The 1,153,433-nt window shown below is 46.6% G+C and overlaps 1 protein-coding gene across 3 annotated transcripts; it reads right to left on the bottom strand.

Annotated features, from left to right (window-relative positions):
* Window positions 1-139,176: 139,176 nt before the first annotated feature.
* On the bottom strand, window positions 139,177-619,338 carry SLC25A36 (solute carrier family 25 member 36). Of its 3 annotated transcripts, XM_069617777.1 has the most exons (9): window positions 502,173-502,229; window positions 414,144-414,221; window positions 373,097-373,197; window positions 279,413-279,515; window positions 239,675-239,783; window positions 226,794-226,904; window positions 226,075-226,141; window positions 183,179-183,468; window positions 139,177-150,021 (listed from the first exon to the last, which is right to left on the bottom strand). In XM_069617777.1, exons 3-9 carry the CDS (start codon window positions 373,168-373,170, stop codon window positions 149,828-149,830), a joined length of 948 nt encoding a protein of 315 aa, XP_069473878.1. In that variant the 5' UTR covers window positions 373,171-373,197; window positions 414,144-414,221; window positions 502,173-502,229; the 3' UTR covers window positions 139,177-149,827. The 3 variants fall into 3 exon arrangements, with proteins under 3 accessions (XP_069473878.1, XP_069473879.1, XP_069473880.1); XM_069617778.1 differs by lacking the exons at window positions 226,794-226,904; window positions 239,675-239,783; window positions 279,413-279,515 and adding exons at window positions 618,996-619,083; window positions 619,173-619,338 and having other exon boundaries at window positions 502,173-502,346; XM_069617779.1 differs by lacking the exon at window positions 226,794-226,904.
* Between the last annotated feature and the right edge of the window lie 534,095 nt (window positions 619,339-1,153,433).

A 1,153,433-nucleotide genomic window follows, 5' to 3' on the forward strand; every position in this document is an offset into this window, starting at 1 on the left:
TCCCCTCGCAGGCAAAAAAAGCTCGGCAGGGCTTCTCTCCTGATGGTCTCTCTCTCCCGATTGTCGACTCCACCTTTTATGCACCTGCAACCATTTTACAGGTTGCAGATGTGAGTCCTCAAGTCCAATTGCCTGACCATAGTTCTGGGCTTTTTCTGGTCATGCCTGACCCTCACAACACTCTTAAGTCTGACATGTTAGTGTGTACCACTCCTAGTTGCCTCTTCCTTGTCCCAGTATGAGTGATTTGAGAAACCAGAATGTGTTTCACCCGCAAATCCCCGGGGATCTGTCATTGAGGTGGCCAGGACACAGCCATCACTTTTGGATCCAGTTCTTGGAGGTGGACCAGTGCGGGAGGATCACCTGGGTGAGGGGTCCTTGGGGAGTGGGTCACCGGATGGCGAGACCCAGTATCCCCCTCTTCCCTCTAACACCTTTACCCCATTCTACCCAATGGGATATTTAGAAACTCAATCCCCCTGCCCCCCTACTTTCCAGCACCAACACGTTTACACAGATGGCCCGCTCTGGGAGAAAGCAGACTCACATCAGAGCTGTGTACCTGACATGTCCAAATACTATGGTCAGTTGAGGTCAGGCAATTCTCGACAATCACTCCCACTCAACTTCCATTACACCCCACACGGATAAAAGGCGGAGCACAAGAACACACTCTGAGCGAGGCAAAACACATGAAGGTACATCAATTGCGAGTTGGCAGCTGAACGAGTGGAGAAAGATGGCCAGGCACGAGTGGTTCATGAGAGGGGCAACACCCTCCACATTTTTGGCAGGAAGCTGTTACTTTCAAGAAACCTTCAAGGCAGAAAACGTAAGGTCAGGAAACAAGGCTGAAAAATCCTGCATTGTGTGTTGGAGATACCGAGGGTCCTCCCGTGTAACTGACCAAGGCAGGGAGGAGCAGCAGACAAAGTGGTATCATCCTTGGCTCCAAGAACGAAGAAACGAAAGAGACCAACACAGCCGTTGAGTTGGTGAGACCAATGCTGGGCCGGTCTGTGTTGAAGTCAAGGTTGCAAATGGCAACATTGTAAGATGAGCGCTTGAACAAAAATTGTTAACTGCATGTGATGAAAGAAGCGAGTGAAGCTAAATTGCTGGTGAATATTTGAACATTAGAGGGAAAGATACAATACCATTGACAGAATGGTCCGACACTGTGAATGTGCTCAGTCAAAGGTTTCTGTACGGTACCCTGACAAGAAATCAAAGTAGAATATTGATGTGAAATGTAAATTGTGTAAAGTGAATCAAAGTGATCCTGGGAATGTTAAAGAAAAACCCCTCACACATTCAAATGTCTTTGATTCTGGTATCAGAAGGGATCTGAGCCTGGATGTGGGGAATCCATGGTCCAAGCCCGAACAAAGGAGACCAAATTGTGAAGATGGTAGAAAAGGGGTCTGAGCCCAGACGACAGAGACCCGTGGACCGAGGCGAGAGACCAGACTTGAAAGGAACTTTTGTGTTTCGTTTGTTACATCAAGCCTTCTGCAATAAGAGACTGTCATTGCGTGAGACATTTTGGCGGTAGGCTCCGATGCCTACGTGTTGAGCTGTTACCTTGTGGCCAAGAAGCCATAGTGTGTGTGGAGCCCGCACGTGCTGCCTTACCCTGTGCTGAAAACATGGGGAAGGGAAGCCAACTGCTGAACTATCCTGAAATATCAATTCTTAAACACTTTTCTTTTGCATACATTGTTATGCCACACTATTTTGCATTTAGAAGGATTGGCAATAGGTTTATTAGTATAGGCCCTTTTATTTTGACAGACTAGACTAGGACTGAGTTAATTTCATTTGATGGTCGTAGCCTACTCCCATTGGTAGACTAAGTTTTAGATAGGCGTTCTACCAACCCATTGAAGTTCAATAAACACCCTTGAACTGTGATCACTTGTGTCTGTCTTCACTGTTTGGTGCCATGCCTTCCTTACAGGGGAAATGAAGGGAAGTGATTGGCAACAGCCTATAAAGGCAGGGGGGCGGGTAATGTTGCTTATCACAAGGAAAAGGGGGATACAATGGCTTGCCTGCAAACATCCTCTTCTTCACCCTCTTCCTGGTGTCCCTATGTTGATGGCATTTTCTAGGATTATCCTGGAAGGAGGAAAAGGGTCAAAATAAATCATAAAGGTTGCTGGGAGTGAGGTTTCATCATGTAATGGAAATGGGGGATACTGTGTCTTACCCAAGGACATCCCCCCACCATTCCCCAAGTCTCCCCTACTCAGGTGATCCTCCCTCTCATATCCACCCCCAGGGTTGGAATCCAAGAGCGATGGCACTTCCCTGGCCACCCAAGCAGAGGATGATGGGGAGAAGGAAGTGAGGACGCCCTCAGGTTCCTCACACAACCTGGTCAATAGACACATTCCAGTTAACGGCCCTAGACATGGTTATAGTTATGTCTCTCAGGTGCATAGATTATTATTTGCATCTCGCACATGTACCTTTTTTATCATGGTAACAAGTCATTTTATAATCATAATAATTGTATTTTTTCTGTTATTACGCGCTTAATACCAGCAATTGGTTTCTAAGTGCAGAATCGTGATTCAAACCTGTGTTGCACTGCGTCGTCTTGCTTCCAAGATAAACACGTTGCCCCTGAGCTATCTCCCTCACCAGTAAGAGGCAGAAATATGGAAAAACAAACTCTTGAGCAATGCCTGTCTCACTTTATACTGAAGCAATCTTCATAGTTTCAGTTTACTTTAGGGGAATATTATTCGGATTAATATTTCTTCAAACAGAGAACATAAGATATGGTCCTGTTGTACGACAGGAGACAAAGTGCAAGCAAATGTATAATGTATGAATATAACAAGGGAATAGATGAGCTCAGTGCAAAATGGTTACACACCAATCTAAAGAGCAGAGTGTGCCAGATCAGAGTATTCTTATATGTATGTACATTACTGACCAGAGACCTGTAGATAACTGGAAAAAAAATATTTCCACAACTAAAGGGGATAGGCAATGACAATTTTGATTAAACTGACTATTTGACTTAATAAAACTCTTTCACTTAAGACTCACCTTGGAAGACAAAAGAAAAAAGATAAAGCCACAGATACGGGAGTTTTATATTAAATGGTTATGTAGAGGGATCAAAGAGTGTGGGATTAGGGGCCTAGAAGACATAAATGTAAGGTTGATACGCACATTGGAAAGAATGGAAAAAAAGAGAATGGCACAAACCAAAAGAGGGAGGACTATTTAGCAGGTTCAGAAAACAAAATCCTACCCACATCGTGCAGAAACAGAAGAGGGTGGGGAAGATGAACACAGGGATGAGAAATATATGATTGATATGTTCACTGTGCCAGCACAAGCGCAAGTGATACTGCAAGCTCCTCAAGCACAGTCCCATGGCTCTCTGTGAATGCAACTCCAAAGTGCAGCAAGAGTTGTTAGTCTGGAAAAAATCAAAACCGCTAACCATCGTCTTGCTCCCACTGGACAAGCATGATCCGGTCTCAGACAATCTTTGACAATACCCTAGGGGGTTATGGATCACTATACCCCCCTGCTGCATTTGTATCTCAGGCCCTATGTGCACTGTGCTACTCCTATCTTACTACTGTGGTCACAATTAACATAAGACGCAACACAAAGATAACACATGAATCGATTCAGTTATAACAATGAAATACATTTATTTATGATCACACAGAATGCAAAGCATAATCATGCAGGCAATCCTATTGCTATGTCTAATTTGCACCTTTTATACTTCTGGTGCAATGCTACCATGCAATACCTATAAGCCTTTCAAGTCTCTAATACAAGGCTGTAATGTCTAATGCAGTCTAGATGCAAGAGTCAGCATCCATCTCCTTCATACAGGACCAAATCCACACCAAATCCACACCAATCCTTCCCACTCTCACTCTAAACAATCCCTGTCTGGTTTCCCCTTCTCCCCTTATGTGAGTGTCTGTTCTAATCAATCACTCAGTCTAGGCAAAACTATACTTCCCATTTGCATGTGTTTCCAGCTCTGTCTTTGCCAGGTCTCTCCTTTATGCACGACTCTGCCAAGCTCTCTCTCTGACAGATCGATCTCATCAAGGCCTTATCAGTCTGCAGCACCAAGACACCTCTTTCTCATCGCATCTAGCACCATCTCCAGCCAACAACCTCAGCAACTCCTCAGCAACTAACTCCAACCAATTCCTTCAGCAACTCTCTCGAACTCCCTCTTCAGCAACCAACAACTCTAACGGGCTCTCCTCTCCCCCTTGGTTATAGTCTCCAACAACGCACATATTTCTATGGTTACATACATTCTCTACTAAGAATGTTTATTCCCTTCGTGTCAGCATTAACAATGCCTGCCAGTCTGCTTGTGTGTACTGTCTCGTGCGTGTGCTGTGTCTAAGAGTGTCAAAGTGACATTGCAGTCTTATATCTCTCCCATGGCCATCTGAGTCTGCAGTGAAAAGCACCATCTAATTCCATCTATTTCCATTCACTGCACTGTTGGCTCTCTCTGCATTACGAAATGCTCTTTTAGGGCCCGTTTTCAAAGCAACTCCTTGTGAGAAAAAGGCTTCCCTCTCCTCTCTTTACCCACTCCATGTCGCGCTCCCTCCATGGCCCCAACCCTCATGTTGTCTCAGCGAAGCTCAGAGCCCAAGCTGATTAGCCTCCCTTCTCGGACAAGGGTTCATGTTATCTCTGTCTGCCAAGCAAAAGTTTACAAATTCCTTCTTTCAATTTTCCATAACATTCTTCGTGCTGAGCCCAGTGTGAAGAACGTCTGTGTCTCTCCATCAGAAAATGGCTCATAGGCCTTGTGTTAAATGCTTCCTAGCGTTTACACTATTCTCTCACAATGCAAGCACTATCTACATAATGCAAAACTCATTCTAAGTGCATACTCAACATACATACATATATGACAGTCTTCTTCATGTGTCTCTACAAAGTATAACATAACATGTGTACTAAATGGCTCTTCATGTCATTTCAAATATGTACTGCATGTGTCATGTCCAGGCCTATTTCATTCGTTCTGCTCTCCTGCAAACAATATGTTTCTCTCTCAGCCTAAGCACTATTTCTAATGCAAACAAATACATAGCAAATCATGATGCAAATATACCGTGTCTCAAAAGCACTATACGGCACTCTAAAATATGGTGCAAGTGTCATTCTATTGCAAATGACAAAGTGTCTAGCATGTTTTTCTCCTAATGGCAAGCACTATAAGTCATAACATGTCAATCTATAAGCAAATTGCAAATGCATACAAAGGTGGCAGTCTAATAATGTGGATAGTGTCTACTTCAATAATGTACTACTCAGAACTGGCCTAAAGGGGATAATACTAAACAATGGTTCTCTACCAATGGGTCTTATGATTCTTCTAAGGATAACAATCCAGGCTCCTCATTTTATTCCACAATTCTCTCCTCTTATCGTTAGATAATCATAACATAACAAAACATAGCATAGCAATCGTGGCAGTCTAATACCAAGCAAATTGCGAAAGGGAAAAAGCATATATCATTCATAATGCAGAAAAAACCCTCTTTCAAAAATGAAATGCAAGCATTTCACTCTATCAGTGGCAAGCTAACATATCAAATGCAAAACTACAAATGTGTCAGAAATCAGAATAGCATAGCCAAATGTCAAAAGTCAAAAGTCAAGCCAAAAGTCACAGGTCAAGAAGTGTCTACAAACCAAAAGTGTGAAAGTGTCTCTACAAGCAGAAAACGAGAATGCAATGCATAGAATCAATGCATGAGTACTGTGGATGCAGGTGTTTCCAATTCAATGTGTCAAGCACAAAATATGACAATCCCTTTCATAGGTGTATACATTCAAAGTATTCAGTTACTATATTCCAGTCCAAGGTATTTCCAAGTCACTCATGAGGTATGTGTGTCCTCACAACCGTGCACAGTTCCATGTCAGAACAAATCAATTCTAATGCAAAAGGTTTAGCCAAGGAATGTCAACAAAGATGCAGTGTCAACGAAACAAGTTTTCACATATCGGATAAAGTGTTCACTAAGAGCATATCAGTGTTTTCAGCAAAAGTTTTCAAAGTTCAGGTAGCAAGTTCTCCACAGCAACAAAGTGTGAAGCAGCAAAGTGTTCAAGCCAATAGTGTTCATATAGCAGAAACGTGTACAAGCCAATTCAGGCTGGCCTGCTTGATAAATGGCAGAAAGCTAAATGAGATTTTCGCACAGAGCTCCAAAAAGACAGGAGCAAGCAAGTACCATATGTGCCCCACTTGTCCCCATGGGGTGATCACACATGCCCTTTCACTTTTCAAATGTAGCACCAGGGAAAACACGTGTCAGGACTTTCAATTGATGCAAATTGATGCATATGTTCCCTTTTCTCTAGGCCTTAAGCACAGGTGCACTCATTCAGAGTGTTTGCAAGATGGTTACTCTCCAGTGCAATTCCATGCACATTGCAATTTCATGCACATTGGCCCTTCTCCATAGGCCCATCTCCAGCTTCAAATTCTCTTCTCTCTCGCCAGGTCATGCTGTTGCCATGCCATGCCAGCCAGTCCCATGTTCTTCAAATGAGGGACAGCCAGCGTTGAATGCAAGTGCAAATTTCAAAGATCAATGCTCAATCTCTTTCACTCAAGAAGGAAAGCTTCACTGCTTTCAAACGTGGATCAGGCAAGAAATGCTTTCAGAGCATGTATTCCTGCTCATTCCTTCATGTTTCTCTTTCTCTTCTCAGGCACAAACTTGTCTGTGGCAAAAGTTAAGGCATTCCAAATGGATTCTCTTCTCGCTGCAGATTACAAAAGCTGCTCACAAAGCAATTTGAATTTCTCTCTGCTCTGCTGAACAATTTCTTTCACTGCTCTTTCTCTCATCACTTGGCACAGGATGCTGCAAGGTGTATTCTCTGTGCACAGTCGGTCACAATCTTCACTCTCCATGGCAATAGGTGTCATGCCACAAAGTCTCTTTAGTCTGGGTAGCAAGCAGATTTTCTGGGTAAATTCTCAGAGCACAGCCATTGGACAAGGCCACACCCTAAGGCCTCAAATTGGTCGGTCGGCATTCCCCAAAAGTGCTGCTGCAAAGCGTCAAGAGGTCAGATGCCAATGTCTCATCATTGCTGCAAACAAACAGCCATGATGCAAAGTCACATTACAAGGTGGAAAAAAAAAACAGTCTCTTTCTGGTGCTGCAAAGTCACAATAAGGTCTGGTCATTCTGGTCTGGTCATTTCATGCAGCGATACCATCTCGTCTGGTCATCAATGCCATCTCGGTCTGTGCAATCTCGTTCTGTGCAATCTCAGTTTGTGCAATCTCATTCTGGTCAAGGTATATCCAGATTTTATGCAAAGAAAACAAAAGTGCAAGTATCAGTCTAAATCAGTTTCGGGTGTTTTCAAAGCCAAAAAATAAAACAACATTTCTCATTGTGCATTGAAGTGCACATATATTCCTCTACCCTTTCTATCTCCCTCTGTGTTCTATCAATGTGTCAGTGCCTCTAACTACTGTGCCTGTCTCTCCATGCCTGTCTCTCCATGCATCATAATGCATGCCTGCTTAATGCATGACTCCTGCCTCCATCGCAATCTTTTTCAAAACAAAACAACCAGTTTCACATACTCCAAATGCTGCACATTCAAAAATGTCACAATTGCATTCTCTGTGTCACTTCCATGTCTCCTAGCCACAACACTCTCCCCATTTTTCATCAGTAAGTATTCACAACGTTGAATTACTACATGCTGAAAAATCAAATCAGTTTCATTCAAACAGCCTCTCTCATATACAATATGATTCAAACTACATTCCTTTAATCCTGGGAGAGATGCACTGCTATCTCCTGCTTCAAATACACAGTCAGCCAGTCCAGCGCGATCTCCAATGTCAACAAACTTTCTTCCCATGCACACATTTAAACTACAAAAATTCCAGGCATGCAAGGTTTCAAAACATCTAAATTTAGCACGATTCCCTTTATCAACATTCTCCTGCAATGCTGTCAAAATATCTATGTCATTGGACAATATTTTTTTTTCACTCGAAAACGTAGGAATCAAAATACTGATGTTACCACTGCTGCAAAAACTGTCATTATAAATACCAACTCTATTCAAATCAAAGATCTTCACATAACTACCTTCATGCACATAACTCTTTTCATACAAAAAGTGCCTTCAATGCACAATGCCTCAAATCATAGGCAAACTCTCTATGCATTCCTCTAGCCAATTCTCTATGCACCCTGCACATGTCTGTCAAATCTGTACTATCTCTAGGTAACTCTTTCTCCCCATGAACAACATGCATTACTCTAGGAACTATATTCTCGCCCGTCAATGCTGATGAAATTGACTTCAATGGGTCTGATTTCAATGGGACATTTTCCCAGTTACTAATCATATCTCTGAGACGATATATTACTGAAAGCAAATCAACAATATATGGGCTCCTCTCTGTCATAGCTATGTCACTTTTCACTTTCAATACAGTTGATCCCTGTGATACATCCCAGGCGTCAAGCATATTTTTAAGCAGATTTCTTATTGCCTTCAGGTCACTAAGAAATGAACTCATTCTGCAGTTTCAAGTACCACAAGCGTCTTCAAGAAAAAAACTGTTTCTCTCACTCTGTGAATCAATGTACATTTATTCATAAAACATTGCCAGTCATAAAATACTGCTCTCGGTCAATGTCAACTAATGTCAACTAATGTCAACCAATTCTGGCAATTCAGTCAGACAATTACGTTCCCCTTCCTACGACAAACAAAATTGCAGACAGCATGCTCTAAACATCCCCAAGACAGACAAAACATGAAACAAAAAAAAACTCTTCCCACGACGAACTAACAGAAAAAAACCACAAAACACAGTTGCACAAGATGTTCAAACTTCGACTGCTGCAAAACCGATAAGTGTACCAACAGACCAGCTGCAATCTATCTTATCAGTCAGCATTTAGTGAAGATCCGGGTGTCCCCTCCATTTGTTAGTCTGGAAAAAAATCAAAACCCCTAACCATCGTCTTGCCCCCCCAGGCAAGCATGCTCCGGTCTCAGACAATCTTTGACAATCCCCTAGGGGGTTATGGATCATTATACCCCCTGCTGCATTTGTATCTCAGGCCCTATGTGCACTGTGTTACTCCTATCTTACTACTGTGGGCACAATTAACGTAAGACACAACACAAAGATAACACATGAATCGATTCAGTTATAACAATGAAATACATTTATTTATGATCACACAGAATGCAAAGCATAATAATGCAGGCAATCCTAATGCTATGTCTAATTTGCACCTTTTATACTTCTGGTGCAAAGCTACCATGCAATAACTATAAGCCTTTCACGTCTCTAATACAAGCCTGTAATGTCTAATGCAGTCTAAATGCAAGAGTCAGCATCCATCTCCTTCATACAGGACCAAATCCACACCAATCCTTCCCATTCTCACTCTAAACAATCCCTGTCTGGTTTCCCCCTTCTCCCCTTATGTGAGTGCCTGTTCTAATCAATCAGTCAGTCTAGGCCAAAACCATACTTCCCATTTGCATGTGTTTCCAGCTCTGTCTTTGCCAGGTCTCTCCTCTATGCACGACTCTGCCAAGCTCTCTCTCTGCCAGATCGATCTCATCAAGGCCTTATCAGTCTGCTGCACCAAGACACCTCTTTCTCATTGCATCTAGCACCATCTCCAGCCAACAGCCAACAACCTCAGCAACTCCTCAGCAACGAACTCCAGCCAATTCCTTCAGCAACTCACTCGAACTCCCTCTTCAGCAACCAACAACTCTAACGGGCTCTCCTCTCCCCCTTGGTTATAGTCTCCAATGACGCACATATTTCTATGGTTACATACATTCTCTACTAAGAATGTCTATTCCCTTCGTGTCAGCATTAACAATGCCTGTCAGTCTGCTTGAGTGTACTGTCGTGTGCGTGTGCTGTGTCAAAGAGTGTCAGTGACATTGTAGTCTCGTATCTCTCCCATGGCCATCTGAGTCTGCAGTGAAAAACACCATCTAATTCTATTCACTGCACTGTTGGCTCTCTCTGCATTACGAAATGCTCTTTTTGAGCCCGTTTTCAAAGCAACTCCTTGTGCGAAAAAGGCTTTGCTCTCCTCTCTCTACCCACTCTATGTCGCACTCCCTCCATGGCCCCAACCCTCGTGTTGTCTCCGCGAAGCTCAGAGCCCATGCTGATTAGCCTCTCTTCTCGGACAAGGGTTCATGTTATCTCTGTCTGCCAAGCAAATGTTTACAAATTCCTTCTTTCAATGTTCCATAACATTCTTCATACTGAGCCCAGTGCGAACAACTTCTGTGTGTCTCCATCAGCAAATGGCTCATAGGGCTCGTGTTAAATGCTTCCTAGCGTTTACACTATTCTCTCACAATGCAAGCACTACCTAAATAAAGCAAAACTCATTCTAAGTGCATACTCAACATACATACATACATGACAGTCTTCTTCATGTGTCTCTACAAAGCATAACATGTGTACTAAATGGCTCTTCATGTCATTTCCAATATGCACTGTGTGTCATTTGTTCTGCTCACCTGCAAACAATATGTTTCTCTCTCAGCCTAAGCGCTATTTCTAATGCAAACATAAATACATAGCAAATCATGATGCAAATATACTGTGTCTCAAAAGCACTATATGACACTCCAAAATATGGTGCAAGTGTCATTCTATTGCAAATGACCAAGTGTATATCAAGTTTCTCTCCTAATGGCAAGCACTGTAAGTCATAACATGTCAATCTATAACCAAATTGCAAATGCATACAAAGGTGGCAGTCTAATAATGTGGATAGTGTCTACTTCAATAATGTACTACTCAGAACTGGCCTAAAGGGGATAATACTAAACAATGGTTCTCTACCAATGGGTTTTATGATTCTTCTAATAACAATCCAGGCTCCTCATTTTACTCCACAGAGTGACACACAACTCATACCCAGGTGCACGCAAACGTGTCCACTGTAAGCCCTTATCATACCCACGCAAGTGTGATTTACAGCAAAGGAACTGAGCAATTACAAGATCCACTGAGACAGTTACTAGGAGTGGTTACTCACAGTGCTTGTATCCTGGCAGTGATACATGCTCCATGGACATCGGAGAATTTGACATAATTGTGTAAGTAATTTCCCAACGTGAGAGATGAACCAGAAAGTTTTACCGAAACATTCTGCACTGTGATTTAGTGTTATTATCCCACATGAAGTGGTTTAAATCATCTCATGAGAGTGATTATGCCTGCAGAGGTATGCCAGAGTTTGACTGATGAGTGGCTGGCCTAATGAAGATATGCTTGTAGGATGCAGAGTTGGGTCGGGCTAGGGATACATTGATACAGATGATTGTGTGACGAATCCTTATATGTCATCACTTCTCCCCAAGGGGGAGACCCTTTCCATGAGGCCTGGGTGGTAAGGCAGCTACTCAATAGTCCCTCCCCATCTGGAGACAAGGACGACCATCTAAGGGAAATGCAGCATGACACCCCTCACCCAACCTCCTCACATCCCTTACACCCCACCTCCATGTTACACACCTTCATGTATGTCTGCAAGAGTAAGACCTTAATCCCTACTCGGAAGAGTAGGGCTGACTGGACCAACACCGCCAACAGAGACACAGACGAGGAGGAGCAGCGGAGGCATGCCAAGCCCTCCAAGGAATTGGAAAGTGCAGTCTAGATTCGATCATCCATTACAGACAAAAAGTAAAGAAGGACTCTAATGGGAGTCAAACCCTCCCCAGAAATACCGAAAGCAAGGAGGCCATCCTGCTTGGGAAGGAGACAGAGCTGCTGGCATTGATGCGAGAGGGCGAATACAGGCATCCCCATCTGGTCGCCTGTGCATGGGGAAGACCGGAAAGCAAGAAGGATGGGGGTCAGAGGGAGAGAAGTCACTGAACCACGTGGTCACTGAGAGATGCACTGCCTGCCCAAGAAGTAACACTGCAGAGTCACTGCGAGCTCCGCAAAAGCAGGAGAACGACGAAGAAAGCCGTCAGCGATATCAGAAGAGCCCGAGAGCAGTGGAGAAGATCCAGCAGTAACCCAGAAGGTAGAGGGCAGTCTGGGTCTTAGAGGGGAGCAAGATAAGCCCTGTAACCAGGGACTGGGACCCAGAAATAATAATGCAGAGAACCTGGAATCATTTTAATACCTGGTAGGATAGTGAACAAGATACAATGAATAAAGGGAATAGGACGAAATGTCCGAAAGAAAATTATCGACCCTACCAAAAGACCTAAAAAACACACCACGAAAAGGTCTAACTACCAAATGTTCGAACTTTTCGTGGTATGTGTTTGGGTGTTTTGGTGGGGTCGGTGTGAATTTTTTTTATTTTTATAAAAGGCTGCGGGAGGTCCCCTGCAACACCCCACTCACTACAAGTAAGCGTGGGTTGCGAGGGACATCCTGGCAACTATCCCGACAGCACAAAAATAAAAAATAAAAATATATATTGAAAAATGGGGGCTGCAGGGGTGTCCCCCACAACACCCCACTCACTATACTACACAGTGTAGTGAGCGAGGGTTGCGGGGGACACCCCTGCATGTTCGCATGGGAAATGTCCGAATATTTTGTATTTGTGCATTTCCCATGCAAACATTTCCGTCGCGGCAAAATCGGCAACGGAAAAATCACGTAGATCCGAATAAAGTCAGCTTTTGAACTTGTAACATGAGGAGGAGAACATCCTCATCACTCAACTTCTTTGTCGCAGTACCTGGCAGGCTAGTGAACCCGGTCTGCCCAGAATGAGCCACCAAAGAAACATGGGTCTGGGATCCACAACAACTGGCTTGTTAAGCCTAAGATGTCCAGGGGAAGGGAGGCATTCCCTCTGGTATTGTGAAGTGTAAAAGAAAGGCTGAGAAAGGCCAGGGGAAGGGAGACATTCACCCTGGTATTGTGAACTGTGAAAGTAAAAGCCAAGAGAGTGTGAGAGCAAAACCAAGGAAGGCAGGGAACACAGACACAGACACCTGGAGAAAGGAGGCATTCTCCAGGAACCCAACAGTGAAGAAACAACTAAGTGCAAGAAGGAATGTTGATGTTTGAACTGGAACTTTATCTTTTGAGTTTGAATTGAGAACTTTACTGCTTTTTGGCATTATAACCTGGAACTTATGCTTTGGAAAAGGGACTGTGACCAGGGAAAAGGGAGTCATTCCTCCAGGTAAAGATCCTATCTAACAACTGGAACTGTGATTTGCAGTCCAGAAGAAGTTAGTTATAAGTGTGAGGGACAGAAGTAGGTTTTTGAGACAAGATGGTTGACCTTTGACAAATCGATTAATATTTTTAGTTGAGGTAGGGAATCCCCTCTTAGAGTTATGATATGATATGATATTTTATTTGTATCGCGCTCGTACACAAGTATTTCAGAGCGAGAGTTAGGGAAAGTTATGTTTTCTCTTGATTTTCATTACTAATAAATGTTTATGCCAGCAACCATGCAACCTGTGTGTCAGTCTCCTCCTTCTGCACCGTTACAATTGCCATAGTTTACACACAGAAGACAGACTGGAGTAAGATTAGCAATTGAAAACAAAAGAAATATGAGAGCCTAACAGATTTAGACTGCTTGAAGACTGTTTATACAACATTTTGGTATAGGTAAGCCTGCAGAGCTGGTGCAGGAATATGTAGAAGGGGATTTGTGGAGGGCGGCAGCCTTGGGGTGGCAAACAAAGCCCCTCTATGAACTTGGTTCTGTGGAAAATCATAGTATTTATTGCGCAGCAGGAAACTACATACGAGCTGCTTCAATTCAGCAAAGGTCAATCGGGCAGTGTTTGTTAATGTGAGTGGCAGTGGGCCAATAGCTACAAGATTAACAACACAAGCCAGAGGAAGGGGTTAAGGTGGTGATGCTCTGAATCCACAGCACAGCATAACGCAAATGATTTTGATACAAGTAACACAGAATGTCGCTACTGTAAATGGTGGGGTATTTTAAAGTTTGATTGGGCAAACCAGCGTCAACTCGAAGCAAATGGATGAGCAGTTACTCCCTAGAACCCTCCTTTTCCAAAATCGAATGCTAATTAATTTCATGTACAGAACAAACTGCAAAGTAATGGTTAGAAATGGCAAGGGGAACTGACACCATCAGAAGAACTTTGATACCCATTGATCAGGAAGGATTCTGTGCAGTGTCAGGTGTCTTGACCCACGTTTGAACTATTATGCTACAACATTTGGTGCTGTGGGCTTAGAAAATCCAAGATGGCTGAAAAGCCCACATTTGCGCCAGAATCCAGGAAAACCGCAGAGTTTTGCGCACACCAAAATGGTCGCCTGACCTGCCACCCACCAGTGGAGGCCTGTCTTTCAGGAGCTGACAAGGAACCTGAGTTAGCTGGAAACTGCAAAGCCTTGCTGGTTAATGACAATTCTTAACACCTACTGTTCACAGGCCTGGCTGCATTCTGCTGCCCCCACCAAAAGGAGATCACAACTCTCTGTTTGACTCAGGGGAGGGGACTGCAGGAAAACAGAACAATGAACTTTCCTTGGCTTAGGCAAATGCTAAATCAGGGGTTGTAAATGGCTTCCTCTTGGAAGTCAGTTGGATGTCATCCAATTTGGACAGTTTACAAACAATATTATTAATCACATGGCATAGGAAGGTGGGGGTCTGTGCAGTGTAGTGACAGTAACAAGGCGATTTGCAGTTTGGAAACAGTATGTTTGTAAACTGTCCAAATTGGATGACATCCAACTGATGCGCCGATATCCCTTCACAATTGTCACTTCACCCCACCACCCATCACAGCCTTGATAAAGACTACGGTTGAAAAACGTTTTGGCTCCCCTCTCACCTGTACCTAGTATGCTTTGCTAGGCCTCTGGTTTGTGTGTAAGAACATAAAACCCCTCACTGATGACAAGTCAGGGGTTCTACTCCATTATTTCAATATCCAAGAACTTAGTGAATCATGGCTACAACCAACGGTTAACAACCGCCCACCAGTGCCATTACTTAACAAGGTTTGTCAAACCACCCAGAATTACTGTTACCACCAATGTGTCTGGTGGAATTACTGTCACATTAGAAGTGTATGGGTGTATGCACCAACCATGTTTGGTGGAAATACTGTTACTGCCAAAGAATCTGGCGGAATTATCAAGCTAATTACCAATGTAATTAATATATATATATATATATATATATATATATATATATATATATATATATATATATATATATGTAATATATATATTTATAGGGCAGTACAATTTTACATTTTGGCAAATTTCCATTTAGCATGTTTCAATAATGCCAGGGTGCCAAGGAGAGGAGAGAAGGGTGGGAAAGGTGGGAAAGCGAGGAGAAGGGTTAGAATGCGGAGGAGTTGAAAAAGCAGAGTTATGTAAAGGGTAAGGGCTGGTGATTACCAGGACAATGGTAGATGATCCAGTGTAGGATTGTAGCACCTGGTGAGTACTTCACAATACTTCTGGGCGGTGGGCTAGTTAGCAAATCTGGGTGTAGAATAATAGTGGGTTGGTCAGTTATAGTGAGGGGCTCTTGGGAACAGTTAGCGGGATGTTAGAGGGCAGGTGCTTGATGATTGTTGATGGCGTGGCGGAGGCTTGCCTGGTTGCCAAGTGGTGGGAAGTATGTGGCTGTGAAATTGCCAGGTGTGCTGGGGGCTGTTGGTTGATAGTGGTGGCTCGAAATGACAACTAAGTTGTGGATGAGGGGAGCAGGTTCATAATGGTGTGTTAGCCAGGTGGCAGCAAGGTCATGAGAACACTGCAAAGGGTTGTGCATGCAGCCCTGTGATAGCCGCAAGGCGTGTGGGGGCACAGGTATTACTATCATGCTGGCCGTGGTCGGTGGCAGAGTGGGCGGCATATGAGGAGACAATGGGGGCCTGATTCGGGTGAGCAGAGTCCCGGGCAGAGGTGGGCTGCCGGACAAAAAAAGGGAGTGCATGACGCATGACCCAGATGGGTATGAGGGGCAGCATCCATGGTGGCTAGTAAGGAAGGTGTCATGTGCTGGACTGTTGCAGGGGGGACCCGGTACGGATCCCGGTTACTTGGTACACGAACAGGGCATGCTTGGAGGTGCTGCTATATTAGGAGGGAATTGCCAGTGAGAGGGTGCATGTCTTACCTGAATAGGGGCGAAGAGCGCACCGTGGTTCGGGATTCCGACACGGCTGAGAGGGGCAGTCATGATTAAGTAAGCCATGAGTTCTCATAGGTTGTACATAGCGGCGTGCTGATTGGTCGTGGTGCCGAGGGAGGATTGTCTCGATTGGCGGTTGCAATGGTGAGTGTTGACAACCTTGTAATCACATGGGTTGACCTGAGGCATGGTGATTTGTCGTGTTGTCAGGGGGGGAGGGGAGAGGCACCCCGATTGGCGGTTGCCATGGCGAGCCTGGTAAACAGATTCATGTGTGTTGGATTTTCTGTGTGGTGGGAAGCCAAAAAAAGTGATAGGGACCAGCATCGGATGCTGTGTATTCAAAGTGGACGGGCTGTGCCCAATCGAGCAGTCCGGTGATAAAGTAGGTGACATGGAGTCACAGAGGCCCCAGTGAGTGTTGTTAAGGGGTTGGTGGGGAGTGCAGGCCAAGTAGCTGGCGCAAGGTGTGCTGCTAGTGCACGCTAAACTGTATTGCGTTGTTGGAGCTTGGCGAACCACAAGTGTTCCCTGGATCGGTTAGCTTCAGGGGGAGGGATATTGCCCAGTGGTGGTCGATGCTAATGCGCCAGGGATAAAGCAGCTGTGCTCATGTACTGCCTCATGTGAAGGCAGGTGAGTTGGCAGGGTGGCCTGTGTCAATTTGGTCAAGTATAAATGTTGGGGTGCCTGGTGCCAGGCAGGGTGGTAGTTCATGGAAAGTACCGAGCATGGAGGGTTAATGTGGAATGTGTGTGGCGTGGGGCCTACAGGCAGGGTTGCGAGGAGTAGCACAAGTGTGCCTGCTAGGTACCAGAAAAGGCAAGAGGGCGTGTCTGCGCATATTCACAGAGAGGGCCCGTAGGGAGTTTTTTTGTTTTGTTGCAAGGGCAAGTAGAGCCGAAACAGGCACTTGGAAGAGATGCACAATAGGATGGCAAAAATAGAGGTTATCATAGAAACACATTAAAGTCATGATTGCTGTTGAGGCCACGTGTCACATATCTGTATTTACAAATCAGTTTTTCTTCCCGTTGTCTTAGGTGTAGCTCCCCATCTGCGAGAGGCAAGCGAGCGGGGACCAAGAAACGCAATGGAAGAACAAGAAAGTGCTATCAGTCTGACAAGATCACAAACCCAACTGCAACAGAGAGAAGGGAGACCCCAGAACTATGATGAACCTGTCAAGCCAGATACTAACTACTAGCAACATCGACATATTAAACAGAGGACTGTCCTTTGCTCCGACCTCTGCAATCAATCTCATCGAAGCACACATTGATCTTTACAAATACACCAGGAAACTCAAATGAAAGAAATATTTTGTGAAGCATGTCAACTGGCACCCCACGAGAAATCCCAGTGTAACAATCAGTGAAATGGACATGGAACATCTAGAACTCACACACTTACTGGCGAACCTGGAAGAAGAACTGGGCATATCTTGCCAAAATATACAGCAAACCTTGCAAGATTTGAATATTGAGGGGAGCAACCTCAAGATCCCTGAAATGAAGACTAAATCCAAGTTCACTGCTAACCTGCAAGACTACAATGCTATTGTTATCTTCACCCAGGCAGTGACACGTGACCGACACGCATTGGAAGACAGTATGAAATAAAGACCGTATACGAAAGCAGACAAAATCACACACCAAGAATGGAGGGCACTGAAGGCTCTCCAAGATAACAATGAGATCATAATTAAAGAAGCCGACAAAGGCGGAAATATCGTAATAATGGACAGAAGAGACTATGTAACCATGGCCATAGCGCACTTGGCAACTCCAGGGTGTTATAAAACACTCCCAAGCAACCCAACCAAGGATATAGCACTCGCCACCAATGAACTACTGAAGAAATGGCATTGTCATGGACTACTGACCGATGAGGAACACAAGTACCTTCAACCAAAACAGGCCCGGATGCCAACAAGCTATTTCTTGTCCAGAGTCCACAAGGAATTTAACAAGATCCCAGAAGGACGTCCCATATTGAGCATGATTGGATGGATAACCGAGACATCCAGCAAATACATTAACAACGTAGTCGCTCCAGAGGTCCCCAAGATCCCAACATTCTCACGGGACACTATGCACACGTTACTACCACACTATAACCTAGTGAAACTGGATGTCAAGGCCCTCTACGTGGCCATTGAGCACACCTTAGCTCTCAAAGCCATAGACTTTGCCTTTGCTAAATCATCAGCTTCTTTCTGTTCACACTTGGAACTAACTAAGGAACTCCTGGAGTTCTCACTTGCTAACAGTGTTCTTGTTCAACCAACAATACTACAGAAAGACGAAAGGAATAGCCATGGGTGCAACCTATGCCCCTCCCATGGCAAATCTATTCATGGATCAATTCGAACAGATACATGATTTCTGCAACCAAGACTTCAGGAACTATATGCATAAATGGCTTTGCTATATTGACAATATCCTGATGATCTGGTCTGGATCCATGGACCGACTGGTGCTTTTCGAAGAATACCTGAATGACATTAACTTTGGTTTACAATTGACTGGCACATCAAGCAATACTTCCATAAACTTCCTTGACATTACAATCGGCCCCAATGGAACCAAATTGACCATCACAACTTATAGGAAGCTGACAGAAGTCAACTCTGTGCTCCACGCCACCAGCTGCCAAAGGAAATCGGTGATCTTTAACAGTCCCAAAGGGAAATTCATCCGAGCAAAATACAATTGCAGAACACAAGCAAATTTCAAAGAGGAATGCTCTGTCCTTGAGCAAAGATTTACTTTGAGAGGCTATCCACAGAAAGCTATCGAGTCAGCCATCGACATGGCATGCAAGAGAAAACGCCCAACACTATTGACGCCAAGAACAAAAACTAAAAGGGACACAGAGGAAAATGACAAAATCCGATAAATCACCAAGTACAGCAGAGACAGCTACCAAATACAGAGAATCCTGAACAAACATTGGCATATCCTTGATAGATGAAGACATCAGGAGATGGTTACCTACAAAACCATCAGTGACATTCACCAAGGCCAAAACCCTAAGGACAATCCTGAGCCCATCCTACATGGCTTCCATCCCGAGATCCTGAGAGAATTGGTTATCAAGTTCAAAGCCGGTAGGCTTTTACAAATGTGGTTCATGCAATATGTGCAGGCATGCAAGGAATACCAAATCACTGAAATCACTGACATTTAATGGCACTGACAAACATGGAATTAACCAATACATTAATTGTAAAACTAAGTTTGTAATATATGCTATAATCTGTGTCTGTGACCACAAGTACATTGGCAGCACCAAAAGAGAGGTACGGACCAGGATTCGTGAACACCTGGGGCTACTGCACTCACAAGAGTTGAAGTATCCCCTAGCAACCCACTGGCAGAAGCAACATCAGCACAACAACAAAGAACAAAAGCTTTGTGGGACTAGAAACTGTACAAGCCAATGCCAGGGGCGGGGATAGGGAACTACACCTAAGACAACGGGAAGCGAAACTAATTTGTAAATACAGATGTGTCACACTTGGCCTCAACAGTGATCATGAATTTAATGTGTTTCTAGAACCTCTATTTTTGGCACCCTATTGTGCATCTCTTCCAAATGCCTGTTTCGGCCCTACTTGCCCTTCCAAAAAGAAAAAACTCCCTATGTGTAACGCTCACCTGATTCCCACGGAGGCGCAGGTCTGGCTTCGAGTGCTGGTGCTTCTTCAATGGTGAAGCGCAGGACTCTGAAGATGGACAGGAAGGGCCCTCTACTCTGGCTTCTCCGGCTCGCAGGAATATTCCCCTGTGCGTGAAAAGGGAGTATTACCTACTGACTGAGTTATGCTCAAGCCTCCCACTCTCTTCCAACCCTCCACGATACCCTTCCACGATTCCCCGTGAAGTCTCACCTTAGGGTCAGGAAGGATGAGCTCTCCATCCTGCTTCTGATGCAGGGGCGCGTTGAAACCCAGTTACTTCACTGGATTGAGGATTGATGGGAGTTCAGGTAAGCTTGACTATTCAGGTAAGGCTCTGTAAACGTTCTGTTGCAAGTTCAAAAGTCCAAGCTTAATAATAATGTTCATTGTCTTTTTGCAGCAAGCGCTAATGCTTATGTCTTTTTTCCCCTTAGGGGCTGGGGTTCGGAATGCCGGAGATATGGCGCCGACCCGAAGTGAAACGTGCAGTTCCAGTTCCAGTAAATGGCAGGTTAGTTCTGGATGAGCACTCGGGAACTGTCTTTGCATACGCTCATTCAATGTCTTTGTCTTTTTTCCCCATAGGGGCCGGGGTCCGGAAAATGCCTGGAAGCGGCAAGACCCGAAATGAAATGGGAATGACCCAACAGGTAAGTCTTATTCCCTTCCTTCTCTCACATTTTATTCTTGTCTTTTTCTCTAGGCTCCGGGAAGTGGCTGTGTATCCGGATGATCGCTGCTGAAGATGGAGGCACCCAGGAAAGGTGAGTGAAATGCAGCGCTGCAGCGATCGTAACGAAATGCTTTTAAAAATGAAGTCTTCCTTTTCAGGATCGTCGGTGTGATGTCTCCGTGGTGCAGATTAGCTGGTAAGGTCTCTTGTCTCCCTTTGCAGGTGACCCAGGATGCTGACAGACGTGGCTGAAGTCCAGATGCAGGAGCAGACACGGTGAGCGTCCAGCTGCGAGGAGCAGAACAACGCGAAGCGTGAGTTGCTGATCGGGTGTGGTTTAAATAGCTTTGGAAGAAGTTCCAAGTGTGTATCCTTCCTCCGATCAGGTATGTATCCTTCCCCGACCACACCCGGGTGGAAAGTAGTCCCACAGGTAAAGTAGTTCCATTCAGGCCTCAAGAGGGCCTGGATGTGGCAGCATGGTCTGCATCAGGTAAGTGCACAGTAAAACACTTGAACACATGTCTAGCTTGCCTGCCTCTAAGGTTGCTGGGTCGGACCTGGCTCCTTGGAGGTAGGCATCATGACACTATGGGCCTTCTCTGTGAATATATCCAGGCACGGCCTCTTGCCTTTTCTGGTACCTACCAGGGACAGTTGTGCTACTCCTCGCAACCCTGCATGTAGGCTCCACCCCCCACACATTCTACATCAACCCTCCGTGCTCGGCACTTTCTATGAACTACCACCCTGCCTGGCACCAGGAACCCCAACATTTGTACTGGACCAAATTGACACAGGCCACCCCTGCCAACTCACCTGCCTTCACATGATGCAGTACATGAGCACAGGTGCTTTATCCCTGGCGCATTAGCATTGACCACCTCCTGGCAATATCCCTCCACCTGAATCTAACCGATCCAGGGAACACTTGTGGTTCACCAAGCTCCAACAACACGATACAGTTTGGCATGAACAGTAGCGATTAGTCTAAATGGATTGTTTTTAGGTATGACTGCCTACTGCAGTCAACAGACATTGGGCTATGCAGCAATGCTACAACTATTATAGGAAATGACCCATTTAATACTCCTGGACCCTCCTTGGTAGGGACAGAGGGGATTGAGAAAAAGTGTTTACCGAAATAAAAACAGCAATAACAATCCTGTGTTCCCTTGGGCTGCCCAGACATTTATTTTACATTGTCATATCAAACCACAGCATTTGCTCCATTAGCAGCATGTTTACTGCCCTGCATCCAATCTGCAGCTGTGCTTGTAGTAAACAGTTCTGACAATAGTGTTAGACTCTTGCCTTATAATAGTTTTACTGCATGCAGCCACTGTTTTGTGGCCCAACCCAAAATTTGTCCCAATCAAAAATTACAAAATGTGAATTGATATGGTTGAATTTGGCCAATATTAGCCTGACACACAGCCCATTGTTATATCAGCCTCATTATTTCCCATCCCCCCCAGGGGGGAGAAGAACATGATTGTGTTCTAAAAACCAGTACTTACAAGGCTACGGAAAGGTTTACAGGAAATCCCATTATGTATGAAATCCGCTTTATGTAGATGGTACTTGTGTGATGAAAGGGTAGAGCTGAAGTCAGCATTTGCGGTAATGGTATGTGGACAGTTACCATAGGTCTTCTCAGCACAGGTGCTAGAATTATCACAATAATGTTTGTATTTACCATATCAAAGGACAAGCGGGTAAATACTTTTACAGATTCCAGGTGGGAATTCCAGAATGCAGGCAGCAGAGGCAGCAGCATAATCCTCTAGCTCCTGGCCCTCTCCCTTTTCATGATAATATTGGATTATGAACTCAAAAAAGAAAATTGAAACTGCGGAAAGTCCTATCCCCAAGATATTAAAACCTGCTTCAGAGATGGGCGAAACGCCAAGTACTCAGGATATATATTTGCTGTTACTGAAGATGGCTCAAGATCTTGGAAAAGTTGCACAAGATGTGGGGGATGTTAAGTCTACTATGGAGGATATTTCCCTGAAGGTTTCCCAACTGGACTGCCGGGTTTCTGCCTTAGAAAATGGATCAGCTTCAATATCTGGAGAAATAGCTTGTAGCTTCAGAGCTTATAACAGTTTGAAAGAAGAAGTACAGAAAGGGAGAGATAAGCATTTGGAGTTGGATTTGAAGTTCAGAGGCAAGAATCTGAGACTGGTTGGAGTTGAGGAGGATAATACTGAGGATTTACTGCAGCTGGTGTTGGACATCTTAAAACTTCCTTTAACTGTGATCGGATTTCTCATGGTTACATTGACAATGTTTATAGAGTTGGCAGAAAAGGCAACCCCAAAGCAAGACAAATTCTCATCTCCTTTATTTGTACAAGGATTAAAGAAGAGATCCTCAGGAAGGCAAGGAAGAAGGGTAATGTCTTCTACAGAGGGAAGCAGGTTTTCGTTTACCCTGGTTACCCCAAGGAATCTCTAATTATCAGGAAGTCGTTTATAGAGGCTAAGGACCTGGCTAAACTTGTTGGGGTGAAGGCTTTCCGGAACAGAAATAATGTTCTGACTCTTGCACAGGAGGCGATAAGAATACTTTGGATCGAAAAGAAGCTGTGAGCTGGCTGGAGCCTCTACTTAACAGGGATATTTGAAGGTACTTTTAACATACTCCCCACAATCTGATATGGTTTGACATATTAAAATGGCGCTGCAGACTTGCCACAGTTTAACGATCAATCTACTTTGAAAATACACTTGTTCTGCTCGTGTATTTTTCTCTCCCATGGCTGTGTAAAGAGAACTGTATGAGGAAAGGACCTGCCCTTATGTGGGGAAGTCACATGGTGCTACGTGATGGTGCATTGTGCGTCATGCGCTGAAACGTTTATTTTTTGGATTACGGGCGGCGCCATGGGTTTCAGCTCCATATTCTGTGGGTGGACGGACGATTGAAGAAGTGCTGCATGAGGAGGAGCCTGGCTGCGCTCGCCGGAGGAGGACGTCTCCAGGGACAATGCCATTTAAGGTCAGTGGGGTATCCCGAATGATTTGCGCGGTCACGAATGGACTTATTTGCTGGTCCGTGGCGAGGCTATGTAGCGTTGATCGATTTGGCCTTGCAGTCTCTGAACATAATCGGACAAGGCGGGAGAATGAACGGTCTCTGTCGGCTCTTGAACAGACTGTCTGGTTCTGCTCCTGGTCTGTTCCTCTCAGGACGCCTAACCTGCACTCAAGCCTTTCTGACCTCAGAGAACACATGCTTGATTACTTATGTTTAGATGCAATAGATGACTTCATGCTCTTTCTTGGCCGTTCATTCCCTCTGGGTATTGAGGCATTAAAACAGGCCGCTCTGTGATACGTTATTATTAGTTGGTCTGTTGCGCCAATGTGTTCTTGAATGCTTGATCAGTATGGTGTGTTGCTATTTCATAGATTGAAATCTAGAATGCATTTTCTGGTTTAGGCTTGAAAATGTCCATTACCTTTTTGTTTTGGTTTTGTGAAAGGGAAGGAGGGGTTTGGTGGGGGTAGCACTAAATCCGATGACATGAATTTTTATTGTCGGGCACTGTTAAGAATTTTGAGGGGTGGGCTGCGGCGGGCATGTGCGGGCACCTCATTAAACTGGAAAGTAGATGTGGACACAATGTTGGGCAATAGTTGGCCCCGAATATTGCATTATCAGGAATAAGAGTGTTCTGATGGCCAGTTACGTATTCTGTGTTTTGACCAGATTGTGGGAGCTGCTCTGCATTCTGCATTTAAGTTCGGATGGGTTGAGAGGTCAGATTTGCTGTTATTCTGGTAATTCTAGATTCATGCAGATCTTGAAGTGGAGTATTTGGGGCAGGTTTGTGGTCTTTCTACAGCATGTGGCAACTTGAAGTGATGTGCTCATCTGCCAGGTACATTGAGGTCTATAGTATGATTAATCATGGGAGGTGATGAGGGTGGAGGGGGTTGACATGACTTGATAATGGATTTTTACCCAAAATTGAGTAATTATTGTGGAGTGCTGTCTACTGGGGGTGATTGTACCAATGTACCCCGAGACATATACTATAATATTGTATGGGTGGGAGTTTAAGGTGATACATGTATTACCATGGAATGGAAGGGGAATCCAGTGAATGATTCTGAGTATTTGTGCTGAGTGAGGTGTATTTGATAATGTATGGGGATCTGTGGCAAAAGTGTATTTCTATTTTTGATGTGGTGGTCGATCTGTTTGACTAGAATGGAATTGTGGTCATAAGAGGGGAGTATGTTAATGATGGTTTTTTTTCCGGATACTATTGTTTGACGTTTATGGTTTCAAAATGTGGGTTCAATATGATTGGGGGGGGCGGGACATTAGGACTCTAAAATGTATTTTTTGCATTGTTACGTTGGTTTGTGGTTTGCTAACTGCATCTGTTTCAGCAGGGGGGGGTTGGGTGTCCTTAGTGTGGGTGTATATATTTTACCGAGTTCTTTTAACTTGCTAGTAGAGACTTTGGATGTGTGGTGGGATTGAATTGTAGTGGAGAACATGAAGATCTGCGGTTTGTGACATGGAATGTAAATGGATTGAATAATGTGAAAAAGAGGATGAAAGTATTGCATTTTTTGGATGAGTTGAGAGGAGATATACGTTTCTGCGGGAGACACATTTGGCGAAAGATGAGATTGAAACATTGAAGAAAGGCTGGGTGGGGAGGGTTTATGGTGCTTCGTTCAGTACGAGATCCAGAGGGGTTGTGATCTTGATTAGAAAGAACACTCCTATTAAGATCCTGAAAGAGGAATCTGACAAAGAGGGACGGATAGTTGCTCTGCTGATAGATATACAGGGCCAATCGGCATCTTTGTGTAATATCTATGCGCCGTCGGTAGATGAGGAGTCCTTCTTTAGAAAAGTGGCACAGACGTTACAGGACATGGGGTCAAGGGATATTGTCTTGGGAGGTGATTTTAATATTGTATTGAACTCGAATATGGACAGGAGTGGGATAACGGCTAAGGGGGGGTCGACAGGCAACACTTGGCTTTGGATGATTTACTTTTGGAACACGATCTGAAGGATTGTTGGAGGCTGGAGCATCCGTCCACTAGAAAGTATAGTTTTTCTTTCAGGAGCACACTTTATTATATTTATTCTAGACTGGAAATGTTTTTAACAGCTGGTAAGATGACAGAATCCTATAAAACGAGCGAAATTGGCAGTAAACAAGCATAGTTTTTGGAGAATGAATGTCTCATTACTTCAAAAAGATGACGTAGTGGATACATTGCAAAAAGAAATTGACTGTTTTGTGACGTGTAATCATACGGGAGATATGCGTCCTAGTATAGTCTGGGAAGCTCTAAAGTGTACGATGAGGGGGCATTTGATAGGTCTCTCTAGTGGACTGAGGAAGTAGAGCAATGACAGGGAGGCAGCACTAGGGAAGAAGTTGAGTGAATTATCCAGAAGAGTTATGGCTGACCCAGTGGGTGTTGAAGTGGTGACAGAACTAAAAAGGATGAAGAGAGAGTTGAAATCGCTGATAGATGAGCATACAGAACGTAATAACATTTATCTTAAATGTGCTTACTATGAGAAGGGTGAAAAATGTGATAGATGGTTGGCTTATAGGTTGAGGAAGAGAGAAGCTGAGAGATCCATACCATCGTTTCGAGATCGGAATGACAAAATGACATATCACCCGGGTGAGATAAACAAGGTTTTTCACTAATTTTATGTGAATCTATACAAAAATGAACCGGAGGTGACTAGCAGGGGTGAAGAGTTACTGGAAAAAGTGGATCTTTCTAAGATTGCTGAACATGATTCAAAGTTGTTTTAAGAGGATATTACAGTTGAGGAAATTAAGAAGGCTATTGGTAAACTGAATGTGGGGAAAGCCCCTGGTCCTGATGGGTTTCCTGTTGAATTTTACAGGTTACTGCCACACTCTGCACTCCAACTTTTGAGAGACATGTATATGGAGTCGATGATTAATGGTGTGCTACCGGAATCTACTAGGCATGCTATGATTTCTGTCTTTCGGAAAAAAGGGAAGGATGATACTCTACCTACGAGTCATAGGCCTATAAGTCTTATAAATGCCGATAACAAAATTCTGGCGAAGATATTGGTGATTAGACTGGAAAATATGTTTCCGTCGCTGATTCATATAAACCAATCAAGCTTTGTGAAGGGTCGGAAGACCTCCAGTAACATTAGGAACATTTTGAATACTACCTCCATAGCGAAAGATCAACAAGGAGACTGGCTATTTTGTCCTTAGATGCTGAGAAAGCTTTTGACACAGTGAATTGGAATTTCCTCTTCTCGGTTTTGATCAGGATGGGTTTTGGTGAGAAATTTGTTTCATGGATTAGGCTGCTGTACACTGATCCGACTGCTGAGCTTAACACTATTGGTATGCAATCTGGGAAATTCAAGTTGTAGAGAGGAATTAGGCAAGGGTGCCCTTTGTCGCCGCTACTATTTGTGATTGCATTAGAACCGTTGGCGGAGACTATCAGAGCGGCTGATGAAGTGGTGGGGCTATCGAGCTGGGGATTCCAGCAAAAAGATTTGGTTGTTTGCAGATGACATGCTCCTAGCCCTTGGTGATCTTAAAAGGTCTGTACCGGCACTTATGGAGATAATGGCAGACTTCCGATTGTGTTCTGGATACAAGATCAATTGGACTAAATCGGAGATCATGCCACTATCACATTTTGTGGACAGGAAATTTGTAGTGGACTTAGGATTTCAGTGGTGTCCAGATAAATTGCTGTACTTGGGGATTTGTTTGAATCCTGAGATTAGAGACATGATACCGGAAAATATGAGAGTTGTGTGCAGTGGGTTGAGGATTGATCTGGACAGATGGAGTTTTTGAACCTCTCATTATGGGGCAAGGTGAATGCCTTGAAAATGATCTCTGCTCCGAGAATTAATTATGTTTTGAGTATGCTTCCCTTAATGATGCCATCAACTTTTTGGAAGGACTTGGACAGAATGCTTCAGAAATTCTTGTGGGATAAGAAGCCCCCTAAGTTGAAGTTGTGGAAATTGCAGTTGCCACTAAATAGGGGCGGTTTAGGGGTTCCTAATTTCAGAGCCTATCATTTGGCTTTTATGTCAGATTTCTTGGTTCCTTTCGTGGAAGACATGCATGATGTGTGGGTGGAGGCCGAGACCAGCTTCAATGGGCCTTTGACACCACGAGCTATATTGACTTCTATTTCGAAACAGAGTTGTGGCAAACATCCGTTGATTGAGAATTTGAGGAATTCATGGAAGAATGTATGCTTATATTTGTGTGTGGACGCATTTAAGGAGCCTGGTGCCTCGATATGGCTGAACCCCGCTATCAAGATAAATGGTAATGTAGTTTTTTGAGCGGATTGGTTTTTGGGAGGAATACGTTGGGTGGCTGATCTGTTGAAAAATGACATTTGGATGGCTGCGAGGGAATTACAACAGCATTATAAAAGAGAACTTTAAAACCTCTGATTACCTAAAACTTAAACGGGCGATTGGGGATGTGGAATTTGAGCAGAGGATTGTTTTGAATCTATTAACTAGAAAGGCAATAGGGGGAGAAGGAGGCTTGGCCAGTCGAGTATATAAAGTGATTGTGTCACATTATAATGGTAATGACTTATTAAGAGTGGAGTAAAAGAATTGGATTGGATATCTCAGTAGAGTTGGGGCAACAAATGTGTGTGAATGTTACAATGTGCTCCTTGGGACTTACGGAGAGGTCAAGATGGATAAAGATTCTTAATCAGATTTACTGGACGCCAGAGAAAATGTGGAGGAGAGGGATGTTGGGGAGTTCGGATTGTTCGAGATGCATGCATGTGTCAGGCACGTTGGAGCATATGACTGTAGCTTGGTGAGATTGTTCTGGGGTGAGATTGGTCGGGTGTGTGATGAGGTGATTGAGGGGTTACCTGTTCTAGACTTCAAAGTGGTGATATTGGAGAGCGATGAGCCTTTGGATGATCTTACTTAAAATCAGAAGAAGTGGTTATTCAGAGGGGCAATGATTGGTAAGAAAATTGTTTTGCAGAATTGGACAACTACATTGACTTTAAATATTGAGACATGGTTGACTGGAATGCACGAATTGGCAGAAATGGAGAGGATGCTTTACAGGAGAGAAGGGAAAATGGGTTTGTTTGAGAAAATCTGGGGTAGATTTCTTCAGTTGTATTAGACTTGCTGTAGTATGTGTGTAAGTGGGGGTGGGAGTTGGCGAAACGTGAGATGTAACAGATTCAGAGGGGGGTGATTTGTATCTCGCACTGTACATAGTTGTTTTGCAAAATGCATTGATTATTTTAAGTATTTTACTGTTTCAAGGAGAGTATTGTAAAGTTTGTAACATGATATTCTGTAAATAAAAGTTTCAACAAAAAAAAATACTTTTACCGATTCCAGCTATATGTTTTGGAATAGTAGATGATTATGGAAGTATGCAGAAAGAAAGGAGGCTGACCACAGCAGGGACACCAATAAAGAATGCCCACTATACAAGTGTCCTATTAAAATCAATAATTTTACCGAAAGATACCGCAATCATAAAATATGAAGCAGACCAAACTCCAATAGACGATGTCAGTCCAGAGAATGCGCTCAAAAATACGACCACAAGAAAGACTGCCCTTTCCCTTGAAACCGTGGCAGAAAAAAGTATGCCACAAAGGCAAGTGCGGTCTGAAAATTGACCATGTGATACACTTTAACAGTTAGCAGAAACAAAGGGGCACACTTCAAAAACAGAAAGGAAAGTGTGGAGCAGAGCAGGATGCAGGATGTTGCCTTCACAGTGATACGCTTTGACAATCACGTGAAGGACATTTAGTAGTTCCTAAAGCACTCCAACATTATTTGGCATGAATGCTCCATGATGTGCACACATGGTGAAATCAGGAATTATAACGCAGAAAAAGATGAATAGTATGGCTGGACTTTCAAAAAGCAGAACAATCAGTCTGCCAGTGCTCGAAAATGTAGGAAAGTCAGCAAACCTTTTTGCAGGGTGCACAACAGCTACACGGGCACGGTTTACTTTTTATTTAATTAGCATTTTGTTAAAATACAAACCTTTAGCCAATTTATAAATCTTTAGTTATATGATAACCAATAATAAGAAAAAAATTAAAACCATATACATAGAACTTACAAAAGACAGAAAACTATTATATACAAATAGTAAAGGTTAAGCAGTCAACAAATTAGACATGTTAAAAACTTGCTGTTTGTTGCATTGCCATGTTCCATATATAAAACGCAGCTCCTGTTACAGCAATGGATTCACCGCTGAATAAAATAATGCAGAATGGATTGCCAGCAATTGCCCTGATATTGTGAACAAATTCCTTATAGCAAACAATAAAAGGACGGAAGGGCCCAACATTGGGTCAACAGATGACGTGAAGGATCAATATGGGCATTACATAAATGACCAACTCTATAGCAACGAGTTAGTTTAGTCCATCTACCCATGCGTTCCAAAGTCAGGAGAATATTGAGCCTTAAATACAGCATAAAACGCTGCATGTTAGAAGGGAGTCATGTCGTCAAGTAAGTACACAACTGACCTTGATGAAGACTGCATAGAATAAATCTGATACATAGATTTTTTTACTTAAGGCTTCAATATTAGCCACCATATCTGCATTCATATTTTTACTTTTTAAGAAACAGGAAGAGTTAGGGTGTTGCAGGAGCTCAAGGATAACAATGTCAAGGCTGGCTAAATGTGCAAACACAAAGATTTCAAGTTGCTCGAGAAATGTGTTAGAACTAGCCCCATCATATGGCCAAGCCAAATAACTAGAAACATTCTCTGCCTTGATAGGCATACTACAAATCTCAAGGAACAGTTTACATCACTGATGTAGCCATATTGAGCAGATAGGTTGAACCCCAAGTTCACAATGGATGGCCTATGCCGGCACAGAAGAGGGAACCCCTAATATGGAGCGAAGTATCTGGGTCTTTAAACTGTCCATCCATTTGACCATAGATTTCGGGAGTATGGGAGTACTATACAGAATCATAGGAACAATGCTTTTGTGGTAGATTTGCACCATTCCCTCCATATTATTACCTCCCTTGTGGCGTATAAACCTCTGATCGAAAGCCATTTCTTCTTTTTTTTGAGAATAATATGTTATTCAAACTTTTGCAGCAATGGAATACTATAAAGAGGAACTCCTAAATAGACATATCTGTACTCCACTGTTTATGCAACATCAGTTTGACTTCATTAGCATGCCAAAAGTGGCAGGCCTGAAGTTCATGTTAGTCATTGTCACCATGTCCTTAACGTGAGTTGACGCTTATCCGACCGATAAGGCAGATTCTATAGCTGTGATGATGGTGTCGATATGTGATTTTATCCATAGGTTCAGGGTGCAAGTTAGCATTATCAGCTATAGAGGCACGCGCTTCGTGGAGAAATTGATATAGGAGCTGCGCTAAGACTTACATTTACAGCAGTCGCTCCATTGTCCCCACCAGCCCCAATCAGTGGAGTTGGTGAAAGGAATGTAGTATCCTTAAAAATAAGATTTCAATAACTATTTTCGAGACTGGTTTGAAGTGGTCAGACTCACTTCTGCTAGCTCTAACAAGCATGTGAGGCAGAGCCAGCAGGGTTCACAGGTTTGAGTTCACACGAGATGCTCACTGGCAGGCTGAAGCATCTGCCAGAGGCTGCACCAGTACCCTTGAGATGGGGCACCATGCAATTGATGGATAACACAATATTCAATTAATGCGAAGTGTTAGTAAAGGTTGTCAAACTGCTTATCAGTAGGTGCAACATACACCCCCTAAGGGGCCAGATACACCATATCACTTGTGGCCAAGGTATTGGGTGTCTTCATAAAGAAACAGCGAGGAAAGACATGTTTAGATGCAATGTACTTTGGACCACATGAAATCTTGCTGACCATGCACACGTGATATGATGCTAGAATATCCTCTCCTGGGCCCATGTTAGTCAACGTGAATCTGCGATGCCACAGATAAACCTGTCAGCCACTGTTCCCGAAGCGTCTGTTAAGTGGTTTGCTTATTTGTATTCCTTTACTGTGCCATGACTCAGGTGAGAGAATATTTATCATCATCAATGGAACTTTACTGCGGCATTGAACCATAAAAGCATCAAAATACAAAAAGACATCTGGTGTGATAGAAATAAAAACAAATCATTAAATGAACATTATATTTAACCACATAAAATATGCAACTTCTCTTGCCACTATAAAATCCACTACATCCACAGCTAATACAAGTCTTGGATTTAGAGCCTTACATTTCCATAGTAATTAATAACCTATGAATAAGATATTAACTACACTTGGTACAGTAAGAATACATATCCTTGTTGCTCAAGATGTATTAATTGGATTCAGCAATCTGACTCAAAACCTTGCCCCTTCTAAACTATGCCCTAAAAAGTTTTTTTGCAGTAAAATATAAAATGTGAACATCATCACATGGCACAACCTGTACCTGTACCTGTGACTAAGTTCCCCTACAAGTAACAGCGCCACAATGCCCCAGTGCTGCCTGCGCGCTATATAAATGTAATAAATAAATATAAATAAATAAATAAATCACGTCTTTTGCAGTATTCCAGTGCCTCTAGCTCCCTCCAGAAACTCTTTAATTTAAAAATTGGCAATAGATACATTCATCTAAGGCCATTGTATCTAGGGCAAAATAGCATGAACGGGAGAACGGGCTCATTCTGCGCACCACAACAGCATGAAACAGAGAATGGACTCATTCTGTGCACCACAACAGCATGACATGGAGAACGGATTCATTCTGTGCACCACAACAGCATGCCATGGGGAACAGACTCATTCTGTGCACCCCAACACAGTCATGGCAATTTAAATTACTAAATGTCTTTATAAAAGAGGCTACCCGCAGACTTCCGGGTCTCAAGTCAAATATTAGTGAGCAAGCAAGGCTAGGTGAAATAGTGTCTAAGTAGCCTTAGTAGCCAAATGTATCCTTAATCTGCATATAGTGCTGGCCACAAGAAATATTTTCACAGGCGACCACCAAAGCCTGTTCATAATAAATATTGCTGGTAGCTTTGATCTCTTCCTTACTCCCACAGTTCATAATGAATGGCCACTCCCAGTGTTGGTCAAGGCCCAGATTTGCACACCAGTATTTGATGTGCTTCAGCCACGTTGTTGTGCGGCTACCTTCCAGTGCTACGAAATTTACCAATAGCTCTTTAAACATATGTAACCCGGGAATCCGGGTCCAAATGTGAAACCAAAGAAACAAAGGTTTGATGGCTGCTGAATGCTCGATGGGGCATACATCACATGCCAAATGCAATATGGCATTGGGGCACTGTATGGTTGTAGCATTATTGATTTTCAAAATGTATTCTCTGTTACTCCTAGGTTTGATAACTTATGACCCCAAATGTCTGCGCCATATGTTGCTGTTTGTTTGGCTTTAAACTTGTATAGTTTCAGGGTGGCAGTCAATGATCCCTTCCCATGCATAAATTGCAATCTCCTAATACTCCCACTATACTTAGTCAGAGACGTAGCGGCTTTTGAGACTTGGTCATGCCGCCTACCATTTTCATTAAAACACAAGCCCAAATAGCTATACGTGGTTACCTGTCCAGCACAACCCCTTCAATTTCTATAAGCACTTTCACATGCCTAGCTGAGTCCTCCTAAAGTCAAGAGATTTTGTGTTACAGTTGTTGATTTCCAGACCAAGATTTTTACAGCTCTTAACAAATACTGGCACGGTGTGCCTTATGTCCATTGGGGAGGTTGACAATAAGACTGCATCACCCACAAGGAAAAGAGCTGGAAAACTGAGATTACCAATCCTTTGAGGGCCCATAAGCAATAGCCAGCAACACCTCTATCAGGCTTTTTATATAGATACAAAAGAGGAAGGAGGGTTACCACACAGCCCTGCCCGATCCATGTTGGACCTCAAACTTCTCAGTGTTTTCTCCACTCATCCCCCATCTAACTGTTACACTGTTGTTGGAATGCAAGGACTCAATAATTGTCAGTAAACCTGGTGTGATGTAGGATTGTAGAACCTGCCATAGGTTGTTACGAGGTACAGAGTCAAATGATGTCCTTATGTCAGCAAAGACCACATACAACCTGCAATGATTTAAGCTTGTAGATTTCTTTACAAGAAGATCGAGTCATAGGTAATCCTCGACAGTGCCAAACCCCCATTGGAAGCCCGCCCAATTTTCCTGCCCCATCCAACAGTGAGATGGGTCAGTAATTTCCTGGGATATCCTTACACCCATTTTTAAAGATGGGCACAATTACTGCCTCCCTCCAGGTGATAGGGACAGAGCCTGTCACAATCACATCATTGAATACCCTCGACAGCACTGGACCCCAAATTTCATGTTAATTTTTAAAGAAGTCAACAGGTACACAAACAGTGCCAGGCGCTTTTCCACAAACAAGGCTGCAATGGCTTTTGCTACCTCGTCCATGCTAACTATGACAACTGAGACCAGCAGAGGCATGCTCTCTTCACATGTGCCCAAGTATTGCACATCACCAGGAGGGTCCATCGTTTTATACACATTAGTAAAATGCCCCCACCAGACTCTGGAGCTTTGCTGCAATGCAAAACATTATGCTCATCAGGGGACATGCCTGTTACCAGCCTCCAAAAGGTTCCCATGTCGTTTGTCTTGCTCGCCTTAAGCAAGGCTTCCCAACTTGCCAGGTGGAATGACCCCTTTTTTGACGCAATCATAGATTTATGTTTTACTCTTAAGGCCCACAAATTCGACACGTCAACAATTGGTCTCTTCTTCAGACATTCCAAGATCTCCTTTTTGCATGAACGACATTCCTCATTGTACCAATCATGCGCCACATAGGCAGATTTCTTCACTTTAGCACCTGGTGTAGTAGATGCGGAATGGAGCACTGCAACCAATTTATCATAACTGTGCCATTATGATACATTGGTTGCAGTGCTCCATCCTGCTTTACCCCAGTCAAGTCACAAATAATATCAATAATACTTGCATATGTGTCTGGTAGACATTCCTTTATGATCACCTGCATCCACTTGACCGCCCTTCTCGATTGCCCAGTAATGCTTATTGGATTTGATTTCAAACCTGGGGCAACCCCAGCCTGATTTATATAGACTTTAGTGCCTGAAAAATCAGCAACGCGGCATGTGGAGAGTAGGATTTGGCCGTGTTATATGGAGGTAGGTCATTGCGGGACCGCTTCATGGGAATGTGGGATAACTTATTATTTAGGGTATATTTCTGGTACAAGACTGCATCTAAGGACAGATACCCGTCCTGTGTAGAAATTATCCACAAACGGGTACCAACACTCAAGGTACATGCACAGTAATACCCAATTCAGAGTTGGCAAAGAAAAAGGTCATTCAGAAAGATATAGTTAAAACTGCAGATGTGCCAAAAAGGTTCAGGAACTAAGAGGGTGCCTACACCAACAAAGAAATCTAATCTAACTGTTTACTGCTCGAAATATGTGTATTTTCTGGGCACTGGACCTCCACATAGCAGTCAATCAGTGGATGGCAGACGGTAAGAGGACGGTGACCAAGGAACCAATGTGGGCAAGTGAATGTTTTAGGGCTGAGCTGCATTATTGCATGTCCTTTTTAGAAAGGTAGAAATTATCATGGAACCAGGCATTTGTGTGTATTTTAGTGAGGGAGAGATGCCAGAAGGACTGTGTTCTATTTAACATTCTTTTTAAAAACCTGTGAAATGCCAGTATAAAAATACTTTATGGGCGAGGGCGAAGTCCACTGCCAGTACAGACTGCCATTTAAAAGGAAAGATATGTGTACTGGAATCTAATGAGCATTACTAAACCAAAAATCCTCACAGAAGTGATCATATTGCAACTGCAAATGCCTTGGTACAAAATGTGCATAATGAGACTGATCCAGAGAAATGGACAGTGGTAAACACCATCCTCAGTGTGGTGCAATTTGTTTGGCCAATCCTGAACTTCCACGAAACATCTAACTTTTGAAATGGTTCAACAGGAGCAGCAATCAGATTAGCACAGTAGACGGACATGCTGTTGTAAGGAAGAACGCAAAGTCAAAGAAGCCTGGAGGGAGGAATATGCGATGGATCAATTCAATGGCTTCGGCCTGGAATATCCTTAAATCGTTCATAACAAGTGAGGAGAATTACAGCTAATAAACGGTACTAGTGGAGGATCATATTTGACCAGTGTAGATGCAAGCCTAATAGATCTACAACTTCTAGAAGACTTCGGAAGTAAAACACAATGTGCTGAGTCCAATTTCTAAAATCAGAAATGCATGCCAGAAGATAGAGTGTGATCTGCGATAATGCCAGCCACCAGCCCTTGGTGAGTTCTCCCCAGCAATTAACTCCTATTTGAGCTGGTTCATTCTACTCTTCGGTCTCAGTCTTCTCTTGGTCAGAGTCTTCCATCTCCCTCTCTCCTTGCTTTGTCTGTTTCTTGGGGTAAGTTAATCCTTCCACTTGTTTGAGAGAGTCTGAGTTTCTTCATTGGCCCAACTTCCTTCTTGAGCATGGGTTTCCACCTGCGCCATGGTCAGGGATTAATCTTACACCCTGCTGAGAGCTTCAGTTTTTGGTTAAAGGAGCTACACAGCTTCTTTTTTATCAAGAGCATTTGCCCCGTCTGTATTTAGGGCTTGGCTATATAGATCAAGGCTTCAACTACTTCCTCTACTACACCTCTGCCTCCTTGCTAGCCAGGGATTCATATCAGTGCATCTCCTCTTTCTCAGCCTTTCAAAGGACCAGAATCAGGCACTGATTGGTTTCGTAGACGAGCTTACTGCAAAAATAGCATCCCACAAAGACAGCTCAGGTTGAGCCAGAAGAAGCTTCCTTGAGCTCACCTTGGAATTGGGTTCAGAGGCCAGCTTTTTGTTCTTGGTTTTTGTGTCTTAGCTGGATTGAAAAACTATGGGGTGCCTCAGCGGACTAGGTGGTTTCCTATGACTGGCTCACTTTTACTCTTGGGCCGCTTCTTCCTCAGATTTGATGTCCATGTCTTTCTTGATTTCTTTAATGATTTCTTCCATGAAATCCACTCTTTCCTGTTTCCTTCTCCTCCATCTACTCCCTGTGGTGCAACACTCACTCTTTCAAAGCCCTTTTCACCATGTGCTGTCATCTATGGGAAGCGTGAACTTCCTGCTGGGTCCCTGAATTTTTTAAGGCTCTGCTTACGGTTCTCTTAATGATTAGTCAGAGTATGTTTTCCCATCTTGTAAGCTCAGTCTTTATCTTCACTACATCCTGCTTGACAGGGTGGGTCATTTTCTTTTGCATGAATAGCAGTTGCTTTGATAGGGCATCCACCCTTGACTTAAAAAACAAATATCCAGACAAATAAACAATGTTTTGCGCTCACATTCGAGTCCATTGGTATGGTTCTACCATTCCAGATCTCAAGGGCTACCACAATAACTCACCCGAGTAAGGTGAAGCAGTGAATCAGAGGGTGGCAGTCCATCTGTTACATAGAAAAGTTATTCTGCATCCCACTTCTGACAGCAATGCTCTCCTCAGTATACCTTTCTACACAATCCAAGTCTCCTCCTTTCATGTCTCCATAAGAATTCCCACCTCTTTTTTGTTGACCCGTTTCCACAAAATTATTCTCCAACAGAACATATTAATTCTTCTCCAAGATGGTATTACTGCCTTCCTCTAACTATATCTCCCTGTCACCAATCCAAAGTATTCCTTCTCTTTCCCCAGCCATCATTTCCCTTTCTCTCTCCAAGGTAACCTCTCTCTTGTCCAACACAATGTCTGGCTTCTTCATTTCACATCTGATATCAGTCTCTCTCTTCTTCAAGGTGGTATCCCTCTTTTCTTCCGCTCCAGGACAATAGCTCTCCAAGACAGTAGTTTCACCTCACTTTCCCTGTACAACAGAATATCTCTGCTTCACACAATCCAAATCTTTCCACAGTAATTACTCCCTCGGTCTTCAACCAGACAGACTGCCATCAGAAAATTCTGATCTTTTACTAATAAAGACTCTCGTTCCTAGAAAATAATCTCCCTCCTTCCTACTCTTCTCCCTTCTTACTACACACCAGAACTCTTGCATCACACTCTCTCCTCTTAAGTTTTCAGGATCATGGCATCCCAGGGTTTACTGCTCTCCTGCTGCCAGCACTCTTGGAGAATCACCCTAACTAACTTAGCTGGCTGGTTTTTAAAGCCTAGTCTTTCATCCTCTTGGGTGATTGTGAGAAACCTGACAGTATCTCACTTGCTAGTCCCCGGGGATCTGTCAGCCAGGTGGCCAGGACGCTATTAGATCCAGTTCCTGGGTGTGGACCAGTGCGGGAGGATCACCTGGATGGGGGGTCCTCGGGGAGTGGAAGTGGGAAGCCGACGGGTGAGACGCGGTACCCCCTTCGTTATAACACCTTTTTCCATCCCACCCCGTAGGATATTCAGAAGTTCTACCCCCTTTCCAACCCAAACACTTTCCTACACCAGAACCGTCTACCTGACTTGTCTCAACACAAGGGTCAGGCACTTGACAATAACTACACACACCTGATGGCCCTTTCCCTTCCCCACACGAATAAATGGCAGAGCACGAGAGCACACTTTGAGCAAGGCCAAACACATGAAGAAGCAGCCATTCCAGACCAGGAGTTCAAATGGAGGAGAAAGTCAGAGAGACCTGGAAGGATGACGAGGAGGGAATTGCCCTTGCCTTTTTCAACTCAGACGCACAAAGCCTCCGAAAGTGAAATCATACAACCAGGAAGTCCAGATGGCGGGTGGTGTGACGGTGTCAACAGCACACAGGGCTCTCCCATGCTGATAGCCCAAGCAGGGAGAAGCGCTTGCCGTCATGGTGCCATCCTTGACTCCAGAGACAAGAAACTCCAAGAGTTCAGCACAGCCAGTGAGCCGGAGAAGACAGATAAGAAAACCGAACTGTGCTGGGCCCAAGTTTGCAAGTGGCAACCTTGTTGAACAAAGAACTTGTTTAATTGAACTTTAAAGAAACCCTAGTAAAAGGTTCAGAGGTAGAGTGGTCAGGTATCACCGGGGCGCTCATTCGAAGGATTCTAACGCTCACCTGGTTTCCACGGGAGCGTTGGGGCACGGTTGGAGCCCTCCCTTGGTCTTGTTCCTTGGAATCACTTTCCCCTTCAGAGAGTGGTTGGACTTGCAGCTCAGGAGATGGGTGTTGCCCCTGTGTGAAGAGGAGAGGCAATGAGAACGGAGTGGGGACTCTGTGACTTCCCGCAGCCCTTTCGTGCCAGAATATGGTGGGCAAGCACTTTCCCATAGACACTCACCTGTAGTTTTGTGATGTTGCACTATCCGTCCTGCCTTTCCTAGCAGGGGCGCCTAGAACGGACCAAGTTACTTTACTGGCTCATGGGAAAGTTGATCCAGACCAGCTGCGACCAATCCACGTATGAGTTAAGTCTTTAGTATGATTGTAGTTTGATCGGAATGACTGTATTCTGTCTAGTGGTAAGTCTTGCAATGTCTCATTCCATTTCCATAGGGAGTCTGGATTGAGGAGAGTCCGGAACACCTTAGAGGTTGATGGAGTTTCCACAGTGATAGGTAAGTTAGTCTTTATAAGGAAACTTTAGTCTCTTGTATATATGCGGCCGGGTGAATGCATATAAGATCTAACCTGTTTGTTCTTTTCCATCATAGGTGCAGGCCGACGATGAAGCATGGTGTCTGGGTCCTCGATGAAGGTTCGCGGTTGCAGGAGGGCGTCTCTGGCTCTGACCGTGGTGGAATGTTGGTTCGACTCAGGCCGTAATGGAATGGAGGTACGATGAAGAGTCCGGCACAGGCCACAACAAGTTGCAGGTAAGAGGCGAGCTCAACGATACAGCAACTGGAGCACTCAGCGATGTAGAGGCTGGCAACAGGTAAAATGTGCGCTCAGCGATGTAGCGGCTGTCGACAGGTAAGAGGCGCACTCAGCGATGTAGAGGCTGGTAGCAGGTAAGATGCGCGCTCAGCGATATAGAGGCTTGTAGCAGATGGGAAACGCGTCCAGAGATGGAGCAGCTGACAGTAGGTAAGACGCGTCCGTAGCGACGGAGCAGCTGGAGAGAAGATGCTCGCAGAGATGAGGTGGAAGACTGCAGGTAAGAAGCGTTCCCAGGAAATCTCGAAGATGAGGCTGTAATCCAGTGAGGCACAGGTAGGTACAGCAGAGAGCGTTATGCTGCTTGGAAGCAGAATAACGCGAAGCAAGGGCACGTGGATGGGCTGGCCTTATATAGGCTGGTTCAGGCCCCTCCCATTAGCTCTGCCTACAAACTCCACCTTGCCCTTCTTTGGCCTTGTAGCACGTGTCTTCCAGTTCTGTTCCTTGGGCCACGCCCTGGGCCTAGAGTGTGCAGAGCACACTTTAACATGAGCCTAGCACCAGAGGCACCAGGACTGGGTCCAATGGGACCCTGGAGATGAGGAAGGACTGGCCCCATGACTAGTGGCCATGATAGCACTCCCCCGCAAGGCCCCTCTCATGGGCGATCTCCTCCCTGGCCCAAGCTTGGTGGGGTTATTGCGATGAAATCGCCCGATTAGTCGAGGCGCATGGATAAACTCCACAGGTTCCCAGGTGCGATCTTGGGGCCCATAACCCTTCCAGTCGATCAAGTAGTACAGCTTTGATCGCACTACCTTGGAGTCCAAAATGTCCTTAACCTCATATTCAGGTTCTCCGTCAATGATTTCGGGTTCCGGTGGTTGTGTAATTCTTGTCTCGGGCTTCACAGGTTTTAAAAGAGAAACATGAAATATGGGATGGATTCGCAAGTTGTCTGGTAGCTGTAGCTTTACCGCGGCGGGGTTGATGATGGGCTTGATGGGATAGGGCCCAAGATATCTGGGGTGGAAGACCCGAGGTCCTTTTAGTGGGATGTTTCTGGCCGCTAACCACACTTTATCTCCGATTTGGTAGCGTGGAGCTTCCCTTCTATTCCGGTCAGCAAACTTCTTTTGTTGTTCTTTGGCTTCAGTTAAGTTACTGGTTGCTTCCTTGAGGGATTGAGTAATAGTTTTATGTAGAGAGGTAATTGCTGGCATTTCCAGTTCATCAAGTGGGTCAAAGAAAGATGTCCGCGGGTGCCGACCATTCATGATGAAGAATGGGGGTTGTTCCATGCTAGTGTGGATAGAGTTATTGTAAGCAAACTCTGTTAGCCACAAAACATCTTTCCAGGATCCCTCGGTCTGTTGCAGCATGCACCTCAGGTACTACTCCAGTGTCTGGTTAGTCCTTTCAGTTTGACCATCGGTCCGGGGGGGGTGACTGGTAGAAAGGCGGAGATCAATCTGCGCTATTTAGCAGCAATTCCTCCAGAAGGCTGAGACAAATTGTGTTCCACGATCAGAGATCAATGCAGAGGGGAAGCCATACAATTTGACTATTTGCTCCAGGAACACGGTGGCCAGGATTCTAGCCATAGGGAGTCCTTTTAGCGGAATAAAGTGTGCCATTTTAGAAAATAAGTCCACCACTACTAAGATGGAGTTGAAGCCATCGCAAGGAGGTTAGTCTGTAATGAAGTCCATGGACAAAGTATGCCAAGGCACCAGTGGTACACTTAGGGGACGTAATAATCCTGCAGGGTTGGTCTTTTGAGATTTTTGTTGTGTGCACACCCAGCAAGTTACAATGAATTGGACCACATCCTTTCTCCAGGTGGGCCACCAATAGTTCTTCCTGATCTTGGCCTGTGTCTTGGAAATCCCGGGGTGTCCTTCCACTGAGTCGTGGTAGTTAGCGATGATCTTGTTTTGGATCTCTTTGTCCTCAATGTATAGCCTTCCCTGAAAATAGGGTAAGTTGTCCATGACAGAATACTGATCTCCCTTACTAAACCATTCTTGTTGGGCGGTTTGATCCATTTGCGATTGGAGGTCGGTCTTTAATTCTTCCCAACAGGCGGTTACTGCAATCTGGTTCTGAATTGGTTCCACTGGAATAATGGGTACTGGTTTTGATGGGATAAATGCGTCCTGGTTATCGCCCATTCGCGACAGGGCGTCAGCTTTTCCATTCCGTACTCCTAGCCGGTACGTGATTACGAAATCATACTCCGCGAAGAAGAGAGCCCAACGGAGCTGACAAGATGATTGGGCCTTGGTTGTCTGTAAATACTGCAAGTTGCGATGGTCCATCGTGACAGTGTGCCTAGCCCCCAGGAGATAATGCCACCAGTTTTTAAAGGCTCCTTTGATTGCCAATAATTCTTTGTCAGTTATAGCATAATTCTTCTCAGGTACTGTAAGCTTGCGGGACCAGAGTGCTATAGGATGCAACTGTCCGGTGTCAGGGTCTCTTTGTGATAACACCGCCCCCATGGCCACATTGGAGGCGTCGGTCTGAACCACATAAGGCAGATCGGGTTGAGGGTGTCAGAGGATAGGGGCTGAAGTGAAGGCCGATTTCAATTCTTGAAATGCTTTTTCAGCATCGGTGGTCCAAGAGAACTTTTTATTCTTTTTTAGCAAAGAGGTGATAGGATGGACGATTTGCGAGAATCCTGGAATGAACCGCCAATAGTAATTGGCAAACCCGAGTACACTCTGCACTCCTTTGATTGATGTCGGAAATGGCCAGTGAAGGATTGCTTCCACTTTACGAGTGTCCATATGTACTCCCCGAGGAGTAAGCATGAAGCCCAAGAACTCGACTTCTGCAACGTGGAAAAATGTTTTTTTCCAATTTGGCGAATAATTGGTTCTTCCGGAGCTTTTCCAATAACGCTCTCATATGGCCCACATGCTCTTCCTTGGATGCTGAATAAATGAGGATATCATCGATATAAACAAGGACACAGACGTCTAGCAGTTTGTGGAGTATGTTGTTCATAAAGAACTGGAATGCGGCTGGTGCATTGCATAGCCCGAAGGGCATAACCTGATACACTAAGAGCCCATATTTGGTTCGGAATGCTGTCTTCCATTTGTTGCCTTTTTCCACTCTGACCAGGTGGTAAGCCCCCCGCAGATCCAGCTCCGTATAGATTTGAGCATTCTTCACCTGGTCGAGTAGTTCAGGAATGAGTGGCATAGGATACTTATTTTTTACGGTAATCTGGTTTAACGCCCTATAATCTATGCAGGTCCTGAGGACCCCTTCTTTCTTCGGTACGAAGAAGAGAGCTGAGGAGGCCGGAGACTTTCGATGGATGGATGAATCCATTAGCTAGATACTGATCAAATTAGGTACTTAGGTGCTGATTTTCCTGCTCCGTCACAGCGTAGATTCTGCTGCAGGGGACTTGTGCTCCCGGGACCAGATCGATTTGGTAATCGTATGTTCTGTGTGGTGGTAGGGTATTGGCTTGTCCCTTTTGGAACACATCCGCAAAGTCTTGATATTCGGAGGACAATGAGCCCGACACTCCCAAGATGGGTTTCCCCTGGTGTTGTAATCTCCTCACATCCTTAAGATAGCAATTCTTGGTGCATTCACGAGGAAAGGTCAGTCTTCTGGTGCACCAATCGATCCTTGGGTTATGGGATTCCAGCCATGGCATTCCTAGAATCATTTGGAACTGGGTGGCCCCTATGAGGTCAAACGAAATGCTTTCCCGGTGACCATCTTGGCACGTCAGCAGTACCTTGTCGGTCTGTTGAGTTACAGGCCCAGAAGACAGCTGAGAGCCATCCACGCCTGTGACATTTTCCGAGTGTGGTTTTTGCTGAAGTGGAAGGCCTATCCGTGCAGTCAATCTCTGATCGATATAATTACCCATCGCACCACTATCAATGTAGGCGTCTAGAGCATGCACTTTCAATGGTTGTTGGGGGTGGGTGATTAATACTGAAATAACCAGGTGAGAGGTAGTAATAACTCTCTTGGCTCCGCTCGACAAGTGGACCTCTACACTTGTCGGGCGTCTGAGTTTTCCGGCTCCTGTTCCTTGTCTTGACTGTCATTGTCTGTATCACCTACCACCTTCTTGGGGGGTTTTGTAGGGCAATCCCGTAGGAAATGTCCGGCTATTCCACAATATAAACAAAGCTGCGGTTCTCTTCTTTTTTCTCTTTTGGCCTTGGAAATGGGAGCTCATAGTCCCCCTATTTGCATAGGTTCAGGGGTTTCATGGCCCTTGGTCTGAGTGTCCAGAGGTCTCACATACACTGATCTTCCTTCAGCTCTTGTGTGGTCCATTTTTCGGTCTTGTAACCGGTGGTCTAACTGCACAGTTAGGTTAATATAGTCTGCACAGCATTCAGGTGGGTTAACTACTTGAGCTAGTACATCCTTTAACTCACTACGAAGCCCCCGGTAAAACAGTGTGGTCCTTTTCTCCTCTGGCCAGTTGGTCTGTGCTACGAGGCGGTTGAAGGTGGCAATGTAAGTCAATAAGTCATGGTTTCCTTGTCTCAGAGACAGTAGTTTTTTGTCCAATGCTTGCCCTTGAGTGTGTCTGGCGAACAGTTTTTCTAGTTCCCGTTGGAATTCTGAAAAGTTCCGAAATATTGGATCATCCTGAGCCACTAACAGTGCAGACCAATCAGCTGCCCAGCCTCCTAAATAAGAAAGCACAAATGCCACCCTAGCACTGTCATTGGGGAAGGCTCCAGGTCGACACAAAAAGTGGAGGCAGCACTGATTCATGAACACCGCATATTTGTTTGGGTCGCCAAAAAAGCGTTCAGGTGGAGCAAGTGGAACCGCCCCTGGGAGTACCACCTGTACTGGTGGTGAGGGCTGAGGCGCCGGTATTGGTGTAATTCCAGGCAACGGGACTTGTCCTGCATGTGCCTGAAGCATTTGTCTTGCCAAGTCATCTGTTCGTTCTCGGGCTACAATAAGGTCTCTGCTCAGGGAATTAGTCCCCTGTCTGGAGGCATGCACCTCGGCCCGTAGCTCTCCCAAGAGCTAGGCTAACTAGTCAGTTTTGGAAGTTTCCATAACGCCCAGGCGGAAGTTTGGACTGGCTTTGTGTTCTGTAACGCTCACCTGGTTTCTGCTGGAGTGTTGGGGCACGGTAGGAGCCCTCCCCTGGTCTGGCTCCTCGGAATCACCTTCTCCTTCAGAGAGTGGTTGGACCTGTGGCTCAGGAGATGGGTGTTGCCCCTGTGTGAAGGAGAGGCAATGAGAACGGAGTGGGAACCCCGTGACTTCCCCCAGCCCTTTCGTGCCAGAATATGGTGGGCAAGCACTTTCCCCATAGACGCTCACCTGTAGTTTTGTGATCTTGCGCTATTCGTCCTGCCTTTTCTAGCAGGGGAGTGTAGAACGGACCAAGTTACTTCACTGGCCCATGGGAAGGTTGAAGAGGAGGGTGGAAGGTGCACACACTAAATTTCTAGAAATACTGATTCATATGGCAGTTTGTCAATAGTTAAGGATTTTTGGGGTGCAGGGGAGGAAATGTAGGCCTGGCACAGGGATTACTAAAGGTACAAAAAGGAGAGAAAAGAGGATCCAAAATTGGAACCCTCCCGTCCCTTGCACACCTTAAGTTTGCGCCAATATGACGCCTTTTGATTGACTTTTGTCACAATAAATTAGGTATATATTCCAGTGAATTTCAAAAGATAATACAATTTTTTTAAAAAGAGTGTAGTAATGACATCCAATGTAAAAGAAGATTCTTTATTCCAAACGCGTGAAACAGGAAGGATTCAATTCATTTGATTGTGGCTGACGCGTTTCGAGAAGTTCATTCTCTTCATCAAGAGCCCAGAATAATGAATTAAACACTGAAAATAAAGAAATATGTACAATCAGCTATTTGTGAACTCTCCAAATCACTGCTACATGTATTTAGCGTTCTGCGTTAAACATATGACGTGTTACCAGGTACCAGTAAATTAAACCAGACAACAGTAAAGGCTTCGTCATACATTGTTTAGGGAAGCAAGGGTAGAATGCAAAGAATGGGTCAACATGACCAGTACCTGTAAATAGAATCCAGAGCCACAAGCTATCGGGACAAAATAATGGCCAATTTGCTAATGGTAGATTGGAAATGCATTGTAAGTTACTTAGGAATAGGGCAACGTCCGAATAGATGTGGATGAATGGCTTACCAATTTTCTCTTTACACCTGTAATTCAGTGCATATGGAAACCGCTCGATATGGGCGGGAAAGAAATTATAAGTTGAGTTCCAACACAGTTCACCCAGCAGAGAACAGCAGAGGATTGTGCACTAAAAGAAAAATAGTACGTGTAACTATAGGTGTAAAATGCAAAAGGCAACAGTATCGGTAGATCAAACAATGAAAGGGCAACTACTCACCACTGAGGGGTGCCCAATGTGTTCTGGATAGGACCAGTTATTACAGCAGTGCGGTACTTGTGTAGCACGCAGTCTAAGGGTTCTCAAATAGTCCACACGGGGCTCGCTGGGTCTATAAAGAAAAACAGCGGCCCCTTTAGTGTCAAAGTGACATCTATATATGTGAGACTGAAGAGGCACAGCGAAAAGCGCCTCGTGTAGCTTAAAACTTACTTGAATTTGTGATAATTGTAGCATCGGCTGATGGAACGTGAGCTTCGGAATCGATGGAGCTCGTTTAAGCCCATCCAGTGGGGAGGATGTCCCCAGAGACTGTTGCTATGCGCGGGACGCTAGTGCAGCTCCACAAGCCCCTCGCTGCGGCGTAGGTCCGTGAAGCGAGGTGGGCATGCGTAGTAATAAACAAAGGACTATAGGAATAAATTCAAATGAGGGTATTGGGCACACGCTCGAGAGCGGCGGCCATTTTAGAAGGTGAAGAAATGAATAGATTCAAATAGAGTGTGCGAGCTGCTTGCAAAAGTTTGCATACAGAAAAGACTGTAATTAAGCAAAAAAGTAATTGGCCATCTAAGTTACGATATGGTGGCTCTGGATTTACATTGTGTGAAAAACAGACAATAGTTCTTAAGGTGGCACAAAAGTTCACTAATAGTAGCAGTTTTAAATTGGAGAAAGGTCAAAAAATGGCCCAAGAGGATATGGTCATATAATGATATATGAGAAAACATCTTTCTAAGGGTGACAATTATGTTATAAAAACACAATATACAGACGTCTGTTGAGTACAGGCAGAGCTAGCGTATAGAGAGAGAGATTAGGGCAACAAGTCAGATAAAACATTTTAAAGAAAATTCATCATTAAGCCCCTTCGGTAGTAGTGTGTTCAGTGTATGTATCCAATATTTTTCTCTACGTGAGAGCATCGATGCATAATCACCTCCCCTATAGGGTTTTTTGACAACTTCAAGGATTTGAAATTTTAATTGTTCGATTGTGTGATTATTCTCCATGAAATGTCTGGAGAGGGGGGATTTGATGTTTTTGCATCTAATATTGGATTTGTGCTCCGTCAGGCGTTCTTTGACCGGTCTTGTGGTTTGACCCACATACAGTTTGCCACGAGAGCATTTGATCGCATAAATAACCCCGGATGACATGCAGGTGGCATAGTGATGTAGTTTAATGTTCTTCCCAGTGTATGGGTGAACAATTTTGTCACCTTTTATGACGTTGTTACAGTGAGTACAACAGAGACGCGGGAAAGTGCCAATTTTTCTAGTTTGTAGGACCATCTGTTTGTCTTTAGGTGGTATTTCTGCTCTAACCAGAGTGTCCCTCAGATTCGTACCCTGTCTGAAGGCCATCATAGGTGCTTTAGGGAAGAGTTCTTTCAGTGTCTGGTCGTTGTTGAGAATGCTCCAGTGTTTCCTAATGGATTTACTTATCTGGAAGCTCTGTCTTGAGTACTTGCTGATGTGAAGTAATGGTGTATCCTTTGATTTGTTTTTGGGTACCAGTAGTTGTTCTTTGTCGATGAGTACAGATCTTTCTTTGGCTTCTTCTAGGATGGTGTTAGGATAGCCTCTGGCTGAAAATGTTTCCAATAGGGTGTTGCTCTCTGTGTCCAGACCTGCTGGGTCCGAAATGATCCGTTTTAATCTCAAGACTTGGCTGTATGGTAGACTCTTAAGCATGGATTTGGGATGATGACTTGTAAAGTGTAATAAGTTATTCGCATCAGTGGGTTTATGGTAGACCGTGGTCCAAATCCGATGTTCTTTTATTTCCATGTCTACATCCAAAAAGTGTAGACGAGGTTCACAGATTTCCATGGTGAATTTTATGGTGTTGTGAATGGAGTTCATGTAGGTGAGGAAAGCGTCCAGTTCTTCACGTGTACCACACCAGATGCCAAATATGTCTATATAACGTTTCCACATTAGTATCTTGTAGGACCATTCTGGGTGGTCCAGTACATGCTGATGTTCAAACCTGTACATAAATGTGTTTGCGTAGACTGGGGCCATGGATGAGCCCATGGAGGTACCAGTAGTCTGAAGGTAGTATTTCCCTTTAAATCTGAAATAACTGTTAAAGAGTATGGTTTCAAGGAATTTCAGAACCAGATTGTTATTGGACATGCTGTTGTTGCCATTAGAGATGAGCCATTGAACTGCTTCGAGGCCTTCGGTGTGGGAGATGGAGGTATATAAACTACATACATCCATACTGAAGATAATGCGCTCTGTGCTTAGAGCTGTAATGTCGTTGATACAATTCAGGAAGTCTGTTGTGTCTCTAAGGTAGGTAGGGGTCTCCTGTACCAATTTCTGAAGGGATTTGTCCACATAGATAGCTAGAGGTTCAAAAATGCTGTCAGTGCCAGCTACTATCGGTCGCAGTGGAGGGTTGGTAGGGTTCTTATGAATTTTAGGAAGGCCGTAGAATACGGGAGTGATTGGATGTACATTAAGTAAAAATTCACTTGTCTTAACATCGATCATGTCTTGATCTAATGCTTCTTCAATGATCTTTTTGATGAGAATCTTAATTGTGTTGATAGGGTCACCATCCAGCTTGGAGTAGGTGTTATTATCTAGCAGTGTGAGGCATTTAGTCGTGTAATCTTTGGTGTCCATTATGACAATTGCACCACCTTTATCAGCGGGTTTGATAGTAAGTTCTTCGTCCTTGGCCAGTGTTTCAATATGTTCCAGTTGACACTGTTTCGCATTGCTGGGTGTATTCATTTGGTAGTTAATTCTTTCAAGATCCTTCAACCCGTTTTTTCAAATAGATTAAGCATAGAATTTTGTGTGGACGGGTCAAAGTAACTCTTAGGACGGAATTCAAGGGTGTTGTTATCCGGTGGCGGTGTATCCTCATCCATGTCAGAGTTAAAAAACAATTTGAGCCTCAATTTACGCAATAACCTATGAAAGCATACTTTATCTTCAAAGAGTGTAGTGTTGCTAGTAGGCACAAATGATAGTCCTCGGTTAAGCATGTCCAATTGTCCACTGGTGAGGTTTTTACAGGACAGATTCACAACTAGATTTTCGGTCATTTGTTTTTTCTTTTGTTTTGACCCTTTGCCTCTCCTCGTTTTTCTTTTTGTTTGCCTCTTGGTCCTAAAAAAGCACCACTCAATGCTCCAGGGCTAGGGGGTGTCACTGGGGTTGTTGGATTAGTGGTTGGTCGTTCTGTAGGATCTGTGTCGGGAATAGCCGTTTCTTTACTAGAAGAGCGTCCTCCTTCTTCAAGTTGAATTGGGTCCCCAATGCTGCTGGTACTGCTGTCCCTGCCAGAGTTTGCTTTATTCTGGAAACGAGATTTCCGTTGTTGATCACGGTGGTGGTAGAATTCTTGCCATGTATAGACAATGTTGTTAAGATAGTCGAAGGTATCTCTTTTAAATTTCCTCAGTTTCCTTTGTTCAATGTCCTGTTTGTAGCCTGTAAGTTTTGAATTGATATCAACAAGTAGGGTAGAAAGTTCTTCAGCTGATTTGAATTCACTTAGCTGAGTTTTCAAGGTGGTGATTTCTGTGTCAATGGATGTGAGGGATTTAGACAGTTCTTTAATGGTCTATAGTATGAGGTCCAGCGAACATTTATTTAGGATTTGATCCCATTTTTCTACGAAGGATTTACTTTCGCTGCATAGGGTGGGGCGTAGATACACTCTTAGTCCTCGGGGTATTTTCTGCGATTTATAATACTCGACCAGTGTTGTTGCATGCAGTTTTTGAGCAATTTCTCGTTGAATTAATTTTTCCAACTGGAAGACTAGTCTCTCTGGGTTAGCTCTGCATTGTAATGATTTTTCTGTATCTTTAATGAGAGATAGGATACGTTTAGCTTCGGATGCAACAAAAGCTAATGTGGTGGCGCGTTTGTCAGTGATGTCATTAATTAGTGAAAAAGACATATTAGTCAAATAATTAGAGGGATGGGTGCTACCTTCGTTTGGTGCCACACTAAAGTATAGTGGAGAAAATAACGAAGAGGAGGGTGGAAGGTGCACACACTAAATGTCTAGAAATACTGATTCATATGCAGTTTGTCAATAGTTAAGGATTTTTGGGGTGCAGGGGAGGAAATGTAGCCCTGGCACAGGGTTACTAAAGGTACAAAAAGGAGAGAAAAGAGGATCCAAAATTGGAACCCTCCCGTCCCTTGCACACCTTAAGTTTGCGCCAATATGACGCCTTGAGATTGACTTTTGTCACAATAAATTAGATATATATTCCAGTGAATTTCAAAAGATAATAGAATTTTTTTTAAAAGAGTGTAGTAATGACATCCAATGTAAAAGAAGATTCTTTATTCCAAACGCGTGAAACAGGAAGGATTCAATTCATTTGATTGGGGCTGACGCGTTTCGAGAAGTTCATTCTCTTCATCAAGAGCCCAGATTAATGAATTAAACACTGAAAATAAAGAAATATGTACAATCAGCTATTTGTGAACTCTCCACATCACTGCTACATGTATTTAGCGTTCTGCGTTAAACATGTAACGTGTTACCAGGAACCAGTAAATTAAAGCAGACAACAGTAAAGGCTTTGTCATACATTGTTTAGGGAAGCAAGGGTAGAATACAAAGAATGGGTCAACATGACCAGCACCTGTAAATAGAATCCAGAGCCACAAGCTATCGGGACAAAAGAATGGCCAATTTGCTAATGGTAGATTGGAAATGCATTGTAAGTTACTTAGGAATAGGGCAACTTCCGAATAGATGTGGATGAATGGCTTACCAATTTTCTCTTTACACCTGTAATTCAGTGCATATGGAAACCGCTCGATATGGGCGGGAAAGAAATTATAAGTTGAGTTCCAACACAGTTCACCCAGCAGAGAACAGCGGAGGATTGTGCACTAAAAGAAAAATAGTATGTGTAACTATAGGTGTAAAATGCAAAAGGCAACAGTATCGGTAGATCAAACAATGAAAGGGCAACTACTCACCACTAAGGGGTGCCCAATGTGTTCTGGATAGGACCAGTTATTACATCAGTGCGGTACTTGTGTAGCACGCAGTCTAAGGGTTCTCAAATAGTCCACATGGGGCTCGCTGGGTCTATAAAGAAAAACAGCGGCCCCTTTAGTGTCAAAGTGACATCTATATATGTGAGACTGAAGAGGCACAGCGAAAAGCTGCTGTTCTCTTCTTTTTTCTCTTTTGGCCTTGGAAATGGGAGCTCATAGTCCCCCTATTTGCATAGGTTCAGGGGTTTCATGGCCCTTGGTCTGAGTGTCCAGAGGTCTCACATACACTGATCTTCCTTCAGCTCTTGTGTGGTCCATTTTTCGGTCTTGTAACCGGTGGTCTAACTGCACAGTTAGGTTAATATAGTCTGCACAGCATTCAGGTGGGTTAACTACTTGAGCTAGTACATCCTTTAACTCACTACGAAGCCCCCGGTAAAACAGTGTGGTCCTTTTCTCCTCTGGCCAGTTGGTCTGTGCTCCGAGGCGGTTGAAGGTGGCAATGTAATTCAATAAGTCATGGTTTCCTTGTCTCAGAGACAGTAGTTTGTTGTCCAATGCTTGCCCTTGAGTGTGTCTGGCGAACAGTTTTTCTAGTTCCCGTTGGAATTCTGAAAAGTTCCGAAGTATTGGATCATCCTGAGCCACTAACAGTACAGACCAATCAGCTGCCCAGCCTCCTAAATAAGAAAGCACAAAGGCCACCCTAGCACTGTCATTAGGGAAGGCTCCAGGTCGACACAAAAAGTGGAGGCAGCACTGATTCATGAACACTGCATATTTGTTTGGGTCGCCAAAAAAGCGTTCAGGTGGAGCAAGTGGAACCGCCCCTGGGAGTACCACCTGTACTGGTGGTGAGGGCTGAGGCGCCGGTATTGGTGTAATTCCAGGCAACAGGACTTGTCCTGCATGTGCCTGAAGCATTTGTCTTGCCAAGTCATCTGTTACTTCTCGGGCTACAATAAGGTCTCTGCTCAGGGAATTAGTCTCCTGTCTGGAGGCATGCACCTCGGCCCGTAGCTCTCCCAAGAGCTGGGCTAACTAGTCGGTTTTGGAAGTTTCCATAACGCCCAGGCGGAAGTTTGGACTGGCTTTGTGTTCTGTAACGCTCACCTGGTTTCTGGTGGAGTGTTGGGGCACGGTAGGAGCCTTCCCCTGGTCTGGCTCCTCGGAATCACCTTCTCCTTCAGAGTGTGGTTGGACCTGTAGCTCAGGAGGTGGGTGTTGCCCCTGTGTGAAGAGGAGAGGCAATGAGAATGGAGTGGGGACCCCGTGACTTCCCCCAGCCCTTTCGTGCCAGAATATGGTGGGCAAGCACTTTCCCATAGACGCTCACCTGTAGTTTTGTGATGTTGCGCTATCCGTCCTGCCTTTTCTAGCCGGGGCGCGTTGAACGGACCAAGTTACTTCACTGGCCCATGGGAAGGTTGATCCAGACCAGCTCAGACCAATCCACGTATGAGGTAAGTCTTTAGTATGATTATAGTTTGATCGGAATGACTGTATTCCGTCTATTGGCAATTCTTGCAATGTCTCATTCCATTTCCATAGGTACGGGAAAGGAGTCTGGATTGAGTTGAGTCCAGAACACCTTACAGGTTGATGGAGTTTCCACAGTGACAGGAAAGTTGGTCTTTATAAGGGAACTTTAGTCTCTTGTATATATGCGGCCGTGTGAATGCATATAAATTCTAACCTGTTTGTTTTTTTCCCTCGTAGGTGCAGGCCGACGATGAAGAATGGTGTCCGGGTCCTCGATGAAGGTTCGCGGTTGCAGGAGGGCATCTCTGTCTCCAACCATGGTGGAATGTTGGTTGGTCGGAAGAAGACTCGACTCAGGCCGTAACGGAACGGAGGTAAGAAGAAGAGTCTGGCACAGGCCACGAGTTGCAGGTAGGAGGCGCGCTCAACGATGCAGCAGCTGAAGCGCTCAGCGATGTAGAGATGGAGCAGCTGACAGCAGATAAGACGTGTCGGCAGCGATGGAGTAACTGGAGAGAAGACGCTCGCATAGATGAGGCGGAAGACTGCAGGTAAGAAGCGTTCCCAGGAAATCTCGAAGATGAGGCTGTAATCCAGTGAGGCACAGGTAGGTACAGCGGAAAGCGTTACGCTGCTTGGAAGCAGAATAACGCGAAGCGAGGGAACGTGGATGGGCTGGCCTTATATAGGCTGGTTCAGGCCCCTCCCATTAGCTTCGCCTACAAACTACACCTTGCCCTTCTCTGGGCCTATAGCACGTGCCTTCCAGTTCTGTTCCTTGGGCCACGCCCAGCCCAGTTGTACACGTCCTAGGCCTAGAGTGTGCAGAGCACACTTTAACATGAGCCTGGCACCTGAGGCACCAGGACTCGGTCCAATGGGACCCTGGAGATGAGGAAAGACTGGCCCCATGACTAGTGGCCATGACAGACTCTGACTGAAGCCCTTTTGGGGTTGTGTTGTCTTGTTGAAAGTATAAAAACCAAGAGGCCTTTGGAGAGGCTAGTGTGAAGTGTTAAAGTGGTCCTACAAGGGTCAAGCAAAACCCCTCGTACACGTGACAGTCTTTGACACACTGGAGAAAAGTGATTGAACTGTGAAACTGGTAAATGTGAACCCGACAGAGGGATGCCTGCGAGTTGAGGATAAACAGTGATATACCGTGAACATTGTGATGACAAGGCTGAACACGGCTGAGGGATGTCCACAATGGATAGTTGTTGAAAAGGACAGTGAGACTGTTGAATGATACGTTTCTTGTCTGAAAAGCCGGAGTGAACCCGATTGAGGGAGGCTAACATTGCAAGAAGGATCAGAGCCCGGCTGAGGGGATCCAAGGGCTGAAGAGCAGTCTCCCAACGTGAAAAGATTACCAAAGGAACTTTTGTCTGTTTATTGTTTATGGCACAGCAGGACTTGTAGGGCAAGAGACTTTTGCATGAAAGAGACTTGGCCCCGGAAGGTCCTGGCATCGTTGAAAGGAACTGTAACCTTGTGCTGGCAAGGCCCAGGAGTGTGCTGTGCTCAAAGGTCCTGCCTTGTCCCGTACTAAAAACGTGGGGAAGGGAGACCCCAGCCATGCCATCCTGACCTATCATTTGATGAACACTTCTTTCTTTTCTTGAGAACAGTGTCCCACACTATTTTGTTACATAGTTGTAAGGATTGGCAATAGTATATTTCAGTAAATGCCCTTTTTATTTGGCAAGACGCCACTAGCACTGCCTTATTATTATTTGATGGTCGTCCTGTGATCACTTGTGTCCGTCTTTCCTGTTGCCACCATGAGTTCCTTATATGATGCTTAGAGATGGCATGGACTGTCCTGTGATTGGGGTGATTGGGGTCAGAATGGCTGCAAAGGATCTGACCAAAGCTTACATCAAGGCCTGGTGCCATTTTGAATTCCAGAGCTGACCTGGACATTGCTGTGGTCTACTTCCCTCTCCCTGGAATATACATTTCCATTGCCTGCTCCAGCCCAGTTACCTCTGCTTTCACAGCGTCTAAAAACAGTGTCACAGTCCTAAAACCCTCTGGAGAGTAAGGGATTGCCAGAATGCTTGTGCCACAGAGACAAAGCAAGATCCTTATCCTGGTGACTAGCAGGGCAAGAACAATGATTTTTGGTTATTGTGCTGAATGTGCATAATTTTCTTTACCTTTATTCTTTCTCTTAAATGCGACTTTATAAACATGGCAGAGTCATGAGTACTGCGAAATTGCTTGCATGTTTCCCTCTATGCTTCCTTAGATCTCTTCGGTAGCGGCACCAAATAAACAATGTATCCTCGCATTAACCCATAAACTCCAATTCCTGTAACTTTGTTTCCTTAATGAGGTCAATTGTGTTATTATTGGTGGTTTCAGTCTGGCTGGAGGAGCTTAAGTCTCCCTTCACACTATGAATATTTCTGCCTTTGGTTTCCACAGACCCTGGAGGGTCCATGGAGGGATCTGGGGAGCCGTGGAGGGCCTGAGGAACCTTCCTTTGAGTGCCTCTTGCACCCCAGAAGGGGATTTCATCACAACCCTTTACCGCCTGTTGAGAAAAGTTGTAGATTAAGACCGACACACAATTGAATAACTTCTACAGTAATTTGGGTCTCACTTGCCATCAGAGTCTCTATTCAGACATCTACAGATGTGTCCTTATTTGAACTTGTATGGTAGGAACAAAACGGATATTCTGCATGAAATCTGAGCACAATTAAGCAAACACATAGCATTAGTAAGCAATATTGTGTGGGAAAACATGTATAAAGTGGAAGTGAAACAGAAAACCTGTTATCACCAAAATGCAAATCTTCATGTCACCCTGCATATATTCATGGTCTTCACAGACAGTGATAACTACTCCCTCAAGTGGGACCACAAAATGAAAGTATGATCTGTGCTGTCAAAATTATTTAATATGTGTGAAAATTACCTGGCGGTAACATAAAAAATGCGTGTGGGTTAAACTCTATATCTATCGCCAGGTCAATATGGATATTTGTTTTCTGTCAAAAGTGCTTCCGTGATTTCTGTGTGTTTCCGTCTCTGTGTGTGTTTGTTTCTTCCTATATGCCATTTTGTTATCCATTTTCGCGGTCATTTGGGTTTCGGCAACTTAAATGTTGCGAAATGGTGGGCTGTAGTATCCTCAGCAGTGGGGGGGGAAGCAGGTGTATTTTGAAGTGAATTACAAGTAAGTAAGTCCCCCTGCAGAGAAGAAGCGGGTGGGAGCGCCCGAGACAAGAAAAGGGATCTGCGCAGAGCGGGAAGGGGAAAGAGCCAGCCAGGGTGTTAGACATCCCAGCAGGGGGGTTGTCATGAGGTTTTTTTCTTTCATGGCCTACCCAGGCCTGTGAGTAGCTGCACTTTCCAGCAAAGAAACCTTCCCCCAACCTACCACCGTGCTGATTTACAGAGGCTGACAGTCTTCTGCCAGTGTTGTGCTCCGGGATCAGCCTCCTCTGGGGAGGCGGTGGTACCGTCCCTCTGAGGGAAGCGGGGGTCGAGTGATTCACTCCCTTGTGTGGCTTCCCTTGTTCAGGGTATCATGGGTCCGGTGCAGCTCATGTACAAAATGGAGGTAGGAGGGATGAGATTTGTGGGTGGATAAGGGGGCTGGTATCCGTTATTTGATTTTAAAACGGGTTGCACAGCCGGTTATATTTTATCTCTCTACCAGTGTGGGCCAGAGAGAGAAAAAGATCAAGAGAGAGCAAAGGAGACGGAGTTGAGGAACAAGCAGGGGTTTACAAATTTTTGTGGGGTCCCATACATGTTGGGCAGGTCTTCAGAGCCTGCATGACTGTTGATTTATTTTCAACGGACAGGTCGAGTTGTGGGGTTATATACGGTGACCTTGCAACTAGAGAGAGAAATAAAAAAGGGTGGGTTGAGTATTACCAGGCCACTGGCATTCTAGCATTAAAGGGATAGTCTAGTAAAAAATGTTATTTCAAAAATAGATAGGCCACATTAAAAAAAAAAAAAAAAATCGCATCCCCGTTTTAAAACTTCCTATGTAAAATTTTGAGCTATTCAAGCTCAAAATTCGAAAAAGCAAGCACAGGGGGGCCGCCATTTTGTGAAATGGAGGCACTCCTGTGCTGGCTTTTGCGGCACTAATGAAGGAAAAGCCAGCCAGCTGTAGTAAACAAAGTCTACCGCTGGGTGGCTTTCCCTTCATTAGTGCCGGGACTCGGAGGACGCGGACCGGAGACCAGAGCAGGAAAGCTGCAGCTGAATCTCGGTAAGTGCTATTTTTTTTACAAAAAATAAGCACTAGCTGCAGTTTTTTTTCTAAGGCTGGAGGAGCCCGGAAAACTTAGAAATAAAACCGCAGCTTTAAAAACGTTGTATTTATACAACGTTATTTTGGTGGAAAACGCTGCGGTTTTTCGTTCCAAGTTTCTCAGGCTCCTCCGGCTCGAGGTCTCCGGTGCTCCCAGGGGAGCACCGGAGACCCAAAGTGAAAGCCACAGCAGGCAGAAACACACGCGGTTATGTTTACATGCCGCGTAGTGTTTCTACCTGCAGCTGATTTCCCATTTGGGGCTCTCGGGCTCCCCGTGGGGAGCCCGAGAGCCCCAAATGGGAAATGCTACGTTGTCTGCCTGAATCTTCTTTTCCATTTGGGGAGCCCGAGAGCCCCAAATGGAAAAGCAGATTCAGGCAGACAACGCGGTTGTTTTCCGCCATGCCGCGTTGTGTCTGCCTGAATCTGCTTTTCCATTTGGGGCTCTCGGGCTCCCCGTGGGGAGCCCGAGAGCCCCAAATGGAAAAGCAGATTCAGGCAGACGCAACACGGTTGTGTTGGAAAACGCTGCAGTTTTAAAACCGCAGCGTTTTCCAACACAATAACGTTGTATTTATGTTTGCGGTCGCTTCAAAAGCGACCGCAAACATAAATACAACGTTTTTAAAGCTGCGGTTTTATTTCTAAGTTTTCCGGGCTCCTCCAGCCCGGAAAACTTAGAAAAAAAAACGCAGCTAGTGCTTATTTTTTGTAAAAAAAATAGCACTTACCGAGATTCAGCTCCAGCTTTCCTGCTCTGGTCTCCGGTCCGCGTCCTCCGAGTTCCGGCACTAATGAAGGGAAAGCCACCCAGCGGTAGACTTTGTTTACTACAGCTGGCTGGCTTTTCCTTCATTAGTGCCGCAAAAGCAAAAGCCAGCACAGGAGGGCCTCCATTTCACAAAATGGCGTCCCCCCTGTGCTTGCTTTTTCGAATTTTGAGCTTGAATAGCTCAAAATTTTACATAGGAAGTTTTAAAACGGAGGATGCGATTTTTTTTTTTTTTAATGTGGCCTATCTATTTTTGAAATACATTTTTTTACTAGACTATCCCTTTAAGGTGGGTAGTGAGAGTTCATATCATTCACATAAGTGCCTATTCTGGCCCTTCAGCTGGAACTGTGCTCTGGGTCTGGCAGTCTAGGTGGATTTGAAATTATGAGTGGAATTTGTCTTTTGTAATTATAGGTCCAGGGAGGGCTGTATTGGGTTTGTTGCGTTGAAGTATGTGGAACCTTATGTCTATGTGGTAGACTGCAGCTACCCTAAATTGGGGACGTTTCATTTGTCTCACCAGAAACTTCATATTTATTTAATATTTATGTAGAAATATTTGTCTGTGCAACATACAGGTGTCACTGTACTAGTTATCTATAGGTTAATGATAAGGCAATGCATTTAAAGAGTGGGGTTCAGGTTGGCTCATGGCCTGGCCCACGCAGGATAAAAAATAAGGATCCCATGTACGAACGCACTAATTCAATATATTTAATATTCATTATTCATTGTAGTTTCAGGCAACCAACTATTGGTCTGGAAATATGGTTATAAACTAAGCGCGTCACTGACGTTCATAAAGCACGAGCACAGGGACTGCTATTCCTCAGTTTACATAGTAGGACCACTGAATTGATGCTATGTATTTATTAATTCATGTCTGGGGGATACAAATGGCAACTCGTCCATTGTTCAAACGTTGACGCCAATTATTGATCAATATCTAGGATAGAAATGCCACCTACCCCTTATTGATGAATTGATGCTAATCATTAATTCATGTCTAGGGTATAAATGCTTTCCATCTATGGTCGAAGAATTGATTGTATTTATTTATTTATGATGCCCAATATACAAAAGCCACTTTGCAGTGTTTGCAAACTCAGCCTTTGTTTCAAGCAAACTTTTCCTGCCATAGTAAGACGCTCCTGATGGTGACTGTTCAACACAACCACAGGACCCAGGTTATGCTTATGGTCACACAGTGTGCTCCCCCAACTCTTGTATTCTCACTCAAGTGTGGTATATTTTTCTCCTGATCCCTACAAGAGTGTTGTGCAAATTCCGTTTAGGATTTTCATCACACAGAGGCCACAACTTACATTCAGGTGAGAGACAAAAACTATTAGTCCTGATGTCCAACGATGAGACCAAGTTGCTGCACAGTTGCATAACTCATTGGATGTATACACTGAATTATCAAGAACCCCAATTTCATAAACAATAGAAATATCAGATGAATTGAATGAAGGCATGGAGGGAGAAATAAGAAGAGGCGCAACACATCTCCAAACAAGAAGAATATCAGGAAGAGCAGTAGGACTTCAGATGGAAGCAATACAACAAACATCAGAGGGCTCCATGTGTGTTCAATGTCAACATTTTAGTGGTAATTTTGGTTGACCAGATATTGGGTGTTCCACTGTGTTTTTTTCTTTTAATGGACGATTCCCAGCCCTGGCCGCAACCCCATATTATAGTCAAACTACCACCATTAGGATCAGCTTGACAAAAATTATGACTATCAAACGGGTTTTAACAAAATTATTATTTAGCATACCAGAGAACTTAACAGATGAGAAGAAAAAGCAGAGTATATTCTGGAATGAATCACAGTCAGTATCATCGACCATTGTATAAAAAATAAAACACACCAGGAAATTATCCACCAAAGTTATCAGCGTTTGGGAGCCAGCCAGAACAAGAAGCATCAAGAGTCAGAAAAGCTGTTGAAGACCGAGGAATCTTAATGAGTGGGTCAACTAGGCACGTGCCCATGTCCACAATATGGGAATTTAGGGCATTCCTTGTGGAGAATGTTTGCATTAGGAAATAAAATTGAACTTGCTGTCAATAGGTAGGCCAAGCAATGTACCAACGAATGCTGTTTTAATCTGTCTTCAGATGGTCACAGTATTGATTGGTAGGTATTTTAGGTTATGTTAGAAATCTTTACACTTTGCCAAATCCTCACTTTAATCGTGCAAATCGGCATATTGTTCACCCTCATGGGGGAAGCATTTTAAGTGGACGTGGGGAAGCTTGAAGGAAGACATATAATGTTTGTGATAGCTTGTGGGGATGTTTGGGTCCGCGAAAATTGATCGGGTCTGCAGAAATTGACAGGGTACATACTGCAATCAAAGAAGGAGCAAATGGTTACACGAGGGATGTTTCAGAGGGAAAAATTAGGTATTTTCAAAAGTAGTGCATGGCTATTTCATAGTCTTGGAGTGTGCTCAGTTGGACCCTTTGAAACAGGTCAGCTTTTATTGATTGTGAGTATGGTTAAATTCTCCCACAACACAAACTCTAGAATCTAGAATTCTGGGACTGTCAAATAATGCGGGCAAGTCAAGAACGGACTGCGTGAGAGTCAAATGTGGATGGACACACAAAGGGACAGACCAGATAATTTAGGTTCCCTTTGCGTATAATGTCCTAGTATTTTGGGGTGGCCCGGCTTTTCACAATGCCTTGGTAGCTCATTTAGCGTGGGTTTGTTGACACAATGCTCCATTCCAAGCAGAGCAAATGCCCTTCAACTTAATCCCTTTTCTCTAATTCTTAAAACAAGAAAGCTAAAAAGGTACGCTTCACCGACGATGGACTTTGACCAGTGGCACCCTTAGAAGCAATGGGCTAGACCAGGCTGTCTGGAAGTTCTTGGGGCCTCCAAGGAGCATTATAGGGTTATTTAAAGTTATGTGGCAAGATGGATTCCTATTGGCCTGAGGCGAAGCCCTCCTCAGAGTTAATCTGCATAATCCTGCCTTGAAAAACCTTGCCCTGCACAAGGGGGCTTGTTCCAACAGGGGTGTGGTCTGATTATCATCTTATATTTGCAAAAATGATATGGGCGATATGGCCCTTTGCATTCCCTAAAGGCTGCTTGCGTGTGTTATTTTTTGTGTGTGGTTTACTACATGCCACCTTCTGGCTCCTTCAAAGCACTTGGCTTTGTACAAAGCAACATAGCAAAGTGAGATGACATAAGGTATTTTGACATAATACTACATAACCAGCTATCATAGCATACATAGCATTATGTCCAAAATAAATTAAGGGTCAGGGAAGAGGAATAAGCGAAGGAAAACGAAAAGGAGGGAAATTTCCTTATAAACGAAAAATGCTATTTAGCTTCAATATCGAATTTGGGGATGGAGATGGTTTAGGGGTATCCCAGCAATGGAGGATGTAGGGATGTGTGGAGAGGAACATTCCCATAAAGGCAAACAGGAATGTGTTAATTAGAAATCACAATGCAATGGCAACATTTAAAGCAAAAATGTATATGGCAGCAAAACGCATATCCCACAGAGCAACCTAGTGAACCATGTTCCGGGGCTTAATGACTTTTTATAGTGTAACATAGCGAAGCATACCAAACCTAAGAAAGGATATCATTTCACAGCTGGACAGAAGATAGAGCAGGTACCATGTGACAAAAACAGAGTAGGGTAGTACCCCAGAGAAGAAATAATGTAACCCAACATAACAGAACCCGCATGCAGCCACTTCCACCCCATATAGTGTCTGACGAAATGTGTGATGTAAGGTTGAATCTGCTAAATCCTCTTCGGGCTTCCTGGATTTAAGTAGTTTCTTTAATGCAAGCTTTTCAGAGTTAATATCAGCACACGGCCACGGGCAGGACATTGTGATGAGGACGAGAGGAAATTGACGTTGTGGGTTTGCTAGCCCTTTTGTGCATGCTTTGTGATCGGGAAATTGAGCTTCTACGAGTTACCATTTGCTAATCGCATTTCTTGGAAATGCTCCCGCGATGGGTTCTGGAACTGTGGCGGAATCTCACTTGAAACACACAGGGAGGTTTATTGTTGCGCAGCTGGCATGAAGGCCTCAGAAACATTATGACTTCATTGTTTACGCGTCCACAAATTAGACAATGCCGTGTAGCATATTTTATAACATGCACATTCCGGACTTGGGTGCTGGTGTCTTGAGCTTTCTTGCCATCAGTCATGAGAACTGGGTAAATCAAACGGACACGAGAGCACCTTACTTCTATACCGTGTTATGACTGTGAGAAAGACTCCATAGTTAGCTTTTTCATTTTACCACTGACTAGCACAGAAGTATTATTTGAGCAATAGTACTCATGGTGGCAGGCTGGATCCGCTGGTAACGGCTTAGGGTCCAAGTGATCGGCCTGAGTGAAGTGAAGTTGGGGGTGAGTATTTGGGGCAGGAGGAGGGCCACAGTGGACGGATCAAGCAGGTGGAGGTGGTGGGAAAGGACACTTGGCATACAGGAAGAGTTGCATCTAGGGGTTGGGGGTTCTCAGGATGGACTTTGGGCTTATCCTGTGAGATTCAGCCCATGTTCTGACATCCTGATTGACGGACGCCTTCTGTGTGTGCGCTAAAATGTGTTATAATTCCTAGGAAGACATATCATATTTTTGCATATTGATTGGACAGGACACTTTATATTTATTTTTATAGTGTATAACATTCTTTATTGCCAATTGTGTCAAACAATTTGAAAGAAAGGTACTGAATGGAAAGAAAAGCATTGCAGAATTCATTGTCAGATTGAAACTTGGCTGTCCACAACAGCCAGCCAGCCAGCAAGCGCAGAGCCTCAGCAGTGCGCCACACGGTATCACGATGTGGTACTTAGAATTTGTAATATATTTCTAAGGACTTCTTTGCATCATGCAGGCAGGTAGAGGTCCCTACACTGCAAACTCAAGCACACCTACCCATGCTCATCAGACAAAATGGCTATCCTTTCAAAAATTAGCTTGTCTCCATATCTGTATTCTAAATGCAAGAGTCACAGAAACATTTGCAATTCAGATCCTGTGTGACCAACTGACTGTGCATACATGGCACGCTTGTGGATACGCCAGATAAACCACGTCATTATGCATTGGATAGTTTGCCTGTTTGTGGTTATGAATGATGTCTCCAGAATTCTCCTCAACGGACTGCAGTATATGTCGTGCTTCCTCTTTACAAAACAGGGCTCGGAGGAGCCTGAATGGTGCATGGTATTACCATGGAATCCGACTCCTTAGCTGAGATTTAAGAAAGAGCGACTCTGGGCTAAGAGACAAAAAGATAATGACTGGGCAGCCCTTCAGATCTGTCAATAGGGTCATGACAGCAACATTTAACAGCAGATACACCTATTTGTCTAAAGGTTAACTCCTCAAAGAGCCATCTGGCAGAACTCTTCTGAGGGCCCACAGCCAGATCCACTAAGGCTGAGTGTCCATCAAGATTGCACTTAATGAAGAGTGGTGCATTAAATTCCATTTATTAATTATACATGCCAGGCATCATTAGTACTTGTATTTCCACTTTCTACCTCCACTCTCGACAGGATAGCCTGAGGCCATTACCGGACCTCTAGCATACCTTACTGTGACACCGCCAATTATTTAAGATATGATACATTTGATATCCCTCACTGTAAGAACATTAGGAGTAGCCTCTGGCCCTCCCCTCCGTTTCTTTAGACATACACGGAGTGTGTTCCATTCTCCATACAAGCATCTGCATTTGTTTCTCTAAGTAAATTGCATATATACGCACGAGCACCTTCTTTACACAAACATGCGCTTCCCAAGCGTCCGTTTCCTTGGAGACATCCCCGCCCGAGGGCTCGCTCCCGGGGGTGGGGCGCGAGGCGTACGTGCTCCTGCTGGACCATGACGCCTCGCCCCGTCTCCATGGTAACATAAAAAGAAGGCGAACCTGCCGTGAGCGCGTAATGCAGCGGCTCATTTGGCTTACACCTCCTGCGAGCACTAGCTGCTCGGTAAGTACTATCCGTGTCTATTTGACTACAGGTTTTCCTTTTAAACATCAGCAAAAGGGTGACAAGTCTTTATTTATATTATAGATGTATCTGTGTACAGAAGTACATTTTCGAGAAACTGGCATGACTCAGATAGGACATGCTTACTCAGCTTTTGCGGATACACATAGTATACATTACACTATCAATTAACTAATTGACACTTCTATTTTGTTTTATTTCATCTACCTATGTAAACGAATGTGGCTCGCTCACGGAATGGTATTTGTTTTTGTATTGATTTCACTAAAATGTATTGGTTTAATGTGTTAAATGCGTTGAACATCTACTAGATATGAATGAAATATCAGTCATGTGACATCAATTTTTGCCTAAGAAGCGCCCTCATGAAGGTTCTATCCGAAATGCATTGGCACTAGAGTATTACGGGCAAACTGAGATGCAAATCCAGTGTGCGATTTGTAAAGACAAATTATATTAACGGACATTTCAGGAATGTGCATTAAACATTTCCTGTAATAAATCATCCTGTTTTGAATTTATCACTGACTTATGGCCAAGACTTTTTATGCAAAATTCACAGCAGATAAATTAGCAGCAACCAAATGGGGCCAACTGTGAAGCGCCTTTCCTAACAAAGTAGAGTTACTTTGTTTTCTGGATAGCATTAAATTCCATTGACATTATGATGGTCGGATTGAGCAAACCCTTACTGGCATCAAACCAGTACCAAAACACCTCTCCTTTTGACTTATTATGGCCTCTTTACTATCCCTGAACTTGGTGCGTTAATGCTGGTATAAACTGAACTACCTGCAAGTTGCATCTAAGTCCTGTACGCCTCCTTAAGGAGACTTCGGCAACTGCAATGCCCAGATTTTCTAAACTGACAAATGGGTCACGCAGGATGGGAAATGTCCAACCCCTTTAAATTGACCTTCATTCATACTCTCTTCAGAAAGTTTCACCCGTACAATGTTCTTGCCAACTTGCACCCTATTGCCAATGTTCTCTTTTGGAAGTCTTATCCCAGTTGACAACACACTTTGAAGAGAGTGGCTTTGTCTTTTAAGCCTGTGTTAGAGCTTGCCTAGGCCTGCTCATGTCAGTCCCACCAGCGGACTCCGGCACCAGTGACTAGGGCATGATGCTGGCCCCGCTGCTGGACGTGGCAGGGATTGGGGCAACTGCTCGAGTGGCTAAACCTGTACCAACAGAACAGGAACAGGGCATTCATTACCTGTGTTCCCTCTTCCTCTTGGGTCTCCACAGTGGTTGGTAGTGTTCTGTTCAATATATATTCAGGAAACCAGCAGATAACATCTAGAAGCAAAGTCTGAAGTGTCCTCATTATGCCAATGGCATGTAGATCTAGGAATCTTTTTAAGGAAGTACTTCAATGACTTGTCTTGTAATCCCAGACAGGCTGTTTGAGGAACACAGCGACCTTGCTGGAAGCAAATTGGCCTAAAATTACAAGTATTGCCAGTAGGTCTCGTATGACTACTGAATTTGGGGCACAGGATTATTTCTCGTCAAGGGCATTCACCCTATCCCAGTAAACATTTTAGAGAACACAATGGTTCTTTTGGTTCAAAACCTTGAAGCCTTAATGTGTGTCCAGGTGTTCTCCAACAACTGCCTTTAAATACCTAAAAGGTTACATGCATTTTTTATTTGCACAATCCGATCTGCCCTGGTATTCATCTTTTGTCAGACAATGCAATGAAAGGCCTCTGTACACACACACCATTTCAAGGTTCATCATCAAAAATTCAAAGTACTTGTATCATTACTGGGTATTGCCATCAATACCAGAGGTACTGGAGCCGTTAGCTTAAAATGCCCAGTATGGAATAAGTTGCTTACCTGTAACTTCTGTTCTCCAGCATTGGTATCTTTGAAAGATTCACATGCTGTGAATATTCCCCATAGTTAGGCGGGAAATCCTCTAACTGAGCAGTTTAAACTAAAACTGAATTTCAGCGACTTTTGTGCTTTAATATAGTCACCTTTGTGTCATAGTGCCCACAGCCAATTGGAAAGGATCCCTTAGCTCCACCCTTGGTGGCCGTCTTCAGATTTTGGCATAGCACACATGAGTGGTAGTATGAGTCAAAAAGAGGCAAGCGGGCTAGGTGGGAGGGTCGCATTTGAATCCATGAAGGAATCAAAATCCTGTAATCTGCTACTTATTCCTTCTCCAGCATTGGATCTTTCATAGATTCACATGCTGTGAATAGATTACAAAGCAGTACCATATAACCATAACGGGCAGAGGCAAGATCCTTGTAATATACACGTACTACTGGAGACCTACTAACCTCACGCAAACAGGTTACGAAGAACAGATTGGCCAACACTGGACTCTGCTGCAGAATCAATGTCGAAACAGTTGAATTTGGTAAATGTGTGCACCGACATCCACCTGGCTGCCCTTCAAACATCCAGCAGGGGGGGTCCCAGAAAGAAAAGCAGTCATAGCTACCACTGCTCTAGTCTGCCAGGGAGAGTCCTGCCAGCTTGTTGGTGGCAGAAAGAGATGCACGCTGATATCCACCTGGAAACGGAAGGCTTGGTAAATACTTTCCCTGCTCCAGAGGGACCAAATGACACGAAGAGTTGAGAGGTTTGACGGAAAGACTTTGTAAGACTTTGTGAGGGTGACGTAATACAGGAGAGCTCTCATGACGTGTAGAGAGTGTAATGAAAACACAGCTGGAGAGGTTGGAGAAACAAAGAAAACTACAAGCACCACAGGCTCATTGAGGTGGAAAGCGGAAGCTACCTTAGTGCGAGGGGTCAGAAATGAGAGCTGGACACAAAATTACGGTATTCTCAAATTCAGACATTCTATTAAACAAAAGCAGGTTGGGAAAACGCCTCTTTAGCCCTTTTCTAAAGAGGAACTTCTCTACCTAGAAAACTAAAGATCTGCCTGTGTCAGGTTTATTTGTTTATTTGAACATTTATAACGCGCACAAAACCCAGAGGTATTTAGGTTATTAACTTAAAAGCCGTTCTTGTGTCCAAAACACCCTAAACTGACTCACACTAGAACCAAACCAACAAAGGGTGCAAGGAAATGTCTTTGTAACTGTAAGAAATCTCACATAAAGGCATATCAGAAACGGAAGATGTTATGTGTGAGTTGTGAAAGTTTGAGTCATAGATGGGGGCTTGACTAGCGTGATATAGGAGTCAGGGTTTCTGAGTTACTATAAGGAGGAACTGTTAGGTGGCAACAAGCCATTAAGAACTCTGTATTATAGGGTCTTCATCAAGGAAATGGGGGGAATACTGTGTCTCATCTGATGGAGTCACCACCTCCCCCAGGTTGTCTCCTCCCATGTGATCCTCCCTCATACATCCGCCCCCAGGGTCAGGATCAGGTAGCAGCTGTCGTCCCCTTGCCACATGGGAGGAGGTCAATGCCAGGGAAACCGTGAGGACTCCACTGGATTCATCACATTAGGCACAAATGGAGGGTTAGTTTGCATGACGACCTTGGATTTGTGAAATAAGAAGGGTGCATTGGCGGAAAAAGCTGGCATCTCACCAACTCGATGGGTGGATGTCCTGGCCACCAGAAAAGTGGATTTTCGGGGAAGATACATGAGAGAGGCTTCGTGCATTGGCTCAGTTGGGACAGTTTCAGGAGTCTGGACAGTCCTACATTGAGTTCTCAGGCTTGGTCTGTTCACCCGACAGGTGGAAAGGAACAAAATAGGTATTTTAGGAATTCCTTCACTAGTATGTGTGACCAAAGGGCAGGAGAGCCAGGAGCACGATTGTATCTGGGGATGGCAGCCAAGTGCACTTTGATCGAGGAGTCCGGTAAACCTGCTTGTGCCCAAGACAGTACGTATCGGAGTATGTCCTGTGGCTGGATGTTTGGGGTTGTTACTTGCAAGCTCTGCACCAGATTTGGAACCTCTTCCATTTTATTCTGTAACAGGCTAGTGTAGAGGGAGCACAGGCATAAGCTAGGATCTCCCTGCAGTCTGGAGGAAGAGGGATGGAACCAAATTACCTCCAATACAGTTGACAGATCCTCTATGTCCTCAGATGATGAGGAACCAAAGGTAACACACTCACCAAGGCCCAAGGGGAGGCCATTGCCAAGTATTGCCCTTACCACCTACCAAGGTCCGCCGACACCTACAAGATCTCTATGTGGACATTCTTAATACATTAACCACTCTGGTGTCCACCCTACAACAAAGGTTGCCAGCACCACCAATACCAGCACCACTGCCGCCTCCGGAACCCAGATGCCTGCTACCAGGCCCTCATCTTGCTAGGGTGCACCAGCCACTGCTACAACCTTTGCAGTTAGCAGATACTGACACTGATCATGAGACTCATGACGATCAAACGTCCGTCCCCACCACCGACACAGAGGAGTGTGACGATTTCATCCCAGTAGATGGTGAACCAGAGGAAATCCCGGCCAGGTACTCACCTCATGATGAAATCTGGTCTTTCTACACCCTAATGGGCAGAGCAGCAAAAATGTTTGGTCTCTCACCTGAGGAACAGGAAAGAGTCTACAATACCAATAGAGGGAACAACATATAAAATCTATATTGTCTATACCACTGCTAGAAAATATTTGTGGAAGGCCTCATAACCATGACCCATGCTTCCCCGGTGCCTGCAAAGCAAAAAAAGACAGTTTCCCAAGAATTAGACACTCCCAGACTCTGTGCCAGTCTGCCCGAGCACGCTACCCACTCCTGATTTGGTGGTGTCTGCAGTGGCTTGCAAGCGGTCCGCCAATTCATCTATATCATGCTCCATCCCTCCAGGCAAGGAAGGTAACCGCTTAGATGCATTCGGTAAGAAGGTCATCCCCACTGCACCATCATACACCAGAGCTGCACACAGCCTGTCTTCAACCATCCATTGTTTTCAGCCCCTGGCTCCTCAATCAACTTCCCGAAGTCACGCCTCATCACGGCTGCCACCACCATCAAGACAGCAAACACCATGGCCATACTCTACAGATATGACCACGAGTTGTGGTTCAAATTACAACCTCTTCTGGAGTTCTTCCCTGAAGATAAACGACAGGAGGTGCTCGCAATCTTCCACGAAGGCGAGGTGACTTTGGACCATGCCATTTCAGTTTTAGCAGACATCGCCAATACTGGATTTCTCCAGCTCGGAAATGGGGCTGGCTGAAAGCGACACATTTACACGCAGGGCTACAATCCAAGGTGGTGGACATGCCATACAATGGCATAGATCTCTGGCAAAAAGATGGATGAGACCCTGCAGTCTATAAAAATGAACACAACACTGCCTGCTCTCTGGGCATGCTACAACAGAAGCGCCAGTCCTTTCAGACCGGAAAATCCCACTTCAGGAGGACATCACAGGACTACCATCTCACCTACCAGTCATCATCATACTTGACCCAGTCGTACACGTCCACAGACCATTAGAGAGGACACGCAGGAATGAGGCATGGCTTGGGGAAGTTGATTGAGAAACCGAGGGACTGCAAAGAGTGGATGGTTGAAGACGGGCTGTATGCAGCTACGGTGTATGATGGCATCATGGTGATGACCTTCTTCTCGAAGGCATCTACGCATTTACCTTCCTTGTCTGGCGGGATGAAGCATGATGAAGATGAATTGGTGCACCGTTTGCAAGCTGCTACAGACTCCACCAAATCAGGAGTGGGTTGCACGCGCAGGCAGACCGGCCCTATTTCTTGGGCACCTACCGTTTTTTGTAGCACCGTGGAAGGATGGGTCATGGTTACGAGCCCTTCCTCCCAAATATTGTCCACGAGCGGTAAGGTATTTTAATTAACTTATTCATATCTTTTACCTGATTTTAATCTCTCATTTTAGCACCCAATTATGTATTTTTTTGATGATATCTGTTATTTGTTGTCTATGTCTTGTAGCACCCTCATGCCCTAGGGTCCATGGCTGCGCTATACAAATGTAATAAAGTAAAGTAAAAGTATAGACAATATAGATTTTTTTTATATGTTGTTCCCTTCCGGCGAGAGACCAAACCTTTTTGCTGCTCTGTCATTTAGGGTCATGGAAAGGCCTGATTCCATCAGGGGGTGAGTACCTGGCCAGGATTTTCTCTGGAGGTATGGGATCCAATTCAGTTACTACAGCAGTATACTGCAGCATTGCAGATCTACCTATTGCCAAGGGTTGAGACAGACATGGAACAGCTGCCAGCACAGAGGGTTGCACAACATGTGGACTACGGGAAAAGCTCACTGCCTAGATAGTAGGCAAGGGTGCAGACAGTGGAGTTTTTACAGCCGTCGACAGTTGCAGTTTCATCAATGGGGTGATGGTCATCGATGACATCTTACTCATCGACAAGGTCATCTTGTCGGCAGCTGATGAGGGCTTTGTGGTCGCTGAGGTATTCGTGGACGTCAACAGCTCAAGGAACTTCAGCGCTGTGGGCATCATCGACAAAGGTGTGGATGGCAATTACCTAGATGGAGTAACTATAGCTTTGTCCTTGGATGACTACAATGAAGGTACATTGGTATTGGATGAAGGTACATTGGTATTGGATGTTGACGGTCTTGATTTGTAAAAAGATTTTGATGGTGCCCTTGGCCTGTCTTAAGATCGGTCTTTATGCGCCTTCTTACTGCTCCTTGTGGCTGACTCGTAATGCAATCTTCACCTCTTACTAAAGTTAGTTCGCTGGGCAGGACTACCCTGCCTGAGAGGGGCATGACTCCATACAGAGGCAGAGTAAGAGGACCCCCCCTCCCCCGGCACCATTGAGGGTTTTATCAGGAAAAGATTGACGGATGTTACAATCCTTGACAACATGGTGCAGGTGAAGGCAGAACAGGAATTCATTGTGAGGGCCTACATTAAGACGTTTGTGAGTCTGCATTGTCAACAGGCCTTGAAGAGGCTCTTCCTCTTAGTTTCAGCCATTGGGGTAGGCCCAATTCGGCAAGGCACACATGACAATGGCATTCTGTAGGCAGCAGGCTCAGGAGTGATCAATTACATTCCTGCAGACGAGGATGCTTTTTTAATTTAGGGGAACAAGGGGAGTAAATAATAATGGCAAAAAACAGTAAATATACAATGGTGGTTCTACTAGGCCTTGTGACATTTGGACGTGCAGTGAAGAGAAGTGCAGGACATAGGGAAGGGGGGGATTAAGGTATGTGCAAGTGCTGAGGAGAGCCCAGGAGAGAGGTGCTAGGTTAGAGGAAACCCAAGGGTGGGATGCACAGTCGTCCAGTAAGGGGCCTACAAGGGCAGTGCTGGGGATGCAGGGGGCTGGGGGGATGTCGACTGGGTAGGGGCCTGAAACTGTGAAATTTATGAGGGTCCAGGCCGCCTGTCTCAGCAGCAGAGTGGTGATTAGCAGGGAAGGTAAAGAGCGAAAGAGGTTGAGAAAAGAACAAGTTACTTACCAAACTGGTAATGTTCTTTCGATGGGATGTTCCTCTGACGTATTCCACATCTATGATAGTTGTGTCCCACAGCTGTGCACTTCGTAAACTTTTCAGCAGAGGGCGTCCTGCGTCGATGGCGTCGAGCCGATGTCCCTCGAGGGCCTCCGTCGAGGGTCAACGTCACCGGATGTTATATATAGGACGCACGGCGCCCGTTGCCTCAGTTTAGTTTTTTCCCCCCGAACGTGTGACACCAGTCTCCTGCCAGTATAACTGCCTACAGCTGTGCGGATAAGGAAGCTGTAATCACAAGGGAAATTCTCCAGAGGGGCAGGCTGGGAGGGCGATGTGGAATATGTCGGAGGAACATCCCATCGAAAGAACGTTATCAGTTTGGTAAGTAACTTGTTCTTCGAAGGGATTGTGTCCTCCGATGTATTCCACATCTATGACAGACTCCCAAAGCAGTACCACACTATGGAGGAGGGAAATAATTTAGAATGTGAAATTTAGAGTACCCAATCAAATGGCTGAATAGAGGACTGCCTTACCAAAGGCCAGATCCTGCCCATGGATGGAGTCCAGGGAATAGTGTTTAACAAAAGTATGGACAGAGGCCCATGTGGCTGCTTCACACATATTGTGAATAGGAACACCCCTTTGTAGAGCAGTGGAGGCAGCCACACCCCTGGTAGAGTAAGCCTGTAAGCCTACCGGAGGGTCCTTCCCCGCCAAACGGTAGCATTCAGTGATAGTCAAAACAATCCATCTGGACAAGGTCTGTTTGGAAACAGCCTGACCCAAGCGGTGTCCAGCATAACCTACAAAGAGCTGATTGTCCACTCTGACCCGGGACATCCGTGAAAGATAAAAGCTCAAAGCTCTCCTAGGATCTAACCTATGGAGCCTCTCCTCTTCCTTACCAGGATGCGCAGGAGGATAAAAAGCCAGAAGAACTACCTTCTGGCTCAAATGAAATTCAGACACAACCTTCCGAAGAAAAGAAGGTCGCACCCGCAGGACAACCCTGTCCTTATGGAAAACAGTAAAGGGTGTTTTAAAAGACAGCAGTCTCAGCCGGACAAGAGTGTAAGGGCTCAAACGGAGCTCCCATCAGGAACTTTAAAACCAAATTCAAATCCCAACCCGGCACCTGGAAAGGGGACAGTGGAAACACATTAGACAGTCCTTTCAGAAACTGTGAAATCAAAGGAATCTTAAAGTAAGAACACTCTTCAGACGAGCGCTTAAATATAGACAGCACCACCAGGTAACCCTTAATGGTACCCACTTGAAGGCCCTTGTGGGCTAAAGAAAGCAGAAAAGACAATAACATAGGAATGGAACATTGGAAAGAATCCACATTCTGACCCCTGCACCAGTCGCAAAACTTCCGCTCACGGCAACGGTACAGGGATTTCGTTGCGGGCCGCCTGGCCGAAAGCAACACCTCCATCATGTCATCCGGGAGGTCCCAATCATTGTATCTCAACTAGGGGTGTCACGGTATTAGTTTTATGACGGTACAATAACCTTCTTGCCAAATGACGGTATATCATGGTTATCGCGGTATAGCAGGTGGAGTTAACTAATCTTAACAAATATTTTCTAAAAGGTCATAAATTGTCAGATTTATCATCACAAACAAAACCAGGCACCCAGGGCCAGAATTGGGCTTTTCAACATACTTTCCACTGAAATGCCACCCCTTGCTTCCACCAAACACAAACACACGTGTGGAGAGGAGAGGCGGAGGGGAGCCCTGCTGCGACTGGCAAAGCAAACTGAATAGCTTTTCTTAAGTGGTCATTTTGGCTTTTAGCCCCCCCACTGGCTACTGGTGAAGATGAACATGTTGCTATCTTGATAACCTGCATGCCACAGATCAATGGAGTCTGATGGTAGTATATGCTTGTGCGCATACGCACACACGCACACACACACGCACTCACTCTCTCTTTACATTACAGCCTTCAGTTTAGTTGCGGGCCAAAAGGTGTTCAATAATCACGGACATGTTACACTTTGGCATGGCAGCAGAGAATACCCAAAGAGATGAGTACATTTTGCACTGTGACTTATTATATGTAAATTCAATGATGGAACCAGGGAAATCCCCCATTGTCATATGTTTAGAAAACATTATCCATTATAAATATATAAACCCCAAACCGCCAACCCAAAGTAAACATTTTTCTTTCTTGGCACTGTATTTATTCTTCCTATTGCTAACATATTGATTTTGTGTCAGGCACGTGTGGTTTATGGAATGGCATTAAAAACTGCTCCAACTGAAACTACTTGGCAGACGGCACATCCAACAGTGCAAGACCAAGACTGCGCAGCACTTGCTTACTGCAGCCTTTCCAAATCAAATTGAAAATCACATTTAACGGTATGAACGGTATACCGGTATAAACAATGTGACGGTTATTATTGTTCAATTAAGTGGTGCACGGTATCTTTAATGGTATACCGTAATACCGTTACATCCCTAATCTCAACCTTTCAGATACCAAGCATGAAGGTTGAGCGACCTGACCTCTGGATGGAGAACCTGACCCCGTCCTGTGAGAGCAGATAGTCTCGCTAGGGAAGATGGCATGGAGGGCAGATGGACATGCCGAGAAGGTCCGGGTACCATGCTCTCCTGGCCCAATACGGAGCAATGAGGATCATTCGGGAACCGAACCTCCGTAACCTCTGCAACACTTGCGGAATGACAGGGACTGGAGGAAACGCTTACAGGAGTGGGAAGGACCACTCCACTATGAATGCGCCCCTTAAGGCTCCTCTTGGGGGAAATTCCTGCGAGCAAAAACTTCGCACTTCCGGTTGACACTGGTGGCGAAGAGATCCACTTGTGGGGTTCCCCAAAGGGTGAAGATCTCCAAAAGGACTTCCTGAGCCAGCTCCCACTCGTGAGAGACTGCGCTCTGCCTGCTCAGAGTGTCCGCTGCCGCATTTTCATTTCATGAACTGATGAAATCGAGATTTCCTGTTGTATGGCCCAGAACCAGAGCTGCATCACCTCCCTGCACATCGGGAGTGACCCTCCCCCCCGTTTGTTGAGGTAATGCATGGCCACTGTGTTGTCTGTCATAACCAGGAAAGTCTTCCTCCGCACAGACGGCAGAAAAACCTTCAGGGCCAGCCTAATGGCTCTCAGCTCTAACAGATTGATGTGGAATCTGGACTCCGACGGAGACCAACGGCCGCTGGCTGTCAACTCTTTGGCATGAGCACCCCATCCTGTGAGGGAGGCATCCGTCACGATCGCCACCTCCGGCCATGGTTGCCAAAACGGTGCCCCCTTCATCAGATTGCCTTTGTCGGCCCACCATAGAAGATCCTGGGCTCCTGAGATCGGAATCTGAATGGGATCCGACATCTTGCCGGAGAACTGCGACCACTGCATCTTGAGAGCCCACTGCAGGGATCTCATTTGCAGTCTGGCCTCTGTCCAGGTAGGGGTAGATGTGAATCCCCCTCTCCTGAGGTACGCTGCCACCACCACAATCAGCTTTGTGAAGACCCTCGGGGCGGAGGTCAATCCGAACGGGAGGACCGAAACTGAAAGTGCGAGTCGCCAGACGCAAACCTCAGGTACTTCCTGAGCTTGGGATGAATCGGCACATGAATGTAAGCATCCTTGAGGTCCAGAGACACGAAGCAATCCTGAAGTTGAAGGGCCTGGAGGATTTGAAAGAGTGACCATCTTGAACTTGTCCTTCCTGAGAAGCTTGTTCAACCAACGCAAGTCCATGATGGGTCTCAATCCCTGGTCTTTCTTTGGGATCAAAAAATAAGGGGAATACCATCCCTTGTTCCTCTCTGCTACAGGCACCAGTTCTATGGCGCCTTTCTCCAGCAGGGATAGGATTTCCTGGGCAAGGAGCAGATCTGGACGCTTCAAAGAGAGCTTACCCGGTGGATTGTCGTGATGCCGCTGAAGGAAGGGAAGGCAGTAGCCGTGGGCAATGATATCCAGAACCGACACATCTGAAGTAATGGCACGCCATTCTCCAAGATGCTGCGCAAGTCTGCCCCAACCAGCGAACCATGGGACATGGCCTTATGACTAAGCTTGCGTGGCTGCGGCAGTGCCTGAGGGCAAAGAGGCAACTGCCCGAGCGGCTTTGGCACCCCGAGTTCCCCGTCTACCACGGAAACTCTTACGTTGGCCACTTTGACTGGCAGCTCCTCTTGATCTACCAAAAGAGGAGTACAAAATAAAAGGAACCTCCCCTCCATTGCTGTCCCCTAGGACAAAAAGGCGGAGGTTGCCTTACTGCAGCGCTCAAAGACTTTGCTGCCGCTTTGGAGGTCTGCAACCTCAGCCTTGCTGCCAAATAAATGAACGCCATCAAAAGGCATGTTTAGAAGACGGGATTGCACATCAGGAGCAAACCCCGACTTCCGCAACCACGCAAACCTGCGTAGTACAGTGCTCGCAGCCATGGACCGGCTGACACAGTCTGCCGTGTCCAACCCCGACTGAAGGGATTTACACACAGCATCCTTGCCGTCACGCACGATGGCTAGGAAGCCACCCCTTTCCTCCCCCTCGGAAATATGCTCAGCCACATAGGAACAACATGTCCACAGAGTGAGTGTAAATCTTGCCAAGGCACATGTGGAGTTGACAGCTTTCAGTGCCATGCTCCCTGATGAAAAGACCTTCCGAGCCCATCCATCAAAGCTCTTGTCATCCGTATCCGGAGGGATGGTAGGGTACGCATGCTGCCTTGAGGTGGCCGTAGCGGCCTGAACCACCAAACTCTCAGAAGTGGGGTGAGTAGACAAATAGCTGGGGTCGCTAACAGATGGGCGTTACTTTTTCGCCAAATTCTTATTGACCGCCGGAAGCGTTTCTGGGGCCTGCCAAGCCGATGACACCCTTTTTTGCAATCTTAGATGGAAAGGCAATAACGGGTCTGAGGGGGGGCCTTGGATCAAGATGTCAGTAAGGTCATCCTGAATAAAATCCTCAGGAGGACTGAACCACCCCAGGTATTCGCAAACCCTAGACATGGGCCGCCTGTAGGAAGAGTCTGCATGAGCCCCCGCCTCAGGCCTACCAAACTCAACCACCGGGGAAGCATCCAGGCCACTGGCGTCATATAGGGACTGCCGCAACTCTTCCAATGGACTGTCACCCACCAATCCCGGAGCCTAATCCTGAGAAACAGGATCTCCAATGTCTGATCTTTCGTCCTCTTCAAAAATGTCAGACAAAGGCTTGGAAAACCCAGCCGAAGCGACAGAAGAGGGCCTGGAGCCCAATACCAGCCTTGCAGACGTAGAGGAAGCCCCAGGAAACTCCTCAGATTCATCACGCCCAAAAAATGCAGAGGGCGCTGTGAAAGGGATTTCAATCAGGCACTCACCCAGGGCTCGCCTAGCATGTAGCGCGCGATGAAACCCTTATTTAATTTTGTCTATAAGTTCAATATTCTGAATGATTTACCCCTCAAATCACACCTGTCTCAAAATAACCCCCAGGTCACACTGAACCAGGAATCAGGCTAGTTTGTAAAGGTAAAGATTTATTTATTTAATATTGAAATCACACATAAGTTTTTATATATATATATATATATAAAAAATAGGACAGCAATCACCTACCGGTGAGAATACAATTCAGAATATAAGTCAAGCAATTAAATTCACTTACAATGATGCAGCATAGAAAACACAGGAAAAAGAACAGTTTTGTTGTGTGCACAGATAGCGTTTAGGTTAATATTTCCCCCTGCAAAGTACTGAAGTACGAATGAGCAATCCTACACCAATGTGAGTAATCAGCAGGTATTCAGGAATGAAATGCAATATCTAGAGTTTATAGGCAATCTTCCCTCCTCAAACAAGAGAGAAAACCGTTTTTGGAAATGGACTCTTAAAAATGACAGGTGAGGAATGGCTTTGTGAAATACTGCTAAATGGTCAAAAATGCTTAAATGGAGAAAAATTCTAAAGAAAGAAACTTTAAACAAGTCCTAACACACATGAGCTATAATATAAACAACAATACACACTTCAGATCAGGATGGGATGGAAGAAGCACTTTGAAATGGGCAAAAGACACGTAACTTTGGCTAAAATTGCAAATTTGCAGCAAACTTTTACTATGCGATATTGGAGAAAAACGGGTCGATGCAGTTTTTATTTGTGGATGTAGCTAAGGGTGTTAGGTAACAGGGAGAGTTGTAATTTCGTTTCTATCTTTAAAATCAAAGAGGTTATGGAGGTTTTAGTGAGACGCGTGTTTGGGAATTACTTGAATTAATCCAAATCGCTAAGGAGTTATGTTTTGTAACACAGGTGAGAAAATCAGCGCAAGAAGGATTCTAACAATACCAGGGTTCTGAATTTAAAGATGGGATGAGTTCAGATTGGGATGATACAATGCAGATATACTATGGGTCACGGTTCTTCCTGTTAATACTTACAATCCTTTGTAATTAAATTGGACCGTCAGCTCTGGTCATTGGATTGGATCAAGTCTACCGGCAGCAGGGCACCTCTGGAGGGATAAGGATCAGCGGCGCGGTTCTGGTCAATTTTGGACTGGGCCTCAGACTGGATTTTGGGGGGCCCTTCTGGTCACTGGACACAGCAGATTACAGGATGCAAGTTTCAGCGGGCAAGCCTTAATAGTAGCAAGTCAAGCTGAATCAGAATTATTCTTTTAAGTTTTGGAGGTTTTGAAATTCAATGCAATAGTTCAGCAAGACTGGAGTCTAGATTCTGCAAAGAAATCTGGGTCTTCAAAGAATTCTGGAGTCAGCTACAAGATGAAGAGTTCTGGAATAAGGTGCTGCGCGGACATCTTCACGGGTTCTGGAAGTAGTGTGTGCTATGTGTAGTGAAACTCCTATATTTATACTGTCAAATACCATCCCCCAGTTTATGGTGTGGGCAGAATTTCAAAAACACCCCCTCATGCCTGTGAGTGGCTTCAGGCATGCGCTTTGTCCTGGTTGGCGGTTTGACCAGAGCGGTCATCTTTATGGCAGGATTTAGGAACTCACACATTGATTTTTACCAAATCATAACTTTTGCACACATGTACATTTTAAATATTATGTAGCCTAATAAAATTGGACACATTTTATATTCGATTGTCTACATTCACATTCACTCCCCATCTTTGTGCGAGCTGTCTTGGTCATTCTACTGATTCTTATAAATTTTAACTATAACGGTTTGAATTAATCATTTCTAATTCGGTACATCTCTGGGCGCTGATTAGTGGATCATGTACATACAATTTTAGTTTTGCAACATTGTTCGTTCCGCTACAATGCAACATTTTTTATAACTGATTCCTTACATGGTACGAGTCATCAATGTCTTCAAATCTCACAAGCCTGAAATTAGTTTAATGTCTAGCAATTTTCAGATTTGTTACTCTTTAGGTTGCTCAGTTAAAGAGTTCTAAACTTTAATCAAACACAAGGATTTCACATCAAAGTTCTCCTTTGTAACCTCCCCTTCTCAGGTAGCAGCTGTCCAGTCTTTTGATCAGGGGGGTGTTTCCCTTCCTGGAGGGGGAAGTTCCTGCCCCTCCCAGCAGAGGTCAATGCTCAGCCTGTCCTTTGTTCTTCGTTCAGCCCCAGACGAATGTCTAATGCAGCCCCATTGTGTTGCTTGTTGTCATTATGCGGGAACCATTAGGCTTCCTGGTTTCAAGGAAGTGTCAAGCTGAGATGTCAACTTTCCCAGGCCAGGCTGTCAGATCAGAATTAAATAGTGGATTAGCTCCAGACTGTGTTCCTTTAAATTAAAGTCTTTTCAGTTTACATATAAAATATAAGCACAGTTTATGAGAGATTTGGACATTTTAAAAGAATTAGCCCTTCACAAACATGCTTTAAATAGTGGATTTTGCAATTTTAATCTGGAAACAGAAACACTTTTAACTGGGTTTGACAGCTCATTTCCTTAAGCAGCTGCCAGGCAGGGAGGCCTGGATCCTCTGACTGCCTGGAGAATCCAGGATTTCAGCACACTTTCCTTTCCATAATTCTCAGGAAAAATGACTGAATTTTTAAGGGTATTTTCGGATTTTGCCCTTCTGTGGCCTTGTTTCAGGTGACAGCAGTGATTCCTGTTTTTACACCAACTTTGCCTCTGTGTGGCAGGGTGTGCAGCTCTTTAGTGGTTTATGAACCATGCGCAATTTTGCAGATTTAGTGCATATGGGGGTTATCGCCTCCATTTTTGGCAGTTTTCTTTCCCCCATTGGCAAAGGGGTACAGTGTGGCGCATTCGAGTGGATAAAAATATTCCACAGCCGAGAGCCTCGAAGCCGAGGGCATCGAGAACATAGACGTCGAGACCGCCGGGGGCTTCGACACTGGAATCTGCCCCGCTGGAATCGACGTCAAGACCTTTGGCTCTGACGCCGCTACAGGCGTGGGTTGATAAAACAGAACACAATCGTCTGAGTCCGACCGGCACCGGTATCGGCACCTCCACAGGCTGCAACGGTCTCGCTGGGGACGAGGACCGAGACCTGGACGCACGGCTCTTGCGACTGCTCTTGCCCAGACGGGACCTCGAGGGCCGAATCGCGGCATGAGCCTGAGCCCAAAGGCGTGCAAGCCACAGATCACGAGCATTCTCTGCTGGCTTCGTGAGAAGGTGCGACACGAACCGTGCCTTGCGACTGGAAAATCACCATCATTTGCTCTTTAAATGCTGCCCACTCCTTCGGCGTTAAGGACTTTGTGGGACATGCAACCATACACACGACACCATCCTCCGAAGAGGACGGGGAAGGCAATCGGTGTCAGCGCTTTTGCAAGTGCCGCGAAGACGAGGAATGGCAGGAACCACTCCAGGACCGAGAACCTCAAGCTTCCTCCCGACACGGTGAGTCGCCCCCCGAGTCGTCGGTGGAAACCTAGCGATCTGGTTTTACGGGACTTTTTCAAAGGCTTACCTGCACAGAGCTTCCCCTTCCTTTCACGCAAGGCCTCGGCTGTAAGAGACTGGCATTTGGATCAGTCGTAGGTGTTTTGAGACTCACCCAGGCACCATAAGCAAATACAGTGTGGCTCTGTCAATGACATCTTGGACTTGCAGTCCTGGCAAGTCTTGAACCCGGACCTTGGAGTCGGAGGAGTCGAAGAAATATACATCAGAAGAGATTCAAAGAATCCACGAGGCACGCCGAGTTTTACGAAGCTAATACGTTCGCTGTCGGAAAAAACGGAACTGAGGCAACAGGCGCCGTGCGTCGTATATATAACATCTGGTGACGTAGACCATCAACTGAGGCTCGACGCCATCGACGCAGGACGCTCTCTGCTGAAAAGTTTCCGAATTGCACAGCTGTGGGACACAACTGTCATAGATGTGGAATACGTCGGAGGACACAATCCCTTCGTAGCAAAGTTTTGATAAGTTTCCGGAACTTAAGGAGGCTCGACTCAAGTCGGAGAGGGGCATGGTGGCTGTTCCAAAGAGAGGCACAAGCCAAAGAGACACCTGCCCCCCCCCCCACTCTCTGCTTGGAGAAACATTTGACAAGCAGGGAGTTGGAGTTAGAGGAGCGGAGGGCTCTAGCAGGGAAGTATTTAGGGAGAGAAAGTTGGAGATAGTGTGGTCACAGTCCCCAGAAAACCTTGTGGATGATGCAGAGGGTCTTTAAATTTGATCCTGACGACCACCTGGAGCCAGTGGAGAGCTCTTACGGCTGGAGAGAGAGAGCGAGTCCCTGGGCTTGACGCAGAGGAGAAGTCTTGCAGCTTTATTCTGGATTAGCTGAGGGGGGCGTAGGGAGAAAAGGGGGGGATTGAGGAAGAGGTGGTTGCAGTAGTCCAACCTAGAGAGTACCAGAGCTCTGGAAACATTGAGCTTCCGGGGAAAGTTGAGGAAATGGAGAATGCCTCCAAGGAAGTTAAGCTGGAAGTGGGCCCTCTTGGCAAGGTCCAAGATGTGAGGGGTGAAGGAGAGAGAGGAGTCAAAGATGACCCAGAGGTTTTTAGCCTCACAGTATGGCGAGGATAGGGGGCCCAAGCAAGGCGGCCAGAGGGTAGGAGGGAAACAGGGAGCAGGTGTCCCAATAAGAACGATCTCGGTCTTACTGGCATTAAGACATAGGTAGTTAGCCGCACACCATGCTTGGATAGCAGTCAGACAATCAGTGATGAGAGAGAAGAGGAAGGGGAGGTAGTAGAGGGAAGTTTGAAGGAAAGCTGTGTCAGAGGAGAGATTGAGAATGACAACATATGTTGACTATCTCTTTGAAGAAGGTTAAATTGAAGATTTTACAAGAATATAAATGTTGAATCTAACTAAATATTTTCAAGGACTCCCAACACAAACATGCAGTAAACAATCTGAAGATGGTCACCAGGGGTGGAGCTAAGGGAGCCTTTCCAATTGGCTGTGGGCAGTACGACCCGAAAGTCTATAGTAGAGTACAAAAGGGACTGAAATTCAGTTCAAGTTTAAACTGCTCTAAGTTACTGAGGATTCCCAACCAAACCACAGGGAATATCCACAGCATGTGAATCTATGTTTAATAGTAATCATGGTTTCGTTTTTGTAAGGAAGTAAGGATATTGACACCCACACCGAGGCGCAAGCACTTTCATTTTAGGACAAATAGCTCTGAACTTTTTTTGCTGTGAATCCATTATCACGTGACTTTGTCACAGCTTCAAGTTATTAACCAGCGATTCTATCTGCTCCCTATGCTTTCAGAATAGCCGAATTGAGGCATCATGACGGGACTCTAGTGCATTTATGCAATATACTGGTAAGCTCTATAATGTGTTATTCATTTTTCTCGGGAGGCACTACATATTTAACAGGGATGCCTCATTGGTACACTATACTATTTGCAAACACATTCAGTGTATCTTACTTCTCAGCCGTGACAACTTGGCAACTGATTTCTAAGAATGGTATGCTTGTCGTTTTCTGAATTGTAGATTGACGCATTACGGCAATTGATTCACGTAAAGATTAGTGTGCTCAGGACTTTGATGGCTATCTAACGTATTCAGGCTACTTGCTGGTAAGCCCTATAACGTGTTACTCTTCTTATTCGTGAGGCGCTTTGTATTCTAAGTGACGCATCTTGGCATATCTCATTAAGACTTAACACACACTGTGTCTTTCATTTCTCAGAGGCATTTCATTCCTAAGAATATTATGTGCGTCGGTATTCGAATTTACAAATGTCCTATTTTCTGAAAAACATGTTCCGGCTTCACAGGAACCGTTGCATGACGGTAATTGTAGTTTCTTATTCTCACACCATCTAAGCTCTGCATATACCGCACGTAAGGGGTCGCCACTTCACTATATTTCTCAACAGCGTTTAATTCCTAAGAATATAATATTTCTTTTTCTTTAGATCTACAAATGATGCATTAAGGAAACTGTTGCATATATTGAAGAACAATGTCTACTATCTATCTATCTAATATGTGCATAACGTTTGCATGTGCCACACGCTAGGGGGTGTCTCTTCACTTTAACACTAACTCGGTATCAACAGAATGACTTACGGTATGCCTATGTGGCGTTTAATTTCATTTCTATTTCACCTTTCTCTTTTTTGGCGAAGTGTGGACATGTGGTGTCACAACACTTTCTCTGTAGAATTCAGCAATCTTTTAGTCCTATGATCTGGTATCAAGCAAAGCTACCATGTGCTAATGCATTCTTTTATCAAATCTCGTTCCAGTTCCTTCACTATTCGATTTGTATTGCATTCGTTCTCAGACCAATACTTTCAGGCCAATTAAGCCAGGAATCTACTCGCAAAGATTGGGTAAGCACAATTTACTGTGGAGGCATATTTTGCCATATACTTAATCTTAATCCACACAATGCTACTAATAATATCCACAGTAGGGGTTTCTCATGTTTCTTTATCACAAAATAGATATACATATCATCTAATTCTATTGGACGGCATTGTGCTTTTAGTACTAGCTTTTATCAACGTCTTCAATCTCTGAGTTTTTTGATAATGTAACCATTGTTACTATGCTCACATCAGAGTGTAGATAGTCCATTTTGGAAACAAGATGTTGTAATGTCTTTGTTGTTTGAGTAACCCCAGCGGATGGCATGATGTTAATGGTTGTTTTTTGCTTTTCTCTTTCTTTTCTTCCCTTTTGTTATTTTGGACCTGTGTTTATTTTTGGTTGGATTGCACCAGTTATGTTTATTTTCATTATTTTCTAACCTACATGTTCTGTGGATAAATATGGTCAAATTATGGTGGACATGTTTAACTATTCGGTTCATGCTGTTTTGTACAAATGACACCTGTTTTTTCACATAATGAAATTGAACTGCCCTTGATTTATTTGAACTAAATTGTTCAGATTTTTGTTTTGTGCCTCGAGAAAGACCTACTTGGTCGAAACACATGTCGGTACTACAGTTTAATCTGGCACCATTGTTCAATTTACTGATATCATCATTAAACCATCATTTCAATTTTGGATTTTTCTTGCACTTTGTCAGCGCATGTTCGGTGATTGGCTTTCTTTCCTTCTCTGTTTGTTGTGCTAGACAGGGGTAGCCTAGGGATTCACCAACTGCAGCAGACACTCAACATATCACAAGCATCATATTCAGGCACGCCACCCACACACCTGGTTACTCCATAACTTTCTAATGCTAAAACATTATACGATTGTCAAGTCTATGTGTGGTTCCATTTCCACTATGCCCAGTAAGAACAGCAGTGCCAGGTTCAATTAAGCCCAGTTAGCAAAGTAGTACAAAGATCAATTATGCCCAGTGAGAAGAGAAGTGCAAGATACCATTATGCCCAGATAGGACAGCAAAACCAGGTTCTGTTATGACACCTTAGCACAATACGGTCAGATGTTCATATGCCCAGTTAGCATCAAAAGCAATTAGCAAAGATTGATCGAATTCTATTATTCCTAATTAGTAAAGTCAGATATCCTTTAGGCCTCCAACAAGCACACTAAAGGCAGGTTGCAGTGGCCCAATGAAAACTGTAAGGGCCAATTCAATGTGGGAAGGTGCACATATTTATGGTGCTGTTACCTGTATCTGTGTTGTGCCCGAAACAGTGTATGCTGTGCTGGAGACTGTGTGTGTAGTGTTGGTATATTTGCATGGAGGGAGGGGGGCGTAGCTAGCAGCCATGCAAGGTGTACGTGCTCTCCATAGGCTAAATAGACGAAAATAAGGGAACAGCAGCTATAAATGCTAGAGAAGCTCCTTGCTGAATGAGACAGCCCAAGAGGACTTAAAACAGGAAGAAACTCTGTGCCAAAGAAGCGCAGCAGCGAAGGCCAGGAACATGGCAGTAGGCGATCTAAGAGCGGCGGTGGAACTGGAGAAGCCGTAGAGCGTTCATGAGAAGGGGAAGCTGCTACACTGGCAGAGCAGGCATTGCAGCGCCCTGACTTTCCAGACCTCTGGAAGACGAGAGGTGTGGCGGAGGAAGTGACGGAGTGGCTGTTGCCGGAGGCTGGCGGACTTGGAACGTTTCACAGCGCAAAGAAGAAAGAGACCAGCTGCCAGTGGCGTGGTGTACCCAGGTCACCACAACAGCACAAGAGGAGCCATGGAACGGTGCTAGGTATACTGGCACAGAATCTAGGAACCAGGCAGACAGGAGCATATGCCCTGTGGACACTTGCTGCCATAACAAGATGGAGCGGCTAGTGGTGACAGAGCGTGGGCCTGAGTGAAGCTGCGTCAGGGGACTCCCCACCGGAGTGCAGCTGAAGGAGACGCCGACGGTAGGACGAAGGCGCAGCGGACGGAGGAGATCCCTGCGAGGACCAGATTGGCAGTAAGGCATTGGGGGTGCGGAGGAGTCCCTGAGCGGACTACAACACAATCACCCAGCTGAGACGTGGTCCCCCCCACCACCACTCTTGGAACCCTGGGGCTATGCCACGCCGGAGGCAATGAGGCGCAGTACAGGGACAACACCGCCTAGAGATCTGACGGGTCCCCCCCACTCCCTCTATAAAGAGCCGGGTCATGAAAAGGCCACGAAACTACGCCTGCGTGCCCGGATGGCAACAGCGCAAGAAAGGAGGCAAGGACTGAGGCCCGGAGTCAGACCGCAGCTAAGAAGCACCAACTGGGGGGACACGGTAATAACCCATACAACATCAAATCATCGGTGAAGGCAGCTGGCAGCGCCATGGTGCTACGTGACCACTGACTGTACGGTCCCAGAAGGGACAACACCCGCCAGGGTGACATACTATCATCCTCCCTAATAAGAGTCAGACCGCGGTGGTCAAGCGAATTGCCCACACTCGATGGACTTTGCTTCAGAGGTGGGGAGCCATAACGAGAGAAGTGTGCAGATAGGTTAAGAGAAGACCACGGGGCGTCACAGCCTGAGCAGAGAGACAACGTGGTTGAAACCAGAGACTGGAGTAACGCAGTAACATTGACATAGCGCACAGCGAATCAAGTGCAACATAGCCACACTTGCACAAGAAGAGTCACTGTGACATCGCAATGCAGTTGCAGTGAAGGGACAAGGAGGGGCCATAATAGAACTAATCCAGCAGCAGTACGGGTGCTCAGACACTGTACGCGGCTGACCAAGGAAAAGACGCACTAGTGACCGCATGAGCAACACCCAGAATCTGAATTTCAAGTAGGTGAAGCGGCTAGAAGTGGTGCTGCAGGGCGGTCTGGTCGACAGGCCCTGGAACCCCCCCCCCAACCCCCGCACCCTCAGCCTTGGCACTGGACTCTTAACTGAGGACCAGACACTGAGCTGTGCCCGTAATCACCCGGTCCAGTACAGTATAGACAGCCCACGGTCCCATAGCTCGCAGTACACAACCAAAGTACTGGTGGGCAAAAGACAAGCAGAGGGAGGCCCAGGATCCTAAGACATTGCGCACCACAACACGCATTGTGAACAGTCCTTGTCATGATGCCTACCCCCGGGGATCCAGATCACGTCCAGCAGCCCCGGAAGCAGGCATCAAGTTATTCCAGGCAAGCCCAACAACCCCTGCTAGGGGCCATTTGGGTGCAGTCCTGGCGTCAGACACTAGAGGACATTCAGGTAAAGATCCAGCAACTCTTTGATTCCACAGCCCTGCAGGACTGGGTAAAGAAAGGCCCGGACTACTCTGTCACCAATGACCTGCCTTATTACCAAGGGCGGCTATTTCTGCCACACAAGGAACTACAAGAGCTAGGCATTTCCCATTATCATGACACCCTAATGGAGGGGGATCGCAAAGACTGAAGCTAAAATTAAGAAACAATTCTGGTGGCCCACCTGGCGAAAGGATATTAAATAATTTGTAATGTCTTGTGGCATTTGCGCCCAAAACAAAAGTCAGAAGAGAAAACCAGCTGGACTCTTACAACCTTTGGACATTCCGCCTACACCATGGCACACCTTATTGTTAGACTTTATTACTGATCTACCTCCATCCAATGGATTTAACACCATTCTAGTTATTGTGGATCTTTTTTCCAAGATGGCCCACTTTATTCCTTTAAAGGGATTACCTTCAGCTTCAATCCTGGCCAAGGAGTTCCTCGAAAACATTGTTCGCATACATGGATTTCCGTCCGTATTGGTCTCTGACCGGGGCAGTCAATTTATTTCACATTTTTGGAGGAAATGTTGTCAATTGGCGCAAATCGATGTGAGGTTATCGACCAATCACCACCCCCAAACCGATGGTCAAACGGAGAGGACCAACCAGACTCTTGAACAATACCTGCGTTGTATGTTACATCAGACAGAGTAATTGGAAAGACATTCTTTGGATCGCCGAATATGCATACAATAATTCAGTACATTCTGGAACTGGACAAAGCCCCTTTTATACCTTATATGGGCACCATCCTCGAACCTCAGACCTTGACTCACCCAAACACTTAGAAATGCCCGCAGTGGACCATCTGCACGCTACGAATACACAAGCCTTTAAGGAAGCTACTGCACATTTAAAACAAGCAAAAGAAAAATACAAGAAAGATGCTGATCGGCATAGAAGTGATACTCCACAATACCAGATAGGGGACCAAGTATGGTTGGCCACAAAACACATACCTCTAAAGGGAACACAGACCTTTAACCCCAGATATTTGGGACCTTACTCTATTAAGGCCATTATCAATCCAGTGGCCGTCAAGTTGGACTTACCTGCTAATATGCGAATTCACCCCGTCTTTCATGCGTCACTTTTGAAACCAGTGCACCCAGGGACAAGACTAACCAAGCCACCAGACCCCATCCTTATAGACGGGGAACCCGAATTTGAGGTTAAGAACATCCTGGACTCCAAGCTGGTGAAGTCAAAACCTTTTTATTTAAATCGACTGGAAAGGTTACGGACCACAGGAAAGGTCATGTGAACCTAGTGACCATGTTCATGTACCCCGATTGGTGAAGAAATTCCACCGAGATTTCCCAGACAAACCAAAACCACGGGGAAGAATGACTTTAGGAGGGGCCTTGGGGGGGTGGGGGAGAAGTGCTGTCATGATGCCTACCCCCGGGGATCCAGATCACGTCCAGCAGCCCCGGAAGCAGGCATCAAGTTATTCCAAGCAAGCCCAACAACCCCTGCTAGGGGCCATTTGGGTGCAGTCCTGGCGTCTATGGCTCCAGGCTCATATGGAGAGTCAGTCCTGGCGCCATAGGCGCAAGGCTCGTAGATTAAAACTTACCTGATGCAGAACATGCTGCAAACTTACCTGATGCATACGATTCTGCAGAGCTCCAAGCCAAAAGAGGCTTGGAAGGGACTACTTTACCTAGGGACTAGTTTTTACTTGGGTGGGGTCGGGGAGGAATACTTACCTGGGACTACTTTGGAGGCTATTTAAACCAAGCCCGAAGAGCAGCACACGCTTCGCGTTATTCTGCATCCAGCAGCGTAACGCTCACCGTGCCTGCAAGTCTGCATCCAGTCTTCTGCCACGCCCGCCTCGAGTTTGGAGCTCTTAGAAAAAGGGAGAAAGAAGGAGAAAAGGTTAGAACAAGAGCAATACCTTTGATCCTTACCTGAATTCCCGATCCACCGCGATCCACCGCGCCTTCGAGCTGGAAGAAAGAAGTTATTTTATGCGCGTCGCCTCGCCTGCTGCAGCGCCGCACTGAACTCACCGGCCTTCGCAGCATCTTCACTATCCAGGCAATATTAGTTACCCCCCATAGACTTTCCTGATTTTACCACCGGGGGTACTATTCCTCTTCACGGGTCGGCACAGCCTCCACCGCATCTTCGCCGTACCCCGGCCCCTAAGGGGAAACAAAAGGACAGCAAGGTGAAACAAAGGGACAAACAAGGGGAATCCTCCTCACCACAATAGACTTACCTAATTTTACCGCCGGAGGCATTATTCCCCGAGACTTCATAATTTCTCTCAGCACCTGAATAGGGGAGAAAGCAACAGGTTACATAATGACATTTTATCGAACTGTGTTGGATAATACAAATCCTTACCTGAATGTTACCGGTTGCCACGAGGAACTCTTCGCTAGGGTCAAGCTGCAACCTGCAAGGAATCGGACAAGAGTGAAAGTCAGACATTTGAACTCTTACGAACTATATACCTACGGCGTCTTGCCGGAAATCTCAGAGTCAATATTGTTCTGGAACTCACCTATTCCTTCGAACCAGTGAAGCAACTGGTTATCTATGCGCCCCTGCGCTCAATGCAGGATGGAGAGCTCATCTTTCCAAACCATCAGGTGAGACTACAAGAGGGGACATTAAAGGTGATCAGTGGGGAGAACAGCGGGGGTGGGGGTTAACGCTCAACTCCACGGGTGGTTAATTCCTTAATTCCCTTTGTCCATTTGTAGAAGAATACTTCTACGGGCCAAGCAAACGAAGCTAGGTGGGCCAGTCCAGTCTGTCATCTCGGCACTACGCATCCCATTGGTGGAGACCGCAGCTATCCAGTTCAGATCGACGCCCCTGTGGGAGCCAGGTGAGCGTAACAGTCCTCTGGGAGGAGCATATACTGAGAAAGAGCCTCAATAACTATGATACAGAACAACTGAGGCTGGCAGGGGGCGGGGACCATGCAGGAACCAAGGTTCTCCTACCTTGCAGTATACGAGAAGACTAAACACTGAGGATCCCAGGTGCAGAAAATCTCCCCTTGGAACAATTGTGAACCGGGAGTTCCATAACCAAGAACAAGCAATCCACATTAGAAACCTTCACAACAAGCCAAGCACTCCTACAAGAGAGAGATAGCACGGACAACGTGAAAGAACAGATATCGCCCCCTGGAAACATGGTGGACCGAGGGAACCAACAGATCCTGGAGGCCATCCTAGCGCTTCAAGTAATGCTGGAGAGCAAGATAGACGCTGTTGCTATCGATGCAGCACTACTTCAAGATGTCTGAGCAATAGCAGAACGTACAGGCAAGCTGGAAGAACAGGTTAAAGAAAACACAGAAGTCAGAGTGCAGACAACAAAGGACATTGGCATCGTTATGCAGAAAGTGAAATTACTGGAAGACGGAGTGGAGGAGGCAGAAGGTCGAGCACATAGGAACAACATAAGAATTGTGGGTTTGCCGGAGGGAATTGAAGGATCAGACTGCACTACCTATGTGGAAAACGTATTGATACAGGAAGTCGAGCGGAAGAACTCATGCAAGGGTTTAGGATGGAAAGAGCACATCGTTCCCTCATTAGAAGGCCACCGCCAGGTGATCCACCCAGACCAATGATAGGCCAAGGTGTTAAATTATGAGGACCGGGAAAAAATCCTGACCTTCTCTAGGTCAGGGGGAATGATACAAAGGGAATCGGCGAAGATTTTAGTGTACCCCGACTACACCTTTCAGGTCCAAAGAGGAGAGCCCAATTCATCACCACGAAGGCCAAGCTCAGGAAGGCGGGTCTAAAGTATATGTTAACATACCCAGCAAAGTTAAAGGTGATCTACAATGGCAAAGTCATATTCTTCGAGTTGCCGGCAGAAGCACAGGATTGGATGGACAATGCGCAGATAGCAGAGGCAATGGAGCAGTCAGCAAGTTTGACAAATGGGAGTGGACACTAAGCCGTCTGAAATAACAGAAGTGAAACTGTAGAGATGTTAATGCAGAGTAGAGATAGGCTCAGGCCACGCAGAGGGAAGAATTAATTATTGGCATGGTAGCAATAAGATACATTAAGAGATAGCAGGAGCAGTATGGAGAAGACACAGGGACCCGGTAGAGGGAAAGCCAACTGCAGACCCCCTACCCCCTCGAGAAGCAGTTTTAGGGCTACTACACAGAGCCCGCTCGTAGGGCGCCAGGAGACTAGTCTAGCGACTAGGTTGAATGGAGCGAAAACGAGGAAGTCCTAGCATGCCTAGCACAGCTGGACAAGTTAAGTGTGAGTTTGGTTTGTAGTTAGGGTGGAGGGAGGGGTTGTTTGTTGGGGGGAGGGTGGGATAGGTGAGGGAGCCCTGGCATACTTTGGGATACACTACATAGAATGCTTACTAAGGACTATATTAGACTCATGGACGTCATGATACCCTGGGTCTTGAGACATAATGGCTGAAACTGTTAAAATTATGACATGCAATGTCAGAGGATTAAACAGTTATGTTAAACGCTGGAGAATAAGTATGTACATTAAGAGGAATACAGTTGGGATTGCACTATTGCAAGAGTCACACCTAGATGCACAGAAAAAAAAAGAACCTGGCAAGAGCATGGGGGGGTGTACTCGTGGGCTCCACGTACTCAACTTATGCAAAAGGTGTCCAGATTTGGATAGACCAGACCATCCCATTCAAAGTCCTCACTACTAAAACTGATAATGAGGGTAGGAAGGTCCTAATACACGGTATGTTAGAGAACCGGGAAATATGCCTTGCGAACACATACACACCAAATCATGATGACACCTTTTTTTACGGTTTCTATATGCAAGGCTAGGCCTTTATAGAGATGGGTTAATGATATGGGGCAGGGGTTTTAATTGTAGCATGGATCCCACTAAGGACAGATCTGATTCCAAGTATAAAAGGGCGCCCCTCCAGCTAAAGTTTTATGTTTATGTTTATTAAATTTATATAGCGCTTTAACCCAAAGCGCTTTACAATAAAACAACAGGTACAAAGATCAGAGAAGCATATAAACAATCATGATACAAACCGGTGTAACAGTGCGTAGAACAGTTTCCTTAGTTGGCGGAGGCGAGGGAGGGAGCGGAGGAAGGGAGTGGGGGTAGTCGGGAGAGGGATCAAATTCAGTTGTCAGATTTAGGTTCACCGTGTGAGAAGAAAGGGGGAAGTAGGAGGTGAGAAGGGGGTAGGAGGGACAGGGGAGAAGTTAGGAGAGAGAAGGAAGTAAGTCAAGGGGGGGGAGTGGAGAAGGAGGGCTTTCAATGCAGAGCGGAAGGAGGAGTAGGTGGGGATGGAGAGAGGTAGAGAGTCCAGTGTACGGGGGCTAAGAGCTGAAAGGAACGGAAGCGAGAAGAGGCGCATGGGGAAGGGGGTACTGCAAGTAGGAAATGATCAGCGTAGCGGAGAGAGCGGGAAGGAGTATAGAATGAAAGGAGAGAGGAGAGGTAGGGGGGGCAAGGTCATGGAGAGATTTGAATGCCAGATAGAGGAATTGAAACTTGAGTTGGGAGAGTGAGGAGGAAATAAAGTTGCAGGGACCTAGGAGACAGAGTACGGATAGAGGAGTTGTAGATGGATTTGAGGGGGGTCAGATGAGAGGCAGGGAGACCAAAGAGGAGAGGAGCAGTAGAAGAGACAGGAGAAGATGAGAGAGGAGATTAAGAGTTTAGAAGCGTGGAAGGTGAGGGAGGATCGGATTTTACGAATGTTGTAAAGGTGATGTCGAGAGGTGAGAGAAATGTGGTGGGAGAAGGAAAGAGGAGTCAAAGTGAAGACCGAGATTGCGAGCGTGGGTAGAGATGGGGAGAGTAGAAGGGGGAAAGTTGAATGAGGAATAGGGGAAACTGTGTTGGAAGGAAAGAAAAGGACTTCCTTCTTGTCAGTGTTAAGGGAGAGAAAGTGAGAAGACATCCAGTTTTTAATGGCCGTAAGGCAGGAAGATGAGGAGTGGTGGAGATCAGGAGTGAAGGAGAAGAAGGAGGAAGAGTTGGGTGTCATCAGCGTAGAAGTGGTGGGAAAAGCCGAAAGAGGAGATAAGAGGCGAAAAGGGAGGTATAAAGTGAGAAAAGGAAAGGGCCAAGTACAGAGCCTTGGGGAACACCATAGTCCAAGGGGATGTTGGAGGAGGTGCGGCCGCCCCAGGAGACAGCGTAGGAACAATTGGAGAGGTAAGAGGAGAGCCAGGAGAGGACACTGCCTTTGAAACCAAAGCAGTGTTAGCCTCACTACTCCAGCATTTCCAGCTTAAGTACGTGTGGAGGGAACAACATGCGGACAGTAGAGAATACTCTCATTACTCATCCCCACATAGAGCCCACACAATAATTGATTACTTGTTTGTGGGGTAAGAACACGTGCTGGAATTCTCTGAGGTGGGATATTTGGCAAGGGTCCTGTCAGACCACTCCCCACTCTCTGTGGTATGGAAGGTGTTTGCCCCAAGACCACTTGTACCCACTGGGAGATTGCAAAGTGAAGCGTTATTAGATGTAGCATTTCAAAAACATATATGGAAAAGTACTGTGGATTTCATAACGATAAATGAGGGGAGCATACAACAAGGGGGTACGGTTAGGGAGGCTTACAAGGTAGTTATCAGGGGGGAAATGATGGCATCTCGGAGGGAGTCCAGAAGTCTATTGTGAATACTCTTATGAGCACTGAAGATAAATTACAGGTATTGGAGAAAGAGGCAATAGCAGACACTGAACACGTAAAAGAGGAGATTGGGTTGAGGCAGGCTTGCCTAGTACAGTGGGACAGGCTAGGGAAGTTCAACCATGCAAGATAACTAGAAAGGAGCCACGCGTAGAGAGACGAACCAGGCAGAATGCCAGCTTGGCTGTACAAATGAGAGATCAACAGGTCCCCGATATGCTCAATCCGTAACTCGGACCATGGAGAGGTAAACACGCAAGCAGGTATAAATGGGGTTTTCTCTGAGTATTATGAGACGTTATATGTTGACCCCCAGTCAGAGGCTGAATACGAAATACAGAGGAGGTCCTGGCTACTATCAGAACGTTGCCTTCCGGGAAAGCCCCCAGCTGAGATGGGCTAACAGGGGAGTTTTACAAAGCCTATGCGGACACCGGATCGCCACTCCTCGCCAAGGTGTTTGATGAAGCTTATGAAGTGGGAATTCTCCCAGACACCATGAGGGAAGCAGTGATAACCCCGCTATTGAAACCAAATAAAGAGAGTATGGACTGTGGGTCGTACAGACCACTGTCCCTGCTAAACAAAGACAGCAAGATCCTAACCGCGATCCTGGCAAACAGACTCAGGAAGGTGATCCTTCTGCTGATCCACCAAGACCAAAAGTGATATGTACCGGGCAGAAACATCACAGAGAATCTGCGTAGACTGCATCACGTAATTTATAGTATTAAGTATAGAGGTGCGCAATGTGCTGTAGCATTACTAGACACGACTAAGGCATTCCACTCAGGCCATTGGAACTAGTTGTATGCTATTATGGTCAAGTTGGGTATAGGGTCGAATTACATGAAGTTGGTACGGCTAATATACACGGATCCGATGGCCAAAGGGCAGGACAGGGAACACATACTCAGATAGGTGGCAGCTACACAGGGGCTCGAGGCAGGGATGCCCCCTGTCCCCAATGCTATATATTATTGCTGCAGAACCTATAGCTGCATATCTGAGACAGGAATAGGGAGACGCAGGAATCAAAATAAACAGAGTAAAACACATAGCATCCATGTATGCAGATGACACGTTACTGTATCTGAACAACCCAGAGGTCAACTTGCCATACGTGCTAGAGGTACTCGACAAGTTTGGTACACTGACTGGGATCCAGATAAATAAAAATAAGTCATGTCTATTCCCATTGGCCAAGACTGCGATGGAGGAGAAGGACTTACCAGTCCTTCCCCTGCCTTGGAGCACAGAATCCTTCAGATACTTAGGAGTGAATATATACCACAACCCCAAATCAGAACATGCCTTTAATACATCACAAGCCAAAGAATGGTTGGAGAAATCAATGGAGCTATGGGCTAGGCTACACCTGTCCATGGTGGGGTGGGCAGCACTATTGAAAATGGTGGCACTGCCGAGGCTTATGCACTGCTTTATTAATGTCCTGTATAATATCCTGTGGCAATTCTTATGAGACCTAGAGAAGCTCTGCAGACGCTTCCTATGGCAGGGTGGGAGGCATAGAGTAGCGCTGATCATATTACAGAGTCCCTATGAGCAGAGGAAATGGAAAATACCAAACTTCGAGTTGTACTTACTGGCGTGCCAGTTGCAATATGTGGTACAATGATGGCAGATGAGTCCACGACAGAGACGAGTCTCCTGCAGCCAGCCATATAAGATGCATACCTTAGGGACCTGATGTGGACACCCAGGGGAGAGCAAAAGAGTCACCCATACCTAGTGAAACTGGGAATCAAAATTTGGAAAAGAACCTGCAAAATCATGGGATGGGTAGACCCGATCTCGCCACAGACCCTTGTAACAGCAATAATGGCAGACATGCCAGGATGTGGTAACAGGGTGAGAAACAAATGGGAACCGTGCAGTATTGCCACGATTGGGGACCTATGTAACGAAACAGGGTTGTTGACATTAGCTGAATTACAAGAGATTACGGGCATTCACACAGGGCAATTCCTACGACACGGTGCTAAGTGTGCAAATGGGGAGGTGGCCATGCATTAATGACGAGATAATAGGAAGCGAGGATATAGAGAACCTGCTCAGTGCATCAGGGTGCGGACATGCTATTTTAAGGATCTATGAAGTATTGATAGAGCGGGACTCGAGGGCAGATTTGAAGTGCAAAGGAACATGGGAAACTGAATTGGGCAAAAGATTAGAAGATAAAGAATGGAGTGCCATAGTACTATATCATAAAAAGCTCTCCAGAAACACCAGACTAATTGATACAGCTCTACATCACACATAGGGCATACCTCACACCAGCGGCAATTGCAAAATTTAAGGGAGCAGGCAAACAAGAATGTCCTAGATGTAGAGAAGAGGAGGCAGGGCTGACATGTTCTGGTGGTGCCCAGTGGTACAGGAGTTTTGGGAGGGGGAGGCACATAATGTGGCCCAAGGTGGTATAGAACTGGACATACAATCTCCAGAGGTATGCATGCTCAGTAGATAAGGAGTTTGAAGAATAAATCCTTGAACAAATTTAAAGATTTAATGTATATAGTAGCTAAACGCAGCATAGCCATGAGGTGGAAGGATTCAAAGGGACCGAGTGTGGCCAGATGGGACGATGAAACGGTCAGCAGCTGAAACTGGGGTATGGGAAAGGGCGCTAAGGGAACAGAAACAAGAATTGGGCACGGACATACAACAATGGATTGCTTTGACAGTGACCCTGTTCAATCCGGACATGCAAGAAGATGCACAAGAGGCAGACTGTGGGGCAATGGATATAACAAATAACAAGTGTGTATGGACAGGCAGGGTGGGGGCTTGGGAGGTTTATATGGAATGATTCTCAAGCGATTGCGGTATGTGATGTATTATATTGCAATGTTGTTGTTTGTTATAAAATAATGAAAATCATTTAAAACAAATATATTTGCATGGAGGGCAATGTGCCAGTACACTGACGATGGGTATGTGCAGAGCAGTGGGTGGTGTATATGCAGTTGTGTTAGTTAGCAGTGTCTGGGCAGCGTGTGGATGTAAGTGGGCAATGCTAATGTATGGGAGTGTATTGCACTGATGTGGTGGTATGTACAGGGCTGGGGTGGTGACTGTGCGCTGTATCGTGCAGGACGAGGGTTGATGTGTGCACTGCTCTGGTGCCTTTTTGCAGTGTCTATATGCAGTACTGGTGGAATGTGCTATGCTGGGGTGGTGTATTCATGCAATACAGCGGTTGTGCAAGGATGCAACATAGGCAGCAGAGAATGTGTGCGCACAGCTGCATGCATTGCTATGAGTGGTGTAGTGCTGGGATGTATTTTGCCAATACTTGGGCATATGATGGTAGCTGGCAAATTAGTAACGTCTGTGCATTGAAAACACTAACCTCTAAACAATTGAATGTGTAAGGGTGTGTAACCCTCTCCATCTGGTACTTACTTCTGGTTTTAGGATATGTCTCTGTGTGTTTGTTCTGACACCTGCATGATTTACTGACTTTCAAGTGCCCCGTCCTGTGGTGCCTATAAGCGTATCCGGTCCCCATAGCAACCGCGACTGAAGCTGCCGCTTCTATACTGCCTATCAGATTGTACGCATTTGAAGAAGATTGTAGCCATGCCGATATTATCCTTTAACTCTTTCTTGCCTTACCCTTAAGCTACATATGAACACAAAATGCTCGATCTGCATTACGATCTGCATATATTGTCCCAGGTACACGCATGCGCTGACAACGCCTCAAGCCGGCTCCTGGGCGTATAGTTGCTTTAACAACGTACATGCAGATTTCTGACCGCTGCCAGATCCGCGGAACTGCCCTCACCAAGCGGAGTCACACCGCCGTCTCAGGTAACTGCTGTGCTCCTACACTCCTTTTCTGCCATCATGCTTAGGTACCCCAGACCTAGTGACCTAGTGACTCGGCACAATATGCTAGTCCCTAAGTGATATTCGAGGCGAACGCCTCACGCACGCTATGTTTTGAGTTTGATGTACGGTACCGTGTACCTCGTGGCACTTATTTATACAGAAGTGCCCATTATTCATAGTATTAATAGTAATTTAACTGTGCCTCATTACTATCTGAAGAGTTCCACTATTTTTGAAAGCATAAACGCTTCACCATCTATGGTTTCTTGACTCAAACTACACAAAGTGAGTCCTTAGACTCAGTCCTAAAGTTTTCTGAGCCACGTGGCTACTTTTCTGGTCTGTGGAGGCATTGGTCTCTTGTTTATAAACGAAAGAGGATGTTGTTCCCAATGATACAGCAACCTATGTTATGGCCTTTTGTGTGTAATATAAATACCTCTGCATGTTACATGGACACAGTATTGGACTGAAAATAAACGTGGTCGAATATTGTGGCTTTGTGATCTTCTCAGACCACTTACTAGGTGAAAAAGAAGCAGCCCAGTGCAAGGAAGCAGTTTAAATTCATTAAACCTGTAAAGCCTTTGACAATTTCCCCTCATTTAACGTGTATATATAGGCAGGGTTTCTCACTTCCCATAGAAAATATCCTCTAAACTCCATCTCAAAATGTGTTTAAGGTCTGAAAAGAGTTTCTGCTTACTTTGCTCAGAAGGTGGTTCGGTACTACAATACATGGATAAGCACTTACATAATATTACTCAGTCTTTTTGTAGTGTTTTCTGCCATTTGCATGGCCTGTCGGCACGTTAGGTTCTACAAGAAATAAGGAAAGGTTAGAGAGAGGATAACAAACGTTAATATGTTATTGATAGAATGTTTAATTGTTTGTCAATTTACAAAATACATATTAAAAAAACCTTGGCAAACTGCAGTAAAAAGTCAGTCAGTATCTGTTGGGGTGAAGGAGGATGAAATCACAAAATCTGCATGACCAATGTCAATAAATGCACATCCTTATGTTTCACTTTAATAGGCAAACAATGACAGGTCTATAGAGAGAAAAATAATGATTTTCCAATTTGTTTACTTATTTAGGAAGGCAAGGAATTTATATTTCTCGGTCGTTAATTCATTCCATTCAGCATTCCTCTTAGAATAGCGAAGATGTATACCGAAACAGTGTAAATCAAAACAAGTTTGATCAGTGTTAAGGGAACTATATTAATTAACAACAAAAAGCAATGTATTTTATTACTGAATTCGTTTTTTGCACTTAGTCCAGATTACAGTAAAACATTGTTTCTGCAAAGTTTTATTGTTTTTGGCACAAAAAGTATTCCTACAGAGAAGATCAAGGGTGTTGAGAAACAGAAACAGAATATTTTTTTTTTTTTATCAGGCATGGAAATGTTATTGGAATGCGTGGACTGAAACACACAGTATTATTTGGTCCTTATTTGGTCCTTTTGCTCACCATACTTTCTTGTACCCATGGTCATAGTTCAAGTCCAAGAGTCCTAATGTTTCTCCTCTATCACAGTCCTTAACCTTAGTCCTCCCTCCTTAGTCATACCCCCTTTACCTAGTCCATCATAGCCCTTCGTCCTACACTTTCTTTCTCATTTCTTCAGCCTAATCCTCCACAAAATCAGTTATCCTTGTCCTTCTTCTAGTCCTCTAATCTTCGTTCTAGTACTTATTCAAATCCCTAGCACTTTGACATAGCCATGGGCCTTCTTGACAGCACTTAATCATAATTCCTTTCCTTCATCATAACTCTACCACAGTCCTTAGTGTCTGATCAGGTAGATGGATTTTATCCCAATAGAAAGGAGAGGCGCATGTTGGATGCACCATATTAATGTTATGATGGGACGAGAAAGGATGCAATATTGTTACAATGTTACAGTTTTGTATGTGTTTTGATGAATTCTTTCCTGGGGAAAGTCTCTCCATTTGTGGCCAGGGGAAGGCAAAATGTAGCTGACCCTGACTCTGGGGGTGGATATCTGCGGGAGGACCACGTAGGGGAGGATAAACACCAGAGGGACAGAACAAAAACATTAGATCAGAATAACCCTTCACCTATATTTCTCACTGACACTCATTTGTTCTTTCAACATTCTTGTATAGTATATTGTAAAGCAAATATAAAATCTCCAGTTGTAACTAATCACCAGCCTTTATTTGCATTTCCCTCTCCTTGACAGTACTGAGACGGGGAAGAGGGATGTAGTAAGAAAGATCATCATTGATTAACATAATATGGCAATCATAAATCCCATGATACACATACACATTTACAACCCACTAGTTTGTAATGTAGAGGAAGAAACCCAGGCTTTTCCAGCAAAATGCTTTGTTTGTCCCCCCCCACCCTTTTAAGTACCGAGACAAGGAAGAGAGATGGAGCAACGAAGATGCCTAGAAGCAGCAAGCCAACGCTGTGTTCTACTTATTCGAAGATTTGTCAACTTCAAGGGATTTGTCACTCCCAACAGACAAAAATTCTTCCTCAACTGTGTCACTGGAGCTCGTCTGAAACTCCTTTCTTCTTCCTCTCCTCCCGAATTTCTTTTCCTTATGGTAGATGTATGGTCTCCCTCGGAGGGAAGCCACTAAGCCTGCCTAATGGAATTGGCGGTCTAGTGGCCCCTTTCCCGAAGAAGCCACTAAGGGGAAAAAGCCTCTTACGACAGAAAAAAACGCTGTTTGTTGGTGTGGATTGAAGTAGACTAGCGGGTTACTTGCTTGGTCGTTGAGGTCCGTTTGACCAGAAACAACAAACTGATGCAGGAGAGAAGTCTGTGTCATAGGCTGAAGAAAAATCTGATGTTTAGTTCCAACAGGTGAAAGCCCCCCAATGAGGATGACTGCCCAGTGAAAGCACCAGGAAAGCAAAGCTCAGACAGAATTATGGTGAGCCCTTGAAGGAAGAGAAAGAGCAAAAAGGAGTCTGATGGAAGAGAGGGAGACCAGGCTGTGGAGTGTAGTAGAGAACCGGAGGCGCATAGAAGGTAGGTATCAGGAGGGAGCGCTGCCGTGCACTGAAGGGGAGAGCCCGGTATGAACACAAACAGAAAAGCAGCAGCGACGGCAACCGCAGATAACCAATTCAAAAGAAGCCAGATTCAAACAAAAAAGATCACCAGAAGGGAGAAAATAACAACGGAAGGGTTTCTACCAATTCCTTTTTCAACAATCACTAGGTGATTCATGATTTGGGGACCACAAACTTCTCACAAAGGTCAATAAAAGAAAAAAGGTCCCATGACCTATGAAACAGTTCCTCTCTGAAATGTGGCCCCAGGTTCCTCAGACACAAACTCCCAACCCTAACCCCCAACGGGCAGAAGATCCACACATCCCACCCCTAAGAACAGAAGCCCAAATATGCTATGAGGGCTCCATCATAAGAAATGTTCTCTGAGGCCACACATTAAATAAATAATAATAAATAGCCTCCATGCTGAAAAAGTGGATTCCACAAAGTGTTCATGTATGTTAAAACATTTCCAAAATAACACTTCAGGTTAAACTATGAAGTAAAAACTCATCTGCTCCCTGAGTGTTTGAGCATTGGAAGGGAGCCACCCATTAAAAACACTTGCACACTGGTGAGAAGCACCCTTAACCTGGGTGTGCATGACGGACTGTGGAGGAGAAGCTCCCCCTGGCCACCCCCCCGCCCCCCAAGACTAGCGGGGAGCCTACCCTCCCCCCCTTGAAAACTTGGTAAACACACGGACAAGAGCAGCCAAGAGATACCCAACAAAGTCTGCAGGTAGACGGATAACGCCAGGGCATTCACCCAGAGTGCGCCAGTGTGACCACAACTGAGCGGTGCAGTGATAAAAGGAAATTAAATGAAAAAAGGGAGCAAAAAGCCACCAGGGGAGGAGACTGTCAGCAGCCTCACACGCAAGTGGCTCCATGGAACTTGCCATGGCAACGTCGACGAAAAGTAGCACAGCAAAAAATAAACACTACGTTGGAAACATTCACGACAGGCCAGGCGCCCAAGCTAGACAATGTGGTGGACAAGAAGGGGGTGCAGCTGCCAACCCAAACAACACCTGAACCTAGAAACCAGCGGATATTGGACGCGATTGGGGTATTACAATCCAAGCTGGAAGGCAAGATAGATGCAGTGGCAATTGACCTAGCGCTACTGTGCCAAGATGTCAGGGTAATCTCAGAACGTACAAGTAAGATGGAGGAACAACTGAAAGAAAACACTGAAGTTCGGGCACAGACGGCGAAAGACGTGGACGTTCTCATGCAGAGTGAAGCTGCTGAAAGATAGGGCGGAGGAGGCATAAGGGCGTGCACGCAGGATCAACATACACATAGTGGGCTTTCCGGAAGCAATTGAGGGAGCGGACTCCACTTATTATATAAAAAACCTACTAATGCAAGAAGTAGGAGCTGTAGAACTTCCCCAAGGGTTTACTATTGAACGGGCGCATCACTCACTAATAAGACGACCGCTGGCAGGTGCGCCGCCCAGACCAGGGATTGCCAACGTGCTCAACTACAGAGACTGAGAAAAGATATTGGCCTACTCCAGAACCGGGGGTAGGATACAGAGGGACAGCCAAGATAGTGCTATATCCCTGACTATACATTTCAAGTCCAAAAGCAAAGGCCACAGTTCATTACCACCAAGGCCAAGCTACGTAAGGCAGGACCTAAGTATATGTGGATATACCCCGTAAGACTGAAGGTGATACACAAGGGGATGCCCCTCTTTTTCAAAACACCCAAGGAAGTGCACGAATGGATGGACCGGACACAGCTGCCTGAACAACTAGAGTCCGGCCAAAGACCGGGACAAGCTGAGTCAGAGACGCAAGTCAGGGAGACAATGTAAAAGAGCAAGAGACAGAACGGAGATGCAGACTGTATGAGACCTGCACAGGGGGATGGGGTAATGTATAGCTCGAGCATGATGAATCAACAGTGCAGGAACTAAAGGGGTGGTGTGGATATCTGGAAGAGGGAACACTGACGCAGATCTTATACCCCGCCAGTAGAGTAGTTCAGGGGCAGGTGTAGTTTTTTTATTTTTATGGGCCCGCCCGTAGGGCACCAGGACACTCGTCTTACAACAAAGTGGAATGGAGCGGAAACTGCATTATCCAAGCATGCGAGACATAGCAGGATTAGTTGAGTTTGCAGTGGGGTTGGGGGGTGAGAGTGGGCGGGAAGGGGGAGGGTGGTGCGGAGCCTGTCACAGATAATAGTGGATTGCATCAAACTCCTTCTCAAGCTGGCCATGGTTTGGTGGCCTCACTAATTCTCCTGTATGAGCACAGATGGCTAATACGATTAGAATCATGACCTGGAATGTGAGGGAGCTCAATAACTATGTGAAGCGTAAAAGAGCGGGTCTGTATATCCAACGCAACAAGGTTGGGATAGCGCTATTGCAGGAAACGCATTTGGAAATCCTGAAGAGGACATGTGGGGGTGTACTGGTGGGCTTGACCTACTCTACTTATGCGAGAGGGGTCCTTATCTGGATAGCCCCAGATATACTGTTAAAGTACTGGAAGTGAAAACTGATAAGAATGGTGCTGGTGTGTGGGTTGCTAGAGAATTGGGCGGTTTGCGTAGCAAACCTCTATGCCCTCAATCATGATGCCACTGTATTCTTTAAATCGTTGCATGCGAGGCTGAGCTTACACAGAGATAGCACCCTAGTTTGGGGACGGGACTTTAATTGTACATTGAACCCTGTTTTAGATAGGTCGGATGCAAAGCATAAGAGGCCACCCCCCCCAGCAAAGATACTGAATACATTAGTTGAACATCTAAACCTACGTGACCTATGGAGGGTGGCGCATGGAGGGAAGAGAGGATGAACAAGTTACTTTCTTACCTGGTAACGTTCTTTCGATGGGATGGTCCGACGACGTATTCCATATCTATGACAGGTAATCACCACAGCTGTGCTGCTTTGGAAACTTTTTTCGGCATCTGCGTCCTGCGTTGATGACGCCAATGCGCCGCCGTCGAGGACCTCCTCCGACGTCATCCGATGTGATAAGTAGGACACACGACACCCGTAGCCTCAGTTGTAGTTTTTTCCCCCAGAACGTGTGACATTAGTCTACTGCCAGTCAGACACAAAGCCTTGCGGAACGTTACCAGGTAAGAAAGTAACTTGTTCTTCGAGGGGATTGGGTCCTCCGACGTATTCCATATCTATGACAGACTCCCAAAGCAGTACCAGAGCAAGGAGGAGGGAAAGAATTTACAAAATTTAGAATTGCCAATCAAATAGCAGAGCAAAGGACCGCCTTGCCAAAGGCCAGATCCTGTCCTCGGATGGAATCGAGGGAATAGTGACGTACAAATGTATGTACTGAAGCCCAGGTGGCTGCATCACAGATGTTGCGAATAGGAACACCCCTCTGCAGGGCAGTAGATGCAGCCATACCCCTGGTAGAATGGGCCCGCAAGCCAGCCGGTGGGTCTTTACCCCGCCAAGCGGTAACACTCCGAGATCGCCAAAATAATCCAGCGAGACAAAGTCTGTTTCGTCACAACTTGTCCCAAACGCTTTCCAGCGTAACCAATAAAGAGTTGATCGTCCACTCTGACCCGGGACATGCGTGAAACATAAAAGCTTAAAGCTCTCCTAGGATCAAGCCTATGGAGCCTCTCCTCTTCCTTACCAGGATGCAGAGGAGGATAGAATGCCGGAAGAACAACCTTCTGGCTCAAATGAAATTCCGAAACCACCTTCGAAAGAAAAGGATGACGAACTCGAAGGACAACCCTGTCCTTGTGAAATACAGTGAAGGGTGGCTTAACTGAAAGTGCCTGTAACTCACTCACTCTGCGAGCGGAAGTAACCGCAACTAAAAACACAGTTTTCAGAGTTAACAGCCTCAAAGGGCAAAAATGTTAAGGCTCAAACGGAGCACCCATAAGAAACTTAAGAACAAGGTTTAAATCCCAACCGGGCACCAGGAAAGGTAACGGAGGGAACACATTAGTGAGCCCTTTCAGAAACTGTGAAATTAAAGGGATTTTAAAGTAGGAACACCCTTCAGACGAGCGCTTAAAGATGGACAGCGCCGCCAGGTAACCTTTAATGGTACCCACTTGTAAGCCCCTGTGGGCCAAAGAAAGTAAAAAAGGACAGAACCATGGGGATGTCACATGCAAAAGGATCCACATTCTGAACTCTGCACCAGTCGCAGAACTTACGCCAATGGCAACAGTACAGAGACTTTGTTGCAGGCCGTCGGGCCGAGAGCAACACCTCCATCACGTCTTCAGGGAGGTCCCAATCCCAATACCTCAACCTTTCAGAAGCCAAGCGTGAAGGTTGAGGGATCTGACCTCTGGATGGAGAACCTGACCCCCCCCCCCCTCCCGTGAGAGCAGATCGTCTCGGTAGGGAAGACGACGTGGAGGTCAGATGGACAAGTCGAGAAGGTCCGGGTACCACGTCCTCCAAGCCCACACCGGAGCAATGAGGATCATCCGGGAACCGAACTTCCGTAACCTCTGCAGCACTTGCGGGATGACTGGGACTGGAGGAAACGCGTACAGCAGTGGGAATGACCACTCCACCACAAACGCGTCTCCTAAGGCTCCTTTTGGAGGAAATTCCCGCGAGCAGAACCTCTCGCACTTCCGGTTGACACTGGAGGCGAAGAGATCCACTTGAGGGGTCCCCCAAAGGGCGAAGATCTCCAGAAGAATCTCCTGAGCCAACTCCCACTCGTGAGAGATCGTGCTCTGCCTGCTCAGAGCGTCCGCCGTCACGTTTTCGTCTCCGGCCAGATGAACTGCCGAGATCGAAACTTCCTGCTGGATGGCCCAGAACTCGAGCTGCATCGCCTCCCTGCACAGAGGAAGTGACCCTGCCCGCCCCCCCCCCTTTTTGTTGAGGTAGTGCATGGCCACTGTGTTGTCCGTCAGGATCAGGACATTATTTCCTCGCACAGTCGGCAGAAAAGCCTTCAGGGCTAGCCTGACGGCCCTCAGCTCCAACAGATTGATATGGAGTCTGGACTCCAACGGAGACCAACGACCGCTGACTGTCAGCTCGTTGGCATGAGCTCCCCATCCCGTGAGGGATGCATCCGTCACGATCATCACCTCTGGCCAGGGAAGCCAAAACAGAGCCCCCTTCATCAAGTTGCCTTCAACGGCCCACCACAGAAGGTCCTGGGCGACCGAGGACGGCACCTGAACCGGGTCAGACATCCTGCCGGAGGACTGCGACCATTGCATCTTCAGTGCCCACTGCAAAGATCTCATCCGCAGGCGAGCCTCTGGCACCAGAAGAATGCAGGATGCCATGAGGCCGAGCAACCTCAAGAACTCGAACGCTGGGAGCGTCTGGGCATGCTGAAACTTGTGCACCATCTGCTGAATGTGAAGAGCCCTCACCTGGGGAGGAAAACACTGCCCCAGGGAAGTGTCGAGCACTGCTCCAATGTACTGGAGCCGCTGTGTAGGCATCAAATGGGACTTCTTTAAATTGAGGGAGAAGCTCAGCCTGTGAAGGGAGTGGCAGGTGACGGACAGATGATCCAGGACTTGCTCGGGAGAGCTCCCCCTGATCAACCAATCGTCCAGGTAGGGGTAGACGTGAATCCCCCCTTGCCTAAGATGCGCTGCCACCACCACCATGAGCTTGGTGAAAACCCTTGGGGCGGAGGTCAATCCGAACGGCAGGACCCGAAACTGAAAGTGCGAGTCGCCAACCGCGAACCTCAGGTACTTCTTGTGCTTGGGATGGATCGGCACATAGAAGTAAGCATCCTTGAGGTCGAGAGACACCAACCAGGCCTGAAGCTGAAGGGCCTGGAGGACTTGGGAGTAACCATCTTGAACTTGTCCTTCCTGAGGAGTTTGTTCAAACCGCGCAAGTCCATGATGGGTCTCAATCCCCCGTCTTTCTTCGAAATCAAAAAATAAGGGGAATACCATCCCTTGTTCCTCTCCGCTACAGGCACCAGTTCTATGGCGCCTTTCTCCAGCAGAGCTTGAATTTCCTGCGCAAGGAGCGGATCCGGACTGTCGTGAGGCCTCTGCCGAAAGGGAAGACAGTAGCCGTGGGTTATGATCTCCAGAACCCACACATCTGAAGTAATGGCACGCCACTCTACAAGATGCTGCGCCAGCCTTCCCCCAACCGGCGAACCATGGGACCTGGCCTCATGACTGAGTGGTAGCGGCTGCGGAGTTGCCTGAGGGCAAAGAGGCAACTGCCCGAGCGGCCTTGGCACCACGGGTACCCTGTCGTCCACCTCTGGTACCCCTGCGTTGGCCTCTTTGACTGCTAGCTCCTCTCGCTTTACTGAAGGACGAGTAATAGCGAAAGGAACCCCCCCTCCATTGCTGTCCCCTAGGACGAAAAGGCGGAGGTTGTCGAACTGCAGCTCCCAACGTCTTTGCTGCAGCTTTGGAGGTCTGCAACCTCTCAAGGCTCTCGTCAGCCTTGCTGCCAAAAAGGTGTTCACCGTCAAAGGGCATGTTGAGGAGCCGGGACTGCACATCAGGAGCAAACCCTGACTTCCGCAACCACGCAAACCTGCGTATCACGGTGCTCGCCGCCATGGACCTGCTGACGCATTCAGCCATGTCCAAACCCGACTGAACGGACTCACACATGGCATCCTTACTATCCTGGACCATAGCAAGGAAACCATCCCGTTAGTCCCCTTCGGGAATATGTTCAGCCGCTAACGCAACACAGTTCCACAGAGTGTGTGTGAAACGAGACAAGGCACATATGGAGTTGGCCGCCTGAAGCGCCATAGCCCCAGAAGAAAACACTTTCTTCGCCCAGCCATCAAAACGTTTGTCGTCCCTATCAGGAGGGATGGTAGGGTACGACGCCTGCTTTGCCGGGGCCGTGGCCGCCTGCACCACCAAACTCTCCGGAGTGGGGTGCCTGGTCAAGTAGCCGGGGTCGTTACTGGCTGGACGGTATTTTTGCGACAAGGACCTGCCTACCGCCGGGAGACTCTCTGGAGCAGTCCAAGCCGCCGCCACCCTTCTCTGTAGAGCCATATGAAACGGCAGTACCGGGTCAGTTGGGGGACCAACATCAAGGATGTCCGTGAGATCATCCTGCACAAACTCCCCTGGGGGAGCAGACCATCCCAAGTACTCGGAGACCCTAGCCATAAGGCGCCGGTACGAGGAATCCGCATGAGAGCCAGGCTCAGGCCTACCAAACTCCACCTCCGAAGAGGTGTCCAGTCCACTGGCATCATGCAGTGACTGCCTCAAATCGTCAAATTGACTATGGCCCGAGACCATCTCATCTGGAACCTGACTAGGAACCAGGCCATCAGAATCCTCATCCACCTCCGAAATATATTTCAGGTGGTGAAAAGAAGGCACCCGAGAGTGCTTGCTCTTAACCACAGCCATTCTAGGGGGTTCCCCCTTGGCACGGGGTACCTCCGACACCCCAGCCTCGAAAGGCGTCGAGGGCGTTGTGTGAATCAGCACCGGTAACGAGAGAACAGGCATCGGCGCCGAGAGGATCGGCGTCGACGTCGAGTAAATCGGCATCGACGTCAGATGCAGCGCCGCCAGCATCGACGGAGGTACGAGCGTGTCCTTCGACGACCTGAGCGTCGACGGCTTCGACGACTTCCTCGGAGCCGGAGCCTCGAGAAAGTCTGTCGACGCCCTCGACGCATCAGGCGAAGATGTCTTCCTCGAAGACATCAGAGGTGCACACGGTCTCGAACGCGTCGAGGACCGGGACCTGGAACCGGTACGTCGAGAACGAGTCCTTGTCCGAACGGGACCTCTCCCGTGACTCGTGCCAACCACTCTTGCGAGCGGTGTCTCTAGACCTCTCACGGCCGACCCCACTCGGGGGTGCGGACGGCTTAGAACCCTGCGACTCGAGAATCACCAGCATTTTCTTCCCGAAGGAAGCCCATTCCTCTGGCGTCGCACGGCTGGTGGGGTAAGCGACGTGCCAGGCAGAGTCCTCAGAAGAGGACCTGGAAGACTACCACTGTCGGCGCTTCCGAGAATGCCTCGAAGAGGCCGAGGAGTGGCGAGACCGACTCCTAGAAGGAGACCCACGAGACTTCCGACGACGACGCGGAGCGTCACCTCTCGAATCATCCTTTGAAAGCCCTGCAGACTTCGACTTCCGGGGCTTGGACACCCGACCTACCAACAACTTCTTCTTACGTTCCCGTAAGGCTCTTGGACGTGAGCGACTGGCAGTCAATACAGTCATCCTTGTCATGGGCCTCCCCGAGGCACCATAGGCAGGCGTCGTGCGAGTCCGTCACCGACATCTTGGACGCACACTCCCCACAGTTCTTGAAGCCCGGACGCGGGGTCGAAGATGAAGTAGAAGACATCTTCTTACGAAGGATTTTCGCACAAAATACCAACAGGTTCGAAGAACCGAGAAGAACAGAACTCCAAAGAGTTGAGGCGTAACCGAGATTCACGAAGCAACACGTTCGCGGAAAAAACGGAACTGAGGCTATGGGCGTCGTGCGTCCTACTTATCACATCGGATTACGTCGGAGGAGGTCCTCGACGGCGGCGCATCGACGCAGGACGCAGAAAAAACTTTCCGAAGCAGCACAGCTGTGGTGATTAGCTGTCATAGATATGGAATACGTCGGAGGACCCAATCCCCTCGAAATTCCTATTACTCAGCGCATCACAAGATTTATACCAGAATAGACTACATGTTCATAGGAGGTGAGAGTGGAACTGAATTCTCCGAGACAAAATACTTAGAATATTGTCAGATCACTCACCACTGGTGACCAGATGGAGAGTATCGGCCTCTAGACCGCTGATCCCCACATGGAAACTGAGGAGCGAAGCGCTGCAGGATAATGCATTTGCTTAACACGTCAGGAAGAATACAGTTGAATATATGAAAGTAAATGAGGGGAGAGTAAACAAAGTAAGTACAGTGTGGGAAGCATATAAGGTGGTAATAAGAGGGGTGATGATAGCGGAATCCGGTGGAGTGCCGAAGGTCCTTGTGAGAGAGTTGGAGGAAACAGAGAGAGCACTTAAGGATCAGGAGGGGGAAGCCCAGATAGGGCAGGAAAAGCTGGAACAGATGATAGCGTTGAAGCAGACTGGACTGGCACAATGGGATAGGCTTGGGAAGTTCAATTATGCAAGGTACCTGGAGAGGAATCACTTGCAGGAAGATAAGCAGGGGAGGATGCTGGCATGGCTGTGTAGATGGGAGACCGTCAGGTCTCCGATTTGCTCGGTCAGGAACACGGAGATGGAGGACGTCGGGACACAGGATGGAATAAATGAGATGTTCTCCGAATACTACAAAGCATTATACGCAGCTCCCTGGGGCATCATGGCAGAGGAAATACAAGATGTACTCATGCAGATAGACCTACCTCAGCTGGAGGGCACCCAGGCGGAGCATCTGGAAGCCTCCATAACAGCAGATGAGGTGGCCCGTACTGTCAGCACCCGGCAGTCGGGGAAGGCACCGGGTATAGACGGGCTTCGGAGTGAGTTCTATAAGGCATATGTTCACATACTAGCGCCTGTGTTGGCCAAGGTATATAATGAATCGCTTGCAGACGGCATTCTGCCTGCAAGTATGAGAGAAGTCTTGATAGTCCCACTACTCAAACAAGGCAAAGAGAGCAAGGACAGCGGATCCTACAGACCCCTGTCCCTACTGAACAAAGATAGCAAAATCCTCACAGCAGTGTTGGCGGGCAGACTAAAATGGGTAATACACAGGCCGATTCATCCAGATCAGACTGGGTATGTGCCCGGACTGAGTATCTCAGAGAACTTGCGATGACTCCACCACGTGATCCATAGCACGGCAGATAGGCCCATATAATGCACGGTAGCTTCCTTGGATGCTACAAAGGCACTGCGCTGGGATTGGCTGTACTCCACGATGGAGAAGATGCGGATTGGACCGCAGTTTATGAGTTGGTGTGCCCGATATATATGGAACTGATGGCCAGGGTCAAGACGAGCAGTAGGTCCTCAGTAGCATGGCAATTATACAGGGGGATGAGGCAGGGGTTCCCGCTGTCCCCGATGTTATACATACTGGCGGCAGAACCCATGGCGGCATACCTGAGGAAGGAATACAGAGATGTGGGCATAGACATAGATGGGATAATGCACGTGATATTGATGTACGCAGACAATGTGCTGTTCTATGTGTGTGACCCAGCAGTGCACTTGCCATACATACTAGAGGTGCTGGATAATTCTAGCGAGTTCACTGGTATCAAAATAAACCAGAAGAAATCATGTCTATTCCCCCTAGCGGCTACAGCACGAGAGGCAGAAGAGAACCTGCCAGATCTTCCCCTGCCCTGGTGCGGGGCCTCTTTCAGGTATCTAGGTATCGACATTTACCGAGACCCCTCCCAGGAGCATGAAAATAATACAATGTGGGCCAAAGCAGGGCTGGTTGCGTCTATGGGGTTCTGGAGTAAACTACCATTGTCGGTAATGGAGAGGGTGGCATTGTTAAAAATGGTAGCACTACCACGACTCATGCACCACTTTGGGAATATCCCATACGATATACCAGGGAGCTTCTTTAGGGAGCTGGAGAAAACATGTAGGAGGTTCTTGCGGCAGGATGGGAGGCATAGGGTGGCCTTGAATACACTACAGAGACTGTATGATCAGGGTGGCCGGAGGGTACCGAATTTAGAGCTGTACTTCCTGGCGTGTCAGCTGCAGCACGTGGTGAAGTGGATGTCTGACAAACCCACGATAGAGACGACGCTCCTGCAACCAACACTAAGGGGATGTCACCTAAGAGAACTCCTATGGGCTCCTGTCGGCAGTCTGGAGAGGAACGGCTGCCTGGTGAAGCTGGGAGTTTGTTTCTGGCACAGGGCCTGTAAGTTTGTTAGAATTAAAGACCCGCTTTCCCCGCAGATATCGATAGTAGGAGTTCTGGGGAGCAGGGAGAGTGAACGGGCTGTGATAGAATCAAGATGGGAGGTGCATGGGGTAGCTACGGTGGGGGACCCTAGGGGCAAGGGTAGATGGAAAACTTTTGAGGAATTACAGGGGGCATCTGGGTTACAGGTGGGACAGTTCCTGCATACATAGTACTACCCTGGGGCTGCAACGCGAGAGATGGCTGAATGTTGCAGAGGGGGAGATAGGAAATGAGGACGTTGAGATGCTCCTTGCGGTAGCAGAAGGAGGACATGCAGTGTCCAGAATTTATGAAGTTTTGTTTGACTACTTTGCACGTGCTGAAATGAAGTGTAAGAGCAAATGGGAGATGGAATTGGGTAGGGCGCTGGAGGAGAAAGAATGGGCTGATATAAAGCAATACCATAAGAAGGTGTCCCAGAATGTTAGGCTACAGTTGATACAATTATATATAGTACAAAGGGCATACCTCACCCCTGCTGTAATCTTCACCTTCAAAGGGCCGGGATGCAGGTTTGCCCTAAATGTAGGGAGGAAGAGGTTGGGCTCATACATATGTTTTGGGGATGTCCGGTTATACAAGAGCTTTGGAGGTCAGTGAAAGGAAAAGCCCCCCGGGGAGAAGTTGAAATGGATATTGAAACACCAGAAGCCTGCATGCTGGGGCGCTACAAGAGAAACGGGAAAGACAAGCCGCTAAATTAAAATACCTGATGTATATTATTACTAAACGTAGCATAGCCATGGGATGGAAAGAGACGAGAAAATAGAGTATATGTAAATTGTGGAAGGAATTGGAGAAATGGTGTGCAGCAGAGACTGGGATGTGGGAGATGGCGCTCAGGACACAAAATGCAGAACCTGGGATAGATATATAAAGAAGGATAGCACTGACAGTAACATTGTTTGCAAAGACAGGGGAGAGGGAAAATGCACAACAGTTGGAGGTTATTGATGCAATAATAGTGGTTGATTAAGGCTAATGTGAAGGCAGCGGCTCAAGGGGTGGGATAAGGGGAAGTTTTGTAAAGTGTGACAGTAGTTGAGCTTGTTGGTCTGAACGTTGTTATGGTTATTATATGTAAAACTCCATTTTTTTTATTTTTTTTTTTAAAAACGAGCACAAACATCTTACCCAAAGACGAGGTTGCAAAGGGGTTGCAACGCACCGACCGTCGGGTGTGAAATGACTAAATGTTACACATGAAAGTCTGCCGAATAGCATAACTGTAATCTAGTTTGCTAGAAGAAAGTCCACCTAATTACTTATCTGTGTTGTAGTTGCAATTAGATAGTCTGCCTTATAGCATATCTGGGGTCCAGCTCGCATTTAGAAAGTCCACCCAATAACATATCTGTGGTGTTGTTACACTTGAAAGTCTGTCAAATAGCATACCTGTAATCTAGTTTGCTAGAAAAAGTACACTTAATTACTTATCTGTGTTGTAGTTGCAATTAGATAGTCTGCCTAATAGCATATCTGGGGTCCAGTTTGCATTTAGAAAGTCCACCCAACAGCATTCTATGGTGTAATTGCATTAGAAAGTCCACATAATAGCAAATCTGTGGTCTAATTGCATTTGAAAGTCTGCCTAATAGCAGACTCTCTGGTCTAGTTACATTTGAAAGTCTGCCTAAATAGCATATTTGCGGCCTATGTTTGCATTTAGAAAGTCCACCTAACTGCATACCTGTGGTGTAGTTGCATTTAGAAAGGGTCCCGAATTAGCACACCTGTGGTCTAATTGCATTGAGAAAGTGTACCGAATAGCATATCTATGGTGAAATAGCTTTTAGAAAATGTCTCTAATAGCGTATCTTGTACATATGGTATAATTGCCTTTAGAAATGTACCTAAAAGCATATCTGTGGTCCAGTTACATTTAGAAAGCCCACCTAATAACTTATCATTGGGTTAGTCACTTTTAGAAAATCTGCCTAATAGTATATCTGTGACGCAGTTGCATTTTGAAAGTATGCCCAATACATAACTGTTGCATTTAGAAGGTCCACCCAATAGCATATCATTGGGCTGGTAGCATTTGAAATTCTGCCTAATAGCATATCTGTGATGTAGTTGCATCTTGAAAGTCTGCCTGTTACATAACTATCGCCTAGAAGAATTCAGAAAATCCACCCAATACCACATCACTGGGTTATATGCATTTAGAAATTATACCTAATAGCATATCAGTGGTCTAGTTGCATCTAGAAAGTCTGCCTAAAAACACATCAATTGTTTAGTTGCATTTAGAAAGTCGGCCTAATAGCATATCCGTGGTCTAGTTGCTTTTTAGAAAATCAGCCTAAGAGCATATTCTGCGGCTCACCTGCATTTAGAAAGCCTGCCCAATAGCATATCCGTGGTTTAGTTGCATTTAGAAAGCCGGCCCATTAGCACTAGTAATATTGTTCAACTTAGAAACTGAATAATCTCACCCTCTGGTATAGTTGATCATGAAAAACAGTGTAAAATCTCACCCTGTGGCATAGCTGAATTTGGAAACTGAACATTCCGACCTTGGGTTTATATTTATACATATATATTTACATCACCCTATGTTATAGTGGAATTTAAAACTGTGATTAATCTCACCATGTGGTATAATTGAACCTAGAAAATGTAAACGTCAACCTGGGAACAGTAAAACTTAGAATACGTGAATAATATCACCTTGTTTAGTTGAACCTAGAAACTGAACAATCTCTCCCTGTAGTATAGTTGAATTTAGAAAGTGCAAGTAATCGCTTGATACAGCTGTAGTACTGTTAATCATAGAGAGTGTGAACAATTAACATCCAGTGGTATAGCTAACGTGGGAAGGTGTGAACGAAATCTTCCAACCCCATCTATATCACAATTTCAAACTAATCCAAACCATAAGTGCACACAACCCACTGTGCTCTGCCGAAAATCACCCCCCGCGCACCCCCCCTTCCTGCCAGTCCTACCACCCATCCCCCCCTTCTCCAAACCATCCCGCTCTCCACCACATCCCCTATCCAAACACAAAGCCAGAGGAGCACGATGGCGAGCCAACCATCCTATGACCACTGCTCCTCCCATCCCCTCCACCCGTCAGCCTACTATGGTCATACCAGCTCCCCTCGCCAGCCTCCCTGGCACACACAGCCCCGCAACCATCCAGCACCCGCTCCCCTCATCAACTCCCACCATCATTCCCCTCCGCCAACACTCCTTCCCCCTCCCTAAAAACTGCACGCCTCGCCCTAGCAAGAACAGTAGCCACATCCCTTTCCCCCTCTGACCCCCCTACCCTCTCTCACACACCAATCACAACAAAGACACTGAAGAGAAAACGTACCTGGTCTCCCTCAAACTCTCAGTACTCATCGCCACTCCTGTCTCAACCCACCACCTCATCCTCCCAATCGCGATCATCACCATCCTCCCCCCTGCCTCACCCTGCCTGAAACCCCTCTACCTCAAATTCTCACCGTCCACAACAAACTCCTAACCCCCCACACCACACCCTCAAATCCTCCGTGCCAAACCCCATCATCCCATCACACCAGTCCAACCCCTGCCCCCCGAACCCACCAACTCATTTGCCAGTCTACTCTTCCCATCGACCTCCAACCACCACCCCCCCTCTCTCTCTCTCTCTCCAGTTTCCACCCTCTCGCCTCCCACCCACCAACTCAAACACTCCCACATCATCCTCTACCAAAGTAAATTGCATCCTTTTTAATGCCCGATCTGTAGAGAAAAACAGACACAGCATTTTTGACCTCCTCGCCTCTGACAAACCGGACCTGGTCTTTATCACGGAAACCTGGTTCTCTGATGACTTCGTCCCTATCACCAATGAAGCCCCCCCCCTCCCGCGGACTACTCCCTCATCCCACTGAACTGATCCTCTAGGGCAGGAATAGCAATCGCCTTCAAGTCTCATTTCCACGCCTCAATCATCGACAACCAGCATCCATTCCTTCCTGCGAATCACTCCTCATAAAACTATCCCTCCCCCCTTCGTTCTCCCACAGTTTCCTAATCATCTACAGACCCCCTGGCTACGATAGACGATTCTCAAACAACCTCTGCGACTCGATCGCCACCCTCCAACTAAACTATCCTAACCTCACCCTTCTAGGAGATTTCAACATATGGCTGGACATCCCACCAACCCAATGACCCACTCTCTGGTTGACGGCCTAGACGTTATTAATCTCCAAACCCACATAAACAGCCCGACTCACTATAAAGGACAAACACACACACTTGATGCCATCTTCAGCTCCCACAACCTGATGCATCTAAAACCCCCCACCCCTATCATCTGGTCTGATCACTTCATTGATTCTATCGCCATTCGCACACCCCACCCGCTCCCCTTACCAGAACCTCCAAATCTATGCAAATGCTGTAAGAAACTAAAAATCCTTTCTGACCTAGCCGACGCACTCCTTCAATCTCCTCCCCAATTAAACACCTAACCCCCGACGCCTTTGACTCATGGCTCAACTCCTCACTAATCCTGCTCACCACCTCTTGCAAACCATCAGCTCATCATGACCTTTTCCCTAGATGGTTCACACCAGAACTGAAGACCACTAAACAACTACATATATATCCCTAGAACACAAATGGCGGAAAGACAAAACACCCCGGAACAGATCGACCTTGGCCCGGCACCATCGCCAGAACAAGGCTGAAATCCGGAAAGCAAAAAAAAAGCCCATTACAACTCCCGAATCCTAAACTGTAAAAACCCCAACAAAACTTCACAAAATCATCGCCAAATTCACCAAACCATCATGTACCACCACCCTTCCCAACCCCTCACAATCACTGTGCGACTCTCTCTCCACCTTTACACCACAGCTCTTGAAAGAACAAACTAACCAACAAACTAGCTCTCTCGCACCCTCCAAGCAACCCACCCACCATCCCACCGCCTGCGACCAGTAGCCAACCGACAATCGACTCCTTGAGTCCAATATGAAATGACCAATTTCTCAAACTTCTCTCTGCCCGCAAACCATCCGGCTTCCTGCTGGATCCCTGCCCAGCCACAACCCTCAGTTATTTTCGCATCTACCTGCGCAGGAGAACACGCAAGAACATCATAAACGACTCCCTTTCCTCAGCAATTTTTCCTGACACATTCAAAACTGTGCATGTCAAACCTCTTCTAAAAAAAAAACTTCCCTTGACCCGCTTGAGCCCAAAAACTACTGCCCAATCTCAAATACCAGGTTCCATGGCAAACTCATTGACCGAACCGCCTACTCCCAACTAAATGCCTTTGTCGAGGCGAACAATCTCCTAGACCTCGCTCAATCGGGTTTCAGAGCCCGACACGGAACCTAAACCACCCTAACCTCAATCTGGTATGACCTTAAAAACACTGCAGATTCTGCGGGATGTGCCGCACTAATCCTTCTTGACCTATCCGCTGCCTTCGACACAATCAATCACTCAATCCTCCTCTACCACCTCCACTCCCTAGGAATCCGTGGAAACGCTCTCAAATGGATAGCATCCTTCCTCAATAATAGGAACCGACTAACCCTACTCTCCGCCTATGCTTCCCACGCCCGACCAGTCAACACTGGAGTTCCACAAGGAGCATGCCTATCAGCCCTCCTGTTTAACCTCTATATGGCCACCCTCCCACGGATAATTCGATCGCACAATACCCTGTGCTACAATTACGCTGATGACACAACTAATCCTAAAACTCCTGAATTCAAAGCCCAACTGCCAAACCGACCTTGCTTCCTGCCTCCTCGACATAGATCACTGGATGACCACAAACCACCTCTTGCTAAATCCTTCCAAAACTGAAATCATGGTTTGTGGCAACACCAACCTTCTTCCAAACCCTCTACCCTGGCCATCTGCAACTCGCCGACACCCTCTAATTCAGTTAAAAACCTTGGATGCACCCTAGACTCAGACCTAACCCTCTCGCTCCAAGTCAACAACGTCTCAAAGTCCTGCCACTACCATCGTAAAACTCTTAAGCACATTTTTCCATACCGCTCCTTTCCCAACAGACTCTCTGCGGTCCAATCAATTGTAACGTCAAGACTGTACTATGCCCACCCCCTCTACCTCGGAGTCCATGCGTACCAACTGACTAAACTGCAAAGAACACAAAACGCTGCAGCCAAACTGCTACTAGCGCTTGGCCCAAGAGATCACATCTCCCCAGCCCTCAAAACGCTGCACTGGCTTCCGGTTGCTCGAAGGGTGACCTTCAAAACCTTATGCATCTCTCACAGAGCAATGCATACAACCAGACCTCAATATCTTCAAGACAAACTAAAACCCTATCATCCCGCACGTACGCTAAGATCCAGCTCTGCCGGCCTCCTAGTCATACCAAAAACAAACTCAGCCAGGTTAGGTGGATCATCATTCTCATCCCTGGGCCCCACTCTGTGGAACGTACTCCCACCCCACATCCGACTCACCGAGGACCTCATGTCTTTCCGCAAATTACTGAAAACATGGCTCTTCCCCTAAATCGACTCATACAATCAACTGGATAACAGCAATTCAATGCCCTTAGCCCAAAAACTGTTATACCATAAAAAACAATCCAGCATCATGATCAGAGCGAGAAATCGAAAACTATTAACCACTAATGTAAATCATAACAGACAAACTGAATAGAACGAGTAAAGTGGTTGAAATTAATGAAATGGACAATATAAATGAAATGGACGAGATGAACAAAGTGGACGAGAGGAATAAAGCAGACGAGAGGAACGAAAAGATGGATACATGATACGGATGTGTGCATGGAATAGAGTGCATGTGACAAATGACGTGGGTAGATCGGATGCAGAGTGTGGAGCTGACGCAGAGTGTGCCGAGCTGACGCAGAGTAGCAGACGCAGAGTGCCGAGCGGATGTGGCCGATAAAACAGCTGGAATGGGACGAATACATGGAACCTATGAAGTGCATGTGAACCATGAAGTGCATGGGATGGATGGAATGCATGAGACTGCTTGAAAAGATTGAACTAACAAAGTTTATGGAACGGATGAAGTTGACTAAACGGATGGAATGGATGAATCGGATGGAGTAGATGGAATGGATTAAACAGATGGATTTCAACGGAGCCGATGAAATGCATGTAGTGGATTGAACCGATGAGTAGATGGAACTGATGGACTGGACCGAACTGATAAAATGGATGGTACAGATGGAGTGTTTGGAATGGAACAATCAAATCGAGAGGGCGGATGGAGATGACCGAACAGCTTGTGTTGAACAATCGAATGATAAAAGGAATGGAATGACTAATCAAGCAAATAAAGAACCAGGCGAAATGTGTGAACAGACAAAGCCGACTGAACTGACTGACTGAATAAAACAGATCGAATAAATGGTTCGGATGTGCGGTCAAGCACCTAATGTAAACCACCATATGACATCTCCACGCTTACTCTTTTCTATATACCACCACTCAACTAGAACACAGCGATACTAGGACACATTCGGTATAGCTGTTCTCATACCAACACCTGCCTCATACTCCCCATCACCCTAATTAAAAACAGCTGGTTACACACCCGCCAGCCTAGGCGTTCTCCTCAGGCCTAACGCAGCCAGTATAACACTATGCCAGAACGAACACATACTCATGATCTCCCAAACACCACACCTAGCGCTAAGAAGCAGCTATCATATGAACGCCACACCTGATGCACACATATCCGGTGCTCACACGCACCTTATGACTCTCTCTCTGTACTGACTTGAACTACAGTTACCGAGGGCGTTCAACCTACCAGCGCCTTGAGATCATACCAATGGTACATAAGGCGCTATATAAATGCAAAGTAACATAACTTAATATGCTTTGAGACGGATCACCATTATATCATCCACACCGACAAACAATCGGCTATACTGACTAGAAATGTATGAAAAAATCACGCAAGATGCCTTTCGTGCTACGGCTCTCCCATTATTACCATCTCTGATAGAACCAATGTGGCTTGAAGCCTTTGTAGCCAATATAAGATCTGCAGTTGATGAAGCCTTTGAAATACTTGCCCCTCTGAAACCTTCCATAAAAAGAAAAGGAAATCTATCTTATACTCCTTTCTCAGCTGAGATAATTGAAGCTTGTACAAAAAAAGCCAACTGGAACGACTATGGTGTAAACACCCATCTGAGACAAGCCTTACCTCATATAGGCTTGCTGTCAGACACTATAAATCCCTTATCCATCTCACTAAAGAATCATATTTAAATTCTCTGATTTTTAAAGCAAAATCTAGCTCAAAGGAGCTTTTTACTATTCTTTGGGAATTGAAGGGCAGTAGTACAACTTCTGTGCACAAGGCTGCTAGTTCATGGTGTCAAAATATTCACAATAGTTTTGTTAATAAAACTCTTTCTCATAAAAATAATAATGCCCAGGTTAAACTTATCTCCGACCATATGACATCTAAAATAGGTAGCATAGATATTGCTAGAGATTCTCCTGTATTTTCCTTTAAAACAGTCTCCACAGAAGAAGTTATTGATATAGTCTCAAAACTTAAACCTATCTCATGTAAAGGGGGTGTATTTCCTGCTACTTTATTTTAAGAACACATCTCAACCCTTGCCCCATGGGTAACTACCTTTATTAATCAATCTTTTCAGGAGTCACATCACACTGAAAATATAAAGGAGGCATAAAAAATAAAAATAAAAAAAAAATAAAAAAAAAAAAATATAAAGGAGGCAGGGGTTACACCCTTGCTTAAGAAGGAAAATCTGGATCCTGCTGAGGCGGGGATCTACCGGCCTATTACAAATGTTCCTTTCATACTGAACATTTTGGATAAAATTGCCTACTGTCAATATCAGACCTTCGTTGACGAGCAAGATATATTAGCTACCCAGCAGTCCGGTTTCCGACCTAACCACGGGACCAAGACTGCATTGTTGGATTTGAAATCACATATCGCGGGTTTAATCGGCGAAGGTAATACAGCCTTGCTGCTGCTCTTAAACCTGTCCGCCGTGTTCAATCTCGTTGATCACCACCTTTTGGTGGACAGGTTGACTTCAATTGGTAAATTTTCCACAGAAGCATCAGCATGGTTTAAATCTCTCTTGGGTCCACGAAATAGGAGAGTGACCAAGGACAATGCTCACTCCAATGTTGCTATACTATTATGTGGCGTCCCTCAGGGTTCACGTCTTTCGCCCTTGCTTTTAAATATTTACTCACGTCTTCTCTGTGCTCTTTTGTCGGCTATGGGTATATATTTTGCCAATGATGCCGATGACATGCAGATTGTTATCAAACTCACTGGTGAAAAAAGACTTGGAGCATATTAATAACACCTTTACCGAAATTCAGAATTGGATAGCTTTAAACTCTCTGGCCTTCAATGCCAAAACCAAGCTGCTGGTTTTGGGCACTCAGCAGAGGCTAAAGAAACTGAATATAAAATATGATAATTTTTTGATTGGTCAACATGTTATCCACGTATCAAAATCTGTAAAAACTTTAGGGGTCTTTTTTGACACTCAATTGTCTTTTACTGGACAGATCAACTATCTCAAATCTTAAATCTTCCTGCCATTATTATATCCAGCTCTTATGGCAGATACGCCCATATTTGTCCACAGAAAATCTTGCACCGATTGCAGCTGCGATTGTGAACTGCAAGCTGGACTACTGCAACAGTCTCCTGATTGGTACATCCCAGGGCAATCTTAAGACGTTGCAGGTGAACCAGAATAGCGCAGTGCGAGCTGTGATGGGACAGAAGCGCAATAGGCATGTTTCCGAGGCAAGGCGCAGTCTGCATTGGCTGCCGGTTCAACAGTGGCTACATCATAAAGGGCTGCCCATTGTGTATAAATGCCTGTACGGCAAGGCCCCATCATATCTCACTGCTAGGATAAAAAAGAAACCGGCCGGTCGCTCATTACTATCTAGTAGCGATATTACCCTAGTCCAACACCCGTCTACCTTAAAAAGATTTGGAGGAGCTGGTTTTAACTCCTGGGCTAAAAACTATGTTTGACATAGGTCAAGGGTAACCTCTTCCTCCTCCATGCTGCTGTTTATTCACTCCTGTATCCCACCTGTTTGTAACTTTACACCGGTTTTCTTTGTTGGCTTACAAGATGAATACTGCTCTCCTCTGTGTCTCTTCTTTCTTTCTGAATTTTATGTTACTTGTCGTCTGTCTTTTCTCGCCCTCCTGTGTGCACCCTGAGGCCTGGGGGTTAGTGGCACAATTCAAGAACACAGATATACCAACTGGGCTACACAAACCATAAGATTTGTGTCCGATACGTGTACTACCCAATGCTGTGTTAAGCAGACTGGAGATACTGGTTTGTCCTCCATGTTGCTTGATTCTACCAGCACCATACCAAACGCTTGCGCCATTCATGAAGTCCCCGCAGTATATTTGGGGTTCAAGAGAGTCTTCACCGAACCCGAAGACATCCCCCTTAATCCGCATCAGCCGTTTGACCGCTCCATCACCCTCCTGCCTGAGAAGGACATTCCTCATGGAAGAATTTACTCCCTATCGCAGCGCGAACGGCAGGAACTCCAGCCATATTTGAAGGATTGCCTCCTAAATGGATATATTGTGCCTTCTCGGTCTCCGGAAGGTGCACCCCTGTTGTTCGTGCCCAAGAAGGAGGGTATCCCTTGAGGCCCTGTGTAGACTACATAGAGTTTAACAGCATCACTGTGAAAGATCGATATCCCCTGCCTCTTATCCGAGACATTATAGAATCCCTGAAGGATGCCTGCAACTTTACAAAACTGGATTTGCGGGGTGCCCATCATCTGGTCGGGATTAAGAGAGGGGGCGAATGGAGACTGTATTCAAAGTGCAGCTGGTGAGTTTGAAAGCAGAGTGATGCCGTTCGGGCTCTGTAATGCGCCCTCGTTCTTGCAGAGGTTAATGGACATCCTCTTCTCTGACATCATTAAGAATATCCATGTGACCGTACCTCGACAATATTCTCATCTCTCCCGCTCTCGAGGAACACCAGACACATGTGGCTCAGGTCTTACAACACTTGTCCAATTGCATGTTTCATCAGCAAAAGATCGATTTCCTAGGACACACCATAAGTAAGCATGGTATATAGATGGAGGTCAGCAATATCCAAGCCATTAAGGACTGGTAAAGTCCTAACAACTGCAAGGCAGCACATCATTTCTGGTTTTTGCGAACTACGATCAGGACTTCATAGCCGACTTCGCTTAGTTATCTTTGGACATAACTCAGGTGCTATGCACCAACCAAGTTTTCCATTGGGGCCCACCAGCCAAATTTGCTGTCCAGAAATTGAAGAAAGCCTTTATGTCTGCTCCTGTACTCCGTCATCCCAATGATTCTGCCCCCTTCTACATTGAAGCCGATGATTCCGACAGAGCCACTGGGGCAGTATTACTGCAAACTGATGTCCAGTCCTTGGTTGAGCATCCCATTGCCTACTTCTCTTGCAAATGAACCCCTAGATAGGTCAACTATTCTGTGATTGAAAAGGAGCTATTGACCATCAAAGGAGCCTTTAAACAATGGAGACACCACATTCAAGGAGCACAACACACTGAGACTGTCCGTACGTATCACCGAAACCTTCAGCACCTGCACTCCTTGCCATGCTTTAACAGCAGACAAGCCCGGTGGGCCTTCTTTTTCTCCCAATACGACTTTGTCCTTACCCACATTCCTGGCTCCACCAATATTTGTGCTGACTCCTTGTCCAGAATCTCTTGACCCCCAACAACATTCCTGGAGAGTACCCTGCAACCATTCTGCACCATAAGCATTTCCTGGGCATAGTTCAAACCTTTTTTGATTTTGTTCGTTCCGCCACTTCTACAGACCACTTAGTACCCAACCTTCTGAACCAACAGGATGTGCATTTCAAGGATGGCCTGGTGTTCTGCCTCAAGTGATTATATATACCCACTCACAAAATACATTAAAAAGATCCTTTTTTGGTGACACAATGCACCCCAGGCCGGACTTGGGGCCCTTAAAACAACTACGGAACTGGTCTTTTGTACCTTTTGGTGGCCTGAACAAAACAAACAGATTGCGCTATATGTAAAATCATGTCTTGTGTGAGCTCAGTCAAAAACCACGTCAGAAAGCCATCGGCCTACTACAACCAACCGAGAAATCACCCAGACCCTGGCACACCATTGCTGTAGATTTAATTGTAGAGCGCCAGAAATCAGATAACCATACCTGCATAATGGTGGTTGTTGATTGCTTCACTAAGTTATCCCACTTTGTGCCCTTAATGGGACTGCCTAAGGCCGTACAAATGGCCAATGTGTTCTTGTATGAGATCTATTGCCTACACGATTTACCATCCACAATCATCTCAAACCGTGGATCACAGTTCATCGCTCGTTTATGGACACAGCTTTGCAAGCATCTGAAGATACAGAGGGGACCTAGTTCTGGCCATTATCCCCAGACTAATTACCAGACTGAGAGAACCAATCAGACGCTTGAGTAGTACCTCCGCTGCTACACCAGCGCTATGCAGGATAATTGCTGCTCTTGTTTGGACCTGGCCGAATTCACCTACAACAATTCTTGGCATTCATCAAACCGAAATTCACCTTTTTTTTGGTCACTTTTGGTCAGCATCCCCGTCTGTCCCCTATGGAGCCCATTATTAACAGCCCGGTGCCCTCAGCAGACTCGATTGTACGGCACGTTTAGCAGACGCATCAGCTCACGGATTCCATAATGCAGGTCACCAAGACCTATGCCAAACATCCCATGCACACCCCGTGCTCCACGTTTCCCTGTTGAAACCTTTCGTGCCTGATTCTTATATGCACCTACCTGTCAGGCCTGCTCCGGTGGACGTTGATGGATATCCCCCCCCCCCAAATACATGGTCGGATCCATTTGTGATTCCGATATCCACAGGGGTCATCTATATTATCCGATTGACTGGGAAGGTTACAAGGTTACACCCCTGCGGATCGGACCTGGGAGCCAGCATCCCAAGTCCATGCACAGCGCTTGGTTCGGTTATTTCACCTTCGATTTCCCTGGAAGTCTGGTCTCCTGTGGACCCCCAGAGGGGGGGCAGAGTTTTACATCCTGTTGCAGCAGCCCACACCACATATAGTCCTTGGCGTTTGATCTCCAGGTGATGCGTGCAAGCGCCACGACTTCTGGGGTCATTGCATCTCCTGCGATCACAGGTGGCACTGGAGGAGTGCCCCACGAGTAGTCCGTTGCTGTGACCGCTCTCCCGGTCTGCGTCTCAGTTGCCTGGCAGCCATTGCTGCTGGTCATTCGGGTACTGTTTAAGGCTGGCTGTCCCTTGAATCCTTCCCTGTGTCTTTCCATGGTCTGGGACCTTTCTCCTAGTTCTCTTGTCAGCCAATCTGGTCCCGAAATTGCCTTCTGCTACCCAGTTACTCTTTTTTCTGCGCTGTTGGCTTCCTTCCTAGCCTGCGCTCCACCCTACTTGGTTTCTGTTTCTTTTCCTTCTCTGTGCCTCTTGTCTGGCAGTGTGTGGCTCCTCTGTCAGACCATCATCATTAACAGCACTTCCTGGTCCAGTGGACCCCCGTGGTTTCACTGCCTTTGCACCATGTTAATTCTGGGAAGCTGCCCAGCCCGTGGTGTGGGGGACCCAGACCATACCCTAGTTATCAGCTTGGGACAGAAGGGGGCCGGGTCTCCTGCCTGCATTGACCCCTGGACTACTCGCGACCCGGAGCCTCAAAGAAGAAGGGGAAAGGATCATCGCAGTCAGGACCTGGTAAGCAACTCACCAGTGATCAAGCCCTTGACAGAAGAGCATGATCAAAGCTGCAGATAGGTCGAGGAGAACCAAAAGAGAAGAATTTAGAGTAACGAGTAGACAGAAGGGGATCATAAACCGAAAGAGTGTTTCAGTAGAGTGTATGGGATGAAAATCAGACTGGCGTGGAGCTATACGAGAGAGCATTAATGTAAGTGGAGACTTGGGAATAGACCAAACATTCCAAAAGCTTAGAAAGAAAAGAAGCTGGATTGAATGAGGACGACGTGAAAGATCCAAGGAAGGTTTCCTGAGAATATAAAGTATGGTAGCCTGCTTGAATAGAGAAGGAAAGGAAGGAGACTGAAGAGAGATTAAAAAGGCGTAGCGGAGTGAGGATGAAGAAAGCGATAGATCTTTGGAATGAGAGAGTGAGGAAGATGGGGCAGCAGTAGGATGAGCTTCAGAAAATAAAGACTAAGGTGAGCGAGGAAGAAAAGAGGACATAAGGGAGGGTGACTGTAAGGAAGGGGGGCAAGAGGCAGATAATGGGACAATAGATGAGCGGAGAAGAGTAACCTTCGAGGAAAATTCTCCTTCAGCTGAAGATTTTGCATCTTAGGCAGATAAAGGGTGAGAATGCGTTTCAGATTTTGAAAAACGCAACGATGGTGGGAAGAAAGTCAGGTGAGAAAATCAGAGTAATGTGTTTAGGGAAAAGAACAGACTAAAAGTCAACATGAAGAGAAGACAGATTGACATGGTCAAGAGGGACTGGTAGTTTCCCATCAACGTTCGGTGTGGCGTAAAAAGCGCAGCTAGGCATGAAGAGCGGGAGTCAGCCAAGGTTGGGGTGATTTGTATGATGGTGAAAGAGGATAAAGGGGTAGAGAAGGTCAAGAGTACTGGAAATAACCAAGAGTAAAGAGAAGTAAAATAATCTGCTAAAAAAACAAGAAAGTATTAAGAGGAGAGGAAGCCGAGAAGAATGAAGAGAAAAATGTAGAACTATCAAAAGAACAGAGATCACAGCGAAACAAAATAGCACAGGAGAGAGGATGGAACAGGGGACAAGGAGGAACAGGGGAGAAAGAAGGAACAAGTTACTTACCTGTAACTGTTGTTCTCCAGCATGGATTCACATGCTCATGAATATTCCCTGTCGTCAGGCTGGGAATCCTCGGTAAAGAAAAATCAGTATCAGTTACGTTTCTGATCGGTCTTTCGTAGTAGTAACCAATCACTGATCTCTGCGTCATACTGACCACAGCCAATGACTGCCATCTCCCTAAGCCCCGCCTCTGGCAGCCATCTTCAGATTTGGTAGCACGTGAAGTGGCAGTATGACCAAGTGAAGAGCCGCAGAGGGGTAGGCGGGAGGGTTCGCATGTGAATCCATGCCAGACCCATGCTGGAGAACAACAGTTACAGGTAAGTAACGTGTTCCTTCTCCAGCATGGGGTCTGGCATGGATTCACATGCTCATGAATAAAAGAATACATAGCAGTACACACATGCACAACCACGGGAGGTGGCAAAGGCTCAACATTAAGCATTACATCCAAAACTCAACATTAAGCAATTCTTACCTCCTCACCAGGCTCACCTTAGGCGAACAGGTTGCGCAGCACTGCTTGGCCGACCCTGGACTCGTCCCTGGAATCCCGATCGACGCAGTAGAATTTCGTGAAGGTGTGCGTCGACCTCCACGTAGCAGCCCTGCAGATGTCCAGCAAGGGCACACCAGATAGGAACGCCGTGGTAGCTGCGATCGCTCTGGTGGAATGGGCTCTCGGACGGCCAGGCAGCGGTCGGTTTGCCAACCTATGACAGTACATGATACAGCTGGAAATGGAAGCCTTCGAGAGAGCCTTCCCCTGATTGACAGGTCCAAAGTTCACAAAAAGTTGGGACGTCTTCCAAAAACTCTTCGTGCGGTCCACGTAGAACTTCAGCGCTCTAGCCACATCCAGCGAGTGCAAAGTCCTTTCAGCCGGCGACGAAAAGAAAACAGGCAACACCAAGGGTTCGTTGAGGTGGAAGTCCGACGGCACCTTGGGCATGAAGGAGGGGTGCGTCCTGAGCACTACCCTCGTGTCGTGAAAAGTCAAGTACGTGGACTAGCAGGAAAGGGCCTGGATCTCTCCCACCCGTCGTGCGGAGGTGATGGCCACAAGAAACGCTGTTTTCCACGACAAGAATTTCAACGGAGCTGAGTGCAGAGGCTCGAACGGAGGTCCCATGAGCTTGGTCAGCACCACGTTGAGCTCCCACGCCGGGGCCGGGGCCTTCACCGGCGGGAACGATCTGAACAGTCCCTTCATGAATTCTTTGACCAGACGATGAGACCACAAAGACGTCCGTCCCGTGGTTCTGGTGTATCGGGAGATCGCAGCAAGATGAATCTTGATGGAAGCGTGCGCCAGTCCAGCCTTGGCCAGCGTCAGCAGGTACGGCAGTACTTGAGGAGCCGTAATCCGTAGAGGGTTAATCTTCTGTGCGTGGCACCAGACAGAGAACCTCTTCCATTTGTGTCCGTAGCATTTAAGAGTTGAGGACGCCCTGGCCTTTGCAAGAACCTCTCTGCAGTCGGCCGGTATGTCGTAGCCTCCAAACTCTAACGCTGCAGGAGCCAGGCCTGCAAGTTCAGCGACTTCGGGTCGTGATGGAGGATGGCGCCTCCTTCCCTGGAGAGAAGATCCGCGTCCACTGGCAGCTTGATTGGCGGGGACGCTGACAAGTCCAGAAGGTCCGGGAACCATATCTGCCTCGGCCACGCAGGTGCGATGAGGATCATCCTGCACCGTGACCTCTTGAGCTGGTTGATGAGCCGGATCAGCAGCGGCAAAGGAGGGAATGCATATAGGAACAGGCCCTCCCAGGGGAACGAGAAAGCATCGCCCATGCTCCTCGGCTGGGGAAACCTGCTGGCGAACCTCCGGCACTTGGAGTTTGTCGCCGTCGCGAACAGATCGATCTGGGGTGTGCCCCACCGTCGGAAGAGGCGGTCCACTAGATCCCGTCGTAGTTCCCACTCGTGGCACGAGCGCAGCTCTCTGCTGAGCGAGTCGGCTATGGTGTTTTTTATTCCTGCCAGATGAAACGGCACCAGAAACATCCCTTGGGCGACGGCCCAATGCCACAGATCCTGCGCCTCCTTGGACAGGGCTGGGGATCTGGTACCGCCCTGCTTCCTGATGTAGAACATGGTGGTGGTGTTGTCGGTGAAGATCCTCACCACCTTGCCCTTGAGGGACGGAAGAAAGGACCTGAGGGCCCAAAACACTGCACGGAGTTCCAGGACGTTGATATGGAGGGACATCTCCGTCGGCAGCAAAAGGCCCCTCGCGTGCAGATTTTCGGTGTGCGCTCCCCACCCTTCCAGGGAGGCATCCGTGTTCACGGTCTTCTGGTGGCCCGGGGTCTGGAAGTCCATGCCCGCCGTCAGATGCGCGCGGGTGCCCCACCACCGGATCACTCGTCGGAAGCTCTTGTCGAGTGTGATCCTGTCCTCGAAGCTGCCCGTTGTCTGGATCCAGCGAGAGTCCAGGAACTCCTGTAACGGGCGCATCCGAAGCCTGCACAGGCGGATGAGATAAATGCAAGAAGACATCATTCCGAGGAGGGACTTGATGGACCTCACCCTGGCCGCGTCCGCAACCAGCATCCGCTGCACCTTGCCCAAGATGGCCCTCGTCCTTTCCTCCGACGGAGAGGCCAGAAGCGCACTGTGTCGAGCTTCGCTCCCAGAAACACTGCGTCTTGCGCGGGCACCAGGTGGGACTTGGCGTAGTTTATGGAGAATCCCAGGTCCGTGAGTAGTTGGACGGTCCCCGCCGTGTGCTCCGCGGCGAGCTCCTTTGTCTTTGCTCGGATGAGCCAGTCGTCTAGGTAGGGGTAGACATGGATCCCCTCCAGGCGCAGCCGCGCCGCCACCGGTGCGAGGCACTTGGTGAACACCCTGGGTGCCGACCTCAATCCGAAGGGAAGGGCTCTGAACTGGTAGCGACGCCCTTGGACCACGAATCTGAGGAACTTTCGGTGTCCCTTTAGGATGGGGATATGGAAGTAGGCATCCTCCAAATCCAACAACGACAGGAAATCGCCCTCCTCCAGTTGACCCAGGACGTGCTGGAGGGTGACCATCCGGAACTTCTGTGCCTTGATGAATTTGTTCAGTCGTCGTAGGTCCAGGATGGGACGCCATCCCCCCGTCTTCTTCTTCACGAGGAAGTATCTTGAGTAAACTCCGGAGCCCCAAAGCCTCTTTGGGACGAGCTCGATGGCGCCTTTGAGCATCGCCTTTACCTCCAAGAGAAGTTAAAGGACGTGATGTTCCTTCCTGGTCACGGGGGGGGACGCGCGGGCACTTCTTTAGAAACTCGAGAGCGTGACCCTGGGCCAGGGCGTCCAGCACCCAACGGTCTGTGGAGATGGACTCCCACACGCTGACGAAGCTCGCCAGCCGGCCTCCCACGGGGTGCTTTGGTGGGGGCCCGACCCCACGGCCGGTTCAGTCCTGCTTCGACGAGGCTTTGCCACCTTGTCCTCCTTGGCGACGACGGCGGGGTCCGCCCGACTTGCCTCGTCCCCTGTAGGCTTCCTGTGACGACGAACAGGCCGCTTGACGATAGGTGGAAAATCCGCCGCCGGAACCTTTGGAGGCACCCTGCTTGCCTCTGCCGCTCCGAAAGGGCCAAGAACACCAAGAGCCCGGGCCGTCTGTGTCCGTCTTCATGGCTTGTAGGGAATCGTCCACTGTTTTCCCAAACAGGTTGCTCCCGTCGAACGGCATGTCCAAGACTCTGGTATGCACGTCCTGACGGAAGTCAGTTGCCTTGAGCCATCCACGCCGTCCATCCACGCCGTCTAAGGCACACGCCGTTGCCCAACTGGCGAAATCCAGTGTCAGCGATGTCCGTCGCTATCGTAATGGCGTGGTCCGACGCCACGTCTCCTTCCTGCAAGATCTCTAGGGCCTCTGCCCTCTTGTCATCTGGTAAGAAGTCCAGCAGGGGGGCGATTTTGTACCACAACTCCCTGTCGTAGCGGGCTACGATAGCCAAGGCGTTGGCAGCCTTAATCGTCGTCGCTGCCGATGAGATGACTCTGCGTCCCATCGTGTCCAATTTCTTTCCCTCGCCGTCCGGCGGGGAGGTTGACGTAGAGGCCGAGGGCCCCCCCCCTGCTTTCTTCCTGGCCGCCGCGGAGACCACCGAGTCCGGGGTCGGCTGTGCCCGAAGGCACAAGGGGGCCACGTCCGGGACCCGGTACTTCTTCTCGTACCGATCCCTTCTCGCAGGCGTTGTGGATGGGTTCTTGAGGAGGGCGAGACCCTCATCCCAGATATCGTCCAGTAGAGGTACAGCGAGGACCGTCTTCCTCTTGGTCTCGCGCCGTTGATAAAGGAAACCTTCCTTCTTCTCTTCCGGGCAGAGCTGGAAAAGCTCGGATGCCCTGGCGATCATGGCATGAAACGATCCAATCTCGTCGGGCGGGGAAGCCTGGGGAGGAGGTGACGACGGGAGATCCTCGTCGTAAACCTCGTCGTCTGTACCCGTCGCGGCCGTGTCAGTCCCCGTATCATCCCCACGGGTCGTGGACGGGGAGGAGGGCTGAGCAGGGCGCGATGGTTGAAAAGGAGGTGGAGGATGAATCCTTCTCTTAGGAGGAGGGCTCCCAGAAGGGCCTGGCTCCGGGTCCCCCGTCGGGAGCGGTTCCTCCGTTGGTGGTAACGGCAATCTCGTCCTTATCTCCGAGCATAAGGACTGTATAGCCAACAAAATGGCCACCGAGTTGTCTTGCGGCACTGGTTGAGGGGATTCTGACGGGCGGTCAGGAGCCCCGTCGGCACCCTCGACGTTCTCGTCGTCTCCCACGTCGGGGTCCCTCCCAACGGGCTGGTCTTCTTCCACCCCAACGCCGTGGCTTAAGACTTCGATCAGCTCCTCCTCAGAGGTTGAGGCCGAATCCACGACGACCTCCTGCCCCCCCTTTTTCTTCTCCGTCGGAGGTTTCACGGGGGTCCTGTCGATGGGCATGAAAGAGGACTCCCTCCGCGGTGGCAGGGAGACTCTGGGCCCCAAGGTTGCCACCACTGGTGTAGCCTCCACAGGCTGAGCCAGGGCCGCCGCGACTGTCTCGATAGAGGCCTTGGCCGGGTGGATCAAGGTTTTCACCACCTTAGTTGCGCTCACCGCCTTCTCCTTGGAGGGAGGGTCACCGCCTCGCTCTCCCTCTGATGGGGCCTTCGAGCTCGACCAGGATCTCTACAGGAGCTTCGCCGGGTGCTCGGCCTTCCTCTTACCCGAGCCAGAGCGTTGGCTCGTGGTTGATGGCTCCGGGGAGGATGCACCCTGCCTGGTGCCCGTAGAGCTCGACCGTTCAGCGCTCCCGGTGCCAGCTGACTCGTGGTGCTTGGCCTTCTGTTGGACCCCCGTCGCCGGGGCGCCCTCAAAGGTCTTAGAAGACCGCTCGGACTTCTTCTTCTTGCCTGACGGGCTCTTCCCTTCCAGCCAGTTGGCGAGACGCAGATGGCGGTCCTTCATGGTCCGCTCCGACATATTGCCGCAAAACGCACAGTCCTTCTCCACGTGCATCTTGTCCTAATGCAGGCAGTAGAGGCAAAGGGAGTGTTTGTCCTCCTTAAAGACATTCTGAAGCTGGCATCCAGGGCAGACCCTTAACAGCTTTCCGGGCGTCGAGCTTCCCTTCTCCTGGGCCATGATCTAGATGGGCCTGAGAAACTTCAGGAGTCCTCCAAAAGCGTGGCTCGACGAAATCTTCACCCTTGAGGGGCGTAGAAGAATCCGACACGGGTCCCCGTTGATCGGATTAAGAAACGGTGGAGCTTGAGGCTCTTTTGACCGAAAAAGAGAAAATATTCCTAAGAAAAAGCGCGAAAAAAGCACTAAAGCTCGAGAGCAATAGCACGAGGATCCCAACACTTGAACGTGCGGTAAAAATCTGAAGATGGCTGCCAGAGGCGGGGCTTAGGGAGATGGCAGTCATTGGCTGTGGTCAGTATGACGCAGAGATCAGTGATTGGTTACTACTACGAAAGACAGATCAGAAACGAAACTGATACTGATTTTTCTTTACCGAGGATTCCCAGCCTGACGGGGAATATTCAGGAGCATGTGAATCCATGCCAGACCCCATGCTGGAGAAAGAAGGGACTTGTCAGGTGAATTCATGCGAAGAGCAAATACAGGGGAAAATAAAAGTGGAGAGGAAAGAAAGCAGGTCAAGAGAAGAACTTGAAGAGTGAGAAAGCAGAGTAGGAATATTAGAGACAATAAGAGTCAAGAATAGCAGGAAGAGGGAATGAGTAGAGGACATTTGCAAATTAAAATTGCCAAAGGAGCAGAAAGAGGAAGGTGCAAGAAAGAGGAAGGCGCAAAGATAGGAGATCTAGGTATTCTCAAGAACAGCCAGCCGGTCCTGAGGGGTGGGGCGATCGATCACAAGAAAAGCAGGAGAACAAGGCACAGTAAAACCACAGAATTGGTTCATGAAACAAATGCGTTTTGAAAAGGTGCGAACGCCAACATGCAGTGGACCCTCACTGTGGTTTCTCCATGACACCCATGGCTTGGTAAACGTAAGAATAGTGAAGTCTATAAAGTCAATATAAAACCTCTTTTGAAAATAGTTGTTACACAAGAAAAACAAGTTACTTCTAACCTTGTAACGTTCTTTCGACGGGATGTTCCTCCGACGTATTCCTCATTTTAGATATCTCCTTCCAGCTCTGCTGGCCTCGGAACATTGTTCTCTCTAGAGGGCGCTGCGCGTCGACGTCCTTCGAGTCGATGTCCCTCGACAGCCGCCGTATCGACGCCGACGTCATCCTGGCTATAAAGGCCGCGCGCAGCGCCCGTTGCTCAGTTCCGTTTTGTAGCCCACAAATATGCTTTCTGGACTAAACTAATCACCCTGAAGGAGCGTAAGCTGCAACAACAAGGGAAGTAGAACTGCGCGGATGGATGGGAGGGTCGATGAGGAATACGTCGGAGGAACATCCCGTCGAAAGAACGTTACAAGGTAAGAAGTAACTTGTTCTTCGAAGGGATTGTGTCCTCCGACGTATTCCTCATCTTAGATATGCTCCCATAGCAGTATTCTATTATTGGAGGAGGGAGTACCAACTTCATGCTGTCTTCTATTGATGAATAGAATGCAGTACAGCCCTTCCAAACCTAGTCTCTTGACTGGAGGAGGAATCCAAATTGTAAAATCGTGTAAAGGTATGGACAGACGACCATGTAGCGGCCGCACAGATGTCTTTAACCGGCACACCTCTTTTGAGGGCCGATGAAGCTGCAATACCTCTGGTCGAATGAGCCCTAAGGTTTGAGGGGGCTCTTTTCCTGCCAATTTATAACATTCCAGAATGGCTAGGATGATCCATCTGTAAAATGGTCTGCTTAGTTATTGGTAACCCCAGCTTGTGACCTGTGTAACCTACAAACAGCTGGTCTGCCTGTCTTACCCTGGCTAGTCTACTGATGTAAAACCTAAAGCCCTTCTAGGGTCTAGCCTGTGTAACCTCTCTTCCTCTTTCCCCGGGTGAGGAGGATAGAAAGATGGTAGGGTAATCTTCTGAGTGATTTGGAATTCAGAAACCACCTTTGGGAGGAAATTAGGCTTCACTTGCAGGACAACTTTGTCTTTGTGAAAGATAGTGTGAGGGGGTTTACAAGAAAGAGCTTGTAATTCGCTCACCCAGTTTTAAGGGTAAGGAATCTTAACGAACAAGAATGGAGTGGTTCGAAAGGTGTGCCCATCAGGAAAGTTAGGACTAAGTTTAAATCCCATAGGGGAACTTAGAATGGTCTTGGGGGATAAACATTGGTTAACCCCTTAAGAAATTGTACTACCAAGGGTAACTTGAATTTGGATGATTCTTCCGCAGTGCGCTTAAAGATGGATAGCGCTGCGAGATAGCCCTTAATGGTGCCAACTTGAAGGCCTGAATTTGCCAAATATAGTAGGAAGGACAAAACCATTGGTGTACCACATGAAAAAGGGTTGATATTCTGTTCTCTACACCAGCTGCAAAATCTGTTCCAACGGCAGCGGTATAAAGACTTTGTTGCTGGCCTCCTTGCCGAAAGCAACACCTCCATAACATCATCAGGGAGGTCCCAATCCTTGTACCTCAGCCTTTCAGAAGCCAAGCGTGAAGGTTGAGGGTTTTGATGTCTGGATGGAGAACCTGACCTCCCTTTAGTGAGAGTAGATTCTCTCTGAGTGGAAGTCGAATTGGAGGGCAGATTGACAAGTCTAGAAGGTCCGGGTACCACGTTCTCCTGGCCCAATCCGGGGCAATTAGGATCATGGTTCTCCGGAATCTTCTCAACCTCCTGATCATTTGAGGAATGACAGGGACCGGTGGGAACGCGTATAGAAGCGGAAACTCCCAGTCCACTATGAACGCATCTCCCAGAGCTCCTCTTGGGGGAAATTCCCTTGAGCAGAACAGGTCGCATTTCCTGTTGAGGCTGGTGGCGAACAGATCTACCTGAGGGGTTCCCCAAAGGGCGAAGATCTCTTGAAGGACTTCCTGAGCTAGCTCCCACTCGTGGGAGACTGTGCTTTGCCTGCTCAGAGCGTCCGCTGTCAAGTTCTTCTCTCCGGCTAGGTGAGCTGCCGATAGAGAGATTCCTTCTTGGATTGCCCAAAACCAGAGCTGCATCGCCTCTCTGCACAGGGGTAGTGATCCTACGCCTCCTCTTTTGTTGAGGTAATGCATGGCCACCGTGTTGTCCGTCATTATCAGGATGTTCTTCCCTTGTACAGCTGGCAGGAACGCCTTCAGCGCAAGTCTGATGGCTCTCAGCTCTAACAGGTTGATATGTAGTCTGGACTCCGATGGAGACCAACGACCGCTGATGGTCAAGTCGTTGGCGTGGGCTCCCCACCCCGTGAGTGAGGCATCCGTGACTACTGTTATCTCCGGCCAGGGTTGCCAAAACTGTTCTCCTTTCAGAATGTTCTCCTGACAGGCCCACCACTGAAGGTCACGAGCTACTCTGTCGGGAACCTGAAGAAGATCTGTCATTCTCCCTGAGAATTGTGACCACGGAGTCCTCAGAGCCCACTGGAGGGATCTCATTCTCAGGCGAGCCTCTGGCACTAGGAAAATGCAGGATGCCATGAGGCCTAGCAACCTCAAAAAGTCGAAGGCTGGGAGACGTTGGGCATGTTGGACTTGGTAACCATCTGTAGAATATCTTGAGCCCTCACCTCTGGTGGCGAGGCTTTTCCCAGGGAAGTGTCCAGGATCGCTCCTATGAACTGGAGTCTCTGCGATGGTATCATTTGTGACTTCTTTAAATTGGAGGGAGAAGCCCAGTCTGTGAAGGAAGTGGCACACGTGATTTAGCTGGATCTGAGCTTGTTCCGAAGAAACAGCCCTGATCAACCAATCGTCCAGGTAGGGGTAGACGTCAATCCCTTCCCTCCTTAGACTTGCCGACACTACCTCGGGGCGGAGGTCAGCCCAAATGGCAGCACTCGAAATTGATAGTGAGAGTTGCCAATTGCGATCCTCAGGTATTTCCTGTGTTTGAGATGGATAGGCACATGGAAATAAGCGTCCTGAAGGTCCTGAGATACCAACCAGTCCTGGAACTGAAGGGCCTGGAGGATCTGAGAAAGAGTGACCATCTTGAATTTGTCTTTCCTGAGGAATTTGTTCAATTCTCGCAAGTCCAAGATGGGTCTCAGTCCTCCGTCTTTCTTCGGAATGAGAAAGTAAGGGGAGTACCAGCCCTTGTTCCTCTCCGCTACAGGTACCGGTTCTATGGCACCCTTCTCTAGCAGGTCCAAAATTTCCTGCAAGAGGAGCGGATCTGGAGCTTTCTGAGAGCTGATCCCCGGTGGATGACTCTGAGGTATACGTAGGTAAGGCAGGCAGTAACCTTGGGCAACTGTTTCCAATGTCCAAGCATCTGACGTGATAGCCTGCCATACCGCCAGATGTTGAGTCAACCTGCCTCCTACAGGTGTCCTGTGAGGGAAGTCCTCAGAGTGGTTTTGGGGCGGCTGATGCAGATGCCGATGGTAAAGAGGCACCTGCTGTTGCTGCGGCTTTTGAATATCTACCCCGTCCACCTCGGGTAGTTCTTCTTTGTCCCCTTTGAGCCGGTCGTCCTCTACCTCTTCCGAATGCGGAGTAGAAGCGAAAGGACTTGCCCCTCGCAGAGGTTCCTGTGGGACGAAAAGGAGTCTGACGGATTGCAGCTCCTAGGGATTTTGCTGCTGCTTTTGAAGTTTGCAGTTTCTCTAAACTGTCATCCGCCTTTTTCCCGAACAAAGAGCCGCCATCGAATGGCATGTTCAAGAGCCTGGCTTGCACATCTGGGGCAAAACCAGACTTTCTCAACCAAGCGAATCTCCTGGTTGATGTACTTGCCGCCATTGCTCTGCTGATACTGTCAGCCGAATCAATGCCCGTCTGGAGGGATTCGCACATAGCGTCTTTACCGTCCTGTATGATATTCAGGAACGCATCCCTTTCTTCTCCCTCCGGGATGCAGTCAGCCGCTGTAGAAGCACACTCCCAAAGTGTATGGCTGAACCTAGCAAGGGTGCAAGTAGCATTAACAGATTTTAACGCCATGCTACATGCTGAAAAGACTTTCTTTGCCATAGCATCATATTTTTTATTGTCCCTGTCCTGTGGGACGGTAGGGTAAGCCGTCTTGACATCGGTAGAGGAGGCTGCCTGTACCACCAGACTTTCTGGGGATGGGTGTTTAGACAAAAACTCCGGGTCTGTAGAGGATACCCTGTACTTTGTAGACAGTTTTTTATTTACTGCTGGTACGACATCTGGGGTTTCCCAGTTTGTCATGATCTTCCTCTGAAGAGCTTTATGAAAAGGCACCACAGGATCCTCCTGTGGGTCTTTGTCAAGAATATCCGTGAGGTCATCTTGTTGGAAAGATTGTGAAGGTGCAGACCACCCCATAAACTCTGTGATCCTGGCCATTAAGGCTCTATAGGGGGTTTCAGCATGTTCCCCCGGGTCTGGCCTAGGGGAGGTGTCTAACCCACTTGCCTCATGTAAGGAATCATGAAGATCCTTTAACCTGCGTTCTTCAGAGGAAAATTCCTCTCTAATTGGGGTTACAGGTCCCTGCAGCTCAAATGTGTCTTCCTGTTCAGACAATTCACCCTCTTCCAATATTGAGGACATAGTTCTCAATTGTTCTCAACTCATAAAGGGTGTAAACCTCATTTCCAAGGCTGAGGGTGCCGAACTTGTCATAATCGGCCTTGAAAACGTCGATGTCGTCGACGCCGACGCCGAAGGCTTCGAGCGTGGCGTCGAAAACAAAGGCGGAGGCCTCGAAGACCTCGACAGAATTGGGATTCTACTCGACAATCTCGAAGCCATCGACGTCGAGGACCTGGGGATAGACACTGGGTGTGTCGTAACCGTGACTTTTCTTGGCGTCGACACCGGTGTCGACGCTGGCGTCGAGTCGACAGACTCGTGTGTCGAAGGTCCCTTCGACAACGCCGTCGAAGCCATCGACCTCGACGGAACTTTCGTCGACGGCGTCGACGGAACCTTTGAGGAAGGTTTGGAGGTCATAGTCCTGCTCGAGGGTTCGTGACGCGCTCGAGAGGTTTCCTTCGCCGGGTACTGCGACTCGCGGCGTTGACCTTCGGGTCTTTCGACCAGAGCATCACTCTCGGCAGTCTTCGAGGGGGTCGAGGCCGCTTTCTCGAAGACGCTCATCATATTTTTGCGGAATTCCTCCCATTCAGCCTGGGAACTATGTTTCGTGGGGCACGGGATTCTCTTTGGTGAAACAGAGGAAGAGGAAGACGGAGAAGGGGATCTTCGACGTCTCCTCTTCGAGTGTTTCGATCTCGAGGAGTGATGAGACCCACTCCGAGATCTGGAGCGCGAATGGTGACGAGGAGACGAATGTCTCGACTTCGTCGACGAAGAAGCAGCTTTAAAAGTCTTACCTTTCTCCAGCTTCCCCCTACGCTCCTTCAGGGCCTTAGCTGTCATGGACATACAGTCCTCACACTCCGAACAATTGTGTTCAGCTCCCAAACACCACAGACAAACTCTGTGAGGGTCAGTCAGCGACATCTTTTTCCCACAATCTCGGCATTTTTTGAAGCCGGATCGAGGAGTTGTCGGTTCCGACGAAGAAGCCATCGAGTACGGTATCGAATAACTCGAGGTAAATAGGTTTAACTGACAAAACTGAGCAACGGTATTCCGAGGCACTGAGTACGCGCGGAAAAATGGAACTGAGCAACGGGCGCTGCGCGCGGCCTTTATAGCCAGGATGATGTCGGCGTCGATACGGCGGCTGTCGAGGGACATCGACTCGAAGGACGTCGACGCGCAGCGCCCTCTAGAGAGAAAAATTTTCCGAGGCCAGCAGAGCTGGAAGGAGATATCTAAGATGAGGAATACGTCGGAGGACACAATCCCTTCGAAGGATGATTTCATCTCGGAACCAGAGACTGCTAGAAACTCACATGCAACAACCACCGGAGTGAGATTTTGAGAGACGAGTTCGGAAGCAAAAATGATTTTCAAAACACATCTTTGATATATATTTTGTCCTGAAGGAGGAGTTTCAATCAGATTGCACCAAAACATAAATTAGGTCGAGCCGTATAAACAACTTAACTTCAGAAGAACTATATATATTCAAGATGAAAATATTGCCATTTGGTTCTTTCATATATGTAAACATACCTTGGGCACTAAGTACTTTGTACAGCACAATTGCAGTGATAACTTTTGTTAAGATTATTGTGTAATTCTGAGTGTATCGGTGCATTTTGGAAAGATTATTGTCTATGCAGTTTTTTGCAAAGTCTATTTGAAATTGAGCGATTATTCATTTACATCTTTAGGAGTGACCCGCACTTTTGTAGTCTCCTAAAAATTGCTATATGTATTTGGATTACTACATTTCAGCAAGGCCCCTCTATTTATGCCAGAAAAAATATAAATTACTTACTTTTGACAGGGGGATATTCAAATGGGAACACTACTGCTGTGTTTATTTGAAAAGAGGGGCATGTCTTGGCCATTTATAACCATGTTCCCAAATGCTGAAACCTTCTCGAAAGATTATTTTTATTTAAAAGATAAATTAAATGGAAATGCATATTGGATAACGTGTGCTTACCGTGCATGTATTTATGAAGCTCCCTGAAATGCACAAAACATGAAAACAAATAGATTTTGAAAGGCTGCATCAGTCATTTTTGTAAACGTTTAGAATTGCTGTTAAACGTACAATGGTTGTGTCCACTATTATTCCAGTCATCACTGCTCCTAACCAGCGCACTCGTGTGACCGGTGTCAACAAGCAAGTACATTCTGAGGCGTTTCAAAAACAATGGGCAACAATAATCCTTTCTGGCATTTACCATGGGAGGATGGACCAGAGATGGTGTGAGTTGAGAAAAAGGATTATCCATCCACTCAAGTTAAACAAAATGTGAACTTGCCATTGCAGAGTAGACCTGGTGCGCTGTGGAGAATTGAGACTAGGAGAGAATTGAGACAGTCCTGGAGACTAGTGACTTTTACCCCTGTCTAGAGGTGTTTACCTGGAGTTTTCGACCAAGATCCAGTCATGGAGTGCCTGACAGTACTGTGTTCGAGTAAGGCAAGGCCTAGCTGGCTGAATGATCAACAGGAAGGAAACCACAAATCAAACGAATGCGGTATCCTTACACAAATCCAAACTACAACTACAGGATTTGTTATGCCATAACTAGCTTTATTACTCATAAGCCAAAAATGAAAAGCGACACAAAGAGGGAAATCATTCTATGGAAGTACTTGCAGCAGACGAAAACCAAATCCAGGGAGCAAAATAGGGAGGTGTCAATTTATTCTCAAAGTGTTTGCAGAAGGAGGTGACAGATGGGAAGCATTCCTGTATGCACAGAACCTCAGCATCCTGAAATTTCTTTTTATCAAAATTAAAACCAGACAACTAGCTAAAGAAGAAAAACAAAAACCGGTAGAAGCAAGTTTACATCTTTTTATTTTACAAAATTTAAAACAAAAAATAACACATTTGGTAGCTAGGTTACATAAATACAGAGAAAATGCACATAGTTTACAGCCATCTACAAGTAGGCACAGATAAAAGCCACAGATAAACAACTTTGTGTTTGTATATCTGTTGCTGAAGCTCTTTTACACATTTCACTTTGAAGACCATGCTGTATGAACTATATTCACATATGTAGGGGCAGGCAGAGGCCGAGAGACAAAGTTAAGAACATTTCAGTTATTTGAGCAGGTAATTTAAATCTACTACATTCCTTCCCAACCCTTCCCCACAAGGGGAATAAAGAATGCATTTACTATGACTAAAGTGCATAGTTTGCTGGTTTCAATGACAAAATCACTTGCAATGGTTAAGCATTTTATACGTTCTTCGTTAACCTGTACTTCACAGAATTGGGTAACAAATGTGCACTTTTGATTGCACTTTTCTGGAGTGGCTGCAGATATGGCCGCAATCTATGGGACCCAGTTAAAAATGAACGGGTCAGTTCAAGTAACAACCAGAAAAGGGATGCAAACATTGGGAATATTTGCAATATGAATCGGACACCATTCCAGCTGGAAAATAGTGTGCAAACTCTTGCACAAGCACAAAAACATGCCTACCTTTCTCCAACATTCAAGAGTGACTTCATTAGCATAGTAGCTCATTGGACACATGCAATAGAGTCCCCGAGGTCCGCACAAAAATAAAAGCCAATTGCAGTTTTTTTAACAGCTAATGTACACCAGATAATATTCTGCACTCTCCTCCGGCATAACTTTAGATTCTCCAGGTTTCCCTGAAAGAACAGCTTCCATTGCACAGTGATGGTCCAGACTATTTTGACATGAAAACTTATATTGTTTATACTAACTCTGCAGTTCTAACTGCATGTTTATAATTAGAAAACGAAGTAATAAAAACAAAGCTCATTGTTTTACAGAGAGTCAAATATAAATTATACTATGAAAAAGGCAAAGGTGGAAATCAAATAGAAGCTTTCATCAAATAGAAGCTTTCTAACCTAACATCTTGGAAAACCTCCTTTAAAGTACAACATTGTGCGTCAATAAGAAACTGGTCATGATGTCCACGTGCAGATTACTTCAATAAGTATTGCGTATGCAAAATATCAAACCAGTGTCTTGAATTTGCGACCAGCTGGACTTTGGAAAAGAAGAAAAAAAGCTGAATGTTGTGTGTGCATGTTACACAGTAGCACCACTCGGTCGCTAACGGGAACTCAAACTACATTTTAGCCTACAGGATGCTTCACTACACAGAAAATGTTCCCAGATTATACTGAATGAACTACCGAAAGAACTATGAGAGAACATGCAACAAATACAATTAAAAGGTGAACTCTTGCGTGTGTGTCAAAGTTTTTTTGTATTTTGGATAGTGTGCCAGATGTGGTGCCCAAATCTTTTTTAAAGATTTACTTGTACATACAAAATGCGGATACCAACATTTGACCTAATATTCACTTATGACACTCAACATTCTGATTAGATGAAAGTAGTTTAAGATTGCACAACCAGAGAAATGTATTCAGGATAAATGGATTATCCACAATTCACAAAAAATAAATCATAAGCATACATTATTTTCCATAATTTGATGAAAGGACATTGCATGAATTATGCATTTCAGCCCATTTGATGCCTGGACATATTTGCACTTTTGTTTTTACATTTACTATAAAAATACATAACCTGTAAAGTCCATACTTGTGAGATATTGGCCCCAACAAGGTCAGAAACCGTTTTCCGAAGCTTCCAATTCAAACCATTAATTGGGGACAGATGCACAGGCTGCTCATGGATGGCACTGCGCTTCTCGTCTCCACATTTGCCCATCAGTGCTTTTGCATCTGCGTCAGGAGGGACCCACAAGATAGCCAAGTTTTCGTAAATGTTGATGGGGCTTATATAAAGGAGAGGAGAATATGGACCAAGAGTACAGCAGCCTTTATGGCAATTTACTGGTTTGTACGCCTTCATCCCATTCTCTTCCCTTCATACTGGAGGAGTTTTCCAAGCAGAAATATATAAGGGTGCTCGGACCTGGTCCCCAATATTACCAAAGCTCTTCTGAAAAACAGCCTGACTAAAGTGGTCAAAGGACCCTGACTCCAGAGAAAAATGCTGACAGAGGACCAAGGCAGTGGCCTAGGTTGCTGCCTTGCAAATGGTTTCCAGTGTTGCGTCTTAAACTAGAGGCAGGACCAGATCTCCTGTGGGAACAGAATACCTTGTACTAAATTACACACAAAAACAATACAACCTACCTAGCTATTGATGCCTTATTACCCCGTTTGCCCGGTTTTGGGCAACTTCACTGCCAAAACAAGTATGCCTGAGAAACAGATAGCCTTAAGCAGGTCGAAGTAGAACTGCATGGCTCATCGAGAGTCCAGGCTGTGAAGAACCACTTCACCATCTGATAACGCAGAAGCAGATCACCTCTGTAAAATAGAACTCTGATGATATCATCTGTTGAAACGAGGGCTGAGCGTGACACTACCTTATCTGTAAAAAAATAAAAACGTGTACAGCACTGAAGCTGAAAGACTCACTCACTCTGCAAGGTAAAATGACTGCCGATTAGAAAGCCATCCTTCAACAAACTACACAGTAGCAGCAATAGGCTAAGAGGTCCAACACAGAAATAACCATGTTCAGATCCCAAAAGGTACTAGGGGTCCTTGAAAGAGGGAACAACTATTAGAGTCCCTTTTCCCCAACAAGTTGTTGTGTGTGAGAACTCAAGGGCCCTGCATGGATAATGCCTGTCCCCCAGCACAAAACGAAAAAAGCACAGCGAGATGTTAACAATATGCAGGAAAACAGCCGCTGCACAGAAGCAAACCCCCAGTAGGGAAGACAGGGTGCAAACAGGAGTTATCATGAACTTCTCATTGGACAGAGAAAGATTGAAGTTGGACAGTACCAGAAAAGTGCAGATGCCAGCCTGTTCTTTTGTTAAAGCTGCACAAAATTAAGGAAGCAGCCCAGGGGCAGCTGAGCCACAAGGACGTTGCCCACAGCACATATATGAAAAGTCTTTACTTGGGGCCCACTTCAAGACGAGATGGGACAGGGAATATGGAAGGATGCTATACTGGTAGAGGTTACTCACAATACAGAGAACAGTCCTCTAAGATCCACCTCTATGCAAGAATGTGCCCGAGAGCCTTCTTTGCACTCACATAGTGCGAGTCAGTAAGCGGGTCTCCTTGCTTAGGTTTGAGGTAGGTGTCTGATCTGTCCATAGCTTAAGGAATGTGGGATGAACTACTCCACCTCCAGAATCTGGGGCCCACCAGCAAACCAGGACACACTTGAAAGCCCAAAGTGCAAAATTCAACACACCAAGCCATCCTCAATCACCAAGGGCATCCATGAACTTTATGTTAGGCTTACTAGTAGGTTGCTAAAGGTTCTAAAGAAGCAAGGCTCAAAACACTGCAGACTAGAACAATGCACTGCCCTCAAAGACCCCATGTCAGAGCACAAAAAAAGGAGAATCTTTGCAGGAGTTCAGAGCTACCCACACCCGCACGTTGGAAGAACTGTTGTGGGATCTGAATTTTGCAGGATCGACAATGTTGACTAAGTCACTACTTAACCCAAATCATGGGCCCTCCATGTGCCTTTCAAGGGCTTTGTTATGGTTCGAAGATTTCCCCGCAGCTCTTGATAAAGTAAAGAATTTGGTCCCCAGCCGTAACACAGCAGCACCTGAATAGCAATGATTAAAGGATTCCAACTATGGCCAGATAAGGCAGAAAAGGTTATGTGAAAAACCTTGGCTGAACTAATGGGAACTTCTGCAGCAGTTTAGGAATGTTGAGGACATGGCACCAAAAGAGGATCTGGGGCAACTGAATTTTAGAAACTTTCGAAACACAAATGGATAAATTATATTTTGTCAGCAGAAAGAAAATGCGGGAACTACACAGCTTTCAGGGAAAAAAACTGCATTGGATATTGGGCAGAGTTGCGCATTTGAGTTTACACATGCTACAGTCTAGGTTAGAAACTTTAATCCCAGAGTGATGTTAAGTTGAAATAAGATAATTAAAACACCCCCTGAATTGAACGCAAAGATATGCTATAATAGAAGGAAAAAGGACCTTTTTGAGCTAGGTTTGCATGGCCAAGCAGTGGACTGTGCTAGGTGGAAGCTAAAGTAATTCTGTAAATCACAGAACAGTGCAAAGGACAGAGACTTACATTTTGGCTTGCAGGAAAATTTGCTAGTAGAGCGATTGCTTTATTTTTACTGATCTTTTCATTTGTGGAGGGAAATAAGTAAACTGCCAAAGGTCATTTGGTTTTTTCTATCTGGAGCTTCTTGGTCTGTAGCCACGCAAGTCTGCTGATGTCCATTACTAAGCACATTTCACATATTGCCATGTCCTTTTGGTGCATAATAGACTCTAGCATGCCTAGCAAAACCTGCCTTGCACTATTGGGATCTACTGTGAACTGCCCATGCTTGTTGGCTGGAAGATCTTCATTGAGGTATACCAGATCCATCCATAGATTGTGAATACAACTTGTGATGGGGACTTTAGTGTTGCCCTTTCACGAGTGGAAGGGAAAGTCCTTGTAGAACCACTGGTCAATGGATGTGCCAAGTTGCTATCCTCTTTTCCCAATAAGGAAAGGGAGGTAGTGTCAAAACAGTTTGGCCACAACAGGGCTGCTGCAACCACGCAGAACTGTAGTTGTGTAGAGATGCAGACTTTCATTAATGTCGAGCACTAGATCTAGCATCAAGTTTCTTACTGACCATTGAAGCAGAGCTGCTGTTCTCCCAGATCCTATGGGTTTCCATGAACATACCTTGTCATAACAGAATCCTTGTAAGATATACTCCTAACCCACAAACACTGGCGGTAGTAGACCAATCCTCACCAACAGAGCACCTTGGACAATGACACTGAAGCTTCAAGACACCAGACGTTCGTTTATGAAGTAATTAGTGAAATGCAGATTGCTCTGTGCCTCATCTATATGCATTGATCTATGTATATCCCTTACATCAGCGTTCACTTGGACTGGAGTTGAAAGTCCAATTGTAGCATCTGTGGCAATCTGGGAACACAGGGGCTGAGCTGGGGCAGGAGGAGGAATCAATCAGTCAGAGGGAGGATTGTGGTCATGGTCAAGACATTTTCCATCTATGATGTCCTTTGTTATGAACAGACGTAGTGGTCAGCACAGAAGCAGGATGGCCGTCAGTCATACACATTTGGAATTTGACAAATAATTGGTACTCCTGAGAGCGCCAGTATGTGCCAGCTGTGTGTACCACGCGGATTGATAGCCCTATGCATGCCACATACAAGTTAATGCCCTAAAAGCAGATTGCCAAGGTTCAGCGCAACAGAAAGGGGACACCGAGGAAGAGTCATGGAACTCTAACAACACCATCATTGTCCGCCATACTCTCAGCACTGCAAATGTGTTGCCCTCCTCACCACTGATGTAGAAGAACCCAGAGTATTTCATGGGGTTTCCTACGCTTGCCCGCATGATGGTTGCGACACCACCCCCACGTGCCTCTCCATGGGGCCAAGTAATGTTTGGAATACAGCGTGTCGTGAACCAGAAATGTCCTATCTCAGTGTTTGGGCAAGGGATCACGAATCTGGAGGTAGGAGATCTAGCAGGATGCACCCCTCCCTAGGCTCCTTATAAGCAACACATGCTCTTTATCTAATATGCATTTGAGGGACGAAGGTTACACCATGGGCAATGTCAAGTGGGAAGCCTTGTGAATAAACTGAAGGTCCACCACCATCAGGGTAAGCACCAATGTTATTAAGCTTAGGATGCCAGATCATTCTCTGAATTGAGGATAGAACAGGACCTGAAACTGAAGATTAATCCACGGAAAACTGCCAGAGGCCACCTGAAAACGGGTTCCCAACACCAGAGACATGAGCCAATAATTTCAAAGAAAGTAAATGCTGCATATGTGCTGGGAACGATCTCTGCCAAGACAGCAGGCACTGCCTTTTCAAAATGGCAAAAACATAACCAGCAAACAGAAAAGGCTCAATTAGGAGGCAATGGTAGTAGTAGCTGACTAGGCCAAAGAGCCATCCACCATCGAAGAAAACAAATTTAACGCAAGACCAGTAAATTGTGATAAGCATACAGAGCTTTTGGCGGATCCAGGAGGAGCAGTGCTCAATGCATGCGAGACAGCAGAGGCTTTGAATTAGTAAGTCTCACTTTTCATTAATAATGTGCTGTTCAATATAGTCTATGGAATAGTCCCAGTTGGGGTCAATGTCCTACAAGTAAGATGGAAAATGGAAAGAACGTGAATTATGGTCCATTAATTGTGGCATTATGAGACCATGAAACACGATAACACAATACAATTGTATATGCACACATCTCAAGATTGCACTTATTAAACAGTAAACAACGCAACTTCAAGAGAAAAAACATTTGCAGAGTTTTCCAGCATATACATTCAATGAAAACATAGCACTGAATTTTAAGGACTTCACATTTTGTGGAAGGTTTAAGCTGCCCATTTAATAAATTATGACCAGTTATAAGTCAGATCGCACATTTCTCAAACAGCACTGACATGTTTTGAACCAGTTGTCCTCCAACAGTCAAGCTAGGGAAATGCTGCTGACATTTTAGAATGAAGACATGCCGATATTGCATGGCTGACATGATCTTATCAACCAGTATTTATCGAGATCTGGTGGCATCTCACTTTTGAGAGCCTCCTACGAGTCAATGGGAGGTGTGGTATATATCCTACGCATCAGAATTATTTTGCCAATATTTCAGTTGTTCATGAACGGCTGCCAATTTTTGCAGGCTCAGTTAAAAGCTTTGCTTGCGATTATCATTGGAAGTCCCTGAAATTCACATGGGTTAAAGCCTCTTTCTAAACGCAACTTACTTCACACAAATAACGCAACAAAATGAAATTCAAACAAAAGTGTTCATCTACCAGCCACTCTGGCCCATTAAACTAATTTGTAAGTTCACCTTCTACGAGTTACCGCGTGTACATGCCAGAGGGGTGCCGAGTTTTGTACTTTTAACTAGGATATCTTTACATACACCTCTATGCAAAAGCCTTTCCACCATATGGTGTTTTTATTTTCTTCACGTATGGGTTATGGGTTGACAACTGCATATTTTTCGAAAGAATCCTTAAATGGAAATGATGGATCATGCAATAAAATGGTATGGCTCTAAAAATGCCACTTTATTTTCTTTTAGTTGGAGATTATAACTAAATTATGACAAATTGATAGCAGTCCAACAGTAAAGCTGCACGTGATTTATTTCTACCGGAATAACACGTGTAGGGCACCTCAGAGACAGGAGGCGATCTGGCGTACAATATGACTTAGTACACGCATAGGAACATTAAGAAAAGTGGAAAGAAAGCAGTTTCAGAAAACCACCTTCAGTTTCACCCTCGACTACTAGTAGGATTATTTTGGTGTGTTCACATAAGGATGTCAGCTGCTGTAGGTCACCACACGAGAGACTCAGTAATTGGGAGTAACTCACCACCGATTATATCTGTACACTTGCACAGTTGCAATTCTGGAAATACCCAGACCACCGTATATTGGTGATTGTTTACCTGTACCCATACTGCAAATCAGTCAAGAGGGCATTTAGAATCACCCCATACACCTTTTCATGCAGCTCACCCACTTAATTTCAACTGTTTTATGATAATTTGGGCAATTAAGTTCCAAGTCTTCAACATGCTCGGTCAAGGAGCAAATGGCAGAAGCCTGCGATAACAGCTGGTGGCACAAAGAAAAACAGGGAAGTCTGATGGAAGGGTTTCGAGTGTACAATAAAAGCTAAGCTAGGGCAAAAGTAAAGCGACTTCCTGGTAATAGGGCGGACATTGAGTATCTGAATGCCCAAGGAAGAGTAATAACAGGAGGACAAGATTTCTTTGTGTGCTTTTTCACTTTCAGTGACCACACGTTTTCTTTGTAGAATAGATTTGGAAGTCAAGTAGAGAAAGCAAATCCTGGCAATTTAGCTTTGGTTTCTGATACCTTCATAATAGTCACATAGCACTGAAAAACAAATAGAGGAAGACCCAACTCACTCATCACACGAATTTTTGTTTGAAAACTACCTTCAGTTTCACCACCAATCTAAAGTTAGGAAAAACTAGAAATGGCAAAAAGTTAATTTGTTTAAAAGCAGTTGAGGAAATAAATGAGAAAAGCACGTCTAAATATGGTTCACACAGCTCTCCACTCATAAAAACACTTGTATTTAGGGTTTAGGTGCATTTTCTAAACCAGGGAACTCTAGTAGATCAATAATATTAGGCTTGCTGGATGAACTAAAGATTTCATACTACAGTTATACAGGGCCCAAAAGCAGTAAAAAATGTACCTCAAAATTCAACATATTGCAAATAAAACCCACCAATCCACCAACTACGCAGCATTGATTGTTCTGACTTAAAACTTCAAAGTAGTTCCAATTCCAAAGCAAGAAGAAAATGCATACTTATTAAGGCATTGGGGGAGGCGCCCTTTTTGAATTTATTTTCTTTTTCTACACCTTCTGCTGTGAGTTTTTCAACTACAAATACGTTCTTGCCAAGTTCCCCGTCATCATCCAAGTGCTACAAAACACTGTTGCAGAGTGCTAGGAATGACCACAAACTTAAGATCTGGCTATAGGTGGCTAGGCTCCACGATTTCGGATTCTTCCGAGTAGTAGCAGTGTTTACTAAACGCTAATCCACATCCAGATCCTTGGTCTTGTATTAATAACATCTCATTTTATACAAGTAGGAGTGATGTTATGACTACTTGTGTCACATCAAGGTAGAGGGAAGCTGCCCAGAAATCAAACAATTTTGTTTAGAGGGAAAAAGGGAATACTTTTCATTCTGTTCACAGACATGCCCTTCCAAGAGTTGTATATCAAAGCAATTCTGGAATCACTATAAACAGAGCTGTATATTTATAGGTTTAGGATAAGTGTGTGCTCTTAAGGTACTTTTGTTACATAGGAAATCCTACATCACTCCCCTGAAATTGAAATGAAAGCAGCAATATGTTGCTTAGGAAATCTTAATCACAATTAGCATTTTCTCCATCATGCCATATGTATATAACCTCAATCTTTACAATTTTAGGCCCAACTGACAAAACACTTTTGAAGTGGAAGTATTTGCCAACACTTCAGTTGTGAATGGTACAAACAAATACATACACCTACTTTGATTCAATGATGGGCCTTTATTTATCCCTTAATTTTCTTTGTTATAATCAATGAAGTTTGGAAAGTTAAAGATCAAAAATATGTGCATTCGCTTAACAAGAAAATGTATACAAATGAACTCCATTACGTGAGGGCGTGGGTAGAACAGCGGTAAGCATGTCAAGTGTAATTAGTACAAAATACTGTTAAACAAACAAAACAAAAAATACTAAGGCAGCACCAAAAAAGCCACAAATGTACTGCACAGTGTGCATTTTGTGTGCATGGCCAGCTAAACAAGGACCAATCCATATTATTGTACCCAATGCATTAAGCAAATGTAGATTGCAGCTTATTGCTGCTATATGCATCTGTTCACAACGATCACTGTCTTCCAGGCCTAAATGTCAGACAGTTTTTAATGAAAATAGTCATAACCATTAGGTGCAAATTGAAATTCAAGAGCATAATGAGCAAAACTGAAGAGACCTTCAATAAATATCTTTGTATGTGAAAGCAAACTGAACTGGCATAATTTGAAGTGCTTAAGGCACGCAGTGCTACCAGAACCGTATGCTAAGCTCCAATAGACAAAGGCGCTCCCAAAAGATAATGTAAAGCCAACAAAAAGGACAATCAGAGAGAACAAGAAACTGAACCTTGACTTCGAGCATAGGTTCTTTTTAAAGCCGTTTTCCCAGTATGCTTGAGATATTGCCTAGGCACTACTTTCAGGCCACTAGGAAACTAGTAAATCTAAATATGTGGTTCCAAATGTGAGAAAACACACCCCTGTAAAATGCTTGTGAACCCAGTGAAGCCTTCATTGCTACCAACACGATTTGTACCTTCATATACATTAACTTTGCAACTGGTTCCATCAAAACAGTGTGCTGTACACCAGCATTCCACCTTCCTTCAACAGAATAGCTGAATGAGATTTAAAAGTATGGATTTACCTTACATTATTTGTTTTTCCAACAGGTCTATCCATGATAAATAAGAAAAAGAAAATTCACATAGCAAGAAACAATTGTTGCTACATACATTCATGGAAGAAACTCTGTACTTGTCTCAATTTGTAAGATTGTAATACTTTTAGCACGCCAGAGGAATTAGCAATTTTGAAATCATGTGTGTGTAGAAGCTTTTCCCATGGAGCTCCCATTTCAGATAAACCTGATGCATCACATAGGCTAATGGCGATAACTCTGCGTGACAGCTCTCATTCTTTTTCCTTAGTCTCTCGGTTCGTTCTTAGATGTAGAGTTCCAATTCTCTCATTTTGCCATCTGTCATTCAACAATGGTGTTGGCACCTCCTGGTCCACTGCAATCCTTTGGTCTCATACACTCTGCGAATACCAGTACAGGTTTGCTACCCATTGAGCAAGTAGACTACCAGTTCATAGGTCGACATCATAATAGCAGTGTTTGGAATCTGTCTGAATAGGTGTGTGGTTAGACCGCGATACAAGGATGAATACCCTTCTTCCTTGACAACCAAAGACACGGTCTGAAAGAAAGCATGGTATTTTGTTCCTTCCTCTCGTAGTCGAGTCCGTACAACCTCTGTATAATGAAAAAAGTTATATTAAGGTTATCTCCCAATTATGATAAATAACATCAATAGAAAAAACCATTAGTAAAACATGAGCAAATATGGCTCTGTATGAGAACACCTTTTTGAGATGCCTTTCTCAAAACCAATTCGAAATTTGACTGAATTTCACCCATCTCACTTTTTTACTTTCATTGTGGGTAATGCCTCGTGCCTTCCCTTTCTTTTTAATTCTTTTCCCAAAGGCCACATATATATTTTTTTGAAGTTGGCCAAACAAGTGAGCTGTTTTTGAGAAACCAAATTTTAAAATGCTTTTTTTCAGATTACTTGCAAGCAAAAGTTTTCAATGCACAATCAAAATATCAACATATGATAAATTAAAGATAATGTGTGTTATGAGCAAATCCCCTTTGCCTGCAGGTCGATTTCACATCTAGTAACACACACTTACCAATGTGTGAGGTGGTCAAAGGGGCAACGGAACCAAGGGAGGACCCTATTCTAGTAATGAGACCCAGCCAACAAAAGGTTAACACAGCAAATCAAAAGAAAACTACATGTCCCATAAACCACCATGAGAAACGAAACCAAGGAGGGGGCAGAGACAGAATTAAAAAGGGAAAACGGCATAGGTACAACCCAATCATACAGCATGGAAATAGGTGTACCAGAGACTGGCACTGGTACAATGCAGTCAGCCCATATGGAGAGGGGTGGCCCCAGAGACATACAGGGTGGGGTCAAACAGTGCATGAAACTGGGTGGAATGAGGAGAGAAAACGCCCTGCAGGTGTGGGGAATGGGAGGGAAAACTGGCTGGAGACTGAAGGGAGGGGAGGAGCAGAGTGGGGCTTAAATGCAGCAACAGAGAGTTCACCAGGTGTTTCTGATTGCAGCTGCAAGTGGAGCCGGAGACCAGAAAGGAATGGAAAGGTGATTGCGACTGGGCGTACTAGAAGGCTCACTGAGAGGCACAGGGGAGATCCCTATCAGAGGCGGACTCGCTGAGGAGAAGCGTCAGCCGTCAACCATTAATCAAGGACTGTGCCTTCCGTGTGGATTTTTGTCTTTTTGTTTTCTTAACCCAGTGAACAGAGGGTGAGTCAGACTGAAGGCTAAGGTCCGTGGAAGAAAAAGAATTAAGTTGACTTTATTTTCCCTTTTAAAGATGCGAGAAGCCAAGTGGAGCTTCTTTTGAACTCTGGACTTCATTAACCCTTTCACGGAAACCAAACCTCATAAAAACTAATACTGTTTGGAGTGCACAAGGAGGGCTGTTGTTTAAGTTAACACCGAAATAAATCTTAAAATTGCTAAACCTACATCCGTCTGCAGCCTACTATTTTACACAATGATTAACTTTTCTTTCACACGATTTTCTTCTTAAAGCGAATGCATGTTTATAAACTAAACAAACTCGGACAACGATCACCATCCCTCCTGGGCAGCTGCTAACATCGGAACTGCACCCCAGGGTGCTTCTGCCGCCCAAGAAGAACTCTGCGTCAATCTTCGATTCACACCCCGTTCCTATCATTTAGATGGAAATTTCTCACTCAACCCGGCTGGACATTGCCATTCCGCCATTGTACCCCCATTCTTCGTACAATCCACAAACGGCTCTCAGATTGTCACTCCTCCATCAACCTTATTTACCCGTCACATTCCCTAACAAATTCTAGTTTCTGCATGCCTCTTCGCTCCTCATATCTGGAATGCTCAAATGTTCTGAAAGAATACCTTCAATTACCCATTTCGACTCCTACAACACCTACTTGCAGTGACGGGAAGCAATGAAACCTGGTTTTTCCAAAATCCCCCATGACACAATGTGCCCATTATAATAACCACAAACTTCCTGCACTCTCCTCAGCTTTTGTAGCAAGGGCAAAGAGTCAAGACCAATGGTCAGCAGGGTGCATTTCTCAGTTGCTCCTCCACCTTCTCCCATGCTTTCTAAACACACAAACACACACAAAAGGTTCCTACCTCTGCAACCTCATTTTGTACCCATCAGTCAGACCATTTTCTCATACATTTCAACATCCGACCCAAATCCACACTGTTTCGTGTAACCTCATCTACGTCTGAATACAAGTATAAACAAGCCATGTAGGAGTTAGAAGTCAGATGCTATCTTCACTCTTGCAAAATCTCGTACCTACATCAAACAGGACATCAACGACTGCACCTGTGCTCTCAGCTATCCGTTGCAATACATTGGACTTGCTCGTTCATTTACTCCACACATGCCCTCCACCATTCCCAGTCTTTGACTACTCCCGATATTCACTGCCTCAAAACTGACTTATGCCTTAATTTTGCGCCAATCATGTAACTTCAATTCACTTTGAGCACAATAAGGCCTCCTCTGTTTTCACTAATTCAGGATGCAGAAATGTCCAAATACTTCACTAAATTTCCTTTCTCCACCCTCACCTCAGAACACTATCCACTACCTTGCAGTACATACTGCTTCCCCAGCCTCAATCTTATCCCTCATCTAGATTTCTCAGCAAGATCTCAAAGATTTGCAATGCCCTTGCTGACCTCTCCTAAAACACTGTACCCTACTTCCCCACCCCTCTATCATTTTCTCCATCCAACTTAGAACCCCCTCCCCCCAACCACTCCTATTGAGTTGGATCCCATTCTCCAGACAGCCAAAAAATCCTGTACAATGTAGGATCTGTTTGCGCCACAACTGTCAAAGACATTGCATCCCTAACCTGTTCCCATCTCTTCTATGTTCAACCACTCTCTCAGTTGAAATACGTTTTTTATCCATCCCCAAGAATCCCTTGGCTGGTCCAAACACCACCCATGGCCCTGTATCTCTTCTCCCCCACTATTTCAAGATCTGCAGGTATGTAGGAAGTGAGCAGGCTCTGAGACCCTGTACAGTCTTCATCCCACAGCCATGACCCTATGGAAATGGCACTGAACGGCATCACCAACTTTCTCACTACCGTCTACCACTACAAATTCTCAACCATATGTATTCTTTTTGACCATCTTGCAGGCTCGGACAAGGTCAACCCCTCCCCCACCCCCTCTCTCCCGTTCACACGCTAAGATTTGGAAACAGGACACTGCACAGGTCTGGATGGCCCCCTTTCTCTTTGATAGATCATGTTCCATATCCTAGAACAGAGACCTCAACCTCTACGCCTCTTCCAATCAGAGGCATCTAGGGCTCTGTACTTGACCTGCTACTTTTTACTATGTGCATCTCCCATCTTTAAGTTCTTCTCTGCCTTTGGGTTCTTGAACCAACTGTATGCCAATTTCACACATTTACTGCTCCGTCTTCTCCTTCACTCCTACTCTCAAAAATATACTTTCCGGCTAAAGAACTTTCCTCCTCCCCCAAGGCATATGACCCAAGGTTTGATTTGACCGTATCCTTTACCGAAGCAGTTTATCATCTCTAACAGATGGGACCTGTACCATCCAGCAAAATCAATCCCCTTTGATCATACTATTCCACAAAACATTTTCCTTCCCAATACTCAGCTGCCTAAACTACTGTTTCACTCTCATGAACCTTCCATTCTATTCCCTTTCCACCGACACAAAATGCTCATCTTTTTACACCTGTTCTCCACTGTCTCTATGAAATGCTGGTTGTTATTGAAATCCCTTCTACTGTCATATACATCAATCGACCCCCCCCGCCTCCCCACCAAATCTGGCTAACTATCTTAACCATTTTCTCCACATGCCCTCTTCTCCAGTATCCCCTTCAAATATTCCCCCTCCAAGACTCGAAACACCTTAATCCCAGAAAATCAAAAACATGATAGCAACCCTGCATTTAAGGTCTCCCTCAATCCAATGTTTTCTCCCCGGAAGGGGTGCGGGGGTGGGTGATATGTAGCTGGGATGACCTTATGGCCATAGTGGTTAATCTTTCTAAAAGACCTTGGAATTACAAAGTGAAATTTAAGTTCGGGAAATGTAAGTTACTCACTTTAGTGATATCTGTGCTTTTAATCCACAGTCCCCCCTTCCCCTATAGTTATGGACTATTCATCCTTTCGTGGCGGGAGCCTTTTCACAGCAAAACCCTGCACATTTAGTAATGCAGGCATACATTTGCACGACTCAATTACACACTACCATGCCACACCCTAAAGCTTCCCCCAAAGAGGCACTTTCCATCCCACCAATGCCAGACCAGACTGCTAACTAATTGACTAATTTAGAGGGGTGGGAGGGCGTATAGGTGAACAGCTACAGACTACGATTACAGTGACCTTTACATATTTCTGTTCCATTCCTCCATACTTCTGTTAAATAGCAGATCATCACTGAGAACGCAGCAAGATGGACCTGAAAAAGCAACTAAGAAGCAAAAAACGTTTTATAAAACATTATTGCATATCCAACTGGGTTTTTCTACCAGTTAATCCCTGTAACTAAAGTAAGGTGTAAAGCAAACAAAATGATTTAGATCATGCCCAAACAGTGGCTTGCAAGTCACATCAACTAACATGCTTCTGAAAATCCAAGGACACTGCCTGTTCCATCACTACATGGGTAGGTATGAACTGTGATGGGACACCATTTGAACTCTGATTGCAAACTGAAGAAACTGTCCAACTTGCAATGGACTACTTTGGAAATACCTAGCTGGTTTAAAGCCTACTTAAGTAACAAAAGGCATGCTAAGGACATTACCAACTTTATTCTGTCCAAAGAGAATTTGAAACCTCTACACACTTCTAAAGGTATGTAGCGTTCTCTCAGAATCAGAATTAGGAAAAAAAAGACTGGGGTTAATGTCCTGTTTTATGTCAGTAAAAGAAAATCTGTTAAAAAATAAAATAAAAGACTGATGCGCAAAGAGAACAAATTACTTACTTCTCTGTAATGTTCTGATGGATGCTGATATCCCTATCCCAGTGCAGCAGTTCCCTGGAAACCGTTCTGCCGCTGAGGATGAAGCGTGGCTCTGCCCGATGCCTCTATGCATCCTGCACCGGACAGGATGTTATATAGCAGCATCGGGCCCAGTGACCTTAGGTCCACCCTTTTTCCCCTAGTACTCAGAAATAGAGGCACCGTAGAACCAATGATGTACTAGCTTTCCGCCAAGAGGAGCAAGTAGAGAGAGCGATGAGGAATTAGTGGGAGGAATATCCATCAGAAAGAACATTACAAAGAGCCAAGTAATTCGTTCTTCTAATGGATTCTTTCCTTCCATGGATTCCTGATCTATGATAAGACTCCCAAAGCAGCACGTGATCTGGAGGAGGGAGGAAACAAGACCACCACCTAAACCAGAAAACTCCGGAGGCCTGCCCTACCAAAACAGGGAATCCAAGCAGTAAGGGGGCGCTAAGGCTTGGTCGCCTGATCCAAGTCTCCCTTCATCAGGCTGTTTCAAACCTCTCTAAATCAATATAAATTACAATTTTTTTCGCTGAGCCCTCTCCACTTTCCGGCCTTTAAAATTCTTGGGCACAGCCAGCCCAAGTTTTCCTGGGACTCGCATCCTCCTTCCACCTAATCCCTTCCTGGAATTCATCACTAATTAGGCCTCTTACCTGGTCGAGCTCTGGCACAAGAGCACCCAACCTCTCCCTGCTGTCTGAGACTCTTCTTTCGACCCGCTTGGTCTTGGCTGCGGACTGCCTGTCTGCATCAGAGCTTTCCCCTGGCCCGCGTCGGAGCGCTCCCCTGGCCCGCATCGGAGCGCTCCCCTGGCCCGCATCGGAGCGCTCCCCTGGCCCGCGTCGGAGCGCTCCCCTGGCCCGCGTCGGAGCGCTCCCCTGGCCCGCGTCGGAGCGCTCCCCTGGCCCGTTCTGCTCTATTCACTCATTTGTGGCCTCCTCAGATGTGCGGCGGCTGTTGATCGCCTCTACCCCCCCGTTTCTGCTCCTGCGCTGGTTGACCTGCTCGGCTGGAGGGTGCGCAGCCTGTGTCTGGAGGGCCGTGCTTCTCCTGTCTCCTCTGTGAGCGCGCAGTGGCCTGCTGGTCCCCTCCTCCAAGGTCTGCCTCCACTTCTGACCACCTGCGGGGTGACTGTTTGGCCCTGTTTCGGCACTCTTGAGGGGTGGTCCTACTCCTCCTCGCTTCCCGTGGCCTGCCTTTACGCTTCCTCTAACCAGCTCTGCGGTGCTATAATCACCTGTGCTGCGCCTGCTGCTCCTGTCCTCCACCACTGGTGTTCGGTCCTCTGGGTGCCCTCTAGCCTGGATCTGCCACCTCCTGCAAGCCGTTTTTCTCCTGTGCTGCTCCCCTCCTCGAGGTGTGTCTGCTGCTCTTGTCCTCCGCCATTGGTATTCCCGGTTCCCCTGCAGTGTTTGGCCCTCTGTGTGCCCTCTAGCCTGGATCTGCTACCGCCTGCTTTTCTCCGGTGCAGGTCTCCCTGGCGGGACATTTGCTGCTTGGTTTACGGCGCTGCTCCTCTTCCACTGCGGACCGTTGGCTCATCCTGCTGCCTGGATCACCCGACCACCTACTCATCGTTTCCCTCCGTTGTGGGTCTTCTCTGCCGGGTGCTTCCCGCCTGAAATGCCGCACAGCCCCAACTGCTCCTGACTTTCTCCGTCGATTCATCCTGCTGCTTTGGTTCTCCTCACCTCCTACTCTCTGCTTCTCTCCGGTGAGGGACTTCTTTGCTGCGTGCTTACCTGCCTGAACTGCTCCCGACTTCCTCCGTTGGCTCATCCTGCTGCCTTGGTTCTCCTCACCGCCTTCTCTCCGGTGTGGGACGTCTTTACCGGGTGCTTACTCGCCTGGACTGCTGTGCCGCTCTTACTGCTCCTGACTTCCTCCACCCGGACTCTTTAGTTTAACCTGCTGCAGCTACTTTCTTCGATCCCTCTCTCTCACCATTGTGAGACTGCATGCCAACTGCGACCTGCCTTGTTGCCTTGGATCCTACCGGTGGAGTGCTGTGCCTGCCGGTGTCAGCAAACGTCCCTCTGGCCCTTGCACCCTCTTCCACTGGCACTCCCACGTTACTTGCAGCTTCTAGTGCTCTGCTATCCCCTCTCCACCCAGTGCCCGCCTGTCCCCTGTGACCTACCTCCACACCTACTTTGTCTTTCTGGCCTTACATCTGGGTTCTCCTGACTTCTAGCCCTCACTGGGCACCCTCCCTTTTCGGCCAGTCACTTGTAGCCCCTCCCTATCCTGTGCTGCATCACACCCTGGACCAGCCTTCACTGTACCACCCACCCAGAGCCTGCACTCTGCTCTACTCCACCACAACTTATCCCTCTCCCCAGAGAACTTTCCTTACACCCGTGACTCTTCTCTGCACTGCCTCCCCTAATACCACTGCCTTGACTCTTCCTCCCCGTGCCCCTCCCCTCTTCTGCCTCCTTTTGCTAGTCACTGGCTCCACTCTTCACAGTCCACTCCCTTCCTCCTCCCCCTCTGACATGCGTGTTCCCTCACTCCTCTCCCTCCTTGTTTCTCGCTCTCTCCCTCCACCCCTCACCCTACTTTCCTGCCCCTTCTCCCTTCCCTTATCTTCATGCCCACCCCCTCGCTCAATCCCTCACCCAGTCCTCGCCATCCCCCCTTATGCCCTTCCTAGATGTCCCAACCTCTTCTATCCCCCAATCCTTGAACCCTCCAGCTTCATTAACATTGCCCTCTGGAACGCTAGATCACTCTGCAATAAGACTGCAGCTGTTTGACATGTTTATGCGACTTAACCTTCACTTCCTCTGCATTACAGAAACTTGGATTCCCCCCTCAACTCTACTGTACCTGCCTCTCTTACCACCACCACCACCTCCTGCTCCTCCTCCTCCTATGTCTCCAGCCCATCTGGCCGCGGTGGTGGCTTTGGTCTCTTCTATCATCCCATCTATCACTCCCCCCTCAACCTACTCTTCTTCCCATCTTCCCTTCTTTTGAATATCTGTACAAATCCTTTACTTCCCCTCACGCTATATCATTTCTAATTATCTACAGACCTCCTTCTACGATGACCTTGATCATCATCTTTCCCTCCCCCCTCTCCCCTAACTGTTCTCGGGGACCTCAACCTTCACCTCCCCTCTTCTCATCAACCATCCCCTCTTCTTTCCATTCTCGACTCCTACTTCCCCTACCCAATCCTCGGGTTCCACCCTTCATCTTATCTTCATCTCTTCCTTCTCCTCCTCCCCAGTTTCTACCCTTCCCACCTACCTCTCTGACTATGCCTTACTCTCCGTCTCCCTCTCTCCCCTCTTCCTCCGTCCACTTCCTCCTCTCCCCCGCTTCCTTCTCTCGATGGGAACTCCACAATTTTAGCCCTTCTCTTTTCCTCCACACCTGCTCTGCCTCCCTCCCCCCTCTCTCAGATTTCTCCTCTCTCTCTGCTAATGAAGCTTTATCCTTGCTGTCCTCTTCCATCTCCTGCAGCCTTGGCCAACTTCACTCCCTCTCCTCAAACCCACCCAACCCTGGCTCTCCCCTCACCTTCTGTCCATGCGCCGTCGCCTTGAGGAACGTTGGCTCAAGCTTCACTCACCTACTAATCAATCCTCCTATGTCTCATACCACTCCTGCCTTAACTCAGCTAAGCGTTCTTACTACTCTAACCTCCTCCAATCACAATCCTCCCATCCACGTCGTATCTTTCAAACTCTTATCTTCTCTCCCCACCTACTCCCGAACTTTCCACTACCTCTCCCCTCCCTCCCTCCAACTTCTAAGATACTCACTCTGCGTCAAAACATTCTTCACTCCTCTTCTTACTCTCCTTCTCCCCCTCTCTACACCCCTCTTCATACATGTTTATCTTCTCCCGTTACTCCTTCTGACGTTTCCCGCCTCCTGTCCAAAACTCACCCCACCGCTGCCCTCTCTGACCCCCGATTTCAAAAATGTACCCTCTTCTCATCCCTTACCTAACCTTCAACACTTGTCTTTCCACTGCCACCTTACTATACTGATAAAACCCTCTGCCAACCCTCTCCTTATTTCTAACTTCGGCCAATCTCTCTTCTACCATTCCTTTACAAGCTTCTTGAACGCTTAGTTTACACTCAACTCTCTTCTTTTGTATCCAATCTCTCTCTTCTCCCCCCTTCTCAATCCGGCTTCCGCCCTAAACACTCCACCGAAACTGCCATCACCTCCGTTCTCAACTCCCTCCTTACTGCTCGCTATTCTAAGCAATCCTCTGTCCTCGTCCTTCTGGATTTGTCTGCTGCCTTTGATACCGTTGATCATCCCAGTCTCCTTAACACTGTCCTCCTTTGGTATCAAAGGCCCTGTTCTCAACTGGCTCTCTTCCCAACTCTCCAACCGTTCTTTTGCTGTCTCTTGGGGCGGCCGTACCTCCTCTACTCTCCCCTTCGGTGTTCCCCAAGGCTCTGTACTTGGCCCTTTCCTTTTGTCACTTTACACTTCCCTTCTAGACCCCATCATCTCTTCCTTCGGCATCTCTCACCATTTCTATGCTGACATCACCCAGCTCTTTCTCGCTTTCTCTTCCTTCATTCCTGACATCCACCTTAATCTTTCTTCCCGTCTTTAAGCTATTAGAAATTGGATGTCACCACACTTTCTCTCACTCAATACTGATAAGACTGAAGTCTTATTCTTTCCTTCCAACACTCTTCCCCCCTCCCCCTCCATTTATTCTCTTTCCCCCTTCTTATCTTCCCATCTCTTTCTCGGCTCGGAATCTTGGCCTTCACTTCGACTCCTCCCTCTACTTTATCCACCACATTTCTCTTACCTCCTTCGCCTGTCGCTTCCACCTCTTCAATGTTCATAAAATCCACTCTTCCCTTACCTTACACGCCACTAAACTCTTAATCTCTTCCCTAATTTTCTCTCATCTTTTCTATTGCTCCACTCTCCTCTTTGGCCTCCCAGCCTCTCACCTGGCTCCCCTCAAATCCCTCCATCACTCCGCTATCTGTACCCTTTGCCTTCTCTCTCCTCATGATTCCATTTCCTCTTCGCTTTCTTATCTAGGCTGGATTCCCTTTCACTCAACTAAAATTTAACTTCCTCGGTCTCGTCTTTAAATCTCTTCATGATCTTGCCCCCCCACCTTTCCTCTCTCATTCTATGCTGCCTCTCGCCCCCTCAGATCTCTTCCTACTCTTCCTCCTTCCCCTTGGGCCCGTTCTCCTTTCCGTTCCTTTCAGCTCCTTGCCCCTCTACACTGGAACACCCTACCTCTCTCTATCTGCTCCATTTCCTCTTACAACTCCTTCCGTTCTTCCTTGAAAGCTCATCTTCTGCACTCCCCTTCCTCTTAACCTCGATTCCCTCTTATTCTTCCCCTGTTCAGTTTCTCTGTACATTCTTCTGCAAATTGTTATATATATTGTTTTTGATGGTTTGTCTCATGTTGTACAATAATGCTTCCATTTTATTCTAATGTATTCTTGTTGTTTCATGTAAAGTGCTTTGGTGTAAAGCGCTATATAAACCTAATAAATACAAATACAGTAATGCTGAGCAAACGTGTGCAAAGACACACAAGTTGCCACCTAGCAGATGTCCTGGACAGGGCCTCCCCCTCCCTCCGCAGGGCAGAGGTGGCAGCCACTCCCCTTGCAGAATGAGCTCTGAGACCCCGCAGGCACAGTCTTCCCTGCCAGATCGCAGCATTCCAAAATGCAGAGAATAATCCACCCTGGCAGAGTTTTTTTGGTCAAAGCCCTTCCAGCACAAGTACCAGCGTAACCAATGAAACGCTTGACATCTTCTCTAGTCTCGCTAGCAGGAGAGACGTAGAACTTAATGGCCCGCAGTAGGTCCAGCCGTTGGAATCGTTCCTCTGCCTTGGAAAACACAGGAAGATGGATCTTCCGAGAGCGACAGAAATCTGAGACCACTTTCGGCAGAAAGGAGGGTCTCACTCTCAACCTCACCTTCTCTTTGGAAAAGACCAAATAAGGCGGTCTTGAGCTCACTCTACTGTTTCGTTTAAGTGATGGCAACCAGGAAAATCACCTTAAGGATGAGGAACCTAATTAGACAGGAATGAAGGGCTGAAACTGAGCACCCATAAGAAATGTTAAAACTAAATTAAAATCTAATGCAGGAGCCACAAACCGGCGGGGAGGAAACTGGCTAATTAAGCCTGCAATAACTGCATTAACAGTAGGGATTGTGAAAAACGAGCCCTGTTCTAGGGCCCTCAAACACCGACATAGAAGCGAGGCAACCCTTTACAGTACCAATCTGCAGGCCCGCTTGGGCCAAAAAAAAGCAGAAAATCAAATACAGGGCATAGAGGACAGGCTAAAGGATCCAGGTCCTATTCCCAGCACCAAACTGAAAATCTACGCCACAAGCAGGCATAAATGGGTTTTGTAGCAGGTGTCCGAGCTGAAAGGAGTACATCAGGGACCCACCCCTCCGATTGGGAGAGCAAGAGGACTCTCCTTGGAAGGCACCATGGAGGGCAGAACGACATGCCCAGCAACTACTTTCAGGCCGTTACACTCGGCCGCAACCGTCTACGGCGGCGCACCGCCTACCCTCCAAAACCACTATCCATCCCCTCACACCAACTTCCCAACATTAGTCAATGCGACTGACAACTCCTGCACCCATCCCAGCCACACTACACCCCTCCTCACTCCTGGCGCCATTGACACATGCCAAGATACGGTTGCGAGCCCCATCACTCCCTCGATCCACTTACAGGTCACTCTGTAGGCATTGTGCACCTCTTAAACAAAACACAGCGGACACCCCTGATAAAGACAAGCCTCTGCTGAACAAACGATTCTTTCAGCACCCTCTGAATACTGTTGCTGCCCACGCTCATCCACGTACTGCCCCCCACCCCCATGGTCGCACCTCGCCTCCGGAGCACAACCTCCATTCCGGTACTGATCCTTTCATGCATGTGTGCGACCACGCCACTGCTGAGCTGTACCTGGCTCCTCCTCCAAGATTTCCCAGCCATCGTACGCTTTCTAATCCTCGTGGCTCACACCGCAAACAGCTGATATGCAGGTCTGCTACCGCAAGGGACAAATCATAACACCCACCTCCTCCCTCTCTGACACACTGAACCTGATTTCTACTACTGCCCACCAAATGACCACAATATCCTTCCACCAAACTCACAGTTTCATAGTCTATAATAATACAATTCCCTACTGCCCTCAGGCAGGCACATGCACACTCTACTTTCCTCACTTTCCTCACCAACACACCCACAATATCCACACATACATCTGTAATATTGCCTCCTGCAGACAAGCCCCCAATTACACCGCTACTACCATCTCCCCTACCTTCAACCACCATACTCCTTGCTAAAACAGCACCACTAAAAGGCCACAGAATCCAAGCCATAAAACAATCAACCACAACACATCATTCACACGCTCCCACAGTCCATCTGCTCACTTCCCAAGCTCCACACTCACCACCCACCATATTACACTTGCCACCCCCCTACTACTGACTTTATTGCATCACTTACAAGTACTCCCTACCTACAGACTACATACACCCCACCTCCTACCTCCCCTATCAGTCTCCAGGCTAGAAATAAGACTGAGACAGCGCACTCTCCATTGCACACACTCCAGACCACCTCCCCCACACTCCTATAAGTAACACCAGTCTCAACACGGATTGCCCTCCCCATCGCAAGTGCACTTTTGCAGCCCCACCCCACCACTGGTCTCCACCACATCTTCTACTGGCCTTGCCCTCACACACCGACTTAGCACCAGAAGCCACCCCCTGCCCCCAAAAATCATTTACCCATCTGCCCCTTAAAGTCCCCAACACCCCAACCGGCCGCCCACCAATTACACCCCCTCCTCAGTCCCCGTGTCCTCCCAAAACCATCACTTGCACTCTTGTTAATGCCTGCTCCATCTGGGCACACGCACCTGATGTCCACAACATTTAACTGACCATAATCTTGACCTACTAGCTGTAACCGAAACCTGGTTACACGATGCCGCTGGCCCCCTCCTCCCTTCTCACAGTTCCCACTGGCTACTCCATTCTTCAAGCTGATCGCCAGGACTACCCAGTCAGTGGCATCGCCATCATTCATAAATCCACACTTCCGTTCAGGGCCTCACCTCTACAACATCCACCAAGATATGAAACCCTTCTTGCCAAATTTGAATCCTCCCCCCAAACCACCATCAACCTGTTTCTCCGCTACCGCCAACCCTCCCACTCAGCCACCCCAGAATTCGACATCCCCCTCCTCATCACTCCCCTTCTTAAGCTCAACACCAAACTGATTCTCCTAGGAGATTTCAATTTAGGTTTCAATGACACCTCTGACCACAAGGCGTCCACCATGATAGCTAGCCTGGATGAGATGAATCTCACCCAACTAGTCTTTTCTCTTACCCATGACAAAGGGAGGACCCTTGATTGGATTCCACCATGTAAAATCATCGCACTCCAAGTATCCGCCCCCCCCTCTCCTTGGTCTGATCACTTTCTGATCCCCTTCACCTTCACCACCACCAATAACACCCTCATCACTAGCGAACACCTTTGCATTACTGCCAGACACACGTGCAAGCTTACAGTCGAGCTTCTAGCCCCTTCCCTCCTTCAATCCTCCTTCAATCCACCTCCTGAAGCCATTCTCACATCTTACAACTCTGTACTGCTTAAAACTCTGGACAAACATGCTCCCCTCAAAACCACCTCACGCAAAAAACACAACATCCAAAATTGGTACTCCGATGACAGCCTCCCTCCGGAAAAAGAAAATAGCCAACTCCTACAAATCAGCTATCATTCACACCAGAGCTAAAATTTAGACCACCAGAATCTCCAACGCCAGCTCGAACACCAAAGAACTCATCAGAATCCTCAGAGATCTCGAATCACCAGCAATACCTTCTGACAGCTTCCTTAAAAATAAAGCATGGTGCACTCTCATCCAATCCTCGACTCCAAAACATGGACAGCCACAACTTATCTGGCTTTAGATCACGACAGAGCACTGAAACCACCCTCCTTGACCTCAAGATCCAGCTGGACCACATCAGGGACAACAGTGAATTGGCCATCCTTCTACTTTTAGCCCTCTCTGCAGCCTTCGACTTAGTCGATCATGACATCCTCTTTAAACAGCTCACCACCACCTTCCACGTCGCTCCTGAAGCCACCCTCTGGATCCAATCCTTTCTCTCTGGCAGAACCACCAGGGTCTCTGCAGGCTCCGAGTCAGCTGACCACATCCCTCAGGGTTAATGCCTCTCACCCACCCTATACAACAAGTACACCAAACCACTCCTTGACCCTCGACAGTCTCAAAATCCCCTACAACAACTTTGCTGATGACACACAGGTCCTCTTCAAACTGTCTGGAAACCACAACACCGATCCACGCTCACCAATCATGTTTTCAGCATCATACAAGCCTGGATGGCCACCCACCATCTCTGCCTCAATGATGGAAAAACAGAACTCCTTATCGTAGGATCCCCACATTGGCTCAAGCTGCTCAACCCCGACTTCTCCTTTTGCATAGACTGCAACACCATCCCCGTCTCCAATAATGTAAAAACAGTAGGCGTTTACTTGGATGCAGTATTAAATATGCAAAAACACATCAAAGCCATTGCCTCTTCCACAGCCTACTCTACCAAATGTATACATCTTTCCAGGAAATTCCTCACTTCTGATAACTGCCTCACTCTTGCCAGAGCCATCATAGGCAGCAAATTAGATTACGCAATGCCATTTTAGCAGGGTCCTCCAGTAAGAATCTGAAGAAACTCCAATTGCTGCAAAACAACGATTGCAGAGCAGTCTGGGGTCCGACCTCCGACACTCTGTAACCACATTTTTGCCATGTTACCAGTAACTTAATGTTCTCCCAACGATGAACTTAGTGCTGTGATACTTCAGAGTCTGTGCGCTACCAACAAATACAATAATTCAACTCTGGATACCACATTCTCTGTGCCCAGTACAGAGCAATCATGATCACTGTTTCTGAACAGGCGCAACCTCCCAAGAACCAGCAGAATGACTTGGATCGGCAGGAACGCATAAAAGTCGTCTAAAGTCCACTTGACCATCAATGTGTCCTGCAGAGCTCCCAGGGGAGGATGTTCCCTGGAACAAAACAACTTGCACTTGCTGTTGACAATGGAAGCGAAGAGGTCCACTTGAGGAGTCCCCCAAATGAAGAAGATCTCCCCAGAACTTCCTTGCAGAGCTCCCACCTGTTGGAGGCCCAAGTCTGTCTGCTCAAGGCCTCTACTGTGACATTCTCTCATCCGGCCAGATGAGTCACTGTCAGAAGGACACTGATCTCCAGAGCACAGATCCACAGTTAGGGAAGGAACCCACACCACCTAGTTTGTTGAGGAACACTAGCATTGTCACTGTGCTGTCTTTCAGAATCCGCACAGTCTTGCATTTTTCAGAAAGGGATTAAAGGCACTAGGGCCAGCCCGATTGCCCTCAACTCAAGTTGTGTTCTAGAGACACCGTGAGAGACCACAGTCCACTCACGTCAGGTCGGATAGGTGAGCGTCCCAACCAGTCAGATGTGTCTGCGACTATCGTCCCCTGGGACTAAGGGTGGCAAATCAACGTGCCACTCAACAATTCGTCTTGCACAGCCCACCACATGAGATCCCTGAAACTGCGACCATTGGCAACGGAGCAGCCACTGAAGTGATTTCTTGCGCAGCCCCAACTCCGGCACCACAAGGATACAGGAGACCATGAGGCCTAGAAAGCTCTGGAAAACAGAGGGAAGGACTTGCCTGGGATTGGACGACATTGGCCATCCGAATGATGTTCGCAAATCGATCCTCAGGCTGGAATGCCCTGTCCAGGCGGCGAGTGTTCAAGACTGCCCGATGAATCGGAGAGACTGCAAATTCTTTTCAAGTACAGGAAAAAGCCCAAGCTGTGCAAAAAAGTGCATGTATGGAGTAGGTGCTCCGACAACAGATCAGGGGAGCGAGTTCGGACGAGCAAGTAGTCTAGGTAGGGAAAGATATGAGTGCTCTCCCTCCTGAGGGAAGCCACTACCATGGACAGCAGCTAGGTGAAAACTCGGGGAGCCGAGGAAAGGCTGAATGGCAAGACCTTCAACTGGTAATGGGGTTGGCCCACTACAAACCTTATGTACTTCCTGCGTGTTTGATGAATCGGCATATGGAAATGGGCACCTGAAGACCCAGGGAAACCAACCAGTCCTGCAGATCAAGGGCTTGCAGGATCTGGGATAGAGAAACTTTCTCCAGCATTGGATCTTTCATGGATTCACATGCTTAGAATATTCCCGGTCGTCAGGCTGGGAACCCTCGGTACCTTATAAAGACGTTTTCCAAAGGAAAAATTGCGACACTTCTGTGTCCTATCTATGTCGTTTTGGGCCGCTTACGCATGCCCCAATAGGACGTAGCGGTATATAAGCCCCGCCCCGAGGCTCCCATCAGATTTTAACCGTCTTCCAAAGTAGTGGGATCACCTAGCGTCATCTACTATTTTTGCTAGGTTGTTTCTTAGTTTTTTCCTAGTGTCTGGAAAAGCTCTTTTTTGTCCGTGTGCTACATGCGGATTAAAGAAGGTGTATGAAGGAGATGGCCATATGGACTGTATATAGTCTCCATCCTCATCATTCGGCAGAAAATGGTGACATCTGGAAAAGCTTCTCCCAGAAGACCCTCAAAGACCGGAATAGGCAGTTGGTAGCTTGGTCGAATGACAGAGCTGGTGCGCACCCCCCTTTGGAGGTAGGCTCCACGCATAGCTTGGCCTCAACAACTAAATCTCTAGGGGCTCCCCGCCGTTCAGTATCGGCTGAACCTCCGGCGAAGAAAGTGCGTTCGATGGAGAAAAGCTCATCGGAAAAACATTCCACGAGAGAATCTTTGTTGAAAATGAAAACCTTGCCGTCTTCCTCCGCGCGAAAAAAAAGGAGCGAAAAGACCTGTCAAGATCCTCCTCAGGTGATCATCATAGATCATCCTCGAGTCGAGATTCTTCAAAACACAAATCAGGTTAAAAAAAGGCGGGAACTCCTCAGGGCTCTGTACATCCACCAGCGTCGTCGACGGGAGTGCGATCGTCGACGCCCTCACTGCAAGTGACGCAAATCGTCTCTTCAGGTTTTCCGCCGCAGGGGACGACTACGACGACGGTGACGATAGAGAAATTGACGTCGTCGACGGAGACTCCACAGGAGGTCTGGCGACCGGAGGTGCACAACCCAGTTTTTTACCAAAAACCTTGTTGCAACAGGAGGCAGCCCTGTCCATATCCTCTGTGGATGACGAACGTGAGCAGGTGGCTGGCCCCGCGGAACTTGGGTTGCAAGGGGTAGGCTCTCTGACTCTTTCGAGCACGGCGAATATCCCTGTTACGACTCTGTTTCTTAATACTCAAACGGTTTTATCCCTGGAAGTTCTGTCTACATTACAAAACTTGTTGAAGAAATTAGATGAAGTTACCTCAGGTTGCTGCTCCAGCGAGACCAGTCGACGACGAGCCAGGTCCTTCCCATTGACCGACTCCTATGGCGTTGACGGCGGCGCCGGTCCGTGAAGGCCTTCCATGTGCACGCCCGGAAGAAGGGGAACTGCTGGAATCCGAGTCAGAGAGAGAGTCCATATCGGATATATCGTTATCCCCCTCTAGAGACCCGACCTGGGAGTCGGAAGCGGAGATGGAAGCTCCAAGAAGCCCAGCCCAACCGTCACCCCCGGATGACATTGGTTCTTTCCACGTGAGTAAGGCTTGTACCGAATTTGGGCTGGCCCAGGAGGAGGAGAAAAAAATACTTTTTTGCTCGATCATATGGGAAAGAGGAGAAAATCAGTATTTTCAGTCCCCATCTTAGATCATGTATGGCAAGAAGGACTACAAACAATGCGTCATCCGTTCCCGGAGCCGGCAATAAAAGGTAGACTGGAAAAGAAATTTAAGGCTCCCGAGTCTACTCCGAAATGTTTGTCCTCTCAACCGGCTCCAGAGTCGGTGGTATCGGTGGCTGCGGCAAGGAAGGCAAGGTCTCAACACAAATGCAGAACTCCTCCGGAGAACGAGGCCAGGAGACAAGATGCCTTTGGCAAAAAGGTGTTGTCGGTGGGTGCAACGACAGTGAAAGCGGCCAATTCTCTGGCTATCATGGCGAGGTATGACAGAGAGATGTGGCATCGTTTAGCACCCATACTGGTACATCTGCCAGACGAGCACAGAAAGGCTGCGATGTTACTTGTCCGAGAGGGGGAAGAGGCCTCTAATCACTCTATAAATATCGCTGTGGACCTGGCAGAATCAGGCTTTAAGCAGGTTAACAACAGAGTGATTATGAGGAGACGGGCATGGCTCAAATGCACCAACTTTCTACCTGAAGTGCAATATAAAGTGTTGGATATGCCTTTTGAAGGAGACCACCTTTTTGGGGAGAAGGTGGATGAGGCCTTGAAAGGCATGAAAGAAGATTCAGACACAGCACGTTCTCTGGGAGCTCTCCAGAGTGGCAGAAGTTTTTTTTCGTTTCGCCCCTTTAGAGGAGCGTCAGGAAATTCCCGGTTCTCATCATCAAGGGACCGTACTTTCAATAGACCGTCGTACTCCTCAGGGCTACAGCGGAGCTTCTCAGACTGCAAGAAGACGTCGAGACTATCAAGCCTCAAGGAAGAGGGGAGGTAACTCATCGTCGAAGGACAATCAATCAAAAGACCAGCAATGACGAGTTTCAGAACGTCCTGGGAGGCAGGGTGTCTCACTGTGTCGATGAGTGGGAAAAGATCACCTCGGACCGGTGGGTATTGGACACTGTGAAGTTTGGTCATTCCTTACAATTCAAAAGCAAGCCGTCGCACATTCCACCAGTGTTTTCGGCTCAACCCCACCTGAACATTTTAAAGCAGGAGGTAAGTACTGATGCTACAAAAAAGGGGCTATAGAATTGGTACCTGTGTCACAGAGAGGTCAAGGAGTGTATTCCCGATACTTCGTAGTGAAGAAGCCCAACGGAAAATGGCATCCCTTTCTCGACCTTCGAGACCTCAACAAAACATTAAAAAATTTGAAATTCAAAATGCTCACACTTCAGGAAGTGATCCGGTCGATTCAACAGGGGGATTTTCTGGCGTCGTTGGATCTCCAGGATGCGTATTTTCATATACCAATGCGTCGACGACACAAAGTTCCTAAGGTTTGTAGTCGGGCGGACCCACTACCAGTTCACAGTGCTCCCATTCGGACTAAAACCATCTCCCAGGACGTTCACAAAGTGCCTAGCCCCGGTTGCATCATGGTTAAGGAAACAGGGGCATCATGTTTACCCTTATCTGGATGATTGGTTAGTAAGGCGGTCGTCCCCTATGACAAAGCAAGCAAGTCTAGAGGCCACCATGCAACTTCTGCGTCGACTGGGATTTGCGGTAAACTTCGAAAAGTCCTTATTAACTCCCTCAAGAAGCTTAGTGTTTTTGGGTGCAGAGTTCGAAACTCAGTCAGGATTGGTGAGACCATCTGTGCAGAGGATCCACAGGCTCAATCAGCTGGCAAGACAGTGGAGAGTCAACACCAAAGTGTCGGTAAGGAGATATATGTCGGTACTGGGAGCCATGGCTTCGTGCATCCCCCTTAGTGAACAACTGTCGCCTCTTCATGAGGCCAATTCAAGAATTCCTGGCAGACAGATGGGCCCAGAGCCAAGGACTTTGGTCGGACAAACTGACCGTCAACAACGAGCTCCTACGAGCACTTCGATGGTGGCAAGTCGTCAGAAACCTATCCGGAGGGGTTCCCCTGCAGGAACCGTAGTTTCACATGACCATAGTGACAGACGCATCGCTGACTGTATGGGGTTCGCATCTGGGCTCTCTCCAAACGCAAGGCCGGTGGTCGGCAGAGGAGTCACTCATACATATCAATGTGCTGGAGTTGAGGGCAGTTCGTTGGGCCCTGAAAGCTTTTCTGCCACACAAAAAAGGGTCAGTGGTGCGGATACTGACAGACAACACAACAACAATGTTTTACTTGAGAAAACAAGGAGGTACTCGCTCCAGGACTCTTTCCACCGAAGCTCAGGAAGTATGGCAGTGGGCTCTACAACGAAATAGAACTATCGTAGCCCACCATCTTCTGGGAGTAAAGAACGTACAAGCGGATTCCCTCAGCAGGGAAATGGATCAGATACACGAATGGGAACTGAACGAACATTAGTTGTTGGAGGTTTTCAGAAAGTGGGGACAGCCTTCTCTGGATCTCTTTGCGACGAGAGAGAACAGGAAATGCAAACAGTACGCCAGCAAATGGCCACAGATCGATTCACCGGGGGAAGCGTTCTCCTTTCCGTGGACGGACAAGTTTCTATGTGCTTTTCCCCCTGTTTCCACTCATACGACGGACCCTGCAATGGATTCACAGGTACCGATGTCGAGTGGTTCTCCGACCTGCTACAGCTATCCATAGCACAGCCAGTAAGGTTTCAGAAGGTTCTGAACCTCCTGACCCGGGACAAGGGAACAATGTGGCATCACGATCCGGACAGTCAACCTGACAGCATGGCTCCTGACTTCTCGGAGTTTGCTACCCTAACTATTTCATCGGATTGCCGTCTAATTCTGCAAGCCGTGCGAGCTCCGTCCACGAACACTTTGTATGCATGCAAGTGGAAGAGTTTCTGCATTTGGTGCGAAGATCGGCTAGGGTTAGAGCCCCTGAATATAACTCCGGAACAGCTTCTGCCATATTTGCTGCATTTAGCGGAGAGTGTGTTATCTTTTTCATCGATAAAGGTTCACCTGGCAGCCATTTCAAGATTGATGCGGAGAAGGCCTTTCGTTAACATTGTTTAGTTATAGGCTGATAAAGCACTTCATGAAAGGTTTATTTCGCACATTTCCACCAATTAAAACGTTTCCTGCGAGCTGGAGTCTTAACCTAGTGTTGACGCAACTAATGAAAGCTTCCTTTGAACCTATGGCTTTTTCATCTATGAAATTCTTATCGTGGAAGTTGGCTTTTTTGTGGCTATCACTTCAGCACGACGACTCTCGGAGATACAAGCATTAGTCATAGATCCTCCATACTTTAAGGACAAAGTGGTGCTGGCGACCAACCCTCATTTTATACTGAAAATTCCTACTGTCTTTCACAAACATTCGTCGATTGTACTACCTACATTTTCCGCGACTCCTTCATCGGTCGCGGAAAAAGCTCTCCATACATTAGATGTGAAAAGAGCTCTAAAGTTTTACCTTCATCGTATTCAGCAATTTAGAAATACAAAACAACTGTTTGTGGCCTATGGAGCGTCGACGAAAGGAAAGGCGATCTCAAAACAAGGACTAGCTCGATGGGACTCGTCGACGATTGCCTTTTGTCACTTGAAAGCGGGGAAGCTGCTGGAAAGGAGTACGAGAGCCCATTCCACGAGATCAACTTCATCTTCGGCAGCGTTGTGTGGTTGGGATGTTATTGGTTTGCATTTACATCGCCAAAATCAGGAGTACTGCTATACAATCTATTTTAAGCATGTGAATCCATGAAAGATCCAATGCTGGAGAAGGGAATAGTTTCTTACCTGTAACTCCATTTCTCCAGCATTGGTATCCTTCATGGATTCACATGCGCCCGCCGGCCTCCCCTACATGCAAACTATATGTACCCCATCCTATTTTGGGGGGTTAAAATCAGATGTGAGCCGCAGGGGCGGGGCTTATATACCGCTACGTCCTATTGGGGCATGCGTAAGCGGCCCAAAACAACGTAGATAGGACACAGAAGTGTCGACATTTTTCCTATGGAAAACGTCTTTATAAAGGTACTGAGGGTTCCCAGCCTGACAGGGAATATTCTAAGCATGTGAATCCATGAAAGATACCAATGCTGGAGAAATGGAGTTACAGGTAAGAAACTATTCCCATCTTGAACTTGTCCCTGCATAAAAAACAAGTTCAGCAGTCGACCATCCAGAATAGGGCACAAGCTACTATCCTTCGCCACCAGAAAATGCATGCAGTACCAACCTCTTCCTCGTACCGAGCACATTACCAGATCAATCCAACTTTGACAGAAGCCGACGGGCCTCGGGTCCGAAGACAATGGGATGGACAGAGGGCAGTGGGGCGCTAAAGGAAAGTGAGGCAATATCCCCGTTGGATGACTTTTAAGGCCGAAGTGCCAGAAGTGGTCTTTGACCAGTCCGAGCGGAACAAGGAAAGCCCCCTCCACTTGTGACAAGCGGTGAAACCGGTCATTGAGATTCGGTGTCCTGGCGAGCCTCAGGGACAGCGCTCGCTGCAACACACCCTGCTGGGTACCCCTACTTCTCAGGAAGCGTCTGCCCTGCCCTCTCTCGGGGCAGATTTAGCAGTTGCCTGAGAAGACTGCTCCAAAAAGGCCTTCTCTGCATGCTGAAATTCTACAAAAATGCATGTTATTAGCACACCTATGCTGTCCACTCCTTCATTCCCGTCATATAAGTACAGTGGTCGTCAAAAGGCATGTCTAACAGCCTGTCCACTGTGCTTGTGGCCATTAACCTGCCCATACAGTCCACTGTGTCGAATCCAGATTATAGAATCTAGGTTGCTGCCTCCTTGCCATCAGTGACCAAGGACAGGAAACCATCCCTCATCTCTCCCTCTGGGACGTACTCAGCCGCATTAGCAAACGCCACCCAAAGAAGAACTTTCCCATGGCACAAGAGGCATTCACAGCACGCAGTGGAAGAATGCCTGACACAAACACCTTCTCGCCCCATGTGTCAAACCTCTTACTCTCCTTGTCCGGTGGAAGGGACTGGAAAGTAGATTTCTTCAGGGTACCCGTTGCCTGAACCACCAAACGCTCAGGCAAAGCATGGGAGGGGGAAAAAAAAGACAGTCAAAGGGTTGCCTCATCAGATCCCTGTCCACTGCCGGAACAGGCAGGTTTCTCCCACACCGCCAATACAGGGCCCTTCACCGCCACATTGAAGAGTAGGAATGTACTTATCTAGAGGGCATCGTCCAGAATATCACAAAGTTCATACTTCAAATTGGAACTGGACAGAGCATATAGCCCCCCCAGAGTATTGGGCACCTAAGCCATTGAAAGCTGGAAGATGGCTTGACTCCCAGCCCTTTCCTGGGCTGGGAGTTGGCAAAATGCCCATGTCTGGGGGAGTTGTTGAGGCTATTGGCCTGGCCTAGCACATCCTCACATTGCCTGTAGAATTCTTCAGGGAAACCCCTCCCCTTCCTATATCACATGGGTTCAAGCCCAAATGGAACCCCGTGACCCACTTCATCATAGGGGTTGTACATCTTTGACATGAAGGTGTCCCTAATGTGAGAAACCTGAAGGTTTGTCCCCATCTAGTCCTTGGGGGATCTGGCATCCAGGTGGCCAGGACACGGCCATCGCTTTTGGATCCAGTTCCTGGCGGTGGACCAGTGTCAGAGGATGGATCCATGTGATTATTGCGACAGCCAAAAATGCAGACTTTTTTTTTAACCCTTTACACCACATATATATGCGGGGGGGAGACCGCCCGCATCCCCCCATATTAATATTATACTCTAAACCCCCCCCCACATATATATTGGTGGTGTAAGGTGGGGGGGGGGGTAAAAAAAAAAAAATCAGCATTTTCGGCTGTCGCAATTACCAGGTCGACATTTTTGTACGATTCCTTGGAGGATCACCTGGATGGGGGTCCTTGGGAGTGGGACACAGACGGGTGACACTCGGTATCCCCCTTCTTTGAACATCGTTTCCCCATCCTACCACGTACAATATTGCAAAACATTGCCCCCCCCCCCCCTTTTCCGAACCAAACACTTTCGTACAGCATAAAAGACAACGGACGAACACCAGAGCCGTTACCTGACATGTCCCAATACAAGGGTCAGGTAAAGTCAAAAGTCATGCAATTGACCAGAATCACACACACCTGGCGGCCCGTTCCCTTGCCCACAGGGATAATATGTGGAGCACGAGAGCACAGGATAAGCAAGGCAGACCGCACGTTGTGAGAGCTAACTCAGCATGGCAGTTCAAGAGGAGTAGAAAGACGGCGCAAGTCGAGAAGATACCAAGGGGAGAAGTGACCTTGCCCTTATCCGAGACCTGTGAAGCCTCAAGAGAAGGAATCGCAAGACCGTAAACAGTAGCCAGCATGTGTTGCAGCAGATGTTAACGGTACCTGGGCGCCTCCTCCACTGACAGCCAAGCCATGGAGAGACGCATGGCCCAATGGTACCAGCCTTGACTCTACAAGACAAGAAAGCAAAGCAGTTCATCACAGCCAGTGAGTCCAGGGGAGAGCCGATTAAGAAACCGAACTGTGTTGAACGAAACTAACAAGTGGCTAATTGAACTTTGGGTAAACAAAACTGTTTATATAAAAAAAGGGGAAAGCCAGCATAGCAGAATCAAACACCACGTGGGTGTCCACTCGAGAAACGCTAGGCGATTACCCTACCATTGAACTACAGTTACCAGAAGGCCTTGAGAGAAAGGCGAGAAGAGGGGGTCAAAGTAGTCATAAGGGGGTCTTGTCAAATCCTCCGTACAGTGGAAAGTCTTTGACCGACAGATGATTGGGAAACTAAGGGAAAGAATACTTCATTGTAAAAATAATAAACGAACAGTGCGTTGAGAAGGATGGCAAGATTGAACCCGGCGAAGGGATGCTAACAAGAAGCGACGAAATCTGAAGTCTTATGAACATTGTGTTGACAGGAGTGAACCCGGAGGAGGGAAGTCCACAGTGAATTCTTGAGTAATAGTCTAAATTTTCCTGAACAGTGTGTCGATAAGAGTGAACCTGACAGAGAGAGGGCAACAAAAAGGGGCAATGCCTAAAAGAACTGTTTAAAGAGACATTTCAGTTTTTGAATACAAGTATTGAAAGACCAGGGGAAGTGGATTGTCCCCCTTGGCATTGGGATCAGAGCCCGGCAGAGGGAGAACCCGAAAGACAAGCTGTTGTGAAGCCAAAGGAGGGAGGCTGGAAATTGAAAAGGGGTCTGGACCTGAAAGAGGAAGATCCAGGGGTGGGAAAGGCACCACCCAAAGTTCATTGAGAAAGGAACTGTTTAATTGAGTGGTCGAGTACGACTGAGGGGTCTGCGCCCAGAAGAGGGGTAGCCAGGGGTGAAGCTGTCACCAGAAGCCATGCACGGAACAGAACTTTTGTGTTTGGTGAAAATATCAGGCCCTCGAAGGCAAGATACTTTTTATTGAAGAGACTTAACCATTGAAGAGCTCGATAGCTGGAACGGAACTGTTGGCTCGTGATGGGAAAGCTCGAGTGTGTGCTGTGCTCAGGACACCCACCTTGTCCCGTGTTGAAAACGTGGGGAAGGGAGACACCTGGCAATCACATACTGACTTATTTATGAACACTTTTTATTGAAACCCCTATCCCACACTCTTTCTATAATTAGTTGTATGGATTTGGCAATAGTCCTTTTTAGTATAGAGCTTTTACTTTGACAAGGCGCCACAAGGACTACCTTATTTTTCATTTGATGGTCGAAGCTTGCTCCCATCTTAGATTTAGGTTAGGCGTTTTCCAACCTGCATATTGTTTAAACACCCTTGAATCGTGATCACTTATGTCTGTCTTTACTGTTGCCACCATGAGTTCCTTACACTAGTGAGTGGGACGTATTCTCGCATTTCCACAGTGTTCATGACGCCAGTCTGCGCAGACTACGAAGGTCCGCCGCCCAGAGGTGCCAGAGTGAAGAGTGGTGCAGCAGTAATGGGCTTGGGCAGGAAGTCCATAGCTGGAGGTGCGTCTCTCACTAAATCAGAGCCCTTAGGAAAAGTGGTGACGCATGGTGCATGCAGAGTTGGAAAAGGTGAAGTCGTTGACGGGACCGTCGTCTGAACCGCTGACAAGAGTTCTAAGCGGCAGGAAAACGCTGGGCCTGGTAATCGTCACAGTGGTAAAGGTGACGGTCATGGACGAAACCTTTGGTGTCGCAGCTGTCCAAGGAAGAGCAGACTTTGTAGACGGAGGCTTGTGTCGATAACAGCGTCAGTGGAGCCCACAACGGGTCCTTCGATGACTTGCTCTTCAACAAAGACATGTGCTTGGCCGCTGACGCTAGCGACTTTCTTGTGGATGGAGGCAGCCCACCTGCCAGTAGGCGAACCGTCGACGAAGACCGACAGCGACTGGGTTCTCGCTGAACTGGGTCCTGCAGCCGTGGAGACAGTCGAAGAGGAAGACCATGGAGCGTATGATTTAACCTTCTTTTGGATCTTTACCAAGGAAGCATCCTCAAAGGACCTCAACTTCTACTTACTGCAGGGAGTGCGCTCGTTGTACGTGCCGGCCCTGGAAGAGGCAGGACTACATCCGCAGGCTGCATCACAGGCCTCCCCGTCTTTGATCCATGCGTCACCAACCTCCGAAGGCGGTCCTTCCGTGTCTTTGAAGAAAACGGATGTCCGATTTGCCAGTCATCGGCATCGTGGTCGGGATGGAGATAGTAAACGCACCCACGGTCCCCATCCAAGATATTCTCCAGGCCCCAGCTGTCACAGGACCTAAAAAGACTTTACATCGTGGCATCCGCCATGGTGTTAGAGCAAGGCCCAAGCCTGAGCCTGTGGTGCCACGAGCTGGAGATCTGACAATGAATCGAGGATCTTTTTCAGCAATTGGTCCCCGCCTCCGATAGTCACAACGTGGCGGTTGACGATGAAGAGATGAATATTTCTCAAAAATAGGCAAACAAGAGCTAAAAGCCATCGATTTTTGAGGAGCGAAGCATGAGGACTCCAAACATGAGAAACGTGCAATACAAATCTAAAGATGGCCACCAGGGGTGGAGCTTAGGAGGAAGAGTGCCATTGTCTGAGGCATAACAGATACACCAGTGTGACACTGATAGGCTATAGAGGAGCAGAGCAGTTTTAAGCTTAAAGCTAAAATGCTTCAAATTTACATAGCATTCTCAGCCTGACGACAGGGAATATATTTATGAGCATGTGAATCCATGCAAGACTCCATGCTGGAGAGGTACATGTCACATAGGCATCTCCATTTCCCCATTCCTTTATTTGATCTGTCCTGAGACGTCCATCATTTAATGTCAGCATTTAATTGCAATTTACACAAAAACCACTACAGTACAGACACCAAGGGAAGCAAGGCCTAAAATGACTTTTAAAGCGTAGATGGTGGCACCCGCAGGTACCAGATAATTCTCCTGGTAAATAGCAAGCATGGACTGTCTTAAAAAATACTTGTAAGTTAAGGGTGATCTCCTGAATTAGAAAGGTATCTTCATTCATATTTTAACAAGTACCAGAATCTGTTTGTCCTCTGAGTTTTCTCAAATTGTAGTGACTTGGCTAATTGTTCAGGCTCTGATTTTGATGGGTATTGGGCGTCGGAATTGTAATTCTGTTGGGCGTCGTGCAAAGCAGTTTCTCATTCTCTCCCTCCTGCTCCCTCTATCCTCTTCCTCCTTTCTGCGCTCTCCCTCCATGATGCTTTCAATCTCTCCTATGTTCTCCAACTGCTACTCGATCACCTATACTATCTCTCTTTCGAAGTCTAGAAGGAAAAGATTCAAGAAGGATCTCCTGGTCTCCAATCCAGGCCTGTCCATTGCCGACACCTATGTTAACGAATCTTCCAGGTAGACTGTCACTGACATCCACTTTGACGCTCCCTCTCCGGACCTTTGGATTCCCCATATGGTCTCAGTGCTCGCCCCTCTCTTCCTCACCCATTAATGGTGGCACTCGTTGGGAAGTACTCTTAGCATATTTCCCATCCCCTAGGGCCATCATTAATGTATACCTGAATGGCACTGTCATGGTTCAGGGTACTTAACCCAACCTCTGCCTCCTTGATAGGAGTCTTCCGCCTCATCAAATTCCTCCCTTCTCCTGCCACTACTCCTTCTGGCCCCTCTGCCACCACTGACTGGTGTACCACATTCCTGCACCCCTCCAAGGAAGACCTTCAAAAGTGGCAACCAGCTCCACTTACTTGCACCTCAACTCTCGATCTGCCGTTAAACACTCCTCTGACATCTGCCACCTCCTTGAAGACCTCAACGTCCTTGCTCTCACGGAGACATGGTTCACGTCAACTTGGTCATGAGTTTTGACTCTCTCCTCCTGGAGGGCTACAAGATCCTCTCCAAAGCCCATGCCTAACCTGTCTGGGGGCGGAGTGGCCCTGATTTTCCCTGAATGGGCCCCTGCCACTACCATACCCATTCAGTCCTACTCCTCCTTCGAATGCCTCTTCTGCAGACTTGGTGTCTCTCCTATCCTCTCGCTGACTCTTGCCCACATCTATAGGTCCCCCCTAGTCTGGTGTCCCTTTTCCTCTCAGAGTGGTCCAACCTCACCTCTTCTCTCCTGACCTCCATCTCCAAGTTTCTCCTCCTCTGAGACTTCAATATTCAACTTCATTCCCCTGATGCAGCCTCTAACTTTCTTTCCCTCTCTATTCTTCCATCCGGTCCGACGCACTCGGCCGGACACACCTTAGATTCTCTCATCTCAGCAGACATCCCCATCTCCAACCCTCTCACTACACCTCTCTCCTGGTCCGATCATGCTCGCCACTCCTCTCACCTAAACCTCCTGGGTCCCCCAGCCAAGTCTCAGCCTGCATTGCCAGTCTCCTCCTCCATCATTCGACCAATGAAGAGTGTCAGTTGCTGCTTTTGCCGCCACCTTCATTTCCCCACCCACTGACTCTCACACAGAGCCCTTACTAACCTTCAACTCTCCATCTCCAACACTCTGTACATCTTTGCCCCGTCATGAGGATCTGTATGAAGCCTGGCTCCAAACACTACACCGGTATGACTCTGACCTAGCCTGTCTGAAACGCAAGCACAGAGCTGCTGAGCAGAAATGGCAGGCTTTGAGCACATGCTTTGACAGATTGACCTGCTGCCTGCTCCAAAGGCAATACAGACTATACATCTGCTCGAAGAAGGCCTATACAATATGATATTTTATTTGTATCGTGCTCATACGCAGGTGTTTCAGAGTGCGTTGAGGCAAAGGAGGACAAAACAACAATCTTACTAGGCCCAGTGACATCGAGAACGCGCAAGTGCAGAGGAGTCCAAGCCCGCATCTCTGGGGCCAATAACTCGCTGAACTGTTCAAAATCGGCAAGGAACTCGCTAATAGTACTGCAGTCTCCATTTCTCCTCTGCCTTCTCTGACCCACTGCACTGGACTCTCACTGCATTACTAAAACTCAGGTCATCCTGTCCTCCCTCTCCTCTACACCACTCCCTTCTCCCTCACCCGCTCTCAGGCCTCCCTTGGCCCCCCCCCTCCCCTTTCTGCCTACTCTCCTCTTTCTCTCCCATATCACCCGATTAGGTTTCTAGACAAGTTTGCTCTATGAAGGTCTCATCCAAACAGGTGCTTCCGGCTCCTCCAGAACTATCAAGGACAACATTGCATCCTTTGCACCAGCCTTGGCTGATTTCTGTAATCACTCCTTTGCCACTGGCTCCTTCCCGCTACTCCTCAAGCACTCCCTTATGCACCCTCTACTCAAAAAGCCTTCTGCTGACCCCTCCTGTCCATCTAACTACTGCCCTATCTCAATTACCCCCTTCCTGGGCAAACTCTTGGAGAAGATGGCCATCTCCCAGCTTACCCACCAGAATGAATCTGTTTGTTGTTTACACAACCACCAGTCTGGCTTCAGAGCAGCCAGAGGCACGGAAACTGCACTCTTGAACACCTGTGAAGTCTTGCTCTCTAATCTCGATTACAACTCTCCTTCTGTTTTCATCCTTCTTGACCTTTCCTCTCCATTTGATACAGTCAATCTTACCACCCGTATAAGTCGGTCCATGATCCCCTTGGCATCATGAAACCGGCTCTGGACTGGTTTACCTCCTTCCTCTCTGACCGACCATCCCAGATTAAACTGGGCCCTTTTATCTCCTCCATCACACTCTCCACCTGCAGTGTCCCTCAGGGCTCTATCCTATTGCTGTGGCTCTTCAACATCTATCTTGCCCCTCTAGCCCTTTTAATCACCGCCTTCTCTCCTAAGCTTCCAGTGTTATGCCGATGACATGCAGCTCTCCTTCAAGATTCCCTCTACTGCCCCCTCTTCTTCCTCTCTCATTCCTGAGACTCGGTCTGCTATTAAGGCCTGGTGCACTGCTAACAATATCTGCCTTAATGCCAATAAGACACAGTTCCTTCTCATTGGGACCCCAGCTCCCTCCTACTCTCTGGTCGCCCTGCCTGGGCCCCCTTCCGCTCACCCTTCTGCGAGGCAAAAAACCTTGGTGTCATCTTTGACTCTTCCCTCGCCTCTCCTCCCATCACAGACCTTGCCAAGAAGGCCCTTTTTCAGCTGCACCTACTCTGAGGCATTCTCCCTTTCCTCGCATTCCCTCAGAAACTCAATGTCTCTAGAGCTCTGGTCCTCGCCAGGCTGGACTACTGCAATAGCCTCTTCCTCAAGTTGCCTAATTACTCACTTTGCCCCCTTCAACTAATCCAGAGTATGACTGCGAGAAGTATCCTTGCCTCAAGCCCAGCGACCGTATCTCTCCAGCCCTAAAATCTCTCCACTGGTTCCCAGTTGCTTTGAGTTCAAGACCCTCTGCATCATCCACAAGGCTTTGAGGCCTGGGACCCTGCTACATCCAACTCGCTCTCCCTAAATATCTCACTGCTAGAGCCCTTCAGTTTTCGGTCTCCACTCTCTGCAGATCAGACACAGGTGCCTCCCTCTGGAATAGCCTCCCTGCGCTCTCAGACTTGAGCCAGATCTCCTTAACTTCTGGAAGCTTCTCTTCCTCCTTCCGTCCCACTTGACTAATGTCTCCCTCTGCCTCTTTTTGACTAGCTGTCTGGTTCCTTCTGATTCTTATAGGGCACCAGGCCCCCATCGACCAGTCTGCTCCTGCACGGTATCAGGTAATAATATCCCCATATACATGGTCGCCATAAATAATATCGCCTGGAAAATGTCATGGCGATATTATTTGGGTGACCATATATATGGGGACAGGGGCAAAACTAAAAAAGTTTGGGGGGTTGCGGGGGTGTTCCATGCAATAATGTCGCCACAAAAAATGGCCATTTTTCGGCGATATTTTTGCATGGCGAGATTTTTGTGGTGACATTATTACATGGAACCCCCTGCACTTGGTCTCCCCTGAGCCCCCCGCCCCAACCCTCTAACCTGCACTTGCCTGTCCAGGCTCCCTCCCCTGCACTAGGCTGGCGGGGCCAGCAGACAAATTAGCCCATCCAGCCCTGTCCATAACAGTTAGCAGGTGGACCTTCTTTCCCTTGCACCCTCTGCATTCCCCTGGCACTTGTCCACCTGGCCTCCCCTTATCACTCGCCTAACCCATGGGCTCTTTTTCCACCCTGAGTGGCACCCCCCCACACTTCTGGTTACTGTACTTCAAGATCTGAATGACACAAGGCCTAGTAGGACCGTTTTTGTTCATGCCCTCTTCACCCACACCCCCCTCTCTTGTTGCGTCTTAAAACACCTTTTGCTGTATAGGTGCATCAGAAACACCCAATAAATAAGCATTGGCACCCAGAAGAAAAGTACTTTCATTGCTTGTACTTCTCTATCTCAAGCCAGCTCTTCATCCAACCTCCAGCTCATGATCAATGCCCAAGTAGAGCTCCGTTGGAGATCAGGCATCAAGAACTACATTTCAATCAAAACTCGAACATGAATTCTATGGAGCTCTAGCAACAGAATTTGTTAAAAGGGAGGTGTGCCAGGTGCCAAAACCTGAGCAGCATGTTGTGTACAGAAAAGGGAGATGAGGAATTGGGTGGAGGAAGAAGTATGTGCAGTTCCATATATGTCTGCATCATCATCTGGCAACTATGACTGACTAAATTGCCCACTGTGTCTACCCTATGCCCCCTTGTGGCTGCGAAAAACGTATGGGTCCAGCTGGCACTTGGAGCTATTTTCCAAAATTAGAATTCAGCAGAGGAACGTATCCATTAAAAGGTGCAGACGTTGGGAATAACTTTCTTTTTAAAACAGTCAAAGAATATGAAAACTAGGTACGAAAGCAATGCCTAAGCAACCCCCCCCCCCAAACAAAAAAATTATGGCAATTACAGCTAGTATAGTAGTATGCATTAAGCCATCTTGCATTGCTTGAGGTAGACCCAAATGAATGCTATTTAGTTCTTAATTGCTGATAGATTTGGGGGAAGGGGTGACAATCTGACTCACCCTGAAAAGTTTGGAATTGGACATACCACCTATACATTTGCGTAAACTCTGGATGCATGTACATTTTAAAAATAAGGGAGGGCTAAAGTTGGATCACATTTGGGGAAAGGATGAAGTTGTTGAAAGGCCAACACAAATGTGCCGCCTTATAAAATGAAGGAATGACCATCAAGGCAAAAAGTCACCATTAATTGCAGCTGTGTTGCTAAGAGACTGAAGTAGAGTGGTGTCCTACTCCATAATGAAAGCGGAGAGCAAATCTAACAAAGATGTAATCCATTGTTGAGTGGGCAAGGAGCATCTGGTTAACAAGCTTGCTCCTTTACTATTTATAACAAATACTTAAAGTTCGAATTTCTGCGCCAAATGGAACCAGATAAAAGTTAGAAATCCGATAGCTCGAGTCTAAAGAGGGATTATGTATTCACTCTAGAAGTTCACCAATTTTTTATTTTCTATGCGCTATAACATTAAGGAGGGTAATTGGGACATGTAGTACCAGAGTGAGGCTGCTAGCTAAAGAGAGCCTAGATCTAGAAAGAATCAATTGATGTAAAATCCTATTAAGACAAAATAAGCGTCATCATTGATGGCAAATAACAGTGCCCATCAGTTAATAAAAAGGTCCAAATGGACACCAATTGTTTTTAATTAATTATAGCTGAAATGTTACCAGGCCTAATGCAAGTGGTGGCAATTAGGTCTTGTGTTTTAATAGGTAAAGGCTACATTCCAAAGATCTGGTACCAAAAATCATTTGGGGGTATCTGGGGGCGGGGAAGATGGCGAGATGGGATACATAGCTGGGATAAATGGAACTCTGACATTTTTGCATTGCGTTATTGTTTTGGAACATTGAGCGGAGATTGCTTGCCATAAAAAATACATTAAATCACTGTATATTTAATACAGACTGAGAAAAATTGATCAGACCTTGCAAAACATCAAAGTAACCACCTTCGGATGACAGGGGTGACGCATACAAGCCTCGAGACTTTTTAATTCAATGAAGTGAGTGAGCTCACCGTGTGGATATGCAATGGAGGTGGCACAGGTTTTTGAAGTGGCAGCAGCTAACATCATTCCAACAAAGTCTGAAGCTTCCTTCACCGACTCTTCATCGCTATCCATTGCAGAGGCAGCCTTCTGTTCCAGTAACTTCCTCTTAATACTTTCATAAATTACAAAGTGGATAACAGTCTCAGAGATGCCAGCATAAGATGCAGACATGCCCCTGTAAAAGCCTTTCACCCCATCAGCCTGATACACTTTTCGGATGCAGTCAAAAGCACTCATGCGTTTTTCTCCACGGTTCCTGGAAAGGGGAGGGGACATGACAAAAAAAAAAACGACACTTCAATTCAAATATTCATAGACGTCAATGAAAACAGGAGGGTGGTGGCGTCAAACTATTAATCAACAGGAATACTTCACAGGATTGATGAAATAGGTAGAGAAGCTTCAATGAAAGGCCAAACTTTCTCCAACTGCAAACATACATCAAAATGATTAATTATGTACTATGTAATTGCCAAACTTTGTTTATGATAATAAATCATGTGTACAATTTTTATTTCTGCACACACAAAATATGCTAGGAGAGAATTGGAACATCAGCCTTACTAAGAGTTCATAGACACTTGGTGAAAGAGGTCGGCCCCAAGAATCCTTCCCACTATACGCGCACTAAAATACACAAAAACCCACACATGGCGGCCCATCATTTCTCTTGTGGTTCTGTTCTACAGCCCATATGTACACATCTCCTACAGTCATAGATCAAAAATTCATCAGGTTTTCCCTATGATACTTGAATTGTCAGTATATTGGTAGAAGCGACGGCCTCTGATAATCAAGAAGTGATGTTCGCATTGAATACCACTGCTTCATATACAAATATCCCACAGGCAATAGACTTGCAAATAGTAAGCTCTGCCCTGGATGACATGGAAAACCACAGTTGATGACTACAGATTCTGGGTCCTTTTTCTTGTCCCATCAAGCTCTGGTAATCGGAAGACTACAAGCTTTTCCTCTCGAGCTTGGAATCGTGTCGATCCCAGTACACTCTTGGCTACGATACTGGATCATTGTGAGTGTGAATGAATGATATTTTATTTATATCACGCTCATACACAAGTGTTTCAGAAGCAGTGCCATGTCAGTGTCAGATGCGGACCCGCATCTAGCTCTGCATTCCGCCTTTGGCCCAGCAGCGGAGGACTTGGCACCTGAAAAAAAAACAGAAAACCAACCAGACTATCCACAGCATGGTTTACACTGCATTTTAGCACTCTCAAATTATAGTACAAGCAGGCAGAACAACAATGGCGTTGAGCCTAGCACGATGGAGCAGCTTTGAAAACAGCTCGTCTTCATTAACATGAAGCCATTAAGGAGGCCAAGACCATCTATTTTTCTAACCACATTTTGAGAGCAAAAGACCAATCTAGGGAACTCTTCACCTTAGTACAGGACCTTTCAGTGCCTGTGACTGCGGGCCATACTATTCCTGGCTATCAAGCTTAATGTGACTCGCTTTCACACTTCTTTGGTGATAAAATAGTTAAGATTCAGGATTCTATTGCCTCAGTTGTCCAAGATCAAACCACTGATTTCTTTTCTCAGGAAGAGCTGGTGGTGTGCAGAGGTCTCCTTTCTTGGGTTCCTTCTGGCAACAGAGGATCAGGTTTTTAGAATTGTTTCATTATTGAGGCTATCCTCTTCTCAGAACCCATTCCAGCTTAAAGAGATTAAGAAGCTGGGTGCCAAGTAGATGACATTTTTGACTATAGTTTTGAAAAATTCCTTAAAGACTGTCTCTTTACAAGCTGCTCTTAAAACGTGCAGTAGTATCTCCCATCTTGAAGAAACCGATGCTGGATCCACCCCCGATGCTGGATCTCAAGCATCAGAATGTTCCTGAGACATTCCAGTCTGGTTTTAGGCTGTCAAAGGGTACAGACTCAGTGCTTGCCTCCGTCATTGACACCCTGACCATGATTTTGGACCAGCGCAGAGTTGGTCCACTGGTCCTGCTTGACCTCTCGTCGTTCGACACAATTGACCATCTTATTCTGTGTAGCCGCACGGAGGAGCTTGGGATTGCAGGGTTGGACCCATCCTGGTTTAGGGCCCTTCTTCATTATCCAACGCAAGTACTTTCTCTTCTCCCTTTTGTTTCTGCACCATCCCTTTTAACCTGTGGAATCCCCAGGGGTCTGCCATCTCACCTTTGTTTTTTAATATGTATGTTCTTTCGCTTGTCAAACATATTCTGTTGCATGGGTGTAGTTTTACGCCTATGCAGATGATAAGTATTTCTTGAGAAATGACCGTGAGCAGGACTTTCCGGCTTCGAGAGGAACTGCCTTGATGACATAGGCCAGTTGTATGAATTCCAACTGGCTCAGGCTCAATGCAAGAAAGAGATATTGGTCCTTGTGCGGTCATAAGCGGCTCGGCCAATGTGGACCACCGGGGCCCCTTGTCTCTCAACCCTTTGTCGATGCCGGTGGTTAAGAACTTGCATATTATTATTGCGTCTTCTCTCTCAGCGCACCTGCAAGTTGCTTCCAGGTGTAGGTCAGGTCACCTTAAATTGAAGAGCTTGAGGAAAATAAGTCTGGTTATCCCAGTGAATTTGCGTAGTCTCGTCGTCTCTACCACCATCTCAGGGACCCTAGAATACTGCAATTCAACACTGCTTTCCCAGCCTACATTCCCGATCCAGCACCTTCAAGTACTGCAGAATTCTGCCTTCCCAGATTCTCCCATGTATCTCCAGTGCTTCGGAGCCTCCACTGGAGGCGAGAATTAAGTTCAAATCCTTGTGCATTGGATGTATTATGGGGAAGGTACGCCTTATCTTCGCAATAATTCTGCTTAGTATATTCCTTCTAGGAACTTATGCTTGGCTAACTTCTACTGCTGATGGTTCCCCAATTTTCTAGAGACACCATCGGGAGGGGGGAGGGGGAGAGCCTTTCAGTAGCCGCCTCCCAGATGTGGAATTCACTTATTTTCTCGCTAGGGGCTATCACAGGTCATTTTGCCATTTGAGAGGCCTTCAAAACCTTATTCAAGTAGACTATGTAATCATTCTGTTTCTTCCAAAATCTACCTTGACCGTTTACCCCTGGGGAAAGCGGGTTTCCTAGTGCCAAGATACTCTTGGGTCATAGATGCACTATACAAATTCGGAAATAATTCGGGTTTTATTGTCCATTGTCTTAGGAAAGGGAAATGTGTTTTCTCTACAAATAAAAGTTGGAACACTACTTGCAGCCAACATGGCCAATCGTCCAGGGCTTACTTTGGACAGCAATACATTGATGTAGCTAGACCAGGGCACAACAACTGAAGTTGGAATCTACTACTCACCACTTCAATTCTCTACATGCACACCGCACACAATTTCTTACTCAACAAGAGTCAAATATCACTAGCTAGTGGAGAGTGAGCATTTTGCGCCATGAGCCAGATCCTTTCATCAATCCATTTGCATGTTGAAATGATGCATTGTTTCATGGATGATTTCAGACTCCCAAAACACCCAAAAGTGAATCATTGGTTTTTATCATACAAAGCTCAAAAAGGATTGCTTCGCAGCCGATCGGTTCATTGGTGAAGAAACTAGTCGGCGTCCCCCTCTCGACCTGCACTGAACTCCCACCGGTCTAGTCCCGACTTTCCTAAATGTCCGGATGATTTTATGCTGAAGATCGGTAACACCTACTACCTAAATCAATCTAGCAGTAGTAAAGTACTAAAGGCCTCAGCCTTATCTACCTTGCTCCCTTCGGGACTTCCAAAGGGGACTCAAACTCCCAGGTTTCAATATCAGTGTTAGAGGATTGTGCCGATAACAGGCACCCCACTCCTTTCACTCTCTCTCTCTCCCCTACTTACACATTTTTCTCAGGTCCATGATCTTCTCTACCTCTTACTTCTCACTCCTCCGAAGTCTACTCTTTCTAATCAGCTCTCTTTCTTCTCCCATCTGCTGTCCCTTTGATGATCACACACCGTTAGGCAAGATTATATGCAGTACCCGGTGGTACACTGCACCAGCCTTGTCCTCTTGGCAATAGTTAACCCCAACCTTTGGTATAAGCATGTACTACACAAGTTGGTAGAGTGACTGAGCAGCCAGGTGTACTTCAAGAGGGGTCAATGTGAGCTGTATGGTTGTAACAGATTCACAGTGAACAGTATCCAAATAAACACACTCAAGGTTTCTCGATTAAACAATATTTATTAATTTTACAGTCAATTGATTAAGCCTTCTTCAGAAGGGAGCAAAAGATGTAAAAATAATATACTTCAAAATACTCAGTTTCTTTAAATCAGTAGATACCCATTTGGGATGGCACACAGATGCATCCTACACCCTGAGGTGACTTAAATAACTAGGACACTGTGGACATCGATATATTACTGGCACATTTAGAGCAATTCTGAAGTTGGTGTCAAAGAAAAGGTTTTAGAGAATAAAACAATGGTTAAATATTCTTAAGCAGGTAAGTACTTTTGAACCCCCAATGAAAAGTAAATTAACCTTTTCCCAGCTGCACAAGTTATGGGATGTGTGACTTTTGTGGAGGGATAGTTAAAGCACCGAGTCAGATGATAGAATAGCCTTTCAGGTAGCCAGGACAGCCAATGTTAATTGAGCAAAAGTCTAGGTGAGCTGAAGCTCTTCTTGCAGGTAGGTAAAATGTCTTGCACAATGTTTTAGAAGTCGTTCGATAAAATGAAATCACTGTAGGGCCACAGGCTGGGAGGCTTGTTAGGGGCTAAGCTGCAAATTCTGCAAAAGCAACCAAGACAAGTCTCAACTGAGAGCTAGCAAAGCTACACAAGAGGTAAGTCCCCTTAGTTTTACAGTACCTTCGATGTGAAGAAAGTGGTTCCAGCTGGCTTCTGTTCCTGTGTAGGTCTGCAGATCCTGTTGTTCCTAGGCCTCAGTCATGGGACAAGAGGGAGGACGTCTGGGGACTCCTGAACTACGAATTAAAGGTCAGCAGCAGCAATGGGCAAACTTCAGATCAGCGTCAATTTGCGGTTTCAGCTTCTCGCAGCTCTCGCAAATAGCACCACTGCGGTTCTCGTATACCTTTATGGACTTTCCTCGCATCTGGGGTCCAGCACTCTGTTGAGGTAGGTCAGGCTTGGTCAGTCCTGCTTCATGGGACTCTGGCGGATCTTCCTGTAGCTCAGGTCCGACTTAAAAACAATACACTCGACTCTGGTGTTACTCTCCCTGGCAATCGATTCCTGCAGCAGCAATGGAAGTACAGCCAGCTCCGAGAGGATGTCCAGATGAGTTCACTTTGGGGTTGATTGGTCCCACCAACACAGGGGAGAAGATGTCAGTTGCAGGGCTTCTCTAGTCGAGGCAAATTCGGAGCTGCGGCAATACAGCAGGGCTTCACTGGGCAAACCAACGGTCCAGGAGTTGCAGCAGCCAAGTTCTTCTTTGGATTGCTTCGTCCAGTGGTGGACTCTGCCTTCCAAGCCAAAAGCCTGGCCTTTTATGCAGGTTTCTACCATTCATTCGCAGCCTAGATGTCACTCACACAGCAGGGTGGCTGTCCTCCAAGGACAGCCAGCCAATCACCTTTGGGTGCATTTCTGTAACCAATTGGCATTAAGCACAGGGAGTTTCGGGCACCTCCCTCACTTCCCGACATGCCAGACACACTGGAGCCAGAGGCGGGCTTCAACAGTGAATCCCGCCAAAGACAAAACGAACAAAGGGACCAAACCTGGTTTGGCATGCAGAGTAAATCTCAAGAAGGACTTTTCCAACAAGAAATGGAGAAAAAAAGAAGACCGGGTCATTTTGACAAAATAGGCACTCATGGGTGCTTTACTGCAGCTGCAATTGCAGCCCGCGGTAGTAACACACAATGTTAGGAAAAAATAAACCACTGCTACCAGCCATTAATTATAGAAAGGGTAACATTCTTTTACATGATAAACTAGAAAAAGGGGATACTAAGTAACCCCTCCAGCACCCTATGGTAAGATAGTGTGAGCTGAGTCTAGAAAGTTACAAAATGTAAGTAAAGTCAATTTCACTTCACTGCTCTGGGAAATAGTTTCACCAAGAGAAGGTATTTAAACCTTTGGGAAATCGAAGATCTCCCGTGCCACTGCACTGAAGGTGCTGTGTGTCACAATGTAAAGACGATGCCTATGTAGTTTGTCAGACTCCAAAGTCAAAAGAAACAAAATCACAGAAAAATACGAGAGTGGGAAAAAGGTCTCACTCCAGGTTAGAAATTAAAAAGTCCTAAAGTCCAGCAAAAAGAGCTGGGGGTCTCTAAGGTAGAAGGGAATTAGCACATTTCTGAGAATTCTCCCTAACACACTCGCTCTCTTCCCCTCTCCCACTCTCCTCTCCCTTCAATGGGCACAACTATTTCCCTTTAATTTCCCTTCAAAGGGTACACTCTCCTGCACTTGCAACTCCTGTCTGTCCTGCCCCTTCAATAGTCAAATACCCTCTCCTCTACCCCCATATGTGGGGCACCACTTTTCACCCCCAAAAAGCAATGTCGCAAAGAAAAGTGCCATTGTAACCAGTGGTGGGTCATTTTCCAAACAGCAATGGACAGACTGGACTATAAGGAGGTGAAATGGGAAATACAACGGCCATCCAACTGCCAAATACCACCCAATATGGGGACCAATGTCCGTGCGACTTACTACATATTGGTGAAAAAAACAAAAAAAAAATTATGCTAATTTATGAATTCTTGTAGAGTCGGTTTATCGCCTCCAAAGCAGAACCATGGTGCTAGTAAATTCTCCATATAAAGCTAGGCGATTGAAAGATCGAAGGAAAAAGGTAGTTTTTAAAAAGCTTTTTAAAATGTGCAAAATCTTCAATCCTGCTGCAAAATAAAGGGATATATTTTCACAGGTTTGCAGCAGTTACTGAGAAAATCATGTCACCCTATCTGTACTTACTTGTATAAACAAACATTTATTGGAGGACCGAAATAGGTTTACTGGGGCTTGTGGGGAAAACTATTCAAAAGAAAACTCAGGTCACCTGTCTGGACAGCTTGATGGACCATAGTAACTTAAAGATAGTATGTGACACAGTGAACGGTATGGGGAACATTGTAAACTCAATCCAACTTGCTAGTCCTAAGCAGCAGGCAAGCTCCTGAGTTTTGATACGATAGTCTGTATATTTGGTATGCAATTGTACCAAAAATACGTTTAGGATAAACAATATGAGATTGGACAAACAATGTGAGATAGAAACAAAGATCACAGACAGAACTCTATAGGGATAATTCAAAAACAGAAATTATTTTAATAGATTTCACTTTGAAAACCTTTCTGAACTAAAGTGGAAACATGAGAGCTTACTGTACCATGTCCTTAAGGACACCCAGATATCCAAAGACATGTTGAAGTGGCATACCAAGCCGATCCAGCCAGGTCTCCTTCACCAAACTAATATGCATTCTATTTTATCTGGATTCAGATGAGGAGAATGTTTTGTCATCAATCAAGCTAGAAATATCAAGATGAGCTTGGATGAACCCGGAATAGGGTTAAGTCTTATCCTGTGCCAAAACAAAATAACTGGGCATCATCCTTGTAAATATTAGACGACACTCATAGCATTTAAAGACGTAATCAGAGGTGGTAGGTGTATCATCAGCCTGCAATGGAGGGCTCATTCCACTTCAAGACTACTGCAATTCCATCTTCACTAAGACTGATCAGGAGTGTGGAGGGAATTACTGTTTCAAAGGCCAACAAGCCAGTTCTAAAAGGACCAAATAGCCAGTTTTATACTCGTCCACACATTTCCTTAAGTCACTCAGATTTAAGGTGACCGAAACTTCAGTACCATGAAAATGACGGACGTCAGCCTAACAAGAGTGTAACACATTGTTGCTTTTAATATAGTCGTATAATTGCCTAACCCCGATTACAATATTGTCCACAATCTTGTAGGGAAAAGGTGTGTTTACAATGGGGACTATAATAAGCTAGGCATACAGGGTCGGCATCGGATTGCCTTAAGAGTGGTGTAAGAAACACCAACTTAAAAAAATCTGTCACCATACCTGAGGACAGAGGAATTAAAGACAAAAAGCAACTGGGTCTGCAGATTGCTTTATAAGAAGCAGATGGATGAGGGTCAGCAGGGGAACTGGGACACTTGTTTGCATCTAGTTGTAGACATTAATACTGGATAGATTACGACTTAAAATGTATAACGTAGGCTAGTGTTTTATCGACAGTAAAGGGACTATGTATGGGATTCAGTTAATGATTGCGGTAAAGCGGCTTCAAATGTGCTAATTGTATTTGCGCAATACAAGGCAATGATATTACTGACTTCCTGGCAGTGCACAATCATATGAGCGACTGCTTAAGGCGAGTATGCAGTGATTTGATAAAAAACCTTTTCAGGGGAAGGTGCCGTATTGACATGGGGACAGTAGTTTTGTTTAACTTTCAAATTTCCCTTTTAGTACTGCTTTGCTACCCAATTCGATTTAATTTATCTTCTACCATATTGGACTAATGCAATCTCTTCTCCAGTGTCGTTCTCTGGGCTCTGGCTGTTAAACCATTTCGATTTTGGATAATAAGTTGAAGTCCTAGTATTCTTCATAGATAGATGTCCCTCCTGGTTGTGGGACAACTAGCAGTAGTCTCTCGAGCATGGTTAGTGTTCAGGTGCTGTTTAGCACCAAATATATAATATGGTGATGCTCTGTGAAGGCACAAGGTGTCAGCTTAAACCTACTCCGTCCGTTCCCGTTGGCTTTGTGCTGTTAGCCTTCTGAAACTATTACTGACTTTCTTGAAGAGAATGGATGAGTGACTGGACCAGGATAACCAATGACTGGCGAACATCGATAAAGGAGTAGGACCCAACATACTAATAGAGACTCTGATATTCAATGGCTGGTATTGGAATCAAGACATACAAGAGGAACTCTATTAGACAGTGATGGTAGGACAAAGGTGCATCATGATATTCAACACCCAAAGAAACAGGCTATAGACAGCCACATACTGGCATGTACTTTTAGAATAAAGACATCAGCCATCCTATGCCCATTCTTGGCATCAGTTCCCTATGAACAGTTCCATGACCGAGAAAACAAACTACAGACAACAGAATATGCTTAAAAGGTTTTACTAAACAAAAGTAAAACATAAGACAACTCAATGGAAATTTATTCAGGATAGCTGTAAAATATAGGTTCTTGGGGAAACAATCCTTGTACTCAGGATTATAAAATGGATGGCAAACAAAAAAGTATTCAGAAAGTTCCAGACATGAAGTTACCCTGTTTAGGCCACTGTAGCATTCAGTCTATTACTTCTTCTGGGGGAACAAGGCCTCTCTCAGGATTTAGGGCGTCTTCCCTTTGCCAAAGATCCTCCCCCGTCAATGGGGGATCTCCTACATTTTCCCCTCTTCCAGGGACAAGTGGCTCTCCCCCTTTCCTTTACTCAGAGATAATGTGTCTTGCTCACCCTTCCCACCTAAGGGATATAGTGCCTTTCTCACTAATTCGCACCAAGGGATAGTTTCCTGCTCACTATCCCAGGGACATAGTACCCTGCTCACACCCTCTTCACTGTAGCACACCCCTCCTCTAGACCCAGGGGCTCTCCTCCTCTGGGGTCAAAGTCACTCTTTTACTACTTATCACCCCTCCCTTCTCTTGGGGCGAGGGTCTCTTTTGCTATTAAGGGGCACTCCTCCCACTCACAGGTGCACAGCACCCTTCTGGGATGTAGGTGGCTCCTCACCCCTAACTGCAGGATACCCTGCTTCTGCGGTTTGGAGAATATCTCCTCCCTCCTCACAGCAGTACACCCATCCTTCAGTGATTTGGGGGGTTGGGGGAGGGTGGGCTCTTCTCCCCTTCACTGAAGCAGATACCTCTTCCGCAGTTCAGGGGCCTCTCCTTTCCCCTCACTGGAACACAACCCTCTTCTGGGCTCAAGGGGCCCCCTCTGGTATTGGGCTCTCACACTTCCCCAGCAAACTCCTCTCCGCAGCTGTCAGCCCAAACACAGTTTCTTAGCCTCGTTTTAAAGCCCTCACTGTTCTCCCACTGGCAGAGGCAAACATCTGAATTAATTGGTTAATTGGCTTCCTATTCCAAACAAGGGGAAGGACTTTTCTTTCTTTCTTTTTTTTTTTTTTAATGCTTGCCGTCATCTTTTTTCTTTTGTTCGTTTCCAAGCGCAAGAGCTGGTGTTTGTCAGCTGCTCTGCTCCTGCCTTGTCTCCTGGCAGTCGTCCTGCGCAGAAGTTAGTTTGTGGGTTTCTGGGGGTCACATGGGACAGGAAAACCTCTAGTAAGCTCCTACCTTCGCAAAATAGTGTTCCCTTTGGGAAAGGGGAGGGAAGTATTGGTTTTAAATGCTGCAGGTGAGGGAGAAAACCATTCAACTTCACAAGTGCTGCTGCTAGGGGAGCATTGGTATAAATTCGGTTTTACCTTTGAGGACATGCACTTGTTGACTTGGGGGTCACTCTGGATGTGCTAGTGTTTCCCCATAGTTTAATATTTCCCTGAAAGACACTTCATATTTTGGATTTCTAAATCTCTGCTATGCAGTTCTGAGTCCCCAGATTATTTGAGACCTGGTAGTTTCTAATTAGTTGCTCTCAGTGGGTTTAGGCATAATTCAGGGCTGGCCCGTAAGTCCTACTGTAAGGTGAACCAGGGACTGGATGGAATGTTGGCACAGTGGCTTTGTTACATAAAATCTACAATGAATTAATGTCTTGTTGATTCTTTATCTTCACCAGACTACACCAGTTGCATAACTTGACAAGCTGCCATGGAAACAAAACAGACCCGTGGCCTTATGTCACAGAATGTTCATTTGTGCTGCATCGTGAAAGATAGTAAATACATTAACCCTTAATGTATATATTTTTCAACAAAGTAAACGCCATTTATCAACTAATGCAGGTCTTGTTAATGATTGTAGAACAATGGAAAATTAGGTCTCCTACTTTCACCTGGACAGCAACTTGTCCATAGGCATTTCCAGTATGATATTAAATGAGTCAACTATTATAGCGATGGCTCAGGGATATCATGGAATCAAGTTTAAGAGATATTCTAGCCATCCTCATCGAAATGAGTTGATGGTTTACCAATAGCAAGTCCGGTGCCATGAAATGGCGTCCCATGATGCTACCTGCCGCACGTTACTCTGCCCAGTTCCAAATCAGTGCCGCCACACTGCAATGATGAGAGCACAGACTATGCAGTTTGCTTACCATGATTAGATGGAAACCCCCTTTACACAACTTCCATTTAACTACGAGAGACTTAGTTTCAATACTTTTGTTCAGATTCATAAACACCAGCGACACAACTGGACTCGTATTGTCCCGTCTTTCTTTACATAGATTTCCAATGGTTCCATGACATAATGTCCCTGCAAAAATGTCACCTGGCAAAAAAAGATGCCACAAAATGGCCTTTTTTAACCGGGACATTATCACATTGAACATGCATGGGACACCCACGCTCCCCTTAACCCCATATATATGGTCACCATATATAATGTCGCCACAGCCTTTTCCCGGCGACCATATGTATGGTGAACATATATATGGGGATAATATTAAAAGTGCAAAGAAGATTATCCAATATCAAGGAGTCCCTGGAAATGTCTTCATTTTTGAGGACAGAGAAGGGGATGTAGCAATTTCACCATTAGCCACCCTCTTGTTTCACTTAAACTACCATCAAGGAAAGTATGTAGGTTGTCCTCAGAAGCCTTGGAATGCCAACTTCATCCAATACAATTGGATAACCAGACACGACCACTTCTTTATATTGGTAAGTGCAAACTATATTGAAATAATCTCATTACTTAGTTTAGGACCCTGTCAGACAATTTTCAAATGGTATCCAGAGTCACAGAATCTCATTTACCTCTGCTTTTTAAAAAAAGGGTCTTTCCCTACTACACAAGATTATCCTAGTTTATGAAAATTCTAGAGAAGAAAATAAAAATCCTATTATGAAGAGGGTAATATAGAAGTGAAATCAATCGATTGATGTCAGAACAGGTCATGGTGAAAACTTTACTAGGCCTATTGGGGTGGAGCGGGGAGGAATGGGTGGAAGGGCCGGGGCTCACATTGTAAACCATGACAAACTAGCGGCACACATTCTGCAGTCCTGCCTGGTTACAGAGGGTGTTTGAAGACTTTTTTTAATAGGTAATTTTCCAATCTTTATTACTCCACCCCGAGAGAAAGCTTGGTTACAGAGCTCAGATTGTTTTATATAAAATTGTAGTCTTTCCAATGTTATCTCTACTTTAGGAAAAACAACATTCAGTATATATTTAAAATCACCATTGTATAGCTCATTCTTACTTGCAGAGGTTCAAATGAATCCTGTACGAATGTACATTTTTTGGGGGGAAAATCAAAATGTATTGACATTTTAGTTATAACAGCACACAGTATTCAACATTGCTCTGTTCCTAACAATGAAGATAACAGTTTACCCCTCTAAAACCCACCCCCCATCCCTTCCCGTGGTCATGGATCAAACATATACATCTGTAATAATAGGGCTCATGATTGGCACTTTGCAATACAGTAAGGATTATATCATTGGCCACTCACTCAAGTTTTAGGCTCAACACTACCCATCCAAACACCCCCAATGTATATCACATATCGCCCGAATAAGGTGGTACTCCTGGGGCTCCATCATAATCGGATCCCCCCAGACCACACACCCCCTTCCCCCAAATGCATCACCTTCTCAAGCCAAGCATCCATACTTCTCAAAAAGGGAAGACACAGTCCTTCAATGTTCGTTTTGGATTCATCAATAAGGTGCATCAAAAACTCAATATCGTAGATAGCCCGAACTTGAATGACCCATTCTTTCTCCCCATGCATGTCGGACATTTCCACTCTGGGCCAAACAACACCTAGCCGCCACCAGCATGACCTGTAACATGTGACCCTGCGTCTCTTCCTGTTCCCCACCCCCACTAATACCAAAAAGGAGGAGCCATGGAGACAGAGACCTCCCCACTCCATCGACCCCCTTAATCCAGGACAGCACTTCTTCCCAATATGTCTGCACCACTGGGCAGTTCCACCACATATGTATGTAATCCCCCTTTCTCTATTCGACATTTCCAACAGTGTGGGTCATGCCCTGCTCTCATCCTGGCTATCCTCTGCAGTGGGTAATGCCACCTGGGACGTACCTTCAAGGTCTGATGCGGGAATTGAAAGGAGGCCGTAGAATGATTGGCTCGCCTGCACATTTTGGACCACCGTCTATCATCAATCTCTTCCCCCAAGTCCTCCCCCCATTGTGTCCTTGCTGGTGGGGGGTCTCTTGGAACTGCGAACATGCGAAGTTTATAGAGACAGGATATGACTTCCTTGGATCCTCGTTTTGAGATGAGATGTTTTTCAAACTCTAAGGTCCCTTCTGAGGGTATCTCCCCAAGTGTATTCCGTGATGACTCCCTCCAGCTGGAGATAGAGAAACAGGGATAGGTTGCCAAGTCCCAGGAAATCTTCCAAATCTTTCAGGGTCATAAAGGACCCCCCCCCCCCACCCACAATTGACCAGTCCTACTGAGGCCGGCCTCATACCATTGTTGGAACGCCTCAGGAGCATCGATCTTATCTCTGATTGGGGGGGCCAAATGCAACTCAGTGGAGAGGACCACGTTGTGAGCCATCTATAATATCCCCTTTCTTTCCACACCGACCATAAAACCCCTGTACTGGGTGCTGCAGGACCCTCCTAGGAATGCGTGCCCTGGGGACCCAAAGCCATTTGTCCAACGTGACTGGGGACAGAACCGTGTTGTCCATCGCCACCCACTGTTTCTCTGTCCCAGGGGTAAAATGATCCACCAGAATCCTCAATTGGGAAGCCTTGTAATAGGTTTCTAAATCTGGGAGTCCCACCCCACCATATTCCTTGAGCCTGGTCAACACCTCATAGGAGATTCTATGTTTTTTGCCCGCCCAGAGGAATCGCAAGAGAGCTTGCTTCACCTTTGTTAGAAATGTCTTGGGCACCTGTACCAGGAGCATTTGGAACAGAAATAAGAACTTGGGGAGAATCACCATTTTCACCAGGTTACGACGAGCCATCCAGGAGAACCCCGATCTCACACATCTGTCAATATCCCTCTGAACAGCTGTACAAAGGGGAAGGAAGTTATTAGGAAAGAGGCTTTCCGGCTTGTGTGTCACCTGAATATCTAAGTAGCGAAACCCATCCCTCTGAATACGGAAGGGGAGCCCACCTACATAATCCACCCCTGGGCCCGACAGGTTGCCTGCAATGAATGCCACTGATTTGGCGAGATTAACCTTAAACCCAGAGAGGTTTCTGTATCGTGTCAAACTTTGGAGTACCCGGGTCACCGTCTGGGACGGTTTGGTGATGTAAAGCAATGCATCGTTGGTGAACAATCCAACCTTACAGTTAGATTCCCCTATTCTCACCCCACTCTATGTTCTATAAGTGCCCTTTCCCGCTTACGTCGGGCTCCTTCCGCTATGAGGAGGCCCCGAAAGATGGCCTTAGCCGCTTCACAGACCATCACCATTCCTGTGTCCCCATTGTCAATTTCAAAATAGGCTTTCATTTCCTCCCTTAGAAAATCTCTGAAAAATCGGTCTCTTAGGAGCCTGTCATTGCAGCCCCATCTTAAGGTCCTCAAGGTTCCCTGAAGCGACCAGTTCATTACCAGAAGTTTGTGGTTGGACCAGGTGATTGCTTCTACCCTCGGTGTACCAAACTACCCCCTCTCCCCCCGCGCTCCTCAGAGGCCAGCAATAGGTCCATTCGTGTGTATGTGTGATGTGGGGGTGAGAAAAAAGTGTAGCCTCCCGGCCCTGGGCACGATTGCTGCCATATGTCAACCCAGTAGTGGTCCCGTAGGAGGTCCCAAAGGGCTATGTTGTCTCTCGTAACTTCCTTGGTCCCCATCCCCTTAGCAGACCACCAGTCTAGTTGAGGGTCTGTGACGAGATTAAAAACTCCACCTAATATCATGACTCCTTCAGCCCAAACATCCATTACTCTAAAAATCCGGCTGAGAAATGGTATCTGCCGTGCATTGGGTGCATACACGGTGGCCAGCGTGATCCGTTCACCCTCGCAGGTGCCTTTAACCCTGAGAAACTGCCCTCCAAATCCCCTCTTTGTTTCCACATTTGTAAGATGGAATGACTTCCCCAGCAGTATGCCTAACCCCTCTTTCTTGGTGCTCTTATGGGAAGCCCAGAAGTTCCTCCCAATCTCCTTCCCTCTTATCGTCGATTCCTTCCCCTGTCTGTAGTGGGTCTCCTGCAAAAAGAGGACTAACAGCTGTTATTTCCAAAACATGTTACTGGTTAACAATCTCTTATTCCGGGAGTTCAAGCCTTTAACATTAAGTGTGCCCACCCGTCCCTCAACCATGGTCATCCTTGATCCTGTCCTCTAAAATCTCCCCTTGGGAGTCCCACATCAGAGCCCATTGCGATCCATTAATCCATGTTTCGACCCAGCTGGCCCATCCCCGATCCATGCCCCCCAGTACTCCCCCCCCCCCCCTTCCCGCCCACCCCCACCGTCTCATATCTTTCTCCCCCCCTCGTACCCCCTAACCGAGGCGTCCATCTCCATCCTCCGAAAATATATTGGGGTCAGTCAACGAACCACCAGGAGCTCATCCTCAGCCCCGACTCATTCAGCTGATGGGCAACCGCATCCCAAGCTACCCACCTATACCTTCGCTTGCAACATGTCTCATTGACCTTTGTAATCTCCCAGATTTCCCCCCCTCCCCTTTCCACACACCCCCATCATAGTACGGTCCTGACCATACTGTGTGTCCAACACCTCGATGGCAACCGATGCAAACCAATTAACGCTCTCCCCACTGCAGGGGCAACATCCACCAGCGTATAACTTGGGGAGTCAACCTGACCTGTTTGGAGCCCAGGCCATTCAGTCCCCTTTTAGAGTAACCACCCCAACGGGGGTAACGGGACCATTCACAGCACATAGATCATTCAAAACACAATTTCAGCATCACTTTAAGTGTCCCTCGGATGCGGAGGAGGGATGTCTGGTCTTTTGGAACTTCCGGGTCCCCTTCACCTTAGCTTTTCCCTTAAACACATCCGGGCCACTGGGGCCCAGAGCAGGGTTCAAGTCCCCTCCACTTCAACCTTCCGAGGGACCAGCTTGACCACCTACCAGGTAGTCCTCGACCCTCTGGATGTCTTCCTCTGAGACCAGGTGATGTTTCTCCCCTTGCCATTCAAACAAGCGATAGCTTCCACCAACATGACCAAAATGACAGCCTTCCCCCTCTGTTGTATCCTCAGTAGGTGGCCAGCAGCTCCTCTGGAGGGGGGGGGGGGGTGGTGGGGTGGGGGAAGATGTCCTTCCTTTTCCGCTCCTCACCTTTCCCGCTGCTTCGCATGGCTCCTCCTCTGGGGTGCGAGCGTCCTCCGGGCACAGGTGCAGGCAGTGGGGGTGATCAGGGCCCCCAGGTGCTCCCCCGCCGCACAGGCAGCCACCAATGTCGAGGGGTCAGTCCTCACTCCAACACCCTCACGTCAGGACTCCGGGGGAGCCCCGTGGGCTCGGTATAGTCGCTGGGCAGGGGGGAGGGAATAAACAGTGGGGCCCGCTCACCAGGTCAATGGCAGCACAGCATCACCACAGCTGCCAGCGCTACGGGCCTCTCCGTGCTCCCGTAGGTCTGTAAATGCGTGGCGGCGAGACACGGGAGTCCAGGGGACGCTACGCCCTCCCGCAGCGATCCGCTGATGGCACCAGGATAGCTAGAGAGTCTCTCTCCAACACCCCCCATGCATAGGGATACCAACATCTCCTGCGTCGCAGGGCTGCTGGGCTCATACGTTCCAGGCGCGCACCTCGCTGCACCCGTGGACTCCGCTGTCAGCGCAGTGATGGGGGGGGGGTGGGAGCTGTCCCGCACCGCCAAGCCCTTATCTCAGTGGAGGGACCACTCACAGACCCGAAGGCAACTCCTCCAGGTGGTCAGACAATTGGTTTTGTAGCCTATATCGGGATTGGGCCCCAAACTTATCACAAACTCTGCAAGCTTTTCTGGTCAATGGATAGAGCTACAGGTTTAGGCTGCCATCTTGCCCGTGCCCCCTGGTGGCCTCCCAGAATGTACATTTTTGTCCCTTTGACCTTTCCTGTTCTTCTAGAATCGATTATCTCTATGGATGCAATTTTTCCCCAAGAATTGAACATTTTCCTACTGATGGAAAATGTAATGTATCCATTTCCTGATCAAGATCAGAAGCCACAATGGTCCACTTTGGTCAAAGTCATCCATTGGTTGGTAAAAACACATTAAAAAACGATATCAAATATTACCTAAGACAGCAAGGCAAACACCTTGGTTTGCTTTGTAAAGAACTAAATTATATTTGTGAAGGTTACTTGAATGGTATGTACAAGTATGCAGGAGTAATGGACAAATATTGCCTTTTCTTCTTGACAAAACAGGTTTATGGTTTTTTTAAATGAAAAATATGCAACTGTAAAACCCTCTTGTTTTCGCTTCCTTTTTTCAGATCTACCATTTTATGATTAATTCTTATTTATAGTCAAATGACTGCAGTTACGGAGTATGACATCATTAACCCCTTGTTATGTATTGTTTATTATAATAAATTGATTTAAACATGTTTATTTTTATTGGTCTTTTCTTGTGTGAAGTTTCACATTAGTGAGATGGATAGATGTCATGGAACAATTAGCACAGCTTCAGTGCGCACAAGGTCAAATAGAGTACTAGTTAGCCACCTTGGGAACACTGTTACGTACCAAGGCTTGCCTAAATCTGATCTCATGTTCTGCTTCACAGCACCACAATCCTCCAGTGGCAATCCTCCCATCCTGGAGTGGCACAGTTTATCACTGCTGCAGACATGAAAGGTTCCACTACGAGACAAGCTCCCATTGCGCGTGTTTCACTCCCAGCACCAATCCCTCTTACATGCCAGCATTAGTCAACGTTCAGGCCTGTGCACTGGGGTACCCACATGGCGTGCAAGCAGCATTGTCATTTCTCAGTGTGTCTGCTTACACAGTGATTGGAATTGGTTATTTAAGATGCGCTTAATACCCAGAGGTTTCTAAGAGCAGGCCCAGGGATCAATCCTTTGTTGCCCCGCGTCTTGCTTCCAAGGCAAGCGTGTTGCCCCTGAGCTATCCTCCTGAGATTGGGAAACCTTCGGAGTGTGTGGATTGTACATGCCGATCTCTGCATTTTCTGGGGCAGAATTCCGACTAAATGTGTGGTACAACTAAATAACAGAAGCGTTTTCATCATTCACTACAACCTAAAGCCCTTAACATTACTGCAGATAGAATGCAAATATCCTGGGCTCACAAGTGCTCCATCCGTTTGTGAGCCATCTGAGCAATCTGCACAGAACAGTCCTATCCAGTATGCACTGAAGATGTGCTAACCCAACAGCAAGCCCATGGAGAGGGTGGACCAGGGGACAAGCAAACTGATGCATCATTAGCCATTTCAGGATAATGGTTAGCAACTAAAAGGGAAAAATTCATCAGAATCAAACGAACATTGAAAAAGGAGATACATTAGCAGGAGTCTACCACACTTAAGTACCTAGAAGGTGACAGAATTTCCCAAGGCCTCAGGATTCTACTTCTGCGGTTTGCCTCAAATGCTACCAAGAGAAAGGAAATGGATGACCTTATCTAGGAGAAACCGCCAAAAATGCCTACAAAACGCAAGACAATAGCTTTAGTCTAAAATACAACCAACAAGAACTGCAGAACTCTTAAAAGCAACAAATGTTGTCTGGCTAAAAGATTACCTCCTTCATATATTTGTGGAAAATGCAAATAAATTCCAGTGAAAACCACCCAGGCCCACTGCAACAAATACTACATTGAACGCACATGCTGCAAAACTCAAACCTTTTCAGGAACATCCCCTACCGGGCATTCCTAAGGTGCAGATACAACTGCTCACAGAATAAAGATAATGAAGCAGAACAAATGGAAAAAAGAAGTTTCAACGGGGCAAAGCAGAAGCTGACAAGAGAAGAGCATTTCTCAGACGTGCAAATCACTCTTGCAAGCAAATGACAGAGACCATGTCAGAATCTGGAACACAGAATCTTTACAAGCAATTAAACAAATGAACATGGTCTAGACCAGCTTAAAAAATAAATTGCTATTCACCGACATTTAGCAAATATGAAAGCAACACCTCAATTTACCTAAACAGGAAACCAGAATCTTGGGGACAAACTGTTGTATCTTCTTTAAAAACCCATTATAATGACAAATGCACGGCTAGTCGCTGTGTGTTTTCTACACATGGAAGTGTAGCATCTGCAAAATATGGTCTTAAGAGACCATTGGATTTTCAAACAGAACCCAAGGAGGTTTTTAGAGAGATTATCAATTGCCAAATTACATTCAGCATCTATATTCTCTTACATACATGATCGTCATCTATGTGGGCAACATAAACAGGTGACAAATGAGAATAGAGGACCACCTCATGGAGAACTGCAGCAGTGACATCGAAACCACAGTAGCCAATGACTACTCTGGAAAACACCGGGAAGATTCACCAATTGAAATTCCTGGACAGTGTCAAAATGTGCCCTGCACCATGTGGTGTTCTCAAACTTCATGCCATCAAGTGAAATGCTTACAAGGTCCTGACTTTGCAATGCATTGTACAAGGTCTCAACACAGATCACAAATTAAAAATCTTATCAATATAACATCTCTTTGCCTCTCCTTGTCCTTCATCTTCCCCTCATGCCCCTCTCGCCTGTCTTGGAAACCCCTTTTTGTCCGCCTCTTTCCCACTAAGGGGATATTTCAAAAATTGTTTGACATATCCAATGTGGAGTGCACTTCAATTTACCCACAGCCTTGGAGCCACCTTAATTATGGGTAAAAATCTAATTTCGGTTTACATGGCTTCTGCCATGCAGGGAATACTGCCACGCGATTAACATGGCTATATGGAGCCACATTGAAAAATAAAAGATCAACTTACTTTTAAAAGACCGCAACATAAGAAAGGTAAACTGCAAATGCCACTGGAACACATTCAGGTTACATAAGTCATGCCTTTAACCACACTAATGTAAGGAAGGCATGGTATCAAACAGTGAAGAAAGACACAAGTGATCACAGTTCTAGGGTGTTTATATATGACTTCAATGTGTTGGTAAAACACCTATCTAAACCTAATTCTAAGGATGGGCGCAAGCTACGACCTTCAAATAACGCAGTCCTAGAGGAGTCTGTCAAAATAAAAGGGCCTATACTAATAAAGGTGGCAATTCTTACTTCTAAACAAAAAATGGTGTGGGATAACAATGTATGCAAAAGAAATGTGTTCATGGAATGTGTTAAACAAGATTGTGTGCAGTATCCTTTGGAAGACCACAGCAACGTTGACCTCCTGGCAATAGGAGCACAACCTTTAGTATAAGTCTGTACTACACAGGTTGGTATTGTGGCTTGGCAGCCAGGTTCATCTCAAGAGGGATCAATGTGAGCAGTAGGGTTGTAACGCAGAGTTTCACAGTGACAGTTATTCAAATAAACACTTACACTCAAGGTTTCTTGATTAAACAATTATTAATGTACTTAACAGTCAGTTATATAAGCCTTCTTCAGAAGGGAGCAAAATATGTATCAATTATAATATACTTCAAAACACTCTGTTTCTCTTAATCAGATGATACCCTGGACATTGATTTATCACTGGTACATTTAGAGCAATACCGAGTTTGGTGCAAAGGTTAGATTGGGGAATAAAACAAAGGTTAACAAATAATTCATAAACAGGAAAGTACTTTTTAGACCTTCAAATGTCAAGTAAATGTAACCCTTTCCTGGGGGAAAGGTAAAGGCACAGAGTCAGAGGTAATAAGATTCTCTCAGGGAGCCAGGACAGCCAATGTTAGTTCAGCAAAGTCTAAAGGGAGCTGAAGATCTTCTTTGCAGGCAAGTACAAGTCTTGCACAATGTTTTTAGAAAAGCTTGTAGAAATAAGAGTCACTTGAAGGGCCACAAGCTGGGGGGCTTGTTGTGAGGGGTAAAGCTGCAAGCAACTCTACAATGGCAACCAAGACAAGTCTCAACTGAGAGCAAGTAAGGCTACACAACAAGAGGCAAGTCCTCTTAGGTTTACAGTACCTTTGGTTAGAAGAAATGGTTCCAGCTGGCTTCTGTTCCTGTACAGCTCTGCAGATCCTGTTGTTCCTGAGCCTTAATCGTGGGGACAAGAGGGCGGACGTCTGGGGACTCCTGCACTGCAATGGGAAGATCAGCGGCAGCAATGGGCAAACTTCAATTCAGCGGCACGTCGTTGTTTCAGCTCCTTGCGTCTACAGCAAATAGCAACACTGCGGTTCTTGGATACCACTTCAGACTTTCTTGCATCTGGGGTCCAGCACTCTGTTGAGGTGGCGCTCAGGCTTGGTCAGTCCTGCAACAGGGAAGTCTGGAGGATCTTCCTGGCTCTCGGGTCCAACTTTAAAACAAAACACTCGGTTTGGTGTTCCTCTCCCTGGAACTTCGGTTCCAGCAGCAGAAGTACAGCCAGCTCCGAGAGGATGTCCAAACAAGTTCACTTTGGGGTTCATTGGTCCCACCAACCCAAGGGAAGAAGTTGTCCTTGCAGGGCTTCTCTAGTCAAAACGAATTTGGAGCTTCAGGCACAGCAGCAGGGCTTCACCGGGCAAACCAACGGTCCAGGAGTTGCAGTAAGCATATCTTCCACGTTCTTTGGATTCCTTCGTCCAGTGGTCGACTCTACCTTCAAAGCCAAAAAGCCTTGCCTTTATGCATGTTTCTCCCACTCATTCCAGCCTAGCTGTCAATCACACATCAGGGTGGCTGTCCTCCAAGGACAGCCAGCCGGCCAATCACCTTTGTGTGCATTTCTGTAATCAAGAGGATTAGCACAGGGAGTTTCGGGCACTTCCCTCGCTTCCTGCCCCCGTCAGATATACCTGAGCCAGGAGGCGGGTTTCACTTGTGAATCTCGCCAAAGACAAAATGAACAAAGGGACCAAACCTGGTTTGACGTGCAGAGTAAATCTCAAGAAGGACCTTTCCAGCAAGAAATGCGAAAAACGAAGACCAGGGCCATTTTTGACAAAATGGGCACCCATGGGTGCCTTACTGCAGCTGCGAACGCAACCTGTGGTAAAAACACCATGGTAGTAAAAAGTAAACCACTGCCAACAGCCATTAGTTGTAGAAAGGGTAACATAAAAATGTTACATGAGCAACTAGACAAAGGGGATTCTAAATAACCCCTCCAGTACCCTATGGTAAAATAGTGTGGGCTGGGTCTAGAAAGTTACAATATGTAAGTAAAGTTAATTTCACTTCACCGCTCTTGGAAACCGTAGTTTCAACAAGAGAAGGTATTTAAACCTTTGGTAAATCTAAGAGATTTCCCTGTGCCACTGCACTGAAGGTGCTGTGTGTTACAATGTAAAGATGATGCCTATGGAGTTTGTCAGACTCCAAAGTCAAAAGAAACACAGAGTATAAATCACAGAAAAAATACATGAGAGAGTGGGAGAAAGGTCTCACTCTCTCCAGGTTAGAAATGAAAAGTCCTAAAGTCCATCAAAAGAGCTGGGGGTCTCTAAGGTATAGAGGAATTAGCACATTTCTGAGAATTCTCCCTAACAGAATGATATGTCAGGATAGCTGAGTAGTTCGCTTCCTATTCCCACGCGGCAAGGCGGCATGTGCGGGCTTCGCACACTCTAGCTTCTTGGCCACGAGGTAACAGTTCAACACGTAGGCATCAGTGCCTTCCGCCAAAGCCTCTCTCGCAATGACACTCTTAATGCAGAGGGACTTATACAGCAAACAAAAACACAAAAGATCCTTTCCTTTGTCAAGGGATTACTTTCACAAATTCAAGACTGGTCTCCCTCCTTTGGGCTCGGACCATGGGTCCCCATCGTCTGGGCTCAGATCCCTTTTGATACCAGAATCAAGACTTTCGAATGTGCAATGGGTTTTGCTTAAACCATCGCAGGACCACTTCGATTCACTTCACACAATTTACATCGATCTTCTGTCTAATGTTCAAATATTCACCAGCAATTTAGCTTCACTTGCGTCTTTCATCACACACATTTAACTATGTTCCTTCCAGTGCTCACTTTACAATGTTGCCGCTTGCAACCTTGACTTCAACACAGACATGTCTCCCCCACTCACTGGCTTCTTTGTTCTTGGAGCCAAGGACGACACCACAGCATCTGCTGTTCCTCCCCGCCTTGGTCAGTTACGCAGAAGGACCCTCGATATCTCCGACACACAATGCAGGATTCTTTAGCCTTGTTTTCTGGTCTTACGTTTTCTGCCTTGAAGGTTTCTTGAAATTAACTGCTTCCTGTCAAAGAGCTCAAGGGTGTTGCCCCTCTCACGAACCTCTCGTGCCTGGACGTCTTTCTCCCTTCGTTCAAATGCAACTCGATACTGCTGTATCATTGTGCGTTTTGATTTGCTCAGTGTGTGCTCTCGTGTGGGGTAGTGTAATGGAAGTCAGGTGTGGGTAATTGTTGGTAATTGCCTGACCATAGTATTGGAACATGTCATGTACACGGCTCGGGTGAGAGCGTTTTCTCCCAGAGCAGGCTGTCCATGAGAAAGTGTTCGTGCAGGAACGGGAGGTGTGTTGAGTTTATAAATATCCCATCGGATATGATGAGATAAAGGTGTTACAGGGAAGAGGCCCCTTGAAGGTGACAGACGCATCATCTTTCTTGATGTTTAAAAGCCGTTGAAAAGTCTAGCCACATTTACATAGATGTGACTCTTCTGGATTTTTCTTAACTTTCTGCACACCAGTGCTACACACATGAGCCAACCAGCCAGCTTGCAGAACAGGATTAACCTTTGAGTGCTTAGCATACAGGATTAAGGATAACTAAATGCAAAGCGCCAGTTATTTTTTACTTAACCTTGACTTATAAAAACATTCACCAATTAGACGTTTAAGAACTCACTGTGTAATGACTTCCTGCACTTAAACTGAAAAAGGTCAATTTATCAACATTAATTGATGGCATTGGTGCAACCATTTGATCAGTATCACTAATATTCTAACGACTGCCCCTGGGTCTCTCCTTGTGTGGGACACCTGTGTGTTTCACCCAGGTGCTCTCCTAGTTTTCCTAATCCTGACCTAGTATCCTTTTCCAATTTCATTTTAATGATCTCGTCACAGACATCAATTAATCGGTTTTCTTGTCTTAATTGAGACTTTCACACTGCTCTGCAGGCCCTAGTCTTCTCTTTCACTGTTGGTTAAATACATTCTGGGACATTTGTGTGCTTATCTTACAATGTAGCATTAAGCCCTGAACTTTGGGGAGGCGGTGGCCAGTAAAAGAATTTGGGGCAAAGCCATGGTGGCCCCATGCAAAGCAAGAGTGAGGGGCAGTTACTGGCCAAGCCTGGCCCAGAATACAGGGCTTAACTCTATTGGAACCTGGCTCATTGCTCAATTCTATGTTAAGACCGGAGGCGAGCATTATGCTTCAACTTCTTTAAATTTACTATTCAGCAGTTTCAACATAACAGAAATAAACCTTTTCCTTTTTTTTCTTTTTGAAAACATTTCCCAAATTGTAATCTCTTTATTGTAGTCCTTCACAATTCCTGTCCCTGTAGCCCTCTAGCTACTTCCTGTCCATAACTCCTCTTCTTTAGCAAGAGGAGTATTCTCTTTACTGTAGAGCGTGTGTTGCAGTATGCGTTTTGAATGGTTTGCTTTACAAGCCAACATGTGGCGAGTGTGTGGAAGTGCTAGTGGTTCAGCCCGTCCATTATTGTAAACTTTTCAGTGTTTGATTGGGACAACAAGCTTTTCCCATTTGGAAGGTCAGCGCAAGCGTCGCGCAGCATGGCAAACCCCCTTTCAGCAGAGCTTCGCGGGCAGACGCCAGCTGCACCAGATGCGCAGAGCGGGACCTGTGCTTAATTTGTATCATGATCAGGGCGACATGAGGTGATCAACGGGTGCAGCAATGAGTGCCGGGCCTCCTTCCTCTGGGAGGCAGCGTTTTCTTCTGCACTGCATACGCGACGCAGCCTTGAAACGTAAAGCGTGCACTGGGGAGAGCTTGCAACGGAGGTTGGAGGATAAAAGTGAAACCACCCATCTATTGTAAAAGGGGTGAAGAAAGAAGGATTACGATCGCACTGCAGCAAGAGCACGCTTTAGACGCTCTTGATCACACACAACCACTGGTGTGCATAAGAAGAACGCCCGCACTACAGCGAAATCTCGGATTGCACGTTAGCAGCCCCTGATAACGCACAGCCACCGGTGGGCATAATCATCACTCTGCAAGCACGCCGAGGTGCCTAGTGAAAAGGATAACACCAGCAGACCTCTCCAGCCAGTGATTAAATGTATACTCAGCTTGAGCAGGGGAAAAGCAGTATAACTACTGCGGGTGCATTTAAAGCCACTTGCAAATCACCCATTTATTCAGGCGGACATGCACCTCAGCCTGCTGAAGTTCAGGCATTGCCACCCAGCACTTCTAAGAAGCCCCTTCAATCACCAAGCATATCAGAATATGAGTGAAGAGGGGCAGACAGAGAGCGATCTGGCACTCAGTTTTAAACAGGTGCTTGGGAATTCACTGGTGGAGGCTGTGGCAGAGAGAGTAAGACTGATACAAGAGACTGGCCACCCTAGACTATCTTGGGACGAAAGAGTAAAAGAACCCAGAGATGTAATTAAAGCACTTCTGCGAAGGCCACTGTTCAAGAGAAGAGCCCTCAGGGGAGTAACACTACCCGGAAGAGGAAAATCTCTTCTACTCCTGGGTCCATGTTATGGGGTCTATCAACGAGCCCCTCACGCCTTTGGTAACGTGAAAGAGGTTTTCCTCCAAAGGGCAGCGGTGCCAAGCCTCCTGACCCCTGCCCCCGGGAAAGACAATATGGGCGACACTGGCAGAAAGCCACCAGAAGCTGCTTCCTCGCAGGAAGAGGACAGTAAGCATGAGGAAGAGAGACCAGCCCCAGTGGGCGGTAAGAGATCCAGGAAAGAGAAAAACCTGGAGGTCCTGGAAACAGAAATGTTGCACACGTTCGATCCAGATGAGATCAGGAACCCTAGATCCTCGGATTGGCAACCCTCATCCATAGAGGAGAAATACATGGCACAGTATCATCATGCCGGTCAGATAGCACAGCGAGTAGAGCGCTTGCTTTGACATCCGTGCAGAGCATGCCGACACAGGTTTGAATCCCGGCAGGGCCAAACTCAGCCATTCATCCTTCCGAGGTCGATAAATGAGCACCACACACCGTGGGAAATAAGCAGCGCTCAGATACCTGAGGATTCGTAGCGCTATTTAAATTCCCAAACAGTGGATCAGGAAGCCACTAGATAAGGATACCAGGTTGAGCATGAGGGTCAGACAGCTCATGCCCAGATTTGGCGGGCAAGGTGGCCGAAGCCCCTGAACTTAACCCCAAAATTATCACTTTTGTTACAAAGACAGCAAAGACAGCAAAGGATCTGAGGAAAGGTATAGATATGTCCTGAAAGAGTTGCCAGAAAAGCTGCTGGACCTCACCAGACCCACAGCTAAGATTACAGACTTGGCTGAGCCCACCAGGGACATGGCGGGAAGAAGTGGACTTTGAGACGTTAGCCAGTTGGGCACAGTGAGCGGCATGCTTGCTAGGTAATGCCAACTGCACCATCTCCTCGGAAAGACGGAGAAGGCTCCACCTGAAGATCGATGTCAAATTGAGCCATCTCGCCACCTACAAGGCACAAGAAGCAGCTCAGGGACTCCTTTTCGGGGAGGCATTCAGCAAAGAGATGGGGAGGTTTGTTGGCATGCATATCTCCCTGGAGATTTTGGTAAAATTGGCACGCACTATGTAGCGACACATGGGTGCTGCAAACAGCCCGGCGGTTCCACCTAGAGTTCATCCAAACCTTGATCCAGGCAGTCTGGCAAGGCCCAATTTACATGTTGCAGGCAAAACAAGTGCTCCTTCACAGCAGACTCACCCAGATAATGATGAAGGTAGCTCATAAGGAAGGCAGAAATTGAGCTATGTGGCACACAGGCTCCCAAATTTGTGAGCAATATGTTCCTAGTTCACAGGAAAGAGAAAGTACGACCGGTTATACACCTGAAAGAGTTGAACAGCTGGGTGATTTACAGACACTTCAAGATGCAAGTCATTCACCAGCTAAGGGACATTCTCAGAAAAGACGACTGGCTAGCCAGAAAAGATCAAATGGACACATTCCTGATGATCCCAGTGGCGGCAGAGTATCGTCCATTCCTGACGCTCAGCTGGAAGGGTAATTCTGACAATTCAAATCGCTACCTTTCGTCCTCGATTAGGCCACGTGGGCTTTTACCAAGCTGATGAGACCGGTAGCAGCGGCCACAAGAGAAAAAGGGCGTACACATAATACTATACATCAACGATATTTGCCTTCTAGCAGACAACAAGACGACCTTGATCCATCAGACAGGATGGGTAAGAATCCTCCTGTCGTCCCTGGGGTCTTAATCAAGAGACTTCCTAGGCTATGTCTCGGACACAAGGAAAGCGACACTGGAGCTGCCAATGAGGAAGATACACGTTATCAAAAAGGAGTTAGTTGTGTCTCGACAAAGAGGTAATCTCCCTCCTCTCATTAGCGAGAGTAGAAGGGCTGTTAGCGTCTTCCATACAGGCCATATTTCCAGGACCTCTATAATACAGAGCCCTGCAGACACTGAAGATCAGGCATCTGCAGCAGGGTCTGAGGTACCAGCAAATGATTCCTTTAGATCAGGAATCAAACACAGAGCTACTATGGTGGCTACAGAACATGGAAGCATGGAACAGACATGCCATTTTCAGAGACAGGCCAGAATTAGAGTCAGATGCCAGCACAGCAGACTGGGGAGCCAGGTGCGGCAAACTAGAGACAATGGGCAAATGGACCCCTTGAAGACCTATACCCACATATAAACTGTCTAGAACTGTTAGCAGGGCCCTTCGTGATAAGGGCGTTTACATAAGACAGGGAGAACTGCTGCATCCTCCTAAAGATGATCATCATACCAGCAGTCAAGTACATAAACCACCTAGCGGGGACAAAGTCCAGACTCCTTGCAGAGCTGGCAGAGGACTTTTGGCACTACTGCCTGTAATCTGGGATTTCAGTTACAGCAGAGTACCTCCCATGGTCTCTCAACGTTGTAGAGGACTGGAACTTGCGCTACCCGACTGATTCCAATGACTGGAAACATGACAGGGGAGTCTTCCGGCAGATGGGTCAGTTATGGGGACCGATTCACATGGACCTATTTGTGTCCAAACTGAACACGCAGGAGACCATATTCTTCAGCTGGAGGTTAGACCCAAGCACACTAGAGACCGGTGCGTTCTTACAAGACTAGGGCCGATGAGTGCACGATGCGTTTCCACCCTTCATTGTGCTGAGCAGGGCTCTGGCGAAAGTTGGCAGAGAGCGAGAATAGTGATTGTGGCACCCATCTGGGTGTTGCAAGTATGATTTCCAGCTCTGATGGAACTTTCTTCAGATTTTCCACAGATTCTCTCATCAGATACACCTGCTCAAGGACCCAGCAGGGTTGTTTCATCCTCTGAGAGCGAGGGACACACACCCACTGATAGCTTGTAAGTTGTCGTGAGAAGATGGGCGATGCCAGGCATTTGGAGCTACGCTGCCCAGCTCATCTTGGACTCCTGGGCCCCTTCAACACGCAGGAGCTATAACGCAGCATGGGGCAGGTCAGAGCACTCGTGCAAGGGGAGAAGTATTCCTCCCATTTCGGACCCTGTAGTAGCAGTACTCAACTTTCTAGCCTCCCTCCTGGAAGATGGCAAAGGCTTCAGGACAGTAAGGGTCTATAGATCGACAATGTCAGCTGGACACAGCTGTGGAAGGTGCGCCACTAGATCATCACCGAGCGATAGTTAGGCCCATGAAACGAGCGCAGTTCTGTGTTCCCCCGGTCCCGAAATATGCCTACCTATCGGACGTGAATGTAGTACTACAGTTCCTGGCGAGCTGGCCGGTGAACAAGTACCTCTCGATGACAGCCGTCGGGAAGCTAGCAATGCTAATGTGTCTGCTGTCATGAAGGAGGGTTTCTGACGTCAGAGCACTGGAAGATCAGAAGATCTACGGTCCTGAGGGTGTTACTATCGCGCTGGTGAAGAGCCCCAAGACTAACTCTTCCATCTCTTATCCTACGCCCGTTCAGCTGCAGATGTGTGTGGTGGCTTGCACATTTGCGAGTATGAGAACAGGCAGAATTGCATCCAGCAGGAGTGTCTCAGCTGCAGATCACTTGCAGGAAAACTTTCAAGGCAGTGGTGACTGCCACCATTGCCAGTGTGATTGAAGCTGGTTGGTCCATTTGCTGTGCGAGTAGCGTGCGCCAACACATATGTGGAGCTTAGCCATCAGGTACGCTGGTGTGCCGCTCATGAATGCTTCCTAGATGATGCATGCAGTCTTGAAAAGTATCCTGGCTTGGAGTGGAAGCCAATGTAGTTCGTGTAGGATGGGGGTAATTTGGTCAAAATGTCCATGCTCCCATAATAAGATGTGCTGCAGGGTGGTGGACTGCTTTTAGGGGATCCAAGTGATCAGCTGCGTCCCCTGTCAGGAGAGCATTTCACCCATCGATGTGTGAGACCACACAGGCCTGCATTATGGTCCAGAAGTCCTGCGGCAGGATGAAGGGTTTGATTTTTCAAAGGGTAGAGATTCTGAGCCAGGCTATTTGGGCCTTCTTGGCTTTGTGCTTCTGGAAGGACCGATTGCTGTCAATGGTGAAGCCTAAGGATTTTTTAGAGTCAGAGTTGTGGATAAATTCATTCTAGGTGCATATCATTGAGTCATTGTGAAGTTTTTTAGCACAAGAACATGAGGACGAATTCAGTCATGGGTGCGTTTAGTTTGAGTTAGGTAGCCAACATGCAGGACTGGATGATGGCTTGGAAATCGCAGAGACAAATGATTTCCTGTGCGCTATTTACTCTCATGTACAACTAAGTACTGTCTGCGTATTGGTGGATGGCTATATTGGGATCTTTGATGAGTGCCCTGAGGCTTCATGTAAAGGTTAGAAAGGATTGTTGGCGAGAGGATGGAGCCTTGGGGGACTCCTGAGACCTGGAGTCTATTAGAAAGCAACAAGTTCATCTGGACAGCCTGGTGTCTGCCTGAGCAGTTGGAGTTAAACCAATTCAGGACAGGGACAGAGAATCCTATCCCGTCAGCAAGGAGGGAGAGAAGGATGCAGTGGGTTGACTGTCGAATGCAGCCGAGAGGCCAAGAAGAATGAGCCCCTATCCATGATTTGGAGAGCATCATCCACCATCTGGATGGTGGCTGTCTTGATGCAAGACTCTGGCGGAACCCTCACTGAGTCATTTAGGAGGTGGAGTATTTTGATTCTGGCAAGTAGTTGTGTAGCAACTACTTTTTCCAAGATTTTGCCAATAAATGGGAGTTTGTAATGGTCCTGTAGTTGGCCAGATCGTCTGGATCTAGGGTTGGTTTTATCAAAAGAGGTTGTACGATACCAGTCTTGAGGGTGTCTGGGATTGATCCTTCTGCGAGGGAGGCATGGATGATGCTGAGAAGTCCATTGATCACTGGGCCCGTCAATTGTTTTATGATGGATGCCAGAATTTTATCAGACTGAGAAGTAGGCTTGAGGGAGGCCATTTTTAGGAGATCCAGGGGAAAGAGGAGATAATTTGGTCCCGGGTCAGTGTGCGTGAGCCTGAGTGCAAGGGATGCTAATGCTGTGAGGTTGATTCGATGGTCTCTCAGACTTTGACAATTTTTTTAATTAAAAAATGTGTTGATTCTGTCAAATTTTTCTGTTGCTGGTACATCAGATCGAGGAGGGTTTGGTACAAGGCGTTTCTACGTCAAAGAGGGCTTTGCTCCTGTTAGAGGGTGCCCCAGCCGTGGTGCAGTAGCAAGCAGCTTTTGCCTCTAATCAGAACCCTATGGTTGGCGTGTAGAGATTTGAGGTTGATGAGGTCTCTCAAGTTATGGTTTTTGTGCCACAGTTTCTTTAGGGCTCTGACTGAGCGTTTGTTGGAGGCTAGCTCGGGGTGTACTATGTGGCGGATGGCTTGATCTAAGGCTGGCTGGATTTAAAGAGGGTATGAGTGTCCACTAGCTTCATAGTAGAGTTGCTGAATAATTCCAGGAAGCCCAAGGCATACCCTTTGGTGGGACAGTCTACAAAGTTTGCTTATACATTGACTGGGAGGGTTTTGAATGAGTGGCAGTTTCATGTACGAGTTTGGGCTTTCTGGTTTCATAGGTTTGTTCTCCCCAAAAGTCGCTTTTCTGTATGCTTATCTTTGTGAAATGGGAGGGCCTTCCCTTTTCCCCAAAGTTATAAGCCACCAATTGTATTTCTTTACCACTTTATGATAATCGGATTTCATCTAATCTCATTCACACAGTTCTGTTTCACTGGATTATTTACAATAGTTTTCCCACTAGTATTGGGACGAGTTTCGCTTAATTTACGAGTCCTGCTTGGCTTGCTGGTATTCCCATTCCCAGTTTTACCTTCTGCGTTCCGGGGCAACGTCGGTGGTATCTGTAGGCCCTTTCTCTTTCCTTCTCGTTGCCGCTCCGCAGCTTGCATTCCACAGCATCTCTTTCCTGGATGTGCGCAGTTATTGTCTTTGGGACATCACAGGGATTGTGACTGACAGGGAGCCGTTTACTCCCCTGGATGGTCTTGATGCAGTTGTACGTGTAGACTGCCAACCACTGATTCCATCACGCCAACACAGCTCTTTCTTCTCTGCCTACCTTGGCTTTCTTCCACTCTTGCATGCTGGTTGCTCATCATTTCTGGTTCCGCACTGGAGCATCTCTGTTGCACGTCAGCTCTGCGTACTCCCAGAGACCCACCTCCTTCAGCTTTGTTATACACAGGGAGCTATCCCTGTGTCTCGTAGGTTTGCACCCTCTCTCAGCCCTCTCTCTGCTCTCAGGCTTGAAAGGGTGCAGAAGGAGGAGAGACTGACACACAGGTGGCATGCTTGTTGGCATAAACTTTTATTTAATACAAATAAAGAGGATACCCATCTCTCCCCAACTCTTAAGAGGGTTTCCCCGCCTCAACTAAGGATTCTGTCAGGATGTCCCAGTAAATTGACAGTCCACCGTCGTGTGTCAAAATACCTACTTCTGTCCCTCACACTTGTAACGAATACTAAAGAGGTATTAGTGGATCTTCTTGCTCCAGAGAATGGTTCCATTCTTTACAATGAACTATAGTTCCAATTGAAGGTGGTAACTTCGCCTGAGAATGACTTCCTTTCCAAGATACAAAACAAAGTTCCAGTTTGTGTTACTACAGCAGTCTCAGTTCAAACTCAAAAGGTAAAGTTCCAACTCAAACAACAACATTCCATATTGCACAGCGTTTTCTTCACTATTCGGTTCCTGGAGAATGCCTCCCTTCTACAGGTATGTTTTTCTCAATACATTGACAGTGCCAGGGGAATTACTCACTTCCCCGGGCCTTCTTTGGGATGGCTTCACAGTACACACCAGGGGGTATGGCTTCCTTCCCCTGATCTTTTACAGGCTCTTTGCCACAGTTGACAAAGTTTGGGAGAATTACACCCTTCCCTAAGCTCTTCTCAAGTTTTCAGAGTCAGTTTGCAATGCCAGGGTGTATGCTTCTCTTCCCCCTGGTCTTCCTTTCACCGTGTTTTGCTGGCCTGTAGGTGTGGTTCACAGAACAGTAGGATTCTGCTGCTTTCCTTTGGCAGACCTGGTTAATTCCTGCCAGGTGCTGCGCCACAGAAGAGGATTTGTGATGCCCTTCTCAATTGGGAGCGTGTCCCAGACCTGACTTTCCCATCTCTTGAACCCTTCCAAATCCCACAAAGCATTCTGGCAACCCTGGTACCTGTGAGGGCCTTGCCTACGCTCTCTGGGTGGTGTGTCTTTTTCATGCCTCTAGTTGGGTTCCTGCAGGCTTTGTTCGACCTTTCCATATGCTGCAGCGCCTATGCAGCACTCTGCTCCTCGTCCGCTGCGTATCTGCCTCTGACCGTGACGGTGCTGTCTTTGCCATCTGAAGGTTGGCTCCTGGCCTACTGGGCCGTCCAACCTCTGATAACGGCAGAGCTTCCCAGCAGGCTGGTAAGCTTCCCAGTCAGTCTTATCCGGCTCTCACGATCCCGGTTCCGCCAGGGATGACTTCTCTGTGTTCCTGCAGGGAGGGCTGAACATTGTTTCAAGTGCCTCCTCACTGTTTATGCTCATACAGTGTTCACAATGACAGGAGAGCTTACTTTGGTTCTGCAGGGCATTGCTGATGGTTCTGCACTTCTTAGTACCAGTATTGACATCGTCAATCTAGTGGGTTAGTTGGAGAATCTTCCTTTTCCCAGTCTTCCAGTGTATGTTGTGAGAAACCAGAAGGTGGCTCACCAGCTAGTGCCTGGGGGTCTTTCTCTCAGGTGGCCAGAGCACAGGCATTGCCTTTGGTTCCAGACCCTTGGGGTGGACCAGTGCGGGAGGATCACCTGGGTGAGGGGTCCTCGGGAGCAGGAGTGGGTCACCTGATGGCAAGACACAGTATCCCACATTTCCCTGCAACACCTTTAACCCATCCTACCCAGTAGGATATATAGCACAGCCAACCCTCCCCCCCTCCTTTTCCAGCACGAACATTTTCACATGGGCAGCCCGCTCCGAGAGAAAACAGACTCACACCCGAGCCATGTACCGGACATGTCCCCCTATTATGGTCAGGCAAAGTAAGGCAATTAATGGTAATCATTCACACCCGACTTCCATTAAACTTCCCCACAGAGAGCACACTCTTGAGTGAGGCAAAGCACACGAAGGAACAGCAGTTTGGAGACGGCAGCCGAACGAGGGAAGAAAGACGGCAACCCAGGAAGAGTACACAAGGAGGGAGATACCCTTGACCTTTCAGGCAGAAAGCCGTGATTTTCTAGATACCTTTAGATTTCAGAGCACAAGCCCAAGAAACTGACTGAAGAATCCTGTATTGTGTGTCAGAGATACCCGGGGCCCTGCTGCACAGCTGATAGAGCAGGAGAGAAGCAGCAGCTGTGTGGTATCATCTTTGGCTCCAAGATCAAAGAAAGGACAGAACCAGGGAGTTGGGGAAACCGATGCAAGACCGTTCTGTGTTGAAGTCAAGGTTACATGTAGCCACACTGTATACAAAGAGCAAGGATAAAGTTTGCTGAACGCGTGTGATGAAAGACACTAGAACAGCCTATTGGCTCATGGATGTTTGAACTGTAGCAAAGACGACACAACATTCGAGACAGAGTGGTCCGGCACTTATTTTGACAGACTCCACTAGGACTGCGTTATTTGATGGTTGTGGCTTGCTCCCATCCTTATATTTAGGATTAGATAGGCGTTCAACTAATCCATTGAAGTTCAATATACACTTGAACATTGATCACTTGCGTGTCTTCACTGATACCATGCCTGCCTTACAAAATCTGGTGGATAGTCCCTATTCTTCCTAGTCTCAGTGTTTTTCTCATGAGGGTTGTGTTATCTACTGTACCCAAATACATGAAAGTGTGGGTAACTAGTGTGCCATGTAAAGGGGATTAGGGAGTGTGTAGTCTGGACATACTGCGTTCTCCCCGGATAGTTGTCCCTAGTCCCATAGGGGGAGATCCCTCCCCATGAGATCAACACACTGCGAACCACTGCCTGGGGGGGTTTGGGGGGCAAGGGCGGGCGCTATCATGTAGCGGCCTAACCTCCATGGCCTCAGGGGAAGGGGCTCCCCCTCGGGGAGAAGGGACAACATCTAAGGATTTGTGACAGTGTCCTCTCTCACTTGTTGGTCTCATAACTTTTCAGCCTCCTTGTCGCAGTCAATTGGGGACTTGAATTTAAAGGGATAGCTTCCATTTCTTGTCCTTCATGATATAATTTCACGTCATACTTGGAGGCCATCAGGGAGTTCGAGACAGAAACAGAGTCCTTGTCCCCACAGGGAGAGTCTCTCTCAGGGAGGTCCCAGTTGCCTTGACCCCTAAAAAGGGTGTTGAGGAGCAAGCTCACCTCCATAGCCTCACAGGGGTGGGGGCCGTGGGGAAGGCTACCTCGTGGGGTAAAAATTCCCTCAATTTGTCACAATAAGCTGCCCTGAGTTGGCTGGATACAGAAAATCCCACATTCTTGCCATTTGCCAGAAGTCTGTTTTTGGTATTAGACAATGAATTCTCTTATGCAGTCCTCTTGTTTAAAGCACTGGGGAACTTTCACATGACAGAACCCAGTAGTTAGAAAAAGAAAAAAATGCTATGCAGGTAGAGTCTGCTTGCAGGAGCATGGTGTAAGGTGCATGGACTATCCAATTGCTGCTTTTAAACTGCAGAAAAACATGCTTTAGTACAGCAGATGGCTGGTAGATGGCAAATTATGCACAGCAAGTGAAATGCGTAGCAAAAATTAACTGTTGGTACAAAGGACTTTGAAATGAGGGGCGTCTTCTGCCAATGGACTGGGTGCTCATTCCCAGACTTAAAAATACAAGAGGCCACAGAAAGGGCTTGCCCGCTTGATAGTGGGGTGTGAGTGATCACTTCATGGTGCCCGTTCCATCATTTTTTGGATCAGAGATTTCACCAAGTAGAAAATATGCTTTAAATAGGATTGCAAAAGTCTGGCAGCAAAGGGAGGGGTGAGTTAGTCCTGTCACAATATGTGTTGTTTTACAGTTTCCTGCATGCAGGACTTGGGTGCCATTGAGCTGTTTGTCCACCACAAAGCTTTGCGCACAGGATCTTCTTCAGAGAACAATTAATCTGCCACCACTGCACACCGAGCAATGATCTGAAATCAAGAATGAGCTGAATTCTGCAGCTTGTCAACAGTCCTTTCAGTGGATGACATGCAGAGCATGCTCTCACAAATGAGATTTTAAGATCAAACAGTGGCGATTCTCAGTAAATTCTGGCATTAAGGGACCTACTATTGCATATTTTAGTTGGATCCTTTTCAAAAGCAGGATATGGGGCAGGGAGTAGTACAGTTAATAAAGCACACACTGCAGCGTCGTAATTCAAACCTTTGTTCTCTTGCTCTGAGATCAAAGTAGAGGCATGGGACTAAGCTGCCAGAACAAATGTTTTTCAGACCGGTTCTGAAAGGGCGATGGTTGGGTTCAGCCAGAACTCTGTCACATTATTCCATTAATGTATGCCACAAACACTAAAGATTCTGCCTTCTCCGGTAGTTGCAAGAAGTTCTAGGGATGGAAAGAAGGAGGTTATCGTTGAATTTGAGCTGGCGGGAAAATATACAAAGGTGGATTTTATTGACTAGTAAAGTACAGGCCCTAGGGAAAGGTGAAAGGGTGGAATTCTAGTGAGGCGGTAAGAAGGGACAACCGCTTTGGAACAAATCCCCTGTTCCCTGCAAAATGCATGTGTATCAATTGCAGAGAGGGAGAACCCGGTTGCATAGGGCAGGAAAAAAACTAAGATTGCAGGGTTGGTGCGATGTAGGCCTCGAACTCTGAATAGCTTTTTGATATCAGTGTGGGCATGAATTCTCTTGTTCATGACCGAAGGAGGTGAAACCCTGAGAAACCAGTGGACCAGGAAAGAGATAATGAGAAGGATGGGGGCAGAAGTATATGGCTGGACCAGATGTCTAGATGCAAAGGTTGCTGGTTAATGTATATGCCTTTGGAAAGAAAGATCCAGGACGTAGACTCTGCTAGGCCGGTCCGTGTGCAAGCACTGTCCGCACTAGGGAATCGCAGATGCTTGACCAAGTGGACATAAGTGCAGTTTTGAAGATCTCAAAGAGAATATTAAAATCACCTAGCAGCAACAAGCAGCATAATAAGGAGATTTTCAAAGGCTGACATGCATACTTGATCATTCCATCAGCTTTTTACAGCTAAGCAGATGCAAACAGGCATGTTAAAAAGGTGGCTGCCTTCTGGAACCGCCAGAGAATAGCGAATGATCACAACCCCAAACCCTCGACTTCGCGCCTGTTTTTGAAATAGAGTAGTTGAGTGGAACCAAGGAGTGAAGAAAAGTGAGAAACAACTCATGAAACCAATGTAGGTCAGTTAATAAATGACATGTTGGCGGCATTATGCACTGCCGAGCGTCAATTAATGAACCCACTTTTGATGGCAGAGAGGGAGGGGGCATTTGAAGGAGAGGCCCAAACTGGCAATGTTTACTATGGTGTTGAGTGGTAGTGCCGAATGAAGGTATCAAAGTGCAGTCAGGTGATCTTTAGAAAGGGGGTCCATACCCACCCACATGAATGCAGCCAAGAACATGGAAAGCATCAACTGAAGCCAACAGGCATCGCCTTTCTTTCAATGCCCTTGCCTTACATGCCTGGCCGAGAGCATCTGGTAAATGAGAGGAACCTTCAGTATAGTTTGACAGTCCTTGACTTTGGAGGGTGCATGTCCTCTGCAGGAGGCAGTCCAAAAGGTTTCTGGGACCTTAAGCCTCTCCATGATAGCAGCTGGGAACCAACTTTCAACCAAGTCAACAGATCAAAGGCAGCAGACCATTTCTCTCCAGTCACTTTTCAAGGACAAAGGTGTATGGCAAGAGCGAATGAAGCCCAGACTTGTCTGAGACAAGACCGGAACACAGGCCTCAAGCCAGTGTCGCATTGCATCGCATCTGGATGTCAGCTGCAGGGTGGGCATTGATTTTTCCTCTGCTGACCTATCCCAGTTCTTCAGAGAGCAAGTCCTCTATATAAACCGGTCCCAAGGGCTTCTGGGACCAGTAGTACCAGACAGTGCTTGCGGTGGGCTACAAAGTCAGTCAACCAAACAACCTATGTGAGAAGGGGGCGAGGGGTTTGAAAGGGAAGGTGTATGGTAAGAGCAAATGCAGAACAGCAAGATCAGCAAGAAGAGATACAAGCAACAGCCTCAGAACAAGGTCATATCTGTTCAGTATCCACTGGGTTTCTGGCAACCAAAGGCAAGGCACAATTAAAGAACAGCCGTGGGGTCATACAAAAGCTCCCCGTCTTAGTGTGGCAGAAAGAAAATTCATTAAAACGTTATTGATGCAACCTTCAGGAGCACCACTGGCGAGCATACGCTGGGAATGTAACCTCTATCCCCATTGCCAGTTTATCAGGGTTGAGGCCGCTGTTACATTGGATACAGATCTGGTCCAACCCCAATCTGGTGAAATATCAACCAGCTCTGAAACATGTTATGTCTGACTGGCACAAGTTCACCCCCCTTGTTTGGGTATTTGTGCTCAGACCGCACCAGACTGCATTTTATTAACTGTTGGAACTCCCCTGAATCCATCAACATGTCTTCAAAGAATCTACTAAACAGTGTAAGCACGGAAGCAATCCTGAGCCAAATGAAGGCCACATCTATTTAAGCCTCAAAACCAATCTGGGCTTTGAACTGTATCTGGATGTGATCGCCCCAGAATATGTGCAAGCATTGTACACCCAGCTTTGCAACAATACGCCACGAGTGGCAGCCTTAACATCAAAATGGGGCCTGTCTGGCAACACCAGCTGTCCGGCTTGTGGTGCTGTGGAACAAATGGTCACTGACCTTGTGTTGCTCTACGTTGGATACAGAGCTCTGAGGGCAAGTTATCTTTTCCCACTCCTAAAAGTGAACAACATAAGGAGACTAGAATTGGCATTGAGATTCTGTAAAGTCCCAGGAGATCTCAATGTGGCATATTTTGCACTAGAGGTGGATTAGGCAGACAAACATTATTGAGTCGGTGTTGTTAAACTGAGTTTATATCCCGTTGCCTCTAGCCGAATACCTTATCCACAGCATACCATGTACACATATCGCACTTTATGATTAAAATCTGCTGGGGCTCGATTGCATTTTATGGTTATGTGACTTTTTAAATCAGATTTTTTATCCTTGCCCAAACCTTTTAGGTCATGACATGTAATAGATAATGGGTTTTAATGTATTTTATCATATGCTTTTAATGTTGTAAACTATTTATGCTTTTATGGCTTACGTCGAATAAAGTTTGTGTCAACATAAAGACCATTTTGGTAGCCCTTTATTGCTAATCCCACCATAGCCCTAATGCTGGGGAGCAGAAACACCCACGAAGGAAGCATATTGTCTTCTTTAAGCCCTTTAGGAGAATGTGTGGGCAGCTGGTAGATTAAGGGTAGAAAAACCAATGCTAAAAAAATGCCCCTTCTCACACCCTTGATCACTATTCAGCACTAGAGAGAAAGTGACTAAAGGTCACAAATGGTATGATATGGACTGATGAGGAAATGAAGAACAACAATGACAAAACAAACTTACCTTCATGATGATTATTCGGTTAATTGTAGTCCCTGTGAACCTTTCATCCCAAATGCTTGAGGGTTGCCTGAAAAACATGCAGGCCCATAAAAGCATTTAAAAGATTTGGCTCTAAATATTTTGCAGGGACCTCCACATATTGTATTCCTGACAGTCTGGACATGCCCCTAAATAAAAAAGGCATCAGCAACATCCACAACTAGTTCTAATTTCCATTGCCTAGAGCAAGATTAAGAAAGTCACCCTGGCCGTAACCTTACTTTTCAAAGGTCGTCAGTTCCCTCTTTCTTCTCTGGGGATGTTTTTGTTAGATTTGCTTTTTTGACTAGTAATTTAAGTAAACCAATTTACATAAGCTTATGAACACAAGAAAATCGGTCACTGTACGTATGCAATGCATCCACAGTAACCATTAAAACCAATGTTTCTTTCAGATGCACAACAAACAGCTGCTTTTCTAGCACCCATCAGGGTCTGGAAACATATGCATGTTAAGTCCTTTTATAGTGTGAGCATTATGTCATTCATCAATTTTATATGTGAAGCTGAGATAAGAGACTACTCTATGTCGGAACATATAAAAATCTAAGTGATAACAGCACTTTAATTCACCAAACATTTTGATGAATGAATACAATTGTCTCTTTATTTTATGTATGCACATTTGAACATAGGTTACGCATTATCAGTTCACCAAACTGCACCAAGTAGGCACCACTGCTGGTTTCCAGAAACCCCATTTGGGTTATCAGTACTAGTCTACATTATGCACATTGATTAAAGACTAGCATGCCTTCTTAGCATTTTATTGCCAGTTTACATGTTGCCATGCTGGCAGAGTTCCATTATATCATGGTCCGTTTTCATTATGTTCACGTAACCCATTATAGTATGCATTAATTAGACCCTCTCATTGATCTTCTGCTGACAGAAATAGACAAATGCTCCTGATGAAGGCCTTGTGCCTCGAAAAGCAGTGAAGCTGTAACCAGCAATGGACGCGGCAGAACAGATTGCCTCCCATGCATGGACTGAAAATGTACTGCAGACTGAGGTGGGCCGAACAAGGAGGCCCAGCCTGCCTGTAAGTAGACAGGTCGTTGTGGGGCCACTGACAACTCTTCTCTGGGAACTTCTTTCTGGAACATGCACATAATTTGTCATATCAATGTACCACTTTGCACAAATTCTAGTGCTAGAGCAGTGAACAGAGCAACAGACGGGCTCCTTACTGGCGAAATGTCAGGATTTGTACCGTTGAAAGCACCAAACAGTCTTCAAGCTAGCAAAACCCAGCACAAATGGAATCACTGCACCAGCATTTCTTATTGTAAAGATGTCACAATCACAAAACTTAACTGGTTTAGGTCTGATGCAATGACAACATTCACACATGTTGGCAGCGGAACTAAAACAGCAAAAATGTGGTAACTGCTCCAGCTCTTACATTTGAGCACATCCTTTCACTGCCCCAATGATAAAACCAGTGAAAATCTGCTCATCTTTCTGGCTCTAAAACCAGCAATTCAGGCCCGTCATAAAGCTAGTGCCAGAGGAGAACTTCTAATAACCTCAGTACGTCCCCAGTTAGTATACGGCAGATCATGGCATGTCCTTCTAGGCCTGATCAGCAGAATGCTGTTCTCCGCCGTTTGTGCTGCCAATATGGCAACCTTGGACTACTATACTTCTCCAGCATTGTATCTGTCATAGATTCAGATGCTTGAATATTCCCCGTCATCAGACTGGGATTCCTTATTTTCAAATATATCCATTATTTCCATAAAAAATATGAGTGCAGATAGCCCACATGGTCCAGCTATGGAAACCAAGTGGAAAAAGTCCTGCAAATGTCACATTTATTTCTATCATGAGGATATAAACAGTAGATGCTTTGATCAGGAGGATCCTTCATGTAGACAAGTTTCTTCATGCACCTCGTGCAGTCCCCGAATAGGGAAGGCTTCTTGGCAGTTGGAAGTTCAGCCATGTTCTGAAGAGGATTTCACTCGATGATTTTTTGATGAAATAAGTGTTTTTTGAGCCCAGAAACACAGAGCAGAGAGCTCTTGAACAGGAGATCTAAAAAAAATATAATTTGTGTAAAAAAAATATACCTAACAGGAAAGAATATACAAAAAGCTCAGAGACCCGAAGGATTCCCTCTCGTCTGTTAGACTGCAGTGAAAAATCTGAATATGGCTGACTGGGGCAGAGCTTAAGCCCTCCACCTCATTGGTTGGGGCCATAAAGGACCAAAGTGAGCTGGAGGGACTACACAAGTAGATGGCTCATAGACCATGTGGGCTATCCTCACTCATTTCCATGGAAATAATGGATATATTAAAAAACAATTTAATATTATTTAAATCACTGAGGATTCCCAGTCTGACGACGGGGAATATTCAAGCATGTGAATCTATGAAAGATACCAATGCTGGAGAAATACAGTTACAGGTAAGTAACTAAGACTTCCTGCTCAAGTTCCCAAATTCCAAGAACGCCACAGCTAGAATTTCATCCCCTTCCCTCCTCACATCGTAAGGCGAATAGGCGCTACCACCCATCAAATCAAAATCTTAAACGAGACTGTGAGGAACTGACAAATCTATCAACAAGTAACTAGTCTGCTCTAGATCTAGTCATGCAAACTGCAGGAGACAAGCAAACAGGGGGTCCCATTTGGATGTACATATCTTCTACAATGCTCCAACCCAGACCACAATCTGTGAAACTATACGACTCTACCATTGCACTTAAGCTATCCCTTGAAACCGTGCACCCGTCACTACTAAAATCTCCACATGTTACACCACATTCACTCCTAATCAAACAATTCACAATGACTGCCATGCTAAACAGAGACCTCTCTGCTGTCCTTTTGCTAACACCACACCCATTTCTCAAATTTGGGGGAAAAGAGAAAATGTATGACTAGATATGCAGTAAGGATGAAGAAGTCCACACATAGTACATATGATCTGGATGCACCCCTCCTTTCGAATTTAACAGTTTTAAAGTGTGGTCAGGAAGTAGCGGAGGCATCTACTAGCACAACACATAAAAGAGGGCAAGAAAACAATATGGGGAAATCATAGGTAATTCAGATGTGCATTGGGCAGATAGACTAGCATAAAACCTGAAGACGGAGGAGGCCAAACTCAATTATTCACGTCCAATTTAAGAGATCATGGTGCCACAAAGAAAAACGTTATTTGCAAAATATTTTATGAACCACTTAATAACCTTAACAACCCACTCTCCTATATACTACTGGGAGAGTAAGAGTACAGCCAGACAAGTAAGGGATGCTTTTTTCCACTGCACATTTGCCTGCACATGAGCCAAAACACAAATTTGTTTTGAGGATAACGTTGCAGTCAGCCACTTCATTGTTTACAGTTCAGATATTGATACATTACAAAACTTAATTCTTTACCTTGCATCAAGCTGTAACCGTGTCTTTATTAGCCAAATCGGGTTGGTCGCAGTTATCGCAGTGAAACCTGAATGGACATCACAAAATGAGAGATTTTATGATGGAAGAGAAACACAAGTTTCAAGTCTAGGTGACATTTAAACAACAGACAATCTGGCCTAATCTTCCAAAAATAGTTCCATGGACCAGAGGGTCCATGTGTAAACCGCTGCATACCATTTGTCAGCATTTACATGCATTCACTTCTTAGGACCAATCATGAAATATAGTGTAGACTTTATTAGACAAACATAACAAGCTGTGAAAAAAAGGTGTGTGCAATTTTATTGTAGATGTAATGTGGCACATATCACAAATGTACAGAAAACAAAGGAAGTAATGGTTTAATTATAAATGGCCATCTTATTCACAGTAAAACATTTTTTATAGCGCAATCATTCTCAACACAAAACAATATTGCAGCAACAAGCTAAATAAAATGTAAAACATGCTTCAATGCAGTAACCAGTTAGGGGATTCTGCAACTCTAAGTACTGTAAGCAACTGAAGTACAAACCTACATAAAATGCAATTTGGTTTGTTGGTTAGCGCCATGAAAAAATTCAGATTTTAAGATAAGTGTACAAAAGGAACTGCCTAGGCAGCACGTGTGTTCATGTCCATTAATTTCAGAAAAGTGAATTTTCATAACGAATGTAACGGGAGAGCCTCTCTCAAACCTGCACAACCATCCGAAACAGAGGAGCAGAGTAGAGGGCTCCCGCCTGGGTCCCACACAGCGAGTTGGTGGAGAACCACACAGTACATGCGCCACTTATCAGATGGCATGTCTGAGGGTAAAGGAGGGGAAACATATTAAAAGTATCATTGTTAACATGCCAGGCAGCAAATTACTACTTAAAAACATTACATATTCACATTTATTTTCCAACCCTCACATTTCACAAAATGGAAATTCCAAGGAGTCTTAACTGATCATATGCAAACCTAAATAGCAGTTCATATTATATCCCTTTTACAATAATTTGTCACTATTCAGTAGCATTTTAATATTTGAACAGACTCCGAGCGTGAAAGCAGATATGCACTTCTAATAGGATATATTCATACATTGTATTGTCAGACAGACCGTCACCAATTAGGACTACACTGAAGTCACTATAAAAATCTAGTCCTTCCCATTTTTAAAAAGTAATTTCCAACAACTAGCTGAACTACTTGTTTAATCTTGGATGCTAAAGGCCAACTCCTTACAGTCAAAGATAAAAACTATTTTCCAGCTTAGAATCCTTCATAGATTTGCATTGGGTTTTTTGAATATATTCGCGCAACTGTGTATGACAATGTTTATGATTGTTTTTAAAACATTTTTTACACAGTGCCAACTGTCACACAGAACCAGAACTATGAGGTCATACAACTTATTTTATACTGTTACATTCAACCTGGCAATGGATGGGATGTCTACGCCCTACCACAGAGGCCATCTTCTCTTCAATCCGAATGGGGCAAGAGAGTCCAAGGCTCTCATTCTTCAACCTTAATCAAAAACAAAACTCTAAATGTATGTGAGAATATGGACTGAACATATTTTAAAGAGGATCACCCATTTGCTGGACCGTACTTCCCACTGAAGCCTGTCACCCAACCTCCACAGGGGCATTTGTTTCAGACTGCACCTGTGGAATCCGGTCTCCCTCAGACTGTTCCACATAGGTATTTCACTTTTCCTGGGTTTGAATGCAATTATACAAGAGATAGCTTTCCATGATCGTGTTGCAATCTTGTTTGACAATTTCCGGGAGACAATATGGTGAACAACTGCAAACTCGCTAAAATGGTTACAATATGAATCATAAGATATAAGAACGACACAGAATACAGCAACAAACATGATTTAACAAGAGCATGTAATCGCACTTCCCTAATAGTGTTCAAATATCCCCTCAGATCCCAGTTTGATAGAACAGCTAAGAGGCAGAGAAGCTATGCAGGCCTGGCCAACTGAACATCCACTTGCCCCATTCAAGAGGCTCCATGGGCAAGTCTAATACACTCTACTATACCATAAACGTCAGCTAAAGAGTAATCTTGCATCTCCATCAAATGTACCAGGAGCTGGCATAGTGAACGACCCTCCTCAAACATTTAACCTCTGGTAAAATCAGTGTCTCCCAAGACTTAACAGTCTCTTCTCATACACGTTGAGAACACAACCTCTACAACAGGCTTCAAAGTTTGTACTCTCCAACCAATAGCCATTGGAGAGGGAAAATTGACCTCTGGTGAGTAATACATGTTTTATTGTGTGCATGTGGAGGAATGAGTCGTGAGGGACTTTATGCTGGCTAGTAGCATGCAATTTAACATTTTTAACTCTGATCTACAGAAAATATAACATTTCCTGCTTAGAAAAACAATTGCTTTTAGCAACATTGCTAGAGCACAGGCACTCAGCGTAGGTTAACCCTCCTTGTACCAAAATGCCCGATCCACTACTGATGGCTCACAGCACATGAACATGTGCAGTTCTCCTGTGCTGATAAAGGCCCACTGCACATTTGGTTTCCTGCAATATGAGAATGCAAGTTTTCTGTAGGCTCTGTAACAGAAGTACGCCCAGTGGGTCGTCCGTGGTCTCTAGCATGGCTTCCACAGAAGTATACTGGGGCTACCAAGATTTTGGCAACGGGCAACTTCTAAGCCCAGTCAATTCAGATGACTGCAGGTTTGCTGGTTGCAGTGAGAAAGTGCAAACAAATGGGTGCATGGCCATTCTATTTTGGGGCTAGGAGAGAGGGGTAGAAAAAATTAAATTATAAGGAAAACATGTCTTCGTGAAGAAAGACGATGTTGTCAATAGTTGGTGTGAGCACTCAGTCCTTTCAAGCATAGCAACCAACACATTCTCTGAAAGAAATCTTAATCTGACCAGAAGTAGTACATGGGTGAGGAGGCAGGTCTGGTGGAGGGGCACAATTCTTTTTTCTTAGCCGAGTAGGTTGAAGGTGTACGTCTTATTGAATCCTTCAAGCTGTGAAGAAAACCTATTCCAGAGAGATCTAGTACAGGGGGTGAGAAGCACAAGGGTTTCTCTGTGCTATGCCCAACCTAATCCAACTTGTGGATGACTTTCAATAAAAGGTTAAACAGTCAAACTTGGATATTATACCTCCTTCACCTTAGATAGCAATGGCTGAAGGCAGGCTATACTCTCTCTTTAGTAAACAGAGGAAGTGTAAAAACAATCACATTGTACTAACCACTGAGTAAAAGGAATGTCCAAGCAAGACTAAACACTTTACTAAAACACAGTATGCACTAAAAACACTAAAATGCCACTCTCTGTAAAGGAAAAGCAGTACAGAGACGGACTACAAAATAGTCACACTGCACTGCCGGAATTGCAATGCAAGGGAAATGTCATATATAGGCTATTTAGAGAAGAGAAAAAAAAGTGGAAGCTTCTCTCCTTTGGTAAAGGTAATAAGACTTTCCCCACTCATTAGGGCCCAAGTTAAGGCCCATTTGGTTAGGGTACCTAGGATGCCTGGGACTTGCAACTAGATTACTAGTTCGTATGCCTCGGTCTTTCTGTTGTTCGACTAAGTCAAACTGGCACTTTTGGCGATTTATGTGCGTGCTGCTGTGGTTTCTGTGTCTATGATGGAGCGTGCTGGAGTGGCGGTGTAGAGATGAGTGGTACAACAGGTTGGATCAACAGCTGAATGATGTAAAGTGGAATTTGATCCGTTTTCTAAAGATTTTCAGCTCAATAGTGCTTTGTCTCAGTGGTGGTATTTTCAAAGTGGCCAACTTGAAAATCTGGGAAGGCATTTTGTTAGGGCAAAGTGGGGGTTTGTTGACTCGGGCCGCAGACCAATAAAGGGGAACATGCCATTTGAATGGAAGATTGATGGTTTTATGTGGGCTCCAAAATCTATTTAGGGCCTGCTGCGCAACAGCAGCAACCAGGAGCATCAGAGGTAGCACTGACTTGCTGTGGGATGCTGAAAGTTGATCTTCTAAGATCCTCTATAAACGTCTGCACTCCTGCGGTACTGTCTCTTTGGATGCCTGTGACACTGGTGTCTGAGTGTGTAGGGTCTCTGTTCGGCCGTAGCAGGCAAGCTCCTTTTTTCTCCCAGTAAGTGTCCCTTTTATTTCTTTCAGGGACATCAAGGAAAGGGCATTTTCCCCCCTTATATTCCTATGCAAGGAGGTTCAAAGCCCATAAAACTCAGACAAGTAACTAACAGAGTGGGTGCTTTCACTCCGTATTCATTTGCAGATGCTGAGCGACTAGGAGATTGTGGAATTGGTCCTCACTATCCCAGAGATCCCAGGCTGCCATAGCTCCCAGGTTTACTGCCTCGTAACAAAGTGTCCTGGCTGCATCTGCTAATCTCTTGTTCTAAGTTTCCCTGCTGTAATGTAGAAAATAATTGGTAATGTGGTTGAGCCTTTGAAAGTCGTCCATTTAAACTTAGATCCACTGTGAATGTGGACAAAGCGCTTCGCCTTGGTTGTGGTAAAGCCAACTGGTGTCAATTCTGAAAGTAGGGACTGTTTTTCCAGCCTCTGCACCCTTTCAAGACAAATCTGTGTATGGCACTTTTAGCACATGTATGTTAACGCTGACATGGCCAAAGCATGCTTTCTGTTCAAACATTAATTTCCACGGGAGTCATGCCCTTATGTAGCCCCTTTTTTGCCCAGGATGTGAACACCCATGACATTGCAGCACCTGCTAGAACTGCTGCACTTCAGTGGAAATTATTGTTGCAATTGAATTACAAACAAAAAGTAAGTTGCTAAAAGTAATGAATACTATATGACCAGTCCGAGTCCCCATTCCTCCCTACTGCATGGGCGTCCCTGAATGTATGGCACCAGAGAGAACTGCACCGCAAAAATGAGCATTACCTCTTTAAATAGGCAGGGACAGCCAGATTGTGAACTCTCAACTAAGCAGTAGTGTCTGCAGAATACAGAGGGGGAAGCCAACATGGCTGTCTTGCTGATGTTTCACGATGCATGCCTTATTAGACTTTGCAGTCACAAAATATGCATGCAAACCTTTTACAGGGAGGTGGGGAGTAGGTCACCTACCACTAAATGCCACCCAACAATCACCCAATGATGAAAGCTTTGGTAGCTTTGCCTCTTACGGAAGACCCTGAGAAGGTAACAAAATGTGAATGCCTTTTGGCTGAGGAAAAGATCATACCCTTAGTTTTCTATATGTCAGAGAGCTGCAAAATACGTTCAACAGGTACCCACTTGCACATTTGAATGCACGAGGTGGGTGGAAAATGTCAAAACATTGTTCACAGAGGAGATCACAAGCTCCAAACCTGTTACCACCCAATGGTAAAATGGAGACCATTGAAGATAAGACTGTTGAAGTGCCTCTTGATGATGGGGTTTACGAGACACAAATTGTAACCTGGCATTAAGGTAAGCTCTGATCGTCGACTGCTATCTCCTGCAGGCTTCCACCAAGACACCCTTTCTCCACTAGGAAGGTAGCAAAAGACAGAACATTCCCCAGTGGATTGATTTCTCGGTCTATGAACCAGTGAGAGAAACATGCTCATTTACAGTAGGCACAGTCGGAGAGGGAATGGTTAAAAAGATTTGCTGTTTATGTTCTGCAAGTCTGAATACCAGATTCTTTTGGACCAGTTTCAAATCAGGATTAGGTGATAATCTGGTGACAGTATGCCTGTGAAATATCCTGGTGAGAAACAGAATTGTGGGAAGACCATAGACATACTGTCCTGACAAAGGCACAAGGAAGCCATCACTCAGAATCCAGACCTTTCCCCACATAGGATAGATAAAGGATGCATTTTTTATTCTCCTCCTGGAAAACTGGTCGAGGAGGTAACTACCCCACCCTTTGAAGATAAGAACCTGCAATTCCATGGGGAGAGCCCATACATGTGGAGAATGGGACTGCCTTCTCAGGAAGTTCAATCTCCTCAGAGTGTACATCCCATTGCTCCAAAACGGCTCACCAGTCCATCAAAGAGGATTCGGAGTAAGCGTTTGTTGCGAGCGCAAAAAGGAAGAGTCCGGGTGAGGTTCCTTCATAGACACCGTCTATTCCACACCGAGCGAGAAAACTGGCACACAAAGTGGTAGTACTTGCTGTACCTCTGGCTGGAACTGAACACTGCGCAGCCTTTCCGGAAGAATCACACTGACTCTTAACAGCCTTTTGGGCATCTGGGCTGTGCCTTTGCACTGCAGAGACGTGGAGTGAGACCCTCTTTTGGCTTGCCTTTATGTATCCAAACATGACCATATGGAAGAACATTGAGGATTGTTGCGTGGCAGTAAATGCCCCATAGATTCTCTGGGCCTCACTGAGGAGTCCTTAGTGGGTGACACGCTCAAGAAATTATACACCCTCATGCTGTAGGGGCCCAGTTTGAGCCTGTAGAAGTTGGGCATCAGAATCCAAATTTGGTGTAATTAGCAGTTTGGTTAGCCCCGTTAGCTGCCATGGAGCATTCCATGGAGCCAATTCTTGCACAGCCCTTTTCGGGGAGCAGGACACCTTTCGTACATAGAGCAGAAGGCAGTAATGTTCCTTGAGTCCCTCCCAACCCAGTGATGCTTTGGTGTGGGGTACTATCTGCATCCCATGAAGTGCTTTGGGCGCTTGTCTGTAGAACCCTCTTTTGGGGCAGGAAGAGGTCTGGGTGACCCACTCCTGACCTGGTGATGCTTCTTTATGAGGGCACGCCAGCCAGCATGCCATACAGAATGTGATTTATTGTCTTTGACTTGGTCTTGGCAAAATCATGCATCTCCAACGGCGCAAGTATACAGAACACATCCCAGCGGACAAAACTCCAGTGCAAGAGGTGCCAAGTGTGCTCTGCACCAAGGTAAATCAGGTAAAGTGTGTAGGTCGGCAGAGGAGCAATTCCAATGATAACTCGCACACCCGCAAGGGGTTGGCACAGGAGTAAACATTTATGAATTTGTGTGCCAAGTTTCTGAAGCAGGTCCAATCTAGTTGATTCAGAGAAAGAGAATGACAGTTGGGCAGGGCATGCTGGGGTGGTCCCAAGCGGGGTAGGCCTGCACCACATAAGGGATGGTCTATAAAAAGCAATGCATCTGCTGCTAAGCAACTGGCTCAGTTCTTGTTCCACAGGGCGTCCCTAAAGTATGGAGGAAAGGGGACATCAAATAAGAGTACTTATCCAGGATCGAGTCTCTGGGCAAGCATCTGCTGGTACATCACCCCTTAAACTCAGAGTATCAGAGTATGGCTGCACTCTGGGTTGCAAATGCCAGTTTGGAGGCTCAAGAGATTTCAGCAATTCCTGAGGCTGCTGGACATATAAAAAGGGGGGGGGGAAGAGTCAGAGGATCAACAGGTAGACTAGTAAGGCTAAATTAAAGGAGGCAGCGGCACAGCATACATACCCTCCCAAACAATAACCTTAAAAAAACAAACAATCTCATTGCCAGGAGCCTCTATGCATTATCTGTATTTCTGTAAGTGACTTCCTGTTGAGATTATCTGGCCTTTCCCACCAGGATTGGGTGCAGTGGCAGAGCTTGTGTATGCAGCATCACTGTCAATGTCCTGTAAACCACTCATTGAGTGATCCTGATAACAGATTAGTAGTTTTAATTGATCTGCATCAATTTATTTTTTCATTTGTCAAGCGCCTTGCCCAAGGGTATCAGGGCACTGTTGCAAATACCAGCTACACACAAGAAATTTGCTTCATCAGGCAGTGTATTACAACACCAATAAACGTACAACAAAACAATCTGGGCGGGTTACTTGCATATCGGAAAACTCTTAGTCAAGGTCCTAGGGTAGTAAGATTGTCAGGAGGGTGACCTTTAGGCAAATAGGCAAGTTTGTAAGGCCTTTTGGAAAGGCCAGTAGGATTCTGCTGCTTTAGGGTGGGATGGAGGGCTTTCAAGTGTTTCACTACTACGGTGGGGAAGCTGGACCCTCCTCCTATGGCTCTTTTCACTTTTGGTAAGGCAAAGGTAGTTTGTGGCCATCCCAGCCTGCATAGTAGAGTACATTTTATTGACCGTGAGGGAATCATCGTCATAGCCTGGCAAAGGGAGGAGGATTTGGGCGTCAATGGAATAGTTAGTACAGGATATGCCAATGGTATCCAGGAGGTCGAACAAGGGTTCAGTGAAATTGCTATAGAGTGAAGGGGAGATGCAGGAACCTTGGGGGACGCCACATGGAATGGGGATTGGGGGAGCACTTGCAATGTCCGAGAAGAATCATTGATCTTGCTTCCAGGAAGGAGGCTACCCAAGATGCTGCTCCATGGGAGAAGTTGGCTGTGAGGAGGTGGCACAATGTTTTATGATCGACCAGGACGAGGGCTGTCGATATATCAAGTAGGAGGAGGAGTGCTGGTTTGCCCTCATATCTCTGAAGGAGTCAGGATGGTTTTTTAGATCCAACAGTGCTGATTCCATGCAGTGACCTGACCGCAAGGCTGATTGGCGCATCCCTAGGATGTGGTTGGTTTTAAGGTATAGTTGTATTTGGTTGTAGGCTGCCCTATACAGAATCTTTAACAAGAATGGTACAGTTGTGATAGGGAGCTAGTGGTTAGGTGTTGATGGGTCAAGCAAAGGTTTTTTTTTTAGTAGCAGGAGGACTGATGGTTCTTTTAGGTTAGTCGGGACCAGGCTTGAGGCGAAGGAGACTTTAAAGAATTTCGTAATGAACGGGATTAGGATTTCTGAACAGTCTGATGACGTTAGCTGGGCAGATATCCCTTTACATCTTGAACGTTTTAGAGTTCTGAGTATGTTAGCAGTTTCTGCGTCAGAGACTTCTCTACAGTGGAATGAGGGTGTGAGATGTAGTTTAGTGGCGAGGGGATCTGGACTGTGTGTGTTGGTCGAAGCTTGTTTCCTCTCTATTTTCTGCTGCAAGGAGCTTATTATCAAACGAATGGCATTCTGGATATTAATGCACCATGTCTCATCTTTGGGGGCGGAGGGAGGGGGGGGGGTTGTGGATGTGGTCTCTAGCTCTCTGAGAATTCTGAAAACGTCCTGGGAATTGGCATTAGCTATTCTCGTGCTATAGGCTACTGCATTGGCTGCAATAATGGCCTGCTTATATTCTTTGGCAATCATGTTAAAAGCGGTTTTCGAGTAGGTAGTAGGGGCTTTTCTCCAGATGGCTGCCGCCCGTCTTTTGCGAGCGCAGGGCCTGGAGGTCTGCAGTAAACCAGCAGTTGTGACTTGCCGGTTTGGCCCTCCTGGGGAGTAATGGGGCTACCAGGTTTACTGCCTTGGCCAAGGTGTTCAGGTAGATGCCTGCTAGGACATTTCGGTCTGTAGAGTCTAAGTGTTCCGGCGAGAAGGGAGGAGAGAGTTTGGAAATCTTCCGGGAGCTGCGGCCCAGGGTATGGAGCATAGCTGGGGCGGGTGGGGAGGGAGGAATGAAGGGAACGTAAGATATGATGGTCTGACCATGGACAGGGGGCATTGGAAGTGTGATCTGGCTGTTCAAATCGGCTACCTAACCCAGAGTTCTACCTTTGTTAGGAGTTGGGGCAAAACACAATGTTTGAAGCGAATGTCTCAGTGTGTTCACCCCGGCTGTGGCAGTAGTGTCCAAGGAGTCTGAGGCCTAGGTTTATGTGCTCCAGAAATTTAGTTTGAGGTTGGCTTGATGTTTTCCCCTACAATGTGAATGAGGTCTTCCTCGAAGGCGGAAGTTATCCTGGTTGTTGGTAGATATTGCGTATGGTAATGGAGTTTGAGGGGGAGGATGAGAGTTCAACAGAAAGAAGCTCGCAATTCCCATCCATTGAGCTACTGATAGGTCTAATTTGTAGGCAATCTCTGTAGACGAGTGGCACATCTTCACCTCTGGCGTCCATTCTATCGCTTCTTAGTATGGTGAAGCCCTCACATAGAGCTAGGGACAGGGCCTGGCCTGAAGCTTGGTGGAGCCACATTTCTAGTAGATCATGGCTAGTAGATCTAGTTTTTGGTAGGTGATCAGATTATTAATGTTTAGGGCATGGACAGGGAATAATCTTGCACTGAGAAGGGCTCCATTGAGGAGGGGTTAGTGTAAGTCTACTTACAGCGAGATTGGAGTTGCATGGGGGCACCTGCGGTCTCATGGAGTTGGTGCTAGTGGGTGTGCTAGCATTGAACTATGGCCTGAGTGTAGAGGGTACTGGTGTGCCTTTTAGGATGGTGTTGCGGTGGGCGGTAGTGGGAGGCTGTTTTGTTTCTTGCTTGTGGCTTGAGTCCCTAGAGAGCTCAAGACTGGGTTGCCTGTTACATGTTAGATCACAGTACGATGTGCCCTTAGCACTTGTGGTGGGAGGGCAAAGCCTTGTGCATGTTCTTAAGCCCCTCGTTTAGGTAGTTGTTGCAATGTGGAGAGGGCTTATTCTCGACTAGCCTGATGTTCTGTGCTACGGTAGCGGCTGTGGTGGTGGTGTCTGCACTAGTTGTCTTGAGGGTAGCTAACAGCAGAGTCAACAGGGGTTGTGCCTGCCATGGGGGCCGTGTGTTTTGACCCTTGGGAAGAAAGAAGGGACCTCGGGATGCTTTGGGTCTTCCTCCTCCTACCCAACAAGTGTTGTAGGAGGAAGAATTCATAAAATGGCTTTAAGTCGTGGTCATGACTAAGTGAGATTACGTTCTCTGGGTGAATATGTAGATCAGTGATGAGCCGGTGATGCAGAGCTTCCCCACGGACGGCCGAAAAGTCACAACATCACTCGTAATACAGGCAATTAACCAGGTGTCATTTAAGTAGCAGTATCTCTTAGGGGCCATGGAGCTCGCTCAGAAAGCCTTGCTATTGGAGCAGGCTGGTTGAGCTTTAGTGCGGGGATCGCTAGAAGTCTACGGGCGACCGAGTCACGTGGAGAAGAACAACCTAACTCCGGTGGGGCGGAAGGGGGACGGGCAGTGGGCAGAGAAATGTCACTGGCAATACAGGCACACATACTCTCCTTGGACAGCAACACAGGAGCCAGCAGTACAATTTTATACATCTGGCTACCTTTCGGCTGATGCGGTTCAGAGGGCTGGACTTGTCCTACGTCCTTGTGTCACTGCCTTAGGGAGCAGCCGGCTCTGCCATCCGTGCTTCGGTCGGAAGAAGCCATTTGATGAGCTCTTGGCCAATCATCTTGTTCACATCTGCATGTTGATGCACAAAAGGTTGTTCCAAACATGGGTAGCGGTCATTTTAGCAGGGGGTGCTTTGCCTACACTGCAATGAGTTAATTATTCCAATACATTAGAATGCACACTTAGTAGTCATGTGTGTGTCAGAGGGTTTCCCAATAATGAGAAGCTAAATTAGCTGAGATAGAGACTGTATACACGGGAGTAATATGCAATTCCAGCATTTCCATTGATTGAAAGTAGGGAGATGTGGTTCACAGGCACAGATAGTAGTGAGTGGGAATATTCGCCCGAAACATGAGATAGAATGAATGATAGGGAAGTTGACTGTGGGTGCTACAAAGTCGCACAATGTGCAAGAAGCTGGGTATACAATGGAGATCGGTTTAACCAATAGTTAACGCTCAAGTTGTTAGAAGCATCCATGAGGCAGACGCCATCACGCCTTAGCGGTACCGACGCGGTGCATAGTGTGAAGGCCTCATGAATGACACAGACAATGCACTGAAAGTTTGGGCTACAAACTAGTAAAATAAAGAAGGTTGGAAAAAGGCTCAACTTGCCCTGTGTTAAGGTGAGAAATCCCTACTTAAATAAAGCTAAGGATAGTCTGTCAGAAAGTCCAAGGCAAAACGTCTCACTCCAAAAGCTATACTTGCCCTCACATCTATTTGTATACAATGTGCAGGGATGTCAGTCTCAAAATGATAAGTGTTCAAATAAAGGTTCAGAGCTTCCTCCATCTCTTGATCAAAAGGTTTCCCGTCCCCAAGGTCAAGTCTTTCAACAGTTACAACACAATTCCTTGAAATCCTTCCCAGCACTTCTGTCTTGGTTATCCGTCCCCCGATTCAATGCTTTACTTAGAAATCACACAAGGTTTCCTTTTAGATTCGATTACAAGCTTCTTTGTGGTGCTATAAGTAGCTTTTCATTGAGCGGTGCACTCGGTCTAGGCGCAGTTGTCGGACCACATGGTCAATCAATTACAGGTCACGCAACTGACACCTTACTTGTTGCTCCTTCATATGCACATTGCCATGTTCTTCAATGGTGCTTGGTTCATTCTCATTCCACATCCTTTCAATGGTTTACCATTGCTTGTATTGCCACCATTCGCTTGTTGCACTTTCACATACTCATGGCTTTTGCTAATGCGTGTTCTCAATTTACACAGTTCCTTTCATGGCTCTTAACAATACTTGTTCCATTAATCTGCACAGTTCACAATGATATCCTTGCCAATGCTTGCACAGTTTCTTTAACTAGGGTGATTCCGCAAAACAACTTTTCATGCCGGCATTCAACCGTGCTTGCTTTCAGTTGAAACGTTATTCAAAGTTCCAAAGTACTTGCTTTCATATCAGTATTCAAAATATTTGTTATCATCAAAAGTGCTTACTTTCATTTAAATCAGCATTCATTAACTTTCAAATCAGTCTTACATGTGCGCCTGCCTGCAGAGTGTCTCCTTCTCAAGGCTGACTCACCAGTCTGTTCTTCTGGCATTCCAGCGAGGCTCCTGGCTGTCACAAGTCCTCTATCTCTCTTGTGCAGCTCCTCACTCTGTCTCCACTGCTTCGCTCCCACAAATGATGCGTCCCTCGCAGCTCGGGCCTCACTTGCCAGCTTCTCCTGCTCACGCCAGTTCCTTTTCCGCACTGCCACTGGCCTCCAGTTTCCTTTAGCTGTGCTTCCCGCTGCATGCAAACTGCATCTTTTCTGGTTCCTCGAGCACTCATCTGCCACGCCACCTTCCTGGAGAGGTCTGCTCTCGTCCCGCACTCTGGACACCTGCTTCCTTCCACAGCTGCCTCCATGTTTTTCAGTCTTCCTGCTTTTAAACCTCACGCCAGGCTGATTGGTCAAGAAAAGGATAGAGCGCTCATTGCTGGTTTGGAAGTTTGGTAGTACTCTTGGTTGCCTCCTCCTCATCCCAGTACATAACTGATGTTTGTATTTGTATCAATATAGAGAGGCTGTGTGCTTCTAGTTGGTCTCTTCCTCATCCCAGTATATACGTTTCCATGTGTTAATATCCCCGCAAAAATATTGCGATATAAAAATATAGCCATATTTTTGCGGCGATACCGACCCATGGACCCTGCGGGGGACACCCCCCGCAACCCTTGCATTATTTTAAATGTGCGGGGGACACCCCTGCAACCGCCGCTCCCACAAAATATCCTCCCCAAAAATATCACCTATGGCGAGACAAACGGCCATTTGTAAGGTGATATTTTTGGTGGGTATATTTTGTAGGGATACCATATATAAGTGGTATAAGTGGTATAAGTGGTGTGCTTTAGTGTTTGATTTTAAAGTAGGGAAGGGATCGACAACAGCATATAAAGGCTTGTTGGGGGGGGGGGGACATTGGACTCATGCTGAAAGTGAAATGTGGGATACCATGTCTTACCTAAGGGTGCCTCATCTCCACTCCTCAAGTCTCCTCCACCCAGATGATCCTCCCTTGCATATCCACTCCCTGAGTCAGGATCAGATAGCGAAGGCCTTTCCCTGGCCACCTGGGAGGACGATATATTAGGGAAAGAAGTGAGGAGACTCCCTCAGATTCCTCAAAATACCAAAATATTCAAGGCATAGGAGACCTGTAGCAGGTACGCGTCCAACGAAGCAGTGGACACAGGAATTCCCACTGCCAACAGGATGCACAGTTAAGTTGAATGAAGCAGTAGTAATTGCAGTTTTGCATGCAGTTTTTACCATGGACAGTTTAATTTACGAACCAAATAGAATAAGAACGAGCTGAGACGAGTAGTCATGTCTTTGCTTTGTTATGCAGTAGAATGGTGCACATTCAATTAGTGATTGTTAGGTAACCAGGTTCTGCCACAACATGGCAGGTGGTAGATTTGTGAGTATGAGCTCTGGTAGGTCAGCGATAGGACTCAGACAACTGGACATTTTTCAAACTTTTCAGCTTTTAAAAGAAAAGGAAAAACCCTCAACTAGCCATATTGCTACGTTGGTAGGTCCCTATTCTAAAACAAAATTAACAAAAAAAGATGCTCACAAGGACACCATACAAACTCAACTTTGTCCTCTGTCCAAACCTATGCTATAGTTCTAACTGACCCTACCCATAGTAAAGGAAAAACAAAACAGCCTACAGCAGTGCCCTGACGCCCCCCTTGCATGGCTTATGTTGGCTGGTGCAGGACGGCCCCCCAACAATGTCTCTGGAAAAGGTTGTATTGAATACCGAGCCTACCGAGCCTTCTTCTACAGTTTAAAATAAGTTCCTTGGGTTTCAACAAAAGCACAAAGGGTGCACTCTGGTGCCTCTGCACCAAGTTCTGATTAATGGTAAAATGTTATCCCTTAAATGCAAACACAGACGATTTTTAGTTGTTAAACTAAAGTACAGTTTCATACAGGTAATAATATTTTTTGGTCTCCCTTGGACCAGACGACACTCCTTAAGATAAGTGAGTGTGATTCTCCACATTCTCTGAGTGGCTTTGATTCGCAGTGTGGACCTGGCTCTTTCCTCTGGGTCGCATATTCCTTTGATGAATTCTCCTTTCAAGTACACCCCTCCCAGGTGCTTCTGCTTCATTCTCGCTCCTGGTAACCTCTACTAGGTATTAAGTTGTGGTTCAACCTCTTTAGGAGGTTTGCTTAATTTCTGATTTCTATTAGCCCTCCCTCTGGGCAGTGGTTTCTTTCCCCATTTTTGGGTATCAGATTCTATGTCAAGACCGGAGGCTCCCATTATGCTTCTCTTTCTTTCATTTAATTAATTAAGAAAGGCTCAGGAGCAAAAATATTTTCTTTAGTGCTTGGAAAATATGTAACTGAAACATAAACAGGTAATCATGTCAAATGTCTTTAACAGTCCTGAAACACATAAAACTCCATTTCCCAGGAAGCCTGAGGAAAGCCCAACGTGAAGTCACCAACGTGTGACTAAATCCTCCAATGAGTAAGCATATCCCTCCATAAACAGTCCAGGATATGATGACACTTCCTCTTTCTTTGCTGCTCACAGCAAGAGATAAGTGCCTCATATTCTAGATTATGTTGTTTCCCTTATATGTATTGAATTTACCTTGATTGCACTGAATTTTTAATACACATTTTATGTTTACACGCGCTGCATTCATCGCGCGTTATTTAAAGGGTTAATTCCTTTCAGTCTGACGCGCTCGCGTCAGTCGAGCGTGACTGGAATTATCTCCGACGCCAGCTGCTTCCTGCTGGCGTCGGAGAGTACTGCGCGAGGTGTTTATGCCTCATTAGGCTTTTACAAGCCGCGTTTTCTTTATTTGCGAGGGCCTGTCTTCACAGACCCTCGCGAACGTATTCCGCTTTACTTCCCGAGGCGGCTTGCGTCGCCGGGCCTCGGGAAGCAGCTGTTTAATCTCAGTGTGACCGCGATTCCACTTGCAGTCACCAGAGGGAGCACCTGCTGCTGCAGGTCCATTCCTCAGCTTTCTGGCGCCCGCGATCGCTTTTCCGTTGCATTTCATAACGAATTTAGCGATTGCGAGTGCCAGAAGCTGTAGCATCATTTCAAGTGAAAGAAAATAAAGGGAGACAGCGGACAGCTGCTTCATGCCCTTCTGGATCTGGGCTGATACAAGACTCCCAATTACATACTGTGGGCATAGAGAGAAGGTGGTCTGCCCACATATATATATTAAAAAAATAATAATAATAATTATATTAAAAAAAAAAAAAAAGTAGGGTAATATAAAGGTGCTAACAACATGGCAGCTCAGTACTTCCCTCAGGAGGGCCAGGATTGGTCTGGATACGAGGAAGATACTTTGGATATTGATGAAGTGGCTATGGCTTCCAGCCTGAAAAAAGTGCTGGGTTCCACGGTGGAGACCAGCATCAAGAAAGCTGTGTCAGAAATGCTCCTGCCTATACAGCAACGCCTAGATAACATGGAGGAGCATTTACAAGACAAATCCCTACCAAGAAAAAAGACACAAAAAAGAAAGCACCTTTTAGATGGGGGATGTATACCGGCTCGCCTGAGTAAAGACTCTACGACCCCCCCGAGCCAGCCAGTACCAGCCACTGCTGCCCTATCAGACGCCTTCTCCAGGCTGAAAAAGGCCTTTTTGAATAGGAAGGAACTCCCTTCCGGTGATGAACCCTCTTACCACGAGGAAGAAAACAGGGACTTCGGACCCTTTAACCCAGAGAGATGTCATCTGGGCTCTGACCCAGAGGAATATGACCGTCACAGTCAATCTCCAGTTTCTTCGGACGAAGATGCGCAGACAATAGGGTCACAACCCTCAACCTCAGGGATTGCGGCAGTCCCCATCCCTAATAAGCCAGCCGAAGATTCCCTTTCCTCAAAAGGGATGTTTGCTCCAGAGGACTTAGTGCACCCCAGGTCTTCACACTGGGAACCATCTTCTAGGACGACAGACTACATTAAAGACAGGCTACGTAAGCCATTGGACAAAGAAGTCCGAGCAAGACTCCGGGCAGAATGTCCACGCCCAGAGATCCCAGATAAGGTGGCCCTGACACCGGAGTTAGACTCCAAAATAATCACTTTCCTTGGAAAGAATACTAAAGATCCACGTAAAGGCATAGATCGTGCCTGGAAGTCATGCCAAGACCGAGTGCTGGACGTCACCGGTCCACTGGCAAAGATAATGGACCTGGCTGAAGCAGCTATAAATACAGAGGAACCTATTGATCCTCTGATACTATCAGGTTGGGCTCAAAGAGCCATATATTTGCTTGGAAGCGCCAGCTGTGCCATATCAACTGAGCGCCGCAAAGGTATTCTCTATAAAATCGACGCCAAGCTAAGTGAGTTAGCAGATTCGGAATCTGGAGCGGCAGCCCAAGGTCTCCTTTTCGGAAACTCCTTCATGAAGGAGATGTCAAAATTTGTGGGCACCTTAACTGCGCTGGACAAAGCGCAATCATCCATCAGAAGAGTTTTTTCTTCAAATATTCTCACCAGGGCCGGACGAGGCAGCGGTCGCTCTTCCGGCCGATACTCTTTCCTCAACAATCCAGGGATCAACAAGCCTGGCAAGATCGCACAGATACCTTCTTCCCATCGAGAGGGCGAGGAAGAGGTCGCGGTTGGAGGAGAGCCGGCCGATACCCAGCTGAACAACAAGCCACACGTCAGTCTACCCATTGCAGCGCCAGCGCCGCAAATGCCTATAGGAGGGAGGCTAGCTCCTTTTGCGCATGCTTGGGATTCCTTATCAGGGGACGCATGGGTCAGAGATACAGTTCGCGGCTTGCGCCTAGAATTCTTCGCACAGCCCTTTCAAACAGCTCGTCCCATTCCCATTCCAATGTCCAAAGAGGACGAGGTTGCATTAGACAAAGAGATTCGCAGTTTAGCGACGAAACAAGCAATTCGCCCCTGTACAAGCCCAGGCGGTTTCTTCAGTCCAATATTTCTGGTACGCAGAAAAGAGAAAGCGCGTCCAGTGATAAACCTGAAGGCTCTCAACGATTTCATCGTCTACCGCCATTTCAAAATGGAGGGTATTTACATGCTCAGAGACCTTCTAAGACCCAACGACTGGCTTATGCGTCTGGATCTGAAAGATGCGTTCCTCGCGGTACCTATACATCAGGACCACGCAAGCTATCTGAGATTCTCTTGGAATCTTCAGAACTGGGAATTTACGAGTCTGCCCTTCGGTCTTTCTTCAGCTCCTTGGGCTTTCTCCAAACTCCTGAGACCGGTAGTAGCACATTAAAGAGAACAAGGTGTTCGACTGATCATATACCTGGACGATATGATCTTTATGGCTCAGTCTCAAGCACTGGTAGAGCAACAGACCAGGTTAGCCATAGACCTACTGCACAGTCTCGGATTCCTCATAAATTGGGAAAAATCAATCCTTTTTCCATCCAGAAGCCTAGAGTTTCTAGGGTTTGTGGTAGACACCGAGTTAGCTCAACTTTGTCTTCCCAATGCCAAGATTCATTCTACCAAATGGGAGATCCGCAGACTTCTACAAAGAGAAGAGATTTCTCTTCGGGATTTAGCAAGGGTAATAGGACTTCTCTCCTCCTCTATCCAAGCTATCTTTCCGGGACCTCAGCATTATCGAGAGTTACAGAGACTGAAAGGACAACACCTAAGACGCAGTCTCTCTTATTCACAACGGATGACTCTGTCACCGGAAGCAAGAACAGAACTCAACTGGTGGCTTACGCACATGGAGGCCTGGATCGGCCGAGCTATCTTCGGGTCTGCACCAGACATAGTGATAGAGTCAGATGCCAGCCGTTCCGGCTGGGGAGCGAGATGCGGTTCAGTAGCCACAGGAGGAACTTGGTCTCCTCTAGAACTCGAGATGCATATAAACTGCCTAGAGCTCTTGGTAGGTTCCTTCGCAGTACGCTCCTTCGCCAAAGACAAAGTGAGTTGTTGTATCTTACTGAAAATGGACAATGTCTCTGCAGTAAGATACATCAATCATCTGGGTGGCACCAGATCTCGACCTCTAGCGGAATTAGCCAAAGGTTTTTGGCATTTCTGTCTACAACACCGGATTTCGGTCACAGCGGAGTATCTGCAAGGCCTTACGAACGTAGTGGCAGACTGGTACTCCCGGAGCACGACAGATTACAGCGATTGGAGACTGGACAGAGAAGTCTTCCTCCGAATTCAACAAATATGGGGTCCCCTGTCCAAGGACCTGTTTGCCTCTCGCCTGAACACTCAGCTTCCAGTGTTCTTCAGCTGGAATCCGGATCCAGCAGCGACGGCGACGGATGCTTTCCTCCAACATTGGACAGAAGGGGTGCACTATGCCTTTCCCCCCTTCAACATGATTGCGAGGACCCTGGCGAAGGTCCGTCAGGAACAAACAGAATTGGTTCTTATAGCACCAGTCTGGACCTCTCAGACCTGGTATCCAGTTCTTCTGGAACTTTCTTCGGATTTTCCAATCCTTCTACCCCAATTTCCAGATCTCCTGTTGGATCCAGCGGGACATCGTCACCCTCTACTCCTCCACGGATCTCTGACCCTGGCAGCCTGGAGGATTTCAGGTCAAGGTGGAGAGTTCCAGGCATGTCCCACATGGCAGTCAGCCTCATCGAAGAAAGTTGGGCTCCTGCCACTCTCAAAAGATACTCTAACTCTTGGAATTCCTGGAGAAACTGGTGTCAAGAAAAAGGACTACATCCAGTTTCAGCACATATTGAGGAAATTCTGAATTTCTTAGCATCCTTAGCAGAAAGAGGTTTAGCCTACAGAACAGTCAACGCGTACCGTTCTGCCATTTCAGCAGGCCACAATCCTACAGAAGGGATTCCAGCAGGAGAGCACCATCTAATTTGCAGGCTACTCAAGGGCATCAGACTTACAGTCCCGCCTCCGTCCCGTTACAGCAAGCTTTGGGACGTTAATAAAGTGCTCAACCTTTTTCTGTCCTGGCCAGATAATAAGGAACTATCCCGCACTGCCCTGTCCGGCAAACTCACTACACTGCTCTGCCTCGTCTCCTGCAGGAGAGTTTCTGATGTCAAAGCCTTAGACCTAGCAGGCAGAACCTTTTCCCCCGATGGCATTATATTCCACATACATAGAAGGACTAAGTGCAACTCAAGAGTGATCTCTTATCCTGCCTTCAAGGATCAGCCCAAGCTCTGCTTAGTCAGATGCCTGAAGACTTACGAAGAGGTAACGGCGCCTCTCAGGACCGCGCCAGAAGGGCAACTTTTGATAGCCTTACGCAAACCTCACAAAGCAGTTTCCGCCCCAACTCTAGCACGCTGGGTGCGGTGGACCTTGACCCAAGCAGGAATAGATACCTTGCACTTCGGAGCCCACTCCGTGAGAGGAGCCATGGCTTCCAAGGCCTTCCAAGTCGGGATCCGACTAGATGACATCATGAAAATGGCAGACTGGGCAAGTGAATCTGTGTTTAAGCAATTTTACCTGAAACCGGTAGAACAGCCGGCATCCGTTGTGGTAAGTAAGCTTTAAACTAGCATAATGGGAGCCTCCGGTTTGACATAGAATAAAGATTTTCCATAATGTCTTACTAGAAAGTCTTAATTCTATTAAAGACACGGAGGCGAGCATTATCCCACCCGGCGAGAAATTTTAACACATCATTCTGAATGGTTATACATATATTGCAAAATGATTGCTTGATTTTGAATACAGTATTGTTCATTGAAGTAACAACGTATTTCTCTCCCACCCCTATATGGGAACTAGGGTTGTAATATACATGAACTGATTGCGATTTTTTCTCTCTTGACAGCGTCAACAGACAAGTCTGCCTAATACTCGGCATACTTTCACTTCTATGAGATGGCTTCAGTTTCACACTTTCTACTGGACAGTTCGCAGCTTCGAAAGAGGAAGTGTCATCATATCCTGGACTGTTTATGGAGGGATATGCTTACTCATTGGAGGATTTAGTCACATGTTGGTGACATCACGTTGGGCTTTCCTCAGGCTTCCTGGGAAATGGAGTTTTATGTGTTTCAGGACTGTTAAAGACATTTGACATGATTACCTGTTTATGTTTCAGTTACATATTTTCCAAGCACTAAAGAAAATATTTTTGCTGCTGAGCCTTTCTTAATTAATTAAATAAAAGAAAGAGAAGCATAATGCTCGCCTCCGTGTCTTTAATAGAATTAAGACTTTCTAGTAAGACATTATGGAAAATCTTTATTGTGTCTCTATATGCCCACCAGGCCTTTGGAATACCTGATCCATTTTTGAAGCGTTTTGCCCCTTTGTCAGAGCGCCTGGGTGCTTAATTTTCCTCCTCCCTCTCCTTGCCAAGAACCACATACCTGCTTTCCTGTAGTGGCCTTCGTTGGGGGAGGCAGTCGCGCCTTCCAAGGTGGAACCAGGCTTCAAAAGTTGTCGATTCCCCTTCACCTTCCTCATGGTGCTGCGGTTTGGGGATGCTGGTCTTTCACGTCAGTCTTGGCTCAGTCCCTGTGCTCCACAGACCTGGGAGATTGGGGCTTCCAATGCTCCTGAGCACTGGTTCTCCGCCCACCACCTATGCATCTTGGCCCTGCCCCGTGGGTGCATCTTCAGTAGACAGTGGTTTCAGAGAACTTCCTTACAGGAACATGTTTCAAATACAGAGTGGTTCAGTTAAATAATAGATTATGTTCGCCCATAACATTTTAGGTCAAGGCAACTGATACTGGCTTAAACATTGGAGCACTCACTTACGTTGTCATCTCCAACATCGGGTTAGTTGAGCAACAGTTAACTAATTGACACTAAGTGAAAAATAATGATCTGACCAAAGGTGAAAACGCTATAAATGGCTATTTTGGGGGATGTGACGAGGTGATTTCAATTTACCACAGTACATAACTGCCTCCAGGGAATAACATGTTCATCCTCAACCATGAGAGTTTTTAATATATCCCTTGGACAGAGCAGAAGTCTTAGTTACTTACCTATAACTATTTCTCCAGCATTGGTATCTTTCATAGATTCACATGCTTGAATATTCCCCGTCGTGAGACTGGGAATCCTCTGTGATTTAAAATGATTATAAAAAATTCAAATATATACTTTATTTCCATAGGAAAATGAATGAAGATTGCCCATGATGGCTAATGAGGCATTCAATTGTGTAGTCCCTCCACCTCACATTGGCCCTTTATGACACCCACCAATGAGGTGGCATGGCTTAAGCTCTGCCCCAGGCAGCCATCTTCACATTTTGAGCCGTGAGTAGACTACATGTATGATGACTGCCGGGCATTGGAGCAGCCTCTCAGTGGAGGCGGGTGGGCAAATGTGAATGTATGAAAGAAACCAATGCTAGAGAAAATAACCGGGTTACTCACCGTAGTGACCACCTTACTCCTAGTCCATAGTACCCTTTCCTCCATACTTCTGGGACATTCCTCCGTCCTGTGGGATGGGACCGGAGAACTTTGTAAAGAATCAAAAAATCTTTGCAAATTAGTTTTTGTCCTTCCTCTCTTTCTACGCGGGGTACTGCACACGGCCATAACCCCGCCCATCTCAGCTCCACCCAGTGCAACGCCCATCAGTCCTTTTCTATCACTAGGTCAGAGACCTTCAAGCAATAACAGAGGAACCTTATTAGAGGGGACGGCGGGCGGGCGTATGGAGGAAAGGGGACTATGGACTAGGAGTAAGGTGAGTAACCTGGTTATACTCCTACGTCCCGTCCCCTTTCCTCCATACTTATGGGAGATTCCCAAGCACTCCTTACAGGAACTTTGGGTAGATGGAAAAACCCTACTGAAAAAGGTTTTTCAACACAGCCTGGCCAAACTGAGCATCAGATCTGGAGCTCAGGTCGAGACAATAATGCTTACAAAAAGCCGATGGGGAGGCCCATATGGCCGCTTTTGCAATGGTCTCCCGGGGACATATTTCTGAAAGGCAACAGCAGCTGCCTTGCCCCACACCAGGTGTGTATGAATACCTTTGGGAGGTTGCAATACTTGGACAGTGTAAGACTCTGTAATGCAAGCCGCAATCCATCTGGAGATCGTCGCTTTAGAGGCCTGTCTACCTTGTGGATTACCAAAGGTCACCAATAGTTGAGAAGAGCTCCTAAATTCCGATGTTCTGTCTAAATAGAACTTAAGAGCCCTTCTAACATCCAAACAATGTAGAACCCTTTTCGCGTCTGAAGCAGGGTTCGGAAAGAAGACCGTCAGGGAGATTGACTGATTCAGCTGGAAATCAGAGATCACGTTCGGCAGGAAGGAAGGATTTGTCTGTAGGACCACCTTATCCTTGTGGAAAACCAAAAAAGGATGCTCAACTGAAAGCCTGGAGCTCACTCACGCGCCTCGCTGAAGTAACGGCAACCAAAAAAGACATTTCCACGAAAGGTGCTTAAGGTCCACCGTGGCCATCGGTTTGAAGGGTTTATGGCACAACGCCATAAGGACCACGTTCAGATCACACGTCGGGTGCGGTTTGCGAACCTGGGGATAAAGGCGCGTCAAACCTGCGAAATGTCTCCTAATCACTGGATTAGACAGAGAATAAGAGCATTGATCTGTGGATAGGTAGGCAGATATCGCTGAAAGATACTTTCTGCATGACAAAACGTGAATGCCCGACTCTGCTAGGTGTGATACGAAGGACAGCACAGTGTCAATCGTAGCCGCCCTTGGGTCTAGCTGTTTGTATAAGCACCAATGACAGAACCTAAGCCATTTGCTCCTATACTGAGACCTGGTTGAGGTTTTCCTGGCTGCCTGAATAATGCGCATGTTATCAGCAGACAGGTTGAGATGTTCAAAGGACCTGAACTCTGGCACCATGCCGCCAAGCTGAACGATTGTGGGGAGGGGTGGCACAGCTGCTGTTCACCTTGGTGAAGCAGATCGGGAGTCACAGGTAGCCTGATCGGTGCACACACTGACAGATGTTGAAGTTCTGAGAACCAGAACCTGGCCGGCCACCACGGGGCTATGAGCAGAAGCGAACAGTTCACCGTGTTCTTTAGCTTGCAAATCGTCCGTTGAATTAGATGCAGAGGCGGGAAAGCATAGGCCCTCATGTTGTGCCAAGGAATCTCGAGAGCATTCCCCAGAGAGGAGGCTCCCAGGCCATTCCTGGAGGCTGAGGAAGTTTGTTTGCCGATGTCGCGAAGAGGTCCACCTTTGGCGTGCCCCAACGCAGGAAAATCCATGAGAGGATCTCCGCCTTCACCTCCCATTCGTAGCTGACCATTGTCCGCCGACTGAGGGAGTCTGCCGTAATGTTCAGCTGGCCCGGGGTGTGTACTGCTAGCAGCCAGCCACCATGACGAACCGCCCACTCCCAAATCTGGATGGACAGGTCCACGAGCGGGGGAAGACTTGGTCCCTCCCTGCTTGTCGATGTAATACATTGACACCAAATTGGCCATGCGTATACGGACCACTTTGTTGGCAATGACCGGTCTGAACGCTTTGAGCGCTAGGAAAATCGCCAGGAGCTCCAGATGATTTATATGAAGGAACTTGTCCTGAGGCGACCAAAGGTTCGAGACATGAAGAAGATCCAACGTCGCGCCCCACCCCAGTAGGGAGGAGTCCGTCCTGACCGTCACCATCGGGGTTGGGTTCTGAAAGCCCGCACCCACCGACAGGTTGCTGAGAGACGACCACCACTCCAGGTACGCTCTCATGGAAGCCGGAATCAATATCAACTCGGCGTCCGGATCCACAAACTGACGCCAAGAACTCTGAAGAGCCATCTGAGTCCGGCTCATCTTGAGACGAGCGAGCGGTAAGGCCAAGACACAGGAAGCCACAAGTCCCAGAATCCTCTGTAACCACCAGGCCGACATGCTCTCCGACTGTGCAAAAATCTGACTCGTGGCCAACAGATCCGCCATTCTGTCCCCGGTCAGGTAAACTCTGCAGTCGATCGTGTTCCAGCGAAAAACCCAGGAAAATCAAGTCCTGAGAGACTGTCATGGAAGATTTCTGCCAGTTCACCGACAGCCCGAGATGGAACAGGAGCTGGAGGAGAGACTGCAGATTGCACGCGGCCTTCACCGGGCAAGGGCTACGTAAGAACCAATCGTCCAAATACAGATACACATGGATACCCTGAAGACGAAGATAAGCTGCAATCACCGACATCATCTTCGTGAAGACATGCGGCGCCGAGCAGAGGCCAAAAGGAAGCACTCGAAACTGGAAATGCTCCTCTCCCACAGAGAGACACAGGTATCTCCTCTGTGGATTCCAGATCAGTATAGGCATGTACGCATCCTGAAGGTCCACCACGCTGAGCCAATCGCCCATCTGTAAAGAGGACCGTATCTGGCTGGGCGTGATCATCTTGAATTTCTCTTGGGGTAGGGAAAGGTCTAAGATGGTGCACCGGCCAGCCTGTTGGGTTTGGGCACCGTGAACAGTCAGGAGTAGAGCCCTCCCCTCGCTTCGCTATGGGAAAGGGTTCCACTGCTCTGAGGTCCAGAAACTTCTGAACCTCGGCTCTGAGGGAGGGCGACTCCGACTGCTGGAAAGGCGGGTTGAAAGGTGGGGTAGAGGTAAGCGGAAGCCCGCCCGAGCGACTGACAAGACCCAACGGTCTTCGGTGATGGTCTGCCACGCCTCCCAATGAGACGCAATGCGTCCTCCCACCAGGGTCTCATGCGAACACAGAGAACCCTCATTTGGCAGGTTTTTCGGTGGTGTTACCACCTGAGGAGGAGGCTGATGAACAGGAGAAAAACTAAATCCGTTGCGATCTCTGGCGGGAATCGCCTGAAGGGTTATCCACTCTGCGGGATTTCCGATCTAGAAACCCCCTGAAACCAGAGGAGGGCCGGCTTTGTGACAACAGTCTCTGGGTCCTAAAGGGGTTTAACCAGGACGGACAAGGACTTGGCTGTCTGGGTGCTGTCCTTCGTTTTGGTCAGCTCCACATCCGTTGAGGAATGAAAAAGCTCCTCACCGTCAAACGGCAGGTCCAACTCTTTGTCCTGCACCTTCTTTGAGAACTTGGTGGCGTGCAACCAAGCCTGCCGAGAGGTATCAACTCCAAGCATAAGGCCCTGAGCCGAAGTGTCAACGTGATGAGCCGCGGCCTCCAGCAGATCCTGGGCCAAGACCCTGGCATCCGACAATCCCGCACTAATGTCCTCCAGCTTCTCGAACAGAATGAACTCCTCGAACTCCAACAGACCTTTCCACATCTTCATATTCGCCCCTGCTAACACCAGTTTTGCATTGGCCTGCCGCAGCTGCAGGGCCGAGTTAGCGAAAATCTTCCTCTTTCCCCAGGACCCAAGTAGCCGTCGTAGAAGAGGATGCTGCAGGCCTGGACTGTAAAGTGGCCGCAGCCACCACCGTGGAGGAGGGGGGCGGACAAGATGCTAGGGCCACCTCTTACGAAGAATGCAGCCTATAGCGCGCATCGATTTTCTTATTGACGAAAAGTCCAGAGTTTTCTCCCAGACTCTACGGACCTCAGCCAAAACGTCCTTCTGCAAGAACAGGCCAGTACGGTCTGAAGGAGACAAGGTAAACGCCCCCGAAAGCACACCCTCCTGCGGAGCGGGTGCCTCAGGCACTGGGAAATCCAGCACCCGGTCGTGAAAGGCTCCAATAGAGCGGGGCTGGTCTTCGCTGTCCTGATCGCCCTGCGCATCATCCGACAGGTCAAGATCCTGCTGAACCATGTCGGGCACCGCCTTGTCCACCGGGGACAACGGAGGCAAGGGCGGAATGGTAGGGGGAGGCCCCGCAGGCAAAGGCAGCACTGGCGGAACCATCGGAGGCGCGGGTGGAACCGGTGGCGCCGGCACGGCATATCTCCCTAAAAAGACCCTTGAAATACTCTCTCATAGGGTCGGTATGCACGAGTACCTGAAATTTGCCGAAAAAAGCATCCTCCGGAGAAAGCTTTGGAGCTGCCGGAGAAGGCCTCTCATGAGGAGGATAATTCCAGGGATGCAGAGGGGAGGGTTGCCAAGCAGGCGCATCCCCAGAGGTGTCCACATAAATCAAGGGTGCCAAACCCACAGGCAGCGAGATGTTGTGCGGAAGGGGCATCCGAGTGTTCCAGTCGTAAACCGGACGAAACAGATGCGCACAAGGAACCTTATGTTTACCAACAGAACCAATCCCTACACCTGAGGCCGATGGCGTAGTTGTAGAGGAAGCGCGCCCAAAATGGACGCTCTGGTCTTGGCGTCACCTGAGGAGAACTGCTGCACGTGTGGAAGTGAGGCAGGGGTCCCCGCCGGTGGATCAGGGGGTTTTCATTTTAACCTTTACACAAGGAACCTCGGCCGAGCCGGTACTATGTGGCCTGGGATGTTTCTGCGACATACCAATAGCTAAACTAGCCTTCACAGGAAGGACCTCGGCACTGCTGGTAAAGGAGGAACTATGGTTCAAAAACTCACTCCTTGCCCCCTCAACGGTTCTGGCGTCGCCACAAGAGCGGGAACGGTGAGAAACACCTTTCACCGATAAGGCCTTCACAGGCCTCTCAGAACTGTTGGTTGCCTTTGCCTCTGTACGAGGGAACTCGGACCCGAGCCCGATAGAAGCTTCTTCATGGCGGGCCTCGAACATACGTTCGGTATCACCAAGCCCAGCCGAGGCCTCGGGGCGCACCCCGGTACTTTTGAGGGAAGCTAATAAGGAAGCCTCGGAGTGAGCTCCGGTAACCCACGATTCAGTAGAACTAGGTCTACAAGCAGCCCCCACAGGAGGGGCCTCGGATTGCACTCCGGTGTCCACCGACCCCCTTACTGAGACCCTCAGAGAAAACTCCTGTACACTTTTTAGGTCCAGAAGGCACCTCAGGGAAAGCCCCGGTGACAGAGTGGTCGACGCTCCTCCCGGACCGGGAAGACCCCGGGAAGGAGTTCCCCCGCCGGGGTGCCCTAAAAACACTCTAAACAAAGAGGATGGGGATCCGCCCTAGTGAAGCGCCGCTGACACGAAGAACAATCGGGAAGTCTAGCTTAAACGGCATAGACAGACTACTACGCGATCGCTAGCGAGAGCCAGAGAGGAGGAAAAAAGGAAGACATTTTTCCACAGATGCAAATGCGCCCAGTCCCGAACGAGCGGAGAAAAGGACTGATGGGCGAAGCGCGGGGCAGAGCCGAGATGGGTGGGGTTACGGGCGCGTGCAGTACCCTGCGTTGAGAGGACGGACAAAAACATTTTGCAAAGATTTTTTGATGCTTTACAAAGTGCTCCAGTCCGGTCCCACATAATGGAGGAATGTCCCATAAGTATGGAGGAAAGGGGGGGCGTGGCTAAGCAGCCAATGTAGTGAGACGTGCCGCTGAGGAGCTCCGGAGCGATCCTGACAAAATCCGATAAAAACTAGAATAAATTGGTTCCAGAAGACCGCCAAAGTCTCTCCACAGATACCGGAACACCTGCTGCCCACCCGGCGAAGCCCCCGGAGAAAACCGGGCGGTGGAAAAGAAGATAGACCGCCGGAGAGGAATCGTCCCGCGAAATCAAAATGGCGGACGCGCGAGCTGTGGGAGGCCCCCGACCACGTAATACAGAATGAACCGGCGAGAGGGACATATCCCGCGCATAACGCAGAAACCAGTGCGGGGCAGACCCGAGCCTGAGTCAACCCCACGGCGCGACCAGTGGAAGTGGGACGTAGAAGCGGGGAGGCCCCTGACACAGTGAGGTGACACACGCAGCAGGCACGGGAAAGGCCCGAGCCGATGCCCGACAGGAGACATCCGACGGCAAAAAGCGCCGGGAGCAACAAGGGCCTAACGTATATACCTGCCGGAAGAGTGTAATAATCATATTACAAGGTAGAAGGTGCCCGAGAAACATACGCCGGAGAGACCCGTGAACACTGAGGAGCAGGGTGGGGGAAGAAGCAGGGGTTACGGCACATGGGACACAGCCAAGACTGGTACTGGCAACACAGGCAGAGGACGGTTCCCCCGCGATGCCGAACACGAAAACAGAGGGGAAAACCAAGCAAGTAAGCATGGAGACTTTTACAAAGGCGTCCGGACACAAACTGTCACCGTCAGCGGACAAGGCAGCAGCCGCGGATGACACCTCATGCCCAGTGGAAGCTGCTAACGAAGGCACGATACTGGAGGCAATCGCCTCCATGAAAGCATTGCTCGAAAACAAAATGGACACAGCAATTGGGGCCCTGAAAGCATCTCTAGAAAATAAACTGGATACAGTGATGGTAGATGTGGGCCTCCTCCGCCAGGATACAAGGAACCTAACAGAGAGAGTGACGGCGACGGAACAGCAGGTGCAGCAAAGTACGGCAGGGGTTGCTGTAACGCAGACACAGATGTCGGAGGTATTACAGAGAATTAAGGTTCTGGAAAGGAGAGCGGAAGATGCAGAGGGGAGAGCGCGGAGGAACAACATCCGTATAATTGGAATTCCAGAAGGTGAGGAGGGCAAAGACCCCACTGAGTACATTGAAAACATGCTCCTCCAGGAGGTCGGAGTAGGTGGGGCACACAGAGCCCTGACCGGAAGACCCCAGTCGGGTGCCTAGAGCCCCCCCCCCCCCCCCCGAGAGCGATGATTGCTAGGATCATGAACTACAAAGACAGGGAGAAAATACTAGCGTTCTCAAGGAGGGGGGTGTGGGGGGTGATTCATCAGGAACTCTTCCAAGATCACAATGTATCCGGACTATACGGCCATGGTACAGAGGCAACGGGCACAGTTCGGCCCAACAAAAGAACGCCTCAGGACCGCAGGGGTGAGATACATGCTCCTGTTCCCCGCTAAACTCAAGGTGATACACCAAGGCAAAACATGTTTGACTCCACCGAAGAGGCCCACAGTTGGATGGACTCACAAGGCATCCCTCAGCTGAGGCAGAGAAACGCTAGCAATCCTGGAAATAGACCCAGATGAGGAGTAACAAAGGCAACCTGGAACAAAGAAAATAAGCATTACGTAAGTTCAAAGAAGCTAGAAGTAAGCATAGAGGAGCAATCAGCCCCACTTTAGCTGTGTTGGCTGAGAGAAGCGGCGCCCCCGGGAAGAATGAACTACTAGTTTGGATGTCAGTTTTAAGGCATCATGCTGCGGAGAGTCTGCCCCCCTCACAGGAGCATGACGAGAGAAGCGGCGGAGCCCGAGCAGGGGGAGGGTGGCTGGGCGTTAGTTTTCCAGTTTCTGTTGAAGTTAAGGACGTTGAATGGAGTGAATGGGCAGCACACGGCACAAACTACGGAAGGACTATTGTAAAGGACATTGAAATAATACAGACAATAAGCACCCGGAGTAACATTGGACAGGAACCATGTGACAGCAGCAGTGGCTGCATCAAGAGGCATGGATCCAGGACCAGGACACCGAGGGAGAAGGGTAAGAGGAGACTAAAGGGCAGGGTGGAAGGACACGGCAGTGGGATAATGAAGCCAGGCAAACAAAGAAGATCATGGGAACAGACAAACTGACGATAGCCACCTGGAATGTGAGAGGATTCAACGCGTATGACTTAGGGTTTATGCCTGGCTAAACTGGATGAAAATTAAGATAGCGATGTTACAGGAGACACACCTCACAAGAGACAGACAGGCCAAGGTGGATAAGAAATGGGGAGGACAGATATACAGCGCCACATATCCAAATTACGAATGAGGTGTACTAATATGGATTGCCCCGGGGTCCCGTTGCAGCTACTCAAGCAGGAGATCGACACAGAGGGACGGCTGGTATTGGTGCATGGCATGCTAGAAAACAAAGAGGTGTGCCTGGTCAACACCTACGCACCGAATACTGATGCAACGGACTTCTTCCAGAAGCTAGCGCCCAAGTTAGCGCAATATAGGGAGGCTACGTTCATCTGGGTCGGCGACTTCAACTGCACCTTGAATCTCCTCCTCGACAGGTCTGATAATAAATACAAGAAGCCGGCGCCCCCAGCCAAAGAACTGTATAGGATCCTGGAGCAGCTACAGCTAGCAGACGTATGGAGGCAGGTACATGGGGAGGGGAGGGGTTATACACACTATAGTGCACCACATGGAACATTCACACGTATAGACTATATATTTGCGGGCAGGGAATCACTACAAGATATCACGGGAATCACCATTAAAGCACGCACACTTTCTGATCATGCCCCAATAGTGGCGACATGGGCACACACCAATAGGAAAGCCCCTATCCCAACACGGCGACTTCGAGCAGAGGCCCTGAGAGAGGGCGAGTTTGAGGAACACCTCCAGGAGGTTATCGATGATTATTTTGAGCAAATTGAGGCAGTGCTGAGAGAGGCGCCATATTATGGGACGCATTCAAGGTGGTAATAAGGGGAGCGGCAATAGGCAAAACAGGAGGATTGACGGGAGCGGCCACGAGGGAGTTGATTGAACTCGAGAGGGTGATCGAATTGAAAGAACAACGAGCGGGGCTAGAGGGGGAGGAACCTGGAGAGCTGACAGAGCTGCGGACTAAATGTATGTTGCTCTGGGAAAAACTAGGGAGGCTAAACTATGGGAGGTACCTACAGCGGTTACACGGGGAAGGGGATAAACCTAGTAGGCTCCTGGCTTGGCTAACCAGACAGGAGAATAAAAAGGATCCCATAACGGTGCTAGAAGACCACACCGGGATAGAGATCAGGGACCAAGAGCACATTAACGCAATGTTTGCGCATTTCTATGAGCAACTGTACGCCCCGAATCCGGAAATAGACCCGGAGGACATAACAGATGCACTGGTAGAAAAAGGGTTGCCGAGGCTAGAGGAAGAACAGGCTCAGCTACTGGATTCACCCCTCACGGAGGAAGAAATAGAGATAGTGATCACAGAACTTCCCACCGGCAAAACCCCGGGCCCGGATGGGCTTCCGGGAGAGTTCTACAAGACGTACAAGAGCGCCATTGCCCCGAAACTGCTAGAGACATTCCAAGACGCATATGAGACCATGCGTCTCCCGACAAGCCTGTCAGAATCAATAATTGTCCCGATTCTCAAACCAGGGAAGCCCCCTAGGAAATGCGCCTCCTATAGGCCGATATCCCTTATTAATCAGGACGCTAAAATACTAAAGGCAGTCCTAGCCAACCGCTTAAAACAGGTAATACCCACGCTGATCCACCCGGACCAAACAGGCTACGTTCCGGGAAGGAACACATCCTGGAACCTCTGCAGACTTCACCACGTGATAGATGAAACAAATCGACTGCAAGACGAGAGCGTAATAGTGTCTTCGGACGCTGTCAAAGCTTTCGACTCTGTGCATTGGGAATGGCTGGTGGGTGTACTCGCCCACTTTGGTATCGGGGAGGGGTACCTCCGATGGATCAGGTTACTATACAAGGAACCCAGAGCAAGGGTGAAAACTGGGCGATTCATTTCCAAGGAGTGGAAGATACATAGGGGAACCAAGCAGGGGTGCCCGCTATTGCCAATGTTATATATTCTGGCCCTAGAGCCATTTGCGGTATTCCTTAGAGCAGAATATAGAGACACCGGACTGGACATAGATGGGGTAGTCCACCAAATCTCGCTATACGCGGATGATCTGCTCCAATTCGTAGGCAAGCCAACCACAAACCTACCCTGCCTCCTAGAAGCGATCGGGGCGTACACCAGGCTTTCGGGCATAGCGATTAATAAAGAGAAGTCCCTCCTCTTCCCCTTGGCAGGTCTGAAACACGTCCCCCCACATTGTCTGCCGGACCTGGGTCTGACATGGGCGCCCCACACCTTCTAATATCTGGGTATAGGGATACATCATGACACCGCCAATACCCATGCATCCAACACGCTTGTTGCTCTAGAAAGAACACAGTGGTCAATGACCTTCTGGGGGACACTCCCACTGGGAATGATGGGAAGAGCAGCCCTCCTGAAAATGGTGGTGCTGCCCCGCCTTTTATACTTCCTCATGAACATCCCATACAGCATACCCAGGGCCTTTTTCACTAAACTAAACACAATAACGCATTCATTCCTATGGGGGGTGGGGTGGTGGGGGGGGGGGGGAAATAGATTGCAATAAGGACCCTGCAGAAGGACTACAAAGAAGGGGGTATCAGACTACCGGACTTCGAGAAATACTACTTAGCGGGGCAGCTGCAATTTGCAGTAAAATGGCTGGGGGAAGATGAAACAATAGACACGCATTTTCCAGCCAGCACTGAAACAGTATTACCCAAGGGAAATACTATGGCTTGACGGACCCCGGCTCAGTACCCTGCCGAACATGCTCAACATTGCAGTGGACTTATGGAAAAGAGTGTGGAAACTCCAAGGGGTAAAAGATCCGCAGTCAACGCAAATCCCTCTAGCGGGTCTCCTGGGAGGGAACACAAATACACTAGCAACATATCGAGCACACTGGGAGGCTAAAGGTGTAGCACAAATCGGAGACCTGAGAAGGGAGGGAAGGTAGGCAGACTTCCACGAAATGGTAGATGAATATGAAATACATATGGGTCAATTCATCCTATATACCAGCATGCTGAGAAACATCACGAGAAGATGGCCAGATTGGGAAGACCAGGATGAGGAAACAGCATTAGACGTATGGTATGACATTGCAGAGGGGACGCACACAACCTCCAGGTTGTATGAACAGCTACTGAAGGCCAAAAACCCACAGGAACAACACACGAGACAGCGTTGGGAGGAGGAGTTGGGGAGACCCCTCAGCGATCAAGAATGGACCAGGGCCCTATGATACCCCAAAAAAGGTATCCAGAAATGCAAGATTTAGGCAGGCACAGCTATATGTAATGCACAGAGCGTATCTCACACCCAAAAAGATGAATAAAGTCCAGACAGGAGCCCAGAGAGGGTGCCCCTGCTGCTCGTCGGAAGGAGCGGACATGGTACACATGTTCTGGTCCTGCCCAGTGATACAAGAGTTCTGGGACGGGATCAGACTTAAAATAGCAGGAAGCGGACTTCAAATCCAGGTGGAACACCCCGAAAAGTACCTACTGGGCCTCTTCTCGAGAGGAGGTAAGCGTGAATCGCATCTGGCGAAGATGAAAGTATATTGGCCAAGAGAAGGATGGCAATGACATGGAAGTAAAAGGAGGGCCTGCGTGTGGAGGCATGGTGGTCAGACCTTCAGAAGTGGACGCAGGCAGAGACAGTGGTGTGGACAAGAGCAGTGATAAGAGGGGAAGGTGAAACTGCGCACAAGTTGACTGCATGGAACACACAATACAAGACCTCTTTGGCCACCCGGAGGAGGGGAAACTCCGAAGATCCCTCGGAAACAGAGGGTCCATATGCGAAATAGTAAGGCCAAGCACGAAGCCCAAGAATAGAACATTATGCATACCAGACCTGGTGCTCGACCCAACGGGAGGTCCGGACTGAACTAACAAGGTCGCTGAGGAAACTATGAAACTACAATGGAAGGGCAAGATCCGTACGAAGTGCCAATAAGCCATTTATGTTAAGGTTGTTTATGTGTTTTGTTGTTGTTAAAAGAAAACAGAGAAATTTAAAAAAAAGTATGGAGGAAAGGGGACGGGACGTAGGAGTAAGTAACTAAGAATTCTCCAGCTTTGGATCTTTCATAGAATCAGATGCTTGAATATAATACCAAGCAGTTAAGCATGCCCACAATACTATACATTCTGAAGATTCAACAGTGTGCCTAGCATTTAGCCCCTTCACAGGTCACATTTACTAGGGAAAAGGTGGGAAAAAGGTGGCTGCTCCTACCTCACGCAAAGAGGTGGCGGATGACCACCTGACCATCCGCTGATTCTTTGTTGGCATCTTCAGCTAAGCATTAATGCTTGGCGAACATATGCAGTGTGCTCCAAGTCGCAGCTCTGCAGATGTCCTTCATCGGTACTCCTATTTAAAAGTGACCGAAGCTGCTCTTCCTCTGGTGGAGTGAGCTGAAGGAGTTTTGGTGAGAGGATCGCCTTTAGACTGATGGCAGGGACTAATACATTGGGTCACACAACGTGCTATACTCTGTTTTGAGAAATGCGGTCTTTTTGTGCAATCAGCGAATGCTATGAAAAGCCTTTTAGAGGAGCAGAACTCCTTGGTCCTTTGAATGTAAAATGTTAGGACTCTCGCTACATCTAGCTAGTTCAACTATCTCTCTGCATTATATGTGTGGTTCATGAAGGTCAGAAGCACAATGCGCTCTGTGAAAGACATTTCTGATAGCACCTTGGGCAGAAAATTAGGGTGTGTTTTAAGGATGACACAGTCCCTTAGGAAGATGGTGAATGGAGGTTCTGACGAAAGGGCTTGCAGCTCATTAATCCTCCTGGCTAATGTGATGGCTACCAGGAAAGGAACAAGTTACTTACCTGTAACTGTTGTTCTCCAGCATGGGTCTGGCATGGATTCACATGCTCATGAATATTCCTCGTCCGGCTGGGAATCCTCGGTAAAGAAAAAATCAGTATCAGTTTTGTTTCTGATCTGTCTTTCTTAGTAGTAACCAATCACTGGTCTCTGGGTCATACTGCCCCCAGCCAATGACTGCCCTCTCCCTAAGCCCCGCCCCTGGCAGCCATCCTCAGATTTGGTAGCACGTAAAGTGGCAGTATGACGAAGTGAAGAGCCGCAGAGGGGTAGGAGGGAGGATTCGCATGTGAATCCATGCCAGACCCATGCTGGAGAACAACAGTTACAGATAAGTAACTTGTTCCTTCTCCAGCATGGGGTCTGGCATGGATTCACATGCTCATGAATATAAGAATACATAGCAGTACACACATGCTCAACATTAAGCATTACATAAAACTCAACATTAAGCATTTCTTACCTCCTCACCAGGCTCACCTTAAGAGAACCGGTTGCGCAGCACTGCCTGGCTGACTCTGGACTCCCGGTCGACGCAGTAGAATCTCGTGAAGGTGTGCGTCAACCTCCACGTAGCAGCCCTGCAGATGTCCACCAGGGGCACACCAGACAAGAACGCCATGGTAGCAGCGATCGCTCTGGTCGAATGGGCTCTCGGACGGCCGGGCAACTGTCGGTTTGCCAACCGATGACAGTACATGATGCAGCTGGAGAGCCATCTGGAAATGGAAGCCTTTGAGAGAGCCTTCCCTTGGTTCACAGGTCCAAAGTTCACAAACAGCTGTGATGTCTTCCGAAAACTCTTTGTTCGGTCCACGTAGAACATCAGCACCCTAGCTACATCCAGCAAGTGCAAAGACCTCTCGGCCAGCGACGAAGGCGACGGGAAAAAGACTGGTAACACCAAGGGCTCGTTGAGATGGAAGTCCGACGGCACCTTGGGCATGAAAGAGGGGTGCGTCCTCAGCACCACCCTCGTCTCGTGGAAAGTCAAGTATGGAGGCTTGCAGGATAGGGCCTGAATCTCTCCCAAGCGTCGTGCAGAGGTGATGGCCACAAGGAACGCTGTCTTCCACGACAGGAACTCCAACAGAGCCGAATGCAAGGGCTCGAATGGCGGGCCCATGAGCCTGGTCAGCACCACGTTGAGCTCCCACGCCGGGGCTGGAGCCTTCACCGGCGGGAACGATCGAAGCAGTCCTTTCATAAACTCCTTCACCAGGCGATGAGACCACAGGGACGACTGTCCTGCAGTTCTGGTGTATCGGGAAATCGCTGCCAGATGTATCTTGATGGAAGCATGACCTAGTCCAGCTTTGGCCAGTGACAGTAAGTACGGTAGCACTTGAGGGGCTGTAATCCGTAGAGGGTTAATCTTCTGTGCACGGCACCAGACAGAGAACCTCTTCCACTTGTGTCCGTAGCACTTAAGAGTTGAGGATGCCCTGGCCTTTGCAAGAACCTCTCTGCAGTCGGCCGGGATATCGTACCCTCCAAACTCTAGCGCTGCAGGAGCCAGGCCGGCAAGTTCAGCGGGGTGCTTCGGTGGTGCCCGACACGACGGCCGGTTCAGTCTTGCTTGGAAGCGGCCTTACCGCCTTGGCCTCCCTGGCGACGACAGCGAGATCCACCTAACTTGCCTCATCCCCTGTAAGCCTCTTGCGACGAGGAGCGGGCCGCCTGACGGTACGTCGAGGATCCGCCGCCGAATCCTTTGGAGGCACCTTGCTTGCCTCCAGAGTTCCAAAAGGGCGGCCGCCGTTGCTGCAGAACTCCCAAGGCCTGAGCCGTCTATGCGTCGGTCTTGATGGCCTGCAGTGACTCATCAACTGTCTTTCCGAACAGATTGTTCTCGTCGATTGGCATGTCCAAAAACTTGGCTTACACGTCTTGGTGGAAATCCGTCGAAGGCAAACGCTGGAGCCCACCTGGCAGAAACCAGTGTTGGCAATGTCCGTGGCCACAGTTATGACGTGGTCCGACGCCACCTCACCCTCCTGTAGGATCGCCAGGGCCTCTGCCCTCTTGTCGTCCGGGAGGAAGTCCAACAGGGGGGCGATCTTGTACCACAACTCCCTGTCGTAGCGAGCCACAATCGCTAGGGCGCTGGCCGCCTTAATCGTCGTTGCCGCCGACGAGATGACTCGTCGTCCCATGGCATCTAGTTTCTTTCCCTCGCCGTCCGATGGGGAAGTTGAAGATGAAGCTGAAGCCGAAGCCCCCCTCCCCGCTTTCTTCTTGGCCGCTGCCAAGAAGACCGAGTCTGGGATTGGTTGTGCTCTAAGGCACAAAGGGGCGCCGTCGGGGACCCGGTACTACTTCTTGTACCGGTCCCTTCTGGCAGACGACGTGGACAGGTTCTTCTGGAGAGCAAGACCCTTGTCCCAGATGTCATCCGGCACCGCGAGGACCGTCTTCCTCTTGGCCTTGCGCCATTGGTAGAGGAAGCCTTCCTTCTTTTCTTCGGGTTAGAGCTGAAAAAGCTCGGACGCCCTGGCGATCATGGCATGGAAGGAGCCAATTTTGTCGGGCGGAGATGCCCGAGGGATCGAAGACGGGAGGTCAGTCCCATCGTCGCCGCTGTCATCCATCCCAGTCGTGGCCATGTCTGTTCCCGTGTCATCCCTTTGGACCGGGGAAGGCGACAAAGGCTGAGAAGGCTGTGGAGGCTGAAGGGGAGCCGGATGAATTATCCTCCTCTTGTTTGGAGGGCTTCCCGACGGACCCAGTTCAGCTGGGTCGTCCGTCAGGGGTAGGGGCAGTCTCGTCCTTATCTCCGTGCATAAGGTTTGGATTGCCGTCAAAATGGCCGACGAGTTGTCTTGTGGCTCGGGCTGTGACGGGTGTGCCGGGAGCAACGGTTGTTCCTCCTCCACGGGAACCAAGTCGTCGCCACCCTCGCTCTCGTCGGGATCCTTCCCGTGGGACCAGGCCTCTTCCATATTTTCGGTCAGTTCCTCCTCAGAGGTTGTGTCCGTAATGGCCACCGCCACCCCCCCCCTCTTTTTCCACCGGGGTCTTCACGGGGGTCTTCTCGATGGACTTAAAAGAGGATTCCCTCCGCGGAGGCAGGAAAACTCTGGTCCCCGAGGTTGCCTCCACTGGGATAGCCTCCACAGGCTTTGCCAGGGCCGCAGCGACTCCTTCAATTGAGGCCTTGGCCGGGATCAAGGCCTTCACCACCTTGGGTGCTCTTGAGGCCTTCACCTTAGGGGGAGGGCCACCGCCTCGCTCCCCTTTGGCCTGTTCCTTCGAGATCGACCGGGGCCTCTCCAGAAGCTTAGCCGGGTTCTCAGGTTTTCTCTTCCCCGTGCCAGAGCATTGGCTCGCGGTTGATGGCGTCAGTGAAGGTGCGCCCTGCCTGGCAGTCGAGGAGCCCGACCGTTCGGCGCTCCCTGTGCCCGCGGACTCGCGGTGATTTGCCTTCTGTTGGGCCCCCGTCGCCGGAGCACACTCACAGGACTTAGAAGACCACTCAGACTTCTTCTTCTCACCTGATGGGCTCTTGCCTTCCAGCCATTTGGAGAGACGGGTCCAACAATCCCTTATAGTCCGATCCGACATGTTCATGCAAAACACACAGTCCTTCTCCACGTGCGTTTTGTCCTCGTGGAGGCAGTAAAGGCATTTCGAATGCTCGTCCTCCTTGAACACATTTTGTAGGTTGCATCCAGAGCAGATCCTGAACAGTTTGCCGGGAGTCGAGCTTCCCTTCTCCTGGGCCATGTTATTCTCGTCCGCGAGGTAGGCCTCAGAAACTCTGGAATCCTCCAAGAAGCGTAACTTGACGAAAACATCACCCTTGAGGGGTGTAGATAAATCCGAAACGGGTCCCCGTTGATCGGAAGTAGAAACGGTGGAGCTTGAGGCTCGATTAAACCAAAAAATGAGATAAATCTCTTTGAAAAAGCGCAAAACGCAGTAAAAGCTCTAGAGCTATAGCACGAGGACTCCCAACACTTGAACGTGCTGTAAAAATCTGAGGATGGCTGCCAGAGGCAGGGATTAGGGAGAGGGCAGTCATTGGCTGGGGGTAGTATGACCCAGAGACCAATGATTGGTTACTACTAAGAAAGACAGATCAGAAACTAAACTGATTTTGTCTTTACCAAGGATTCCCAGCCTGACGACGGGGAATATTCATGAGCATATGAATCCATGCCAGACCCCATGCTGGAGAAGCAGTTTTCCAGGATAAAAATGTCATGTCACACCTATGCATAGGTTTATATGGCGATTCCATGAGCGCTGCCAGGACCGTGTTCAGGCGCCACAAAGGAACAGGTGTTGGTGTAGGTGGAAAAGTATGCAGCAATCCTTTCAGAAAAATCTTGATAGTTGGTAAGCAAGGGTGGTTGATTTGGATTTGATGTTTAAGCCGATATTGCAGACAAATGCACCTTGTTGCAGGCTAGGGAGAGCCCCGCTTTAGCTAGGTGCAATAGGTATGGTAGCACTTGTTCTACTGACGCAGTGAGTGGATTCACCAGTGACGTCTCCCACCATTTGTTGAAACAAGTCCATTTTCTGATGCATGTGGTCCGTGTGGACGGAGCCCTCGAGGCCTTAATTATGTCCCAGCATTCTGGAGGAAGAGTCAAATCAGCTAATTTCCGCTGATCAGGAACCACGCCTTTAGCGACAGGCTCGCGGGGTTGTGGTGGAGAACCTTGTGGGTCTGCTGAGTTAAAAGGCTCTGGTGAGCTTTGAGGGGGTCACTGGGGGTCACTGGGACAAGTGTCATAGGGTTGGGTACCAAAGAGGGAATCCTCTTTTAAGTCCATTCGGTGCTATTAGTATAATTGTGCACGCCTGCTCCTTCAATCTGAGAAGTACTCGCGCTATCAGAGGAATCAGCAGAAAAGCATACAGGAACGTGTCTGTCCAGTTCATTGAGAAGGCATCCCCTAGTGACAGGTGTTCTGGATATCTGGAGGCGAACATGTGACATTTCCTGTTGCTCTTGGTGGCAAAGAGGTCGCTATCCGGATGCCCCCACTCGCAAAATATCCATTGAACTTGTGCTTTGTCCAGCTCCCATTCGTGGGCTGTTGTGTAGTCTCTGCTCAGCTTGTCTGCTAAGACGTTCTCCACTCCCGGCAGATGTTCTGCTTTGATCTGAACTTTGTGCTGTAGCTTGGAAAGGCATTCCCTGCAACAGATTTTGAGGTGTACTCCACCACTGGAGTGCTTTGTGGAAGGCTGCTGGTAGTTGGATGGCATCTTTCCATGACCAGAGTGCTTGTCTCCATTGGCAGTCCAGGGTCTCTTGTATCTGCCTCATGCGGAGTCTGCAATTTGGTATGAGAAATATACATGTGGACATCATGCCCCGGAGTGACTTGGAAGAGCATACTGTGGCTGTTTGTCGTGGAACCATGAGGTCAGTTGGAGCATTGCTGATATCCTGTCTGTTGAAGGCCTTACCCTGGGTATGCTGGTGTTGAGTTCTGCTTCCAGAAAGAGCACCGCCTTGTCTGGTATTGGACAGGATTTAGCTTTGTTTACTGAGAAACCTAGCCCCTTCAGGAGGTTCATTGTTTGTTGTTTTTGTGACCGCTGTGGTTGAATTAGTCTGCCCTCATTAACCGGTCGTCCAGGTATGGGAAGACTTCCGTTCCAGTTTGTTTTGCTGCCAACAGTGCTAGACACTTCGTAAAAACTCTTGGTGCCGACCTTAGACCGAACGGGAGAACACGGAATTGAAAATGTGACTCCCCTATTGCAAATCTGAGGAACTTTCTATGGGCGGGGTGATGGGGATATGAAAGTAGACGTCTTCCAAGTCCTGGGTGGCTAGGAAATCATATTTGTTTAACCATGGGAGGACGTTATGTAAGGCTGTCATCTTGAATTTGATGCGCTCGATTAATTTGTTTAGCGCTCTCAAATCGAATATCGGTCTCCATTGACCTTTTTTTTTCTCACAAGGAAAAAGCGGGAGTAGAAGCCTCTTCCCATTTGATGGTCTGGAACCGGTTCTATGGCTGCTTTTTGAAGCAGCTTGCAAATTTCCAATGTGATACGTTTCATGAGATGCACCTTGCATGAAATGGGAGCAAGGGATACTAGAAATTCGATAGTGTGACCCTCGCGAATCACTACAACACCCACTTGTCCGATGTTATCCTCCGCCAGCGTTGATAATAGCGGTTTACTCTCTCCCCGCCCCCCCCCCACCGGGGTGTGTCGTGGGAGGTGAAGATAGGAGTTGTCAGTTTTGTTTGCTTTGAGTTTTGACCTGGTTAGAGCCACGTCTACCCTTTGGCTGTACCTGGTCGTCGACTGATGGTATCGGTTGTCTTGAAAGGTGTTGCCCTGCGTCTTGACTGTAGGATGGACGGTTAAAACCTCTGTACTTGGACGCTGATCCTCAAAAGGATCTGTGCTCCTTGTCCTGATGGCTCAAGCTGTATCAGTGTCTGTTTTTATTCCTTTGAGATGGCCAATGTTTTTCCCCAAAGAGATCGTGCCCATCAAAGGGCATATCCAAAATTTGAGCTCGGACCTCTGGCCTGAAGTTTGTTGCCTTCATCCAGGCTTGCCTTCTCAGGACCGTACCATGGGCCATTTGCCAAAAACCTGATTCTGCTACGTCCACCACTGCATCAATCATAGGATCGGACGCAACAGCTCCGTCCGATGACTGCTCTAGCTACTTCCTGAAATACCGCTGTTAAGTGTTTGGATAACTTAGACATACGAAGCCATAGCTCACGGTCCAGTCGCGCTGTAAAGTCTAGCGCGTTGCACGCCCTGATGGTAAGGGAAGCCGACCAAGACACTTTCCTGGCCATCGCCTCCAATTTCCACCCTTCTTTATCAGGTGGGGCTGATAATGGCGATGAAGGGTCAGCCAATTTTTTCCTAGATGCCACTGTGATTACGGAATCTGGCTTAGTATGCCGTTTTAGGCATAGTGGATTATGGAATCTGGCTTAGTATACCCTCTTAGGCATAGTGGTGCCGTTTCCGGGGCTTTGTACTTCTTTTCTGGTCTTGAGACGAGTGCAGGTGTGGACAGAGGTGTAGACAATATCTTTGCTCCCGAGTCCCATATGGTATCTAAAAGAGGGATAGTGGTGACTGTTCCTCTACGCTCATCCCTATGTTCATATAGATTTGACTTCTTAACTTGTAAAGGTCTATATTTTCAGTCCATGTGCATAGCTGCCACGTTTTCCCTAGCCACATAGTGGCGATTCTGACTCCCTGCCTCACAGGCGCCTAACTTACCGTCACCACGCACTCGCATCTGGATGCCTTGTTCGTATTACATCTTTTAGCCACGACCCCAGTTACTACTGCACCTGTCCCAGCCATTATACTCTGGCCATTACGAAAGTGTACTGTTGTGTTAGTGTCTTGTTCTACATCCTATTCAGATTACTGTGATGCTTTGGAATCTACAGCGCCACTATCAACTTACTACTTGGTAATACACTGTACTGCGACATATCAAGCCTAGTCGCTGCTTATGTACGGGTTATAGCCCATTGTCCTGTCTTGCCAATATACTGTATTGTCTCGCATCTAGTATATTTGTTACCTATATGCGGCTACCTATGCGTTTAGTCCTCTACACTTGTTTGATACATTTGCTGCAATGCTGTATTGCCTGTACTAAGAGTATTATGACTGTCTTGTTTGAACTATACAAAACCTAACGCACCGTAGTGAAAGCCCTTTGGTAGCTACTGCCATTATAACTGTATTCATCTGTACTAGCTTGTCTGGCTGCACGCGGATTGCATTGATCCATATTTAACGCACCCAGAATAACTTAGGAAATCGATTGACCAATACTGGTCACTTCCTTAACATACCACATTACCAATGACATACTGCAATTGCAACAACTTATACAGATCTACAACCTTTCTAAGCTCACCATCACCCGTGATAGGCTCTGCGCCACAGATTTCCAACTGCGACACCAGCCTAGGACATAGCATGTTTGCAACAAACCCTCGCACAGCTAGTCTCTGGTTCCTATCCACAGTTAGCCTTCTCTACTTTTCAACGTTCGACTACGCCCAATCAGAGCCGATTCACTCAAATCTCGGTATGTCACCTCCCTCATCTACTGAGATCAAACCTACCAAATTCCTCCCGCCCTTGAAATACAGTTTACCCAAATCACACATTAAAACTACCTTATTTCTTCCAGAGTTAAAACTATGCTCCAATGGCCATAACTCCTACCTTACCAGGCCGTCTGATTCAATAGATACGCCTACTCATAACCAATGGATTAAGCCATTTGCTACTCCACGCCCATTCCAACCAACATCTAACACTATGCTCAACAAAAAAACCTAGACAGAATTTAAAGAAGGTTAGTAGGACCTCCCACCAGACCACTAATCAGAAAATTAAAGGCGCTTTAATAAATGCCAGATCTGTTATCACACATGCAACAGATATAGCTGACATTATCACCAAGGGAGAAGTAGACTTCCTAGCCATCTCTGAGACATGGCTCCATGCCACAGCAAGACCCCCTCTCATATTAGCTATTCCTGACGCCTACACCATTGTAAGAGCGGACAGAGAAACAACTAAAGGAGGCGGTTTCGCCTTGATCGCTAAGTCAAACCTTGCGCTCAGAGTAAACACTACCCCCATGGTCAAATCTTGTGAACTTCTTACAGCTAAATTAGCCACCTCCAAGTCCAGTACACTAACTATCCACTTAATACAGACATCACAGTCATATTGGGTCTTTCGAGGAAGACCTCACCACCTTATACTCTGACAACACCAAACCTACTTCACAAATACTATTGTTTGGTGACTTTAACTTGGGCTACCAAGATCCGAATGATCACCCAGCCAAAGCTCTGGCTGATTCACTAACAGAATTAGGCTTCACGCAGAGAGTCACCCAACCGACCCATGTTAAAGGTAGAACACTAGATTGGGTTGCAGACCTTAATTGCAATCCCTCAATCACAGCCATCGAACCTCAGACTTGGGCTGACCATTCCCTAATATCCTTTACTACATGTGCCAACCGACTAGTAAACAAACCTAACCCAATAGCCCCACCTCTCCTTATCAGGAACAAACACAATATCACTACCGACAAACTGATGCCCACCCTGCTCCCTACGTTAAACTCAGCCAAAGCTCAAGACCCAGCGGAACTTGTTGATTTATACAACACTACAATGACCCTAGCCCTAGACTCTATTGTCCCACTTAAGCTACAGAAGATCAAACCTAAAGCACACCTTAACACCTGGTTTACCCCCCAACTGAAAGCACTAAGGTCAGAAAAAAGAAAAATGGAAACTAAATGGAAAAACCTTCCATCAAAAGAAAATAAAGACAATGTGTTTGAAATATCTTCCAAATACAAAGCAGAGATTATCCGAACCAAACAGGAAACATACAATGAAAGGAGTCACAATGCTAGTTCCAGTACAAAAGGAACTATTCGTAATCCTGAGGGAAATGGAATCTCCCACACTCCCCGATGACTCCTGCCCAAAAAACAAAGAAAGGTGCACGGACATCCAAAATGCCCTCTCCAACAAAATGGTCACTCTTCAAAATAAAATAGCAGCTAAAACGCTTAACCTTTCCAAATCAGAGATCACAAAAAAAAACAATCCTCCTCCAACCCACTGCAGGAATTCAAATTCGCTCAAGTCTCCACCGTAGAGGTCGAAAAGATCATAGCATCCCTCAAACCCTCAAAATGCCAAGGTGACTTGTGCCCTGCCCAAATAATCTCAAAGAAGCCGCTCGGGACCTTGCCCCATTTATTACTAAACTAATAAACGCCTCATTCAGGACTTGCAAAGTACCTACTAACCTCAAGGATGCGTGGGTTCTGCCCTTAAGAAGAAAAAGTTACTTTCCATATCTTGTAACGTTCTTTCGATGGGATGTTCCTCCGACGTATTACACATCTATGACATGTAATGTCCACAGCTGTGCTACTTCGGAAAGTTTTCGGCAGAGGGCGTCCTGCGTCGAGCCGATGTCCCTTGAGGGCCTCCGTCGAGGGTCGACGTCACCGGATGTTATGTATGGAACGCACGAATCCCATAGCCTCCGTTGTAGTTTTTCCCCCAGAACATGTGGCACCAATCTCCTGCCAGTATGATTGCAGATAGCCTTGCGGAAACTTATGCTGCAATCGCATAAAAAATTCTCCAGAGGGGCAGGTTGGGAGGGCGATGTGGAATACGTCGGAGGTACATCCCATCGAAAGAACGTTACCAGATATGGTAAGTAACTTGTTCTTCGAGGGGTTTGTGTCCTCCAACATATTCCACATCTATAACAGACTCCCAAAGCAGTACCAAACTATGGATGTGGGAAAAGAATTTAGAAATTTAGAATACCCAATCAAATGGCAGAATAAAGAACTGCCTTACCAAAGGCCAAATCCAGGGCGGAATGCTTGACAAAAGTATGTTAAGAAGCCCATGTGGATGCCTCACAAATATTCCGAATAGGAACACCCCGCTGAAGGGCCGTGGAGGTAGCCACGCCCCTAGTAGAGTGAGCACGTAATCCTACTGGAGGGTCCTTACCTGCCAAACGGTAAAACTCAGTAATAGTGAGGATAATCCACCTGGACAAGGTCTGTTTGGTAACAGCCTGGCCCAACCGGTGTCCAGCATAACCAATGAAGAGCTGATCGACCACTCTGACCCGAGACATCAGTGAAATGTAAAAGCTCAGAGCACTCCTAGGATCCAACCTATTGAGCCTCTCCTCATCCTTGCCACGATGGGGAGGAGGATAAAACGCCGGAAGAACTACCTTCTGTCTTAAATGAAAATCAGACACGACCTTCAGCAGAAAAGAAGGCCGCACCCGAAGGACAACCCTGCCCTTATGGAAAACAGTAAAGTGTGGCTTGGCTCAAAGTGCCTGCAACTCACTCACTCTGCGAGTGGAAGTGACCACAACTAAAAACACTGTCTTGAAAGACAAAAGTCTCAAAAGGGCAAGAGTGCAAGGGCTCAAACGGAGCACCCATCAGAAACTTCAAAACCAAATTCAAATCCCAAACCGGCACCTGGAAAGGGGACGGCGGAAACACATTAGACAGCCCTTTTAGAAACTGCGAAATCAAAAGGCATCTTAAAGTAAGACCACTTCAGACGAGTTCTTAAATATGGACAGCGCCGCCAGGTAACCCTTAATGGTACCCACTTGAAGGCCGTTGCGGGCTAAAGAAAGCAGAAAAGACAAAATCATAGGAATGGAACATTGTAAAGGATAAACATTCTGTCTCCTGCACCAGTTGCAGAACTTACGGCAACGGTACAGGGACTTTGTTGCTGGCCACCTGGCCGAAAACAACACCTCCATCACATCATCCGGGAGGTCCAAATCCTTGTATCTCAACCTGTCAGATACCAAGCGTGAAGGTTGAGAGTCCTGACCTCTGGATGGAGAACCTGACCCGCCCTCCCTCGAGAGCAGATCCTCTCAGTAAGTAAGACGTTGTGGAGGGCAGATGGACAATTCTAGAAGGTCCAGGTACCACGCTCTCCTGGCCCAATCCGGAGCCACAAGGATCATGCAGGTCCCGAACCTCCGCAACACTTGAGGAATGACGGGGACTGCAGGAAAAGCGTACAGCAGCGGGACTGACCAATCCACCACGAACGCTTCTCGTAAGGCTCCTGTCAGAGGAAATTCCCTTGAGCAGAATCTCTTGCACTTCCGGATGACACTGGGGCGAAGAGATCCACTTGCAGGGTTCCCCAAAGGGCGAAGATCTCCAGAAGGACTTCCTGAGCCAACTCCCACTTGAGAGACTGCACTCTGCCTGCTCAGAGCGTCCGCCGCTGCGTTTTCGTCTCCGGCCAGATAAACTGCCGAGATCGAAAGACATTGTTCGATGGCCCAGAACCAGAGCTGCATCACCTCCCTGCACAACGGGAGTGACCCTGCCCCCCCTTTTTGTTGAGGTAATGCAAGGCCACTGTGTTGTCCGTCATGATCAGAACACTTCTCCCCCGTACAGTCGGCAGAAAAGCCTCCAGGGCAAGCCTGATGGCTCTCAGATCTAACAGGTTGATGTGGAGTCTGGACTCCCGACGGAGACCAACGACCGCTGACGGTCAGCTCGTTGGCATGAGCCCCCCATCCTGTGAGGGAAGCATCAGACACAATCGTCAACTCCGGCCATGGTTGCCAAAACAGTTCCCCCTTCAGCAGGTTCCTTTCGTCGGCCCACCACAGAAGATCCTGTGCGACCGAGGTCGGAATCTCAACAGGATCCGACATCTTGCCCGAGAACTGGGACCACTGCAGTTTGAGAGCCCATTGCAGAGATCTCATCCGCAGTCTGGCTTCCGGCACCAGAAAGATGCAGGATGCCATGACGCCCAGCAAACTTAGAAAATCGAAAGCTGGGAGACCCTGGGCACTTTGAAACTTCTCCGCCATCTGCACAATGTGATGAGCCCTGACCTGGGGAGGCGAACACTTCCCGGCGACATGTCCAGCACAGCACCAATGTACTGGAGCTGTTGGGAAGGTGTCAAATGCGACTTCTTGAAATTCAGAGAGAAGCCCAGCCTGTGGAGTGTGCGGCAGGTGAGACCAAGATGATACAACACTTGCTCGGGAGAGAGCGTGTGTGGATCAGCCAGTCGTCCAAGTAGGGGTAGACGTGAACCACCCCCTCACTGGACGTAAACTGCCACCACCACCATGAGCTTGAAGACGACCCTCGGGGCTGAGGTCAAACCGAATGCCAGGACCCGAAACTGAAAGTGCGAGTCACCAGCCGCAAACCTCTGATACTTCCTGTGCTTGGGATAAATCGGGACATGAATGTACACGTCCTTGAGGTCGAGAGACACCAACCAATCCTGAAGTTGAAGGGCCTGGAGGACCTGAGAAAGAGTAACCATCTTGAACTTGTCCTTCCGAAGAAGTATGTTCAACCAACGCAAGTCCATGATGGGTCTCACCCTCCATCTTTCTTGGGAATCAAAAAATATGGGGAATACCATCCCTTGTTAGTCTCCGCCACAGGCACCAGTTCTAGGGCGCCTTTCTCCAGCAGCGATAGGATTTCCTGCGCAAGGAGCGGATCCAGATGCTTCAAAGAGAGCTTCCCTGGCAGAGTGTCGTAAGGCCGCTGAAGGAAGGGAAGGCAGTAGCCGTGGGCCTGGTATCCAGAACCCACGCACCGAAGTAAAGGCACACCATTCTCCGAGATGCTGTGCTAGCCTGCCCCCAACTGGCGAACCATGGGACATGGCCTCATGATTGAGATGTAGCGGCTGCGGCAGTGCCCGATGGCAAAGAGGCAACTGCCCGAACGGCTTTGGCACCACAATTTGCCCGACCACCATGGGTACTTTTTCGCTGACCCCTTTAACTGGCAGCCCCTCACGATCTACCTAACGAGGAGTAGTACCGAAAGGAACCTCCCCTCCATTGCTGTCCCCTAGGACGAAAAGGCGGATGTTGTCGTACTGCAGCGCTCAAAGACTTCGGTGCAGCTTTGGAGGTCTGCAACCTCTCAAGGCTCTTGTCAGCCTTGCTGCCAAACAAACGAACGCTGTCAAAGGGCATGTTCAGAAGACGGGATTGCACATCCGAGGCAAACCCGGACTTCTGCAATCACGCAAATCTGCGTATCACGGTGCTCGCAGCCATGGACCGGCTAGCACTGTCTGCCGTGTCCAAACCCGACTGAAGGGATTCGCACATAGCATCCTTGCCGTCTTGCACGAGGGCCAGAAAGCCATCCCTTTCCTCCCAGTCAGGAATATGCTCAGCCGCCAAAGACGCACAGTTCCACAGAGTGTGTGTAAACGTATCCATGGCACAAGTGGAGTTGCCCGTCTCTTGCAGAGCCATGTGAAACGGCAATACTGGGTCAGTGGAAGGACCCTGATCCAGGATATCTGTCAAATCATCCTGATCAAAAGCCACAGGAGGGGCAGACCACCCCAAGTACTCAGTCACCCTCGACATGAGACGCCGATAGGAAGATTCCGCATGCGCCCCAGGCTCAGGCCGGCCAAACTCCACCTCCGGAGAGGTGTCGAGGCCACTGGCGTCATGTAATGACTGATGGAGTTCCTCCATCTGACTGTCCCCAGACAAAAGGTCATCAGGGACTTCAGGATGTACAGGCAAATCCATCTCCTGATCAGACAGTTCATCAACCTCTGAAATTTTTTGCAAAGGTTGGAAAAAATCCAATCTAGGAGGAGGAACAGAATAGGGCTCAAAAACAGGCCTCACAGACTTACTGCTACCCTTCCTCAGAGGTTCCACAGCCCTCATGGGCACCTCTGGCAAATCCTCCACAAACAGCGTCGAGGGAATCGGCATAGACGTTGACCGAGGCGCCAACGGCGTCAATGACTGCTTCGATGTCGGAGCCCCAGAGAGAGTCCTTCGATGGACACAGCGTTTACGCCTTCTTCGAAGGCTTCACAGGTTTTGACGGTCTCGATGGCATCAAGGACCTGGACCTGGCATGGCATGGCTATGGCGATCGTCCTTGTCCGAACAGAACCTCGACGGCTCCCGATGATCGCGCCGACCGCCCGAGCCCGCAGGCATGCGAGTGGTGGACCGAGCCCGTTCCTTGCGGGCTTCTTTTGAAGGCGCAGACTTAACTGTGCCTTGCGACTGAAAAATCGCTAACATTTGCTGGTGGAATGAAACCCATTCGGCCGGGGACGAAGACTTGGTGGGACATGTCAACCGTCTGGCGGAGTCCTCCTCCGACGAGGACGGCGACCGCGCTTCCGGGAATGCCTCGACGAGGCAGAGGAATGGGGGAAACCACTCCTAGACCAAGACCCCCTGGATTTTCGCTGACGTGGAGAGTCACCCTTTGAGTCATTGGTCGAAAGCCCAGCAGACTTCGATTTACGGGGTTTAGACACCCTAACTACCTTCAATTTCCCCTTACGCTCCCGCAAGGCCTTACATGTCGGGTACTGGCAGTCATCGCAGTCGTCGGTGGCGTGGCTTTCGCTGAGGCACCAGAGGCAGATTTCGTGCGGGTCCGTGATGGACATTTACGAACCGCAGTCCTGACATTTTTTAAAGCCTGACCTCGGGGTAGTAGAGGAAGACAAAGACATTGTTCGAAGAAAAGAATCGAGCGTGCTGAGATTCCGAAGCAAACACGTTTGCAGAAAAAATGGAACCGAGGCTATGGGCGTCCTATATATAACATCCGGTGCCGTCGACCCTTGCCAGAGGCCCTCGAGGGACATCGACCCGACGCCATCGACGCAGGACGCCCTCAGCCGAAAATGTTCCAAAGCAGCACAGCTGTGGACATTACATGTCATAGATGTGGAATACGTCGGAGGTCACAATCCCCTCGAAATCTACATTAGACCCAGCCATTCCAACTAATTACAGGCCCATAACGACGGTCCCATTCTTACTTAAAATTGACAAAGCTGCATATCTCCAGATCCAGCGATATCTAGAGGCTAACAAGCTCAATCTCTTAGGAGTTACACAATCTGGCTTCAGACCACTTCATGGCACGGAAACTGCTCTGACAGACTTGAAAGATAATAGACAATGTGCCTTACTCCTCTTACTAGACCTCTCAGCTGCTTTCAATTTGGTGGACCACAAGATCCTTTGCAAACACCTTTCAAGAGGCCTCAGACTGGATTAAATTCTTTCTCAGTAACAGATCAATGAGAGTGTTCGCTCCTTCTGATGCATCGGAACCATCACCCATTGCATGCGGAGTGCCGCAAGGCTCTTGTGTCTCGCCGACATTGTATAATATATTCACAAAGCCCCTTTTTGACAAACTGGACCATTTGGGGGACATCTACACAAATTAAACAGATGACACCTAGATACTTATACCTCTCTCGGGAAACTATGACATAGGCCTTGGCCTACTAAACAAAAAGTATCTGATCATCCAGGAACGGATGGCAGTCCATAGCCTCTGCCTGAATGATGGTAAAACCAAGATTCTGATACTAGGTGCCACCACTAACTTCAACAAACTTGACGCCCAATACTCTTCTTTCAACATTGTCGGCATCATCATCAAAGTTGCCAAAGAGACTAAAACATTAGGATTCTACTTGGACTCCACTTTAAACTTGTGCAAACAAGGTAATGCGACGTCATCTGCAACTTCGTACACCTGCAAGCTAATACATGCATGCAAACCGTACCCATCAACAAAAAGCTGTATCAAATTAGCGAGAGCTCTGATCTTGGCCAAACTCAATTATTACAATGCCCTCTATGCAGGAGCCAACAAACAAATCCTAAACAAACTCCAAATTCTACAAAACAATGCTCTTAGAACTGCCTTGAACATCCCAATGAGAGAACATATCTCAGACACCAGAAGGAAGCACAAATGGCTTCCCATCAAGGACAGGATTCAACTTAAAATAGAATCCATTACTCATAAATGGCTGAACAACACGACTCCACAATACTTAACTGAGAAAATTACCAGAAAAACTTCATCATGCCCCACTAGGGCCACCCATTCCTTTTGTATCACAACTCCACGATTCAACCTGAAACGAGCAGGAGGCAACAGCTCCCCTGTTCAGGCCGCCCAAGCCTGAAATGCCCTCCCCCTGCACTTGCGTACTGATCAGATATTCCAAATTTTCAGGACTAATACTAAAAACTGGCTAGTCCAGAACGACATTGCATCCCTGAGCGGTTTTATCACACAGAGGAACTAATCACCCATCCCTTGAAATGCACTTGTTTTCCTGCAGTTGTATATATCTCTGTACTTTGCCTGCGTCTTGTACATTTTTGTATATATCTGCTCGTTTTATTTTTTACTATTACTTCTGTATTATCTACACTTGACTTTATATGTATGTAACCATTTTTCATCCAAGAGGTCCTGTAATGCACCCAGATACTCAAGGGTTGAGGTGTGCTTTATAAATGAATAAACAAAGAGTAATGTTTTCAGTTAATCAACCTGGAAATTAAGCGATGAAACAATCGCATTCCAATGTATCGACTTTTCCAGGATGCAGTACTTCTATGTAACTAGTTAGACAGGGGTTCCCACCATTGGTGCCGCTTGTCCCCCAGCTTAGGAATATGGGACACTAATTTTTGTAAATAGAGTAGAGAAAGCAAGAAGAGATGTTGCAGGATTGCCCCACCCACTCCATGGTAATAGAAGGGCACCTATCATTTTAACAGCATTGGAGGTAGAATTTGATTACACTCCACAAAAATTAGAAGGCTCCATAATTCCAATAAAAATGTACACTTTACAAATCTAAACAACCTAATTACCAATTTTTTGTTAGGCGCAAACGTTCTGTCCTAGGTCCTATCAGAGTCACCCCTTCAAGCCATTATTCACCTGTGGCTGAGGACCCCTCACATTTCCATCTGGAGGTGTGGTGGTATCCTCTCTACCGGCAGGCTCTGCACCCCTACAACCTATCCACTTACTTGGCTCGTAGATGCCACCAGCCTCTTCTGTACCTGCCACCAGAATAGTCATCCCCAGTCTCTTCACTGTGCTGCCAACCCACAGAGCACTGAAACAAAAAGACTCCCTTTCCTTAGGCCACTGAGCATCTGTATTTCTTTTTACCCTTATTTCGAGGGCTTTGCAAAGCACCTGGGCTCAGTTGCAATGCATTAATGGCTTGATTCCTCAGAGATGTAGGCCAATGCAGTGTGATGATTGACAGTCCACAGCCGTATTCATGCACTCTTGCATTGCTCTAGCCGATAAATCAGCCTTCTGCACTCAACATCTATATTGCCTGGGACACTGGGCAATAATGCTTGGATCATGGATTCCTCTTCAAAGAAAAGGATTCAATTTACATTCTAATGTTTGGACGACGAAGGTTAAATGAGAACACCTACAAAGTGAAAGTTCATTTTAGCTAGTAGTCTATGCTGATGTAGCAGACAAGCTGCAGGCATATGATAAAGTATGTATAGAAGTCACATGCCTAAACATCAATGAGGAAATCTCATAGCTCCATAATAGAAGGTTCTGGAACTAAACAAATGCCAAGATCAATGCAGCTAAGATCCTTGGTATTTCTATTTTGCAAATGTGATTATCTGTGTTAACGGCAATAATATTCCTGAATGTAGATACAAACTGCAACTACACTTACAAGGTCTCCACTCCAGTATTATTTACATAGAAGCATGCACCTTGTACCTGCTGTATAACTGCAGTCAACCAGACATACTGATACTCACCAGACTCAGTCAAAAAACATTGTCTACCTCAATATACAATGTTAACAGACAAATATTCAAAAATTACAAAACACATTTGATCATTACGCATTTCAGACAAAAAGTGATATTCTTTTACTCTGTTAATTAAGTGAATAGATTATTACAAACTGAAAGTGTGATTCTTACACTAGAGGAGTCAGGTGCTCAGTTCGGTACTCACGAGGTTTAAGTTAGTCCATATTTCTGCAGGAAGTGACCTGCGGATGGGGAGCATGAGATGACACGATCTCGCTCTTTTCACAGGAGAAATGTACAGTAAACGCCTAAAATAGACACAGGCTTTTCTGTATCATAACAACAAGCAGTGACCTCAACAGACATGTGCACATAGAAACCTACTGGAAGGTTGGCTTGGTCATTACGGATAGACCCAACTTCTTTTCAAATCTATATTCTTTTTAAAGTAAATATACTGCATTTATAGCTCGACAAAGTCAAAATTACAAACACAAGCAATGCCACTCATAAATTGTGTAAATCAATGAATAGGAAAAATACACTCACCAAATATCCGAAACAGATGTTTTAAAAATGGACGCCTTAAACTCTTTCTATAAACCACTGTATTTATAACTTTGAATGTGCAAACACAAAAATTCATGAGAACGTTTTATCCATTTAATTCCATCATTGTAATACATAGCTGTTTCACTGCTGCATACTATACACAAAATATAATAAAATGGGAAATGCTCCATAGAACAATTTACTTACCTTTAACGCTCGCTATCGCCAGCAGCATACTGCTAGCTGGAAGGTCACTGGCGCAACAAGGGCAGTGTGCTACATAAAAGGTTCCTTTGCTCTGGCATCAACCAGAAGATTTAGGAATTACCTTGCCCAGGGAATACGATTTAAAGGTCACATTTTGTAGGATGAATTATAGCATGCTCAAGTGAGAGCAAACTCGTGCGAAAATAAACAGCAACAGAAGTAATTTTATGCAGCTTTCCGATAAAGTTGTTCTAGCAGATTATGATCATCTCAAATCCAAAAATGAGGGACACAAAACAAAGAATTTTCAGATAAATCTTTTTTCCAGGTAAAGTAATAGATGGGAAGTTTGAGCTAAAAGGTAGCTCCTGACTACAGTAAATCAACCAGTGAGCAGGAGCTTCTTAAAAGAGAACAAAAAGCTAGATGTATCCAGAGTACTCTCTAGCAACCTGCTGCACTTTACCTACTGATCCTGCATGTTTATTTTAAATAGTTTTTAGGAAGTATGTTTTATTTCTAAATGCCAGACGGGCGTGTGGATTGGAGGGAAGGATAGAGCCAGGGCTCTGGGAAAACTTTGGATGTTAGAGACAAGCAATAACAGACAGAGCCACATACATAGAACCTTTCTTTATTCCTTCTACAGGTTCTCTGTCCCAGGCTCTAGTAACCCCTCTTCCTCCCTTCTTTCCATGTGTCCTTTCTTTCGCTTAAGGTAGTTCTCCCCTTAAGTTGCAGCAGTCCTGTTTCAAGTTACAACACTCCCCCTGCTTACAATCTTTGTAGGGGTTAATCTGTCTTCTCCTTTCTGGTGGTCGTGTTATTCGTCTGTTCCCCATCTCTCATTTCACCCAGAAACCTGTGTGCCAACTCAGGAATACTATCTGAAGCAGGATCTTCACTCAGGGGCACTCCTGCCAGCTTTCCAAGCTGTTGTATCCACTCGCTATATTCCTCATTCACCTTGGCAGAGTTGATCGATTCCTCTGGCAGCTATTTCTCCAAAGACATCACCGCTCTCATATTGCTGTCCTTTTATTCTTTTCTATGTCTTTTTATTGCCCTCTGTTGTTCTCCACTCTGTTCTCGCACATTCTGCACTACGTCTACTTCACACTAGAAATGAGAGTACTCTGTTTCAATCATACAGTACTGTTTCCTTGAAGTCTTCAACTCATCCTTGTTCAGTCCCATTTCATGCATCTCTTCCGCCCTATGCACTTTCCCATCTACTTCTTGTATCCTCATCTTCCTCCATTGTATTCCCTCTTGTATTCTCCCATGATCTTTGCAGGATCAGTAGGTGCACAATGTGTTATTCCTTCAGGCGTCCTTATTTTGTCATCTTTGTCCAGGGTGCTTCTTTGCATTTGCTCGAAGCAGTCTGTTCCATCTTCCCTTGACCCTTCATTTGAAAATATCTTCTTCTCTCAGCCTTTCTTAAGTGCACCACGGTCTTCTTTAGGTGTTGCTTGGACCTCCTTGTATCAGTGGACTTGTGTGCCCAGTTTGAACTGTACGCTCCTTCGCCATCAGCATGGTCTGCCCATCTTACTTTCATTGGCAGGCCAGTAGACTGCCGCCTTTGCTGGATGGCAGATGTGCCCTCTTTTTATCTTGGAGCCCTACCTGGGAATTTGATGGTGTGTGTGTGTTGTCGATATTCATGCTCATGGTGATGAGCTTTTAATTTTGCTTTTTTGCTCAGTTGCACAGCCCATGCACTGGTAGTGTATTTTTGTGCTCATTTGATGTATTCTCACTGTGCGCTCCTTTGGCTTCAGTTTGCTGTGGACACTCTCCTTGGCATATTCTTGCTGTGCCCTCTCTGTGGCATCTGCTGGATGTGTGCCCTCTCCGTGGCACCTGTTGGATGTGTGCCCTCTCTGTGGCACCTGTTGGATGTGTGCCCTCTCTTTGGAGTCTGTTGGATGTGTGTGACCTTTTCCTCCCTTTTGAGGTTTGTGCTGTCCTGTGCAGCTCTGCCTTACTTTCCGTTTCCTCTTGTTTTTTGTTTCGCCTTTGTCTTGTGAGTCTGTCTACTTTAATGCTACTGCAGTTTTGAATACACTCACCAGTTTTTCTGGTCGACTGGTTGCTGTACTCCTTTCATTTTGAAATAGGGCTTAATTTTATTTAACCCGTCTGGTTCACCCCCCCCCCTCCACCCCATCCCCACTGTCCCACTTAGATGGTTGAGAAGAACAAGTTACTTACCATATCTGATAACGTTCTTTCGATGGGATGTTCCTCCGACATATTCCACATCTATGACATGTAATAACCACAGATGTGCTGCTTTGGAATATTTTCTTCAGAGGGCGTCCTGCGTCGATTGCGTTGGGTCGATATCCCTCGAGGGCCTCCGTTGAAGGTTGACATCACCGGATGTTATATATAGGACGCACGAAGCCTCAGTTGACGTTTTTTTCACAGAACCTGTGGCACCAATCTCTTGTCAGTATGACTGCAGATAACCTTGCGGAAACGTAAGCTGCAATCGCATAGGACATTTTCCAGAAGGGCAGGTTGGGAGGGCGATGTGGAATACGTCGGAGGAACATCCCATCGAAAGAACGTTACCAGATATGGTAAGTAACTTGTTCTTTGAGGGGAATTTAGAAATTTAGAATACCCAAATCAAATGGCGGAATAAAGAACCACCTTACCAAAGGCCAAATCCTTCCCATGGATTAAATCCAGGGCGTAATGCTTGACAAAAGTATGTAAATAAGCCCATGTGGATGCCTCACAAATATTCCAAATAGGAACACCCCGCTGAAGGGCCGTGGAGGTAGCCACGCCCCTAGTAGAGTGAGCACGTAATCCTACCGGAGGGTCCTTACCTGCCAAACGGTAACACTAACACTAACATTCAGTAATAGTGAGGATAATCCACCTGGACAATAGGGATGTAACGGTATTACGGTATACCGTTAAAGATACTGTGAACCACTTAATTGAACAATAATAACCGTCACATTGTTTATACCGGTATACCGTTCATACCGTTAAGTGTGCTTTTCAATCTGATTTTGAAAGGCTGCAGTAAGCAAGTGCTGCGCAGTCTTGGTAAGGCACTGTTGGATGTGCCGTCTGCCAAGTAGTTTCAGTTTCAGAAGTTTTTAATGCCATTCCATAAACCACACGTGCCTGACACAAAATCAGTATGTTAGCAATAGGAAGAATAAATACAGTGTCAAGAAGGAAAAGGGTTTATTTTTTTTTATTTTATTTTTTTTACATTTTTCTTTTAAAGCACTCACACAGCCCGCGGGCATCGAGGCGCTGTTAAAGAAATTGTTTTTTGTCTTAGTTGCGTATTTATAACGCGCTTAAACACCCAGAGGTATCTAAGCGCGGACCCGGGGATCGAACCTGTGTTGCTTCGTGTCGTCTTGCTTCCTATGCGCACGCATTGGCGCTGAGCTATCCTCCCGGGGCTTTGAGTTGGCGGCTTTGGGGTTTATATATTTATAATGGATAAGGTTTTCTAAGCATATGACAATGGGGGATTTCCCTGGTTCTATCATTGAATTTACATATAATAAGTCACACTACGAAATGTACTCATCTCTGTGGGTATTCCCTGCTGCCATACCAAAGGGTAACATGTCCGTGATTACTGAACACCTTTTGGCCCGGAAGTAAACTAAAGGCTGCAACTTAAAGAGAGAGTGTGTGCGTGTGCGTGTGCTTGTGTGTGTGTGTGCACAAGCGTATACTACCATCAGACTCCATTGATCTGTGGCATGCAGGTTATCAAGATGGCAACATGTTCATCTTCACCAGTAGCCAGTGGGGGGAGCTAAAAGCCTAAATGATAACCTAAGAAAAGATTCAGTTAGCTTTGCCAGTCGCAGCAGGGCTCTCCTCCCCCTCCCCCTCTCCTCCTCCTCTCCACACGTGTGTTTGTGTTTGGTGGAAGCAAGTGGTGGCATTTCAGTGGAAAGTAATTCTGGCCCTGGGTGCCTGGTTTTGTTTGTGATGATAAATCTGACAATTTATGACCTTTTAGAAAATATTTGTTAAGATTAGTTAACTCCACTTGCTATACCACGATAACCATGATATACCGTCATTTGGCAAGAAGTTTATTGTACCGTCATAAAACTAATACTGTGACACCCCTACTGGACAAGGTCTGTTTGGTAGCAGCCTGGCCCGACCGGTGTCCAGCATAACCAATAAAGAGCTGACCGTCCAATCCGACCCGGGACATCTGTGAAATGTACAATTTCAGAGATCTCCTAGGATCCAACCTATGGAGCCTCTGCTCATCCTTGCCAGGAAGCTGAGGAGGATAAAACTCCAGAAGAACTACCTTCTGGCTTAAATGAAAATCAGACACGACCTTTGGCAGAAAAGAAGGCTGCACCCAAAGGACAACCCTGTCCTTATGGAAACAGTAAAGGGTGGCTTGGCTCAAAGTGCCTGCAACTCACTCACTCTGCGAGCGGAAGTAACCGCAACTAAAAACACCGTCTTGAAAGACAACAGTCTCAAAGGGCAAGAGTGCAAGGGCTCAAAAGGAGCACCCATCAGAAACTTCAAAACCAAATTCAAATCCCAAACTGGCACCTGGAAAGGGGATGGCGGAAACACATTAGTCAGACCTTTTAGAAACTGCAAAATCAAAACGTATTTTAAAGTAAGAACACTTCTGACGAGCGCTTAAATATGGACAGCGCCGCCAGGTAACCCTTAATGGTACCCACTTGAAGGCCTTTGCGAGCTAAAGAAAGCAGAAAATAAAAAACCATAGGAATGGAACATTGGAAAGGATCAACATTCTGTCTCCTGCACCAGTCGCAGAACATACGCCAACGGCAGAGGTGCAGAGACTTTGTTGCTGGCCGCCTGGCCGAAAGCAACAACTCCATCACATCATACGGGAGGTCCCAATCCTTGTATCTCAATCTTTCAGATACCAAGCGTAAAGGTTGAGAGTCCTGACCTCTGGATGGAGAACCTGACCCCCTCCCCCGAGAGCAGATCCTCTCGGTAAGGAAGACGTCGTGGAGGGCAGATGGACAATTCTAGAAGGTCTGGGTACCAAACTCTCCTGGCCCAATCCGGACCCACAAGGATCCTGCAGGTCCCGAACCTCTGCATCACTTGAGGAATGACGGGGACTGGAGGAAACGCGTACAGCAACGGGAATGACCAATCAACCACAAACACGTCGCCTAAGGCTACTCTCGGAGGAAATTCCCTTGAGCAGAATCTCTTGCACTTCTGGTTGACCCTGGTGGCGAAGAGATCCACTTGCGGGGTTCCCCAAAGGGCGAAGATCTCCAGAAGGACTTCCTGAGCCAACTCCCACTTGTGAGAGACTGCACTCTACCTGCTCAGAGCGTCCGCCGCCGCGTTTTTGTCTCCAGCCAGATGAACTGCCGAGATCTAAAGACCTTGTTCGATGGCCCAGAACCAGAGCTGCATCGCCTCCCTGCACAACGGGAGTGACCCTGCCACCCCCAGACCTTTTTTGTTGAGGTAATGCAAGGCCACTGTGTTGTCCATCATGATCAGAAAACTTTTCCCCCATACAGTCGGCAGAAAAGCCTCCAGCGCAATCCTGATGGCTCTCAGCTCTAACAGGTTGATGTGGAGTCTGGACTCCCGACGGCGACCAACGACCGCTGACGGTCAGCTCGTTGGCATGAGCCCCCACATCCTGTGAGGGAAGCACCCATCACAATCGTCACCTCCGGCCATGGTTACCTAAACAGTTCCCCCTTCAGCAAGTTCGTTTCGTCGGCCCACCACAAGATCCTGTGCGACCGAGATCAGAATCTGAACGGGATCTGACATCTTGCCCGAGAACTGGGACCACTGCAGTTTGAGAGCTCATTGCAGAGATCTCATCCGCAGTCTGGCCTCCGGCACCAGAAAGATGCAGGATGCCATGAGGCCCACCAACCTCAGGAGATCGAAAGCTGGGAGACACTGGGCACTTTGAAACTTCTCCACCATCTGCACAATGTGATGAGACCTGAACTGGGGAGGCGAACACTTCCCCAGGGAAATGTCTAGCACAGCAACGATGTACTGGAGCTGTTGGGAAGGTGTCAAATGCGACTTCTTGAAATTCAGGGAGAAGCCCAGCCTGTGGAGGGTGCGGCAGGTGAGACCGAGATGATCCAACACTTGCTCGGGAGAGCACGCGCGGAGCAGCCAGTCGACCAGGTAGGGGTAGACGTGACTGCCCCCTCGCCTGATTTACGCTGCCACCACCACCATGAGCTTGGTGAAGACCCTTGGGGCGGAGGTCAAACCGAATGGCAGGACCCAAAACTGAAAGTGCGAGTCGCCAGCCGCAAACCTCTGATACTTCCTGTGCTTGGGATGAATCGGCACTTGAAAGTACACGTCCTTGAGGTCGAGAGACACCAACCAATCCTGAAGTTGAAGGGCCTGGAGGACCTGAGAAAGAATAACCATCTCGAATGTGTCCTTCCGAAGAAGTATGTTCAACCAACGCAAGTCCATGATGGGTCTCAACCCTCTGTCTTTCTTGGGAATCAAAAAATATGGGGAATACCATCCCTTGTTCTTCTGCGCCACAGGCACCAGTTTTATGGCACCTTTCTCCAGCAGGGATAGGATTTTCTGCACAAGGAGCGGATCCGGATGCTTCAAAGAGCTTCCCCGGCAGATTGTCGTGAGGCCGCTGAAGGAAGGGAAGGCAGTAGCCGTGGGCTATGGTATCCAGAACCCACACATCTGAAGTAATGGCACGCCATTCTCCGAGATGCTGTGCTAGCCTGCCCCCAACCGGCGAACCATGGGACATGGCCTTATGACTGAGATGTAGCGGCTGCGGCAGTGCCTGATGGCAAAGAGGCAACTGCCTGAGCGGCTTTGGCACCACGATTTCCCCGACCACCAGGGGTACTTTTTCCGCTGACCCCTTTAACTGGCAGCCCCTCTTGATCTACCAAACGAAGAGTAGTACTGAAAGGAACCTCCCCTCCATTGCTGTCCCCTAGGACGAAAAGGCAGAGGTTGTCGTACTGCAGCGCTCTAAGACTTTGCTGCAGCTTTGGAGGTCTGCAACCTCTCAAGGCTCTCGTCAGCCTTGCTGCCAAACAAACGAACGCTGTCAAAGGGCATGTTCAGAAGAAGGGATTGCACATCCGGGGCAAACCCTGACTTCCACAACCACGCAAATCTGCGTATCACAGTGCTTGCAGCCATGGACCGGCTGACACTGTCTGCCGTGTCCAAACCCGAATGAAGGGATTCGCACATAGCATCCTTGCCGTCTTGCACGAGGGCCAGAAAGCCATCCCTCCCCCCACCCCCTCAGGAATATGCTCAGCCGCCAAAGACGCACAGTTCCACAGTGTGTGTAAACTTCGCCAAGGCACAAGTGGAGTTGGCCGACTTCAACGCCATGCTCCCAGCAGAAAATACCTTTCTCGCCCAACCATCCAAGCGCTTGTCGTCCCCATCAGAAGGGATGGTAGGGTACGCAGCCTGCTTTGAATTGGCCATAGCCGCCTGCACCACCAAACTCTCCGGAGTAGGGTGCGCCGATAAGTAGCAGGGGTCACTACTGGATGGGCAGTACTTTTTCAGAAACGACTTAACAGCCGTCAGACTCTCAGGCGCAGTCCAAGCTTCCACCACCCTCCTTTGCAGAGCCATGTGAAACGACAATACCGGGTCAGTGGACGGACCATGATCCAGGATATCCGTCAAATCATCCTGATCAAACGCCACAGGAGGGGCAGACCACAGCAAGTACTCCGTTACCCTCGACATGAGACACCGATAGGAAGATTCTGCATGCGCCCCAGGCTCAGGCTGGCCAAACTCCACCTCCGGAGAGGTGTCAGGGCCACTGGCATCATATAATGACTGACTGAGTTCCACCATCTGACTGTGCCCAGACAAAAAGTCATCAGGGACTTCAGGATGTACAGGCAAATCCATCTCCTGATCAGACAGTTCATCAACCTCCGAAATTTCTTGCATGGAAAACATCCAATCTAGGAGGAGGAATAGAATAGGGCTAAAAAACAGGCATCACAGAATTACTGCTAGCCTTCCTCAGAGGTTCCACAGCCCTCAGGGGCACCTCCGGCAAATCCTCCACAAACTGTGTCGAGGGCAACGGGGGAAATCGGCATCGACGGCGTTGATGACTTCGAGGGCAGAGCCCCAAGAGAGTCCTTCGACGGACACAGCGCCGACAGCGTCGATGCCTTCTTCGAAGGCTTCACAGGTTTCGACGGTCTCGATGGCGTCGAGGACCGGGACCTGGCACGGCTATGGCGATCGTCCTTGTCCGAACGGGACCTCAACGGCTCCCGATGATCGCGCCGACCGCCCAAGCACGAAGGCGTGCGAGTGGTGGACCGAGTCCGTTCCTTGCCGGCTTCTTTCGAAGGCGCGGATGGAACTGTGCCTTGCGACTGAAAAATCGCTAACATTTGCTGGCAGAATGAATCCCAGTCGGCTGCCGACGAAGACTTGGTGGGACAAGTCAACCGTCTGGCGCAGTTCTCCTCCGACGGCTAAGGCGACCAGTGACGGCGCTTCCTGGAATGCCTCGACTAGGCAGAGGAATGGCGGGAACCACTCCTAGACCGAGACCCCCTGGATTTTCACAGACGCTGAGAGTCGCCCTTCGAGTCATCGTTCGAAAGCCCAGCGGACTTCGATTTACGGGGCTTAGACACCCTACCTACCTTCAATTTCCCCTTACGCTCCCGCAACGCCTTAGATGTCAGGGACTGGCAGTCATCGGTGGTGTGGCTTTTGCCGAGGCACCAGAGGCAGATGTCGTGTGGGTCCGTGATGGATATTTTCGAACCGCAGTCTCGACATTTTTTAAAGCCCGACCTCGGGGTAGTAGAGGAAGACGAAGACATTGTTCGAAGAGAAGAATCAAGCGTGCCGAGATTCCAAAGCAAACACGTGTGCGGAAAAAACAGAACTGAGGCTACGGGCGTTGTGTGTCCTATATATAACATCCGGTAACGTCGACCCTCGAGGGACATCGACTCGACGCCATCAATGCAGGACGCCCTCTGTCGAAAATTTTCCAAAGCAGCACAGCTGTGGACATTACATGTCATAGAAGTGGAATACGCCGGAGGACGCAATCCCCTCGAAGTAGAGGCTCAGCCCCTCTTCTTGATCGACACTTGTTAGTTAGTGTTAAAGTGTCCACATGAGGCTTGTCTGCACGAAAGGTGAGCACATCTGTGCGGGCACCGTGCAGCAGAAGTGATGAACATGGATGACTTTTTCCAGCTTGCTTTCCAGGAGCCATATATTCCTCTCCCCCATAGTGAAGGATGGTGTCCCTTCATCCTGCCACCACTTCATCCTGTGATTACTTACTCCTTTAGCTCTATATACTACCTCAGATGTGACCAGTGTGTGCTTTTGATCTCTTTGTTCGCCACATTTTGTTCCCAACTCCACTTTAGTTCCTTTAACTCCTTCCCAATCGGCAATTCCAGTTTTTTCTTCTTTTGATATGCTCAGTCGTGGCTTCCCCTCAAGCCAGGCAGCACTTCCTAAAGTACATTCTTTTCCTAGGCATGCCGTTGAAATTCATGATATGATATAGCAGAAGGGTCTTCTGATATAGTCGTAGTGAAAAATAGATTTGGGAATCCCCGGGCCCAGTAAGTCATGATGCGATCCCTCAAGGATTTTCTATATGTTTCAATTGAGGGACTGAGTGGCTGTAAGATTCCATAACACCCTCAAATTTGCGCCCACTTAACTTATTTTACTCTTTTAGAATGTTTATGCTCTAGCTCGAATATAGATGCCTCTACACAAAGACATGCATAGTTCCTTCATCCTGTGCAGGTGAGTAGCAAGGTTCCTTGACCCTCCTTGGCCTTGTTTAGCCATTTTGTTTCAACTAATTTGAGCTCCTGGTTTTTCTCCCACTCCTCTGCCGTGTCCTTCCTTTCCTCCTCCTGCCTCCCTCCTCCCTCCTCCCTCCTCCGATTGGCCGAACCCTGACTCTTGACTCACTTTCCCAGGGCAGCCCTCTGCCTGGCTGCCCCTGCGGCTAAGGGCCCCAAGGCAAAGGGTGGCTCCTACAAGTGGCAACTCCATATCGTGTCTGCAGGTGTCAGCATGGGGAAGCCAGTGGCCAGCCGTCAACCAGCAGCTACTAGTAAGATGGGAGTGGCCGGGGTGGGGAGTAGAACAATCACTCTATCCCAGAAGCCCAACCACTTAGCAAACTTACCCACACCTGAGCAATACTGTGATTACTATCCTCTGCCTCCCTCACTCCCATGATACAGGAATCTCAAATCTAGCTGTGTTTTAGCTTGTACTTAAAATGCATTGTGAAACGTAGGCCTCAACCGCGTAACACAGTCACCTAGGTGCCATGTCTCTCACAGGCCACAACAGAGCAGTACGCTGGCGCACCACTAGGCCCAACGAGACCCACTGCAGTAATTCCCTACCCCTGCCATTACACAGCCCACACCCCTTCCACAGCGCACCTTCAACATGCGACCCTCACCCCCTCCTCTCCTCCATGATCACGCACCTACCCACCATGACCCGTCAAGCCCCCCCCCCCCAGATCCCGCTCTGCGCAACTAAGAGCGGCAAGATGGAGAGACGGATAAGAGAACATTGCCCCACGGAACACAGAACGCAGCAAGACTCCCAATATGCCCGTCACACTCCAACCGGGCCAGCAACCAGAAGCCCCCTTCCCCCCTCCCCCCCCCCGACACTTCCCGCTCATATTTTCACTAATCATACACATCACTCCCACTTCACCAGTCTTCGCACAGCAAGAGAAGCGGTAGCTAATACCCCAATCACCAGAGAAACACTCACTCTCTCCCACACACCCATGACCGCTCATAATTTGATTTGATAGTTTATTTATAACGCGCTTAATACCCAGAGGTTTCAAAGCGCAGACCCGGGGATCGAACCTGTGTTGCTGCGTGTCGTCTTGCTTCCAAGGCGAGACCACAGGCACCTATTGCCCCCCCCGATGCATCGCCCATCCTTCGGCACAGCTCGCAAACCACAGCCACCACAGTATAGGAGCGAAATCTCACCGTCCTCACCCAACCCAGTCCTAGCTCTTTTCCCTTCCGCCCCCTGTCCCTCCACTCCAATTGCTCCCTCATCTCCACAATCCACCTCTCACCTGGTCACTCCCCCACACTGCCAGTCCCCACACATCAAACCCCCCACTGCCGCCCGATGACTCAGAACCCCTCGTGCACAAGACCTTCCCACCTGGTTACATTTTCACTGTCCGGTACACATCACAAAGAGGAGGGGCGGCTTGCAATATTACACAAAGACCAATTCAAGCTAATAACCAAGGGCACCAGCACCAGAGAGTACGAATCCCTCCTGGTAAAACTCCTACTCGCACCCTCCTCACACAGCTTCCTACTAATCTACAGACCCTCCCCAACCCCCCGGCTAAAACAAAAAATTCAGACACATTTGGTGAAGCACTGGCCGCCAACCTCATCCTACACCCAACCCTCACCATCCTAGGAGACCTCAACATATGGTTCGACTCCCCATCAAACCGCATGACCAGGTCACTCAGACAGCCTAGAACCACTTTACCTGAAACACCACATCTCATCTCCGACCGATACGAGAGGCCACACCCTCTATGCAATATTCAGCACCGCAAACATATCTACCCAGCCGCCGCGCCCCCCGTCATGGACCGATCACTCAGCACTGTTTCACTATACCACTGAACATTGTGGCCAGCGGGCAAGGCCCCACACGACTACCACCAACCCCACCCTCTACTTTCCCACTATGGAACAAAGTGGTAATCACCCCAGATCTTTAACAGATCGGAAATCAGAAAAAGCAAGAAATCATTCTATGGGAACCAAATCCAAAATGCTTGCAACCCAAGTAAGGAACTGCATAAAAATCATAGCAGAATTCAAATCCCCCTCATGCTCACGCCTGTCCACTCCAAGCTGGCAAGCCTTACGCAACACCCTCTCACTCCACTTCTACAAAACCGCCAACGAAAGACACACCGCCATCATCCCTAAACTAAAGCTCTTACCGCCATCTCCCACCTTCATGCAGCCCTCCACTTAACCCCACTCACCAACCACAATTTTCTTTTGATTAATTCTCTCCCATCACACATCAAGAATTCCTCTTGCTTGTAGCAGTCAGCCGCCCGTCAGGCTCCCCTGAAGACCTGTGCCCACCCTCAATTCTCAAAAAAATACTAACCTCCACCTGTGCAGGTAACTAACATTGCACGCAAATTCCTCAATCACTCACTCACATTCTAAAAAATAAAAAAAACCTCTTAACCCACTCCTCCCCCAAAACTACTGTCCTATCTCCAATACGCGTTTCATCACCAAACTGATTGACCGCGCGGCTTACTAACAGCTTGGACAATTTGCCGACGCCAACAACCTCCTAGACCCAGCGCAATCAGGCTTCAGACCAGTAAAGGGAACAGAATCTTCCCTAGTCTCTATCTGGGACGACATAAAAAGAACAGCCGATGCAGATAGCTTTGTGGTTCTCATCCTGCTAGACCTCTTTGCAGCCTTCAATACCATCGATCACGCCATTCTATTAGACAGATTACAAACGCTAGGCATCAAAAGCACAGCCCTCTTGTAGATCTCATCCTTTATCTCTAATCCGTAGCAAATCATGCACCTCGACCAGTTCACATACATATCACAACCAGTATGTAAAGGTGTTCAAGGAGCGTCCACATCACACCTGATCTTCAACTTCTACATACAATCCATTCCAGCAATCATCCCCTCTTACAACCCTACGTGCTCCAACTACGCAGATGATACCCAGATCATCCTCAAACTCCCAAATTCCATAGGCTCAGGCAGCCCGGACCTGTCATCATGCCTCTCTGACATTGACCATTGGATGATGACCAAACACCTCATCCTCAACCCTGGGAAAACCGAAATCCTAGTCCTCGAACGTGGTAAAAAACCTAGGATGCGAGTTGGACTCAGAATTACCACCAACCCAACACACCACCAGAGTATCCAAAACCTGCTTCTTCCACCTACAGATTCTCAGGTGGATGTTCCCCTACCTCACCTATCCCCACCGTTTCTATGCAATCAACTAGCATCTTGTCCCGCCTAGACTACGCAACTGCTTCTACCTAAGGCTCCGGCATCCCCAACTAAGGAAACGCCAAAGAATCCAAAAACGCGGCAACACGCATGCATTTGAAACCTAGCCCTCTCTCCCGCTATACATGATGCTCAAATATAGGAGTAGCCTACATGACAATGCATTACTTACCGTAAAAGCATTTCTGATGGTTGTATCTGCTTAGATTCACATGCTGTGCATAGGTCCGACATCCAGTGGTCACTGCGGAGTATTGCATTTTGTTTTTCGTAGTCGAAAAGGGGACGTCGACAAGGCGTGTCTGTAACACTATCCCTATAGTGACGTGCGTTGTACCCACAATCCCTCATGCGTCGAGGTCCCTCTGTTTGTATTTTTTCTGCCCTGAGGGAGCCTTCTATACGTGAGTACAGAAAAGAGAGAGATGTAGAAAGATGTCTATGTTCCTTCCATCCGAGCGGGGAGGAAGGGTGGGCGCATGTGAATCTAAGCAGATACAACCATCAGAAATGCTTTTACGGTAAGTAATGCATTGTCTTCTGATGTTTGTTAATCTGCTTAGAATCACATGCTGTGCATAGAGTACTGAGCAGTACCCGGAGTTGGCGGTGGGTTATGAGAAGGAACAGTAGAGAAAAGATGTCTTAATACTGGATGTCCCACCTGGGAGTCAGATCTAGAGTGTGCGTCTAAACAGTAGTGTTTTGTAAAGGTGTGCACCGAACTCCAGGTTTCCGCCTTGCAGATGGACTCAAGGGGAACATTTGCAATGAAAGCTATGGATGCCCCCGTGCCTAGAGTAGAATGTGCTCTTGGCTTTAAGGGTAGTTCTCTCTTAGCAAGAGTGTGACAGAGAGTGATGCATTGAACAATCCATCTAGATATAGTGGACTTTGAAACTGCATTTCCTTCTCTTCCTGCTGCCACCGAGACGAAGAACTGATTAGTCTTTCTCAGTGGTCTGGTTCTTTCCACGTGAAACATGACAGCTCTGCGCACATCGAGTGTATGCAGGCTTTTTTCTCCCAGATTTGAAGGGTTTTGAAAGAACGTTGGTAGTTCTATTGACTGGTTCACATGGAATTTCGAGATGAATTTCGGTGCAAACCTTGGGTGTGTGCGTAGAACCACCTTGTCTTTGTGAACTGTTACGAAGCGGTCTAGAACTGAAAGAGCCTGTAGTTCACTTACTCTCCTAATGGAGGTGATAGCTATTAGGAAAGCAGTCTTAAGAGTGAGGTGCTTAAGAGTTGCCTTGTGCATGGGTTCAAAGGGCGAGCCCATGAGTCTGGTAAGTACCACATTTAGGTCCCATCCGGGAGCTGGGTTAGCTATCGGAGGGTGTATTCTCTTTACCCCCTCCATGAAGGCTTTGATAACTGGGATTTTCCACCACGACACTTTAAGTTGGGAAGTGGTGTATGCAGAAAGTGCCGCTAGGTGGACTTTAATAGAATTGAACACCAGACCTGAGTCCAATAGGTGGGTCAGGTACAGAACAATTTGTGTGGGTGAGCAGTCAACCGGGTTGATGCTTTTCCCTCTACACCAGATGACAAATCTTTTCCACTTACCAGAATAGCAGTGACGAGTGTTAGGCTTTCTAGCTTCCCTGAGGATGTCCATGCATCTCTGCGGGAGTTCTAGATGTCCAAACTCTATGATCTCAGGAGCCAGGCTGCTAAGTTCATGTTCTGAGGGCATGGATGCAATGTCCTGCCCTTGTTCTGTGACAGCATGTTGTACGGGCAGGGAAGTTTCACTGGGGGGGATAGGGACATCGAACCATGGCTGCCGGGCCCACATAGGGGCCACTAGTATCATGGTGACTTGTTCCTGGTGCATCTTGTGCACGATCTTGTTGAGAAGGGGAGTCGGGGGAAAAGCGTAAACAAATCTCCCTGACCATGGAATCGACAGACCGTTCCCCTTGGACTGGTTCTGGGGGTATCTGGAGGTGTAACTTTGGCATTGTGAGTTCTCTAGAGTTGCGAACAGGTCTATTTCTGGGAATCCCCATTGTGTGAAGACGTCGAAAACGATGTCTTCTTGCAACTGCCATTCGTACTCTGAGGGCAGAGGGAAGTCTCTGCTGAGCTCGTCTGCTAGCAGATTGAGTTCCCCTGGTACACGTCGTGACAGTAGGAACATGTTGTGTCTGAGAGCCCACTTCCATTTATTCTGGGACAGCTTGGACAGTCCTGGAGAGTGGGTGCCCCCCTGCTTGTTGATGTAGTACATGGCTGTGGTCTTCCCTTGTAGGTGTTCTTGGAAGGCTTTTAGTGCTTTGAACACCGCCAGTAGCTCCAGTAGGTTTATGTCCTTGGATGCTCGGTTCCACACTCCGTGAGCAGTCTGATGGGATAGGTGAGCCCCCCATCCTGTGAGGGATGCGTCTGTGGTTAGAGTGGCTTCCACTGCGGGTGTGGCAAAAGGTTTCCCTATTACCAGGTTTTCCTTTGTCCACCACCGCAGCGAGAGAACCAAGGCCTGCGAGACCACCACTAGATCGTCCCATTGTCCGCTGGCCTGACACCACTGGCTGTTGAGCCACTCTTGCATTGGGCGCATGCGCAGGCGCGCGTGAGGTACCAAACAAATACACAACGCCATCATTCCTAGCAAGCGCATCGCTTTGCGCACCGTCACCTCTCGACCTGCCACATATTGGGGGATCTGAAACAGCATGTTTTGGACCCTCTCGTTGGAGGGGAAGAAGAGGCCGTCCTTTGTTCGAATTAGAGCCCCTAGGAATTGTTTGTCTTGGCTGGGGTCTAAGCTGGACTTCTTCTCGTTGATGGAGAAGCCCAGTTGGAACAAAAGGTCTACAGTCTTTTGGGTGTTTGAGAAGCATGTCTCGTAAGAATCCCCTGTTATGAGCCAGTCGTCGAGGTAAGGGTATACTGGGATGGATAACCTGCGCAGGTGGGCCGCTGCCACTGCCAGTACTTTCGTGAATACCCTTGGTGCAGATGCTATGCCGAAGGGTAGCACTCTGCACTGGTAGGGTTTGCCCTCTATCATGAACCTGAGGTATTTTCTGTGCGCTGGCAACATTAAAATATGAAAGTATGCATCTTTCATGTCCAGTGTTGTCATGTAATCTCCCTGTGATAGCAGTGGGATCACTTCCTGTAAGGTCACCATACGAAACATTTGGGGTTTGAAAAACTTGTTCGCTGGGCTCAGATCTAATACAGGGCGCATGGTTAGATCCTTTTTGGGTACAAGGAAGTACACTGAATAAATACCTTCCGTTACCTGAGATAGAGGCACGACCTCTATAGCTCCTTTTTCCAGTAGCTGATCCACTTCTTGGAGAAGGATGGCGAGGTGTTCTGGTGTCATGCGTCGTCCCCTCGGGGGTCTGTATGTTGGGGAACTGTTGAACTCTATACAGTAGCCGCGGGCTACGGTGGATAGTACCCAGCGGTCTGATGTTATTCCCTCCCATGCTGGAAGAAAGGATGTTAACCGGCCCCCGACCGGCGATGCATGGGAGGGGACCCGAATCTTCGCGTCACTTGGTGTTGTTGGTGGCTTGGGAGCCTCTAGGGGTGGAACCCCGGCCTCTCCCCTTGCCACGGCGTGGCCTCTCTGATTGTACTGGCCACTATTACCTTGGTAGTTGTTGGCAGAATACTGTTGTTGCTGGTTTTGTTGCTGGCGTTGGCCATGAAAAAAGCGCTTGTTACCAAATCCCCGCCTGTTAGGGGGCTTTGAGATTTGGTCCAAGGTCTTTGTGGTGTAAAATTCTTTTTTCGCATTCTCCAGAGCGTCGTCAACTGCCTTACCAAAGAGGTTAGACTCTTCAATGGGCTTATTAATGAGGGACGCTTGCGTTTCTGCCTTAAACCAGGAATTGCAAAGCCAGAAGTGACGCTTCAGCAAAATTCCCTGTACCAAAGTACGGCCAGCCGTCTCTGCTGCATCAAGTGTATTCTTAACGATGCTTTGGTTGACCAGAGAGCCTTCATTAATTGTAGCCAATAATCGAGTTTTAAGGGGTTCAGGGGCCTCTTCGATGTCCTGCTTAAGCTTTCCCCATTGAGCATCTGCATAGCTTGCTAATAATGTATTATTGGCAATTCTGGTTGAGAATGCTGCAGAGGTGGTGATTCTCTTGGCTAGGGCATAAAGCTTCTTCTCTTTATCTGGGGGTGCCTCGCTGGTAGTCAGTGGGACCCCAGCCCAGCCCTCTTCCTAGTGTTGGTCACCACTAAGGAGTCAGGGATTGAATGACCCCTAATATATAGTGGGTCTGACAGAGGGTGAGAACAATTTCTCAATTCTCGGATTGACCCCTCTCACCAGTGCCGGAGTGGACAGTGAGGGGGTAATACGTCTTTTAACTGAGGCGAGGATGGGAATTGTTTGGCTAGTGGGAGGTTTTTCCTTGATAATCCTTTCCACAAAGTCAGTATCTGGGGTGACCTCCCCGGTTTCGAGTTCGAAATGTGCTGCTGCTTTCTTCAGTAGCGCATTGAAGGTGGGCTGATCATCAACAGGCGAAGGGTTCCTGACTGGTGTAGTCTCAGTAGACCTGATGACTATACTGTCTGTATCTGTAGACCTAGCTGGTGACTGCCAGGGATTTGGGTCACCCTCGCCTGTGTCCTCCTCGTACCCCTCCTCACCTATGTTAGAGTCCTCACGAAACCCTTCTTCTTCTTGTTGGTCTTCATCATTAATGAACTCATCTTCCTGCTGGAAGTGAGTGTCCTCCTCAGTGAGGTCGTAAGAGTCCATGTCTTCGTGTATGGGATTATAGAACCTTGGGTATTTAACCATTGGACTCTCCTGGGGTGCCTCCCTTGGTCTCTTGGGTGCCCTATTTTCTGGGATGGCCATGAACCTGTCTATTTTATCCATACAGGACTGGAACTTCTCTAAGGTCCACTGAGGTAGGCCAGAGGGTCTGGGAATGAAAAAGGATTTTCTTCTCCTTGTAGTTGCCTGGTTCTGTCCCATAACGTCGAAGAAAGCGAACCTTTGCCTTCTGAGTAGCCTTCTCGCAGGCTTGGGCTTTCCGTCGACGGTGGGAGGTCTCCTGACCTGTTTTCCTGCCCCTTCGGCGTTTCTTTGGCCTTGTGCGCGGATTTCGGCGTATCGCTCGCCGTCCGTCTCTGGGCGTCTTTAGTGGATATACACGCGAGGCTTTCGGTGATCATTCTCTCTCCCGAGCGATCGGTCGCCATCGCACTAGGTAACGTCGAGTCTTTACTGGTAACGTGAGCACTCTTACAAGGCGCGTCACGGAGGATTTGGTGCTAGCGCCCTTATCTTTAGAATGCCCGGACGCCTGTTGCGGAAGCGTTGGCGGGGAGGGCTGACGACCCTTACGGTCGGTGGAAGACGCCGGTGGACCAGACGCCCCCGTTGGCGCTATGGCTGCCTTTGTCTTCGACGAATGCGTGCCGGGGGGTATGTGTTATTGTGCTTTTTTGTGTGCGTCCTTGTCGCCGGGGTGTCCATCCCCATAAGCTGGGCATGAGCCAGGCTTGTCGGGCCAGGGACGGACGACGAGGAGCGTGAACGCTCCTTTGAGAGGTCTACAACCCCTGTTACGGGGGCCTTGTAATCACTGTCCTCATCACATTCGGCGGCAGCGGGCGAGGAGTCAGGCCTAGACATGGCGTAGGCCGCCCACCTTTTGACATTGCGGTCCTTTAACCTTTTGGGCTTCAGTAATTTACAGGCCGCACAGCCGTCCTCCTTGTGATCGAGGGGCAAGCAACGGTTGCACCGTTTGTGCTGGTCTTTCCAGGTATATTTACCCTTGCAAAGCGGGCAAAACCTAAAGGGCGTCCTCTCCATAGCGGAGGGCCAGAAGTGTGATTACGACCTCGAAAGAGAGGGAGGAGAAAGAGAAAGGCATTCTCAAAGAGAAAAGAAAGACCACATAACCCCACTCTCCCTACTGTGTAAGGCCGGCAAGGCCAGGCCACGTGTGCGGCAGCGCCGAAGGATCTCCTCCGCTCGTCCTTCCGTCGAAGATCTTGCTCGGCGGAGAAACAGCTCTGCGTCGAGGGAGGGATCTATGTTATTAATATTAATAATAAACGACCCAAGGTCGAAGGAATGATTTGGCAATGTCTCTCGAGGAGCTCTGCATAAAGGCGACCAGTAACTGGGCGGAAAAAAACAATCTGAGGGACCTCAACGCGTGAGGAAGTGTGGGTACAACGCACGTCACTACAGGGATAGTGTTACAGACACGCCTGGTCGACGTCCCCTTTTCGACTACGAAAAACAAAATGCAATACTCCGCAGTGACCAATGGATGTCGGACCTATGCACAGCATGTGATTCTAAGCAGATTAACAAACATCAGAAATCTGTTTACTATATGATGATGCCTACTGCATCTTGATATCTAGACCTCTCTCGCTATACAGGATTCTCAAATCTAGGTGTAGCCTCCATCTTTGTTTAATATATGCTGATACCTGCTACATTGTGAAACCTAGGACCATTGGTATAGGACTCTGAATTCTAGACCTTGACAAATATCGCCCCAGCTGAACAATCTCGCAGCTTACGGTACGTATATCGCATACCACTAGTGTGGACACAGGACGCAGGCACGGCCAAGCATCCATGCACGATACAATACGGCTAAGGACATCCGGTCTGGCTTCACACATAGCCGTCCAGACTGAAATACCTGACATACATCAACCCTTCTGCCACTAGCATACAGCGACTACCACCCGAAAAGAACCTGGAATAGCTGGCTTCACACAGACTCTCGCAACAATAGCAATCTATCTCAAACCCTCAACATCACCCACCCATGTGTCTGACCTCTCTTGGGGCTGCTTAGTCGAGCCCTGCCAGCCACCCAAGTCTTAGAACGGCAACAGGCACACATGCATCTCCTAAGCTAAACTCCCTAGAATTTCCAACCACATCGATTACGGTCACCAAGGGCGTTCCAACCGAGAAAAAAGGCGCATCGAGGCCACACAAGTGGGGAAAGAGCGCTATATAAATAACCAAATACAATTCAATACAATACAGTGCGCCTACACTAGACCTTTCTTTTGCTTCAGCCTCTGCTGATGCGGCTTCCTCTCAAAGTTACAAGCCTCCATCTAGTGGTCACCAGAGATATTAACATCTGTGCAGAAAGTGTTTATCACAGAATTTTAGTGATGCCTAGGGACACAACAGATAAGTAATAAGATATTTCTATGGCTAATATGTACCTCCCACAATGGTACCTCAACTCAATGCATATATATATATATTAATGGTGAAAAGGAAACTTACCATAGTGACTGCTTGACTCCTAGAGCATTTTGTGTAGCACTGTGTTCCAGGTAACATTTTCATTAGGGAGTATTTTACTAGCTTTCTTCCTAGTTGGGCAGGTGTTGGGATCAAGACACCTGTTTTGGAAGTATCTAAGCCTCCTCTTATCCCTCCCTCCCCCCCGCCCTCCCGAGACTAGGCCAGCAATCCATTTTAATAAGAGATCTGGGATGGATCAAATGGCAGTTTCTCATCATGGCCCACTTTATCACGTGCCCCAGCCACCAACTATGTGCTCTTGACCAAGGTACTATATGTCAAGTCCAAAACATATGCCTTCTCCAGCATATCACAGTCAGTCTGTTTGGTAGCCGCTGGTGTCCCATCGAAAGGGATGTCAAGGGCAAACTGAAATATCTTTGTCCAATTTACAGATCAATCCGGTTGCCCTGCACAGGCTAAACATTCCATCAGGGTTCGAAATTGCCAGCAGCTGGGAGCGATTTAGCTCCTCGTTATAGCCATTGGGGAGCCTGGTTAGCTTGAAACCAACAGTTACCAGGCGCTACGTTTGACTCCTGGGGCAAGTGGTGCCATACAAACCTAGCTACTGCCTAACTGGTTATGCTAGATAGTGAGGATCTGCTTTTTGCTCCTGGTCCACAAATCCCAATTTCGATTCCTCTTCCGTTAGCTAGCGCCTTTTTGAGCTTAGCATTTAAAGCCGCCTTCTCGTTGCTTAAACGAGACGAGAATGAGAATGAAAAGCTGAAGATGTGGTTGGACCTCTACTTTCTGACCATGGCCGATTGAGCTGAAGGGCTGACAGCACACCAAGCTACTCAGGTGTGGTTCTAAGCTTTGCATCCAGCATGGCCAATAACATGCAGAACATCCCAATAGTTGCAGGTTTCCTTTAGGACACCAAGTACTGTTGCCAGGATAACCAGTGGGCCCCTGATAGACCACAGCCGTGTGCCACATTGCACACCCTTCTAATACATCAGCATCCAAAAATGGTACTGGATCTTCGGGTGGTACCGTGACTGACTTTCCCTAGTCCCGACAAATGTCAATGGCGCAGGATTCAGCGCCCTTGTTTGCGTAGCCCCTGTTGGAGAGAAGGGAACAGAAGCAGGCAGAACCACCATAGGCAGTGATGAAAGGATGTGGGTATGGGTGCTAAGTCTGTACCCTATGGGGGCTGAGGTAGCCTGGGGTACCATCTCAAAGGAGAACTCCGTAAAGTATGATCGCATTGATGGCACATCATGGTTTTGCTGGAATTATTGGAGGATCAAATCCTCCTTTTGAGCTCAAGCTGAATGTATGAGCCCAGATGGCAGGACCAGAGTTTACGCTTGGGTCATGTGTGGATGTGTTGCTGATGGATCCGGCATGTCTATAGAATGTAGAATATGGGGTTGACTTTGGGAGGTGGAGACTACCAGTCAACAAGTCTCTGGAATTCCAGGCTCTGAGATGGCAAGCTCTCCCATACACAGTAAAGGGTTGGAGAAACTTTTCCAGGTCCATTGAGATGCAAGGAACTAGTCACCTCACTGTGGGACATTTGAAAACAAATGTCCTCACCTTTCTGAATGAGGTCTTGAAGCTGTTCAGCACAATTAAGTGGAAAATCTGTTTTCCACCTGATGATTTGTGTTGCACAGGACATCAGAGAAAAACTGTTAAAAGTGTGTGCTGTCCAGCCAAGAATGGCCAGGCGCAGGCACTTCAGGCATTATGTAGGCAGGTTGGAAGTCACAAACAGGGTACATCAGGATGCCCTGGGTTGCAACCTCAAAGAGGATTGCACAGATGCAGGGTGCAAAATAAAACACTTTTTAGTAGAGAAAATACACTTGCACTACTCCCGGGCACAAGTAGAAAAGTACTCTCTGCTTGCCCGGGAGCATATCCAAAGGAGAATAAAGGTGGATTGTCATTACCATCCACATGCTCCGGACCAGTTATTCTTTTCAATTAATGATACAATGCAACATGCACTGGTCCCATTCCCATAGTGGACTATTACCTGCATATGAAGGAAAAGGACCAGAATGTAGGAGTAACACCTGTATCGATCAACCTCCCTTTATGTCAGCTGACAAAGTCAGAGTACCATCTGAGCAAGATTTGGTGGCAGGGGATGTGTACAGTGGCATGACAAAAATAAAACCCAATTACAGAGAAAAAAACCCTTGTTGCTGGACTGGAGTCATTGAGCATATCAAGGTTTTCTATACGCAACATCTTTTTAAAAAAAGAATAGTGCAGGCCACACTTTGAAAAGCCAAATATTTTAAGAAACCCTTGGTCTGATGAGTCACCACACCTGCTTTTATTGACCTTCATCAAACAATAGTCCAGGAATGCCCCATGAGTCCCTGTGAGTAAAGGGCCCAGACGGAGTGAATTCCCTTCCATCTACAGAAGAATCTAAATATCTTCTAGTTACATAGACATGATCCCTCCCAGGTGGGATGTACACCACAGTTAATTATTTTTAACAAGAGCACGTGCCTTCCACAGAGTCAAATGTATGGGTGTGTTTGCGTGGCTTTGCAAGTGTTAACTTACCATGAAATAAACCCTTCTTGCTGGATGCTGGTGCGCACAAACCATTTTCATCCGAAGGACTGGCAGACGTGGTTTCACTTGGGGGTCTTTTGCTGTAAAAGCCTCCATTTCAGATACTCTATATGGAGTAATTTCTTTAAATTTGTTGCTCTCAAAAAGAAATCTATTGAAAGGTGTATAACTCCCGCTTGAGAAAGGTAGCGCAAAATGTTTGGAGGTTAATGAAGGCACCAAATTATTTGGTGTAAGCCTACCTATGTACATGGACGTTGAACATTGTGGCATTGAGGAAGCAGGAGAAAGACCAAGAGAAGGCCTTTTTTTTAATAATGTTTTTACTGTTACACAAAAAGAAAACGCCTATTTATCCATAACTCCAAGGTGGTTTCCCTACCTAACAAAAGATAAACAGGGCTGGTCAGGTCAGTCAAGTCTTAAAATAAACCGTCCTGGTCAAAATCCTGCAATCCCTAACGCTACAGCAAAACCTAACACATATAAGATCCCCTGTGCTCCAAGGGGGAGGACTCCCTTCCCCTTTGCAAAATGGACACTTTATTGGGCTAAAGAAAAAGTCTCAAAACAAAGTTCTGATAAACCTGGGAGGGTGTCTCCCTCCTCCCAGCGGACTAATCGTAGAGACAAACGGTGCTCCTTGTGAAAAAGTTCCAAAGTAAAGTAAGTTTCAAAGTGTTCTTGTGCAGCAAACAAAGTTCAACGAAAATGTTCCAAAGCATACAAAAAGTCTATGTGGTTCCACCTGGAACAATAAGAATTTTAGTATTAGTGGCATGTAGTATCTCCTTGTGTTATTGGCCTGGTACTTGAGACCGAAAGTGATCCATTATATGGGCTATTTGATGGATAGGTTCCCGACCCCACCCGGATTTTAGCGTCTCCCAAGTACCTTGATTCAGGGAGTTCTTGACTGGTTTGTCCTCGGGTCTTGGGAACCGCAAGACTTTACAATGTGCTTCGTCTCCATCTTTAACAATTCAGCGGTCACCTGGAGGCCGATATTGGCGATAGGGTTGCAGTCTGCCCTTATAGGCCATCCTCACATGGGCTAGCCTTCCTGCTGTTGCTGCTCAACATTGGAAGACTTTGGCAGCGTTTTCGGACTGCAAGGTCCACCCTCTTGCTTGGGTCCTGCTGCTATGTCTTCTTTGCCTTTGTGCCTTTTGGTTGCCCCTCGCCTGGACCTCTCTTCAGTGACTCGCCTGCTCACCGTGTTCACAGGTATCGCTGCTTGCTGGTTCTATAGGCAAGAAGAGGTTGATAGGATTCTGGTGACCGGAGTGAAACCACAAAAATGGAGCGGTTCATCTTTCTCCTCTCAGGCATTTCTCGTTACCAGCGTGGCTCCTTTCATATTTATTTATAACATTCGTTATATGCCCAGACCCTGAGGTATCACAGCGTAGTTACAGTTAGGTTATTACACAATTGACGATGACTAACTCAAACAATAGTACCGTCATAGCTTCATCAGTAAAAGTACAGTTGTTACATAATGCAGAGGTAAATATATAGCCAGGCTAGAATGAATACGAGTTTGGTCAGTGTAGTCCTATTCAGTTAAAATTGGTTGAATAGCCAAGTTTTTAGTAGTTTTTTTAAAGAGCTGGAATGACTTCATCCTTGATGTTTATCGTGAGTGTATTCCAGTGTTTAGGGGCCAGGACTTTGAAGCTGCTGCCCCCGGCCCTGGAACCTTTGTAGCGGGGGATTTCACAGAGTGCATTTTTGCTAGATCTGAGTGTTCTAGTAGATGATTTTTTTGTTACTGAGTCATTGATGTATTTAGGGGGGCTTATTAGCGATGCATTTATGTGTAATGCATAGGGTTTTAAAAATGATTCTCGCCTTGATAGGTAACCAGTGGGTTCCTCTCCTAATGTGCGGAATGTGGTCGGACCCTTTTATTCCTAACATAGCACGTACCTAGTGCTTTGATCTACATACATTGTAATTTAGCAAGGTTGTAGTTAGATGTGCCTAGTAGGAGTACATTTCACTAGTCCAATGTGAAAAGTATTCAGGCTCTTGCTAGGGTGACACAGCTTGTGGGTGTGAGAAATTGGCGACTTAGGGCAATAAGTTTAGCGCTGAAGGATGTGGCTGAGGATAGTGCATTAACTTGTTTTGTCATTGTTAGATTAGCGTCCAAGTCGACACCAACGGTTTTGACCCGTTAGAGAACTAGTATATTAGTACCACCAATATTGAATGTCGAGTATTCAGGCTGTAAGGCATTGATTTTAGTTGTGGACCCTACAATGAACAGCTCCATTTTTTCATCATTAAGGCAAAGGCTATTGTTGGCCATCCAGTTTTGGATTAGTGCATAGATTTGATTGATGGGCAGGGTGTCCTCCTCATAGTTACCTATGAAGGGGATTAGGATCTGGGTATCAGCGAAGTTGGTGTAGATGACACCCATGGCATCCAGTGCTGCCAATAGGAGCTTAGTGTAGGCGTTGTAGAGGATGGGTGATAGCCAGGAACCTTGGAGGAACACCTATGGGGACTGGAATGGGGTTGGCTGACTTTTCCGATGGACACTCGTGAAGTACGATCTGCTAAGGAGGATTGAACCCATTGGGTTGCCTCCTTTGGGAATCTGAAGTCGTTCGAGAGTGTGGCACAGAGTTTATCATGGTCAACTAAATCAAAAGCAGCAGAAAGATCTAACAGCATTAGTAGACAGAGTTTGCCTGCCTCCCTTGAGGAGTCCATTTGGATTATTAAGTCTAGGAGTGCAGTTTCTGTGCTGTGGTTGGGGCGGAATCCTGATTGTCGGGCACCCAGGAGTTGGTGTTGCTAAAGATGGCTTTGGATTTGGGTGTAGGCTAATTTGTCTATTTTTTTTTTAGTAAGAAGGGCACAGTTGTTATTGGTTGGTAATTGGTTGGGATTGATGGGTCTAATGTTGGCTTTTTCCAGGAAGGGGGGGTTACACATGCTTTTTTAATGCTCGCAGGGACCGTGTTAGAATTGAACGAGGCATTGACAAGTTTGGTAAGGATGGGTGTCAGCGTAGGGGCACAGAGATATACTAAGTGGGTGGGAAACTGGTCTCCTTTACCATTGGAGGCTTTTAGTTTCGATATGGTATCCAATACAACCTCTTGTGTGACTGGGCTAAAGTGGAAAGGCTTGCAGTAATTATCCTTAGGTAGGTCCTCAGCAAGGGTAAGAGGGTTTTTGTTTGTGAAGAGTTGTCTTTTTGAAATATTGTTCTTCTGTATAAGTATTATTTATGATGCTAGGGCATTCTGGATTGTGGTACACCACGATCTGCTGACGTAAACAGGTGACGTGTCTTGAATTGGATTTTCTAATTCTCTAAGTATAGTAAATAAATCCTTTGCATTAGAGGAGGCATTGTTGATGCGCAAATTGAATGCTTCAGCCTTATGGGTTATTATGGCCAATTTATAGGCTTTGTTGGCTTCATTGAAGACATTTGCTAAGTCTGGAGTGTTAGTTATTTTATGGATGTGTTCTAGCGATCTTTTTTTGCATTTCGGAGTTACTAATTCATCATTGAACCAAAAACGTGTGCGTTTGTTGGCACGACGGGTTTTGGATAAAATAGGAGCTACTGTGTCGATAGTGGTCAAGAGACATTTCTGAGAACAGTCCGCCAGGTAATTAGGATTGTTGGTTGTTAAGGTGGTGGCTACCAGGGCTTCACTTAGAACAGGGGAGAGGTTAGCAGCTGTGAGTTTTCTAGTATTTCTTGTTTCATTGGTGTCTGTTTTTTTTGTTGCAATGGGGTCTGTAGCATTGCTAACTATGGTGAAGTTGATGATATGGAGGTTGGACCAATCAAGAGGTAAAACAGAGTCGATGGATACTTGTGAGTTAAGGGTGAGTATCCAATCAAGTGTTCCGCCTTTGTTGTGGGTGGGGACATTGACTAGTTGTATGAAATTCATATCTTTGAGGGCCGCGTATCAGGCTGCAGCATTGTGATCTTGGTGCATTGTGCCCTAGGTTTATGTCACCGAGAATGATACATTTGGTATTCGGCTTGATGAGGGGGGAAGAGTAAGAGCGGGATGTCGAAGTCGGGATGAGTGTTTGTTAGGTGATCTGTATACGACCAGGAAATTGGTTGTCGTTTTTGGGTTGGATGTAAATTTGGCTAGGAGGAGTTTGTATCCATTTATTTCTTCAAGGGGGCAGGCCCAAATTTGCAGGGCTGATTTGGCTACTATGGCAACTCTGCCTCCTTGAGTGCTGGATTTATCGGTCCTAAGAATGATAAGTCCAGGTGGAATGGCGAGAGTTAGCAGCAGGCCTGAGGCTGGGTGTAACCAGGTTTCAGTACCAACTAGGATGTCTAGTTGTTGGTCGATAAGGAGATCATGGATTTCGATTGGCATGGGCTCCAAGTGAGTGTGCGTTAATGAGCGCCCCTTTGAAGGTGGGGGTGATATTTGGTGGTGGTGAGTCGACTAGAGTAGAGGTTGGAGGGGCTTTGGTGCCTCTATTCAATTTGGTTAGTGCTTTAAATAGTGACTTGGGTTGATGAACTGTAGATTTGACATTGGTTTTGATGGGTTTGGCAAAGACTGGTAAAGGACTGGATCTAGGTGGAGAAGTTTAGTACGTGATCTAAGTCTATTACGTCTAGCTTTGGGGTGCTTAAGCTGGTGGTCCTTTCATTTGGAGTAAGCTTTGGGAGTGTCAATTGGATAGCAATGGTGTTCTCTCAGTTTGTAGTGGTTATAGGGTAGCTAATTAGTTTCCTGTTCTTGAGGGGGAGGAAAAGGTTAAGTGGTGGGTAGAAATGGGGCGAGGACGCTGGCATCCAATTCTACATAGGCCTTTATCATATGTGATGTACGCAACTCCTGTGCATAGTACTGTATTGTGCATAAGGCAAAACGGGAACATGATGCCTAATACTGAGCATAACATACTTTGCTATTGGTGAGAGAAGAGGGATGCTGCTGTAATCATGCGCAGTTCTGTTTGGTCCGCTTAGTCAGGGGTACGGTCTAGGACATGCGCACGGAGTGCAATAGCGATAGAGGTATTGCTAAGACTGATCATTTAAAGAGTACACATTGGGTCACAATGAGGGAGTTGGGTTGTAGTATTGGGTACCACTGGCTCGACTATGCAGATCAACAGAAAGTTGAAAAGTGCCAGTTGGGTACAATGTGATTCCAGCAAGCTAATGCAGTGAAAAAGTACAAAAGGCTAGACTATGGAAGTCGTAGATAAATTGACAGTAGCCGGTTAGGCACAGCGAGATTCAGGCAAGCTAATGACACTGGGGCTAGCCTATGTCAATGATTGTTGCGGGCATCAGCACACATCAATGATAGGGCTAGCATAGTGTAATAATCTAGGGCAGATCTAATGAGTACAGAGGTATTGCAGATGACATGGCGCGAAACAGGGTCTAGGTCTCGGTGGCTGGCGAGATATTGTTAGTTAATTGGGTCACTATTCTTATCTTATATAGGTCCTGGCCAGTACCTATAGGAGTGATAGATAAGCTGGCATAGATCTGTCCTTCTGCAGTTCGATCCTATACATACAGATTTCTGATCAGCGAGTCTCACTGTGGTACCAAGTAGGTGGGTCGTGCTGTGCGAGTCAGCGCATGTGGCTGCTAGCACGTATTGTTCCTTGTTTATTGTTCACACAGTGTTTAGGAGGCACATGTGGGTTTAACAGACCCCCTTCATAGGAGTTTGCGTGAATGTGACTAGATCTGTGATGTTTCCGGGTATCGCGTAGGCTATTAGCGTGTTTGGAGTGGAATTCGTAGAGTTCTACTTACAGGTATAGAGTAGGACCAGGGTTGTTGCTCCTTGCGTCCTGCCGCGCTCAGATGCAGACAGGCCCTTTTGAGCGCGGCCCTTAGAAGAAGCGGCCGGCTTCTGCCTCCGGTTCCGGGCTTGGCTGTAAATAAAGCAGTTAGCCTATCAGAGGCTCACCGATTCAGTCGAGACGATCAGCCATATTGAAATGTTGCAGTTGGCCAGTCAGGTCGTCTGAAAGGTATCAGGATGACTGATGTTTTCTACAAACAATCATTAGCAGCTCCAGCAAGGTTGCTTACTTGCAGATTGTGGTGATCTGGTGATCAACCCGCATCAGACAGTCGGGAGTGGGTCCGGAGCGAGATGGAGTCCGGTAGAGGGCTCCTGCCCTTCTTCGGTCAGCTACGAGCGCCAGTCTCCCGACTTCCAGGTGTATTAGTGTTGTTGCGCCTTAATTGTTGTCTTTGTCGTTTCTTCCTCATCCTGGTGGTTGACGAAGTAAGGTCTTTAGAGGTTTTACAAAAACACATACATTTCTACTACATTGCCCATTGAGGAGGAATAAAGGAAGGGTTTTATGTCACAGGTGTTCATTTACAGGCCCCCTTGTACAGAACTACGCCACTTTCCCCAAGAGGGACATTTCACCCCCATGAGACGCTCCCACCGTGCACCACCCCAAAAAGGATCGTTGGGTAGTGGCACACCGCCCTGGCCTCATGGGGAGAGGGGTCCCTCTGTGGAGAAGTGACACTATCTGTAAGATCGTCACAACATCCATAGCTACTGTCCCATCAACTCTTTGCCCCAAAGCATGCGGCCTACACTAGGTAGAACTGTGTCATACGCCACATGCCAAAGAACAAATACATCATACTGGCCAACAATAGTAATCACATAATCAAGCACTTGACTCCTGATTTGGTACTTGCATGAACAAATGTGTAGATTTTGAGGCATGGAATGAGGGGAGGCCCTTACTTTTTTATAGGGACAATATTGCTATAAATAACATCCTCAGGTAGTCTGTTCTGGTTATCAGATCAGAGGTAAGCACAACCAAGACCAAGTACTGGTAAAAATATCTAGATTGCACAGGGAAAGGCTACATTGAGGTACATTTGAAGGCACAATCACTGCAGCCTTGGATATCCCAGTCTCACGCTCCACGATGGAGCTGAAGAGGGCAAACAAATCAGATTAAAAAGTAAGAGTATACTAGCACCCCGTATGGAACACATTATGAGAACAATCTTTAAGTGGCTGGCTGAAGCTCAAGGTGCAACCTTTTCTACTGTAATCTCAGGGTTAGATCAACTGCAGCCTGCTCCCTTTTACCCATGTTTAACCATTTACTATATCCTGAGTAATATAACAAACGATATGCTCTTGCGGACAATTGTACATTAATCAGTGGCTGCACGCAGAGAGACAACGACCGTTCCAGTGGACAACAGCTGGCAAATCGATAGATTGAAGAGCTAAACTGAACTGTTAAATGTTTACAACACTAAATATGACAAGGTGCACATGTTCCAAATGATTTATTTTCTTCATCAGGATGTGGGGAGAGAGTGGGGGTTGTGGGAGGTAGAGGGGAAGGGCTTCTTGGGCATCCGCCCCCAACACTGTACAGGATGGCTTTTCCTTATAAGTCCCTTGGGTTCAAGCAAATGCCTCTTGATTTCAAATTCCCCAATCCAGGGATCGCTTGGTTGGGTCCCAATATCTTCTTCACCATCGTGTCTTGAGGTCCTGCACAGGCCTACATACCCATTCTAGTCTACCACCTCAACGAGTCATAACAGTCTCTGGCCTAATGGGACCTTTTCTGTACACTCCGTTCCCTCCTCTTCTATCTCCCTTGCTTCCACATCTGACCCCAGGCCACGTGCTTGCTCTTTCAAGCCGCCTGCTTCCACTTTTTCTGCTTTCACCTCTTCTGCTTTCACCTCTTCTGCTTTCCAAAGCTGCTCCTCCAAAATCTCTTCCTCTGCATGACATGAGCTCTCCACTCCGGGACGCTGCCTTACTGCTGCGATGCCACTTATAGGGCTTGAGTTGAATAGCCTGTTCCTGAAGAGGTCATGTGACATGTCTCTGCTTGCTCAGTCAACGGGATGCCCTATAGTTCTTGCCCCTGGAAGGCAGTCTTCAAATAGGTCAAGTGCCATCTTGAATCCTGTTAAAGAATATTTTCACTGGTAGATGTGCCAAAGTTGCTCTGCTCTCTCCCATCCTGCTGCTGTAAAATTCCCTGTCCCTCGTGGTAATTTTGGATGTGCTGTGAACTCTTGAGTGGCAGGGAGACTGCAAAACAGATTTTCCTGCAAGTGGTTTGAAGTTTTCCTCCCCTTGATTTCACCAAAGGAAGTGCCTGCAGGGGATTCTGGCTCCTTAATGCTTGTAGCTTTTGAGGGAGACATGAGCTTTCTTCTCCCCAGTTTTCCTGGTTTTGTGGTAAGAAAAGTGGAGTTTACAAAGTCTCTGGTAGGGGATGCACTTATTTCTGCCACTCTGTTTTTTTTAAAGTGGATGGGTTATTTCCCAAACCCTGTTCTTTTGGGGGCTGAAATAACTCCCTAGGTTGCTCAGATCTTCCTCATCAACTTCCTGCCCCCAAGACATGTAAATGTGTTTTCTGAGACAGGTATGGATTTTCCCTTTGTAGAAGAGTAAGATTATAGGAATTGCTGAATTTCTCGAACATACGTTAACGAATGAAAAGCAATTGGAAGTAAAAAAATGAAAGCAGGGAAATGGAGGACAACATAGGTACAGTGTGGCAGGATCCCTTCACACAAGAAAAGTCTAAAAACTAGTGCAAAGCAAGTTCCAAGCATCATTAGAAGGAAAAAAACAGGGAAATGAGGTGCTGAATGGATGGAGGGAACAAAGCCCCCTGCGTGCATACAAAGAAAATGCATGTTACTGAGCAACACACAATAGACTAAACTACTTTGAGATGCATATCCAGTCTGATCAAGTTCTGAGAATAATACGTGTTGGCTATAGGAGAGATGTGGGCAGGGCTCCAAATAAGATTCTGAATATATTACACTATTCTTTTGAAGTTAGGATAAAACAATTTATTATCAAAAAGGATATTTTTAGGGAAAGATAGTTTTGCAATTCAGACTTCATACCTAGTAATTCATGCAAGTTAAAAAATGCATTTTCACTTTAAAATTTCTCTTCAGCTTATGCAGTAAAAATATCTCCTTCCTGATACACTTGAGACGATTCACTAGATCTCGTCACTTCTCCCCATAGGGGAGCCCTTCCCTGTGAGGCTAGGGAGGTGAGCATGCTACTCAACATTACCTGGTAAGCACGACCTTACGGGGAGAGACTCCCTTCTTGGGGATAGAGACTCCTGTTGCGTGAAGGAGCTCCCTTCCCCTCTATCCTACGAGGCCCTCAGGTCATAAGTACCTCAAGCTGAACAAACCACTGGTTGCTATGTTATTACCTCTTCCCTTAATCAATTAAAACCCACAACCACTGGGAAGAGTGAAGGAAACCTGAAGAGTGCCTACAGATTGGAATCAAATCATACTGGGAAGAAGAAGAGTGAAGGAATAATAACGATCACTCATTCGTAAGAAACCTACATCACTGGGAAGAGTTGGAACCATGAAGTAATGAAGAATACTTCATGGAGGCTAAAGGACAATGATCCTCTGTTAGGGAGGGCCCAGAAAGACTGTATGAAATTTGAAAGACTTGCAGAAAGGGAAAGCAAACGCCGAGCAGATATAGCCCTGGGAGCTCAAACCTGGGAGATAGAGACTTGTGGAAGCAGGCTGGTCTTTCGTCAAGAGGACGTTGCGAAGCAGAAGGAAAAGCAGTCCAGGATCCGTCAGCAAGCTGACTCACGTTAAGGTCTGGAAGATTCATGTTGTGGCGTACCTCAAGGAGGTGGACCGTGCGGTCCGCAAACAATGCCGAGACCACAGAGCAGTGGGCTCAGCGGAGCCGCTGAGAAGCACAAAGCCGAAGAGAGAAACGCTGGGTGCATTAGCCAGCAAGAAGTCAACCTGCGACCCGAGGAAGAACCAGTGAAGCCGACCCATCAAGACAAAGGAAAAGGGAGCAGCGGGATACCAGGGAGGGGACCGGGGACCAGAGAGGGCAGTAAAGAATGCTACGGGACTCATCTTCCTCATCTCAGTAATTGGGAAAACAAAAGCAAGTCAAGAAACTAGAAGGTGTCATTTCCCTAGTCTCAGTAGTTGGAAAACCAGTAAAGCAAATCAAGTATACTACCAGAGGCATCTCCCTCGTCCCAGTAGTAACACAGTAACTAAAGTCAACCAAGAAGACTTCAGGACTAGCGACACTTGTACCAGTAGCAGGAAAGAGTGTAGAATAAATACAAGAGCATTGGAGAAAGGGACCCTGGTTGTAGGTCCCATTAGAACAAAATACTTATTATCAGGAGGAACAGTCGTAAGCAAAAGAATGGCTAAAACTTAGTCAAGACTGGAAAAGAGAGAAAGACACACTTACCGAAATCCAGTGTGGAAAGGAGCAGGATCCTGACAAAGTGAAACACAGGACATTGAGAGAGAAGTATCAATGAACATTTAAGAAAGGCTGCAAGAGTCCCCTTAAGGAACTACAGGGGTTAAGAACCTTGATTGGCTGAAACATCTGCCCGTGCTTGTGGAGGCCTCTGTATACACTGTAGCTCCGGCAATGCAAGGCAAGCGTTGCCCACTAAGGGCCTGGAATGTTTGCCATTTTGGTGGTCAAGATCTTTTTTTAAAGTGCTCATTGCGTAGTGATCTCCACCCTCCATCTCCCCTTCCAGACCAGGCCCTCCTTCCCGCCCCCTAACCGATTGGCTGATCCCCCACCTTTTAAACACACCATCCCAGGGCAGCCCTCTGCCCATGCAGCCCCTGCGGCTAAGGGCGGCTCCTACAGTGGCGGCTCCAAACTGTGTCTGCAGGTGTAAGCAGGGGAGGCCAGCGGCCGGCCGTCAACCAACAAGGTAGGTGGGGAGTAGAGTAATCACTACTCCAGAAGCCCCGCCACTCTACCTACCCTCAGAAGATAGCAGACCAGGATAATAATACTAACCAGCTTAACAACCAAATAGAATTGTGAATATGCGTTGGCATGCGTCACATATAGACAGGATTGCTGAATGCTAGGCATTGCCACATTTAGACATTATTGTGAATGTTAGCCTGCGTTGCATCTAGACAGGATTGTGAATATTAGCCTGCGTCACATCCAACATTAACATCTCTGCCTATTATATTGTGAAACCTACTGTATTGTGAACTGTATTCAGCCTACATCACATTGACATACGGCGGTGAATATTAGCCTGCGCAACACAGAGAACTGAGAATATTAGTCTGCGCCACATTGAAATAGAACTGAATACTAGCCTGAGCCACACTGTGATAGAACTGTGCATATTAGCTTGCGTTGCACACAGAGAGAACTGTGAATATTAGCGCGAGCCAGACTGAAATAGAACGGTGCATGTCAGGACTTTCACATATAGGTATGGACCTGCCTACCATACTATGAAATCTACTGTATTGCGAAACCCAGGCTTGTCGGCCACTATACAGAGCTGTCTACTCTATGTGCGTTTCCCATACCCATATTGCATTGTGAAACCTAGGTCCCTCTCCCACTATAAAGGACTCTCAATTCTAGGTGGGTTCCTCATATCTGCCCATTATACTGTGAACCTACTGTATTGTGAAACATAAGCCTCACTCCCATTATACAGGATTCTCTATTCAGGGGCTGTCCCCCCCGTAGCCAAATTGTCTGTGAAACCTAGGCCTCTCTCCCACTATACAAGGCTCTCAATTCCAGGTACCATGCCACACACTGGCCAAAGCAGACCAGCATGCTGATGCACAAGTAGGCCCTATGAGATCCAACACAGTCATTCCCTTCCCCAGCCAACACACTGCACTACTTCAACGTGCAACCCTCACAACTCAACCACCCCCTCCTCGCCAGACCAACCCCACCTCACCCAGGTAAAACATGTGGTGACAAATACTCCAGCAAAGTGTGCCTCGCTGTGGCACACCCCAATAAACTCACCCACGCTCACCGCCCCTCAGACCCTCGCACTGGTGGGACCACAAATAATGAGACAAAGAACAGGGAAGCCAGCAGCCCCCGGGGAGGCACACCAGTATAAACCCTCCAGCCCGACTGCATGCTCAGACCTTTGCACTTGAGAGACCATGAATAACGAGACCACGCAGTCCGCACTGGACAAAGATCGCAACCGCCCAACAACTCCGAAGACTACGGTATGTATAACCTCAAAGACAACGGTACGTATACCTTACACCACATCTGTGGACACAGGCTGCAGGCACGGGCAAGCATCCATGCACTGTAGAACGCAGCTACGGCTATGCTTTCCGGTCTAGCAGCACACATAGCCCACCATACTGACATACCTGATGTACCTAAACGCCTCTGCCACTAGCATAGGAAGATTAGTAATGAAAAAAAGAAAAACTGGAATAGCTGGCCACACATTGACTCTCTCAACAATAGCAATCTATCGCAAACCACCAATAGCCCCCACCCACGTGCCTGGCCTCTGGGAAGCTTGGTTGAGCCCAGCCAGCCATCCAAGTCCTATGCTGGCAAACATGCACACATACATCTCCCAATTTAAACACTTTAGAACTTTCCAGCACATTAACTACGGTCATCGAAGGCGTTCCAACCCAAAAAGCGCACTGAGGCCACACAAGTGGGGAAAGAGCGCTATATAAATAACCAAATACAATACAATCTCTGCCCATTACATTGTGAAACCTACTGTACTGTGAAATACTAGTGGTAGCCTCCATCTCTGCCTACTATACTGTGAAACCTACTGTATTGTGAAACTTGGGCGTCTCTTCCACTATACACGACTCTCAAGACTAGGTGTGTCCGCCATTTCTGCCTATTTAAAGTTGAAATCCACTGCACTGTGAAACCTAGACCACTTCTGGCCATTATAGTTGAAACCGACTATTGTGAAGCCTAGACCTCTTCCCCCACTATACAGGACTCTCAAATCTAGGTGTCTCTCTCACTTACCCAAATTGCAGCGTGAAACCCAATATACAGGATCCTCAAATCTAATCGTATCCACCAATAACTGCTTTATATTGTAAAACCTGTAAAACCCCATTTATTCTGAAACCAAGGCAATCCCCCAGCACCCCCCACAGTACAGGACTCTCAAATTTAGGCCCATTTCCTCTGCTGCACTGCACAAAGATCCCTCCAGCTGAACAATTTCGAAGCCTACGGTACATATATCTCACACCACCAGTGTGGACATAGACCACAGGCACAGCCAAGCATCCATGCACCGTAGAATGCTGCTACGGCTACGCTCTTCCAGTCTAGCATTGCATATAGCCATCCAGACTAACACCCAACGTACCTCAACACCTCTGTCACTAGCATACAGAGAATACCAACCGAAAGGAACTTGGTATAGCTGGCCACACATCGACTCTCTCAACAATAGCAATCTGTCGCAAACCTCCAACAACGCCCACCCAGGTTCCTGGACTGTCTCTGGGATGCTTAGTGAAGCCTAGCCAGCTACGCACGTCCTAGACAAGCAAAACGCACACTTGCATCTCCTAAACTAAACTCTTTAGAATTTTCCAGCACATTGACTACGGTCACTGAGGGTGTTGCAACCGAAAAAGCGCATTGAGGCCACATAAGTGGGGAAAGAGCGCTATATAAATAACAAAATACAATAAAATAGCCCAAGAAACTATATGAAGATAAGCTCCTAAGTCTAAATAAACCGGTCCAGAAGAAGGGGAGCCATTCTCCTGGAACCCTTTTTAGTGTGGTGAACCTTTTTCTTTAGTGGTAGGCTCAGCATAGGGAGTTTAGGGTTTGGAGGAAGGACTATTTTGATTTGGACAACATCACTCCTGATTAGCACCATAGTTAGCTTCTGTTAGGCATGGAACACCCCCCTTTGTATAGGATTAGATGGGCCTTTTTGTGTTTCAATAAGTACAGGTTAAAAACGCCAACCTTTTGTCTGCCTCCTTCTGACCTACCACGTACTGCTCTGACAACACATTAAAACATCTCTGGATCCATGTGGGTGAAAGCAGGGTGGCAGGATCCAATGGATCAGCTTCCTATTTTTTTGGGGGGGAATAACTGCATATTTTTACTGAGTATGTGACTGGTACACCGCTTTCTGTGGGTCTCGGATTAGGAGCTTTAAAAAGGCGTTAAATTCAAAACATAAATGGGTTGCCCATGACCCAACTCGCTGGTTTGGTAGTTATGTCAGAAGTTTAATGCAACTCCATGAAAACTATTAGCCTGCGGGTCAAGGGCGCAGGGAGTTGTGCTCCCGCTCCCTACTTTTTTTGAGCCCAGGCAGGCCTCCGATGCTGGATTCCCATGAGGCCATGCCCCCATCCGCATGAAAGACTGCAGCATGGTCTCGCCAGGGTGAAGCCTGCGCTCCTACTCCCTGCTTTTTGTTGGCCCAGGAGGGCCCCCCTTTGCTGAATTCTGTTAGGCCACGCCCCCATCCACTTTAAATAGACTGCAGCCCGGGCCCGCCAGTGTGAAGCCCACAGGACAAGGATGTCGGGTATTGCGCTCACAGAACAGCAACATAAGAATATCGCAGGAAGCGTACAATAAGTTAAGAGGACAAGGGAGCCGAGCAGGGCTGGATGGGGGCCATAGTGCAGTGACTGTTCGATTCAATTGTTATCTGCTGGCCAACTCAGTCCAACCAAACCCCCCTCCTCACATCATGTACATCTTTCACATCCAACCATGCAAGACTCTGTAGAGCCTAGACGCAATATTCTGACTGAGGAGGAAGCTGGAAATGTGCCCCCTTCCACATGTTGCAGACACCAACATCGACATTGCCTCCAATTAAAAAGCTTACAGTCCCGTTAAGTTCACGGAAGAGGTGTATTTCCTGATAAAGGACATCCATCAGTTCCCAGCAACCAACCAGGATGTCTGGGGGACTCAACTAGCAACCCAAGAGAAAATCAACACATTAGCTGTGATAGCAGAACGGTCACTTGTAGTTTGGGGTACCTGGCTGGTGACTTTCCTGCAGATAATCCTACCGCTAAAAAGCAAGCCAATTTGCTCATGAATGAGGGCCTGTCAATCACTGCAGGCAGCCATATCTGTTCGGACGGGTGTTTGAGGGGCAGAAATGGATCTTCACCAACAACCTTGGTCTTCAAAATCCCTTTGCCTAATAGGTCCCCTGCTACCTTTCTTGTTTTCACCAATGGGTACACCCTCCAACCTACCCTAGCCTGTAGAGCCTATCAGACTCCCGGAATCTTGGAACGGATGGAACACGAGGTTGCACGTGTGCATGAAGACAGGCTCCTTCCCACCAGTAGTGCTTAGAGTAAGAATTTGTCAGATAGGCACCATGTGGAAGTAGCTCCTTGCTTTGTCTTGGGGTGGGGGCCACACTTGAGCATGAAGAAAAAATGGGTCTCCATGAAGTCAACATCAACAAAATTCCTTATTCCTTTCAAAACAGAATTACGAATTATTGTATCCCATCAATAGCTCATGCCCAGTGTGTTAAAGCTGGTATAGCCCATAAAGACTTGGTGGACTGTCTGAAATCCTTGACTTCCACATAGAAAAGGGGGTGGGGAGTTCCATACTCTCAAAAATAGTTAATCCATAAAACACCACCAAGTTAGTGTGGAGGGTGTGAGACGAAATTCCTCATTCCTTTCAAAACAGAATTACTAAGTATTGTATCCTATCTGCATGTGTGGTGCAAAACAAATTTTTCTTTTGTTCTCGTTTTTCTTGGACAAACTATCAAGTTCTGGCTTTTATTTTCAAGTGTTGAAAATCGATTTTCCTTGGAGTTCCTTTTTCCCCACCTTGCCTTCTAAATAAGCCCAAAATGATTCTTCCCACTGAATTCCTTTCCCAAACAGCACCTTTTTAAAATCAGCAGCAAAACTATTTTTCCATTGTGTCCTCGCTCACTGCATCTTGCCTTTCAATCAAAATAGTCATGTTAAATTGAAGCCTGGAGGGTGGGGTTGCTGGGAGAAAAATATTGATTCAAATCAAGTCAGTTCTGTGGATTGTGTATTGTATTGCAAATGTTTTTCATTGGTTAAATCGAAATTCAAACTGGTGTAAATTGTCATTGCATGTTTCAAAATGTCACCTGTGTTTTATAGAACAAAGTCATAAATTGTGATTTGGGCTGTTGCCTCAGCATTGGTGGCTGATGTTAGTCTGATTGTCAAATCTTAATTCAATAAATTAATATATATTTTTAGTACACACCGGCCTAGTTCGTAGTCCATTGTGACTCAGGGTATTTGTTGGGGTTGGTTGCGAGACGGGTTGGAGGCCTCACAAAATTGGACCTAAAATAAAATAAACAGTGCTTTGTTGTGCGCTACCTTGCTGGGGGGTGGGGTAGGGGGTTAGGGAGGAACTCCCTGGGTTGAGTGTGACCACATAAGTTCAGAGAGCGGTATGAGCACTAGGAACTAGTGGTTGCCGCGCTTTACTCAATATATTCAGTCAGGTCTCATTGCACTTGCCGCCGGTTGGTAGAAACTATAGAGCCTGCGCTCTTGGTGCCCAAAGTGTAGATCAATGTAGTTTGGTTGGTGTTTCTACTCATGTGGCGCTAGTGCATTTAATTATATATACTCCTTTCATTCACTCTGTTGAGCGTAGTAGATATAGTCCACACGTTTTAGCTTTACGTTTTGATTTGTTTGGTTAGCCAATTGGTTGTTGTGGTTGTCTGAGGTTCCATAAATGAGGGACTTCGTATGCTTTTCAAGGTGGGTGCTCTGCTCAACAACCAATTGGCAACCAAACAAATGAAGCTGGGATTCCATAAATGTGGTACATGCTCGTTGTGTTCACATGCACTGACCACCAAGACTGCACAATTTGGCACGATCTACGAAAAATGTATTGACCAGTAATTTACGTAATCATGTGTGTATGTGGTTTGAAATAAATCGGGAGCACAATACGTGAATTACGCACAAGGAACAGGTAACACAGGAATAGACGCAAGAGGAGGAAACAGAGCCTTGAGACTACGTCACAATGAAGCAAGACTAATCTGCAGGACACTTAATATGGAACTCGGCCTGAACACAGAACATGAGTTTAATGTATTTGTATGATTAACTGACTCTTGTTTGAACTCTTGTCTCCCCTTCCAACCTAAACTATCACAGCAAGAGATTGGTACATCCCCTCATGACTATCCCTGACAAACTATGCATATTGGGGATCATCCAACCCCACACCAGCTGGTTACAAGGGCAGATCTTCTCCTTACCGCACTGCCCTAAGCCAACTCACCAAAACCTTCATGCTTCACATCCACTTGGGGCTAATATAACCCAGCCCCTGGGCACCACTAGGCACACTGCCGATCAACCACACATTCACCAAATCAGTTTAGCCACAGGTTTTACCAGGACGGGACAGACCCCTCCCTTACTATAGCCTTTATAGTACAATTAGTCCTACCACCAAACCAGTTGGTATTAGGACCCAACTAGTTCAATAACGACACACTGGGCTACCATGTGCACACCTGTCAAATATATCCTCACTGGGTACCAACTCCAAGCATCACGCCACATGAGATTCACATATTTCTACAGATGCTTACACTAGCACACCTTCCGCTGACCCACTACTGTGAGTCAGATTGGCATTTACTCCCAACATCCAATACCAGGTTGAATGTGTGTCAATCCAACGCTTTGACCAACAGACCACATTTCCATCTGATCAAATTTTCTAGCCTGAGGTTTTATCATCATGTCTATCCGGAACCTCATCCACATGGCCCCATTACCACGACCCTCACGAGGTATTAGCCTAACACTCTCCCAGACGTTATCGTAATACTTACCATGGACACAACTGCCTCCACCTGGCATATGTGTCCCAATGAAATTATTAACAACATGCCACTTATATATTAGATACATTTCATTTTATAATTGTGTTCTTTTCAAAATAGATTATCCAGCCGGATAAATGACTGTTCATATTTTGATTTAGTTTCCCAGCGCCACAGCCGTTCTCTTAATCGCGATCACGTGGCACGGCCAGCCAATCCACACCCAGGACACTTATGTCAATCCATGACGACGAGGTTTAGCCAATCATGGGGCTCCTTTTATACAGCTGATCGGCAATAGCTCTCCGTCCACATGGACGGAAAACTACAGCAATCAGTAAGCGGACGAACAGCAACGCAAACAGGTAAGCTGCTCCCCCATTCAGAACGTCCATCCTCCTGCACCCTTTAGAACATGGTTGCAACTTGGATAATCACACGCATGGAACCCTCCGGTATCAGTAGACTTCGCTTTACTGACGGTTCGCTTTACTGAAGGAGGGGTCCCCGGGCATCCGCGCCCTCCATAGTTAGTTTCCTCAAATGCCCATTGGCAGCCCGTATCGCCAACCTGGGTATACGGAGCGCGCCAACGCCATCTAGGCCGTGACCATTCGCAAGTCGCCTAATTTTCTCACAGCCCACAGCTTCACAACGCCTGCGGGTTTTAGCAAAGGCACAACAGGCACCAGCACACTCGTACCGGAATGCTCTACATCAAGAACTTGTACTATAATGTTGCCCATTTTCACCCCAACCAACACATGATGACATAATGCCACCAGGCACCTGGAATCACTATCCGATTAGCGCTTCACCCCACTTTCCTCATCATATCCTTATAGCTACACGCATCCCCTGACGCCCCACGGGCCAGAACCTCATAGCCAATAGGAGGATTAGTCTAAAAGCAGACAGCATACCGACCCTCTCCATCCGTGTTAATCACGAGAGGTGCTGTTTTAGACCGCACATATTGAATCATTATCCTTCTTCCACGCAGATGCACGAAACCAGAAAGGACAACGCAAGTCCTGGCTATACGACCTGCTAAATCTCCTACAATATAATGGATCACAGCTTAAGGCCACAAGCCTCCTAATCTCTCTTACCGAGGAACCCCAACTCAGGTGAGATTACTAACTCGCTGTAATAATCACAAATGACCCTTTACCTAAAGCCTTCTTGCTCTAACCCATTCTCCTCTACCCTTTCCTTCGCTTGTGCTTCACGCTCTCCTCTCATGGACGTAATTGACAATGTGTGAATCTATCTTCTTCTGTTACTTTATACAATTTTGATTAATGTGCTCTACTTCCCTAACCTATCATAATGTCAATGACAAACTTTTGTTATAACATGTGGATAGCTATATCATGAATATGCCAACTGTGCTAAACCCCCTCCACATGTATCTGCAATAACATATGAAAATGAATGATAATGTAAATTCACCTAATGCACTGAACCAGTGATCAAACTGCACATGTCACAACAATGGTGTTTACTCCGGTTTATGGTCGAAACACGTGTCGGCACTCTCTGAAGATTAACACAATTTCAATATATCACCAACAAAACGTAAAGCAAAAACGTGTGCACTATATCTACTATGCTCAACAGAGTGAATGAAATGAATATATATATATAATCAAATGCACTAGCGCCACACGAGTATAAACACCAACCAAACTACATTGACCAAATGATAATGTTGCCTATACATAATTCCACCCCAGGTGCCCCGATTGGGCCAGATCCCTCAATGCTCATCGTGCTAGGGCAACTCCTTGCCTGTTGTAGCCCCCACAGTGAAGGACCCAGAGGCAAAAGACATCTCCTACAGAAGCTATTCCTGATGGTGTCTGCAGGGGAAGCAGGTAGCCGTCAACCAGCAGCAACGGACAAGGTAGGCTTGGTGCCAACACTGAGGACACCGGTTTATGTTCACCTTTAACCACCCCACCACTCACACTTGCCAATAACACTATTTGCCTCCCACCGTGAACATGCAAGACATCCTTTCATCAAGCAAATCCAGTTCGGAGTTCATCTCATTGACAACTATACTGTGATACCTTAACCCTTTTCCAACTATCTAGGAAACTTGATTCCAGGTGCGTTTCACTGACTGCTGCACTGTGAAGTATAGGTTTTTTTCCCCACTATCTAGGAAACTCGAATCTGGGCGTGTTCATTGAAAGCTGTTCCGTGAGACCTAGGCCTTTCCCCCACTATCCAGGAAGCTCAAAAATTGATGTATTGGCATTGTCTGTCAAATTTTGATATTGAGGCCAACTCCCATTAACCACTATACTATGTGGGTAGATCCCCCCCCCGCCCAACGCCCGCCAGCGAAATATCAACAAACCTAGAATCATATCAAGCCTGGGACCCCCTACTACATCCCCAAGGCAATCCCGTCACCACCACCATCTCTGAATTAACACCCACGTATCAAGCCGCAAGACCGAGACTACACCACTATGCCTACAATCACAATGCAAGAAAGACAAGAACCGCAACAATACAAACCTTGCAAGGTCCTGCAGGCGGGCTACTGCCCATGTGACCTATACTCAAACCTCCAACAAACCTACCGTTAAGGATGCCAACATGCCACGAAACAGAACAGGACGTCGCCAAAGGAAAACGGAATAAGGAACAAACCAAATAGGAACAAACCCTCTTCCAGTGGACAAGGTCACGAACGCAGAACACACCCCGACAAACACTGCGGGCAAAAGAATAGACGACATGAGAAGAGAAAAGTCTCTATATCGAACACTGTACCTCACAACTAACCACACACCAAAACACCCCAATGCCTTCAACCTCGCTGAGCACACCAAGAACATATTGGAGCCATGCAGAAAAAGAAGAGATACACTGAGAAGTGAAATGAGCGAAACTGACGCCCTCACCCCATATATCACAAAAACACGCGGCCACCTCCACCAACTACAACAAAATATAGAAGTGGGAAAAATCAGCAACCCGATAATTAATCTAACGGACCAATTCAACAAAGAAACAAATCACACTGAACACCCATCACATCCTGAGAGAAACATGGAAGCAGACCAACATAACTACTACCAAAAACCAATATTAAAAACGATACTAAAACCACATCGAAAGGATGGTCTGCAGGCAGAACTTTATAAAATTTTCCCGGAAGAGGTTTTTGAATTGATGCTAGAAATGCTGCGCGCATCGTTGAGGGATGGGTGCCTGCCAGGCTCAACAAGGCACGCTTCAATCTCTGTTTTTCTGAAGGAGGGGCGACCACCGGTGGAAACCGGCAGTTATAGGCCTACCAGCTTACTGGACACTGACAACAAGATCTTAGCCAAGGCTTTGGCTTTGAGGATTGAAGCTTCTCTAAAGGAAATTATTGATGTTGGTCAGTCCGGGTTCGTGAGAGGAAGACATGTATCAGATAACATGAGAAGACTGTTGCTGACTCTATATGAAAGCAGAGAACACCAGGATGATGTGGTGACGACATCTTTGGATGCTGAGAAAGCTTTCGATCGTATTGAATGGACATATCTTTTGAGTACGTTGAAAGGTTTTGGATTTGGAGATTACATGATCGGATGGATTAGACTGCTGTATTCGCATCCAACGGCTAGTGTTCGGACTAATGGCATGAGCTCTGGCGTTTTTTAACTTGAGAGGCACGAGGCAAGGCTGTCCGTTGTCGCCAATTTTGTTTGTGATCGCTATGGAACTGTTGGCTGTGAAGATAAGAGAGGAAGAGAGAATTGAAGGAGTATGTTACGGTGCAGCCTACCAGAAAGTTTGGTTATATGCAGATGACATGTTGTTGGTGCTTCAGAATGTAGAGAGTTCCATTCCTGTGCTGATGGAGTTGATTGGGGTGTTCAGCCGAGTATCTGGATATAAGATCAATTGTTTCAAGTCGGAAGCGCTGCCGGCGTCGACCACATGCACTGATTTGGGGATGAGGAACTTTCCATTTAAGTGGTGTCTGAGTAAGGGATTTGGTTGACGAATGAGGTCTCAAAAATTATGGATGTCAACATTGCACATGTGATTCGATCCCTAGAACTTGACTTGAAGAGATGGAGTGCGCCTAAATTGAGTCTCTGGGGAAGGGTGAATGCCATCAAAATGACATCGACGCCACGTATAAACTATCTGCTTAGTGTACTTCCCCTGGACGTTAAGAAAGGCTTTAGGAAGGAAATTGAGAGATTAATCCAATCTTTTGTCTGGGAGAACAAACAACCACGCCTCACATTGTGGAAATTACAGCTGCCCCAAGACTGTGGGGGTTTTGGGTCCCGGATTTTGAAAATTACCACTTGGCCTTTGGAGCCAGACATCTGGTTCCATTTATTGAAAATTCGGAGGACGTATGGATGCAGGCGGAATCAAGTTGTTCATCCCCGTTGCCGCCTAGGGCCATGCTGTCTATGGTGGATGGACCTGGATGTCGATCATTTCCACCGACAAAGTTCCTAAGGACTTGCTGGAAGGAGCTATGGAGGAAGAGTAAACGCAAGGTATGTGATAATGATTTCATCCCAATCTGGTTGAATCCGAGTATACTGTTGAAAGGGAGGCCGCTGTTGTGGCTGAATTGGCTCCTGAGTGGGGTGCTGTGGCTGAGCGACTTGCTTGAAGATGGTAAATGGATCAGCTATAAAAGACTTGTGCAAATTAAGGATCTCAGTGACTGCACATTGGGAGAATATAGGAAATCAGCGGAAGGATTATTATCCAAGTGGTCTGAGATCCTTGGCTCTGACAGGTCTGTGGAGAGGTGGAGCTTCCTTTGTAAAAATGTGACCCTGACTTCCGTTAATCTGGGAGAGCAATGCCGACAAATCAAGATTCTTAATAGTGTGTTTTGGACTCCCCAAAGACTTCATGCGAGAGGGGTGATTGCTTCAGAGGCTTGTTGGAGATGTAAACATGCAGTTGGTTCCTTTGAACACATGATCTGGGAGTGTTATGAGCCAAGGACGTTTTGGAGGAAAGTCACTGAAAAGATTAATGAGGTTTTATTGTTGCAGGAAGATTTTGACTACCATACTATCATCTTGGGCGAGGATGATAAAGTAGAAGAACTCACTTATTCACAGAAATGTTGGTTCTTCAGGGCTGCAAATTCAGCGAAGAAAATTGTTTTGAGAAAATGGAAATGTGATGAGAGGCCAACCTATTCAGAATGGGTGGAGGACTTGAGGCAGGTCTCCAGGATTGAGAAGGTTATTCTTGGCAGAAACAAAAAACTGAAATTGTTTGATCAAATGTGGGGTGGATTTTTGGAAGGGATATAATGATGGGTTGTTCCGTTTTCTGCATTGACATTGCTTTCGGTTAAGGTTGGGGAGGGTAGTGGATGTGTGGATTATTGGCGATTAATTCAAAGTTATGATGCTGATGGACTTATTGTTATGTATGATTTTATGTAAACTCCAATAAACTTAATAATGAAAAAAAAAAGAAAGGATCCACTGCAACTTAACACAACATCGATGTCTTAACACGCCACCGAGATCTACGACCTACTGTGCGACTGAGGCATCAACATCCTATTCATCACAGAAACGTGGCTAGACGACAACTACAAAATCACACTACACGGCTGCCTCCCCAACAACTTCAAGGGCTCACCGATAAACCCAAAAAAAAAAAAAAAAAAAGTGGATGACTTGCAATTGCATACAAGGAGCATCTGAAAATAAAAAACAGACGTACCACTAAACATCAAAAACTGCAAAACCATAATACTTTACTTGACAATGAACCCCAAAACAAATCTCAAGTTTGTTCTGGTTAACAGACAACCAACATATGACGTAGCATACATGGACACCTTCACAGAAGCCATCACCAACCTGGTAATCTAAAATGAACACCTGATAATCCCTGGGAACTTCAATTTCTGGTTTGAAGAAGAAAACGTAAACTCGCAAAATGTGCTAGTGAAGCAGCTGAAGACAATGGAATTACATCAGCTGGTTAAAGGAGCAACACAGAGCGGGACACACACACTCGACGCAATCTTCGCTAACAGAAACCTCATCACCACGGTAACCACCAATACAGATACTTTGGAGCGACATCTATGGACTAACACAGGAACACAGAGAAACACCAACTACTGGACCAAGCACAAGTCAGCTTTAGACCCAAGAGAGGAACTGAAACGGCACTCCTCTCAATCTGGGATAATGTAAAGAAAAATGCAGACTCCAACACAAGTCAAGCTCTGAAACTTCTGGAGCACACCGCAGCATTCGACACAGTCAGCCATGACATCCTCATCAAGAGGAAATAGGAATCACCGATTTGGCCCTACTTTGGATTAAATCATTCCTAACAAATAGAACAGAAACAGTGTGGATTAAACCTTTTAAATCCACTCCAGAGACACCAACTGCGGAGTATCACAAGGATCGTGCCCATCCCCACTGCTCTTCAATATCTACCGACTTCACTAATCAGGCTCATTAAAAGACACAGCTTTACATGCTACAACTACTCAGACAACACACAAATCATCTACAAAATAGAAGATACAATGAATGGATGAACACAAATGGCCTCAAACTCAACCCATGCAAAACAGAAATAATGTTTATAGCCAAAAACAAGGAAACAAACCATGGCCCACAGAACTAGGAACTGCACCGACGACAGTAATAAAATCTTGGAGTCCTGATAGACAACAAACTAACACTAGAACCACAAGTAAACGCAATAATCAAGAAATGTTTCTTCCTCCTGCGCACGGTAAAAAAGATCCTACCTTTCCTCTCCTTTACCCATACATCACTTACCACCATCTCCCTTATGTCCAGAATAAAACAGGCTGCACCTGGGAATGCCAAAATGCCTACTAAAGAAACAGCAAAGCATCCAAAACGCAGCAGCCAGATTCCTGCTCAGACTACTACGAAGGGACCACATCTCCCCAGCGCTAAAAATGCTACATTGGCTGCCCATCAAACAACAATATAAGGTTCAAAACAATGTGCATAATGCATAGAGTTATCCACGGCCAAGGAGCAGAATTCCTACAAAAGAAAATAACCATCTATCTACCGGCAAGACCACTCCGATCAAGCAACGACATTCGCCTAGAACTGAAACCATACAAAAAGGAAAACGTGTGGGGGTCGTCTTTCTTTCACCTGGTAGCAAAAACTTGGAACTGCCTCCCAAAAGACATACGCAATACAAACGATCACCTAAAATTCCCAAAACTACTTAAAACATGGCTCTTCACCTCAGAATCAGAAGCAAATGACTAGGAAAAACTAACACTCCAATGGAAACAGAGCACACCTCAACCAGCGTACATGGAATGAAAAAGCAAGGGAGAGAGCCCAAGAAAGAACCACCCCCTTCATCACCCGTCTGTAGTCACTACCACAGAGTCATGAACCCCGGCTGCAGGCAGAGGTGTATGAACCAATAACAGACCTTAGTGCACACGGTCCTCGGTGGGAAGGGTTCGCGCACAAGAACCCGGGAATCAAACAAAACCCCCTAGCCATCTCCAGCCCGGGGGTGGTGGTAGAACCGCACAACCCCATGCCCACAAACCACTAGACAATTACAGAGGAAAACCACCACCACGCACAATACCCGGCGAACAAACCGCCACAAAACACCCAGCACACAGCACAGACAGAGAAGATGATTACAGAAGTGCAAAGCAACGAGGTAAGAACAAGCCCTACTAACCCAACCCTAAAACCTAAAGTTGTGCATACATGTCTCAAACAAACACAAATGCAACCACCTCTCTGCACAGCAATCAGCACGCACTTCACCACACTACAAAGCAAACACCACGTAGCCCTACACAACATCACATGGGAATCTACCGAGCCGCAAACCACACCGAAGCTAAGCGAATGGTGCAAACCGAACTGAAGCTGTCAATATGACATCACAACTCTTGTTCTACCTTTTCCCGCCATACCTTACTAACTACACACACTCTTACCTTTCAGATCCTCCAGAGTGCCAGGGAACCACCACAGTGGTGATAGTGCACAGTACAAATGATTATTAACATTATAGTGGCAAGATTGTGGCAGATTTGGGAGTGGTTAGGAGGGTCCCACTGCAGCCGTCATGGTTTTAGTCAGAAGAATGAAGAACCTGGCGGGTTGGGGAAAATAGGTGGACAGTTGAAAAAGATGCCGTTAGGAAGGTGTTTCGATTTGTGGGAGTGCGGATTGGTTCCACCTGGGTATCAAATCTCTGACAGATGAAACTCTATATAGGAAAAAGATTGCCATCTTGTCTGCAAGGGTTTGGGATGGGGACCATGGTTGAGGCGGGTTGGGTGCCCGAGTCCTCTGAACAATTCTTTAGATTCAGGCAAGAAATCTTAGATAAGACAGTAGATAGACCATGTTTTTTCCGATTGATGGTCAATTTTAATTTTCTCCCAAGATAAAAAGTCTGGAATGCTCCCCCCAAACATCTTTACACAGAAAACTGCCTGACCTTCCGAAACCAGCGTAAAACCTGGCTAGACAACCAACGGCATCATGAGATCAGCACTAAAACCTCAGCCACCCACTCATAACTTTGAATAAAGGGAACCTCCCTTCCTAAGTTAACTTGAGCACACTGCAAACCCACACAACTCAACAGCAAACTATAACTAAGGAGCCAACTTCTTGTCCAGCTCAATGCAACAATGGAATTAAACCAATACTGCTATAAACGTAACAGATGACTATGATTATGTCCCTGGGCGGAGCCCGACTATCTCACGCCCTGATGGCGCCCAATGCATTTATACACCCTACTACAGATACTGCTTGTTTGTGTTTTCAATCTTCTACCCAACTAACCAACATACAACTAAAATCTAACAACTTGCACTACACACACAAATCCTACCCACACATGGTTACCTCATGCTGATCAGCACCACATCAACATTAATGGGGCTATGACAAGGTTCACTTTAGCGCTATCCCCCAAACCAGACTCGCAGCACTGGAACATATCTTGGGCTCTCTCCTAAGGATTACACATGTGTCACAAGCCAATCCATAGAACTAGAGTGGATAACCAAGATTTTGGTATTTCCAGCCTTCAACTCATCAACACCCCAGGCTTTGCATCTGCCTCTCCCTCTAGCCAACTAACTAACCCACATTACTTATGGGGCCATAAGCATTGAGGCCAGCAAAATGACAAAGGAGTGCAAAATAAAATTGCATTACATTTAATTCTATCCAAAGCTGATAGAGAATGTTGACACAACCGTTCTAGTTTCTCAATAATCTGTTTCATTAGGGAGTGTTAAAATAAAAGTGTATTCTTAGTCTTGAGTGCAGATTTTGGGGTTCAGTTAGGAGAGGTGCAAGAATGTCCAATGTATGGCTGCATTGTGTAGGCTGGTCAGCAATGATCCTGAGTCCTTGCAAATATATGGATCAATTGGGTTGGAAGAAAAAATACTTGGCAAACGCTTTAGGGGACACATACTCTAGTTTCAAAATGATTGGACTCTTCTTCAGTTTTGTGGGGTGTCTACCCTAAGGGGACACTACAGGTAACGCTCAAGATGGCAATTGTCACCACAACATAGGAATGGGGGAATTGAGCTTTGGGTCTGTATTAGATCAGCAGCTGGTCTGATGTCTACAGTCAATCCAGGTATTGAGATGGGTTCCATGTGATTTCATTGCCTGCTTTTACATCGCCAGGCTTTTAAAGTGCACATTCCATTGAATGTGCTCATTTTTTTTTGTTTTGTTTGGGGCCCCCCCAAACTCTACCCACACTTATTTTGAACTATTGCCCACCCGCCCAAACCCTTATTTGCCCTTTTCCACCCCAGCTAATAAACTTGATGAGCACATACGATGTAATGTGCATGTTTAAAAGCCTGCCGTTGAAACAACAGGCGATGAAACAACCTTGTACCATTGAGATGTATCAACATGATCTTGTCTGATAGATTGGCCGCTACTGCCATCATCTCTTAAGTCTGAAAGGAAGTTAGGTATCTGCCCAAGGGGATGTGAGGATACAAGTACTGTTAATAAGGCTTGCCATGAAAACCAAGTATCTTAATTCATCACAGTTGAAGGTGTGACATTTGATGCTATTTAAGAAGATCCAGACCAGACTACCACCTTTTATAAAAGAATAGATTTTCTTTTTAAGTGTGTTTAACTTAGGCTGTTACTTGCTGGCTTTGCCCCCTGCCTTGTGGCCCTCTGTCTTTTTGGGTAGCAGCATGGCCTAGATGTTGGGCAGGACAGCGCCTTGGGTGATGGTGACTTTTCCCAGCAGCTTGTTGAGCTCCTCATCATTGTAGATGGTGAGCTGCAAGTGTCTGGGGATGATGCAGGACTTCTTGTCCCGGGCTGGCGTTGCCAGCCAGCGTGAGGATCTCAGCAGTCAGGTACTCGAGAACGCGGCTAGATAGACGGGGGCTCTTGTTCCCACTCATTCAACATAGCTCCCCTTTCACAGCAGCCGGTGCACATGGCTGACTTGCCTGCCTGGGAGGAGGGAGTTTTGGCCTCAACACAGGCCTGCCTTGTTTTCCGTGTCCAGACATGTTTTGGAAGTGGGAGCTCGTCCTGCGCTCAAAGATGGCAAACTCTGTACAAATAAGATAGTCCAGTATAATGGTTAAATATTCAGCAAAGCAAGTTCCAAAAAGAGCCGTGCATGCTAGGTTTTCTATTTTCCTCATTTAAAAAATAAAATGCAGCATTCCTTTTGGTCACATGAGCGTTAATGCTAATTATTTGGAAGCTGATACAAAGGTGCATGACCAGTTGTCACAGACCCCCTTCTGAAGGGCATTCGTGCCATTGAATAGTCAAGGTGGAGACTATGATGTCCAATTGCTCAATCATTGCTGCTTTGTCCACCAAGGGCGAGTATACTGTGGGAGTCCTGAGAATCTTTATTTAAAGGCTCAGTGGTGTGGAAATAGCTTGGTCTGCCGTTGCCAATGACGACTCCGGTGCGTATGTGGCCGAGTGTTCCGGTTCTGTTGTCCAGTGGAGGGAGGAATTGAAGAATTTCTCAGATCAGAACTGCTAATGTAGTACAAGGATGCAGAATATGAGCCACTACTCTCAGTGTGGAGGGTGTGGCTTTGATCAATCACTTCTCATTGCCAGGTATGACGATTCGCTAGGTATCGTTACTTCTCCCCCATGTCAGGGAAAGGTGCGGGGGGCGGGCGGAGGCAGTCCATTCTCACGAAGCTGGGGAGATCCAGAACGCTACCCAATCATCCCCCTAGGGGTGGTTTAATGCAGGAGGACCTCATGAAGAAGGACCCCCCCCCTGGGGACAAGGACGATCTCCTAGGGTACAGTCCGTTGAAGAGCGTCCCACCCCCAACCTTCCCAAACCTCCCCCCTCCATTCCAAGGCACTTCCTTGAAAACAGACCCATGTATTTTTGTAGTGCTTGGAATACAGAAAACACTAAGAACACTCACTGTGCTAATATTGGTACGAGGTTGCTGCGACGAGGCCTGAAGATCAAAGCAACAAAAGCAACAAAGGACGTTGACAATCCGCCAGGGTGGGACTAGCAACATTATTTAAGAATAGATGATAGACTAAGGAATTTGAGAAGGCCAGTCTTGAGAGTTAACGGGGGCAGAAATTCTACAGAGCTGGAGTTTCAAACTCTGTCAGCCGACCAGAGACCGGGGAAGCAGGATGCCAGTGAGCCGCTTAGGGAGTCCTGGTTCTGTCTGGCAGGAGCTGACCCAAGACCCAGCACAGCTGAAAGAAGCGGTGGCGTGACCTCAGGGGAGGTGGGCCATTTTGCTTAACAAAGACGCCAAGACTGTAAGAAGGTGGAGTTGAGTAGCCACTGTGGAACATCCAGGGCAAAGTGAAGTCATGCAAAGCATACGAGACCCCAACCGCAGTCCCAGGAACAACCAGAGACGTGCCCCAGAGAAGGTAATGGGAGGCACATGCAGACTGGTAGGGACATAGGGGTAGAGGAAGGGTCTCTGCTTAGCCTATGGTCAACAACTAATAAGACAAAATGTGTGTATAGCGTCGCTGACCCCCCATAGTGGAGATGTGTGCATCCGAGGAGAGCTTCCTGGTCTCAGCGGTAGCCCCAAGGGCACAGAGCCACCAAGTGAATAATTGTGCATCTGAGAAACGCGGTCTCATCTCAGTGGTAGCCCGAAGGCTGCTGACTCTCAGAGAAGATATGCGCATCCAAGTAAAGTATCCTCGTTGCAGAGGCAGGGATAAATCCACTGACAACCAGAGAAGGGTCTGGGACTCCAATGTCAGTGAAGCAGTTCTCTGAGGAAATCTTCCTTTTCACAGTGAGAAGAAACTGAAGTCTTTGAACATACTCTGGAGATGCCAGGGAGAGGGAGTTATTACCCCTGCTTTGTTTTGAACTATATTGGACGGTACGGACCAACACTATGAGAAGAAAGTAATTCTCCTCGCCCCGAGAGGTGAGTTGAACAAAGGTTTTATTGGAAACCGTAGCAAGGGGAAGGGAGTCCTTTCCCCTGGCATCCTTTTACAGAGCAACACTTTTGGGACATCACCAAATACAAGGAGAAAGGAGTCAATCTCCTAGAGAAAGCTTTCTGTTGAGTTATTCTTTTGTTGTAGTGTGAGGGAAAGGACATGCATTACTCACCGTAATAGCATTTCTGATGATTGCATCTGCTTAGATTCACATGCTGTGCATATGGTCCGACATCCAGTGGTAACCGTTGAGTATTGCATCTTGTCTTTCGGGGATGTCGGCATAGGTGTGTCTGTAACACTATCCCTATTGTGACGTGTAGTGTACCCAAAATCCCTCACGCGCCGAGGTCCCTCCGATTGTATTTTTTCTGCCATGAGGGAGCCCTAGGCTATTGTGAGTGAGTACATAAAGAGAGAAAGTAGTAAGACGTCCATGTTCCTTCCACCCGAGCGGGGAGGCAGGGTGGGCGCATGTGAATCTAAGCAGATATAATAATCAGAAATGCTATCACGTTGAGTAATGCATGTCTTCTGATGCTTGTTAATCTGCTTAGAATCACATGCTGTGCATAGACTAGCGAGCAGCACCCGGAGTTGGGTTGGGAGAAGGAACAGTAGTAAAAAGATGTCTTAATACTGCTTGTCCCGGCTGAGAATCAGATCTAGAATGAGTGTCTAGGCAATAGTGTTTTGTAAAGGTGTGTACAACTCCAGGTTGCTGCTATGCAAATGGACTCAAGGGGAACATTTGCAATGGATGCTATGGAAGCCCCAGTGCCCCGAGTAGAGTGTGCTCTAGGCTTGAAGGGCAGTTGTCTCTTAGCAAGATTGTAACACAGTGTGTGATGCATTTCACAATCCACCTTGAGATGGCAGATTTAGAGACAGGATCCCCTTCTTTACCAGCTGCCACTGAAACGAAAAATTGGTTTGTCTTCCTCAGTGGTTTCGTTCTTTCCAGGTAAAACATGACTGCCCTGCACACATCTAGTGTGTGTAGGCTTCTTTCGGCCATCTGAAAGAAAGTGGGTAGTTCAATTGATTGATTCACATGGAACTTCGAGATGAATTTAGGTGCAAATCTGGGATGAGTGCGCAGAACCACCTTACACCTGTGGAATGTAACAAAAGGGTCTAGAACTGAAAGGGCCTGTCGTTCGCTAACCCTTCTAATAGAAGTGATAGCCACAAGGAAGGCCGTCTTACAAGTAAGGTCTTTTAGACTTGCTTTATGCATTGGCTCAATGGAAGACACCATGAGTCTGGTCAAAACCACATTTAGATCCCATCAGGGAGCTGGGTTAGAAATGAGGGGGGGGGGGGGTTCTCTTAACCCCTTCCATAAATGCCTTAATAACCGGCACTTTCCACCACAACACTTTCTGTTGTGACGTAGTTTAGGCTGATAGAGCAGGTAGATGAACCTTTAGAGAATTAAAAACCAGTCTAACAAATGAGTTCGATACAACACAATGTGGGTAGGCGAGCAGTCAATGGGATTGACGCTCTTGGTCTTACACCAGATGACAAAGCAATAACAAGCGTGGTTTTCTAGCCTCCCTGAGTATGGCCATGCATCTCTGAGGGAGTTGAAGGTGTCCAAACTCTATGACCTCAAGAGCCAGAACGCTAAATTCAGAGTGCAGGCATGGGTGTAGTGTCTCCCCTCCGTCCCGAGACATGTTGTACGGGCAGGGTAGTCTCTCATGGTAACTGGTTCCTGGTGCATCTTGTGCACTATCTTGTTGAGTAGGGGAGTCCGGGGGGGTGGGGGGGTTTTGGGGGGTGGAAAGCGTAGACAAATTTCCTTGACCATGTTATCCAGAGTCCGTTCCCCTGAGCGGTTCTGGGGGTACCTGGAGGCGTAGTCTTGGCATTGGGCATTCTCCTGAGTTGCGAACAGGTCGATCTCTGGGAAGCCCTATTCTGCGAAGACGTTGGAAACTATGTCTTCGTGCAGACGCCATTCGTATTCTACTGGCAGTGGGAAATCTCTGCGGATCACATCCGCTAGAAGATGGAGTTCTCCTGGAACGTGTTGGGACAGTAGGTACATCTTATGTTAAAGAGCCTGCATCCAAATGTTCTGGGACAGCTTGTTTGTTTACGTAATACATGGCTATGGTGCTGTCTGTCAGGAGCAGGACTGTCTTACCCTGTAGCTGTGTTTGAAAGGCCTTCAGTGCTGTGAGCACTGCTAGCAGCTCCCAACAGATTTATATGGTTGGAAGATACTTGTGGGGACCACACTCCATGCGCTGTCTGCTGGAGCAGGTGAGCCCCCTACCCCGTGAGAGATGCGTCTGTCGTGAGAGTGGCTTCTACTGCGGGGGTGGTGAAGGTTTTCCCCTTCAGGAGGTTTTCCCTCGACCACCACTGCAGAGAGAGAACGAGAGCTGGCGAGACAACTACCAGATCTTCCCATTGTCTGCTTGCCTGACACCACTGGCTGTTGAGCCACTCTTGCATGGGGCGCGTACGCAGCCGCGCATGAGGAACTAAGTAAATGCATGACGCCATAATACCTAGCAAGTGCATGGCCTAGCGTACCGTCACTTCCCGACTAGCAACATATTGAGGGATCTGAGAAAGCATGTTCTGAACCCTCTCGTTGGAGGGGAAGATGAGGCCGTCTTTTGTCCGAATTAGAGCCACTAGAAATTGCTTGACTTGACTGGCATCTAAGCTGGATTTGTTCTCGTTGATAGAAAATCCCAGATTGAACGGGCGGTCTATTGTCTCGGAGTATTCAATAGGCATGTTTCGTTAGAGTCCCCTGTTATGAGCCAGTAGTCGAGGTAGGGGTATACCGGGACGGATAGCCTGCACAGGTGTGCTGCCACTACTGCCAGGACCTTTGTAAACACCTGTGACGCTGAGGTAATGCCGAAGGGGAGGACTTTGAATTGATAGTGCTTGTCCTCTATCACAAACCTTAGATATTTTCTGTGCGCTAGCAACATTGAAATATGAAAGTATGCATCTTTCATGTCCAGTGTTGTCATGTAATCCCCCTGTTTCAACAGTGGGATTACTTCCTGCAGAGTTACCATACGGAACTTTTGAGGTTTGACAAATTTGTTCGCTGGGTGCAAGTCTACTACAAATAAGTCTACTACAGGGCGCATGGTGAGGCCCTTTTTGGGTACAAGGAAGTACACTGAATAAATACACTTGTTTACCAGAGGAATAGGGACAGCTTCTATGGCGTCCTTTTCCAGCAGTGCTTCCACCTCTTGTTTCAGGATTCGCAGATGGTCTGGCGTCAGGCGTCTTGTCTTGGGTGGTCTGAATTATGGGGGGGTCGGGGGTTAAGGGGGGGGTCGGGCGAATTCCACACAGTACCCGTGGGCGACCGTCTTTAGAACCCACTGGTCTGATATAACTCCCTCCCATGTCGAAAAGAAAGAGGTTAAGCGGCCCCACCGACGGGGGTGACATGGGATGGGACCTGAATCCGTAGGTCATATCTGACCAGAGCCTGTTGCTGCCCTGGAGTTGGGGCCTTTGCCTATATCCTTCCCACGCAGCTGACCCCTAGGTGGATAGTTGGCAGGGGTGCTGGATGTTTGCCCCGAATTCCAGTTGTTTCCCGTATTGTACGTGTTCTGTGAGGAACGGGATTGGCCTCGAAAGGACCGGCGGGAACCGCTTCCCCTCTGGGGGGAGGGCTTCAGAGTGATTTGTTGAAGAGACTTTTTGGCAGTCTCTAGAGCATCGTTGACTACTTTACCAAAGAGGTTGGATTCCTCAATAGGTTTGTTTATAAGGGCTGCTTAGGTCTCCGGCTTGAAGCCCGTGTTTCGGAGCCAATCATGCCGTTTGAGCAGGGTACCCTGAGCTAGGGACCTTCCTGCTGTTTCTCCGGTATCCAGGGTGTTCTTTATTACATTTGTATTGACCTGCCTGCCCTCGGCCACGATAGCGAGTAATTTGGTTCTTGCAGGTTCAGGCACTTCCTGGAGACCTGCTTGCTCCAGGTTCCACTGTGCATCGGCATAACTAGCAAGCAACGTAGTGTCTGCTTTGCGCATGGTGAAAGCAGCTGCCGTGGTAATTCGCTTACCCAAGGCGTACAGTCTTTTCGACTCCTTATCAGGAGGTGGCCCTCCTGATGCAAAGGGGTACTCCTGACCGTTTCCGGGTGGTGGTAACTACTAGGGAATCAGGGGTGGCATGGCTTTTAATATATTGAGGGTCGGTAGGTGATGGCCGAAATTATTTCTCCACCCTTGGATTCACTGACCTGGTCTGGGCTGGTGTGAGCAGGAAAGGAGCCAATCTCCTTTTGATGGAATTTAAGAGAGGAATGGCTTGGCTGGAGAGGGGTTTCTCCTTGAGAATGTCATCCACGAAATCCTGTTCAGGTATGGCCTCCTGGTTGGCAATCTGAAAGTAATCGGCTGACTTTCTTAGGATGGCATTGAAAGCCATCTGATCGTCTACTGTGAAGCCTGGCGTGCTGGAGAGGAAGGAGGGAATCCACACATGTCCTGATTGTGAGTAGGGAGTGCCCATGGCTCTGTCTCAACTTGATGAGTGTCCTCCCAGTCTTCCGCCAGTCTTCCGTGGCATCCGCCTGGTCACACTAGAAAAAGGCCCTGTCCATGCTACAAGGCACTTGCTCCCCTTCTTCTACGCCGGGAGGGCTGGAGCCCTCCCTCCCTCATAACTCTGCTGCAGGAGCAGCAATCAACAACCAGGCTGCAGACCACCCGCGCTACACTGACCTCCTGAAACAGAGAAATCCACGACGCCACCAACTCAGTCACCTTTGTTCCTGAGCAGAAGGCTTCTAACAGATGAGCACGCATTTATCCATGAATCTTTGGCGATTCCGAGCATGAACCGCGTTCATCTTGTGCATTCATTAAGAAAGCCTGTCCCCAAAAGGGCAGGCGCAACACCAGCAATTAGCCCAGGCTGTTTACACGTTGCCTAGCAACTGGTGTCCTTATTTGTCCAAATGAATCCGCCGGCACGCGGAAGCCGCCCCAACGAGCAAGGCCCCAGAAAAAGGCACTGTCCAGAGCCTGTCTGAGCCAGGACCGTGACCCTTCCTTCCAATAACGTACTCGATCTCTCAGATACTGTATTGGGAAAGTGCCCGCACCTTAGCAATACAATTGTTTACTCTCTTAACCTAGGTTTTCTCTATTAGCGGCCTTTTCCATTGCCACAATAACTCGTATGTACACACTATCTCATAGCTTCCGGGAAATGCTGCTAGCCACTTACTGCATTTACGCTATGTAATTGGCCGAGCACTATTCCCGCCACCTTTTTCACCTACTTCTTGAGCGTGAACAATTTCCGCCACTGTCGTCGTCCGTTTGTTCATTCTACATTTCTGTATTACCTGACCAGTTGACCGAACCACGAATATTGTGCACGGGATGCCTTCACACTTCATTTACGTGCATTTCTCATAAATCGCTCTCTATGTAGCCTGTCCCTATGTGCACTGTAAGCCTTTCTGCTGTTTGCCTGTAATGCTGTCTCCTCATGTATATTGTATACCATATACCCTTGTACTACGTAATTCATATATCATTTTTAGAAATATCCTTAACCTGCTCGCATTGCGCCATTTTTGTACAATATTTGCTACAAATCTGGCATATGTTGCTCCCTGGTTCTCTAGATTAGTAGCAAAGCTAACAGCCGCATACCGCCTAACATCTGCCTAGTAACCACTCTATCGATAGCCTTGTCTATCCGGCATACGAATGCCCATGAGAACTAGGCAACTGGCCATTTATACAATGTACACATACTAGCCTTGCTCCCCTTGACTTACCTGTCGATATTACAAGCAGCCACCTATCTGCACCAGACAACCACTAGCCCAGAGACACAACTGGCCTGCCAAACCCGCCAGTCATGCCTATGCACTCTATTACACCCTTACCTAACCAGCCTGCTCAAATAACTGCAACATTGACTACTTAACTACTATACTACTACTCACATCAGCCATGCCTGGCATTTATAAGAATTGGACAACCATGCAACCTAACTACGACCATGCCACCTTATTTAATAAGAATAACACATCTATCTCCAGGTCTACCTCACTTCCTCACCACAACTCTGTAGCACCCACCTACTTCCTGCCACCCTGCTTACCACAGCCTAGCAAACACTATACAGTAAACAACCCCAATGTCCTCAACGATCCAATGGATTGGTCGCTAGGCCACCAAACTTGTTCCCAACCAACCATGCCCATCTACTGTCCGGAACCTTAGACTAGGTTCCAGATTCAGAAAGACCTCCCCACCTGCCTATTCTTACGCTCACCTGGTATCCACAGGGACGCCGCCCAGCCCTGGTTGGATGATTTGCACTCTCGAACCCTCTCCCGGTCCCTTGATAAGGCCTCTGGTTAAAGATGGGTCTGCAATATAGGAGAGCTGGATTCAATACCAGATTGTCTTTATGTTTTTCCACCTCCCTTGGCCTCGACTCCTTCCTCCCCCTTGGGCCTTCTCCTCACCTTAATATTGTAAAAGGTGGATTCTCTGTCCTGCTCCTCGTGGCAGGGGAGCGCAGATGTGGGGGGAAAGCAGCGACCAAGTTACTTCACTGGTACAAGCCCCCATGTGGGAATGCAGGCCTGCTGCGACTCCATAGGTTTGCTGCTTTACAGTCTTTATATGCAGTTCTTATGTTCCTCTTAGTTCGAATAATAATGTCTTGCTTCTTTCCTTTTAGGTATGGAAAGGTATTTTGGTGTTATCATGCAGTTTGAAGATGAGCATGGGCCGGTAGGCGAAAGCGTGGTGTGCGCGGTGCTGTCCGGTGAGTAAGCGCGATGCGCAGCGCAGTTTTGCCTTTTATATTGCTAACCTGTGTCTTTTCTCTCCTTGCCGGTTGCGATGTTCCTCGCCGAGCGCCGCAATGTTCCAGCAATGATACTGACCAGGAGATGACTACCCAGGTAAGAATTGTGTGGCTTTCTTCATTCGGGAGGAAACATGACACCTCCAACGACAGCTCTAATCAGACCTAAGTCTGTGTCCAATATGGCTACTAAGAAAAAGACTGAAAACTTCTATAAATTAAGCTAGGCTCCTGCTCTTCCAACTTTACAGTGCTGCATAATAAACCTAATAATACCAAAACCCCTATCAAAGGAGCACTCATCAATGCCATATCACTGACGGCATACACATTAGACATTGCTGACCTTATCTCTAACCAGCTTGACTTCCTGGCCATAACAGAGACCTGGCTTCATACTGCAGCGGATCCTACATTATTCCGAGCCATCCCAGACAATTACATCATCACTAGACTCGACAGAGAAACTTCCAAAGATGGTGGAGTCGCAGTTATATCTAAGACTCACCTAGTACTAAGCTTTGCCTCGCGTCCCTTTCCCATCTGCGGAACCATTACCCTTGAAGCTTCCACTCAGCTTCACGTGCCTTCAAATCTCGGTCCAATTTTGACCTTTGAGGAAGATCTCTTCCAACTCCTCTCTACTAATACAAAACCTGGCTCACAAATTTTACTTCTTGGTGATTTCAATCTAGGTTTTCTAGACGCTAATGATAACACTGCCACCACCGTAGCCAACTCAATAGCAGAACTAGGTTTTTCGCATTGCATCATTAAACCTACACACAATAATGGTAGAATCCTAGATTGGATTGCTGACCTAAATTGTGATACAAATATCCTCACCAACGCACCTTGTGCCTGGACAGACCACCATTTTGTCTCATTCACCCTACAATCCAGTATCCATCTAAACTTGTCCACTGCTATAGCGCCACAGACATTAACTGGGAACAAAAAACATCACAACAGAGAATTTACGACCTCTTATACAACCAATCCTCAACTACCAAACCACTAACTTGGACCCCCCAACATTTGTAGATCTATACAATTGAACACTTAACCAAGCCATCAACTCCATAGCTCCCTTGAAACTGCATAAAGCCAAGCCTCAAGCACACCTGAACTCTTGGTTTACCCTGAGTCTTAAAACTCTACGCAATATCAAAAGAAGAGCAGAAACAGTGTGGAAAAACCACCTGACACTAAAAGACTTATTTGCAAAAACTGCCATTTGCTACAAGTCTGCCATCCTCCAATCCAAATGTGACAATAGAATTACCAATGCCAAATCTGGTACCGGAGAGCTTTTCACTATCCTTAAGAGAGCTAGAGTCACCCACGGCCCCACTCAATCTTGCTCCAAGGACAAGGCTTGGTGTACAAGCAACACTTCTAGATAAAATATTGATGCTACAATCCAAAATTGTAAAAAAAAATACAATGTAAAAAATAAAATAAAAAAAAAGAAATCAGCATTGCCTCTGAATTCCCCCCTCCTAAGCCTAAACCCACAACTGCTAGACCTGGTAGCCTATTCAACTTCGCTCCTCTGTCCATTAAAGAGGTGGAAGAAAATAACATCTGGCCTCAAACCACCACGCTGTCAAGGCGTTATTTGCCCTACAAATATAATTAATGATGCAGCTAAAGAACTTGCACCCTCCATCACCACATTCATCAACGCCTCATTCAAAACCAACACCGCCCCATCTAACCTGAAAGACACCTGGTTCCTTCCCTTACTAAAGAAATTAACCTTGCCCCCGGCATCCCTACCAACTACAGGCCCATTTATACGGAGCCATTTCTGCTGAAAATTCTAGACAGGGCTGCTTATTTACAAATACACGCACATCTAGAAAGCAAGATTCTTTTGGGCCTGTAGCAATCTGGGTTCAGACCTAGCCCACGACACAAACTGCGCTATTCAACCTAAAAACCCAAATAGAGGACCAAAAAAGATAAAGGGAATATATCACTCCTTCTGCTGTTCAATTTATCTACAGCTTTTGACCTGTCAGCCATGAAGTCCTCTGCAACCACCTTACTTCATTAGCACACTTCTCTGACGAAGCCACAGCCTGGATACAATCCTTCCTTGACAACAACAATCTTTCCTTGACAACAGAACTATGAGAGTCTTTTCACCTACAGCCTCAGCGGACCCAGCACCAGTGACCTGCGGAGTACCACAAGGGACCTGTGTCACTCCGACATTGTATAATATGTTCACCAAGTCTTTGTTGTTGATCCTGACCACTTGGGTGTCACCTACACTAACTATGCAGATGACACCCAAGTCCTCATACCTATCACTGGGAATTACGACCTGGACATACTACTAAACAAAATCTACCTCATTGGATGGCCACTCATGGCCTCTGCCTCAACAATGAGAAGACAGAATTACTTCTCACTGGCTCCCAAGCTAAACTAAACAAAACTTGACTTCAGATACAATTCCTTTAACATAGATAGCATTAATATCCCAGTCTCCAAGGAAGTCAAGACATTAGGATTCTATCTCGACTCTTCATTAACCTTGACCAAGCAAGTAAATGCGACAGCCTCTGCTACAGCCTATGTCTGCAAGCTCAAACGCCAGCAGAACATTCCTTTCAACAAGAAGTTGCTCCACTCTAGCTAGAGCACTCATTCAATCTAAATTCTACTATTGCAACGCACTCTACCTAGGTACCAATAAGCGAAACCTGAGCGAACTTCAAGTACTGCAAAATAATGCGCTTATATCCACCTTCAATATACTAAGATCCCACCACATATCAGAAACCAGACGTAAAGCTCGCTGGCTCTCGATTAAAAACAGAATCTCTTTCAAAACTCTCACACTTACCCATAAATGCGGATCCAATTCTGTGCCTAAATATCTTAGATAGATTGACCGAAAACCAATCTGACCAGCCTACCAGATCTGCTCAACTACATTGCCTCAGAGTGCCGAGATTTAATTTATAAAAAATCTGGGGGGTAGTAGCTTCCCCGTCCTAGCATCCAAATTATGGATTTATGGATCTTCATACTAATTGACCTAAGAATTGAACCTTCATTGCCCGATGCAGGAATCATGTACACAATTGGCTCACTATTCAGGAGCATCAATAAACCTATCCGCCCCAAGACTTCCTAAATGCTTCCCACCTTTACTGTACCTACAACTGTATTGCTTAATAATGTACCACCATTTACTCTAATGCAATCTGTCTGCTTTTTTTTGCATTTATCGTTTCGTTGTATATAACCTTTTTCTGTCTACCACACCTGGTACTTGTATTATATTGTATCTAGACATTGTAACCATTTATTTTTTGTTATGTATCTTAAGCAACGCCCCAAGTTACCCGAGGGTCAGGTGCGCTATACAAATAATTCAATATGCATTTCCGAGATACAGAATTTCTGGGTCAACTTTGAGGATTTAGCAGATCTATGCATCTATTTAGTCCTTTCTTATGACCTAATAGTTTTTGATTCCACCCATGCAGCCGCCATGGTTTTGAGTCCTACAGTACTGTATAGCTCAACTACTTACCATGCGAGCTCTGTTCACAGTGTCAGGATGTTACTTTATGAAGCCTGCATAAACAGTTAAGTTACAGGGGGGATCCTTTCAGTATTTGTGCAATAGGCCCTCCTTTGCTCGCAGTCTAATATGCTTGATCATACCAGTTCTGTAGCAGGGCACATTTGGTTCTAGCTAGGTTGGATTAGGACTTTTAGGGAAAGCGGTGTGTGTGCATGCATGTGTGTGCACAAGTATTGATGTGTGTGCGTTTCTGCTAGATTAAGCCTAAATTACACAACACACTTCCTAAAAAAGATCAAAGTAGTGTTTAGGATGTCAGTTGTGCAAATCCCAGGACTCTGTGTGCTTGTGCACTAGGGAATGAGAGAGTATGATTCAATTTGGAAGTTTACTGCATACAAGGCATATTGGTTAGTGTATGAGCATCAGTCACATGGCTATTGTGAACTCCAGATGAGATTTGGAACAGTGACTATTCCAGGCCAAATCCTCGGGCTGGGAGTCCAAGCTATAATATCCACAAATGGAAAGGGTGCTCAGATGGAGGTACTGGTCACAGGCGTCCGATGGATATATGGGTGTCAGTTAAGAGGATGGAGGGTGAGAAAGGTTAAGAGGTGGTTACTTGGCTGGCTGCCTACACCAACCCCATAAATGCTGCACAAAAGATGTCCATGTGGTTTCTTTCAACCACTCTAGGGCAGCAGTGCTGATCGGGGCTCAGGCTGCAGCTTCTTCCAAAGACTGGTATAGAGCTGCCTCTGTTTTAAATGCTTTATTGTTTTAACTATCGACTGGACAGTGATGGCCACAAGTGCAAAATAAAAAAGTCAAACTTACACTCAATGGGTATGGCGGTTTAGGAGATAGGAAGGATCTGTCAGCACAGGAGGAGGACAGGCAAAACAAATTCACCATTGTAGGGGAAACAGGGTACGAATCCCTTTGTTCCTTCCCACCACCCGCACACCATGTTTTACCTTGACTGAGGAGCGAATTCGACTACAAGAGCAGTAAAAGGTCCAGTAGCGCAAATTGTTTTATACAAAAAAAATGTTAAAAAAAATAAAAGAACAAAAGCAATATGGGTATAGACCCAGATAGGGCCCGGCCCTCCAGCTCCCACAACCACCATCCTTTGATTTGTTCCCCAGAGGGGCAGATCTGGGAAGGGTCGTATTATTCTATCAAACAGTAAGGAAATGCTTGCATCTGTACTTTCACCCTCTAGTGAAGAAGTACAGACATGTACCATTTTCAATAATATATTCATGATATATATGCACACCAGTTTGGGAGTCATGATATTTGTTTTGACCCTGTTGGGAATGTGTTTTATTATAATAATGTTCTATTGCATGGTTTTATTTGTGTGCCACAATATCATGGTTACCCTATTTCACACCCCTCACCTTAGCCTCAACTTAGACCAGGATCATCTGACACAGGCCCTCTTTGTTTCTCTTTGCATTACACTACTTTAGATTTGCCTTTCCTTTTCACTCTGCCAGCTGAAAGCAAACATAGGACATCTTTCTCCAGGCATCTAGCGGGCACCGAGATAAAACGTCATCTACCTTGCAACAGGCAGCCACTATAGACTTGAGTCAAAAGTCTGAATCAGGCTCTTACTCTCACGTCGAAAATGCCCATCCTATCGGTAAGCCGATTTTATTAGCCTTCATATGGTGTAAAATCTTATTACTGTCATCACAGGTCTTATGTTGCTAAATTAATATGAATTCAAATAGCCAGCTGCTAGTTTACAACACCGGGTTTGTTTGGCAATTTCCACATGCTCCTGGGGTAAAATTGTTGCACCCGGCATAAAAAAGGGACCTCACTTCTCCTGCAAGTGTTTTATGCTCAAACTACCACATTGAACTGCAATTACGTATTTCATCATAGATAATGAACTGAACTTTGATTTCATAACAGACTCCCTGATTGTACCCCTCAATTACACTGAAAATGGCTTAATATAATATAAGGAGGTCGAGCTACAATTATCTTTCACTATATTAATGTTACAGTTTTGCCCTCACCGGATCATGAGGCCTTTGAATTGATTCAAGTCAGCCTTACCTTGAGCAAATCCTTGACTATGAAATTCTTACTGTGCTACTGCCCTCCTGGACAATCAGAAGCCTACCTGGATGGCTAGAAGCTAATTTGTTCAATGAGGCAATTCAATTTAAATATTTCCACCTTGTAGGTGACTTGCATTTTTAAATAGACCGCTTCGATAATTACAATGCAAAGTAATTAAATTACCTACTCACTGGGTATGATCTTTGCCAATTGACCATTGCATCTTCACACACAAAAGGTCACTGCTCGGGAATTGTACTTGATCACTTGCATACTCAAGGACCATTTGGATGGTACTTTGCCCTGCTGGCGAATACAATACACGTTTGAAAGTTATTGGACATTTACTGCACACTTTGTTTGCAGTAAATGTCTCCCAAAAGTTTCATTGTGCAAGGCTGGCATAAGGGTGGCAGCAGTGCAACAAACATGAAGCAGGTTTATGGTGACCGGTACATTATTTTTAAAATTTTTATTTAGTTTGTACTTATTGAGCGCTTTACACCAAGCGGTGCACATATAATCAAAACAAGTTACAATTAAAGAGAAAAAAAAATGACAAAAGTAACCAAAATAAAACTAGAGCAAATTACCTTTGAGGGCAGAGCGTAAACGAGGGTATGAAAAAACAGAACGAAGAAAAGGTGGGAGCGTGTGCCAGTGGAAAGGAGCCAGTTAAGAAAATGAGCAGAAACTGGAGTGGGCAAGAACAGTTAAAGAGAAAAAAAAAAGACTGGGAGCAAAGAGTATGAAACTTAAGGGGTGAAAGGGTAGACATGGGAAAGAGGACAGCAGGAGCAATCGAATCATGAGGTGAGAACAAAAGACGAATAGAAGAATTGAAAATAGACTTGACTAAGACGCGAAACAGGGTTGCCAAGGAGGCAGGAGTAATAAAAAAAGACAAGCGAAGATAATAACACTTATGAGTGGCCTGAAAGGTAAGAAAGAGCCTTGAGGATATTAAAAATGTGGGCCCAGCAAGAACAAGAGAGTAAAGATATGCGAAGAGAAAAAGAAAGAGGAATCCAAGTATACACAAAGAATGCGAGCAGAAGTGATGGAGAAAAAGAATGGGGACAAGGGAGGGATACAGGAGGTAGGGGAGGCAGTATAGAAGTGGCAGGAAAGAAAAGGACTTCAGTCTTTGAAGAATTAGGAACAAGATAGTGTGAACTGATATCCAAGAATTGATGGCCAAGCGACATGAAGGTACAGTGGAGTAAAGAGCATGAGAAAAGAAAGGAAGAAAAGGATACAAATAGTTGTGTGTCCTCAACATAGAGGTGGTGGGACAACCCAAAGGAAGACATGATTAAGGCAAGAGGAGGTGTAAAAGGGAAAAAAGGAAGGGGGCCATGACTGATCCTTGGGGCACACCATGTTGAAGGGGAAAAGTAGGAGTATTTACCAGCTCAGGAGAAGTATGTGTGATTAGACAGGTAAGATGTGAACCAGAGAAGGACAGAGCCAGAAAACCCATAAAGAAGAGAGGCAAGAAGCAAAGAGCGGTTGACAGTGTCAAAGGCGGCAGGTAAATCAAGGAGAATTAAGAGAGAAGAGTGCTTCGAACAATATGTGGAAAGGAGAGAGTCACAGAGTAGTGCGGTCTTCGTCGAGGGATGTGACTGGTACCCAGATTGAAAACGAGGAGGAATAAAGTTAGAAGAAATAATAGGAGAAATCTGAGAACAAACAAGACGCGCCAGGAGCTTAGAAAGGAAATAAGAGCTATTGGCCAAAAGAGAAGGATTTATTAGAATAGGAAGAAAAGTGTTGTGCTTGAATAATGAAGGAAAAGAATAGGAGAGAAAGGAGATGCTAAAACGAGAAGGTAAGTCAATAAGGAGGGATAGACCTTGGGTATCAGGGATGAAGGAATGGGTCAGAAGCAGCCGAAGTGGGATGAGCCCTGGACAACAGAAGCACAGTATCAGTTTTAAAGAAAGCAATGGTAAAATGTTTGTCACCCATTATAGGTCAAGTGCACTTCTCTTCAGTTGAGTAGGTTCACGAAGTTACTGTACCTGCAAGACTTGCAGGATTTAAGAATTTGCAAGGCCAGACTGCTAGATCTGTTCACTTTCAGAGATTCAGCTTTTAGACTAGAACAATGCATCGGTTTTCATGGACAGCCCAATATACTAGGCTCTTTATCTTTCACAGTCTGTCTAATCGCCCAAGCCTGGAGTCTTTAGGCGCCTTGAGCCAGTATCTAAATTTCTCTCAATTGAATTTAAGGAACCAATATTACAACTGACCCCATTGAAGCCTGGTCACTCATGCTCTTTGTTATTAGACTTTTTGACTACCCTTTCATGAACTCTGACTAGATGGCCACTCTTCAAACTAATAAATCCTCCTCCCCTTGATTTTCATCTCGGCTTATGTCTACCAGTTAAGTTCTGTGGAAAAGAAAAACACTAACGAAAATTGAAGACGGGTGTAACCTTTTCCATGACTATGGAAGCCCTTCCAATTTTACAAAAAAATAGAATGCAAAAAGAGCTTTCCATCCAAATAAGATCAAATAAGCTGATAATCCCAGAGAGATTTGTCAAGTGGTCCAGACCTTTCTAAACAACTGCAAGCAGCTTGATCCAACTATACTGAAGCGTTGCGCACCAGTTCATCTACAAAGAAAGATCCTAATTTGCGTCTTGAATCCTCAGGCTGGTTACAGCCTGCCGCTGACTAAAATCCTTCAAGTTTTGACCAACCAGCTTCTTCATCCTGCCACTACTGACATTTCTTATGTCCCAACTTGTCAAACTGAAGGTGCTCCTCCAGCACTGGCCGATAAACATCACTACTTCCAAAAATGATTACATTCATCTATCGGAAGGCATAGTCCCAGATTCGTTGAAACAATCAACTGCTATCCCACTCCTTAAAAATCCCGTTTGTGATTATACCGTTTCAAATAGCTACTGCTGGCTTGCCATGAACAAAGATCCTGGAACAGACTGCTACATCTCTGTTACAAGAGTTCACTGAGACTGAAAATATCTTCAATTGTCCCCAATCTATATTTCAGCTTGGTCACAGGGCAGAGGCAGCCCTCGTCGCAGCCTGGAATTACATTTTGCTTCCAGCCGATGAGGGATGCGTCACCTTATTGGTGATGCTCAGTTGTCTCACATGCTTTCAAGTGGAATCCCTGAATAAATGCTACGAAACGCAAATGCAAATAGCCATTTGTGTGCTGCAATTTACGCAGACCAATGTTACTTATGGTGAACATCCCAGAGCTTGTAGTGTGTATCTGTTCAAGCCCCCATGGAAACGTTTTGCTGCTGTTCGAGCCCAACTTATGTTGTGACAACCGTTCATGAAGAGTGCTGTGTGTTTAACAACTGAACTTCGCCACTAGCCCATTTGCCAGTCTTCCCTCTGTGGTCTGTAATCAAGCTAGTCTATAGGGTCCTTACAAATAGGGCATGGGTGCTGGGCACCTAAGCAGCAACCTAATCGGTGCCTGGTGGTTCAGCGTCGAACCAGCCTTACTAATATAGTGCGAGTAGCGATGATCCAGACTTGGATCAGGTGGGGCCACAAGGGTCAGTTCGCTCACTTGTCAAAGACTAAGATGCTGGTGTCTCAACGCACTTGATGGAGATGGGACAGCGAGCGTCTGGCTCAAGCCAGCCATCCGGCAGCAGGGACTGGTTTATTCATTTCATTTTTTGTGTATGGCGCAGCACACCCAAGGGTCTTAGGGCGCTGAGGGTTCAGTGGTTCATATTAGTGCCAAAAGCAGCAACAGTGTATCCTATTGGTTCCAAATTTGTCGACAATGGGTCATAGACTGCTCAAAGCAGTTTGATGGCGAAAAACAGGAATCCTGTCTGTTCTGTCTCTCAGGATGCCGAGTCCCACCCAGGGGTGCAGGGGAAAGATATCCCAGCACAGGGGAGGCTGGCAAACACCTACAGGGGTCCTTCACCTCTAGTGCAGACCTGGGCCCCGGTGTAGCTGGCAAAGGTACAGGTTTTACTTCAGCAGCGGATCACCACCAGTGTGCTGGGAGTGGTTAGGAAGCAGAGATAGCCTCTGTCGTGGAACACTCAATCTTCACCTCAATGGAGGGGGGCTCTGGAAAGGTCCCAAATTAATTCTTGTGGTCAAGGAATCAAAGACGGGTAGTGAGACCTCTTTGTTTATAGGTAAAAGCCCACAGTTGATTGGACAAAAGCAAGTCTGCTTTAAGGGGTTCAATGCCTGTCCTTGTGACAAAGTGGTTATTGAATTCTTGCATCACACCCAAAGTGCTTAGTTCCATTTGAAATGTAGCAGATAGTAAGGAAGAAGAGGCACAGATAGAAACAATAGAAGCACCTTCGTCTTGGACAAGTGAGCAAACTGACCTTTGTTGCCCCACCTGATCCAGGTGTGGATCATCGCTACTCGCAATACCTGAAACTGGTTTCACCCGCTCGCACAATATTAAGAAGGCTGGTTCGACGCTGAACCACCAGGAACTGATTAGGTTGCTGCTAAGGGGCCCAGCACCCTTGGTCTGTTTGCAAGGACCCTGGAGACTAGCTCGATTAGAGCCTTTACATCTTTTGTTGGCCAAGAAACGGTTGACAAACACAAATGTACTATTTGCTTCTGCCTCGCTCATGATTCATTTTAAAAATGTGTAATGAATTGTTTTCTGGCACTGTGCACCTTTCTGACACATAGGCTAAGCAGGGTCCTTCATGGGCGACTTTTCCTTTAAATATTTTTTCAAACTCAGCACCCAAAACAAAGGGACCAATAATATTAAGGCCCACAACAAAAGCGCATTATGCCTTAAGCAAGATGGCAGCAACATGCCGCTGGCGCCATGAAGCAGTCGCGTACGCGTGACTCAACCGTCATCACGCCACTACAAATAGCAGCCATTTTGGTTCACTCGCAGCAAAATCACTTCAAGGACTTGGGGAAACCCTAATTGTGGAAAACAAGATAAGGGCTGTATTTTCCACATCCACTGTTTTTCTCCAATTTTAAGGCAATAACGTGCCTTTTTTTCCAAACATTCTTTCAGACTCAACTACTCAGATACCAATTAGCCCTTTCTTAAGTTTATAGGCATCTCCACACATTACCAAATTGAAGCATCTGGAGTAAAATCTCCTGCTGGACTTCAACTATTGGAATAAACTTTTGGGCCGGGTGACTAAATTATAAACAGCATTGGATTGGAACCAATATTTGAGAGTAACCTATTTCATTTGAGAATGAGATTTGTTCATAACCTTGTAATTGTGATAGTGCCGGGAATAATTTCTGTTCACAATTAGCCTTTGAATTGGCTTAGTTCCACAAAATTATACATTATTTTCTTCATTAATGTTCAGTTTAGCACTTTTCCTCCTGATGAACCGCATGACGAAATGTGGAGAAACCTGTGTTATGGATGTTAAAGTGATGTTTGATCTTATGTACAATTAAAGTTCTATTTGAAATTATGAACATTTGAGGATGTCAGAACAACTGACTGAACCAGTGAACAGATAGTAACACTGGAATCTAAGATAATTATACAAGTGAAATTGTTTCAGCAATAATTGCTAACTGAGAACAACACAATTCAGTTTGAACTCAAATATTAAAAGCATTTCATTTTTGGCGCAAACTATGTAATTTGGTCTTCTTTAGTACCGAACCACTCGTCTAGGTAACGGTGCATGTTTCACTTTGCCGTAGATGACCAGAGGAGAGACCAAATATAAATGAGTTTTGAGTTGGAAATACTCTGCTGAGGTATAGAACTGCACAAATCCTTTGTGGTGGTCAAATGGGAATGCGCAAGGTGTAAATTGCAGAGCCAACAAACGTCTTCCAATGCACACAAAATCTGGACCACTGTAACCATCTTGCACCTCTTCTTGGTTAGGAACCGGATTAACTCAGCCTGAAAGGTCTCGAGACCCATTTTGTCTTTCTGAGCAGTAAAAATGAGAGCGTAAATCCCCTCCGTGATCTGCACCTGCAGCAAATTCTCCACTGCCCCAGCAACAAGAGTTATGTTTTCTGATCTCCCGAGTCGATGAAAGTTAGTAACGCTTAGGGGGGCAGAAGGTAGCGAGCTGAGGAGGCACAACACATGTGGCACTGCCAAGATGGTCCATGGATTCTTGATGAGGTTCCTTCAAGTGTCCACACAAAATGGCACTGCACCCTGGAGAGAAGTGCTCCATAGGCTGAAACACAATTTGTCTTGCAATTAGCAGCAGTGAAGAGGAGAGGATGCGGGGAGGGGGAAGGGGAGAGAACATCTTGGCGGTCTTAGATTGCTCCAAGGCCAAAACAGAGATACAGAAGAACAAGTTACTTACCAACTGTAACGTTCTTTCGACTGGATGTTCCTCCCACGTATTCCTCATCTTATGATATTCGTATATTGCCAGCTTCGCTGCTTCTGAAAAGATTTTCTCAGCCGAGGGCGCTGTGCACGAGGTCGTGGCGTTGATGTCCCTCGACGGGCTCGTCCGTGTCAACGTCACCAACAGTATAAGTAGCTCATGCCACGCCCGTTGGCTTCAGTTCTGTTTTTTTCAATGGAAATATTCGAGGAACACCCAGGCGTGCCTCATGACTGAAAAACATTTCGTGAGAGAGAAGTGTAGCTAACGTTAACTGTACTGCGGGGTAGGATGGGAGGAACATTCAGTCGAAAGAACGTTACAGTTGGTAAGTAACTTGTTCTTCGAATGGATTGTGTCTTCCCACGTATTCCTCATCTTATGATAAAACTTCCAAAATTACCACTGCTGTGGAGGTGGGAGTACTAATTATTTTTCTCATGGACGGAATGGAGTACTGCCGTAGCAAATAATCGTTCATTGGAAGAAGCATCTAAGCAGTAATGCTTAATGAAGGTATGCATTGATGCCCGTGTTGCAGCTGAAAAAATATCCGCTGCAGGGACTCCCCTCTTCAGAGGCACAGAAGTAGCCATACCCCTAGTGGAATGGGCTCGAAGCCGATCCGACGGGTCTTTTCCCGCCAATCTGTAGCACTCAACTATGGCCTAAATGATCCAGCGGCATATGGTCTGTTTTGTCACCGCTAATCCCAATTTTTGGCCAGTATAACCTACAAACAGTTGGTCATCCTGACATAATTTTGACATTCTTGAAATATAAAAACTGAGAGCCCTTTATGGGTCCAGTCTATGAAATCTCTGCTCTTCTTTGCCCAAATGAGGAGGGGGGAAGATCGTTGCTAGTATGATTTTTTGTGACAAGTGAAAGTCAGAAACTACTTTTGGTAAGAAAGAAGATTTAACCCCAAGTCTTGTCCTTGTGAAAAATAGTGTACGGAAGTTTGCATGAGAGAGCCTGCAACTCACTAACCCTGCAGGCTGACGTTAAGGCCACAAGGACAGTTTTTAATGTTAGAAACATCAAGGGACAGGAATACAGAGGCTCAAAAGGTATACAAGTTAGAAACTTAAGTACAAGATTTAAATCCCAAGTTGGAACATCACAAGGGACTGGAGGGTACACATTAGTGAGCTCTTTCAGGGATTGAATGATAAATTGAATTTTAAAGTAGGAAACCTCTTCCGAGGAGCGCTTGAAAATGGACAGCCCAGCCAGATATCCTTTAATTGTTCCGATCTGGAGCCCCAGATTGGTCAAATGAAATAGGAAAGAAAGCACCATTGGGGTGCCACATTGAAAAGGGTCCACATCCTTATCCCTGCATCAGATACTGAATTTATTCCAACAACACTAGTACAGGGATTTTGTTGCTGGCCTTATGGCCGAAAGCAAAATTTCCATTACGTCATCCGGAAGATCCCAATCCTTGTATCTCAACCTCTCAGAAACCATCCGTGAACTTGAGTGTTTTGACCTCTGGATGGAGAACCCGACCTTCCTCTTGCGAAAGAAGATCCTCTTTGCGGAAGACGTATTGGAGGGAAGACAGACATGTCCAGAGGGTCCGGGTACCAAGTCCTCACGGCCCAATTCGGGGCAATTAAGATCATGGTTCTCCTGAACTTTCTCAACCTCCTGATTACGTGAGGAATCACGGGGACTGACGGAAATGCGTACAGAAGTGTAAACTCCCAGTCCACCACGAACGCGTTTCCTAGAGCTCATCTCAGAGGAAATTCCCTTGAGCAGTACTGTTCGCACTTCCGATTGACCATGGTCATAAACAGATCCACTTGAGGGGTTCCCAAAGGGTGAAGATCTCGAAGGACTTCCTGAGCTAGTTCCCACTCTGTTCTGCCTGCTCAGAGCGTCTGCCATCGTGTTCTGCTCTCCGGCTAGATGAACTGCCGATAGAGAGATTCCTTCTCGTTTTGCCCAGAACCAGAGCTGCATTGCTTCTTTGCACAGCGGTAGTGACGCTACTCCTCTCTTGTTGAGGTAGTACATGGCCACCGTGTTGTCAGTCATCATCAGGACATTCTTTTCCTGTACAGAGGGCAGAAAGGCCTTCAGCGCTAGTCTGATTTCCCTCAGCTCCAACAGGTTGATGTGTAGTTTGGACTCCGATAGAGACCAAGGACCGCTTATAGTCAAATCGTTGGTGTGGGCTCCCCACCCCGTGAGTGAGGCATCCGTCACTACAGTTATCTCCGGCCATGGTTGCCAGAAAGATTCTCCCCCGAGAATGTCGTTGCAAGCCCACCAAAGAAGGTCTTGAGCAACTGTGCTTGGAACTTGCAGAAGATCCGACATATTCCCCGAAAATTGGGACCATGGAGTCCTGAGAGCCCATTGAAGGGATCTCATACTCAATCGGGCCTCTGGCACTAGAAAGATGCAGGATGCCATGAGACCGAGCTACCTCAGAAAATCGAAGGCCGGAAGATGTTGGGCATCATGGAACTTTGTTACCATCTGCAGAATGTGGAGAGCTCTCACCTCGGGAGGCAAGGCTTTGCCCGAGGAAGAATCCAGGACTGCTCCGATAAACTGGAGCTTTTGGGATGGTATCATGTGGGACTTCTTGAAATTGGAGGGAGAAGCCCAGTCTGTGAAGGGAGTGACAGGTGATTGACAGATGTTCCTGAGCGTGTTCGGGAGGGCGCGCTCTGATTAACCAATCGTCCAGGTAGGGGTAGACGTGAATCCCCTCCCCCCCCGCCCTCCTGAGACTCGCTGCCACAACCGCCATCAGTTTGGTGAAAACCCTTGGGGCGGAGGTCAGGCCGAATGGCAGAACTCGAAACTGAATGTGAGAACCTCAGGTACTTTCTGTGCTTGAAATGGATTGGCACATGAAAGTAAGCATCCTGAAGGTCCAATGATACCAACCAGTCTTGGAGTTGGAGAGCATGAAGGATCTGAGAAAGGGTTACCATCTTGAACTTGTCCTGCCTGAGGAACTTGTTCAAGTTTCTTAAGTCCAAGATTGGTCTCAATCCTCCGTCCTTCTTTGGAATGAGAAAGTAGGGGGGGTGGGGGGGGGGGGGGGGGGGGGAGTACCAACCCTTGTTCCTTTCCGCTACAGATGGCGTTCGACTGCACTTTCTCCAATAGGGTTAAAATGTCCTGCACAAGGAGCAGATCTGTAATTTCGACAGTTGGTTCCCGGTGGATGATCGTGAGGCCTTTTTAGGAAGGGAAGGCAGTAATCTTGAGCTACTGTCTCCAGTGCCCAAGCATCTGAAGTAATGCCCCTCCATTCTTTCAGATGCTGTGAGATTCTGCCTCCCACCAGGGTCTTGTGTGATGAGGCCTCAGAGTGATTTGGAGGCAGATGCAGGAGCGGCTGAAGGCAAAGATGCCGTTCCTGAGGCGGGTTTCGCACTTCTTCCTCGTCCACCACGAGAGATGTTTCTTTTACCTCTCTGAATGGCCTGTCCTCTTCCTCTACCAAAAGAGGAGTAGTATCGAAAAGAACAACCTCTCCAGGAAGATGAGCCCGAATAAGGTTTCTGAGGCTGTCGCATAGAGGCGCTAGAGTAGCCACCGCTTTTGAGGTCTGCAGTTTCTCTAAACTTTCATCAGCTTTACTGCCAAACAGCCTCAAGCCATCAAAAGGCATTTTGAGCAGCCTGGCCTGCACATCAGGTGCAAACCCAGACTTCATCAACCAAGCAAATCTGCATAGCACTGTGCTTGCAGTCATGGATCTGCTGATGCTATCCGCAGTATCCAGTCCAGATTGGCGCCATTCCCCCATTGCCTCCTTGCCATCTTTTATAATATTCGGGAAGCCTTCCCTTTACTCTGCTTCCGGAATATGTTCAGCCGCCCCTGTGATGCAGTCCCACAGGGTATGGGTAAACCTGGCCAGGTTACAGGTGACATTTGCTGACTTGAGAGCCATGCTACCCGAGGTAAAGACCTTATGGGCCCAAGCATCCACCTTCTTATTCTCTCTATCCGGGGGGGATAGATGGATAGGCTGTTTGCCTTGACAAAGTTGCTGCCTGAATAATCAGACTTTTTTCAGGAGTGGGATGCTTCATTAAGTAATCAGGGTTACTAGTAGAAACTCTGTATTTTTTAGGAAAATTACTATTAACAGCAGAAGCAGTCTCAGGAGCCTCCCAGTTTTCGCCCACTGTCCTCTGAAGTGCCCTATGGAAAGGGAGAACTGGGTCTTTCTGGGGGCCTTGGTCCAGGATGCCAGTCATATAATCCTGACCAAATGTGGGTGAGGATCTACCCCAACCCATGTATTCAACAACCCTATACATCAAACTCATGTACCCTGAATCTGCATGTTCTGCAGGGTCAGGTTTTATAAATTCTAGCTCTGGTGACATATCAATGCAACTAGCAGAGTGAAGGGTGTCACAGGTCTCATTTTCAATTCTGGATCGATTCATTTTTCTGGCACCTCTCTGGTACCAAACTGTACTCCAAAAGGAGAAACTTCTTCTGAAGCACTTTCTTCTTCAAAGATAGAAGACAGACTTAAAAAAGTCTGATTTAGGTAAAGAAGTAAATCTCCTTTCCTGTGTCTGAATTTGCCTCGAAGGAATCGAAGGAGTCTTTGAAGGCGTTGATAACGTCTTCGAAAAGGTGTCACAAACCCCTTCGGCTTCGATGTCCAAGCCGATGGCGTCGACAAAGTCATCGAGGGCTTCGATAATTTATGTTTCTTCTTCGGTGTCGGGGAATCACTCTATTCTCGACGAACGTCGGGTTGAGATTTTCAAGGTTCACCCTTACTACTGGATCTTTTCACAGTACTTTCTGACTCTCCTGCGTCGTCCAACGGAGCGACCGGGGTCTAGCTCTTTTGAGGTTTAAGGGGGCCGAGGCCGCATTCTAAAAGACCTTCATCATCTTCCTTCTAAATTCATCCCATTTCCTTGGGGAATCCGACTTAGTCGGACAGCTTACCAATTCAGTAGACACATCAGAAGAAGGGGAAGGAGATCTAGGTCTCCTCTTCATCTTCTTAGAATAAGAAGATGAAGAACGTCTCAATCTACTTCGTGATCGTGATCTTTTGGAATGTTTACATCGATCTGAATCCTTCGATTCGCCCGACTTCCTATGTTTTTTCGACAAGGCCTTCGAAGAGGCCTTGAAAGCTTCCCGCCCCACGGCCAGTTTACCTTTTCTCTCACGAAGAGCCTTCTCAGTCATCGAATGACAGGAGCCACAGTCGCTGGTTCGGTGGTCCGAACCCAGGCACGAAAGACAAATGCGGTGAGGGTCTGTAATCGACATTTTCGATCCAGAGTCAATACATTTTTTGAACCCCGTCTTGGGAGTAGAAGGGGTAGAAGACGACGACATTTTCTTGAAGAAAATGTTTTATTATGCTGTTAACTCTGGAGCAAAGCAATCGGAAAAACGGAACTGAAGCCAACGGGCGTGGCACGAGCTACTTATACTGATGGCGACATCGACACGGTACAGAGCCCGTCAAGGGACATCGACGCCACAACCTCGTGCACAGCGCCCTCTGCCCAGAATTTCTTTTCCGAAGCAGCGAAGCTGGCGAGATACAAATATCATAAGATGAGGAATACGTGGGAGGACACAATCCAGTCAAAACATTCTTCTTGTTTCCTTCTTGGAAATTGGAAGCATTTTAAAAGCAGAATATGCTCTGTCAGATTTGCTAGTCAAGGAGGAGGATGGTTGGTCTGTCTGTCAATTTTTTAACAATCGCGATTTCTCTGTGAGCATTGTTAAGGTTTTCAATCAGGCGACACACACCTTGGTCTCAGCCTATTATGTAGCCCACAACTGAGATGCCTTTCTCTATATTTTAGGCACATTCCATTTCAGATGGTACACAACTCGTATCACACCCCCTTTTTCAAATACCCTGGATCACAATGGACCATGAACCAGGCCGGATGGTGAAAATGCAATATTTATTTTTAAATTTAATTGAAATCATACAATTTTTAATATGGGGCAGCAATCACCAATGAGGTGATAATTACAATGGAAATTGAAGCAATACACTTGATTAACCTTCTAGTAAAACATATACAAAGCACAAATGAATAGGAGCACTTATAGAATTAGGAGAGATAGCACCCAAGGTAAGGTTTCCCACTGCAATGTTCCCTCAACCCACAATTAATCAAATTCTGAGTGGATAGAAAGAAACAGCAGGTAGTCAGGAATAAGGGGCAGAAAACAGATCAAATCCCTCACAAAATAAGAGGGGGATTTTAAACTCTTTGCAAAGGTATGCAATGACACTCGGAAATGGCAAATAAATAATGAATATGCGGTTAAAACTTTGAAGTAAATATGTTTTCTCACTAAGGCAACAATGCACAAACACTAGCAACCATAAGGCAAAGGATCAACAAGGAGCATACAATTCGAAGATGAGTGGAAAGTTAAAACAGCTGCAGCCAAATGACACGTTGGAAAATGTGCAATTTACCCAATTCTCATTTAAAATGTCAAAAACTCTTTGAAAAACGGGTGAAATACTCTGATTTGGAGTGCGGTTCTTGGGCTGGGGATAGATGTATATCACAGGGCTATTACAGAAGTGAACAAATGGTAGTAGCTTAAGATTTGGATGAGATTTTCGGGGTGGAATGGGGTTCAGTTTTAGGGAAATAGAGCAGTTAAAATGAAAACTTCAGTTTTAAAAGAAAGGTAAAGGTTACTTAAAACAAAATTATCTAGACTATATTGTTAAAGAGGAACACAGTAAGCTCCAAGGTTGATTCACGAGGTCAACCTTGTCACCCCCACTGCTCAATCCCAACAATAAAAAATATGGAAATTAGTTTGATTACTCCAAATATAACTAAGGGCTTATAATTTACACCAGACAAAATTGAAAAGAGGTGGCGCTAGCACTTAAACATTAATTTCAGGATACAAGGATAATTCTGACAGTTTCAACAAGTTACCAGGGTATAAATATGACTACTTGGAGAGTGGAAAAAGGACAAAGGCAAGACAAAGTAGGCTATGTGTTTCTATGGAGTGGGGATTATACTCAGTCCACTTCTTAGTTTTGGGATTTTTGGACAGTCAACCAGGTCTGGTCACCACACGGCAGCGCGCCTGGCAAAAGTCAGCTGGGCAAGGTCTGGTCACCAGGTAGCGAACAGCTGGGCAATTCGGGTCACTGGAGGGCACAGGTACTGCTGGATGCAGTTAGTGGGCAAGCAGTTAGTGAACAGCAAGCCAGGCTGGTGTCAGGATGTTTCCCAAAAGAATACCACAGCTTTTTCCCCTTTGGTTATTTGGGATTTTAGTGGAACTTCAGAATTGAGGCCTTGGATCAGCAATGCTTAGGCCTTGTAGTTGGAATCAGTAAGATGAATGGAGCAGATCAGGAACGCAGCAAAGGAACTTCAGGAAGAGTGTGTGTCTAGAGTCCTGTCTACTCTTATTTATAATGCATAGTGACATCGTAGAAGTATATGGCTGGGCAGGCTTTGCTAAACACACCTCTAACCCACGGAGTTGGTCAAGGGTGCTAGTCCCCACCTCGCTCTCAGCTGGCAGGATCTAAAGGGCAGGATGGCAGATTTATGATGCGAGTCTTATAATGTTCAGAAACCTCCCACAGTTACTTTAGCTAAAATCCGATTTAGCCACAAATGGTACATTTATACAGTTGCAGTCTCTTAGCAAATTACATAAACAGGTTACATATTTTATGCAGACCATTGCAGTCCAACTCTGCAATCTGTGAGACATTGTTTTGTACGTTTAAAAATCTTTGGTCATTTTAAGTGTGAAAGGTTGGGCCTAAAATTCTGTAACTTTAAACATCATAGGGCCTATTTCTGTAAATGTTTTACGTTCCATCATCTGTCCTTTCCCATGATTCACATTCTTCTGGCAATCGTGTCCCATGCATGTTATTGACAGCCAAGACCTCTTATTTGAAAGCCACAAAAATCCCATTTAAACCGCTAAATTTTAATGTTTGCAAAGTCCTGCTGCAAAGATACAAGTCTTTAAAGTTTATTTATAAAATAGTCTCTGGAAACAGATGATAGGCGGTCCTTTGTCCTGCACTGGACAATTTATTTCCTTATCAGCTACTACCAACTGTCATTTCCTCCAGAATAAGATGGGCCCAACTTGATTGAAGGTTTATTGCCCCTTCTCCACTTCACACTTCCGTGTCCTGGAAGTTCCATTGTCAGAGGGCTCAGCCCAGACCAGATTCTGTCCAACCTAGTAATTATCACTGGGGTGTTAGTATCTGAGAGGGCCCCTTTTGTTTCTGTCATCCTCTCAGCAGAAACCTGTTTTTGGCTGACATCCCATCCTGTATCCCCCAAAGTTTGATTTAATTGCATTTATTTTTGTTCTGAATTGGAAGAAAACCTGCTGAATAGAACCATTTCATACATTGTGTTTTCACAGCACAATCCCCTTTCACATTGCTAGGCAAGAAGAGGTTTTTGTTCAACATAGTACTCTCAAACAAGCATTTTTCTTCTTCAGTTTGGCAAGCCCATTTTTACACATGTGGTGCAAGCTGCTAGCATTTTGCGTTCAAATTCGGTTTTTGACTTTCCATCTGGATTCGCACATGTTTTGCAGCCATAGTTATTTTCTCGTAGGCCATAGTTTATTTGAACCACCTATGCACTGAAATTGACATAGCCCATAGCTGGAGTTTCTTTGAATGACTGATCATTGACACTTTGCAACTTAAAGTGACGCTTTTCCCGTGCAGCGGAAAATGAAGTTCCTTTAGACCTTTGTCAGATTTGGTTTGACAGAGCCTGTCATTCAGGGGTCCTGCTTGGTTTTGCTGAAGAACAATGAGGATATAAATGAGCATGGCAGGGCCTTATTAATAACAGTAGTTGGAGGAAGAACAGATAAAAATAGTGTCAGAGCAGCAACATTTTAAGGTAAAATACCCCCTCTGCACTGGGGACTTTGAGGCTGGCAGCAAAGCTGCACTGCTTTTTCACTCTATTCCTTTTGTATATGTAAGAACACACTTGCAAGCTCCCTCAGTGTGCCCCTTTATTCCATCCTGCCCAATATGTGCTTGGCAAGATGGTGCAACAATCTCTTTGTCGCTGAAAAATGCAGTTTTGAGGCCATGGTTATCACAGGAGCCAGCACAGCCATTTTGCTGGTGACTGTAGATGCGCAGCTTGGTGATGTGGCGGAAGTACTGCTGAGTGGGTAAATATATCCCACAGCAGGTTTGCCTTTTCTTCAGTAAGCTCCTCATCCACCGAAAAGTGGAACAGCCATGGGCAGTCAAAGGGCAATGTACTGTCCCTTCCTGGTCCTCCTGAATTAGTTTTGTATGACAACCGGGCTTAGATGCAGTTGTCTCGACTCAGGGACATTCCTCTAGCAGCCGTGTCCATGTACGTCGCTGCAAATTTCAGCATAGTCAGGGCTACAGTTTTCATCTCAGAAATTCCCAACAGGAATAGCTCCCATTTATTACAGGGAAGATCATCAGTGAACTCAACAAAGCCATGCAACAAACAAAGTGCAGGCTACCAGAAACCCGTCTGCATTTGACAGGTGGAGGAATACTTTGTTGGAGTATACTTAACCCAACTTCTCATCAATAATAATGTCCAATTGAAGGGGAATCCCCATTTTATCCCAGAACAGCTGACAAACGCTATGGTTCAGGGGGGAGAAGGAAAACCAAAATAAAAGCGCCAATATTGGGGGCGCAGCAGAGTGGTGGAGCATGAATGCATGCTCACCATGAGCTCCGGATAGGCCCTGGACCCCAGTCTTCCGAATTCCCCGTTATAACAGCGGGGCAAAAGCGGAAATGAAAACGGAAGGTTTCGGAACCCCAGAACATCCGAAAACCGATGCGGTTTTGCCAGACACATGGTCTACAGAGCAAGGGAGACCGAACCAAAGGTGAGGACAGGAACTAAAATGGCACACGCGATGCCCCGTGCATGTCATTTGAGCGGCCAGACACCTGCCTTAGCCCTGTGTAGTGCTCAACAGAGATCATGCAGGGATTAACACCCCTGGTCTGTATGGGAAAAGCTAGAGTCATGGAGCGGAAGACCTTGCGGTGCGTCTCAAGGGTTACTGGGCACACTGGAAAGGCGACAGAAACCCAGAGATTGCCTGGCGAGGGATTGAGGGGCAGCTGCGGGATCCAAGGTGGACCACTGCTGCCAAGATTACAACCCTGGTCCTGGCAGGGGATCCATGGCCTGACTTGTGTTGGGGAGAAGCCAGTAGCCAACCGTTCGAGGTGAGATTGAGGAGGGAAAACTGATGGGGCGATCGTGGTGCTCTACCTGTGGGAGTCTCGCACAGTGCTTCACCTGATCGGTGGGCTTCCCAGAGGCAGGAATGTGTACCCGGAGTGGTAATGACCAACTTGCCCAGGGAGTTGCACATCTACTACTAAGGCGTAGCAGAGCATTAGTGTCTGAGGCATGTCAAAAGGCTCCAAGAAGGCCAAGCATCGCAAAATATCAACACTCTCCTGCAGGTTCAAACCATGGCATTAAAACAGCTGCTTAGTGTGGAAGCACAGGTACACTCGCCGTAACACAAACACAAAGGGCTTAGCAACTAAAGATGAACTACGGTTTATCCTGCAGGAATTGTAAGAGGACCTTAAAGAAGACAAAGAATATTGCAGACAGTCTGGCAAAATCCATAACGTAACTGAACAAACATATCCTATCAACTGAAAAACATTTGGATGATGTTGAAATAACCCTATTCAACCAGGTCAATGAGCAGTCAGTAACTGAAGCATGTCAAAGACCTGGAGGAACACCTCATCACAAGACAGGAAGATGCAGAGAGCTGGACTCAGCATAACATCCGCCTGATGGGTATTCCAAAGCAGATTCATGATCAAGACCTGGAGGAATAGATACAAGCTCTCTTTTGCAAGACTCTGAAGGCCCCGCAAGATAGTGTCATGATGTTGACCAGAACGTATAGGGTAGACAATCAATTCCAATGAAGGGCCTCATCCCAACGTTGTAACTAGATTGCACTTTTTCCAATCTAAGGACAACATGAAAGCTGAGAGGATGTTTAGCTCTGTGACGTTCAGGTGGGCCATGCTACAGCTATTCCAGCTAAGATCTCCTAGAACTCACAGACCACTGACAGTACCCCCATCTCTGTTGATATCCCCAGAGATCAGTCGATGGACCTCTGCTCTTCAACCTCTATACATCTGCCATAGGAAAACTTATTTTCGTCCTTTTTCTTTCACTTTCTTACTCCATTCCATCACTGGTTGGCTCTCTATTGCCTCATGCAGAACGCTAAAACAATTGAAGTTTTCTTTCTCCTAGATGCAAACGCAATCCCCATAATCTCCTCTCTCCTGCCTACCCAACCTGCCAGTTCCCTCTTTCAGAGCTCGCAACCTTAGGGTTCTCTCCCCTCTGATAGCACACTCTGACCTCAACCATTCATCATTACTACTGCCTTTTCTGCTTACATTACCTTCTCAAAATGTGACAATTTCTTACTCGCCACTATGAAAACTCAACCCATGTACCTCAGCAAACTGGAATATGGCTTGCTTCTACTCGTAGGCCTTACCCACTCCAACCTTCCTCCCTCTAGATAAAATCTTCAACTTTGCTACCCATACTCGCCAACCAATCCAGATCCCCCCTCCCCCACTTCTACCTTCAGACACCAAGCTGGCTGAAACTCCATACACAACTGCTCCCTTTTCGAGTTCCTTCTCCTATTCTACAAAGCTATCATTCTCATTCCCTCCACCCCTGCACTCAACCTCATGTCCCTAGCCCCCTTTGTGCCTCCCCTTGGTTACGCTCTTTCACCCTTCTCTCCCCACTGCCCATACAATCAGGGCCAACCTGAATGTGGATCTCCTCAAAGCTCGGCTTTAACTAGAGCTGCTGAATGCTCCCCCGATCACTCACCCGTCCTCTGCATCTGGGCCCATTCCTTCTAGTGCCACGTATTAATATAATTTTGAAGATTTGTACAGTACCCACTCTTTAGCTTGAAGCATGTGTCACAGATAAGATTTTTGGGACAAAGAAGTACGCCCAGGATCAGGTGATAACGTTTAATATTTGTATTAAGGAATGTATACAGGAGCAGAACAATTTATTTATATAGAATCATCCACGGGAATAAGAAAACATAGGATAGGCTTCATCCACAAAAGGTCTTCCAAATGCTTTCCCAATCTCGGGGCGAGTGGTCAGTCTTTTGAGTCTCAGCTATCACAGTTCCAAAGTCCCATGAGTAGCTACCAAACTCATCCCTAGGACACAGGTTCCAAGATTAAACAAATCCTCCTTCTGTCCCTTTACGTTTAGGTGTGAGAATATCTGGGGTTCTCTCCCCTTATGGAATACAAGAAAGTTGTGGGAGTTGAAGATCACTCCCTTTGCAGCATGCTCCTGTCTCCAGCCTTCTCCAAAGTCTGTGCAGCATCTCTCCTCTCCATCAGTCCTCCTTCTCCAGCATTTGCCAAACTGGAGCCGTCTGCTCCAGTCAGCCACCATGCTGAACTGGGCTGCCTGGCCTATACAGCAAAATGCCCCCTCTCACTGATTGGAACAAGGCATGATAGTCTGCATCAGTGAGCCTAACCGATGTGAGGTTTGGGATTGGCTAGGCTCTCTCGCTTCCAGATTGTCAGAATCAGGCTAAGGGAATACACCTACAATAACCCATGTGACCATTTTGAAACTGTGTGCATGGAGAGGCTGACCAGGCTGCTTGTGTGGAGGCTATCCTGCCATGCTGCAGTGGGGAAGGCAAGTGTGTACGGTGGGCGTTGGGGGCATATGGGTTTCCGCCAGAATTTTCCTGTCCATGAAATGTTTTCCTATGGTCTCCCGGGGCTTGAGGGGATAGTTAATTTCCCTGATCCATTCGAGGTTTTCTGGTTGGGAGACAAATGCATTGTGGGAGATTTAGTCCATCTGAGGGTGGTTTACCTGCACATAATTGGTGTTTGGGTCCTCAGGCAGGTTTCCCCAATATCTTTCCTAGCTTAAGCGTACTGCGTATTTTGCTAGGTTTACCATCTTTTGTTTCGGTTCTTGAGCGGCATTATGGAAAATGTATTTTTCTCTAACTGGCTTGACTATGTTATCGGCTCCCAGAGTCGCCTGGCTCGTGGTTACCAAACCAAAGTTCAGGCAAGGATCTTTGTCATACACTTACTGCCCTAGCTTATTGTTACTTTTGTGAGTTGCTAGTTTTCTTTCTTTTTGTCTCTGGTCTATGTCCAACTTTGTTTACAACCTCAAACTAGCTCACCACTTGCTATCTTTGCGCTGATGTGAATGGACATCTTGTTCTTTGAATAGATATAAAAGTGATACAAGTATAGCGGGGAAGAGCTTCACATATGCAAAACTTTTGTTTTAATTTGCCTGACAAGTATGACGCTAAGCCTGCCAAGTTCCTCCCTTGATACTGATGACAATGCAAATCAAAATTGTTTAAGAGCTTCATAGAACTGTACAGTATGTGAGCTAACCGAATAGTCTTTTTGTTTAGATATTTAGACTGCGAATACATTTTAGTTTCTGAGACACTATTAATTCATTATGCTTCTAGTATATCTCCTTTAGCCCCTTTCCCGACTCCCTTCCCATCTTTCTCAAAGTGTCCACCTCTGCCATGCATTTCTTTCTCTTTCAGCTCCAGCAAGTCAAAGGGGCTATCAAGTGGCCAGTCCTTTCAGGGGAGGGTGAATTCATTATTGTCCTATTTTTCCACACTGGGGCCTAAACGATCATGAACCTCTCAGCTGCTCCTACTCCTAATTCCTTTACTTTGACAGAAGGTAGACGAATACACCACTGGGTACATTAACTTTCCCCTGTAACAATGCTCTTCCACCACATCTCTAAAAGGCAAGTTTAACACCAATGAATTAATCTGGATAGATGCGACCTCATTTTCTTTCATGAGATCAGTGTTCCCAATGTGCCATAATGAAACTAAAAGTCACTTGGCCAAGGCTTTCATTTATACCAAAACTACTTGCATTTCAAAGTCGCATCTTCAGAAAGTTTAGTAGGTCTGTCTCTTTAGCCCTAGATAGGTTCAAAATTGGTGTCTTGGAGATCTGCTTTTGTCGTCTAGATCAGACGATATTTAGGCTTTCCATTTCCAGATCTAGCAGTGTCAGAGCAAGGTTAAGCAAAAGGAAACACTGGGTGGTTAGACCTGGCGAGTCAGATAATCTCATCAGGAACACATGAACTAACAGTCGAGAAAGCCAAATCCAAAATAGGACCATCGAGATGCAGGCAGAAGTCAAAGTATCAGTTAAAGATAATTTTTTAATTCTCCAACTTATTTTGAAAAGGAGAAAATGTTTCCTCCTTCCAGATGTTAAAATCCTATAAAAAACTGTGCTCAAGTAGCAAGTTATGTTTGAGGCAACAGTTGCCAGCCACTGCATGTACAAAGATTGATGCTAGGCCTGGTGGATGGTAAACAAGAACAAAGATGTGCAACCTTTTAGGCAATTCAAACCATTGGATAAGTAGAATCTTGTACTAGGAATTCAAAATCTTTAAAAAAAAAAAATGGCAACCATCTAAATTACCTTTTCGATTTGAGATTCTGAGCAGGCAAGGATAGTTTAACAGTTATTTTTATTGTTTAAAATATAAAAACATTGTATTATTTCATAAATTAGTAAGACTTTTGAATAATTTGTCTTTTTAAACCCGGAGGAACATCCGGTCGAAAGAACGTTACCAGCTGGTAAGTAACTCGTTCTTCGAATGGATTGTGTCCTCCAACGTATTCCACATCTTTGACAGACTCCCAAAGCAGTACCAGAAAATGGAGGAGGGAAAATAATTTAGAGTACCCAATCAGATGGCGGAATAAAGAATCGCCTTACCAAAGGCCATATCCTGACCATGGAGCGTAACAAAGGTGTGGCTAGAAGCCCATGTCGCTGCATCACAAATATTCCTAATAGGAACTCCCTGTTGGAGGGCGGTGAAGTAGTCACGCCCTTAGTGGAATGAGCTCTTAACCCCTCAGGAGGGTCCTTACCCGCCAATCGGTAACACTCAGTAATGGTGAGGATAATCCACCTGGACAGGGTCTGTTTGGTAACAGCCTGGCCCAATCGGTGTCCAGCATATCCCACAAAGAGTTGATCGTCCACTCTGACCCTGGAAATCCTAGAAATATAAAAGCTCAGAGCTCTCCTAGGATTCAACCTATGGAGTTTCTCCTCTTCCTTACCAGGATGAGGAGGAGGATAGAAAAAAGGAAGAACCACTTTCTGGCTCAAATGAAATTCATATACTACCTTAGGTAGAAAGGACAAACGTACCTTAGTACAACCCTGACCTTGTGGAACATAGTGAAGGGCGGCTTAGAGGAAAGTGCCTGCAATTCACTAACTCTGCGAGCAGAACTAACCGCAACCAAGAACACTGTCTTGAAGGACAATAATCTCAACGGACAAGAGTGCAAAGGTTCAAACGGAGCACCCATTAGAAATTTCTAAACCAAATTCAAATCCCAAACAGGCACCTGGAAAGGGGACAGTAGGAACACATTAGTCAGTCCTTTAAGAAATTGAGAAATAAAGGAATGTTAAAGTAAGAGCATTCTTCAGACGAACGCTTAAAAATAGACAGCGCTGCCAGGTAACCTTTAATGGTACCAACCTGAAGGCCCCTGTGGCCCAAAGAAAGCAAGAAAGACACAACCATAGGAATTGAACACTGAGAAGGATCAACATTTTGTCCTCTGCAGCAGTCGCAAAACTTACGCCAACCGTACAGGGATTTTGTTGTTGGCCTCCTGGCCGAAAGTAACACCTCCATCACATCATCCGGGAGTTCCCAATCCTTTTATCTCGACCTTTCAGATACCAAGCGTGAAGGTTGAGAGTTCTGACCTCTGGATGGAGAACCTGACCCCCCTCTCGCGAGAGCAGATCTTCTTGGTAGGGAAGACGGTGTGGAGGGCAGATGGACATTTCTAGAAGGTCCGGGTACCACGCTCTCCTGGCCCAATCCGGAGCAATGAGGATCATGTGGGAACCGAACCTCCGTAACACTTGAGGAATGACGGGAACTGGAGGAAAGACATACAGCAGTGGGAATGACCAATGCACTACAAATGAGTCTCCTAACGCTCCCCTCGGAGGAAATTCCCAAGCAGAATCTCTCGTACTTCCGGTTGGCACTGGTGGCGAAGAGATCCACTTGTGGAGTTCCCCAAAGGGTAAAGATCTCCAGAAGGACTTCCTGGGCCAACTCACTCGTGAGAGATCGTGCTGTGCCTGCTCAGAAAGTCTGCCGCTGCATTTTCGTCTCCGGCCAGATGAACTGCAGAGATACAAATTCCCTGCTGGATGGCCCAGAACCAGAGCTGCATTGCCTCTCTGCACAACGGGAGTGACCCTACTCCCCCTTTTTTTGTTGAGGTAATGCATGGCCACTGTGTTGTCCGCCATGATCAGGACACTCTTCCATCGCACAGACGCAGAAATGCCTTCAGGTCTAGCCTGATGGCCCTCAGCTCTAACAGAGTGATGGGAGTTTGCACTCCGACGGAGACCAATGACCGCTGGCGGTCAAAGCGTTGGCATGAGTGCTCCATCCTGTGAGGGAAGCATCTGGCACTACAGTCACCTCCGGCCACGGTTGCCAAAATGGCTCCCCCTTCATCAGGTTCCCTTCGCTGGCCCACCTCAGAAGATCCTGGGAGACCGAGATTGGGATCTGAACAGGTACCGACATCTTGCATGAGAACTGCGACCACTGCATCTTGAGGACCCATTGCAGGAATCTCATCCGCAGTCTGGCCTCTGGCACCAGAAAAATGCAGGATGCTATGAGGCCGAGCAACCTTAAGAATTCGAAAGCCGGGAAAATCTGGGCATGTTGAAACTTGTCCACCATCTGCACAATGTGAGGAGCCCTCACGTTGGGAAGCGAGCACTTACCCAAGGACGTGTCCAACACAGCCCGATGTACTCGAGCCGTTGCGAAGGTGTCAGATGCGACTTCTTGAAATTGAAGGAGAAGCCCAGTCTGTGGAGGGAGCGGCAGGTGAGACCGATATGATCCATTGCCTACTCGGGAGAATGCGCACGATCAGCCAGTCGTCCAGGTAGGGGTAGACGTGAATTCCCCCCCACCCTCTCGCCTGAGATACGTTGCCACCACCAACACCATTAGCTTGGTGAAGACCCTCGGGCGGAGGTCAATCCGAAGGGCAGGACCCGAAACTGAAAGTGCGAGTCACCAGCCACAAACCTCAGGCACTCTGTGCTTGGGATGGATCGGCACATGAAAGTAAGCGTCCTGTAGGTCCAGAGACACCAACCAATCCTGAAGTTGAAGGGCCTGGAGGACTTGAGAAAGAGTGACCATATTGAACTGTCCTTCCTGAGATGTTTGTTCAACCAATGCAAGTCCAGGATGGGTCTCAATGGCCAGTCTTTCTTTGGAATCAAAAAAATAAGCGGAATACCATCCTTTGTTCCTCTACGCTACAGGCACCAGTTTTATAGTGCCTTTCTCTAGCAGGGTCAAGATTTCCTGCACAAGGAGCGGATCTGGAAGCTTCAAAGAGATTCCCCGGTGGATTGTCGCGTGGCCGCTTTAGGAAGGGAAGACAGTAGCCATGGGCGATAGTCTCTAGAACCCACGCATCCGAAATAATGGCTCGCCACTCTTCAAGATGTTGCGACAGTCTGCCCCCAACCGGCGAACCATGGGACATGGCCTCACGAGGCAGCACCTGAAGGCAACAAGGCAGCTACCTGAGCGGCTTTGGTACCTCTATTTCCCCGAACACCACATGTACATTTTCGCTGGCCCCTTTGACTGGCGGCTCCACTCTTTCTATTAAAGGAGTAGTAACGAAAAGAACCTCCCCTCCACCGCTTTCCCCTAGTGTGAAAAGGCAGAGGTTGACGCATGGCTGCACTTAAAGATTTTGCTGCAGCTTTGGAGGTCTTTGGAGCCTTGCTGCCAAACAAATGCGCGCCATCAAAGGGCATGTTCAAAAGAAGGGCTTGCACATCCGGGGCAAAACCCCGACTTCCGCAACCACGCAAATCTGAGTATAACGCTGCTCGCAGCCATGGACCGGCTAACACTGTCGGCCCTGTCCAAATCCGACTGAAGGGATGCACACATGCCATCCTTGCCATCTTGCACGAGAGCAAGGAACCCATCCCTTTCTTCCCCCACTGGAATATGCTCAGCTGGTAGAGAAACACAGTTCCACAGTGTGTGAAAACCTTGCCAAGGCACAAATGGAGTTGGCTGATTTCAATGCCATACTCCCTGCAGAAAATACATTGCGAGCCCAACCGTCGAAGCGTTTGTCGTCCCTATCAGGAGGGATGCTAAGGTACGCCGTCTGCTTCGAGGTGGCTGTAGCCGCCAGAACCACCAAACTCTCGGGAGTGGGGCAAGTAGATAAGTAGCTGGGGTAGCTAACGGAAGGGCGGTACTTTGTCAACAATTTGTTCAGAGCCGGAAGAGATTCTGGCGACTGCCAAGTAGCCGCCACCCTTTTCTGTAAAGTGAAATGAAAAGGTAACACCGGGTCAGAGGACGGACCTTGATCTAAAATGTCCTGTTAGATCATCTTGGACAAAATCTTCAGGAGGACTGGACCAGCCCAGATACTCTGTGACCCTAGCCATGAGCCTCATGTAAAACGACTCAGCATGAGCCCCAGGCTCAGGCCTGCCAAATTCCACTTCCAGAGAAGTGTCCAGCCCACTGGCATCATGAAGGGTTTGCCTCAACTCCTCCAACTGACTGTCTCCAGAAAAGAGAGGAGCCACATCAGGCTTAACAGGGTCCTCAAAGTCAGACCTTTCTTCCTCCTCATATTGTCACAGGCCTCACAGACTTTGCAGTAGCCTTCCTTGGAGGATCCACTGTATCATGTACCTCCAACAGTAAATTTCGGGCAAAAATCCCCAAAGGCGTCGAGGGCGCCGAAGGCTTCAACGCTGACAGTCAACCGCTTCGGCAATGGTGCTGACGGCACAGAGGGCTGATAAGGCAAAGCCTCGATGTCCGAGTCCGACAGACATGGCACCGACGCATGCTTTGAACCCTTAACAGGTGTCTGCGGTCTCTCTGGGGACGAGGACAGAGACCTGGAAGCATGTCTCTTGCGACTATCCTGAGCCTTGTCCGAACGGGAACCCGAAGGTTCCTGATGCGAGTCACGTCGAGGACCCGAGCCCGAAGGCGTGCGAGCCACAGTACGAGACCGTTCCTTGCCGGCTTCAGTAGAAGGCGCAACCAGAACTGTGCCCTGCAATTGGAAAATCGCCAACATCTGATCGTTAAAGGCAGCCCATTCCTCCGGAGTTGAGGACTTTGTCAGGCATGCCACTTTCCTCACAGCACCATCCTCCGAGAGGACGGGGAAGGCGACGTGTGACTGCGCTTCTTAGAATGTCGGGACGAGGAAGAGGAATGGCGGGAACCACTGCAGGCCTGAGATCCCCAGGCCTCCTCCCGACGCAGAGAATCACCTCTCGAGTCGTCAATGGAAACCCCCTTGGACGATTTAGATTTCGGGACTTACTGGGTTTAGAACCCCTACCCACCTGACGCTTCCCCTTCCGCTCCTGCAAGGCCTTGGCAATCAGCGACTGGCATTTTGAACAGTCGGTGTTGTGACTCTCGCCCAAGCACCACAAACAAATGCGATGAGGGTCAGTTATCGACATTTTAGACTTGCAGTCCCGGCAAGTCTTGAAGCCAGACCGCAGAGTCGGAGGGCTCGAAGAAGAAGACATCACTACGATGAAACACACAAGGCGCGGCGAGTTCTCCAAGCAAACACGTTTGTGAAAAAAACAGAACCGAGGCTATGGACGCCGTCATCCTATTTATAACATCCGGTGACATCGCCCTCGACAGAGGCCTTCGAGAGCCATCGACCCGATGTCATCGACGCAGGACGCCCTCTGCCGAAAAAGTTTCCGAAGTGCACAGCTGTGGACATTACATGTCAAAGATGTGGAATACGTTGGAGGACACAATCCATCGAAATTTGTAGTAAATCAATCTTAACACCTAGTAAAGTACCGTAGGAGTTGTGGAACACGATGCAGACCTGTGCAACATCTTGATCTATCAGGCTCATGCCATAAAAAGTATGAACTCAAATGTTTCTTTCGATGTTGAGTGGGTGCAGACCTATTTTCCTCTCTGGTCAACTATGTTCCATCAGCACTGTGATGTTTTACTTTGCAACGTGCAAGTGTGTGTGCGGATATGTATAAACACATACACATATAAAACATACAGTATACAAACGCATGTGCTTACACACTTTAACCACACTAATGTACTTAGCCAGTGACACCACAATCACTCCGAAGCTGCTTTAAATAAGACTCAGTATTGTATCACGGAAGGCAGCAGCTTGAGCCATCCCTGGACGTAGCTGTACCCCTATGTTTTAACGTGTAACCTGTAAACTAAGCTCAACAACCCTCTTTTTGCCTTCGCGCCCGAATACCCCTGGGTCTGGTGCGCAATATAAATAAACAAACAGATACAGTTGATGTATCGCACACAAAGGCAATTAATAGGTAATCTGAGCATTGCTATATTTCAGTCAATTATGTATAAACAATTGTTACCTTAAACATACATCCTGTGGCAATCCTTTGCGGATTACATTCTAACATCATAACATGCTGTTTAAGAGCGAAGGATAGAAAATAATTTGCAACAGTATTTCTCTACTCTCATAAGCAAGAATACTCCAAAAGAAAAGAAACCAGAGGACACCAGAAAAAGAATTTTACAAAAATTGTTTGCTGGAGCTCGCTTGTCTGGGTCAGTAAATTACAACTAATAAGATAGGACCTAAATAATATTTATATAGTCAATAAATTAAAATGTTCTTAAGCCCTGTTATATACAGTAAATGCACTGTTAAAACAACCATACTAGACAATAAAAACATACCAAAAACAATAGTTACTAGTATGCACATCCTCTTCCATCTATCTGAGACATGCTAAAGCAGAAGATTTTTTTTTTTACCTGCTACTCCAGCCGAGACCATGTGTACTTGTGTGGAGTCCGACGTAAACACATTGTTCAACTTCTCCTTGCATCCAGAGTAAGCAGCAAAGTATATCGCTCTGAAGGGAAGACATATGATCTATTGTTAATAACCACATAATGCATGGTCACTGTAAAGATGTCTAGATTGCACACTGAGGGAAACATTCACTACAGATGCTCTACAATGCATAAATGAGAAGCATTTGATGAATGCAGTGTAGAGGGAAATAGGGTGCATCACACTACAGAAGTCTGAAAAAATGCTTGGAAATGTATTGGAATTGTGGCAACAAGAGCAGCAGTATTCCAAATGCCGTGCACAGTCTCAGGTGGCAAGAAATTGATTTTATTGCTATAGACCGCTAAACATCAGGATGAATTTGATATTGCTTTTATTTAGTGCCACTACATTTTGAATCCAGTACTTTAGTTCTCCGAGGGTCTGATTTAATATTTTTCTCTGGGAGATATAATATCGCTACACTATAACCCAAGTGTTTGAGTACAGAAAGTAATGAACCTCAAACCCAGCAAACATAGGCATCACTCCTTTTTTTTACCATTATGCAATTCTGTTTAAACAAACCTTTTACAGTTCATTAAGACATTATAGATACAGTCACAGTTTTAAATCAATTGAATCCTCACTACATAAACAACCTTATGGCATAATTTTTTTTATTTTTTTTATTCTCGATTGAACTTTTTTTTTTTTTTAGTGTTTTTACAAGTTATGTTAGTCCTTAACATTTGTATCCTTAAGTCTGTTAAAAGTCTGCTGTAGATTCCTTCCTTCACTATGTGGATTCTTCTTGATCCACGGGTCTTGTGGTTTTTGTGTCCAGATCGAGACTGTCGAAAATCTTACTACTGTGATCACTGATTTTGTAGATTTACCACTCATCAAGTGGATCCACCAATGTGATTTTGTCTAAGGTGTGGACGTTTTTAAACAGGTGGCCCATGTGAGTTTGTCTGTTCGTTGTGGTTCTGCTACATGATCGGAGTAGATGTCTTAAGGTTTCCACAGTTAATTTTCCTTTGCAAAATCGACATGTATTTTCGGAAAAACCTCTGATCCTTAGGATCTCATTTGTTTTTAGAGATTTAGGCGAATTCTTACAAAGGTTGCTCTGGTTCCTTTGTCTGGAAATTTCAACAGATATTCAACTGTTTCGTTAACTTTTTCTAAGTTTGCTGGGAAATTTTGAGTGAGTTTGTTTTTTGAAGCATCTTGGAGAGTTTGAATCCAGTCCCAATCTTTTAGTCAGTTTTAGTTTTGTTGGTATTTGCTTCCAGCTTGCTCTCCAAACTTCCAAACTCTTGAAGTAGATCTTGGTTTTTCTAGACCCAAGCTGTCAACATCTTATTTCGTTGATTTTCCACCTCCTCTCCATTTATTTCAAAAAGTCTGAATTTGGAAATTCAACTTTTGCGGTAGAGCATCAACCCATTTAGCAAGACTGTAGCTTTAAGGGGGACTGAGGTTAGTTCTTTCCTTACAGAAGCGATCGGTGTTGATTGTGGTATGTTCAGTATTTCTTTCCAGTAAAAACCTTCCAGTCTCGGCAGGATACTATCTGGTTTGGCAGGCATTGATTCGGTGCCATATGTAATTGCCGGGATAGTTTTAACTTTGTAAAAATTGATTGATACTTGCATGGAGAATTGACCGTATTTTCTGTCGATTTTCCTTGCTTGTGCTGTCAAAAGTTATGTTTTCGCCCAGAGCGTTTCCTGCATTGGTGTTTCTTGCCGGTTACAGCTGATGGTCACTCCTAGGTAAGTAAAAGATGTCACTTTTTCAACCTTCTTCCTCTCAATGTGCCATCGGCCGGCTTCTTTTTGTTTATGGTGTTTTTCCAAAATCAGATCGTTTGCTCTGGTGTATTCTTGCAGACCGTCTAGTCTCCGTTGAAGACCAATTACCGTTTAATCCAGCAAGATGATGTCGTCTGGTAGAGTAATCGGCTGATTTTGTCGTTGACAAGTTTTGGTGGAAAAGTTCTTAGGTTTGCCTCGTTCTTGCCCAATGCCACCTGTATAGGCATTATATAACATGGCATAATTGTACACTATCTCCTCTTGTACCATTATTCTACACAGACAACATCTGAAATTAAAAACGAAATTCCATTAAATACAATACTTCAACGGAGGCCCTTCAACCGAGATAGTCCTGGCCCAACAGGTTTTCTCCAATCAAAAGTCTATTGTGACAAAAGGATCGAAGCTATCCCTAAAGCAAACCGATATTGGAAAAGCTGCACTGCTTTTTAATGTGGTGTGTATTGGAACTAAATCAAAAAGGTTGTTTGAATACTGAAGAGAGTCAGTGTTTCTTTGTGTAATGAACCGCCCCTAAGGTGACATGTGGAGATATATCAGACTGTTAAGAGATTTCATTGATTGTGAAAGTTTATTCGGATCAAATCCATCAACCAGCATAACTCCACAAAAATGCAGTGAAATAAAAAAATTTAAAAAATGTAAGTACAAAGTATAAAAAGCACTCACAAGGACCATTCAAGCAGGAAACCCCAAAACGGAAGGGTTTGCAATCGACTTTATTGCAACAACAGAAATGAAAGCCCCTTTTACATTCTAATCAACCGAAGCCCAAATGGGCGACAAAGATATACAGCGAATTAAATTATGCAACACATGGAGACTGCCTCGGTGGGAAGAAAAACCACAAACTATAGTCATTCTTGGGGCCTTTGACACATTATATCCATTGACTGGATTTAGCAATGGCGAGGACAATCAAAAAACGTTAAAAGTGTATTGTTTAGGCATGTCGAATGACGTGCCAATCCAGCCCAATGCTTCAAAAACACTAATGTATATATTTTCTTTCAGCTATTGTAAACATATGATGTCATAAGGTGCAACAGCAAAAACCGTGGCAGGCCACCCTTGTGGCGAAGCCTGCCCAGTAAAGTGTGTCATTGTTTGGGCCTGTGACGGGCCTGTTTGAGGTTTTGAATTGCACTTCTAGGTACACTGCCCCATTTGAAAACTTGAAGGGAAGATTGCTGGTCAAGAGGCATTGTGTGCTCTGCTTAGCCAATTTGATTTCTGGTTATATCTCTATACATTGATATACGTTTTGTGTTTCAGCTCTCGGCACACTAGGCAAAAGTTCCCAGTTCTTGCTTCTGGCTGACTGCCTGGTCTGCAGGCTCCTCCTCTCTCATAGCTCTTCACGCATGCTGGCCACCTTTCGGCCACTGGGTCAGCCCATTCACCTCTCACTTCCTATCGGAATGGGCTGACCTGGCCTCGCCTTTCCTCCTCTTCTCAACATCCATAACGACTCACCTGACTATCTCTCCCTTTCCATGTTACCCTCTGGCCCAAAGCACACCACTGACCACACCTTGGAAACTCATCCCAACTAACATTCCTCTATCCATCACTCATTACCTTTCTCTCCTGGACTGGACTCACTCTTTCCTCTCTTCTCACTTGAAGCCCTCTTCTACTCTGGCATTGGTAAGCCATTGGCATTGGTAAGCCCGGCACTGCCTCCCGTTTACAAGGTCATCCGACCCATGAAGAGTGTCAGTAGCTGACTTTCCCTCTACCTACTCTGCTCCTTCTACTCCTGCAGCTGACTCCCACCCTGACACAGCCCTCTCCAACTTTAAACTCTCTGTTTCTTGATATTCTTGCCCAGTTCATGAGGGTACGACTGAAGCCTATCAAAAAGCGCAACACTTGGTACAACTCCAAACTGGATGCCCTAAAACGCAAGTGCAGGGCAGCCGAACGGAAATGGGATTCCTCTGGGGCAACCTCTGACAAACTGGCCCGCTGCCTCCTGCAAAGCCAATACAGACTCTGCATCTGCTCCAAGACAAAAAGTCTTTATTCAAGCCTGCATCTCTGCGGCATCAAATAACACAGCCATACTTTTCAAAGTCTGCAAGGAACTAGTCAATCCTAATGCGGCCTCCTCCACCACTGCACCCACCCGGGCCCTTTGCTCGGCCGTGGCTGCACACTTCACCTCAAAAACACAGGATATCCTATCCCTCTTCCTCACCACCTCATACATCAACATCTATTGTACTGCCCTCGGCCACCCCAACCCCTCCTCTCTTCTCTCCCCCCTGGCTCACCTGAGGAGGTGACTAGACAAGTCAGGTCTATGAAAGCCTCCTCCAAACAGGTGGACCCCTGTCCTTCCAAAACCATCAAGGACAACATGGATTCTCTCGCCCCTAGCCTTAGCCGACCTATGCAACCTCTCCTGGAGTTTTCCCAACTGCTATTAAGCACTCTCTTGCGCAACCTCTCCTCAAAAAGCCTTCTGCTGACCCTTCCATTCCGGGAAAACTATTGCCAATCTCTATAACTCCTTTCCTGGGAAAACTCCTGGAGAAGTTGGTTATTTCTCAGCATACCCTCCACACTGAATCCGTTGGTCGCTTCCATAACCCACAGTTTGGCTTTAGAGCATCCAGAGGCACGGAAACTGATCTTCTGAACACCGTGAACATCTGCTCTCAAATCTGGACTCCAACGCTCCCTCTGTCCAATTCTACTCAACCTCTCCTCCGCCTTCGAAACAGTGAACCATAAAACCCTGATCGCACGTCTCTGTGATAACCTGGGAATCACTGATCAGGCCCCGTCGTGGCTAACGTCCTTTCTCTCTGACTGCCCATCCCAGGTAGAACTGGGGTCCTGTCTCTCCCCCATCATTCTTTTTACCTGCAGTGTCCCCCAGGGATCTAACCTATCCCCTTGGTTTTTCAATGGCTACATGGCCCGTATGATAGCCACTTTCCCTTCCAACTTCCAGTGCTACGCGGACGACATGCGGCTGTCCTTCAGGCTACCCTCGGCCTCTTCCTCCTCACTCATACCCGACTGTCCGCAATTCAGTCGTGGTGCGCTGCAAACTACCTCTGCCTCAATTCCAGTAAGACACAGATTGTCCTCATTGGGACCCCTGCCCCCGCCTTCCCGCTTTCTCTCTGGCCGGCCTCCCTTGGCCCTGTGCCTCCACCTACCAATGAGGCAAAAAATCTGGGGGTCATCTTCGACTCCATTCTCTCCTTCTCATGTCACATCGCGAATATCTCTAAAAAGTCCTACTACCAACTGCACCTTCTCAGGGGTATTCTACATTTTCTCACTTTCCTCCAGAGGCTCAACATCTCCTGAGCCTTGGTCCGCTCTAGGCTGGAAAACTGCAACAGCCTTTCTCAACCTGCCCTCTTCTACCTTCCGTCTTCCTCAACTCATCCAGAACAGAACTGCAAGACTTATCCTTGGCCTCAAGCCCAGGGACTGCATCTTTCCGGTGCTGAAATCCCTTCACTGGCACCCCGTGGCTGCAAGGATTAAGTTCAAGACCCTTTGCATTGTCCACAAGGCATTCTGGGGCCTGGGTCCACTCGTCCTGCAACACTATCTTCCTAAATACTCTCCTTCCAGAGCCCTCCGCTCGTCTTCCTCCAACTCTGTGCAGGTGAACCGCTTCTCCAAACAGAGACTTGGGTGGAGATCTCCATCTACTGCTGGTGCCTCCCTCTGGAACAGCCTTCCTGCCTCTCTCCATCTTGAGCCGGATCAACTTAAACTCAGGAAACTCCTCAAGACACCTCTTCCATGCCTCCTCCTCCTCCTCCTTCTCCTCCTCCTCCTCCTCCTCTTTCCCTCTCCTCTGCTAACCACTCTTTCTGCTCTCTTGCGCTCTCTCCTCTACTTCTGCTCAGTCTCACTTACCGGCTGCATGGGTACCTTCAGAGCGTCGCAGGACGCAAGCATTCCTCACCAGTTGCCTGCACTTGCACCCGGGCCTCACACTTGCCGCAGCACTAGTGCACTTGGTTACGACCCATGAGAGGGGTATCTCTCTGCATTTAACCCATGTTCTGACGGGGCACACTTGGTCCCTTTTGCCCGCCCCCTGCACTTCCTGCTAGTTTCACCCGCATGATCTGAATGTACCATGCCTAGTAAGATCATCTGTTTTGTCTTTCCTATGTCTTCCCTTCCTATGCATGGTTGCGCTTTGAAACACGTGTGTATGAGCGCATAATAAACAATCAATTAAGGCTCGGAGCATTCAAGACACAAGCACCAAACTCACCACTCTGTGCTGAGTTTGAACATCTGCTGCGGAGGAGGGATGTCAGACTTTTCCTGCCCCTCAAGTCACTTCGCTGTTCTCTGCAGAAACACAGGCTGGTGCTCTGAGAGCTTTCCACCAAGAGTCTTGCCAACCAGAGAAATTATGGCTGATAAGAGGAAACCCTGTCCAGGACTGATTTCACAAGAACAGAAAAAGCATACAAATCCAGCTCCTCTATCAAAGAAGCCAATGTCTCTATCTCAGCCAGCAGCACAAGAAGCCTCCACGAGGCTCATGAATACCTTCAAGTTGGCCGCAGATTAAGCCCAGCTGGGCTCTGTCTGAATTTATGTGTGCTTTCTGAAAGAAACTACGATTTTATGCCTTTGTGGGCACCTGAACAAATTTCATTTTGGCTTGGCACATATATATAATTTGCTGCTTGTTGTCATCACAGCAACCCAGTGAGGTTGGTGAAGTCCGTGTGCAGGGGATCTTCAAACATGGCCGACGCCATGTCCCACATTGCAGTTCCTTTCCAGCCCGCCTCGGCAACATCTGTATGAAATAAAAACCCACATGACGAAAACTTACTGGGGTTCGAGTGATGCATGAAACTTAATACTGGCAACGAGGATCCGGCAAGGACCAGCAGCAGTCCCTGCCTGGTAGTGTGAGACACTTCCCTGTGTCTCTTGCGGCATAACACAAAACACTCTTGGACCAAGGAGTACAAGCACGGCAGCAATCCGGGTCAGTGGATTTAGGGGAGGATATGGGGACTGCAGGGAAGGAAATGTACCCCGTCTGCCCGAAACAAGATCCGCTGCAGTCCCATTGTTGAGCCTAGTCTTGCAAGACTTTGTGGCCGCCATTTTGAGGTCAGGCGAGTCTACAGACATGTTTCATTGCAGCAGTGTGCTCCTTCATAGGGTCAGGAGATTCCAATGACCAACTGTTCTGCACGCAGATCAGCCTGTGCCCTACACTTACTGCAAAAGGAAACGTTTGTTTGGGTCTTGCTACTTAACATTGAAAAGTGTGCAGGCCTGTGCTGTATATGTTTATTTGGATCGGACACTCGCAAGTAACGCTGAAGAGGGGGCAAGCCTGTGCAATCCAGCTGTATTTGCATCTGAGGATTTAACAGGCCTGCAATAACAGTCCATTGCAGTGGGGCGAATTCTTGGTGCTCAAGGAGACCAATTGTGCAATGAATATCCCAGGGCCTGCGTTGCACCTATCCCACCCGGCAGAGCCTAATGTCAAGTGGGCAGACTGGAAGGGCGGGCTTCATGAGATACTTGCATAGAGTATATAGCAGTTACTCTGCGGCTGACCGGAAAGACTCCCTTCTTTGTTATTGCCTTGGCCAAGAAGAACAATAAAATTGGCGAATCAATCAAGGAATGTGTTAGTGTACTCTGGGGATTAGCCATCAAGTGTGACTATAGCCATTGCAGGAACAGCCACATTAGGGTTCAGTTAACGATAAAATGTGCTGATCACAAGGTTTTGAAGCTCTGTGGCGAGAGGGTGTCAGTAGTGTGGATTTTTCTCCGGAAAGGACCATCGAAAATGGCAAAATTGTGGGACAGAAAAGTGCATTAAGGCCTTGGATACAGAACCTGCCAAAGATGTACTTAGTAGCACAAACACTGTTGAACAAGTCAAAACACAAACAGCTGGAACATAAGGAATAAGTCAAAATGGTCAATAAAAAGAAGGCGGATTTCAGCCCAAAGATGGAAGGGAAAACATTTGTCAAGCGATGTTACAGATGTGGAACCTTGATCATCTTGCCAGTGATAACAGTGCTTTGTGCATCACGTGGTATGCAGGGACTCTGGAAGGAAGGGCTATGTGTCTCGCTGTTGCAGGCACTGGATCAAGCCTGGAAATGTTAAAATGGTTCAAGACAGCAAGACATTTTGGCAACATGACAGAAGCGGTGAGCAGGAGGTCTGTGCAGTAAACTGCACCTACCATTAATAAGATGTGAACATTCTCCGGCCAGATGAACTGCCGATAAAGACATTCATTCTTGAATTGCCCAGAACCAGAGCTGCATTGCCTCTGTGCACAGTGGAAGTGATCCTAGTCCTCCTCTTTTGTTGAGGTAGTACATGGCCACCGCGTTGTCCGTCATTATCAGGACATTCTTTCCCTGTACAGAGGGCAGAAAAGCCTTCAGCGCTAGTCTGATTGCTCTCCGATCCAAAAGGTTGATGTGTAGTCTGCACTTCGATGGAGACCAACGACGGCTGATTGTCAAATCGTTGGTGTGGGATTCCCACCCGGTGAATGAGGCGTCCGTCACTACAGTTATCTCCGGCCATGGCTGCCAAAAAGGTTCCCCCTTAAGGATATTCTCCTTGCCAGCCCACCATAGGAGATCTTGAGCCACCTTGGTCAGGACTTGTAGAAGATCTGACATCTTCCCCCGAAAACTGGGACCATTGAGTCCTGAGGGCCCATTGCAGGGATCTCATCCTCAGTCGAGCCTCTGGCACCAGAAAAATGCAGAATGCCATGAGGCCTAGCAACCTTAGGAAGTCGAACGCCGGTAGATGTTGGGCGTCTTGAAACTTTGTTACCATCTGCAGAATGTGGTGAGCGCCCTCCTCGGGAGGAGAGGCTTTCCCTGAGGTAGTGTCTGATAAATTGGAGTCTTTGTCTCAGGATCATTTGCTACTTCTTGTAATTGAGGGAGAAGCCCAGCTTGTGTAGGAAGTGACAGGTCATGGCTAGATGTTCCTGGGCTTGTTCGGGTGAACCTGCCCTGATTAGCCAGTCATCCAGGTAAGGGTAGATGTAAATCCCCTCACTCCTGAGAATTGCTGCCACAATCGCCATTAGCTTGGTGAAGACCCTCTTGCGGAGGTTAGCCCAAATGGCAGAACTCGAAATTGATAGTGAGAGCCACCAATTGGAAACCTCAAGTACTTTCTGTGTTTGAGATAAATTGGCACATGAAAGTGGGGATGAGAAAAATGGGGAGGGTTAGGGGGGGCGAGTACCAGCCCTTGTTCCTCTCCGCTACAGGTACATGTTCTATTGCACCTTTCTCTAGCAGGGTTAAAATCTCCTGCACAAGGAGCGTGTCTGGAATTATTTTTACAGAGTTGGCTCCCGGGGGATGATCTGGAGGTCTTTGATGAAAAGGAAGTCAGTAACCATGGGTCACTATCTCTAGTGTCCAGGCATCTGACATAATCGCCCGCCATTCGTCCAGATACCGAGTGATTCTGCCTCCCACCGGGGTTTTGTGGGTTAAGTGGCTTTGTAGTGGCTGCAGCAGTGGCCGGGGAGGTAGTAGCCGCTGCTGTGGCTGATCTAGCGCCTCTCCCTTTTCCACCATCTGTTGGCCTCTCTGACTGGCCTGCCCCCTCCCTTTTCCAAAAGAGGAATAGAAGCGAAAGGGGTGACTCTTCCAGGAAGATGAGCCAGCGTAAGAGAGTTGCTGAGGTTGTTTTATAGCGGCGCTGAGTGATTTTGCAGCCGCTTTTGAGGTCTGCAGCTTCTCCAAGCTCTCGTCCGCCTTGCTGCCAAACAAGCTCAAGCCATAAAAAGGCATATTAAGTAACCTGGACTGCACATCAGATGCAAAGCCAGATTTCCTTAGCCATGCGAATCTGCGCGAGACCGCGCTAGATGCCATGGACCTGCTTATTCTCTCTGCAGTGTCCAGTCCTGACTTGAGGCACTCCTCCATAGCCTCCTTTCCATCCCTTACTATCACCAGGAAACCATCCCACTCTTCACCCTCAGGATGTGATGAGCCGCTACCTTCAAGCATTCCCAGAGGGTGTAAGGAAATCTACTTAGCCGATTGCCTACTTGCAGTCACAGCCTGAATCACCAAGCTTTCAGGTGAAGGGTGTTTAGACAGATACTCTGGATCCGAAGGAGAGGTCTGTACTTTCCCACAAATTTCTTATTTACAGCTGGTAAAGTCTCAGGGGTCTCCCAATATGTCATAACTCTCTTTTGAAGAGCTTTGTGGAAGGGAAGGATTGGGTCTTTCTGAGGTCCTTCATCAATAATATCAGTCATGTTGTCCTGGTCATACCTTGGAGACACTGACTTCCACCCCATAAAATCTATCACTCTTCCCATGAAGTTCCTATACCCCATTCTGCGTGGTCAGTGGGGTCAGGCCTTTCAAATTGTACCTCAGGGGAGGTATCTAGGCCACTGGCCGATTGTAGGCGGTCATAAAGGTCTACCATTTTTGAACTAAGATCTACTAGTTCCTCAGGGACTTCTCTTGTCCCAAATCTAATACCAGCTGGTGTAATCTCCTCAGAGGTTTGTTCTTCAAAAATAGACATGGATTTAAAAAATTCTTCCCTGGGCTGAGGATGGAACATTTGTTCTGGTAAAGGTTGCGGCACAGACCTAGATTTACCCATAGATGTCGTTTTGGGTATCGGTATAAAAGATTTCCCCAAAGGCGTCAATGGAATAGACGATGGCTTCGATATGCTCGAAGGAATCCCTGAGGTTATCGAGCAAGGCTTCACGCCAAGGCCGAAGGTATCGACGCCATCTTTGGCCTCGACGAAGTCGTCGAAGGACGCGTCGAGTCAATACCCGACTTCGACGATGAGGACGCCATTTTGTCCTCTGTCAACCTCGATTTGTTTACCAAAGGTTTCTGTTTTGTTTCATGAGGCGCTGGAGAATCATCCTACGAGAACGCCCTCGACTTTTTGTCGGATTTAACGTGTGTCATTTTAGATTTCCCTCTGTCACTTTTAGAGTGGACACGGGCATGCTCTTCATGCAACTTTGAGGGGGTCGGGCCCTCCTTCTTGTATTTTTTTTAGCATTGAAGCACTAAAGGCCTCCCATTTTTTGGGGGAATCATAGAAGGATAAGAAATTAACCTGTCGGGCAAGGACGATGAAGAGGACGAAGATCTGACGTTGCTTTTTTGATTTTTTAGATGAAGAGGAAGAAGCCTTCCTTGAGCGACTCTTCGACCGCCTCGATTCGTGACAAGATTTTTTACTCGACTCTTCCGAGTCTTTTAGTCTTTTTGCCGACTTGAAAGACTCCTCTCCCGACCGCCAGCTTACCTTGGCGTTCTTTAAGAGCCTTGTTCCACATTGCCTGACACGACCCGCACTCGTCGACCCGATGGTCAGGACTGAGGCACCAAAGGCAGTTGCGGTGAGGATCTGTAATGTACATCTTTCTTCCGCACTTCAGACACATTTTAAAACCCAGAAGCTGGAAAAACCAGAACTGAATCCAACGGGCGTGGCTCAAGCCCTTTATGCGACGGATGATGTTGACGCTCAACGGCGACCTTCGAGAGACCAAGTTACGCGGCCTCGAGCACAGTGCCCTCTGGTGAAAACATTTCCGAGAAGAAGCAGCAAGCTGGCAAATATATCTAAGATGAGGAATACGTGGGAGGGCACAATCTATTCAAAATACAGGTTTAAAGTGAAAGTGAAACAGTTTTTTCTATCACTGAGGATTCTATTACGGAGGATTTCCAGCCCAACAACAGGGACTATTCATGAGCATGTGAATCCATGCCAGACCCCAAGCTGGAGAAAAAAAGCTAAAATGCTTTTTTGTTACCAAGGATTCCCAGCCTGATGACAGGGAATATTCACGATTATGTGAATTCATTTAAAACCCCATGCTGGTGAAATGGTGTGCTCCTGTGTATATGTATAGAATGGAGCTTGCGAGTGACTTTGATGGCTGGCTCGTAGCTTGCAATCTGAATTGTTGACCCTTCATATAGCTATAGCCCGTTCTCATTTGGAAGTTAAGATTTGTTGCATGCAAATGGTATTCGTGCATCATTCTCTCAGCAGCAGAAAGAAAGAAAGCGTGAGCAAAGTCACACAAAAGAAAACTGTGTGTCAGCAGAGATACAAAAGTGGCAGGGAAAATAACCAACATGCAGTAAATGATGATGTGGCAGAGTTATGATAAAGCAGAATAGATACATTTTAAATGAAAGGTTGCAGCAAAACTGCAAACTGACGAAATGCAAAACATGAAAGGGAAAGCAATTCAGAGAAAATTTCAAAAGTGAAGACACTGAGGATTCAACAGCAAACAGTGAGCATTTGTGAACAAGACAGAACAGCAAAGCAATGGAAGGAGGGGGTCAAGGTGTGCATACCACAGTTTAGAAAAAAGTTCCATGTTAATAGTTGCTGGGTCACGATGAGGTACTACTCGTCAGAGGAAAATGGTGGCACCAAGGAACTACTTCCAGCTTGTGCTCCATGAAATCAAATTTCCTGTGCATGCCTTTCTAGCAGGGGCTCAACATTCATATGCTCCATCCAAAGTGCCATCGTAAGTGGCTGTTAGGCTGGGTTATGCTGGTGGACTTTGTTAGGAAAGATTTCGTAATTGTGGGTAATTTTCCTTCCATGTGGCAACCCCTAAACTTTTTGCTGTTGTTTTTCACCTTGATCTCGACTTTGCCAGAGAAGTGCAGCCTTCTGCCGCACTCCTCTGGGCTTTCGCTCCATTCTTACGGGGAAACTGACATGCCCTTAAGACAGTCAGTACCGGGAAACGCTGTTTTCCGTAGTTTCTTTTGTCATGTTGCGGCTTTCGTGCAACATGACACAAGAGGGCACTGTAAGCTAAGTTACTGCTCTCTTGGGTCTCTAGCCTTCTAAAGGCCCTAGATACTCTTTTCGGATTTTAACTGATCGGTGCAAGTGAATCACGGACGGGAATGGTGGCAGCGATCATTTCTTGTGTTTTGAGCTCCTTTTGGCGTTTTAAGCGCGTTTCTCGCGCTTACCCCAAAATGGTGGCCTGGCTCCCAAAATGGCCAGACCACGAGGCTCCTTTGTCCTATCCGCTGACCGTCTTGCTCCCTTCACCTTCCCCAGGTCGAGCCGACCCGGGGCCTTCCTTATTTGGGCATGTACTTTCCCGCAAAACACGGATGCTTTCGCGGGCTTCTACAGGCCTTGTGTGTGCCTCCAGAATGTGGGCTGGGATGCCTGGTACCAATACACATCCTGGGTGCCAGAGAGTCTAGGGTGGTGTGAATGCCTGGGACCACCGTGGTCCGTGATAGGTTCACGAATGGTGTGAGTGTTGATGAGCGGATCTCCCATTGGGTCCCCTCCGTTTTAGCGCAAAGGGAACCGTGGATAAGAGGGGGCTGGAAACACCACTACCAGGTCGATCTCCTGAGTTCTCACGAACGAAGGAATACAGGAGCCAAGTATCCTGCAACCACGAGGCTGAACCGAGGAATCGCTGGTGACCCGCTGAAGGACTGCTCCTCTGCACTACTGTCGCCTTGTGAAACCCTTTTTACCTCTGATCGAACCAGAAGGCCTGTACTGGTACTTCGACCCTTGGAATAGCGGGGACAGCTATTCTCGGCATCTTCACCATCTCCTGCTCGTAAGCCTTCGGAAGTGTCTCTGGGCCATCCAGCAGACTGACCAGCCTACACAGGAGTCTTGCTCTGTAACCGCCGCCAGGTTGTGTTGTATTTCTAGTCCTTGTCACTCTCACACGATTCATACACTTGGCGTTCCCAGGTCTGAAGTGAGTAGTGTACATTTGGCTCAGATACACACGGCCGATCCGTTGCATTGCTGTGGTAACAAACTGTGCGGGTTCACTTCGTTTGGGACATCTTTCACTGAACTCTGCTGCTGCAGAATCTACACGACGACGAGATGCCCCCTGCTCTCCTGAACCTGCCAGCGACTGAAACTGACGCGGAGAAGCCTGGGTCTGCTTGCATCGGGGACCGGTGAGTAGCATAGCTAGGAACTGGTCGCCCTCCTGCAGAAGCCCATAGCTTTTCCCCGCTGTGTCAAAACAGCACGCCTTTCCGTACTCGCGCTCTGCTTATGCCCACAGTGGAACTCTGTTCTTCTTCATTTGTGCACTAAACTGAACTGCCCGATTCCCTCGAAGAGACTCCCCTTTTTGCCCGTTGGCACCAGCGTGTGCAGGTACTTTTGAGCACAAGGCTCCACTCTTCGTAGGGCTCGGACTTCCTTTTAGTTAGGTGCCTCTGAAGGCGGACTGGGTCTAAGCATTATTTCGCACTGCCTGTTTTCCTTCCCTTTTAGGTGGTCTACACATTTCGTGCATCTAACGCTATAGACTTGTTTGTATTTGTATATATATATTGTATTGGTATGGTATGTGTTGGTTTACTAGAGTTGTATTGTGATTTCTCGCTACGGTCATTGTTTTAAAGGCCTTGGAATAAATGTGTATACATTTTTAATATAACACCTCTTTGGAGTAGTTTGTAAGTGTCCTTGCTTTGTGTGCTCATTGCGGGCTTTCAGTCACCCTCACCCCTCTTGAGACCTAGTCTTGACCGCCGCGATCGCTACCCTGATTGGTCTGGCTTGTCCAGAGGTTACCCTGTTCCAAGTAATTAGGTTGGCCTTCTGAACTTCTGCGCCGCCAGGACAGAGTTCAGAAATCCGTCTTAACAGACTTGTTTTCTTGTTGCCTTGGTGTGGAACGCTGCCGTCCTTAAGAGGAAGCTTTTCATTCTACTATCCTGCCGTAACTCGACACGACCTGGATTTCACTGGACTGCAATTACCAAGTAAATGAACTTTTTCAGAACCATTTGCTGCTTATATTTATAGTTCCAGTACTCATTGCGGCATTCAAATTAGAGTCAACAGTGTACTGGTTACTTACTGCAGTTACTTTTCTTCGCTGCAGATTTCCATTTGTTGATCCGCGCTCTGCCCCCAGCCCGCCCAACAACATCCGTTTGTGTTTTCAATATCTAGTGTGGTGGCGCACATCGCGCGTGCGCATCCAAAGTGCCATCGTAAGTGGCTTTTAGGCTGTTTGACGGTGTGGCGGGTGTGCGGTGCCGGTTCATGCTGCTTCCATAATAATATACCTGATTAGTAGTATTGTTTCAGATTGTTATTTCAGCCAGATTATTTCAACTGTGCTATTATTGTGGTTGGATTTGTAACATATAATATGTTTGCTACAAGCTGGAATCTATATTGAATAGGCCGCTCTATTCTCCCACTATTTGTTAAAGTTTGAGTCTTCGCCTTGGATATCGGCACATTGCAGTGTGCTTGAAAACATGGTTAATGGCTTAAGAAGTGGTAGGAAACTTACGAATGCATATAGTCCTACAATGCCTAATGAGGAATTGCTGAATGTAATGTCCCCTATGAAGATCTGTAGAATCCGACTAGTCCGCAGGGGGAGAGAGTTAATTTTGAATGTAATGAACCTAGCCCAATCGCTATACCTCTATCTTCGGATACAAATGACGAGGGAGTAGACACTGTTGCGGGTTGCAAAGATGTAAATTTAAAGGAAAGTGTATCAAGAAACTTAGAATCCTCCCCCATTAGGTTTAATTTAAAAGAAGCTAATGACATCACCATTACTGATGCTACCAACAGAATTGTGGTAGAGGATGAGGGGAGGCTGTGTAACAAATTAGATGCAAATGGAACAACTTAAGCCGCATTTGCTGGGATAAATGATTGTTCCATATTAGGCCCTGCTATAGAGGCCGAAGTAGGAAAGGATGAGATTCTCCTTAGGACCATCTACCCCGGTGTCCAAGTTACCTTTTGGGAGGGAGGATGTACACATGTTTAGTCTTCCCCCGCTGCAAAATTGTGGTAGTTACTCATTCTCTTGTGATATCAATGATGTTGAGTTGCGTAAATGTGAATAGCACAGTGAATTAGAACAAGAAAAATCTTTATACACATAACAATATTCCCCCGGTTCAGAGTAATTTGCTTAGAAATTCTAAAGAACAAATTGATCTGTTCGAACTGACGACAGGGATACTGCCTAGAGAAAGACACCGGGAGCCTGCTGTCAATGATGAAGGGATTGATCTCCGTGCTCGAGATGCTGCTGTATTTGGTGTGGACTTCCCGGTTTTATCTAGAATATTAGATCTTCTAGATAAGGGTCATGAGTTGACACATTTCGAATTGGGGAATCAAAGATCCACTATGACAGAACTGCTATGTAAAATCAATAAAGTGGAGGGAATGCTATTCACTTGCCAAGCTGTGTCTGCACTAGTGATAGACCACAAGGAGTGTTCGATGTCTGACAAAATGACACAAATCCCAGGTGAAGCTAGAATGGTAGTCGCAGAAATTAAATAGTTTGCTGAAATGGCAGCCATACCTGCAGTCAATAAGAATTGTGGGACTCCAATGCATCTAAATTCAATATTAGACGTAGAAGGTGGGGGTGGTACTGCGATACAGCAAATAAAGTCTGATATAGAGGCTATTAAGCAAGCTATCATTTCTGTAAAAGTTAATCAATTGGGGATGTCAGATTCACCAGGATACTAACCCAATTCTATTGGAGAGGGGGGGGCACAACCCTACAGTGTTAGTAGATCTGATTGATCTTACTGGAGGTGATATGAAAGGAGTGGGTGAAACCAGTAACATTTCAGCTTCTGAAGAGGAAAGTGGCAATCAGAGTGTGGTACTAACTCGAAGAGAAAAAAGGATCATAGCTAGAGCACAGAAATGCTCCTAACAAAATGGCCATTAATAGAAACAACAAAGAGCACAATGATGTAAGGGCCAGTTTAGCAGACATGAAGAACAAAGCCGTTGTAAAACAGGATGATAACGGCTTTGATCTGCACCAACTAGATGAGGAGTCCAAAGTGCATTTGAATCTGTTCTCAGAGGGTACTGGAAATAGATCACACATGACAAAAAAGTACTTAAGTAAATCCAAACATCAATTAGTTATCACCAGTCAGGCTGAGGCTCACTTACCTGATGAAAAAAATCTGTCAATCACAGAAGAAGGGGCGAATAGAACCATCTGGAGTAGGTCCGCTAGGAATCCAAACTGCCTTATCACAATTCTACCCAGTTAAGAATAAGAAAAAAAACATCAAAAATTGTAGAAATCCCCCCAAATGTGTGGATACCAGGGGCCCTATTGATTCATTGGATGAGCAGGAAGGTAGCTTACAGTCTGCACTTGCTGGAAGATCAAAGAAAAGAATAAAGAAGAGCTAGAAACTGAACTCAACCTCATCGGAAATTCTAGCCTCAGCGATGCCTATCAAAATGGGATGGGAAAGCGATGTAGCAATCAATGGAAGAACCAGTCTTAACAGGACCTTTAAGTTAAAATCCTTCCAAGCAATCCCCCCTCTAAGAATCCTATGCTCTGATGATATTGAGTGGATTCGTCTGGCTACAAACTACAATCACTGTATGATATGTGGTTTCCACTCTACGATCATCACAAGGATGGTTTGGGATCAGAGGGAGAATTTTGCTGCAATTGGCCTCGTACCCTTCATATTTCAAAATGAAAAGGAGGCTGAGACGTTTCTGTTAACTCCTCTTACAAAGGAGGGCGCAAATAGTGAGGCAAAATTGAATGGTCCTCAGATGAACCTTAATGAAGATCCAATAAAGCAGATACTTGCATTGGCAGCTTCATTAAGCAGTATTACTTCAGCAGCAATTAACACCAAAATGTTACCTAAAAATGTGAAATCAGGGCATTAGCGCAAGGAGAAGTCCTTTGGTATAATGTCTTGGAATAGTTGTGGTCTGGCCAATTTTTTAAGGTGGTTTGGTAAGAACGAGGAAATAAATCGTCCTGAACTAATCCTCCTTCAAGAGACCATGCACACTGACCCGTTTGATGTGGCAGGTTATGGATGTTATACCTATCCAGACTCTAAAGGTTCAAAGGGGTGACCCTCCGGAGGCATAGCTATTTTGGTTAAAAATACATGTAAATTTGATGTTGAATTACTTCATGAAGATGCTGCGGTGCTGGCATTGCAACTTAATCCTTTGCAAACAGAAGAGACAATAATTGTTATCCTATATATATATTGAAATAGGGCTACTACTTCATGGGAACGAATAGAGAACACTTTCGATACAATTCTTGAATGCATATTTGTTAAAAATACCAATGTGGGTATTGTAATAGGAGGTGATTTTAATTCTACCTGTTTTATTACTAAGACACAAAAGCAGAACATGAACTACAACAAGCTTTCGTCCTCAATTAAGTATGGACAGAAATGGGCGAGTTATTTTCTAGGGTGGGACATTCAATTGATCCCACCTCAAGTAGATTCCAATCCTTCTACTTGGAGGCGAGGGGGACTCAGTTTCTACATAGATCACTTCTTTAATTCTTCATCCTTATTGCAGTGCTGTCAGGCAGTACAAATTACTGATTTAGGTTTTGGTGACCATTCTGCGAACTCTCTGGGATTAAGTATTTAGAATTGGTTCTATCCATTGGATGCAACGTTGCAACTTCTAGAGATTGATAGACCCGGTATATCCATCAGATGGAATCCTATTACCTGTAACAAATTACTTAAATATATCAGAGAGGATCCACTTTTTATTAACTATAGGCAATACTCTACTGGCGTGGATATAGAGATGGAAAAGAAATTGAACAGCTGTATTCATAAGCATCTAGATATTATTGCTCTTGGTGCATTTTCTACTCGCACTCCGACACAACATAGACATGCTTTTAATTTAAGAATACATAAATTAAAAATAAAAATAAATGCTCATCTATAACATTTGGCCAAGCTAGAGCTGGGTCCCGAGCAACATAAAATTGAAAAAAAGTTACATAAAAACCAAATTAGTAATCTAAAACTCACAGTTGCCCTAAAAGACAATCAACGTGTGATGCATAATATCCTCGCGCACGACACACGCAAGATTTGGACCCTTCTTAGAACACCTAATGCTGTCCCCCAGTATTCTTGTGAACCAGCTATATTCGCTTCTACTTGGGTAACTTACCTCTCAGAGAAATTTAAATTACCAGCCTCTTTTCGAACCACATGTCACCGTGACTATTCTGATTTTATTCTGGAGTGTTGCCCTTGGTCTATGGAGGATATTATTGAAGCAATATCCAAATTAAAAGACTCAAAAGCCTCTGGCCCCGACGGGATTCCTCCGTTTAATAAAAATTGACCCGCATTTATGGGCACTTGTCTTAAAGAATAAATTTCACAATATATTTGCAATTAAGCAGATTCCTATCTCTTGGTGTTCTGCAATTATTGTGCCAGTTTATAAAAAAGGAAGTATTAATGAGCCTGCAAATTATAGACCAATTGTGCATACGGATGCTTCTTCCAAGGTATTTTCCCCACTAATCCTAAAAGACTTACAGGACTTTCTATTCAAAAACAATACTCTCTCTAAATTCCAAATAGGGTTTAGGAAGTCCCTGGGTTGTACACTCAATGCCACAATAGTATCTCTTTTGCAGTGCCACAAAAAGAATAAACATACAGGGTCAATGTATATGGCTGCACTTGATTTGCATGCAGCATTTGATACTGCGATCAGGGGAAAATAGTGGGAAAAAAATTATACTCTTAGGAATTCCGGTTCATATAGTTGCACTGATTGCACTCTTGCATACCAGGACCAATTATAGGGTCCGTTTGAATAAACTTGGTACAATTACGGAACCCATAGAAACAGCAGTGGGACTTAAACAGGGATGCGCTTTAGTAGCAGTTTTATTCAATTGATATCTTTCTGATTTGGATTGGTAATGGAAGGACCTAATAAGCTATCCCGCACGCTTAGATCATTTAAAAGTACATTGCATCAGTTTCACAGATGATATCTTATTGGTAGATAAAACTCTGTTTGGGTTGCAGAATAAATAACATTTCTTTGCCGAGTATGCTCAATCCCTCAATTTGAGGGTTATTCAAACTAAATCTCAGATCATAACATTCTTTGGTGGGAAGATAAAGACACACAGATTGAACTGGTCCATTGGTATGGTCAACCTTCAAGAGGCAAAGAGAGTTAGATACTTGGGATGCTCCCTACCGGATCAGAATTCTCTCAAATGGTGGAAAGAGCTGCTTAGTGAGAAGTTAAAGCCACTTACAGCTCAGATGTATATAATCTATAGAAAATATTGTACTTTTTCTTTACTCCCACTTATTCAATTTTACTTGCTAAAAATGGAACCAGTTATTCTTTATTGTTTTGATATCTGCACTGTTGAGATCGATGACATGTTGGATATCTCTCAAGGCAAATTGTGGAAAAAGACTCTAGGGCTGGCAAAAGGAATCCCTAACGACATAATCCGCCATGAATTAGGCATCCTACCACTTTCATCAAAAAGGAACTGGAGATTGCTAACAATTACAGAAAGATGCTATCACCCCTGAAAAACTTGTTATATGAGGACTTGAACATCATGATTGCCGTAGGGTCTTCACCTTCCCTATCTAACTTTGTTAAAAAATTGCAAAATCCTGGAATTAATTACTGTGTCCAAGAAAGATCTCATAGCATGCTTACCATCTAACAAGAAGAAATTTCAACTATTGAGCTGGTGCATGCAGTCTGATCGGATTGGGAATTATAAAGCTCATAAAGAATATGCACTTTTTTTAGAGGGAAATTGGGGGATTTACCAACTTATATTCTCAAATTCCCAGGAGTGGCTGCAAGAGACCTATATATGCGGTTTAGGTTAAAGCAATTCCTCACCGTTGAGCGTGTGCAAAACTGGGTCTCATACAAAGAAAAATTCCCTAATTTAAGTATGCAATGTTTTGTGGTGTCCAAAATTTGGTTGAGTCCTTGAAACACTTGGTAAGTTTTTGCACTAGATTTGAATCATTGAGAATTAAAGAGTTTGGAAACTATTGGTATTCAGGATCCTATATTTTTAGGACTACACTATGGAACAAATGTATGTGGGGAAAAAGTACTAGCTTAGTTATCAGATTAACTAGCATTCTAGTGGTAATTAAGGAACAGTTATTATCTAGTATATGAAAGAACCAAGAAGGGTTGTGCAAGTAGATCAATGAATTAAATAAATAAGCATGGAAAGGACTGTATTGTTCGAATATTCATTTTGGTTTGCTCAAAATCTAACTGTATGTTTTGTACTAGTAGTAGTTATTTTAGAATTATTCGGTTCCAAGGAAAGTCTTTATATGTCTTAGTTGTTTTATTTGAGCTTGTATATGAATTTGTTTTAACTGTGGAACTGATTGTTTAGAATAAGTTGCCTATATGGATAGGCTTATATGTGTTTAAAGTCTGTTTTATGAAGAATTTTGTAATGAAAATTGAATGTGATTTATTAATTGTATTTATGTATGAATATTGTAAAGGTTATTTAATATACCAAATACAATAAATTAAAAAAAGATATGCTCCATTAGCACCATTTACAAACCTCACATACTGTTCTCAGAGGCAACTTTGCTAGTGAAGCAGGTGTCTCCAGGTGCAATCACTAATATTCAGATGCATTATTAGCACCCAATGCAACTGTAAAAACACAATGAATGCCTCATGACATGCTTGCCTCAGTCACTAACACCATGCATCCACCACACACCTCAAGCAAACATCACTGGTGCACATCACTGAAAACCAGGGAATCATATTCTACCTTCTTTGAGCACAGAAATAAAACCAAATACGTACATATTATGTTTCAATAGCATTACTAAACATATATTGGAACTTGTTTAAGGAACAACTGGGAAGCCCACCCCATCATTACAGCACAACAAAATCCTTCAAATAAATGGTCACTAAAATTAAGTTATACATTTTTGCCACACAACTACTTGAATCACAAAAATGCATTTTTAAAACCTGCAGGAACTCCACCACTAGTGGATCCACCAAGCATCCCAGTGGGAATACCATGCAATAATGCTCATTATCAACAGCACCTGTATTACAAACATCCACTCCTCCCGCTCAGTAGCAGAACCACCAAGGTAGAGCAAATAAGATTGTCTGAACCGCAAAGTACCCATCAGAAAGTCAACTATAACCAGGATTTGCGAAACGTTTTGAACTGAAGACGCACAGGTAATAGAGTTTGGACAGCCAGTTTTATCCCTCTACACAAGGATCTTGCTTTTAGAACTCTTCACTAATAATGGGAATCTTTCAGATGAGCGTGAGGTCTTTTGCTGTTTGAGAGCTCAAGTATTTGATTGTAGGGATCGATGTTGGGGTTATTTCAGTAAGTCCTGAACAGAACATCTTTTTTTTCTTTTAGAAACATTGTAGCAGGCATATGTATTTCATAGAAAATAGCCGACTAGACACACCTTGCTCGGGCTTCTGGAATTTTGAGACAGATTTCACTTTTCCAAGTCCATCACAAACTTGCTTATTTTGAGCTGGGCGGCTTCATTGAATGGACATTCACCCACAACTTGGTTAAACTCAATAGTGGACATGAGCATTTGAATTTATTTTAAAATGGACTACCACACTTTGAGGGAAGGGAAACCGTGTTTAGGACATGCTACGAAAAAACGTTTTCAGGGTTCGACTGATCATTGTGGCATGATTGGTAGGGTGATTGGGTGTGTGACAAACACAATACACCACACACTTGCCTGGACAAGAGGGGATTTGTGCATGGGTACTTCGATTACTGAAGCATTGCAGCTTCATTCAGCAGTTGTGGTCAGGTGCAAGATCACACAACTCTAAGTTTTGAAACCCACTGGAGTATTGGTTCTACAAGCAGTCTTAGAGCCCAACAGATGAAGACTGGAGGAGTGAGAATCAATGGGGAGAGGGCAATGGCAGGGATGGGCCAAAGGTGGAAGCACAGATGCAGACCTGGATGGCCTTGAGAAAGCGTTTTGATTAGACAAAACACATGCCCATGTCGGGGCAATAACTAATAAGTGATAGAAAGGAACATAAAAGAACGTAATGTGTGTCGAAGCCCACTGCCAAGAGGTGATATCCTTGGAAAGAGGACAAGGTCCAGAGAGCCTGCACAGTAGCTGAAGAATTATTCCTACTGTTGTAACTCTCAGCTATGCGAGACAAAATCAGACAGATCTAGTAGTCGAAAGAGGAGACACGCCCACGACTCACTGGCTGTGGAAAACAAACCGAACAAAGTCAGTACCCTTAGACTGTATACTGAAAACCCCTGCCTCCAATGAAGAGAGACCAACCTTGATTGGGTACAATGAGGATGGCCGGTCAATTTAGGGCAGTGATGAATGTCCCCAAGATCCCAGTACTGGAGTCTAGGACAATGACCAGTGTAGGTGACAAACTAAACGAGAGAACAACAAACAAATGCAATAGACTCTGATGGTTAAATTCTCTTACCACAACACCAGTCTGATGAAGGATGGAAAGTTGTCCCGGTTGTTTTAACAAAAAGGTCTGGCAGGGATGGAACGTCAGCATGGAGAAGAAATCCAGGAGCCATACCCCGATGGCACGAGGACGCCTAGGTAGGTCCCAGATTCAAGTGCCCCCCACCTACCTAGATGGCATGAGGACGCCTAGGTAGGTCCCAGATTCAAGTGCCCCCCACCTACCTAGATGGCATGAGGACGCCTTAAAAGCACCTACAGAAATCGTCTCTAGTCCTGGTGATTGGCATGTCCTGAGCATGTGTACAACCAGGTAAGATGCAAAGGTATTCCAGTAAAGGGTGAGTCAACAGTAATCCAGTTCAGCAACCTTCAGTATTTCTTAATCCAGTAGTGAGACAGAGGCAGTCCATTATAATTTTCTGGGTCTGGAAACGTGCGGGCAGCATCTGGGACAAAAGGGGTTGACTATAGGCAGTCAGTTTTACTTTGCAGGGTCAGATAACCCACGGGCAGCGTCTAGACTTGTAATGAGTGGCAGAGGCAAACCTTGTGACAGTCCGAATGAGAAACCGAGAGGGCAATGGGCAATCAAGATCAAAAACGAAGCGGGAGTTCGGTGATTAAGACAAGGGATTTGTAATATCGTGGAACAAGGAATAAGCAGAGCAAAACTAGGCAAGGGAAACAAACTAACACCAAAGGCACAAGATTCAAGAATGTAGCGGGAACCAAGCGGGTCTTGAAACTTCAATCAGAAGCACCCGCTGACTGCAGTGGGTGGGTTTTAACAGTTCAGTGTGCACGTCTCGGCACAACGCGACCGACAGCTGCTGAACTGTTTCTGGGAGAGTGACGTGGATGTGCACGTTTACTCTGTCGCCATGACAACCTGTATTAAGACAGGAATGGTGATAGTCTTTGAAGCAAAGAATGTGTGTAGCTTCCGACAGGTTTACATGCTGTACCTTTACCACGATAATCAAGCCTGGTAGGAACGTTCCCTCGTGGGTGGATGTCCCAAACCCGATTCCTGACAAAGTGTTCCTTTTTGCACAAATCCAGAAGGCATTCTTCATTTGTGTATTTGAGACAAAAGAGTTGGCAGAGACCGGCAACTGAATGTTCTACAGCAGTAGGACCTACACAGTACTGGTTGCCTGCATCTACCTTCTGGTTGTAGCCAGCAGCACTTTTCCATGTTGCCATGGATATTCTAAGCTTTTGCCCTCTAGTGTGCAATCGAAATGTGTCATCAGTGATTCTTGTGCAATTGTCTCGGACAACAGAAGTCTTTTTGTACCACAAGATGAAAAATGTAAAATAAAAAAATAAATCCGCACCAGATAACAGACTACACCATGATGGTTGCGATTTTACAGGCACAGTAGAAGTATCCCCAGTCATTGGCCAATCTTAGTTGAATCAGAGGCTGAACTCTATCCCAGTGAAAGAAAGGTCAGCCTGGGCAATTGTGAAGGGGCAGCAGCTACTGTTTTTTATGGGTACTACGAGCTAAAGGTTTGAACATGTATTCCTGTGATGCTGTTTATGGTGAATGACTCATGGGAGCGAGGAGGATTAACAATTCTGTGGATGTCCCAGTATGGAAAGTAACAACCCTGCAACATTGTGTGGTTCTATGGTCAGAAAATAGCACAGGGGGATTTGAGAAACGTCCCAAGTGAACGGACAGTCACTCAAACCAAATGTGTATGGTATTAGCCAAATTGACCTAAAACAAATGACCCAATGACCAATTTGGTCGAATTTTGCATGGGTCATTTGGCCATATACATTACAAAGTACCAACCCTGGAGAGCGGGGGTTGCGGGGGTGTCCCCCAGCCCCCATGGTTGGTATTTTGCAATTTTTGGTGTGCAGGGGTGTCCCCAGATTCCTTAAAATTGGAGTCGGGGGGGGGGGGGGGAAAGAAAAAAAGAAAATAAAATAAAAAAAAATAAAAACACATGTGCGTTCAAATTCGCCCACGATCAAATAATTTTCTGTCAGTTTGTCGCGAACAAAAAAAATTCAGGCAAACATACCCAAACCATGTTTACAGTCCTGCCACAGAGAAGGGGGTATACACAATAAATGTATGCTGTACCCCTGCAGGAAGTCGGGGCGCACACACACATCATTTGTATGTCTTCCAGGAGATCTGTGCCCGGATAGAAAGAGGTGTGTCTTGATGAACCCACTCTAGGCCGAGCCGAGTACCGTCACATGGGGAGACTCTTTGCAAAATAGAATTACCAAATCTCAGAAAGGCATATTACACCGTTGCCAGAGGTTGCATTCAGACACAACTGTGTTTCAACAACACCTGAACAGCTCCTCTCATTTCCCATGACCAATAGGAGATCTCTCCTATGCAGATGGTTGTTGCTGCCTTTCTCTGACACAGACATTGGAATTAACATCACTGGGTTTGGGTGAGTATGGGAAAGGAGGAGTAAAGCTGCTATACAGTTCTCTCAGACGGCGCGCAAGGATGAACACAGCCTGTCATGGTGATGTCGTTTCCCATTATCCTTCCAAGTCCCTGTAACAGCTTTGCCATTCTCCCAGGCAGTGGTGTTAAGGGTTAGGGCTTGGGGTGGCAAGGGTCATGCTTCTGTGCTAGGGGACAGGCCATGCCTCCCAGTGAATGGGCGGCAGAGAGCTAGCCCCTAATTTGCCTGGAACACCATGCCCCCAATCCTCAGACGAGTACCCAAATCCCCCATGAATATAAATCCCATTCTCATCTGAATTCTTACACAATTTCTGATTTTCACACGGATACATCAAAATCCAGAGGTTCAGCCTGCACTGACTTGAGATTCACCAAGGGCTAGGATTCACCTTGAGGGCATGAGTTAATCTTAACAATGACCAAAATACAATGGCAACATGATACCACCTTGCATATCTCCACCACACCCAACGAGGCAAGTGAAAGGTATTATGTGCAGTCCACATAATACCAACATTAGAAACCCCTAACGAGGAACAGGGAACCCTGCACACTTCATGGAGCATCCATAACAAAACCTTCCCTGCCATAACCATGAGATTCAAGCATAAGCCTCAACAGGATCATAATGGTCCAACCTCAACTAGCCATGAGTCAATTTAAGTAATGGCTTCATAAAGGCCCAGCCAGAGGCCTCTGTGGATCTGCACAATGGCAAACCTGTAATGTCCAGCCTAAGTGCCTCAGACACTATTAACATAGTTAGACCTCCCTAAAACCATCAATGTAGATCTGATGTATTACTAGACAATGGAATGGGTAGATCTGTCTGCTCTACTTTCTGTTGCAAGAGCTTTCCCTTCCTTCAGAAGCATTCAGCCATTCAGCAGCAAATTAATTGTCATTCCATTGCACTGATGGCACACAAATGCATTTTTCAATTATCCTTCACGGTTTTTGAAAATCTCATCAGTGCTCTGAACATGCAGAGTTCAGTTAGCCGGTTTCCTGGCCTGACCAGGTCCAGGCATGCACGTACTGCAGCTCCACAGGCACAGGGTCACAGAGTGCAACTCTTGCCCCAAACTCTGGTACAAGCCCTGCTCAACAGAGCTTACAACACTCCTGACTAACTTCTCCCATGTCCCCAGCACCCCGTAATCCGATGCAATCCGTACTTGCCACCAAAGTACTTCACAGACAACATGGGTCTTCCAAATGACTAACAGTTCAGTGCCACACCCGCTCATAACTGCAGCAAAAAGGTGCTTCCAGGGTCAGCAGCTCCTCCGCCTCTCAGACTGCAGAAGCTGACCAGGTGCAACCAAGCTACTCCATAGCACAATTCTATCACAAACCAGATTTAAAACTAGCCACAACCCTCTCCCGTTCTACAGGGTCTCACCACACCATTCTAGAGAAGGCTGCAAATGCCTCTTTCCATGGGGTCTGAATAGACTGTAACAAGGTGCTCTAAACCTTTTGGCGATGTTCACAGGCTACAGATGTCGTTACCAGAGGCACACAAATCAGCAATGGCACTTCAGCTGCTGCTTCACCATCCTCCTGGTTCTGTATGAACTATTACAGCTGGGTACCAGCTTGAGATAAGGATTACAGATTTCTTGAGGAGCAGCCTTTGCTATCTTCGCTTCACAGCAAATGATTATTCATCTTTGCTGCTAATGCCATGATGAAAGATGTAGACTCAATAGAGCACACCTCAGCCTCAAATAAGTCATCAAATGAGATTTCACTTCATTGGTTACAAGTAAGTAGATTTTCTTACATGCAACATCTACCCTCTACCCACAGGTACATCCATCCTCACCCAGCCCCTCATCTACTGTCATTCCTTGAACACCTACTACGGCAGACACATCATATCTTCATAGAACATGTAGGACACCAGCATCTTCCAACATAAGCTAGTGTTTTCCCCGCTGTCTCAAACCAGAATGACTTAATCAAGAGTTTGTTTAAAACAGCTGCACAAGGTGTACAGTAGTAAACGCAGACATGAGATGCTCACAACTTGCTTTCTGGGCAGAAATGGAAACAATGATCAATTCCTAAAATTGAGGGAAAAGCAACTAATCAGATAAGATTTGCTGTGATATCTGAAACTAAATTATTGCAATGCCAATCATTTATAAATAAAGCAATAATTACTGCTAGGATGCATTTGCCACACAATTGCAAAAAACATATTCCCTCTTTGGTACCCGATATGCCGAACTTGAAGATTGCTATATGGGAAGTGCAATAGCAGAATCAGGGAGTCAAAGAGAACATGATAAACATGCTAGGCAGCAATACAATATTTTCATTGACATGTTTTAGGAATGTTGTAGTTTTACTACCCGAATCATGAAGACAACTTGCGCCCTGTTTTGTTTGTGTTCAAAGGATTTTCAAAGGATTTGACTTTATAACTGTTCCCCCTTTTTCTGATGTCCGATACTTGTTTTTTCATTGTAATAGAAAATACAATTAAAAAACAATTAAATATGCAGATGGCTCAACTTTGTTTTTCATGTAGGTGATCTAAAACAATGACTCAATAACCAGTGCGGTTGTGTTTCTCAACCAGGAGAGGGGAAAGTCTTATGGGAGGTGGAATGGACAGTCTCTGTCGGTGGGGAAGGCACAATTTTGTAAGGTTGTATGGGGGAAGTGGTAAAAAATCATCATCATAATTGAAAGGGGTGTGATGCAAGTAGCAGGACTATGGAGAACACAGCAGCCTCCTTAGGAAACAGATGTAGACCAGCAGCATTTCCACACTGCAGGGAAAGCAACTAGTATAATGTTTGCCACAGGTTTTTAACTCGCCTTCTCTCAAGTTCAAGGCCATATGCACATTTTTCAAGGAAACTACACCCCTTTACACTGCCCTCAGCATACCCGGTTCTCCCCCACCCCTCCCTTTGTCCCATTTCAGGCACTTTGAGAGTGCCTGCATCATCTTTCCCCAGTGAATGGTTATCAGCATGCCAATTCATACGCCATTAGAATGTTCCTCTTCTGCAAACAAGTACAAACATTTTGCAGGGACCACAGTCTGATACCTACCCACCCTCAGGAACTTGATCCCAAAATCGGCTCGGAATGCCCCACACAATTCTTCCAATTTCGCAAATCTCTCAAAGAGTGACTTCTTCAAAAACAACTAACCAAGGACTAATCCCAATGGTTGCCAAGACCTCAACTCACAGTATTAAAACATCAGCACAAACACTGGCTACCCCACCATGTACAGCACTATGCTGTTTCCTTCTAGGTCCCCACTTTAAACAAAATACAAAATAAAGGTAGGCTTCATCTCAGCAGCAACACTTTGCATTTCAGAAATAAAATGTGTATCTCACCACATTAACCTAAACGGTAGCTACGCACATTTTTCAAGAATTGTCAATGGTATAGTCTATGGCAGGTGTTAGTCTGGATTTCTAAACTTTGGCCTGGCGGACAGACGTTTAGGAGGCCGGCCTAGTTGTAGTGAACAGGGAAACTCTGGGAGCTAGTCAAACCAATTAAGGCAGCATGGAAAATGGTCAAGGCCAAGACTCGGGAGAAAGTGAGTGGGGTCAGGGGTTCACAATGAGTCCATACAGTGAGCAATCAAGGATTACACTTAGTTCATTATAAAAAGAATATATTTATGTATGGCCAAGAACACACTAATCAATTAACGCTACTCCCAAATGCATTAAAGGGAAGGCAAGTCATATGAAGAATCTGTTGCGATTACCCCCCAGGAACCTGGTCTGTGACTCTTATGTGGCATGGAGAAGGCATGCACCCTCTGATCCCGACCCTAGGGGTGCTACACTGCAGGAAGATCGCATTGGAGGGGAATCAGATCAGGAAAACTGTGAGGAACCCTCTTTTAACATTCCCCTAAACCCTCCCTTCTAATAGCCTTTTGCCATTTTAAAGAAGTAGAAAAAACACATTTCTCTAAAATGGACTACATGTCCCAGAGGGCCTCAGGGACTATGACGAAGAGGGCTGGGGACAGGCACGAGTCAAGGACAGGCAGTCTGGCCCAATAGCTTTTGGTACAGTGAGGCAAATAGTTCTAAGGGCCTGTACCTGAAACCAATTAACCCACTTGAGGCGAATGAAAGCAGCAGCAGGAAAGAGCAGAAGAAGCAGGAGCTGGAAGGTCGTCAGTAGCAGAAGCAGAGCACGAGGCTGGCAGTTCACTAGGAAGTGTGACCACAGAAGGGACACCGTAGCAGAAGAAGAAGAGATTTCAACTCTGGTTCAAAGTTTGTCCTGTGTTCAAAAACCCTGTTTGTCTGTGGCAGCATTGGAAGAGAATCAGAGAAACAGGCAGTCTTTCCAGCTGCGTTTAATTGCTGTGAATGCAGAGCTGAAGTCATGCATCAACCCAAGGCCCGTGTGCAGAAGCAAGCCGAGGCAAGCTGGAGAGATGAAAACTCTAGATTAATGAGCCCGGAACAGAGACACCCATGCAGCAGAGGGGTGTGGGTCCAAGAGTGCATGTAGCAGTAGCAGCAGAAGAAATCAAGCCGGGAAGCAGAAGTCGCCCACATCCGCTGTGATTGTGGAGTTGGTAAAGGGAAGCTTCATACTCCAAATCCTTAGGAATACCTTGCTGGTAACTGTAGCCAGCTTAATTTACACTTGTGTACACAAAAGCAAGTAAAAATTGTTTGCAGAAGTGGGAAGTCATTCCAATAAGGGAATTGTATCACTCTCTCAAATTGCCAAAGCTGAAGTACCCAAGTGTAGAGAAAGCATCCATTTTCCTCACTGTTAGATGTAACCTGATGCCGAGCGGTCGCAGGTCTCCAATTAAAGAGGAGAACGTTGCTGGTAAACCTTATTGAGCAGAACTGGACTTTCCTACATTGTTACAAGCCCATTTAACATCAGAAGAGGTTGCACATGAAACTATTTCCCAATTTCCTTTGAATTATAATGCTGACTGAAAGGAGAGAACTCTCAGATTCAGTCTGTCTGTGGTAAGCTAGGTACTATCCCCTGGTCACTATCCCACTCCTCACCTGAAGTTTCAGTGTTGAATTCAGAGCTGATCGCCTCTCTCTTTTCTCTCCAGGTATTCATAGTCTCTTCTTTACTGTTTTGCCTTTCTTCGTGAAGAGATAGGTGCGGGCTCCCCCGGAAGCCACTTTGCCAATAAGACTATCTGCCCAGCAGCAGGGACTCCGGGGAGCCCACCCCAACCAGGGAAAAAAGCCTTAGCTTGAAAAAACCCTGGAATGGTGTTGCTGAGGTGGTTGTAGCTTGAAACAGTTGTAGGAAAGCAGCGAGTGTAGGTATGAAGTAGAATTCCTCAAAGAACCACATTTTCCAGCATGCAACTGTGAGTGAAGATTCCACAAATCTTGCGGTCCACCAGAAGAAGAGGAGTTATCAAGATGATCAGGAAGGGTAAGAAGGGAGAGCTGGCGGTGGATAATACTGGGCAGCAGCGGGAAGTAAACCTAATCAAAGCGTTACTTCTTAACGCAGCAGCGGCCATGAAAGGGGACAGTCACGTAGGTAATGACCAGCAGCTGTGGCGTGCATCGCCAGGAATTACACACAAAGGTGCTGCACAGCACGGCGAAATAAAGCAAGCTGTGAGCAGAATGGGGAAAAGCAAGCAGCGGGGAACAAGCAAAAGCAGGGAGGACATTGGAGGGAAAAAGGAAACACTAAAACAGGAGTGCTGTCTCGCCGAGTGTCAGTGCAATAGGAGTTGCAACGCACTAGTGTGAACACCTGGTGTTCAATTATGGTGCTGCAGTGACCTCCGGAAAGAGTAGAGCGTTACCACACGTTCACTACTGAATGTGATTGGACGCCTAGTACCTCCTCACTCTGTCCCATAACTTCCAAGGGCGAGTCATGACAGGAATGCACATCTTAAAGTGGTAGTTAAATATAAAAATGAAATTGTATGTGCCTAGTTTAATTTCTACTAAGAATCTTGCTGCTTGTAACGTAATGAACACTGATGTAGAAGTCACAGAAGTGGCTGACGTTAAACAAAGAACAAGTATTACCCAAGCAAGTACACCAGACCCTTTTAAAGTGAAACCAGCTTATTTAAGAACTGAACACCATTGTTTTAAAGTTGCTGAAGTTGTTTTAACCCCAGAGTCCTCTGATAAAAGGGTACAAGGTTAGTGAAGGCTGGAAGAGTGGCAATACAGCCTTTGAGTAACTACTGGAGGAAAAAGGTTTATCGGAAGTTGGGGAAGGGAGCTGGGTATTTGTTGAGAAGAACTCAAATCTGTAGAGACGAGACTGTTCAAGTCGAGAAAAAACAGTCTGGGAGCTAAAGTCAGATTTTGTGGTAGCTACAATCCAGAAAGGAAAGGCAAAGAGGCTGCCCTTTCTTGCCATACAAGAGAGAAGAGTGCTTTGCCAACCTGTAGAGGTCGAAGAGTCTTATTTAAGTTGCCTAAAATTATAACTGGTATTAGCAACAATAGAACTGTGGTTGTCAATACTTTTGTCAGATCTATGTCAGTTGAATGTAGTAGAAGCAGAAGGGCAAGGGAACCTTAACTCAAAGCATCATTGGCAGAAGGGAATTGCTAGAGAGAGCAAACCCTAAGAAGCATCTGCGAAAACTGTATTTAGCGACGCTGTTAAAGTTGCAAGAAAAAGTGTTGTTGCTAAGCATAAGAACTTTTGTCTTCAACTTTACACATTCTTTCCTGGAAGGAGGTTATCTAGGAATACCATTGGTGCTGTTTTCCTTGTGAATTGGAAATTGAAACTTTCCATCAAGCGAAGAAGGAATAGTAGATTTTTATTTGTGTGAACTTTTCTTTCTTTCCAAGACACTGGTTATTTGGTAACCTTTTATTTATTTTGTTTCTTTGTTGCTTTGAATGTTTGTTTAGTGTGTTTGTTTTGTGTATGCTAGAAGGTTCTCCCTTAGATCCTAGACTAGGTAGGGAATCCCATGGTAGAGTAGGTTTTCTAATTTTGTTTTTAAACAAAAAAAGTCAAACCTTGAAAAAACTAAAGACAGTTGTGAGTCTCACATTACTGACCCCTCACAGTAATTAGATATATCACCAACAGTCCACAGGAATTACAACCCTAAATTATAAAGTACAACCCCAAATTGTATGGGGCCTTGTGACCAAAACTTCAAAAGTTTCCAAAGAATTTTAGAGAGTGGGACAACTTTAGGTGGGAACTGTGGATGTGTAAAAGGACAGATTAAGAAGTTCACTAGTGAGTAAAACCTTGTTCTACCTTTTGGAGGGTGTTGGGTAAGAGGTATTGCCAAAGGCAACAGTTACAAAATGATGTAAAATTCATCAAACTTTTAAAGCATGGAGATAGGGGTGAGGATAAGTACCAGTGTAACTTACGTCCCATGGTTGGTTCCAGTCACAGATGCCCAGGAGCTGCAAGTGCAAGAGAAGTTCTGGTCGGGTCCAGGAGCTGGTGCAACCCCTTCCTGTGGAAGAATGCAGCAAACACTGATGCAGGCCTCCTCTAAGGCACTCGACCAGATGTGGGAGAGTCGGTTTCAGCAACAGTGACAGCTGCAGTAGGAGTCAGAGATATTGCGGTTGAAGTAATCCTTCTATCATGGGACCCTTGGATGCTGGGACATGGACATTTTGCAGGACGGGTACTTACAGGACAAGCTGAAGACCCCTGAAATTCTGAGTCAAAATGCGGTACAGCAATGCTTCTACCGAGGTAGCGCAAACTGGAGTTGGTCAGTGAACCAGATGGCCCAGGAACGCTTCCGAAGATTACAAATGGCAGGGCACCAAGAAGACAGTGACAATGGTTGTTCCCACCACCCGAAAGGGTCGAAGCACCGACAAGTGTCTTCTAAGATCAGTAACTAGTCAGGGCTCTACCAGGACTGCAGCAGAAGTTGACAGCCGGTCCTTCTCAGATCGGTGCACAGGTCTTCCGAAGTCTTCACGGCTATGCAGGATACTAAGCTCCTCTTCAGTTCTCTCGGGAATGGCTGCAGGACACTTCTTATCCAAAAACTCAGGCGATCACAGAATCTCTCCCACTCCCCTGCTAATGCCCCCCTCTGCAGTACTGGCTGGTCCCTTCCGAGCCCTACGCCCGCCTCGCCCAGTCTACCCCAGCACCCCGGTCTCCCTGATTCCACCCCCCCCCCACTCCCCCTAAACCTGCACTTGCCCTTCCGGGATCACCGCGCCCCCACCCACCACCCCCACCCCCCCCCCCCGACACATGTCCCCCGACTAGCTTGGTGGGGTGTGCATCACCACCAAGTCTGGTCCACCCCCCCATCCTCACACTTAGTATGTGGACCTCACTCCCTTTATGCCCTGGCACTTGCCCACCTGGCCTCCCCCGACACTTGCCTAGCCCCAGGGACCCTTCCTCCCCTCTCTTCACCCCCCTTGCACGAAATTCCTCCTCTCTAGCTGCAATTTCCTTCCCACCCTAGCATTATCCCTTCCACCCTGACTGACACCCCCCACCCCACACACTTGTTACAGCACTTGCACGATCCGAATGACAAAGCCCAGTACAGCAGTTATTGTATTTTTCTTCCCTGTTACCCCCCCCACCCCTTTTTTGTCTTGTGGTGCCTTGAAACATCATTTGCTATACAGGAACCTTATAAATACTCAAAATATTTATTTTATAAATCGGCCCCCCCCACACGTACCCCAGCAGTGTTCTCATCAGGGACCACTGTTGGTAAAACTCATACACTCCAGACATGCAGCAACCAGTTTGTAGATTGGAACCAGCCAGTCCCAACCCCCCATTAACTGGCTTGCAACACACATGGATTGCACGTCCCTGCGAAAAGCATTGCTTTCCCAGGCAAATGCATGACCAATAAAGGAATTTCCTGACCTGGAAAGGCAGGAAGGCGGCGAAAAGACCTGATGGCCAAGGAACAAACAAAAAACGATGTGGCACACCTACGTTAGGACACTAGCCGTAGTTAGTAGCCAAACACTGTACAGCTAAATAAAAATACAGTAAAAATCAGGAAAAATAAACTGCTGCCAATAGTTTGTCCGTAGGCACATCTGCAGGTAATCAAAAATCCTTTTGAGAGTAGGCGGGGGTGATACAAAAGTATCCCCACTAAACTGTAAGGTGATGTGTGCAACATGACAAAGTAACCCAAAATGGATAACACGTAAAAAGAAAAAGGGAAACAGTGCCCCAGTACTGACAGTCCAAAGTACTAGTCAGTTTCCCCATAACAAGTGAGCAAAAGGCCAGTGAAGACTGCAAAATGTCAGGTCAAAGTGAAAACACAAAAGTAAAACATTTGTGGGTCCATAGAATATGGAGGGAAAGTTTCGAAGAGAGATAACTTTCCTAACCGCAGGCATTGAGGAAGTAGGAGAACACGGGCTCAGGTAGCTCAGCTTGCCTCCGTCTACCCCAACAATAGAGTACTTGTCAGTGCTCGAGACTAAAATCACAATAGTAAAGAAGAACACGTTACTTACCAACTGGTAACGTTCTTTCGATTGGCTGCTCCTCCAACGTATTCCTCATCTTTGATAATCACGTCTAGCTTCGGAAGAAAAATTCTTGGCAGAAAGCGCCGTGCATCGATGGCGTTGAGTCGATGTCCCTCAAAGGCCTCCGTCAAGGGCGACGTCATAAGTAGCACGCGCTGCACCCTTTGGCCTCAGTTCTGTTTTTCCCTCCTGTTCGTGTTGGCTGGTAGCCCAAGCAAGCAGTAGTCAGCCTTGTGTGAACGAAAGCTGTAACATCATAGGAAATTCTACAGAGGGCTAGGATGGGAGGGAGATGAGGAATACGTTGGAGGAAAATCCAATTGAAAGAAAGTTACCAGTTGGTAAGTAACTTGTTCTTCGAATGGATTGTGTCCTACAACATAGTCCTCATCTTTGATAGACTCCCAAAGCAGTATGTAGAATAGGAGGAGGGAGGAGAATTTAGAATTATAGGCTTTTTATAAGGACAAATACAGTACTGCCTTACCAAAGATGACATCCTGAGAATGGGAAGCAGCCAGACAATGATACCTTGTGAACGTATGCAACGATGACCATGTTGCTGCATCACAAATGGATCCAATAGGTACTCCCCTTTGAAGGGCTGCAGAAGAGGCTATACCTATACATTCAGATGTCTATGCAACCAACAATATGGTTTTGAAGGTCAATAACCTCAATGGGCATGGGTGCAAGGGTTCAAATGGGGCACACATTAGACATTTTAGAACCAAATTAAGACCCCAAACTGGAACCTGAAAAGTAGAAGGCGGGAACACGATTGTGAGCCCTTTCAGGAATTGAATCAACAAGGGAATTGTGAAGAGCATTCTTCTGAAGAGCGCTTGAATATGGAAAGCGCTGCCAGGTAACCTTTAATGGTTCCAATATTAAGGCGTGTGTGTGCTAATGAAAGGAGAAAAGAAAGCATAGAAAAGTATTAACATTCTTTTCCCTGCACCAGTTGCAAAATGTGTTCCAGCGTCAATGGTACAGAGATTTTGTTGCTGGCCTTCTTGCCGAAAGCAACACCTCCATTATGTCATCCGGGAGGACCCAATCCTTGTATCTCAACCACGCGTGAAGGTTGAGAGCGCTCACCTTTGGATGGAGAACCTGTCCCTTCCCTTGCGATTGAAGATCCTCTCTTTGCGCAAGACGTATCGGAGGACAGATTGACATATCCAGAAGGTCCGGGTACCACGTTCTCCTGGCCCAATCCGGGGCAATTGGGATGATGCGGTTTCCAAAGCGTCTCAACCCCCTGATTACTTGAAGAATGACAAGGGATCGGTGGTAACGCGTATAGAAGTGGAAAATCCCAATCCGCCACGAACGCGTCTCCTAGCGCTCCTCTCGGAGGTAATTCCCTTGAGCAATACCTTTTGCACTTGCGGTTGCTTCCGGTCGCAAACAGGTCAACCTGAGGGGTTCCCCAAAGGGCAAAGATCCACTCGTGGGAGACTGCTCTGCCTGCTCAGAGTGTCCACCGTTGTGTTCTCCTCCCTGGCTAGGTGAACTGCTGATAGGGAGATTTCTTCTCGAAATGCCCAGTACCAGAGCTGAATTGCCTCTCTGCACAGTGGTAGACACCCACACCTCCTCTCTTGTTGAGGTAATGCATGGCCACTGTGTTGTCCATCATTATCAGGATATTCTTTCACCTGCCAGAGGGCCGAAAGGCCTTCAGCGCTAGTCTGATGGCCCTCAGCTCCAAAAGGTTGATGTGTAGTTTGGACTCCGCTGGAGACCAACAACCGCTGATTGTCAGACCATTGGCATGGGCTCCCCACCCCGTGAGTGAGGAATCCGTCACTACTGTAATCTCTGGCGATGGCTGCCAAAAATGTTTTCCCTTCAGAATATAGTCCTTGCAGGCCTGCCACAGAAGATCCTGTGAGACCCTGGTTGGAACCTGAAGTCGGTCCAACATCTTTCCTGAGAATTGGGACCATTGTGTTCTTAGAGCCCATTGAAGGGATCTTATTCTCAGGCGGGCTTCTGGCACCAGAAAAATGCAGGATGCCATGAGGCCGAGCAACCTCAAGAAATCGAAGGCCGGAAGATTCTGGGCAGTTTGAAATTTGGTAACCATCTGAAGAATGTCTTCAGCCCTCACCTTGGTTGGCGAGCTCATTCTCAAGGATGTGTCTAGTACAGCTCCGATGTACTGGAGCTGCTGGGGAAGGGTCATCTGTGACTTCTTGAAAGGGAGACGCCCAGTCTGTGAAGAGAGTGGCAGGTGACTGAGATGATCCAGATCTTGTTTGGGAGAACGTGCCCTGATCGCCTATCGTCAAGGTAGGCGTAGACATGAATTCCTCCCCTCTCCTGAGAGGCGCTGCCACCCTCACCATCAGTTTGGTGAAGACCCTCGGGCGACTCTAAACCGATAGTGCGAGCCTCTAACAACGAATCTCAGGTATTTTCTGTGCTTGTAATGGATTGGCACATGAAACTAAGCATCCTGAAGGTCCAATGACACCAACCAATCCTGTAACTGGAGGGCCTGAAGGATCTGAGAAAGTGACCATCTTGAATTTTTCCTTCCTGAGGAACTTGTTCAAGTATCTTAAGTCCAAGATGGGTCTCAGTCCTCTGTCCTTTTTGGGGATAAAAAAAATATGGGGAATACCAACCCTTGTTCCTCTCCGGTACAGGTACTGGTTCTATAGCACCTTTCTCTAGCAGGGTAATTTCCTGCACAATGAGCAGATCTGGAATCCTCAAAGAGTGTTTCCCCGGGGGATTGTTGTGAGGCTGCATTATAAATGGAAGGCAGTAACCTTGGGCTATTGTCTCCAGAGCCCAAGCATCTGAAGTAATGGGGCTTGCCATGCTTTGAGATGCTGAGACAGTCTGCCCCCTACTGGTGATTTGTGACGCAAGCTCTCAAAGTGGTTTTGGAGCGGTTGCTGCAGCTGCTGATGGCAAGGAAACTGTAGCTGGAGCTGGCTTTGCACTTTATCCTCGTCCACCACGAGGGTTTTTTCTTTGGCCTCTTTAACTGGCCATTCCTCTCGCCTTTCCAAATGAGGAGTAGTAACGATAGGAGCCCCCCTCCATGGTTGTCCTGAAGAACCAACATCACCAATCATACCTATGCACCACTGTATATTGTATATTATGTAACTGTAAACTTCTGTATTTATTTAACTTCACATGTATGTAACCTTTACACAAAGCCAAGCGCCTAGCTACCCCTGGGTTCAGCGCGCTACATAAGCAAATAAACTAAACTAACGAAAAGGCTGAGGTTGCCTAACAGCGGCCCCTAAAGATTTAGCAGCCACCTTTGAGGTCTGCAACCTCTCAAGGATCTCGTCAGCCTTGTTGCCAAATAGCAAGTTTAGCAGACGAGCCTGCACGTCCGGTGAAAAACCAGACTTGCACAGATTTGCGTGGTTGCGCATTACTGTGCTCGGAGCCATGGACCTGCTGATGCTGTCTGCAGTGTCCAATGTCCAATCCAGATTGAATGGATTCTCACATGGCTTCTTTACAATCCTTAACGATAGCTAGGAAACCTTCCCTTTCCTCCCTTTGTGGAATGTGCTCCGCCGCCATGGATATGCACTCCCACCGAGCGTAAGAAAACATGGCTAAGGCACATTTGGAGTTGGCCGACTTCAGGGCCATAATACTGAGCTGAAAATAACTTCTGCGCCCATCCATCCACACGCTTGTCGTCCCCATCTGGAGGTATGGTAGAGTACGCTGGCTTATTTGATGTAGCCATGGCTACCTGGACCACCAGACTCTCGGGAGTGGGGTGCTTGGACAGATAGCCGGGGTTGCTACAGGAAGGCAGTGTTTTCGTGAGGGATTTATCCACCGCAGGGATGGGGACCGGTGACTCAATTTCTGGCCACCCTATTTTGCAAAGCCACATGAAAAGGTAAGATTGGGTCTCCTTGGTCCAGAATATCTGTAAGGTCATCTTGGACAAATTGAACCGAAGGTCTAGCCCAGCCTAGATACTCCACCACCTTGGACATCAGGTGACGATATGAAGAGTCAGTATGCTCTCGTGGCTCTGGCCTACCAAACTCCATTTCGGCGATGTATCAACGCCACTGGCATAATGCAGAGTGTCAACCAGGTATCTCATCCTGCTCTCTTCCGAAATAAGACATTGCGGTACATTTGGAGTCCCAAATTCAAGGCCAAATAGGGCCTCCTCTTCACCAGATCCTTCTTTAAAAAAACTCCTTCCTTAGCAAAGGGGGTAAATGTTTTTCCTGGAACACTCAAAGGCTTTGGTTTGGTACCTTTATGAGGTTTCACATGATCTGTAAGCTATTCTGAAACCACTGGAATTTTTAGCGTCAACTTTTTTGGTGTCGACGTCGACAGTGGCTTCGATGGCGTCGATTGTAATGGTGCCGACGAGGATTTGACGGTTCCCTTCGAAGATTTTGGCTTCGAGGGACGTGGAGGTTTTGACGGCAGAATGCCTCCCAATCTTCAGATGACAAATGTTTGGTGGGGCGCTTCGTCCGACAAGGAGGATGGCGACTGATGGTGCCGTCTCCTCAATCGCTTTGTCGAAGACAAGTGGTGTGAACCACTACGGGACCTCAATCGCTTTGCCACTGTTCCGTCGAGAACAATCTCTGGAATCGACGGTCGAGGAAATATCGGTTATAGTTATACAGGGAAAATTCCCTACCTGTAACTTCCCCTTTCGTTCTCGCAGGGCTTATCCCGTCATAGCCTGACACTTTGCACAGGAATCAGTGTCATGGCCTTCCCCAAAGCGCCACAGGCAAGAACGATGGGGATCCGTCATTGACATTTTCGAATTGCACTCCTTACACTTCTTGAAGCCTGTGCGAGGAGTCGTCGGGGAAGAGGACGAAGAATTGTGTAGCAAATAATTACAAGCGAGGCGCGCCGAGTCTCCGAATCAAACACATCTTTGGGAAAAAATGGAACAGAGGCCAACGGGTGGGCCTCTGCAGAGAATTATTTTTCCAAAGCAGCCGAAGCTGGACATGATTATCAATGATGAGGAATAAATTGGAGGACACAGTCCATTCGAAATAATGATAGGCTGAAGGTCAGACTCATTGGGCCAATGTTCCACGTGGAGTATGTTAATTTACCAACAGCTACCCTTCCATGACTCATGTGGAGCAATAACATCTGCTTAGCATAAGGCATCAGGTATGGCAAACCTACTAATGCTCCAAACGGAGATTATAACTTTGCCAACACTTCCCTTAGATAAGCATACAAAAAGGCGCTGTACTTATCATACTACGTGCACCTTCATCGTTGTCAGCTCCATTAACAAGAAGGTTGCAGGTACACAAGTTATACAGATTGTGTCAACGTCCCTTGGTATAGATCACTCTTGTGGCAATACCAGAGTTTGGACAGAACAACCACCTAATCTCGATGAAGGAAAAAGGTGTGAATGGGACAAGCAAGGGCAATAAAATTGACATTACATTGGGCAACAGCATTTAAACAGCTTGAGCTTCTTGGTGTGCTGAAATTCCCTCAATAAATCTACAAGAACATTGATGGAAGCAATATTGGTGTGAGTCTAGGAAGCCAGAATCTACGTTTTGACCAGCAATTCGGTACAAGTAATCATTCACAACTTTTACAGTTATATGCATCTTTATAGGCAAAGTAAGACATACTTCTTCAGCATCAAGGAACTATTTCTGGAGAGGGACATTTGTAATTACAATGAACACGCCTGGAAGAAAAACACGCCTGGAAGAAAAGCTATCAAGCTAGGTTGAATCAATCATGCTCAAAAGTAAATGTGTTTATTTAATAGTTGCAGAAGTCTTTACCTGGATGGGGCCACACCTACTAAATTAGGACCAAGACCTCGGAATAGAGAACGGGCGCCTTCTTTTTGTAAGATCATTCTGAAAAGAGACAAAACAAATATTTCTGTAAAATATGCAAAACATCATAACCAAACATTTGGAGGAAACCAATCATGATAGATTCCACGGTTAGCCAGATCCGCAAATTGAATTATGCAATGGTAACGATCAAAGAAGAACTGACTTACCACCCCAAAAACCACCAATGTTTTCAAAAGAGACAAAATTATTTTTACAAAAAATCACATCTACAATCCTATTCAATTCTATTGTAGATTGCTTATAGACTGTCAATGTGTGGGAAAACAGGTTAAAAAAAAAAACCACATGGTAAGGTAAAGATGTCTTGTATAGAGCCGTCCTGCTGATAATGTGCACATTGCTGAACGTGGGTCTGTAGAAAAAGGGGGCAGCGTTAGTGGGATACTTGGGTAGGCAGGTGCAGAAAAATCGGGTGTCGAGTGCAGGTCTGAAGCACCCGTTACCTATGTGCTGATATGCATTCTGTGTTCAGGCAGGGGCGGTTCCCTGAGGCGTGCTAGCTGTAAGGGTGATTCCAAGGAATTAAGAGGATGGCCATAGATGGAGTGGGGCATTGATAGAGAAAGGATAGGGTAGGAGCCTGCATTTAATGTGCTAGACCTTTGTCACCTGATAGGATGTGGTACAAAATGTTGAAAGACTTGCAGCAAGTAATTAGTGAGGGAGGAGGTGGAATGGTGTGGGTGTTCAGTGATTTCTTGATTTCTTCAGGTGCATTGATGCCCAGCTTGCTTGTTTCAGGAGATAGTCCGATATAGGATGTGAAAGAGCTTATGCAGATCTGAGTGAGGCAGCCTGGGCTCAGGCTGGGTTTCCCTAAACTAGTCTCGAGTCTACTTTCTTGAGCGTTAGATTGTTTGGCCATCTAGAGTCATTTTCTGAAAGTCGGGTAGTTCACTATAATATGAAGTTGTTTGGGTAGTTGGTTACAAAGTTTCGTGGCCAATATGGAAACAGCAGATCCTCCACCTTCTTATGAATTCTAAAACAAATACTTAGGCAGTTTTACTCAATTTAAGTGTCCTGGTGATGTGAAGTGTTTAAAAACCCTTGGGAAGCAAGCTGTGCTCTTTGCATGGTAAGCATAGTGTGAAATCGGGAGAGGTTTGAAGTTTTTTCCACTGGGAGCCAAAGCAGCATGAACCTGAGATAAAGGCTATTTGCATAGTCCAGTCTTGTTAGATCAAATGATATACGGCTCTATTTGTGTCATCCATGTGCCACCTGTGCAAGACGGTTTATAGTGAAAAAACCGAATTACAAAATATCGAAAACAAAAATCTCGAATCCAAAATATCGAAAACAAAAATCTCGAATTTTTTTTTTAATACGTTTTTATTTCGAAATGGGGGGGTTCCCCCCCAACCCCCCTTTTTTCTTTTTTTTTTTATTTTACCCTTTTTTTTATACTTACCTGAACCCACAAATACATATAAATAAATAAATAAATAATTAGAGTTTTTTTTTTCGAGATTTTGGATTCGGGATTTTGGTGATTCGATATTTTGTTTTCGGTTTTTTGACCGACCACCGTGCAAGACATCTTTTTGGGTTTGGTGAGTTACTTGAAGGTTATTTACCAATTTTTAGATAATGTGTGGGACATCTACGTGGTTGCAGGTGAGGCTGGACCAATTGAGTTCCAGAAGGGGCATCATGTAATGTGGATTAGGAGAGTGGCTGGTCCAGGCGGTGCAGCAGGGATCTGTAGGCCTAATAGTGGTTTTGGTTATGTTGGTGACAAAGGCAGCAATACAGTGTAGGGGAGCTCCATTTACTCGAATATCTCCCAGTCTCTTTAAAAGAATCTCATGGCTAATGGTACCAAAAGCTGTACAAATGTACAGGAGGATGAGTGCACTCTTAGTTGTCATCCATGTTAGCATGTCCCATATTGAAAACAAGGTGGATTTGGTGCCGCTAATTAGTCTAAAGACATGCTGTGTCTTGTGAAGCAGGGTGCTTGTTTCAATGAGTTCCCAGAGTTTACTGTATATGAATTTGTAGAATACTTTAACGATGAAAGGAGTGTTAGAGATTAGGTGATAGTTTTGCTGGGACATATGGGTCCGATGTCTTTTTGAGTGGCTTAATGTAGGCTAAGGGACTTCATGTAGGCTGGGGTTAACAAAGTAACACTCCTGTTGGTAACTGAGTTATTGAGGAAGAATGGAAAACTCAGATGTCTATTCTGGGAGCAGCCCGTAGATTTTAAATAAATTAGGTAGGGTGACAGGAAACGTTTTGAGATCCTTCAGGGTTGCGGGAGTTGATGGTAGGGAAAAGGTCCTGCTGGGAAAAGGGGTAGAATGGTGTTAGTAATTAGGGGGGTGGTTTCGAATGTGATGTCAACCTGGTGGGGTAGGGAAGTCTTGGTCCTTTGCTATCCAGAGATTCTTGGATGACTAGTATCAGTGTGTTGCATAGTTCTTGGGTTGGGATTGGGGGGCAGTGTTGCAGGATGCAGGGTTTTTAAATAAATACTTTAATTATCTTGACCATTTCCTTTTGGTTGTGTTGTGCTGATTCAACGCTGAAATTAGGCACGACATCCATCTTCAAATGAGTATTTTTTTATCATGTGGTTCTGTTTCAATTCCAACACTACATTCAAGAATACTTCTTGATGATTCCTGTGCTCTAGGTTGACAGATCTCACTTCGCAACTCTGCCCCTGCATTAGGTCAGGAGTGAAAAATACTCTTCAGTTTGTAAGTCGCACATGGCTAGTAATCCTCCGCCCAACCCTCCATTCAGCCACACAACCAGACCAATCAACCCAACCACCAGTTTCTGGGTTTTTACTCCAAGTAGTATTTTAATGACACTCGCCTTTGTCCAAGGGGCTGGCCGGGTGGGAGCCCATATTGCTGACGTACAGATCCCAGGGCTGGATACATCGCTTTGCAAAGCTAGAGATGCTGTCTTATATCTGGAGAAATGTGCATGTAATCGCTTGTGAAGAGCAATGCGAAGAGTATGCGCTTTAAATGCAAAACAATAAATGTGCAATAGTAGCCTTGTGTCTAGGGGACACGTCCACGGGTAACAAAAAGAATGAAAGGAAAAAAAAAAAAAAAAAAAGAAGACCTGGCCACAAACAATATCCATTCTACTGGTGAATTGTGTGGTTTATGCTATAACAAAATTATTTTATTTTTCAAATAGAAATCAGATCAAATCTTAAGGAATCCAACTTTAGAACTATCTTAACAGCTTCAAAAACGGTGGGCCCCTTTCAATCAGTAACTCGCTAATGTGATGAGATAAGCAGACTTCAACAAGATGTGGTCAAAGTCACAAGAAACCTTACAACTCAAAAGGCTTCTTCATAAAAGTGAACCGGGAACAAATTTCAGGTTGCATGGGCAGATTCGAACAGGGAAAATGCAAAGCAGGCCATCAAAGTCGCACTAAATGTGATAATTCTGCAACTCTGATGTTGGTCCCATTTCCTGGAAAGTTTAAACCAACTCCTGAACCACGCAAAGGGCACCACATGAATGAAAAGGACCAAGAGATCCAGAATCAATGTTTTTACTCTGGAATATTTTCTTAGGGAGGACGGGGAGAGACAACATCACCAGTGAGGTGTTGAGAATCATCCAGAGAAAAGTAATCTGCTGTACTTTTGAACATTATCCAATAGTAGGATTAGCCAATGTGAGAAACCTGAGGGTATTCTCCCAAGAAGACCTCAAGAATCTCTTATACAGGTGGCCAGGGAAGGGCTGGCGCTCTCTGATCCCCCAACCCTGGGGGCGGACGAGCAAGGGAGGATCACCTGGGTACAGGAACATGGGGTTATGCTTGGGGGAATAGCCCAAGTGAGACGTGGTATTATACCAGGGGCGAAGGCGTAGAGGACGAAGTCCCTGAGGCCTTTTTAGGTTATTACACATCTACTTCCCTTCCACCCAAAGAATTTCCATTATCCAAATCCAACGACCCTATCTGGTAAATCTTTCAAAAAAGGTAGCAGGCGCTGCTCTCCAGAAAGAACATGGTATAATAACCTGTTCTGAGAGGAGAGTTTGCAGCACACACTTTTTGCTCACTGTACCTTTCACAGATGGGAAATACCCATTTGCATATCAGTCTTTGTCCCGCCCACATGGGCAGTCTAGCACTGAAATGCTATGACAATTCCTCTCTGAACAAGAGTACCAACAGCAACCCCAGACACGCGTTTCAGCCTTGTTGGGCCTCATCAGTGAGGTGAAGCTGTGCCTCTCTGAGCACAGTGAGCAGGGAGTCCACGTCTAATTGCCCCCAGGTAACTCAGGGTGACCAACCTATCTGGTAAATCCAATAGAAACCCAAAACCCTCTACACTAGAACAATACATCTCCCAGAATCCCTGCTCTACCGTTGCGTACCCGAATACTCTCAATCATTCTCCTCTACGTCCCTCTGATTATTATTCCCCGAACTCCCAATCGGGTGCGACAAAACCAGATTAGGTCCGAAATGCACTGGCAATTTTCGTATCTGAATTAAACGGATCTATGCTAATTACCAAGAAATTAAACTATTGAATTTTTTGAATTAATTATAAGCTGAGCATTAAGGCAGGACTTCTAACAAAATACAATGCAATCAAAAGTAGCACGAGAACCGCATTTTGAACTTAACATACACCACTTGAGTGGTAATTAGGGTGTGCAACCCACACCGATGGCCATCGAGCCTAGGTCTTTTTTTACTTGCATTATTTTACATGCCCAGCACGGAGGCACTATGTAGTGGGTTGCACCCCACACCATTACGAATTGCAACTATAATAATTGAGATACAATATTTATATTGTAGTGCCTGCTCATCCTCTTGTAAAAACACTACCCTTCCCACAATCTCCCCTCTTCAATTCTCAAACCCTACAAAGCTCACCTTCTAAGTTAACCAACCCCTTACTTACGACAACTTTTCCCCATCCTACCCTGTAGGATATTTAGAAGCCCTACGCCCCCCTGCTCCCCTTTTCCGACACAAACACTTTTACACTGTGACAGACAACGGACTAACACCAGAGCCGTTTACCTGACATATGCCAACACAAGGGTCAGACAGAGTCAGTCAATTGACAACCACACACACACACCTGACTGCCTTTTACCTTCCCCATAGGGATAAAAGGAGGAGCACGAGAGCACACTACGAGCAAGGCCAAACACATGAGGAAGCAGACCTAAAAAGACGAGGGAATTGCCCTTACCCTTGTCAACCCAGACCCGCAAAGTCTCTGAAATGGGAATCAGAAGTCCGGGGAGTACAGCTGGTGCGTGGTGTGGCAGGTGCCAATGGTGCACAGGGGCCTCCCGCGTTGATAACACAGGCAGGGTGCACGCTGGTTACTGTGGTACCATCCTTGACTCCAGAAGCAAGACAAGCCAGCGGGTTCAGCACAGCCGGTGAGTCGGAGAAGGCTGACAGCAAAGCAAACTGTGTTCAATTGGCACCATTATATGAAAGTAAGGAACTTGTGAACAAAGAACTTGTGTATGTTCGAACTTTTGGGAAAGCCCAGAGAAGGGCCAGCTGCAGAGTAGTCAGGCGCTGGACGAGTGCTCATTGACTCACTGGCTGCCCCTTTTTGTTTTGTGTTGAAACTACAAGAACCAGAAGGCCCTACGAGAGGGCGGCGTGAGGGGTCAGAGTGTTCCTACAAGGGTCACATCAAATTCACTTGTACAATCGAAAGTCTGACACGTTGCCGAAAGAAAGCTAGGGGAAGGGAACCCTTTTGCTTTCTGATAAAATAGTGAACATTGTGACCGAAGGCAAGTGTGAACCCGACGGCGGGATGCCAAAGAAAAGCTATGGGAAGGAAAACACTGCTATTCCAAAAAGGTTGTGAAATTGTGAATGAAGAGTAGTGTGAACCAGACAGAGGGATGCCAAGGGAAAGCTAGAGAAACAGAAACTTGAAGAGTTGAAGCAAATCATAAACTGTGTTAGAAAACGCATTAACATTGTGTTAAAGTGGCTATGTGAACACGACGGAGGAATGCCAAGGGAAAAGCTAATAGAAGTAAATCATGCATCGTGATAAAACAAAGTGAACTGTGAAATTGGCAAAGGGATTTCTGCTAATCCGGCTGAAGCATGATGCACCCAAGAATATAGTATTGATTTTCAGAGTGAAAGGCCGTAGTGAACCTGGCAGAGGGAGGCCCACGTTGCAAGGAGGATCTGAGCCCGGCAGAGGGAGATCCTAGGGGCGAAGAGCAATCGCCCAAGGTGCAAGTCCACCGAAGGAACTGTTTGTTAGTTGTTTTGATCTAGCAGGCCTTCTAAGGCAAGAGACTTTGTAGGAAAGAGACTTGGCCCCTGAAGGTTCTGGTATTGTTAAATGGAATTGTGAGCCTCATGCTGAAGAGGCCCACACAGCCATGCAGATAACGTTCGTATGCTGCCTTTTTACGCATGTAATTATGGCAAATATGGAGGATTTCATTTTCTACTGCGTACGCTTTGATTTATTCATTAAAAAAACATACTTTCCACCACTAGATGGCATTGTAGTGTTTCATTTGTCAGCAGCATAGCCTTTCTTACACATGATGGTGAATTTCCAACTGAAAGACCAAATCTGTGACAGCTAAGAAAACACAATAACGCATGCACCCTTTTAAAATGTGTCCATGCCCATAACGTCTAATAGCTTGATATCTTGATATACCAAAAAGTAAACTTTGCTTTGATGTCCTTTGTTGAATATTCTTTAATAACCATACATAACACTCTGGAAGTTTGTAACGAATCTCCAAACCTAAATGAGTTTATGGCACAACTTATTTTTTGAGGTGTTTTTAAAGCGCTGAAAATGAAGTGGGTAAATCCAGGATGTTTTGCCTTTTGCATCTTCTAGTTTTCCATGCAGGATGTGGAAAATAAAAGGTACAGTGATATTATTTTGGCACAAAATGCTGCTATAAAGATTTACATGTTATGATGCTTTACTATGCAAGTAAACTCTATAGAACAGTATTATTGTAGGTCTTTGACACCCAAAACAAAAAGTTTAGTTCCAAGTAAAGCGCAGAAGAAGGTTACCATGCCCAAATTGAAAGAGCGGGTTAAAATCCCAGCTTCGCTGTTTAGCGTATGCTGGGCAAATAATGTAATCTCACCCGACTTCAATTGCAAAAATTGGCGTCCTTATAAGTTTACACCCTTACAAAAGGACAGTTTTAATAAGTGTAGGGACACATTGGTGTATACTGGTGTTCCTCTGCTATTTGCTCCAATATTGCTGCATAGAATTGCATTATTGCTGCACTGGCCCTCCCCCATTCTTGTAACACTTGATTTGAAAGGCAGACATACTGTCTCCAGCCAGTCAGTGCACCAGAGATTCTAGTATAGCGGACTGTGGTAGAACCAACATTACATTTTCTCCCCTGTTGCTCCCAGCCACTGAAGGTGATTGGGCCGTCCAGAGTACTGCCCCACACTCTGCAATGCCCTGTTATGCTAGGATATTGAGTCTTTCATTGCACACCATCTGCCATTTTCACACTTTCTAGGACCTTCAGGTTCTGCAAGAAGTGGGTGTTTCAAACTCAAAGGAGAGAGCAGTTAACTGATTGCAACATTGAAGCTGCACTAGAAGATTCTTATTACAATGAGTAATGACGTTAGATGCCCCTACACAAGTAACTTTGCCATTCCTCCAGTCCCTGAAGTTAGTGCCTCTCCCAACATTTTAAGGTTTAGCCCCAGCCTACATTTTTGCCTAGGTTCACTCCTGGATGTGCGCACTTGCATTTTGATAGACAGGGAGGTGAGGGAAGTCTGGCGGTGTTAAAGTTTTAATGTGTGTGCTCAGAAAAATGTACTTGAACAAACGCAGTAAAACTTTAAAGCTGTTACTTTCAAGAAAGTCTTACATCACAGGGGGCGCTGTTGCGCACAACACCAATGGCTGCCTGATTGTTGAGCTCCCGCTCCACTGAAAGATCCTTTGCATTAAAATCCGTCTCAGACCTGCCTGGTAAGCCTCGGATAAGTCCTCGACCGGCTCCTGCTCTTCGTTCTGGAGCTGCGCCACTGGGCTCCCTGGTGGATCTGGAGAGACGAACCGAGGACCGGACATACGACCAGAGCGGTGCATAGCCCGAAGGATCCTACACTCTGGGGTCCGGAGAAAGACCCCCCGAACCATCGCCCTGCCAATTCACTCGGCGGGTGCCCGACCTGTATCGCGGTGCCCTGGGAACTGGAAGACAGCATCCGATGAAGGTGAGGTTGATACGACGAAAACCGTGGGGGCCCTGCGATTTGGGGAACGCTGCTGCCCGAAGCAACCCTGCCACTCCTACGGAGGCTTACCTGGGCTCCATATAGCCCCCGGTGGAACAAACTTGCCGGGCTGTGGCGGGCTCCCACTTGGAGATCCCGGCGCACGAACTAGGGGCCTGCTGGGAACCCCGGGAGTGAACCACACACCCTTCATCACATCCCACCCGGGGGCCTGCGGATGCATGCATAGGCCGATTACGGCCTTGAGACTTCCTAGAATAGGCCATAAGCTGTCATTCCGATAATACAATACGTAGGAGGGCGCAGTCCCAACTGAGTGGTCGCCCCGGACGGCAGAAGTACACTCCTGCGTCCCGCTCCAAGGCCCGATACACACTGAACAAAGCTGATACAAGCGGAATACTCCCTTACCACGGCCGCCATAGCGGACACCACAATGGGAGAACCATCTAAGATGGGCAGGGGCTCTAAGACACCGGGGAGCAAGAAGAAAGGCCCGATGGATGCTTACACGGGTAACCAAAACCCAACCACTGTGGCGGATCTGCATGCTGACGCCGATGAGGCCTCGAACCCGGAACCTGGCAATCAAGTGGATAAGCTAACGGCAATAGTGCAGACTGGATTCCTTTCCGTCAACACAAAGCTGGATGACATCGTCCCTTAAGGCTAGAGTGGAAAGGGAGAGTGCACATGTCACAGAGGCTGAAAATAGGATAAGCACTAATGAGGACACCATTGCTCACCATACCCGAGACATTGCCCTGATCAAAGAAAATGTTGTTAAATTACAAAACAAGTGCGAGGATCTCGAATCGAGATCAAGGAGGAACAATATCCGTGTAGTAGGGGTGTCGGAATCCTTTGGGAAAGGCCAGATGGAAAGACAACTGGAGGAACTACTCAAAACCCTGTTTGGGCGGGAAACATTCTCTGAGCATTTTCTTATCGAAAGGGCACATCGTACACTGGCCCCGATTCCTAAGCCGGGCGCCCCGCCACGCACTATAATTGCAAGACTCCTTAATTACAGGGACAGAGACACAATCCTGCGGAAGGCAAGAGAGGCGGGAACACTCCAGTTTGAAGAAAATCGTATCCATATTTATCCCGATTTCTCTGCAGGGGTGCAAGCAAGCAGGAGATCCTACGAGTCAGTCAAGAAGCTCCTGCGGGAGCGTCAAGTCCCGTACGCCCTCATTTTTCCAGCCAAAATGCGGATCCAACACTCAGGCAGAGCACATTTTTTTGAATCTCCAGCTGAGGCTACATACTACATCGAAACCTCCATACCTCTCCCTCCTAGAGGGGGCAGACCAGCACAAAACCGGCCCAGACCGGCAGACTGAAGGGGGAAAATAAACTCATGAGGCAAACGCAGGTACAACACAGGCTCTATCACAGGCCGTAGCTGAAAAAATGTGTAATACTAATCGGCCCAGGCAATTTGTTTAAGTGGAGGCTGGGACCCAGTCAGCGGCCACGTGAAGCAACATGGCTATCCTTGGAATATTCCACGAGTTTGGTTTGATGCATCGCCGAGTTGGGGGTGACGATGAGGGTGGGGGGAGGGCAGGGGAGTTGGGATTAGACGTTACAGTCTTGGACGGGCCCTATTGAGGCACAAAGTTGGTAACTGGGATTTGGGATGCAAAAATGTGGTTGATTATGGACCGGCACCGACTAGAATTCACGAACATTATATAGTTGCTGTTCTAGAGGATGGTGGATATTTACTCATGATTCACGTCTGAGGGTTAAACTGTTAACATGGAATGTCCGGGGGCTAAAAAATCATATGAAAGTCAAAAAAATTGGTAACTACATCACCAGACATAGCCCCCAGGTGCTGATGCTTCAAGAAACTCACATGGTGGGGACCAGTAACATTCATATCCTGCCTAAGTGGGGCTCTTTAAGGTTCTATACAGACTATTCGTCGCAGTCTAGGGGGGTCATTACACTCATTCATCCAGGGTTGGGGTTTAGGCCGGAGAACCACAGGATTGACCCTTTGTGGAGATATGTTTTGGTATGGGGAGAGATCGCCTCCCAGCGCCTTCTCCTAGTCAACACCTATGGGCCCAATATTGACGACCCCGCCTTCTACATAGAATTGTATCAGATCATTGTTTCACTTGAAATCTCAAGGGTCATCTGGGGTGAGGATTTTAATCTGGTCCTTGATCCGGTGCTAGACAGAGCTTCTAAGGTTGTCAGAGCTCCCAGTAAAGCAGCCCTAAATCTGGTACATATCCTGTCGCAACTTCTGTTGGTGGATTCCTGGAGGGAGCTACATCCTGATGGTAGAAGATACACATTTTACTCTACCGTCCATGACTCTGAATCCAGGATAGATTACTGGTTTATCTCTTCATCTATGACGACGGCACTGCAAGGGTGTGAAATTTTGCCTCGTACTATGTCAGACCATTCCCCAGTGTTGTTAGATCTATTGCTCCGGGGAGTGCCTGTGCCCGCTAGGAGGTGGAGAATGCCCTGTGGAATGCTTGCAAACCCCGGGGTAGTGGAAACACTGCATGTTGATATTGAAGAGTACTTTACAAACAATATGGGATCGGTTGACAACATTTCAACAGTATGGGAATCCTTTAAGGTCTGGATAAGGGGGGCGCTGAAATCCAGGTCTGTTGGTATGTTGAAAAGAGTGAGAACTGAGCTATCAGAGGTCGAAAGCAAACTTGATAGGTTAGAAACAGACTACACGCGTACCCAAAATAAAGACTTATTGGCTGACATACACACACACCTGCAAGAGTTTAATAAACTGGCCAGCAAAGAGATTCAATATATTGCGGCCCCCATAAGGGCTCGAAGATATGGAGAGGGGAATAAGGTGGGTAGAACGCTATCCAAGGTACTCAAACAAGATAAACAACCCACCCTGATCACTAGTATTCAAACAGCGCAAGTCGATATACGCCTCACTGATACGGATATAAATGGGGAATTTTTGAACTTTTATAAACAACTCTATTCGAATAAAGATTTGAAATCATTCCCAGAAATTAAGACATACCTTGGGGCCCTCTCACTCCCTAAACTCCCTGAGGAAGACCGTCTGGCCATTGATCAACTGATCACCCCAGACGAGATCACGGAAGCAATCAAAGTGCTGACGTCAGGTAGGGCACCTGGGTCGGATGGGTTGGGGGCCGAATTTTACAAAGAGTTCCACGAGGAACTTGTTCCAGTATTGATGCAGGTATGGGAAGAAGCTCTCGATAGTGGCATTTTGCCCCACACCATGAGGGAGGCTATAATAACGGTACTCCCCAAGCCACGACGACCTCCACAGGACGTATCGTCGTATAAACCCTTGTCACTTATAAACACTGACACTAAGATATTTGCTAAAGTCCTAACGAACCGACTTCTCCCTGCTGTGCCTACCCTTGTACACCCTGACCAGAATGGGTTTATCCCCACAGGATCCACCGCTCTGAATCTCCGTAGGCTTTTTGGCATCATGACACAGATAGACCCGGCGAGAAATGCGGCAGCCATATCCCTCGATGCGGAAAAGGCATTCGATTCCGTCTCGTGGGTCTACCTCCTGGCGGTTCTGGAAGCATTTGTGGTGGGCCCCAACTTTGTAAAGTATGTAAGTTTATTATACACAAAACCTGGTGCAAGGGTCCTAACTTACAGGATCATCTCTGATATGTTCCTACTGGGCAGAGTTACCAGACAGGGATGCCCATTCTCACCCCAACTGTTCGCATTAACCATCGAGCCAATGGCGGCTGCGGTCAGACTGAGACACACAAATCGAGGGATTCTGATGAAGGGGTCCACCCAGCTGATTTCACTCTATGCAGATGACACACTATTGTATGTTAGAGAGCCCGAGGTAAATATAACACCCATAATGGAAGAGATACGGGAATTTGCAGAATATTCTGGGTACACTATAAACAGAAATAAGTCTGAAATATTCCCACTTACCCTGGCCACTAGATGTCCTCTCACCACAGGAGGGCTTAAATGGTCAGACCAAAACATCAGATACCTTGATGTTCTGGTATCCAGAGACAAACACACGCTGTACTCAGATAATCATGAAACTGTACTACGTACTATAAGCACGAAACTTCAGATCTGGGGACGCCTCCCAATCTCATTGGCGGGTAGTGTAGCAGTCCTCAAAATGGCGATCCTTCCCAAGTTACTATACCTCTTTGTAAATATCCCCATATGGCCGGGCAGAGTCTTTTTCACCAAACTCCGATCCATAGTGGTCACATTTCTCTGGGGCGGAAAAACGGCTAGAATAAGCTGGGAAAAAATGACGGAACCATATTCCACGGGAGGCATAGCGGCCCCTGACTTCGAGCTTTATTATTATGTTTCCCAGGCAGAGTTTGCAAAACACTGGTTTAAAGCCCCAGATAGTACACCCCATGCGTGGATAGAAGAATATACCACTCACCCCACGAATATACAATCTGTCCTCTTTGATACAAAATAAAGGGACACGTGCGAATATAACCCTGTAAGATGCACAGTAAGGGCATGGGAGGCAATATTCAAAAGACTGAAGATTGAAACACCCTATAACCCGGAGATACCTCTGTGGAACTTCCTGGGCTTGCCTCCCACTCATGACACTAGCGTACAAGACTCGTGGGATCCTGACAGGGACATAAAAGTGGGAGATATTTTTGTAGATGGGAAATTTGTGGAATGGAGGTTGTTCTTAAGGGCATTGGGAGATGGACCGCTCAAAACCCTCCAATACTATCGCATGAGGTCCGCATTTATCAGGAGGTGGCCGCTATTTCCGGACGAACCAGTGGTTCATCCGTGTAAACAACTAATAACAACTACAAACGGTCTGGGGATCGCCAAGCTGTACTCTACGGTTCAGGCACACACCCCCACGCTGAATCGTGTTAGGGAGAAGTGGGAAGCAGATTTACAGATGTCAATTGAGGAGAAATGGGCAAGGTATTGCATGCTTACTAAAAGCCTCTCAGTGACTTCTGGGCTATATTGATTCAATTCAAAATCCTACAAAGGCTACATTATACACCAGCCAGGGTTGCAAAATTTGCACTGGATGCCTCAGACTCCTGCCCTAAGTGCAATTCACCTCAGGCTGATGCTTTTCATATGTATTGGAAATGTCAGCTGCTGAAAGAGTTTTGGAAAGAAGTGGCAGTATTGTTGGAAGAACTAACACAGATCCCCCCCTATGATGACCCCCCAGAAATACCTATTTGGCGATATTGGCAAATGTTCTGAAAAAATACGTAGATTATTCAACATTACGTGTGCCATAGCCAAAAAATGCATACTTCAGAAATGGAAGAGTTCCGCCCCACCCAGTATGAATCATTTTTTGCAAGAATTGACACATAATGAGGCAGAAGAACAGTTTGTTATGACCCAACCTGTATCATGCAGACCCAAGGACATCTGGGGCCCCTTCAGAGTCTATTTGTGCAACATGATTGAGAATGATAATATGTCCTTGTAACAGTGTAAATAGAATCAAATTAAGATGTATTCTTATTGTATATACGAGTTGAAATGTGCTATGGTGCCGTTGTGCTTTTGTAACCACGAATAAAGTAAGTTAAAAAAAAAACAGTGGGGGCAGAGCATCCAAGTTTGCCCTGCCTATTTTCTGAAGTGGCCCCCTCCCATCACGACTTAATTCCCCCCTCCTGCCTCCGAAATGTAGGTTTTGTTGTGCCCCTGCATGGGAGGGAGGTCAGCTGGGGAGGCTTACTCTCACAAGCCACCAGCCACCCCCACCTCTCCCATCAAAGTGTTGAAATAAAGGGCCGGGAGCCAACACATCTGCAATTATTCCTTTACTTGCTGCCTGTTGTAAACCTGCTCTGTAATGTATAATTTATAAAGTTATGCTGGCTGCAGTAAGACGTGCGCTTGCTGTTGGGCTATACCACGAGGGATGGGCCATTATCCCATGCAGGGATGAACGGTTCCATTAGCCTGAACTGAATAGATTTACCAATAGCACATGCAGGGAGGCCATGTGCCACTGGCGCATGCAGAAAAGAGATGCTCAGTTAGCATGTGCAGAGAGGAGATGTGCTGCTGCATGTGTACGGAGGCTATGCCAATAACATGTTGAAAGGGAGTATGTGTTCTTACATAGCGCTTTTAGCCAAATTCCTTCAGCTTTTAAGCACTGTGGTAACGGTTATTATCCCATTTCGAATGGTACTTGATTTATTATAGCAAAACAGAGCAGAATGCCAGGGGAGCACTGTTGGGCATTTTGGTGGGGGCTGGCAAGGACATGTTTGAGTCAGGCTGAATAAGGAAAGGGGAGGGGAAAAAAAAAAAAAAAAAAAAAAAAAAAAAAAAATCGGTACATCTGGCCCCAGTACATTTTGTCAATTTCCAGCACTGATAGTAGCTTGTGTGAACGGTCATTCTTCATTATTGCATTTCTTGTAAGAAAGAACCGACCCCTCTGCAGTTTTCCCTCTACGACACACCCATCAAAGCTGCGTCACGTAATTGGAACTTGGGAAGTGCAGGCCGCCCTCCTGCCCAGTCGCTTTCCACCTTTCTTTGGATGCAACATTTTAGCCTGTACAGCAGGGAGCCCTGCCGTTAAGACTGGCAGAGAGGAGATGTGCTGTTATAGCATGGGCAGAGGAGATGCTACATTAGCACTCAAAGAGAAGACCTTTCCCCACAGTACGTAATTAGTAAAGACGTGTAATTTGCAAGTGCCATGGAACAGAAGGGCAATTGGCATGCAGAGCCGAGGTGTGCCGTTAGCATGTGCATAGACAGGATGTGGAGTTTGCACATGCTAGCTGCACAGGATGTGCAGTTAGTACGTGCAGGGATGGGATGTGCAGAGAGGATACGTCCCATTAGCATATGCGTAGAAGGCATGTTGTTAGCATACACATCTCCTCTGTGCACATGCATGCAGTTATCACACATGTACAGAGAGTTGTCCCACTAGTATGTGCGCAGAGAAGATGCACCATTAGCAGACGAGAAGAGATGTGCCAATAGCATGTGCATAGAAGAGATTGGAGGTCACTATGGGTAGAGATATGTCCTGCCAACGTGTACAAATATCAGGCTTGCTAAACAGAACATGTTCTATCAATACGTGAAAACAATGTCTGCCATACAATGTCTGCCATTAGCATATGCATAGAGATGTGCTGTTAGCATGCGCATGGTGTAAACGTGCAATTTACACATGCAAATGACACAAATTTGCTCTTCAAATGCTAACGGCACATCTCTGAAAATGCTAAAAGTAGATGTGCCTTTACCATGTGCACAGAGTACGTGGCATACCCGTTAGTATGTGTCAAGAGGAGATGCGTAGCTAGCATGTTCAGGGAGGATATATGCCATTATCAAGTAGATGTGCCTTTACCATGTGCACAGAGTACGTGGCATACTCGTTAGTATGTGTCAAGAGGAGATGCGTAGCTAGCATGTTCAGGGAGGATATATGCCATTATCAAGTGGAGTGATGTGCTGTTACGATGTGCCCAGACGGTATGTGCCATTTGCATGTGAAGTGAAGGGCTCTGCACAAGCCAGACAACTTTGATCTACAACACTTTTGGTCTATGGGTCTGATTTTACGTATGCATTTGGATGTATGTTTTGGATAAGTTTTAGTCTCTTTCAGAGGACCAAACTCATTTTTACTCTTAAAATTGCATTTACTCTCTAATTTGAAAAATCATGCGTAAAATAATCCCACCTCAAAATCGTATCTGGAGCACTGGGCCCACGAGTGTGCTGTGCACAGAAGTTCCGCCTTGTCCTGTGCTTCAACGTGGGGAAGGGAGACCCACCCATACCATGGCGACTTATTTTGATAACCCTTCTTTCTTTTCTTGTGAACATTATCCCACACTCTTGTAATTTAGTGGCAAGGATTGGCAGTAGGTTTTTTAGTATAGGTCTTTTAATTTGACAAGACGCTACTATGGTTGTAGCTTGCTCCCATCTTAGATTTAGGTTTAGGTTAGGCGTTTATCTCGCCAACTATAAAGTTTAATAAACACCCTTGAACTGTGATCACTTGTGTGTCTTTACTGTTGCCAGCACGAGTTCCTTCCACCAATCACTGAAGTAGGATTACAAATGAATCCCCTGAAGCCAGAGGGTGTGCCACTACAGCCAGGACCTTTGAACACCCTTTGGGGTGCTGTTCAGACCAAAGGGTCTGAAAGTGGACCTGCAATAGTGAATCTCGTGAATTTCCAATCTTAACAGGTGGGAAGAAGAAAAGATGCCATCTGAAGATTGAGAGGTGCCAACTACTCTGCTTCTTGTTCAGACTCCTATAAGTTTAGAAAAAGGTTTAGAAATGACAAGCCCAGAATAGGTCTTCTATGTTGTGACTGAAGTAACTGGAATACATTCAGATCTCTTTGTTGTTGTGGAACCGCCTTAATTGCATCTGTGGTGGTTAGAATCAGGAAACTGACAACAAAGCATGATTTCCAACGTTTCATTATTCTGTGGGACCAAAAAGGAAAAACCTAATCTTTCCCTACCATGGGATTCTAAGCCCTATTCTAAACGGAAAGAAATGTAAGAAATTGTGCTCATCAGGATGTCAGACTGCACAAACAATATAAAGTCCTCTGTGCGGGAAACCTAATCTAACCTAGCTCCTTTCCTGATGTTCTAACAGAAAAACACAAAAACAACCCAGACATGTTTGGGTTATTGCACAAGGAAAGGATGATGGCTTCTGACTGCCACTATCACAGGCCTTTACCAAGTTTACAGTTCTAGTTCATATAGTTCTTGGAATGCTGTAGTGTCCCCTCAGGCTCCAGCCAGTATTATAGGCCCTGACCCATGTTTAAAGTTTCAATACATGTAGATCTTGGAATGCTGGACGGTCCTACCAAGCACCAGATAGGTCTCTCTTCCTTCCCTTGCTTATAGGTCTCACAGTTTTTCCTACCTCCCAGGAGAATGTTCTCTTCCGTGTATCCTCATCTTGTGTTTTTTAGTCTCTGCCTCCCCACTCTGGGGCTCTGCTCCTTCCAATACACCACACTGAGGTGCTTTCTCTCTCCGCCACTCTGGGCTTCTTGGTACTTTCTCCACTCTGGGTCAGATTCCTCCTTTTTCTATAAACTGGGGGTTCTCTCTGCTTTCCCCACTCTGGGGCTTCTCGGTTTTCCCCCCTCTCAGGTTGGCTTTGTGTTCCCTATGAGGCTACGGTGTGCTTTTCCAATACAACGTGTCAGTCTCTTACTCTCGCTCCATTCTGGGTCTCAGTACTCTTCCCACTCTGTGTATTTTTTTCACCCCAGTCGGGGGGCATCTCTGCATTCTCTTCCTTACGTCTTCACCCACCTCCGGGCTGCCTGCAGCCACCACATACCTTTCCCTGCCGAGCGTGGCTCCTTGGGAGAGGCGTAGAGTCGGTCCGCCATGGAGCAACTTCCCCAGAGCATCACCAGGTTCTGCATCAGCTGCTGCTGGCTCTCGTTTCCTGCTCGGGTCTGGCGGGGATGTGGCTCTTACTTGGGACTCAGCACTCTGAGGTTCCTCTTCCGTCGCGTCATTTGACCAGGCTCTTATGTTAGCTCAAGTAGTGTGTCCTGCTGCACTCCTGCAGTGCGGACTATGGGTCAGGATGCCACATTGGGCGTCCTCTCTCCCCGACTGGCCACACCTCCTCCAAGTCTTCCAGCTCGATTATACTCAGCAGGCTTCGCCGAGTGACTTCTCTGAGATTGGTTCGCTCCATGATGTTGCCTCAGAGGGATGAACTGTTTACCACTCCATTCTTTTCCAGAAGGGGAGGGTTGAAGCAAAAAGCCTAGTAAGCCACTACAGAATGAGTTATAGGGTACACCATCGATCCCACAATGGTGTTTTATGCCCATCTAGTAGCTTGCAACTTTTAATTATTTACACCTACTATCCCCTAGTGACAGAATATAGAGAGTGTTTGTGTTACCAACACTTGGAACATTTCAGGGGAAAATCTTAGCATCCACTGGAGGAGTCTGCCAAACAGAAGCTGAAAACATCACTATTCGATAGCAGCCTTGTAAGTCTTCCATAGTGCAGGTTCCTGGAGATATAAGATTTGATTGCCAGTGACAAAGAAGGTAACAAAGGGATAGACAGTCAATGAGGATGGTAGAAAAAGGGATAAGCGAATGGTCTTACACTGCTCATTCACCTGCTTCTAACTTTTACATGAAAAGTGTTATCCCACAAGAAGGCATATCCAACACAATTTCTTGCACAACTGAATTTAAATTGGAGGTATTCAGGTAAGCATGCCACCTCATAACACCCAGAGTCCTTGCATGAGCCAAGGTGCCCACAGACTTTGTGTAAAGCAAGCTGTGCAAGAGGATTTTAACAGCTTCTTCTCTAAATAAAGAATCAGAAAACTTGACTATTTAATCAACAATTTGAGTGCAATGACTGCACAGAACAGTTGTTGAATTTTCATATCCTAATGCAAAGACCTGTGTTTTGGAAGGTGTTTTTGCCGCCCTCATTCCAAGCGTTTTCTTTATCGAAGGAATGAAAATCCTCTGTAGCTGGAACTTTGCCCTTACTAAGATCAGCAGTACCTACTGAAGAGTCAGCTGAAAGATTATCTGGGCAACCACTAGATTATCCTAGAAGATATGCTTTTAGAAAAATCAGGCTCTGAATAGCTGTTTCTATCTGCAGATGGGAAACAAATTCCAAAACGAAAGACTCTATAAACACACAAACAGAAGGCTTTTAGTATGATTTTTGATAAACTGACAGTGGTTTTCTTGGGAGGTGCAAGTCGAAACTTTGATCATCACATCACTGAATTTTATGTTTAGTTGGATAGATAGCTCTTCAGTAGAAGTGCCCAGAAGAGCAGGATCTTTAGAAGGCGATTCAGAATCAATAGTCACAAACTTTGGAAGAAGTACAGTCAGAGCCAGAAACCCTGTCCATACATTAATCAACCAGCAAATTCAAACAATGGTCTGTGGAAAAAATATTATATGAGTCAGTTAAAATCAGACACTAGCCTTCTCGTTAGCCTCCAAGGAACAACCTTCTCTAACCAACCTCCCTCCTCTGACTTTAATTGCTGTCCAACCTATATGTTCACTGCATCATGATCCATCTAAACATGTAAAACCTTTTTCCCCCCCTAAAATCAATTTTGATAATTTCCTACTTTGTCCCCCCATTGCCCTCTATGTTTACAATCTTGATGTCATTTTTAACTGTTCATTTATTTTCTTTTGCATCTTGCTAACCTTACGTTCACCTGTTTTCAACTCTAACATTAATGAGCTATGTCCTTTCATTATCTTTGGAACTCAGACTCTCGTCCTCTCTCCCCTGGAATAGTGTGTATTCCTTCAGTTTGGATTCCATACCTATGCTCTTGCTCTACTTCAACCTCCCTTTTATACAGCTGTTCATCCTCTGTTTCAGTTGCATTCTTAGTTCCCTTGCTCTCATTTCTTGAATTGCGCCCCTCTCAGTTCTCTTTGCTATATATAGTTGTGAGTATCCCAATGATTTTTTTCCTTCTTAAACTCCATCTTCCTCTATTGCCCTGCTCTTCGCAATTCCTTAGTTGCGTGCCCCAGCCTCTGCGTGCAGTCCTATTTTCTTTCATTCTTACTCTTAACCCCCAAAACGTGGAATTCCCTTACCCTCACAATGGTCGTACATGCTATTTGGATTTCACTGCTATTATTTGTACCGCTTAATTTACAATGTACAGCACTTTGGTCAAAGCTCTGTAAATAAAATAAACAAGAAAAGATCATGGTGAGCAAGATAGACCCACCAGCGTCTGACCAGGCTTTAACCATTTGGGAGCACAGAACAAAACACAGATTCTGCCTTTTAGTTAAATGCACATTTGGTAACAATGTACGAGTTGGATAGGACTCTGGTAGTGTATAAACATTTTCTGGATACGGAGGCATTCAGATGCCTCCAACAAGGAATTAAAAGCCCTCATCAAGAATCACAAAGTTTTGTTCTTCAAATTACTCTTGATCAGTCAAAGATGCCACTTCAGTCCACACTGAAACCAGTAGGTCGGTGGTGCAAATCTGAACCATGATCAGCATAAGAAGCTCGATCAGGACGCAAACAAGGAGTTCTGAATGGTGAAAAAGCCTTTGGTATGAAAGCACTGCATTTATGAAAGTAGCAATGCTCAACCTTTAAAAGGCTATGCCATCTTTGGAACCATCCCTGCTTTTTTAGGGGAATTCAAGAGTAGACCTTAGCCGAGGTAAAAAAGGCAACTTGCTATTGTCTTAATAGCTTTGTTTAGAGGGAAATGGGGGCCCAGTGAATACAAGAGTGCAGAAAGGTCCAGCACCAACAGAGGCGTAAGAGTCTCCAAAAAGCACATTAGGGGGACACATACTGCCAGTTACCATCACACCCGCCTTCATCTACTGTACTTGACCAATTCCCTTCGCCTGCATATACTGAAGACTCCTTAAGGTCGGTAGTGTAATTCCATCACTGAACACGCAGGACACCCTAGGATGTTAATTGACCAGGTATGTGACAATCTCTATGCAAGTTGTCAGCAGAGAAGAGACATCTAACAAATACACACATGGAGCCAGTGACATGGGCCTGCACCCCAGGTAGTAAAAGAAGATATTGTGAAAATTAATTCAAAGTAAGAAATAACTAAAATCACTTTTTTATTTGCTTTTAGGTTTAAAGAAAGTGGGGAAAAAGCAACATTAAAGAAAAGGCCCAGTCATCTGACGCTGGAATTACTAAATGATCTCCAGGCGATAATAGTGCATAGTCAAGCTGATTCATGAGTTTTAGGGTGGATTTTAATGAAGTCATAGATCTAGGACTGGACCAAACCCGCATAGGCAGTAGGAAACCCGATGTGCCAATGAAACTGGGCTTCTTCGCAATGGCAATAGGTCTGTGGCACATTTCCTAAAAAGGGTTTTCGTTCTTTTCTGAGGCTCATAGCTCCATCGCAAGACTCAATTATTTTCTCAACCCACAATATCAAAGTCACAGGCTTCTCTCAGCAACCTTTTGGCTAGAGCGATTTCGGAACACACAGTGTTTTTTATTGAACTGAACAGTGGACGCACAAAACCCACAGGGGGGTAGCGATTGAACACATACTATTTAGGTTTCCCTGAATTCACAGAGGCTACATCGCACAATACATCAGAAATACTTTGCCATTAATTAAGGGTCAGTGGACAGTCCAGATATTTGGGAGGCATAAAAAGTGGTTCCTCGGCGTGAATCTCTATCATTGGTGTAGAGAAAACGAAAGCACACACCAGCAGTGAGGGAGGCTGAATCGGCCTCAAGAGGGGCCAAAAAGGATTTCCTTGTCTCTGTGTCCCCTACAGCACAGGAGGCACTCCGACGTCCAAAGATACGCTTCATATTGTAGCCCTAGACAACGCTAAGCAGGCACACTGGGTTAAACCTAGTCTGATTCATTAATGTGCAGACAAGCATGGCAAAATGTTCGCATGGTTGGAAAGGAGGGATAATGGTAATGGAAACGAGAGGTTTGCATGATGGCAATGGGGATATTTTAACAGAAGATGCTGAAATCACGAATGCATGTGCTGCATATTAGGAGTCATTATACCGTTGCACGAAAACCCCATATCTGAGGGGCTAAAAGCTATTGAACCTGTAGTCCTTCCACACCTAACAGAACAGCAGAAATTGAGTTTGGAAACTGATATTTCAGAGGAAGAAATTGCTACATCCGACTCTCGGCTCAGTCAGGGAAGACCCCAGGCCCGAAAAGGTTTCAAGTAGAGGCTTGGAAGAGGCGTGGGGATCTTATCATTGGACCGGTCCACCACTTATTCATGCAAAGCAGGCAAAATGGGTGCCTCCAGTGAGAAACCTGAAGGTCTCACCCACTAGACCCCGGGGATCTGTCATCCAGGTGGCCAGGACACGGCCATCGCTTTTGGATCCAGTTCCTGGGGGCGGGGAGGGTCCTTTGGGGAGTGGGATACCAGACTCTGAAACGCGGTATTGCCTTCCCTGAAACACCTTTCCCCCATCCTACAGAGGTAGGATACTTAGGAACTCAACTCCCCCACCCCCTTACCTCAACATACGCTTTCTCGTGGACAGCTCACTGTGAAATAAAAACAGATTAAAACCTGAGACGTATACCCGACATGTCCCAAAACAATGGTCAGGCAAAGTCAGGCAATTACTGATTATTACACACGCCTGACTTCCATCACACTTCCTCACACAGATAAAAGGCAGAGCACGAAAGTACACTCTGAGCAAGGCAGCACACACGAGGAAGCAGCAGTTCCAAGATGGCAGTTTAATACAGGGAGAAAGACGTCAAGACCGGAGATGGTTGCAAGGAGGAGAGTACCCTTGACCTTTTCAGAGGAAAAAACGCTACTTTCATGAGCCTTCGAGAACAAGAAACATAAGACCTGGGATTAAAGCCAAAGAGACGTGCATTGTGTGTCAGAGGTACCCAGGGCTCACTGTGTCGATAGCCAAGGCAGGGAGGAGCGATTGCTGCCGTGGTACTGTCCTTCGCTCATACAACAAAGCAGAGCCAGTAAAGTCAGCACAGTCGGTGACTAAGGGGAAACTGATAGCAGATAAGTCTGTGTTAGAACCAAGGTTGCAAGCTGCTACATTGTATGAAGACATCTGAAGAGAACAGTGAAGCATATGTGATAATTGAACAGCCAAGGAGTGACTGATTTTTTTAAAGCCAAGAAAGATACCATGTACAGAGTAGTCCGGCACCACGTGGGTGCTCATTCGAAGGTCTCAGTTAGGTATCCAACTGATAGGTAGCAAATGTAAATTGTACATTTTTAAATAGAAGTGGTTCTGCAGCTGGTCAAGCTAAACATACGAAAGTCTTCGATAGCTAATACAAACTGCAACTGGTCCAAGCCCAGCTGAGAGAGAGACTCATTGTCTAAAAGGAGCATCTGAGCCCAGCTGAGGAGGATCCAGGTGTGAACCGTGAGTCACCAAGAAAGAATATTCTCTGAACATTGTAAAAGGGGATCTGAGCCCGGAAGAGGGGGATCCAAAGTTATGAGCACTGTATAAAAGGTATCTGAGCCCGGCTGAGAGGGATCCAGGGTGCAGAGTGAATCACTGTAATTGAATACTTGTAAGAACTTTGTTTGTTTTGGTACATCAGGCCCTCTGCAACAAGAGACTGATAATTTAAGAGACTTGGGCAAAGAAGCCCAAGAGTGTGCTATGCACGAGTGAACAGCCTTGTACTGTGCTGAAAACGTGGGGAAGGGAGGCCAACAGCTGAACACTTTTCTTTTTTGTGAACACAACCCCACACTATTTGTATTTAGAGGTAAGGGTTGGCAATAGTTTTTAGTATAGGCCCTTTCATTTTGACGAGACTCCACTAGGACTACATTATTATTTGAACGTCGTAACTTGCTCCCATCTTTAGATTTGGGATTAGATAGGCGTTTATCACAACCTTGTTTAAGTTCAATAAACACCCTTGAACCGTGATCACTTGTGTCTGTCTTACTATTGATGCCATGCTTTCCTTACACTCCCCCCGGACCTTAAGAAAGCATGCATTGTAGTTCTCTCCAAATCAGGTAAACCACTAGAGCACTGTGTCCAGTCTAGGCCTATTTTTCCCATCAATGGAGAGGCATACATCTTGGCAAGGGCTTTTTAATCAACCACTTTTTATGGGTAATTGATCTATGTAGAGTGCATCTTGCCAAAAGTCAAGCTTCTACAATACCAGCTCCACTAGTACTTCTCTCAGTGCACCTCATCTTATGATATCTTCGTTTGCAGTTTCAGCCACTTCGGAAAAAATCTCTTGGCATTGGGCGCTGTGCATCGAGACGGTCGACTCCATGTCCCTCGAGGGCTTACATCTCGGCTGACTACATCCAGGTACATATACCATGCGCATCACCCGTTGGTTTCAGTTCTGTTTTTTTTTCCGCCACCCATATGCAGAATTACCGCTCTTGTTAAGTGCCTTTAATTTATCAGACCCTTAAAGGTCTAAAGCTCGGAAATTCTACATTGGGGTAGGTTTCGGAGGGCGATGAGGAATATGTGCGAGGAACATCCAGTCCAAAGAACGTTACCAGGGGTAAGTAACTTGTTCTGGGAATGGCTTGTGTCCGCCCACATATTCCTCATCTTAAGATAGACTCCCAAAGCAGTATTAGGTTCTTTTGGAGGAGGGAGTAAGAATTTGAGAGTTAATGTTTGTCCAGAATGGTGCATAGAACTGCCTTCCCAAATCCTTCTTCATTGTTAGAGGTGTTTAAATAATAATGCTTTGTGAACATGTGAATTGTGGACTGTGTAGCTGCCTTGCAGATATGCTTTATCAGAACTCCTCTTTGAAGGGCAGAGGAAGTTGCTTTGCCCCTAGTGGAATGAGCCCTTAAGCCTTCTGGTGGATCTTTCCCAGATAGTCTGTAGCACTCCCAAATAGCCAGTATGGTCCATCTGGATAGAGTGTTTGGTAACTGACAGACCTAGTTTGTGACTTCAAACTAAAAAGGAAGCTATAAAGCTGGTGGCAAAAAATTCTTGGTCAAGATTTCAGAAGGAAGGGCTTTCCAAGTACCAGAAGAAAAGAAGAAAGGACTAGGCACAGCAGGAAGGGAAATTAGTAAGGCTAGTAGGGGCCCGTTTCCTGGGCGAATCGAGAATGCACCAACGGGAAACGGAGTGCACTCTAATATTGCAGCATAGCTGGCAAAGTTAGGTAGAGGCGCCATGCCAACTGTCAGGAGCACAGGCCGTAATGTGAGGGACAGCGCCGCTTGCATGGAGAGCAGGCACTTCGCTCCTGAACTGTGACAGTGTCCTCCCCCAAAGGATGCGTCACGCACTTTGAGGCATGAACACGAGCCAATAACAGGGGAGCATGGATGTTCTCCAGCGCTTCCCAAGTCTGATATTCCGGACCGTAGCCTTTCCAATCCACAGAATAAAAGTCTACCCTTCTGCATCCTCATATCCAAGATGACATTTACCTCATATTCCTTGTCACCGTCAACCTCTACAGGAAGCGGGCAAGCCAATAGTCTAGTGGCGGGCAAACAAGCTTTGAAAAGGGACACATTAAAAACCACGTGGATACGCCAAGTGGCAGGTAGTTGAATGTGTAACAGCAACAGGGTTTAAGACACAAAGTATGTTGTAAGGACCCACATACCGAGGCAGAAGTTTGCATGCACCAGGGATCTTTACATTCTTGGTGGCTACCCAAACCTTCATCCGACTTGATAAACTAGTGCAGGGGTACAGTGCATATCTGCATAACTCTTCGAGCAGTGTTATGCTTGTTCCAAATAGTCCCTAATTAAAATGTGTAGGAGTACGAGATCCCGTACACAGGCATGTGCGACTGGATTCTCGGAAAGGAGAGACGCTTCTAGTGTATCGAACAAGGATGTTGCATATACAAGGCATAAAAAGGAGAGGAACCAACAGAGGAATGGACCGAGTTGTTATAGGTGAAAACAAGACGTTGAACCAGGTCTCCTGGTATTGCAGGCAAAGACAGCAAAGATATTGCTCCAAAGTGGCATTCAGTCTTTCAGTCTGCCCAACTGTCTGAGGATGGTATGCACTAGAGTACTGATCGTAGATGCCAAAAGACAAAGTTTAGGCTTGCCAAAAATGGGAAGTAAACTGGGTAACACTGTCGGAGAAAATAATTGCAGGTAACCCAAAGAAACGAAACACATGTTTAAGATATAAATCAGGTAACTACAAATGGAGTCAATGGGCCGTCTCCTCCTGCCTGTACCCTAGTCTTCACAACACAATATAGACAGAAGAATTTTTGTTAAAATGTTATTCCTACACCTAGGTCCCAATAGATAAATGTTTTGCCCCGTGTTCTTTATACCCTCTACGTTGTCAGAAGCAGCCCTAGTGTGGGCTGGTGTGACGCCTACAAATGGGGTGTAGGGGTCTTTACCCTTTCCTCTCTCACTACTTTCCTGTGCACTTAAAAAATCAAGTGCGCACTTATTGGTGGTTGGATTTTATCTTTATTTATACTGCCTCCATCAATATTAACTATTCGACCTATTAGGTCGGCTAGTGGTTAAAAATGGGTATCCATTAAACAGTTTGTTTATTTTCTCTGTTAGATTGGATAGCTGTGATGTAACAGACTGTTAAGTAGTTTTGGATTGATAATCCGAACTCGGATACCCTCATCGATCCAACACTACTTAATAACAGTCTGTTACATCACAGCTATCCAATCTAACAGAAATAAATTTAGCAAACTTTGCAAATCCCGCCTGAAATTACCCAAACGGTTTTTAATAAAAACGGGTGAAATATTGTAGTGCAGTTTTTGTGTTGGGGTGTAGCTATAGATCATAAGTACCATATGGAAGTGAAATTAGGTCTCTAGCTGGTAAATTGAGTGAGTTATGCAAGATCTAGAAAGGTGTGTTTTGAGTAGAAATGGAGCAGTGAAAAAGGAAAGGAAATCAGTTTTGACAAGAACAGTTTTACTCTACACTAGAGCATTCAGGCTAGGATACCAAAGAGGAACACCGTATGCTCCAGGGTTGATTCGCAAATTCAACCCTAGTCCTCCAGTGCCCGCCCTGGCGGAACCAGTCCGATCACTCGAAATAGGAATAATAGTTTAGGATTTACACAAGGCAGAATTACTACAGGGATGGCACTAGCATTAGAAATAAATGGCAGGGTGGCGAGAATGAGGTTTGACAATATTACAAGTTCATCCGGATAAGGATAGGATGACTTAGAGAGGGGAACTAAGGACAAGGCAAGGCAAGTTATACGATGGTTTTCTATGGTTCCTATGGATACTCACAGTCCACTTTAGGTTTGGATTTTGGACAGTCAGCGGTTCTGGACACCACACGGATCTGGTTGAACAAAGGACAGCCGGACAAAATCAGCAGGACAGGATCAGCTGGGCATGAACTGGTTACCGGGTAGCACTTCTGGACTGGCAACTCTAGTTACTGGATAATATAGGTCATCAGGGTAGCAGGATGGCAGCAGCATGCAGTGAGTGGCGGTAAGCCAATCTGGATCAGGATGCCAAAAATACCACAGTTTTTCTCCTGGTTAATGGGAGATAAGTGCTTTTTTTTTTTTTATAGGGTAGGCCTTGCTGGAAATGGCATCAGCACTGCTTGGGTTTTGCAATGGGCCCGAAAGTAATAGCAATGCTTGGCCTTGTAGCTGGGATCTGGATAGATGAAACAGGAACAGGAACGCAGTGCAGGAATCAGGAAGTGTGTGTGTGTGTGTGTGTGTGTGTGTCTAGGGTCTTGTCAGGGACCCTTATAAATAAGGGTCCCTTATTAATAATGCATTAAAATAGGCATGTACATTCTTAAGTGAGGTTTAACAGCATAGATTAGGGAAGCAACCTGCAATGGAAATGTTAGGGAGTAATTTATCTTGTCTTTTACAGCCCAGTCAAATAATGTTCAATGCCTTTATACTTTAAATGGTTCTACCACCCCAAAGTACCTGAGAGGCCACAGTACAACAGGATCTAAGACGACTCTGGGAACCCCTGGACGACTCCTGAGGCTAGATGATGCTCTTCCTCGTCACAGTACCTTTGGTGCCTTGGCAGGCGAAGTGGCAGTGTTCCTCAGTTTCACTCGACTATTCCCTCTGAGGATGTACCCCCCTTGAAAGAAGGAGGAGCCACTGGGATGCTGAGTCCAAGAAGAAAAATGTAACCAACGTCTTTCTGAAGTGCCGCAGTTTTGCTCTTCGCAGTGCTCTTTTGTTCGATGATTTCACAGAATGTAGAAGTCCTGGGAAGATGAAACTTGCTGTGCGCTTCTTAAAGCGCTTGGCAGATGAGAACAAGACCCCAGGGACCCTTTGATGACGTTTGGCGGTGATGGGTGCAAAGGTCCCTTTTGGTGTCGGGTTTCGTAATATTGCCGGTTTCTGACATTCTGTTCTTCTGTGCTGCAGCCCTCACCAAGTCTGGACCCTCGGGACATTTTCGTTAGCTTCTGGTGGCGGGAAACTCACTGGCCTACCTTCCTCTGCACTCAGCGACTCAGGACTTTCTCCGGCTGGATAAAGTGGTCAGTAATGATGGCAAGTAAGTCTTTGAAATGTTCTTAGGCAGTTTAAAACCATCGCAGCTCCAGGTGTCTGGCAGCAATATACCCCCTATTCTTGGCAGTAGACAGCAACGGCTTCCAGCGGTCACGAAATGCAACTCCGGACCCTGGACGACACCAATGGACTTCGACTTGAGATGTCTGGGCACTCCTCTTCATGACTCACGAATACCCTTTCTCTGGACGGTAGGCGCACAGGATTGGCTTCCAGGATATTTCAGATGAAGAGCCACAGTTTGCACAATGGTCCCTCGTAGCTCGGGGAGAGGTCTCCTTTGCAGCTCCTCTCTGGATCAGTCGCAATGAGGTTGCTGGCTTCCCTGGAGTACTAGTTGGCTGCCAGTTATGTCTGAGCAATATGTGGTAGTGTGTCAGGTGAGACCGCTGCTAGAGCTGCCGGCCCCCGAGATGTGATTGATACAGGGGAGTTTATTAGTGGTGTGTTCACAGGGTGCAGTAGATTAGGAGAGAATAAACAGCCAGGTTTTAAAGGCCTTTCTGAATTAATTTCAAGTGGTTTTTAGTGTCGGGGAAGGGAATTCCAGATAACTGGCGCTTGGACGGAGAAAGAGGAACCGCCCAGCCTTGTGGAATTGTGGGGTGGGATCTAGGAGCGATGTCTAGCGAGATCGGAGGAAGGTAGGTAGGGGACCATTTTGTCTGAGAGGAATTCAGGGCTGATGTTGTGGATTGCGCGATGGGTGATACACATGGCTTTGAAAGTGATGCGTCGGGCAATAGATTGCCAGTTGAGGACTCTCAGAATAAGGCTGAAGTGTTCTCTGGGGGGTAGATTAATGAGCAGGCATGCTGCCACATTTTGGATTCTTTGTAGTTTCCTTAGTTGGGATGCCGTGGCTCCTGCATGGAGGCAGTTTGCTTAGTCTAGTTGGGAGAGGTTGATGGTCAAGAAACGGCAAGGATACGTGAGGTAGGGGAAGATCCGCCTGAGGATATGTAGGTGGAAGAAACAGGTTTTGGATACGGTGGGGGTGTGATGGGTGAGGGATAGATCTGAGTCAAATTGGTATCCAAGGTTTTTGACCACATTAGAGGGTGCCGGTGCTTGCCCTAGTGGTTCGGGCCACGGGATTGCTTGGGTGATGAGTGAGGTTTTCCCGCAGACTAGGATTTCGGTTTTCCCAGGTTTGAGGATGAAGTGGTTGGTCGTCATCCAGTGATCAATGTCAGAGGCATGATGCCAGGTCCAGGCTGCCTGGGCCTTTGGAGTTTGGGATTTTGAGGATGATCTGGGTGTCATCTGCGTAGTTGTAGCAGGTAAGGTTGTATGAGCGGATGATTGCGGGAATAGGTTGTCTGTAGAAGTTGAAGATTAGTGGGGGCGTGGACGCTCCTTGGGGTACACCTTTATAGACCGGACGTGATATGGATGTGAACTGGTCGAGGTGCATGATTTGCGACCGGTTGGAGATCAAGGAGGAGATCCACGAGAGGGCTGTCCTTTTTATTCCTAGTGTTTGTTATCTGACTAGTAGGATCGAATTATCGATGGTATCGAAGGCTGCGGAAAGGTCTAGCAGGATGAAGACCTTGCAGCCATCTGCGTCGGCCGGTCTTTTTAGGTCGTTCCAGATGGAGACAGAAGGATTCTGTTCCCCTTAGTGGTCTGAAGCCTGATTGCGCTTTATCTAGGAGGTTGTTGACTTCAGCAAATTGACCAAGTTGTTTGTAGGTTGTGCGGTCAATCATTTGGCGATGAAACGCGTATTGGAGATATGTCGATAGATTTGGGGCAGGAGTGGGTCGAGAGTCGGCTCTTTGAGAATGGGTTTGTGAAGGATGTTTTTAGGGCTCTCGAGAAGGATCCTGATGTGAGTGAGTGATTAAGGATTGTGCGTGCGACGTTATCTGCACAGGTGGAGCTTATTATTTTTTGGAGCATTGAAGGTGGGCAAGGGTCTTCCGGGGAGCCTGATGGGTGGCTGGCTGCTACCAGCGAGAGGAATTCTTGGTGTGTGATGGGCGAGAAGGAGTCAAAAGAGGGTTGTGATTGCGGGACGGGGGGGCTGCAGTCGACTGGGCGGTGCCAGTAGGGTTTTTAGTTTGGCGATGATGGCGTTGTGTCTTTTGTTGGCAGCATTGTAGAAGTGGAGCGAGACGATGTTGCATCAGGCTTGAGAGCTAGGAGTGAACGGGCCGGACCATGCAGGGCATTTGAATTCCGCTATGATTTTATGTAGTTCCCTACTTGGGTTGCGAGCATTTTGGATTCTGTTCCCATAGAATGGTTTCTTACTTTTTCGGATTTCTGATCTGTAAATTCTGGTTGCCCTTGCAAGGGCAGTTTTGTTAAGGGCCGAGGGGCCGGCTCACCAGGTCAGTTCCAGGTGGTGCCTGAGAGTTTTGAGGTGAACCACTTCGGCGTTGGTCCAGATCTCTGCGAGGTACATTTTGACGGGGTGAGGGGTTTTAGAGCAGTGGTGAGCCAGAGGTCGAAGGAGTCTATTGCTGGGGGTCCTTCCGTGAGGAAGAGTGAATTGAGGGAGTTGCGGAGTGAGACTTCAAGATCTGGAGTGATTACCACTTTGTTCCATAGTGGGAAAGGAGAGGTGGCGGGTGGTGGTGGGCGTGAGGGGCGTTGGCCGCTGACCGCAGTGTTTAGTGGTATGGCGAAAGAGTGCCGAGTGATCGGACCATGAGAGGGGGCTGGGTAAATGTGTTTTTGGTGCTGAAATTGCGTCGAGGGTGTGGCCTCTCGTGTGGGTGGTAGTGGTGGTGGTGTGGCGTTTCCGATTGAGCGGATCTAGACTGAGTGGCCTGGTCATAGGGTTAGATGGGGAGTCAAAACTTATGTTGAAATCTCCTAGGGTGGTGAAAGTTGGGTGTAGGATGAGGTTGGTATTGGTACCCAATGCTTCGCCAAATGAAGCTGCAAAATTTTTGTTATAGCCCGGGGGGGGGGGGGGACCTTTAGATGAGTATGAAGGTGTGTGAGCTGGATGTTGCGATTAGAAACCTCTGGGTATTAAGCGCATCATAAATAACCTATCATATATCAGGAGGGATTCATAGTCTGTGGCGTTGGTGGAGGTGTCTTTGGTTATTAGCTTGAAATGGTCTTTGTGTAGTATTGCAAGCCCTCCTCCCCTACGTGATCTGTTCCAGGCAGTAAGGGTGTAGCCAGGTGGGAAAGTCTTGTGTGCAAGGGGTTTGAAATCAGAGAACCAGGTCTCAGTAATGAATAGGATGTCTGGGTTTTCCTCTGTGAGGAGGTCATAGATGTGGAGTTTATTTTTAGAGACTGGCCTGGCATTGATGAGGGTACAAGATATTTGGTGGGATACCTTTGTTGATGAGGTTCATCAGGGGGGGATCGGATGTGGGAACTGGCGTGAGGGGGACTGGGAAGGCGGGGAGTGGAATGTGGGGATGATGGTGCAGTTGGGGTGCGGGGACAGGGGAATGTCAGTGGAGAGGTGGGGTCTGGGGCTGGTTAAGCGGTTGGGGGTGACGGGGGTAGGGGGTGAAAAGAGCTAGGACTGGGTTGAGGTTTCGTTTCTATATTGTGGTGGCAGTGGTTGCAAACTGTGTCGGAAAATGGGTGATGCTATGGGGGGGCATTCGGTGCCTGCGGTCTTGCCCTTTCCTTGTAATGTGGGTGGTCAAGGGAGTATGAGAGAGAGTGGGTGGTTCTCTGGTGACTGGAGTATTGGCTAGAGCTTCTCTTGCTGCGCAAAGGGTGGGGAAGTGGATGGGAGGGATCAGCGGTTGGCTGCTGGCGCGGATGGAGTGTGATGGGCGTCATGTGCATATTGTGGTGTGTTCTGTGGGGGGGTGCTCTCTAGTCCGTCTCTCCATCTTGCCGCTCATATTTCTACAGAGTGGGATTTGCGAGTGGGGGAGAGTGACCGTTTGAGGCCGGTAGGTGTGGTGAGGGCAGGGGAGAAGTGGGGGGGGGGTGTGGAAGCAGTGGTGCTGCGGAAGGCGGGTGGGCTGTGTGACGGGGGAGGTAGTGAGACTGCGGTGGGTCTCGTTGGGGCTAGAAGTGCGCCGGGGAGCTGCACTGCTGTGGCCTGTGAGTGACATGTCACCTAGTTGACTGTGTAGCGCAGTTGAGGCCTTGGATTCACAATGCAGTTTGAGTAGAAGGACGACTACCTTTGTGTATGGGTAGAAGCACAGCTAGATCTGCAGGCCTGTCTACCTACACCTAATCCACACCTACCAATGCAATTTGAAAACAAGGCAAGGCACGGCTAGATTTGAAACGGCTAGATCTGAGAGTCCTGTGTAGTGGGAGAGGGGCCTATAACTGGCAATGTAATTTGAATACAAGATAATGAAATCGGAATACAAGACAATACAGTTTGAAGACCAGAGACCGCTAGAATTATAGTCCTGTATGGTGGGAGAGAGGCCTATACCTAACAGTGCAATTTGGCTATGAGACCTTGCAAATTGAATATAAGACACCGCTAGATTTGAGAATGCTGTATAGTGGGAGAGAGGCCTACACCTAACAATGTAAATTGAGTACAAGATCATGCAATTTGAGTATAGGACAACAGCTAGATTTAAATGTCCTGTATAGTGAGAGAGACAATGCAACTTAAATATAGGAACACAGCTAGGTTTGAAAGTTCTGTATAGTGGGAGAGCGGCCTAGATTAAGAAAATGCAGCAGCAGACTTCTCCAGCTGGGCTTCAAGGAACAGCTTCTTCTTGCTTCAGCTTCAGAACAAATTGGTGAGTGAGAGGTCCCCTCTGGTCTCCAATCACTCAGGCTGAGCCGAGCTGTCAACCAATCAGACAGAAAGGCATTCATGCAGGCAAGCAGCTAATCAGGCTCACAGACATTCAAACTATTCACTCCACCCAGACACCCATAACAAAGAATGTGTATTGGGGTAAGCACCCAGTCTTTCAGCACACTACACTGCATTCATGTCAGCTTCAGGCAGGGCTGTCTCAGTCATTAGGTCACACACAGAAACCAGGCACCCACAACACAAAATGTGAGTTCATTTCAGACTTCATTCATACAGGTCCCACCCCAAGGGTGTACCCACAACACACAGCCCATAGGAGGGCATCAGTCAGTCTGACAGGAGGCAACCCCAGAGCCATATATGGTATTTCCGCCAACAGCCAGTCAGGCAGAAGGAACAGAGCCAGGGCTTCCAAGAGTTTGGGAAACAAGGTAAAAGGCATAGAAACCAAGAGGTCACACGGGCCATCTTGCCTTCCTGCAGGAATCCATTGATTCCTATGGCAGGTCCTGGGTGTCCCAAAAGTGGAGGACTCTCAGAGCCACTGCCAAGTCAGCATGTAGCTGTCACCAGCCCATCCCCTGCTCTTTGAGCAACACAAACGTGCCCAATAAACACACAAGGGATACAGAGGTGTACCCCCACCCATGGGTCCCATAAGGGTATCCCATTGGAGTTTTTCACCAAAAGGAAAATGAAGAGCTGCACTGCCAGAGGTCCAGGCTGGACCTCAGTGGCAGAAAACAGAGAAAATGCACACAGAGAAATGGTAGGACAAGGACTAGGTGGCCGTGTACCTCCCATTCGGTCCGTCTTCGATCTGGTTTCTCTCGTTCCGTGCTGCTCCTGGTTACCAGATGGCATGCTGCTTTCAGTTCAGTTCTTCACACCGTCCGATTGAGCCTCCACACTGTGATTCACAAGCATCTCGCGTTCTTTGTCTTTGCACACATTGCCGACAACCTCGGGCTCTGCCACACTCTCCCCATTGCTGGCTGTTTTAAACTTCCCAGAATTAGTCAAAAGCTTCCAACAGAATAAGCGTTTCCCTACCGCTTCAAGGCATCTTCATTGCTCAATCTTCCTTCATCTCAGTACTTAAATGGGGGCTGCGGGGCAGAAAAACAAGGCATTTGGCTGGAAGAGCTTGGGGTTTCTTCAGCTACATTATCATAGGCTATACAAGTCGGTTGCAAAGGTGTATGTGTATCATGGGGATGTATGATCGCTAGATCATGTTGATCTTCCTTACACCATCCCTCATCCTCGTCTTAGTACTGTCAAGCAGAGGGAAATACAAATAAGGTTGGTTAAAACTGGAGAGTCTATAGTCGCATCCATGCCATCTACCTATTTTTGGTAAGCACCAACAGCACTTTTTCCCTCCAAAACCCTGAATCCATGATGCATTAAGCAGCACTAACTTCTTTACCCCTTTTTTTCCTTCCCCCATTCTTTCCTTGGTACTGTGCTACTCATGCCTTAATTGTTCAAAAGTGAACAAATGATCATCATAAAATGGTTTATACGTTTCTAATTTTAAATTGAACCCTTTTCTGGGTTGACCATCACCACAAATTCACTGCACACCACCACTAAATATGAACAAATGGTTTTATCTTGACCAACATGCTTACATGTCTCCCTGTATAATAGAACCAATGTGAAATAACTGGATTATATAATCTGCTTATGCTATAACTATGAATGTTGCAATTCGCCCGTCACCACTTCGTTGCAGACACATGCACCTCCTTTCTCACCCCAAAACACATCACCAATACAGTCTTGATAAAGACTACGGTCGAAACGCGCGCCGGCTTTTTGTTTCACCATACATGGCTCATGTTGCCAGAACTTATCAAGTATCACGTTGTACATTAAAAAACATGTACAGAAATAACCCATGAATGTTGTGTCTATATTTTTCAAACACAATTCTATACTGGGGTTCTACACAACCAAAAAACAGTGGACAACCACCAACTGCCAGCGCCTAACAAAAACAACAGTTTGTCACCTCACCAAATACGTATATTTGCATTACACTATACAAGAATGTTGAAAAGGCAAAGGAGTATCACTAAGAGATACAGGTGAAGGGTTATTCTGATCAAATGCTTTTGTTCCGTCCCTCTGGAGTTTGGGTGCTCGTGGTGTTGTCCTCCCCTCCATGGTCGGTCCCGCAGATAGCCACCCTCAGGGTTAGAGTCGGGAAGCTTCGATCTTTCCCTGGTCACGTAAGGGAAGATGCCCTCCAGAGAATCAGTGATAGTGCTTTATTCATCACAGCTGACAGACAAATTCATGCTCGATGTGGTGCACTGGCAATCTCTCCCATTGAACTTAATGGGCAAAGCGGCTGCCTTCAAGATGCTCTCTCTACTTAAATGTCTTTATGTGCTGCAAAATGCCCCTATTCCGATCCCCCAAAGCAGTTTTTTGCAAAGATAGAGGGGGCTCTTCGGGAGTTGTTGGGGTGGGGGGGGGGTGGACAGCTGTGCACTGCCCTGAAAACTTTGCAGCGCTCGGTGTTGGAGGGTGGTATTTGACTACCCAACCTACAACGGAATTACTGGGCAGTGCAATTGGGCGTGGTGAATGATGCCCGGGTCCAAGTGTAACCGCACAGGGACCCAGAATACCTCACAATAAATTAGAAAAAGGTTAGATGACTGGAAGGTCACATATACAAGTGCTCGACAGGGGCAAAATGGTGAAGACTGTACTTCCTTATACAACACTGCATAATTAGCAGATATGGACCGAGGCACATGCATACACTGGATTGTGGGGGGAGGCACAGGGTCAGTCGACCCTGGATCAGCCCCTCTGGAACAATGTACACCTGCCTGAGAAAATCAAAATTTACACTTTCGAGTTTGGGAGAATTTTAAGATATTAACCTTAGCAGATGTGGTCCTAGAGGGATGCCTCCTCTCCTTGAAACTGCAAGATATGCTTGGACTCCCGGCTAGTGAGTGCTAAACGTATATGCAACTAACCCATGCTCTTTGATCTCAAATCTCATCCTTGAGTGACATTCCCCAGAGTTCCTCCCTGGAAGCAAACATCCTCCCCAAAAGCATTGACACCAAAGTAACTTCCATTGTATATCAAGTACTAACAGCGTTTGGGACTAAGGAATTGAACCATCTCAGGGATAGATTGGAGAGGGAAATAGGTTGGCTAGATTACAAGGAATGGGTGTAAGCTTTAATGTTTCCTCAGAGAGACTGATACATCTGCCAGACACAGTAGAAGATTTTACACCGTATCTACAACTCCTGCACAGTGTTGTTTGAGTGGGGGAGGACAGACTGATCACTGTTTACGATGCTGGAGACCGGGAGGGGCTGAAAATCCAAAACTCATGTTCCTTGGGATTTGATAGTCATTATTTTTACATCACAACTATATCTCTACCATTGTAATTCTGCCAATCCTATAGCTTATTTCCACCTGTTGGTATTGCAACCTTGTTTTTCCCTTTAAATGTGGAAGAATCACCTCCTAACTTATTTGCCCTGTTTTTATCTTTATGTTGTAAACTTGTTTCTTGCAAGATACAAATACCTTTTCTTAGTGTTTATAAATCAATAATTGTGTTTCTTTTGGATTGATGACTCAATCTTTTAGTATGTAAAGAAGTCTTTTATAACTCTAAATATTAGCCATAAATATTAAAACTCGCCATCATAGTAGTAGGCTTTTATTTGAGACATAGGGATACAATTAGCAGCTGGTTAATAAAATTACTTAAATACAAGAGTGCCCACAAAAGAAAAGATAAATAAATGCTCTGATAGAGCCCAAAAGCACACAAGATAAAACTGTTGAGGTTACTCACTAGGGAATTACTGCCCATGCTTTACTAATTTGAATAGTCAACAAGTAAAAATAGATGGATTGAAAGGTAGCGTCAGTAAGATTAACATTATATTTGGAATTTCACCTCCATCTCGAGGTTATTTATTTGCAAGAAAGAAGTTAAATCATTGGGACTCTGAAACGCTGTACTAAAGGGATCTTTTGAAATCTCATTAGAAGTGTCAAAAGGGCCACCCATATTTGCAAACATAAAATTCCATTTCAGGTCGAAAAGCTGAAAGATCTCCCCTCAAATTCAGTTTTCTTAGCTACCTCTTGCTGGAAATAGATAAATCTGCCGCAGCAGTGAATGGTATTTCTATACCAGATTTTATTTTAAAAACCAAGTGTTTGTCTGATGGCTTCAGAGCGGACTTTTCTATGATTAAGTAGGCTTGTAATACACATTAACGGTAACCCATGCACCTTCTCAGAGAGAATTTTATTTCAATATCAGGCATTTGATAATTTTCCCACAGTCTGAATCATATTTTTACAAGTAGTTGTATACATGAATGAATTTGAAGTGAGGCACTAATAAGTTTGGTGCTTTAAGATGCAATTCACCATAACCAAGTTGTGGGATCGCTCGTCATCGTTTACAGGAAATGGAAGGTGAACCAAGCAAAATCTAATGAGCCACGTCAGACTTCAGAATGCAACAAAAACAATGCCATGGCCTATACTTGGGAGACAAATACCTACTTGAATCTCTCTGTGGTAAAGAGATTACCGGGATCACCGTCCCTTCCGGTGCTCAAATTTGCAGACTATGTGCTATATAAACCACAAGCCTGCCGTTTATACATAAAAAAAACATGCACAAGTGGTCAAGCACTAAAAGAAAGCTGCCAGCTTGAGCAGTGAACTGCAAAGGACCTAGTTTATTCATATTTTTAACAGGAATATCAACTATATAAATAGATGTATGTAAAGGGTGCAAAATGTGCACTCGCCCCTCGCAATTGGCTAGTGATAATGGACTCTTGGGGAGTAACTAATGGAGTGTGGTCTGTATGTATGGAATTGAGGTAGTACATTTCTTTTTATGGCTGGCTAGTAGCTTGCAACTTGAAATGTTGCACCCTGAATACAATACGTAATCTCAGCTAACAGTTTAGTGAACAAGGATGCATTTTACATTGGATTTGCTAAGCATTATCAGAGATTGATGTGCAACTAAAAGGAGGCGACTTCCTAAGAACCAGGGATGTCCTGAAAAGCCATAAGTATTTAACCGAATAACAAATAGCTTGCCAAGCAATCTGCCTGCAAGGAATATGTTACATATTATAGATTTAATGAAGTTCCAAACGAGATGAACATGTAAAAAAAGAAACCATAACTGTTAGGCAGTCTGCCCTTGGTGGGAATTAGGAAGGAGAACAGTCCTGCCCCAGGGGCTACCAGTTACTACCAGGTGGAAAAGAGTCCTAATGTAAATGACCCAGGAAATGGGCGGCTTTGTACACTAACCTCAGCAGGGCATCTGCCTGGGCCAAAGTTATATTTGGTTTGCTCTTGGGTTTCAAAGTTTATTTTCAGAAAGGAGGATATTCCTCCCAGTCTTTGTATCAAGTTAGGGTTTTCACAGTTAATAAAGAAAATGGTCTCTTTTTGTGAACAGTTCCATTCCTCCAAGATCTGTGGTAAAAAACAACAAAACACTTCCTCCTTCAAGACATTGGGTCCGGTCCCTCACCACCCCCCGGTCGATGACCCCCGCCCTCCAGTTGGTGCCCCCACCCCACCAAAATAGTCCTGTTATCCTCATACAGGTTTATTAGCTTCCACCAAAGTGATTTCATATAGGGCAGTTCTCCACCCTGTCCTGTCAGAGTTCTGTACCTTCTGATGCTTTCTCAGCCTTCATTCAAATGTTCATATTTCTTACTCAAACCCCCTTGCATAGGATATTTGCACACTCTGGTTTCTCAAGCTCCCATAACCATGATGGCTTTGCCAGCAGTTAGGTGTCCCATTGCACCCACAGTAAATGTAGCCCCACTTTCTGTCAATCACGTGGGGCGGGGGTCGCGTGAGCAGCAGATTCACCCTCTGGGCCATCGCACCTGTGCAGGATCCAGCGGGCACAGGATCCGGTCCTGGAACTCTCCCTTTCTTCGTTGGCGCCTGCCATGGCGCATGGGAGAAGGCATCCACGGGCGGCCGCTTCTGCGTCGCGTGACGCTTGGCTCTCGGTCAGGTGTTTCCCTTGCGGATCACGTGACGCGGAAGTGTTTCCTATTTAAACGCTAAGTCGCCCGTGGTTCACAGCTGTTCCTTGGAGCTCTGTACGGCGATCACGATTCTTACCTACATTACGGATTTACGACTTCAGAACTCCCCCCATGGATTTGCTTTGGTATTGTGCTTTTGTTACTCGGTACTCTGATATCACGGACCATCTGACCTCGGACTGTTTACACAGACTGCTATTGGATTTTCTCTTTTGTCTTGGCGTTTCCTGCTCTTCCCTTGCTGCCTTTGGACAACTCCAGAATATTTCCATAGACTCTGGTTTTCTTCAAGACTCAGCTACAGACGGGCTGGCCGGGGTTTGTCCTCTTGGCTGCTATACCTCATTCCTCTACCATCGGGGAACCTGCTCACATGCCCCCCCCACGGAACTACACCCACATCACTTCCCCTGCTAGGTAAGCTGGTTATACCTATTCTAAGCGCTCTTACTTGTACTGTGCTCATCTGGTGCTAATTGACGTTTTGCTTTTCAGTGGTCTTGGGGTTGTCAATGTTCCGCGGTTCTGGGCTTCGAGGATCACCCACCTGTGGCCTCAATAACTGCATAGAGCTCTGTGTGGTACTTGTGGGCGGAGGTATTCATACTCTTCACGACAATCAAGTCCTGACAGTTATTCACAAGATTCTTACTTTGCACACTGGGGTTTCTCTGGCTCCCATAACCATACTAGCATTCAGAGACGTGAATCACAATGTCTGTACCTTGTATCGATATGCTCTCCATCCGGTTTCCCTTGGATACTTGTCTCAGAGCTACGGTCCGACGTGTACAGAGCTTGGGAACTCTGGCTCCCTCTAGTCTCGGCATCTGTTACTGGTTTACTGGCCCACCACTGCTCGTCCGTGGTCACGCCACCAGATGAGAGGGGGGCATTCCAGTCTCTGCTCCCTCTCCGACCTCAGCTCCTTGATCGGGTAAAACACCAACCCTCAGGCGTTTAGCTTGCCTGCCTCACTGCCACAACCCAGCATGCCTCTGGCCCTCCAGGACATCAATGATGCGGAGGCTCGCCTCTGCGTAGTGGTTCTCTCTCTCCTGCATAGGAAGACTGGGTGTTCTGCTCTGGAATAGGAGTCCTTGTGCCCAGGAGGGGAGTCATTCCCAGTGAGGTCCCACATGCCCAGACCCCTACGGAGGGTCTTGAATAGAGGTCTCACCTCCCTAACCCCAAAGGGGTTGGCTCTCCTCTGGGGAGAAGGGAAGAATTGTCCAGATTTGCAACACTCCACAGAATTTCTGGACACAAAAGGAACTGCCAGAATATGGAGTCCTTGCAGAATTGGTTGCACTATAGTCTGCAAACGGTATCCGGTTATTGCATTGAAAACCAAATCATCGACAGCCAAACCATGGAGCCCCCCAATTTATAAAAAAAAAAAGAAAACAAATGAAATAGATGCTTTTTTTTATAGATGGTATGGCATTAGATGCTTTGGCTGTCGTTGGAATGACTATAAACCTCTGCAAATAGATCAGGTATACCTACATAAATGGATGTGCCAGCAGTAGCTAAGAAATTGCGGGCAAAACCTAACTTGTGTCCCTCAGTCATCAAAATGTTACATGCACAAAATAAGCAACAGGGTTTGGAGAGACCACTACTAGCATCTCATCTGCAACCTCATTCTTCAGTGGTAACGGCTTCATCGTTATATGCCAAGCCTAGCGTAGCTGGATCTTGCGCCGTCTCATCAACATCAGTGACAATCCTATCAAAGGAAGACAAGCCGGTACAAGCCTCTGGTAAAAATGGGATGTATATGATCACTGTGCCGCCCATAATGTAGACTAAGAAAATGCTGACCTCAATTATGGTGCGGTGCAGTCATCACAGATCACTTCTTCCACGCAATCCCCTACCCGCTTCCGCCCCCAGCCCACTTACCTTTACGGCGGCACACATCTTTGCTCAGGATTTGCCCATGGAGAAAAAGGCTCTTTAAATCTGGTCTTGCAGAAGCAAAAGTGGTTGCTCAAGATGTATTAGAACCCTCGGTAGGTATATCGATACAGGCAGCAGAGGAGTGTGCATCGGGGTGTACATAAGTAAGTCAGCGTGAATGCACCCCACTAAAATTAAAAGGGATGTGCAAAACAAAATACTAGACCTTCAATTTGAAGATGGTGACCTTTCCCTTCCTCCACAGATGAGGAGTTAACCATGACTTGCACACAAACAGCAAAGTCCAAAGCAATTCTATCAAAGTCAAGTGTTCATTCGCTCACAGACCGCTCTGACTTATGGCTAAGGGCTTCTGAAGGGTTCAGAGGATTCCAAAAAAGGAGGGCGAGGCAGCCAGATATTTTCTCCAGTACTAACAGGTGAAAGCAACAGAAGACCACCCACAAATGGTTTAATTTTGCTCCACCAGCTACTCTCCGCCTCCGAACCCAAAAAGCAGTCCTATATGTGTTCAGTGCAAAGCTTAATGGAGTCCTGTGCAGTAGAGGAGAGTCCTCCATCACTCAAGTAGCAAGGGATTCTATTCAAGGATATTGCCTATCTCAAATAAAAACCAGGCTGGCCCGAAAGTAGTATTGGACCCATCATGCCTCAATCGATCTTTACCCATAGAGAGATTCAAGATCTAGACACCTGCCCAGATTGCAGAGTCTCTAGATGTGGGGGACCGCCTGCATGAGGTTCTGAAGGACGCTTACCTTAATGTGCGAATTTGGCAGCCCCACCGTCAATTCCTCAGATTCTCAGTACCAGGGAAGCATTTCCAATAATGAGTTCTTCCATTTGGTCTCAAAGCAGTGTCAAGAGTATTCACAAACATAGTGTACATGATTACCAGTACATTGAGAAACAGGGGTCAGCAGGTCTACCCCTACTTAGACGATTGCATGAACAGAGCCGACTCTGCAGAGGAAGCTTCTCAAACACTGCAGGCTCTTATAAATATCCTATTCAAGCTAGGGTTCTCGATCTATGCAAAAAAATAAAAAGGTCAGTTCATGCCAACCCAAAGTTTCACATTCAAAGAATTTTGTGGGGCACTGTTAAGTCCAGGAATTTCCAACATCAGACAGGCAAAGGGATATCATTTGGGAGCAGTGGCAACTTCTTGTCCAGAACCTATAAGTTATGTTGACTTATACCGTGCACCGCTACCAACCAGAGGCAGTCTCCAGGTGATCTTATGGTGATACCAGCACCCGCTGTGCATGGTGGCAACTGGTATTCTAATGGTCCCACTAGCAAAGCTCACTATGAGAAGGATACAACTTCATTTGGCATCTTCTTGGGATCAGGAGACTGGATTTCAAGCAGACATAATTACAACATCACTGAAATAGGACCTCTTCTCGTGGAGATGGGAAACTTGAGTGGAGCTCCATTACCTCCAATTCCTTACAGTACAGTGAGGACTACAGCAAACTCATTCGTTGGAAGACTGGGATTCCATACATCACACGGCCTGTCGTCCGTCAAGGACAGACGGAGACAAATCAACTACCTATATCTGAAGGCTGTATTTCTAGCATTGAAATAATGTCTTCCCTTGCAACAGAAGTAGTACCAATATCAACAGACAGCACAACAGCATCTCAACAAACAAGGTGGCACCAAATCCTCAGACTTGTGCACTTTGACCCTCCAGATTTGGGAAAGGGCAGTACAACAGTACATCTGGCTGAGAACAGCCCACCTACAGGGACAACAGAAAACGGAGGCAGACAGGCTCAGCAGTCTCAGGGCAACTTCAAAAGAATGGGAGTCCTCTATGGAAATTACCCAAGAGTTGTTCAGTCTCTGGGGTCCCCCGAAGATCGAACGTTTTGCGACAAGCACCAACTACAAATGCAGGAAATGTGCATCTTGGGAGGGTCATGGATAGTGCTTGGATGGCGATGCGTTTTAGATAGACTGGTTGGAAATTGGGCGTTCTGCATTTCTGCCAACACGGCTAATCCAAAGAGTGTTCAAGAATTGCAGCTTGAAACGAATAGTGACGCTGTGGCTGACCAGAGCATGGTTCTCCAATATGACGTGGTTGAAATGCCCTGGAATTGCAGTCATCCAACACAATATCTCAACAAGAGGTGCAGTGCTGCTTCTGAACCCACATGTCTGTACCTGAAAAATGAATGCTGGGGAATCTCAAACTTTCAGAAGACAATTGGAGTACAATTCCAAACAGATAGAAAAGACTATTCCAGGTCCCAATAGAAGAGCAAGTGGACTCGGTTTTGCTGCTGGGCTGAACAGGAAAGTCTTGGTCCTTTGTATTTTACATTGAATAACTTTCTATCATTTTTGGCTTACTTATCCTGTTCAGGTGTGCAAATAAATACTTATAAGACGTACCTAGCAGCCATAGCAGCATACACGAATTCAGAGAAAACTGTTCTCTTCGGCAAACCCAGTGGTCAAAAATCACCTTGAGGAACTCTAGAGATTATTTCCAATGGTCAGAACACCATGGCCTACATGGCATCTCAATTTAGAGCTGGCAGCAAACCTTTTGAGCCTAAGGCCTCCGTGGATAACAAAATTGTCACATTGAAGACTGCCTTATTGGTGCCGCTAACTTCAGCGAGGAGGATTAGTGAAACCCAAACTCTGGCAGAATCAGAACAAAACATGTTTTACAGAGATAAAGTAGTCCTGAGTATGCATCCATCCTTTTTACCAAAAACAGCATTGTATTTTCATATTAACCAAGAAACCATTTTACTAACATTCTTTCCAAATCCTCAATCCCAGGGTGGCAAAGTATTGCATGGTTTAGACTTTAGTAGAGTGCTAACATTTAAATAGAACAAAGGATATTAGATCGTCTGAAGCACTTTTGGTTACCTTTGGGGGAATGGGAAGAGGAATTCCCCAGGTTAACCATCATCCAAAGAATCTATTGCTAGATGGAGGTTACCTGCATTTCAAGCATACACATCAAAGTGGAAACTCCTCCAGAGAATAATCATCATCATATAGTGGGTAGCAAAAGCAGAATCAGCGGCTTTTCAACTTCACATATCAAGAGCTGCCATCAGTAAAGCTGCAACATGTGCCACACAATTGGCTTTATGTAGGCTTTACTGCCTTGAGGTTTGCTCAAGGGAAGATGCAGCTTTCGGCCAGTCAGTTCACAGAAATGTATCTGCATGGGTAAAGGATTAATAGAACCCTACCCTAATCTACCCGTTTCGTTAATCGCCCATACAGTATGGAGGATAGGGGGCAGGACGTAGGTGTAAGAAAAGGTTACTCACTGTAGTGACTACTATACTCCTAGTCTATAGTCCCCTTTCCTCCATAGGCCCCACCCAACGTTGTTCTCAGTGAAGTAATGCATTAGGGTAGACCTTCCCGATGCGTATATAAAGATGGACTGAGGTGTGGCACCCGAGTGCAGGGTTAGCGTATGCAGTAACGCCTGTTTCAGTGCCTAAATTCAAATAGAAAGAGAAAGTGCATATTTTGAGGTACAAAAGGCTCCAGACCCATCCTCTTTTGGGGACGCACATACAGCATGGGGGTGGGGGGGATGATTGACTAAGAGTACAGTAGTCACTACAGTGAGTATGTTTCTAAATCGGTTAGTGTGACTAGCCTATGCTAAATCGAACACATCCTGCTTCAATTTTTCTCGAGAATTTGTTTTCCTTTCAAGTTATTACCCGCCGTAGACTACTGGCAGTCTGTACCAGTCCAATAGATTTTTACTCTGCTTCACACCCACAAACTATACATTTCATTTCTAGGTTGAGATGCTATAATAGTCTTAAAATGTAAAATACCCTAACTTTGTGCCTTTAACCTCAAGGTATTTGCATCATTCTCTTCGCTTGAGCTCCCACCAGATTTAAACGTTATCTTGTACCAAAGGATTACATTTATGTGGCACTTGCATACGGTTTTAACATCAGTCCTTGGTAGGGTCTTACATGGCAGCCCGTGTTATTTTGACCCTGGTATAAATCTGGGTTCAGACATTTGGATCAAAGCACAACTAGAAATGACTTGATGCTAAAACGGGGGCAGATGACATCTCAATACAGTGGAGTGTGAGTGCTAGCCTCCAACTAGGTGCTCTACAAGACATGTTAGTTGATGGTTGAAAAGAACCCTCAGAATGTGTACAGTGTGCATGGGAGCTTCATGTTCACTATGTAAGCATTGTGTGGCGAGAAACGGTCATCTTCAGTCGCCATAGTTCATTTTTTCACAAAGGAACAAAAAGCTCAGTTAACAGACCGTATGCAGTAAGAAATTATGATGTGCTCAGTTTTGAAAGCTGACTTGCACCACTGTTATAGCAATCTACAGATCTCCAAGACAGGAACTTGACTAACACGCCATGTCCCCCCCTGAGGAGTTTCTTTCCAGACTGACTCTTGGTCCTATTCTTGATCAGCTAAGGTCAGGTTAGTTGGGCAACTCTGACGGACCCCAGGGAGAAGTTACTAGTATGTCTTTTGCTAGAATCATTACAAATTGGTCAGATAGAGTTGATTATAGCTACTTTCTGGAAAGTAAGCCATGCTGTGGCGACTGTTGGAGCAATTCATAATGTAATCATGATCCGGAAAGGACATATAAATCACAAAGACATAGCATTTTCCTAGGAACTCCATTCTGTGCAGTGGTAGACATCTGATCAGCATAGGACCTTTTTATAGTTAAGAGGGATTGGAAATTTGGCACAGGTCGATGAGGTGTGACGCAGACAATATGGTTCAAACAGTAATTCTTTTTGCAATAACTGTTACATAATCTTAATCACATTTTCTTAGGTCGACAGTGTACAATTCTATTGAGTAGTTATAAGATGTGCCTTTTCATTTTACTGGAACATTCTAAAGTATAAGGCACCATATAATCTTCAGTATTCAATTAGTATTACTATAACTGAACAGCATGAAAATAAGTATAAAAAAATGTGATATTCTTCCAATTTGTGTGCACTTAAAACCCAAAACGGAAAAGTCATTTTTCTTTTTTTTTTTTAAAGGTGTACATTTTTAGATAAATGAAAAATGTATCATTTTCAAAATTAGGCATGGAAATTTAGATAACTCCATTCCTTGTGATGATTAATCCGTTTCCTAGCGAGTTACCATTACTATCTTCTTGGAAGGTCCATTGTTGCCTTGGAAATGTATAGCTCTCAAAGCTCCCTATAACCCAATGGCAGCATTGCCAAATTCGGCTTCATTTGCCAAGGATTTCAGTTTGGGCGAGGCAGACTCATGTTAATGTTAAAGGACATTTGTACCGCGCACTATCACCACCGGAGTGGTCCCCTGGCGGCTCTGAAAAAAGGAAGGGAAGGGGTGTTAGTGGGAGGAAGCTGGAAAAGTGCAAGAGAGCAGTGATGTGCTGTTGGCGGCCTCAGCCCGGTGGGTCCGTTGGCTGGGCCTGGGGTGTTTGCGGCCGGTAGTCATTGTGTGCTGTTGTGCAAGATGTGTGTTTTTGTTTTGTTGTTGCCATGTAGTGAAGTTTGTGCGGTTTGTTGATGTGTTTGGTTAGAGTTGGAGAGGTATATGCAGAGGAGGAAATTGTTCGTGCAATTGGTTAGTTGACATCTCTATCCTGGATTGAGGCGCTGGGTTTGTGTAATCTACCCAGATGGGGTTCGGGAGCACCCCTGCGCCTCTGTCCTGCACTGGGCCCGTCTGGTCTTCAAGGTCCTTTTCACATCTGGCCCCTCCTTCACCAGCCTCCATCGCCGCCCTAGCGGTCTACCTTTCCCACTCATACGGCCAGTGCACCTGCCAATGTCCACAATTTAGCTAGTGTGGTGATTGCCAATATCCTGACAATTCCACACCACTGTGGTACCTGGTGGCAACTAAGGGGCGAGTGCGAGTGTTGGGTGGTATTAGGGTCGTTGTTGACTCTGTCTCCATGGGTGTCGCCAGTGTTCCACTCTGCTCGGCGTCACCCGTCGAGGTGCTGTGGGAGCTTCCCAGTCTGTTCTAGGAGTTGTCCGTGTTCGCTCCAGTTTAGTCATCCCTTTTCCTTTCGGTTGTTTCGGTTTTCAGTTTGAGTCTGTGATGTTGAAGAGCCAGGTTTTTAGTATTTTGCTAAATTTTAGGTGATCTTTGATGTTTCTTATTTCTTGTGGGATGTTGTTCCAGGTTTTTGCGGCTAAGTGGTAGAAGGAGGTGCCTCCCTAGTTTTTTCTCGAGGTATGGTTTTGGTTCCAGGCAGATTTTGATGCTAGACCTGAGGAGTCTTGTTGGCTTGTAGAATGTTATTTTCTTTTGTAGGAATTCTGCTCCTTGTCCATTGATTGCCCGGTGCGTTATGCACACTGTTTTGAAGGCGATGCAATGTTTTACTAGGAGCCAGTGAAGTGTTTTTAGGGCAGGAGTGATGTGTTCTCTTCTTGATAGTTTGAGGAGTAGTCTGGCTGCTGTATTTTGGATCCGTTGTCATTTCTTCAGGAGGTATTCTAGTATTACGAGGTAGAGGCTTTTTGCATAGTCGATTTTTGACATGATGAGGGCGACGATAGTGAGTGTTTTGTGCATGAAGGAGAGGATTCTTCTTGCTGTGTGGAGGAGGAAAAAACATTTGACTGTTCAATTTATTTGTGGTTCTAGGGTTAGGGTGTTGTCCATCAGGACTCTGAGATTTTTTACTACCTTTGATGGTGATGGTGCGGTTCCCATTTCCGTTGGCCACGGGATGTCGGTTTTGTACTCTTGGTCTTTGGATATGATCATGATTTCTGTCTTTCCTGGGTTGATTTTCAGGTTATTGGCCTTCATCCAGTTGAAGACTTCTTTTAGACACTCGGTTAGGGTTGAGTGATCGGCTTGGCTGTCTTTGATTGTGTAGATGATTTGATTATCATCTGCGTAGTTGTAGCACGTAATATTGTATTTTTTGAAGATTCTGATAAACAGAGTCTGGTAGATGTTGAAGTACAGTGGTGATAGTGAGGATCTATGTGGCACTCCACAGTCGTTAACTCGTGGAGTGGTTTTGAAGGGTTTGATCTATAAGGTTTCTGTTTGGTCTGCTAGGAATGATTTAGTCCAGAGTAGTGCTGTGTCTGTTATGCCTATGTCTTCTAGTCTTGTGGTTAGGGTGTCATGACTAACTGTGTTGAAGGCTGCGGAGAGGTCGAGTAGAATAAGGGCCGAGGTTGTGTTTGAGTCTGCGTTAGATTTTAATCGTCCCAGATGGATAGAAGTGCTGTTTCCGTTCCTCTTGCGGGTCTGAAACTGGCTTGAGCATGATCTAGCAAGTGGTGTTTTTCTACGGGTTCTTGGGTTAGTTTATGTACGTAGGTTTCCAGGAGTTTTGCCGAGTAGGGAATGTTTGAAATTGGCCTGTAGTTAGAGGACTTCTACGACGCCACTTGTGTTTTTCCGAAGAGGTTTGATATATGCTGATTTGAAGGTGCTCGGTACAGTTCCTGTTGCTAGTGATAGGTTCAGAAGGTTTCTATAGTATTCTGCTGGCGTTCCTTGTGCAAGGATTGATTTGTAGATGTCCGGGGGGCAGGGATCCATGGGTGATCCAGCATTCTTGCTGTGTTTTACCAGCATTGTGAATGCCTCTGCTGATATTGCGGGAACGTCTGAGTTTGTGCTGAGGTTCTGTGATAGGTTGGTTTGTTATTATGTTGTGGTTGGTTGGTATGTTTTGTATGGTTTGTCGGATGTCATTAATTTTTTTCCTGAAGTGGTCTGCCAGGTCGTTGCATAGTTTCATTGAGAGGGTTGGGGTGTTGTCGCAGCCCACAGGGTTTCTCATCTCTTTAATGATGTTAAACATTTATTTTTGTGTGTTGGTGGCATTGGTGATTCTGTCATCATAAGTTCTCCTCTACGCCTTTTGAATTTCCTTCTTGTATGCACGGATTTGTCTCTGGAATAAGTTTTTTTTTGTCTGGGTTGTATTCTTTCCTCCATTCCAGTTCCATCTTTTTGTTTTCCTTTTTCCTGGTGCTTAATAGTGGGGTGAACCATTTTGCCATTGCTCTTTTTTTTAACGGGGTGAATGTTTTTTCTTGGGCGATCTTGTCGATTGTATCTGCAATCCATTTGTGTAGTAGCTCCGCTTTCCCCGTCTAGGTCAGCTAGCTCTAGTTCTGTAGTTGAGGGTTTGGTTAATTCCAGATATTTGAATAGGTTGCTTTCTTTGATGTGTTTCCAGTTTCTTTTTGTGGTGGTTGTTGGTTTAGGAGGATGAATGCAGACTTGAGTAGGCAGAGTGATCACGAATGGGATGATGAGGTCGCTCCACAGTATTTATATCGGTGGTGCCGTGGTGATGAGTTTTTCCTTGGCGAAAATTGCGTCGAGGGTGTGTCCTGCTGAGTGTGTTGCCCCTTTGACTAGTTGTCGTAGTTTCATGGTAGCGAGTTGTTCGATCAGTGAGTTTTGGGAGTTGGCGTGACTGTCTTCAAACCAGATGTTGAAGTCCCCCAGGATGATTATGTGTTCGTAGTTGATGGCTATGTTGGTGATGGCTTCTATGAAGTTGTCGACGAAGGTTCCATCATATGTCGGTGGTCTGCAACCCAGGATGAATGTGATGTCGGTTTTTGGGCTTGCTGTTAGGTGTATTACGATGGTTTTGCAGTTGAGGATTTTGAGCGGTTCATCTGTTTTTAATTTCAGGTGTCCTTTGAATGCTATTGTGATGCCTTCTTTTTTGCTTTTCCTGTTTATTTGAAGGCATTTGAAGTTGGTTGGAAGGCAGCTTTGGAGTGTGATTTTGTAGTTGTCGTCCAGCCATGTTTCTGTGATGAACAGGATGTCAATGCCGTTGTCATCGAGTAGGTCAAAGATCTCAGTTGAGTGTTTTGACATGGATCTTGCGTTTATAAGATTGCAGTGGAGTTTGTAGGTGTTTTGGACTTTCTTGTTGAGGTTGTCTTCTGATCAGTGTCTGGGTTTCCTTCCTGGTCAATCTCTTGTTGAGGTATAGATTTTGGGGCGTCAGCATCTTCGAAGAGTTCTTCTAGGTTCTGTCTTGGGTTTTTGTTTTCAACGGGTTCGTCTTCCATGAGTTATGGTTGTGGATTGGAAATTCTTCTTGCTTTGGTGATGTAGGATGTTATCGCATCGGTCATGTATTTGTTCTTTCTTGTGTTGTTCATCCTCCTTCTGCGTGCTTGTGCTGTATAGTTTGATGTTGCTGATTCTAGCGTTGGGTTGGTTTGCTCTGGTGACTAGTTGTCAGCGAGATAAGGAGTTAAGTAGAGGGATTTGTCTCTTCTCTCAGTGTTGGTTCGATTCTTGATCCTGACTGCGGGGGTGCGTTCTGTAGTTGTGGTTCCTTGTTGATCTTCCGGAGTGTTTGTTATTTCTTCTCTTTTTCTTTCCCTCGGAATGGGCTGTTTGCCTGGCATTATGAGATAGAGAGTTGTTTAGTCGTTATTCTTTGCTGATGTCCCGTTGGTTCTGCTTTGGTCTGGTTGTCTTGTGTTGTAGTAAAGGGGGTGGGGGGCTGTCCGCTAACAGTTAGTGTTCTGTCTGTAGGTGGTATTTCTGGCCGATGTTGCGGACTCGTTCAGGCGCGGTCTTGAGAGGGGTACGGGAGGTGGTTGTGGGATATAAAGTTGGGTGTTATCGTTGGCTCTCTTTAGTGCCTGTCTCCCTAAACGCGGTTCACTGCAGTGAGGTAGCAGTGTGGGTATAAGAAGGATATCTACTAGTTGAAGGGTGATTTTGAGGGGCGCGGCTAGGACTTGTGCCTTATGAGGTGAGCCCCTAATCGGGGTCTCACTCCACGGTAATTCACTGGTGGGTTCTGTCTCACTTTAGAGTGAGTTGGTCAGCGGGATTTGAGAGACTTGTGTAGAGGCCTAGCAATGCAGTCTAAATATCACACGATGCAGCCCGGAATTAGAACTCCTGCCATATTTGAGGGACCTGTATGGTGTGAGAGAGGCCTATCAATGCATTCTAAACATCACACGATGCAATATGGGGACAGAACCCCTATTAAATATGAGAGACCTGTATAGAGGGAGAGAGGCCCATCAGTGCAATCTAGACTTCACACAATGGACTGTTGGGGCAGAACCCATATTAAATATGAGAGTCGTGTAAAGTGGGAGAGAGGCCTAATAATGCAATCTGAATATCACACAGTGTAGCAGCCTGGAAATAGAACCCCTACTAAGTTTGAGAGACCTGTATAGTGGGAAAGAGACCCATCAATGTAATCTAGACATCACACAATGCAATATGGGGATAGAACCCCTATTAAATATGAGAGACCTTTATCGTGGGGGAGAGGCCTACCAATGCAATCTAGACATCAAACAATGTATTATTGGGCAGAACCCCTATTAAATATGAGAGACCTCTACAGTGGGAGAAAGGCCTATCAATGCTATCTGGACATCACACAATGCAATATGGGGACAGAGCACTTATTACATATGAGAAATCTGTATAGTGGAAGTAGAACCCCTACTAATTTTGAGGCACCTGTATAGTGGGAGAGAGGCCTATCAATGCAATCTAGACATCACACAATGCAATATAGAGATCTTTATCGTGGGAGAGGGGCCCATCAATGCAATCTAGACATCACACAATGCAATATAGGCACCGAAATCCTATTAAATATGAGATACCTGTACAATGGGAGAGAGGCCTAATCACACTCTTTAAAGCTGGTTTGCTAAGTGGCTAGGATTCTGGGGTGGAGTTGTAGCTCTCCCCTGAACCGAGCCACTCCTACCTTACTGGTCCTTGTAGTTGATGGTTGACAGCTGGTCACTGGCTTCACTGGGTTCCCCTGCGGACTCCTGTTGACACTTCCTGGAGCTGCTTCTGTTGGAGCCGCCCTTGGCCTTGGGGGCCCTCGGGCATAGGGGCTGCCCTGGGGGTTTGTTTAAAACAGGGGAGAAGACAATCACAGGAGGGGGAGGTCTAGGGAGGCGGCAATCAGGAAGTCTGGGGAGGGGAAGGGGAGCGCAGTGAAGGGGCCGAGGGGGGGGCACAGAGGCGCAGATAATATATATAGAAGGCCCGGAGGGTCTTTCAGGAGCCTCCTCTCACCTGCCTTGCATGATGGAAAGTGCAGGCAGGGGGGAGAGACACGGCTGTAGGGCCTAGCGGGTTCAGCAAGCAGCAGCCAATCACCGGAGGGGGAGGGCTAGGGAGGCGGCAATCGGGAAGCCTGGGGAGGGGAAAGGGAGCGCGGTGCAGGGTCCGGGGGGGGCACAGAGAGGTGCAGATAATATATATATAGAAGGCCCGTAGGGTCTTCCAGGAGCCTCCTCTCACCTGCCTTGCACGATGGAAAAACCCTTGCTACCGATTTCTCTCTACCCATGGCCATTCTTTGTTAGCATTTTGAACTTTATTCCACACTTTCCCAGTGTTCTCATTCCCAGTACACATTCCCCAGACACTTTTTTCGGTGTCCAATATCACAGTACACGTTTCTACTCTGCTCTGTGCTACCATCCCCTTACTGTGCCAACTCTTCCTTTGTTAAGTTCCTGTTCCCTTGTTCTACCTGCCCAACCAGCCATCTGAGTCTAGTGCTAAGTGATCCCGGCTTTATTTCTATCTCCCATTTCCCGTCTGTGTTCTCTGTTCACCTTCATTCCATTCCCCTTGTTCTCTCTCCCCTTTATCCATCTTCAGGGCATTTTACCCCGGTTTACCCCTGTTCCGTTTATCCATCGTGCATCATAACAAATTGTGTGTGCAAGTATACTGCAGAATAGGTGTAGGCATAACCAGGATAAATGCAAACCAAGAAAGCAACCAATTAGATTGGAAATACTTGATAGCGTCAAGTGTAACAAATAAGGAATGAACAAACAAATGAAACTTGCCAGTAATGGTAGATTGAGCATCAAATTGTTGTTGCTAAAACCGTAGTTTCTATAGATTCTATCACTTTCAGGACAGACCTTGAAGGCGAGAAGTCTGGTTCCAACTGCAATCTTGGGACTTCAACCCTCTACAGAGCTCAACTGTGTTCCTTCCTCTGGCATCAACGCAGTTTTGGTTCATTACATGGAATAATTTTGACAGAGTCCTTGGAGCTAGAAGGTGATGAGCAGGGGTCTAACTTTGGTGTAATGCTCACCTTCAAATGTAAGGCTTTGTGGGAGGGATTTTGATCAGGTTTGCTCTTTGGCTGAGGAATTTGCAGGGGCAGGCTGTACCTAGTACATTTTCCCATTGACAAACCTCACCTAATGGTGTTCGATGAAGAGGCTGGAAATTGTTGAGTCTTGGAGAAGAGGAGGCTGGAAGACGGAGGCAAACTTCAAGAACTGCTCCATAATGGAGACGCATTTGAATGGGGTTTGTCTGATCTCAATGTTTGGCAGAATTTCAGCACGGCTGTTCTAGAGGTGTCAATTGATAAGGCATACATAATTTACCGTAATCTCATTTCTGATGCTTGTATCTGCTTAAATTCACATGCTTTGCATAAGCAGACATCGAGCGGTAGGCGCGGATTATTACACATGACAAGCTCGAAAAGGGGCGTAGACTGGGCGGGTTTGTAATATAATCCCTAGTCCGACGTCGACTGTACCCATGATCCCTCGCATGTCGAGGTACCTCCGATTATTAATTTCTGACAAGAGGCAGTGTAAAGTGTAAGCGAGTAGTTAGTTATCATGAGGTGTGTGAAACATCTATGGTTTTAACCAAGAACCTTCAACGCTAAGAGGGGAGGAAGGGTGGACACATGTGACTAAGCAGATACAAGCCTCAGAAATACGATTACGGTAAGTAACATGCCTTCTGAGGCTTGTGGCTATGTTTAGAATCCCATGCTTTGCATAGATTAGCGAGCAGTACTTGGGAAACTAAGGTGGGTTATTTGAAGGTAGCGCTGCAAGCAGATGTCTTAACACTGCTCGTCCCACCTGTGTATCACCCTTAGAATGTGGGTCTAACAAGTAATGTTGGGTGTGTGAATTGAACTCCAAGGAGCAGCTCTGCAAATGGCATCTAAGGGCACATTTGCTATGAAAGGTAGCGTTGCCCCTGTGCCTGGAATGCAATGTGCTCTAGGCTTGAATGGGAACGTTCTATCAGCAAGAGAATTGCAAAGTTGGATGCAGTTGACAATCCATTTTGAAATTGCTGATTTAGAGAGAAGGTCAACTTCTCTTTCCTGCTATGGATACAAAAAAGAACCAGTCTTGTTTTTCTGATGGTTTTAGTCTTCTGTTGGTAATATATTACAGTCTTTCTTACATCTAGGGTATGAAGGCTTCTTTTCTGCTGCGTTTGTGGGGTGTTGGAAAGATGAAGGAAGTTCAATGGACTGATTCAAATGGAATTTTGAGATAAAGTGTGGTGAACAACGGGTGTGCGTAGTACTACTTTGTCATTGTAACAAAAGGATCTTGTACCGATAGTGCTTGCAGTTAACTGACCCCTCTGATAGATGTAATAGACAGAGGAAAAGCGGTCTTATAAGTGAGATTTTTGAGACTGGCTTTGTGCATCGGCTCGAAAGGGGCCCCCATGAGCTTTTTAAGTACAATATTTTAAGCCCCAGCCGGGAGTAGGATTAGAAATTTGAGGGTATAATTTTTTGACCCCTTCCATAAAAGCTTTAGTTACAGGCACTTTCCATCATGACACCTTGTTTTGTGAAGTGGTGTATGCTGAGAGAGCAGCTAGATGTAATGAGCTGAAGACTAAGCCTAATAGATAGTACTATAATTGAAGGTGAACATTCAATTGGATTGAGTGTATGCGCTTTCCACCATATCACAAAATACTTCCATTTGTTAAAATAATATATTGTGTTTGGCTTACGTGCTTCTTTTACAATGCAATGCACCTTTTCGGTCTAGATTTAAGTGAACAAATGGTATGACCTCAGGAGCCAGGCTGCCAAGTTCAATGTCTGAGGGCACGGGTGGAGTGTGGTCACAGAATCAAGGGACATGATGAATGGGCATGTTAGTTTCATGGGAGGACAAAGACAACATTTGTAAGTGTGAGAGCTATGTCGATCGTGCCCACATTGGAGCTATTAGGATAAGTGTTACTTGTTCCCGTTGTCGGAGGGGAAGACTAAACCCTTGTTTGTTAAAATGAATGCCGCCAGAAATTGTTTTACTTGGCTGAGCACTAGACTTGACTTTTTCTCTTTGATCGAGAATCCTAATTGGAATAGTAGGTTGACTGTTTGCTGGGTGTTAGACAACTGGTTAATAACAGGAGACACACCTCAAATTTGTTGGCATAAGTAAGGGTACACTGGAATGGACTGCCTTCGCAAGTGAGCGGCCACTACCGCTACGACCTTTGTAAACACCTTGGGGGCTAAGGCTATGCCGAAAAGTAGCACCTTGAATTGGTAGAGCTTGTCCCACACTTTGAATCTTATGCATTTTTTGTGCACTGGCAACATTGAAATATCAAAGTATGTATCTTTCATGTCCAATGTTCCCATCTAAACCCCCCCTCCTCCTTTTAGCATGCAGTCATCCTGAATTTTTGAGGTTTGACATAAGTGTTTGCAGGGCGCCAGTCCAGAACTGGGCACATTGTTAAATATTTGTTTGGAACAAGGAAATGCACTGAATAGATACCTTGATTTTCCTCTAGAGGTGGTACCAGCTCTATTGCTCCTTTTTCTGGTAATGTTCGAGTCTCCTCCTGTAGGATAAGGACATTTTCCAAAGACATGCTTGTTGTTCCGAGGAGAGTGGTGGCATGGCGTTTCGATGAATTATATTCCATACCCTTTGGCCACTGTAGTGAACACCCAGCGATATGACATTATCCTCTCCCACTGTTGGATGAATAGTCTTATGTGTCCCCCGACTGGAGATGCATGGAAGGGAACGTGAAATTGAAAGTCATCTGTTGGTGGGGGCAGGTGGGCCTCTAGAGGCTGCAACCCTGCCTCATCCTTTCCCTCTGTGAAAACCACTCTGTTGGGTCGCTGATGAGCAAAAGACTGAGTTTGGGGACTGTAGAAGAAGATCCAGACGCTCCAAATCCAGGTTGGTCGGATCTATTAAACCCCTGGCTATTAAAGATTTGTCGCGTGTTGAAGGCCCCCTTTGGAAATAGGGTGTATTTGTAATGGGACCCAAAGTCTTTAACGTCTCGTGTTCTTGCTTTGTGGTATCAAGTTGATCAGCAACCCCCTTTCCAAACAGGACTGCATCTTCAATAGGCATGTTAATCAGAGCCGCTTGAGTTTCAGGTATAAACCCGGAATCACAGAGCTATGAGTGTAGTTTAAGTAGGACTCCCTCAGCAATGACTCTCCCTAAAGTGTTGGCTGGGTAAGACATTTTTAAGTATGCTTTGTGACACCTGTAGAGATTGACGAGGTGTGATCTAACAGGTTCAGGCTCTGAGTCACAGTGTTTGAGCACCTCGTCCCATTTTGTATTGTAAATTGCAAGCAGTGTTATTTTTTGCAATTCTAGTGATGTACGCCTCAGAGGTATTTATGCATTTGCCTTATTAAGAGTGCTTCTGAAGTTGAGACTGGAACACCAGCTCTCTTTCTGGTAGTGGAGACTAACAGGGAGTCAGGTTTTGCAGGTCCCCTAATGCATAAAGGTTCTGAAGGCAAAGGTCTGAATATTTTGTTCCACTCTTGTAAGTGAAGGCGTTGTAAGAGACAGGCTAATTCTCTTTCTTAATAGACTGTAGCAAAGGAAGGGCCTGGCTGACTGCTTTTTCTGGTTTAGTATGTCTTCCACGAAATCAGTGCCATCAACTATTGTTTCCCTCTGTGTGGATATGGAAATGGTGAGCAGCCTTTTTAAACAAGTTGTTGTACAACAACTGATCGTCAATAGATTTATGTTCACAGTCAGTTGCTGCAACATCTGGAGTGCTGATGGTGACATCCGGTTCATCCTGGTAAAATTCATCAGGGTCTTGACTAGGGTCGTCTTGGTACACATATACGTTCTGATCTGTCCGATTATCCCCTTGTAGGGAATCAGAGGTGTCCGTGACTGTATGTGTGGATTTATGAGTGGGCGAAAGAAGGTACTGTGGTGGTTGGCCTGTCTCCAAGGATTGAGACATAGCCAAGTCTAATGTTTTCTGGTGAATGGGAAATGTGTTCATAAAAATCGACAAAAGAAGTAACTTTGTCCATGGTTTCCTCAAAGCGTTCTTTTATCCAAGTCCCTGTCGTAGGTGTTTCTGCTAAGGGAAATACAATTGCCTCAGGGTCTTCGAGGGGAATGGGCCGCTTCATACTGGTGTAACTCTTCGGGGGCAGTAGGAGTGTGAGAATTATTACTATGTGACTTTTTTGTTTTTTTGATGGATGTTGCGACGCTTCAGAATCATCAGACTGTCCTTTCTAGCCTTGCGGTAAACACTGTTGCGGAATCGCAGCAGTTTTTTTCGGCGGTAAAAACGGCCTGGGGTTATGAGTTTGGGTGTGCGTGCATGTGCATCCTTATCGCCAAAGGCTCTTCCCCATTGCAGCGCACTGCGACTGCCTTCCGGGGCTGGGGACTGACGCGCAGGAGGCCGATCGTTTTTTTGTGATGCCTTCGGGCTTCGAACCAGAGTCGTTGCTGCCCTGCCCTTCCACATCTGACTACCAGCAGCTGTTTCCAACTCCGCCATCATAGCGTGTGCCGCCCACCGCTTAGTGAGATGTTCCTTTAGGGTCTTAGGCCTAAAAACTTAAGAGGACGCGCAATAGTCTCTTGGTGATCGAGGAAAGCAGAGGATGCACACTCTGAGTGTACTGCCACATATATTTTCTGCTGCTGTTGGGACAGAATTTTAATTGAGTTTGTTCCATGGTGGGTGTAGATATTGAGGGCAGCAAGAAAGAAGTAGTAAATATAAGAAATGGAGGAATGCATTGTTTGTTAAAAAGGAATCAGTCCCCCCCCCCTCTGACTACTGCTAGGCTGAAGCCTGTCACCAGAACAATCATCTGGTTGTTGAAGTTGGTCTTCCATTCATCAGTAACTGTCAAACTATTGATAAAAGTTATAAGAACGCCGAAAGACTCATAGCTATGGGACTCCGCGAGAACACATCTAACCACAATGGCAGAAAGAAATAATCTGAGGGACCTCAGCACGTGAGGGATCATGGGTATTGTCGACACTCGGGATAAGATTACAAACCCTCCCAGTTGATGTCAGTTTTTGAACTTCATGTACCACACTCCGCGCCTACCACTAGATGTCAGAATATGCAAAGCATGTGATTCTAAGCAGAACCAAAAGCCTCAGAAGAACAAGTTACTTACCCATGGTAACGTTCTTTCGACTGGATGTTCCTCCCACGTATTCCTTATCTTCGATATATATCGAGCTGCTTGATGCTGCCTCGGTAAAAAAAAAATTGTTTAGTAGAGAGTGCTGGCCGGCGAAGCGTGGTCCAGTCGATGTCCCCCAGAGGCTTCCTTCTCAATGACGTCACCACAGGTAAGTAGCATGCGCAGCGCCCATTGGCCTCAGTTCTGTTTTGACGAGAAGATTACTGCATTGCGTCATACGGTTACTGCAGGGAAGGCTGGGAGGAGCGATAAGGAATATGTGGGAGGAACATCAAGTTGAAAGATCACTACCATGGGTGAGTCACGCAAGCTTTAAATGGATTGTGTCCTCCCACGTATTCCTTATCTTTGATACTCTTCCAAAGCAGTATATTTAAATTGGAGGAGGGAGTAAAATTTAGGTGATCACTCATGTACTGAGTGCAACACTGCTTTCCCAAGTAGATTCGTAGCTCGTGGAGGAATCTAGACTTTAGTATTTAGTAAAGGTGTGCACAGATGACCATGTGGCAGCTGCATATATGTCTTATCGGAACTCCCCTCTGCAAAGCAGACGAAGTTGCAATACCCCTGGTCAAATGAGCCCTCAGATGTTCTGGAGGGTCTTTGCCTTCCAGTTTGTAACTTTCTGATATAGTTAAGGTGATCCATCTAGAGATAGTTTGCTTGGTGATCGCTAGACCCAATTTGTGGCCCAAATAGCCCACGTATAATTGGTCATCCTGCAGTAGTTTAGCCAATCTAGAAATGTAGAAGCTCAGTGCATGCCTGGATCGAGCCTGTGAAGCCTCTCTTCCTCTTTTCCCTGGATGAGATGGAGGACAAAAAGAAGGTAATGTTATCTTCTGAGTAATGAGAAATTCAGCAACGACCTTTGGGAGAAAGGAGGGTTTCACCTTGAGTACCACTCTGTCTTTGTGAAAAACAGTTTGTGGAGGCTTACAGGATAAAGCCTGTAACTGACTCATCCTTCGGGCGGATGTTATTGGCACTAAAAAAATGTAAGAAGCCATAATGGGCAAGAATGTAGAGGTTTGAAAGGAGTGCCAATCAGGAAGTTCAAAACCAAGTTAAGATCTCAAAGTAGGACTTGGATCGGGGTAGGAGGGTAAACGTTAGCTAAACCCTTTAAGAACTTTACTACTAGAGGAATTTTAAAATAGGAGACTTCCTCTGAAGTGCACTTAAAAATAGAAAGTGCTGCTAGGTATCCCTTGATGGTACCAATCTGGAGGCCCAGATTTGCCAGATAGAAAGGATAACACCATCTGTGTATGTTACGCTCACCTGGCGCCACCCAGCAGTTGGGGTTCATATGTCCCTCCTTGCGATGCCCAGATGCGACCAGCGGAAGAGTTCTGCCTGGAATACAGGTAAGCTATGTTCAGGACTGGGCAACCGGGGTAAACAGCCTCCCACCTCCCTTTAGGTCTGCGACCCTTCTGGACTTCTCCTCACCTTGTCTTAGATGTGGCGGGTTCTCCGTCCTGCTGTCTTGGCAGGGGCGCGTTGTGCTTGGTGCGCAATGGCGATCGAGTTGCTTCACTGATGCCGTCCCGCCTCAAGTCTTTCAGGTAGGTCTTATTGCTGTGAATATTGTTGTTCTTGCATGCCTTTTAAACAATGTCTTTTTCTTTCTAGATACGCAGAAGTCCAATATGTGGCAAGGCGGAATCTGTGTTTCGCCGGTAAGTATGGGCGTTTTTGGAGTGCCTTGATGCAATGAGTAAGCGCTATCCGCTACGCTTAAGAAGCCTTGCCTTTGCTAACCTGTTATCTTTTCCTCTCCACAGGTCGCGGTACTCGGCCGGAGTATGGAATTTCCGTAGTGATGCTGATTGAGGAGCGGCTGGTGAGGCAAGCCTTTCGGCACAGTTCGTGAATTGTACAATGTCTAATGCCTTGTTTCTTCTCTTTTACAGGTCCGTCGATCCGAAGGAGCGCTGGTTCCAGGATGATAGTCGGGAGAGCTGCGGAACACTGGCGATGAAGTTCAGGTAAGCTGCTGCCTTTTCTCACAATGTTTTCTTTTCCTTTGCAGGTGCTGTTCTTCCGAGGTTCGTGGCTGAAGCTGAACACAGTGAGCATTACGTTGCAGAAATGCAAACTAACGCAAAGCGTGTCAGTCTATTCGGGTGTGGTTTAAATAGCTTCAAGAAAGAAGTCCAGGTAAAATAGTCTGCATGGTACCACACCCAAAAACACTACACTGCAAGCTTGGTTTCAAGGAGCCAGGTTATGAGGATGCCTCCACATGACTGGCATTAATGAAAAGTAGTTCCCAAGCACAAGTCCATATTCAAACATGAGCCTGGCGCCAGGACTGGCCCCAAGAAGGCCTAGGCTGCAATTTCTTGGGTTTAGTGGGGACTGGGATCAAGACTCTCCCTGTCCCACAGGTTGACCAGGGGGTCTTCAGAGTGTGGGTCGTGACAGTGTATTACATAAGAAAGGGTTGACATTCTTATCCCTACACCAGCTGCAGTACTTATTCCAGCGACATAAAGATTTGGTTTCTGGTCTTCTGGCCAAAAGCAACACCTCTATTACGTCATCCGGGAGGTCCCAATCCTTGTATCTCAACCTTTCATAAACAATGCATGAAGGGTGAGAGTCCTGATATCTGGATGGAGAACCTAACCCCTCCTCTCAGAAGAGAAGATGCTCTCTTTGTGGAAGACTAATCTGAGGACAGATGGACAAGTCCAGAGTACCACGTTCTCCTGGCCCAGTACGGGGCAATTAGGATCATGAATTTCCCGAACCTCCTGATTACATGAGGAATGAAGAGGATTGGAGGAAACGCGTATAGGAGTGGAAAATCCCAGTCCACTACAAATGCATCTTCTAGAGCTCCTCTCGGGGGAAATTCCCTTGAGCATAACAGTTTGCATTTCCTGTTGGCCCTGGTCACAAGCAAATCTACTTGAGGGGTTCCCCAAAGGGTGAAGATCTCTTGAAGGACTTCCTGAGCTAGTTCCCACTAGTGGGAGACTGGTCTGCCTGCTCAGAGCATCCGCCGTTGAGTTCTTCTTTCCGGCTAGGTGAACTGCCGACTATCGGGTCCCAAAGCTGTTGTTCCTGCAGGAGCAGACGATTGCCCACCCAATCCTCCAAACCAGCCCTCCCAGCAGTCAAATGTACAAATGCTCAATTGACCAGACCGGGGGAAAGGGGAAAGTTGAGAATATAACAAACGGTCAGGATTCCTCCGATCTCCTTAACTCTCGGAACACTGGAGAACCTGTAAATAACACATAGCACATCAACATTCATTAAATTACATCTACACTGAATTTTGCTATTTTCCCCACTATTAACCCTCTGGTTACACTCTGCTTTAAGCTCAGAGGCTTGTGAATTATTGTCTTGCTGCCACTTGCAATCTGTCTCTATTCTGCTGTGCTGCAAAAGTCTGTGGGACTATATCCTCTTATCCGTTGAAAGACACCCACTATCTTTTGTGCTTTTAATCTGTATGTTCACTCCTGTTATGCTTTGAAAACTTCCTCTGCTCTCTATCCAGAACTCTAATGCAGTTTCTAGTTTTAATTTTAATTGCTCAGTCACTCAAAAACTCTTGCTCTTAACTTGCTAGCCACTGAATAATTTTGTATTGTTCCTAAATGAACTTGCTATTTAATAACTACTTCCAGGCTTCTTTCCTCTGGTTGCGTATTGAGATTATTTTACACGTTGTTAGTATAACTATTATTTTGTTTGTGCTTATTCAAGCTGCTTCCTTTCTTTATTTGAACTTTCTCTATTGGAACACATACAATCTTAACCTTTTAGCATTAACGTGTAGCTTGCTTTTCCAAAAACGTGTGTGCGCTCACGAGTACCTGTATCAGATTTGCCTGGAAACGAAAAGCTTCCGAAAACTGCTCTCCGATTGCTGGGCACTTGAAGCTTTCAGGAACAGCCGTTACCTCAGCTGAATATTGCGTAACTCGCACCAACGCTTCTCTCCTTTGTTTACTATGCCACAGTAATATGGAATTCGCCCGATGCAACAAAGCCGGCACGCAGAGCACGTCGCCAAGTACTCTTGTCTAATACAAGGGAAGGACCGGCGCGTACCGGCAAGCAAAACGCTTTTCTTCCTTAACCTCACGCACTACTGCAGAAGCTCATACATACACTTGGAACTGTTGTAGGCACGCTTCCAAAAACAATTTAAAACTAGTAAACTTTACAACTTTAAAAATGTGAACTGTAAATTTTTACTTTAAAAGATAATGTCTCTTATTTTCTTAAGTAAATGAAGATCTACACTGAACATGCAGTTTGACAGTTTCTTAACTTCAAAACATTTCCAAAAGCTCAATTTTGATTTTTTTTCTTCACTGTCACTTATCTTAGATTTTCTCTGGCAGATTCTGTTGGTAGACTTAAAAGGATAGGTCTTCTGTTGTGTAGTTTACCTCTGTTACTCAGGAGCAACTAAGCTCTGTGACCATTCCTTGGCTAATCTTGAATGAAAGGCAGTTTAGAACCTTTCCAAAGGTTCCAAACTGCATCACAATAGCCTGTGGAAATCTGTAGCCAATGGTTATTGAGCAGGAAGTTCACCATCATGGATTGGGAGAACATCAGCTGTCTAACATGAAATCAAGGAAGTATAATATTGTTCTGGACTCAAACTTCACCCATAACAGCAGAAATAAGCCTGGAGCCTGACACCTACAGAGATTCCTTCTTGAATTCCCCAGAACCAGAGCTGCATTGCCTCTCTGCACAGTGGTAGTGACTCTACACATCCTCTGTTGTTGAGGTAATACATGGCCACTGTTGTCTGTCATTATCAGGACATTCTTTCCCCGTACAGAGGACAGAAAGGCCTTCAGCGCTAGTCCGATTACTGTCAGCTATAAAAGGTTGATATGTAGTTTGGACTCCGATGGAGAGACACAACGGCTGATGGTAAAATCGTTGGTATGGACTCCCCACCCCCTTGAGTGAGGCGTCCGTCACTACGGATATCTCCGGCCAGGGTTGCTAAAAAGGTTCTCTTTACAAGATGCTCTCTCGACAGGCCCAACACTGAAGGGCCAGTGTGACTGTTTGGGATTTGTAGGAGATCCAACATCCATCCTGATAACTGTGACCACTGGGTCCCGAGAGCCCACTGGAGAGATCTCATTTTCAGGCGAGCCTCTGGCACCAGAAAAATGCAGGATGCCACGAGACCGAGCAACCTCAGGAAATCGAAGCCTGGGAGATTATGGGCACTCTGGAATTTGGTGACCATCTCCAGAATGTCTTTAGCCCTCACCTCTGGTGGCAGGGCTTTTCCCAGGGATGTATCCAGGACTGCTCCAATAAATGGAGTCTGTGTGATGGTATCGTGTGGGACTTCTTGAAGTTGAGGGAGAAGCCCAGCCTGTGAAGGGAGACACAGGTGGAGTTGAGATGTTCCAGGGCCTGTTCTGGGGAACTGGCTCTGAACAACCAATCGTCCAGGTAGGGGTAGATGTGAATACCTCCCATCCCGAGACTTGCTGCCACTACCGCCATTAGCTTGGTGAAACCCTCGGGCGGAGGTCAGCCCAAATAGCAGAACCCGAAACTGAAAATGAGACCTACCAATGGCTAACCTCAGGTACCTTCTGTGCTTGAGATGCATCGGCACATGAAAGTAAGCATCCTAGAGGTCTAATGATAACATCCAATCCTGAAGATGGAGGGCCTGAAGGATCTGAGAAAGGGTAAACATCTTGAACTTGTCCTTCCAGAGGAACTTGTTTAAGTCTCTTAAATCCAAGATGGGTCTCAATCATCTATCCTTCTTGGGGATTAGAAAATATGGGGAGTACCAACCCTTGTTCCTCTCCGTTACAGGTACTGGTTGTACAGCACTGTTACAATCTCCTGCATAAGGAAAGGATCTGGAACTTTCAAAGAGTTGTTTTACGGTGGACGACTGAGGTTTTTGCAGAAAAGGTAGACAGTAATCTTGGGCAATTGTTTCCAATGCCCAAGCATCTGAAGCAATAGCCTGCCATTCTGTCAGATGCTGAGTTAACCTGCCTCCCACTGCAGTCTTGTGTACAAAGACCCCAGAGAGGTTTTGGGGCCGGCTGACACAGTGAATAAAGGTAAGGCAGCCACAGCTGTTACAGTTCGGTACCTCCCCGCCCCTCCACCTTGGGGGAATTTTCTCTGTCCTCTTTAAGCTAGCTGTCCTCTGCCCTTTCCGAATGTGGAATAATTGCAAAAGGATCTAGACCTCCAGGGCGCACCTTTGGGGCGGTTTGGAGTTTACCTTATTGCAGCCCCAAGGGATTTTGCTGCCGCCTTGGAAGTTTGCAGTTTCTCCAAACTCTCATCAGCTTTATTTCCAAATAGATCGTGCCGTCAAAGGGCATGTTGAGAAGCCTGGACTGCACGCCTGGGGCAGATCCTGACTTTCACAATCAAGCAAATCTGCAGCTTATCGTACTAGCCGCCATGGTTCTGCTGATGCGGTCAGAGTTGAGACCAGTCTGGAGGGAATCTCACATAGCATCCTTCCCATCCTTGACAAGATTAAGAAACCTGTCTCGTTCCTCCCCTTCTGGGATATGGTCAGCCGCCATAGACACACATACCCAAAGGGTGTGGGTAAATCTTGCTAGGGTGCACGTGGCATTGGCAGATTTCAATGCCATACTGCCGGCCGAGAAAACCTTCTTGGCCAAAGCATTGTAGCGTTTATCATCCCTTTCCTGCGTTATCGTGGGATAGGCATTCTCTTTTCCTGAAGAAGTGGCTGCCTGCACTACCAGGCTTTCTGGTGTGGGATGCTTTGATAGATACAGAGGGTCGGAACTAGGAGCTCTGTATTTGGCTGTAAGCTTCTTATTCACAGCCAGAATGACCTCGGCTGTTTCCCAATTAGAAGTTACCCTTCTCTGTAAAGCCTGATGAAATGGGAAAATTGGGTACTCCTGTGGTCCCTTGTCTAGTATGTCTGTTAAGCCGCCCTGTTCAAAAACGGGTGTGGGTCTGGACCAACCCATATACTGCATGACTCTCGTCATGAGTTGTCTATACGTCACCTCGGCATGATCTCCTGGATCTGCCTTACCAAAATCAACTCCAGGAGAAGTGTCAATACCACTAGCCACGTGAAGACACTCCTGCAAGTTTTTTTATACGAGACTCTTCGCATAAGAGTTCATCCGGTAGAGAAGGCAAGGCATAAATCAGTTTTCAAAAATCGATTAGCACTGTTTGCTAATTAACATTTTCTTGATTAGCAAACAAACCCATTTGATTAGCAATCTTGTATTACTATTTGCATGCTACCAGAAGTTATTTGTACCCCAGATATACAATGAGCAAAATACATTTCTTTGTACCGCTGAAATAAGACATTCGTGAAATGAGGCACATTCTTTAAAATTCAACTAGACCTGCAGGTCGAGTAGCTTCGTTTACCTACTCGACCTAAGATAAATGCGCTCTATGGCAACAGATGACAACAAATTTAAATGCCCTTTTGGTAAAATGGTGCATGTCATCATACACCCACTTTATGACTGGCACACCGCTGCCACTCACAGGCATGCAATGCATAGTGAAACAGTTATTGGACATTTACTGCACACAAAGTAAATGTTAAATAAAAGTTACAAAACATCCCCTGCAAATGGTGCTCGCCTTGACTATGCAAATGGGGGAATAGACTTTGCGAGCCCTGGATGAGTGCATGTAAAATATAAAAGGTTAGCTGCATGAATGGACACAAATAAATCAATATGATAAAAAAAGGCTCTAAACAGTTTAGAAACCTCTCCTGCAAATGATAATATATAATGCAATCATAATCATAGAGGAAATCGAGCTCTGGAGGCTAACTACAGTTTATGGTATTGCAGTAGATCTGTATATGTACAGAATGGATGGACCTTTTGATCACTACTTTGCATAACCATCTAGGAAAGAAAGCAAGACTAAGCAGAATGGACGGCGGAGCCGTCAGAGAACTGGGCAAACTAGGTGGAATGTTGTAGTTTGTGGCCATCTTACTTTCAGCCTATCACCCTGGCATAAAGCTACAGGGTGATAGGTTAGAATGTCAAGCAGCATGGGATCAGCTCACAGATTCAGCACCAGTTGCACGGATGAATACAACCAGCAGATCAAAGAACTAGGTTTGTCCAAAAAAAACACTTGGCCCTGTGATCATATACATTTTAAAGGGTGTGCACTCGTCAATGCTGCATCGTCCCAAACAAATTGAAATCTAGTTTACACTATGAAATTTAGATACACTAACCTAAAGTTTACTCTACAGCATGGGGACAATGCAGCGTTTTATAGTAACAATACTTTCATTGAGCATTATGTAACCACTTCCATTTTCAGGAATGGAATTGCATGACATAAATAAATAAATAAACAAACAAATAAATAAATGGATGGATGGATAACACAAACTTGTATTTGGCAGATAGAATATTAGTACCTTAATAAAATTATCATCCAGATTACTTCTGGTTTGCAATTATTTGAAAATAAATTCTTGCCTAGCACTCCTACACAGGCTTGTGGCACTTGAGAATGGAGGAGATGACTACTGCTCCATTAGCCCCTTTGAACTTGCAGTGAACATAGAAAAGAGCGTGGAGAGAGCTTTGAGGGCAAGCAAGGAATGCAGGGTGAGCTGTGCCTTCATTGAACAAGGTAACTTAAATAGCTAACTTTTGTACACAAATGTAAATTTGAGTAGCAAACCTACAGAATTGCAGAGCAAATTGCTGTGTGACACTGCTTATGTTATCCCTTGGAAGGTGTCCCATATTGGAGTCAAAATGGCCTTTCTTCCTCACAGGAAACCTCTGCATCTTCATAAATTGAAGAAAGTGTTTTTAAATACCCAGAGTGAGGCAGAGGAGTATATAGATGTCTTCTCAAATGAAGGTGCTATAGGTCATAATGGGAACCGACAACATAGAAATCGTCGAAGTTGACGTTGATGGCCTCGACACAATTGTCAAAGGCTTTGAGTAGTTTGATGTCATCGATGGCTTCAACTTTAGCGTCGAGGTGTTAGATGGTAGCGTCAATGGTAATAACACATGGTGTCAAGGAGGTCGACACTCAAGGTGTCGATCGCTTCTCCTTCGAACGAGACACCAACAGCGTTGAAGGCGCACCTTTCAGGATTGCTGTATGGATTTCTTTCGGCGTGTGACGTCGATTTTTTATGTTTGAGGGAGGCTTTCTCTCATCTCGAGGGAATAGATTGCTCTCGAGGAGGTTCCATAGCCGGGCCCGAAGATGCACAGCTCTTGTGTTTAGGTCTTTCGACTGGAGCATCGCCTCTAGGTGTTTTTGAGGGGGCCATCATACGGAGTCTAAACTCTTCCCACTGAGCTGGGGTACTAGACTTAGAAGGGCAAGTAATTTGCTCGACTGAACTAGATGAAGTGGACAGCCACCTGTGGCGCGCTTTCTACCATGCCTCGAAGATGAGGAATGGTGGGAGCCACTTCTAGAGCGAGAACGTCTTTTGTGACGAGGAGACGTCGGTCTCGACTCATCTGACTATTTACGTTTAGACGGGGTAGAAGTTTACCTTTCTCCAACTCCCCTCTACGTTCCCTCAGGGCCGTCATCGACAAGCAGTCCTCGCACTCTGAGGACGGGTGATTAGATCCTAAGCACGACAAACAGACCCTGTGCAGATATTTTAGCTCCACAGTCCCGGCACTTTTTAAAACCGCCGAGGAGTAGATGACGCTGATGAAGAAGCCATATCGGGTCGAACACTCGAAGAATATCGAAAAATTTCTGACTAGAAACTGAGACGTTACATTACCGAAGCTGTGAAGTACAGAAAAACGGAACTGAGGCCAACTAGCGCTGTGCGTGCTACTTATACCTATGGTGATGTCGTAGTTGAGACAAAGCCTCTGAGGGACATCGACTCAACCATGCATCGATGCACAGCGCCCTCTACAAAAAAAAGAAATTGAGGCAGCAGCAAGCACCAGTGCAGGGAGAAGCATTTGCTGTGGCTGTGCTTGGCACACCTGGGGAGCCGGTTGCAACAAGGCTGGAAGTCCGGCTGCCTGGCGCAGCTGCGTGTCAGCACTTGCTCCACATCGGCTTCCTCATTCTTGGATGCCTTCAGAATGGCTATGGCTGCAGTCGTCCTGGCGGTGGGGAGAGCCAAGGATCTACTACTAGTGAGCCTGAGAGCACATGCAGTCCACGAGATCACCCTTGGGCGGACTGGGTTCTTTTACCCAGCGAGCCCTGGTGTCAGCATTGATCTTCCCCAGCCTGTAGAGAGTGTCCTCTTCCTGTAGAGGCCGCCAGGGGCAGTCAGCTGAGCAGGGCCTCTGGAGATGCAGAGAAAAAACAGGTCTTCTGTCAGGAGCCCTGGTTTGAAGGTGGGAGCACACTGGAGTGGCAAGTCCTTCTCAAAGGGCCCATAGGGGCGAGAGGGAATCAATTCCAGAAGACAGAGATTCTGTCAGCTCTGTCACGATAGCATTTGAGACAGGCATAAGATGATGCAGATAATCGGGAACCTGCAGCCCTGGATGTCAGTCGAGGCTCAGCACCAGCCCATTTTACTTGATGGTATTTGCTTTTCCCTTGGGACTATCACACTTAAATGAGACATGCATTACTTACCGTAAAAGCATTTCTGATGATTGTATCTGCTTAGATTCACATGCTGTGCATAGTCCGACATCCAGTGGTCACTGCGGAGTATTGCATTTTGTTTTTCGTAGTCGAAAAGGGGACGTCGACATAGGCGTGTCTGTAATACTATCCCTATAGTGACGTGCAGTGTACCCAAAATCCCTCACGCGTCGAGGTCCCTCTGTATTTATTCTGCCCTGAGGGAGCCTTCTTAGACGCGAGTAAGTACAGAAAAGAGAGAAAGTAATAAGTTGTCTATGTTCCTTCCATCCGAGCGGGGAGGAAGGGTGGGCGCATGTGAATCTAAGCAGATACAATCATCAGAAATGCTTTTACAGTAAGTAATGCATGTCTTCTGATGCTCGTTAATCTGCTTAGAATCCCATGCTGTGCATAGACTAGCGAGCAGTACCCGGGAGTTGGAGGTGGGTTCTGAGAAGGAACAGAAGAGAAAAGATGTCTTAATACTGCTTGTCCCACCTGGGAATCAGATCTAGAATAGGTATCTAGACAGTAGTGTTTTGTAAAGGTGTGTACAGAACTCCAGGTTGCCGCTTTGCAAATGGACTCAAGAGGGACATTTGCAATGAATGCTATGGAAGCCCCAGTGCCTCGAGTAGAATGTGCTCTTGGCTTGAAGGGTAGCTCTCTCTTAGCACGAGTGTAACAGAGTGATGCATTGGAAAATCCATCTAGATATAGTGGATTTTTAAACTGCATCTCCCTCTCTTCCTGCCGCCACCGAGACAAAGAACCGATTAGTCTTTCTCAGTGGTTTAGTTTAGTTTATTATTTGTATGGCGCGCCATGCCCTGGAGCATCAGGGCGCAAACAGACAAGGATATGCTCAACTTGGTTACAGTTACATAAGAATAATACGAGGGTGCAGAAATATGCTGGGCTTGGTTACAGATATGCTCAGCTAGTTGCACGTACATGAAATAAGCAGATAGTATAGGCATCGACAGTGTTACAGTAAGCAATTATGTACAAGAAGCGATCAAGGAACAGGGGAGCGGGGAGCAATCTCCTGCGTAGTCAAGGTCGCGAAATATGAATGATATACAGTTATGTACAGTGTGGCATATAGGGTCACGCAAGTTAACTTAGTTGGCTGTCCTTGGCTCTTAACCACCTAGTAAGGTTCAGTCTAAAGTTTGCGAAGGGCTGGGGTTCTCTGATGTCATGAGGGAGGGAGTTCCATAACTGCGCAGCCTTAACCGGGAAGCTATTTCCTCCTATGGTGGAAAGTTTGAAGCGCGGAACTTGGAGGCAATTGGCGTTGGTCTGGAAGAGGTTCTTTTGCGTAATCTGTCCATGAGGTAGGGTGGAGCTTTGTTGTTAAGGCATTTGTGGGTGAGGGAGGCGATTTTGAGATGAATTTTGTCTGCGGTGGAGAGCCATTTGTATTCTCTTCTTATAGAGGATATATGCTTGTTTCTATTCATTTTGAGTGCCGCTCTCAAGGCATTATTCTGAAGGACTTGAATTTTGTGGATGGTCTGTTTATTTGCCCCAATGTAGAGTCCATTACAATAGTCTAATTTGGAAAGTATCAAGGCTCTGGCAAGTGTAATGCAACTATCTGTGGAGAGGAATTGTTTGCTCGCTCTGATAAGTTTGCATGTGTATGCAGTGGCAGAAGCTAAGGAGTTAACTTGTTTGGTAAAGTTCATGGTGGCGTCTAGGTAGAATCCAAGGGTTTTCACTTCGTTAGTTACTTTTATGTTGTTCCCGTCGATAATGAAGTTGTCATAATCGGGGCTAAGTTTGGATATGATGGAGGTGGTGCCTAGGATGATAAGTTCTGTTTTATCATCATTCAGGCATAAGCCGTGTGTGGCCATCCATGCCTGAACGATGCTATATATTCTGTTCACTAGGGCCAGGTCCTTGGCGTAGTCTCCCGAGAGTGGGAGGAGGATCTGGGTATCGTCTGCGTAGTTGGTGTAGGCGATACCCAGATGATGCATTTCATCGAAGAGGGGCTTCGTGAAGACATTGTAGAGGGTGGGTGACACACAAGACCCTTGTGGTACACCGCAAGTTATGGGAATAGGATCTGCTGAGGCTGATGGAGCGAAGACTCTCATGGTCGGGTTACTTAGGAATGACTTAATTCAGATTATGGCTTCTTTAGAGAAGTGGGCTGCAGAGTCCAGGTGACTACAGAGGACTGTGTGGTCCACTAAGTTGAATGCTGCTGATAGGTCCAGAAGGAGAAGTAGGGCAACTTGGCCATTATCTCTACATTCGTCTATTTGGGCCTTAAGGTCTATTAGCACTGTCTCGGTCCCATGTTGTGGGCGGAATCCTGATTGACGGGTACCAAGTAAGTGGTTAGACTCTAGGAAGTTTTGTATTTGCATGTAAGCCACTTTATCTAGAATTTTTTAGAAGAAAGGGCACAGTCGTGATGGGCCTGAAATTGGTCGGAATGGCAGGGTCAAGGGTTTGTTTCTTTAGTAATGGCAGTACCCAAGATTCTTTTAAGTTGTTTGGGACTGAGCCTGAGGTAAAGGATGAGTTGATTAGTTTAGTTATAAATGGTGCTAATTCTCTTGCAGCATCCTTGATGAGTTGTGCTGGGCATTGGTCGCCTTTGCAGTTGGACGGTTCAAGTCCCAGGATGACCTTTTCTACCTCTGGTCAATACCTTAGAAAAGCAGAATCGGGCTTCAATATCAGGCTGTGGAGGTGGCGCTGCGCTCTGAGGGATGTGGGGCGTTAGCGATGCCTTCTTGATGGCAATTTTGGTTTGTAGATTTGCTACTTTATTTGTTAGAGCATGTTGTATGCTCGAGCACCATTTTTTATCCTTAGTGCAGTTTTCTTGGGGTACAACGGGCGTTTCCAGTTCTTTCAGAATGCTGAACAGTTCTTTGACAGTTCTTTGACACTGGATTTTGAATTAGATATTCTAGTATTGTAGGTTTCTTGTTTGGCTAATAGTATTTCTTTCTTGTATTGGGAGGAGGCTTTGGAGAGGTTGAGCTTGTTATTGACTGATGGGGAGAGTCTCCATATAGTTTCAAGTTTTCTTTTAGCCAGCCTGAGATTTTTTAAATGGGGAGTGAACCATGAATTGAGGTGTTTTTTAGGTTTGCCATTTCTAAGCTTGAGCGGGGCTATGTGATCAAGGGCTGATGTCATGGCTACATTGTAATGTTCAACTAACAGATTTGGGTCCATACTGTCTGGTAGTGAATTCAATTTAGGTGTTATAACAGGCATCAGATTTTCCGCTGTCATTAGTTTTTTGTTTCTCGTGGGCAGGGGTGGGGCAGGTGAGGACAGGGCAGTAGCCCGGCTAGTTGTCACTGTGAATAATATCAGGTGGTGGTCAGTCCAGATCTGTGGTATAGAGTCCGTAATATTTACTTCGCAATTATGTTCTGCTATCCAATCAAGGATACGACCTTTGTTATGGGTAGGTAATTCCACTTTTTGGGAGAATCCTAGCTCTTTCAAGGTCAATCGCTGTAGATTGGGTATCCTTGTTGTCATTGTAACCTAGATTAAAGTCGCCTAGCACTATTGTTTGGGATGTATTTTTTAGGTTATTGGACAGGGCTGTTGAGATGTCCTCGGCAAATGTTCCAATGGGACCTGGGGGTCTATAGATGAGGATGATGTTTAGGGTTTGGGAGTTGGCGATGGCTATTTTGACCGTGAGGCATTCACAGGATGGTATAGTGGTGATGATCCTCATGTCCAGGCTAGTTTTAGCTATGATTGCTAGACCTCCACCTCGGGAGGTGAGTCTGTCCGCTCGCAGAATTGTATAGTTATCTGGGACTGCTAGTGATAGGGCAGGGCCTGCCGCATCATGTAGCCAGGATTCTGAGATGGCCAGGAAGTCTAGGTTGTCTGTAAGAATGATATCTGATATCTCTGTAGCGTGTGCGACCTTTGAGATAAGGATTATGGTCGGTGTTGTGGCTACCTTTGGTTGTCCGTTTGGTGTCGTTTATTCTGGGTCTGTTGGGCTTGGACTGTTTCTTGGTGGGTTCTGCAATACCCTTCAAGGGTAACTGTGTTTTGTTTAGAAGTTTAAGTAATTCGACTTTCTTGGCTGGTGGCTCATGTAGTTTGGACAGGCGAGCGCGTAGTCTCAGGTTTCTGTCTGCAATATTGCATGACCTATGTAAGATGGTGTTCTCTGGATAAAGGGTCATTTTAGGTCCAGTATTGGGTGGTTGTATGTTGAGCATGAAAGGGTGGGTAAGAGGGGCCTAGAAATGTTAGCTTTGGTGCTCAGAGTAAGTGATTGTACTCCTAGTGTGGTGAAGAAGGCGATATACAAGGGTAGCCAGGGTGGCCTGTAGGCAGGACTCAAGGTGTACATGCTAGGTGGCTGAGTAGAGGCCAGTTGGGTTCAGTGGTGGTTAGAGAGTGGCTAAGACTCTGTAGGCTAGATGCAAGTATCAAGCTAGGTACAAATTCAATAGCAGTTTGAAGTGGCCAAAGACAGGCAGGCTAGATGCAGGCATCAGGCTAGGTACAAATTCAATAGCAGTTTGAAGTGGCCAAAGACAGGCAGGCTAGATGCAAGTATCAGGCTAGGTACGAATTCAATAGCAGTATAACATGGCCCAAAAAAAACCTCAGTTGGGCGCAGTGTCAGATCGCATGACATAGATGGATTAGGGCCAATTAATGGGTTCAATGTGAGCAGCAATTACCAAAGGCAGGCTCATATTGACGGACATTACATTAATAATCAATGGTATACCGTCTGGTAGTCAGAAGTAAAGTGGCATGTATTGGGAAATATTAACGGATAGTTCGTGCTCTTGAGAAGTAGCTGGGAGATATGGTCACTGCGAGTGGCTGTGTGATGATGCAAAGTCTAGGGTGTAGGTAGACTGTACCTTAGTTTTTTTGACTTGGCATCAGGTCCGGTTGTGCAGGGGTTCGTGCAAGAGGCAAGATCAGGCAAGGACAGGAAGTTGCCTTTGTTCCTGCTTGCCTTCGTTCCGGATGCCGGCTCACGCCTCCCGGCTCCGGATTGGCTGGATAAAGATGAAATAGGCCAATCAGGGGGTTAGTGGGCAGGCAGGCTGGAGGTGCAGAACAAAGTAAAGGCCATCAGGGAACTAGGTCGCCATCTTGGAATGGCCGCGACGTGCATTACACAGGTGCATGCAATGTGGAATTGCCTTTTAAGGCAGCTTCGGTTGCTTCTCGCGGCTGGGGATGGTTTGCACGGTGTCGGCGTGCAGATCCCACGCTCGTGAGGGATGATGTCGCTGGTGCGGGTGCAGTCGGCAGAAATGGGCACAAATAAGCCCGGGGCTTACCTTGATGAAGGGAAGCTCCTGCTTCACCTTCACAAGGTGGTGCACTGCTCCGGCAGTGAGGAGGGGAGCTCCTGCTCCATACGAAGGAGGGGGTCTAGTTCTTTCCATATAAAACATGACCGCTCTGCGCACATCAAGTGTATGCAGGCTTTTTTCTCCCAAGTTTGATGGGTTTTGAAAGAACGTTGGTAGTTCTATAGACTGGTTGTCATGGAATTTAGAAATGAATTTCAGTGCAAACCTAGGATGCGTGCGTAGAACCACCTTATCCTTGTGAACCGTTACAAAAGGGTCTAGTATAGAGAGCACTTGTAGTTCACTTACTCTCCTAATGCAGGTGATAGCTATTAAAGGAGAGTTCCGGGACTTTTTTTTTATTGTCCCTACGGTTCGGCCATGTGTTTTTAAGCATAAATCGGTAGATCGTAGAAAACTTTCCTATGGACCATACCCGACTTTTCGTCCATTAACGCACTCCAAATCAGCCGCCATTTTCTGATAATCCTCTCACTTGCCGCATCGCCCTGGCTCACTTGCTTTTGCGGCACTAAATCAAATCCCCCGCCCCGGAGCCTGACATCAGCAGACGCGTACCGCCCATTTCCCAACGCCAAAGCACGTTTCGTGTCAACAATCGCTGCGCCTCAGCTAATGACGTGTCGCCATGGAAATGGCAGGACGCCTCTTTCCTCAATAAGTATAAGCACACCGTTTCACAACACACAGCAGCAGATTTTCGATTCCATTATTCTCTCTGTGTTACTTTGAGTATTCTGTGACTCGTTTCTGTGCTCTGGTCAGCTACCTTCGCCGCTTCTAGGCCTTGTGAACACCTGTACCATCTCTGTAAATTATTTTACTTTCTTTACCACACAATGGCTACAATAATGCCGTATATGTACGAGCCCGAGTACACCGAGGAAGAACTACTGGAAAGGCAAGCACGTGAAAACGATGGGGATTCGGACGGCAGTTGGGAGGACCAGTCAACGGATGAAGAGCCTGGACCATGTCGCATGGACGGCGTCTCCACCTGGTGCACGTGCAATCGGTGCGAGCTAATGCCAACTGAGGAGGAGAACTGCTGCTGCCGTGAAAATTCCGGGTGCTTGGCCTACATTTCGGAAGGCGAGCCAAGTCCGCAATGCATCACCGAGCTGCCAGAGTTCAGGGAAGCCTGCCTCTCACGGACCGTATTGAGGATGATGATGGTGCTTATGCACGAACTTCGCGGCACTGTTCGTCCGCGTAATCCGAGTAACGAGTAAGTATACTCTGGTTGTGATGTCAGTGATGCCACTACTATGTCATGGTCGTCTCCCACATATAAAATTACATCTACATATCATTCGAATGCATGTAAATTGGTTCCATATTGTGCATGTTCTAGATAGAATTTTTTTCAAAGCAGAATGACATTTTTTACCTGAATCGACAGTGATAAGAAAGTTTTGTCATTTTAATACAGTTTGCATCTTTCATTTTCACAGGTGGTACAGGCTGGTGGCCTATCGTTGCTTCACTTGGTGGCTTCACGGGAGGCTCGGACACCGCGTTCGGAGAGTAATACCTGCCTGTGCGGTACTTGCCATTAGACAACATTTCCCCAGCGACAGTGGACAATACCGCGGATTTTCCCTGGATGTGCTGCAACCGCAACTTTACAATGTGTAATGTTTATTATTTATGTTCAATTGAAATTAAGATCTAAAATAAAACCCAACAGATATTTTAACAATGGTTGTTTTGATTTTTTAAATGAATCTAGTGTGTCTCCATTGAATAGTCTTCCTGTGCCTTGTCTTGTCACACCACATGTCTCTGGTCAGCATCCTCCCTCACGCTGGCCGCCCACCTTCAATCCACATAACCGTTGAACCCATATGCAGCAGACATACATATGTTATTTTGCGGGTTGGCATCAAGCCTCCCGGCCTTGCCTCCTCCCCCAAAAATACTTACCACACCACTTTGTTAAAGCGTTGGCAATAAAAGGAAGGCCGTTGGATTTTATTGATACAAAACATGGTTATAGGTAAATAATCAATATGGTTGATCATAATAAATCATCCTTTTGGGCACCGGGTACAGAGATGACCACCTCTGGCCCGTGCCGCCTTGCCACCACAGGCCAGCCTGCTGCTGACTAACTGCCTAGGCATCCAGGGTCTCCAGGGTGAACTGCACCCATATATTCTCCTGGGAGGGTGAGGTATTAATAAACTCACCCCCCTGCCTTCCATGTACTAGATCCTGCAGGCAGCCTCTTACATGCAGTTAGATGGCCTCTCCTTGGTGAGGCCCTGCGGCAAACGAGTCTTGTCTGCACGACCACCGCCCTAATCCACACCCCCCCCCCCGCCCTATCAAAGGCAGTTCGCACCGGGGTACTTGCGCTGGCAAGTGGAGCTGTCAGGGAGCGATAAAGGCTAAGAGGTGCCAAAGACCATGTACACTTCAAAGTGGTCTCTAGAGCATGAGTTGTTGTTCCCATGTCTACCTCCAGACCCCGTGTCTCCTGCCAAGCATCCCCCTCACGCTGGACGCCCCCCTGCAATCCACATAAGTGTGTCTCCATTCACGAGTCTTCCTGTGTCTTGTCTGCACGACCACCGCCCCAATCCACCCCCCCGCCCTACCAAAGGCAGTTCGCACCGGGGTACTTGCGCTGGCAAGTGGAGCTGTCAGGGAGCGATAAAGGCCAAGAGGTGCCAAAGACCATGTACACTTCAAAGTGGTCTCTAGAGCATGAGTTGTTGTTCCCATGTCTACCTCCAGACCCCGTGTCTCCTGCCAAGCATCCCCCTCACGCTGGACGCCCCCCTGCAATCCACATAAGTGTGTCTCCATTCACGAGTCTTCCTGTGTCTTGTCTGCACGACCACCGCCCCAATCCACCCCCCCGCCCTACCAAAGGCAGTTCGCACCGGGGTACTTGCGCTGGCAAGTGGAGCTGTCAGGGAGCGATAAAGGCCAAGAGGTGCCAAAGACCATGTACACTTCAAAGTGGTCTCTAGAGCATGGGTTGTTGTTCCCATGTCTACCTCCAGACCCCGTGTCTCCTGCCAAGCATCCCCCCTCACGCTGGACGCCCCCCTGCAAACCGCATAATGCCACGACTTAAACACGTCATTCATTCACAAACACACCCCTGTTTCGAATTCTTTATAACCCACTTCATATTTCTAATGAGCACTTCTTTGCGCTTTGCTAGTCAACCCGTGAAGGTGCTGGCTATCTGCTCTTCGTCTCTGTGAACTTCCGTGACCACTTCGAGGAAACTCCTCAGTTTGCAACCTGTGAACTGCTCCCTGTTCTACGACAAGAAACTACTCTGATCCCTGCATCTAACTGTTTGTTCGTCAAGGTAAGGCCATGTACCATAATCATTTTGCGTCCAATTTCTTTTCGTTCAAGACAGTACATGCAAGGAACTAGTCACATGTTCTGAGTTTACATTGGTATTCATAGAGAATTGTTGATCTTTACTTTTCAGAACTTTCCACAATGCCTGCCTGTTCCATTGGCGGTTGCCCTTCGAAGACCCATAATAAATCTGAAGGTACTATAATGCATGTTTTCCCTAAGACAATAGATCAGATAAGAGAATGGGTCCGATATTGCGGATATCCACCGTCTGAGCTTGAAAGTAGAGTCCTAGAAGTCTTTGCGGACAAGAGGGGTGATCGATACCGCATCTGCAGCAGGCACTTTACCTCTGACATGTACTCCACATCATTGCTAATAAAGAAGAACACACCGCGAGCGAGGCGAAAATTGCTCTCAACCGCTATTCCCACTCTATTCGTCCACATCCCTCCACTGGTGAGTCAAGTTTACGTATTTATCTCTCGGCCTTGCGGTAGTGTGTAGCATTAGCTAACAATAATTTCCCCATTTATGTATCCACTCAATATGAAGGCGGAAGATTCTCCATCCGTGTCGTTATTGCAGTCATCAGCCACTTCAAGCGCCTATCGGGTAATCTTACTTGGCTATTCTGCCACTGACTTGTTTTAGGCATGTAAATCAATAGTTTTAATTTATCGTGTAATTATTTTACCTAATGGTACACCCTTGTACTCGTCCTCTAGTCTTTGTTTTCAGTTATAATTATTGTTATCCAAAATAATTCAAGTACTGTCTTTCAGGGAGATGCTGAGGAGTCCAACGTATTGACGACTACCGTTGATGTCACTCAGATGCTCGAGGTACGTTACATCGATGGAGATCATCAGATCTTGCATTCTTGTAGCGTGATTGTTACACACAATGTTTCTTTCGTTTTTAGCCATTGATATGTCCTTCTGTCGTCGCCCTCCTATGTGTCTTCTTTTTTCAATATTGTGTTCATTACTAATGAAAGTCCTATGTTTCAGGGAGTCGATGGAGCATTAGTCCAAGAAGAAGGGGGAGCGTGCAGTTACGGGTCGGCACAACAGCTTGCAGAAGTGTGCACCGCAGTTACATCGTCCCTTAATGTTCTTATGCATTTCGAGGTATGGATACTGACAGTTCAATCAAGCGAAATCATATGACGTGATTACATCCGCTATACTTCCTTCTTTATTAACGCAAGTACTATGTTTCAGGGAGATGACGGAGCTTCTTCTACAAGAACATCACCCCTAGTAGTTGATGCAGATCTCTGGGTGGTGACACTTCCAACGATCGAGCAAATCGAATCATATTGACATATCCATTATTTATTTTAGACAACTGATCATTTGTGCAGGTCTATTTAGATGAGCCGTTCACGCCTGCACAAAGTTTCTGTTCTTTTTATCAAAATATAAAACCATACTAATGCAATTACTGTGTTTCAGGGAGTCACTGAAGCATCATCTTCAATAATATCATCAATGGAAGTCTATGAGGAGCCCGAGGTATGGATCTTGACAGTTCCATCTAACTAGATCAACAATGCGTGAATAATTGTCGTTTGAATGTTCTACACAAAGCGTTCATTCGTGTTTTGCTATTGAGATGTACGTGGGTATTGGTCCCCAAGTACATTTTGTGTTTTCGATATTATTATACATACTAATGAAAGTTCTGTTTCAGGGAGTCGATGGAGCGTCAGTGCGTGATGGATGTGCTTATCAGGAAAACATAGTCGTTGCAGCGCAAGAGGAAGTGGAGACATGCACACACGAGTCGGAGCAACAGCGTCCTGATGTTGAAGTTCGAGGCAAGAAAGTTTCAAAGAAAAGAAAGCAAAAGAAGGTTAGTGTCCTGGTCACTATATTGTGTTGTTTTTCACTGTTAATAGTTCAATACTGTAAGTTGTGTTTAAACTGAACATCCCTTTTCCAATCTGTCCTCTAGTTGCGAGTGGGTGTACGAACTAGATCTACACAGACAGTGAAGCGAACGAGAGATGTTGCTTGTCAAACCTTTTGGCAGGGACTTGAGACTGGAGATGCATCGTGCCAATGGGAAGAATATGAAGTGATTGACAACGGAGCTATACCACCACCAGCCATTGATAGTGAATGTCCTCCTGGTAGTTCGGATGCAGTCGGAGATCAATTCACAGAATCCACACCCGCAAAAACTAAGACCGCGAGAAAGTTGAAGAAATTGTTTTATTCACCCATCTCCGGAGAAGGAACAGATGTTGCAATGGAAGAGAATGAAGTGGACGACAATGAAACACCATCAATATCACTGAACATAGCGGAAGACGATATCAGAGATTCTACCTTTCATGTGAGTGACATGTCCTCAACGTTACAGGCCGAACCAGCTGGGATGCAGAGTGACAGTATAAGGAAAGAGGCCAAATTCATTGTATTCGATAGTTGTTTGATTGATATTATTATTCGGATGAAATGTGGGCATTCGGTTGGTGGGGAAGTATGTGGGGAGCCATTGATTAATGTGACTCGTGCAATTCGAGGCACTAACCTTAAAATACATGCCACCTGTACAAAATATCATCCTTTCTCATGGTCTGCACAACCTATGCTGGGACAACTGCCAGCAGGCAATCTACTTTGTGCAGCGGCTGCACTTTTTAGTGGTTCAAGTTTTAAAAAATTAGAGTCTTTCTTTCAGTTTGTGGGAATCCATTTCATTGCGAAAACTCAGTTCTACAAATACCAAACCGATTATCTATTTCCAGCCATTAGCGAAGCTTGGAGAATGGAAAAAATGTCTATTGATAGTACATTCGCGGGCAAACGGTTCAGGCTAGCCGGTGATGGACAGTGCGACAGCCCAGGATTTTCAGCCAAGTACTGCACCTACCACTTTCAGGACATGGAAAGTAAGAAAATTGTGAGTTCGGTGGTCGTGCAGGTGTCACAAAGTACATCCTCAGTGGCCATGGAGAAAGTTGGCTTTGTAGCATCATTGCAAGAACTACAATCGCGGGGAATGGTGATCGACCTGATAGCCACGGACAGACACGTTTCAATTGCCAAGACAATGAGAGAACAGTACAAAAATATAAATCACCAATTTGACGTTTGGCATCTTGCAAAAACAATCAATAAAAAATTGTCGGCTGCAGGTAAAAAAAAAAAGAATTGCAAGGTATTTCACAGTAGTCCAAGTCAATCAGCAACCATCTTTGGTGGAGCTCAAAAACATGTGGAGGGTCGTTGGAAATTCTACTGGAAAAATGGCGGTCAGTAATGCCACACTGTACAAACGTTCACCGATGGAACACGAACCAACATTTCCACAATTGTGAACATGGCCATTTGTCCACAGAGGAGGCACGGAAGAAGAAGTGGTTGATTCCTTCATCACCCACTCACAAAGCCATTGAAAAGATTGTATTTGATAAAACTATAACAAAAGCTTTGAGGGGACTCACGGAATTCTGCCACACAGGAGATTTGGAGGTGTTCCACAATATGTGCCTAAAGTACAGGCCAAAACGATTGCATTTTAGCATGGAGGGCATGATAAATCGGACTCTTTTAGCGGTCTTGGCACATAACCATAATGTTGGCCGTCAACAAAGTAGGACGACCGGAACTTTAGGGACGCTTCGCTACAATAAGGCCTTCACTAAAAGAAGTAAACAATGGGTGATCAAACCAGTGTTTGAGGATATGCAATATGAGTTTATTGAGAAACTTATTGGTGACGTCCTAGATAGGCACATAAATGGAGTTGTGAACGAACCTGTGCAGGGGACAACTGCATTGCCACCCAACATTGCCTCTGTTCCATGTCCACCTAAAGAAGAACTCATTGAGAAATACACATCACGGTTTAAATGATTGTAATTTGATTGTCTGTTCTCTCGAGTCTCCTCATGTCGCAGGCCCATTGAATATGTGTATCTATACAACCTTGTTCATTTGCGCATTAAATTAAACCAAACAGTAATATAAATCATTTTTCAAAAAATATAGAATGTCTCCGTATTTATGGTTCTGTGGGGCTGCAAAGCACGCAGACAAAATGCAAAGATGGAGTGTAAATTTCAAGTCCTGTGAGATGGCCTTACACTGAATGTAGCTAACTAGGAATGTGTGCTCGTTCAAAGTGAAGGTCAGCTGCTTTGATTTTTTCTCGGGTGCCAGAATGGCCCACGACTCAGTATAAGGTTCTATTGTTATTTGACCTTGACAGGCCGGGACCACGTAAGAAACGATAATGAATATAATTTCAGAAACGAAAGCCATTTCATGTTCGTTCATTAGAAGAAATAACGTCGGCATAGAAGGAGTGGTATTTTGGGGCTGCCCTACGCACAGACACAATGGAAAATGCAAATATAATGTAAGTAACTCTTTAGATGAGTTTATACCGCAATTTAATTACTATACAGTAGCTTTAAAGACGGGTTAAGTTGTACTTGTTCGTTCTATGTGGCATATTGTTTTGTACCGCGCACTATCTTGGGGAGAACCGTCTCCTTTTACGGAAGCACCTCAAAACCTTCCTCTTTGCTTCTGCTTTCTCTCTCCCTCTCCCCTGCTACAACTGGTCCACTGTCTGCGATCTCGGTCCTGGGCCCTTCCACTCTCCACCTGCACTCCCTGTCAACCCCTGCACTGGGGGACTGTCTCAGTATCCAACAGCCCCCCCTTGACGTTTAAAACCCAGTTGCACTGTCCTAGCTATGAAATATTTTCCCGACCGAATATATAAAATGAATAATTTTAATAAAGATCTGATGGTGAGACTAATTTCATTTTTTATGTTTTTCAAACAGGTACTTCACCCATTATTGTCTGTGTCACGAGTACCAGACACCGGCGGATGGGTTTTTCAACCGCCAGTTGCTTCTCCGCGTGAACAATGTTAGCACCCTGACCATTTTGTGGGACGATCGCCAAGTACAAGTATGCCCTTACGCGGTACTAACTGCTAGATGCAACATACAGACCGCTGTGGTGGCCTAGTGCCTCGTTGTTGGAACAGCCATGCGATTATCAGTGCGACCAAAGAGCTTATTTTATCGTAAACCAACACCCTGTGTACTGCACACGAACATCGCTTGCCTCAAGACGAACTATTTTGGATCGAGAGCAAATAAAAATGCAAATCGCTGAATATTCTCTAAAAATTTGATGTCCAATAAATGTACTTTGCCAAATGTACAATCTTGCAGTTTGCTTTTAAACCACAGTTTCATATTCCGAATTGTGGCGCTGTATTGTGAGATGATCTAAGACCCTGTGTACAGCAAAGGAACATCGCGTGCCTCAAAACAAACTTTTTGGAACGTGAGCAAATAAAAATGAAAATCGCTGAATATTCTCTAAACATTTGATGTCAAATAAATGTACTTTACCAAATTTACAATCTTGCGGTTTGATTTAAAAGTACAGTTTCATATTGCGAATTGTGGCGCGCTGTGTTGTGAGCTGATCTGTGTTGATTTCCGGGTTCTGTGTGGAGTCGCGTAGAAGACGCATGGGCGCGTTTGCCTACGCAGCACAGTCACGTCACGGATAGAGGCGGGGAATATGAATGTTTTGATAAAGTCTGTTTCAGGGGCGGGGGATTTGATTTAGTGCCGCAAAAGCAGGTGAGCCAGGTCGATGGGGGGAAATGATAGGATTATCAGAAAATGGCGGCTGATTTCGAGTGCGTTAATGGACGAAAAGTCGGGTATGGTCCATAGGAAAGTTTTCTACGATCTACCGATTTATGCTTAAAAACACATGGCCGAACCGTAGGGACAATAAAAAAAAAGTCCCGGAACTCTCCTTTAAGAAAGCAGTTTTAAGAGTGAGGTTCTTAAGTGTTGCTTTGTGCATGGGTTCGAAGGGGGGGCCCATAAGCCTGGTTTGTACCACATTTAGGTCCCATCCGGGAGCTGGGTTAATTATAGGAGGGTGGATCCTTTTTACTCCCTCCATGAAGGCCTTTATAACTGGAACTTTCCACCATGACACCTTATGTTGAGACGTGGTGTATGCGGAAAGTGCAGCTAGATGAACTTTAATAGAATTAAAGACTAACCCTGAGTCTAATAAGTGAGTCAGGTAAAGAACAATCTGCGTGGGAGAGCAGTCAATGGGGTTGATGCTGTTTGCCCTACACCAGATGACGAACCGTTTCCACTTGCTAGAGTAGCAGTAACGAGTGTTTGGTTTCCTTGCCTCTTTAAGGATGTCGATGCATCTTTGAGGGAGTTGTAAATGTCTGAATTCTATGACCTCAGGATCCAGGCTGCTAAATTGAGTGTCTGTGGGCATGGGTGCAGCGTTCTGGCATTGTCCTGTGACAGCATGTTGTACGGGCAGGGTAGTTTCACCGGTGGAGACAATGACATCTCCATTAGGTGAGCGAACCAGAGCGAGTCCAGTAAATATTACCAAATACCCTTTGATGAACATAACGCAAATTCAAGTCGATTTTCGCTTTAACCGGAACCCTCCATATTTGTTCCCATTCCTCCACTGGAATGTCATTGCCCAACTCTTCAGACCATTTAATTCTTAGTTTCTCCCATGAGACCAACCAAGCATTCTCCAAAGCAATAAGGTTCATAATATTCAACACTTTCTGTTGCATCACAGTAAGCAACCCACATAGCTCTGGCCTCTCTACAAATCCAGAGTCCAACATCAGTCGCCGCTCAGAAAGCAAATCCTTTAGTATTCTATACCTTCCCTGTTCCCTCCTACTTAGTCCATATTTTAAACATAGATCTTCAAAAGGGAACTATTTCATCATCTTCATTCCAAACATCCCCAATTTCCAGAACACCTCTATTACTCCAACTCTTCCAATGCAACATCATAATATTAACCTGCAAACCAGGATTATGCCATAAAGAAGCCTCTTTATACATATGCAATCCCTGACCATTAGTAGTAACCAACGAGATCAAAGTGTCCTTAGTAACAGCAAATGATTTCAGATTCATAGCCCGACAAGGTAATTTCCCAAGAGAATACAAACTTCTTGCATTGTACGTTTTCAACATTTCTCTCTCAATTCTCACCCACCAGGGCACAAAGTCTAAATCATCATTCAATAAAATGATACATTTTTTAAGTAAGAAGCCTTTACAATAGTTCCCCAAAACAGGATAACCAAACCCACATCACAAACTTTGAGTCATAATATAACGTGGGATCCTAGCTCTTTTCCCCAATACCCCACAAAAAGTCCTGAACAACTTTATCAATACGTCCTAGTACTTTCTTCGTGAACCTTAAAGGAATGGATTGTAAGAGGTACAAAACCTTAGGAAGCAGCATCATTTTAATTGCATTAACTTTCACCCAGAAACTCAAGATCGCCATTTCCTAATGTCTTTTTGGAGAACCTCTATTATTTTATTCACATTCAACTCAACCAACTTGTTAACATCCCTAACTAGATGAACACCTAAATATTTGACACAATCCCTTTCCCGTTTGCAATCCCAACCCAACAATCTATCACAATCAAGAGTAAGTAATACTTAGAGGAAAAACTACTGATTTTCCCCATTTGATTTTATAACCTGTCAACCTCCCTCCCTCCCTCCTCAATCATATTTCTCAAAGTAGGTCCACCTTCCCTGGGATTCTTCAGTATTACCACCACATCATCCGCATACGCCAAGGCTTTAATTTCCCCACCCCCTACACACAATCCTTTAATTGAAACATTTTGTCTGATATAGGCCAAAAAGGGCTCCATAACTAAATTAAAAAGGAAAGGAGACAGGGGATAGATAGCCTTGTCTTGTGCCTCTAAATAAATGGAAGGGAGCGAAAATACCCCATCCACCCAGACCCTGGCCGATATATCCAATTGCAGAGCCCCAATAGCATTGATAGAGGCCCAAATCCCATTTTCAGTAGAGTATAATTTAGAAATGTCCAATTAACTACCGAAAAACCTTTTCAGCATCCAAAAAAAAAAAAAAAATAAACAAAGTCTCATTAACTGCAGATTATGGCAAGTGCATAATATCCAGAAGAGTCCTATTATTATCATATCCATGTCTTTGTCTCATAAACCCTACCTGAGCCCTATCAATCAGCCTTCCCATTTGTTTATCTAATCTATTTGGCAATATCTTAGAAAAAAAATGTGTATCCACATTTAGCAATGAGATAGGTCGATAATTGCAGCAATAAGCCGCATCTTTCCCTCGGTTTGGAGCAACTGTTACGACAGCCTCCTTCATTGATGGACACAAAACACCTTCCATTAAGAATCGATTATACAACTCACACAACTCCGGCGCTAGCTGTGTATCAAAACATTTATAAAATTCAGTAGATTTCCCATCCTGCAATCCACCAATTGCGAACACCACATCTGACAGTAATTGGTGCGTCAAGCAGATTTCTGCCTTCCTCAGACAAAGATGGAATATATGAAAACATTCACCTATCTCTTTCCTCGTTACCACCACACCATCAGTACCCTTATCAATTTTACGTACATGGGATCTTTCTAAAAAACCCTTCAGTTTGTTGCCAACCGTTTCCCCCCTCTATCTCCTCCTTCCCAATACCTTTGCCTCATAAAACAAACATTTCTCCATTTGCGACTCAATCTCCAGTTTCAGGGCACCCTTCATCACATTCAGTTCCATTCTATCCTTATTATTATTTGATAAAGCATACCTCTGTTGCAGATCTCGTAAGGTAGTCTCAAGTTCCAACATCTTTGTTTCCCCTTTCTTCCTTGCCCTAGCAGTCCATAACATCAACTCCCCCCTAATAAAGGCTTTAAAGGAGTCCCAAACCACCAGACCATCCGATGAGCCTTTATTATCACAACAACAACAAAAATAATTAATGGAAGTACTCAACGCTTCAGAAGCATTTTCCTCTTTCAAAATAAAGGGTTTGAGTCGCCATCTACAATTTCCTCTTCCCTCACTACCAAAATGTAGCTTAATTTTCACTATTGAGTGATCAGATAGATGGCGTTCCCCCATACTTGCTTCCACTACAGATTCCATCAAGACATCAGACATTAGAACATATCTTGAGACAGGGAAAGTTTAATATAAGCCCTTTGGATGGACTCGGGACAGATCTTTTAAATATTCTCTAATGTAGATATATGCTGGTTGTCCTTAGATCAACAAAGGGGGTGAGTACTGAATATATGAAGGTCACGCTGTGGTATTGGAAAATATCAGGCATTCACAGAAAGCTTCTGCTTCTCAAACTGTGAGAAAGGTATATCAAGTGATACGTTATGTGAGCAGGCAGATACTTCCAGTATGACCTATAATGCAGGGATAGAAGGCGATGGAATGCCATGTTACTATGTAACAGCAAACGACAGGTTGCTCATAAGAAAGCATTGTCAAGGAAGAAAGATACTTAGAAGCATTGTGCATGTGACATAACGTGTATCCAATTGTTACTTTGCAGGTCAAAGGGTTACTTATATCTGAATTGCTTCTTCCATTGTAATGAAATAAAGCTAACTCTTAATTGTTGGTACCAAATTACAGTGCTGAATTAAGTGTTTTTTATTTGAAAGTGCGATTATTATTCCCTCCATCTGCTGTTCTGAACATGCTTATCTCCAAGTACTAACCTGGTTGTGAAAAGGAGATTGAGAAATACAACTTGTTTTAATGTAAAAGTAGTCTCCACATAAACAAAGAAAGTGTGATATAGCAGAACTAAACCAGCCTTTTGACTAAGGAAGCACTATGAACATTCAGGAAAGATCTTGCGGATAAAAATCAAACAGTGAAAAGTCCCGATCTAGGTTTGTTTCAATACTCAGCAACGGCATGTGAACTTTCATTGTATTCCCGGATTGTTTACTGTATCATTTCGCATACGTTCATCACACCCACGTTTACCGAACGGAATATTCACATTAACCAATGGAAAAATAAGACAAAACACATTTCTGCAAGAGTATCTACACATACACTGTTTCAAACAGCAAGTTACAGAAGATGGCAAATATGTAATGCAAAAGTTTAAATGATCTCCTCCAGGCAGCAAGAGCTAAATGTCAAATCAACTGTATTTCATTGTCTGCAGTGGGACGGCAAAGTACACTAGCACTCATTTGTACAGGAGACAACACTTAGAAAATGTGTACATACTTCAAACAATTGACCGGTCCAGGCGACACCCTTGTGACTCGATTAACGCTAGCACTATTGAAACTGTTCAGTTGAACCTCTGAGATGTACAGAGTTGTGACAGCGGACGACTGCAGGCGGGTTTTCACTACTTCCAATGGGCAAGTTAGAATAGCACCCACTGTTCCCCCACATCTGCAGGGAAAAGAAAAAAAACAGAATCAGCTTTTGTAATCTAAAAACAGGTTCGGTTTTAATTGTGCAAGTTTCTTATTTAAATCCTTTTGATGGAGGAGGATTGACAAAAGCCTGCATCCTTGAATAACAAGCCATAAAAAGCAGACTCCGATGTCAGTGTGAAAAAGGTTGCAGGCATGCAATCAACAAAATATATGGGCAACTTGGAAACACGATCCATGATTGAGAATATTTGTAAAGCATTTACAACACGCTAAATGCATTCATTTATTTCAGCATTTCTATTTTTGTAGCAAACTATTGTACATTTCATAAGGGTTGTTTCAGAGCACAAAAACAAAATGTTACCAAGTTGGCTAGAATAACATTTTAACAGTAAAAAATATTGAAGTGTAATGAAAAGCACAATGATAAAAAAATTAAAAAGGAAAAACAAAACATCTAAGTGTTCTTCATTTGAAATTGGGGAAGGAACATATGTGTTGGGTCCCGCACTATGGCAGGACCGTTCCAAAGCCTCCCTGAAGCCAACAGCACAGCCCTAGGCACTCTTTAGGGAGTGTCCCCAATTGCCTGCATCTCTCCAAGCTACCCACCCTAAACCACAGTACTTATTGGTGGTGTGATGAATATGCAATGTCACACTATCTCCCCTGGGACGGTCTCTCTCCATGTGGCCAGGGAAGGGCGGCTGCTACCTGATGCCGACCCTGGGGGTGGATGCCGGAGGGTGGACCATGTGGATGGGGAGACAACCCTAAGAGGAGTAAAGTGGGCTTGCCAGATGGAACGCAGCAAGGGACCCAAAACCACCTTCTTATGACCCCTAAGAACAATCCCTCCCCATATAATCTAATACATTGTACTCCTCTCACCAATCCCCTAAAAGGTACTGGGATGGGGAAGAATAAGTCACCTCAATGAAGATCACTTTTTCAGTACTGTGATGAGGGAGAAGAGTGAAGGCACAATGATCACTCCCGATGAGAACCACTGTCAGCGATCTGTCTTTCCCCAACCACCAAGACGAGGAAGAGGCAAAGAGCAAGGATGATCACTCCCGGTGAAAACCACTAATCAGTCTAGTCCTTCGCCAAATCCTATTTGCCAGAAACAAAATAAAAGTAAGGAAAGAAAGACTCAGGAAGTGACCTGGCTGAAGGAATCTTGTGTTGCAGAGAGAAGGGTTTTGGACTGCCATGCCATAAGAAGGAAGGGGGACCCTTTGTGCCCCAACTGCCTAAGGTGAGCTGAGAAGAGCCAAGGAGACTAGTCTACCCCTCCAGAAAGAACGGGAACCTCTTGGGCTTCAACAGAGTGCCTCAGTCCAAAAGACACTGCAGACTCCCTCACTGGAGGGGGTAACCAGGGAGGGTCTCCACACCAAGCTGGGCTAAGGCCCATTGAAGTCCATGGTAAAGAGACGGACTGCTGTTTTTGGAGACGTTTCACTCTTCCTGAGGCTCGAAGGACTAAAGAGCAGAAGCAGGCCTGGTGGAGCCAGGCAGCTAACCAGCAAAGAAGGACGCCGACAGACCGGGTCATGCTGACTGGATGCCAGGGAAAGACTCCTGGGCGTTCACAGACCGCCACAAGCAACCACTTCCTTACTGATGCCTTTGGCAAAGCAGACTAGAAGAGGAGATGCCACAAGAGACAGGAAAACAGACAGGAAACAGCCACGAGAGGAAGCCAGGTGACAAACCTTCACTGTACTACCGCAAAATTAGCCCAAAAATGCCAGCAAGAGCCAGTGAGTCAGCCCAAAGGCAGTGAGGACCCTGTGGCATATCAGTGAATGTGCCAAATACCAATAACAAAAACCATAGAAAGAGAGAAACCGAAGAGACCAAGTATAAAAGGGGGAAGACCCTTGTCGGAATGTAAATGCATGGAGTGTAAATACATCGGAACACCAAAGCAAAACGTATGTCACGAAGATGTATTATCCAAGCAAGTAAATCTACAATTGTGGAAATGCTCAGAAATACCAATTGAATACAAGAAGCCCTGGTTGGGGAACACACCAGGCAATTACAAGTGTGTAAGAACAAGAAGTCCTGGCAGGAGAGTATACAAGGCTGTCACAAGTGTAAAAGGAACACGAACTTCAAAGTATAGGTGTAAAAAGGAAATCATATAGCGCCTCCTCTTGATTTATATTGGCCAAAGCCTAGTCGCTCAATGAGGAAAACCGCATTGCAAAGTTCAGATTTTGAATTGACTTTGCCGCCGGTTTAAGTATCGTCCGCCATTTTGATTTCTGTTTGTATGTTCTCTGCTCCAAAATGTTGGACTGTGTTCTCAACTTGCAACCAAGCCTCACGACCTTCGAGTCCTGTTAATGTTTAGGCTGTCCGAGAGCCGACTCTTTATACTAGGTAAAAGAGACCTTGCGCTCCATATGAACTGCCATCTGAGTATTGTCTGCGCACCTAAGACTCATCCCTGTATAAACGTTGGAACAATGTAAAGTAAACCTCAAGCGTAGACACAGGCTGAACTGCATTGTGTAGGAATATAGACTAAGGCTTACCGCGGATCCGAGAACATACACCACCATTGTAACTTCATGGAAATGCAAACCTATGTAATCCTTTTGCATATTATTGTATAAGCTGTATGTGAACTAGGCATGAACTCTAGACCACAAATTATTAACGTGAAGAGGGGCTGGACAATATTACTCAGAAATGTATAAAAGCATGAATTTTTAGATGTCCAGCACTCTCTCCCCTCCCTTTGTCAGGACGGTATACATTGTGGGGTGTTGAGAGCCAGATAGCTATCTGTGTTGCTTTGTAAACTGTGCAGAATAAAAGATCTGTGAATCTTTTCAGCCCGTGGTTGGTGTATTTCCTTTGTGGTACGCAGCCTCGATAGTTTCTTGTTCTTACAGAGGAATATCATAACTGTGTTAAGCATAGCATATGAGGAAAAGCTAAATTCTGACAGAAGGATTTAAAAGGCTAGGGAGGTTTTGTTGTGACAGTGCTATTGTGGGTCAGGAAAGACAGGAGGAACTGTTGCATTCAGTGAAGAGAAATCCAGAAGAAAGGAGCCCTCCCATTGTGGAACAAGAACGCTTCATACATAAAGAACTCTTGGCTCAGGTATTACATCACCCCAGTGCATCCTAGCTCTGCTTTGAAGCCCTGACTGATGAAAAGTTAATATATGCATCCTCTAGACTTCTAGTTGTGCAGCTCAACTCTGGCCCCAACAGGGCCATGCACTCCCTGGGCAGGCTACCAAGACCACATGGCCCCAGATTCTTCATGCACCCTTCTCTCGTCCAATCTCCAGCCATCTTCAGTAGGGAATCTGTTTTGGCAGCAATGGGACTTAAAAGATGGTTCTTCATGGTGCCAAAACAGACAACTACAAAAAGTCACCTTCAAACATATTATTCATGGTCTTATACATAATTCTCCAACTCGCACCCAACCATCGCACACATTGAAAGGACCATATATATTTTTTCAATCATTGAATAAATGTCAAGTTTAATAGATAAACATCTGTATCAATCAGCAAAACAAATGCATACAAAATATTACAGAATACTTAATGCACAAACCATACACAAAATGCCAACACAAAGGGAGCATAGCCAAGAATACAGATAGAAGTCAGAATTTGTTTAATAGCTTAATGGGTGGCAATCTCTTATCCAATTGTCGATCGAGGTCAGATATGGTTATACTTGTTTAAACTTTTCAGAGGGATGTATTTCTCCTACATCAGCACTGGTTCAGAAGCCAAACAGGTTTAATTCCTCTCCGGCATAGCAGAACTTCATCATGAGGCAGGCAGATGTAAAGTGCCCAAGGAACTAACAAACATACAAGAAGGGTGTAAGTCAAAATTCTTTGTTTATAGTATAGTAAACATAACTTTGATGATTTACTGGGCAAAAAGGTGGGGAAAAAATAATTAACCCTACCGGGACAGACTTAATCAATGGCCAATTAATCAAAGGAATGAATCCTATGTCTTATGTTTTGAGTATTGTCACTTGCTCCTGGAGTGAGCTTCTATAAAATGATGTGTGTTCTTGTCTATGGAAAAAAGAAAAAAAATTATACAGATTCCTATCTTCAAGTAAGCCTAAAGAATTAATTGCACATTTAGATTTGCTACAGTAACATAGCAATACTGGAAAAGCTATCCAGTACTGACCCTTGTCTCTGTCCATACCCTATGCAAGGCAAGAAATAAGCAGTGTCGCATAACAATTTGACATGCAATTGTGTAGGTTTACTAATTAAATTGACACTTGTAGCGAAGCTAGCTATTTAAGTTACCAAGTTCAACAAAAGCATGCTCGCCCTGCATTCCTCTTGCCCAGAGGGCTCTCTCCACCCTCTTTTTCTCTGTTCACTGCAAACTTAAAGCGGCTAATGGAAAGAGTGAAGCAGTAATCATCTCCTCTATTCTTAACTGCCAAAGCCCTGTGTGGGAGTCCTAGTCAAGATTTTTATTTTCCGGATAACGCTTTTATTAAGCCAACGATATCCTATCTGACAAAGACCAGTATGTGTTAACTTTATTTTTAAAAAGACTAACATAAAATTGTAAATTGTTACATAATGCATAATGACAGTATTGCTAGTTTAAGTTATTGTATCTAAATCTCAGTGCCAACGATATTTAATTTCTTAGGGGGGGGGGCAGGATTCATCATATGAACGAGTGGACACTTGAATATGAACATGACTTCTGTTGACATTTTAAAAAAAAAAAATATATAATATATATATATATATAAATAAAAATAGTATTACAACATTCTATTAGATTTTTATGAATCGCCAACTCGCCCGTAGACCTCGGAGCACTCTTTGCTAATCAAAAGGGTTGGTTTTCTAATCGAGACAATTTTAATTAGCAAACTTTGCTAATCAATTTTCTTAAACTAGTGTATGTCACCTTGCATGTGTGACTGGCTAAAATTGTAGCCATTTGGAAAATGGAGCACCTAAAAATCTGGATGGCATGAAAAGATCCAGGGAAAGGTTTTTAGGAAAAACAAACCTTCTCATTACTCACAAAAGTAAAGTTGTATAAACATGGGTGAAACACAGAAATATTTCTGCAGCATCATCATGACATGTTGCAGTAGAGTTGGTTTGATACATCGACACATGAAATGCTTTGTTTACCATTATATCAAGGTGGAAAAGTTTGCAGATTACTGTGCAGCCCATTAGATCGCAGATTTGTTGATGAAATTTGTGCATATATATGTGGGGGGTGGGTTTAGGGAACCAATTATTGTAGGGGGTTAAGCGTGGGGACTTTAGAGGTTCTCCCCCGACATATATATGTGGCAAAAATAAACCCGTCAACCAAATAGATCCTATGTAATCACCCTAAACTGAAAAGGGATGTCTATTGTGTGGGGTTTCAGTTCATTTGAAAACACTGAGCTTCAGCTTTGTTCTCACACCTTAATGGACGTTAAGATCTTTAATTTGTGGAACAAACACACACTTAGGGCCCGATACTGAGGTCCCTGAAGGATGAACTTTCTAAAAGCAGCATATTCTGCTAAGGTTTGTGCCCGGCTGGCATCAAAGCCACACATTTTGCATGTGCCCGATTTACTGCTTCAAAATGGCTTAACAACCATGAAGAATGCCTGGCAGTGTCTGCAAGGGTATTCTCCTTTCAAAAGCACTGCTTTAACACGTCAAAAAAAGGAGTGGCTGACAAGACAAGCGGTCTGCAGTGCAGTTGCTGTTCCGCTTTTGTTGATCTAGCTGACTTTCTCGCTACTGCCGTTGGCTGCATGTGTTGACCCGACTCCGCCCCTTGCATCGGGGCTTTGCCACAAATACTATGGCAATCCGCAAAGTGGCTGAGAAGTGAAGCGCCTGCGGTCCACGGGCTGAGAACGCCGAGACCAACGAATCCTGCTTCATCAGGTACTGCGCCGCTTATAACCATGCAGCGATAAATACAATTAGATCTATGGGGTGAGAAAGGTCTGAGAAGTCAGTGACCCCCAAGCTTCCCCACCCCCCTCCAAGTATACCATAAGAAAGCTCAAACAAGACTCTGTGATATTGCCTGCTAACACAAACAAACAGAGGCCAGACTTCGCTTAAGGATCACTATAAACTGAAATCTGATTGTGTTTCCTTGCAAGAAGACGCCATTGTTGCGGAATTATTAACTAATCTAGGCAATTATGTTCTGCCACCTCAGTTGCAAAGCACATCCGAGTCCTCTGCTTCCAATAATTCATACAACAAAAGATTATAAAAAAAAGTCACCAATGGGACCAAATCCAAACTTTTTCAAGAAATCCGTTTCTAGTACCGAAATTAAACCATTTGAAAAACAGTCATATTGAAGAGATTGATAATTCCCATGTGAATGATCTCAGCATGATGAATCTTGCTGAATACATGGTAAGCGATTAATCTACTGCACCACTGGACACAGCGCCATTCCAAATAATGGCAAGTCTTTCGCTACCTCTTTCTACAGATGGCTCTCCTCCCGATTCCTCAAACGCCTTATCTAACCTGTTGGAGGCAAACAATGGGACTCATAACAGCAGAACCTGAGCCTCGCAGCTTTAACAATGACTGAGCTGGCTTGCACCACATGTTACTGGAACTGGATGACAGAATACGCCTGACCCATCTAACAGTCAGAGCGCTGAATATGGTACTCCGTTCCTTAGTCGCATTATACAACAACATATGAGGACGTAATGGACCATTCGAACAACTTGGACGTAATTGCTCGGAAGTTGGATCTGTTGGGAGACATGTTATGTCCGCTTCCATTGACTTCTCCCTTTCGCTTACAAGAAAAGCAAAAAGAGGGTCCTTATTTAATTATTTTGGACGACTCGGATCTTGGTAAAATCAACGATCCAAAATCAGGGCGTTGTAATTCCAACTGTGCCGCTGGTGTTGAAAAGTGATCCTAAAGAAAAACTTTTTTTGGGTAAACAAATGTGCAGCAAAACGAAAACTTCTACGGAATGGTTTCAAAAACGGTAGCAGGCGCTCCTCTCCAGAAAGGCCATGGCATGATAACCTGTTCCGAGATGAGCGTTTTCAGCACACACTTTTTGCTCACTGTACCTTTCATAGATGGGAAATATCCATTTGCATATCAGTCTTTGTCCCGCCCACATGCGCAGTCCAGCACCAAAATGCTATGGCAATTCCTCTCTGAACAAGAGTACCAACAGCAATCCCATACACGTGTTTTAGCCTTGTTGGGCCTCATCAGTGAGGTGAAACTGTGTCTCTCTGAGCACAGTGAGCAGGGAGTCCACGTCTGGTTGCCCCCAGGTAACTCAGGGTGACCAACACCAAGTTCCTTGCAAATATTTAAAAAACGGTAGCAGGCCCTACTTTGGAAAATTTCAAAGTAGCCCATGCTAGGGTTAATACCAATGGTCCTGTTAATTTGATAACTAAAAACAATGGCAATAGAGTAAGATGGTCTTATAGAACCTGAATGAAATTAAATAAAGAACTCAAGAGCGTTCTGGAAAAATAGTCCTATGAAAGCAAATTGGATTGCTTTGGAGTTGAGAATTATGCGGAGAAATTATCTAAATTTTTGTCAGAAATAGTGCCAGATGGTCCAAGGAAAATTAGAGATAAACCGGTCAGACATCTACACCAATAAAATTAACAACTTGTTATTAAAGAAACAAGCATTTAGACGAGTGATTAGGCTGGAAAAGAAGCCTTTGTGTGAACACACAATTAAGATTTGCAACCTAATAAAGCAGAAATATAGAAATGTTTGCAAAAGAAATAAACCAGCTGTATTACAAAACGATGCTGAATCTATGTTAACAATATTGGTTGTAAAAGATTTGCCTTTTTTGGGAAGCTGTTAATGCAGCGACCAACTCCAAATCTCGCTCCCAAGTTAATGCTGTCTGAGTCTTGCTGGGTATCTTACTTTATCACTCCATCTTCTTGCTAATGATCTTTTAATGACAACTAACAACAAAGTGCAAGGTCATCTACCAGTCGGGTTATCTATTACAAAGCCAGACCCAGGCGAAATTACAACACTGATTGCCTACTCTGACAATTATTTGCTATTTGATCAAGCGAAGATCGGGATGCGTATACTGTTAGCATTCACTAAATATGCAAAGGAGAACACGTTGGTGATAAATCCACAACAGACAAAAATGCTGGTGCTCTCTAGAGGAAGAAAACATAATTGTGGTAAATGGTTACTTCAGTCAAAAGAACTGGAAGTTATCTCCCGCTTGATATACCTAGGCTTAAATTTCTCCTCAAAACCTAGCTTTGGCTCTACTCTGCGCTTAGTAATTTGGAAAGCTAAAAATTGAACTAGTCAATTAAGTCTTATTGACAGAAGGTATTGACGTTTTTCCAATAAAGCAACCCTCCATTTTACGAGGCAAAGGTAATTACAAAGCTAATATACGGGCTGGAGTTATGGCCAAATAAATCCCAACATTGGATAGACATTATAGAAGGGAAGATATGGAGACCAGTGTTGCAAGTTCTGAATGGGGTTCCTGTTGCAGCCATTGGATTTGAATTAGGGCTAGTTTTTTTCAAAGTCCATGTCCAATGGCAGTTCTTGCTTTTGTATCATAAAATTCTTACAGCTGATCAGGGCACTCTATTCCGAAGCGCGTTAGGTTCGCCAGCAAATTTTTGACCCAGGTTCTGGCAGATTTTTTATTACGGTTGAAATCCAATTGCGAATCCAGACTTCTTGATTTAAATTTTGATGTGGGATTTCTCCAATGTATTCCCGGCAAGGTCAAAATTGCTTTATATGATCAAGACTGGATAAACACAACTAACATATTGAACAGTTCTGCTTCTTTGCAACACTTGTCTCATGAACACAAATGTAGAGCTGGAGTACCCCCCCCCCATCTTCTTATCTTCCTTAATAGATACTACCAATCTATGGTATATTACATCTTCGGTGGAACTTATTTCACACCAAGGAGATCTTACTAAGAAGGGGGTGTCATTGACCCCCCACCCCCAAAGCATGTAGACATTGTAAAGATACCAAGATTTTAGAGAGCAACAAACATATTTTTATGGATTGCCCTGCACTCCAACATGAACGGTCCGTTTATTTTAATAAAATTATGGGTGTAACTGACAGAGTTGATCTGAATAAACTGTGTGAAAGAACGCTCCAAATCGACAGCTGAGAGGGTGGTGGTTAATGCATTTAAGACATGGGTGACACCAATTCATAAGGAACAACCTTAACTTGTCAATGTGTGCAAAACTTGTGAAATATGTTTGGCTTTTTTGTCTAAACAGTGCTTTTGCTTACTTTTTTGCTTTTGTATTTGCCATTGCTTTTTCCCCCCCTCGTTATGGTTATACGACGTTAGCAATATAGTTTAATTGCAATATAAAATGCTAATAGCTGATAGATTTACATTTTTATGGACAGTTAAGATCTTTTTATTCATAAAGGTCTTGATAAACCACTAACAAAATAAATTAAAAAAGGAGTTATAATACAGCACTAATGAGGTACTGTTAAAACTCTACTGCACACTTTTTCCATTTATAAAAATAGAATCTCTTAGACTGCAGCACCACTTTTCTAGTTTAATGAAAGAGAAAGGCAACTTTGAGATTAGAAAAGTGGCAGTCTTAACCCCTTAAGTGTCAAGGACGAGGTATCTCATCCATTTTGGCACCTTATTTTGAGCGATCTCTGCAAAGAAGGGATCGCTCAAAACAGTAATTCAACCCCCGGGCTATGTGAGGGGGGAGTTCCCCCCTCACTGCCCGGGGGCTAGCTAGATTACCTTCAATTTCACGTCGGCGTGCGTAAAGCACGCCGACGTGAAAGTGAAAGTAATTTTCACAGCGGCAGCCATTTCGGGCTGCCCCAGTGAAAATGAAAGGCGAGTCTCCACCTTTGGAGGTGGTGGGGGGATGCACCCCCTTCAAATTACAAAATTCCCTGGCGGTGTAGGGTGACCCTTAGCCCCCTAAAGTGCAGCCTGCCATTTTCATTTTTTTTCTTTGTTTACCAAACTTGCCTTGGCGCAGAGGGGCACATTGGTGTGCCAATCTGGCCCCAAGGTGCCCGAACCTTACTGCCCCACCGACGGGGAGGGGGGGGGAAGGACTGTCCCACAATTTTTGGTAGCCCTCTCCCCCCACCCTAAATGGGGGGGAAGGGGGTGTACCTCACGCAGCCGTTTGTAGGAGGCCAGGGAGGCCAGCATGAGGTGCCCCTGCCATCCATTTGGGGTGAGGGGGGGAGAGGGCCACCACAAAATGGCGGACAGGCCCCACAATGGGTGGGGCAGTAGGTTTCGGGCACCCTGGGGGCAGAATGGCACACCATTATGCCCATCTGCGCCAAGGGGAGTTGGGTAACCAAAAGGAAAAAATTGAAAATGGCAGGCTGCACTTTAGGGGGACTAAGGGGCACCCTACACCGCCGGGGAATTTTGTAATGGGAAGGGGGTGCACCCCTCCACCACCACCCCAGTTGGAGGGGCGGCACATCTCATGTAGCCCTCCCGGGGGGCGGATAAGAGGGGGGGCTTCTCAAGCAGCCCTCCCTGGGGTCAGATGCTCCTTCCTAGGAGCAGGTATCTGCCCCCAAGGAGGGCTACAAAGGGTGCCCCCATTTCCCCTTGGGGTGAGGGGGAAAGGGACACCTCCCCCTTTTCCGTAAAATAAATCCCTGGTGGCTAGTGTCCCCCCAACCCCCACCCAAACAGCATTTTAGGGGGGCTGTGGGGCACCCCAAACCGACGGAGAATTTTCTAATGGGAAGGGGTGGTGGCCCCCTCCCCCAGCCACAATGGAGTGGGGGCTAGTCATGCAGTCCAGACATCTGCTCCTAGGAAGGAACACCTGACCCCAGGGAGGTGTGCAGGACATCCCCCCTCCCTTATCTGCCCCCAGAGAGAGTTACATGAGATGTGCCGCCCCTCCAATTGGGGTGGGGGTGGAGAGGTGCACCCCCTTCACATTACAAAATTCCCCGGTGGTGAAGGGTAGGGAATAGGACGGAGGAAGAGCTAGTAGGACTTAGACAGGAATTTCTAGCACAGTGTGACAGGCTGGGAAAAACAGTTTTCCACAATACACAGAAGAGTTACACAAACAGGGAGATAGACCAGGGAAACTCTTAGTGTGGCTATCTAGCGGCCAGGAAAACAAGGAAAGTATCTCAGATATAACGGACGAATGTGGGGAACTGTGGAGGTCCCAGAACAATTACATGAGGACCCAGGGGATAATAGGCTGGGGGAAATAGAGGAGACACTGACAGAAATAAATGTACGCACCCTAAGTACATAACAGAGGGATCTGTTGGAAGAAGTGCAGGGAGTGCTCTCACTCCCAACGGGCAAGACCCCGTAGGAGGGGTGGGGGTTGGGGGGTGGCCTCCCGGCGGAATTCAACAAAATTTGCGAGGAGGTGGCATAACAGTAACTGCGTACCTACGAAGGGGCATTTGCAACTGGGAGACTACCTCAGAGCATGGAGAAATGCATAAGAAATCCAATCTTGAAGCCTGGGAAGGAAGCAAAGCACTGCGGGTCATATCGACCGATATCATTAATAAATCAGGATACTAAAATCCTGACAGCAGTCCTGGCGGAAAACCTTAAGAGGTTAATCGGATCACTGATACAACTGAACCAAATGGGTTATGTCCCAGGGAGGGTGACGACAGAAAACCTAAGGCGACTACATGACCATCGAAAGCTCTAGAAAGTTGTGAGAGGGATGTGTGGTGGTGGCACTAGATGCAATCAAAGCCTTCAATTCGGTTAGGTGGGAATGGCTCTTTGCCACCCTGAGAAGCTTCGGGATTGGTGATATTTTCATGAAGTGGGTTCAGTTGCGTTATTCTAGACCGGTAGCAAGAGTGAGGACTGAGAAAATCGTGTTGGTGCCATTTCCCATACAAAGAGGCACAAAACAGGGGTGTCCTTTGTCTCCTATGTTATACATCATTGCCCTGGAACCTCTAGCAGTATTCCTCAGGAGGGAATTCAGAGACACATGGTTGCTAGTGGATGGTGCTCACCATGTACTATCCCTATACGCAGACGACATGCTAGTATATGTACGAAACCCTGAGGATACCCTAGAATTGCACCTAAAAACGTGGACAAATTTTGCTACGTTGTCAGGCATAACAATTAGTGGAGAAAAGTCCTGCATATTTCCCTTGGGGGGTGGTGGGGGTTTAGGTCAGAGTAACGGAGCCGAGGCTCCTGCGCCTAGGACTACAATGGGCATAGACATTCATCACGTTGTAATGGAGACCCACCAGCAGAAAACACTAATGGCGAAAGCAGGGTTGGAGACCTTAATTCGATTTTGGGAGAACCTACCCCTCTTGGTGGTGGGCAAGGTAGCGCTTTTAAAAGTGGCGGCCCTCCCTCGTTTATTATAACACTTTGTAAACATCCCATATCTTATATTACAAATCTTTTTCAGGGAACTGCACTCCGTAATTGGAGGGCTTCATTTGGTGACGGAGCAGAAGGAGGGTGGCCTTGGGCACCCTGCAGAGAGAGTATGTGGAGGAAGGACTGAGGCTACCGAACTTTGAACTTTACTGTCTGGCAGGACAACTACTACATGTGGTTAAGTGGTGGGCAGATTACGAAAATACAGAACACGCCGACCGTCACTGGGATAGCCCCCTATGTGCTGAAGGAAGTACTGTGGCCGAATATAGGCAAAATCACACCCCTCAAGATAATTCTACTACTGGGTAAGAACATTTGGGCCAGAACCAAAGCCGTGCTGAAGCTGAAGCTGAAAGAACCCTTCTCACGCCAGATACCGTTGGCAGTCATCTACAGGAATGACTAAGAGGGCCTGGCGCAGTTTAGGATGCACTGGGAACACAGAGATAATAAGGATGGGCAACTTATTCTCCTCAGATAGGTTCCTCACTTTTTCAGAGGTAGAGGGAAACGTGTTACATAAAAGGCAGTTCCTGACATACTCTAGAATGAAACATACCATGTGCATGAAATGGCCAAGCCTCACAGACACTCCCAAATGAGAGTAGTGTATTAAATCTCCTATATGATGTATCCGAAGGTGGTCACACGATCTCCAAACTATAAAAGGGATTGTTGGAGGCCATACCAAAAGGGGTGAACAAGGGGAAAGGGTGCATGGGAAGCAGATGCGGGGAGGACGCTGACAGATAGCGAGTGGGCCAAGACAATACTGTACCCAAAAATTATTTTGAGAAACGACAAGCTGAAGCTCGATCAATTCCTTGTTTTACACAGGGCATACATGACGCCACAGCTTTTGTCACAGCTCCCTGCAAGTCGAGGAACAGGGATGCCCAATATGTGGGACAGGCAAGGCAGTAATTGGGCACGTGTTCTGGGGCTGCCTGGTGGTATATACTTTCTGGGGACAAATGGAACAGAGGCTCACAGATAAGGGGATAATTGATATACTTTGACTCTGGAAGCTTGTCTACTTGGGGTATTTGTGCGATCTAACAAACAGACCACAGAACAGACTGCTTGATTTATCCATGGTACTAGCGAAGAGACAAATTGCCTAGCATGGAAATCAAAGGAAGCCCCATGCATAGAAAAATGGTGGGATCACCTTAAAAGGTGGTTCATAGAAGAGGCAGCGGTGTGGCACAGAGCTGTCCAACTGGGAAGGAAAGCAACCTCATGGATGTAATGATCTGGATTGCCTTAGTGCTAGCGCGGTTTAGTTCACCAGATGATATGTACTCCTAACCCCCTACATGGGCCAGTTGAAACCGAGACCACCAAGAGACTGATAATGAGGACTTACTACATATACGGTCTCTGAGGTTTAGAAAGACAAATGCTGCGTTTGTTATTGTTTCCGTTGGGGAAGGGTTGGGGGAGTGAAACTTCAACATATGCTGTACCGCACAGAACATTTTTGATTGTAGATATTGCAATTGAATCAAACTAATAAACACATTTTTTAAAGAAAATACAATTTCTTACTTGCCAAGAGTCAAATGCTGCTTGACAATGGTGAGTGCAAATTCTGCTCCCTGTTTTTTATAAGGGAAAACCATTTACAAGGGTGAGGAGGGGAGAACAAGTTTCTAACCCCTGGTAACGTTCTTTCGATTCGATGTTCCTCTCACGTATTCCTCATCTTATAATTAACCTTCCAGCTTCAGCTGCTTTGAAAAATGTTGACAGGGGGGCACTGTGTGCCATCTCATCAATGTCCTTCGAAGGCTTCCGTTCAAACTGTCAACATCATCAGTATTAGTAGCGCACGCAGCACCCGCTGGCTTCAGTTCTGTGTTTCCCTCTCCTACAGAGGAATTACAAGGCGTACCGTAGGCTCCAAGAAAGCATAAACTGTAAGAACAGGTACATTCTACAGCGGGGTAGGCTGGGGTGGGGGGGCGATGGGGAATACGTGGGAGGAAAATCCAATCGAAAGAACGTTTGTTCTTCAAATGTATTGCCACGTATTCCTCATTTTATGATAGACTCCCAAAGCAGTAATAATTTGGTGGTGGGAGTACAAATTATATTTTGTGTTAGTTGTTGTCATGGACTGAATGAAGGACCGCTTTTGCCAATCCAAGCATTAATGTCTCACAAAGGTGTGAATAGACGACCAAGTAGCCGATGAACAAATGTCTTTGACTGGGACACCTCTTTGAAGAGCAGCAGAGGTTGCTATACCACTTGTGGAATGTGCTCTCAAGTATTCCGGCGGGTCTTTGCCCACCAACCTGTAACATTCCCCAATAGCCAGGATGATCCATCTGGATATGGTTTTTTTGTAACAGCTAAACCCAATTTAGGGCCTGTATAGCCAATGAATAAGTGGTAATTTTGAATAAATGTAGCCATTCTTGAACAACCTTATCTTTATAGAAAACCGTACATGGGGGTTTACATGTAAGAGCCTGCAACTCGCTTACCCTGCGGGTTGACGTTATTGCAATTAGTAAAAGAGTTTAGAAAGTTTACAGTCTTAATGAACACGAGTGTATAGGCTCAAACGGAATGCATGTTTTAACACCAGGTTAAGATCCCATACAGGGACTTTGAATGGAACTGAACAATCAGAGATATTTTAAAATTATAAATCCTCCTCTGAAGAGCACTTGAAAATAGATATTGCCACAAGGTGACCTTTAATTGTTCCAATCTGCACTCCCAGATTCACCAAATGTAACAAAAAAGAAATCACCATAGGCAGCGGTACAAAGATTTTGAAAGCAAAATCTCCATTACGTCATCTGGGAGGTCCCAATTCTTGTATCTCAGCCTCTCAGAAACCATGCGTGAAGGTTGAGAGTCTCAACCCCTGGATGGAGAACCCGACCGTCTTGCAAGAGAAGGTCCCCTTTGTGGAAGACGTATTGGAGGACAGATGGACATGTCCAAAAGGTCTGGGTACCATGTCGTCCTGACCCAATCCGGGGCAATTAGAATCATGGGTTTCCCAAACTTTCTCAGCCTTCTGATCACATGAGGAATGACCGGGACTGGAGGAAACGCGTACAGGAGTGGAAATTCCCAGTCCACTACAAACGTATCTGCTAGAGCTCCTCTTGGAGGAAATTCCATGGAGAACAGTTTGTACTTCCGGTTGGCGAACGGATCCACTTGAGGGGTTCCCCAAAGGGTGAAGATCTCTTGAAGGGCTTCCTGAGCTAGATCCCCACTCGTGGGAGACTGTACTCTGCCTGCTCAGAACGTCCGCTGCCGTGTTCCCCTCTCTGGGTAGGTGAACTGCCGATAGAGAGATTCCTTCTTGTATTGCCCAGAACCAGGGCTGCATTGCTTCTTTGCACAGTGGTAGTGACCCTAGACCACCTCTCTTGATGAGGTAGTACATGGCCACTGTGTTGTCCGTCATTATCAGGAGGTTATTTCTCCGTACAGAGGACAGGAAGGCCTTCAGAGCTAGTCTGACTGCCCTCAGATCCAAAAGGATGATGTGTAGTTTGGACTCCGATGGAGACAGACTGCTGATTGACAGGTCGCTTGCGCCGGATCCCCACCCAGTGAGGGAAGCATCCATCACTACAGTTATCTCCAGCCATGGCTGCCAAAAAGATTCTCCCTTGAGAATGTTGTCCTTGCAAGCCCACCACAGAAGGTCCTGAGAAACTGTTTGGAACCTTCAGGTGGTCTGACATTATGCTTGAGAATTGGGACCATTGAGTCCCGAGAGCCCATTGGAGGGATCTCATTCTGGAGGCGGGCCTCTGACACCAGAAAAATACAGATGCCATGAGACAGAGGGCCTCATTACACGGTAGGCGGTGGACCAAGGTGCTAGTAGCACCTTGGTCCATGCAAGTAAAATACCGGCACCACCTTGGCGGAAAGGGGAATTACCACCCTATTCCAAGGTTGGGGGGCAGTAATTCCCCCTTCCACCATTGCCCTTCCCCATTCCCATTTTTGCCCCATTGGGCATAATGGGAATGGCGAAGGTGCTAATTACGGTACCGCAAATTTGCGGTGCCGTAATTAGCACCAAGGTCCCTTAGCGGGTTGGTTTTTAACGCCTGCTAAAAGGCTAAAACTCAATGTTTGAGGGAGCAGGCTTCTCCGGATGTGGTGGGCTAGAACGGCATGAAAGCCAACATTTCAGAAACTACACGGGTGCCCCATTCTGGTGCTTTGTGGGAATGAGGCTGATAAGACTAATAATCAAACTGTAAAACTGGCTGGAAACAAACGTGGGAGAAGTTGGTATTTACATGAGATATCAATCCTGAATTCTACTACACTCAATTGGCTAGGTATGGATACCTCCACAAAGGTTTCTTTAAGGCCATTGTGGAGTGTAGCGAGCTCCCACATATTTAGAAGCAATGCATTGTTGTGCCCATTTTTATGTAAGGTCCAAGGCATAATAGTGCAACTTATCTGCCACCATCACTTCTGAACAACACCTTTGAGTAGTCCAGAAAAGCGTTGTATGGCAGGTTACAAGTTATCAACCGAATTCCAGATACTAACCTTGGATTCTGAGAGGGAGTAAGGGCATTTGAGCAAGCAATCAACCTATTAGCCTTTGATTACGTAAATGGAGAGCAGTCGTGGGGCATTTTCGAGGACAGGTGAATGCATCGCAACCTGTCAGACAACCTGAAATTAAGTCATAGTGATCTTAGGGAGTCAGATTTAGCATCAGGTGATCCTCCATCTTCCTTTCCATCACTTAGAGCATCTTGGCAAGTGTTCTATTAAACCTCTGCATAAATAACACACGACAACTTCTGTGTGGTTGATGTTCTTTTAAACAGTCGGACACCATAAACCTCTGTTTCCAGAGCCCTTCAAATGTTCCAAGACACTTACATTGAGTTTATGACGACCAATACTTAGTAAATGCTGCTAAGTCAAAGGCAGCACACTCGGAGCCCCTCATCGCGTGTCCAGAGATATAGCAATGGGCAATATATACAACTATTAAGACATTTGCTTCCCAAACGTAAGGCTGTGGATAGGTTTACAATGTATTTTGGACAAAAACCTTAACCTCTTTAATGCCAAGGACGAGCTATCTCGTCCTTGGGATTACCTCCCTGTTGCCAAGGACGAGATAGCTCGTCCTTTCAGGCACTGTGCGATCCCTGCAAAGCAGGGATCGCACAAAACTGTAATCCAACCCCCGGGCTATGTGAGGGGGAGGTTCCTCTTCATGGCCCGGGGGTTGGATTTCCTTCAATTTCACGTCGGCGTGCGTGACGCACGCCGACATGAAATTGAAAGTAAATTCACCGCGGCAGCCATTTTCGGCTGCCGGGGTGAAGAGAGAAGGTAAGAGCCCCTCTCCCGTTGCCTCGATCTCCGGCTGTATTTAAAGCCGGAGATCGAGGCAGGTATCGTTGGAAAGGGGAGATCCTCCCCTTTCCAACGATACCTTGTGTGACAGCATTGCTGCCCGCGGATCGGGCGCAGAGCTCGATCCGCGGGCAGCAATGCCCACTAGACCACCAGGGATCTGTTTTGGGAGCGGGGGGCTGCTTACTAGGTAAGCGGCCCCTCTCCCCCAAGCCCCCAAAGCATGGCGCCACGGCTGTGGCGACCCCTGGGGGCAGAGATCATCTGCCCCCAGGGATGAAAATGAAAAAAAATAAAAATGAATACGTTCGAAGGGAGGTGGGAGGGGTTTGGGACCTTGGGGCCCACTAAACCACCAGGGATTCTGCAGCAAATGGTGTCTTTGGAAAGGGGAGATTCTCCCCTTTCCAAAGACACCATTTTACAAGCATTGCTGGTCACGGATCGGCGCAGAGCGCTCGATCCGTGACCAGCAATGACCACTAGACACCAGGGATTCGTTTGTGACGTGGGAAGGGGAGGGGGCTGCTTACAGTAAGCAGCCCTCTCCCCCCCCCCAGCCCCCAAAGCATGGGGGCACATATCTAATCAACCCTGGGGGAAGATGGCTGATCATCTGCCCCCAGGGAAGGGGAAATTAAAAAAAAAAAAAAAAACATTTGTATGGAGGTGGGAGGGGGTTAAATTTGAAAATGTTGGAACGCTTTTTAGGGGAGGCTGTGGGGCACCCCAAAGGGTCTGGGAATTTTCTAATGGGATGGGGCATTGACCCCCCCCCCCAGCCGCAATGGAGTGGGTGCCATGTCATGCAGCCCTCCCTGGGACCAGATATTTGCTCCTAGGAACGGACGCCTGAGCCCAGGGAGGAGGACAGCCCCCCCATTATCTGCCCCTGGGGAGGGCTACATGAGATGGGCCGCACCTCCAATTTGACCATGTGTGGATTCCCACGGATGTCCTCTTTTGGGAAATGCATGGGGTTCCCCGTTTTCCTGGCTGGCTTCGACATCCTAGGCCCAAATCTTTAGGTTGCCCATATGAACAAAATGGTCAGTGGCGAAAGGCTTGGGGTTACCAGTGGTTTACCCTTTTCCTTTTGCGCCCCCGGTAGGTGCACCCACACATGTGAGGTACCGTTTTCATCGGGACACGTGTGGGGACGCGGGAAGGTAGGCTATGTGTTGTTGGTGGTGTGTTTCAGTGGGTGGCCAGAGCGAAATGTCTGAGAATTGTCTTCATTTCCAGCCAATTTCAGAGACATTTCCCTGTGTCCACTCACCGAAACACGCTGCCAACAACAGATGTCATACCTTCTCGCGTTCCCACAGGTGTCTCGACGAAAAAGGTACCTCACATGTGTGGGTGCACCTACCGGGGGCGCAAAAGGAAAACCCACTTGTAACCCCAAGCCTTTCACCACAGCACATTTTGTTCATGTGGGCAACCTACATATTTGGGCCAAGGGTGTCGAAGCCAGCAAGGAAAACAGCGAACCCCATGCATTTCCCAAAAGAGGACACCCGTGGGAATCCATAGAGGTCTGCCTTGCGCAAATTGCCCCAGTTTTTATTAGCCACAATCCCCGACAAAGTGTGATATTTGGTGGGGAAAAAACACAATGTTCACTTTGACTGGGGTTCTGGGTAATAAATTCTGGGGCGCTTCGCGCAAGTCAGACCTCTGTGCATTCCCATGGGTGTCCTCTTTTGGGAAATGCATGGGGTTCCCTGTTTTCCTTGATGGGTTCGACACCCTAGGCCCAAATCTGTAGGTTGCCCACATGAACAAAATGTGCTGTGGCGAAAGGCTTGGGGTTACCAGCGGGTTACCCTTTTCGTTTTGCGCCCCCGGTAGGTGCACACACATGCGAGGTACCGTTTTCGTTGGGACACCTGCGTGAACGCGGGACGGTAGGCCATGTGTTTTTGGGGGCGTGTTTTGATGGGTGAGCTGAGAGAAATGTGCGGAAAATGTGTTTTTTTCCTACATTTCAAACTTTGCGGGGGCGTCTGGGTAATACACTCTGGGGCGATTTGGGCCATATCATACCTCTGCGGATTCCCACGGGTGTCCTCTTTTTGGAAATGCATGGGGTTCCCTGTTTCCCTTGGTGGCTTGGACACCCGAGGCCCATATCTGTATGATGTGAGTGACATTTTAGGTGTGAAAACAGACTTGGGGTTACTTGTGTTTTAGGCTTTCCCCTTGGCGGCCAGGTAGGTGCACCCACACATGTGAGGTACCGTTTTCATCGGGACACCTGAGGGAACGCGGGACGGTAGGCCATGTTTTGTGTTTGTGGTTTTCATAACGTTTTGACCCATTTGCTGGTGCCCTTTGTCACACAACCCTTTCATTTCCCAAATGTGACCTACATTTAGTCGCTGCTTTAGGCACCATACTCTTTTGAAACCTGCACAAGTCACCTACCTTTGAAAAGGTCTGCCTCTGCTCTTTCAAAAAATGTATGCTTGCCATTCCTCACCACATTGGTTTTCCCGATTTACACATGCTAAGTGCGTCTGTTCAGGCCGTGAGCGTAAAACTCCTGTGTACCATGGCTCAGTGTTTGGCTTGTGGTATTGCTTGTTTTGTAAATACACTACAAAAAATGTGTGCTCTCCTAACTTCAAGAGTCGGGGAAATGTAGCGGAGCATTGCTTTTCTCAAAATTCATAGAAGCCATTGCGGTACCAAGCCAACCATGTCCAACACATACCTTTTTTTCTGTCATTTTCCCGCTTTCCCCCCAATCTATGGCAGTTTCCCCTACCTAGTTGTTGCCTGACCTAAGCAAATCACCCCTTCCTAAACTTGGAATTTTGTCTACTTTTCAGAAATATATGCCTTTCTGTCCTCCAATTCGGCTTTCCTACCCGTTTCTTCCATTCCGTCCACACATGTCCAATTGGCAAAAATGGCCAAAATTGCCTACCTCTCACAAAACGGTTGATAACCACATCAAAATATTTTTTTTCGTTTCCACTCAACCTGTTCTTGAAAGCTAGGAAATTGGGGAACCCAGCACAGCAAACCATTTGTTCCTAGCTCTTACAAGGAAAATACCACAGGGTTCTTTGTACATCATTTTATAGGCATTTTTTGAAAAAACCCCAAATTTTAGCCCTTTTTGCTTATTTTCTCTCACCCTCCTACAGCAAAAAGGAGCCAAATTTGGCCGAGATACCTCATGTAACAAAAAAGTTACAAGCCATTGAATGGCCACATACCGAAATCACCAAAAAAAGCCCTGGCACTGGGGGGAAATACCCATGGCAGTTAATGGGTTAAAGCAGCCGTTTTACGGCTTGCCGAAACTAGAGAAAGCTATCCTGTCAATGTATTGGGCAAATTTGGCTCTTGTGGCAATATATGGGCCAACTACATGGAAATATGAGAATTTTTGCTGCAATAAAGTATACGTTTTTTAGAAAGATTTTAGGCCTACTTTTGTATATTCCAGACTACGTTAAGCTTCAGTTATGTTTTTTGGGGTAGGTCTATTGAAGATTTATTTTATTTGTTTATAGAGTGCCAAAGCCTAAAGGCATCAGGGCGCCACACGAACACAACAAGACATTAAGAGACAAGACAACAATTAAACTGGTGCTGTATACCAAGGGTTTAAGCAAATAAGTAGGTCTTCAAGAGTAAGCGTTTCTGCAGTGCAACAAGTTTAAGTTTCTTGTCTTAACGCGGAGTGGAGTGCATTCCAGAACAGGAAAAGATCACATTATGCTTCTTTGACTCAGCCCATTAGAGGGACCCAAGGTCAACTAACTCAGGTCATCATGTTGATTGGATCAAGTATGTCAGTCAAACATTACTAGAGACTTGAAATTGGTTTTCAAATCCCTGCATCAAGAGACAAACTTGACAAAAAGCTCTTGAATAGCATAGTTTAGAACTTGTAAACTGTCTAAGTAAATCGAACAAACTCATGAAACTCTCCATTAGAGAAGATTCAACACTAAAACCTTAATCATTGTCTGAGGGTTTACCTGAATGGATGAGAAACGAGCATTCAAGCACAGCATTAACAACATTTTGTTTTACACTATTACCTCATTCACATTTACAGGAAGGTGACTGGGCAAAGATCAAAGACAATAAAGCTCTAGCAAGTACCTTCTCATTGCACTTCTAAAACTTCCCAGATTTACTCCATTTAAGCCAGGATTCATGTTTTGGGCCAACTAAACTAACAGTTTGTTGACGTTATCTTCTGAAAAATTTGCAGATGGGAACATGAATTTTAAAAAGCAATACTATCGGCTATGTAGAATTGATAAAATATAATATTGATATTTATGCCCAGTTAGGGAAACGGTATTTCTTCAGGATAATTATTATACATTTCTTTTAATTATATAATGTTAAACATTTTAGCAGGGTTTGTGGATAAGGTCAAATGTATATTTCAACACTTTTTAAAATATTCTTTATAATTGCTTTTATGGAATCAGAAACAAGTTTCAAAATATAATTGATTGATTTAAACACTATGGTCCAGTTTGGAAAGTCCAGATCTTTTAACTTGCTTTGAAATTCTGCAACCTATCACCAAGGATCATCTCCTTGACAGTCTATTTTCAAACACTGGCTGTCAGAAAACAAAAACAGAACGAGCAAGAATATCCCTATCCCTACAGATCACATAAATGTGGTCCAGTGGAGAAACCAGGATTGGAATTCTGGCCTCTGGATTGCGGAAGTAGCTCACACAGCCTTTGATCACTCAATGACTGAGAAAAAGGGAAAATTGTTCTATCTGTCCACCACCCCACTCGTGTCCAGAGGATTGGCACTTTTTTAAATACTTGTGGGAGACCCTGAGGTTGCAGCTAGACAAACAGAATGAAAAAACAACAATATTCCCTAATTTATGTATGCCATGGGATATGTATAATTGCACTACCTTCCCGACTTACATGCAGTGATAAGACTGAGGCATAAGACAAAGGTCGCTGAGACAATTCCATCGAAAGAAGTAAAAACAGAGACACTCTCGACAGCGACTCAGAGAAATGTAGACTTGGCACACCATTCAGTAATTCCTTAAGATGTGCAGCATTTTAAAATATATATACATGGATATCAATCATAGGACCATGGGAAAGCGTAACAAAACAGTCAAATTAGAGCCGGAAATTGGTAGCTCTGTGAGAATTCTCTCTCAAATAGTTTTGCAGTGCTCCTTCTAGTAGAGTGCCTGTCGTAACACCAATTCCATTAAACATCTTAACAGATCACATCTCCATACCCTGGATTGACAAGGAAGTAAAGATATGGAACCACCTTCGCAACTGAAATAGTCCCGGTATGAACTAGAAGACATGTCACTTTTTGTAAAATCAGAAAAGCCCATGCTTTAGAAGTCCTCCTTACCATTCAATCATTAAAAAGCGAAGTTTTTCATCCATTCATGAATTCATTGAGATGAGAAGGGTAAGAAAACGTATGTTTATCTATGCTTTTCAAGTGACCCTGATAGTGGTCTCATCAAATCACTGCTACATAACCATGGAGTCTGCCAAAAAGTTGAGCGCAACTATTACATTCGCAACTAAGCAAACCGCAGCTTGTATGAAAACCTACTCTTATTTGTTATAGAAGACTGCATTTTACTGTTAGCATTAGGGGATTTAAGTTTTCAGTGTTTACCTTATTGGCAACATTTTGAGCATTGTATACAAACCGAGAAACCTAAATATCTTTCTTTGGATCAAGGCCATACCTACGAGAGGCAAAAGAGGGGTTGTACCAATAAATAAGGTTGTGGTAACAATCTTTCCCCCCACGTATTACAAAGCAAAACTGAATCGTGTGTTAGAACACCATAACAAAATCAAGAAAAATCATTTGGTCCTGTACTTCACAAATACTCCAGCAGTGAAGCAGATTAACTTGACGCCCCCCTACTAGCTATATAATGCAACTGGTTGGGAGCACCTTGCTTAAGCTTTCCATACCAATATGCCACCCTTTACTATAAAGTGGTAGAGCTCTGATGAGGCACCCCAATGTGAAGTATAAAGGATAAACGTGGCCTGGGGTCTCTGCGATTTGGGGAAGTTAGCCTGCACGGGTAGTATATCTCAGTGGCAACACCCTCGTCTTGGAAGCAAGACGATGCAGAGCAACACAGGTTCGAATCTCGGGTCCGTGCTTAGAAACCTCTCCGGTACTAAGCAATTATAATTATAACAAACGTTGCTCTCCTCACCCAACCCTCAATGTTCTGATGTACATTCATATACATCTCCTAAGGTGAAGAAAATGCCAACTCTATACCTTAGAGCTGGGCATAACATGAAGTTGCAAGCTACTAGCCAGCTATAATAAGACAAAACGTGTCACCTCAATTCTATGCATACGCACAGCACACCATTTCTTACTAGCAAAGAGTCAAATATAACTAGCTAATGGCTAGTGGTGAGTGTACATTTTGCACCTTATTACAACATCAGTGATGAGAGATTCTGTAGTTATGGTTAAGTTGAATTAAATGCCGACAACAATATATGCCTCCAAATCTGAATATTTTTGGAAGGATTATTGATGTTCCGTTGAAGGGTACAATGCTATGCGATCAGAATAGGATGTTGCACTTGCTATACAAAGTCCCATAGTCACATGCAGGAAGTAGGATGGATTTCTCCCAAGCCTATGCAAGAGACAGGCATCTGGTCACACTCATTCCCTTGGTCTTCTAAAAGACACTCCCCATATATTTTGCAAACAAAGTTTGTCACGTGGCCCCCAGACTGGACATTTTGGTAAAGATTCATTACAAAATGAAAAAGCCATTAAAGCAAAAAAGCACTGTTTTCGGCCTATTACCATTAATTTCCCCATAGAGAAAAAGTCAACATTTCTGCGCCGCGCACAGCAAAAACTGCTGGAAAGACATTGGAGCAGGTATGAAACAACTTGGGCACAAAGCGTTGACTCCATTTCCGAGACAGGTCTGGATTTATTCTGTCCAGTAGTTGCAAAATTATTTTTCGGAGAAGGGGTGCCCCTTCTCCCAAAACTATATCTATATAATGCATAGCTATACAATTTATAGCTATATAAAGGACCAACTTGGGTCCTTCCTCTCCTATCTCGCTCTCTCTACCTGTGGTGTTCCCCAGGAGTCTAACCTTTCTCCCTGGTTGTTCGAAACAATACCTGGCACCTCTTGCTGACCGCATTGCTGTTGTCTGCCCCAACTTTCAGTGCTATGCAGACAATACTCAGCGCGCCTTCATGCTCCCCTATGCCGCCTCTTCTCCCTCCCTCCCTCATCCCGGAGTGTCTGTCTGCAATCCAGGAGTGCTTAGCCGCCAATGACCTCTGCCTGAATGCCAGTAAGACGGAGATGCTCCTCATCGGCACACCTGCACCTTCTTTTTCTGCCACTCTGGCCGGCCTCCCTTGGCCCTCTGCCTGCTCCCACCTGTGAGGCTAAGAACCTCGGGGTCATCTTAGACTCCACACTCTCCTTCTCTCATCATATCTCTGAAGTCTCTAAGAATGCAAACTACCAACTGCACCTCCTCAGAGGTATTCTTCCTTTCCTCTCCTTCCGCCAGAAGCTCCCCAGAGCTCTGGTTCTCTCTAGGCTCGACTACTGCAACAGCCTCTTTGTAAATCTGCCTGCCTCTACTCTCCGTCCTCTACAACTCATCCAGAACAGGACTGCGAGACTCGTCCTTGGCCTCAATCCCAGGGATTGTCTCTCCAGCCCTAAATTCTCTCCATTGGCTGCAAGGATCAAGTTCAATACCCTTTGCATGGTCCACAAGGCCATCTGGGTCCTGGGACCAAAATACCTCCAACTCTCTTCGGAAATATCTTCCTAGTCTAGCTCTTCGCTCCTCCACCACCAACTCCCTGAGCGTCAGGGACTTCTCCTAGCAATGTGTTGGGGGCAGAACTCTCTTCGGCTGGCACCTCCATCTGGAACAGCCTCCCCGCCTCTCTGAAACTTGAGCAGAACCATCTCCAGTTCAGGAAGCGTATCAAGACTTTCCTCTTTGCTTCTGTCTTCTCTCTTGCCTGCTGATCTCCTGTCAGATACTGTACTGGCCCCCTGCAACCCTCTGAACTTCGAGCCCAGGTCCCTGCCCGCCAAGTTACACACCTGCACTGCCTCCTGGCAACACTTGCACTGGGGTGTGTATCTGCAACCCTACATTCCCATTACCTGCTCTTATTCAGACACTTGTTGCCTGTACTTAACCCTTGCACCGCCACCTGCTGGCCGCACTACTTGTTTTGATCCTATGTCTTGCCCTTCCTCCCCTTCCTCCCCTTCCGTTCCCTTCCATTCCCTTCCCTTGGCACCTCTTCCCTCCCCTCTCGCCTGCAGTTGAGCAATCTCAATGTCACTAGGCCTAGTAAGATAATGGTCTTTGTCCTCCCTCCGTTTCCCCTCCCTTGCCTCATCGCGCCTTGAAATACTCGTGCATAGGCACCTTAAAAATGAGATATATATGTCCGACAATGCATCAGCGAGGCATTTAAAAAATGAAAAAGCCACCTTTTTTTGTTCAATGCTAGCAATAACCAGAGCAATAACCGGGGTTAGACGAAAAACGGAAAGTGGAAAAAACCACCATTTGGAGGAGGAAAAATGATTAAATGGCACCAGGCTAGAGGTGGGGAGGGGTTTGGGGGGTGGGTGAGAAGACACCATGTGAAATTAGGGAGCTGGGGAGGAGGCTGGAGACTGAGTTCAGATCTCTCCTGTTTCCCAAAACCATAGTTATAGCAGAAAATTGGAACAGGAATAAAAGTGTATCACACAAATAAACATGTCTATTTTACGAATAAACACAGTATTTGTAGTGCATTACTATTATTTGGGTTATACTAACCATGGTTATGGGAAAAGGTTTTTTTTTTTTTTTAAAGTTAAAACATTTGATTAAATCAAAAGTGGAATGTTTCAGCTACAGTATGGTGGGGTAATGGATGTGACTGAATACTATGGCTACTGGGTTACTTTAAGGAACCGAATGGTGCAATATGGAAGGTGGACACGGCCAAAGGGGATGGCTAGTGGGCCCCAACTAAACCTATTGGGGCAGCATGTCACAATAACACAGCGAAAGGCCGTGACGACTGTAGCCATGGCTAGTGGGCCAGTTTAGGAAACCTAGTGGAGCAATATTTTTATTTATTTAATTTATATAGCGCAAGGACAGAGCCCTAGATAGAGGCGCTAGAAAAGACGTACATACACAACAGGTGGAGTCAGGGACAGCTCAGCTCAGTCTAATCAAAGTGGGAATTAGTAAACAGTTAATCAGCAGAAAACTGCTGTCTTCAATCCCTTGTTAAAGACAGAAAATTATGTGCAAGCTCGCAGGTGTAGAGGAAGGTCATTCCACAGCCTTGGCGATATGTGCGGAAATGACCCTTCTGACATTGGAGCGTTTGGAGTATCGCATCTCCGGAACAGTGAGCGCAGTGCCCTGTGAGCAGGCACCCAGAGAAGTTGTTTGGCCAGATATTCTGGGCCAGGCCATATAGGCATCAACGTGTTATGCAGTGCACGCGGAACAGGACACGGCTATTCACCGGCAGCCAGTGCAGAGCCTTTTTTCTGGCTGAGGAGACATGACACGCCCTGCCCAACCCCATTCACAATGTGCACAGCATTATTTTTGACAACCTCTAAATGGAAATGTTCACCTTTGGTTATCCCCAGCCGAAGGCTAGTACAATAGCCCAGCTTGGCCCCTATGATTGCGCGGTTGGTGTTGCTCATGAAGGGCCAAAGCTGGGCCAACAGTATAAGAGGAACAGGAAACCAGGCTGCTCACATGTGATTTCATTGACAGATTCTGATCAGGGGTGACTCCCAAAGTCTTAACCTTGGGTTGTGTTTTGAATCGGGCAACAGGATATGTTGAACTGGCAATATCCCAGGCTAAGTTTCCATAGTTGGGGAGCTGTACCCACAACCATAAAGTTCAGTCGTTGAGCGCTAGTCTATTCACCTTCATCCATGCTTGTATCTCCCCATAAATACCGTTAAGGGCAGTGGAGAGACAGAGGCATAAGGCACTGTGTGTCATCAGCGTAATTATCGTAAATGACTTCTGCTGCATCCAGTTTCAATAGTGGGAGCATAAAGATGTTAAACAGCGTTGGTGATGTGCAGAAACCCAGTGGCACGCCGGAGGAGACCCGGACCTCTTCTGCCATTGAGTCCTGAAAGAAAACTCTTGTAGCGAGGTCCGATAGAAATGATTGGCCCCATCTTACTGCTGCAGTGGAAAAATATGCTGTGCTACATAGTCTGTCTGCAAGAATAGAATGATCCACAAGATCAAATGCTGCGGACAGATCTAGTAGCACCAGTAGGTCCCTCTGTTAAAGATGTTAAACATATTGGTCTTGGGGGTGTGGCCAGGCGCGCTGACAATGCGGCAGCTCTCCTGATGGCCTCTGTGGGGAGCCCGCTGTATGGTAACTTTTATGAGGGTTGTAGCACTCTTCCCTAAACTTACAATGCATGCCGACTAATAGGAAGGATTGGGGCTGCTGTCGGAGGAAGAACAAGGAGCCAACGCCCCAGGACGATCCAAAACGAGCCTGCTTAACCCAGCAGATTCATCCCCGCGCGGACCCAAGATGGCGGACGGGAGTAAGGACGCATATGGGATCTGCATGCAGAGTCGTAGCGGTTGATTTCCCCCCCTCTCCCCCGCCCTAGTGATCCTGACTGCTGCGCCTTACCTGCCGCTTATATCCCGACGGCAGAGCTCTTCCTCCATGGTTCTCCTGGCTCGGGAGGCAAGCCCGCTGGAACCTGCAATGCGGACCCTCCACCTCCCGTGCGGGTGCCCCGGAGCGGGCGCTGCAGTCCCCACATCAGGGACAGCACACTAGGGACCAGCACCACAGTGGAGAGCGCGGTCCCCGGGGCTCCGGAGCGGTGCGGGTGAGGTAGGTGTTCCCTCGCCCCCTCTCCCGACACCACCCCCGGGCTCGTAGGGGCTTACCTGCCCCGTGGAGCAGAGGCGGCCCGCGCTCCGCCTGGGTGAAGCGGCTGGCCCAGTTTGACGGAGGACTCGTGCCTGTCCTCGCCCACCTTCCCTTTGCACCCCAGCACTCCCCTTGCCAGCAAGAAGGGCCCAACTTGGGAGGTGACTCAGCCTCCATTGAAAAGCTGCGACGCGGAAGAAGAGGAATGGAAGGACATGTTGCCACTTTTCTGCTCCTGGGATGTCACTCTGGGGGAGAGCTCCCCCCGCCCCCACTTCTGACAGCCAAATTTCCCACAGTGACTGCTTCCACCTCCTGGGGTGCTCTAACCCACTCAGCGATCCTCCCCCCACCAGACCTCAGCGGCACCATAACCCACCTTACAGCCACTGCTCCAAATGTAAAAGTGTCTCCTCCTCTCGGGTTGTGGCCTGGGATTATTGCTTTCAGATTCTCCCAAAGCATAGAACAGCATCAAGTTAGGTGTTAGAAAAAAACATGGGATGTCAAGCTAGGCCTCTCCTAGCCCTGGCGAAGAGCAGCACTACAAAAGAGTTTCCCACCTTCACATCCTGGGGCGCCCCGGCCCATTCAATGCCCCCCCCCTGGATTTAGACGACGCTACAATCTGGTCCACATTTATGGGTCTGAGTGGAGGGGAACCTCTTCCCCATATGCCTGCGGCCTGGCTACGCAGCCTCCCGAATGCTACACAGCACCTAATAGCACCGATTAAGGCGGCTTCGAACCCAGATGAAACCGAGCTCTGGAAAAAAAGAACTCAAATCGCATCCTTCTATCTCCCCCTACACCACAAAAGCAACTAAACGTTCCCCCTTGCCAGTCTGGTTTTTACAATGGCTAAACAATCGAAGGTCAATAAGAACTCCAACATTACCACAATGATTTTTGCCGCTGACAGGGGCAAGAAACAAGACCCTCCCAAACTGACCCCACAAAAGACCCCGTAGGACAAAGGGTCCCTGGCCACTAAAGAAGATATCCAGGCCTTCATGGCAGACATTAAGTCGAAGTTTAGGTCATGCATGACCAAACTTACCACAAAGCTGGAACACATCAACTAAAGGGTCACAGATGCAGAACACCACCTGGGGGAGGTTGAGGACCGATCTCAAGATCACACTGCTGCCTTGGAAGAGAACCAACGCTTGATTCAGACACTACAGGATAAATGCAAGATCCTTGAATTTAAACAAGACCTCGAAAACAGATCTGGCGCAACAACCTTCGGATTCAGGGAGTTCCATCTTCTGTCCCAGACAAAGACCTAGCAGAATTTGTTGCAGGCGGGATGGAGGACTTCTTTCACGCCCTTCTTCCACAACTAGATAAACCCCAGCTGCTACTGGACCACACTCACAGGTTGCTCCAAGGGGTGGAATCAGAACCCCACCCTCCCCCCCCCCCCACTATGTAATAACGAGAGTGCATTTATACACTACCAAAGAAGCCATTTCAGCAATAAACCGCTCCCGGGACGAACTATCCTTCCAGGGTTCTCCCATCCAAATTTACCAGGATCTCTCGCTCTCCTCACATTACAAAGAAGAAAGTCCCTCCGCCCTTTAACTCTCTTCCTTCAGAACCATAAACTCCACACTCCTTCTCTCATCATATCTCTGAAGTCTCTAAGAATTCAAACTACCAACTGCACCTTCTCAGAGGTATTCTTCCTTTCCTCTACTTCCGCCAGAAGCTCTCTCTCATCCCAGAGCTCTGGTTCTCTCTAGGCTCGACTACTGCAACAGCCTCTTTGTAAATCTGCTTACCTCTACTCTCCGTCCACTACAACTCATCCAGAACAGGACTGCAAGAGTTGTCCTTGGCCTCAATCCCAGGGATCTTATCTCTCCAGATCCTCTATAGATGGCGGTTTCCGACGGCACTCCAGTTCACCTATAAAGGCTCCCTTCGGAGGATTAGTCACCTTGAAGACGCCAAGAAGATGCTGCGCCTGGAGACTCTCCACAACCTTGCCCCGGCAGGCTACAGGGGCGAAGCACCTGCTTCTCCACCGAAACACAGAAGAGCCTCTGGTCAAGGGTGCCGAGGAACGGGAAGAGGAAATGACCAAATCTGACATCACCTGGGGGACCCCAGCTCCCTTCCTCCCATCAAATTGACAGACCTCTATGGGAAGATGCCAATCCCAAAACAAATAGCTACAGACTCTGCAGCGGGCTCCCCGCGGTCTATGCTCGTTTCCAAGGTACAGACCACCTGCGAGTCCTTGGAATGAAATTCAATTCTGGTTGATTGCCCCACAACTATTGTCTTACGCCAAAGAGGTGTCCATTGGTATGAGGACCTTATCTGATCATGCTGCAATAGCTCTGGAACTTCGGGTATGCCAGCCAACCCCAAACTCACCACGCAGATGGACCTTATACGACCCAATACTCAATGAAATGCCGTTGAGACTCAATCACCACAACTATTCGAACTAGGGAAAACCTGGAGCGAGGACACCTTCCCGGCGAACACCTGGGATGCCATGAAGGCAGTGGTCCGGGGGGAACTAATTGTGCAAGGCATAGCGTACCATAGTACCAGACCGCAGGCACGGTCTGATCCTTGAAGATTCCAGGAAGCTGAAAAAACACAAACTGAAAGGCTTGTCTCCAAAAACGCAACGGGCCATCCGCATCGCTCAAAAGAAAATAGAGCCCTATTACGCCGAACATACAGCACACCTCCTGGCAAAGGCCAAGCATTTTTATTACGCTAGGAATAACAAAGCAAATAAACTACTGGTGGCTAAATTAGCCAAAGCGAAAAGGAGCAACACGATCATCGGTCTGCGGGACTAACAGGCCGTAATACAATACGCCGAACAAGTAAAGCAACAGCTAGCAGCAGCTCATCTAGTTCAGGTGATGACAGCGTAAACCCCCCCACCCCTCTAACCCCCCTCCCCAAGACCAGAATGAACAAAGAGAATATCTGCAGAAGGCCGCAGTGCCCCAAAAGAAAGACTCAACCCGAGACAACCTGGACACCCCAATCACAGGCGAGGAGGTGGAAGTCGCTATAAAACCCCTTAAATCCCGAGCTCCCAGCCCCAATGGTTTCACCAGCAGATTCTGTAAGATGTTTCGGCCTCAACTGACCACTCCCATGGTGGCCCTCTTCAACTCTTTTAGGGAATCGGGAACTTTAACCCCCTCCATGCAGGAATCAACCACTATCCTGCTACCCAAACCGGGGAGGGACTCTGAAGACCCGGCATCCTATAGACCAATTGCCTTAATAAACATAGAAGCCAACATCTACTCTAAAATCCTGGCCAACCGCTTGTTATCCCTTCTACCAGACATAGTCCACCCAGATGAAACTGGCTTTATTAAAAGACAGATCCACAGGGGACAATGTTCGCAAAGCTCTGGACCCGATTGACCTCACCTCCCAGGACTCCCGGAAACTGGCATTGATGGCCGAAGACGCTGCAAAGGCGTTTGACATAGTAGACTGGTCCTATATGCGTCAGACTCTTGAGGCTTTCCGCTTTGGGCCCGCTTTCCAAAAGATGGTCCTGGCCAACTACCAGTCTCCGAAGACTCTTCTTAGGGCCAATGGTACTCTCTCCAACCCAATTCCCCTAACCTGCGGAACTAGGCAGGAGTGCCCGCTATCTCCACTGCTCTTTGCGCGGATTATGGAACCTTTCGCCCAAAGAATTCGATTGCAAAAAAAAGGCATCAAAGGTCCCCAGGTCAGCCCCACCCAACATAAAATAGCCCCCTATGCGGACGATGTACTGCTTACTATCTTGGAACCCACCTCCTCATTAAGGCACGCCCTCGCAGAAAGATAGTTATGGGAGGGTCACGGGCTTCGCTATTAATTTTAACAAATCGGTAGCCCTGGGAATCGTCTTAACCTTAGATGAACGTAAATCCTTAGTCCCGCTATGTCCTATCCAGTGGTAGAGAAGGGCAATTCCCTACTTGGGGGTCCAAATACCCGCAGAAAGTATATCACGCAAATTTCTTCCCGCTCTTTAGAGAGCTAGCGAGCGATCTGAAAAGGTGGGCATCACAGGAAATCTCTTTAAAGGGACGTATCACTGCCTGTAAAATGAATCTCCTCCCTAGATTTTTGTACGCCTGCTCTTCCCTGCCCGTCACACTCCCACCAGCTGCCCTTCATGGGCTACAGAAGAAAATGCTCTGTTTCATCTGGAGAGGCAAAAAAGCAAGGATTCCCCTGAAAACAATGTTGGGTAACACAAGGTTGGGTGGGCGGGGAGTCCCCGACCTACAAAGCTACCAGATGGCGGCACAATTGGCGCACACCCATGCCTGGTTTATGACCTCTGGGCGCCCCGGATGGGTAGAATTAGAACAATCTCGTCTGCCTCTCCCCTTGAGCTTGCTTCCACATATCCCGCCCCCACTGAGACGGCGATGGAACAACCTATTGTCCACAAAGCACACCATAGGCGCTTGGGGCTGGGCTCTGCGACGCAAAGGGATCCGAATGGGCTTAGGCTCTTTCTCCCTGGTTTTCAATAACCCGACTCTCCCGGAGCTAGCCCCCAGAACTTCAGAAACTGGATTGTGGGAGGCCTCGAGTTGTTGGGCCAGCTCTTCGCCGAGGGTCACCCCGTACCTTTGAACAATGTAAGGAGACTTTTCAGCTGGAGGAAACGGATAGGTACTCCTACATCCAGCTTCGCCACTGGTGTTCCCACCCTCAAACTCTCCAGGCAGCAACACGTACCCCCACACCCTTCGAACTGACCCTGCAAGAACTCCCAGCCCTGGGAAGGATCTCTGCCTTATACAAATGCTTCCTGATTGATTTTCTTGCCTCCAAGACACAATGTATGGCGCAATGGGAGGCAGACCTGGGGCACCCCGTGATGGACCAAAACTGGGTCGACATACGGACAAGGGCCCACATCATCCTCATGCATTACTAATAGAGAATGCGCAAACAAACTCTTACTGCGGTGGTATTAACCCACCCTTGCAGCTTTGCAGCTCCATCATATGAACCGGGCCCTAGATCCCGTCTGCTGGAGACTTTGTGGTCAAACAGGCTCCTTTTTTCACATGTGGTGGTCATGCCCGAAAGGTACAACTATTTTGGAAGCACTGCTTAACCACCATCGAAAACATCACCCAAGCAGTAATTCCACTAGAACCTGAACCCATACTTCTGGGGTCCCTGGTACCGGGGAGCTATCCGAGATCTGGGAAGAGGGCCAAACTAATGACCCAATGCTTACTGGCGGCGAGAATTGTGGTCACCCACACTTCTACCGAAGGACCCCTCATGTGTCTATGGTGGGGAAAGATGTGGGACATCCTGATTGCAGAGAAGGTAACCGCAGCCAGAGCCGGACTTCTACATCGCTCTCAGAACATTTGGGCTCCATTCCTGGATTATGATAGGAAATTCCTGGCTCTAACTTATAAACCCTGTAGCGCCGGGAGTATCATGGACACGGAGGGGGGTCTGTTACGCTCACCTGGTATCCACAGTGACGCCACCCAGCCGGGTTACTCGCTGGTATGCTTCTCAGTTTTGCCCAGATGTGGTCTGCAGGGAAGGTTCTGCCTGAAAATACAGGAGGACTGTGTTCAGGACTGGCCGACCGGGGTAAGTATCCTCCCTCCATCCCCGTATGATTTCAGCCCCTCAGGGGCCCTCTCCTCGCCTTGTTGTAGAGTTAGGCGTGCTCTCCGTCCTGCCTTCATGCAGGGGCACGTGCGGTCCAGTTACTTCACTGACGCTGGCCCGTTTGATATCGTTCAGGTAGGTCTTATTGCTTTTCTTTAGTATTGTTGCTATCCTGCATGCCTTTCTTGTTTAATAATGTCTCTTTTTCTCCCTTAGGTATGCAGAGCTTCAGCGCGGCAAACTGGCTTGGTTGAGCCCCGCTGGTAAATGATGGCGCTTTAATGCGGTAAGTAAGCGCTATGCGCAGCACTGCGATAGCTTGTCTTTGCTAACCTGTTTTGTCTTCTTTCCTTGAAGGTCGTGGTGTTCTTCAGCGCGTGTGGAATTTTCCGGAGTGGTGCCAGCCGAGAGGCGACCAGCCAGGTAAGCCTTTTGAGCAGTTCGTAATTTGCAATGTCTCTTCTGCTTTCTTAATGTTGCCTCCATCTTCCTCTTTCAGGTCGTGCAGTCTGGGAGGCGTGCAGATCCAAGGAAAGCTGTTCTCAGGAGCCGCGAGTAACTAAAGATGAAGACTGCAGGTAAGATGCTGCTGCTAATGATGTTCCTTTTGTCTCCATGCAGGTTCTGCTTCTCCGAGGTTCGGGAGTATAGCTGGACACGGTGAGCGTCATGTTGCAAGCTGCAAAGTAACACGAAGCGTGTTGTCTTGCTCGGGTGTGGTTTAAATAGCCCCAACAAAATAGTCCAGGTAAAGTAGTCCCTAGGCTGCCACACCCAAAACACTAGACCGCATAGCTTGGTTCTGACGAACCAAGCTATGTGGATGCCTCCATGTTAGCTGACAACACAATAAAGTAGTTCCCAAGCACATTGTTTTTCATGGTGTACGAGCCTGGCGCCATAGGCGCCAGGACTGGCCCCAAGAGGATGCCAGGCTCTAGAGGCCCGAGTCCTGACTCCACCTGGCCAATGGGTTTGCCAGGGGGGTTTTGGGCGAGGGTCGCGACAGCGTCCGCAGGGGGAGGAAGGAGTCGAAACGGAAGCGAGAGCCACTAGCGGCTAAGACTTTGGCTGTGGCGGGAACGCAGGGAGGGAAATGGGATGCATTGTAAGCTGGGGATGTACTGTAAGCTGCATAACATAATGGAGAGCAATTATTATGATGTCACTCTGCTCCGATTTAAAATAGAAACTCCTCGATCTGTAGCTGTGCCACTTTGTCGAGATTCTTCAACAAGTAAGGCACATTAGTAATTGGCTGGTAGTTTCCCAACACGTTCTGGTCCAGAGTTTTATTTTTTATTTATTTTTCAAGTGGGGAAATCCAGGTCTTGTTGATGTTAGTGGGGACAGTACTTTCTTTACAAGAGAGGTTTATGAATTTAGTGATGAGGGGCAAGTTGGTTGCCACATTCTTTCACTATTGAGGCGGCACAGAAATCCCTGCCCTGCAGTTAGTTGGTTTTAATTGACTGAGTACCTTACAAAAAGGTATTGCTCGGTACTGGGCTGAAATAGAAATTTCGCTGAGTCCATATCGCAGCATGTCGGTGGGAGAGTCGCATTTGCTCCGACCCAAACGTTGGATTTAGTTCTAAGATTTTTTTTGATATCCTCTATTTTGCTCATCATGGCCTGTTGGATAGATGTACACCAACTAGAATCTTTTATCACCTGCGAGTGAACTGGGCAGGGATTCTCCAATTCTTTGAGAGTTTTAAACAGCTCCCCTGAACTGGAAGCTGCTCTAGAGATTCTTTGATCGTAAAAGCATTGTTTTGTACCCAGAATAGCCTTTTTATATGCTTTTGTCGAATTAGACTAGGTCAATTTATCTTCTGCCGAATGTGTTTTTTCCCACTATTTCAGCGCCAGACACTTAGATATTCGTAAAAAATGAATATCAGGAGAGTAACATTTTTTGTTTGGTCTATCTTTAGACAGCCGAGTTGTTAACAGGGCCAGCTGATTAGAGTCTCTATCAAGGGTATCGCCGTAAGCCCTCGCAAGCTCCTCAGCAGTGTTAAGTGCGTCTAGGTTAATTGTCGCTGCTATAAAAGGAGCCATAGTGTCCGGGGTCAGTTTACGTAGGTTTGTTTAAGTCACCCAGCTCTTCTCTGGTTTATGTTTCTGGTAACTCTGAAAATGGATACTCCAGTCGAGTAGGTAATGACAGGGGTTGCACCCTATGTTGGCAATGGAAAGGTTCTGCTTGAGTACCCAGTCCAGGATTCTGCCCTTTAAATGGGTGGTCTTCCTAACATGTTGAGTGAAGCCTAGTTCACAAAAACTTTGATTTAATAGTGTCGACTCGGAATCCGATTGGGTCATCATAGCCCAGATTGATATCACCCAGTATCAGGGTTTTAGATTTGGGTTTCAGGCTGGTTACAATGAAGTCACTGAGATTAGTCAGAAAATCTTGCATGTTTAGAGGTGGCCTATAGAGGAAAATGTTAACTGTCTCATTAGGATTCATATTAGCCCATAGAGGTTTGCAGTTTGCCAAGTAGATGTTATCAATTTTCCTAACATGTAGCGAGTTGCGATATAATAGGGAAACCCTCCACCAATCCCTTTGCCAAGAACTGCTCTCAGAATATTAAAGTCTGTGGGCAGGGCTAGTGTCAATGCGGGTCATGCAGCCTCATGTAATCAGGATTCCGTAATGGCAAAGAGGTCAATCGTGAGCGTCTTAATGTAGTCCGCTACATCCACTGAGTGTTTGATGAAGGAGCATGTGTTTAGGAGCATACATTTGAATGCCCTCACGTGCCTCCCAACATTATCATAAGGGTGTACTTGTGCGTCATTACTTTTGTAAGTAGTCGTCGCAAGAGTATGTGTTGTAGGACTAAGAGGCTTAGGAGGCCTTAGCAGGCTCCGACAATGCTGGCCGTGTGGTAGGCAGTAAGGGTTCAAACACAGGAGAGGTTACCTCCTTTATAGGAGTAAAACCCATATGAGCATTTATTCCAAATAGTCTGGTCTGCCACTTTGTGCCCATGAGAGCAGCTGTATACCTCCAACCGGCAGAACCCGAACCCTGCTTACGTGCCAGCGTTGTAGAGGGGACACGGCCAAAGGCAATGGATAGTGGGACTGGAAGAAAGCTATTGGGGCAACATGTAAAGGGGTAGTGGCAAATGGTCATGGGTGACGGCCATGGCTATGGGGCCCAAAAGAGATTCAGAGTGGCTGTGGCCACCTAGTGGGTTCAAAACAAATTGGCGGAAACTGTGCAGTGGACAGGGCCAAAGGCTGTGGCCACTGTCCCTGGCCGAACGCCATGGCTAGTGGCCTGTAAAAAAACAAAAAAACAATGGTATTACAAAACCCTTGAAATACATTGAAAAAAAACCTTAACTATGGTGCAGTTAAGTTTTGCGGATTTAACTCAGCAAAACCTTTGAAATTTGGCAGATGTGGGAGGTTATAACTAGATTAACACCATGTTCCGGTTGCAAAGCCCAGGAGTACATACATATTACAATAGAAGGGATGCACAATGACATACAAAATGGCATTATGGGGGACCTCAACGGGAACGCACCGAATTAAGCTGGTCATGACTTTCCACATCTGCTAAATTTCAAGGGTTTTGTTGCGCTAAATCTGCACAACTTAACTGCACCTTAACTAAGGTTTTTTCAGTGAATATATATATTTAGAGCTCTCAGGCAGAACATTGGACTCAGATGCGTCCTTTAAGGACTGGCTGCAGCGCAATTAGATGTAACTGATTACTTGAAAAGAAGCAACTCTGGATAGAGATTGACTCAACACAAACCCTTGACTACTAACCAGAGATCTAAAGAGTTCATGCTTAAACATGTTTGAAATCAAGAGGCATATGGGTACCGTGTGGGGCACACCCTAACCTTTAGCAGGGTAGAATCTCCCTTCTTTCAATGAAAGAAAAGATTTGTCAATATGATGGGTTGGCTAGTCGAAGGTCCACAGTGCAGGTTGCCATTCAGAATCCTAACTGGAAGTTACAGTGTGGACAGTGTCCACTGGCCAATGCCACCTCGTGAGCAAGCTTGCCAAAGGCCATTTCCAGTGGGTGCAATATGTCCAGTGGACAGATTCGGTCTCTTCAAGGTGACCAGGGCATGACTGAAGGCTATACTCCAGGTAAAGTGTCCAGAGAGGACATTGGGTCTCCCAATGTGCTTGGGACATGGCAAAAGGGCATGACCCGGACAGTGTTCTTGTCAAGTGGCACTAGGTCTTTTAGGTGTCTGGGAAAATGGTCACAGGCCATGACATTGGTAATGCTCACTTGGCATGGCCGTAGCCATACCCCGGTGGTTATTTAGAGTGCGTGTCCCGAGCCCTGTAATTACAAAGGCATCTCCAAAGGCCATGTTCAGGTAGTGTCACGGCACGATGCAATCAGTTTTAAACATGTTGAATAGACTGTTTAACATTCTGTAAGAACAATTTTAAAAATTCACTTTCACAAAAAGAATTTAAGAATAGTTGATGCAACATTATAGATGCAGTACCTAATAAACAAAAAGCAACATAATTACACAGAATTTCATGGAAAAGCATAATTTAGCCACTGCCAAGCAAAGCTTCGACCCCAAAGCATCATTCACAGTGACATGCAGGTATTCAAAACAAAAAAACTTGCAAAACAGTAGAAACAGACAGTTTAGTTAGACATTTACTTTTGATTTGTGGACCAAATAGCTATTTTCTGTGTCAATGAGCACACGGTCTGATGCCGAACAGCGTGGCCAGGTCATTGTTGATTTTATTAGATCAGTCAGCCGCCTTTGACACCATAGACCATTCCCTCTTTCTGCGCAGATTAGCCACGGCTGGTATCTCCAGCTCGGGGGGTTGAGCCGTTTGATTCTTGGTCTCCTTAGACTTCATCTTGTCGAACTGGCACACATGTGGTGTTCCCCAGGGATCTGCTCTTTCACCCATTCTTTCTAATGTACATGTTCAACCTCTTGCAAAACGTTTCAAATCTTTTGGCTTATGCTGCTATATGTACACCGACGATACACAGATCGTGGTTCCTCTTAACCGGTTCCTCTTAACCTCAGGAATCAGACAGTGGCTGCCAATCTTAACCGTTTGAAGTCTGTTGGGGGCTGGATGTGCCAGAACTGGATTAAGGTTAATGGCAACAAAACAGAAGTGTTGATCATTGGTGCGCCCCCTGTCATCTCCCTTCTGGATGCCTAATATCTGGCCTGCATCCTGGGTCAACTTTCTGCAGCCAGTAGCATAGATAAAAAACCTGGAATTAAACTATCTGCCTCCCTTTCTATTGAAGCACATGTCAGCTTGGTCTGTCAGCAGGGCCATTAAAAACGTACGGTTTTGCACAAAGTTCTTCCCTTTCTTTCTCCCCCTGTGTGCTCCTGTTGCCTCTCAAACGCAGAGTACCTTGTATTATTGCAACGCACTATAATTAGCTCAGCCTGTCTACCTCTTAGACAGGCTGCAAGTGCTGCAAAACTCAGCTGCCCGAGTGATTTCTGGTTGATCAATTAGTGACCATATTTTTCCATCACCAGACCTATGGACTCTTCATATGGTCTCTGCTTTCTCCTTTCTCTTTTTCTCCAATCAATGGTGGCACCTGGCCTCATTCCACTCCTCTAAGGTCATCATTAAGGTTTACTTAAATGGTACTGTCTTGGTACAAGGCCCTCATGCCAATCTTCTCCTGTTTGATAGACACTTCCCGCGCCTCATCAATTTCCTTCCTTCTCCTGCTGTTCCCTCTCCTCCCTCCACAGCTTCCTCGCATTCCCCTACTGTCTCCTCCTTGGCTACTTTGCCCTCTCTTCCTTCCTCTTCTAAACCTCCGCAGGGCGTACCTCTGATTTGTACCCCTCCCCGGAAGTCTTTCAAGGACGGAAACCTTCTCCAGGTTGCCACTAACTCTCGCTCAGCTGTCAAACACTCCTCTGACATCTGGCGCCTCCTGGAGGAACTTGACCCTGATGTCCTCTGTCTCACCGAGACATGGTTCACGGCCAGCTCTGTGACAAGCTTTGACACTCTCTTATCCACGCCCAGATACAACCGCACCGGAGGGGGGTGTAGCTCTGATCTTCCCAGAGTGGATTCCTGCCTCTGTCAAACATTCGCAGGCCCACTCGTCTTTCGAATGCTTCGTCTGCAGGCTCTCTCTTTCCTAGCCATTCCCTTACAGTGGCTACCATCTACCGGCCACCTGGTAAGATCTCATTCCAATCTGAATGGGCGGACCTTTCCTCTTCCCTCCTGGTCTCGACCACTCAACTGCTCCTTCTTGGAGACTAACATCCACCTGGATGCTTCCTGTTCTTCCTCTGGGCTCTCATGACCTCTGCGACTCTCACTCTCTATTCTCCCCTCTGGCCTGACTTAGTCTGCAGGGCACAGTCTGGATGTTCGGATCTCCTCAGACCTTCCCCTTTCTATCCCTCTCACCAATCCTCTCTCCTGGAGTGATCACTTTCTCCCCTCACGATCACAATTCCAGCACTGCCACCCAACTTCTCAGTTATCCGACCCATGAAGTGTGTGTCAGTTGAGGCTGTCGCCGCCACTTTCTCACTCCTCCTCCCCCTTTGGCTGACGCACACCCTGACACAGCCCTTTCCATGCTCCACTCTGCTAGATCTTATACTCTCTATGTTCTTGCCCCTGTCATGAGGATCCGCCTGAAGCCCAAAGCCAAGTGCAATTCCTGGTATGACTCAGGCCGTGTCACCCTCAAAACGTAAATGCACGGTGGCTGAGTGGAAATTACATGCTTCTGGTACATCCTCTGACAAACTGGCCGGCCGCCTGATCCAAAGGCAATACAGGCTCTCTGTCCGCATCAAGAAGAGAGCCAACATCCAAACCTGTCTCTCTTCGGCATCTAACAACCCAGCCAAACGTTTTAAAATCTGCAAGGAACTGGCCAATCCTGCTGCAGTCTCTACCTCTCCTGTCCGTTCCCAGGACCTCTGCACGGCTCTGGCTTCTCATTTCATCTCTAAATCTCAGGACATCCTGTCCTCTCGCTCTTCCTCTCCCTCCTCTACTCCCTGCTCTTCATCTGGCCCTTCTTCAGCCACCTCTCCTCCCTCCTTCCTTCCTTCTTTCTCTGCCTTTCCCCAGTTCTCCCCAGATGAGATTTCTAGACAAGTCCGATCTATAAAAGTCTCATCAAAACAGGTTCATCCTTGTTCCTCCAAAACCATCAAGAACCACATTGACTCCCTGGCTCCTGCCCTGGCCGACTTCTGCAACCACTCCCTCGCCACCTGCGTCTTCCCATCCCCCTGAAGAACTCCATTGTGCACCCTCTTCTTAAGAAACCCTCTGCCGTCTCGTCCTGCCCGGCTATCGCCCAATCTCCATCACTCCCTTCCTGGGCAAACTCCTGGAAAAGCTGGCCATCACCCAGCTTAATCTTCACACTGAATCTGTTGGTTGTCTTCACGACCATCAGCCTGGCTTCAGAGCTGCCAGAAACACAGAAACTGCTCTCCTGAACATCCGTGAAGACCTGCTCTCCAACCTTGATTCCAACACACCCTGTGTCCTCATCTTACTTTATCTCTCTTCTGCCTTTGACAGTCAACCACGCCATCCTGCTCAACCGTCTCCGTGATAACCTGGGTAGCACTGGCCTTTCCTCTCTGATCGACTCTCCCAGGTCCAACTTGGATCCTTCCTCTATCTCCATCTGTGGTGTCCGCCAGGGGTCTAACCTCTCTCCCTGGCTGTTCAACCAATACCTGGCACTTCTTGCCCACCGCATTGCCGCTCTCTGCCCCAACTTTCAGTGCTATGCAGATGACACTCCACTCATTTTCAGGCTACCTTCGGCCACCTCTCCTCCGTCCCTCATCTCGGACTGTCTGCTATCCAGGAGTGGTGTGCCGCCAATGAACTTTGCCTTAATGCCAGTAAGACTGATGTTCTCTTCATCTGCATACCCTCTCCCTCCTTTCCTGTCACTCTCTGGCCAGCCTCTCTTGGCCCTCTTCTTGCTCCCACCTGCAAGGCAAAAAACCTCGGGGACATCTTCGACTCCACACTCTCCTTCTCTCCTCACAAGTCACACTACCAGCTGCCCCTCCTGAGAGGTATTGTTCCTTTCCTCTCCTTCCCCTAGAAGCTCACTGTCTCCAGAGCTCTGCTTCCCTCAAGGCTGGACTACTGCAACAGCCTCTTTCTAAATCTGCCTGCCTCTACTCTTCGCCCCCTGCAACTCATCCATAACAGGACTGCAAGACTTGTCCTTGGCCTCGAGCTCAGGGATCGTATCTTGCCAGGACTGAAATCTGTGCACTGGCTCCCAGTGGCTGCGAGGATTAAGTTCAAAACCGTCTGCACTGCCCACAAGGGCTTCTGCGGCCTGGGGCTTCATTACCTTCAACTCTCTCTTCCTAAATAATCTTCCTTCTCAAGCTCTTCGCTCATCCGCCTCCAACTCCCTCAGGGTCAGTGGCAACGAGTTGGTGGTAGATCTCGGTCTTCGGCTGGGGCCTCCCTGAAACTTGAGGAGAACCATCTCCGGTTCCGGAAGCACCTCAAAACCTTCCTCTTTGCTTCTGCTTTCTCTTCTCTCCTGAATTCCTGGCTGAAACTGTACTGGTAACCTGGCCATCCTCTGTTCCCAGGGGAGGGGACCTGGGCCTGCCAAGTATAACACCTGCACTGCCTCCCTGGCAACCCCCACACTTGGGGACTGTCTTCTGTACCCCTACAGTCCCCCACCAGCACTTGACACCTGATGTTTGCACCTACCCTTGCACTTGCCACCAGCTGGCCCTACGTCTCTTACTGTTTTATTTATTCTATTACCCCATGTACTGCACTGTCCCCACTCCCCTCCCACTCTGCAATTTTCCTCTTCCACCTTCCCCTGCACTTGTGCGATTTGAATGACATTTGGCATAGTAGGATCGCTGTCTGTCTTCCCACTGTTCCTCCTCCCTTGCCGTGTCGCGCCTTGAAACACTTGTGTATAGGCGTGTTATAAATGTCATTTCATATCATTACATAGCCTCCATTGGTACGCTGTATCGCATTTAAATCACGGCGCTTCGCTCACAGAACCTTTAATGGCTTGGGTGCAGACTATCTACAGCAAAAGGTTTGTCGGTACGTTCCTTTTCAGTTGCTCTGCTCGTCAGATTTTCCGATCTAAACTCCCAGAGTCTATTGATGCACACTGCCAGCCAAGCTTTTTCTGTTGCGGCCACCAGCCTATGGAATAAGCTTCCCATCTCTTTACGAAAGACGGGTGATCCTTTGGCTTTCCGATGCAGTCTTAAGAGACTATTCAATTAAAACTCTTGCTCTTTTTTCCACTTATGACTGCTGCTCTAGTCTTCATTGGATTTCTTTCAGTGCCATGTTGCCCTAGGGTGGAAGCTTCGCTAAACAGATTTTCTTAACATAACAGTTGCTTTGGCAACCATAACTGACAAATGAGTTTTTGTTTTGTGCTGTAACCATGATATCACCTCAAGTAAAGTAAGTTTTTACTCAGTAAATTTCCAAGGTTATTAAAAAAAAAGCTTAACCACACCTTAAGGTACGTTTCTGCTAATATAAATAGACTGGTACCACGAAGGCCACACAATGACCAATACATGACTTCATAGCACTTAATGCAGATCAAGAGTCAACTACTGTAAGGTGAATAAATAGGTTGTAAGTTTGCATTTATAAGTTGGAAGAAATGTTCAGTCTCTTAACTGTAGAGAAAGTAAATTCCAGAGACCGGGTAAGGGGGTGCATGATAGCTGAAGAGACTCCCTCCAACTCTAATTCTACTCATTTCATAGTTTGAAGTAGAAGACATTTGCAAGATATGAGCTGTCAATGGGGTGGTCGGAGGGGCGCCATTTGGCCTAATTCGCTCACCCGATAGCTGGAATCCCTCACCAGAGAGTCTCGAACTGAATCCTTGAGGAGACCGGTAGCCTATTCAGTGACCGCAAGGCAGGTGTTATGGTTGCTTTGATTAAGCTACAAAATCTACCCTTCAGCGAAGTTTTGAAGACATTGGAGTCTGTTCAATAGATATGTCGGCTTCCAAGATAAAGATTTTTGTTGTAGCCAATCTTCAAACTAAAGAGTGCCACAATAGCCAATACCATTCATCAACAAAAGGGAAGATACGATGATAGCTCCTGAAATGAAAGTCAGTCTGAGGAAAAAGAAGCAATTTTGGGAGGAAAATCTTGTCAAAAATGACATGCACTTTGCGCTTCATGAACTGGATCTGGGCCAATGCCTAGTTCTGGTGGGCAAAGATGTTCTTGCCATATTTCCGGGTGAACACCCACAATCAGTATTTCAGATTGAGATGCATGAAGTAAGAATATGCAATGTTGCATCCACTGATTTTAAGGCATTAAGAAATGTCAAGGCCTTAAGACATACAGAGATAGATTTCATTTGCAGCTGAGAAAGACTGAATGAACATTAGCTGTGTGTCAATGTAGTTATAAAACCATATTCCATATATTGTGATACGTGCGAAGAGTAGCAGGATACAGATATTAGAATTGATAATTGCGATCCATGTGGATCCCACATTTTTGTGGTATGAATGTATTTTGGAACTGAGACAATGAAACGTGATCATTTATAAAAAAGATAAGACACTTCAAGGCCACACCATAAACTATTTTCTGTGAGTGGATAGAATACTTGTATGGTCTGCTGATAAAATTAAGCAATATGTTGCTGGCGATATCAGTATATGCTTTGTACCCAAGGTTATCGAAGATTGATAGTAGGAATCTCTGCGCGTCAGGTGGTTGCCTGAAACCAAATTGTCTCATATTGAAGAACGTATTGGACACTATAATATCCTGAAGCTGTGAGACTACCACTCTTGTAATTAAGTAGGATATCATGTGTGAGATCTTATGCTCAAGTACAGGCTTTGTTTAAGAGGGGGGTGGTAGTATCACAGCTTGATTTTGCAGCAGTTTGTGTTTGGGCTAAAGTTTTAAATATATTAGGAGGGCATATGTCTAGCAGAAATCCTGATTATTTGCACATTTGTATTACATCTATACTTCTGTTCCAGAGCAAGGACAAATAACTGATCAGTTATAGACCCAACTTAAAGGAATAGTGCGCTCACAAATTATATTGTCCCGAGCGTTCAGGCATATGGTTTAAAGAAATCTGTGATGGATAGTAAAAACTATTTTCTATGCACCTTTACCATAGTTTTCCTCACTTTTACACATGCAAAATCAAGCATCGGGCGCGGTCATCTTGTTCGAATCTTATCCGTTGTCGCATCGCCCTAAGTTGACCTGCCCTCGCGACACTAAATCACATCGCCTGCCCCTGAAGCTGACATCACTAGATGCGTACGGCCCATTTCACAATGTGAATGCATGTCTCGTGTCAACGTTCTCTGTGCCCCAGCTAATAACGGGTCTCCATGGAAATGGCAGAACGCCTCTTTCCTCAATAAGTATAAACAGACCGCTTATCAGACAAAATCAGAGTTGCTTTTTGAATGGTTTCACTGCCTTTTTTTGTATTTCCTGTGACTCGTTTCTGCTCTGTTCAGCTATCTTCATTGATCGTAGCCTGTGCGAACAGGTACTAGTACTAGCATTACTATCGATTTTAATAATGTCGTATAATGGCAACAATACAGCCCTATCAGAACGAGCCAGAGTATTCTGGGGCGGAATTAGTTGAAAGAGAAAGATGCAGAAATAATGGGGCATCGGACGACAGTTGGGAGGACGAATCACCAGATCCAGAGCCTAGTCACATGGAAGACGTCTCCACCTGGTCTACCTGCAATCGGTGTGAGGACATGCCAACAGAGGAGAACTGCTGCTGCAGAGAAAACTCTGGATGCTTGGCCTACATAATCGGAAGACAAGACACGGCCGCAAAGCGTTACCGAGCTGCATGACTTCATGATGGTGCTTACGCACGAACTTTGTGCAACAGTTCGCCCTCGCAATCCAAGTAACGAGTAAGTGTACTCTAGATGTGATGTAACTTAGGCCACTAACATTTCATGTTTGTCTCCTATATTGTCGTAACTTTGATCCATCACTGTCAAATTAATGTACTCTGGCAATTCAATACATATCTCACGATTTGGGGAAATCAGTGGTCATTTTATGTGTCTTTCACGTACAACCAAGAAACAATATTTCTCTGGCCCCCAAATATTATGGATCGCATGGGTGTTCACTTTTGTAATGTGTCTACACTTCAAAGCCCAAATTGATTGATCCATGAAGTAACATTTGTACTGGCAACTATGCCATAGGATAAAAGATTGCATTTTCAACTAAGGTTTGTACACTTATCATGTTCATTTAAATACAGTTTGTATGTTTCTCTTCCACAGGTGGTACAGGCTGGTGGCCTATCGCTCGTTTACATGGTGGCTTCATGGGAGGCTTGGATACTGCGTTCGACGAGTAATAACCACCTGTGTCGTTGGTGCCATTCAAGCTAAATTCCCCAGTGTCAGCGATCAGTACAGAGAATTTTCCCCACACTGTGCAGCAAGTCGAAGTATACAATTTGTAGTACATTTGTGCCATCAACAACAAAATTAAAACAATCTTTTATGAATAGTTGTTTCAATTTTTCATTGAAATCAAGGACACGCTCACTTGTCAACGGACAAGGTGCCAAACACCATGTACAATTCAAAAGGTATGTTCCGCGCAGGGGCCATTGCTCACATGGCCTAGCCAGACCCAGTGTCTCCAGGCAGGCTCCCCTGAAGCAGGCCACGCCCCTGCAATCCACATAAGTGTGTTTCCATTCAGCAGTGTTCCGGCCCTTTTCTTCATGCCCCTCCTTCCCCCCTCCAGTATCAATGGCTGTTCGCACATGTGGCCGTGCCCGCCAAAGGGGGCTGGCAGGGTGGGAATGGACAAGGTGCCGAACACTATGTACACTTCAAAAGGTATCTTCCGCGCAGGGGCCATTGTACACACAGCCTCCCCAGACCTTGTGTCTCCAGGCAGGCTCCTCGCCCCCCTCCAATCCACATAAGTGTGTCTCCATTCAGCAGTATTCAGGCCCTTTTCTACATCACATACACACCCACGTTTCTAATTCTTTATAAACCCCTTGATAGTTATCCCGAGAACATCTGTGAGCACTGGAAGGCAACTCGCGATCATGCTACCGGTTCTCCTGCTACTAACTACCCTGCTTGCTGAATCCAATTGTTAGTCAAGGTAAGTGCAGGTCACCTAATCATCTCTTTCTGATCTCAACATTTCTATCCATTTCGAACAAATGTACCTAGTAGTGTAATGTTCATTCATCTCAATGACTTTACCCATTATCTACTGTTTAAAGTGTTCTGATCTCGATATATAGCAAATTTCATCAGTGTCAATTGTGATACCATTGCATTTTTCTCGAACCATGTCTATAAGCAGGTTTTCTTGTGATGCATGAAAGTACATTCATCGGACGAATAACGCGTTACAATTTACGTCGCATCAATCAATCAATTCTGTATGAAAGTTATCCTGGTGTATATTCGACTACGCTACATAAGTTTTGCTTCTTTGACCAAAAGAAACATTGCATAGAAAACTGATATAATCCCATCAATCTCATGCATTCAGTAGAATTTCTTTGTAATTGTGTACTTTTTTTTTTTTTAATACAGATTTTTCAAGAACGACGGCTTGTATGGTTTTCGGTTGCCGTTCTAGGAGCCATGTCAAAAGTATGGGCACTATCATGCATAAGTTCCCGACGAATATTGATTTAATAAGAGAATGGGTTTGACGTTGTGGATTTTCGGTGGACAAGCTTGAAAGCAGAGTCGAGGCTGTCTTGGGATACCCGAGGGCCAATCGATTCCGCATCTGCAGCCTGCACTTTACATATGTAGTACCAATCGCAGTACACAAAAAAGCATTGACTCAGAACGTCTCGTAAATTGCTTCCAAATGCAATTTCAACTCTATTCGTGCACATGCTGCTTCAGGTGAGTCCCGGATGATGAATTGCATATTTACCAGATTGTATTACTTTTTAACTATACCACATTTTACTATACATCAGTCCCTGGTTTATGGAGCATCATAGAAGGTAATTATGACCATAGAAAACAATGCCATAGTGCCCTTAAAAAGAAGCATAATCTTTTCGTAATTGCGTGCTTAACATGTCAATTTTTTTTATGAGAGCATACTGACCGGAGCACAGACCCTCGCAAGTGACACCACCGACACGTCCAGTATACCAATGGTGAGCGCTACAGACTTGCAGAAGTTCATATTATCAAGAGTTGGATCTTCACACATATCTAATGGAAATCTAATTTTCCCTTTTAACACTTCGTGACAATGCACCGAGGAGCAAGATTCTGCATCCATTTCATTTCCAGAGTCAACAACAACTTCTAGCGCCTATCGGGCAATTTTATTTCACTGATCATTTACAAGAAGGTATTCTGCTTGGAATTTCAAATTATATGAAATTGTTTATGTATCCTGTTGGTTGTTTACACTATATGTCATTTAATGGTTTCTCTTTAGATGTACTATTGTCTGCATACCATTGTCTGTTCCATTTCACTGTTTTCATCCATACTAAAACAATTACTATGTTACACGGGGATGCTGGTACTTTGACTACAATTACATCATCCTTTGAAGCTGGTCCAGAGTATGAGGTATGCGTACCGACAGTTCCCTTGAATGAAAGAAAGTAAATCCTACATAGGATACTATTAGACAGTGACATTCATATCAACGTGCAGTCTTTCAAACTTTTATCATTTCAGTTCTAACATTACAATTTCTCCCTAATGCCGAATACATGTTGGAGAGCAACATTACAATCAGTATGTTTGGCACAGTGATCTCTGATAGAGTACACTTGCCATCAATCAGGTGAAATTCGAAATGTACATTTTGACTAAATGACGTACACTGTTTACGAGGGTATGTATGTAAGCGATGAAATGTTTTAATTTAAAAAAAGTTGCATTCTTTTTTTTGGATCAATATTGTATTCAAGGAATGTATACAAGGTTGGGAATTAGAGGAGGCACATGGATCAGAGGTGGTGGACCAGCTTGCTGGTGCAGTATTTACAGAAAGACCACGGTTTCACAGAAAATCAAGAAAACGAGGGTAAATAAAAAAATAATCATTTTCTCCAAGTGTTTTGGGCTGGCGTTTTCTTCATAACATGTTTTTTTATTTAAAAGTGCCATCTAGTTTGCAAGATTTACATTGAACATGTTTTTACAACCCATCTCCTAGAGGCCCAGAAGGAAAAGTAGCATAAAGACACAGACAACAAATGAAACCAAAGATGCTGCTTGCCAAACAGATTTCACCATGGAGCAACTACTATTTGAGGCGCAGCGTGGTCCAGTCAATAAGCAGACTCGAAATGCTTATGTCCAATAGTCAGAAAATGAATTGAATGTGACCGGCTAAACCAGCAAAGTGTTGTTGGACCATTGCTACAAAGTGAGAACTCGACAAGCTGAAGATGAAACTGACTATAATGAAGATGCATTGGAATTCCTCGAGTACCACTTGACACAAAACTACACCCGCAAAAAAAAGGTCCACCCAATAAACATTAGTTGTTGACGGTTTCTCCAATTCATGTGCAAATAACACAAGCTGAACTAACAGAGACTGAAGCTTCAACGCAATTGACCGAGGAACTTGCCAAAGTCTTGACTACAGTTTGCCTAGTTTGGGCGAATTGTCCACCACAGTTGAGTCACAAACCACAATCATGCAGGACGATTGGCTAATAAAGGAGCAGAACTACATTGTATTCGACCGCTGCCTGGTGGAGATTATACTGACGCTGAAATGTGTGCATCCAGTGAGGCGGGGCGGGGATATGCGGGGAGCTACTGGTGAGTGTGACTCGTGTATTACAAGGCACTAACTTGAAAATCCAAGCCACTGTGCCAATCTCCATCATACATTTTCATGGTCTGCTCAACCGATGCTGGGCAAAGTGCCAGCTGGAAATCTACTGTGTTCAGCAGCTCTACTTTTCAGTGGCTCCACTTTTGGTAAGTTATCCAGTTTCTGTCAATTTGTGGGACTTCAGATCTTGCTAAAACGCAGTACTACAAGTATCAAATAGAATTTGTATTCCCCGCTATTAGTCAAAAAGGAAAATTGAACAAATGTCAATTGAAAGGACATTCTTTGGGAAACGGTTCAGGCTAGCTGAAGATGGACAGTGTGACAGCCCTGGATTTTCAGCAAAGTACTGCACATACCACTTTCAGCACATGGAAACAAAACAAAAAAATTAGTTTGGAAGTCGTGCAGGTGTCCAAATGAAAACCCTCTTCAATCGAGGGGAATGCAAATAGACATCATAGCCGCTGACAGACATGGTTCAATAGCCAAGGCCTTGCAAGAGCAGTTTCCAAACATTCGCCATCAATTTGATGTCAGGTACGTTGCCAAAAATCAATAAAAAATGTTTAAGAAAAAAAAAAAGGGGTTCTGAAAATATTTTACAGTGGTCCCAGTCTTTCAGCAACTATCTTTGGTGGAGCTCCAAAACGATGGGTCTGTGGAAATTCTACTTGAAAAATGGCACTCATTGATGCACCACTGTTGCACGTTCACTCATGTACAGAAAACCAACATTTTCACCAATGTGCACATGGACCTTTATCGGAAGAACAGGAACGCAAGAAGAAGTGGTTGGTTCCATCTTTACCTCCACACAAAGCTCTTGAGAAGATCGTGTTTGATAAAACTCTTTCAAGAGACCTGAAGGGGCTCACAGAATTCTGTCACACCAGAGATTTGGAGGTGTTCCACAATATGTGCCTAAAGTACAGGTCCAAGAGGTTGCATTTCGGCATAGACGGTACGCAATATCGAACATTCCTAGCGGTATTCACGCATAATGAGAACATAGGGAGAGAACAATCGAGAACTGCAGGAAACTTTGGGATGCTTCGTTACACAATGACCTTTGCAAAAATAAGCAAAAAATTGGTGGTCAAGCCAATATACCAGGAAATGGAATTCGATTTTGTGAAAGATCTCACTTTGACTGTGTTGGACATGCATACTTATGGAATTGATCATGATTTTGTTCCTAGGACACATACACTGCCACAAAACATTGCAAACGTGCCCTGTCCACCAAAAGCGGACCTCGTTGAACAGTTGACTTACCGGTATAAATGATTATCAGCGGTATGTATGTTCCACAATGTTTGTACATTGTCAAAAAAGGTAGCAGGCACTCCTCTCCAGAAAGAACATGGCATGATAACCTGTTCTGAGATGAGAGTTTGCAGCACACGCTTTTTGCTCACTGTACCTTTCACAGATGGGAAATAACCATTTGCATATCAGTTTTTGTCCCGCCCACATGGGCAGTCCAGCACCGAAATGCTATGGCAATTCCTCTCTGAACAGGAATACCACCAGCAACATGTTTGTACATTGTACATGACCAATGGAAATCTATTTAACTTGAATTTCAAAGCTATTAAAAGTGTTAACGGTCCAAATAGTTTTTTCAAATGTATCCTCTTTGTCAATTCATTTTGCAAGAAGTACCTGTTGGAGGATGCCATATGCCAACACTGTGTGCCTCATGATAAAGATTTGATGTTCGAAAACAAAGAAATTTAAAATTTGGTTGAATATGGAAATTGGCGGATGTTCTCAGAGCGTTTATCGTGAAATAAAAGCACATTATAAATTGCAGAGTATTAATGTTTCCTTTAAAAATAGTGTTTTCTATTCCAATTTGCTGTACTGTGAGAGGATGTGTGTGTTGATATTCTGGGTTCTGTGTCAACTAACGTTAAGTCGTAGGTGATGACTGGGCGCGTTTGGCTACGCTGCCCACTAACATCATGAAAATAGGGGGAGAATATCGCTAGGAATAGTGATGTCAGCTTCAGGAGCGGGGATAGGATTTAGTGCCGCGAGGGCAGTCAATTTAGGGCAATGCGGCAACGAATAAGATTAGCACAAGATGGGCGCGCCCCGCTGCCTGATTTTGCATGTGTAAAAGTGCGGGAAACTAAGGTATGGTGCATAGGAAATGTGGCCGCTTTCGGCCAGCTCTTGTGGGTCCTTCACTGATCATGGCACGGGAGGGTCAGATGGCTATCAGTATGAAAACAACTGCAGGGTCTGCAGTTGCCTTAGCATTCACGTGGCCAAATAGACCGAATAAATACGCGTCCCACTAAGGAATGAGACTTAAGCTAAATAACCAACTTGGCATGCAAGAACTAATGACTGTAAGCAAAACACTGCATGAAAAGGTGCTATTGGTGTGAAATAGGCGCATTCTGACCTATATTTATATGGGGGCATAAGGAGTCGTTGCATTTGGATGCGTTATCAGAAGGGCTGATCTTTGATTTGCGGCCTTTGGAGTCTTACGATTTCAAACACAGTGGGGATAGGTGTTAGTGTTACCAAAATATATGACCACTCTAGATTAGGTATATGGTAGGTGAATTTGAGGTGGTGCAGGGGTTGGGTCTGGTGACCAGATGCGTTCAAAGGGAATAGGGGTCATAGGTTCAGGGGACGGCGGCCTGGCAGAGAGACATTGGAGATGGCATGAGTCAGTCAGCAGATATGGGTGGGACACCAAGGTTGGAGCAGGCCTTGGTCTCACATTCTTGGATGAGCACATGTCAGGGCTCGATACCTGCTACTTGCAAAAATGAATAGCTGCATTTCCATGAGAACAGGAGACGTGCTGAGCTGACAGAGGACAGAGGTGGTGGGGGCTGGCTGTGCGTGGTGCTGGGAGAGGGAGAGTGAACAGTTCGCCAGAGGGCCTCGAAAAAGAAGGCGTTTGGAAGGAAACAAAATGGAGTTCAAAGAATACACATTAGCACAGCGTTAATACACTTATATGAAACATGGGTGATGCAAATAGGTACAGGAGGGGTAGAGAAGTCTCCCACCTTAGCCTATACGTCATTTGCCCGGTACGAGAATGGTGCAGGGGGGCAGAATATAACACCTCTCCTCCAACATTTGTTAGTGCATGGGAAGTTCAGTGGAGATGGAAGGGCACTTGGATGTATGACTTGTCAGTGTCTCACGTTATCCGCAGAGCACATTCCTCCGCGAAAACAGGGGGCGCGCAGATGTGACAATGGGGAGGCCACCAACTGGAATTAAATCACTATCAATATAGAAGAGTAAAAAAGTATTGGTGGATGCCAGCAAACAATGTGTTTGTTTTTCGAACATATTTCAAATGCCACGTTGGTCGGCCGGGCTAACCGCTCCCATGGGAGTGAAGGTCACTGCGTTTGATGTTGCTGTAGGCTGTTCACACAGATGCATCCTGTACAGTATGTTTTTGATTTGTGGCTTTCCTTCACCATAAGGAAACTTAGCATGCGCCCTCCTAAGAAGGTTCAAGTGTTGTTCGTCCTTGGAAGAAAGGGAGGATTTGCTATGGATTGAATGACGGGAGGTGTGCAATACCTGCAAAAATGATACGGTTCACCATTTCAAAACTGAACAAAGGAACATGTAATTTCATTTTATGAAAACCGTTGATCTGAGCGGACACTCTGCGTTATGCCAAGAGAATGGAAATACCAAATATAATGTACTTTTTACTGTGGATGAGTTTGTAGACGAACCAGTTAAGGTTTCAGTTTCTGACCGGTATTGCTGGCTTACATTGTAATGGGTTGTTGGTTGGGGCATATTGTGACGACATACGAACACAAGCTGTATGTATTTGTCTTTGTCCCGGGCACATGGGCAGTCCAGCACCGAAATGCATGGAGTCCACATCTGGGTTCCCCCAGGTTCCACCAACGCCAAGTTCGTTGCTAATATTCCGTTATAATGCAGTCTATGTGTTATGCAATTCTTCTGTCAGCTTCCGGATCCGCATCCCACTGCGAGCTAAACATACTCCACAGCACTAACCTCTAGAGCACATCGTGGACTCCAACTTTCCAACATGTTTTCTCTGCATTTCCATTGTTTCGGGTTTGTGTTCATCATTAGGTTTCACCCGGTGCAGAATTAAAGGGTAAACCTATAAATTAGAATAAAGAACGGCTAATGAGCTATATTTCTGTTAGGTTTGCTACACAGCTACATGCATCCTTTCTGCGAATGTCATTGATTCCAGAAACGCAGCAACGGGTTCTTCAGCAGGCAGTGGCAGATACACCTAAATGGCTGGCTTAAAATTCCATTGATGTGGGACGATTGCCCCGGACCGATATGCCCTTTCGCGGTACCAGCGACAAGGAGCAACCTGGCATAGTTTATGGTGGTATAGCAAGAAGCTGGTGCCGAAGCCTTGCGATTCAAGGTGCGTCCAATGCACTTCTTCTACCGAAAGGAACACTGTGTGCCTCATGATAAAGATTTGATGTTCGAAAACAAAGAAATAAAAAATTTGGTTGAATATGGAAATTGGCGGATGTTCTCAGAGAGTTTATCGTGAAACAAAAGCACATTATAAATTGCAGAGTATTAATGTTTCCTTTAAAAATAGTGTTTTCTATTCCAATTTGCTGTACTGTGAGAGGATGTGTGTGTTGATATTCTGGGTTCTGCGTCAACTAACGTTAAGTCGTAGGTGATGACTGGGCGCGTTTGGCTATGCTGCCCACTAACATGAAAATAGGGGGCGAATATCGCTAGGAATAGTGATGTCAGCTTCAGGGGCGGGGATAGATTTAGTGCCGCGAGGGCAGTCAATTTAGGGCAATGCGGCAACGGATAAGATTAGCACAAGATGGGCGCGCCCCGCTGCCTGATTTTGCATGTGTAAAAGTGCGGAAAACTAAGGTATGGTGCATAGGAAATGTTTTTACGATCGTTCACAGTTTGCTTAAAACCACATGCCCGAAAGCTCGGGACAATAATATTTTTGAGCGCACTATTCCTTTAAGAATAACAGATAGGTTGCTGAGGTTTTAAATTGAGATTTCAGCAAATGAAAAAAAGATGGCAGGTATAATGTTTGATTAGAGCTTCGGAGAATATAAGTTAATGGGCAATTTTAAATTACATTGAGTATTATTGGCTTGACTAGCAAAGTATCAAAGAAACGCTAAATGAATATATTTATTTTTAATAGGATGCCAATTTTGTTTTATATCCATGTTTATTTACTTCCTTGCAAATATCACCATATTTTCCAACTGCCAGGGAACCCTTTTAGCGCCAATGAGGTCTGACGTTAGCCATTTTGTGTCAGCTTCCTTTGGTGTTAAAGTACATGTTTTTTCAAGTATTCATTTCAAAGCAGGTCACTAGCGTGTCATGCAGAGCATCACAAGCATGAAAGTAACTAGGCTTTCTGGAATTATGAGTGACTGCTCTTCTGGAAATTGAATTATTAAGGTAGCTGAAATAATTTCTCTATGATTTAGTGTTAAGGTAAAAAGGGGTTAAATGAGCCAGTTTTGCCAATCGTTTTTGATAAGGAGAAAAGGATATTTAAATCTTCGGAGTAAATTAGCAGAAAGGCAGGCACAGGGATTATTTATCAGTGTTGGAAAAAGGTAAATCAAGTGTATGGCCCATAAAATGAGTAAGCAATGAGATTCCAGATTCTCCATCAAAGAGCTAGGTGAAGCTTGTGGGTTGCTCAGCCAAGATGTTCGTATTCCGAAGGATTTAGAGATGGGGATAGTTTATACCTAGGTCAAAGACCATATTTGCTGTGATTATTAAAGTAATAACCTAGCGGTTGACAGTTACAAATTAAATGATTCCTTGCGTAAAGTCTGACATAGTATGAAAATGTCTTAACATCCCTGAATTTGATTGGGAGTTAAGGATTCCACGAGGCAATCTCTGCATGCGAGATTCAGTGCATAAACATATGTAATTTCCCGCAAGAACCTGTGCAATCAACAGTGTGCAGCTATCTGAAAACCATGTCTCTAAAACATAAAAAGGAAAAAGGTTGACATTTTCTTCTAGAATAAGGACAAAGATCTGTCCTTTGTTTAGCTCTGCAGATCTGACATGGTCACATATTTGTTAGGTTAGCGAGTCTATTTCATCTAAGTGCTGTATCGTTGACAATTGTAGAATGTGGCAATGTGCTGTGATAGCTGCATTCCACATATAATGTGGGCTCAAAACAGCTTTTCAATCATCTATAGAATATGTAATTAAGAAATGCCTAACTGTGAGTGGGGAAGGGTTTACCTGCAATGTATGCATGCTTACTGCATAGCCATTTGGTTAGGTCAGTTGACCAGGCTGCTCAACAGAGAGAACTGCTTCAATCGGAGTAACAAGGTTCCTTTTGGCAATAGCAATGAAAACTGCCATACAGGGTTACATTTAAAAACAAATCTAAAATTTAAAACAGTTATGCATCAAGTACATTAAGACAGAGAGAATTGTTTAAACAGAGAAAGGAATGGGATGTCCTGCACCACGACGTAGTGGCCGACAGTCCACTGCAACACAAAAGGGTACCTATAAACAATTATCCAAAACACTGCAGCAGAATTGAAACATTGAAAGAAGCCACAGAATTCTGTTGCACCTTCCAACCTCACATCTATCTCCATTGGCTCCTGATCTATGACCTGGTGGCCTTAAAGGCACTCTGCCTCACCAAGAAAAACAACCACAGAACTATCCCAAAATAATATAGTGATAAGCACCCCCAAACAAGATGCAGTTCAAAGAGGCATCCAGAGCAAGGACACAGTACAGGTAACCAGATCTCTAAAAAAAAAATAGACATCAACATAAAATTCACACCGACTTTCAGGAATTCTTCAAACACAAATCCCAAGGGAAGAAATACCAAGTCAGTGTACAATATTGCATGATACAAGCTTCTTCCTCCATTCATTCATTATCTAATGAGCTTCAAATTAAATCAATCAACAATCTTGGTAAAGTGGCCTTAGTCAAAATGCATTTTATTTAAACATTTTAATTGGATGAATATTACCTTCCAGCAGACTAGCGGTTAACCCGAGCGGCAGTAAAAAAATACATTTAAAAAAAAATGAAACAAAAAATAAATAAATAACACAGAATTGTCTGCCACATGAGAGTTAATCAGGCATATGCAGACAATCTTATAGTATCTGAAAAAGTTCAACTGAGTATTAAAATATAAAAGTTTGATCCAGTGGCATTACTAAATTGGCAGATTGCCATTTTGCGTGCCCTCAATTATAACCCACTTGACAGCCACGTGGACAACAGATTCAGAATTTTCAAAACGTACTATTTTGGATTAACTTTCTACCATTGTGTTTAGATTTGTTTAAATAGACCATTTACAAAGTGTAGCTGCCACAAAGCTTAGTAATAAAAATTATAGACTACTCACCGTAGTGACTAATGTACTCTTAGTCCATAGTCTCCTTTCCTCCATACTGCATAGGCGTCCCTTCCATTGGAAGGGAGACAGAACCTTTTTCACCAGAAAAAAACTTTTTCCCCCCCTTTAAATTTAGAGGCGCGCTGGGGAGAAGCCCAAGGTGCATGCACTGCCCCGACTCCGCCCTCCAGCGCCACACCTCAGTCCCTGCGGACGTGACGTGTCGACAATAGATTTAACATTGCCTAATGACACCAGAATTATTAAGGGGGGGTGGGGGGGGGGGAGGTTGGTGGGACGTATGGAGGAAAGGGGCTATGGACTAAGAACGTTAGTCACTACAGGGAGTAACTTATAATTACTCTTATGTCCTGTCCCCTTTCCTCCATACTGTATGGGTGATTACAACTGAATGTAGCCCCAGGGTGGAGAGGAGACCCTCCTTAAGCAAATAGGTTCCTAAGAACGGCATCGGATCTAGAGCCAGCATCCAAACTGTAATGCTTGCAGAAGGCCGAGAGAGTGGCCCAAGGAGCCGTCCTGCTTATGACTTGCCAAGGCACATGGTGATGGAACGCGATGGCCGCTGCCTTGGCCCTGACTGCGTGGGCATCCATGTTGGCCGGGAGTGGCTTGTGCTGGCCCTCATAAGCTTCTTTGATGGCAGAGACCATCCAGCGGGATATGGAAGCCTTGGAGGCCCGATAGCCTGGGCTTGAGCCTGCAAAAGTGACAAACATGGAGTCCTATTTGCAGAATCCCTTGGTCCTGTTTCAGTAAAACTTTAGGACACGCCTGACATCCAGGCAGTGCAGCGCACTCTGTGCTTCGTCCTTAGGGTCGGGGGAAAAAAAATAAAAAAAAAAAATGTAGGAAGGACTATTTCCTTGTTCAAGTGGAATGCAGACAGCACCTTGGGCAGAAATGCTGGTGTGTCCGCAGGACTACTTTGTCCTTGTGAATGGTAGTATATGGTTTTGAGGCGACCAGCGCCTGGATTTTGCTGACTATGAGGCCGACTAGTAAGGTTGTCTTGATGGTGACCAGCATGATGTCCACGGACGCCATTGCCGTGAATGGTTTGTGCGCCAGGGCGCACAAGACTATGTTAAGGTCCCACACAGGGTGCGGCCTATTGACGGGCGGGTAGAGCCTCGCGAGTCCCGTCAGATGTTTCTTGACGATAGGATTGGAGGAGGAGAAGATGCCCTCCTCCGAGTTACAGTAAGCTCGGATGGCTGCGAGGTAAGTGCGGCAGGTGTCCACCTGCACTCCAGAGTGGGTGAGGTGCGCCGAGAAGGAGAGCACGTCGTCCAAAGTGCACGCCATGAGATCAATTTCTTTGGAGTCTGTCCAGTGGCAGAATCTGGTCCATTTGCTTTTGTACTGGGCCCCGGTAGCCTTGCTCCTAGCGCCCTGTATGATCTCCAGATTAGCCTGTGGAAGGCTGTTGTGCCACAGCATTACCTGCTCAGGTACCACGCTGCGAGGGCTAGTTTCTGTGGCGCGGGGTGGATGGTTCTGCCCCCCCCCCCGTTGCACCAGAAGATGAGCTGGGCCTGTCGGGAGGTGAATCAGCGGCATCTCCGAGAGCCTGAGCAGCTCTGAAAACCATGGCCTGGCCGGCCAACACAGAGCTATTAGAATGATGTGGAGTAGGCGAGACTCCTTGATTTTGCAAATTACTCTGAATCAGAGGCGTGGGCGGAAAGGCGTAGGCCTTCATGCCGTTCCACCAGAGGTGAAATGTGTCGCCCAGGGAGCCGGGGCCCTGTCTGGAGGCGAACTGGGGGCACTTCTTGTTGTGCCAGGTGGCAAAGAGATCCACCTGGAGATGACCCCCACCTGTTGAAGATCTCCTGAATAACGTCGTCGTTTAGCTGCCACTCGTAATTGTCCACTCCCAGCCTGCTGAGCCTGTCCGCTTCCAGGTTGGCTTCCCACGGGAGGTGAACTGCCGTGAGGTAGATGTCGTTTTCCAGGGCCCACTCCCACATGCTGATGCGATTGCCAGTCTGCACAGAGGAGGGGATCTGGTGCCTCCCTGCTTGTTGACATAGTACATGCTAGTCGAGTTGTCCGTCTGGATGAGAACAACCTTGCCACTGAGACATGGCAGGAATGCCCTGAGCGCTAGCCAGATGGCGTTCAGCTCTAGCCAATCAATGTGGAATTCCTGCTCCTGTGGAGTCCAGGTGCTGTGGACCGAGAGATCGTCCAGGGTGGCTCCCCAGCCCTCGAGCGAGGAATCCATGGTGATGGTGGCCTGTGGAGTGGGCAGCCGAAAGGGCTTGCCCGTCCGTAGTTTGCAGTCTCGGGACCACCAAGTTAGGTCCAGGTGGAGAGACTGAGAAACGTTAATAATCTCGGATCGTGAGCCCCGCTCCTAGATCCATGAGGCCGCGAAGTGCAGCTGGAACCTCCTCATCCTTAGTCTCGTGTGCAAGACAGCTAACAGGTCCGCTGCAAGTAGACCCAGGAGATGTTGGTAGCACCATGCCGAGGTCGCTTCTCTGCTGAGTGAAGTGGGTGGTGGCCCTCTTGATGGCTGAGACATTGTCCTCCGACTGAAAGACCTTCTCGGAGCACATGAAGCAGATGAGGCCCAGGAATGTCACAGTAAGCGTAGGCAGCAGCTGCGACTTCTTGAGAAGAACGAGAAGCCCAGATCGTGCAGTGTGCTCATAAGGGCATGGGAAGAGTGGTGAACCACTTCCGGAGATGTAGCCCCGACGAGCCAGTCGTCGAGGTACGGGTAGATGTGGAGGCTGTGCGCTCTGAGGAGGGCCGCCACCGCATTCATGAGCCTGGTAAAGACCCTGGGGGCTGAGTTGAGGACAAAAGGAAGGACCTTGCATTGAAAATGGTAGCCCATGATCCTGATAAGAGAGAGGGGCGAGAGTGCACAGCTTACTTTCTTGATAGTGTATTTCGTTTCCAATGGAATGTTATTTTGTAAATAAATATGTTAATGGGGTGCAGCCCACTATCATGTGCCACCGTGTTGGGCACAGAAAATGAACATGGAGAAAAAGAGACCGAGGCAAAAGTGCCTTCGGTGTGGGCCGCACACCCTTGATTCCCACTAAGGGTTAATCGATTTCTTTTGTGATCGTTATTCAGTTAATAAAATCCAACTTCAATCGTAATTCACAGATATGTATATTTTTTAATTTTTCAATTGCTGTGTTTATAAAGCTCATAAAAAATTGTGCTTAATTGGTTAAACTTCACCAAAAAAGCTAATTATCTCAGTTGAGGCAAAACAGAAAACCCATCTGGCTAATGCATTTCGGATTGTATCCTTCGTCAGAGCCAGGTTAGTACTACACACATAATAATGCATTATAGGTGGATTTAGAAGGTTTACAATGTTTAAATTAATAATTGTTCCGTACATCATGTGTAACAACCAGATATTCAAGAATTAATAACCAAAACAATCATAATAAACAAAACAATCATAATAAACAAACACGATCTATCCAATAGGCTTCTCTTTGTTGCCTTCTTTTTTTCAAATCAGCATATATGCTTGTCATTTCCAGGGTTTCCAAAATTTGGAACTTGACTTGAGAGATGTTATGTTGCTTTGCATTAAAGTGTCTTGCTACGGCTGAATTGATGTTCTTATTGCGTATACATGATTTATGTTCATTCATCCGAATTCTCAGTTTACGCCCTGTTTCACCTACATAGTAAAGTCCACATGGGCAACGTATGCAGTAAATGCAGTTTTCGGTATTGCAGGTGCCATAGCTTTTTATCATGATCTTTTCTCCCGTGTATGGATGTGGAACCAATCCTCCTTTAATAATGTTATTGCAATTACTGCAATTTAAACATGGAAATGTTCCCGTCTTTTTTGGTTTGATCCTTTTGGTTCTGGTATCTCTTGTGTTAACTAGATAATCCCTAAGGTTGCTGGATCTTTGATAAGCAAACGTTGGGGTCTCTAAGAAGAGATTCTTAGTTCTTTCGTCATATATGCTGATTTGAAAAAAAGAAGGCAACAAAGAGAAGCCTATTGGATAGATCGTCTCGATTCCTTGGCACCACGAGGGCTCAACGAGGAATTTGATCTCAACTGCTTTTTGTAATGATGTCACTATTTGTTCACCGTGCAATATCAATAATGAACATGCTAAATTGTCTCATGCTCATGCAATAAGTATAAATCACTACCCGATTTGAAAACACTGTTGCTTTCTGCTATAACCATTTGTTGTAAACATTTATTATTTATTAGTTTGTATTTTCCTTTGTTGATGTGTGCTAGACAGTATATCTTTACGTTATATGACCTTACATTAATGGTCAATTAGCCAATTAGCCATGAGGTACACGACGTTACTATCAGAACATACATGTGCTAGAGGTACAACTTAAAATACACAGATATCATGAAGCTTTAATATCTTTACATGTGCAATTAATATCTTAACATTCACATCCCTTACATTTGCCATATATATTTCACACTCTATGCCACTCATGTCCCAGTATTGCCTCTACCAATATGGCCGACTTGGTTATACACAAACGGCCATTTTGTTTACATAACGTTGCCCAGGGCAACGACACGAACCGCGAGTCTCAGATGCTGTTCGGAGTTGATCGAGCAAGACGTAGCTCAGAACGCTCCAGGTAAGCCATACCTTTGCACAAAGCGACGCGAAGTAAGATCGCGTATAGATCAATAGCAGCTACTTACTCGGAGGAGATAACACATTTGTTCTCCCCACACTAGGCAGTGCTTCATAGAGAAACACCACACGCGGACAGCACGCGTGGGTTGCATACTGACACACAGGTTAGTGAAATGTTTAACTAGCCACAGGTATTCTCACACAATATAGTATGACTATCAACACTCTGGCACAATAAGCACACACTGCCTAACTTTACCTTTAAGCACCATAGTCACCAAAAAGGCTTAATCGGCAATTCTAGCACGCAGTTGATTAGTCCCATTAATTGTTTGAATTATAGAGCAATATCATTATCTGTGCAAATATTGTATTTTTACTGTCTACAATCATGTATGCTTACTTGTTTGTTTTTTCTCCTTTCTCCAATCTCACTTTTTTGCTAAATATTTGTTTGTCCTTGTGGGCGCCCTGTTTGTTTATTATGATTGTTTTGTTTATTATGATTGTTTTGGTTATTAATTCTTGAATATCTGGTTGTTACACATGATGTACGGAACAATTACTAATTTAAACATTGTAAACCTTCTAAATCCACCTATAATGCATTATTATGTGTGTAGTACTAACCTGGCTCTGACGAAGGATACAATCCGAAATGCATTAGCCAGATGGGTTTTCTGTTTTGCCTCAACTGAGATAATTAGCTTTTTTGGTGAAGTTTAACCAATTAAGCACAATTTTTTATGAGCTTTATAAACACAGCAATTGAAAAATTAAAAAATATACATATCTGTGAATTACGATTGAAGTTGGATTTTATTAACTGAATAACGATCACAAAAGAAATCGATTAACCCTTAGTGGGAATCAAGGGTGTGCGGCCCACACCGAAGGCACTTTTGCCTCGGTCTCTTTTTCTCCAAGCCCATGATCCTGAACCATAGGAAAGAACGATGGGGCTGCCAAATCGGGATGTGTAGGTACGCGTCCTTCAGATCCAGTACATCCAGTCTCCCTTGTCCAATGTCTCTGCTATAAAAGCTGGAGTAACCATCTTGAATTTTTGCAGGGTTAAGGTTGAGGGTGGAAAAGATCCAGCACAACTCTCCGGCCCACCTGGTTCTTCTGAATGGCGAAAATCCTGGAGTAAAAGCCAAAGCCAAAGCCAAAGCTTCGCTGGGAGGCTGGGACTTCCTCCACTGCCTGGCTCACTACGAGCGACCGGATCTCCGCCAAAAGCGTCGCTGTCCCAACCTGTGGGAGGGGAGGGGGTAGGAGAGGCTGAGATAGGGAGGCAGTACCCCATGGATACTACAGAGAGGATCCAGGGGTCTGCGAAATTCTGGTGCCAGAGATGTGCATGGAGAGCAAGCCTGCCCCCCACCGGAGACACATGGACCCACGGACCCAAAGGGGCGCGTCATGCCTTCTTTCCCTCTGAGGCTGTCGCGGAGGAGGGGGACTGGAAAAAGTCCTAACCCCCCCCTTTTTTGTTGCTTGCGCCGGATCTGAGACGGCGAGCGGTCCAGCTGCCTGGATCTCCGTTCCTGGAAGCTGCAGAACACTCTGTACGTATGACCCCTGTTGGAGCACTGATGAGATTGGGTGTACGAGTTGGGCGTGGTCTTTGTAAGGATGGATAAAGACAGCCGCTTGTGAGCTGTTTTTCTTTTTGTCCAGCTCTTCGTCCGTGTAGGAGTGGAAGAGGTCCCCCCCCCCCCGGACGGTAGATGTAATATGCGTTCCTGGACGTCCGGGTTGAATTTTGTTGCCCGCAGCCAGGCTGTCGTCCTCATGTCCGTGGCACTGCAGATGGCACAGCCAGAGGTGTCACTATGGGCCACGGTTGATTTCATGAGGTCCTGTGCCACCAGCTTGGCTTCCGCTAGCCTCGCCTTAAAGTGTGATTGGCTCTGAGCGGGGAGAGTTCTGGGAGGAAGTCCGCAATTTCCCACCATAATCTTTAGTTGGTGGCAGCCAGAATGGCACCAGCGTTGGCCTGACGAAGATGCAAGGACGCATTGGAATAGAGCTTCTTGCCATACGCCTCCAAGATCGTCTCTTCCTGGCCTAGCCGCGCCGCAGATGAGGAGGTGGAGGAGGACTGAGGCTTGGAGTTTAGTGATGCCGCAGCAATCACCGAGGAGTGTGGCTGAAGATGGCCCGAGAAAAAGAGTTTATCCCCCTCCACCTGCCTGTACTTGGCGTCCAGCCATCGATTGACCAGCTGGGCCAAGTGGGGTTTGAGCCAGCCCTTCTTGGCCAGGGAGACTACATCAGTTTGGAGAGGAATCCCAGATTTGGCAGAGGAGCATCGTGTGAGGACTTCCACCAGGACCCTCTCTGCCGGCTGCTCGGCCTCGGATTGGAGTAGGCCCAGATACTCTGCCAGCCCAGCAAGACGTACGTGGAAGGCCCTGGCTGAGGATGGCATGTCCGGATCCTCCTCCTTTCCTTGTCCGTATCTTGCGGGTCAGGGGGTTCCTGTGGAGGAGGAGGAGTAGAGGGCCCCGGAGGCTGGGGTACAGGGACTGCGGCCTGAGGCTGAGGAGGCGGAGGCTGGTACAGAATCGACTGAGGTGTCAGCTGAGCCGGAGGAGGTGGCTGTCTGTGGTGCCAGTAGCATTGCGGGGAGGATTTCCCCGACTGAGTCTTTGAGGATTAACCCATCCGCAGAGACTTCATGAGGCCGAGGAACCTCTCAAAGAAAGCCTCTTCAATGGCCGAGGAAGGGGCAGGGGGTTCTCACGGGGTAGCGGGGAGCATAAAGGAAAGCTGCCCTGTGCAAAAGAGGGGTAGGCCGTAGGCCACGTACCTGGTTGAGGCCAGTCCCACCTCGACACTTGTTCTTTGCCGAATTCCAGGAATGGCGTCGGACGGGTGCCTCTGTCTAGCGTGGCGGCCATCTTGTTGAGCTCCTTGCCACGTGCCTGCCACGTGTTGCTCGGCTAACTGGGCCCGGACTCCTCCAGGACTCTTGCGTGTGGATCACCAGGCCTACCCTGCTCCTCATGCCTAGTCCAGGTAGGTGTGACACCCTCGAGCAGGGGGCCGGTAGAGCTGCGTTTAGGCGCCTCCTCTGACGTATTGCCGGTTATAGGGCATAGCCCCTCTGCCTTGATGCCAGTACAAGGGCGGAGCCCCTCGGCTGAAGACCCGGTAAAAGAACCTTCCAGTCCCTCAACACTGTCACCCGGAGGATCCGAGGATCCCTCTGCCCGAAGGCCGGTAGCTGTAGCAGCCTCGGTGCACGTGCTGGTAGAAGGACCTGACCGGTCCCTCCCATGCGGGAGAGTCCCTGGGAAGGAGTGTCCCTTGCTTGGTTCGATGTTTGATGTATTTCTTGAGGTCCTCTGGAGGCAACTTCTGGAAGAGCTCCCTCCACCTGGCTAGTCTGTTCCTCAACGCTTTCGAGGACAGCAAGCTACACGCTGAACGAGCTTACCAAATGTGGTCTGGGCCAAGGCAGCGTAGGCAGAGGGCGTGGGGTTCTGAACTTGGGAAGAGTCTGTTGCAGGATGAAACATTCAAAATGCGAGTAAGGATCTCAACTGTGCGCTTGTGCCCACATAAAAGTCTGGTAAAACGGACCAAGCTGCAATGCACAGTTCACAAAAAGGTGTATTCGCTAACACCTAATATTTAGAACAACAGTTTGAGGTTGTGACATGCTTTGCGCTCTTCCCTTTGTTCCATTAGTTGCTCTTTAGCTGAATAAACTGATATTATAATTTCAATGGCTATCTTCTTATGTTGTTATAAATCATCTCAACTTGAGAAAACGCTGTGAGGGTTGTGCCCTGTAAATGGCCACACAGGGATTAAACCCATATATTAAGATTGACAAAGCAGGCAGCTTAACGATATAACGGCAAGGATCCAAGTAACTGTCAGATACATTCTGTTATCCACAAGAATACAATTTACGTGGTCACCTGGCATTTGATTAGCTATTTACAGGGCACAACCCTCACAGCGTTTTCTCAAGTTGAGATGATTTATAACTAAACAACATAAGAAGATAGCCTTGAAAACGACGCTATAGTCGAAACACGTGTCGGCTGACGTTGCAATTCAATAAAGAACATTCATTGAAATTATAATATCACTTTATTCAGCTAAAGATCAACTAATGGAACAAAGGGAAGAGCGCAAAGCATGTCACAAGCTCAACTGGTCTGTTGCAGGATGGGCACCTGCTGAACCCTGTGGAAGACAAGATGCGCTGGGGAGGAGCGTGACGCCCGTACCTGAATGATAAAAAGACAAAGAAGAAGTATCCGCCCGTGGAATTACATGGCCGAAGCCAAACCCAGGAGCGCTGTTGAATTTGGTTCGTTCCCATCTATGCGGAAAAGGGGGCTGGGGTGTGGCGCATGAGGGCGGAGTCAGGGCGGTGCATGCTCCCTGAGCCGCTCTCCTGCGCGCCTCTAAATTTAAAGGGGAAGACGTTTTTTTTCTGGTGAAAAAGGTTCCATCTCCAGTCCCTTGGAAGGGACACCCATGCAATATGGAGGAAAGGGGAGGGGAGGTAAAAGAGTATGTTCCGTCTTTGTGGCAGGTTCCTGGCCGAACACTGGGGAAATAGGAGATTACAAAAACAAAGCACTCTGACAGAAACCAGCTGGGAAAAGCAAGTGTCAAGTTCAAGAGCCACAATCAGAATACAAAGTTTCAAATAGCACAAGAAGAATGTGAGAGCAAACTAGTGTATCAACTATCCTCCTCTACAACGGATGCGGACCACAACAAAAAAAAAATAACTTAAAAATAAGAGGATAGACTGCCAACTATGCTGCACTATACGCAATGGCACATTTAAGACTGAGATTGACAGTGGGAGGGTTCTTGGAGCAAGACATGGTGCAGAAGTCATCCTTTCATTTGTTAAGGGTCTTTTACTACACACATCAGCACCGCCGCGATGCAACCATACGAGTATATGTTTACATACAAATACATACACCTATATGGACTGCTATGGCATAAAAACATCAGGTCTACAAAGTGTCACCTTCCACCTACAACGGCCTGGAACAAGTTCAATTAACCATTGGAGCTCTGTTCAAACAGCTCCACCAGCCTTTTAATTATTTTTCTATATGGACAGGTTCCAGTTCATGTACGATGGATCGGTGCTTGTTGCCCGAGAGTGTCATCTCCTTTCTTACACACCGTTTGTGATATACAAACCGCATGTTAACCTCCTGCAACGCACCCAGTAATTCATGGAGTTTTTTTTTTTTTTTTTTTTTTTTTAAACCTTTTTGCAAGGTTTGATTCACATTTTACAAGATGGATAATTTCTGTCTACCGAGGTTGCAAAGTCTGATTAACTTGGATTCTAAAAGGGGCTAAGCCTCGATAGCTGTATTTAACCTGGTACTCCAATTATTACAATCTGTAATAGTCCATGGTGCGCTTGCCACTGCACTTCATAATTCTGCTATTCGAGGGCAAGACTGCAACATATGCAGATAATCTGCTAGACTAAATAATAAAGGGCATTCATTGGTGCAGGCATTATCAAATTAAGTTAGGAGTAAGACGAAAGCAAGAGTAAGAACATACTTTGTCAGCTGACAAAAAGAATGATTCATCTAAAACAGGCACCCCCTCAAGTAAGATTACCACTGTGTACGGATCTTGCTTTCAGCATTCTTTAAATTTCCCTGCACAGATATATGGTGATGAAAGCAAGGGTGTATTATTTCCAGCCTATATTACAAGCTGCATACATGGGTTTGTGCATTATTTAGCTGGAAACGATGGCCAATGTCGACAAAAGGCAGATCTCATATGGAAATATTGAAGTGTTTTTGGGTCATTACCAAATTTTGCTTAGAGAGACCAATACTCCATCTGGGAACATATGCTCCAGTGAGCGGTCTCCCACCCTGTCCCACCTGTTACGTATGTTTGTGTCGAATGTTGTGGAAAGTTCAGGAAAATTCCACAGTGTAACCACTTGGGCTTAGGGCGACAGTGATCCCCAATCACCAATAAACCATGGCCAAAGCAGACACGGTTTCATACAGATCAAAGGTGCAGGAATCGTCAAATTTTAGGGATACAATAGCACAATTTATATTCAGTGGCATTGCCCCTTTTCGCGAAGTTCTAACACATGGAGCATCTTGTTCTCTTCTATACCACTGGGAAGCAAATTTGGCTTGGGCGGCGACTGTGTAGAAGTTTGGTTATCCCCCCTATGGATGTGTTCAATCTTACCGTTTTAAGCGTGGTCCCTATGCCCCATATATAACTGATAGCTAAACTCTGTCGTTTTAAAGGCGGCTCTCCCTGACCAGTGCAGAACATTTGATAGGAAGTATATCAGTTTGGGGAGGACATTTTTTTAATAATGCTACTCAACCAATTAAAGTCAGTGGCCATAGGGCCCAGGTTTTAATTTTCATAACCAAGGTCTAGATAGAATTCCCCAGGTCTAGAGAATAGAATTGCCTATTGTCTCTACTGATCCCGATACCAAGGTATAGCAAATTATTAGGGGACCAAATGAACCACACCAAGATGATGATGATGATGATTAGGTTGGGACATGGAATCTGTAAGGGGGAAAAGATTTAGTCCAGCTAATTTTAAAACTGGCGTAGGGCCCCAATTTCTTACGTTATGGGTTGGGGATTAAATATGTGCATTTCTTGTATAAGGCTATATATCATTTGCATACAGCAAAATAATTTCAATTTCCAGAGGTACAGACATAAGTTGCCTCTAAAACTGTGCTCATCTCGAATGTTTGCTGACAATGTTTTCACTGTAAGACCAAATTGTAGCGGAGAACAAAGATAGTCCTGTTTAGTGGCTTGCTCCAATAGAAAAACATCTGATAAAAAGACCATTAGTCAGTACTCGTGCTATGGGGAGGAATAAAGTACTTTAATATAACAACAAATATGGCCCAAAATTGAACCACTGAAGAGCTGCGAATATAAAACACCAAGCGACAGACTCAACTGCTTTTTCAGCATCTGGTTTGGCTACAACAGCCTGCCCCTTGGATCTATTTGGGACATTGTATAGAAAGTCTACGTAAGTTTAGTGATGTGGATCTGTTGGGAGTGAACCCAAGATGATCAGGGTGAACATGATTATGCATACGAGGTAGCAGCCTAGCAGCGATACCTTCAGCATATATTTTAGTGCCCACGTTAATCAGGGAAAATTAATTATCTGAGACACAGGCAGTAGAGGGTTTATGAGTTTTAAGAATTAATGTAATTAAAGTTTCCAGCAAAGACCCAGGCAGACCACCAGATTCTAGCGATAACCCCTCCAGCCCTCCAAGAGATGCAGTGCCAGTACTGTCCAATATCCTTTATAAAAAATGTTCGCATACAGCAGTCAGAGCCAGGTGATTTAGCCATAGAAAATCTCCCAACGGGTATCAATAGCTCTTCCAAGGAGAAGGGGGCCATATAAAGGACTCTTTTTCGGCTTCTAATTATCTAGACAGCGATTAATTATTAAGAGCTCTCCTCAAGGGTATATCTTTGTCAATATCCTGGTCTGAATATAGGGATTGGTAGCATTCTTGGAAATGATCAATCAATATCTGCTGGATGAACAAGTGTACTCAAGAAATAAAATTGTAATTTCCGATTCAAATCTATTAGTGTTGAAGTGTGGGATCTGTAGTGTATTGTTGCTCTAGTAATTGATTTCAGATATGGTTACACTAAATGCAGCTCTGATGATTTCAGTGATCCACGAGTAGTGAAAAATGATATACCTTGAATTTAACATTTAAAGATTTGCCAAAATAATGGCATGAGAGCATACATCAACAAACAAAACAAAAAAGCCTCTTTTCTGTTATAGTGGCATATGCTATATCACGTAGGGATGTGGACGCAAACCTCCATGTAGGTCTGTATCTAGGATTTTCATCTATAACAATGTTCAACAGTACAGGGATATGAACGGAGTGGGTATTTGGAGGCATTGTGCAATGTCGGACCATGCCAAAATGTACAGTAGAAATCAACCATAGATTTATGCAGAAGGCCATATTATGGACTTTGTAGTAATATGTGAAGTCCCTCTTGTGGAAGCAGCGTTGTCCATACATCGCCGAGATCCATCATTACCATTATTTGACAGTCATTGCAGCATTTGTTAATGTACGAGTTTGTATAATTGTAGACAGTTATATAAAACAATCATCCACATTAGGACCAGATCTATTTACAATAAGAAGTTTTTGGTCAAATTAGTATACCTTCAACTATTACACATCTACCAAGGGGTCTAACAAATGTTTGGACCGCCTGAAAACAGAGTGATCGATGGATTACATGACTCCTCTGGATTGAGTGCAGTAGGTAATACAGAAACTGTCTTTGCCCCATTCTTTAGCGAATGTCTCCCTCACCTGTGACGTATCTCCAAGAATGCAGTTAGTTACCTCGCCTTGATAGAAGGAGTATGTTGCTTACCTGTAACTCCTGTTCTCCTGCATTGGTATCTTTCATGGATTCACATGCTTTGAAAATTCCCTGCCGACAGGCTGGGAACCCTCGGTACCTTATTATAGCATTATAGCATATAATAGGGCTTTAAAGCTCACTTTAGTAGCCTGTCTTTTTGGGTGCATTCTACCCCAGCCAATGGGACGTTGAGTGACTAGCCCCAACCAGGTGGCCATCTTCAGATTCTAACCCCAGAGACATGAGTGTTGACGAAATGTAGCCTTGCTCCATTAGGGGTGGTAGGAGGGTACATGTGAATCCATGAAAGATACCAATGCTGGAGAACAGGAGTTACAGGTAAGCAACATACTCTTTCTCCAGCATTTGATCTTTCATGGATTCAAATGCTTTGAAGAGATTGCCACAGCAGTTAACATCTTGTAATAGGATGTGTAATGGGAGAAGGCATACATTAACAAGCATAGGACAGCTCTTCCGACCCTTACCTCAACCTCTCCTTGTCCCTCCATGCAATAATGCTCGACGAATGTGCACGTGACTGCCAGGTTGCTGCGCAGCATATGTCCGAAAGGGGGACCCCTGCCCATAGCACTGCTGACGACCCCACTGCTCTAGTGGAATGAGCACGGATGGGTCCTTGAAACAGTCAATTAGCTTGAGTGTGCACCGCCGAAATTTTGGTCTTTAAGTTAAGGACTGCTGGGTTGTGATTTAGCACCTGCTGGTTGCACATGGAGAGCAAGTTGGGGTCCTGACCCAGAGGGATTGGACTGTCCTGGGATAGGCAAAGAAGCTCTTAGAACCAAGGTTGTCCCACCCATGTCGGCGCTATTAGAATGACGGTACACCTGTATGTCGCAATTACTAGTAAAACCTTACATATCAGTTGTTGGAGGGAACGCATAGGTGAAGATTGCTTCCCATTACATAGCGAACGCGTCGCCCAGAGATCGATGGTGAGGATATCTGCTCGCTAACAGGGGGCCTTTCTTGTTCTCCGATGAGGCAAACGGATCGATGGTCATTGTTCCCCATTTGTTGAAGATTTGTTTGAGCTTCCTATCAGGCAGTTCCAATTCGTGTGACTGGTCACTGGCTCTGCTCAGTTTGGTCTGCCATTTAGTTTTCTTTTCCGAGAAGGTGAAATGCTTGCAATTGCATGTTATTTTTGATGGCCCAGAGCCAAAACCGTTGGGATTCTCGAGAGAGTGTCTTTGACCTTGTGCCCCCTTGTTTTCACACATAATACATTGTGGTCGTGTTGTCTTTGTTCTTTAGCACTGCTTGGAATCAAAGGGCACGTGCTACTGCCTTCAGTTCCAAGATGTTTATGTGAAGTTGTGTCTCGGCCGGGGCCCAACTGCCCTTTACTAATAGCTGGTTTTTGCGTGCGCGCCCCATTCTGTCATGTAGGCAGGTTGAGACGTTAGAAACCTGAACAGCCTTTGTGATGCAAGATGGTGTGAGCCTCCAAAGCAAGTGGTCTGTGTGACTGTTACCGTCAACTTGTCGTTCCGTGTTCCTGTTAGATGGGACCACCTATTTGCTAGGAATTCTTGTAGTGGTCTCATTTGTAACCTGTAGTGTTGTATTGGGGGGATGCAGGACGACATGGTGCCCAGTAATTTCATGAACGTTCTGACAGATTTTGGCAGCGGGGTACAATTTCATGATTAGTCAGGGTATTGATGCTGAACTCTCTACCAAGAGAGGTACCTGGCCTTCAGTGGTGTTAAACTGTGCCCCGTAGGAACACTAAGCATGCTTGATAGTTCGAAGCAGGATTTGCTTGATTTTATTGCGAAGCCGAGGCGTGAGAGGTTATTGGACACTTGTTGGATCGCCATTTCTGCTGCTCGGTGTGATGGTGCTCATACTAACCAATCGTCGAGATATGGATACACATGGTATCCTCTCTTAGTGAAAGATGCGCTATCAGGGTTAGGCATTTTGTGAAGGTTCTTGGGGCCGAGCGAAGACCAAACGGGAGGACTTGAATTGATAATGATTTGTTCCCATGACAAATCTAGAAACTCTGCGGCTTTCCTGAATGGGAACGTGAATAAATGCATCTGAGAGCCAGAGACGCTAGGAATTTGCTGTCCCATACTGACTGACATCTGTCAAGGTGACCATCTTGAACTTTTGTTTCTCAACTTCTTTTGTTTAGACTTCTTAAATCCAGAATTGGTCGCCATGATTGGTCTGGTTTTCTGGCCACGAATAATGTGGAGTAGCTGGCCTTGGCCCTCTGATGTTTTGAGACCTTTTCGGTTGCGTTTTTCCATAAGCAGTTGCTCTACTTCGCTTCTTAAGAGGTTTAAGTGTGGTTGGTGCTGAAATATTGTGGCGACGGAAGGGGGTGGGAGGGTCGGGGGGGGGATGTCACTGGAATTCTAGGATGTGTCCCTTTAATATGACTAACAAAAAACAGACAAAACACTTGCACACCAATGTAATCAGAATTCAACAGTGAAAAAGATGAGAACTAATTGGAAAATTATGAAAAATTCGAGGTGCAGATGAGAAGGACTCGGCCATGGTATCTAGGCTGGATATATACAAGAAACAAAGAGATCCAAAATATGGAAAACTTCGTCACCTGCACACTATCTGAAGGGCAGCAAAGCCTAAAGGACGTTGTATAAAATGTCTAAATTGACTCTTTTCAAAACACCAAAGTTGAAGTAAATGTTTCAAAATAACCCAAATGAGTTCATGTAACAGTTTCATGTATTAACGTATACAAAATATATGACACTTTTAGTTAAGAGAAACAATTTTTCTTTTTTGTGGTTGGCCCATCGCGTTTCTAGTATATAACGCTCTTCATCAGGGGCAGCAGATTCAATAAATGTCACATTTATCTAGAAAAAAAGGAAAATATATAATATATATATATAATTAATTAGTTTTCTATGTGAATGACAAAAGAATACTAGCATCTTCCTATATACACCAACATTTTAACATTCAAAGTAAGTTACTAGTTCTCGAAGGAATATATCATGACCCCAGTTCAGATTCAATCCTGATGATGCGCATCCATGAATTTTGACCGTCAATGTCACCAAACTTCATTCAAAGAACATTTTAACAAAAGCAAACCTGTTTCAAATCCTGATCAAGCATATCCTCAGGAGTAGTTCAAAATGACCTGTATGCCCACCCAGGGAGGTTTATTGATAACCTAAAATACATGGTTTAGTGTGGAATAACTTGTTTGTAAAAGATGGACCCTTACCTAAAAAAGGCCCGTTATAAGCATTCCTCAATTGGAGTTGATGATGGGCATCATTGAGAATGGGGTTTCCCGTAGCCAAAAATATCTATGAGTAAAACATTAGTTGTGGTTATTGAAGAAGTACACTAATAGATTATCTTTCTAATGTCTGGTCAAGAAAGACTACGCATAATATAATATGCGAGTTCTAAGAGTAAGCTAAAAAATGTCTATTCATTGCTTAGATAACGGACATCGCTCTGCATAATACCAAGAAGAGATCCAGCAGTGGAATCCCCCTGATTTTAATAATGCTAAAGGTACACATGGTTCTCTATATGAGAGCCAAACAGTGATGTATGGTAAATTACACTACCCCCTATGAGTTGTAATGAAAAGAAAATGCAAAGGTGACTCACCCTATTTCTTATGCTCGCATTTCCTACAGGTAAGGAAAAGTGAAGGATAAGGTCGCATTCAGATTTTGTCTATGACCAGATTTGAGAAACAAGAGTTCTTCATGCTGCAGTATTTAAGCTGGACTAATGCTCCCAATCTGTTAAAGCAAAAGAAAACTAGCTTTTAGAGTTTAAATATGGCTGGTACCCTTATGACAACATAAGGCATAGCCTCCTGGTGACTTACTTGTATATAGGAGGAGCTTCAGAAAATGAGGAAGAAGGTCAGCTTTGTACGTGGACCCAAGCCGCAGCAGCTGCTGTGTGTCCGTTCTTTCATTATGTGCCCGCTTTTATATGTTTTAGAAGCATGGTGACGTCCCTCGCACATGCGCGAGTGACGGGATAGTAAATATCTTGGAAGAACTCGTCACTCGCGCGCATGACGAGCAAATGTAAAGTCAATGTTATGTAGACAATGATGTCACGCGCGCATGCGCGGTAGACATCATATATTCCAAAAAGTGAAATTAAACCGATATGCGCGTCTTCGTCTTGCATCTGAGTAAATGGATGGCCTCTTTCTGTATTGGAAAGAGGGGGTAGTATATGGTATTCAGAAGGTATTAGCAGCTCTTTTTCTATATGCCACCCTTTTGTATACAAAATACTAATTTGAGAGGAATACATCTCTCTGTATTATTAAATAGAACTAGTGTATGACATGAAGAAGGGATTGGCAGCCATTTCCATATGGAACCCTTTTATATGCAAAATATTAATTAAGAAAAAAATAAGATTCATAAAATACGCCCTAGTATAGATGCAGTAATAACAAGATGGTGATTATTAACTCCAAATGCCCACAAAGTAGAGGATAGTCCTAGTTGGTACATACAATAATAAAAAAATAAAAAAAACTTTATTTCTTAATTAAATGGACTATCAAGGTGAGTGACACAAAATTTAGTATACTTTCAAAAACAACCATATAGAACAATGTTGGTTAAAGTGTGCATCATTCCTCTATTTACTAACCCATACTAGTAGGGTGTACAATCTAGTGTCATAAGGTATATTCTTCCTTTATTTATGCAATAATCAAGAGGTGACTGATAATATGAGCACAAGAATGACAATTTGAGGATTGTGCAAACTAATTCTATAAGAATGGACCCAGATAGTAATCTTCATTTATTCCCAATGGTGTCATGGCATCCAATTTGTCAATCCAAAACAATTCCTTTTGGGCCAGTAATTTTGGTAAATTACCCCCTCTGTTCAATGTACGTAGAACTTCCAAGATCACCAGTCTCATTTGTGAGACATTGTGTTTCATGTCCCGGAAGTGTCTAAACACTGGGGATTTGCAATTGTGTGTCCTGATGCACGATTTGTGCTCCGTCCACCTATGTTTGGCCTTTCTGTTGGTTTTGCCAACGTATTTGCCACAAGGGCAAAGAATCGCATAAATTAAATTTTTTGTATCGCATGTGGCAACATTTCTTAGCATGATCTTTTTTCCGGTATTTGGATGTCGGATATGGTCTCCTTTTATTAGGTTATTACAATATAGACAATGTAGGCAAGCAAAACTACCTACTTTAGGTTCACATAAAGTAATCCGAGATGGTGGTTTTGGTTTTTCCGCTCTGATCAATTGATCTGAGGTTCTTTCCCATTTTGTGAGCCATCATTGGTGGATCAGGGAATAGTTTTGTCAAGGTGCTGTCCGATTTTATCAGGTCGCAGTTCTTGTGAATAATTCCTTTTATTTGAAAGCTCTGACTGGAATATTTAAGCATATGGATCAAGCTTTTTTCTTCTTTCCTTGTGTTGTCTTGGAGTAGTACATCCCTGTCCTGTGCTTCTGTTCTTATGAAGGCTTTATTGATTGTTTCTGGAGGAAAACCTCTATCAAGGAACCTTTTTCTCAAAGTGTTATATTCATCCTGCAGAGTGTTGGTTTCAGAAGTGATTCTTTTAAGCCGCAAAAGCTGACTATAGGGCAGGTTGTCCTTCAGATGTTTTGGGTGATGGCTTGTGTGATGTAGGCAACTGTTTAAATCTGTAGGCTTTCTGTAGATTTTAGTTTTAACCGTGGCACCTGTACGTTCTACCGTCACATCAAGGAAATTAACAGAAGGTTTTCCAATTTCCATTGTGAAGCTAATTCTTTGATTGCAAGTATTAAGGCAGTTCCAGAATTCCAAGAGTTCAGTTTCCATGCCCATCCATATCCCAAACATCATCAATGTTTCTTTGCCAACATCTTGTCTTTCCAATGTGAGTTGTCCAACACATGTGTTCTTTCATAGGGATACATAAAGATATTGGCATATGATGGGGCCACTGAGGACCCCATGGATGTTCCTGAGGTTTGGAGATAATATTGACCATTATGTCTGAAATAGTTATTATATAGTATTATGTTCAATAGCGCCAGGGCGAAGATTTCTTGGATATTGACTTGTCTGTGTGCAAGTAAAAACCATTCCAGTGCTTCAATTCCTTCAGAATGGGGAATTGAAGTATATAAACTGTTCACATCCATTGTGAAAAGTAACAGATTCTCTTCTGTAAGTTGATTTAAACATTCTCAAAAAATGTGTCGTGTCTTTAAGGTATGTAGTGATAACTTGCACTAGTGGTTGAAGTGCTGTGTCAAGATAAATAGGAAGTGGTTGGAAAATGCTATCTGTCCCTGCAACTATAGGACGAAAAGGTGGATGATTCAGATTTTTGTGGATCTTTGGAAGCCCATAGAACACCAGGGTTACAGGATGTTTTTGAATGAGATAGTCTCCTGTTTTTTCAGTGATCCAATCCATTGTCACAGCTCTGTCAGTTGTTTTGATGATGTTCATGATTCCTAGAACCGGGTCATTATCCAATGGTGTGTAAGTAAGAGTATCTTCAAGAAGTTTGGAGCAACCAATGGCATAAAGTGAAGTGTCCATCAGGACTAGTGCACCGTCCTTATCTGCTTGTTTTAAAGTAAGACTATTGTCCTCGCCCAGTTAGTTTCAACTGATGTTACATTTTTTAGGAGGGATGTACTTGAGGCATTTCAGATCTTTAGTTGTCTTTTGTTTGAACACGTTTATTAGAGGGTGGTTAACCTGCAAGTGACATCACCATGCATCTAAAACATATAAAAGCGGGCACAAAAGGAAAGAAAGGACACACAGCTGCGGCTCCGGCTTGGGTCCGCGTACGAAGCGGACCTTCTTCCTCATTTTCTGAAGCTCCTCCTATATACAAGTAAGTCGCCAGGAGGCTGCTATCCCTTTTGTTGTCATAACGGTACCAGTCTTTTTCAAACTCTAAAAGCTAGTTTTCTTTTGCTTTAACAGATTAGGAACATTAGTCCAGCTTAAATACTGCAGCATGAAGAACTCTTGTTTCTCAAATCGGGTCATAGCCAAAATCTGAATGCGACCTTACCCTTCCCTTTTCCTTACCTGTACGAAATGCAAGCATAAGAAATAGGGCGAGTCACCTTTGCATTTTCTTTTCATTAGAACTCATTGGGGGTAGAGTAACTTACCATACATCAATGTTTGGCCCTCATTTTTCTGCTCAGAGAGTATTCATCCGAATTCCTCGCTTGCTTTTTAGACCATATTGAGAAATGTAGTTTTATCATTGGGTGATGACTGACATGACGGTTCTTCTGGCATCTTGGTTTAGACCCATTTCCGTGTCCTCCCAGTTATCTGGCTGCTGTGATTTGGAGGTAGAGGTATCAGTGTCTCTATTACCTCCCTCAACGTCTGTGATAGAGGAATGGAGTTCTACCTCTTCCTGACAGTACAGGGAGTGCTGCGGCCTTGGGGGAAGCCTCTGATGTTCTGGTGGGGCTGCTAGTTCTGTTTAGTTTGGTGTGCTTCATAGGTTTGATAGGTGGCTCTCTTTGCAGCGAAGCTGTACGCCTGGTGGGTGTATTGCTTTTTCGGTTTGCCCACTTGTTCCTGCTGAGTTGTTCTGCTAGACCTGCAGAGTTTGCCCCAAGGTGCCGGGTGTCTGTGCCTAGTCAAGGCATAAAATAAGCAGTGTCGTATAGCAATTTGCTATGCAATTCTGAAGGTTTGCTAATTAAACCGACAGTCAAGTTACACCATTCAGTGAAAGCACAGCTCACCCTGCATGCCTCTCTTGCCCTCCAGCCTCTCCACCCTTTCTTGCTCTGTTCACTGCAGTAATCATACCCTCCACTCTTAAGTGCCAAAGCCCTGTGTGGGAGTGCTAGCCAAGAATAGTTTTTCTTCAATTAATTGCAAGTCAGAAGTAACTGGGATGACACTTATTAAGCCAACTAAATCATGTAAGGCAAAGACCATTTTTTTTATTAACCATGTTTTTTTTTTTAAAGTCACGCAATTCCATTCTTTGCATAATTGCAGTATTGCTACTATAAAACACTGCAGTGTCTCCATGCGTTACAGTAAAGTTTAGGTTAGTATATCTAAATCTCAGTGTCAATTAGATTTCATTTTATTGGGGAAGATGCATCAAATTGACGAGTGAACACTTTTGAAAATGTACATGATTACACAGCCAAATGCTTTTGATGGCAAACCTAGTTCTGTTGCTCAACCCATGAGCTGAACTCCTGGACATTCGATCTTATCACCCTGCTTTATACCAGCTACCCTGAAAGTGAGATGGACACAAAGTACAATTTACCATCTAGTTTTTCCAGTTCTCTGCCTGCATGCCACCCACTCTGCTTACTCTTTTACTTTCCTTCCCCTTACATAATGAATACACAAAACTAGAGATGCACGCAAAGTAGCAATCAATAGATCTATCCAGTCTGCAAATGTACAGATCTGCTGCAATACCATCCACCGTAGTTAGCCTCCACAGCTCACTTTGCTCTAAGATTACCTTGTATATTAGCACACAAATGCGAGGTGGCCAAACGGTTTTCAAAGCCTTTTCATCATATCAATGTGTCCATTCAAGCAGCTAACCTTTTACAGACACTCATCCAGGGAACGCAAAGTCTACCCGCCCGCTCACATAGTCGAGTAGATATTACGAAAGGTGAGTACCATTTGCAGTGGACGTTTGAAACTGTTATGAGATTTACTTTGTTTGCAGTAAATAAATAAGTTTAACTGTGCATGGTTGTCCTCTGGGCGACTGCACCATTTTACAGAAAGTGCATTCACATATTTTGTCATCTGTTACCATGGGTTGAGTGCATTTCTCGCTGAAAGTTACTAGACCTCTAGGTCTAGAAGAATTGTAAAGAATTTGCAAGACCTGACTCTCTTTCACTAATGTCTTACTTCGCGGGTAAACAAACATTTGTTTGCAAATCAAGAACATTTTAATTAGCAAACTCTGCTAAACTATTTTTGAAAACAAATGTATGCCTTGCTAGTATCCAGTTGTTGAAGTAGAGATTGGAGAGTAGATAAGACCTATAATGGTAAAAGGGATTGTGGGTTGAGTAAAGGTTCTGTTGGTTGGGGAGGGACGGTAACGTAGGTTCTGGTAAGTCTTGTAACCTCACTCTCACGGGTGCTTCCCGTGGTGAATACTGGTCTTCCTCCGAGAACTGGGGTGAGCATCCCTGTTCAAAATCCTAATCGATATGGTACTCCAGTATCCGGTCTTGTAGAATTCACAAGATTGGAGCGAGGGCTGGACCCTTGGACACTATAGTCTGATCAGAATCTCCCTTGGTTGAGTGAGGTGCTGATGGTTAACCACGTCCCGATAGTATGGCCTGGTCCTTCATGATATTGGGTGAGTTAATAGGCCCCGAGAGGCAGCTTAATAAATATTGGGCCCTGTTGTACTTGTGTAGAGAGTCATCTATTGGCTCTTGTTCTCCAGATTAATGTTTGTGCTTTATGCAAATGTTCCTTAATTCATCCTGATTTTTTTAGGTAGATATTCTGCACGCAAATGGACGAGGATGATCCAACCTCCTTTTTCGCCCCTCTACCCCCCCGTCTCCAGGTGATGGTGCTGACAGGAATGGTATTGGGGACTTTGTGTACCATCAATGTTGGTCAACTTTGTCTGGCTTTCAGTGGACAGTATCGTTGTCGTTGACAGGGTCTTCCAAGGGCATGGCTGTCGTCACCGGGCGTTTCGACTGGTGTTTATTGCACCTTGTTTTCCCATCGACAACAATGGTTTGGTGGTCGTTGACAATGACAATTATGGTGTCGTGGACGACCATGGTTTGCAATAAGAGTATGGCCAAACTCATAATTGTGGACTGCTCTCTGAAAAGGTGCAAAATTGAAAAATGTAGAGTTCGTATCCCAGGACATATTGTGATACTTAAATGTTTCTAATAGTGGAAGACAAATACATTTCTACGATGATGAATGCTGATCGATATTTGCTGACAAGTAGAACAAAAGAGATGTTCAGAGGAAGCTCCTGGCAGCCCTTTTTACTAAGCACCTTTTCCGGGTTGCCAAAGTGGCATATAAGAACAATACAAATAGAAAAGAAACAACAAAAAACACATTAATAGCTATAGATTTATGAAACAAATTATGTAATTCTTCCTATACACTAACATTTGTAATCGTTGCCAACTTGTATCCACTGCTTCTTTGTAATGCTCCTCTGCTTTGAAAATATTGTATAGAAAAGTACAAAAGTGTCAATAGTGAACAATGAGTAATCACCAAGGCTCACTCCAAGCATTTTCCCCTTCCCTGAGACAGACCTGAGCTTAAGCATGGAAGACCATTTTAGTGAGGTAGTGAGTTTTTGCCGTTTGTTTTTTATTTGTAAAAAATGGAAAATAAGCCAGCTTTACAACAGCAACGTCTGGGAAGGGTTACCCAACACTGTATTGTGTTACTATTAATCCAGTTAAAGCACAGAGTCAAACAAAGGCCTGGGGGAAAACAGGTTCAGAATGCAAAGTAAGATTTCACATGCAACAACCATTGTGGTTCTCTCTTGGTATTAATTGTTTACACATGAGTGTGTACAGTGCTACTTATCACCATAGGACAAAGGTGGCAGCCAAAAGCCAAAAACATACTTTTACATGGTAAACAATGCTAAGTGTTAAAAACACGCTTCAATAGGCAGGGAGCCCAGGGTTGCAAAACATACTCGGTCGATCATGGCTGCTTGCATAATAGCCCTTCTAATACAGCAGTATGAGGGCATTGGCCTGAATGTATGTCCAGTTGCCAAACAAGAGTAGAATTTAACCAAATAGGAGGCGTTCAGTCATGAGTCAGGGGAAAAAAGTGTAAATAGTGTAAGAAAACCTCAACATTCCAATCAGTCTACAATAACAACCTAGAAGGAAATCAATTTCGACTACAGTAACTTGTCAAAGCACCTCACACGATTCATTCAACAATAATACTCTCACCTGCACACTATTTTCATTCAAAAGAACGAAAGACTTTCAAATAAATGCAAATCGTGACTCGTTTTTAAAGGAAAAATTACAACCATTGGAGATTTGGAAAGTTTAGGCGAGCATTACAGGGCGGTGAATAACAATCATGGTATATCTACATGGGGGTGGGGGACTTTCTCAATGGTTACGGATCTTTCTATCTAAAATGTCCAAAATATCGGTATGCCTGCTGACACTGAATGCCAGTAGAATGCCAGAAAAAGGATGGTTCATGCAGATGAGCAGAAGGAAAGTCTCGCCAAATGTTTTGGCCAGAGACTGGTTTGGCCCATCTCTCTCGCCCCTTCAGCCGAAAGTAATGCCGAAATGGATGCCTCGAGAGCAAATGACTTCATGCTCAGGCTATTGGGTTCACAAACTACCCTCAACTCCTTTTGATGGACAGACATGATCATAAAAGGCAGACAGATGGCAGGTGACAAGAAATGTACCACCGCCGTTGGTTGTGTGTCTTGGTCACAGCACTGGGGCGGGTCTCTGAAAGCGAGATTCTAAGCTATTCTTGCTTTTGTTCATGAAGAGGGGTCCAAATTATACTGCCCTTTCGTGACAAAGCCACGCCCAACTGGGAACCCATTTGCAAAGACTACATGGTGTCACTAGCAGAGGGAAGATCCCTTGATGGTTTCTTATGCAGTTGGTCTTGAATATTATAACCCTATTTGCGGTACAGAGTTTGGTCCATGGTGTGCATTACGTTAAAAGCTTGATGCAAATACACCAGTGGGTATAAGGGACCACGAATGAAAAAAGGTAAACAATTTCCAGAGATAGCCTTTATGAACGGGCCTGGGTAGTCTGCCCCTAGAGGAATGAGTAATGGAGGAAAGGGTGGCAAACCTGGCGAGTGCAAGTTGTATGGGAATGCACGTGGTCAGGTGAAGAGGGAATAGAATTTCATGGGGTTTACCCAGATTACGAAGCCTGGTCTTGGCTGGGCAGAGCGAGGAGGAGGAGGAAAGCCACAGCAGGCCCAGTGAGCATGGCCTGCAGGTGATTTGGGTAAGCGGTGGGAAGCTCATCCTGATTAGGAAGAGGCAGACAGACACTTAAAAGGCATGCAGTCTGGTATGGAGAGGGAAAGCCAGGACACTCATTTTTTGGGGAATGGCACAACATGACGATTAGGCAGACTGGACTCCGACTGCGCAATACAACAGCGAGGAACTTTGCAAAATTCTTATTCAGATCATTTTCTAAAAGTATTCATTGGAAATCAACCACATTGGACTAAGTATTTAAGGCTGGTAGTGTCAATCTATTTTTAATGTTTGCTAAATTATTTAGGGATATCATGTTGAAGCTTCTAGCCACCGTAAAATAATTAATTTGCCCCCTCAGTGCTCCGTGTTAACAAAGCACAACTTTTCTTTATTGCCAAGAGTCAATTATCACTAGCCAATGTCTAGTGCAAGTTGAAAACCTGTCCTGTCTGCTGGTCTGTTATCACATAAAAGGGTTTAAAGGGTCACCCTAATTTAAAATGATTAAGTCAAATTAAATATTCCAATACATTTCAAGTGCCACGAGAAAAAGGTTCTCTAGCAAATGTATATTCTAAACGTGTTTCCAACGTTTAGAATATACATTTTTTGCTGGGGGAGGGGGGGTCCAAGTTACTCTTCCTACACATCAATAATATATAGTTGTCACTTAATGATCTTAGAGTTACATTTTACTAAATATAAAAAAAATCCCAAAACTACTGACCTGCTGAAGTAGTTCATTCTCCGCATGAAACCATACTAACGGTTGAGATCGTTTTTGTATCTACTATAGTTTATCAAAAGTGCTTTTTTGCAGAACCTAGAGCTCGTTTTGCCTGCCACCACCGGTTTCCTTCTACTCAACACCTCCCTTGTGTGAAGGATTCTAACCTGGCGTCACACACTGGATCAGGGCTCTTGCCCTTAGCCTAGGATATAGTGCTCAATTAGAATACTTTTTCTTTATTTTCAACTAATTCGAATTGAGCCGATACTCACCCCGTCTCACACCCCCTTTTACAAATATCCCGGGTCACAATGGACCATGAACCAGGCCGGTTGGTGGGAATAGAATATTTATTTATTTCAATCTCAAAGGAAATCACACAATCTTTATATGCGGCAGCAATCACCAATGGGGTGACATTTACAATGGAAACTACTGAAATACGCTTGGGTAACCTTCTGCAAGAACATATCCAAAGCACAAATGAATTGGAGCACTTTTTCAATTAGGATAGATAGCACCCAAGTTAAGGTTTCCCCCTGTAATGTTCCCTCAACCCACAATTACTCGAATTCTGAGTGGATAGAAAGAAGCACAGGTAGTCAGGGATTTTAAACCCTTTGCAATGGCCTAAAATGACACTCAGATTTTGACAAATAATTATTATATGTGTGGTCAAATAATGATGTACATATGTTTTATCACAGTATCAGGGATGTTATATCACTAGCAACTATAAGGGAAGGTATCACCAAAAGGCATACAGTTCACAAAGCAGGTTGCAATTGAAAACACAGTGCAGTCAATCACACATTTAAAAGCTGCATTTTTCTCTTTCAGCTTTAAATGTCAAAAACGGGTGAAAAACACAGAATCGGTGTGCGATTTTTAGGCTGGTGAAAGGTGTACATCACAGGGACGATATAGAAGTGAAAGAGTGACTACAGCTGAAGAATTCAATGAGATTTTCAAGGTGGAATGAGGTTCGATTTTAGGAAAATAGAGCAGTTAAAAAGAGAAAATCGGTTTGGAAAAAAAAGTAAAGGTTTTCCTTAAACTAGATCATCAACTAGATTATAACGCTACCCATGAAACGGGTTAAGCGGCCGCATTAACCCCCTCATGTCGCGTGTCTCTTTGTGTGGAAATTAAATTATGCAAAATATGACTAAGGATCTATGCAAAACAAAAAGAAATGGAAGAATTGCGCTAACACTAGAAAATTAAGGACAGAGTGCACAGAGAATTCTAACAGTCTTAAATAAATTACCAAGGCAAGGATAGGATTACTTAAACAGTAGAACAAAGACAAAGTATCAAGATGGGTTAGACTATGTGCGGCTATGGGATGGGGAAATACTCACAATCTTCACTCGAGTTTGGGGTTTTGGACAGCCAACCGGATTCTGGACTCAAAGATTCTGGTCACAGGAAGGCGGCTCTCCTAACAGCAAACAGCTGGGCAAGTCTGGTCACTGGATGATGGCAAGGATATAGTGAGCATGTAGGGAGTGGGCAAAAAGCCAGTCTGGTCACAGGATGCTTCCCCAAAGGGTACCACATCTTTTCCCCTTTGTTAATGGGATTTCAGGGGAATTTCTGGATCAATGGCCTTGCTGGGATAGGCTCAGATATGCTTTTGCCTCGCTAGGATAGGATTAGCTATGGTTTGGCCTTGCAGTAGCAATGGTGGATCTGGAATGTCAGGATACAGAGGTACTGGAGAGAGAGTGTCCTGTCCCTGTGAGCTCCCACCCTTTACATAAAAGCGGGTGACATCACTGGGTTTATTGATGGGCAGAACTGAGCTAGGCCTACCCCCAAAAACCGGATAGGTCAGCCAATGTTGGTTGCCTCCTCTAGGAGGGGACTCAGTTTATGGGGTTGTGTTTTTAGGAGATGCAAAGCCTTCCCAAAATCTTTTTTTGCCAAAAATCAATCTTAAAATAAATTACACATTTGTACAGTTGTGGCACTTTAACAAATTGCATAGGCAGATTACATATTCCACGCAGAGCATGGCAGTCCAATTCTCACATTTCTCGTCTAATAATTTTTCGTCCTTTTCTGTGAGAAATGTCATACCTAAAATTCTATAACTTTTTACATGTGTATATATCATCATAAGGCATGCAAGTATTGAATTTCAAAGTGGCATCATACACACTTTCATCAGAATATCCAATTATCTGCCATTTCTGTCCACAAAATGCCAGTGAAGGCTTCCACGTCTTGTTTAAACGTTACAAAATTACATTTAAGCTGCTAACTTTTTACATTCCTGCGAAGACCTGTTGCAGAGATAAAAGTCTAAAAGTTTATTAATAAAAATAGTCTTTTCAGCCAAATGAGGCTGTCCTTTGTTCTTCAACTGGGCCCATTTTTTCCAGGCTACCACCAAATGACGTTCAGCCCAGGGTGGCCATGGGGGTTTCCCAGTTTGAAGGTTTATTGTCACTTCCCCAATTAACATATAGGTGTCCCAGAATCTATTGTCTCACGCTGAAGCCCAGACAAAAGTCTGACGAGCATGTGATTTTTTTCTCTTGTTAATGTTAAAGGATATTTGTACCGCTCACTATCACCACCGCAGTGGTCCCCTGGCGCGCTGGCGTCTCTGAAAGAGGGTGGGGGGTGAGTTAGTGGGAATAAGCTGGAAAAGTGCAAGAGAGCAGTGATCTGCTGATGGCAGCCTCAGCCCGGTGGGTCTGTCGGCTGGGCTTGGGGTGTTTCACGGTCGGTAGTCGTCGTGTGCTGTTGTGCAAGTCTATGTGGGGCTTGTTTTGTTGTTGCAGTATAGTGAAGTTAGTACGGATTGCTGCGTTTTAGGCTTGTGGTTGTGTTTGGTTAGAGTTTGAGAAGTGTATGCAGAGGGATGAAATTGTTAGTGGATTGGTTAGTTGGCATTGCTGTCCTTGCAGTTATGTCTATGTCTGATGTTTGCCATCATTCACTATTCCATCGTTGCTAATTTTCAATATTCTGTCTAAATGTGAGGCAGGCTAGTGATCACGATTCCAATCAATTGTTGCACTTACCATCATTTACAGTTTCATCCAAGTGTGGCACATGCTAACATTCACATTTCTATCTAGATGCAACACAAGCTAAAGTTATGAGTTCCATCTAAGTGTGGCGCATGCTAACATTCACATTTCTATCTAGATGCGACGCAGGCTGAAGTTAAGAATTCCATCTAAGTGTGGGACATGCTAATATTCATAATCCCGTCTAGATGTGACGCAAGCTAACGTTAAGAATTCCATCCAAGTGTGGTACATGCTAATATTCATAATCCCATCTAGATGTGATGCAAGCTAAAGCTAACGTTAAGAATTCCATCTAAGTGTGGCGCATGCTAACATTCACATTTCTATCTAGATGCGACGCAGGCTGAAGTTAAGAATTCCATCCAAGTGTGGTATATGCTAATATTCATAATCCTGCCTAGATGTGACGCAAGCTAACGTTAAGAATTCCATCTAAGTGTGGTGCAAGCTAATATTAACATTTCTATCTAGATGTGACGCAAGCTAACGTTAAGAATTCCATCTAAGTGTGATACATGCTAATATTCATAATCCCGTCTAGATGTGACGCAAGCTAAAGTTAAGAATTCCATCTAATTGTGGCGCAAGCTAACATTCATATTTCTATCTAGATGTGACGCAAGCGAAAGAGAGGATAGATGAGAACTGGAAGGGGGGGGTTGAAAGCGGTAATAAGATTGAGGGAGATGAGAGAGAATGGGATTCAAAAGATAGACAGAAAATCAGGCTAAAAGTAAGGGAAAGAGAACAGGAAAATAGACAGGCAGAATGGCAGAGAAACTAAAAGAGATGGAATGGGAAAATAGAAGGAATAGGTATAGGGGTGAGAACATACACAAAAGGAGGTACAGAAATAGAATTAATTATTTAAGTAGGAAAGAGAGCCGAAAGAGAGTGGGTGTTAGAGAGAGCCAAGAGACAAACTGAGTGGAGACACAGGAGAAATAATAGAAATGGAGGGCGAGTGGTGGCTGTGAGAAGAACGGAGAGACAGAAGTGCAAAAGTAGAGATAAAGGATGACTATGAGGGGGTGAGAAGAATGGGGTAGATAATATAACTGGGGGAAATTTGAGAACAGGAGAATGGGGAAGTAGGCAGTCAGAAGGACGAGTGAGGTAGAAGGGTGATAGAACAACTGCAGCGGAGAGACTTAAGAACATGGGAGGTTGTGCAAGGCAGACATGCATGGTCGAGTGGAGAAATAGACAAGGAGACGACACTGACATTGTAAGGCAGTCTGTTTCTGCACTCCACTGTGTAAATACCATCCATAGTCACTAAAGGTTTGACGTGGTATGGTTGGTATCCGACTATGCACTCAACCTTTGCTCCTCTGCATTAAACAAATTGGGACAGAAGCTAGCTGGAACAGGCTTCTGACCCAACCCTCCTGCTACAAAGGCAAATGTATCAACTCTACCTCATTTGAACAGCAATATAATATTATTTGACTAATTGTACAACGCCCGATATTGAGTTCAAGGGACCAGTCGCCCATTTAACTCTCCATGAGGCTAATGTATGAGTGCGGGCACGTGGTACACTACCATCGCATCCTACTTGCTCACAGTTACCCCATGTAACCACGGGTAAGTCGTCTGAGAAACTTCGGTCACCCCACATTCAGTGAGTAAAAGACTGCCAAGGCGGGAGGGGGAATATACCAACATGTCTCAAGGGGGGCTTCGCATTAAAAAGTTTGAAAACCTCTGCATTGGAGGGATGAAACTTGGGAAGGATGAAGATGGCATTTGGAAGAGAGAGGCCGAGTCTTGGCTGGCATTGGGGTGCAAGACACAGAGGAAGCGAAAAGGGAGTCAGTGGCCCTGAAAGAGTAAAAGCCGTCACTAAAAAAAAGTTGCTGTAAGAAGCGAGTAGAGCCTTTATTTACGTTTTCTCGGTCACAAACTTCCAGATGTAATGTCCCGCCCCTCAATTGAAGACAGCTGCCCCATCAAATAGAACTCAAGGTGAACCCTCATTTGATCAATCAATGGACAGTGGGTGGTGCTTAAGCGCATGTGGTGGGCAGGACCTTATCATAACCCGTGGACGAGCGTTCTTGTGGTCACTAACCCCGGTGCCCCCTGCAACACTGCCAGGCATGACGGCTGCTCCATACAGCGCCCCCTCTGCGTGGGTCCAGTGGTGTCACACCCACGGGTCTCTGTGAGGGTCGGCGGTTAAACCAGATAACCCGGCTCTCCCAGCCTACTCTCAGGAAAGGTCCATTCAAAGTTTTCAAGGGCGGCAGTTAACAGGTAGGTGTCCCAGAATCTAGTGTGGCTTCTTTTGGGGGGGGGGGGGGGCTCTTCTGTTGCTATCACCCCCCCCCCCCCCGGCAGAAATACCTGTTTGGCTAGTTCGACAATGCTGTCAATGCCTTTACTTAGTTATTTTATTTTTCTGCATCAGAATCTGTTAAAACAAAACATCCCATCTAGGTTTTCACACAACACCCCCCTGACGTGCCTAGGCAACATTGTACTTTCAAAACAGGCATTTTTCTTGGTTTGCAAATACACATTTTGACACGTGTTGAATGCTGCTGGGATTTCCCTTTCAAATTCGGTTTTTCTCTCGCATCTGTATTCCAAACATTGTTTTGCAGCCCTAGTCAGTTTCACTTATACAGCAATCTGTTTAAGACACGGGTCCACTAAAATTGAAATATGCCCTTAGAGTTAGGGTTTCTTTTGAAGCGGTGATTTTTGACATTTTGTAGCCCAAATGCCAAGCGTTTTCCTGTGTGGTTGAAAGTAAAGCTTCTGTTGATTACCCAGGCTTGGTCTGACACAGCCTGCCATTCAGGAATAAGGCTCTCTTCTGCTGGAGCACAATCTGAATATGAATGGGCATGGCAGGACCTCACTGATAAAAGAGTAATGTAGAACAGTTGAAAAGAGCATCAAAGCGGCATCATTTTAAATGTAAAAATATTTCCCTTTTTCAATGGGAAACTTTGGGCTAGCAGCAAAGCAGCGCTGCTTTTTCATTCCGCTTCTATAGTACACACACCAGAACCCACCCTGGCAGCCTTTCTTGGGGTGCTCCCGGTTCCAACTTGCCCAATGGTGCTTGGCAAAACAGTGCGGCCATCCTTATGTAGCCGCAAAATGCTGTTTTGATGCGAGGCAGTGGTTCTCAAAAGGACCCAGAGTATCCATTTTATTGTTAACTGCTGAAGTGCAGCTTGGTTATGGATGGGAATTCTGCTGAGTGGGTTAATGTATCCCACACTTGTAAGAAGGAGGTTCCATCTAAAGTGTGTCACTACCTGTCTATATGCTTAATTTGAAAATTGCAGCATACAGGGGGCCACTCCTCCTCCAGGTTTGTGTTCATGAGACAAGCGTGATAGAGATTTATAGTTAGGGAAACGTTCCAGTGTAGTTACACAATCAAGATCATACTTTCACAGGGTTTGTTTTCAGTATCTCCATTTCTAGGCGGACTTCTTCCAATAGCATTTTTCCATACTCAAATAGTTTACCCATTAAACGTATAGTGTTCGACTAAACCAACCATTCTCTGTACTCGTCAAGGTCCCTATACAGGGATCCTTCGGGTCCAGTTGACACCTTAAAGAGCAATGTTAGTATTTCACTGGTTTTATAGAAAAATCACCCAAACTTGCTGTCCACTGTTCGCAATTGGTTTAGGAGACCCGCAGCCTTTTGTTTTAGTACCATGGACAGGTTTCCGTTACCTTTGTTTGCAGCTAATGGGAGGACAAGGTACGTGATGCTCTTAGCTCTTGGGATTAATGATTTACCACTCTCCACTTGAACGCACATGCCCTTCTCTTATTTGAGAATTGTAAAATGTTTGTTTTATCCGGGTTTATCACCAATCTATTCTCACGGGCATACTCCTCATAAGCACCCATTAGGCATCGAAGGTGGTCATGGTCTTATCAAAAAACAAGAGATCGGCATAAATGTGAGGTATTTTTTATTTGCCCAGACTTGGAGGTGCCAACCCTCTGCCTGCCATGACCTCGCCTACATATGACACATACATGTTGTATAACCAAGGGGTTAGGACACACCCTTGTCTTAGACCCACTTCTGTTTTTATTGTCCTAGAAAGATGTCCCTCCTGGTTCAGTCTGACCTTTATCCCAAAGTGCTCACGAAGATGTGCCACAAGATACAATAGGCCGTCCTGAAAAGCCCATCCCTTTAACTTTCTCCAGAGCTTGCTCCAGTCCACACGGTCAAAGGCCGCCAAGTGGTCCACCGAACTCAAACGTACAGTCCGCTTTGCCCCCAACCATGCCACCTCCTACATTTCCCTCACCACTAGCCCATTCATGCTTGTTGAACAGTATTTTGCTGGAGGCTGTTTGTAGTTTAGATGGCCTTCTCACTGTTCGGCCCAGTCCGGCAGAAGTATCAATATATGCGCCACTAAAATCTTGCTATCTGCGTCCAGACGTGTAATAGGTCTGTAGTTCGTAGGATTTTCACTGTCGCCTTTTTTAAAAATATGGACACCATAACTCCTGTGTTCCACGATTCCAGAACACACCCTGTCTCTACCACATTCTTAAAGAGGCAAGCCAGCATAACTGCCCAGTGTTCTGGGTTAGATTTCAATATCATGTTCGTTAATCCATTCGGGCCGGGGACCCTTGATGTTTTACACTTCAGAATCAGGTCTTTTATTGGTTTGTGTTCAACTGTAGTTAGCCTTTCAAACTTTGCCCCTATTTACCTCTTCTCAGCCTCCTCCTTTCCCCCTCAATCGCATGTACAAGGTACCAAGGTGCTCCCAGCAGACGTCCTCTGGCACGGCATTCAATTGGGTACTCCATTGGCACCATCCTTTGTGTTTGCCAATTGCAAAAGGCCCTCGAATCCTTCCCAATCAAGGTACCCAACATTAGTTATGCATCCTTTTGTAACAAATTCACCTGGTTACCCTTGCACAAACCTTTGTACACCGGTTTCACTACTTTACCCCTCTCATCTTTCGAGGCCTGTGTTTTATTTGAGCCATTTTATTTCTTGTAACTCACGCCTCATTTCCACATTTTTACATGCTACCTCCACATTGTATTGATGTTTGTGGGTCTTTTTCATTCTAGTCCCCCTGCATTTTCCTACCCGTCCGTGGGATTTAGCCAGCAAGTCTTCAATTGTTTGGTCAAAATTGGTCATTAAACACCTTCAGTTTCCAATCGTAAGAGGTCTCCTTCATCAGGGTTTTTACGTTATGATTTCGTTTAGACAACAAGGGAGGTGTCCACCATAGTCCGTTTCCCGCCAAATATGGGACCACATTCACACAGGCACTACCCTCAACCTTACATGCAAGTGTGTTAAACTTCACCCTCAACATAGAGTGGTCGCTCCATGTAGTCTCACATATTTCCATCCCTTCACATAAGAGGAACAATTCTGCAACCACAAAAGACGTAATCTACTGTTGGCTCACTTACACTAGTGCCAGGTGTACCTTGTACGTTGACATTTAGTTTGATCAAGTCAACAGCAGCCAGGGCGACCATTCCCTTCCTGCCTGGCTTTTGTGACACTGGGTATCATGTCCGGGATCACTTCCCACTCTTCGCCCTCGGGCTCTATCACTTGACAGTTAGCGTTTAGGTCCCTACCAAGAAAATATTCCCTCTGGGGTTCGAGTTTTGCCAATCTGTGTTTGACCCAATCAGTGGTTTCAAAAAGGCATGTAGTGTCGGGATTCCCCTCTGCCAATATACGTTAATTATTAGCATAGGGTTATTACCCTCTCTACCCCAAACTTCCACACCCATCGCTCCAACCGAGAGGTTGGGCACTTCGCTGTCAGACCCTGCCCCAATATGATTACCAGTAGCAGGCCCCCCGTATAGCTCCCCCCCAAACCCCCCCTCGCTCGTTCTTGCTTTTTGCTGGAAAACCTTGTAACCATCCAATATCAGTGGAGTTGCCAACCAGGTTTCCTGCAGTAGAACAAAACAGCTCTGTCTCAGTTGATCCAAAGCCCTCTGGTTATTAACTAGATGGGCATTACCTTTAGTATTCCATGAAGTCAAGCTCAGGTCCCTCTTTTTGCTATGAGTGCCAACCTTCACCTACCTCCAAAACACCCCTTTCCATGTGGGACTGACGTCATTTCTGACCAATGCTTGGCCAACACTTCCCCACTCATTGACTTCTCTAGCCTCCCCTCCCCAGCCTTGACCACCACTCTTAAGTTCCCTGGCTCACCCACCACCTTCTTTTCCTCCCCGTTCTCCACTCCCTCAGCTTGGAATCCCATACTGACCAGGTCTCCCGCTTCAGACAGTACAAGGTCTCTTACGAGACCGATTTGAAGTGTAGCATCAATTGTTTGACCTATCAGGGAATGACACCCTGTCCACGTCCCTTGAGGATATGCCCACCAACCTTGTCAACTCATTGAAGATCACCAGCACTTTTAGTTGGTTTAAGCATACTGGCCTTCCCAGCCCCAGTGTACTAGTTAGGGAAAGTTTAAATTCCTCTTTACCTTGCGCCGATGTTATTCACTGCTTTGTGTGTATGGTCTCCCTCCCTCACCCCCCTACGTGCAGCCCCCTTCACTCCTCCAGGCATTCTTTAGGATGCTGAAGAGGTAACCCTGCTGGTAGTTGCTCTTAATGCAAATCTCAGCAGTGTCCCACCCTACTCCCAGTTTCTGCCCATGTGTTGTTCCCCTGTGAGCTACTACACTCTACATCCATCTTACTGGGGCTTTTTCTGGGGGTGGGGGGTTGGTACATTTTTCCAAAAAAGACCTTTAGTTCTTGAGTCAATGGGCTTTTCCCCCACTTGACACACCTTTTTCATGGCACCCTCTTCTCCGCCCCATCCCAATCCCTTCTCCATTACAGAACACGCCACTAAAAGTGGTCTTTTGCAAACCTCTTGTTTCACAAGCAAATTGCTCTTTTGCAGGTAGCCACTTGTCCACAGCTTGTGCAGCAGAGTCCGATGTACATTTAGGGATTTCAACCCCCGGGACCCTCGTCCCCCACTTCATAAAGTTTGGTGTCAAGACGTTCTCCACAGTTTCTTCCCCCACCTGGATGTTGTTTCCCCACACTTCTTCATCGTTGTCCTGCAAACTTGCATCTTTAGATTTCCTTTGCTCCTTCTCTGCTGTATTCGTTCTTAATGATTTAGTTGCTTTCTTCTTTTTACTCTGTTTGGGGGCGATTCAAGGCTTCCATTATCGTGAGGCTCCTCAAGAATTTCGGGGAAGAAATCATGGAAGCTTTCTTGCCCTTGGGGCCCCACCCCCCCACTCCCTTACCGACTGCCTTAGCAGACTTCCCTTTTTCCCCTTGGTTAAGGGGGGTTCTTTTTCAAGATTTCCTTTTGGGTCTTCGTCCCCGGCTTTGTTTGCCTTACTGCTCGGTTCAGTTCCTGGTCTGCCGTTCACTTCACTAGTCTCTGGTTGAATTTCACTGTCTGGGGTTCCTCACTACCTGTATCTGCTGATATGGCAGCCTTAACCCCCAACTGGCTTCCCTGTTCTTCATATGGAGCAGGTCCTTTTGACTCGATTCTACACAGAGGAGCTGAACCTCCCAACCGCATGTCCTCCTCGCTGCGACTTACGTCATGTCTCTCCTGTTGGCCTCTCCCCTGTACCATGTCTGTTAGTATGACTAGGTTCAGCTTCATTTCACTCAAGGTTACAGTATGCGATCTTACTACCGTCCATATATTGTCATATAGCTCGGCAAACGAGCTTAGGACTGAGTTCAGTGCAGCTTTTGATTGAGATACTAACTGGATGTGCTCGTCAGCTTCGCGCAGTGTATGGTGCAATGACCCTTGCAAACCCGCTTCCTCTGACATTTCCACCTCTCTTTCCATGTAATAAGTCAGTTCTGTTGGTGAGGCCCTCACTGATGCATCACACATTTAGTGCATCAGACTGTCGCCACTTCCGTTAATACATCGCGTCTTTGTTTTCGCCGATTCCATTGCCGTCAAGGAATACTATCATACTTATGTCATGTATTTAAGATTGGTCTGCAAGAGCTGTTTCTCGCGCCCTAAAGGCCGGTCTGTGTTCCGTACTTGCCCATTGATTGGGGTAAAAGTTTGTGATCTTCCAGACAGGGCAGTCATGTGCAACTCCCTTGGGTTTCTTCCTCTGGTTTCGGCCTTTCAGCCTTTGATTTCTAGCTCTTTTGTCCCGATTATTGGCTCCTCTGAGAGTCTGCTCAATTTCAGCTGCTACATCCTCTTCCGAAAGGCTCCTGTTATTCCTTTCTTCTTGAGGCGCCTCCTTTGACAGAGTCGAATTGGTGCCTCCCCCTAATAAAAGAGCTGTCCCGCAACATATTTGACTGGCTTCTAAGGCCCAGTCGCGTATTCATTCTGCTACTTTCTCATGCAGTTTTTTGGATTTTAGTATACAGCTAATCACCGCCGAGAACTTTCCTTGCTCAGATCTCGGCCTGGGTTCTCCCAACGCCAATCCCACGCACAGGGCTTAGATTTGTAAATTATGAGGCTTCTGCCAGAGGAGGCCTCGCAGTGTGAGATGTGGGGTGAATCGCGCGAGGGGCGAATTGTTAGGCAGTTTAAGCAGGCTATCGCGCTTGATCCCAAATGTTGCGCTATGAAGCCTTTATTATTTCTTTACATTAACTTTTTGAAGCCACTCACCGCCTTATCCCCCGGATCACTGCTGCTTACTGTGTCCCCCTCCCCCACCGTGGACCATCGCAGACAACTTTCTTCACCGGACTGGTGTTAGCACAGGGCTCCAGCCCAAAGCTTCGCCTCCAAGTCGAGGAAATAGAAAAGAAGCTTGCGTCCTCGACCAGCGCAGATCACTTTCTTCACCACTTCCGTTAGACTTCTAGTTAGATTGTGTTACTTACTCAAACTTTAATGCAGTCAGAAAGTAATATAAGTTTCCTTTGATACAACAGGAAACTATATAACTTGTTTGTTGCTTATATCTATAAAATATTAAATGCCTTAGTACGAACTGAACCTTTAAATCGTTAAAATCATGTCTAATGTCTCAGGGTGCAAAATGTGCACTAGCAACTGGCAAGAGATATTGGACACTTGGTGAGTAAGAAAATGTGTAGAATGAGGTAGCGAGTGACATTTTATGGCTGGCTAGTAGCTTGCAACTAGAATTTTGGCCCCCTAATGTCGTATGAACTAGGATATTACCTGAAGTACTTTCTAACCCGCCTTGCTTAAGGTACTTTTACACTCTGCCATCATACAAAACTGAACAACCATACAACTCTCCAAGTACTGTATTAAACGATGTGGGAAGAAAAGAAAAAATAATAAAATCGCATCTGTACAGACAATGAAAGAGGACCTTTGTATTTTTACCTATGTGATCTATCGTACCCTATCTAGGCCATATGAAAATGTTTCTCCACTTTGTGTATTAACCATTCACAAAAAGTTGTTCTGGTCACTCATTATTAAAGCAAAATACATATAACATGGCCACGGTAGTGGCCATGTAGTTATGGTTAAATTGCTGTTTCCATAGGAAGAGCACATTTTGGGCGGCTTATAACTTTGCGCCCCCTGGACGAATCCTCACCAAACTTTGCAATAAAAGTATATGGCCCACTCTGAATTTTCTTTGCAAAGTTTGGTGAGGTTTGGTCCAGGGGGTGGCAAAGTTATAAGGGGGGGTCCCACATTTATTTTTCCCCTTAGACTGAATGGGAAAAAAACTTTGTCGCGCCTACAGCTCAAACCGCTGGACGGATTTTCACCAAATTTGGACCAGGAGCAGCGGCTTGGACCCGAAAGCGTGCTTTTGCAAATTTGGTGAAAATCCTTCCAGTAGTTTTTTTTTAAATGACCAAAAAGTAGGTCGGAAAAAATTAGTGATATCTGTGTTCGCTTCGCGGACACACTTCCCCGTTCGCTCCGCGGCCAGGACAGGGATTGGGCAAGCGGCTTGCGTGATGTCCGCGGACATCTGACGTGCTTTTCTATTGGCTGCCGTGAAGCGTGCAGTACATCTATTTTAGGGACGCCCGCCATCTTTGTTTATCGCATCAGAGGCTTTGTCAATAGGAGCGGGATCTGCTGCCTGCACAGTGTAGACGTGGGCTGCCTGGCTCTGCATCGGCCACGAGTGTACCTGTAGGCAGTAATGTTTCTTTAAAGGCGGTGAGGCGCAGGCCCTCGTGTCTCTCTCCCCTTCCCTTATCCCCCGCTCATGGCCCGTGTCTCCCCTGTTCCCCCTCCACCCCGTTCATGTCCCGGGTCTCCCCTGTTCACCCCCCCACCCCCGCTCATGCCCTGTGTCTCCCTCCTTTCCCCCCAACCCCCGCTCATACCCCATGCGTCTCTCCCCTTCCCCCCACCCCCGTGTGTCTCTCCCCTTCCCCCCACCCCCGCTCATGCCCCGCGTCTCCCTTGTGTTATCCCCCACTCCCCGCTCATGCCCCGTGTCTCCCTCCTCCCCCCCGCCCATGCTCTGTGTCTCCCCTGTTCCCCCACCCCCCGCTCATGCCCCGTGTCTCCCTTCTTCCCCCCCACACCCCGATCATGCCCCGTGTCTCGCTCCTCTCCCCCCCCACCCCCCGCTCATGCCCTGTGTGTCTCTCCCCTTCCCCCAACCCCCGCTCATGCCCCATGTGTATCTCCCTTTCCCCCACCCCCATTCATGCCCCGTGTCTCTCTCCACTTCCCCCGCTCATGCCCCATGTCTCCCCTGTCCCCCCCGCCCCCCGCTCATGGCCCGTGTCTCCCTCGTGTTCCCCCCACCCCCCACTCATGCCCCGTGTCTGCCCTGTTCCCCCCACCCGCCGCTCATGCCCACGTGTCTCCCTCCTCCCCTTCACCCCCGCTCATGCCTTGTGTCCCCCTCCTTTCCCCCCACCCCCGCTCATGCCCCGTGTCTCCCTTGTGTTACCCCCATCCCCCGCTCATGCCCCGTGTCTCCCTTGTGTTACCCCCATCCCCCGCTCATGCCCCATGTCTCCCTCCTTTTCCCCCCCACTCCCCGCTCATGCCCCATGTCTCCCTCCTTTCCCCCCCACCCCGCTCATGCCCTGTGTCTCCCTCCCGTTCCCCCCCACCCCCTACTCATGCCCCATGTTTTGCCTGTTCCCCCCACCCCCTGCTCATGCCCTGTGTCTCGCCTGTTCCACCCCACCCCCCGCTCATGGCCCGTGTCTCCCCTGTTCCCCCTCCACCCCCGTTTATGTCCCGGGTCTCCCCTGTTCCCCCCCACACCCCGCTCATGCCCAGTGTCTCTCTCCCCTTCCCCCCACCCCCCGCTCATGCCCTGTGTCTCCCTCCTTTCCCCCCACCCCCTGCTCATACCCCATGCGTCTCTCCCCTTCCCCCCACCCCCCGTGTGTCTCTCCCCTTCCCCCCCACCCCCGCTCATGCTCCGTGTCTCCCTTGTCCCCCACCCCCCGCTCATGGCCCGTGTCTCCCTCGTGTTCCCCCCCACTCCCCGCTCATGCCCCATGTCTCCCTCCTTTCCCCCCACCCGCCGCTCATGCCCTCTCCCTCGTGTTCCCCCCACCCCTGCTCATGCCTCGTGTCCCCCTCCTTCCCCCCACCCCCGCGTCTCCCTCCTTTTCACCCCCACCTCCCGCTCATGGCCCGTGTGTGCCCTGTTCCCCCCACCCCCCGCTCATGCCCGTGGCTCCCCTGTGTTACCCCTCACCCCCCGCTCATGCCCCGTGTCTCCCTTGTTACCCCCCACCCCCCGCTCATGCCCCGTGTCTCCCTTGTGTTATCCCCCACACCCCCCGCTCATGCCCCGTGTCTCCCTCCTCCCCCCACCTCCCGCTCATGCCCCGTGTCTCCCTCCTTCCCCTCCACCCCCCGCTCATGCCCCGTGTCTCTCTCTCCCCTTCCCCCCACCCATACCCCGTGTGTCTCCCCCCTTCCCCCACCCCCGCTCATGCTCCGTGTCTCCCCTGTCTCCCCCCGCTCATGGCCCGTGTCTCCCTCGTGTTCCCCCACCCCCACGTCTCCCTCCTTTCCCCCCACCCCACGCTCATGCCCCATGTGTGCCCTGTTCCCCCCACCCCCGCTCATGCCCGTGGCTCCCCTGTGTTACCGCCCACCCCCCGCTCATGCCCGTGTCTCCCTTGTTACCCCCCACCCCCCGCTCATGCCCCGTGTCTCCCTTGTGTTATCCCCCACTCCCCGCTCATGCCCCGTGTCTCCCTCCTCCCCCCCACCCCCCCGCTCATGCCCTGTGTCTCCCCTTTCCCCCACCCCCCGCTCATACCCCGTGTCTCCCTCCTTCCCCCCCCACACCCCGCTCATGCCCCGTGTCTCTCTCCCCTTCCCCCCACCCCCGCTCATGCCCTGTGTGTCTCTCCCGTTCCCCCAACCCCCGCTCATGCCCCATGTGTCTCTCCCTTTCCCCCACCCCCCATTCATGCCCCGTGTCTCTCTCCCCTTCCCCCCGCTCATGCCCCTTGTCCCCCCTGTCCCCCCCACCCCCGCTCATGGCCCGTGTCTCCCTCGTGTTCCCCCCACCCCCCCTGCTCATGCCCCGTGTCTGCCCTGTTCCCCACCCCCCTGCTCATGCCCCGTGTCTGCCCTGTTCTCCCCACCCCCCGCTCATGCCCACGTGTCTCCCTCCTCCCCCTCACCCCCCCGCTCATGCCCCGTGTCCCCCTTATGTTACCCCCCACCCCCGCTCATGCCCCGTGTCTCCCTTGTGTTACCCCATCCCCCGCTCATGCCCCATGTCTCCCTCCTTTTCCCCCCACTCCCCGCTCATGCCCCATGTCTCCCTCCTTTCCCCCCACCCCGCTCATGCCCTGTGTCTCCCTCCCGATCCCCCCACCCCCTACTCATGCCCCATGTTTTGCCTGTTCCACCCCACCCCCCCTCATGCCCAGTGGCTCCCCTGTTCCACCCCACCCCCCGCTCACGCCCCATGTCTCCCTCATGTTCCCCCCACCCCCCGCTCATGCCCCGTGTTTCCCTTGTGTTACCCCCCACCCTCCGCTCATGCCCCGTGTTACCCCCCACCCCCGCTCATGCATCGTGTCTCCCTCCTTCCCCCCACCCCCGCTCATGCCCCGTGTCTCCCTCCTTCCCCCCCACCCCCCGCTCATGCCCCGTGTCCCCCGACCCCCCTGCTCATGCGCCGTGTCTCCCCTGTTCCCCCCACCCCCTGCTCAGGCCCTGTGTGCCCTGTTCCCCCCCCACCCCCGCCCATGCCCTGTCTCCCCTGTGTTACCCCCCACCCCCGCTCATGCCCCATGTCTCCCTTGTGTTACCCCCCACCCCCCGCTCATGCCCGTGTCTCCCTTGTGTTATCCCCCACTCCCCGCTCATGCCCCATGTCTCCCTCCTCTCCCCCACCCCCCGCTCATGCCCCGTGTCTCTCTCCCCTTCCCCCACCCCCGCTCATGCCCCGTGTGTCTCTCCCCTTCCCCCAACCCCCGCTCATGCCCCATGCGTCTCTCCCTTTCCCCCACCCCCCGCTCATGCCCCGTGTCTCTCTCCCCTTCCCCCCACCCTCCGCTCATGCCCCGTGTCTACCCTGTCCCCCCCCATCCCCCGCTCATGGCCCGTGTCTCCCTCGTGTTCCCCCCACCCCCTACTCATGCCCCATGTTTTGCCTGTTCCCCCCCACCCCCTGCTCATGCCCTGTGTCTCGCCTGTTCTCCCCACCCCCCCGCTCATGCCCCGTGTCTGCCCTGTTCCCTCACCCCCACACTCATGCCCATGTGTCTCCCTCCTCCCCCTCACACCCCGCTCATGCCCCCCTCCTTTCCCCCCACCCACCGCTCATGCCCCGTGTCTCCCTTGTGTTACCCCCATCCCCCGCTCATGCCCCATGTCTCCCTCCTTTTCCCCCACTCCCCACTCATGCCCCGTGTCTGCCCTGTTCCCCCCCTGCTCATGCCCAGTGTCTGCCCTGTTCTCCCCACCCCCCGCTCATGCCCACGTGTCTCCCTCCTCCCCTTCACCCCCCGCTCATGCCCCGTGTCTCCCTTATGTTACCCCCCACCCCCGCCCCGTTTCTCCCTTGTGTTACCCCCATCCCCCGCTCATGCCCCATGTCTCCCTCCTTTTCCCCCCACTCCCCGCTCATGCCCCATGTCTCCCTCCCGTTCCCCCCACCCCCTACTCATGCCCCATGTTTTGCCTGTTCCCCCCCACCCCCTGCTCATGCCGTGTCTCGCCTGTTCCACCCCACCCCCCCCCTCAGGCCCTGTGTCTCGCCTGTTCCACCCCACCCCCCCTCATGCCCCGTGGCTCCCCTGTTCCACCCCACCCCCCCGCTCATGCCCCATGTCTCCCTCATGTTCCCCCCACCCCCGCTCATGCCCAGTGTTTCCCTTGTGTTACCCCCACCCTCCGCTCATGCCCCGTGTTACCCCCCCACCCTCCGCTCATGCCCCGTGTCTCCCTCCTTCGCCCCACCCCCGCTCATGCCCCGTGTCTCCCTCCTTCCCCCCACCCCCCGCTCATGCCCCGTGTCCCCCTCCTTTTCCCCCCACCCCCCGCTCATGCGCCGTGTCTCCCCTGTTCCCCCCACCCCCCGCTCATGCCCTGTTCCCCCCACCCCCGCTCATGCCCTGTCTCCCCCGTTACCCCCCACCCCCGCTCATGCCCCATATCACCCTTGTGTTACCCCCCACCCCCTGCTCATGCCCCGTGTCTCCCTTGTGTTATCCCCCACTCCCCGCTCATGCCCCGTGTCTCCCTCCTCCCCTTCACCCCCCGCTGATGCCCCGTGTCTCCCCTGTTCCCCCACCCCCCGCTCATGCCCCGTGTGTCCCTCCTTCCCCCCCACACCTCCCTCATGCCCCGTGTCTCTCTCCCCTTCCCCCACCCCGCTCATGCCCCGTGTCTCTCTCCCCTTCCCCCCACCCTCCGCTCATGCCCCGTGTCTCCCCTGTCCCCCTCCACCCCCCGCTCATGGCCCGTGTCTCCCTCGTGTTCCCCCCAACCCCCCGCTCATGCCCAGTGTCTGCCCTGTTCCCCCCACACCCCCACTCATGCCCCGTGTCTGCCCTGTTCTCCCCACCCCCCGCTCATGCCCCGTGTCTGCCCTGTTCCCCCCACTCATGCCCACGTGTCTCCCTCCTCCCTCACCCCCCGCTCATGCCCCCCTCCTTTCCCCCCACCCCCCGCTCATGCCCCGTGTCTCCCTTATGTTACCCCCCACCCCCGCCCCGTTTCTTCCTTGTGTTACCCCCATCCCCTGCTCATGCCCCATGTCTCCCTCCTTTTCCCCCACTTCCTGCTCATGCCCCATGTCTCCCTCCTTTCCCCCCACCCCGCTCATGCCCCGTGTCTCCCTCCCGTTCCCCTCACCCCCTACTCATGCCCCATGTTTTGCCTGTTCCCCCCACCCCCTGCTCATGCCCCGTGTCTCCCCTGTTCCACCCCACCCCCCCGCTCATGCCCCATGTCTCCCTCATGTTCCCCCCACCCCCCCGCTCATGCCCCGTGTTTCCCTTGTGTTACCCCCCACCCTCCGCTCATGCCCTGTGTTACCCCCCACCCCCGTGTCTCCCTCCTTCCCCCCCACCCCCGCTCATGCCCCGTGTCTCCCTCCTTCCCCCCACCCCTCGCTCATGCCCCGTGTCTCCCTCCTTCCCCCCCCCACCCCTCGCTCATGCCCCGTGTCCTTCTCTTGTTCCCCCCACCCCTGCTCATGCCCCGTCTCCCCTGTGTTACCCCCCACCCCCGCTCATGCCCCGTGTCTCCCTTGTGTTACCCCCCACCCCCCGCTCATGCCCCGTGTCTCCCTTGTGTTACCCCCCGCTCATGCCCCGTGTCTCCCTTGTGTTACCCCCCACCCCCCGCTCATGCCCCATGCCAGCCCTGTTCCCCCCCTCCCCCCCGCTCATGCCACATGAATCCCCTGTCCCCCCCACCCCCCGCTCATGCCACATGTCTCCCCTGTTCCCCCCCCACCCCAACCGCTCATGGCCCGTGTCTCCCTCCTCCCCCCCACCCCCTGCTCATGTCCCGTGTCCCCCTCCTCCCCCCATCCCCCGCTCATGCCCCATGTCTCCCCTGTTCCCGCCACCACCCGCTCATACCCCGTGTCTCCCATGTGTTACCCCCACTCCCTGCTGATGCCCCATGTCTCCCTCCTTTCCCCCCCACCCTCTGCTCATTCCCCATTTCTCCCTCCTCCCCCCCACCCCCGCTCATGCCCCGTGTCTCCATCCTTCCCCCCACCCCCCACTCATGCCCTGTGTCTCCCTCCCATTCCCCCCACCCCCTGCTCATGCCCCGTATTTTGCCTGTTCCACCCCACCCCCCGGTCATGCCCCGTGTTTCTCCTTTCCCCCCCACCCCCCGCTCATGCCCCGTTTCTCCCTTGTGTTACCCCCCACCCCCCGCTCATGCCCCGTGTTTCCCTCGTGTTACCCCCCCACCCTCTGCTCATGCCCCGCATTACCCCACCCCCCGCTCATGCCCCTTGTCTCCCTCCTTCCCACCACCCCCCGCTCATGCCCCGTGTCCCCCTCCTTTTCCCCCCACCCCCCCGCTCATGCCCCGTGTCTCCCTCCTTCCCCCCACCCCCCGCTCATGCCCCGTGTCCCCCTCCTTTCCCCCCCACCCCCCGCTCATGCCCTGTGTCCTTCTCTTGTTCCCCCCACCCCCGCTCATGCCCCGTGCTGTTCCCCTCCACCCCCCGCTCATGCGCTGTCTCCCCTGTGTTACCCCCCGCTCATGCCCCGTGTCTCCCTTGTGTTACCCCCGCTCATGCCCCGTGTCTCCCTTGTGTTACCCCCTACCCCCCTGCTCATGCCCCATGCCTGCCCTGTTCCCCCCACCCCCCGTTCATGCCACATGAATCCCCTGTACCCCCCACACCTCCTGCTCATGCCACATGTCGCCCCTGTTCGACCCCACCCCCCCGCTCATGCCCCGTGTCTCCATCCTCCCCCCTCCCCCCGCTCATGTCCCTTGTCCCCCTCCTTTCCCCCCCACCCCCCGCTCATGCCCCGTGTCTCCCCTGTTCCCCCCATTCATGCCGTGTCTCCCTCCTTTCCCCTCTACCCCCCGCTCATGCCGTGTCTCCCTTGTATTACCCCCCCACCCCCCGCTCATGCCCCGTGTCTCCTTTGTGACCTCCCGCTCATGCCCCGTTTCTCCCTTGTGTTACCCCCCACCCCCGCTCATGCCCCGTGTCTCCTTTGTGTTACCCCCCACCCCTGCTCATGCCCCATGTCTCCCTCCTTTCCCCCCACTCCCCGCTGATGCCCCATGTCTCCCTCCTTTCCTCCCCACCCCCCGCTCATGCCCCATGTCTCCCTCCTTCCCCCCAGCCCCGCTCATGCCCCGTGTCTCCATCCTTTTCCCCCCACCCTCTGCTCATGCCCTGTGTCTCGCCTGTTCCACCCCACCCCCCGCTCATGCCCCGTGTCTCCCTCCTTTCCCCCCAACCCCCCACTCATGCTCCGTGTCTCCCCTGGTCCCCCCACCCCCTGCTCATGCCCCGTGTTTTCCCTGTTCTCCCCACCCCTCGCTCATGCCCAGTGTCTCCCTCCTTTCCCCCCACCCCCGCTCATGCCCCGTGTCTCCCCTGTTGCCCCCACCCCCCCGCTCATGCCCCATGTCTCCCCTGTTCCCCCACCCCCCGCTCTTGCCCCGTGTCTCCCTCCTTTCCCCTCCACCCCCCGCTCATGCCCCATGTCTCCCTCCTTTCCCCTCCACCCCCCGCTCATGCCCCGTGTCTCCATCCTTTTCCCCCACCCCCTGCTCATGCCCCGTGTCTCCCTCCTTTCCCCCACCCCCGCTCATGCCCCGTGTCTCCCCTGTTGCACCCACCCCCCGCTCATGCCCTGTGTTTCCCTCGTGTCACCCCCCCACCCCCTGCTCATGCCCCATGTTTTCCCTGTTCCCCCCACCCCCCGCTCATGCCCCCATCTCCCCTGTTCCACCCCCCCGCTCATGCCCCATGTCTCCCTCGTGTTCCTCCCCACCCCCCGCTCATGCCCCATGTCTCCCCTGTTCCCCCCACCCCCTGCTCATGCCCCGTGTCTCCCATGTTCCCCCCCACCCCCTGCTCATGCCCCCATGTCTCTCTCATGTTCCCCCCACCCCTGCTCATGCCCCGTGTCTCTCTCATGTTCCCCCCACCCCTGCTCATGCCCCGTGTTTCCTTCCTTTCCCCCCGCTCATGCCCCGTGTGCCCTGTTCCCCAAACCCCTCGCTCATGCCCACGTGTCTCCCCTGTCCCCCCCACCTCATGCCCTGTTGTACACCCCGCCTTCCCTTTCCATGGTGGCCATCTTGGTAAAAGATTTTCCTTCCTACACCGAGACGCCACTTTGAGGACCTAAGAAGCTAGTGGTCTTCATCTATTGAAAAGGATGTTATGGTGACATTGCACTAATAAAAACCTATGAAATTGAATGAAAAAACTTTGTTAAAGGGGCGTTTATTGATTATCTTTATGCACAAAAAGGATTGCTGTCTTTCAAGCTTGTGTCTTCCCGTATGTATATGTTTCATATGATGTGACTGGACTCTAAGGGAATTACAGTAAGAACCTACTTGAAGGATACGTCTACAAATAAAATAACATTTTAAGTTTCTGACTGTTACTGAAGAAAACCATGTGGCCTAGATATGTCAGCAAAAGAAAAAAGTGAGCCAGACGCGATGTCATCAATGACATTTGTGATGTCATCTTTGATGTCGTGCGTCTTAGCAGTGCAAGGTGGTGGCGCGAGTTATGGTTGCTTGGCTTACCATAACTGGCGAATTTCAAGGGTTTTTCGGTTTTACTTGGAACCATAACGTCCCTTTAACAAAGTTTTTTTCACTGAATTTCATAGGTTTTTAGTAGCACAACTTAACCATAACGTCCCTTTAAATAAGTTTTTTCACTATATATATATAGGTCGCACTCCACTGCTCCACGTTCAGTATGCTCAAAAACTTTAAAACTGTTGTATCCATGAAGTTTTATTCAAGTAAAAAGTCTTCAAGACAACAAGGAAGGTGAAACAAAGTAACACGTTTCTCACCATACCGGGTGCTTGGTCACACAACGTTACAATGAACAAACACGTTAAAACAGCTTTCTGTCTCCAACCCACTTGTCATTTCCTATTTCTACAGAACTCGCTGCCTAACTCAGCCAATCACCAAGGCGGCCATATTGGGGGAATATGTTCCCCTTGCTTTACCTTGCACTGATTCACTTCACCTGTTCTACATGATATGATATGATATATGGCATTTGTAACGCGCCTATACACAGGTGTTTCAAGGCGCGACGAGGCAGGGAGGGGAGGAACAAGGGGAGACAGACAACGATCCTACTAGGCCAGGTGTCATTCAGATCGCGCAAGTGCAGGGGTGGGGGAGGGGGAAAAGTGCAAGGGTAAGGGGAGGGGGAAGTGCAGTACAAGGTAAGTGGCGTAAAGTAATAAATAAATAGGGCCAGCTGGTGGCAAGTGCAAGGTAAGTGCAGAACAAGTGCTGGGAAGGGGGGGGCTGTAGGGATACAGAGACAGTCCCGCAGTGCAGAGGGGTTCCAGTGCATCAGTGCAAGTGGAGAGTGGCTGGGCCCAGGACCGAGGCCGTGAAGAGTGGTCCAGTTGCAGAATCAGTGCAGTTTCAGTGAAGGATATTAGCTGTTCAGCAGGGGAGAGGGAGAGAGAAAGCAGAAGCAAAGAGGAAGGTTTTGAGGTGCTTCCGGAACCGGAGATGGTTCTCCTCAAGTTTCAGGGAGGCAGGAAGGCTGTTCCAGAGGGAGGCACCTGCCGCGGAGAGAGATCTACCCCCAGCTCGTTGCTTCGAGAAGCGGCTGACCCTGAGGGAGTTGGAGGCGGATGAGCGAAGGAAGATATTTGGGAAGAGAGAGTTGAAGGTATTTAGGACCCAGGCCCCAGAAGGCCTTGTGGACAATGCAGAGGGTTTTGAACTTTATCCTCGCAGCCACTGGGAGCCAGTGTAGAGATTTCAGTCCTGGAGAGATACGGTCCCTGGGCTTGAGGCCAAGGACAAGTCTCGCAGTTCTGTTCTGGATGAGTTGCAGAGGGCGGAGAGTGGAGGCAGGCAGATTAAGATAGAGGCTGTTACAGTAATCCAGCTTCGAGAGAACCAGGGCTCGGGAGACAGTGAGCTTCTGGGGGAAGGAGAGGAAGGGAAGAATACCTCTGAGGAGGTGCAGCTGGTAGTGTGACTTCTTAGCGACGTCAGAAATATGAGGAGAGAAAGAGAGTGTGGAGTCGAAGATGACCCCAAGGTTTTTTGCCTTGCAGGTAGGAGCAGGGAGGGGGCCAAGGGAGGCAGGCCAGAGAGCTGCAGGGAAGGAGGGAGTGGGTGTACCGATGAGTAGAATCTCAGTCTTACTGGCATTAAGGCAGAGGTCATTGGCGGCACACCATTCCTGGATAGCAGACAGACAGTCAGAGATGAGGGAAGGAGAGGGGGAGGCTGAGGGTAGCCTGAAAATGAGCTGGGTATCGTCCGCATAGCACTGGAAATTAGGGCAGAGAGCGGCGATGCGGTGAGCAAGGAGTGCCAGATACTGGTTGAACAGCCAGGGAGAGAGATTAGATCCCTGGGGGACACCACAGGTGGACAAAAAGATGTCGGAGAGGAAGGACCCCAGTTGGACCTGGGAGGGTCGATTTGAAAGGAAAGAGGTCAGCCACGCCAGAGCCTGACCAGTGATACCCAGGTTTTCACGGAGACGGTTGAGCAGGATGGCATGGTTGACAGTGTCAAAGGCAGAGGAGAGATCGAGCAGAATGAGAACACACGGAGTGTTGGAATCGAGGTTCAAGAGCAGGTCTTCACGGATGTTCAGGAGAGCAGTTTCCGTGCTTCTGATGAAAGTATGCACTGGGGTTGCCCCGTTCGCCGTTCGGTTGGTGAAAGCATGCACGGCTCCTACTTAAGCAGACCTGGTCTGTGTGAGTGAAGGGTTAAAAAGCTTATTCTGCTGTTGTACCTTTTCTTTACATACAAGGGAACCTCAGCGTTCGTGCTCACCCGACACATTTGTGAGAGGATGTGTGTGCCAATGTACCCGGTGCTTTAACTCTTCGTGCGAGAGACACATTTCAGTCACGGCGTGGCCCGATGCCGCGTGAAACCTCCTTTCATTTGTATGATTTCCATACAGTTAACCTTTTGCTCATCTAGACAGGAGTCGCATCCTTTTTAGTCTCTTGCGAAGGAGAAAACGTATTTGTACTACCTTGAAATTCCATTGACTCCGTTTAAAAATTGGGAGTAAAATGCTCCCACCTCAAAATCTTATCTGGAGCACTGGTCACAGAGCAACATGCAGTGTCACCTGCAAGCAGCACGTATGGAATCTTACATTCCTGAACATCAGAAATTAACCCAGAGATTTGTATCTTTGCCATTTAATATGAACACTCCTGTGACAAGCACACAGCTCCCATGGAGATTAATGTTATCTCTATGGACCCTATTGGTAATAGTCTGAATCACCTTTGGTCAAACCCCTTAATGCCAGTTTAAGAACTGCTTGCTAACTTCCAGTTCCATTGAGTGGAACATAACTTTCATCCCAAAACCACATGCAATAGCTTGCAGCAAGCCCAAAGCGTTTCCCCAGCACCACGTTTTGCACCTTAAAAGGACACTTGTCAATTGCTGTACAAACAGAATAAATGTATAGAACTTTAACCTGATAAGGCTTTATTTGCTCCAAATGCAAGCGTCCATACATACCATTAAAAAGGATTAACCATGCAGGATCACGGTTACATGCATTATTCGTTTTTTTTTGTATACTCCACTTTTATTTAGTGCACATAACCCTAGGGCATCAAGGCACTGTTACAACCAGGTGCAATTAAACTTGTATAGGGTGGGGAGGGCAGAAAACAGCAGTGGAGCAAGAGAGAGCAAACAGTGTCTGAAGCTCTAGTTAAAGAGCCAAGTTTTCAAGGCCTTTCTGAAAGCCCAGTATGAATGCCCCCCCCCCCCCCCCCCCTTAGGAGGGGTGGGAGTTAGTTCCACTGGCGGGCAGCCCTGGGAGGGGAAACTGGCACCTCCAGGATTTAGCTCACTTGGGCAGGACAGGTCTGTGGATGTATGCCCTCCCGATGGGACTGGAGGACTGGGCTTTCGTGAAGCATTGAGCAGATATGATGGAGCAGAGTTGGAGAGGCAGTGATGCGTGGTTGATAGCGTTTTAAAGATGATCCTTCCCTTGACTGGCAGCCAGTGGGCGTTACTTTTTGCCTGGGATATATCCTCTCGTTTGGGGATGTTCAGAGATGCAGATTGTATTGTTCTGGATTACGTGTAGTTTATTACAGGACATATCACCCCCAAGGTGGTATTATATGGCATTGATAACGTGCCTACACACAAGAGTTTCAAGGCGCGACTAGGCAAGGGAGGGAGAACAGAGAGAGGACAGAGACAACAATCTTACTAAGCCAAGTGACATTGAGATCCCTCAAGTGCAGGGGATGGTGCAGTGCTGTACATGAGATCAAAACCACAAGAAGAAGTGCGGCCAGCAGGTTGCAAGTGCAAGGGTAAGTGCAGACAGCAGGTGTCCAAAAGTGCAGGTAGGGGGATTGGAGGGTTACAGATACAGACGCATGTGCAAGGGTTGCCGGGAGGCAGTGCAGGTGTGCCAAAATCAGAGGGTAGCCGGGAGACCAGTGCAGTATCAGACAGGAAATCGGCAGGGGAGAGAAAAGAGAAGGCAGAAGCAAAGAAGAAGGTCTTAAGGTACTTCCGGAATCGGAGATGGTTCTCCTCAAGAGGCAGAGAGGCTGTTCCAGAGGGAGGCCCCAGCTGAAGAAAGATCAACCACCAACTCATTGCTTGGAGAAGCGACTGACCCGGAGGGAGTTTGGAGGTGGAGGAGCGAAGAGCTCGAGAAGAAGGTATATACAAAGAGAGTGTTGGAGGTATTGAGGACCCAGGCCCCAGAAGGCATTGTGGACAATGCAGAGGGTCTTGAACTTAATCATCTGAGCCACTGGGAGCCAATGCAGAGATTTCAGTGCTGGAGAGATACAATCCGTGGGCTTGATGCTTAGGACAAGTCTCGCTGTCCTGTTCTAGATGAGTTGCAGAGGGCGGAGAGTAGAAGCAGGCAGATTTACAAAGAGGCTGTACCAGTAGTACAGCCTAGAGAGAACCAGAGCTCTAGAGACAGTGAGCTTCTGCGGAAGGAGAGGAAAGGAAGAATACCTCTGAGGAGGTGCAGTTGGTAGTTTGACTTCTTTAGATGTGAGGATAAAAGGAGTGTGGAGTTGAGGATGACCCTGAGGTACTTATCCTCGCAGTGGGAGCAGGAAGAGGGCCAAGGACACCTGCCAGAGAGTGACAGGAAAGGAGGGTGCAGGTGTGCCTATGAGGAGAATCTCCATCATACTGGCATTAAGGCAAAGATCGTTGGCGGCACACCACTCCTGGTCTTAAAGCGTTGAGCCTTGTCTGTGGATAGGCAAATTGTGACCCCCGCCCAGGACGACAGCCAATCGTGGTCCATTGGGTAAAAAGGAAATGGGGTGAAGAATAGCGGAAAAGGAGATGGGGGGAGATTCAGGGAGACAAAAAGTAAAGACTTAACTCACAACATGTAGCAAAATAACAAATAACAGAGTGATCAACTGGATGAATGCATAGGTTTGAGTGTCTTCACCAAAAGAACATGTAATCAAATGAAGAGGGCAGAGCTTCCTTGACTGGCCAACAGATATTTCATGGGTGCTGTGATACTGTGATATTATGTTAAATCACGTTTTGAATGTGTGATGACCTTGGGATTTGCTCAATAGTGCCTCGGACCCGCGCGGTTGTGCAGGCTACTAACCACAATCCTAACAGATTTTCTCCTGCTGATAACCAGTGGGGTTCTGGTAAAGAAAAGCGTGCTGATGGAGGAGGAACTGCTTGGAAGCAGATGGAGTGCTGGGGGCAGGGGGAGGGACAGACCGAAAGGAGTGTTTGACAAGGATCTCCCGCCCCCTCCCCCCCACATCCAGAGATATATCAAAGCCATACCAGATTGGCATCCGTGAGACGAAAGAGAACATGCGTTGGTATCTGTGGTTTCAACGCCAGTAATTACTTCAAAAAAAGATGTGGAGTTGTGAGTTAAGGGGTAAAAAGGGGCTCCAGGTAGGGGTTGTAGTTAAGGGGAAAGAGGGGTATAGGAGGGACACCCACAAATAGAAGGGAAAACTCAAAGTAATTACAGGCGTTAAAATGACATTGAACCCATGTGTCTCCCTGGTACATAGCGAAGTGCTATTAAGTCACTAGAATACAGTAGGAGAGAATTGTGTGTTTTGAAACCTCTCACTTCAACACAGCGTTTAAAATAACATCAGTAGTTTTAGGAAAAAGTGGGGTCCACCTTAAGACTTCTGGATTTGCTTTTTCTTTAAACGCAACTCTCAGAATGTGTACTGTTTCCAAACCGTAGGATATGTGTTCCATTCTTCCAGAAGGTTCATGGTCTATCAAAGAACACGGCAATTTGAGGCCAACAGTTCTTTTTTTCCCCTTTAGCTTTGAGAATGATGTGTGCTGTGCTTTCTTTTTCTAATCAGTTTATTCTGTCACATCTGATGAAAAGTCTGTGGGACTTCGAAAGCAAAATGATTTGTTCCATCTCTGCATAGCCTTTTTAGTTAGTCCAGTAAAAGGTATCAAAACCTGCACCCAAGAAAAGGTTTCTACCACTTTTTTAAACTACCAAAAACGTTTAAATTGATTTCTTATTAAAAAATGACCTTCAAAACAGTAACTTTCATTCCAAAGATGAAAGACAACTTCTGCACATGTAATAAAAACGATGTGAAGCCACTTCAATATATATGCAATATTAAACATATCAGAATAATCTTACTCGTGTTGCACTGCCTACCGAACATGAAAGGCAGAGTCAATTACTACTAAATATGCGATGGGGAATATCACATTTAGCCTCACCTTTTTTTGTGTGTATATTACAGCTATGTCAACACAACTTTGTATACAAAAATATACAAGTAAATAATAAAACTACAGATATGAAAAATAAAAACAATATAAAAAGATCAAATCAATTAATTCCATAACAAATCTCATACCATAAATGGAGGACACAGTAAAGTCTGTCCATTATCCTATGCCATATCGGCCCATTCAGTTGATTGTCCATATGTGATGTATTGTATGAACAAAAGCATTTCAATCAAAGTCGACTAACACCAGAACAATATAGATATTTCACAGTTTCAATTTCTGCTATCTAAAAAGATGCAACAGCACCTGCTTTCCTTAGGCACATTATGCCTAAGGATCCAATGTTTATTGAATTAATGTTTGCATTGTTTCTGTCTGTATCTGTCCATATTTGTGTCTGTATTTATCCACATTGGTTTCTTTTAATAAAAAAAAAAATACATATTACAACTTTTATTTTCCCACATTCAAAAGAAATGTATATATTTCGAAGAAAAAAAAAAACACTGACAGAAATATTGGAGGAAAATTGAGATGGTTCTTGCAAATCAAATCCAACTGCATTCTTACTTTGAAACAATGGGATACTCATGTGACTGTTGCCAACATGTGGCACTTGGCAGAAATGTAGATATCACTTAGTTGTTTTACACATGCCAAGCTGCCAGTTTGTTAAATTACTGGCCTACAGTGCATGACTGACAGCATGGAGGTCCAACCAGGGGGGGCGTGTTTATCTGGTTTTCTTTCTTCATTTTTATAATAACAGATTGATTATAGTTTGTATTTAAGCGCAAAAATCAGCAAAACGCGAAAAGCGGGAACCTTAATCATGCCATGCACCATTTACTACCAATGTCGGTGGGCCATTGAACTTGAATCGGAGATAAATCACGTCTCATTTTATTATTCGGAAATTCGTTCACATATTTGGGTACCCAGTCAATGCATGGCACAAATGGAATATAGATAGTCCCAATAAAGATTTAATAGCCAAATCCGTCAAACTTTGTTCAGCTACTATTGATGCCTCGTTTTTATATTGATACAATTAGGGTGAATTCCTACATTTGGGGGGAAAAAATATATATGCAAACTAGCAGTCTGCACAGTCCCAAAAAGTGTCCTTTCAATGCAAAGAAAAATGACACTGACCAGACTTTTTGGTAGGTAGAGGGGGCAATAGTGGAATGTGTTATTATTTAGGGGCTGAGAGCTGGTGGCATAATATATCAAGATTAGGCAAATTGTCGCAGAACCAATTTTGCAATTGATTATGGCAGAAGAGCTAAAGGCTGATCTGAGATGACGAGGTAAATTTGAGATCATATTTTGACACCTGGGAACTTTGAAAGTAAAAAAAAAAATGATATCCCACGTGCCAAAGTGCCACTAGCAGCTTTCTGGTTAATCAACAACAGTGGGGGCAATAAAGATATTGTGATGGGAGGCAAAGGTGACCGAGGTGCAACATAAAAAGAGCCTTGAAAACAGAAGTGCATGACTGTCGCCTAATGCATCTCAAACCGACTGATGGCTTGTCACGTCCCTAAGCAACAACATCCAAGCATGGCAGTGTAAAAGTGAGATAGCCACCAGGGCGGATCATATGTGGGGGGCAGATTCAAATTCTGGCACAAACACAGCGTTTTATACTTTGAGGCAAATCTAGTTTAATATAAAGAAAAGGGTAGGGCGACCAGACGTCACGGTTTTGGTAGGACTGCCCTGGAACTGGCCCTTTGCCATTCAACCCCTCCTCCCGAGAGATTTTTTTTTATTTAAAAGCCTTTCCGGGTTTCGGGGAAAGAGGGTAACTACTTATAGTACTTTCAGAATGTTCCCACACCAAGATGGGTTCGGATCGTCCATGTAACAGCCACATGCATGAACTGATTGTACCACAGAGAACTGCTAAGAAACGAATGAATAAGAAGGCGTGTAATATCACTCAGAGCAACAGCACCTTTGTTATTAACATACATCCACAGTCAAAAGTGCAGTGTATATGCAAGCGTCGTGCAGCAATTACTGTGGGGGAGGGGTAGGAGGTGATTTTATTTCATTGGCCGTCACTTTTTTGTCTTGAAAATCTGGTCACCTTAAGACTAGTGCACCACACTTGTTGCAGGGAGGTATACACTAAACCTCCCTGCAACATGTGACGCTCAAAGCGTCAGGTAGACGAATTATTAAAATTAACATGATGGAAAAGATCAATGTACCACCTACCAACGGGCATACCTATTTTGAAGTAGACAACTAAAATGAGGGGGGCCTAGGGTGTCCAAAGATTATGTTTCTTTTTTTATGCGGTGGTAAGAAGACGGGTTTGTAGAATGTTCACCACTCCCCCTTTCTCTAATTGCACAGCAAGCCGATAAACAATGGTTGGAGGATTGCCAAGTGCAATTCCAGTAGGTTTGTTTCTATGTGAAGCTGTCTGCGAGTTCACACTCACTTGTTATCATTGGGTTGACGAATGGGCCACTAAGGACTACAGTCAGGGCTTTAAGTGGGCAGGGGCCGAGCACCGGCAGTCACCAAAAGTGCTCCCGAGCCGGGGCCCACCTCCGACTAGCCCCAGTCACGCCAACACCTCTGTCGGGCACCCTGTGTAGCCGAAGCGGTGCAGTTACACGGGGCTGCCTGCAGGTATCAAGTACTGACACCAGCGGGCAGCCTGTGTAACAGTGCAGAGCTTTGGCTACACAGGCTGCTTGATGTCTCCTTACTCAAAAACAGGAGGAGGGCTGGACTACCCAGATCTCCTTTTGTTTCCGAGTAAATAGCCATCATGCAGCATGAAGCCAAGCTGCTAAATGCTGCTTGATGACTTAACCCAAAAGACAAAAAGGAGAGCAGGGCAGTCTAGCCCTCCTCCTGTTTTTGGGTACAGAGACATCAGCTCATACCTGCCTACATTTGAAAATCAAAATTCCTGAGATTTATGCCCCGCCCACAGCCACACAAGACTCCGCCCATTTGCAAACCGCTACGCCCACACGCCCCACCCACCTGTCAAAAAGGTAAACTTGGTTGTTGTAGCCTTCAGTTTGCTTACTATAGCACTGAAAATAATTAATTCAATGTTATAGTAAGCAAAATGAAGGCGGCACCGCCGCCGAAATAATAGTGCTTTCATGTCATTGCATTGAACGCAGCATTATTGCGGCAGCGCCGCCGCCTTCATTTTGCTTAAAATAGCACTGAAAATCATTCATTCAATGCCGTAGTAAGCAAAATGAAGGCGGCGCGGCAGCAGAAATAATGTTGCTTTCAATCCAATGACATGGATTCAAAGCAGCATTATTTCGGCTGCTGCTCCGACTTCATTTTGCTTACTATAGCATTGAATGAATTATTTTCAGTGCTATGGTAAGCAAAATGAACGTGACACCGCCGCAGTAATAATAGTGCTTTCTATCCAATGATATGGATTGAAAGCACTATTATTATAGTGGTGCAGGCAGTGGGCACGGACATTTCGCGCCGGGTCCCATCATATTCTCCACCTGATTGGGTGCCGCCGGTAGCCAATCAGGTGGAGAATATGACGGGACCGGAAAGAATCTCAAAATTCCTGAGATTCAAGGAACTTTGCCGGAGACCCGGAGAAATGCTTGAAATTCCGCAGTCTCCGGAAAAATTTCGGAGGTTGAACAGGTATGATCAGCAGCAGGGTGACCTTTCATTCAAGGAGCCAGTGGTTAAAGAGTGGCCTACAGCTGGCTCCTTTGATTAAAGGATTGGACACTCCTTTCACACCTTTTTGTGCGCCCAGTCCCTTCTTTTGTTCAAAAAGGAGGGGCTGGACGCATCAAAGTTAATAATGCCAGTGTGCACCAGCTCTAATTCTATTACCAGCACCCCCAACCTTAGGCGAGGGGGTCCTTAGTGGGCGTGGCCTAGCCATCCCTACTTAGGCCACACACACTAAGAGAGACCTCCTTCGATTTCTATTCCCACTCAATGCACCGACTACAGTGGTGTCCATGAGCGTTGGATTTAGTATCAAACTCACCAACAACAAAAAGTACATTGGAATATACTTGATTATGAATTAAATCAACTAGTCTTGTTATAACTAGAATATAAAAAGAACGTCCACAATTAAAGTGGTACGTCATTTCTGTAGTGTTACAGAAAGGAGGGGACACTGCCGTGGTCAGAGTACAGATTATAATTTCATTTAACAACGAAAAGACCACAACTTCCCCTAGACCCGCACCAACAATACCCCTCCGATACTGAGTGAGACCACTTTGGGGTTTGGTACCAAAGATCAGTGGCAAAGATGCGACTCCAAAACCAAGGTCAGAAGACAGAGATGATGAGTGGCGTCATGTAGCGCAGTGCTTGGAGTAGCAGAGAAAGAACCTCTTTGGGGTCTTATACCGTGGATTGGCGGCAAAGATATGAGAGTAAAACCAAGGTCAGTAGGCGAGGAGGGGAGCAGGGTGCGCACAAACACTATATTATTTAAGCATGTAGAAGCATGTAGTAGCAGATAGGGGCCAGAGCTTGGTGCCGCACAGAAAGGAACTCTTTGGGGCATGGGGGTAGGTGGAAAAGATGTGACAGTAAGACCAAGATCAGAAGACACGGATGGGGTGGTACGCGGAAGCACCATATTATTATAGCAAGTTGGACAAGAGGGCAGTGATTGGTGCAATTGAATAAGGAACGGAGATTAAATCGATAAAAGCCAATGGGACAGGCTTTCCGAATCTGGAGCTGGTAAATTATGGACGAGTTCAAGAGACCTAGTGGGAGGCGAGGAGAATGCGGTGACCGGGATGGTGAACTCAATAGCAGGCAAGTGACAATCAGCTTGTTAAGATAGACACTCACAATTTTATCACACAGAGACCACTACTTCCCATGACAGAAGCCAACAATTAAACACGCCCACCCCCCCCCCCCCCGCCCCCGCCCCCCGCCCCCACAAGACACTGGGCCCCACGAACGTACAGAGCACTCAGTCTTTCAAATGACACATAACGCGCCCATTTGCCCCTCTTACCCTCCTGCGAAGAGATGCACCAGGGTGTCCCTCTGGCTCATCCTCTCTCATGCCGGGGTGCGGGGCAGCGGACACTCCCTGTAGGATCCTGCGAAAAAACGGGACGTTAGAGCTACAAACAGCCTGGGCCAAAAACGTCAAGTGTTGTTTCCGAGAGCCTCCCTGCGGCGCCCCTACCCTTTTTTTCGGCCACCCTGGCCCCGGTCCACTCCTACCCTGACCCAAAAATTGTTATTCCTCCCTGCTGTGCGCTATGCTCTGTACTTATTACGCATGCGTCAAACACTCGCACAGCTTCTGCGGACTATTCCAGTTGAAGCTGCGCAGACATAAACATGGCTTTCCATTGGCTGTTACCACCGGACCTGACGTCATCACGAGAAAGCCAGCCTTTTGCATTCACGTGACCTGAGACCGTGAAGACGCCCAATCAATCAAGGGAAGGCCGGATGGGAGAGGGTGAGATGCGATACAGTGGGGACACGGAGGAACACATATGCCTTGGAGGTTGTTCAGTGTGCAGAGAGTACTTGAAAAAGCAAATAGTGTTTACTTGCAGCTCAATGACATAATCGTGAGTGAGGGGCCAGAACTCGAAGTAGACGCTATTTGCGAGTGAGGGTGGTCCGAAGTGATACTGGCCAGAGAGTTTTGAAGGTTGATACAGTACATAGATCTCAACTCACCCGCTTTTCAAGCTGCTGAATCACCTGCCAAGTACCTCATACGCCCATTCACTTCTATGGGCTCTCACCCGCCAAAAAGAAAATAGGGTGTTTTCACCCGCCAAGGTGATACAGAAGGTTGGGAGTTAGGAAAGTGCTTACCTGCATTAGGCACTTCCATAGACGTAACTAAATATCAATGTTTGTTCAGTGTTTCTCGAGTACTTATCAAGAAGTTGAAATGTCTCTCTAACAGTCCCCAAACAGTGAAAAGCGTTTCTCTTACAACAGTTACAGGCAGTTCGTTTTTTTTCTCTCTCCAAACATTAAGTAAGCCACTTAGAAAAAGTTAACTGCGTAGTTAGCGAATTTACATGTTTTGCATGTTGGATTAGTATATCCATTATATGTCTACATAGATCTTAGTAAATAATCAATTAAGCCTTTTGGAAGAAGGTTTCTGTTTAGTGCGATGCTTCTCGCAGGCTTGGTTAGTCAATGATTCAGACATGCCTTTAATTGGAGTTCTCAGCAGGACGGCCATTCTTCGATGTGGCGGAGGTTGTCAGATTTTCAAAGGGGTGATGCTACACTTTTAAATGGCCGGCAGCACATTCAATTTCTCGCAGGGCAGGTACCATTTCATTTTACAGTAGAAGCTGTGCAGCACGCCAATACTTTTAATAAAACAGTATCCCCACTTCCCATCTAGGGTTCTATACATTTAATGTGGCCGTAAGAAAATGTGTTCATGTTTATTGCACCAGTCTCCGATATAGTGTTTGTTCTGGTGATTACACGAATCATGCTTACACACAGGGCTGGATGCTGGCCCCCTATTGTGATAATTACCTCCCTGCTCCTGCGTGGCATTGGGGAGATGATCATCATTGCTGACTGCCGGAACTTTAGTATACTGTCATTGGTCAGCACCATTGAAGAAAGAACATGATGCCCTGCTTCTGGTGGGAAGGGAGACGTTCACACAGTACCTGCAAGATCTCTGCCTTCGCAAACCTTGTAGTGGATACTCTGAAGCCTGGCCAACTCCCAATGACTCTGAAACTTATAGTTTGATTGGTCCTCCCAAGAGCACCACTCCATCCAGTTTCCCTTTCCCATAGCTATTTGTGGCCATGTGAACGGTTCCCTGGCTCAAGTGCCCACGGGATTGGTTTGCTGGTCTGTCATTACATCACCCTGTGTTGTTTTAACTGCTTCAGTCTAACTTGTGATGCACAGCTTAAACTCCATCTCCCTCATGCCTGGCCCACTTGCTGGCAATAGTGTTTCGGAGCGTGGCTCCCTGGGCAGAGTCCCTCCCAGGGGGCATCCCTGCTGAATGTGTTTACGGGGGTCATTTTTTCCCTACCTAGTGCTAATGATAAAGGTCCCATGGGCCAAGTGAGCACGCATTGCTGACCCTTGTCTCCTCACAGAGTCTTTGTTCAGGGTCCAACTGTAATTTGTTGGTGTGTTTCTTCCCCCTAGAGGGTCCCATGCCCCCCTTGTTTACTTCCGAAGGTGGTAGATGCGCCCCCCTATCTGGTGCTGAATCAGCACCTTTAATACAGCGGGATGAAAGGGAGAAAATAAACAGATTATGTGGAAGGTAGCAAGTCTCAGTATTAGGCAAGCAATCCCAATTCCTAAAAGGTTTTTCCCCCTACATTGTTCATCACAAACAGTGCAGCGATGGAGACCCTATGGCCAGTGCCCTAAGCTAATGGGGAGTGCTTAGAATAAAATGGGCTGGTGGACTTGTATCCTGTGTATCTGGAGAGACGGGCAGCTAGCAGGAACAACCCAGGCCCCAGGTATAAACAAAAGGAAACTCTTTAATATTTGCCGGTTAGAAGTTAAGGGGTTAATCAGTAGAGCATGGTATAAGCTTCCACCAGGTATCGGCTCCCATCCTGAACTCCCTATTTGTCACTCCTAGAATCTAGAGAGCCCAGATTCCATGTTCCGTTAGGTATTCTGCTAATACATTCCAGGTCATGCACCAAAGCAGACACCGCTCAAGCATACAAAGGACCACACAAGTCCCTTCCTAAAATATAACAAAGCAAAGCCTAACCCTCACTCGCCAAAACCAAATTGAAATGCACAGTGAACAACAGGATTGCTCACATTCTAAAATGGAAAAGCTCTTCCTCTTGCCCTTGCCCATGTGAGGGCTCAGTAATGCAAGGAAGACAACTGCTTGTAGATTTCTCAAAATGTGCCATTTTATTAAAGAAAATATAGTGAAACAAAATACCTTGCCTGCCCTACTCTACAGAGGAATTCCCTACCTAGGCTTAATGCTAAGAGGACATTGTGTAGCCTGGGTAAACTGGCCCTCACACCAAACAACCAATATACAAAGGAAATTATATAACAGCACAATATAAAAATGTTTGCCAAATAAAAATCTGTTGGTAGCAATTCTTGGTTCCTGGGTGAAAAGATCCCTTTCCAACTTCGAGAAAGAAAATAGCACCAATGGTAATCCTGGATATGAAATTCAATAGTTTCTGCTTCTGGATAAATTGCCATAGTTCAAAAAAGAATGTATGAAATTCCTTGAATGGCAATAATGTACACTTCTTTACAACTCCTTTTGTTACAACTTTGCATTCAGTATATTTGTCAGGATGTTTCCTCTGTGCGGCTGCTTCGATTTCCAACAGCCACTCTTCTACTGTTGGTACTATGAGAATATTTACTTTTGTCTCACAGTATGTTACTGCTTCCACCACTTCATTATTATATCTGCTGACAATTGTATGTACTACAAGAGTTCAATAACTACTATTGGTTCAGTACTTGGACATTATTAGCTAGATTTTAACCAGGCATTCAACTTCTTCAGGTAGGCAAGTCCCTCTTCCTTGTAATGTCTTTCTTAAAAAGGGCAGCCTCTTTAGTCTAACTACCACCAGAACAACCTGCCTCTGCTGACATGGCTCTATCCCTTTTTGGCTTCAGCAGTCTGCACCACAGATTATCTTCTGCTTCAAGATATTCTTTACAAGCATGTATCTCCCCTTCCCCAACTTTGTTCCCAACTATCCACCAGGTATCAACCTAAGGAATCTCCCAGAAGCTTAAGTGCCACTCTTTCAGATTCGGGTAACAATAGGGTACTTGCTTCTTATGCCACCTAGCTGTTAACTTCACAAGGCTATTTGGTGGTTTTTTACTGCTTGGTAAAATAGGTTTCACTCTGAAAATTGGATGTCTACTGAATTGGGTAATGTGTGTCAAACAGGGTTGTGTTGGCGCGCCTATGTGCTATAACCTGTACATAGCCGATTTGTTACCCCGGATGGCCGCTAAAGCAAAATGCCCCCCAAAATTGGGGGACACCCCTATTGTTGGGATGCTTTACGCGGACGATCTAATATTATTCGACCGTACGTTGTCAGGAGTAAAGAGCATGCTTGAGGAGCTGTCTCTTTACTCTGCAGAGGTAGGATTTACCATTAAACTAAGGAAAACCAAGATACTGCTAATTGCCAAAAGTGGCCCTCGCCGGTCAGAAGTCGAGACTAGCCTAGGGAGTATAAGTATTGATCAAACATATCCATACCTTGGGTTAGAATTTGACACTCGCCCCAACTATAATTTGATCATCTTGCAAAAAAAGAGGCAGGCAAAACTTCTCACATTGCAAGCCTGCAAATTTGCCAAAGGAACTGCAGGGTTTAGCATTGCAGGGATTATTAAACTCTACCAACAGTGCTTTGTCCCTGCCGTTCTGTATGGCTTGGAGGCATTAGCTATACAAGACTTGAATTAGCTCAATATACTGGAGGGCCAGTACTGGCGAGCAGTTCTGGGTTTGGGCCCGGCTTGTTCTATCCAGTATATTGGGTTAGAATTGGGATTAACATCTTTGAACGGTATGGCATTGCAAGCCCGAGGTGTATTTTATTTGAAAGCTACCTCCCCTGTATCCTGTAAACTGCTTAGTCTGGCTGGAACTAATTTTGATAATGAAAGGTCACCCCAAGGAAACAGCTATAAACAGCTAAATGACGCTCTCTTTGCTGATATAGACTGGTCCCATGATAAGAAACATCTAATGCCATTTATTCATAAAAAAATAATTTATACAAAAAATGAATAGATGGCACTGGACTCAGATTTACATACATTAATCAACTTTGAAGGGGTTCGAAGCCGTATCTCATGTAATCCATCGATTATAGAAAGCCTCAACAATACCTGTTATTATGTCCAGATCCAGAGGTACGTCAATTTATGTTAAGGCTACAGACGAACCAGTTACAGGTGCTCGCAGTCACTGGGCCACGGCAGGGTATCCTACCTAAGGACAGGAGCTGTCTTATTTGTGCAAAGGGAGAACATTTAGAAACCATTAGTCATGTCCTGACTATGTGCCCTTGTTTGGGCGCGCTGTATATGTGCATGCTGGGAAAGCTGGTAAACCATTATGAGACTATTAAGGGTGAGTCCTTTTGGGATTATTGTTTAAACTCGGTCTCAATTAGGACTCAATTGGCTTTATATAGGGTCTGGGTTAAAGTTAAAAGCTTATTACCCATCCAGCCGGCTACAGAGGAAATGCGAGGGGCTCCTCCGCCTAAGGAACCTTTAGGATTTAGCCCCCAGGGTTGATGTCTGTTTCCAGAAGCTCGTAGTTTGAGGTTGGATCATTATCATCGATACCTAGTACTTGACAGTAAGTGTCATATGTGGCAGGCACTTTGTGTGCAGATTTGAATGGGACAAGTACGGAGTATGTTACATTTCACCCCGTATCCCTTTTTGGCATTGTACTGTATTATCCGTGCACTGTATTGTGTGTGTGTGTATATATATATATATATATATGTGCATAATTTATATAATTTCAATTTTATGTAATTTTATATAACTTACACATTCAATGTATGCATTGATTGTTATGTTTGTATTACGTTTTAATCGTTTTTTTATGTATTTGTAACTTTTTGTGTAGAAGTATTTCCCAATAAATTTATTATTATTATTAGTAATGTGTGTTCTTCTCTTTAAAACTTTTTGACTCTTTACTTTTTTAAACAGAATACATGGAAATTCTGTATGTAATATAGAGTTTAGTCTTTGAGGTGAAAACACAATAGAGCATACGCAACCTTTCTTTCAAACAGGTTTAAAGTTGCATTCCCGTATTGACAAAGAAAGAAGTTCACACTTTGTTCGGGAATTGAAATTGGGCATAATCGATCTCCTTTTATTGTAGTTTTCACGCTGCTGCTTGTAACTCTCAAACAATCAAGGTTTGCTATTCAGTAATGGTTTTAAAGCGTTCTCTCAGCTTAATTGGAGACACACGAACCCTTTGTTATACAGCAAACAGTCTTCGATACAGCAACAATGAAGTTTCAAGTGCTTTGGCTGCTCACGCGAACAAGGATCTTCAGCGTTGTACCCAGACCCTCGGCTTGCCTTCTGCTTCTAGCCTTGTTCTCCTGCACTTATATTACTCAGCAAGTGCTGCAATACGGCCCACAATGGGAAAACCTGGCCTCCTGCACGTCTTCCACTGTGCAGCCTCTGTAATTGAGAGTTTGACAGGAAAGGACTCTCTCGGAGCTTGCAGGTGAAATCTATCCCTTTTATTCTTCCACTTTCTCGTGATTTACCAGCTTCATACTTCTCCTCTATTACTGGCACTACAGCCAGCCTTCCAGTCTGCAGTCCAGCTCCTCCTACTCCTGCTTCCTTGCTGGCGCCTTTTTATGCCTCCCAGCTTGTGAAATAAGCTTCATGTGTGAGCCTATGGCTTCCATTGCCTGACTGCTGAACTGGCTTCCTGGCCTTATTGCCCGACTACTACATCTGCATGCCTCTTCAGCCATCTTCTTTGTTTCAGTCCCTGTTTGTTCTGCAAAAGTTAGGTCTTTTTCAGTTTCTACAATCTTTTTAAAGGTAGATTTTATTTCCTTAACATTTATAACAGAGGGTTTGTTAGGTTTATCTTCTACAGAGGAAGATGATGTAAAGAACCTTTAATGAGACCCAATGTATGGTATTCCAAAATATCTGCAGGTGTACAACAGGATGCAACTATTGATCACTACTTTGCGTCAACATCTAGTTAGCTTTTGTTAATTCATTATGTAAGGGGCAAGAAAGCAAGACTAAGCAGAGTGGATATAGTAGCAGACAGAACTGGGCAAACTAGGTGAAATATTGTATTTTGCACCCTTCTTTCAAAGTAACTGGTATAAAGTAAACGGGTAATATGTCAAGCTAGAATTCAAGGAGTAGGGGATCAGCTCATGGGTTGAGCACCAGTTGCACAGATGAATGCGACCCGCAGATCACAGAACTAGGTTTGCCATCAAATGCATTTGCCCGAGTGATAGCATGCATTTTCAAGTGTTCACTCGTAATTGTGATGCATCTTCCCCAATCAAATGAGATATAGTTCACACTATGAGATTTAGATACACCAACATAAACTTTACTGTAAAGCATGGATACAATGCAGTGTTTGACAGTAGCAAAAGTGTAATTGTGCATTATTAACAACTTTTTTAGGAATGGAATCGCATGACTGGCAAAGACCAGTATGTGTTGACATAATTTTTTAAAAGACAAATAGGATATAGTTAGCTCAATGAAAGTATTATCCCGATATACTTCTGGTTTTCAATTATTTGAAAAAGTAAAAATAAATGTGCCTAGCACTCCCACACAGGCTTTTTGGCACTTAAGAGTGGAGGAGATGATTACTGCTGCAATTCTCTCCTTTAGCCCCTCTCAACTTGCAGTGAACAAAGTAAAGAGGGTGGAAGGAGCCCTGAGGGCAATAGAGACCGGAATACAGGGTGAGCTGTGCTTGCATCGAACAGGGTAACTTAAATACCTAGATTTTCTGCACAAGAGTCCACTGATTTAGCAAACCTACAGAACTGCCTAGCAAATTGCAATGCGACAATGCATATTTTATGCCTTGAAACTACTCATTGTGGCACAAAACCCATGCACATTAAGTATGTCAATGCTCAAGTGACAACTTCTTTTGGCACATAACTCCTGCACAAATCAAGTGCTTCATTTCTCAATGTCAAAAAACACTTTTCGTGACAGACAACTCCTTCACACCAACTGCCTGAACTACTTCTCCGTGACACAAACTCCTGCACATCAAGTGCTTCAAAAAATCATGCACGCCAAGTGCTTAACCCACTTCACGTCAGAACAGACCATCTTAATGCTACGACCATCAACATGAATAATTTGACTGCTACGAAAAAAGCAGCAAACACAACTATTGCTCAAATAATTAAAACTCTCAACATCTCTGGAGAGATTAATTCAACAACTCCACACCATACACACATGGTTAGAATCTCACGTCACTCCATTACATCAAGCTTGAATCAATCTGATGAGCTACTTCAACATCATCAGAATACGTACACATGGTGTGAACCTCAACAACAAAAAAATCCTGATGGCAGTGGTGATCAGGCACTACACCATAGGAACCCCCGTTCAGATTCTCTTAAAGAAGATATTGCATGCTTTCATAAGGTCTTATGCATGCCTTTGTTGTTTTATACATGCTTATATTGTGACTAAGACATCTAAATCGTCACCTTCCCGTTACCACTCATGTAACGCACACCAGGGCTTGAACCATGACACAAATCCACACATTATATTCATTCATCTATTCAAATGGGAACTACATTCCTAAAAGTCCATTAAGGGGTATAAACACTTGCCATATCATGTATAAATAAACAACACTTGTTTAGCAATCCTTGGAATTCTCGTATGGAGACACAAATATTTTCCAATGCTGCACACCCATATAACATGCAACATTCTGATAATGGCTCCCTACCTTTTTGTAATCAATATTTAATGTATACAACTTTGCCTGCGACCATTCCCAGTGGTAATTGAAACCTCATTCCTCCATCTAATAACAATATTGTAAACCACACCTTAATTGCAAAACTTAGAAGACCGAACCCTAATGATAGCTGTTAGGCAAGATTGCATGCACAGGCGTAGGACATGGAGGGGGCAGGGGGGACAAATCCCCCCCCCCACAATTGTAAGTGGGGGGATGTAATGTCATTTATCCCCCCCAGAATATGTGTTTGGTGTGTCGGGCAGGGATCTGTTTTTGAAGTGGGGGGAGGGGCTGCTTACTATGGAAGCAGCCCTTTTCCCCCCCCTGACCCTCAAAGTATGGGGGCAATACCCTGGGGGCAGATGGGTGATCATCTGCCCCCAGGGAAGGGGGCAAACAAAAAAAAAATATATATTTTTTTAAACCTAGTTTTGGGTGGGGCCACTAGCCACCAGGGATTTTTGCAAGGGGGTTGCCCCCCCCACCCTAAGTGGATGGGGGCACCTTATGTAGCCATACTGCAAATATTGGCAGAGCAACCCCCCCAAGCCTGGGGCAGAACGTTTTGCCCCCCTGGGGGCAGATGGCCACAAACATGTGCCCATCCGCCCCTTGGGAAGGGGCAAAACACAAAATATATTATAACTTGTTTTGGGTGGGGGGAGGCCCATTAGACCACCAGGATTTGTTGTGTTTGAAAGGGGGGGTTGCCCTCTCCTCCGCCCTGAGTGGATGGGGGCAACTTATGTAGCCCTCCCTGGGGGCTGATTTCTGCCCCTAGGAAGTTGTACATGGGATGCCCCCCCATCCAATTGGGGTGGGGGGGAGAGGCCACTGAAAATATTGGTAGATCCAGCCCCCAAGCCTGGGGCAGTACGTTCCCCCCCCCCCCGGGGGCAGATGGCCACACACATGTGCCCATCTGCCCCTAGGAAAGGGGCAAAACAAATTATAACTTGTTTTGGGTGGGTGTGGGGGGGTCACTGAACCACCATGGATGTTATTTGTGGAAAGGGAGTGGCCCTCTACCCCCACCCCAAAAGGATGGGGGGCATGTCATGTAGCCCTCCCTGGGGGCAGTTGCTAGATTGGAGTTATCAGTGGGTTAGCCTTTTCCCTTTGCGCCCAGATAGGAGCACCCACACATATGAGGTACCGTTTTCGTCGGGACACCTGTGGGAATGCGGGAAAGGTAGGACATCTGTTGTTGGCGGCGTTTTTCGATTGGTGGGCAGAGGGAAATGTCTCTAAAAATTGGTGGAAAAAAACACAATTTTCAGACATATCACTCTGGACACCCACTGAAACACGCCGCCAACAACACATGTCCTACAATCCTGCGTTCCCACAGGTGTCCCAACGAAAACGGTACCTCACATGTGTGGGTGCACCTACCTGGGCGCAAAGGGAAAAGGCTAACCCACTGGTAACCCCAAGCCTTTCGGCAGTGCAGATTTTGCTCATGTGGACAACATACAGATTTGGGCCTATGGTGTCGAAGCCACCAAAGAAAACAGGGAACCTCGTGCATTTCCGAAAAGAGGGCACCCGTGGGAATCCACAGAGGTCTGACTTGCGCAAATCGCCCCAGAATTTATTACCCACAATCCCCGGCAAAGTCTGAAACGTTTCGACCGCCTACATTTGGGGAAAAAAGGGGCCAAATTTGGCCAAGATATTTTATGTAACAAAAAAGTTACAAGGGATTGAATGCGACATACCGAAATTACCAAAAAAGGCCTTGGCAGAAATACCCATGGCAGTTAAGGGGTTAAGAAGGTAACGCCCCAGAAGAGATATCATTAGTTAGGTTGCTCAGTGAGTTAAATATCCAAATGCAGAATGTGCACAGGAATATGTAACACCTGTGTTTAGCACCTGGCTTAATCTTCCGGTGGGATAATATGCGGAGTGAATGCATTCAGCTTCCGATGCAACACAGCATTTTCCAGGTCAATTGGTTCAGAAAAAGTGGTGGAAAACACTATTATTGTTGCTTTTTCTAATTGGCCAGATTTTCGTGCATTTTTAGGGTGGAGTTCGGGAGTCAAGTGGACACACCAGGACCCCCTGTATTTCCCGCTCTACCAGACAAATGCGGCCTTACTGCCAGCATGGATTCTCATGCTGGAAATAAGGAAAGGGATTCCTCTGGGATCTCCTTGGAAATTAAACCTGGTAAAAGCGGGTGGAGTCCAGAGGAAGCCATTGTCAATTCCGCCAGCAATCACTAATTGCGCGAGGTATTTAAACTCTTCCAGAGTGGAAAAGCAATGTGATTTCACCGGCCTTTTACTCTAAAATCTTCTATTTTGTGGCGGAAAAGTAAAAACTTGCACCAATGGAAGTGGTCCACTCCATGCAGTTTACTTTGCGCTTTGATGCTTGTGGGTTTTGCGTGATGCTACATATGTAATAAATAAATACATTTACCATGACCCCAGATAAATAGCAATTCGTGATCAGAATGAGTGAGCATGGCATGTCGCTGGTAAAAGGGTGTCCTGTGCTTCTTGAGTGCGTTGGCAAATTCCCTTAATTGCCATCTCACATTAAACAGGTGCTTAAACCCATCAGTGTGGATTGCGCAATAATAAGTCGACAGACGTATTTCAAATGGCCAATTTAGCTCTTTGGGTGGCATCTTCAAAGGCTGAGAATGTTGCCCGGAATGTGCCACTTTCTCTGAGGAGTGAATTGTGCCCACCCCGAGGAAGAAATGTGAAAAACCCACAAGGGCACTGTGCCCTGCTCTTTCTGTGTGTGTCTTCCCCACAGGGCGACAGATGCCGACTCAGACATGGGTAAGTCACAGGTGGCAAGCCTGTACCCTAGTGATGTGGCAAAGGATTCCAGACTTCCGAGGCTGATACATTAGCAGCACTGAGTTACATGCCACCTGACAGGTATGTGTGATAAAGTTGCAAAGCAGAGCTGTTAGTGGGCTAAAGCAGGAGGCGATGTCTGCCCACCCTCAAAGGGTGCGTACAATCAAAAGTAATTAAGCAAGCAAGCAGTGAGACAAGGGAGAGGCAAAGACAGGCCAGAGGGTCTCTTTGAATAGTGTAACAGGGCAGAGCACCCATGCTCTCCCGTCCTAGTAACATATGAGAGAATCAAATAGATCAGGCTTTGCAGCAAATGTTAAACGAGAAAGGAACAGTATCCAGCTCTGCATTCAGAATAACAAAGGCTAGGCTCTAAAGCCTGCATGAAATGGAATAAGAGGGACCAGACTCATGAGAGGCTGGCCTGGCCCTCACGGGGGGCTGCCCCTCTGGCCACCCCCCTGGATCCACATACACCCCACCTACTAGGCATCCCCCGGGTCAGACGCATCCGGCCGCGGACCTGGGGAGTGCTTATAAGCGGGTGGGCTTGCGATCGCTCATCCTCCTTGTTTGCTGTACCCCCTATCCCCCAGAGGACAGTCAAAGCAGCAACATCACACACCTGGTCCCTCTACTCCAATAACAGGGCTTACTCAGAGGTACAAGCAATATTTCATCTTTCTTTGAAACCCCCATCCTTCCATTCCAAGAGACACACACGTCTCCCTGCCCCACACAAAAAAAGTAGCAACTTGCAGATGGTAGAAAAGGCTGCAACTCCTTTATTTGGCAGGAATCCACTTACAGGTGATCTGCCTCTTAACGAGCTGGTGTCCTAGCTGTGGCCCACTGGAAGTAATTTCCTCTCTCTTACCATGAGCTCATAGTCCGATGACAAATCCAGAAATGCAACATATAAAGACATGTTCTTTGCTGCTGCATCCTTAAATTTTCTTCTGTTTTCTTTTCTTCTTTTCTCTTGTTTTATACAGTGATGATATTTGTAATTTAATACGTACTGCTATTTGAATTTTAATTTTGGAAATAGTCGAGTTCTTTGACTAAAACACAATAAATAAATTTAAAAAAGCAAAGTCGCCAAGGTGTCCCCTGTCCCCCCGCCCCAGATTGTATGTGTCTCCTACGCCCCTGATTGCATGCAGTACCCTGTGGGAGACTGCACCAATCCTATCCTCCTGGCAATAGGTAACGTAACCTTTGGTATAAGTCTGTACTACACAGGTTGGTAGTGTGGCTGAGCAGCCAAGCTTATATCAAGATGGTTCAATGTGACCAGTATGGTTGTTACATAGGAATTCAGTGACAAGTATTAAAATAAACTCCTATGCTCAAGGTTTCTTGATTAAACAATTATTAATTTAACAGTCAACTGAATAAGCCTTCTTCAGAAGGGAGCAATCATAAAACACAAAATCTACTTCAATAAATACACTCTGTTTCACTAAATCAGTTGATACCCGTCCTACACCCTAAGGTGACTTAAATAACTAGGACACTGTGGACATTGATTTATCGCTGGCACATTTAGAGCAATACTGAGTGTGAGATCAAAAAGGGAAAGTTTCAGGGGGAGAAAACAATGGTAAGTACTTTTTAAAACCCTCCAATGCTAAGTAAATTCACAAGAAGAGTCTTTCAGGGAGCCTGGAAAGCCAATGTTATTTGAGCAAAAGTGTAGGGGAGCTGAAACACTTTGCAGGTAGGTAAACAGTCTTGCACAATGTTTTAGAAATGTTTGTTTGTAGAAAAGACAAGGGGTAGGACATCTGGGGACTCTTGCACTACGAATGGAAGGTCAGCAGCAGCAATGGGCAAACTTCAGATCAGCGGCACTTCACGGTTTCAGCTCCTTGCGTCTATAGAAAACAGCACCACCACAGTTCTCGGATACCTTAATGGACTTTCCTCGCATCTGGGGTCCAGCACTCTGTTGAGGTGGCTCAGGCTTGGTCATTCCTGCTTCATGGGAGTCTGGAGGATCTTCCTGGAGCTCAGGTCTGAGTTAAAAGCGATGCACTCGCTCTGGTGTTCCTCTCCCTGGCCCTTCGGTTCCTGCAGTAGCAATGGTAGTACAGCCGACTCAGAGAGGATGTCCAGACGAGTTCACTTTGGGGTTGATTGCTCCCACCAACTCAAGGGGAGAGGTCATCTGTTTCAGGGCTTCTCTAGTCGAGGCAAATTCAGAGCTTCAGCAATGCAGCAGGGCTTCACCGGGCAAACCAACGAACCAGGAGTTGCAGCAAGCATCTCTTCCAAGTTATTCTTTGGATTCCTTCGTCCAGTGTTTGACTCTGCCCTCCAAGCAAAAAGCCTCACCTTTTATACATGTTTCTCCCATTAATTTGCAGCCTAGCTGTCCATCACACACCAGGGTGGCTGTCCTCCGAGGACATCCAGCCGGCCAATCACCTTTTGGGTGCATTCCTGTAACCAAAGGGATTAAGCACAAAGTTTCAGGCACCTCCCTCACTTCCTGCCCCGCGAGCCAGAGGTGGGTTTCAGCACCGAAGCCCGCCAAAGACAAAACAAACAAAGGGACCAAACTTGGTTTGGCGCGCTGAGTAATCTCAAGAAGGACATTTCCAACAAGAAATGGTGAAAAAAGAAGACCGGGGCCATTTTGACGAAATGGGCACCCATGGGTGTCTTGCTGCAATTGCAGCCTGCGATAAAAACACACAATGGTAGGAAATAAACCACTGCCACCAGCCATTGTAGAAAGGGTAACATATAAAAATGTTACATGATAAACTAGACAAAGGGGATACTAAGTAACCCCTCCAACACCCTATTGTAAGATGGCGTGTGCTGGGTCTAGAAAGTTACAAAATGTAAGTAAAGTCAATTTCACTTCACTGCTCTTGGAAACAGTAGTTTCACCAAGAGATGGTATTTAAACCTTTTAGGAAATCTAAGAGACTTCCCTGTGTCACTGTACTGAAGGTGTTGTGTGTCACAATGTAAAGATGATGCCTATGGAGTTTGTCAGACTCCACAACCAAAACAAACACAGATTCCAAATCACAGAAAAATACATGAGAGGGTGGGAAAAAGGTCTAATTCTCTCCAGGTTAGAAATTAAGTCCTAAAGTAGAGCAAAAAGAACTGGGGGTCTCTAAGGTACAAGGGGAATTAGCACATTCCTGAGAATTCTCCCTAACAATAGCCATCACTGTAATGTCAGCAAAAACAAGTAATAAAACGGACAGAAACAAAACAGCATTTCTCCTTCACGTCTCCCCTGCTGAATGTTCTGTCCTCCAAGCACCAACAGGAAGCCAGACTACAAAGTACACTGTTAAGGAACCGTAGTAAAACCGTGTCCCTGCTGGTAGCTGCGGGATGCATTAATCATGTGCATATTTACAGTACTTCATCAGCTCTGCAAACGCCCTGGATGTTCCTCGCCTGGCTGTGGGGAATCATCCATGGATTCATCCAATTCGAAGCACATGACGAACGGTGAACACTGCGTCCTTGAAACTCAAAACAAAGTCCTCTGTTACACGTAAAATGTGTGCACGTAGACCACTTTTCCAAATGTCCTTTCCTCACACTTCTTGCAAAATCAATATGGCTCTGACTCTGTGCGTTCCAGCAATGTCACAGTGGAACAAACACGAAACAAATGAAACTATCACCCCCAAATGAGTGTTTCCAAGACATTTCCCTCCTGCATAAAGTGAAACCCAGCACTTCAGCGGCTCATGTAGTATCTGGATTACTGCTTGGCCGCAATGAAAAGGTACTACATGTACCAAAAAGCTCCATCTCCAAAAGCACAAAGGAGCAAAACAAATAATTCTTTGATCTCTGTGCCTTTCCAGTGCACATACAAAGAACTTGTGCATCCTCCCCTGAGCCCATGGGATGCTCTTCATGGTGCCGTTGTCTCCTCTTGCACAGTTTGAATCTGTGGCCACTGCCAATATCTGTTCATACAGAGCGGTGGGCCCTCCACATGCTCATCACTTCACGCTGTCCCATGACAGCAGGAACATATCCTGCATCCGACCCGGAGTCCAATGGGCACTGATGCCTCTCTCCTTCATGGCTCATCTCCATCAGTAGTAGCAAATAATCTCCTTGAGTCTTCCTCTTCACCATCTCATCATGGGCAACGAATTTCAACATCTTTGTCGTCAAAATATGTCGTATCCTGGGTATCTGGAGAGACGGGCAGCAAGCAGGAACTACGCAGGACCCAGGTATGTACAAAAGGAAACTCTTTAATAGTTGCAGGTTGCAAGGTAAGAGGTTAAGCAGGAGAGCAGGGTATTGTGAAGAAACCTACAAATCCCTCACTGAAACCCTGCCTAAAGTCTCCTACCAGGTAGCCAGGGAAAGGCAGACGCATCCTGATCCTGAACTTGGGTTTGATGTAGTGCGGGAGGATCACCTGGGAGGAGACCGGGCCCAGGGTGGTGAGGAGATTGTGTGGGATGAGATGCAATATTTGTCCTCTGAAAGGAAGTGCCTTTCTGGGTTGCCATAACGGGTAATGGCATATTGTCATTATAATGTCCCTGACCCTCCTATAAGATCTGTAACCCGGGGTACAAGTTCAGTTAAATCTGAGCAAGCCTTGTTAACAGAAAGATCTCTTTAAACGTTTCAGGATGAACACCCTCCTTACTCCCAAAGGTATAAGGTAAAAGGATCTGGCAAAAATGCTTTAAGTGAAATATCTTCCTTTTGTAACCAAAATTCTAAGAGTCCATCTTTTAAGAGTTTAATGGAAATAAATCTACCCCTAAAATTAAGGAATTGTTAAAAAACGAACTTTGTTGAAGGGGGCAACGTGTCCCTTAATCCCATGAGTACTGGGACAAGGAAGAGTGCTGAACAGGCATGCAGTAGTCAGGCAATTAAACAAACAGCCCACACGAGATGGAACGTGGGAGACATGAAAGGCCCCCTCGGTACAGGCAATTCAAGGAGCTGGAAGTGTGACTGGAGTGCGGGTTGTAGCAGTAGTAGCACAAAGATGAAGACCTTAAGCTGGCAAACCAAGCAGAAGTGGGAGAACCAGAGGGACACCAGAACGTGGAAATAACAGATTTCACCTGCTTGTTGCAGATTTCACCTGCTTGTTCGGTGAGGTCCTGTTCCCTTAAACTCTGAAGTGCAGAGGCTGTGCAGCGGAAGGCGTGCAGGAGAGATGTCTTTCCCCATGTGAGCCTGATTGCTGTGGTAGCTGTGCAGCAGACGTTTTGGAGACCGAGGCAAGGAGCAGTTGTCATGCCGTAGGTCTCAGGAGCGAGATGGGGCTCCATAAACGTGTGGCTGGATTTAAGACCCTTCAGAGAGGAAGGGTGTGGATCCCTAAGAATCCAGAAGCAGTAGAAGTTGTGGCAGAAGTCGTGGAAGCGGTTCGATCCACAGAGCAAGTGTGATTGAAGCCTGTCGTTCTAATACCTTGAGCGAGCATTGCTGGCAACAGTATCCAGTTCCCTAATCACTTGTGTGTGATTTTTTAAAGCGAGCTGAAGTTTTTAATTGAAGTTATAATACATGAGCAATGGCAAAGTAGCACTTGCGTATATTAGGAACGTCCTCTTACTCACCTGGAGAACAAACACTGCTTAAACCCATTGTTAAACCCGTAACAGACTGTAGCTACCTGAAGGAGTTATCTTGTGTCACTAATTAGGAACAGTGAACATTGCGAAGGCCATTACAGAATAACCTTGATAAAACAATTGGTCAAGTCTTTAACTTGTGAAAACTATATCAAAGAGTGGTCGTGTGTACCTAATTGTGATGCCTAAAGAAATATTGAACTCTGTTCTTTACTTTAACGCGACATACCTTTTCATATATCAGAAGTTAAAGTGTATCTTCTATTGAAGAAGATAATAAGCATTGCCCAAGCCAAGAGCCTCGCCATTTTAAGAGTGAAACCAGCCTTTCTCAGAGTTAAAAAGCAATCTGTTACTATGACGTTAATAACGTTCAACTGGCCCAAGATACATGTGTGCAATTAGTAGTAGCTAAGGGAGTGGCACCAAGGCTTCTGAGTAATGACTTGGGCGGATAAGTTGGGGTAGGGGAAACTGGCTGCTTCTAAAGATCATTTTGAAGTTGACACAACCTGTAGTGCCAAAGACGGTGGAAGACGGAGAGAAGCCAGTCTTAAATGCAAATCCAGGTTTTTATTGTGGCAGACAGACAAGAGAGGCAAAGAAGCTGGCCCTTTTTAGAGATATTCAGAGGAAGAGTGCCTTGTCTACTTGAAGGTCTTGAAGTATTTTAAAGTATATCTTGTAGAAGCCTATCTGAAAGTACAAATCACTGAAGTTGTAGTGGTAGTCCATAGTATTGAAGCTGTGGTGGTATATCTGATTGTCAGTAGATGCAACATTGTAGTAGCCTAAACACAGTGGAGTACTGTAGGACAAAGATAACTGTTCTCATGGTGAATCAACTAGAAGTGAAGTTGTGGAAGCAGCAGCACTGTGAAATCATCCTCACAAATATACCATTGCGAATTCTAAAACTGTAACTAAGGAAATGCACCATTTGCTGACCGTTGTTGGTATTTCATTTATTTTAACTGTGGCAAGTCTTTCTAAAGTGGTGACAAAGGATTGTGGCTGTAATTACCATTGGTGCTATTTCGAGGAGGTGGAAATTTCATGCTTCACCAAGGAGAAGAGATTTGCTATCATTTGAACTTTGGTTAAAATACCCTACTTTGACTTTGAAACACCCAGAACTGATATACAACATTTCTTTCCTTGGTTAAACATTAGCACAGTTGACCTTGAATCCTGGGGAAGGGAATGCACCCAGGACATGATATATTTTATTTGTATCGCGCTCATACACAAGTCTTTCAGAGCGTGACGAGGCAAGGGAAGGGAACAAGGGAGAACCAAACATCGATCTTACTAGGCCCAGTGACATGGAGAATGCGCAAGTTCAGGGGAGAGGGAAGGGGGAAGGGGGAAAGTTCAGGGGGGGAGAAGTGGAAAGTGCTGAGCAAAGGATAAAAAACAAGTGGCATTGCAGCCATCAAGTGGCAAGTGCTAGGTTTACGGCATAGACCGGGGGTGTCTGATAAGTGCAGAAGAGGTGTGACTGTAGGGTTGCCAAGAGGCAGTTCGAGTGCTTGGCAGGGTGGGCAAGTATCTGGGTCCAGAATCAGAGGGTGACCAGGTGCACAGTTCTGAAGCAGAACCGATCAGCAGAGGAGAGGAAGAGAGAAGGCAGAAGCAAAGAGGAAGGTCTTGAGATGCTTACGGAACCAGAGATGGTTCTCCTCATGTTTCAGAGTGGCAGGGAGGCTGTTCCAGAGGGAGGCCCCAGCCAAAGACACAGATGTACCTCCAGCTTGTTTCTTTGAGAAACGATTGACCCTTTGGAGGAGCGAAGAGCTCGAGTGGGAAGGTATTTACGGAGAGGGAGTTGAAGGTATTTTGGACCCAGGCCCCAGAAAGCCTTGTGAACAATGCAAAGGGTCTTGTATTTAATCCGTGCAGCCACTGGGAGCCAATGAAGAGATTTCAGGGCTGAAGAGATACGATCCCAGGGCTTGAGGCCAAGAAAAAGTCTTGCAGTCCTCTTCTGGATGATTTGTAAAGGGCGGAGAGTAGAAGCAGGCAGATTTAGAAAGAGGCTGTTGCAGTAATCCAACCTAGAGAGAACCAGGGCTCAAGAGACAGTGAGCTTCTGGGGGAAAGAGAGGAAAGGCAGAATACCTTGGGTTAGTAAGAAACTGTGAATGTTGTTAATATTATGTTGTGTTGCCATATGTTTTCTTTGTTTATTTGTTGCTTAGTGTGAGGGCCAGATATCCTGTGTTAGTGTTTTCCCTTAGCTTTACTTAGATGGGGAAATCCTCAGCAGAGTAGGTGAGTCGTTTTGCTACATTTAGTTTGAGAATAAAATGGCATGTTTTGATAAATCTTCAAACAGTTGTCCGCCTCACATTACTGACTCCCCTCACCCTATTTAGCTTCACCAGACATCAGCTCCCACCCTGAAGTCCCTAACTGTCACTCCTGGAATCTAGAGATCCCCAGATTCCTTGTTCCATTAGGCATTCCACTAATACATTCCAACTCCTGCACGCAAGCAGACACAGCCCAAGTACACAAGACACCACACAACTCTTTATGCCATCAGGGCTCAGGAAACAATCTTGCCAACCATATATAGCAGTACTTAATTGATTTAACTTCTCTCTTCGAAGGGTACCATGGCTCACAAAGGATGAATCAATGAGCCATTATCAAGCAAGGGACAATTCAGCATGCGATGTCCACTATATAAATGATAAATATTGTATGTGGAGCAAAGTCCATTATCTTTCAAACTGTGTAGAAATGTGTCTTTTTTTTTTGTTTAGTTCACGCTTCACACAGTCACTTCTAGGTGAAAATAATAATCAATTTTGCTAGAGTGATTCACGCAGGATCATGTGTAATGGTCAAACATGGAAATCTAACTGTAACCTGAAGGTTTTGGGTTGCCCACTTTGCATGTTTGTGCACTTCACACTACACATTTTCCTGCTGCATCTTTAGTTGTCCTCGTTAAAAGATGGATTTGTGGCTTAATCGCCCTTTTTAGCTTATATCATTATGTATTCTTGTACAGTAGTTGTAGTTTTATTTTACTAGGATGAAATGCAGGCCCATACGTACCAGAATGCAATCCAATGGGATCCTACAAGCAAGGACTTGCATCATTTTACTTCACATCATACTGTATTCTTTGATAGTCGTTGTAGTTTTAATTTGCAGTATAAAACACAGGACTACACATACTCGGATGCAATTCAATGGTAGTCCAAAAGATGGACCATCATGAGATGTTTTAAAGATGCATATGTGACAAAATTATCTGATCTTGTTCAGTATTTCAAACATCAATGCATCCAAGTGGTATGGATGATGTGAATCCACTTTCCCATTCCTACAAAAAACTAAACTTACAGTAAGTTACATCAATTTATTAAAGAGATTACCTTATACACTTGCTTACGGTAAGTATGCGATTGCAGGTTGAAATGTCAGACTGGCGTGTTAATTGCTCTTCATCAAATGCGTGGTGATCCTGTTTTGTCTGTGCTCAGCCGATGCAGCCAGGGCAAACAAGAAAAAGTTGTGGAATGTTCCTTGCAGCTTCTCAGCCCCTGAAATCGGAGGTCAATAGGTCGCCATTTCCACACGAGGAGGTTGAGGGCTAAAAAGCCCTAGTCCTGTGATGAAATTCATATTGCTCTGCAGGAATACAGGGAGGAGTGGTGGCTAAAGCACCTACTCAGCCCCACACTACAACTAAACCAGCAGTGATATCAATCATACAGATGAAACGGGAATTGCTGAAAGGTGTTTTGCTTTGCCTCCTTTGGTAATGTGGACTGAGGACAGCAGCAACCCAATCAACGTAAGTACAGTATGTGATGAATCTAGCGATCACTAAAACCCCGGTATGGGACTCCCCTCGTGTGGCCAGGGGAAGACGGGCGCTACCTGATCCTGAACCTGAGGGTGGTGGTATGAGGGAGGATCACGTGGTAGGAGACTCGTATCAGGAGGAAGTTGTGCCCCCTTTAACTCATTCCTCTTTTTATTCCTGGACCATTGATGGTATATTGTAAAGTAGAGCCAAACAATGTAACTGCTTTTCACATACCATCTCCAAGCTCTGATTACATTCGGTTCACAAAGCAATCAGAACTAAATGAATGTACAAGAATCAAAAACGCTATGGACTTCAGTATCGATAATGCCTGTGGTACTGGGATGAGGAAGGGGACCAAGAGTAAGTAAAGATCAGAGGTGCTATTGAAACTAATGTGCAGTCTAGCTGTGAAGCAAAGTACTTGCACAGGACATTTAAATGCCAGAATGGGCCACAGCGAGGAGTAGCAGAAGCAGTCAGGAGAGAGGCCCCCGAAGCAGAAGGAAGAACGCCATCAGAAACGGACGCAGAAAGAGCAGGCATGCCGTTTTGAATTGTACACACAGCAGGAAGCAGAGTCATGGACAGCAGCGGTCAGAGTAGCCCAGCCATGTGGGAGACCTGCTTCCAACTGGACGTGAGCTGTTCGGGTGTGCGGGAGGACACAGCGACTCAACAGAGCCTGTGGAGCTCCTGAGAAGAGCCATGCAAATATCTGAAGCTACGTGGGAGCTGTCAAGGGTATAGGCAGACTGTAGAAGCAAAACAGAGATGCTGAAGGAGACCAGTGAGTTGGGCTGAAGTAAAAGGTAATCGCCAGGCACTCTAAGAACATTTTGCAGTAGCAGGTCACTTTGAATACCAAACATGTAGAGTAAGAGACCACTTGGGTAAAATTCTCAATCTATGAGATGTCAACTTGGGGAAATCCTGTAACCAAAACTAAAACATTTACGTAATACGCATAGGGGGGCACTCAAGTTGTTTCACAAACTACTGTTATTTCAACTCTTTACATAGGTACACATAATCATTTCAAATCTTGAGTTAATTTACATGACATTAAGTTACTTCAGGTGCAATGGGGTATAAGCTCCATTGCACCAGATCATCATGTACAAAATACCAATATAGCCTGTTGTTACCAACAGGTGACCCCTATGCACTCCTACAGGGTCAAACAGACCTCCTAGTGTTCAAAAAAATTCAAGAACATAAATAAATCAAACCAATCAATATCTCAGATGAAACTCCGCTTTATATAGTAGGAGTATTCACTCTATGCTAGTCACAGCTGTTACACTTCAGACTTCCCCGCGGACATCCTTGCAGAATACAACTTCTTTACAGGCTCCTCTATGGTCCAGGTACAAGCTACCATGGCGTCTGTACAAACGTCGACGCACTCCAGGTCACCTGACACGTCTTGTACGTGGAAGACGTACAGCAAACCATGCCCCTCTTACGACTATAAAACCACCGTCTTCCAAGGGGCTCGTTGCTGCTAATTAGCGTTACCAGCTACACGCGGTTTCATCCGTTTCCTCTTCGTGTCTCCCTACACGAATCCTTATCTGAACTCCTGGTTTTGACCTTTTGCCTGGCTTTTGGATTGCCTCGTCTCCTCCCTTATTCTTGTCGTGATCGTCTGGTTGTTGGACTCGTAACGCTACTGGATACGGCTCTCTTCTGTGTCTTGCGGTTCTTTCCTGGTTGCCGCTCTGCACATCATTTTGATGTCTACATCCGGATCATCTCTACAGCTACTCAACTATACTCGTGAACTCAGGTACATTCCTATTGTCTTCCATGGATTTTGTCTTCTGTTGGATTCTGGGACATTGAGTGACTTTCCTGTGAGAATGCTCTTTAGTGCATGAACGCTCTCCTGATCTGAACCAACCCGGCACTCGTGCGTCCCTTGTGCCGTTCGGGGTTACTTACCTATACTAACTTCCGTGTTTGTTATTTTCTCCTGTCATTGTCTTCTGAATCCTGGACTCCTCTTACTCCATTTATCTTTACACAGGTCAGTTGTTATCAATGCTATAACTATAGTGGGAACCGATACTGATTTAGTTCAATTCCACTCATTTGTGTTATTCTTTGTAGATTATCCCGGGGAAACGCAACTCCACTCCAATATCTTTATAGGTACTTGTCCAATCATTTCAACTGTTCTAATCACCTGTATAATATCAACCCTGTCTAATATCTTGGTATTCTTTTGCAGCATTGGTATTGGCGGTGTGTGTTCTCCCCGCTCTTTTATTCAATTGACATCTCTGTCTGTTCTAACTGAAACAGCAGAGAGGTACATTGTGGAAAAGAGCCCCTCTTTGAGGAAGCCTGAGTCTTGTACTCAGGGGAGCTGGGATGGAAGGCTGAATTCGGAATCCTATACCACCAACATCTCCAAGGTCATTTTCTCTGCATCTTCGGCCTATTCCGAGTGGTGAGTAACAACAACCCTATACAAACATGCTTTGTATGGTAGTTCTATAAGTTTAATTAAACATTCCATCCAAGGATAGAAAATAACATAAATAACTTCATCTGTAATTCTGAAACTAGATATGGTAATCTTCATTAGATAATAACCTTCTTTGTGCGTTTATCCATATCAATACAAATGGCTGTATCTAGATGACTAACCTTCCATGAAGTAAGCTTCAGAATTGTGGCATCAATTAAGTTACCATATCTAGTTTCAGAATTACAGATGAAGTTGGATGGGTTAGCAAGTAACGTCAGTGTTGAACTGGCCCTGATGAAGGGTTTGAAATCCGAAACGCTTAGGCCAGGAATTTAATGTTGGAACTCTGACTTAAACTAATATTTACTACGAGTTTGCTATTTTGTTTGAACACAAAGTATTATGAAGCTTTGGAGGCTCCTTAATTTAATATTGTTGTTTGAAAAAGGATCGATGTCTTTGAATGGAATGTCATGCAAATACCACTATTATCATTTTTTGAAAATGTTATTTTCAATACTTGGTTGAAATGTTTAATTACACTTCTAAAAATACCATGCGAAGCACGTTTTTATAGGGTTGTGACTAGCATAGAGTGAATACTCCTTCTATATAAAGTGGAGTTTCATCTGAGATATTGATTTGTTTTCTTTCTTTATTGATGTTCTTGAATCTTTAGAATTCTTTTGAACACTAGGTCTGTTTTACCCCGAAGGAGTGCATAGGGGTTACCTGTTGGTAACAACAGGCTATATTGGAAATCCTGTAACCCTCATTGCCAGCAGTCGAGAGACTGTGAAGACAGGCAGACATTGTCCAACTCCCCTCGCAAGGGATACTGGTGTGGAGCACCCTGGAACAAACATTGCGACTAACCGAAAAGACCAATTGTAGTTGTAGGAGTGTTTCTTCCTGACAGGCGGGTATACCAGGAAAGAAACGGTTGTTTTGAAGAAATGTGGTTGTGGCTAAAAGGCGTTATGGAAAGAAACATTTACTTTGCCAAACTGTCACATAACAAAAGACATTTGCTCTGCTGTCTTGACATAGGTATTCCATTGGAAGAATATTGTGATATCCTTATCTGCTTAATATCCCAGGAAGAACACTTTGTGGAGGAAACAGTTGTTTTGATGTTGAACAAATGTTTCGTGAAATAGATGTTTAAAGCAGGAAGACAATTTGAATGGAAAATAAAGTTTGTGCCTAACTAAATAGAACTTTGTTGAATAAAAATCTTTGCAAAGGACTTCTGAATCGATCAAGGGGAAGGGAACCAAACCATGGTCACAAGGAGTCTTTTGGAGGAAGTATAAGTTTGAACTTTTGCACTGTTTGAAATTAAATATATTTACTGTGTAAACTTTGGTTATATGTATTAGTGTGAGGGTCAGATACTTTTGGACACAAGGTCATCCTTCTTAAGTATTAGTTTGCTAGGTAGGAACAGTCTCGCTGGGATAGGGACAGCTAGGTGTTTATTTTGGCCTGCTTTTTAATTTAATAAAATGGCAAATGTTGAGAAAACGATACCTTTTGTGTGCTTCTCGCATTTCTGACCACTCACAAGTAGTACAGAAAAAATGTCCAATCAAGGTTCTTCAAAAATAAATATACATTAACAATCAAAATGCAAACGACAAATTGGTAAACACTCTAAGAAAGCCCACCACTGTAAACGAACAGAGAATGTAGACTTTTGTGAAAGGGCATTCTGGGTTGATGAGCCGGGGTATTCAGGCACAAATTCGACCCAATGCTACTGTTACATTTTTTAAAAAAAGTTGAAGTTACTATAGTCTCAAAGGTGGACCAGTGGGACGGGACCTCTTCAGGGTACTTTGTTTTTGTCTTTAAGGCACAACTGGCGTTGATTCAGGCTTTTCGGCATTGAAGCGGCAGACAGGTTCCTTTTTAAGTGCAGAGCTGTTGTCTAGTGGAGAAGCGCTAGCAACAATGCAGTGCTTTTCAGCTGGCGTGAGGGAGTACAAGTCAAAGACACTGCAGACAGCAGATGATGTTGGATTGGCAGCCTCTGTGCAGAGAAGTGAAGACTGGCCTTCACTAGTGAGTTGGCTTGGTTAGCTCCACATGGCATCAGGATATTGCAGTGACTTTAGCTTTGAGCTTGAAGAAGGTGGTGACCATGTTGCGGTGTCGAATTGGGGGCTGTGGGATCTAAACATTTCTCTTGTATATCCCTGCTTCACCAATCTCTCTATTGCCATTGTTTTTCTTTTCGGCAGACTTCATTACATTATAACGTTTTCATAGATTGGCTTGGGATAATATTTGTTTTCTGTTGGACTCTCAAGCATGCTCATAAGGTAGGGCTGAAAAGTGCTGTCTTTCAGCAATTGAAGCCAAGGGCTTTTGGATCCATGTTACTGCATACACTAGTAATGTCCAGTATGGTGACAGGATCAATTGGAAAGCACGAACAGCGAGATGATGGGAGAAGTGTGTACACCTCCCACTGGGAAACATTTAAGTACAACTCATCATATGGTGTAGTAACCAAAATTGATATAAAAAACTGACTAGATGTAAATGAAAGGATGTATTATGTTTGAGGGACATGGGATATTTCTCAAATATTCTCAGGTTTTGAATCTGTCAGCTGACTTGTGACCTATGAATGAGGGGTCTAGAGAGCGGGTCAGGTCAGAGCAGACCGTTTTCAATCAATCTAGGATGATATTGTCTTGTCTTCCAAGACACCAATAAAGCTGTCTGATATCCGAAATTGACATGAGAGTCTGGTTTCTCTGACAATTCTGGCTATGTGAACTCGAACCTGTTGCAAACCACAGGGGCACCAATGACTTGGAGGAGTTTGGGCACAGGTGATTCACTTGTAATAGAAATGCAAGTTCTGCACAGTTAAAAGGTGTGCACATATCAATTGCAAGAGTTTTACTGTAAAAGGGGAGGAGGCCCCTTTTAATCGTTACACAAGTCAAACCCAAAATAAAAGTAATTTACATATAAAAGATATGTAGGGGCACCAGTAAGTATAATCTAATGTAGAGGTAGGCTAAAACGTGGTAAATAGGCCTTGGAGCATGCCTTTGCAGCCAATGTGTATTCCATTTCTTATTCTGTAATGAAGCTGCAGCGGCTAGTAACACATCGCAGGTCCCACGATCCCAGGCTGGTGTGTTACGAAGCAAAACAGTTGTTATTTTTCAAGGTCACAGATTAGAACCCATGGGTCTCGCCAACAGGCATGTAGAGCATAACCATTTAATAAGTCAAAATACTGTGCAAAACAGGATTGTTAGATGGAGTTAAGAGAACCACAGCAGTTTAAAATTGACCATTAGCACATTTATCCTGGGAAGAGGGCTGGAGAGTTCTTAATATGCAACATTTGAATAACGGTACATCCGTGTTTCAAGGCTCAGGCAGTGTCATGGAAGGGAGCTCTTTGTACGGGAATTTAGATGAGATGACCGGGGCAGTTGAATAAAGTTCTGCTGGCCATGTTTCAATGAATTGTCATTACGATGTGGGAAGTGGGGGGGGATTGGATTTTTACGTCACATATTCTAATTGTGGGCAGTGTTGGAAGGTTTGTGGACCCTATTACAGAATATAATGTATGCTTTTCTATAAGGGTCTGATGTACAATCGCCAAGCAACCCGTGTGTGGAGATCTTTTTCATGTTGCAATGTTACTAATGTCATTCAGCTAGACTATTATAAAAGTCTTCGACTAAGGGGTGTTTCTTTGACAGCGCCTTTTCATGCAGTTCTGTTCCACGATCTAGTTTGAATATAGCCGTCCCAGCTGCATCTGGGCCTTGAATAAACCTGTTACATCTTGCCTGTGTATACACCTTTTTTTGATTACTTTTGTAATTTTTATTGGTGAGTTCCGACGCGACACCCCGGCACATTTTGGAGGCCTCAGTGAGATCTCTCTGCCTTTCGACCAAGGCATGGAAATTCCAGCTGTGCTCCTGCAGGTGTGTAGGATAGCGTCCATTGGCCAGTACTAAGAACTCAAGCCAGAAGAGGTCAGCGGATGCCACTTTCCCAAGGGTCTGCCTGGTCTGGCGCTGCCATTACTACGACAGAAGTGCAGGACTTTAAAGGGAGACCCTGAGGTCGAGAGAAATTAAGAATCTCCTAAAAGGATATGTGAGTGTACTTGTGCAAGGGGTGGGAGGGACTATTGTTCTGCTGTATAGCGACGCATCCTCAGAGTGGTGGAGGGCGATTGACTGGAGTAGTCTTAGATTTTAGGTCTGCCGGTCCAATACAGAGCAGGTAGATGGTGGCACATCTGCGTTAGAGCAGAGGGTTGCGTATTAAGTGGGCGACCTTGCTAGACGAGTTACGTGTTCTGCAGGCAATTGGTAAAGTTGCATAATTTTCTTTTCTTTGGGGAAGAATTTGTTGAGGGATATGCGTGCACCTGTTTTGTGAGTAGAGGCAGATTGTTTTTGTGGGTGTGTGTAAAGTGGTCATAGTATTCATTTAATGTGGTTGGGGAGCTGACGGAAGGGCCAAAGCCGGAATAACGTGTGCAGATTTGCATAGTGTGAGTTAAAGGTACAGCCGAGTGAAGGGAAGAGTAACTGGTCTTTTAATGTACTAAGGTAAAGTATTTTATAAGGTGTTGGGCCTGGGGAGAAGGCCATTCGTGTACTAATATAACTTAACAAGACGGGCCTGTGGAGAAAGCCAGTGTATGCAAGTGTGGAGTGCAAGGTGTGAAAGGGCGGGCCTGTGTAGAAGACGAGAATGAATGAAAATAGGGTGAACAAGTATGCAGTTAGTATAACATTGAATGAGTCGGATTGATTGAATATGGGTTTGAGAGCTTTTAAAGGTTTAAATTATAAAGGAGAAGAGGAAGAAGAAAGGAGCAACAATAGAAATTAGGTGCGATAATGACGTCCTATTGGATGGACGCACGACTTGATCAAGTATAAGAAACGGCCCCAATATTGTGACAAAATAACAAAGTAGCATTTTCAGTTGGTACATAACACAGTGGGGAAGTGTTACCAAGAATGGAATGGAGAGGGAATATTCGACAATCAACAATAAATTGATTCATAGGTACAAAGCTTAAAAAGAGACAGGACATTTAGAACTTTGGAAGTTATACGAAGAAAAGGATAAAGAGGCAGAGAAGGGGAAAGGGGCAGAGGAGCCCCCTCCATATTCGTTCTACTGATTCCTAAAAACAGCTGCAGGATATACAAATCCTAAACAAGGATCTCAAAGCAAGCAAGGAAGGAACACTGAAAATGAAAGATGAGGGTGAAGTGAGTGCCAGTAGTAAGGATGAGAAGGGAAGGCTGAAATATTTAATGGACATTAAAAAGAGCACCCAGCAGCAACTTGACTCTGTGTTCAAGGAAGCTGAGAATGCCATGGAAAAGGAGATGAAGAGAAAAAAGGGAAAGAACAAGGAAAGGCAGCTGACGTACTGGGGTGGACAGCGGGATGCATACAATTTAGAATCAACAGCTGGGGACAGGGCTATATAAATGGTGAAGATGACACAACAGAAGGTGAGCACACCGCATCCGTTTCCGTTTGGGAAGACTGTGGCGACAGCGATCATGGGGCTGACGAGTTAGAGACATGCAATTTGACATACATGAGCAGGGGAAGGAGAGGAACGGATAGGGAAGAAGACAGAGGGGAGACATTGGGAGATTGGAGGAATAGGCTTCCGAGTAGGAAAATGAGAAAGGGAGTTGAGACAAGACCACAACGTGGCAATAAACGTAGAGCACGCACACAGATGCCCCTTTTGCAGAAAGCGAGGGGCGGGGTTCACTACATACCTTGGCAGACAATGCATAGGGACACTTTGGTTTACAGTCTACTTTCATTAATGGTGGGGGCGAGCAAGTGGATTTATGTTTTTGAAAAACTGCCGGAATCCCATTGGCTATAGGAGATATACAAAGTTTATTAGCAGTGTTGGTTGGGGAGAGAAGTGACAAAAAATGCCAAGAGGCCGGATACGCTGGGGTAAAGTTAAGATCTAACATACATGATGGAGCACCCTTTAAGAACTATCGAGCACATGATTTGGAAGACTAATGAAGCTGTATCCAGATACGCCAGACATGGGTTCTATATTGGCTCAGAAAGTGAAGCCTGATGACGACCCTGCACAATATATACGATCCATAAGAGAAAGTGGATGCAGGAAAATAAACAGTCATGACACGACAAACTACCTTGTTTGATCACATCTCAGTGAGGGGGCTCTGAGTAGATGTACAGACCTCATTAGAGAAGATATTGTGGATTGAGAGAAAAATGTGGGCTGAGATACAGGTGACAATTGTACATTATTGCAGGAGAAAGCAATAGAAAGATAAGGAGGCAGTTGACCGTGCAACGAAAGCTGAAAACAAGCTAGTTCAGAAGAAAATTGCTAAAATAGGCATGGAAGGAGCAGTATGCACAGGGACAGTTATAGCTCCATAAGTGCAGCAGGGGGGGGGGGGGTTCCCAGTGGCAACGGTCATGCAACCGGGAGGGTACATTCCAGTACCACGCAGTCAGCAGTAGGGAACTGTGTAGATGCATCAACAGCCTGGGGTTGTGCAGACAGGAGGAGTAAATGGTTACATGGGATCGTATCAAACAAGAGTATATTGCACACAAGGACGTGGAATGGGGTATAGGAGCATGGGACCACGGTTTGGAGGGCCGTGTTTTGCATGTGGAAATTTTGGTCATTTTGCACAAACATGCCCATTAATAGCACACTCTGGGCAGCAACAGCAACCTTCTACACCAGGGCCGCAGCAGCAATTACAGATGCAACCCACACATGTCAAGGAGTTCCCCTTCTCACCTGAGTTTGATCTTTGCTGGATTTCTTGATCGATGCCTTCTTGCGTACTGCTCGAGTCTTGAATAAGGCTGCACGAGTCTCTTCCGACTCCAGTGTGCGTTCAAGTACCGGGAAGCAAGGGTCCAGGAATCCAGGAAATAACAGGGTGCGCAACTAGCACAGGAGTCCAGGAATCAAGAAAGGGAGGAAGGGACTAGAATTGGGTTAGGGTGGAAGAAGCAAGGGAATAATACCGCAAGCTACGGAGCACACGTCTGGTCGGTACTTCGCAATAGCATTGAGACGCGGGGGCGTGGCATATTTATGGAACGTACTACGTGCGCCGTGAAGGCTGGTGCGAGGCGTGTCACGTGATACGGCCATGTTGGGAGAAACAATGAATGCAAACCCCGCCGTGACAAGGACCAGGAAGTCCAGAAGGGGCGCGTTCTGTGTGTCATGACAGCATGCCTCCTCCGAAAGGCTGTTCCACCAGGTTTGCCCAGGTGTATAAGGTGAAATCCTCTGAGTAGTCGAGGAGTCTTGAGATTATACCTGGAGTCACATATTCGAGACACTTCATATTCCAATTGGTTGTCGATCAGTAGAGGAGGAGGTCGGTAGGATTTCCGGGAGGATTGGTGGTAGGGTTTTTTAGTAAGGATGTGTGGAATACTGGGTGAATTTTCTTCCAAGAGTCTGGTAGACTAATCCGATATGGAATCGGGTTGATAATTTCCTTGATGGGAAATGGACCATAGTACCGAGGGGCCAACTTGTTTGGCCGTATATGCCGGGGAAGTAACTTCGAGGACAACCAGACTTGATCACCAATTGCATAAGAAGGACCTGGTCTCCTTTTTAAATCCGCATATCTCTTAGTCTGAGTTCTGGCCTTCTCTAAATTTTCTTTGGCCTCTTTGTGTACGTTGATGAGGGTTTCAATCCAGGAGTCGATGGTAGGTACTGGTGTAGGATAAGGGAGAACAGAGGGTAGAACTGATGGATGGAACCCTTGGCTACAATAAAAGGGGCTGGTCTTAATTGCTGAATGGTCAGAATTGTTGTAGGCAAACTCTGCCACGGGTATCAGGAGCGACCAGTCATCCTGAACCTTGGTGGTGAAACATCGAAGATACTGTTCCAGGGTCTCATTAGCACGTTCTGTGGCCCCGTTGGTCTGTGGATGATAACCAGATGAGAGGGCGCGTTGGAATCCTAAAATGCGACAGAGATGTTTCCAGAATTGAGAGACGTACTGAGGTCCTCGATCATATAAGATCTTGGAAGGGAGTCCATGTAAACGAAATATGTGTTCCAGGAAGATTCCAGCAAGTTCAGACGAGGATGGTAACTTGCACAGAGGTGTAAAATGAGCCATATGAGTAAACAAATCTATGGTAACCATGATGGTCGTGTACCCTCGTGAAGGTGGTAATTCCACAATGAAGTCTGTTGCAATGACTTCCCATGGCCTTGTTGGCAGTGATGGTTGCATTAGAAGACCCGCCGGTCTCTTGTTATCATGTTTGTTTTGACTGCAGACAGCACAAGTTTTGATGTACTGCTGTACGTCGGTCTTCATTCTAGGCCACCAAAACTGTCTTTGTATAAGACGGAGGGTGTTGGTTATCCCACGATGTCCGGAGTGAAGGGTATCATGACAGAGGTTTATCATTCTTTGTTGTAATTTCTGTGTAGGAATGACCAGTGCATTGTCCTTGAATAAGTATTCTTCCTTATGTCTTCCTTGAAATATCCTTCCAGAGATCAGAGGATTGGGTTTATACTCCAATTTCTTCCAGGAGGTTGACTGCTTGAGCTACAAAGATTGTGTGGGGAAACATTTTAGGATAGGCCTTGTCTTCAGTAGTTGCATAGTCAGGACGTTGGGATAAGGCATCAGCAATCATGTTTTGTGATCCAGGAACATGAGTGATTTGGAATTGGTATTGGGCAAAGAAGTAGGCCCAACACACCTGACGACTGTTCCTGCACTCCAATGATTGTAGAATTTGAAGATTCCGATGGTCCGTGCGGACCTGAACTGGATATTTAGCACCCAGAAGTAGATGTTGCCATTCAGTGAAGGCCTGGCGGATGGCTAACAGTTCCTTTTCCAGGACGGAATAGTGTGTCTCACTGGGAGTCAGGGTTCGTAAGAGGTAAGCAATGGGGTGTTCTAGTTTATCCTCAGGTTCCTGTTTCAAGACTGTTACTATGGCGTAGTTAGAGGCATCCGTTTCCACTAGGAATGGGCGATTTATGTCTGGTTGGGCTAGGATGGGGGCTTGCGTGAACTCTGTCTTCAATCGCTGGAATGCTTTGTCTTGCGGTGTAGACCAGATAAATGAGAGTGCCTTTCTTCAAGAGAGCAACAATCGGCTGGACGATCTCAGAAAAGGAAGAAATGAACTTCTGGTAGAAGTTGGAAAGCCCCAGGAAGGATTGAACTTGTTTCACAGAGGTGGGAGCAGGCCATGCCAGTATGGCCTTTACTTTTGAAGGGTCCATACCAATTCCTTCTGGGCTAAGGATGAATCCCAGGTTATGAACAGAAGAAACGTGAAACAAGCATTTTTCGGGTTTGGCTAAAAGTTTGTGTTCACAGAGTCATTGCAGTACTGCCTTTTACATGCTCTTCATGCTTAAGAGGATCCTTGGAAAAGATAAATATGTCATCCAGATAGACAATGACAAAACGAAATAACATATCGGAAAACACCCTGTCCATAAATCGTTGAAAAGCCGCTGGGGCATTAGCTAGTCCACAGGGCATGACTAGATATTCATAGTGACCAAAGGGTGTTCTAAAGGCTGTTTTCCATTCGTCTCCTTCCCGGACACGGATCAAATGATAGGCATCCCGGAGATCAAACTTCGTGAAGACTACGGCGCCTCTCACAGCTTCCAGGATATCCGAGATTAGGGGTAGTGGGTACCGATTTTTGAGGGTCCATTGATTTAAGCCACGATAGTCGAGGCAAGGTCTGAGTTCCTTAGTGTCCTTCTTTGGAACAAAGAACAATGAAGCACCCGCTGGAGATTTTGAAGGTCTTAAAGTGCAGTTTTCAAGGTTGGTATCCAGGTATTCTCTGAGGGCCTTTTTCTCAGGTTCGGAAAGAATGAACATTCTGCCAAAAGGAATCGCTGCTGAGGGATCTGTATCTATGGCACAGTCTTCAGGTCTTTGAGGGGGTAAGGCCTGGACTATGGCAGTTGAAAATACATCAGCAAATCCCTGATAGGCCTCTGGGACTTGTATGGTATTAGAAACCATGAGTGGTGTTTTCAGTTCTCTTGGTGGTTCTTTAAGGGGTGTGGAGGAGGTATCCAGGATTAGACAGTGGGACATACAAAACTCAGAGCCTAGGAATAGTGATCCTGCTGTCCAATTGATATACGGATTGTGCTTCTGTAACCAGGGCATACCCAATACCATGGGGTAATGGGCTGACTTAATGATGTCGAATGTAATCCGCTCTTGGTGATGGTTTATGGACAGTTGGATCTCTTTTGTCTGCAGGCTTATTGGTCCTGAAGAGAGGGGTCTTCCGTCGATTGCTTCCACCGGCTGCATGGTGCTTCGTGTCTCGTACGGAATATGATGACTAACAACCCAGTCTTGATCAATGAAAATTCCCATAGCTCCGCAGTCTACCAAGGCCAGAATGGGATAGGTCTTATTCTTGGAGGGCGACAGGAAGGCTTGTGGAATCACCAAATTGTTTTGTCCAGGAGAGTTCAAGGATGGAATTGATGTGGAGCAAACATCTCTCTCCCGAAGCTCTGCTCTGTCTAGGATCGGGAGCTGGCGTTTCCCGAACGCCGAGGAGGGGCCAGAGGACACTCCCTAACCAGGTGTTTGTCTGAGGCACAATACATACACAACCCCGTATGAATCCTTCTCATTCTTTCTTGCGGGGATATAGGTCCACGGAAGGCTCCTATCTGCATGGGTTCTGGTTCAGAGATTGAGCCTGGGTTAGTGTCTGCCTTGGTGGTACTCTCAAAGGACGGCTTCAGAGGATTAACTTTGGATTTCTTCTTTTCTGCCTTTCTTTCCTGGATACGAAAATCTATTTGCATGGAAAGGTCCATTAGTGCCTGGAATGAGTTTGGACGAGCAACTCTGGCCAACTCGTCCTTAATCTCCTCATTCAGTCCTCTCCTGAAAAGGGTAAAACTCACCTCTGGGGACCAATCAGCTTCCTTGACTAACTGCTTGAATCGGGTAACATAGCTGAGCATATCCTGGGATCCTTGCTGAAAGTCTAACAGGCGTTCCTGGGCACTATAGACCTGTTCTGGACGGTCAGACATGGTGTTAAGGGCCTGTATGAAACCATTATAGTCATCTAGAAGAACGTCGCCGGAATTAACGAGGGGCGTAGCCCATGTTAAGGCGTTTCCTGAAAGGTGGGAAATTATGAAGCCCACTTTAGCCCTGGGAGTTGAAAAGTAGTAGGGCTTAAAAGTAAAGTGAACCAAACATGAATCCAGGAATCCTGGAAGGGTTTTTGGTGAGCCATCATATTTGTCCAGTATACCGCCCAGCAATACACTTTCTTTTGTGGCAGAATCGCGGGATAAAACTAGTTGTTTGAGAGCGGCGTTTTCCGCCTTTAGATTCTGCACCTCGGTTGATGGCTCTTGCATGCCACGCATTAGGTCCTGGACGGCCGCTTCCATGTCCATATCGAGTTTGGTCGGGTGGCGTCTCAAACTGTCAAGGAGTTTCCCCCTTCTCACCTGAGTTCGATCTTTGCTGGATTTCTTGATCGATGCCTTCTTACGTACTGCTCGAGTCTTGAATAAGGCTGCACGAGTCTCTTCTGACTCCAGCGTGCATTCAAGTACCGGGAAGCAAGGGTCCAGGAATCCAGGAAATAACAGGGTGCGCAACTAGCACAGGAGTCCAGGAATCAAGAAAGGGAGGAAGGGACTAGAATTAGGGTAGGATGGAAGAAGCAAGGGAATAATACCGCGAGCTACGGAGCACAAGTCTGGTCGTTACTTCGCAATAGCATTGAGACGCACTGGCCCGCGGGGCGTGGCATAGTTATGGAACGTACTACGTGTGCCGTGAAGGATGGTGCGAGGAGTGTCACATGATACGGCCATGTTGGGAGAAACAATTAATGCAAACCCCACTGTGACAAGGATCAGGAACTCCAGAAGGGGCGTGTTCTGTGGGTCATGACAACACAACCACAAGGTATATGCACCCAGGGGCAAGTGCAAGGTTGGACAGTAGCAGGGGCCCAGGCACGGTGAGCATACTGCAGGCACCAGCACAGGCACAAGAAGAGGGTCACACTACTGCGACCGGAAACTGTTCCCCAATACACCGGAGTGACAGTGGTGAGTGGTAATCCTTTTACATCATCCGCCAATACATTTTCCAATGGGGGTGCACATGGGGATTGTGAGTGTGTCCTGTTCTAGCAGTAACTGAGGTGGTGTACCTGGGTCAGATTGTGTCAGCATATGGGAGAAAAATAACACCAGCAAGAGTAGAGGCATACATAAAACTCCACGACCCAAAACAGTGAAAGAGATGCAGCAGTGCTTAGAACTATGCAGGTACGGCAGGGCATGGGTTTCTGATTACTCCACTTACACCAGACCATTGTTGCAGGCCTTAAAAGAGGCTCAGGAGCACAAAACACACATAAAATGGACAGCTGAAATGGGCGAGGGTGACGAACTTAAACACAAGTTAGCACATGCACCAGTACCGGCTACACCCAATTACAAAGAAGTTTCATCTATTTTCTCATTCAGATGGAAAAGTAATGACGGCTGTGCTGACAGAAAAAAAGGACAAGGACAGAAGCCACTTGCATATTACAGTGGATCCCTAGATGCAGTGATGCAGGAGCATTTCTCATGTGAGCAGGCACTTTCTGCCTCTGCATTTGCAATTGAGAAGGCTTCCACAATAACTATGGGGCGCCCTGTAATTTTATATGTGGAGCATGCATTATTCGCAATACTTGTAAAAACAAAATCCTCATTAAAAACTCTGAGATCTTCAGGGTATGTGGTAATACTGACAAACTCAGCAATATAAGTGGTAAGATGTAGGACAATCAATCCAGCAGAATTCATTGCAGAGAAAATTGAGAAGGGAGACTACACAAATGGCTGCATAGCGTGCATAGACAGCAGCAAAGGTAACCCCCTGGTTAAAGAAGAGGTGATTGAAGGGAGGGATATGATTTTCATTGACGGAAGCTCCAGTATTGATCAGACAATGGGATAAAGACATTCAGGTTCAGCAGTGGTAGTACACAAGGGGGAGGAGTTGATAGTGTGCTCACAGATGTGACTACCGGACCACCACTCTGCACAGGTGGCAGAACTGGTAGCATTGATTGAAGCACTGAATATGTCAGAGGGCCAGGTAGTAAACATTTTCTCTGATTCGGCTTATGTCACTTCCACAATGCACTCAGGACTAGCAACATGGGAGAGGAGAGCTCAAAAGAAGTGATGGCGCACCTGTTCAGCATTCAGAGTTACTGAGTAAATTGTTAGAGATGCTGCCACTCCCAGTAGAATTGGCTTTAATAAAATGCAAAGCTCACAAAGGAGGGCAAGATTTTATTTCAGTAGGAAACGAAAGAGCAGACAGATAAGCAAAAGAAGCAGCATATCTACCAAAAGGAACTGTAAGGAAGGCACAATATCAACAGTAAGACAGACGCAAGTGATCACAGTTCAAGGGTGTTTGTTGAACTTCAATTTTGTTTGAAAATTGCCTAACTAATCCTAAATCTAAAGATGGGTGCAAGCTACGACCATCAAATATCGCAGTCCTTGTGGTGTCTTGTCAAAATAAAATGGCCTATACTAATAAACCTATTGCCAATCCTTACCCCTAAATACAAATAGTGTGGGAAGCAATGTTATGCAAAAGAAAAGTGTTCAAGAAATGATATGTCTGGATATTCAATCCCTTGGCTTCCCTTCCCCACGTTTTCAGCACAGGATAAGGTGACGCACTCGAGTTTAGCAAAGTCTCTGGCTTCTCTAGCATGAGGGTGCAGTTCAAGACTCCACATCATGACCTTCTGTGCCTCTTTGCCGTTCAAAGTCTCTTCTTTCAGAGGGCTTGATGCAAAAAACAAATAATATGTACACTTTTCTCAGGTGATTTACTGTTCACTTCGGCCCCCCCTGCGATCCACCTTAACAGCAAGTTCGTATTTCACATATACACAATTTCTGTAGGATTTCCATGTATTCAATTTCTCTGGTGACTCACAGATCCCCCACTGCCGGGCTCAGATCAGTTCTAACACAAAATCTTCAATTCGTCTCCCTCTGCTGGGCTTGGACCAATGTATCTATGTGACACAAACTTGCTTTAACACAAAGCTTTCAATTGATCACCCTCTGTCAGCAACTCTCTTTACTGTATCAACATCGTAGACTTTCAATTGTGCACAGGATTTTGCTTGACCCATTGCAGGACCACTTTGATTCACAATCCTTTGCCACTCTCTCTTTTGTCAACTCTCAGCTGGATACCTTACAGAGATCTTCGATTGAGCACACATGCGGTATCGGACAACTTTGTCAAATGTATGGTATATCTTAGTTTCAAAGATCAATCACTCATCTGCAGTTCAACTTTACTCTCATTGGTTATCACATATGTTTCATACAATGCATGTTCCAGAGCTCGCGATACAAAGTTGCCGCTTGCAAACTTGACTTCAACACAGACCGGTCTTGTATCAGTCTCCCCAACTCACTGGCTGTGTTGATTTCACTGACGCTGCTTTGTTGTTGGAGCCAAGGACAGTACCACGGCAGCTGGCAATTCTCCCAGCCTTGATTATCGATGCAAGAGGGCCCCGGGTACCTCTGACACACAATGCAGGATTCCTCAGCCTGGTTTCCTGGTTTTATGCTTTCTATTCTTGAGAATTCTATTTATGAAAATAATGGTTCCTTGCCAAAAAGGTCAAGTGAACTTCCCTTCTTGTGATCCCCTTCGGTTTTGCTGTCTTTCTCCTTGTGTTAAATTGCCATCTGGGAACTGCTGTTCCCTCGTGTGCTTTTCCTCGCACACTGTGCTCTTGTGCTCTGACTTTTATCCGTGTGTGGGAAGTGTAATGGAAGTCAGATGTGCGTGATGGTCAGTAGTTGCTGGACTATTGTATTGGGACACGTCAGGTATATGGCTCAGGTGTTGGTCCGTTTTCTCTCATAGCGGCCTCTGTGTGAGGATGTGTTTGTGTTGTGAAAGGGGGGGGGCTTTGTTCCTAAGTATCCTACCTGGTAGGATGGGGTAAAAGTATTACAGGGAAGGGGACACTGCATCTCCCCATCTGGTCTCCCACTTCCTGCAGACCCCTCACCCAGGTGTTCCTTCCGCACTGGTCCACCCCCAGGAACTGGATCCAAAAGCGATGGCCGTCTCTTGACCACCTGGGTGACAGATCCCTGGGAACTAGTGGGCGCAGCACCTTCTGGTTTCTCTCAAACATGTGCTGTTCCCTGGAAAAAAAGGAAAAAATGACTCTGCTAGCAGCATTAAAAGTGAGCAAAGAAAAAGATGGATGCAGATGATAGAATTGCAGGGAGAAGCTTTAGATGGGGAGAAAGATATGTGGAAGAGGAGAGTATGTTCTTTATCCCCAACTGATTTGGTATGGTGGCATGACAGCACAGGAAAAGTGTTCATGCCAAAGAAATTATTGCAGGTGGCATTGGAACAGCTTCACTACCCCACCCACATATTGAAAGAGCATCTGGCTGCGAGGATAAGTGAAGACGACTGGTTCATGCCAAATTTACATGTGTGTTGTGGAGTCTGTAAATAACAGCATTACATGTCAGAAATATTTACCAGGACACACATTGAGAGTTGTACAGGGAACATTGTTGACTTTGTTGATATGCAAGATAGATGTACCTCATATAGGTATCTGCTTGTAGTGGTGTGGCCATTCTCAAGTTGGCTTGAGTGTGGTCCCTGTGCTCACAAAGACTCCTGCTCACCGGCTAAAAGTCCATGTGAGAGAGATGTTCACAAGGTGGAGGATTCCAGATGAAATGTGTTCTGAAAATGGGCAACATTTTGCTAATTATTTATTAAAGGAGGTAACAACACTCCTGGGGATAACGCATAAATTATGCACGGTTTATCATGCACAAGCAAACCGTTTAGTAGAGAAGATGAATGGACTGCTATATGCGGTTGGCAAACCTTACGCAGACGCGTGGAAAATCCTGGATGCACTGCTTGCTTCTTGCTTTCTTTGCACTGCGCCATATGCCTGGAGAAGTTCACCACTTCACTCCTCATGATATTGTTACAGGCCGTAGAATGCATGCGCCTATTCCGCCAATGCGTACATTCTCTGATGCTCATTCTTATTCTTGCATATTGAGGAGGGAATTTGAGACCTATCTCAAAGAACTCACAAAAGCCCTTCGCTACATCTCCTTGCAGAGTAGACCAAAAACTGAAAGCAGACTATCAGGTCAATTCCCACAAGCAGCACCTCTTTACCCGGGGTAGAAGATATTTGTAAAGAATCACGTCCGCAACTGTAAGGAGGAACGCTTTACTGGCCCACCTACCAAGATCTATTTGACACCCAAAGCTGTGAAAATTGAGGGGCCACAGGGATGTGTCCACATCACTGATATGTACGCAAAGACAAGAGCACTATCTCCCCAAGCACAAGTTTCTGGGAAATGTCTTCGAACTTTATCTCTGCTTTCAGACTATATCAAAAACCAGCAAAAGAAAATGATGAAACAGTCTTTAAAGAAAGTTTTTTTAATGAAGAAGAAAGAAAAGTTTTCGGTGTTTTGGAGTGTGATGATATTAACATGTTTTAGTATAGGATTAATGCTTCCAATATATATATTTGATTTTAAGAAAGAGTGGAATACGAACAAATGAAAAAATAAATAGAGAAAAAGAGTTAAATGACTGAGGAGGGTTTCCATTATGCCACTGCAGAATAACAAAATTCATCAATTCCAAATGTTTGGTACAACAAGATTTTATGTGTGGGGAGAGAGTGGGCAAATGGCACATGCTATGTCTGCTCTCATTCCACACGTGATGGGATAGTCCAAACCGTTTTCATACCCAAGTTGTGTCCTAATTGGAGGACGGCATGCTTAATGCACCTGCCACTCTGTAGAACTAAAAGTTGATTCAAGGGGAAAAAGGTGGCTGATCACTGGGTGGAAGAACGGGGAAAATGTGTATGAAGGCAATGGTGCAACATTCACAAAAATGCTTCAGAATGAGGAAACCCGGAATAAGGTAGTGGAGTATATCACTGAGGGTCCTAAACAAGGGCAATTACAAATAGGAGGCCACAAGAGAATATGGTGCACAAATGAGGAAGGGCAAAGCATACCTTTATGTCATACAAGGCCATTGATGAGGATAGAAGGAGCGGTATGGTATGGGGACCAATGGGAGGGGGAATAATGCAATGTGCTGGACGATTAGTAGGTTTTGTACAAAACATGTCAGCCGTGGTGATTAACAGCTACAGGGCAATCTGGGGGAAAATATGTACATGATTTTACTTGGTTTTATGAAAAGCATCAACCAGGTGACATCAAGAGCTTTACACAATTCCCTTTGTGTTTCAGATTGAGTGGGTCTATCTAACTGGGCACTAATTCTGGATGCGCCAAGGTGATGCAGAATGCAGCGCTGACGCAGGCGACTGCTGTGGCGATGGATATCTGGTGGGCCTGTGGATCAAAGGCCTATGCCCAGATTCCACTTGACTGGAGTAGTATTTGTGCCCTTACCACCTTGCACAGTCCTGCACTGGTGGTGCCTCGCAATTGCACTACCCTGAAGATTTTCGTTGCAGGAGCAAATGGCACAGCAAGAGGAACAAAAATCAATAAGGAGGAAGAAGAGGGCCAATAATTACTTTTCTAAGAACATGGCCACTATCCCAGATGATTACAGGCTGTTCTCTACGGCTGCAACATTTATTTACCTAATTTCTATTCCCGGGTGTCCAGGCTGCCACTGATGCGAAGTGGTTGCAGCTCACCAGATATGAGCTGCTACCGTTGGCAAATTCAACAGCAAACTGTTAGAATGCAATTAAGGAGGAAATGAGGGTACAGTGCTTAGTGGCCCTACAGAACAGGTATATACTTGACCTGTTAACGACTATCGAGGGAGGGGTCTGTGCCAAGCTCAAGAGTAGCTGCTTCAAATGGAACATTGAAAGCAGCCATAACCAAGATATGGACACTCTTGTGAAAAGATGACTAGCAAAGTTAATGGAGTGCAATCAAGTAGTTGGTGGGACAGCATTTTCATATGGGTACCCAGCTGGCTTTTCAGAGTGACTGTCCCAAGTTAGTGCTCATTCTTTCTCACCTTCTGTATCATTAAGAATATTTTTAGATTATATTCTAAGAAAAAAGGACAGTTGATGTTACCATTAAGTGTTGATAAAAAGGATACCAAAGGCAGTGCTGTTGTGCGGCTAGGCAATGGCTGCTGCCTGAGAGCGCTCCAGCAAAGGCTCAGAATCCTCCTAAATATCCTGCCTCCAGTGGTATCGTCCAACTCTACAAATTGTAAAGCTGTCTGAAGGTCGCAACAGCAATACACGGCAGTCCTCGACCAGAAGGCGTCCTCACTGTCCGACAATCTGAGATACCTGAGGTGCCAGTTGGTGATGGTTTCGTGCCTCTGCCTTCGGCCAGCACAGGATATTGTGCTGCATCAACTTCCCCCTGTGCGGAGGCTGTGGGCCACTCACCGGGGACAACTGGTCGCGACAACTACTCTGGACAGCAGGTGACACGCCCCTGGGGGGGTCCAGCCACTAGTGCAGAGGCGTGGCCCACGTCTCTGTGACTGAGCTCTGCCCGGTCCCCCGCTGCTCAACGTCTGGCGCGACTCTGACCCAGCCAAGCCCTGCTGAAAGACCCATCTGGGTGGGTGATACACTGGGGGAAGTGCCATGCAATATCTGTGGCGTGGATTGGCCCGTATTGCATGTGTGTCCCTGAAGGGGAAACATCCTCTGGGTCTTGTTAGGGCCCATGTGCCCATCCCCCCTCTTGACTCCTCCTGTTGTCACGGTGGATGAAGGCCTAACCCAATGGCCACCACAAATCACATCTCCTTGACCTGGGCCCCATGGCGAGCCCACTGACTTGGCATTCTCTGAACTACACCCCAATCCCCTGATGCATCCCTGGCCCTGTGAACCAACGAATGCTGGTTGATCGCACTTCTTGCAGTGTATAACCGCCTGCCCCTGGTTGGCAGCCAGTTGCCTGGACACCTCTGAGGCTTTACAGTGGCAGTGCCGCCTGGGTCGGTGGATCTTGCACCGCAGACAAGAACATAACTGGGGTAACTCCCACATTACAGTGGGCAGCTGACAGGACCGTTATGTTGTGGTGCAGTGGGACTTAAGGGAAATACGGCCAGCCCAAATTCAAAATTCACCAAGGGCGATAACCCACGCATGAACTATTGCTCTCCAATTGGAAACTCACCCAACACCAAGCTTGCCAGGGATCTTAAGTCAGCCGCTTTCTGGGCTAGCCCACATTTAACAATTATTGAGTAAATTGTCCACAGTCCTGATGTACTACTGATAACACTAGCGATGAACCATAAAAACCATACCATACAAGGAACTAGAAAAAAAAGCAGGCGCAGAGCACTGACCCCAAACCCTTTCCTTAGGCGACTGACAACGTCTGACGAGCTAGTGGGTAATGGGCAAGCCACAATGGAACAGGTTGCCTGTTCAGACCAAGCACAGCCCCCCTGCAGCAAACCATGACCCTTCCCAGCTGGATGTATCGTCCCTTAACCAAACACTGCTGGCTGTAAAAAGCAGCACTGACAACCTAGATGCCAAAATAGATGCCCTGACTTGTGAGGTCGATGTCTCAGCTATCCAAATCAACAAGCTCTGTGGCTGAATGACTGAGGCAGAGCAGCGGATAGGAGACGGCGAGGATAAGGTAGCCGTCTTGCAGCGAGAAGTAGCAGCTCTACAGCAGACAGTCAAGAGAATGGCAGCAAAGAATGAGGACCTCGGGGGCGATCTAGGCGAAATAACATCCGTATCCTAGGGGTCCCCAAATCCACGCCCATAGACAAAATGGAGAGCTTTGTGGAAAAATAGCTTCTAGAGGTTCTGGAGAGCCCCCCATTCACAAACATGTTCATGGTGGAGCATACACATAGGTCCCTGCCAAGCACACCTCCTCCCGGGTCACCAGAACGCCCCATTATCACCAGAATATTTAACTATCGCGACAGAGGCATCTTGCTCTGGGCCGCCAGAGACCAGAGGGAGCTACGATGGGGATCCGTGACAATCTGCCTCTTCCCAGACTTCAGTCCACTGGTCCAGGACCAAAGAAAGACCTTCCAAAATGTGAAAAATATGCTGCTGAGAAAAGAAATACACTATTCGATGCTATACCCAGCCAAACTCATGGTGGTGAGGCGATCTTCTTCACCACTCCGGAAGCTGCTGAGTGCTTTGGGCCTCCCCGACCCAGTTGATCCTTCAGCCCACCCTGAGCAACTCTATTATAATTTCCCCACTACCCTTTTCACAGACCTCAGACGAGATTGAAAATGAGGCAAAGATGGAGAGATCAGCCTATCGCAGTAAGGAGTAATCTAGCCACCGACGGCTCCCCGTTTTCCGCAGCCACTGTGGACACTGTTTGGTATTGATTGATGTGGGGTGTTGGAAGGGAGGGAGTGAGGGGGGATTTGGGGGGCCGCAAGGTTTATGTTGCTGGCGTGGGTGGGGGGAGGGTACAAATTAGAATTGGAGTTATGAGGTGTTAAGTAGCTTGGATTGTAGAAGCGTTTGAGGGGGATTGAGAGCAGCACAAAAGGGTAACGCAATACACAGTGTGTTATGGCATCGATATAGTCCTTTAACCAGACACCGCCTGGCCCAGGAAGCACCCTTAGAGGTTTTGAGAGACTCCTACCACAGCCTGCATTATGGGGCACCTAAAGCCGGTGATAGGTCGGACAATGTAATGTCTATAATGACGTGGAATGTATGGGGGTTTACCAACTGGAAAAAGGTCATTCTAATAACAAACTACATTAAGAATCATGGTGCCAACATTCTATGCCTGCAGGAAACGCACTTGACAAGGGACAGTGTTCCCCCTAATATTGCTGGCTGGGGAGTACACCAATACTGTTCCTCCTACAACTCACACTCACGGGGGGTGGCAACGTACATACATCGCTCACTCGAGTTCAGACTTCACAAACAAGTGAGGGACGAGTAAGGTCGCTATATCATATTGGCAGGCGAGATGACAGGGTTGAAGGTCGTCCTAGTGAACATATATGGCCCAAACACTGACTCTCCAGAATTCTGCATTATTATTATTTGATGGCGTAGCTTGCTCCCATCTTTAGATTTAGGATTAGATAGGCGTTTTTCAAACCCAATTGAAGTTCAATAAACACCCTTGAATTGTGATCACTTGTGTCCGTCTCACTGTTTGATACCATGCCTTCCTTGCAATGTCGACATCAAAGTTTTCAAAGAGGGGGCAAATGTCCGAAGAATGTTTGACAGTGGAATTAGCATTAAGTGTGACTAAGTTAAGCTGGTCACCACCCTTAATGATTTTCCAAGGAGGGGTAGCGGAGTGTGGTACACCCATCGGAGGTGCTGAGAGAGAGGAAGGAAGGGTAGCATGAGCAGGAAGGAAGCTAATGGAGGGCACCAGGCAAAGAGGAGGAGATTGGGTTGAGGACCCTGGGTCATGATGCTGCCATTGTGATAAACATTAATGATGCACCTTGAGGATGAGAAGCCAGCCAAAAGAACTACCCATCTGTGGAGAACCTTCAGCTGCAATTCTCTGTTGTGTGCAGATTGACCCTTTCGATGCTTTGCGGTATATCCCTTCCCACTCTTCCGGTATAAGGATCCTCCTCAGTTCTGTTTTCCAGTGATGCATAAATGGCCACCCATTGTCTGGACGAGGAGTCGACAAACACCCCACTAATTTCCCTTTGAGCCCTTTCATCCTGTCTGCCTCCAAGAGTATTCTCTCCAGCGCTGTGGGAGGTCTTGTCGCCCCTGCTTTTATAGTCAGGATTTGAAGCCAATGTGGGAGCTGGTCATAGTGAAATCTTTCCCCCTCACCTAGTCCAAAGAAGGTCTTGCAGTCCGTAAATGTTTTTATGGTCTCCCCTTGTGCCATGTCCCCTCTCTTACTACAGCCGCCTTCCTCCCACTTGTCAAACCCCCTATCCCTGAGGGCCAGTGTAAAATCTTTGTTCCCATGAATAGGTGTGAATGGCGAGGGAAATGTGATTTCATTACTTATTTTGGAGATCATGTCCTACACTTCCATAGTTCCCCCAGAGATCCCATTTAGGTACACATGGGTGCCCCTTTGAGTTGTGGGCAACCAGGGCTGTTTCCATAATTGCTCCCACACAATGACTTGTTCTTGGAAGAACCAATGCTTTCTGACTTGGGTTGAAGCCAGTCTGCTAGAACCTGAACTTCGGTCGCCTAATAGTAGTTTAACATGTCTGGGCAAGCCAACCCCTTGTCGTTGGTGGCTATGAGGAACCGAAGGGAATCCTCCCATCTACACCTCTTGGATCTTCCTCTCAGGTGGCCCGGGAAAGTCCATCGCTCTTGGATCCTGTCCTTGGGGGTGGATATGCGAGGGAGGATCACCTGGGTTGAGGGACCTTGGGGAGGGGGAAGAAGATGTCTGTTGGTGAGGCATGGTATCCCCCTTTCCCTTGTGAGAATGAGTCCTACCCTCCCCCTGCCTTCGTAGGGCATTGTCCGTTCTTTTTTTCTCTATTATACAGAAATGTCCCACAGTCATATGCCTGTAAGACTGCGACGAGGAAGAAGCAACTAGGAGGGATGCACACTTCTAGTCAATTTCACCACTGTGGTACTAAGACGAGGAAGAGGACTATGGAGAATCAGGCATGTCCCTTTATTTGGTATGATTGTGGTCAAGCAAAGGACTTGCACCTGCAGCCAATTGAAAGGCTACAGGTACATAAAAAGGGAGACCGACAGCGAGGAAGGGGGACCCTACCTGGTGAGAAGAACGCCGCTGGGAGGCGAGGAGCAGGCAGGAGAGGGGCCGGGCTGAGAGGACAATGTGTGTTGCCATGGGGTAAGAGAAGCGGTGCAGGCCGTGAAAGGGTCAGAGCTCTGGAGCAGCCGAGCACCGACGAATGTGAGAGAATAAAATGGAGAGGATCGAAAGATGAATACTGGATACGGATGAGTGCACAGAACATCTATAGTGCATGAAACAGATAGATGAAATGGAATGTAAGAATGCATGGTATAAATGGAACGAATAGACTATTCGAGTGCGTGAGACGGGTGTAGTGCATGGGACAGATGGAGAACATGGAACGGATCGAGTGCTTGGACATGTAACTTGGGTTGAACCGATAATGCAGGATGCATGGATGAAGTGAGTGGAGCGGATGAAGTCGGTTGAGCGGATGAAGTCGGTTGAGCGGATGAGGGCGTGGCGTGGAGCGAACGAGTGATGTATGTGGACGAAATGGGTCAAGTATGTTGAATGGAACGGGTGAAGTTGATGGATCAAGTGAAATATGTGGTTGGAACGGACGAAGTATGGGGTTGGAACAGACGAAGTATGGGGTTGGAACGGGTGAAGTATGGGGTTGGAACGGGCGAACTGGGTGGAACATGTGGTACCGATGAACTGGGTGAATGATGCATGGAGAACGGAGAACGTGGGTAGATTGAATGAAATGAGCAGGCTGGATGATGAAGGGATAACATGCATAGGTTGGACGAAGTGCATTAATCAGAAGGAATTCATAGAACTGATCGAACTGATAGTGCTAATAGAACTGAGCGAGTACATGCAACGGATGGAATGCACGGAACAGATAGAGGGCACGGAATGGACAGTGTACAAAAAATGATTAGAGTGCATGGAACGGTTGGGAGTGCATGGAATGGTTGGGAGTCTGCTCGATCTCAAGCACCTAAGGTAAACCACCATATCACATCTCCACGCTTACTCTCTTCTTTACACCACCACTCAACTAGAACACGGCGATACTATGACACCATTCGGTATAGCTGTTCTCATACCATCATTTGCCTCATACTCCCCATCATCCTAACTAAACACAGTTGGCTACACACCCTCCAGCCTAGGTGTTCTCCTCAGGCCTAAAGCAGCCCAAATCGGTCTGGATAACAACCTGCCAGAACGAACATATAATCTTGATCTTGATCAACCACCACACCTACCGCTAAGAAGCAGCTATCACACGAATGCCACACCAGCTGCACACATATCCGGTGCTCACTCGCACCTTATGACTCTCTCTCTTCTCTCTACTGACTTGAACTTCGGTTCCCGGGGGTGTTCAACCTACCAGCGCCTTGAGATCATACCAATGGTACATAAGGCGCTATATAAATGCAAAGTTAGATAACATACCATAACACAAGCTTTCTCATAAAATTTGAAATTCGATCAGTCAATATTTCCATGGGAAGGCTCACTCTGGAAAAATATGGTGGGAGGTGTCTAAGGATTTGCTGCGTGGTATTATTTTGCATTGCGAATGCTTCAGGTATCTAGTGGCATAATCGACAATTACTAGGACATACTTGTTGCCTAATCTGGATGTTTCTAGAGGCCCAATAATGTCCATTCCAATTCTGGAAAAAGGGACTTCTATGATTGGGAAGGGATTCAAATGGGCAGGTAAGGGAACATGTGTGCTAGTTGTTTGCCATATTTCACATGTCTGTATAAAGGTCTTTATATTAGCGTGGATACCTGGACAATAAAACTTCCAACTGATGTGTGCTTGGATTTTTGTTTGTCCTACGTGATCCCCAGTAAGATGCAAGTCTGCAATCTCCAGTACAACCTTTCAGTGGGTCCTGAGGATCACCAACTGCGTCTTTCTCATTCCTTCGCTTGACGTTTCCATTCTATACAGAAACCCCTGTTTTAAGAAGAAAAAGGGGCATCCTTTTTCTATACCTTCTGCCTCCGGAATAGCCTGCAGGAAGGCCTCAGTGAGAGCAGGATAGTTTCGCTGGGAGAAGGCTAGATCGGGATAGATGTGGGTTCCTCTTCCTTCGTGCCTTCAATATCAGAAGGTTTATCAGCTTCCCCAAAGCCTACTGCACCTCTTTCCATTTTTTCTTGTTAGATTTCTTGAAAGTGAGGAAATAATGCCTTTTCCAAATTCCCTGAGCAATCTGGTCCCCACAATGTACCTCAAGTGGGACTTCGCCATGATTCTCTAAGAGAACCTTTACGTCTCCTCGGAATTCAGGGACAATTGCGCCTGCTACAACGTCTATACTGAACTTCCATGCTAGGCCATATTTTGGGGCTAACCTGATGTAACACCCTGGAAGGCATATCAGACCAGATCTGCAGGAATAATACCTCTTTTCCCAGGGGGGATAGTAGCTTGCCTAATGCTACAAATATCGAAACCTATCGGTTCTCTTGTGGCAACAGAAAGGCTAGAAGCTCAATGACGTTTTTGAAATTGTAGGGTTTCCCAATTTGTTTCAATTTAGTCACATCCCACCGATAGTTCATATGTAAGGAACTATTGGTGGCAACAGTAAAGACAGACACAAGTGATCACAGTTCAAGGGTGTTTATTGAACTTTATAATGGGTGAGATAAAACGCCTAATCTAAACCTAAATCTAAGATGAGAGCAAGCTACAACCAGCAAATAATAATAAGGCAGTCCTAGTGGTGTCTTGTCAAATAAAAGGGCCTATACTAAATAAACGTATTGCCAATTCCATAGCACTAAATTACAAAAAGAGTGTGGGATAATGTTCACCGAAAAAGAAAGAAGTGTTCACAAAATGTAAGTCAGGGTCTCCATTCCCCATGTTTGAAGCATGGGACAAGGCGGGACTCTCGAGCACAGCACACTCCTTGGCCTCGTCTGCACAAGGTTCACAATTCATTTCAGCTATATCAAAAACCTTCAGAGGGTAAGTCACCTTCTTGCAAAAGTCTCTTGCCTTAGAAGGCTGGCTGATTCAAAGAAACAACACAGATAAGCAAAAATGTACTTTGGTACTTGTCGTACCTTGGGTGATTGCTCTTCGCCCCTTGGATCTCCCTCCACCGGGCTCTGATCCTTCTTGCAACTTGGACCTCCCTCCACTACGGCCTTTCTTTAACCCAGTTCAGGTATTTTAATACAGTTCATGCATTGTTCATTTTCATCAGAAAGCGAGGTTTTCCTTCTCCTAGCTCTCTCTTGGCATTCCTCTGTCGGGTTCACACTTGCCACAATTTACAGTTCACAACCTTATTGGAAAGCGGGGTTCCCTTCCCCAAGTTTTCCTCTGGCACAGAGACTTTCATAAGTATAAGGGATTTGATCTAATCCTTATATGACCACTCTGATGCCTCACACCATCCCTTCCTAGGGCTTCTGGTTCTTGTAGTTTATAAAACAGGTCCCCGGTCAGAGCCTTATGAGCCCCCATGTGGCGCCGGACCCTTCTGCGCCTGGACTTTCTTCAAACACAAAACAGAATGTCTGTTTATTGCAAGTGCCTTGCTTTCAAAATGTTGCTACCTGCAACCTGGGGCTCACCACAGTTCGGGCTGTCATCAAGTTCCTCCAACACATCGGCTGTGCTGAACCCGTTGGCTTCTTTGATCCCTGTAGTCAAGGAGAGTACCACGGTAGCCAGCTTGCCTCTTTGCCTGCGTTATCAAAGTGGGAGGACCCTGTGAACCATTGTCATCTGCTGCTTCACACGCCAGCTGCAATTCCCATTCTTATGGTGTCCCTTTTGGAGGCTTTGCAGGTCTGAGTTGAAAAGGGATAGGGTAACTCCCCCTTTGTCATCATTCCAGGTCTCACTGCTTTCCTTCTCTGTTTGAATTGCCGGTTTGGTCTATCTATCTCCTCGTGTGTTCGGCCTTGCTCTAAGTGTGCTTTTGTGCTCTGCCTTTTATCGCTGTGGAGAAGGTAAAGGGCCATCAGGTGTGCGTAATTATTGTCAATTGCCTGACTCTGCCTTATCCGTGTGTTGGGACATCTCAGATAAAGGGCTCTGGTGTTATTCTGTTGTTTGTTACAGTGTAAGAAAGGGTTTGTGTGGGAAAAGGGGGGTCGAGCTTTTAAATATCCTACAGGGTAGGATGGGGAAAAGGTGTTACAGGGAAGTGGATACTGCATCTCAACCCTCAGTGTCCCACTTCGACTCCCTGAAGACCCCTCGCCCAGGTGATGCTACCCCACTGGTTCACCCCCAGTAACTGGATCCAGTAGCGATGGGTGTGTCCTGGCCACCTGGACGGCAGATCTCTGGTTTCCCTTCTCCTTTTAATTTATTTTGCTTGTAAATGGTCCTCTCGCTGTTTTCAGAGAGTGCCTGGCATCTTGAAAAGGGCTCCGAGGCTGGCGATCGGACTGTTGTCCTGGTTTTATTTTCTCACTTGCATAAATTGGGAGAGGCAGTCTATTGTTTGTGTCTACTGGCTGCACAAGGGGAAGAGCATAGGTAATAGACGTGTGTGTGTGTATATAATGACTGACAGCGCAGCGGTTGGGTGTAGCGGGATGCTGCCATTGCGCCGAAGTTGCGCCTAAGTTAAGCCCGTCTGGGCCCGTCCGGACTGAGTATGGGCTTGGTGTGCTGCGTTCTGGGCTGTCAGCTTATTATTCACGAGCTGCTATTTTAGCGCTTGCCCCTGAAACTATGCTTTTTCTGTTTCATGGTCCAGGTTGATCTACTATCACGAGTCCTGGTTTAAATGCGTACTTGCTTAACTCTCGCTCTCTTGTTGCCCATGCCGAATATGTGCACAACTTTTTAAGGGATGGTTCACTTGATATTCTATTTGTTACCGAAACTTAGCTTGGCGAGACGTCAGCCTCAGTACTTTTTCATCTGTTTCCAGAGAATTACAAAATGATCCATAAGAAAGGGGGACTCTCCATCCGGGTGAAGGGATTGCAGTTATTTTTAAGGAATCTCTGCATTTCTCTCTCCTCCCGTTAGTTCATGACCTTGCCATGGAGGCTTTTTTGGTTTGCCTGACTTCATCTGGCTCTCACTCGGTTCACTTTGTTAGTTTACAGCCCTTTAGGGCCCTTCTCCAATTTTTTGGATCCCTTTTTGGAGTGAGCGGCTACTCTTCAGGTGAAGAATTGTAACTTGGTATTACCAGGTGATTTTAACATTAGATTTAATTCTCCTCGTACTGCAGTATTGGAACGTTTTTAAGCACTTGCTGACCTGGGCCTCATTCAATGGGTCCGGGAACCTACTCATCAGCAAGGAGGCATTTTGGACCTCATTTATTCCAGTGAGAAAGGTCTTTCAGTTCTAACTGCAAGGCCGGTTTTATAGTCTGATCATTGTCTGATTCCCTTTAGGGTGTCTTGTCCTTCTCTCATCACCATACCTCATACCATTTTTGCTGAAAGGAGAAACTGGCGAGGGATGGACATAGAACACATTGTGTCACTAGTCAAGGAAAATTGCCTTACAGGCCCATCTTTGGACTTTTCAAATATATCTCAGGCACTTTTTGTAGCAGCCAACCAAGTGGCTGGTGCATCGTCGTCCCTCCCAGCCTTGGTTTTCTGTCGAGCTCAAGAAGGCTCATTTAGAGTTGAAGCAAGCTGAACACAAGTGGTGCGCAGCTTATGGTCCCAGTGCTAAAACTATTTTTGGGCCACTCTCCAAGAGTTACCATACAGCGATTCAGTTGGCTAAGCGAAATGTCTTCACGCTTAAAGTTGAAACGGCCTTAAATCAATCCAAGGAGTTACTTGCAGTGGTTGAATCTTTTTCTTTTACTGCACGGAGTACACCGGTAGCGGCGCCATCTCAGCTACGCTGTGATGCTCTAGCAGACTTTTTCCACAATAAGATTATGGATAAACGCCATCATATACAATTGGGTCAATCGAACAATCCTTGGGTATCTGATGATATATGTCCGCAGGTAGTCTCTACTTGGCCATCATTCCTAGTGTTCTCTAATAACGAGGTGTTGCTGGCCATTCATAAGTTGAAGTCTGCAACCCCCTCGGATCTGGTCCCATTGGCTTTCCTTAAGGACATTCTGCCGGGCATGATCTCTCTGCTCAAACAAGCAGTCAATATGGCCTGTCAGTCAGGATGTATTGCACAAGAACTAAAACAGTCCATTGTGGTTCTTCCTTTAAAAAAAACATCACTGGATGTCTCTGTTCTAGCTAATTTTCATTATATTTCTATGCTCCTTTTTCTAATGAAACTTCTTGAGTCGTTGGTGGCTCCCCTACTTTCTTCTTTTCTGGAGATGCAGACTTTGCTTGACCCCGCTCTGTCGGGGTTCCATCCCGGTAGAGGTACCGAGAGTGTATTGGTGTCTGATGTGGATGATCTGACCAGGTTGGTTGATCAATTTGTCAGCAACCTTCGACACTGTTGACGACGCTATACTCCTGTCCTGCCTGGTCACGGCCGGCATCTCAGGGCCTGTCGTGGCATGGTTCACCTCCTTTTTGACTGACAGGGGCCAATCACTGTCTTTGCCTCCTTTTGTCTCATCTTCCCATTAGCTGTCCTGTTGGGTCCCCCAGGGCTGTGCATGGTTCCCTATGTTATTTAACATCCGTGTGTAGTCACTAGTTGCCCTCACTTGCTCCTGAGGCTTCAGGTGCTATTCCTATACTGACGACACTCAGATCCTGGTCCGTTTAGATCAAGACCGGGTCGGGGTGTCGTCTCAGCTGTGTGAGTGCCTAGGGGCCGTCAGGGGCTGGATGAGTGAAAACTGGCTCAAACTCGACAGGGACAAGACTGAGGTTCTGGTGGTTGTGTATCTTCTGGTTTGGGCGCTTGGTCTCCTTCATCTTGCCTGATCCACTAGGTGTTGTCCCTACTTCAGTGGCGGTTGTGAAAGATCTTGGTATCTATCTCTCTTCTTCTCTTTCTGTGGGCCATCAGGTAAGTGCAGTATGCAAGACAGGACACTTCTTGTTGAAGGTCCTTTGTAAGGTTCTGCCTTTTCTGTCTGTGCACCTGCATCCTGCGGCAGTTGCTTCACTTGTCACCAGCCGCTTAGATTATTGCAATGCTCTGTATCTAGTTCAGCCCGCTGGCTGGTCCATTGTCTTCAGCTGGTACAGAATCTTGCGTCTAGGGTGGCTACATCCATCCCCTATGGCTCCCACATCAGTCCGGTCTTGAAATCTCTTCACTGGCTGCCGGTGAAAAAAAGAAAATCTTTAAATCCCTTTGTTTTGTCCACCGGGCCTACTATCAGGTGGGTGCTGTCTTTTTGCAGGAGAAATGTAATTACGCACCGCTAGAAGCAGCCGTTAAAATCGGAATCAGGCGTTAAGGGTTAACGACGGCGTTAACCCTTAACGCCTGAGTTGTAATGAGGCCCACTGTGAATCATTTGCAGTTTCGCCAGCTTAAATCCCTGCTATTTTGAAAATACTTCCTGGCCTAGCCTCTATGTTGTGTTTCTTTGCAGCAATATGCCTTTTAAGTGAACATGTGCATTACAAATACACATAGCACAACATGATAATTTAACAGGACCTCAGTGCAAAGCACACACGTGAGAACACATATTACTTATACATCTAGTGGCTGAAAGAACACTTTATTAAGGCATTTTGATTACACCACCTGCTCCTTTACATGAATAACTATGCCGTTCACTCTCTCTTTGAATGGTGCCTAGAAATAACACTGGCAGGCCATATACAAAACAAATTTTGATGTTGCTGCATTACAGAGATAGCTCAAAAAAGATTGCAGGAGCATGTGCTTTTGGCAGGGAGGGGAAGGTTGTGAATTTGAATGGTCATAGAGATTGGCAGGTCAATGGATGGGTAAACAAAATATCCACAAGCTATGTGTCCAGACCACCAATGCATTTGCACTTGAATCAGTCTCAAAAAAGCTTCCACATATAATTTAACAGAGTATTATGCAAAGAAATGTATGGTCAAGTAAAACCTAAGTGAGACAAAATCACTTGTCTTTCACATTCTGATTGTTCCTTTATAACGCGCTTAATACCAGGGACCAGTTTCTAAGCGTGAGCTCAGGATTCAAACCTGTGTTGCTATACGTTGACACGTTGCCCCTGAGCTATCCTCCCGGCCCAGGGTTATGGGTTATAATAGGGTTAAAACCCCAAATTAACTACTCCAGTCTCCGCTGAGTGCATTTTGAAAGAAACCGCATTTGAGTGCACGTTTTTAGCAGCCATTGTAGGCATTCTTATTAAACTCACACTGCAGGTAGCCACGCCGTTCTAGCCAAACAAATTATTGAATGGACCCTACCATCCTTGCAAGCTCATACTTTGAAAAGCCTGTCTTCTGCATTACACGTTTTTTAAAGCGTGAGATTACGAAGCAGTACACCCACATGTCCAAAGTGTCGGGATATCATTTTTCGCATAGTGCCCAGTTTACAAATTCATTTTCAAACACAGGGTAGTGCTCACGTGACTAGGAATGGTTACATGAACGACGTGTGCAAGAATTAAACAATGAACATGTATATTTACCGATAACAACTGAGAAGGATGCAAACTATCTCTGTGGCCACTATTTGGGGTCCCCGTATTATGATGGCATATGTTGCTCCGGGCAAGATTTTGCGTACATAGACAGGATATTTTGGTTCAAATCTCCGCTTTCTATTTGAGAAACAGTGTGATCCTGGGCAAATCACTCCGTCTCCCTGACCCTTAGTCCCCTTCTCTTTTGACTAGCAGCACACTTTCACGCAGTGACGACTTTTTAAAGATGTAGTCAACAATCTGCGTCTACACCCAGGCTTTGTGAAACACTGCTATTCAATAAATGCACGTCCTGTGTCACACAAGCAACAACTAATCAAAATAGTGCTTTCTCCGTTGACTGTACAAATTAGCACTCTGCATGCTTTTACATTGGCGAGTGGTGCGCCTTATTTAATGGGCAAGGATTAAAGTATCTTGCCACTTCGTTCTTATCATCCACTCCAGTGCAAGTCAGCGGGACACCCTGTTTCAGATGCTAAGTATGTTTCTTGGTTGGTCTCATATGCTAGCATGTATGCATATGGGTTTCAATAGCATAGATAGAATACGAGCAATACCATTTTAGTGAATTGCATAGTGTTTGATGCCAAATTTTCCGGGCTTCTAAGCGCTATAATTATCGGTGTTACTAGTATTTGCACAGCATACGCGCATGCTGTGTGACATCCTCGCATCTCTGGACGATGGAGCTGAGCACAGTGCATGTGAACAGAGATTAAATAATAAGCAGTATCGTCGTCCTCTCGCCATTACTTACCAGGCCGCCAGTAGTAGTATCGTCATCCTCTCGCCATTACTTACCAGGCCGCCCTGAGCACAGTCTTGTTTGGCAGTGATGGGTGAATCCCCAGACACTTGTACTATTTTTCAGCTGCATCCAAACAGCTGTTGAATTGAGCGCCAGCTGTAATGACATGTGTCCTTTGAAGATGAGATGACCCGTTATTGCAACCCACGGATTTGCTGTTGCTTAGGCTAGGAAGGACAGGTATCAGGTAATATTATCTCTATATATATGGTCGCCCCCGGGAAAAGGTTGTGGCGATATTATATGGGGGACAGGGGCAGCAAAAAAAAAAAAAAACATGTTCCATGCAATAATGTCCCCACAAAAAACGGCCCTTTTTCAGCAATAGTTTTGCATGGTGATATTTTTGAGGGGACATTGTTACATGGAACCGAAGGACATGTGTTACTGCCTTGCTAAATGAATGGAATCGGCTAAATGAATGAATGCACGACGTGACCACCAGCCAGGTCATCATTGGCTTGTCAACTTGTGGCTCTTTCAGCATGACGGGCAGCATGCACAGCAAGCAAGCAATCAAGCAAGCAAGCCTTGAGCAAGCAAAGTCCCTGAATAGCAACCTTTGGCAAAGCCAACGGTTTTGGCTTGTGTATAAGTATTAGGCTTCTGCCCAGCACTACTATTATGTGCACAGGTACTCCCACCATTGTGCACCTGCTGCCGTTGGTGGCCAGTTAATACCACTACGGCAAGGCCTGGCAAATCTATTTCCCATGCCTACACAAAAGCAGAACTGTTGCCATTACCAATGCTTGCCTATGTGGCTGTTCATCTCTGTCCTGGATCTATCATAATATCCATATACTTTGCTTGTGTCCTGCTGTTGGGGCGTGTCTATGCCAGAGCGCAACTGCCTTCACCGTGCACTGCTAATGTTGCCTTTGAAATGGCACTCATTTATTACTCTGATGCCAGTGTGTACGGATGAAGGGCCTGGGGGGACTTGAAAGCTGCTTCGGGGATTATTTTAATCGCTGCCAGGGACCCAGGGCTGCATGTCAGTGCATGGGTTATGGTCGCAACGAAGTAGGGAGGGGAAGCGACCAAAGATTCATAGAGTCCCTCAATCCTTTGGTTAGGGGTTCAAATATAAGTCTTTCCCCAGGACCCCAAAATCCCTAGATTTGGCCCCGGATGAGCAGTGGGGACATGCAGCGCTGGGAGGCGGGGAGCAACTAGATCTAGCAGCCTGTAGATGTTTCAAGTCCAATCACGTCATAGCCAGGGAAGACATCCACCCATCTGGGGGTTGGGGGGCAGGGGGAGGGAGTCTGTGAGTGGAGCGCTCTCTAAGCTTCTTCAGGAGCACAGCTGCAGCTCACCGCCGAAAGTGCTTGAAGCAGTTATATTCAGAGAGGCGCTTCATTCGTAATAGACAGTCGCCTGCTGTGCATGCAGGGCAGCCATCCTAGAAGGCATAACACGCCACAGCACCCTAAAGATTCACCAAGCACCCCGATTCCTGACGTAACGTTCGTCAAACCACCAGGCACACACCACTGGAGTTCCACCTGCTCCAAGAGGACTGTAATCGCGCCCTTACGTGCCCACAAGGAGACATGTTAATGTTTAGCAAAATAAAGCGCCAAATAAACCTATTAAATATGAACGCCCGCCTTTTTTTAGGGCATAGACGACCCTGTGCATTTTGTGTGCACTGCTGCAGGGGTAAGCGTACCAGCCTGGGAGGAATGGCTCATTAGAAATGTAGCTGCACGGATGGAGATGGGAGAGTTCAATGCTTAAGGCACTTTTGCGATGTTGGCTAAAGGTCGTGAACTGAAACGTGGGCTGCTCCAATTGCCTGAAAATGTGTGCAGAGCCCGTGAATTGCCTCGTGCGTGTCATCCTGTGCAGCAGGCCTGGAGGGCACGTGCCGCCCTTGCACAGATGCCGCGATAGTAATTACGCCTGCAGAGGCTCTCCCAGGCGGTTCAGCCATTATGCAAATCCGGCCCGTGCTGTTGAATCGACATTTTAAGGCAAACGCTGCCCACTGAGGCCCTGACAGTGAAACGCTGTATTAAAAGTAAATGCATCATTTAATGAAAGCAGCGTCCGCCCCTGTTAAGTGAAAAAAGAGAAAGGCCCAATAGCACAGTTTACCTTTTCTATTAAGTGGACATGTCAATGTTGGTCTGAAGTTCTGCACTTTTACTGCTGTCGCCTGTGCCCCCACTTCAGAGGCGTAGCTAGGATTGTCTAACAAGTGGGGCCTGAAGCTAATGTAATTGGGCCCACTGCAGTGACATTAACATCTGTAAAGGCCCACACAGTACTGCTGAGTGGGTTTTTACAGATTTTGGGTGTGCTTTGCCTGCTCAAGCCTTACCCTGCCTACGCCTCTGCCCCAACCCCATAGTGCCTCATTCTCGGTTAACTGTTTTATGACGCAAAGAACTGCACCTGTGTGTGGCGCTACTGGAGATCATCCAGTCTATCCTAATCCCCTCCGCTCCGCCCACACTTCAACATAAACCTACATTGCCAAACTATTGCCCTGCTGCATTCATACTGACCAGAACTGGGACATCGTCAGAAAACAACAGCTCTGTAAAAAAAAAAAGAAAACTCAAGTATTCATCCGCCGATACCCGACCGCTAGTGGCAAGGACCAGTTGCAAATGGTTTCCACTGGCTCCAATGGACTATCCATGCTCAGCATAAAATACAAGGGAGCGTCCACTGGTTAAACACAACGCACCATCTGCAGCCAACAGATGCCAATATCCAGTTCCAAGATCGGGGCAATGTCCAAATACCCATGTGCATGCAGCGGGATCCAGTGAAAAACTCTATAATCTGGGCATTGTCCATTTGCTATGCCATATGCATCTCCAATTTCTCATTCTCGTAAGCCCCTTTCCTTCCCTCCAGTAAGGTGCTGAATGAGACATTTTTCCTTTTGTTTGGCGAAACAAGGCCGCAGATTTATTTTCACATATATACAACCACAGCAAACAGATATTGAAAATAGCTCCAAAGGTGCAGCGACTGCTCCATATCCTGCTCCCCCCTTTTCTCCATGTCCATCATAGGCCCAACTCCCCCAAGACCTTAGAGTTTGAGAACCGCCTGCCCTTGCAGGTATTTCCGGACTGGGGGAGCGCCGTTTGTTAGGGGGAAGCTGAGCCCTTATTGCTACCGCCAGACGCCCCCGCCGTTTTAGGCTCCCAGGAGGCGCTAGGATTCCCGCCCTCTCCACTGCCCTCGAGGGGGTGGGGGAAGAGAGAGCAGAGGGAGAGAGGCCACTGCCCTGGTTATCAGGGTAACTCCTCCATTTTGCGTTCGTGTTGCTTCCGTCGTCACCTTCATAACTGTCCATTGTGTGTTTCTGTTGGCTGGGAAGCACACAATTCAGTGACGACAGCCCCATTTAGAATACATTTGCCAGCAGAGGGAAGCACTATACATGGGGATCGGGCACACTGTGTCGCTGCCCAGCTGACAGTGACTGCCCGCAGGTGAAAGGTGTACACAGAAAGAGAGGGTAAGGGGGTCCAATGGAGAGCAGATTTTGCATACAACTGCATAATGTGCCCCTTGACTGCGCACAAGCTTTAACAAGGCAGTGGCAGAGCGGAAGCCTACAATGTGTCCCAGTCATCGTCTCCACTCAGGATGCCATGACGGCCGGGGCACTAGGTGTAAACAAACAGGGGTAGTATATAATCATGTTGGCATGCGGCTGCTGCAGAATCACCGGCCAGTGCATACTAAAGTATATGGCATGGTGAGGAGATACAGGTCAAGAATCCAAAGGCGAGGAAGGCTCATACAGCCGTGCCTTCTCAGCCAAGGTGTGTCCCAGGCTTGCACGCCATCGCCTGCCATGGCAGACCTGTCCATTAAGGAATCCCTCTGCCCTACACCATGGGGAGCGCTGCACATACGCACGGGCTGGGCAGAGGGGACGGCCACCTCCAAACGAAAGCTCACTGGTCATCAATCACGTTCGTGACCCTGCAGCTGCCACTTACACACTGAACGTGCAGTGCGGGAAAACTCAGCTGTACATGTCAGCACACCAATATCAACATTACGTGTCAGCGCACCAATATCAACATTAATCATTCCCTCTCAAGAGTTACTTGGGAAAATAACACGTTCACATACAATTGCCACAACATTTATATTTCAGTGAATGTGGCCCAACTGTCATGGCCACTGGTCAAGGGCCATTAACTGTGTGCCCTGCAGGGTCCCAATGGACCCAGTCCTGGCGCCTCTAGTGCCAAGCTCATTCAAAAGTATGTTCTGCACACAGTATGCTTAAGCACGTGCATCTAAGCCGGGCGTGGCCATACAGAGGCATTGAAAGCACGTGCAGAAGACGGGGAGTGGCAAGGTGGGACAACAAGGTGGGGCCTACAGGGGGTGGCTGGGGCCAGGCTATTTAAGCCAGCCCCACCCGCATGCTGGCGCTTCTCGTTAGTCTGCTGGAGCAGCGTAACGCTTACCGCCATCTACAGAACCTTACCTGTTCCAGTTCAGCACGAGCATCGTAGTCTCCGGAGTCCATCCTGCATCTTACCTGGAACCAGCCACGCCATTGCTGGAAGCACTGCTACCCGCTTCCAACTCTGCAGCTACCACGCGCATCTTACCTGGAACCATCCATGCCATCGCTGGAAGCACTGCTACCCGCTTCCAACCCTGCAGTCCCCTCGTGCATCTTACCTGAGGCAAGCCACGCCACCACTTGAAGCAGTACTACCGCTTCCAACTCTACAGCTACCGCGCGCCTCTTACCTGTCTCCTCAAATCCACCTCTTGCAGCTCTTTGCATCCTTACCTGACCCGAACACCCATCAACACAGAGTTATCTTCCAGCGCAGCATCCTCACGGATCCTTCCATCTGGCAGCCGGCAGGTATTCAGAGTACCGCTCGCCATCAAACACTGACAGGCTGCACCTGCAAAAGAGACAAAAAGCACAAGGTTAGCAATTGCATAAACTTTAAACGCTGGGCAGCGCAACTCACAAACTTTGTGCATCATCCAGAAATCCAACTTACCTCTTGTAGGTTTTCCGGATTGGACTCTCTTCCATCACCTCATACTTGTGGGGCCATCTTCATACCTGGTGGGAGAGGAAAGGACAATATAACGTTACGGACAATAATCATTGGGGAAATCATCACCACGAATACGGACAATAATCTTTGTTATAAAATACCTACGTTCAAGGCGGGATTGGTCACAGCCGGTCTGGGCCACCACACAAAGGACCAGTGACGCAACTCGGTCCATCCATGGCTCCCCTACTGAGAGATAGCAGGACAGAGAGCTCATCCTTACACTAAAACAGGTGAGCTTGCATGTGCAAACTCTTGCTCACTTCATTCTGGCACGAAAAAGTCGAGGGGAATCACAACCCCACCACGCCATTCTCATTGCCTCTCATCTTCCCTCAGGGGCAGTACCAGCATCCAGAGCCTTCGATTTCCCAGCAGCAGGGCGTGAGAGTTGATTCAAGGGAGCCAAGTCCTGAGAGGGATCCAACTGTGCCCCAACGTCCTCGCAGAGACCAGGGGAGCGTAACACTAACATGCAAAACGCATTTCGTACCTGAATGTGCTTAAGTCGACTATTTCTTATTTCAGAGATGACTACCAATAAAATCAAGCTCCCAAAATGCAAATTACTTAAGCTATTTTAAACAACGTATCAATTTATTTGGAAGATGCATGGTATCTTTCCCATTCAAAGATGGCTGCTAGTTTAGCCTTGTTTCCAGAGAGATTCCTTAGAGACAGTCATCCACGATGGCTGACTCCATGGAAGAGCTTAAAAGGCTCAAGAGTTCTGAGATGGGTAAGAATGGGTGGGATTAGCCACCGGGATTACATTGGCTAGGGGCAGGGAATGGGAGGGATTACAATTGTGTATCCCTCCTCAAATGTAATCTCCATTGGAAAAGCATTACAGACCCTCATTCAAAGGCCATATTTGAAGCTCTTATGTTAATGACAATAGTTTTGGCTTTAAAGGTAGCGCTTTCGGTGCCACCTAATAGCCCAAACTAAAAATAGAAGCCTTTGCTACACGGCAGCTCGTATCAATTGGATCACTGATGCAGAGAAGCAATGTGTGCCTATTGTCCCACAACAAAGTGCCTGCTGCTGCATCAGCCTTCTGCACTCCTGTGCCCCTTTGGAAAAAAAGAACTGGCACCATACTCCCTGGCAGTTACACCATAGAGGCCAAAGTGCAGAGAAAAAATGAAGGGCCCCGTCAGGCAGTGTTCCTCTCACTGTGTATCACAGCCACTCTTTCAAGTCCGCTTGTGAGTCCGCACTCAGCATGGTTAGCAGAGCGAGTCCTGTGCTGTTCCCTTAAGAGGTGTGGGAGCACTGGAGCTGAGGGTACACTGCTGCATATGCTTGGGTCCCCATCACAAGAATCTGTGCTGCAGTCCTTATCTAAAGACAAAGAAAACCCTGGCTGCCATCTGTAGCCTGCTGCCTCTCAGTCTGGGACTTGCTGTATTGTCATGTGCTGGCCTGTAGCCCTATCCACTGCCACTCACACTCCCCCATCATTTTGGCGTTCTTTACTGAACTTCTCATTGCGTTCATGTTATTATTGCCTTGCATTTGTTGTTACATTTTCATACTTTGTGAACAGAATCCATTCCAGGTGGAGGCACAACTGCCTTACAATTATTTGAATCAGTGGGCAAGTGCATTATTCCCAATGGTACATCACCCACTGGGCCCATAAATGTCCCTAAAGAACTGAGGAATGCTTTATGAGAAGTACAACCAATTTCCTGCCCCTTTCTCCCATCCTACAAGGTGCTTACCAAGATCTCCATGAATTCAAGTGGAGCAGATTTCTCACCATTATTCTTAAAATGCCACACCACCCTTTGGACACTGTAAGAAACAAATTACAGCACGTTCACACTAGATGCTCATCAAGAGTGCAGTAACGACAAAAGATTGCACTTTAGAGGCGCTGTGCTGAGATCAGGGGTGTGATTTTTCAACAGCGGGTGCAGGACTGTCTCTGCTCCTTCACTTTGTGGGTCACTTTACCACTGTTTTTACATGGCATGGCACTAGACAATGGGCCTCATTACATGTATGGTGGAGCGGGAACACATTGGTGGTAACAGAATTACTGCCAATATTCCTGATCTGCTATACTACGAGTATGGCCCTGGAGTGGAGGATTTATCTCCAGCATCATGCTGGAGGTAAATCCTCCAAGTCTCCGCCAGAAAATCAGAAAAATCAGTGGAATTATTCCCCCAAAAAAGCCACATAGAGTCCTATGGACTCATCAAAAATGGGAATTTACACCGCCACTTGTAATCTAGTGCTAATTCCACCGGACTGAGTGGAGGAAACAGCAATTCTGTTAGGCGCTATTTTGGCAGATTTATCACTGAAATACTGTCCAACTCATAATGACTTCTGGTGGGCATGGGTTAGGGGCCTCAACTCTGAGAGATGCTTTTTGGTGAGAAGGTCCTGCTTGATGCCACTACTAATGAGATTCTATCTTTGACAGGTGACCTAGAACTCATTGGACAAAAGGTCAAGAACCTCTAGTGCATCCCAGGTCATGATGACAAGTTCAATTTGTTTTGCTGTTGCCACACAGCCTTTGAGGGAAGCAATCTGCTCACTTAGGACTGTGGGGGGATCTCAGCATTACTTACACTAACCTGACTACTGTGGGGAACTAGAAGAAAGGATGTGGTGAACCAGAGGAAGGACTTGGACTACATTGGGTTATATTTTAAAAGATGCTTACTTAAATCAAAAGAAATATGCCTAAATAGCCTTATCGCTATGAGGGATGGTCCCTGCGTAGAATAATTAAAGAAAAGGGTGCAAGTGAAGTCCAAAATGAAAGTCCTCTGTCCAAATCCTAAACAACTAACTGACACTACCACTTTAGGAAACACCCAACCAAAGGAAGAAACAGTGGAGGCTTGCACACAAGCCTCGATGTGGGCTTCTGCCTGGCCCAACTTGAAGTTGCAAGGTTCTTTGAGAATACACGGATATGGTATTTGCAATCTTCTCATAAGCTTTCTTTGTGCAAATTAAAAATATCTTCGGTAGGAATTTCACTCTCCCTGCAAAGAAAACTGTTGCTTACATTTTCCTCTTCTGGATTTATTTCAAATTTCCAAGTCCCTCCAGGATTATTCGACAAGACACTTCTGTCCCCCACCTTCGTAACACTGAGACTCCCACAGTCTGGTGGTTCTCTTTTAGGTGGCTTATTACAACAATAATATGAAACTTATGATATCTGCTTTTACGGCTATTAGAGGTTCCCGTGCCCTTGGTTAGCCTTGTTGCAGACCACTCACTCTTCTTGCACTCTGGTTTTCATTGGACATATGGACGCCCATCTATTAGCAACCTGTTTGACTATTTCTGCCTTTATATACAAGGTTCATATCTCTTTCACACTGTGTTAGAGGGGCCATGTGCCTATTAATTCTTCTCAAGTTTCCATGCTTTTGGCAGCCATACCCGTCATAACATACAGTGTATGTTTCTCTTTTACCCCTATTTAAGTGTGCTTGTGATCCTGTCTGCTTCTCTTAAGCGCTGGTGTTTTAGGCAGCTATCCCAGCCATACAGTGTTCATAGCTCTTTCATTCTGCATTCCGTACCTGTGTTGGAATCTGTACCCCCGAGAACCCAACTCTTATAGGCCTCACTGGTCTCCACATCTCGGGAGCATTCGTCTTCCCGCCGGAACCACTTTCAGTGGAAGAAACACTTGCCAGTTGAAGCTCAGGGAACCACGCTTCTCTTTGGTCTCTGGTCTCGGCGTCCATTGCTGGGCACCTGGCACACCACTGCTCTTCAGTGGTAGCACTAACAGAGTAGGCAGGATTCTTCCCGCCACGTTCTTTCTCCTGCCTGGAACCTCTTGCTCGGTCAACGCACTGCCACACCTTCAGCCTCCAGCTAGCGGGTTGCATTCCATTCACGCCACCACTGGCTCCACGGCTTGATGTGGCTCCGTCTCTCCAGGACGTCTTCACAACAGAGGCTTGCCTCTGCATAACGGTTGGTCTCCTCTCTCCGTACGAGTCTCTCCCCCATTCACAGTCCGTTCTCTTCTTATACACGTCATTGTAATGAATGAACTTGTGTCTATCTTCTGTGATCATGATATTCGGGCAACATTCAGTATTACCCGAAGCCAATAGAGTAAAAGAAGGATCTTTGTAAGTTATGCTTGAAAAGGGGAATGACAAAGTCTTTTCCACACCCATGTATGCAGAAAGGGTAGTTTGGACTGGGAGTTCCTTATTGGAATGGGAGTCCTTGTCCCCAAGAGGGGAGTCACTCTCAGTGAGGTCCCACTTGCCTAGGCCCCTAGGTAGGGTCTTGCATAGCATGCTCACTTCCCAAACCTCAAAGGGTGTGGCTCCCTTCTGGGGAGAAGGGACAAATTGTCCAGATTAGTCACACTACTCAACACCAGACAAGGTTAACTACCAAGCTCTGACCCTCAACACCAGTTAACAACATGGAGATTATCGAAGCAGCTGTGACAGATGCTGTGAAGACCTTTGTGGACCTCTCTGGAGAACAATCAAACACAACCACTGACATCAGGACATCGGCATTGCTCATGCAGATGACCTTTTTTAGGGACAGTGACCTAACTTGAAGGATGAAGAAGAATACCAGCTATACGGAGATCTGCCTGAACAGATGCTGAAGGATTGGAAGATGCCGACTAGGAAAGGTAAATCACATAATTATTTGAGGATCAGAACTACAAACTATATAGTCACTTCATTCCTGGTTTTCTAATCTATCTTCCAAACAAGTTATGGATGCCCTGGAAGGAGCTCTCTGCAGCAACAACAAGGCATAGAACTCATTATGTTTCATGCACCAAAACTAAACACAATCAAGTAGCTGTTTGAATATGCGGCCATAATTTAACTAACCCTGTGTATAGCCCACAAGAGAGACCAACAGCCTCAGACTGTGCCAAGAAAAAGATTCTGTATGGAAAAAAGGATGCTGCGATTCCACTCGTTCAGCTTTCCCCAGATGTAAAAGTGGCCAGTGAAGTAGAAATGTTCTGATGAATAGTATTGATTTTAGTAATAAAATACTGAGATAAAGCATCACACAGTTCCTGAGTAGGGGTGACTTTAGGAGTATGTTTTTCGGACGAGACCAGCGAGTTCACTGCAGCAGAGAGCTCTAGATTGGCCCTGAGAGGACACGATTTTTTCGGCAATATAAACTGCTTTGGCAGTTTTTATTGCTACTGAATATTCTTTAGAGGAGGCCTTATAAAGTATATTTTGGGTGTGATCATAGACTTAGCGCCATTGTCTCTCCGTTTGTGTTAATTTAAGCCATGCAGCTTTAAGTTGGTCCAAGAACCGAGGCTCTGGAGGAGATCTGCGAGGTTAGATCAAGCGAAGAGGAACCGCCATATTGGCTGCTTCCACAAGAGCCTGAGAAAGAGAAGAGAGCGAAATAGTGGGGCTAGCCCTGCATTTAGCGTTAATAGCAGAGGCCATACTCTGGGTATCAATGGCGTGCCACGAACACTGCCAAATTTTAGCCACAGTGATCTTAGGCAACCGTCCTGGTGCATCAAGTAAGCAGGATATCAACAGATGGTCAGACCATAGTACCGGTTCCATAGATTGTATAGTCAAGGCAGTGTGAGGCAAGTCGCTATCCTGTACAATCCATACAACCGCAAGTTCCTGAACCTCTTGTCCCTGTATCCCCTGGGATTGCTAAATCTCGTGGAAGTTGTCGACACTGCATACTGATACCTCGGCTACAAACAAGTCCAGATCCATCTGACTTAGGAAGTCGCTGGCGTGAGCACCACCATGACATTTTTGACATTTGTCTACACCACCACAAAACTGAAATCAGGGTTGTCACTTGTCTTTGACATTAATTCTGCCTTCTTTGGAAAACATGCATGACTTTGCAGGGAGATGGCTTGCCCCTGGTATGGCTGTATCCTCGCCATGCACCCAGTGTGCCAACGGGCCTCCCTCCAGATAAATATGAAGACTTGCCAGCAGTGAGAAGGGCCTATCGAAGCTGCGTAAACCAACCATGGTAAAATTAACATAACATGACCATGATGGTACCGGGTCTTGTTGAATCTTTGAGAAAATCCACTGGCACAAAGATTTGTTATGGAGGCACAAAAAATGAAAACAGAACTTGTGGTCTGTTGTTACAACACACCCTAGTAGCATAGGAAGAAGGAGGAGGATGATCAAGGTAACCAATCACCAACCCCTCTGACAAATCCATCTATCTGCCTAGAGGTATGAAGATAACCAAGTTCCATCTCACAGACTGTGTGGCCCGATACACCATTGCCAGCATTTGACCCACAGCAATTGAACTTTGGAGACTTGCCTGTGGAAAATTGAGAAAAAGACAGCCTGCATGAGCAGCTGCCATTGAGGGACAAAGCCCCCTCGATCTTGAAGTTGGACATTGGGGAAGTGCATAGAGTGTAGCACCCTATCAGGTTGAATGGCTGAATGACAACACCCCATTCAGGGAAAGAACAAATTGGCTCACCTCACCTCGGCTGATGTTGAAGATGGAAGACTCCACCAGGAGGAGCTGATGCAGGATGGAACGATCCAGGAGTCTCACAGTCCCTATGCCTTACCCATCTTGGTGGCAAGGAAGAAAAGCAATGGTGTGTGTATGTGCATTGACTACCACAGGCTGAATAGTCTGAACATCCCTGATAGATAACCAGCCCGTGAGGCGATGAGGCGATGAATTGTCTCAATGGGAGCCAGTGGTTTACTGGGTTGCATTAGTACAGAGGCTATTATCAGATGAGGCCTAGCAATGAGAAGACCACCTTCATCTGCCTACAGGGTTTCTGAGAATTCACCCATATGCCTCATGGCATAAATGGACTCCCAGCCATGTTCCAAAGACTAATGGAGAGAAACATGAGCAACATGAATCTGCTGGATGTCCTTTCTACCTCAGCAATCTCATAGCCGTCGGGAAGATGCTCGAGGAGCATGCCTAGAGGCTCCTGGAAGTCCTGCTGCCACCAGGACTTGAAGGTGTCCCCGGAGAAGATCCAGTTCGTCTGTTTCAGCATAAAATGCATCTGCAATGTTGTCTCATCAGAGGGTGTGAGCATGGATCCTGTGAAGATAGAAGCTCTTCACACCTGCCTACATCCCCAGAACCTTAGAGCTTCCTAGGATTCAGCAATAATTACTGGGTTCCTGTACATGTATTTGCCACCCAGACACTAACTGACCAAACAAAGAGCTATCCAGATACACAGAAGAATGGCCCCTTGCTGAAGACCACCTGCGAGATATGCTACCATCCGCGAGAATCCTGTGGGCAGCATTGGACAACAATGTGCACTCAAACCTTTGACCACCTGATCAAGAAACTCACTCGCCTCCTGTACTGGCCTATGTTGACCCACACGTGGCTCTACATACACCATTCAGAGATAAATCTAGATGGCTTAAGTGCAGTGCTGTACCAGAAGAGCCAAGGCACGACAAGACCCATCGACTTTGCCAGCCAACTCAATGCATCTGCGAAGTACTACCAAGAGCATAAGCTGGAATTCCTGGCACTCACAAAGGGCGGTGACTGGAAGGGTGGTGACTGAAAAACTGCACTACTACCTCTACAAGGTGAAGTTCAGCCTGCATATGGACAACAATTCACTAACATACATCCTAAAGTTTTCCAAGTTCAATGCCACTGGCCATTGCTGGTAAGCAATCCTCACCACATACAACATTCAACTGATGTATTGTCCTTGGTTCAGCAACATTCATGCTGACTTATTGTCCCAGCGGTCTATGCACCCCAAGTCATAATACCTTAAAGAATGCAGCACCATCCCAGCAGCAGAATCCGCACTCTGCCTCACTGAAGATTTCACCGCTCCAGATAGAGCTTCGCTGATTGACTGTCTCTGACCGACAGCTGAGAGCTTCCCCTGATGCTGCGCTGTCACTAACCCAATCATGCAATAGCTCCAAAAATGGACGCCTAGTGAGCTGATGTGAGCCCAGCTAGCTAACCACAGCTTCGCTGCTGTCTTGAAAGCCAAGATGAACAGAGTGAAGGATCCTCTCAACCTCCAGAACAATGCTAACCACCAAGCATTTGCAGAGCAGCGCCTGGCCTTGGTCAACAAAGGTGGCAGCCTGTACATTGCCCGGTGCTCCCTCAGCAAAATTAACATTCCATGCTGCTTGCGCTTCACAACCCTCACAGCCATCTTGGGATTGAGCGCAGTCAATATATGATAGGAACCTGTTCCCACAGGCCCTGGAAATAGAGAACTATTGCCAAATCTGTGCACGCAGCATTTCTATAAAGTCACCCATCCATCATGTGGCCTATATGCATTTGCTATGTTTTGTACAGTTGTTTCCTGTGTAATTTGAGTTGTTAATAATTTATGTATCAGATCATGTCCTTTTTATTCACTAAAAATGCTTTGTGAAATTTCTTGAGATTGGTATTCATAATAAGAGTTCCTGAGCTACGTGGGTTTGCCAGTACACTTGGATGCCCTGATCAATTGTACACATTATTTTTGACTTACCTGGGTGATCAGGAAATCGCCAGGAGCCCTGCTGATTATACTATATCTGCAACACCTACAGAGCTTTGTACTGATGGGCCTAGTCTGCATCGACTTCCTATGCCTAGAATTGCATAGCAGCAGAGTCAAAAACATGCTTGTCACCATGGACCACTTCTACCATTATGCACAAGCCTAAATGAAGAAGGACCAGAAGACCATCACCACTGTATTGTAGGAGCCACCTTTTCTGAACTACGGCCGGGGCCCAACTTTGAATGGACACTGATTAATGAAATTGTGACAAAGATTAGGGCAATGGTGTCCAAGTTCCCAAGAAAAGGCCAGTGGGCCAGGTGTGGCCCACCGAGACATTATTTATGGCCTTTGTGGCCTTTCACGTCACCTGAGTTCATTGATGCAGTGTTGCCTATCCTAGTCATTTTTTGTCTTTTCATCCTGATACATGCAGTTTTACTGCTATTCAAAACATGACTTAAATCCCATATTACAAATCAATGGAAGCGATATTGTCACTTTTTTAAAACAAATTCCCGCACTGATGCTACCATCCCGAGAGACAGTCTGGCCCACTGTATGAGACTTATCTGTACTTTGCGCCCTCAAACAGATCAGTTGGGCACCCCTGGATTAGGGTGCTGGAGACCTGCACATACCCATACAGCCCACAAGGTGTTTCTCAGGTCGAGTAATTAAATTGCACTCTCCTGGACATGGAGGGCACCCTCACATTAAGAGACAAAAGAAAGTAGAACCTACATTTTGTACCCAGGGTACTGTGGCATGTCAGAAGATGGACACAGACTCTCTTAGGACATGGGGCCTTATTACGAGCATCACGTTCCAGTAACAACAGTGCTGGTAAGCCTACCGGCACTGTTGTTACCGGACCGGCACACTCCAAGTCTGTGGGCGGCTGCCGTCCTGCCCGCAGACTTTCCAGGAAGCACCAGCAACATTATTAACGGTGCTGGTGCTTCCGTCATTCCCATTCCCATTGAGTCCTGTGGGACTCAATGCGAATGGGGATTTACATTTTTCCGGTGCCTGACTTCCAGGAACACCGGGGTCGTAATCCCCAGGTGTTTCCGTGGAGCCAGGCACCAGACAAAACACAACTCTGTTGGCAGCCTGCTGGTTTCACTGGTACGGCTACCGCCAGAGTTGTAATGAGGCCCATGGTAGACGATATTTTATTTAAGTAAAATGATAAGGCCTATATTTCCCTATTACTATGCGTGGTCCCTGCCTAGGTTATTAAATAATGTCTGTCAGTCATGAATGTCCAAAGAATTATGTCTGCAGTACAAAACTACCCTAACTGACCCTACCAGTATTTAAACTAACTTAGGTCAAGAAAATGACTCCCTTCTCCTGAGGGTACTTCTAGTACCAGTATGTAGGATTTCATCTTAATACATAATCCTCAAATAGACTCTTGTGGTTTTGAGAATCAGTCTCTGTAGTTCTTCAAATGGGATATTGCATTTTTTTTCTCTCTTTGGGAATCCCTTTTGGGGATCTTCTATAAGATCTATATTCCTGGTTGTCGGTCTTGGCGTATCCTTGGAAGATACTATTGCTCTGGCAGACTTTCCCTCTGGAGCAATTATAGTTCAGCTTGCTTTGCACTACTTGACTTTGGATATGGCTCAGTGGTCTAGTTCCTCTAAACTCTGGCCCATAACATTTTCTCTCAAGTATTATTAACGGCGCTTTGTCATTGACAATTTTAAGATCTCTGATTATGTGAAGTTAAAAAATGGCGATTGGGGTTGTGGATTTTGAGAGGAAAATTGATCTGAGTTTGTTTACTAGGAAGACAACTGGGAAGGAAGGTGGTCTGGCAAGTCGAGTGTATAAGGAGATTGTGTCGCATTACAGTGGTAATGACTGCTTAAGGGTGGAGTGGGGTAGGAGGATAGGCTCGGAAATTTCAGAGGATATGTGGCACCGGATGTGTGGAAATGTTAAGTTGTGTTCTTGGGGTCTTACGGAGAGGTCCAGACTGATAAAGATTCTTAATCAAGTTTTTTGGACGCCGGAGAGATTGGTGAGTAGGGGGATGTCGGAGAATTCGGATTGTTGGATATGTATTCATACAAAAGGTACGTTGGAGCATATGTTGTGGGACTGTTGGTTGGTACGATTGTTCTGGAATGAGGTTGGTCGAATATGTGGTGAGGTGATTGAGGGTTTACCTGCCTTGGACTTCAAAATGGTGATATTGGGTGATGATGAGTCTCTAGAGGAACTTACCTTAAGTCAGAAGAAGTGGTTGTTTTGTGGGGCAATGATTGGTAAGAAAATTGTTTTGCAAAATTGGAAGTCCGTTTTGACTTTGAATGTTGAGACATGGGTGATTGAGATGGAAGAGTTAGCAGCTATGGAAAAGTCACTTTACAGAAGAGGAGGGAAGATGAGTTTATTTAAAAAGATCTGGGGTAAATTTCTTCAGCTTTAGTAGACTTGATGTTGTACATGTGTATATAGGGGAGTATGGGGGTGGATATGAGTTGTTGGGATTTGCTTGGGGGTTTATCTTGTAATGTATATAGCTGTTTAGTATACTGTTTTCATGAATTTGGAATTATTATCTTCTGGAGTGTCCTGTTGTATGTGATTTTATGGTTTTGTATATAAATTTTAAAATAAAGTGTTAAAAAAAAAGTATTGTTTTCTTCTGTGTAGAAAACATAGTTCCTTTACCCTTTTCCCAGGGTATTGTGACCTACTGTTCTTCTCTCTCATTAGTCAGATTGTTTTCAGGAATTATATCTCTTGTATTACAACATTTTGAGTTAATTTGTTTTAAGGGTAGCATTGTCGCATGGCTTGTACTGCGACAAGTAGCTTGTGCAGCAGAATGATTCACCTTGGGCCTCCACCTTCTTCTGCGCTCCTGTCCTGTCTGTTTCTTGTGCTTCAGGTTTGCCGTAGTTCTTGCGTCCCGCTCTTCGGTATTGATTGTGAAGGGATTCTAGAGTAAGACACACACAACAGATTCTGAATTAGAAATAAAACACTATATTAACTTAAAAGCCAGTATGGAAAAACACCTAAGTGGTCCTATACTATGCTGGTATTTCCCTACCGAAAGAAAACTAAGGAAAGTCAGAGTAAAAGATTTCAATTTAGGAATCTGTCTGTGTCCAAAACCTATACTTGCCCTCACAACTAATCTAGACAATGTGTAGGGATGTCAGCAACCAACAGAAACAGTGTCCAGCACAAAGTTCTGAGCTCCGTCCAGCTCACATCTCCCTTTCCCAAGTATAAAACATTTCCAACAAAAGTGTCAGGATTACCTTCCTTAAGTTCAGGATGATCTAGTTTTAACCAATACTCGGGGTTCCCTTCCCCGAGTTCCAAATAACACAAAAGAATCTTGACACTCTGTCCTCAAGTCAATAAAAGGGTTAAGCCTCAGGTTTCCCTTGCCCAAGACATAGTTTCATTATCACAGTAGTGTTCACAGTCTTCTGAGAGTTCTGCACCACACTTGCGCCCTCTTGAGATGATTAACCATTTGTACAAATATCTTGACTGCTAGTTAAACTTTAGCGTTGCAGTTAATTCAGCTTCAAAGTATATTTGTATTATGTACAATTTTCTCACACTTTGTTGTTTGATATGCCTCTCTTTGATTCACTGTTAAAGTTCACCTCCAAAGTTCCATTCACTCCGGAGTTCAGCATATAGACGGTTCACTTGTGTTGTTAAAGTTCCATTCATTTTAAAGTTCAGTATGTACTGGTTCCACTTAAATTCAAACTTCTATTCACTTGAAAGTTCGACATACATGGATTTTACTTGGATTGAAGTTCTGCTTATTTCCTTCAATTCGGAATTCAATAACCATGAGGTTGCATTTGTTAAGATTTTCCTTCAGTTCAACCCGTTGTTTAATACCTTTGTAAATTGCCTTTAATGAAGTGCCTAGCACTCAGAGACATTCGAAAACATGCTTTCTTATACATGTGACCACTGTGCTACAAAGTATTCTTAATAGTTCAGTAAGGATTAAACAAGGATTTGCATCGGAGAACCTTCGAAAAAGTGTCTCTTCAAACACCCAGCCACTCCGATACAATGTATTCCTCTGCAAAAGTTCAAAACACTTGCATAACGGGTTTATCCTTTGATAGAAACTCACTGGTTGTGTCCCCGGGTTTTCCAGCAGCGCAGATCGCTCGTCCTTCTGCTCTCTGCATCATGGTTCTGTCTCCTGCCCCTCAGACACTCCTGTGTCTGCTTCTATCCACAGGAGAATGAGCACTGTGAACACCAGAAAAAGGGCCAGACTCTGTGCATGGCTCTCTTACCAGCGTTTGGTCGGTTCCACTGAGCCCCAGCTCCCAGGCCGCACTTCCATAAACCATCAGCGTGCTTCACACAGTTCCCTGCTGCTTCTCTTGGCCTCTGTACTGCTGCTTCAGCACCACCACCACCGCCGACTCTCTCTTGATTTGAATTCCTTATATACACCTGCAGTCCCTTGACAGGCTGCAGGTGCGAATATCCAATTGGCCCTGCCTGACCATAATCAAAGGGACATGCATGACCCGGCCAGTCCTTTGCAGGCATCTTCCTTGTCCCAGTACCAGAGTGGTAAAAGCATCTAGTCTTCATTACTGCCAATTGCTTCTGATTTGTCCAGTACTGTCAGTAGTTATATAGGAGGAAGACACGAGGGCTGACTCACAATAGCCCATGAAGGGTTGGGCTGGTCGTTAGTAGGAAAAGGGGGATACCATGTCTCTCCCAAGGGAATCGTGCTCCCAGTCCCCAAGCACCCTCCACCCACGTGATCCTCCCTCGCTTGTCCACCCTCAGGGTCAGGGTCCAAAAGCAATGGCCTTTCTCTGCCCACTTCAACAGAGGACCAATGGGGAGTAGAAGTGAGAATACCCTCAGGTTTCTCACATCAGCCTGTTTGAAACTCACTGGCTTCCTGGCTTCTGCCTTCTCCAGGTGTTACGCAGCTTGGGGCCTTTACCGGACTGCGTATGCGTGTCTCTCTCTGTCTCTCTGTCTCTCTGTCTCTGTCTCTGTCTCTCTCTCTCTCTCACTCTCACTCTCACTCTCACTCTCTCTCTCTTCTCTCCCTCTCTCTGTCTCCCTTCTCTGTCTGTGGCTTCTCGAGTGCACATTACTCAACATACTCGACCCAGTGGATTCGGTATTTTGATTAAAAGGGACATAAGATAATGGCACCTATTAGGTGTTTTTTCGTCCCAGTCTTGGTTTTTAAAATGTTTTGTAATTTCAGTGCATCCCATGTAGGCCACAGTATGCACAGCTTTAGGGAGTTCCTCACTGGAACAGGAGTATTTGTCTCCTAAGGGGGAGTCTCTGCCGGTGAGGTCCCACTTGCCTCTACCGCTAGGGAGGGTGTTGCAGAGTGGGCTCACCTCCCTAGTCTCACAGCGGGTTAGGGGGTCTCCATTGGGGAAAAGGAACAAATTCCCACAATTCGTCACATAGCCTTTTCCTCATTTCTGTGGCTTCCCCCTTCTCCGGTTTGAAGGTAGCATTTTATTTCAGATGTTTGGGCGTGTGGTCTTCTTTTCTCATGGTCTGGAAATCTGATGCCTCTCCAGTTCCATATGGCTATGTCTGAGAATCAATGGAGGGTTCCCAAGATTGTAAAGGAATGAATGGAGGAGTCCGCCTTTGATCTTTGGCCTGTATTAATAGGTCCCTAAAAAAAAAAAAAATTGGAAAGTCTGTTCCTATAATTACCTCCTCAGGCAGACCAGGTACCACTGCTGTTTTCACAGTCATTGGTTGGTCTCTAACCTTCAGGGAGAAAGGTACTTTAGGCTAGGTCTCATCATCTCCATGTACACAGGTTAATTTTACGTGCTGACTACTTTGCATATCCTCTGGGTATAGGAGGCCTGCCAGACTGCCGTTTGTTTGCTCCTATGTCTGGATGCATTAATTATGCCATACCCTGTTTACTTGCACTGCACTTTCTCATGGGTCTTAAAAGATTAGGGCCCACAGAAGTATATTTTGGAATGATCAGGCTCTAACCCCGATTCCTCTTTCCCATCTTTCCATTGCTCAGCTTTTAGCCATCTAATTTCCATGGGATCTTCTAGGTTGTTTTTGGGAGAATACCTAGCGATGTGCCCCTTTTCTCCACATGAGAAACCTAGCGGGGTTGTGGGGAAGGGTGTTTTCATTCTTCCTGTTTCTTTAGCCGATGGGTGATGTTCATTATTGGCACTGGAGGACTTCTTTTATGGGTCTCTTCCTTACTTGGATTTTCTCAGGGTGGAATTCATTTGTCTCTTGTCCATTTTTCAGGTGGCACAAACATGAGGTTTAATTTCCCCTAAGGTGGAGTCTCTCCTGGTGAAGTTCCACTTGCTTCAACCTCTAGGTAGGTTGTTGCAGAGGTTCTATGGCATTTTATCGATGAATTTGTTTTCTTTGGGTTTTTTACGTATATTTTTCAATGAGGGGTTCACCCCCAAGCCTCCATCCTTTATTATTCTTTCTCTATTCCCACGCCCCCTCACCCCTTATATGCACCTCCCCCCTATATTTTTCTATGAGTTTTTTCATTTAAACTTTTTTGTTAAAAAACCCATCGAAAAAAAGACTGTTGATGAAAGGACATTGTACCGTTGCGGAGCAGGCTCACCTCTCTAGCCTCACAGAGGGGGTTCTTTCCATTGGGGAGAAGGATCGCCTTCTCGCGATTCATCACAGTACACATAAAATTGCACCGGGTAGTCGCCATACTCCCTCATGTTTGTAGCCAGATAGCTTATCGGCCACTACTTCAGCGTCTCTGCGGATGGTGCCAGTGCAGAAAAATACATAAAGTAGATTGGTGACCAGCAAGAGCAACTAAACCAAGCAGACCAATTGGCCTACTCTATTGCAGGCCATAAATATGACATGATAGCTTATTTATAATGCGCTTAATACCCAGAGGTTTCTAAGCACGGACCCAGGGATAGAACCTGTGTTGCTCCATGCCGTCTTGCTTCCAATGGCGAGCACGTTGCCCCTGAGCTATCCTCCCGAATCAAATACAGATATATAAATAGTGGGAAAAAAAAACTCCTTTTTAAAAAAAGTTAACGTTACTACATATCAAAATGAATAGTCTACACATGTCAGGAACGTCGAGATTAAGATAAATCCGTCCTAATAAACTATTTCCTTTATAGGAAGTCCATCCCATGACAAATGTAACCTAGAGAGAGACACACACACACACACACACACACACACACACACACACACACACACACACACACACACACACACACACACACACACACACACACACACACACACACACACACACACACACACACACACACACACACACACACACACACACACACACACACACACACACACACACACACACACACACACACACACACACACACACACACACACACACACACACACACACACACACACACACACACACACACACACACACACACACACACACACACACACACACACACACACACACACACACACACACACACACACACACACACACACACACACACACACACACACACACACACACACACACACACACACACACACACTCTCTCTCTCTCTCTCTCTCTCTCTCTCTCTCTCTCTCTCTCTCTCTCTCTCTCTCTCTCCTTCTCTCTCTCTCTCTCCTTCTCTCTCTCTCTCTCCTTCTCTCTCTCTCTCTCCTTCTCTCTCTCTCTCTCCTTCTCTCTCTCTCTCTCCTTCTCTCTCTCTCTCTCCTTCTCTCTCTCTCTCTCCTTCTCTCTCTCTCTCCTTCTCTCTCTCTCTCTCTCTCTCCTTCTCTCTCTCTCTCCTTCTCTGCGCCAGGACCTGAAGAGTCAGCAGACGCAAAATACAGGGCTGCAGCAGCCAGGACAACACTGGCCACTGCAACAAGAGTAGAGCGCGGCTCCAGCTGCCAGTGTCCGCTGGTGCCCGCACACAAAGGAGAATCCACGTACCCACCAGGGATTATTATTTAAAGAAGGCCAAGTCCTGACAGTCCTTGGGCGCCATTATCGGTCCCAAGTAAAAAAATCCAGTTGGACTGCATGAAAAGGAGATGGGGCTTACAATCCCTTTTAAGCCCTTCCCTGTCACACCACATCAAGTAAGGCAAGCAATTTGGGTTCTGTCATTTCATCGCGTATATTTCAACACCTGGCAATGAAATGTGTACATTCTAACAAAAATCTTCATCGATTTGATTTTTTTTTTTTTTTTTTTTGAGGGAGGGCCCAAACCCTTATCTGCCCTTTCCCACCCCCCCCCTAAAATATGTGATGAACATTTTCGTTATAATGTTCACGTTTAAATGCCAGGCTTTGAAATGTATGGCAATGGAAGGACGTCATACTGCTATTTGATAAGGTAAGTGGCCAATCCTGGGAGGGGGTAATATAAGTAAGTGGGTGAGAGTGGCTTGGTGTCAGTTAGTTGGTGAGGACAGGAGGCGGTGGAGGACGTCTGAGCGAGAAGAGGAGGCGAGAGTGACCAGAGTGCAGAAGCTATTGTAGAGAAGGGGGGGGTCTGTGGAGTATTTGTGTATGAGAGTGGAGAGTGTGAGGAGTAGAGCTAGAGTGGGAGTAGTGGAGTGGTAGTAGTTGTGGGAATAGTAGAGTGTTAATGGAAGTAGGTAGTGGTAGCTGGGAGTAACAGATGGTAGTGTAAGTAAGTGGAAAGTCACAGCAGAGGAAGGGGGCTGCAGTAGCGAGTGATTGGCAGTAGTAGCGAGAAAGAGTTGCATTAGCGGAGAAGTAATAGGAGCAGGGAGGTATCGGAGGATGGAAGAGTAGATAACAGAGATCGATTTATAGGGGTTTAGTAACGTGGTGGGAGGAGAACATCTTAGGAAATCAGTGTGGTGAAGGGTCAGTTAAAAACGTGTGTGGAAGGAGAGGTGGTGGCACCGGGCGGGATAAGTCACCATTTATAAATCCCAAGGATACTAAGTGGGGTAGGTCAGGGACAGTCTAGAAAATCCCAGATGGAGTTAAGCAGCCACCGTCATAGTCGACAGGTCTCGCCACCGCGGAGAAACTAGCATCCCTATTAGGGACGACTGTGCTAGGGAGGTGGTAAACTGGCAGGAAGTAGAAAGGGAGAGATGGCCCTAGACCCACTTCACCTAAAGAACCAGTAGGCCCTGAAATTTTCCCATGAGATCCTCAGCCAATCTGTTTTAAGAATTCCAATAAACACCCCTGGAATGTTATTGGGGCATCAAAGTGGGTATTTGAGGTGCAAAGCCCTCTCTCAGATGGCGTGCCTCATCCACGAATGTGCATATTGGTGTTGCTTCATACGTTTTGCACAAGTATGAATGTGTAGTTACTTTATTTGAATTTCAAGAAGAGACCTCTTCAGTTTGGCCGATATAAATTACAAAGTTATTCTAGCATGCAACAGTTACCATGTGTGTTAGTTGCATGCCATAAAATACCTATTTTTCAATATTCCTTTTTTCAAGAAACATCCATGAACCTTCATTAAATTCGGAGCATGCTGATAGGTCCAAATCTGATGTTTGGTGAACTTTTATTAGCACTCGGGTGGGGGGAGCCAGCCAGTCGGATCGCTAGGAAATCACCTTGCTGCGGCTGCGCAGAACCACCACCATGGAAAGGGAAGAGGGGCTCTGTACGGAGCTCCACTTCCCTTTCCATGGCGACCATGTTGGCAAAGGATTTTCCTTCGTACAATGGAACACCGCGCACGTCCCGTTGTAGGAAGGAAAATCCTTTTTTGTTAGCTTTCTTGGTTGCCGCTCTGGTAACCTGGGGTGTTAATGGCTTTAACACCCGATCTGGCCCGCTGGATCCAGTGTTAATGCCACAATACATGAGGTCAAATGTTACAGAGGTAATATTCCACTGATTTCCTATGTTATGTATTCTTAATCATAGTGAAACTGCTGCAACACCATAATATGTATCATGAGGTTACAATGCACTTTACCTAGGAAAATAAGGAGCAATATTCTCTATAACCTGTGACATGCTTCATCAACATTCACTGAATTTGGCAAAGTAGTTGGTCATATTCAAGCACACCTGCCTGCTTCGATTTTTGAGACTTTTAGATTATGCCCAATTCTTAAGTGACACTGGTGCACAATACCTACATTTTCAAAACAGTATCAGGAAAACTCTAGAGATTTACTTTTAACAGATGACACAATATTCTCTTATTAGTGCAGGCACAGTAGGGAAGAAGTTAGAGATCTATCCGATTGCACATTACACAATTTATACATACAAACATGTATACTAATGTGGCTCATAGTGTCAGCATCCATATTTGAGACAAATTACCTATTTGGGACGTGAACCTTGGCGTGCTGCTGTAATCCGGTTCTGGTTGATCAGATTTAGACTTTCAGAATCACATGCTAAGTAGTCAGTGCTGCAATTGGTGAAACTTGCCTCACTGGATTCCGAATCCAGAGCAGATTAAAGCCCATGTCTGAGCTGCTACACACTACACCTGCAGTGATTAGTTCTTCCCTGTACTGTGAGAAACCTGAGGGTATTCTTACTCCTAACCCCCTTGGATCCTCTGCGCAGGTGGCCAGGGAAAGGCCATCGCTATTGGATCCCGACCATGGAGGCGTAGAAGAGAGGAAGGATCACCTGGGTGGAGGGTCCTTGGGGACTGGGAGTGAGGTACCCTTGGGTGAGACATGGTATCCCCTTCCCCTATTGACAACCAACCCAACCCTTCAACAACCTAAGAGCAGTGAAACTCGGGCATGCCCCTTTAATTGTGGTCAAGCAGGGCTGATTGGACATCCACATCTGCTTGCAGCCTGTCAGGTGGCTACAGGTGTGTAAAAGGAGCCCCGCCCAGCAGCAAAGAGAGCGACAAGGGCGTCAGGAGAAGCAGCAAAGGATCTTATTGGAGCAGGACACCGAGACGCTGGGGACTACGGAGAGCGGCTGCCCATGGAAGCACGGCGTGGGAGCTGGGACTCCCTGCAGCAGGCTGAACGAGGTGAAGGGACCTGTGTGGGAAGGCTGTCCTTTTCCCTTTCGCTCACAGTGCTTGCTCCCCTTTGTTGAAGGATCAACACAGGAGTGCCTGAGGGCCAGAAGCTGGAGCCCTGACCCTGAACCGCCGTGCAGCAAGAACTGTTAGAGACTGGTGGGTTTCTGATGAATGAGACCCAGTGCTCAAGTGTGTGAACTTTATTATTCAGGAATACTTTGTATGGGAGTGGTTGCGTACCTCAAAGGAGCACTTTTTCAAAAGTCTCCGATCCTTTTATTGTCAATTACCAAACGGCTGGGAATACTTTGTATCAGAGTGGTCACATGTGTCAAAAAACATGTTTTCGAAGGTCTCTGAACAATGAGCAATTCAATTGGAGCAACATGAAAGAATATTGAACAACAGATAAAGCGAAAAGGAGCCATAAGAAAAACTCATAATTATTGAATACCGAACTGAAACCAAACTTTGTTAACAAACAGAATTAAGATATTTGGAATCCAGAAAGGGAACACAACCTTAGCTCTGAAATAAATATAACTTTAAAGTATTAACCAAACCACATTATACTGGGTTCTAAAATGAAGGTGACTTTAAAGAATATTCAAGATACTGAAGCTTGATTTACGCTGGAACTTTACATTCTAAAGAAATAACTGAACTTTGGAAACTAAAATTAAGAAAACTACTTTTCTTTTGAATTGCGTTGCTCAACTAAATCTTGGGGAAGGAAACCCTTGAGGTTTGAGACATTTGCTGAAATGAGAACTGAGTTGTTTGAACTGTGTTGCTTGTGAGACTTTTTCGTGGAACAGTTTTACAATTGGGGAAGGGAGCTGAAGGGAAGCTGTAAACTGGAAGAAACTGACAACTTTGTGTTAAACACTATTTTCCTTTGGTTGCTGACATCCCTGCACAATGTACAGATATAGTTGTGAGGGCAAGTATAGGTTTTGGATGCAGACAAATTTCCAAGTTGAACTTTTTGACTTAGATTTATTTAGGTAGGGAAAACCCACCTTAGTATAGAGCAAGTTAAGCCTTTTGCCATCCTGACATTTAAGTTAATAAAGTATTTTAGTTTTGAATTCTGAATCAGTTGTCTGGGTCTTGCTTCATAATGACTTCACGGTACACAGAGAAAAAATGAAGAGCTGAGGAAAGCTCTGGTCTTCTTTTAGCTACAAAGTGCCATTAACCTGAGATGGATGCAGGCAGAGCAGCGAGTGGGTCATTTGGAGTAACAAATGACTCATAAGAGGTGTTAGTGGTGGATGATTTAAAGGGGAGGATAACATGCATTTGGGGTGCCACTCAGAGTTTCTTTTTTAAAATATCACGAGGGCTGGTGCTTATTCAGGGCACTGACCAGCGCTCGTGATATTAAGAAACGACAACGCTGTGACTGGTGTACCGTCATGCGCGAGGCAGGGCCCACACACAGGTTTGCAATGGCAACTACTTTTGCGCTGCTGCACATACACCATTACTGGCATAGAGTGTTTGTCCCATTTGTGCCAGTGATGGTCACTTTAAAGCACATGCATGAGCCTGCTGCGACAACCTCTCTATGCCAGTAATATTCACTTTAATTCCGATCATTCAATGCCCTGCGTCTCCGCACTCAGCAGCGTTCCGCTTTTGGCATCGCATGGTGCTACGTGCATCTCGCACAGCCTGAGCTAGTCCAACGTGGTTTCCCCTGGACTGCTTGATGAGGGGACGCATGTACCCATCCTTGGCATCTCCAGTACAGTTATGCTGGATAAGTAAATTAATTTTTCTCTAAAATCGCAGTCCTGATGAAGATGGCCCATCTCTCTATCGCCATCAAAACCAGTCAACCTTTTGGGTCATGAAGGACCTCATTACCTTGATGATATCTCCCATAACAATTGAGAGATACTAGCTGGATAATTTAGATTATACACTCGCATAGATGAGTGAGCGTTTTTATATGCTCACGTCAAATGAGCCTTTTATTTGTTCTCCTTTAGTGGACATTCCAACTGCATTTGTTTGACTCCAACACCCAAGGGTATAATTAAACACAGAAGTTTGTTTGGAATCTAATTACAAAACTTGGCGACATGTTACCAACTCTGAGCTGTTTTCGGTAGAATCTAATGCACCGTTCTGCCATCCTTCAAGCAGCCGGTTGGAATTGTTCTTGATGTATGTGAATTTTCTCTGTAAGGTACATGCCATATCTATAGCATTTTAGGGACAGTTTTCCTTACCATCTCTGTTAGATAGGCGTTGCACCACACGCCCGGCACCCCCGATAGGGATAGGGTGTTCTTCCCCAGGGCCAGTGTTGCACGATTGTCTCTTTTTAGACTTTGTGTTAACATATTTATAAGTGCACTGTAGTTTTGAATGACTTTTCTCCTATTGAACCGTTGTTTTGTGATAACACATTGTTTCTAGTTAACGGTTAACGAATGCAACGGCTTGTCCGTCTTCTTTTCGAATAGACCCTGTTTGTTTGTACACTTTGAATCACATGCATGAAGGTTGAAGCACCTCATGCATGTGATTTAACGTGACCATTACTGGCATAAATAAGTAATGGTCACTTAAAACGACATGCATGATGCTGCCGTCACAAGCTCCCTATGCCAGTAATGATCACTTTAAGTCATATGCATTAAGCTCTTCATGCATGTGATATATGTCAGTAATGATCAATGTTATGCATGAAGTGCTTCAACCTTTAGGAATGTGATTTAAAGTGTCCATTACTGGCATAAATAGGTTGTCCTATCCATGCCAGTAATGGTCACTGTAAATCACATGTTTGAAGCTGCTGCCACAACCTATCCATCCCTGCAATTGTCACTTTAATTGATATGCAGGAAGGCTAAAGTGCTTCATACATGTAATTTAAAGTGACCGTTACTGGCATGGATAGGTTGTGGCAGCAGCCTCAGGAAAATGGAATAAAGTGCTCCTATGTAGTATACTATTGGTGACGAGCCATTTGCTGGATTTTTTCATATGGTACCCGAAGGAAGCAACTATGAATTGTATGGCTTTTACCTAATCTTTGTCAAAACTTGTGCTGCAAAATGCATAATTTCAGCACATTATTTAAAAAAAATAATCTATGGGGGGGAAAATAATCTATGGGGGGGTGCACCCTCCCAAACCCCCTTTAACTCGTTTGGGCTCCCCCGCTATGTTCGTTCACACACACTAATTTGAGGAAACATGTAGGACCCTCCTCTGAAACACCCAACCCCCCTCACCACCCTGGTACTGAAAGCTGCCTCCACCTCCAGACTCTACCCCAGCCCCACCAACCTATTTCCACCCCTACTCCCCTGGAATCCCAGAGTATTTTGTTGCATTTCTAACTCTGTACATAGTCCAAACATGGGGAATTCCTGCCAGCAACCTTTACTCCAACAATCCGCATGACTCTATCGACAAAGCACCCACGAGCGCAAAACCGTGCAGAGCGATCTGGTTAATGAAAAGGGCAACCTAACACCGCTGGCAGGCCAGCTAAGCGAGGAGACTAACTGTTGAAATAAAACCATAATAAATGCAGTGCTCGATTCTCTAAAACATAACATTAAAACGACGAGATGAAATACAAATGTATTACCGCAGTATTTGATTGCAAAGTCTGTGCTTGCTGGTCGCCTTTCACGTGAAGGTGATAAGCGGGCGGGAGTCTGGAGAATAATGGGGTATGTGTGTGATGCTGTCAATCCTCTGGAGACGTTGCGTCAGGCCCCCGCTGAAGCCCTTGCTGGAATAGCAGAGACCGGGCTGAGCCTTTTCTTATGCGCGGGTGGAGCAAGGAAGTTTCTTCCCACTCCCCAGGACTCCTTGCCCCTCCCTGTTCCAAAGCCTAGACCCCCCTCGCTCAGTGCAAGCAATTCCAGTACTGGCGAGAGTCGTGATGTGTTTCCTTCACGCACACGCGGATACTCAAATCCGCTCCACAATCCACATCTGTACATGAGTACATGCTTCAGACATATAGTTAATATCTACCCCTGTGCCACAAAGTCCCATGGGTGTATTATGTGTGTGTAGTTCTGTATCTAATGGCCGGCCCTAGCTTTGTGTTGCCCTGGACTGCTAAAGTTGTCTACCCCCCTCCCTTATTTGCATAAATGGCTACACCAGTGATATTACAGAAAATTGTTTTAAAGAATGAGTCTTCAGTACGACAAGGTATCAGGGGAAGTTCAATTAAAAACTCGTTGCTATCAATAAGGTAGGAGAGAAACTGTGATGTCCACTATATGAATGGTTACTGTTAATATTTACCTATGTGCAAATATTAGGAGTGGGGCGTAGCAGACAGTGCACACGTGATAAAGAGCCTTTGAATGTTGGCAGATGAGGTATAGTGAGATCAAAGGATTTGGCCAGAAGCACAAACTTTGGTTTTGTGGAGAAACTGGGATTTGAGACCAGTCCGCAATTCAGGAATTTGAACACATCTCTTCCCAGATGTAATTGTTAGACATATTGTTGGTAAAAGGTGTTTTTGTAACTTTTGTTTGAAAACGCTGTCTGACTGTGGACAGCATTGCAAAAATATGTGTTTTGCTAACTGAAGTAAACTGCTGTTTTTGCAGAGGTTTCACGATTGTTTTTATTGTTTATTGTGTATATATTTGGCCATATTGTCCAATCTAGATGAGGATAATTATGGCTGTCAAAAGAAATAAAACCCCAAGCAGGTTCCATGGATGTCCTGTCCGGGCAGTGACTAGCCATGGGGCAGACACGGCAGGTTGCATCTACTCAATAATATATGCATAGGCGGTTAGTGCATGGTGTTGTGGAAAAATAACCACATACTCTTCCAGTGGATTGGCGAGCAACTTTAATAGCAGTGAGAAAAAACCAGCAAACACAGGGCAAAAGAACAACCCAATGACGCATGAGACTCGATGCAGCAACCCCCACCTCCTTCACACATTGGGTTTTATATGATATTATAATTGTTCTTTTGGCACACATGCATTTCAATGGCGAGGGAGGTCTCAGGCATGGCATTGTATCGGTAAGCAACAATGTTTCAGGTGAAAGAACAGTGTCTCAGCATGCAAGTGTTAGGCCAAGGCTGCGTTCTCACGCTCAGGAAAGCATAATCCAGATGGAAGGAAAACAGTGATGCATTCGGGTTGTGCTGTGCAAGCTACTTCCTCAATTCACATATGGTTCTGGGCATGCAAGCCCACTTACTATATGATGGCTTCCGCCTGCTAAAGCCGCTTTGCTTAGGAAAGTGGCACTCTAAAACACGCTTATATATGCCAAAAGGGAAACGCGTCCGTGGCGAGATAGGTGACAAAGCCTTCTGAGTATGCGTTTCTATAGGGCAGCAAAGTAATCCGTGGGTTAAACATTTTCATAAGTTTTCCCCACAATGGGGCAGAGGGCGTAGTTGCACCCATTCTCCTTGCCATGCTCATTTAAATCCTTGGTTGTGGCAGGGGTTCTGTCTCCTCTACTGCTGGGCTCAGGCATTGTGACGTGTTAGCATGCAACCCGCAAAATTAGCATTTCAAAATGAGACAGGAGCCTCATTAATGGACCACTTGACTGGAGGAGGTGGGCAGGCCAAATCTGGATCAGAAGTAGCAGGGTGAAGCTGGTGATTCTATAGCAGAATGTTGCAAAGACACCTCGGCAGGTTAGGTGACTGTTGCTGAGATATTTTATGTCTATACCTTAATTTAAATCATATGGCTTTTCCTATTCCTGTTGCAAAATGTGCTGTAAAATGTGTTTTGATCTGGGGAGGGGTGCAACTCCCGCTTGTCACTCGCCTCGCTGTAGCGAAAATCAAAAGCTGACGCCCATTAATATATGCACAGTAAGTGAACATATCTTAAAGTGAAATGTACAAATTGAGTTCAAATGACCTTTCCCCTTAGAATAAAGTATATAAGACAAATGAGCGTTTGCCTCTCAAAAACATTAATCAACCCGGAAAAATAATTAGAGAGAGGAGAATGTCCAATACCTTTGCTGGTCAAGTATAAAAGGTTCCCACCTTTTAAACCCAACAATTTATAGTTAAATATTCCATGGAAGACAAAATCCAAATATGAGACGTGTGCTTTTAATGACACTTTTATGTGGTCTTGTGGGTAAGCATCTGCACTGAAAACATGAAAACTTGGGGTGAAATTCTAGTAGCCGAACACTTGAGTAACACATTTTATAATGCGGCCTCAAAAACACCAAACCCTCTGAAAATAGTGGGCAGACGCTCTCCAGCCACTTGTACCCTTGACCTGTGCCCTGAAAATAAACACAGGGCCAGAACCAAGGAAAATAACCCCTCCATTCTCCAGGACTGTAACCTCTCTCCCCACATCCAGGGCAACAATGTATGACTCACTTGCCATCTCTTCCTTTCCCCTCTCACCCCACGTTTGGCTTTCAACAATACTCTGTTTTATAAAAAAAAATACATAGAAAAGTTCATAAACCATTGTAAACTACTTGCGCAAATAAGCAAATCCCTATAGAAATATGCTAGGCAAAAAAATGTACAATTGTGGCATTATTCCCCCACCTTGAATGGAAGACTACAAATACCAGAATGCAATTTAGCAGAAGGTAAGAAAATGGCCTGTGGATTTTGAAAATGTACTTTTAACACTTAAAGGCTCATAACAAAAGGTGATGTGTGAAATGTTTACCTAATGGTGTTTCAATGTTTGACAAAGCCATGCTTCATATATATTGTGAGGTAAATGTTACATTCTACCAATACAAATGCCTTTTGGTATGGACATGTGGAAATAATGCGATATTTTAAAACTGTTTCGTGTGATATATTTAATTGTCCTGCAGGAGGGCATAGTTTTAAGCAGCTAACTGGTGCTTTGTGTGTGCTTTCAAAATAAAGATGCCCCCTTGCAGTTCTTAACACAGCAACGTTAAGAACATCTTGTCCAAAATAATGGTCTTTTAAATGTACCATCACAAGAAAGACCCCGCAACACTTGATGGGCCACTGGAAGGGGAGTACTTGACTCCATAATGGCGCAGGAGGTTGGGAGGTGACATGTTGACTCACTAGGACAAACATTAAAAGGCAGCCTCCTATGCTGGAGGCAGGCAGCTGGTGCCTGCGTCGCCCCCATGGCCGCAAGGCCCTAGGCAGCCACACACACTGACCATACCTAGTGTATAAGTGCGCTGATGTGCATTTGCATGTGCTCGTAAACTGTAGCAGTTTACTTAGGACTTGTGCAAACGAAGTAGAAATTCCAACAATAAACCGATGTGGAATGTACATTCAATACAATGGGTGGTGCTAGGCTAAGTCTTGGGAGGGCTAAAGCCAAAGGTCGAAGTGAGTGGGATCAGTCGGGATCGGTGTTCCACTACTTTTATTTTTTACTGTTAACAGCTCCACTACTTTTTGCAACCTTTTTCACCATTCCGGAACTGTTTTGAAGTTAAAGCACACTTCACCGCTTTTAGCACGGATATCAGTTACAGCTAAACTGAAATCTATTTCAACTCAATTGGCTGTCAACTAGCATGACTGCAACCCTTAAAAAAGTGTTGCACGTTGCTCCTTTCCTTCCAGCTCTGTCCCCCGCAGGAGTCACAGTGCCAGTACTTTCTATCACTGGCTAGAGCCCTCCCACTTTGAGGCAGGAGGCATCATTCTGCTGTGACGCCACGCCAGGGACTCATACTGCAAGAACCTGTAAAATTTCTCACCTCGAAGACCAGTGTATTTACTTACTTTTAAACTTTAATTGTAAGCAGATACACTGCTCTCCAAGGTGAGAAAACAGGTATTAACGTGGCTGCGGGCAGCAGCAAACATTCAGAAGACAAAAGCCTGCGGACAATATCATTGGCCCCCATATGTTGAAGGTAAAGGCTTAGCTGCTGGGCTCAACTTTTAGATGGGCCACACCTCCAATAATTAGCATTAACCAAATAGCCTGTGAGTTGCAGAGTCATAGACGGGATAGGACCGGAGCGGTCTTCAGGGAAACAGACGAGAAAAAAAAGCATTTTTGTTTGAATGCAAAGATTGTATGCATGTCTGAAGGTATGCATGCAAGGGAGTGTGTAGGTGCCTGTATGTTTGTATGTGAGGGGTTTCTGTAAGTGCACGCATATGAATGAATGCAGTGTGAATGTTCTGGGTGTTCGTGTGAATGACAGATAAACTGTATGAGTGCGGGATTGCTGAGTGAATGTGTATAAATCTGTGTGTGTGTATGTCTGAGCATGTCTGTGTGTGAGGTGTCTTTGTGTGTATATGTGTGGCTGTTTAGGTCTGTATCTGCGAGGTGGGGCCCAAGGAGGGACATTGGCGCATGGCCATTTTTTGGCGGGACACTGGCATGTTTTACTGGCGTTTTTGGGAAAGTAAAAGCCAACCTAAGTGTCATTATGTGAAGGAGTGATTGGGGGAGGGTACAACTGTGGAGCTTGCTGGGTATTACTTTGGCGTGGACATTTGTATTCGCATTAAGGGCAAGCCAACATGATGTGTGTTCTTAAATGTTGGAGGGCATGTTTCCTTACTGTGGTTTGGCAGTTTTTTTATCGTGTTAAGGTCAAAGAGAACATAAGTGTTCTTACATGGGGCGGGTGGCTTTGTTTTCTAACTGTGGCACGATCTTTTTGCTGGTGTTAGGGGGCAAATACAACATGAGTATTGTTATATGGGTTGTATACAAATTGTTGGAGTCACAATTGCTCGAATGAAAATTGAACTTTTCACAATTGACCAAATTTTCAAGGTCAATTATTACATATATGCGGGGGGAATACCCCCTGCAACACCCCACCCAACGCAAAACCCCCACCAATATAAATATATATATATTTCAAAGAAAAGCAGAAGTTGTTTGACTTCTTCCAAGGAGGGACGGCACTCTCCAAGTTACGGTCGCCTGCCAGTTAAAAAGTTCCTCAAAATCAGCCCATCACACAACATAGAGTTCATTCAAATATCCAGTTTAATTTTGGCATCAGTAAGACAAGTACAACACGTTTCACAACGCTCCCGCTGCTTGATCACGTACAAACGAACAAATGTTACACACGGCCATTAAATATAAGTACATGCACAAACTCTATGGTTCCATTGAGTTTCTTTGTCCATTTTCACTTTCTACCATGATAAGGTTCTATTACTTCCTTTGATAAATGCATTCAGCCATTTTGTAATAGACTTTCTATTGACTTCACCGTTGATTTTAAAACGTCATTTGTGTGCATTTTTTGTTTGTGTAGTTATTTATATATTCCATATATTATAAGGAATAAATGTGCCTGACAAACTACTCAATCAATTTTATAAAACATATTTTTAAAGTGCATAGTGCATGGAAAAAAAAGATATTTAACGTAGTTTCATTTTCACACCTTTTGTTCTGTATAAAATAAAATAAAACCTTTCATGGCTTGCAACGTCCTAAAATCTTTATAGAGTCCAATTAATTCTGGGATTTTTTCCACATAAGTACTTGTTAATTATTAATTCAATACAGAACTTGTTTGACCTTAAAAGTTGGTTCAAATCATATTCGGGCAATGTGTAAAGTGCATAGTGCTTGTGCAAATTGATTCTAGATAAAATCTATTGCCAGGAAGAATTTACTACAAAGTGCTGACATGTAACTATATTCTAATCAGTTGCAAAACATCCGAGTCACATCATTAAGGTTTATAAAAGAATATACAAATATGCTTATGTTCAGACCACTACTGTGCACACTTATGATAAAATAAAAAGGTGAAGCAATGGATTTAAACCAATACATACATTATTAAATCAATGTGTGGAGAAGCTAAAGTGCAAAGTGCATTATTTGAACAGAATATATAGCTGCTACAGTTGCTAGTGCTTCTCTAACACAGTTTGACCCAATGCTCAATTATATAAAGAGAAAGTGTTTAAAATGGTTAATTCTCAATCTTTACGTTCCAGACTTTGCATGAAAAATGTATTTTTTGGTGAATAAAATCCACATATATTTAACAAGTAAAAAAGACTTTCTTAGAATTTTTGGGGGGATTTCCCTTCTTTCTTGAAGCCCAGCATTCAAGACATTTCTAAATTTTTACTTTATTAATAGTAACAAGACATTTCTAAAGTTCCCAGAGTTTAAGCAATTCATGTTCCAAGGAAGGTATATAACTCTTCATCTAAGTTATGTCCTTTAGGCTTTTTGGTTGCAAGGTCCAATATAAACCTAGTTTCCATCTGCCGAAGCTCTAATTCCTGATTGCCCCCTCGTGGATTCTCTTTTACATGGTGTATTCCAAAAAACTTGAAACATTCCAATTTGCTTTGATGGACATCTCTAAAGTGGACTGCCATGGGATAGGAAGCATCAATGTTCTTTATGGCTTGCATATGTTGTAGAATTCTTAATTTCAATTTACCTATGGTACTTCCCACATACCAGAGGTCACATGAACAAGATAATACATATAAAACAAACTCTGTATTACATGTGATCATTGATTTCACTTCTACATTGTTACCCAATATGGGGTGTACAAAATTATTCTTATTTAAAGCATGTTGACATGCTTTACACTTTGTACACTTGTAAAAGCCTGTATTCTTGCTCCCTAGCCATGAAGAGATGCCACAATTTTCCATTTTGGGGGGCAAAACACCACTCACAAGTAGATCTTTCATGGAAGTTGATTTTCTAAAGGTTATATTTACTCGTTCCTCTAGGTACGGTTGTAGAGCTTCATCTGATTTTAGGACATGCCAATGTTTGTGCAGTATTTTTCTTATTGTACTAGCTTGAGTACCGTATGTCCAGAATTAGCCTTATCTAATCTGTTTTTGTTACTTCTTCAGATGTTCTATTAGTCAGTAATAAGGAAGTTCGGTCTAAATTGCGTGCTTTGGAGTAAGCTCTTTCAATGATTGCTTTCGGATATCTTTGATTAGCAAAATTGTTGGCTGTGATTTTACATTCTCTATCAAAGCACTCTAATTCACTGCAATTACGCCGAATTCTAACAAATTCACCATACGGTATACTCCATATTAGTGGAGTTGGGTGGTTACTGCTAGCCAACAGAGGCATGTCAGAACTAGTGGGTTTCCAATGGAGCTCTGTACTGATCTCTTTTTGATTTGTCTTAACCAGTACGTCAAGGAAAATTAGTGACTCTTGACTATGTGTTTCGGTAAATTTTAAATTTAAGTTGTTGGTGTTCCGAATTTCTACAAAGGCGAGCCACTCCTTTTCCTTGCCATTCCAGAGGATGAATAGATCATCTATGGCTTCTGTCTATACAATGAATTTTTCCCACCAACCCATTGTTAAATTGGCGTATGAGGGAGCAAAGCTCGTGCCCATCGCTGTGCCTCTCAATTGATTATAATAGACATTGTCGAATAAAAAAACATAGACATAGATCTACCATTTCCATGATCATTTCGCCGTGTGAGCGGTAATTTAATGATCTACTGTCTAAAAAGTGTTTGCACGCTCTCTTTCCATCCCGATGCTCTATGGAGGTATAAAGAGATACCACATCTAGTGTTGTAAACATGAAATCCTTTTCCCAAACTACTCCTTCAATCCTACCCAAGAAATCTTTTGTATCATGTAAATAGGATGGCAGAGTTAAGACTAAAGGCAGCAACGTTTGGTCAACATATTTCGACATGGTTTCAAGAGAGGCTCCATTCAAAGTGACAATGGGTCTACCTAGGGGGCAGTTAGGATTTGTGGACCTTAGGTAAAAAGTAAATAGTTGGAATAACGGGGAATTTATTGTAAAGATATTTGTTATCATCATCATTCAAAATATCCGGGTCTGTCCATTTTTTCAGGAAATCTTCCACTTTGTTCTTCACAATTTCAGTAGGATTCTCGTTCAATTGCTCATAGCAACTGATATCGGACAATTGCCTTTCTGCTTCTTTTATGTAATCCTTTCTATTTTGGATTACAATATTGCTGCCCTTGTCGGATGCTTTTATAACGACATTGTTTAGCTCCGGCAGGTCTTTGAGAATTTTCTTTTCTTTTTTTGAGCAATTCGATTTAATTTTATGCTTTTGAAGTCTGGCTTTCTTAAAGTCCTGTATAACTATGTCCTGGGAGGCTTCAATTTTTCCTCCTGGTTGGAACATTGGGTTGAACCTAGATTTCGCCTTCAATTTAATTTTTATAGGCCAATCAGTGTCTATGTTCAACATTTCCGGAGTGGTGACGATGGATCCTTCAGTGTGATCTCCAGTTAATTCCAATTCAGCTAGATCTATTAATGTGTCCAGGTCTTCTATGGCTACCGTAGTTTGACCTGATAAGCCAGTACTTTGTTTTTCTTTCGGTGGATTCGTAATAAAGAATTTTTTTCAGATCTTTCTCATGTATTTATAAAAGTCAATTCCCATTTCCATATAGTCATAACCAGCAGTGGGGCAGAAAGTGAATCCATACTGTAATACTTTGGTTTGTTCCAGATTAAGGACATGATCTGAAAGATTGATGATGCTATTACCAATTTTCTTTAAGTCTGTTGCCTTTTTTTGGTCCCAGAGCGTGTTCTTATATTTTGATCGGACTCTGAGCTGCTTGTTCCTTTGTCCCCTCCTTGTTTTCTTTTTCCTCCTGATCCTTGGTATTTGCCCCAACCCTTTCCTGCGTTCTTTTTGGTGGTGTTTTTTCGGCCATCCAGCCCAAGCATTCTCATCTCGTCTAAAAAATTGGTCTTTTTTGGCAGGTTTTCATTGGTGCTAGTTGTGGCTTCCGAATCTGATGTGGTTGCTACATCACTTGAGCTTGGGGTTGTCTCTTTATTTTTGGCATTCTGACTTGGCATGTTTTTCCTTAAATGATCGAATCGCTGTGCGAATGTATACACTCTGCCCAGTTCATAATCTTCCTTGTCACGGCGGAATTTCCTTTGTTTGCACAATTTTATATCTTCTTCATAGATTTTTAAACTTCCCTCCATACTTGTTCTGAGTTTGTTGCCATCTTCGCTGGACGGAAGTAAAGAAAGTTATTCATTGATTTCCTCTATTTTCATCATTGTTTTTTGTCTATCCATGCGTGCATACTTTATTATACTATTTAGGACTTGTCCTGAGCACTGATTGGTAGAGTCGCCCCACTCTCTCAGCATTTCCGGAGCTTGTTCCTCAAACGATGGTGAGGTTAAGATTCTCAACCCTCGCAGAATTCTTCCAACATCCACATAATTTTGAAGTGAATGTTCCTCCCACCATTTGCTCACTTTTTTTTGCAATTTTTTCAATTCTTTTAGTAAGCTGATTTAGTTTTTTCCACATTGATTTTCTCTGCGGTGGTTTTAGATGGCACCTTGAAATGCTGGGATTCACAGAATAAAGTCTGTGCCTGTTCACGGCGTGCATTTTCTCTATCTGCTTGTGATGCCATACCTTTAAAATTTAAAAGATATTTCAAGCATATACTGGATGAAAATTTGTAGATGGGTAATTATTTGCAGAGAATGAGCCAAAGAAAAAAGCTTGTAATGCTGAGGAGGAACTGGCGTTGTAGAGCGACCACTTGAAGTGCACACGTAATAATACTATGTGCAACACGCTTTTACAAAACCAATGCGGACCAGAATTACAAAAATAATGCAGACTTCCAGGAGATCACTCACCGATGTTTCGGAATCCCCGTCCATCCTCAGATGAAGGCGGGTTCACCCGCAATCAGTCTTGTCACTCCAGGTCGCGTCCGCACATTTTGTGCTTCCTAAGTGTATGTCCTGGTTTGGAGCGTTTTGTAGGCAGCCCGCCAATGACTTGGTGCTCCTTCTCGCTTCCTTATTTGCAGCCGTGCTCGTCCAGTGCCTGTCACAAGGCACGTAATTATTTCAAAGAAAAGAAGAAGTTGTTTGACTTCTTCCAAGGACAGCACTCTGCAAGTTAGTCGTCTGCCAGTTCAAAAGTTCCTCAAAATCAGCCCATCACACAACATCGAGTTCATTCAAATATCCAGTTTTATTTTGGCATCAGTAAGACAGGTAGAACGCTTCATATATATATTCGGTCAGTATCAGTAAGACAGGTAGAACGCTTTACATATATTCGGTCATTCGGAGCCTTAAAATTAGGTCAATTGTTCATTCGAACAATTGTGTTCGAACAATTTGGGTAATACCGTTATATGGGGGGATTTTGTGTAATATTTATTTATGGAGAGCTTTTGCCAAAGCGCTGTACAGAGAACATATTTGCATACAACTATCACCCAACCAAAGTTGGTACTCCTTTATTGACTTTTGAAGGATGAATGGCTGAGTTGGCCTTGCCGGAATTCGGCATGCAACTTGCAGATCACACTCAGATTGCAACAGCGTGCGCTCCCACTGGGTTGTGTTACCAGGTAGCCAGCAAGGACATGTTTTCTTACTGTGGGATTGCACCTTATTACTGTTATTCAGGTCAAAGACAACATAAACGTTCTAACATGGGGTGGGGACATTTGTACAGACTGCAAGGCAATGCTATCCTTGCTGGCTGCACAAATTACCCCGTCCCTGTATAAGAACTCATGTTGTATTTGCTCCCAAACAGCAGTAAAAAAATGTCATGCCACAGTAAGAAAACCTGTGCTTTCTGGCTACACAAATTCACCCAATCCCCATACAAGAACTCTCATTATGTAGCATTGGTTCCCCATTGGCAATAAAAAATGTCATGCCACAATGTGGCAAGGCTTTGATTTTTGTTTTTTACTGCCTTTAAGGTACAGCCAACAGGAATATGTTCTTGCATGAGATACTGGTATATATTGGCAGATCCAGTATGAACATCCTTTGTTATAGTACCATTACTGACATTATGAACAAAGAAAACATGAGTATTTTAGTATGTGGGAATAGTGACCTATATAGGTGCACCAGAATGGACATGTGTAGTGTGAGAAATTTGAAGGCATCCTCACACTCCCTTTGGATCCACTTCTCAGGTGGCCAGGGAAAGGCCATCACTCTTGGATACTGACCCTGAGGGTGGAGATGTGAAGGAGGATCACCTGGGTGGAGGGTCCTTGGGGATTGGGGAGAGGGTGTCTGCAGGTGAGACATGGCACCTCCCTTTCCCTTGTGAGGTCAAACCTTACCCTCTCCCTACTTTTATATTTCACTTCCTCTTGTTCCCCTTCAGTTATACCACTCTAGTACTGAGACGAGGAAGAGGCCTGGAAACCATTGTGAGGGTCAGGCATGTCCTGAGAGTATCAGTAATTGTAATCGGGCAATTGCACACAAGGGCTCACACCTGCAACCTGTTAATGAGCTACAGGTACATAAAAGGTGGAGTCGAATGCAAGGAAAGAGAGACCATCAGGAGAGATGCCAGGCCGGTGGAAGCGAGACTGAGAAGGCTTGGAGTCCTGCAGAGAAGAAGGCTGGCGAGGAGGGTCCTGCCTGGAGGCCAGGACGCTGGCGTGTGCTGTCAGGAAGCTGTGACAGTGGGGCCCGAACGGGCCGTGCAAGGATCCAGGCTGGCAGTCCTTTCTGTCTAGTGCCCACAGCCAGAGCTGTGGGGTATGAAGGACTCACGGGTGCTGCAGTCCACCTGCAGCTTCCATGGGAGAAAGGCAGTGCTATCGGCAACCCACAGCAGGATTTGTAGCAGGCGAGCGATGTTCGTGGACCCACAGGAAAATGTGCGTGGAGCCGAGAAGAGAGAGGGACAGCCGCAGGAGCCGATGGGGACCGGTGAGTGAAGTAAAGGGATCACTCATACCGGGGTGCTCCTGGGCTATTGCAAGGCACATGGGGAGGCTGATTAAAGGGCAATGTATGCACAAGTGAAGTAAAGGGTGTTTTGCATACAACAAAGAAAACCCTGAACTTTAAAGTGAAAGAGCTCAAATAAGAAGCTTGTGTTATTGAACATCGAAGTAAAGAAACGCTGTGCAAATATAATAGAATACCGAATTGAAGGGAAGCTCTGAGAAACCCATGAATGAAATGGAAATGGGTGTGAGACATGTGTGGTGAATATTTTGAAAAGGCAAAAGATGAAACGTTATGAATAATGTGAAAAGCCAGTGATGAACATTTATAAACTTTGTAAAACCAAGGTGGTGGAAGAGAGTGAGCACCACGAAGTGAGGTGTGTGGTAGAACACAGTGTGGCAAAGTCAAGAGACTGGCAAGGAGAAGTGTGTTATGTGGAAGATACACTGTGGCAAGACTAATGGACCGGGCTGGAGAATTCAGAGTGAATGCAAACCGAAGCACAGGTGTGATGAGAGAGAAGTCTGTGTGGGCAAGAAACCTAGGATTATCTGTTGCATGACCTATGACGGGTGGACAGTTTGGTCCAACAACTGCACCAAGACCGAGAGTACCCTGTCTGGAAAAGTCAAGGTAAGTCCAGATTAAGAATCTTCACTGATAATAAACATTTCTGAAGTGAATGGGAAAGATAGCAATCTGTAACTACTGAACCTGAAGGATTATAAATGTGACCTAGAACTAGTTGCGACTTGAACTGATTGTACATTGGTAAACTGGAAGAATAGTCGCCTTGTGGAAAGGAACACTGAGGCCATTTTGGAATTGTGTTATAGCATTAAGGGAATCCTGCAGCCATCTTGGAACTGTGTTGCATACTTGGGGAAAGGAATGCTGAGGCTTTGTGGAACTGCTTTGAACTTGAGAAGGGGGAGTTGGGGAGTAAGCCAAGAGCGGGAAGAAACTCAGTCATTTATTTGGAACACTATTTCATTGGTTGCTGACATCCCTACACATTGTATAGTTTAATTGTGAGGGCAAGTATAGGTTTTGGACGCAGACAGACTTTTAAGTTGAACTTACTGACTCGGACTATGCTTCATTTTTCAGGTAGGGAAATCTCCCCTTAGCATAGGGCAAGGTAGGCCTTACACCATCCTGACATTTAAGTGAATGAATTCATTTTTATTTGAACTTTGAATCTGTTTTCTGTGTCTTGCTTCATGATGCTTTCACAGTAGACACAATCAGTGTGCGGAGTACTGGCATATAGTGGGCAAAGGCATTACGGAAATGCGCTTGAAAATGCTCCTGTGCATTGTTGGTGACTTGGCATTTAATGGACATTTTTCATATTTTACCCTGCAAAACTGACTGTGATCTGTGTGGCTTCGTACTCAATTTATGACAGAAAGTGAACTGTAAAAGACACAATTTTAACCCATTATTTTAAAAATGTTCTCAAGGGGTGGCCAGCCCCTCTAAACCCACAACATTGATTGCTCACACTCTCTGACTACGCTCGTTCAGTCCAGAGCATTTGGCGGGGAAGAACAAGCTCCTTTCCCTCTGCGTGCCCATAGCATGAGCCCTACTACATTAGCTCCAGGCCTCACTTGCTACACAATCTTGGTGAGTTGGGGTGAAAGATGCATTAGTAAGGAGTAAAATCTAATCAGCCTCAAGTGCTCGTGGAGGAGGGAGCATGGGTTGGGTGGGTGGCATAACAAAAGTGCAACAATAAAAAATATGTTTAATGGCCCCTCTCAATACCAGCTTTCAAAACTGCCATTCAGCACCCCTACTAACTCAACTTTGAGGCTGGCTCCACCCCTGTCAAGATGTGGTGGATGTACTGGCCCAAAAAGCAATCCAATGTTAAGAATTATTTATTTTGCACTTTTTCCCCTAACTTCTATCGTAAACATATTCAGAAAGAAATCCAAAAATATATAATCTTAGATGTTACAAAATGAAATCCTATAAAATAGTACAGTTATCTTGAACTGCCTTAACAGTGCTCTTTTTCCAGTCCTAATAAGGCCTTGTTCTTTTTTTTATGTGATCTGTTCCTGGCTTGGTACACCGACTGAAGCTCTGTTCATTTTGGTGCAGCATAGTGGAACCTCGGTTGTTCCGTTTTAATTCACACATGCACAATTAAGTATGACCCCCCACCCCCCCATTTGGGTGGTTTACACTGAAATTCTATAAAAAGCAAACAAGATATGTTTACATAATGGGGGTTATGTTGTGTTTCAGGTTTATTGTTGCCTTGGATGCATGTACAGATATGGTAGCTAATCTGAGCTGTGTGGGAGGTTTTAGCAGTAGAGGAACCAATACAGGTGTAATCACTCAAACATTAACACCTATTCAGAAATGTTTTCACATGCAATGTACACTCCTTTAGTAAGGTGATCATGAATGCTGATGTTGCTCTTTCACCAGGCTGGCAGAACAATACTTTGAGTTCCTGCTCCTCCTTCTGTATATTTACTTTTTGTATTTTATTAATGTTTTTTAAAGCGCCTAACTGCAAACACTTATTATTTCCAAGCACTCAAGGAGCAAGAGGTAGATAGGGGTGGGGGAGTGAAAAGAAAGGTCTAAAGGAGATGGAGGAGAAAGGATACCCATGTAGTATAATAGTACGGTGGAGAGAATTCAGTACTTTACATCATTATTTGAAATAATTATTGACATACTTTGCACACTTTTCCTCAATATGGGAAGCGTTGTTTCCGGAGTGTGGCCTCCAGTTGAGTCATTTCTTCATCCCAATCACCAATAGGCTTAATGAACAATTACTGTCACCTGCCCACTCTATCCACGGTGTGCCGTTAGACATAAAGTGCGCTGCCCTTGTTCAAGTATGTTTGGAGCAGCAATTTTCTTTGTGGCATGGTTGGCTAAGAGGTTCCATGAACTCACTTGACCACTGGAGGCAGTTCTGCAATATATCAAATTGTTAGGCCCGTGCAACTGTGGGGGTGGACCCCTTAATCCCCTTTACCCAAGTGTGCCCACTACCTGAGGAACGAGTGCACGTTTTGTAGGTAAAGCAAGTTTATTGTACAATCATCTGGGGAGCAGCTAGATGGTGCTGTAGAACCAAACTAACCCAAGTCTCAACAAATCACATCAGTGACCACCTTATATACATTTTTGCAACAGTTAAAACACTCCCAGATACTCTATTACAATCCACCCCCACATGGGATTCAATAGAAACCGCTTCATAGAAATCCCATCTTACCCCAATTCCTACATTCTCATTGGCAGCTGTTATCTCTTAACTACCTTCTTCAGCTCATGTTTAGAACACAACTCCTTTTAGGATTTTTCTGTGGTAGGTCATGACATCATCCAGTTACACATTTGTATGCAAACATAATTCATTACTAGTAATAACTGGCCTAAGCCCTTTAACCATAACTTTTAATTGGACATGGTTTGCATAAATATTTCAAGCAATATAAAGGCGGCTGGGTAAACAAGTTCTCCTTCAATTACCAATAACTTTCTAATTCCCCAAGACAGACACTGGTTCCATTGGAACATTCTAATCTAAAAAACAGCCACTTCATCGCACACAGCACATCTGAAAATACAATTGATGTGTTAGCCTTGAACATTGACTCACCCCATGTTTTAGTGCTGCCAAAGAAATATAGCAAAAACCCTCTTTTTAAGATCCCATGCATTAAGGAGATTACAGCTACTGTCTGCGATACTTATCAGACCATAAACCCCATGGCCAGCTTCTTCAGCTGTTCAAGATTTCAATCTGGCGACGCACACCTTAGTCTCAGCCTAGTATGCAGCGCACAATTGAAATGCTTATGTTTTAGATTAGATTCAATATTGTTGTGGTACACCACTCATATCACACCCACTTTTCAAATAACCCGGGTCACAATGGACCATGATACAGGCTGGTTGGTAAAATATAATATTTATTTATTTATTTATTTGAAAATGAAAAGAAATCATACAATTTTTAATATGGGGCCGCAATCACCAATGGGGTGATAAGAACAATGGGAATGTCAGCAATGCACTTAGTTTAACCTTCTATTGACACATCTACAAAACATCAGGGAATAGGAGCACTTTTAGATTTTAGGTAAAATAGCACTTGAGTTAGAATTTCCCCCCTGCAATGTTCCCTCAACCCATAAATAATCAATTGAGTGGATAAACAGAAGCAGCAGGTAATCAGGAATGACAAATGGAAAAGAGAATGGAAATCGGACCTTCCCTCCCCAAACAAGAGAGAGAAACGGATTTTAAACCCTGGCAATGCTAAAAATGACACTCGAAAATGGATGAATAAATGAATGAAATTGTGTAAAAACCCTAAAACAAATATTATTCCTCACTACAGCAACCATGTGGAAGTACAAACAATCACAAGCAATGTAAAACCAAGAGCATATAGTTCGAAAATGTGTGGCAGATTTTAATACATGTTTGCAGCAAATGACACGTTGGAAAATTTGCAAACTTTTGCAATTCCCACCTGAAATTACCAAAATGTTTTTTAATAAAAACGGGTGAAATATGCGGTTTTGTGTTGAGGTGTAGTTATAAATCAGAGGTACCACATGGAAGTGAAATTAGGTCTCTATCTGGAAAATTGAGTGAGCTATGCTAGATAGAGTGAGGTTCGTTTTGAGGAAAATAGAACAGTGAAAAACAGAAAAGCGCCTTTAAAATGGATTGCTGCTAATTTTACTTAAACTGGATTTAATGACTAAGAAAAAGAGAATGTCACCCGTGAATCTCCACAGTTACGCGGCCTTTGTAACCCTTCACGTTCACGTGGTGCACCCCGTTTCCTTTATGGAAAATACATTTATTTGATCAAAATCGCTAATGGCTTATGTTCTATGCAAAACGAAAATGAAGAGAAAATTGGCACTGACACTAGGAATCAAACGCAGAGTTTCACAGATAATGCTGACAATTTTAACAAGATATCGGGGTCAGAATAGGATAGCTTAGAGATTGGGATAGGACAAAGCAAGGCAAGGTATACTATGGTTTTCTATGGTTCATATTGATACTCGCAGTCCACTTTTTAGTTTTTGGATTTTGGACAGTCAGCGTTCTGGTCACCACACAGATCTGGTCTAACAAAGGACAGCCGGACAAAATCAGTGGGACAGGATCAGTTGGACATGGACTGGTTACCAGGTAGCACTTCTGGTCACCGGATAAAATAGGGCATCAGGGTAGCAGGAGGGTAGCATGCAGTGAGTGGCAGCAAGCCAATCTGGATCAGGATGCCCAAAGTACAACAGTTTTCTCCTTGTTAATGGGAAATTAATGTTTTTTTTTAATGTAGTAGGCCTTGCTGGAGCAGGATCAGCAATGCTTGGCCTTGTAGTTAGGATCTGGAGTCTGGATAGATGAAACAGGAGCAGGACACTGGCGCAGGAAAATCAGAAAGAGTGTGTGTCTAGGGCAGTGGTCTTCAAACCTTTTTGGCCGGGGCCCCCCTGAGCAGAATTTGGACAGGTCGGGACCCCCAGAAATGCCAAATGGACAGTATATATTGCGCGTTGTCACCTGCACCCATCACAGTCGCTGGGCTCCCTCATCCCACTCCTACCCAGTCCCTGGTCTCTCCCCACCCCATCACACACCCTGGGCTCTCCCCACTCTGCTCCCACCACTATCCCATGTTTCCCGCCCATTGTGCTCCCACCATAGTACCTGGGTTCCACCCATCCCGTTCCCAACACAGTCGTAGGGCCAGTGGCGGCTGGTGATTTTTTTAATTGGAGGCGCATAACTATTTCCCCCAAAAATGCCATAGCGACCGAGCATAGTGAGGGAGCCAGAACCAATAAAGGGGTTTTCGGGGGGACTTCACCCTGTGAATTATTTTTAAATAATGGGTTAAAATGTTGCATTGTAGAGCATACTTTTAACAAGAAATGGGTAAATAGCCAAACAGTTTGCAATTGGTGCTGGGGGGCCAAGGGGGCAGGCATGACATTTTATACAGGAAATCTATGATAGATGTCCAGTAAAATGATACCATCCCTGTCCCCTGGGCCCCACTGGGCCTAACACAATCAACATGATTATGTGTGTATGCAAGGCGCTGCACATTCATACAGCAATCACTCTATCATTCACACGAGCATCCATCACCATACACTCACTCATAACATAAGCATACACGCATTCATACACATATTTAAATAAAAACAATAAACATAAATGTACCTTCTGCATTGGCCTGCGTGTAGGTGCAGAAACGCCTTGCTCCAGGCTGCTCTGTCCGTATGTGCGAGGAGGTGCAGGAGCTCTCCCTTAGACATACAGACTTGCAGTGCCCCAGCCAGCATTTCCAATGAGCTATGCAATGCTGGTGAAGCAAAATGCCCCAGCACTTGCATGACTCAGTGAGCATGTGCGGCTGGGGAACTAAACTGAACTGTCAAAGGGAAACAATGTTTCCCTTTGACAGTTTAGCCAGCCCAGGAGCACTCCATCAGCTGGAAAAAGCAGCTGAGGGAGTGCTCACTGTTTCACTGGGCTGGCTCCGTAGCTCCTCCATAATGGGTGAGGGGCCACTGGGTGGGTGCCCCTCGCCATTTTGGATGAGCCGCCAGGCTCGGACTGGTCTATAGGGCAATGCCTGTACCAAAAATGTAAAATGCTAGTGTGGGCCAGTCAAAATGGGCCACCATTTTTGCCAATGTGGTCCAGTTTGATGAGTTACTTAACTATGCAGTTAGTAATTTTAACCATTGTTGCTGAATATATCACAATTTACTTACATTTTAACACAAAGCACCCCCTTGGGTACTATTGAAACAGTGGGCCTCATTACAACCCTGGCGGTAGCTGTGCCGGTAAAACCGGGACGGTTGCCGCCGGAGTTGCATCCGGGTCTGGCACCCGCAAATGGGCAATTACCGGGTCATGCCGAGTTAGGCGGACCTGATAATTGCCCTTTCGCGGGTGCCGGTACCGGTAGATCCCCATTCCCATTGTGCCCTATAGGGCTCAATGGGAATGGGGAGCTTGGATGCACTGGCACCGTTATTAACGGTGCCGGTGCATCTGACGAGCAGTGCTCGCGGGTGCCGCACAGCCTGCCAGGTCAGACATGGCGGGCTGTCAGGCACCCACAAGCACAACTCTTACTATGGCGGTACGGTAGCAATGGTGCCGGTAGCTTCCCGGCACCGTTGTTACCGTACCGCCATAGTTGTAATGAGGACCAGTCTGTGACTAAAGGAATGAATATCCATTTACAACTGCGGGCCACTTTTTCATTGTTGCCTGAGACAGTTTCATGCTTCAGCCCGACCATGTGAGCCCCCCCCTGCCCATTTCTTCCAATCTAAAAAAAATAATATATATATATATATATTTTTTTTTTATATTTCATGCTGAGCTCTCAGGGCCCCTCAGGGATGCACCCGCGGACCCCTGGGGGGTCGCTCGCCACAGTTTGAATACCGCTGGTCTAGGGTCTTGTCAGGGACCCTTATTTATAGTGCAAAATGACATCATCGAATTATAGGCTGGGCAGGATTAACTATGCACGCCCTAAACTACTTGGATTGGGCAGGGGTGCTAGTCTCCGCTTTCCTCTCAACTGGTTGGATTTCTAAGGGAATGATGTCAGGTTTATGAGGTGAGTTTTACAATGTCCAGAAACTCCCACATTTACTTTACTGAAAATCTGATTTTGCCAAACACATACATTTATACACTTGCAATCTCTTGGCAAATTATACACAGAGGTTACATGTTATGTGCAGCACAGATCAGTCTAATCCTCAGGTCTGTGCGACCTTGTTTCAGATCCATTTTGGTAATTTTAAACATGAAAGATTTGGCCTAAAATTCCACAATTTTATACACAGATGCAAATTATCCCCAGGGATGTATGTACAAAATTTTATGTTTGCAACATTAATACTTTCCTTGTAATCGATCATATTTTGTAACTTCTGTTCCACATGCAGCAATGAGTTCTACCAAGTTTTAAAAGAAAGCCCATAAAATTAGATTTGAAATTGCAAACCTTTTACATTTTTACTAATTCTTGCTGAAGAGATAAAAAGTCTTTAACGTTTCTTTATAAAATAGTCTTTGTAACCAAAAGGCAGTCCATTGTTACTAGATCCCCTTTTTTCTTCTTCTTCCAACTGCAGCCAACTGTCATTTCCTTCAAGAGAAGGGGGTTTCCCATCTTAATTGAAGGTTTTATTGCCCCTTACACTTGACAGGTTAGTGTCCCAGGACTTCTATTGTCCCAGCCTGGAGCACAGATGAATGTCTGACGAGCGTGTGAACTTTGATTGTCCTAGCCCATTCAAAGTTTTTCAATCTGACAATTTTCACCTACGTGTCTGGGATTTATAATGTGTCTCCTTTTCTTGGGGAAGTTTCATGGCTGGCAACTGGAATTACTGTTTTTTTCTGAGAGCTTGTAAATCCAGCCCATGTGTTTTAATCTCTTTAATTTCTTATTTTGGGTCCTGAATTAAACAAACCTGTGAAAGAAGATAGCCTATGTGTGTATTATCACCACTAACATAATCCCTTTACATTGTTAAGTAAGCAGGCTTTCCGTCACAATTAATTTTTAAACAGGCCAATTTTTTCTTTAGTCAGCAAAGCCCATTTTTAAACATGTGTAAAAAGCTGCTAGCATTTCTTTCTTTAAATTTGGTTTGCAGCTCCCTCAGCTGCCCACACTGTCTGTGCAGCTGTAGTCATTTCCTTGAATGCAGGAGTTTTTTCTAAAGCATAGATACATTTACACTTGACCTGGCTCAGAGTTAAAGTCTCTTTGAACTGCTGTGCCTGGATACATTTGAAAAGAAATAAACGCGTGTTCCTGTGCGAGTGAAAGTAAAGTTGCTTATGGATTTCTCTCAGAGCTGGTTTGACTGGGCCTTTCACTCAGGAATTATGCCTGGTTTTGGTGAAGCACAGTGAAATATCCTGGGCATGACAGGGCCTTTTTAGTCACAGCGGTTTCAACATGAACAAATGAATTGGCATCAAAACAGCATTTTTTAAAGGGTGAAAAATGTTTCATTTTGAAGGGGATTTTTGCTTCTGCAGCAAAGCAACGCTGCTTTTTCACTTGATTTCATTGATAGGTTCCAGAACACACTGGCATACTTTTTCAGGGTGTCCCCTTGTTCCATTTTGCCTGAAGTGTGCTCAAAATGCAGTTTGGAGGTCCTGGTGCGCACAGGAGCCAGCACCGCCGGGTTGCTGTTTCTTGCGCAAATGCAGCTTAATGATGTGGGGCAATGTCGTCGAGTGGGTCAATATATCCCACACAGCTGAGCTGACTGCAAAGGTTGAAGTTACTTATTTACTCATCCTCTGACCTCTGAAATACATCAGAATCACCTGGCAAATAACCCTAACTGTTTTGTTTTAATCCATTTGTAATAAGCCTGCTACATAAAGACTCATGAGTTCCCTATGTGTTTGTCTCAGTGTGCATGCATGTTTAATAACTGTCATATTTCCTTCACAGTAGGTTCTCTATGACCATCCCTCTTCCTTGCATGCACATTAAAAACCTTCCTGGTCACTGTTTACACGTACTTCAGAGCACCTCATGTATGAATTGTGTTTGTTTCATTTGGTGGTTTTAACATTTTATCTTTCTGCGCTCATGTAAGCTAATATGTCTCAGTTCTAAACAAAAAGGAACACTGCAGTAACATATCCCATTCACAGTTAACTACACTGGATACATATAAAGTTGCAACATCGCGCTCAGTTCGCCACACCCCTAGACATCAATATGGCACACTCAGTGTAAACCCTCCTTGCTCGTTGGTACCTTTCCCGTCCACCACAACACAACATTGCAGTAAAGGTATAAATAGTCTCACCACCATTCAAAGCCAATAGGTTTGGGCAGTTTGACGTCCAAAATCACAATTTTAGTTCCCTCTCTGCAAGTAGTTGCATTTTACTATTACAGTGCTACAGGTTTGTTTTTGTTTTAAAAAATGTGCTTCTTTATTGAAATGTGAGCTGAATTTTAGGTTGTGTTTTCAGCCACAGCAACTTCTTTACTGTTTGCTTATGCAGAGGAAAATACCAGGTGTGCAAGGACACAGGAAGGAAAGAAAATGTGCAAATGAGCCCTTAAATGGTAGACACAATATAGGAGTTGTTTTCTCCTTGTAACACCTCTTACCTGAGTTACTAAGACCCCGCTGCACCCTGGGTTCAGAGATATAGCTCGTGTGTTAGTGAAGGGAAGAAAAGGAAGGGTGGTGTTTGATCAAACATAGGCGCTATTCCCGGGCCTCATAGGTTTAGTGGAAAGGGTAGCATAACTTTCAAGACAGCCCAGTACTAGAATGCATTGTTAAATATAGAGGCCACCACTTGTACAATACTCTATGCAAATTAGTGCTGATGCACTGGTTAGGTGAATATTAGCAGTGTGTGGTACTTATCACGATAGAGATGGATGGAGAAGTATTTTTGAAGCAGAGGCTCATGCTGTGCCACATAATGCTTGTCACTGGTACTCGTATAATAAAAGATCTTTACAAACCCTGTTAAGACTTTACATCCCAAGATACACTCACCCCATAATGCACAGCATAGTCCACTGATGCACTGCTGCTTTATGTCCCAATCTCGTTATATGGTGGGAAGAAGAGAGTACGCTATTTCTCGAAACCCCAGGACACAGTTGCAGTTTGTTAATGCAAACTGCAGTGACCTGACCAATGACAACACTTGTACATAAGCCTATTTCTAAAACCTATGTCAGCTGCATACCACCCAAAACAACATCAAGTGCGCACTTTAAGAAAGCAGCACAAAAGGCCGGTTTACGTTAACACAGGGCAACATGTCTGCTGCACCACTCTCCGACAAAGGCGAGGTCTCTCCAGTGCGCATCCAATATACTCAAAACAAATGTCAGAAAATAAGATTATATTGTACATATATGCAAAGCCTAAGCAGTATATGAGATCCTGCATGAGGTCATATAACATGCGATCTGGTAAAACAATCAGCCAGTAACGGTGTCTAACTAGAGTGCGTGTCCATTAAATTACATAGCCTACATGATCTGAACTTCATGATCATGAATCCTACATACATCTTTATCCACATATGTTTATTATATCTGGATATTATTATGCAGGGGCGACCCCACAGCAAGGTCTATACATTGCTAATGATTGCTTTGTAACACCTGACATTAGAAGGGGCGGGGGGAGGAGTGGTTCTACACGCCAACCCCTTTTAAATATCCTCATGCCTGAGGATGTACTAAACCTGTTGAGAGGAACTAGTCAACATTACATGTCTGTGTTAGGAAACATCTATTACTTGGGATCTCAGTAACCTTACACAGTGCCTCGTACACCTGGGAACCTGATGTTGAGCGGAAAGTAAATAGGACATAGAGGATCAAGCAATGGGAACCTCACACTGGACACCCCTAGAGACTAATGGCTTAATAAAACAGGTCTACTCTCTCTATTAGATCTATGGAAGCTTATTCCGGGGGTGCAGCTTCTTCCGGCCTGTGGCTATCTGGTGGTGCAGATTCCCTGCCATCCAGCTGAGGCATGAGATGTAGTACCGCCTTAGCTTTTTCCACTGCAGCATGGGCTGCTGGGGAAGGTTCTTGAGGGTGAGAGTCTTCATGAATGTTCTGGATCACAGGAGCAGGATCTGGCAAGTGCGGTACGTGAGGCCACATCTATGAGAAGACATCATTCGGATAGTGGTTACCTTCACACTGTTTGCTGTCAGTATGGAGCAACTTCTGACATGTTTGTGGCTTGATCAGAACTATGTGCACTTCGGAAGCCTGTGCATGAGGTGCTTCTGTAGCACGTTGGCGTTTCCTCATAGAAGGCCGGGTAGGCTGGCCTCATAACTTGTGACCAGTATTTCACCCGAGCAGAAGAAGGTGATTCTTATGTAAAGTCCTGACGTTGTAAGGTCTTTCTCCTTCCAGCAGTCGGTACACTTGGTGTTTGATGCTCTGCATGTTGTCTTGTCCGCTGTCACTTATTCAAGCTAGTTAGCGTGCTCTACCGGGTGTTGGAGCAGCCTCACATAGCTGGTGAAGTTCTTACTGCTGGCACTGTCGGTAATTCCCCAAGAAAAACAATGAGAAAACTAGGTGTACAAGATCGAGTTTTTTTAATGGAATTTTTGCGGGATCTTTGCACATTGTTATAAAAAAAATAGATGGGGGTTAGGTAAGGGTATACATGATTTTAGAGGGAAGAGGTGAGGAGTGTGGGGGTCTCACCCACATTATTTTTTTAAAAAGTGCAAAACCCCCAAAACATTTTTGCAATTCCACCGAAAAAACAGTCTTTTCGGCCTTATTTATTTTACGCAGATCCGAACTGTCATGAGACTCTCCGAAGAACAAGTCAGCCGGCAGCCATGCATTGTAGCCAAACATCAAGTATTAGGGCATGACTCCAGTGGCATCATTCTGAGTTCAATGGTAGGACTATTTGAGGGTTGCCACATGCTGGTTCCATCTGCTTTTCTCCTTTAGGCTTAGAGTGCCCAGTATGGCTAGCAGAGTACGATTCAACTTCTGCAACTGTCATGATCACAGGCTATGCTGGGACGGGGACCTCACTGCTGGGTTGCCCCCATGCAGGAAAGGGGAGGCTGAACTGCACTGAAGCGCCGTTGGTGCTCTCATCTGCCTTTCACCCAGTGACTTGTGCTATACCATGCACTGCCTACAGCCCCTTCCAGGATGGCCACTCTATTTGCAATCAGCCTACTCCTCAAAATGGCCACAGAAGGTTCCATGGAAGTAAAGTGGGACTCTCGCACTAATTTCTCAGGAGACTCCACTATTTCAGCCATGCCCTGGGCAACTTCCGTATTTCACTTTTCATCTGTTTTCAACAGCGGAATGCTTACCACGAGCTCCGTGCCCTTGAGCCAATGGCCAGCTGCCCTTGCAAGACCAAGAGGACAACTTACCTTCATCGCACTCAGACTTTTTCTAGTTACCCGTGTTGAGCGTCCAATCTCCGCTTCACCCCACCGCTTCAGGGTTCCCTGTTTGGCCCCGTGTGTGAATTCCCTGTAAGAGGAGAAAAAGAAACCAGTAAGCAAAGTGATAAAAGGCACCGGAATGCACCATACAAGCAAGCAAGCAAGCACTAAAAATGCACTGCAAAGCGCTATAAAGGCACTGCACAAGCAAGCAAACAAAATGCTATAAAGGCAGCATTATAAAGCAACAAAACATGTGAAGGACAGTACGAGCAACAGTGAAAGCCGGAAAGACAGTAAAGTAGCTGAAAAGGAATTGAGCAAGTTGCAAGAGCAAACCGCGATAATCGCCTAGAGCGCAAGGCAAGAACTAAGAGGAACACAGCAAGGCATAGACATTGCAGGGCCCAGACCCTCCTCACCTCTGGCACCTGGCAGTCACAGCCGGCCTGGTCTTGCAACCACCAGTGACGTAACTGGCAACAGGTGCTACAAGCTCCCTCCATGTGCGTACCCCATCTCGTACGCCCTCAGGTGAGTCCAGGCCTTCCAGGGTAGGGGAGTATCAGGGGGTTCTGAGGGAGGGAACAAAGTGTTGATACGCCTCCTGGTACTTGGTGTCTTTTGTAGGTACTCACGCCTCATCAACCCAACTCTACTCACGCATCACTGAGGGTACGAAGTAACCAACCACCCCATCTCTTCCTCCCTAAGTTCGGTGAGGTGTTATCATACCTTTACACACGAGCTAGGGGTGGCAAGCGGTGTGGGTCATTCGTCGGAGGGTCCAGGTGCTCCTACAGAGTCCAGGTAAGTGTTACAGAACACAAAGCCCACGTTCCAAACTCTGCCTGAGTGTTATGGAAACCTCTGAGGTGGACCAGCTAGCTCACATATTGAGTGATCTCAGGGCAGAGTTCCAGTCTACCCGTTCTGAAACAAATGCACTGAAACGGGAACTAGTGGTAAATAGGGATCACATTGATGAGTTGGCAAGGCAGCTGCTCCAGTCACAGGCTGGGCAGTTCCTATTACCAGGGCCAGTACCACAAGCAACTCTGCCTGTCCCAGTCCAGGTCCACACCCCTGCCACAGTTCTCTTGGATGACCCTATCCTATGCAACTTCCCAGGGTTTCAACGAGAATTGGAAAATGTGTGTGCTCGCAAAACTCAAGGGCAGTCCCTTGCCAATGAGTTGTTGTCTCTACGACAAGGGTCACAGGGCCTTCTGGCTTTCATCGCCACCTTCAATAGACTTGTGGCAGAGACTAACTGGCCCGAGGACAAATGGACCACTCTTCTATAGAGGCTTAAGCGGAGAACTTAAAGATGTGTTGGCGCAAGTTGTAAACCCACCTGATGGTGTCAAGATGTGCGTCCCTAGGGCGCTGCGTACCTGTGTTTCCTGTAGGCTTGCGTGCCGGGGTCGCCAGGACGTTGCTTGTAGAACGAAAGATGAGAGGGTAACGCCAGGAACCGACCCAGGTCCCGTCCTGATTGCAGGATTGAAAATGGGTCCGATTCCTGACGCCACGGATGAACACTTCCCTGGATTTACGTGGCGCCAGAACAGTGCGAGCACTGAACAGGGAAGGCCAGTAGATGTAGACAGCGAGCTTGAGTGCGTTGCTATGATTCTGCAGAATCCTTCTTGAAGATGTAGAGAGAAGCCAGCCGGGACTGTAGTATGGCAGCAATGGCAGACGGCAAGAGGGACCGAACAAAGGCACCGAAGGTACTGGCACCCAGCACAAGGCAGAGGAGTATTCAGGTAAGGAAGGTGGTCAGGCAGGAGAGGGATAGGTGGTAAGGAGGAAAAATGAAGGGACCGGAGGTACCAGGCCAGGACCGGACAAGACCCAACCCAGGGGAGCAGACCCTCAACCAAGGAACCAAACCACCAGGGTAAGGGAAGGCCGGGCAAACTGGAAGGGAACAAGGGAGGCAAGCGGGGAGACCAAGGAGAGTAAGGAATTCCAGAAGCGAGTGGGAGGTCAGGACCAAACCGCGTTGAGACGCGGCGGGTACAGATCCGGAAGCTCCTTTATAGTGATTCGGCACGGAAGCGAGGCTTGACCCGCAATCCGAATCGGCGCATGCGCGGAATCACGGTATTCGTGGGAACGAGGCTTGAACCACAAGCCCGTTCCCTGCCGCTTCCGCGTATGCACGCATGCACCCCAACTCGCCCGAAGCGGGCACGCACCCCAAATGAGCGATGAGCTCGGAGAAGGCGCCCACGACCAAGGCGAAACCGCGGGTACAGCCGCCAGGCATCACCCCGCCCACGAGGACACGGCCGATCCCGATCCCGGGTGAGTGTCCTAACACCATGCCCCCTCCCAGAAAGACCCGGGGCCCCCGGCCTACAGGGATGGCGTAAATAGAACTCACGCACCAAACGGGGAGCATGGACATTCCCAACAGGTTCCCAAGTGCGGTCACAAGCCGAATACCCCTCCCAATCCACCAGGAACTGCAATCGACCCAGATGGAAACGAGAATCACAGATTTCCCGGACCTCATATTCAGGAACACCCTGCACCTCAATGGCCGCAGGACGAGAGCCCGAGCGCCCATAGGGGTCCTCCAGGTGAGGCTTAAACAAGGAGACATGAAACACGGGATGCACCCGCCAGGATGGGGGTAGATCTAGTTTGAATGCCACCGGGGAAATCCGTCTAGTAATCTGGAAGGGTCCTAGGAAACGGGGAGCAAGTTTCGTAGGTAAGTTGCGAACAGGTAAGTTCTTGGAAGAAAGCCACACCTTCCCACCAACCTTGAATATAGGTTCCGGGGTACGCCTCTTATCTGCCTGGACCTTCATGTCCTCACGTGCCTTAACCAGGGTACCAGTCGCCTGGGCATGCAGTCCTCGGATCTCTTGAATCAGCTGGTCAGCAGAGGGAACCGTGCTTGGTCGTACAGGAACAAACGGAAAAAGTCTAGGACTGAGTCCATAGGTACAAAGAAAGGGGCTTAATCCTGTAGCAGAATGGATCGAGTTGTTGTAAGCTACCTCAGCAAAGTCCAGTTGCAATGCCCAGTTGGTTTGAGATGCGTTGGAGAAACAGCACAGATACTGTTCCAACGTCTGATTGGTCCTCTCCGTCTGTCCGTTGGACTGTGGATGATAGCCGGAACTAAGTGCTCGATGTATGCCCAGGTGATGACACAGTTGTTTCCAAAAGGATGATATGAACTGGGAACCGCGGTCCGAGATGATCTTATCAGGTAGTCCATGTAACCGGTAAATGTTGTGCAGAAATGCTCCGGCCATGGAACTCGCAGAGGGAACTTTAACAAAAGGGATAAAATGAGCCATCTTGGAAAAACAGTGAACTACTACCATAATGCATGTAAAGCCCTCGGAAGGTGGTAGTTCCACTATGAAATCAATAGCTATGGTGTGCCAAGGATAGGGCGGTGTCTCGATGGGTTGGAGTAGACCGAGTGGTTTCCTTCTGGGTATCTTTACTTGTGCACATACTGGACAGCATTCCACGTATTGTTTAACTTGTTTGGCCAATCCTGGCCACCAAAACTGTCGGGCGACAAGTTCTTGTGTAGCACGTATGCCTCGATGACCCCCAATCTTCGAATCGTGAAATGCATGCAAAATGGCAATCCGACGAGAGTCGGTGGGTGCATACAATTTCCCACTGAAGAAGAGCAACCCCTCGTTCTCACTAACTTGGGGCAATTTCAATAGTTCCGTTCTGTAAGGGTCTGCCAATGTTTCCTGTAAGAACGTATCCAGGCAATGAGACACAGAAAACAAGAAATGTTCTGGGGCTAGCAATAACTGATTCTGGCTGTCTTGCTTGATGTCTTCCAAGGAGCGAGACAACGCGTCTGCTTTCAGATTCCGAGCATTAGGTATGTAGGTGATTGTGAAATCATAAGGAGAAAAGAAAAACGCCCAACGGGCCTGGCGGGAAGTGCGACATTGAAGGGATCGTAGATACTGTAGATTTCTATGGTCGGTACGGACCTCAACAGGAAATTGGCCTCCCAAAAGATGATGGCGCCATTCTTCAAAAGCCAATTTGATGGCTAAAAGCTCCTTCTCGATCACGGCATAATTCTGTTCGCTCGACGTTAGTTTTCGGGAATAATAAGCCACTGGGAATTCAACATCCGACTGCGGGTCCTTCTGTAGCAAAACTGATCCAACGGCGAAATTTGGCGCATCTGCTTCCACGCTGAATGGTCTACTTTGGTCGGGATGGTGTAGGATGGGAGAGGTGCTGAATGCATCCTTGAGACGTTCGAATGCATTAGTAGCTTCCTCGTTCCACACAAACAACGTCTTACTGCTGGTTAAACTGGTTAAAGGTGCTGTGAGATTGGAAAAACCTGGTATAAAGCGCCTATAGAAATTGGCGAATCCAAGGAATCGCTGAAGGGCCTTCACATCGTTAGGTCGTTTCCATTCTTGAATAGCCCGTGACTTAGTTGGGTCCATCTGTATGCCAGAACGGCAAATCACGTACCCAAGAAACTCAATCTTGTCTTGATTGAAGAGACATTTCTCAGTCTTGGTGTACAAGTGGTTCTGACGTAAACGGTTGAGAACTTCTTTGACATGTATGATGTGTTCCTTCTCATTCTTTGAGAAAATCAGTATATCATCTAGGTATACCCACACTGATATTCCGAATAAATCCGAAAATATTTCATCCATCAAACGCTGGAAAACGGCTGGGGCATTGCATAGTCCGAAAGGCATTACACGATATTCATAGTGCCCTAAGGGTGTCTTAAAAGCCGTTTTCCACTCGTCACCAGTCTTGATTCGTACCAGATGGGAACCTGATGTTGAGCGGAAAGTAAATAGGACATAGAGGATCAAGCAATGGGAACCTCACACTGGACACCCCTAGAGACTAATGGCTTAATAAAACAGGTCTACTCTCTCTATTAGATCTATGGAAGCTTATTCCGGGGGTGCAGATTCCCTGCCATCCAGCTGAGGCATGAGATGTAGTACCGCCTTAGCTTTTTCCACTGCAGCATGGGCTGCTGGGGAAGGTTCTTGAGGGTGAGAGTCTTCATGAATGTTCTGGATCACAGGAGCAGGATCTGGCAAGTGCGGTACGTGAGGCCACATCTATGAGAAGACATCATTCGGATAGTGGTTACCTTCACACTGTTTGCTGTCAGTATGGAGCAACTTCTGACATGTTTGTGGCTTGATCAGAACTATGTGCACTTCGGAAGCCTGTGCATGAGGTGCTTCTGTAGCACGTTGGCGTTTCCTCGTAGAAGGCCGGGTAGGCTGGCCTCATAACTTGTGACCAGTATTTCACCCGAGCAGAAGAAGGTGATTCTTATGTAAAGTCCTGACGTTGTAAGGTCTTTCTCCTTCCAGCAGTCGGTACACTTGGTGTTTGATGCTCTGCATGTTGTCTTGTCCGCTGTCACTTATTCAAGCTAGTTAGCGTGCTCTACCGGGTGTTGGAGCAGCCTCACATAGCTGGTGAAGTTCTTACTGCTGGCACTGTCGGTAATTCCCCAAGAAAAACAATGAGAAAACTAGGTGTACAAGATCGAGTTTTTTTAATGGAATTTTTGCGGGATCTTTGCACATTGTTATAAAAAAAATAGATGGGGGTTAGGTAAGGGTATACATGATTTTAGAGGGAAGAGGTGAGGAGTGTGGGGGTCTCACCCACATTATTTTTTTAAAAAGTGCAAAACCCCCAAAACATTTTTGCAATTCCACCGAAAAAACAGTCTTTTCGGCCTTATTTATTTTACGCAGATCCGAACTGTCATGAGACTCTCCGAAGAACAAGTCAGCCGGCAGCCATGCATTGTAGCCAAACATCAAGTATTAGGGCATGACTCCAGTGGCATCATTCTGAGTTCAATGGTAGGACTATTTGAGGGTTGCCACATGCTGGTTCCATCTGCTTTTCTCCTTTAGGCTTAGAGTGCCCAGTATGGCTAGCAGAGTACGATTCAACTTCTGCAACTGTCATGATCACAGGCTATGCTGGGACGGGGACCTCACTGCTGGGTTGCCCCCATGCAGGAAAGGGGAGGCTGAACTGCACTGAAGCGCCGTTGGTGCTCTCATCTGCCTTTCACCCAGTGACTTGTGCTATACCATGCACTGCCTACAGCCCCTTCCAGGATGGCCACTCTATTTGCAATCAGCCTACTCCTCAAAATGGCCACAGAAGGTTCCATGGAAGTAAAGTGGGACTCTCGCACTAATTTCTCAGGAGACTCCACTATTTCAGCCATGCCCTGGGCAACTTCCGTATTTCACTTTTCATCTGTTTTCAACAGCGGAATGCTTACCACGAGCTCCGTGCCCTTGAGCCAATGGCCAGCTGCCCTTGCAAGACCAAGAGGACAACTTACCTTCATCGCACTCAGACTTTTTCTAGTTACCCGTGTTGAGCGTCCAATCTCCGCTTCACCCCACCGCTTCAGGGTTCCCTGTTTGGCCCCGTGTGTGAATTCCCTGTAAGAGGAGAAAAAGAAACCAGTAAGCAAAGTGATAAAAGGCACCGGAATGCACCATACAAGCAAGCAAGCAAGCACTAAAAATGCACTGCAAAGCGCTATAAAGGCACTGCACAAGCAAGCAAACAAAATGCTATAAAGGCAGCATTATAAAGCAACAAAACATGTGAAGGACAGTACGAGCAACAGTGAAAGCCGGAAAGACAGTAAAGTAGCTGAAAAGGAATTGAGCAAGTTGCAAGAGCAAACCGCGATAATCGCCTAGAGCGCAAGGCAAGAACTAAGAGGAACACAGCAAGGCATAGACATTGCAGGGCCCAGACCCTCCTCACCTCTGGCACCTGGCAGTCACAGCCGGCCTGGTCTTGCAACCACCAGTGACGTAACTGGCAACAGGTGCTACAAGCTCCCTCCATGTGCGTACCCCATCTCGTACGCCCTCAGGTGAGTCCAGGCCTTCCAGGGTAGGGGAGTATCAGGGGGTTCTGAGGGAGGGAACAAAGTGTTGATACGCCTCCTGGTACTTGGTGTCTTTTGTAGGTACTCACGCCTCATCAACCCAACTCTACTCACGCATCACTGAGGGTACGAAGTAACCAACCACCCCATCTCTTCCTCCCTAAGTTCGGTGAGGTGTTATCATACCTTTACACACGAGCTAGGGGTGGCAAGCGGTGTGGGTCATTCGTCGGAGGGTCCAGGTGCTCCTACAGAGTCCAGGTAAGTGTTACAGAACACAAAGCCCACGTTCCAAACTCTGCCTGAGTGTTATGGAAACCTCTGAGGTGGACCAGCTAGCTCACATATTGAGTGATCTCAGGGCAGAGTTCCAGTCTACCCGTTCTGAAACAAATGCACTGAAACGGGAACTAGTGGTAAATAGGGATCACATTGATGAGTTGGCAAGGCAGCTGCTCCAGTCACAGGCTGGGCAGTTCCTATTACCAGGGCCAGTACCACAAGCAACTCTGCCTGTCCCAGTCCAGGTCCACACCCCTGCCACAGTTCTCTTGGATGACCCTATCCTATGCAACTTCCCAGGGTTTCAACGAGAATTGGAAAATGTGTGTGCTCGCAAAACTCAAGGGCAGTCCCTTGCCAATGAGTTGTTGTCTCTACGACAAGGGTCACAGGGCCTTCTGGCTTTCATTGCCACCTTCAATAGACTTGTGGCAGAGACTAACTGGCCCGAGGACAAATGGACCACTCTTCTATAGAGGCTTAAGCGGAGAACTTAAAGATGTGTTGGCGCAAGTTGTAAACCCACCTGATGGTGTCAAGATGTGCGTCCCTAGGGCGCTGCGTACCTGTGTTTCCTGTAGGCTTGCGTGCCGGGGTCGCCAGGACGTTGCTTGTAGAACGAAAGATGAGAGGGTAACGCCAGGAACCGACCCAGGTCCCGTCCTGATTGCAGGATTGAAAATGGGTCCGATTCCTGACGCCACGGATGAACACTTCCCTGGATTTACGTGGCGCCAGAACAGTGCGAGCACTGAACAGGGAAGGCCAGTAGATGTAGACAGCGAGCTTGAGTGCGTTGCTATGATTCTGCAGAATCCTTCTTGAAGATGTAGAGAGAAGCCAGCCGGGACTGTAGTATGGCAGCAATGGCAGACGGCAAGAGGGACCGAACAAAGGCACCGAAGGTACTGGCACCCAGCACAAGGCAGAGGAGTATTCAGGTAAGGAAGGTGGTCAGGCAGGAGAGGGATAGGTGGTAAGGAGGAAAAATGAAGGGACCGGAGGTACCAGGCCAGGACCGGACAAGACCCAACCCAGGGGAGCAGACCCTCAACCAAGGAACCAAACCACCAGGGTAAGGGAAGGCCGGGCAAACTGGAAGGGAACAAGGGAGGCAAGCGGGGAGACCAAGGAGAGTAAGGAATTCCAGAAGCGAGTGGGAGGTCAGGACCAAACCGCGTTGAGACGCGGCGGGTACAGATCCGGAAGCTCCTTTATAGTGATTCGGCACGGAAGCGAGGCTTGACCCGCAATCCGAATCGGCGCATGCGCGGAATCACGGTATTCGTGGGAACGAGGCTTGAACCACAAGCCCGTTCCCTGCCGCTTCCGCGTATGCACGCATGCACCCCAACTCGCCCGAAGCGGGCACGCACCCCAAATGAGCGATGAGCTCGGAGAAGGCGCCCACGACCAAGGCGAAACCGCGGGTACAGCCGCCAGGCATCACCCCGCCCACGAGGACACGGCCGATCCCGATCCCGGGTGAGTGTCCTAACACCATGCCCCCTCCCAGAAAGACCCGGGGCCCCCGGCCTACAGGGATGGCGTAAATAGAACTCACGCACCAAACGGGGAGCATGGACATTCCCAACAGGTTCCCAAGTGCGGTCACAAGCCGAATACCCCTCCCAATCCACCAGGAACTGCAATCGACCCAGATGGAAACGAGAATCACAGATTTCCCGGACCTCATATTCAGGAACACCCTGCACCTCAATGGCCGCAGGACGAGAGCCCGAGCGCCCATAGGGGTCCTCCAGGTGAGGCTTAAACAAGGAGACATGAAACACGGGATGCACCCGCCAGGATGGGGGTAGATCTAGTTTGAATGCCACCGGGGAAATCCGTCTAGTAATCCGGAAGGGTCCTAGGAAACGGGGAGCAAGTTTCGTAGGTAAGTTGCGAACAGGTAAGTTCTTGGAAGAAAGCCACACCTTCCCACCAACCTTGAATATAGGTTCCGGGGTACGCCTCTTATCTGCCTGGACCTTCATGTCCTCACGTGCCTTAACCAGGGTACCAGTCGCCTGGGCATGCAGTCCTCGGATCTCTTGAATCAGCTGGTCAGCAGAGGGAACCGTGCTTGGTCGTACAGGAACAAACGGAAAAAGTCTAGGACTGAGTCCATAGGTACAAAGAAAGGGGCTTAATCCTGTAGCAGAATGGATCGAGTTGTTGTAAGCTACCTCAGCAAAGTCCAGTTGCAATGCCCAGTTGGTTTGAGATGCGTTGGAGAAACAGCACAGATACTGTTCCAACGTCTGATTGGTCCTCTCCGTCTGTCCGTTGGACTGTGGATGATAGCCGGAACTAAGTGCTCGATGTATGCCCAGGTGATGACACAGTTGTTTCCAAAAGGATGATATGAACTGGGAACCGCGGTCCGAGATGATCTTATCAGGTAGTCCATGTAACCGGTAAATGTTGTGCAGAAATGCTCCGGCCATGGAACTCGCAGAGGGAACTTTAACAAAAGGGATAAAATGAGCCATCTTGGAAAAACAGTGAACTACTACCATAATGCATGTAAAGCCCTCGGAAGGTGGTAGTTCCACTATGAAATCAATAGCTATGGTGTGCCAAGGATAGGGCGGTGTCTCGATGGGTTGGAGTAGACCGAGTGGTTTCCTTCTGGGTATCTTTACTTGTGCACATACTGGACAGCATTCCACGTATTGTTTAACTTGTTTGGCCAATCCTGGCCACCAAAACTGTCGGGCGACAAGTTCTTGTGTAGCACGTATGCCTCGATGACCCCCAATCTTCGAATCGTGAAATGCATGCAAAATGGCAATCCGACGAGAGTCGGTGGGTGCATACAATTTCCCACTGAAGAAGAGCAACCCCTCGTTCTCACTAACTTGGGGCAATTTCAATAGTTCCGTTCTGTAAGGGTCTGCCAATGTTTCCTGTAAGAACGTATCCAGGCAATGAGACACAGAAAACAAGAAATGTTCTGGGGCTAGCAATAACTGATTCTGGCTGTCTTGCTTGATGTCTTCCAAGGAGCGAGACAACGCGTCTGCTTTCAGATTCCGAGCATTAGGTATGTAGGTGATTGTGAAATCATAAGGAGAAAAGAAAAACGCCCAACGGGCCTGGCGGGAAGTGCGACATTGAAGGGATCGTAGATACTGTAGATTTCTATGGTCGGTACGGACCTCAACAGGAAATTGGCCTCCCAAAAGATGATGGCGCCATTCTTCAAAAGCCAATTTGATGGCTAAAAGCTCCTTCTCGATCACGGCATAATTCTGTTCGCTCGACGTTAGTTTTCGGGAATAATAAGCCACTGGGAATTCAACATCCGACTGCGGGTCCTTCTGTAGCAAAACTGATCCAACGGCGAAATTTGGCGCATCTGCTTCCACGCTGAATGGTCTACTTTGGTCGGGATGGTGTAGGATGGGAGAGGTGCTGAATGCATCCTTGAGACGTTCGAATGCATTAGTAGCTTCCTCGTTCCACACAAACAACGTCTTACTGCTGGTTAAACTGGTTAAAGGTGCTGTGAGATTGGAAAAACCTGGTATAAAGCGCCTATAGAAATTGGCGAATCCAAGGAATCGCTGAAGGGCCTTCACATCGTTAGGTCGTTTCCATTCTTGAATAGCCCGTGACTTAGTTGGGTCCATCTGTATGCCAGAACGGCAAATCACGTACCCAAGAAACTCAATCTTGTCTTGATTGAAGAGACATTTCTCAGTCTTGGCGTACAAGTGGTTCTGACGTAAACGGTTGAGAACTTCTTTGACATGTATGATGTGTTCCTTCTCATTCTTTGAGAAAATCAGTATATCATCTAGGTATACCCACACTGATATTCCGAATAAATCCGAAAATATTTCATCCATCAAACGCTGGAAAACGGCTGGGGCATTGCATAGTCCGAAAGGCATTACACGATATTCATAGTGCCCTAAGGGTGTCTTAAAAGCCGTTTTCCACTCGTCACCAGTCTTGATTCGTACCAGATGATATGCCCCTCTTAAGTCCAACTTAGTAAATATACAGGCAGAGTGCAAGGATTCCAGGATATCACGTATTAGAGGCAATGGATATCTGTCCTTCCGAGTAAGTTCGTTTAACTGCCGATAGTCCACACAGGGACGTAACGTACCCTCCTTTTTCTTGACGAAAAACAGCGGAAATCCCGCAGGAGACTTGGAAGGGGTGATATACTGTTTCTGAAGGCAGTCATTTAGATATTCTTGTAAGGCTGTTCTTTCTTGTGGGGATAAGGAGTACACTCGTCCATGTGGAATCACAGAATCTGGCAACAGATCTATGGCACAATCAAAACTTCTATGAGGAGGCAGGGGAATATCCCTAGGTTCCGAAAACACAGAGGAATAATCCGCATATTCAGAAGGTATGGTAGACAACAGGCATACAGAAGATGTTCCATTCACCTCTGTCTGCGTGGCAATTGTAGATATCCCAACAGATAACCTTGCGGAGGAACAATCCAACAAACACCGATCCGAATTAAATGTCAATGTACAGGTTACCCAATTAACTTTAGGGTTGTGGTACAACAACCAGGGTAAACCCAACACGATCGGATAAGACGGTGACTTAATCACATCCAAAGATATGTTTTCCAGATGTTCATTGATCCACAACTGCAGAACTCCGGTGTGATGTTGAATGGGACCAAAAGACAAAGGTGTCCCATCAATGACCTCAATTGGTGTAGCTTGCCTTTTCTTAAGTAGAGGGATCTGGTTCTTCTTGACGAACTCAACATCGATATAGTTGCCAGATGCACCACAATCTAGAAGACCCATGATTTCAGTTGACTTATCCTGCCACAGTACTTTAATTCGGAGTACCAAAAGGGCTGCGGGAGACATGGGCAGTAAGATCCCATCGGTATCCGGAAGGGCTGGTGTGAACGGTAGGCCTGTCATTGCCTTCCTTATACCTGACAGGCCTATTAGTTTTCCGACTTCCTGAGTGGTCGTAACTGACAAGTACCCAAATAGTGCCCGGAGGCACCGCAATATAGGCACAAGTTCAAGTCCCTTCGACGTTTCCTCTCTTTCGCGGACAAAGGTCCTCTGAGTGCCCCCAATTGCATGGGTTCCGGACCCGCTTCTGCTGTACTTGAAGCACCAGCAGGTGATGGAAAAGACCTGGAGTACGGCCTCTCCAACCGACGTCTTTCCCCCTTCCGCTCAGCCAAACGGTGATCGATTCGAAGAACCTGTTCCAGAAGTACCTGTAAAGTATCCGGTTCTGGTATATGAAGAAGTTCGTCTTTGTACTCCTCTCTCAGACCTCGCCGAAAAAGCATTTTCTGTGTTACTTCTGGCCATTGAGAATCCGCCGCCAATTGACGGAACCGACCAATGTATGAGATCAGATCACTTGAACCCTGTTTTAGATCCATCAATTGGTTTTGTGCTGTGGCGGCCAGGTTAGGTGACTGGAATACTTCCAGAAACGCTTTCTCGAAGGCGGCAAAATCACCCAGTATCGGACTGTTTGCGGACACCAAAGGAGCTGCCCATTCAAGCGCATTTCCGGTTAGATTTCCTAGAATATACCCAATCTTCGCCTTCTCGTCGGTAAAATGGGAAGCCCGGAACAAAAAATGGATCCTGCAGTGGTTACAAAATTCAGCCACTCTTCTAGAATCCCCGTCGAACTTCATGGGTGTCGTCTGTGCCATGGCAGAATCAGCCTGGGTTGTGGTGCTAGTCCTATGCACCACCATCTGACGTAGAGTCTCGTTTTCTAGACGAAGTGCTGTCATTTCAGCCCTTAAAGACCTGATTTCGTCTCTCAGATCAGAGGTTTCCTTCATCTCTGAGTCTGAATCGGAGGTTAAGCGTCTCAATCTGTCAAGATGTGCGTCCCTAGGGCGCTGCGTACCTGTGTTTCCTGTAGGCTTGCGTGCCGGGGTCGCCAGGACGTTGCTTGTAGAACGAAAGATGAGAGGGTAACGCCAGGAACCGGCCCAGGTCCCGTCCTGATTGCAGGATTGAAAATGGGTCCGATTCCTGACGCCACGGATGAACACTTCCCTGGATTTACGTGGCGCCAGAACAGTGCGAGCACTGAACAGGGAAGGCCAGTAGATGTAGACAGCGAGCTTGAGTGCGTTGCTATGATTCTGCAGAATCCTTCTTGAAGATGTAGAGAGAAGCCAGCTGGGACTGTAGTATGGCAGCAATGGCAGACGGCAAGAGGGACCGAACAAAGGCACTGAAGGTACTGGCACCCAGCACAAGGCAGAGGAGTATTCAGGTAAGGAAGGTGGTCAGGCAGGAGAGGGATAGGTGGTAAGGAGGAAAAATGAAGGGACCGGAGGTACCAGCCCAGGACCGGACAAGACCCAACCCAGGGGAGCAGACCCTCAACCAAGGAACCAAACCACCAGGGTAAGGGAAGGCCGGGCAAACTGGAAGGGAACAAGGGAGGCAAGCGGGGAGACCAAGGAGAGTAAGGAATTCCAGAAGTGAGCGGGAGGTCAGGACCAAACCGTGTTGAGACGCGGCGGGTACAGATCCGGAAGCTCCTTTATAGTGATTCGGCACGGAAGCGAGGCTTGACCCGCAATCCGAATCGGCGCATGCGCGGAATCACGGTATTCGTGGGAACGAGGCTTGAACCACAAGCCCATTCCCTGCCGCTTCCGCGTATGCACGCATGCACCCCAACTCGCCCGAAGCGGGCACGCACCCCAAATGAGTGATGAGCTCGGAGAAGGCGCCCATGACCAAGGCGAAACCGCGGGTAGAGCCGCCAGGCATCACCCCGCCCACGAGGACACGGCCGATCCCAATCCCGGGTGAGTGTCCTAACAGATGGGCTGTTCGGAGTACATAGACCTGGTCATCCAACTGGACCAACGACTGCAGGACCGAAAGGCTGATTGTTCTCGCTCTGAGTCACAACCTCTATTTATCCACCTGAAAGAGGGCCCCACTTGTCACGCTGAAAGGGTACCAGAGCCCATGCAGTTTAGGGGTGTCCGAGCCCCGCTAACCCAAGAGGAGAGAAAGAGGTGCAGACAACAGCAGATGTGCCTGTATTGTGGCAAACTGGGCCACTTCCTGCGAGATTGCACAGTAAAACCAGTCAGGAAACCAGTAGGAGCTGTAGACACAATAAACCCCAATGACCGGCCTTCGGAAAACTACTCGGCCCGACAAGAATAGAGGCCCACTTGTCGTGCAAAGGGAAGGTTACGTCGGCCTTGCATCTTGCTATCCCAATTGTACCTATCTGCCATCAGCAGCCCCAGAGAATGCTATGGAAAAGACCTACGACAGACAACGTGGTTGCTGTGGATGCTATACTGTTAGCATCGGGTCCTGTAACCCAGTGCACTGAGGAAGTGGTACTACTCTGCCAGGACCGACACCGGGAAAGCATCGCTTTTGACCTCATCAGTGTCCCACAGTTCCAGATTATCCTATGAATCCCCTGGCTAGAGTCCCATAACCCTAGCATTGATTGGCGAGCAAGAACCTTAACCTTCTCCAAATCGTGTGGCAAAATGTGTTATTAGGAGGCACAAACTTCATCACTTACACCATGGATTCCATAATGGTCTAGGGGATTATGGGAAGCTTACCAACGGAGTACAGTGATTACCAGGACATCTTCCAGAAGGAGAAAGCAAACACACTGCCCCCGCAAAGACCCTATGATTGTCAAATTGACCTCATCCCCGGATCACAAACACCATGTAACTATATTGACGCCTTTACGGAGCAGGAAAAAGCCCATCTCTGCACGTACCTCGATCAGTACCTTGCCAATGTCTTTATATACCTCTCCAAGTCACCTGTGGCATCACCCCTCTTTTTGTTTGCAAAGAAATAAGGAGACTTGCAGACCTGTATCAACTACAGGACCCTGAATCAGATCACCATTAAGAATAGATACACACTGCCTTTGATACCAGTGCTCCTAGACCAGGTACGAAATGCAAACAGCTAAACCAAACTGGACCTCTGAGGTGCTTATCTCCACAAAATTCCGACTATACGAATATCGAGTGATGCCCTTTCGTTTATGCAACGCACCAGCAGCATTCCAGTTCTTCATGAATGATGTCTTACGGGAACTCTTGGACATCTGTGCTATAGTCTATATCAACGATATCCTAATCTACACTACCACGTCTACTGAGCATGTCAGCCATGTACAAGCAGTAATAGAAAAACTCAGCCAGAACCATCTATATGCAAAGTTGGAGAAGTGTGCCTTTCATGTTACAGAGGTGGAATTTCTAGTGTTCATCCTAACACCTCAGGGTGTTCGCATGGACAAAGGCAAAGTTGAGGCAATCCCCCAATGGCCTTTGCCTACAACCGTTCAAAGTTTCTTGGGTTTCGCAAATCTTTATCTGTGGTTCATACCAGACCTCTCGAATGTAGTGCACCCCATTACGTCATTGCTCAGCAAGAACAAACAATTTGTATGGACTCCAGAAGCAGAACAATCATTCCTCGCTCTGAATCAATGTTTCACAACAGCGCCCATCCTACAACATCCAAACCCGGACCTCCTTTATGTAGTGCAAATGGATGCCTCCAATGTGGCAATGGGGATGGTGCTGTCTCAATATAATCCTGGTACAGAACAACTCCACCCAGTGGCGTTTTGGTCACGGAAGTTCTCCCCCGCAGAATGAAACTATGGAATCACGGATAAAGAACTACGGGTGATAAAGGCCGCTTTCAAGGAGTGGCGACACTATCTCTTGGGAGCCAAACATCCCATCACCGTGATCACAGAATACAGAAACCTGCCGTACCTCTGGACAGCCAAAGGCCAATCATCGAGGCAAATCCGGTGGGCCCTGTTTTTTTTGCAGAGTACAACTTCGTTATCACATTTTGACCCAAACTACAGAATGGAAAAGCAAATTCATTATCCAGGAATGGGTGCAGAGAAGTAGGGGATGGTGTTTATGCACCTCCAATGCCAGTAGCAATTATCCCTGAAGACAAGTTACTAGGTGTTATGAACAACACAACCACATTATATTGGAACAACTGCAGGAAACAGTCAAACAGACATTCACATCAAAAGAACTGAAGTCATGGGTTGCTGTGGATCCACAACGTGAAGAACATGATGGACTCTCTTACCACCTCGACTGGCTGTACATGCCAAACGAGTCACAACAGGCGTCAGTCCTGGATAATTACCACAATACTTTGATGGAGGGCCATCCAGGAATCACCAAGACAGGAACAAAAGAACGACAACATTACTGGTGGCCCACGTGCCGTAAATACACTATCCATTATGTCCAAACATGTGACATATGTGCCCAAGACCCTAAAGAAAAAAACACAAACGCTCCTGCAACTGCTATCGGTACCCCGAGTTCCATAAAATGTTCCTTTTCATTACTGACCTACCACCAAACAACGGCTACAACACCATCTTGGTAGTAGTTGATCTCCTATCAAAGATGGTTCACTTCAAGGACTCCTCACAGCCAGTACTCTTGCCCAACAATTCCTAGAGCAGGTAGTGCAGTTACACGGTTTTTCCATTAGCAGTGATCTCAGATCAAGGGAGTCAGTTTGTGTCTCTGTTCCAGAAGAGATGCTGCTCCATGGCACAAATAAACATCTGTCTGTCAACCAGCCACCACCCAGAAACAGATGGGCAAACCGAGAGAACAAATCAGACCCTAGAGCAATATCTCTGCTGCATACTTACACATACTGACAAGGACTGGGTGGACATACTATAGGTAGCCGAGTATGCGTATAATAACTCACTGCATAGCTCAAACAGTTTTACTCCATTCTACTTACTGCATGGCAGGCACCCACGAACCTTGGAGTTCGACCGTCCAGAAGCCTTGGAAATGCCTGCAGTTCCAACACTACACAGCACGATACACCAAGCCCTACAGCAAGCCACTACAAAGTTACAGAGGGCTAAAGCTTCCTACAAGAAGTCTGCAGACAAGAAAAGAGGGGAGGCTCTCACAATTCCAATTTGGGGGCAGCGTATGGTTAGCTACGAGACACATTCACCTGAAAGGATCTCTGAAGATCCACCCAAGGTACATAGGTCCATATCCAATCAGTGCACTAATCAACCCTGTGGCTATGAAATTGTCCCTTACATCTTCTTTACACATCCATCCAGTGTTGCATGTCTCCCTGTAAAAAAACGTGCACCAGGAACCTGTAGCTCCACTACACTATCACCTCCAATACAGACTTGAGACAAGGACACTTGTGGAATCAAAAATGTGAACCTTTGTATGCTTTTTAATTGAGGTGGTATCCATCTATTACTGAGACATTTCTAGACTCTAGAGTCCATTTCCCATGAGTCTGCATCACATCCACGGGTCTGGAGTAGGCCAACTGATGCCCTTTGATAGTTTAATCGCCTATGACATGATCAACCTTTTGCCAGGTACAATGGGATCTTCAGCTCGAGGTGATGTACTATTCCCTTTATATCCCATCTCTAGGTGCACATGAGTAGTTCGAGTATTTAAAGGCAAAATTAAAAGACTCTTACTGAACATGTCGTGATCACTTTCGAGCCATGTGATTATGCTAAATTGTCCAGATTCTCACAATTGCCATAAAAGGAACAGCTCAATTCACAAAGGGGATCTGAATGTGTGCATCGTAAATGTGCTCATTCTTTTGCCCGCACCCCCTTTGTGCATTTGTGTAATTTAAGGGGGCATTTCTGGACATTTAAAAGCGCACCCCAAATTCACAAATGGGATGTGCTTTTAAATGCCAAGATAGGAGAGTTATCTCCCTGGGCCCTTTGAAACAGTCGCAGGGGGAGGTTCAAATCCAGGGACGTAATTTCACCAAAATGCCAGGGGTAGCAGAAGTGACATCACACGACCCTTGACCCCTGATGACATTTGATCCCACCCCAAAGTGATATTGCGGGAAGCGATGGAACACGACCTTTCACCTGTTAACAAAACAGGAAGTGGCATCACATAGCATTGTACACTACGAAAAATATGGTTACGGTATCACTATAATGTGATGTACATTTCATACAAGTATTGATTGCCATATGTATCATTAAGATCAGTGTGCATAGGCCCATATTACCAAATTACTGTGAATGCAAGCGGACGTCCATGACCAAATGATAATTATGTGTTATTATATAGCACTTATGCTTACGCGCTTTATATAGAAAAAATATACACCCAATATCACCCAACCTGTGTTGGTACTCATTTATCGACCTCAGAAGGCTGAGTTGAGGCGTTTAAGAACAGACTAAATCAGTGACTCACCCCCTGAAGTGTGCCTGAAATAAACCTTTAATGAGTCTATCAATTATTGTATAGAATTCCAGAAAGACACATTATTTGGCATTCCTAGTCTTTCTTATTTAGGGTCAGTGCTGAAAGACTGTGGCACTCCTTTTCTTATTTTTCTTCTTCTTTTTAAGGGGCCTGAACAAGAAAACCAGCCACTCCAGCCAGAAGTAAAGAGCCACATAGTGGTGGCCACAGCCCAGGAGCTTGCATTACAAAAAAAAAAATGTTAGAGGTCGCAAGGGAGACTTCAGAGGTTGCAGTTACGACCTCTGGCGACCCCTAAATGACATACCTGCTCAAATCATGACAGGGTCATGTCTTACCTTGTCATTATTCTTAAGTGGGACCGCTGCTGTTAAAACTGAAGCTATCAAACTTGCACTACCATCCGGAAACAGGGATAGCTTTGTTGTCATTTTACCCAAGCATTTCACCGACATTGCCCCTTAAGTGGCACGCCTCTGTGAAATGTGCTCCCTCCAACCCACGGTTGCTGGGAGACTCTCATACATTCCCAACACTAAAGTATGCAAGTGGGTTGGACAGCACATCTTTGCGCTTTTGGCCATCTCTGCCTGAAAGGCTCAGGTCCCCTTTGAGAATAAGGGGACCTGAGCATTAAAAAAATTAACGCAAATGAAACGAGCGCACTGTCTGCGCTCCTTTCCTTTGCGATCATTTTTGAGAATTCAAACCAATGTGTCCAGTTTATGCCAATTAGGTAAATGAACAACGATATAATCAATTTGGGATTATCGTGACGGTGTCCGTTTTGCAGGGAATGTTACCTGAGAATATTGTATTGCACGATTGCACCACAGCATTATAAAGGAAAGACACAATGCACTTAGCCTTTGTTTAAGATCCAAATGGGGGGCATGGTACAACATTGGGAATAACAATACATTCCGGCCAGGGCTCTCGCGCGTTCCAATGATGCATTCAGATAGATACATATTAAAATCTGGGTCTCGATTATAGTTACATACACATCTGTTAGAGTACTTAAAAATGCTAAAAAAAAGATGGATCGCCTCCTGGCCCGGTCTCAGGTAAACGTTAAATGCAAATGATATGGTCGTGTTATGCAATGTAATTTTCATATCTTGAGTATCAGGGGAATCAATGAAGACTTCCTGACTGGTTCACAAGTTTCCTCCAGCATCCAACTTAACAGCCCACCTCTGTATCTTCCCATATAACCTTTTATGGCTGGTTTGGTAAATGTAGTGTACGTTGCTTTATAATTAGGGTCCACTGACGGGTCTCCTGAAAGCAGGAGATAAGAGCCAAGGTCACAAACCCATGGATCTAAGCTCTTCCTGATCAAGCTAGCCAAAATCCATTTCAAAGAGGCAAAAAAGGTGTCGGAGAGTGACAGTCCTGCATATGCTGGGAAGACTGCACCTCGTTACTCGAATCCTTTGCTGACCCTGCTTGAGTCTTTTTTTCCATCTCAGTACTGGTGGGTGGACCCACAGTACTAATACCGCCTGCAACTGCAGAGCGGCCGCAGAGTGACGGAGAGCGACAGTCCTGCATCTGCTGGGAAGACTGCACCTCGATACTGGAATCCTTTGCTGACCCTGCTTGAGTCTTTTTTCCATCTCAGTACTGGTGGGTGGACCCACAGAACTAATACCGCCTGCAGCTGTGGAGCAGCCGCGTTGTGACGGAGAGTGAAAGTCCTGCAGTCCTGGCAGGCAGGGACGGCAAGGCTGACAGGGCGACAATGTACTCCACTACCACCTCTCCAGCTCAAGAAGAGGAAGAAGGACGCTGTTTGCGAAGTGCCCGCTCACCAACGGAGAAAAAGTTGCTTGAAGAAAGAACAACACTAAGAAATGGTGTTCAATCTACTTCTATGCCGAAAGGTAATACCTTGATCCCGGTATCAGACTCCGACTCTAACTCAATGATGCCACTGACCTGTGTAGTTCTGTATCCAAGGCGGGGTGAGTCCCTGTTGGATGCGCCTGCTACGCAGGAGTCGGAGGTGCACTCGAGCTGCGTCCGCCCGGCCGCGCCTGACGGGAGCCCTCATCCTCTGTGTCCTCTTCCGTCGATCCCCAAAGGGGGGCCGCTGTGTGGAGTGACGGGTGGGGCTCCGTTGAGCGTGGAGCAGAGTGTGGGCCTGGACCGCAACAATGAAGCAGAGACTGCGCCCCAAGCAGGGGAGCTACCAGGATGCTGGGTGGGCGCCTCCAGGTTGTATCGGCCCTGAGGGAAGCAGGGCTCAGATATCAAAAAAGACTGAACCGGCGAACGTCGCAGGTGACGCCCACCAAGCCAGATTGCTGCGAGCTCAGACCGCTGCGTTTTGGCCGGACGAGAACTCGGCCCTGCACCTGGCCCAATCATTAACTATCGAGGCGCTGGTGCATTCAGAGCCCGTGACAGTAGCAGAGCCTGAAGTGCAGCCACGACTCAACTTTGCCCAAACTTTAGTCTGAGCTAGTGTCAACTTGGAAGAGATCACCACTGAAAAGGACACCTCGAATAAAAAAGAAAGACAAAGAAATTCAGATTTAACAAGGGCTGAGGCCTATTACAAAAAAAGACTACCTAAATTCACCAAAGGGCCAAACAAGAAAAACAAAATCCCTGAACCAGAGACTTAAAAAAAGTATCCAAGCAGTAACAGAAAATAAAAAATTGGCAGCCCAAATTGAAAAAAGAGCAATAGAGCTCTAGACAGGCCTACTAAATTAAGGGATTTTTTCAACCTTAGACCCTACGCAAAAAACCTTTGCAGAGAGGAACTTACTGATATTGAAATCCTCGAGGCACTTCATGAATCTATGCCGGCCTCAAAACAACGACGAATGGAAGGCAATCCAACACATACTTCTATGCCATTAACTAAAGACAGTGAAAAAATCACCCACACCCCCAATACACTGGAGCACCTCAGAGACAGTTTACCCAGCGTCCCTGGTCTGGTTCCTACCACCACAGTGACCAAGGTGATTCCTACACCACAAACAGGGACGCCCTCACTGCAGTTGGGCACAAATTTAGCTCCAAACGACTTAATGGCCAAAAACACGCCAAAACAAGTAACTATTACTAGTGAGACGCAGGCCAATGTCATGAAGGAAAAGCCTTGGGTACACGAGAAGCCTGTTAGATCAGAGGCTTCACCAGGGCTGGGCGAAGTCACAAGAGACCAAGTTGAAACCCCAGAACTACTCAGAGAACCTGGTACTTTAGGGAGAGCTGTAGTCAATGAGCCCTTGCAAAAAAACAGATCACAAAGCAGTGGAATCCTGGCGCCTGAAAGAGTAAACCTCCAGAGACCACGTAGTGAACAAGTCCTTTGGGACCTCTTAAATGTGGCCACAAGCCGAAGAAACTTGATGGAACCACATAGAACAGCCAGTTCTCAACGGCCAGCATCTTCTCTACTTTGGATGGACTCACCTTCGAAAGGAAGACACCACCTCTCCACAGATGTAAATGAGGGGGCTACTCCGACAAAGAAATCGGATATGCTATTGATAATGTCGACAGTAACGATCGCATTAGCGCCGTTTATGAAGCTGTACGAAGGGGTCTGTGACACCTTGAAGGACCATACATCAATTCAGGACAGGATGCTTGGCAAGCTTACCTTCTTGGAAGCCTACATCATGGCCTTGGATAACAAAGAAAAAAGACAGCTGTTGACCCAAGAACCGTCACCTCAGCCTACACCGGATACACAGGAACACCTTGCCCCACTGGTGACCACTAAAGAGACAGGGTTTCAAACGACAACTATGATCGATCTAACATTGAATACTAAAGGAAAATCTCCCCCCAGAAACGAGAAGAAAATCTTGTGAAAATTAGAGAGGCCCACAAACTCCAAAGTGCTGGAACCAGTCTTTATACTAAATCGATCCCGCAAGGACCATCCGAAAGAAAAAAGAAAAACTACGAACCAGGCCCAGACAGGTGGGATGACATGTGCGCTAGAAGAAACTATAACGGTGAAACCAACTACACCGGCTTCAAATTCGCCTAAACCAATAGACACATTTCTGAAGAGCGATGACCTGATGAACATGAGTTTGCATCTTGATGACAAACTGACCTCAGAAGAGAGGGCAGTAAAGGAGCATAGGCCGCCCCAGGAACAAGCTACACAGATCAAGTCCCCGACCTGGAAAAAGGGGCGAAAGGAAGTAAAAGCAAATTACTCTCGTGAAGATAAGGAAAGAACTAGAAGGGAACAGGAACGGAAATAATACGCCTGGACATCGCGTCTAACGACCTTGGAAACGGAGGGATTCGAGGGTGTACGAATCCACAAGAAAATTCAGGGACAACACGAGGTAACAACGAGAGAGACCTTCAAAGCCACCTTTGTCGTACAGAGACAATAAAAAGAGTTGTAAGACTCACAGATGGTCATCTAACTGCCAGAACCTTCACAATAGTCCCTCAAAAATTCACTATTTAACAAAAACAGAAATCTACAACAAAGTCAATAAGAAAAAGGATTCCTCTAGATGGATCCTAAAGTTGGAACACATTGAGGCAAATGACACCAAAGTCATCCTAAATCGAAGCTCAGTCCTAGCCCTATTTAGTTACATGCCGAACTTACAACGCATAAAATCAGATGACTTACTCATCGTGGATCCGAGCCAAAGAAAACAGAAAGCTCTAGCACATTTGTACATTGCCTCATTAATAGTTCAAGGACAATTAAGAGAGGAAACTAAAAGCCTATTGAAAATGCGCTATGACCTGACTGAATCCACTGGAAAGGTGAACATGAAGTAATTGGCAGATTCAGTCAACTGTTCGGCTGGTGCAACTCAAAACAAAGAAACCGCCCAATACATATATGATCATGAAAGAGGGTGGGAGACCCAACACGAGCTATGCATAGTAAACAAGAAAAGCAGTGCACCTAGAAATACAAGAGAATGTCACAGAACAATACACTCAAAGTCATGATCAAAAGGGCAAAGCAGACACGTCCCGCCAGTCTCTGATAAAAACAGGCTGAGCACCGTAAAGAACCGCAAATGGGCACCTTCTCCGGTCCAAGGCAAAACCAAAAGAACAACCTGCCAAGCAGCAATTGGAAAATCGGACACTGGCGAAACCTTTGGCAAGAAATGATCTACACAAAGCCTGTGGTCCTGGCTACCAAAAGTCTTGTCAACACTACAAAAAAGATAGCAATTCGCGATTTCCAAGCATAGCAAACAAGTGAACACCATCTCAAAAAAGTCAATGGAGCAAATCAAGCTATGCTCATGGAAAACAAGGGGCCACGGACACTTGACAGCTCCAAGCGACATAAAATTGGGGGACTATGACGTCCTTTGCCTACAAGAGACATGGTTGACAAAGCCTCCATCACTAGACGGTTTTGAAATCTTTTTATCTCCAGCAAAAAAGGGCCTTTTGGGTCACCCCTTATCTGGAATATTGACGGCTATACGTCATGGCTGTGGAATATCTTCAGCAGAAATGCTAACAAGAAACCAATCTCTACTGATGATTAAGGCAGTATGGACAAATACAGAAAACAAGAGACTAAAGGAAACAAAGTCAATGATCGTCATCATGAATACAAACTGGAACCCAGCAACAAGCAAGACCTGTCAATTCCTTGGGATGATTGAAAACGCTATTGATGAGGCGACAGCAGTACACCTGGCCCTGCATTTATTGATATGCAGAGATATCAATTCAATTTGTAAAATGAGAACTGAGACAGCCCACTTAACCAAGAAGGTTTCGGCAGCAGATCTAAGAGGAGGAGCATGGGCAAACCTAATGACATCACGGGAGCTCCACAACATAGACGAGGTGCTACCAAACGAAAACACCCTGCCGACCTGGGAACGAGAATCATCAAGTGCAACAATTGATTACATATTCGCAACGGGCCAACTGGCACAAATCATAACTTCATTTGAGGTGATAAGCACTGCTGCAAGTGACCATAATTTGCTGAGCATCACTTGGCCAGCAAAGCTCATTACAACTATGAAATCTACCTCGCACTTGGAGACAAACAACCAAGGCTCTAGATTGAAAATGTCGGTTGCTGCAATAAGTGATTTGAATATCAAATACCTAGCACAAGATCACCCGGAAGCCTCAAGATAGATTGATTATTTACCTTTACTCTCGATCTACAAAAAGACGCAGCCCAAACAAAACCATGCAGGCCCCCAAAGACATGTGTATGACAAAATGTTGGTGGAAAAAAGAAAAGAATTAAGAAAAGTAAAGAGAGAAGCCAAACTCTCAAGCCCTGTAAGGACAAATTCGGTAGCGATAGAAGCCACGCAAAGATACAAATCATGGCTCAAAAACCATTGTATTGCGTTGTATCAGCAAGACGAATAAAACATCCAAAGAGCCATAACTGGTAACAAAAGTAGAGAATTTTGGTCTCTCTTGAACTCGACTAGCCGAACAGAAGAATCATTGATACCAACCAGCATAGGTGAAGCAACATGGGTAAACTTCTTTAGATTTCTGTTTCAACTCCCAAAGAACAGCCCAATCTTAAATCAGAGTTCTGTCTCGCCAGAATGGGCCTGTTTAGATGACCAAGAAGAGATAACTCGGATGATCAAGACTCTTAAGAACTCCAGAGCGCCAAGCCCCGATGGAATTACGAACATGGACTTAAAGCACCATCCGGTAGAATGGGCAGATCTCCTGAGTAAAAAATTTCGAATATGTGCTGAGCTAAAATCGGTCCCTCCTTCGTGGAAATCGGTGACGGTGGTACCAATTTATAAAAAAGGAAAAAAAAGCGATCCGGCTAGCTACTGACCGATTGCTCTACTGGACTGCATTGGAAAGGTGTTGGGATCTATGCTCTTAAATAAATTCAAGGCACGGGCAAAAGCCGCGCCGTGTGAGGACTACGTGCAAACAGGGTTCAAGAAAGACCTATGAACAGCAGCTAACATCTTGATGTTAAACATCCTGAACAATAACGTCTTTGAAGGGGGCCCGCGGATATTTATTGTTTTCGTGGACCTCACGCAAGCATTTGACCGTGTGGATAGGTCACTTCTTTGGGACAAATTAGTGACTCGGAATTGCCCTACCACACTACTGGCACCAATTAAAGCCTTGTATACGGATACAAACAGAGTGCGACTTGACCAACAAGACCTACTCTCAGTAAAAATTCCAACCCTAAGAAGAGTAAAGCAGGATTGCCCGTTGGCACCAGCCTTGTTTTTGGCTTTCATAGGAGACTAATAAGACTCAGACATAGAGGTCCGCTGCTTCCCTCCTAAAATGTGTAAAACCCCCATAAATATGCTTTTGTACGCGGACGACTTGATCCTCCTCGATTACACACCGATAGGTTTGCAACACAAGCTTAGCAACCTACAGATATATATTACAAACAACATAACTACATCTTGGAGATCAACGAAAACAAAACTAAATTTATGATCGTGTCCGCAGGTACAGAAAAAAGGGAAAAAATGTAACTGGGACTGGATGGAAGACCGATAGAAAAAGTATGTGAGTTCAGATACTTAGGAGTGATACTTGACAACTCTAAGAACGAGACAGCCAGGCAAAAATTGTTGAAAGAAAAAAACAATAAACTAGCGGCCCAAGGATGCGCTATTGACAGGAAATTCGTCTGCTTTTCACTAATTCCCGTGCTGAACTTTTATAAGAATGAAAGTAGTACCAACGCTGAACTATGGAGCAGATGCAATACCCAACATGCCAACGTCACTATGGTGCAAATTGGAGGCTTTATTTTGGAGAAAGGTGCTTGGCCTCCCAAACTGCTCCTCGATAGTCTGCATTAGGAAAGAACTAAACCTGCTATCTCTTGCCTGCACAGTCAAATGCAATACCTTGATGCTTTTTCGAAAATGTCCTCTGTCAGAAAAACCCTCAATCTACAATCCCATCTTACAAGAAAGCATGGATTCAAGTTGCAAGATGCTAAATCGGTGGACAAAACAGAACCTGGAAACTTTACATGATGTTGCCATGAATGAAGAGGTGCTGAAAACCAATCCAGTGAACGTCTTGAATGAAATAAAAGAGCTTGATTGGATCGCGACAGGAGAAGCAGCACCCACCAACAAACGCGACATCTACCTCATAACCCCAGGAAACTGAACAAACTCCAACTGTTCTTAATACAGTTGCCCTCAAAACAGGCTAGGAACCTCATACTGAGAGCAAGATTCAACCTACTACATACCAATGAAATCTGAACCATCCAACGGTTAGCCACCACTAATGGATGCTGATTCTGTGACCTGCCAGAAGTGGTTGAGTCTATTCGCCACCTACTTCTCTCCTGTTCGGGTACTTCAAATATAAGAGCACACTACTTGAGACACATATTCTCCAATTTTGCATTGAGAAATGAAGAATTATGCTGGTCAAGAATGATGATGGGAGATAAAACTTTGTGGCTATTGGCCACATACAAAATTCTTCAACACATAGAAAACTCTCTCCACTCAGTAAATCGGCCAGCGGACGCTTAATTGCAATAGACAATGTGCCTTAGTTTCTGAATTTCTTCTTTTAGATACATTTTCAAAGACATTAAAGATTTACTTGCTACTTTTGTAAAAAATCTAATTGATTAAAATACAAATAAAAAAATTAAAGAAAGCTGTCTCACACTTCCTCGACTATCGCTATAAAAGATAAGAGGACTGATTTTATAATTTTTTTATTTCATTTTAATTTTTAGCATGAGACCTAGATGTGGGCATGTCAGATCAGTTTAGCACAATAAGGATCCCTAATGGGATAAAAGGGGACTCAAAGTGCCTTTTTGCTCTATCTGTCTAGGTTCCAAACTAACGATGCGTCGAAACTCAACCCTATGGGTACTTGGGCCTGCAACGATATTATGAAGGATAGACCCAACTGGTTGCATGCTGTAAATGTAATCGGTTTTTAAAAAAACTTTTTTGTTAATACTTTGTTACACACTTTAACACAAATCCTTTTTATAATCAACACTACAAAATGCACAATGAATTATAAATATTTAAAAGCTATCAGACATAACTGCAAAAGATAACATTCTAACACATAATTCACTGTACAGTAATATTCTGCGGTGTACACAGCAAAACACCTGGCCTAAACCCCCAGAATTGCTGTTTCTTTCTTGTCCCACCCACTCGGTAAGGACCCGTACCTTCTAGTCACCTGGTCCATACAGACACCTTCCCCCAAGTTTTCATGGACCACTATCAGCAAGTTCACTAGCACAATGATGAATGGAGTGGAATATCCATACAGGTATCTAGCCCACATAGCTCCACTAACCAGAACCACTGATTCTCCCATCCCCCACATGAACTTTCACAAACACATTTAATCAGCCAATGTTTTAACATTTTGGCCACCTCAGACATACTACAAAGGCGCCAGTTTCTGTCTTGCTGGGGGATCCCTCTAATGGGAATCCATCTTTGAAGGGCACATATAAACATAGCGATATTTGGGCCCTGGAAAAGCTTCTAACATATGGCTGTATTTCCTTATATTTCCTCAAATCTACTGTTAATTCCCTCTGTAATTTATACAATGACATTCTCTGTATGTCTTTTCCCCATTGTACCATTTTCAGTTTGTTATACAACTTCCCTGGCCTTTCCATCAGACTCAATTAATTTGAGCCTGCTTCTGGAAGAATCTGATCGCAACACTCCCCAAAGTAGATCAATGCGTGGTCACCCTTTACTTTACTTTATTACATTTGTAATGCGCACAATAGACCCAAAGGTGTGATGGCGCGGACCAAAACAAACTAACATATATGCATAAACGGTACATATTATGGGTAGAAAAAAATACCAAAAGGAGAGCAGATAGAATGATGTGACAGTGACAACCGTCTCTCCATCACACAGCCTATCTGACATTCATCATTAACACCTTAGTTATATTAAGGAAGTGCACAAATAAAATATCTAACAAAGGACCATAACATTTAGAGAATCAAATTGCAGTTCGAAGCCCCTTTGGGCAAATATTTACAGCATCTAAGGAAGGAGGATAGGGTGCTAGCCCCACAGCCCACTAAAATACAATCACTGTTGGGTTGCGAACACTAGTCGCTCAGATCTATCCTGCGAATGATGATCAGTTCCAAACGTCTAACCAGCCCTGGACCTGTTCTCTGACGCGGCCAGGCTAGAACCTTATTGCGCAGGGCTTCTTTGGAATCTTTTCCTTCACTTTTTCAGATATTGGTTATAATAAAATGTCTTTGATCCATTGCAAAGTCATATGTGTTCACATCCTTTATTTTTGGCATTTGTGACTTGTTTTGTTGTAAGTTCCGGGAGAGTGCTCTCTTCAGTTTAGTGTTCAGAATTGTAGGCTGATTGCCCTCTTTGAGTACGGAGTTCAAATCATCTCGCACGACCAAAGGTGCGATTTCATGTGGGCCGATGTGTTGTGGAAAATATTCTTATCCTTTTTCTTTTCCTTAGAATCCAAAACTGCCCCAATAGGTGCCAGTGTGACATTACTACCACAATCAGTTTGAGTCCTATGGTCTGTTATTTCCCTTTGTATATGTGCTTCTATATGTGCTTTGCGCATGCACCAAGCAAGTCCGGAGAAGTCCCTCTTTGTCCGAAGCTCCCTTCCTGCCTCTTTGGATATTGAAGCTGGATTGTAGACGACCTTTATAAATAAGCCTATAATTGGCTTTTATAATCTGTTACGTGTAAGCCACGCCTCCAATTCTACGTGGCAATAAAGGCGACTTCTGTGCGCACCAGTGCGCGCGCACCGAGCAAGTCCCGAGAAGTCCCTCTTTGCCTCGGCGTCACGACAAGGCGGGTTCTCGTGGGCTCCTCTGGTGCACCTGTGCGCCTCTCATTACAATGTGCTCTACTTTAAAAATAGACATGCCAAAGGGCTTGATGCCGGAAAATCGATCAGCTGCCATAAGGGTGGTCGTTGTAAATACTCAGAAGTGCTTTTTTAATCAAACGCCCACTCCGAAACCTTCACGGAGACCTACATCAATGAAGCCTGGTTCCAAAGATATGGTTTTGACGGACATACAAACATTTTGCAAAGATCAGCACATCACCATGCCAGTAACAATGCTAATTGAGGGATTGACAGACCCAATGTTAACTATATCTGCACTCCCTCTGAGAACTGATGTACAAGCAATGGATACACTAAAGTTGCACAAGTTAACTGTGATAATAATTTGGACATACAACCTCGAGTTGTTTCCCGTGGCGGCATGGCTTCAATTGGCGATCACTATAGAAAGCACAATACAATCACAGATAACAGCCTCCTGGATAATGTACCTTTTACAGCCCAAACGGCTAAAATTGATGTATCTGTTATTCTGATGTGGCTGTAATTGATTTCAATTCAACTAACTCATGTTTTTCCCCACATTTTCTCTCAGAGAACCTATCAAAATCACCTGTAATGTTCTCTAGCAGTGGTACGAGCAATTCCAGCGCAAATGTTTGTTATTGCGCTCCAACCCCACGTAGACCTGCTACTATGCAGGCACCCAAAATCGACGTTGCATCTGAAAATGCCATGGAAGGTGGCGCGAATTTGGTGGACATTCCACTAAACGCCATGCGGTTATCTTTGTCAATGTTAGCCAAGCTATTTGAAACACTTAATGGCAAACTCAATGTACAACTTTTATCATGGCAATACACGACCACATCCATCATACAGTTTTAGGGAGCGATTCATGGAACAAATGTGCATGGAAAATCTCAGCGCAAGCGTGCGATTCAAGGAAGGGCCTGCGCGTGTTTTCCACTGGTTGTGCGCCAAATCCATGCGTGGCACACACGGGCGCACACGTCATTGCAACAACCCGAACGCCGTGCACACACCAAAAAGGGGGCGGGACACGGGGTATAACATGCGGAATGGGGAACAACGCGTGAAAAAGAAGGCGTAACTGAGGAAGTACTGCAGGGAAATACACGGAAGCCCACACGCACGCAAACAACTCGTATTCATGGATTCGAATACGGGAAACAAGAGCACACTAAAAGACGAGCACAGGCGTCAACACTTCCGCCACAGGAAGGCAGGCGTAAGCGTCCCCACGCACAGTATAAAAGTGCGCACAAACAACAAACACGTATATACAACTATGATGAATGCCCCATTTGTCGCAGCACTGTCGCAGCTCCTGACACTGCAGGAGGAGGAGAATAGCCAGGGCCCGCATTTTCCCCCCCTGGACTAGCCTTTTTGGGATGCCTGACAACCAGGTCTACCGCAGGTATAGGTTTCCACCTCGTATCATCCTAGACCTGGTCAGGGAGTGGGAAGATGACCTTACATCCCCCACCCTCTGCTCCCAAGCATTGAGCCCCTTGGAAAAGGTGCTCAATGTCCTGCATTTTTTGGCCACTGGGTCATTTCAGCAGACTACTGCCATAGTGGGGGGGGTCTCACAGGCCACGCAGTCACGCTGCCTACACCAGGTGTTGACAATCATGACTGCGCACCCCTCAGTCCGCAGGCACATATACATGCCCAGAACACCCGCAGAAAGGCAGGCCATAGTCCAGGACTTTTACAGGGTAGCACACTTCCCCAAAGTGCTCAGTGCCATAGATTGCTCCCATGTGGCCCTACGTCCACCTAGGGCCACTGAGCCCATCTATCAAAACCGCAAGCACTGGCATTCCATCAACGTGCAGGTGGTATGTGATGCAAAGGGAATCATCACCTCTGTCTATGCAAACTACACAGGCTCCACCCATGGCAGTTTCATATACAGAATGTCCGCCCTGAGCCGGGCCCTGGAAGCTGGGCAGCATGGTGGCACATTGCTCCTAGGTGAGTACAAATGCCCGTGTACATGCATGCATGTCACACATAGACAAATACACAAACCCCAATAATCACAACCATTAACACCTCCCCAGGGGACAGTGCCTACCCTCTGAGCAACCACATGATGACGCCAATCTGGAACACCGCCACACCACCCAAGGTAAGATACAACGCTGCCCATATTGCAACCAGGGGCATAGTGGAGCGCACATTCGGAGTGCTAAAGTCATGCTTCCGCTCCCTTGACCGCTCTGGTGGGAAGCTACTCTATGCACCCCCAGTAGTGTGCAGGATCATTGTGGCAGCATGTGTCCTGCACAATTTTGCTACACAGCAGGGTGTACCGGTGGACATGGTGGTGCCCCCACATGCCCAGGCACAGGCACTGCCCATGGGAGTGCGTAGGGCACTTGGTGAGGCAGCCCGGACCCAGCTTGTGGCTACATTTTTCACCTAAACTCCTACCCCTGCGGAGTGCACACAGGCCTGGCACATACCACGTGACAATCGATGATGACAAAGAGATCGTCATTTGTCACAACCTTACCACCCTGAGAATGTTGCCATGGAAGTGCTACATTGTGTGCATCCCTAGCTACTAACACATGAACAATTGTGTGTGACCAAAAGGAACACATGCAAGGTGTGCATCACACACCCCTGCAAAACAGGCCATCACAAGCCCTGGTATGTCATCCAAACCCTCCTAAACCACATCACCCTTGTTTGACACACCATGACATGGCAAGCAATAGCAAAAGGCCAACACATTACCAATAATATACAAAGTGACATGTGATAAATGTAAATTGGCTTCACACAATGAATCCTGTCATGGAATCTGATGAAATGACTGACCAACAACCTCCCACACAAAACAAGTCATACCCAAATGCATTCCAACAGTTGTAGCATGAACATAACAATCAATGCCTGTTCACATGCACATTGGCCAAGGCAAAATCCCTACTCCTGAATACATGTGCTGTGTGCATCTCCTTCAACACACTGCTCAGCACACAGCATAGTGACCAGCCATTGTGTCAGAGACACACCCTGAGCATCACATGAAAAGGACAAAATAAATAAATAAACAATTGACACATGTACAGGATCCACAAATGGTCATAGATCATGTGCTGCAGGGACACAGTGGTCCCCAGGAGGCAAACTGTGTGCACATTTGGACATGGAAGGGTGGATGTACATGTGGTGGATCATAGTGCAACTGTGTGTGTGTCAGTAAGGACATGCACTCAATACATGCATGGCCAATTAAGTGAGCATCAGTGTCCTCTACACATCACATGTGAACATTGCCCATGTGATGTGTAGAGGACACTGATGCCAGCATCACCAGCATGTCGAACAACACCAATCCCCTCACACCTGAAAGGTAAACACAACACAGGAACAGGCATTGACCAGCAGAACACATGTACATAGGACACCACAATAACAATGTCAGGGTGCCCATCACACTGTAGGCCAAGACAACTGTCCAACAAATAAACACCCTCCCTCATTCACATATCACCATGACCTACTGAACAACTGTGTCTGGGGTATGTAGCCTTCTTCCTTGAAGTGTTCCTGGCCACAGGATCACCCTACCCCTTTGTCTCCATCTTCCACCGTGCATGTAAATAGTGTCCAGCACCCTCAGAGGCCACCTTTACTGGTAAAAATACCAAATTGAAGAGAACTCAAAGGAGCCAAACACACAAGCCAGGCAAAACGCCTGTAGGCTGCAAAAAACACTTGAAGAGTCTCCAGTAGATGACTTGAAGTAGCAGTAAATTTCAAAGCACATGTACAAGCACAATGATGGAACAACCAAGTTAGCACACTTAAACAATGATACAACAGGATGTGTACCATGTTTGGTACATAATATACAATGATGCAGCACCAACTGATGGGTAGTGTCACTGGTCCGGTGTCCACACGCAGGAGTGGCACGAACCAACCACCCCCTCCATGGTCTCGGCGCCTGCAAGGTCAAACTTACACAGGTCTCTGAGACCACAGTGGGGAAGGAGGGTCAGGGATATGTTGACTGGACAGGCATTGGTTTTCTGGATAACCGGAAAGAGGGGCAGGAGAGGGGAGTTGGATTGTCAAGGGAAAGTAGGGAAAAGACAGAAATCTACTATTCACAATAACACATACTCAATCAGATAAACCATGTACATCATGCACATTGTACCAAATGACTCAAATGGAAGTCAAAGAGAGACATATCTCTGGGGTGAGTGCTGGCCTCCTGCCTGCGCACTCTCAGGTCCGGTAACAGGAGCAGTTCAATGCTGCAAAGATAGTAAGAGTTACTAATCTGTGTGTGTCCATAACACACACACACCCTACCACACATGCACCAAAGCAAGTAAATCCTCCACAAACAAACACTCTTGTCAGCTGCTTCGTACCCATACGTAAGACTCCCCCCGTGATGGTTCATACACTGTCAATACAGTAAATAAGGCGCACGTGGGCGCGTTGCAAATGGAAGACCAATGTGTCCAGATTCACACATCATGCAATGGTCCCTGGGTAAGCAGCTACACACATATAGCAAGGTACGACTTCAGTACAAGTAGTGTTCTGGCATCCCCCAAATAAAAGAGGTAGTGCATGTGTCAATTTGAACATGCAAATGATATGCACTGCACACCAGTCTGTGTGCAGCTCTATTTTTTCAGGCTTTGAACGCTAATGGGCTTATACATTTGCTTCAATGGAGAATGGTGGACTGGAGGATATGTGCGACAGCCCCTGCATATGCCCCTGACAACTTGGAAAGTAACTTGCCATGTGTCCATCAACTCATCTTAGCTGTACTGTGCGCTTCAACACCAATAACTGTCCAAGCTCACCGTCAGTGGCGCTACTTAGCATGCATGTGCAACAGGCCTAGAGGAAGGTTGGCTGTGGTGTGTGCCCCTTGTGCTGCTCACCTTGCATGGAGTTCCTAGAAACACGTCGGCTTCTGTTGGATGTATGAGCACAAGCCCTGTGGCACTGCTAGCGCACGCATGCGCATGTCTGCACCACCAAACGTGGCCAGCTGCCAGACGTACACTGGCCCATGTCTGCCGGCAAAGGTGGTCTGGAGGCTCATTCTCCTGCAGAAAGGGCACAAAACACAAAATTAATGCAGGAAAGTCACCTGTGTGTGTCTCTTCATGCTGGTTGTGACTGGACCATGTCAGAGACGTACATCAGATTCCATCCCACCATCAGTGTGACTTTGACAGGCAAAGGGTGGCGGACACTCTCTACAGCATGAAGTGCATCAAGCACATGTACAGTAAAGAAAATAAACATACAACACAATGTATAGCAATTAATGGACACCTGATTCCTGAAACCACCCATTTCTAATGCTGAAATGCTGTCGATAAGACCCCTACAATCCCCACTAGGGGTGTTAACACAAGTAGTACAGCAGCAGACAGGCCACAGATATGACAGTCCAAAGCACCTGTGAAATAGACTGTAACACCGAACCATCCTTGCGAGCCCATGGATAAGGGAAGCAGGAGTGGCCTATGTGAGTCAGGACCCCAAGCTGCAAACACATACACGAGACAAGCTTGAAGGGCCCAGCTGGAACAGACAGTGGATGCTTTCAAAAGCCACAAAGCACCACACTGTCACATGAAAGCACAATAGACAAGCAATTTTAAACTATATTAACTAATTACACTAACCATAAAAAACCTACATTACCTAATTAAACTAACTATCAAATCGAATGTTAACTAACTAAACTAAAAAGAAAAATCAAAAATGGCCACATACAACGTGGGGGGGCACCCAGGAGAGGGTGCAGCTTAACACCCACATGCGATGATGTTGAGGAAAAAAAAAAAACCTCCATGGGCTTAACACCTGCACAGCCTGACCTGTGTGGGATATACCTCATAGATCGAGCCTGGCTCATCCTGAAAAGGAGGATGTGGCACAGGAGCCTGACCACGCCGAGCCACAGCTTGCCCCTCGTCGGCAGAAAGTATGCCGGACGGGTGAGCCTGGTTCTGTGCGGCGATGACGCGTAGGTCTGCATGCAGAACCTCCCGTGATACGCGTGCTCCCTCTTGCAAGGTAACACGTGTAACAGAGTTCTTCCTGCAAGGCCTGGCTGGACAACTGATGCACCTCCCGGCAAGCACGTAGCTCAGCCGAGATGGTACACTCAAGCTGCTCAAACCTCTCCTCTGACCGTGCCCTCTGGGACATCAAGAGGACACCCAGAGTGGATCTGAGAGACTCATGCTCAGCCCTCAGGGCCTCCATGTGTGCCTCCGCGTGAGCAGCAATTGCTTGATGCAAAGACAACATTTCAGCCTGGCGTGCCCTGTCAGAGGCCGCCATGCCCAGCCTGAGCGAGCGGGCCGTGGACTGTGCCGCCCGCTGCTGGAGAAGAACCTGCCTAGCAAGGGGGGAGCACGGATTGGGCCACACGCTCCATGCTCACAGCGATGTTTTCCATTGCTGCCCACTGGCGTTCTGAATTGGCAGTCATGTCTTGCTCCCACTCAGTATACCTCAGAGGCGCGCGGCCACCGCGTTGCTGGGCTTGACACCTGTGGGACCCAAGGACCGTCTGTCCTCGTTGGGTTGGCACCGCCCACGGCTGCACGACGACATGCCCCTGTCGACATGATGGCCCAGGCCCATCAGCGACTTGTGTGGAGGGTGACCCTGCGTCCCGATCCGCCACAGGCAGAGGTCCCACCACTGTCTGACCCCTCAGTGCAGGTGTCGCGGACTGAGGAGTGTCCACATCAGAATCACTCAACCCTGACGTATGGACCTGATGCACATCCAACTCGACATGGACATCAGAGTGGTCAACTGGGCTGGACTCATTGCCAGCCAAAGACAAGATGGTCTGTAGCACATGTGGGTTCTCGTGGTCTACCACCCCACAACCCCCACTTGTGCCAGGTTGCTGTAGTGATAACAACCCTGTGCCTGGCGTGACAACACCATCCTGTGGCTCCATTGCATCATCATCTGAAAAGTAGAGGGAAAAAAAGATCACTACACATGTTAGAAGCACATAACACACCCACACATAGACATCACACAGACAGCCAACACACGAAGCAGACATGTCACACACAAAAGAGAACCTGCCATGCATGCCGGGTCAATTTGACATTGCTTCTGTGATTAGGCATGTAGAAGGGTGTTATACCGCTCAGAAGTGGGTTGATGCAGTGCAGAACATTTGTATGTTACTCACTATCTACATGTACAAGTACTTCATGATGTGTATCAGAAAACGTGAAGGCAGTGCAAGGTCCAGTTCAGGCATCACGTGCAATGTGCATGCAATGGGTTGCATGGCTACAAGCAAACCACCCCTCCCCCTAAGTGGAAATGCAGGGATGCCTTGCATGGTATCAAAAGGATGACCAGAGACCTGTGTATTGGCAGACAGTGTTGAATAGCATCAATTGCATCATCTGAGTCAACTGACAACACAGCAGATGATGATGGGACAGTAAGCAGGACACATGATGAACCCTCAGTAGTACACCCACGTGTGCAGAAGACACTACACCAGTTGGACAGAGTCAGTGGGCCTGAAACAGGCTGAGGCCTGTGACCTACACAGACTGTCACACCCTAAACATGTGTGGGACTCAGGACTGTGCCACAGTGGGCATGGGAAGGCTGATGAAATGCAATGAAATGTAGGTCACCCTGGACACGTACTACATTGATCATCCAGTCAAGGACACATAGGGGCATGCATGGAATGCACATGGAGCATGAATGGGCACTCATGTCCCTGCGGAACATGTTACATCTGCACAGTCCAAGTGAGACACCCTACATCAAGTACAAACGATGTACCCCACTGCATGTGCCTGGCAGGTTGGCTGGTGGAAGTTAGCATGTACACAGGACGCATGAACAGGCCACTGCATTACGGCAAAATGATGCAGACCAGTGCAAAGGTGATATTGGGGTGCAGGGGGGGTGGAGGGGCAAGGGAGCGTGCCAACGTGGAGTACCCGCATGCAGGCAGAGGACACATGCACGTCAGTCATGCTATGACATAGTCCCAGTGCTGAGAGGAAGGACACCCCAGGCTACATGCAGAAGGCCCAGTGAGCTGGAACATGGACCAGAAGGGCATCCAGGTGACCAGCATGTGAGTAGGGTTCAAGTGTGGTGATGAGGAAAGTCCCCGTCTGCTCCACATGTCCACCATCCTGCAGAGCAGCCATGCATCAGTGAAGCGATGAAACGGACTGCCAGGTCACATGGGCGCCAGTGCCAGATGCAGAAGCTGCATCTCCCGGAACCACAGGGGGTGGTGGCATGACTGCACCAACACATGGCACAGCATCGTGCCGAAGTGGCGCACTCCTGTCTCTTCCGCCTCTGCGGCCACCCTGGACACCGGACACTCTGAAGTGCCGTACTCCCTGGTCACCCCAGCCACGTCCCTGACCACACCCACCATGAGGAGTATGCCCAGCTGAGGTGCCCCTCACCTTTGGTGGTCACCCGACCATGGCACAGATGGAGTAGTGCCGGCACAGATGCAGAAGTGCCATTGGGGGGTGTACACGACAATTGCCCTTGGCAATTGGGGTGAAGGGGGTGGGATACAAGATGTTAACAGCACCCCTGCACCTGCAAGGCTGTATGTGACCCCGGTGATGAAGTGACGGGTCATGCAACGCTCAGGCACCCCAAAACTCCAGTAAAACCGTGCACGCAAACCCGGTAACCCACGTGTGTGAAATTAACCTCCCGCAGTACGCGGTGGCACCCAGGGACACGAAAAACACATACGCGTGGGACACGCAGGCTACTATGACCTCAAAAACGGGTACGCGATACACAGGGGCACCTGCAGTGAGAAAAATAGCGTGCGCGACTCACCGTCAGACTAGTGTGATAATGAAAAACATGCATAGCCAATACCCCCGCCAAAAGAAGAGATACGTCCTTGATCCGCTGTGAAGTTGTGATGTGCGCGAACCAACACGAAGTAGCAACACACACGCCGGTCTCCATGAAAGGCACGTACAGCGAACTGCTAGCCCCGCTCACCTCTAACCCATGCTGAGGGAAATGCCTGCGTGCGTCACGTCACTTACACTCTTAGGCCCTTTACTCGGATAACACGCATTAACACGCGGACGTGCTATTTTACACATGCTGAATCACTATGCACCCGTCACGAGGGAAACGCCTGTGCACGTAATGTCACAGACACGCTTACGCGCTAAGGGCCTTTCCTCGAATTACACGCTGACGTGCCCTTTTTTCACGTGCCAAAACACTCTGTATCAAGGTGGCCACGCGACAACACACGAAGACCACGCTCCTGCCCAAAATGCCATTTTCCTGCCCCCCAGAGCCCCGAGCACGCTCCCACCTGCCATCTGCTGCTGCCTGCCTGCTGCCCACGTGCCCTGCTATTTGTTGCCTGCACGTCAGCCATCTGAAGGGGTCCAGTTGCTGTGTCCACCCCTGCTGGAATAGAAGACTCCCAACTGGGATACCATCGCTCCACAGCCCAGCCCCAGGACTCAGTTGCCCACCCACACCTGCCTTGTTGCCATGTTGGGGCAAACACCATCCAAGACCACTGGCGACCCCCAGCCAGAGAGGTAGAGGGCTACCAGCTTCAGCGATAAGGAATTTGGTAACCTGATGGAGCAAGTTCTGGGGCATTATGATGCCCTCTTCACACCATCGCGCACCGACAAGGAAGGACGGAGGTGGATCTTGACGGACATTGTGGGTGCCATCAACGCGGATGGGGTGGCACCCCGAGACCTGAGACATGTCCAGAAGCGCTGGGAGGACTACAAGTCCAGGACCCTCAGGAAGGCCCGGCGCCTCTTGGAGGCAGAGGATGAGTGGGGCGCCAGGGCCAGCTTACCAACCAGCAGATGAGAGTCCTGGAGCGCATTCGCCCAGTGCTTCGCCACCAGATCCTCAGGATGCAGGCCCATCTGAAGTTGAGCGGGAAGTGGGCATGCATTGCTGTGTGAAACGGCATGTTGCAGTGTGCTGGTAGTCAGCTACTTGCCTGTATGTGTTACATAGGCCATGTATGGATGTGTGTGTGCAGGGACATCATGGTAATGCATGTGAGACCAGTAATGCGTGAACCACATGGATGGTGCATGTGTTCCAATGCAACTTGGCGAGCAGCATGCAGAATGCACACATGAATGCATGCCTGTCTTTGTTCTTGGACATGGATGGGGGAGTGAGAGATGGGTGCTGCTCTCATGTACATGTATGGTGTACATGTCTGTGTGTCTGAGAAGTGTGTGTGTGACTTTGAAACACCATGGATGCATGAAAAATGTCCATGACGATGTGTTGATTCACTTATGCAGTCTAGTCACCCTTGTATCCACTGTGTCTGTGGTGTACGAGCCATGATGCATGACCCTCCGGTGATGTGTGTGCATGGGATCAGAATCAGCCATGATGCATGTGATTTTGAAGCCAACATTTATGTCAATAGAGGCCCTTGTACATGGATGCTAATGTTGATTGCATGCGCCGAGCTTGTTTCTGCATGTGTGTTGCCTGCATTGACCCATGTGTTGTGGAGGGACAGGATGGAAGTGACGTTTGACAGTGCCACTCATGTGTTATTGCTTCCTGTCTAGGGGACTATTGTACAGTACCCTGATGCTTGTGTTCTATGTCTCCCTCTACGCAGCGTCGAGTGAAGAAGAGGGTGGAGAGGGCGCTGTGGAGCAAAGCGGCAGGGAGGCCTCCAACAGGCAGTGACGCAAGGCCCAGCCACCCTCCCAGGAATTGCCATCATCCGGGAGTGAGGGGACTGGTGCCGCGTCTGCCACTACGGCTGTAGCGGAAGGGCCGGGTGAGCCCCCACAGGGGCTTGAAATGGCGGAAGACGGTGCGGAGACATCCAGGTTGGTGGTCTCCACAGAGGAGGAGGAGGCCGCTACTAAACCGCACATGGGGCCTGGTGGGGGTAGTACCACTGGTGCAAGTGGTGCAGTCCAGGGCCAGGGGCAGGAGGCAGCACAGGTCACCGCGGAGGGCCTGTGCATGTCGCTGTCCCTGACCCTGTGACTGCACCACTATGAACCAACAGGGATGCCTCATCCCAGGCCCGTCCGCAGGTAGGGGGGAGGCCCACGTCATCTGGCACTCCACTACCTGCAGACGAGGAGTCCCAGACCGTATGGGGTCCGTCCTGATTGGTGTTGCATTGCACACGCGTGTCATTTGTGATGACGTGCGTGCATCCTGGGGGGACCACGCACGCCATCACGAAGAGCTGCGGGGCAATATGGCACAGTTGGGAGGGGCCATGGTCGGAGGGTTCCTACATGTGTCGAGCACTCTGCCGGCCCTCTCCTCCTCTGTAGAGACTATGCGCCAGTCATTCTCCCTGCCGTCTTCCGGCCCAGATTCCACCAGGGCCCCCTGTGGACCTGGCCCGACCAACACAGCCAGCTTGGTGGAGATCCCATCCCTGCCACAGTCGGGAGTCGGAGGTCCAGCAGGGGTGGACACCCCACCAACTGGAGACCAGCAGATGGAGGATGTGCAGGCATCATCTGACAGGGCACATGGACAGCAGCAGCAGCAGGATGAAGTTGGGAGCGATGATGCCTCGGGGCCATCAACATCAGAGGGGTAGAAGGACACTGGAATGGGAGTGTCTTCCATGTGGCAGCAGTTGGGCCAGCGGATAGATGCGGAGCGGAAGAGGCGCGGCTCACCATGTTCAGGGCGGAGTTCTCCATGCGCTGGGCATTGAGGCGGGCTGAGTGCCTTGAGGCAACTCGCAGGGAGTTGGAACAGGCCATGACTGCATCCCTGCGAGACCTCAGGGCCAGGGCAGAGGCCCGCCTCCGAGACATTGACATGGAGTTCGATGGTGCCCTGGCCCGGGACATCACAGAGTGAGCCATAGGACTTGCCCGCCGCCATTGTATATAGTTAGTTAGTGTTAGGCTTCCTTTCTGTTTTTAATTATTTTGGGGCGCTTGGACAATGCCCCACGTTTTTGTATATAGTTCTTCATTAGGTAGTTTTTTTTTATAGGTTTCATTTCAATGATTGGGCACATGGACCCTGGATTTGTACTTTGTAAATAGTTCGACAATGGATTTGGCTTCTTATTATTTTTTTTTCCATAGATCAATGGTTTTTTATTGTTTTTGCACTTTGGATTTGTTTTGCCGAACTGACACTTTGGACATGTGCTTTTGGATTGCTTTGGATTTTGCTATCATGCATTTTTGGTTTATATTTTGGACATACAGCTTTTCATTATTTATTTCCATTTTTTTGTGCTTCATTTCATTCTGTTGCTTTTGTGTTTAATACATTTTTATTTCCTACTTCAATGTGTGGTATACTCTCTTTGGTTTCATGCATGTCACAATGTGTGCTTTCTCAATCACATGCACCCATTGTGTGGGTGTGACAGAAATATGTTGATGTGCATACTTGCCATTTGGGATGCATCATGTGATGGGGATTTCATTGTGGGGTGGATGTCATACCTGGTTGTGTGTTTGGACTGGGGTGGCGCGCGGTGTGATTTGGGTGGCCATAAGGCCCATGATTGTGGATCGTCATGAGGTGTTGGGGGGGGCATAAGTCGGGGCCTGCTGGCAGGTGCCTGTCACTGCTGGGTGGGTGAGTGGGTGGGGGGACATTAGTCGGGGCCCTCTGGCAGGTGCCTGTCACTGCTGGGTGGGTGAGTGGGGGTGCAGGGGGACATGAGTCGGGGCCTGCTGGCAAGTGCCTGTCACTGCTGGGTGGGTGAGGGGGTGCAGGGGGACATGAGTCGGGGCCTGCTGGCAGGTTCCTGTCACTGCTGGGTGGGTGAGTTGGGGTGCAGGGGGACATGAGTCAGAGCCTGCTGGCAGGTGACTGTCACTGCTGGGTGGGTGAGTGGGGGTGCAGGGGGACATGTGTCGGTGCTCTCTTGTGCATGGTGACATGTGGGGTGGCTAGGGGCATGGCCAGGGTGGAAGGGCTGCCTGCGGGGCATGGCCAGGGGGGTCCCCTGTGTTGTGGGCTGCCTGCAGGGCCTGGGGAGGGGTGAAAGGGCACACCTGAGAGGACACACACTACCAATTCGTGTTGGGGCACACCAGGAGTACAAGTACCCCTCCCGAGGCAGCAAAAACACGTGTAAACCTCCCTGTGCACCCCCAAAATACACGTACCCCGCTGCCCAAGGCCTATCGCGTGTGATTCTCACCACGCACCCCTCGGAATACATGTACCCTGCTCGGCCAAGGCCTATCGCGTGTGAAACTCCCCGTGCACCCCAGTAATACACGTACCCCGCTCGGCCAAGGCCTATCGCGTGTGATTCTCCCCGTGCACCCCTCGGAATACACGTACCCCGCTTGGCCAAGGCCTATTGCGTGTGAAACTCCCCGCGCACCCCCAGAATACACGTACCCCGCTCAGCCAAGGCCTATCGCATGTGAAACTCGCAGCGCACCCCAGTAATACATGTACCCCGCTGCCCAAGGCCTATCGCGTGTGATTCTCCATGTGCACCCCTCGGAATACACGTACCCCACTCCCCAAGGCCTATCGCGTGTGATTCTCCCGACGCACCCCTCGGAATACACGTACCCCGGTGCCCAAGGCCTATCGCGTGTGATTCTCCCCGCACACCCCCCAAATACATGTACCCCACTCGGCCAAGGACTATCGCGTGTGAAACTCCCCGCGCACCCCAGTAATACACGTACCCCGCTTGGCCAAGGCATATCGCGTGTGATTCTCCCCGCGCACCCCTCGGAATATACGTACCCCGCTCGGCCAAGGCCTATCGCATGTGAAACTCACTGTGCACCCCAGTAATACACGTACCCCGCTGCTCATGGCCTATCGCGTGTGATTCTCCCCGTGCACCCCTCGGAATACACGTACCCCACTCCCCAAGGCCTATTGCGTGTGATTCTCCCCGCGCACCCCTCAAAATACACGTACCCCGCTCGGCCAAGCCTATCGCATGTGAAACTCCCTGCGCACCCCAGTAATATACGTACCACGCTGCCCAAGGCCTATCGCGTGTGATTCTCCCTGCGCACCCCTCGGAATACATGTACCCCACTCCCCAAGGCCTATCGCATGTGAAACTCCCCGCACACCCCAGTAATATACGTACCACGCTCGGCCAAGGCCTATCATGTGTGATTCTCCCTGCGCACCCTTCGGAATACACGTACCCCGCTCGGCCAAAGCCTATCGTGTGTGAAACTCCCCGTGCATCCCCAGAATACACATACCCCGCTCGGCCAAGGCCTATCGCGTGTGAAACTCCCCGTGCACCCCAGTAATACATGTACCCCGCTGCCCAAGGCCTATCGCGTGTGATTCTCCCCGCGCACCCCTCAGAATATACGTACCTCACTCCCCAAGGCCAATCACGTGTGATTCTCCCCGCGCACCCCTCGGAATACATGTACCCCGCTGCCCAAGGCCTATCGTGTGTGATTCTCCCCGCGCACCCCTCGGAATGCACGTACCCCACTCGGCCAAGGCCTATCGCATGTGAAACTCCCCGCGCACCCCAGTAATACACGTACCCCGCTCGGCCAAGGCCTATCACGTGTGAAACTCCCCGCGCACCCCTCGGAATACACGTACCCCACTCCCCAAGGCCTATCACATGTGATTCTCCCCACGCACCCCTCGGAATACACGTACCCCGCTGCCCAAGGCCTATCACGTATGATTCTCCGCGCGCACCCCTTGGAATACACCTACCAAGGCCTATCGCATGTGAAACTACCCGCACACCCCAGTAATACACATACCCCGCTCGGCCAAGGCCTATCACGTATGAAACTCCCAGCGCACCCTTCGGAATACACGTACCCTGCTGCCCAAGGCCTATTGCATGTGATTCTCCCCGTGCACCCCTCGGAATACACATACCCTGCTCGGCCAAGGCCTATCGCGTGTGGTTCTCCCCGCGCACCCCGCGGAATACACGTACCCCACTCCCCAAGGCCTATCGCGTGTGAAACTCCCCACGCACCCCAGTAATACATGTACCCCGCTCAGCCAAGGCCTATCGCGTGTGATTCTCCCCACGCACCCCTCGGAATACACGTACCCCGCACAGCCAAGGCCTATTGCGTGTGAAACATCCCGCCCACCCCCAGAATACACATACCCCACTTGGCCAAGGCCTATCACGTGTGAAACTCCCCGCGCACCCCAGTAATACACCTACCCCACTCCCCAAGGCCTATCGCGTATGATTCTCTCTGTGCACCCCTCGGAATACACGTACCCCACTGCCCAAAGCCTATCACATGTGATTCTCCCCGCGCACCCCTCGGAATACACGTACCCCGCTCGACCAAGGCCCATCGCGTGTGAAACTCTCAGCGCACCCCAGTAATACACGTACCCCGCTATCGCATGTGAAACTCCCCGCGCACCCCCAGAATACACGTACCCCGCTCGGCCAAGGCCAATTGCGTGTGATTCTCCCAGCGCACCTCTCGGAATACACGTATCCCGCTCGGCCAAGGTCTATCGCATGTGAAACTCCCCGCACACCCCCCAAATACATGTACCCCACTCGGCCAAGGACTATCGCGTGTGAAACTCCCCGCGCACCCCAGTAATACACATACCCCGCTTGGCCAAGGCATATCGCGTGTGATTCTCCCCGTGCACCCCTCGGAATATACGTACCCCGCTCGGCCAAGGCCTATCGCATGTGAAACTCACTGTGCACCCCAGTAATACACGTACCCCGCTGCTCATGGCCTATCGCGTGTGATTCTCCCCGTGCACCCCTCGGAATACACGTACCCCACTCCCCAAGGCCTATTGCGTGTGATTCTCCCCGCGCACCCCTCAAAATACACGTACCCCGCTCGGCCAAGCCTATCGCATGTGAAACTCCCTGCGCACCCCAGTAATATACGTACCACGCTGCCCAAGGCCTATCGCGTGTGATTCTCCCTGCGCACCCCTCGGAATACATGTACCCCACTCCCCAAGGCCTATCGCATGTGAAACTCCCCGCACACCCCAGTAATACATGTACCACGCTCGGCCAAGGCCTATCATGTGTGATTCTCCCTGCGCACCCTTCGGAATACACGTACCCCGCTCGGCCAAAGCCTATCGTGTGTGAAACTCCCCGTGCATCCCCAGAATACACATACCCCGCTCGGCCAAGGCCTATCGCGTGTGAAACTCCCCGTGCACCCCAGTAATAGATGTACCCCGCTGCCCAAGACCTATCGCGTGTGATTCTCCCCGCGCACCCCTCAGAATATACGTACCTCACTCCCCAAGGCCAATCACGTGTGATTCTCCCCGTGCACCCCTCGGAATACATGTACCCCGCTGCCCAAGGCCTATCGTGTGTGATTCTCCCCGCGCACCCCTCGGAATGCACGTACCCCACTCGGCCAAGGCCTATCGCATGTGAAACTCCCCGCGCACCCCAGTAATACACGTACCCCGCTCGGCCAGGGCCTATCACGTGTGAAACTCCCCGCGCACCCCTCGGAATACACGTACCCCACTCCCCAAGGCATATCACATGTGATTCTCCCCACGCACCCCTCGGAATACACGTACCCCGCTGCCCAAGGCCTATCACATGTGATTCTCCCCGCGCACCCCTTGGAATACACCTACCAAGGCCTATCGCGTGTGAAACTCCCCGCACACCCCAGTAATACACATACCCCGCTCGGCCAAGGCCTATCACGTATGAAACTCCCAGCGCACCCTTCGGAATACACGTACCCTGCTGCCCAAGGCCTATTGCATGTGATTCTCCCCGCGCACCCCTCGGAATACACATACCCTGCTCGGCCAAGGCCTATCGCGTGTGGTTCTCCCCGCGCACCCCGCGGAATACACGTACCCCACTCCCCAAGGCCTATCGCGTGTGAAACTCCCCACGCACCCCAGTAATACATGTACCCCGCTCAGCCAAGGCCTATCGCGTGTGATTCTCCCCACGCACCCCTCGGAATACACGTACCCCGCTCAGCCAAGGCCTATTGCGTGTGAAACATCCCGCCCACCCCCAGAATACACATACCCCACTTGGCCAAGGCCTATCACGTGTGAAACTCCCCGCGCACCCCAGTAATACACCTACCCCACTCCCCAAGGCCTATCGCGTATGATTCTCTCTGCGCACCCCTCGGAATACACGTACCCCGCTGCCCAAGGCCTATCACATGTGATTCTCCCCGCGCACCCCTCGGAATACACGTACCCCGCTCGACCAAGGCCCATCGCGTGTGAAACTCTCCGCGCACCCCAGTAATACACGTACCCCGCTATCGCATGTGAAACTCCCCGCGCACCCCCAGAATACACGTACCCCGCTCAGCCAAGGCCAATTGCGTGTGATTCTCCCAGCGCACCTCTCGGAATACACGTATCCCGCTCGGCCAAGGTCTATCGCGTGTGAAACTCCCCGCCCACCCCCAGAATACACTTACCCCACTCGGCCAAGGCCTATCACGTGTGAAACACCCCACGCACCCCAGTAATACACGTACTGCACTCCCCAAGGCCTATCGCGTATGATTCTCCCAGCGCACCCCTCGGAATACACATACCCCACTGCCCAAGACCTATCACATGTGATTCTCCCCGCGCACCCCTCGGAATACACGTACCCCACTCGGCCAAGGCGTATAGCGTGTGAAACTCCCCACGCACCCCCAGAATATGCGCAGGCAGCCCATCCACCCTCCCCATACCCCGCAGGCAACCCTTCACCCCTGGGCATGCCCCGCAGGCTGCACATCCACCCTCCCCATACCCCGCAGGCAGACCATCCACCCTGGGCATGCCCCGCAGGCTGCACATCCGCCCTCCCCATACCCCGCAGGCAGCCCTTCACCCCTGGGCATGCCCCGCAGGCAGCCCATCCACCCTCCCCATACACCGCAGGCAGACCATTCACCCTGGGCATGCCCCATAGGCAGCCCATCCACCCTCCCCATACCCCACAGGCAGACCATCCACACTGGGCATGCCACGCAGGCAGCCCATCCACCGTGGGCATGCCCCGCAGGCTGGACATCCACCCTCCCCATACCCTGCAGGCAGCCCTTCACCCCTGGGCATTCCCCGCAGGCAGAACATCCACCCTGGGCATGCCCCGCAGGCAGCCCATCCACCCTGGTCATGCCCCGCAGGCAGCACATCCACCCTCCCCATACCCTGCAGGCAGCCCTACACTCCTGGGCATGCCACGCAGGCAGCCTATCCCCACTCGAAAAAATATCAGCATTTTATGTCTAATAAAGTGACGAGATCAGAGTCTGAAGCTCTAAATTCACCGGTGCCTTATGCCCCTCTGGATGACTTGTCAAAGCAGCAGTAGCACAAGGAAAGCATAACAACTGTAATGTGAGATCAATTGATCTAACCTTGACTAAATTATCTCCTACGAATGAGAAACTCTGCTCTGCATTGAGCATTAAAGAATTTAATTGACAGGAGATTAGGAAAGCGGTTGACGCCTATATGAGCAGTCAACCATTAGCTTCTACTCAAACCATCAGTGATAAAACTCAAAATGCTCGAATAATGGGCTGCTCAAAGAGTGCAGTTCTTGCAGAGAAGATAGGAGATGAAATCTCTGCTTAACATAGTGCGGAGATTAAGTCCACGCCCCTGCTTAAACCTGACCAAGTTCCGAAGAACAGAATGGCGAGTGCTCAATATGTCTCCGACAGTAATCATCAGACACAGAAACCTCTTGCCTATCCTGATGGTAACATAACAATGTTAACTAAGAATAATCAGGCTTTCCTGGCACAAGTGGCACCAGAGATTCTGCAATTAATTCAGTCAGTCATGAATACAAAACCTAAGCCTTTGATGAATTTTGCTAGTTCTAATTTGACTTCTAAACCCTCAAGCAATGGTCCCTTGGAGACCCGCAATAAAAAATACCCAGCAAACTTCTCACTTAGCCTAGCTTGCAAACCTAGCCCGTCTGTACAATATGAATTAAATCGAAGGTCCATTTTGGCCATCTTTTCTGATATCCCTTTGCTTGAAGACATTAACACTGCTGATATTGCATTAGTTGAGTTTTTGTCTAAAACCAATTTGCACTCAGTTCGGATCTGGATGAATTCCAGAGTTATCCAAAACACCTTATGGTTGGCAAAAAATGAACTTCTAACGTTAGGCTTTGTAATTAGTACTGACTTTGTGGAAGTGAGTGAGCTTAGTCGCAACCCAGAATACCGAGCAAACGAGATCAAAGCCATCCCTATAGCATCACAGCTAAGCACAATGACATGCGAACAAAGTGAATGCACGTGTGGAGCAATTACCCACTCAAACTAACTAGTACATGCAACGAATGATCAGAATATTTCCCTCATCAGCTGGAACACCAGAGGATTTACTTCACTAATAGATCATAATATTCTCATGATGCAAGAAACGTGGATGATGTCAGTTCCCATGTGGGACAATTATGATCTTTTCTTGAATCCAGCTTTCAAAGTGAACTCAGGTAGACCATCATCTGAGTTGCTCATAGCTATCACAATAGAACAAGGTATCACAGCCCAGGAATGGGCATCACCCAATAAGTATATGCAACTGGTACAAGTGAAAATGTATAACATCACCTATGCTTTGATCAACGTATACTGGAATCCGGTGGGAATATCTGATGGAAGTTTCTTAAAAGATTTGGGTGACTTATTAAATTTAATTGCAATGGACCCTTCAATTTCCCAAATTATCATTGCAGGGGACCTAAATCTCGATTGTACATCCGAGAATTCATCTAATAGTAACCATAGATTGGCAAAAGGCTTACCTTTGTATCATATCACATATCACAATCTAGTTAAACTCAATGGAGCCTTTTCATCGGATATTCCACCACGCCCTACTTGGAGGAGAGGTTCTTCCACCTCCATTATTGATTTTATCTATGTGAATACCCAATTGTTTCATTGTATTTCTGATTTTCGCGTACTTGAAAACAACCATAGTGATCACAATCAATTAATAGCACAGTGGCCTATTTCCAAGATCAATGTAAATGTACATAAGAATTATCTACATGAATGTTTAACTGTGAACGCCAGTGGAAATCGTCACTGATGGTCAGCAAAATCACTAATACAACTCAATGCACACATGGATTCTTAGCTTTACAAACTTAGAGCGGCATCTCTTGACCATGCCATTGTCTACTCAGACATGATGCAACATTTCCAGAGTGCTAACATCCCTAAGAATGCAAAATGCCACACAATGCCTTGATCTAAAATGCATGTGTTTAATTGGGAAGTTGAAGCCAAGAAAGCTCATTATCGATTCCAAAACCGAGAAGCCCTGAAAGAACCTTTGTCCATGAGGGCCACGATCCTGGCAAATATAAAGACCAAATATAAGAATTGTCTAAAGGCAATGCGAGCCAAAATATATCAGTATGAGGGGGCATCCATGTTTTCTTCACTACAATCTAAGAGTATTGCAGGAATTTGGTCCCGTTTTGAATCAAGTGGCTCACAATCCCCAGTCTGTTTCACAGGCCAATAACGTTACAGAGCAGAATTGGATTACTCACTTCTCTCACCTTTACGCCCCACCCTTAAATTCTCTATACTCCAATATTAGGGAAGGCTCTATGCATTTCCATCTAAAATTTGATCTGGATGATATTCGCTTCTTTATAAAAAATAAATCAGTCAGTCGGGAGCATGTGGCGGGAGCATGTGGCCTGGATGGTCTATCAAATCGGACCCTTAAAAGACATCCAGAACTATGGGCAAATATATTGTTTAACATATTCTCTCTTATTATTTTTATTTTTTATTTATACATGTGTGTAATCAAATGAAATGATTTTTACAAGAAAGAATTCACATTTTTCGTAAACTTTTTTTTTGTGTTTCCGAAGTTTTCGAAGGTCTAAGATAAAGTCTTATTCTGTTGAGAAGATGACTTGGAACAACAGGTCTGTAGTGTAGCTAATTACAGTCTTAAAGACATTTTCCACAGAGTTTGTTGCCTAGTAGGAGAGTTTATACTTGGTCAGGCCCATCTGACGGCCGGACTTCTGAGACATATTGCTGCCCATTGACACTGATTTTGGTGAAGGCGGCCTCCATTAATTTAGCCGTAACAACAGCCCAACAAGATTTTTCCCCAGAGATCAGACGACACCACCATGTATCTTCTTCTATTAAGACAGAGTCAACCCATGATGGAGCCAAAAACGCGATACACTCTTGGGTAAGAGCTTGGCAGTTTAACAAGAGATGGCGAAGTGTCTCGACGGAGTCTGGGATTTTGCATAGTCTGCAGGTTGTGGTGGTAGATAAACTTCTTATTCCCAGAATTTCTCTTGTGTGGAGCAGATTGAGTCGTGCTCTTAGTAATGTAGAACAGAGCTTTTTGGCCGGAAATTTTGTGCAGTACGCCAGAGGAGATTTCATCTTGTTGTATGTAGGAGGAAAGTGTTTTAAGAACTTGATCGTAGCTGCTTGATCGATGGTGGCAATCCAGTCTTGGATTTTCAGTTTTTCAGTGACTCTTTGAGGATTGGTGATAAGATCGTCTGTTGAACATAGCAGGTCTTCCAATTTGCTTTTTTGGAGGTGTATACAATTCTGTTCGTTGAGGCCAGCTCCTGGACAATGATGTTAAAGATAGGCAGGCCATCTTCGATTAGGGTCTTGCTGTAGAAGGCCAATGAGGCCGCGCTGACGGTGGCGTTTAGCGACAGAAGCCCCAGCTCTCTTCTCACCGCCGCGATTGGAATTAAAATTCGGGAGACCTAGGAGGGTTTTCCAAATGTACCCCTCCAGTTTCTGCCAAAACCCATTTGGGATGGTGATAGTAGCGTCCATGCCGTAGGTGAGAGTGGGGACCATTTTTCCCTTGTAGAAATTGATGGCCGGGGTTAATGAAAATTTACCAAACTTTCTGTCAATCGCTCTCAGTTGGGATGTCAAGTGTTTGGTTTTGGTCCAGAGATGCTGTTGCATTTTCGACTCTTGTGACGTCCGGTCGATGATAACTATTTGAAATGAGGAACCACTTCGATTCTAACTTTGTCCACAGACCAGGGGAAGGTGTTTTTCAGGCACTGATGGGTTTTGGAGAAGATCATGATTTTTATTTTGGTCTGATTTATTTGGAGATTGTTGATGTTCATGTACTCTGCCAGATTGTCCAGCTGACGTTGTAGGCCTATAGGCGTCTGGTCGAGCAGAATCATATCATCGGCGTAGAGTAGACGGGACAGGTCAGTGTTTCCCAACTTCGGGTGGAAGCTACGAACTGTGGCTTCCGAATCGTTGTAGTCCCCCAGAAAGCAACGAAGAGTGCGGGGGCCAGTGGGCAGCCTTGCTTGACTCCTCTGTATGCTTGAATTTCCTTGGAAAGACAGCCTTGCCTGTTCAGTCGAACACTGAGTGTTGTGTTGGTGTGAAGTGCTATTATCGGATTTAGAACAGCGTCTGGGCAACCCCAGTGTTTCAGCTTCCCCCATAGTCGCATTCTGTCGACTTTGTCGAACGCCTGCGAAAGGTCGATAAACGCAGCATAGACTGTCCGGGCGCCTTGTTTTATTTTAGCCTTTAAGATGCTGAGTACGAAGATGTTCACTGTGGTGCTTCCGTTCTTCTTAAAGCCTAGTTGAAAAGGGTCGTTGCAAGGGGCCATTTTCACCCAGCGTTGAAAGTGGTCCAAGAGGAGGGATGCAAACAGTTTGCCCATAATGTCCAGTAGGGCTATCGGGCGATAGTTGCCCGGGTCTTCCCTGCATCCTTTCTTGAAGATGGGGATGACAGTAGCTTTGCACCACGATGATGGAATTTTCCTGCTGGCTCTGCAGTGTTCGAACAGGAGACCGATGAAGGTGGACCATTCATTAGGGTGTTTTTTAAAATCGATATTGGTCAGGCCACCAGGGCCCAGAGCTCTTGAAGTTTTTAGCTTCTGAATGGCCGAACTTATGTCTCCTGTTGCCGAGAGGTCAACCCAGGGAGCTTGGGTAATCACCACACAGGTGTTCGTGGGCGGTGTCGGGCTGACAAAAAGGTCGGTAAAGAAGACAACCCAGGCTTGTTCCGTAACTGTGGTGGTATATGTGCTACAATAGCTGAAAAGTGTGTAAACAAAAAGCAATAGACGTTTTAAAATGTGCGCATGGAATACATTTTCCTTGGTGACCAATATCAGAAGCAAATATGTTGTCTAAGATATAAAATGTACCTTATCCGTCATTAGTACTCGTGAGAAATATATTGGAACATTTCCAGACCGAAATCCGTAGCCCAAATACTACGAGTGAAAAATAAAAGAAATGTGTTAAACCCCGAAAAACAGACTGATTCTAATATCAGATTAGTTGTAATGTGTAATAGTATGAATGTATAAAAAGTATCTGTATGTCCATACCTGTTGAATACTGGGGATAGATTCCATGTCAATCGTGTTGCCGATAATTCAGAAAATCTTCAATGCGTGGTTCGTTACTTCTGCGTATATGAGGATAGGACCTAAAAGCACGTCATTTGAACTACAGATTGAACAGGCCGTCATAGGGTTTGCCCTCACTTACGTTTTCATGACGGGCTCTGTGCATATATACTCAGACCGACCAACATACGGTAATATTTTTTGCTTTTTCAAACCTACCAATGCACCCTTATCACGCGTGGGTGGCATGACGGCAGTCACAAAATAACAATTTCTTGATCACTGCATGTCAGGCTTTGAGGTGCTTAAGGGATGAACAGTTTGGATCCTGGTATAACACTCTTCCTCTCCCTATCAGAGAGACAATATATGTATCATTCACCATGCAATAATATTTGGCACAACAAGTGTTTTAATGCATTACGTGTTTGTTCATAAAGGACCTAGCTCATTGTGCATTTTATATTTTCTGTTTCCAATTTATGGTTATAATTATTTGGATATTCCATCTGGGACTCTGGCCAATGAATGTTCTACTACTTATGGTAACACATTTAATTTTTATATTTCACCCATATGCAACTTGGATTACATTACTGTTTGGTATGGTTTTTTGTTTATTGACATGACGCAATGTTTACTTGCTTTCTGTTTTGCTTTTCCACCGACGGGTACTGGCCCCCATCCCTTCCGTTATTTGATTAATTTTGTTTTACATAAAACCTCAATTTATCTTTGCAACATGACTTTATGATATTATGTAATATCAACATACACATATTTGTGTTTGGCATTATAACAGTTTTGCCTTGAAAAAGGCCCGTTATCCAGGGTCGAAACACGTGTCGGCAGTTCTGTTTTTTGCACTAATTCATAAAATTTGTTCTAGTAGCATTTTGGCTGACGAATTTATTGCACTAAACTACTTGTTAAACTGTGCTTGTTTATCTGTTATAAACACAGGTTAGATGTGCATTATTTACCTGCATCAGGGCTGCGCAATGACTCAGAGGTGACATTCTTGAGTCTGTATTTATATTGATTTTCGATCTGCATTTGATTCCATTGACCGATCTATCATGTATCATAAACTTATGCGGTATAATTGCCCTCCCTCTATACTGTCCTTGATTTTGATGCTTCATTCGAATACGACAATGCAAGTGAAGCTAACTCCTGGAGGCAAATTATCTGCTCTTTTCAAAACGTATCGAGGTCTCAAACAGGGATGCATATTGGTGTCATGCATATTCAATTTGTTCTTATTTGACCTAGGGATACTCTTGCGATCTGTTCCATCTGACCCTCCAAAATTAGGTATTCATGCAATTTGTCATCTACTATACGCAAATGATCTTATACTCATTTCACAGACTCCTACAGGACTACAGACTTTGCTCAATGAATTGGATCTGTATGTCTCTGCTAATAATTCGAAGATTAATTTACAAAAAACACAAATAATGGTGTGTAAACCTCATGTAAAAACAAAAGTAAGATCCTGTAATTGGTATTTACAAAAAGAGAACCTTTTAAGAGTTCAACACTATAAATATCTGGGCATCACCATTTCAGATACCATGTCTAATCAGTTTATCGAACATGAGATGAGTTGCAAACCTCAAACTCTAATTTCACAAGGGAAATTACTGAAAGGCAAATTTGAGAAATGTACATTGACACATATCATGCAATTCTATCAACAGAAGGTGATTCCTAGTTTAATTTATGGTGTTGAGACAACTCTGCCGAAGGACCATAACTGGTGGTCTAAGCTTGAATCACGATTCTGGAAGCAAATACTTCACTTACCCAAATCAACTCTGTTACCTCTTATACAATATGAATTAGGTTTACTCTCATTGCAATCTCAAATCAAGTGGTGAATGTGTGCATTCTTTAGGAAATCTATTTTGGGGATCCCTACCTGTGGCATTTTAGGCATTATTGCTCAACACCTACTGGCTCGAGAACATGTTTTTACAAAGCTGTGGTGCAATTATACACTCCATGCATTAGCTGATGCTTCAATTACGTTAAATTTATTACTTCATAATCCCCAACGAGCCAAACAAAAATTGTACCAACATGACTGGATTGAGAATCGTAATTTTTGCCTCAAAAACAAAGACTCTAATACCATCCTGTTTGAGCATAAAAGCTTTCGTACAATGGCGGATTATCTCACCAAATGCCCATCACCATATATACGTGATCAATATTTGAGATTTAGACTGAATCTATGGCTGACCAGAGAGATTATGGCTAGAAGGAAACTAATGTCAATGGAATTGAATTATTGTCGGTTCTGTTTAGACAAAGCTGAAAAAGAAACCTTAGAGCATTGTATAATGGTCTGTCCTATGTTGTCTTCCCAACGAAAAATCTATTTCAAGAAACATCTATTAAACATACATTGTAATATGGAAATGGGTGCAATTTGGCAATTAATTTCCAATAGTTCTAGATTAGCGGTACAAGTGGCAATTGTTCACTTTTTGGATGCCATTTTTCTGAAAAGTTGAAGAATGATAATGCAAAACAACGGAATGAAATGGTGCCATATGCAATTGCCTATGTATGATTTAGATACGTTATATATATTTTACCCTTTTCTTGAAGCAATGAGACATATATTATGGAACATTATAATAATCTGTATAAATCTTTTTCTTTTTTTTTTTTCTTCCCATTCTCCTAATTTGATGTAAGTGGTGATCTGTATGTTTTATATTCCTTATCAATTTTATCTTTTCCTTTTTCTATTTATCTAATGTGATGTAAAGTGATGGTTTGTTATATTTGAAAGGATGATTTTATTATCCAACCAAATAAAATAAAAAAATTAAAAATAAAAATATGTGCTTGACATGCAACATTCACTCTAGGAGTCTGTGGCAAGGCGCCATACCAGATAGATCCATGCGTCTGGAAGGCAGTACTCACCTTAGTCGGTCCAAAACTCGATGCCCAATTATTAAAGCCCTCCGCCAATAGGCCAATGTCAAAAGGATCTTTACATGCGAGTAATTCTTTCGCAATGTTAGCCATAGACTCAGACCACTGGGACGGATCAATGGGGGGACCCAAGGGCTCAACTTGAGCTAAGATAGGCGTAACCTTCCCTTGCCGGGTAGGAGATTGCATAGAAGTGGGACCCCTACGTTCAATAGTGGTATCGTGTGGTGCAAGGGACCAGTATTTTGTAAGTTGATCAAAGGTGCTTGTGCTATGTGACCACACCCAACAGGGGCGTTGTTTCGATCCGGTGCTGAACTTGATACTCAAGGCAGAAACAGATTCTTCAGATAATTGCATTTTTGTGACCTGGTGATTGCTCTGCTTGCCAAGCACTCTTAATCTCATGCACTCGCTAAAAGATGCAACCTCCGATACACAATCCCTGTTCATAACTGGAGATGAGGCCATGGGGTCTGCTGGTACCCCCAAGGCCAATTTGAAGGTGGGGTTTACCCAAGTCTTCTTATGAGGTGCCATCATAGTATTTTCTGGTTTAACACCATAACAGGCATAGAATAATGGAATTCGACAATGTGCAGTCCAGGAGACCCAAGCTACCCACTCAAGGAGGAGCTGTCACTCAGCTGAATTCAAATAGAAGGGCTCTTACTTGTTGCTCAAGGACTCATTCCAGTTTTCAAATAACAAGCCTGCAAGTGGGGCCAATATCTTATAATAAATTATCAATTTTTCCATATCCAAGTACATTCCAGCTCTTTCCAATCTATTATAAAATCACTAAACCATATGAGGCTTTTGGCATCCATTTACCGACATATAATCTAATAATCGGTATTAGGGAATACTTACAGTATCTCAGATATATCTTTCTTGCCTGAGCATACACAGGGGCGATCCTAGACCGCACTCTCGTTAGAATTTCCATTTTTCATCTACTAGTGTCTGTTGGAAAGCCCAGGTAGATTAATTCTCTGACTGTCCTAAGTCTTTTGCCATCAAGGTACCACCCACCTGATAGAGCTAACTTCTTTGTATTCGAGAAGATTAGAATGGCTGTTTGTATTCGTATTTTTGTTTAACTCATTCAGTCCAACATAATCATTAATTGCAGTCAATGCTCGCTGCAAGCCAATCTTTGTTCTATCTAGCAAAATAATATCATCCACATAGAGGAGTAACAAGAGTCTTGGTGAACCAATTTTTGGAGGATTAATTCTGGACTAACAAGCCCTTCGGACATATCTGATAAATATGTTAAATAATATAGGTGCAAATACACAACCTTGGCGCAAACCCGAAAAGGTGTTGATGGAATGCCCTATGTTGCCATGGCTATCCAATCTTATTTGGATCTTTGAGAACGATTGCAGTTCTATTAACATTCACAGTAAGCCAGTCGGAATACCCCACGCATGTAATTTATTTCAGAGCCTAGCCCGGTCAACCTTGTCGAAATGCGCTAACAATGTTGATACTTGCAACATTCCTTTCAAGTGATTGGGCCATTAGCAGTTGTATAATAAGGCCATTCAACGTGGTCCTGCAGTTCACCCGGGACCCAGTTTGACATTTTTAGTGGTTTGCTCACTGCTTTGGCCCATTGTTCTGAATCTTGCAATAGCACTGTGGCAAAACATTTTTAAAATGTATCTAATAATGCTATTGTACGGTAGTTCTCTTGATCGCTGGGTTCCCTTTTTTTAAACATTTGAACAATGTAGCTTAATCTCCATGATAATTGAATCATTCCACTCATTGCAATATCAGAGAATAAATTTAATAAAATTTTAGACCACAACAGATTCAGGATTTTATCCTTACCACGCCTTGGATGATATGTTTTTTTTATTAGGAGTTCTAAATCACTCCTATCCACCTTACATTTCTAATAATCTAACACTTTCTATTTGAAACTTCCAATATTCCCCTTTAAGAAGCAATTTCGTGGCTAAGATTAAATTATCCATGGGTGGGCCACTATACATGTTTTTAGCATCACTGTCATTTACTAATTGCCAAAACCTCAGTCAGTTACATTTTACTACTAATTCTAGTATTTCCCTATATCTCTATCATCAATTTTATGACAATAGGACTTTAGCCAGCTACTATTTCGTTGGTTAACTAGTTTTATGTTGGATATTTTTTACTGTCTGTCTCCATATTTTGGAAACAGTTTATTAGCCTAATAAAGCTCCTCATAGCTTTTTTCCTTTCTTCCAATATCAAATCAATGAGGACAAGAGAATGTATTGTGGTTCCTCTATAAAGCTTCTCGTCATCCCTTTTGCAACGGGCCTAACATTGCCATGCATTCTTCTACATCAAGTCCCCCCTCGACTTTGACCTGCCATTGCTTCATAGAGTATTTCAGAGCATTGTTATATTTAGTCATGAAGGAGTGAGACCACCTGATGATACCCATATTGTGGCTTTGGGGTATTAAGCTGACCGGGCCCACTATATAAACCTCATTACACCTTTTACCCTCCAAATGTAACACTATGAACGCATTGCCAAAGTCCAACAATCAACTAGTTGGTCAAGCAGCTTTCAATGAGCAGGTCTGAGTGTTCACAAATGATTCTCTGTGTGGCCTGGGGTATCTCTGAGTTCATCTTGGAAGACAGCAGCTTGAGACCTGCACATCGGACCGGTTCAGAGACATGATCTGCATCTCTGCGTCTCTATTGCCAACAGCCTTCAGGCATATCAAAGTGCTAAACGGGAATACAATTTGTAAATAATGGCACCTCAGTGAGGTACTGCACTACCAGGTTGAGGAACAGTGGGAGAACCTGCCCGTTCACTTCGCTATCTTAGTGACACGCCTGAGAGATACCATTTTATAGCCCTATGCATAGGAAGCAACTTATTATGCAACTCCAAGGATTTAAAACATCTAGGTTTGTTGCAATCTTCTTTCCATGCTAAAGGAAATAAATGCTGCTTAAGCACCAGCTTGGATCGAGGATGATTCAACCTCCAAGACCAAACACTCATTGAAAATAACCAGCACACCCACATATCCTGATTGAATATAGTATGACAGTTTTTCTGCGTGTTCATTATTTTGTTTAGCCTAAAGGTATTTAGGTGATTAGGTGAAGATCACAGTTATGGCCTGAATTCCTATCCAGTCAGTTTGACCAAATAATTGAAGATCATTATAGTTCTCTGATCTAGTAGCTACAACCAAAGTGCACCATGGACTCCCTTTCAAGGTTTTTGAGCAAGTCAGTCGAGGCCATCCGTGCCACAGATGTATGCTCCATCTAAAATGGCAGGGCAGAGCATTACATTGCAGGCTTTTAATACCATAGCAAACTTCCCCACATAGTTGTTAAATATACTGAGGGCAGTACATAAGCCTTTACCATTGACTGTGCTTGGGACAAGTGAGGTTTCTGTGATAGGCTGCTGGTGCAGAACAGGCTTTGATAGCTACACGATTTTACGGCTTTGAGCTCTTCTTCCCATTAACTATATTCCTTTCACCAACTATTCTCAAATGATAGCATCTTTGTTTTTCTTTGTTGATGACTAAACAGTGTGCCTGGCAGTGACTTGAAGCTGTCTGTGGAGTCCTATCCTAGAAAAAGAAATTCATGACTACCACATCATCTGCATACAAGGAGCAGTTAAAGTGCCCCACAGGGATCTCTGCTTGAAAACGTTGGGAGTTTGAGATTACCTCTGGAATGTCATTCAGTTATAGAGTGAATAGCAGTGGGGGCAGCCGACATGTGCAATTCAGCTGCCACCAGTCTTAACCTACATCAGAGCTTATGAAAACTCTGGACAAGTTTCCTTAGGATGGAGGCGACAGCAGGCTCTACGACTTTCATCAGAGCAGAGCCCAGTCTACAAGGTCAAATGCAAAATTAAGATTTACAAAGAAACTCTTGAAGTTCAGCTTCCTTTTATTGCCCCATCACCAAGTAGGACACAAGAGATGTTGAGTCAACATCCGAGTTCCAATGTCTGATTGGTGATCTGTGAGTACTCTCGTCTCCTCCAACTGCTGTTTCAAGTTGTCAAGCACATTCTACCAAAGACCCTCCCTGATGTATGTATTGGAGATAGCAACAGAAATGGCACAGGATTAGTTGTTGTTCCCCACATACATTTCCACTATACATTACCCAATCTAATCTAGGATTTCAGAATATGACCTCAGCCATCATTGTCTCTAAAATAAATTCAATTAAGTTTTTTACCACCTAGGGTTATGTATAATTACGCTGCTAGGAATCCAACTGGGACCAGCAGCCTTGCTATGTTTCAGATTGTTGTGTACATTCATTCACTGTTGCATCCGGTTTCCAAACACACATCAGATATTTCCTCGTAAGAATTAGAAAAGTACAACTAGTTAATTTATTTGGATTTTTTTGTGATTTGTGGAAGTAGGCTTTTGGGAATTTTGACTTTTTGTAGGGCGCTTACAGGGAGATAAATAGTAATGTTGGTACACAAAATTAGATGTACATGAGATGAAACAATAGGTTACAGAAGGTGGACCTAAACAGAGGTTGGTGTACCTAGTCTTGAAAGGGAGGCTAGTAGGCAATGGCATGGAGACAATATAAACATTTGGGATGCAAAATACAGCACTACAAGCTTTAGGAAATCAATTAAGTGCCACAGTGGCCCTTCCCTGGATTCCCCAAGTACTGCTTAGTTGTCTTTGCATGAGAGTTGAAGCTGTAGTTAGGTCGGTCTCACTACCATTTAAATTTCATTGAGCATTTCGGTTGCTCTTTTGAACTGTTTACGGTTCTGTTTTGGCTGGCAATGGCAACACGAGACAGCAGGTCCTGCAATTGGCCTAGTCCCACTGCTCTTAACTTGCTATTTTGGCCCTTGCTGTGATGGGGCTGTCCAGCAAACATTTGTCCTCACCTCTTGCATAGCTAGAAAAGCCTATGAAGAAACCCAACAGTGTTGTTGGGCCTGCACCAAGTTGAAATGGACATACAGGATAAAATTATACAGATGCTTCAGAAACTATGAGATGAAGTAAGCTGCCTGAAATTAAGATTTATGCTATAGATAATAACTTAAGGAGCTTGATTATCATTGTAGCAGTCTGAGGACAGGAGTTCCACCCTGGAGGGAAAACAAAACGAAATAATATCACAAAAAACCCTTTTGGTGTTTTAACTACCCAACCATCCAAATAAAATCTCTACCTTAGAGAATCGGAGTAGTAGGGACAATTTGCAGATATTTGGATTCCTTGAAAATGGAGAATGGCTGGCAGCTTAGACTTCCCATTGTGGCAGCTACCAAAATTGCTTGCCCTCTCTTCCAACTTGATGCAAACTGAGAGGCACAGAGGACTGGCATTATCTGGAAAACAAGAACAGCCCATTTACATCCAAATAATGTGGCATATAGCGTAAGAATTGCAACAGTAAAGGAAATTGTTTGCTGGAATCAGCAAAGGAGCAGATTCTTAATTTACCAACATTTCTCCAAAGAGGTCTTGCATAAAAGGATTATCTTTCTTGAGGGAAAGGAACTAGTGCTAGAAAATGCGGAACTATTTTATGACGTAAGGTAGCAATCTTTGTAGTCACATTGGGAGGCAATGTGCGTTCGTTCAAGGACCCTGACCAAGCGCTTGCTTAACTCATCAAATTAAGATGGAGTGTAGGGATACTGAGTGGTGTGTGAGAGCCATACTTTATTCATTAAATGGCAGCTGCTTTGGTAGTTTGGATTTGTTAATAAAGAGGGTGACATGGTTCACTCTTGTCGCTACATGTTCCCTCCCCTAGCCCTGGCCCCATAGACTGAATCCTGTGGTAGCTGAACCATGCGAACCAAGCCTTTGTATTTAAAAATTTCATGTTACATTGACATGATTTGTGAATAATTACAAGTCAGACTCCAGTGCATTAATACCCCACCCCTCTTGATATTATAGTGGGAGCCATTACATGTTTTCTTTTGTCACATTGATTATAATGGCAATTATGTAGCCGCCACAGTGATACAGTTGGGTTTTGACCAACCTTTCACTGGTGAGGCACATGTAATTGATGGTGTGGTGTTCCAGGCCTATTCAACCTGTGGCAGCTGCAGGCACGGGTTAAGCCTGGGAATCTGCCTAGGAATCTGCATAACGTGTGGCCTTGATTTGTGTTGATTACGTGGAAACTCCGGGGAGGAGCTGAGCTCAATCCAAAGACAGCAACCTATGGATGTGAGGAGAGCCACCCTGTTAAACCTCTCAGGTTAACCTTTTCATGCTGTCTGGGTGGTACCGGCGTGTTTCTGACAACCTCGTAATGAGGCCCATTGTCCTGATAATACACAATTTCTAGCTGTTACTTAATTTACAGTTGTGCCCCCATTTTAGGTCTGGGTAGCCCATTTCCAGGGGTTAATGCATTTTACCCTGGTGCACTCATTTTTAGTCCTTCTCCCTCTATCTAGGTGTCCCAAATCTGAACTTCACTCCATTTATGGCTGTTTCACCCATTCTGGTCCAGCTATCTCAAGTCTATCCCCAGTTAAAACTTGATTTATTAATTGTTGGTGGTACACGTCACCTCCTCAACATAACATTCCATACAATTCAATAATTTGGTAATCAAAATATCGAAACACAATAAAAACATATATAGTCTACACAGTCAGTGCATTTCCAGGTCCAGCCGGGCTGCTACTAGCCGACCCCGATTCGCACAGGTATACTCTGAACGGAGCCCAGATGTCTTTAGGCTTGCATGACCTCGGGAGTGACATTACATACTGTCCCTCACATTCATTGACAAAAGACAGTTCTTTAAAAAAGTGATTTGCACGGGGTGCGTGTGTACTCTTCCATTGCTTTAATATACATTTTTTAGCCACTATGCATGCTACATTGAATAATCGTCTGGTCACCTCTGAGGTCTTACCAATGTCCCCGAATAGGTATTTTTGGGGCGTTAAGTCTGCTGGGATTTGTGTGATTTCTACTAGGATAGTTGCTACTTCAACCCAGAACCTGTGTATGGGTGGGCAGCTCCAATACATATGGAATGAGTCAGCATGTTCGCTCCCTCATTTCTGGCAGCTGTCAGAACCATCTTGTGTGAATTTAGCCATCTTCTCGGGTGTGTAGTGCAGCTGATTTAATACCTTAAATTGAATCTGGCGGAGGCCAGCATTAATGAACACCCTTTTGGTCAGATCACAGTATCTTTCCCACGCCTTATCTGAAATGGTGGTTCCTAGATCAGCCTCCCATGAGAGTTTAATCTTGTTCGTCGTAGGCATGTTTGCCTGCACAACTGCATAGAGCCCCGAGACACTAACTCCCGCTTGAGTAGACAAAGCCGCGAGGCATGGGTGTGGGGGTGGTTTGTCGGGGAAAAGAGGCCATCTGGCGTTAAAGGCCATCCGCATCCGATGATATTGTAATATTTTCAATTGATCCCTCCCCATCCCAACTTTAAATTCCTCTCATGTTATGAATTTGTCATTGGGGTAGATATCCTTAATTTTGAATTCCCCCTCTGGGTACCAATTTTTCCGGACATCTGGGTCGTACAATGGTGCTATACCAGGGAAGTTCCAGAAGGAAGCTTCAGAATAATAGGGGGTCTCCAATTCAAGTCTACGAAAGAACATAGACCATGCATGCACTGTTGTGCTGACCGGATCAAATGGGCAATCATCCTTATGTTTCTTTTTAAAAATTATGGAGAGTAGGTCAGTTGGGCGAGCTGCATGCCTTTCAATGCCAACGTGAGGGGACGTGTTCAGTTCTTCATACCAGTATCTAATAAACTGGGCTTGTGCCACTAGGTAGTATAGCTCAAAGTCTGGGGCAGCTATGCCCCTTTGTTGTACAGCTCTGTCATTTTTTCCCACTTCATTCTGGCTGCTCCCCCACCCCACACAAACTCCACCGCCAACGATCAGAGGGCCGTGAAAAACTGTGCACCCGGCCACACATGTATGTTAGTAAATATATATAGTAGTTTTGGTAGAATTACCATTTTCAGCATGGCTACTCGACCAATATGTGAAATGGGGAGTTTTGCCCATAAGTGATGTTTGGTGGATAAACTACAGGTGTTCGTGGTTGTCGGCATAAAGGGAGGCTTTTTCACCGGACACGATGATTCCCAGATATCTTATTTTAGTAGGGGACCATTGCAGACCATGTGTGTTGTTCGGGCATCGCGTGGCGGGGGTCAGTGGGAATATCTCTGATTTGGACCTGTTGGTTTTATAGCCTGAGTAGTCGGCAAACTCTTGAATGGTTTCGATAGCCGGACTGTTGGAATTGATATAATATTATGCCTCCTATCGCAGTATTTGAATGTGTGTTGGCCTACGCCAATTTGTCTAAAATATCGTGTAAATAGATTTCGCGGCAAGGTCTTGACCTTAACGAAAACTGTGTAAGTCGCCATCTTGGATTTAGCCACCATTTTAGGTTCTCTTGTAATGTGGAAGTCACCCTGAACATCAAAATGGAGGCCGAATGAGATTCTGGCCGTTGTGACCTCCGCACACATGAATAAATAATATGCCTGCAGGCCACTTGTCGGGGTCGCGAACTGAGACCTTGTCCTATCCCTGACCTATGTGTAAATGAACAACTGTATCAGAGGAACTGATCAAAAATGCATACATTATGGGATTGACCTGGCAAGGAACTCTAGGCCTGGTCTTAAGAACGGTTAACCCGCAAGGGGGTTGGCCAGAGCTGGATAACGAGTATAAAAGCATAAATATTCCAATGTACGGTCTCTCTACTAATGCATCGAACCTTCGTTGAAGTTCGTTACGTTACTCTGAGAGCCGAATAGCTATCCGTTTGTCAATTGACTTTTTGGTAACTGCTGTAGCTTTTAAATAAAGCACTTTGTATGTCCTTTGTAACCTGTGTTGGTGTGTTTCCTTTGGGCTTCCCAGCCTCATATCAATTTCTTTGTTTTCACAGGACCAAGATGTATATCAGGCTCTCGGATATATAGCAATGCATCATCTGCATATAGGGAAATTGATTGGGTTAGGCCGGCCATCGTGATACCCCTCTGTCCCTGGTGTTCCCTGATTGCTGCCGCGACTAGTTCCATCGTGAGAGCGAATAGAATTGGGGAGAATGGACATCCCTGTCGTGTGCCCCTACCCAGCCCAAACCAGTCGGATATCATGCGATTAGTCAGCACCCTGGCTACAAGGTCAGAGTACAACAGACCGACGCATCTCAGAAAGTATGGGCCAATGCCAAATTTTTCAAGCACTTTAAACAAGTACAGCCATGATACTGAATCAAATGCTTTTTCAGCGTCGAGTGATACAGCTACCGCCAGGGCTTCTGGTTTTATCTGGGCCATGATTCCAAACAGTCTCCTGAGATTTAGGGCCGTCGATCTAGTTGGGATAAATCCACACTGATCCGGGTGTATTAATGTGGGCATATGTGGTAGGAGTCTGGAGGCCAGGATCTTAGCAAAGATTTTAGCGTCGAAGTTTATTAAGGACAACGGTCGGTATGAGGACATCTCGTTAGGTGGTCGTCTAGGTTTCAATAGTACTGTTATTATGGCCTCTCTCATTGATGATGGCAGGGTACCCAGTTCTATAGCTTCCTCCCACACCGACATCAGCATCGGGGCCGGTTCCCCGTGTAGTTCCTTATACAACTCTACTCCTAGTCCATCCGAGCCCGGTGCTTTGCCACTGGCCAATGATATGATCGCCTCTACGACCTCCTCAGTAGTCAATGGTTGGTCTAGTGCGAGCCTGTATTCCATGGGCAGCGTTGGGAGAGTGATATTGTCGAGGTACATTTTCACGTCCTCGGCTGACTTCGAATCATGATTAGAATAGAGGTCTGAGTAAAACTGGGTGAATTCCCTATTTATCCCATCTTCACTAGTAACCACTGTGCCATCCCCTGTTAGTATGCTGGAGATTGGCGTGTGCTGTCTTTCAGCTTTTAGTAAGTTGGCTAAGGTACGACCTGCTCTGTTTCCCTCTCCATATCTGCGTGCTCTATGAGGGGATGACATATAAAGCAGTTCCCTAGTAGCTAGTTTATTGAATTCCGGTAGGCTACAGTTGATATCTGCAAGGGTTTTGTTATCATGTGTATTCGTGTATTGCGCTTCCAGGTTTCCCAGGCACTTTTCCACCTCCTCCAGCTCTACCCTAACCGCTTTCAACATGCCTGTGGACTTGGAAATCAGTATTCCCCTCACCCATACCTTGAAAGCCTCCCAAAGGGTATGATAACTATCCACTGAACCCCTGTTGATGTCAAGGAAATGATCCAACTCTATATGCAATGCATCAGCTACCGCTGGGTCCTTGAGGATGTCTGGTGGCATCCTCCATCTCCTAGTTGGGGGTTTTATACTTCCCAATGTCATTTACATTGTGACAGGGGAGTGGTCTGATAAGGTGCGGGGGAGTATCTCACAGTTATCCATTTGGTTCATAATGCTTGTGGAGGCCAACCAGTAATCTATTCTGGACTCAGTGTTGTGCACCGATGAATAAAATGTGTATTGCCTCTTATGTGGGTGTAATGATCTCCATGCGTCGACCATTGTCAACTGTGATAGGATCTGTTGTAACATCGCTGCCGCCTTAGAGGGAGCGCAGTGTTTTGTATTGGAACGGTCCAGTGTGATATCCAGGATCGTGTTAAAATCCCCCCCACAGGATCTGTTCAAACCCCGTGTATCCTATTTCTTTTTTTTAAACATGTTTTTATTGTTTTGTTATACAAAAATAAACATCACAAACATTCCTCCCAACTCCCCCCTTTCCTCTCCTCCCCCCCGGAAGAGTACGGGTCCTCATTGGAATTGCACTTCAGGAACGCCTATGCGCTGTATAAATCTGAAATTTTGATGTTGTGCAGGCACCATTGTTCCATATAGTCCGATTTCAAATATTCCAGCACTGGTCCCCATTCCTTCAAGAAGGAGTTGTTTTGGTCCTGTAGATGGTGCGTCATCTTTTCCATGGTCATTTCGGACGACACCTTTTGCACCCATGTGAATACCAGTGGCGGGTCTCGTTTCTTCCAGCTTTGAGCTATCGTTGCCCATGCCGCGATGACTAGGCTCATGAAGCGCCTCCATTGTGCTTTGTGGAGTCTTTTGGCCTGTGTGTCTTTAAAACCTCACAACCATACTCTTTCCCCCATTTGGTTTGCCTCTGGGAACATTTTTGTCATTTCCGTTTGTACTTCTGTCCAGAAGCCCTTCACTCCCTAGCAGTCCCACCAGATATGCCTCCAAGTTCCAGCGTCCGGGCACCCCCTCCAACATCGATCCAACGTATCTGGGTACATTGCTCTGAGCCTCTCTGGGGTATAATGCCATTGTGTGATTATTTTTAGCCACATTTCTCTGGTTTGGACTGCCCTGGTAATTTTGGGGATGCCTGCCCATAGTTCCTCCCATTGCTGCCTTGTTATTTCTTCCCCCAGTGTGGATTCCCATCTTATCATGTATGACCATTTCTGTCCTTCTTCTTGTGAGTTAAGGAAGTTATATAGTGTTGACACCAGTTTTTTCCCACCAGAGTTGGTTATTATGTACTTCTCAAAAGGTGTCAAGTCCCTCGTGGGCGCCTGGAAAACCTCTGGTATGCTTAGCCAATGTCTTAACTGTTTGTATTTATATCTATCCGCCTTTGTTAAATTCCACATATTTTTACATTCCTCGAAAGTTCGTATTTTTTTGTTCTGGATCATTTCACCGATTTTCCTGCATCCTGCTACTTCCCATTTTTCAAAACCACCGGATACCTGTCCCGGTGGGAACTGTGGGTTCCGGCAGATGGGCATGAAGGAGGCTAATGGGGTGGTCATGATTCCTTTTCTGGTTTGATTGTCCCAGGCGTTGAGAGTGGTTCTCATGACCTCGCTAATTCGAAGGTTCACGTGTCTGTGTTGTTTGTGTTTCCACAGTAGGTCCTCCAGGGGGGTCCTAGCAACCGCCCTGTCCTGTGTTACCCAGGTCGTCTGTTGGTCCTCCCCCAACCATTCTTTCAAGACCCAGAGTTGGGCTGCCTGATAGTATTTCCTAAAGTGTGGTAGGGACATTCCGCTGACTTTATTGGTGCCATGAGAATGGCTCTGGCAACCCTCGGGGGTTTCCTGTTCCACACGAATTGCGAGATGGCCTTGGAGAGTGTTTTGAAGAAGGAATTAGGGACCATCACTGGGAGGGAATGGAAGTAGTAGAGTACCCTGGGGAGTATGTTCATTTTAACTGATTGGATTCTGCCCCACCATGAGATCCTAAGCGGGCAACATCTTTCAAGATCCTTCTTGACTCTAGCCAGTAGGTGTGTGTAGTTGCCCATATAAATCTTATCAACCCTGTGTGTGAGTGTCACCCCTAGGTATCTGATGCCCTCCTCTCCTATTTTTAAACTTAGTGAGCCCGCCCCTGTTTCTAGTGTCTCCCTGTCTCCAGCAAGAAGCATTATCTCTGATTTTTTTCCTGTTAATCTTCAGGCCTGAGATCCCCCCAAATTCCTCCAGTGTTTCTATGGTTCTAGGCAGAGACTTCCCGGGGTCTTCCAAGGTGAACAGCATGTCATCAGCGTAAGCAATAACTTTATGTTTCCTGCCCGCCATCTCTATCCCCTGTATCCCCTCCGATTCCCTTATCTTAATTAGTAAGGGCTCCAAAAATAAGGCATATAGCAGAGGTGAAAGGAGGCATCCCTGTTTCTTACCCCTTGAGATCTCCACCCTATCCGTGACTTCTCCATTTATTGCTATTCTTATAGATGGGGAGTTGTAATTGGCTTTAACCATGTTTATAAACTGCTCTCCGAATCCCATGTGCTTCAGCGTTTTGAAAAGGATGGACCATTCTCCCCGGTCAAATGCCTTTTCGGTGTCTAGTGAGAGTAACATTGCTGGAGTGTGGGTAATGCCTATTTTTTCTATCAGATGGATTACTCTTCTTAAATTGTCATGTGTTTGCCTACATGGGATGAAGCCTGATTGATCTGTGTTTATTAGGGTTGGGAGGAGGGGTGATAGTCTGGCTGCCAGTACCCTGGTATATATTTTAGTGTCCAGATTTATTAGGGCTATTGGGCGATACGAGCCCGGGAAAGTGGGATCTTTACCTGTTTTGTGGAACACCAGGACTTTCGCTTCATTCATGGATGGGGTTACATTCCCGCTGTCCTTGAATGTGTTTAGTAGTCTTGTCAGGATTGGGACTAATACTTCTGCATATTTTTTGTAGAACAGGGCCGTAAAGCCATCCGGGCCTGCTGCTTTTGAGATTGGGAGGCCCCTTATTGCCCTGCGACTTCTTCCTCTGTAATCCTAGATTCCAGGGCCCGTTTATACTCTTCTGCTATTGTCGGGATGAGGATAGACTGTAGGAACTTGTCATGTTTCTCTTTGTCAGGATGCTCAGTTGCGTAAAGATCTTGGTAGTATGCCTTAAAGGCATCCCCTATGTCCTTTGTGTTTGTATGGGGCTTTCTTTGTGCGTCTTTGATGTTCAGTATCGCCATTGTTTTCTGTTTTTCTCTTAGTTGTCTTGCTAAGTATTTGTCCGCCTTGTTGGCCCTAATGCAATATCTTTGTTTGAGGTAAAGGAGGGATTTATTTTGTTACGGAGCATCTCCAGTTGTCCCTGCACATGTTTCATTGCTTTCTTGAGAAATCTCGTGGGATGGATCGCTAGCTCCCCATGAGTTTTCTTTCCCATTCATGGTGCTGTTTGTCTTTGGCGGCTTTTAGAGCTATTATGTGTCCCCGAGTTACAGCCTTAAAGGCTTCCCATACTGACCCCAGTGGAACTTCTCCATTGTCATTCAGTTCAAAAAATTCTATGATTTTGTCCCTTAGTTCCTCCCCCAGCACCGGATCCGTTAGGATGTCGTACGGGAGTCTCCATCTCCAAAGGCCTCTTCCCCTTCCGGGGGTCTGAATATCTACCCATAATGGGGCATGATCTGAAAAATCTATCGATCCTTTTTCGATTCCCTGAATCCTCCCAACCAGCCCCACCAACACCCAAAAATAGTCTATCCTCGACATTGTGCTATGCACGTGCGAGTAGTACGTGAATCTGCTATCTTGTCCCTTTAATTCCCTCCAGGCATCTCGTAATGCTATCTGTTCCATCCTTTGCCTAAGTTGTTTGGATGGGGACCCATGAGCTTGCTGTCCCCCGCACTCCTATCCAGACCCGGTTGCCAGGCCATGTTCAGATCTCCCCCCAGTATTATCTCGCCCTTCGCAAATTCCTCTAGTTTCCCCAGGGTGTCTCGGAGGAAACCATCTTGCCCCGAGTTCGGGGAGTATATTGCCGCTAGGGTGAGCCTGTAGCCTTCTAAGGAGATATTAGCAAATGCAAACCTCCCTTCCCTGTCTACTCGAGTCTCTATAAGGTTTGCCAACAGACCCCCTTTTTGCAGCGATCACTCCTGCTCTTTTTTCCCCTGCATTTGCCTGCGCCTAAATTGTATACCCTCTGAGGTGTACTTTCTTTTTGTCTTGGGCCTTTATAGGCGTCTCCTGGAGGAGCATAATGTCCGCCTTCTCCCTTCTCAACAAAGCCTCAATTTTTTTCCTTTTCACCGGCGAATTCAGTCCCCTTACATTTTGTGAAAAGATTCTAAGCTTCCCCATCACGACTGATCTACTGCTTCAGTCTCCGTTCCCGCATGTTGTGAACCCTTCCTTCTTCCGGAGTTCCCCCCCCTACCCTCCCAACTGCCCAACTCCCCCCCAACTGGTAACAAAAGTTCAACTTCAATCCCGAGGAGGGCCCAGGCACCTATGGTTGCTCGGGCGTTGCGCCTATCGCTCCCTGCCCTCTCATAACTCTGGAATAATTGTGTGAGGAGTCCTAAACGCTGCATCATCCTCAGACCTGAGTAGCGTTACTCCCGGTCCCCCGCCGGGCCTCCTGCTACATGATGTTCCGAGGTTCCTCTGGTTATTCTTCTTCTGCCCTTTCCCTTTGTGAGAGTGAGCATTCAGTCCTGATTATATATCTCTATCTGTCCCCTGATGGGTTCTTTGCCTTCCCCCATCCATTTGGTTTCTTCTTTTGTTATACTACTTCCCATCCTCTTGGCCTTTTGTGCGGATCCCCCTTCGTTCTGGTATCTCTCACATCCGTCTCTTCTATTTGCATGTCCATTATATGGAGACCTTCCTCACAGGTGGTTACCCTTCTCTGCTTGCCTCCCCACTCGAATAGTAGGCCAAGTGGGAACGTCCATTTATATCTGATTTCTTTCGCCAATTGTTCCCTCACCAACTGGGCCATCTCTCTTCTTTTTAAGAGTGTTGCCAAGGCCAGATCTTGGTACAATTGTATTTCCACTCCCTTCATCTTTATGTGTTCCACCTGCCTCGCTTTCCTTAGGATCAGTTCCTTTTGAGGGTAAGATGTGAGTGCCGCTAATACGTCCCTTGGTCTTTCACCTGGGGCGCCAGATCTTTTCGGACCCACCCTATGGATTCTGTCTATCCCAATGTTCTCTGATTCATGTGCCCCAATTATTTCTCCGAAGACATCTTGTACCGCACTCTTGAGGTCTTTGTCCGTCACCGATTCTGGCAAATACTTGATACGAATATTGGATCTGCGGGAGCGGTTCTCCAACTCCTCACATTGTATTTCTAGGTTGTGGGTAAGCCGGACCAAATGTTCTTGAGTTTCACTGTTCTGTTCACTTCCTCTTCTATATTTTGTACAATTCTCTCCCCGGTGTCTGTTCTTTCCTCCAGCTTGGCCACGTCTATTTTCAACTCTTGTACCACCTGCTTCATCGCGTTCCTCATTGAGGCAAATTGGTCCTGGACTGTGGACATGAACCTGTCCTGGAGCTCTACGAACCAGGCTCGCATATCGTCCTTCGTCAGCGGAAGAGTGCTCTGGTTTGGGGGGTTTTTGTCTAATGAGGATTCTTCACGTGCTCTGTCTTTTGTGACCGGCGGTGCATCTGAGGTCCACAATTGTAGATTTGTGTCCTGTTTGTGGGATTGCGGCGTTGGTTGAGAGGTGCCCCCTTTTCCCTTCGGCCGTGACATCTTCCTTGACGGTAGGGGGTCTTATGCCTTCCTGCTTGTCTCTTAGACTGTGTTTGGTCTCCAACGTAATAGTAGGTACTGTCCCTTCTTGTTGCTCACCTGCTGCCGGGGCCTCCGTGCCCCTGTACTGGACCTGAGTCTGCTTGTGTTGAGGAGAGTGTTTTGGCCTCTCTCAAGACCTCCCTGGGAATGAGTGGGGGTTTCCCAGATTTTTGGTGGGGTCTTGTGCCCGCTCCCATAGGACCGCGGCCCCCCCTTGCCTTATTTGTTTTAAGTAGTTGTGTGGAGATAGGGGGGGGGGTGGTGCTCCTCTATTTATGGGCCTGCGCCTGGCTTGATTATGCACTTCTGTCCCAGACCGTGGGTACCAAGGACTAAAGGGGAGGCATATCTTCGGCATGCTCACCTCTGAATCTCCCGTTCTCCGCTGCTGGAGCCTGCCGTGCCGTGTCAGGGGTTAGTGGGCGTGGCCGCCTCCTCCTCGCGTGTGTCTCCCTCAAAGTACCGGTGTTTTATGTACAAGCGCCCTGATGCCCTTGGGCTACCGGCGCTATACAAAAATCAAATACATACATACATACATACATACAAAGTGCCCGGGGCCAGAGCCCTGCTGATGCCAGTCTCCTTGTCGAGGTCCATGGGGGGTCCAGTCGGGACCGCTTGGCCTCCTGCTCTCCTCCGCCCGATCTTGCAGCGCTTCCCACCTGGCCCGTCTCGGGGGAAGGGCCGCCCATGCCCCGCCCGGCCGGCGCCTCGATGAACCTGCTACCGCTCTGATCCCAGCGCGGCGTCTCCGCAGAGGCGCACGCCACCCTCACAGGACCGGAGTGCCTTTAAGGTTCCCCAGTGTCGGTGGCCGACGGTTCTCCCCCCTGGGTCTCTGTGCGCTATATTTCTGCGGGCTCCGTCCCAGCGCGGACCCCGCTGCTGGGCTGGCTCGGTCTCCCTCAGTGGGGGAGGGGCAGCTGCCTCTCACGGCGGGCTTGCTCCCTCAGGGGGTGATGCAGGGGAAATCTCCGCTCTTTACCGTGTCCCCGTTCACTTGGGTGCCGCGGCGGTGAGTCCTGTATGAGAACGCTCAGTATTTCGTTGTTGTCGTGCTTTATTGTTTTAGGCCTGGCGGGAACGCGATTCAGACGCGACCTCCACTGCTGGCGGCCATCTTGGAATCTTCTGTATATCCTATTTCATGTACCACGTCTATGTAAAACTCAGGGTCATCTAAATTCGGACCATAGGTATTTACCAGCACCATCACCCTCCCTGCAAAGCTACCCCATACTATGACATAGCGTCCTTGAGTGTCCACTTTGCTCCTACCAAAGCAAAAGCCTACAGAAGGGTGTATAAGAGTGAGAACACCTCTTGCCTTGCTTGGAGTAGTCTGTATAGTATCTATTTTGCCCCCAGCTCTTCAAAAAGTCTATGTTTACCTTTCGGAGTGCATGGGTTTCTTGCAGCATGATCACCTGTGGATGATGCCTAGTGACGTAGGCTCCCACCTAGCTTGACTTGGTTCGATTGTTCAATCCTCGGACATTCCATGTAAGGAGTTTTAACTTCAAACCCCTATTCCCCGCTCCGGTGTATGTCATGACGGTGTGCTAATATCGTGCTTCTTGACCCAGGTATTGTTCGGAAGAATGTCATGTGCAGCGACGCGACCACCAATTTTAACTTGCAGAACCCTTCCGACTGGGTTCCCGAAACACCCCCCCCAACTTGAATCCCATACAACACAACATAATGCAGTCTCACCTAACAAATTGACCCCCCGCCCGCATCATCTCCCCCAACATGACAATGTTGCCCAATAACGCTCGGAACCTTCCCGATGGGCATTCCCCCCAACCTTTGGAACCTTCCTGAGGGTAGCCTGCTGCAGCCATCCGGCCACCTTTCTGGGGGCTCACGACTCAGAGCTACATTAAATCTGTGTCCAGGCCGCTCTCTGCAATTGTTCCAGTCTTCCTGTGACAGGGCTTAGATGTCGTAGTCCTGTCAGTCTGCTGCGTCAAGCCTCTCCGCTCCCGGCTGGATTCCGGCATTTTGATCATTTGCTCTGTCTCTGGGAGGCAAAGGGATGGAGGCCTCTACATATGTCATGGCTTCCGTAGGATTTTCAAAAAAGTGGGCTCTCCCACCGTGTTGGATTCTGATCTTCGCAGGGAAGATGAGTGCAAAGGGTACATTGCGTATCTGCAGTTGTCTTTTCACCGGTTCGTAGGATCTACGTTGCGCCTGCACCCCAGCAGAGAAAACCGGATATATATGGATCCTGTTATGCTCAAAGTGTAACATGCCTTTCTCTCTGGAAAGTCTGAGGATGGCATCCCTGTCTCTGTAGTTAAGGATACGCGCTATTATGGTGCGAGGTGGCGCCCCAGGTTTCGGCGGTGGAGCCAGAGTGCGGTGTGCCCTTTCCACAAGGAAATGTTCCGAGAAAGACTCAGCCCCTAGGATATCCTTCAGAAGGTGTTCCACTTGTTGCTCCATGTCGCCCTTACCAAAGGTTTCCGCAACTCCAACAATCCGGATATTATTTCTACGAGATCTTGATTCTAAATCCTCGCATTTACTTTGAGTTTTGCGAAGTTCTGTTTGGAGCTGGGCTATGTCGCGGCCATGTTGCGAGATTGTGTCTTCATTGGCGCTGATTCTATTCTCCGTTTCCGTAATACACAAGCTCTCTTTCTCCACTCTAACCTTCAGGGACCCGATCGTTGCCACTATATCATCCAATTTGACATTTTCTGCCATAAACCCATTCTGGACTAGTGTTGCCAGGCTCTCTAATGGGTCTTCACCCTGCCTGTCTGGTGGTTGTTGCATCCCGTCGGGCGCCCTGCATGGATGGGGGTTGGCAAAGGAGTCCATTGGGCTGGTCTTTTTCCCTCCTGTACCCTTCTTCTCGGTGCGGCCCATGTAGGTTAGTATACGGCCTTAGAGTGGACTGTGTTCTCCCACGTAACGTTCCGCTGGAAGGAACCGGATAATATGGAGGCTGTAAATTCTCCTCGCCCCCTGCTTGCACCGGGTATCTGTACTCTTCTCTTGTTGCTGTTATCAGAGCGGGGACTGCACCAGGTGGACACTCCCCGACTGATCCGGGTGGGTATTGCACTATAGTTCTCAGCGGGGCACCTCACTGGCCCACTCCGGGGGGTAGCTTGTGTTTTTACCCAGCCCTTAGGCTCCTGAACGTTCTTAGGGTATCAGTGGCCCCTCCGTGCCACCGCTGGGGTTCTCGCGGACCAAGTGTCAGTGTTTCACCTCATGCCGGGGGGTGCAGTCCTCGGCGCCCCACTGACAGTGCCCACGCAGCCCCTCGCTAGTCACTCAGGGCCCCCACGTTGTTCCCTCACAACGTGCCTTCTATTGTGCTCCCCGGGCCTCAGGATTGTCCATGCACTGCCGTGGGTCCCGCCCACACCACACCGCCGGGGCCTGCCCCTGTGTCTCACACCGTGTCAGGTGCCGTCTCCGCTTCGGGCTTTATTGCAGCGGGGGGGCCTTTCAACTGACCCGCCCCACTTACTTGTCTTTCGGGGCCGGAGTGCGCTCCTCCGCGTGTCTCCGCGCCATACCTGTGTGTCCTCGTAGGAGTGCCCCAGCTGGGGAGCAGGCCCGGCCCCCGACAGCCGACACAGCTTTGCACGCCAGCCAAAGCTGCTCACAGCCCAGCCGGCGGCTCGATGCGATGTCCACACCAGCCCCCTCACAGCACGATCTGGCTCGGCTCCTCGCGCGCTTCACCAGCAACAATTTCCCTATGCACCGGACTTAGGATGTTGAGTCGCTCCGCCTCTGCCAGGGGCTCTGCATTACAGCGTTCACCGCTGTGCCCCTCCCCCTCTGCAGCTGGCTCTTCCCTGTCCCACCTCCGGCCTCCAGTAGATATCCTGCGGAGCCGCAGGGCGGCAACGCCGCTTTCACCCTGCTGCCTCACCTTCCGGGTAGGATAACCCGGCAAACCAGCCATGGATTCGCCCAATTTATTCAGGGTATGTGCAGGAGACCCTCGGGCACAGGAATCTTCGTTCCTACAGCGTGTAGAGTGGAACTGGAAGGATATTTAAAACCAAGATTTTTCATTAGAGCCGGAGCTCTCCTTTCAGGCTGCCATGCTTGATGAGCGCAATAGCGCCCCCAAGTCTATCCTTAGTTAATGCACCCTTCCTAGACCCTCTCCCTCTATCCAGGTGTCCCCGGTCGAAGTGCTGCTCATTTGCTGTTGTGCACTCATTTCAGGCCCAGACATCCCGATCTAAGGGTTACTGCATCTACTGTGGTGGCCCCATTTTAGATCCAGGTAGTGCAATTCTAAAGGTCTCTGCATTACTGCTGTGCCCCCATCTTAGTCCCATGTATCCTTAACCTAGGGGTTACTGGTTTTACTATTGTGAACCCAGCCTAGGCCCTTCTCCCTCCACCCAGGTGTCCAGATCTATGTATCACTCCATCTTCAGCAGTGCCTCCACTTAAAACCCTCTCCCTATTCCTTACGCACTAGCCCTTGTTCACCTCAACTCTAGGCGTCTTCGCACACCAATCTGACCCTCGCAGGTCTAGCCTCCTCATCTAGAGTGTTATCTCAATCACAGGCACCCAGTGTCTCCAACCGGCTCACCCAGCCTCACTCTTACACGACCAGGGCATACAGCACACTCCCAGGCCAGATGCATGCACGTCCCAGATCTCCACCCCCCTCTCTCCTCTACATTACTGCCACACTCACCCAAACGGACACACGCACACACTGCCACCCACCGCACACGCCCCACTTCCACTTAAAAGAACGGCTCTCTGAGTCTCCAGAATGCACCATTTCTGCCAGACAGCACCCACCATCGCACCCTCATCCCCAAATGCACCAGCCCACTGCCCCAGAAACATCCACCCCAGATCGTACCTCACCTGCCTTACACCACCTATCCTCGCTCCCTCATTCTCAAACCCATTACAACACTCACCGGGAAACATGCACACACACACCACCTACCACCACACCCCCACCCACTCACACATGGAGATCTCTGAGCCTCCTAAACACCCCCTGCATATCATCCCTCACCCATGTACCCTCCTTCTCAAACCCAGTACCTCACACACCCAGAACCCCTCACATACACACACCCTATCACCACAGACTCCCATTCACACAGAGCTCTCAGACACTCCTGCCCACACCTCACCCGACCTATATCCTCCACCCTCTCACCTTCATTCCTGAAGCCACTTCACACCACACACAACCTCGCTACCTCTTCCAATGTCACCCACCCACTGAGCCTTCGCCACCACCACTCACCACACACCCTCGAATGCACTGACCAGGGGAGCTCCCTGGCCCACCGTAGCCGCCTACGGCATACCCCCTACCAACCACCAGCACCAGCTCTGCTCCAACCTCGAAACCCTCTTGTTCACTCTCTCTCACTGATAACCCACAATCTCCCTCATACTTGTATCACCAACCAGGGTTGGACTGGGACAAGAAATAGGCCCGGACACCCCCAAAAAAGTGGCCCACTCTCGCCTTACAAAAGTGGCCCAACCCTCACCTCAAAAAGTGACCAACCCCACGCCTCAAAATAAGTGGCCCTCAAACCATCATCTGTGAATCGTGTCAATTCGCGACTTTACAGAAAATGCTACTTATGGAGGGCTCATGTGTCTGTTACATTACAACAAATAACATAACTTTGCATACAAGAATGGATCACCATATGGATCATTAATATCTGTGTGTATAGATCGATATTGTCAAATTACTGTGAATGCAAGCAGACATCCAAGGCCAAATTATATTATGTTATTGTATAGCACTTATGCTTAAACTTTTGTGTTGGTACTCATTTATCAACTTCAGAAGGATGAAAGGCTGAGATGGCCTAGCTGGGATTCGAACCTGCAAATCACACACATCACAACAGCGAGCACTCAACCCACTCAACTATCATATCGGCTATAGTAAAATGAGCAATTATTCTGTAGTGGATACCATTAAACTGGTAACTGAGATTTAACAGCAGACGAGTAAAGTTAATCTGCACGTCTGGTGCAAATTTGGCAGCATGTCAAGCCTGCGTGCATCTACTTTTAGTTTTCAGACTTCAGAATCAGAGGTTAACAAAATAGGGAAAGCAGTGCACTCACAGGACATTGCATTCTCTGGGCACTCGTTACCTCATACATGCAAAAAAACATCCTGAACACAGCATGCCAGGGAGATGGGAATAAAGATAGACACATTACAACAAAGCATTCATCGTGGCACAATGAAGTCAATGTTTGACATAGCACATCAAGTGGCCAGATGGTCGAGGCCTCTATAAACATGTACACGGTTATTGTAAATAAGAACGTTTTGGAAATGTTCGCAACTTCAGTCACACTTCAATTGAGGTGCGCTTTGTTGTCATTTCATGCAATTTGTAAATTCGATTTTAAACAGACATCACAAAAAAGTGCCAAACCAATCCATTTATATTACAGAAATATATATTAACACCATTCCCATCGACACAAAATGACCCAGCATAACAAAATGTTATTAACAGGAGACATCTCCTCAATGCAGCAATTCAATGGTAAACTGGCAGGCAGGCCAAATTGGAAACATTTGTACAACCAAAGACCCAATCTTGACCTGCAGCACCCCATGCTGTACCCCACACCGCTCCAACAATGCACCCCAATCCAATCCGGGTTGACCCGCACCACAGCATGTGAACACTCAGTGGCTGAATGACGGTCAGGGAGGCCAGACAACCTGGACACGGACCAAAAGTGAAACACAAAGTGCAAAGTGGCCGCAAGGCAACGTGTAGTGCTGTAGAAAATAGAATCAACACAGACACATAAGCGTGCATGTGCAGACAAGTTTCCCTTCTGATTAACAGTAGTAGACATTATTAAGGCACTATCCGTAACGTAAGCGCCAAACACACGCATGGCGTGGAGTGCCAATCAATCTTTGCCAGCAGAATCGCTCACCAAAACGCCTCCTGAAAAAACCCTTTTAAAAAATCCTCTTAACATATATGTTGAGCGATATTGTGTGTGGTATGGTAAATGCACATTTATTTATTATGATTTGTATGCACCGCATATAAGATTAGTTCCTTCAGGGAGCTTGTATGGACACAATGAGTAGCAGACATTTCATGGGTACAGTGCATTACGTGTTCTAAGAGTCTCATTCTGGCTACCGATAATACAATAGGGTGAGTTATATACAACACCTGTATTTTGTTGGGTGGCTCTTCCACGTGTGTTAAAATCTGCTGATAAGCATTTCTGCCATAGTCTGTGTCCTACTTATTTGATTTACTTGCATAATATACTTCTTGAATGCTCGTTTCGATGGTGCACACAACACAAGTCAGCGAACTCTGGCGCTTTATGGGAAACGTAACATTTTAGAAGACATTGAGTCGCCCTTACCGTTGGGTCTTGAAGTCTCCACACACACGGGGTTCTTCGGTGACTCGTGGATGTGGTCCCCCCTTCTTGAATCCTTGGATCCTGGGGGCACTGGGGCACCGCGGACGTCACGGAGAACAGATTCTGTGTACAAAACATACACTGAGAGGGAGCTGGCCGGCTGAGGCAGCCCCGCCCAGCCCTGCTGCTCCCTCCCAATGTTTTGTAAACAGACTGCTGCTGGCGCCATGGTGTCGCGGCCCAGGCCACGGCAGTTGGCCTGGCCCATCGCATGTATCAAAGAAAGGTAACACTTTGGTGTTACCATTCTCTGCATCTGTGGCGGGCCGGCGGCGGCAGGGCTGCAATTGCAAAGGATCTGTAAGTTACTTACTTACAGATCCTTTGCAACTTGCGTCCGTCCGGCGAGACGGAGGCCCTGGGTGCTGGTTCCTGAAGTGTGAAGCCCATGCCTGGGCCAGAGACTGGCCCAGGCCAGGCTTCAGGAGCCGGCCCCAGGTCTCCTCGCCATGATTTCGGATCGGCCACGGGCCGATTGGCTGACGGATCAATCCGACGCTGTCACCAATCCTCCAACTCTCAGACCAGAAGGGCACTCTGGCACGCCCAGAAACAACAGAACCATCAACCGTTCGTTTCCCCTCCAGCCCATTCCACCCCTGCCCCTCCTTCCCACTCCACTTCCCCTGGCAGTAAGTGCCCCTCCCAAAGCATCCCACTGCCCAGCGTCCAACTCTCAGAACTGAGGAGCTCTCTGGCGCTCCTTAAAACATGGTCCACCTGCCAGCACAACCCTTGTGACTTCTTTCGAAAACACACCCTGCCCAACCTTCGCCCCCCATCCCTCCTAGCCACCTTAGCTACAAATCCAGAGACCACGAGACACCGGCCTCAGCTCATCTCACACATGAGGGGAGGCTGTCCTCCAGCACCCTCCAAACTGACACCCTCCCTCACACACACTCTAGAGCTGCCCCACTCTGCCACCACAACCTTCCTAGAGGAATTCAGGGGCTGCTATAACAACTTTGTCCCAACCCTCTCCCTGTCTGGCACTACCTCCACCTCCTATGCCCCGACCACACCTCCCTCAGCAGGCTCTGCCCATCCACCATCTCCCCCCATGGACCACCCCAAAATGGCCTACCACGGCAAGCCCCTCCCTTCACTCAGCATGGCGTGTCTTGCCCTTTCCCGAACCATCGCCTCTATCCCCTTTCCTGCAGACCCCCCACCATCTCGCACAATCCCTCAGCTCCCAAGCGCACAAACCCTCGCCCTCTACTCTGAAAGCTCACCCACCCTACAACTCTTGATCAACCTCCCCTCCCCAACCCTTACTACCACCTTCCCTCTACCACTCCACCCTCCCACCCCATCCGTGTTGGTAGTCTCTCCCCTTTGTCTCTCCTTCAACCTCCAAAACCCCCTTTCTCAGGCCCCATGCACCCTCCTGTAACAACGCATAGATGCCACACCCCTGCTCTACCGATCTCCCCCCACCACCTCGCCTCAACTCCCCGAGCCTTTCGCCAACACCCGAACTGCCCATGCCACCACACCACTGAGTCAGAGACCTGCGACCAGCCGCCCTCCCTTCCCAGTCCCTAGCAACCCTCAGTCCTTTATGCACCCACTACAGCACTCCCCTCCCTGACCACGTGTCCATCCTATCTCACTGCCCATCCCACACGATTGTCTCCTAACCACCAACACCCTCTCGCTGACCACCGAGACCACCCCAGCCCGGCCAACCCCGGTCACTCTGGTAAACACTGCTGCATTTGCCTCTGACAAAGTCACCTGCCTCCTCTTCAATGCGTGCTCCTTAGCCAAGAACCAACACTGCATCTTTGATCTCCTAACCTGCAAGAACCACAATCCTATCTTCATCACTGAAACCTAGTTCTTGAACGACCTCATGCTGATCGCTCATGAAGCATTCCCACCATCTACTCACTCATCACCCACAACAGACCTTCCAGAGGAGGCGGTATAGCCATCCTGTACAAACCTCACATCTCTATCACCTCCACTGAAACACAACTCAGCACAGCTAAATGTGAATCCCTCTTAGTCAAACTATCTCTCCCGCCTACTCTCTCACACAGCTTCCTTCTGGTCTACAGGTCCCTGGACTATGACAGCCACTTCACCAACAGACTATGCGACTCTCTGGCAGCCACTATAGTTACCCACTCGGCCCTCACCTTGTTGGAAGACTTTAACATCTGATTCAACCTCCCCAACAACTCCATGACTTTACCACTAGTCGAGAGCCTGTAGGCACTCAACCTCACTGCGCGTGTCAGAGGACCAACATATACTGCTGGCCACACCCTCAATGCCATTTTCAGCTCCTGCGACCTTATCTCCAAGTCCACCCCCCAACACCTCATCTGGACAGGCCACTCTGCCATACCTTTCTCCATCCTCATAGCTCCGCTACCCCCATGTCATCCTCTACCACTACATCTCAATTCAAGTGTTGGAGCATGGTCAAGGTACTACCGGACCTGGCAGAGGCACCCTCCCATCACTACCGACCACAAATAGACTGTTAGCCATATTACTCTTCAACTCCTGGCTAAAAGACTCCATCATTCCCCTAAACCCTTCCAAGTCCGCTCCCTCCCGCAAAGGACCCACTCCCAAATGGTACACCCCCTCCTTAATACTCTAAAAACACAAAACTGCACCTTTGAGCACAAATGGCGATCTTCCACAACACCGCAAAACAAATCAGTACTCGCCCACCACCACAGAAATGCCAAATCAGAGATTCAAAAGGCCAAAAAAGCCTACTACAATAAAAGGAGCCTGAACTGCCAGAGTGGCAGCAGAGAGTTCCACAGGATCATCACTGAATTCCTGAACCCACCTTGCACCGCACCCCGACTGCCTCCTCACAAACGCTCTGCCATTCCCTGTCTGAACACTTCCACAAAACAGCCCTGAACAGGACGGCCACCATCAATGTCAAATTTGCCATCCTGTCCACCCGCTCTACATCTGTTCTACCTGACCCATCCGCCCTCACCCACAAGAACCCTTCTTTCAGCTCCTTCATCCCCATCTCGAGCGAGGAGTTAGCGAGAATGCTATCAGCCAGCCAATCATCTGGCTCACCGCTTGACCCTGCCTCGCCTTGCTTCTCAAAGAACTCTTCACCTCCACCTGTGCAGGAGAGCTGGTGAGATCCATTGTCCCTCACCTCCGGCAATTTTTAAGATGCCTTCAAAACTGAATGTGTCAAACTTCTGCTTAAAAAAGCATCCATCGACCCCTGACTACCAATCAACTACAGACCAATCTCCAACACCAGATTTCTGGCGAAACTCATGGATTGAACTGCTTACTCACAGCTCAATCTCTTTGTGGAGTCTAACAACCTCCTAGACCCTGGGCAATCAGGCTTCCGTCCATGCCACTCAAGAGAAACCACGCTGATCTCTGTCTGGATGACCTCAAAGTGACAACAACTCCGAAGGATGCGCAGCCCTTATTCTTCTTGACCTCTCTGCAGCGTTTGACACCATCAACCACACAATCCTCCTTGGCAGACTGCACTCCTTAGGAATATGTGATTCAGCTCTCTCCTGGATAACCTCATTCCTCTCTAATAGACAGAAAATCACTGTCCTCCCCCTTTGCTCTCCGCTGCACGGCAAGTAAACACTAGAGTACCCCAAGGCGCCTTTACCTGATCCCCCTCCCTAAGATCATCCGCTCACTCAACCTCACTTGCTACAGCTATGCGGATGACACACAGATCATCCTGAGAATTTCAAAATCGACTTCACACCCCAGCCTTGACCTAGCAGCTTGTCTCTCAGACATTGACAGCTGGATGACGACTAATTACCTCCTTCTGAACCCAGATGAAACGGAGATCATGATATGCAGAAGATCTGCTCCCTATTCCCCATCCGACTCCCTGGCCACCCTCACTCGAATGCACCCCCAGCCCCTCACGTCCACCACCACTGTAAAAAATCTTGGCTGCACAATGGACACAGACTTAACTATAGCACAGTGCATCAAAAATACACCCAGAGCCTGCCATTTCCACCTTAGGCTTCTGAAGCCTATATTCCCTTACCGTACCTACCTGAACAGACTGGCTCAATTATGTCCATTGTGAAGGCAAGCGTCCCCAACCAGCACGATCCTCCCCGCAATGAGAGACAATGAAGGACTCTCCCAGGATGGGAATAAGGCCAAGGCAAAGTGCGGGTGAGCGTAAATGGGAGTTTATCAATCAGAATTGGGCATGCAAAGAACTCTGCAAACTCTGAGAGCGCTCTGTCTGACAATAGCAAAGACAGGCGTATATATTTACAAAAAACGTCATCAGAACCTACATTCTATAGGGGGCACAAGTTCAATGGCATTGGGTGGCGACGACTAGCTATAGGTGCTGCTGCGATGTGGTTGGCCTTGGCTGGAGGACGTCACTGGTCAGCCTCGTGGGTTGGGCTGGGCCTGGCAGGTCTGCTGGGTTCATCCGGGCGGTGTCGTTGTGCCACTGTGGCCAGTGTCAGAGATGAATGTCTTTTCCTGACTTATTTGCCCTTGGCCATGCACACCGCAGTCATTCAGTTATTGCAATATTATCTTCTTTAGTAAATCTTTCAATAGGTTATTCTACAGGTTAATGCAACACAGGAGGAATGCACCTTGAGAGGGGTTTGATGACGATTCATCAGTACATGGTTACCCGTGTCCTGTTGACCGGGTACCATAGGTCGTGGGGCTAGGTCTCAGGGCATGGGACAGGCGGTACATGTCTTTTTGTCTTGTTAGAAGTCGTTATGAATGTGCTGCTGTATGTTGCCATAGTATTGGGTGTCCTAATTTTACAGGGGCCATAAACCTAAGGTGATCCGGTGGGTTGTGGGGTTTAAGAGAGGGCGCCTTTGGATTTGTGTATTCAGGCGGAGGTTTACTACTGGGCTGTAAATAATGCAGGTGGCGGGCCGTGGCCTTGGGTGCTGCAGTGGGGACTACAAATCTTTGAAGCGGCTCCAGCCTAGTTGGGGGAGGTGGAGCAGCGCGGCGCAGGCCTCTGCCCTCTCGTCTGGCAGGCTCCACTGGGTGGGAGGGGGAATGGCCTTGCATAAAGTCACAAAGCATCTTCCTCGTGTGTTGCCGATTTGCGGTGAAAGCATCATAAACATTCAAATAACATACAATACTAATTGAGTCATTTCAAAGCTCACATCTTAACATTGCTAATGCCTCTCGAATTTAGCCAGTCCGAGCACATTATTTGTACACTATGTTTTAACAACTACAACATTGTGTTATATGCATATACATTTGCAGTTAGTGAGGTAGTAGTGAGGTTGGTGGAGCACATAGGAAATGACTTGCCACCGTACATGATGGTAGTGGCACATAAGGGGCTTGGACTTACACACATGGAGGGTGCATTCTCGCGTGTCCTTCACATGAGCCCTCAGTGTGGTTGCATTTGTCTTTCTTTGCACTCTAGCAGCATTAGTTCGGTTGTGGCGCGGTACCGTGGGGTGTAAGCTTTTCAATGAGGCACATAACAAATTACCCCCCGGGACACTTTTATTATTTGCACACAACTGCAGTGGTGGGGGTGCTTCATTGCTTATGCCATGTGAACATGTATTCTGCCATATCTGTACGTTTTACAAATTTTCTAAACAACAGGGTTTGTGGAGAAAATGCACGTATTGCAAGTAGTTTCGGCATTAGTATTTGGGAACTTTTGCTTTTATTAAAGGACCATTTTTCAGTTCTCTTTCCACCCAGGCTCTGCTGGCCGGGTCATGCTGTCATGCTGGGAGCAGCGATACACTGCGGAAGGTGAAATGTTACAGTGTTGGTATCTTACACTAGCTCATGTCCGTCTCGTTCGTGGGAACGGGCTCACAGCGGATCTGCCAGGGAGCTGCGGCCACAGGGATAATTGAAACTCTACAAAGGTGGGGGCCGCGCTACAGTGCGCCAAGCTCACACCATCTTTATTAGACAAAATGGTTTCTGGGCCTAGCTAAATTCAATACGTTTGGGCAATGTCTTCAGCAGGTGACCCATCCACCACCTGGGCCCTGGTGGTAAGGAGGGGACGCCCGATGTGTCATGGCCCTCACCTGGGGAGGGGATGTAGGCAAGGGGGGTCTTTTGGACCAATCCTCCCCTACATTTCCCCCCTTTCGTTACTTAAGTAACAAATTCTTTAAATCTTCCAATCTCCTGCACTCCTCTTCGTCAATTATTGCGTCATCCCATGCAGGTGTGCCTTTTATGGGCATCCACGCTCTGCACACCCCCCTTAAGCTCTCACCTCTCCTAGCATACTCATCTGGGGTACAGGTCAGGTATATACATCCGCTCTCTCCTTCCAAATCTACCCATACCTCCTCGTGCCATTCTAGTATACGAGGCTCTCTAATGGTAGTATGTCACAAGTTGTCCACTATATCCTTGTCGTGATACCTAGGCACTAGCTGATATCTTGGTGTGTCATCTGTTCCTGTTTGTACCTGCACTTCCTGCATAGTTTGTATTGTACTACGGGTGTTGCCCATTGTCACCATCATCATTGCACCATTTGGTACTGCGTTAGCACAACATCGAAGACCCACCTGGCACAGGCAAAAAATAAAGAGGAGGAACACCACAGCCGGCATCAAGAATTTCACAGTCATTCCCAGCCACGATGGAACCCAGGAGAAGATATTGTCGAACCACATGCTTTCTTCTGCTCCACCTTCCATTTTCATTCTTTCTCCTAGGTTGTGTACTGCTTCGATCACATGGGACAGGGAGCCGTTGTCTGCGTCTTCAGAAGGTACGAAAGTGCAGCAGGCACTTCCGATTTTTCGGCAAACACCTCCATCCATCGCTGTCAACAGGTCAAGACATACCGGTTTTGCATGATCATCAGCCGTAATGCTCTTAGTTCCACTTTTATTATGTTGAACCCTTCTTCAGTGCCATTTGCCAGTTGGATCAGCATCCCAACATGTTATCTGGAGCCATTTTGCGTTTGCTCTTGCCTGGATACTTGGGATGAGTGAAGCAAAGAATGTTTCTGCCGAGCTGAATAATCGATATCTGTCTGGGATCTGTGCCAGCAACTCTGAAGATGCTCGTCTGTTTCGGGACAGCACCTCTTCCTTGTTCCCGGAAGACAGGACATAGATTTGTGACTCTGCAGTTGGCTGGGCCGCACTCTGTTGGGTGTTTTCTCGCATCTTTTTGCTCCCATCAATGTGGCTTTCTGGTATTACCATTAGTGCTGAGTGTAGAGTGGCCATTGAGCAGCTGCCACTCCATGATTGTGGGAGGTGCAGGTATGCCTGGTTGCCACATACCCAATACGTGTCCATCAGGGCCGTGTCCCTTTTCTTAAATCTGGGATGGTGAGGGTCTTGTTACAGTTCTTGTTTGTCCCCATGGAGGCTTTCCCCTCTCCTTTAAAACACAGCTCATAGTCTATTTCCTTCTGCAGCTTGAAGGGTTTTTCAATGGCTGTTACCCAAGTTAGTTTTGAAATGTGTTCCTTCCATATTGGTGTGCACGTTTCTTCTATCCACTGCAATTTCTCTGGTGCCACACCCCTCAGCGCTTCAGCTTTACACATTACTTCTTCGTCCTTCCACTTGTTGTCTGAAAAAAGTGTCCCTTGTATCACAACAAATGGTTCTTCCAGACATACCACTCCTACCGTCTTTGGGTAACAAGTTTTCTTGTTCTGCAGCATTCTAAAAGTAACTTCATGTGCCTGGAAGGTGCTCTTAATCCTGCACAACGTGAGATGAAGGAGACATTGGGCATCTACAATAGGCAACTCTTTGGGTAACAATACTTTGGGCGTGCCGGAAGCATGGGGGATGAGGGAGCAGACATAACAGCTTTCATTTGTTGTTTGTTTAGCTGTTGCACTCATGTCCGCATACCATTTATTTGTCTGGTGGGGGTGTCGTGGGTCTTCCATTTTATCTAGTCCTAACGCATAGTACTCATCATACTTCCTCCTCCCCGCTTCCCTTTTTCGTCTGTTATTTTTGTTCCTCATGTACTTTCCAGCTTCATGAGCGATGGACAAAGTGTGCCCCCCTTTCTCCTTCCCGCCCCCCTTTACCCAATCATCATATAATATTTCATGTGTTGCTGTCATTCTTTCATTTTCTTCCTTTCTGTTATCTGACAATGTGTTCTTGGCTACGGGGGCAGGCTGGCTGGTGGGGGTATTATACAACCAGGATATGGCAGAGGGGTTTCGGTCATTTAAACTGCGGGCATTGTAATTAGATATTTTCGGCGGAGACACTGTGTTATTTTGCATTTCACCCTGTAGCCCTTCATTTTTTGAGATGACAGCATTGGATGGTGTGGTATAATATCCCCATACAAGTTTAGTTCCGTCCCATACCAAAAAATCACCTTCTTTAGTATTTGCACTTGCTGTTGCATTGGTCACATTAGTGCTGTTAATCCCTCCCCCCTCGTTCATCTCGATAGAGATGAACGCTATGAACCAATATGTAACCAGGCCAAACATGATTGTAAAAAACAATGTAATGCACACAGATAATCCACACTCATACGAATATCTGCATCTCTCAGTTAACAACTCTCTATATCTAATAAATCTATCCGTTACAGGCTGCCCGTTAGATGCCATGGTAGCTCCTGTTTGAGATATAAAAGTGCATTAAGTGCATGAATGTAAACATTTTGTTGGCACTACCAGTGCCAGTATATATTGAAAGGGAATGGAAGCGGGTAGGGTTGTAGGGGTGGGGATACACAGACAAGGGAGTAGACACTGCATAATTTTATCGCATCATTAATTACATGTAAGTACACAAAAGAAAAATGTTTTTTTTTTTTTTGGTAATACCCTTAAAATGCAAGTATACCTGTCAGCCACTTTCTCACTCAGGTGCATCTCTGCCACACACACAAGTTCATAATCAGACATTCTCCTCATTTGCATTGTTTGCTGTTGTCTGTGCCTCCTCATCCACCTCTTCCTGCACATTATTATATGCCTTTCGTACATCTGTCAAATGTATCCAATACTTCAGGCCCTTCACTTTTACAGCTGTGGGCGTGGAAAACACTACTTCGTATCGGCCATGAAACCGTGGTGCGTTCCACCGGCGCACAAAACTCCTGACATAAATGAATTCACCCGGCATCAGCTGTAGCTGTGTTTCAGGCTCAGTAATAGACCCTGTTGTGTTTCCCTCCTCTCTCGTGAAAGGTGGAGAGAGCTGCTTTGATATTGCGCACGCTGCCCTTGTTAATTTTTTCAAATAGTCTGTGAACTCGTCTCCCAATATCGCAGCGCTTCTGTGTGCATCTGAGTGTTCGCGCAGTGGCGAGTGTGCTGTGTGCATTCGTCTCCCAGTCACTATTTCGTGCGGGGACAAATGGTGGTCCTTGCTTGGCTGATTTCTCAGCTCAAACAGCGCAAGGGGTAAACAGTAAATCCAGTTCTTTTTTAAAGAAAAGCATAGTTTCGATAACCTTCCTTTTAACAGGCTGTTCATCTTCTCCACTACGCCATTACTTTGAGGATGATAAATCGAGCACAATTTATGCTTTATTCCCAACAGTGTTGTTACTTCCTTGAAGAGCTCATTTACAAAGTGAGTGCCGTTGTCTGAGCGAATCACGTCACAAATTCCCCAGCGCGGCAAGACTTCCCTCACTAGGAACTTCGCAGCGCTTTTAGCATTGAGGTCGTGCACATGGGCCTGCTTCTACCCACCTTGAAAATGGGCATACAACCACAATCATGTAACGTGCCCCATTGCACCTTTCTCCCATGTCCGCGTAATCGATATGTAACTCTCTGAATGGCCCAATCTGTTTTGGAATTGTTCCCCTGAGTGTACGTAATGTCATTCCTGAATTGTATATCTGACATGTTGTGCACTCCAATGTCAATCGAGATAAGTGCTCCTGAAGACAGGGCACGAACCACTCCTCCTGTATCTCCGCTGCAATGTGCTGTTTCGTGTTGTGTGCTGGGAAGTGTAGTTGTTGGAACGCTATTTCCAATAACTTTACTGGCATTACCACTTTTCCTGAGTTATTTTGTCGCCACAGTAAGTCTGTTGCTGATTGGCTGCACCCTCGTTTCACCCACATCACCTTTTCATCTGCACTTGCTCCTTCCTGTAACTCTAGTATTTGTGATATCGGCATTGCATTGTACCCTTCTGGAAGCTCCTCGTTTGTCTTCTGCTGTAGCATGTACTCACCTGCTTTATATTTTTGAAAGTAAGAGGCTTCTTTGGCCGCCGCGTCCACTGCCGCGTTTCCTAAAGACACAACGTCTGTGTTTGACGTATGGGCTTGGCATTTCACTATTGCTACCACTGTGGGGTCTCGTAGGGCTTCAATTAACTCTTTCAGTAAGTCTGCATGTTGCACGGGAGTCCCATCTGCTCGTCGAAACCCCCTCCGCCCCCATCTGGCCAGACCTCCATTTACTGTTGTCATATAAGCTGAATCTGTGTAAATTGTCACCGCGCACCCTTTAGCTGCATGTAGTGCTTCTATTAGGGCAATCAGTTCTGCTGCTTGTGCTGAGTAATGTGATGGGAGGCGGTACTGCACTAGTGTCTCATACTCACCGTCTTCTAATCTCACCACTGCCATACCCACATGTTTCTCTCCCGTGTCCACGTCAATTGATGCTGACCCGTCAACAAAGTACACTTCCCCCTCGCTCAGAGCATTCTCGCATACCACTGTGTCCTCCCCTCTTTCTCCTGTGTAGGTTGCACAATCGTGTTGCTGCATGTCCTCTAGTGTGCACGCTTCCGTAATGAATGTTGCTGGATTCACTGTCCTGCATCGCACCACATGGATGTTGGCGCTGGACAATATTATTTCATAGGCGGTTGCCCGTTGTGTTGTCAGTGTGCTTTTTGACCTTTCCAGTATTGCAAATAATGAATGCTCCACAAACAACGTCACAGGGCATCCCATTACTATTGTGGCACTTTTCTCAATTGCGAACGTGGCCGCTGCGAGCGATTGCTCGCACGTGAAGTGTCCTTGCATGATAGCATCCAAAGTGCCACTATAGTAAGCCAAAGGTTTGTGTCCTAGTGACGTCTTCTGTGTCAGTACAGCTGTCATGAGTGTCCCCTTGCAGTGTGAGAACAGGTAAAACTTGCGCCCATAATCGGGATTTGCGAGCACTGGAGCGCTTGAAATCAACTCTTTTAATGATTTGAAGGAGGCGCTCATTTCTTCTGACCATTCTATTTTCTTGTTCTCCTGTTGGGCCTCCTTGAGTGCTTGCAGTAAGGGTCTGGTGAACGCTGCATAATCTAATATCCATGCTCGGCAATAGTTGCACATTCCCAGGAATTTCTGCATTTCCTTCACTGTTGTGGGTTCTCCTACTGATCTTATTGCTTCTACCCTGTCGGGGATTATTCTTTTTCCATCTTTTGATATAAGCTGTCCCAAGTATAGAACTTCTGTCAGACAATATTGTAGCTTTTCCTTGTCTACTTTGTACCCCTTATTGGCCAACAGGGTCAGCAGTGTTATTGAATCTTTTCGGCATGCTTCTTCATCCTGTGCACAGACGAGTAAATCGTCTACGTACTGAATAATTGTGCTCTCAACTGATAAGTTTCCTAAGTCTTCATGTAGTATGCGGTTGTATATACTTGGGCTCTCACAGTATCCCTGTGGTAATCTACAATGTTCATATCTCTTCCCCCCTAGGGTAAATGCTGTCAGGTACCTGCTCTCTTCAGCCAGGGGGATGGAGAAAAATGTGTTTTTCAAATCCACCACCGTGAAATGTGATGCGGTTTTTGGGACGCTGCATAATATTGATGCAGGGTTCGGGACCAAAGGGAACTCTTTCTGTATTACATCATTTAGGGGGACGTAAATCCTGGATCATCCTCCAAGACCCTCCTTTTGCTTTTTTAATTGGGTAAATGCATGTGTTACATGGGGAGTTTGAAGGCACTATTATCCCTTGTGCCAGTAGCGCATTTATTGTCTCTTTTATCCCTTCTTCAGCTTCACGGGACAAGGGATATTGCTTTACTCAGGGTAGAATTGCTCCTTGTTTGAGCTTTATTATCACTGGCTGTACTCCATGCAACAACCCTACGTCATGGGGGCCTGTTGTCCACAAATTATTTGGTACGAGCCTCATGTCATCATCGAAGAATGACGGTGGTGCTCCCACCACTGCCATCAGCTGGACAAGGATTTCTCTAGCTTGAATCAAGATGTCACAGGGCATTGCTATTTCCATTACTATTTCACCATCCCCTTCCGAATCTGAAAAGAGATCCTCATCAGTCAAGTCTCTTAGGGCAATATTGGCATTGGTACATAGTACTGTACGCCACTCACATCCTTCTATATCTATTCCAATCACAGAGATCCTTTTCGCAGATACCTGTACAGCGTGCAAGTCTAATGATACCACTGATCCTGGTGCTGTGTCAGGGTTCACTATTGGGCGGAAGAGGAACTCCGCTGGAATCCTCCAATCCATTCTTCTTAACTCAGGAATTATGAGGGCCAGTGTCTTTAGTCCTTCAATAAACATTTCCTCGTCCACTGGCAAGCCACATATTTCTGGTGTGGTTGTGTGAGCCTGTACTACCAGCATTACACGTAATGGGCATATTCCTGGTGTTGAACACACTATACCTCTTTCAGTAAATGATATCGTCATGTTGAGTTTGCTAAGAAGTAAATTTATTGGCGCATGTTCATAATACAGTAAGGGTGTTTTTACAGTTTTACCCCCCACCGTCACGTCCACTGCTTCTGTGTGAGGAACTTCAATTACAGCCCCAGAGAACCCCTGTGTTTCTAACTTCCGGTTAGATAACGGGAACCGGCCCTCTCTAATACATGATTTCTCCGCTCCCGAATCCACCATGAATATGAACTGCTTGTCTCCTATCTGCGCCCCTACCAATGGTTCCTCTGCTGCATTGTAGGTGGTGGATAGAACTGGACACGCAAGTGTTCTCTGTGGGCTGTCCTATGCGGGGTGTCTCATTGCCCCCCCTTGGTTGAACACACTCCCTGAAACCACTGACACGCCACTATAGGGGGCTGGTGCTCCATTTGATGTCGTTGCGAAAGGGTTGCCTGGCGTGTAGTGCATATTGTCATTGTTTTGAGGGTGATTCTGTGTTCTGTATTGGTGTCCCTGTTGTTGCTCATTGTACCCCTGGCCGGCGTTTCTTTGTTGTTGTCCCATTGGGAGACCATATGGGCTCCCCGGATGGGATGACCATAATGTTCTCCCTCTGGAAATCCGTTGCTTGGTCTACTTCTGCACTCCCTAGAGTAATGTCCCCACCTCCCTTGCGCACCTCTGGGACCCTGCCATCCATTTCCTCCCATTCCCCCGTACCCCGGTCCACCTCCTCTTCGGCCCCTGTACCCACCTCGCCCCCCTCGAGGGGCCCACTCTTGCCACTGCGGACCTCCGCCCTGCTCCTGCTCGTTCCACTGCCGCTGTCCTGCTCCTGCCCAATTAGTTGCCATCCTTCCCTGTATTGCTACCAGCCCCTCCTCTTCCTCATCTCCCTCCCTGCTGTGTGGGAGCGCTGCTACTGCTGCTGCGACCTTCACCAACTTGGTCTGCACTAGTTTCGCTTCGTCTGCCAATCTTTTCTGCGCCACCTCCTTTTCTCTTTCTTTTATTCTCTTACAGTGGTGAACTATTATGCTCTGAATTTCAGGCCATCCCTTCGCTTCAATACCTGCTATCTTGTCGAGCGCCTTTTGCACCTCTTTTGGGAGCCCCCTCTTTATAATGAAGTAAAATAACGATGTCGATTGGTACCAGGGCGTGCCCGTTTCTGCTCTCCACATCTCTTGGACCCGAAAAATGTAATCCATAGCATCTTCCCCGTCATTCAAGTCTGGTGTATCTGGAAACGTTTCCCTCAAAGCATCCCACACCCTTGCATGCACTGTGTTAAAGGAGGCACCATCATGGCGATCGCAGTCTAACGTTACTCCCGGGAAACCAGCTTTGACCCATACTCTGTCAGCCTGATCCCCTACTGCTGATACTAGCAAGCTCTTCACATCCCCTATTGCTAGAGGTACCCCGGCTGTGTGTTTCTCAAAGGCATAAATCCACTTGCTCGCCCCTCCTGACAACGGGGGCAATAACTTTAGTAAGTTAGCCTTATCCATCTGAGCCCAGGGTATGTAATTCGGCCTCCCTCCTCCCCTATGTATCAGTGGGAGCTGCAACTTGCCCTTTGTCGTCGTATCTGTACTCCCCTTCATTCCCGATTTTCCTAGTGATGCCATTTTCCCCACTCTGTACCTTAATCGCCCTGTCCACTCCTCATCCAGTGTTCTCATTGAGCATGCACCATCCAATCCTTTGCTTCCCCCTCCCATTGCCATACTTAACCTTTCGCTTTCTTCCAAATCATCCCTTATATCACATAGTAGCTCCTCCCTGTCCCCTATAGGCCTCTCTTCATTGTCAGTACATCCCTCTCTTTCCTCTAGTTCAATTATTCGAGTGGGTTCTTCCTGTATTCTGAACAGTATCTCACCTTTTTTCCACCCTTCTTCAAAAGTTCTACTCCCGCTTTGTGCTCTAGACGCACGCTCTGAACCGGCCGCATTAAGTGTGGTCCGCTCACATATGCTTTTTATCCTCGAGAGCTCATTTTTGACAATAGAGAGCCTTGATTCTAGATCGTCTGTTAGTTTTTCTATGTCCACCCGTGGTGTGCTCACCTGTGCTCGTTCCCTAGTACTCTCGTATGGCGGGGGTGCCGTTGGCCTTTGGGTTGTAGTAGTTGTCGGGGGAGGCACATAAGTGGGGTCACTGTACCCCTCTGCGGGCACTGGCTTGTTTAGTATTGGGTACAAACGTATTACCTCTATTGGTGGCTCTTCGTCTGGCAATGTTTTATCATCTTTGTGTATCATTAGTGGATTGTCAGTGGTAGATGGTAGATCAGGATTTAATTCTCTTGCCTTAGGCGGCGGTATCTCAAACAGCCTCCAGAGATCTAATATTTCTCTCCTATTATGCAACTGCTTCCCCTTGCATTTCAAACAAATACATGTGGCTACCATATCTAGGACACTCTTGTCAAATGATCCCCCTTCGGGCCATATTTGGGGCAACCCCTCTCCCTTCAACTCTGTGATCCATTGGTCATGATATTTCTTAATCCACTCCGCGTACCCAGGTAGGTTCTTGCAAATATGTGATAAGGGTGTTTCTGCCCCCATACTTTGTGCCCTCCTAGTACTTGTGTGTCTCTTTGTATCTCGATATCTCAATATAAACGTATCACCATGTGAGTCCTCGTATTTTATGTCTTACTGAATCGTGGGGGCCTTTGTGTTTCTCCCCCCCGCCTGCACACCATAAGAATGGCTGCACACAGCCTCTATTCTATTCTCTTTTGGGGGGGGGGGGCATGTACAAGAGCAAACCAAATTGTAATCTCAACAATGTTAACCCAGAAATCAGAAAGGTACACACTCACTTCACCTTATTACTCTTGTCTTTATAATGTTTTGTCTGGCCACACTTACCATGACCACTCAAGGCTATACATTTATGACCATTTTTACACACCCATCACACCAAATTATCTCCTGACACATACGATGTGCGCACACCCCTCTGTAACACTCTGTTCACAGTTCAATTTGCCCTCCCTTTCCTCCCTGGCCGGCTGTCCCTGTCCGTCTTATTCAGATATATGTATATATGTATATAGGTTTGATCTTCAATTTTACAGTAAAACTCTCTGTCTCTTACTTTATCTCTTGGGTTTTGTACTAACCCACTTTTATTTTTCCCGTAACCCTAAAGAAAAGAATAGAAAGAATAGCAGTCACTAATATATTCTCCGTGTCTCCCTTTGCCAGACACTTTTATCTTATTTTCCACTTCTTCATATATTCCCAGTACTAGTCAAGATAGCACTATGCGGCGCCGCGTTCCACCCCCTCTCGGAGCTAGGTTCCCGTCACTCTTATCTCTTATTCACCTCTTAATCCTAATGGCCATATGCAAAGAAAAAGCAAAGAAAGTTTAAGATGGTCCTTAGTAGACCCACGTGCCCCTTTTTACCCCGCCTCGTTCCCTGTCCTAAATTTCCCCCTCTACTCCCTTTATCGCTCGCACTCAATACTCACGTGCCCGTCTTGAACCGAGAGTCTCCGAAACTGGGTCCGTCCAGGCAGTGCTGCCGTATGCTCAACAGTCAGCCCCGGCGAGCGGTACTCAAAGGGGATTTTTCAACCGGGATCCCGTACCCTCTCTCTGTTGAGTGCGCACTTCTGAGCGTACCGGTCGCTGTTGGCGGGTAGCCACCCGGAGCCGGCGCACCGTGCGTATCCCTTTTTGACCGGAGATTTTCGTGCCAAAGGGGACGGTAGGGATATGTTGGGAGAAAAATAATAATCACGCTTTCGGGGTCACCACTGAAGGCAAGCGTCCCCAACCAGCACGATCCTCCCCGCAATGAGAGACAATGAAGGACTCTCCCAGGATGGGAATAAGGCCAAGGCAAAGTGCGGGTGAGCGTAAATGGGAGTTTATCAATCAGAATAGGGCATGCAAAGAACTCTGCAAACTCCGAGAGCGCTCTGTCTGACAATAGCAAAGACAGGTGTATATATTTACAAAAAACGTCATCAGAACCTACATTCTATAGGGGGCACAAGTTCAATGGGATTGGGTGGCGACGACTAGCTATAGGTGCTGCTGCGATGTGGTTGGCCTTGGCTGGAGGACGTCACTGGTCAGCCTCGTGGGTTGGGCTGGGCCTGGCAGGTCTGCTGGGTTCATCCGGGCAGTGTCGTTGTGCCACTGTGGCCAGTGTCAGAGATGAATGTCTTTTCCTGACTTATTTGCCCTAGGCCATGCACACCGCAGTCATTCAGTTATTGCAATATTATCTTCTTTAGTAAATCTTTCAATAGGTTATTCTACAGGTTAATGCAACACAGGAGGAATGCACCTTGAGAGGGGTTTGATGACGATTCATCAGTACATGGTTACCCGTGTCCTGTTGACCGGGTACCATAGGTCGTGGGGCTAGGTCTCAGGGCATGGGACAGGCGGTACATGTCTTTTTGTCTTGTTAGAAGTCGTTATGAATGTGCTGCTGTATGTTGCCATAGTATTGGGTGTCCTAATTTTACAGGGGCCATAAACCTAAGGTGATCCGGTGGGTTGTGGGGTTTAAGAGAGGGCGCCTTTGGATTTGTGTATTCAGGCGGAGGTTTACTACTGGGCTGTAAATAATGCAGGTGGCGGGCCGTGGCCTTGGGTGCTGCAGAGGGGACTACAAATCTTTGAAGCGGCTCCAGCCTAGTTGGGGGAGGTGGAGCAGCGCGGCGTGGGCCTCTGCCCTCTCGTCTGGCAGGCTCCACTGGGTGGGAGGGGGAATGGCCTTGCATAAACTCACAAAGGCATATTCCTCGTGTGTTGCCGATTTGCGGTGAAAGCATCATAAACATTCAAATAACATACAATACTAATTGAGTCATTTCAAAGCTCACATCTTAACATTGCTAATGCCTCTCGAATTTAGCCAGTCCGAGCACATTATTTGTACACTATGTTTTAACAACTACAACATTGGTTTATATGCATATACATTTGCAGTTAGTGAGGTAGTAGTGAGGTTGGTGGAGCACATAGGAAATGACTTGCCACCGTACATGACGGTAGTGGCACATAAGGGGCTTGGACTTACACACATGGAGGGTGCATTCTCGCGTGTCCTTCACATGAGCCCTCAGTATGGTTGCATTTGTCTTTCTTTGCACTCTAGCAGCATTAGTTCGGTTGTGGCGTGGGAACGTGGGGTGTAAGCTTTTCAATGAGGCACATAACAAATTACCCCCCTGGACACTTTTATTATTTGCACACAACTGCAGTGGTGGGGGTGCTTCATTGCTTATGCCATGTGAACATGTATTCTGCCATATCTGTACGTTTTACACATTTTCTAATCAACGGGGTTTGTGGAGAAAATGCACGTATTGCAAGTAGTTTTGGCATTAGTATTTGGGAACTTTTGCTTTTATTAAAGGACCATTTTTCAGTTCTCTTTCCACCCAGGCTCTGCTGGCCGGGTCATGCTGTCATGCTGGGAGCAGCGATACACTGCGGAAGGTGAAATGTTACAGTGTTGGTATCTTACACTAGCTCATGTCCGTCTCGTTCGTGGGAACGGGCTCACAGCGGATCTGCCAGGGAGCTGCGGCCACAGGGATAATTGAAACTCTCCAAAGGTGGGGGCCGCGCTACAGTGCGCCGAGCTCACACCATCTTTATTAGACAAAATGGTTTCTGGGCCTAGCTAAATTCAATACGTTTGGGCAATGTCTTCAGCAGGTGAGCCATCCACCACCTGGGCCCTGGAGGTAAGGAGGGGACGCCCGATGAGTCATGGCCCTCACCTGGGGAGGGGATGTAGGCAAGGGGGGTCTTTTGGACCAATCCTCCCCTACATTTGTCATGTCCAGACTTGACTATACAAACTCCCTCTACCTGATGTCACCGGCCTACCAACTAAACAAACTCCAAAGAGTACAGAACTCCGTCGCCAGACTATTTCTCACATTGGGACGAAGGGACCAACTCTCTCAGGCCCTCTGCACCCTACACTGGCTCCCAATTGGATGCAGGACCATCTCAAAATTCCTCTGTATTACTCACTCAGTGGTGCACAAAGCAGGCCCCACATTGCTACAAGACAAGATCACACCCTAACTTCCAGCCCGCACCCCTAGGTCAAGCACTGTCCTTATTGTGGTCACCACCTCTAATGCGACCAGGATCGGAGGGTCAGCCTACTCAATCCTGGTGCCAAGTTTACGGAAATTCACTGCTGTCCTGCATTAGACAGAGCAAAGACTACATGGCATTCCAGAAGGCACCGAAAACTTGGCTCTTTGCCTAACCACCTGACCTATAACCAAAACCAACACCTGGCATGGTACTACGACCCCTATCATAGACCATCAGGCCAAATGATCTCCGAATCTAATACCTATGGCCTCTGCCCAGACTTGAATCCCAAATCGTAGTGGCACCCTGACAGAATTTCTGCATCTGACAGAATGTATTCACTACCCCATCCACAGGACTTCGGCACGCACTAAGACCCAAGGCTAGCTATCGCCATTAATCAGGGGTGATTGTGCTAGACTCGTAACCCTAGCAGCAACACTCTTGAGCTTGATAAAGACCACAGAATTATGCACCATGCAATCAGCCCCAGAAGGCAGCTGCATGCTCACGCTACCCACCTGGAAATCCCTGAGCAGAACTAGATATCAGGAGGCTGTCCAATAGTTAGGCTGCTAATCACTCCTACCACTGAATGTATAGAACAGAACCACCCTCTAGTAATCTATCTAGCAGAACTAGAAACCTATGTGCTAATTCAGCACTTATGAACCTGATCACTGACCTGCAAATATGCAATCTGGTATCAAACCAGGATCTACCCTCACTTGCTAATCCTACACATTTGGAAATCCCTATGAAGAACTATAAGCAAGGAACACTCTAGCACTTATTCGTTTCTAATCCCAACTATACTTATCGGAGATCCTATTTAACAAACTGCCAACCGAGTATAGTGCTAGCAGCTATGCAGTAAGAACATACATTTTGCGACTGATCTCCCTGTCACCACCCACCAGTATTCACCAAATAGTTTGACCCATCAAGATACAGGAAGATTCCATGCCCTTGACAGGCACTGGAAGCTGAACAGAAACCAGGTCCCCCTGGAAAACCAACGCAGACCCTCAAACACACCACTATGCTAACTCTTGCCTATGCACCAAAAAACATTGAGAACGCATCTACACCCCTCAAATAATTCGGCCTAGCTGCACACATACCACATACACTTCCACGTTCACCTCAACAGTCTTTAGAACCCAGCTATACCCCTGGAATTCGGCCTAGCTGCAAACATAATGTAACCCTCAAGCACCGGCGCGCCAGAATGCAGATACGATAGCCCATTGGTCTATCTGCACACATTCTACTGCCCTTAAACTGCCACTGCACCACAGCCCGCGCTAGTATGCAGCTACACATCACCTATTGCACACTGGCTGCCCACATACCCTACAAAACCAATCGCAAACCAATTTTGACACGGAAAGTGTGTTGTAAAATACACCATTTGGACCCATTATTTTAAAAACGTTCCTGGTGGAGCACTCCCCCAGGAAAACCCCCCTTAGTTGGTTCGGACTCTCTTGCTACCCGCAGTCGCTCACATATATTCATGGGCAATGTGTACAAGTCTCAAATTAAAAAACTCGGAAGCTGCTACTGAGCACTAGGGTAATCAAACGATGGGAGGCACTCTAAGTTTATAATCTCTTTTTACTGTAGGGGTATTGGACGAGAATCCCTGAAGACACAATGGAGATAAGGATTGAGTTCCACTCTATCTAGCCTATGATGTGGATAGTTTTGTAGTGGGTTGATATATCTCAGCACGTGGTAAGCAGCTTTTTTAGTTTGGGCTAGTAGTTGTCAGAGCCACCCTCAAGCTGAATCTATTGCATTGGGTTACAGAACGGGCGAAATGGCAGATGAGGAGGGACACAAAGCTTTATGGTGTTGTTTGGTTATTTGCCCATCCATTGACTGCCCATGTCCATACTAATCCCTATAGCCATTTCCACCAAGTTCCTGCCCCTCCCTGCCTAAAACACCTCCTGATGGACATTCTTTCAGCTCCCTTTAATCAAGCCTTTCCATCAAACTCGACGTTCAAAGTGCCTGCCAGTTTTTATTTCAAGTAGTCATCTGAGAGTTCATTACTTAATTGGAGCTGTAAATACACTACTCGTGTAATAAAAATGTCTTAACCAGGTCTACCTTCAGCCACTCGATGTATAAACACAAAGTGTGCCCTTCACTGAAGTCCTGTTAAATAACAAGCACTGACAAAGCCAACAGTTTCGGCTTGTGCATATGTTTTAGGCATGTCAGGCACTGCTATTAGATGCCCAGGTAGTTATACCGTTTTGCAACTGCTACCTCTACAGCAGAGCATTGCAAGTGCCTTTCCCATGCCTCTGCAAAAGCTCAAACTGTTGGCATTGCCAATGCTTGTTTTGTTTAGGTTCTGACTCCTGAGCCTGGACATCAATGAGACCGCGCCTCCCATGTCTTTTGCCCGTATTTCAGCTGGTTTCGCTTCTGACAATGCAGGCAATTGCTATTTAATATTTGGGGCTCAGTTGTGCGGTCATATGGTCTTTGGATGGGCAGTGACATATTAAAAATGCAAATGGTTAGGCATTGTTCAGCAGGAAGGGTGTGGAATGGTGGGTGAGGTCTGGGGTTGACGGTAGAAGAGTAAGGGGACTGACATAGTCAGTGGTTATCTGACGAGCTAACCAAAGTGATCTGGTGCTTTGCGACTCACTTTTTCTGTGCGTCATGGTGGCACAAGCTAGCCAGAGGCCTTGTGATTTGCAGCTGAGACAGTCAGTTACGCAGAACGTAAGGCATGCCAATGTATTTTGGGACGAGATGGGTGGCTTGGGCCAATATGCTGGCTCTGCGGTTACCTATGGTGTAAAGATGTGTAAAGTGAGTAGCTATCACTAAGATTAAACTCGCACTCTACTCTACTTCTGCCACACTTTGATTCTTTCCTTTCGCTCCTGCCTGGAATACTACTCTTGGGATTTACGGGTGCAAAGTTTGAGACCAAATGCTTTAGTATAGTTGAATAGGGCACTATTCATTCTCTATTTTTGGAACAGAAATGGCTTGAGTGGCCTATCCAAGAGAGAACAGGTCTTCTCATACATGTGGAAGAAGAAGTCAGACATAGCCATGTTGCAGGAAACCCATGTGTTGCACACAATAATGAGAAGCTTTCTTTTTTGAGGGGCTTATTAAGGGTTGGGTAAAACATTCTATGTTCAGCTCACAAAGCAGCAGCTGTTGAGGGGTTTCACTGGTGTGTTGCTCAGCTCAGCACAGAGCGGAGGATTGTGGTTGCTAACCTTGCGATTCAGCCGGTTGGAAGTACAGTAGCAAGCCTTGAAGGCATCGAATTAATGCTACAGGGCCTTCTTTCATGACGTCGGCCAAAAAATCCTAGATCCTCAAAATGTAAATAGAGTGTTGGAAGGAGACATTTGCATAGCAGTAGATCCAGCTCTGGGGCAAGTCTGTGAATGGCAGAAAAGCATGATAAACGTGGAGGGTGGCAGCCACTATAGTGAGGCAAGGTAGGGCTATGTGACATCTAGCAGACCAGACAGCTCTGGGAGAAAGAATACTCCTTTTACTCAGCCACACGTGTATGCTTTACAAATATTAATATGCTCGTATTCACTAAAATCCTCTTTCCAACGGTTCCAAAAATATGGGTAATGACTGCACCATTATTAATACAGTCGTTTCCGATAGTTTGCTGCTGCGATTCTTTCTCTAGCCCCTGATAGAAAATACTACAAGCAAATGGGTCATAATTCCATGATTGTCCATTACTTGGTGACTACTTGTAAATTATTTGGAAACAAGACGAGGCAGAGTAACACAGGTTCGATCCCGGGCTACACTCTTAGAAACCTCTGGGTATTAAGCGTGTTTTAAATAACCAATTATAATTATGACTGGTAACGCATGAGAAAAGTGTGTCATCAGTGGGGGTGCTGTGAGGGACATTTTTAAGGCATTTCCAGGCGAGCAAATACATTATCTTGTGTGCAAGAACCAAAAAAAGAGAAGAGGGATACATAGTGGTATCTGAGTAAAAACGTTCAAGACTAATAGGGACATATTAACACGCCCCCATGGTGTAAAAACATGCCAAAACCTTCTGAGGATGAAATATGAAATAAGTGAATGCAAAGGCACACGCGGTCAGCAAAGTGACATAACTGGGAGAATGGCAAGAGGTCCTCCAACCTGCTGGCATACTACCTTACACATATGTCTCCCAAAGGTGCTCCCACTGTGAACCCAACGCCTTCCTACTTAGTGGGCAAAACTATACATAATACGACCAAAGGAAGGTGTACCCAAGTGTGTCTAAAATGAGCTCATCCAAGAATACAGGACATCTAGAGAGTCTTAAATAAATAACAGACCACTATTTCACTATCTATACATAATCCGATATAATGCAAATCAATATTCTTCAAGTTTATAAACCTAGATGATCATACAAAAATATAAAAATACATTCATGAAACCTGTCAACACAAAACAGTAATGTGTTCCATGTGTAAATATACATTAACTAACATGAATTCCTAATGTCACTTCAAAATAATGTCACATTCAGCGTATGCTGCTCCATTGCATGCGATCCTTAACATCAGTATTACGCTTGCACTGATGATAGCCCAACTTGTCCAAGTTTCTGTTCTGTCGGCTTCAATATGCCGGACATTCATCTATTAGGATATTGGCACCTAATTCATCCGAGACCGTGTATGCTCTGTGGCTCCAATGACTGTGAGGAAAATCGCTCCTAGTCTCAGAAGGATAGCTTAGGTAACATGCTTGCTTTGGAAGCAAGATGACACGGAGAGACACAGGTTCGATCCTGGGGTCCGCACTTAGAAACCTCTGGGTATTTTTATAAATATCATATCATATCCTGTTGAGTTTCATGCTGCACATTCCTAGTTTGGCCCAAACCTGTAAACAGTCCATTTAAATCCTTAATTATATATCTTTGTGGCAGCCTCGTCTTGATCCTTCTCTGCTTCCCAACCCAAGGCACAACAAGGCGTTGCTATGTTTTCTGACACTGCATTGTCTGTCTGGTAGTACACTATTCCTTTACAGTACCCTTATAAGGTGCTTCTACTTTTTCACAGTAGAGCTTTCAGTAATGATATGTTCACCATGGTCGACAGGAGGCTAATGGGTAACCTTTGCAGCTTGCACTTCCTGTGCATACTTCCGGCCCCCTCTATTGCTTCTTCCAGGCTTGGACTGGCCAATCATAGGTCCGTGGCCTAACCAAAAACCGCAAAATGCAGGGGGTGGGCCAGTTTTTTTGGTCAAAGAAGGCTGCTTTTTTGGCCAATGTGCCAGTTTGATGAGTTACTTCACTCTGCGGCTAGTAGTTTTGACCAGTGTTGTTGAATAAATATTCTTTATAATGCACAATTTGCATCACATTTTATCAAAAAACTCCCCTTTGGGTACTATTCAGTGCCACAAAAGGAATGAATAGTCATTTGCAACGGTGGGCCACTCTTTCATTGGTGCCCCAGATAACTTCATGGCCCAGTGTGACCCGGGCTTCACTACCCTGCGTTACACAGTAGTGTACCCCGGCCTTTTGCCTGTGATCCTACAACTTCAATCACTTGCATAAAGGCGAAAAATAGTCAGGGGCAGAGTTAGTTCGAGCATCTGAAGACCTACATAAAAATGTATAAACAATAGGTATCTTATAATAACTTGTGATAAACTAGTGAGATTTGGGGAACAATTGCAAGAAATTAAGAATTTAGAGGAAACCATAGTACCTATTGAGTTATTATAAAGTCTTATGAGCAGGGCCCGCCTTAGCGGCGGCAGCGCCCAAGGCAGTGAAACAAAAACGTGCCGCCCTGCTCCCTATTGTTTTTTTAACAAAAACTTTATTTAATAGTTGGCAGACACGTTACAGAGCACAACAGCTCGACCCAGCACAATCTTGATATAACACATAAGGGCTGGCATGGTTATCTTAGTTTAACGTAACAGTTCTGCTCTGGATAACTTAGTCACTTAAACATCATAGTGCATTAGTGTCCCCCTCCTTCATCATTCCTGCCCTGTCGTTTATGCATGCAAGATAGTCCCAGAAGGGGACACAGATGTCTTTCCCTGCTCCCTATTGTTATTAAATGCATCCCATTCGCGCACTGTAAAACGCAGCGCCATCACAAGAGTGGGGAGCATTTCATTTCAATAGTGTGATTTTTAGGGGCCGCCGTGATGCGTGCGGGCCCGTGTTCATGAGCTGGCCTGGAGCTTGCCGGCCTTGGTGCGCAGCGCGTCGCGGTGCGCAGGATCACAAAAGACGTGACCACTCTGTTGGGTGCATAAACCGGGACTGGCGTTCTGACGCCAGTTCCGGTAATGCCTTTATTTCCTGTGTGTCACGTGACCCGGAACTAATGGGGCACGTGACACCACAAATAGGGCACCAGCTCAGGGGAACCCGTGAAAGACTCCCTGAGCTGGCATAGTGGGGGGCTAATGGTGTGGCGGGGGTCGGGAGTGGGGGCTAATGGTGAGGCCCTGCTTTTGAGACATCATTAGATTGTGATACAATCCCTAGAAGACAGTCAATAAGAAATGTTGATCTATATTCTGTCAAAACACTTGATATTTAACCGTTAGCTCTGGTCATTATTGGAACAGGAAGTGCATGTTTTTGAAGCGTGAGGTAATAGTGGAGCTGCCATCCGGTATTGTTTATGTTTACTAATGGTATTCCTTAATGCGTCTGTCTTTAAGGTAGCAGTAAGAACAAAGATCATGATGGCTAATGATCTACAGCAGGCAGCAAGGGCCAAAGGATTCTTTGGTACACGGTGGGAGTGAGTGTACACCTTGTGCTGCCATGGAGGACATCTAGAGCGATTCAGAGAGAAGGCGTCTACCCTTTAGCCTTGGGGAGTGTCTGAAGAACTGGCCTAGCAGTCCTTCTAACTGCTGCCTCTTGAGAGAGTCTCTGCAACCAGACACCACGGCACGCTCACTGTGTCAAAGGCAGCCCGATTTCCTAGAAACCACCAGCAGGCACAGGTTCCCTGTACTTTGCTCTTCTGCGCCATCATCGCCCTTGTTAGTGGAGCCTTTCTCTGTGGTGGCCTGGCTCGAAGATTGGTGTCAACGAGTTGAAGTCAATCTACATGTGCTTGCAAGTGGGCTAGGGAGCACTTTTACAGGCACTTGGGTGATAGAACCAGCCTGGAGGTGTGGATAATCATTCAGTAAACAGGTTTTTTTTAAGCAGATGCATGAGCAGGGCTTGTTTTAACCAGTCTGAGTTTATACCTTTTTTGGATAAGGGAAGTAACAGACGCGAATTTTAAGCCATCCATGAGGGATTTGGTTGAAACACTATAAGGTTTCTGTACTGTAATGAAGGTTTTTTACAGTGAACTTATCACCTGGGAACTATCAAACATGAAGTTTTAAGCTCTCTGAGCAAGTGGGGTGAAGGTGAATGGTTAAGCGTTACCGACCAGTAACACTGTACATATGGTTATCTGTAATTAATTCGTATTTTGTTCTATTTTTGAGAGGCAGTCATTCCATTTGGTAAAACCCACACAAGAGTCTCAGCCCCACTGATTCGATGGCTGATTATTTGATTTAGTAGCTCGTGCAGCGTGTTGGACTAATGTGACTTTCTCGAGGCACTTAATTTATTATCAGTGCGAACCCTCCCCAAATCCCCACCCCCCTGAGTAGCACAATTCAGCCGTGTACAGACGATTTTCTGTTTACCTTGCAACAGGACACCGGGTGGACTCTGCGGAAATTGTTGGAATCCCACAGCTGCTGCCCTGGGGCAGTGCACGGGTTTCTTCTCTCTTTTTAATCCAGAAACGTCCTTAATTCACTTCTTGACTTCCGCTCATCGTAATGAAATAAGTGCACTTATCATATGTCATGTGCTTTAGGTCTTTGTAGGCATGCGTTATACTGGAACAGTTCTGATCCTGGCCTCTTTATGACCATTCACTCAGCCGCTTTTATAATGGGAGTTATTTCGAGGGCATGCCGTACTACTAATTTGCTCAGATGCCGTTGGTATCTAAAAAGGGTATTTCCTGGACATGTGCCTTCAATCTAATTCACTTAGTTAGTGTACAGTATTCCGCTCTGTGCCGGCCCATGCCATAAGCACATCATGTGCTTTTCAGTGCTAGTGAGCTGAATTAGATCAAGTTTTCCAAAGAGTCTGTCTATTATCAAGGAACTATGGCATGAAGAAACCTTATATGGCAAGACACCAGAAAAGTAAGTTTGCCTTCTTTATTAAGAACTAGCAAAAAGTATGCGTACTCCGCACAGGTTCTGTGGAGAGGCATGATAACCAGGGTCGGACTAGGACAAGAAATAGGCCCGGTCAACCAAAAAAAAGTGGCTGACCCCTCGCCTCAAAAAAGTGTCCCACTGCTCGTCTCACGTCCCTTGACCTCTGATGACATCACCGGAAGTGATGTCATTTGACCCCACCCCAAAGTGACATCCTGGGAAGTGATGAAACACGACCTTTCACCCCTTGACAAAACAGGAAGTGGCATCAAATGGCATTATGAAAAATATGGGTACGATGTCACTGTAAAGTGATATATATTTCATACAAGAATGGATCACCATATGTATCATTAATATCTGTGTATAGGCCCATATCACCAAATTACTGTGAATGCAAGCAGACGTCCAAGGCCAAATGATAATATGTTATTGTATAGCATTTACACTGAAGCTCTTTTTTAATAGAACAAATATTTATACAATATCACCCAACCTGTGTTGGGACTCATTTATCGACCTAAGAAGCATGAAAGGCTTTTTGAAAAAGAAAAAGAAAATGGAGAAAAAAAAAATTAAAATCAAAAATCATTTTTTTTTCAATTTCTTTTTTTTTTAAACCGGCCCAGGCGTGCCAGAAACCGGCCAACAGGCAGAGGGGCCAATCCGACCCTGATGATAACATTGTCACCAATTGTTCAAAATCAATGATCCTGTAGGTCGCTGTTCCGTGTCGCTTATCACTTGCTCTGCTTTGCACTCTGAAGTAAACTGCACTGAGAATTGGCACGTGTGGCTGGCTGACAGACCCCAGAGCAGATGCGGAGAGGAGGCGAGAGTTGGCGTGCTGCAGGGACCATCTCTAAGTTCTCCGCACATGTCGTCTCACCTTGGCACGGTGCAGTGGTTTGGGGTGCAAGTATCTGGGAAACGGTGCGTCCTATGGCCTTGAAACTTGGGTTTCGAGGCCTTTCAGTTTTGTTCCTCCCGCCGAGGGACCCAAAATGAGATTTGTCCAGTTCGTCTATGATCACATTGATGTTTCGCCGATTTCAGGAAACCTTCTCATGTGTGAAGGGGATGAAATCCGGGGAAAGGAGTAGGGTGTCCAATTGTAATCTAGCCAGTAATGTCTTGAGGGTCCTAACAGGTAACTATGCCAAATTTGGTGCAGATTGGTGGAACGGTTTGGATTTGTATAAGGATCAAACTGACAGATGTTCTGATTTTTATATATGGAGTTGTTTCAGGCATAGAGCCAACCTGGAGAAGCTCCTGTCAAAGTGTGAAACATGGCATTGATCCGTTATTTGGGTATGTTACCATGAAAAGGAAGGCATGCCATTACAATTGGGGTAATTTGCAGATACGGAATTGTCTATCCATTTCATCAGCAGGTCTGAATAAGGTAAAGAGGCATTAATGGTGAATTTGTTTTTCAAGGCCTGGCCTGATAAAGACATTGCTAATGAAGTTTCTTCATGAAGCTTTGCAGGAGTGCATACATCATGGCCCAGCCTACACAGCTAAAATGCAATCCATGCTGTGCCCTCTGGCTTCAGTTTATTGTAGACTTCCCAACTTTGGCTGTGGGGTGAGCTCCAGTTTTGAAACACATGACTTTGTGGTACAGATTCACAGGTAGATGATCAAGAAGTGTGGTCAAACTCTATTGTCTAGAGACTGCTTTATTTAGGGGAAAAATGCAAGATGAAGACAACAGTTTGTCTTTTGTATAGACAATGGTCAGTCAGTTACACTATGCCTAAGCACTCACACCATTCGCCCGCTGTTGCCATAATATGCCTAGGTAGTGCAATCATTTGTCAGGTCTTTCCGCAACAACCCCTGCGTCACGGATTTCCTCACAAACTCCCTAACTCCAAAGTATGTGCATGGGTTTTTATTGAACACTAGATGAGCTATTCAGACTTGTAACAGATTGATCTAGGCCTGAGGAACACTCGTGGGCATCTCTCTCTTCTCTTCGTATGGGCTTCCACCTCCCAAGCCCAGGCAACCCTAAAGCCCCACGGATTGCCAAGCAGCTACCAAGTACCTGGCATCCGTCTCTCTCTCTCTCTCTCTCTCGCCCCTTTCTCTCTCTCGCCTTTCTCTCCCCTGATGTTCCTTCTGTATACTCTCCAATCGGCTCTATTCTTACTCTTCTCCACTCCTCTCTCTACTTCTCTTTTCTCTCTCCACCCGCTCCACGTGTGTCCCGCCAATGTTCATGCACTCTTCCCTCTCCATTCGTCTCCTGTCTCCCCCCTCATCTCTCCTCTCTACCACTTTGCTTCTATCTTGTACTCTTTCTCCCCCTCTTCTCTCTCCTCATACCCAGTGGCAGCCAGCCACTATGGATGCGGGTGCTGCCCTCCCTACCCACCTGGAGCGGTAGGCTGCCACCTCGCTTGAGTGACAGGCAGCACAATCTCCCATGTCCTTGATTTTCACTGGGCACTGTGCTGCCTGCCTTTCTGCAGGAGTCCGTCCCCCGCTAGGTTCTTTTTTTTTTGTTTGGGCTGTCAGGTGTTGCTTGCGACACCTATAGGCCAAAACTATTGCCTTGGACTACAAATGGGGAACAATGGCATATGAGTACAGATAGGCAGGAATGATATACGAGGAGGGACACAAAGTCTGTAGGTGTTGTTTGGTTATGTGCACCCATTGCCTGCCCATGGCCTGCTAATCCCTATGACCATTTCCACCCATTCCTGCCTCTGCCCACCCAAAACACCTCCTCCTGGGAACTATTTGAGATAGCTTTTATCAAGCCTCACCATCAGGCTTTGCGTTCAAAGTGCCCAGCAGTGTTTTTCCAAAGCAGTCTCCTCAGAGTTAATGACTCAATTTGAAGTTGCTTTTTTCACAAGCGGCATCTGGCTATTCCCTGTTTACTGCAGGTATCAGTACTATATAGAACTATGATCAAACAGGGAGATTCCCAGTCTAAAATACACCCATTCCACTCCTCTTTTCATACATTATAGACAATTTATTTCGTACAAATATACACATAGAAACGTCCATATTCATGTTTACACAGTGATATAATCACAATAACCGCATCAACATTGTAACACCGGTCTATAGTGTGCATTACATTACATGTGTGCTCAATTCAAAAACATAAAAACTAAAATGGGGTGATCATCCCACAATTTTTCACCTGTCACTGGATAGGAAACAATTTAACCCGAGTGCCTGAGTTCGGTCCCTCTATTCCTAGATTTCACTGACGCCTTTAAATAGCACCAGGTCAGGTTTAAGCAATTCCGTTAGTCTGGGATTTTTAGATCCACCACTTTGCATTCTGGGTCCAGTAGTCCTGCGTTTCACACGGGTAAAAGAAAACAATAAGTGGCAGCCTGCAAAGGGGTATGAGCTAAAAACCCAAGACTGGCTAAACAGCTCACACCTCACGAGAGGCAACATTCGATTTCTTCTCGAAATTGAGTCCCACTCCCACATGTAACAATCTGCACAGTTGTGTTAAATGTTCATGCCTTTTCGGACCACTTACCCTATGAGCTCTACATTTTTTAAAAAAAAAACGCATTTGGGGCAAGTTTGTATCCCAGCATTCTTGAACCTTGCAATCCTCTGGGGGGTCAAGTAGTCAAGTATGCCCTATGTGTGATATATAACCAGATTTGATGCTGCTGCGTATTTCTAGATACCTTCTTATGGTATCTCTGAACCCTCCTCCACAACCCGTCATTCATAGTTTCCCCAGCGTCCTCTTCCTAGTCCTTTCTCAACTGGAGCACCTCCTTCCCCACCCTTGACATCATTAGTTCATAGATTCGGGAAACCTCATGACCACCGTCTGTTATATCATAAAATGTTTCTATGGCCATCCTCCAGCACCATTTTTGACCATGTATCTTTTATCTTCCGCACCAGCCTAGTATAAGCAATGTATTGTCCCTGATGTAGACCAGTATCTATCACTAGTGAGTCGAACTCCACAGCCTTCCCCTCTTGCCAGATATCCCCTAACGTACCTATTCCAATCGGTTCCCACTGCTTGCGAACTATTATCCTCAATTGTTAGTCAACTCCTTTCAACGCCACTAGCAGTATTTGTGGGGAACATGGGGTCGGGTTCCCCATGATCCGACATGCTCTTCGCCAAGTCTTCCATCCCAGGTCTAACAATCTCACCTCCCTGTCCTGCTGTTGCTTCAGCACCCATATCCATTCTTTCAAAACGAATGGGCCACACTCAGCCCCCAACAGTCTGGACTCTGATGTTGAGTCGTCCGATAACCATCTAACCACATATTGTAACTGACTGGCCAGATAGTAAACCTCGAAGTTGGGCAATTTAATTCCCCCTTGGTCATATGTGTTCTGAAGCTTCCACACGGCTATCCTGTTTCTAGTATTGTGCCGCACAAACCCTCTACACATGCTATCAAGCTTGACAAAGAAGCGCCTCGGCATCATGTATGGTATGTTCCCAAAGAAATTCAGCAACCTAGGCAGTGCTACCATCTTCAGTAACGCCACTCTTCCCATCATGGTCAGGGGGAGCTTAGCCCAGAACCTCATACTATTCTCTATGTGAGCCATTACCTTCTTAGTGTTATGCTTATATTCAGACTCGACTGTATGATATACGTCGATCCCCAGGTACCTGAAGGTTCTGGTCTCCCATTGTATCTGTAGTACAAGCTCTACATTTTATCATTGTCCGTATGCTATGTAATACACTGCTGCAGGCAGGGTCAGAAATGGCAGGGCTGCCAAGTGGATACTTTGAGTTAGTTCTGCTGTTTCAGACACCAACACTTGCGTTCTGGGACTTGTGGTGCTGCATTTCTAGTTTGGGCTAAAAGGTGTTGCTTGTGACACCTATAAATCAAAGCTATTGCATTGGAGTACAGATAGGGAGGAATGACATATGAGGAGGGACACAGAGTTTGTAGTTGTTGTTTAGTTGGTTATGTGCCCACCCGTTGCCTGCCCATGACCGTGCTAATCCCTATGGTCATTCCAACCCATTCCTGCCTCTGCCCTCCTAAAACACATCCTAATGGGAACTCTTTAAACTCCCCTTAATCTTGCCTTACCATCAATCCTGGCCTGCCAATGTTTTTTTCAAAACAGTTTGCTGACAGTTAATTACTTAATTGGAGTTGTAAACACACTACTGGTGTAATAAAAATGTCTTACCAGACCTGCCTTCAGCCAATCAATTTATAAGCAATCGGCATGTCCTTCACTGAAGTCCTGTTTAAAACAAGCATTGGCAAAGCCAACATTTTTTGGTTGTGCATACGTTTTCTTTTTTTTAAAAATATATTTTATTGGCATTTTCATCAAACACAACATGAACCCCCCTTCCATACCATCCCCCTGCTCGCTGCCGCATCCCTATCACTCCACCCAACAGCTGCAGACCAATGGACATCATCACCATTACCAACAAGCTGACCACCTCAAACCATGTCCAACACCCGAATTCTCTATGGGCACAAGTTCTCTCGAAAGCCATGTGGAGAAACCCCCAAACCAAATCCCAGTCTGTCTTGAAATTTTGCTGAGCCCCCTGGATCATAAACGTGACCCATACTAACAACACAAAGTGCCAAATCTTGGCGAACCATTCGTGCTCTGTTGGGACCTCCGACCCTTTCCATTTTTATGCCACTAATAGCAGAGCTGCGATTCTAAGGATCACGTACGACTTTCTTGAGCGTTTGTCGGAAGGACCTCCAAGGCATCACCCCTTTCCAACACTGCTTCCTCAAAGTCTCTGTGAATCTGGGCCCCAAAGATAGCTTTATATGTCCGCATTATCCATTCTCTCCACACACCCGCCAGCAAACATTAGACACTGCCGGATAATAGTTATGCAATTTTTCTGGGGTGAGGTGCCACTGCACCATTACCTTTATCCACATTTCCCAGATCTGGAGTGCCCTTGTTAGTGTGGGTATGCTCTGCCATAGCCTACTCCACTGAGCCCCCTCAATTGGGTGACCCAGGGAACTCTCCCATTGCTTCATATATGCCCATTCCGGATGAGCTGGGAAGTCAGAGAATATCATGTACAGTGCCGCGATCATGTAGTGGTCCCCTGAGTTAGTTGCCACATATTTCTCAAATGGGGTGGGCTCCCTGGTCACTGCTTGTTTGTTCACAGGAGCCATAAGCCAGTGTTTCAGTTGGGCACACCTAAATCTCTCCCCCTCCCCCAGCCCAAACTGCTGCTTAGATTGTTGGAACGTTCTAATATCCTGTCCCTCCACCATATCTCTGTTTCTGACACCCCGCCGCCTCCCAGCGAGCGAAAGCCCCTTGTTCCACGCCAGACTGAAACTGAGGATTGTGAAATGTGAGAGGGAAATGTCGTCAGGCCCACTTGTCCTATGTATCCCCTACCAGGGATGCAATTGTGCTCAAGTACATGTTTCCGGGTCTGTCTGCTTTTGGACACCAGAGAACCTCCTCCAAGGGTCTACCCACTATGGCTCTGTCCATCCTCCACCATATCTTATTTTGATTCCCTGTAAACCACTCTCTGATCACTCGCACATGGCCCACCCCTGTGAATGGGTGCCATTAGCATTTTCAAAGCTACCCTTGGTTTGTTCCTGTTCCAGATGAAGGACCCCATCATTTTGTGCAAGGCCTGACAAATTTTTGCAGTTACGGGGAGGGCCTGAAAATAATATAACGCCATAGGAAGGATCAACATTTTAAGAACATTTATCCTCCCCAACCATGAGATGGACCGGGGCCCACATTCAGTCAGCCACTGCCTAATCTTCTCCAGTAGAGGAGGGTAATTGGCCTGATATAGGGAGTCAAGAGATTTGGTAATCTGCACCCTCATGTATCATAGACTTTTGTCCACCTTTATGTACGGGTGCAATTCACGTGTCCCCTGTGTCTGGACCTCGGTCCCGGATAGATCCATCAATCCGGACTTGTGGGCGTTCATTTTTAAATGGTTGTGCATACGTTTTAAGCATTTACCACACACTGCTATTAGATGCTCAGGTACTCGCACCATTTTGAACCTTCTACCAACAATGTGTAGTTAATACCACTACAACAGTGCCTTGCAAGTGCCTTTCCCATGCCTACACAATAGCCCAAACTGTTGGCATTGCCAATGCTTGTTTAGTGGATGGGACTCCCCTCCACAACATGGAAATGTTCCTGCCTATAGGTGTGTCTATGCTGTTAGAGCACATAAACTCAGATCACTGCGCTCCTAAAGCATAGCGCACATGATTTAAAAAATGACTCCACGTTGCCCAGATGCATAACACTGCCACAATCATTGGTTTAAATCATGGACGGCCATTTAAATGTAATACATTGTGCATTGCCTGTTGCCGTGGCAACCAGACTCCTTGTTCCAAAACCCCATTTCTTTATCCTTTCTCAGTAGCAATGGTTTCAGCGTTATGCTGTTGTGAAATGCATCTAAACTAAAAAATCAAACCTGGTGCAGTGTTCGAGTGTCATTACGATATTCACATACTAGGATACATGGAGAAGAAGTTTTCAGTCTTTAGTGCTAGAGTGTAATATGGAAGCTTTGTCGAACATGAAGATAACCTTTGGGTCATGAATGTGTAACCATCACCTGGTATCCACGGGGACGTCAATCAGCCTGTTCTGACCTCTTACGACCTCGAACCCTTCCCTGGAGTCTACTCGACTGGAGACTGGGCCTGAAATACAGGATTGGTAGAGTTTAACTCCCAATTGTCTCTGTGTGCTTGAACCCCTTCTTTCCCGGGGTCCAACCCTTCCCTTTGATCCACAGCTCACCTTGTTTTCTTGGAAAGTGTGCTCTCCGTCCTGCTTTCAGCGCAGGGGCGCATTGATTGATGTGGGCTCGTTGCTGCCTAGTTACTTAACTGGCAAGAGTCCGACAGTTAAGTATAATGAGTCTTTTGAACAGTTCTCTAACTTCGTTCCTTTCCTTCCTTAGATGATGGCCAGCGTCCAGGGATGGCGACGTGTTGCTGAGATGAGTAGCGCTGAAGGTGAGTGATAGCGCGATGCGCGATGCAATCCTTTCATATTTGTATTGAACTGAGTTCTTTTTCTGTGTCTTTTAGGTGCCGCAGCGTTTTCAGCGTGGATGACGGTTATGAAGAAGAAATGCAGTGAGTAAGCGTGGTATGCGGCGCCTCTAGATGTTTCCACGCTAACCTGGAGTGTCTTTTCCCTCTTGCAGATGGATGAGAAGTTCTGGAGACAGAGTTCCCCCAGAGCGGCTGGGATTCAGGTAAGCGTTTGAAGCTCGTACAGTCTTTAAAAATAAGCGAAGATTTGCTGAATGCTTACTAAAGCCTTTTTTCTGTTCTTTTCCCTTTTCCTTAGGAAGCGGCATGCCGGGATGGGAATGACACCGCCACAGATGCCCGCAGAACAGAAGAAGCGATGAATGATGGGCAGAAGCGCCACAAGGTAAGGCTGTTCCTGACGGTGTTCTTGTTCTTGCAGGAGCTGAGCGCAGAAGAAAGATGCAGGCCTACTAGAGACCGATCCGAACACGGTGAATGTCACGCTCCAGGTGTAGAAAACACAAAGCATGTTTCTCAGCCTGGGCGTGGCTTAAATAGTCTCTGGGTATCCCAGGTGTCTCTGGGCTGAACCACACCCAAAAGACTAGACTGCACATGCAGTTCTGGGAACCGAAATATGTGGGGGCATCCATCTTGTCCCATCAATGCACTACAAGTCCAATCCCCACTGTTATCCTAAGGGAGTGAGTGAGTCTGGTGCCACAAGCGCCAAGTCTGACTCCAAGTGGGTCTTTGGAGGGATGGAGAAGCCCTTGAGGGCCATGTAGGTGATCATGGCCTGGCTCCAGCCTGACATCTTGGAGGGCTGGGGACATGAGGGGCAGGAATCATGACAGAATGCCACTACTGCCGGTATTTGAGAGTTTGCTTAAGTAGTGTCATCATTAAGAAATGTAACCCACTCTGAGGCCCATGATCTAGGCCCTTTGTGTGTCTGCCTCTCCCCACACTCCCCATTGTCTGTGATGCTGGAAGGGGCTCCTTCTCCCACTTCGTGGCCTGGAGGCCTATGGATACCCCCTCTGCCACCACATCACAGAAGGTAAGCCCTCTGGGCTAATATGGGAACTGAACTCGGTGCGCACTGGGCGCTTGTTTGAAAAACTGTTTGTTTGCTCAACATTTATTTTTTATTACATCAGAACGAAAGATTATTTCCACCTGTGTTTCCCACAACAGCGCTCAGGACACCATCATGTTTACCTATGCCAGGCCTCCTTCCATCATGGCCGATGCCTTTGCCAGCAATGCTGGTGTGGCTGGGCCTGAGCCTGCTCGCTTGTGATTTGTCCCTTCCACCTTCTTCATGACCAATCAGGTGAGCTGGCAGGTGAATGCCGGCCCACTAGCTAAGGCCCCTGTCCGGGCCTGGCTGGTCGGTATGGCCCCCCACCTTCTTCCAGCTCTGCAGCACATCTTGATGAACTCACTTGGATTTAGGGGGCTTACTGTGCTCCCCCACGCATTGGAAAACTGAACTACTGCCACTCCTGTAGGCTATTACCTGCAGCCACTTCATTTCATGTGCTTAATGTGCCTTGCTTAATCATTCGAAAGTCGGCGTGTTTTCATCTGCAGCCACTTCATTTCATGTGTTTAGTATGCCTTGCTTAAGCTTTTGACTTTAGGCGTGTTTTCACCAGCAGCCACTTCATTTCATGTGTTTAGTGTGCCTTGCCTTGCTTAATAATTCAAATTTAGTTGTGTTTTCACCGACAGCAACTTCATTTCATGTGTTTAGTGTACCTTGCTTAATCATTTGAATTTAGGCGTGTTTTCATCCGCAGCCACTTCGTTGGATGTGCATAATGGGCCTCCCCTCTCCTCCTACTTGTCTTTTGCACTTACTACTCTGTCTGTCTTACCCTACACCCCCCTCCCCTCTCTCCTTCATTCCTGTTTAGCTTTTGCATTATTGTAACGACCGTCAGGCACCTGCAATCTTTTTTGCCATATGTTTACAGTTTGTAGTCCTCCTGTCCTATGTCGTACCACCAAAACACATTGCCCTTGCCCATTCGGAATATACCAATGCCTATCAATAATGTTATTCTCTGTTTTAAATTTTTGTTTACTGGAATGCTTTGAAATGCTTGTTAAGTGTATAGGCGCAATACAAATGACCAATAAATAAATTAATTAATGGTAGGCAGAACTTCTTCGAAATCTATAAGCAAGACCGGAGCGTGCTGAGAGCAAGCTCTCTTATTTGGTGAGACAATGGACCTCATTACAAGTTTGGTGGTTTCTCTGTGGTAAATCCGCCGATATACCACCAAACTGTTTTACTGTTGCTGCCACTTGGACTGGCAATATTACTGCCAGATTACAAGTGGTAGTAGGCAATGTTAGTCCCCATTTATTGGAGTCCATAGGACTCCATGGGGGATGTCAGCAGTATTACTGCTGGCAGTAATTCCGCCGGCGGTACTACTGCCGAATTGGCCGATTTTGGGGGTATCGTGGCGGAATTACCTCCTGCTTCTTGCTGGAGGTTTTTCCTCCCCCTTACTACCAAACCTGTAGTTGGGCGGCGTGATAATGCGGCAGTAATGGTATTTCTGCCACATTTTTACCACACCACCTGACTTATAACGAGGCCCAATGACTTCTCAGCCAGATAAACCTTTCAAGTTAAAACCCCTTCTTTTTCTAGGGTGAGAGGACTCTGAGGCAAAGGCACTAAGCCCATGTCTGGCACAGGCCATGCGTTTCATTTTTTTGCTGGGTCTGTAGCCATCATCGTGCCTTATTCTGAAGAGAATCCTTTGAAAGAGCAAATCATATTCCTTTTCAGTCTTTTAGGAAATAGAACTGTCAGTCAAAGAGCGAAGGACTACCGACCAGTGAGCGCGAGGTTCAGCCGCACTCGGGGCCTGTATTCTACTTCTGGGGAAGTCCCCACCTGCCTGCCCACCATGCAGGTGCCCGCATGTTGCTGCCACTATACGAGGATTGCCTCTTCAGGAGAGAATGAATAATTTAAACAGGTCCCTGGTCTTCCAATATATATGTGAGCCCGACTGGGTCGGGTTGAACCCCATTGGCAATGAAAATGGAGAATCCCAACGCGGGTACCCCGTGGTCATCCCCGTCCTCCAGCAAAGTAATTCAAAAGAAATAACCAAACCACGCTGCGGTAACACAACAGAAAATAATTCACAAGCGAGTTGGGCTTGGTAAACACTAGTACAGAGTTGGCCGCAGCTGATTCTGCACCGCTCACTCTGCCCATGAACTAAAACTGAAGTCAGTATAAGAAGGATGATAAAAAGAAGTAGGATACTGAACTTTGTGTGACAGTAACAAGACAAGATGACATTTTGTGGGTTCGTTTTCCTTATACAGAGGGACTACATTGGCTGATATGGGGCTGTATGGCTGAAAGAATGATGGGACATCTTCTCTTCATTATGTAAACCGCTTTTGTTACAAACCACACTTTGTTCACTTGCTGCTGTCAGAAAATACGAGATTTGATGCATAACAGGAAGCCTCTGTGTCCTGCTATTAAATCCACGCTCTGCAAATAATTATGGCCCCAGCTTGGTACCTTCTGAGCCTAGATGTCAGGGGCCAGAAAAAGGTGCATGATTGTTTCTAGGGCCAGAGGCTGTCAGAAATATTTGTTGTTACCCACTTACCTTAACGATCAGAGGCAATAGGCCCATAGGTAGTCTAGCGCAGAGCCTTCTTGTTTCACAGACAACTAAACATGTAAATGTGCTTGTCCTCAACGTAGGCCAGAGCTGGGAACTGCTCGCTGATCCTGCTTGCGTTTCCTCTGTTTGGGAAGCCCCGCCCTGACCTCTCGTTCCCCTTACGAGAGACAGCGTATTCCCAGCATGGCTGCGCCAGATGTTTTTCAAGTCCCAATTCCTGAAGATTAGTTTTCAAAAATGAAAAGTAGGTGGCCCTATTCACCACCTCCATGCTTGTTACCTCTCTCAGGGCTGCCACCTACAGTGTTTTGCAGGCTTAGCTATGGCTCAGCAGAGTGCTATACAAACAGGGCTGTACAAGAAGAGTTGTACTATACATATCATTTTGAGCAGCTGTCTTTAGTATGCGTGGGTGTGTGTGGGTGTGCGGGTGCGTGTGTGTCTGTGTGCACATGCTACTTGACAAGTGGAGAGATATAGGTGCCCGTTCACCACATACCAGGTAGTGTGTGTCCGGGTATTTGGGCTTCAGTGGTACGGTTAGACTCCTATTAATCCTTTGAGCCTCATCACGAGTTGGGCTGTAACGCCAGCGCTAAAAGCGCTGGCGTTATCAGCCCTACCGCCAAACCCACCGGCGCTATTAGCATCAGATCACGGGTTTGGCGGAACGGGAAATCCCCATTCCCATTGAGCCCATTCGGCAATGCCCCATTCCCCATTGGGCTCAATGGGGAAATTTCGCGCTTTTACCACCAGCGGATTTCCTGCCGGCAGTAAACGCGCCGAAAATAGGCAAAATCTCGGCCGATTTCCCCCCCAGCTCAAAGCCATGGGGAAATGAGCCGAAGCCGTGCTTTGGCAGACCCTTAAATCCGGCGGTAACAGCGCTACCGCCGGATTTTAGGGCTACCGCCAAACTCATGATGAGGCCCTTTGTGTGGAAAATGCACCAGTGGCGACAAAGACATGTCATTTCATAAAATAGCATCCACATTTTATGGGGCACTGAAAATAAAAAAGCATGAACATATCATTCTAGCCACTGCAATGCAAATCATATATTGGAATGCAGGGGTGGATTTAAGACACCAGATTGAAAAAATGGTTAACTAGGGCAACAAGGGCATGCCACTGTTTAAATTGACATCAGAATGTTGGATCTTGGGGCAATGTAAAAACAAGCTTGGCAATGTACTTACCTGGGGGCGACACTAGTTATCTCATGATATTGTTGACATTTGCACCATAACATTGTGGTGGCAATGTGGAAACTAGCTTGTCAATGTGTTTAGCATGAAAAACACTGGCACGGCATTCCCAAAAATTGCCAATCCATATCTCGTTCACTTATGGCTCGGATGTTACACACTTTCCACGTGTACACAGTTCCCTTTCTCAAGGCAATTGTGTAAGCCTGGAGACATCAGGTTACCCTAACCAATGCCATTGATTTATAGAGGCCATGCATTGTTCAATACACACTGTACAAACTGCTTCAAAGCACTAGGAGTGGAGGGTAGGTAGAGGGATTGGGACAACAAGAGGACAGGGAATTAGAGTTGTATTCTTGCACAGCAGAACAATAATGATATTGCAGTTGCCAATCTTAGAAATCGATGAAGGTAGAAAACCTTGCATAAGACAAACATCTTTGCTTGACTAATGAGAGTGCATGAGCCAGGTGTACCAAAAGTGAAGGTTGCAAGTGTCTTTTGTGGACGCTAGTATCGTGACTTGGACTTGAACTGGAACTACATTGCTTTGTATGGAAAATGTACAATTAAGAAATCTGGCTCAAAATAGGAAGTTTAATTGCAATACATATTCTTTTAAGGACCTTAACATGTATAGGCAGTTTCTCTCTTGCCTTAGATTCACTGGGAGTGCATTCCATTAATTTGGGCCAAGATGAGAACTAATTCTACCTCGTGTCATGAAGTGTGTCGAGTGGGTATACAACACAGGTTGTATAAGGAGCAGCAGTTGTTTTTTGTTGATAACAAAAGGGTGAGTCTCGAGTAGAAGTAAATGGGGACAGTGGCGATCAAGGCTATTGTATGGGAAATTAGCAACAGAAATAGGCTTCTTTTCAGCTGGGGTGAAGGCAATGTTCTTGCGGCTTTCCCCACGCTTCTCTTGAGCAGAAAAGAAAAGGTTTTTTATCATTATTCCGGTTGGGGGAAACTTTACTCTTAAAGTCTTGAAGGTTTCAAAATTAAAAGGCAAAATGGCCAAAAATGTGGTTGTAAATAAAAGAAGTAAAAGTCTTACAAAGTTCTTGGTGTCCTCGCTCACTGGCCCTAATCCCACAGTCCAGTATTTCACCCTTGTCTTTGTCTTCAAGCTGCGTGTTTGTGGGGTTTCGGAAAACTTACAAAGATGGAAGGATGGGCACCACTGCATTTGTTTAGCTAAAAAATGTTGTGAAAGAAATGTTCACATATTTATTTATTTATAATGCGCCAGAGCCCATAGGCATCGGGGCACACGTATACACAAGGACATTCAGCAGGAGAACAGGACAGAGAACAACGGAAAATCCTAAAGGGAATTTATTCAAACAATACGGTTTTCACATTTTTTCTGAAGAAAATAATATGTTTTTCTTCTGCGCGCAAACTCACTGGGAGGGTGTTCCAGGCTCTGGCAGCTCTAAAGGGAAAAGATCTACCCTTTCCTCTAGCGCGTTTTGCGCAGAGAACAGTAAGGCGTTATGATGAGCAAGATCGCAGGGTCCTGCTGGGGTTATGTCACGTCAGTGATTGCTTGAGATAATCCGGGGCATTTATGAGTCAGCGGCGATAGGATCTTGAATTGGATCCTCTTTTCCTCAGGCAGCCAGTGAAGCTCCTTCCGGAAATTAGTGATATGCTCTTTTCTAGATGTGTTGTAGCTTATCCTATCCGCATCATTCTGGATGACCTGTAATTTGCATACATTTTCCTTGCTGGCTCCACTAAGTAGGGCATTGCAATAATCCACGCGGGGCAATACTATAGCTCTGACTAATGTCTTGCAGTCCTTACGTGAGACAAGATGATTCATTTGACGTAGGACTTTGAGATGGCAGTGGGCATTTTTGACAATATGATTTACATAAGCGTCGGAGTTGAGTGAGGCCTCTAATATAATACCTAGTGTCTTTACTTTTCTGACCAGAGGGATGAGACAATCATCTACTTTAAAGCTAGAATGAGCCTGATTTAAATTGTTCCTTGCAAGATTGGTGTTAAATATCATGAGCTTGGTTCTGGAGCTTTTGAGACACATCCAATTATTAATCATCCATTCCCTTATGGATGCATAGATGGAGTTGAGGTTGGCCGAGTCGGTAGCGTAATCTCCTCTCAGGTCCATTATAAATTGGAAGTCATCAGCATAATTGGTGAAGTGGAGGCCCTTTGTCTCCAGTTGTTTGCATAGAGGATTTATATATATTAAAGAGTGCTGGAGAGATGCAGGCCCCCCGTGGAACTCCATAATTAATAAGGACAGAGTCAGAGCATGCATTACCCCAGCATATTTCTGAACTTCTTCCACTCAGAACAGAGTTTATCCACTAAATGGTGTGATTAGAACAGTTCCCTGTATTAGCAAGTGTTTTGAGCAGACGCCAATGGTCTAGCAAATGTAGATGACATGTGGAGCATGGACACCTAGATATATGCAATTTTTTACCCACACTCTTAAGAAAAAAACAGTATAGTATTAGCACATTTGCAGAAATGATGATCAAATGGTTTAATGCAATAAAACATAAAATATATTTCTGAAAACATCCCAGTCTGTAATGGTTCTACCCTCCTCCAACCTCTTAGCTTCCTTTGCACAGATGACTTTGGTCCTCCAACATCCTCAATCGCAGTCTCTCCAGCTGGAACCATCTCCTCCTTCAATATCCTCCCTACTGTACCTCCATCCTCCAACTCTTTATTACTGATGGTACCACACCCTCTTCCTCCAGTTTCCTCAATACTCTCCCTCCAACATCCAATGTCTCTCCTCTAGATACTATCACCTTTTCCCCTTCAATCTTCTCAATACTCTCCCTACAATTCTCTCCTCCAACTTCTAATTTCTCTCCTCTCAAAAGCCTACTAGCTTGACAACCTCCTCCAAACATTTTCCTTTACCTGCTTCTCAAATGCCCCCCCACTGACGCACTGATTGTGTGCTTTTTGTAATGTGGCCCCTCCTCCCCTTGGGTGGTAGTCATGGACATGTATTGCAACTGTGTAGTGTCGGTTGTGCTGTTCTAGGACTGGGCGATGTGTTTGGTTTCATGTGGGTTGGAAGTGTGCTCGCCTGAGGTTACATTATGGCCTGCCACAATTTTGGATGATTGCCTTGGACATGGGGGAGGTGTCTTCCCTCTCAACCTCTGTTATAAATGCCTGTTTAACCGTGGGCTACATTGCTTTCCCAAGTTTTAAACATACAGTCATGAAACCTGTGGCTAAACACGTGAAACTGTTTGTTTTAATAGTACCACCTTCATCTCAGGTGATTTGCAACTTTGCAAACCATGCATCATTAACTGGAGCGAGATCATGTTATTGGTGTGTTTTCTTTCTCGCACCTACAAGCGGAATCAGTTTTAGATATTTTGTGTGCAACTTTATATGCGTGGGGCTTTCATTGTCTACACAAGAATGAATTGTAATTAAATGTTTTTCTTGGCATTGGTGCAAAAGAAATAAATGTATTTCCCCATTCACCACTGACCTTGAAATGTTGTAACTTAGTTTCTTTAAAGGGGAAGGATGTATTTCCTATGCTGGGTGTGTGGGTCTGGCTATGGAGCTGGAAGTGCTCTCTAAGAGGGTCAACCATATGGTTAGAGTTATCCTTACACTGGTCTCATTTGCCCCTGTCCCATTGGTGGTCCTATGTTTCTGTTGGGGCTTGGGGGGTTATGAGTGCTCCTGTGGCTTTCCCCTTGGTGGGCATGGTTGTATGTGGGGGAGGTGGGGGCGTGACTAATCATGTAACTGCACTATGCCTTAGAACAGGAACCTAGTTGTGGTGGTCTGTTGATCACCCATATACCACCACCAGGCCAGCATCCACTAGCTCTGAGTGGCCCCTGGCTGCTTTGACCACCTCCTTTTATCTGACAAGGAAGAAACACAGCAAGCAGTAAGATGGACTTCGTATGATCAGAGCAAACTCCTTTCGCGAATGTCCAGGTATTTGCATCACCATGCATGTGAAACTATTCTTATCAGTTGACAGTTGTCTTATTCTACAAAAAATGGTTGTTCCTAACAAGAATATTAGGAACTCCCGTCCCCTGCACACTGTCTAGTATCTGAATATCAGAAAAATATTTTTAGTAGTATTAAACCAAAGTTCATAACAATCCTTTAGTATAGTTTCATAAGTAAGAAACAGTTCAATGAGTGTGATCACTAACAAAGAAAGCAATCTTTTTTATTTTTTAGGAAAATATAGTATTTTATTATACACAAAAAGCCCAACGCGTTTCGAGTAGAATTACTCTTCTTCAGGGGCAATACAACAATTCTTCAAATTTCTAATGAAAAAATGGAAAGAAACACATTTTAGTACATTATTTGTAACTACAATTTAAAGAAAACATGAAGATATTTCATAGCAGATATGACCACTTTTAAAGGCGGTGAAGCCACCAGTTTCATAGCAAATACCATCAAGGTGGGAGTCCAACATACTTTGATAGAACAACCCTCTTTTGGACACAAGCGCAGACAAATCAGCACTATACAGCTTCAGCGTGTCCCTATTCCCATAAGCTTGTGGGGGCAAATGGCCCCATCACCCATTGGTACACAGCTGTTTTGATGGCACCCACCTCCAAGGCCACAGCACACAATATTATTTCATGGCCTTATTCTGGCCACTCTGCCATTACACATTAGCCATACAAAACATTAACCGTATATTTGAGCGAATGCTATTTCTTGTGCATGAACACATTTTTTGTAAACTGTAAATGCAGGGATGCAAAATCTTTGGAAAGATTTATATGCACAAATGTGTATGCTAAGTTCCACCGCCTTGTCAAGATTTTGATTGAATTGCAGTGTTCAGGGCAGTCACTTATGTTGGTAGTTGGAAGACAGCCTCCCGTATGTAAGGTGTTCAGGGCTGTAATTTAGTGGTTGATATGTCTGGACATTTGGCTTCTCCCAATATTCACTTTCTGCTGTTTACCATCTGGCTGATACTTTGCCTCCTGGGCTGTGCAATTTTGCACCTACTTGCATCCATTGATCTGACTTTTGCACCGCTTTCCTTGATTTCCCCCTTCTCTGCCTTCTGTCCTCCACGTTCTTTGTTACCCTCTTGCCCTTCTTCTCTCTGATCTCCAACCAGTTCTCTGAGTTGCTGTTTCTCCTTCTTGCTTATCTGCACCCCTGGTATTTAACTGTCAGCCTGTGCTTCTTCTTCTTGCTGTTTACCCACCTTCCCCTTTGACCTCGGCTCACTGCCTTGTGTTGTGCTTGATCTGTCTACCTTCACCCCTTCAGAAGTCTATCCCCCCTGCAGAGTATTGCATCGCAGTACATACACAAAACTGTGACCCTCGAAAGGTAAGGGACATCAGCATTATGAATGGCCTGTGAATGCCAGTAACAGGATGACAAACATATGTTTCCATCATTACTATATAATGAATTTCTTTATGCATACACCATAGTACCAGCTATTCTCAATACAAGCTGCTGTAAAATAAACCATCACACTTGCACACGTAAGAATAGTGTACCACCATTAATATGTAAAACCAAATGCTTTTTTTCATATTTCGGTGGGTTTTTTGGACAGTAAATTGCACATTTTGTAGGCAATTTTTCCAAATATTTCACGGGGAAGCACCCCACCGCACCCCCCGTGGGGGGCGGTGTGCTCGCAAGCTGCGCGTGCTCGCTACTAAGTTCGCCCTGGAAAATGTACGCCCCACCAGCTTTCAAACTCACCAGCCACCACTGCGGGGGACACCCCCGCAATCCCTGCTCCCCTTCATCAACATTTTTTTTTTTTGTTCAATGCCGTATTCAACATTTTCTTCCTTTCGCTTTTTTTTCTCTGTTTTATATATGTACGAATACCCTGTTTACTTATTCCTTATACCCGTTATCACTGCTCTTTCAAGGTGATTTCCTTTTCAAGGAAGTACTCCGCCCAGATGCACAGTTCAGCCAAAAGTATTCACATTGCATTTCATGCAATCCATCAATAAAAGTCATATATCATCTGATGTAACACTTTTGCATTTATTTGCAAGCTGTATTTATGTGGCTCACAGTTTCCAATGGCCCTGGGTCACCACATAGCCCCCAGCCTTGCTCGTCCTTCGGTATGCCTAACCAGGCACCCTTAACGTCCATGACTGGAAATTTGTTCAGCTGCAGTGACATAAAAGTCCTTTGTAGGACCAGCCATGGGAACTGTTTTATATATTTTTGAGACTTGCATTCTTGCAAAAGAACTCAGGGAAGAACAGTTGGATACATGGTCACAGTTTGCATCCCACTCCTGTGCCCTCTTCAAGCATCTCATAAGTGTACCTTCACCATCATCCCACTTCGGACACCAAGCAATTTCCCCAAAAAAGCCTTCATTCATCAATTTAAACATCTTCAAAGCTGGACACACCCTGTTTACCATTTCTTCTCTTAGCACACCTAACAAAGTACTGGTTACAGCACACATGATCTTAATATTCAATTTCCCCAGATTCATTTTTATAGTTGATGCCAGGGGTAACAAGCCTAGCTCAAGGTGCACTGCCTCGACAGGAGTTTGTTTGTTTGTTTGTTTATTTATTTGTATAGCGCTCTTGACCCAGGGGTATATGTGCGCTTTGAGCATCAGGTTACAGGCAACAATAGGGATCAATAGTACAATAATAGTGTGGCATAAAAAGGTTGACAAGAAGGCAGTTAGTGCATAGATAGTGATAGGCAAACACAAAAAGAAGCATTTGAACATTGGGTGTGCATACATACATGGTTAGTTATTTGTTGAGTAACCAGGTGATGACCTTAGTTCTGAAGGGTTGGAAGGTAGGTGTGGATTTGATATCCAGTGGAATGGTGTTCCAGAGATGTGAGGACAGAACTGGGAAGCTGGATCCACCAGCTCTTTTGAGGGAGTATTTGGGCACCGTCAGTTGTAGTGTGTTAGATGATCTAGTCAGGGTTCTAGTGTTCTGTCTTAATGTGAATTTGTTAGTGATATAGGGCGGGGCTAAGTGGTTAAGAGCTTTGTATGTAAGGCATATGGTTTTTAAATCTATTTTTTGTTGGATGGAGAGCCATTTACAAGCAATTCCTGTGGTGGAGATATGTTCTCTTCTGGGAAGATTTAGGGCTGCACGGAGTGCATTATTTTGTAAGACTTGCAATTTATTGATTACTGTTTTATTGGCACCTACATAGAGACTATTACAGTAGTCCAGTTTGGATTGAATGAGTGCTCCGGCTAAAGTAAGGCAATTGTTGGGGGAGATCAATGGTCTGCAGGCCCTAATTAATTTACCAGTATAGGCAGTGGCTGAGGCAGTCATATTAACTTGTTTGGCTAGGTTGGTATTCATTTCTAAGTGGAAACCGAGGGTTTTTACACTTTTGGCGATGGGTATGGTGTTGCCGTCGATGGTAAAGCTGGTGTAACCGGGACAGAGTTTACGGATGGTGTTAGGTGAGCCGACCAGAAGCAGTTCAGTCTTATCATCATTCAGGCAGAGCCCATGTGTGGCCATCCATGCCTGAACGATGGAGAAGACTTAAGTGATCCATTTGGCGTCCGCGTTGTGGTTCCCGGATAGAGTGAGGAGTATCTGGGTGCCATCTGCGTAGTTCGTGTAGGTGACACCCAGATTGTCCAGCTTGTCGAATAGGGGCTTTGTAAATATATTATACAAAGTAGGTGAGACACAAGATCCTTGTGGGACACCCAGGTAATAGGGATAGGGTCAGCCGCTGCTACGGGTGAGAAGACCTGCATAGTCCTATTGTCCAGGAAGGATTGGATCCATGTGACCGCAGAGTGGGAGAAGTGTGCTGCCGATGACAGATGGTTGCACAGGATTTTGTGGTCGACCAGGTCAAAGGCAGCGGAAAGGTCGAGGAGATGAAGGATGGCAGCCTTACCTTTATCTTTGAGTTCGTCTATCTGGCATTTGAGGTCGACAAGGGCTGTTGTAACGCTCACCTGATTCCCGTAGAGGCGCCAGTCTTGACTGGGCGTATACCGTATCTTCAAAGGTGATGTGTAACACACCTCTGGCTCTTTGGGCTGGACCTCTGTGCACTGTATGTCTGGCTCGAAGGGTAAGATGTCTGCAGATAGAAAATGTGGGATTAATGAACTGGGTTATTGAATGTCTCTCTCTTCTTCCCTTTCTCTTCTCCTGTAGAACTCCAAAGGTTAACGCTCTCACCTTAGGTAAGTGAACGCCGTGCTCTCCATCTGCCTAGCGGCAGGGTGCTGTAACCAGTTTCTTCACTGGATAAGGGGGGCAGGCCTCTTGACTTCAGAGGACTGCTGTCCGTCGTTTACTGCACGAACGGTAAGTTTCGAGTAATTCTAATGTCTTTAAAGTCTTTAGTAATGATGTCTCTTGTTTTGCAGGGTTCCGGCGATGGCGGATGGCGGGCTGAAGTGAGTTGAAGATGGAGCCCGTGTGATGAATAGAAGCGCCTGGAAGCACGTAAGTAAGCGCTTGTTGCCTGCTTCACGATGCGCTCTAACTGTCTTTTTATTTTGCAGGTACAAGTTCGGGGCGGCTGCAGGGTGCCGGAATACCCACTGGGTTAGATGTGGAAAGGAGTAATGGCACATGAGTATTAAAGTTCCCCAATGTCTTTAAACGCACCTTGTTTTGTCTTTCAGATGCAGGATGCAGCGCCGAAGGCCTCCGGAGCGTGCGAAGAGTTGGTAAGCTTTTGTCTTTCAGATGCCGGAATGCAGTGTGAAGACCTCCGGAGCGCACGAAGAGTAGGTAAGCCTTTGTCTTTCAGATGCCGGAATGCAGCGCGAGGCGTTGGTGACAGCCGATGGACCAGGTAAATGAAGAGCTGTCACTGAAGACCGTAATGCTAACCTGTTCTTTCTTGTCTTTATAGGTGTTGCTGAAGACTGGATTCAGGATGGTAAGCCTTTTTCCTTAGGCCCAGGATCAGATGCAGAAGACACGATGAGCGTTCTGCTGCTGAGGATGCAGAATAACGCAAAGCAAGATTCATCCATCGGGTGTGGTTTAAATAGCCTCCTGTAGTGCTTAGGTATCTCCTTCCACAGCCACGCCTAGGTAAGAAAAGAGTTCCTGCTTTCCAGAAGAGTTCCAGTGTTCTGAATCTAGGGAGTGGCTCCTGCCCCACCCAACAGGAAAAGTAGTTCCAAACAGAAGAGGATCAGAGACTCAACTGGCAGGCAAGTAAGCAGCATGGTCTGCTGCAGGTAAGTCCACCCAAGCATTATGAGCCCGGCGCTTCCAGCGCTGGGACTGGGCATATTTATGAGCCTGGTGCCACTGGCACCAGGACTGGGTCCAAAAGGTCCCAATTGGGACTGGTTGGCACTCGGAACCTGGGTTATGGATCTGCTTCCAAGGGAGTTGGGAAAACGCTGACCTTTTGGAAGCAGAGATCATGACAGTACCCCCCTCAAGGCCCCTCCAAAACCGGGCTTCTCCGGGGGTTTTGGCTTGTCAGGAAATGTTCGGTGAAATCTTTTGATTAGGCGAGGAGCGTGGACATATTCAGCAGGTTCCCAGGATCTCTCTTGGGGGCCGTAGCCTTTCCAGTCAATTAGGTAGAATAGTTTAGATTTGGAGATCTTGGAGTCCAGAATGCTTTTGACTTCAAACTCGAGTTCTCCATCAACTAGGATAGGTTTTGGAGATTTGGTTAGTCGGGTTTGAGGTTGCACGGGTTTTAATAGAGAGACGTGGAAGACCGGATGTATCTTCATGTGCGGGGGCAAGTCCAACTTGACCGCTACTGGGTTTACTATGGTAGTGATGGAATAGGGACCAAGGTATCTTGGGTTGAATGTGCGTGGCCCTTTTAGAGGTAGATATTTGGTGGATAACCAGACTTGATCCCCTACTTGATATTGAGGGGCTTCCTTCCGATGTTGATCTGCTCCTTTCTTGTATTGTTCTTTAGCCCTTTGAAGGTGAGAAACAGCTTCCTTAAAGGCTTGGGTGATTGTAGAATGCAGGTAGTCTACTGCTGGTGTTTCAAGATCTTGGAGGGGATCCAACTCCGAGGTTCGAGGGTGACTGCCGTACAAAAGAAAAAACGGGGTTTTCCCAGTTCCCGAATGGACAGAGTTATTGTAGGCATATTCGGCTATACAAAGGATGTCTTTCCAAGTTTTTTCAGTTTGTTGCAGCATGCAGCGTAAATACTGCTCCAGAGTTTGATTGGTCCTCTCGGTTTGTCCGTCGGTCTGAGGGTGGTGACTGGTCGATAGTCTCACATCAATTTGAGCCGACCGACAGCAACTTCGCCAAAAATGAGAAATAAATTGACTACCTCGATCCGAGATTAGAACCGAAGGAAAACCGTGCAGTCGGACGATGTTTTCGAGAAATTCTCGGGCCAGAGTTGCTGCTGTTGGCAAGCCTTTGAGCGGAATGAAATGCGCCATCTTGGAGAATAAGTCCACGATTACTAGAATCGTATTGTATCCGGAGCATGGAGGTAGATCGGTGATGAAGTCCATAGAAAGCGTATGCCAAGGGCGAGGTGGGATGTCAATAGGGCGTAAGAGGCCTGCTGGTCTTTCCTTTTGACTCTTGTTTTGGGCGCATACTCCACAGGACATTATATGTTATAAATTATAACCAATTTTTTTTCCAAGACGGCCACCAGAAGTAGCGCTTGATCTTTTCTGAGGTCTTGGCCATACCGGGATGTCCTTCCATTAAAGAATCGTGATAACAAGAGATTACTTTTTTCTGTAAATCTGTGCTGGGTAGGTATAATCGTTCTTGGAAATACAATAAGTTGTCCTTTACTGCAAAGTCCTTTCCCTGCAGATGCCAATTCTGTATGTCTGCTGGAGTTACAAGTTGCCTGGCTTTATCCTTAACTTCCTCTATGGATTCTGTGGCGATTACACCCAGAATTCTTTGTTCGGGAATGATTGGTACAGGTTTAGGGTTGATCAAGTGTTCTTCCACTCCCATCCGAGAAAGGGCATCAGCTTTACCGTTTTTTGTACCAGGTCGATAGGTAATTATGAAGTCAAACTCGGCAAAGAATAATGCCCAACGGAGTTGTCTAGAGGATTGGGCTTTTGCGGTTTTCAAATATTGCAGGTTTCGGTGATCCGTAATCACAGTAACGGTGTGTCGGGCCCCCAGCAGATAATGCCGCCAAGCCTTAATGGCAGACTTGATAGCCAGAAGTTCCTTGTCAGTAATCGTGTAATTGATTTCAGGAGGCGAGAATTTGCGGGACCAAAATGCCACGGGATGCAACTGATTGGTTACCGGGTCCTTTTGTGATAGAACTGCCCCCATGGCAAGGCTTGAAGCATCAGTTTCCACGATGTAGGGGAGTTCGGGGCGAGGGTGTTTTAAGATTGGTGCAGAGATAAATTTAGTCTTCAAATCCTGGAAAGCTTGTTCCGCCTTGGTAGACCATTCAAAACGTTTGTTTTTCTTTAACAAGGCAGTGATGGGCTGGACTATTCGAGAGAATTCGGGGATAAACCTGCGGTAAAAGTTAGCGAAGCCTAACATGCTTTGCACACCTTTTACGGAGGATGGTGATGGCCATTTGAGAACTGCATCGACCTTCTTTGAATCCATACGCACTCCGCCAGGTGATAATATGAATCCCAAGAATTCAACTTCAGTCACGTTGAAAACACATTTTTCCAATTTAGCGAAAAGTTTGTGTTGACGCAATCTTTCGAGGACCATTTTCACTTGTTTCCGAAGTTCAGATTCCGATGAAGAATAAACGAGGATGTTGTCAATGTAAACAACAACACACACATCTATGAGCTCTCTGAGGACATCGTTCATAAAATATTGAAAGGCGGCCGGGGCATTACAAAGTCCGAAGGGCATGACCTGATATTCAAATAGCCCATACTTGGTGCGGAAGGCCGTCTTCCATTCATCGCCCTCTTTTACTCGTACCAAGTGGTAAGCTCCTCTAAGATCCAGCTTTGTATATATGCATGCTTTTCTGACTTGGTCCAGGAGTTCAGGGATCAAAGGTAATGGATATCTATTCTTAACGGTGATCTGGTTCAGGGAGCGATAATCTATACAAGTTCTAAGGTCTCCTTCCTTTTTTGGAACGAAGAACAAAGCTGAAGAAGCAGGGGACTTGGAAGGACGAATAAACCCATTTGCCAGGTATTGATCCAGGTATTGTTGAAGGTGAAGGTTCTCAGGCTCGGTGAGGGCATAAATTCTACTACAAGGAGGAGTAGATCCAGGTATCAGGTCGATCTGGCAGTCATAAGACCTATGGGGAGGTAGAGAGTTAGCCTGATCCTTCCGGAAAACATCTTGGTATTCTAGGTATTCGGGAGGTAACTGGGGAGTCTCTGAAGAAATTGCTGCCAGTGCAACACCAGGTGGAGGGTGACAAGTAGAGACACATTCTGGAAACTGGACCGTTCTTGCTCGCCAATCGATCAGAGGATTGTGTTTCTCTAACCAAGGTATTCCTAGAATAATCTGAAACTGAGGGGCCTTGATCACATCGAACACGATCTTCTCATGGTGTCCATCTTGACTTACTAGCGTCACTTCTTGAGTGGTATGCGTTACTGGCCCGGAGGCTATCTCCGTACCATCCACCGTAGTAATGACGTCCTTTACAGCCTTGGGACAAAGAGTTAGATTCATCCTCAAAACCATTTCATGATCCACATAATTGCCGATGGCACCGCTGTCGACGTAAGCTTCAATTGCATGTAATCGATCCGGATTATCAGGGCTAATGAGGACCATAGGTATCACGAAATGCGAGGTCACGGAACTGGTTTTCACGCTCGGCAAGAGGACCTCTATTCTTGTCGGGCGAGGTCGTTTCCCTGCTCAGAGTTTGTAACTTTGGTAACTGCAGCTCCTACTGCCTTCTTGGCAGGTTTCACAGGACAGTCTCGAAGAAAGTGCCCTGAGTTTCCGCAATAGAGGCATAATTGCAACTGTTTTCTCCTTTCCCGCTCCTTTTGTGTTAGAGGACCTTTCAGACCCCCTATTTGCATGGGTTCCCCGGAGTCTACTCCTTTGGAAGGAGTTGGCGGTTTGGAAAATACTCGAGCATCAAACTTGGAACGATCGGCCTTCCTGTTCTGCAGTCTGTGATCTATTTGAACGACTAAGTCCATATAGTCTGAACAATCTTGTGGGGGATTCACTACTTGGGCTAACACATCTTTGAGCTCTCCGCGTAGACCTCTATAAAACAGCGTAATCCTTTTGTCCTCAGGCCAGTGAGTTTCCACTATCAGTCTGTTGAAAGACGCAATATAAACCAAAAGGTCTTGATTACCTTGTCGCAACGAAAGAAGCTCATTGTCCAAGGCCTGCCCCTGTGAATGTCTTGCGAACAGTTTTTCCATACTGAGCTGAAAAGCTTGAAAATCATGGAGGACCGGATCATCTTGATTTACTAGAGGGATCGACCAGTCTGCCGCATTGCCACTAAGGTACGAAAGCACGAAAGCTACTTTAGCTTGATCAGTTGGAAAGGCTGCTGGCCGGCATAAGAAATGCAACCGGCACTGATTGATAAATACTGCAAACCTCTTTGGGTCACCAGAAAATCGTTCGGGCGGAGCCAGAGGTACATTCCCAGGTAGGTTGATCTGCACTGGATTCATAGAGGATGTAGAAGGAAGATTTCCCCCAGATGCGGGTAACGGGGTCTGTCCGGCTTGTGACTGTAGCAATTGTCTAGCGAGATCATCTGTTCGCTCCTTGGAAATAATCAGTTCCCTTCTTAGAGCGTTCGTTTCCTGACGGGCTGCATGCACTTCTGCCCTTAGTTCCCCAAGAAACTGGGCTAGCTGGTCGGTATCCGAGGTTTCCATAGCGCCTGGACGGGAGTTTTGTGGTAGGCTTTGCGTTCTGTAACGCTCACCTGATTCCCGTAGAGGCGCCGGTCTTGACTGGGCGTATACCGTATCTTCAAAGGTGATGTGTAACACACGGCTGGCTCTTTGGGCTGGACCTCTGTGCACTGTATGTCTGGCTCGAAGGGTAAGATGTCTGCAGATAGAAAATGTGGGATTAATGAACTGGGTTATTGAATGTCTCTCTCTTCTTCCCTTTCTCTTCTCCTGTAGAACCCCAAAGGTTAAGGCTCTCACCTTAGGTAAGTGAACGCCGTGCTCTCCATCTGCCTAGTGGCAGGGTGCTGTAACCAGTTTCTTCACTGGATAAGGGGGGCAGGCCTCTTGACTTCAGAGGACTGCTGTCCGTCGTTTACTGCACGAACGGTAAGTTTCGAGTAATTCTAATGTCTTTAAAGTCTTTAGTAATGATGTCTCTTGTTTTGCAGGGTTCCGGCGATGGCGGATGGCGGGCTGAAGTGAGTTGAAGATGGAGCCCGTGTGATGAATAGAAGCGCCTGGAAGCACGTAAGTAAGCGCTTGTTGCCTGCTTCACGATGCGCTCTAACTGTCTTTTTATTTTGCAGGTACAAGTTCGGGGCGGCTGCAGGGTGCCGGAATACCCACTGGGTTAGATGTGGAAAGGAGTAATGGCACGTGAGTATTAAAGTTCCCCAATGTCTTTAAACGCACCTTGTTTTGTCTTTCAGATGCGGGATGCAGTGCCGAAGGCCTCCGGAGCGTGCGAAGAGTTGGTAAGCTTTTGTCTTTCAGATGTCGGAATGCAGTGTGAAGACCTCCGGAGCGCACGAAGAGTAGGTAAGCCTTTGTCTTTCAGATGCCGGAATGCAGCGCGAGGCGTTGGTGACAGCCGATGGACCAGGTAAATGAAGAGCTGTCACTGAAGACCGTAATGCTAACCTGTTCTTTCTTGTCTTTATAGGTGTTGCTGAAGACTGGGATTCAGGATGGTAAGCCTTTTTCCTTAGGCCCAGGATCAGATGCAGAAGACACGATGAGCGTTCTGCTGCTGAGGATGCAGAATAACGCAAAGCAAGATTCATCCATCGGGTGTGGTTTAAATAGCCTCCTGTAGTGCTTAGGTGTCTCCTTCCACAGCCACACCTAGGTAAGAAAAGAGTTCCTGCTTTCCAGAAGAGTTCCAGTGTTCTGAATCTAGGGAGTGGCTCCTGCCCCACCCAACAGGAAAAGTAGTTCCAAACAGAAGAGGATCAGAGACTCAACTGGCAGGCAAGTAAGCAGCATGGTCTGCTGCAGGTAAGTCCACCCAAGCATTATGAGCCCGGCGCTTCCAGCGCTGGGACTGGGCATATTTATGAGCCTGGTGCCACTGGCGCCAGGACTGGGTCCAAAAGGTCCCAATTGGGACTGGTTGGCACTCGGAACCTGGGTTATGGATCTGCTTCCAAGGGAGTTGGGAAAACCCTGACCTTTTGGAAGCAGAGATCATGACACTGTTTCTGTCCCGTGTTGAGGTCGAAAGCCAGATTGGCGAGTTCCTAGTAAATGATTTGTCTCGAGGTAATCCTGGATTTGTAAATATGCCACTCTATCAAGAATTTTTAGTAAGAATGGGACGGTGGTGATGGGTCTGTAGTTCGTGGGTATGTCAGGGTCGAGAGTTTTTTTTTTTCAGTAGTGGTAGGACCCAGGATTGTTTCAGATTACTAGGGACCAAGTTATTGGAGAAAGACAAGTTTATTAGTTTAGTGATGAAGGGGGAGAGATCCCTAGCTGCATCTTTTATGATCTGAGCGGGGCAGCTATCCCCCTTGCAGTTCGAGGGTTTCAGGGATGCTATAATTTTCTGTACCTCCGGTATGGATACCTTTTTGAAGGTAAAGCCTGAGCTGGTGGCGGTAGGTGGAGGGGGGTGTGACTGGAGGTAGGAGCGGGAGTAAGTTGTTGTTTGTTGTCGATTTTAGTTTGGAGCCCTGAGATTTTATTAGCGAGGGCATTCTGGATCCCTGTGCACCAGGGTTTATCCTTAGTGCAAGTGTCCGTGGGAGGAGTGGGGTTTTCTAGCTCCTTTAGTATGTTAAAGAGCTCCTTAGTGCTGGAGCTTGCCTGGGAGATCCTGGAGTTGAGAGATTCTCTTTTAGCGCGTGTGATCTCATTTTTGTAGAGAGTGGAGATGTTTGTAAGATTAGTTTTGTTATTTTCTGACGGCACTGATTTCCATAGTGCTTCGAGTTTACTTTTTTGTTGACGGAGAGTTTTAAGCTCCGGGGTGTACCATGTATTCAGGTGCGCTTTAGGTTTCCCTTTACGCAATTTCAGTCGGGCAATGATGTCGATGGCTTTGGCCATGGAATCGTTGTAGACGTTGACCAATTGGTTCAAGTCAGTTGTGGCTGGTAAAGCGTTCAGAGTAGGGATCACCAAGGGTATTAAGGCTTCCGCTGTGATGTTACTCTTTTTCCTAGTTGCGCAGGCAGGTGCAATAATAGGTCTTTTATGCGCTAAATTACTGGTATTAATGTCAAATGGGAGGAGGTAGTGGTCGGTCCAGATGAGCTTTGTGGGATCTTTCAAGGTAATGTTGCAGTTAAGGGCTGTGATCCAGTCAAGGATTCTGCCTTTCGAGTGGGTCGGTTTGGAGCACAGTTGTTGGAGGCCATACTCCTCTAATGCCATGGCCAGGGCAGTGGCTGGGGTGTCGAGAGGGTCATTAAACCCAAGGTTGAAGTCTCCAAGTATAATCATTTGTGCTGATGGTTTGGAGCTTTCGGCAATTAGTGAGGTGATGTCTTCCTCAAACGAGCCGGGTGGGCCCGGGGGTCTGTAGATTAAATGCAGCGTGATAGTGCTTTTAGGGGATGTTTGTAGTTTGACTTTGAGATACTCACATGATTTAAGTGGCGGAGAGGAGGCTAGTCTGATATCAAGCGAGGACTTAAAAATAATAGCTACACCACCTCCTCGAGCGTTGGTTCTATTTGCTCTGAGGATGGTGTAGTTATCAGGTATGGCTAGGGTGAGAGATGGTCCTGCAGCATCATGCAACCAGGTTTCGGTTACAGCAAGGAAGTCCAGGTTGTTGGTTAGAATAATGTCTGCGACTTCTATGGAGTGGGCGACTAATGATCTAACATTTAGAAGAGCTCCTTTAGGAGTATGGGGGGTGGAGTTGATAGGTGTTACAGTACGAGTGTTAGTCATATTAGGTGTTTTGGCTGGGCAATTGCTGGATCTATGGTGGGTTCTGTTGCAGTCTTCTAAGCATTTAGCCTACTTATCACATTCCGAAAATGAGCATTCAAGAGCATACACAATGCTAGACTGTAATGTTTGTTTATACAAGGAGACAATGCCATTGAGACTGTATCCCGAATTGCTGGATACAAAGTTCTTAATAACATAGAGACATAGGTCTTCATATGTCTTTTTTTTCCAAAGCTCAGCTTCCCCTTTTTTCGATCAGATCTCATAACCCAAGTATCAATAGTTCTCCACTTTGCCTATATGCCCATCTCTTAGGCTAATTCTCTGTTTGTCTTTCTTTGCATTGCCAAACATCATAAACTTTGATTAAGGCATCTTGACCATCAGGCTGTTTACCTCTGCATACTCCATGATTGCCCCTGAGCTTCTAGGGATTCCGTTGACCGTGGAATCAAAAACGTAATCATCGGCATAGGCAAGAAAAGTAATGCTGAATCAGCACAGCCTTACCCTTATCATCCACGGTATTGCCTATATCCGCCATTGAAAAAAACAGGAGCGAGCACACACCCCTGCTTCACACCCATCTCAATTGAAACAGGGGCTGATAGCTCACCCTGTCAATTCAGTTTTACCCTTGCCACATTATTCTCATGTAGCAGTTGGCAAACATGGAGTAAATGCTTTGGCATTCGAAGCAGTTCTAATTTGGCCCAAAGTTTTGCCAGTCTATAACATCAAATGCAGAGGCAAAATCAACGAACAGCACATAGAGGGGGGACAAGGGTGGGGGGCACTGATTTCCCTCTTGCCTGCTGAATCATGCTACTCACCAACCAGATGTTGTTCGTCGTTGGCATGCCTTTTCTAAACACTGTTTGACAGTAGCACAGAATTTGATTATTAATATTTTGTAGGACCAAAGTGGCAAAGATTTTACTTGCAACATCAAGGAGCGACAGTAAACTATAGTTACCAGGGTCTTCTCTACTCATCTTTTTATAGACAGGGATGATATGTGACTGCTTCCAAGAGCACAGGATGCTAGTACTTGCAATCACCAAGTGGAATAACTGATTGAATATGACCGCCCCCTTTCAGGGTTCGCCCATATTACTATATTCGACACCCCATCCAGGCCTGGTGCCTGAAATGTTTTAAGGCCACGTATAATCTCTGCAAGATCATTCTTATTAAATTCTAATTTCATCACAGAGCTGGGCATTGGCTTTACAGGGGCATGTTCCTTAAATATCTTGCATACGTACTCCACCCAAACCTCGCTATTAATACCGCAAGTGAGCATGTTACCTGATGATTTGCCCTTTCTCTTAAAGATGTACCAGAAACTCTGGTGTCCCCCTTCTTAATTATCATTTATAATACTTGCATAGCCTCATTTCTGGTGGACCTGCGATAGCTTTTCATCCAGTTCTGATAAGCATTTTCAAACGTTTCACCTCCCTGAATCTTTCACAGAGGTCCAACATATAGCAAATAGCTCTCCTTATCACCTGGCGCAGAGCTCTCGTTCTGTCTCTAATGACACTATGATATGGTTGGAAAAAGACACCGTATACCTTAACAGTGCTAACATTTCTGGTGAGCATACATTTGTTGGTGTTCAAGGTTATCCATTCCATTAATTCATCTTCCGAATTTAAGCCTCCAAGATCTATCCAGCTATTATCCATATATATAGTAATCACCTCTAAAACCTTATCCAACCAACCCAATCTGTTTAGGCCATTCTTCACCCATACTTCCCCCCTGTCTTGTCCTTTCCATTACATTACAGGTCATGTTAAAAAAAGGAGACAGTCAGAATTGCATGGTCGCTATGATTCAAAATGTAAGCCACCCTCAATATCACATCCACAAGAAGCATAGGGCTCCCAAAAAAGTAGTCAATGATAGTGGATTTGTTCCCACACTGCCAGGAACAAGACAGCACAGCCGGCTCAGCAATATCCACTTCCAGCCCACACAGCCCCAGATCACAAAATAATTCACCCCAAGCACCGCCCGATTGGCATTAGCCACCCTTCCCCAAGATACAGGCAATGCAATTGGCATTCAGATCACCACCTATTAAGATCGCTGGAGCTGCACTTCCAGCCCTTATAGGAAGCAATGTTTAATAAATTACCATTTTTATGGCCTGGGTACAGGTGCCTTCTGAGGATCATACACATTCCCTATTAGCAATTTCCGGCCATCCATATTTTCAATCATTACAAATAGCACATTGTGATTAGCATTTTCCCATAATATTTCACGTGCCTTATATTTGGAAGAGCAATATCAAAAGCCAGCACTCGGACAGCCTTTCTTCCCTTGCGTGGTCAAAGGCTAAAGCCGGAGAAACCATCAGAAATCCCTTCACTTGTTAGCCAGGTCTCCTGAAACAACACCACATCCGCTTCACAGTACAATGATTTAGAACCCTCATCTGCCAACAGATGTGTGAACACACGTGTGTTCCATGATTTCACCATAACCCTGATTTCAGTATCTCTGTGGTGGGGCAGGGAGAAACGATAGCAACCATTCCCGATTGCAATTTGATCCCAGTATCACCAGCAGTATCCTCTACACCTTTTTTGCTAATGAATTTCTCTAGCTGCGGCCTTAGATCAGTTGCTCAAACAGAACATAATTTAGCCTCACTATCATTTGGGTATACCGGACTCACTGGGTGGTCAATGTAATAATCCCAGGTCAATAACCTAGTGGCATGCTGTCTAACCAAACTAGCTACATCCGAGATCATACAATGCATCTTTGTCACCTTCATACTGGTCTCCTCCAATTGTTTGAAGTAGTCAAAGTCATAGCTCTGTAGTATTCTTGAGGGCAGTAGATGCCTAAATACATACAAGACACAATGACGAGGTATTGGGTCTTTGTCATCTCCCATGAATCTGGAGATGATAAAGACCATTGGTGACTAATTCTTATTTAATTCCACAGGGGTTTTGGTCTGAATGTGTATGTCAAGTTGTCAGGAACCGTCCCTGGAAGCTTTGGCATGATTGGAAAGCACTGTCACGAAGAACCTGGCAGTGACAGACTAGCCCTCAACCAAGATGGCGGCCGCCGTTATTTAAGCAAGCCCCGCCCTCCATCCTGCCCATTGTATCTGTGGACTTTTTCTTCGATACGCTCGCTCGGCTACTCCTCCGATTAGCCTCCCTCCCTGCCTTCTACAGTTTCCCCGCTCGCCTTTCTTCCTGCACTGCTCCCGACATCTGTTTAATCTGTAATTTTTCCTTTCCGCTCTACGGTGTTCTGCCGCTCGTCTCTTTCCACCTTATCCTTTACCTTTGGCGTCTTGCCGTTCTGACTCGCGACCTCTTCCGCCATTCTCGCGACTCCTCGCGTTCCTCTCTGTATGCTTCCTAAATCTTTACCTTTGGCGTCTTGCCGTTCCGACTCGCGACCTCTTCCGCCATTCTCGCGACTCCTTGCGTTCCTCTCTATAAGCTTCGGGGTTCATCCTATCCTTTTGGGTTAGGGACTGTACCTTTCTTCTACGCTCCTTCATCTTCTGTCCTTCGTTGTTATAGGAACAGATCCTTCTGTTCTATTTCTACTACGTACAGCTACTTCCTACTGCCTCTGGACACGGTTACCAAATACTCTACCTGGGACATTACCAGTGATGCTTCAGTGTCGCTATCACATGAAAGTATAGACACTCTTGAACTTTTACTGGCTGGCAACTTACAGAGTTCTCATTTTGATGCTTACCAACCAGCACTACTCCGCTCAAGAATCCTTCCTGGAACAGTCTGCAGGGTTTTTTGTGCCATCATTCGGCTTTTTCCCTGTCCACTGGGACTTGGCTCCTCGGGGCCCTGCAAGACAGGTCCCACTTCCTGTCGAGGTGGCCTCCGAGGGAGCCAGGCCTTACTTACATGACAGGAAGTCTAGAGAGAAACCACCTAAGGAGCATCCCAAGGTATTACGGAAGCAGCCTTCAATCATCAAAGAAAGACAAGAAGAAACTTCAGGTGAGGAGCAGGGGGCGGAAGGTGAACAATGTGACACAAGTGCACCACCCTCCCCGTTCTCATCCCCCTCAAAACATCAGAGACTGATAGATTAGGTGAATCTCCTGAAGAAGAAGAATCCGAGTTAACCTTGCGAGGCAGTTGTCTAGCTCTACCTTTACCTCCTTGGCTTTTTTGTTCACAGTTCATTAGCCATCATGTCAGATTAGCATTTTTTGTGGCTGCACGTTTCAGCTTCCAAGCCGCTTTCTTTGTGAGCTTTTTGTTTCCGCCACCTCATGCTTGCCATCTTCGTGTTCGTGTTGCTGAATCAATGACACCTCTATCCCACCTTTGCTTTTGCCCAATGTCTTTGTTTTAACCGTTTTCTTTATTTTGCGGCGTGTCCGTCTCGACAGTATGTAGCCCATTAGCAGTTCCTCTGGCTCATTTACCATAACCCACTCCTGCAGGGGTCCCAGCACAGTAGATTCAAGAGGGCTTCTCTGGACTAATTCTACGCTAATGGAACGGCAATGCTTTGGTTGCATTTAAGGAAAGTATATCTTTATGTTCCCAGAATTCTTAAGTTAAATTTAGGAGACTTGTGGACTATTTTTGTATCTGTGATTGGTCTTTTCATGCTCACTTGGTATAACACTATTCCTTTCTATGTTAGGCAGGTAGGTCAAGCGCTTGCCTTGGGAACAGGACACTACGTGTGGCATGGGTTCAATACCTCATTCATTAGGCTGATAATTTGAGTAGCATGAGTGGATAAAAATGGTGACACAAATTATTACTGTGTTTTGAAAGTGCATGAATATGATGCACTCTATAAATAACCAAATAGTTATGTCCCAGTGTTATACTCCATTACCACTAATATAATTTTGGAGCAGCAAGGATGGTCTCTGGATAGTCTTGGGCCTTAGGGCAGACACAGGCATTATGGCAGATGGTAGGGTCTTGCTGTATGTATGGAACAAAGAGTAAGGATGTGCCTGAGGGCAGAGATGGACTGTGTGGCAGCGATGGGCCTACTATCAGAGTGGCTCATTAGAGCAGGAATGGGCCTCAAAGAAAGGATTGGCCTCAGGGCAGGGATATGCCTTGCTGTAGCAATGGGTCTCGGTGCAGGGGTAGGTCTCTTGGCATTTTAATGGCAATCATATCAATGTAGGCGATGCTGCAGCAAAGCACTGCACTTATTTAAGCAATAAGCCCCGAGCCGGGAGGGCATTACCATGTCAGGTAATGCCCCAGGGCATCACCAGACACAGTAATGCCCCCCCTTCAAGGGGCTTATTGATATTAGTACCCCAGCCCGTTAGATTGGGGTACTAATAGTTACTTTTTGTAAGTGCGTGACGCCTTGGTTTGCACAACTGAAACATTTTTTTAAATAATGGGTGCCACAGAACGGTGAGAAGGGACTGTACGTAGTCCCTTCTCCCTTTCCATGGCGGCCAGAACGTGGCTGCGACCGGCCCCACAAACGCTTTGTTGGTCTGGTAACGACCCAGTGTGGGCCAATGAGCTTGCTTGTTAGAAGCTCATTGACCTTTGACGGGTACTAATAACACAATATAAACTATCTCAGAAGCATAACAGTAATTTTTTTTCTTGAATGATGACTAAAGTGGTTTTATTAATGGAATATTTCCTTTTTGGGTACACAGGGCCGAATTACGAGTTTGTTGGTAGTTCGGCTGTATAGCTGCAGAGTTACCACCAAACTGTTTATCATTACCACCACTCATCCCCGTGTTCTTACCATGGGATTATGAGTGTCGGTAGGGCAGTGTAAATCTGCAGTTTCAGAGTCCATTGGATCCAATGGGGATTTGCACTGCATTTTTGCAAGGGGTTTGCTGTCGTAATTCCATTGCTTTTGGAGGTCAAGTGAAGGATTCACCTCCAGCACTTTGCGGGAGGTGAACCGTCCTCTTTAACTACAAACTCAGAATTCAGTGGTGTGGTATGAATGGTGGTAATTCCATTACTGCTAGAGTAAGCGACAATAAAGGAATTACTTTTTTTACCACACTGCTAAACTCATAATGAGTCCCACAGTCTGGTCTATGGATCTCTGTATATGAATCCATAAAATGGTGATAGGGAATTGTAAGGGTGCAGAAGGAGGAGACTGACACACCAGTAGCATGATTTTAGCACAGACTTTTATTTGCTGAAAATAAAGAGGAAACCTATCTCTCTCTAACTATAAGAGGAGTTTCCCTACCTCAAGTAAGGAACTAAGGAATCTGTGAGAACGTCCAATAAAATGAAAAATAGTCCCCCGTTGTGTGTCAAAATGCCTACTTCTATCCCTTACACTGGTAACTAAAATTAAAAGATACTGGATCTTCTTGGTACAGACGAATGGCTCCATTCTTCTGGACAATGGATTATAGTTCCAATTGGCAAGTGGGAATTGTGCCTGAGAGAATGACCCCCTTCTCCAGGTCTTATTTCCTTTCCAGGATACAACAAAAACTTCCAGCTTGAGGTGCTGTAAAGTTCTCAGTTCAAACTCAAAAGTAATGTCTCCCTTCCGCGGGCCCTTCTCAGGCTGTTTACCACAGTTCACGAAGGCTGGGGGAATGACTCTCTTCCCCAGGCCCTTCTCATGCTCTTTTCAATTGGGTGTGGGTCCCAGACCTGTGCTTCTCTCTCTGACTGCTCTAGTAGTCCTGGGTCACACCTCTGCCAGGTACGGTGTTGAAGAAGAGGATTTGTGATGCTCTTCCCAATTGGGTGTTGGTCTCAGACCCTTTGTTATCTTTTGAACCCTTCCAAAGACCTACCAAGCGTATGTGCAATCATTGTACCCGTGAGAGTCTTGACTACGCTCTCTGCATGGTGTGTGGCTTTGTGGCGTCTCTGGTCGGGTTCCTGCAGGATTCGTTCACCTTTTCGTATGCTGCTGCGGCTCTGCAGTACTCTACTCCTCGACAGCACCATGTCTGCTACTAACTGGGACATTCTGTGGTCTTTGTCATCTGGAGGTTGGCTCCTGTAGCCTTCCGGGTCGCCCGACCTCTGTGAACGGTAAGTGAGCTTCCCAGCGGGTCGGCAAGTATCCCAGATGCTGTCTTCAAGTGCCTCTGATTTATGGCTCTCACGATCCTGGATCCCCTAGGGATTACTTTTCTCTGGGTTCCCCCAGGGAGGTTTATACACTTTCGAGCCCCTTTACACTTTTTTTGCTCACACAGTGTCCGCATTGACTGGAACGCTTACTTTGGGTCTGCGGGGCATTCCTCATTGCCATGGTCAACCTCTACTGGGTTAGTTGGATTCATCCTCGTCTCAGTCTTCCAGTGTACTTCAGAAGGGTAGTCCCCACTCTTCCTCGTCTCAGTATTTCTCATGAGGGTTGTGTTATCTACCCAACACAAATACATAGAAGTGTGGGGAACTGTGTGCCCTGTATAGGGTAGGGTGATGAGGGAGGTTGTGGTAGTCGTCCCTAGTCCCATAGGCGTGATCCCTCCCCATGAGATCCACCTGCTGAGTACCACCCGCAGGGGGATTATTGGGTATCAGCCTCACTCCCTGGCCTCATGGGACGGGGATCCCCCTTGGGGAGAAGTGACGACATTCAAGGATTCCTCACAGAATATATATCTTGAAACTGCAGGATACATACACAATCTCTCTGATCTCCCCCATGATCCGTAGATGACGCCCCAAAGCTGCAGGCAACGTTTTCCTCAGCATCATTATAATCGCACAACTCGTAACACAGCTCCCAGCCTCAGGCATTTCAGTTTGTGGCCAGTCCAGTGATTGTCATGCACTTGTCTTTAATGGGATATGTTTCTCTCTTCACTGAGCAGCCATTGTGCTGGTGCATGGCATTGTTTACTCTGGAATAGTGGTAGTGACTTTTTTTCATTTCTGACAGCTGCTGAAGGTCCCCAGTACTCCATTTATGTGATGGCACATCTTCTGTTACAACAGTGTCACCGTGTTGAATTCATATTTGGTTGCATACCAAAAGACTGATTCCACCACGTTTCCTAAAGGGTGTGGAATACTGACCAGCCACCCCCCATGGAGCCTCACACAAAAGGAGCTCAAGCAGAATTACGGAAGCATATGCAATTATTTCTTACATCACTATGCTGGGAAACAGGAACAACAATATATTAACAAGAGTACGAAGACACATACTTTCATTTGAATTCCCTCACTTTGCACATTGTCATTGAATTGTAACACAATGTGAGTATTGTATAGCACAACCTCTCGCAATTATGTTGGCCTCTTTGTACTTATGATAATTCATTGTATTGTATTGTCATGTTAGAGGGGTTTTGTTTGGTGCCCTACGCCGCACAAAACTGCTTCAGTTCACTGCAGGAACTTAAAACATAAACATAAAGAAAAATCAGTTGACATGGCAACCAAATATTCCGCTTCTCTGCACCCTTTTCCTTTTCTCTTCTGTGTAGCATTGCTTTGGCACCAAGGTGCTACTAAACCGTACCCACCGATATCAATTAAAGGGAAAAATGTGTTTTCAACAACTGAACGAAACATTGTGTCCGATATGGGAATGGTTATGCATTTAGACCTAATTTCTTTGCCTGGGAATGCCATATAATATTCTACACTGCAACAAGCTGAGCATCAACCACAGTTATCTTTATTGTGTCCCGTCACAATGCAAAGGCTCCAGCAAATAATTGTGAATTTAGCCTTTCTCTGGCTTCTGTTGTGATACCGTCACCAGTTGTGTACAACAAGGTATCAAATTCCTGCTAGAATATGTATGCCACAAAACCCGTACATATGAATAAACGCCCAAACATGGTCCAAGTTCTATATCTCCTGTTGAACCCGCACTGCAGTGCAACTAGAGACCCTGTCTTTGGAAAACTGTGACTGTAACATTCCCTAAACTGAAATCAACACCTTCTGCAGGGCTCTGAGAAGTTACCTTATAAACAGACCTTACTTTTTTTCTTCATAGGAAGCAATAGGTTTTACTTTTTGATTTGTATTTTCTTTTATTATTTTAACATTAGAAGGGACATGTAAACATAGTAGGATACACACTCCACCATTGAGCTATCACAGAGCACGTATTGGAACACCACTCACTACCTTACTGTAGGCTGTCTGAATGAGTCTAGTGGACGGTGCTCACTTGCAGTGAGCCATGGCAAAAATGGAGAAAGGTGTAAGTTCTCAGAGATGCGTCAATCTATGTTCTTGCATGACCAGCGATCTGAGATAGCCTCATCTCCCTTCCACTAGTGGAAGACAGACCAGGATACAACAGACAATGTGCAAGCAGACATACACAACCTTCAGCCCTATCATTTCTAGTACCGTGAGCGGAAAATTGCAATTATCCACCACACACTTGTCACGTTTTCAGCTTATTCATGTTCCCTGTCATCTCGACTAATTACAAGTGCTCCTTAGCCCTCATTGAGCCCAGAATATATACTACTTTCCTTTCAATGTTGACCCGGTTTTCTAGAGCAGACCCTGTAACCATTTATACCAGCAACTGTGATTGGGATTGCCTAAGGCTTGGAAGAACTTCCAGAAGAAACGTCACTACTGGCCAAGGTGGGCAACCTTGTCCAAAGTGTAGACTGCCTACCTGGGGATGTTCTTATTCTTAAAATTGAAGAAGACCATCTACCATCTCAGTCTCCTTTTCCAAAAACTTCTTGCTACAAGATTGGTTTACTATAGCCATGGTAGCCCTACTGTCTAATCATTCCTTGCCCTGGGAAGGCTTAAAGGTTTTAGTCGTATCTATTTGACTACCTCAGAGACATCTTGGGTGAGCCAAACAAGGTTGTTTGATCACCCTGCTATGTCTTTCATCTGGGTGACTGTCTCTCAAACCTTTCTCACTCTACTCTTTCCATGCATATCTCCTCTCTTCTCCAACCTCCTGGCAGTCTCTCTCTTTCTCACCCTCTCTCCGCCTTTCTAAACTCATTTTCCTGACCTTACTACTTCTCCCCCTTTTCCTGTCTATACCCTCCACCTACCTCCTAATTCTGTAACCCTATCACTGTTCCTATCTCTACTCCCCTCCAACCACACCTATGGATAGGGTGCCCTGCTTAACTTCCAAGGATATAGTGCCCTGCTCACTAAATTCATTCTCCCACCTCTTCCTCCTTACCACATCTACTCCTCCTAACTCTTCTGTTTCTACGTTTCTCTAATAAACGTTCATCCACATGTATACAAGTGGTCAAAATTGGTACCACTCTCTCGATCCCAACACCTTACATTTACTCTCCCTAAACATGCCAAATGCTTTGTGCAAATCATCGCCCACCTGCTGCACACTCTTCCCTTGTCTTTTGGTGGTACTCTTCATCCTTCACCACCTCTGACCTCAGCCGAACACTTCCCATTGCCAAATTGCTTTTTATAGAACTCCCTTCTGTCTAGAATGTTCTCTCAGCTCCATTGGGTATATGAGTCAACTGCTTCTCTGGGCCAATCTCTTTCTAAATTACTTGCAACTCCTCGTCTACCCCCCATTTGTGGGCCTGAATTTCCCAAGAAAGTCTTCATAAGGACCCTTGCACCTACCCCCTTTTCATTCTCTATTTGCAGTCACTGTGATAGTTTGTTCTTCGGTTCTTTTCTGTTCCAGGTTAGACAATGTTCACCAACGCATTGGGGAGGGTGCACTGGACTCCCCTATGGCTGTATTGCTCTCTATAGGTTCTGGATCCGCTGCTTCTGGTCACTGGCTCCCGTTTATCATGTCTGGGCAGTCTGTAGTGGATGTTTGCCCCACCTTTGGTTCCTCAAGGCAGAAGCCTAGTCCATTATCCTCCTGAATGAGAAGAGAAAAAGTATATTCAAACAGGAGTCATGCCAGCGGAATGTAGCAATGTTCAATCAACCGGACACAACCGACAAAAAATGAAAAAAGAAGGACCCCAAAGTCCACACCATAGATCAACCCTTCATAAAACCAAAGTTCATTGTAAAAAACTGTACTTATTTAATTTTTTCATCAATATTAAAATGCATATTAAACCATCATGAGCTCATATTTAATATAAACCTAACACATCAAGAGTAAAGTGCATAGTCATAAAGTGCTTAAAGAAAAGGCAAAAAAAAGAGAGAGGGGGACCATCTAATTGGTCCGAGTCGCTAATTCGCAAGGGGATCACTCAAGGGGGGAACCGGCAGTCACCTGTGAAGTATTTAGTGGAAAGAATAGAACAATCTCACAATAATCAAAAACACACAAAAGCTCACCATGGGATGCCCTGCGTCAACTACTAAGATGTCAAGGCAATAAAATACATGCAATGGGCCTGGCACTGATAGTAAATAGTAGTTTCGATGGTAAAGCGCATCTAACTTTAATGCAGTTGATGCCCATCTTCTTCAGGACAAAGCATTCCCTTAGAAATCATGGTCACTTGACGTTTTCATCTGTGTCTTTGTTGCAAAGATATTATTAAAACTAACAATACAGAATTGCATATTAAAAGCAATAGTCACACCTAGAACAAAAGCAACAAAAAGGGGAAACAAAAGAAGGAAAGGCTAAGAACAATCAATAACAAGTTAAAAATAGGCGATCTGTGAGTGTAAAATGGGGGAACCTCTATCATTCTCTAAGTTCAGGTAAGTCATGAGACATAAATAGGGAGAAATGGTAATTACCGTTGTCTCAACCCAGAAGGCTGGTCCCAGGGTCCTGTAAGTGAATCCAGAAATGTATAAATGGGCTGTGCCAAGGATAGATCGCAATAAATTAGAGCTACAAGAAAAGCAAGGATAGACACTTCAGTTATTAGACCATGGGTACCACGGTCAAAAAATCTCCAAATTGTGTGAAGCAAGAAAGCCCAAAAAGGGCCGCCAATCTCAATTAACCAAAAAGGCGTTGGAGCATTAGGATTAGTACGGCCCACCAAGGGCCCAATTAGCAACACATTTCAGGAAGCTGAATTGATGCGGCGTGGCAACTCACCTGTAGGCGACTGCTAGCAGGTCCAAGGAAATAAAGTGCTTCCATCATTTAGATACAAGCAATGTGGACGGCGCTGGAGTTATTAGACCGCCATCGGTAGTCAAGCTTTTCCAGAGTAACTGCAACACTATTTTCTTTGCAGACTATCACGGAAACGGTACCATCATTTAGTTATAATTGCCTTTCAGTGTCTTCGGTAATGCTGGATGTAATCTTGTGCAAATATTGCCCCTTCTTTACTTTGGCAATGATGGTTGCAATCTGGTTTAAATATTGCCCATGCTTTACTTTGCCAATGATGGTTGCAATCTGGTTTAAATATTGCCTCTTATTTACTTTGGCAATGATGCTCACAATCTTTCTGCTCTCGCTTTCTTTTAATCTGTATATTAGTACAAAAATACTTTAATACATTTGTCCGGTATTCTAAAAGACTGCTGGCAGCCATCAGTCTAGTGCAGAGGGCCCTGGGGTCACCTAATGGATGCCAGCTCACCGGTCTTTCCCTGCACGTCTGCTCGACCCACTCCTGCTTTAGTCTCCTCTTCTCATGTTGGGTCCTGGGAGTTTGAAAGCTCTGATCACATTCCCGCATCCCACGCGTTCTGCAAATGGAGCCTGTCACTTTCCTTGCATACTTCGGTGAATGCCAACCACCGGAGTAGGATGCCAGACCAGGAGAGCTCCTCCCTACCATGGGACAACCCGCAACAGCACTGGATCCCACTGCACGTCCTCTGCAAGTAAAACTCCCGACTTCTACGAATCACTTGGCACCGCATTCCGCTGGAGACACAGCGGCGGTCCCAGCGTCTGCTTCTTTCAGCTTCTCCCACTGCTGTTGTCTACTTCTCCTTCCAATGACCCGCACTTGAAGGGGCTCTAAATATTTAAAAGTCCCACTCAGTTGTGGGTCAGTTTTGCACCTCTGAGCTCCTCTTCCTCGTTCCAGTACCTTGAAGTCCCTAATGTTACTGTTCCTTTTTTCATCAAAGTCTTCACTCTCTCTATTTTTAGGGACGATATTTTTAAGGAATCAGTGGTTGGTTTTGGGCTTTACAGTTCACACCCAAGGGGGAATCATAACCATCAAAAGTAGTGAAGCTGATTCTCTGACTCTTACATATGTCATTCCCCTGTTCACTATAAAGGTTTTCTGTTTTGTTTTGTAATAAACGTTTGAATAAACTATGTGTTATAATAAAAAAATAATAATAAATAAAGGTTTTCACTATTGATAATTTGGGTAATTTTAGGAATGGAAGCCTCACTATGACAACAAGCCATTAGATATTCCGCTCTTTTGGAAATCTCATCCTCTGAAGAAGATTAATTCTGCGACCCTCCTAATTGAGTGACCCTGTTCCATTGGGGGACTTCTCCCTGCCAGGTGATCCACCAGGATATTAAAACCCCCAGGGTTAGGATCAGGTAGTAGCTGCCTACCCATGGCCACCTGGGAGGAGACTTTAGGCTGGGATTCTGTGAGGACTTTGCAGGATTCCTCACAGCACCCTCTGTGGTGAATCTAGTGAGAACATCACTGAGACCCCGCCATGGGCCTTCTCTCATGTGGCCAGGGGAGGCAGCCGCTACCTGATCCTGACCCTGGGGTTAGTATTATGAGGGAGGATAACATGGGAGGGACTCCTATCAGGAGGAATTGATGACCTCTTTAACTATTGATTCCCCTATCCTCACTGAAGCTTTGATGGCATGCTGTAAAGTGGAGGAAAGCCATGCGACGGCTAGGCACTTAAAATCTCATAACTTTAATAACATTCAATTTAACAAACGCACAGAAATTAATAGACCTAAAAGACTCAAATGCATTATGGACTCCAAGATCCATAATGCCTGTGGTACTGGGAGGAGGAAGAAGGACCAGGCGTTAATGAGGATCAAAAGTGCCACTGAAGAAAATGTGCGGTCTAGTTTTTAGGAGGCAAGGTGCCTGAGTGGGACATTTAAATCCGAAAGTGTGCCATAGCTGGGAGGTGTAGAGACTTCATTCTCCCAGGCTGTGGCCTGCGTCGCGTGCATAGCACTAGTTGTGCTGAAAGATGAGGAAGCAGATGCGGTGGTGTGTGCGAGGAGATCGGGAGAGCCGTGGTTGCTCAAGGTGGAGCAGCAGAGGCTCCCAGAGTAAGAGATGCAGACAGCGAGAGAACTAAAGAGGCCCCCAAGACACCGGCAAGAAGAACCTCTGGGCTGTGCAGCACGCAGAGAGGAGGCTGACGCTGCCAACAGTAAGCAGTGAGCCTTAGAAGAGACACGGGGGCCCTTCAAAGTGTTGACGGCTCCTGCAATTGAGTTACATGGTGCCAGAGAGCAGAGTGACATCAGGAGGGTGTGGTACCAAGAGTTGGATGAAGGCCTAAACAAACCCGTTAATTGGTAAGATGTGAAAGTGCAAGAAGGGCACAATTCTTCATTTGTGAGAAGTCAATTTGGGAAACCTGTAACCCACATTGCCAACAGCCAAGAGGCTATCTAAAAGAAGGGACAAGACTGCAAAAAGGGCGCAATTCTACATTTATGAGCTGTCAATTTGGGGAAACCTGTAACACATATTACCAATAAGAAGAGATCAACTGTAGTAGTAGGAGTTTCCTCCTGGCAGGATAGTGAACCAGGAAAGGGACCATTTATAGTTAGTCCTGGCAGGCGAATACACCAGGAAAGAAACAGCTGAATGCACGAAATGTGGCTGTGGTAGAAATGTGTTGTGAAGAGACATTGATAACTATATCCTTTTTACAAAGTGTTGCATCCTCAAAAGTAATGGTTGTGCTATCCTGACAAAATCATTCAGGGGCCGATTCATGGAACAAACGTGCGCCGAAAATCTTCGCGCAAGCAGGCGCAAGCGGAAAAAAACAGGCGCACGCGTGCGATTCATGGAAGTCCCTGTGCGTGTTCACCTCGAGATGTGCGCCAAACCCGTGCATGGCGCACAAGTCACTGCAACACCCCGAAAGGCGTGCGCGACGCGCACAGTGAAAGCGCACAACCTCGGCGCATACACCAGAAAGCGGGCGGGACACGGGGCGTAACGCGCGGAATGGGGAACAACGCGCGAAAATAAGGGCGTAACTGGGGAAGTACTGCAGGGAAGCAGACGGAACGCCCACACACACTCGAACCACACGTATTCATGGAATCGAATAGGGCAAAGCCACGCACAGCCAAAGACACGCACAAGCTGAAACACGTCCGCCACACCAAGGCAGGCGGTAGAGTCCCAGCGCATCACAAAAGTGGCAACATACAGCAATTGGGCCTGTGCGAGCGGGGCACGTGTATTGCGGGGGTGCGCGGGAAGCAACACACGCGATCGAGCGGGGTACGTGTATTTCGGGGGTGCGCGGGAAGTCACATACGCGATTGAGCGGGGTACGTGTATTTCGGGGGCACGCGGGAAGTTACACACGCGATTGAGCGGGGTACGTGTATTGCAGGGGCGCGCGGGAAGTTACACACGCGATTGAGCGGGGTATGTGTATTTCGGGGGTGCGCGGGAAGTTACACACGCGATTGAGCGTGGTACGTGTATTTCGGGGGCGCGCGGGAAGTTACACACGCGATTGAGCGGGGTACGTGTATTTCGGGGGTGCGCGGGAAGTTACACACGCGATTGAGCGGGGTACGTGTATTTCAGGGTGCGGGGGAAGTATCCCACGCAACATCAGCAGGGTACGTGTATTCCAGGGGTGCGCGGGAAGTTCCACACGCAATTCCATCAGGGTACGTGTATTACAGGGGTGCGCGGGAAGTTCCACACGCAAACTCATCAGGGTACGTGTATTACAGGGGTGCGCGGGGAGCAGCACACGTGAATTGCACGTGTGGGTCCTCCCAGGTGTTCCCTCTACACCCTCCACGGCCCCTGCAGGTGGCTCACACCACAGGGGCCTACCCAGCACATGTCCTGCAGGCACCCCATCGACCATGGCCATGCCCCCCAGCCAACCCACATGTCAACTTGCACTACTGCCCACCAACGCATGTCCCCCTGCACCCCCAGCCACCAGGGGCACCCACCACCAGGCCCCCACCCATGTCTCCCACTACCCCCACCCCCCAGCAGTGCAGGGGGACCCACCACCAGGCCCCCACCCATGTCTCCCAGCATCCCCACCCCCCAGCCACCAGGGGCAGCCTCCACCATGCCCCCACCCATGTCTCCCAGCACCCCCACCCCCCAGCAGTGCAGGGGCACCCACCACCAGCCCCCCACCCATGTCTCCCAGCACCCCCAGCCACCAGGGGCAGCCTCCACCAGGACCCCACCCATGTCTCCCAGCACCCCCACCCCCCAGCCACCAGGGGCAGCCTCCACCAGGCCCCCACCCATGTCTCCCACCCCCCCACCCCCAGCAGTGCAGGGGGACCCACCACCAGGCCCCCACCCATGTCTCCCAGCACCCCCACCCCCCAGCCACCAGGGGCAGCCTCCACCAGGCCCCCACCCATGTCTCCCACCACCCCCACCCCCCAGCAGTGCAGGGGACCCACCACCAGGCCCCCACCCATGTCTCTCAGCACCCCCACCCCCCAGCCACCAGGGGCAGCCTCCACCAGGCCCCCACCCATGTCTCCCACCACCCCACCACCCAGCCACCAGGGGCACCCACCACCAGGACCCCACCCATGTCTCCCACCCCCCCACCCCCCAGCAGTGCAGGGGGACCCACCACCAGGCCCCCACCCATGTCTCCCAGCACCCCCACCCCAGCCACCAGGGGCAGCCTCCACCAGGCCCCCACCCATGTCTCCCAGCACCCCCACCCCCCAGCAGTGCAGGGGCACCCACCACCAGGCCCCCACCCATGTCTCCCAGCACCCCCACCCCCCAGCCACTAGGGGCACCCACCACCAGGCCCCCACCCATGTGTCCCAGCACCCCCACCCCCCAGCCACCAGGGGCAGCCTCCACCAGGCCCCCACCCATGTCTCCCACCCCCACTCCCCCCAGCAGTGCAGGGGGACCCACCACCAGGCCCCCACCCATGTCTCCCACCACCCCCACCCCCCAGCCACCAGGGGCAGCCTCCACCAGGCCCCCACCCATGTCTCCCACCACCCCCCAGCAGTGCAGGGGGACCCACCACCAGGCCCCCACCCATGTCTCCCAGCACCCCCACCCCCCAGCCACCAGGGGCAGCCGCCACCAGGTCCCAACCCATGTCTCCCAGCACCCCCACCCCCCAGCCACCAGGGGCACCCACCACCAGGCCCCCACCCATGTCTCCCAGCACCCCCACCCCCCAGCCATCAGGGGCAGCCTCCACCAGGCCCCCACCCATGTCTCCCACCACCCCCACCACCCAGCCACCAGGGGCACCCACCAGCAGGCCCCCACCCATGTCTCCCATCCCCCAGCAGTGCAGGGGGACCCACCACCAGGCCCCCACCCATGTCTCCCAGCACCCCCACCCCCCAGCCACCAGGGGCAGCCTCCACCAGGCACCCACCCATGTCTCCCAGCACCCCCACCCCCAGCAGTGCAGGGGCACCCACCACCAGGCCCCCACCCATGTCTCCCAGCACCCCCACCCCCCAGCCACCAGGGGCACCCACCACCAGGCCCCCACCCATGTCTCCCAGCACCCCCACCCCCCAGCCACCAGGGGCAGCCTCCACCAGGCCCCCACCCATGTCTCCCACCACCCCCACCCCCCAGCCACCAGGGGCACCCACCACCAGGCCCCCACCCATGTCTCCCAGCACCCCCCAGCCACCAGGGGCAGCCTCCACCAGGCCCCCACCCATGTCTCCCACCACCCCCACCCTCCATCAGTGGAGGGGGACCCACCACCAGGCCCCCACCCATGTCTCCCAGCACCCCCACCCCCCAGCCACCAGGGGCAGCCTCCACCAGGCCCCCACCCATGTCTCCCACCACCCCCACCCCCCAGCCACCAGGGGCACCCACCACCAGGCCCCCACCCATGTCTCCCAGCACCCCCACCCCCCAGCCACCAGGGGCACCCCCCACCCATGTCTCCCACTACCCCCAACCCCCAGCAGTGCAGGGGCACCCACCACCAGGCCCCCACCCATGTCTCCCACCCCCCACCCCCCAGCAGTGCAGGGGGACCCACCACCAGGCCCCCACCCATGTCTCCCAGCATCCCCACCCCCCAGCCACCAGGGGCAGCCTCCACCAGGCCCCCACCCATGTCTCCCAGCACCCCCACCCCCCAGCAGTGCAGGGGCACCCACCACCAGCCCCCCACCCATGTCTCCCAGCACCCCCACCCCCCAGCCACCAGGGGCAGCCTCCACCAGGACCCCACCCATGTCTCCCAGCACCCCCACCCCAGCCACCAGGGGCAGCCTCCACCAGGCCCCCACCCATGTCTCCCAGCACCCCCACCCCCCAGCAGTGCAGGGGCACCCACCACCAGGCCCCCACCCATGTCTCCCAGCACCCCCACCCCCCAGCCACCAGGGGCACCCACCACCAGGCCCCCACCCATGTGTCCCAGCACCCCCACCCCCCAGCCACCAGGGGCAGCCTCCACCAGGCCCCCACCCATGTCTCCCACCACCCCCACCCCCCAGCCACCAGGGGCACCCACCACCAGGCCCCCACCCATGTCTCCCAGCACCCCCCAGCCACCAGGGGCAGCCTCCACCAGGCCCCCACCCATGTCTCCCACCACCCCCACCCTCCATCAGTGCAGGGGGACCCACCACCAGGCCCCCACCCATGTCTCCCAGCACCCCCACCCCCCAGCCACCAGGGGCAGCCTCCACCAGGCCCCCACCCATGTCTCCCACCACCCCCACCCCCCAGCCACCAGGGGCACCCACCAACAGGCCCCCACCCATGTCTCCCAGCACCCCCACCCCCCAGCCACCAGGGGCACCCCCCACCCATGTCTCCCACTACCCCCAACCCCCAGCAGTGCAGGGGCACCCACCACCAGGCCCCCACCCATGTCTCCCACCCCCCACCCCCCAGCAGTGCAGGGGGACCCACCACCAGGCCCCCACCCATGTCTCCCAGCATCCCCACCCCCCAGCCACCAGGGGCAGCCTCCACCAGGCCCCCACCCATGTCTCCCAGCACCCCCACCCCCCAGCAGTGCAGGGGCACCCACCACCAGCCCCCCACCCATGTCTCCCAGCACCCCCACCCCCCAGCCACCAGGGGCAGCCTCCACCAGGACCCCACCCATGTCTCCCAGCACCCCCACCCCAGCCACCAGGGGCAGCCTCCACCAGGCCCCCACCCATGTCTCCCAGCACCCCCACCCCCCAGCAGTGCAGGGGCACCCACCACCAGGCCCCCACCCATGTCTCCCAGCACCCCCACCCCCCAGCCACCAGGGGCACCCACCACCAGGCCCCCACCCATGTGTCCCAGCACCCCCACCCCCAACCACCAGGGGCAGCCTCCACCAGGCCCCCACCCATGTCTCCCACCCCCCCTCCCCCCAGCAGTGCAGGGGGACCCACCACCAGGCCCCCACCCATGTGTCCCAGCACCCCCACCCCCCAGCCACCAGGGGCAGCCTCCACCAGGCCCCCACCCATGTCTCCCACCACCCCCACCCCCCAGCCACCAGGGGCACCCACCACCAGGCCCCCACCCATGTCTCCCAGCACCCCCCAGCCACCAGGGGCAGCCTCCACCAGGCCCCCACCCATGTCTCCCACCACCCCCACCCTCCATCAGTGCAGGGGGACCCACCACCAGGCCCCCACCCATGTCTCCCAGCACCCCCACCCCCCAGCCACCAGGGGCAGCCTCCACCAGGCCCCCACCCATGTCTCCCACCACCCCCACCCCCCAGCCACCAGAGGCACCCACCACCAGGCCCCCACCCATGTCTCCCAGCACCCCCACCCCCCAGCCACCAGGGGCACCCCCCACCCATGTCTCCCACTACCCCCAACCCCCAGCAGTGCAGGGGCACCCACCACCAGGCCCCCACCCATGTCTCCCACCCCCCACCCCCCAGCAGTGCAGGGGGACCCACCACCAGGCCCCCACCCATGTCTCCCAGCATCCCCACCCCCCAGCCACCAGGGGCAGCCTCCACCAGGCCCCCACCCATGTCTCCCAGCACCCCCACCCCCCAGCAGTGCAGGGGCACCCACCACCAGCCCCCCACCCATGTCTCCCAGCACCCCCACCCCCCAGCCACCAGGGGCAGCCTCCACCAGGACCCCACCCATGTCTCCCAGCACCCCCACCCCAGCCACCAGGGGCAGCCTCCACCAGGCCCCCACCCATGTCTCCCAGCACCCCCACCCCCCAGCAGTGCAGGGGCACCCACCACCAGGCCCCCACCCATGTCTCCCAGCACCCCCACCCCCCAGCCACCAGGGGCACCCACCACCAGGCCCCCACCCATGTGTCCCAGCACCCCCACCCCCCAGCCACCAGGGGCAGCCTCCACCAGGCCCCCACCCATGTCTCCCACCACCCCCACCCCCCAGCCACCAGGGGCACCCACCACCAGGCCCCCACCCATGTCTCCCAGCACCCCCCAGCCACCAGGGGCAGCCTCCACCAGGCCCCCACCCATGTCTCCCACCACCCCCACCCTCCATCAGTGCAGGGGGACCCACCACCAGGCCCCCACCCATGTCTCCCAGCACCCCCACCCCCCAGCCACCAGGGGCAGCCTCCACCAGGCCCCCACCCATGTCTCCCACCACCCCCACCCCCCAGCCACCAGGGGCACCCACCACCAGGCCCCCACCCATGTCTCCCAGCACCCCCACCCCCCAGCCACCAGGGGCACCCCCCACCCATGTCTCCCACTACCCCCAACCCCCAGCAGTGCAGGGGCACCCACCACCAGGCCCCCACCCATGTCTCCCACCCCCCACCCCCCAGCAGTGCAGGGGGACCCACCACCAGGCCCCCACCCATGTCTCCCAGCATCCCCACCCCCCAGCCACCAGGGGCAGCCTCCACCAGGCCCCCACCCATGTCTCCCAGCACCCCCACCCCCCAGCAGTGCAGGGGCACCCACCACCAGCCCCCCACCCATGTCTCCCAGCACCCCCACCCCCCAGCCACCAGGGGCAGCCTCCACCAGGACCCCACCCATGTCTCCCAGCACCCCCACCCCAGCCACCAGGGGCAGCCTCCACCAGGCCCCCACCCATGTCTCCCAGCACCCCCACCCCCCAGCAGTGCAGGGGCACCCACCACCAGGCCCCCACCCATGTCTCCCAGCACCCCCACCCCCCAGCCACCAGGGGCACCCACCACCAGGCCCCCACCCATGTGTCCCAGCACCCCCACCCCCAACCACCAGGGGCAGCCTCCACCAGGCCCCCACCCATGTCTCCCACCCCCCCTCCCCCCAGCAGTGCAGGGGGACCCACCACCAGGCCCCCACCCATGTCTCCCACCACCCCCACCCCCCAGCCACCAGGGGCAGCCTCCACCAGGCCCCCACCCATGTCTCCCACCACCCCCCAGCAGTGCAGGGGGACCCACCACCAGGCCCCCACCCATGTCTCCCAGCACCCCCACACCCCAGCCACCAGGGGCAGCCGCCACCAGGCCCCCACCCATGTCTCCCACCCCCCCTCCCCCCAGCAGTGCAGGGGGACCCACCACCAGGCCCCCACCCATGTCTCCCACCACCCCCACCCCCCAGCCACCAGGGGCAGCCTCCACCAGGCCCCCACCCATGTCTCCCACCACCCCCCAGCAGTGCAGGGGGACCCACCACCAGGCCCCCACCCATGTCTCCCAGCACCCCCACCCCCCAGCCACCAGGGGCAGCCGCCACCAGGTCCCAACCCATGTCTCCCAGCACCCCCACCCCCCAGCCACCAGTGGCACCCACCACCAGGCCCCCACCCATGTCTCCCAGCACCCCCACCCCCCAGCCATCAGGGGCAGCCTCCACCAGGCCCCCACCCATGTCTCCCACCACCCCCACCCCCCAGCCACCAGGGGCATCCACCAGCAGGCCCCCACCCATGTCTCCCATCCCCCAGCAGTGCAGGGGGACCCACCACCAGGCCCCCACCCATGTCTCCCAGCACCCCCACCCCCCAGCCACCAGGGGCAGCCTCCACCAGGCCCCCACCCATGTCTCCCAGCACCCCCACCCCCAGCAGTGCAGGGGCACCCACCACCAGGCCCCCACCCATGTCTCCCAGCACCCCCACCCCCCAGCCACCAGGGGCACCCACCACCAGGCCCCCAGCCATGTGTCCCAGCACCCCCACCCCCCAGCCACCAGGGGGAGCCTCCACCAGGCCCCCACCCATGTCTCCCACCCCCCCCGACCCCCCAGCAGTGCAGGGGGACCCACCACCAGGCCCCCACCCATGTCTCCCAGCACCCCCACCCCCCAGCCACCAGGGGCAGCCTCCACCAGGCCCCCACCCATGTCTCCCACCACCCCCACCCCCCAGCCACCAGGGGCACCCACCACCAGGCCCCCACCCATGTCTCCCAGCACCCCCCAGCCACCAGGGGCAGCCTCCACCAGGCCCCCACCCATGTCTCCCACCACCCCCACCCTCCATCAGTGCAGGGGGACCCACCACCAGGCCCCCACCCATGTCTCCCAGCACCCCCACCCCCCAGCCACCAGGGGCAGCCTCCACCAGGCCCCCACCCATGTCTCCCACCACCCCCACCCCCCAGCCACCAGGGGCACCCACCACCAGGCCCCCACCCATGTCTCCCAGCACCCCCACCCCCCAGCCACCAGGGGCAGCCTCCACCAGGCCCCCACCCATGTCTCCCACCACCCCCAGCCACCAGGGGCATCCTCCACCAGGCCCCCACCCATGTCTCCCACTACCCCCACCCCCCAGCAGTGCAGGGGCACCCACCACCAGGCCCCCACCCATGTCTCCCACCCCCCACCCCCCAGCAGTGCAGGGGGACCCACCACCAGGCCCCCACCCATGTCTCCTAGCATCCCCACCCCCCAGCCACCAGGGGCAGCCTCCACCAGGCACCCACCCATGTCTCCCAGCACCCCCACCCCCCAGCAGTGCAGGGGCACCCACCACCAGCCCCCCACCCATGTCTCCCAGCACCCCCACCCCCCAGCCACCAGGGGCAGCCTCCACCAGGACCCCACCCATGTCTCCCAGCACCCCCACCCCCCAGCCACCAGGGGCAGCCTCCACCAGGCCCCCACCCATGTCTCCCACGCCCCCACCCCCAGCAGTGCAGGGGGACCCACCACCAGGCCCCCACCCATGTCTCCCAGCACCCCCACCCCCCAGCCACCAGGGGCAGCCTCCACCAGGCCCCCACCCATGTCTCCCACCACCCCCACCCCCCAGCAGTGCAGGGGGACCCACCACCAGGCCCCCACCCATGTCTCCCAGCACCCCCACCCCCCAGCCACCAGGGGCAGCCTCCATCAGGCCCCCACCCATGTCTCCCACCACCCCCAGCCACCAGGGGCACCCACCACCAGGCCCCCACCCATGTCTCTCAGCACCCCCACCCCCCAGCCACCAGGGGCAGCCTCCACCAGGCCCCCACCCATGTCTCCCACCACCCCCACCCCCCAGCCACCAGGGGCACCCACCACCAGGCCCCCACCCATGTCTCCCACCCCCCCACCCCCCAGCAGTGCAGGGGGACCCACCACCAGGCCCCCACCCATGTCTCCCAGCACCCCCACCCCAACCACCAGGGGCAGCCTCCACCAGGCCCCCACCCATGTCTCCCAGCACCCCCACCCCCCAGCAGTGCAGGGGCACCCACCACCAGGCCCCCACCCATGTCTCCCAGCACCCCCACCCCCCAGCCACCAGGGGCACCCACCACCAGGCCCCCACCCATGTGTCCCAGCACCCCCACCCCCAACCACCAGGGGCAGCCTCCACCAGGCCCCCACCCATGTCTCCCACCCCCCCTCCCCCCAGCAGTGCAGGGGGACCCACCACCAGGCCCCCACCCATGTCTCCCACCACCCCCACCCCCCAGCCACCAGGGGCAGCCTCCACCAAGCCCCCACCCATGTCTCCCACCACCCCCCAGCAGTGCAGGGGGACCCACCACCAGGCCCCCACCCATGTCTCCCAGCACCCCCACCCCCCAGCCACCAGGGGCAGCCGCCACCAGGCCCCCACCCATGTCTCCCAGGACCCCCACCCCCCAGCCACCAGGGGCACCCACCACCAGGCCCCCACCCATGTCTCCCAGCACCCCCACCCCCCAGCCATCAGGGGCAGCCTCCACCAGGCCCCCACCCATGTCTCCCACCACCCCCACCCCCCAGCCACCAGGGGCACCCACCAGCAGGCCCCCACCCATGTCTCCCATCCCCCAGCAGTGCAGGGGGACCCACCACCAGGCCCCCACCCATGTCTCCCAGCACCCCCACCCCCCAGCCACCAGGGGCAACCTCCACCAGGCCCCCACCCATGTCTCCCAGCACCCCCACCCCCAGCAGTGCAGGGGCACCCACCACCAGGCCCCCACCCATGTCTCCCAGCACCCCCGCCCCCCAGCCACCAGGGGCACCCACCACCAGGCCCCCACCCATGTGTCCCAGCACCCCCACCCCCCAGCCACCAGGGGGAGCCTCCACCAGGCCCCCACCCATGTCTCCCACCCCCCCCCCACCCCCCAGCAGTGCAGGGGGACCCACCACCAGGCCCCCACCCATGTCTCCCAGCACCCCCACCCCCCAGCCACCAGGGGCAGCCTCCACCAGGCCCCCACCCATGTCTCCCACCACCCCCACCCCCCAGCCACCAGGGGCACCCACCACCAGGCCCCCACCCATGTCTCCCAGCACCCCCCAGCCACCAGGGGCAGCCTCCACCAGGCCCCCACCCATGTCTCCCACCACCCCCACCCTCCAGCAGTGCAGGGGGACCCACCACCAGGCCCCCACCCATGTCTCCCAGCACCCCCACCCCCCAGCCACCAGGGGCAGCCTCCACCAGGCCCCCACCCATGTCTCCCACCACCCCCACCCCCCAGCCACCAGGGGCACCCACCACCAGGCCCCCACCCATGTCTCCCAGCACCCCCACCCCCCAGCCACCAGGGGCAGCTCCACCAGGCCCCCACACATGTCTCCCACCACCCCCACCCCCCAGCCACCAGGGGCACCCACCACCAAGCCCCCACCCATGTCTCCAACCCCCCCACCCCCAGCAGTGCAGGGGCACCCACCACCAGGCCCCCACCCATGTCTCCCAGCACCCCCACCACCCAGCCACCAGGGGCAGCCTCCACCAGGCCCCCACCCATGTCTCCCACCCCCCCCACCCCCAGCAGTGCAGGGGGACCCACCACCAAGCCCCCACCCATGTCTCCCAGCACCCCCAACCCCCAGCCACCAGGGGCAGCCTCCACCAGGCCCCCACCCATGTCTCCCACCACCCCCACCCCCCAGCCACCAGGGGCACCCACCACCAGGCCCCCACCCATGTCTCCCACCCTCCCCCCACCCCCCAGCAGTGCAGGGGGACCCACCACAAGGCCCCCACCCATGTCTCCCAGCATCCCCACCCACAGCCACCAGGGGCAGCCTCCACCAGGCCCCCACCCATGTCTCCCAGCACCCCCACCCCCCAGCAGTGCAGGGGCACCCACCACCAGGCCCCCACCCATGTCTCCCAGCACCCCCACCCCCAGCACTGTGGGGCACCTGCCAGCAGGCCCCCACCCATGTCCAACTCATGTTCCCCACCACCCCCACCCCCCAGCACTGTGGGGCACCTGCCAGCAGGCCCCCATCCATGTCCAACTCATGTTCCCCACCACCCCCACCCTCCAGCACTGTGGGGCACCTGCCAGCAGGCCCCCACCCATGTCCAACTCATGTTCCCCACCATCCCCACCCCCCAGCATTGTGGGGCACCTGCCAGCAGGCCCCCACCCATGTCCAACTCATGTTCCCCACCACCCCTACCCTCCAGCACTGTGGGGCACCTGCCAGCAGGCCCCCACCCATGTGCAACTCATGTTCCCCTTCCAACATGTCATCACAATCTAGATCCCTGGTCCCTATGGTCAGCCTCCAAATGCAAAACACCCACCCGAGTATCGCATCCACCCACTCATAATTTGCAATTACATCACAGAACACCAATTGCAAGTTCCGAAACAAACACATTTGCCTCACATACACCCAATGGGTGTCAGTGAATCTCAAAACACATATCATGAAATGCATGAAACCAATGAGATACCACACATTAAAGTTCACCAAAAAAGATATGTATTAAAGGAAACATAAATAGAATTAAAAATGAAGAAACAGAAATGTGAATGTTCAAAAATTAAAAGAAGTATGTCCGTGAAAAAAAGCAAAACCAAAAATAAAATTCCAAAGTAATGTCGTCCAAAGTCAATGTCCACAAAACAAAATCCAATGGGAAATAAAAAAGAAAGCCATTGCTCCATGGTTAAAATGTTAAAAAAAAAATACAATCCAACAGTGAACTATGTACATGGGAACAAGCCAGGGTCCATTATCCCAACAAAAGAAAGGAAACCTATCTAACTACACTAACTAATAAAATAAACTATATACAAAAATGTGGCCAATGTCCGAAAGGTCCAAATAAAAACAAAACAAAAATGAAACCTAACACTACCTACATAACTATGTACAAGGGCAGCGGGCTAGTTCGACGGCTCATTTGTGGATGTCCCGGGCCAGGGCATCATCGAACTCCTCCTCAATGTCCCGGAGGCGGTCCTCCTCCATGGCCCCGAGGGTCCGCAGGGCCGTTGACGTGTCCACCTCCAAACCCCTGCGGATTGCCTCGCGGCACTCGGCCCGCCTCAGGGCCCTCCGCATGGAGTTCTCCGCCCTGACCACTGTGAGCCGTGCCTCTTCCGCCCGCTGCCGCTCCGCATCTATGGCGTGGCCCAACCGCTGCCACACGGAAGACACTCTCTGTCCTGGGTCCTCCTGCCCTCCGGCCGATGCCTGCCCCTCCGATGTTGAAGGCCCCGAGCCTTCATGGCTCCCACCACATTGCTGCTGCTGCTGTGCTTCTGCCCGTGCACTGCCTCCTGCTGCCTGCACATCCTCCGCCGGCTGGGGTGCAGTCGTAGATGTGGCCATCCCTGCTGGATGTCCGACTCCCGACTGTGGCAGGGATGCCTCCTCCACCAGCCTGGCCGCACCGTCAGAGGCAGCTCCACAGGGCACCCAGGTGACTGATGGGAGGGAAGATGGCACGGAGGACGACTGGCACGTAGGGGGTCCAGTTGAGGAGGGGGTCGTAGCAAGCCCCATCAGACGGAGGAATCCGGCCTGGGTGACCTGTCCCAGCAGGCTGACGTGGTCAACGAGCCATTCGAGATGACGTGCAGTCTCCTCATGAAAAGACTGCAGGTCACCTCGCATGGCCCGTTGACGCAACGCCACACCAGCCAGGACAGGCTCAACCCGGACCCGGATAGCCACGTCCGCAGGCAGAGGAAGGCCAGTTGACGTGAGCTCATCCCCTGCCTGAAAACGGGTCTGGACGTAGGCATCCCTGCTGGTGCAAGATGATGCAGGGACAGGATTGCACAGAGGCACCTCCGCGGCGGCCTGTGCTGCCTCCTGTCCCTGGTCCTGCACTGCACCACTAGCACTAGTGGGATCCCCACCTCCAGACTCCGTCTCTGGTGCTTGCACAGCCTCCTCCTCCACCAAACCCCCCACCAACCTGGATGACTCCGTGCCATCTTCCCCTGGTGGGCCCTGTGGGGTCCCAGCTGCCCCTTCTGCTGCCGAGGAGTCCAACTCTAACCTCTGCCTCTTGGACCTCCCCCCGGCAGCTGCGGCCTGGGACGCGGCACCAGACTCCTCACTCCCCGACGAGAGCACAACATGGGAGGGGAGCCGGGCCCTGCGTCTCCGGCTGGCGGTGGGATCCCCGCCGCTGTGCTCCACAGCACCTTCTCCGCCCTCTTCATCAGTTGACGCTGCAGACAGGGAGAAACAAAACACAGGCATCAGGGCACTGTACAATGGACACATACACACCTGACAGTTGTACATGAGTGGCATTGGCAAACCTCAGACATGTCATCACAATCCCCAACACACATGTCATTTCAACTCGCACACATGAGCCATACCACAGCCATATCTCAACTGCCAGCACCATCCATACACATACAACAGCATGAGCAGCCAAAGGTGAGCCAGACATCACATGCAACACAGGAAGTGCACCACACATGTACACACACCGCCACACTTGCATGCATGTGTACACCTCTGCCAAGTGTCGCAGTGTTCAGACGGGCATCCATGTCACATCTGCCAATCAGGCTTCCACATACCGCTGTCACATGCATCCATGTTGCATCACTGTTGCACCCTTGCCAAATACACACACATGCACATGTACACAGTGCTGATACATGCAGCCGAAAACAACATACATGCGTGACATCACGGACATGTCTACTTACATACACATTCATCCAAACATGTGTGCCCACACAACTGCATTTGCCATGCAAGCCTACATACACAAGCACCATCCATGTCTCACACATTCCAGCCCTCGCATGTATTAGCCCCACGGCCCTGTACACCCCCACCCATACTCGACCCCATACAAACAGATGTGCAACCTGCACACTACTGAATAATCACCACATGCACTGCTCACAATCAGGATGCATGTACACTCACCGCTCGACTCCAGACGGGTCTGCCTCTCAAGGACCTGGACGTGGAGCGCTGGGGATATGCGTTCCAGGACCCTCATCAGGGAGCATGCCCACATGGAGTCCCGCATGCAGGCAGAGGAGACATGCATGACGGTAGCATTGCATTACTTACACATCAGAACCATGTACACGTCACATGTAGCAGCAATCATGCACAACACATCCCACAAGTGAAACACACACATCCTCAACAAACATGCATCAACACTCACTGGACTGGGCATCAAAGTCCAGCATCTCTCCCACTCCTTTTACCAATTCAGGTGGTATGAACTCCGCAACGAGAGCCTCATGCGGAGTGAGTTCTTCCTCCTCTGGTGCAGGCCCTCCGCCAGTCACCAGAGTCAAGTTGTAATTTGAGGCACGCTTAGCCTTAGTGCTGCGCTTGATGTCATTGCAGCGCTTTTTGCACTCCTGCGCCGTGCGCACCTCATGGCCGAATGAACTGATATGTTCCGCAACATGCTTCCAGTGGGTGTCACGTTGGGCAGCCGTAGTCTGACTATTGGCACCCACTAGCATGTCACGGCTGTGGCCCCGCACGTAGTCCACGAGGAAGTCCAGTTCCTGCTTACAGAAAGGCTTCTTCCTCGACGTGCAGGAGGTCGTGGCTGTGTGTGGGGTCCCAGCCTGTGCAGCATGTGCAACCTTCCTCCTCTTGGACTGTGGTGCAGACCCTGGCTGGCTAATGCCGCCCTGACCAGTATGGCCAGTGGGTTCGGTGGATTGAGCTGAGGGAGTGGCAGGTGGAGGGATGACCAAAGGCCTGACTTGTGTCAGTGGCAGCTGGGTGCCCACTAATGGACCCTGCGCAGCAACATCAGCTATGGCAGGGTCATTGACCGCAACGGTCCTGGTTGGCAGACTCACAACCGGGGTGCTGTTGGGTGCATCTGCCCCTGCACTTGCCAACACCCGGCTGTTCGGGGCAGCAGATGACATGACTGCCCCAGGGACACATGTCTTGGTCTGAGCAGCCCGGCGTGCCCCTATGGTTTCCCCCCTGGCCTGTTGGAGATCTACCAAGGGCTCTTCAAGTGCCAACGCAGCCTGCGCTGGCAGACCCTGAGCCTGGGTGGCGGTGTCCACACCTGCAGATACCACTACCCTTGGGCCCGTGGCAGTTGATGGAACAGACTGCCGGGTCATACGGGTGCCAGTGCCAGATGCAGGAGCTGCATCCCCCGGAACCACAGGGTGTGGTGGCATGGCTGCACCGACACATGGCACAACATTGTGCTCAAGTGGCGCACCCCTGCCTCTTCCCCCCTCTGTGGCTGCCCTGGACACCCTGGAGTCCCCCTACTCCCTGGTCACCACGGCCACGTCCCCGACCACACCCGCCACGAGGAGTACGCCCAGCTGAGGCGCCCCTCACCTTTGGTGGCCTCCCAACCATGGCACAGATGTAGTAGTGCTGGCACAGATGGAGTGGTGCCAATGGGAGGTGTACACCACAATTGACCTGGGCAATTGGGGTGAAGGGGGTGGGAAGCAAGATGTTAACAGCCCCCCTGCACCTGCAAGGCTGTATGTGACCCCGGTGATGTGGTGACGGGTCACGCAACGCTCAGGCACCCCAAAACTGCAGTAAAACCGTGCACGCAACCCTGCAGCCTACGTGCGTGGATTCAACCTCCCCCAGTACGCGGTGGCACCCAGTAACACGAATAACGCGTACGCGTGGGACACGCAGGCTACTATGACATCGAAAATGGGTGCGATACACAGGGGCACCCGCAGTGGGAAAAAGAGCGTGTGCGATTCACCGTCTGACTAGCGCGATGCAGAAAAACACGCATAGCCAATACCCCCGCCAAAAGAAGAGATACGTCCTTGATAGCTGTGAAGTTGTGATGGTGCGCGAAACAACAGGAAGCAGCAACACACGTCGGTCTCCACGAAAGGCACGTACAGCGAACTGCTGGGCCCGCTCACCTTTAACCCGTGCTGAGGGAAACGCACCCGCGCGTCACGTCACTTACGCGCATGGGCCCTTTCCTCGTATTACACGCGGACGTGCAGTTTTCCACGCGCGCTTACGCGCATGGGCCCTTTCCTTGTATTACACGCGGACGTGCAGTTTTTCACGCGCGCTGAAATGCCCATCCACGTCTGTACGCGTCACGTCACAGGGGCGCTTGCGCTTGAGGGGCCTTCTGTCCAATGAAAATGCGTATTCGTGCAGACGCGCTTACGCGCTAAGGGCCTTTCCTCGAATTACACGCTGACGTGCAGATTTTTCACGTGCCAAATCACTCCGTATCAAGCTGGCCACGCGTAAGCACACGGAAGACCACGCTCCTGCCCAGAAGGCCGAACTACTGCCCCCCAGAGCCCCGAGCACGCTCCCACCTGCCATCTGCTGCTGCCTGACTGCCTGCTGCCCACGTGCCCTGCCATTTGCTGCCTGCACATCAGCCAGGGGTGCTGTTGCTGTGACCACCCCTGCTGGAACCGAAGACTCCCGACTGGGATTCCATCGCTCCACAGCCCAGCCCCAGGACCCAGTTGCCCACCCACTCCTGCCTCTGGGGTTGTCATGTCGGGGCAAACACCATCTGAGACCACTGACAACCCCCGGCCAGAGAGGCAGAGGGGCACCAGCTTCAGTGCCACCGAAGTTGGTGTCCTGGTGGAGCAAGTCCTGGGGCAGTATGATACCCTCTTCGGAAGTTCCCGCGCCGACAAGGAAGGACGGACTCGGATCTGGACTGACATCGTGACTGCCATCAACGCGGAGGGGGTGGCAGTCCGCGACTTACAACATGTCAAGAAGCGCTGGGAGGACTTCAGGTCCAGGACCCTGAACAAGGCCCGGCGCCTCTTGAAGGCAGCGGATGCCAAGGGGCGCCGGGGCCACTTGTCGGAAGAAAAGATGAGGGTCCTGGAACGCATATCCCCAGCGCTCCACGTCCAGGTCCTTGAGAGGCAGACCCGTCTGGAGTTGAGCGGTGAGTGTACATGCATCCTGATTGTGAGCAGTGCGTGTGGTGATTATTCAGTAGTGTGCAGGTTGCACATCTGTTTGTATGGGGTCGAGTATGGGTGCGGGTGTACAGGGCCGTGGGGCTAACACATGCGAGGGCTGGTATGTGTGAGACATGGATGGTGCTTGTGTGTGTAGGCTTGCATGGCAAATGCATTTGTGTGGGCACACATGTTTGGATGAATGTGTATGTAAGTAGACATGTCCGTGGTGTCACGCATGTATGTTGTTTTCGGCTGCATGTATCAGCACTGTGTACATGTGCATGTGTGTGTATTTGACAAGGGTGCAACAGTGATGCAACATGGATGCATGTGACAGCGGTATGTGGAAGCCTGATTGGCAGATGTGACATGGATGCCCGTCTGAACACTGCGACACTTGGCAGAGGTGTACACATGCATGCAAGTGTGGTGGTGTGTGTACATGTGTGGTGCACTTCCTGTGTTGCATTTGATGTCTGGCTCACCTTTGGCTGCTCATGCTGTTGTATGTGTATGGATGGTGCTGGCAGTTGCGATATGGCTGTGGTATGGCTCATGTGTGCGAGTTGAAATGACGTGTGTTGGGGATTGTGATGACATGTCTGAGGTTTGCCAATGCCACTCATGTACAACTGTCATGTGTGTATGTGTCCATTGTACAGTGCCCTGATGCCTGTGTTCTGTTTCTACCTGTCTGCAGCATCAACTGATGAAGAGGGCGGAGAAGGTGCTGTGGAGCACAGCGGCGGGGATCCCACCACCAGCCGGAGACGCAAGGCCCGGCTCCTCTCCCATGTTGTCATCTCGTCGGGGAGTGAGGAGTCTGGTGCCGTGTCCCAGGCCGCAGCTGCCGGGGGAGGTCCAAGAGGCGGAGGTTGGAGTTGGACTCCTCGGCAGCAGAAGGGGCAGCTGGGACCCCACAGGGCCCAACAGGGGAAGATGGCACGGAGTCATCCAGGTTGGTGGGGGGTTTGGTGGAGGAGGAGGCCGTGCAAGCACCAGAGACGGGGTCTGGAGGTGGGGATCCCACTGGTACTAGTTGTGCAGTGCAGGACCAGGGACAGGAGGCAGCACAGGCCGCCGCGGAGGTGCCTGTGTGCAATCCTGTCCCTGATCCTGTCCCTGCATCATCTTGCACCAGCAGGGATGCCTACGTCCAGACCCGTTTTCAGGCAGGGGATGAGCTCACGTCAACTGGCCTTCCTCTGCCTGCGGACGTGGCTATCCGGGTCCGGGTTGAGCCTGTCCTGGCTGGTGTGGCGTTGCGTCAACGGGCCATGCGAGGTGACCTGCAGTCTTTTCATGAGGAGACTGCACGTCATCTCGAATGGCTCGTTGACCACGTCAGGCTGCTGGGACAGGTCACCCAGGCCGGATTCCTCCGTCTGATGGGGCTTGCTACGACCCCCTCCTCAACTGGACACCCTACGCGCCAGTCGTCCTCCGTGCCATCTTCCCACCCATCAGTCACCTGGTGCCCTGTGGAGCTACCTCTGACGGTGCGGCCAGGCTGGTGGAGGAGGCATCCTTGCCACAGTCGGGAGTCGGACGTCCAGCAGGGGTGGCCACATCTACGACTGCACCCCAGCCGGCAGAGGATGTGCAGGCAGCAGGAGGCAGTGCACGGGCAGAGGCACAGCAGCAGCAGCAACGTGGTGGGTACCATGAAGGCTCGGGGCCTTCAACTTCGGAGGGGCAGGCATCGGCCGGAGGGCAGGAGGACCCAGGACAGAGAGTGTCTTCCGTGTGGCAGCGGTTGGGCCACGCCATAGATGCGGAGCGGCAGCGGGCGGAAGAGGCACGGCTCACAATGGTCAGGGCGGAGAACTCCATGCGGAGGGCCCTGAGGCGGGCCGAGTGGCTCGAGGCAATCCGCAGGGGTTTGGAGGTGGACACGTCGACGGCCCTGCGGACCCTCGGGGCCATGGAGGAGGACCGCCTCCGGTACATTGAGGAGGAGTTCGATGATGCCCTGGCCCGGGATATCCACAAGTGAGCCGTGAAACTAGCCCGCTGCCCTTGTACATAGTTATGTAGGTAGTGTTAGGTTTCATTTTTGTTTTGATTTTATTTGGACCTTTTGGACATTGGCCACATTTTTGTATATAGTTAATTTTATTAGTTAGTGTAGTTAGATAGGTTTCCTTTCTTTTGTTGGGATAATGGACCCTGGCTTCTTCCCATGTACATAGTTCAGTGTTGGATTGTATTTATTTTTTCCCATTTTAACCATGGAGCAATGGCTTTATTTTTTATTTCCCATTGGATTTTGTTTTGTGGACATTGACTTTGGACGACATTACTTTGGAATTTTATTTTTGGTTTTGCTTTTTTTCCTGAACATGCTTCTTTTAATTTTTGTACATTCACATTTCTGTTTCTTCATTTTTGATTCTATTTATGTTTCCTTTAATACATATTTTTTGGTGAACTTCAATGTGTGGTATCTCATTGGTTTCATGCATTTCATGATATGTGTTTTGAGATTCACTGACACCCATTGGGTGTCTGTGAGGGAATGTGTTTGTTTCGGAACTTGCAATTGGTGTTCTGTGATGTAATTGCAAATTATGAGTGGGTGGATGCGATACTCAGGTGGGTGTTTTGCATTTGGAGGCTGACCATAGGGACCAGGGATCTAGATTGTGATGACATGTTGGCCGGGGAACATGAGTTGCACATGGGTGGGGGCATGCTGGCAGGTGCCCCACAGTGCTGGGGGGTGGGGGTGGTGGGGAACATGAGTTGGACATGGGTGGGGGCATGCTGGCAGGTGCCCCACAGTGCTGGGGGGTGGGGGTGGTGGGGAACATGAGTTGGACATGGGTGGGGGCCTGCTGGCAGGTGACCCACAGTGCTGGGGGGTGGGGGTGGTGGGGAACATGAGTTGGACATGGGTGGGGGCCTGCTGGCAGGTGCCCCACAGTGCTGGGGGGTGGGGGTGCTGGGAGACATGGGTGGGGGCCTGCTGGCAGGTGGCCCACAGTGCTGGGGGGTGGGGGTGGTGTGAGACATGGGTGGGGGCCTGGTGGAGGCTGCCCCTGGTGGCTGGGGGGTGGGGGTGGTGTGAGACATGGGTGGGGGCCTGGTGGAGGCTGCCCCTGCACTGCTCGGGGGTGGGGGTGGTGGGAGACATGGGTCGGGGCCTGGTGGAGGCTGCCCCTGGTGGCTGGGGGGTGGGGGTGCTGGGAGACATGGGTGGGGGCCTGGTGGAGGCTGCCCTTGCACTGCTGGGGGGTGGGGGCGCTGGGAGACATGGGTGGGGGTCTGGTGGTGGGTGCCCCACAGTGCTGGGGGGTGGGGGTGGTGGGAGACATGGGTGGGTGTCTGGTGGAGGCTGCCCCTGGTGACTGGGGGTGCTGGGAGACATGGGTGGGGGCCTGGTGGAGGCTGCCCCTGCACTGCTGGGGGGTGGGGGTGCTGGGAGACATGGGTGGGGGCCTGGTGGTGGGTGCCCCACATTGCTGGGGGGTGGGGGTGATGGGAGACATGGGTGGGTGCCTGGTGGAGGCTGCCCCTGGTGACTGGGGGGTGGGGTGGTGGGAGACATGGGTGGGGGCCTGGTGGAGGCTGCCCCTGCACTGCTGGGGGGTGGGGGTGGTGGGAGACATGGGTCGGGGCCTGGTGGAGGCTGCCCCTGGTGGCTGGGGGATGGGGGGGTGGTAGACATGGGTGGGGGCCTGGTGGAGGATGCCCCTGGTGGCTGGGGGGTGGGGTGCTGGGAGACATGGGTGGGGGCCTGGTGGAGGCTGCCCCTGCACTGCTGGGGGGTGGGGGTGGTGGGAGACATGGGTGGGGGCCTGGTGGAGGCTGCCCCTGGTGGCTGGGGGGTGGGGGTGCTGGGAGACATGGGTGGGGGCCTGGTGGAGGCTGCCCCTGCACTGCTGGGGGGTGGGGTGCTGGGAGACATGGGTGGGGGCCTGGTGGAGGCTGCCCCTGCACTGCTGGGAGGTGGGGGTGGTGGGAGACATGGGTCGGGGCCTGGTGGAGGCTGCCCCTGGTGGCTGGGGGGTGGGGGTGCTGGGAGACATGGATGGGGGCCTGGTGGAGGCTGCCCCTGCACTGCTGGGGGGTGGGGGTGGTTGGAGACATGGGTCGGGCCTGGTGGAGGCTGTCCCTGGTGGCTGGGGGGTGGGGGTGCTGGGAGACATGGGTGGGGGCCTGGTGGAGGCTGCCCCTGCACTGCTGGGGGGTGGGGGCGCTGGGAGACATGGGTGGGGGTCTGGTGGTGGGTGCCCCACAGTGCTGGGGGGGTGGGGGTGGTGGGAGACATGGGTGGGTGCCTGGTGGAGGCTGCCCCTGGTGACTGGGGGTGCTGGGAGACATGGGTGGGGGCCTGGTGGAGGCTGCCCCTGGTGGCTGGGGGGTGGGGGTGGTGGGAGACATGGGTGGGGGCCTGGTGGAGGCTGCCCCTGCACTGCTGGGTGGTGGGGGTGCTGGGAGACATGGGTGGGGGCCTGGTGGTGGGTGCCCCACAGTGCTGGGGGGTGGGGGTGGTGGGAGACATGGGTCGGGGCCTGGTGGAGGCTGCCCCTGGTGGCTGGGGGGTGGGGGGGTGGTAGACATGGGTGGGGGCCTGGTGGAGGATGCCCCTGGTGGCTGGGGGGTGGGGTGCTGGGAGACATGGGTGGGGGCCTGGTGGAGGCTGCCCCTGCACTGCTGGGGGGTGGGGGTGGTGGGAGACATGGGTGGGGGCCTGGTGGAGGCTGCCCCTGGTGGCTGGGGGGTGGGGGTGCTGGGAGACATGGGTGGGGGCCTGGTGGAGGCTGCCCCTGCACTGCTGGGGGGTGGGGTGCTGGGAGACATGGGTGGGGGCCTGGTGGAGGCTGCCCCTGCACTGCTGGGAGGTGGGGGTGGTGGGAGACATGGGTCGGGGCCTGGTGGAGGCTGCCCCTGGTGGCTGGGGGGTGGGGGTGCTGGGAGACATGGATGGGGGCCTGGTGGAGGCTGCCCCTGCACTGCTGGGGGGTGGGGGTGGTTGGAGACATGGGTCGGGCCTGGTTGAGGCTGCCCCTGGTGGCTGGGGGGTGGGGGTGCTGGGAGACATGGGTGGGGGCCTGGTGGAGGCTGCCCCTGGTGGCTGGGGGGTGGGGGTGGTGTGAGACATGGGTGGGGGCCTGGTGGAGGCTGCCCCTAGACTGCTGGGGGGTGGGGGTGGTGGGAGACATGGGTCAGGGCCTGGTGGAGTCTGCCCCTGGTGGCTGGGGGGTGGGGGTGCTGGGAGACATGGGTGGGGGCCTGGTGGAGGCTGCCCCTGTACTGCTGGGGGGTGGGGGTGCTGGGAGACATGGGTGGGGGCCTGGTGGTGGGTGCCCCACAGTGCTGGGGGGTGGGGGTGGTGGGAGACATGGGTGGGTGCCTGGTGGAGGCTGCCCCTGGTGATTGGGGGTTGGGGGTGCTGGGAGACATGGGTGGGGGGCCTGTGGAGGCTGCCCCTGCACTGCTGGGGGGGTGGGGGTGCTGGGAGACATGGGTGGGGGCCTGGTGGAGGCTGCCCCTGCACTGCTGGGGGGTGGGGGTGGTGGGAGACATGGGTCGGGGCCTGGTGGAGGCTGCCCCTGGTGGCTGGGGGGTGGGGGTGCTGGGAGACATGGGTGGGGGCCTGGTGGAGGCTGCCCCTGCACTGCTGGGGGGTGGGGGTGGTGGGAGACATGGGTGGGGGCCTGGTGGAGGCTGCCCCTGGTGGCTGGGGGGTGGGGGTGCTGGGAGACATGGGTGGGGGCCTGGTGGAGGCTGCCCCTGGTGGCTGGGGGGTGGGGGTGGTGTGAGACATGGGTGGGGGCCTGGTGGAGGCTGTCCCTGCACTGCTGGGGGGTGGGGGTGGTGGGAGACATGGGTCGGGGCCTGGTGGAGGCTGCCCCTGGTGGCTGGGGGGTGGGGGTGCTGGGAGACATGGGTGGGGGCCTGGTGGAGGCTGCCCCTGCACTGCTGGGGGGTGGGGGTGCTGGGAGACATGGGTGGGGGCCTGGTGGTGGGTGCCCCACAGTGCTGGGAGGGGTGTGGATGGTGGGAGACATGGGTGGGTGCCTGGTGGAGGCTGCCCCTGGTGACTGGGGGGTGGGGGTGCTGGGAGACATGGGTGGGGGCCTGGTGGAGGCTGCCCCTGCACTGCTGGGGGTGGGGGTGCTGGGAGACATGGGTGGGGGCCTGGTGGTGGGTGCCCCACAGTGCTGGGGGAGTGGGGGTGGTGGGAGACATGGGTGGGTGCCAGGTGGAGGCTGCCCCTGGTGACTGGGGTGTGGGGGTGCTGGGAGACATGGGTGGGGGCCTGGTGGAGGCTGCCCCTGCACTGCTGGGGGGTGGGGGTGGTGGGAGACATGGGTCGGGGCCTGGTGGAGGCTGCCCTTGGTGGCTGGGGGGTGGGGGTGTTGGGAGACATGGGTGGGGGCCTGGTGGTGGGTGCCCCTGGTGGCTGGGGGTTGGGGGTGGTGTGAGACATGGGTGGGGGCGTGGTGGAGGCTGCCCCTGCACTGTTGGGGGGTGGGGGTGGTGGGAGACATGGGTGGGGGCCTGGTGGAGGCTGCCCCTGGTGTCTGGGGGGTGGGGGTGCTGGGAGACATGGGTGGGGGCCTGGTGGAGGCTGCCCCTGGTGGCTGGGGGCTGGGGGTGCTGGGTGACATGGGTGGGGGCCTGGTGGTGGGTGCCCCTGCACTGCTGGCGGGTGGGGGTGGTGGGAGACATGGGTCGGGGCCTGGTGGAGGCTGCCCCTGGTGGCTGGGGGGTGGGGGTGCTGGGAGACATGGATGGGGGCCTGGTGGAGGCTGCCCCTGGTGATTGGGGGTTGTGGGTGCTGGGAGACATGGGTGGGGGGCCTGTGGAGGCTGCCCCTGCACTGCTGGGGGGGTGGGGGTGCTGGGAGACATGGGTGGGGGCCTGGTGGAGGCTGCCCCTGCACTGCTGGGGGGTGGGGGTGGTGGGAGACATGGGTCGGGGCCTGGTGGAGGCTGCCCCTGGTGGCTGGGGGGTGGGGGTGCTGGGAGACATGGGTGGGGGCCTGGTGGAGGCTGCCCCTGCACTGCTGGGGGGTGGGGGTGGTGGGAGACATGGGTGGGGGCCTGGTGGAGGCTGCCCCTGGTGGCTGGGGGGTGGGGGTGCTGGGAGACATGGGTGGGGGCCTGGTGGAGGCTGCCCCTGGTGGCTGGGGGGTGGGGGTGGTGTGAGACATGGGTGGGGGCCTGGTGGAGGCTGTCCCTGCACTGCTGGGGGGTGGGGGTGGTGGGAGACATGGGTCGGGGCCTGGTGGAGGCTGCCCCTGGTGGCTGGGGGGTGGGGGTGCTGGGAGACATGGGTGGGGGCCTGGTGGAGGCTGCCCCTGCACTGCTGGGGGGTGGGGGTGCTGGGAGACATGGGTGGGGGCCTGGTGGTGGGTGCCCCACAGTGCTGGGAGGGGTGTGGATGGTGGGAGACATGGGTGGGTGCCTGGTGGAGGCTGCCCCTGGTGACTGGGGGGTGGGGGTGCTGGGAGACATGGGTGGGGGCCTGGTGGAGGCTGCCCCTGCACTGCTGGGGGTGGGGGTGCTGGGAGACATGGGTGGGGGCCTGGTGGTGGGTGCCCCACAGTGCTGGGGGAGTGGGGGTGGTGGGAGACATGGGTGGGTGCCAGGTGGAGGCTGCCCCTGGTGACTGGGGTGTGGGGGTGCTGGGAGACATGGGTGGGGGCCTGGTGGAGGCTGCCCCTGCACTGCTGGGGGGTGGGGGTGGTGGGAGACATGGGTCGGGGCCTGGTGGAGGCTGCCCTTGGTGGCTGGGGGGTGGGGGTGTTGGGAGACATGGGTGGGGGCCTGGTGGTGGGTGCCCCTGGTGGCTGGGGGTTGGGGGTGGTGTGAGACATGGGTGGGGGCGTGGTGGAGGCTGCCCCTGCACTGTTGGGGGGTGGGGGTGGTGGGAGACATGGGTGGGGGCCTGGTGGAGGCTGCCCCTGGTGTCTGGGGGGTGGGGGTGCTGGGAGACATGGGTGGGGGCCTGGTGGAGGCTGCCCCTGGTGGCTGGGGGCTGGGGGTGCTGGGTGACATGGGTGGGGGCCTGGTGGTGGGTGCCCCTGCACTGCTGGCGGGTGGGGGTGGTGGGAGACATGGGTCGGGGCCTGGTGGAGGCTGCCCCTGGTGGCTGGGGGGTGGGGGTGCTGGGAGACATGGATGGGGGCCTGGTGGAGGCTGCCCCTGCACTGCTGGGGGGTGGGGGTGCTGGGAGACATGGGTGGGGGCCTGGTGGAGGCTGCCCCTGCACCACTGGGGGGTGGGGGTGGTGGGAGACATGGGTCGGGGCCTGGTGGAGGCTGCCCCTGGTGGCTGAGGGGTGGGGGTGCTGGGAGACATGGGTGGGGGCCTGGTGGAGGCTGCCCCTGCACTGCTGGGGGGTGGGGGTGGTGTGAGACATGGGTGGGGGCCTGGTGGAGGCTGCCCCTGGTGGCTGGGAGGTGGGGGTGCTGGGAGACATGGGTGGGGGCCTGGTGGTGGGTGCCCCTGGTGGCTTGGGGGTGGGGGTGGTGTGAGACATGGGTGGGGGCCTGGTGGAGGCTGCCCCTGCACTGCTGGGGGGTGGGGGTGGTGGGAGACATGGGTGGGGGCCTGGTGGATGCTGCCCCTGGTGGCTGGGGGGTGGGGGTGCTGGGAGACATGGATGGGGGCCTGGTGGAGGCTGCCCCTGCACTGCTGGGCGGTGGGGGTGCTGGGAGACATGGGTGGGGGCCTGGTGGAGGCTGCCCCTGCACTGCTGGGGGGTGGGGGTGGTGGGAGACATGGGTCGGGGCCTGGTGGAGGCTGCCCCTGGTGGCTGGGGGGTGGGGGTGCTGGGAGACATGGGTGGGGGCCTGGTGGAGGCTGCCCCTGCACTGCTGGGGGGTGGGGGTGCTGGGAGACATGGGTGGGGGCCTGGTGGAGGCTGCCCCTGTACTGCTGGGGGGTGGGGGTGGTGGGAGACATGGGTCGGGGCCTGGTGGAGGCTGCCCCTGGTGACTGGGGGGTGGGGGTGCAGGGAGACATGGGTGGAGGCCTGGTAGAGGCTGCCCCTGCACTGCTGGGGGGGTGGGGGTGCTGGGAGACATGGGTGGGGGCCTGGTGGTGGGTGCCCCACAGTGCTGGGGGTGTGGGGGTGGTGGGAGACATGGGTGGGTGCCTGGTGGAGGCTGCCCCTGGTGACTGGGGGGTGGGGGTGGTGGGAGACATGGGTGGGGGCCTGGTGGAGGCTGCCTCTGCACTGCTGGGGGGTGGGGGTGGTGTGAGACATGGGTGGGGGCCTGGTGGAGGCTGCCCCTGGTGGCTGGGGGGTGGTGGTGCTGGGAGACATGGGTGGGGGCCTGGTGGTGGGTGCCCCTGGTGGCTGGGGGGTGGGGGTGGTGTGAGACATGGGTGGGGGTCTAGTGGAGGCTGCCCCTGCACTGCTGGGGGGTGGGGGTGGTGGGAGACATGGGTCGGGGCCTGGTGGAGGCTGCCCCTGGTGGCTGGGGGGTGGGGGTGCTGGGAGACATGGGTGGGGGCCTGGTGGAGGCTGCCCCTGGTGGCTGGGGGGTGGGGGTGCTGGGAGACATGGGTGGGGCCTGGTGGAGGCTGCCCCTGCACTGCTGGGGGGTGGGGTTGGTGGGAGACATGGGTCGGGGCCTGGTGGAGGCTGCCCCTGGTGGCTGGGGGGTGGGGGTGCTGGGAGACATGGGTTGGGGCCTGGTGGAGGCTGCCCTGCACTGCTGGGGGGTGGGGGTGCTGGGAGACATGGGTGGGGGCCTGGTGGAGGCTGCCCCTGCACTGCTTGGGGTTGGGGGTGGTGGGAGACATGGGTCGGGGCCTGGTGGAGGCTTCCCCTGGTGGCTGGGGGGTGGGGGTGTTGGGAGACATGGGTGGGGGCCTGGTGGAGGCTGCCCCTGCACTGCTGGGGGGGGTGGGGGTGGTGGGAGACATGGGTGGGGGCCTGGTGGAGGCTGCCCCTGGTGCCTGGGGGGTGGGGGTGCTGGGATACATGGGTGGGGGCCTGGTGGAGGCTGCCCCTGCACTGCTGGGGGGTGGGGGAGGTGGGAGACATGGGTCGGGGCCTGGTGGAGGGTGCTCCTGGTGGCTGGGGGTGCAGGGGGACATGCGTGGGTGGACAGTAGTGCAAGTTGACATGTGGGTTGGCTGGGGGTCATGGCCATGGTGGATGGTGTGCCTGCAGGACATGTGCAGGGTAGTCCCCTGTGGTGTGAGCCACCTGCAGGGGCCGTGGAGGGTGTAGAGGGAACACCTGGGAGGACCCACATGTGCAATTCACGTGTGGTGCTCCCCGCGCACCCCTGTAATACACATACCCTGATGGAATCGCGTGTGGAACTTCCCGCGCACCCCTGAAATGCGCGTACCCTGCTCTTACGGGCCCAATCGCGTGTGGAACTTCCCGCGCACCCCTGGAATACACGTACCCTGATGGAATCGCGTGTGGAACTTCACGCGCACCCCTGGAATACACGTACCCTGCTGATGTCGCGTGTGTAACTTCCCCCGCATCACGAAATACACGTACCCTGATGAGATCGCGTGTGGAACTTCCCGCGCACCCCTGAAATACACGTGCCCTGCTGATGTCGCGTGTGAAACTTCCCCCGCATCCCAAAATACACATACCCTGCTGCAATCGCGTGTGGCACTTCCCGCGCACCCCTGAGATACACGTACCCTGCTGAAATCGCCTGCGGCACTTCCCGCGCACCCTTGAGATACGCGTACCCTGCGGAAATCGCGTGTGGAACTTCCCGCGCACCCCTGAAATACACGTGCCCTGCTGATGTCGCGTGTGAAATTTCCCCCGCACCCCAAAATACACGTACGCATACCCTGCTCGCACGGGGCCAATCGCGTGAGGTACTTCCCGCGCACCCCAGTGATACACGTAGCCCGCTTGCTGTGCTGGTACAGGGTTAGCGCAGCCCTTTGCGCTGGATTTGGTATATTGATGGCTTTTCCCTGCGCGAGAGACGTTCTTGGGGGCGTAACTGGCGCTGCTGCAGGGTTGCTGCGCCACTGTGCGCCACGGCTGGTTTTGGTGGCTGGAATCCATGAATACGCTGTGCGCGGAAATGGATTTTAGCGCACGCGGCTGGCGCATGGATTCGCACGCGCACACTGTGCGCCAGCCGCGTGCGCCACTTGTGGGCTGAATTCTATGAATTACCCCCTCAATTGTGATGAGTTCAGATTAACTTTGAAACCTGAGAAAGACATTTTGTGAAGGAAAGCAATTGCCTTGGTTTATGAATTTGTGTTTATGAAAAAGACCTTGGCCTAATCAAGAAGGATATTGTAACTACTAGTGTTTATGGAAGATACATTTGCTTTGCCAAGTGGAAAGACGCAGAGGAAGGACAAGATATTTTTGTGTTGAATTGAACAGATCCTTATTGAATCAGAACTTGTATAAGGGTATTCCTGAATTGATCCAGGGTAAGGGAGCCCAACCCTGGTCACAAGGAGTACCTTTTAAAAAAAAGGCTATACGTTTAAACTTTTGCACTGCTTTGTTGAACTGAAGATAGCCAAATATTCCTTATATATTTATGTTGTATGTATTTGTGTGAGGGTCAGATGCTCTTTGGACACTAGGCCATCTCTCTTTAGTTTCAGTTCATTAAGGAAGGGACATTCTCGTTAGAATACGGAAAGATAGGCATTTATCTCTCCCTTTTTCTTTTAATTAAATGGCAATCATTGAGAATACGATATCTTTGTGTCCGTCTCGCATTTCTGACCCCTGACACCACAATATAAAAAAATGAACTTAGTACCCTGCTTCTATATATTGTACTAACTGATGTTTTCAACAAATTGAAGGAGTTCAAAACATCCCATGTTGATTAATGAGAGGATCCTCACCATCTCAAGAGTTTCTAGAACTATCCTGGTCCTCAAGTATTTTCTCCCTTACTCAATGACACACATCTACTCTGCAGAATGCAGTATACGTGTCATGTTGTTGATCTCCTCCACTATTGCATGTGTCAAAACCAAAGGTCAATAGATGATTCTAGGACATAGAAAAGATCACAGCCAGGTTTATTTTGTTAATAGGAAGCATGGGTAGGGTCAGGGTAAGCGATACTCTGAGGTCTTCCCAAACCTCCTTAGAATTGTGCTCTTCATTCCTTCCCTCTGCCCTAATTTTTCCAGGGCCTCCATTGGTGGAATTACAGTCACGCATAGTCTCTGGAATGTATAGTATCCCACACTTCTTTCTTAAATCTTTGTTTTCCTTAGATGCAGCCGATGTTGTCCAGATCACTTGTTGGTTTCTCCTGGACTCCCCTACCACGTACCCTTAATGCCCTCAGCAAAATGTTTCTGGGTAAATTGGAGGGTACAGCCATCTTTCCTCTCCTGGCTGAGTTAAGCAAACATATTTCCCAACTTGGCCTACTCAATGCTCTCAGGCTCCTCATACACCATGTCAAGAATCTTCTTATCGTTCATGGTGTCAGAGATGTCTCTTCTACTTCTTCTCTGACCTCTTCTCTTCCTCTATTGGTATTCCTCCATCCTCTCCATTTTTTCCTCATTTTTTCTCAAATTTCTGCTTTCCCCTATCTTTTAATCTCTTTTCCAACTACTCTGCTCCCCTACTCTTCTCCACCTCCTCTGCTCTTCTCTCCTTTTTCCACCCTTTCTGATCCTCTTGCTTTGCTCTGCACCTCAACCACTGCCCCACATTACTATGTACCTGCAACTCAGTTCTGCGACTCCTAGCTCCAACACCATCTACCTGTTTTGTTCTGCTTACATAGGACTACAGTGCTAGGTCCTGGCCAAGTAACTGTGTGATTGGTGTCATGTGATTGCTTCTTGCATACTCTGCCTCCCTCTGTGTGGCTCTTTCGCCTCGCTGCATTTAGAAGCCTACTTTTGTTGTGCTTGTTTGCCTCCAATTTGTCAATTTCTTTTGGCAGCTTTCCCCCTTTTTTCCACATGCTCGTGTATTAAAGGTGCCAATTCGGCGCCAGATAGGTGGGTGCACCTACCACCTTCGAGAATAAGCAAGTGTGGGTGGGGCACCCTCTATGGGGGAAAACACAGCGACACAAACTGCAGTCACACCATGAAAGAAGGCCTCACAGGGAAATGCGGCGGTAGTGTTGCATCATGTGTACCATAGGCCTAGGGGACCTTTGTATGATTAGCACAAGAAAGGGAAACAGTATACCAGGTAAACGCATTCATCAGTGATGCCCCCAGGATGAGCCCTGTCCAGGAAACCCTTCTCTGAACACATGGTAAACACTGAAGCAGCTAAGGCAACTCTGGGTAATGTAATGACAGGGCGGCAAGCCAATCCTGTGGGCACTCGGGGGTAGAGGGAAAGTGGACTTGAGCCAGAGACCCATTCAAATGGCCATGAGTGCCAATTGGCAGGTGGCTATGAGAAGGGGAAACTGAACAGAGTGGCGTTCCTGGGAGGACCAATCAAATGCTATGTTTTTGTGTGCCTGGGAGGTGGCCAGCCTTTGGAGTATCCAATACAAGGTTTGCGAAGGTCGATAACTGGCAGGTACCGTGTGAATGTCTCCCTTCCCACCAGAAGATGGGTGACTTGTGTTCTTTTCGCTATGGTTCTGACCAATGGCAGTATAATAAAGTTCGAGCGGTCAGCACAAATGTTATTTTACTAATTGCAAACAGTTCCTGGGAGGGGTGAGAATCGATGTGGCACCACATGGAGAAGCTCTAAGGTAAGGATCGGATGTAGTATAATCAAGGAGCTTCTTGGGAACCACGACAAAATATGAAGAGTTTGAGCTACGACTGTTTCTAATTCCTTGACTATTGTTTTTTTTGTAGTATAAAACTAATGTTTGCTGTATGCCCAGTTGTCAGCTCTCATCAATCAGTTCCAGTCCACTGTTCTGTTTTATTGGTGCTCGCACATTTGTAATAAACAGCGTTTTTTCTTTCCCAGTGTGTGCTCCTTTTTTAATTATGATTTTTATATTGTGGGATTGGAGGAGCCCTGAGTAAATATTTGGTGGCTCCAGCGAGATCCTTGGTTCTCCTGTTCAGCTGAGGGTATCCAAGCCGCCATCCCAGGCGACGCGGGTCGGGCAGCTGCAATCTGACCAACGCACATCACTGACAAGGCCCTGCAGACACTGAGTTCATGAAGGTCTGCCTGGTCCCGAGCACTGCCCACACTCAGTGGGGGGGTGTGAGCTTGTGCTGGAGGCTCGGTGCCAAAGGGACATCAGGGTCTCTAAGACGTGAGTATAATATTGCAAAAATGCGCTGCATAGTGGTTGCATGCCCACGGTGGGGGAGGGATAGATTTGTATTGTGTTTAGGACGCATTCTTAAGGAGGCAGGATGATCGGCCGTAGTAGTATTAGAAATGAGTGCGTGCCACCCAATAGGGAGTGGACGCAAGTGTGGGCACGCTTGCATTAGAGCAGGAGATGTGCGTAGTGTATGGCGAACCCAGTCAGATGGGAATTCTAACTGAGAGGTAAGCCCTACTGGCTTCATAACACCCTCAGCTTAATTACTTGTGTACATCCCCTAACTTCTGCGAAGCACTGAAAACGCTCCCTTATATTTAGCCACTTTGAAACCTTGCCTCCGGATATCTTCTCTGATGCAATTGAAGCTCCTTGCTGTTGTGCTTTACCTTGGGAACAACGAGGCCCAGCAAGTAACTAACTGAATTATCACGTTAAAAAATGGCCGCTCCCTGATCTCCTCGATCAAGCTACACACCAGCTCTAGCTGCTGGGATCTGATTGGGTGCCCCCACCCTTATTAGCCAATCTGGGAACGCTGGCAGGTGGAAGCCGGCCATCTCACAAAGGCCCAAGAACTAAGACTCTTGTCCGTGCCTGGATACCACATTCAGCATGAAAAGCCCTGCCGGAGTCCTTTCTATGCCGCCGGGTGCTGCTGGAACAGCTTGCCTTTTTTTCTAACTGAGAGGTGAGCCCTGCTGGCTTCATAACACCCTCAGCTTAATTACTTGTATACATCCCCTAACTCCTTAGAAGCGCTGAAAACGTACCCTTATATTTAGCCACTTTGAAACCTTGCCTGCGGATATCTTCTCTGATGCAATTGAAGCTCCTTGCTGTTGTACTTCACTTTGGAAACAACAATGCCCAGCAAGCAACTAATTGAATTATCACATTCAGAAATGGCCACCGCCTGATCTCCTCGATCAAGCTTCCCACCAGCTCTAGCTGCTGTGATCCGATTGGGTGCCCACACCCTTATTCACCAATCTGTGAACGCTGGCAGGCGGAAGATGGCCCCTCCCACAAAGACCCCAGAACTAAGGCTCCTGTCTGAGCCTGTCAGAGCATGGAGGAGAGCACCGCAACCATGCCAGTCGCACCTCCTCTTCCCTCCTTGGCCGCCGATACTTTAAGGCTATCCCGTCCGCAAACCCCAGCAAGCTCCTGGTGCACTGATATGCATAACATACACTCCCCACCATCTCTGTCAGAGATCTAGACACAAGCATGCTGCCTATCCCGACATCTGAGAACCCACATTGAACATATTGTGTACTGCTTGTATCCCACGATCTACTGGCTACTATGATATGATATGGCATTTATAATGCGTCTATACACAAGTGTTTCAAGGCACAAAAACTTAACTTAAATACTCAACCTGTCAACCAACCAAAAACTCTACCTGATTTGAGTTTCAATCCTATATGCTCAGCGAACACCCTATCTGTGAAACCATGTTCCAGCTATCCTAAGTCTTCTCTTACAGATTGCACAAGCCTTCAACTATCATGTATATCTAGGTATGCCTTATATGTTTAACAGACCCACTGTCTATATTTAGATGTGCTCTCCCATGTATTATTGGCCCTCTGCCTACCTATCAAATCTACGAGTGCTTTTCAGATGTTAGAGACCCATTATGTACATATCCAATCTAGGTGCGCTTTTTACATCTGTTAGAGGCCTTTTAACCACTTATCAAATCTAGGAGTGCTTCTTATATGTGTTAGAGACCTATTGCCTACCCATCAAATCTAGGTGTGCTTTTAACATGTGTTAGATGCCCATTGCCTACCTATCAAATCTAGTTGTGCTTTTTACATGCTTTAGAGGCCTTTTGGCCACCTATTAAATCTAGGTGTGCTTTTTACACGTATTAGAGGCACTCCGGCTACCTATCAAATCTAGGTATGCTCTTTCACATGTGTTAGAGGCCCTCTTGGCCACTCCCACAAATGTAGGCATGACTCCGATCTCCCAGTCCAAACACCCACGTCCATTACACATGGCGCAGGTGCTCCCCAACTCACAGGCCATTCCACCTTCCCATTTCCTTCCCACGGTGCGTCTTTACACCCCGCCTGCAAATTCTCCAACTACCACACATACAACTACCTCGCTTCTGGAAACTCCCAACCCCATGGAGCTTAGGATCAAGCCGCTAGTATACCGCTCAACCCTCCACACAACACATACCCTCACTACTACGCCTACCACCGGCCACAAGTTTACCTAACATTCCAAAAAACCATGCTCCCTAAAACGTAGAAAAAAACACCTAGCCTCCCGCCAAATTACGCTCCAAAAAAACCTACCAACCACTACCCCTTCCATACCCTGGAGAAATGAACTACTCAACTCCAGAATGAAAACACACCCATTGACCAGAAGTCAACACTCACCAAACCGAATTAGCTTACCTCCTAGCTGTTTCACTCACACCAGCCTATATGCGACAACCAACCCCCTCACAGAACCATGCAAAGCGATAAAATGTATTTCACTTCCACCCCGTTAAACCTACATCTGAAAAGAAAAAAACAGTTAAAAGCCAACTCATGGAAAAACACCACCGTGGACAGCGGGAAAACAGATACCACAACCCACATTAAGGGAACCCTGATCAATGCCAGATCCCTCATGGCACATGCCATGGACATTGCTGACCTTATCACTACTAACGACGTAGACCTCCTTGCAATCAGTGAAACCTGGCAACACCCAGCAGCCAGCCCCGTCCTCTCTATGGCTATCCCTGATGGGTACACTATCCTTAGGAAAGACAGACGGCCTCCAAAGGAGGCTGAGTGGCGGTCATCACCAAGAATAACCTCAAATTGAGAGAAACCACCAATCAAGCCTTCCCATCGGGAGAACTGATCTCAATCAGAATATCCCTTTCTGCCACATCCACCCTCACTCTCCACCTTAACTACAGACCCCCAGGCCCGTAATATCATTTGAGGAAGACATAGGCCCTCATTACGACCCTGGCGGAAATCGAAAAACGATGGCGGAAATGCAATACCGCCATCGAATAGCGCTCGGTGCGACTATGACCCGTCACCGCAAAGTACGATGCCATTAGCGACACCGTAGTGAACGCCAACGCTAACTGCACCAAGTACGCGCGCGCGCGCCATGCCAAACCGTAAATACCACCATGGCGCAAGGGTACGCGAATTCCGACCCTAGCGGACATGTACCTAACGCCATCAAGCACGGCGGAAAGTACCATTCCGCCATGGTGAGAAGTACGGCATCGCGAATCAACCGTAAACGGCCCCACTGAGTGCCTGTACACCGCTCCCTGCCCACATAGTACAACTCCCCGTAGGTGCAATGAAGTCACAATGCAACCAGTGAAATGTACAAGTCACCCATGCATGCCAACGAACAAAAGAATCACAAGAGGGGCCAATGGGAGCTGCAGGGCACAGATGGCACGAATACAGAAGCCATTCCAATGGACATGACCACAGTCCCCCACCAAGAAACGCACGCAAACACAGGCACCTGTGACCAGCAATATTCCGAAAATCACATCATTCCACCAGTCCACCTGGCTGACCGGCATCTGTTACACAAAACCTAATCCCCCGCCCCTGAGCATGACATCATTCAAACAGTCATATTGGCAGCCCTCATCCCTGACCTCACTGGGCTTCGTAGGCAAACGCGCCCAGCACAGTACCACGCAACTATACTCCGAAGCTGGAACCCAATGCAGATCTCCTCACAATACATCGCTCCCCAAATAGGAATATGCCACATCACTTGCAAAGAAGAACGCTACACGGCCCATATCAGAATAGAAATTTAATGCACAACAAAATCACCAAGCCCATACAGCCATTAGGCCATGAACTCCAAAACACATTTCACCATTGTGGGCTGCATCCGCAAGAAATTACCAGCTACTACTTGTGTGACGCCCTGTTCCATCATGGTACACAGAGCCACATTCACGTACGAAAAGGCAACATGGAAGCGCACAGAACCGCAGGGCCGTCCCAATGGGGAGGCACTAGTCCAGCTGAAAGGCCGAAATGTTGCTCCGAGCCACTAGTACTGCGTAAGGGCATGTGGCCCATTGGCGATCGTCCCATAAGATCGTAATGCTGCTCCACTGATTAACACGAAGCAGCAGGTGTCGGGAGTAAAAGCCATCTGCAGGAGTGGCATACAGATGGCAGTGGCAAAAGGGGAGGAGATACCTGTCAACCAAAAGAAAAGAAAAAGAACAGAATGGCCATCAGAACTACATTCGAACAACTCACTTCAATGATCACACTAAATCCACAGCCATATGCATGCTAGACCACTCCAAAGGATCATCACCACCCCAAAACCACTTGCGACTCATAACTATCTATATCGAGGTGTAAACACCATCACAAACGAGTGTACCTGTGCATGCGTCTGTGAAAACAGAATCCATCTGATGGGATTGTTAACGTGCATGGACACAAGTGTCTGAAGGCGCGTCGAGACAGGGAGGGCTCAACAAGGCCAGATAGACGATGGTCCCACTATGGCAGCCCTGCATCACATAGCGCAGGGGAGGCGGACAGATTCCAAGAAGCCCTGTACATGGCAAACTCTGTATCAAATCATCTGCCCATGCATCCATTCATCATTCCCTCATCCCGGTATAAAAACGCCTGAATATTTACTCACATAACATTAGAAATATCCATTGATCTGTGCGTTATGCAGCCTGCAAAATCCACAGTGCCCCAGCCCGCAATTCCAGTGTTGTGAAGTAACATGTATTTGGGAACGTCCGGCCTCATCGCCCACGTCGCTATTGCGCATCCCAAACTATTCATATCAATCATTGCATCCTCGCCATGGCCCCTGTCTCAAGGACATTGAACAATAGAACGTTATATTTGCAGTCAGACCTGTGGGCATCTCCTCGCCGCTAGCTGATAACCGAAAGCGCCGCCCTTCGAATTCCTCATTTGCAACATCACGTCGAAAAGGCATCTGTGGCCGCTTGAAATCACAAATTAATCCATCTAGTGCGGCTGTGTGTGAAAATGGCAACTGCCTTCACTCACAAATGGGACGCCCCGCCCGTCGGTGCAACTCGGTACAGTGATGCATGAGGGCCCACCGTTACTCGAGTACTACGTTCCACTGACCCTTCACAAGTCTGTTCGCGACTGCAAAGATAGTATGTGAAACAATGGGACCATAGCCGAATGAACATATCAACCAATGTTACACGGCCATCGGGTACAAATACATGATTGCAATAGCAAGATGCCATTCCTCGAATTGCAGCGTTGTGTGCGGGACGTGCTCGGCCAAAGGGGAGAGCAGCTTGCACAGGTGGAATGAATCACCACAGGTGGAGGCCATACAGCCTGAAAACACATAAATTGCACACCCAGTCTCCTCCCACAACCACACCCACTCCGAAATGCTACCGGCAGGACTCGCGATGTTGGCCCTGGGGGACCTGATAGCACTGCAAGTACTCCAACTCCAAGAAGAAGACGAACACCAACTACAACCGGCCGCACGGAGGAGACGCAGGAGGAGGAGGAGGCCAAGGCAGGGCCAGCAAGGGCCGCCAGCACAGCCACTACCACCACGCAGGCAGCCCGCAATCCCACGCCTCCGAGCACATCCGTTCAACCTCACTGATGAGCAGATCCACACCCTCTACCGTTTGGACCGGGACACCATAGCCGCCATTGTGGACATGACACAGGCTGACCTTGTCAGCATGATAGATAGCCCAACCGCCATCCCACCCCTACTGAAGGTGGTGTCTGTACTCCACTTCCTGGCCACAGGCACCTACCAGCACACAGTCGGACAGTTGCATGGCATTTCTCAGCCACTGTTCTCACGGACACTATTGCAAGTGCTCGATGCCCTCCTGCAGCACGCAGACGACTACATCTCTCTACCACGCTCGGAGCAGGAAATTACCAACACAAAAGTGGGATTCCATGCACTTGCCGGCATACCGGGTTGCCTTGGTGCCATCGACTGCACCCATGTGGAATTGGTCGTCCCACATGCCATGGAGGCCCAGTACCGCAACCGAAAACAATTTCATTCTCTGAATGTACAAATGGTGTGTGACTCCAACAGGATCATTACACATTGTTGTGCCCGATTCCCTGGATCAACCCATGATTCTATGGTCTTGAGGAACTCTACAATACCACGCTACATGGAGCGACACGCAGGGAACAGATCCTGGCTACTCGGTGAGTCTCATTTCATGCATGATGATGTGGGGTATGTGATTCGGCAATGACCTGGCAGGAAGGGGGGGGGGGTGTGTGCGTACGTAGCAATGGCATTCCACATTATACGTTTATCGTCCACATACAGGTGATGCTGGATATCCACTGAAGAGATGGCTCCTCACACCAGTCCGGAACCCACGGGACCAGCATGAGGAGGACTACAACCATGCCCACTCACGTACCCGTGTAGTCATTGAACAGGCATTCGGCCTACTGAAGACTCGTTTCCGCTGCCTCAGCAGGTCTGGCGGGGCACTCCTGTACCGCCATGAGAAGGTTGCAAAGATGGTCATGGCATGTGTCATGCTCCACAACATGTGCGTACGTAGAAATGTGCCCATGCCCCCTGACGCAGAACTGCAAGCACCTGAAGATGGTCATGATGAGGGTGGGGATGTGGCAGCACCTCAAGGAGTCTGCGAGGCACAGGAGGGCCGTGACATTCGTCAGCATCTCATTGATGCATGCTTCTAGCACTCACGCCTGGTGGCTGATACATGGACACGGTACTCGTGGCACTGTGTGTGTCTGGTACATGCACAATATGGACTGTACGCCTATGATGGCCTAGTACACAAAGATCATTGTCCACACATCTCATTGGTTGATCGTGCATTGTTTATGGCATATGTGATATCATGTTAAACACCCTATCGACCCGCCACCCAAGTGAGCCCAACACACCCCCTCCACCCTCCTACCTCCCCCCCGAACACCAGTGTCCAAAGATGCTCATTGTCAGTGGGCAGTCGCTATTGCAAGCCCCCTCTGCGGGTATCAGGGGCACCCCTGCCTGTGGAGCGCAGGTTCCTCCCAGATCTACGTTGGGGGCTGCCCTGGACGGAACTTGCAACGGATGATGTCTCTGCCTGCTCACGTCCATGCATGTCCCTAAGGGTTTGTGAGAGCTCAGTGAGCACACGGCGCATTGCGGCAAGTTCGGCACATACGTCTTTGGACGTCGCATGCAGTTCCCCCCTCAGGCTCTCGGTGCTTCTCTCCATTTGGACTCTCAGGCTCTCGGTGCTACTCTCCATTTGGACTCTCAGGCACTCGGTGCTACTCTCCATTTGTGCCCTTAGTGTCTCTGTACTTCTCTCCATTTCTGCCCTAAGTGTCTCAGTTGATGTTTCTATGTCTGCCTTAGTGCCCCCACATTCATCGGCATGGTCCTTGAGGAGCGTGGCCAGTTGCTGCTGTTGCACGATTAACTGGTCGAGGGACTGTTGCCTCTGCTGGGCCATGGCCATTTGCGGTGGTGTCACAGAGTGGCTGTTCGCCTCATGTTGCCCTGCCACAGGGCTTGTGGGGGATGGCCAGTCGTCGTCTTGTGGGTGCCCCTGCGTGGTATCCTCATGTTGTACGGGATGGGACAGACAGGGGGATTGGGACAGGTCATGGATGGATCTGACTTCGACATCCCCGTCTTCTGTGTCGGAGCATGCTGCCATCAATGGGGTGTCACCTATGGTGCTGCTGCCACCAGAGGCAGTGCCTTCTGTGGCATCCATTGGGGGGACCTGTGGTGCTGCTGTTGTGGGCATGCTTGCTGCTGGGGTGCCTGTTGATGTTCCCTCCTCTGTGCTGCCACCTGATTTGTGCTGCTGCCGTGTCTTGATGCGTGCAGCTGAGGTGGAGGGTCTTTGGCCGTTGGTCTTGGCCCTCTTTGCAGGTGTGCTGGTAGGGGTGTCCTGAAGCTCGTCGTTTGGATCGGACCCTGTGGTGGAGTAAAGGAGGGCGAGGGTTATTAATGGGTCTGTGGGAATTGGAATGGCATTGTATCACATGCATTGGGGTGGTACCTGAGGGTGATTTGGGTCGGGGCCTTGGAGGTGCTTTCATTTGTGTGTGGAGTGAGGGTGCAGTTGTTTGGCAGCCTGCAGTTAGGGTGTGCCTGCTGCACGTGTAGTGGGTGTTTTTGGGGTTTTTAATTATTTATGTATTTATTGTGAGTTTTAGAGTGCGCTATCAGGCCAATGTGTGTGGACGTTCTCCTGGACATGTGTTTCTGTTGCACTATGTGGACACATGGTACTTCACATGATTGGACATTGTGGATTTAGCTTTGTTTCATTTGGGCCACCTACCTGATTCTTCGGATGTCTGCACTCCTTTCTCCATCCCTCCGACTCCCTCTATGCTCTCCATTCCAATGGTGGAGGCACAGATTTCTTCCCAGGGGGTCAACTTGATGGGGGATTCCGATCCTCCCCCGGTGGCTGTGGCAATGTTGTGGTTGGCAGAAAGTATGCTACGGACGCGTATCCGCAGGTCGTCCCATCGCTTTCTGCATTGCTGTGGGTTGCGCGGTGCGGTCCCCACCGCACTTACCCGCTGTGCCACCAGAGCCCATATGGCCTTCTTGTTCGCAAGTGCCGTCCTGGTCATTTGCGTGGAGAAGACGGCGGCGGCATTCTCCTGGAGGGTCTCTGTGAGCACGGTGAGTTCCTCACGGGAGAAGTGGACCTGCCGCTTGCGGTCGCACGCTTTCTTCGCTACTTTTCCCATTTTTCTTGGTTTCGCTAGGGTGGATGACGGGTTGGGGTGTGTCTCAGGGTAGTGTTTTTAGTGGTTGTGTGGATTTTGTGGTTTTATAGGTGTACGGCGGGATGTTTCCCGTTCCGGGCCCATGTTTTTACTTCCGTTTCCGTATATTTACGGTCACCGTACTTTCCGGTTGGCGCTCACTGCGGTGTCCGCTAAGATGGGTGGCGGTATTGCACCTAGGGCGCCGTACGGCGGCGGTGTGGGCCGTTTTGGGGTCATTTCCGCCATCGCGGACTTTGCACTTCCGCCATGCCGTGGTGCTCGTGCCCGATGGGTCGGAATGGGCCGCACTTTGCTCCATCGTGCAATGGCGGAAACGCTATTTACGCTGTGGCGGTCCGGTCAGTCACTTTCCGCCAGGGTCGTAATGAGGGCCATAGTCTTACTCCTTGCATCCAACACCAAGCCCCTGTCAAAAATCGTCATTTTGGATGACTTCAATTTAGGTCTCAATGGGCCTCATTCCGAGTACGGCGCTAACCAATGGCGCTATTAACGCCTTGGTTGACGCCGTACCCGGACCGGCAGCGCCTTGGTGGTTGGCGGAATTACCGCCCCATTCCAAGGTTGGCGGGGCGGTAATTCCCCAATCCCCATTTACCCTTCCCCATTCCCATTCTTGCCCCATAGGGCATAATGGGAGTGGGGAAGGCGTCAATTACGCCACCGTAAATTACGGTGGCGTAATTAACATCAAGGTCCCTTAGCGCCATGGTATTTAACGCCTGCTAAAAGCAGGTGTTAAAAGCACCATGGCGCTAAGGGAACTCGGAGTATGGCGGTAAGGGATTACCGCCACCGCTCTCGTTAGCGGTGGCCGCTATCCCTTAACGCCATACTCGGAATGAGGCCCAATGACCCATCAGACACCCAGGCTCTCGCTAACACTATTGAAGCACAATGCTTCATCCATAAAATCTCCAACCCTATGCATGAAAAAGGACACATGTTGGACTCGCTAGCTGACCTCAACTGCCTCACCAACATATTAGCCAACAACCCATGCCCGTGGTCAGACCACAATGTCATACTATTCTCCATCAGCGCTGCAACCCAGCCTAACATCGCTCCTCAACTCAGTCCGGTGGCACTCACAAGAAACCATCGGAGCATCACCCCAGACAGAATACTCCCCTAACTACTCACCTTAACACCACTACCCATCCCACCTCCACGGTGACACTCTACAACCAAACCTTCCAGGTTGCCATTGACAAAGTTGCTCCCTTAGGCAACCTCAAAGCCAAACCAATAGCTCACACTAATTCTTGGTACACCGCCAGCCTCAAAGACCTACATACCAAAAAAAGAACCGCCAAGAGCGCTTGGAAAAAACACCCACCCATGCAAACAAACTGCACTTCACTACTCTAGCCCGGAATACAAGGAAGCCACCATCCAAGCGAAGGACAACTCATGCAATACGAGAATTGAAAATGCTAACTTGGGCACGAGAGAGCTTTTCACTATACTACGGGAGCTTGAATCACCAGCCCCATCCCCAGACCACTGTGTCAAGGATCTACCCTGGGGCATGAACATCCAAAATTCCCTCATTGACAAAATTGTCCTACTTCAAAACAAAATCGAAGCTAAAAAATGTAAATTTGCCCCCGTCGCCCATCCCTCAGACCCACCCGCTAGACCAGCAACCTCCATCCCTAGATTCAAATTCACCCCTGTTACCTCTGCCAAAACCACAAAAATCATCAAGGGACTGAAGCCCTCTAGATGTCAAGGAGATATTTGCCCAGCCTCTCTCACGAAAGACTGTGCTGACAAGCTTGCTCCATTCATCACAACCTTGATCAACAACTCCTTCTCCTCTAGCAATGTCCCTGAAAATCTGAAAGAACCCTGGGTACTCCTACTGCTTAGGAAACCTACATTTGACCCAAATGATCCCCACCAATTACCGACCCATCATAACGGTACCTTTCCTTTTGAAAATACTCAACAGAGTAGCATGCGTGCAAATTCTAAAAATTCCTGGAAACCCAATACCTTCTAGGTCTCCACTAATCAGGCTTCTGCCCCGTTCAAGGAACAGAAACTGCTCTCCTGGACCTCAAAATTCAAATGGACCAATTCAAAGACAAGGGGGATTTGGCCATTCTCCGCCTACTTGACCACTCTGCAGACTTAGTCAACCATACCATACTCTGCCAACACCTTGCCCTAGCTGCCCACTTCTCTACCATCACCATAAAATGGATTGATTCCTTCCTCTTCAACCATACCATGAGAGTCTTCTCTACCTCTGCGGCAGCCCCCCTGCAGCTCTCACCTGTGGCGTTCCCAAGGCACTTGTGTCTTGCCACCACTGTACAACGTGTTCACTAAACGTCTATTCGACCTCTTAGACAAATTGAGAGTCGCATATACCAATTATGAGGACGACACCCAAATGCTGCCACCAATCACCGGAGACCATGACATTGACTCCAAATCACTGAACATAATTTACATTACCATGCAAGCTTGTATGGTGCAACATGAGCTTTGTCTCAATGACAAAAAAACGGTACTACTTATTGGCAGTCAACCAAGGCTAAATAACGTACCTCAATACTACAAATCCTTCACTATTGAGGGCAATGTTATCATGGTACCAAAAGAGGTAAAAACTCTAGGAGTTTACCTAGACTCATCACTCTCCCTAACAAGACAAGTCAACGCCATTGCCATGGCAGCAGCCTACACCGCCAAACTGATCATCGCAAGTAGACATTTGTTAACCACTGACAATTGCATCACCCTCACTGGAGCACTTATTCTGTCAATGATTGATTACTGCAACTCCCTCTTTGTAGGCTGTAATGCCAGAAACATCAACAAACTACAAATAGTCCAGAACAATGGAGTTAGGACTGCCCTCAACATCCCTAAAAAAGAACATATCTCTTCAGCTAGACAGAATATCCACTGGCTGCCAGTTTGGGATTGAATAAAATTAAAAACGTTATTCTTAACTCACAAATGCTTTTCTAATAGTGCCCCGATCTACTTAGCAAGGCAAAAATATAAAGCCCAGTCCAACAGACCCACTCGCTCAGCCTACTCTTGCCACCTTGCCATCCCGAGATTCAGACGGCAAAAAGCTGGAGGCTGCAGCTTCCCTGTAATCGCAGACAAACAACGTAATTCCATGCCCCTGGCCTTGAGATCAGAGCCCTCTCTTTGGTCCGTCAGCAAAGGCCTTAAAACCTGGCTCTTTTCCCAAGGCACCTAAAAGTACTTCTATGATATATTTACCCTCACTGGGCTTCACCTTCCTACCACTAATTCCTTCAAACAACCTCTTCCCATCCTGTCGGCAACCTTCACAGAACCTTCCCATTCACAAGATAACCGAAGGCAATGTATCAACCTAATCAAAGAAGTAGTCTCTGTAAACATGATAGCCCAATGCATTATATAACAACCTCAGCCTAATGTAGTTAATTGTATTTATGCAATTAATGCAACTAATGCCTGTATACTATGTAATCAACGTCTGTAACCTAAGACCTTTGCAAGTAACCAATGTAACCATCCTTCTTAATCAAAAAGCACCTAGATGCCTCTGGGTTAAGTGTGATATACAAATGTCAAAATTAATAAATAAATAAATAAAATTGCACATAGTACTGGCATTTGTATAGTTGCGTCATTGGTGTAAGAGTTGCATTATTGAGTTTTATTTCTCTGTTCTGGGGGTATAGAAAGAGACATGCGTGTGGTTGTTAGTGTTGTCTTATGGTGTGGACTCGTGGTGGAAGAGTCAACACCAGGTGGTACCTCATGTAAAATAGTGCCCTTGCATTGTAGCAGCGTTTGTGTGCAGACGGCGCACAGAAGGCACAACCCCTAATTGTTCTAACAGTGAGCTTGTGGAAAGGGCTGTCGGATACTAAAACTGAGTGAATGGTCAGGCCTGTGGAGAAGGCCAGCGTGATGAGTGGAGTGTCTGGTCGGGCTTGTGGTGAGGGCCATAGTGAATGCTGAGCTAGGTGGGATTGAGCGCGTGTGTAACAGCGTGACAAAAGGGGAAGTAAACGAGAGCAGGAACCTCAAGGATCCTGGATCATAACATAGGTGTACTGAAAGGAGTGGGGGGCGGTGAAGATAAAACTAAGGGAAGGGGCATTATTGCCCCGCTCAAAACAATACCCATTGTCCAGAGAAGCAGATGAGGGAATATACTCTACACTACATGCACTTTGGCAGCAGGGCATCATTCAAACATCCTCATCGCCATGGAACACTGCGATATACCCAATAAAGGAATCAAAGGGTGGGTCATGGCACTTCATCCAGGATCTGCACATGCTAAACGATTTGCTTGAGGCAGAATTTCCCTTGGTCCCAAAACCCGCCACAATATTGTGCAACATCACGACAAAGAATAAGTACTTCAGCCATTGACTTGAGGAATGCTGCCTTTTCTATTCCATTGCACCCAGATTCAAGATACCTGACCACGTTTACATATTGCGGTGCCAGATTCGAGCACATGCGGCTACCCCAAGGGTACCCTAATTCACCCGCATCTTTAACAGAGTGATCCAGATGGACCTGAGAAATGTACAAATGCCAAGCACAGTGATCCAGTATGTTGATGATTTGTTGATATGCAGTGAGATGGTGGAAGAGTGTAGAGCGGATTCAGTGCACATTATGACATTGCTAGCAGACAATGGATATAAGATGGATGAAGGGAAATTGCAATATTGCCAGGAAGAGGTTGTGTATCTGGGACAAATAATATCCATTGAAGGGCGCAGGATAACACCAGAGAGCGTTCATGCAGTTCACTCCACTGCTTGGCCACGCACAGTGAACGAAATGCAGAAGTTCCTGTGACTATACAACTATTGCAGGGCATGTGTGTTCGATTATTCCACATCCACAAAACTCCTTTTGCAATGCCTTAAAGAGGTACAAAAAGAGAAGAGGGAACTAAAATGGACATCAGAAATGAATGAGAGCTTCACAGAGTTAGAAGACGCACTGGGCCAGGTCCCAGTGCTTGCCACCCCAAACTACAGAGAAAATGTTTATCTGTTCTCAAATTCAGATGGCTCAGTGATGATGGCGGTCCTCTCACAAAAGAAACCACTGACATATAACAATGGTATCCTAGACCCTGTAATGCAGGGACACTTCCCCTGCAAACGAGCGCTCACAGCTGCATTGTTTGCCACCAAAAAGGCAGTGACAATCACCATGGGCTGCCCCATAATACTGTACGTGGAGCACTCACTATTAGCCATTCTTGAGAAATCAAAAAGCCCAATAACAACATAAAGTGCATCAGGCTATGAGATATTACTGACCAACCCAGCCATTGAGGTAGTAAGATGTCATGTGGTCAACCCAGCTACCTAACTAGCAGAGCCTGTAGAGGGAGGGACTACATACACGATGGCGCAGAACATATGGACAGAATGGAAGGGAACATAACAGGTAAAGGAAGAAGAAATAGCAGGGGCAGACACGGTCTACATTGATGGTTAATGAGTATAGACCCAGAGACAGAATGGAGGAATACTGTAGCAGCGGTAGTGTGCAACATAAATGGGGAATATGTAATAGCATCCCAACAGCGATTAACCTCACACTACTCCACACAAGCAGCTGAATTGGTGGCAATGATCAGTGCATTCAACATGATGGAAGGACATGCTGCTAACATTTATTCCGATTCATCCTATGTTACAATAACAATACATTCGGGGTTAGCACAGTAGGAAAGGAGAGGGTTCAGAAGGAGTGACAGGTCCACTGTACAACATGCAGAGCTGCTTAAATAGTTAATTGAGGCCCTAAAAGTACTAGTAGAAGTGGTGATTATAAAATGCACTGCCCACACGGGCAAACAAGACAGAAAATCATTAGGAAACTAAATGGCTGACGGAGAAGCGAAAGACACAGCTTACTTACCTGAAGGAAGTACAAGAAAGTACACAGGGGCAAAAGAAAGAGCCCCACTTGTGGCAGCAGAAAGGAAGGATGGTGGGGAGGCAGAGAGACAGGAGAGTTTCAACACAATACCCATCACCCAAATTATAGAGCTGCAAGGAGAAGAACCAAAAGAGGAAAAAGACTTATGGATCCAGTGTGGGTGTTCCCTCTCACCCATCAACTTGATCTGGAGGCAGAATAGCCCCGGGAAGCCTGTAATGCCCATAAGATTGCTAAGTGTAGCACTAGAACAGCTACACTTCCCCATCCATGCATCTAGAGAAAGTATATCAGCAGAAATGAATGAAGGATGGTATGCACCAAATCTGCATGAGAGAATGGCAGAGTTCATGGGAAACTGTGTGACATGCCGGTGCGATGTGTAACACAGTTTTGTTCAGGGCCAGAGGCAGCTGGGACAGCTATATTCAAACATATTACTGAACAGAACTGCATGAAATGGCACTGTGAAAGAAACACCTCTAATTCTAAGACTTTTATAATAGTCAAGCTAAATGACATTAATAACTTTGCAACATGAAAAAATCTCCCCACATCGAGCGATTGGGCCGTGCACATTAGACCCTTATAGAATAGCATACATTATATTCTGCAATAGGGTCATGTAAGGAAGCCATGGTATTAATAGTGAAGCCAGACACAAATGATGCCCAGTCCAAGGGTGTTTATTGAACAGTATGGGTTAGAAAAATGCCTATCTGGCTCTATATACAAAGATAGGAGCATGCTGAACCATGAACTAATAAATAAAACAGTGCTCATGATGTCTGTTAAAACAAAATGGCCTACACTAACAAAACCTATTGCCTGCCCTTACACTAATACAATAAATGTGTGCTGGTAACATATGTATGTAAAAGAAAACAGTGTCCGAAAATAATGCATCAGAATGACTGAACAGTGAGGTTCCCTTCCCCACTTTTTCAGCATGGGACAAGGTTGCACACTCAGGCTCTAGAACATACTCTGGCTTCTTGGGCATGAGTATACAGTTCAGGGCACAGTTCAGGGCCTTCCACAGCAAAGTCTCTCATTCACATAAGGAGTCTCTGTGTCGCAGGATGCCTTGGATGTATACAAAACAAAGTTCCTTTTCTTCAGGGTAGAAAGTTCACAAACCTTGTGGTTTCACAGTTCAAAAATAGATCTCCCTCTGCCGAGAGCAGAACTTTCAATTCACAGATTCTCCTAAATTAACAGGTCTCCCTCAGCCGGGTTTGGACCAGTTGTTCACACTGTTTTCCAGGTTCAAGCAATGGAAGACATTCAAATGTGCGAGAGGTTTGACAAATACCCTGCATGACCAATCTGAGTACATATTCCTTTTCCCATTACGGTGTCTCTTGTTGACAAACCAAAACACAGTTCAATCTTTCTCTATGGCTCTCGTTGAACAGATACCTTTGACTGGGCACTTTCACTATGCCGGAACACCCTATCAACACTGGATCACTTGCTGTCAATTCAGTTCATTACTTTTCCACATTCCATTAGTCAAGTTTCATTCTCTCTTGATACCCTTTTGCCATTTGCAACCTTCGCTTCAACACAGACCAGCCTGGCGCAGTTTTCACTAACTCACCGGCTATGTTGACTTCTCAGTTGTGCCTTTTGATCTGGGAGCCAAGGACGATACCACGGTGGTTGCTTCACCTCCCCAACTCTTTCACTCATGTGGGAGGGAGGCGGGTTTCTTGAACACACAATGTAGGATTCACCAGCTTCTCTCAGCCACTCAGGGTCTCCCTCAGTCAGGCTCAAATCTCTCCTTTAGTTTCACATGGATCTACCTCAGTTGGGCTCGGACCCCTCTTTATTTTGGAAACATTTCTTTCAGGGGCTCTCTCAGTCAGGTTTGGACCTCTTCTTTAGTTTCACATCGATCTCCCTCATTCGGGCTTGGACCCCTTTTAGAATTCACAGACCCGTCTCCCTCAGTTGGGCTCAGACCCGTCTTAACATTCACAGTTGGGTCTCCCTCAGTCGGGGTCTGATCCCTCTCAAAGTTCACAGACGGGTCTCCCTCAGTCAGGCTTGGACCCCTCTCAAAGTTCACAGATGGGGTTCCCCTCATTCGGACTCAGACCCCTCTCAGAATTCACAGATTAAATGTCTTTGGACTTATAGTTCCAGAATGATTTTCTATCCCCCCCAAACATGTCTTTATACTTCAAGGTCCATAAGGCATCAGTCTCTATTTCGCTCCCACTTTGCCATCTACCCAAAACAGCATTCTGCAGGATCTGGGAGTTGTGGAGTTTCAAATGGGGCTTTTCTGGGGTCAGGATCATCCCATCAGACCCTCAGAGGCCCGGGTTTCAATGTTAAACCCAGGGTCTGGCTGCCAGGAAGCACAACTCACTTGCACTCACAGGCCCAGTGACTTGGCAGCCTGTCCTCCTTCTCACAATTCCTTACCATGGTTCCTTCAGCTTCTCCTTGACTCTTCTGGACAGGACAAACCTCTCAGCCTCGCCAGCTCGCTCAGAGTGTGCCTGTGTGCTCTGCCTTTTATACTGACTTGGAAGTTTAACAGGCTTCAGGTGGGAATGATTGTAAAGGGAGGCCTGACCTTTCCTGGCCTCTTTAACGGGACACAATGGAGACTGCCCATAGGAACTCATGGTACATTGGTTCCTATGGGTAATCTTTGTGGCTCTGGTTTACCTCTTCCTTGACCCAGTGGTTTTAGGAAAAAGCAGTGTCAAGAGATTATCGGAGTTGTAGTCGTAGTTTTATAGGAGTTGTAGATCATGGGAGATGTAGTAATGTTTCCCATCCTTTAGACATTGAATCCAGAACTCATTTTCTACATCAGCAGGCCGTGTAAAAACTCATCAGAATCCTCCTCTTCATTTCCCCCCATTAGTTTGTTCCTACTCTTCATTTCAAAACCTTTTTTTGTCAATGCTCAAGGGTAACATCAGCCATCCTTTTTGCTTATTAAAATATATTTTAGGAATGTTCTTAATGACGCAGAAGATGATTAGAATGAGAACCAACATGGTGACAATCATTCAAAACAATCCGGAAAGCCAGGTGGGTACCCATGTAAAGATGTTGTCCAGCCAGTCTTTTCCTTGCACACCATTAATCTTGCTTATCATTTTCTCCTGGACTGTCCACATCTCCTTTATGGCTGCTTTTAATGTTCTATTTGAGGCATCACCATCAGGTATGGCCGAACATAAACTGGTCCAAAGTTTGGCACAAGCACCTCCTTCTATGGCTGTTAGGAGGTCTAGCACAAAACGATTTGGAAGGGCCACCAAAAGCCCTCATCTCTTCTTTAATTGCATTCAAACCTTATGCTGTTGAATTTGTCAGCTGTAATAACTCGCACTGAGTAAAATGCAGCCATTCTGAATTAGCTGATGCCTGTACTCCTGGAAGCAAAAATGAAGGTAGCAGCAGTGGTGAACAAACAAAACTCGTCAGGGATAGCAGCCATTTTCTCTGCATTCTTTTTTGAAAAGCAATAACTCTCTTGTTTCCTTCTCCTCATTATTTTTGGCTGCTCATTTTGTTGCACCATTTTTCCCTGCAGTGCAATCTTCATGGCAGTGCTATTTCAGGGCACCACTAGTACAGGGCAGTGCAAAGTGATGAGAGAGAAAACTCCACTCCAGTCAGGTGGAAACTGGGCATATGCTTTAAATCTGCAGGCCCACCACATATCCTTTACTGCTGCTGTTCCCCACATCAGCACTGCATTCTTCACCACCTTGGCGGAGCCCGAATCAGTCCCCAGGACTCACTTGACCTGAACCACAAAGGGAATCGTGTAAAGCTCTTTATGTCAACTGGTTGATGTTTTTCATGTAGCCAGGTTAAGGCATTTCCCCAAGTTGTTTGGCAGCTATCATTCACCTTAGCTGCCAAACCCACTAATCCTTCAGTACAACAATGCATTATTCTGCCCTCCCACTTGTCCTCATACCATACTGCTCCCTCTATTCTCATCAGTGGCCTTGTATGACACCAGGGGACCGTTTACCCTCCTTTGGTTGTGCACTGCAATCTTTTATGGTCTCTTATTTGCAATTTCCCCTTTTCAGGACCTTCTGTCACATATTCTATTACATGGTGCTGCATCTCCTCTTTTTCCATCATTTTTGTTAATTTCACAAACTTATCTTTATATACCTTCTCCCCTTCATCCACCCACTGAACTAGTACCTTTGTTCCTTGAAATAAACTTCTAGTTTTGCAGAGTGACAAGTGCATTAGGCATCCTGCTTCCTGACAACACACTCCTTGGGGCATGAAAACCATGGGTGCTCCTACTCTGCATGGACTGAGAGAGCAGACATAGCACGTGCCAATTACTGTCTCCCGTCCCACACGCATCATCTAATCGTACCAGACATTTCCAGTTAATGAACTATGCTCCTCTTCAGTGCCATGGTGGAAGCCCTCCCATTCACCATACTTCTTTTTCCCCTGTTTCTTTTTTTCATTCATTAGTGTTTCAATCTTTTGTTTAAAAATTAACCAGAGCAAAAGCATTAATACTATGCTAAAACATATGAACATCATCATGCTCCAAAAAACTGAAAATTTCATTTTCGTAGCTACACGTTTTTCATGAAAAAATTAATCACCCTGTTTTGCTATTTTTTGTCAAATCTAATGGCTGTAAAAAATTGGAAGAAAGTTCATTAATGCTTTGGGAGATGGTGCCCTTGTCTTTTGCGAACGTCGGTAATATAAACCCATTCTCGCCGACCTTCAAGCTTCACAGCAGTTGGTATTGAAAATATGACGGTATGTGAGCCAGTGAAGCGCTCCTCTTTCCACTTTTGGATGTGGTTTCTCACAAGGACTTGGTCACCCAGATAAAGAAGTGCTGATTGTGGAAAGTGTCCGTTTGGGTCACCTGATATTGTCCAGATTGAATTTTAGGCCTCCTTCAAGGATAGATATTGAAGGGATTTGGTAAGTTCTCTGAGATAAATATCAAATTCCCCCCAGAATAGAAGAAGAAGAGTGTGCGCCAGAGATTGTACGCAACAGCGGAATAGGCACATGCATTCTCCGCCCTGTTACAATCTTCTGAGGAGTCAGATGGTGATCTCCTCCAGGCATATTTCTCAGTGCAAACAAAGCAACAGGCAAGCAGTGCACCCATGATTTTTCAAGCGTTTGCGTAAGGTTTGCCAATTACATCTTCAGCAGTCCATTCATCTTTTCTACCAAACCGTTGGCTTGAGGATGGTAAACTGTGCATAGTTTATGCTTTATTCCCATGAGTGTTGCTATCTCCTTTATTAAATCATTAGCAAAGTGCTGCCCTTTAGCAGAACGAATTTCATCTGGACTCCCCCACCTCAGGAACACCTTCCTCGCAGGCACTTATAAGAAGTACCTCTCTTTTGCATATAAATATAGTCAATATGCAAGTGCCGGAAGGGGCCTTCCAGTCGCAGCAATGTTCCCTGTACAACTCTCAATGTGTGACATGGCAGAATTTTTTGGCAGGTCATGAAGTTATTTATAAGGTCTGCGACATACTCATACAAATTTGGCACACACCAGTCTTCACTTATCCCTGCAGCCACATGCTCCTTTAATATGTGGGTAGGGTAGTGATGCTGCTCCATTGCCAATTGTAACCATTTGTTTGGCATAATAACCTTTCCTGTGCTATCATGTCACCAAACCAAGTCTGTTGGGGACAAAGAACATCTTCGCCTCTTCCATAGATGTTTTTCAATATCTGATGCTTCTCCCTGCAACTCAGTTATCTACAATATTGAGGTTGCATTAAAGTGTTCTGGCAATGCATCTTTTCCTTTGCTCACTTTTAATACTGCTATTAGAGGTATTTTTTCTTTTATCCCAGGGAACAGTACATGCTGCTTCTTTTGCTGCTGTGTCTGCTCTTTAGTTTCCTAGAGAGTTAAACTCTTGCCCTCCTGTATGGGCTTTGCACTTTATTAATGCTAACTCTACTGGGATTGGTAACATTTCTAGTAGTTAACTCAGTAATTCTGATTGCTGAATGGGACTGCCATCACTTCTTTTAAACCCTCTCCTTTCCCATATTGCAAACCCTTAGTGTACTGTAGAAGTGACATAGGACGAATCAGAGAAGATGTTCACTGCTTGGCCCTCTGACATGGTTAGTGCTTCAATCAAGGCCACCAGCTCTGCTGCTTGTGCAGAGTAATGGTGTGGTAGTCGAGTCTGTAAGTACACTATCATCTCCTCCCCTTTGTGTACTCCTTGTCTATGCCCCCCCACTACGCAACCAGAATGCCTCTGCCCTGTGGTCTGGTCAATGCTAGAACTTCTGTCAATGAAGATCATGTCCCCCCTTCAATCACCTTTCCTTAAAAAGGGGGTTACCTTCACTCCTACCTATGCATGCTATGCAGTCATGTACATAATCCCCTTCCTCTACTTTTTTCTGAAATTAATTCTGCTGGGTTTAAGTGTCATGGCATCGCTGTTCAGGCAGATATGGAGGAGAAGGACTGGCCACAATTGTGCCCTCCACTTTCATTCTGCAAACGTATGGATACCACTAGTCTTCCTCCAAGATGGTCACCGCAAAGGGAATAAGTCAGTGTTCTGTTCGCTATGGTGGTGCATTGCAACCCGCTTTCTCCCTTCTGGGTAATATGCTCCCCCGTTGTCACTGTTCTCCCGTTGGTTTCTGCCTTCTCATTTCGCCTGTGTGCTGGCCCATCTTTTCTTTCTCTTGCTGGATTCTTACCTTGCCGCCTTCGCTGGCTCATCAGACTTCCTTCTCTTCACATCCCACTTCTGTCAGCTCTTTGCATACCGCTTGTCTGCCTTGCTTTTTCCAAATGCTTTGCCCGACTACCTGCTTTGCTTGCTGCTCATTGGCCCTCCTTTCGGTCATACTCTCAAGACTATGCTTATAAACCGCCTCTGTCAGGATTACAAGACTAAGGCTACCTGTGATGCCTTCCTTGTGCAACTACCAGCACTCCCCAAGCTACTTACCTTACCACCAGAGAAGAATCTTCAGGTTTTTTTGCACCTTTGGCTTTTTCCCCTTGTTTGTGTGTTCCCTGGAGTCAGGCATAGTGGTTATTCATCGTGGCAGGCCATACCTCTACAAGGAACGTAAGACTTCTAACAAAAAGAAGAACAAGAAGACAATTCCAACAGACTATTCTGAGCACACCTCTTCTGAATACTCAAGTGAGTTTAAGGAAGGGGATTTTGACAGATTGCAACGCCCAAAGACTATGGCTACCGCAGAGCAGGTACAGAAACCTTTGTCTGTGGTACAAGGTTTGACACTGGAGGTCGAGAGCCTCAAGACCAAAAACACCATCCTGAGACAACTAGTTACAGCCAGAGAACATCATCCCACGGATCGGGACGATAGCTCATGGCAATGTGCTTGCCTTGGAAGCAAGATGACACGGAGCAACACAGGTTAGATCCCCGGGTCCGCGCTTAGAAACCTCTGGGTGTTAAGCGCATTATAAATAACCTATCATACATCATCTTCCCACCATGACCTTGGCCTCAGGGAAATTTGATGGATCACCCAAGAAACTCAATGATGCTTGTGTGGTACATTTAACTTTCTGCACAGGCACTTACGCATCTGATCATTCAGGATTGGGTTCATGATTTCCAACATGGATGGGAATGCTTTTGCTTGGGCCACACCATTAGTTACATCAGCCAATCCAGTTCTACAGGACTACGGGGCCTTACTAGCCTACTGAGATGTACCTTTGAGAGACCCGAAGTTGTTTTCTCTGCCTATGAGTCCTTGTTGGACATAAGACAAGGATCAGTGGATATCATGTCTTATGTGTCTTTTTTTCCAGAAGACAGCTTCCGAAGCTGGTTGGCGAGAAGAAGCGCAATACACCATATTCAGGCGTTTGTTGAACGATGAAATCGAAGACGAATTAGCTTGAACCAACCGTCCTGACACACTATCATCTTTAATTGCTTTGGCTCTTCAAATAGAGTACCGATTATCTGAACGAAGGGCTGAGAGGAAGAGGTAAAGAGGATACCAATTGTCATCTTCCAGGCCATCTCTTTCAGTTCCATCTATACCTGATAACACCAAGGAGGAGCCTATAAAGATTGGAGCAGCCCGAGGTCCTCTCTCTCCCGCAGAAAAGAAAAGGAGATGAGAAAAAGGCTTATGTATGTATTGTGGTTCAGGAGAACATCTTCTTCGCTCATGTCCGGAAGTTCCACCTCAGCATTGGGGAAATGACCAAACCCGGTAGTAGGAGGGACCAGGTACCAGGATTCTGAAGCAGGTCCCTAAAATTCACTCAAATCATGTTCTGCCCAGACCGACACTAGACATATGGTTATCTGAGTCCAAGTTACCCTCAAACAAAGGGTTGTAGATAACCTAGCCCTAATAGACATTGGTGCAGCTGGGAATTTCATAGACATTGTGTGGGCAGAGAATGAAGGTATTCTGTTATTACAGAAGAAAGAAATCCAGTTGGTGGAAGGAGTAAATGGTACCCCTTGCAGTTCTGGTCCCATTAGACATACAACTGAACTTTTGAGCATTAAGATATCCAACCACCAAGAGACCTAGAGATTCAACGTCATCCATGCAGCTCATTTAGTGTTAATCTTGGGGATGTCCTGGTTGAGACAACACAATCCCAGCATTGATTGGATCAAGAACACTTTGATGTTTGAGTTTGACTATTGTACCATACATTGTCTTGAAGAAATCCTGGAGAAGACTGTGTTGGCATGCCCTGATCAATTCACCTTGACCATAGGGTGCATTGTTTGCCTCACGATCTTAGTGAATTTGTTGACGTATTTCGGAATAAAATACCTAAAGATCTACCACCACATCACCCAGAGGACTGTTCCATTGATCTAGTTCCAGAAACTCTGGTACCGTTTGGACGTATGCATCCTCTGTCAGTCTCTGAAAAGTCTGCCCTCCTGGAATATCTAGACTCCAATCTCCAAAACAGTCTTTTCTGAACCTCCTGTTCACCCCTGCATGGGCACCCCTGTTTTTTATTCCAAAGAAAGATACCTGAGAAGTGAGGCCATGCATAGATTACCGGGGTCTCAATAAGGTTACCATTAGAGACAAGTATCCCATGCCCCTCATTAAAAGATATCCTGGAAGCAGTGCAAAGATCAGTGGTGTTTTCCAAATTGGATTTACGTGGTTCATACCATCTCTTGAACATAAGATTCGGAGATGAATGAAAGACAGCCTTCCAAATGCTGTTTGGCCATTTTGAGTACCAGGTGATGCTCTTTGGACTAGTGAACTCCCCATCTGTGTTTCAACGGTTCATGGATAGACTATTCCCTGATCTGTTGTTTCATTCAGTCGTGATCTATTTTGATGATATTTTGGGGTTTTCTACTTCTCGTCAACAACACTCGGAACAACTTAGAGAAGTACTATTCAGACTATGTGACCATCACCTTCTGGTGAAACCCAAACAGTGCTTATTTGGTATGTCCTCTGTACCTTATTTGGGCTTCATTCTTTCCGACCAAGGAATTGAGATGAATCAACGGAAGGTGTCTGCGATACTTGAATGGCCGGTGCCCAAGACTGTAAAGGATATTCATCAATTTCTTGATCTTCCCAACTTTTATCGTAAGTTTATATCTGGAATTTCAGAGCTTCTCTACTCCCCATCACAGATCTTCTCAAGAAGAACATTCTATTTCTTTTGAGTACATCTGCTGATGAGGCCTTCCTTCGTCTCAAGGAATTTTCTATGTACAGCTCCTGTTTTATTACAACCCAAACAAGACCTGCCTTTCATCATAGAAGATGATGCCTCGGCTGGGGCATTAGGGGCTGTGGACAAGCAAGAAGTGGATAAACAGGAGCACCCCATTGCTTACTTGTCCAAGACGCTTCCCTCCAGTGAGTGTAATTACTCGGTCATTGAAAGGGAACTATTGGCAATCAAACTAGCCTGTGAAGAGTGGCGTCATCTTTTGCAAGGAGCCAAGTAACCATTTCAGGTACAAACTGATCACTGAAACCTCAGGATCTTACAACAAATGGAATGCATTAACCCAAGACAGGCTAGATGGGCACATTACTTCACACAATTCGATTTCAACATATCTTACATTCCTGGAAGCCAAAACACCATTGCGGATGCTTTGTCGCATTATCATGACTTAGAATCCCTAACCATCACACTTAGAGATTCTATGTTTCATAGGAACCACTTCGTCTTTTTGGTTTCCTCCTTTCTTCAGGATGTCAAGGCAGCTTGTTGTCATTTACCTTTTTCTGAGGATTGTCCTAGAGGAGAAACTTTCACCAGGAAAGAAGGTCAGCTATTTATAAGGGGTGTTTGGTGGTTCCAGAACCATCATTACACAGACAAGTTCTTACGTGGTGCAATGACAGCAATTCTGTGGGTCATCAAGGAGTTGCCTCCACTCTGGAACAGGTACGCAGACACTTCTGGTGGCCTGCAGTTGCTGGGGATGTCAAGTTTAGTTTAGTTTAGTTTGTTCATTTATATGACGCGCACCAGACCTGGGGGTATCAGGGCTCAAGCAGTACAGACAATGCGTAGTTTAGTTAACAGGTTACATAGTTATACAAATAGAATATAATTACATAGTAGTGCATGGAATAGGCATAGCTGGATACATAGGTGCGCTATACAAAAATAGGCAGAAATGGCAAATATACAAAACAAATATACAAGGGTATGTTCTTAATTAGTGTTCATTTGGTTTGAGCCAGTTGATATAACTGAGTCTGAACCTGGGGTAGGATTGATCCGCCCTGAGATGGTGTGGTAGGGAGTTCCAAAGAAGGGCCGCCTTGACCTGGAAGCTGTTCCCCCTGATCTTGGTTAGTCTAAATCTTTGAATGTTAATGCAGTTGGCATTGGTAAGTCGTGTGAGTCTAGTGGAGATTCTTCTTTGGACTCTGTTTACAAGGTAACTGGGGGCAGCATTGTTCAATGCCTTATGTGTCAAGGAGGCTGTTTTTAAGTTGATTTTGTTGAGAGTTGAAAGCCAATTGTTTTGGCGCCTTATGGCAGAGATGTGAGACCTTTTAGACACACCTACTGCCGCTCTAAGGGCATTGTTTTGAAGGATCTGGATTTTTTGGGTGATGGTTTTGTTGGCGCCAATATATAGTGCATTTCAGTAGTCGAGTCTAGATAAAATCAAGGCTCTGGCTAGGGTAATGCAATTATCATCTGATAGAAAGGGTTTGCCCGTTCTAATCAGCTTACATGTGTAGGCTGTGGCTGAGGCCAAGGTGTTTGTTTATTGTTTGTTTGTTTATTGTATTGCCATAGCGCTCCGGACCCGGGAGTATAAGGGCGCTTAGTACAAGTTACAAGGCACAGTACATGATAATAATCAGAAGTAGTAGTAGAACAACAAGTATACATGATATATGTACATACATATATACATATATATATATATATATATATATATATATATATATATATATATATATATATATATATATATATATATAGAATATACAGACAGAAGAGGTAATAGCAACCAAAATGACAGAAATGAGCCATGTGCAATATATACAGTTTATAGCTGAGGTCTAACTTGAAGGTAGACTTTTTGTCAGAAGCCACCCAATGGCCAGCTTCCTGAACGTTTGGAAGGATTTGGACGTCTTAATATTCAGAGGCAAGGTGTTCCAGAGTTGGGAGGCGAGGACAGTGAAGCTCTAACCTCCAGCTCTTTTAGAGGTAAATCTAGGTACTGTGAGACATACGGTGTTTGAGGATCTCGTAGTTCTAGGGGAAGATCTCAGAGTAAATTTGTTAGTAAGGTAGGGAGGGGCTAGCTGGTTGAGTGCTTTGTAGGTAAGGCAGAGGGTTTTTAGATCGATTTTATGTTGGATGGTGAGCCATTTGCATGATGTTCTAGTGGCAGAGATATGCTCACGCCTGGGAATGTTTAATGCTGCCTGTAGTGCATTATTTTGAAGGACTTGGAGTTTGCTAATTATCGCTTGATTGGCACCTAGGTAGAGGCTATTACAGTAGTCTAACTTAGATTGTATAAGAGCTCTAGCTAGTGTGAGGCAACTGTTAGAGGAAAGAAAGGGTCTACAAGATCTAATTAGTTTTCCTGTATAGGCTGTGGCTTAGGCGGTCAAATTGACTTGTTTGGCGAGGTTGGTATTAGCATCAAGGTAAAAGCCAAGTGTTTTTACATTTTTGGCAATCGGGATAGTGTTACCATTGCTTATGATGTTGGAGTAGTTGGGACTTAGTTTTTGAAAGTTGTTAGGTGAACCAACAATGAGCAGTTCAGTCTTCTCGTCATTCAGGCAGAGGCCATGTGTGGCCATCCATGCCTGAATGACGGAGAAGATTTCATTGATCTTGGTTACATCAGTTTTGTAGTTGCCCGAGATAGTGAGGAGTATCTGGGTGTCATCCGCGTAGTTTGTGTAGGTGACACCCAGACGGTCCAGTTTATCAAAGAGGGGCTTTGTGAAAATATTGTATAAGGTCGGTGAAACACATGAACCTTGCGGGACACCTCAAGTAATGTGGATAGGGTCTGCTGCCGCCACCGGAGAGAAGACTCTCATGGTTCTATTGGCCAGGAAGGACTGTATCCACGCGACAGCAGAGGGGGAGAAGTGGGCGGCAGTGGAGAGGTGATTACAGAGAATATTATGGTCAACCAGGTCGAAGGCGGCTGAGAGATCTAAAAGGAGTAGGATAGCCGCCTTGCCCTTATCTTTGATTACGTCAATCTGGCTCTTAAGATCAACAAGGGCCGTTTCTGTTCCATGCTGAGGCCGGAAGCCAGACTGACGCAAACCGAGTAATTGGTTAGACTCTAGGTAATGCTGAATTTGCAAGTAAGCGACTCTGTCAACAATTTTTAACAGGAAGGGGACGGTTGTGATAGGCCTGTAATTAGTAGGGATGGCTGGGTCCAAGGTCTGTTTTTTTAATAGCGGGAGAACCCATGACTGTTTCAAGTTATTGGGTACCGAGTTGGTGAGAAAGACAAGTTTATGAGCTTGGAAATAAAGGGGGCAAGATCTCTTGCTGCGTCTTTTATAATCTGTGCAGGGCAACTGTCCCCTTTGCAGTTAGATGGTTTGAGGGAGGTTATGATTTTTTGCACTTCTAGAGCAGTGACTTTTTTAAAGGTGAAGCCATGGTTGGTGTTGGGGTGGTAGGTGGGCTGGGGATAGGGGGGCTAGGGGTGGGGTTGCTATTAGAGAGTTATAGTCTTTTGTTATCAATTTTAGTTTGTAGGCCAGTGATTTTGTTCGCAAGGGCATCTTGGATGCTGGAGCACCAGAGTTGGTCCTTCACGGACGTGTCCGTGGGTGGATTAGGGTTTTCTAACTCCTTCAGGATGGTGAATAGTTCTTTGGTACTGGAACTAGCATTACTTATTCTTGTGTTATAGGCTTCCTTTTTTGTGCGAATTATTTCACTTTTATAAAGGGAGGATGCATTTGTGAGATTGATTTTATGTTCCTCTGTTGGGTTCATTTTGCAAAGGGCTTCCATTTTGGATTTTTTATTTCCAAGTATTTTAAGTTCAGGAGTGTACCAGGAGTTGAGATGTGCTTTAGGTTTACCTTTACGTAGTTTTAGAGGGGCGACAAGGTCGATAGCTTTGGTCATGGTTATTGGTTATTGTAAGTGTTTACTAGTAGGTTGAGGTCTGCTGAGTTGGGGATCATATTTAGCGTGGGTAGAATCAGTGGAATGAGGGCTTCAGCAGTGATGTTCCGTTTATTTCTCGTCGGGCATGCTGGTGCAGATGGGCATGGTATATGGTGTGGATTATTAGTACTGATGTCAAATGAGAGTAGGAAATGGTCGGTCCATATGAGTGGTTGGGGGTCCTTACAGATAATGTTGCAGTTATGGGTGGCAAGCCAGTCTAAGGTTCTGCCTTTCTGATGTGTGGGTAGGGTGTTGAGTTGAAAGTAGTTCTGTTCGCCAAGTGCATTGGCAAGGGCGGAAGCTGGAGTGTCGTGAGAATTGTGTGTTAACTTGTTTAGTAAAAGATAAGGTGGAGTCAAGGTAGAACCCGAGTGTTTTCACCTCTTTGGCCATCCTAATATGATTACCATCGATGATGGATGATGAGTAATTTGGTCCTAGTTATTTTATGTTAGCATGTGTGCCCACTATGATGAGTTCCGTTTTTTCATAATTCAGGCATAGACCATGAATAGCCATCCATATCTGGATGATGAGATACACCCTGTTCACCAAGGCCAAATCCTCTTCGTAATCCCCAGAAAGTGGGAGGAGAATCTGAGTATCATCTGCATAGTTAGTGTAGGCGATACCAACAGAATCCAGATCATCAAAGAGGGGCTTGGTGAATATGTTTTCTTTGTTGCTGCTTGCCCAGTTTGTGCTCAATGTAAACATAGCAACAGAAGACCAATAGGCTTTTTGGACAAACACCTGTAGCTTTCCTACCTTGGAGTCACCTATCTTCCAATTTCATGGTTCATTTACCTCCTTCACAAGGGAACACTGCTATCATGGTCACCGTGGACTCTTTTTCCAAGTTAGCCCATTTTGTTCCCTTACCTGGTCTTCCTACAGCAGCCGAAACAGCCATAATCTTTCTCTGAGGTATATTCAGGTTGCACAAACTACCCAAAAGTATTACATCTGATCGTGGATCCCAATATACATCGGCCTTCTGGGACAATCTCTCCAAGCTCTTGGGCATAAGAAGTGCTTTGTCCTCTGGATATCATCCTCAAACTAACAGAAAAACCAAAAGATTGAACGCTACCATAGAGCAGTACCTTTTGTGCTTCACCAATGCCCAACAAGATTACTGGGTGGACCTTCTCCCAAAGGCAGAATTCTCTTACAATAATGCCATTTATACCGCCACCAAGATGAGTCCTTTTTTGCACATATGGATATCATCCTCGCTCTTAACCCACAACTGTATATACCCTTCTAACAAGATACCTTCTGTAGATAATGTATTGTCTAATATCTCCAGGGTGCACAAGACAGCCAAACAAGGTCTGGAAGATAGTAAGCAGAGGAACAAGACCCAGGCGGCAAACATCATAGCCAAACACTGGATTGGACTGTTGGAACCAAAGTGTGGTTATCCACGAAATATCTAGCCAGATGGTCTCATCCCTCCAAACTCTCTCCATGGTACATTGGACCCTTCAAGATCTTGGTAAATATCAATCCGGTGGCATTCCAGTTACACTTACATGAGAGACCGCATAGATTCCATCCAGTCGTTCATGCCTCCCAACTACGTATGTGGGAACCTGATCCCTACTCTCAACAGAAGAAGAGACAAGACACTGCAGCTACTTCTGATGCCAAAGACTATGAAGTGTCCCACATTTGCAATTCTCAGTATCACAGAGGAGTCCTACAGTACCTTGTGAGCTGGAAAGGGTATCCACAGTCTGAGAATTCTTGGGAGCCAAGTACTAACGTCAATGTGCCCAGACTTAGCCACTGATTTCACAGACTGCACCCCAGTAAACTAGGAACGATCAGGATTAAAAGGAGGCATACTGGCATGGCATTGACGTTCTGGTGGGTATGGAGGAGCAGGCCTGGGCGCCATTGTTGTGCCACCACGTTCGTAGTCTTCATCCAAGTTGGCTGCCACCAAGGGAATAAGTCAGTGTTCTGTTAGCTACAGTGGCACGTTGCAACCCTCTTTCTCCCTTCTGGGTAAGACGCTCTCCTGTTGTCACGATTCTCCTGCTTACTTCTGTCTACTCATTTTGCTTGTGTTCCGGCCCATCTTTTCCTTCTCCTGCTGATTTCTTGCCTTGACGCCTTTCCTGGCTTATCAGACTTCCTTCTCTTCACATCCCACTTCTGTCAGGTCTCTGCATACAGCTTGTTTGCCTTGCTTTTTCGAAATGCTTAGCCCAACTACCTGCTTCGCTTGCTTGTCATTGTCCCTCCTTTTGGTCATACTTTCAAGCCTGTGCTTATAAACCGTCTCTGTCAGGATTACAAGACTAAGGCTACCTGTGATACCTTCAATTTGGAACTACCAGTGCTCCCCAAGCTACTTTCCTTACTGCCAGAGAAGAAGCTTCCGTTTTTTTCCCACCTTTGGCTTTTCACCCTTGTTTTGGTGTTCCGGGGAGTCAGCCTCCTGCCCGGACTGTTGTCAGACAGGCATAGTGGCTACTCCTCGTGGCCATACCTCTAAAAGGAACGTAAGACTCTAAGAAAAAGAAGAACAATAAGCCAATTCCGACTGACTCTTCTGAGCACTCCTCTTCTGAAGACTCGGGTGATGATAAGGAAGGGGATTTTGACATTATGGTCCTGCATCTCACCACTTCTATTGCTGGGTTTGTTAGTATTATCTCATATTCTAAGGATCTCTGAGTTGTGAGTGTTGATTTTGCTTTCTCCAGTATTGCGAATAATGCATGTTCCAAGTACAAAACTACTGAGCACCCCATAGTTATCGTGAAAGCCTTCTCAATAGAAAATGTAGCAGCAGCATGTGCCTGCTCACATGCGAAGTGCCCTGCATCACTGCATCCAGTGACCCACTGTAATATGCAAGTGGCTTGTGTCCCTATCCCTTTTTCTGTGTCAGTACTCGTGTTTTTACTTTTCTGTCTGAAAGTGAGAACAGGTGAAACCTTTCATTGTAATTGGGTATTGCTAACACTGGTGCATATGCTAACCTGTGTTTTAGCTCATGAAAGCTTTTGCCCACTTCAGCTGTCCATTTTACGTGTGTTTTGTTTTTCTGTGCTACTTTTAGTGCTTGCAACAATTGTCTTGTGTATGTGGAGTAATCAAAAACCTGTGCTCTGCAGTAATTGCACAAACTCAAAAACGGCTGCATCTCTTTCACTATTTTTTGTCGTGGAGATTTGTGTATGGCCTCCACTCTTTCTGGTGTTATCTTTCTCCTCTCTGCCGATACAATCTGACCCAAGTACACCACCTCTTTTTGACAGTACTGTAATTTCTCTTTGTCCACTTTCTATCCTTTGTCAGAGAGCAAAGTCAGTACTGTCACTGAATGCTTTTTACACTCCTCTTCTGTTTTGCTACATACTCCAACATACTGTATCATTGTGCTCGCAACCTGTAAATTGCTCAAATCCATTTGTATAACTCTGTTAAAAATGCGAGGTCCTTCACAGTACCCTTATAGCATTCTACAATGTTCGAATCTGGTCCCGCGATACGTAAAAGCGGTGAGATACCTGGAGTCTGGATGTAGTGCATTGGAGAAAAATGCATTCTTCAGATCTACCATTGTGAAATAGTGTGCTTCTGCCGGAATGCTGCAAAAAATCATCGCAGGGTTGGGGATCAATGGATATTCTGCCTCAATAATATTGTTCATAGGGCGTAAATCCTGTATAAAACCCCACGTCCCACCCTTTTCTTTTTTTGATCAGATAGATAGCTGTGTTGCAGGGTGATGAACTCACATGTAGTATGCCTTGCTGCCATAGGGCATGCAGTTTATCGTATGTATGCCCTTGTCTGTTTCTTCAGAAAGTGGGTACTGCTTTACTCATGGCAATAGTGCTCCTTCTTTTAACTTGATGTGTACTGCCTGAGCCCCTTTAAGTAATCCTACACCATGGGGTCCTGTTGTCCACAAGCTTTTGGGCACCTTTTCCAAATCTTAGTACAAATATTGTGCTTTAATTTTTGTTATCTGAGTTATCTCGGGCACTGCCCTTTCTGTTATGTGTACTAGACAAGGTGTGCACAGCTTGACCACTACCTCTCCTTCATTGTCTTTTGTTGCAAATAACTCTGTGTCATTTACTCCTGTCAATGTCAGTGTGGGATCAATACATAATATTGAATTCCATTCTATGTTGTTCTCATCAGTAGCAACCAGTATAATCATGTCTTTCTATACCACTACTTCCTTCAGGTACATTAGAGTGTGTGGGCCTGAACTAACAGAGGAGGAACACTGGGGCATTAAGCGAAATTTGTACGACAGCCGAAACACCTTGCCCTCAATTCCTGACAACCATCCCAACAACACGTGTACTCTGTACAGAAACACCACCATGTGTGTGAATATCCCTCTCATTGTGCTGTGTGCATAGCATGCCTGAATCAGTACTGCCATCTGGGCTGGATACATTCCGGCTATTGCACACACCATCCCTTTCTCTGAAAAGTAAACAGTGGCATTCAATTTGCTGAGTAGGTCAGTCACCAGAATGTTGATATCACTGTCTTTTTAATACAGCAATGGTGCTACAATATGCTGTGTCACTATTGTCAGAGGTAAAATGTTTGTCTGAGGAACTTTCAACATTATCCCCGAAAAGCCTTGTGTGCCCAGACCTTTATTAGATAATGAAAATCCTTCTTCCTTGATGCATGATCTGGTTGCTCCAGTATCTATAAGAAAGGAAAAGCCCCTCTGTCCCATGTGAACTGCTACCTCTGGTTCCTCCCCTGGGTATACAATTACTGCCAGAACAGGACACACTTGCTCTCCCCCTGGGCATCCCTATTGGGAAAATGTATTTGCGGAAGACGTAAATGGGTAATGACCCACCACTGTCACTCCTGTGAATTGGGGCACAGTAGTCTGTTTTTTTTTTTAACACACAAGAACACTTATTGGGGTCCACCTTTTCAGTGTGGAAGCTGATCCTTATTTTGGTACCATTTAATGAGTGACCTCAGAGGATAGGTTTCACAGAAGATTCCTCATAATATATGGGGGCTCCTGTTCTTAGGCATGAGGTGCATGGGGCTGTTGCCCATTTCAGAGACAATTGTGTTGTTTCATAGGAACTTGGGGCCACATTTCAGTACGGAACTATTTTTTCTTTTTATTCGACCTTCATAAGAAGTGTGTGGTCCCCGAATTATAAATCACTCGGTGAGTCTTCAAGAGTGAGGTTTTTGTAGGAAAAATTTTTTAAATTCAAAAAATGGTCAGACCATTTGTTAACTAAGGATATCCCAAAAACCAAGCCGGTATACCCTGCGAACAATATCATATAACTTTGCACTATGGACGATGTTCGTTGCATTTAAAACATTTTTCCTACAAAAACCTCACTCTTGAAGACTCACCGAGTGATTTATAATTCGGGGACCACACACTTCTTATGAAGGTCGAATAAAAAGAAAAAATAGTTCCGCACTGAAATGTGGCCCCAAGTTCCTATGAAACAACACAATTGTCTCTGAAATGGGCAACAGCCCCATGCACCTCATGCCTAAGGACAGGAGCCCCCATATATTATGAGGAATCTTCTGTGAAACCTATCCTCTGAGGTCACCCATTAAATGGTACCAAAATAAGGATCAGCTTCCACACTGAAAAGGTGGACCCCAATAAGTGTTCTTGTGTGTTAAAACATTGTTTCGAATAACACTTCGGGAAAAACTTTGAAGCCTAACTCAACGCCTCCCTGAATGTGACTTAGCACAGTATTCTGTCCCAGTATTCTTACCTCTTCTGGTATTTGTATCTGCACTGGAACCTGAAGTACACTCACTGTACCTTGATTTCCTGCCTTTTCCCCACCTTGTACCTGCACTTGTCCCTGGGTATAAATGACTTGTGTTTGTGTAGGCTGTATCTGTAATTGCTGTTCCTAAGGCATTACTTGCACCTGTTGAGGAGTCTGCTGCATGTATGTCTGCTGTTGTTGCCCTGCTTGTGCAATAAGTGGGCATGTTTGGGCAAAATGTCCAAAATTCCCACGTGCGAAGCACTGTGCTCCAAAACGTGGTGTCATTCCCCTGATCCCATTCCCTTTCCACATACATAATATCCCCTCTTAGTCTGATACTGTCCAATGTACCCATTACCTCTTCCCACCTGCATGATCCCTGGCTCCTGCTGCACGTTTATGAATGCGGGTTGCTGCTGCATCTGTACCGTTCCCCACTGTTGGTTGGGTGGTACCTGAGTGTAACCTCCTGGCTGCATTAGTGTGGTCACTGGAATCCCTCCTTGCTGAGCTTGTGGAACGACAACTGGCCCTGTGAGTACTGCTCCCTCCATATGTATTTTCGCCACTTTTTTCTGAACTAATTTATTTTCCGCTTTTATTGCATTAACAAATGTCTCCTTGTCCTGCTCCAGCTTCCTTGTTAAAGCAGTAGTGTACAATTGTTGCCTGTATATCCGGCCACCCTTTTGCCTCAATTATTTTCTAACCAAGTCTGCACTTCTATCAGGAGCCCCTCACTAAAATGTGGTTAAACAAGGGTATTTTTTCACCCCATGAGTGTTTATTTTCCTGTGTCTTGTATGGATGGTATGTATTCTGCGGGATCCTCATTATGCTTCATTTTCTGAGCTAATATTGAGCCTATATCTCATGTGTCTGGATACAGCTCCCTTGGAGCCTTCCATAGATGTGCTTGATAGTTGTTAAAGGGTGCTCCATCATGTATAGTAGAGATAATTTTACCCCGACATATCCAGCCTGTTGCCATATTTTGTCACTTCTCACACCGATCAATACTGCCAATAAACCTTTTATATCTCCTATGGCTAAGGACTGGGATTCCCGCTGTCTCCTTTTCAAAAACATAAATCCACCTGCTCACCCCCACCATTAATGAAGGTAAACTGTAAACTAAATTGTCCCTGTCCATTGTCTGCCATGGTATGTAGTGAACCTCGCCCCTCGCTTTCTGCAAAAGGGGCATCTGTGTGCGAGCTCTGTGTTTATTGCCATGCTGTGGTCTCTTGGCTACCGCTAGCCTTGTTTTCCTACTTTCCTACTCCGACGTCTATTTCCCCAGTCACCTAATGACTCTTCTCTTTCTTCCTCATCTCTCTCCTCTCTTCTCCTTTCCCTTTTCCGGTCTGTCAAATTTCGTGTGTCTTTTTCGTCATCCCCATGATCGCAGTCACCACTGTCTTCCCAATCTGATACGGTGATACGGTGTGCCCTTCTTCTGCCGTATCAGTTTCACTATTGTCTGAGTTCTGTCCCTAATTGTCTATTTTAAACTTTATGCGTACTGCTGTCCACCCCGTTCGCTGACTTCCTTCTTGTTTTCCTTTGCTTTCTCCTCTATTTTCTCCTCTATTTCCTTTTCCATTGCTTTTTCTGCTTCCTTGAACACTTATGTCACCCTCCTTTTTCTTTTTGATGTGTTCCTTCCTTGTCTTGAGGCACTCGGTTAGAATTTGTATAACCTGCAGCTGGTTTAAGTAATGGGTATATCGTATAAGGAGGGGCTGGTGCTCTTCACTGCTCCTCCTTCTCTTTCCCTTTCTCTGTCTCAGTCTCTTTCTCCTTTTCTTCGTACAATATCAAAATCCCTAAAATATCTTGCCTCTTTTTAAGCTTTTAAGCTTTTCTCCTTTGTATGCAGCGGAGAAGTATGAATACATAATCTCTATAATAACTCCATCGAAAGTTCCCTCCCCAGGCCATTCTTAATGACACTTTCCCAATGTGTCATGTACCCACTCAAAATTGTAGTTTGTTATTTTATCACGATATTGGGGCAATTTTATGCACATCTGATTGAGTGGGGCATCCATCCAATAGGACGCCATTGTCCCTTTCTTAAACCTTTCTATTGAAATATTCTTCTCTCCCTTTTTCCTCTTTCCCTCTACTACTTTAAACCTCAATTTTATACGTACCACCTCACTCAATCACCCTATTTTCATTCGCTCCGGCCTTCTCCACAGGCCCCGCCCTTTCACACCTCGCACTCAATACTAACTCACAATGGCCTTCTTCACAGGCCCGCTTTATAATATCTTATTGGTACAGAAATGGCCTTCTCCCCAGACCTGCCACTGTAACATCGATGCCCTAAGTTAGTACATTAGAAAAAGAGGTTACTCCTCCCCTCAATCGACTGCCTCATTTACACGCGCTATGCGGCTCTACAACTATTTACAAGTTATTTTGGCTTCGGCTCGTCTGTTTTTTCCACAGCCACATAAAACGAACACTATGACCACTTTCCAGAACACTAAAACCAACTGCCGCTAATCACACAAAATGTGCCCACATGCCCCTTAAAAGAATTATTTCCCAAAGAAAAAGAAAATGACGCAGCTATACAAATTGCCTGCACTACACGCAACTCTTGTCTAACAAGGAGCGCCACTTACTATGCAACCCTCTGCTCTAATGCAGATGTGCCACCATCTACCTGCTGCCTATCGGAATGGCAGACCTATCATTTAAGACTACTATGGTCAATCACTCTGCACCACTAATGGGGGGTGTGTCCTATACACCATAATAATAATCCATCCTGCCCCTTGTGCTTTCGTGCACAGGTGCACATTTATGCTTTTAGGCGATTCTTCATTCCCGCACTCTGCCGGTGTATGGCTGGAAATCCCACGCCTCAGTCGAAAAGCTGAATTATCTCACTGGGACCTTCAAAAATGTGACGGGGTCGCCTCGAAACTCGCCAATAAAAATTACAAAAGTAGTAAAAAAGGAGTGTATGCCGGTGCAAGAAGTAACACAGTTTTATTCATTCCCAGACACAGCTCGGTCAGCTATATTCAAACAGATCGCGGAACAGAACTGCATGAAATAGTGCTGTCATAGAAACGCCCCTAATTCTAATACTTTTATAATAGTCAAGCGAATTTCCCTACACCAAGCTGATTGTTGTTTGCCCACCAGTCCCATATAGAAAAGCATACATTATATTCTGTAATTGGGTCTGCAAACCTTTCCACACCTCCCTCAATTACAATATGTGACATCACAATGCACCCCCATTCCCAAAGCACAAAGTTAGTTCATTGAAACACTTGAGATGACCAGCAGAACTTTAATCATCTTCCCTGGTCGCCTCATCTCCGTTCACATGAGAAGCACTTATCACCATGTCACAGTCAGAGCCTTGAAACATGGACGTGCTGCTATACAAATGTTGCATATGAGGGACACTCTAACCTCTTTCGCAGAGAAAAGGTACTGCGGGGTAATTTGAAACCGCTGTGGTTCTTTTCAACTCCATTAGAAAATCGTATTTTTCAAGTGATTTCTGGTTAGTGTAACCTGCAAGCTCCAATCTATGACCTCGAAAAATAACAACTATTGTATACTTCTTTCAGTACTGGGCTGCGATCGCAAACATTGCACTAAGTCACCAGACACAGCAGCTTTTTCTGCACACAAATGACACACGTCATTGCAAAAGCAAGCTTTAAAGGTCTATTTGCTGCATTTTGTCCTACCACTAAGTTTGATTAGACTTACCTGTGCCCTTGAATTTATTCATTAATTTTTATTAAGGATTTTGCTTCACAAGCATCAGAATGAGCCCCGTCCCCTTTTGCAGTGCTACTCTCGCAGCTGATAAGTGCGTTCCTTTGTACCGCATTGAACTTGCATCTTAATTACAATACTTTGAAAACCATCCGGGGAACAATACCTCGCCCGGAAGGGCACTTCCAGCAAATGCAAACAAGATGGGCCGCCTATAGGTACATGATCACTGTTGTCTGTCCATTCTCATGTTGGCCTGAGGTGGGACGCTGTGCAAAAAACGAAGTGAAATCTGCTGCGGAATTCTTGGTGAGGGAAGTATTTCCGAGATGGGGAGTGTGTGAAGAGATAAGGTCGGATAATGGCCATCATTTTGCCACCTACCTATGTGATGAGATTACGCGTCTTTTAGGGATCAAACATAAGCTTTACACAGTGTACTGGTCGCAGGCGAATGGGATTGTTGAATGGCTCAATGGCTTACTTAAAGAATGCTTGGCGAAGCTAACCTCTTCTCTGTGCCAAAATTGGCTTTCTTGTCTCCCCCTTGCTCTTTCTGCTCTCCGTAACTCATCCAGTGTGGATCACCACTTGACTCTGCACGCAATTGTAATGGGTAGGAGGATGCATGCGTCTATCCCCCCTATACATTCAATTTTGGATGCTAACCCTGATGGGGCCTAGATGCTCATGAACCTTAGTTCATGCTTTACAGGTTTAGCACAATACAACCCTAGGTCAGAGATCCTCAGAGACGAAATGAAAGCATATTTGACAGAAATTACAAATGTTCTCCGCTACATCTCCCGCCAGGTTCAGCAACCTACATGTTAGCTGACCAACACTAAAGAGCACACAAGTGCCCACCAGGAGGAGGCCTTTCCGCAAGCACAGCCTCTCTATCCACGAGACAGAGTTCTTGCCCGCAACGTGGTTAGAAATTGGAAGGAGACCAGGTTTTGCGGTCCATGCCAAATTGTCTGCGTAACCCCAACAGCAGTGAAGATAAAGGAAAGAAGGGCATGGATTCATATCTCCGACGTTCGCAAAGACACCAGCTGCACAATGGAAAGACAAAGCGTCACATAATGGAAAGTATACACCAATTTACTTGACATTGTGCACTGCAATAAAACTCTATAGGAGGCTTGTAAATGAAAGAGAAGATGGGCAGGAGAATATTAGGGGGAATGGGAGAAGAACAAAACTGGATGCAAATATAATAGGGGTTGGATTGTTCTGTGTTTCTGCTTGGTCTTCGCCTCCTTTTCTGGTTCCTAAGGCATAGGGGTCATTTGATTATGCCTGCTGATGGTGAAAGGGAGACACGCACTAAAAGCAGTATATCTAGTATTAAAGAATTGTACAATGCCATTGGGGAGCGAGGAGACCTTGCATCTGAAAATGTATGGTACAGGGAGATAAACAGGGTGGGGAAGCATTAATGGCACCTGCTATGTGTGCTCACTCATCCCACACCTCGGAGGGACACCAAAACAATTCCTGCCACAAGAAGTGACAGTAGAGGAACGGGGATGTCTGATGCATACGCCTTTGTACAAAACAAAGGGGCTATTCAGGGGGCACACTGCAGAAGTAAAATGGGTAGATTAGGGGGAGGAGGTGTACACAATTAACTATATGTGACTAGAAAGCGTGGCCCAGGGAGAAGCTACCAAGCACATGACACTAGAATATAACACAGATGGGGCACAGAGGGTAAAGCAGGTTGTAACTGCCCACAATAGAATATTTTGCAAGAGTGCAACAGAACATGCCACAGCAGGCCCCTGATGCACATCCACGGTTCGGGGTATCACAGTGGAAAATGTGAAAGAGGGATGGTGCAGTACCATGCAGAAGGGCTGGTGGGATTTGAAGAGAAAGTAGTGAAGGAAATAGACGTGGGGCATAGGAAAATGTGGAATACCAATGTAGATGCCTTAACCTCGATAGATGAAAAACACTGGCCAGACTACATAAACCGCACACACAGTATTCTTTTTTATTTTTTATTGTTGAGTTGTTTTAATCAAAAAATACATTTTTGATTTTTCAACTTTGACAAAAAACATAAAAACAAATAATTCCAAGTAATTTGTTACATTCAATAAAATCAATAAAATGCAAATGAAAATAGAGAAAAAAGAACATTAAATAAAATTCTTATTAAAAGGAAACTCTCTTCAGTTATCAATCATCATGTGTCATCACAAATTACATCGGTCAGAACAAAACAACTAATGGTCACATTTGGTGTGGTAGAATTCATGTTGTAGGCATCACAATTTACTTTGAATTGATGGTTTGTTCAATAATCTAAGACTGTATAAGAAATTCAAAATAGCATATTGATCGAATTCCCTGTGCAATGGAAAAGTAGCTTCCACAATTTCTCACTTGTTACAATGCAATAAAAAGGGATTTAAAAAACAAGATTCGTTGAGGAAGCAGCACTGCACATTCGGTGCATAAATGTTTCAATGTTTCAGGAACATTTTTACAGAATCAACATGGCAAGTCACGTACTGATATGATTTTACGTTTGTGCAGGACTTCATGTGTAGACCAGATATTTAGATGAAAGCGCAGAAAATCATTCCTCAGACGTGAGTTAGGTAAAAAGGTTAGATAGTTTTCAGTTGCCCCATAGCGTTTTAAGGCAAAGGGATTATCATTAAATGTACGATCTGTGGAGCAAGTGCTCCTTGTTTGTATCCAATCCACACAGTATTCAAGTCCACACAGTATTCTTTATGTTTCAGATCAAACAGGACCGTTGTGCTGGCGATGAACACTGGCTGTAAGAGGACGATTAGATCACAGCATTGCAAAAAGGGCAAAAAGGGACTGCTGCAGTGATGAGCGCATGGGGGGCTTGTGGGACAAGAGCGTATGCTCAGCTGCCACCAAGGCATCACATCAAGCACCAGGCTGGGCGGGCGCATTATTTGCTTGGGTCCCATATTGTCTGGCAGCAATGTTCAAAATAACTGTGCCCTTGCTTGTTGTGATGCTTGTTGGCATCTGCATTGGTCGATGGGTCATCTGCGGGTGCGATTGCCACAAAAGAAAAGCTCACTATTTAATGTCAGCAAATAAAATTGAGCATAGCAAAGTGTTAGGTGAGGAGCCTTCAAGCATGAATGAATGTGAGGACGATGTGGAGTTAAATTTTGCAGCACCCCCACAAGACTTAGAAAACTATGAGGCCTTTTGGTCAGAGTGCTCACCTGATGGGACAAAGATACTATTATTTGGAAAATACCTAGAAGGGTGTGAAGTGGAAGGGGACATGAACAAGGTCACATGGGTGTGGGTCCACAAGGAAAAGGGTGAGGAAATGAGTGGGAAGGAGATGTCGATTGAAAGATCGATCGAAGGGTGAATGTATTAAAGGTGCTAATCTGGCACCAGATAGGGAGGCGCACCTACCACCTTTGAGAAGAAGCAAGGGGGGATGGGGCAGCTTCTAGGGGGGAAAAATAAGGGTAAACTTACTACAGTCACACCATGAAAGAAGGCCTCACAGGGAAATGCGGGAGTAGGAATGCATCATGTTTACCATCGGCCAAGGGGACCTTTGTATGATTAGCACAAGAAAGGGAAAAAAATATCCAAGGTAAACACATTCAACAGGAATGCCCCCAGAATGAGTCCTGCCCAGGAAACCCCACTCTGAACACATGATAAACGTTCCATGGGCCAGGGGTGGGGGAATGGAGCTCAAGCTGTGTGTCACAGGAAGATTGAAGCAGTTAAGACAACACTGGGTAATGTAATGACAGGGAGGCAAGCCCATCCTGCAGGCACTCGGGGGTAGAGGGAAAGTGGACTTGGGCCAGAGACCCTGTCACATGACCGCGGGTGCCTATCTGCAGGTGGCTATGGAAAGGGGAAGCTGAACAGAGTGGCATTCCTGGGAGGACCAATCAAACAGTACATTTTTGTGTCCCTGGGAGGTGGCCAGCCTTCGAAGTATCCACTGCAAGGTTTGCAAAGGCTGATATCTGGCAGGTACATGTGAATGTCTCCCTTCTCACGAGAAGTAGGGTGTCTTGTGTTCTTTTTACAATTGTGCTGACCAATGGCAGTATAATACATTTCTTGTGGTCAGCACAAATGTTATTTTACTAATTGCAAACTGTTCCTGGGAGGGGTGGCGCCACATGGGGAAGCGATGAGTTGGGATACTGTTTATCTCTTAGCTCCAATCACGTTCTACTAACATACGTTAGCTCTAAAGATATGACGTAGTCTAACCAATCCGTTTCTTGCGAACCATGACAAAATATGAAGAGTTTGAGCAACAACTGTTTCTAATTCCTTGACTATTGTTTTCATAGTATAAAACTAATATTCACTGTATGCCCATATGTCTGCTCTCAATCAGTTCCAGTGCACTGTTCTGTTTGATTTGTGCTCGCCGAGCTGTAATAAACAGCGTTGTTTCTTGTCCGGGGTGTGCTCCTTTGTTATCAAGATTTTTATATTTTGGATCGGAGGACCCCGGAGTACACTCCTATGAGTGCTTCTTGCCTCCCTTAACGTCCACTGTGTTGCTGTTCCCCCTCCCTGCTTTAAGAACACTTTTCACTAGGGCATCCCTTGCCCGGATGTCCTGAGTAAAGGGCCAAAAGGGCGAAGGGTTTCAACCTCTGCAATCCCATTTTGGTCTTGGTAGCCAGGAACAACACGCCCCACAGAAGACTACCACCATGTGCATCACCCTTTATAAACTTCAGGCTATCCCCACCCTAGAGATTTTGTCGATGTCTTCAGACTGGCTTTAAACTATGCCTGGAAACTATAGTTAACTTAATCAAGGAGCAATACATGACAATACATAAAGATCTATCATGCTTCCTCCCTAAAATCCTTCTTCTTTCTTTTTCTTTTCACCTTTCCCCCCACTTAACTTATCCTTACAGGTTTCAAAACACTAGCTAATGTGTAAGAAATATGATGATGCATTAACAACATATGTAAAATTACACCACTTGGGACAAAGTTAGATCAATCAATGGTTGTTGACATCTACAATTGTGTAGTAACAATGTCAGGATGGATGATGACCAATGGAATGTTAAATACACTGTAAATAACTAAGGATATATTGGACAATAATAAGATAAAGGACATAATAACCTGTATTTCTAGACTGGTCAATTGGTTTTTGGTTTGATTGTTGCTATGCCTAGCATGGGCCACCATTTGGATGGTGATCACTTAAGAAGGTTAAAAATAACCTACGATGACTTTGCATGTACCTAAGGACATGTGTTTTTCAGCAAATAAATCTACTTTGTGTATATATGGTTGAATCGAGTTTCATTAATACTGGCGTGGTACCCTGACTAACTATTTGTCATTTATATCCCCACCCTTACTCTCACATGCAAACACTCAGCACACATCATCACAGTTCTAACCCATACAACCTCATTAACACACCACTCACAATCAATCAACCTACTACACCCAAATACATATGCTCATCAACGATCGCTCCTCTGTACTCCACACAGCAGACATTGCTGATATTATCACTATGCACAACTTAGATGCACTTTTCATAAAAGAAACGTGGCTTAGCACCACCTCTTTCCACATCTAGTACATCCATGTCCATGCTGACTACAGCATGCATCATGTCAACCTTACAGAGAACCCTGGCAGAGCCTCACAGTCTTCCAAAGCACTTCATGGACATGCATGCACCTGGATTCCTCACCCTTCAAATCCATGGAGCACCTGACATGTCACTGTCCATTGTCCCATACCACAGCTGCTCTCTAACTAACCTCCACTGAATATTAAAGCCTCTGCTACCTTCTAACTGACCTCATCAGTGCATCAACTCTCAACCATTCTATCAGTGTAATCCTATGAGACCCAGGAGACCTAACTGTGCCAGGGGTGCAAGCAACCAAAATTAATTATCTCCTGAACACCCTTCATATCACATAACTCATCACTCAAATGACCCACACCAAATCTTGACCTTGTATTGACGTCATCACCAGATATCAACGGCCTCCCACAAATGCAACTCCATTGGAATGAGCACACAGCAATACCCATTTAGCTCCAGCACTGAAAGCCCTCCCATAAACAACAACTAAAATGAACAATGACACCTCAATGATCATTCAAAAACATAACCTTGGAAGCAAACCTCACCAACCTGGCTTCGTCATTCACTCTTTCATCGGACATCAAGATCCTTCTAAACCAATTGCAACTATGAACTAATAATCAACCAATCCATCTGCACACTGGTACACACAGGAACTAAGAGAAGGTGCTCAGCCCACAGGGCCCTCATCCTCTCAGCCCAATCCTCTTAATAGACTGCATCCATAGGAGATGACTCCAACAAGGACAGATCCCTCTTCAATGCTGTAAACCACAGCAGCAATCCCCTACTAGCTCCCCAGTACATGAATCCACAGAGCGATGCAATGAGGTCAACATTTTCTTCAGTGACAAAATCAATAAGATTATTTGCCACAATGACACGACCATGCTCACCATGGACACCATATCACCATGCTATGTCCAAATAAGGTCAAAATTCAAGACCTTAACACTAGGAAAATTCACAAACATCATTTGCGTCTGTCAGGATTCCCTGTGGTTCATCCACTCTTAAACGTTCTCTTACGAGTAAACCTTGTAATGTCTCTAAAGTGTTCACGCAAGCACGAGTGCTGCCTTTTTATAATCGGAGGAAGTATGGTGCTTAAGACATAGTGTACATCTCTTGACATACACGACTGTCGGGAAAAATGCGCCCTTTATAACACAGTGGCGGTTGCCGTGGCGACTAGGGCATAAACATTGAGGCAATACGTTATCACACGCACGTTCTATCACGTGACTTCATGGCTTTAAAACTCCTTCTTGCAATTTAGCCAATGCTTCTGTGTTTAGACTTCTATGATTCCTGGTTTCCTGATCTCTGGCCTGTTACTGGACTTTGTTTTTGCATGATCCCTACCAGCTAAGAGTTACTTCTGGTATCCTGCTGTCTTGATATTCCTGACCCTTGCTTTGCCCTATTGATCTTGCTGTTTTCCTGCTGCTTCCCGTTACTTACCTGACCTCCCGTTATCAACCCGGAATTATTCAACGGACTGCTTACATCTCTTGTTTGTGGATTGGAACTGCTCCGCCTGTTGCCGACTCGGATTGCTCAACAGACTGCTGACGTCTCTTGTTTGTGGATTGGAACTGCTCCGCCTGTTACCGACTCGGATTGCCCAACGGACTGCTAGTAATTCGGATCCTTACCGGTTGTTCACGCTACCCAGTATGTCCGGAAGCTCCTCTCTCTCGATCATCCCGGTACGAACTAGAGACTTCCTGGTACCTGGAGGGGTGATTGTGAGCATGCTCATGCTGTCGGGTTCTACAAGGAACTTCCTGGCCTCTAGACGTTTGCGTTCCATCGGGAATAGTCCTATCACTTTGTTGATGCTTCCGGATCTTACGTAAGTAGCGTATTCCATCTTGCTGTTGTTATCAAGTGCTAGTTCATCTCAAACACACGGTAAGGACCCATTCCTCTTCCTGTCTTTATCTTCTGATCTTTCAAACCATTGCTCATTTTGCATTTATCTTTCTTGTCACTCTGCATTTACTGCAAGACCTCCTTATACTACTGTTGATTCTATCCTGTACTGGCAGTATACACAGTGGATAACATCAGAATTGAGGTTGGTGCCAATTTAGATATACTCTTGTTTTGTATACATAAAGAAATAGGCTGTAGTTAATGTGCCCCTTCCTTTCCAGCTCTAGGAAATCTGCTGTCCGCGTTTGGGTCCATTCTTCCAAATAATAGATCCCTTGGTATTGGTGTTTATATCCATACACAGGGTTACATTGTTGGGTAAAATTCTTTGTCTATACACCGTGGGCAAGTCACAAGGCAACCCTGACATAATCAGAAGCCTTAACCATGCCCCAAACAAACCCTTGGCACAAATCTTGTAAATGGTCACAGAGTTATGTGCGGATATGACTGATGCCCATGCTTCTACCCAGCAGCGTATCGACGAGTTGCAAGCTGGTATGCAACCGACTGGACCACCGGCTCCCGAGTTGGCACAACCCTCGGGTGCTGCTTTGGGCCCCCCTAGGCAGGTTTCTGGACCAGTGTATATGACGGCTCAGTTTCCTCTGGCCCAACCAGAAAGGTTCAGTGAGGATCCCAGGACGTAGCACACTTCTTTGAATCAGTGTTGCTTGCATTTTCTCTGTAGACCATCCTCTTTTCCTGATTCTGCGACTAAGGCTGCCTTTCTATTGTCACATCTAGGGGGGACGGCAGCATCATGGGCTAATCCATTGTTGGAACAAGGAAGCCCATTGTTGTTCGACTGTGATGCCCTTATTGAAGCCATGAGTCGGGTATTTGAAACTCGATATAAAACTCAAGCATCGGATCTTGAACTTTTGGGGTTACATCAAGGTGACTCATCCTTGTTAGCATATTTGGCGAAATTTAATCAGCTCATAGCCGAGACAGGTTGGCCTGAAGATAAAAAAGCTTCCATGTTCTATAAAGGATTGTCTGAATCCTTAAAAGACACTTTGGCAACTGTACCTATTATACCTACCTCATTTCCTGAACTCCTTGATATGGTGCTTCAAATTGATGCTAGGAGAGCAGAGAGGAAAGGGGAAAAGAGACCCTTAGTACCTTTGGCCATGACTTCCCCAGCTCCTGTTTCCGGAGGTCCAGAACCTATGCAGATTGGTGTGGGGTCCTTTGACCGCTGAGGAAAGGGAGTCACAAAAAAGGAACAATTTATGTTTCTACTGTGGTCCTCAGAACATCTTTTGAAGGCTTGCATTAAGAAGCCAAAGCGGCAGGGAAATGCAAAGCTCGACAGTAGAAGGGGTCGAACTATCGTGCCCAGCACCTCTTGACTCCTTGACTTCAAAACCATTTTTCATTTCAACCCGCTGCTCTTGCCCTCCTAATCATGAATGGTTTATAGATGCAGTGCTCGATTCAGGAGCTACTGGCAACTATATTGACGATGCTTTTGCTCAGAAATTAGGCATCACTGTGATATCCAAGTCTCAGCCAGAGTTGGTCAATGCCGTGGGTGGTACTACATTACTTTCTGGTTTAGTTACGGAAAAAACGGTTGGTTTAACTATGGGTACTAACAGTGGCCATAAAGAATCCTTGTGTTTTGATCTCATTGCTGCCCCACAATACAGGTTGATCCTGGGATTACCATGGCTGAGATGTCACAATCCAGTTGTGGATTGGAGATCAGGAGAAGTGGATTTTGTGTTTTCTCACTGTGAGGCCTTGTGTTTTTCTTCTGTTACTGCACTAAGTACACCTTGTCGGTCACTGTTGAAGGTTACATCCTCGGTAGGGGCCATCATGACCACTCTATTGCCAAGAGAATACACAAGCTATATGGATGTATTTGATGCTAAAGGTGCCGAGTCTCTTCCACCACACCGACCATACGACTGCCCCATTGATTTAGTGCCTGGAGCCAAGATTCCGGCAGGTCGCATATATTCCCTCACACAAAAGGAGGATGTTATTCTTAAAGAATATATTGACAAATCATTGAATTCTGGTTTCATACATCAATCTCACTCTCCAGCAGCTTCCCCACAGTTTTTTTGTACCCAAAAAGGAAGGGGATTTACAGCCTTGCATAGACTATCATGCCTTGAACGCCATTACCATCTGTAACCAGTACCCCATTCCTCTAATCTCTCTACTTCTCGATCAGCTAGGTTCATCGAAAATGTTCACCAAGCTGGATCTACGAGGAGCCTATAACCTGGGGAGGATTAGAGAGGGGGATGAGTGGAAAACTGCGTTCAAGACCAAGGGCCTCATCACGAGTTGGGCGGTAACGCCAGCGCTAATAGCGTGGGCGCTATCTGCCCTACCTCCAAACCCACCGGCGCTATTTAGCGCCGGATCATGCGTTTGGCGGATTTGGAAATCCCCATTCCCCATTGAGCCCATTCGGGAATGCCCCATTCCCCATTGGGCTCAATGGGGAAATTTCACGCTCATACCGCCGGCGGTATGAGCCCGAATTTTCGGCGGATTTCCCCCCAGCTCTGAGAGCTGGGGAGAAATCCGCTGAAGCCCTGATTTGGCAGACCCTTAAATCTGGTGGTAACAGCGCTACCACCGGATTTAAGAGTTACCGCCAAACTCGTGATGATGCCCCAAGTATGGCCTCTTCGAGTATTGTGTTATGCCGTTCGGCTTAAGTAATGCTCCTGCAACATTTCAACATTTTGTTAATGATATTTTCAGGGACATGTTGGATAGATTTCTCATCATTTATTTAGATGATGGCCCTCATTACGATACCGCTATTAGCACCATGGTTGGTGCCGGTATCGTAACGTGTCCGCCATGGTGAAATGGGGAAATACCGCCCCATTCCAAGGTTGGCGGGGCGGTATTTCCCCATTTCCCCATGGCCCTTCCCCATTCCCATTTTTGCCCCATAGGGCATAATGGGAATGAAGAAGGCGCTAAGTACGGTACCGCAAATTGCGGTACCATACTTACCGCGAAGGTCCCTTTGCGGGTCCCTACTTTAACGGCTGGTCTAGACCAGCCGTTAAGGTCGGGTCCCGCAAAGGGACCTCGTAATTAGGCGCTAAGTGGTTAACGGCGCCGCAGCCTTTTACGGTGCCGTTAACCACTTAGCGCCTGGGTCGTAATGAGGCCCGATATATTGATCTATTCTGATTCATAGGAACACCGCTTGCAACATGTACGTTTCGTCTTAGAACTTCTACGGGAAAATGCTTTATACGCAAAGATGGAGAAGTGTATATTCCATGTTTCTTCTGTTGAATTTCTTGGTTATGAGATTACTCACTTCGGAATACGAATGAGCACTGCCAAAGTTAGTGCAGTTCTTGATTGGCCAGTTCCAAAGGATCTAAAAGCCTTACAATCGTTCCTTGGCTTTGCCATTTTTTATAGGCGTTTTGTGAAGTCATTTTCTGAAAATGCTGTACCTCTTACAGCTCTCACTAGTAGCGAAAAAGTGGTTTGTGTGGAACTCCGCTGCTAATACTGCTTTCAATGCACTAAAGCCTGCTTTTGCAACAGGTCCAGTGTTACAACACCCTGATTCATCACAACCATTTGTGGTCGAGGCTGATGCATCAGATACTGCCCTGGGTGCCGTATTACCACGACATTGTCCAGACACGCAGGAACTTCATCCTGTGGCTTATCACTCAAGAAAGCTCAATCTCCATGAACAAAACTATACTATCACTGAGAGAGAGCTTTTAGCCGTTCGGGACTCCTTTGTTGTTTGGCGACACCACTTACTTGGTGCTTCGATCCCAGTCCAGGTATATACTAACCACTGCAATTGAGTGGCCTTACAGTCCGTGAAGTGTACAACAGCCAGACTTGCACGTTGGCACGAATTCTTTTCTGCATTCAATTTCACGATTACTTATCGTCCTGGGTCTAGGCACACTAAAGCAGATGCATTGTCTCGCATACCTGGGGATCCCACTCCGTGTGCTGGTCAGAATTCTCTCTTGCTTCCCCATCAAGTTGTATGTGGTTGTACAGTGAATTCATCTCTGAAGTCTCTCCTGCTTACTTGGGTGGAGAAACACCCACAGACCATCAAGAAGGATGATATCCATATTTTTCATTCACTGCCCTACGTTCGAGAACAGGTTCATCTGCCCACTGAGGAAACCTGCACATTGGCCTTGCAGTGGTGTCATGACTCCAAGTTCTCGGCACACCCAGGTACTCGGTCAACCCTAGAACTACTACGCAGATGGTGCTGGTGCCCGAATACGTCAGCGGATATCAATCGATACATCGCTTCTTGTGCAGTATGTGCCCAGGGTAAAGTTTTGAATGCCAAACCCATGGGATTGCTACAACCTTTACCAGTTCCTAAGATTCCCTGGACCATGATATCCATGGATTTCATTGTAGACCTGCCTCCTATTCGAGGATATGATACCATTTGGGTTGTGATCGATTATTTGACTAAGTCTGCCTTGTTTGTTCCTTGTCAGGGTTTACCATCAGCCCCCATGTTGGCAGAATTGTTCAACACCTAGGTCTTCAGGCGCTTTGGTCTACCAAGCATCATTATCACTGATCGTGGTTCACTATTCACGTCTCACTTTTGGTGGGCCGTGACCTCTACCTTGGGCATTGAAGACAGGTATTCAAGTCTTTACCATCCACAAACTGACGGGCAGACAGAGCGTGTGAATGCTACATTGGAGCAGTATTTGAGATGTTTCTTGCTCCACCATCAGGGGTATTGGTTGTCGCTATTACCTATGGCAGAGTTCGCTTACAATAACTCGTTACATAGTGCCACCGTTTTTTGCTTTGTATGGACATCATCCATGCACCCTGCCTCTGCCACTTGTAACATCTTCAAGTAAGCCTGCAGCTCAGTCTTGTGTCCAATCCCTTGCCAAACTACAAGCTGGTATTAGATTTCATCTATTGAATGCCCAGCGTAGCAGGAAGAATGTTGCTGATACTCATCGGGTGAAGTCGCCCTTGTATGAGAAGGGTATGAAGGTTTGGTTGTCCACCAAACATCTATGTTTTCTGGGTAGAAAGTCATTGTTGCTTGTTTTACGGGTTCTTTTATTATTACTGATGTCAACCCGGTGGCCGTTCTTCTGAAGCTTCCTGATTCGTGGAACGTTCATTCTGTTTTCCACGTTTCCCTTCTTAAGCCCAAGCAGGGGGAGACTAGGTTCGTAGCCCTTAAGCATCCCCTTCCAGTGTTGTGTTGGGATGATTATGAAGTTCAGCAGATCCCGATACCAAAGTGTCGCAAGGTGTGTGGCTGTTTCTTGTTGACTGGAAGGGTTACTGTCCAGAGGATCGGACCTCGGAACTTCTCGCCCATATACATGCCCCTGCATTGTTGCAGGATTTTTGGTCTTTGTGCATGTGGAGGCATTCTTTCAGGATTCCCTGTGGTTCATCCACTCTTCCGTCATGTTCTCTTACGAGTAAACCTTGCAATGCCTCGAAAGTGTTCACGCAAGCACGAGTGTTGCCTTTTTCTAATCAGAGGAAGTATAGTGCTTCAAGGCATAGGGCCTCATTACGACCCTGGCGCTCACGTAATGAAGGGTGCCGGTACGGGACCGGCACCCTTCATTACGTGAGCACTGTTTTGGAGGTTCCCTTTGCGGGACCCGGACCAGATGTCTTTTCCGGGTCCCACGAGGGGAAGAGGGAGGTAATAACGAGCCATTTGGAATGTGCCCGTTCTTACCTCCCTCCCCATTCCCATTGAGCCCTATGGGGGCTCAAATGGGAATGGTGAATGGTTCCTTCAAGGAGGCATAACTGGGTCCTCCAATGTTGGAATGATCCGGTTATTCCTTATTGAAGGAACCCGGTAATGGAGCCCGGTTTGGAGGCAGCCATGGTGCTAGTAGCACCATGGCTGCCTCCAAACTCGTAATGAGGCCCATAGTATACGTCTCTTGACATACACAGCTATCAGGAAACCTGCGCCCTTTAAATCACGATGGCAGTTGCCATGGAGACTAGGGCATAAACATTGATGCAATATGTCGTCACACGCACGTTCAATCACGTGACTTCACGGCTTTAAAACTCCTCCTTGCCATTTAGCCAATGCTTCTGATTTTGGCTGAAGTGCGCTATGTTCTGTGTTTAGACTTCTATGATTTCTGGTTTCCTGATCTCTGGCCTGTTATTGGACTTTGTTTTTGCCTGATCCTTATCTGCTAAGAGTTACCTCTGGCATTCTGCTGCCTTGATATTCCTGACCCTTACTTTGTCCTATTGATCTTGCTGTTTTCCTGCTCTTTCCTGTTACTTACCTGACCTCCCGTTATCAACCCGGAACTCTTCAAATGACTGCTTACGTCTCTTGTTTGTGGATTGGAACTGCTCCGCCTGTTACCGACTCAGATTGCTCAACGGACTGCTGACGTCTCTTGTTTGTGGATTGGAACTGCTCCGCCTGTTACCGACTCGGATTGCACAACGGACTGCCAGTAATTCGGATACTTACCGGTTGTTCACGCTACCGAGTAAATCTGGAAGCTCCTCTCTCTCGATCATCCCGGTACGGACTCGAGACTTCCTGGTACCTGGAGTGGTGATTGTGAGCGTCCTCGTGCCGTCAGGTTCTACAAGGAACTTCCTGGCCTCTATACATTTGTGTTCCATCAGGAATATTCCTATCACGTTGTTGATGCTTCCGGATCTTACCTAAGTAGCGTATTCCATCTTGTTGTTGTTATCAAGTGCTGGTTCATCTCAAACACACGGTAAGGACCCATCCCTCTTCATGTCGTCATCTTCTGATCTCTCATACCATTTTGCATTTTGCATTTATCTTCCTTGTCACTCTGCAGATACTGCAAGACTTCCTCATACTACTGTTGATTCTATCCTGTATTGCCAGCCGTTACGGTGTTATCCACTGCGTATAATATCAGAATTGAGTTTGGCGCCAATTTAGATATACTCTTGTTTTGTATACATAAAGAAAGAGGCTGTTGTTAATGAGCCTTTTCCTTTCCGGCTCGCATTTGGGTTCATTCTTCCAAATAATAGATCTATTGGTATTGGTTTTTATATTCATACACAGGGTTACATTGTTGGGTAGAATTCTTCATCTACCCGCCGTGGGCAAGTCACAAGGCAACCCTGACAGCTTTACTCAAGGCCACACCCAACAAGTACAATATAATTCCAGCCTCCATACTGAAGAGTATCACAAGAAAGGATATCATGCCTCTCCTTCACACTATGAACGCCTCACTCATGCAAGGCATCTTCCCTAACACATTGAAAACTGAACATATCCTACCCCAACTAAAGAAGCTGACGCTCGACCCAGATGACCTGGCAAACTACTGCCCCATCACTCATCTACCCTTTATTGGGAAAGTCTTCAAGAAGCCATTAAACTCCAACTACACAAAACGTACATCCAACACACCATGCTTCAAGTATACCAGTTTAGCTTCTGACCATGATACAGCACCATCTGGGTCATCGATGAGGCCGTTGTCATAGACATGGTTAACCCATGCCTCTAGGTCCTGCTTGACAGCTCTGCCACATTCACCATGGTCAACCTCAAAGTGCTACTCAAAACTGTTTTCTCCCGTTTGGGATATAATGCCACAGATCTTCATTGGTTTGACTCCTACCTCACCAAAACACACCAGCTCATCCAGATGGGCATCTGCAGATCCCAGTAATGCCCAGTGACCTGCAGAGTCCAATGCGACTACATCCTCTCCCCTGTCATGTTCAACATCTAGATGGAGTTACTGTGGGGCCTCTTGGCTGAAATCAACCTCAAAATCTACCAGTATGTTGGTTTCACACATCAGTACCTGAAGGTCAAGTGCCTCAACCACATTCGCCAATTTAAACACTGCCTCTTCACTATTCAATCCTGGATGTCAAGTGCCTACTTGAAACTCAGCCCTACCAAAACAGAGTTTATCCTCCTCAGTGACACCACCAAATGCATCCTAGTTCAAAACGGCTGACAGATACACCCCACTGGCTTCAACCCTCCAACTGAACCCTAGATTCACCATTGATTACAACCTCTCCTTGAAAGCGCACATTGCCAAGAAGACACAAACAGCATAGTACTGGCTTCCACTCCTCGGCCAAATCAAACCCTTCCTCCCCACCTCAGGCCTTAGGTCTATAATCCAGGCCCTAGTGCTTTCCCACCTGAATAGTGACACTGGCCTCCTGGCAGGTGTCCCAACCATTACAATGGACCCCCTATAAACTGTCCAGCATGCAACAGCAAGCCTTATTTCAGGATTGAAGAAATTAATCCTCATTAATACCACTCTCAAGTAACTACCCTGGTTACCACGCCACGCTTGCATCACCTTTAAGACAGCCTGCATTACCTACACAGTTCTATTTTCTAAGAAACCATCATACTTAGCTGAAAAGATCACAACCTCAGCAGGTCAGTGTAACACCAGTTTCCAAGATATCACCGTACAGGAATCTAAGAAGTGCAAGAAGACTATCAGAAAACAAGCATTCTCCTGCTATGCTCCCATGCTCTGGAACAACCTTCCTGCCACATTAGGCTCGCTCCCTCCCTCCTGTGAGTCAGGAAAGATCTGTAATGACTGGTATTCACTAAAAAATTACCCTTCACTGAGTAATGAGGACCAAAAACCAGAATGATGATTCTTTCCCACCACTGTTCTACTCATCTTAATTGGTCATTGGCTTTCTAGATAGACTTGTCCGAATAATCATCTACATTCACACATACATACTTGAATGTAGAATTTGCGAGCAAGTCCACTGATTGGCAAGACTTGTGTGAACTACTAACTCCCCAGGTGGCTTGGAAGGCATAGTGGACTGCGCTGCAGCCCTGCTCGCCAAGACCACAAAATGTATTCCAGCAGTCTTGGAAGTACTGTGACAGCTGCCCTCTCATGTCAGCTCGCCCTGAGGCTTCCAGGCCCTCTTGGATTCTCTTCTCAGTCTGATTTCCGACTCCATCCTGACTTCTGCTGGCCCTGCAAACTAATATGTGTGCTTGTGCACTTTTCTTTGTTTGACAATCCTTATGGGTGTCCTGCAGACTCTTGTGGAGGAGGGTGCACGAGTGGCACGCTTCTAGGTCATTTTATTCTTAATTTCATCAATATGCATTAGTCCCCAGGCAATAATAATATTCGCAGGGCAGCTTCTCCCACCGACGAGGCTAAGGATGGGATTTGATATCTTGGAAGGAACGTGGAGCGAAATAAAAGCCTGTATGCAATAGAACAACTGTTCAACTGTACAAATGTGCAAAAATACATTATGACGATCCCCTCCCCACACATACACATCCATTCCTCCACCACCCACCTTACACACCACATTAAATATCACATTTTCGTACGTTTGTTTTCTCTCTCTGCCTATTTTCAGATGTTTTGAGAATCAGTTTAATTGTTGTTGTCGCCTCCAGTGGAATTAGACCCGGCTAAGCACAATTTCTAACTTTAGACCTTGGCGGCTAGCATTCATGACGTTTTTCCCAGGCATTATCCACCATTTGATTTGCCCGTAATATTGTTCTACCGACGTTTATTCAGTATCTCTCTGTTTCACTGAGTAACACTCCTGGAGCATTTGGAGTCCTGGCAATAATAATCGAATTGTCCTCACAGAGGAGCAACATCCCCTCTAGGATCCCTATTTGGGACATCTTTGTTGATCTTCCTGACTTTTTGGTCTTCTTTACAGTAAGTGAAAAAATGCTTGGTGCCAAGAGACATCTTTAGTTGAGGCCCACAGATGTTACGAATTTAAGACATCATTTACTTTTCTAGAAGATCTGACTTCGGTGGTTGTGGAGTGTGCAGGTTTTGGATGTCCAGGAGCAGTTGCGGGTCCATATGCATTTCCTTTACTTTATCCAATAGATTAACCAGCTTAAAATGTTGAGTACACTTGTTTGGTCAAAAAAGGATCCATTGAGCATCCCTTTCTTCAAAGTGATGTAATGTGCAACAATACAAAAATGGGGTCAATTGTGAAAAGGTCATAGTGAAAACTTCTGTATGCCATGATACTGCAATAATCAGTCCAATTTCTTAGTTTCTTTAGAACCACATTGGTACGGGGCGTGCAATCAATGTTGATTTGTATTATTGGCCTGAAAGAAATAGGGATGCATGATGGAACATTCCTATACAGTGGTACCACAAGGTTATTTTTTCCATGTTTTGGGGAAAGGCAAGTCTTTAGAAGGGTCAGAAAACTGGACCTGAGATCTGGCACCCAACAATCTGCTAAGAACCTAATTAATTCTGGTTTTGCCATGCTCTATCATAGCCCTTTGTCCCCACTCTTCTTTTTTATTGCCTCTGTCAAGATCCTCTTTTTAAAGCAGTTTTGAAGACTTGACTCCTAACTCATTTTTGGGCTACTGACAATCTCATCAGGTATTCCTCCCTGGAATACATCTGCTGATATCTGAGTCCCCGTGTTCAACAGGAGATGGAAGATCTTCAAACATTACTTTTTCCATACATTTGGTTCTTTCTTGTCCCTAGTCGGTATCATATGTAGTTCCAGAATTTGAGGGAATTTCTATCGTCTGATGCCTTCATAATTAAGACATTTGCCTGTCTTGGAATTCCTTTATTACAGCACAATGCGTCCCTAGTCTTTCCTAAACGTTCCTACTGTCTTAGTATTGCTAACGTCCTGTAATTCCAGATGGAGTTTTTTCAGTTTCAGACACTCCATCTCATTTTAGGCTTCTTAGACGTGTTTCTTTTATTAGCGTTTTTCTTCGACCGCCAACCTAGCTTCGAGAAGTAGCGGAGCACTTTACAGAGGGGTACAATAGTACACATGCATGATGGAGTGCTTTTCAGAGGTAACAACAGAACAGATATACAGAGGGGGTAGGATACAGAGGCGCACAGAGAGGGGTACAGCTGTAAAGTGTGGTGGGGAGGAGCGGGACATAGGGCATCTACAGAATCAGATAGCTTGGGGGGCGATGTGATGGTCTCAGTGTTGAGGAGGAGAGACTCCTTGAAGATGTGGGTCATGAGTTCTTTTCTGAATTGTAGGAGCGTGGGGGCGAGTCTAATGCTGATTGTAAGGAGGTACGATAGTCTTGGGGCTTAGGCAGAAGAGCCTGGTTTTCTGGTCCTTTCCTTTTTGCAGTGGTGGATTTCAAGTCTGCACATGTCCTGGATTCTGGTGGTGCACTGTCCACCAGAGATGCTGAGTTTCTCCATGAGGCAGCTGGGTGATTTATGGGTTACTACCGTATGGATGATGCAGCAAGACCTGAAGGTGTTTTGTGCGTGCAGTGGGAGCCAGTAAAGGTCGATGGGATGGCCGGGGTGATGTTGTTCTATCTACGTAGACCCTTAATGAGGCCTGCAACTGTGTGTCGCACACTTCTCAGGGGCACAAGGGAGTATGCCAGGAGGCCTTCGAGGAAGGCATTGCGCCCATGCAGGTGGGATAGGACCAGTGCTTGAACAGCAGGTCTAAAGCTGTCCAGAGGGTGGAAGGGCTTGACTTTCTACACGATGGAGAGCGGATACCAAGCTTTTGGAGTTTTCTTAGCGATGTGTGTCTTGAAGGAGAGGTGTTTGTCGATGTTGAACCCGAGGGGCTTGGCGCAGGAGCCGAGCTCAGGTGTGAAGCCGCCAGGGACATGTTTGACAGCCAGGTCTGTATGTCTGGGTGTTCAGTCTTGTTGGGGAGGAGTAAGAATTCGGTATTGGAGGGGTTGAGCTTCAAGTATGCACTGCACATCCAAGACTGGATCACAGAGAGGCAGGTTTTGGGTTTATGGATGTCCTTGATGGAGTTGATCTTAAGGTATAGATGTGTGTCATTGGCAAATTGGTGGATGTGGCTGTTGTGTGTGGCTAGGAGGGCTCCCAGCTGCTCCATGTATAGAATGAAGATCACTGGGGAGAGGATGGAACCCTGTGGGACTCCACATGTGATGGGTAGCATTGGCGATCTAGAAAAAACTGCTAGTGGTTGACGAGTGAGGACTTGAACCAGTGTAGGACAAGGTCGCTGCTCCCCATGTCCCAATGTAGGGTGCCTGTGAGTAACTTGTGGTCTACTGTGTCGAAAGCGTCCGAGAGGTCAAGTAGAACCATGAGACAGGGATGGCTATCATCAAGGATGTTGAGGGCATCATCAAACACCTGTATGGTTGCCGTCTCCATGCTGCATCTGGGTCTGAAACCGGATTGGTAGATTTGGAGGATATTGTTGGTGTGAATGTGTTGCTGCAGTTGTGCAGCTACTTCTTTCTTGATGATCTTACCTAGGGAGGAAAGATGGGTGATGGGGTGATAGTTACCTACGTTTTTGCGATCCAGAGTGGGTTTCTTTATTAGAGGGAGGATGTGTCTTGTCTTTAGGGTTGATGGGAAGGTGTCTTGAGTTAGGGAGCTGTTGACTATCTCCAAGTAGGGAAGGAGAGCTTCTGCTGGGTGGGTCTTGAGGATGGATGCTCGGAGGATGTCGGCTGTATATGATGCAGCTTTGAGGGCAGCCAGGGTTTCTACCAGGTACTTTGTAGAGATTGGGCCTCATTACACGGTAGGTGGTAAGGGAATACCGCCACCAGTAAGGGCACCGGTGCCGGTAATCCCTTACCGCCCTACTACGAGGTCCCTTAGCGGCATTATGGAAAGGCCCGTTAAGGGCCCGTTATTAGCTCCATCCCCATTCCCATTGAGCCCTATGGGGGCTCAAATGGGAATGGGGAATGGTTCCCGGAATGGGGATTTACCGGGTCCTTCAAGGTCGGAATGACCTGGTAAGTCCCTATTCCGGGAACACGGACCCGGAAAGCGGTAAGGGAGTAGCCATGGCGCTAATAGCGCCATGTCTACCGCCTATGGTGTAATGAGGCCCATTGTCTTGAATGCTGTCCAGGGAGTGGGGATTTCGAGAGGAGGGATGTGAGGTGGGTCTGTGGATGCAGAGTTGGTGTCTATGTGCTCGTGAATCTTGATGATTTTTGTAGATGAAGGTGTTGAAGGAGATGGATCTTTTGATGGAGTGTGGTATGGCAGGTTCGAGTAGCGGGTTGACCCAGTGCTTAAACGCCTTGAAGAGGGCTATGCTTTTGTAGTCCGCTTCTGCTATGGTGTTCTGCTAGTAGGAGGCCTTGGCTGTGTTCATGAGTTGTCGGCAGGTTGCACAGAGATCCTTGGGGAGTGCCAGGTTGGATGTGGTCCTGGAGCAGCGCCAGGTTTTCTCTTGTTTCCTCATGACTCTTTTGCTGAGGTTGAGTTCTTGTGTGTACCAGGGTATGTGACAGTTTCAGTTTGCAGGTGCATTGTTTCAGAGGCATATGTCGGTCAATGGAGGCCGAGAGGATGGCATTGAGTGCTTCCAGTACAGAGTTGCAGTTTGGTTGGGGGTGTTCAGTCCATGTGAGGTGGAGGTTGGCAAGGTCCTCTGTGAGGGCTTCCATCAGTTATTTGTATGCATTACTCTCAAAACCATGGGCACAAAGGACTTAATTAGTGTACTGTACAGTATGTGGGCTTCTCTCCATGTCATTGTTTTCTGAATTTGTTTCCCCGGTGGAGCACAATATACATACTCCAATTGCTGATACTTTGTTTTATGTCCAAGTTCGATTTACTTACGATCCCCCAATTGTCCATCATTTCTGGCATTTTTTTCAGTTTCTTTTTCTATATTCCCTTTCCTGGTGAGTGTTATTCTATCACGATCAACATTAACCCTTGATTCAGTCTATAACTGTTCATTCTAGCTCCATTGATCTAGCATTCAGTTGATCATGGAGCTTGATCTTCTTGCGGTATGGGCTGTGGTGAACCAGAGGAAGGACTTGGACTAAGATGTGCCATGTTAAAGATGCTTTATTTAAATAAAAAGAAAATACCTGTCTCGCCCTTTAGCTATGAGGAAAGTTCCCTGCTTAACAAACTAAAAGATAAGGGTGCTCATCAAAGTCCAAAAGAAATGGCTCTTAGTCTAAATTCTATTATCAAACAAGTCCCTACCACGTAAGCAAATATAACTAAAAAAGGGATGCTGGCGCAATAGCTTCTGTCCTTTGCTCCTGTCTGGCCCGATGACTTGGATCTCTCTTCAGTAGGTTTTAAAAGTTGGTCAATGTCCCACAACACAGTTCAAAACCTTTCTGCAGGTTCTGTATGTCAAAGCTCACTTCCATATGATTATCTCTCTTCAGGAAGAAAAGGCTTTTCTAATACAATGGCCCTCATTACAACACCGGCGCTAAACCATGGCGCTATTAGCACCATGGTTGGTGCCGGTGTTGTAACGGGTCCGCCATGGTTCAATGGGGAATTACCGCCCCATTCCAGGTTTGGCGGGGCAGTAATTCCCCATTGAAACATGGCCCTTCCCCATTCCCATTTTCGCCCCATAGGGCTCTATGGGAATGGGGAAGGCGCTAAGTACGGTACCGCAAATTGCGGTACCGTACTTAGCACCAAGGTCCCTTTGTGGGTCCCTACTTTAACGGCTGGTCTACACCAGCCGTTCAGGTCGGGTCCCGCAAAGGGACCTCGTAGTAAGGTGCTAAGTGTTTAACGGCGCCGCAGCCTTTTACAGCGCCATTAAACACTTAGCGCCAGGGTCCTAATGAGGCCCAATGTCACCATTTCTGACTTGGTACTTTAAAATGTTCTTGTTTTTTTTTTATTGTTCTTAGCTGATAAATCAACTTTACAATAAAATGTTTTATACATTACAAATTTCCAAGTTTTACACAAAATTGGAATATAAAACAATTTATCTACAACAGAATAAAAGAAGGAAAACTTTGCATCAATGTTTAAAACAACAATTTTCATAAAATAACATAAGCAGTTTAGTTACCAACTAAAAAGTCAAGCTGTAGTCCAAGTTTTCAAAAATACTCAGCGTGTTACCTTGTTGAGTTTCAGCGCAATATTAACAAGGTTGGTTACACTCCAAGTACTGCTTCCAAGAAATTCTTGATTGCAATGCAGATTGCCATGCGATCAGTTGAGAAAAGTTGAGAAAAGTAAGTTCCATCTTTCATCATCAAAGTGTTAAAATATATATAATATTTGGTTAGGTACAATTCTCCTTTCTCAGCGATTTTGTAACACTCTAAAATAATGTGTCATAGAGTTTCTCTCTGATCTGCACTTTTACAAAAATGACAGAATTCAAATGAGCTACTAAGCAATTTACATTTAACCATTGCCGCTCTAGTTGGCCATAGATTAAATCTAAAGCGTAAAAAGGCTGAGCGAAGCGCTACTGAGGGATAGCGAGTCAAGTAAGGTTCATATACCCCAAATATTTTACTCGAAAAGGGATTCTCTCTGAAATCTTTATATAAGCAACATTGGCCTCGTGTTTTTATCCAGTTGTACAGGTATAGTTTTTCCTTGGCTCTCTCTGGATCCTCCAATAAAACATGTAATGGAAGATCTGCCGCTGCCATTCTGTTGAAAACTGCACTTTTCCATTTGATCGCAAATGCATAGTCAGATTTTAAGATGTAACAAGAGAGGGACGAGAGCAAAGTGTTCAGAGTATTTGCCAAGATGCATTTTCTCAATAAGGCGCACTGGGGCCATTGGTATTTAATCATCAAAGAAAGTAGGCTAATCTCATAGCGTATCAACGCTATCGGTTAACATTTTGGCAAATTTAAAACTGATCTCCAGTATTTCCCTTCTAGTCTTTGTAGGATGTTATTTTTTAAATTAAACCATGTTTCCAAGCCATAGAGGAGCACCGCAGTAGTTTTCTAGTTGTAATATGTTACAGCCGAAGATAATGACAATTTACCATATTTGTGTAATATCAGTTTAGTTTGAGAGATAGCTGTTGTAAGGCGTGATTCCATAAGCTCTAAGTGAGCTCTGTTAAGTTTTTGATTATCAATTTGCATGCCCAGGTAAGTGTACTGTGAGACCACTTGGAGCTCTGAGTCTTGTAATTTCCACTTGTGTCTATTCACCCTCTTTTTAGGCGGATTACAAATCATGATCTTAGTTTTTGAGATATTGATTGTAAGCTGATTGATTTTCATATAAGTTGACAGAGCATGCAAAGAATTTTGTAAACCAATCAGGGTTTTTGAGATTAAAATTAAATAATCGGCATATAGTAATGTCGGCACTTTCTCTCGGGCCAATCTTGGAGTATCAGTATCAACATTCGGAAAAATCTCAGGTACATCATGCAAAAAAAAGTTGAAAAGGGCTGAGACAAGGATGCAACCTTGCCTCAGACCTCTCGCAACCTGTATAGGCGTGGAGAGCAATCCTTCATTATTCAATGTGACCTGCATTGTAGTGTTAGTATGCAGTTCATATATAATGTCCATGATGGTTTCAGGACATTCTGCTTTCTGTAACTTACTAATCAGCAGCTCTCGTGAAACAGAGTCAATGGCAGCATGTAGATCAATGTATGCCAGCTATAATGGTTGTTTTGAGATGTGGTGTTGATGTTTGATGGCATACAAAGACATGAGATTGATGGCATTGCCCATTCCGGCGACGAAACCCGTCTGATGTGGATCTCGCTTAGATGTTTGTTTGGTCCATAAGTTAAACTCTCGCAACACAAAGCGTGCAAAGATTTTCCCCATTACATCCAGTAATGAGATTGGTCTATAGTTTCGAGGTACAGATCGGTCTCCAGAATTCCAATTCCAGGTCAGCATTAATATTTTATAATCACTACACATTTGTTCAATCACCTCAAATCTACTTGCTTGATTGTGTAGATATTTGTCTACGAATACAAAGTCAATTATGCTTTATGAAGATCCTCTAGACCATGTAGCTTGAAGTGGTAGATCACTGGGTAGTGATCCGTTTGTCATAACAAAGCCACTTTCTGTCATTAAGCAAGTCCACTTGAAGGAATTGATTCTACAGTTTGATGTTTCATCAAGACAGCGTAGATTCAAATCTCCTGCTAGGATGATATTGGTGACATGACAATCTAAGCCTACTAAATCCAGTATATTTTTAAGGTCTTGATAAAACTTGACGTCAGATATGCCAGTTGGGTTTCTATAGATGTTTATTAGTGCTAACACATGCTTGTGTTGATAAATCCTAACAAGCTGCAGGAAGTTGTTTCGTGTCACCCACGATTGAATGGTAAAGCCTGTACTTATTTTTACAGCCACCATAAGGCCAGACATAGGTCGGCCTTTTACCCCAGCAATTGCGGAAAGTAACAATATACTATGATCATTCCATGTGGGGGTATCTAGTAACCAAGTGTCCTGGAATGCAAGTATGCCACATTCGTTCAGTCGATTTTCCAATGAGCTTGTGAGGTGGGCGTTTACACAGGTTTTCCAACTGGCAAATTTAATGTCACTTGATATTTCAGGTTTTTGGACTTTTAGCAGATTAGCAAGACCAGGTAGTTAGGCCTGATAAGCTAGACCGGGAAATTGTGAAGCTGAATAGTGACAGATCAAAACATATTTTTCTATTGTGGGTTTACTAATCTTGCCTGAGAAGGTGTTCATAGGATCTTGTTGAATAATGAACCCTAAATTAAATAATTCAAATTTAGCCATCCAGATAGCATTTGACACCAGACCTGAGGGAATCGATAGTCTAACCGTCTCTGGTTCATATAAGTTGGAAAATTCCACTTGGGCTATATCAGCTGTCATGACATCACCTAATACTGTGGTATCTTTAAAGATACTTAAGATGTTAGCCCGGCATAAGGTAAATTGCTTAAACGGGGCTGGGCGACACTTCATTATTACTGTATGATGTGCTACTTTAGTTTTGTTATTGTCATGTTTCATACTTCCATCATTACTTACAGGCATTAATATTGTGTCTTGCTTTTTAGTGGATTGGTTTTTTGTCACTACTGTATGATAAGTGCCTTCATTCGTCTGTTGAGAGTGACAAGGCAGGGCATTTGTGGCCAGTTGATGATTACATCCCCAAATAATGCTCAAGGTATTTGTCTCTCTCTTAGAATTTGTATCCACCTTGGTTTTCATTGTCTGAAGGGGTATTTCATCAGTTTGTGAGGCCAATTATGCATCAACCGCCTCTTTAATTTCTTTGCTGCGTGCTTCTCTTGCCAATGAGTCATCACTAGCACTGCAATTTTTGTTAATTTGTACCCCTTTCTGTTTCTGTTTAGTTGATGCCATTTGTAGAGATGAGTTATTTCGATCTGTATCTACTGGCTGTTTTTTTTTGTGAAGTTATTTCAGAAATTAGTTCATCTAAAGGAGGATGCTCTATTATGATGGCACAGATGCATTTTGTTTTTGTGCTGCAGTGATTTTTTTTCATTTCATTCACTCGTATGCTTTTTGTCATTTTCTCTCTTGTATTTTTAAGAGAGGATTTTTGTTGGCGGTCTGGTTGAAAAATATTGTATGTTTGCGATCTTGTGGCAATTCCAGTCAAAGGTTTTTCTTTAGTTGAAGCATCAGATTTCTCAGCTTCTTCAAGCAGGATGTTTTCATCTATAATTGGGCGAATCACGTCGGCAAAAGCAGGTAAGACAGAGGTTAAAGTTTTTTCTATGGGCACCAATTGATTAAGCTCACGTTGGATAGAAATACTCGAGTTAATCATATCTTTTGGCACATTTTGAGCTTCTCTTTTCGAGCATTCTTCTCTAGAAATCCAATCCGTAATTTGCTTTATTTGAATTGATTGCAGCGTGATTTTTTGATCTAATGTTTCAAATAGACGCCCGAGACTAGTTTAAGCTACATTAATTGACATCAAAGTAATTTCCAGCAAAGGTTGTTGTTTTGCCTCCTCCGTACGGGGAGCTAATGTAGTTGGTCTTCTTGGGGTGGGAGCAACAAATGAAATTGACACTGTAGGTGACTCACACACTTCTTGTTGAAAAAGAGGCAGCGAGCATGATAGGTTTTGGATATTAATGGTTTCTGAGAAGCTTGCGTGGATTGATAGATCGGAAGAGGAAATGTGTGCTAAGTCTATTGTAGCAGGCCCATCATTAGTCCTAGGTGTTGAAGATTCCTTGCTTTCATTCACAGGGAGCGATTCGTCTATTGAAATAGCAGTATCTTCCATTTGCGGTCGTTTTCATTTTCTTCTCCAGTTCTTGAATGGGGTCATATGGATTTAAGTCCCATTTGATCTTTGAGCGTTTTCACTCATTTAGGATTGAACATTTCCAAATCACTGTTAGCAGTTGCTACATCAAGTACTGAAGCTTTGATTTCATTATTAGCCAATTCAGACCGCGAGTTGTCGCCATTGCAATCCCGTTGGTAAACAGCTGAAGGTTAGTTTTAAGTGGACTGCGATTAATGCAGTACTCTTGGATATCTGACGTGGTTGTTATCTGAGTATTCAACAGTGTTAGCGTGATTGCTTTTTTTGAAACACGTCTTAGAGACGAGGGAGTTAGGTGATTAATAACTTTTGAGTTGTTTCGGTAAGCCGGTATGTCGGTTTTTAGAGTGTACAACACAAGTGGTTTCATGCGGCAACACCGTTTTTTTTATGGTGATAAGGTCACAAAACACCAGACAATGCTTATTCACCTCAGAAAGGAGTACGTTCAAAATAAATAAATTGCCACTTATATCAGATAGAAGAAAATTACAACAGAAAAAAGGAAAGAACAAAATAAAATCATCACGCTTGGCAGTGTTTGATAGTTACGGCGTGCTAAGCCTTTGGCGTTTTCCGATCCAATGTGTAAAGAGAAAGAGGACCCCCTGCACCACCAGCCAGTCCAAGACAGCCGTAGACAGCCCTTACACAACAGCCCTTTCACAGGAAGCGCGCGCTTGAAGTGCACATTTCCTATTCTAAATGGTTTCTGGGCAAGGAGGTAGGAGACAAAGGGACTTAGAACATTTCCAAGGTTTACTACGGATAACGAAAGAAGATAGGAATTAGCCAAGTAGTCAAGTGATTAAATAGTCTTTTAAATAGTTTGTTAACACTATTCTGGCAGCATCTTCAAAAAGTATCAGTTCGTACCAGTAATCCGTTGAATGCTTTGAAACAAGGTCTTGGCAGAAGCAAAGTAGAGCAAAGTAGAGCAGCGTTCCCAGCCGTAGACAGCCCTTACAAAACAGCGCTTTCACAGGAAACGTGCACGCATGAAGCGCAAATTTCCTGTTCTAAATGGTTTCTGGACAATGAGGGCAGAGACAAAGGGACTTAGAACATTTCCAAGGTTTTCAGTAATCTGTCGAATGCTTTGAAATAAAGTCATGGCAGAAGCAAAGTATAGCAAAGTAGAGCAGCGTTCCCAGACGTAGACATCCCTTACACAACAGCCCTTTCACAGGAAGCGCGTGCTTTCTGTGAAAGCATGCGCTTCTTGTGTTATACTTAAGAACTGAAACGCTCCAGCTCCTGTCCCTCTGGTTCTGTTCATTATTTGTTGTGGTTCCTGGACTTTCCAAAGTCCTCTAGTCCTATGACAGGTTTACTTCATATTGGTCTCGGCTGGACATCTGCCCGTTCGTGTTTTCTTGGCTCCAGTAACCCTTGTGGCTTTTCCATCCTCTAATTTCAAAGTCTCTTGGTTTCTTGTGGCTCTCCGAAGTCCTCTGGCCCTCTTATAGTCTTGGTTCAACTTGATTTATGAAGGCCGTGTGCCTGCTCGGTTTATCAGGCTTCCTTAACCCAATCTCTAATGTCAGTGTTGCTTCCCTTCCCCTTCTCGGCTGCTAATGAACTTCTCATGCAGAGCTTGGGTTCCATGCTCTCCACTGCAGTCTGGGCTACCGGCCCGAGGCCCACCACGGCTTCCATGTGGTCGCGCCACCAGGCAAGACAGCTTTTTTACCATCTCCATCTCCTTGTTGACCCTGGCTTCTTTGCCGGTGAGGACGCCAGTCTTGTGAGTGTTTCTTTCCCTCTCCACGCCACAGCTGACTCCGCGGTCTAGCATGTCACTGCCCCCTCCAGGACTTCATCCGGTCAGAAGCTCACCTCTGCGTAGGATTTACTCTCCCCGATTTCATGTTCCTCGTAGTTTTATATGCGTCATCACAAATAGAAGGGGTTTGTCATTCTACTTTGACTGTGGCGATCAGCGGAATCCAGCATTACCTGAAGCCAAATGGATTGAAAAATGTCACTTTTCGGTAAATTCAAAACAGGGTTGACAGTCTTTCAGTTTCCCATGTAGGCAGATATCGTTTTCCAGACAGGGTGTTCCTTACCGAAATGGGAGTCCTTGTCCCCGAGAGGGGAATCACTTGCAGTGAGGTTACACTTGTCGAGTTACCTGGGGAGGGCCTTGCTCAGCTGGTTTACCTCCCTAGCCTCAAAGGCGGTGGCTTCCCTCTGGTGAGAAGGGATGAATTGTCCAGATTCGTCACACCTGCATTTCTGATAAAAGAGCATTTGCTTTATTTTTGCAACTTATTGGCTCAAAAACAACTTTTATCTTACGCAAGTTTTTTTTCCTAAGGTCTTGAAAATGTGACATTTTAGCTCACTGTTAACCAAGTTAAATTTAGGTCCTGATGTGTTAGCCAGTTATCGTCCTGTCACCTCACTTTCTTTAACGTGTCTTTTTTGGAGAGGATGGTTTCATATCCACTAAACCTTGAAAGTCTGGCTTCTGTCCTGTTTGCTCAACACACATTGGGGGGTCCCCCAAATGAACCATTTAGCAACTAATTTAATGGCCCAGTCTTAGCTCATACTGGGTCCCATTCCATAGGCTAACCGAATCACCACAAAATGTTACACACAGTGCAAGGTATTTGTCATTTTATATTAAATGGTTACAATGTATTGCATAGGCCATTGGTCCTATGTTTGCAGAATAAAACAAACCACATAAATACATATGTCAATATGAAAGATGTATGCATACATCCAATGGCATTTTGTGATTGAATCATAAAACCTAAATTGACACGGAAAAAATTCTATAGTGAGGAGGAAAGCGGGCACGAACACTATCTTCCTGGCCCTATCTGGCTAATAAGTCACAGATAACCTCCATAAAGCGGTGTCACCTATTTCATGTTCTAAAATTGATTGTACATGACAAAATTAATTATTCATGACCGAAAAAACACATCGCAGGTCTACGTCCATGGTGGCGTTATTGAACCATACAGCATAACTCGATGACACAGAGTAATGCAAGGGACGTTTCGGCAGGACATCAATTATACTGCCTTCATCAGGACCCCAAGGGAAATGGAGCTCTGTGGATGTGATAAATAATAAATTTACTGTCGTATAAAAACATATTAAAGAGCCAGAAACCAAAAAACCAGCTGCTGGAAAGGTAATATGTAAAAACGTGGGGAAAAAGAGAGCCTCCACTGACTAAACACCAAGCTACTGTGTGTAAGCAGAAAACCACACCTATCCAGAGGGGTGACATCTACATAAAGGAACCTCCACCTGAACGTGTCATTCACTATACCCTTCCCTGTCACCGGACAAGAAAAGGGAGCAGTGAAAAGAATCACGATCAAAGAAAAGAGGAAAGAGGGAAATAAAAGGAAATTAATATTAAACCCCCAGATGATTGTGTGTGGTGATGCTATGCCCAAGTGCCAGCATGCTGAGCGCCCCAGCAGGCCGAGCCCAAGACTGTGAAATCCGCAGTGCCCAAGGCAGTGTATATAGAGGGCTATATAAGCCCTCAACTTACTTTAAGGGGTGGAAGAATTTTTGCTGCCACAGTGGTGGCAAGGAGAAGGAAAAACCTCCAGGTCTGCAATTGTGGAAACAAAACAACCAAGATACAATGAAACGCTTATCCAAAAGGGGGTGACAACATAGAAAGCACTACCTGTCAACCCCTTTGATATGTGCAGGGCCACACAGTTGCTCACCTTAAAGGTCGGGCTGGGCATATCATAAGTAAATGTCCCTCTGGTGACGGTCGCATTGGTCAAAATTGTCCTGTTTGCAGCATCAACCAACCCTGCAGGTGTTGATTTCTACCATGTAATGGATGCTGGGGAGTTCAGCCTTCTTGTGCGCCTGGATCCCATGGCAGCATTCGATGTGATTGACTGTGGGGTGCTCCTTGATGCCTTCCTGCATATCTTCAGCATATGGAGTTGAGTTCTTGTCCGGGTTTGGCCCTTTCAGTGTCTAAAACTACCAGCTGGTCAGAGTGGGATTGACCAGATATTGACAACTTCTGTTGCTGTATAGCTTTCCTGAGGGATTGATCCTGTGCTCCATATTTTTCAATTATTGCGTGGAGTTGCTACTGAATCTAGTTGACAGGTGAGTGATCTCTTTGAACCTTTATGCGAATGACACTCAGCCGTACCTGCAGTTGTCATCATGTAGCGGTTTATGCCATCATAAGGTTTTGCCTCATAGAGATTGAGGGCTGGATGGACAATCATTTCAAAAAAATATATGAACACTTCTAAAAGCTAATTTCTCTTTCTGGCATATGCAAATCCACTTGTGTCTGTGCTGTCTTTGCTTTTTGAATATTCTATACCAGGTTTGCCTTCTAGTGTTCTTGTTTTGTTAATTCTTGAAGTTTTAATGTACTTTCTTCTTTTTCTTTTATTCCACACCTTACTAGACTGGTTAAATCTGTAAATGTTCAATTATTGTCTTTGGTTTGCAGTTTGAATATTCATCTTCTCCAGCATTTGATATTGAATAGATTCACAAGCTTGAATTATTCCCTGTTGTCAGGCTAGGAATTGCCCACTATATATGGTTCCAGAACTACATCAATGACTGATTTATCTTTAAAGACTACAGTTGTACAGCCCATCCACCTCCTTTGATTTTTTTGTTCCCCAGCCAATGACGTGGAAGGGCTTTAGCTCCACCCCAGGCAACCATCTTCAGATTCCTCACCAACATCTTGAGACTAGGGAATCCTCCAAAGCTCTGTGAGGTTTTTCTTCATAAAATAGCCAGATTCTACAAAAAATGCAAACTTTTATATATTTTCTGGTAGATCCGGACTCCCCTTCATAATTACTGATGGAGGTCTTGGGATAGAAAAACATTGAGTTCCTCTCTGATACTTGTGACCATGGTGGAAGGAGATAGGGACTTCTTCCCTACCATCACTCCTCCCACACTTTCCTACTTCCCTATTCTCCCTCCTATCCCTTCTTAACCCCCGCCCCTTCCCTTTTCCCTCCTCCTACCCCCTTGGAAATTTGAATCTGAAAATTGAAAAATTGTTCCCTTGACAACCTCCTCTCTCCCTTCCTCCTCACCCTTCCCCTCACCCTTTGCCATCTAGGTCAATTGTTCTACATATTGTTTCTTTGGTTTGTTTCATGATTGTAAATATGCTTCTTTCATTATTCTTGTATCTTGTTGTTATATTGTAAAGCGCTTTGGATTAAAGCGATATATAAACCTAATAAACATAACATAACATAAAGGCCCTCATTACGACCCTGGCGGAGATCCATGGTGCAATTTGCACCATGGACCATGGCGCAGAGCTGCCAACTCCGCCATGGGGGTTGGCGGACTTACCGCCCCATTCCGACCTTGGCGGGGCGGTAAGTCCCCAATCCCCATTTACCCTTCCCCATTCCCATTTTTGCCCCATAGGGTATAATGGGAGTGGGGAAGGCGTTAATTACGCCACCGTAGAATACGGTGGCGTAATTAACGAGGGGTCCCGTAGCGCCATGGATTTTTCCGCCCGGAAAATCCGGGCGTAAAAATCACCATGGCGCTACGGAAAGTCCTAATCTGGCGGAGAGGTACGCCATGCATTACGCTGGCGTAAACCCCTCTCCGCCAGGGTCGTAATGAGGGCCAAAGACATTCCAATTCAAGTATTTTGCAGAATGTGGCAGGAAAAACGTTTTCCTCAGAGATTCTCATCTGGAATGCATATATTGCCTGCATCCACTCAGGACTGAGGAATTCAATATATGCTAGACTTTTTCACAAAAACACTCCAGGACAGGCACAGGAGGCTTCTGCTACATCTGAAAGTATGTAAGTTCTGCTCCTCAGGTGAGGAGCCTATGAGGACAGCCCTGGCCTCCCTGCACAGGACCCCGAGAAGCATGTTCCAAAGAGGAGGGCTTCCTCAGTTGAAAGGGATATGGCACCACGCCCAAGGCCAGAGAAGACACTGACCAGAGTGGCTTTTCCAGCAAGAACAAATGGCCAAAATCTGCAGAGGGGCATTCTTCATCGAAGGGCCCTTATCCGTCTTTGAGTAAGATAAGTTTTATGGTAGCCAATGAATTGCATTTAGATGCATCTTTGAGGGTAGCCAATGTACTGCAGTGCATGCATCTACCACCATACACTATTCTAAAACACAGCACACATCACCTCCACCATTAAAATACAGCTATCCCCATGATAAAAATGTGGTCTAACTTGTCACATAATGTCTCTCCTGCTCTCATACTTTCCAGACTATCTCTCTGCACTCATCCACATGCTTGCTCGACATGGGTGACTAGCAGGGATTTGGCCACTCCAACCTATCTTTGTTTTGGCTAACATGCACATACGTATTCTATAACCCTCTGATGAATTTCCCATACCTGGACTTTGTCCCCCTAGGGTGTTAAACCTACAGCACATTGGTACCATACCAATGGTGAAAGGTGCTATACCAATGAGAATTACATTACATCACAACCATGACAAAATCATTGACAGAATCCCCAGCAAAATCATTGACCATGACTACATCCATGGCTGGGGACATTAGGCCTCAATACAAGCCCGGCGGTAACCCTACCAGTGCTACCGGCGGGTTGCCGGCAGACCCATAAAAATGTACTGGCGCCTGACTTCCCGGTGCCACCGGCTCATTACGAGTCTGGCAGCCGGGAAGACAGGCGCCGGTAAATTTGTAAATCCCCATTCCCATAGAGTCCATGACTGGAAATGGGAATGGGGACACGGACGCACCGGTACTGTTGTTAACGGTGCATGAGCTTACGTGACGGCTCTTTACTGTGACCGCTGTGCCCGGCAGGGTCAGACCTGTAAGGCCCAGTGGCTCTGGCAGGCAAACCCATAGTTTGCCGGTCTGGAAACAAGGGTGCCGGGCAGCTTACCAACTTGGCATGAGGCCCATTGTCTACCAAACAAGTGAGGACAACAACGTCCATGGTAGGGGAATCATCTATGCAAGGACTGTTGATGGATCGATCCCCGATGGGAATTTCGTTGACCGCAAACCCACCAAACAGCCCTTGTCGGGGGGAAAACATGTGGAACATCGATCATCATCTGCGACCTCGCCACCCATGAAGACCAACAGGCAGTCAATGGGAAAAAGCTTGTCTAACATAGACTTATTGCCACCATTGGACAAGATCCTATTACACATGGATAAAGCCTTGGTGTCGGCGGAACAGTGAAATTCACCATTGACTGACAATTGCTCGTCCACGACAAGAGTAAAGCAAAATGCCCAGTTGACCCCACTGTCATCGAGGCTAAATATCATCCTCTTAGCCCCCATGAAGGAGCTGCCAGATATCATCTTTCAAGAGGAGTTTTCCAAACTGGAGGAGCAGTCCAGGTTGCCCACTGTAATACACAAGGAGGACAGCCCCCCTTGGCAACGAGCCCTGGACCACCTAGATGAGGAAATTGACCCATTGGACCCACCTTCATGCAATCGCTCCAGAAGATCCTAACAGAGTTTCAAAGAAACAGTGCCTTTGTTTAGCTGAGGGGACCCAAAGATATCCAGAAGCCCACACCAGCAGCACCAGTTCAGAATCAGAGGAGCCTTTCACACCTGGCATCCTCGAGGGTTCGCTCCATTACAATCCCACAAACCGGAAGACCCCCGGCCCATGGAAGTACCCACTGGGTAACCCCTATCATGAGTTATTGAATGATGGAACAACAGGGAAAGTACCAGAAGAGGGGGAGATTCCACAGGAATACGCTGATGAATGTGACGATTATGGCATCACAAAGCAAAACAAGTGCGACTTTCCAGGAGGGTTTTCTTTGCCTGACGATATTGCCTCGTTCCACACCATTATAACGAACACCACCCAGATGTTTGACCTCAATGTATCTACGGAGGAGAAGAAATCAGTGCTTTATGAGCACATGGACAAGAGGCGCTGTTCTATGGCTATTCCAATGTTATAAACTATATGGGAGACAGATGAAGCCATGCTAAGGAGTCTGATACCCTTTGTGTTTTGTAAGGAGTGTGCGCTTTCACTGGTTGGGTATAGGTAACAAAGTCACAGTCAAGGCAAATTCTTGTTTGAAATAGATTCAAAAGCACAAAAATGCTTTGAGTGATGCCCTGGTAAGGTGATGCAAATAAGAACACATTTGAAATAAATCCAAAAGTCCAAAAACCACAGGGCGGCTTATTTAATTGCACATTTGAAATAAATTGAAAGACCCTAAATCCTTTGGGTGATGGCCTGATAAGGTAACTTGTTTAAATACACATTTGAAATAATTTCAAAAATCACAAAAAATACCTAAGTAATTTGAAATTACCTAGTTTTTTGGGGGATTTTTGAAATCTCAGGCCTGTGTCTCAGGCCCATACCGTGCAGCGAGATCCGGGACGCCCCCTAGCAAAACCATCGCCTCCGCGGTCGACCAGCCTGTGCGCACAACGAGAAGGGGCCAAGGGTTCCCAGTTAACAAATACCCAACTGTAAAAGCTGCTCACCGAGGCGGGCCACGGTTTGGTTGGTGTGCGGACCAGATTGTGAATAGACCGTGAACGGTGACTCTCGGACCACCCCACTGAACACGTGAGTACCGTGGGGGGAGTAACACCTTTAGCACCCATTTGCCAACATCTCCCATTGTATAATGAGAAGATACAGAGGTACCACGTCAAGTGGGTGACAGAGATAAAAGGAGATAGTGTAACACCCATATGGCCAGAGGGAGGTTCTTTCGATAAAAGAATGTTGGATCTGGTGTCCACACACTTGCTGGCGAGATATAAAGGAAAACAGTTATAGAACAGAAGGGAAGTTTTAGATTTGTGGCGGATGTTTGAGGAGATAATACCCGCAGGTGAGGTAAGCACAGACAAAGCGGCTTTTGAAAGAGAAGACGCCAGAAGAGGTAGGTGGGACAAAGAGAGGAGAATGTACGACAACCACACCTGAGAGTGATACTATTAAATATACCTGTTGATGACAAGGCCCGCGGTAGGATACAGTGAGCCCCAGTATGTGCCCCCGTGCCCTACCCCGACCACCTCAGCAGAGGCAGAAGCCACTTCACCACCCCTGTACGACAGAGGGGGGCTATACGGCCCAACCAGTGCCCCACCAGTAAACCTAGCACGGCTAACTGGGGATTTAGACAGACAGCTTGCACATGCACAGATAGAAATAACACGATTAAGAGCATTATGCGATAGGGGCCAGATGTTACCAGGGGGAGGGGAAGTGCGGCCATTAGCAGCGTAAGACCTCACGCCCCCACCAAGCGTCGCAGGAGAATTGGCACCAGCGACACCAGTACCATCACAATCGGCGCCATCACAATCGGCACCAATACCAATAGAGCAAGAGCAGGAGTGGAAATCGGGAGAGTTCCTGTTCCATTTAAATGGTAAGTGAGAATAATTTGCCCAACAACCCCAGAAAGGCAGCATGGGGAAAGGCAAGAAGAAGAAAGGGAGCAGGAAGAAGAAGAAGTAGAAGAGGTGTGGAGCGACCTCGATGAATATGAAGAAGGGTTAGCAGTGGTGGGATCCCCACTGCCATTCCATTTCGATGACCTAGATGAAAGATTGCCACCAAGATGGCAAGGAAGGTTAGGACAGCGAGTAGGAAAACATGCTGGTGAGTAAGACAAAGGAGGGGATGGTAAGTAAGATGGGAAGAACGCACAAATTACAAATGCCACTGATACACAAAGGGGCAGGAAGGCCGCACTACATCCCATGGGCTCAAATGGATAAGAACAATTTGTTGAAGCTTCTCCCCCCACTTTCGGGCGTGGCGGGGAAATGGATACACGCATTTGAAAAGAACACAGCAGGAGACCCATTAGCAATAGGGGATGTGAAAAGTTTGTTGGTGTCTGCTGTTGGTGATCAAGCAGACGTAGTATGGGTGAAGGCGGGGTTCCCGGGAGTGACAATGAGTTGTGACCGCCATGATGGATCGCCATTCAACAACGTTAGATCACAAGTATGGGATGCATTGTGGTGCACGTTTCCAGACATTCCAGATTTACACTTAGTGATGCAGTGCACGATGGGAGAGGAGGAGGAGCCTACACAATTCATCCTCCCGGTGCAAGACCTGTGGAGAAGTGAAACGGGTACGTCGTGGGATCAATCCACCGCCCTGTTCTATTTTATAATTAAAAAGGGGCTTCTGAAGGAGGTACAGAAGGCCTTGGATAAAATAGCTTTGACTGAAGCCAAGGGCTGGCCTGAGATTCAAAGCATAATTGTACACCACTGTGGGAGGAGCAAAGAAAGAGAAAAAGAGATAGCGCAGAAAAGGTTGGCATATAATTGTACACCACTGTGGGAGGAGCAAAGAAAGAGAAAAAGAGATAGCGCAGAAAAGGTTGGCAGACAAAGCAAAATGAGTACAGAATGAGTTAGTGAAGGTTGCAGCGCTGAACGCAACCACATCAACTGATAGAAGCAGTGAAGGGGATGACGGAGCAGGAAATGCACCAGTCAGGATGGCTGCAACATGGGCTGCAGGAGGACAAGAACAGTGGGATGGAGAACAATACGGAGGGCCCCAGTGGCAAGCAAGACCAGCGAGAGGACGAGGTGGGTACAGAGGGCCGAGAGGGGGATTCGGAGGAATGGGAAACAGAGGATTCAGTGGGTCCGGAATGAGAGGAGGACCACAAGAGACATGTTGGATTTGTGGAAGATGGGGGCACTATTCAAGAGATTGTAGAATGCGACCTGCAGGGTATTTTCAAGGACAGCCGCCTATGGGAAATGAACAACAATACAGACATCCACACCCAGGTAGCCCCTACGGGTTACCTATGGGAGGGGGTGGACAAGGTGATCAATATTATAATGAGCCCCAAATGCAGCAAAGACAGCCACCCCCCCGCAACAGCAGCCACAGCAGTGGGTAGCGCAACAGCCTATGGCCAGACAAAATACAGTAGGGAACACGAACAGTAACATTTTTGCGACATCTGCTAATGGTGCACCTGCCCCTTTTTTCGCGGCACAGTGGTAGTAGGAGATAATGTTTTCTCGATGCCAGGAACTGAGACATATGCCGATTAGGACAGCCCATGGAGAGCGCTTGCGTGTCCAGTCCTATCCACTACCCTACATGCAGAAGAGGAACCACTAGTGGGAGCAGAGATAGGAAACAAGCAGTTTATCTTTATGGTAGACTCAGAAAAATCATGTCTCATGGAAGGGCGGTTTCCGCTCTCGGGAAGAAATTTGGAAACGCAGGGGTTCTCTGGAGCTATTTTAAAAGTTCCTTACACAAAAGATCTTGACATAACAGTGGGGGGAAAAACAGTGTGCGCACCCTTACTGTATCATGAAGACGCGGCAATCAATTTGCTGGGAAGAGATTTGTTGAGTAAGTTAAATATGACTATCAGTTTTACCGAGCGGGGAATAGTGTTTTCAACTCCAGGTGTATGCCCCGTACGAGCAATGCTAATGATCAGTGCTATGACACATGAAGTTGCAGTAACAGGGGTTCCCATTGACATGGACATGTCCATTTACGGCATCAGAGTGTTGGCCTGGGTGGTGCCAGAAATAACAAGAAAGGAATGGAGGGTGCCCTCAGATTTTATCTTTCGCCCAATTGTAAATACAGACGTTGTACCAGGAACCATTTTGTCTATTGACCTAGAGGGGGTTCAGGTCTCAAGCTAAGGTATTGCAGTGATAGGACTGGACACACATGGATGCGAGTGGAGAACAGTACTATGCATAGACCCAAACATAATGTTGCGCGATTTAACTGATGAAGAGCTTTTCACTGATAATGAGGATGATGGAGAAATAATAATGGAAATAAGTATACCATGCAACATCATGATTCAATACAGGAAAATACACAACCCACTCATGGCCAGTGTTAACGTGCCGCCTACAATGTTTGAGGAAGCTATGGAAAGAGTACTGCCTGAGATTTGGACCACAGGTCCCCATGATGTAGGGTTATTGCATGAAGTAACACCCATTAAGATAACATTGAAGCCAGTGCCATACATCCAAGGGTCAAACAGTACCCACTATCAAAAGAAGCGGAGGAGGGGATCAGAGAGACAAGAAGTGCTCTGCTAAAACAAGGAATAATAGTGTCATCCAACTCCCCATGTAATACAGCGATTTTTCTGATCAAAAATGCAAAAGGAGGGGGTTGGAGAATGATACAAGACCTCCGCCCACTCAATGACGTCATTCAGAAAGAGTTCCCATTAGTGCCTAACCGGGCATCGACACTGTGCAGCATGCCCAAGGAGGCCACATGTTTTACGGTGGTAGACCTGAAAAAGGCTTTCTTTTCCATACCACTTGACCCAAGCTCTCAGTACCTCACGGCGTTCATGCTAGGAGGGAACAGATACAAACATTGCAGGTTACCGCAGGGATACTGTGAAAGCCCAAGCATTTTCAATAGGATCTTACACGAAGATCTTGGAAACATTGATGTAGAGAGCATGATAATACAATACGTAGATGATTTGCTTATCTGCAGCCAAACCGAAGAACAGTGTAGAGAGGACTCTGTAGCACTGTTGAATTTGCTAGCTACAAAAGGATATAAGGTAGATAAAGGAAAATTGAAATACTGCCTAGCCAAGGTCCTCTACTTAGGGCAACCAATATCCAAAGATGGCAAAAGAATACTTCCCGACAGAGCAGCTGCTATACGTCACATGATAATACGCTGGACACGGTAATGCAAGGCCACTTCGCATGCGAACAAGCTCTTGCTGCGGCAGCCTTCACCATTGAAAAAAGCACCACAATTGTAATGGGCTGCTCAGTAACTCTGTACATGTAGTATTCACTCTTTGCGATTTTAGGGCGATCCAAATCAACATTGACAACACAGAGGGCAACACCTTACGAAATAATAATATCCAGCCCAAATGTGCATGTGATCAGATGGAAAACAGTAAATCCAGCCACGTTCATTACAGAACCATGCACCATAGAAGACATGCAGGAGCAAGACTGTGCCACATACGAGGGAGAGGAAGCTGATATCCCCAAAACAAGCAAGAATGCATTACAGGAAGGGGAAATATACTTCATAGATGGGTCAGCATCCATAGATACTGAAACAGGGGAAAAACATGTGGGGATGGCGGTGGTAAGAATGGAAGAAGACAACTATGAAACGATTGTCCCAAAATGCCTGCCATCTCATTATTCTGCACAAGCAGCTGAACTGGTGGCATTCATTGAAGCACTGCATACAGCAAAAGGATGTGCAGTAACTATATATTCGGATTCAGCATATGCCACAACAATAGTACATTCAGGATTATCGCGATGGTGACGGAGAGGGTTTCGAAGGGCAGATGGGTCGCCAGTTCAACATGCTACATTACTAAATGAACTAATAGAAGCACTAGCAGAACCATCAGTAGTGGCGGTGGTGAAATGCCAAGCCCATACTAATAACACAGATGCAATCTCATTGGGAAACGCGGCAGCAGATGCAGCAGTGAAAGACGCCTCGTATTTCAATGTACACCCAACAATTGAATGCATTGTCAAAACACCCACCACGCAACCATTAGAAGAAGGGTATAGTAATACACCAATAACACAACTAATACCGCATCAAAAGAAGAGCAAGAGCAAGAGTTATGGGCCAAACAAGGGTGCAAGCAATCACCAACAGACCTGATCTGGAGTCAGGTAGTGACTGGGAAGGTAGTGATGCCAGTGGAACTATTGGAAGTAGCATTCCAGCAGCGGCATTTCCCGGCCCATATAGCGAAACAATATATCGCAGCAGACATACAAGAGCACTGGTTTGTTCCCAACCTGCAGGAACATTTGTCGAAATTCAATATAGAATGCACCACATGCCAAACATATAGTTCAGGGATGACTCTAAGAACATTGCAAGGAACTTTACTGTGTCCTGTGGGGCCCTTCAGAGAGCTCCACATCGATTATGCGGATATGGGGGAGAGATGTAATGGGGTAAGGTACTTGATTGTGGTGGTATGCCCCTTCTCAAGCTGGGTGGAGGCAAGACCATGTCCCCACCCATATGCGAAGTGTGCTGCAAAGTTTGTGGTGCAAGAGGTGTTTGCAAGGTGGGGAATTTATGATGTAATAAGATCAGACAATGGCACAGATTTTGTGAATGACCTCTTCAAGGAAGTGACATCGCTCCTAGGGGTTACGCACAAACTGTGCTCTATTTACCATCCGATGGCTAACAGGATGGTAGTAAAGATCAACGGCCTGCTCAAAAGTAAATTGTCAAAGTTGTGCAACACACTCAAGAAAAACTGGGTGTATTGCCTGCTCCTATCACTGTTACAACTCAGAATGCAGCCAAGCAAAGACCACCATTTCAGCCTGCATGAAATTGTGACGGGCAGGCATATTCATACGCCACTCTCCCCAATAAGAAAATCATCAGTTGTGCTCCGGGCTGCGACAGTGCTGGGGGAAGAATTTAAAGAATATCTTACCCAGTTGACGCGTGTAGTACGTAGCATAGCGTGACAAATTGCACCACCCTTTACTGAGAATGCTGTGACAGACACTGCAATGCCAGCCCCAGACAGTCCAGGTGGCCCATTAATGCCAGTAGACAATGTATATGTAAGGAATGTTGTTAGGCAGCGGAACTCGCCAAGGTTTGATGGACCTTATGAGGTCATCTATTGCACACCTACAGCGGTAAAAATCAAGGTACTGAAATATTGGGTCCATCTCTCAGAAGTGAGAAAGGCACGCGATACTGCACTCCCTCAGTGTGAGCAAACAAGCACCACTGAAACAATAAATGAAGTGGAAAAGTAATTGCAAAAAGGGTAAAACAAACAATGAATATGACTGTGCGTGTGTCAGGACCCTCAGCCCTGGTCCCCACTGGCAAGCCCATTGGCCAGGTGGAATCAGGGCTCGGATCACTAATAAGGCCTGGCATCCACTTCTCAGATCCTCTTGGGGCCAGTCCTGGCACCTTTGGCACCAGGCTCCTCAGTAAGGAAAGACATCTGCTTGAGGAACTACTTTATTTAGGCTTTCAGCCAACATGGAGGCATCCGCATAGCTTGATTCCTAGAACCAAGCTATGCGGTCTAGTGTTTTGGGTGTGGTAGACTACTTTACAGTGGCTATTTAAAACACACCTGAACAAGACAGCACGCTTTGTGTTACTTTGCTCCTAGCAACGTGATGCTCACCGTGTCCAGCTTTCTCACGAGCCTGGTGAATTCCGGACCTGCAGAAAAACCAAGAACATCGTTAGCAGCAGAATCTAACCTGCATTCATCATCCTTCACTGCTCGCAGCTCCTGAGCAGCTCTGTTGGTGGAGTTCACCACCTGGATAGAAGGACCTGAAAAAAGGAGGAAGACAAAATTAAAGGAGGTAGTGGAGATATTACAACCACAAAGCACTTAAAGACTTACATAGTTGGTTGCTTTTCGGCCGGCATAGCTCCAGAACTCCGTCTGCGCTGGGAACTCACCACAACCTAGCACAGGTCAGTGAGGACAAGACATCGCTACGCTATGCAAAGCGCCTCCTTACCGCATCATAGCGTTATAGCACGCCATCATCACCCAGTGAGAACCAGCATATCCAGTTCTCCAAGCGGACACTCCGCGCACCTAGGGAGATAAAAAAGAGACATTTAGAACAGAGAAAAGGCATGCAAGGATTACAACGCCATCAATCACAGTAAGACCTACCTGAAAGACACTACAAGGGCAGCAGTCAGTGAAGTAACTGGACTGCCCGCGCCCACAAAAGACAATGCGCCCCTGCCCAGAGAGCAGGACGGAGAGCCCACCGATTCCGACAACCAGGTGAGAAGAGAACCTGGAGGGGCTGGAAACACAAGGGAGGTGGGGGAAAACTTACCTTGGTTGCCCAGTCCTAATATAGTCTTCATTTCCAGGCAGAATCCCATTGACACAGAGACCACCCCAGGGAATCATTGGGAAGGGCACCAATGACCAACTGGCTGGGTGGCGTCCCCGTGGATACCAGGTGAGCGTAACAGCATGCATGACTCTCTCTCTCTCTCTCTCTTTCTCTCTCTCTCTTTCTCTCTCTCTCTCTTTCTCACTCTCTCTCTCTCTTTTTATCCCTTACCCATATGTCCTGCACTCTCCATCAAATTGAATAAAAGTAACATAAATTGTGTACATAAGGAAATGATGCTAATAGCTTAGTATAAGTAAAATGCACAATGAGTAGAAAAGTGTTATATTGAAAGATTCATAGCAATGCGTAAGTCACTAATAAGGAGAATATTACAAACAGAAATTAATTATGCAATGTAAATAATCCATGTATGCTCGTCACTTAACCATTTAATATCGCCCATCCAGGTGACACAATGCCTGAAAGGAACGCGCTCACAAACAATGGCTTAATGTTAGTTAACGATAGGATTGTCAATAGAGCCAATAAGTACAGTAATGTCGAGTGTGCCTTGAAGAATTCTGCACTCTTGTTTTCTGTAATGCTATTCTTCATGGCCTGGTACTACACCATCCTATGTATTGCCAATGATATGAACAAAAGGGGGAGTGGGGCACAGCTAATACGGGAAGGGTCGGTACTAAAATGGACATGGGTAAGAACAATGTGGAAAGAAATCTATTCGGCAAACGATTATGATGCTAATGTAACATACACTATGGAGCACTTTAATGACACACCAGCTGCCCCTCTCCTGCCAATTGCTGCTATAAGCTTGTATAATGTCAACGAAACCAACAAATATGATGGTGACTAATTTTGGTCAAATGAACTCAACCAAATGAATGTCAATGCACAGACAACCAGAGACCCTACCTCACATTATATTGCTGCTACTGATGAATCACCAAAACCGCTAGCTGAACACACAGTGAATAACGTTAACAACACAGCATGGGATGGGGTGTTCCCAATACACTATCGGAAGGTTAGAAGTTATCGCAAGGTGGGAAAAAGGATAGGAAGAAGGGGGCGGGTGAAAAAAGATATACCATTTACCATGGCCTGGGATTTGACAAAATGGCAGACCCCCGCCACCCTGACCAGTCAAATAAATGGTGCACAGACATGAGTGCTACAGCAAAACAAGCCACAAATGAGAGCTGCTATGTTTGCTCACTCATACCACATGCATCAGGGACGCCCAAAATACTGGTGCCACAAGAGGTGCCCTTGTCACATGCCCAATGTTTAATTCATCTCGTATTGTGCAGAATTCAGAGCACCTTCAAGGCACACACAGTCACAATAGATATGCTGCAGAATGAGAGAACATGCACAAGCAGACGCCAAGGAGTAATATGTATCCAGGAACCATTCTTCATCATAAAAGGAACAAGATTCTCAGAAAATAAATGGCATGATGAAACAATCGAATGTAAAGCTGAAGCACTCAGAGGACTGACTGAAGAGAACTTCCAATGGGTAAAAGAAACGTGTACCCCTGTCTGTTCCCAGCACATTGCCAAACTAATGTGGATCACTGCACCAGAAAAGCCAATCAATTTGCAAAATGAAATACTATATGAACTATGCTTCCACAGAGAAGGAAAAGTGCCCATGGGTGCCAACAAGCAATGCAATAAAACAATAATAATTCCAGACATGAAGAAAGGCACAGTGGCCCTCATGGACATGTATTGGATCTGTGGCAAACAAGCATACCTGCATCTCCCGGCGTCATGGAAGGACACTTGTGCAATAGCTACCCTACATTCGGCTCTGATGGTAATCCCAGAAAGTCACATCCAAGGTGGAAAAGGAGAATTGGCTGGCATATCGGCAGCAGGGCAATTGGCTGACACCTCAGCAGCGCCCCAACCAGGAGTAACAGAGCCTCCAGCATATGAACTTTTGTCAGAAAAAGACTTAAAAGACAAACACTCTCGCAAAAGGAGATCATCCAATTACATCTCCTCTGAAACATCTGCTCTTCTTGCTGAGATCCTGCCAAAGTACAAGCTCTTCAACTCTGCAGAGACATTCTTTGCTTCGCTCCTAACACCAGGACTCCAGGCCCAAACCCACGCCAAGTGGTTACAAATAGTGCACTGGGAGCTGCTCCAACTCGCCAACGACACTGAAGAAGGGTTCAATGTGATAAAAGTGGAGCTCCGTGCTTTGCGAATAATGACAATGCAGAACCAGTACGTCTGAGATCTCCTCACGGCGATGGATGGCAGTGTTTGCCGAAAAATCGGGAGCGCATGTTGCACATTCGTGCTATCTGAAGATGCAGATAATCGAACACTTTCCCATGTAATATAAGCAGTACACAGGCTGGGAGAAAAGAAATGTCGAATGAAGGCGGAGTAGAACCAAGCAATTGGTTTGACAACATGTTCAGGTGTACACCATCCTGGTTCAACACAATGTTGAAAATGTTCATTCCTATCATCGTCTTTATAATGCTATTTTTCTGTGTGTGCCAATTAGGTATCCGATGTTGTGCAAAATCTATGCCTAATTCAACTATGATGATGGTAATGATGGGCCGACAGGCAACGGTAACAACTATGATCGATGTGCAGATACAAACTAGGGAACCTAACCCACCGAAATATTGCATGACAGTGGTATACCACCAGAATGAGGACAGGGTTGAAAACCTATATCACACCACCATAAAATAACCAAGAGAGCTGCAATGGTACAATGAAGTGTGGGTGGACCTGGATGGGGATGGAGGGATATACATGACATGCACTCCTGATGAATATGCAAGGAAAGGGCACAGTCTGAAGAGCATATGTAGGGCATGGATGCCCATAAAAGGTACACCAGCCTGGGATGAAGTGGTAGCTGAAGCTGAGTATTATCAAAGAGAGACCAAAATAACTAATAGTTTGTTACTTTAGATGTAACGAAAGGGGGGAATGTGTGGGAGTGAGGGGCCAGTAGGCCCCCTGTCCCTCCTTTCCATAGTACAAACTTGGACCATGTGCCTCCAATGGTGGGGAATGTCCCTGTTGCCCTTATGTGATGCCAGCATCGGTTGGCACTTGCGCAGATGGGGCCGTTGCGCAGGACACAGGGCATCCATTTTTATGCCCCCTTGACTCCATCTTGGTAACTTGGCCTTACTGCGATAATACCATTAACCAAGGCCAAATCCTGTCCTAGTCTGTCCATGCCTGACCCTGCCTCCTGCCAGGAACTCTGCACCCCTAAAACTTGCTGCCACCGGATGGCGCTATTATAAGGTACTGTGACCCTAAACCCATGTTCCTCATTGCCTGCACAACTATCATCTGTGTGCTAGATTCCACATTGTTGTGCTGGCCCCACGCCCCCAACTTCATGTTATTACAGTCCCTGCCTGCTTTTGTTGAGCCCCAGGACGATTAGCTGCAACAGTCTCTACAATGTTAAGTCATTTCATGATCTGGCGTCCCGTAAGCCTTTTTCATTGTTTACCTACATACTTGTAATGCCTTGATTGTCCCTGCACCAATTATGAGTTGCTATATGTAGTATACACCAACCTTGACAGTGAACTTGCCATTAGCCTATATCTGCCTTACTACTATATGTGACTGCTTAGCCCACACCCACTTCTCTATCTGAATGCTGCATTAGCCTCTATTAGCACTATTTAGCGCTGCATAGGCTGCTTTAACTTTATTACTAAGTGCTGCAGTTGCCAGTGGCCAGTTGCATACTGTTACTAGCCTACATATGCAATTGATTCTAGCCTGACACTAGCCTATATGTGCAATTGATACTAGCCTATATGTGCAATTGACTCTAGCCTGATACTAATCTATATGTGCAATTGATTCTAGTGTGACACTAGCCTATATGTGCAATTAATTCGAGCCTGACACTAGCCTATATGTGCAATTGATACTAGCCTATATATGCAATTGACTGTAGCCCGATACTAGTCTATATGTGCAATTGATTCTAACCTATATGTGCAATTGATTATACCCTGATACTAGTCTATATGTGTAATTGATTCTAGCCTGATACTACTCTACATGTGCAATTGATACTAGCCTATATATGCAGCCCCTCACACTGGGAAAAATTTGACACTACCATTTACTTTCAAAGAAATCTCCATCCTTGACACAGAGAAATTCATACTATCTCTAAAACCATCAAATTGCAAGGGTGACAGCTGCCCTCCCCAAATTATAAAGGATGCTGCTAGAGATTTAACCCCATTCATCTCCAAGCTTATCAACACATCTTTTAAAACTAATAGGGCCTCATTCCGAGTTTGGAGGTAATCATGGCGCTATTAGCGCCATGATTACCTCCAATGCCGGTACCGTGTCCGCCCTCGTTCAATGGGGACTTACCGGTCTATTCTGACCTTTGCGGTACCGGTAAGTCCCCATTGAAAAAGCCATTCCCCATTCCCATTTGAGCCCCCATAGGGTGTCCCGTCCTTAACGCCTGGTAAAACTAGTTGTTAAGGAAGGGACCCGCTTAGGGAACTCGGAATAGGGTGCAAAGGGATTACCGGCACTGGTGTCCTTACCGGTGTACGGTATCCCTTTGCGCCCAACTCGTAATGAGGCCCATACAGTGCCCAATAACCTCAAAGAATCCTGGGTCCTCCCCTTGCTCAAAAAACAAACGTTAGACCCTACCATCCCCACCAACTATAGGCATATTACCACTGTCCCCTTTCTACTCAAAATTATTGACAGAGTAGCTTACATCCAAATTCAGGAATACCTAGAAGCTAATCATCTGCTAGAATCACGACAATCTGGCTTCCGCCCACTTCATGGAACGGATCTGCCCTGCTAGACCTTAAGACCCAAACTGACGAGTTGAAGGACAATGGACAAACAGCTATGCTACTTCTCCTGGACCTCTCTGCAGCTTTCGACCTAGTGGATCATGCAGTTCTATGCAACCACCTTAGGTCGGCGGCTCACTTTTCAGGGGAAGCTATAGCCGAAGTCCAATCCATTCTGGCCAACAGGAGAATGCAAGTCTTTTCCCCATCAGCGGCAGCTGACCCAATTCAAATATCATGTGGAGTACCCCAACGATCCGTGTCTCACCCAGTATGTATAACATTTTTACTAAGCCTCTGTTTGACAAATTGGAAAGACTGGGTATCACCTACACAAATTACGCAATGATACCCAGATCCTCATCCCCCTTTTGGCCAATTTTTCAGAAGACACAGCCTTCGTAAACAGGATATATCTCCTCATTCAGGCATGGATGGCATCTCATGGCCTCTGCCTGAAGGACGATAAAACTGAGATACTAATCCTAGGCTCTGAAACCAATATTAAAACCTCAGCCCTAGCTATACCGCCTTCATTATCAACAACAATCTCATTAAGGTGATGCCTCTGGTCAAGACATTAGGCTTCTATCTTGACGCCACCCTCTCCTTTAAGAAACAAGTTAACTCACTTGCATCTTCAACAGCCTACGCCTACAATCTCATCCGAGCATGTAGACCGTTCCTCTCTACCTCGAGTTGTATCACCCTGGCCAATGCCCTCGTAATGTCTAGATTAGGCTATTGTAATGCCCTGTACTCAGGTGCCAACAAATATGTCACTGATAAAATTCAAAGAATGCAAAACCATGCCCTAAGAGCAGCTCTGAATTTCCCTATCAAAGAACACATTTCCAATCCTGGAAGAGAGGTTCACTGGTTAAAAATATCTGAAAGGATCCTCTTGAAAACAGTCTCTCTTACTTCCAAATGCCTGAACAACTTAGCACCACCCTACCTTGCTGAGAGGATAAACAGAAGATCTACTTCCCATCCAACGAGAGCCGCCAATGCCCACACTCTAGAGATGCCTAAATTCAAACGAGTCACATCTGGTGGATCTAGCTTCCCGGCTATAGCGGCACAAGCCTGGAATGCACTCCCACCTGATCTCAGAAAGAAACAACCATATCCCAAATTCAGACTTAATGTACTTAAATGGCTACGTACCAATGACCGATAGCTTGCCCTATCCGTACCCTGCACTACCACGGTTGACTCCAACTATGCCTCACTGTCTGTACTTTGTCATATTTATATACAAAACTGTAATGTACCATTCCACTGTAACCGGACTGGCAGTAACCCTCTATCTGTATGTATATGTATTCACCGTACACATTCTGTAAATGAATATGTATTCATTGTACATATTCTGTAAACTAAGCTCAAGTTATCTTATCCTCCTGCGCCCAGCTACCCAAGGGTTTGGTGCGCAATACTAAATAAACAAACAAACATGAAAAGGCTTCTCTCCCCTTTGCAGCGCCGCGCACATAGCACACATGGCCCCCAACCTTTCTCTCACTGTGCCTGGAAAACTCTGCAGCCCCATTCTCACGCTGAAGCCGGAGGTAATGGCAACAAAGAACAAATGTAACATCTCACTCTTCCTCTGAGATCACTGCCCCACGTGTGAACCGGCTTGAGCCAAGCGATATGGCTCATCCGTCTCCACAAATCTGTCCATGCACCCTCACCCTCACTATTGGAAAATGACTGCCAGTGTAACCCTGTGTTCCTGCAAGGTATTCTTTTGATGTACCAGATATGCAACCTCACCATGGTGCCCACCTAGAGGACCCCCAACTAACATTAGACCTCTGTTGCAGTATATTGTCTCCCACTACTACCAAATGCCAATGTGCCTTAGATTCTTTACGAGTCCAGACCCTGGCTTCCATCAATATTATCACGATGGTCAAAACCCTTAACCTGTGTCTCCACATAAGCCGCTGTTATTAATGATGTAAATACATGTATGAAATGTATAGGTTTACAATGATTTGTTCAAAAGAGTTGCAATGATCATTATTTAGTGCATGCTTCACAAAGATGTATTATGTTAGCTTAGTTAGTGGCCACCCCGCTTCACGGCAACCTGACCTTCACCCCTCCTGGACACTGACAACCGGACCACGTGATATTCACCCTCCCGGCAAAGGAGCAACCAATCCGGATGAAGCAGTGCTGCCACAACTATATAGTGCTATAATGACTGTCCAATCCTGCGCTGACTTAGTACCCTATGTTAATTGCGTCACCTATGACGATTTTTCTCTTTATAATATGATGTAATTGAGATGTTTGTCAGAGCGCTCTCGGCAACAGAGTTCTTGGGAGGCCAATTATATAAAATATTTTTTGAACTCTCGCAACCTGTTCTCTCAGTCTCATTCCCCGTCAGGGGTGTGTCTCATTTACTCTTAATTGCACGCCTAAAAGGGGGAGGGCTCTTGCAAAATCGATATTTAATGTCTTCACCTTCCCTGACAAAGGCTGCTTATAAGGTGTGGGAGCACGCTATTACTAATTTTGATGTGAAATAATTTAACGCAGAGTAATGTACTTTAGTGTATTTGCACTTGTAGAGGTAGACAATGGCCCTCATTACAACACTGGCGGTCACCAATGGCGCTATTAGCACCATGGTTGCTGCCGGTATTGTAACAAGTCCGCCAATGGTAAATGGGGAAATACCGCTCCATTCCAAGGTTGGCGGGGCGGTAATTCCCCATTTACCATTGGCCCTTCTCCATTCCCATTTTTGCCCCACAGGGCTCAATGGGACTGGGGAAGGTGGTAATTACGGTACCGCAAATTTGCGGTACCGTAATTACCTCGGAAGTCCCTTTGCGGGTCCCTACTTTAACGGCTGGTCCAGACCAGCCGTTAAGGTCGTGAGCCGCAAAGGGACCTCGTAATCAGGCTTTAAGGGTTTAACGGCGCTGACACCTTTTAAGGCGCCGTTAAACCCTTAACGCCAGGGTCGTAATGACCCCCAATGGCTAATATGAATTGGATGCACTAGTGCTATATTTGCACAGCAGCCTCTATGCTAACCTGATATGGTAAATTTTTCTTTGGAGGATGACTTTTAATGGATCTATGCTGTTTTAGACTAATTTGAAATATTCATCATTTATGATAACTGTACTGTAATTTTCTATTTTATTAAGATTGAATCAATTTATATAAGTGCATAACATTTTGCTATAAACTAAATGCACTATAATGATTAATTAAAAACTAAACAAAAATACACTCTCTGTATCTGTGCTCCACCCCGAGGCAGGTTCATGTATCCTTTCAGACTTCGAAGGTTGATAAAATATATACCCAATGAGTTGGTTAGCAATAAACATCTGATATCTGTTCATACAAGAATATGGTTCCTATAGTGCCAGGAACATGGATTGCTCTAAAATTCACTTGTATAAATGTGAAAATGGAGGCATCTATTTAACATTTTCATTTATTTGAATAGCGAAGTTCTTTTGCGCGCATAAAGGTCTTGTCTTGTCTTGTCCGCCCTCTGTCTTCCCTACCATGTCTTGTCACGTCTTGAAACACTTGTGTATAGGCGCGTTATAAATGACATATCATATCATATATCATATCAAGGTGATGGGAACATGGTGGCACTGTCTAGCCTGTGTCCTGGAAAAGAATTGTTCTATCCTGGTGCTTTAACTTTTAATAAATATATTCTCAAATTCTACAAATTGTAGCTCTGGCCCTTCAACACCGCACGGCTGCTGCGCCCTGTCACCCATCCAACATGACCCCTTTTGGCAGACCTAGAAAAGCGTTATATTCGGAAAAGCAAATAGCGCAGATCTACATGAAAACGCTGATGGCGACTCTTTATTTTATAGTGGCCTGCGTTTTTAATGGTCACCCTGATGCACTTTCACAGAATAAAATGTGGATATGCAAACAGGATCCGTCCTGCAAAAGTGGAGAAAAGGGAGTTAATACCCCACTTCCATTAAATATGAAAATGGAAAACAATTTGCCACACTTTTCCAATGACAGTTTTCATGACTTACTTAATCCAATGCAGAAACCATCGCGAAAGCAATTGTGGGAGCCAAGCTGGACTGTTGTAGTAGCCTACTTGGAGGTATTAATAAAACAGATTGCAATAGGCTACAGGTTGTCCAAAGGGCTGAGAGACAGCCTCTGCATTGGCTCCCTGTTGAGGCAAGGATCCGGTTCCGTTGGCTAATAATCACACATAAATGTAGGGAGGGTGCTATGCCGGTCCACCCTCAGGATCTCTTAACTGAAAAAACTCAAAGGAGAGTACTGAGATCTAACAATCAGGAGCAACTGACTATTCCCAGATGCAGGCCTGTGAAGGCCTCAAAGGGAGCCTTTCATCATGCAGCCCCATAGGCTTGGAACGATCTACCATTGTAACTCAGACACTTGAAATCTACAGATCTTTTTAAGAGGAAACTAAAGACTCTTCTGTTCACTTGAAGCTGTTGCTCTTAGTTATGAATCTGGTTCATGGTCCTGGTTCTTGTTCTCTGTGTGTTTTCATGTCTTTTGGGCCCTTAAGCACACAGGTCCATGGCCTGAACATTATAAATATTTAAAGTAAAGTTAATCAATCTGCACCTCCATGAGGAGTACTACTACATGAAAAACACTGGTGCATGCTTCATGTTTCTACAATGAACAATTTTCCAGGTAAGAATACATCCTGCTGTCACATGTGACAGGCGTTGTGGCATGAGCCATTTGGGGTTGGCAGCGTGGGCAAAAGAAAGACAGATGTTGAGGTTGGTCAGACTGGCTCGTTTGTTATTGTAATTCGGTGCCATACCTTGGGGCAAGCACTTCTGACATTCAGTCAGGCCAGATTAACGAAAGGCTACATAGCGGGGAGGATGGCTAACACAAGGCAGAGCAACGCAGGTTCGAATACGTGCCGGAATATATGTCCTACGTCTCAGAACATCACCTCAAGACCAGCTGGCAACATTCCAGATCCCCAAACAGGACGAATTTAATTAGATGGAAAGTGAGAAAGTTTGCCCATTGAGCGTGCATTGGGGGTGGAGGGAGGCAGTAAAATATACATGAAAAAGCGTCACACACTCCCGCCTAAATGGGGAGGGTTGGCATGTATTTTGTCTAGTGCCAAGGGAATCACTACTTCGAATCTGGCTGATGCCTGGCTGTGAATCTGCATACGGGCTATAATTGACAGCAGCACCCTGTTCTCTGAAGTATTGTGTGTACAATATAAGCGCATGACAAATCTAAACTCACATTTCCAGAATCCTGAATGCATTTCTTAGAATTCTTAAATAGAGCCTTGGATGAAACTGCGCCAGTGCAGCCCCCTGGTTCATTTCGGTTGTAAAACATCAGCAGAACATCGGGAGCTGATCTGGAAGAGAGTAATTGCCCATGAAAAGCAAACATTTTCCAATTACCTTCATGGAAAAGGTCCATGCAAGGGTAAAATATCTGCTTGTGGAAGGTGAATGCGCCGATTAAACAGCGCCAGCCTGTTATTTGTGCGAGGGAATAGGAACCATTTATCAAAAGGCGATGAATTAAAACTGGGCCTACGCAGTGCACCAACAGAACACCCAATGGATAACGTGTTTCAAAAAGACTTATTGTCATGATGGGGAAAGGGATAAACACCTTTGAGTCACAGAGGTTTCTCTACAAAGTAAAGAGGTGTTCTTCATTTAAAACTAAACAGAATTTCTAGGGCAAGGATAAGCTATTGGGCATCCGAGTGTCAGTTCTTGACAGTGATAATGGTCTCCCCCTGCTTCCCTATCAAGCTTCTGCTCTACTGCCACCGAGTAGTAGGAGCCATTATGCCTCTTGGCACCTACCTTTAAACAGTCACATGCATTTAGTGCTTCAGCATGCTTCTTGGCACTCCTTTCATAGCACAGTATCAGGGATATAGTGCCCAGAATGTTTCTTAACAGCCTATTTATAAACACTGTCTCAGCACCAAGCATGCTTCTTGACAGTCTTTCAGCACAGTCTCTGGGATATTGCACCCAGCATGCTGGCTGTCACTTTAACTACAGCCTCAGGGATGTTGCACTCTGCTTGATCCTAGCAACCTCCCAGAGACATAGGGCCTCATTACACGGTAGGCGGTGAGCCATGGCGCTATTAGCGCCATGGCTCATGCCGGTAAAATACCGGCACCGCCTTGGCGGAAAGGGGATTTACCGCCCCATTCCAAGGTTGGAGGGGCGGTAAATCCCCCTTCCGCCATTGCCCTTCCCCATTCCCATTCCTGCCCCATAGGGCTCTATGGGAATGGGGAAGGCGCTAATTACGGCACCGCAATTTTGCAGTGCCGTAATTAGCTCTGAGGTCCCTTAGCGGGTTGGATTTTAACGCCTGCAAAAAGCAGGCGTTAAATCCCCCAACCCGCAAAGGGACCTCGTAGTAAGGCGGTAGGGATTTACCGGTACCGGTATTTTACCGGTACCGGTAAATCCCTACCGCCATCCGTGTAATGAGGCAAATAGTGCTTATTTCATTTCCAGGGATATAGTGCCCAGCTCACCCATTGACAGCCTCAAGCGTATGGTACACACCCTACTCATTGCTTCACTCCCAGGGATATAGTGCCCAGATCACTCATTGACAGGCTCAGGCGTATGGCACCCTACTCACTGCTACACTGCCAGGGATATAGCGCCCTGCTCACTTCAGTAATAAGATGCCCAGCTCACTCCTTGTCAGGTTCAGGCTTATGGCCTCCCATTAATTATAATGACACTACCAGGGATATAGTGCACTGCTCACTTCCACGAATAAAGTCATTAGGGATATAGCTAAAATGTTTTATTTGTCAGCCAACACCAGATTCTCGCTCTTCTGTTGGATTGGCCCTCTTAGGAATTGTGACAGTATGCAGCTTGTTTCTCAGCTTGTTTCGCTTAAGCCTCTTTGTCCACTCAGCTCTCTAATGCTGCTTAGCTATCTCGGTCCTTCTTTGGTTTCTCTCTGCTCTCCTATTGATATTGCCCTCTCTCTGATGACTCTAATCAATTACCACCATCTTAAACAACCTGCTTGATTAGGTAGCTTCGGCTCTGCTATAGGGATCCAGGTAATCGTGTCAAGGCCTGATATTGGTCGTGCCCCATTTAACCTACTTTTACCCTAGATTCTAACCTGTTTCACTTGTATCTTCGAGTATGCTGAAAGAGCAGGAAGACCCCACACTCTGGACCAGGGTATTACCATAACAAAATATGCTGAAGGAAATTATCCAGAGGATTGAATTTAATAAATCTGTATCAAAAATATTTATTTAACTTGATACACAATTTATAAATGACCATTAATCATGTATACATAATCACTAGTAACAACACTTGGATTGCAGGCAAAATCACTTTTAAAACAATGTAGATAACATTACTCCTTTCTACACCACAAGATTCATTCATTCATTCATTCAACACACATCCTTATACAAACATACATATACACTAATCCTTTCACATACATCTTGGATGATATTCAAATGACAACAAGAGTACAGTGCAAAATATTAAACAATTGTTCAATATGTCATCATAGTATGTAGTGGATCTTAATGATGGTTGTAATATGTATGATACAGACGGCCACATAGTTTCCGTTTCCAACCGGTTTCGACGTGTAGGATTATTTTGACCACGTCTTCTTCAGGGAATCCAAATAGTATACTGATTAGCCAACCACTAGCTCCATATAATCAAAATAGAGCTCTGGCTGCGGTGTGTTTTCTGCAACCATGAACCTGACAACTTACCTGTGAAGAGACAGGATGTATATTTTGGAATCAATGGTGTATGGCAGATGTTGTCTGCATAGGAGACGTTCTTGACGGGCCTGCTTGCCATCGAAGATGATTCTTATGCCAAAAGAATCAAGCATTCTGTCTTAATTGCAATTGAACAAGTGCACCATAACTGTGGAACATTCAAGGTGTGTCTGTACAGGCCTGGGGGTCCTGAGTAAGATTGGCTGAGTAGCTTCTAGGGCCCAGCGGGGCTTGGTGAGAAGGTGCGGGCTCACAGCGATTGTCTAATATGCGCATATTTGACGATTGCTGTGAGCCCTCACCTTCTCACAAGTAAAGTCGCATCCTGAGAAAGAGCCCAGTTTCATCCAAGTGTGGCAATTTACTTAAGATTAATAATTCTATTTTAGTAAGGCAATTGCTAACAGTCACAATTATATCCGAGTGTGGCATTTACTTAACATTCACAATTCTGTCTAAGTGAGGCAATTGCTAACCTTTACAACTCTATCCAAGTGTGGTATTTGCCAAAATTCACAATTCTATACAAGTGTGGCATTTACTTAACATTTACAATTCTATCTAAGTGAGGCAATTGCTAACGTTCACAACTCTATCCAAGTGTGGTATTTGCCAACAATCACAATTCTATCCAAGTGTGGCATTTACTTAACATTCACAATTCTATATAAGTGAGGCAATTGCTAACGTTCACAACTCTATCCAAGTGTGGCTTGCCAACATTCACAATTCTATCCAAGTGTGGCATTTACTTAAGATTCATAATTCTATTTTAGTGAGGCAATTGCTAACGTTCACAATTATATCCAAGTGTTGCATTCATTTAGCATTGACAATTCCATCTAAACGTGGCATTTACTTAGCATTCAAAGCTCCATCCAAGTGTGGCATTTACTTAACATTCACAATTTCCATCTAAGTGAGGCATTTACTTAGCATTCACAGTTTCATCCAAGTGTGGCAATTTACTTAAGATCAATAATTCTATTTTAGTAAGGCAATTGCTAACATTCACAATTCTATCCAAGTGTGGCATTTACTTAACATTCACAATTCTATCCAAATGCGGCATTTACTTAACATTCACAATTTCCATCTAAGTGAGGCATTTACGTAGCATTCACAGTTTAATCCAAGTGTAGCAATTTACTTAAGATTCATAATTCTATTTTAGTGAGGCAATTGCTAACGTTCACAATTCTATCCAAGTGTGGCATTTATTTAGCATTGACAATTCCATCTAAGTGAGGCATTTACTTAGCAGTCACAGTTCCATCCAAGTGTGGCATTTAATTAACATTCACAATTTCCATCTAAGTGAGGCATTTACTTAGCATTCACAGTTTCATCCAAGTGTGGCAATTTACTTAAGATTCATAATTCTATTTTGGTGAGGCAATTGCTAACGTTCACAATTCTATCCAAGTGTGGCATTTATTTAGCATTGACAATTCCTTATAAACGTGCCATTTACTTAGCATTCACAGTTCCATCCAAGTGTGGCATTTAATTAACATTGACAATTTCCATCTAAGTGAGGCATTTACTTAGCCTTCAAAGTTTCATCCAAGTGTGGCATTTTACTTAAGATTAATAATTCTATTTTAGTAAGGCAATTGCTAACATTCACAATTATATCCAAGTGTGGCATTTACTTAACATTTACAATTCAATCTAAATGAGGCAATTGCTAACGTTCACAACTCTATCCAAGTGTGGTATTTGCCAACAATCACAATTCTATCCAAGTATGGCATTTACTTAACATTCACAATTCTATCTAAGTGAGGCAATTGCTAATGTTCACAACTCTATCCAAGTGTGGTTTGCCAACATTCACAATTCTATCCAAGTGTGGCATTTACTTAACATTCACAATTCTATCCAAGTGTGGCATTTACTGAACATTCGCAATCCTATCTGGATGCGGCGTAGGCAAACCTTCACAGTTCTATCTAGGTGTGATACTTGCTAACAACCACAATTCTATGTAGATGTGACACAGGCTAACTAATGTTCACAACTCTATGTTCTATGTTATGATGTAAGGTAATGTAGAGTGGCGAGGCTTTCTGAAGTATGGTGATTGCTCTACTCCCCACCCGTGCCACACTGAACAGATCCATCATATACAACTCCCCCATTGGGAATAGAGTTACAAGCTAAAATATGATGATAGGTTCCCAGAAAATGTCACAAAGTGGAGATCTGGGAAGATGGTAGCTTATTGAATTAGATACCTGTATATAAAATCTTGTGACACTGGATTTTGTCCTGTTTAAGTAAATTACAAAATTCTGCCATTCGCACATGTAACATCGTGCCGACGCCAGACACATTGTATTAAGTCTGGTATGATCAGACCCATACATATATTATGATGCTTATTTGTAAGTTGAAAAATAATTATAATGTTGTAGTTTTTAAGTCATAACTGAAGTGGACAAAAATGCAATTTCAATGTGGTGGAGTTATAACTTTATAACTTCCAGAATTTGGTGCTTAGTAACTAAAGGAACAAATTATTGCAACGGGGATGGACAATAGATATCCAATCTAAATCACCAACCAATGAACTGGCACTTCATCAGTTAGACATTTTTGTGGGTTTGGTTTAGATTTTAAAGGGGAGAGCTGCCTGAAATAATCTGAGTGGGAACTGCTGGAAAAATTGCTGGAGAACCAACATTTCCTGAGAGGTGGAGGAAATGGGATATCCCGCAGGCAGGGATGGCCTGTGTGGCGCCTTGCGGTGGTTCACTGTGCTCCTTGTAAGATGGTGCCGCATACTGAGAGTACCATTCCAGGCATCTGCGTCCAATCAGCTGGGCAGACTCCGCCCTCACCTTTGGGAAGAGTACTAATGGCACCTCTGGTTTTGCTGCATTGCATTGCTACTCCTTTCAAAACTTTATTTATACATTTAGGACCTTACAGAAGCAATAGAACATAATACCATATCTCAAATGTACAAGGGGACACATATTCACCCACAATTTCCAGAATTAATCTTTAAGAAGTGAAGTAACAGAAGGGAACAGAATACAGGGTGTCGCTACTCCTATAGTGGCCACGTTCCGTAAGTTTGCATTCCCTCTTTGCATTTGGTCCCCGCTACTAGGTTGTAGATTCTAAAGCCCTTTGTTTCTTTTTTTCTCACTCTCTTAGCCCCTTCCCGCTTCCCGTGGCTTCCCATTACCTGTTCACTGCATCTACTGCATTACGGCTTCCTGAAAAGGCTCTCACCTCCCGGTACGGTTCTCTGTTTCCCTTTTTTCATTTCTTCGTGCAATCTCCTGTGGCAGACAATGACCTTCTGCTTCTACCTCTCAAACTCATAGATCATACCCTTGAACCCCAGAAAAGCAGACTACAAGGGGATCCGTCCCGACACGGGCAGCCTCTTTCTGCATCCACCGCGGCTATCGAAAGGCCTTGCCCCACCTCCCCTCTCGGTGATCACAGTAGGAGAATTTCCATCCACTATTGCTTCCTTTCCCATGGACTCTACTACTAACACTCTCCCTCTTTTGCAAGCTGACATCAGTTCCTACGAGTCCCTACCCTCTCCATCGCTAGAGTGACACCTACAGCGTTCCTGCAGCCTTCACCTCACTTCAACTCCAAAGGGTAAGCATCATTAGGGACGGCACCCACCTCGTTCCCCAATTAACCTTATTCTTTGCATTGCAGTGTAACACTGCATTCTACTAAGGCTGCCCATCAGGAAAGGGATCTTCGCTGCTGACATCCAAGGAGCCCCAGCTACCGGATCAGGGTTTACTTCCCATAGAGGGTTTCCCTGGAAGCCCTGCTCTTCCCGACAGGTTTCACTGGGGAGGAGGAGGGTGACCAGGTTCTCCCTTCAGCTAGACTGTGGTGCCTGCTCCAGGTTGGTCCTTAATTTGTATGCATGTTGGTTATAGTATAGAGTATTCTATCAATACATAGCATAGGCTCTTGACAGAAAACTGTGGAAAGAGACAGAGGCTGGGATCCATACAAGGAGAGACAAATAGTGGGATGAACGATGGATGCTATCCATGACTGATGGAGTTGGAGTCTGACCAGGTCCCTGTCCTTTACTGTGGGATGACCCCAAGAGGCTTGATGTATTTTCCTAAGCACAACGCCCATAGCTGTTCAATGTAAGCTAACTTGTTCAACAGAACCAAGTATTTTGGGGGATCTGTCTGATTTAATACCTTCCCCTTATTTGGTGGGTGGGTTACGGAAGTAGATCCCTAACATGTTCGTACCAAGTAATAATTAAATTGATTCTCCTATAGCCAAATGACACTGGGTGATTTTGCTCAAGTTCAAAATCAACAATATTGCTTCCAGTGTGGATACAAATATAATCTGTTAAAATAATTGGGGACTCCTATTTTCTTTTTGCCAACTCCAAAATTCCCTAAAGTGAGGGGTGCATACAAAACACAATTCTCTACTGCTCCCCATTCACCAGACCCTGCCTTAAAGCAGAGGAGTTTCCATAGTAAACTCAATATCTGGGTTTGTACTGGGGCAGAAAGTATGTCTTGCCAAATTAAATGGAGGGAAGTCCCTGATTTAAACACACCCTTTATTGAGAGTGAAAAAGTGACTCCTGGCAGAAGAGAGATTCTGCATTGCCCATTGGTGAAGGAAAAAGGGATTCATCTATATAAAAAGTGTTTTGGTATTAAAAGTTGGTTGTGCTAGAACACTGTTAGCAGTATAAAGTGCACAGGGAGATAAAAATAAAGAGCGCTGCATATGTCATATTTCTTTTTAACAGAAAAGTGTTGCATTTAGTGAAATTAAATACCCTGAAAGGTATACTACCAAGCACATGATCTTGTCAATGTTCAAGATGCTGCATAATTCTTGACATCAAGGGATTTTTGGGACCAACCAAAAGTAGCTGGAGTGTTTATTTGACCTAAATTAGGTATATATTATAGGGCACCTGGCGGGGTCCTGATTTACCCAGGTGGGTATACGTATAATAAACAAAAAATCAGGATGACGAGATCCGACAGAAAACAGAGAACTTCTGTGTGTGTGTATTTATTTTGCATCAACACAGAAAGTTTCGGGTGACTAGACAATTTATTTTACAGTTCTTTCGATAAGCACGAAAGATAAGTGAAATATAAACGGACAAGGTTGGTTATGGATAGTGGTAACACAGATAGGTGTCGACCTCAGGATTATTGAGGTCAAAACTTCATTCAGATGCACATTTCCCACGGATGGAGGGGGTATAACAACCCTATAAAGCAGGGAAACATGCGCCTGAGACTTGCATTGGTCCAAGGCATAGTTTACACATGGTGCACACAACAATGTTTACATATAACATACACGAGGGGGGATGGTATAGTTGTGTCACAGGGATCTCTGGTGCAAAAGTAGCCCCCATGCTCACGCCTTTGATTTGTTGATACAGTTGTTGGCCGAATAAAAATAAATTTTCACCCATAGCAATGCGGATGCATTTGAGTAGGAAATTTGTCGGTACGGTGGAAACGTCAGTTCTTTTTTCGAGGCAGATGGCCAGAGCCTGTAGACCTTTTAGCTGTGGGATGGAGGTGTATAATGCCTCAACATCCATGGTGACCAGTATGGAGTTGGTCGTGAGCTGTATTGTATCCAAGATCTTGATAGTTTCTGTACTGTCCCTGAGATAGGATGCCATCTTGCCAATGAAGGGCTTCATGAAGAAATCTGTGTACAATGAAAGGGGTTCCAACAGTGAATCACATGCGGAGACGATAGGTCTGCCTGGTGGTTTGGTGGTGTGTTTGTGCATTTTGAATAGCGAAGATTACAACCAGGAGTGCCAACGACTCCTCAACGATCAAACCTCCTACAAAATATTGAACAGAGACCCGACACAACGCCTTCAAGAAGAGATTATCAATCTCACTAAACATGCCGAAGAAGAGGGATGGATCTGCCAGGAAGAATGGGCATTCTTAAACAAGACCCATCCTAGGATTCCGGCCTTCTACATTTTACCCAAAATACACAAACACGCCACCAAACCACCAGGCAGACCTATCGTCTCTGCATGTGATTTCACTGTTGGAACCCCTTTCATTGTACACAGATTTCTTCATGAAGCCCTTCATTGGCAAGATGGCATCCTATCTCAGGGACAGTACAGAAACTATCAAGATCTTGGATACAATACAGCTCACGACCAAATCCATACTGGTCACCATGGATGTTGAGGCATTATACACCTCCATCCCACAGCTAGAAGGTCTACAGGCTCTGGCCATCTGCCTCGAAAAAAGAACTGACGTTTCCACCGTACCGACGAATTTCCTACTCTAATGCATCCGCATTGCTATGGGTGAAAATTTATTTTTATTCGGCCAACAACTGTATCAACAAATCAAAGGCGTGAGCATGGGGCTACTTTTGCACCAGAAATCCCTGTGACACAACTATACCATCCCCCCTCGTGTATGTTATATGTAAATATTGTTGTGTGCACCATGTGTAAACTATGCCTTGGACCAATGCAAGTCTCAGGTGCATGTTTCCCTGCTTTATAGGGTTGTTATACCCCCTCCACCTGTGGGAAATGTGCATCCGAATGAAGTTTTGACCTCAATAATCCTGAGGTCGACACCTATCTGTGTTACCACTATCTATAACCAACCTCGTCCGTTTATATTTCACTTATCTTTTGTGCTTATCGAAAGAACTGTAAAATAAATTGTCTAGTCACCTGAAACTTTCTGTGTTGATGCAAAATAAATACACACACAGAGAAGTTCTCTGTTTTCTGTCGGATCTCGTCATCCTGATTTTTTGTTTATTATGTGTTTATTTGACTTGCAATGAAAACTGTATTTGTGATTGTGCTTTTGTTCCTGTGATTTTTAGTTAACCCACAAAGCGAATGGCGTTCTACTTATTTGTTTTGAAGCTTTTTTGTTGGTGCCACGGAGAAGGTGGCATGCCGTGTGATTTTGTAAAAATATTAATTTGATATATTAATTAATTAATTTACATTCTTTCTACACACCGGCCTGGTTCTTGGCTCACCTACTGCTAAAGGGGGAGGGATCTACGTGGTATCATATGGTTCATAGAAAGTGCTAGATTAAATTAAATAAACTGGTATATTGGTGTGGCAATTTTGATTGGGGGGAACACACTCTCTGCATTGATTGTTAGGCCATAAATATACCCCCACAGTGATTAGAGAAATGCTCCTATCTGAAGCTGAAAGTTTTAGGGCAATGGGCTATGATTGCACTTGTCCCAAAGAGCGGCAGTCACAAATTGATACCTCCTACCTATAAAGATTATGGACTAGCAGCTGAAATGGAGGGTGCACACTGCCTCCTTACGTCTGTAACGGATTCATTAGCGACAGCTGTAGAAAAAAACAGCTACTACATGTACTACTAATCAGTGTGGAAATTATAACAACTGGCTTTTGCTCTCAGAGACCATTGAGAGTTTACATGGGACAAAGTCTAAGGTGGTGAGATGTCTTTAGCAAATACCGAAAATGAAACGTGCTTTCTTGGAATATAAGGGGTCATGGGCATATGCTGAATAACGTGTCTCTCTGTGAAATATTAAAGGACTTTCAGATTCTCTTATTTCAGTAAACATGGTAATGAAACAAATATATATAGATGGCTTCACTATTATATCCAAACCGGCAACACAAGGTGTGTTCAGCAGACCATTGGGTGGTTTTTAAATTGCTATCAGGAGCCACGTAAGTGAAAAGCAGGTTGAGTACGGATATATATAGGGACCTACAAGTGTTTGAACATGGAATATGTGATGAAGCAAGACTTAACACTATTTTAATTGTAAATTTGTTTGGAACCCTGTGAAAAGCCATGCTTCTTTGTGCCTTGAGAATCTGAATACGATCCTTGACGACTGTTTTTTGCTGCATACTCAGGGTGAGGTGGTTCTGGCAGTTGATTTTAACTTGATTTTTCATGATCTAGACTATGATTGGGAGTCTAGCTCGGTGATGGAAGTAAGGAAAAATAAATCAATGGTGTTGCCTCTGCGTTTTCCTAAATAGATAAGGCCTCACTAATCTAAATGACAATGTTAGAGGAGCCCTGGTGAGAGCGCCAACTTGGCCAATACTTTTCTTGCATTGAGCATATATGCGTAAGTACTGATTTATTCAACAGATGTGATCATTTTCAGATAATTCCACTGAAGTTTAGTTATCATGATCTGCTTACAGCTACTTTTTCCTTAAATCTAGAGCTTTTTAGCTGCCATGAACTCAGACGATTTCATAATTAATCCTGCTAAAAACGTATATCTTGAAATTGGAGCAAGGTTAAAAAATGTAATATGTGTCTTAATGCTGATCTGATGAACTTATGCATGGAAGAGTTTGAGGAGGTATGTACACCCAGTGTGTTGAATATATTTGTGAAGGAAAGGATGGACAATGCCAATTGTAAGAAGAAACTAAATGCTAGATAACATAAATATACATATGATGTACAAACAGTAAGGAAATGAAGGGAGATGGGAAGAGCAGTGTGGAGTATGTTTTCATCTGCCGTTGCTTAAATAGGAAAAATGCAACTAGTCAAATGCTTTTAACACCATTACAAAAACTGGCTGATTCTGCGTCAGCATCAGATGTTTCAGATGGACACGGGAACAAAGCTATCAGTGATCACATTTAACCAGGAAAGGAATTTCTGGTCTATAATCAACTTTATGAAGTGTGATCAATTGGAGATGCAGATAAATCCGGTCTCTCAGGAGAATTGGTATTCACATTTCAGTAATTTGTTTGAGAAAAAGTTGATGGAAAATAACTGGAAATCAAAACCACTAAATACAAAATGGAAACTAAACTTTGACCATGAAGACACCCTTTTCCTGATTAAGTGTGCTAATAATTCACCAGCGGTTTGACCAATATACTATACACGGTATTCTGCAATATCATCTGTTGTGGCAGGACTCCCGATTCCTTGAAACTGTTGTATGTGGTGCGCATCTTTGAAAAGGGAAACCGTTTGTACCCACTTAACTATTGTCTGATTAAATTAATAGATGTGCAGAGTAAGATCTTCTCTTTAATTTAAAAAGAAGTTGAATCCTGGCCAGTCAAGGCCAGGCACCTTCCTTGAAACCAAACAGGCTTCCGTAAAATGGTCGGAACATCCCTTAACTCACTAATCCTAAGTATATTCCAAAATATATATACAAAACCTGGCTCTGCTATCCTATATTTGAGCTTTGTTCATTTCTCCAATGCCATTGATCTTGTAAACCGAGACAGGCTTTGGGCCAAGTTCGCGAAATGGGGCCTTTCTCCAGGCTTGTTAAGTATGCTGGTCTATTTGCACTCAAACACCACAATGCAAGTTAGGCTAGACTTAGCAGGAGTGTAACGGAAATGATTCCTACAGACAATTGGTTGAGGCGGGTGTGTGTTTTGGCCCCGTGTCTTTTCAACATTTATATATCGGATCTGGGCAAAGTCATAGAGGTTGAAACCCTCGGCTCCCCATGTTTGGGTGGACTAATAGGGTTAGCTTATGCTGACGATATTTTATTGCTAGACAATACTCCAAGAGGCCTGCAGAAAATGTTAGTTGGTTTACACTTCTCGGCAATAACTGCCAGCCTTTTAATAAATAAAACCAAGACAACAATCATGAGGTTCTCCCCATATAGGAGGAGAGTTGGTTTTATATGGATGCTTGAAATAAATCCATATTGCTTATGTTGAGAATTTCATGTATCTTGGAACTCTGATCCATGCAGATGGAGATCTGGAGGTATATTCAAGTTATTAGTGGATAGGCTTATACCAATAATTAGGAAAATCAACAGTAAATATGGGAGGTTTCTCTGCATCCTGTAATCAAATACTACACAGTGAAGGTTGTCCCAAAACTGATTTTTGGTCTGGAGATGATGGTATCTTTTAATAAAGAAGGTATGAGAGGTCTAGAGGTAAAGTTTTGGAGAAAAGAACTTGGCCATTTGTTATGTACTCTGTTTATTATATCTGGAAGTCAAGGTGATCTGTAATATGCTACTTCTTTATAAGAAGGTGATCTCCCTTTGGAATCTCAAGGATTTAATAATAGGAAAAACTTTAGATTTTGTTAGTATGGGATAACAACTGCAAATCCATGCTTGAGGCGGTGGGATGCACCCAGTAACATCGGATAGAAACCCCTGTGGTGGTAAAGAAACAATCTTTGGGAATGGGATTCGATTAACAAGTGCTCAAACCTGGAGAAATTCAAATTATACTAGGATCTCACCAGGGAATGTATGAAACAGGGTCTGCTACCGAAGTACTTTGAAAAATTAATGAATGCCAGATTAGGAGCACTGTTTATGAGATTCCATCTCAACCTCATTCTGATGTGTAACTTCCGCAATACTAGAGCTTATCCTAAACCATGTTGTTATTTCTGTAAAATGGATTCGACAAGAGAGACACTAAGACAGTAAGACATTTAGTAAGACATTTACTGACATCATATGTGGTACTGTTGGAGGTTTGGAGGCTGGTTCTGGGGGGAGTGTCTGGGTATGGAATAGAAGATTTGTTATGGCAACAATGCTATGCAGACAGTCAGGCCAAACTGATGATAAGAATATTAAGGTTTTTATGTTTGAGCTTTGTTGAGTGGTAGCCCGGTGATGTTGAGAAATTTGAGAATGAATTGTATTTATTGGTCAAAGATTTTTGCTCCTTTCCTTCTGATGATATGCACATCCTGTAAATTTTGTATTTGTGCGATCAGTTTTATTTGTATAGATTTTTGTGAAATGTTTAAATGTATATTTTTAAACCATAACACAATAAAAAAACAACACCACCACTGTTACAAAGGCACTTGACCAAATTGTACCCCCCTCAAAATGCAGAATGCCCACAACCACCACAACCTATGGTTCAGCACTTCTTTCCTCACCATCGAACAGGAAATCTGGCACTTAAGAAGAGGCTGCCCAAAGAACCCATGCCCTTCCACCTGGACACCCCTCAGAGATAGCTGCTCCAAATACAAGATGGCCATATGCAGCACCAAATCTGCCCACTACTTCCAAGAGCTGCAATGAGCCCCCGAGGTGCACACACAAATATTTCAACATTATCAAGTCACTCTCCAAACCCCCATCCACTCCTATCATCCCCCCATTCACCAAAGAACAGAATTTCCTCATGGACTATTTTAACTCCAAGATAAACAAGATCAGACAAGCTCTGCCTCCCACAGTCCCTCTTCCACCCCCAATCCCATACCTTCCAATACATAGGACACATTCCACGCAAATTACCAAGACACCCTCATCACCCTCACAATCAAAACAAAACCAGCACACTTCCAGATGACACATGGCCAAATTAGGCTGCATCTAATGGCATCACCATCGTGGCTCCACACTAGATCAACATCATCAGCTCCTGTCTCTCATGTTGCACCTTCCCCTCCACACTCAAAACAGGACAAGTCTCTGCCCGTCTCAAGAAACCATTCCTCTATCCCCACACTTCCTGAAAGCTATCATCCCATCATAATCCTTTCAAATCTTGCCAGAATCATGGAACACTTTGTCACAAGCCAGCTTCTCGCTGCTGCGATCTGAGCGTGATCTGCAGGTCGCAGGTTTGAATCCCGGCAAGGCCAACTCAGCCTTTCATCCTTCAGAGGTCGATAAATGAGTACCAATTTCAGTTTGGTGATATTGTATGTAAATATGTGCTCTGTAAAGCGCTTTGGATTAAGGCGCTATATAAATAACACATCATTATCATTATCATAAACAACCTTCTCAACCCCTTCCAGGTTTCTGCCCCAACCACAGCAACAAGACTCTGACACCTCACATTCTGGATGATTTCTAGAATATTGCTGAGAAAGTACACAGCCCTTTTAGTCCACCTCATCCTCTCTGTAGATTATTTCGATTCCAAAACCACACCACCCTCCTAAACATCCTATTCCATAGATGGAAACGCTTAGGCACTATTCCTGACTGAATTACACCCTTCTTCACTGACAGGAGACACTTCATCTCCATACTCCACTGTTGATGAAATCCCATTTGGGTAAAATACAGAGTACCTCAAGGATCCTCCCTGTCTCCCTTCCTGTGCAAACTGTACTTTGAATCCCTCAGATTCTTAGCAACCACAACATCCTCTTTCACTATTGACTGACTCCCTTACGGATCCTTCACACACCACCAAGAAATACAACCTACAGCTACATTTCTTATGCAAGATAAAAAAGATTCCACTCCCCACAACAACCTCCGTCCCCAGTACAGGCACTAGTTCTCTCCAAGCTGAACTATGAAAATGCTGTCCTTACTGCTATCCCCCAACAACACACTTACTCCTCCGCAGGCCATACAGAATGCAATGGCAAGACTCATTCAACACGTTCCAAAACACTCACACATCACCCCAGCTAACTATCTCTCAGCTCAATTGGCTCCCAATATCCCAGAGGATTGCTTTCAAAATATGCTGCATCATATAAAAAGCCATCCACCTCAAACTCCATCTGAACTTTACAACAACCTGAAACCCATCACCCACACAAACACCAGGTAAGCCACCCAAATTCTCATATCCATTCCACTCTGCAAGCTAACTTGCACACAAAACAAGCATTCACACCATAGGTGCCCAGAGTCTGGAATGCCCTCCAATTGGACATCCGTACACTCCTTATCTTCTGCAAAAGCCACAAAAACTCCTTTTGCACACACTGCACCAGCCAGACACCTAGCTTGATATGCTTTGTCTATCCTAATCTTCCTATCCTATTGTGATTTAATTTTTACATCTTCCATTTTGAACTTCGTATAGCACTCTGAGACCTCTGGGTAGGGTGAGCACTGTATACAAGATTACATAAACTAAAATAATACTAAGCATAATTTGCAGATCAACATGGTGTGCCTGGAGAAACACATTGGGCCTCATTCCGACCCTGGTGTTAACCAAGGCACTATTAGCGCCTTGGTTGACGCCGTTATCTTTCCGACTCCGCCATGGTGAATGGCGGAATTACCGCCCCATTCCAAGGTTGGCGGGGTCGGTAATTCCCCATTCACCATGGGCCCTTCCCCATTCCCATTTTTGCCCCATAGGGCTCAATGGGAATGGGGAAGGTGCTAATTACGGCACCGTAAATTACGGTGCCATAATTAGCTCCAAGGTCCCTTTGCGGGTTAGATTTCTAACGCCTGCAAAAAGCAGGTGTTAAGTTCCAACCCGCAAAGGGAACTCGGAATAGGGCGGTAAGGGTTTAACGGCACCGGTCTCGTTACCGGTGACCGTTAACCCTTACCACCCGACTCGGAATGCGGCCCATTGAATGTATAAACTTTGATCTGATTGATATTCCTCGTTTTGGCGTGATACTTAGTGCCCATTAGTTGAACTTGCACAACCAAGCAACCATTTGGGTTTATTGCACAGTTGTGTTTGAGTTTGTTTGTGGCTCACTGCATCCTGAGGATAACTTGTGCTCCCTTACTGTTGTTCATTCTCCTCCATTAGCCATGATATTGACACATTATAAAACATCAGCAAGGAGCCCCATGATTCCTCTGGCATATGAGGACATCACAGATGTTTTCCTTAAGAAAATGACTGAAATGTTACCGCCCCATTCTCCACATTATAGTCCTATTGAACTTGCCCCTTGCACCACATGACTGGCTAGACACCACCCACCCCTCTCCTCCCCACCACCCATTACAGCTGTATCCTTCCTCTCTCCCCCTCTGTATTCTCCCGCGCTGTATACCTGTTCTGTTGTTACCACTGAATGCGCTCTGTTATGCATCTGTAATGTTGTACACCTCTGTAAAGCACTCTGTTTTCTATCTGCATTGGTGTATTCCTCTGTAAAGCACTCTGTTGCTTCTCGAACCTAGGTTAGCACTCAATGAATCCAATAATAACAATAATAATTGTGGAGTGTGTTAAAATTCCATATGGTAGGATCTTCACCCTGACAGAAGCAGCGGACCGCCAGCAACACCAATACCTTACTGGTAACTTTCAAGCTGTTCCTATTAGGCATTCAAGGTCCCCGACCGCACCCTCCTCATATTGTGTACCTGAAATCAGGCAGAGAATTCTTTGGACCATATTAAGCAGGGGGAACAATCTAATGCCACACATCTACCACATCCAGATCTGATCTTGGCAGGCCGCTTGCCATAGAGACATGGCTACTTCTCTGATGTCAGCAGGCCATGCTATGATGTTGATATACAATCAGCAAGACATCCTGGCTTGTACAATACCTCCCAGCTGTTGCAGCACTGGTATTGGTGGCCCCAAATAGTAAAAGATGTGGAAGCAGTGAGCAGTCAGAACTGTGAGGCGCACTACTTTGTGAAGTTTTCTCAACAAATGCCATTTTATTATATTCATAGTTGGATGAATGCCTCACTATCCCTACCCTGACAATTTCTCTGCCTAAAATAAACTAAATGAAACAGTCTAACAAAAGGATATGTGTCCCTGACTCTGTTATACACAACAAATACACAAGGAAATGCATGGCAATTCAAAACAATACTGATTGAGTTCGCAATGTAACTACAGTCTCTCTTCATAATCTGGGTGAACCCCCCTTCCACAGGTTTAAACGTGATTCTGCTTCGTAGTTCAAGAAAAAGAATACAAGCACATCCTGGGTTGCAACAAAGTTCCAACACAATTCGATGCAACTTCAATTTATCAACATAAAGTTCCAACACAAAAGATATAGGGCTCTTCCTGTTCCTTGAACAGGTTCTCAGTTCATCAATAGCAACCATAATTGTCTTGGTCAGGATGATTTGCCACAATTGATAACTTCTAAAGAACTATAGATTCTTTGTAACAGCTTCACACAACTCTTCCTTTTGCACTACACAAATCATAAATTGTCTCTATCAGGAACACTTCGTAGCACGTCTTCATTTTCCACCTCGTCTACTTCCATACCAGTCCCACTTCTTTAAAGGTTTGCCATCTCGGTATACTCCCCTGCCTGAACAGCATTTCATAACAACAAGCGCTTTTGTGGTGAAGATCAACTGACCAGCGGTTCACAACCGCTTCACAGTATTCAACAAATTGCAGCTTTAAAACTTTCAACACCTCTTCAGGGAAAACAAGATTCACATTTGTGCTCTTTAATACTCATCTGCAAATGATGCTCATCTCCTTTGGATATGTCTTCCAGAGCAGCCTTTTTGCCACTCTTGTTTCTCCACTACACAAGTAACCAAAGACTGACCGGGATAGGGTCTCTTTCTGCTTCTACCTTGGTTTTGTCAATGTGTGTTTATCCCAGGTTTAGCCTATTATTATTATTATTTATGTATTTGTACCGTGCCGTAAACCTGCAGGCATCTGGGTGCCACATGAACACAGGCTGCGTCATCCCTGATTTAGAGCCAGCAGGTTATTTGAAGAGAGTCATTTTCAGAGAAGCCCTAAAGGTTTTCACATTACTGTCCAGCCTGAGAGTGCTAGGGAGAGAGTTCCATATCAATGCAGCTTGGTTGGGGAAGGCCCTCCCTAGGCCAACCGCCCTTTTGAATTTATCTTTGTTAATCGTTCCCAGGTTGGCGGAACGGAGAGCGTGAGTGGGTAGGTATTGAGTGATGGAGGTCTTCAGATAAACTGGTGCCTTTCCATACAAAGACTTGTGCACTAACGTTACAACGTTGAAGTGACTATGTTGTACACAGTATGGGCAACACGTTTCAGTTTATAGACCTTGCAATAGCCCCCTTCTGCTGTTGACAATATTTGCTAGATTGTATTTGCCTTGGTCTTAGTCTCTCTTGGCTTCTGCAATGCTCGCAGGTATCAACTTTCAACAAAGTCGCCCCCTTGTGTTGCTGAGTTTTCCACAGACTCACACTTTTAAGGTTACCGTAATTTGCCTTTGTTATAATAGGTTGTTGCTGATTTTCCCTAGTTTGGTATTTAAAATAAACCTGGGAATCAGTTTCACTCACTCATACGCGTATGCTGCTTCTGAACATTTGCAATAGTTTGGTATTCAAAATTAACTTGGAAATCACTTTCACACATACGCGAGTGCTGCTTCTGCTGCTTTTGCTGCTTTTGCTACTTCTGCTACTTCTGCTGCTTCGAAATAGTTTGGTATTTAAAATTATTCTTTGAACTACTTTTTCTGCCACATGAGTGTTGCTCACTCGCCCAATGTCTGCTTCTGACACGCGAGCAGGATCAGAGTGCTCCGGGGTCACTACCAGCTTGTGAACTCACTGGGTAAGATGTGCACCTTCATTCCCCTCGCTTCTCGCAGGACTTCTGCTGCTGTGGCTCCTCATGACTGGGCAAAATGCTTCTGTTAGTCTGCATTCGCCCAGACCACCTACAATTGGAGCTCCTCTTGCCCCTGATGCCCTATGGTTCAAGCTAGCCACCGGAGACAGCCTTGAGGCCCTGGGTTGCACGCAAGCCACCCGAGACAGCCTCTTGCATGCTTCCCACTGCACAGCCTCTGCCGAACAGGTCTCCAGGGGGCAAACTTTCCTCCAGCATGCTTCCTGCTGCGTGACCTCTGCACTTCAGTTTTCTGGAAACACAGACCCTTTCAGGACTGGCAGCTGATCTATGCCAAACAGTGGTCCTGGCATCTTCTCTCTCCTACAGATTCTGCCTGGGTTGCCAGAACGAACCACGCTGCTTCTTGCTTCCTATGCTCTTCTTTAGCAACAACTCTATGGCCAGCACCTGAAGGGGCGTTTTAAGACTCTGTCTCCCTCAGGTGTGGGTCATCTGCATTAATGAGCTGACTACTTCTACAACATTGTACCTTTTCAGCCCTCTTCTTCATCCCAGAATTTAGGGAATTATGGGACTTGAAGTCCCTAATCGAAAAATTAGGTTTTGAGTTTCTGTTGTTTTACTTTTAAACCCCAGTTTGTTCCTTATGATATTCCTTAAAGGAAATGCACAATGATTAGTCATTAACCTTGATTGGAAAGGGAAAGGCAATTCTTTAAGCCATTGTTATTCACAAATCTCGTTTTACTGCACCTTTGGGTGTTAGGGAGGTTGTGAGCTTTACAGGTCTCCCAAATTTTAGAAGGGTTGTGATTTCTCCCAAGGCCTAGGAGTTTGTGATTGGTTTTACCCCTATTTATATTTATATCTTGTGGAACAGCAAGATGATTATTACAACAAGCCATTACATACTTTGGCATTTTGGAGCCATCCTCTCTAGAGTAAGACAAATACCTCGTCTCATCCAATGGATTCCTCTCATTCAAGGGGCTTTTTCTCCTCCAAAGTGAGCCTCCCACAGTACATCACCCCTAAGGTCAGGATCAGAAAGCGTCTGCCTTTCCCCGGCCAACCGGGAGGAGACTTTAGGCAGGTAATTAGTGAGGAGTCTGTAGGATTCATCACAAAGCATACATCCTTATTTGTGATATGTGTGACGATGTCAAGACCCCATGATTAAACTCCTCCCCATACAACAAACCAGTGCAAGCAAACACCGTATCTGCAAGCCAACATACACAGACAGAGACAGCTTCTCCTGGTTTTGGATCCATCCCATCATTCTACCCTCACTAACCCACCCTGCCCTCTCTCCTTTGCAGTCATGTGAACGCCTGGAGGCCAGCCCCATGGTAGCGGTGCGTGGTATAAGACAACATAACATAAAACTGGCAGTGCGCCTTTTTATGCAAGTTACATAATACACCCACACATGTTACCAATTGACTTGCCAGTTTCTGTTTTGGTTTCATATACTGGGCATACTGCTCGAAAATTCAGGGACACAAAGGACAAAAAAGCCACAAAAAAGCTACTGCATATGCAACAAGTGCATAACAAAAATGCTGCTAAGCTTATGATATGGGGGACCTGGTATGGATGTCTACCCGATACTTGAAAATACTAGGAACATGGAAACTGCTACCTGGTATGTCGGTCCCTACCCAGTGATTTGAGTGATACATCTGGTTGTATGTGCCTCACGGCTGCCACGTCAGTGGTATATATCTATCCGAGAGTTTCATACATCTTTGATCAAGTCCTGCTGCCCTGATACATGTACCAAGGCCAAACTTGCACAGGTTACCATGTCCAGCTATTAGGAATACAAACTAGATGCATATTTGATATTTTGGCTATCAGGATGTCTGCAGTGCTTTGTCAATTGGAAGTAAAAAGGTCTGGAAGATTAATCTTGGAAAAAATGCCTGTCACACCCACGCCCCATTTCTCTCAGCCCAGTTCCACACATAGCACCCCCAAAATCCCCACCTGACGGGGTCTTTGCCATGGGAACTGTCAATATTCCACCACATTTTCCCCTTGGTTATTGATGCTTCATATAAGGACCCCTCTTCACTAAGTATAGTTGACCTTGGTGGTGCCTGTCATGGCAATAACAGTGTCACCGTATCCAGCCAGCATAGACTGCATGACATTACGGAAGCAGATAAAGACCCTTTTCTCTAATGGCTCAGCTCTTCTCCAGGGTGTTGTTGTCTACACGTTTGTGTGTTTATCTAGTCCCTGTTTTGATCTTCTGTTGCCTGACTCGGCTGTCCATCTGGACCCACTCTTAGATTACCTATCCTGGAGACTGTCGTACGTCATCTGAACTCTTGCCCACTTCAAGTACTGTGTGTGGTCACTACCAGACTTGAGATTGGGCTATGTGCACAAATCCCCACATTTCTGAGTTACCGGTGCCTGCTGATTGCCTCTTTCAGGATTGGCTTCCTTCATCCAATGCTGGTCGGCTTCCTCTCCTTCCCCTGCCCCTACTTCCTCTTGCCTGGACCTCATTCTCCACGCCCAACACGTTTCACACAACGTTATTCTAACTTTTTTTATGGATCTTTATAGGCCCACTCGGACCTTGTAGACTCATTAGACATTTTTGGAGTTTCAAGGATTTTTAAGATTTGGTCTTCTAAGGACTCTGAATTGCCCCCTGTCCCAGCAAGTTGGCCTCCTATCTGGCCTTGAAACTTCCATGTGTTCCCTTTGCCAATATGTCCATGTGCCAGAGGGTGAACCACATCCTTAGCCTAGCGAGTTCACCAGGTTTGTGTACTGGCAGTTCCACCTAGCACAGTTTCTCTTCTCCTTCCCTTTTTTTGTGTTCTGCTCTGAAGGTAGGTAGATCCCCTTTCTTCTCTTTGAATCACCTGAACAGGTATGCTGGTCATGTGGAGTGAATGTAGGAGGGGGTGGAGAGATTATTGTCTTCCTACTGGCTTCCTACCCACCCTTCTGCATAATCCACAGCTTGTTATATTTAGACTGATTGTCTGGGTCATAGTGAGGGATGTTTTGCGTGCATAGCATTCAGGCATTCCAGGGTCTTGACACCTGTGATGGCTTTACCCCAACATGCTAGCATTTGCCCTTGTAAGAACACATCTCTCATGGCTTTGCCCAATGACCCCTGTAAGAATATGCAACGTTTTATATTAAGCAAAGACATAAGGCCTCATTCCGATGTGGGCTCAAAGGGATTACCGGCACCAGTAAGGACCCCGGTGCCGGTAAACCCTATGTGCCCTATTCCGAGGTCCCTTAGCGGGTCCTGCTATGGGCGCCTGGTTTTACCAGGCGCCCTTAGCGGGATCCACAAAGGGACCAGGGAGCAAATAACAGTACCGCAAATTGTGGTACCGTTATTAGCTCCCTCCCCATTCCCATTGAACCCTATGGGGGCTCAAATGGGAATGGGGATTGCCTTTTTCAAAGGGGACTTACCGGTCCCGCAAAGGTCGGACTACACCGGTAAGTCCCCATTTAACCAGGTCAGAGTCGGTACCCGTATGGGAGGTAGTCATGGCGCAAATAACGCCATGACTACCTCCATACTCGGAATGATGCCCATAGTCAAAATAATTGAGTTCCGGTCAGTGAACAGAGGTCAATATACTATACCTTTTCTATACTTAATGTGATACTGTGCAATCTCTAACTTGCAAACGTTTTTCAGCATGCAAAGATATTTAACGTGTATGAAGGCTTTATTTAAGAACAGTTTGTCCTTGTGTTTTAAGATGGTAACATCAACATCACAAAACACGCTCTAATTTGGCAGAGTACATGAATAGTGCTCACATACCGAGTAAAATCCTTTGCTTCAAATCGTGTCCAATTTAGCGTTTCCACAATAAAGCATTAAACATAGACATAGAAAAAAGGCATCTGTTTACTTTGATGAACAGAAGTCTTCTTCCTATGTTAGCTTAAAATAATAATGTTCAAAACAAAGTTATATGCACATCCCTTACTCTCTCTATCCATTAATTAATTAATCTTTTATTACGCCCTTAACACCAGAGTACAGCTCCTTAGCGCAGGATCCATTATTCCAACCCATGTTTTTCTTGTATTGTCTCTCTTCCAAGACAAAGCCGTTGCCCCTTAGATAGCCATACCAATACATGTACTTCTAGGGCACACAGAAGATCATACATCGTCTCCCCATCTGGTATGCTGCCTCCTCACAAACGTGATCCCTCCACAGATGCATTAACACTAGCAGGTGTGTCCGATGCAGCCTTTTGTGACTGGCCATTCGAGAGGTGTGGCTTCACATACTGTGGACGCTATTCCAGTCAAGGAGGAGGCGTTGCATGCTATTGTGAGGTCCTTTCTCACCACTTGCCAATGGATATGGTGAACAGATGATCTTGTGTGAGTGTAGAGCTACAGCTCTAGTGTAACGGTCCAGGGACTGAGTGGGACTGAGTGGGGCGTGCCTCGGGCCCCAGCTCGGTGACCCATAGGCTGGCGCTAGCCTCCAGACTTCAGGTACTTACAGATTCTTTGGGTCTGAGTTTTTAACTCTGGAGCTCATGGCAAGGTATTTCTGTGAGCTCCTGAGAGAGTACCTGAGAGCACTTGAAGAGAAGGCAGGGTGCCCCTAGTGTGGTGTTCTTGTTGGGGTACAGTCCCAACATTTTAGCTGCAAGACACGTGGTTAGAGCAGACCTCGGTAGGGTTGCTTGTCACCACGCTAGGAGCCAGTGCTGCTGTCACAGCTTGTGAGAAGAGCGCGGCTGTTAAACAGAGTTGAAGTGAACAGCGGTATTGTTTCGAATATTTGTGGTGTGCCGAGTACAGTGGGACTAGTCTCAGGAGGATAGCTCAAGGGCAACGCGCTCAGCTCAGGGGCAAGGAGCTCGTCTTGGAAGCAAGACAATGCGGAGCAACACAGGTTCGATAGGAACATCTGGGTAAGGTGCATTATAAATAACCCATTACGATTGCCACTGTGAGCGATATGACAAAACTGAGGAAGTGTTTTAAACACTGTTCTAGGTAGGGAGTTCCAACTTTTGCGGGCAGTTGCGGCAGTTGGGGCAGTTGGGGTGGTGGGGTGGCAGTATTGAAGTATATAACAGCTAATCCATCCTCTGAATGTAGCTAGACATTGCGTTAGAGAGTGTGAAAGCATTGATTTATGTCTAATAACCATAATCTAAGGCACACCGCACTTGCGCAAAGCAAAAATCCTACGTGTAAATCTGACCAAAACTACTGGATCATGCCCTGGTAAATCCCCTGCAACAGGCTCTGGTAGCATGATGGGAAATAACGAAAAACAAAATGCCAACGGTATAATGACAGCCTTTTTTCATGCGGAAGCACCTTTATATTCCGGAAACACTGGCACTGTTGTAATGGTGGAGGTCCATGCTATATCCCCATCACCAGGGTTTAAACCTGAACACAACTTAGCAAACCTGGGAGATATCGATAATAACTCCCTATTGGAGCTGTGCTATTCTCTGCAGCAGAGCCTAGCAGCAGTGGGTACAACATAAACCCCTACTGACAACTCTGACAACTGACAACTCTGAAGCGGAGGCAAGAAGGCCAATAATAGATAACAACAGAAACGCTCAGAAAAACAGACTCTCGGCCACCCCAAATCTTTCCCAAGGATCCGATCTAGTGGATATATCGGTGGCAGAGGACTCATTAATAGAACCTTTTGTTGACGTTTAAGCCTTTACGAGCACCAATCAATTTGCCATGAAAATTCTATTGAAATGATGTGGCAAAAATTCACGAAATTCTCAAAAATGGTCCCATACAGAATCCACCGGTGGCCATGCATGGAGCTGAAAATGAACCAACAAATAATGAACCAGGGAAAATAGTAGAGATTAGGTCATCTGGAGCAGATGCTTCCTCAAGCCTTAAGGAAAATCTGCCGGCCTCGGTACTCACAGAAAAGGTCTCGGTAACATCTGAAACGTATCTTTCACATAAACAGAGGCGGGTGGCTCAAAGAGAGCGAGAAAAAAAGCAAATTACCATCAATCTGACCACAGCAGTAGTGCATCCCACTGAAAACCTACAAAAAAAAGCAAGGAACAAGGAAAACTGCAAAAACAAACGGCTATCCATTGAGGCTGGGACATTAACCAGCTGGTTTTTAAATAAGCCCAAGTGTAATGCCTGTATTTATTCAGATAATGAAATGGAAGATATTGATGGGGGGAATGGTGGGCGAGCAATATGGCAGAAGATAATAGCCTGGACGGCATAGAACATTGTTACACACCTGAGAGAGCACAGTCCAATACAAAAGCAATACCTTGGAAAGCCCCTCTGACTACAAACGAAACCAAGGTTAACACGGGCATCAAAAAAGATACAAAGCGATTTACTACAAAACAGCTGAATCAAAAAAGAACCAATAAAAGGGTGAAGCGCTCGGCACTACTAAAGCTGATGCAGCTATTCCCCACCACCCCCCATTACGTGTGCTAAAATCCAATGATTTTGATTTCGTGGAGCCAGTTGAATGTGGTAAACTTCAATGTTGCACAAGTACATTGTAGTAGCAGCGACACAGATAACATCATTCGGGAACACTCTGAAAACGTATTGAGACAGGGTGGTGGATAAGAACATGTGTGATCCTACCTATCCCAATAAGGATCAAATGGGCGTGACAAATAGCAAGAGGGCTGGCACTGGAAATTATACAAATTTGTATTTTGTATTTGTATTTTATTTATTTGTAGCGCACGCCAGGGATTGGTACCACCACTTCGAACATTTGGCAGCACTAAAATCTTAAATGCAGGTCGCTGATATGATATGATATGATATGATATGGCATTTGTAACGGCATTTGTAACGCGCCTATACACAAGTGTTTCATGGTGTACCAATATAAAAAGCCTCAACCATATCTGCTACTCTGCCCATCCCCCCAGACACACCGATTCATACTCTTGATGCAAATAAATAGCTTCCCACTGTTCCCTATACTTGGGCCAGAGCTGAAACTACTGCCAGACAAGAGAAGTTATGACATATGTCAAATGCTGCAAAAGCCCGACATGTGCTGACAGATGCTGGGATAGTTAGGCCCCTTTGTACATGTGTTGACATCTATAAAATAGGCCTCTTTCTGGGCTTACTGCCTAAACCCCACCAACAAGAAGCTGCATCTCGCACTTAAAAGAGTCTGGGTCAATGTGAGTCCTAAACTGGTTTAGAATGTTCTTCTTGGTGTGTTTACAAGGTAATCATATGAATGTAATGTAATCAAGGACTGGTAACTTTTTGATCTTAATATTTGACTCTTAGAATTGGACTTTTAGAATAATTAAATATGGTGGAAATGTATTTATGAATGAAATGTTATTAATTAATCAAATCAAATTTTCTTAATGAATGAGCTGTTTCAAATTGTATGTTTTTATATAAATGTAAAACCACATTACATTTAAATAAAATAAACAGAGGGTTCCATAGCAACTGCGAGTTTACCATTGAATCCAATGGCAACGATGTGTTACACATTTGCTGGATGAAAACAGTGCAGATCGTTAAGTGAGGCTGAAAACTTGACTCTTGGCACCAGAAAACAGTCTGATGTTTGCACTGTATCACATGATTTTAGATAATACAAATTCGGACACAACCTGTTTGCTCCATTACATATTACCTAAGCTGCAAAACTGGGGCAAAGTGCATCCCCTCCATGTTTGGCAACAGTGCAAAGGTTAAGTAATCTGACCCTAAATTGTGCAGTATTGTTTTAGTAGATTGCTCTGATGTTTCTGGAGTCAAGCATTGCAATGTGCCATGCCAACATTCTGCACACAAGCTGTCACAGCCAGTACTTAGAAGAACGGCAGTAGTGCTATATTTGGAGTGCCAAGTGCTATATATAGTTTTGTGGTGGACAGATTAACTTAGCCTTAAAAGGTTTAAATACAGCGGCTCTTTATCTTGCTGCATAACAGTGCGCCTTATGCTGGCAGATATATATATATATACATATATTAATTGATTATTTACAGCAAGCTTAATATCCAGAGGTTTCTAAGCGTGGACCGAACCTGTGTTGCTCAGCATCGTTTTGCTTCCAAGGCGAGCGCCTTGCCCCTGAGCTATCCTTCCGAGACAATCATAGCTCGCATACAATAGTCATCAGACCTAAAGTATCAAACACAAATGTAAACAACTGACAAATTCGTACTGATAACCTGATGTCACTTTTTGTTGGTGCTGTGTGAAAAAAAGTGCCCTGTTAAATGGAAATCTTCATAACACTTAATCCGACATTTTCTCGTCACAGTCCTGCAGGCATAGGCGTCACTAATCTTTGGAGACATGCACCCGGCTGCCTCAAAACATTAAATGTCTTTTAACTCATCCCCAAACAGGAGGACATAAATAACATCACCATCCTTATCCAACCCTGTGTCCGGAATCCAAGCAGTGGCAGGCATGAGGTCGGATACAAGACTGTGACAAGGAAGGGAATGTATGTGTGCAATAAAGATGTAATTATAGTGCACAATTCAAGAATTGTGGTGCCCCCTATTGTCACTCTGCCAACATCAACATTGGGTACCCTCCTAAACTGAGCCCAGGAGGACCCAAGCTTTTGGAATCAGGTAGAAAATGAAGGTCACACTTGATCCTTCTCTTGTGATACTGGGATTGTTAAACTCGTCCTCAGAAGTTCCTGCTGCTTCTCCATTCACATCACTACAAGGATTTCAGGCCACTGATGAAGGTGGAAGGACTGGGAGGTCAAATGAGTATCTGGTTTGGATCATATCCAATAACCAAGTGTGTGAAATGGATGAAATACAATTGGCGCCTCCTAATACTCATCATGGCTGTTAGAAGTAAGGTGGGGCCGAGTGGCCTATTTGAGGAACATAAGAACTGCGTCCCCAGCCTCTACTTCTAGAAGGGCACCTAGCTTCCAAGACTGTGAGCTTAGTCTGGTTTGTAAATGAACTGAACGTTTAGAATCTTCTCCTTTTCTATTGGTGTGGAATAAGCATTTGCAGGAACTAACTACCGTGAATATACTAACTCGCAAGAAGATGGCAAGTAGTGTGAGTACCTCGGAAGTGCTTGGAAAATTATCATGTAATGCCTATACAGCAGACTAAACTGGTGGCTTTACCAACGCCTGCTTCTAAGCAGAATTCAGTGTAAGGAACATTTGTAAGAACACATATGTTTATAAGACACGTGGCCTCATTACAAATTTGGTGGTGCAGGAAAAAAGTGACAGTAATTCCGTTACCACCACTTTTCCCGCATCGACAAATAATCATTTTTGGTGGATTTACCAGCGCTTGAATTACCGCGCAGTAAACCTGCTGATTTTCAGAGGAAAAGTGGCAGATTCACCACGAACTGGTTGCTGGAGGTAAATCCTCCACTTTACCTCTGAAAATCAGAAGATATAGCACACATTAGCTGGTGATAAATCTGCCAAAGATCCCTGCGGAGACCGATGGACTCCAAAAATGAGTAATACAACCATGTGTAATCCCCGGTAAATCCACAGGACCAAGTGGCGGTAACAGTAATTGAGTCTGACAGTTTGCCGGAATTACCGCTTAATTACTGCAAAACCTGTAATGTGGCACATGATCTTTCAGAAGACCATTTACAAATAAAAATATCACCCTAATAACAGAACAGATTTGATGTTACTACATGAATGAGCTAGCTCAAAGAGACCCTGGTTGGTGTTTTTTGGGCAGGGAGTGTAAGTTAGTGGGTGGGAATGGCCATGGGGATGAGCATGAGGATGGGCAGTCAATGGGGGTGGAAAAACCCAAACAACACCAATGGGCTGTGTGTCCATACTCACATCCTATTTCCCCTATTTCAGTACTCTGCTGCCAATAGGTTTGGGTTATAGATGGTGCTAAAGCACCGCCTAACAGCGAAAACCAAAAAGGCTGGAAATAAAACGAGAGGAAAAAAGGGTAGAAAACATTGATGCAAAGAAGGTAACTGAAAATCGGTTGCAAAGGAAAGGAAAGCTGATGCCGGCATGGGGCCCTAGGCAACGCTCAAAGTGCAAGGCAAAGGCACTGTTCACATATATATACATTACACAGCCACGGTAGTTATGGTTAAGTTGCTGTTTCCATAGGAAGAGCAATTTTTGGGCGGCTTATAACTTTGCTCCCCCTGGACGAATCCTCACCAAACTTTGCAAAGAAAGTATATGGCCCACTCTGAATTTGTTTTGCAAAGTTTGCTGAGGTTTGGTCCAGTGGGGCCACAGTTATAGGGGGGGGTCACAAAACCTCTGTTTTTTCCATAGACATAATGGGAAAAAACGTACTCATGTCTACAGCCCAAACCGCTGGATGGATTTTCACCAAATTTGCGGTAGGAGCAGCGGCTTGGTCCCGAAAGCGTGCTTTTGTTAATTTGGTGTAAATCCGTCCAGTAGTTTTTTTTTTTAAATGACCAAAATGTAAGGCAAATAAATTAGTGATATCTATGTCCGCTCTGCGGACACACTTCCCTGTTCACCCCGCGGACAGGACACGGATTGGCCAAGCGGCTTGCGTGATGTACGCGGCATGTGACGTGCTCTCCGATTGGCTGGGGTGAAGCATGAAGTGCGTCAGATTTTTGGAGATGCCCAACATCTTGGATTATCGTCCGGTGTCCGAGGACATCGCGGCAAAACATATTAAAAAAAACAACATTGCACTCGTCAAACTGATCAAATAATGTTTGGGGAGGTGAGGGGTGATGAGGATGGGATGGAATATGGCTGCAAGAAGCAAAAAAAAGTGTTAACTAAAAACATCCGAACACGAACAAAGCACGTAGTGGTGTAAACCACGCTCACGCAGTAAAGCGCACGCGCACAACTACTTCACCCGCTCTTGACATATACCGCGCCAGTCAAAACGCGCAGACACTTTCTTTTCAAACTCACGCGTGCGCCTCATCCGAACACGGACACACGTTGAAGAAAACACGCAGAAATGATGACCGCGAACAGGAGTTAACTGAAAACACGTAGCAGTGAAAACCGCGCACACGTGCTGTAGAAAAGACATAGCTGCAAAGACTGCACACACGCGATGTAGATAACACGTAGCTGCGAAGAACAAGCACATGCGCTGTAGATAACACGTAGCTGTGAAGACCACGCACACGTGCTGTAAATAACACATAGCTGCGAAGACCACGCCCACATGCTGTAGATAACACGCAGCTGGGAAGAGCACGCACACGTGTTGTAGAAAACACCTAACTGCAAAGACCACGCACACGCGTTTCTGAGCTCACACGCGCCTTATCCGAACACACACACACGTTGAAGAAAACCGTGCACAGGAGTTAACGGAAAACACATAGCAGTGAAGACCGCGCACATGCGCTGTAGAAAACACATAGCTGCAAGACTGCACACACTCGATGTAGATAACACGTAGCTGCGAAGACCACACACACACGCTGTAGATAACACGTAGCTGCGAAGACCACGCACGCGTGCTCTAGATAACACATAGCTGTGAAGACCACGCACAGGTGCTGTAGAAAACACGTAGCTGCAAAGACTGCACACACGCGATGTAGATAACACATAGCTGCAAAGATCACGCACACGCGCTGTAGATAACACGTAGCTGCGAAGACCACGCACACGTGCTGTAGATAACACGCAGCTGAGAAGACCACGCACACGCGTTGAAGAAAAACACGCAGAAACGAGATGAATCCGAGCTCACACGTGCCTCATTTCAACATGCACACGTGCTGTAGAAAACACGTAGCTTCTAAAACCGCTCACATGCACTGTGGATAACACTTAGCTGCGAAGAGCACGCACAACTGTTGTAGAAAACACGTAGCTGCAAAGACCACGCACACCCGTTTCCGAGCTCACAGGCGCCTTATCCAAACACGCACATGCTTTGAAGAAAAACACGCAGAAATGAGATGAATCCGAGCTCACACACGCCTTGTCTGAATAAGTAAAAGCGCTGTAGAAAACATGTAGGTGCGAAGACCGCGCACACATGTTGTGAAGTGAAGAGGGGCCCTGTATGGAACCCCGCCTTCCCTTTCCATGGTGGCCATCTTGGTAAAGGATTTTCCTTCCTACACCGGGACGCCGCAGGCGTACCAGTTTGGGAAGATAAACCTTTTTTTAGCACCCGGGTTCCCGCTCTGCGAACCTAGGGTGCTATTGGTCTTCATCCATTTAAAAGGACGTTATGGTTAAGTTGCACTAATAAAAACCTAAGAAATTCAGTAAAAAAACTTTGTTACAGCGACGTTATGGTTAACTAGCGCTACTAAAAACCTGTGAAATTCAGTAAAAAAAAAAACCTTTGAAATTCACTGAAAAAACTTTGTTAAAGGGACGTTATGGTTAAGTTGGACTAATGAAAACCTATGAAATTCAAAGAAAAAACTTTGTTAAACGGACGAAATACCCCTGAAATTCACCAGTTATGGTAAGATAAGCAACCATAACTTGCACCACCACCGTGCACTGCTAAGACTAACACCCAGGACATCAAAGATGACATTACAGATGTCATTGATGACATCACTGATGACATCACATATCTGGGCCACTTGTTTTTGTTCCTTGACATATATAGGCCAGGTGGTTTTGTTCACTGGCAGTCAGAATAATAGAATTTAAAAAGGTGCTATATATCTAGATGTTAACCTTGTCATATGTTTTTGAAGTACTTTCCTTAGGGTTTGGTCTCGGCTCATGGTGCACATACATGGGGAAATGAGTAGGCCTCAAACACACAATTCTTTTGTATACATGAAGATAAACTTTAATGTCATTAACATTTTCTGATGATGCAGATTCTTTCTTCCTTACTTTAGTTTCCCTGTATGTGCCTCTGATTTGTATGCATTGTGGTGCTTCATATGTATTGTTTGTACCAGCAGAAGTGCTGTAAGTCTTGAATTGTTAGTTAGTTATTACATGTTTAACATTACTCAAAATTCTGATAAGGGAGCATTCATTATTGTACTATCCAAAATTACAATATTATAAATAGTGTACTTCTATGGTGCATGCTGCAGTCATTGCCTATGTTTATATCTGATTAGGTTTCTGTATTAACAACAACACTCCAATACAATGATATTAGAGTAGTACATTCTTTAATAGATTAAGTAGTTCATGATAGGTCTCCCGATCACTCCTGACATCTTGTTATCAAGAATATAAACACAACTCCTTGTAGAGACTTTTCATCAAAATGTATTTCACGTGTGATGTCATCAGTGATGTCATCAATGACATTTGTGATGTCATCTTTGATGTCCTGGGTGTTAGTCTTAGCAGTGCACGGTGGTGGCGCAAGTTATGATTGCTTAGCTTACCATAACTGGCGAATTTCAGGGGTTTTTCGGTTTTACTTGGAACCATAACGTCCGTTTAACAAAGTTTTTTCTTTGAATATATATATATTTTAAATACCTTGTTTGGACAAAGGTTAACCACTCCCGCCACCTTACACAGCTCGAAACATATACAAAATTAGAGTTTGGATTGCAAAATTAGCTCTGCCTAAAATTCTCTATATAAAAACACTATAATATGACCTAGACCGAAATGTTTACTCAAGGGATATAGAACAATGCTTCCAGTGAACATCACAACAAAGCCAACCATTTACCTTCAGAAAACAAAAAAACCTGATCCTTTCTAAATACTACGTGCACTTACTGCTCATTTCCAATAGAAAATGAGCTGGTTCAGTTTTCAGGGAAATGCTATATAGCTTTATTCTATCCACACATTCAAGTTACACCTGTGCCGTAAATAGTATAATTAGTATAGCTAGGAGACATAACCTACTGAAATTATAATGCTGTATAAAACAAGGTTCCAAACTTTTTCTTAGTAAATGACATATGGGCATAAACCTTACCCACTAAATTGCAGATCAAATGCATTTTGCTTTTAGAAGAGTGCACACACTGAGTATTTTGTGACTGGGTCTGCAACCAATAAGTGCTGCGGAGGCTCGGAGGCTCGACTAACGTTCCAATGGTGTTTATTGAATCATTACAACAATATTGGCTTGATGGAAGTATTGGAAGTTTCAGGGTCCAGCAGGGATTTGGGGAATTTAGCAATAGGGATGTCCTTCTGTATCTCAGTTCCCACCGTTTTCCCCCCTCGTAAGCCCAGGCATCCTTAACAGGGGTTAGTAATACCGTCAGGTGACACATTTCTATCGCTTTACTGGCTTAGGCTATTGGTGTTTTCCCTGAGTCGATGGCTAGGGATCTTCTAACTCTCCCTGACTAAGTCCCGCTTAGTGTTCCAAGGGATTTTAGCATGGTGCCTCTTTCCGCTCAGTTCTGTAGAGGAGCAGCTACATGCCTCTACAGGAAATCCCACCCCCCCTACCTTCTATTTGTTGGAAGCCTGAGATTGTGCCATTCTTAACACCAGCATTTGGGACCATAGCATGGCGTATGTTTGAAAGAAAGTACCCTCTGGGAAAACCCTATCAAATGCATCCCTGAAGAGATGCCAATCTGGGGGAGGAACTCCCTGAAGGAATGTGAAAAGGAGCAAAAAGAGGAGCTGGTGATGTCATGAAAGACAAGCATGACGCACTGAGATTACTGGCTGAAGAGAATGTATGGATCTTGCGGAAACTGATGACGAAGTTAAGAATCAAGTAACCTTTCATATGCGAAAAGAAAGAAGATGCAGTGTGAAGCACTACAGAAAATTCAATCCATTCAATAACTACAGATGCTGTAACGCACATAGAATAAGTCATCTTAGAAGCTGGCTATATGTAGTGAATAGACTGCAGGCAAAGTCGCCATTGTATAGAAACTGGACATCAGTGTCATGAATTTAGTAAGCCTGGACCCTATAGAGGAAAGGCCGAGAACTGTGTGGCAGCAAGAATAAACTGAGATTGTGGATGCGAATGGCGAGGCTGTCTGGCCTGGTGTCAAAGCTGAGGCAGCCAAGATCGGTTATCTATTCTTGAAGGCAGTGAACGTGTGAAGCTGAATCATCCCTTGTTAAGGTACAAAGAAAGAACACAAAGCGTGGCAAGTTTTATTCATTTAAGACATTTAAATGCTGCAAAATGGACCAAGTGGTGGTCTCCTTTCACGTGAGCCAACGATGGAAATAGAGTTGTAGAACAACGATATTAAAAGCCTGTATTCCCTTATATTCCCACAGAAAAGAATACGTTGCAAGGCCAAGTACAAAGACAATCTTCATGGCAGAAGGCATGGGTGATGACTGATGTTTGGCTAATTAGGTGGGGAGGTAAAGTCAAGTCCATCTCCTGGCACCTGGGTCTGAGCTTACGTGCTGCTAATTGAACCAAATTTCCAGACATGGCACAAGCGTGCCAATCAGTTATAGAGGGCTCTATAACAAAGGGCCTTGTAGTTTGAGAGCCAATGATATACTGTGTATTTAATAGTGTTGAAGATGACATGTTTTAGAGTTAGGCATACGTTGTCCACCTGACAGTAGATAACCAATCACAATCCCACCCCTTATATAAAGTATACTTAGATGTTCCCCTTGAACCTATCACAATCCCTCGTAAATTTTTCTTATTTGTCACGTAGTATGACGTCATGTCTGATGTATTTTTTACATATAAGGATGTTTTTATGAGAAATGCGCTGAGAGCTCAAGCAAACATCCGTTGATGTCTGTTGTAATGCCCTGTTTTAGATCATTGCTAATTAAACAGCACCTTTGCCATCTTCCTTACTTGGTTTGATTATTTGGTGTCAGAGTTATTCTGCATCCCCATCCATTGCATGCACGATACCCAAAGGGCCACATGCTCACGTGGTAGCAGAGGATGATTGGAAAAGATCCAAACTAGTTTGTCCCAGTCTTTCGGATGATTGAGTTTCCTCTGCCAGATCGCAGGGTTTCCTGTGGAGAGCAGCCATTAGAAATAAACTTGCAAGAAGAACCAAGATGGTGTGCAGATACCCCTTTGATGAAATACCTGCCCGTTTTCCACAGGCAGTGTCTCTGCGTACGAAAGGCAAAGTGATCGGATTGGAGGAGTCGATACTGAATGTCTCGAGTCGATTAACGAACGACTGGTGAATAAACTAAGGGGAATGGCAAATGGAGAGGATGGGATTGTGATAATTTTTGACTAACAGGAAATATTGTGTAAAGAAAAAATAGCGCCTAGAGTCCTGGCTCAAGGGAGTTTCAGAGGAGATGTTTCAAATCCCTACACCGGTAGAACAGAAGCATATAACGCGTAAACAGCTTTACATAAGGTGATGTATCAAACTCTGTATAGGGTACAAAGTAAAGTTAAGAGAGAAAAAAGGTGATCACAGTTTTTATTAATGTGTAATGTCGACTAGTCTGTATGTTGTTTATTGAGTAAAAATATCAAAGAGCGATAGAAGTTGTGAAGTAATTGAAAAAGTTGAGGAGCAATAGTGATTAACCAAAGCGAAGTGATTGGTACCAATCAAAAGGTAGAGATAGCTAATTAAGAAATTAGAGGCTTGAGCAGCGATTGATGGTGCTTGCTCATATTTGTTGTATTAAAGGCATTGGAAAAGTGGTGATTTAAGCAAAAGTATAAAGGTTATTTCACAGGTCTGATAAGTATTGACATTCAATTGAGACCTGTCATCTTGGGAGACACTCCTCTTATGCACATATGTAAAACATAACCAAAGCACATGCCCAAGCTTAAACAGTATAGTGCGGAATTGGTGAAAGGCATGGCAGATAAACTGTTCATGCCGTGGCTACAAGGGGGATCGTTGTCAAAAGCAGTATTGCAACACATGACTACATATTTACACTCTGCGTACATGCAGAAGAAATTAGAGAAAACATTTGCTATTCTAAAGCTCTGTTAAAATTTACCAGGAAGAAAGGAAAGACCAGCCACCTGAAGAGTAGATGCGTAGTCAGCAAAATGAGGAAGGTGTTGTTCTGGTCTTGATGGTCGTGCCGATTATTGAACACCTCCGTTCCCAAGGACCACACAGGCAGAATGACCAAATACTGTCTGTGCAATCTTTGAGGCCACAGGTGTAGGGAGCCGTCAACTGGAACCAGGAAACCCCAGAAGAACCCCTTTGACCACTGTAAGGTAATAGACGGTTATCAAACTAATGCAATATGGACACGGCAATAAGGAACTGATTGTAACAAGGCTTACCTAGACGAGCTGTGAGCCAGGTCGTAATGCATTAGGGGCAACCAGCAGAGACAGTGGGCCGGGTTCCAGAGGGGCTTGGGTAGTAATTCCACACCTGGGTAAGATGGCACAAGAGGAGTCCACAAAACACGTAATGGGGTCAAAAACCAGTTCAAAGCACAAGGTCCAAGCAAAGGGGCAGTCCGTTTGATCAATCCGTGAAGTAGGTGCAGGGTCGAATATCTTTAGAAGCAAGCAATAAGTGTTCCAGGGCAATGGTAACAGATGAAGCCAGGAAGAAGTAGAATATCCAAAAACAGTCCGTGGTCGAAGAGCCGATGAATCCTTGATGAAAACAATAAATGCCAAACAGTCCTTACGAGAAGCATCTGAGAAGCGCTGCCACCGTGGTTTCTGGCGCTTTTGACTGTTAGTTGTAGTCACATGATGCAAAAACGCGGAAGCGTGGGAAAGTCACGTTATGGCAGAGGATGAACGTGATTGGCAGCAGTTCACCTCATGTGACGCGTGAATCGCTGTGTTCCTCGGCGGTGCTGCAAGGCATACAGGAGTTTCCACGGGAGTTGCCAGGACAATGAAGGTCGGAAAACACCTGGAAAACCAGTCATCCTTCTCCAGTGTCGAGCGGAAGGCTGTGTTCCTGTGCCCCGATGTGCAGCGAGTGATGTGCCAGGTAAGTGCGGGCTGATCGTGGGTTGCCTAGTGGGTTGCCTAGTAGTGAGCACACTCGGAGACGTGACAGATGTTGAGCCTTCAGCTCCCCTTATCTCGCCCGAAGTAAAAGATGCTAGCACGGAAGAAATACGGTTATATCCCCAGTGCCAGAGCCTTTTTTGGTGATTTTGGTATGTGGCCATTCAATGGCTTGTAACTTTTTCGTTACATGAGATATCTCGGCCAAATTTGGCTCCTTTTTTTCCCACATGTAGGCGGTCGTAACGCCACCCAGGAATCCCAGGTTGCTGTAGGGGGGTGAGAGAAAATAAGGAAAATGTGCGAAAATTTTGGGTTTTTTCAAAAAATGCCAATAAAATGATGTACAAAGAAGCCTGTGGTTTTTTCCTTGTAAGAGCTAGGAACAAATGGTTTGCTGTGCTGAGTTCCCCAATGTGTTGGCTTTCAGGAACAGGTTGAGTGGAAATGGAAAACAATTATTTTGATGGGGTTATCAACCGTTTTGTGAGAGGTAGGCGATTTTTGCCATTTTTGCCAATTGGACATGCATGGACGGAATGGAAGAAAAGGGCAGGAAAGCCAAATTGGAGGACAGAAAGGCATATATTTCTGAAAAGTAGACAAAATTCCAAGTTTAGGAAGAGTGATATGCATAGGTCAGGCAACAACTAGGTTGGGTGAAACTGCCATCGAATGGTGGAAAAGCTGGAAATTGACTGAAAAAAAAGTATGTGTTGGACATGGTTGGCTTGGTACGGCAATGGCTTCTATGAATTTTGAGAAAAGCAATGCTCCGCTACATTCCCCCGACTCTTGCAGTTAGGAGAGCATACCATTTTTGTAGTGTTTGTACAAAACAAGCAATACCACAAGCCAAACACTGAGCCATGGTACACAGGAGTTTTACGCTCACGGCCTGACCAGACGCACTTAGCATGTGTAAATTGGGAAAACCAATGTGGTGAGGAACGGCAGCCATACATTTTTTGAAAGAGCACAGGCAGACCTTTTCAAGGGGAGGTGACTTGTGCAGGTTACAAAAGTAGCGACTAAATGTAGGTCACATTTGGGAAAAGAAAGGGTTGTGAGACAAAGGGCTCCAGAAAATGGGTCAAAACGTTATGAAAACCACACAAACACAACACATGGCCTACCGTCCCGCGTTCCCACAGGTGTCCCGATGAAAACGGTACCCCACATGTGTGGGTGCACCTACCTGGCCGGCAAGGGGAAAGCCTAAAACACAAGTAATCCCAAGCCTGTTTTCAGAGGGAAATCTCAGACATTCTGCCGACCGGCACAACGTACAGATATGGGCCTCGGGTGTCCAAGCCACCGAAGAAAACAGCAAACCCCATGCATTTCCGAAAAGAGGACATCCGTGGGAATCCGCAGAGGTATGATTTGCGCACATCGCCCCAGATTTTTTTACCCAGACACCCCCTGCAAAGTCCGAAATGTGGGGAAAAAAACGCTTTTTCCGCACATTTCGCTCGACGCACCCATCGAAACACGCCCCCAACAACACATGGCCTACCACCGCCAAGGGGAAAGCCTAAAACACAAGTAACCCCAAGTCTGTTTTCACACCGGAAATGTCACACTCTCACATCATACAGATATGGGACTCGGGTGTCCAAGCCACCAAGGAAAACAGGGAACGCCATGCATTTCCGAAAAGAGGACACCCGTGGGAATCCGCAGTGGTATGATATGCCCAAATCGCCCCAGAATTAATTACCCAGACACCCCCGCAAAGTCCGAAATGTGGGAAAAAATATGCATTTTCCGCACATTTCGCTCGACTCACCCATCGAAACATGCCCCCAACACATGGCCTACTGTCCCGCGTTCCCACAGGTGTCCCGATGAAAACGGTACCTCACATGTGTGGGTGCACCAACCTGGCCGCCAAGGGGAAAGCCTAAAACACAAGTAACCCCGTCTGTTTTCACACCGGAAATGTCACACTCTCACATCATACAGATATGGGCCTCGGGTGTCCAAGCCACCGAGGAAAACAGGGAACCCCATGCATTTCCGAAAAGAGGACACCCGTGGGAATCCACAAAGGTATGATATGCCCAAATTGCCCCAGATTTTATTACCCAGACACCCCCGCAAAGTCCGAAATGTGGGAAAAAATACGCAATTTCTGCACATTTCGCTCGGCTCACCCATCGAAACACGCCCCCAACAACACATGGCCTACCGTCACACGTTCCCACAGGTGTCCCGATGAAAACGGTACCTCACATGTGTGGGTGCACCTACCTGGCCGCCAAGGGGAAAGCCTAAAACACAAGTAACCCCAAGTCTGTTTTCAGAGGGAAATGTCAGACATTCTGCCAACCGGCACAATGTACAGATATGGGCCTCGGGTGTCCAAGCCACCGAGGAAAACAGGGAACCCCATGCATTTCCAAAAAGAGGACACCCGTGGGAATCCGTAGAGGTATGATATGCCCAAATTGCCCGAGAATTTATTACCCAGACACCCCTGCAAAGTCCGAAATGTGGGAAAAAATATGCAATTTCCGCACATTTCGCTCGACGCACCCATCGAAACACGCCCCCAACAACACATGGCCTACCGTCATGCGTTCCCACAGGTGTCCCGATGAAAACGGTACCTCACATGTGTGGGTGCACCTACCTGGCCGCCAAGGGGAAAGCCTAAAACACAAGTAACCCCAAGTCTGTTTTCACACCGGAAATGTCACACTCTCACATCATACAGATATGGGCCTCGGGTGTCCAAGCCACCAAGGAAAACAGGGAACCCCATGCATTTCCGAAAAGAGGACACCCGTGGGAATCCGCAGAGGTATGATATGCCCAAATCGCCCCAGAATTTATTACCCAGACACCCCCGCAAAGTCCAAAATGTGGGAAAAAATACGCATTTTCCTCACATTTCGCTCGACTCACCCATCGAAACACACCCCCAAAAACACATGGCCTACTGTCCCGCGTTCCCACAGGTGTCCCGATGAAAACGGTACCTCACATGTGTGGGTGCACCTACCTGGCCGCCAAGGGGAAAGCCTAAAACACAAGTAACCCCAAGTCTGTTTTCACACCGGAAATGTCACACTCTCACATCATACAGATATGGGCCTCGGGTGTCCAAGCCACCGAGGAAAACAGGGAACCCCATGCATTTCCGAAAAGAGGACACCTGTGGGAATCCGCAGAGGTGTGATTTGCGCACATCGCCCCAGATTTTTTTACCCAGACACCCCTGCAAAGTCCGAAATGTGGGGAAAAAAATGCTTTTTCCGCACATTTCGCTCGACGCACCCATTGAAACACGCCCCCAACAACACATGGCCTACCGTCCCACGTTCCCACAGGTGTCCCGATGAAAACGGTACCTCACATGCGTGGGTGCACCTACCTGGCCGCCAAGGGGAAAGCCTAAAACACAAGTAACCCCAAGTCTGTTTTCACACCGGAAATGTCACACTCTCACATCATACAGATATGGGCCTCGGGTGTCCAAGCCACCAAGGAAAACAGGGAACCCCATGCATTTCCGAAAAGAGGACACCCGTGGGAATCCGCAGAGGTATGATATGCCCAAATCGCCCCAGAATTTATTACCCAGACACCCCCGCAAAGTCCGAAATGTGGGAAAAAATACGCATTTTCCTCACATTTCGCTCTACTCACCCATCGAAACACACCCCCAACAACACATGGCCTACTGTCCCGCGTTCCCACAGGTGTCCCGATGAAAACGGTACCTCACATGTGTTGGTGCACCTACCTGGCCGCCAAGGGGAAAGCCTAAAACACAAGTAACCCCAAGTCTGTTTTCACACCGGAAATGTCACACTCTCACATCATACAGATATGGGCCTCGGGTGTCCAAGCCACCGAGGAAAACAGGGAACCCCATGCATTTCCGAAAAGAGGACACCCGTGGGAATCCGCAGAGGTATGATATGCCCAAATTGCCCCAGATTTTATTACCCAGACACCCCCGCAAAGTCCGAAATGTGGGAAAAAATACGCAATTTCCGCACATTTCGCTCGGCTCACCCATCGAAACACGCCCCCAACAACACATGGCCTACCGTCACGCGTTCCCACAGGTGTCCCAATGAAAACGGTACCTCACATGTGTGGGTGCACCTACCTGGCCGCCAAGGGGAAAGCCTAAAACACAAGTAACCCCAAGTCTGTTTTCACACCGGAAATGTCACACTCTCACATCATACAGATATGGGACTCGGGTGTCCAAGCCACCGAGGAAAACAGGGAACCCCATGCATTTCCGAAAAGAGGACACCCGTGGGAATCCACAAAGGTATGATATGCCCAAATTGCCCCAGATTTTATTACCCAGACACCCCCGCAAAGTCCGAAATGTGGGAAAAAATACGCAATTTCTGCACATTTTGCTCGGCTCACCCATCGAAACACGCCCCCAACAACACATGGCCTACTGTCACACGTTCCCACAGGTGTCCCGATGAAAATGGTACCTCACATGTGTGGGTGCACCTACCTGGCCGCCAAGGGGAAAGCCTAAAACACAAGTAACCCCAAGTCTGTTTTCAGAGGGAAATCTCAGACATTCTGCCAACCGGCACAACGTACAGATATGGGCCTCGGGTGTCCAAGCCACCGAGGAAAACAGGGAACCCCATGCATTTCCAAAAAGAGGACACCCGTGGGAATCCGTAGAGGTATGATATGCCCAAATTGCCAGAGAATTTATTACCCAGACACCCCTGCAAAGTCCGAAATGTGGGAAAAAATACACAATTTCCGCACACTTTCGCTCGACACACCCATCGAAACATGCCACCAACAACACATGGCCTACCGTCACGCGTTCCCACAGGTATCCCGATGAAAACGGTACCTCACATGTGTGGGTGCACCTACCTGGCCGCCAAGGGGAAAGCCTAAAACACAAGTAACCCCAAGTCTGTTTTCACACCGGAAATGTCACACTCTCACATCATACAGATATGGGCCTCGGGTGTCCAAGCCACCAAGGAAAACAGGGAACCCCATGCATTTCCGAAAAGAGGACACCCGTGGGAATCCGCAGAGGTATGATATGCCCAAATCGCCCAAGAATGTATTACCCAGACACTCGCGCAAAGTCCGAAATGTGGGAAAAAATACGCATTTTCCTCACATTTTGCTCAACTCACCCATCGAAACACACCCCCAACAACACATGGCCTACCGTCCCGCGTTCCCACAGGTGTCCCGATGAAAACGGTACCTCACATGTGTGGGTGCACCTACCTGGCCGCCAAGGGGAAAGCCTAAAACACAAGTAACCCCAAGTCTGTTTTCACACCGGAAATGTCACACTCTCACATCATACAGATATGGGCCTCGGGTGTCCAAGCCACCGAGGAAAACAGGGAACCCCATGCATTTCCGAAAAGAGGACACCCGTGGGAATCCGCAGAGGTATGATATGCCCAAATTGCCCCAGATTTTATTACCCAGACACCCCCGCAAAGTCCGAAATGTGGGAAAAAATATGCAATTTCCGCACATTTCGCTCGGCTCACCCATCGAAACATGCCCCCAACAACACATGGCCTACCGTCACGCGTTCCCACAGGTGTCCCGATGAAAACGGTACCTCACATGTGTGGGTGCACCTACCTGGCCGCCAAGGGGAAAGCCTAAAACACAAGTAACCCCATGTCTGTTTTCAGAGGGAAATCTCAGACATTCTGCCAACCGGCACAAAGTACAGATATGGGCCTCGGGTGTCCAAGCCACTGAGGAAAACAGGGAACCCCATGCATTTCCAAAAAGAGGACACCCGTGGGAATCCGCAGAGGTATGATATGCCCAAATTGCCCCAGAATTTATTACCCAGACACCCCTGCAAAGTCCGAAATGTGGGAAAAAATATGCAATTTCCGCACATTTCATTCGGCTCACCCATCGAAACACGCCCCCAACAACACATGGCCTACCGTCACGCGTTCCCACAGGTGTCCCGATGAAAACGGTACCTCACATGTGTGGGTGCACCTACCTGGCCGCCAAGGGGAAAGCGTAAAACACAAGTAACCCCAAGTCTGTTTTCAGAGGGAAATCTCAGACATTCTGCCGACCGGCACAATGTACAGATATGGGCCTCGGGTCTCCAAGCCACCAAGGAAAACAGGGAACCCCACGCATTTCTGAAAAGAGGACACCCGTGGGAATCCGCAGAGGTGTGATTTGCGCACATCGCCACAGATTTTTTTACCCAGACACCCCTGCAAAGTCCGAAATGTGAGGAAAAAAACGCTTTTTCCGCACATTTCGCTCTACGCACCCATCGAAACACACCCCCAACAACACATGGCCTACCGTACCGCGTTCCCACAGGTGTCCCGATGAAAACGGTACCTCACATGCGTGGGTGCACCTACCTGGCCGCCAAGGGGAAAGCCGAAAACACAAGTAACCCCAAGTCTGTTTTCAGAGGGAAATCTCAGACATTCTACCGACCGGCACAACGTACAGATATGGGCCTCGGGTGTCCAAGCCACCGAGGAAAACAGGGAACCCCATTCATTTCCGAAAAGAGGACACCCGTGGGAATCCGCAGAGGTATGATATGCCCAAATTGCCCCAGATTTTATTACCCAGACACCCACGCAAATTCCGAAATGTGGGAAAAAATACGCAATTTCCGCACATTTCGCTCGGCTCACCCATCGAAACACGCCCCCAACAACACATGGCCTACCGTCATGCGTTCCCACAGGTGTCCCGATGAAAACGGTACCTCACATGTGTGGGTGCACCTACCTGGCCGCCAAGGGGAAAGCGTAAAACACAAGTAACCCCAAGTCTGTTTTCAGAGGGAAATCTCAGACATTCTGCCGACCGGCACAATGTACAGATATGGGCCTCGGGTCTCCAAGCCACCAAGGAAAACAGGGAACCCCACGCATTTCCGAAAAGAGGACACCCGTGGGAATCCGCAGAGGTGTGATTTGCGCACATCGCCCCAGATTTTTTTACCCAGACACCCCTGCAAAGTCCGAAATGTGAGGAAAAAAACGCTTTTTCCGCACATTTCGCTCTACGCACCCATCGAAACACACCCCCAACAACACATGGCCTACCGTACCGCGTTCCCACAGGTGTCCCGATGAAAACGGTACCTCACATGCGTGGGTGCACCTACCTGGCCGCCAAGGGGAAAGCCGAAAACACAAGTAACCCCAAGTCTGTTTTCAGAGGGAAATCTCAGACATTCTACCGACCGGCACAACGTACAGATATGGGCCTCGGGTGTCCAAGCCACCGAGGAAAACAGGGAACCCCATTCATTTCCGAAAAGAGGACACCCGTGGGAATCCGCAGAGGTATGATATGCCCAAATTGCCCCAGATTTTATTACCCAGACACCCACGCAAATTCCGAAATGTGGGAAAAAATACGCAATATCCGCACATTTCGCTCGGCTCACCCATCGAAACACGCCCCCAACAACACATGGCCTACCGTCATGCGTTCCCACAGGTGTCCCGATGAAAACGGTACCTCACATGTGTGGGTGCACCTACCTGGCCGCCAAGGGGAAAGCCTAAAACACAAGTAACCCCAAGTCTGTTTTCAGAGGGAAATCTCAGACATTCTGCCGACCGGCACAATGTACAGATATGGGCCTCGGGTGTCCAAGCCACCGAGGAAAACAGGGAACCCCATGCATTTCCGAAAAGAGGACACCCGTGGGAATCCGCAGAGGTGTGATTTGCGCACATCGACCCAGATTTTTTTACCCAGACACCCCTGCAAAGTCCGAAATGTGGGGAAAGAAACGCTTTTTCCGCACATTTCGCTCGAGGCACCCATCGAAACACGCCCCCAACAACACATGGCCTACCGTCACGCGTTCCCACAGGTATCCCGATGAAAACGGTACCTCACATGTGTGGGTGCACCTACCAGGCCGCCAAGGGGAAAGCCTAAAACACAAATAACCCCAAGTCTGTTTTCAGAGGGAAATCTCAGACATTCTGCCAACCGGCACAACGTACAGATATGGGCCTCGGGTGTCCAAGCCACCGAGGAAAACAGGGAACCCCCTGCATTTCCAAAAAGAGGACACCCGTGGGAATCCGCGGAGGTATGATATGCCCAAATTGCCCCAGAATGTATTACCCAGACACCCCTGCAAAGTCCGAAATGTGGGAAAAAATATGCAATTTCCGCACATTTCGCTCGGCTCACCCATCGAAACACGCCCCCAACAACACATGGCCTACCGTCACGCATTCCCACAGGTGTCCCGATGAAAACGGTACCTCACATGTGTGGGTGCACCTACCTGGCCGCCAAGGGGAAAGCCTAAAACACAAGTAACCCCAAGTCTGTTTTCAGAGGGAAATCTCAGACATTCTGCCGACCGGCACAATGTACAGATATGGGCCTCGGGTGTCCAAGCCACCGAGGAAAACAGGGAACCCCACGCATTTCCGAAAAGAGGACACCCGTGGGAATCCGCAGAGGTGTGATTTGCGCACATCGCCCCAGATTTTTTTACCCAGACACCCCTGCAAAGTCCGAAATGTGGGGAAAAAAACGCTTTTTCCGCACATTTCGCTCAACGCACCCATTGAAACACGCCCCCAACAACACATGGCCTACCGTCCTGCGTTTCCACAGGTGTCCCGATGAAAACGGTACCTCACATGCGTGGGTGCACCTACCTGGCCGCCAAGGGGAAAGCCTAAAACACAAGTAACCCCAAGTCTGTTTTCACACCGGAAATGTCACACTCTCACATCATACAGATATGGGCCTCGGGTGTCCAAGCCACCGAGGAAAACAGGGAACCCCATGCATTTCCGAAAAGAGGACACCCGTGGGAATCCGCAGAGGTATGATATGCCCAAATTGCCCCAGATTTTATTACCCAGACACCCCCGCAAAGTCCGAAATGTGGGAAAAAATACGCAATTTCCGTACATTTCGCTCGGCTCACCCATCGAAACACGCCCCCAACAACACATGGCCTACCGTCACGCCTTTCCACAGGTGTCCCGATGAAAACGGTACCTCACATGTGTGGGTGCACCTACCTGGCCGCCAAGGGGAAAGCCTAAAACACAAGTAACCCCAAGTCTGTTTTCAGAGGGAAATCTCAGACATTCTGCCAACCGGCACAACGTACAGATATGGGCCTCGGGTGTCCAAGCCACCGAGGAAAACAGGTAACCCCATGCATTTCCAAAAAGAGGACACCCGTGGGAATCCGCAGAGGTATGATATGCCCAAATTGCCCCAGAATTTATTACCCAGACACCCCTGCAAAGTCCAAAATGTGGGAAAAAATACACAATTTCCGCACATTTCGCTCGGCTCACCCATCGAAACACGCCCCCAACAACACATGGCCTACCGTCCCGCGTTCCCACAGGTGTCCCGATGAAAACGGTACCTCACATGTGTGGGTGCACCAACCTGGCCGCCAAGGGGAAAGCCTAAAACACAAGTAACCCCGTCTGTTTTCACACCGGAAATGTCACACTCTCACATCATACAGATATGGGCCTCGGGTGTGCAAGCCACCGAGGAAAACAGGGAACCCCATGCATTTCCAAAAAGAGGACACCCGTGGGAATCCACAAAGGTATGATATGCCCAAATTGCCCCAGATTTTATTACCCAGACACCCCCGCAAAGTCCGAAATGTGGGAAAAAATACGCAATTTCTGCACATTTCGCTCGGCTCACCCATCGAAACACGCCCCCAACAACACATGGCCTACCGTCACACGTTCCCACAGGTGTCCCGATGAAAACGGTACCTCACATGTGTGGGTGCACCTACCTGGCCGCCAAGGGGAAAGCCTAAAACACAAGTAACCCCAAGTCTGTTTTCACACCGGAAATGTCACACTCTCACATCATACAGATATGGGCCTTGGGTGTCCAAGCCACCAAGGAAAACAGGGAACCCCATGCATTTCCGAAAAGAGGACACCCGTGGGAATCCGCAGAGGTATGATATGCCCAAATCGCCCCAGAATTTATTTCCCAGACACCCCCGCAAAGTCCAAAATGTGGGAAAAAATACGCATTTTCCTCACATTTCGCTCGACTCACCCATCGAAACACACCCCCAAAAACACATGGCCTACTGTCCCGCGTTCCCACAGGTGTCCCGATGAAAACGGTACCTCACATGTGTGGGTGCACCAACCTGGCCGCCAAGGGGAAAGCCTAAAACACAAGTAACCCCGTCTGTTTTCACACCGGAAATGTCACACTCTCACATCATACAGATATGGGCCTCGGGTGTGCAAGCCACCGAGGAAAACAGGGAACCCCATGCATTTCCGAAAAGAGGACACCCGTGGGAATCCACAAAGGTATGATATGCCCAAATTGCCCCAGATTTTATTACCCAGACACCCCCGCAAAGTCCGAAATGTGGGAAAAAATACGCAATTTCTGCACATTTCGCTCGGCTCACCCATCGAAACACGCCCCCAACAACACATGGCCTACCGTCACACGTTCCCACAGGTGTCCCGATGAAAACGGTACCTCACATGTGTGGGTGCACCTACCTGGCCGCCAAGGGGAAAGCCTAAAACACAAGTAACCCCAAGTCTGTTTTCAGAGGGAAATGTCAGACATTCTGCCAACCGGCACAATGTACAGATATGGGCCTCGGGTGTCCAAGCCACCGAGGAAAACAGGGAACCCCATGCATTTCCAAAAAGAGGACACCCGTGGGAATCCGTAGAGGTATGATATGCCCAAATTGCCCGAGAATTTATTACCCAGACACCCCTGCAAAGTCCGAAATGTGGGAAAAAATATGCAATTTCCGCACATTTCGCTCGACGCACCCATCGAAACACGCCCCCAACAACACATGGCCTACCGTCACGCGTTCCCACAGGTGTCCCGATGAAAACGGTACCTCACATGTGTGGGTGCACCTACCTGGCCGCCAAGGGGAAAGCCTAAAACACAAGTAACCCCAAGTCTGTTTTCACACCGGAAATGTCACACTCTCACATCATACAGATATGGGCCTCGGGTGTCCAAGCCACCAAGGAAAACAGGGAACCCCATGCATTTCCGAAAAGAGGACACCCGTCGGAATCCGCAGAGGTATGATATGCCCAAATCGCCCCAGAATTTATTACCCAGACACCCCCGCAAAGTCCAAAATGTGGGAAAAAATACGCATTTTCCTCACATTTCGCTCGACTCACCCATCGAAACACACCCCCAAAAACACATGGCCTACTGTCCCGCGTTCCCACAGGTGTCCCGATGAAAACGGTACCTCACATGTGTGGGTGCACCTACCTGGCCGCCAAGGGGAAAGCCTAAAACACAAGTAACCCCAAGTCTGTTTTCACACCGGAAATGTCACACTCTCACATCATACAGATATGGGCCTCGGGTGTCCAAGCCACCGAGGAAAACAGGGAACCCCATGCATTTCCGAAAAGAGTACACCTGTGGGAATCCGCAGAGGTGTGATTTGAGCACATCGCCCCAGATTTTTTTACCCAGACACCCCTGCAAAGTCCGAAATGTGGGGAAAAAAATGCTTTTTCCGCACATTTCGCTCGACGCACCCATTGAAACACGCCCCCAACAACACATGGCCTACCGTCCCACGTTCCCACAGGTGTCCCGATGAAAACGGTACCTCACATGTGTGGGTGCACCTACCTGGCCGCCAAGGGGAAAGCCTAAAACACAAGTAACCCCAAGTCTGTTTTCACACCGGAAATGTCACACTCTCACATCATACAGATATGGGCCTCGGGTGTCCAAGCCACCGAGGAAAACAGGGAACCCCATGCATTTCCGAAAAGAGTACACCTGTGGGAATCCGCAGAGGTGTGATTTGAGCACATCGCCCCAGATTTTTTTACCCAGACACCCCTGCAAAGTCCGAAATGTGGGGAAAAAAATGCTTTTTCCGCACATTTCGCTCGACGCACCCATTGAAACACGCCCCCAACAACACATGGCCTACCGTCCCACGTTCCCACAGGTGTCCCGATGAAAACGGTACCTCACATGCGTGGGTGCACCTACCTGGCCGCCAAGGGGAAAGCCTAAAACACAAGTAACCCCAAGTCTGTTTTCACACCGGAAATGTCACACTCTCACATCATACAGATATGGGCCTCGGGTGTCCAAGCCACCGAGGAAAACAGGGAACCCCATGATTTCCGAAAAGAGGACACCCGTGGGAATCCGCAGAGGTATGATATGCCCAAATTGCCCCAGATTTTATTACCCAGACACCCCCGCAAAGTCCGAAATGTGGGAAAAAATACGCAATTTCCGTACATTTCGCTCGGCTCACCCATCGAAACACGCCCCCAACAACACATGGCCTACCGTCACGCCTTCCCACAGGTGTCCCGATGAAAACGGTACCTCACATGTGTGGGTGCACCTACCTGGCCGCCAAGGGGAAAGCCTAAAACACAAGTAACCCCAAGTCTGTTTTCAGAGGGAAATCTCAGACATTCTGCCAACCGGCACAATGTACAGATATGGGCCTCGGGTGTCCAAGCCACCGAGGAAAACAGGGAACCCCATGCATTTCCAAAAAGAGGACACCCGTGGGAATCCGCAGAGGTATGATATGCCCAAATTGCCCCTGAATTTATTACCCAGACACCCCTGCAAAGTCCGAAATGTGGTAAAAAATACACAATTTCCGCACATTTCGCTCGGCTCACCCATCGAAACACGCCCCCAACAACACATGGCCTACCGTCACGCGTTCCCACAGGTGTCCCGATGAAAAAGGTACCTCACATGTGTGGGTGCACCTACCTGGCCGCCAAGGGGAAAGCCTAAAACACAAGTAACCCCAAGTCTGTTTTCAGAGGGAAATCTCAGACATTCTGCCGACCGGCACAATGTACAGATATGGGCCTCGGGTGTCCAAGCCACCGAGGAAAACAGGGAACCCCATGCATTTACGAAAAGAGGACACCTGTGGGAATCCGCAGAGGTGTGATTTGCGCACATCGCACCAGATTTTTTTACCCAGACACCCCTGCAAAGTCCGAAATGTGGAGAAAAAAACGCTTTTTCCGCACATTTCGCTCGACGCACCCTTTGAAACACGCCCCCAACAACACATGGCCTACCGTCCCGCGTTCCCACAGGTGTCCCGATGAAAACGGTACCTCACATGCGTGGGTGCACCTACCTGGCCGCTAAGGGGAAAGCCGAAAACACAAGTAACCCCAAGTCTGTTTTCAGAGGGAAATCTCAGACATTCTGCCGACCGGCACAACGTACAGATATGGGCCTCGGGTGTCCAAGCCACCGAGGAAAACAGGGAATCCCATGCATTTCCGAAAAGAGGACATCCGTGGGAATCCGCAGAGGTATGATATGCCCAAATTGCCCCAGATTTTATTACCCAGACACCCCCGCAAAGTCCGAAATGTGGGAAAAAATACGCAATTTCCGCACATTTCGCTCAGCTCACCCATCGAAACACGCCCCCAACAACACATGGCCTACCGTCACACGTTCCCACAGGTGTCCCGATGAAAACGGTACCTCACATGTGTGGGTGCACCTACCTGGCCGCCAAGGGGAAAGCCTAAAACACAAGTAACCCCAAGTCTGTTTTCAGAGGGAAATCTCAGACATTCTGCCAACCGGCACAACGTACAGATATGGGCCTCGGGTGTCCAAGCCACCGAGGAAAACAGGGAACCCCATTCATTTCCGAAAAGAGGACACCCGTGGGAATCCGCAGAGGTATGATATGCCCAAATTGCCCCAGATTTTATTACCCAGACACCCACGCAAATTCCGAAATGTGGGAAAAAATACGCAATTTCCGCACATTTCGCTCGGCTCACCCATCGAAACACGCCCCCAACAACACATGGCCTACCGTCACGCGTTCCCACAGGTGTCCCGATGAAAACGGTACCTCACATGTGTGGGTGCACCTACCTGGCCGCCAAGGGGAAAGCCTAAAACACAAGTAACCCCAAGTCTGTTTTCAGAGGGAAATCTCAGACATTCTGCCGACCGGCACAATGTACAGATATGGGCCTCGGGTGTCCAAGCCACCGAGGAAAACAGGGAACCCCATGCATTTCCGAAAAGAGGACACCCGTGGGAATCCGCAGAGGTGGGATTTGCGCACATCGACCCAGATTTTTTTACCCAGACACCCCTGCAAAGTCCGAAATGTGGGGAAAAAAACGCTTTTTCCGCACATTTCGCTCGAGGCACCCATCGAAACACGCCCCCAACAACACATGGCCTACCGTCACGCGTTCCCACAGGTATCCCGATGAAAACGGTACCTCACATGTGTGAGTGCACCTACCTGGCCGCCAAGGGGAAAGCCTAAAACACAAATAACCCCAAGTCTGTTTTCAGAGCGAAATCTCAGACATTCTGCCAACCGGCACAACGTACAGATATGGGCCTCGGGTGTCCAAGCCACCGAGAAAAACAGGGAACCCCATGCATTTCCAAAAAGAGGACACCCGTGGGAATCCGCGGAGGTATGATATGCCCAAATTGCCCCAGAATGTATTACCCAGACACCCCTGCAAAGTCCGAAATGTGGGAAAAAATACGGAATTTCCGCACATTTCGCTCGGCTCACCCATCGAAACACGCCCCCAACAACACATGGCCTACCGTCACGCGTTCCCACAGGTGTCCCAATGAAAAAGGTACCTCACATGTGTGGGTGCACCTACCTGGCCGCCAAGGGGAAAGCCTAAATCACAAGTAACCCCAAGTCTGCTTTCAGAGGGAAATCTCAGACATTCTGCCGACCGGCACAATGTACAGATATGGGCCTCGGGTGTCCAAGCCACCGAGGAAAACAGGGAACCCCATGCATTTCCGAAAAGAGGACACCTGTGGGAATCCGCAGAGGTGTGATTTGCGCACACGCCCCAGATTTTTTTACCCAGACACCCCTGCAAAGTCCGAAATGTGGGGAAAAAAACGCTTTTTCCGCACATTTCGCTCGACGCACCCATCGAAACACGCCCCCAACAACACATGGCCTACCGTCCCACGTTCCCACAGGTGTCCCGATGAAAACGGTACCTCACATGCGTGGGTGCACCTACCTGGCCGCCAAGGGGAAAGCCTAAAACACAAGTAACCACAAGTCTGTTTTCACACCGGAAATGTCACACTCTCACATCATACAGATATGGGCCTCGGTTGTCCAAGCCACCGAGGAAAACAGGGAACCCCATGATTTCTGAAAAGAGGACACCCGTGGGAATCCGCAGAGGTATGAAATGCCCAAATTGCCCCAGATTATATTACCCAGACACCCCCGCAAAGTCCGAAATGTGGGAAAAAATACGCAATTTCCGTACATTTCGCTCGGCTCACCCATCGAAACACGCCCCCAACAACACATGGCCTACCGTCACGCCTTCCCACAGGTGTCCCGATGAAAACGGTACCTCACATGTGTGGGTGCACCTACCTGGCCGCCAAGGGGAAAGCCTAAAACACAAGTATCCCCAAGTCTGTTTTCAGAGGGAAATCTCAGACATTCTGCCAACCGGCACAACGTACAGATATGGGCCTCGGGTGTCCAAGCCACCGAGGAAAACAGGGAACCCCATGCATTTACAAAAAGAGGACACCTGTGGGAATCCGCAGAGGTATGATATGCCCAAATTGCCCCAGAATTTATTACCCAGACACCCCTGCAAAGTCCGAAATGTGGGAAAAAATACGCAATTTCCGTACATTTCGCTCGGCTCACCCATCGAAACACGCCCCCAACAACACATGGCCTACCGTCACGCCTTCCCACAGGTGTCCCGATGAAAAAGGTACCTCACATGTGTGGGTGCACCTACCTGGCCGCCAAGGGGAAAGCCTAAAACACAAGTAACCCCAAGTCTGTTTTCAGAGGGAAATCTCAGACATTCTGCCGACCGGCACAATGTACAGATATGGGCCTCGGGTGTCCAAGCCACCGAGGAAAACAGGGAACCCCATGCATTTCCGAAAAGAGGACACCTGTGGGAATCCGCAGAGGTGTGATTGCGCACATCGCACCAGATTTTTTTACCCAGACACCCCTGCAAAATCCGAAATGTGGAGAAAAAAACGCTTTTTCCGCACATTTCGCTCGACGCACCCTTCGAAACACGCCCCCAACAACACATGGCCTACCGTCCCGCGTTCCCACAGGTGTCCCGATGAAAACGGTACCTCACATGCGTGGGTGCACCTACCTGGCCGCCAAGGGGAAAGCCGAAAACACAAGTAACCCCAAGTCTGTTTTCAGAGGGAAATCTCAGACATTCTGCCGACCGGCACAACGTACAGATATGGGCCTCGGGTGTCCAAGCCACCGAGGAAAACAGGGAACCCCATGCATTTCCGAAAAGAGGACACCCGTGGGAATCCGCAGAGGTATGATATTCCCAAATTGCCCCAGATTTTATTACCCAGACACCCCCGCAAAGTCCGAAATGTGGGAAAAAATACGCAATTTCCGCACATTTCGCTCGGCTCACCCATCGAAACACGCCCCCAACAACACATGGCCTACCGTCACGCGTTCCCACAGGTGTCCCGATGAAAACGGTACCTCACATGTGTGGGTGCACCTACCTGGCCGCCAAGGGGAAAGCCTAAAACACAAGTAACCCCAAGTCTGTTTTCAGAGGGAAATCTCAGACATTCTGCCAACCGGCAAAACGTACAGATATGGGCCTCGGGTGTCCAAGCCACTGAGGAAAACAGGGAACCACATGCATTTCCAAAAAGAGGACACCCGTGGGAATCCGCAGAGGTATGATATGCCCAAATTGCCCCAGAATTTATTACCCAGACACCCCTGCAAAGTCCGAAATGTGGGAAAAAATACGCAATTTCCGCACATTTCGCTCGGCTCACCCATCGAAACACACCCCCAACAACACATGGCCTACCGTCACACGTTCCCACAGGTGTCCCGATGAAAACGGTACCTCACATGTGTGGGTGCACCTACCTGGCCGCCAAGGGGAAAGCCTAAAACACAAGTAACCCCAAGTCTGTTTTCAGAGGGAAATCTCAGACATTCTGCCAACCGGCACAACGTACAGATATGGGCCTCGGGTGTCCAAGCCACCGAGGAAAACAGGGAACCCCATTCATTTCCGAAAAGAGGACACCCGTGGGAATCCGCAGAGGTATGATATGCCCAAATTGCCCCAGATTTTATTACCCAGACACCCACGCAAATTCCGAAATGTGGGAAAAAATACGCAATTTCCGCACATTTCGCTCGGCTCACCCATCGAAACACGCCCCCAACAACACATGGCCTACCGTCACGCGTTCCCACAGGTGTCCCGATGAAAACGGTACCTCACATGTGTGGGTGCACCTACCTGGCCGCCAAGGGGAAAGCCTAAAACACAAGTAACCCCAAGTCTGTTTTCAGAGGGAAATCTCAGACATTCTGCCGACCGGCACAATGTACAGATATGGGCCTCGGGTGTCCAAGCCACCGAGGAAAACAGGGAACCCCATGCATTTCCGAAAAGAGGACACCCGTGGGAATCCGCAGAGGTGGGATTTGCGCACATCGACCCAGATTTTTTTACCCAGACACCCCTGCAAAGTCCGAAATGTGGGGAAAAAAACGCTTTTTCCGCACATTTCGCTCGAGGCACCCATCGAAACACGCCCCCAACAACACATGGCCTACCGTCACGCGTTCCCACAGGTATCCCGATGAAAACGGTACCTCACATGTGTGAGTGCACCTACCTGGCCGCCAAGGGGAAAGCCTAAAACACAAATAACCCCAAGTCTGTTTTCAGAGCGAAATCTCAGACATTCTGCCAACCGGCACAACGTACAGATATGGGCCTCGGGTGTCCAAGCCACCGAGAAAAACAGGGAACCCCATGCATTTCCAAAAAGAGGACACCCGTGGGAATCCGCGGAGGTATGATATGCCCAAATTGCCCCAGAATGTATTACCCAGACACCCCTGCAAAGTCCGAAATGTGGGAAAAAATACGGAATTTCCGCACATTTCGCTCGGCTCACCCATCGAAACACGCCCCCAACAACACATGGCCTACCGTCACGCGTTCCCACAGGTGTCCCAATGAAAAAGGTACCTCACATGTGTGGGTGCACCTACCTGGCCGCCAAGGGGAAAGCCTAAATCACAAGTAACCCCAAGTCTGCTTTCAGAGGGAAATCTCAGACATTCTGCCGACCGGCACAATGTACAGATATGGGCCTCGGGTGTCCAAGCCACCGAGGAAAACAGGGAACCCCATGCATTTCCGAAAAGAGGACACCTGTGGGAATCCGCAGAGGTGTGATTTGCGCACACGCCCCAGATTTTTTTACCCAGACACCCCTGCAAAGTCCGAAATGTGGGGAAAAAAACGCTTTTTCCGCACATTTCGCTCGACGCACCCATCGAAACACGCCCCCAACAACACATGGCCTACCGTCCCACGTTCCCACAGGTGTCCCGATGAAAACGGTACCTCACATGCGTGGGTGCACCTACCTGGCCGCCAAGGGGAAAGCCTAAAACACAAGTAACCACAAGTCTGTTTTCACACCGGAAATGTCACACTCTCACATCATACAGATATGGGCCTCGGTTGTCCAAGCCACCGAGGAAAACAGGGAACCCCATGATTTCTGAAAAGAGGACACCCGTGGGAATCCGCAGAGGTATGAAATGCCCAAATTGCCCCAGATTATATTACCCAGACACCCCCGCAAAGTCCGAAATGTGGGAAAAAATACGCAATTTCCGTACATTTCGCTCGGCTCACCCATCGAAACACGCCCCCAACAACACATGGCCTACCGTCACGCCTTCCCACAGGTGTCCCGATGAAAACGGTACCTCACATGTGTGGGTGCACCTACCTGGCCGCCAAGGGGAAAGCCTAAAACACAAGTATCCCCAAGTCTGTTTTCAGAGGGAAATCTCAGACATTCTGCCAACCGGCACAACGTACAGATATGGGCCTCGGGTGTCCAAGCCACCGAGGAAAACAGGGAACCCCATGCATTTACAAAAAGAGGACACCTGTGGGAATCCGCAGAGGTATGATATGCCCAAATTGCCCCAGAATTTATTACCCAGACACCCCTGCAAAGTCCGAAATGTGGGAAAAAATACGCAATTTCCGTACATTTCGCTCGGCTCACCCATCGAAACACGCCCCCAACAACACATGGCCTACCGTCACGCGTTCCCACAGGTGTCCCGATGAAAACGGTACCTCACATGTGTGGGTGCACCTACCTGGCCGCCAAGGGGAAAGCCTAAAACACAAGTAACCCCAAGTCTGTTTTCAGAGGGAAATCTCAGACATTCTGCCAACCGGCAAAACGTACAGATATGGGCCTCGGGTGTCCAAGCCACTGAGGAAAACAGGGAACCACATGCATTTCCAAAAAGAGGACACCCGTGGGAATCCGCAGAGGTATGATATGCCCAAATTGCCCCAGAATTTATTACCCAGACACCCCTGCAAAGTCCGAAATGTGGGAAAAAATACGCAATTTCCGCACATTTCGCTCGGCTCACCCATCGAAACACACCCCCAACAACACATGGCCTACCGTCACGCCTTCCCACAGGTGTCCCGATGAAAAAGGTACCTCACATGTGTGGGTGCACCTACCTGGCCGCCAAGGGGAAAGCCTAAAACACAAGTAACCCCAAGTCTGTTTTCAGAGGGAAATCTCAGACATTCTGCCGACCGGCACAATGTACAGATATGGGCCTCGGGTGTCCAAGCCACCGAGGAAAACAGGGAACCCCATGCATTTCCGAAAAGAGGACACCTGTGGGAATCCGCAGAGGTGTGATTGCGCACATCGCACCAGATTTTTTTACCCAGACACCCCTGCAAAATCCGAAATGTGGAGAAAAAAACGCTTTTTCCGCACATTTCGCTCGACGCACCCTTCGAAACACGCCCCCAACAACACATGGCCTACCGTCCCGCGTTCCCACAGGTGTCCCGATGAAAACGGTACCTCACATGCGTGGGTGCACCTACCTGGCCGCCAAGGGGAAAGCCGAAAACACAAGTAACCCCAAGTCTGTTTTCAGAGGGAAATCTCAGACATTCTGCCGACCGGCACAACGTACAGATATGGGCCTCGGGTGTCCAAGCCACCGAGGAAAACAGGGAACCCCATGCATTTCCGAAAAGAGGACACCCGTGGGAATCCGCAGAGGTATGATATTCCCAAATTGCCCCAGATTTTATTACCCAGACACCCCCGCAAAGTCCGAAATGTGGGAAAAAATACGCAATTTCCGCACATTTCGCTCGGCTCACCCATCGAAACACGCCCCCAACAACACATGGCCTACCGTCACGCGTTCCCACAGGTGTCCCGATGAAAACGGTACCTCACATGTGTGGGTGCACCTACCTGGCCGCCAAGGGGAAAGCCTAAAACACAAGTAACCCCAAGTCTGTTTTCAGAGGGAAATCTCAGACATTCTGCCAACCGGCAAAACGTACAGATATGGGCCTCGGGTGTCCAAGCCACTGAGGAAAACAGGGAACCACATGCATTTCCAAAAAGAGGACACCCGTGGGAATCCGCAGAGGTATGATATGCCCAAATTGCCCCAGAATTTATTACCCAGACACCCCTGCAAAGTCCGAAATGTGGGAAAAAATACGCAATTTCCGCACATTTCGCTCGGCTCACCCATCGAAACACACCCCCAACAACACATGGCCTACCGTCACGCGTTCCCACAGTTGTCCCGATGAAAACGGTACCTCACATGTGTGGGTGCACCTACCTGGCCGCCAAGGGGAAAACCTAAAACACAAGTAACCCCAAGTCTGTTTTCAGAGGGAAATCTCAGACATTCTGCCAACCGGCACAACGTACAGATATGGGCCTCGGGTGTCCAAGCCACCGAGGAAAACAGGGAACCACATGCATTTCCAAAAAGAGGACACCCGTGGGAATCCGCAGAGGTATGATATGCCCAAATTGCCCCAGAATTTATTACCCAGACACCCCTGCAAAGTCCGAAATGTGGGAAAAAATATGCAATTTCCGCACATTTCGCTCGGCTCACCCATCGAAACACGCCCCCAACAACACATGGCCTACCGTCACGCGTTCCCACAGGTGTCCCGATGAAAACGGTACCTCACATGTGTGGGTGCACCTACCTGGCCGCCAAGGGGAAAGCCTAAAACACAAGTAACCCCAAGTCTGTTTTCAGAGGGAAATCTCAGACATTCTGCCGACCGGCACAATGTACAGATATGGGCCTCGGGTGTCCAAGCCACCGAGGAAAACAGGGAACCCCATGCATTTCCGAAAAGAGGACACCCGTGGGAATCCGCAGAGGTGTGATTTGCGCACATCGCCCCAGATTTTTTTACCCAGACACCCCTGCAAAGTCCGAAATGTGTGGAAAAAAACGCTTTTTCCGCACATTTTGCTCGACGCACCCATCGAAACACGCCCCCAACAACACATGGCCTACCGTCCCGCGTTCCCACAGGTGTCCTGATGAAAACGGTACCTCACATGCGTGGATGCACCTACCTGGCCGCCAAGGGGAAAGCCGAAAACACAAGTAACCCCAAGTCTGTTTTCAGAGGGAAATCTCAGACATTCTGCCGACCGGCACAACGTACAGATATGGGCCTCGGGTGTCCAAGCCACCGAGGAAAACAGGGAACCCCATGCATTTCCAAAAAGAGGACACCCGTGGGAATCCGCAGAGGTGTGATTTGCGCACATCGACCCAGATTTTCTTACCCAGATACCCCTGCAAAGTCCGAAATTTGGGGAAAAAAACGCTTTTTCCGCACATTTCGCTCGACGCATCCATCGAAACACGCCCCCAACAACACAAGGCCTACCTTCTCGTGTTCCCACAGGTGTCCCGATGAAAATGGTACCTCACATGCGTGGGTGCACCTACCTGGCCGCCAAGGGGAAAGCCTAAAACACAAGTAACCCCAAGTCTGTTTTCAGAGGGAAATCTCAGACATTCTGCCAACCGGCACAACGTACAGATATGGGCCTCGGGTGTCCAAGCCACTGAGGAAAACAGGGAACCCCATGCATTTCCAAAAAGAGGACACCCGTGGGAATCCGCAGAGGTATGATATGCCCAAATTGCCCCAGAATTTATTACCCAGACACCCCTGCAAAGTCCGAAATGTGGGAAAAAATACGCAATTTCCGCACATTTCGCTCGGCTCACCCATCGAAACACGCCCCCAACAACACATGGCCTACCGTCACGCGTTCCCACAGGTGTCCCGATGAAAACGGTACCTCACATGTGTGGGTGCACCTACCTGGCCGCCAAGGGGAAAGCCTAAAACACAAGTAACCCCAAGTCTGTTTTCAGAGGGAAATCTCAGACATTCTGCCGACCGGCACAATGTACAGATATGGGCCTCGGGTGTCCAAGTCACCAAGGAAAACAGGGAACCCCATGCATTTCCGAAAAGAGGACACCCGTGGGAATCCGCAGAGGTGTGATTTGCGCACATCTCCCCAGACAATAGATGGGGCAGTAGGGTTTGGGCACCCTGGGGGCAGATAGCCACACTAATGTGGCCATCTGCACCAAGCAAAGTAGGGTAAACAAAAAACAAAATACAAATTCACAGGCTGCTTTTTAGGGGGGGCTGAGGGCCACCCTAAATTGGCAGCGCATGATGTACCGCAACGGGGGGTGGCCCTCAACCCCCCCACCCTTAATGGAGGGCCCCACCTCATGCAACCCACCCTGGGGGCAGATAGGGGGGGCCCCACCTCATGCATCCCTCCCTGGGGTCAGATGCCCCTTCCTAGGAGCAGATAGCTGCCCCCAGGGAGGGTTACAAGGGTTGTCCCTTTCTACTTTGGTGGGGGGGGCACCCCCCCCTTTCATTCAATAAAAAATCCATGGTGGCTAGTGGCCCCCCACCCCCACCCCTTCCCCCACCCCCTTTCCACATACTTTCAATTTTTTTCTTTTTCATTCCCCTGGGGCAGATGGTCAGCCATCTGCCCCAGGGTTCTCATGCATGTGCCCCCATGCTTTGGGGGCTGAGAGGGGGAGAGGGCTGCTTACTTGAGGCAGCCCCCTCCCCCCCCTCACAAACGGATCCATGGTGGTCTAGTGGGTTGCGGGTCACGGATCGAGCGCTCTGCGCCGATCCGTGACCAGCAATGCCTCCTATATGTGGAGTCCTTGGAAAGGGGGGAACCCCCCCTTTCCAAGGACACCATTTTTTGCAAAATCCCTGGTGGTCTAGTGGGCCCCAGGGCCCCAAACCCCCTCCCACCTCCCTCCATCCCTCGATTTTTTTTTATTTTTTTTTATTTCACCCCTGGGGGCAGTGATCATCTGCCCCCAGGGGTCTCTGCCGCTGTGGCCCCATGCCTTGGGGCCACGGGGGAGAGGGGGCGCTTACCTAGTAAGCAGCCTCCTCCTCCCCCTGCATCACAAACGGATCTGTATTGATCCGGTGGCATTGCTGCCCACGGATCGCGCGCCCTGCGCTCGATCCACGGGCAGCAATGCCACACAATGGATATCGTTGGAAAGGGGAGTATCTCCCCTTTCCAACAATACCCGCCTCGATCTCCGGCTTGAAATACAGCCGGAGATCGAGGCGGACAAAGAAGGTCTCTTACCTTCTCTCTTCCCCGCAGCAGCCAAAAATGGCTGCTGCGGGGAATTTACTTTCAGTTTCACGCTGACGTGCGTTACGCACGCCGACGTGAAACTGAAGGTAATCCAGCCCCCTGGCAGTGAGGGGGGACCTCCCCCTCACATAGCCCGGGGGTTGGATTACAGTTTTGAGCGATCCCTGCTTTGCAGGGATCGCTCAAAACAAGGTGCCGAAAAGGACGAGCTATCTCGTCCTTGGCACTGCGTATGCACTTCCAAGGACGAGATACCTCGTCCTTGGCACTTAAAGGGTTAAAGGAGTTGAAAGTGGCAACGGGGTATAGTAATCCGATATTCGAACCTCCCGCTTATAGTAGCGATGATAGTCCAGAGGAGAATAAGAGAAAAGAAGAGATCTATAAGTTCATGCAAGACCAAGAAGAAAGGACTGAGTGGTCGAATCTGTCGACAGAAATAGACCGGAAGATTAAGAGAAAAAAGGAGAGAAGGATAAAGTTGACGAGATAGCACTTGTGCAGAACGAATGGATGGGAGTATAGATATAATTTAAGATAGATGGTAAAAGCATCAAGGAAGTTAGGCAAAGAGAAGGTAAGGACGAGCAAGAAAGAAAGGCAAAAGAACGAGAGAAGAGATTAAAAGAAGATGAGCAGAAAAGGAAGAGCAGGGAGCGACGAAAACAGATATATCAGGAGGAGCAAGAGAGAAAAAAGAACAGGCAGAAGAACAAAGAAAGTATGACAATAGCCAGGGAGCGAGAGAACATAGGGATACAAGAGAAAGGAAGAGAGAAGAGGAGGAAGTGCAAAGACTAAGGGACAAAAGATTACATACACAAAGGGAAGAAGAGGAAAGAAGGGAAGGAGAAAAGAGAGAAGAATGAAAGCACGAGGAAAAAAGAATCAGAAGGGATGCAAGAAACCCAAGAGAACTAGATTTAGAAATAGAACAAAGAAAACAGCAGGGTCTTGATACCTGTCTCATTCCTAAAGAAGCAGTAGGGCCAAGGGCAGCAATACGATGGGACAGAATAGAAGAGATTCCTCTGATGAAGGAAGTAATGCCAACAGCATCTAGAGTAGTATTGGAAGAAGAAAACGTTGATGCAGTGAGCCTCAGAGAAAGCATCAATAAGGCTTATCAAGAATTAAAGGAAGGTAGCAAGTATGGAATTCGAGTGAAGAGGGATAAAGGCTTAGCATTTCAATCACGAAGTGAAGAAGAAATTCCGTTCAGTCTCGAACGTAGAGCATTGTCCTTAAGCAGACTGAACCTAGACAAAGGTGAGGAAGATAATAGTCACACTAGTTGGGAACAAGACATGTCAGACAAGGAAAGAGAATCCAGTCTTGGGGTAGAAGGAGGGAGCACGTGCACCCCTGAAAGAAGCCTGCAAATGGATAAAGAAGTAAGATGGTCAGATCTGGAACAACTTAAGGATAGGGCGCCAGATCCCATAGCATATCCAGAGCATCCACAAGGACAATCGTATAGTGAGACGGGAGAATTGCTGCCATATGTGAGCAGCTTAAGGTCGCTACCGACAAGGAGACAGACAGGGACGATCATCCCTGCCATGGATAGACTAATGATGGAAGCCAAATCTGGATTGGGGTTCACACAGTTTCCCAGTGAACTCGATACTCCCAGCCCTTTAAGATGAGTAGCAATACCCTTGAGATGGATGGGGATGCAGATTTTAATCAAACATCAATAATTCAGAAGACACAAATAGCTTGGCAAAAAGTTAATGTTTTAATGTTAGTAATTAAAACAGGGAGTACAACAAACCCCCCTGTTACAGTACAACAAACATCAGCAATCGCTCGACACTCAACTCTCAACTTATTTAAGGAAAAAACATATTTTTATAGTCCAAATGTGTCACTACTGACGTGTAGACCGGCGTCATTACCAACGTCATCCTACGTCGCAAGCTTCTAAAACCTATTGGGAAGCGGGATTGGCTCTAAGTTAACTACCAAGTATAGGTGTAATATCTGTATAGAGTAACAGAGAGAGATAATTGGATAGTCAACAACAGGTGGGATAACTATGCCCGCCCCTTAAAATGGCCATTATGAACGTCACTAAATGTACAATGTCCCATTGACCACACAACTATAGGACCCCCAACTACGTGGCCCTCTACAATTGGTTGGCTACTAACCCCCATCAGTAATGTTCTACCTACGTGAGAAGCATGCAGACTGAACAACCAGGTGCGGTTGAGCTTGTCTCGATACCAGCTTCCCACCAACTAAAAAGGACACTCCATCATCACCTCAAGGGTTCAGTGTCAATTAGTGTCTGAAGTTGGCCTTGAGCCTGTACTCTTCTCTGGGATTTTTTTAAGGAGTATGGGTACTGTCTGGCTTCCGTGCGTAGGTGTGATCTCCTCATGCGTCCAACTTTCTTCCATCACGTGACTGGACACCATGAATTGAGCCCTTCTCGTGTATTTAACTGTATTTTCCAATATTTGTTTATACTTGACCTTCTTGAACAGGAGCTTATGTTCTTTTACGTTAATTGTATCTAATGTCAGCCAGTTTTAGTTCTGATAAGACCTTGGTTCTCTGGCTCATCCAACTCCTTAGCTGAAATATATTCTGTTTAATTCAATTGCTTTTGTAAGTGCAACACTGAATTTGAGGCCTTCCTCGTTGTTCAAGACTGTTATTTTCATAGTGGAAACTTCATTCTTTATTCAATCCATATGTACCTATGAGGTATTTATTTATATGTTCGCACTTGCCATGATCTATTTACTATGAGCATTTGGCTAACTTCATGATTGTGTTGCTGCTTGCGTTTCATTGCATCTGTACACGTTTAAACTAATTAAATATCTTCATCACGTTTGTGGCATAAGTTTCTTCATCTTGATCCCAAAATGTCACTTATCCTTAGTACTACTTCATTCTTCAGAAATTTTATCTAACTCATGTATCCATTTTCCATAACCGGAAGTTAAATTTGGGAGTTTACATTTAAAGTTTTCTCTGTCCATTTGGGGCCATGGTATATACTGTGGACTGGCTCCTCCTTTTTCTAACAAGGGGAACTGCGATGCTCCAAACTCATTCTCATCTCTCATCATTAACCTTTGACCTGATTTGAGAAGGGAGCAGTGAGTCAGAGTGATGAGGTAGGTTTATGGTCAGAGGATCCTCCCCTTGTCAAATTGCACACAAATCTATTTCTGATCCAAATACATATTTCACAGATGCACAATTTGTTGAAATTACATACACACATCATATATCACATAAGGTAGTCTCTGTTCCAACTCTGATGTTTCTAAGAGCTTGGATTAAGAAATGACAACATTTTGCGCTTTTTGGTTGGTTTCCCAATATTGGACTTTTACCCAAATTTACACAGAGGTACCCTGTCTCTCTACACATATTCCAGTAAATTTCCATGTCTCTAGCTTAAACCCAGTGTCTGCAACATGAATAAATTGCGGGGTTCGGTCCCAGAACATCATACAGAATTGAATTTAGACTCAAATTGTAGGTACATATTCCATTTTAAGGATCTCCAAATTGTACATTCCTGTCATCTGGTTACAATTAGTTATCAGTGTTTTATAAAACATATATTTGCCTTCATCCTTCTTCATAAATCGTCTGCCTCCTAGGTCTGATTATCTTCTATCTAAGGAATTAATTCAGTTTCGTATGACATCACCATTCATCCTGGTCATTAAGTTTCTTTGTTTCATCAGGAAACACATTCAAATGGCCATCATATTGTCTTGGATGTAGGTATGGTTTCCTTAATGGATACTTTACTTACCATATTCTCTTAGGTATAGGCATTCTTATGGGTACTGCAAAGAGTCATTGCTCTTCTTCTTGCCTTCTGATTGGTGTAGTGTATGTCACATACTTTGGTTCATACTTCTCAGGTAATGTAGGCATAGTAGGTGGAATAGGTGGAGTAGGGATACTTGACTCCTCCTCTACACCTTATTAGAAAAAGGGGGAGCAAGACCGCAGTATATTCCATGGCCGCAAATGAACAAGGATAATTGAAGGTGTAAGCTCCCGAGTTTGACTTCAGGCGCTGGGAAATGGATATATGAATTAGAAAAAATGACAGGAGGAAACACATTGGCCATACAGTGCCATTTAATAATTGTAGAGCAGATGTGTGGAGGGCTCTTATGGTACTGTTTTTTTTTTTATTTTTTATTTATTTGCATTTGTTAAGCGCACTTGCAGCCCGTGGACATCGAGGCGCTGTTACACGGATATGTAAGCATTTTTGGTTAAGGTGAACAACAGTCTCTTGGTTACAGAAAGCAGAGATAGTGTGTGAAAACGGAGATAGAAGTACGAGACTAGGCACAGAGTGGTTAGGTATGAAGATTGCATACAGAGCGTGGTCAACTAAATAAAGGCTTTCTGGAATGCGAGGTGCGAGTCTATCATTCTTAGGTGGGAAGGCAGAGCATTCCAGTGGGTTGCTGCAAGTGTGGGGAAGCTGGAGGCTCCAGCGCGGGCTTTTCGGGTTTTGGGGGTGACAATCATGTTAGAGTAGCATTTCCTAAGTGGCCTGGTGGCGGTGTGCTTTGTAATTCGCTGAGCAAGGTATGGAGGAACGAGCTCATGGAGGCACTTGTGCGTGATGGCCAAGGTTTTGAACACAATCCTTTCTTTGACAGGGAGCCAGTGGGCCTGCCTTCTGACTTCTGAGAAATGATCTTTCCTGGAGGTTCCAGTGGCTGCCCCAAGGGCGTTATTTTGGGCGAGCTGTAGTTTGGAGCAGGGCATTGCAATAGTCAAGCCTAGAACTAATAGTTGCCCTGGCAATTGTGAGGCAGTTCTGGCGTGAGAGGTAGGGTCTGGATGCGTTGATGACTTTGGAATAATAGGCAGATGAGGACGCAATGGCGTTAACCTGCCAGTCCATGGTGAGGTTGGAGTCGAGGTACACTCCCAATGTCTTCAGATCATTGGAAACCTTAATGGGAATGTTGTCAATCGTGAAGGATGAGTACTGTTCACCAAGGTTAGCGAGGGTGGTGGGTGACCCAATGAGCAAAAGTTCTGTTTCAGCACTATTAGTACCTATCAGCACCCTGAGATATCAGATATGGGTGCAATTATGACACGTAAGATGAAGAAAGATGAAGACCCTGTTGCTTACATTCAGAATATTCAGGAGGAATGTCAACGTGAAACTCGCGAGCCATGGGAAAAGGCAGCAGCATTATTTTACCACCTTTTATGCCAGGAGTTGCCTAAGCCAGTACAGAAACAGATGAAGAAACAAGTAGGGATGGAAGCGAAGCCTAGGGCTAAGATACAGTTGAAAATAGTACACCATTTTCGGTTACTACAAGAGAAAAATAAGAAGAAAGATTAAACTAGAAAAATCGAGGAAGCCAATTTAGTTCAGAAAAAAAATGTCTAAATTGCCCTAGAAGGGGCGGTATTGTCAAGTGGAGAAGGATTGGGAATAGAGGAAGCAATGAGTGCATCGCAGGCGAGTAATCAGTGCCCGATGGATCAAGGTGGATATGGGTTTGTGACACAAGGCAGAGGTATGGGCTATAGAGGAAGAGGAGGTGGATTCCATAATAATGAAGGTGGGTTTCAGATTACACAGAATGAGAATCAGAGTACCCACGGAGGATAACCCCAAGGGGGACTTGTCAGACAGGCACCCCCAGTATTTTGGACTTGTGGGATGACAGGGCATATAGCATGCGTATGTGGAAGCCATGGGAATGTACACAATTGACAATTTTCAAGAGGGGGGACAGCTTATCCTCCACCATATAGCACACAAACTAGGGAAAATTTCCCCAAGATCACACATTTAATGAGACACAAGTGCGCAAGTGCAGCAGGTACAACAACAAGAGCAAGTGCAAATGAATACACCACAAGGGTAGTTGCAACAAGCCCCTATGCAATCACAGCAGTATGCAAACACAGGACAGGGGTTGACACCCAGAGTAGGAGGTGTCACTGTGGGAGGAGGAAATCCTTTCACAGGGACGGGGATGAGCCTGTACCCACAATAGGACAGCTCACAGGGTGACTTGATGTGTTCAGTACTATCTGTGACACCAGACCCCCAAGAAGAACTAAGGGTCGAAGTGACGATAGGAGGCAAATATTTTCTTTTCTAGTAGACACTAGAGCTACTCGTTTGTGTATACGAAAGGGAAATATCCAGTGTCCGGAATTGCCATGAATGCTCAAGGGTTCTCTGGAGATACGAGTCAAGTTCCTTTTACTAATGAATTACCAGTCTCTATAGGAGACAGTGACATGTATGTTCCTTTTTTATATTCACAACAGACACCGGTTAACATTTTGGGAAGAGATTTAATGACAAAACTAAACACGACGATTTCATTCACTAATCCAGGGATAGTGTGTTCCACTCTAGGAATACACTATTTAAACGTGGGTGAATTTATACTGGCGTTCACTGGGCAAGTGGCTCTGTGAGGCGTTCCAGTAGATCCAGAGATTTTTCTATATGGGGTGAGCATTTTACTGACATAGCTACCTGGCTTGGTGGGAAAAATTGTGAGGATACCTGATAAGTTTTTGTTCAGACCATGAATACCTATGGACGGAGAGGGGGGACAGACTATCCCTATAGAATTAGAAGCAGCCATAGTAGGAATGGAAATGGCAATGCTCGAAGGAGTAGACGATGAGGGTAGACGATGGAGAACAGTAATAGCTCTCAAGGAAGGGTGCAGATTGACTCACATAACTGATGACGGCGTCTTAAGGGAAGACCAAACAGATGACGAAGTGGTGTTCATCGCATAATGGATAAGAGAGAAGTCCCACAGCGAATGGCGATAATGCAGCAGTGTCCAGCATTTTTTTCAGGAAGACTTGGAAAAGGTGCAAAGTGTCCTTTGGATCACAGGCCCTTATGACATAGGTTTATTAAAGGGAATAGGGTAAGTTAAAATAAAGCAGAAGCCAGGAGCAATTTTACCTCGAGCAAAACAGTACTCCATGTCTCAAGAGGCTGATGAAGGTATATTTCAGACCATTTCAGCATTGATGAAACAAAGAATTCTGGTGCCATCGGAACCATTGTCTAATACCGCGGTGTATCCGATAAACAATCTAAAGGAGGGTCGTGGAGATTTGTAGAAGATATGAGACCAATTAACCAGATTGTAGATGCAGAGTTTCCTCTAGTCCCTAATCTCACGATGATGCTGTGTAGTATCCCGTTGGAAGCTCGATATTCACGGTGATCCATACAAAAAATGCCTTTTTCTCGATCCCGTTGCACAATGTACAAAGACTCACAAGACTCGACTTCCTTTACGTTCCGTCAAATTTGACTGAAACATACTAAGCTGTCCCAGGGGTACTGTGAGTCCCCATCGATCTTTGGCAGAGTCCTACAGATGGATTTAGGCAATATTGATGTTAAGAGTGCGGTGATACAATACGTTGATGATATTTTAATTTGTAGCACCACAGAAGATGAGTGTAGACAAGATTCTATTTAGTTGATGACTATTCTAGCAGACAAGGGATATAAGGTACACAAGGAGAAGTTACAATATTGGCAAGAAGAGGTGTTATACACAAGGCAGTTGATTTCACATGAAGGAAAGAAGTGGCCATAGCGGTCATTAAATGCGCAGCCCACAATAAGCGAACAGATCTGATCTCCTCTGGGAACGAAGCTGCAGACGAAGAAGCAAAAAGGGTTGCATATTCCCCAGATATTTTGAGTTTTGATACTGAGAGTATTAAAGAAAAAGTAGTTACAATCATGTTAGTGCAAGAAGGGTTTAATAAATTGTCGATAACCCAACTAATGGAGATTCAAGGGAGTACACCACAGGAAGAGCAGGAATTGTGGAAACAAAGGGGGTTTTCTTTATCACCCACAGAAGCATTATTGCGACAAGACAGCACTGGAAAGCTGGTGATACCAGTAGCATTATCGGAGGTCTCGCTTGAACAGCTGCATTACCGCGCACATGTAACTAGGGAGAGTCTTGCTGCTATGATTGCGGAGGACTTGTTCATTCCGAATTGGTTGGAGCATGTTGCACTATTTATGGTAAACTGCATTGTGTGTCAAAAGATTACTGCTGGGCATACACTGAGAACAATAAGATGGGTAATACCTCGACCGAATGGTCCGTTTCAGCATTTACATATTGACTATCTCGATATGCTGCAATTATGTAATGGATATAGGTATCTATCAGTGATGGTGTGTCCCTTCTCTAGGTGGATCGAGGCAGGGCCATGTACACACTCTGTTGCCAATTGCGCAGCAAAGTTTTTACGGTGCAAAGTCTTCCCGAGATGGGGTGTGTGTGAAGTGCTGAGATCCGACAATGGGCCACATTTTGTTAATGTGCTATTTGAACAAATAGGGCTTCTATTGAACATTAAACATACATTTTCTTCTGCTTATCACCCGCAAGTGAACGGAATATGTGAGAGACTGAACCGCCTCTTTAAAGAAAGAATAGCCAAGATTAAATTGACTTTGAAGAAGTTATGGCTATATTGCCTACCCCTAGCTTTATATGCCCTTTGTAATCAGCCGGGATCAGACCATCACCTCACCCCTCATGAACTAGTGACAGGGTGGCATATGAAATTACACCTTCATCTAGGAGTAGAAATGATGCCCAGAGTGTAACTAAAACTTTAGGTAATGAATTGCACGACTATTTCACATGTATGACCTCTAGCATCTCTCTAATTTCAGATCAACTCAAGCACAAATGGTGAGGGGTTGGTCTCAGAACAGAGAAGAAGACCATTTAACAACCAACCCATTACAACTTCTATCAGCACCTAAGTTATATGTTGGAGACCTAGTTCTCATTAAAAACATGAGCCACGATTCAATGGTCTCTTTTACGTTGAGAATATAACCCCTTCAGCTGTAAAGGTCCAAGGAAGATGAGCTTGGCTTCACTTAGGGGATGTAAAAGCCTACAAAGATGAGTGCCCGCCCTCCCACCATTGCTGATCCAGAAACAAGGCAAGAAGAAGAATTGATCGATGACAAAGAAGAAGGACGATAAAGCAACTACCAGTGGATGATACAGATGTATCTTTAACTGAGATTCAGTGGACACTCCTTATAGATATTTCAGGAGTGCAAAGACTTGTCGAGAATTTCAGGAATTTTGAAAATGAACTTTAGAAATACATATTGAAGCACGAAAGTTATGCCTAAATGTCAGTTCTTGATCAGAAATTGGAAACAAGATCGGTATCCAGATTCATTTTTGTGAATACCTGTTCTAAGCAGCTAAACATATGGTACTTACTGACAGTGATGTTCATCGACTTGTGCTTGCTGTCTTTGTGTTTATAGTTCAAGCTTATCCTGCTCTTGTTAGAAGAGACGTTGATATTCACACTTTTTTTCAGGATGCTAAAAATGGCTCAATGGTAAGAACTCTTCTCATTGCAATAATTGAGCTGGTTTTACAGTTGCAAGTGTAAAGAAATGTGATGATTGTATTAAAAATGTCAAATATAGAAGCTGGCACGGTTCTAGAGTATTAACAAGTGTAACAAATATCAAGATGGCATGAAAAGTGGATGCCTATGTTTTCGTGCATAATATATGCCTGCATGATTACTCTTGTTGTCTTTCTGTTCCTCATTTTTCACAGTCTCTATCATGTAAGTTCTTCCCCTGAGGTAGAGGTCCCCATGGTTATTACTACTAGGGGAAATTCCTTTGGAACACTTCATGAATTGTAAAAAGCTTCTAAAAGACACAGGAGAGATGCAGAAGATGATAATGAGGGGATGCATACCTATCTAGATAATGCAGCACACTTGGGTAATGACATGTGGTACCAGCACATGAGGGAAGTAGTGGACAAGTTGCTATGTCTGCGCTCTCATCCCCTATGCCATGAATACAGTGCAAACTTTCATTTTCAGAGAAGTCCCAGAACACGATGCCAGGTGCCTCATTCATCTTGCAGAATGTATGACCAGAGGACATTTTCAGGGAAGTTGGTCCACTTTCCAATGGAGATCAAAATGGTTATTTCCATTCCAGGATGATTATATCAAGACTATACAGATGGAAAAGGAACCTGGATGGGAGAGCAAGATGTTTGTGTATCCTGCAGCAGGACAGGAAGAGGTAGTCATTGAAGACATGGAGAGAATGGATTGCCCTGATATAACAGAAATAGCTGGGTCGCCTGGATGTTGGGAACAAACTCAAGTCTAAGTCTATGGACGAGTGAAGTCCAAGAAGGGATGGTAAGGAGGACTGATGTCCTGTGCAGCTGATCAACTGAAGCCAGAATATGTGCAAGAGGTGCAGAGGGTCAACAGTGGATGTTTGAAGTCATGGGGTATACATGCCAAACTAATGACATTGGTAGAATATGAATCTGGTCCAATGGTTGTGATTCCTTTGGCAAATGCGACATTGTGCTTATGAAGAGATGGAAAGAAGCATGTGGGGGATAACAAAGGCTGCAAAACTACAGGTGACGTTTCCAGGGTGGGAGCAGGTACAGCCATTCTCATCGATCGATATTGGGCTTGTGTGTCAGGATTGGCACTAGAAAGCCGACCCCAAAGAGACATCCTCTTTCCATTAACAAACCTGGAAACACTTGTTCGAGCGTTCCGCAACAGGCAGTGCCTTGGTTTCGCTTTCATCATCCCAGAGCACACGCTGCCAGGTTGCCATGGTGAATATGGCGTCCTCTCCACGCAGGTAATGTTATCGCGCCCCGGAGAGGAGGAACCAAGCGAGGTCGCGGCCACCTGCTATAATGCTTCCGGTTTGCTGCACTCGATGCATCTGATTTCAATTTGAATCGTAGCTAGCGCTCTTGTTCTGTTTCGTGTTCCTGCATTTCTTGACACTTCTTCACTGTACCCTTTCCTTCCGTGTTATTGACTCCCCTGATACCCGACCATGGCCTGTGTTCTTTGACTTGTCTTTGCCTCGTGATTACAAATTCCTATTGCATGAACGCTGCTGATCCCGGATCGTGTTTTGACTATTCTACTGTTTTTGTCTCCTGATTACTATTTCCATTCTACTGCCCCACAACTGATCCGCTGCTCACAGATCCCATCTGGCTGTTCTGCTGTCTAGTCCAGAGAACATCACAACTTCTGTACACTACTTTTGGCCCGTACGTGTGGAACTGCCAGCTTGTTCATGAATACCTACAACTTACCGAATCGGAACCACTGCAGTTCTCCTCCTCACTTTGGCAGTTATCATTTGTGAAAACCAGTTGCATTGCAGCAACTCCTCCATACTCTGTTCCAAGCTGCGGGGATTAACTACCACACCCACACTGCCTTGAGTGAACCTGCATTACCCAAACTCCAAAGCGCACCAACTAGAGACTGCTACTACCAGCGCTCAGGTCGATAGGCGTGCTTGTTTCGTCGGGGTAGGTGTTGGACTAGAGACTGCTGATTCTGCCTAGGCATCCTTGTGACATTGTGTATTAGGGATAGGCTGGGTTGTGCAGAGTTCCTCGGTAGTACCTCCCGTAAACTCCCACATTGGTAAGTCAACCTTTATTCATCTCTCGATTCATGTTGATGTAATGACCTCCTGCCATTGCTTCTTGACTTTCGTTATATAGTGTTCTTGTTCCTAGGAGATACTCTCTGATATAAGGTTTTGTCCTTTTCCATAGTCAACGGTGTCCGTGTCCTTCAACAGCTGCTCTCAACGGTGTCCGTCTCCTACGACAGCGGCTCCAGTGTATCCATCTTTAGACTAATCGATTCCTTTGTAGTTTAATTCAGAAATACAAAGGGGTACATTGGTAGGAAGAACTCAATGGCTACTCCTCGAGTTCTTCTACCGGGCTACCTGATCAGCTCCTGGCTTATCCTGACATAATCAGAGGCCAACATAAGAGGAAAGATGGACGGACGTTAATGACACTCTAATCAATCTCATGCAACTCATGACTGAGCTGCGGACCGACGTGACGGCCGCACATGCCGCCACTCAAGCTGGGATTGATGAGTTACAAGCCTGAAACCCGCTTATGGCACCTGTACCCCCACCTGCGGTGGCCTCTGGTTCAGCCGCTCCTGTTCCCCAAGTAGCTGCCCAGCCTTCGTTGGTTATGGCCACGCATTTCCCATTGGCTCCCCTGAGAGGTTTCATGGCGACCCCAAAGTCTATCATACTTTCCTTAATCAATACCGCCTGCATGTTCTGTGTCGTCCCACAGCCTTTCCTGATTCCGCTACGAAGGCGTCTTTTGTTCTATCCCATCTAGCTGGTACAGCAGCTACTTGGGCTAACCCTTTCCTGGAGGCTGGTAGCCCTTTGCTGTTCGATTGCGATGCCTTACTGGAGGCAATGGGCTGGGTATTTGACACCCGCTACAGAACCCAAGCCACCAAGTTGGAGCTATTGGCTATACAACAAGGTGACTTGTCCCTTTTGACCTATGTAGCTAACTTCAAGCAACTGGTCGCTGAAACAGGTTGGCCGGAGGACAAGAAGGCCTCTTTGTTCTATAAGGGTCTATCTGACAACCTGAAAGATACTTTAGCTACGGTTCCGGTAGTGCCTACGGCTTTCCATGAATTGCTGGATCTCGTTCTCCAGATTGATGCTAGGCGAGCAGAACAGAAACGGGAGAAAAAGGGAACAATGCCTGTTTTGTTTACCCCCTCTCTTGCTTCATCAAATGCACCTGAACCTCTGAAAATCGGTGCCTTGAGAGGTCCTTTAACGCTGAGCGAAAGGGAGAGGAGATGCCTGAACAATCTCTGCTTCTATTGCGGTTCTTCTGACCACCTTTTGAAGGGATGCCCAAAGAAATCCAAGAAGTCGGGAAACGCAACAACTCGGTAGTAGATGGGGTCCACCTACTGAGACCAGCACCTCAGGACTCTGCATCGATTAGGCCAATCATGATTAAAGCTTCCTTTCAACCCATGTCGGGTCCTCTTGGATCAGTGAACCGATTCTGGATTAAGGAGCTACCGGGAACTATATTGATCTCTCTTACACTCGTGAGAATGGTGTATCATTCGTTACAAAAAGTCAGCCGAAGATTGTTAATGCTGTGGATCGAACCTCACTCTTGTCAGGGTTAGTCACTGAACAAACAGTACCATTGTTAATGACCACGGTTACCGGTCATACTTAAACCATTAGCTTTGATGTTATAACAGCACCCCAGTTCAGACTCATTCTGGGCTTGCCTTGGCTTAGAATGCATAACCCGACTATTGAATGGGACTCAGGGAATGTTTTCTTTGCGACTAAGTGTTGTGAGAACTATTATCAAGTTCATCAAGCTCTTGGTGAGAACCCCTGTTGAGCCCTCATAAACATCGCACCAACGGTGGGTGCTCTTGTTGCCATGTCTTTGACCCAAGAATACACGGCTTATCAAGATGTCTTCAATGCTAAAGGAGCTGATGTGTTGCCACCCCATCGTCCCTATGACTGCCCTATTGATTTAGTCCCTGGGGCCAAAATCCTGAATGGAAGGGTGTATTCTTTAACCACCAAAGAAGACGTCATTTTGAAAGAATATATCGATAAAGCACTCAGAATGGGTTTTATCCGCCCGTCTCGGTCCCCAGCGGCTTCACCTATGTTTCTTGTACCAAAGAAAGAAGGAGACCTCCGTCCTTGTATTGATTACTGTGAGTTAAATGCAGTCACTGTCCGGAATCAATACCCTATACCCCTGATTTCAGTTCTGTTAGATCAGTTAGGCAGTTCCAATATATTCACGAAATTGGATCTGAGAGGCGCTTACAACCTTGTTAGAATGCATTCAGGGGACGAATGGAAGACTGCGTTCAAAACAAAATACGGTCTTTATGAGTATTGTGTCATGCCATTCGGGCTATGCAACGCCCCTGCTACCTTTCAGCATTTTGTCAATTATTTATTTCGAGATGTGTTGGATACCTGTGTGGTGGTGTATCTGGATGACATCCTCATTTATTCTTCATCTTATCAAACCCACATCAAACACGTATCTGCTGCTCTCCAATGACTTAGAGATAATCATTTGTATGCCAAACTAGAAAAATACGTGTTCCATGTTACTTCTATCGAGTTCTTGGGTTATAACATCACAGATAAGGGCGTACAAATGAGTGACACCAAGGTCAAGGCAGTTTTGGAGTGGCCGATACCTTCTAACCTCAAACAGCTGCAATAATTCCTTGGCTTTGCCAATTTCTACCAGCGCTTCATTAAGTCATTTCCTAGAATAGTTGCGCCTCTTACGTCTCAGACCAGTTCCAAGCACCTGTTTCCTTGGAATCCCACAGCCCAGAAGGCCTTTGAGCTACTCAAGTCCTCTTTCACCGCCGCTCCTGTTTTGGTGCACCCAAACCCTGATCTCCCTTTTGTGGTAGAGGCAGATGCCTCTGATGTCGCCATCAGTGCTATCCTTTCACAGGAGTGTAAAGATAACGGGGAGCTTCATCCAGTGGCGTTTCATTCCAGGAAACTCACCGCCTATGAAGCTAATTACACTATTACAGAGAAAGAGCACTTGGCCATTCGGGACGCTTTCCTGGTATGGCGCCATCACCTCTTAGGGACTGCTCTACAGGTTCAGGTATGTACGGATCACTGAAATCTTTTGGCATTGCAGTCGGTGAAGTGCACCACCGCCAGACATGCCCGTTGGCATGAATTTTTTTCCATGTTCCATTTCCAAGTGACCTACAGACCCGGTTCTCGACACTCCAAGGCAGATGCACTCTCTCGATTGCAAAGTGTCTCTTTGCCTCCTGTGGATGAACGTACTGTTCTCCTTCCTACTCAGGTAATGTGTCCCTGTGGGATACAAACTCCCTTACGTTCTGCCCTACTACAATGGGCATATGGCCAATCAACAAAACCATCCACGATTTGAATCTAACGCTGCTTCGTGGCATTCCCTACCATAACGGAATGGTGTATCTCCCCGACTCGGGAACCCGCAGTATTGCCATGCATTGGTGTCATGACACCAAGTTTGCAGCTCATTCAGGGGGTCGGAAAACCCTGGAATTGTTACGGCGTTGGTGCTGGTGGCCTCAGATGTCTAAGGAGGTTTTGGAATTTGTAGCCTCATTTGCTGTTTGCGCTCAATGTAAGGTCATTCCATCAAAACCCATCGGCTCATTACAACCATTGCCGATACCTGGAGAACTTTGGGTCATGGTCTCAATGGACTTCATAATCGAGCTACCTTGAGATCATGGTCATGATACTGTTTGGGTCATTGTCGACTATTTTACTAAATTAGCCCTTTTTGTTCCTTGTAAAGGACTTCCTACGACTCCTGCTCTTGCTAAACTCTTCTTGCACCATGTTTTCAGGCTTTTTGGCCTTCCCCACATTATTGTTTCGGATTCTGGATCCCAATTCACGTCTCGTTTTTGGTGGGCTCTGACCACGTCCTTGGACATCGAGGACTGTTTTTCCACAGCATACCATCCCCAGACAGATGGACAAACTGAGAGGTTAAACGCTACTCTGGAGCAATACCTACGATGCCTTACTCTGCAACATCAAGGTTCCTGGCTGTCTTTGCTAGACATGGCAGAGTTCGCGTACAATAACTCAATCCATACTTCCACGGCAACGTCACCCTTTTTTGCAATGTATGGGCGGCATCCACACACTGTTCCCGTCTGCCTCTAGCCTTGCTACCAGTGCGTGTGTACGCGATCTGGCCAAGATTCGAGATAAGGATTCATCTCAACTACAGATGGCCAAGTTCCAGCAAAAGGCACGGGCAGTCGCCCATAGGACTCCAGCACCCACATATAAGGTGGGCTCCAGGGTTTGGTTGGCAACTCGGAATCTACGTATTCCAGGTCATCGTTTCCTTCTCCCACATTTTGTTGGCCCTTATTGGATAGCTGCCATCATCAATCCCGTAGCGGTACATTTGGACCTACCGGATAATTGGCATATCCATCCGGTCTTTCACTTCCTTACTGAAACCTTGTCTTCCTTCCACTAGATTGCCCTTATTTCCATCTCCAATTAACGTACAAGGATCCGATGAGTACGAGGTGAGCCACATCCTGGATACTTGGATCTGTAGGGGGGTTCGGCTTTACTTAGTGGATTGGAAGGGTTATGGTCCAGAGGACAGAACATGGGAACTTGCAGATAATATACACGCCCCTCTATTGGTTGCTGATTTTTGGTCCAAGAGAGGGAGGCTTCCTTTGAGGTGGGGAACTGCCAGGATTGGCTCCAGAAAGCAAGCATTGCCGACCCCAAAGAGACATGCTCTTTCCATTAGCAAACCTGGAAACACTTGTTCAAGCATCCCGCAACAGGCAATTCTTTGGTTTCAATTTCATCGTCCCAGAACACATGCTGCCAGGTTGCTTTCTATTCCCCTGATGAAGTTCTTTTAAATTACAAATTGTTTACAAAGAACAAAACATGTCGGGTGTTTTAGGGTGTTGTACATCTGTCAACATATATCAATGAAATATTGAGTTGATGAGAACCACATGGTTGTACACATGAGGATTCACCTACTAAGGATATTGAATGGTAAAAGATTGTATCCTATAAACTAGGGACTGTTTTTATGTACTTATTAGAAGTGTTTATCACTATACAGGGTGAGTTGTAGTTTTTAGATAGCTAGTAAGACAGCGTATTGGTACATGTTATAGTTCTTTGAACTGTTTTGGTGTAAGGTAGAGTCTTGATTTATAGACTCCATTGTACTGTCTTTCTTTAAAAAAAATGAATAAGTGTTTTAAAAAATCTGTTTTTTAGCAGAACAGTGCGTAGCACTGTTTTTAATTATATGGAATGTGTGCATTAATTTTTGATACAATAAAATATTACAATTGATTGTTACATTTATATATGGTGTAATTGTTTTCTAAGTGGAGTTTTTCATCCTTAGCGGGTGACCACATAGAGACCACAAGATTCTCTGGTTTCGAAGCTGTCGCAAGCCTTTATGAGGGGCCGAATCTTGGTGTCATTTAAACTTTTCCACTGTGTCTTTCTTTTGTTAATTGGTGACTATGGCGTCCTCTCCGCATGTGTAATGTTTTCGCGCCTCGGAGAGGAGGAGCCAACCGAGGTCGTGGCCACCCGTTATAATGCTTCTGGGTTGCAGCACTCGCTGCTTCTGATTTCGTTTTGAATCGTAGCTAGAGCTCTTGTGCTGTTTCGTGTTCCTGCATTTCTTGACCCTTCTTGACCGTATCCTTTCCTTCCATGTTATTGACTCCCTGATACCCGACCACGGCCTGTGTTCTTGACCTGTCTTTGCCTCGTGATTACAAATTCCTATTGCACGCACACTGCTGATCCCGGAACGTGTTATGACCATTCTACTGTTTTTGCCTCCTGATTACTATTTCCTATTGCCCGCATGCTGCTGACCACGGAACGTGTTTTGACCATTCTACTGCCCCACAACTGATCCGCTGCTCACAGATCCCGTCTGGCTGTTCTGCCGTCTAGTTCAGAGAACATCACAACTTCTGTACACTACTTTTGACCCATACGTGTGGGACTGCCAGCTTTTTCAAGAATACCTACAACTTACCGAATCGGAACCACTGCAGTTCTCCTCCTCAATTTGGCAGTTATAATTTGTGAAAACCAGTTGCATTGCAGCAACTCCTCCATACTCCGTTCCAAGCTGCGGGGATTAACTACCACACCCACACTGCCTTGAGTGAACCTGCATTACCCAAACTCCAAAGCGCACAAACTAGAGACTGCTACTACCGGCGCTCATGTCGATAGGCATCCTCCTTTCATTGGGGTAGGTGTTGGACTAGAGACTGCTGATTCTGCCTAGGCGTCCTCATGCCGTCGTGTATCAGGGAAAGGCTGGGTTGTGCAGAGTTCCTCGGTAGTACCTCCCGTAAACTCCCACATTGGTAAGTCAACCTTTATTCATCTCTTGATTCATGTTGATGTAATGACCTCCTGCCATTGCTTCTTGACTTCTGTTCTATAGCGTTCTTGTTCCTAGGAGATACTCTCTGATACAAGGTTTTGTCCTTTTCCATAGTCAATGGTGTCCATGTCCTTCGACAGCTGCTCTCAACGGTGTCCGTCTCCTACGACAGCCGCTCCAGTGTATCCATCTTTCGACTAATTGATTCCTTTGTAGCTTACTTCAGAAATACAAAAGGGTACATTGGTAGGAAGAGCCCAATGGCTACTCTTCGAGTTCTTGGACTGGGCTACTTGATCAGCTCCTGGCTTATCCTGACATTGTGGGACTAGGGCCTACATTAAGCTGCCCAAAGATTGGAGAGAAACGTGCTCCTTGTTGCTTATTCATGTCCCAGCATAAGTGATTCCTCAGAGTGACCTGAACATTGGAGAATTTCCAAAAGTGGATGCCCATTTGAGAAAAAGAAGATTGTTTGAATTTCTCAATCGAACCAGAAGAGGAAATTACTTCTCAGCCAAGTCAATAGAAGCATATGACTCCATTCCTTATGAACACAGGTTGTTCAATAAGACTGCTTCAATATTTACAACTATATGAATGCTTGCGATCCAGATGATGGCCAATGCCAAGTGGTTGCAGAATATGAGATGGGAGCTTCTGCAGACAATCAAGACTACTAAAAGGGATTCAATGCTATCAAGGAAGAGCTGAGGGCCATGCGACTAATGACCCTGCAGAACAGATATGTCCTTGACATGATCACAGTGATGGAAGGAGGAGTTTGCGCCAAAATTGGGTCATCATTTTGCACATTCAGACCTTCTCACAATGACGAGAATGGGACCTTGGCAGAGGCCATAACGTTGCTAACGAACCAGGATTACAATATGGAAGATGAAACAGAGGACATTATAGATGACAGTTGGTTTGCTTCCATATTCTTATGGATTCCGTAGTGGATGGCAAACATCTTCAAGTTTCTTGGAGCAATATTGGTGATGGTGATGTTTGGATTCTGTGGACCCAAGGAATTAACTGATGAAGATGTCAGAAAATACATAGAGGCCAGCATCATAGCAAGAATGATAAGAAGTACGTGGGACGATAGGTCCATTGTAATACAAATGGACAGTGCAACTACATGACCTGGAGCGTAGATGAACATGTTAAATCAGCCTGCACCCTGAGGGGGGTGATGAAGATCTGGACTCCAAAGAAGAATTTTTTGAAGAGACAATATCAAGATGTGGAGACCATTCAAGAGGTGGTCGATGACTCAACCGGAGGTGGGAGTGTAGAGGAGCAGCTGCATGCCTTTACAGGAAATCCCACCCCCCCACCTCCTATATGTTGGAAGCCTGAGATTGTGCCATGCTTAACACCAGCAGTTGTGACCATACCACAGCTAGAGTTTGAAAGAAGGTACCCTCTGAGAAAACCCTATCAAATGTATACTGAAGAGATGACAATCTGAGGGAGGAATTCCCTGAAGGAATATGAAAAGGAGCAAAAAGAGGAGCTGGTGACGTCACAAAATCGAGCGTGATGCATTGAGAATCCTGGCTGAAGAGAATGTATAGCTCTTGCGGAAACTGATAACAAAGTTAAGAATCAACTAAGCTTTCACATGTGAAAAGAAGATTACACGCGAGTGAAGCACTACAGAAAATGCAAGCCATTCAATAACTGTACAGATGCTGTAACGCAAGTAGTGTGGGATGTTTTTACCCATGCATCCAAGCCCTACCGTAAAACTGTGCAGTACTGGCATGGAAAACATCATGATGGCCAGAACTCCCCAGAGAGTGCACAGGGAAAACATGAAGAATAGGCTGCCACCCATTTTTGCCTATGTTGTGAGCACAGGAGCGCACTGCCTAAAACCACCATTGGGCTACACACACAGTAGCCTGAAACCATTGGGAATGGCAATGCTGATTGCCAAAAAGCAACTCAGAACTGTGGGGAATTCATTTTCTTAATCCCAAAAATGGATGCAATACCGGTACTCACCACTATCAGAAAGCCGGCATTTTAAAACCACCAGACTTTTGTGTAAAACTGAACAGAGGAACTCAAACCAGGCCAAGGAAAGACTTGCTAAGAGGTATACACAATGTAAAACTATATTCTGAAATGACTTGAAGGAAGTAATTATTTAATGTATATGTAAAAAGTTTGATTTAAACTGGGAACTAAAGTGACATTTAGCTGAATTCTGCCTGACAACTACCCCTGACAGGAGAAACCTGCTCAGCCACTCTTCCCAGGCCTAGCTGCATCCTGCTTCCCCACCAAAAGGAGTTGACACCTCTCTGATTAGATTAGGGGAGGGGCACCGGCAGGAGGTTGAACAAAGCCTTGTCCTGGACTCAGGCAAATGTTATATTGGGGGGGCCGTAAAGTGGCTTCCTCTTGGGAGAAGTGGGAGGAGAAGTGCCTGTGAGAGCCAGCTGAGCTTGGGGGAAGAGGATAAACCAGTTATTCCACCATGTGATGTGGGAAGCCACACCCCTTTTTGACCAGGGCATAATTTAAAAAGATAGATAACTCATAGTGCGGACCTGTCCGAATTATATAAGTAATATCATTATTCTTGTGATTTTTCTGTGCACGTTTTAAGAGGTGTTAGGACCCTGTGGTGTATGCTGGGGGGTTGCTAGCGGAAAATAGGGTCTTACTCCAAATGTCTGCATGTTAAAAATCTGACACTTCATCAATTAATGTCCATACTCCTTGCCCATATGTGTGTAATTTTTGGTAAATGTCGGATATTGGTAAACCAGTCAAAAAGCGCAAAATGTTGTCATTTTTGAATGCAAGCCCCCAGGAAGATCAGAGGCGGACAAGCATGTACCATAAGGAATATATAATGTGTACATGTAATGTCAACAAATTGTGTATCTGGGAAATATGTATTTGAATCAAATATAGATTTGTGGGCAAATTGACCAGGGGAGGATCCTCTGACCATAAAACCTACAGCATCACTCTGACTCACATTTCCTTCCCCCAATCAAGGGAGAGAGGAGGGATGGGCCAATGACAAGTAGAGAGGGGCAAGCTCAGTTATGCCACGCACACACCCACTTCCAAAACACATAAAAAGAGACTGCTGAGACAGGTAGAGACATTCATTTTCCATTTCTGCGGAGCATTTTGACGGCCGACATCCCATCCAGACAGAGACCAGAACCAGGGACCCATAGACTACAGAACTTTGAACCTAGAAGGCCCACTGCAAGCAAAAGTATTCTCAGCAGGCCTTCAGAATCCAGCAAACCTAACCAAACTATTCAACAGCCAGGCGAGCTGTTTGAATTTTTTGCCAGAACCGGTAGCTGTATCCAGGAGCCGTGCTGTGTCCAGAGAAAGCAGAACCCGATCCAGAGAACTTTGGCGAGTACCAGAGACCAGACCAGAGATCCAGAGAACCACAGGCCGCTGTATCCAGAGAGCTGACCCAGATCGCTGTGAAGTGCCGAGACCAGAACTGGAGTCCAGTCCAAACCTGACCAGATCCGTGGCGAGGCCCGTTCCTGTCCAAAATATATTGTGAGTACCGCCATAACTGTGCAAAACCCAATCTATTAGTTTAAAATAATCTAATTCAAACTATTTTAACTTAATTAGAACAGCCTCCTAGAAATCGTGTCATCTGTCATTTTTAAAGCTGCACAACTGTCACCTGGCAATTCTAAAGCTGCAAGCTGTCACCTGTCATTTGAGTTTTACTTTAAATCCGAAAATCTACCTTTATTAAATCGTCCGTATCGCTGGAACCGTTTGTCCTAGCAACAAGCCTAGAACCGACTTCCTACTCCTTATACTTTTACCGCAATCCCGATTTACGCACTCGCAAAATTTACCGCGATTTGGCTCAATTTCTCCACTTGTCAAAATAGCAGCTCCATTCTTTCCTTTGTTAAAATCCGTTTGCAACCTGGTAATAACTCAGAGAGCATTGCTAAAGTGAGCCTGAAATAATACCAACAAGCATCTCTCACTCACCCTGAATCTCTTTAGGGAATTAAAAGCAATTTTAGCATTTTTCACATCCGTTGCCATCACATTTAAAAGCATTTTGGGCCTGTGTTTCAAACTTCTCCCTGTTTCCTCTAAGCTTGCTGGGGGGGAACTGAATTTCGCATTGTATTTGATTGCATTCCTGAGAACTGTGTGCTCCTCTTTCCATCTCCTTCCATTTCTTACATTGCATGGGGGGTGGGGGGGTGAATTGCCAGAGAAAAAGTGATAACATTGTTGTTAGTTGAAATCATATCAAGTTTATTTGCTGTACTGCATTTTATTCCACCTTGCATTTCCTTGAAACCATCAAGCATTTTCAGCTACCTCATCCTCTATACTACTCCTAAGTAATCAAGTGTACCACTGTAACATTACCCATTGTGGATTCACATCATATTTCTAAGTGTACTATCAGATATTAATTTATTATAAAAGTGTGATATATATATATTGTTTAATTTTTCAAATAAACCTTTTAAATTTGCAAAACAGACCTACTTCTTGGCTCAGTGGGGTCAGGGGGATTCTAAGAGAGGGGTGTTATATAAGGGTTGTCATCCAGAGTACATGAACTGGACCTAAAAATATATCAATAAGGGTTTCCCTCAGCATCCCAGACTAGGCATTGACTTAGCTGTAGTGTTGAAGTGAAGCCGCTTAACAAAGTGGGGGCTCGTCCGGGATCTTCTGGGTTAGATTTATCACTTGTGCAGATTAATACAGTGTGCTAACTGACAGGAGACATACATCCGGTCGGATCACCACGCTGTGTTATGCTCTAAAGCACTCCTCAAAGGAACACTCTAAGGAAACGATCTGTTTTACAAAAATAAAATACAAACTTCTGTAAGTCAGGAAGGAACTCAAATTCCAGAATGACGACACTGGTAGACATCAAAATAGCCAGAGAGCACTTCTTACATAAGCAATTTGTGAGCGGTGATTGGACTCATCAGGACCAAACGGTCTGGTTGCAGGCAATCGCGCAAAAGGTCACTGAAACAGGGTCAGATATATGGAGAGATCAGGGTCCCCTACATGTGGCCCTGAGTGAACTATATATGGCCCCTAAAGCCAAAGATGAACATAATAAGATTGCCAGGATAGCGGCATATTTATACCTGTATATGGGAGCCATACAGAATAAATGTGCTGAAGGCCAAGATCTGGCAAATAGGCAACAGATGGCGTTAGAGAAGGCCCAATCTGATCTGGAATGTTCTGAGCAGAGGCTGCTCAGGAGCCAGGAGTCAGAAAAGGACAGCAGACAGTACATCACTAAAATAAAGGAAGATATGGATGTGCTGCAACAGGAAAAGGCGGACCAGGGTACCAGATTTCTGGCCTTGCAGAAGGAGTACCAAGAAGGTTTGGACTCCCTACTGCAGAGCCAGAAAAAGCTGGAGCAACAGTTAGACTTCAATAGGGCATGTGCTGAGCAGGTAGTCACCCTGAAAAGCCACCTAGATAGGGAGAAGGCAGAGAGCAATAAACTGATTTTGAAAGACCTGGATACCCAGGCAGAGTTTGACCAGGAGCGCCAGAAAGCTGGTGCCTTCCAAAGGCAAAGGGACGACCTGTCGGCACAGATGCAGGCTCTTAGTCAGGAAAGGGATACCTTAGGCCAGGAAGTCTGCCACTTAAAAAGGAAAATGGAAGAAAATCACATGGCCCTCCAGGGACTGGGTGACCTCCAAAAAGAACACCAGAACTTGTTAGAGCACACCAGGAGGGTGGAGGATGCTCTGGCAAGAAAGGAGCAGGCCAATAGGGACACAGCTCAGGAGGTAACCCTCCTGCAGCAAAGACTGGCCCAGTACTCCAGGATCAATCAGGAGGCACAGAGAGAGAATGAGGCTCTCTGCCAGCACAATGATAGGCTCCAGCAACAGGTAGCGATGCAGGAGAGACTGATAGAGTCTAGTAAGGCCTTATTAGAGGAACTGAAAGCGCAGGCTCTTGCATTGCAACAGGGAGCAGGGACGGATAGAGATGAGGTTCGCTGGGAAGGAGAAACTTCTAAGCATAACCTCAGGAGCCCTAGTACCAGAGGCCTTCATCTCTCCCAGTCCCTGGACTCTGCCACCCCCATGTCCCCTCGCGCACATGAGCCCAGGGCCACGGGGATGGCAGATTACTATCCAGCTAGAAGTATGGGGCTCATAGGCCAGTACCTCCCAGGAATGGATGGGCGGGCATCCGGGTATGGGCACCCAAGCACAGTGCAATTTAGTGGGGAACCCCAGGAGAGTAGGCCCATGAAGGGCATCCTGAAAACCTCTGCCCAGTTAGGTCAGTGGGGGGGGTACCCATCAAATCCTGGCAGCAAGGAGGGATCTGAAGTCTCCTCTGAGCGTTACAGGACACAGGAGACCAGGTCCCCACATTCTACCAGCCATTCCCAGGCTCTCAGAATCCGGGAAAACCTGGAAGATCAGAGGGGCACCTCTGGGAGCAGTGCTTCTGAGTCAGAGGATGAATGGACCAGGGTTACCCGAACCAAAAGGGCCAATAAGGTAAAAAGGGCCTTGATGAAGGACCCATTGAAACAAATAAAGGCAATAAGGAGTGTCATCACGCCTTATCATAAGAGCGCCAAGTATTCTGTTTGGGAACACTTGGAGCTCTATGAGCAAATGATGGAGACTTTCCATTTGAAGGACAGCAGTAGCTGCATCCAGTATGTCAAATGGACCTTCTCACCAGAATACTCCAGTTTCCTTGCAGGGCTGGAGGATCAAAACCATTCAAGATGGTCCACATATAGGGCGGGCATCTTGAAACATTTTTCTGTGCACAGAAATCCTCAAGAGGCTCGCAAGGCAGCCTACAATTTGCAATGTGGGGAGGATCAGGACCCACAAGAGTTTGTGCAAGAATTAAAGTGTGCTTTTGCGCAGACCACCAGAAGGGTGCGCACGGATAGCAGAGAATTTATCAATGCGTTTTTCCATGCCTTACCCAAATACATAATGACCCAGCTCGTGAGAGATTTTCATGAGAAAAGATCTTTAGACTGGGTCATTGAACAGGCTACCCGGATCTATGAGGTGCAGAAGCCCATCGAAAATAAAAATAATGCGCAGAAAAACCCCAAAACCAACAGCACCCCTGCTGCTGCCAAGGTGGCAGAGGTAAAGGTCACCCCCATTTTGGATTTGGAGATGGGGGGGGCCTAAAAACCTACCTGCACCTAATAATGCCAAGCCCAGAAGGCCCTCGGGCCAGTCATAGACAGGGAGTCGAGGAGGTAGTCCCACAAATGGGGTCACTCACTCCCCTGATTATGTCAGTCCCCGCTACAAGGGAAACCGACCCATCCTGGGTTATGGGTGGACTCCTCCAGCCCAAGGGGGGGGATCCAGCCAAGCACCTGACCCAGGGAACTTCCCTCCTAACGTCCCCCTGGAGGGCAGAAATTCACCAAATCCTGGGCAGAACTTTTTCCCCAGGTATCCACCCAATTTCCAGCCCCAAAATCATCCATCCTTCTTTCCCCAATTCCCTGAGCCCAGACAACCTAATCCGGGAGAGGGGAGGCCAAGGGTGGAGGGGTACCCAAATCTTTGCAATCCGGGTATTACCAGAGAAGGGATAGCTACCCTTTCCGGGATCAGCCCAGGGGAGAAAATAGAGCCCCGTATCAGCCTGAGCGGGTTTCACAACTTGAGCGCCAGGTCAAAAATATGGCACGAGATCTGGGTCACATACTGAGGGCTCAACAGAACCCTCAGATGAGCATGACACCGCAGAATGCCCCAAACTCTGGACCTGGTGGTCCAGAACAATGACGGGGGCAGCACCCCGATAACTCACCGGTTCCCAGGGAGGAGGCACAAGGGGAAGGGGGGTGTAAAGCCTTGGAGGAAGCTTCCTTCTCAACTTGTAAACAGCCCCTGGAAAACCAGGAACCAGAAACAAAATCTCCTGCCCCTGAAAGCCTGCATCCCAAGGAGCAGAGGGGGGGGGGGTAGGAGAAACAAAGGACCCAAACAGACCCACTTTGTGGAGGAGGTACAGGTCTTCCAATTTGAGGGAGAGGGATCCCAAGAGGATCCTGGGGAAAGGATCTTCTCCTTCAGAGATGGGGGAACTCCTCCCAAGGAAAAATGGGTCCCAAGGGATGCCAATTCAGTCTGGGGAGATGTGGAGACTAAGCTACCGCCGCCCATCATCTCATCCCAGAACCGACAATACCAAAATCCCCTGGTTCAAAACCATCCTGGTGACTGCCTCCAAAAAGGGGGGGGGGCCCAGAACCGGAACCTGGGGAACCCACAATGCCTCTGATCTCCAGTTGCCAACTTTTTCTTTCAGATTCCCAAGGCTCTCCACAGAATTCTGCCCAAATCTCTTTGCTAGCAATGTCCAAAACCAAAATGTTAGCCCACCAGTTGTCCAAAAATGTGCATTATCTGTGCCCCCTTGAGGAGAAGGAGGGAAGATATTATGCCCCGGTACAAGTACAGGGGCAGGGTACAATTTTGCCACTGGTGGACACTGGATCCCAAGCTACCCTTCTGTCCAAAAGGGCCTTTGATGAACTAAATGCAGGAAGGGGGGAGAATTACCGTATTCCTCTCACCTCTCTTCCTGGACAACTGCAGAACTTTGACGGGAAGGAAATTCCCGTCGAAGGGACTGCAGACTTGGACATTAAAATTGGGCGACACAAGGTGAAACACCCGGTCATAGTAGTGACTCCAGAGGGCACCCCTTGTTTACTAGGGAACAAACTCCTGAGAAGGTTGTCACCCCTAATAGATTTTGTAAACAGGGTCCTCTGGACCCAGACTAGCCGACCAATAAAATTAAAACAGAGTGTCAACCATGTTTGTTTAAATGGCACCTGCCACATGGTTGAACAAAAATCTGACCAAGTAGAGTTTCACTTCCAGAGCAACCAAATTCCAGACGTGACAGTAATAGCAGTAGGACAACAGACTGGTGATGGGGGGTCCTCTCTATTTCTGAAAATCAACCTTCCTTCCAGTTTAAGGTGGTATTCCACACTGGAAGGAAACTCTCTGAAATTATTTACCAATCCACAATCAGACACTCCCACTCCTATAGTCCAGAAAGATGTGAAATCAGCTCAGAGCCTGGCTGATATTCAGCAAATTGGAGAGCAGTTGTTCATCCCTGTTCAGTTAAATGATGGGAAGGACTCTGTTCTCGCTCGAGTGTGTGTGAACAACGGTAAGAGCTTCATTAGCAAAGCCATGTTCCGCCAACTCCCAAAAGATCCAGCCATTCCCACATTCAAACTGATAGACAAATGGGAAATGGACCTGGAAGCACCTAATTCCAAACATCTCCTGCCAAGCAGGTGTATGCTCAAAATCTCCATTGGCAACAAGAGCATAGTCCATAATTGTTGGGTCGTGCGAGACATCACTGCCGCCTTTTACTTAGGCAGTGACATTCTCAATCGCTTTGCCATTAGTTTGGACCTAATAAACTTCAAAGCTTGGTCCCGATTAGCGGATAATCCCATGGGCTTTGATGATCAAGAAAAAGCATTTAGGTCAGCTCAATTGCTACCTTATGCAGTTGAAATTCAGATTAAAGAGGAAGTCACCATCCCAGAAAGGACCCGACAATTCTCCATGGAAGTGAAAGTTAAAAGAGGACAAAAATTGAAAAACCCTGATGCTTACATACATCTAAATGCTTCTCTCCAACAGCAAGGGTTGGGGGTAAACCCAACTCCATTAGTCAACATAGAACATGACACCATTCCAATAGAGGTGGATAACAGCGACTTAAAGAGGATTACTCTAGCCGCAGGTACCATTATTGGAATGGCGGTTGATGACCGACATTTCTCCATTGATTTACGAAATGAACTGTTAGGACCAATCCCCAAGGACTGTTTTGACAGTGACAGTGATGACGACACAACACCAGACAGGATTTTCACCCGGCATGGGGGGAACTTCCTGGTGTACACTTCTTGCCCTTATGGTAAGGAAGATGTGACTTGTGACTTCAGGAGGGATGAGGTTTTTTTCCCGGTGCATGAGGGCTGCCTTTCCCACCTGAAGCCTCCAGTCCAAAACAGCACTCTGACCAGGGACTTCTCCACCCAGCTGGAGGAGGCCGCTGAGATAGCCAAACCAGAAGTCTTTCCAGGCTTCAGGCAGATGGTGGAAGAGAGAGTCAACCTAGCTGATGCCTGTGTGACTCTGGAACAGAAGCAAAAGTTGAAACAAGTTTTCTTGGATTTCCAAGATCTCTTTGCTGTAGACTCATATGACTGTGGTCGCACCGACATCCACACGACAACAATTCCCACGGACCCTGGAATGACTCCAGTGTTTGTGAAGCAATATCGCTTGCCTCTCGCATCCATGGAGTCCCTTACTGAAATAATTAAGAACCTTGAGTCCCAGGGAATAATCTGTCCAGTCCACAGCACTTTCAATAATCCGGTGCTGGGAATATTGAAGCCAAACGGCCAGTGGAGACTCTGCGCCGACCTTAGGGAGCTCAACAAATGGGTCCATGCTTCCTGATGGCCTCTGCCCTACATTGACCAAGGGCTGGCCCAGATCCAGGGGTCACAGGTATTCACTGCAATAGACCTGACCAATGGATACTGGACCGTGCCTGTCAGTAGGGAGGACCAATACAAATTGGCTTTTACCTTTGGGGGCCAGCAGTACACATGGACCCGGACTCCCTTCTGATACCTCAACTCCGGCAATGAATTCAACATTTTCCTACATAAGGCCATGCCCGACCTGGGTGCGAGGGGTAACCTGGCTTATGTAGATGATGTCCTCATCAAAAGTTAATCTGTGGAGGAACACATAGCGGAGATCCGTTATGTTCTGACACAGTTGAGGGCCGCCGGAGAAAAACTTTCCTTCCAGAAAGCACAGTGGTGTAGAACCCGTGTTAATTTCTTGGGGCATGAGATTACTCCTCAGGGTCTCTGTCCCCAAGAAAAGAAAGTGGAAGTACTTCAGAAACTGAAGGATCCCACAACTCAGCGGGAACTAAGGAGCCTCCTTGGACTGACTAATTACAGCAGAAAGTTCATTGAGGGCTACGCAGAGATCACTAGACCCCTGATTCATCTCCTGAAGGGGGGGGTCAAGTGGGAATGGGGTCCAGAACAATCCGAGGCAGTAAGACAACTCAAGAGAAGCCTCTCACAAGCGCCTTGCCTAGCTTACCCTGTCAGAAACAAGGAGTTCTTCCTGGAGACAGGGTTCTCTAATACGTGCTTGACGGCAGTATTATACCAAAAGCATGACAAGGTCAATAAAGTAATCTCCTATGCGAGCAAAACTTTATCCTCTGTGGAGGAAAAATTCAACGATTGTGAGAAGGCACTCCTGGCAACGGTGTGGGCATTGAAGAATTACCGCCCGTTCATCCAGGGGGAACACATCATAGTGGAGACTCCACACCAGCCTCTGCAATATCTCCAAAGTGACAGAATCCGGGCCTGAAATGTGAGTAATTCCCGAATTACTTCCTGGATTCTGTCAATGCAAGGCTTTCCTGTGGAGGTCAGATATGGCCAAAACAAGAAGAGTCCCCTTGCGCAAGGTCTGGCTGACTTGCATGATTGTGCCAGAGAAAACTGTCTCGGGGACGAAAGTCTAAAAATCAAGGACAACATGGAGGCATACCTTAATTTCCCACACAAAGTCTTTGAAGAAGACAAGTGTGAGGGAATGCCCACTGTCTATATGGATGGATGCTCGTACCATGTTGACAACAACGGGGAGAAAGAACTGGTGGCCGGCGTAGGGAATGCATGGGTGAAGGAATTTCCAGAACCCTCCGCTGGATACAAAATTGGTCCCCGAAGTAGTCAGGTGGCAGAATTCATGGCTGTGCATCAGGCCATCCTCACTGCTGTCCAACATCAACTCCACGAACTGGTCATAATCACAGATTTGGATTATGTACGGAACGGGTTCGTGGAGCACCTGGTTAATTGGAAAACCAGAGGCATGTTATGTGCTAATAACAAACCCCTGAAATATGGGAAGCTAATCCAAAATATTGATGATCTGGTCACATCGAATGGGATGGCCATCTACTGGAAAAAGATCAAGGCTCATTCCAAAGTAGAGGGACCAGACAAAACTGGAAATGACTTAGCTGAACAGCTGGCCAAAACCGGGGCCATCCAAGGGGATCTAATAGAAATAGAGTCCCTGTTGGGGGAAATCCAGGTCACTGCTATCACTAGGTCCCAAACAAATGCTCACAATGATCTTTCAACTGCACAATGGAGTAAGGAGACCCCTGATGCTGATTTGATTACAGCTCAGAAGGGGGATCCAATCATTGGTAAGTTTTACCAACACATTGAGGACCCTGAGAACTTTCCCCTGACGGATACCGATTACATTGGGAAGGAGGACCTAAGAGTGTTGATGAAATGTCCAAAAAGGTTCCGAATCCAAGACGGTTTGTTGGTAAGGAAATCCCAAGCTGGCCATGATCAGTGGGTGGTCCCTACCTCATTCAGAAGCCTGATGTTAAGTCACGCCCATGATGCGGCCACCGCCGGTCATAGGGGGTTTCACACAACACTGGAAATCTTAAGAGAGGTTGCATACTGGCCACACATGGGGCAGGACCTCGACCAATACTTGAAGGGGTGTCTTGTGTGTGCACAATTTCAGCCATCATCCCTCACACACCGGGCGCCTCTCCAAAAGAGGGGGATGACACTGCCATGGTCAGATTTGCAAATCGACTTTGTAGGCCCTGTGATTCACTCATACAGAGGAAACAAGTACATGTTGACCGTCAATTGCTTGTTTACCAAGTGGGTGGAATGTCTCCCAGCCCCAAATTGCAAGGCAGAAACAGCAGCTGCCCTGATGACTAACCACATCTTTTCCCGTTTTGGTCTACCTCAAAGGATTGAGTCAGACAGGGGTAGCCACTTCACCAGTGAAGTAATGACAAAGCTGTGGGAGATACTGGGGGTCAAAAGGAAGCTACATATTGCTTACAGGCCAGCTTCTTCTGGAGCAGTGGAGAGATACAACCAAACCATTGTGAGCATATTAAAAAAGTTTTTGGCAGATTCTGGGCCAAGTTGGGATATCCGACTACCTCTGGTCCTAATGGCCATCAGATCTACCCCGTCATCTGCAACTAAAATGTCACCATTTGAGTTGATGACTGGACGCAAGATGGTGCTTCCCCAGCATTTGCTCTACAGAACCCAAGAGCAGACGTTGATAAATGCCTCCACAACTCATGAGTATGTGGAGAATTTAAGGAAACACCTTCAACATGCTTTTGCCTATGCTCAGCGGAATCTAGAAAGATCAGCTGAGAGTATGAAAACGCACTATGATTTGAAAACCACCAGGAAGGAATATGATGTGGGAGACCAGGTCTATCTATACAATTTCCAAAGGAACCAGGCCAAACAGCGAAAATGTTTGCCTACATGGAAGGGACCGTTTGAAATTATAGACAAGATCTCCCCTGTAGCGTACAAGATCCGCATCCCCAAAGGTAGTCTGGCGGAAGGGGAAGACAAGTGGGTACATATAAATCAGCTAAAGTGTTGCCATCCCAGGCACATGCTGCAGCAACTGGAGGAGTCCTCTGCAATACCAGAGGGGACCGCTCCAGAGTAATTCAGTTCAAACTCTAAAATATTCCACATATCAAAAATATAGTAACGTAATACAAATGTTCCCTGTTATATATTGTTTTTAAAATCAGACTGCAAAATGCATTCGGATGTATAAAATGTACATGTTCGCCACACCATTAATAGTGGTGGAAAAATGTCTAGGAATGTGTATTGCCGCTTTTGCTTTATCATCCTAGTAGAGAGGAAACCATGGAGACTGACCAAGGAGGACGACCGGGGACCGGGAGCAGAGACCCAAGGGGCCCGGGGTACCGCCCAATCCTCCCATCAGGACCAGCAAGGAGAACTGATTGATCGACTAGAGGGAGGAAAAGATGCTGAACTGTGCCATCTATGGAATTGGAAGAAGAGGAGGCGAACATCCCAGATCTTGCGAGTTCCATCAGTGAAAGGACAGAATGGGCAGAAAAGGACATCGCAAGAGGGGGGGCTTGTGGGATGTTTTCACCCATGCATCCAAGCCATACCGTAAAACTGTGCAGTACTGGCATGGAAAACATCATGATGGCCAGAACTCCCCAGAGAGTGCACAGGGAAAACATGAAGAATAGGCTGCCACCCATTTTTGCCTATGTTGTGAGCACAGGAGGGCACTGCCTAAAACCACCATTGGGCTACACACACGGTAGCCTGAAACCATTGGGAATGGCAATGCTGATTGCCAAAAAGCAACTCAGAACTGTGGGGAATTCATTTTCTTAATCCCAAAAATGGATGCAATACCGGTACTCACCACTATCAGAAAGCCGGCGTTTTAAAACCACCAGACTTTTGTGTAAAACTGAACAGAGGAACTCAAACCAGGCCAAGGAAAGACACATTGTAAAACTATATTCTGAAATGACTTGAAGGAAGTAATTATTTAATGTATATGTAAAAATTGTAAGTTTGATTTAAACTGGGAACTAAAGTGACATTTAGCTGAATTCTGCCTGACAACTACCCCCGACAGGAGAAACCTGCTCAGCCACTCTTCCCAAGCCTAGCTGCATCCTGCTTCCCCACCAAAAGGAGTTGACACCTCTCTGATTAGATTAGGGGAGGGGTACCAGCAGGAGGTTGAACAAAGTTTTGTCCTGGACTCAGGCAAATGTTATATTGGGGGGGCCGTAAAGTGGCTTCCTCTTGGGAGAAGTGGGAGGAGAAGTGCCTGTGAGTGCCAGCTGAGCTTGGGGGAAGTGGATAAACCAGTTATTCCACCATGTGATGTGGGAAGCCACACCCCTTTTTGACCAGGGCATAAGTTAAAAAGATAGATAGCTCATAGTGCTGACTTGTCAGAATTATATAAGTAATATCATTATTCTTGTGATTTTTCTGTGCACGTTTTAAGAGGTGTTAGGACCCTGTGGTGTATGCTGGGAGGTTGCTAGCGGAAAATAGGGTCTTACTCCAAATGTCTGCATGTTAAAAATATGACACTTCATCTATTAATGTCCATACTCCTTGCGCACATGTGTTTAATTTTTGGTAAATGTCCGATATTGGTAAACCAGTCAAAAAGCGCAAAATGTTGTCATTTTTGAATGCAAGCCCCCAGGAAGATCAGAGGCGGACAAGCATGGACCATAAGGAATATATAATGTGTACATGTAATGTCAACAAATTGTGTATCTGGGAAATATGTATTTGAATCAAATATAGATTTGTGGGCAAATTGACCAGGGGAGGATCCTCTGACCATAAAACCTACAGCATCACTCTGACTCACATTTCCTTCCCCCAATTAAGGGAGAGAGGAGGAATGGCCCAATGACAAGTAGAGAGGGGCAGGCTCAGTTATGCCACGCACACACCCACTTCCAAAACACATAAAAAGAGACTGCTAGGACAGGTAGAGACATTCATTTTCCCTTTCTGCGGAGCATTTTGATGGCCGACATCCCATCCAGACAGAGACCAGAACCAGGGACCCATAGACTACAGAACTTTGAACCTAGAAGGCCCACTGCAAGCAAATGTATTCTCAGCAGGCCTTCAGAATCCAGCAAACCTAACCAAACTATTCAACAGCCGGGCGAGCTGTTTGAATTCTTTGCCAGAACCGGTAGCAGTATCCAGGAGCCGTGCTGTGTCCAGAGAAAGCAGAACCCGATCCAGAGCACTCTGGCGAGTACCAGAGACCAGACCAGAGATCCAGAGAACCACAGGCCGCTGTATCTAGAGAGCTGACCCAGATCGCTGTGAAGTGCCGAGACCAGAACCGGAGTCCAGTCCAAACCTGACCAGATCCGTGGCGAGGCCCATTCCTGTCCAAATTATATTGTGAGTACCGCCAGAACTGTGCAAAACCCAAAATTATTAGTTTAAAATAATCTAATTCAAACTATTTTAACTTGATTAGAACAGCCTCCTAGAAATCGTGTCATCTGTCATTTTTAAAGCTGCACAACTGTCACCTGTCAATTCTAAAGCTGCAAGCTGTCACCTGTCATTTGAGTTTTACTTTAAATCTGAAAATCTACCTTCATTAAATCATCCGTATCTCTGGGACCGTTTGTCCTAGGATCGAGATTTAACTTTCCTCTGAGAGCTTAGAATCTAAGCTTTCCAACAAGCCTAGAATCGACTTCCAACTCTTTATACTTTACCGCAATCGCGTTTTAAGCACTCGCGAAATTTACCGCGATTTGCGATTTGGCTCAATTTCTCCACTTGTCAAAATAGCAGCTCCATTCTTTCCTTTGTTAAAATCTGTTTGCAACCTGGTAATAACTCAGAGAGCATTGCTAAAGTGAGCCTGAACTAATACCAACAAGCATCTCTCACTCACCCTGAATCTCTATAGGGAATTAAAAGCAATTTTAGCATTTTTCACATCCGTTGCCATCACATTTAAAAGCATTTTGGGCCTGTGTTTCAAACTTCTACCTGTTTCCTTTAATCTTGCTGGGGGGGAACTGAATTTCGTATTGTATTTGATTGCATTCCTGAGAACTGTGTGCTCCTCTTTCCATCTCCTTCCATTTCTTACATTGCATAGGGGGGGGTGAATTGTCAGAGAAAAAGTGATTACATTGTTGTTGGTTGAAATCATATCAAGTTTATTTGCTCTACTGCATTTTATTCCACCTTGCATTTCCTTGAAACCATCAAGCATTTTCAGCTACCTCATCCTCTATACTCCTCCTAAGTAATCAAGTGTACCACTGTAACATTACCCATTGTGGATCCACATCATATTTCTAAGTGTACTATCAGATATTAATTTATTATAAAAGTGTGATATATATATATTTTTTAATTTTTCAAATAAACCTTTTAAGTTTGCAAAACAGACCTACTTCTTGGCTCAGTGGGGTCAGGGGGATTTTAAGAGAGGGGTGTTATATAAGGGTTGTCATCCAGAGTACATGAACTGGACCTAAAAATATATCAATAAGGGTTTCCCTCAGCATCCCAGACTAGGCATTGACTTAGCTGTAGTGTTGAAGTGAAGCCGCTTAACAGTAGATAAAGTGATCTTAGATGCTGGCTACATGTAGTGAATAGACTGTAGGCGTAGCCGCCGTTGTATAGAAACTGGACATCGGTGTCATGAATTTAGTAAGCCTGGACCCATGGAGAGGAAAGGCTGAGAACTATGTTGCAGCAAGAATAAGCTGAGATCGTGAATACGAATGGCAAGGCTGTCTGGCATGGTGTCAAAGCTGAGCCAGCCAAGCTTGTTTATCTATTCTGGAAGGCAGTGAACGTGTGAAGCTGAAGCATCCCTTGTTAAGGTACAAAGAAAGAACAGCAAGCGTGCCAAGTTTTATTTATTTAAGACTTAAATGCGGCAAAATGGACCAAGCTGTGGTCTCCTGTCAAGTGAGCCAAGGATGGAAATAGAGTTGAGCATGGAGTTCTAGAACAATGACAGTGAAAACCTGTACTCCCTTATATTCCCACAGACAAGAATACTTTGCAAGGCCAAGTTCAAAGACAATCTTCATTGGCAGAAGACATGGGTGATGAGAGATGTTGGGCTAATTGGGTGGGGAGGTAATGTCAAGTCCACCTCCTGGCACCTGGGTCTGAGCTTACATGCTGCTAATTGAACCAGATGTTCCAGACATGGCACGAGCATGCCAACCAGTTATATAGGGCTGTATAACAAAGGGTCTTATAGTTTGAGATCCACTGATATACCGTGTACTTAATAGTGTTGAAGATTATGTTTTAGAGGTAGGCCTAAGTTGTCCACCTGACAGTAGATAACCAATCACAATCCCACCCCTTATAGAAAGTATACTTAGATGTTCCCCTTGAAACTTTCACAATCCCTCGTAGGTTTTTCTTATTTGTCACGTGGTATGACATCACATCTGATGTATTTTTTGCATATAAGGCAGTTTTTTAATGATAAATGCGTGTCCGTTGATGTCCGTTGATGTCCGTTGTAACTCCCTGTTTTAGATAATTGTTAATAAAACAGCACCTTTGCCATCTTCCTGAGTTGGTTCGATTATTTGGTGTCAGAGTTATTCTGCATCCCTATCTATTGCATGCACAATACCCAAAGGGGCATATGCTCAGTTCCACCAACCCGTCACACATGCACAGTCTTACATGACCCTCTACTAAACTGGGCCCAAAGATGTTCTCCTTCTCACTACTCATCTAGCCCTCTGACCCTCATACTTCTACCCTTTGATGTTACCCTTTTTTGCTCTCTCCTCCTACTCTACTGCTACTACACTTGCTCCTTACACCCATGCACAAACACTCCACAGACCCCTCTCACCAAAAACATTCCCCACTCTCCTACTCTGGTCTTTTGGACGTCCACCACCGCAAGTCCTCACCCAACTCCAACCCACAATAGTCTGTTCCCACATTACCCTTTAAATATTCCACCCCCTCCCAGGATTTGCCAGTTCTCCCTGCCAATGACTTACCTTGGTTTGAGGGATGTGATGGGGGAATGGATTGGGAGGCTTTATTAGGGCTTCATGAGTGGGACAGAGTGAAGTTGCAGTTAAGCAGGCAGTCGGGAACTCTGAGCGTTTTAAACATGTTACTCTCACTGAACAGAGAATTGCTGCTCAGCACACTGCAATCAAGTTCTTTTGCCTGATCATCTTATTTCATCCCCTGGTATCCTTTCACAAGCCTGGGAGCAGTTGGCTAGGCATCCTGGATTGGATAAAGACCCATTTCCTGCCCAAAGCGTGCATGAACGAATGAGACAGAGTGAAGCTGCAATTAAGCAGGCAGTCAGGAACTCTGAGAGTTTTAAACATGTTACTCTCACTGAGCAGAGAATGAATGCTCTGCACTCTGCAATCAACTATCATCTTATTTCATCCCCTGGTATCCTTTCACAAGCCTGGGAGCAGTTGGCTAGGCATCCTGGATTGGATAAAGACCCATTTCCTGCCCAAAGCGTGCATGAACGAATGAGACAGAGTGAAGCTGCAATTAAGCAGGCAGTCAGGAACTCTGAGAGTTTTAAACATGTTACTCTCACTGAGCAGAGAATGAATGCTCTGCACTCTGCAATCAACTACTTTTGCCTGATCATCTTACTTCATTCTCTGGTATCCTTTCACAAGCCTGGGAGCAGTTGGCTTGGCAGCCCGGATTCGATAAAGACCCATTTCCTGTGCGAAGTGCGTGCAAACAAATGGGACAGAGTGAAGCTGCAGTTAAACAGTTTAGCAGTGGAGCAGTGTCATCTTTATTTCGGGTGACTGTCGCTCTGATCCATCCCTCTTATTATCTCCAAACACTAGACCTGATGTTTTAATTCCAGTGCCGAGTGCAATGCCTTTGGGCCATACATCTTACTGTTTGATAGCAGGATATCCGCTCCTACTCGTATCTGTTTTGATTACTATCTTTTGAATTCTTTGCACAAAAGAACTGACATTTGTAATAACTAATTTGGGCAGCTTATGTACGACCTGCGGGGCTGAAAATAGATGGCCCAGTTTACTCTTTCAGACGTCGCCTCTTTGACTGATCAAGAGATGCTTTTTTGCCATGAATATGCCAATCCCACCGTACCCGGGGGAAGGCCCCTCACAAACATTCTCTGATGAGATCATAAACCCTTGCCATGCCTCACATCCCAATGGGCGAGGGGAGGAGAACTCACTTCGGTTGGGGTTACAGAGTCACATCACGGATCATTTTTCAGCGCATTCTCATGACTCTTCTGGTGGACATGTAGCACCTCTGTGTCTCAATGCTGTGATATGATTTGATATGGCATTTATAGCGTGCCTATACACAAGTGCTTCATCTATGTCTCAAACTATGTGTTTCCATGCCTCCAAAAATACCTCTATTCATGAGACATCCCTGGAGGGTGGCCAAATTCTCCCCAGGATTTCTCTGGTGGAACTATCTTGTCAGGACTCAGGGCTGGCAAAGACGAGGACTGTCTAGATATGAATCTTAAACTGGGAAGGTCTAAAAACTATAATTCCCAGCATTCTATGGTCTGCGTGTAGTTCAACACGCGTGCGCTTGGCCAGATGTCTGGGATTAAGGACAGCATATTAACTGGTAACGGCAGCGTGCAGGTGTGGCTTATTCTGATTCAGCGTGGAGGCAGGCAGGCTGCGTGCGCAGAGGAACGATGGAGAGCAGGACTGCATGAACTACAGACAGCCGCATTTCGGAAGGAGCAGGAGAGTGCAGATAAGGATCACGGCTTTACGGTCATTGTCTGGGAAGTCGTGTGGGGCTACCCAGACCAAAGATAAGTACGGGGAAATGCACGGTGATTGCTTACATTGTTGGGAGTGATTCACAGCGGGTCGCATTTCGTCTGGGAAGTCCCGAGGGGCTCCCAGACATAAGATAAGTAGCGGCGAACGTTTGTGGAATGTTGTGCTGAGAAAACACAGTGTATACACTCATGTACTGCTCCGTTGGGAAATCCAGGGTGTTCGTTCATTTACGGTTGTGTTGGGCAAACCCAGTGTGTATCAAGCGATAGTGAATCTGCATCTTTAATGGGTCTCTATGAGTAATTTACTATTTACTGACAAAAGACTCAATATGATACATGGACATTACGTTTATCAAGTTCACCAAATCTTCACTGGTGCAGTAAACTAGTGTAGGAGGGAAATCATTTATGTTATATGTTGCTTTGCTGCCCGAAGGGCCATGTGTCTTGTTTATCATGATGGGAAGTTCTCCTAATGTTTGTTTTCATCATGTTGCTTGCTTATGTGTTTTCTTGTGAACCAACAGGGGCTAGTACACGTAGTAAGGTGTACTAGGTAGGAAGTTAGGTTGTATACGTGGTCAGTGTTACATGCTGGACAGAGTAGGGTTCTTTCCTGGTGTTTCCCCTGTCCCATCCAAAGTAGGAGTTCCTTACCCTTTTTCCGGTGTTCCTAAATTCCCCATCCTATCCACAACCTCTCCCTAACCCCTCTTCCCCCCATTGGCTGCCACGTGGCGACCTGTTTTATATATCAGGTGTCTGTGCCAACCACGGTGGGAGGGTCGAGTTCATTCGGCTTCCGTGGTTCGGGGGAGAGTGTCAATCTCTCTTCCTTTCCTGTAAAGTGTGATTGTGACATAATAATCCACCCCCTGATTGGGATACTCACAACCACCCAAGCCAAATAAACACGACACCTCCACCTTTAGCCGACGTGCTAAAGGCGCTACAAGATATCCAAATGGAATTAGCGCATGCTCGGCAGGAAACTATCACTTTGAAATCACAAGTACAAGGATTGGTGGCCCAAGGTACCCCTTTAGAGGGCCCTAGTACAGCCAATACTGGGTGCGTTTCCCCTAGTAGAAATCCCACTGTCATTGTGCAACCTCCTAGTAACGTACCCCTGGCAGCACCAGAGCGTTTTTCAGGGGATCCTAGAAAATATATGACCTTTCTTACCCAATGTAGACTTCATTTTTTGTGCAAGCCTGCGGCATTTGAAACTATCCAAGCCAGAACTGCCTTTGTAATATCGTATTTAACAGGCGATGCCGCAGCATGGGCTATGCCTCTGGTACAGTAAGATGATTCTTTGTTGTATAATTGGGATAATTTCTTATCAGAGTTTGGCAGATTGTTTGATAGACGGGAAGTCTCACTGGCACAAGACAAAGAGTTGTTAAGTTTAAGACAGGGGTCAGGAGATCTGGTAACATATGTGACACAGTTTAATAGACTAGTGATTGAAACAGAATGGCCAGAGGCTAAACAGACCGTATTGTTTTATCAAGGTTTACGGGAAGAACTAAAAGATGCAATTGCGCAGGTAGAACCGCAACCAAGCACTTGTACGGCCATGACAGATCTAGCCCTTAGGCTGGATCACAGGATGAATGAGAGAAAAGGAGATAAAAAGAAACCATAAACTGTCCCATTTGTGAGATTAGATAGGATGAAGGGAGGAAGGAGTAGTGAGGTAGAACCAATGCAGATTGGTAGTGTGAGAGGACCATTATCAGAGGCAGAAAAAGAACAGAGGAAGCTTAACAAATTGTGTTTGTACTGTGGACAGGCAGGCCATTTTATACGCACTTGTCCTAATACTCCCCAGAGGAGTATAGGAGGGGAACGGAGCAAAAAAGAGGCGGGAAAAGAAGGGGGCCGACCTTAGGGGGAACACAGGTGACAGGCCCGAAGGAATTAAAGTTCCCCGAATTGGTGGCAAATACAGTTGGGAGTAAGACATCTCATTTGTATATATTAGTGACGTTATGTTGGGCAATATCCAAGCAGACAGTACTGGCTATGATAGACTCAGTGGCCACAGGTAATTTTGTGGACATTACATTGGCCAAACAATTGGGCCTTCCTTTACAAGACAAACAAAGAGTGGAAGGGGTGCAGTTGGTGGGTGGGTCTCCTTTAGTGTCAGGGCCTATAAGACAACAAACACAAAAGTTGCGGATGACATTTACATCAGGTCACAATGAAGACATTACTTTTGATTTGATAGCCGCACCACAGTTTGGTTTGATTTTGGGAATGCCTTGGTTAGTGCAACACAATCCCAGGATTGATTGGGAAAAACAGACAGTGGAGTTTGATGAACAGAGGTGTAAAGAACACATGTTACCAGAAGTGGGACCCACGGCGTGGTTAATTAAACAGGGAAGCAGAGAGCAATTGGTGGGAGCCGTGGAAGCAGAACTTCCCCTACAATAACGAGAGTTAACCAAAGTATTTAACAAAAGAGGGGCAGAACAATTACCTCCCCATCGACCGTATGATTGTGTCATTGAGTTAGAGGAGGGGGCGAAACTACCCTGCAGTAGAATCTATGCCCTTACAGAGACAGAAAATAAACATTTAAGAGAGTATTTGGATGAAATGTTAGAGAAGGGGTTCATTAGACATTCCACGTCCCCGGTCTCTTCTCCTTTGTTTTTTGTTCCAAAAAAAGAGGGGACATTACACACTTGTATTGACTATCGCGCCTTGAACAAGGTAACCATTAAAAATAGGTTTCCATTGTCTCTAATTTCAGTGTTACTAGATCAGGTGCGAACGGCAAAAATGTACACTAAATTGGATTTAAGAGGAGCATACCACTTGATAAGAGTAAAAGAGGGGGATGAGTGGAAGACGGCATTTCGGACAAAATTTGGATTGTTCGAATACTTGGTTATGCCGTTTGGATTATGCAATGCTCCTGCGGCATTTCAATTCTTTATGCAAGAAGTGATGAGGGACTTTATTGATGTATTTGTTATAGTGTACATTGATGATATTTTGATTTATTCAGTTTCAGACGAACAGCATGTTCAACATGTGAGGGCAGTGCTTCAGAGGCTGCAGGAGTATCAGCTTTGTGTAAAACTGGAGAAATGTGCTTTTCACACTAGGCAAGTGGAATTTCTGGGGTTCATACTAACTCCAGAGGGTGTGGTGATGGATGCCAAGAAGGTACAGGCTGTAAAAGATTGGCCATCACCACAATGAATCAAGGACATCCAATCATTTTTAGGATTTGCAAATTTTTATCGGCATTTTATTAGTAATTTCTCAGCATTAGTAACGCCGATTACTAGACTTCTCAAGAAAGCAACACCATTCATTTGGGGTCCTGAAGCAGAAAGGGCTTTTCAGGAATTAAAGATCGCTTTTACTACTGCAACTGTGTTGAAACACCTAGACACAAATGAAGCTTTTCAACTGGAGACAGATGCTAGTAATCTGGCGATAGGGGCGATTTTGTCACAGAAGGATAAGGAGGGGTTATGGCACCCAGTGGCCTTCTATTCTAGAAAACTATCAGGGTGTGAACAGAATTATTCTATCACGGACAAGGAATTGCTGGCTATCCGATCAGCCTTCTTAGAATGGAGGCATTACCTATTGGGGGCTAAGCATCAGGTGGTGGTGGTAACAGATCACAAGAACTTGCAATACTTTAAGACTGCTCATAAACTTAGTCCCTGGCAATTACGCCGGTCTCAATACTTTAATGAATTCAATTTTGTGGTAACATTCAGACCAGGAAAGAATAATGGCAAGGCAGACGCATTGTCTAGGCAGCAAAATTTGGAGAGTGTGGTGAGTGAAGTAAGAGCAATTATTCCTCCAGAAAAAGTCGTTGGAGCTATTACAAAAAATGTAATTGATGAAGTCAAGAAGGCTCTTCCCCCCGGCAAATCCATAAGTGGCAGGCCAGTCATCCGGCAAGGAAGGTGAGGCAGGGGTTGCCGTACCATCAAGATCAATTGTTTTTACCTACTAAGGAAATACAGGGAAAAGCCCTATATTAGTGTCATAATTCTCCCTTAGCGGGACACGCTGGTCAAAGGAAAATGCAAACCATGTTGGAAAAATACTTTTGGTGGCCTACTTTGAGGCAGGATGAGGGCAAATATTTATTACAATGTGAAAATTGCATGAGGAATAAAGCAGATCATGTAAAAAAGAGAGGGTTATTACAACCATTACCCACACCTGAGAAAGTATGGACACACATATCAATAGATTTTATTACATACCTTCCACCTGATAAGCAGTTTGACACCATTTGGGTAGTGGTGGATTTTCTGTCCAAGCAAGCTCATTTCATTCCTTGTGAAGGAATACCTGGAGCAGGCAAGTTAGCAGAGTTGTTCCTTCAACATGTGGTTAGATTACATGGGTTGCCCAAGAGTATTGTCTCGGACAGAGGACTACAGTTCACATTAAAGTTTTGGCGAGCTTTCTGTCGTATGTTGGGAATCAGCTGTGCCTTATCTACCAGTTACCACCCTCAAACCGATGGGCAGACAGAACGAGTAAATCAAACACTCGAACCATACTTGCGGGCCTATTTAGGGGATGGCCGAGAGTCTTGAGTGCAGGCATTATGGTTGACAGAGTTTACGTATAACAACACGCTGCACACTTCCTTGGGTATGTCCCCCAATGAATGTTTATTTGGACATGAGCAAAACATGATACCTGAACATTTACCTGAAGTAGAAAATGTACCAGTTTTACAAGAACGTAAACAGTTGCTTCTTAAGATCAGACCGAAAGCGCGCATGCATTTGGAACAGGCTAAGGAAACCTATAAAAGACACGCTGACAAACACAGACAGGAGAGTCCTCGCTATAAGGCAGGAGAAAGAGTTTGGTTATCAACCAAGAATCTAGCTATAGTAGGATCTCGTAAATTTATGCCTAGATTTATTGGACCTTATGAAATCGTTACATGTGTGTCATCTACAGCTATGAAATTGCGTTTGCCAAAGACTCTACCTATACACCCGGTGTTCCATGTGTGTTTGCTTAAACCTGCAGCTCCTGCAACGATGACGAAAAAACCTCCAGCCATAGTGAGAGAAGGACAAACGGAATATGAAGTAAAGCGCATTGTGGATTCCAGAAGAAGATATCAACAATTATGGTATTTGGTGCAATGGGAAGGTTACAGGCCTGAGGATTGTTCTTGGGAACCAGCACGAGATGTGATTGCTCCCAGGTTGGTTAAACAATTTCATGTACGACATCCAGGTAAACCAGGTCCTGGGAGGAGCCCTGGAAGGGGAAGTAATGTCAGGACTCAGGGCTGGCAAAGAGGAGGAGTGTCTAGATATGCCTCTTAAACTGGGAAGTCTAAAAACTATAATTCCCAGCATTCTCTGGGTCTGCGTGTAGTTCAACACGTGCGCACTTGGCCAGCTGTCTGGGATTAAGGACAGCATATTAACTGGTAACGGCAGCGTGCAGGTGTGGCTTATTCTGATTCAGCGTGGAGGCAGGCAGGCCACGTGCAGAGAGGAACGATGGAGAGCAGGACTGCATGAACTACAGACGGCTGCATTTCGGAAGGAGCAGGAGAGTGCAGATAAGGATCACGGCTTTACGGTCATTGTCTGGGAAGTCCCGTGGGGCTACCCAGACCAAAGATAAGTACGGGGAAATGCACGGTGATTGCTTACATTGTTGGGAGTGATTTACAGCGGGTCGCATTTCGTCTGGGAAGTCCCGAGGGGCTCCCAGACATAAGATAAGTAGCGGCGAACGTTTGTGGAATGTTGTGCTGAGAAAACACAGTGTATACACTCATGTACTGCTGCGTTGGGAAATCCAGGGTGTTCGCTCATTTACGGTTGTGTTGGGCAAACCCAGTGTGTATCAAGCAATAGTGAATCTGCATCTTTAATGGGTCTCTATGAGTAATGAACTATTTACTGACAAAAGACTCAATATTATACACAGACATTACGTTTATCAAGTTCACCAAATCTTCACTGGTGCAGTAAACTAGTGTAGGAGGGAAATCATTGATGTTATATGTTGCTTTGCTGCCAGAAGGGCCATGTGTCTTGTTTATCATGATGGGAAGTTCTCCTAATGTTTGTTTTCATCATGTTGCTTGCTTATGTGTTTTCTTGTGAACCAACAGGGGTTAGTACACGTAGTAAGGTGTACTAGGTAGGAAGTTAGGTTATATACGTGGTCAGTGTTACATGCTGGGCAGAGTAGGGTTCTTTCCTAGTGTTTCCCCTGTCCCATCCAAAGTAAGAGTTCCTTACCCTTTTTCCGGTGTTCCTAAATTCCCCATCCTATCCACAACCTCTCCCTAACCCCTCTTCCCCCCATTGGCTGCCACGTGGTGACCTGTTTTATATATCAGGTGTCTGTGCCAACCACGGTGGGATGGTTGAGTTCATTCGGCTTCCGTGGTTCGGGGGAGAGTGTCGATCTCTCTTCCTTTCCTGTAAAGTGTGATTGTGACATATCTAATAATTATTTCTCTACCAATACCCCTCCTGACCTGTCTTCTGCCCCCTTTTCTGCCTCCGTGTCCTCCCCCTCTTCCATCTCATCCACTCCCATCTCATCCACTCCCATGCAGCTGTATCCTCTGCGCCTCTCTGTCATGATTCGCAGGGTAGATAGTAATTGATGTGGGTCAGGTGTATGATCTGGACGAGATAACATGTCTTCTATGTGCTTGTTTCCCTTCTTGGCGGGGTTATGGTTGAGACCAAAAACCATTCTGTTTTACTTGAGTCTCTCCTTTTTAAATTTGAGAGCATCAAGGCTCACAGCACTCTAAATGATTTTTTTATTTAATCATCAGCAAAGGCTTCCTATCCTATTAATAAAAAGGATCACTCTGGACAAACTGCCTGTGCACAAACATCTTCATCTGAGACTGTTACTATCCAGGGTAACATGTCCTCAAGCATACCTGCTGGGGAGGAGGCCATTGTTCCGTTTGCCATCACGATGCGCCCGAGTTCCCTCGAGCAGTACTTTATCATTCTAATAAACCAAAAGTGGGGGCCAATTTAGCCACTGATAACTATACCACTCCTGTGAATCAACCTCCTCCCTCTATTACCCCTATTCCTGCTGTGGAGTGCTGCAATGATCTTGAGTCTGTGGCGAGTTCTCCTCTAGGCAGTCCATCACCTGTTTTAATTAACCTGCGGAGCAAACAAAGGCGATTAGCTCAGTTAAAAATTATCTCAAAATGTTCTGAGACAACATCTTCATAAACAAGCTGCGCAGAAATGTGTGAACTGCCTATTAAACAGGCCTCTTATTAAAGCAGCACATTCCCTTGTTGCAGTGTGCATTCAAAAAGATACAGGGCATTCAGCAAGTTGTGAGCAACCAGACATTGAGGAGTTAGATTGTGTAATGGTTAATGTAAAATCTGTGAGTAATGTAACTGAGTCTCTAATGATTCAAATGTTAAATCAGACAGAAGTGCTAACGAGTCACTAAATGAGAATGCGCCAATTTGGGTTGCAGCAAATATTCCTTGTTTAAATCCTGAGGTTACCTACTTGAATACAATCTTCCCTTGCAGTAATCCAGTTTTTGATCAATGCTCTGTCCACAGAAACTTTGTTTCCTGCTGAATCCTGTAATCCACCTCTTGAACAAGGTAAAGCACTTTTCTACCAGGGAATTCTAGTCAGGGTTCGGTCTCCACCCCTTTCAGTTTGTTTTCCATCCCTTGGGATATTACTCAGGGTACCCCTAGTTCTATCTTCAGAAACCCCCAACGAAAAGAAAGTTGTCCCCCCACCCGGGATACACTGAATCAGGTATATAGTGTTCAAAGGGTTGCATAGTCGATGATAAGAAGCAGTCATAACCTGCGCCATTGGGCCCTGATTATTTATGTAAAAAGACATGTTTGCCCCTTAATTGCAGGATTAAAGGCAAACATTGTGATCCGGCACCGATAGTATTACTTGAAAGCACCTTGCCACACACTAAAAACTTTGTCTTAAATCGCTCCAACATCCTGCATCTCTTTAATGCAATGTCTAATCTCAGGTCAATTTTGTCTTGAGATATTGATAGAACTGAATTTGTAGACCACTACAGAACTGATTAGGTAAACATCTGTTTTCAGACTATGCTGATTAGGGATGTCGTGATGAGTGAACTGACCAACATTCGCACCTATGGTTTCAACAGGACACCCTATATCGATAGGGGTCATTCTAACATGGTGGTGAATGATGCAGATCCACCCCTCCTGAACGAAATATAGGCCCTAGTTAGCCAGAATGTTGGCTCTGACAGGATGGTTCAATACTCAAGGAATCATTCCAATACTCTTAATCAGGTAAAAGATTGGTCTTTGCTTACTGGTGCATTATGTGGTAGGTCTGACAATAACACACATAATTTAGTATAACACTGGGGGTTATTACAAGTTTGGAGGTAGCAATGCCGCTATTTGCAGCATGACTGCCTCCAAACTCGTGTCCGGGTTCCCTGAATGGGGATTTACCGGGTCATTCCAACCTTGGAGGACCCGGTATTTCCCCATTCAGGGAACCCATCCCCATTCCCATTGAGCCCCCAAAGGGCTCAATGGGAATAGGGAGGGACTAAGAACGGGCCTGTTAATAATGGGCCAGTTGTTAGCTCCCTGGTCCTTTAGCGGCTCCCGCTAAGGGACCTCATAATGCGGCGGTAAGGGGTTAACGGCACCAGCATCCTTACGAGCGCTGTTGACCGCTTACCGCCGACCTCGTAATGAGGCCCACTGACTTTTCATTATTTGTCCTTTCATGGAATACTAGAGGACTGTCTCATTTAGTGTCTAATCCGGCAGTTGGCCAAATATTTAGATCTCATTCAATAATCTCCCTTAAGAAGCTTGGGTCACTTTCGCTCCTGCCTTTGATGGTTATGGCTTAAATTTCCAACTAGCTAAGAAAGGTATTCATGGGCACCCCTCGGGGGGTCTTATAACAATGGTTACTTCCTGCAAATGTGTACATATAGTTGCTGGGCTTGAGCCCAGTCATGGTATTTTAGCCAGGCACTTTCGTTGTACGTTGATACAAACCTACAACGTTTTAATCATAAACGTGTACTGGCATATCAGCATTTGTAACATCAACAAATGTAACGACCATATTTTAAAGTGCATAAACACTTGGTCTAATAAATCGGTGGGGGGGTCACATACTCCTGCATTTCCCTGCACTTGCACAATCTGAATGACATGAGGCCTAGTAAGATCGTTGTTTTGTCCTCCCTCTGTCCCCCTCCCTTGTCTTGTCGCGCCAAGACACACTTGTGTACAGGCACGTTATAAATTCCATATCATATCATATCATACTCCTCCTGGGTGATCTCAATTCCTCCTGTGTTGGCCTTGATTTAGCATGGGTATCCCGCTCAGCCCCCTGATTAACTGGAAAATAACATTGTGGCATTATGTGGTTGAAATACTTGCGTGGCTTGGTATGTTCATGTTAAATGGCTCAGTAAGCAGAGACATTCCAAGTAAACCGACCTGGTCTAAACGTGTGGCTCATTCGACAATAGACTATACTTTTGCTAGTGGTGGATTATTTGAAAAATGCATACAACTCAACATTGACAACTCAGAATTGATCATAGCATTTTGAAGGCTGAATTTAAATTAGATGTGGGACATGTGCCCTCTGGCGAGGTCTGTTCTGCTCTCACTAAAAATACAGCAGGCACCAGAGTAAAATGGAATCACTCCTCAGTAGAATGTGTGAATAGATCAGTTGAGACTGTAGGAAACCTGAGGCGTTACTCCCAGGTTATTCCCGGGGATCCTTTGTTCAGGTGGCCAGGTGAGGGCCATCGCTCTTGGATCCCAACCCTGGGGGCAGACGAGCGAGGGAGGATCACCTGGGCAGGGCGTCCTCAGGGACTATGGGAGACACACGTTCGGGCGAGAGATGGTATTCCTCCCGTTCCGATACACCCCTACCCAACATCGCCTCAGTTGTCATGGGATATTGTAAACAGAGTCCCATCATACCCCAGTACCTTCCTGTAAGGAAAAGGCAAAACCATGTAGGCGCCCTCCCCGTCTTACTACTTGCAAGAAGAATAAATGAGACACACCCCAGATGGGGAATAAGACTAAGAGGACAGGTTGCGAGAGTTCAAAAAATATTTTCTGAAATTGCCATCCAAAGAACTCTGCTGCCCGAGAGCGCTCTGACAAATATCACAATTACATCACATTATAAAGGAAAAAATCATCATAGATGACGCAATTGACATAGGGTATTAAGTTGGTACAGGATTGGACAGTCATTATAGTCCTATATGGCGGTGATGTTACTGGTCCATCTGGATTGGTCACTCCTTTGCCGAGAGGGTGGACTTCACGTGATCCCGTTGTCAGTGTCCAGGAGGGGTGAGGGTCAGGTTGCTGTGAAGCAGGGTGGCCACTAACTAAGCTAACATAATACATCTTTGTGAAGCATGCACTAAATAATGATCATTGCAACTCTTTTTAACAAATCATTGTAAACCTATAAACTTCATATATGAATTTACATCATTAATAGCAGTGGCTTATATAGATCATCAGGTTAAAGGGTTTTGACCATCATGATAACTTTGATTGAAACTAGGGTCTGGACTCGTAAAGAATCTAAGGCACGTTGGCATTTGTTAGTAGTGGGAGACAATATACTGTGACAGGGGTCTAATGTTAGTCGGAGGTCTGCTTGGTGGGCATCATGGCGAGGTCGCATATTTGGTACATCAAGTGAATACCTTGCAGGGACACAGGGTTACACTGGCAGTAATTTTCCAGTGGCACGGGCGAGGGGGCATGGACAGATTTGTGGAGATGTATGAGCTACAGCGCTTGGCTCAAGCCGGTTCACACACAGGGCAGTGATCTCAGAGGAAGAGTGAGATGTTACATTTGTTCTTTGTTGTAATTATCTCTGGCTTTAGCGTGAGAATGGGGCTGTGGAGTTTTCCAGACACGGTGAGAGAAAAGGTGGGGGCCATGTGTGCTGTGTGCATGGCGCTGCAAACGGGAGAGAAGCCTTTTCGTATTATCGCAGTGAGGCCTACTTACAGAGATGGCGTCAAGGGGGTACAAAAATGGATGTCATGTGTCCTGCGCAACGGCCCCATCTACGTGAGTGTCAACCACTGCTGACATTCCATAAGGGCAACGGGGCACACCCCACCATTGGAGGCACATTTTCCGAGTTTGTACTAAGTAAAGGAGGGACGGGGGGCCTACTGGCCCCTCACTCCCACACACTCCCCCCTTTTGTTACATCTAAAGTAACAAACTATCAGTTCTTTTGTTCTCTGTTCGATAATACTCAACTTCAGCTAGTGCTTTATCCAAGGCTGGTGTACCTTTTATGGGCATCCATGCCCTACATACGCTCTTCAGGCTGTGCCCTTTCCTTGCGTATTCGTCAGGGGTACATGTCATATATATTCCTCCATCCGCATCTAGGTCAACCCACACTTCATTGTTCCATTGCACCTCTCTTGGTTCTTTTATGGTGGTATGATATAGATTGTCAACCCTGTCCTGATTCTGGCGGTATACTACTGTCATGCGATATTTTGGTGGGTTAGGTTCCCCAGTTTGCATTTGCGCATCTATCATGGTTGTTACCGTTGCCTGTCGGCCCATCGTTACCATCATCATAGTTGAATTAGGCATAGATTTTGCACAACATCGGATACCTAATTGGCACACACAGAAAAATAGCATTATGAAGATGATGATAGGAACAAACATTTTCATCATTGTGTTGAACCAGGATGGTATCCAGCTGAACATGTTGTCAAACTAGGTGGTTGGTTCTACTTCCCCTTCTTTCGACATCCTTTCTCCCAGGCTGTGTACCGCTGATATTACATGGGAAATTGTTCCATTATCTGCATCTTCAGATGGCACGAATGTGCAACTTGCGCTCCCTATTTTTCGGCAAACACTGCCGTCCATCGCCGTGAGGAGATCTAAGACGTACCGGTTCTGCATTGTCATTAGGCGCAAGGCACGGAGCTCCACTTTTATCACATTGAACCCTTCTTCAGTGTCGTTGGCAAGTTGGATCAGCTCCCAGTGCACTATCTGTAACCACTTGGTGTAAGTTCGGGCCTGGAGTCCTGGTGTTAGGAGCGACGCAAAGAATGTCTCTGCAGAGTTGAAGAGTTTATACTTCAGCGGGATCTTCAGATGGCACGAATGTGTAACATGCGCTCCCTATTTTTCAGCAAACACCACCGTCCATCGCCGTGAGGAGATCTAAGATGTACCGGTTCTGCATTGTCATTAGGCGCAAGGCACGTAGCTCCACTTTTATCACGTTGAACCCTTCTTCAGTGTCGTTGGCAAGTTGGATCAGCTCCCAGTGCACTATCTGTAACCACTTGGCATTAGTTCAGGCCTGGAGTCCTGGTGTTAGGAGCGATGCAAAGAATGTCTCTGCAGAGTTGAAGAGATTATACTTAAGCGGGATTGCGGCAAGAAGAGCAGATGATTCAGAGGAGATGTAATTGGATGATCTCCTTTTGCGAGAGAGTTTGTCTTTTAAGTCATTTCCTAACAACAGTTCGTATGCTGGAGGCCCTGTTACTTCTGATTGGGGCGCTGCCAATGTGTCAGCCGATTGCCCTGCTGCCGATATGCCAGCCGATTCTCCTTTTCCACCTTGGATGTGTCTTTCTGGTTTTACGATCAGTGCCGAATGTAGGGTGGCTAGGGTGCAAGTGCCCTTCTACGACGCCTGGAGATGCAGGTACGCTTGTTTGCCACAGACCCAATACATGTCCATGAGGGCTGCTGTGCCCTTCTTCATGTCTGGAATTATGATTGTCTTAATGCATTGCTTGTTGGCACCCATGGGCACTTTTCCTTCTCTGTGAAAGCATAGTTCATGTGGTATTTCTTTTTGCGTCTTGATTGGCTTTTCTAGTGCTGTGACCCATGTGAGTTTGGCAATGTGCTGGGACCAGACAGGGGTGCATGTTTCTTTTACCCATTGAAAGTTCTCTTCAGTCAGTCCTCTCAGTGGCTCAGCTTTGCACTCGATCGTTTCGCCATGCCATTTATTTTCTGCGAATCTCGTTTCTTTTATGATGAAGAATGGTTCTGCAGCATCTCTATTGTAACTGTGTGTGCCTGGAAGGTTCTCCGAATCCTACACAATACAAGATGAATTAAACATTAGGCATCTGACAAGGGCACCTCTTGTGGCACCAGTATTTTGGGCATCCCTGATGCATGCGGCATGAGAGAGCAAACATAGCAGCTCTCATTTGTGGCTTGATTTGCTGTGGTACTCATGTCTGATTACCATTTATTTGACTGGTCGGTGTGGCGGGGGTCTTCTGTTTCATCTAATCCAAGGCCATGATAGACGTCATATCTGTTCCCATCCGCCCCCCTTTTTCCTCTCCCCTGCGGTAACTTCTAACCTTTCGATAATGTATTGGGAACACCCCAGACCATGCTCTGTCATTAACATTATTTACTGTGTGTTCAGCTAGCGGTCCTGGTGGTTCATGAGTAGCAGCAACATAAAACGAGGTAGGGTCTCTGGTTGTCTGTGCATTAATATTCTTTTTGGTTAGTTCATTTGACCAAAAATAGTCACCATCATATTCGTTTGTTTCATTTTTATTATACATGCTTATAGCAGCGATTGGTAGGAGAGGGGCAGTTGTTGTGTCATTAAAGTGCATCATAGTGTAGGTTACATTAGCATCATTATCATTGGCAGAATAGTTTTCTTTCCACATTGTTTTTAACCCTGTCCATATTAGTACCAAACCTTCTCATATCATCTGTGCCCCGCTCCCCCCTTTGTTCATATCATGGAAAAGACATAGGAGCGTATAGTACCACGCCATGAAGTATAGCATTACAGATAACAAGACTGCAGAGTATTTTAAGGCACACTCAACATTACTATACTTATTGGCTCTATTGGCAATCCTATTGCTAACTAACATTAAGTCATTGTCTGTGAGCGCGCTCCTTTTGGCCCTTGAGTTACCTGGAAGGGCGATATAAAATTGTTAAGTGACGAGCATACATTCATTGTTTACATTGCATAGTTCATTACTGTTTGTGATATTCTTCTCATTAGTCACGTACGTATTACTATGCATCTTTTACAATAACGTTTTTCTACTGATTGTGCACCTTGCTTGTATTGAGCTACTAACATCATTTCTGTATGTGCACATTTTATGTTTCTTTTCATTCACTTCGATAGAGAGTACAGGACATACAAGCAAGAGACAGAAAGAGAGGATGAGAAAAAGAGAGGGTGAGAGAGAGAGAGAGAGTCATGTAAGCACAGTCATGTGCATTGTTCCTTTTACCTTTTTTGCAATTACGTTTCACTTTTATTCACTGTTTCAGTGGTGCTTGTTTGCTCACACTAAGGGAGTGCTGTATCGCTTGCCTTCCTCACATCTGAGAGATGTACCCAATACTTCAGTCCCTTCACCTTAACTGTTGTGGGTGTGCAATAGATGACCTCATAGGGTCCATGAAACCTCGGTGAGTTCCACCGCCGAACAAAACTCCTTATGTATACATTATCTCCTGGCATTAATGGGCCACTTGGGCTGTCTGGGCTGGCGTTACAGTGTCTGTCGCAGCATTCTCAGTAAAGGGTGGTGCAATTTGTTGTGCTATACTACGCACTGCGCGCGTCAACTGAGTAAGATATTCTTTAAATTCTTCCCCCAGCACTGTGGCAGCCTGGTGCGCATCCAATGCTTTTCTTATTGGGGAGAGTGGCGTATGGATACGCCTGCCAGTTATAATTTCATGGGGGTTTAAATGGTGGTCTTTGCTTGGTCGCGTTCTGAGTTGGAACAGTGCTAGGGGCAGGCAATACACCCAATTCTTTTTGAGTGTGTTGCACAACTTTGACAATTTACTTTTGAGCAGGCTGTTGATCTTTTCCACAATCCCGTTAGCCATTAGATGGTAAATAGAACACAGTTTGTGCTTAACCCCTAGGAGCAATGTCACTCCCTTGAAGAGGTCATTCACAAAATGTGTGCCGTAGTCTGATCTTATGACATCGCAAATTCCCCACCTGGAGAACACCTCCCGCACCAAAAACTTGGCAGCACACTTCGCGTCCGCGTGGTGGCATGGTCCTGCCTCCACCCATCTTGAGAAGGGGCATACCACCACAATCAAGTATCTTGCCCCATTACATCTCTCCCCCATGTCCACATAATCATTGTGGAGCTCTCTGAAGGGCCCCGCAGGACGCGGTAAAGTTCCTCGCAATGTTCAGTCATTCCTGAACTGTATGTCTGGCATGTGGTGCACTCTATGATGAATTTTGACAAATGCTCCTGCAGGTTGGGAACAAACCAGTGCTCCTGTATGTCTGCTGCGATATGTTGCTTTGCTACATGGGCCAGGAAATGCAGCTGTTGGAATGCTACCTCTAATAATTCCACTGGGATCACTACCTTCCCAGTCACCTCCTGTCTCCAGATCAGGTCTGTTGGTGATTGCTTACACCCTCGTTTGGCCCATAACTCTTGCTCTTCTATTGTTGCCCTCCCCTGCAACTCTATTATTTGTGTTATTGGTGTATTGCTATACCCTTCGTCTAATGGTTGTGCGGTGGGTGTTTTGACAATGCATTCAATTGTTAGGGGTACATTGAAATACAAGGCATCTTTCGCTGCTGCGTCTGCTGCAGCGTTTCCCAATGACATTGCATCTGTGTTATTAGTATGGGCTTGGGATTTCACCACCGCCACTACTGATGGTTCTGCTAATGCTTCTATTAATTAATTTAGTAATGTTACATGTTAAACTGGCGACCCATCTGCCCGTCGGAACCCTCTTCGTCATCATCGCGATAATCCTGAATGTACCGTTGTTGTGGCATATGCTGAATCCGAATGTATGGTCATTGCACATCCTTTTGCTGTATGCAGTGCTTCAATTAATTCCACCAGTTCAGCTGCTTGTGCGGAATAATGAGAAGGGAGGCGTTTTTTGACAATCGTTTCATAGTTGTCTTCTTCCATTCTTACCACGGCCATCCCTACATGTTTTTCTGCTTTTTCAGTGTCTATGGACGCTGACCCATCTATGAAGTATATTTCTCCTTCCTGTAATGCGTTCTCACTTGCTTTGGGGATATCATCTTCCTCTCCCTCGTATGTTGCACAGTCGTGCTCCTGCATGTCTTCTACAGTAAATGGTTCTGTAATGAACGTGGCTGGATTTACTGTTTTACATCTCACTACATGCACATTTGGGCTGGAAATTATTATCTCGTAAGATGTTGCCCTTTGTGTTGTCAACATCGATTTGGATCACTCTAAAATTGCAAAGAATGAATGCTCCGCGTACAATGTTACTGAGCAGCCCATTACAATTGTGGCGCTCTTTTCAATGGCGAAGGCCGCTGCAGCGAGAGCTTGTTCACACGCGAAGTGGCCTTGCATTACCGCATCCAGTGTTCCACTGTAGTAGGTCAATGGCTTGTGGCTTAGGGATGTTTTCTGTGTTAATACTGCAGTCTTCAGTGTGCCATTGCAGTGTGAAAATAGGTAAAATTCCCTGTCGTAATCCAGGTTTGCAAGAACTGGTGCATGTGCGATCAGATCTTGTGATTGGAAGTACTGTGTCATCATTTTATTTGTCCATTTTATTATGACATTATTCTTCTGGGACTCTTTCAGTACCTGTAGCAAGGGGCGTGTGTAGGCTGCATAGTCAAGTATCCAGCCGCTTTCACTCCTGTCCGCTTGCTCTCGTCTGTCTTCCCCCCCACTCCGTCCTTATTCCATGGTGCTCTCTATCTCTGGTATCTTCTCTAACTGCTTCTCCATTGACTATCCTGCTCTCCTCACTAAATCTGGCAGGAAAAAGTTTTAAAAGGATATCCTGATCTCCAACCCAGGCCTCCCTATCGCTGACACCTATACCAGTGCCTCCTCCAAGGAAACTCTTACTGACATCCTCTTTTTCATGCCTTCCCCTGACCAATGGACCCTTCATATGGTCTCTGTGCTCTCTCCCTTCTCCTCTTCTCCCATTAATGGTGGCACCCGTTGGGATGTCCTCTTGGCCCCCTTCCGCTCCTCTAAGGCCATCATTAATGTCTACGCTAATGGGACCGTCTTGGTCCAAGGCCCTCAGGCCAACCTCCACCTCTTTGATAGACGCTTCCCGCACCTTATCAACTTCCTTTCCTCCCCTGCTGTCCCCTCTTCTCTGTCCTCGGCTACCTTGCCTCCACCCTCTCACCCTGCCCTCTCTCTTGCTCCTTCCTCTTCACCTCCTCAGGGTGTACCTCTGATCTGTACCCCTCCCCGGAAGTCCTTTAAGGATTGCAACCTTCTCCTCATTGCCACTCTCAACTCTCGCTCTGCCATCAAACATTCCTCTGATATCTGTCGCCTTCTTGAGGAACTGGACCTTGACATCCTCGGTCTCACTGAGACATGGTTCACGGCCAGCTCTGTCACCAGCTTTGACACACTCCTACCTGACGGTTACAAGATCCTCTCCTTGCCTAGGCCCAACTGTGCTGGGGGGGGTGTGGCCCTTATCTTCCCTGAGTGGATTCCTGCCACTGTCACCCCTACGCAGACCTACTCCTCCTTTGAATGCCTTGTCTGCCGACTCTCTCTCTCTCCTAGCCATTCCCTTACCGTGGCTACTATCTATGGGCCACCTGGTCAAATTTCCTCCTTCCTCTCTGAGTGGGCTGACCTCTCCTCCTCACTCCTGTCCTCAACCACTCAACTTCCCTTTCTTGGAGACTTCAATATCCACCTTGATGCCTCCTGTCCTCCCTCTGGACTCTTTTGCGACCTCTGCAACTCTCTCTCACTCTCTATTCTCCCGTCTGGGCCGACCCATTCTGCAGGGCACACTCTTGATGCTCTGATCTCTTCTGACCTTCCCCTCTCTGTCCCTCTCTCCACTCCTCTCTCCTGGAGTGATCACTTTCTCCTATCCTCCCACGTCACCTTCCCTACCCCACTGGCAAAGCCACCCTCATCACTGCCACCCACCTTCGCGGTCATCCGACCCATGAAGCGCGTGTCAGTTGAGGCTTTCGCTTCTACCTTCTCGCCCCCCATCCCACTTCGGCTGACTCCGACCCTGACACAGCCCTCTCCACTCTCCACTCTGCTATATCTGATACCCTTGATATCCTTGCCCCTGTCATGAGAATCCGCCTGAAGCCCAAAGCCAAATGTAACTCCTTGTACGACTCGGATCTCGTCACCCTTAAACGCAAGTGCAGGGGGGCAGAGAGGAAATGGCGTGCTTCATGTTCATCCTCTGACAAACTGGCCTGCCGCCTGCTCCAAAGGCAATACCGGCTCTCCGTTCTCACTAAGAAGAGAGCCCTTATCCAAGCCCGCATCTCTGCGGCATCTAACAATTCAGCCAAACTCTTTAAAATCTGCAAGGAGCTGGCCAACCCTGCTGCAGTCTCCACCTCTCCTGTCCCCTCCCAAGCCCTCTGCACGGCACTGGCCTCTCGTTTCATTTAAAAAACTCAGGACATCCTGTCCTCACTCTCCTCCTATCACCTCCCCTCCTCTATTCCCTGCTCTCCCTCTGGCCCTTCTGCAGCCACCCCTCCTCCCTCCTTCTCTGCCTTTCCCCTTTTTTCTGCTGACGAGGTTTCGAGAAAAGTCCGATCTATGAAAGTCTCGTCAAAACAGGTCCACCCCTGTTCCTTCAAAACTATCAAGGACCACATCGACTCCCTGGCGCCTGCCCTGGCTGACTTCTGCAATCACTCCTTCGCCTCTGGAGTCTTCCCATCCCCCCTCAAGCACTCCCTTGTGCACCCCCTTCTTAAGAAACCCTCTTCCGACCCCTCCTGCCCAGCTAACTATCGCCCAATCTCTATCACTCCCTTCCTGGGCAAGCTCCTGGAGAAACTGGCCATCTCCCAGCTTAATCTCCATGCTGAATCTGTTGGTAGTCTTCATGACCATCAGTCTGGCTTCAGAGCTGCCAGAGGCATGGAAACTGCTCTCCTGAACATCCGTGAGGACCTGCTCTCAAACCTTGACTCTAACACCCCTTGTCTTCTCATTTTGCTCGACCTCTCTTCTGCCTTTGACACTGTCAACCACACCATCCTGCTCAACCGTCTCCGTGATAACCTGGGTATCACTGGTCAGGCTCTGGCGTGGCTGACCTCCTTCCTCTCCAATCGACCCTCCCAGGTCCAACTGGGTTCCTTCCTCTCTGACATCTTTTTCTCTACCTGTGGTGTCCCCCAGGGATCTAACCTCTCCCCCTGGCTGTTCAACCAGTACCTGGCACTTCTTGCTCACCGCATCGCCGCTCTCTGTCCCAACTTTCAGTGCTATGCGGATGACACCCAGTTCATTTTCAGGCTACCCTCGGCCTCCTCTTCCCTTTCCTTCATCTCCGACTGTCTTTCTGCTATCCAGGAATGGTGTGCCGCCAACGACCTCTGCCTTAATGCCAGTAAGACTGAGATTCTACTTATCGGCACACCCACTCCCTCCTTCCCTGCAGCTCTCTGGCCGGCCTCCCTTGGCCCTCTTCCTGCTCCTACCTGCAAGGCAAAAAACCTCGGGGTCATCTTCGACTCCACATTCTCTTTCTCTCCTCACATATCTGATGTCTCTAAGAAGTCACACTACCAGCTACACCTCCTCAGAGTTATCCTTCCTTTCCTCTCCTTCCCCCAAAAGCTCACTGTCTCCAGAGCCCTGGTTCCATCGAAGCTGGACTACTGTAACACCCTCTATCTAAATCTTCCTGCCTCTACTCTCCGGCCTTTGCAACTCATCCAGAACAGGACTGCAAGACTTGTCCTTGGCCTCAAGCCCAGGGACCGTATCTCTCCAGGACTGAAATCGCTACACTGGCTCCCAGTGCCCGCGAGGATTAAGTTCAAAACCCTCTGCATTGTCCACAAGGCCTTCTGGGGCATTGGGCCAAAATACCTTCAACTCTCTCTTCCTAAATATCTTCCTTCTCGAGCTCTTCGCTCATCCACCTCCAACTACCTCAGGCTCAGCCGCTTCTCCAAGCAACGAGCTGGGGGTAGATCTCTCTCCGCAGCAGGGGCCTCCCTCTGGAACAGCCTTCCTGCCTCCCTGAAACTTGAGGAGAACCATCTCCGGTTGCTGAAGCACCTCAAAACCTTCCTCTTTGCCTCCGCTTTCTCTCCCTCTCTCCCCTGCTAAAATCACTGAACCTGCACTGAATCTGCAACTGGCCACTCACCGATCTCGGTCCTTGGCCCTGCCACTCTTCCCTGCTCTGCCTACCTGCAATACGGGACTGTCTCTGTATCCTACAGCCCCTTCTCCCGGCACTTACCTTGCACTTGCCACCAGCTGGCCCTATTATTTATCTTGTATTCTACTAACCATGTACTGCACTCTCCTTGCACTTGCCACCAGCTGGCCCTATTACTTATCTTGTATTCTACTAACCATGTACTGCACTTCCCCTCTCCCCTTCCCCTTGCACTTTTCCCAGTCCCCCTACCCTTGCACTTGTGCGATCTGAATGACACCTGGCCTAGTTGGATCGTTGTCTGTTCTCCCCTTGTTCCCCCCCTGCCTCGTCGCGCCTTGAAACACTTGATTATAGGCGCGTTACAAATGCCATATCATATCATATCATATCATAATTACAGATGCCGAGGAATTTCTGCATGTCTTTTATAGTTTTTGGTATTAACATGTGGCATATAGCCGCTGCCCTGTCAGGACGTATTCTTTTGCCATCTTTAGATATTAGTTGTCCTAGGTATAGGACCCAGGATAGGCAGTATTGCAGTTTTCCTTTATCTACCTTATATCCTTTCGTAGCTAGTAAATTCAACAGTGTTACAGAGTCTTCTCTGCACTTTTCTTCAGTTTTGCTGCAGATGAGCAGATCATCTACGTATTGTATTATTGTGCTCTCTACATCAATATTTCCAAGATCTTCGTGTAAGATCCTATTGAAAATGGGCACAATACCCCTGCGGTAATCTGCAATGTTCGTACCTGTTCCCTCCTAGCATGACCGCCGTGAGGTAATGGGAGCTTGGATCGAGTGGTATAGAAAAGAAAGCATTTTTCAAATCTACCACTGTAAAACATGTGGCTTCTTTGAGAATGCTGCACAGTATTGTTGCTGGGTTAGGGAGTAATGGGAACTCTTTCTGAATAACATCATTGAGTGGGCGGAGATCTTGTATCATTCTCCATGCCCTTCCTTTTGCTTTTTTGGTTGGAAAAATTGCTGTGTTACATGGGGAGTTGGATGGCACTATTATTCCTTGTTTTAACAGAGCACTTATTGTTTCTTTTATTCCTTCCTCCGCTTCTTTTGATAGTGGGTACTGCTTAACTCTTGGGGGTATGGCACCTGGCTTCAATTTTATCTTAATGGGTGTTACTTCATGCAATAACCCTACATCATGGGGACCTGTGGTCCAGATCTCTGGCAGTAATCTTTCCATATCTTCCTCAAAAATTGTAGGTGGCACGTTAACACTGGCCTTGAGTGGGTTGTGTATTTCACTGTATTGAATCATGATGTCGCATGGCATACTTATTTGAATTATTATCTCCCCATTACTCTCATTATCAGTGAAAAGCTCTTCATCAGTTAAATTGTGCAACATTATGTTTGGGTCTATGCATAGTATGGTTCTGCATTTGCATCCATGTGTGTCCAGTCCAATCACCGCGATACGTTTGCTTGAGACCTGAAACCCCTCTAGATCAATAGACAAGATGGTTCCGGGTACAACGTCTGTATTCACAATTGGGCGGAAGATAAAAGCTGTGGGCACCCTCCATTCCTTTCTTGTTATCTCTGGCACCACCCGGGCCAACACTCTGATGCTGTAAATGAACATGTCCATGTCAATGGGCACCCCTCTTACTGCAACTTCATTTGTCATAGTACTGATCATTAGCTTTGCTCATACGGGGCATACTCCTGGGGTTGAACACACTATTCCCCGCTCGGTGAAGGAGATAGTCATATTTAATTTACTCAACAAATCTCTTCCCAGCAAATTGATTAGCGCATCTTTTTGATACAGTAAGGGTGCGCGCACTGCTTTTCCCCCCACCGTTATGTAAAGATCTTTTTTGTAAGGAACTTTTAAAATAGCCCCAGAGAACCCCTGCGTTTCCAAATTTCTTCCCGAGAGCGGAAAACCACCTTCCAAGAGACATGATTTTTCCGCTCCTGAGTCTACCATAAAGATAAACTGCTTGTTTCCTATCTCTGCTCCCACTAGTGGTTCCTCTTCTGCACGTAGGAATGGACACGCAAGTGCTCTCTGTGGACTGTCCTAATCTGCATAAGTCTCAGTTTCTGGCACTGAGAAAACGTTATCTCCTACTACTGCCATGCCGTGAAAAAGTGCAGGTGCACCATTAGCAGATGTCGCAAAAATGTTATTGTTTGCGTTCCCTACTGTATTTTGTCTGGCCATAGGCTGTTGCGCTCCCCTCTGTTGTGGCTGTTGTTGCGGGGGTTGCTATCTTTGCTGCATTTGGGGCTCATTATAATATTGATCACCTTGCCTGCCCCCTCCCATAGGTAACCCATAGGGGCTTCCTGGGTATGGATGTCCGTATTGCTGTTCATTTCCCATAGGGGGCTGTCCTTGAAAGTACCCTGTAGGTTGAATTCTACAATCCCTTGAATAGAGCCCCCATCTTCCACAATCCCAACATGACCCTTGTGGTCCTCCTCTCATCCCAGGCCCACCGAAACCTCTGATTCCCATTCCTCCAAATCCCCCTCGTGGTCCCATGTACCCACCTTGTACTCTTGTTGGTCTTCCTTGCCACTGGGGCCCTCCGTATTGTTCTTCTCCGTCCCACTGTTCTTGTCCTCCTGCAGTCCATGTTGCGGCCATTCTCACTGGTGCATTTCCTGCTCCATCATCCCCTTCACTGCTTTTATCAGTTGATGTGGTTGCGTTCAGTGCTGCAACCTTCACTAGCTTATTCTGTACTAATTTCGCTTCATCTGCCAATCTTTTCTGTGCTATCTCTTTTTCTCTTTCTTTGATCCTTCTACAGTGGTGTACAATTATGCTTTGGATCTCAGGCCAGCCCGTGGCTTCTATACCAGCTATTTTATCCAAGGCCTTCTGTACCTCCTTCGGAAGCCCCTTTTTAATTATAAAATAAAACAGAGCGGTGGATTGATCCCACGCCGTACCCGTTTCACTTCTCCACAGGTCTTGCACCCGGAGGATGAATTGCATAGGCTCCTCCTCCTCTCCCATCGTGTACTGCATCACTAAGTGTAAATCTGGAATGTCTGGAAACGTGCGCCGCAATGCATCCCGTACTTGCGCTCTAACGTTATTAAACGCCGATCCATCATGGCGGTCACAGCTCATTGTTACTCCCGGTAACCCCACCTTCTCCCACACTGCGTCTGCTTGATCACCAACAGCGGACACCAACAAACTTTTCACGTCCCCTATTGCTAATGGGACTGCTGCTGTGTTCTTCTCGAACGCGTGTATCCATTTCCCCACCCCTCCCGAGAGTGGGAGGAGAACTTTCAACAAATTGTTTTTGTCCATCTGGGCCCACAGAATGTAGTGGGGCCTTCCTGCCCTTTTGTGTATCAGTGGAATTTGTAATTTGTGCTTTCTCCCTATCTTACTTACTGTCCCCTTCTTTGTCTTGCTCACCAACATGTTTCCTACTCGCTGTCTTAACCGGCCGTGCCATCTTGGCGGCGGCCTTTCATCTAAGTCATTGAAATGGAATGGCAGTGGGGATCCCACTGCCGCTACCCCTTCTTCATATTCATCCAGATCGCTCCACACCTCTTCTACTTCTTCTTCTGGCTCCCTTTCTTCTTCTTGTCTTTCTCCATGCTGGCTATCTGGGGTTGTTGGACGTATTATTCTTACTGGCTTACCATTTAAATGGAACAGGAACTCTCCCGATTGCCACTCTTGCTCTTGCCCTCTTGGTAAGGGTGCCGATTGTGATGGCGCTGATTGTGATGGTGCTGGCGTCACTGGCGCCGATTCTCCTGCGACACTTGGTGGTGGCGTGAGGTCTGCCGCTGCCAAAGCTGCCACTTCCCCTCCCCCTGGTAGCATCTGGCCCATATCGCATAACGCTCTTAATCGTGTTATTTTCATCTGTGCGTGTGCAAGCTGTCTGTCTAAATCCCCAGTTAACTGTGCTAGGTTTATTGGTGGGGCACTAGTTGGGCCGTATAGCCCCCATCTGTCATACGGGGGTGGTGCAGTGGCTGCTGCCCCTGCTGAGGTGGTCGGGGTAGGGCACGCGGGCACATATCGGGGCTTGCTGTACCTACCGTGGGCCTTGTCATCAACGGGTATATTTTAGTAGTGTCACTCTCAAATGTGGGTGTCGCACATTCTCCTCTCGCTGTCCCACCTACTTCTTCTGGCGTTTTCTCTTTCTCGGCCTCTTTGTCTGTACTTACCTCACCTACGGGCGTTATTTCCTCGAACATCCGCCACAAATCTAACACCTCCCTCCTGTTCTGTAGTTGTTTTCCCTTATATCTCGCCAGCAAATGTGTGGATACTAGATCCAGCACCCTTTTATGGAAAGACCCTCCCTCTGGCCATATGGGTGTTACGTTATCTCCCTTTATCTCCGCCACCCACTGGTCATGGTACTTCTGTATTTTCTCACTATACAATGGGAGATGTTGGCAGATGTGCGCTAATGGTGTTGTTCCCCCCATGGTTATACAATTTCCCGCGACACATAGACCTTGATTGACACCCTTCTCACCTCAATTTCTTATGCAACCTTCTTCTTACCTTTTTGTATCGGCACCTTCTGGGCAACTATTTACTTAAACTGTATCTTATTTCGATTGTGCACATCTGTCTTTTACTATTACTTAAAACATTTTCGTATACATACGGAAAAAGAATATTCTAATTTACTACTACGAGTCTACTACATATATGAGACTCCTACTATTTTCTCTTTATCTACACTTATTTATCTGCACTGGGCGAGACAATGCTACGCGGCGCCGCCTTCTACTGCATTCGGGCTAGATTTCCTCACTCTTCTCTTACTTTTTTATCTCCACAAAACCTAATGGCCATATAAAGGATAGATCAGAAAAGCCTCAATATCATTCACACAGACCCTAACTTTCTTTTAGTCCACTGTCACCTGTTCTCCTTCTTCCTTAACCCTTCCCTTACCTCTTGGGAACTTTCGCACCCGGTACTCACCTGTTCAGTCGGGTGGTCCGAGAGTCACTGTGCACGGTCTATCCACAATCTGGTCCGCACCCCAACCAAGCCGTAGTCTGCCTCGGCAAGCAGCTTTTACAGTTGGGTATTTGTTAACTGGGAACCCTTGACCCCTTCTCATTGTGCGCACAGGCTGGTCGATCACGGAGGCGATGGTTTTGCTGGAGGGTGTCCCGGATCTCGCCGCACTACACGGGCCTCGAGGCACCGGTCCCAAATCACATTGCGGGGGGTCACCAAAAATGTAGGCGCCCTCCCCGTTTTACTACGTGCAATAAGAATAAATAAGACACACCCCAGACGGGGAATAAGACTAAGAGGACAGGTTGCGAGAGTTCAAAAAATAGTTTATGAAATTGGCATCCAAAGAACTCTGCTGCCCGAGAGCGCTCTGACAAATATCACAATTACATCACATTATAAAGGAAAAAATCATCATAGATGACGCAATTGACATAGGGTATTAAGTTGGTACAGAATTGGACAGTCATTATAGTCCTATATGGCGGTGACGTCACTGTTCCATCCGGATTGGTCACTCCTCTGCCGGGAGGGTGGACTTCACGTGATCCCGTTGTCAGTGCCCAAGAGGGGTGAAGGTCAGGTTGCTGTGAAGAGGGGGTGGCCACTAACTAAGCTAACATAATACATCTTTGTGAAGCATGCACTAAATAAGATCATTGCAACTCTTTTGAACAAATCGTTGTAAACCTATAAACTTCATATATGAATTTACATTGTTAATAACAGTGGCTTATATAGATCATCAGGTTAAAGGTTTTTGACCATCATGATAATGTTGATTGAAACTAGGGTCTGGACCCGTAAAGAATCTAAGGCACATTGGCATTTGTTAGTAGTGGGAGACAATATACTGTGACAGGGGTCTAATATTAGTCGGAGGTCTGCTTGGTGGGCATCATGGCGAGGTTGCATATCTGGTACATCAAGAGAATACCTTGCAGGGACACAGGGTTACACTGGCAGTAATTTTCCAATGGCGCGGGCGAGGGGGCATGGACAGATTTGTGGAGATGGATGAGTTACAGCGCTTGGATCAAGCCGGTTCACACACAGGGCAGTGACCTCAGAGGAAGAGTGAGATGTTACATTTGTTCTTTGTTGCAATTACCTCTGGCTTCAGTGTGAGAATGGGGCTGCAGAGTTTTCCAGACACGCTGAGAGAAAAGGTGGGGCTCATGTGTGCTGTGTGCGCAGCGCTGCAAAGGGGAGAGAAGCCTTTTCGTATTATCGCAGTGAGGCCTAGTTACCGAGATGGCGTCAAGGGGGTACAAAAATGGATGCCCTCTGTCCTGTGCAACGGCCCCATCTACGTGAGTGTCAACCACTGCTGACATCGCATAAGGGCAACGGGGGCGCACCCCACCATTGGAGGCACATGGTCCGAGTTTGTACTAAGGAAAAGAGGGATGGGAGCCTACTGGCCCCTCACTCCCACACAACCATCAGGGAAAACAAAAACTATCCCTAAATTCCAACATGCATTTTACTCCCCTTTCCTCAAAATCCAGTTTTCAACAACCCTACATTCAAACCCCTTTTCCTGACAAAAATCCACAACATCTTTATCCTTTTTTTGTAGAACACCACAATTTCCATAATCCAAATCCCCTACTGAAATACCTAAGGACTGGGATGAAGAAGAGGCAGATGGGAGTTATGAGAATTACCCATAGGAATCCATGGGCAATGGATTCCTAAGGACAGTGTCCATGTTGTCCCGATAATGAGGTCAGGCAGAGGTAGGCAGGGAGAGACAACTACTCACACCTGACTCCAATCAACCCTAGCTGGGAGTATAAAAGCAGCAGCCAAAAACAGCATTTGGAGCATACTGGGGATGCTGGAAGGTACCGAGAAGCCAGAGGAAGACCAAGTGAGCTGCAGAGACACTGGGAGACCTGGAGGAGGAGGAAACCACCCAGGCACTGGACCTTTGAACACAGGAGAGGCTTCAGTGTGGAGAGGGAACTGTATGTCCAGGAGGCAAAACCAGAGGCAGCTGGGGGTCTCCTGGCGGTGCCACACCAGAGCTCCTCCCCTGGGCCAAGCAGGCAAGTCCAGGTCTCTGAGGGGCAGACCCTGACCTCAATACACATCCACATTTAAACATCTGCATCTCCCAAAGCGGTACAATGCCATTTAGGGGTGCTGTGAAGTAGGAGCAAAATACATCACAATACATTCTTGGACTGGAAGTACACAATTGGTTCTTTGTGAAAACTGAGTGGGGTCTGAGCCCAGTTAAGGGAAACCTTTGTGTTAAACATTAAGGAGGGGTCCAACCCAACAGTGGGAGAACTCTAAGAACTTTTGGGTAGAGGTCGGGAATACCTATAGAACAGGAAAGCCAGAGTGCATAGAAAGAAGCCTTGAGTGACCGGAGATGAGCGTGAAGCCAAGATGCCGATTCAGAGTGAGAGAGAGGTTGTGGCATCGCAAGGGAGACGTATCTCTAGGCAACGGTGAGTTGAGAGAACTTGTGCAAGGCCGAGCTGTGTTGAACAAAGGTTGCCAGTGGCAAGAGTGTCACTGTTGAAAGATTGATGAAACTGCAAGTGAGGTGATCCAAATAAAAGTGGAACATTGGGGAAGACAATCCCTTTTCTACATGATAGCAAAGTGGCGCAGCACCACGTTGGTGCCCAGTTGAAAGATCTCCGCCAGGAAGGTATACTGCAAACTGAACTTTTGAGATTGGATTGTATATAAAGATTGAGGTGGTCTTGCGAGGGTTTAAGAAAAATCCCTAGCACAATCAAATATCTTCGATCCCAAGAACTACCCAAGAGAATTAAAGATAGGCTTGCACCCAGTCGGGTGCAGCCTGCAACAGTGACAAACATATAGTATTGAAGTTGCTCAAGTCAAAGGACATTATGATAAGTGAAAGGAAGGTCTGAGCCCGAACGAGGGGGCCTATGGTGTCTTTGAAAGCAAAAGGAGTCCAAGCCCGGCTGAGCGAGAACCCGGGGTGTATGATCCACCCGATCTGTGCTACAACCGATAGGAAGAGAACTTTAAGTTGTTAGATATTTTTGTTGAACATGACTTTCTTCAAGCGAGAGACTGTTTGTGCTGTTAAGAGACTCTGGCCTCATTCCGAGGTTGGTGGTAGTCATTCCTTACAACACCTACATGAGCTTGGCATCTTCTGAATGGCAGTATGATGTATTTTCAATCTATAAATATGGTACTTTTAACAATGTCATAATTGACTATAATTCCAACATATAAGGCATGTAAGTCTTTTTGACTCAGATTTTGCTAGAAGGAAAAAAAGAGCAGAGATCATTAGTTAAACAAATGACTAAATCCACTACCCCATCCATCACTGCAAAAAGCCTACAAATTAAGAAAGTGAAGCAGGATTTTTTCGCAATTGGACTAAGGTGTCCTGTGCACTTCGGACTCAATATGACGCTGAGTGTATGTTGAATTCATTATGTAATCGGAATTCACTGGGTTTTTGAAAAACTAGATAGTGTCACTGAGATTAACCCCATAGCAGAGGATCTGTGGGTGCTACATTACTCCTCGCTCTTTGCCCTTCCTGATGCTCGAGTCTCGCTGTTATGTGTTTTATCTGTAATTGGCGATGGCTAGAGACCTCAGATTCATTGTGAATGGATTATTGAAATCATAACCAAAATCAGTCCTTCACATGCCCCTTGTCCTAGCAATTTATCCAATGTATTGTTTAAGGGAAATCCAGAGGCATGGGTATCAATCCTTGAAGTACTTTTTGACCATATTGTCTCTTTGTTCAGTTTCCCCAAAGCCCGGTCAACAGCGCACATCCTACCGATCTATAAAAAGGTTCATAGTCATAATCTCGAATGTAAAAAAGTCGAAAGTCAAAATCTTGAAAACAAATACTCGAAAAAAAAGAATTTGAATGTCCTTTTTTTAAATTTTCTGTTCGAAATGGGGGGGGGGGTTCTCCCCCAACACCCCTTTATTTATTTTTTTTAAAAACCCTTTTTAAATGCACGAAAGCCAAAAAAAAAACATGTAAAATAAAAAATGACATGTTCGAGAATTTTTTTTTCAACTATTTGTTTTCAACATTTTTGTCATTCGACCTTTTGCAGTCGACATTATGACTCCACACCCTATAAAAAGTGTCACAAATGGATCCATCTAACTACTGCCCTGTAGCTATGCTGGATGTGGATAGTAAGGTGTTGCCGCCCTGCTATTGAAACATTTTGAGGGCTGGCAGGACAGTGCGGGTACGATACAGGGATGGCAAACAGGATTTCAAATGAAACTGGGAACATCCCTCAATGGTTTTACTCTGAAATGTGTCATGAACCAGGCAGGGTTTTAAAAGTATGATTCTGTATACGTGGCACAATAGACTTATCAGCTGCCTTTGATGCAGTTGACAGGGGACTTTTGTGGGCAAAACTCAGAAAATGGGCGATCCCGGAGGGATTTTTACGCTTAATTGTTGCTCTCTATTCACAGTCAAATATTCAGGGCAGGTTCGATCACACAGGGCCCCTTTCATGGAAATTACCTAGTTTTAGAGGGGTCAGGCAGGGCTGTATCCTGGCACCCTGCCTTTTTAACCTTTACATGTCCGACATTGATGAATATTTAGTAGATGTTGTATTTGCATCTCCAAAAATGTGTAATTTGAAAGTTATGTGGTTAGCATATGCTGATGATTTGTTACATTTTTGATTGTTCTCAAGTTGGTCTTCAGCGTTTCATAAATGCCTTCCCTTGATTTTGCGGGAATTGATTCCCTCCAGCTGAATGCCCAAAGACAAAGATTATGAGATGTACTACTCGGAGAAAGGCCCTAAAATGTAAGTTGAATGCCAGTCCCACCATACTCAAACAGGTCAAACGTTTTATCCATCTTGGTTTTCCCATTTTTGTCACAGAGTCTAAAGTTCATCTTAAGAACTGGTCTATTGAGCGCACAACAGCACTTACGAATCAGATGCTAAGAGTCAACTCCAAATTTGGCAAATATTTCTTGCTCCCTATTATCCGATTGTGTAAAATCATGATAGTCCCAAAACTTTTATACGGGGTTGAATTTTGCCATTTTGGATTCTCGCCTACTTATCAGTTCTGGAAGCAAAAATCTGGAGAAAGGCCCTAAAGCTGCTTAACAGTGTCCAACTTTCAGTGATTCAATATGAATTTGGTGTGCAATCACTTAAGTGTAGGGCTAGTTGGAAACCTTTATCATTATTTTACAAAATGTTATGCCCAACAAAAAAACTCTCTATTCCAGGCCTATAACATGATAATGGCAAAAAAAGATGCCAGATTCATCAATGAATTTTGCAAATTTTGCACTAATCTGATAGAGGAAATTGGTTTAACAAATGTTGCCATTCTCTCTAACCCCTCACGAGTAAAGTGATTATTAAACAGACATGATTGAACTAGGATTATTTCTAGTATACATTCTTACAAATCACTAATTTATTTGTCTGGGGAAGATAAAAACATGGGAGTAATAGCCCCATACCTTGCAATGTTTCCCAATAAGAGGACTATGCAAAGTTTTTTGTAGTTCAGACTGAACCTTCTTCCCAAAGGGCTGTTTTTGAAAAAATATGGTCTGTTGTTGATGTCCGGGTCTGTCTCATGTTGATCCTGTAAAGTGGAAATGGAACACGAGATGCTTAAACACCTGTTAATGTCGTGTAGTGTGTTGCAGGGGAAAAGGTCTACCTATCTGAAGAAGTTTATCAGTCTGTTTCATCTGCGTGATGTGGAATTCATATGAAATTCATATGGGGGTGTTGTCTGGCTGGCTGGACTACCTCCACGGTACCGTGACTGGTTTTTTGTATCCCCTGAAATTAAATTAAACCAAACCAAGTGGATAGTGTTACATAACTGTTCACTCAATCTATTATTGAATATGACCCTGTTATGTTTGCTCACATTGTTGTGATGAAGTCATTGCTCTTTTTTTCTATGATGTATTGTTAGGAAAGAATGAGATAATTGCTTTTTTTAACGAATCTGTCGTCCTTTCTAATGTGTAGATATTAATTCTTTCTTTATTTTTCTTTTTTGATCCTTGCTGCCTCATGAAATTTTCCTATTGAATTTTAATGATTTTTTATGCATATTAATTATTGATGAGAAGTCCATTCTGTATGTTTTTTGTATGTGTTTAATCATGAATTTCATTGTGTGTATATATGTTTTAATCGTGACTTTAATTGTGATCAATGTTGTTTTTACTGATTTTCTAATTGTTAAAGGTTATTCATAACCATATAAAAATTCAGAAAATAAATAAAATAAGAGCTTTAAGCCCACACATTTTTGGTCCCTGTGTCTCGCAGTATTTTGTGGCCTGGCTGCAGTCCTTTTTGTTGATGTAAACATCTCTGGTGGTCTAGTGGATGGTTTTTCTTGTTATTTGTGGGCTCCAGCTGGTTCTGCAAACTGGAGCAGAGCTTTTCCAGTTGCTGTGCTGCTGTTTTCCTGCTGCTGGCTCTGCCCCCTCACTCTCTGCTTTGGTGCTCTGCGATCTGTCATAGCACTGGGCTGTTCCACGCAGACCCTCCGATGACCCGTGGTGGAAATGGCCCCGCCTCCGCCGTTGCACCAGGTAAGGAAGGAGAGGTTCTGTTGTTGAGCATGCAGGCACCCAGAAGTGAATTAGGACCAGGTATCACATCTTCCCTGTCATGGACTGTCCACTGGCCCTGTAACAATTTATTTAAATGAATGTTAGAGTAAGGGACTGAATACTTGTCTTGATAACATTTTGAAAACTAACTGTTCTTAGATTTAGTCCTGATATGGCTTCCAATTTTATTCAAATGCGAGGAAGTAAAGCCAGTTTCAATTTGAACCAAAAAGTGTTTTACGTATATTGTCCACAATGATGATCAGGGCTCTAAAATCCAAAACTAAATATAAAATGTGCAATTGGTTATAATACACCTGCTTTGCGAGAAACAAAATAATATCAACCTGAACAAAACATTTTCTTAAAATTCACATTCAGTGTGTGATTTTCAGGTTATGATGGTTCAAAAATGATATATATATATATATCCAAGTCTTATAGATAGATTGTTCTTTCTTCCAAAAAATTTTATTTTCATTATCATTCTTAATAAAAAAGTATATTGGTAAATGAATAGGTGAGAGAGAGGTAAACCTGCCTACAGTACTAGTACTAAGGGCTTGTAAGTGATTTGTTGAATATCTGTCAAGAGTTTATTCAATTGGTGAACATGGATTCAAGTGGATCCTCCTTTTAATAAGATGGACGGAGAATCTATGGTAAAAGAGAAAGTAATTAAGAAAATCGTTGCCAGAATAGATATGGGTGGATCACACAGTGACAGTTTGTGGTGTGCACACAACTTGAGAAAATGGAACAATTCCCAAAGGTGCTTGCATCATTCTGTTCTGACCCCGAAGATGTCTACCATAAGGTTTGTACAACAGATGATTTAGTGGGATAGACCATCCTATTGCGTGCAAACTGTCATTAGACAGCTAAAACATTTGTATGAAAGTAGATAAAGGGATTATATGGCATCTTTGAGTAAAGAAATTGTGAATATATAAAGACTATTCCATTCTGGGGAAATTAGATGCTTGGACTAAGCGTTCATGTCACAGAGAAAAAGCGCAGTTTCACAATGTATTGGAATGGTCTGTGTGAAAGACAAGGTAACACCATAGACTTACCTGAGTGTGAGTCATACAACAACCAAGCACTCAGGAATAGGTAGAGTGTAGGGAGGCTTAGGAGCATTGTAAGTATTAATAACATTTATTGATTTACTTGTGTCCTTGCTGCTAGTGCTCATCTTGTTTTTATTTTATATTTTTAAATACCTGATTTTACTGCTTTCTGCTTTTAACAATCGTTCTGATTGAACCCTTATTGTAGCCTTACTTGTGTTCATTGGACCTTTAAAAACATTCTGCATTCTGGTTATACTCCTAGCACAGTGCGATTTAAACCAGAGACCTTTTTGTGTCTATGCATGTACTTAGTGATATAAACTACATTACCCATAAGCTTTGTAGTTCTTGTGTGTATATCTCTTTAAATCCGGTGCGAACGCGCCGGCATGAACGTACTGGTGTCTTCGGCAAGCCGGTCTGTGCCGGTCCGTGGTCAGGCCGTGGTGGGCAAGTTGCGCTGCTTGGCTTCTCGTTTGTCATGGGGATCTCTGAAGTTCTGGCAGCAATTACGGCGGCAAGAAATATCTTTAATGTCCCAGTCGTCAGGCCTACTGAGAAGGTTATGGTACATCCTATGCTATCAGTTTCAGATTCGGGTTGTATTCTCGCATCTCAAGCTAAACAATTGCCAGACCATAACGCTTTGCCCAACGCTACTGCTCGTGATTTGGAGACGGGTGTATTGTCTGCTCCTCACGCATCGATAGACCAGGGAGTGCTAGGGCGGGTTCTGACAGATGTCACTTTGACCTCTACTGGCATTGATGCCTCTGTTACTCAAACATCAGAGGGAGGAGTTGTGGTGCATGTGATTTCTAAATGATCGATTACCCCGGTCCTTAAATTATCGTGCATACTCCTGAACACCAGATCCTTTGTTAAACATGCCCATGAGGTGTGTGATTATATTGAACAGAATAATATCGATATCTGTGCATTGACTAAAACCTGGGGATCTAGTGCTGCGGACCTGTCCCTCAATCTAGCTATACCTGAGATTTATGCCATGTTGCGACAGGACAGATTAGAAGGTAGGGGAAGGGGGTATCCCTGATTTTTAAAGCTGGCTTGAGCATCTGGGAAGTACGGGGCCAAATAATGGATGGAATCAGAGAGTCCTTGCACATTAAAATAAGTCTTAATGCAAAATCCACTGTGAATTTTCTTTTAATTTACAGGCCTCCCTCTTTAACTGAAAACTTCAGTATGACCCGCTCTAATTATCTGGTAGCTACTCTCAAGACAAATTCTTCCTCTGTTTTATTAGGATACTTCAATTATTGGTTAGGTGAGGCTGATGATGTTGTGCTGGCAGAATTAAAGAAGGTCCTCTCCGATCTGGGTTTCTAACAAAAAATTAATGTTCCCACTCATAATTTGGGGCATACTCTAGGTTGGGTCTCTATGTCTAATATTACCAGCCAGGATTTTCAGGTCTTGCCAGCCCCTGGTCTGACCATGCTTTTGTGCACTTTGCCATTATGGCAGTTTTCCAAAAGAAACTGAAGAACAAGAGATTACGAGTTTCTTTGACTAGAAACCTGAACCGTTACTTGACCCTGCCATCAACTTTGTTGATTTTATGCCAGTGGTTGCAATGTCCCCTTCCCTTGCAGCCAACTTGGACTTTATCACTTATTTTCTCGCTCCTTTGAAACAGAGAAAAAATATTGAAGGAAAGAAAAGTAAACCGTGGTTCTCACTGGATCTCCAAAAATTAAAATGTTCAATTTTTAACTTGTTCCATGTATGGAAAGCAAACCCTTGCTCTAGCTCTTTTGGAGCTCATAAAGCTGCCGCAAAATCGTATAAACTGGTGATTGTCGAAGCAAAAACTTCTACAACTCAAGAATCCAGAATGGCAAATCAGATGTTAAAAAACTACTTTTTAAAATAATAAAAGAACAGGAGAACATCACCCAGACACTGGCTCACCCTCTTATAAAGGACACAATCTGGTGCCAGGAAATTCAAAATACGATGCAAAACAAGTTAAATGGCATTAGGGCTGACATAGTCCTTTAAAAAAAAAGATTGTTGCCCCCCAGCAGTAGTACTGGGACTGAGTCCTTTGTTAGATGTTGCTCGATTCCCCAATTCAATTTTTCCCCGATCATGGTCGATGATCTGGCGATTGTGGTGGAACAGTTGAAGGCAACTAGATGCAAAGGAGACCCCTGTTCCTCCATGATAATTAAATCGTGTCCGCCCTTCTGGTCTCTATATGCAAATTTATTAACGCCTCTCTACTGGAGGGTTACGTTCCAGCTGATATAAAAAAAAAAGCATGGGTCTCCGCTATTGTAAAAATACCTGGTCTAGCTATGGAGGTTCAGCTCAATTATAGGCCCATAACAAACACCCCTTTTTTGCTAAAAATTCTTGATCGTATTGCCTATAGCCAGATCTCTCAACATCTGAACAAGTTATCAATCAGGATTTCGACAAGGTTTTGGAACCGAGACCTCATTATTGGAGTTGAAGTCGAGGCTTCTGGAGTGTACTGACAAGGGTCTCTCATCTCTTTTAATATCACTTGATCTGTCAGCTGCACTCGATTTGGTTGACCACGCCATTTTGCTTGCCAGAATGGCAGAGGTAGCCAACTTCTCTCCAGCCGCGTTTCAATGGATCAGTTCTTTCTTAGACAACAGAGAAAGTCAGGTTATTTTTGAGGAGGCGGAGGCCTCACTGGTCTCTGTTAATTTTGGAGTGCCATATGGAGCATGTTTTGTTATCTGCATTTGTAAAGCGCACGGTCCGCCGAGGGAATCATGGCGCTGAAGAGGAGGACTGATCAAATAGGAGAAAGCCATGTATATCTCCCTGCCTATGCAACATCTTCATGGCCCCTTTCTTCGCCTTACTGGAGCCCAAGGAGATTATGTTTTCCAACTATGTTTACAACACTCAGTGTGTCGTCCCTGTGGTCGGTATTCACTCACAGGATCAAGATGAACTTAATAGAGTTTATACTGTGGTGGAGAATTGGATGATCTGATTGATTGATTTATTTATTTATTTATAGAGCGCTTTGCACCAAAGCGCTGTTACAACAATCATGCCTTAAACAGAGACAAAACAGAGCTGATGATCTTGGCCACTCCCTCTACGTTGTCTAAGCTTGGTTCTTCCTATAACCGCTTTCTATTAGGGGGGGTAAAAATAATCCTGCAAGTGAAAGTAAAAATTCTAGGAGTTGTTTAAGACCAGCTACTGAACATGAAGGCATACGTTGGCTGCCTTGTTTCGGCAGCAGTCTATTATGTTAAACTTTTGGCACATCTCAGACCCTTCATAAGCCAGGCCACCGCAGAAACTATTGCAAGAGCAATTACTGCAAAGCTAGATTACTGTAGTAGTCTTTTGGTCAGTCTTTGCAAAGCGGATACTAATAGACTTCAAGTTGTGCAAAATGGCGTGGTTAGAGTGGTTGGACTATCTCTCTGTGACCAGGTTTTGGCAGCTAGACATTCTCTGCATTGGCTCCCTGTGTAGGCGCTGGCCCGGTTTTGCAGTTTGATGGATAATTTCATATGTTCCTGCCAGCAAGCGATCCAAAACTATTTATTAGTTTAATTAACTTTGTTGTATACTGTATATCCCTTTGTGGTTACCTCTGAGCGTTTTTTCTTTTTATCAGAAAGAGTCATACACAAATGAAGGCGAGGACATTCTGGATTTGTCACTCCAGGAATCTGAAGTATGCATGGGGATAGTAGAAAGGTTGGGCAGGAAGATTCCTACACCTGATATTGTTGTTGGATGTGAGGGGGGCACAGAAAAGCAAAGGTCAGTACACATCTAAATTATTATATTTATGTAGTCCGTAGTGCACCCTTACCCAGTAGTTTGCAGAGGTTACTGACAGTACATGGTTATTTTCAGAACTTCATGAACTAATCAGAATGGTCACATATTCCTAAAATGATATTTGAAAAGTTTCCAAACCTTTCATAGTCCCTAAATTTTTGTGTGTAGTGGAGGGGGCTAGGGGATAGGGACACAGATCTAGAATCTTAGGAAAAGGTTTCAAAACATAACATAAAGGTTACTCAGAGGACAAGAAGTACTGAGGAAGGATTGAAGAAGCAGCCTGCCATCAGGTTAGAAGGATGGACAATCTGGTATTGAAAAAAATAACAGAATGATGTTTACAAAATGCACATTCTTTCACGTGACACCAGAAGTGGACAAGCATTTATGCTGCTAAATGGGCTGAATAATGTGTTCTGACTCATGGGTCCCTTAGTACTAAGATTAAATCCCTCTGTAAGAAGTATTGGCCCATACTAAACAAATCTGTGGATTTGAAAACAAGCGTTTGACTATGCTGGCTTTTGCAGACAGAATAATGTATTGCTATTTACAGTGAACATTGAAGAACCTTACAGGAAACATATTCAAGCTTCCACTGATTTAACTACTACTATAAATCCCTGTAACCTTAAATGGAGTTCAAATATTAATTCTGACTAACCAACAGCAATCTACCAAACAATGATTCCTCTGCTCTGCAATTTTCTTGTGGAAGGAGCCTTTGGTACATTAGATGGTCCCTTATTCTATGAGACTTTGGTGGATCTGTGGTGGATCTGGTTAGACGTTTTGTTACTTGAGCAGTAAAATCCACCTGGAAGGCAGTGGGCCTCATTATGACCCTGCCGGTCCAGAAAGAATGGTGGTGGTAAATCGGCCACCACTGTTTTTCCCGGACCGGCTGATTAAGAGTCCTGCAGGTGGGAGGTGTCACTCCTGCCAGGTCTGACCTGGCGGGTTTAACACCACCCACCTGCAGGCGGACATGGAAACACCGGCTCTGTCATAGACGGAGCCGGTGTTTCCCTGGTCCCCATCTCCATGGAGTCCAATTGGACTCCATGGGAATGGGGATTTACCGATTTCCGCCTCCGGAATTACCGGGTCACTGGGGTTGTAATGCCCTGGTGATTCCGGCAATCATGGAGGCGGAATGGTAATACGAGTCCGGCGCTAACCTGTCGGAATTTACGGCACGGTTACCGCCGGACTCGTAATGAGGCCCAGTGTCTATACCTTCCATTAGCTGATATGATAAAGATTGCAGAAAATCTAAACTGGACCTCCAAGCTGCTATTAAATCACAATTGAGCTAAAATAGAAATCTAAAATTCACTCAAGGTGGGAAAAACTGAGTGCAGCTATTTGGGAATATGACCAGGGCACATTTTGGAAAAGTTAACCTTTGGGAATGCCTCAGTGAGTCTTCCACCAACATTGATTATTAGATGCAATGTTTGCGTTGAGCATTTTAAAGACCTTTATAATGGGATGAATATATTAGGGATGTTTCTATATTCCCACTAGTCGAATAAAGAGTGAAAGGGAACCCCCTTGGTTTTTACATTTAGTGAGGTTTTCAATGCACTTATCTAGCAGAAAATTGGGGACGCACTAGGTACTGATAACATGCCCTTGTATCTGTTTAAAATGTTTTGGTAAAAATCCTCGATATAAACTTAAACAATAATCCTCCTGCCTCATGGAGCATCATTACGAAGGGAACAGTAACGAAACCTCTAGTTATCAATCTATCTCTCTGTTGCACTGTTTGGAGGCGGTTTATGCTACAACTTTAGCATTTAGGTTACTCAAATAGATAAAAGGGGAAGATATATTCCGCAATTTCCTGGCGGGTTTCTCAATACTGTCGGACTCATTGAGCTTGCTTTTAGCATTTCTTTAACAATGCACATATATGTCTTTCAGAAAAAGTCTTTATTTGCATCTGTTGTCAATATTATATAAATAAGGGTTTATGTTACAGTTGTTGAAATGTATATAATCTCTAGGGACAGAAAACCTGCTAGTTGTTAGATGGGTCCAGGGAGGCGAAAAGACTGAATCATTCCCTGTAACATGGCATGTACGTCAGGGATATGTCCTGGCTCCCTGTTTCCCTATTTATTAATGACTTAGCTTCCGCATTACTGACACTCCAAATGGACTTGCCTATGATTGACAAGAGAAGATTAAATATTTTATTATTTGCAGACAATGCCATATTGCTCTTAACTTCTATGTAGAGGGAATGACCTAGTCATTAATGGATTCAAAATGAAACTTATAACTTGTCCGAGAAAAAAGCTGCTATCAGAAGCCATTGAGTTGGATAGTGTTAATATCGAAAATATGGATCACTTTGGTGATCTTGGGGTTTGTTTTAACTCAAAAGGGGACTGGCATTTCTAACAAGCTAAATCATTGGAGAATTGCAAGAACATTAGATTCTTAGGTTCCAGTACACATGGGAGCCTTGATATTGTTTTAGTCTTACGCGAACCTAGATGATTTTATTTGAATAACCCCTAGCTACATCATTCAGTTCCATATTTCTGGATCTGTGCCATTAACATGTTCCTTTCTTATGACCACTTTATTGTTAGCTCTTTATTTGTACATGGCTGTAGCGTGATTGCACATTTGTATCCACTTGTGTGTGTATGGCTTTTATTTTCTTTTTCAAATGTGTTATTCTTATATTTTTACCAAGCCAGTGTGAGCACTGTTTGTTAGAGTTTGTGTAATTCTTTGACATGAGTAGGCAATGGAACAGTCTGTCCTCACTCTCGATTGCTGTTACTAGGTCAAAAGTGCTGCACGTCTCTGCAGAAGTAGTTCCAATTGAAAAAGGACTAATGACAACTAGTGTTTTCATCATTATACAGTCTGAGGTGCTCCCCAGTATATCCAAACAGCATTTCTAGATCGTTGTGAAGATTCATTGTGACAATTTGGAAACATGTTTTTCCTGCCCATCAGCAAATTTGTAAAGTAACTTAATTGTGAATTTTGTCAATATTTAATGATTGCTTTTTTTCTAGCACACCTGGGCAAGGAAGCACACATTTCCAAAATGTTGTGATATGCAGAATTAAGGAATATCATTGCCAATGTGTCTTAAAGTTGGTTTGATACAATTGAATTCAAAATCATACAACGTGTATGTACCCATTTTGATGAAAATCCAAAATGAATTGTTCCTTTAAAGACATATTGAAAAAATGATTTGCAAAGCTTCAGACCGAGCTTAGGACCTGTAACAAAACAGTCTCAAATTCTATGCTCCAATACATAATACACTTACCAATTGACACATGGAAACTGGACACCACTCCCAACAGACATCAAACAAAAGAACACCAAAGCACCAAAGCTCCACTACAGACGCAAATGCCTCATTAGCTTTGGCACAGAACACCAAGAAACAGACCCACACAAAGATTAAGGGTACTTCCAGTCTGCGTGCATCAATGCAACAGAAAAGCTAACCTGCATTTTTCCTCTCGCCCCACTAACTTAATCCACCCCCTCTTTTTCCGCTTTTCCAAAATGCCTGAAGACCATGCATATGACAGCGGACCATGTTACAAGTCCAAGTAGCATAGCAGAACATGACATAACATGACACTCATCCTAGTAAATCTCATTTACCAAATGTAAATTCTAGTTCCATACTTAATGATGTCTTTAGATTGCTAAGCACATGGCGTAGTGTCAATATTCTGGTAGGTGTTAACTTTATATTAAGCTGATTATGTCCTGGACAGGTGTGGATGCTCACAATTTAGAGACCAGAGGTTCAGAGAAAGCTTACACAGCTTTGTGAAAGACTTGGTATTGTGTACCTTCTGAAGACAACAACATCAAATGACACAGGACTATACTTTCACATCTCCAGTCATTAAGAGCTTCTCACATATACATTGATTTTAACTAGCCAGATTGTGTAGTGTCTCAACAGTGATTGGTCGTTTTATTATACCTGACAATGCAAAGGTGGACATAATTGTTGATTTGGACTTTAATATGCGGAATATTGCATTATTGCACCTTGAGCCATTACCATTACAGAAAAGAGGGTTTAGGAATGGACTGGGCAATGCTATTGTTGCCAATGCTAACATCAATTATGTATTTTCAATGTCCTACATCAACTTGTAAAGTGATTGGCTCCAAGAATTACCTTCTTGACCATAGAGTGCTTTACTGAAGAAGAGATCAGGTTTTCACAATACAAATGCATTACTCTGAGGTTGTATGTGTCATGAAATGATGAACCACATGAAAGGTCCATTGCCCTGATGACTTCAGTAGTGAGTTTTGCTAAGATGTTTGCCACAGAAATGGCTGTATTCTTATATGAATTGGACAACTTGAACATTACAAAAGGTAAATTCCCAGCTACAATAAAAATAGCCAACCATCATTGCTCCCCGTAAAGCAGCACATGATCCTCAGCTCATTTCTAGGTATTGCTCCATCAAACTAATGGGCAATAATGGTTAAAACCTAAAACAATATGGCCTAGCACTTTGGAGGACTGAGGTACATATCTGACAATACAAGGAATGAGCTGGGTTGTTCAAAAACATACACAGGAGATGAATTCTTGTCTCTTACTTGATATAATACAACACAAAAACAAAGTTAAAGTACAAATGTCTTGCTTTATTTATATGTGCATATTTATTTTGGGAAACTTGCAAATGTTATATGTTATATTCTTTGGAAGAAGATGAATTTATGATGTGCCTAGACTTGTATCCAAACTTAATGAGACCAGTGAGAAAATAATTTGCAAATATTAAGAGTAAATCCACAATGATTTCATCAATTCTTGTAGATAATTGCATCAATCTATTATTGGATCTGGTAATAAATTATATCTATGGGTTATTGGAAGACTAAACCACTGTATGTTAATGACAACCTTTCTATGAAAGATAAAAAAGTCCTTAATTCTCTCACATTCTCTCACACATGCCAACAGCATTATCAAACACTGGACACAGGAGGAAAGTTATCCTTAATAAAAACTATTACATAAAAATGAGTCTAGAAACGACTATTTGCTATGATAAAATTATTTTTTATACAACTCCTCAGGCGTTTTGAGATATTTTCAAACAGAAAGACACATGGATGAATAAGGGACTGCTCACAAGAGAACAATATTAGTTCTAGAAGGTATTTAATCCTCAAATGCCAACTATATTGTTTTTTTCTGAATTGCATAAAGCATACGCAGACCTAACTAGTGTAATACCCATAGTAAGTGGGTTAGATTCCTTTACTTTACTGAACTGCTTAGTCGGTATACTGACTTGTATCGGTGCCCTACTGTATACAGTATACAGTCTAACACCCTATCTTTGAAAGAGCATGCATCTACTAAATACACTGATTTTGTGATGAAATAAAGGGAGTCCTCACGGATTCCCGAGGGGTAATCTCCTCCCATGTGGCCAGTGGACTGCAGCCACTAAATGATCCTTACCCTGGGGACGGTTACATGAGGGAGGATCACATGGGAGGAGACAACTACAGGGCAGATATAATGACTTAATTGGATGAGACATGGTATTCCCCAATTTGCCAGTGAGGAAGACCTCCTGATACCCAATACCGTAGTGCCATGTATCTGTTCCCCGCTTTGGAGAAGGTAGAGAAACCTTTTCCCAAATTTGTTCAGATCAACCTTACATTCCTGGTCTAAAAGGCACACGCTGCAATTCCCCTTCATATAAAACCAATTTGTCATAAGGCACTGTTAAGAAAGAGCTCCTAAATACTGTACATCAGGTAACTCAATGAATGCATTACCACAAACACTGACGTACTGGAATGAGGAAGATGACGCTTAGGAGCCTCAAGCTCTGTGAGCATGCTAGTTGCTTTCCACAAGCCCCGTTGCACAGGACATTTAAAAGTAGTCCAGAGAGTCAAGCTGCTCGATGGAGAATGTTGCATCTCCAGAAGCATGTGGAAACTGGGGGCACAAACCAAGCTGGTGGAGCGGAATGGCTCACCAGAAGAGAAGGGAAGAATCGCCGTCAGAGCAAAGTGTGGCGTTGAGATGCCAAGAATTGCGAGAATGTCCCTAGGTGGTCGGCCACTCAGAAAAGCTGCGTTGCCCTTACGGGAGCCTGAGAAGAAGCAGGTGTGGCGGAGGAGGTTAAATATGCAAAGCAACACCATTGAGTCAGCCCAAGCAAAGAAGGGGGCTGGGGAATTTCGGCAACCGCGCCGGACACTGTTTGAATATTGTAAGGATGAAGAAACAGAAATAAGGGGAAGATTACTTGAAAGTAAAATAAGCAGAGAGCAAAGACGAATCCCAAGAAAATATGAGTGCATGGAATGCAAATGTGGGGAAAGTTTAAAACAAATATTTAAGTAGAGAGATTATACCAATTCAAGGGTTTATTCAATTTTGAATATAAAGAGAAATTAAGAGAAGTCTTGACAAAGGTGTTTCAGACAAAGGAAGTGCAAGAGCACAATTTTGAGTATAAAGAAGAAATTGAGATAAATCAAGTATATCAGGAAAGTGAACTGCAAGAGAAATCCTGGTAGGAGAGTATACCAGGAAGTGGCTATGAAAAGTCCTGTCAAGGGAGTTCACCCGGGAAGTGGAATTACATAAAGAATCCTGGCAGGTGAGTATACCAGGCACATTGCAACCCTATAAAGAATGTCAAGTCAAGACAGTGTTTGTTAAACCAAGAAGGAACTTTTGTTACAGAAGGACAAGGCAGTAAATCTTTATACTGAACAGGATTGTTGTACGCCAAGAAAGACATAAATAACTGTTAGATAAAGAGATTTTGTTATATCATTGGAGACTCCAGGGGAAGGGAATGCCCCTCTGGAACCAAAGTCTTTCCATCTTTGAGAACATTTATGTTGGAGCTATTCTATTTTTATTTATTATTTCGTTTTTCAGATACCATGTTAAAGATATTTCCCTTTTCACTTTGTTATTTTGTTTGTAGTTTGAGGGTCAGGATAGAATGTTTGGACACAAGGATGGCTTTTGATTTCTGACATCCTGACAGAGACTGTTCCTTAGTTTTTTGTTATAGGTAGGGAAACTCCTCTAGTGCAGGGTCAGAGAGGCATTTCCCTAACCGCTTTTTCAGTTGAATAAACGTCTTTAACCAAAAACATGACAACTTTGTGTCCGGCTTTCATTTCTGACCCCTCAAAATAGGTTCCAGTGGAAAGAGCGATTCCGACTGGTGACGCTGAATGTATCTGCACTGTATACCTTGAAAGGACACCGATTAGCAAAAGGAGTAGCACTGTATTTCCATTTGAAAATATCAGCTTCATACTTTGAACAATACAATATAGTTTTAAAGATGTTGGCTATCACTCTCCACAATACATTCTTCATGTTTAAAGGTAGTTGATACAAAACAGCAAATAAGTGTGGCTATGGGAGCCAAGTATGCACCTGTGTAAGTCAATATGTTAGGGGACATTTTAAACACATGGATGTTCTCAATATAGATCTACACAAAGGGAGACTATGGGGGTCATTATGACCCTGGCGATAGGGGGTTAACGGGGCCGGTAGAGCTGCTTGCCCCGTTAGCCCCCTACTGCCAGATTACGAGGTTTGCTTGCGGGACCTGGTAAGGACGCCTGGAAAAACCAGGAGAGTCCCGCGAGCAGACCAGGATGCAAACAACGGGCCCGTTATGAACAGGCCCGTTGTTTGCATCCTCCCCATTCCCATTGAGCCGTATTGGGGCTCGAATGGGAATGGGGATGTACAGGGTCTGGGTTCATGGAATGGGGAAATACCGGGACCTCCAAGGTTGGAATGGCCCGGTATTTCCCCATTCCAGGAACCCGGACCCAGTGCCCGGAAAGGGGGTAGCCATGCCGCAAATAGTGGCATGGCTACCTCCAGGGTCGTAATGACCCCCTATATTGTTGAATGGGTAAAATACATATTTTATTTAATTAATTAATTTAATGTATTTATTGTTTGCTTGTTAGGAGCTTATACAGGAAGTAAATACTGTTTCAAAGTGCCCATAGGGCAACGGGGAGGTGACAGGGGATAAGAAACAAATAAATACATGACAAATAGTAAATACCGTGGGAGGGGGGCAGGACAAACCTGCTATGCTTTGTGAGTGTTCAGAACGTGCAAGTGCAGAAGGGAGGGAGAATGGGATAGGTGCTGGGGTCCTCATGGGTGAGCAACAGCTGAAGTGCAATGTAAGGTAAGTGCGATCCTCCAAGGTGGAGGATGAGCTGAGGCAAGTGCTGAGAATAGACAGAAACTGGGGGGCGATTCAGTATGCGAGGGCAGGGTCCGAGAATGCATAAGGGCCCTGAACACCAAACAAACAACTGTGAGATTAGCAGAGGAGAGAGGGAGGCAAGGAGGAGGTAAAGAGGAAAATCTTGAGGAGTTTCCTAAATTTAAGAAAGTACGCTCAAGACGAAGAGGGGGGGAGAGGCTGTTCCAAAGAAGGGAGCTAGCTGGGGAAAGCGATCAACCTCCTGCCTTCTGTTTTGCAAAATGCTTTACATACCAAGAGTTGGTGCCAGAGGAGCGCAGAGGTCTGGAGGGGGAATATTTGGTGAGAGAGAGTTGCAGATTGTGTGGTCCCTGGCCCCAGACAGCCTTGTGGATAATACAGAGGGATTTTAATTTAATCCGTGAAGCAACCGGGAGCCAGTGAAGAGTTTTCAGGCAGCAGAGATGCGGTCCCTTGTTTTGAGGCCAAGGTCAAGTCTCACTTCCCTATTCTGGATTAGCTGGAGGGGTCACAGAGTGGAAGAAGGTAGATTCAGTAGGAGGCTATTGCAATAGTTAAGCCTAGAGAGGGCTTGGGTAATGTTGAGTTTCTGGGGGAAGGTGAGAAAAGGTAGAATTCCTTTGAGAAGGAAGAGCTGAAAGTGGGAATTCCGGGCAATGTCCTGAGTGTGAGGGAGGAAGGAGAGAGAGGAGTTGAAGATGACTGCAAGGTTTCTGGCTTCAGAAGAGGGAGCAGGGGGAGAGCCCATGGAAGAAGGCCAGAGGGAAGGGAAGAAGTTGGGAGCAGGGGTTCCAATGGGGTTCCAATGGGAAGGATCTCCGTTTTGCTGGCATTGGGGCAGAGATCATTGGAAGTGAACCGGTGAACCGGTGATTCTATATATACATATATAGAGGACTTTTCAAGTATATGGGCCTCAATATGACCCAGGCGCTAAGTGTTTAACGGCGCCGTAAAAGGCTACGGCGCCGTTAAACACATAGCGCCTAATTACAAAGTCCCTTTGCGTGACCTGACCTTAACGGCTGGTTTTACAGCAGGGACCCGCAAAGGGACCTTGGTGCTAATTACGGTACCGCAATTTGCGGTACCGCAATTAGCGCCTTCCCCATTCCCATTGAGCCCTATGTGGCAAAAATGGGAATGGGGAAGGGCCATGGCGGCATTGGGGAATTACCGCCCCACCAACCTCGGAATGGGGTGGTAATTCCCAATTCCGCCATGGCGGACATCGGCATGGACCATGGTGCTAATAGCACCATGGTCCTCCGCCTGGGTCGTAATAAGGCCCTATATTTATAAGTTATACACAATATTAACATAGATTTTACTCTATTAACATAGGACACGCCCACAGAAGGGGAGGACCCCATAAAAATACGAGGCCACGCGCCATAAGCGCGCGCCTCAGCAGTTTAGTCTGTGGGTCTGGTAGGGCTGGTAAGAAACTCACATATTGCGGATTTGCTAGCCTATTCCAGATTTGTGCTTTGCTATCATATTCATGTGTGTGGTGACTCTAAAAGTCTGTAGATCTCTGGATGCTATGAGTTAAGTAGCTCACAGTTAAAACATGAGTGTCAAGAAAACAGTGATAAGTAAACATCCTTTTGGCTCCAGTGCCGCCTATTAATCAGATGGCCACTAGAATGAGCGTTGCGCGTGCCACAGCAGTGTCTCAATCTGATTTACCATATTTAACGGAGGAACTTCTCGAATGTGCTCAACAATGCTCATTAGAGCAGAGATTAGGTGTGGAAACCTTTGCAGATGGCTCTAATGTCCAATTGATTGAAAGCTCACAATCGCTGTTTGCAGAGGATGGTGATATGAATGGGATGAATGAGTTAGTTAATTTAGTTAGTAATACTGATAAGCTGAGAGTGTGATTCTTAAGTATGCTGACACTCCCCAAATCTTGCACTCTGTTGAAAACTCATTGCTGGCTATGACACAGCATCTTGATAAGAGTATGTTGACTGATGCTGTGACTGAGCCTTTGGCTGGTAAAGTATATACAGAAGCTGCTGTAGAGTCTCTAAGTATTGAGAAACAATCAATAATTCTGTCTGAATTGAAAATACACACACATTTATTAAAAGAAATGGTGATAGCATTTATAGCTTTGCCTGAACTTAACAACGACTTGATGAGTAGAACACGTGAAGTGACTGCAGTAAACAGGCAAGCCTCCTCGCGTGCTCACAAGGGCTCGACTACCAAGTATAGTGTAGTAGCCAGTGAAAAAATGTATAACACATTGGAAAGAGAGGTTTTAAAAACAAACGCGCCAACAACCAATGTGTGATTGGCAAATGTGTTAAGTTGTACTATCCCAGAGGCTAACATAATTCCAACCTTAGTTGTAGGTGTGAAAGATCTAGGAATTGATAACACGATACTTGGTGGCGTGACCTTGATAAGCAATGACGATAACTCCTTATTTGTTGAAAAAATATCTAAAAGAAAAGAGAAAAAGCAAAGAAAAAAACAGGCAAAAATTGCAAAGGCTAGTAATGTCCCCTCGTGTAAATTCTTGAGAAATGTGGATATACGTGATGCATGGCCGGATTGTCAGGCACCAGATAAGGAAAAGATTGTACAAGTACAAAGTAAGTGTAACAATATTGTATCCAATGATGTATCTAACAAACATGAGGTTGGTATTACTGCTGAAAACGGCCCCTTACTCCAACCTGGATACAGTGAGGCGACATCTACGTTTTCAGAGGTATTGAAAAATAAAGCAGCCTCTGAAAGGATTAATAGTAATTTACGTGCTCTGGAAAGAGGAGTCCAAGATATTTTTGATATTTTTAAAAACCCAGACGCTCCCACTAGACCAAACACTCCAGTCACTACGATTAATAAAGACTCCGTGGCTACTATGACACTGTTTGACTCCATCATTGAAAACAGAATTAACATACCACATGGATCTAAAAGTGTGAAAGTAACAACATGCCACCCTGTAGTAATACCTGAAAATAAATCTATGGATACAGATGTTAAATCTAAGAGTATCAACTCCATGATAAATGAAGATACCAGTAAAGTAACACAAGAAAATGTAAAGGTATCTTTGGAGACACCTAACAATAATGTGTTGAAAGAATCCCAATTAAATAGTGAAGCCATAAGCATAATCATTGAAGATCTCTTGAGACAAAAATTCAATGAATCAAAATGTTTTATGTCTTATAGGAACGACTCACCAAAAGGTATTGTTCAAAGCATGAATAGTACTAGTGGACATCATTTAGATTGCAGATCACTAGACGCCCACAACTTTAAGGATGCGCCAGGACAAGAAAGGAGATAATACTACACAAAAAAAGTAAGCGTAGACCATGAGGTGTCTAGTCTTAATATGACAATGGTCTCTCAGCTAAATAGAGCAGACATAAGTTCACTCATAGAAGACATACTGAATCAAAAACGCAATGAAACAAAATGCTTGGTACCAAATGCAACTGGCATAACACAAGGTAACGACTTAAAAACGATTTATACAAGTCGTCAGTATATAGACCATAATCCTACTGATGTACACAGACCAAATGAGTGTTTGACACAAATGGCGTCAGTAATCAACTCTACGCAAAACGGTGGATATATATCTGCACCAGAGCATGATTCTATTTATTGGAATAAAAATGTTAAGAGGCCTGTAATACAAAACCTAAGACGCCCTGCCTTCCCAAATGAACAAAGCCTAGTAATATACTATGGCCCTCATTACGACCCTGGCGGAAAGTGACTGACCTGACCGCCACAGCGTAAATAGCATTTCCGCCATTGCACGACGGAGCAAAGTGCGGCTAATTCCGACCCATCGGGCGCGAGCACTACTCCATGGCGGAAGTGCAATGTCCGCGATGGCGGAAATGTCCCCAAAACGCCCCCCACCGCCGTCGTACGGCGCCCTAGGTGCAATTCCGCCAACCATCTTAGCGGACACCGTAATGAGCGGCAATCGGAAAGTACGGTGACCGTAAATATACGGAAACGGAAGTAAAAACATGGTCCCGGAACGGGAAACAGCACGCCGTACACCTATAAAATCAGAATTCCCACACAACCATTAAAAATACTACCCTGAGACACATCACAACCCGTCATCCACCCTAGTGAAAACAATAACAATGGGAAAAGTAGCGAAAAAAGCGTGCGACCGCAAGCGGCAGGTCCACTTCTCCCGTGAGGAACTCACCGTGCTCACAGAGACCCTCCAGGAGAATGCTGCCGTCGTCTTCTCGACGCAAATGACCAGGACGGCACTTGCGAACAAGAAGGCCATATGGGCCCTGGTGGCACAGCGGGTAAGTGCGGTGGGGACCGCACCCCGCAACCCACAGCAATGCAGAAAGCGATGGGACGACCTGCGGATACGCGTCCGGAGCATACTTTCTGCCAACCGAAACATTGCCACAGCTACCGGGGGAGGATCGGAATCACCCATCAAGTTGACCCCCTGGGAAGAAATCTGTGCCTCCACCATTGGAATGGAGAGTATAGAGGGAGTCGGAGGGATGGAGAAAGGAGTGCAGACATCCGAAGAATCAGGTAGGTGGGCCAAATAAAACAATGCTAAATCCACAATGTCCAATCATGTGAAGTACCATGTGTCCACATAGTGCAACAGTAACACATGTCCAGGAGAACGTCCACATACATTGGCCTGATAGCGCACTTTAAAACTCACAATAAATACATAAATAATTAAAAACCCTAAAAACACCCTCTACACGTGCAGCATGCACACCCTAACTGCAGGCTGCAAAACAACTGCATCCTCAATCCACACAAAAATGAAACCACCTCCAAGGCCCCGACCCAAATCACCCTCAGGTACCACCCCAATGCATGTGATACATTGCCATTCCAATTTCAACAGACCCATTAATAACGCTCGCCCTCCTTTACTCCACCACAGGGTCCGATTCAAACGACGAGCTCCAGGACACCCCTACCAGCACACCTGCAAAGAGGGCCAAGACCAACGGCCAAAGACCCTCCACCTCAGCTGCACGCATCAAGACACGGCAGCAGCACAAATCAAGTGACAGCACACAGGAGGGAACTTCAACAGGCACCCCAGCAGCCAGCATGCCCACAACAGCACCACCACAGGTCCCCCCAATGGATGCCACAGAAGGCACTGCTTCTGGTGGCAGCAGCACCATAGGTGACACTGCATTAATGGCAGCATGCTCCGACACAGAAAACGGGGATGTCGAAGTAAGATCCATCCATGACCTGTCTCAATCCCCCTGTTTGTTCCATCCCGTACACCATGAGGATATCACGCAGGGGCACCCACAAGACGACGACTGGCCATCCCCCACAAGCCCTGTGGCAAGGCAACATGAGGTGACCAGCCCCTCTGTGACACCACCGCAAATGGCCATGGCCCAGCAGAGGCAACAGTCCCTCGACCAGGTGATCGTGCAACAGCAGCAACTGGCCACGCTCCTCAAGGACCATGCTGATGAATGTGGGGGTACTAAGTCAGCCATAGAAACATCTACTGAGACACTTAGGGCAGAAATGGAGAGAAGTACAGAGACACTAAGGGCACAAATGGAGAGAAGCACCGAGAGCCTGAGAGTACAAATGGAGAGAAGCACCGAGAGCCTGAGGGGGGAACTGCATGCGACGTCCAAAGACGTATGTGCTGAACTTGCCGCTGTGCGCCGTGTGCTCACTGAGCTCTCACAAACCCTTAGGGACATGCATGGACGTGAGCAGGCAGAGACATCATCCGTTGCAAGTTCCGTCCAGGGCAGCCCCCAACGTAGATCTGGGAGGAACCTGCGCTCCACAGGCAGGGGTGCCCCTGATACCCGCAGAGGGGGCTTGCAATAGCGTCTGCCCACTGACAATGAGCATCTTTGGACACTGGTGTTCGGGGGGGAGGTAGGAGGGTGGAGGGGGTGTGTTGGGCTCACTTGGGTGGCGGGTCGATGGGGTGTGTAACATAATTTCACATATGCGATAAACATTTCACTATCATCCAATGAGATGTGTGGACATTGATCTTTGTGTACGAGGCCATTATAGGCGTACAGTCCATATTGTGCATGTTCCAGACACACACATTGCCACAAGTCCCGTGTCCATGTATCAGCCACCAGGCGTGAGTGCTAGAAGCATGAATCTATGAGAATCTGATGAATTTCACGGCCCTCCTGTGCCTCGCGGACTCCTTGAGGTGCTGCCACATCCCCACCCTCATCATGACCATCTTCAGGTGCTTGCAGTTCTGCGTCAGGGGGCATGGGCACATTTCTACGTACGCACATGTTGTGTAGCATGACACATGCCATGACCATCTTTGCCACCTTCACATGGCGGTACAGGAGTGCCCTGCCAGACCTGCTGAGGCAGCGGAAACGAGTCTTCAGTAGGCCGAATGCCTGTTCTATGACTACACGGGTACGTGAGTGGGCATGGTTGTAGTCCTCCTCATGCTGGTTCTGCGGGTTCCGGAGTGGTGTAAGGAGCCATCTCTTCAGTGGATACCCAGCATCACCTGTATGTGGACAATAAAGGATGTTTGTGGAATGACATTGCTACGTACGGCCCCCCCCCCCTTCCTGCCAGGTCATTGCCGCATCACATACCCCACATTATCATGCATGAAATGAGACTCACCGAGTAGCCAGGATCTGTTCCCTGCGTGTTGCTCCATGTAGCGTGGTATTGTAGAGTTCCTCAAAACCATAGAATCATGGGTTGATCCAGGAAATCGGGCACAACAATGTGTAATGATCCTGTTGGAGTCACACACCATTTGTACATTCAGAGAATGAAATTGTTTTCGGTTGCAGTACTGGGCCTCCATGGCATGCGGGACGACCAATTCCACATGGGTGCAGTCGATGGCACCAATGCAACCCGGTATGCCGCCAAGTGCATGGAATCCCACTTTTGTGTTCGTAATTTCCTGCTCCGAGCGTGGTAGAGAGATGTAGTCGTCTGCGTGCTTCAGGAGGGCATCGAGCACTTGCAATAGTGTCCGTGAGAACACTGGCTGTGAAATGCCATGCAACTCTCCGACTGTGTGCTGGTAGGTGCCTGTGGCCAGGAAGTGGAGTACAGACACCACCTTCAGTAGGGGTGGAATGGCGGTTGGGCTATCTATCATGCTGACAAGGTCAGCCTGTGTCATCTCCACAATGGCGGTTATGGTGTCCCGGTCCAAACGGTAGAGGGTGTGGATCTGCTCATCCGTGAGGTCGAACGGATGTGCTCGGAGGCGTGGGATTGCGGGCTGCCTGCGTGGTGGTAGTGGCTGTGCTGGCGGGCCTTGCTGGCCCTGCCTTGCCCTCCTCCTCCTCCTGCGTCTCCTCTGTGTGGCCAGTTGTTGTAGTAGTTGCTGTTCCTCTTCTTCTTGAAGTTGGAGTACTTGCAGTGCAATCAGGTCCCCCAGGGCCAACATCGCTAGTCCTGCCGGTAGCATTTTGGTGTGGGTGTGGGAGGGGGTTGGGTGTGCAATTTATGTGTTTTCAAGCTGTATTGCCTCCACCTGTGGTGATTCATTCCACCTGTGCAAGCTGCAATCCCCTTTGGGCGAGCACGTCCCGCACACAACGCTGCAATTCGACGCATGGCATCTTGCTATTACAATCATGTATATGATCCCGATGGCAGTGAAATATTGGTTCATATGTTCATTCTGCTATGGTCCCATTGTTTCACATACTATCTTTGCAGTCGAGAACAAACTTGTGAAGGGTCAGTGGAATGTAGTACTCGATTAACGGTGGACCCTCATGCAGCACTGTACCGCGGTTCACCGACGGGCGGGGCGTCCCATTTGTGAGTGAAGCCAGTTTGCATTTACACACAATGCCGCACTACATGGATGAATTTGTGATTTCAAGCGGTCACAGATGCCTTTTCGACGTGATGTTGCAAATGAGGTATTCGAAGGACGGCGCTTTCGGTCTTCAGCTAGCGGCGAGGAGACGCCCACAGGTCTGACTGCAAATATAACGTTCTATTGTTTAGTGTCCTTGGGACAGGGGCCATGGCGAGAATGCAATGATTGATATGAATAGTATGGGATGCGCAATAGCGTAGTGGACGATGAGGCAGGACGTTCCCAAATACATCTTACTTCACAACGCTGGAATCCCGGCCTGGAGCACAGTGGATTTTGCAGACTGCATTACGCACAGACTCAATGGAAATTTCACATGTGATGTGAGTAAATAATCATGCGTTTTCATACCGGGATGAGGAAATGATGTATGGATGCATGGACAGATGATTTAATGGAGAGTTTGCCATGTACAGGGCTTTTTGGAATCTATCCACCTCCCCTGCGCTATGTGATGCAGAGCTGCCATAGTGGGACCATCGTCTATCTGCCCTTGTTGTACCCTTCATACACTTGTGTCTATGCACGTTACTAATCCCATCGAATGGATTCTGTTTTGACAGACGCATGCACACAAGCACTCGTGTGTAATAGTGTTCCCAGCTCGATTTTTATAGTTATGATTCGCAAGTGATTTTTGGGTGGGAATAATCCTTTGGAGTGGGCTAGCATGCATATGGCTGTAGATTTAGTGTGATCATTGAAGTGAGTAATACGAATCAAGTTCTGATGGCCTACTATTCTTTTTCATTTCATTTGGGTGACAGGTATCTCCTCCCCTTTTGCCGCTGCCATCTGTATGCCACTCCTGCAGATGGCTTTTACTCCCAGCACCTGCTGCTTCGAGTTAATCAGTGGAGCACCATTACGATCTTATGGGACGATCGCCAATGGGCCACATGCCCTTACGCAGTACTAG

The sequence above is a fragment of the Ambystoma mexicanum genome, chromosome 10, assembly GCF_040938575.1.
Source record: "Ambystoma mexicanum isolate Mex_15411 chromosome 10, UKY_AmexF1_1, whole genome shotgun sequence".
Lineage (NCBI taxonomy): Eukaryota > Metazoa > Chordata > Amphibia > Caudata > Ambystomatidae > Ambystoma > Ambystoma mexicanum.

What these genes read in the sequence shown, in the direction of transcription:
- SLC25A36 (XM_069617777.1), bottom strand. Translation starts at nt 373,170, where the DNA reads ATGCAAGGAGAAGTTGAACAATGTGTTTACGTCGGACTCCACACAAGT. An exon ending in TATGGACTAACTTAAACCTC is followed by an intron (nt 239,784 to 279,412) that starts GTGAGTACCGAA and finishes TCGTCCTCCCAG; the next exon opens with GTGGCCAGGGAAAGGCCTTC. An exon ending in TGTTTCGGATGGTTGTGCAG is followed by an intron (nt 226,142 to 226,793) that starts GTTTGAGAGAGG and finishes ATGTCCATTCAG; the next exon opens with GTTTCACTGCGATAACTGCG.